Source organism: Armigeres subalbatus, chromosome 2 (assembly GCF_024139115.2).
Source record: "Armigeres subalbatus isolate Guangzhou_Male chromosome 2, GZ_Asu_2, whole genome shotgun sequence".
Taxonomy (NCBI): domain Eukaryota; kingdom Metazoa; phylum Arthropoda; class Insecta; order Diptera; family Culicidae; genus Armigeres; species Armigeres subalbatus.
Window position 1 is genome coordinate 151,749,839 of NC_085140.1, and position 1,153,433 is coordinate 152,903,271.

At 39.5% G+C, this 1,153,433-nt stretch overlaps 8 protein-coding genes across 24 annotated transcripts in view; 6 read left to right on the top strand and 2 right to left on the bottom strand.

Moving 5' to 3' along the window:
• Window positions 1–86,475: 86,475 nt before the first annotated feature.
• On the top strand, window positions 86,476–129,919 carry LOC134215300 (facilitated trehalose transporter Tret1-2 homolog). Of its 2 annotated transcripts, none has more exons than XM_062694520.1 (3): window positions 86,476–86,557; window positions 128,129–128,224; window positions 128,282–129,919. In XM_062694520.1, exons 2-3 carry the CDS (start codon window positions 128,141–128,143, stop codon window positions 129,671–129,673), a joined length of 1,476 nt encoding a protein of 491 aa, XP_062550504.1. In that variant the 5' UTR covers window positions 86,476–86,557; window positions 128,129–128,140; the 3' UTR covers window positions 129,674–129,919. The 2 variants fall into 2 exon arrangements, with proteins under 2 accessions (XP_062550504.1, XP_062550503.1); XM_062694519.1 differs by having other exon boundaries at window positions 86,490–87,057.
• A 26,847-nt stretch (window positions 129,920–156,766) lies between these two features.
• Window positions 156,767–695,601, bottom strand: LOC134211033 (glutamate-gated chloride channel). 5 transcript variants are annotated; one of them, XM_062687560.1, is made up of 19 exons: window positions 695,093–695,601; window positions 694,281–695,032; window positions 554,454–554,481; window positions 474,168–474,190; window positions 339,833–340,912; window positions 330,541–330,629; window positions 315,112–315,198; window positions 312,018–312,082; window positions 302,534–302,754; window positions 301,940–302,022; window positions 301,076–301,216; window positions 292,626–292,700; window positions 282,113–282,265; window positions 248,238–248,452; window positions 208,991–209,041; window positions 208,448–208,465; window positions 193,970–194,329; window positions 164,353–164,463; window positions 156,767–164,249 (listed from the first exon to the last, which is right to left on the bottom strand). In XM_062687560.1, exons 5-19 carry the CDS (start codon window positions 340,900–340,902, stop codon window positions 164,103–164,105), a joined length of 2,886 nt encoding a protein of 961 aa, XP_062543544.1. In that variant the 5' UTR covers window positions 340,903–340,912; window positions 474,168–474,190; window positions 554,454–554,481; window positions 694,281–695,032; window positions 695,093–695,601; the 3' UTR covers window positions 156,767–164,102. The 5 variants fall into 5 exon arrangements, with proteins under 5 accessions (XP_062543544.1, XP_062543545.1, XP_062543546.1 ...); XM_062687561.1 differs by lacking the exons at window positions 282,113–282,265; window positions 292,626–292,700 and adding an exon at window positions 266,855–267,007 and having other exon boundaries at window positions 694,281–695,601; XM_062687562.1 differs by lacking the exons at window positions 282,113–282,265; window positions 292,626–292,700; window positions 315,112–315,198 and adding an exon at window positions 266,855–267,007 and having other exon boundaries at window positions 694,281–695,601.
• Window positions 414,848–416,129, top strand: LOC134209311 (uncharacterized). The gene is made up of 2 exons (XM_062685301.1): window positions 414,848–414,915; window positions 414,980–416,129. The coding sequence occupies exon 2, from the start codon at window positions 415,113–415,115 to the stop codon at window positions 416,127–416,129; it is 1,017 nt and encodes a 338-aa protein (XP_062541285.1). The 5' UTR covers window positions 414,848–414,915; window positions 414,980–415,112.
• Window positions 419,762–420,598, top strand: LOC134209312 (uncharacterized). The gene has a single exon (XM_062685302.1). It carries the CDS (start codon window positions 419,762–419,764, stop codon window positions 420,596–420,598), a length of 837 nt encoding a protein of 278 aa, XP_062541286.1.
• On the top strand, window positions 441,145–441,938 carry LOC134215302 (farnesol dehydrogenase-like). Its single transcript, XM_062694521.1, has 2 exons — window positions 441,145–441,702; window positions 441,762–441,938. Exons 1-2 carry the CDS (start codon window positions 441,145–441,147, stop codon window positions 441,936–441,938), a joined length of 735 nt encoding a protein of 244 aa, XP_062550505.1.
• Window positions 695,602–716,835: 21,234 nt separating the features above from the next.
• Window positions 716,836–719,493, top strand: LOC134209314 (uncharacterized). The gene is made up of 3 exons (XM_062685305.1): window positions 716,836–717,441; window positions 717,489–717,672; window positions 718,013–719,493. The coding sequence occupies exons 1-3, from the start codon at window positions 716,836–716,838 to the stop codon at window positions 719,491–719,493; spliced, it is 2,271 nt and encodes a 756-aa protein (XP_062541289.1).
• Window positions 719,494–767,452: 47,959 nt separating this feature from the next.
• LOC134211034 (tyrosine aminotransferase-like) lies at window positions 767,453–769,848 on the top strand (the record flags this gene model as incomplete). Its single annotated transcript, XM_062687566.1, is given in 2 exon segments — window positions 767,453–768,148; window positions 768,185–769,848. Coding segments are annotated over 2 exon segments (1,035 nt in total), but the record flags the coding sequence as incomplete, so codon positions are not given.
• Window positions 769,849–799,443: 29,595 nt separating this feature from the next.
• Window positions 799,444–1,153,433, bottom strand: part of LOC134211035 (poly(rC)-binding protein 3) — a 413,468-nt gene continuing 59,478 nt past the window's right edge. For 3 of the 12 annotated variants that reach the window (XM_062687572.1, XM_062687573.1, XM_062687574.1), the window contains exons 2-11: window positions 1,147,624–1,148,107; window positions 959,811–959,867; window positions 922,273–922,389; window positions 921,958–922,054; window positions 921,643–921,806; window positions 885,373–885,492; window positions 871,022–871,115; window positions 870,092–870,124; window positions 857,543–857,822; window positions 838,369–847,762 (exon numbers count right to left, since the gene is read on the bottom strand). In XM_062687572.1, coding sequence (XP_062543556.1) covers window positions 847,333–847,762; window positions 857,543–857,822; window positions 870,092–870,124; window positions 871,022–871,115; window positions 885,373–885,492; window positions 921,643–921,806; window positions 921,958–922,054; window positions 922,273–922,389; window positions 959,811–959,867; window positions 1,147,624–1,147,713 — 1,482 coding nt within the window. In that variant the 5' untranslated portion in view covers window positions 1,147,714–1,148,107 and the 3' untranslated portion in view covers window positions 838,369–847,332. Of the gene's footprint in view, window positions 800,286–838,368; window positions 847,763–857,542; window positions 857,823–870,091; window positions 870,125–871,021; window positions 871,116–885,372; window positions 885,493–921,642; window positions 921,807–921,957; window positions 922,055–922,272; window positions 922,390–959,810; window positions 959,868–1,147,623; window positions 1,148,196–1,153,433 lie in introns of those variants that run through there. The other 9 variants (XM_062687568.1, XM_062687571.1, XM_062687570.1 and 6 more) reach the window with 6 other exon arrangements.

Genomic DNA, 1,153,433 nt, shown 5'->3' on the forward strand with positions numbered 1-1,153,433 from the left:
TGCATAGGTCATAGGTCGTAACCCGCTAGCGCACAATCTGCCAAAGGGCAAAGTATAAACGAACTTACCGCTATTAAGGAACCGACCGACGAGGAACATTAGTCCTTTCCCAGTAATCGGCAGTCAAAATCTTTAGCGGGGAATGTGGGGCGCTTTCAAGTTTTCGTCGAAACTATAAAAAAAGCGTCAAAGCTGGATTGCTTTCCAAACTACTCTTGCGAAACAATAAGGTGGAAACAAATCAACTGAGAGAAAACGGAGAATATAATGGATTATACGTATAAACATTATATGTGGTAGATATGAACCACTTGTATTACAGTAGGCAATAAAGACCATGTACATATAATAGAACTAATACCAAGTGGAGTGTTTGTTGTATATGAACTCGGATTGCAAAGGAATAAGTTCTGCAGCAGAGTTAAAATTTCTTCCAACTATTTCTCTGCACCTTACATGCTACAGTGGAATGTCTTTCACTAGCCCTTTCCGCAGAATGTGGAAAAGATTGACGGGAGCTGGCTGCTTGCCTATAAACTTACTGGTAAGGGCGATCCGGTTGATGTTTGACTTTAATATTCTTGAACCCAATCTAAATAGATTTTCTGTTTGTTTAACTATAATTTCGTTTTTAGTTTTTACCTACACCGTTTTTAAATAAATTTCTTCCCATAAATTAATGACGTAATTAATGGACGTCAATAAGGTGTTGAGTTTTTCATTAGTTCGATCTTTTGTTGACATGATTTTGTTTGGTGCGTTTGTCTATATGAACAAATTATTGAGTATTGATGAGAAAGACTTCAAGGAAAAACTGTCTTGATTAAGAATCCAATATGAAAAAAAACACGGATTTACCAGTCGCTAATCTGAACAAAAAAGTTAGTTATGTTTTTGGCATGGCATGCACTAAATAGAAATATTTCTTGGCATTATATTGATTGCCCAGGGTTCTCTTGAAATCCTGAGAAGGAATAAGGCAACGAAGTAAGTTTTTCCTGACCTAAGGCCGAACAATTCATGATTCTTACTGATTAACGGTATCTGTACGATAATAACGTCCTTGTTAACTTGGAATCCTTAAATACATTAATAACAAAAGGACACATTAGGTCGTTACAAATATTTCATAAAAATAATGTTCTACTGGTCTCCGAAGGGTCAAGGGGGGATATTAAAAAATAAATATTGAAATGAAAAAAAAAAATCAAAAAACTCCTCGGATTAGTTAAAGAATGTTTTACAAATCCTTTCACGAATTTGTTACCGCTCAAAATACTATTTTTGGCACAAAAAAACCAATTATTTTAAATATCTTTATCAGCCTTATCCAGCACTTGCAATCTATTCTCAGAATAAACTATTTCACACCAATCGCTGCACATATCCTAATGGAGTGAGAGTGAGTATTTATTTTTATCTAACATCTACTCACATAGGTACTTCATCAGCAACTGTACTGATCAAGTGCACTCAACTAGCGACTGTTTGATTTACTAACAATTCTACATAAGAACCTACTAGACATATGCAAAATCGTTAGATTCTCTTACAAAAAATGTAAGCTCAAACAAATATCGAAGAAAAGTTTGCAAAATTTTAAGGTCTCATACAATATGTGTATACTGTACGCACTTAAATTTTTCCACCGACTGTGCAAATCCCGGTTTAAGTTCGTTTGCTGGAATATCGGCTGAATGAACATATATTTACAGTGGCTCCTTTGAGTGCCGCAGTAAACAAATTAATTTTTCAGCTGAGATATCAGCAGAAAGTCACAAACCGAGTGCTCGGCTGTGTAAATCTCGGCAAAAAAATCAAAATATGCCGAGCTGAACTAAGTGTGTATAAGAATCTAGCATTTTTGCATATGCCCAGTTCTTATACAGGTTTTGGTAGGTTATTCAACAGAATTGTTAAAAACTAACAATCACCAGTTGGGTGTAGAGTTACAGGAGAGATAGGCTTAAACACGGTAGTGAGCTTTTGAATAGGAAAGAAGGTTTTGCCGGAGTAGTAAATAGAAGATGGCATTTGTCCCATCTACATAAACGACTATAAGGTGCCTGAAAACCATTTGAAATGTACTCTTCCAAGTTTTATGTAATCGATTAACACCAATTAAAATAGTCCGTGTTCGTGGGGAGCTCCATCTGGTTCTCATGGACGAACGATCTACAATGGATCAGGGAGATGCCGCGTATACAACGTGTCCACTAGAGTGATTCAAATTTGGACTTTTTCGCTCCCCTATGCGTCACTCCCATAAACTTAAACCCCTTCCCAAGCGATGGCGTCGTTATCATCATGGCGACTGTATCGAAAGCGGTCGTCATAATGCTTCAGTCAGATATATCGTTGGCCTAGCAGAGTGTGATTGATTCACACTCTATACTTATTCCGCCCGGTGGTGAGGCACTGGCTAGAGCGCTGCACTGGGTCATTACCAAGATTTGGGAGGAGGAAGTTTTGCCGCAGGAGTGGATGGAAGGTGTCGTGTGTCCCATCTACAAAAAGGGCGATAAGCTGATTGTAGCAACTACCGCGCAATCACATTGCTGAACGCCGCCTACCAAAGGTACTCTCCCAAATTTTATGCCGTCGACTAGCAATCACCAACTGCAAGGGAGTTCGTGGGGCAGTACCAGGCGGGTTTTATGGGCGAACGCTCCACCACGGACCAGGTGTTCGCCATTCGCCAAAGTACTGCAGAAATGCCGCGAATACAACAACGTGCCCACATCATCATCTATTCATCGACTTCAAAGGCCGCATATGATACAATCGATCGGGACCAGCAGCTATGGCAGCTAATGCACGAAACACGGATTTCCGGATAAACTGACACGGGTTGATCAAAGCGACGATGGATCGGGTGATGTGCGTAGTTCTCGAGTTTCAGGGCATTCTCGAGTCCCTTCGAAACCCGGGCAGAGGGGTTACGGCAAGGTGATGGTCTTTCGTGTCTGCTATATTCAACATCGCCTTTGGAAGGGTAATACGAAGAGCAGGGGATTAACACGAGTGGTACCGAAATTTTCAATAAGTCCGTCCAGCTATTTGGCTTCGCCGACGACATGAGATATTATGGCACGTAACTTTGAGAAGATGGGGAAGCCTACATCAGACTGAAGAGGGAAGCTAAGCGGATCGGACTAGTCATCAATACGTCGAAGACGAAGTACATGATAGGAAGAGGTTCAAGAGAAGACAGTTTGCATCGGTGGTGACGAAATCGAGGTGGTAGAAGAATTTGTGTACTTGGGCTCACTGGTGACTGCCGAAAATGACGCCAGCAAAGAAATTCGGAGACGCATAGTGGCTGGAAATCGTACGTACTTTGGACTCCGCAAGACGCCTTCGATCGAATAGAGGATTCGCCGCCGTACCAAACTGACCATCCTACAAAACGTCTCATTAGACCGGTAGTCCTCTACGTACACGAGACCTGGACGATGCTCGTGGAGGACCAACGCGCACTGGGAGTTTTCGAAGAAGGAAAGTGTTGCGTACCACCATCTATGGTGGAGTTGCAGATGGCGGACGGTACGTGGAGTGAGGCGAATGAACCACGAGTTGCATCAGCTGTTGGAGAACCATCCATCGTTCCGAACCGCGAAAATCGGACGACTGCGGGTGGGCCGGGCACGTAGCCAGAAATGTCGGACAGTAACCCGGTGAAAATGGCTCTCGACAACGATCCGACGGGCACAAGAAGGCGAGGTGCGCAGCGCGGCAAGGAGTGGATCGATCAGGTGGAAGATGACTTGCGGACCCAACCTGCGTGGTTGGCGACGTGTAGCCATGGACCGAGCCGAATGGAGAAGACTCTTATATACCGCACAGGCCACTTCGGCCTTAGTCTGAATAAATAAATAAATAAACTTAATCCGCCCAGCCCGTTGATGTGAGTTCTTTAGTGTGTGAAGTTCTCGATAATAAACAATGTGTGCTTGCTTGGCAGATGCCACGGTGAAACGGTCCTTCGTTGAAGAACTGGATACACGTGTTGCAGATATTCCGGAAGATGGCAGAGTGAAAGACCAATGGACCGTAATCAAGATTGCCTTTATTGCCACCAGCGAGAATAATCTGGGCAAGCTGCACATCCAGTGAAAACAATGGATCACCAATGAGACTTGAAGGAAGATAAAGGAGCGAAGAGAAGCCAACACCGCGATAGTGCGAACAAAAAAAAGAGAAGCCAAAGTCTTAGCTCGTCAATGACACTCAGCTCTGGGGAAAGAATTGATACGCTCATGTCGACGGGACAAGCGAGTGTGGACAGATTCTCTGGCCGATAAAGAAGAGAGAGCCACAGCAACTGTGAACATTCGCCTCCTCTACAATATCTCACTACACTTAAGCGTGGCGAAGATGAATGCAACGATGCCTCTGAAAGACGCGAATGATCAGCTATTGACCGACCCAACTGACCAGCTGAAAGGCTTCGAACATTTTTTCCAAGTGCCACACACTTAAAAATTTCCACCGATCTCGGCTGTGCAAATCTCGGTTAAAGTTCGTTAACTGAAATATCGGCTGAATGGACGTATGATTACGGCGGCTCCTTTGAGTGCCGCAGTAAACAAATTGCTTTTTCAGCTGAGATACCAGCAGAAAGTCACGAACCGAGCGCTCGGCTGTGCGGATCTCGGCAAAAGAATATAAAAACTGCTGAGCTGAACTAAGTGTGTAGCCAGGCCACTACTTCCTCGGCATGATCAGCCTCGGACTCGACGTATAACACGCGTCAATACCGAAGCTTCACTGCTAGAGATTCAAACAGCCATCGAAAGCAAGAAATCGAACAAAACTCCAGGGGTCGATTGCTCAGAGTCGACCCCATGACATCCGCTCAACTACTGTATCGTTTATTCCTTAATATCTGAGACACCGCAACTTCCCCGGTCGACGGGATGCACGATATCTTACTGAAGAGTGACCTGATTGTATGCGATATAACTGGCGAGACATTATGTTGCTGTTTATCGTTCTCAAAGTCCCATGCAAAGTTATCGTAGCCCGTATTCAGGAGAAGATTGATGCGACTCTCCGACGGCAGCAGGTCGGATTCCGTGCTGGAAGATCTTATGTGGACCATATTGTCACGCTCCGTATCATTCTGGAGCAGGTCAACGAATTCCACTAGTCGCTTTACTTGGTATTCACGAAAAAGCTTTCGACCGTCTCAATAACGAGAATATGTGGGACACCCTTAGACTCAGGGGGATTATTGAGGAAATCATGGGCCTCATCGAGGCGCAGTACGATGCCTTCTCGTGTAGAGTGCTGTACAGTGGAGTCTTGTCCGACTCTATCCGGGTTGTAGCTGACGTGAGGCAAGGATGTATTCTATCACCGCTATTGTTGCTCATTGTAATCGATGAGGTTCTGGTAAATGCGATTGATCGTGAACCAAACCACGGACTGCTTTGGCAGCCTATAATCATGAAGTTCTTAAACGACTTCGAATTGCCTGATGATGTTTCACTCCTCGCTCAATGGCGCTCTGATATGCAGAGTAAGCTCCACGACCTTGCCGAGCGCTCCTCTTCGGCAGGTTAAGTCATCAATGTGGGGTGTGAGTAAGTTACCATCATCGTGTGATTATTCATTAACACCTCAGCGTGTCAATCGGTGAGCAGCAAGCCATGACTCGTCCTCTTCTTGTCAGATCTCGGTCACGTGCACACGCACCGACAGAGAGTAGTGTAACGTGTAACATCGCATTTCGCTCCAGTCATTTGGAGCCACACATTTTGGCGATCATGCCAGGTTATTTTTTGGTTCCTGACTATTTCAAAAGGCAAGGTGGTTTGTATTGCAACAAAGCGCATCTGAAAGACCGCTGGAAAATGGATTGTGAATTGGAAAATCACAAAGCGCCTCTCGAAGACCGCAGGAAAATGGATTGTGATTTGAAAATTAAAAAGTGCGTCTCGAAGACCGCTGGAAAATGGATTGTGATTTGGAAAATCACAAAGCACGTCTCGAAGTCCGATGTAAATTGGATTGTGATTTGGAAAATCACAAAGCGCGTCTGGAAAACCGCTGGAAAATGGATTGTGATTTGGCAAATCACAAATTGCGTCTCGAAGATCGCTGGAACATGGAATGTGGCTTGGAAACGAAAATTACAAAGCACGTCTCGAAAACCGCTGGAGAATGGATTGTGATTTGGAAGGAAATCACCAGCGTGTCGAGCCGCTGGAAAATGGATTGTGATTTGGCAAATCACAAACCGCGTCTCGAAGACCGCTGGAAAATGGATTGTGATTTGGAAAATCACAAAGCGTGTCTCGAAGGCCGCTGGAAAATGGATTGTGATTTGGCAAATCACAAAGCGCGTCTCGAAGACCGCTGGAAATTAGATTGTTATTTGGAAAATTACAAAGTGCGTCTCGAAGACCGCTGGAAAATGGATTGTGATTTTGAAAATCACAAAGCGCGTCTCGAAGGCCGCTGGAAAATGGATTGTGATGTGGCAAATAACAAATTGCGTCTCGAAGATCGCTGGAAAATAGATTGTGGTTTGGAAAATTGCAAAGCGCGTCTCGAAGATCGCTGGAAAATGGATTGTGATTTGGCAAATCTGGTGCGTCTCGAACCGCTGGAAAATGGACCTGATTGGCAAATCACAAATTGCGTCTCGAAGATCGCTGGAAAATGGATTGTGGTTTGGAAACGAAAATCACAAAGCGCGTCTCGAACCGCTGGAAAATGGATTGTGGTTTGGCTAAATCACCTGAGAAGTGCGTCTCGAAGACCGCTTCAGAAAATGGATTGTGATTTGGCAAATCACAAATTGCGTCTCGAAGATCGCTGGAAAATGGATTGTGGCTTGTAGCAACGAAATCACAAACTGCGTATCTCGAAGACCGCTGGAAAATGGATTATGAAGTTTGGCAAATCACAAAGGCGTCTCAGATCAACTAGATAAATGATTGTGATTTGAAAAATCACCAAAGCGCGTCTCGAAAACCGGGTTGAGAAAATGATTGTGATATTTAAAATCACAAAAGCGTGTCTCAAAGGCGTCATTGAAATGGATTGTGATTTACAATCACAAATGGTGCGGTTCAAAGATCAAGTTGGACAAGCTGATTGTGGTTTGGAAACGAAAATCACAAACCGCGTCTCGAAGACCGCTGGAAAATGGATTGTGGTTTGGAAATGAAATGCAAACTTCGCGTCTCGAACCGCTGGACAATGGATTGTGGTTTGGAAAATAACGAAGCGCGTCTCGAAAACCGCTGGAGAATGGATTGTGATTTGGAAAATCACAAAGCGTGTCTCGAAGCCCGCTGGAAAATTGATTGTGGTGGTTTGAAAAATCACAAGGTTTGTGGTTAGGAATATATCAAGGCGCATCTGGAAGACTGCCGAGAAAAGGCTTTACGATCTTGAAAGTATCATGGTGAGTCTTTTTTTGTTAGAAATATATACACTTGGCAGCATCAGTTTACATGAGACTACCAGATAAACTAGTTTTAACGGAATCTTGGATGTATGGAAAACTATCGAATGCTACAAAAGGGGTGTTTGGAAGGCAAAATATATTATCTTGCAGTTTATTTTGGAATTCGCTGACATAGTAGTCATAGCGGAATTGCCTTTTGGATGAGATATCCGAAATTTATGAAGTTCAAAAACGTTGCCAGGATTTACAAAGCTATTTGTTCGAAGTTGTTGACTACTAGCTAACATAAGTCTAAAATTTAAGTATGATATCTCATTCAAGTATGATATCTCAGCTAAATTCTAGATAAATATCATTTTCTAGGCGATTGTTTGGTAGTTCAACATCGATATGTCGAAGGTCAACTATACACGAGGCTGAAATTTTGATCAAATGAACGGAATATGATGTTAATATTATTGCTGCAATCTATAATGTCTATTGAAAGATCAATATCATAACACATGGTATCAATTTAATTTAACATCTAAACGATACAATCCATGTCTTTGTTTTGCGAATGAAAATCACGATGCTAAGACAGGTATATATTGGAGTTCTGCTTTTAAAGGAATTAATCTGTTTCTCAAATACAACATGCGCAATGTTAATCTTAGTCTCGTGCGAATATCTTTGGAAGAAAATTGTTGCATCCTATGCAAGACGATTTTTTTTGCCTTTTTTATAAGAGAAGAAGGAGAATGTGGGGTTTTGGTAAGTTACCATCAGGGTGTGATTATTCATTAACAGTTTGGTGAGCAGCAAGCCATGACTCGTTCAATTCTTGTCAGATTTCGGTGGCGTGCACACGCACCAATGGAGAGCTGCTGTCATCGCATTTCATTCCAGCCTTTTGAAGCCACACAATCAACATCAATAGCACCAAATCGTTGGATGTAAACACGGCGATCCATTCCAGTTTCACAGTAGCTGGGTAATCAGTGAAGAAGGTTGAAAGCTTCCAATATCTTGGTCAGACGGCGGTATTTATTCAAGGTTAAAAGACTATTATTCTTCCATTTACTTCCACTATTCACTTTTTATGTATAACAGATACGTATTTCGTTTCCTACTTGGAAACTTCTTCAGTGTTTTGTTATCGACTAGTCGTTTGTTCTGTTTGTTGATACATAAAAAGTGAATAGTGGAAGTAACGAAAAGCAGCCGGTTAGTCTTTGACCTTTGTGCATTTCTAAGACGCTCTAAAATAATTAATCGGTATTTATTCGTCGCCTAGGTCTTTGCCGATTATATCGAGTCGTATTATCTCTTATATTGGTCGTAATTATTGGTTTTCCAGGCGGCTTATTGGGCCTGCGCAAACCTCCTGTCTCGTCGGAGGGCCGTCGTGTCAGGGTTGTTTAGCGTCCCACCTAACACAAGGACATATATGCGTTTGTCCAGTATAAGGCAAACAGATGAGGTAATGCCTTTTTCAAATTAACGCATTTGCCTGGTTTACGGTGAACGGAGATGATAATGCCTTCTTTTATTGAACGCATTTGTCCAATATAAGGCATACAGGGGATAATGGTTTAAAGCGAACACAGGTGATAATGCTTTCTTTAGATGAACGAATTTGCACGTTATAAGGCGAACAGAGTTGATAAGTTTCATGAACGCATTTGCCCGGTATAAGGCGAACATAGGAGATAACACCTTCTTTAAATGAATGCGTTGGCCCGGTTTAAGGCGAACAGAGTTGATAATGTCTTCTTTTAATGAACGCAAATACGCCCGATATAAAGCGAACAGTGTTGATAACGCTTTCTTCAAATTAACGCGTATGTCCGGTTTCAGGCAAACAGAGTTGATAATGCCTTCTTTAGATAAACACATTTGCCGGATATAAGGCGAACAGAGTTGGTAATACCTAGAAATACTACAATAAGAGATCGGCGAAGACGCCATCTTGTTTCCAATCGAACCGTCAAAAGCGGTTCCAATTCGACTTGTTTACTTTTTGCACCCATAATAACGAGCATAGGAGATAATGCTTTCTTTAAATGAACGCTTTTGTCGGTTCAATGCGCATTTCAATGAACGCATTTGCCTGATTTACGGCAAACACAATAGATGATTAATGAACGCCTTTGCTCGGTTTAAAGCGAACAGGGTTGGAAATGCTTGCTATTAAAAAACGCGTTTGCCTGGTATGATGCGAACAGAAGAGATAACACCTTCTTCAAATGATTGCTTTTGCAATTTCATGCTCTTCTTGTCACAGTAAGGTTTTTGGCCGGCAAATTTCAGAAGCAACTTTTTCTACCCCTTTATTCTGTTTAAATACATGTTCGCGAGCTGTCTCAAGCCAGTCAATGTGGGCTGAAATTTCCTCCAGCTCCCTGCATTGAGCATGAATGAATGAATTTTCACCTCAGCTTTAACAGTCTCAAAAAAGTGGAATGTTTTCACTGTCATAGGACGAGTTTAGTACAATTCCATTTAATTCCACCACTTCCTATTACTTTTACATATACGTATTTCGACCTTAACTGTAAGGCCGTCTTCAGTGTGTCGTACGTACGCTAGTCGAGTCAAGTACGAGACACTGAAGACGGCCTTGTAGTTGAGGTCGAAATACGTATATGTAAAAGTAATTCGAAGTGGTGGAAGCTGTTGTTTTACTCCCAAAAATTGAACACCCCTAGACACAATATTTATATATTCATATCTCTGCAGCCGAATTCCGGTCAAAAAATCTCTTGTAAGAAAAGAAATTCTCGAAGAGATTTCCAAAATTTTCTTATTTTGGAATTCCGACGAAAGTCAGGAAGAAATTTTTTGACAGATGAAAAAGAAAACGAGAATTTAAATTTCTTCCAAATTTTTGTGGGAGTAATTGGATAAGAGATTTTTCTGAGATGAAATTTAAAGGCATAAATGTGTCTTTACTTCCCATAATGAGTGTGAAATAATGTGAGAAATATTATTGATTCCATCCATTGTACGTAATTTCCACTCACGATACATACCCATGCAATGGCAAGCATAGAAAAGCTTCCAATAAATAACTATGGAAATGTTAAATAGAACGCTCCCTTCTTTCAAAGGATGCATCTTCCCGACAGTTAGATCAGAGAAGTTATAATTCCATTTTTCAAAGGACACATTTGCCCGGCAGCTAAGCTAAGCTAAAGCTAAAGCTAGCTAAAAGCTAAAAATAAACTAAAGCTGAGCTAAGCTGGCTAAAAGCAAAGCTAAATAGCTAAAAGCTAAGCTAAAGCTAAGCTAAAACTAAGCTAAAGCTAAGCTAGCTAAGCTAAAGCTAAGCTAAAAAGCTAAAGCTAGCTAAAGCTAAGCTAAACTGAAAAGCTGAAAGCTAAAAGCTAAAGCTGGGCTAGCTAAAGCTAAGCTGGTAAAGGCTGGGTGGAGGCTGGGAGCTGAGGCTGCAGTGGGGTGAGTGGGGTGAGGCTGAGGCTGGTGGCTGGGGTGAGTTGAGGAGGGCTGGCTAAAGCTGTGAGGCTGGTGGGAGTGGGCTGAAACAGTGGGGTAAGCTGGGAGAAAGTGGTGGTGAGCTGGGAGCTGGGAGCTGAAGTGGGCTGTGGGGCTGGAGCAGGGAACAGGGCTGAACAGGCTAAGCTGGGAACAAACTAAGGTGGGGCTGAACAGGGCTGAGTGGGAACAGTGGAACAGCGGGTTCGGTGGGGTAAAGCTAGCTGGGAAGCTGGGTGCTTGCTGGGGTGGGGTGGGAAACAGGTGGGGTGGGAACAGGTGGGAGCTGGAACAGATGGGAGCTGGGGCTGGTGGGGTACAGGGGTGGGAACAAAGCGGGGTGGAGCTGGGGTGGGGTGGGAGTGAGGGTGGGGCTGAACTAAAAAGCTGAAAAGCTGTAAGCAAAGCTAAAAGCTAGCTAAGCTAAGCTAAACTAGCTGGCTAAAAAAGCTAGCTAAACTAATAGCTAGTGGGAGCTAAAAAGTGCTAAACTAAAGCTGGGAGCTAGCTGGGGCTAAAAGCTAGCTAAGCTAGCTAAGCTAAATTTAAAGCTGTTTGTAAAGCTAAAGCTGGTGGGGTGAGCTAAGTTTAAAGCTAAGCTAAAGCTAAGCTAAAGCTAAGCTAAAGCTAAGCTAAAGCTAAGCTAAGCTAAATGTTAATGTTTAGGTATATTCGAGGTAATAAAATTAGAGCATTCGTTATTTTCTGACAGTTCAGTTCAGGCAGAAATCACAACAATGTTGCTGTTACTGCATATTTCCAACACTATATTGAATACTAATCATTATCTATCCCTTCATTATTTCGGTAACAATAAGCGAAAGCAAGTTTTATTTTCGATTTGAGGATGTTTTGAACAATCAGTATGCAAATAGTTGTCAAAAGACATCTAGTGGAAAATATGAGAACTAATATTTTTCTTCGCACGAAATTTTAGTTTTTTCTTTTTCTTCAGTCTATCGGAATGCGGTATGAAGAGAAGACATTTTTGGAAAGAGGAAGAGAATTTATGAATCTCTTTTTATAAATTTTTTTTTCATTTTTTTTCTTGAACCTTCGGAATTCGGCTGATGGACATAACACTTATACACAATATTTTAGAAACTAAAAGAGATGGCTAAAGGATTGGTGAGAAACTAGAGAAAATCGGTTGAAAAACCACTGACATATAGTCATTTGAAAATTTAATTACAACGATTTTCCGAACGAATGAATCCTAGTGTTAGATAGACAAAACAATCAACAGATATAGAGAGCTATAAAATTTTTTGGCCTTATTTTTAACTCTGCAAAAGAATATAATCTTTAAACTATTACAATTATAGAGTTCGAGTTCGTTACACATATCGTAACTCCTCGCCAATAGAGGAGAATGCTTTACAGGTGACGACCGCGACCGACAGGTTCACTTTCCAGAACCGAGAAAGGAATCAGCGAAGCGAAACGAGAAATTAAAATTTTGTCCGTTGGAATTTCATCGTTCCACACCGATGCGAAGCGGGAGAACGCACTGTCGGTCAACTCAACACAGAACGAAATGCGCTGCAAACATGCTGGATGTGCGCACCGTCCGGAGGGATAATACAAAATTAATTCGAATTGTAATGGAGTTCAACACACCTATCCAATGCAAAGTGGTGGCATTTGCGGTTCAGCTGTCTATCAGTCAGCGGTAGATTGCGAATGGTTGATTCCAGATTGCGAATGGTTGTGGTAGTTTTGATTTGAAGTACTTAACTCGAACTATATTTATTTTGACAACAGTATGCTTTCTGACTTGCACAGTGGAAACAAATTAAATCTTGGTTATTAGAAACTTTGTTCTCGTAGAACTCGAATTCCAACCCGCATATTTTCGAAACCGGACTGTGGACTGTAAATCTGAAGCTCTTCAGTCTGATCTTTGCTTTTCTGTTGAATGCACAAAGTGTCTCATTTGCTTAATATACGAAAAAGAACTGATGCGGCAGTAGTCTATTGTATTTTGGCTCATCCCTTCGAAGCAAGCATGATTGAAACTGCACTCTATTTGAAGTCTATGCCTAATTCAGTATCATCGCATTTTGACCAGTAATAAGGAACGAATAGTTATCTGCTCGTCCTGAGACAATGATCGTTACAATCCGTTGCGTAGATCGTCATTTTTTTTGCATCCGTTTGCTTTGCCCTTCTTTCCTGTGGTCGAGCACGCGGACCGGCATGCACCTTGCGTCAAATGTTGTTGGCGGGCTGCGCAGAGATGCACCTGACCCTTCCTTATTTTTTCTGCTTTTGGTTGCTTTCTTTGTCTTTCAAGAAACCGCCACACTGCACTGTGAGGAACGGCGCAGTCGAAATTACTATAGGGGTTCAACATATGATCTAGGGAAAGACTGAAAAGGATCTTAGCCAAAAGGAATCAACCGCTGGAGTGGTGCGTGCCAACAGGTTTTAAAGGGAGGAAATATCCTTGGAATAGAATGTTGCTTTTTTCAGTCTCTTTAAACTAGGGAAAATTACCTTACCACCTGTCTGTCATTGCCACATGTTAACTTTATGTGCTGATGATACAAATTGGCTATCCTTCTCCTTATTTAATATGACGCATATGCACTAGCACATGACCTATTTCGTATTTTTATCGCCCGCGCTTGCCAATTAATTTGCAAAAAAGATCTGTCTGCTTGTTCTGTAATGTTCTGTGAATAAAGAATGCTTCTAGAGAGAGCGCTTTGATGTACCCGTTTCTGGACTAATCCAAACCTCCTTGCTTCACAAGTAACGTGAATAGCGAATTTAATTGAAAATAATGATAATTTGAAGCTTTTTGTAACAGGTGTCAACATATGCATAACGTTACACTGAAGTCATGAATTCCAACGGTTAATTATAACCTGTTCACCGACCCTTCTGCTTAAGGACTTTTTCGACCCCTATTTTTAGTCAAATGCTGGTGGCAACACTTGTCCCTTCGTAATAACTCGATCGGTGTGCGTTTCGTATATGTGTATGGACTTAATGTTGACTTCCTCTTTAAACCATGTTTATGTTACTCTAAAAAGTACATTTTCGGAGGGGAGTGCTGGAATCCGGGAAGCGTTCTCCCGTCACATGACTGACATATGGTACGCACTATCGGGCCATCAAATTCGACGATTTGCCTTCAGGTCATTATCTGCTTCGTGTCATGTGCATATGATGTTTGCTATTCTGGAGTCATATGGTTTTATTTGGTGGGAAAAATCGTTTAACTTTTAGGTGAAAGTGTGGGAAAATTTAAATATAAAAAATTTAAAATTTAACTTATGGACTCTTCATGAACTATTTACATAATAAACACTATATCTATTCGATTTAAGAATTATTTAACTTAAACTAGCGGAACTAGGAGACGAATAAGAACTTACTTTGTCATCAATCGGAGCTGATATGTAGTAATAGAACATTTTATGATAACGAAACTATTCTATCGACTAGAACAACTTCCTGCGTTTAACCGAAATTATTTTTTTCTGATTTGGTTGCTGTGCCGTTTTTATAATTTTATTTATAATTATGGTTTCTTGTATGAAACCATAAGCTTCCATTTTCAACAAAAAATACCTCTGCCTAAGCATCACCCATTACGCAGCTATTAAATGTTACATGTATAACTCTCTAGTTTCTCAACCAAAGCTACAACGGCACATCCCACCGTTCAAAGTCGGAACGCCAAAATCATGTAATCTCAAATTACTGTTGATTCCGCTGCGACATTTAATGAGTGCCACCATCAGCCCCAACAGGGAGGTCTACCGGTCCCGCACACCAATTAGCACGCGAGAAATCGCTGAATTGAATGCAAATTCGTCTACAATTGACCGCTCTCTTAGTCATCGCGGGCATGCGACGGCAAGGAACGGATCGCACGCACATATATAGGCAGGACCAACGCGGCTTTGGCCCGGTAGAACTTTCGATGGCGGATACGGGGAGGATTGTTGAAGAGATTGTTTTGCTGATAATTACCAACACAAAGCTCTGCTTATTATGGATTTTTGTTGTAACGGGTGGAATGGGAAAGTACGTTGGTAGAAACTTTTCAAACTTGGTAATAAATTTCCAAATGTAGCAACTATATACACCACGATAAGTTTTTATATTTGTCGCACTAGTCTATTCGATTTATGAAAGAAATATAAGTTTTGGCATTGGGGTTTGAAGCTTTTAGTCACAATGTATTCGTTTCTTAACTAGATTCATTGACTGTATCCATCGTAGTTGCTACTACAAAGTATGAAAATAAACGTAAAATTGAATCAAGCGTGTTGTCACTTTGAATCGAAAGTTTTATAATTTACATGGTGATCATGGAAACTAAAACCTTATAAATTGTAATAGATTTGCGTATTGCTTACGTTGCTTCTGAAGACTGGTGTTGGGAAAAACTCAATTTCTCTAATCTCATCCACGATTCAAATTTAACGTGATTTAAACCCCACCCGACTCATGGCCCAGAAAGTAATTCATGATTCAGCTCGCGATTTGTATCATTACATGATTTCTACGAGTTTTTGTTCGTTGAATTAATCGAATTTACATTCTTTGCTAAAACAATGGATAAATAATAAATCCGCATGTAAACATAAAATACGTATTAGTGTAGACACGAAAAAACAAATTAGTGGAAGTAAAAGGAAGATAATTTTTTTAAAACCGTGTACGTTGATTGGCGCTTCTTGTAGCAAATTTTTTTTTTGCAATTCCTAATCATAATACCTGGTTTACAGTTCGGCCTATTTTTCGATACCAACGAAATAGGTACTTTAATGAACATTACCTACCTGGATACATAGCAACAGCGTCGATCCACCAATGCCTGGCGTATTGTAGAGCTCCAAAATCGTCGGTCTTCGACGATGTTTCTCCAGTTTCCCCGAACGTTCAGGGTCCCCAGGTCCGATTCCAACGCGTGCAGCCAGCGTGTTCGTGGCCTTTCACGAAGTCGCCGGCCCATTTCTGGTTCTCTGGTAAATATTGTTTTTCGCTATTTTTTTCCGACATTCGCACTAAGTGAATGAATTCTGAATTCTGTCGTATTTTATACGATTCATAATATTTTCTTTGTATACTTGATACAGCTCATGATTCATGCGTCTGTGCACACACCATTTTCCAGTTTCCCTCCGAGTATTGTACGCAGCACTTTTCGCTCGAAAACCCCGAAAGCTCTCTGGTCCGCCTCTTTTGACGTCCATGCTGCATGTCCATAAAGGGCCACTGGTAGAATCAGAGTTCTATATAGCAAATTTCGTTTCCGTCTGCATGCTGCGGGACCTAAGCTGGTTACGTAATCCGTAAAAGGCCTTATTCGCAGCAGCAATACGTCTTTTAATTTCACGGGAAACGTCATTGTCACATGTCACAAACGTTCCAAGATACACAAATTCTTCAACAACTTCAAACAGACCTCTTTTGCTTGAAATGCGTGCGACTGAAAAGGCATTATTTCTTCGTCTATTGATAAATTACCCTAAGAAATGCACGTGCGGTCAACAATAGGCGAAAGAATTAGACTTTCAACATTTGGCGATTGCCCCTAAGCTTCAAATTATTTCTTCGCTTTGTTACGAAATAAAAACGAAATATTTTTTTAGAAATCGGTTAACTTAATCAATCAAAGTGTGCTAACAAACTGATCAGCGTGGTAAAATTATAAACTCTGCTACCAACTGAGTTATGTGACACTCTCTTATTTACCAGTAATGTATCGTACACATTTTTTTAAACAAATTGTTCATCATCAAAGTAGTTTTACTCGAAATATTCAATATTTTATCAAACAAGCTACTATAACAATTTTGGCATTCTGAACTTTTGTGGCTAGAATGACTTTAGCTTATTGAATTAATTACCTTTGAGTTTTGGTGTTGAATTCTAAACCTTTCGTAAACGTAATTGTTGGATTTTACGCTTTGTTTTTCTCCATGAAACCTTTTCCAAAATTTAATACACTCTCGCTCTTGTAATTAGTTATAAACTGATTGATCAATTGCTCATTTTAAGATAATTGAATTGTATTAATTGAGATCTAGTACCGATTTTTAAGTCATTAATTATAAAATACTTGTCTCCATAATTGTAATCATAATCATCCAATGAGATATAAATGTGCTCAAAAAATTATGAATTAGTTTCGAACCTATATTTCCTACTTTATCTATACTTCAATTTCAATTAATATAAAATATATTGTACTGTTTTTCAGTACCGATAGTACCGGTTCTCATTAGCGTTCAGTACTGGTATTTCCGGTACTGTAAATCGACGGTATTCCCGGGATTTTCGGTACCGGTACTACCTGTACCACAACCCTACACTCTAGTCTGTGCCCTTTCTTATAGATTGGGCATATGAGGCCATCCAACCAGCCGGCAGGCAGTTCTTCATCCTCCCATAATTACTGGATAATGTGGTGGATTGATTGATGCACCTGCTCACTTCCGTGTTTAAGAAACTCGACAGGGATCTCGTTCTTTCCAGCAGCCTTTTTCAGCTCGTTTAGAGCCTTCTTAACCTCGTCCAGCGTTGGTGGTTCCACGGCTTGACCGTCGCCGACTATGTACATCCTGCTCCTTAATACACCTTCATTTTCAGCGTTTAACAAATCTTCGAAGTGCTCCTTCCACCTGGCTGCCACCATAGTCTTGTCTGTTAGCGAATTCCCCCCTCGGTCATTGCACATATCTTATGCTGCGCGCCATTGACAGTTGCGTAAAAACTCCGCGTATCGTTTCTATCCATGTTCTCCTGCGCTTCAGCTATAACACTCTCTTGGTGTTTCCGTTGCTACACTGTACCGCTCTCCGTACATAGGGGAACTGTACCGGTTTTGGCCATGTTCCTAATTTGGTCAATTTTGCGAATAACTCCAAAAATAAAGCAATTCGCAAGGGTTTCATTAGTTCCAACAAGAGATATATCCCTCACGCTTCAATGCTGCTTTCAACTGATCGATTATTTTGGAAAAATATGTATTTTTCAGGGTTGGCCAAATTAGGCACTAAGTTGGCCAAAACCGGTACACTTCCCCTAGCATTCGACTCCTAGCAACATTTTTCTCGTCTATACTAGTTGGCATTCCTCATCAAACCAACCATTTCGATGGCATCACTGTGGAGTAGGGCAGTTCAAATTTCAAAAATGTTCGAAAATTCCAACTCCCACATGTCTTTTAGCATCATTTTGATAATATAGGAGTCCTGGCAAAATTTCAGGCAATTCGGTGGTCATTTAGGGGTGGCGCGAAGTCAATTTATGTTTATATGGAAATTTGTATGGGAAAAACTAAAAAAATATTCAAGTCTCTCTACATCTGTCAAATCGTTATGAATTTAAATAAACATCCCCAACCTCTCTTTTTGGAATCTATATAAATGAGACCTCCGGATAACACATTAGTTATGAGTGGATTGAACGTTTTTATTGACAGCGTGAATATGAGATAAATGGCTAAAATGGTGTAATTAGCCTCAACGTAGCAGTGGAAACATAAATCAAAATAAATGAGTTACCCACTGGTTAAGCTCAAATAGACTCCTAAAATGGAGGTTAGGGATATTTATTTGAATTCATCACGATTTAAGAGTTGTAGGGGGATTTGAATAAATTTTAAGTTTTTCCCATACAAATTTCCATATAAACATAAATTGACCTCGCGCCACCCCTAAATGGCCACCGAATTGCCTGAAATTTTGCCAGGACTCCTATATTATCAAAATGATTCTTATAGACATATGGGAGTTGGAATTTTCGAACATTTTTGAAATGTGAACTACCCTACTGTGGAGTGCCTATCATTTCCTGCGCTGTTGTAGTCACAGCTACGTGGATATTTTCTCACAATCTGTTGATGTCGCCAGACCCGGTGGCATCTCCTATCCGCTCGTCCAGCTTCTGGTGGTACTGCTCAGCAACTCCTTTAAATGACAAGCATCCAACGCTTCAAACGCACCGTTCTATTGTTTCGTCAGTTCGTGACGCGGCCGAGTCGCGCCCGAAGTTTTGCGACTACAAGGTAGTGATCCCAGTCAATGTTCGGACCTCTGAGGGACCTTACATCTATAACATCCGAGAAATGTCGTTTGTCGATCAGCACATGGTCTATCTGTGAGCTAGTGTCACCACTCGGATGTTACCAGGTGTGTTTGCGGATATTCTTACGTGCGAATATATCAAATCCTCATATTATAAACATTGTACAAAATTTGAAATTGAAAAAGTTTCACCACACTTCAGTAGTTTTGAATCAACAATATTGAAATCAATCGAATGCATTCTGGTTATGTGCAGGTGTTCAATATTAGTAGTTATGTGCAGGTGTTCAATAATGGTCTGCGACTTGCAACCTTTTCTGCTGCTAGAGGGATGGCAATAAGCAGTACCTACTTCGCACGTAAGAATATCCGTAATATATATCTGAAGAAGGAAGGAGGAAGAAGGAAGAAGGAAGAAGGAAGAAGGAAGAAGGAGGAAGGAATAAGGAAGAAGGAAGAAGGAAGAAGGAAGAAGGAAGAAGGAAGAAGGAAGAAGGAAGAAGGAAGAAGGAAGAAGGAAGAAGGAAGAAGGAAGAAAGAAGAAAGAAGAATTAAGAAGGAATAAAAAAGAAAGAAGAGAAAAGAAGGACGAAGGGAGCAGAAAGAAGGAAAAAGGAAGAAGGAAGAAGGAAAAAGGAAGAAGGAAGAAGGAAAAAGAAAGAAGGAAGAAATAAGAAAGAAGAATGAAGAAGGAAGAAAGAAGGGGGAAAAAGGAAAAAGGAAAAAAAAGGAAGAAGGAAGAAGGAAAAAAGAAGCAAGAAGAATGAAGTAGGAGGAAGGAAGAAGGAAGAAAAAAGGATGAAGGACCCCTCCTAAACTGAGGTAATTTTTTTACCTATTCGGCCAAAAGACCCGTTCGGCCAAACGGCATTCGGCCAAATGGCGTTCGGGCAAATGACATTCGGCCAAACGGCATTTGACCAAATGGCCTGACATCATTCATTTCTATCAACATATGCAAAAATATCCACGGAATTCAAAATAATTACAATAATATCAAAGTTTTTTGTTTTGAGTGAAATTATAAAACGTCGTTTTTTAACGTTTACAGATTTCACATATCTTGCCTCATGCTTTATTTAAAAAAAATTAACTCACCCCCTATGTGGCTGAATGTGTTAGTGCAGACGGTTGTATACTATTTCGCCGAAAAACATTTCGCAGAATTTTTTTTCGCGGTACGACATTCCGCGGAATGTACCAAATCTCCGAAACACATTTCGCGGAATGCACCTTTTTTCCGAAATACATTTCGCGCAATGTACCTTTTTACCGAAAATCATTCCGTGGAATGCCTTTTTAGTGGAATTCAGTTAGAATAATTATCATTGAAATATTTACCGATTTCTGCTTAATTACATGCAATCCGAGTTAAATTCTTTTGGATTGTGATTTAAATAATGAAAGAAGGTAATGCTTTCTTCGAATGACCACATCCGGTCGGTATAATGCAACGTGAGAAAACAATGCCTTCTTGAAATAGTCATGTTTTCGTGGTATAAAGGAAAGGTAGTCCATTCTACGAATTCTATCTGCCCGGTATAAAGCAATGGGAAAAGATAATGCCTACTTTGAATGGATGCGTCTGCCCTAGGGATGGTCGAGTTCCGCATTTTGCAAACCCGAACCCGACCCGAACCCGATTTATAAATTTCCTTTAAACTCGGACCCGATCCGAAAACGGAATAATTTTTTTTATCAAACCCGAAAAAACCCGTTGGGTTCGGGTTCGATTCGGGTTTCAAACCCCGAAACCCGACATCCCTGCCGGTATAAGGCAAAAGGAGTTGATAATGTCTTCTTTAAAAGAATTCGTCTGCACTTTAAGTGAAGGGAGGGGTAATGCCACTTAAAATGGATGCGTCTGCGCGGTGTAAGATGAAAGGCAAAGGAGTTGATAATGTCTTTTTTTTTAAAGAGCGCGTCTGCCCGGTATAATGGGAAGGGAGGAGTAACGCCTTCTTTAAATGGATGTATCTGCTCGGTATAAGGTGAATGGAGTTGATAATGCCTGGTTTAAAATAACGCGTCTGCCCGGTATATGGCGAGGAGAGGGGTAACGCATTCTTTAATTATATGCATCTGCCGGGTAGAATTCGAAAGGAATTGATGATCCCTTCTTTAAAAGAACGCGTCTGCCCGATATAAAGCGAAGGAAGGAGTAACGCCTTCTTTAAATGTATACATTTGCCCGGTATAAAGCGAATGGAGCTCTTTATGATTTCTTTAAGTAGATGCGTCTGCCCAGTATAAGGCGAAAGGAGTTGATGAAACCTTCTTTAAAAGAACGAATCTGCCCGGGATAAGGTAAAGGGAGGGGAAATTCCTTCTTTAAATGGTAGCGTCTGCGAAGGGAGGATATTATCTATCTATCTATCTATCTATCTTCTATCTTCTATCTTCTATCTTCTTCTTCTATCTATATCTATATATCTATATATATATATAAAACTCAATGTTTGTATGTTTGTATGTATGTTTGTATGTATGTTCCAGCATAACTTCTGAACCCATTGACCGATTGCAACCAAATTTGGAACACACATTCTTTATCTTAAGGAGACGACGATAGCATGCTCTTTGGAAAAGGGGAGGGTGTGGGGGGAGGGGTATTGCTTAGTTATCGATCAACTCACTGTAACTTCTGAGCCCCTTGGCCGATTTCAACCAAATTTGAGCGATTCCAAGCAACAGCATCAAAATTTAAGAAAATTTTTAATTCATGATTTTCTATTGAGTTGAAACTTTGCACAGTTTTTCAATTTCATCTAAATCGTCATTTTTCGATATCAAATCTTCATATTGAGTCACGACTAACTTTTCAAAAGGGTATATGTGAAAATGGTTCAAAAATATTTAAAAAGCTGCACAGCAAAAACGGAATGTTCGATTGTTATGATTTTTTCAGCAAAGTTAGACAACTAAATGGTGATTCTTAAGAAAATGCGCACAGTAAAAAAAAAATTTTTTTTGCCTTTAAAAATATCATTTTTGTCACAAAAACTCAAATATCTCAAAACCCTATCTTTTTTCGAACGTAATTTTTTTAGGGAAAACGGTCCATTATATTAGCTATCTACCATAAAAATTTGGTGATGGTAAACTAATAAACAAAAAAGTTATGACATTTCAAACATTTCACAATTTTCACATATAGTAAACAAAAAAAAATTTCCGTGTATTTTTTTTTTTAAAAGAATCGCAGTTTGATGCTGATTTTATTGTTAAGGGCCTTGCGTGAGTTAAACAAGTTGTTTGTATGATATTCCATATTTATGTATTCATCGATATTATGTATATTATATGTATAAATAAATAAAAATGAATTAATATTATCCTAAGTATTAAATTAAATGTGGCAGTTACACAATGTTGTTATAGAAACTCTTAGAGTTTTGGGTTTGAATTTTGGTATGGGTTATAATATCATGAAAACAGTTTATTAATACTTATTTTTTATTTATTTTTATTCAAATTTTTTAAAATATCGAACACTTTTGAATTATTATCAGCACAGTTTGAGTATAGTTTTGCTTTAATTTTATTTTCCGACAATGGAATGAAACAGTGAAATTTTTGGGTTCCTTGGATCGTTTTTCGCGTTATTAAATTGCTCGCTGAGCTCTGAAGCCTTTATTTCGTACTCTTCAGTAGTAGTAAAACAAAATGATAATTTGGTTAAATCTTTTTCTTTTCTACGATTTGCCCAATCAAAAAGTTCTTTCGCAGTTTTAATTGGATGCTCACGTTCTTTGGCTAAACTTGCTCTTGTGGCCATGCGCTTTATTGTTCCTCCAATAGCATCACAAGGACCTTTGCCATGTGATGTAGCAAAAAAATGCCATTCTGCATCAATTCCGTACATTGATTTAAATTGACATAGGCTCGAAAAATTCTTACGGTTTTTGTACTGCGACGCTGCTCCATCAGACATGAAATATATCTTATTATGCTTATCAACGCGTAAAAAGTTAATCATTTTTTCAATGAACAAGTTTACGGATACTGAATCGTGTCTTAAATCTTCGGAAATTATAATAAAACTTAAGTGTTCAATTTGCGTACTTCCATTAAAATAAATAACGAATGGATGAATTGTAGCTTGTTGTACGTTCCAGTGATGGGACTGCACTTCATCTTGCAATACAAAGCTGTAATTTTCAGAAAAATCACAAATGACTAAAAATTCACCATTTTGTAATGTATTTTTCGTATTTTTAAAAAGCTGGATTGTTCTGTTTTAATGAAATCGTGAGGGATTAAACTTTCTAATTTCAAGCAAAAATATGACACAAACTCATCTACAGGTTTTACAATAGTTTCTATGTCACACCTATCCGTGGTCACCCATTGCTCAAATGATAACTGATCAATATATTTTTCTTCAAACTCAGCGAATAAAGTATTTTCCAATGATGAAGAATCTGGACAATCCGAACAAGATCGTAAATAGCAATTTGATGTTGTATTTTCACACAAAAGACTACCAGTTAACATTTTAATATCCTTTGTTAAATTGATTCTTTTCAAACTATGTAAAATAAGATTAATATTCTCATGGGTTGTGCACACACACACATTATGTGTTCCTGAATTGGAAAGAAGCTTACATTGCCTTGGCCAAAGGCTTGCAAATGAGGAAAAACCTATTTTAATATTATCGTGAATTTCCTTGAAGCGTGTGTACGCTTCTTTCAAAGTCGTCATCATTAATCGTTTTTGGATTGCTTGACGCTTTCCATCTTTTTTACTGATACATAATCTTTTGACCAGGCATAGCTCGACTTACTTCATCATCTTCAAAATATTGAACTACTATTTCTTTTGTCTCATCTGTTAATGCAGTACTAGACCTAGTATTTTTGGTTGAAAGACAGTTATTCTTCAATTGTTTTGCCTCTTTTACTGTATTTCTATTGGTTTTGAACTCATCAATGGCATCCTGAATAGACACAAACTTGGCAGCATCGACAAAATCAATATTTTTTTCATTCCTTGTCGTGGCTGCATTCGAGAACCTTTCCTTCATATTTATAATTACCTCATCGTAGTCTGTATTTTCCACATCATCAGGTCCTAATTTGAAGAGGTTTCTTCGTACAGCTTCGTTTATTTCACGGTATTTTTTTCTCCGGGTAATAAACGTAGTCCATCTTACTCCATTTAATCGGAGTCACTTTTATCCCAGCTATGCCCTCGTTAAAGCGTTCGATGTTGACCTTTTGGATACACTCATCTTCCGATTGATTTGTTGAAACAGATTTCGCTGATGGTACGGTGGCAAGGCTCTCAGCACTTAATACTTCTGGTAATTCCTCAGTTGTTGTCGATACATCTGGCAATTCCTCAGTTGCTGTCGTTTTCGAACTTCCTGCGCTCTGCTCAACCGATGATATACAGATTGCTCTTTGTCAACGTTTAGACGGCAGGACGTGCAAATGCGTAAATTTGTATTCAATGTGGACATTGGAGCATAACCAGTCGCTTTCAGTTTATCTATGGTGCTTTCGGTGAGATTTCGTAACTCTTTTGAACACTTTTTTCCATCAAACGGCCTACAACAGTTGAGAAAGCGGCTACTCATGTTGTTCGTAATATTTCAATAAACAAAATCACTTTTAAGTTTTTACTGACTAGTTTGGTGTCATTTGCTTGACTGAAGAAAAAAATTACTATAAGATCTTTAACAACCTTAGTAGTAGTAATTTTTTTGCTTTTTCGTGAGCATTGTCATGGTATGTACCTATCATGCATTTGTTATTGTTGAAGATACCCGTTTCCTCCCGATCATAAAGTCTATTCTCTAAGAGGTATATTTTTTGCAGGTAAACTATAGACGTACACGTGTATATAAATCTTTGATTTTGCAGCTTTTGTCTTAAAAATAACATTTCTGATATGTTTCTATCAACGTTATTATCAACAGGTTTCAACACTATTAAAAGAATTTTATGCCAGTCACATGCAATGAAAATTATGACACTATCAATACTTTTGATCACAACACTGGATCGTGTCTAAGTTTCTTATAGATGCTATGAATAATTAAATCAAAATATCATGAAAACAACTTGTTTAAATCACGTCCCTTAACAATAAAATCTGCATCAAACTGCAATTCTCGAAATAACTTACACAGAAAAAAAATTTTTTTTACTAAATGTGAAAATTGTGAAATGTTTGAAATGTCATAACTTTTTTGTTTATTAGTTTACCATCACCAGCTAATATAATGGACCGTTTTCCCTAAAAAAATTACGTTCGAAAAAAGATAGGGTTTTGAGATATTTGAGTTTTTGTGACAAAAATGATATTTTTAAAGGCAAAAAAAATTTTTTTTTACTGTGCACATTTTCTTAAGAATCACCATTTAGTTGCCTAACTTTGCTGAAAAAATCATAACAATCGAACATTCCGTTTTTGCTGTGCAGCTTTTTAAATATTTTTGAACCATTTTCACATACACCCTTTTGAAAAGTTAGTCGTGACTCAATATGAAGATTTGATATCGAAAAATGACGATTTAGATGAAATTGAAAAACTGTGCAGAGTTTCAAATATTTTCGAAATGGTCGCTCAGGATCGACTGACATGCCCCCGTGGAATGCCTCATTTGGAACACACATTCTTTATCTTAAGGAGACGACAATGGGAGGGCAAAGCATGCTGTTTAGAAAAGGGGGAGGGTGTGGGGGGAGGTGTATCGTTTAGTTATTGATAAACTCAGTGTAACTTTTGAACCTCTTGGCCGATTTGAACCAAATTTGGAACACACATTCTTCATGTTAAGGAGACGACGAAAGTGAGGTTGGGGATGCTCTTTAGAAAAGGGGGTGGGTGTGGCGGTAGGGGTATTGCTTAGTTATCGATCAACTCAGTGTAACTTCTGAGCCCCTTGGCCGATTTCAACCAAATTTGGAACACACGTTCTTTATCTTAAGGAGACGACAATGGGAGGGCAAAGCATGCTGTTTAGAAAAGGGGGAGGGTGTGGGGGGAGGTGTATCGTTTAGTTATTGATCAACTCAGTGTAACTTTTGAACCTCTTGGCCGATTTGAACCAAATTTGGAACACACATTCTTCATGTTAAGGAGACGACGATAGTGTGGTTGGGGATGCTCTTTGGAAAAGGGGGAGGGTGTGGGGGGAGGGGTATTGCTTAGTTATCGATCAACTCAGTGTAACTTCTGAGCCCCTTGGCCGATTTCAACCAAATTTGGAACACACATTCTTTATCTTAAGGAGACGACAATGGGAGGGCAAAGCATGCTGTTTAGAAAAGGGGGAGGGTGTGGAGGGAGGTGTATCGCTTAGTTATTGATCAACTCAGTGTAACTTTTGAACCTCTTGGCCGATTTCAACCAAATTTGGAACACGCATTCTTCATGTTAAGGAGACGACGATATTGTGGTTGGGGATGCTCTTTGGAAAAGGGGGAGGGTGTGGGGGGAGGGGTATTGATTAGTTATCGATCAGCTCAGTGTAACTTCTGAGCCCCTTGGCCGATTTCAACCAAATTTGGAACACACATTCTTTATCTTAAGGAGACGACAATGGGAGGGCAAAGCATGCTGTTTAGAAAAGGGGAGGGTGTGGGGGGAGGTGTATCGTTTAGTTATTGATCAACTCAGTGTAACTTTTGAACCTCTTGGCCGATTTCAACCAAATTTGGAACACACATTCTTTATCTTAAGGAGACGACAATGGGAGGGCAATGCATGCTGTTTAGAAAAGGGGGAGGGTGTGGAGGGAGGTGTATCGCTTAGTTATTGATCAACTCAGTGTAACTTTTGAACCTCTTGGCCGACACGCATTCTTCATGTTAAGGAGACGACGAAAGTGAGGTTGGGGATGCTCTTTAGAAAAGGGGGTGGGTGTGGCGGGAGGGGTATTGCTTAGTTATCGATCAACTCAGTGTAACTTCTGAGCCCCTTGGCCGATTTCAACCAAATTTGGAACACACGTTCTTTATCTTAAGGAGACGACAATGGGAGGGCAAAGCATGCTGTTTAGAAAAGGGGGAGGGTGTGTGGGGAGGTGTATCGTTTAGTTATTGATCAACTCAGTGTAACTTTTGAACCTCTTGGCCGATTTCAACCAAATTTGGAACACGCATTCTTCATGTTAAGGAGACGACGATATTGTGGTTGGGGATGCTCTTTGGAAAAGGGGGAGGGTGTGGGGGGAGGGGTATTGATTAGTTATCGATCAGCTCAGTGTAACTTCTGAGCCCCTTGGCCGATTTCAACCAAATTTGGAACACACATTCTTTATCTTAAGGAGACGACAATGGGAGGGCCAAGCATGCTGTTTAGAAAAGGGGGAGGGTGTGGGGGGAGGTGTATCGTTTAGTTATTGATCAACTCAGTGTAACTTTTGAACCTCTTGGCCGATTTGAACCAAATTTGGAACACACATTCTTCATGTTAAGGAGACGACGATAGTGTGGTTGGGGATGCTCTTTGGAAAAGGGGAAGGGTGTGGCGGTAGGGGTATTGCTTAGTTATCGATCAACTCAGTGTATCTTCTGAGCCCCTTGTCCGATTTCAACCTAATTTGGAACACACATTCTTTATCTTAAGGAGACGACAATGGGAGGGCAATGCATGCTGTTTAGAAAAGGGGGAGGGTGTGGAGGGAGGTGTATCGCTTAGTTATTGATCATCTCAGTGTAACTTTTGAACCTCTTGGCCGATTTCAACCAAATTTGGAACACGCATTCTTCATGTTAAGGAGACGACGATATTGTGGTTGGGGATGCTCTTTGGAAAAGGGGGAGGGTGTGGGGGGAGGGGTATTGCTTAGTTATCGATCAACTCAGTGTAGTTTCTGAACCCCTTGGCCAATTTCAATCAAATTTGGAACACACATTCTTAATCTTAAGGAGACGACGATAATGTGGTTGGGGATGCTCTTTGGGAAAGGGGAAGGGTGTGCAGGGAGGAGTATTGCTTAGTTATCTATCAACTCAGTATAACTTCTGAACCCCTTGGCCGAATTCAACCAAATTTGGTACACACATTCTTTATCTCAAGGAGACGACAATGGGGGGTTAAGCATGCTCTTTGTAAAAGGGGGAAGGGGTGCGGGGAGGGGTATTGCTTAGTTTTCGATCAACTCAATGTAAGTCTTGAACCCCATGACCGATTTGAACCAAATTTGTTTCAAATATTGTCTGTCCTAAGGAAACGATTTGAGTGGATAGGGGTAGGTCATTTTATTTTCATTTTGTAAACACGTATTCTCTACCCAAAGGAAACTATTATAGACAGGCTGGGAGGGACTTTTGGAATGCGGGAGGTTATTGGGGTTGCTATTGTTTAGAAAACTTAATTTAAAATCCGTCTTATTTAGTTCATCCGAGGTTTTTTGACATTGTACAATGTTCCGAAAACAAATTGCCCGAATTTATCAAAAATACCAAGACCTCGACAATAACATTTTCCCGATAATAACATTCTCCGAAAAATGACTTTAACGAAAATGATATTTCCCGAAAACGATACTTCCCGATACACATATCCAAGAATATGACATTTCCCTGAATGAAGCTGGCCATTAACATAACACTATTCGGCCTAAGGTCATTCGACATGAAGGCATTTGGGATAATTATGAACAGCATCAGTAAAATCTTTCATAGAAAGCATGCATTTGGGTATAAAGCAATGGTAATTGTTACCCTTCATCGGAATCATGGTTTGCCCAGTGAAAAGCAATGAATAATGTGTTTCCTTCTGAATGGTGGATGTGACTGCTTCTTTAAATGTAGGCATTTGCCCGGAATAAGACAATGGTGGGTGTGATCCCTTCTTTAAAAATATTCGTTTGCCCGGAATGTGGCTATTCAAACCCACGATCCCTTTTTTTCAGTCAGTGTTTCTAAAAGCCTTCTTTTAATCAAATGATGAAGTATCAATAAGTAAACACAATTACCCTGTTGACCAATTGGTTTTATCATTTTCCGATTGTGAAAAAAAACTGCGAACCAAACTGGCAATTCCGAGCAAGGCCGGGTACATAAAGCTAGTGCCATATATAAATGAATACGTTTTCTCGCTATAAGACGAGAGGGAGAAATAAAGGATTATTCATAATAGCGTCTATCCGTAACAAAGTAAAGAGAGGAGATAATCTCTTAATTATATCTGGCCCGTCTGCCAGATATTATAAAGGATTTGTTAGGGGCAATTGAAATTCTGAAAACTACCTCTACATATGCTGGGAGGCCTTCCTTAGCAGCGCGGGAAGATGCGTGGCTGCTAAACAAGACAATGCAATGGAGGACATTTATCCAAAAAAAAAAATCCGGCTTTTTTAGGTATAAAAGTTTCAACGTGTTAATCTTGTGTTATACGAATGCAAAAAAATGGTAACGTGGCTTAGAAACCTCGCAAGCTAAAATTATGGAAGTGCTGAATGGAAACTAAGCTGTTATTATTAGTATTCCGCGAAATAGTGCTTTCCGTGAATTGGTGCATTCCGCGAAATGGTACATTCCGCCAAAAGTCAATCGGCGAAAAGGTACGAACCGCCTAATGTCGTACCGCGAAAAGTTACAAACCCCCAAATCAGAGTCTATTATATAGAGTTGCGCAAAGAGTGAAGCCAAATCTACCTATTGAACTGTCAAACCGTCTACCTATCGAGCAAAGTAAACAAATGCTTGTCGGTGAGGCGGAAGAATTGTTATCGCCTAATGATTATTATGGCGAATTAAAACGCATTAATTGAAATGTATTAGATTTGATCTATAGAAACAGCTTCAAAATACATCAATTCATTCCCCAATAAAGTAGCAACAAGAAACTCACCTGTTCGCACTCTGTGGGTGACTAGGTTATCGAATTAAAAAGCTTTAGAAGTGAACGCTCCCGTGAAGTCACTTGATGGGTTGAACAAAAGTGCAAGTTGGCAAAAGAATAAGAAGAGCATCATTCAGAATAAGTGTAAGAAGATCCTCTTTGCGTAACTCTATATAATAGACTCTGCCCCAAATGTTATTCCGCGAAATGTTCAAACACGAAAATGAATTCCGGGAAATAGTTTTCGGTGAAATGTTATACAATCGTACAGACAAACAGACATAACACATTATACATTCACTCATCAAGTTCATCGTCGTGCAAACACTAACGACATCTCTTGATGTCAGTTAGTTGTTGTTGGGCAAAGTTGGGCAAATCACGAACCTGATGGCGATAGTGAGCAAACGTCAAACTCGAGCAAATCCGATGCGCGCGCCACGAGTGATCTTTCGGCGAAATAATTATTGTTTGACTTGACCAGTAGGGTAAATTGGCACAACTTGCCAATGAGACACGCCGCATGAAGCTTGAGATCCTGGGACTGAGTGAAGTCCGTTGGCCAAACTTTGGAGAACACAGAACGCCGTCGGGACAAGTTCTGCTATACTCTGGTTTACGAGGTGAACACGCTCCCCGGCATCGCGGAGTTCTTCCTACTAAGCGCTCAGGCACACTCTGCGCTTATGATGTGGGAACCTATAAGTGAAAGGATAATCGTTGCCAGATTTAGAACACGGGTCCGAAACCTTACTATAATCCAATGTTATGCGCCAACCGATGTTGCCGACCTGCAAGACAAAGAGAACTTCTACAGTCAACTCAATGCCGTCGTAGATAGAATTCTGAAGGGTGATATCAAGATCTGTTTGGGCGACTGTAATGCGAAGATCGGATCCGACAACTCGAACCATGAGCGCATTATGGGACGCCATGGTCTCGGAGAAATGAACGAAAACGGAGAGCTGTTCGCAGAATTTTGTGGTAATAACGACATGGTGATCGGGGGATCGCTCTTCCCTCATCGACCGGTTCACAAGGTCACGTGGGTCTCCCATGACGGCTTTACAGAAAATCAAATCGACCACATCTGCATCAGCCGAAAATGGAAACGGAGCCTTCTTGATGTACGGAATAAACGTAGTGCCGATATCGCATCTGATCATCACCTCCTCATCGGCGAAATACGCCTGCGAATTGCGCGGATTCGTCGGCAGGAGGAAAGAGTTGGACGACGATTCAACACACGCCGACTGGAAGATGCCACGGTGAAACGGTCCTTCGTTGAAGAACTGGAGACGCGTGCTGCAGATATTCCGGAAGGTGGCAGCGTGGAAGACCAATGGACCGCTATCAAGAATGCCTTCATCGCCACCAGCGAGAACAATCTGGGCGAACTACGCACCCAGAGAAAACAATTGATCACCGATGAGACCTGGAGAAAGATAGAGGAGCGAAGAGAAGCCAAAGCCGCGATAGAGCGATCGAAAACCAGAGGAGCCAAAGTCTTAGCCCGTCAACGATACGCGGCTCTTGAGAAGGAAGTAAAACGCTCATATCGACGGGACAAGCGAGCGTGGGCAGACTCTCTGGCCGACGAAGGAGAGAGAGCCGCCGCAACCGGGGACATTCGCCTCCTCTACGATATCTCACGACGCTTAAGCGGGGCGAAGATGAATGCAACGATGCCTGTGAAAGACGCGAATGATCAGTTATTAACCGACCCAACTGACCAGCTGACACTTCGAACAACTTTTTCAAGTGCCAGCCAGGCCATCACCACCTCGGCATGATCTGCCTAGGATCCAACGTATAACACGCGTCAATACCGAAGCTCCATCACTGCTAGAGATTCAAACAGCCATCCAAAGCATGAAATCGAATAAAGCCCCAGGGGTCGACCGCATATCAGCCGAGATGCTCAAAGCTGACCCCATGACATCCGCTCAACTACTGCATTGTTTATTTCGTAATATCTGGGGCACCGCAACTTTCCCGGTCGACTGGATGCAAGGTATCTTAGTGAAGGTGCCCAAAAAGGGTGACCTGACTGTATGCGATAACTGGCGAGGCATCCCGAGCAAAGACAGATAACTGAAATGATATCAAACTGATAACACGATTAGTTATCCTTATTATCATTTTGATATTTAGTTATCAATCATGTGATTAACTGATAACTGAATAATAACAAATTTTATTATCAATACAAATTTTCTTCTAACTTACCAACATACTACTTCTGTTAAATGTAGCCGGCCTATGCTATGAATATTGTGACAAGAACTGTTTCCAAACACTGAACTGAAATTTTCGTCTAAGCAGAGAGTGATTTTCCCCGTTACCCTCGATATCTATTTTGTTTATTTCTCTGTCAACAAAGGAATTTACACAAGAGTTGAAATTTTCTTATTTGTTTTATGCTATGCTTATTAACATTACTTTCATTTCAGCTGTCGTTGAATAATGAAATATGTATCTGAGAACCAATTAAGCGTTGTAGTTTATTAAGTGCTTAAAATGGCTTGCAGCTCCCGGAACATATGATCCAAGGGCATGTGCTCATTCAGGAACGGTGAATAATCTTGACTAACCGCCAAGCTAACCGCAACATAATTCATCTTGGGATCCACAGTGCTTATATATATGGAGAAGCGGAAATTTTAACTGGAAATGTCGGATAATCAAGAAATTGCAACGATCTGGTCTGTTGTGGAGAAAACAATCATGCTCGCACTTTAGTCGATCTAGCAATGGGCTCAACTATTGACAGTTTAAACCTAGGTTTGGACGCAAAAGACAAACCAGAGCTAGATCATCTGCAGCCAAACCTTCAATAGTCGATGTTGAAAGGACGGTCGACGCATGGGAATATTGAGATGTGAAATAGATAATCCTTTGGAAGGTATTTTGTCACAGTAACCCAAAAAATATGTTTTAACTAGTCGACCCGGCAAACCTGGCAGACATTGTAGGTTAAAATGCACGTTGTGGACTCGGTACCCATACGAATCCTAATTTTAGTTTTCCACAATTTACTCAAGCTTACTCGTAATTTTCGCATGAGCAAATATCATATAAACCCGCCGGCAACGATAAAAACATATCTGCAGAAGGCTTTGAGTCATGGCCCCGGGCCCTCACATAACCGTATGTACCAAAATCAACCTTTTTCGTACATTTAGGGGCTCCCGAAAACTGTCGATCCCGACCCTGGATTCGCCAAATGGCAAAATTTTTCACGGATTAATTCTTGCTGGGATCAGCAGCTTTGCTGTTTATATATGCATATGAAAACATGAAACGTTTCACTGCGAATTACAAGGTTGTGGTTTAGTTAGAATAAAACTAGAACCGAAATCGATCTACAGCATGGCGCTGCTAGTAACCTAATGATTGACAATTAGAGAGAAAATCTAACCTAAGCCTATTATGTATAAACCTATTATACTGACAAAAATCAATAAAATCAATAAAAGTACGATAAACCGTATTTATTCTAATTGATTGCTGGTTCGCTATTTTGAATTAAATTCGGTTATCATTTTTGTTATATTGACTGGTAATTCAACCAAAACGATAACAATTCTGGTTATCAATATAACTGGATAATAAAGTTTGTTATTAACAAGTTATTTTGCTCTCAACTCTGTACAGCTGACTATTATTTACATAAAATGGTCATATGGCATCATGATTTGATTATAAATAGTTTTCAGTAAATGCAAGATTGTAGAAAGCGTATTGCTCTTCTCTTCTGCTCCTCAAGAAAGCGTAATTGGGTGAGTGCCTAGAGACGACGCCGTGCAATCACTCGATTCGAGTTCGAATCCCAGTGAATGGCAACATTTTTTTCAATGCGTAACGAAGTCGGCAAAGAAGATTCAACTATTTTGGTCGATAAAACAGTGATGGCTGATAACTAAATAATAACTAAATTAGTTATTTGAGTAAATAACATGTATAACAAAATGTGTTATCAATTTGGTATCAGTGATAACTTAATTTGTTTTCATGTAGTTGTTTCACGAATAAAATTCTGGTATCATTTTTGTTATGTTGGCTGTTAAGTCAGCCAAAATGATAACAAGTTCAGTTATCGATATGTCCGATAACCGGATAACAGAATTTGTTATCAATTAGTTATTTATTTGTGCTCGGGATTATGTTACTGTGTACCGTTCTCAAAGTTCTATGCAAAATTATCCTAGCCCGGATTCAGGAGAAGATCGATGCGACTCTCCGGCGGCAGCAAGCCGGATTCCGTGCCGGAAGATCCTGTGTGGACCATATTGTCACGCTCCGCATCATTCTGGAGCAGGTCAACGAATTCCAAGAGTCCCTTTACTTGGTATTCATTGACTATGAAAAAGCTTTCGACCGTCTCAATCACGAGAATATGTGGGGCGTCCTGAGACGCAAGGGGGTTCCTGAGAAAATCATCGGCCTCATCGAGGCACAGTACGAGGCCTTCTCGTGTACAGTGCTGCACAATGGGGTCTTGTCCGACCCTATCCGGGTCGTAGCTGGTGTGAGGCAAGGATGTATTCTATCACCGTTACTGTTCCTCATCGTAATCGACGAGATTCTGGTAGATGCGATTGACCGTGAACCAAACCGCGGGCTGTTATGGCAGCCTATAACCATGGAACACCTAAATGACTTCGAATTGGCGGATGATGTTGCACTCCTCGCGCAACGGCGCTCTGATATGCAGAGTAAGCTCAACGACCTTGCCGAGCGCTACTCTTCGGCAGGTTTAGTCATCAACGTCAACAAAACCAAATCGTTGGACGTAAACACGGTGACGGTGAGTTTCACAGTAGCCGGGAAATCAGTGGAGAATGTTGAAAGCTTTCAATATCTTGGTAGCCAAATGGCGTCAGACGGCGGTACCAAGATCGACATAGGCGCACGGATCAAGAAAGCAAGGGCTGCCTTTGCGAGTTTAAGAAATATCTGGAAAAACAGGCAGATAAGTGAACGCACCAAAATACGAATTTTCAACTCTAACGTGAAATCCGTGCTGTTATACGCTAGCGAAACATGGTGTGTATCAGTGGAGAACACTCAACGGCTGCAGGTGTTCATTAACAGATGCCTGCGGTATATAATTCAGGCCTGGTGGCCTCACAACTGGATCTCAAACAACGAACTCCATCGTCGTTGTCACCAGAGGCCGATAGCAACAGAAATTCGGGATCGGAAGTGGGGCTGGGTCGGCCACACTCTACGTAAGGGCGGAAACGAAATTCGTAAACAAGCATTAGACTGGAACCCAGCGGGACATCGCAGCAGAGGCAGACCCAGAGGCTCATGGCGGCGAAGCCTCAATAAAGAAATAAAAGAAGTCGACCGAAATCTAACATGGCAACAGGTTAAAGCGATAGCCGGGCAACGCTCAGGATGGAGATCTTTCAAGTCGGCCCTTTGCACCACCGGAGGTGTACAGGATCCATAAGCTAAGCTAAGCTTGACCAGTAGATCAATGAACGATAGAAATTTGATTATTGTTATATCTTTTTGTCTTAGGATGAAGATTCTTAAAGCTGGTAATATTTTCTACTAAAAGTGAACAGACTTGAAAGAAATAATCAGTGAATACCACTCCTATAAGCCTTGCTCATTTATATAACAGATTCTTCCCTAATGAAGGAATTCTCGCTTAACTTTTCAAAAGGACCTAAGTAACATTTTTTCATGAATTAATTTGAATACAGCAATCAATAGCTTTCATGTTGTTCTGTTGATTGCGCTATTCAAATTAATGCATGAGCTACTTAGGTCCTTTTGAAAAATTAAGCGAGAGTTGTTCCCTGCGAGACAAATATGCGTAGGAACTCAACAATGGGACAAACGGATTTGATGTTGTTTTCACAAATTTTCCATACAAAGCTCGGTATTTTTTATTGTTTTCGGAAACAATGTATGAGAATAGACCGCTCTGTGATTAAAAGTTGAAACCTCAAAAAACAAACATGGGAAAATTAGGTATGCGTAGAAGGGCAGTAGAGAACATTAAATGTTAAATTTTAATAAGTATGCATCTCGTTTGGCAAGTACAGTGGATACACTATGCCTAGGGTGTCGAAAAAGTTTCCAACCCGAAAATATTCTAGACCGGACCGAGAATCGAAATCGCCATCTTCGGATTGTCAATCCTACGCCTTTGTACGCAAGGCTACTGGAAACCCGGCTTTTTATATACAGACAACTGTTTTCAAATCTACGCTATTTACCAATTCTCAGCTTACGACATGCCAGAGAGTCGTTGACTGTGCCGCAACACCTACGTCTGCCGACGATAAAATCTAAGATTTCAGTAGAATTTTCTACTTGCCCACGCTAGCTTTCCACAGCCGTTCGTATGCAAATTAAGCATAAAATCCATTCCCTTTTCTGTATTATGGTGTATGTAGCTTGTTTCCTAGTCCTCGAAACACGAAACCGCCACGCGACGATCATATCTAGCATCTAGCTCTAGCCAATACTGATGGATTACAACGGGATGTTATGTAAAAAGAAAATTGTACACTGCACACAGTAGAAATAAGTTCACTGCGGCATTTTGCTACACAATCATTACAGGCCAGAACGATCAGAATAGTTTGACAAGAAAAAATGTCGGAAGTGAGAGATCTGTGATAAGTTGTCATGAACCCATACTGATTCACTACTAAAATATTTGGTTCTTTAAGGCACATATTATTCTTCAAAGCTATAAATTCAATTAATAACGATAAGTAAATCGAATAACACCTTTTTGATCGATTAGTTACAAGTCGCATGTAAGTCGGTTTGTCGATTGTTGGAACAAATTGGTGAAGGTTGTAATAATGCACCTCTGCATGTCCGTCTGGCTGCAGTGTCCGTTTTTGATTTGGAAACGCTTGGTGAATCAGCAAACCACATACTCGTTTCATTGCACGCGTGTTTAATGCACCGGGTGGGTAATTGGTTCACACGGTGGTAAATGGAGAGGACCAACATTTTGGAAAATCATGCGGACTTGACACATACACGATAAGGTGCTTCAAGTTTTAAAGTTTCCCTCCGTTCTGGGGCGTACTGCTGCTACTCGTCAGCGAAGGAAACCAAATGGTTCAGTGACTTAACTGCTCCGCCTTACGCTAGCCTGATGATTAACCTTTTCAATACCATGTTGGAGATACTTTTAATAGTATTATGACATTTGCATTTTTATTTTGGGTCGAATGCGGTGACATGATGTTTTACGATAAAGTGACTATATTTTTTGTGGACTAGTTGGGGGCACTAAGAAAAAAACAGAGATGTCAAATGCCTCAACAGATCTGTAATTGTACGTTGCGTACAACATTCAACTTACAAAACCAATAACAAAGAAACATACTTCATAACCGGAAGAAAAACATTTCTATTAGTAGCATTAACTTGTCGCAGAACATTGCAGATATTTGCTATATTATTACGAAGTTCGTTGACTAAGCCATGGCACCATGCTTGAGAGATTTTATTCTTTTCAAAATAAATCTCACTATTTTTACAACATAAAGGAAAACCAATGCCTGAGCTTAACGATACTGAGTGACTGAGCTTTTTTTATTAGATATCACCAAAAATCTAATTTACTTGCACATAAAGCTGCAAGACAAGGTTCAACACATCGAACTTTTATTATCCAACATGCAAAAGCTTTTGAAACAAAATTAACCTTCCTACATTGCTCAAAAATCTCACGCTTACGGTGTTCAGGTCATACTGACCCGGATTTGACATAGCAATATCTCAGGCAATTCACAGCCAATTAATATTTTTATATACCCAAAATAATCGTCAGCTCATAAATTTTTCGAAACAGACCTCAGATTGATAATCGGCCCATCCACATTTCGTAATCGCCGGTGGATAATCGTCAGTTGACTACTTTTACATGGACGAAAATTTCACAATACCGCGCAACATCGATTTTATCATCGTTTCTTCACGAAGATGTCCTGAAAATTATTTCAAAGATGGGGAACGTGATGCTGTCAATATTCCTTTAGATGCTTTAGGTTCTCCAAATCATTCTGGAGTTCAGACCCAAAAGGTTTGCCATGCAACTACCATCGGTACAAAACCAATAGCACAACATTATGTCTATATAGTCCCTAAAGTCCCTGATTTGCCATGCGATGTTCTATTTATATAGGCCATGCGTATGATTTACGATTTAGATATGTCAAAATCGAATGTTACTTAGTTCTCCTAAACATTCCGGAGATCAGACCTTAAGGGTCTCCCACGTTAACTATCCTTGGTACAAAACATGCAAATAGCACCACATTATGTCCATATAGGTCCTCAGAGGCCATTCGTATAATCTACGATTTAGTAATGTCCAAATCGAAAGTTCTAAGTTATCCAAATCTATTTGGAGGTAAGACCTAAAGGATCTACCACTCCAACTACCCTCAGTGAGACGTATCACTTCTCACTCTTCATTTTCCTCTTCTCATTGTAAAAAGTGAGATGCGCGAAGTAAGTAGTGAAACGTCTCACTACTAACTTTGCGCTTCTCACTATTTACAGTGAGAAGGGAAAATGAAGTGTGAGAAGTAAGACGTCTCTCTTCTCATTCCTAATTTCTCACTTTTCAAATGAACTATTCGCCTAAATGACCTATTCGGTCAAATGCCCTAATCGGCCAAATTCCCTATTCGGTCAAATGCCCTATTCGGCCAAATGACCCTTTCGGCTAAAGAATCTTTTCGGTCATATGACCCTTTCGGCTTAATGACCCTTTCGGCCAAATGACTCATTCGACCAAACGACCCTTTCGGCCAAATGACCCTTTCTTAGACTAACTGGAATGGCTTCAAACGCAATTAAGGATTGCGAAGCAGGGAATTAAATTCATGACACAGATAAACAGACGTCTCAATCAACGCATGTTCCATCGTCCACCTTTTTAACGGTGGATTCACCTCCCACTACCGCCATCTGGTTGCCGCTTGTCCACACACAGTGCATTTAGCATTGGGCGATAACGTATGTGTTCATCACGAGGTAACAAGATGATGCATGACGAAAGGTGGTCAACTTTTATCTATGGAAATGGCATGGTTTTGAAAAGAAATGCATAACCGAAACAGGACTTCAAGATTAAGGTTTTTGTTTCTCCCACCATTATTGGAAAATGCTTATCGAAACAAATAATTGATCGCCTAGCTTGTAACTATACTGGATTGATTTTTCTTCTTCTTCATTGGCATTACATCCCCTACTGGGACATTGCCGCCTCGCAGCTTTGTGTTCATTAAGCACTTCCACAGTTATTAACTGCGTTATTATCACGAGAGCAAATGAGGCACGATATAAACGAGCGCAGAACAGACAAAACTCGATTTTCCAAAGAATGCGCCAGTACTAAGATCGAGACCTTGAAAAGACGGAGCAACTGTACTCGATGGGAGGTCCCGTAGCGTAGTTGGCTACAAGTTCGCCTTATAAGCGAATGGTCATGGGTTCGATTCCCAGCCCCTCCACAAAACCCTCGTCAGTCGTCGGATCGCAGCCCATACGGTGGCGCTTGGGGTACGCGCCTTACCGTCACGGCTACCTGATGACGACTGACAATATGTTTTTCTCGGAGGCATTCCTCCAATGTTACCCAGATAAATGGCAACCGAACAAATGTAACGATCATTGGATGTACGGCATGGACAAACGGACACAATGGACTCACGATAAGATGGACTGGCAACGACAACAATGAAAGAGTAATAATGGAAATCTAAAAATAGATTCTGTGTGGATTCTGTACAGCAGAATACCACAGTAGATCTCGGAACAGTAGCGGTTAAGAACACAGAACTACCAAATAAATATACGAATAAAAAAAACTTTACTCGAAGGTTCTATGAGAAGTTGAACCGTTCACCTAAAGGCCACGTGTCGCAACCTGACATGTGTAAGGATATACACGGAAATCTTCTTACGGACGAGCGTAAGGTAATTCAAAGGTAGCGGCAGCACTACTAAGAGCACCTGAATGCCGGTGTGTTAGGAAACGAGGCCGGCGTGGTGACGAACGTAGAAGCATGTGCGCAAGACATACGTTTTCCAGCTCCGGATCTCCAAGAAATCCAGGAGAATATTGGCCGGCTGTAAAACAACAAAGCCCCCCAGGAGAATGATTCAAATACGTTGGTGATACAATTAAGAAGGCATGATTGAAGGCTCGAGCGCTGCATTGGATAATTACCAAGATTTGGGAAAAGGAGGTTCTGCCGCAGGAGTGAATGGAAGGTGTCGTGTGTCTTATTTACAAAAAGGGCGATAAGTTGGATTGTAGCCACCGTGCAAACACATTGCTGATCACCGCCTACAAGGTACTCTCCCAAATTTTATGCCGTCGACTAACACCAATTGGGTTTATAGGGGTATTGAGATTAAACATAATTTGAGCTAACTACAAAGCAGATGAAGTCAAATTTTCAAAAAAAAGGAATTTTTAAAATCAAATTTAGGGTCTATGAGTGTGGAAAAATATGTTGTATGTCAGAAAAAGGTGTTCTATCGATTGATTAAAAAAAAAAGCTGTTAGCCAGCTAGGGCCACGAATATAACGTACCCTTTTTCTTCTTATTTGCATTGCATCCCCCATTGGGACATTGTAGCCTCGCTGCACTTCCACAGTTATTAATCGCAAAGTTCCTAAGTAAAGTTACCATTTTTGTATTCGTATATCCCGAGTAGACGAAAATAGCTCAATGATATCAAATGTTGATAAGATAGCAAAATGAGATATGGACATGATTGATATAAGAGTTAAAAGATCAGACGATTTTGCACTAAAATATCATGAGAAGATCAAGTTATGCTATTTGTAATAAGTGATCAATATCATGTGCTATTAGTTTGTTCTTATCCACAACATATCTTGATGTTCAAATGATATTTCGGTGCAAATTTTTGATATTGTTGCCTGTTCTTTTATCTCTTATATCAAACAAGTTCATATCATGGTTTGTTATTCTGTTCATGGCTTCTGCCCGGGATGAGGCTAACTCGATGATACTTTTATGCCCAGGGTAGTCGAGACAATTCCCAAACCGAAAATTGCCTAGACCGGCACCGGGAATCGAACAGAGCCACCCCCGACTCTACGACACTACCCATAATTCCATTACCCCGAAGGCCACTACCCCGAACGCCATAACCCCGAATGAGTCACTACTCCGAATGCCATTATCCCTAATGGGACACTACCCCAAATGAGCCAGTATCCCGAATTAGCCATTATTTCAAGTTTATACTTCATTCCAATGAAAAAAATGTTACTCAATAAAAGATTATTCATAATTCATATGAATGAACAATAATTGGAACAGGGACTGTTTCAATGCAGTATAGAACTAAATATTATCACTTCGTAAGATTCCACTTCATATGGCACCCTTCGTTCCACTTCATATTGCACCCTTCATGAGTCCTGAAGGGTCGGTGGAGATTTTGCAGCACGTTCTCATGAACAATGCAGAGAGTTGGATGCAATTGCGGTCCACGTCAGCATACAAGGGCAACTAGGTTGAAGTAAGGCTGTAGTAAAAGCAACGGATTCTGGATGAAGCGTGGTCTAAATCTCAGAATCGACGAGTGGGTGAATGAGTCAGTAAGAGTGAGCGAGTAGAGTGAATTAGAGTTATTGACTGAGTAAGAGTGAGTGAATGAGTAATAGAGCATATGTACGAGTGAGTAAAATTGCGTGAGTGCGTGAGAGTGAGTGAGTAAATAAAGGTGAGTAAGTGAGTAAGAATGAGTGAGTGAATGAGTGAGTGAGCAAGAGGGAGAGACTGAGTAAGTGAGTAAAAGTGAGTGCTTGAGTAAAATTGAGCGAATAATTACGATAGAATGAGCGAGTAAGAGTGAGTGAGTGGTATGAATGAGCGAGTGAGTAGGAGTAAGCCAGTGAGGAAGAGTGAGTGAGTAAGTAAGAGTGAGGTAGTGAGTGATTTAGTGTAAGTGAGGAAGGAGTGAGTTAGTGTAATTGAGTTTGTAAAAGTGCGTAACAGGGGATTCATGAGTAAAGGGAGTGAGTGTTTGAGAGTGAGTGGGCGAGTAAGAGTGAGTGAGTAAGATTGAGCGAATGATTGAGAATAAATGAGTAAATGCTCCAAGCTGGGTAAACGCGTTCATTTAGAAAGAGGCATTATTTCCTCTGTGTGCCTTATAGCGAGCAAACGCTTTCATTTAAAGAAGGTATTAATTCCACTGTGTGTCCCATACCGGACAAACTCGTTCATTTAAAGAAGGCATCATCTCCTCCATTCGCCTTATACCGGGAAAACGCGTTCATTTCGAGAAGGCATCATTTCCTCTGGGTGCCAACGTCCATTTAAAGAAGGCATCATCTCCTTCGTCTGCCTTATACCGGGCAAACGCGTTCATTTAGAGAAGGCATTGTTTCCTCTGTGTGCCTTTTAGCGAGCAAACTCGTTCATTTAAAGAAGGCATCATCTCTTCCGTTCGGCTTATACCGGAAAAACGCTTTATATTTAAAAAAAAGGCTCTCTTACTCCATTTCATATAATAGTACTTTTCCAGGTCAGAATGACAGGAATGACAGTTCAGAAAAAAAAAACTGTTGGGTAAACAGAATCTTTAACGCATTTATCTAAGTACCTCTTTTTTTATTCTTTGCAAAGATTGTCATTCTGCGATTCATCGATATCTGTTGATGTTATAGGGTAACCGGCGGTAATGTTGGCCCTGGATGTAACATTGGCTCATCACGCAAATTAATCAATATTTCAGCGATAATACGTCGATTTGTAGGGAGATGTTACCCACGGCTTCTTTAGAAAAGTGTATCAAACATATATCTGCTTCATAACTCTAGATTTATACACTTTTTAAACTATTAAAAGCAATTATCTTGCGTGAAAAAATCACTTTGACTCGGTTTTTTAGCAGCCATGTTTTGTTGACTTATGCAGGCTGGCTGTGCTAGAGTTTTACTTTTGCCCAATAAAAGAGTTTTCTGAATGAACATACCTGCTTTCGCACATCAGATGAATGGATAACAATCACACTATGTCAACTATCATTTTTATTTCACAATTTCCATTAGTATAGCGACATAATTAACCAAAACTTTTTTGGACAATACTGGGGGCACCCGTAGCCAAATGGTGGCATGCGCTTTCGATTTGTAGCACTACGTTAGTATAGGTGAAACTGTAAAATCAAAACATTCTCACCAATAACCCGTACTAGAGAAAATAACCGAAAGCTGCAGATAGAATATCCGATGCTTGCGATTAGGTTGCTAAGAATTTTTCTAAAAACAGGTTAATCCACTCGGCGGTTAAGTTTCATTCGCAAATAACATAACGCTAAACTCAACCCACACCAAGCCTCTAGTAATGCTTCATGTATGGTAGGGTCCTGAAATTTATGAAGTCCTTAACGCTCAGACAAGAACCCAAGCAACACCTCTTGTTTCTCAGTGAGTAACAACAACTGTGATGTGACTTACTAAAGGTCTGACTTATGCACAACGCGTCGTATGTGGAACTCCTTTGTGACACAAAAAGCGCAAGAGGTGGAGCCTATTTGCAACATCTTGCGGCTACAATGAAAATAAAAACACAAAAACCAACTGGGAATCGAACCATGGACCTTGAGATTTACAACCTGCTACTATAACCATCACACCAACAATTCTATTTGGAGATTCTGCTACAAGTGCACTACATAAACAACAAAGTAATTTGCAACTTCATTGTACCTTATACGGAACATGCAGAGGACTGTCAAAAATAAAATACTGCTCAGCTGAGCACAAAGTGTTTTGCAACATATCAGAAACATTGTCGTTACAGCAATGAACCGAAGTGTTATTAATTCTGCAACTTACCTGTTTTGTTTCTGATATGAAACACATCGAATTTTAAACCACCCAAGAAGTCAGATGGGTAGAATATTGCGACGCCACTTAAACGAAAATGAAACATTGTGATTTTCTGAAACTGGAAAGTGGCTTTAATGTGACTCGATGTATTGCCAGTGTCTTCAATGCAATTTATTAGGAACAAACACCTATTTGAAAGATGTTGCGCGTGCTGCTTGGGAACCTTCCCACAACCTAAAACGTCATGTAGTTTGTAAATGGGCCCTCATGATGCTTTTCTCGAATCACGATATAATCGCTTTCATTCGCAGAACATACCAAAAATAATTGCCTACCTTACGGCCTCCAAACACGATTCAAGCAAAAGCGATTCAAGCATCAACCTTTCGTGGTTCGATACACCATTTTCTTCATAATTTCGCAAATAATTTATTCAATTAGTGCAAGAAAAGTATTTTGATCTGTAAAATGATACCGAAAAAGTATTCTCTTAACTCGGGAAGTTGAAACACGTGAGAGTTTTGAGAGGATTCACAACAGCTGATCGATATAGAGAGGAGTGGAATCAAACGCACGTACCAATCATGAAACTTCAATGCAGGCAGAGTTAAAAACAAGCATCCAATAATTGTATTAATGAATAATTGTGTAATAATATCAGGCAATTGGCACAGTTATAACTGTTTATGCACAGCACAATGCAAGGAATTGCCTTGAATAAGTTTTACAATTGGCTTTCTTCAGTAATGCGTTATGCATCATCCCCACCTAAAGCATTGTTTACGTTTTGGAAAAAAGTTTCTTTGAGAGAATCGCGAGAGCGAGAGCAACACAACTGCCATGGTTTCAACTAGCAGTAAATCTCAAAGTTATGCGGCAGCCACTAATTAACGTATGCAATTTGTTTGAAGGCACAACATGAGGGCTAGAATATGTAGCCTTTTTGCAATTTCAGTTTTTAATACAGTTTTCATTTATCTAAACTTCTTCACTTGCAAATATGGTTAATATTTGGGAAATAAATGATTCATATAATAGTATTTTCGTTAGCATGTCCTTGGTAAGCGTGCTATTGGGGGAATCTGAAACGCACTCTTACAATCAATGTGGTAGTATTTTACATGCAACCAATTAGAATTCACGCTCAATCAGATGATTTGATTTTCTCTGTTTGTTTGCATGCTGCCTTTATTCAACGCAAGCAAAATGACTGGTACTATAAACAGCAACCCATCTTTATCACTCGTATGTTCGAAATCAACAATCACTCGTCCCAAGTGGGCTGAAAAATTATCCACTTGATAGGGACAAGGATGCCGACATTTTGTCCATTTCTCTCGAGACTTTCGCTGGTTTTAATGAGATATTGCGGACATTCATCGTCGTTTTTTGCTATTGGGCGTCAAAACCAAATGTAAGCAAGCCGGCTGGTGGAATAATTTTGGTTGGAAATGCAATATATGGAGATTTATAACGATAAATGTGCTCAACCGTAGCATAATGGACCAAGGTTTGAGCCGTTACCCCTACATAATAATAGAATATGACAGATTTGAAACGTTTTCGGGGTAATGGATTTCAGGGTAGTGTCCCATTCGGGGTGACGGTTTTTGGGGTACTGTTCCATTCGGGGTAGTGGCCTTCGGGGTAATGGCGTTCGGGGTACTGACATTCGGGGTAGTGGGGTGGAGCCACCCATACATCATTTTTGGATTTACTACGATATGATACAATCGATCGAAAACAGCTATGACAACTAATGTACGAACACGGATTTCCGGATAAAGGCAACGATAGATCGAGTGATGTTAGTAGTTCGAGTTTCAGGGGCATTCTCGAGTCCATTTGAAATGTGCAGAGGACTACGGCAAGGTCACATCGCTTTGGAGAGAGTAATACGCAAGGCAGGAATTGACACAAGGGGTACGATTTTCGCGAAGTCCGTCTAGCTATTTTGTTTTGCCGACGACATTGATAATCACGGCACGTAGCTTTGAGAATATGGATGAAGCCTACATCAGACTTGAAAAGGAAGCTAAACGGATAGGACTACTCATCAACACGCCAAGACGAAGTACATGAAAGAAAGAGGCTCAAGAGAAGACAACGCAAGCCACCTAGCACGAGTTTGTGTCAGTGGTGACGAAATCGAGGTGATTGAAGAATTCGTGTACCTGGTGACCTTCGATAACGATACCAGCAGAAAAATTCGGAAACACTTCATAGTTGGAACTCAAATAGAGTTCGCGTACCAAACTGACTGTCTACAAAACGCTAGTCCCCGGTAGAGAATGCTCATAGAGGATCAACGTGCAATTGGAATTTTCGAGAGGAAGTGTTGCGTAGGGGAAGAGGCCCCAAAACGCCCCCCCCCCCCGATGCAAAACGCCTTTTGTGGTTTCCCTCATATTTACCGTCATTAAGATGTCCGTAACAAAACTAGATCTAAAATTATGTAGGATAGGCGAAAAAAGTTTCAAAATAGTGCATGGGAAGGTCGGAAAAACCGAAAATTTCCATATTTTGAAGAAACATCTAACATTTTGGCGAGGCAAAACGCCCTAGTGGCAATAACCTACAAAGTACTTGCGTCTCCACTGACTATCCATACTAGAATGCTGATTCGCCGACGCGTGGTACTTTGTTCCCTAGGAGCTGCCAGTTAAAAGGCGTTTTGCCTCATGAGTTTTCCGACAACAGAATATCACCACTTTTTTGAAATGTGAATATTATCAATATGATTGAGATTTTTGACAATTTTTGAATGGCATCAACTAGCTATCTTGTTTAACTGATGCATAATGTAAAAATACCCATGAATAGCGTTACAAATAAGACAATAGAGCAGTGTTTGCTTAGCTAGGGCATATTGCCCCCCCCCCTTCCCCTACTATCTGTGGTGGGGTGCAGATAGAAAACGGTGCATGGAGAAAGCGAATGAACCACGAGTCGCAATAGCTGTTGGGAGAACCATCCATTGTTCACGCCGCGAAAATGGAAAGACTGCGGTGAGCCGGGTACGTAGCCAAAATGTTGGGCAATAGCTCGGTGAAATGGATCTAAACAACGATCCGACGGGCACAAGAAGGCGAGGTGGGCAGCGAGCACCTGATCGTGGAAGACGATTTGCGAACCCTCCGCAGACTGCGTGGCAGGCGGCGAGCAGCCATGGGCTGAGTTGAATGGAAAATACTTTTATGTACTGCACAGGTTACTCCCGCCTTAGTTTGAAAAATTAATAATCGATAATTAGGGGTCACCTATATGGTGTTCTCTTACCACTGGAACAGGCAATTCGTTGCTTTATTCTAAGCCAGATAATTTTCCTGCATACACCCCTCTGATATCTAGATTTGTGGCTGATCGTGACTTTAAATCAATGCATTGTGGCCAATCAAACGGTCAAAGCTTGAGAACATCTGCCCTAGTTAATTGCCGTTTGTCTGTCCCGATCTCCTGTTCAGTTAAATTTGACAGTTCTATTTAAAGTCAATCTAATGTTCTATCTAAAGTAGGTATGTAATCTACAATTGGAATCGAAAGGGTTAACTCAGCGTGAGTCAGTTTCGCTGGTTAAAACGGTAATTGTAGTTCGGCAAGACAAGACAAAAATATGACTTGGTTGCAGAAATGACAAGCGTACAGTGGAAAGTCAAACAAGAATGAATGACAACCGGAAATATGCTTGCATATGCTTGAAAATCAAAGAAACTTTTGCATCTATCCCTTGAACAACGGATGATTAATGCACGTCTTGGTAAGTGAAGGGCATATGCGTAACAACTTGGATGTCTGTTGTTGACTTTTTTTCACCTAGCTATACTGTTTTGTACACATTATGTAGTACAATGCTACTTGCAATGTAGAATGTATGCGGAATGAAAATCTTTTTAAAATACCAAAACGCTCTACAAATATGCATAAAGCCATATTGACGGAAATGATGTATATATATCAAAATTATTGAAATAAAGTCAAAGCAAAGTGTTCTAAACATAAAATGGTTTGAGTAATTCATAACCTCACCGTGACTCTGGGATATTTCACCATTAGAAAAATCGTGGCTCGTCAAGCTGCGTCAATTAGCGTTTTACAGTTCGAGTCAACTGCCTAAATTTCAATTTGACGTAATTATTTACACCCAATTTCGTACAGCAACGCAATGTATTCAATGTAATCTATGGAGCGGAGATAGCAAAGGGATTAAACTTTTCTCCTGGTTAGCTATTGTGTATGAAGCTTTCTATATTGTACAGCAAGTAGAGATATTGATCAGTTTCAGATAACTTCTCCAACGTGAGCAATAGCTCAAATAAATTTTATAAAATTTGCATGAACCGCGGATATTAGCCTCCTTAAACATTCCACGTGGTGTATAATCAGACCCTATTTCCATAGTTATTGCAAGGCGAAGGATGACCAATCCGAAAAGGGCGAGTTCGATTTTCGATCCAGTCTAGGATGTTTTCGGATGGAAAACATTCGCGACTCCCTGGGTATAGTGTATCCATATTGTAATTGCCACACAAGATACATACTCAAGCAATGGCGGGCAAAGAAAAGCTTTCAATCCATATTTTAGGAATGCAAATAGAATAGATAGTTGAATAGCAAACCAAGTTCCAGTTGGAATGTAGAACCATCGAAAAAGAATTTATTCAATCAGTTGGGTTGGGGTGTTTGACAAATAATGCGTAGCACCACGGTTAGGCGAATGATTGTTGGTGTTAAAATATTAATCCGAGGCTGTAAACTATTTGCGAAGGTACAATGAGGACGCTTTCAATTTTTGTTCATCCAAACTTGTAACTTGTATTCAAATAGCTTAAGACGAAATTTTCATTCTCGTGGTCATGCAAAGCCTATGCCAGATCTCAAAACTCGGTGCCCAGTCGTCGCACAAGCGAGAATATCAAATTGATTTATTCCAGATATAAATAACGGGGATTTATTCTAGAAAGAGCTAAATTTTATGCATTCTAATCACGGAATATACATGTTACTCCGACAACATGGAACACGAATTAGCATAAAAATGAGCCTCAAACTGCCTCCCTTTCTGGTTCGCCACGTATGCTTGAACGAGAAAAACACTAAAGGGATGAAAAGCACATGGCTCGAAAACGAGTAAAAAAGCTCATTTAGTCAGCGCCTTCGAAACTACGGAAATGCTTCCAACCTCTAGAGGCATACCTATAGTGTCCATAAACGCATATCAGTCCGGTGCAAAAAGAAAGATGGGCAAAGTTGGGACTAATATGCGGTCATAGGCAGTTTTGCTCCTATAGAATGTCTGCCAAGCCTAGGTAAAAGGGTGTTCCTCTATTGGTTGACTAAAAGGACCCGGAGCAATACCTTGCATGAAAAAAAGAAAGTATGTTGTCGGTAGCTTTTAGTGAGACCATAAAAACGATGAAAACGAATCCACCAACTGCCAATCATTATGTGCGGTATATTGCAGACGGAGTTCTTCTCATACACCATAAATAACAGCGGTTCTGAAGTTTCTTATTTTACCCAGAAGCGAATAAAAATTGCCTAATTTCAAGCACTTAGACAATTTACAATACAAATCTAGAGGTTTGCCTTTATTTTGTGGTTTTTTTTCTGTCTATAAGACGAGCTGGTAATTCTTTAATTTTCTACTATTTTTCATTGTTGCAATACTGTTTCGTTTTAGGATGAGCCCGTGTATCATACATTGCATATGAAACATTTGAATGTTTCGTATGCCATATATGTATGGGCGTCTTTTTGAAAAAAGAGGAATAATTACGACTACCGGCATAACAACAATGCTTAGGAATAAAACAATTTAAACGAATTATCTGCTTTTGGAAGCAAGAATTCAAACTTCGATTTGACGAATCTGATAGCAAATCCACGCAAACACACACACCGTCAACAGGTAGCATAAGTATCATCGTGTTAGCCTCATGATATACGAATGCAAAAATGGTAACTTGGCTTAGAAACCTCGCAGTTAATATCTGTGGAAGTGCTTAATGAACACTAAGCTGCGAGGCGGCTCTGTCCCAGTGGCAGTGTAGGGATGTAATACCAATAATAAGAAGAAGAAGATAGAAAACACATCTATATACAAACTGAAATGAATTTCTGTCTGTCTGACCCTACTGAAGTGAACTAGTGAACCGTTCGGCGTGAAATTTTTTTATGTAGATTCTCTTGGAGCCGGAGTAGGTTCGAGACGCGCCCCCTGTAGTAGAAGGGGCTTCCATACAAATGAAAGACAAATTTCCACATAAACTTAACTCGAGAACTAATCAAGCAAATGGAACCAAATTTGACATGTGGAGTTTTTTGTAGGCAAGAAATGTTTCAGTGGTTGTTCGAAATCTCTGCCCTCTCTGGAAGGGGTACTCTTATAAGAAAATACAAATTTAGTAAATTAATCAGTTTTGGGCGAGACGAAGTTCGACGGGAGAGCTAGTTATATATCTTTATCTTCTATATATATAAAAACCAATCTATGTATGTATGTTCGCTAACTACTTCTGAACCACTTGGCCGATTTCAACCAAATTTGGTACAGACATTCTCTATCCTCAGGGGAAGTTAACAAAGGGGTGGGATGGTCATGTAGAAAAGGGGGAGGGGTTTTGTTCAGAAAACGAACAATTCTGTGTAACTTTCAACTCCCAGGACCGATTTCAACCAAATTTTGTACACATATTCACTACGAGGAGGTAATCATATGGGAGGGGATTTGGGAAAGGGAGCGGGGTCTGGAGGAGGGTTTTGTTTAGAAAACGGGCAATTCAAAGTAAATCATGAACCCCTGTACCGATTTCAACCAAATTTGGTACACACATTCTACATCATAAGGAAAAGATAACAAAGGGATGGGATGGTCATTGGAAAAAGGGAGGGTATAGGGGAGGTGTTGTCTTTGGAAAACGAGCAACTCAGTGTAACTCCCAACCCCAGGACCGATTTCAATCAAATTTTGTACACATATTCACTATGAGGAGCCGATCGTACGGGAGGGAAATTTGGATAAGGGGTAGGGGTCTGAAGGGAGGGGTATTGTTCAGAAAACGGGCAATTGAGTGTAACTTCTGAACCCCTGTACCGATTTCAACCAAATTTGGTACACACATTTTCTATCCCTAGGAGAAGATAACAAAGGGTGAAATGGCCGTTGAGAAAAGAGGAAGGGTAAAGGGAAAGCGGTTGTCTTTAGAAAACGGGCAATTCAGTGTAACTCCCAGGACCGATTCTAAGCAGATTAAATGATTAAATCATTCAACTCTATGATTAAAGATTATGATTAATGAATTATAGTTTTTTGAAAATGATGACTGATGATGATTTGTGATTAAATTCATTTTGACAATAATTAACGATTATGAATAATGAAAAAACCGTTGGATTATGATTAACGATTACCGATCGTGATTAAATGTTGACACACTATGTGTATGGTTAATGATTAACGATCGATATGATTAATGATTGATGATTATGAATGATCAAATTGCATAGTGATCCATAATCGAGTAACCTTTATTCCAAATTTTAAAAGGTATGATAATTATATGATAATGATTCAAGATTAATAAATAAAAGCAAGGTATGCAATGATCCAATGTTCCAGCATAACTTCTGTACCCTTGCCCGATTTCAACCAAATTTGGAACAAACATTCTTTTTCTTAAGAAGGCGAAGATGACAGGGATCGATCAACTCAACACTTCATCGAAATCATGGTTTGCCCAGAGAAAAGCAATGATTAAAGTGTTTCCTTCTGGACGGTAAATGTGATCATTTCTTTAAAAATAGACGTTTTTCCGGAATAAGGCATCGGTGTATGTTTTTCCTTCTTTAGAAATAGACGTTTGCCCGGAATAAAGCGATTTTGGGTTTGATCCCATTTTCAAAATCAGTCAATGTTTTCAAATGTAATCTACCTTCTTTTAATCAAATGATGAAATATCAATAAGAAAACACAATTATCCTTTTGACCTATTCCAATTCCGATGGTGAAAAAAACTGCGAATTAAACTGGCAACTCCGAGCAAGGCCGGGTACATACAGCTAGTAAACATATAAACAATGAATTGCATTTCCGAAAACGTGACCTTTAAGTGGTCTTGTCGTGTAGGGGTTATCACGCCTATCTAGAGAGTAGGAGGTTGATGGTTCGAGTCTCTCCAAGACACGTGGATTCTTTTTCTTAAATTTCACATCAATTTGTCCATTTCGAAATATGTGCTGTGGATATGCAGAGCCAAGATATTTAACAAATCAAAAAATTTTATCCTGAGTAACATTTTAAGTTTGATTCAACTCTATAAACGGTTTTTAAGATCACATTATAAAAACTAACTCTAAAACCTACTGTTAAATGAGCATATTTTGATGACCACTACAAGATTAAAATATGATCAAATGAACAAAGGGTGAGATTGGACCATTGTTCTCATGAACACTGAACAGTCTGTTGATGGGTGACAAATCGTTCCAAAAGGCCTCTTATATATTAGTTTTCTTCTCCTTAGTTATATTAATTCCATTATAAAGACAGTCATATTTTTAACTCACAATAGACAAAAATGCAAATTCTACAAATTGTGAAAAATAAAAGAGGACTGTGTAGGGCAACTTGTACAAGAGCGCCCGTTTGATTGAGTTTCTGCTCGATACGATACGATATTCTGCATATGCGACAGAGAAGTGAATTAATCAGTGCGTGATTGATCGCGTTTCTGTTCGGTATGCAGAAAGGTTGGCCGGTTTGGTATTTTATTCTGCTTTGTGCGACAGAGAAATTTATTGATCAGTGCACGATTGATCGTGTATCTGCTTGGTACGCAGAAAATTCAAGCGTTTAAATTTTCCACTGCTTTGTGACACAGAGAAGTAAATCAATCAGTGCGCAATTGATCGTGCTTTTGCTCGGTAAGAAAGTTCGCGCAATCCGAAAGTATTCTGCTTGGCTGTGAAGCAAATTATTCAGTGTGCGATTGATTGATCTTGTTTCTGCTCGGTACGCAAAAAAATCGAATGATTTATATTTTCTGTGGAAGAAACCTCACAGTACAGGCATACCTCGATAGTGCGTACCCTCGATAGTACGTACATTTTACCTCGATAGCACGAATAAAAAAAATTATTCAATTTTCTGTACGACTTAAGTAAAAATTTGAATATGCTTTGATCATGGCACATGCGGGGGTCCTTCATATGTTACGTAATAATTTCACAACTGATTTAAACACCATCGTGAGGTCTTAACGAATTTAGTAGCAAAACTTTGAAAAAAGCAGCGTGTCATAAATGTTTGCCAGTCTTACGTAACACATATTGTACTATGATTTTGAACAATTGAAGGAACATCTGAAACAGCTGAGCGATGCGGGGCGCGTCCAAGCCCTCATAAAGCAGAATATCAGCAAGAATTCGTTTGTCTTGGACGCGTTCGCACACGCACTCGCGTGAGTATGTCATCGGCATAAGAGTGTTATCAGCAATAATTGAAATTTTATGGGTACAATTTCCTTAGAAAGCAGATTAGCTATCCACTTAATTGAACAATTATTATGTTTATGAATTATTTTATCTATCAAGGAAATTAGTTCCAGTTCTAAAACCCTTCCCCAAACATTAGTTCATCTGATAGACCAGAAAATATTTCCCCGAGGAGTAATCATGGGAATGATGATTCATAAAATTGAATTTTCGGCAAGATATTTTACTGTTTAATTAAGTTTAGTTCCACTTTTTTTTTCTTTAGGAACAAATTAGCAGCGTTACTAAAATTAGGAAAATTTTTGGTCGAAAATTTCCTCTGAGACGTCTTACTGGTATTTCCGAAGAAGTTTATCCTGGAACAGTAGTTCCTCTCAAGGGTTCTTCCTGGGATACCTTGATAGTTTGGTCGGAAATTTCATACATGATTTAACTCGATATTCTATCTAGACCTGTGCGTCGATTGAAATTTTATCGACGGTGAGGCGTGATAGATCATTTTCACCCAGTGGCAGTGGCGTGGTGGTGATTAGCGGCGGCGTGGGTCAGCGTGAAAGAATTTAGTGTATTACAAGTTTTCCGGAATTTATCTGGATGTTCCTCCAGGAATTCCTCCGAAAGTTTCCCCGAGAATTCCTACGGGAGTTTTTCCAGATATTTCTCTGAAAGTTCCTCCAGGAATTCCTCCGGAAGTTCTTTCAGAAATTCATCCGGAAGTTCCTCTAGGAATTTCTTCGCGAATTTTTACGAAATTCCTCCAAACATCCATCTTAAATTATAGTCAAATATTTATCCGTTAATCTTTCCAAATATACCCTCTAAATTCCATTATTTTCTCTGTAATTTCTTCAGAAATTCACTTAGGAATTCTCTTAGAAATTTCGACATCCCCTTTCTCAGAACTACCATCAGAAAATCATTCAGAAATTTCCATGTAAACTCCTCCCGGCATTCTCTCTGGAGTTACTTCTTCTTCTTCTTCATTGGCATTACATCCCCCACTGGGACATTGCCGCCTCGCAGCTTAGTGTTCACTAAGCACTTCCACAGTTATTAACTGCGAGGTTTCTAAGCCAAGTTACCATTTTTGCATTCGTATATCATGAGGCTAACACGATGATACTTTTATGCCCAGGGAAGTCGAGACAATTTCCAATCCGAAAATTGCCTAGACCGGCACCGGGAATCGAACCCAGTCACCCTCAGCATGGTCTTGCTTTGTAGCCGCGCGTCTTACCGCACGGCTAAGGAGGGCCCTGGAGTTACTCCAGAAATTAAATCAAAATCTCTCCATTAATTACTTCGAGGCCTTTCCGGAAATTCTCATTGAATTTGTTCTTAAACTCACGTGGAAGCCCTTGATACTTACGCCCCGTGAATTCTTCCGGAAGTTCTTGCAAGAACTATCCCGGAAAATTGTTCCCGTTTTTTTCTTCGAGATTTCTTTTGGAAATTCCATGCAAAATTCGTCTGCAAATTCATCTGGCTACAAAAAATTAATTTCTTCAAAACCAGTGCTGGAAATACTTGCTTCACGAGTAAGAAAAGAGTGTAATTTTGCCTACCAGAAATGCCATACTCGCGCGAACCTACTGACTGCTTTTTTTTCTAGCGCTTGCTTTGTTCGCGAGTACGGGCAGAGCAAAGACAAAAAGCAGGCCAGTATTTTTTTCACGAGTAAAAATCACGATCGCGAGTATTTGAGGCAAAGTAAAGTAAAGACAAAAAAAATGAACAAATGTGTTCTTGCTCGAACATCCGTGAGAATCATGTTCCGAGGTTGGTTTATGACATTATGCAAATTAACCGTTTATGACATTTTGCAAATGACTCGCGAAGGTCCACGAACTTGTTTCGGGGTTCGCTTTTCTGTTTTCTCTGCGAGTAGTAGGTAGGCAAGAAAAGGCAAAACAAGTGTTCGAGAGTATTTTGCATGCGTTGTTTTGTGACCAATGGACCGCTATCAAGAATGCCTTCATCGCCACCAGCGAGAACAATCTGGGCGAACTACGCACCCAGAGAAAACAATGGATCACCGATGAGACCTGGAGGAAGATAGAGGAGCGAAGAGAAGCCAAAGCCGCGATAGAGCGATCAAAAACCAGAGGAGCCAAAGTTCTAGCCCGCCAACGATACGCGTCTCTTGAGAAGGAAGTAAAACGCTCATGTCGACGGGACAAGCGAGCGTGGGCAGACTCTCTGGCCGACGAAGGAGAGAGAGAGCCGCCGCAACCGGGACATTCGCCTCTACGATATCTCACGACGCTTAAGCGGGCGAATATGAATGCAACGATGCATGTGAAAGACGCGAATGATCAGTTATTGACCAACCCAACTGACCAGCTGAAACGCTGGTTCGAGCACTTCGAACAACTTTTTCAAGTGCCAGCCAGGCTATCACCACCTCGGCATGATCTGCCTAGGATCCGACGTATAACACGCGTCAATACCGAAGCTCCATCACTGCTAGAGATTCAAACAGCCATCCAAAGCATGAAATCGAATAAAGCCCCAGGGTCGACCGCATATCAGCCGAGATGCTCAAAGCTGACCCCATGACATCCGCTCAACTACTGCATCGTTTATTTCATAATATCTGGGACACCGCAACTTTCCCGGTCGACTGGATGCAAGGTATCTTAGTAAAGGTGCCCAAAAAGGGTGACCTGACTGTATGCGATAGCTGGCGAGGCATTATGTTGCTGTGTACCGTTCTCAAAGTTCTGTGCAAAATTATCCTAGCCCGGATTCAGGAGAAGATCGATGCGACTCTCCGGCGGCAGCAAGCCGGATTCCGTGCCGGAAGATCCTGTGTGGACCATATTGTCACGCTCCGCATCATTCTGGAGCAGGTCAACGAATTCCAAGAGTCCCTTTACTTGATATTCATTGACTACGAAAAAGCTTACGACCGTCTCAATCACGAGAATATGTGGGGAGCCCTGAGACGCAAGGGAGTTCCTGAGAAAATCATCGGCCTCATCGAAGCACAGTACGAGGCCTTTTCGTGTAGAGTACTGCACAATGGGGTCCTGTCCGACCCTATCCGGGTCGTAGCTGGTGTGAGGCAAGGATGTATCCTATCACCGTTACTGTTCCTCATCGTAATCGATGAGATTCTGGTAGGTGCGATTGACCGTGAACCAAACCGCGGGCTGTTATGGCAGCCTATAACCATGGAGCATCTAAACGACTTCGAATTGGCTGATGACGTTGCACCCCTCGCGCAACGGCGCTCTGATATGCAGAGTAAGCTCAACGACCTTGCCGAGCGCTCCTCTTCGGCAGGTTTAGTCATCAACGTCAACAAAATCAAATCGTTGGATGTAAACACGGCGATTCCTTCCAGTTTCACAGTAGCCGGGCAACCAGTGGAGAATGTTGAAAGCTTCCAATATCTTGGTAGCCAAATGGCGTCGGACGGCGGTACCAAGATCGACATAGGCGCACGGATCAAGAAAGCAATGGCTGCCTTTGCGAGTTTAAGAAATATCAGAAAAACAGGCAGATAAGTGAACGCACCAAAATACGAATTTTCAACTCTAACGTGAAATCTGTGCTGTTATACGCTAGCGAAACATGGTGTGTATCAGTGGAGAACACTCAACGGCTGCAGGTGTTCATTAACAGATGCCTGCGGTATATAATTCGGGCCTGGTGGCCTCACAACTGGATCTCAAACAATGAGCTCCATCGTCGTTGTCACCAGAGGCCGATAGCAACAGAAATTCGGGATCGGAAGTGGGGCTGGGTCGGCCACACTCTACGTAGGGGCGGAAACGAAATCTGTAAACAAGCATTAGACTGGAACCCAGTGGGACATCGCAGAAGAGGCAGACCCAGGGGCTCATGGCGGCGAAGCCTCAATAAAGAAATAAAAGAAGTCGACCGAAATCTAACCTGGCAACAGGTTAAAGCGATAGCCGGGCAACGCTCAGGATGGAGATCTTTCAAGTCGGCCCTTTGCACCACCGGAGGTGTACAGGATCCATAAGTAAGTAAGTAAGTTGTTTTGTGAACAAGGTTCACAGATTTCCACCCCTGGTCAAAACTCTTTCGGAATTACCTTCAAAAATTCCCCTTGAAATTCATCTGGAAATTATTTAAGGGATTCTCCCGGAAGATCCTGCAACTATTCTCAAAATTTCTGCGGTACTTCGCTTAAAATTTCTATAAAAAATCATCCAAAATGCCCTTCAGTATTTTCCGAGATATTTTCCAGGAATTCGCAGCAATATCTTAAAACAATAACCCCGAAAATTCTTCGAGGAACTCTCCCACTTTTATTCCGGAAATTCCTCCATGTATTCCCCAAAAAATCCGCCAATAATTTCCCCGGAAATTACTTGAAGAACTTCTTCAGAAATCTCTTTCAAAGTTCCCCCGAAAAGTTCTTCAATAATTATCCGGAATTACCCCACGTCGCACTTCCTGGCCAGAGATCCACGCTAGTTGCAGTTTGTGAGTAGATCAACATTCAATGTTTTAGATTTAAATACTTTATCGACAGACACTAGTGGTACCTCAATTCATCAAGCTGATACCGATCAAGTATATAAAAGTCGGCCATCCAGGTCTCCTATCAAAAAATCGTTTTTGCAGTTTATAGCCTTTTCGTTACATATTGTTGTACGAGAAAGGCATAAAAGATTCTACAGATGACAAAATTAAAATCGCTTTGGTAAGGCAGCGTCAATGGAGCCAATAGAATCGCAACGATAGTGACAGTTCAGGACAACCTTAAAGCTTCACATTTACAGAAAATCTATAGGTGGAATCCATAAAATACGTCACGTAAAAATGTTGTGATCCACCCCCAATCGTCACATTTTGTATTTGTAACATGTATAATTATGCATGATGTGTAACATATCTTTGAAACGTCACGAATATCACGTAATTTATGGATGTTCCGAAGCATTAACATACAATATTTCATAAAAACATTAGCCTCACATTTACAAGGACGATAATTTTGCGCAATGCTACATGTAGGCACCATTTCAAGAAAGATCTGAGTCATGCTGGTCCGTTGTGTACTATATCAAATATAAATTAGCTTAGAATACAGAGTCTTCTATCGAAATTTTGGCTTCCGAGCGATTTTATAAACATTACACCACTTCCAAATAAATACGAAGGCAAAAAACATTTGTTTTTTTTTCGGTATTTTTTTGCTTCGATAGTATGTACGCTTCGATAGTACGTACACTAAAATTACGGAGGTGTACGTACTATCGTGGTATGCCTGTAAAACTAGTTTTAAAAACTGAAATGAAAAAAGTGATCGTATAACTGCATTATAAGCGATGCACGACATTTTTTTTTCAACTTTATTAATGTGTTTTTTTTTTTAATTTGCACGAAAACATATTGCTTTCTGATATAGTTTGAAACGAAAAACGAAACTAATTTCAAAAAATCTCATTTTGTTATGAATTGAAAATTGTGAGTTACAAAAACTATAGTATTATTATTTGTTTTCTCAAAATCAAAATAACACGTTTTAAACATATGATTACTTGTTCTTATTACGTGTAGCAGAAAAGTTAATTAATCAGTGCGCAATAGTTCGTTCTATTTTGTCTGGGTATGCATAAAGCTCGAGCGTTTCATTCTACTTGATTTGTGCGGCAGAGAAGTAAATTATTCAATGCGCGATTGATCGTATTTCCGCTGAGAACACAGAAAGTTTGAGAGATCCGGTTTTATTCAGCTTTGTGCTGCATAAAAGTAAATAAATCGATTGCTCGGTATGCAGAAAGCTCGAGCGATTCAATTTGCTTTGTGGTGCAATTAAGTGTGGTGCGCGATTGATCGTGTTTCGATGTGCAAAAAGTTCGACAGACCCGTTTTCTGCTTTGTTCAGAACAAAAGTAAATGAATCAGTACGCGATTGAACGTGTTTCTTCTCGATACGCAGACAGTTCGAGTGTTTATCCGTTTATTCTAGATAAGCAAACTGTTTGACAAGAAAACATATTATAAGCTCATTCTAGTGGAATGTATTCAAACCGTCTAAGACGAGTTAAGTAACTCCATTTATTTCCACCAATTATTTCGATATCTTTGCAGATACGTATTTCGACCACAGCTGTGTGGTCGAAATATGTATCTGCAAAGATATCGAAATAATTGGTGGAATTAAATGGAGTTATTTAACTCGTCTTAGACGGTTGTGTTTGGCAAGATTATTTTGAATAGAATGATGGTTCATATTGAAGACAATTCATGTTTTGCTGATGAGCAATTTGGTTTTCGCCATGGACATACAACCACTCATCAGTTATTAAGAGTTACGAATTTATTTCGACTTAACAAATCTGAATGATATACGACTGGAAATGCTCTTCTTGATATAGAAAAAGCATTTGACAGTGCTTGGCATAAGGGTTTAATTGTAAAATTGATGAATTTCAATTTTCCTCTGCACATTATTAAACTGATCCAAAACTATTTAAACTGCAGGTAGCCTATCAAAGTTCGAAATCTGTTAGATTACCTGTAAGAGCTGGTGTTCCCTATGGCAGCATACTGGGGCCCATATTGTATAACATTTTTACTTCTGACTTACCTGATTTACTACCAGGGTGTCAACAATTTTTGTTTGCAGATGTCTCGGGCCTTTCCTCCAAAGGGCGAAGCCTTCATTTTATTTGTAGTAGATTGTAAAAAAGTTTGGATATTTTCCCCACTTACTTGCAAAAATGGAAAATTTCTCCGAATGCATCTCAGGCACTTCAAAGGATTCGACATAAATCGTTGCAATCTTCTATAGCAATGATTAGCTCCTTGTACCTTTAGTATTCCTTAGGTTAAGTTTTGTTTATGTTTTAAGCATTTTAATTCGAGTCTGGGTTATTTGGCATAATGCCATTTGGCATAACGCCATTTGGCATAAAGGCCATTTGGCATAATGGTCATTTGGCATAACGGACATTTGGCATAATACTGAACTGCAAGAAAAGAGTGGGTCATTTGGCATAATTTTGAAGGGTCTGGGTCATTTGGAATAAAGTCATTTGGCATAACGCCATTTGGCATAAGGTCATTTTGTATAAATGCCATTTGGCATAATAGTCACTTGGCATAATGGTCATTTGGCATAATTCTGAACTGTGAAAGCGAAATGGACATTTAATGTAATGTTTAGCGTAGATAAAGTAGGTCGAGGCTGTTTTCTGATAAATTTAGACTGGTGGTAGACATTTTCCGGAAGAACGAAATAACAAAACGGCAGAATTACTTCCGAGTGAGGGATCACATCCATCATTGACTTATTCCGGCCACATGCCTACTTTTAAAGTAGGGATTACATCCACTATTGCTTCAATCCTGGAATGCGCCTTAAGACCGGATCAAATCCACCATTGTCTCAATCCGGGCAAGCGTCTAACTTTAAAAACTCAAGCAACACACTTGTCGTAGACGAGTTACTAAAACCAATCCAGTCACATATGAGTTATTGCAACCAAATCAATCTGAATTGTGCTTTTCGGGGAAGAGATCACATCTACCATTGATTTATTCCCGACAAGCTTATAAAGAAGGAGTCACATCTACCATTGCCATTATCCGGGCAGGGCCTACTTCTAAGGAAGGGATCCCATCCACCATTGCATAGCCACAATTCAGGTCACACACACCTACTTTTAAAGAAGGGATTACATCCACCATTGCTTACTACTACTACTTACGCCTACTTTTAATGAACAAATCAAATCCTCCATTGCCATAATCCTTGCAAGCGCCTATTTTTAAAGAAGGGAACACATCCACCATTGCCTCAATCCAGGCAAGTGCCTTCTTTTAAAGAAGGAAACACATCCACCATTGTCATTATCCGGGCCAGTGCCCATTTTTAAAGACGGGATAACATCCTCCATTGCCATAATCCATGCAAGCGCCTAATTTTAAAGAAGGGATCACATCCACCATTGCCTCAATCCGGGCAAGCGCCTTCTTTTGAAGCCGGAATCACATCCACCATTGTCTTAATCTGGGCCAGCGCCTATTTTTAAAGAAGGGATAACATCCTCCATTGCCATAATCCATGCAAGCACCTACTTTTAAAGAAGGGATCGCATCCACCATGGCCTTAATCCGAACAAGCGCCTACTTTTAAAGAAGGGATTACATCCACCTCTAACTGGTGGATTACATCCACCACCACTGCTCTAATCAGGGCATGCACCTACTTTTGCATTGCATTGCAAATCCATTCTTTCCACGAGAGGATAATGTCATTTTAATATTGTTATCGACGGGTGTTATATTTACTATTCCGGGGTGTTTCCCGCACCACTTAGTCACCATTTAGCGAACGCAAAGTAAAATTATGCCAAATGTCCGTTGTGCCAAAAGACCCTCACTTTTGAGGTTGGTTACAATTATGCCAAATGTATGTTATGCCAAATGGCCTTTATACCAAATGACCTTATGCCAAATGGCGTTATGCCAAATGACTTTATGGCAAATGGCCCGCTCTCTCTTAATTTCTACATGGTTCAATTCAACCAGAGGAGAAATCTTAACTGTGAAAGGTAATTAAATGTATTAATAGTAACCAAAAATGTAAACCGAACAGCTAGTCAAAGAGATGTATTTATGTTTTATATAATTTGCAAATAAAATAAGTTAAAAAAATCTTTGATTCTGCTTTGTGCGGTAGAGAAGTGAATTAATCAAAGCACGATTGATCGTTCTTCTGCTCGGTGCGACGAATGTTCAAGCCATCAGTTTTTTTTGTTGCTTTTTTCAGTAGAAAAGTATAATAATCAGTGTTCGATTTGGTCGTGTTATTGCACCGTACGCAGTTAGTTCGAGCGGTCCGGTTTCATTTTGCTTTGGGCAGTAGGAAAGTAAATAAATCAGTGTATGATGGATCGTGTTTTTCTAGGTAAGTAGAATGTTCGAAACATTCTGCTTTATGCGGCTTTATAAATTAGTTCGCGATTGATCGTGTTTCTGCTCGGCAGGCAGAAGGTTCGAGAGTTTTATGCTGCTTTGTGCGGCAGAGGAGTAAATTGATCAGGGAGCGATTGATCGTGTTTCTGCTCGTTATACAATAAGTTCGGGTGATCCAGTATCGTTCTGATTCTTTCGGTCGAAAAATAGTTCCTTTAAAATGAACAATGCCAATCATCAAATCCAGCAATGCCTTCCAACTAACTAATATTCCGTTCTGTGGTTTTGGTGTAGACGAAGAAGTAAACACGGTCTTCTTATATCAAAAACTAGCTATTAATATTATTTCCATTTCTTGATTATTTGTGCAATTACACTGGCTCTGCTCAAACACGGAGTAGCAACCAAATATCTGTGTGCTCAGTCAAAGCTAAGTTTTGCTATGCTAAGAAATCCGAGCACCAATCAAGCTTAACAATTAGCTATGATGTTTGCTGTCATAAATTTATTATTAGAAATAATTAAATAAAAGTATTATTGAATGGGCAGGACATGTTGCAAGAATGCCGGACAGCAACCCTGCAAAGATGGTGTTCGCTTCCGATCCAGCAGGTACGAGACGGCGTGGAGCGCAGCGAGCGAGATGGGCAGACCAGGTGCAAAACGACATGGCGAGCGTGGGGCGTATCCGAGGATGGAGAGATGCGGCCTCGAACCGTGTATTGTGGCGTCAAATTGTTGATTCAGTGTTATCTGTTTAGATGTAAACTAAATAAATGAAATGAACTGAATTATTGAATTTGTTACTTGAGATTGATGCTATCACAAACAAGATGTGATTTTGTTAAGTCTTCCTTCCTTAATTCTTAAGCCTTCAACCTAAGTTTGCTCGAAGAAGGCATTATTCACTTCGATCACTTGAGCCTTATTACACCTACATACGCACTCTTTTGTAACCTAATAAAATGCGCTTTTATATATTTACAATAATGTCAGCTCAACTTCCCAAAATACAACACTAACTAGCTCCGAATGCATTTGCCAGACATGAGTTTCCGTGTTGATGCCGTTGCCTATTAAGCAAAGCAAATAATCATTAATTTTCTGAAGAAAATATTTATTCAGCTTGGTACGTACCCTCTTCCTGTCCGAACAACAGTACCTGGAATGCCTCCCCGTTCTCCTTCTTCCAGTTATGAGAATACATAGTAGTTTTTATTTTCAAGGCAGTGATCGCATGGCTGACAGCATTACCCACTCCACGGCACGACTGGAAACGTCCATCGAAAGCCAAATGCACAAATATCGTGAGCACGATAATCGCCACCTAGCGCTGGCCTTCCGCAGGAAAATGTCACCCAAATTATGCAGATTAATAATTTATCCATGTGCAGGAACCGCGCGTGTTAATCACCACCCTTTTCAAAATACCTCCCGTTAAAGAGCAAGCAATATAGCACTTGATTGGTTTCCAGGAAAGCAAAATAATTCCGAGCATTGGTAATTTGTAAAACAAAAAAGTGCAACATCTACCGTATTAAGTGAATTTTATGATCCACACAAATCATATTTATATGAGTGCAGTTAGTGGCATTTCAAGACACTTGATCGATTACGTAAGTGGCCGTATTTTTGAACTTATTATTACTATCATAGTACAGCTTATTAGGGGTGAATGTTTGACCATGCCAAAGTACGTACACAGCACAAGGTATACATATCGTGCTCATTACCAACTGGAAACAATGTCCAGCTCCTATAGTAGCAAGAGCAGCACCAAAGTGCTCTTTTTTTTTGGGGGGGGAATTAATGCATGGCACCAAAAATACACAAACTCATAAACCACCAATAATTTCGTGATAATGGTCCTCCAGTCTAGTATTGATTGTTTACCTCTTAACTTTCTTCTATGTAAATGTTGAACTAATAAAGTCGTAGCTAATACCTATCGAAAAGGTTGTTACCATTCCGATGGCGGCAAGAATGACGTCAATGCTATTGATCGTTCCACTGGTTTTATGGTTGGATGTAGAGCTGATGAAATTAATTGTGTCATTTATAATTGGGTATTTATATATTATTATGCAAAATAGGCTCAATGTAGGGATAGCACCAATGAAGCGTATTCTCATACTTTACACCTATACGATTTCTTAATGAAATTTTATGAATCGTAACAATTACGTGTAAAAAATGGGCCTGATCATATGTCTCTGATATTTGAAACTAGTTTGAAATTTTTTTTGGCAGACCAATCTTCCATCAAAGTAATTTGTATATTATTAGGTATATTTTATTTGCTGCTGTATATATGTAGAGACGATATTGAGATTACCTCCATGAAATATGTGGATTAGGATATAACTCGATCCTGTGTTTACAGGCTTAATGTCTTTGAAATGCTTTTCGTAAGTCTGGCAGATATCTACGATGTGATACATAGGGCTCCACCCCACTACCCCGAATGCCAGTAGCCCGAATGCCATTACCCCGAAGGCCACTACCCCGAATGGGACAGTACCCCGAAAGCCATCACCCCGAATGGGACACTACCCCGAAATCCATTACCCCGAAAGGCAATTACCCCGAAAACATTTAGAATCTATAGTATTCTATTATTATGTTTAACACCAACGTATATCGATGAATCGCAACAGTTTTTAACCAACAGTTTTGATTTTTCTTCTAATTAGCTTTAATTGTCATTCATGTCATTATGGCCTGGAAAAGTACTATTCTACGAAATGGAGTAAGAGATCCTTTTTTCCAACAGAACGCGTTTTCCCGGTATAAGGTAAACAGAGGAGATGATGCCTTGTTTGAATGAACGAGTTTGCCCGGTATAAGGCAGACAGAGGAGATGATGCCTTCTTTAAATGGACGCGTTTGCCCGGTATAAGGCAGACAGAGGAGATGATGCCTTCTTTAAATGGACGCGTTTGCCCGGTTTAAGACAGCCTTGTTTGAATGAACGAGTTTGCCCGGTATAAGGCAGACAGAGGAGATGATGCCTTCTTTAAATGGACGCGTTTGCCCGGTATAAGGCAGACAGAGGAGATGATGCCTTCTTTAAATGGACGCGTTTGCCCGGTTTAAGACAGACAAAGGAGAGGATGCCTTCTTCAAATGGACGTGTTCGCCCGGTATAAGGCAGACAGAGGAGATGATGCCTTCTTTAAATGGACGGGTTTGCCTGGTATGAGACAGACAGAGGAGAGGATGCCTTCTTTAGATGGACGCGTTTGCTCGGTATAAGGCAGACAGAGGAGATGATGCCTTCTTCAAATGGACGGGTTTGCCCGGTATAAGGCAGACAGAGGAGATGATGCCTTCTTTAAATGGACGGGTTTGCCCGGTATAAGACAGACAGAGGAGAGGATGGCTTCTTTAAATGGACGCGTTTGCCCGGTATAAGGCGGACAGAGGAGATGATGCCTTCTTCAAATGGACGTGTTTGTCCGATATAAGGCACACAGAGGAAATTATGCTTTGTTTGAATGAACGCGTTTGCACGGTATAAGTTAGACATAGGAGATGATGCCTTCTTTAAATGGACGGTTTTGCCTGGTATAAGACAGACAGAGAAGATAAAACCTCCTTTTAATGAACGTGCTTAAACCTCGATAAGGCACACAGAGGAAATACTGTCTTTTTAAAAGTAACGTCTGATCGATAGAAGGCGAAACGAGATGATGTCTTCTTTAAGTTAACGCAACTTCCTGAAGACAAACAAGATCTCCCTTTCTCTCACTCTCATACATAAACCCCCTTACTCACTCACTTCCTCTTTCTCACTAATTATTACTCATTCACCAACTCTTATTCATTCACCTACTATTACTTACTTAACTACTCTTACTCACTAATCCACTTTTACTCACTCATTTACTCTCAATCATTCGCTCTCTCTTTCTCGCTCACTCTTACTTACTCACTCTTACTCGCTCGCTCACTAACTCTTACTCGATCACTCACTCTTACTCACTCACTTAATCACTCACTTACTCTTACTCACCCATTCACCCCCTCGTCGATTTTGAGATTTAGACCACGCTTCATCCAGAATCCTTTGCTTTTATTACAGCGACCAAGGAACAACTTCTACCTTGTTGCCCTAGTAGCCATGCTGACGTGGACCACAATTGCCTTCAACTCTCTGTATTGTGCATGAAAACGTGCTGCATAATCTCCCCCTGCCATTCAGGAATCTTGAAGAGTGCCATACGAAGTGGAACGGGATCTCACGGAGTAAGAATACTTAGTTCCATACTGCATTGAAACAATTTCAATTCCACTATTATTCATTCATATGAAATATGAATAAACTTTTGTTGAGTAACATTTTTTTCATTGAAATGAAGTATAAACTTGAAATAATTACTAATTCGGGGTACTGGCTCATTCGGGGTAGTGTCCCATTAGGGGTAATGGCATTCGGGGTAGTGACTCATTCGGGGTTGTGGCGTTCGGGGTAGTGGCCTTCGGGGTAATGGCATTATGGGTAATGGAATTATGGGTAGTGTCGTAGAGTCGATACATAGGTATTGAGTTGTTTCAATCGTTTGTGTACAGCAGCTATTGTATCCTGCAACGTACAATGAAGTAGATTACAAAACGATGAATGAGAATTTTACATGATATTTAAGTTCCAAGGAAAACCGAATATCTCAATCGGTTGAGTTTTTAAAAAGAAATCAAAAGGACTTTGAAAAGGTGGCTGATTTCGCGATAGAGCTACAAGCACTTTCTAAGCATTGTGTATTCGCAGAATTTGTTGACAAATTTATAGGTCTCAAAAATGCGAAAATACAGCGGAAGCTAAAAAATCTGTGAGGATGTCACTACGTTCGACCAAGCGGTTTCCAAAGCCAAAAATCTGGAGCAGATAGTAGAGGATCCTGTGAAGTTGAAAGCGAAGCAGGAGAATACTAACCGGATCAACGCTGGTCAGTTCACGAGGAAGAGCCGCTCAAAGACACGTATTCAAAAAGATGGCAGCATGTGCAATCAGCCAGAGAGCCAGGCGGTTCCATTCTAGTAAGAAGACGATGAATCAAGGTAGAAAGGACATCACATTTTAGGTACGGCTGCGGTAGGAGAGAACCCTGCGTTGGGAGAAGCGAAACATGAATGGATTGGCTGCCATATATAACAATGCCTATTTTGGTGAGGCAGAGAGCGAGGCCAATTACCGTTCAAGAAGTTGAAACTAAACGGTAAGTGGTTTAATTTTCAGATCGACACAGATGAAACTAGTAGTTTTTTTTTTATTAATGAGTATGTAGATAGTGCATATAAGACCGAAACGGTGAGTGACCATAAGTGCAAACGAGAGAGAAGTAAGTTACTCGCTGTACCGTGCTAGTGTTTTGTAATCCAATCTAAATTCTTTTGGATTGTGTTTCAAAGCAATGAAATAAGGCAATGCCTTCTTCGAATGGATGCATCTGCCCGGTATAAGATGAAATGAGTAGACAATTCTTTCTTAAAAAAAGCCTCTGCCCGGTATAAAAAGAAGGGAGGAGATAATGACTTCCTCAAACTGTTCGCTCGATATAAGACGAAAGGATTATTGTTCAAATGGATGCGCCTGCCCAGTATAAGGCGACAGAAGGATAATGACTTTTGTTTAGAAGGCGGCCGCCCGGTATCAGGCGAAGAGAGGAGATAATGCCTTCTTTAAATGGATACGTTTGTTCGAAATAGGGCGAAAGAACAGTTCTATAAATGGATGCATCTGCCTGGTACAAGCTAGGATATGAGATAATCCCTTCATTAAAGCAGCCCGCCTGACACGTATAATAAACGGTTTGTAAGGGGCTATTCTATTTTCGAAAACTTCTTTTATTCTGAGAGGCCTTCCGTAGTCGTGCGGTAAGATGCGTGGCTGCAAAGAGACTATGCTCAAGGTTTTTTTTTTCTTTGAGCAAGGAAAAACGGAAATCTGCAACTAGACACCTGAGGAGGTTAACTCTGGTAGTGTGGAGATGAATATGTCATGTAACTCTTACCCGACCCACTCAAACCAAACCCCTTTTGCCAGTCCTTACCGCCGGCCCGCAATTAAGCAATACATCAGGGAAGGAGGGACTATTGAGAATGCTCACGCCTATGCTAGCGCACTCGACGTTAATACACACAACATCGACTTCAAGGGTCGTCGATCGCAAGCTATAATAGCAACCTAGCGGTCCTGCTGGTTTTGTTCAAGACGCCACTACCGCTGCGGTTTCGACATACTTAATCTGTTGAGATGCTGTGTTCCCCGCATTCCATATAACTTCATCCCGATGCATCCTCTCGACGAGGTTGTCCGGGGTTGCGTGGCATTGCATTCTACGTCGGATCACGGGCATGCAAACATTACATGCTCTGCCGACTCTACCCGCACTCCGCAGAATCTGCGAAGCCTAATCTGTGTAGGAATTTTTTAAAGCAGCCATGTTCAGACAACACCGGTGTTAGGTGGAAGTTGACCTGTCCATACTTTCTACTAACCTAATTTGACACATCCGGAATTAATCTGTGGGCCCAACGACCTTTGACCACGGTGTCCCATGCTCTTTGCCATTTGAGCAGCAAAGCTGCTTTCTTGACACGTCGCGCTTGCGTCGAGTCCCTCTCGTTGTAACGCTCCACATCTTCCTCCATGAGTATGTCTATCAACATCATCCAAGCTAGAACGCACACCGCCTCATGTGATATGGTGCGATATGCGCTCGCGACTCTTATCCTCGTTTGCTGCAACCCATGGCGGTTATGCACCACCAGGGACAGCTGCCACGAGTTGAGCCATTTCTCTACTCTGTCAACCGCGTATGAAGCCTTTAGTTCGACTTCGCCGAGAGTGTCGCCTGCAATCTCGAGCTTAACGTCCTTCGCGAAGCCTTCTATCTTCACACCGTCCGGGAGACTTAAGCGTAATACTCCACGGTACATGATATTCCACAGAACCGGTAAGAGGATTGATCCCTATGGAACACCCACTGACACTTCAATCGATTTCTGATCAGCATCCGTGTCGTATATCAAACCCCTTTTCTGAAAATAACTTTTCAGTATCCTGCACAGATAATCCGGATCCTTCAATCGGTGCAAGGAATCAGCAATAGCTGCCCAGCTAGCTTTATTAAACGCATTTTGTACATCAAGTGTAATCAATGCGCAGTACCTAAAACCTTGCGCTATCTTAGCCGTATCCGTTACCGATGGAATTGCTTCGATGGTAGAACGGCCTTTACCGAAACCATACTTAAATCGAGAATTTCAGCTCGGTAATGTTTTTCACTGGTTTTATTCGGTAAAAAGAAATCTGAACCGAGAACTCAGTTAATTAAAATCAATTTACTGATTTCTGCAATATTTTTTACCGATGTCTCAGTAGTTCTATGTAAAATACTGAGTCTCGGTAGGTTGCATTACCGACCAACTCTGTTCAATGAAAATATGCTGCAAATGTCAAGAAATATACCAATTACTCAGTAAAATCAAATACGCAGTACTGAGCACCCGGTAAAATAAGTACCGAACTCTCAGCTTCTGACCACGATTTGCCTGATGTTTCTTGACGACTGATCATCCATTTTTTTGCGAATCGAAATCTGGTGACCAATATCCTTCACGAAGTTGATTAGCACTGAATCCGTCGAACCAGTATAAATTCCATTATAATTAAATATTCAGGTGAGTTTAAACATTGCTTACTACCATTTACCGAACTATTTTTATGACTAACAAAATATTTGTATTTTTTTTTTCTTTCTTCCAGGTAACCAAAACCAAGCCAAAAACTGCATCATCTGCCGTAGACCCCGCTGCGGCTAGATTCTGGATCCGGATCTATAAAAAGACTACAGGTATGTAACGTCTGTAAAATTACTGTTTTCCATACTACTATTTTTTCTAAACAAATTTCCATCTACAATTCCAGATTAGCAGGACGGAAATGAGGTCAAATGCCGCTCACTTCCCTAGTCGCCTGTTTAGTGGCGCTACTGACAAAGGACAGAAGCAGAAAACCAAATATTCTGACGCACAAACTGAATATATATATATATATATATATATATATATATATATATATATATATATATATATATATATATATAAATAAAAAATAAAGACTATTAAAGAACTGAAATTGCATTTGTTTTTCATTATCAAGAAATAGAAGATAAAAATTAAATTACATTTTATTCGGTATTTTGAATTACAGAAGTCAGTTATATTTTTACAGATCCATCAGTATTTTTTTACCGAGTGCTCAGTAACTGTTACAAATCTGCTCGGTATTTTTTGACAGTTCATTATCTTGAATGCTGAACCGAGAACTCAGTAATAGAATTCGATTACGGAGGTGACTACCGAGTGCTCGGCTGTTGAGAAATCGGCAATTTATTTACCGAGCCCGGTAAATAGAATTAAGTGTGTAGATAAGCCACCAGCACACTCTGTATAAGCCGACAATCTATTCAGAATAACCCTCTTTAGCAGCTTTCCAGCTGTGTCAAGTAGGCAAATTGGTCTGTATTTCGAAGGCTTTCTCGGTTGTTTGCGGGCTTCGGTAATAGCACCAATTTCTGCCGTTTCCAGCGATCAGGTAAGTTTTCTACGTTCATGCATCCTTGGAGGCAGCTCATGAACATATCTGAATCAGCAAGAATAACGTGTTTAAGGATCAGGCTTGGAATATTATCCGGGCCTGGTGCCTTATTAAGTTTAAGTTTTCTTGATGCTACGATAAGCTCCTCGTTAGTCTCTAGCGGTACCACGTCGACTGACTCATATGGGTTGCCAGTTCGATGATTCATGTCTCGACTATTCTGGCCAACATATCCGGGTATTTCTCGTACTGTTAGTCACAGCCATCACCATCCTGTATGCATCTTTCCGTGGGTTGTCGTTCGCCATCTTCCACAGCTGTTCGAAGCAGGCTATCTTACTACATTGAATCTCGTAGTTCTGAGCTCTGCTCGCTGCCTGAAACACCCGGCGTCTGTCGACCTTTTCAGCGTCTGTTCGGGCACGTCGCAGCCTTCTTTTAGCTCGAAGACAGGTTCTTCGAAGATCTACAATTGTGTCCGATCACCAGTACACTGGTTGTCGATTTCCGGGAGGTTTGGTCCTCCTAGGCATCGCCACATCGGATGCACGGGTTAGTACATTGATTAACTCGTCGCCACTTAATCCCGTTGTTCGTCTCTCCCATTGTAGTGATTCCTTCAAGAGTTCTGGGTTGAACTGCGAGGTGCGCCATCCTATATCGGCTTTGCCGACCCGCATCGTGATTAAGACGGGGGTATACCGGACCATAAAACGAAATTCCTGATGGTCACTTGAGGTATGCCCCTTATGAACCTTCCATTCTGGTTCCACCGTCCATCCCGCGCTGCAGAAGGTCACATCATTACATGAATCACCGCTCGGTCCTCTGAACGTTGGCACTTGGCCTTCAATCAACAGGACTACTACTACGTCAACTTTTTGTACTCAGAACTTTTCTAAGCAGCAACAGAAAATTTCCCAGTGGCTGTTCTAGATTCATTTTTTATACCAGTCAACTGTCAAAAATTGAAGCTGGTATAACGCTCAGTTCTATTTCTGCAGATTTGAACCACGAATGAATCACGAGATTCAAATATTTTTCAATTGTTTTGGTGTATGAACGCGTCATTTTATCTACGGATCAATCCACTTTACAGTTACGGCGCCTTTCTTGGCAGCAACATAATGATTTAATTTAATTGAAAATTAAAAAAAAGATGAAGCCCTACTGTGGAAACCAGCGAGTTTGTTCTATTTTGCTCCAGATTCAAATTTGGAATGAAACGGAATGACTACTGATTTCAAGTAATCGATTAAATTGCGACATCTCTATTTCTGATTGAAAGTCATCATCATAAGCAAAGAGAAGCAAAAAAAAACAAAAGAATCGCACTCAGCAGGCGCTTTCGACAAATTAACTGTTTTCAACGGACAGCAGTCTGCGCCATGCTACAGTGGGGGGGTTGCTACTTTCGAATTTTTATCTGTTCTTCAGTTAAGTTAGAGTGAAATCAGTAGTGATTCAGTTTCATTCTAAATTTTCGACCACTATTCTACTTTGAATCTGGAGCAAAATAGAACAAACTTGCTGATCTCCCCAGCAGTGTTCCATTCATGTTTTTCAAATTTTCAATTAAATGAAATCGTTATGTTGCTGCCAAGAAAGGGGCCATAATTGCAAAGTGGATTGATCCGTAGATAAAATGACGCATTCATACACCAAAACCATTGAAAAATATCTAAATCTCCGTGATTCAATCGTGGTTCAAATCTGCAGAAAATAGAACGGAGTGTTATACCAGTTTTATTTTTTTGACATTTGACTGGTATAAAAAATGAATCTAGAACAGCTGCTGCACGGAAGAAATAAACTACCCAATAGTGAGTTTAATTCACCCAACCTCGAACATCCGTACGGGAAGCCAAAATTGAGTAAGTAGGGTCGAAGTAGTTTGCCTTTACTCCCATGTTAAAAAAGTACCCAACGGAAAATTTATTGACCCAAATTTAAGTTTAATTCACTCAATTTCGACCTCAGGTAATAAAACTCAAAATTGGCTTCCCGTATTGAACTGGCGTCGTTGGATTGTTTGGCTCTTTTGTTTTTGACAACAAAAGAAAGAGTGGATGAAAGCGAAGAGAAAAAATAACTCAAAAGTAAGTTTAAAAGTACTCAATTTTGGGTACTTTTTTTCTTCCGTGTGGGAAAATGAATGTTTCAGATTCATATTCAAACTGACAGCCCCGAACGATTTGAATCACTGCTGATTTTACTCTTAGAGTGAAATCAGTAGTGATTTAGTTTCATTGCAAGCTTTCGATTGATCCATTAATGTTTGAAAAATATTCAATTAATTTTAAAATCATGTTGTTGCCAAGAAAGGCACCGTTATTGCAAAGTGGATGGATCCGTAGATAAAATGACACGTTCATACACCAAAACAATTGAAAAATATTCGAACTTTGTGGTTCATTAGTGGTTCAAATCATTAGAAATAGAACTGAGCGGCATAACAGTTTAATGCTTTTGGTGTCGACTATTATAAAAAATGAATCTAGAACAGCTGCTGGAAAAAATATGATTCAGATTCATCCTAAAAATTAATACACCAAACGAATAGAATCACTAGGCTGATTTAGCTCTTAGAGATCCACTTCCTACACACCCGTTTCAAATCACTCAGAGACTGAGTGATTTGAAACGAGCGTGTAAACTATGCAATCCACTTTATGCCAGTTAGTTTTACTTGCTCTAGTGTACTTATTAGCGTGCATTTGTGTGTAATTTACATTCAACAATCAAATGTTGCGTGCAAGTTGAATGAATATGTATGAACATACTAGCAACCAGCAGATGGCAGAATGCACACATTTCTTGCATCCCACAGGTGCAAGTTTTTGGATTGTAACATAAAATCCACGAGCTACCATTTGGCAACCCCGTATGTATCGTTTCTCGACGATTTCAATGCATGGAGTGAAAGGACCGTTGTGCACTTGGAGCTAATCATTATCGACCGGTTCAGTATTTAAATCGATTTGCAACTTATTTGAATTATGACAACTGGACACCATAAATAATTGGAGTTTCCCATTGCGTGGGTTTGCGATGTGGGCCACATTGTAGATACGGCTATTTAAGTTTAATTTATGCACGATTAGACAAATCAAGCATAGGTTATAATGTCGCGTATGGCGCATTTATTGCAACCTTACAATGATCAGCCTAATTTTGCTACAACATTTTCATCGCAAAGAACTCGCCGCTTTGATTTCTTCAAGACGTGATTGATGTATGTAATGAAAACGAAGGCATTGGCACGTTTTGGTTCTCTATTAGTAAGACATAAATTGAATGGAATTCCCGTGAAATGTTTCTAAGAAGGCAATTTCAACTTTAATTTTTTTTCTCAACTAGCTGTAAGGCCCTATCAAAACTAAAATAACATTGTTTAAAATTCTTCAAGGTCACAATGACAATAGGAATGGCATGAAAAGCCATTCTGTCTTTTGAAAAAGATGAAATTGAACGTTTTTTTTATCCCATAAAAATAACTGTTTGAGTGACCTTAGCTGAAGTAATGATAGAAGAAAAATGTCATTGCTGTAATAACAGATATGGTACAGGATGAAATCTAGACATTTGAAACCCTTAAGTGCTTCGGGAGTCTATTGCTGATCTCCGTAAGCTCCAGGTTGTTATTTCAACAAATAATTTCATCTGAATAAGCTAGTTTTTTGCCTTTCTCGTACAACTGGGTTGTACCGAAAGGCTATCATTTCACTCCGAAAACGAACTTTTATAGAAGCCTCTGAGACCCATAGTATTATATACCAATCGACTCAGCTCGACAGAGCTGAGCACATGTCTGTCTGTCCGTGTGTATGTATGTGTGTATGTGTGTGTGTGTGTGTATGTGTGTGCACAAAAGCTATAAAAAACATTAGACAACTTTTCATATAGTAATCCTTAACCGATTTTCTCGCAACAAGTTTCATTCGACAGGGGACAAGGCCTTGTTGATCACTATTGAATTTTAAAACGATCGGTCTTTGCGTTTAAAAGTTATTAAGAAAATGGTACACCTGACCATATAAATCCCATATAAGGTTGGTGTCTTAACTAAATGCGAGAAAGGCACCACCAACGCTGTGGATTAATCTGGGTTTTTAGCAAAAGAAGACTATTTTTGGCTTAATAAGTGCTTCACTCACCTCCAATGTTTGTTGTGGTTAAAAAGAACAGTCTAAGAACAACGATAAGGCGTAATGAAGAAATTCATAGGAATATAAATAAAAGGGCTCTCCTTAGCCGTGCGGTATGACGCACGGCTACAAAGCAAGACCATGCTGAGGGTGGTTGGGTTCGATTCCCGGTGCCGGTCTAGGCAATTTTCGGATTGGAAATTGTCTCGACTTCCTTGGGCATAAAAGTATCATCATGTTAGCCTCATGATATACGAATGCAAAAATGGTAACTTGGCTTAGAAACCTCGCAGTTAATAACTGTGGAAGTGCTTAATGAACACTAAGCTGCGAGGCGGCTCTGTCCCAGTGTGGGGATGTAATGCTAATAAGAAGAAGAAGATAAATAAATTACAAGCCTAGAAAATTGTATGACCAAGCACATTACAAACAAATATTGTAAACTTTTTGCATCATTTTTTTTTATTTGTGAGCATGAGTAAAAATGTAATGCATTACATTTAAAAAATACTTGCCTTCAGTTGCATGTTCTTACTTCTCCAATATTTTCAAAGACAAAATGAACCTGCATCCTGTGGAGACGCATGGTGATTGTCTACCTAAGCATTTGATTGAGAAATTCAAGAACGTGCCTTAGTGAAAATATACTATTCGACCGCCATCGAATTCGAATGCTAAAAATTCAACCAATGTATGAGTGCGAAAGATCGTTTGCGTACGTACGGTTGCTCGTAGGGCATGAGGACTCGGCACTGTGGCGATTTCGATGCTAAAGGTATCCAAGTTTTTTTTTTCAGAGCACAGCTGAGAAATATCTTTTTGAAATCTTGCAAAAAGTTCAAGAGTTGGATAACAAGATTCACATTTTGAAATGTTGACCTTGCAATCAACTTATAAAAACAGTGCTGTACACTGCTATCAGAATCTACTCAGCGGATGAGCATTTTTTACTCATTTTTGATGTGAGCGGTTTTCAAAATCTGGGGATATAAGGCCAGGTCTTCAAAAGTTCTAAAAGTGCTCAGAACTAAGTTTTTGCGAGAAATGAATTTATAAAAAGTTATGGGAAGAAACCCGATTTTTGGGGATCGCCCTAACGTATTTATCTAGAAAGCTCATAACTTGAGAACCATAAGTGATAGAAAAATGGTTTCTTCGACAAAGTTGCTCAAACCTAATTGTTCTATAGCCTTTTGGAACGTTGCACAAGTCTATTCCGAAAAAATAGAAGGTTGATTTTGTGAACTTCTGTAATATAGGTACCGCCATCGAGAATGGGTCATCGCTCTCACCGGCAGCCTGGAGGTCGTAGAGCAAAATCATTCAAAAAGGTCTTTTATATTTCAGGCTTCTTGCCCTCAGATATATTCAATCAATTCTACAAGCATTCTAAGTAGTTGAAATAGTGACCCATTCTCATCCCTTTTTGACCTATTGTCACCCCCGGTATCACCTTAATTTCACTACATGCAAAAAAATCGTAGAAAAATATGATTTTTTCCCCAAAGACACTATATACATATCTAAAACTAATAGTTTGGCGCAAATATTTTTTTTTTGCAAAATTCGACTCTGGGAACAATGTCTCATATTAGTTAAATAATTGGACAAATGGACGACGATGTGCAGTACACCTGTTCAAATTTCTAAAGTATCTTTGAATCGACCGGTCAACAGGTATTCACAATTCTTATGCTCAGATAGATATTTTGGGAAAATTTCAGATCAATAATTGGAACAGATTTTCTATGTATTGCAACAGGTTTCATTCTTCGAGATTCTCAAAAATCGACATTTTTCGTTGGAATTTCATCTATGGAATCTCATTTCATTTATTTAGTTTACATCTAAACAGATAACACTGAATCATCAATTTGACGCCACAATACACGGTTTGAGGCCGCATCTCTCCATCCTCGGATACGCCCCACGCTCGTCAAGTCGTTTTGCACCTGGTCTGCCCATCTCGCTCGCTGCGCTCCACGCCGTTTCGTACCTGCCGGATCGGAAGCGAACACCATCTTTGCAGGGTTGCTGTCCGACATCCTGCCCGTCGTACCCTTCCGGCTTTTGCTACCTTCTGGATACTGGGTTCGCCGTAGAGTTGGGCGAGCTCATGGTTCATTCTTCGCCGCCGTCTTCTTGCACTCCGCCAAAGATGGTCCTAAGCACCCGTCTCTCGAATATCCCGAGTGCTTGCAAGTCCTCCTCGAGCATTGTCCATGTTTCATGTCCGTAGAGGACAACCGGTCTTATTAGCGTCTTGTACATGACACATTTGGTGCGGTGGTGAATCTTTTTTGACCGCAGATTCTTCTGGAGCCCGTAGTAGGCCCGACTTCTACAGATGATGCGCCTTCGTATTTCACGACTAACGTTGTTGTCAGCCGTTAACAAGGATCCGAGGTAGACGAACTCCTCGACCACCTCGAAGGTATCCCCGTCTATCGTAACACTGCTTCCCAGGCGGGCCCTGTCATGCTCGGTTCCGCCCACAAGCATTGTCTTTGTCTTTGACGCATTCACCACCAGTCCAACTTTTGTTGCTTCACGTTTCAGGCGGGTGTACAGTTCTGCCACCTTTGCAAATGTTCGGCCGACAATGTCCATGTCATCCGCGAAACAAATAAATTGACTGGATCTGTTGAAAATCGTACCCCGGCTGTTACACCCGGCTCTCCGCATGACACCTTCTAGCGCAATGTTGAACAACAGGCACGAAAGTCCATCACCTTGTCTTAGTCCCCGGCGCGATTCGAACAAACTGGAGTGTTCGTCCGAAATCTTCACACGGTTTTGCACACCATCCACCGTTGTTTTGATCAGTCTGGTAAGCTTCCCAGGGAAGCTGTTCTCGTCCATAATTTTCCATATCTCTACGCGTTCTATACTGTCGTATGCCGCCTCGAAATCGAACAGATGGTGCGTTGGGACCTGGCATTCACCGCATTTTTGAAGGATTTGCCGTACAGTAAAGATCTGGTCCGTTGTCGAGCGGCCGTCAACGAAGCCGGCTTGGTAACTTCCCACGAACTCATTCACTAATGGTGACAGACGACGGAAGATGATCTGGGATATCACTTTGTAGGCGTCATTAAGGATGGTGATCGCTCGAAAGTTCTCACATTCCCATATAACCCCTTCCTTCCACTCCTCCGGTAGCTGTTCGGTTTCCCAGATTCTGACTATCAGTTTGTGCAGGCAAGTGGCCAAGTGCGTGTTTCTTGAGAACGGCACAGCTGTTCCATCCCCTCGCACTCCGCTTCTTCCAGGCGGCGTTTCTTCTCCTGGAAAAGGCGGGTCTGCTGTCTCCGCTTCCGTCTATAACGTTCCACGTTCTGCCGGGTACCTTGCTGCAGTGCGACCGCCCGTGCTGCGTACTTCACCTCCAGAATCTGTCTGCACTCTACGTCGAACCAATCGTTCCGTCGACTTCGACCCATATACCCGACGTTGTTCTCCGCTGCGTCGTTAATGGCTGCTTTGACTGTATTCCAGCAGTCCTCAAGAGGGGCCCCATCGAGCTCACCCTCTTCCGGCAACGCTGCCTCGAGATGCTGCGCGTATGCAGGTCGCTCTAGGTCGTACCGCGGCGGTCATCGGTACCGAACATTGTTGATGACGGATAGTTTTGGGCGCAGTTTAACCATCACCAGATAGTGGTCAGAGTCGATGTTAGCGCCACGATATGTCCTGACGTCGATAATGTCGGAGAAGTGCCGTCCATCAATCAGAACGTGGTCGATTTGTGATTCTGTCTGCAGTGATGATCTACAGGTGTACCGATACGGGAGGCTGTGTTGGAAGTAGGTGCTGCGAATGGCAATATTCGTAGGCCGTTTTCGTTCGTCAGCCGGTGAGCGCTGAACTTTCCAGTAGTCGGTCTAAACTCCTCCTCTTGGCCAACCTGAGCGTTCAAATCTCCTACGATGATTTTGACGTCGTGGCTTGGGCAGCTGTCGTACTCGCGTTCCAGCTGCGCGTAGAATGCGTCCTTATCATCATCAGTGCTTCCGGAGTGTGGGCTATGGACGTTGATTATGCTGAAGTTGAAGATTCGGCCTTTGATCCTCAACCTGCATATTCTTTCATTGATCGGCCACCACCCGATCACGCGCCTTTGCATATCGCCCATCACTATGAAAGCTGTTCCCAGCTCGTGTGTGTTGCCGCAGCTCTGATAGTTGGTATGATTACCTCTAAACGTTCGCACCATTGATCCCTTCCAACAAACCTCCTGCAGCGCTACTATGCCGAATCCACGGTCCTTAAGCGCATCGGCGAGTATGCGTGTGCTCCCGATGAAGTTGAGAGATTTGCAGTTCCACGAACCGAGTATCCAATCGCTATTCCCTTTTCGTCGCAGTGGTCTTCGCCGATGGTTCCGGTCCGTACTCTCTTGTTGATTGTTCGTTGCGTATGTTTTTTTAAAGGCTGGCTTGCAAGGTCTGACACCAAACCCCCTAAATTTCCGGAGGACCATGGTGCACAGTTTCACTTAGAGTCCCTCGCTGGCACTCGGACGATGCTCAGCCGCCACTAATATGGAGAACAGACGCTGTTGTGAGCCGATCCTGACATGGAGAACAGACGCACAGTAAGATTTGCACCTCCGGAGAGGAGCAAACCCCCCCTTCCCTATCAGCATACGACCATAGTTCTCACCGGGGTTGGTTACCCGATCTTCCCTAAGGTTGCTCGTATCCCGGCCAGCACCACGGGGAGGTAGAGGTAGGAGTTGCTGGGTAAGAGGCTAAGGACCGCAAGATGGGATCTATTTTATTCCTTCAGGTACGCGAAGTACCAATGGTACGCTTTACCCAGCATTTGCCGTGCCAATCTATGGAATCTATATACAGATCTATGTACAGATATTTTTGGGTTGAGTTTGTCGGAAAGTTACAGCTGCACATCCCTTAAAGTGTAGATAGCCCAGGTATCAAATAAGAAAGTAAATTCAAATTTTGAATTGCGCCATTGAGTGGCTTATGACTAAAAATCGCAAACTGGCGACAATTCCATCTAACAATTAAGTTGCCATTGCTTTTAAATGATCGTCATCAAATATTTTTGGTTAAACACTTAGGACCCGAGATGTTGAAACAAAGTCATTAGTGTTGCCTTGATTATTATTCAATTGTAACATTCTGCGGCAACGGTGGTTCATTTGGAAGGAAATTCGGCTGATAACAATTAAAGTGTCCTGATATTAAATCGCACAGCAATTGAGCAAAGTTTTGTTTGTAATTCTGTTCAAGAATCTGGCATGAGAAATTGTTTTCAAGTTCTGTCCTATTTAATCGCAGGTTATTTACAATTGTGTTTTCAGATAAACATGTCGTCTGCAAAAGATTTTATAGCTTTTTCTAATAGGTCATTGCTCTAAATTTGAAATTGGCGGAGTGAGGGTCGAATTAGTGTAAAATAACATCAATGTCATGACATTCCGTTATATTCTTTTAAAATTTCGCTCAAACGCCTGACACTTTGTTTTTAGAACAATGATCTCTTGGATCCTTCAAGCATTACATGTTATTCAATAAATCTGAATCACTTATAACTTTTGAAAAAACTTATTAGGCAATTATTAATAGCAATTCCATGACATCTTTGAGACATTTCCTATCACTGCCGTATAGTTTGAAGTGAACTGGCCTCTTCAATAATCTGCTGATGGCTGATTTGTGTAGGTTATGATGAGACTGACCACTTCATATAATACAAGATAGTTGTTTTCCGGCGCGTGCGAGCCATTTTGATTGGGATTCGACAGAGAGCGGTACTGAACCATGGAGGCTGGAAATTCGAAGCATACTGTGAAATTTTCTCGCAAGATGCTGAATTTCGTTATGGGCTGTTGATGATTCAAAATACGTTCTATTGAAAAGAGTTACAACATAAATTCCACCCAAGCCCCAAAGCGAAATTTCCTCCATAGTACAAAACATAATAGCTTGGCGTATATTGGTCTGAGCGACGGTCGCCGGTAGGTGGATGCTATAGAAATTTTCCTCTAAAGTAGCGTCTTTATCGGTTCGGATGTCGTCGGCGAAAAGTGAATTTTTGACAAGATTCTTTTATTTTGTTTCTGTTAGTATTTGGTTTTGTTTGTGTTAGTCATTGGAAATGAAATTTTTATTTCCGGTCTGCCATTTTATACAAACGAAGATTTATCCGAGATTGATTTTCTTCAAAGCGCTGAACCCAATCGTTTGGCGACGACAGAAAATTGCTTTTCGGTAGTAGAATCACGAGCGCACGTCGGAGGGAGCTGAGGCAATAAATTTGTTAGAATGGATAAAATCACTAATAGCAACCAAGCTACTACGGAGATGCCACCGAAAAAGGTCAGTTTTGCAATCAACCTTTCTGTCCAGGGAATGCTGATCCTGAGAAGATCCAAATTTCTTTCCCCAATCCGCTTTCCAATATCTTACTGCAACCAAACTCGATGACTTTTCGGTAAGACGCGACCATTTAGAATTAACTGCAACACGCGGGATCACAATAAACGACATAAAAACATAAAATGCTGGTTCGTTGAAGTTGAATGATGACCACCAACGCCGACGACCACCATTAAGGTGATTATACAATCAAGCCATGTGATGAATTTTGAATTCACCACACGGTTTTCTACTCCTATTGTCAAAAGTTCAAATCTAGCGTAATAATTTTCGCACAATGCTGAAATGAAAGTCGATTGTTTAGCATAAGTAAGCAAACGATCTACGGATGTTTCATCCCCGTGGGCAATGTGGTTCTCTCAATTCGTGCTCTTGAAAAATCACTATAAAAAGCACGTGGTTTCCAAGATGGCCGATTTCTGGCTTTGTTGTATAACCACCTTAATGCGATGGTTTTCCGTTGAAAGTGCTGTCAGTGCCATCGTGCTGCTGTTTCCACTGTGTGTCCGCACTGTGTGAAATCTTGTTCGAACTGAGGACTAGCTCCACACCCGCAAGTTACTTGATTTTGATGTCTGTGCTTGCGATGCATGTACGGGATGGGTTAGTTTACACATTTCAAAACTTTGTTTTATCGATTATCGATGATAAATAGTTGAAAATCAGTATTTTCAGGTGAATAAAAAGAAGCGCTGACTCATCCTTGATCGAACGGTCAAAAAAAAATTGAAAATCCATCGAGAAACGGCTGAGATATTAAAGTTCAAAGTTTGTCATATTTTGATGACGGTCTCCGATTTTCGCAATCGCAAAGTGTACCCCAATATAGAAAAGACAGACGTAGTTCTACGTCAAAAGCGCCACCTGGAAGATCGAGACCGGAGAGACGGAGTAACTTTCTCTGTGGAGCAACTGTACCGCGCTAATAACGCACGAAAGTTCTATGAGAAGTTAAACCGTAAGAGCCACGTGCTACACCCCGATTTGTGTAAGGACATAAACGGGAACCCTCTTACGAATGAACGTGAGGTGATCCAACTATGGCGACAGCACTACGAAGAGCACCTGAATGGCCATGTGGCAGACAACGGTGGCGATATGGTAATGAACCTGGTAGCACGCGCGCAGGACATACGTCTTCCGGATTATGGATCTCCAGGAAATCTAGACTGAAAAAACACTAAGCCCATGGGGTTGATCAACTACTAGGAGATCTGTTTAAACACGGTGGTGCGGCACTGGCTAGAGCGCTGCACTGAGTAGTTACCAAGGTTTGGGAGGATGAGGTTCTGCCGCAGGAGTGGATGGAAGTTGTCGTGTGTCCCATTTATAATAAGGGCGATAAGCTGGATTGTAGCTACTACAATCACATTGCGGGGCTGGCGACGTGCAGCTATAGACCAAGTTAAATGTAATTTGCAAGCATTCCGGTGGCGTATTCGTAAAATGGATGAATTCAATGCTTGTGGATCTGCAGTTTTGTTCATCCCGTCACTTAATTTTGATTTAGGGGAGGTGGTGGTAAAATGGACAGGGTGGGTAAACCGGACAGGGGTCCCGTTTGAGCTATATCGTTACCAATTTGGCACTTCATCAAGTGGATCTTATTGCTTGTTTCAAATTATGAGTGTAACATGTTTTATTGCATTCAAATAATGAAAACTATTATGTTTATTAAAGATTTGATGTAAACTATGGCTGAAATGTCATCATGATGTAATTTTTGATGTGCAGTATTTAGGCTTTTAAAACAGAAATCGGCAAAACTTATCCACATGATCCTCGAGAATCTCAAACTTAGTCTATCCAAAGATTGTGTACTGTGTATTGTGTTGAATTGATGATTTATCTCAGAATTCGATGTCTTGAGATTTTTTTTTAAAATTGGATCACGGTGGGGTGAAACGGACACGTTTTGGTGTGGGTAATATGGACCATATGAAGTACATACATTTTTTTCAACAAAATTTTGTTTTGAAAAGTTTCATTAGGAAATTCAAATTTCCGAGTTTTGCTCAGACAAATGGTATTTTTAGGTGATTTTTATTGTTGTAACATGCTTTTTTTTTAGTAAAATCATTGTAAGTCACCAATATATTAATTGAACCGTTTGTTTGAGAAACTGTATATGTGACATTTTCAGTCAAAATGAGATTTTTATATAATCTGAATCCTTGTCCAAAAATACGTATTCTGCCACAAAATTAAAAAAAAATGTTGTTCGGAAATGTATGAAGAGTTTTTCGTTTGTTTGAGAAACTACATATGTAACTAAATATGTACTAACTTGGGCTTGGTAGTCATATGGCTACTGCTTCTACGCAGGAGGTCGTGGGTTCAATCCCAGGTCCGTTACATTCTCCTACTTTGTATCTTTCTCTATATTTCTCATGTTCTAGTAATCGTTAGAACTGGAAATGGACTTCCGCGTTTCAAAACATCCTTTCTCCTATCTATCACATTGGCAGCTCGTTAACCAAGACGGACCTCTGCCTCTCGAACCTAACCCAAAAACTCCAACGAATTCCGCATGAGCTCGTGGCAAGTGCAGAGGTATATTCGGCTTGCAGTGGGCGAGTGATTGCATCATCATTTCCTCCCCCTTCCCTACATTGACTTGCATTCTGACGTGGCAGGCACCAGTATGACCTAGCAAATGAGATCACCAGTACTTGTACATTGAAGATGTGAGCTAGTCCCAAGCAAGCATCTGTTGGTTCCCTGTGCAAGATCAGCTGATCTGGTCATAATGGAGTAGCAACTACGAGCAGTCAATCAAGCTCAAGCTCAAGCTGTTTGAGAAACTACATATGTACACCCACTTTCAAGAGTAATTATGAAGTACTGCTTGCAGTTTTTAAACTGGAAGTGCCTCAGGATATTGAGTTTTTCCATATACTGTTGGTCTGTATCGAAGAAATGAAAAGATTCGGTGCCAATTTGTTCAAAAACCGTTTTTGTTGTTTTCTCGGAATTGTGAAAAATGGATATATGCAGTTTCTCAAACAAATGATTCAATTATTATTCAACATTTTTATTTCCAGAGGCTCATTTTAGAGATGCTTAGCCTATGCATACAATTCATCAACTAAGATGTCAGGATTTTTTAGTATTCATAGAAAAACCCAGATTAATCCACCTAGCGGTGATGGTGCCTTTCTCGACCTTCGTAAAATGTGTGTGCTTGAAAAAAGATGAGCTAGTGGCTAGGAGTAAAAAAGACAAATTTCTTTGTCCGTTCTATGAAAATCAGATTATTTATGGCAAAGATATTGTAGATCCAGTTGAAAACCGAAAATCATATTTTGTCCCATTTCCGGATGTCGCAACTGCATCGCGAGTGGTGCCCGACTATGGCACAGTTGCGCACTACTCGCGATGCAGTTGCAACATCCGGAAATGCGAGAATATGCGATTTCGCGGGACCTCGGTTCGGTTTTCAGCTTGATCTACAATATGCTAATAAGAATTTCGACATTTTTGTTTCCTTTTCCAATCTTTTTGACGTACATAACCCTGTTTTATTTCACCCAGTCATATATTTTAAGGATATCACTTTTGGATGTTAGTTGAACTGAAGCTCCGACTACACAAAAAGAAAACAAAAATGTCATTCCCATCACGCGAGCGGAGGGCAACATTTGTTATGATATAAATCTCATGACCGTCTTTCTGCCAAACTCTCGTATGAAGTGGAGAGACAGAGACATCATCTCAGTTCGTCGAGCTGAATCGATTGGTATATAACACTATGGGTCTCCAGGCCTTCTGTAAAAGTTTGGTTTTTGGAGCGAACATACAGCCTTTTCGTATAAAAAGGCTAAAATGGTGTTTCGGCCATAACTTCCGATCCCATAGTCCGATCTAGCCAATTTTCAATAGGAAACAATGGGACAGGATTCTGCGTCGAATGCAACTTGTTTCGTGTGAATAAATTAAGGTTAGGTGTCCGAAAAATAGGTGACATTTTTTGTGATTTTTATGAAAAAAGGAAACTTCCAATCCCATAGTCCGACCTGTCCAATTTTCAATAGGAAACAATGGGAAAGGATTTTGCGTCGAATGCAATTTGTTGCGAGCAAATCGGTTGAGAATAAGTGCCTGAAAAATGAGTGACATTTCTTACGCAATATTTTCGTATGAATTTGTATTTTGGCCATAACTCTCGATCCCATAGTCCAATCTGGCCAATTTCAAATTAGAAATAATGGGACAGGATTCTGCGTCGAATGCAACTTGTTGCGAGCAAATCGGTTGAGGATAAGTGTCCGAAAATGAGTGACATTTTTTACGCGATTTTTTTGTATGATTTTGTATTTTGGCCATAACTTTCGATCACATAGTCCGATCTGGCCAATTTCAAATAGGAAACAATGGGACAGGATTCTGCGTCGAATGCAACTTGTTGCGAGCAAATAGGTTGAGGATAAGTGCCCCAAAAATTAGTAACATTTTTTACACGATTTTTTCGTATGATTTTGTGTTTTGGCCATAACTTTTGATCCCATAGTCCGATCTGGCCAATTCCAAATAGGAAACAATGGGAAAGGATTCTGCGTCGAATGCAACTTGTTGCGAGCAAATCGGTTGAGGATAAGTGCCCGAAAAATGAGTGACATTTTTTACACGATTTTTTCGTATGATTTTGTGTTTTGGCCATAACTTTCGATCCCATAGTCCGATCTGGCCAATTTCAAATAGGAAACAATGGGACAGGATTCTGCGTCGAATGCACTTTGTTGCGAGCAAATCGGTTGAGGATAAGTGCCCGAAAAATGAGTGACATTTTGTAGAGTAGTTTTGCGCACACACACCACACACACATACACACACACATACACACACACACACACACACACACACACACACACACACACACAGACATCACCTCGATTCGTCGAACTGAGTCGATTGGTATATAACACTATGGGTCTCCGGGCCTTCTATAAAAAGTTTGTTTTTGGAGCGATCATATAGCCTTTACCGTATACTTAGTATACGAGAAAGGCAAAAAGGCACTAGTATGCTGTCATTATTGTTTTGAATTATGAACCATTTCACCTTAACGAATACTATGCACCGAGGTGATAATATCATACCAGTTGGGGGATTCAATTTCAGTAGAGCTACTGTGCCAAGTTAACTTGTTTTGTACAGTGAAAATGAACACAAAAATAACAAAACACATCTTCTTGTCAGACGGCTGCACTGCACCACTCTTACTTTTCACCCAACGCATACAGTGGAGGAAATCTGTGCCCTCCTCATATTAGCGGGCCTTACTCATTCGGCTCAGTCCTTCACGAGACGCGCATTCGGACGGTTGACAACGCGTGTCTTCTTCGAGCGCCGCCGTGACCACACAGTAGGTATTAGCACTTAGCTGAGCTGCGTGAGTGGTTAGAAATCAAACTTCGGTAATCGATTTAACGTTGCGCATGCAGTATGGTTTCGTCGAACGGTCCGATACAGTAAAACAAACATTCGAATAGATATACCGCCGTAAAGGAGAAGTTAAAAGAAATTTTTTTTTTGTTTTTGGCTGTGAGATTATTTAACACGATGTTTGCTAGTGCTGTGACTGTAATAACGGTTAGGTTGTAAACAATGCAAAACGTTTGAATTTATGATGAGCTCGCAAAGTGCAATGTGGTACGAAGATCAAATAAACTGAAGAAACGGCGTTTGAATAGTGGTCAAGAGTGAGATATTCAAGTCTGTCGGCGCGCTTATCACTCGAAAGCACCCTGGGGCAGAACAATGTTTCGTTGAACGAAATATTCAGCAACTATCACGATCATAAAACATATAGATTCGTCTTGACGAGCTTCTTTCTTTATGATTATTGTTCTGCATCACCTAAACGTAAGCACTGGTTGCACATAAAGTGTAACGTGGAATAATCAGCAAATAATTTGACTCGATATAAAAGATAATAGCTCATGGAACGCTTATCTTTTGAAAAAATGACTGACATGGAAAGAGTGTTTTTTCGGCGCCCATAACAAAAACGGCCAATTTGCTTTTTTTTCTGAAAAAATAAACCTGATTGCTGTGATATCTGTCTAAATGCGTTTGCTTAACTTACTTAACTTACGAACGGGTTGACCGATTTGCAATATTTCATCACTCATCTATTCGTCTTAAAATCAGAAGTGTTTGAGTATGTGGAATAAATGGAAAGTTGAATAATGTGATTAAACAACCCGGGTCTAGATCGGGCAGGTTGATCTAGTAGATTATATACAGTTTTGAAATTTCTTTCGACTGCAATGACCGATTGTTTTTAATTATACGGTGTATCATACTGGCAAAGATAGTTTTTTTTTTAAATTGGTCGCATTCCAATCGGTTGAGTCAAACTGTATAGACAGTTTTATAATTTCAAGCTCGAAGGGCGAAAGTGGCAAGACAGAGTTGTTTGCCATTTCACGCGTCTTTTTCGGAAATATAGCCTTTCAGTACGAATCTTTTGTGCAAGGACGATAACAACCATTATTTATAACACTTATCGATAGCGATAGATAATATTTGTTGTATGCTCTTTACGTATGGTGTCCAGTCAAAGTTGCTCTAATCACTGAACACATTTTTTTGGCAGAGCTTTGATGTTTTCAATTTTAATAGGGGGGATGTTGCAAGAAACTTCTATCTTGAAATTTAAAAAATGGCTCAGTTTAAGCTTCTACTTTCGGCTTCCCAAAAATAACCCTTTGAAAAAAGTAAATCTTTAAATTTATTGTTCATAAAGTTTCAAACATGGTGCATGAGACTGGGAATAAACGGCGTTTACCGGGGAAGTCAACTTGCCTTTATAAGATAGAATACGCGGGCGATACGTTCCACGGATTTGCCTGCGTAAAAAATCTCTAACATTCAAGATCCACACAAGTAATGACTTCAACGGAAATATGTTTTTCGCGGTTTTCACATCCCTAGTAACATTTTGGTTTCATACTGGTTTTATAACACTCTTGTAGAGTAAATTATGGTCTTCAAGAGCGTCATAAAACTTAAAATGTTACTTTGGATATCCCTCGTGTTTTGGAAAACGCGTAAAAAACTTCAGGGGAAACTTCGTGTGAATTCTAAGATCCGCGTAGAAAAAAAACGTTGCCTTCGGCGATTAACGACAAAGTCTTGTTTCTCACCGTTGTATTTGATTATCCGACATTGCATTCGAATTTTCTGAAGAAAACGGGATCACATGGCGGTTTTTATCCGACGGAAATGTTGTTTATTGGATAATTTTTTAGTTAACTTCACTAAATTTTTAATTTTGTTTCAGTTTCAACAAAAAAGGTGTAAAATTACAATTATAAGGTATTCAATTCTTCCATTTATTTCCACTACTTAGGGGTCGTACACTAATTACGTAAGCACTTATAGGGGGAGAGGGGGTTTGGCATTTTCTTACATTCCATATCAATAAAAAATGATTAGTATGAGAAAAATCTTACATGGGGGGGAGGGTGGTTGAAAAACCCAGAAAAATTGCTTACGTAATTAGTGTACGGCCCCCTTAACAAAAATAAAACAGTGGGGGTAAATGGAAGAATTGCAAAACCTTATAATTGTGTAAATTAACCATAAGACGTTAAAAAATAATTATCCACAGTCTTATAATACATTTTAACCACAGACGGTATAATACATACAATTCACTCAGTTTTCAAGTAGAAAAAAGCAACCTCTTGTCGATGTTTATCAGTAAATTCTGGAAGACGTTGGTCACACTTCCGCCTAATTACTACGATTTTCTAGCATCATTTTCGAATAAAACACGATATAATACGAGACAAGACTACACATATCGTGTAAAACGATCAACTTTAAAAACATGTTACCTCTTTCGGCGACCGGTTTCGTGCGTAATGTTGCGTGATTGAAAAATCGGATATGAACAGACTAAATTGGGGGCGTCCAAAATATATACATTTAGAGATCCAAAACAAGTTGCTGTATCCTAACCTAAAAATATTGTCATTTCAGAAAGTTACATTGCATTAGGTAAGAACAGTTCAATATGCAACACACAATGGTCTCCTATTCAAAACACAATGATCTTATATTCACACAATGATCTTATATTCACACAATGATCTTATATTCAAAACAACAAGGATTTTGTGAATTTAAAAAATATGTTTCAAAAATGGTCTTGGGCATGGGGAAAACACCGGAATGCACAGTGGCTAAAATCGTGTTTTTGGCGCGTTTAAGGTTCCCCCAAACACACGCGACGCGACAGTCGCGACGCGATTCTATCGCTTGGCGACAGCGATTCTGTCGCCGTTGGTATGGAAGCGTAAATAGAACATTGCCTGCAGCGACCCAACGATAGAATCATGGCGACTAGTTGTCGCCGTCGCGGCGATGAAATCGCTTAGGTTTGGGGGAGCCTTTAATTAATAGTACCATCAGGGCCGGATTTAGCCGGAAGGGGACCCCGGGGCCGACAGTATGTGGGGGCCCCAAAATGTACAAAATAGGTTGGTTTTGGTACATAAGATTTGTGGGGGCCCGGGGCCATGCCCCACCGCCCCCCCCCCCCCTAAATCAGGCCCTGAGTACCATTCAATTTAGCGTAATAGTGTCTTCGAGACATTTTATCAGTAAGTTAATGCGCTTCTTTGGGGGTATTCAGCTTACTGATCAATCCCCCTAAAAGTGAGATGAAAAATTTAATTTTTCCACTTCACCACTTTAAGGTTTGATTCTTCAAAAAAGTTGTAGCAAAAGTTTTCCTTAAAAACTTTGTCGAAGAAATTTTCTTTAGTTTATGAATCCTGTACACCTCCGGTGGTGCAAAGGGCCGACTTGAAGGATCTCCATCCTGAGCGTTGCCCAGCTATCGCTTTAACCTGTTGCCAGGTTAGATTTCGGTCGACTTCTTTTGTTTCTTTATTGAGGCTTCGCCGCTGGGTCTGCCTCTGCTGCGATGTCCCGCTGGGTTCCAGCCTAATGTTTGTTTACAGATTTCGTTTCCGCCCCTACGTAGAGTGTGGCTGACCCAGCCCCACTTCCGATCCCGAATTTCTGTTGCTATCGGCCTCTGGTGACAACGACGATGGAGCTCGTTGTTTGAGATCCAGTTGTGGGGCCACCAGGCCCGAATTATATACCGCAGGCATCTGTTGATGAACACCTGCAGTCGTACACTTATGTTTCGCTAGCGTATAACAGCACAGATTTCACGTTAGAGTTCGTATTTTGTTTGCGTTCACTTATCTGCCTGTTTTTCCAGATATTTCTTAAACTCGCAAACGCCGTCTGACGCCATTTGGCTACCAAGATATTGGAAGCACCGCACAGAAGGACCAATCTTCAAAAAGACGGTCAAAAACCATTTTTTCAAAATGATCCAAATTGATAACTCGAGTCATGGGTTATTAGTAGAATACTTGACGATGATGTAAACATAGTTTTGAGTCATTTTATTCGGGTGGATCTTACCTTTACAGTCAATACAAGTTGAGCATGTTGTCGATTTTTAATTCTGTTAAATCTTGTAACATTTATCTTACTGCTTCATTATGTTGGCCACGACGTATACATCGCCCAAACCTATTATATTTGGCACCATTACAAAGTGTAGCCCTAAAACTAATGAAGCCACGCTTAAACTTTCAAAAATTATTTTGATCGCGCAGAAAGTACTCGGTCGTTATTGTGTATAAAATTATTATTGTATTATCTTTCAGCTGTATTCATTGTAAAATTCAAAAGGGTACCCATCGGTACCCATCAATGAAATTCACACTGAAGCTCAATTTGTTTTGTCAGAAATCCAATCCTGAAGAAATTAGGTTCCGCCACCCTCCGCCCGCTCAGTTATTTCGGTTTTACTGACGGTGGTCCTTTCGGTCTTGCCAATCAATTTTGATAAGTGCAGCAACGCACAATTTGTATTCACTTCTCTTTCTACTTCTCATTTGCCCCAATGCAATGGTGTGACATCAGCTTAAAATTGTCTAGGGGTCGTACAGTTATTACGTGAGCATTTTTTTCTGGGGTTTTCGACTCCCCCTCCCTCATGTAAGATTTCTTTCATACAAATGTTTTTTTATTTACATAGTGCGTAAAAAACGATATAAGTCCCCCCTTCCCCCATAAGTGCTTTCGTCTAACGCATACTTTTGTTAAAGAAATCCCTCGTGATCATTAGTTCTTGCAGGCTCCTGCGCTCTAAGGATTTGAAAATTTAGCTAATTAATGAAAGTAGGATAAACTATCAAGTCATGTTATGTCTAGTCGCAATGGATAATTTCAGAAAAGGATTTTATTTATCCATTACTTTTAATTTTCCAAACTTAATCTGTAAAAATATCATGAGTTTTTCACATGAATCGTAATATCAAGTGAAAACTTACGCCTCTACAGCTTTACTTAGTTTAGGGACGAAACAAAACCTATTCCATATGTTTACTATTTCTAACAATAGAATAAATTTTTCGTTAGCACTGCGGTGAGGCGGCTGAAATCGGTAATTAAATACCTGTGGAAATGCTCATATAAAGAGAACTCAACATTGGCGGCGCCAGCCATTGATATTTGATGGGGCACCACTTGGTGCAAGCACGTTGTCTTAGAGAACTATAGCGTGCTTGCGACGACTGGTGCCCCACCTCTCGCTCCGAAAGTTGTACTTTAGCTTACGGGTCTTTGAGGGAAGATAAGAGGAACCATCTATTCAATGAAAAATCACAATATGTTGCCTGATAGACCATGTTATTCACTTCTAACATTTATGACCGTCTTTTTGGAATTGGTCCCACTGTGCACCGTGTTTACATCCAACGATTTGGTTTTGTTGACGTTGAAGAGGAGCACTCGGCAAGGTCGTTGAGCTTACTCTGCATATCAGAGTACCGTTGCGCGAGGAGTGCAACGTCATCAGCCAATTCGAAGTCGTTTAGGTGCTGACAACCCCTTAAAAATGTTGTTTTCATCGTATCTTTTTCACTTAATTTTCTACATTTTTTGCATGTTCTAAAAAGTTTTAGATAATATTAAAATGGCTGTTTTGTGATTTAAAAACTTGAAAAATGAAAAAGTTATAACAATTTTATTGGATTTTTTAGTCATATTTGATTTAATTGCTACTTGATAACGGGGAAAATGGTGGCAGTCAATCTCATATGCATAACAAAGTACAAGTAATGAGCTTTTAATTAATACCTGAACTGAAGCGTTGTAAGCGAATGTAAGGAATGTTTCATCAAAAAACATTTCCTACTATGCAAGATAGAAATCAATCACCCGTCACAAGGAGTTAATGAAGCAATGCACCATGCGTCTCCATATGCTTGTATGCTTATCAAGCATTGCTTATACATCGAACATGTTCAAAACTTGTTGGCATAAAAATCAATTAATCTCCAAAAGTAAAGAAATTACGAACTTGGTGTCTTCGACAAAGTTTTCAGGAGAACTTTTGCTACATTTTGTGGGCTTCATGACCGTGCGCGGTTAGCGACGTCAATCGTTTAGACGCATGTGCTGTGGAGTGTGGGTTCGATTCCCGCCCCGGTAAGGAGTAAACTTTTCGTAAAACGAAAAGTTCTCCACTGGTCCATTGAGTGTTGTGTAAATGTCCTGTCCGTTGTCTAATGCTAGATGTTAAGTGTTCAGTCTGTGCGACCCCTGGTCGAAGACGGTGACCCTGTCTTTTTTTTAATTATTTCTCGTGAAGATGAATACCTTCCGTGTCGGTCGACTAACTGATAAAATATCTCGAAGACGCCATTATGCTAAATCACATAATAAAGGAACTATTCAATAAACGCGCTAAAAACACGATTTTTGCCACTGTGGAATGGTTGAGTAAAATGACTCAATTGCAATGGTAAACGCATGGTTGTCTGTATTTCATTAAAGGATTGAACTATATTATCGTACTTCACCATATTGAACTATATTATCTAATATATCTTACGTTAAATTTAAGTGGAAATGAGAGTATATTGCTCAATTTTTCCATTGCAGCTCGATGATAAATAATAAATCTCGAATTGAAATGGTAATAGTCGTTCAGAAACGTCCTAAAGAGATTACCTATCTGTATACCTGGTTGGCTACAGCGTCGATACACCTGTGCCTGGCGTATTGTAGAGCTCCATAATCGTCAGTCTTGGGCGATGTTCTTCCAGTTTCCCCGAACGTTGAATGTCCCCAGGTCCAATTCCATCGCGTGCAGCCAGCCTTCCACGAAGTCGCCGGCCCCTATCTGGTTCTCTGTTGAATATTGTTTTCGCTATTCTTTCTTTCGATATTCGCACTAAGTGACCAGCTCACTGAAGTCTGCCGTATTTTATACGATTCACAATATTTTCTTCTTTGTATACTCGATACAGCTCTTTATTCATGCGTCTACGCCACACACCATTTTCTAGTTTCCCTCCGAGTATTTTACGCAACACTTTTCGCTCAAAAACCCCGAAAGCTCTCCAGTCGCCTCTTTTAATGTCCATGCTTCATATCCATAAAGGGCCACTGGTAGAATCATAGTTTTGTATAGAGCAAATTTCGTTTCCGTCTGCATGTTGCGGGGCATAAGCTGGTTACGTAATCCGTAAAAGGCCCTATTCACAGCAGCAATATGTCTTTTCACTTCACGGGAAACATCATTGTCACATGCCATAAGCGATCCAAGGTAAACAAATTCTTCAACAACTTCAAACACATCCCCATCAAGCACTACCTCTGCACCAACACCACTAGGTCTTCCCCTATCTCTACCTGCCGCCATGTACTTAGTCTTGGTAGAGTTAATGGTTGAGCCCATCCTCGCCGTCTCCCTCTTCAGTGGGACAAAGGCCTTCACTACTGTTCTGCGACCGATTCCAATATGGTCGATGTCGTCCGCAAAGCCCAGGAGCATATGCGACCGTGTGATGATAGTGTCGTTCCTCTGCACGACAGATCTCCTAATAGCGCCTTCGAATGCAATATTGAACAATAAATTCGAAAGTGCATCACCCTGCTTCAATCCGTCTAAGGTCACAAACGAGGTTGACACTTTGACTGCAATTTGAATACTTGATTTCGAGCCATCCAGTGTTGCACGTATCAGTCTAATCAGTTTCGCCGGAAAACCATGTTCGGACGCTGCTTTCGTACGCTGCTTTGAAAACAATGAACAGACGGTGAGGTGAGTCTGCAAGCTGTACTCCCGTAATTTATAAAGGATCATTCGCAGGCTAAACATCTGATCCGTCGTTGATACCTTCCTGGTATTCGCCGACGAAGAACTCCTAAAGCGGTCTCAGTCTGTTAAACAGGATACACGACAGGATTTTGTACGCCGAGTTCAGAAGGGTGATCCCTCTGTAATTGAGGCAGTTCTTCATCATCCCATATTTTCTCGATAATGTGGTGGATTGATTGATGCAGCTGCTTACTTCCGTGTTTGAGAAGCTTGACCGGGATCTTGTCCTTTCCACTGTCCTTACTGTATTAGAGCTAGTTTAGAGCCTTCTCAACCTCGTCCAGCGTTGGTGGTTCCACAGCTTGACCATCGCCGACTATGTCCATCCTGCTACTTAATATTCCTTTATTTTCATCGTTCAACAAATCTTCGAAGTTATCCTTCCACCTGGCTGCCATCATAGTCTTGTCTGTCAGCAAAATCCCCTCTCGGTCATTGGACATGGCGGGCACTGGCGCAGTCTTATGCCGTACGCCATTGACAGTTGCGTAAAACCTCCGCATATCGTTTCTATCCATGTTCTCCTGCGCTTCAGCTATCACACTTTTTGTTGCTTTTTTTCCTGACGTGGATTCGTTACTTTTCTGCCCTTGCCACACTGTACCGCTTTCTGTTGGAACCGGTACGAGCAACTAGCATTCGACTCCTAGCAACATTTTTCTCGTCCGTCGACCATTTCGTTGGCGTGGCTGTGCAGTGCCTAACACTTTCTGCGCTGTTGTAGTCACAGCTTCGTTGATATTTTCCCACAATCTGTTGACGTTGCCAGATCCGGTGGCATCTCCTATCCGCTCGTCCAGCTTCTGGTGGTACTGTACAGCAACTCCTTCAACTGACAAGCATTGGGTATTGAAACGCATCGTTCTGTTGTTTCGTGAATTCGTGACGCTGGAAAGTCGTGCCCGAGTTTTTGCAACTACAAGGTAGTGATCCGAGTCGATGTTTGGACCTCTGAATGACCTTACATCTAAAACATCCGAGAAATGTCGTTTGTCGACCAGCACGTACGTGGTCTATATGCGAGCAAGTGTCTCCACTCGGATGTTGCCAGGTGTGTTTGCGGATATTCTTACGTGCGAAGTAGGTACTGCTTATTGCCATCCCTCTAGCAGCAGTTAGCAAGTCGCAGACCATTATCGTTGGTAGCGGAATGAAGGCTTTTCGTACCAATGACAAGGCGGAAGAAACTTTCTCTTCCGATTTGCGCATTTGCATCCCCGATGATAATCTTTACATCGTGTGTTGGGAACTCTCTGTGAAAAGATTGTATGAGTGAATTTACGAGTTATGCCATTTTGTCCCGTTGACGCGTTTTGCACTATTCTCACCTCCGGTGGGTAGCGCTGCCAGAGCTATTGTAAATGCCAGGCGCTATCGTATTTGCGCTAATAGCCATCATGGGTTAACCGCCAGAAATTTGAATGGCTGAAGACATCTAACGCGGATTTTCTCAAAATTAGGAACTTTTAACGAAAAACTATTTGGTACCAGTTAAGTAGGAAGTTATTCGATTCTACACCTACCAAATACTTGTTTGAAAAAGGTGCCTTATTTCGACAAATCAAACCTTAGATGCTTTTCGGCGTACTGATGTCAGAAGGCTAACTATTAGCGTGCCGCTATAAGCTATCAAAAAAATATAAATTGAAAACGGCTTGTCCGATCATTCTGGTGTCTTTGGCAAAGTTTTAGGTAATCAATGGGGCTATGTGAAAAAAATATATACTGTGAAAAAAAAAAACATTGAAAAAAAACTTAAAAATCAATTTTTTCAAAAACGAATTTTTCAATATTATATATGTTTTATTCTGCACTATGGGTCATGATGGAGAAATGATGGACAAAAAAGTTATATTTTTTATATAAGTTGGTTTTTTAAAAATGGTTGAAATATTACTTTTACGTTTTTATCAATTCGATTTTAAGAAAGTACGTTAAATTTCCCATGGAAAAGGTAAATGTCAATTTTTTTCTAAGTGCAGCCGTTTCTGAGATTCAACCGATCTTCAAAACACCATTTTTTTATTTCCAGTCTTTTTTAAATGTTTTTCAAATATATTTAACATAGAATCAAAATTTACTGGCATCGTCAAAATTCAATTGATTAAAATGTGAGTATTGTAGCAGTGGTTGATCATTTTCATGATGGCATTATATGTGATAGAAATTACTGTGTAAAAAATAAATATTTTGTTTTTTGAAACACACACTTAGAGTCATATTTTTCATAAAAGAATGAGTCAACCATACTTCAATATATGCTATAGCGGAGTATTAATATGAATCTCTCCACAGTGAGTCAAGATGAGTAAAAATGAAAAAAATTAGCCCCGTGCCCCTTAAACTGTAGACGTCATTGTTGAATGACCCCTAGTTTTGAAATCAAAAGATAGATTTGAAAAATACTAAATCGGCTGAAGTTTTCAAAAAAAAAAATCACTGTTAGGACTTAACAATTGTAACTCCTGGCTATATTTCTTAATTCATTTAAGCCCAAAACATAGTAAATACAAGTTCACATACTGCAACCAATACCAAAAGGTTGAAAAATGCAAACGTGTCCTCTACTATTGGTTTGGTACAAGGATTTTTAAATTCATTTTCAATATTTGTCCATCCTGATGTGGAATATTGAAAAAAAGCTTTCCGCTGTAACATATGTCAAATATTAGTATTGTTGAAAGATTTTTTCCCAAAATAGTTGACCCTGAGGTTGTATTTCGGAGAATGAATTGTTTGATATTGTCTCCCACAACCCTTCTGCTTCTTCTTCTTCTTATTTTTCTTCTAATTGGCATTAAATCCCCACACTGAGACAGAGCCGCCTCGTAGCTTAGTGTTCATTAAGCACTTGTACAGTTATTAACTGCGAGGTTTATTTTTGTTACCATTTTTGCATTCGTATATCATGAGGCTAGCACGATGATACTTTTACACGCCAAGGGAAGTCGAGACGATTTCCAATCCGAAAATTGCCTAGACCGGCTCCGGGAATCGAACCCAGCCACCCTCAGCATGGTCTTGCTTTCTAGCCGCACTACTTACCGCGCGGCTAAGGAGGGCCCTTTAGCATGAAAATGACCAACGACTGCCCCATTACTAGCATCTTGGACAATAAATATCGATGATTTCAATAAAATCTGATTCTATGTTAAATAGAATTGAAAAACATTCTGGAAAGACTGGAAATTTTAAAAAATGGGTGTGTTTGAGCTTCAAACCGTTGTATCTCAGAAACGGCTGCACTTTATTTAAGTATACTTAAGTAATTTAAGTATACCTTTTCTATTGGAAATTTACTTTTGCGTACTTTCATAAAATCGAATTGATAAAAACGTAAAAATAATATTTCTACCATTTTTTAAAAACCAACTAATTGTTAAAAAATGTAACTTTTTTGTCCATCATTTCTCCATCATGACCCATAGTGCAAAATAATACATATATCATCTGCTACAACATATCAAAAAATTAAAAATATTGAAAAAATCGTTTTTGAGAAAATCGATTTTTAAGTTTTATTTTCAATGTTTGATAATTTTTTTCACAGTGTATATTTTTTTCACATAGCCCCATTGATTACCTAAAACTTTGCCAAATACACCAGAATGATCGGACAAGCCGTTTTCAAGTTATATTTTTTTGAAAGTGTTCAAGGTGTTTTTGCTTAGGCCGTTGTCAAAAGTTACACTAGAGTTAAAATGCCAAACCAATGATTCAGATCATGTTTTTTGGCCATGAAGGATGTATATTCAAAATTTCAGGGTAATCAAAAAATATAAAATTGAAATCTTGAAAAAAAAATCGTGGTTTCACAGAGGATTGCTCCTCTATGAAGTCCATGTTATTATTTTTAGAAGCTTCATTAGATTTTGTTCAAAAACCATTTCTTCCTCTATGGAGTTCTTTCAAAGTTGTTTCATGAATTCCTTTAAAAGATCTTCGAAGAACATTCACAAAAAATCCGCATGAAATTTTTATTCGAACAGGATTCTGAAATTCTATCAAAGAAAACTCGGACAATCCGTTGAGGAGATATTCTCTGAACACATTTTGCCGGCCATTATTGCCATCATGTTTAAAATGTTTAGTCTGTTCAAAACCAACGAAAACTTTTCTATGATTATTTCCAAAGGTTTTTTTTTCAGAAAAGTATCCACAGGTTTCACATATACCAAAGCTGTAGGATCACTCTATAACGGAATTTAGGATAGAAGGTTCGGAGACTCATAGTGTGACATATCAATCTACTCGGCCTGATGAATTGAGGTGATGTCTGTATGTATGTACATTAGGGCAGTTCAAATTTCAAAAATGTTCGAAAAGTCCAACTCCTATATGCCAATTAGCATCTATTTGGTAATATAGGAGTCCTGGCAAAATTTCAGGCAATTCGGTGGCCATTTAGGGGTGGCGCGAAGTCAATTTATGTTTATATGGAAATTTGTATGGAAAAAACTTGAAATTTATTCATGTCTCCCTATAACTGTCGATTTGTGATGAATTCAAATAAACATCCCCAACATCCCTTTTTGGAATCTATATAAATGAGACCTCCGGATAACACATTAGTTATGAGTGGATTGAACGGTTCTATTGACAGTGTGAATATGATATAAATGGCTAAAATGGTGTAATTAGCCTCAACGTAGCAGTGGAAATATAAATTAAAATTAATGAGTTATCCACTGGTTGAGCTCAAATAGATTCCAAAAATGGAGGTTGGGGATGTTTATTTGAATTCATCACAAATAGACAGTTGTGGGGAGACTTGAATAAATTTTAAGTTTTTCCCATACAAATTTCCATATAAACATAAATTGACTTCGCGCCACCCCTAAATGGCCACCGAATTGCCTGAAATTTTGCCAGGACTCTTTATTACCAAAATGATGCTAATAGACACATGGGAGTTGGAATTTTCGAACATTTTGAAATTTGAACTGCCCTAATGTACATATGTGTATGCACAAAAATTCAAGACACACTCTTTGGTACTTTTTTGACGCAGAATGTGGGCTAAGATTTCGCTATTGAAAATTGGGGAGTTATTGACAAACCATTGTTTCTTTTACCAAAGGTTCTTGCTTAGAAAAAAAAATCAAACCCGATCTAAAAAAAAAACTGCATTGAATACAACAATTAACGCAAATAAATGAAAATAGTGGAATCTTTCCCCCTAAAACAGTAAAGATACATATGGATTTTTTCTATTATTTTTACCATTCGCTATGAATCACAATATTCTTAGAGATACATTCAAGAAGTTCTTTTAAAATGACTAAAATAATAATTTCCCAAAAAAATAAACATTTTACATAAAAATAGGAATTTTTCCATAAAGAAAGCAGGATAAAAAAATAAATGAAAATTACCTCTAAATTTTACTTTTTTAAAACATTTACATAAGCAATAAAGAATATATTATCGCTTTTAACACGATATAACAAAATATATTGGCACTTAAAAAAAATACAATTGTAAAAGAAAAATTTTCCTTAAAGAAATCAAAAATTTTCATTGAAAAAATCACGACATAAAAAAAATGCTCAAAAAAATAGTATAGTGAAAACTTCCTTGAAAAATATAAAAACAATTTTCTCCGGATGGGATGAAATGCGCTACCAACTAGTTGACACACTGCACAATATGGGGCATTGGAGTAAATCGAGGTCTTGCAACTTCGTGCAGTGAACTTAACCACCTTTGCCCGATTCCCGAGAAAGTTCTTCGATTTTTGGCAATATTTCAGCGCAATCCGTCCATACTAAGCCGAGAGATTGAATTTATTTGCGCTATTGACACTTTTTTTTACCATTTTGCAGTGTATACTGTATATAGAGAGGCCCTCCCTAGCCGTGCGGTAAGACGCGCGGTTACAAAGCATGACCATGCTGAGGGTGGCTGGGTTCGATTCCCGGTGCCGGTCTAGGCAATTTTCTGATTGGAAATCGTCTCGACTTCCCTGGACATAAAAGTATCATCGTGCTAGCCTCATGATATACGAATGCAAAAATGGTAACCTGGCTTAGAAACCTCGCAGTTAATAACTGTGGAAGTGCTTAATGAACACTAAGCTGCGAAGCGGCGCTGTCCCAGTGTGGGGATGTAATGTCAATAAGAAGAAAAAGAAGACTGTATATAGATTTAGCGTAATGGTGTCTTTCAGACATTTTATCAGAAAGTTAGTGCGCTTAACCATTAACCCCTTAAAAACGAGATAAAAAAATCTAGATCAACATTTGAAAAGGGCGTAAAAATCATTTTCCCCGTCTATGTATATAGCTATGTATGTGGAGTGGACAAGGGAGCGTATAGAATTAATTTCGACTGTTACACCTTTTTCAAACGTTGTCCTGGATATCAGCTTCACAAAATACAAGGTCTATATCTTCACAAAAGTTCTTCTAGAAAAAGTTTGTTGAAGACGCAAAGTTCGTAATTTCATTACATTAGCAGATTTATTATAGAACACACTATTACGCTAAATCGCATAATAAAGGTGCTATGATTTAAACGCGGTAAAATTACGATTTCAGCCATCGTGGCTCAGTGGACATGTGATACTACACAACGGTGTTCCAGGCGACGATCTTTGCCATATTGGAATGCGCGATCACTGGCATGACCAGTCAGTGTATAAGCGTCTGAATCAGAGTGAAAAGTAAGATATTGTTAAACAAAAATACGGTTCGGTCCCAATGTGGAGCGCAGACTTCACACTGGGCGCCGGTCGAGTCTATTCGGAAGAATACTCCGGTTCAAACGACCTTGAAGTTCGGTGAGATCCGGCTTGCGAAAGGGTTTGGGAAATCCGCATGGTCTATAAGCATACAAAGAAAAAAACATAATTGGCTCCAAGACGCTGCCGAAGACACCACAGACGGACTGGTTCTGGTGACATGAACAAGAAAAAAAAGTTTTCTCTAGTGGAGATGAATTTAAGTGAGAGCCAAACAGCTGATCTGCACTGCACAAGCGTCGGATATTTTTAGGGGTTAACTACGTCTCGCACGGGTGACCCAGATACATTGGCGCAGCTCAAAGTTCGTTGATTCATTGATGTTTTAGGTAAGCCGGTGGTACTCGGTTAGTGGCGAAACGAAAGTCGTTTCCAAGGATGTTGAGGCGTGAACAAGTGGATGAAGAAATGTTTCTTTTGTGTTTCTTCTCGACTCACCATGGAGCGGGAGCGTTTGTGTTTTGATGCCAGTCGCAGATTTATTAATTGGCGCGTCTCGACTTGACAGTGAATCTTCACCGAAAGTGAAATTGGTTATCCAGCCTGATCCAGGTTGTCGATATCGATTGTCAAAAGGTTGAGCCCAAGGCTAGGAGACATCCACTTAGCATACGCGATAATTGACAAGCATCGTTTGGTGCTAAATCGTCAATTTGACTAAAACGAGTATTTATTAAAATTGTTTCATCATTGCATCGGTCATTCCAATGGCATAGAGATGCTGTTCTCGAGTTCATTGCGTCAGATATTTGGCTTATTGCCTTATTGAACTTCGGCACTAGTATTCGAAAGCTTCGATGAAATGTGAAATGTTTTTAATTTAACCCATCACCTCCCGTTTGGTAATACAGCGTCATCATCGGTTTGGCTGTCTGGTTTTAGGAGAGGTAATTTTCAAACACAATAAGCTTTGCAAGATTGAGAGATCATCAAACTGTTAACAAGTTTGTGCTCAAAAACTGATTGCATAATTTTTATTCGAAACACCGTGGCCTTTTTTTATTGATTTTATGGAGTTATGCTTATAACATATTCAATCTGTCGAGTGATAGAGAATTTTTACACACGAGCAATTATGACTCCTATTACACGACTACTGAGTATGCATGAGAGTGAAGGCTTGTCTGTATTTATTTTAATAACAACTTCTTTAGCAAACGATAATTCCGGTGATTGAATTGCAAATATTTTTGTGTTTAGCATATTGTTGCGCTAGAACGTACCATTTCTGATGAACCAAAAGGTCTAAATGAAAAGGTTTAAATCAAGTTCTAGATTAGGTTTCTGACGCTTATGACAGTTTAAGCATCTGCATTTATTATTTTGATAATCAATCGCACATATACTGTCGATATGAAATTATATACGACAGATACATATTCTTCTCTTAATAGCGAAAGGCCGAAGTATGGGATAAAAAATAGAAGAACTTTCATGGACTAATCACATTGATAGATACTAATTTAAATCCATTGGGCATTAGTTACTACATCATGTTCTATACAAATTTCGCCTACAAGAATTGGAAGCTAAACTATGAAAATAAACATGTTTGATTTGAAAGGGAAATAACTCTATAATGTGTGTATATTTATTCTAAATTTACGCCATTCCTATATTTGGAACGAACTAGAAAAGAGCGCACCTGTATGAACCGGCACTAAAGTGACACACGCTTCTCTAGTCCGAACTACAGAACAAGAAATCCACGCATTGAATTTTCATCGTTGTAGCAACACTGAACTCGCTCATTTTGGTGATCGCCAGGTGCTGCTTAGCACGCGTTGCTCTTTGGAAATGTATACGTAGAAAAACTACCCGAGCCGTGAAGCACGGATCATCACCACGGAAGGAAAGAAAAAGTGTTATAAGTGATTCAAGAATTCTAATACCACAAGGTGAATGATTCTGTTTTTAATCCAATTTTGGCTTACAACATTCAACATAATGATGATTTTGAGCTCAAGCGGACATGAAATAGGGATGCCTCTAATTTATCAAAAATTTGACATTAAAAAAAACGATGCATAAAAGATCTAATGTGTATTACGACTTTTTTGTTTTGAGAAAATGAATTATTTTCTCTTTGAAATTTTCAGGGATTTTTGGGAGAGGATTTTCTCATATTTTCAAAAGCATTGAAACATTTGACCTCGGCAGCTCTGCTTCGTCCCAGAAGCAGACGTGCCTAAACCTCAAATTGCTGGTCTATAGCCAACGGCAGTTTCCGGGGTGGGTACACAAGGTCTCTTTTCTCTCGGATTCCAGGGCGTTGTTTGGATGGGGGTGTTTTCGGTTGGGTGGATCTTAATAAAATTATGAATAATTTACCTTATTTAATTTGATCGGCAGTAAGATACACTGGCAGCGGCATTTCGTCGCATACGAACGCCGACGGGCGAATCGGTGTTACAGAGGCGGGTGTTCCTGGGACAGCCCAAGTAACAATTTCAAGGCTGCATGGATTTATTTAAGTTTTGTAACGGTTTTATCGCTGCTTTGTTCAATGCTGCGAGATTGTCTTCATTCGAAGACTTATAGTTATCTTCAAAACCGTAATAAAACGCTCAATAAATCCACAAACGTCAAATATCTCATGAGCTTATAAGAGGTCTAATGATTATCCTGAGGACTTCAATAAAACTAATTTTAAAAACTGTCATAAAGACGGATATATTGGTCATAGACTTGTCTTACGCATAACCTAAATAAAACTTAGTAGTTTTTAAAAGGTTTATAATGGCATTGTACAAGAACATAATGTTCATGTTAAATTTCATAAACTATGGTCATTCGAATGGTTAAAAACAAATGTTTCTCAAATATCTTAAACAAAGAGAACATTCAACACAATATTCCAAATTGAATATTCGCATATTTAAAATATTGTTGTTTATTAACAATAAAACAATAAACAATAAAACAATAACAATAAAACAGATAATAATAATAGAATAAACTAATGGAACGTGTCATTTTACTACCGGTAAATTAAAATGGTACGAATACGCAACGAATGGTGAGATGACCACGATTTGAGATGTTCTTCTGCTGCTGCTGGAAGCATAAGTCTTATTCAAGTTACCATGGACCTGGTAGTTTGACCGCTTTCAATGTGAACACCGCTGGCTCGAACATCGTTCAAATTAAAAATGGTTTTAACGTCATTCAGTAAATGGGATGGCGAAAATAAAAATTTAACATCGGTAAACGGAACGCATAATCAAAACAAAATAGCAGATAGTAAATGAACCTTGTTAATTTGAATGAAGTACCGTTTAAATTAACGGGGGTCCACAGTTCGGATTTGATTCTATTCCCTATCTTCTCACGGCACTTTTCATGTAAGAAGTTTTCCATTGGAGTTATTACTTTCATTTTTTTGTTCAATGAATTGATTAACGAAATAATATGGATGATCCATACATATGACAAAGTATAATTTGTAATAATATGATAAGGTTGAAATACCGATAAATGTTAAATTTAACAGGCCTTTGTATTTTACTGGAATTAGAAAAACTTTTAAGAATATTAGTTAGTCTTAGTTGTGGAAATGCTAACTGGACATTAGGTTGATAAACAGGCCAAGCTCCCGTTGGAATGTAGAACCATCGCATAAAGAAGAACTAATCGAAAGGAACCGAGTGCCGCTACTTTCAGCAAAAAAAATTCATTTTTGAAAGTTATGCAAATTTTATTTTGACCGTTAAACTGCCCACAGTGTAGTAGCCATGCTGTTAGCATAGAATTGATAATATAATATTTTGCCATAATATTTTGCCATAATATTTTGCCATTTTTAATTATTACCATTATTAATAACGGCGGCATTTCTCGATGATTTTTAAATATTGAGGCATAAATGTTTCGTAGCGAATCGGAATGCCACTAGAAAAATAGACAGCATATCGATTTAATATTTATTTTCACTAATTAATAAGTCGTAAGCTACAATATCATGACGGCGCGCTTTACTAAATTGATTTTTTTTACCTGGTTCTTGACCTGGTTTCACCAGAAATTCGAACGCGCATAAAAATTGTTAGCACGCGAACGAATTCTGGGGCATCCAATTTCCGATTATTGAGTAATATTTTTCATCCATGATCGCAATGACCATGGATGTTGTTTTTTTATTTATCCATTTCTACTATTCTCCTTTTTCTCCAAAACAATAACAAAAAGCTCCACGGAAAAGAAATTCCCTTTTTTTGACAGCGGTTTTATGGCAGTTTTATGAACATTCTTCAACTTGCTTTGAAGACGCTCTCAAGAGTGGTCCACTTGGTCATGTAACATTTTGAGTTTTATCATAGTATATTAGCGGGTTACCAGGACTTGGTAATTATTAATAATGGCAAAATATTATGGCAAAATATTATATTATCAATTCTATGCTAACAGCATGGCTCCTACACTGTGGGTAGTTAAACGATCAAAATAAAATTTGCGTAACTTTTAAAAATAAAATGTTTTTGCTGAAAGTTGCGGCACTCGGTTCCTTACGATTAGTTCTTCTTCATGCGATGGTTCTACATTCCAACGGGAGCTTGGCCTGTTTATCAACCTAATGTTCAGTTAGCATTTCCACAACTATGAATAACTAATATTCTTAAAAGTTTTTCTAATTCCAGTAAAATACAAAGGCCTGTTAAATTTAACATTTATCGGTATTTCAACCTTATCATATTATTACAAATTATACTTTGTCATATGTATGGATCATCCATATTATTTCGTTAATCAATTCATTGAACAAAAAAATGAAAGTAATAACTCCAATGGAAAACTTCTTACATGAAAAGTGACGTGAGAAGATAGGGAATAGAATCAAATCCGAACTGTGGACCCCCGTAATTTAAACGGTACTTCATTCAAATTAACAAGGTTCATTTACTCTCTGATATTTTGTTTTGATTATGCGCTCCGTTTACGGATGTTAAATTTTTATTTTCACCATCCCACTTGCTGAATGACGTTTGAACCATTTTTAATTTGAACGATGTTCGAGCCAACGGTGTTCACATTGAAAGCGGTCAAACTACCCGGTCCATGGTAACTTGAATAAGACTTATGCTTCCAGCAGCAGCAGAAGAACATCTCACCATTCGTTGCGTATTCGTATTTATACCATTTTAATTTACCGGTAGTAAAATGACACGTTCCTCTAGTTTATTCTATTATTACTATATGTTTTATTGTTATTGTTTTATTGTTTATTGTTTTATTGTTAATAAACAACAATATTTTAAATATGCAAATATTCAATTTGGAATATTGCGTTGAATGTTCTCTTTGTTTAAGATATTTGGGAAACATGTAACAGAAACATTTGTTTTAACCATTCGAATGACCATAGTTCATGAAATTTAACATGAACATTATGTTCTTGTACAACGCCATTATAAACCTTTTAAAACTACTAAGTTTTATTTAGGTTATGTAAGACAAGTCTATGACCAATATATCCGTCGTTATGACAGTTTTTAAAATTAGTTTTATTGAAGTCCTCAGGATAATCATTAGACCTCTTATAAGCTCATGAGATATTTGACGTTTGTGGATTTATTGAGCGTTTTATTACGGTTTTGAAGATAACTATAAGTCTTCGAATGAAGCTAATCTCGCTGCATTGAACAAAGCAGTGAAAAATCCATTACAAAACTTAAATAAATCCATGCAGCCTTGAAATTGTTACTTGGGTCCAAACCCGCTAATATACTATGATAAAACTCAAAATGTTACTTGGGAGCCCTAGGGCTAGGGGCTAGAGAGGCTTCGACGGGCGGAATTTTGTGGTTGGGACTGTTCATTGGAGGCCGGAAGGATCCAACTCTGCCAACTCTGATGGTGAGATGTAGCAGATGAGTTGGGGCATCGCCGATGAACGACGGACCACAAAAAAGAGGGCTTTGACTTGAAGGGCTTCCCTTGGCGGTAGCCCGTTTGTGTTGAACTACGATTTGGTATGATGGATCTCACTTTCTTCAATCCGTTCTGAAGTTGGTTTGGCGAAAGATGGCGGGCCGGGTTAGGTAATTTGGCACGTGGCGACTAAGCGATATACCGTTACAGCACACTTGAAATATTACACAGTCGCTGATAAAACGATAATATAGATTACACAATCACTACAATCATCCTCTCTAAATCAACAGTAAGAAGGGAATTTTTACATCTGGTCAGTCCGTTGATTAAAGCGTATCCAAATATTAATTATATCATCACTACAGCAATAATCGAACACTTCTTTTGCTCTTTTAGCTTTAGAAGTGTGCAATTTAATTTAATCACTATTGCCTCTGAATATGTAATTTGCCTTGCATTTTTCTTCAATTCTTCAGTAACGTACCAACATAGCATAGATGGATAAATCAGGGCTTTCTTTTTTATTCTGCTCGGTTCTATTCCGCACGACAATGTCGAGTATTCGTACATGGTTCTATTGAGAGTCCAAGTCCTGGTGTCAGGTGGGACACAAAACAGACACGACGGCCCTCCGACGAGACAGGAGGTTTGCGCAGGCCCAATAAGCCGCCTGGAAAACCAATAATTAACGAGCAATATAAGAGATAATACGACTCGATATAATCGGCAAAGACTTAGGCGACGAATAAAGGGTCACGATTGGAAGCTTAGAACATGTAACTGCAAGTCGCTAGGTTTCGCAGGTTGCGACAGCATGATCTATGATGAACTACATCCCCGCCACTTCGACGTCGTGGCGCTGCAGGAGATTTGCTGGACAGGACAGAAAGTGTGGAAAAGCGGGCACCGAGCGGCTACCTTCTACCAAAGCTGTGGCACCATCTACGAGCTGGGAACCGGCGTCATAGTGCTGGGTAAGATGCGCCAACGTGTTATTGGGTGGCAGCCAATCAACGCAAGGATGTGCAAACTGAGGATTAAAGGCCGTTTCTTCAACTATAGCATCATCAACGTGCACTGCCCACACGAAGGGAGACCCGACGATGAGAAAGAAGCGTTCTACGCAAAGCTGGAGCAGACATACGATATTACAATCTAACTCCCACTGTATGCAGTGAGTGGCATTATGGATAGAATATTCGTGCAACCATTTTAATTTATTATAATTGCAAGAATCTTAGATCCGGGAGCTAGAAGGTGATAGCTCTATTGTAACTCCTATAGCCCATTTCAAGAACGCAAGCATTCCGAAGCTATAGTCGTGTACAATAAGCTCCGCGTGATTACACCCACATATCATAAGGATATCTGAAGTGCATTCACACTTCCTGGATCAAAATTCAATTTTTTAATCCTGGCACGTATTTAGTAATAAAATCAATCAATGGAGATCACCTAACCAAGAAACGGAAAACCAAATCGACCACGTTATAATCGACGGTAAATTCTTCTCCAACATCACGAACGTCCGCACTTACCGCAGTGCGAATATTGAATCCGACCACTACCTCGTTGCAGTATGCCTGCGCTCAGAACTCTCGACGGTGTACAACACGCGTCGAGTCGGACGCCGCGGCTTAACATTGGGCGGCTACAAGACGGTAGACTAGCCCAAGAATACGCGCAGCAGCTTGAAGTGGCACTCCCAACGGAAGAGCAGCTAGGTGCAGCGTCTCTTGAAGATGGCTGGAGAAATAATCGATCCGCCATTGGTAGCACCGCAACAGCTGCACTTGGCACGGTGCCCCCGGACAGAGAAACGACTGGTATGACGGCGAATGTGAGCAGTTAGTTGAGGAGAAGAATGCAGCATGGGCGAGATTGCTGCAACACCGCACGATAGAAACGGGCTCGGAACAGACAAAACTCGATTTTCGGGAGGAAAAAGCGCCAGCAGGAAGATCGAGACCGTGAAGAGACGGAGCAACTGTATAGCGCTAATAACACATGAAAGTTCTATAAGAAGTTAAACCGTTCGCATGCCACAGCCTTATATGTGTAAGGACATAAACGGAACACCTGAATGGCGATGTGGCAGACGAAGATTGCGGTATGGTGATGGACCTGGGAGAACGCGCAGGACATTAGTTTACCGGCTCCGGATCTCCAGGAAATCCAGGAGGAAATTGGCCGGCTGAAGAACAACAAAGCCCCTGGGGTTGACCAACTACCAGGAGAACTATTTAAACACGGTGGTGAGTAGAGTGGCCCAGCCTTGTATGGGGATTGTGCCTTTGGGTAAGAAAATCAATCTCTGAAAATTTCAGCTCAATCGCTTGTAGCATAAGCTGGCTTGTATGGTGGTTTCAGGGAGAATGCATAGGAAAATACAACTCCGTCACTTTTTCGTTCAGGAAATTGGTTCGGTATGCCCGATTGAGCTCTGAATAGCAACAAAGGCAGTTGATATGTTAAAGATAAATTCCACAGAACATTTTACGATGATCAAATGACTTTTTTATAAAGTTTCGGAGTTGGCCTGTGCACTTTGGAAATCATTGATTGTCATGAAAAAAGTGAGCATGTTGTCAAAGGTTGCTTAGATACGTGCTGTGGCGCGTGTTTCTTTGCATATGTTTGAGCGCGCGCGAAACCACACATCGAAGTCATCTTTGATGGCATGCGTATGTTTTTCATGGCAATCAATGAATTTTGAAGTTCACAGCCTAACCCCTAATAGATAAGCCTAAATCTATAGAATAGTTCATTTAATTATCGTATATTGTTCCCTAGAATTGTTTTTTAACATATCAACTGCCTTTGCTGCAATTCTGAGCTCAATCGGGCATACCGAACCAATTTCCTGAACGAAAGAGTGCCGGAGGTGTATTTTCCTATGCATTTGGCTGAAACCACCATACAAACTTCAAACCAAATGCGCCAGTTTATGCAACAAGCGATTGAGCTGAAATTTTCAGAGATTGATTTTCTTACCTAAAGGCATAATCCCACACAATGCCCCGAAGAATTCGACAACCTTTTGTTTCCTGGGTCAGTCTAGTGGTGAGGCACTGGCTAGAGCGCTGCACTGGGTCATTACCAAGATTTGGGAGGAGGAAGTTTTGCCGCAGGAGTGGATGGAAGGTGTCGTGTGCCCCATCTACAAAAAGGGCGATAAGCTGGATTGTGGCAACTACCGCGCAATCACATTGCTGAACGCCGCCTACAAGGTACTCTTCCAAATTTTATGCCGTCGACTAGCACTAAATGCAAGGGAGTTCGTGGGGCAGTACCAGGCGGGTTTTATGGGCGAACGCTCCACCACGGACCAGGTGTTCGCCATTCGCCAAGTACTGCAGAAATGCCGCGAATACAACGTGCCCACACATCATCTATTCATCGGCTTCAAAGCCACATATGATACAATCGATCGGAACCAGCTATGGCAGCTAATGCACTTAACACGGATTTCCGGATAAACTGGCACGGTTGATCGAATCGACGATGGATCGGGTGATGTGTGTAGTTCGAGTTTCAGGGGCATTCTCGAGTCCCTTCGAAACCCGCAGAGGGTTACGGCAAGGTGATGGTCTTTCGTGTCTGTTATTCAACATCGCTTTGGAAGGGGTAATACGAAGAGCAGGGATTAACACGAGTGGTACAATTTTCAATAAGTCCTTCCAGCTATTTGGCTTCGCCGACGACATAGTTATTATGGCACGTAACTTTGAGAAGATAGAGGAAGCCTACATCAGACTGAAAAGGGAAGCTAAGCGGATCGGACTAGCATCAACACGTTGAGGACGAAGTACATGATAGGAAGAGGTTCAAGAGACTAATTAGAAGAATTTTTGTACTTGGGCTCACTGGTGACTGCCGAAAATGATACCAACAGAGAAATTCGGAGACGCATAGTAGCTGGAAATCGTACGTAGTTTGGACTCCGCAAGACGGTACGGTACGGTACGTGGAGGAGGCGCATAAATCACGAGTTGCATGCAAGGATGTTATCGATCATTTAGTAATTTGCGTTCGATCATTTAGTAGTTTGTCAATAACTCATTCCAGAAGCTGAATTTCAAAATGTGTTGTATGGTGGGCTTCTAGTGCGTAGGTTTTTCTACAACTCTGCCAAATGGATTGTTGTTAGAATTCCACGAATAACAAAGTTATAGCGCTAGTTGCAGTAGCTTTAACTAAATGATTGGAATTTTGTAATCATTTAGTCTAAGTTACTGATACTATAGCTATAACTCGGTTACTAGTGGAATTCAAACAACGAACGATTTGGCAGAGTTGTAGAAAAACCTTCGCACAAGCAGTCCACCATACACCACATTTTGAAATTCAGCTTCTGGAATGAGTTATTGACAAACTACTAAATGATCGAACGCGAATTACTAAATGATCGATAACATCCTTGGTTGCATGAGCTGCTGGAAGAACCATCCATCGTTCACACCGCGTAAATCGGACGACTGCGGTGGGCCGAGCACGTAGCCAGAATGTCGGACCAGTTGAAAATGGTTCTCGACAACGATCCGACGGGCACAAGAAGGCGAGGTCTGCAGCGGGCAAGGTGGATCGATCAGGTGGAAGATGACTTGCAGACCCTCCGTAGACTGCGTGGTTGGCGACGTGTAGCCATGGACCTAGCCGAATGGAGAAGACTCTTATATACCGCACAGGCCACTTCGGTCTTAGTCTGAATAAATAAATAAATACATTTTTTGGGATCATTGCTACAAAACGATGTAAGCATTTCCAGAACTCGCAACGCAAGAAATTACGCCAAAAATTGGCCTTGAAATAAAAAAATCGAGGGAAACGGCAATGTTAATGTCTTATAAAACTTAATTTTAATGATTACAAATATTTAGTCAAATGAAATCAATTCTTCGATATTATGTACGGTCGCAGAACTTTATGAAATAATGTAGGTATTTTTTTCGCGGTTTTTTGGGCAAGTATTAAACATTTTATATCTCACGATCAGATAATAAATATCATGTACATCTAACTACCCCTCACCTACTGGGACACGTGCTCATTCTTTTGTCCGCCAAAAATGCAAATGCCAAAAAGCACGTGGTTGCCGGTAAACACATTTTCGCTCTTTCCAGGGAACCTGGAATTGTTTTACCCTGCAATCGATGTATTCATATGCTAAGTTTCAAATAAGAATTTGTTTGTTTGTTGAAAATTTGTTGTTTCCGATGTATCGCAAATTGAAAGTGATATTGAAATTCGAGTTTTGACACATGGCTCCGGAAGAAGGGCATCAAGGTGGACTATTTGACCAAGTGTTTCGCTATCCACCCCAAAGGTAAAAATTCATGGTCAACAAGCTTGGGGAATACTAAACGTTTGCTAACCTGTCGGAAAAGGAAGAAAATCAAAATCAAATGACCGGAATTTGAACCAGAAAGTAATCATGTTAAAAAACGAGGCAATTTTATGTCGATTTGTGACCAGGAAGAAAAATGCTCGAATAAATGTCGAAAGAGTGCAATATTCGTTCAGTATTATATTTTTTCATAAAACTTAACAAACAGAATTAACATATATTGCTAGACAAATTTTAATAAATTTTCAAAATTCATCCGATTTTATTCGAATAACATGACGTGGATAACTTATTTTCGATACAGTCCTTATCTTCTGAGCAAAGATACTGATGATATCCTGGGATATCGATCTTAGTTATCTATCTGCTCAGTAAACAAAGTGCAATTTTCGCCGTGGAGAAAAGTTTTTTCACTGCTTTTGTTGTAGCAACGCCCTCGCAACGTGAACAAACCGCGAACCGCGCTGGCTATCAGGAACATCATCAAATGCTCAAATGATAATATCTTTCCAGAGTGCTCTTTGATAAGAGATAATGTCTTTACACAAGCAAAGATAATATCCTGTGCTCAGATGATATTGCAATGCCTGATAACTGAATGTCTCATTAGAAATGTTTGAAAATGTTTATGCAGGTCATAATTCTCAAAAAAAGTCTGTCTGAAATTTGAAAAATCTTGCATTGTGGGTGGTTTCTTTTTTCTCTTTACGCTACCAAAAAGTCTGGCAGTGCCAGATATATCTGGCATAATCGCAAAGCATAAAAAAGCTTGGAAATTTATTGCACTTTATTGTAAACAAAATACTCAATTTCGATTGTACGACATTTCGCGGTAAAACATTCCGCGGTTAACCATTTCGCGGTGTACCAGTTCGCGGTCTACCACTTCGCGTTCAGTATCATATCGCGGTATAACATTTCGCGGTTTATATTATTTGGCGGTATGCCATTCAGCGGTTAGTACTATTTCGCGGTGAACTTTTTCGCGGTTAATACTAATTCGCAGGTTTAATTTCACTAATGTTACAAATAGTTCAATAATGTGTTCTTTAGCTTTGAAAAGCCTCAAAATTCACTTAGGGTAATTCGCCAAATGTTGAACGGCTAATTTCTTCGCCTATTGTTGAACGCACGTGCATTTCTTATTGGAGTTCAACAATAGGCAACAAAATTAGCCGTTCAACAATTGTCAGTTTCCCCTAATTATTGTGTAAGTAAATAATCATCGAGTTTACACCAGACCAGTATAAATTCAAATCCCAAAAAAAATATTGTGGGGCAAAACATATTTGCAAATGCGACTATGTAAAGAAGGCTATGTAAAGACACACTTCGCCTTATACCGTGCAAATGCGAACATTTAAAAAGGGCAAAACAACAGCTTTCACATTCTACCGGGTAAATGCAAATATTTAAAGAAAGCAAAACATAACATTTTGCTTTATACCGGGCAAATGAGAATATTTAAAGAAGGCAAAACATCAGATTTTGCCTTATACCGGGCAAATGCAAACATTTGGAGAAAGCAAAACAACACAGTTTGCCTAATACCGGGCAAATGCAAATATTTAAAGAAGGCAAAACATCACAATTTGCCTTATACCGGGCAAATGCGAACATTTAATATGAAGAAAAAACGACATATTTTGCCTTATACCGGGAAAATGCGAACATTTAAAGAAGGCAGCACATGATATTTCGTCTAATACCGGCTAACATTTAAGGAAGATACACTTTGCCTTATGAATAATTTCCGTCTTCTGAGTTCTACCTAAATATCATACCTTTTTAAGCTATTAAGACAGCGAGCTTTATCATATGATATAGTGCATCTTGATGGCAAATTTCACACATCTAATTATCATATTTACAATAATGTATGTCTTTTGAAAATAACATAAAATAATGCGTAAAAAAAGAGAAACATGCTAGAAAGGAAAACACAATGAAAAAAACGGCCATATCAAGAAGAGGAAATTAAAAGTTGGTAGAAAAGAACTATGTATTAAAAGTACATAAAAAAGTTAAAAAGATAAGTTAAGCTTAAATACCGCGGAACGGAGTGCCGCGAAATTGTAAACCGCGAAATTATATATACCGCAAAAAGGAATACCGCCAAATTGTATAAACCGCGAAACAGATTACCGCCAAATGATACAGACCGCGAAATGGTACACCGCGAAATAGTTTACCGCGGAATGTTTTACCGCGAAATGTCGGACAACCCTCAATTTCAATTCGACCAGTTGAAAGGAGAGCAATCAAAGTGCAACAGCTTCTGTGTCTCACAATGAACAAAATCGCGCCGACGCCGGTTTTAGCAATATCAATATCATAGCAAGTGTGAATGAAGTTGACGTATATTAATACTAGTGCATCACTGAATTTGCGTCGTAGGATTTTAATATATTTTTTGCAATTCCTGATCATAATACCTGGTTTACAGTTGGCGTTTGAGTGATAAAACGGCCTACTTTTCCATACCAATGACATGGGTGCTTTAATGAACATTATGCAACTCAAATGGGTTGCATAATAGTAGTTTGTGCAACTAGTTGCAAAAAGATGATTTTTTCAGCACGAGTTGTACGTTTATCCAACGAGGCTTGCCGAGTTGGATAAATACAACGAGTGCTGAAAAAATTGAGTTTTGCAACGAGTAGCGCGATTAGTAGCTAAACTAATTAAAGTGTACCAGCCAAAGCCTAGATAAAGCGAACGGAAACACATTGAGCCAGATAACTAGCTTCCTGGGTAACACAATTCAGACCAATATTGTGCCAGCAGCTTTAGATACACTTTTTTTTTTTTTTCTTTTTTTTTTGCTAATTATCTAATACATGCATTCATCTCTTAGACTAGGTGTTCCGTGTTTTCTTCACACTATCATCCTTATTTGCTATGTTATATTTTTAGTTATCATTAATACATTTCAATTGCCTCTGGCAGTTAGAATTTTTCCTCTGGTTGAATTGAACCATGTAGGAATTACAATGTTTTCAACTTAAACTAATCTTAACCTATTTTATACTAAGGGTACAAGGAGTTAATCGTTGCAATAGAAGATTGCAACGATTTTTGTCTAAAATTGGAAATTATTTTGTTGGACATTTGTTGCAATGTCTCAATATTAGAAATTCTATGAAGTTCATTGGTACTATACCACAGAGGCAACTTCAGAATCATTTTCAGAATTTTATTTTGAATCCTCTGAAGTGCATTCTTTCTGGTATTGCAGCAACTAGTCCATATTGGCACAGCATACAACATGGCAGGTCTAAAAATTTGTTTGTAAATCAAAAGTTTGTTCTTAAGACAAAGTTTTGATTTTCTGTTTATAAGTGGATATAGACACTTAATATATTTGTTACATTTGGCTTGAAGGCCTTCAATGTGATTTTTAAAAGTTAATTTTTGATCTAGCAGAAGTCCTAAATATTTAGCTTCGCTAGACCAAATAATTGGAACCCCATTCATAGTGACAATATGTCTGCTAGAAGGTTTCAAATAAGATGCTCTCGGCTTATGTGGGAAAATTATAAGCTGAGTTTTGGAAGCATTCGGGGAAATTTTCCATTTTTGCAAGTAAGTGGAGAAAATATCCAAACTTTTTTGCAATCTACTACAAATGACACGAAGGCTTCGCCCTTTGGCTGAGAGACCTGTGTCATCTGCAAACAAAGATTTTTGACACCCTGGTGGTAAATCAGGTAAGTCAGAAGTAAAAATGTTATACAAAATGGGCCCCAGTATGCTGCCTTGGGGGACACCAGCCCTTACAGGTAATCTGTCAGATTTAGAATTCTGATAGTTTACCTGCAGTGAGCGATCTGATAAATAATTTTGGATCAGTTTAATAATGTACAGAGGAAAATTAAAATTCATCAATTTTACAATCAAACCTTCATGCCAAACACTGTCAAATGCTTTCTATATCAAGAAGAGCAACTCCAGTCGAATATCCTTCAGATTTGTTGAGCCGAATTGAGTTCGTAACTCTTAATAACTGATGAGTGGTTGAATGCCCATGGCGAAAACCGAATTGCTCATCAGCAAAAATAGAATTGTCATTAATATGAACCATCATTCTATTTAAAATAATCTTTTCAAACAGTTTGCTTATTGAAGAAAGCAGACTGATTGGGCGATAACTAGAAGCCTCAGGTGGATTTTTGTCCGGCTTCAAAATTGGAACAACTTTGGCGTTTTTCCATTTATCTGGGAAGTATGCCAATTGAAAACATTTGTTAAATAAATTAACCAAAAAGGATAAAGAGCTCTCAGGAAGTTTTTTGATAAGTATGTAGAAAATATCATCATCACCTGGGGCTTTCATATTTTTAAATTTTCTAGTAATAGATCTCACTTCATCCAAATTAGTTCCCAACGAAGGGTCAAAAACATTATCTTGATCGAGAATGTATTCGAAGCTTCGTGTAACCTGATCCTCAATTGGACTAGTGAGACCTAGACTAAATTATGGGCACTCTCGAACTGCTGAGCAAGTTTTTGAGCCTTTTCGCCATTTGTTAATAAAATTTTATTTCCCTCTTTAAGCGCTGGAATTGGCTTTCGAGGTTTTTTAAGAATTTTCGTTAATTTCCAAAAGGGTTTCGAACTGGGATTCAACTTCTAGACATTATTCTCAAAGTTGGTATTTCTCAGAATAGCGAAACGTTTTTAAATTTCATTTTGCAAATCTCACCAAATAACTTTCAACGCGGGATCGCGAGTTCTTTGGTATTGCCTTCACCTCACATTTTTAGGACGGAACAGTAGCTGATGATCGTCGTCAATAATAATGGAGTTGAATTTAATTTCCGATTTAGGAAATGCAATGCCTCTGGCTTCGACAATTAAATTTGTCACAGTTACGAGAGCATTATCAATATCACTTTTGATATCGAGAGGAATATCAACATCAAAATTCCTATCGATATACGTTTTATATAAATCCCAATCAGCCCTATGATAATTGAAAGTAGAGCTGATTGGATTAAAAATAATCTTGTGAGATTTCAAACGTCACAGGAAGGTGATCAGAGTCAAAGTCTGCATGAGTTACCAATTGGCCACACAGCTGACTTGAATCCGTTAAAACCAAATCAATTGTCGAAGGATTTCGAGTGGATGAAAAACAAGTTGGGCCATTGGGATATTGAATAGTATAATATCCCGCAGAACAATCTTCAAATAAAATGTTGCCGTTGGAATTGCTTTGAGCATTATTCCATGAACGGTGTTTGGCATTGAAGTCACCAATTACAAAGAATTTTGATTTGTTGCGAGTTGCATTTAGAATTTGAAGATCAGCTTTCAACAAATTCTTTTGCTGCCCATTGCATTGAAAAGGCAAATAGGCTGCAATGAAGGAAAATTGGCCAAAATTTGTTTCAACAGAGACTCCCAAGGTTTCAAAAACTTTGGTTTCAAACGAAGAAAATAATTTATGTTTGATACGTCTATTAATGACAATGGCGACCCCACCACAGGCGCTGTCAAGACGATCATTTCTGTAGATAAAATAATTTGGATCTCGTTTAATGGAGAGTTCTGGTTTTAAATAGGTTTCAGTTATAATGGCAATATGCACATTATGAACTGAAAGGCAAGTTGAATAATTCATCTTCCTTACCCTTTAGAGAGCGGGCATTCCAATTTAGAACTTTCACACAATTATTTAGATCCGTTAAAACGGAGTCCGATAACAATTTTTTGTGTGTACTTTATACCAACCTGAACAGCTTCTGGTATGGTATTTGCTTTGAACATTGCATCAATCATGTTATGCAATTGTTCAGTTAAAAAATCAAAGTCGGAAGCAGTAATGCTACCTTAATCGGCAACATGACCATTATTTTCCGTTGGGACATGGGTATAAACCTCATTTTGAGAAGAGAAATTTTGTCTACCAGCAGCGATGTTTGCATACGTAGGTACATTGGAAAAATTGGAATTTACTGAAGTGCTTGCTACCCGTTGACGAGCGGCAAAATTTGTTTGTGAATTGTGGTGGGTATGAATTGCTCGACCGGTAACCGGTTTCGAAATTTGAGCGTTTGAAAAATTTCTACCCGTCGAATCTGGGATCCGATTGGAATTTCCCGTCATCAACTTTGCACGGGAATTCAAAACCTTTTTGCGTGAAGGGCATTCCCAGAAATTGGATTTATGATTGCCACCACAATTTGCACATTTAAATTTATTGGAATCTTCTCTCACAGGACATGCGTCCTTGGCGTGAGAGGTTCCACCACAAATCATGCATTTAGCATCCATGTGACAATGTTTGGTTCCATGACCCCACTTTTGGCACTTACTGCACTGTGTGGGGTTTTTTGAAATTTCCCCCAGGCCTGCGGAAATGTTCCCATGTAACACGGACATGGGACATAATACAGGCCTTTTCCAAACTTTTCATATTATTTAGTTCACTTTTGTTAAAATGAACTAAATAAAATTCTTGAGAAATGCCCCTCTGGGAAGTACCAGAGTGGGATTTCTTTTTCATCTTAATTACTTGGACTGATGAAAATCCAAGTAATTGAGAAATTTCAATTTTAATCTCATCCAGTGATTTATCATCACTGGGGAGACCTTTCAAGACGACTTTGAACAAACCTTGATCCCCTGAAGGTTACTCAAAATCTCATTCCGGAAGCCAGAAAACTCGGCAACAGATACCACAATTGGCGGAATCCTTTGTTTCTTCGCATGAATCGAATCACCTGGGCTAGAGGTATATTCGATTTGCTCAATTTCATCATTAATCAAATCGAACTGATTGCTCAGTTCGATTGGAGAAGAATTATTTCCGATATTAGAGTTAGAAGGAATATCTGAATTCTCCAGCTTCCCTCTATTTTTTCCGCGCTTTGGCAGGACGGTCTTGAAACCTTGTTTCTTTGAAGGAAGTGGAGAATTCAGAGACTCCCCCTTCCTCTTGTTTTTATTAATGCTCATTGCTGAGCGTGGAGACGTGACCTTCTAAGAGGTTTTTTCCCAGAACGGTGTCCCTGCAGGATTACCACCGCTTGTCGGAATTTTACTTCCGCAAACGGGTCCAACGTAAAACGAAGGCACGGGTCCTTGCAAAGATCGTAACGGGATCAGTGGGTACAAATAGCACTAAGAAGCACCGTTGAAATTAAAATAGCTTCGGGTAGTATTAAAAACTTCCTTCCGCAAAGAGAGAAAGAACCGCACAGCACGAAAGCACGATGCGGTCTGCTTTAGATACACTTAATTTGGTTGTACTTGGGGTAATAAAAACTCATTAATGAAAACGTGCCGATTATATTCGATTTTGGAAAGGTCAGTTGGAAGCTCACATAGGTGTGGAAAAAGTGTGATCGGCGTCATTATTCTCATCTACCATATCTTGCCTACGTTGAGCGAATCTGAATGCAACGATGCATTATTTTGTTACGTGTTTCATAAATAAATCACTTAAAAAGGTTTTTTGTCTTTCTCGTATATGTACTAAGTATACGTAAAGGCTATATGTTCGCACCAAAACCAAACTTTTTATAGGACGCTCGGAGACCCATAGTGTTATATACCAATAGACTTAGCTTGACGAATTGAGGTGATGTCTGTGTGTTTATGTGTTTTTTTTCTTCCTAAGCAATGGAGGGGGAATCTGCTCAACATACATCCTGGGTTGTCCAGGAAGTGCAGGGTTAGGGACCACCTCCAACAGCAAACGAGGGAGGTAGGACTACATCCCCGACCCGCTAAATCGTTTCCATTGCCGCCAAGCCCATAGTCCCTTCGGTACAACCAGAAAGTAATGCTTCAAAGGGGGGGCAGTGCACAACGCACCCTCGAGGTTAGCTGCGTGTCCTTGCAGCACCGAACATCGTGACTCGCTTTTTTAGAAGAACACCATGGTATCGTGCCAGCGCATTGCCGGCTTTCCAGGTGGCCTTACCACGCCCTATGTCCTCGGAAGGTGGGAAGGGTCGACTTTGCGCCTGCTTCCCTCTGCACGACTGGTATCAAGAATGATGATGCCGCGTGCACCCTAAATTGACCTCTCTGCGACAGGGTATATTCGCCAACACACAGAGGGACTTGCCGGCGCGGTGCCTTCGCCTGCCCCAGCCTTGAAGAGGCCCCTTTTCCGTCCTCGGGCTTGGAACCCGCCCGGTTGACCGACGCCGCGAAAGCGACGATACCATGTTGTTCTTCGCGCGGCCACTTGTTCGATAAAAGGATCGAGTTCGACCACAGGGCATGACCACCGGTATGACCCATGAAGCCGACTCCGAACTCTTGGACCATCTCTTATTTGCGCCTGAACTAGCCATCCTTGAGTCCACACGCCACCTTCTGTGTAGCTCCGAGACGATTTGGGCGATAGCCGATAAAACGGCGTTCCAGTCAACTTCATCTTTACTCATCCTCCGAATTAAGTTGTCCGGGGTAGTGTCCAGACCACATGTGGCAAGCATGTGGTCACGCATTCCGCGAAAACGTGGGCACACGAATAACACGTGTTCCGCAGTTTCCTCTAAACCTGAGCACACCAAACACTCGGGCGAGGCCGAGCAAGTCAGCTGCGTTACCTTCACTGTGATTTTGCAGCACGCTTAAACGCCGGGCACATCGAACCCCCCATGGGGTGTTTACTGTTCACAGCTTTGCTGGAACCGATCAAACAATTGGGAGGGTTTGTGCAGCATTGTGCCTTATGTCCCTCCAATCCGCAGCGTCGGCAGAGATTGCTTCTGTCAGGGCCTTTGCAGTCCCATTGCTTGTGCCCCGGTTCCAGGCACTTGAAGTATACTTCGGGTTGCTCGTATCTGCCCACAGGGCACACCGACTATCCCACCTTGACGCTCCCTAACTTGACTACCTTGGAGGCGTCCGCTGCAGATAGCCGAACCAATGCTACCTGCGTCCCTGCCGGACCTTTCCGTAGCCGAACGGCTGCGGTGGGCGTCTCCACTTCACACTGTCACCGCAGTGCCGCGACGAGCTTTTCGACTTCGGTGATCTCGTCCAGGTCTTTAACCCTCAGATTCACCTCCGTCGTGAGTGCCCTCACCTTGACCGTCTCGCCTAGGACTTCCTCCTCCAACTTCTTGAAGGCGGCGCCCTTTTGCGAAACGCCCCGCTTCAGCTCGAGCATCATTTCGCCCATCCGGGTACGTCTTATTTGACGTACGTCGGCGCCGAGTTCACCGAGCTTGACGTCACTCCTCATCGCCTTCAAAACATCCGAGTACTTAGCCTCGTCCGCCGTAATGACTAGGGCATCGCCCCTGGAGCGATTGGCGCCTACCCTAGACTTCTTGCTACCCTCATTCGCCTGGGCCTTCGATTCGGCCCTTGACGTCTTCGGTTTCCTCTTGCTCTTGACCAGGGTCCAGGAGGCGTCATACTCCTCTATTTCCCTGGTCTGGTGCGGCTGAGAGCTCTCAGCCTGCCGTAACCCCTTACCACCGTCCGCGTATACTTGAGCCTCAGTCTGGGTAGACTTTGGCACCACCGTCTTCGCTGGCATGCTTTCGGTCGATTCGATCTTGCCCGAGTCCGCGAATCCTTGGGCCTCAGTCTGGGTAGACCTCGACTCCACGGATTTCAAGGGTTTAGACTTGGCCGTCCCGACCACCCTCTCAAGCTTGGCGTCCAACATCGACTTTCGAAGTTTCTGCAAGCTCCTCTTGAGGTCCTTACTGATATTATGCTTCGATGACGCAAAGTCGATGATGGCGTCCAGCTGTTCCGTCGCCACTTCGAAGGCCGAAAGCCCATCGCGTTTGTGGTTCATCGCCTCCACAAGCCATGGGCCGTCAATAACCTCTACCGGCGTTTTTTTAGCCGAGAGAAAGGTTAAGTGACCCACGCTGGCGCTGCGCACCGAGCTGCCGACTATTGCTTCTGGCCTCCTAGGCGGAGACCTGAACAACCCACCTCTTGTGAAGGGGTTGTCGCCTACACTACTACCACTAATTGAAGAATTGACTTGGTTTTCCATTTTGGTCCCACGAGTTGCTCGGGAAAAGAGGTCCACCACGCCAGAGCCCAGCATGACGCGGTAAGAGACAATTACTGTGGAGGGTGCCCAGTTACCCCACAGGCTCCGTTAAAGGCCTTGCTCATTATTTCATGGCCATGCATCCCCTCGGCACGGGTCGCTTGACGCCTTGGGATTAGGGGTTAGGGACGATGGTCCCGTTGGTCGCACCCACTCACTGATGTTAGAAGGAAAACAGTGCCCAGGCTGCACTGTGTATGTGTGTGTTTGTATGTATGTATGTGTATGTAAGTTGTATATGCGCAAAAACTCGCAACAGATTGTATTTGACTGGGAATCCTGTCCCATTGTTTCCTACTGAAGAATGGCTAGATTGGATTATGGGCTCAAAAAATATGACCAAAATACGTTTTCTTTAGACAAAAACGAGTAAAAAAAGTCATTTTCATTTTTCATTATCTTTTGCTGATTTACTCGCAACAAGTTGCATTCGGATCTTGTCTAGTTGTTTCCTATTGAAAATTGGTCGGATTGGAAGTTATGGCCAAAATATGTTTTTTTTATAAAAAAAAGCATGTTCAAAAGTCTTGATTACTTTTTTGCCACTTATCCTTAACCAATTTGCTAACTACAAGTTGCATTCGATGGGGATGCATGTCCCATTGCTGTCTATTGAAAACTGGGCTGATAATATCAGAAGCTATGGTCAAGATACAGTTTTTATGCAGGGCTGATCGGGCTGGTTTCAGAATTTTTGGCCATTATACTTTTTTTTTTAACAGAAAACAAATTTTCTTTAGGAGGCCCGGAGACACATTTTATTCGTAAAATACATTGAAAAAATCTTTAGGACTCTTAGTCTTAACCTATCTACTCTCAACAAGTTGTATCAGAAAAGTGCCATATCGGACTATGGGCGCAGAAGTTATGGCCAAAATACATTTTTTATATGCAAACTGCGTTTCAAAAACTCACACATTTTACGGGCATTTGTCTTTAACCGATTTATCGCAACAATTTGCATTTGACGATGCAGTCTCAATGTTTTGTATTGAAAATGACCATAAAAGCCAGAGTATTAGGTATTTAAAACTAACTCATTTTATGAGTACGATCAAATAGCGATCTAAATAGGCAGTAGTCGATAGCAGTTCTATTCTATTGTCACGTATTTTACCAGGAATATTAAAAAATGTGAATTCGTATTTAGGAAAGTCTTAGAAAGAATATCAAGTGACATCGATAAATACAGATTGAAAATTTATTCTTTTTCATAAATCTTTCAATTCGATTTTCGTGGACATAACTAAAGCCTTGAAATATTATTCCAACAGCCAGTCACCGCAAATTTAAAGAATTCAAAAATCGCTAGCCCGGATGGTGGGATTACAAAACCCTTTGCAGGACTAATTCATAATCAACTTTCTAAAAACAAATTAGTATGTGAGTTAGAAAATGCCGAGTTCTGCTTTAATCAGAGCAATCCAAAGTATCAAGCTGTCTAGTTTCCGGCGTTACCCATTACTATCTACCACTGGCTTCTCATACGCAACCGTGAATAGGATTTGAGCTAGATTGTCCGTAGTTCAAATTATCGTTAAACGGAAAAATTTCATCAGCAACTAGCATAACAAGTGAAGACATTCCACTAAAAAGCTCAAAATAATTTTCTTAGCATTTGTTGTTTTAAGGAAAAGGTAATCAAATTTTCTTCTCTTTTACTATTATCCGATGATGGTTAAGAAGACCCTTATAATGATTTAAATGGGATGTAGTTTGTCAAAAATGTATACGTTTGTTTGTCTACATATGTTTAAACATTCTTTGTTTTCTAAATGGTAACGAATGTAATAATTATCCTCATAGTCAGTTTACGAGATTACGAGATTTATAATTTGATATTATGCTAAACGACAACTTTGACCATAAATGAATATGCACAAGATACCGATTTTCAACATGTTTTGCAAATTTTGTCTATCCCTGACTTCGTCTACTCTCGATCATATAACAGTTTTGATATGATTTCTTCACGATCCAATTTTGCCACATTTTTTTTTGTACAGAATTTTATACTCAGAAATAATACTGATAACAATTAATGGTTTTCATCGTCTGTTGCTTTTAATGATTTATTATAGAGGGGGAATGACGGCTTTGGCAGGTTTTGTTCTATTATTGTCAATGCTCAAATTTGGTCTAAACATTCTTTGCATATCAAAGAATATTGTGGCCAATTTTCATAAAATTTGGTTGTCAAAAACCCCCCTGACAATAATAGAACAAAACCTGCCTAAGCCGTCTTTTCCCCTAGAACCTTTCTCGATACATTTTCTAATGAGCGAGAAAGGCATCATCACCGCTAGGTGGATTAATCTGGGTTTTTATTTTATTTACCGGTTATAATTTTTTTTTCTAGTGTGATTGTTACGCGATCATATTTACTAAACTAAATTAACTGTTGACGTTTTTGACTAGTCGAGCCGGCAGACGTTATCCTGCAAAGTAGGCAAAAATGCGCGTTGTGAACAGTCAAGGGAAATATCCATACGAATCTTAATTTCAGATTTTCACGATTTTCTCATCCTAAGATTTTTGCATCGCTTTGGAAGAGGTAATTCGAAGAGCAGGGATTAACACGAGTGGTACAATTTTCAATAAGTCCGTCCAGCTATTTGGCTTCGCCGACGACATAGATATTATGGCACGTAACTTTGAGAAGATGGAGGAGCCTACATCAGACTGAAGAGGGAAGCCAAGCGGATCGGACTAGTCATCAACACGTCGAAGACGAAGTACATGATAGGAAGAGGTTCAAGAGAAGACAATGTGAGCCGCCCACCGCGAGTTGGCATCGGTGGTGACGAAATCGAGGTGGTAGAAGAATTTGTGTACTTGGGCTCACTGGTGACTGCCGAAAATGATACCAGCAGAGAAATTCGGAGACGTATAGTGGCTGGAAATCGTACATACTTTGGACTCCGCAAGACGCTCCGATCGAATAGAGTTCGCCGTCGTACCAAACTGACAATCTACAAAACGCTCATTAGACCGGTAGTCCTCTACGGACACGAGACCTGGACGATGCTCGTGGAGGACCAACGCGCACTCGGAGTTTTCGAAAGGAAAGTGCTGCGTACCATCTATGGTGGAGTGCAGATGGCGGACGGTACGTGGAGGAGGCGAATGAACCACGAGTTGCATCAGCTGTTGGGAGAACCATCCATCGTTCACACCGCGAAAATCGGACGACTGCGGTGGGCCGGGCACGTAGCCAGAATGTCGGACAATAACCCGATGAGAATGGTTCTCGACAACGATCCGACGGGTACAAGAAGGCGAGGTGCGCAGCGGGAAAGGTGGATCGATCAGGCTGAAGATGACTTGCGGACCCTCCGTAGACTGCGTGGTTGGCGACGTGTAGCCATGGACCGAGCCGAGAATGGAGCAGACTCTTATATACCGCACAGGCCACTTCGGCCTTAGTCTGAATAAATAAATATTAAGATTTTTGCATGAAGAAATATCATATAAAACCGGTCGGAAACGAACACATTTGCTGAAGGAATGGAGAAAATCCATCCAACCTTTTTCGAGTTAAGCAGATACGAACACAGACCACTTCTTATTTATATAGATAGAAGATGAATGCATTTTGAGATCTCTCCATCTACTAAGTTTGATACAGATTTTGGGACATTATAAAATGGAATGGGGTCTGTGCCAGAATGTCAGAATATAACCCTGTTTAGATTATTTTCGATTGTTTCAAATAAAAGCACGCAATAATCACGATGAAGCTGTCCTTTGGAAAATAATTTCAGGATGCTCGTAAACAGAATACATGCTGCCAGGAACCAGAAAACGCAGTAATAGGGTCCGAAAATTTTAAAGAAATATATTTAAATTTCAGAGAATCAAATCATGGAAGGTCAAAATATATGCTTAATGTACCACGGGTAACTTATTTTTCACAATTTTCACAATTCGGATTTCTACTTGAGAAACATAGACAAGACATATCGTTCGACAGATAATTTCTGGCTCGTCAAATAGAGTGCATAAATTGTAGCCTGTGCAAGTAGTTGCAAGAAGATGATTTTTAGTACGTACGAGTTGTACGTTTATCCAACAAGGCAGAGTTGAATAAATACTACGAGGGGTGAAAAATATCGAGCTTTACAATTTGATTTACTTCACATGGTCGTCCCTGCTGAAGAATCAAGTTGGTGCAGAAAATATTGCATTGCACATCACGACAGACCATGAGGCGATACCTAACTGAACCCACTGAACAATTTTTTTGAAATAATGTCCATTAAACTATTTCGCTATTTACACGACTATTCGAACACATACCTTGGATAATTTAGTAAAATGTAGTCATGTAAGTGCTGTTTCGTTGTTGGTTTTCCATTATAGCACCCAAATGAGTAATATAATGAAATTTATGCAATAAATTTGATTGCTATAATCGTCATTAGAGTTCGTATTTCATGATATGACGAAGTAGGCCGTTTTATCATTCACACACGAGCCGTAAAACAAGGTATTCATGATCCGGAACTAAAAAAAGTCTCACGTGATTCGTTTCAGTCAGGTTTCAGTCGACCATGATTATCATTATTATTTAGGCATGGAGTTAGCTGCAGGGAAAAGTCCTCAAAAAATTAAACAATAAATATGTTATAACAGAAAATTTGTGGAAGTTGAGGTAGTCCTAAAAAATCAAATATCCATACCTGAATAAAGTGCTATTTCAGTATCTTTGTCTGCTACACGTATGAACTTTATTATATTATAATTGTTTGCATGGAGATGCTAGTCATCCCATTGGTAGATAAGGACTCGTAACTAGGTATATCAAGCTTTAAATTTACTATCAAGAACGTCCAGACAGTCTCGTTACGTAGCAGTACCTACTAGGGGAGATACGTATGAAATGCGCCGGTTGGGTAAAATGCGCCACCACGTTTTCTTGTTTATTAACCCAAATTTTGTCTCAAAACCGTGAGCGGCTGAAGCCAAAAAACATTTGCAAGCCGATACTCAAAAAAAACTTTGTCAAAAACTCTGTGTTTAAATTTGTAAAAATAAAATGTTTTTTTGGCTCTTTCCGATGCAATTTCGGTGTTTACGTTAACAATGCTTTTTCTTCACATACAAATACATTTTCTCCTCTTTTTTATTAATCTAAAATATTGACTACCTTAAAGTATAAGACTGGCACTTATCTTTTGCAAAATAGTGTGACTATATCAGTGAAAAATATTGGAATATTTTGATTATTATTTTTGGGTGGCGCATATTGCTCAGCGTCGTCCATTTTAAATGAAAATGCAGTATTTTGGAATAAAATCGTTTTCTTGTAATATTGTTGGTTTTTCTTGAAAATGATTGGACCATATAATGACTGATATGCAAGATTATTGATGAACACTTCGTAATTACACTATTTCGGATGAAATCATCATTAAATTAAGAGATTAGCTTAGGGGACGCATATTGACCGCATCTCCCCTAACTATCTTCCGTGCGGTTTATAATCCATCGCCCGCACTGTTACATTATTTGCGCTGGTGCTGTTGAACTCGTTATCAATCGTTTGCATGTTTATATTCTACTTCTGCTGAGATGTTTTGCGAAGCATCATCGAATTTGTGTCAGCTACGCATCCTCTGTGTGGTCAGCTGAACTGCACAAATCCCCTATCAAATTAGGTCACTGGGGCTCTACTTGTATTCAGGTCAATACACCGAACTGTTTGTTTTGTTTTTACAGATTCAGGCCAAAATGGTCATTCAAAAGCCGATTCAGGACAAATCGTTCATCGAGAGCAATGTGGAATCTAAACGATTCTCCCCGTTGACGAGACAGGTAACATCACGTGCTTTTTTTTGGCAATTACTGATAATGACGATGCCTCCTTTTCAGGTTATTGCAGCAACGGGGCCGATCATTGCGAGTGCGGCAGCCGGGATGACCAACGGATTTTCGGCGATTTTGCTGCCACAGTTACAGAAGCCGGAGAGTACCATCCAGATAACGAGTGACCAATCGTCATGGATTGCTTCCATGGCACCACTTCCGATGGCGGCGGGATGCATATTGGGAGGGTTTCTGATGGAGAAATTCGGGCGCAAAGTCACGCATCTTGTTCTCAGTATTACATTTGCCGTAGGATTCTGCGTGTTATCAGTGGCACTGACTTACAATATGATATTACTGGGAAGATTTATTACCGGGCTCAGTTGTGGACTCGTTGGGCCACCAGCCTCTGTGTACATTGCTGAGACGAGCCATCCAAGATATCGCGGGATACTGCTGGCGGGTGTAACGTTTGCGGTATCGTTTGGTATATTTCTATCGCACTTGTTTGGAACATTTTTCCACTGGAAGATGGCAGCGTTGTATTGTTCTTTATTCATGGTTGCTAGTTATGTGTTGGTAGTCTTTTGCCCCGAAAGTCCATCCTGGTTGCTCTCCAAGGGACATGGCCGCGAAGCTGAAGAGGCCTTCCGATGGCTGAGAGGACATGATGCGGAAGCATTGAAGGAATTTGATGATATGGTGATGAAATATAGCGGATCGTGTACTGCAGGAGGTTCTAAGGATCAAAATGCTAGTTTGAAGGAGAATTTGATGAAAAGAGAATTTATTCTACCCCTCATAATACTGCTGGTCTTCTTTTTTACAATGCAGTTTTCTGGCGTCAACATTGTTGCATTTTATTCGATTGCTCTCATGAAGACCACCATCGGTAGTAATATAAATGAGTATTTGGCTATGCTTATCGTCGACTTAGTTAGGGTGATAACTTCTTTGCTCGCATGTGCACTTTTGAAAATTTTTGGTCGGAGACCGTTGGCCATGCTCAGTGGCGCCGGAACTACTGTAAGTTTGATTGGTTTGTCCATTTTCTTGTACTTCCAAACCAGTATTCCTGTATACCAGAATCTCTCATGGATGTCGTTAATATTCCTAATCAGTTACATAATATTCATCGGTATTGGACTATTCCCGCTACCATGGTGTATGAGTGGTGAGGTTTTCCCCATTGCCACAAGAGGCATTGGAACGGGGTTGACATCGTCGTTCAATTTTGTATGCTTCTTTGTTGTGATAAAAACTGGCCCTTCGTTGTTCTCTGCGGTTGGTACAAACGGGACGTTCATGATCTACGGAATAATTTCGCTAATTGGTACATTGGTACTGTACATGATTCTTCCGGAAACGAAAAATCGAACATTGTCGGAGATTGAAGATGCGTTCAAATCTGGTTGGCGGCCTACCGAGAAAACTTCAATTGTTCAAAATAAGGCGTGATACGAAGGTAGGCAGCAATATTTTAGATTTTAGTCAGTTCTGATGGAACGAGTCGCCGAAATTATTAGGTAAGTTCCATGTAGATTTGTTAGGTTGACTAACATGTGCCACATAGTTTTATTTTACATTGTTACGTTGTTCGACTGTATATACACATTTTGTTGGCATGTATTAGATGCATTTTCTAGTTGTATAAAAACACAAAATTCTTATCAATAAAATTTACTTTTATGTCTTCCAATCAAACCTATTAAACAATTTCATTATCCGAAAATTTCCTTTCTATGTTAATAGGACAGAAAAAAATAAACGCTTGAGGCAAAAGATAGAATAAGTTTACGTCATCATATTCACACTTTATCGAGTTGATTACCATTTTTTTTCAATTGCCGTAATCCAGGGGAACATTGATCATCGGGCTACCAATGATCAGTTTCACCATTTTCAAGAAATGAATAAAATATAACTTCTTGTTAAGAAAATTATTTTGAGCTTTTTAGTGGAATGTCTTCACTGGTCATAAGACGAGTTTGTACAATCCCATTGAATTCCACCACTTAATTGTATCTTGACAGATACGTATTGCGACCTCAACAGTAAGGCCGTCTTCAGTGTATCGTACTCGTAAGTCGAGTCAAGTACTAGACACTGAAGACGGCCTTACTGTTGAGGTCAAATCTGTCAGATATGGAATTCAATGGGATTGTACAAACTCGTCCTATGACAAGTATAACTTCCTGTTATCACAATTACTTATTGTGAGTTAGGTATCTTAATGTTGAATAAATTTGCTGCTGAATGATATAACCTTCTGATGAATTTGCCTTTATTTTTCGCGAAAATTTAAACAATAAAATCTCGCTTAACTTTTCAAAAGGACCTAAGTAACATTTTTTTCATGAATTAATTTGAATAGCGCAATCAACAGAACAACATGAAAGCTTTTGTTTGCAGTACTCAAATTAATTCATGAAAAAAATGTTACTTAGGTCCTTTTGAAAAGTTAAGCGAGAAATCAACATTAATTTTTGAACTCACAGCAAGCTGCCAAAAAAAGCGAGTCGAATTGAGCCATGGCTGGAAAAGGAAGTGTTTTTGTCAAAAGGGAAGGGTCAAAAGGTCGAAGGGACAAAAGTTCGGAAAAAATCTAAGTCAAAAAGTCGAAGGGTCAAAAGGTCGAAAGGACAAAAGGTCGAAGGACAAAAGGTCGAAGGACAAAAGGTCGAAGGGTCAAAAGGTCGAAGGGATAAAAGGTCGAAAAAAAATCTGAGTCAAAAAGTCGAAGGGTCAAAAGGTCGAAAGGACAAAAGGTCGAAAGGACAAAAGGTCGAAGGGTCAAAAGGTCGAAGGGACAAAAGGTCGAAACAAATTTGAGTCAAAAAGTCGAAGGGTCAAAAGGTCGAAAGGACAAATGGTCGAAATGACAAAAGCTCGAAAGGACAAAAGGTCGAAGGGTCAAAAGGTCGGAGGATCAAAAGTTCGAAAGGACAAAAGGTCGAAGGGTCAAAAGGTCGAAACAAAAAATCTGAGTCAAAAGGTCGAAGGATCAAAAGGTCGAAAGGACAAAAATCCGAAAGGACAAAAGGTCAAAAGGTCGAAGGTCGAAAGGACAAAAGGTCGAAGGGTCAAAAAGTCGAAGGGTCAAAAGGTCGAAACAAAAAATCTGAGCCAAAAGGTCGAAGGTCGAAAGGATGAAAGGTCAAAAGGTCGAAACAAAAAATCGGGGCAAAATGTCGAAGGTCAAACGGTCGAAGGTCAAAAGGTCGAAAGGACAAAAGTTCGAAAGGTCAAAAGGTCGAAGGGTCAAACGGTCGAAAAAGGTTGGAGGACAAAAGGTCGAAAATAAAAACGTCGAAAGACAAAATGTCGAAAGTAAAAAGGTCAAAGGACAAGTAAAAAGTAAAAAGGTCGAAAGACAAAAGGTCGAAAGAACAAAAGATAGAAATTGCGGTTGTTTTTTAATTCTTTATTAACGTGATTTTTTCAACGATGAGAAGTTCATCACTAAATTGCGGTTGTTGGACAAAAAGTCGAAGGCCAAAAAGTCGAAGATCAAAAACTTTAAGGTCAAAAGATCGAAGGTCGAAAAAATTAGGCAAAACGTCGAGTGTTAATCAACCATTCTTTTGCACATTTATGTTTTACCTGATAATATTTCATTGTTGAATTTTTCCTTCTTTTAGTCATAGGCCGTTCTTTCGAGATTCGCATATTTATATTTATTTGTGTTTCACCTGATTATATTTAATTGTTAAATTTTTCCTTCTTTTAATCAAAGGCTTGTCTTTCGAGTTTCGCACATTAATATTTATTTGTGTTTAACCTTATTTTCATTGTTGATTCTTTTCTTTCTTTTAATCATAACCTTTTCTTTCGAGTTTTGCATTTTTAAACCGCATATGAAATACCATAAGCACTTGAGAACATTTCATTCTAGAATTTTCCTTATGTTAAAACATAGGTATTCTTCAGAGGTGTATTGTCAAATCAATATTTTTATCAAAGTATTGCTAGGCTTTATTAACTTTAATTGTAAATGTAGAAAATAGTTGTTCACTCATTTTCATCAAAATGATTCAAAATATTCAGCTTAACATACCATCTTCTAATGACAGTAATTTTCTTCTCATGTGCTCAAAGGATAATACGTTTTTGTTTACAAAATATGTTTTTAAGTTCGCTTCCGATCCGGCAGGTACGAGACGGCGTGGAGCGCAGCGAGCGAGATGGGCAGACCAGGTGCAAAACGACTTGGCGAGCGTGGGGCGTATCCGAGGATGGAGAGATGCGGCCTCGAACCGTGCATTGTGGCGTCAAATTGTTGATTCAGTGTTATCTCTTTAGATGTTAACTAAATAAATGAAATGAATGTTTTTAAGTAGCTATAAACGAATATACACACAGGTTTTTTTTCACGGTTTGGTTTTAGTCGTTTAATACCATCAGCGTCAATGAAACGATAAGTTAATCCCACGACAAAAATCACAAAATGTCAAGAAAATTCAGGTGGTATTTAAAAAGCTGTGAAAGTTCGGGTTAATCAAGAAATTAATAAATACCAACCGCTTAAAAAAAACCTGGGTGTAATACATTTATTTTTATTATAAGAAACCGTTATGTTACGCTGTCAAGTTGGGAGGGGTATCGAATTGCCAAAATTTGCGTTAGGGAAGATCCATTAATTACGCAACGCAAAAATTGGGCATTTTAACCCCCCTCCCCCTATATCTCACTTTTTGTAAGAAACATCTAAAATTTTTGTATGGATTTGCTCAACCCCCTCCCCTTCTAAGCGTTACGTAATTTATGGATGCTCCCTTACGTGATTTGTAAACGTTTGTGTTTTTTTTCGGCTATTAGTCGGCTAGTAACCCTCTAACGCCTAAGACCACCTTCAGACGGGAAAAAGATTTTTTTTTAAATTTTTAATTGTTCAGATTTCTAAATTGATTTTTTGACCTGTTTTTCATTCAACCTTCTGTTATTTTTTTGACCCTCTTTTCCTTTGACTCTTTGTTATTTCGACCTTTTGTTCTTTCAATTTTTTGACTTTCGACCTTTTGACCTTCGACATTTTGTCCTTTAGACCTTTTATCCTTTCGACGTTTTATCTTTTAGACCTTTTGCTCTTTCAACCTTTTGTCCTTTCGACCTTTAATCCTTTCGAATTTTTATCCTTTCGGCTTTTTGTCCTTTCGCCCTTTTTTCCTTTCAGCCTTTTGTCCTTTCGACCTTTTGTCCTTTCGACCTTTTGTCCTTTCGACCTTTTGTCCTTTCGACCTTTTGTCCTTTCGACCTTTTGTCCTTTCGACCTTTTGTCCTTTCGTCCTTTTGTCCTTTCGACCTTTTGTCCTTTCGACCTTTTGTCCTTTCGACCTTCTGTCCTTTCAACCTTTTGTCCTTTCGACCTTTTGTCCTTTCGACCTTTTGTCCTTTCGGCCTTTTGTCCTTTCGACCTTTTGTCCTTCTCGACATTTTGTCCTTTCGACCTTTTGGCCTTCGACCTTCTGACCTTTTGACCTTCGACCTTTTGACACAGATTCCATTCAATTGTGAATCACAAAATAGAGTAAATTTGCTTTGTAAATACGTAATGCGCTCACCATTTCGATCGTTTGACTTCGGTTTATAATACTAAGCAAATGACAAAAAAAAACCTTGGAATGGGTTTTCACTTGACAAAAAAGTGTTTGCTCTGTAAAACGAAACAAAGACTTCTATATGCTTCGGAAATGGACACAACAAGATCGTGCTTACATAGCACACGTATGGCAAATGTCAGAATGACCACTAGGGTGGCTCAAAAAACACTTTTTCAAATTTTTTGATGGGCCGCCCTCTTATTCGGTTCTATTTGATGCCCTGATGCTCTGGACAAAATTTCAGCCAAATCGGTCAACGTTTGGGCGGTGCTAAACTCGTTGGAAGTTTATATGGAAAAATGTATGCAGAAATATCCAAAAACAGTGATTTGCAGTTGGACGGTACAATTTACGATCAAGAACCATGATACTTATTCAGTTCTTGTAGAATTAAATACTGAATGTTATGCTGAAAACCGCGAGAAGATTAGAGTTTTTTATTTTTAGGCAAAGATATTAGCATTTTACTGGAGTGTTGTAGGGGTGAATTTATTTCCTTTCAAAGGTAAAAGAAACGAAATTTGCCCAAACCCCACTTCAGATAAATGCTACTATCTTAGCCGGGCAAACTCTAATCTTCTCGCGGTTTTCTGCATAGCATTCTGTATTAAATTCTTCAAGATCTGAGTGAGTATCATAGTTCTACATCGTAAGTTGTGCCGTCCAACTGCAATTCACTGTTTTGGGATGCTTCTGCATACATTTTTGCATATAAACTTCCAACGAGTTTAGCACTGCCCAAACGTTGACCGATTTGGCTGAAATTTTGTCCAGAGCATCAGGGCATCAAATAGAACCAAATAAGACGGCGGCCCATCAAAAAATTGAAAAAAGTTTTTCCTATACTAATTTGAGCCACCCTAATGACCACATATGCTTTCTGTCAAAAGTTACGATGGGGTACCGACAACCGACTTTGGACAAATATTGGCACTGTTGTAGGCAGGGTAGACATATTTCACAGTCAATGCAGTGAAAAACATGGATGTCAGTATAATCTGCAGTCACCTTCATCGCCGCCGTAGTGAGTGCGACTGGGTGCAGCCGAAAAATCATTTCCAGCACCGACAGTTCAATTTCGCATTCAGCCACTCACAAGTCGCTCTGACAGGCTGCTCAGTTCGCGCCTTACCGTATGACTGTGAGTGGCCCATTTAAACGCGTGGTGATTTTTTTTCAATTTGCTGGGTGAATGTGTACATTTTGCTGTGGTAAATTTCATCTTCGCGGCGCAGTGGGTGATGTGAGTTCTGTTGTTTACTTTTCTGCCTCTCCGGGAATGTGAGGTTGATTTCAAAGCAGGAAGAAAATAAAAACATGATATAAAAAACATCACCTTCATCCAGTGCTGCCGAAAATTTACAACCCTGGTTGTAGGTACCTAACCAAACAGCATTTTTTCTCGTTTTGCTCATTCGCGTTCGCTCGACTGGTTATTAGTGCGGCGGTTGGAACATGCAAAATGATCGTCAACAATGTCCAATTTCGCTGCTCCCCGACCAACATGGGTTGAGATCGCTGCCCAAGCAACACCTCTTGTTTCTCAGTGAGTAACAACAACTCAAGACAAAATTTTCAAAACGATTTATCTGCTTTTGTAGACAAAGATTCAAACGACGATTTGACGAATCTGATAGCTCTCGAAATCGATGGTAGAACGCGAAGCTAGCGGAGACGATGACCTTCAAAAACAAGACAGATAGGATTTGGTTTGTTAGAAAGGGAGTAATTTGTATTTGTATTTTATTTGTATTTTGTTAGATCCAACTGACCGAACATGGTCTTATTGAACATCTTATAACTAGGAAACAATATCTCTCATTAATAACTGATTTCACCAACTCATTAACAACATATTAATAACAGATTTCATAATTGCACAGCACACAAACATCAATATTTTTGAGCAACTTACAAACAACGACAAAAATAAAACTTCATTCTCCTTTTTAGACGTTACATAATTCATACAGACACATTTACAATTACAATTTTACGGTTTCCAAGTTTCGTTAACTTTATTCACAAATTCGCGGCAATTTATACCTTTAGGCCAAGTTGAATGATGTAGTGCCAATGCTTTTTGTTCCATAGTCAAAACAACCTTGAACGATATATAATCCATTTCATTTAAATTCTTCCATTTCGGCACAAGCTTAACCACGTTATTAAAAGTCGTTATTGAAGTGCCAAGGCAACGGGATACCATTAGCCGTACATCGTTTTCAGTAGCCCTATTATCGATGTTAGATATTTAAATACAGCGAGAACGTTTCACTTTCCTTCTCGGCACATTGTGATGAGCAAGCTATCTCATTAGAACATTCATGATGACTATAGGTAGACATGGGTGTGGAATGCAAACACTGAGCGGCGGTAGCTGGTTTCTCGACGATGTCAGCAAGCGTTTGGACCACATGAGCGACGGTACGTTTCAGTTGATCAATTTCGCTTTCCAATGAGCGGTATGGTTCGGTGTTTGTAGCGACATCCATTGGTTCGGTTATAGTGGCAGCGTCCGATTTCCTTCGCTCCCTGATCTTGCAGAATATATCCATGCAGGTGTTGCACATCCAAATTATATTTGTGGATAAAGCATACAGATCAGTTTCTGTTACTCCAACACAATCAGCGTGAAACTTCTTAGCACACAACCCTTCACACACCGTATGGAGATCAGTCTCGGTGATAGCGAGAGAGCATTTCTCACAATGCATTGTCATGGTTTTATAAAGCAATGGTCGACTTGACAGCTGTTCAGAAACGGATATTTTGGGAAATTAACGGGCACAAACGTGAAACAATCAATTAATGATGACACTTTTTAACAAAACGTTCAATGGACTTGACTTTAACACAGGTTGTCTAGTTTTTAAACGTCTTCAACGTTAAATTCAGCGTTCTAGAGGAAGCAACGAACATCTAACAGCCCGTACGGTATCAGAGACGTATACATTAGTAGTAATAGGCTATACTATATATCGATTACTATCGAAAACTGAAAGAGGAAGAGGAAAGAAAGCAACAAGCGCAGTCGACGAGTCAGCGACGGGACCATTTAATTACGGAAGGGTCGATGGACCGATCCCCACCGAAGGAGACATCACGCAGAAATATATCTGAAACTTCTTCGGAATAATTTGTTATTTTAACCCTTAAAGGCGCAAGGCGATTTTTTTAGAAATCGTCGAAAGTATTTTTAGCGTAAACTACCATTAAAATTATTAACATTAAATGTATTTTCGGTTTGTTGTTTTAAAACAACATTGCGCATTTAAGGGTTAAAAGTTTTCGGCTTCGTAGAATTTTTTAATAAACAAGCCAAATAAATACACGAAATGGTATAAAAAAATCGACCAGTGTCGGCAACCGACCACCTTCCCAAAAGATATTTTAGTTACTAGATAAAGATTGTCGCTTCGGTTCCCTTTGTTCTGTTGTCCGGAACATGTTGGGTACTAAGCTGTCAAATCGTATGGATTTTCCTTCTTTGACATTTAGCTCCCCTATCCTCGCCAGCAAAAGATGTTCTGGACAGCGACGACAGCGACAATCTTTATCTAGTAACTAAAATATCTTTTACCTTCCCCTATATAAGAAGAAGATATGCAAAGAATAGGGAAATTAATCATATTCATTTAATTCACCGAGTTGAAAGGGATGATACCCACAAAATAAAGCGGATGTGGCACACTTTCATGCCCTGTCACGGAGCAAATATTGTTTGAGATTTTTGTAGCATGTCATTCATCCTTCGCGTTTTTTTTAGATATTGAAAGGGGCAGATATGTTAACATCACGTGACATCTCTCATTGTAAATGATAAATGGCAGTACTGGCAGTACCTGAGCACTCCTACGAGATTCCAGTCGTTTTCATTTATTTTGTTTTATTAAGGTTACCTCGACTTGGCATCGTCGATAGAGTTCAGCATTTAGAATTCTTTCTGAACATCCAAACTCTGCACCAAATCTTCAATTTCATCTCAGACTTATGCTACGTTTTGACAGGGCAAGTGAATTGAACAACTTAGTTGAATTCAATTGACTTGCCAAAAGTTGAACATGTTCAACTTTCTTTTCGTTCGAGTGAATTGAATTAAGGTGTTTACACGTTCAGTTCGCGTTCGATTCAAGCGACTTACTCAATTCACTTGCCTTGTCTAAACGTAGCATTAAAGCGAAATGTCTTTACAAGTTTATACAACATTGCTGCCAAGTGTGGCTTGTATACAACTTGTTCAATAAATTTGATTCGAGCTTGAATGCAATACATGTCGAATCAACTTCGGAGTCGATAAAACTTGAACACAACATAAGATTGAAAGCAAATTAATTCGTTTCAATTCCCGGGCACCGATGAAAATAGAAAATCCACCACAATTTGGACCCTCCTGGTGACATTTTCTTGATTTCTGAACTAAAAACAATGCTGCTGCTAATTCCCTCATTTGCTTCAGGAATATAATATTGCTCAGCATCTGTTTCACTAGTTTCCCGTGCGAAAATAGTGACATTTAGGGCCAATTTCTTCACCTCCGTTTAACTCTTAAGCGGTGCTTACCCATACGATTAAACCGGGTTTAAGCACACTGAACGAAAGCTTCATCCTCAAACAATCTGCTATCTGATTCGCTCCCGCCCTTTAACGATAATCAGTCAAACATCGGATGATTTTCATTCGGGTGAATCAGATGACGAAGATGAACACCCGAATGATTGTCATACGACTTCAGGATGATCGTCATCTCAAAACTGAATTCAAATGAAATGGCACTCAGAAGATCATATTTCGAAATTGATAGGATATTCCGGTGTTATATAAGTGAATTTTTATTTGAAAATTAACAGAAAAAACAATGTTCAGTGATTTTGCGAATTTTCAATTCAAAATAAAATGTTCTACTATTTGTAACGTAATATATTTTATTTATTACTTAATTACATGGTTTTAATCCAACTTTTTTCCGGAACGAAAGTCTAGATCTTTAAGCAACACAGCGGAACGATGACAAAAGCGGCAAAATTTGGCAGAAAATATGATGTGTAACTGTTAAATGTGATTAAATCCTACCGCTTGCGTTCCGTTGCATTGAACTCAGGACTTATTTAGTGGCCCCTTGGCTAAAGGTTTGATTTATTTCGTGGAAGATAGTTTCCAAACTGCAGGCCGAAATATAGTACTCAACGCGAATAATTCAGCTTTGTTCCCGAAGGATCATCCATTGCTGCCGATAGGAAGCTCCAGATCCAGGTTGACGACGTTGATGGCGAGAAAGTTGAACCTGATCCACACTCCATGATGCTGAATAACTTCTTGGCAATTCACGCAATATTTTCGTAAACTGTAATAGAACAAATACAGATAATATAATAATACTTCCACATACTTCAGTCAAATATATTTTCAGGAAACTTACCTTATTATTTACTGGAAAAGAAAATAGTAACTATTATCTCCACGATCTCCTCTACCTTCTGTGTTTGCTGCTTGCCAATGGCGTTTTTTCATTTGGCAACAAGCAACATTGTAGCGTCAGAACGTCATCTAAAAATCGGATGACTTGCATTATTGGGGCGCTTTCAAAACATTTGTCATCCGATTTGCGGGTGATTTTGAATTTGATTTTACATCATCCCAAAATCGGATGACACGTCATTCGATAATCGAACAATTTTCATACGCTTTTAGGATAATTTGTATTTGTAATTTTTATGTTTTGTCAGTCACTTAGGTATGCCATATGTTTGTCAGAGGAGAAGAATTTTATGAAGTAGGAGAGACAAATCTTTTGATAAAAGGCGGAGGTTTGAGTTCAGTGCACTAAGCGGAGTTGAAGAAATCGGCCCTTAGATAAACTTTCGAGGAAATTAGTTTGTTCAAGAAGGCGAGCGTTACAATGTGTCACGCTTAAAAGTATACATCATTGAAAATCTCAGAACGCAAACAATAAGTTTTTGTCGAAATTGTGCATCATGCATTGATGCATATCAATCAAAAGATAAGACTTTGCTTCGGCTCAATTGACCAGGGTAAATTAGAAATTCGACTTTGAAAAGACTAAATTGGTGCTGTCCAAAAAGTGTACATTTGGGGGTCCAAAATATGTTGCACACCAAAAGGAAGAATATTTTCATTTCAGAAAATTACAATTCTCAGCGATTTAACAATACTTGATGCGAATTTCAAATTTCTATTTCATAAATAAGACTTTCATCGATGAAATGGCATGATTTTTGCCTATATCAAATGTGCCATTTGATACATATAAGCAGATATCGGTAAGCACTTCCTCTAGGGGTCCAAAATGGAACATTTACCATGTTCCTTCCATAAACAAACTCTTCATATGAGGCCTGCACGGAAGAAATAAACTACCCAATAGTGAGTTTAATTCACCCAACCTCGAAAATCCGTACGGGAAGCCAAAATTGAGTAAGTAGGGTCGAAGTAGTTTGCCTTTACTCCCATGTTAAAAAAAGTACCCAACGGAAAATTTATTTACCCAAATGTAAGTTTAATTCACTCAATTTCGACCTCAGGTAATACAACTCAAAATTGGCTTCCCGTATTGAACTGGCGTCGTTGGATTGTTTGGCTCTTTTGTTTTTGACAACAAAAGAAAAAGTGGATGAAAGAGAAGAGAAAAAATAACTCAAAAGTAAGTTCAAAAATACTCAATTTTGGGTTCTTTTTTTCTTCCGTGTGGAGACCAATATTGTTAAATACCAATCGACTCAGTTCGACGAATCGAGTTTATGTCTGGGTGTATGTTTGTGTTGGAATAAGATGAATTATATTAACTTCAATTAATTTTAAAATTACTTCATTTAATGAGTCATTCCCAATTATAACATCAAATCGTTATTATACTCTACCCGTGTAAGTGAACGCTGAATAAACCAAGACAAAATTTTCAAAACGACTTATCTGCTTTTGTAAACAAAGATTCAAACGACGATTTGACGAATCTGATGGCTCTCCTACGCAAACCAACACCATCAATAGGTAGGTAAAGGATTCCGCTGCCTGCTGATGGTGTTGGTTTGCGTGGGAGAGCTATCAGATTCGTCAAATCGTCGTTTGAATCTTTGTTTACAAAAGCAGATAAGTCGTTTTGAAAAATTTGTCTTGAAACCGTGAAGATGAGAAGCATAATGGAACGTACACACGGTCAAGCAGTTTGACGAACATTGACTCCACCTCTCGTTTATTCAAACATCCATCAAGTTTTACCAACAGCGGCACGAAAAATCAATTTATTCGACCAACAATATCACACACGAACGACCGAAGCGCCAACTTGAGCACCAACCATCAAAAAATATATGGGAGTTTGTGCAACTTCACTACAAATGCTCAAACATGTTCGGCAAACCTTGACTCCACCCCCGACAACTCAAACTAAAATCAAACCGTCCAAAATGGTTGGACGAACAACTTCACACACGTTCAAACAAAGCAGCAACCGAAGCGTTTTCTTGGGGGCGGAGTTAATGTTCGTCAAACTGCTTGACTGGTGTGTACGTTGCATAAGAGAGAAAGAGACAGATTGAACTTTGGCTGAGCGTCATCAGAGAGTCCTTTGGAAAAGTAAGTTTTGAGGTTGATGTCAAAGATAGAGGTAGTGTTGTGTTAGTGCTGTCCAATGAGAGTTTGAAGTAGCTCGAAGTTTCTCTTTGTCCTACTGATGCCCATTTGTTGACAAAAAAGAACGAGCAGGACGGGAACAACTTGGAGCTGCTCATTGAACAGCATTGTTGTGTCGCGCGTTGAAGCAAAAAAAAAGAAGTTGAATTAAAAGAAAGTTGAACAAAAAAAATGCTTTTATTTGTAGCGCTCCCGACCTCGGCTCCGACAATGGTGATAGTCGGTAAGTAGCAAATTTACAAAGCAAAAAATAATTGATTCTAGACCGGATCAATATTCGGTTGAAGAAAGATGTATTGGCTGACCAAAGCACGAATGTTCGGTTGTAAAAGAAGATGACATATATAGAAGAAGAATGCTCCGCTACGACATGAAAAAAATGGTTTCTTCTATTTGCACTCATTTATCTGTTTTGTTTTATGTTTTCTGAAGCACAGGGCTGCTGTATACTTTTATAAAAGTGATAGCAAGACAAGGCTGTTTAAGATATTTATAAATGTTTTTGATTTTATGTTCCAATTTGTTCTGGTAATTTGTGGATGAAATGTGGCTGTAACGAGTGGGAAAGAAACGGGAAATGTTAGATTTTTCATTCGTTAGGGATGTTTGCGTAGAAGGAACATACATTATTGTTGGAGACGTTAATCATTTACTGATAAAAGTCTATTTCAGGATGAATTCCACTGTGCTAATTTTTGATACTTAATATTTGAAATATTGAATTAGCTGTAAAATGAATTAATTAGCTGTAAATATGAATCGAGAGTTAGAATATAGAGTTAGAATAACTGAGATATTCAATGAAGGATGGTGATTATTTTCTAATTTTGATGCTTGACGGATATTTCCTGAGCCTGGTAAGCTCATTCCAAGACAGCATAAGGGAATCAAAGGTGGAAATAAATCTATAGAGCTAGAACATGTAACTGAGATATTCCGTGAGAGATGATAAATGTTTTCTGATATTGATGCTTGATTGATACTTCTTGAGCTTGGTAAATTGTTCTCTAAGTGAACGTGTGATCTAAAGAGAGTGCAGTTGGAAACAATTCAATACTCGAGCGGTTTGACTCGTCTGAGGTGTCTTCTGCATCTGCGTTTGGATATAGATCGGGTGGATCTTTAAAAAATAATAATATGTTTGATCAAGAAGGATCGAAGTTGAAAAAATCCAATCCTCGAGCGGATTGGTGCGTGTGAGGTATCTTCTGCATCTGAATGGGCGTTTGATCCGGGTGGATCTTAAAGAAAAATAAACCCTTGAGTGGGTTGCCACGTCTCTGAGTGAACGTTTGATCAAAAGAGATCGCACTTGAAAAAAAATCCAATCTTTGAGTGGATTGGTGCGTCTGAGGTGTTTTCTGCATCTGAATGGGCGTTTGATCCGGGTGGATTTTTTTTTGGAAATAAACCCTTGAGTGGGTTGGCACATCTCTGAGTGAACGTTTGATCAAAAGGGATTACAGTTGAAAAAATCCAATCCTCGAGCGGATTGGTGCGTCTGAGGTGTCTTCTGCATCTTAATGGGCGTTTAATCCGGGTGGATCTTAAAAAAATAAACCCTTGAGTGGGTTGCCACGTCTCTGAGTGAACGTTTGATCAAAAGAGATCGGACTCCGACAGTTTGCACATGCGTGTATGTATGTGTGTGCGCAAAAAGTGTTGCCCATTTTTTGAGCACTTACCTTTAACCGATTTTCTCGCAACAAGCTGCATCCAATATTATTCCTTATTGTAAATTGGCCGGATCGGACTAAGGGATCAGAAGTTATGGTCAAAATACTTTTTCATACGCCAGTCTTGCCCACTTTTTAGGCACTTACCCTTAAGCGAGCTGCCATTTACTTCGAACCAAAGTTGCATTCGTCGGGTAATCCTGTCACATTATTTCCTAATGAAAATTGGCAAGATCAAATCATGGGATAGAAAGTTATGGCCAAAATACCGATACATCATTTTTTAGCTCTTATACTCATCCGAATTTCTCGCAACAAGTTGCGTTCGATGCAGGTTATTGAACGTATAACCAAATGTCTATAATTATCCTGTGAATCTTACAGTGCTATTCAAGATGTGCCATTTAACTATCCATATCCATATTGCACGCTCTAGGCACTAATACTGCTAGTTTTTTATTTGGAATTTTAGCCCAAAACTAAAAGGTTTCCTCAATGCTTACATCCCAAATACCTCCATTCATTATATTTAAATCTGAAAAGCACACTCGCACTTGTAACCTTGTAGGGTTCGCTTTCTTCTCTTTCTTCTCTTGACCAAATGGCCAAATCGTTTATCGAATGAATGATGTTTCGGTTCAATAAGAAAAAGCTGGTCGTGAATTTTCAATCGAAAAATGTTTATTTAGAAAATAAAGAATATTCATTCGTGACAACATCTTCTTATACCTCGTGCGCATCTGCTATTCATCGAAACCAATCAGAATGGACAATAGAAATTATTTACATTTTTGTTCAGTGTGACAGTGAATGGACGTAGAAATGTGTTCACTTCCTTTTTGTCAGCTTTGTGTGTATGTGCTTATTGCAGAAAGGAAAATTCATGTTACGTTTGGTTTGAGATGCTGCCGTTTTCGTATTATTTTTGAAAGAAAATAGTAACAAAAATAATTTTTCTATTGTTTACACTACAAACCCCTAAATTATTTAACAAGATTCCTTACCGAAAGTAATTCGTGGATATTTTTTTTTGCTTCGCTCTATTATTCTCTCTTTGATCCGTACGTGTATATGTGTATGTATGACTGTAGGTTTTGCTGTGTACGTGTGGTTCTAAGCTGCACACTGTGGTAGCGCCCGTTTTCTGTAGCTAAGAAGAGTGTTCATTGGCTTTGTCTACATTGTATTGCCAAAAAATTGCAGTGAAACAGCTCTTTCGCCCTTGGCTCTTACTTATTACCCATATTGTTCGAACATTTTTCTTCTTTGGATGTCACTTATACGTGACTGGTGTGTTTATATTTTTTTGCATTTTGTAGTTTAAGTTTAGCAAATATGCGAGAAAAGATATAAATTTTAGTTTCTTTTTGTGTAGGACTTTTTGTTGATTTTTTTTTCTGCAGCAATTTGCCCTCGCATTCGATTTGTTTTGTTGCTATAAAATGGCTTTTACTACATTACAATTTTCATCTTTTTGCGTTGATTTGCTTTTTTGCTTGTTAGTTCTGTGTCAAATTTTCTGAATAGAATTATTCGTTCTGGTATCAAATACATGCTCTATGGTTATACTTTACAAATGGTTATTTTAAACTTGTATGCTTACTTTAGTGTGTAGTTTCTTATTTTTGTTTTCATTTGTTTACTAAATCACAATCTTAGCTGAGCTGTATTATTTTTGTTAAATTATTTTTATTTGAATTTTTACATGGAACTGTTGTCGATCGGCTTGAATCATATGGGGTTTGAACATAAAGCAGGGGTTCAACTTGTTTAATACTTCATCAGCACATGATGAAGCTGGAATCATTTGCTAAGTTGAGTATAACAATATCTTATGAAAGTTCTAGGATTCTGTGGTTCTAGATCAATTGATAACTGTTTTTTTTATTAATACTTATCATTAACGTAGACTAGAAAACAGGCTTTTAGCAGACACTATTTTATTTGGAATTATTAGATTCAAATGACTTGAAATAAGATTTATGTCTTTTGTAAAACATGCGCAGTTCATTGTGAAAATATAAAACAATGTTTGCATAACTGTTTTAGAATAACGTTTGACTGTTTAGAATATGTTTTTGTGTATTTTATTTGCTTTTGAACAATGTCTCAGCAACAGCCGGAGGGTAGATCGTGTTCAATTAACACAGTAGACAAACTTAACACAACAAATGAAACAAAATAACGTCAAAGATGTGTAAACTGAATTGAATTAAGTTCTTTTCTAGCTAGTGATTTTCTAGTTATAAAGTGACCGTGACTACTTTATCGAACTAACGCAGCGCTTCAGTTTTCCGTATTCTCTCTTTTCTGATATGTTAAATGACAAACCAAGCACTTGAGTAGCACGTTTTATGTAAAGTAGCTTTTCTGTGATAGTAGTGTATCAATAGTTCGTGTAGTAGTATTTGCATTTGTGTTAGTTTTTCTTCTTCCGATTAGATATCCTTTCTGTAATTGTGTATAACTATAATAACTCCTATGGGCACAAAAATCACAATTTTCCATCATTTCCTTTCGCTCGATGCGCTCTTTGCTCTAGCATTTCTAATCAGCAATTGGTTAATTCCTTGGGAACATGATAATTTTTAGTAGATGACTACTAATTTAGGGAAAATGAGGAAAATATTTTTACCAATACCTGTTTTGGAAAACAATTATCCAGTCTAAATTTACTATTATGCCTCCAAAATTAACTCATAAGATGGAGTTGAACATCCCTAGCAGAAACAGGCGATTAAGCAATTTGATTATTTTCAATTTTGCGATGTTTCATCTTATTTGGAAATATATATTGAATCAAAAAATCTTACATCAAATTCACAGCAATTACTCATTGACTTTACTAAATTTTATACATACTTTGGTCCAATGTAGGATGCAGGCGGGTTTAATAATTTGGTATTCGATGGTTGCTTTTTATTTCTTCAAAGGTTTGGTCTAGCTTTTGAAAGGCTGAAGAGCGTTGGAGTAGTTTTGTTTTCATTTGGTGCTAAATAAATAAACTTGTAGCGTTTTACTATTGCCGAAGTGTCGATTTTGAATAAATATTAGTTCTTGGAGTTGTGAATTAAGTTTCTATTATGCTAATAATGCCATCTTATTGAATTGAAAATCTTTGGTAAATTGATTGCATCTGATTCATTTAACTATTTTATACATTCTTGAAGATAATAATGAATCTTATTCTTGGACTTCATCTCAAGTTGACTAAATTGAGGAAAAAATGTTTTTGATCTTTGTAATATATGTTCAATCTTTTGGTTGTAGCTTTTTAAACATCTCGAAACATATTGACAGACTAAACAGATCGTGAATCCTAATATTGTAAACTGAATAATTCTGATAAATACTCAATTTTTTCGAGTACATAAAAAGCGCAAAGTAAAACTTATATCTGATCGTTTGGATATGCATTAAACCTAACAAAACATATGATTTGAGATAAATTTCAATAAAACAATTGGCTCATTTCGAATCATTTAAATTCTTAACATCTGCGATTGAACGTCATTTTATTTTCATTGAATTCCTAAACTTCAGTACCGTAATTTGCAACACTTTCCACTTTAAAGACATATTACAACAAATGAAGCAGTCAAAAAATATAAGTACCCTACCCCATATCATAATGGGGACGTGTAGAATGTGGTATGCATCTAACTTCGCCAAAATGGCGATTGGATTGATTCGGAGAAATGAAAAACATGCTTGTTGCAAGTTACACCACATGTGGGGTAATTTACAACACATGCTCAGACTACTTTAAATATTTCCAGCAAATGTTCATAGAAAAGTCATGTAACAAATAAGGGACCACGCCACTCAAAAATAAGCACACCCATGCCCTTTTTGGGTTTTATCAATTTTCCTAATTTGGGTTTTAAATCAATTTGCTTAATAATATACGAATAGGGTAATGTTTAAAATCCATTCTCTCTTATGAAAAAACGTTTTTTTTTGTCAATTTTCTTGCTTTTCTCGTAAAATGTGCTACATTATGATTTACTTAACCCATGATTTTCACATGAGGAAATATCATATAAACCCGTCGGAAGCTATGAACGTTCCTGCTGAAGGAATGAAGAAAATCCATCCAGTCTTTTTCTAGTTATGCGGATACGAACACAGACCATTTCATTTTTATAATGTAGAAAGATAGAAGACTAGTCCCGGTCTCGCTTGGGCGGTTTTTCCTTTGATTGCGGCGTCGCACTCTAGATCGATTTCTGTTCGAGTTCGACGGCTTTCTTCAGAACTCATAAAAACGTTGCAGTTTGACCATTTTTCTTCTTTCGGAGCAAAATTCTCCGTCCTTTCATTTAGGGTGGGTGTACCAATTGTCGCCATACATAAGAACAACTATTTTTTTAAAAATAAGTAAAAGGCATGTGGGTGGACTTTATATATCAAGCGAAAGGTTTTACTTCCTGCTCCTTAGAACAGCTGTGGAAACCACAATAAAATTTGTGATAATCATCAAAATTGATTAATCCATAATAGGAACGCATGCACCAGTTGTGGCACTATTCTTAATTTTGGTTCCTTATTTGGCAAATCCCATTGTTTTCTTATGGGACTGGCCAAATAGGGACCACTAGTGCGACAACTGGTGCAAGGGACGTAAAAAATTAAGCAAAATCATTTTTTACAATTATGCTTTGCTTGTTTTGGAGGAGATCAAAGGTTTGATCGTATCATATGAATATGCTTTATCGATATGAACTTGGTTTGCGGTGATTTGATTGACCATTTGGCATATAAAGCACTAGTGCGACAACTGGTGCTATAGCCACAACCGGTACATCTAGCCTATATAAAAACAAATGACCTTAAGATCGATTAGTGAGAAAATCTTGCAAATCGGTCCATGCGTTCGTGAGTTATATTGCCTCAAAAGAAATGCAAATTAATTTTTATATTGTGCCTTGCAACAAAATGACAACTTTCGTCATCATTTTTCAAGGCTCTCAAAGATGTGAAGATTTTTCCGCAGTACAAAGAGCACGTGCTATCCAAGCATTCACCGCCAGAATGCACCACGTGGCGACCAAATTTTAAAAATATCAAAGTAGCTTTTTTCTGGAGGTATGTTTTTCTTAGGCGACTATCTGGGGCGTATTTTCCGTCGCGATCAAAAATGAGCGGAAGAGTAGATTTTTTTATGAGCGGTACAGTATATAGAAGAAGAAGACTAGTTGAACATACCTGATCTTGCTCGGGTTTATATTATTTTGCGTTAAAACTGTCAATTGTGAAGTTCATTGCAGCGCCGCACTCTAGATCGTTTTTTTTTTGCGATCGCATTAGGTTCCCTTTCAACTCGCTCTAATATTGTATTTTCACAATTTTTCAATTTTCCTCATCAAATTTGCAAACTCTTAGTACATATAAACACAGCTGATCCCAAGACGAATCGAGGATCGGTCTATCCGTTCGTGAGTTATATTGCCTCAAAGGAAATGTAAACTCATTTTTATATCAGGACCGATTTGCGATTTGGGCGAAAAGAAGAAAAGAAGAAAGAAGAAGAATATGTACAGTCGACTCTCCACATCTCGATATCTCTCCCTATGTCGATGATTTTCTCGGACCCTTCAATCTACAGGGTGCGGCAGAAAATAATGCGAAAATGTTTAAACGATTAATGGATTAATTCGAGTAGCTAGTGACTAATTTCTGTTGAAAGTGTATTTGTTTATGTTTTCTTTCAAATGTTGCACCGAGATATTGTAATGAATCGCCTGCTTTGAGCGTACTTACAGCGGCACAGAAGGAGTTAACTTTCTGAAATCAGTATGGCGAAAGGCATCTACGGTTCGATTACTCGAAATTAACCACCTTAATCGAAAAAATATTTGGTAGGCGTAGTAGCGGACACCATCCTTCATAACCGGTACCAAATAGTTTTTCATGAATAGTTCCTAGTCTTGAGAAAACCCGCGTTAGATGTCTTTCGCCGTACAAATTTCTGGCGGTTAACTCATGTTGGCTATTTTGAGCATATACTATAGCGCCGGGATGTGATAGCGGCGAGTAGAAAATCAGCCACTGCCAATAATTCATTGTTTTATTTCAAATTTATAAAAATGTACGCAAAAGAAGTGGTTACTAGTTTGTTGCTCGTCCAGAAGATGCCGGATGAGATTACCACCATAGTAGGATGTCTTTTGGTCACAGTTTATCGCCTTAAAACGTCTCTGCAGGATGGGTCTAAGCAGGGAAAGCCGAGAAGTGGGCGTCCATGCTTTGCATATATGCCAAACGTGATCAAATCGGCTTGTGGAAAGATTGCGCGCAACCTTATTGCGTTCCATCAAAAAATTGCCAAGGAAGTCAAAAGTTCTGAGAATTCCATGCGAGATCCATCAAAGAAGACTTGTCTGTACCTTTCAGAGATTGAGTGAAACGCCACTTGATTACGGACCGGGTATAAGAACTACGAGTGACTCGTTCAAAAAGATTGCTTTCTTTGTTGAAGAAATAAAAAAATATAATCCTATTCTCCGACGCAAAAAGTCTTTTAGCTTCGATGCTGACCGGCCAATGGCCGCACGGACCGGTTCATTTCACCGAAGAAAATTGTGGATGCTCTGGAGAAAATGAACCGGCTGATGTCATGATGTTTGGCTTGGTGGCCACAGCGGTTTGAAACTGCCGCCTGTTTTCATTTATGTTTGGTTTAAAATCAATACCGAATTATTTATCGGTATTTTAAAGGACCAAGTGGGTTAAGGAAAAATTCTCCGATGACCATAACGTTGTCCTACGGCATGATGGAGCCTCTGTCACACGTCCAATCGTCTCAACAATTGCTGACTAACAAAATGAAATTTTGGGTGAAAGATTTGTGGCCACCTAGCAGTCCGGATCTTAATCCGTTGGCTTATACGATTGGGGCGTATGTTGAAACACAAGCCTGCAAACCATAGCGCCCTTGTGTGTAGATCCTAACGTCAGCCCAAACATGCACATGGCAGTCGATGCCGGAAGACTAGGTACGGAAGAGGTGTTTTAGCTCCGGCGTCGTCTTGAAGACATTTGTATAAAAATAGAGCACACATTTAGTAAATTTGTTGAAAAGGGCCTTATAATGATAACCGAACTCGAAAATGTAGATATTATTGCTTGGAGCTGTTCAAATGAGATTTGAAAGAAATTGAACCAATTTTCGCATACATTTGGGCATACATACATTTGGGCATACTACATCTCCCAATCTCGATATCTCTCTATCTCTATCTTGATGTTCTGGTCATATTTTGTTCAGGGTTCTTTCTCGCTCCCTATGTCGATATATTCATATTTCTATGCTACTAGACCATTTTTGGACAAAAACAAACACATGAACAAAAAGAGTTGACATTTGTTTTGTTGTCGTTTTTCATAACAACGAGCTTTTTTTCAATCTAGTAACCATTTTAATTTTTCTTCCATTCCTCGATCTCTTCTTATCTCGATGGTCCTTTCAATTCAACATCGAGCTGTGGAAAGGCGACTGTTACTGCAAAAATATGTTTACATATTTTCAAACATTCCAATTAATTAACATTTCGCTTGAACATTCGCCGGAAAGTAGCAAATTCCCTATGTTGAAGTAAGCTTCAACTATTGCAAGTTACCCCCCCATACGGGTATTGTTCATTAATACTTATTAATTCGAAATGTGGAAGTTCTGGGCCCTGTAGCATAATCAGACTAATAATAATAGCTACAAGTTATACAGTTTACAAGTCAAAATTACACAAGTGCTTGTAAATTTGTGTTGCATAAAAGTGATTCGCCAACTAAAAATATTAGTACTCGTATTATTAGTAAGGTTGAAATGACAAGTCTGTCAGGTTCATTTACCAGTCAAAATTCATCCGACAGTTCACTGTCAATGCGGCGGTAAATGATTTGTTTATGTTTTTATGCAAGTTTGTGCATAGAATACTGCGATAGGTATACACGGAACACGAATTTATTATCCTTTTCTCTTTAATTTGATTCCGTGGCTCACCCAACTAACAATTTTGGTGGTAAAAGCTTCAACTTCTAGCCTTTGGCTGTATAATATTTGAATAAAAGCAGCCAATGCTGAATAAAAGAAAAGCCTCCGCAAATAATCCCTTGAACTTCAACTCAACTATTACCCAAATATCTATCAGCTAGTCAGTTTGTGTCGAATATATTTAATCTTTTATCGTTTATGCAGCTTTCATATAGTCATAAAACAGCTCCTTCTGAATTAGCAATCCAGCTTATCGGTTAAGAGCTCATACTTATCCAATTGTGTTGCTTGTTAGCAACTTCCCCATATTACGGTGAGTAAAGCATTCATAATAGAAAAACGTTTTTGCTGTTGTTATAGCACTAACAATATAAAGCGTAATGGCGATATAAATGAACCAACGAAGCTTTAGGCAACTTCTGTATCTTTGAAGATTACACAACGTTTAAGCTAAACCTTATACGGCTTCTTTTAATAGCGCTTATCAGTATGGAACGTCAAAAGCCGCAATGTTTACATTTTGATTTTTGTTACCTGGGAGCTGTGTATGAGCTATTGATTTCCTGTAATTCAGTTGCTGCAAAGGTATTCACCTGCTCTGTATAGCAACTGGACAAAGCGCTGTCATTTAATGCTAGCAGATAGTGTAAGTAAACATGCCTTTACTAGGAAGCGATATTTCTGTTGACGGCTACTGTTAAACGATTAGCACCAGAGTAGCATCTATACAGATCGAGAAAATGTTGCCTTAAAACCAATTTCAGCGATTGATGATGGATAAAAGTTAGCCAACAGAACATGCTGATAGATGTTTGAATAATGGTTGAAATAATGCTGAAAGCATAATTTTGAAGCTTATGTGCTAAAAGAGAAAGCAGCATGTGAAGCCTTTCTACAACGTTTAGCGCTACAGCATGAATCCGAAAATAGCCGTAGCAAAATACCCTATAGGGTATGCGAAGAAGCACATCCATAATTTTCTTTGTTATTTACATATGTCAAAGTGGGACGGTGATGACAGAGCAGCGGCCATTGAATCAGGAGAGATCAGGAGTTCGAGTCTAGGTAGCAACAAAAATTGATATTTGAGTTTTCATTAAAAAACATTATTCATAAACTCCGAAATTTACTCTCCTTTCAAATAATATTTATTCAAAATTGGAATTCCAGTGGCTGTATAAAACTTATTTAACAGATTCAAAAATCTGAATAAGCGCCATTGAAGCGAATTATATTACTGGAATGGTTTTAGTAAAAGATTGAGAAAAAAAATTGTGTAACATGCTGTAAAGTAGTTGTGCAGGGCACGTCAAAGAAGAACAGCTGAATAGATTCGCCAGATTTGCTGGTAAAAGCATTGAATAGAAGTTCTTGATCATATGTATAGCACACATATTCAGCTTGAAGCCGTATAGACGAGTTGAAATAACATTTACATTGATATTAAATGTTAGTTGGGCAATCCGGTATCGTGGTATTGGCATTTTTTACGAAGAAAAAGTAATGCACACTGGAGTGATTTTTTACGTGGTTTTAATAGGTGGATTTTGTGATTGACATGGGCTTTAATTTGGGCGATTTGTACTTTACTCGAACGCTATCTTTCCATTAAAACATCTAATTTCGCCAGGTTCGTTTGACGCGTGTTCTTGAAGCGGGTTTCAATTTTGTGTTTTGCGGGTTTTGGATTTTGTTTCAGAGTCCAATAAATTGAAATTGTTGAAATTATTATGAAATTTAGGCGATTTCTTGAAAGATAAATCATTTTCAAATTTAAGGATTCAAAATACTTCTACTGATGATAACATCGCATCAAATTCTTATTAAAAAATTTAAGTAGTTTTCTTTCTTTTTCCACGATTGTTGTCAAAAATAGGACAAGATGCATGGATTGGAGATTGTTCAGTACAACAACTCACATTTGAGTTGAATAAAGTCAATTTTAGGTAAACTAAAGTTATAAAACTCTGAAACAGTAAATGAAATAATTTACTGAAACAGTAAATTAAAAAACTACTTGAGCATTAGCATTAGCATTTAGCAGTTCTATTGTATGAGAGTAGCATCGCTTTCATCTGTTACCACTGATATTGATTTGGGACTAATCAGCATCTCTTAGATGGAAGCAATGCACTCTCCAATAGTCGAGATCTGTCCTGGCCACGTCCTTGCGAATGCTGAGGAAGGGGAAGGATGGTTAGTTGGACACCTACTTAACCTTTTGTCTGTGCTCTGGGGTCAATATGACCCCAGGCCACTTTGAGTGGCTGCCATTTTTTTAGTTTTCAACCGATTCTCCTAATTTTTGGTAGTTTGGTAAAACTCGCCGAGATTCAAGGTCCTCCTAGGTGCAAATTCGCTTGAAAAATCTGGAAAATATGCAGCTACAGTGTACTTTCTTTTTCAAAAAACTTACGTTGTCTGTGCTCTGGGGTCAAATTGACCTCCAAATTGAAATTGCTATAACTTTTTTAATGTTTGGCCAATTTTGGATTTTTGCATGGTTGCTTCGAAAGATAATTTAATCAGGTCGTTACCAAGGATTGACTATAGGTGGGCGGGTACATCGTGGGGCAGGGTTTTCTCAGTAAAAAAGGGTACAAAAACGGTCCAGATTTTTCATGCTTCTTATTTTACTTATATCTGAAAAAATCCTACCCATTTTGAACTGCACCTTTTCAAAAAGGTTATTTAGGAAGGCGTGTGATTTGACATGAGACGTTGATTAATTTAGAGCTTGGTCGCTAGGGTGTGCGGTATATTTGAATTCATTAATTTAAGACTACTCCAGTAATTCCGATATGGAATTTTCCTCATTGTAAATATTCTCATCACACAAATTTGAAACTTTAGTAGAGATGACATCTTTAATGTAAAGTTCGTCTGGTGGGAATGGACTGTCAAAGGCGTGACCAGGAATAAATAATTAGGAAATTTACAAATAGGCGGCGCTTAGCGTACTTGCAATGTTATTCTTGCATATATGAAGAGTATTGCTTTAGCTTGAGATCCCTCATACCTACAACCCAGAAGTTGTATTCGGCAACATTGTTTTAGGATGTCTAGCACTACAAAGCGGTGCTCAATAATATGTGTTAATTTTTTCAAAATTTTTAAATTTGTTGCGATAAGAATATTTGAGCTGAGGAGGACATTGTTAACAACTTCTCAAAAGTGACCTGATAAGTTATTCGAATTAATTTGAATAGCGCAATCAATATAACAACATGATAGCTATTGATTGCGCTATTCACATTAATTCATGAGACTTCGTTAATCTTCAGTGACTTGGTTACGATTCATCTTGGAATAGCGCAATCAACATAACAACATGACATATTGATCAGTGCTTATTCACATTAATTCGGCGAAAAAATATGTTACTTAGGTCCTTTTGAAAAGTTAAGGACAATTCTATATATCGGGGAATATCTTAAGTAGTCTAAAATAATGAATTCAAATATACCACCACCTGGCGGCCGAGTTCTAAAACTTATCAACGCCTCATGCCAAAGCACATGCCTTCTTGCATAACCTTTTTAAAAAGAGTGCAGTTCAAAATGGATAGGATTTTCGGATATAAGTAAAATAATCAATGAAAATCACTGTTTTTGTGTAAACCCTTTTTACGAAAAACCCCGCCCCTCGATGTACCCGCTCACCTATAGTCAATCTTTTGGTAACGACCTGAAAGATGATTAAATTATCTTTCGAAACAGCCTTAAAATCCAAAAATTGGCCAAACATTAAAAAGTTATAGCAGTTTCAATTTGGGGTCCAATTTGACCCCAGAGCACTGGTTCAACGTAAGTTTTTTGAAAACACCAGACAGAAGGTTAAGAAAAGACGCAGAGAACTCTACGACCTCGCATAATTACCACGGGAGCTTTTGGGATTGCGTGGAAGGTTCAGTAAAGATCGTTCCGAGTATAACGTGAAATACAGAAAAAGAACTAAGTTAGAAATACAAAGTAGGAAAGGGATGAGCCAGGAATTGAACCCACGACTTCCTACTTATAAGGCAGAAGCGGTAGCCCCTAGACCACCGAACTCGTCTCACAGTAAATTTAAAAAAAAAATCGATTGTGCTACAGGCCCCTGGGCTTTGAATACTACCAAAATCTGATTTAGGGCGGGGCACGGTGTTCAACCTTGAATTTTTATGCAGAAGTTAACTAAAACTTTTTAGAGCCATCAGGAGAGAAAGTAAGTACAGTGCGATGTTATTCGTCGTCAAAAATATATTTTAGATATTCGGCGGATAATGCGCTTGTATTGCGCTTCGGTCCGGTTAAGACAAGTGCAGTCTTCTATGGCTTGCACCGGCGTATCGGGAAAGTAAGTACAGTGCGTGTGTTATTCGTCGCGGGCGGGAGAAAAGAAATATCTTTTTGATATTCGGCGGATAATGCGCTTGTATTGCGCTTTTGATCCGGTCAAGTAAGACTTGGCGGTACTACGTTACTGCACGTCAGTTCAGTCGTCAAAAAGCCTCGGTCCTTTATGGTTTGCATATGCCATCGGAAATGCATGGTGACCGTAATCCATGCTCCAGTTCATAGACACGTCGAATGATCTGATATTGTTGTAGTTTGTGCGTTTGGGAAGTAAATAAATAGATATGCGTTTGATCGTGTTCTTGCTATAGGGTAATGCAGGTTGTTAGTTTGTTCTGCTTTTGACGAATCATGGATTGGGTAAAATCACCGTCAACGCAAAAGGCTGAAGCACGGTCGTATTGCTTATCAAAGTGAATCCAGATCCAACGATGCTTACCAACTTACTGATAATCCTTCTTGGCAATGGTTTTTGCGGTGAGGCAGAAATATACACGGTCTTCAAATGGCGAAAACCACCACCTAATATTCCTTCCCTCTTCCTAACTGTTTCTAGGACGTGGCCGGCGCCGTTATTGATCCATTTGAATATTAGAGTCACTGAAACTTGCACACTAAGGAATGCTTGAATTAATCCCAGTCAATCATTCCAGTTGATTCTTTGTTGCAATTTCACTGATTCTGGACAATCACCGGGTAACAACCATAGATGATATGTTTAGTCAGTCAAAGCTCAGCTGAGAAATCCTTTAAAAATTTTTAGGCATGAGGGAAGTGCAGCACTTTTACATATGTGTTTGATAGCCTTGATGTCCAAATCAAAAAAAAAATAGCGGATAGCATAGCACTTTTGTCTGTGCTCTGGGGTCAATACTGTTAGGCACCTGATGGCTAGCCATTTTTAGTTTTCACCGATTCTCTAATTTTTGGTAGTTTCGGAAAACTCACTGAGATCTGTCCTCCTAGGTGCAAATTCGCGAAAATCTTGAAAATATGCATTACAGTGTACTTTTTCAACATTTGTCTGTGCTCTGGGGTCAAATTGACCAAATTGAAATGCTATAACTTTTTAATGTTTGCCAATTTTGGATTTTCAGTATTTCGAAAGATAATTTAATCATCTTGGTCGTTACCAAGATTGACTATGGTGGGCGGGTACATCAGGGGCAGGGTTTCGTAAAAAGGTACAAAAACGGATTTTTCATGCTTTATTTTACTTATAAATCCTACCATTTTGAACTGCACCTTTTCAAAGGTTATTTAGGGAAGGCGTGATTTGACATGGACGTTGGTGCAATCCGGTATCGTGGTATTGGCATTTTTTACGAAGAAAAAGTAATGCACACTGGAGTGATTTTTTACGTGGTTTTAATAGGTGGATTTTGTGATTGACATGGGTTTTTAATTTGGGCGATTTGTACTTTACTCGAACGTATCTTCCATTAAAAATCTAATTTCGCCAGGTTCGTTTGACGCGTGTTCTTGAAGCGGGTTTCAATTTTGTGTTTTGCGGGTTTGGATTTTGTTTTAGTCCAATAATTGAAATTGTTGAAATTATTATGAAATTTAGGCGATTTCTTGAAAGATAAATCATTTCAAAATTTAAGTTCAAAATACTTACTGATGATAACATCGCATCAAATTTTATTAAAAATTTAAGTAGTTTTTCCTTTCTTTTCCACGATTGTTGTCAAAAATAGGACAAGATGCATGGATTGGAGATTGTTCAGTACAACAACTCACATTTGAGTTGAATAAAGTCAACTTTAGGTAAACTAAAGTTATAAAACTCTGAAACAGTAAATGAAATAATTTACTGAAACAGTAAATTAAAAAACTACTTGAGCATTAGCATTAGCATTTAGCAGTTCGCACAAATTCGTAGGTGGTACAAGCCAAAACTATTGTATGAGAGTAGCATCGCTTTCATCCGTTACCACTGATATTGATTTGGGACTAATCAGCATCTCTTAGATGGAAGCAATGCACTCTCAAATAGTCGAGATCTGTCCTGGCCACGTCCTTGCGAATGCTGAGGAAGGGGAAGGATGGTTTGTTGGACACCTACTTAAGAAAGATGCAGAGAACTCTACGACCTCTCATAGGTACCACGGGAGCTTTTGGGATTGCGTGGAAGGTTATAACAGTAGGAATCGTTCTGGTATAACGTGAAATACAGAAAGAACTAAGATAGAAATACAAAGTAGGAAAGGGATGAGCCAGGAATTGAACCCACGACCTCCTACTTATAAGGCAGAAGCGGTAGCCCCTAGACCACCGAGCTCGTCTCACAGTAAATTAAAAAAAAATCGATTATGCTACAGGCCCCTGGGCTTTGAATACTACCCGTCTGATTAGGGCAGGGCACGGTGTTCAACCTTAATTTTTATGCAGAAGTTAACTAAAAACTTTTTAGAGCCATCGGGAAAGTAAGTACAGTGCGTGTGTTATTCGTCGTCAAAAATATATTTTTGATATTCGGCGGATAATGCGCTTGTATTGCGCTTCGATCCGGTTAAGACAAGTGCGATCTTCTATAGCTTGCAATAGCCATCGGGAAAGTAAGTACAGTGCGTGTGTTATTCGTCGCGGGCCGGAGAAAGAAATATCTTTTTGATATTCGGCGGATAATGCGCTTGTATTGCGCTTTGATCCGGTCAAGTAAGTACAGAATACTGCACGTCGGTTCGGTCGTCAAAAACTCGATCCTTAACAGTTTGCATATGCCATCGGGCATGCATATTGACTATTGTCCATGCTCGGTTCATAGACACGTCGAATGATCTGGTATCGTTGTAGTTTGTGCGGTCGGGAAGTAAATCAATAGATATGCGTTTGATCGTGTTCTTGCTCGGTGTGCAGGTTGTTAGTTTGTTCTGCTTTGCGGCCGAATCATGGTTAGGTAAAATCACCGTGTATAAAGAATGGCACGGTCGTATTGCTTATTAGAGTGAATCCAGATCCAACGATGCTTACCAACTAACTGATAATCCTTCTTGTGGTTTTTGTGGAGACGCAGAGGTATACACGGTCTTCAAATAGCAAAAACCACCTACTAATATTCCATCCCTCTTCCTAACTGACTACAAGGACGTGGCCGGCGCCGTTATTGATCATTTGAATATTAGAGTCACTGAAACTTGCACACTGAGAATGCTTGAACAATCCCAGTCAATCATTCAGTTGATTCTTTGTGCAATTTCACTGATTCTGGACAATCACGGAGTAGCAACCATAGATATGTGTAGTCAGTCAAAGCTAAAGCTAAGAAATTAACTAAAAACTTTTTAGGCATGAAAATTATAGCTTGCTATCACATATTAAAGTTTGATAGCCTTGATGTCCAAATCGAAAAAAAATAGCGGATAGTGAAAAATGCATTTGAATGGGATCAATTCAAAGTGTTGCAAGTTACTCCATTTGACGGTAAGGTACGGTGGGGTGGGTGGGTAAATGGTGTAAGTGAAAAAACGTACTTGATTGATGAAGCACCAAATTTTTCAAGTCCACAACAGAGAGACAACTGTCATAAATATGATCAATTTCAATATTATATTCAACTTTTATGACTTGATGAACATGAACTATACGATTTCATTTACCCTTTTGCCCCACAGTATCTTTAAGTTTTCAAAACTTTGCCAAAAAAAAGACTGATAAGTCATAAAATATCCGAATCTCGAAAAAATAACGATAGATTATGAAAAAAGGCAGTAAACGAATTTATGAATTATTTGCACCCTAAAAATCATATCTTTAGGGAAATCTAATTTGATACTTTTTTAAAAATTGTTATCTGTGGATAAGTTTTGCCCCGGGAGGTCCTGTACCGTGGCTACACGTTTGCTTTGAAAGCGAATGGTCATGGGTTCAATTCCCTCTTATCGTCAGTCGCCGAAAGCGCAGTCCGTACGGTGGCGTACCGACACAACTGTTCTTCTCAAAGGCATTCCTTCAACGTATCTGGATAAATGGCAACTGAACAAACTAATGATCTTTGGACTAATCATATGGACAAATGGACACAATAGACTCACGATGAGATGGACTGGTAACGTCAATACTAACGAATTATGGACATCTAAAGCTAGATGTTTTGGTTGTGTTTTCGTAGTGTAGATGCAGTCTCTTTTCATCTTCTTGCCGTTTATAAAACTAACACCTTGGAACGCGCCTCTCTCTTTCCTCCTCGTGATTATCCTTATGACTGTCAGTGCGGAATTTCCAATGTTGGCTACGTGGTTCTGTACAGCAGAATACCATAAAAGATCATGGCACAGTAGCGGTTATGAAACACAGAGTGCCTACCAAATAAAAATAGGTATAGAGAAAAATGCTCATTTATCTTTAAGAGCCTTTAAAAAAATCACAGATGTTCTATCTTTGAGAGCGTTCGAAAAGCATAACAACAAAAAGTTTTAGTGCAAATTCAAATTGAAAGCAATTGATCATCAATACTATCGGTTGAACAAGCAATTCGCTTTAAGATAGTTCGAATTTGGCATGATATGCACTTCGGTAAGAAGTTGATTGGCCTTCACTGCCGTAATCTGAAGAAGTGACGTATGCGCCATTTTACAACATGCATGTTTTTCATTTTTATGTTAAAGAGTTTTATGAGTAGGTACTATTCGGTAACACCATTTTTGGAAAATGGTTAATACGTCACTTTTTCTGATTACGGCAGTTCATGGCGTAACTATTCGGTAGTTCAACGTCCACGGACTGATCAGTAAGAACGCTCAACGAAAAATTGTTTTCGTCGTTGCTAAGAATATGACCATTCGCAATACAGTCTTCATAAATTAAAAAAAAAATCATGTTCTCCTTCTTCTTCTTATTGGTATTACATCCCCCACTGGCACATTGCTGGCTCGCAGCTTAGTGTTCATTAAGCACTTCCACAGTCGTTAACAGCGAGGTTTTTAAGCCAAGTTACCACTTTTGCATTTGTATATCATGATGCTAATACGGTGATACATTTATGCCATATGTAGTTGAGATAATTTCCAACCCAAAAAATTCCTAAACAGGACTGGAAATCGAACCCAGCCACCTTCAGCATGGTCTTGCATTGTAGACGCGCATTTTACTGCAAGGCTAAGAAGGCCCCTAGCCTCATGTTCTCCTAAAACTGCCAACTCGTGATGAATTTAAACCGAATAGGTCATTTAGCCAAACAGGTTATTTGGCCGCATAGGTCATTTGGCCGAAGAGGTCATTTGACCGAAAATGCCGTGTGTCTGAAACGATCGTTTAGCAGAAAGTCATTTGGGTCATTTGGCCGAAAACGTCAATTGGCCTTAATGGCCGTTTGGCAATAAGCACTGATGTGAATAGTGAGAAAAAAAAAATGCGAAATCAGAAATGAGGAGCGAGAGTGAGGCCTCTCACTTCTAACTTCTCAGTGACGGAGAAGTACGAAATGAGATATGAGAAATGAGAAGTAAGAAATGACGAGTGGGAAGTGAGTCATTATTTTTAACTTCTCACTGCAAAAAGTTAGAAGTGTGAAGTGAGAAATAAGTAGTGAGAAATGACGAGTGAGAAGTGAGACGTCTCATTTCTAATTTCTTATTTCCCTCTTCTCACTGCATTCATCCGAACGACTCATTCGGCCAAATGGCCATTTCGGCCAGATGGGTTTCGGCATTATGTTTTTTTTTCGGCTTAGTAGTATTCGGCCAAACGGCTTTCGGCCGAATAAGTTTCGAATAATCGACCTTTCCCCCGTATATAGGACAGCTGCAGGGTTTGAATCCAAAGGAGAATTAGAAAATCTCTCACTTATCATGTCTGTATACACTCTTGATAGGTAGCATGCCGTGAGAGACAATTTTCGGTAGCGATAAAGAACTGATTCGGGGGGCTCCAACCCATGATAAATTTCTGTTAATAAGCTCCAATTGCGGGGGCACCGGTTCTGATGTACATCATTTCAACTTGTTTTACACAGCTGTGCGAAAAAAATATGGTCCCCTACATACCCCCCTCGGTTGGAGACGCCTATCCGAATAATTTTTATTTTTCCAAACAAGTGTGATAGTTTTGTTTCCATGGCTTGTTATGATTCGGAGAGGTTTTTGGCTCTCTTTAATCGTTGTTCGTTATCTATTGAGAGCAATTTCTGCAAACCCTGAACAGCAGAATGAAAGGAACCGAAGCACAATCTTTTTCTGTAGTTTATAATCTCTTTTATAAATACCTATCATCCTCGGCAGGTTTAGTCATCAACGTCAACAAAACCAAATCGTTGGATGTAAACACGGTGACTCCTTCCAGTTTCACAGTAGCCGGGCAACCAGTGGAGAATGTTGAAAGCTTCCAATATCTTGGTAGCCAAATGACGTCAGACGGCGGTACTAAGATCGACTTATTCGCACGGATCAAGAAAGCAAGGGCTGCCTTTGCTAGTTTAAGAAATATCTGGAAAAACAGGCAGATAAGTGAACGCACCAAAATACGAATTTTCAACTCTAACGTGAAATCTGTGCTGTTATACGCTAGCGAAACATGGTGTGTATCAGTGGAGAACACTCAACGGCTGCAGGTGTTCATTAACAGATTCCTGCGGTATATAATTCGGGCCTGGTTGCCTCACAACTGGATCTCAAACAACGAGCTCCATCGTCGTTGTCACCAGAGGCCGATAGCAACAGAAATTCGGGACCGGAAGTGAGGCTGGGTCGGCCACACTCTACGTAGGGGTGGAAACGAAATCTGCAGACAAGCATTAGACTGGAACCCAGCGGGACATCGCAGCAGAGGCAGACCCAGAGGCTCATGGCGGCGACGCCTCAATAAAGGAATAATAGAAGTCGACCGAAATCTACCCTGGCAACAGGTTAAAGCGATAGCTGGGTAACGCTCAGGATGGAGATCTTTCAAGTCGGCCCTTTGCACCACCGGAGGTGTACAGGATCCATAAGTAAGTAAGTATCATCAAAAATTCAATATACGGATTGCTCCAAAGTGATAGGCAGAGTTTACATTAAATTCGATTCAGATTGCAACGCATCGACGTCGTACCGCTTACCGGAAATTCAAGCTTGTTATACAATATCTGTATAAATAGCTTATAATGAAAATTTCTTTATTTGCTAGGGTTTTAGACAGAATTGCTTTTTGTGTGCTGCTTTGGTAACCAGCTTAGAACAGAGGAACGGGATATCATTAGTGTAACGTAACTGAAGAAACGACATAGTTGTAACGGCACTATAATCAATAATGTATCATGGTAGCTTTTAAATCAGAGCGCGTTTTATAACGCTCTCCATACTCTGTTACATATGTTTATTGCATGCCAAACGATCAGTAGCTTTTTTTCTCAAGCAATATCAACTATGTTCTCTGTTCCTACTCTGTGGCATCATTATTTGTTAGTATCACTATTCAAAGCAACTTGTCGAGGGCATAGAAAGCTTACCATTACGATTCAAACTACAATGCGACTGGAAACATTCAGATCTTTTTTTTTTCGAGAAAACTAATACAAAACCACAACGATCGGTCTGCATTTGCCCCTTGTTATAAAAAATATACACCCTCATTATCTAGTCAATGTTTAGTTCCCCTATTCTTATTATTTATCATTGAATTGTTAATTATCCTATCTCATATAAATATGCCTCATAATTAGTTTAGTCTCTATTCAAATAATATTGCTATATTTCCTCTCATTCCTTACCCGCCTACTAAAACTCTATTTGATTGCAAAAATTCTCATCATTGGCATGGCGTGTGTGTGTGTGTTTTTTTTTGTGTTCTATTCCGTATTTGGTTTAACCGTGTAATTTGTTTGTTTTTTCTTTCATTCAATTTGAATAATTCGTTCTTGCGAAAAATCGACCTATGACCCTATAGCGTAGAATCTAATGTGGGGTGGATGGGCGATTTGCGGAGCGCGCTGTCTAGGACACGATTAGGTCATCCGATCGCACCGATAAGCTTAATTCAATGAGCTTTCTTATGCTTTGCATTGTATTGTTTTCAATGGAAAAGAAGGTTCGTGTAGAACTTACAAATGGTAACTGGTTGCGTTCAGTTTCTACCGAGTGCTACTGTATCATTTTAATCGAAAACCGAATTAAACTAGACTTAGCGCGAGAAATGACCCTTTTATGTACAAGTTTTTATTTGTACAATTCTCTATCTATGTTTGTTTGTCATTACAGCATTCTCAAAATGTTGAGTTTTATAATGTTTTGATTTTAGTGTTGCTGAAGTTTCATTTTCCATGTTTCTTACTAAAAGGCAGTATTTGTTTTTGTTGTTTCCTTCTTCACTAGTCGGCATCATTTTTTACAAACTTATTCGAATCTATTTCACCGGTGACCGCATATTTCTGTAGCATATACCGAAGCTGTAACGTTGTCTATTTGATTTCGTCTATGAGTATTTTATCCGAAGCGTGTGTAATGTGTGTGTTGTATCAAAATGTTTCTAATCGGGATATTCACGGGAACTGGTCTCCAGTAGATACGGCGATGAAATTCTCAGCCGAAGGCCGTCCGTAGAAAATGAACTCCAGCGTTCAAAACACCATGCACTGTTCGCAACTGTGTGTGCCAGCTGATGTTACAGCAGATTATTTGTGTAGATTTCATGAAGCAACCGCTTATTGATTGTATTCTAGGAGAATCCCTTGTAATGGATGAAGAAAAATATGAGAAAGACTGCGTATGCCGAAGGAAAGGTGATCCTTGCGATAACGTCGATCGTTTTTGCCACCCGGATTGGGTGGGGTGGTTCTTTTTTCCGCACCTGTACGAAACATGTCTAAAAAGAAGAAGAAAAAAACATTAAATTAGCGATACTGTTATTCAGCTTAATCCTTTGGTAGCAACTAGTTTCAGTTGCTTCAGCCTTTTAGTCTACACACCTCGGTAGCACAGCCATTGTTTGCCGAGTGAGTGCATGGACTGGTTCCACCCGCGCAGCTGGTACAGGCAACGATCTCATTCGGTCCGCCGGATTCTCGTTTCTTCACACCCTACCAAGAGGGAATTCCGTTAGATAATAGAATTTAGATTTGTTTCAAATTTTATGGTTAGTCAAACAACAAGATCTTGGAGCATGTCCAAGAGACGTCAAGTGTAAAGTGTTAATTAGACATATTTTCATAAAAGCAAAAAGATCAATTAATACAGATGAGTAATTGAAAAGAACGGCAATTTTCAAAACCATAGAACCTATAAGACATGAGAGACATTATAAACCGTTCCTGAGGGCTTCATACATTATTTTATCTTCGGATCCTTTGTGAAATCAGACTGTGTGTAGTCTTTGATTACAATCTACGATAAAATCGACAAAAGCATGATTGTCATTACTCTACGCCACGCCCCACTCTACTGCAATAGGGACGGGAAAAAATGTTGAAGTCGAGTCAAGTACGAGACACTGAAGACGACCACACAGTTGTGGTCGAAATACGTATCTGCAAAGATATCAAAATAATTGGTGGAATTAAATGGAGAGTACTAAACTCGTCTTAGACGGTTGAATACATTCCACTAAAAAGAGCTTAAAATATTTTTTTCTGGTTGATAAGACTTAATTAACGAAAGCCGGCGACTCAACGAATTACTCATAAGAAGGGATCCTATATTCAGAGATAAGCGAAATATGCATTGAGAACTGTGTAAATCTGAGCCAAATGAACAGCGTTATTGTTGCAGATTGAGAGGTATTGCGATTGTAATGGAAAAGATTTTTCAAAAAGTTTTATCGAATAAGCAATTTGTTTTTTCTTGCGCAAGTAGAAGTACCTAGTCTAGTTTATGCATTGTGTTTTGTTCTTTTGTACTGCTTTTTTATTTCAGTGATAATGCACGGTTGGAGGATAGACAACATCATCGAAAAGTGTCATCAATTGCAAAGTCATGTACAAGCAAGAACATTGTACGCTACGGCAAGTGCTGTCAGCGTTTGATTACGAAATTAACAGCGTTGCTAAATCGTCTTGGAAAGTATTCGCCCATCTCCTAATATAGGATCCCTACTCATAAGTACCACAGGGTTGGATATTGCAAATAATTCTGTGCGGACTTTGACGGCTTGCTTGCTTAACACAGCCAAAAAGATAATAGAAGAGTGCAGACAAGGTCATATTAAGCCCATGTATTAAGCCCAAGCCCATGTAATTCAGGATCAATTACGTTTTATACTGACGGTTCAAATTGAACAACCATGTGGGAGCAGGAGTTACTGGCCCTGGGATAGACATATCGATTCCCATGGGAAGTTGGCCATCCGTATTCCAAGCGGAAGTTCACGCAATTCTAGAGTGTTCTGTAATATGTTTGCGTAGGAACTACAGACACTCAAATATATGCATAATGTCCGACAGCCAAGCAGCTTTGAATGCTCTGAAGTCGGCAACATGCACTTCAAAACAAGTTTGGGAATGCATTCAGTCCCTCCAAAATTGTCTTGTTGCTATAAAGTCAAATTATATTGGGTTCCAGGACACTGTGGAATAGATGGTAACGAAAAAGCCGATATGCTGGCGAGACTCGGATCATCAAGTCGGTTTACAGGACCGGAACCTTTTTGCAGCTTACCAACTTCTTCTCTTCGTATGGAGCTGAAGGTATGGGAATCTATGAAAATAGAAACCAATTTTAGGAACGCAACTAATGCCAGGCAATCGAAACGTTTTATCACTCCGAATGTTTCCATGACTGGCAACATCTTAGAATTATCTAAAAGAGACCTAAGCACTTAGACGGGTCTCATTACAGGTCATTGTCCGAGTCGATATCATTTGAAGCTTATAGGGAAACTTCAGAATGATCTATGTCGCTTCTGCGACATAGAAAAAGAAGATTCGGAGCATCTGTTATGCCGTTGTCCGGCAATTTTTCGAACAAGACAAAAGTTCTTCACCAAGGGGCTTATAGAACCACTTGAGCTTGGTAGAACAAATCCCAATTCGGTGGTGCATTTCATTCAAAGCTGAGCCGTGTTGGGGAGAAGCTGTTAGTCAAACAATGACGATCACTTCCAATAGCGATACGCCATAATGACATAGCAAGAAAAAAAGGGGAATATATTACAATAGATCAAAAAAATGGTCGCAGTAATAAAATATACCCGACAAGGAAAAAAAAAAGCCCATGTACTCAACTATATGAACAATGAGTAAAATTGGTTTGTTTTGTTACATAATATAATATGGGGCCCAAGGCCACGAAACGAGTATACAGAACACCGAATAAATCACAGAAACATCTCAAATCATCTCATGATTATGTGGCATATCTGTGAAATATCTGTAATAGATCGTGTGGTCATCGTGGATAATTTTACAAAGCGGACAGGGGCGTTTTTTTTAATGCCTAATGTTTTCAATCTTAAATTTATTCAGAGGTATAGTTTTAGGTATAGTTTTGTTTTTTGTTCTTTTTTGAAATAATGTGAGATCAAGGACTACAATTAAACAACAAGTGAAGATAAGAAAATTATGTTGAGCTTTTTAGTGGAATGTCTTCACTTGTCATAAGACGAGTTAATACAATCCCATTGAATTCCACTACTCGAGTCGAGTCAAGTACGAGACACTGAAGACGGCCTTACTGTTGAGGTCGAAATACGTATCTGTCAAGATACAATTAAGTGGTGGAATTCAATGGGATTGTATTAACTCGTCTTATGACAAGTAAAAACAAGTGAAGGACGGGTTTCAGTGTTCTAAAATTATTGATTGTGATGTTGTTGACATGTTTCGATGATGGATTTTGGCATTGATTGTAACAGAAAATGAACAAAAACAAAACAGATGGATGAGAACGGAGAGATGAAAATATTTTGATAGACAAGGCGACAGAGAGGAAATGCGCAAAGTATCAAACTCTACACCCAACCGGCGGTTGTTAGATTTTCAAACAATTCTGTATAAGAATCTACCAAAACCTGCATAAGAACCGGGCATATGCGAAATTGTTAGATTTTTATACAATTATGAACCCAAAAAAAAAATTGTTTGGCTCTTTTTTGTCGCTTGTTTCGCATGCGCATCCAAGAAAAATTGATTCCCTGCTCTAAATCAAGGCCCGCCAACAGGAGATCGAAGTAGGTCGCGATATAAAGTGCCAGCCACATTGTGTGTGTGTGTGTGCGTCATCCTCTATCCCTCACCCAACCGGGGGTGTTGATTAGGTAGTACTAGGGTAAGACGGTATAATATGCCCCCCCTAAGGCAACTCCTTGATATCTTTTTACTTTTCAACGCAATTTATGCAAACTTTGTGTTATTTGGTAGTCCAGGAAGTCGCAAATGCATTGCCCGTGAGTAGTCATATAAAAATATTACAGATAACACGTGATAAAGCTTTTTTGAAAAGTCGTGAAAAAATGAATTTCAAATAGTGCCTGGGCAATACGCCCCACCTTAACCAAAGACGTTTCATAGCCCTTCATTAGTATTTTATCAATCCCATAATAAAAAGGCTACAAATCCTTATGCGCTTGACATTAAAAAACCAACATAGGTCCATTTAAGCAGGTGTGAATTACATTTCAATATTTTCCATACAATTTGGAAGCAGCTGCTGCAGGCTCGCTGCGCTTGTGTTCAGTTGGTAAGGGCATATCGTCCTGCCTACACTGGGGCGTTTTGGCCAGTGAAACATGTTTTCGAAAATCGTTACATTTTTGTAGATGGTAGCAATTTTATATCATATTAACCACTGAGAAAAGTTATTTTGTTGCCCAACTGAGTGTTCCAGTGCAAGTTTTGCGGACAGTATGCCAGAGTCGCTCCAGAATGTTGAGCAAACAAACATAAAAAGTTACATCAAAACTGTGACTTTTTGTATTCTGCTATTATTTTCATTGTGTAATACAAAAATACTTTCACATTCACATAGTATGATGGGTTTACAAATACTTATAGGTACCAACTGATTTTGACCCTTAAATAGTTATAGTTTTCTAGAAATCAAAGGGGGGCGTTTTGGCCAGGTGGGGCGCATTTAGGGTGGTCTAACCGGTAGTACCGAAACCGGTAATACCGGTATTAGAGACGGAAAATACCGGTATTTTCGGTATTTCAAATTTTTCTGTCAGTATAAAAAATCTCGAATAATTTTCACCTACTTATATCAGCTCAACTGCCTGTAATCGCTTATCTGTCCCATATAAACAGGAAATCCAGCATAGATGGGGCAAATATTCGGTTGCAAGCAGTAAAGACTCATCGTGCAAAAAATTCAACAATTAAATGCGCGTATGAGTAACATTGCCCAAGTAAGCATCATTGACGACGTTTACGCTACAACAAAAATCGACCAAAATCGTCAATAATCATACCTGTTGCTTCATTCTCTTAGACATCTGTCAAACTGCGAATGAATTTTTCTTCAATTAACATTGTTGATATCGTGGAGAATTTTCCCGCTATGTATGAAATTGTGAAAAAGGTACGTGCCGTAGTAGTTCTTTTCCGGAGATCACCTGTGAAAAACGATTTTCTGCAAAAATATGTCCGTTCTGAATTAGGAAAAGAATTTGAATTAGTGGCTGACGCCAAGGCACGCTGAAATAATTCAAGCCCTAGAACCTGTTCAAGCTGTTGTGGAACTACTGCTCTGTGAGTTCTCTGTGCGTTCCAATTTACGTTGGAACTATTATCAAATCAAGCCACAGAAATTTTCGCCACTATTTCGATGCTTTTAAAGAATAAATCCAAGAGAGACCAAGAGATCAAATACGCCGATCTTTTTGTTTTTCGAAAAATTCTGCCGTGACGCAATTCTCGCTTAACTTTTCAAAAGGACCTAAGTAACATTTTTTTCATGAATTAATTTGAGTACTGCAATCAAAAGCTTTAATCTTGGTCTGTTGATTGCGCTATTCAAATTAATTCATGAAAAAAATGTTACTTAGGACCTTTTGAAAAGTTAAGCGACAATTAGTCAGAAACGATTTTGGCATTTTCTTCGAGGCATCCAGAGCTACTTTGATTAAGCAAGCGTATGGGATCTTGAAGCGTCTAATCATTCCTGATGCGATCGTCGAAACTGAGATAACGACCATACCGTCCATACCTGACGATCGATACGAAGAAGATGCATGTATGGATATTTTTCTGGTTTATCGGTTAAAGAACAACTTGTGAAGAGACTGTAGCAGAGACAAACATTTGCGTTGCTGGTGGCAAATACGTTGACGCCAGGATCCTTGCATACAATCCGTAGGGAATTCTCCTACTATGAATCTGAAGGGATTAAGGACACTCCTCACGGAATCCAAGTTTCAAAGTGCTTGCGTTTTCGGGGGCACACCATTCGATACGGAGCCGGCACACAACTGTCATTTTTGTTGCTTTAGCTTTGCTGCGTCGCAGCATGCGTGAAAAAATAAAAATGACAGTTGTGCGTTGCTTCCGTAACGAGTAGTGTGCCCCCGAAAACGCGAGCACTTTGAAAATTGGATTCCGTAAAGATTGATCTTAAGGGCAAGTATTTGACACTGATTTTCGACGGACTTCGAACCATTCGTCCTACTTAGGTTGAACCAGAGAGGGCATTCTCAGTAGTTGGCAACAATGCTAACAAAATCCAATGCGGATTGGGAGATAAGTCGCTCAGTATGGAATGTCTACTTAAGTTTCGCTTTACCCAGCTCAACATGCAATGATCTTAACATTTGAAGTTTGTCAACAAACATTGTTTTTCATTCAAAAGTCCAAATCAAAAGTTTTTCTTTTACTACCTGAAACCGGTATTCTACCGGTATTACCGGTATTGACTCCATCAAATACCGAATACCGGTATTTGACATAAATGGCCAATACCGACCACCCTAGGCGCATTATACCGTCTTACCCTACGAATAATTTGATCAGATCTCATGCTCCGTAATGGTGCCCTTTTTATTACGACAACTAGTATAACAAAAGGGAATCACATCTGAAGCAAGAAATGTTTCTTCAGGCTGTGGAGGGAAAGGGATGTACAAGTTGTTCATAACAGGTACAGCAAAACTTCACAAGGACGCCCTTATTCATACTAACTACTCAGGGAGTAGAAGGTCAAGAAGAGCCACCGTTGCTAGCTAAAGCGTGAACCGGATACCTGGGACTCCCACAATATCCGCGGCAATAGCAACAAACGATGCCCTGTACGTATTTAATGCATATTTTTTATAGATTGGTAAAGCAATGAGAGAAAGAAAAGTAAAGAACTGGAACGTGCTCACCAATTTAGTTTGTCCAGAAGAGCTTCAATTTTGAACAGCGAACACCACAGATATACGAAGAGACCACATAATTTCCTAAAGTCATTTAATTTTCTTCTCACTAATGTTTGCTGTATTGTTCGGTAGCCATTACACTTTGACCACGACGTCGAATGGTAGCACACATATTGGTACTAGATCAAACCGCAGAACATTTCGGGTAGCTGGTCCCTGGCCCTATCGAGGAATGTAGATCACTTCTTAAACGGATAAGTTGAAGGACATGTGCTGATGAATTTGAATAAATTCCACAGAAATATTTTGTCATATACAGAAACAGACCAAAATTTGTGACAGCGAAATTATGTTGCACCCATTCACACGCGATGTCTACTTCGATCTTTCAATTCATGTATATAAAGTGCCAGCCACATTGCAATCAAATGTAATATTTTCATTGAATAGTGGAGCTTGGGATGAAAATAGTAGGGTAACGGTACCAATAGTGGAGGTATAGTAGATCAAAAAATTTTTTTTTTTAAATTGATAGTTAATGGAAATTTACTGCTTTTATATCTTAGCCGCTAAATAAACTAGTAAATTTGCTATCAATAATGAGATTTATTCCATTTAACGTCAGCAACTACCAAATATTGATTGCACCACTAATGGGTACACTGTTCCTTTAGTGACGGTAAAAAATAATTTTGGTTCCTATAGTGGTCCTATCCATTGATTTCTCATGAGACTCGTCACTATTGGTACACTATTGGTACAAGAGAGTCAATTTTATTAAACGAAATCATTGTTTTCATAGTTTTTCAAGCAAAATCTTAGGAGTTAAGTTAGTTAAGTTACATTTAACAGGATATTTAAAGCACGACGCATCAAATGAAACCATCGTAAAATGTATAATGATGATAATTGTCATTAAAACCCCACTACCTCCACTAAGGGTACGGTTACCCTAGTGCTATCCTGATAGATCTTATCTTATGTTTACCGGACGTAGTTTCAATTTAAAAGTGTAGAAATCTGATACAAAAACACCACAATTTACAACCCACTCTTATTATTTCAAAAGCAACCTAGTTTATAAACCCCAATATTAAAACAATTATCAAAGTATAATTAGAATTTCACTCCTTGCCAGTTAGTTCACTGTTCAACAGCTTGTCCTATAGAGTGGAATCTAATAGTCCCCCTTTTCATGAAATGTTATCAACAAAAAAAAAGCCAATAAAAGTGTGATCAAACGCGATTTAGAAGTGCAGAACGATCTCAAGACTTTGTTCTGTCTTGTACGGTTGAAAAGAATATAATTAGTGCGCGATCGAACGTGTTTTGGAAGGGCAGAACGATCTCGAGATCCGCGGCATTTTGTTTTGCTTGGTGCGGTCGAAAAGAAAATAATTAGTGCGTGATTGAACTGATTTCGAAACGCAGAACGGTCTCGAGATTCACATTATTTTGTTCTGTCTTGTGCGGTCGATAAGAAAATAACTAATTCACGATCAAACATGTTTTGGAAGCGCAGAACGATCTTTTCACCCACATTTTTTTGTTCTGCCTTTTGCGGTTGAGAAGAAAATTATTAGTGGGTTATTGAATGAAATCTGCGTTATTTTGTTCTGCCTTGTGCGGTCAGAATGAATATAATTAGTGCGCGTTCGAACGCGATTGGGAGCGTAGAACGATCTTGAGATCCGTGTTATTTTATTTCGCCTTGTGCGGAAGAAAAGAAAATAATTAGTGTGTGATCAGAAGCGTTTCGAACTGCAGAACGATCTCGAGATCCGTATCACTTTGTTCTGCTTCGTGTGTTCATACCAAAACGAGCCTAGCTACATTCCCAGTGATTTCTCGTGGAAGTATGCGGGCAGCAGGGACTATGTCCAAGGGCTTGACGATCTCTCCCCAGGCCATCTGCGAGTTGTGGGTCTTGCCTAGGATGTGGTGAGGTTTGACAGTGGGCCCTGTTATACTCCTGTGAAAAGCTGCATGTATCCGCAAGTAGCCCACCGAAGCGACCGTGTGCCGCTCAAAGCGCACAAGCCTAAGTCCTGGTGTCAGGTGGGACACAAAACAGACCTGACACGACGGCCCTCCGACCAGACAGGAGATTTGCGGAAATTTGAGGAAATGTATAGACCGATCATCGGAGCGGATAGTCCGCACACCGTATCGAATTATAACGGCCAACGATGCATAAACTTCGCAGCCTCCCGCGGAATGGTAGTCCGAAGCACCTTCTTTCCCCGCAAAAACATCCACAAGGCCACATGGAGATCACCTAACCAAGAAACGGAAAACCAAATCGACCACGTATTAATCGACGGTAAATTCTACTCTGACATCACGAACGTCCGCACTTACCGCAGTGCGAATATTGAATCCGACCACTACCTCGTTGCAGTATGTCTGCGCTCAAAACTCTCGACGGTGTACACCACGTGTCGGAGTCGTCAGTCACGGCTAAATATTGGGCGGCTACAAGACGGTAGACTAGCCCAATACTACGCGTAGCAGCTGGAAGTGGCACTCCCAACGGAAGAGCAACTAGGCGCAGCGTCTCTTGAAAACCGCAACCGCTTCACTAGGCACGGTACCCCCGGATCAGAGAAACGACTGGTATGACGGCGAATGTGCCGCATGGGCGAGATTGCTGCAACACCGCACGAGGGCGAACGAGGCATAATACAAACGGGCGCGGAACAGACAAAACTCGATTTACCGGAGGAAAAAGCGCCAGCAGGACGATCGAGACCGTGAAGATACGGAGCAACTGTCCCGTTCTAATAATACACGGAAGGTCTATGAGAAGTTAAACCACTCACGTAACGTTATGGCGGTCTGTTGATGAACCTGGGAGAAGGCGCGCAGGACATAATTTTACCGGCTCCGGATCTCCAGAAAATCCAGGAGGAGATTGGCCGGCTGAAGAAAAACAAAGCCCCTCGGGTTGACCAACTACCAGGAGAGTTATTTAAATACGCGGTGGTGAGGCACTGGCTAGAGCGCTGCACTGGGTCATTACCAAAATTTGGGAAGAAGAAGTTTTGCCGCAGGAGTGGAAGGAAGGTGTCGTGTGTCCCATCTACAAAAAGGGCGATAAGCTGGATTGTAGCGACTACCGCGCAATCACATTGCTGAACGCTACCTACAAGGTACTCTCTCAAATTTTATGCCGTCAACTAGCACCAATTGCAAGACAGTTCGTGGGCAGTACCAGGCGAGTTTTATGGGCGAACACTTCACCACGGACCAGGTGTTCGCCATTCGCCAAGTACTGCAGAAATGCCACGAATACAACGTGCCCAGCCCATGCATCATCTATTCATCGACTTCAAAGTCGCATATGATACAGTCGATCGGGACCAGCTATGGCAGCTAATGCACGAACACGGATTTCCGGATAAACTGACTTGGTTGACCAAAGCTAGGATGGATTGGGTGATGTGCGCAGTTCGAGTTTCAGGGGCATTATCGAGTCCCTTCGAAACGCGCAGAGGGTTACGGTCCTTCGTGTCTGCTATTCAAAATCGCTTTGGAAGGGGTAATACGAAGAGCATGGATTAACAGGAGTGGTACAATTCTCAATAAGTCCGTCCAGCTTTTTGGTTTCGCCGACGACATTGATATTATGGCACGTAACTTTGAGAAGATGGAGGAAGCCTACAACAGGCTGAAAAGGGAAGCTAAGCGGATTGGATCGGTCATCAACACGTCGAAAACGAAGTACATGATAGGAAGAGGTTCAAGAGAAGACATTGTGAGCCACCCACCGCGAGTTTGCATCGGTGGTGACGAAATCGAGGTGGTAGAAGAATTTCTGTACTTGGGCTCACTGGTTACTGCCGAAAATGATACCAGCAGAGAAATTCGGAGACGCATAGTGACTGGAAATCGTACGTACTTTGGACTCCGCAAGACGCTCCGATGGGCTGCGAAATGGTGAGTTGACATCCGGGAAGGGGCGCCTAACATAGCTCTGGTCCTCACAAGTTCCAATACTCACGCTTCCACGGGTCTTCCGATGACAATTGACCGCCAGCTAAGGGTTGCGTACTTAGCTGGTAGTGCAGCCTGGGCACTGTTGTCCTTCTGACATCAGCTAGAGTGAGAGGGTGCGTACTGTGGGGTCTGCCTAGGATGTGGTGGGGTTCGACAGTGAGCTCTGTTGAACTTCTATAAAAAGCTGCATGTGTCCCCAAGCAGGCCCTATCAAAGCGACCGTGTGCCGCTCAAAGCGCACTAGCCTAGTCCTGGTGTTGGGTGGGACTTTAAACAAATATGACCCGACTGATCGAGCGTCTGTCCACCAAGGAGGTGCGGCTCCAACAGCGTCTGTTCTGGCATCCAGCGGCTGAGTATGAAATGCTATTCCCGGAAGCTATACCTAAGATGGCAGCCCCATCCCGGTGGATAGGGAACCTTGGGCCAACAACCTACTGTTCCCGAAACATCAATTTGTTCGAGAATCCGATAATGAAAGAATACGGACTGATTTTACGGCGAAGACTCTTAGCGCCCCTCTAACAACGGACACGAATAGGAACATGGAACGTTTTAACCCTAGCCCAGCAGGGTAAATTGGCACAACTTGCCAATGAGGCACGCCGCATGAAGCTTGAGATCCTGGGACTGAGTGAAGTCCATTGGCCAAACTTTGGAGAACACAGAACGCCGTCGGGACAAGTTCTGCTATACTCTGGTTTACGAGGTGAACACGCTCCCCGGCATCGCGGAGTTGGCTTCCTACTAAGCGCTCAGGCACACTCTGCGCTTATGAAGTGGGAACCTATAAGTGAAAGGATAATCGTTGCCAGATTTAGAACACGGGTCCGAAACCTTACTATAATCCAATGTTATGCGCCAACCGATGCTGCCGATCTGCAAGACAAAGAGAACTTCTACAGTCAACTCAATGCCGTCGTAGATAGAATTCCGAAGGGTGATATCAAGATCTGTTTGGGCGACTTCAATGCGAAGATCGGATCCGACAACTCGAACCATGAGCGCATTATGGGACGCCATGGTCTCGGAGAAATGAGCGAAAACGGAGGGCTGTTCGCAGAATTTTGTGGTAATAACGACATGGTGATCGGGGGATCGCTCTTCCCTCATCGACCGGTTCACAAGGTCACGTGGGTCTCCCGTGACGGCTTTACAGAAAATCAATTCGACCACATCTGCATCAGCCGAAAATGGAAACGGAGCCTTCTTGATGTACGGAATAAACGTAGTGCCGATATCGCGTCTGATCATCACCTCCTCATCGGCGAAATACGCCTGCGCATTGCGCGGATTCGTCGGCAGGAGGAAAGAGTTGGACGACGATTCAACACACGCCGACTAGAAGATGCCACGGTGAAACGGTCCTTCGTTGAAGAACTGGAGACGCGTGCTGCAGATATTCCGGAAGGTGGCAGCGTGGAAGACCAATGGACCGCCATCAAGAATGCCTTCATCACCACCAGCGAGAACAATCTGGGCGAACTACGCACCCAGAGAAAACAATGGATCACCGATGAGACCTGGAGGAAGATAGAGGAGCGAAGAGAAGCCAAAGCCGCGATAGAGCGATCAAAAACCAGAGGAGCCAAAGTTCTAGCCCGCCAACGATACGCGTCTCTTGAGAAGGAAGTAAAACGCTCATGTCGACGGGACAAGCGAGCGTGGGCAGACTCTCTGGCCGACGAAGGAGAGAGAGCCGCCGCAACCGGGGACATTCGCCTCCTCTACGATATCTCACGACGCATAAGCGGGGCGAAGATGAATGCAACGATGCCTGTGAAAGACGCGAATGATCAGTTATTGACCGACCCAACTGACCAGCTGAAACGCTGGTTCGAGCACTTCGAACAACTTTTTCAAGTGCCAGCCAGGCCATCACCACCTCGGCATGATCTGCCTAGGATCCGACGTATAACACGCGTCAATATCGAAGCTCCATCACTGCTAGAGATTTAAACAGCCATCCAAAGCATGAAATCGAATAAAGCCCCAGGGGTCGACCGCATATCAGCCGAGATGCTCAAAGCTGACCCCATGACATCCGCTCAACTACTGCATCGTTTATTTCATAATAACTGGGACACCGCAACTTTCCCGGTCGACTGGATGCAAGGTATCTTAGTAAAGGAGCCCAAAGAGGGTGACCTGACTGTGTGCGATAACTGGCGAGGCAATATGTTGCTGTGGACCGTTCTCAAAGTTCTGTGCAAAATTATCCTAGCCCGGATTCAGGAGAAGATCGATGCGACTCTCCGGCGGCAGCAAGCCGGATTCCGTGCCGGAAGATCCTGTGTGGACCATATTGTCACGCTCCGCATCATTTTGGAGCAGGTCAACGAATTCCAAGAGTCCCTTTACTTGGTATTCATCGACTACGTAAAAGCTTTCGACCGTCTCAATCACGAGAATATGTGGAGCGCCCTGAGACGCAAGGGGGTTCCTGAGAAAATCATCGGCCTCATCGAAGCACAGTACGAGGCCTTTTCGTGTAGAGTGCTGCACAATGGGGCCCTGTCCGACCCGGGTCGTAGCTGGTGTGAGGCAAGGATGTGTTCTATCACCGTTACTGTTCCTCACCGTAATCGATGAGATTCTGGTAGATGCGATTGACCGTGAACCAAACCGCGGGCTGTTATGGCAGCCTATAACCATGGAGCACCTAAACGATTTCGAATTGGCGGATGACGTTGCACTACTCGCGCAACGGCGCTCTGATATGCAGAGTAAGCTCAACGACCTTGCCGATCGCTCCTCCTCGGCAGGTTTAGTCATCAACGTCAACAAAACCAAATCGTTGGATGTAAACACGGTGACTCCTTCCAGTTTCACAGTAGCCGGGCAACCAGTGGAGAATGTTGAAAGCTTCCAATATCTTGGTAGCCAAATGGCGTCAGACGGCGGTACCAAGATCGACATAGGCGCACGGATCAAGAAAGCAAGGGCTGCCTTTGCGAGTTTAAGAAATATCTGGAAAAACAGGCAGATAAGTGAACGCACCAAAATACGAATTTTCAACTCTAACGTGAAATCTGTGCTGTTATACGCTAGCGAAACATGGTGTGTATCAGTGGAGAACACTCAACGGCTGCAGGTGTTCATTAACAGATGCCTGCGGTATATAATTCGGGCCTGGTGGCCTCATAACTGGATCTCAAACAACGAGCTCCATCGTCGTTGTCACCAGAGGCCGATAGCAACAGAAATTCGGGATCGGAAGTGGGGCTGCGTAGGCTGCGTCGGCCAAACTCTGCGTAGGGGCGGAAACGAAATCTGTAAACAAGCATTAAACTGGAACCCAGCGGGACATCGCAGCAGAGGCAGGCCCAGAGGCTCATGGCGGCGAAGCCTCAATAAAGAAATAAAAGAAGTCGACCGAAATCTAACCTGGCAACAGGTTAAAGCGATAGCCGGGCATCGCTCAGGATGGAGATCTTTCAAGTCGGCCCTTTGCACCACCGGAGGTGTACAGGATCCATAAGTAAGTAAGTAAGACGCTCCGATCGAATAGAGTTCGCCGCCGTACCAAACTGACAATCTACAAAACGCTCTACGGACACGAGACCTGTACGATGCTCGTGGAAGACCAGCGGACGGTACGTGGAGAAGGCGAATGAACCACGAGTTGCATGAGCTGCTGGGAGAATCATCCATCGTTCACACCGTGAAAATCGGACGACTGCGGTGGGCCGGGCACGTAGCCAGAATGTCGGACAGTAACCCGGTGAAAATGGTTTTCGACAACGATCCGACGGGCACAAGATGGCGAGGTGCGCAGCGGGCAAGGTCAGGTGGAAGATGACTTGCGGACCCTCCGTAGACTGCGTGGTTTGCGACGTGTACCCATATTTAGCGATGCTTACGTTAAATAATTCGGGCTTGGTGGCTTCACAACTGAATCTCAAATGTTGAGCTCCTCCGACGATGCCATCTAAAACCGATATCAGCTCATATACGACAACGTAGACGGAGGTGAGTTGGCCAAACATTACTAAAAAACAGAAACGAAATGTGAAAGCAATCGCTGGACTGGAATCAGGCAGGACATCACAGAAGAGGACAGGGGCTCGAGCGACGTAGCCTCAGTAAAGAAATAAAGGAAGTAAATGCACATATGACCTGGGCCCAGGGCCCTGTAGCATAATCAGACTAATAATATTAGCTACAAGTTACAAGTCAAAAAATTACAAGTACTCGTAATTTGTGTTGCATAAAAGTGATTCGCCAACTAATAATATTAGTACTTGTATTATTAGTAAGGTTGAAAGGACAAGTCTGTCAGGTTCATTTACCTGTCAAAATTCATCCGACAGTTACTGTCAATGCGGCGATAAATGATTTGTTTATGTTTTTCTGCAAGTTTGTGCATAAAATACTGCGACAGGGAATTTATTATCTCTCTTTAATTTATTGATTTCGTGATTTCATCCGGTTTTGTGGTATTGGCATTTTTTACAAAGAAAAAATAATGCACACTGCAGTGATTTTTTACGTGGTTTTATAGGCGGATTTTGGGATTGACATGGGTTTTAATTTGGGCGATTTGTACTTGCGGGTTTCAATTTACGTGTTTTGCGGGACTTATGAGGGTTTGGATTTTGTTTTAAGTCCAATAATTAAAATTGTTGAAATTACTTTGATATATTTAAAAGATATATCATTTCAAAATTTAAGTTAAAAATTCTTACTGATAATAATATCGCATCAAATTTTATTAAAAAAATGAAAATGTTTTTCCTTTCTTTTCCATGATTGTTGTCAAAAATAGGGCAAGATGCATGGCCCCACCCGAGATTGTTCAGTACATCAACTCACATTTGAGTTGAATAAAGTCAACGTTGGGTTGGGTAAACTAAAGTTACTAAACTTTGCTTTGGGTAATATATTTTTTCGTGGATTAAGGTAAACTACGTACACGGTTAGAAAAAAGTACCTAATTTTAGGTACTTTTTTTCTCTTGCATCTCCCTCCCTCTACCTTTTGTTGTCATAAAATGAAGAGCAAAATCACTCAACAAGGGCATTAAAGTGTGGGAACTCAACGTTGGGTAATCTCATGTTTACAAAAGTTGAGTGAAATTTATCTAACTTTTGGTTAGTTTTTATTCAAAATTAAATATATTTTACTTAATATTAAGTGATTTTTACTTAATTTAAAAAAAAAATAATTTTAGGTTCCCACACTGAACCCCCGATTTGAGTGAAAAGTACCTAATATTAGGTACTTTTTTCTAACAGTGTAGTGTTAGAAGAGTCATTTTACACAAAATTGGGTTATTGGGCCAAAGTACGGTTTCAAGCGAAAACAACCCACTTTTGAGTAGTAAGCACTCCACCTTTTGAATTCCTAATGTCAGCACTAAAAGTATTTCTGCTTTCTCCAGAGTTATTTGCAAAATTTCTAAATTCTCAGTTTTGTATTGGAACGAGAAATTTATTCTTAGTGCATAGTATTTCACTGTATAGTAATTTGAAGCACTTTGAATAATAGTTTCTTTCTCTGTTAAGTCGTTAAAAACAATAAAACGGTGTATATTTACTTTTTTATTTATTTATTTATCATCAGACTAAGGCCGGAGTGGCCTGTGCTGCACATAAAAGACTTCTCCATTCAGCTCGGTTCATGGCTGCACTTCGCCAACCACGCAGTCTGCGGAGGGTCCGCAAGTCGTCCTCCACCTGATCGATCCACCTTGCCCGCTGTGCACCTCGCCTTCTTGTTCCCGTCGGATCGTTGTCGAGAACCATTTTCACCGGATTACTGTCCGACATTCTGGCTACGTGCCCGGCCCACCGCAGTCTTCCGATTTTCGCGGTTTGAACGATGGATGGTTCTCCCAACAGCTGATGCAACTCGTGGTTCATTCGCCTCCTCCACGTACCGTCCGCCATCTGCAACCCACCATAGATGGTACGCAACACTTTCCTTTCGAAAACTCCCAGTGCGCGTTGGTCCTCCACGAGCATCGTCCAGGTCTCGTATCCGTAGAGAACTACCGGTCTTATAAGCGATTTGTAGATAGTCAGTTTGGTACGGCGGCGAACTCTATTCGATCGGAGCGTCTTGCGGAGTCCAAAGTACGTACGATTTCCAGCCACTATGCGTCTCCGAATTTCTCTGCTGGTATCGTTATCGGCGGTCACCAGTGAGCCCAAGTACACGAATTCTTCAACCACCTCGATTTCGTCACCACCGATAGAAACTCGTGGTGGGTGGCTCACATTGACCTCTCTTGAGCCTCTTCCTATCATGTACTTCGTCTTCGACGTGTTGATGACTAGTCCAATCCGTTTAGCTTCGCTTTTCAGTCTGATGTAGGCTTCCTCCATCCTCTCAAAGTTACGTGCCATGATATCAATGTCGTCGGCGAAACCAAATAACTGGACGGACTTCGTGAAAATCGTACCACTCGTGTCAATCCCTGCCCTTCGTATTACTGCCTCCAGAGCGATGTTGAATAGCAGACACGAAAGACCATCACCTTGCCGTAACCCTCTACGGGTTTCGAAGGGACTCGAGAATGCCCCTGAAACTCGAACTACGCACATCACCCGATCCATCGTCGCCTTGATCAACCGTATCAGTTTATTCGGAAATCCGTTTTCGTGCATTAGCTGCCATAGCTGGTCCCGATCGATTGTATCATATGCGGCTTTGAAGTCGATAAATAGATGATGTGTGGGCACGTTGTATTCGCGGCATTTCTGCAATACCTGACGTATGGCGAACGCCTGGTCTGTGGTAGAGCGTTCACCCATAAACCCGCCTGGTACTGCCCCACGAACTCTCTTGCAATTGGTGTTAGTCGACGGCATAAAATTTGGGAGAGTACCTTGTAGGCGGCGTTCAGCAATGTGATTGCGCGGTAGTTGCTACAATCCAGCTTATCGCCCTTTTGTAGATGGGACACGACACCTTCCATCCACTCCTGCGGCAGAACCTCATCCTCCCAAACCTTGGTAATCACCCAGTGCAGCGCTCTAGCCAGTGCTTCACCACCGTGTTTAAACAGCTCTCCTGGTAGTTGGTCAACTCTAGGGGCTTTGTTGTTTTTCAGCCGGCCGATCTCCTCCTGGATTTCCTGGAGATTCGGAGCCGGAAGTCGCATGTCCTGCGCGCGTGCTCCTAGGTTCATTACCATACCGCCACCGTTGTCTGCCATATCGCCATTCAGGTGCTCTTCGTAGTGCTGCCGCCACCTTTGGATCACCTCACGCTCGTTCGTAAGAAGGTTCCCGTTTATGTCCTTACACATATCGGGCTGTGGCACGTGGCCCTTACGTGAACGGTTTAACTTCTCATAGAACTTTCGTGCGTTATTAGCGCGGTACAGTTCCTCCGTCTCTTCACGGTCTCGATCTTCCTGCTGGCGCTTTTTCCTCCGGAAAATCGAGTTTTGTCTGTTCCGCGCCCGTTTGTATCGTGCCTCGTTCGCCCACGTGCGGTGTTGCAGCAATCTCGCCCATGCTGCATTCTTCTCCTCAACTAACTGCTCACATTCGCCGTCATACCAGTCGTTTCTCTGATCCGGAGCCACCGTGCCTAGTGCAGCGGTTGCGGTGCTTCCAATGGCGGATCGAATATCTCTCCAGCCATCTTCAAGAGATGCTGCGCCTAGCTGCTCTTCCGTTGGGAGTGCCACTTCCAGCTGCTGCGCGTAGTCTTGGGCTAGTCTACCGTCTTGTAGCCGCCCAATGTTAAGCCGCGGCGGACGACTCCGACGCGTGTTGATCACCGTCGAGAGTTTTGAGCGCAGACATACTGCGACGAGGTAGTGGTCGGATTCGAATTTACCGTCGATTAGAACGTGGTCGATTTGGTTTTCCGTTACTTGATTAGGTGATTTCCATGTGGCCTTGTGGATATTCTTACGGGGGAAGAAAGTGCTTCGGACTACCATTCCGCGGGAGGCTGCAAAGTTTATGCATCGTTGGCCGTTGTCGTTCGATACGGTATGCAGACTATCCGGTCCGATGACCGGTCTATACATTTCCTCCCTTCCTACCTGAGCGTTCATGTCACCGATGACGATTTTGACGTCCCGCAGTGGGCATCCATCGTATGTCTGCTCCAGCTGCGCATAGAACGTCGTCGGATCTCCCTTCGTGTGGGCAGTGCACGTTGATGATGCTATAGTTGAAGAAACGGCCTTTTATCCTCAGCTTGCACATCCTTGCGTTGATTGGCTGCCACCCAATCACGCGTTGGCGCATCTTTCGCAACCTGCGAAGCCTAGCGACTTGCAGTTCCATGTTCCAAGCTTCCAATCGTGATCCTTTATTCGTCGCCTAGGTCGTTGCCGATTGTATCGAGTCGTATTATCTTCTATGTCGTTCGTAATAGTTGTTTTTAAAGGCGGCTTATTGGGCCTGCGCAAACCTCCTGTCTCGTCGGAGGGCCGTCGTGTCAGGGCTGTTTAGCGTCCCACCTAACACCAGGACTTGGGCTTGTGCGCTTTGAGCGGCACACGGTCGCTTTGGCGGAGCCTACTTGCGGATACATGCAGCTTTTTATGAAGGTTTAAGAGGGCCCACTGTCAAACCCCACCACATCCTAGGCAGGCGCCACAACTCGCAGATGGCGTGGGGAGGGATCGTCAAGCCCTTGGACATAGTCCCTGCTGCCCTGCTGCCTTTACTTTGCACAGCTGAAATAAAAAAATAAAAGCTTCGTGTAAATTAAATTACAGCACCATTGATGCTTGTAAAAGAAACTACAAGCCAACGCTAATAATTTGTACTTGCATTTTCTTAATGCAACAGTTATTTGTAAATTCTGCTAATATTATTAGTGCACTTTACTTGTAATATTAGACTTGTAAGTCGATACTTGTAGATTCACTATGCAACGGAAAAATACAAGTTACAAGCTACTCTAAAAAAAAGACAGGATCACCGTGTTCGACCAGAGGTCGCACAGACTGAACACTTAACATCTAGCATTAGATATTTTCTCCTTTACCGGAGCGGGAATCGAACCCATACTCCACAACACATGTGTCTAGACGATTGACGTCGCTAACCGCACGGCCACGGAGCCACCTGGAATGGAAATCCTTTACTTTGGCCTAATGTCAAGACACATTCGTAAATGAATGAACGACCACGATTATGGGAGCTTCCGGAGCGTGCCCATTTTGTCCAAAAATCCTCAAAATAAGCTTCAAAATCAGGCAGTCTGACAAGTCGCAGGATAAGGTTATTTTAACCGGCCGAACTTACAGAACCTTCCCAGATATGTCCATAAAATGTCAGAATGGTCTTAGTTAAACTTGTTTTGCAAAACCATGAAGTTTGATATATCGGAAACCGACTTGTAGAAGTGCTAAACAAGTGTTCCCACGAGTTTTAAAAAAACCCGTGATCTGAACGATGGTTTTGAGTTTTTACAGTCGGTAGAAGAATGCAGAAGCTATAGTACCTACGTTGGTATATAGAAAGTTACTTTCCTCCGGAGAGCGTAAGCATCAATATGCAGCAGTGTTTTCCCTCGAGGCTAACAAGCGACAGGGAATCATGTTGACATGTCATCTATGATTAGCTCGCTGTTCTTCTTTTTTGTACTGGATGGAAAGTCTTTACAAGATTGAGTTGCAAATCGCCTAAGGATAAACATGTTCCACTATGATTGATTTGTGTCTTTTCCTTTTTCTGTGTGCCAGTTTCCGGTCGGTGAACAATAGGTAGCGGAGCGTTGCAACGCGTTGGGTAAGGTGTTTGAAGGGGTTCAAACGGTTCCTCGAGGACGAAAATGAATTGCTCTCCATTTAAATTCTTTAGCGAGCAGAAAAATGGATTTTTTTCTGTGAATAGTCAGTTGAACGAAATGGTATGCATAAATGGGAGGAATTTCCGGAGTAATTTTGATGGATATTCCTAAAATGCCCTCAAAATGTCTCCAAAAATTTCTTTCTAAATTGTTGTCAAAAATCTGTCAGCAAGTCTAAAATTCCATGAGAATGTCCTGGAAAAAACATGTTGAGAGTTTTTGAACGAATCTCAGTGAAAGTTCCCAAAGCAACTTCTGTTAAATTTTTTGGGAGAATTCCCGATGGAAATCAATTTCAACTCAATTGACTCAAGCAATCAAATCAAATCAAATTTTCAACGCGAAATTCTGTTTTACGTATAATGAATTTCACAAAAAAAGTTCCAAAAGAGAATTCTTACAGATTTTTTAAAATTTTTCCGGCAAATCCTTTTGAATTTCGTTGGGAAGCTCTTTTGAATTTTCACGGGAAATTCTTCCAAATTTCTACGAAAAATTACTCTGAACTTCAAAATATAATCTTTCCGTTGAAAATTTGAGAAATTTTCGTGAGATTTCAAAGGGATTTTCTTCTTTTTACCTCCATAATGGTTGGACTTGAAACAAGACTTCATTAGGGCAAACGGTTGTTTTTATCTTTGGAATTGTTGTACACGTTAATTATTTTAAAAATTCAAAACATGCGCTGCGCACAAATCTTCGAGGTCGACCTTCGAAACAATAGCATGCTCTGAAATTGGTAAAATTATGTTTTGTCCTATTGTGATGAAAAAAAAATAAGTAAGAGAAAACACGGCTGGCACGTTTATCATATTCCATCGCCTTTGCCGTTCTCATTTCCGCAGGTAGGAGTTACCCGAAGTCCCCGGTATGAACAATGCAAAATTATAAATTTGGCTAAACATCCCTTTGTCTTCTCACTCATGACACTGATCTAGCAAAAGCCTGCATACAGGGGTAGGTGTTTTTCATATGAGTTTTTCCTACATGGGGGGTGTATGCAATACGCCATCACACACCAGGCTCTCTATATGCTGGCATGCAGAGGATGCGGTTTTCATTTCTTCCACACAATCAGTGGGAGGATGCTCGCGGAAGCTACACCATGCCAGTACTAGGGAATGAAAAGGGTCTCATGCTCATGTTTTTCTCTGGGTTGTTCGAAAATTACTGTGTGGAACTATGTGTATTGTGTATGCATGTATATAGGTGGTTGTTGGGTTCGAACATATGGGACGTGGGGTGAAGCGGAGAAACACTTACCGGCTACAGAAAAAAATCCACGAAGCATTAAAATGTTGGGGAAGTAAAAACAACTAATTACTCATCAGCATTCCAGTTGGTTACATGTTTTTGCATGTGGAATTTATTACTTATGGAAACTAGTGTGTTTTAATCGGGGCTTACAAAACATTCACACTATGTATCATTCAGTCGGAGTACAATCAAATTAAAACAGCATGGTTCGTTGAACTCAAGTAAACTAAAAACAAGTTCAAGGAAATTTATTATTAACATAAATATGTAACGAAATGTTGATATGCGTTTCATTCCTTCCGTATGGTTTATTCACGGCATTTCGGCAGAAAAGAATGGTGATTTAGAACTTTTGGTTTTTGAGTGACACGTAACTATTTGCTACGAGTTTGTTTACTGTTTAATTCTTACAATTTTATACCAAATCCAACTCAATTCTATGTACGGTTACCATTCCGGTTTATCTTGAAGTTTATATATGAAGTATATATATTCATTCGGTATTTGATTAAAATTATTAGAAGTTTTTTTTGGTATTGTCAACGACTTACAAAAGAAAATGGCAAAATCGGTGACAAATATTATATTTCTTTGAGACGAGATGGAAACTAAAACAGTTCAACTTTTATTAAACAGTCAAATTGATGTTGCTTTTAACGGTTTACTAGCCTATGACGAAAACGGGATTCCGAATGAAAGTACTTGGCACATAACACACAGGACGAATTGACGACAATATTCAGTATGGAATTTAAATTTCGAAGCGGGCAAATGAACTTCACGGGACAGAGTATTGATTAACCTAGAACTTATGCTACGTAGCTTTGTTCTAACGATTTTGCGAGACAAAACCACTTCGCTTTATCATATAATGATATACCAGGCGTCTCCATGATCTATTGAGTGCGTTGTTTTTGTCTATGATAGGGTAAATCCGGGTGAGATGCAGCATTTTCAAAATCGATATTTCTCCGAAACAATACGTCACACTGAAACTCTACTTATTGTTTTTGATAGTTTAGGGATAGTAGAAGTCATTTAGAAAACAAATGAAAACGAACTGTACTATTCACAATTGAAAAAAAAATGAAATCCGGGTGAGCTGCTACCCCTTAGGGATAGACGCCGCACGTAGGAAATGTTGAAGAAATAAGATTACAAATTTTTATTGGCAGTGAACGTGATTTTTTCAGCATAATCATTTATACTTGTATTTCAACCCAAAACCAACAAAATCATAGAGTGAGCACTTTCTTATTTCTATTGTGTTACAATACAAAGTCGAGGATATCAGTCATAAGCTTTTACTTTGTTGTTTTTCTCCCACGCTCTGGTAGTAAATGAATAATTTTTCTCCTGTCACAGCAAAATTAATTTTTATTACTTTGAAGTACCTACTACTTACTTTTCATTGTAATAACGTCTATATTATATTGCTGTCAATTGAAAACTAAATTGGAAAATTTGTTACGACAGCCAACGACATTGTTGGTTATTGACCGTCGAAGCCAAGAGGAATTCTAAACAGGACAACACCAGCGGAGACTGGCCGACACCGAATTTTTGCAACCAGGATTGATAGAATTGAAACCACACAGGTACATTCGTGATAATTTTAAAATTAATTTATTGAGCTGAGCTATTACCGTGGGGGACCGAAATCCGTCTACTTCGTGAGATATCAGTAAATTACATGAAGTTTAAGGGAATTAATTAATAAATCATTTATCTCATCCTGATCTTCTACTTAACACTAAGCTTTCTGGCCTTTAGAATAGATAGTAGGCTCTGAAATTTAAATAACACAATTAAAAAACAGATTGCCACTCAGCTAACGCGACGAGTGCCATTTCTCGCTTAACTTTTCAAAAGGTCCTAAGTAACATTTTTTTCATGAATTAATTTGAATAGCGCAATAAACAGAACAACATGAAAGCTATTGATTGCTGTATTCAAATTAATTCATGAAAAAAATGTTACTTAGGACCTTTTGAAAAGTTAAGCGAGATTTGTTTGCGTGTTGATTATATACTCAATCCAGTTGAAACCCAAAATTGGGGGCTAGCGAAGTTGGATTTTTCTCACAATCCGTACGATAAACCTAACTTCGGAAGTGGTGCGCTGAATAGCGCTTCGCGATTTGAAAACAGCGCACCACTTCCGAAGTTAGGTTTAACGTACGGATAGTGAGAAAAATCCAACTTCGCTATCCCCCAATTCCGGTTTTCAACTGGATTGAGAATAATTGTGCCAAAAGTGACTGTGATTAAATTGTACGTCGCAATAAATTGATAAGATCAGCAGAATAAAAATCAAAGGGATCACTTGTCAAGGTGTGTTTTGAACTATTCACAGTGGTTGTCTGATCAATCGGTTTGTTCTAATTTATATATGGAGTTAGAAAATAGCTGTACGGATTATGATCCTCTGATTCAAAATCCGTTCACGGTGGACGGATTTCGATCGAGGAGAGCAGCCCTCGTGCACCTATATCAATGACGAACGTTCTATTTGTAGTTGTTTCGTATTTTCTAGAGGCTTTTTCATATATTGAAGTGCTTGGGTGTACGGATTTCAATGCACCACGGTAGTCGCATCCTAATCCGATATATTTCAATCGCTCCCTATTCAGTTTTGTAGTTACGCCAATTTTTCCTAAATAAAGGTATTCAAATGTTGATAAAGAACATAAGTAAATGACGTCTCTGCATTGAATTCCAAGGTTTTTAAATCAAATCAAGCATATTTTGTATCAAAATTTGCAATTATGTATTAACAATGACAATGAGTTGTGGAACACTTAACGACGTTTTTTAAATTCTCCTGTTTAGCACCAAAGAGACAACAAATTGCATTTACTTTTGAGTAACTATCTTCTCCACGATCAGAACTTTCGATCCGCAATAGGGTGGTCTAACCGGTAATACCGAAACCGGTAATACCGGTATTACCGGTCAATTTTGAGTACCGAAAATACCGGTTTTAGAGACGGAAAATACCGGTATTTTCGGTATTTCTAATTTTGTTGTGTGTATAAAAAATCTCGAATAGTTTTCAGTTAAGCTAAAGATTCGCCGGGTCCCAAACACTTACAACAATTGAATGCGCGCATGATTGAACATTTGCACAAGTAAGCATCATAGACGACGTTCACGCTACCGCAAAAATCGATCATCATCGTAATTAAGCATACATGCTGCTCTATTCTTTTAGACATATGTCAAATTGCCAATGACTTTTTTCTTCAATGAAATTGTGAAAACGGTAAGTGCTGTAGTAGTTCTTTTCCGGAGATCAAAATATATCCGTTTTGAATTCGGAAAAGAACTTGTATTGGCAGCTGACACCAAGTTTCAGGGGGCCGTTCATAAAACTTTGATCGATTTGAAGCTGCAATCCAAACTTATCTTCTGTAGTTATGATTTTTGTTTTCGGTTGGTGAAATAATTCAAGCCCTCGAACCTGCTCAAGCTGCTGTAGAACTACTATGTCGACGTGGCAATTATTAAGTAGAGCCAAAGAAATTGCCGCCGTTGCGATGCTCTCAAAGAACGAATTCAAGAGACGATCAGAATACGCTGATTTGTTTCCTTTCTGAATTATCTTGCCGAAAAATAATTGATCAGACAAGATTTTGGCATTTTCTTCAAGACATCCATCTTTGATTAAGCAAGTGGACGAGATCTTGAAGCGTCTAATCATTTGTGTATCAGAGTAGAATGCGTAGGCAATGACCACATCTGACGTCCGGTGCATAGAAGATATCACTATGGACGATTTTTCTGGTTTATCGGTAAAAGAACAACTCGTACAGAGACTACATCAGAGCAAAATACTTGCTTTGGTGGTGGCAATCACGTTGACACCAGGATCTTTGCAATTGGTAAAGAATTCTCCTACTATGAATCTATAGGGATTAAGGCAAAGTACTTGAGACTGATTTTCGATGCTCTTCGAATCATTCGTCCAAATTCGATTGAACCAGAGAGGGCATTCTCAGCAGCTGGCAACATTGTCAACAAAATCCGATGCGGATGATGAATTGTTCAGTATGTTATGTTTACTTAAATTTCACTTTGCCCAGCTCAACAAGCAACGGTTTTTACACTTGAAGTTTATCAATGAATATTGTTTTTCGGCCAAAAGTTCAAACCAAAGGTTTTTTTATTTCTGAAATTTTCACAAATACCGGTTTTTTACCGGTATTACCGGTATTGACTCCACCAAATACCGAATACCGGTATTTGTCAAAAATGGCCAATACCGACCACCCTAATCCGCAATGAGTTTTTTTAAAACAAAAGTCGATTTATAACCAAAGATCGTTAATCCCGTAGATTCGAAGCATTCCTATATATCAAGCTCTTCAAAGAAATCATGAATTTTTATTGCATGAATAATGTTATCCAAGTGAATTTTTATTAATATTATTAATATAAGTAATCAAGGATTTGAGTAATTTTTGCTGAGACCGGGCCATTATTTGTACAAGGTTCTTGAAAATGCCCAAATTTATGTTCATTCAAAAGCTTGCAGCGAGTATATAAAGGTTCCGAGGTAAATTCTTCATAAAGATGGACCCCCCCTTAGTTCTACACGAAAACACTTTTATGGACCCCTCGGTTTTTGTCAATTCTTGACTAACAAACACTGTCATAACTTCAAAATTTCTTTTAAAAGACAGAATCACCGTCTTCGACCAGAGGTCGCACAGACTGAACACTTAACATCTAGCATAAGACAACGGACAAGGACATTTACACAACACCCAGTGGACCAGTGAAGAACTTTTCGCTTTACGAAAAGTTTTCTCCTTACCGGGCGGGAATCGAACCCACACTCCACAGCACATGCGTTTAGACGACTGACGTCGCTAATCGCACGGCCACGAAGCCCACCACCCTCAAACGATTTTGGAGATCAGCATATCGTTGGAAAAAGGAAGAGTATGTCCTCAATTTGCAATAATAAAAATTGATGAGCCATATTGAAATTGGCAGTTATCTTGGATTTATTTTTGGAAACTATTTTTTCGCTAGGTTTGCCACCCTCGATTTTGAACTTGAATTACGGCTCCGTTATGCTCAAAACTTTTGAGCCTTCCAAATAAAATACTGTTGTAGATATGCTCTTCATTTTCAAAACATATTTGGCGTAGAATAGTGTATGAAATCAAGGAACTGACGTCGTAGTATCATATTAACCATAAAAATAATGTTCGTTCGTCAGATGGGATAATCTGCCTAGGATCCGACGTATAACACGCGTCAATACCGAAGTTCCATCACTGCTAGAGATTCAAACAGCCATCCAAAGCATGAAATCGAATAAAGCCCCAGGGGTCGATCGCATATCAGCCGAGATGCTCAAAGCTGACCCAATGACATCCGCTCAACTACTGCATCGTTTATTTCGTAATATCTGGGACACCGCAACTTTCCTGGTCGATTGGATGCAAGGTGTCTTAGTGAAGATGCCCAAAAAGGGTGATATGCGATAATTGGCGAGGCATTATGTTGCTGTGTACCATTCTCAAAGTTCTATGCAAAGTTATCCTAGCCCGGATTCAAGAGAAGATCGATGCGACTCTCCGGCGGAAGCAGACCGGATTCCGTGCCGGAAGATCCTGTGTGGACCATATTGTCACGCTCCGTATCATTCTGAAGCAGGTCAACGAATTCCAAGAGTCCCTTTACTTGGTATTCATTGACTACGAAAAAGCTTTCGACCGTCTCAATCACAGAGAAAATCATCGGCCTCATCGAGGCACAGTACGAGGCCTTTTCGTGTAGAGCGCTGCATAATATGGTCTTGTCCGATCCTATTCGGGTGCATAAGTAAGTAAAAGTCAGATGGGCCTTAAAAATAATTTAGTAAATCGTATATAACTTCTGATAGACCTGAGATTTTTGGTCACGAAGCACAATATAAGCAAAGCTTTCCATGTATGTATTAACGTTCAAAATCTGTGGTTGCGAACCTAGCGGAAAATTAGTTTTCAAAAATAAATCCAAGATGGCGGCCAAATTCAATATGACAGGCTTTATTTTTATTATTGAAATTTGAGGAAAAATCTTCTTCTTTCCAATATGCTGCTCTCTATGATCGGTTGAGAAGTGTTGAAGTTATGACAGTTTTGCTTTTGGTTGGAATTGACAAAAATCGAGGGGTCCATAAAAGTGATTTCGCTGATTTCGTGTATTACTTATGAGGGGTCCATCTTTCTGAAGAATTTACCTCGGATCCTTAATATACTCGTCGAAAGCTTTCGAACGAACATAGATTTAGGAATTTTTAAGACGCCTTCACTATGAGCGTTGAATATTTTTGTATTTGGACAAATAATGATGGCATTGGCGTAGGAGGTTGTAACCATCGTGAGTAGCTTTACAATGGCCAACGGGGAAGGGTCGTTTGGCCGAAACCCATTTGGACGAATGCCACTAGGTTGGAAAGTTGTTTGGTGGAATGTGTCATTTGGCCGAAAGGGTCGTTTGGCCGAATGGGTCATTTGGCCAAAAGGCTCATTTGGCCGAAAGGGCCATTTGGCCAAAAGGGTCATTAGGCCCAAAAGGGTGATTTGGCCGAAAGGGTGATTTGGCCGAAAGAGTCATAAGGCCGAAAGAGTCATTTGGCCGAAAGAGCCATTTGGTTGAAAGGGCCATTTAGCCGAAAAGGTCATTATACTGAAAGGGTAATTTCTCACTTCTCACTGTAAAAAAATAAGGAGCGCAAAGTGAGTAGTGAGACGTCTCACTACTCACTTCGCGCTTCTCACTTTTTACAGCGAGAAGTGATAAATGAGGAGTGAGACGTCTCACTTCTCACTGTAAAAAAAAGAGGAACGCGAAGTGAGTAGTGAGACGTCTCACTATTCACTTCGCGCTTCTCACTTTTGACAGCGAGAAGTAGGAAATTCGGCCAAACGACCCTTTCGGCCAAATGACCCTTTCGACCAAATGACCCTTTCGGCCAAATGACCCTTTTGGCCTAATGACCCTTTCGGCTAAATGACCCTTTCGGCCAAACGACACTTTTAGTCAAATGACCCGTTCGGCCTAATGACCCTTTCGGCCAAGTGACCCTTTAGGCCAAATGACCCTTTCGGCCAAATGACCCGTTCGGGAAAATGACCCTTTCAGCCAGATGGATTTCGGCCTAATGGATTGTTGTTCGGCCTAATGGCATTCGGCCAAATGACTTTCGTCCGAATGGGCTTCGGCCAAGCGACCCTTCCCCATGCCCAACTGAGCAGTCTATTGTATGTCAAAAATCTGCTCGGATCTTTCTCGAAACAGTAACAAATTCGTAATGTGATGTGGAATGGCAGTTAATACTTTCTTGCCTCTATGAGTTTTATAGTACTGCTTCGCCTCAAGAATGTGTTTGTGGGCTGAAGAATATGTCTATCAGTAAGTTTTCATAAATATAATACACCTACAGAATGCTTTGTGGATGTTTCGTCAACTTAAGATCAGTTATATATTCGGATTGTTTCGTTTTCGTCCAGAATTGACGGAAATCAGCCCTCCGGATTGAGGAACCGGGCTTATAGCAATTAGGTAAACTCGTTCGGGTACGGAATGAGCTTAGTTTTGTAGAATGTGGAACCGTAGCATTTTATAGTTCCCATGGATAGATATCAATTTTTAAAATTATGCCAATACAAATTTTTAAATTAGGAAATCATTAAATTATAGGCTGTTAAAACAAAGACGTTTTATATGAGCGGCATTTGAGTTTTAAATACTTAAAACTAGGGGTGGCATTGCGCATCTCGACTCGAGCAAACCATGCAAACTGTCATATACGAAAGAGCTGTCGAAAGGAGATGCGCAATGAGGCGCCAGGATCACCGGGGACATCTTTTTTCCATTCCAATATTCATTTCGCCTAGAAGCTTCCATTTTTAATATATAGTTAACCGAACGCATGAATAGAGAAAAATCGATTCTCAAACATAGTGGGTTTTGCGTCTACAAGCTCATACCGCAAATAACAGCCTTGGCACTGGGATAGTTGATCACGGGAAGGTAGTGGCTCAAACAGGGCGAATGTAATAGGCAGATGTAAATTGGTGGGTTACACAATCATCTACTAAGGTTGAGCTCAGTTAACGCTTATATTATGTATTCTTAACTCATTTCGAAAAACGACTAAGGAACAATCGGTTTGCCAATTTCATTGCAAAACTAAGTTCTGCTAGTGAAGAAAAAGGTTAGCGGTTAGTATAATTGGTGGGGGGTTAGGAAGTTTCACGCCAAAAGCCAACTTACGAAGCTCGTTTCCATCACACCGCTCTCGTTGATTTTGGTTTCAACAGTCGGTTGGCGCTGGGTGCGGGATCGTACGGAAGCGGTCGTCGTTTCACCATCGCCGCCCAGTCCTTCCTCCACAAGGATGCTGGCCGGTCTCGTCGAGGAAGGGCTCGCAGTCGAAGCGGAAGTCGGAGTCTTTGCACCATCGCGGCCGGAGCCGGCGGACGTGACGGTGGTAGAAGTTGAAGCAGCACCAGCCGACGCAGTGGTAGAAGCTGCACTCGGAATGGAGAAAGGTGTCGTCGCAGCTGCTGCTGCCGCTGCCGTGGCAGACTTCTCCGCAGCAATTGCCGTGCGGAATTCGTTTTCAATGGTTTCCTGCTCGTTTAAATAATGGTTGATCTTAAGAGTGTTGCTTTATTGCAGTGAGAAGCAATGGGAGGATTTCAGATGGAATGGGCAGATGGTGCATGGAGCAACTGGTGATGTTGAAACTGAAATCAAAATATTGAAGACCTTTGGGGTGTTTAAAGTATAATGCATGAGCAGGAATGGTAACACAAACGAAAAATCAATGCAACATTTATTACCATATTCACAACGGAGGTTAGTAAGCAATGGTTAGTCGAACGAAATTTTGAATTTAACTTGGAGCAACTGTTAGTTGTGTATTAATTGTTTATACGAAATGCATATACAAAAACATATGTTGTCCCTGGAAAGAAAACTTTTGCTGGTTGAGGATAGAATTATATCAGATAATTTTAATCGGAGACCCATTCCTTCATAGGCTTTGATACTCGATGAAAGCAACATTTATTTTTGAAACTCCAATTTATTAAAAGTTAATTTTAAATTTTCGCATTATCTCGCCGTTTTCTAGCGAAATGCTTTCTTTAAGTTCTATATTTTACACTCATGGTCAGAAATGATATTTTTTATAAAACTATAAAAAAAACTATATAAGAATATTTCTTAAATTTTCTCCTCATGTAACGTAGTAGCATGTGTTGGTACAATCTAAACTATTGCCTGGATCTTCTTGCAGTTTATCGATGGATAGCAAACGTATTCTGCGTCCCTAATCTTTTTGTACCAGTCTACCGAAATACACAGTTCATACCATTCAGTTGACTATTTGCGTAGTAGTCTTCCATGAAGGAACTGAAGGTTAAACAACCGATTCGATAATGCCCAATAAATAACAACGGGGAACTCATTTGTTGATCAAAGTGTTTTGCATTACCACGATTCTGCACCACAAAATGTCTCCGAATTTCTATGCTGGTACCGTCCTCGTTGATTTTCAGTAAGCCAAAACTAATGAACGATAAGATCACCTCGAGATCATTTAGACCGGTGCAAACTCATGCAGGGTAGTTTACATTACGTTCGTAGATTGTTTTTTTTCTGTTAAAATGCTTTTTGTTGGAGGTTTGCTAATTAAAAAGCAGCTAAACGTCAAAATGTGATGTCAAAATCGCGTAGACTTTTTGGTGCGTAAATTTTTTGTTTGTTCAATTCAAACATTGAAGCTTGTCAAAACGGCCCAATTGGCGAATGGCATTTGCTAGTTGGGGTGAGGTTGAGCCCCAATTAGCGAATGATCACTGTATTAAGAAAATAATTCTTATTAAAAATTAGTTTTTTTAAGGATTCATATTGTCGCACTCTTTTACAGACATCACTTCTATTTGTCAAGCTTAGTTTATTAGTATAGGGGAACTGTACCGGTTTTGGCTATGTTCCCTATGTTATGTATTTTTCAGGGTTGGGCAAATTAGGCACTGAGTTGGCCAAAACCGGTGCACTTCCCCTATAATAACATGAAACTCTGGGTCTTCTTTTGAGCTACATGTTCTCTTCTTTGGTAAGACTGATGTATGCTTTAAAGTAAAGAATGAAAGAGAGAAAAAATGCATGCTTTATATCCTATCTTACCGCATATCCGCCGGGAAAATGCATTCTTCGAAAGAAGGGATCATATCTTCCCTAGCTTTGAACCGAACAAATGCCCGAATTGAAGGAAGGAGTTACACCCTTTCTTACTTTCGGCCGGGAATATTTTCCATTTTGATGAAAGCATCGTATTTTCGTGTGCCTCAAAGAGAGCAAATGCATGAATTGAATTATGCATCATATCTTATCGCGCCTTTCTTTGAAAAAAAGTATCACATCTGACTTTGCCTTAAGCTGGGCAAATGCATCCCTTTAAAAAGGGATCACATCTTACGTAGCCTTAAGCCGAGCAAATTCCAGAATTTAAGGAAGCTGTGATACCTTCCCTTACCTTTTGTCAGGCAAAAACTTCTATCAAATTTATCTTTATTAGGAATTATCTCTACCCTTGCGTTAAATCGAACAAATTACTGAATTGAATGAAGGAATCAAATCGTCTTTAGTCTTTTGCTGGGCAAATGCATACGTTGGAAGAAAGAATCATATCTTCCTTTAACACATGCTAGAAAAATGCATCCTTCGAAGAAGGAAGTGTATATTTTTTTACTTGTACAGGACAAAGTGTACTTTCAAAACGATATTTTTATCTCCTGCAGAATTTATTTCATTAAACTTTATTGCCTTTTTAGAGTAGAAAATAGTTTTTCACTTTAAATACTTACAATGTGTATTGCTATTTGAGTTTCTGTCTTTTGTAACATGACAATTGCGATCTTGGTTCTGACCCAGACACAAAAATATGGTAAGTGGAAATAACAGAAATAATAAAAATTTTATGGAGAATACCAGTGTCTTCGAGCACTGATTTTTATATACACTGTTTAATACACTTCTAAAAAGGTTCCAAAATTGGTGATTACACAACTATTATGCCATATAGGGCACTGCACGGAAACATCTGTTTCTCTTTCGTTCCTCATGAATTTTGACGTTTACTGGCCTTGTTGTTTTTTAATTTTTTTGCAGCGAGAAAGAGACAAAGCAGTCCGTGCAGTGCCCTATTACAAATATGTCAAACTACAATTATGCCAAATGGCCAAATGGGTTATTAGGCATAAATCTATTTAGCATAAGGGCATTTGGCATAACGGACATTTATAATTGTGAACAGTGTCAAAGTAAGGGGTATTTGGCATAACGGACATATGACACTAAATTAGTTAATTGACTAAGTCAATCGGAATGATGAATATTACACCGGTTGATAATAATATTAAAAAGATGTAATCGTTTCGTAGAAAGAATTAATTTGACTAGTATTAATCAATAATAATTATGATTAATGAGATAAGCGAATTACTTCTGCGTGAAGATAAATGCTTTTAACAGGGTCTGGGTCATTTGGCATAACGCTATTTGACATATGGTCATTTGGCAAAACGGACTTTTGGCATAACTTTGAACTGCTACTCCAGAGTGAATCATTTAGCATAACGTATATTTGGCATAATTTGGAACAGTGAAAGAGAAAGGGTTATGTACTTTTTCACATACTTAAAGTAGGTCTATAATTTATAATATAGAATATAAAAATTTAGACTGATGGTGGACATTTTTCGAAAGGACGGACAAACAAAACTGCAGATCTACTTCCGAGAAACAGATCACATCCATTTTTGACGATGGTATCTCGTTTGGCATAATGTCGTTTGGCAAAATGATCATGTAGCATAATTCTTTTTTAGAGCTGTGAGATCAATTAATAAGATTTGTCGAGTCATTTAGCTATGCTGTTTCCATCATATGAGTGATACGTGGTAGTTGTACATACGATTGTACAACGCACCAAAATAAAAATAGAGAAGGTTTCTGTCAAAATGGGATCATTTCGAATGTTAACACACCTATTAGCAAGATAAACGTGCCTTGCATATTTTTGTTTACCATGTAAGAGTATGAAAGAAAACTTGCCCATTGTGTGTTTCTCCCTTTTATTAAGAAAAGGATTCCTATTCTCACATGCGTTATGAAATGTATTTTTAAAGAAGAATCACATTGTTGCGCTCTTCTAAAGCAGTCAAACATACAGAAACTCTTCCGCCGGGTAAATGCATTATTTGGAAGAAGAGATTTCTTGATCCAGTCAACACCTCTCTTTTCAGGAATCATCTCCTCTCTCTTGTCTTCTTTCGGGCAAATAGATTCTTTGAAGTAAAGGATCATATCCTCCTCTGTCTTAAACCGAGCAAATATCTGATTTGAAAAAAGGCATCATGCCTGTATTGAAAGAAATCATATCCTCTTTTGCTTCCTGCCGAGCTAATGCGTCTTTTCATAAAAAGCGACATATTTTCCAGAAAAAATGTCTTAGTCTAAAGGGAGATTCATATTATTATGGAACATGGTTCATGATTGAAAAAGGAAATTATCTTCGCTTGCCTTAAATCGAGCAAATGCCCAAAATTAAAGAATGAATCATCTCCCTTCTTGCCTTCTACCGCATAAATGCATCAAGGATCATATCCCCCTTTGCCTTCAACCAAACAAATGCACAAATTGAATGAAAGCATCATATTCTCTCTCTTGCCTACTGCCGTACAAATGCATTATTTTATAGAAGAGATTAGGGTAGAAAAAGAGGTAGGTAGAAAGGGTAGATTTCCTAAAATCGAGCAAATGCCCAAATTGAAAGAAGAGCATATTCTCTCTCTTGTCGTTTGCCGGGCAAATAGATTTTAAGAAATGAGGGATCATATACCCCTGCCTTAAACCGAGAAAATCTTACTTGACAAAAATATATATCATCTTCTTTTTCCTTGAACCGAGCATATGTCTGTACAAAAAGAAGGAATCATATCCAATCTTGCCTACTACCGAGCAAAAGAACCATTCAAAATACGAGAAAGGCAAAAAAGGAATATATCTTTGCTTGGCTTAAGGTCACTCCTCACGGAATCCAAACTTCAAAGCACACGCGCTTTCGGGGGAACATGACTCGCACAACTGTCATTTTTTTTTTTACGCATGTTGCGATGTATCAAAGCTAAATCAACAAAAATAACAGTTGTGCGCCGCCTCCGTATCGAGTGCTGTGCTCCCGAAAACGCGAGCACTTTGAAACTTGGATTCCGTGAGGAGTGTCCTTAAATCGATCAAATGCCTGAATTGAAAAAAAGAATCATATCTCCTCTCGTCTTCTGCCAGGTAAATGCATCATATCTTTCCTTGCCTTGAACCAAGAAAATTCTCAAACTTAAAGAAGTCATCACATTCTCTCCTGTCTTCTACCGAGCAAACGCATCCGTTCAAACCAGGGATCATATCTTCCCTTGCCTTAAGCCGAGGGATCACATCTAGCCTTACCTTAAACCAAGCAAATGTCCAAATTGAAAGAAGGCATCACATTCTCTCTTGCATTCTACCGGGCAAATGCATCCTTTCAAAGAAGGGATCATATCTCTCCTTGCCTTAAACCGAGCAAATGCCCAAAATGAAAGAAGGAATCATATCCTCTCTTGCCTTCTGTTGAGGAAATGCATCCTTTCAAAGAAGGGATCATGCCTTCTTTGTTTCAAACCGAGCAAATGTCCAAGTTGAAAAATAGAATCATTCCCTTTCTTGTCTTTTGTCGGGAAAATGCATTCTCTTAAAGAAGCAATCATACCTTCCATTGCTTCAAACCGAACAAATGCATTAACTGAAAAAGGAATCATTTCTGTATCATATCTGGAATCATACTGAAGAATGACGGGTATATTTCTTTGACTTTTACAGGACAAAGTGTACTTACAAAACAGATGATTATATCTCCTGTAGAATTATTTCTATTGCTGTTTTTGCATAATTTTTTTTTGTTCTTAAACAATTACAATTTTGATGCTCAAGAGTGCTCGAGACTGTCCCAGAAGGAAAACGATGATAAGTGTAAAAAGCAAGGATGTTAACGATTATTCAGTAATTTGCGTTCGATCGTTTAGTAGTTTGTCAATAACACATTCCAGAAGCTGAATTTCAAAATATGTTGTATGGTGGACTTCTAGTGCGAAGGTTTCTCTACAACTTTGCCTAATGGTTCGTTATTAGAATTCAACTAATAACGGAGTTAGAGTGCTTATTGCACTAACTTAAACTAAATTAAACATTAGGCAGAGTTGTATAAAAACCTTCGCACTAAAAGTCCACCATACAACATATTTTGAAATTCAGCTTCTGGAATGTGTTATTGACAAACTACTAAATGATCGAACGCAAATTACTGAATGATTGTTAACATCCTTGGTGAAAAGCACATGTGATGTCTTCAAGAAGTGATTTTTATATACATTACACAAAATAAAAATTATTTAAAAACAATGATATGGAAATGCTAATATCATCTTCCAAACTTGGACGTACATGTTCATGATAGCATTAGAGGCGAAAGTATAGAATTGATAGTTCCGTTAGGATACGGCAGGCATGAAGAATGTTTTTATAGAAGTCGATTTGAAAGCGAGCGGAGGGCATTTTTGTGTGATGGCAATATATCGCAATGACCTTCCTTCTGCCAAGCTCCTGCATGAAGGGAGGGAAGAATATCAGTGTGGAAGCTGATATATCTCCACTGGCAAAAGGGAAGGTGGTTTGACTTGCTCATATGCCATCGCGTGCGGAAGGATTTGCTATCGACGAGTACTGTCTCCAAATTTCTAATATGACATCAGCATTTAGTCGAATAGGATTTTTATTGCACAGTTCTGTTTTCTCATTGCGTCCGTCTCGTCGCAACCAACTTTGCTGCCTCGGAGAGAACAAAGCAGAGGAAGGCACCTGCTGCTGTACCGTCGACCAATAACAGCTGAATTGATGGATGCCCCCACCAAGGGTAGTACACTAAATTAATGATTTCGTGTGTTACTTCTACGTGAAGTTAAACGATTTACAATGATATGGAAATGCTAATATCATCTTCCAAACTTGGACGTACATGTTCATGATAGCATTAGAGGCGAAAGTATAGAATTGATAGTTCCGTTAGGATACAGCAGGCATGAAGAATGTTTTCTATAGAAGTCGATTTGAAAGCGAGCGGAGGGCAATATTTGTGTGATGGCACATATCACATGACCTTCCTTCTGCCAAGCTCCCGTATGAAGGGGGAGGGAAGAATATCAGTGTGGAAGCTGATATATCTCCACTGGCAAAAGGAAGGTGGTTTGACTTGCTCATATGCCATCGCGTGCGGAAGGAATGCTATCGACGAGTACTGTCTCCAAATTTCTAATATGACATCAGCATTTAGTCGAATAGGATTTTTATTGCACAGTTCTGTTTTCTCATTGCGTCCATCTTGTCGCAACCAACTTGGCTGCCTCGGAGAGAACAAAGCAGAGAAAGGCACTGCTGCTGTACCGTCGACCAATAACAGCTGAATTGATGGATGCCCCCACCAAGGGTAGTACACTAAATTAATGATTTCGTGTGTTACTTCTACGTGAAGTTAAACGATTTAATGATGGAAATGCTAATATCATCTTCCAAACTTGGACGTACATGTTCATGATAGCATTAGAGGCGAAAGTATAGAATTGATAGTTCCGTTAGGATACGGCAGGCATGAAGAATGTTTTTATAGAAGTCGATTTGAAAGCGAGCGGAGGGCAATATTTGTGTGGTGGCACATATCGCACGACCTTCCTTCTGCCAAGCTCCCGTATGAAGGGGGAGGGAAGAATATCAGTGTGGAAGCTGATATATCTCCACTGGCAAAAGGAAGGTGGTTTGACTTGCTCATATGCCATCGCGTGCGGAAGGATTTGCTATCGACGAGTACTGTCTCCAAATTTCTAATATGACATCAGCATTTAGTCGAATAGGATTTTTATTGCACAGTTCTGTTTTCATTGCGTCCGTCTCGTCGCAAACTAACTTGGCTGCCTCGGAGAGAACAAAGCAGAGAAAGGCACTGCTGCTGTACCGTCGACCAATAACAGCTGAATTGATGGATGCCCCCACCAAGGGTAGTACACTAAATTAATGATTTCGTGTGTTACTTTCTACGTGAAGTTAAACGATTTACAATGATATGGAAATGCTAATATCATCTTCCAAACTTGGACGTACATGTTCATGATAGCATTAGAGGCGAAAGTATAGAATTGATAGTTCCGTTAGGATACGGCAGGCATGAAGAATGTTTTTTATAGAAGTCGATTTGAAAGCGAGCGAGGGCATATTTGTGTGATGGCACATATCGCACGACCTTCCTTCTGCCAAGCTCCCGTATGAAGGGGAGGGAAGAATATCAGTGTGGAAGCTGATATATCTCCACTGGCAAAAGGAAGGTGGTTTGACTTTGCTCATATGCCATCGCGTGCGGAAGGATTTGCTATCGACGAGTACCGGGTTCCAAATTTCTAATATGACATCGGCATCTAGTCGAATAGGATTTTTATTGCACAGTCTTCTATTTTCTCTATGCGTCCGTCTCGTCGCAGCCAACTTAGCTGCCTCGGAGAGAACAAAGCAGAGAAAGGCACTGCTGCTGTACCGTCGACCAATAACAGCTGAATTGATGGATCATACGGGAGCTTGGCAGAAGGAAGGTCGTGCGATGTGCCATCACAAATATTGCCCTCCGCTCGCTTTCGAATCGACTTCTATAAAAACATTCTTCATGCCTGCCGTATCCTAACGGAACTATCAATTCTATACTTTCGCCTCTAATGCTATCATGAACATGTACGTCCAAGTTTGGAAGATGATATTAGCATTTCCATGTCATTGTAAATCGTTTAACTTCACGTAGAAGTAAATACACACGAAATCATTAATTTAGTGTACTACCCCTGGGGGGCATCCATCAATTCAGCTGTTATTGGTCGACGGTACAGCAGCAGTGCCTTTCTCTGCTTTGTTCTCTCCGAGGCAGCCAAGTTGGTTGCGACTAGAGACGGACGCAATGAAAAACAGAACTGTGCAATAAAATCCTATTCGACTAAAATGCTGATGTCATATTAGAAATTTGGAGACAGTACTCGTCGATAGCAAATCCTTCCGCACGCGATGGCATATGAGCAAGTCAAACCACCTTCCTTTTGCCAGTGGAGATATATCAGCTTCCACACTGATATTCTTCCCTCCCCTTCATACGGGAGCTTGGCAGAAGGAAGGTCGTGCGATATGTGCACACAAATATTGCCCTCCGCCTGCTTTCAAATCGACTTCTATAAAAACATTCTTCATGCCTGCCGTATCCTAACGGAACTATCAATTTTATACTTTCGCCTCTAATGCTATCATGAACATGTACGTCCAAGTTTGGAAGATGATATTAGCATTTCCATATCATTGTAAATCGTTTAACTTCACGTAGAAGTAACACACACGAAATCATTAATTTAGTGTACTACCCTTGGTGGGGGCATCCATCAATTCAGCTGTTATTGGTCGACGGTACAGCAGCAGTGCCTTTCTGCTTTGTTCTCCGAGGCAGCCAAGTTGGTTGCGACGAGACGGACGCAATGAGAAAAACAGAACTGTGCAATAAAATCCTATTCGACTAAATGCTGATGTCATATTAGAAATTTGGAGACAGTACTCGTCGATAGCAAATCCTTCCGCACGCGATGGCATATGAGAAGTCAAACCACCTTCCTGGCTACAGTGGAGATATATCAGCTTCCACACTGATATTCTTCCCTCCCCTTCATACGGGAGCTTGGCAGAAGGAAGGTCGTGCGATATGTGCCATCACACAAATATTGCCCTCCGCTCGCTTTCAACCGACTTCTAAAAAAACATTCTTCATGCCTGCCGTATCCTAACGGAACTATACTTTCGCCTCTAATGCTATCATGAACATGTACGTCCAAGTTTGGAAGATGATATTAGCATTTCCATATAATTGTAAATCGTTTAATTTCACGTAGAAGTAACACACACGAAATCATTAATTTAGTGTACTACCCTTGGTGGGGCATCCATCAATTCAGCTGTTATTGGTCGACGGTACAGCAGCAGTGCCTTTCTCTGCTTTGTTCTCCGAGGCAGCCGTTGGTTGCGACGAGACGGACGCAATGAGAAAACAGAACTGTGCAATAAAAATCCTATTCGACTAAATGCTGATGTCATATTAGAAATTTGGAGACAGTACTGTCGATAGCAAATCCTTCCGCACGCGATGGCATATGAGTTGTCAAACCACCTTCCTTTTGCCAGTGGAGATATATCAGCTTCCACACTGATATTCTTCCTCCCTTCATACGGGAGCTTAGAAGGAAGGTCGTGCGATATGTGCCATCACACAAATATTGCCCTCCGCTCGCTTTCAAATCGACTTCTATAAAAACATTCTTCATGCCTGCCGTATCCTAACGGAACTATCAATTCTATACTTTCGCCTCTAATGCTATCATGAACATGTACGTCCAAGTTTGGAAGATGATATTAGCATTTCCATATCATTGTAAATCGTTTAACTTCACGTAGAAGTAACACACACGAAATCATTAATTTAATTTAAAAACAGCATTTCCCTTATGATGTAAAAGCAACAATAATTATAAAAAATTGAACATATGTTGCATTAATTCCGGAAGTGATGATTATACAATCATTATGCCAAACGACCATTATACCAAACGGCATTATGCCAAACGGCGTTATGCCAAATGACCTACCATCATTTTTGACTTATTCTTAGCAAACGCCTACTTCTAAAAAAAGAAGCGCAATTCAAGACAAAATTTTCAAAACGACTTATCTGCTCTCCCACGCAAACTAACACCATCAATAGGTTGGTGAAGGTTTCCGCTACCTGTTGATGGTGTTGGTTTGCTTGGGAGAGCTATCAGATTCGTCAAATCGTCGTTTGAATCTTTGTTTACAAAAGCAGATAAGTCGTTTTGAAAATTTTGTCTTGAATTATTGTTGCCTGGTGCTAAACAAATAGGGACGATTCAAATATGACGTTCACTACTTTTTGAGATTTCTTGACTCCCCTTCCAGAAGAAATGCTGGGAGGCAGTTCCTGGAGGAAATTAGAGCGAAGTCCAAGGCGAGTTTAGTCGGTACTACCTATCAGTGCTAGATTCCAACTCCTCATTACACTCCCGTGTGGTAGCTTGGCAACTACACGCGTGCTGGGTCGTGCATAAAAAAAGACTCCCCTTCCCCCCTCTGTCACGTTTTTTGTATACCTAGTACATGTACTGTCACAAAATTTTAGATCCCCTTCCAACCTATCCCCATACCTATTTTTTAAAAGAAGATGAAATCCACCATTGCCTCAATCCGGACAAATGCTTGCACCCAAAGCATGAATAACATCCATCATTGCTTTATAGTAGGTCACTACTTTGAAAGAAGGGAACACATTCACCATTGCCTTAATCCGGGCAAATGTCTACTTTTAAAGAAGGAATCACATGCACCATTGCCTTAATCTGGGCAAACGTCTCTTTTTGAATAAGGGGTGCCTTATTCCGGGCAAGTGGATAATGAGGAAGGAAGGAAGTACCACGGAGTTGGATAATGAGGAAGGTATTCGTTGGGTCAGGATTTGCCTGTAGCTGGCAATGTAACCGTGGTAGATCTTACCCCGTAACACACCCGTAAAAGCATTACGGGTCGAATGGATTATTTGGCTGAAAGAGTAATTTGGCCGAACGGGTTGTTCGGCTGAGAGGGTCATTAGGCCGAAAGGGTCGTTTGGCTGAAAGGGTCGTTTGGCCAAAAGGGTCATTTGGCCGAATAGGTCAATTGAAAAGTAAGAATTTGGGTGTGACAAGAGAGACGTCTCAATTCTCATTCATCATTTTTCACTTCTTACTGTAAAAAGTAAGAAACATGAAGTTAGTAGTGAGATGTCTCACTGCCTACTTCGCACTACTCACTTTTCACAGTAAGAAGTGAGAAATGAGGAGTGAGAAGTCTCACTACATACTTCATGCTCCTCACTCCTCACGTCTCTCTTCTCACTACTAATTTCTCACTTTTCAAATGACCTATTCGGCCAAATGTCCTATTTGGCCAAATGACCCTCTCGGCCAAATGACCTTTTCGGCCAAATGACCTTTTCGGCCAAACGATCCTTTCGGCCAAACGACATCTTTCGGGCTAGTGGCATTCGGCCAAACGGTATTCGGCTGAACGGCCCTTCCCCCCAAAATCAACAGTGTTTGACTGTTTGGAAAAATTACGAATCAAAACACTGTATGGTGGAAATTTTCCGTGTAATAAACCAAAAAAATACATCCAAAGAAGTTGGGATTTTTTTTTGCGTATTTTTTACTTCCAGTAGATTTGTGTACTTCTCGTATAAATTCGAAATGCTCTTGAAAATTCAAAAGAACTTCTTCAATTCAAACTAAATTCCGGTGGGAATTAAAAAACAATTCCCATGGAATTTTGAAATTTTGAAAAGTACTTCGCTTGAATTCCGAAGAAATCTCCGAGGCCATTTGAAAAAAAAAATCACCATCGAATTTTTTAGAAAATTTCTAAAATTAGAAAGAAAATCCAGTGAAATTTCAAACGAATTCCCGGTTGTTTCTGTTTAGAATTTTCCATGGAAATATAAAACAAATTCTTGTGAAAAATTGAAGTTTTCCGTGGGTAAAAGTTATTTTTATGAAAATTCATAATAGTTTTTTTTTGTAGATTCGAATGAACACCTCTTGTAAATTCAGTAAAATGTCTCGCAGAAATTCAAATTCAATATAAAATCTAAAACATTGGAATTTAGAAAAGATTCTCTGTGAGAGTTATAGAAAAGTAGAAGAATTTCTGGTTAAAAGTTAGAAATAATTTCGAGTAAAAATTTGAAACTATTTGCTGTGGAAATTTGAAATAATTTTTCATGTAAATTCAAAAGATTTTTTGTTGATATTCAAGAGAACTCCCTGCTGTATCATCATCAGGACCACTCAGAATATACGATGATACCGAAAACGTAAAGAGCACACGTAAATAAAACACAGACTGAAACACTTTGTTAGGAATGAACAATTAACATCGTTGATAGAATATGACCACTTAGACTCTCTTTAGATCATTAGACATATATGAGCACAAATCCTGAAACATGATACCATCCCTCGTACAAACCAAAAAAGTCAGGTATGTTTGAACAGAGGACAACTAGCAGCACATTTATGACCATTTTTTTTTTATCAAAATCGTGAGTTTATGTTTATGAGACCATTAGTAACCGCGAGTAAACCGACTGCTTTCACTGAAAATATTTTTTTCATTACTTCTCTCTTTTGTTGATTGAATATTTTATAGCCCTACTGTTCCTACAACCTAGAAAAAACATATGATACACATTTGATCGTATTCGGAAATGAAAAATGTAGTCATAATTGTCATCAAGAGTGATGTTGTAAAACTACTTATATCAACTATCGAAGAAAACGATACTAAGTTAACTCTAAAATAACTCAATCTCAAAGAAATAACAAATCTAACGAACCATGACTATGATCAAACAAAAGACTTAGTGAACGTAAAAAACATCTAACTAAATTAATTACTCCAAGTGCATTTCTACGGCAAACACGTAACATCCAAAGCGCGCTAGGTTTCAATTTTCAATTCCCCTAGATGGGCTGCAGTCTGCTTCTGATTTGCTGGGTTAGAACGGGAAAAAAAGGTCCAGCATAATATCTTGGATCCAGATGGCTGGACTGGCGAGCATCTGCCCATGGCACGAACAAAAAAAGGACTTAAGTAAGGTGTGAACACAATTGAAGTGGAGTTGCACTCCGGCACAGTTCACTTTTTTTTTATTTCTATCTCTCTCTCTTATGGGTGCAACGAGATGTGCACTTTCAAAGGCTATATTGTTACACGGAGTGGAAAATTCAATTTGTATACATTAGAAGAATGGCGCGCGTTTTTACGACGACAAGGCAGCGGAAATTAGCACAGGAAGGAGGCACATTTTTTTTACAAACATAATAGGAGTGAAGTAGGATAGGATGCAAGGCACGGCGAGACGACACCAATTGTTATCGTTGTATTATGCATTGGACAACAGGTTCTACACGAATGCACAAAGACACACTTGGGAGGTGACACCCTCCCGAAGCAAACCGACATCTGATTGTTTTCAGTTTCTATAGTTTCGTTTTGCGAGATACAGTCATTGTATTAATTGCCCTATAAGTGGCTTTATTGTAGACAGGTGGTATCCATTTGAATATCAAATTTGATCATGCTGCTCGTGTTCATTTTTTTTAAATTTATGATTTTGATCACGTTTATGTGGGATTATTTAACCAGAATGTAACATCTATTGCGGTTGCGCTAGAATATTTTTCATAAACAATTAACAGCATGTTACAGTGTGATCATATAATTTAATATTGTTTGCAAGTTCCACACGAAGCAAATATGTACCAAGCACTGTGGATTAGTATCACCAGTCATTCCATTCTATGTTGGATAGAAAAAGCGTTCGTCATGTTTACAGCGAAATCAGCAAACTAAAAATAAAACTCAATCAAGCAAATACACTATCGTCTAGGTGTGGAACAAATTAGGAAGTATAACATGGCACTTGTATTTAGGGATAGAGCGTTGATTGCAGACAAGCTGACAAAAGGACTTTACCGAGAATATTCTTGATGTCTTTGGATTGGTAGGAGGTTTATTTCATTGCGAAATCGGTATATGAATGGTCATGGGTTTTTGTTTGAGGATTGCAACGCGAGAAACAGGCCGCAGCGATTGGTGAAGAAAAAGGTAGAAAGTAAAGAAAAGAAAATCGATACAATTTAATTCAGCCCAGTAATCTAAGTCGGAAGCTATAAAGTATATTACAAGTAAGACCAAAAGGGATTCAAATAGTCAGCCAGCTCTAGAAGCAGCCCGTTTTGGTTCAGTATATCAGTTGTGGTTAGTAGCAAATTCAAAGCTGCACAATTATGTTTCAGAGTTAATAATTTTGCTCCAAAATTTGGTCCGAAATGAGTGTACGGGCTTAGTAGGTGATAAATGTTCAAATGGCAACTCTCTAGTTCACCGAGATTTGTTGAAAAGGTGTTTTGTGGGTAATTGCATGTGAGCCGAATCAAATCTCAAATTCGTGTTGGATTGTTCTGGCAGGGTAAAACGAACTGTCGAATGGTGATGTATAGATAAGAGATAGCTTACCAGGGGGCTCGCGAGTATAATTCCGATCCTGTTTAGGACAGCTGGAAGACGCTGGAAACGATATTACACATATTGGTTGGTACTAGCACACTAATTGAGAGAGATTAAGAGATTGTTTTGGGTTTTGTTTTTTTGGGGTTTAGTTTGAGATCGATTTTCATCTAGAGTCGTCTAAACTAATCAAAATCGATAGGAGTTCATAAGAGGTAATGACCAAGCTACATACTCTAAAACTATGCTCTATGAAAATCAAAACAGCAAAATAATGATTATTAGATGGATATTTTGGAATACGAACTGATGCTATGAATACGAAAGCTTAAAATAACTATGAGTAAAACCAACGAATGTTTCATAAGGTGCAGTAAAACCAATGAAAGAAAATCTAATTGCCTAGTTCTTGCAGATTCGTACTTTTTTTTCAGACATAATACTAACACGGGGACCTTCCATTACCAGTTCTTCATGCCTGAGGTGGCTCTGTCCGCCATACTTTAATGCATCGCACAGAACAAAACAACCCTGACAAATTATGTAGTTTAGCGTTTAGCACTCAGATCACAGTACTGCCGATAAGTGCCGATTGAAATGACTTCAGCATCTGCTCTTACTTGTCGTAAGCCGAGTAAGTACTATCACATTAAAATGGTGGGATTACATGGGATAGTCTTAACTCATCTTATGACAAGCATAGACGTTCCACTAAACAGCTCGGAATAATTTTCAATTCATCTTTTGTCAGCTGAATCAGCTGCAAACTAATCACCATGCACCTCCATTTAGTCATCAAGGGAATTTGTACCGAATGCTTGTTTATTTTACTAAAAACCTTTGGAAATCCATGGCAGGTATGTACATATGTTTAAGTATCGGTGTAATTGAAATTGGTATAGTAATCAACGTAATGGATGTTATATTCTGACAAGTTGAATTTAATGAAAATGATGTAGCATTCAGAAACAGATTCAGATTTATAACTGATGAGGTCGTGACCGTGACTGACGATCGAGAATAGCAACGAGTTAGGATTTTTTACCCAAATATAGGGTGGATTTGGTCGCATATGAGTCACAGTGACTGATATGTGACAAATGTGCTACTCGAGATGATACTCATTCAGTTCTTGCAGAATTTGATGCAGTATTTTATCCTGAAAACCGTGAGAAGATTAGAATTCACCCGGCAAAAGAATTAGAATTTTATTTAAGTGTAGTTCGAGCAAATTTCGCTTCTTTTACACTAGAAAAGTAATAAATTCACCCATACAACACTTCAGTAATTTACTAATAACTTTGTCGGGTGAACTCTTATCGTCTCGCGGTTTTCAGCATAACATTCAGTATTTAGAAAACTCAAATGTGAATATGTATACACTCAACCCTCTTTTTACGTCACTTATTGGGGGACGTAAATCGAATGTGACGTAAAAAGAATTTTTGCTAAAATTTCTAGTATTTCACTTAATTTATTGATAGTGAGGATACTTTCAAATACATTCACTTGCGTCTTACATGAGGTATTGTAAGATCTCTCCGAATCCAGCAGATGTTATAAGATCTCCAAATTGTCCTGGAGTTTGAATCAAATGGTCTACCGAATCAACCAAAGCCTTCATGATGTCCCAAGTCGTGGTATCAACTCAATTATGTCCTCCGAGGATTTGTCTTTCACTTGCGTCTCAAAACAAGACATATGAGGTGTTGTAAGATCTCCAAATTGTCCTGAAGTTTGAATCAAATGGTCCACCGAATCAACCAAGGCTTCCATGATGTATCCAGTCTCGGTGTCAACCCAATTTTGTCCTCCGATTATTTGTCTTCCACATCCGTCTTCAATTCTTGCATGTATGAAGTTGTAAGATCTCCAAAATCGTCCTGGAGTTTGAATCAAACGGTCTACCGAGTCTATTGAGGCTTGCATGATGTCCTCAGCCGCGGTATCATCCCAGTCATGCCTTCCGAGTATTTGTCTTTCACCTGCGTCTCAAGTCCAGGTATATGAGATGTTTTATGATCTGCAAATTGTCCTGGAGTTTGAATCAAATGGTCTACAGAATCAAACAAGGCTTCCACGATGTCCCCAGCCTCGGTGTCAACCTAATTTTGTCTTCTGAGTATTTGTCTTTTACTTGCGTCTCAAATACAGGCATATTCGATATTGTAAGATCTCCAAATTGTCCTGGAGTTTAAATCAAATGGTGAAATGAATCAACCAAGGCTTCCATGGTGCCCTCGGCCACGGTATCATCCCAATCATGCCCTCCGAGTATTTGACTTTTACTTGCGTTTCAAGTCCAGGTATATGAGATGTTTTAAGATCTCCAAATTGTTCTGGAGTTAGAATCGAATGGTCTACCAAATCTACTGAGGCTTGCACGATGTCCTCAGCTGCGGTATCATCCCACTCATGCCCTCCGAGTATTTGTCTTTCACTTGCGTCTCAAGTCCATGTATATGAGATGTTTTAAGATCTGCAAATTGTCCTGGAGTTTGAATCAGATGGTCTACAGAATCAAACAAGGCTTCCACGATGTCCCCAGCCTCGGTGTCAACCCAATTGTGTCTTCTGAGTGTTGGTCTTTTACTAACGTCTCAAATACAGGCATATTCGATATTGTAAGATCTCCAAATTGTCCTGGAATTTAAATCAAATGGTCTATCGAATCAACCAAAGCCTTTATGATGTCCTAAGCCGTGGTATTAACTCAATAATGTTCTCTGAGTATTTGTCTTTCACTTGCGTCTCAAAACAAGACATATGAGGTGTTGTAAGATCTCCTAATTGTCCTGGAGTTTGAATCAAATTTTGTAATGAATCAACCAAGGATTCCATAGTGCCCCCAGCCGCGGTATCAACCCAATCATGCCCTCCGAGTATTTGTCATTCACTTGCGTCTCAAGTCCAGGTATATGAGATGTTGTAAGATCTCCAAATTGTCCTGGAGTTTGAATCAAATGGTCTATCGAATCAACCAAAGCCTCCACGATGTCCTAAGCCGTGGAATCAACTCAATTATGTTCTCTGAGTATTTGTCTTTCACTTGCATCTCAAAACAAGACATATGAGGTGTTGTAAGATCTCCAAATTGTCCTGGAGTTTGAATCAAATGGTGTAATGAATCAACCAAGGCTTTCATGATTTTTTCACTCGCAGTATCAACTCAATTATATTCCCCGAGTGTTTGTCTTTCACTCGTCTTAAATCAAGGCATATGAGGTGTTGTAAGATCTCAAAGTTTTCCTGGAATTTGGATAGTTTGCGAATTGCGTCTCAAATTCTGACATGTAACATGTTGTAAGATCTCCCAATTGTTCTAGAGATTCAATCAAATGGTCTACCGAATCAATCAAGGCTTCCATTATGTCCCCGGCCACGAAGTCTAGACTTCAGATATTTCTTCGATGACCTGGAGCGGAATAATTGTTAAATGCGTATCTAATATGGATCTATGGATCAAAACGGGATTTACCATTTAAAAATAATAATCCTGTAGACCTAAAGACCAGTACTCCATGACTTTCTTAAATTACCTGGAATGGAACAATAGTGGAAGAGGTATCCAATTTAGTCCTATGGATCAAAACGGGTATGAGCAAGTTTTTTTTAAAGAGATAACAGCCTTTTGGTTACGCGTGTTGACCGTAAAGCTTATATTTCAGGGATGGATGATATTCATGGATAATATGCAATGGAACAATAGTTGAAGCCGTATTCACTTTAGTTATATGGATCAAAAAGGGCATGGCCCATATGAATTGCCGAATTTAGCCACAAAAAAATTGGGGATGGCCCCACAAACATTTTAGTTTTATGCTGATTTTACCGAAATCATGTAGAGCAAATAATGGTTTTCATGACCGTTATAGAACTAAAAATGTTCCTTGGGAATAAAATACTCGGAGGTCATAATTGGTACCGCAGTTATGGACATTATAGAAGCCTTGGTGGATTCGGCAGACCATTTGATTCAAACTCCAGGTCGATTTGGTGATCTTACCACATCTCATATGTCTGGATTTGAGACGCAAATGAAAGAAAATTACTCGGAGGACATATTTGGGTTGATACCGCAGCTATGGATATCATGAAAGCCTTGGTTGATTCGGCAGACCATTTGATTCAAACTCCAGGACGATTTGAAGATCTTACTACATCTCATATGTCTCATATATGAATTGCCGAATTTAGTCACAATCAAATTGCTAATAATTGGGTCATTGCCGGAGCTATGGACATCATGGAAGCCTTGGTTGATTCGGCAGACCATTTGATTCGAACTCCAGGGCGATTTGGAGATCTTACTACATCTCATATGTCTGGATTTGAGACGCAAGTGAAAGACAAATACTCGAAGGACATACAGGGGTTAGGCAAAATGATTGAGATAGGCAAAATTTTGCCCATATTCAAATCCTTGTAACTTTTTGAAAAATTGATTAAATTGGACAAAATAGGAAGCTTTCAATGGCAAATTTAGTCAAGATTTAGGAACATGCACGGTCACGAAAACTAGCCACCGGACACCGGAGGTGTTCCGGATTTTCGGTGGCCATGTCAAAAACACATTTTTTTGCCGCTCGTATTTTTGTGTGGTTTGAAGTTACATCGATAAACATTATTTTCCTAGAAACTAGATCTTATTGAAAATTGAATGCGGGCTGTTGCGCTAAGATCCGTTGAAAAACATCCGAGATATGGCCATTTCAGTAAACCTGTTTCCGGATACTATGGTCAATTATGTATATCCTTCCAATCACGTATATATTATCCGGTACCATACCAATATTGGTATCAAACTTCAAGATTCTTCATGGAGATGCTTCAGGAAGCATATTTAGGATGATCAGTTACCCTGACCACCCTGTAGTAGGTTCCAGGTGCCCCGGGGAAGTGGCCAATTTGAAAACGTTCAGAATCCTAACAATATGGGTATCAAACTTCAAGATTTTTCATGAAGATGCTTCAGGAAGCATATTCAGGACGATCAGTTGCCCTGACCACTCTGTAGTAGGTTCCAGGTGCCCTGGGGAAGTGGCCAATTTGAAAAACGTTCAGAACCCTAACAATATGGGTATCAAACTTCAAGATTTTTCATGAAGATGCTTCAGGAAGCATATTCAGGATGATCAGTTGCCCTGACCACCCTGTAGTAGGTTCCAGGTGCCCCGGGGGAAGTGGCCAATTTGAAAAACGTTCAGAACCCTAACAATATGGGTATCAAACTTCAAGATTTTTCATGAAGATGCTTCAGGAAGCATATTCAGGATGATCAGTTGCCCTGACCACTCTGCCTGATGATCAAGTGCCCCGGGGGAAGTGGCCAATTTGAAAAACGTTCAGAACCCTATCAATATGGGTATCAAACTTCAAGATTTTTCATGGAGATGCTTCAGGAAGCATATTCAGGACGATCAGTTGCTCTGACCACTCTGTAGTAGGTTCCAGGTGCCCCGGAGGAAGTGGCCAATTTAAAAAACGTTCAGAACCATATCAATATGGGTATCGAACTTCAACCAGCTGTCATGACCACTCTGTAGTAGGTTCCAGGTGTCCTGGGGAAGTGGCCAATTTGCAAAATGTTCGAAATCATATCAAAATGAGCATCAAAGTTCGAGGTTTTTCATGGAGATGCTTTTGGACTATCCTGTCGAATAGAGTTCGCCGCAGCACGAAGTTGACTATCTACAACTCGTGGTCGATCCCCCGTGACCGATGCACGCCTCTTCTTCTTGTACCGGTCGGATTATTATCGAAGCATCATCTCAATCGGGTTATCGTCTGACATTCTGGCTACATGCCCGGCCCATCGTAACCGCCAAAACTGTACCGTGTGGATAGTTCTCCTAACAGTTACAACTCGTGGTTCATTGACCTCCACCACCACCTCCATTGTCTTCCATCTGCACCCCACCATAGATGGTCCGCAACACCTTCCATTCGGAAACTCCAAGGGCGCGTTGGTCCTTCGCCAGCAACATCCAACTTTTGTGGCCATAGAGGCAGACCAGTCTAATGAGCGTTTTGTAGATAGTCAACTTCGTGTTGCGGCGAACTCTATTCGACAGGAGAGTCCAAAAGCATCTCCATGAAAAACCTTGAACTTTGATGCTCATTTTGATATGGTTTCGAACATTTTGCAAATTGGCCACTTCCCCAGGACACCTGGAACCTACTACAGAGTGGTCATGACAGCTGCTGGTTCTAAAATGCATTTAAAAGTATCACCTCGAAAAATCTTGAGGTTTGATACCCATATTGATATGGTTCTGAACATTTTTCAAATTGGCCACTTCCCCCGGGGCACCTGGAACCTACTACAGAGTGGTCAGGGCAACTGATCGTCCTGAATATGCTTCCTGAAGCATCTCCATGAAAAATCTTGAAGTTTGATACCCATATTGATAGGGTTCTAAACGTTTTTCAAATTGGCCACTTCCCCCGGGGCACCTGGAACCTACTACAGAGTGGTCAGAGCAACTGATCATCCTGAATATGCTTCCTGAAGCATCTCCATGAAAAACCTTGAACTTTGATACTCATTTTGATATCGTTTCGAACATTTTGCAAATTGGCCACTTCCCCCGGGGCACCTTGAACCCACTACAGAGTGGTCATGACAGCTGCTGGTTCTAAAATGCATTTAAAAGTATCACCTCGAAAAATTTTGAAGTTTGATACCCATATTGATTGGGTTCTGAACGTTTTTCAAATTGGCCACTTCCCCCGGGGCACCTGGAACCTACTACAGGGTGGTCAGGGCAACTGATCGTCCTGAATTTGCTTCCTGAAGCATCTCCATGAAAAACCTTGAACTTTGATACTCATTTTGATATAGTTTCGAACATTTAGCAAATTGGCCACTTCCCCCGGGGCACCTTGAACCCACTACAGAGTGGTCATGACAGCTGCTGGTTCTAAAATGCATTTAAAAGTATCACCTCGAAAAATTTTGAAGTTTGATACCCATATTGATTGGGTTCTGAACGTTTTTCAAATTGGCCACTTCCCCCGGGGCACCTGGAACCTACCACAGAGTGGTCAGGGCAACTGATCGTCCTGAATATGCTTCCTGAAGCATCTTCATGAAAAATCTTGAAGTTTGATACCCATATTGATAGGGTTCTGAACGTTTTTCAAATTGGCCACTTCCCCCGGGGCACCTGGAACCTACTACAGAGTGGTCAGAGCAACTGACCATCTTGAATATGCTTCCTGAAGCATCTTCATGAAAAATCTTGAAGTTTGATACCCATATTGATAGGGTTCTGAACGTTTTTCAAATTGGCCACTTCCCCCGGGGCACCCGGAACCTACTACAGAGTGGTCAGAGCAACTGACCATCTTGAATATGCTTCCTGAAGCATCTTCATGAAAAATCTTGAAGTTTGATACCCATATTGATAGGGTTCTGAACGTTTTTCAAATTGGCCACTTCCCCCGGGGCACCTGGAACCTACTACAGAGTGGTCAGGGCAACTGATCGTCCTGCATATGCTTCCTGAAGCATCTCCATGAAAAATCTTGAAGTTTGATACCAATATTGATATGGTACCGGATAATATATACGTGATTGGAAGGATATACATAATTGACCATAGTATCCGGAACCAGGTTTACTGAAATGGCCATATCTCGGATGTTTTTCAACGGATCTTAGCGCAACCGCCCGCATTCAATTTTCAATAAGATCTAGTTTCTAGGAAAATAATGTTTATCGATGTAACTTCAAACCACACAAAAATACGAGCGACAGAAAAAATGTGTTTTTGACATGGCCTCCGAAAATCCGGAACATCTCCGGTGTCCGGTGGCCAGTATTCGTGACCGCACATGTTCCTAAATCTTGACTAAATTAGCCGTTGAATGCTTCCGGTTTTGTCCAATTTCATCAATTTTTCAAAAAGTTATAAGGATTTGAATTTGGGCCAAATTTTGCCTATCTCAATCATTTTGCCTAACCCCTGTATTTGGGTTGATACCGCAGCTATGGACATCATGAAAGCCTTGGTTGATTCGGCAGACCATTTGATTCAAACTCCAGGACGATTTGAAGATCTTACTACATCTCATATGTCTGGATTTGAGACGCAAGTGAAAGAAAATTACTCGGAGGACATAATTGGGTTGATACCGCAGCTATGGACATCATGGAAGCCTTGGTGGATTCGGCAGACCATTTGATTCAAACTCCAGGACGATTTGGAGATCTTACTACATCTTATATGTCTAGATTTGAGACGCAAGTGAAAGACAAATACTCGGAGGACATTATTGGGTTGATACCGCGGCTGGGGACATCATGGAAGCCTCGGTGAATTCGGCAGACCATTTGATTCAAACTCCAGGACGATTTGGAGATCTTACTACATCTCATATGTCTGGATTTGAAACCCAAGTGAAAGACAAATGATCGGAGGACATAATTGGGTCGACACCGCGGCTGAGGACATCATGGAAGCCTCGGTTGATTCGGCAGACCATTTGATTCAAACTCCAGGACGATTTGGAGATCTTACTGCATCTCATATGTCTGGATTTGAGACGCAAGTGAAAGTAAAATACTCAGACGACATAATTGGGTCATTGCCGGAGCTATGGACATCATGGAAGCCTTGGTTGATTCTTCAGACCATTTGATTCAAACTCCAGGAGGATTTGGAGATCTTATTACATTTCATATGTCTGAGTTTGAGAAGCAAGTGAAAGAAAAATACTCGGAGGACATAATTGGGTTATTACTGCAGCTATGGACATCATGGAAGCCTTGGTTGATTCTTCAGAACATTTGATTCAAACTCCAGGAGGATTGGGAGATCTTACTACATCTCATATGTCTGGATTTGAGAACCATGTGAAAGACAAATATTCGGAGGACATAATTGGGTTGATACCGCGGCTGGAGACATCATGAAAGCCTTGGTTGATTCGGCAGACCATTTGATTCAAACTCAAGGGCAATTTGGAGATCTTAGAACAACTCATATGCCTACATTTGAGACACAAGTGAAAGACAAATACTCGGAGGACATATTTGGGATGAATCCGCGACTGAGGAGTCTAGGGAATTCTTGGATGACCAGGAAAGGAACGGCTGCTTAAGGCATATTGAGTTTGGTTTAATAGATCATACAGAGCATGAACCATTTAATAAAAGAGATAACAGCCCTTCGGTATCGCGGGTAGACCTTAAGACCTATAATCCAGGGAATTCTTGTATGACCTGGAACGGAATTTGGTTGAATATATCAAATTGGGCATAAACCATTTTTTACAATAGATAACAGCTCTTTCGCCACACTTGTAGACCTTAGGTCCTCGGTTACGCGTGTAGACTTCAGGAAATTCTTGGATGACCTGGAACGGAACAATTGTTGAAGGCAAATGATGTGTATACAAAGCATCTACTTTGTTCTTAGGGTTTCTAAGAGTTCCTTTTCATAGGCTTACTTTTGGATGTCAATAATGTTTCAAATTCTTTTTACGTCACGTGCCGTAAAAAGGAGGCCGTAAAACGAAGTGACGTAAAAAAAACTGCCGTAAAAAGAGGGTTGAGTGTATTATGTAGAAAATTTTGATGTAGTAGGTAGTGCTTGATGGGGATGTTGTTGAAGAATTTGTTCTCCTTGGAACGCTTGTGACATGTGACAATGACGTTTTCCGTGAAGTGAAAAGACGTATTGCTGCTGCGAATAGGGCCTTCTACGGATAACGTAACCAGTTTAGGTCCCGCAACATGCAGACTGAAAAGAAATTTGCTCTATATAAAACTTTGATTCTACCAGTGGCTCTTTAAGGACATGTAGCATGGACGTAAAAGAGGCGGACTGGCGAGCTTTCGGGGGTTTCGAGCGAAAAGTCCTGCGTACAATACTCGGAGGGGCACTAGAAAATGGTGTGTGGCGCAGACGCATGAATCATGAGCTGTATCAAGTATACACAAAAGAAAATATTGTGAATCGTAAAAAATACGACAAACTTTAGCGGGTTGATCACTTAGTACGAATGTCGGAAGAAAGCATAGCGAAAATCATATTCAACAGAGAACCAGATGCGGGCCTGCGACTTCGTGTAAGGTGTTGGCTGCACGCGATGGAATCGGAACACTAAACGTTCAGGGAAACTGGAGGAACATCGCCCAAGACCGACGATTATGGAGCTCTACTATACGCCAGGCATATGTGTATCGACGCTGTAGCCAACCAGGTATCCAGACAGGAAAGGTCAATTGAAAAAAATCGAAAGATTTGATCAAACATATTGGTTTGAAGGGACAACATAAAAATTTTTGAAAAAAAAATCATGGATTTTGAAACCAAATTCACGAAGGTTTGCAATTTCATTTATTTTAATATTTGTTTTTAACTTTTCCTCCCCTCTGAGACCGCCAGTACTACATATATTTGATCAAATTGTAATGGCCTGGAAATCGAAGATAATTTCTCGATATTTGATGAGGACTTGAAATAAGGATGGTCTTTTATCATGTTTAATACGATTTGTAGCAAACAAGTTCATCTATCTGTCTGAGCGCTTTCTACGTCAAGCCGTTTCCTAGTTTCAGTGCAATAACCATTTTAACCTTTGCATCCCCAACCTCTTTTGTGCATCAACATTTTGGGGATGTTTTTGCTCTGATTCATTCAATTTTTGACCGATTTGTTTGAAATTTTCAGACATGAACCGGAATTTATCATAGTTGTTTTAGAGGATCGATCGATTGGACATCGGTCCACCGGTTCCGGATTTATACGGAATCCCAGTGGGGTCTGTCGGGTGGCCATATCGGATATTTTTGACTTTTATGTTTGTTATTCGTACCAATATCGACTTTTTATACCCGTATTGTGAAGAAAATTTATTTGCGATGCTTCTGAACGAATTTGGAAGCACTATGGCCACACTGGAACCGGTTCCGGGGCTCTAACTGGGGACATCTATCAGATGTATTCGAAATGTATCATGAGGCATATCAATCATCGGCATTTTTTGGTGAAATTTATTTTGAAATTAGATTTAGATTTTTACTATTAATTTTGATCCTTTTGAACAAGTTGATCCAAACATCCCGGGACACCTGAAACCAATTCCGAAGACCCTGCGGAAGACTTGAATCCGGTTTTTGAAAAAAACATAGCATGCGACATATCAAGCTTCATGATTCACCATGCCAAAAATGTAGGATAACATTTTTTAGATCTTGATTCTACTTCTGGCCAGTTCCGGGGTAGACCTGTGCGCCGAATAAAATTTAATCGGCGGCGGCGTGATAAAAAAATAGCCAGCGGTGGTGGCGTCACACCGTTGGCGGTGTATTGCCGTAGAAATTTCTCCGGAAGTTCCTCTAGCAGAAATCGCTCTCGAAAGATAACGAACAACGATAAAAGAGAGGCAAAAACTTTTTCGAATCATAACAAGCCATGAAAACAAAACTATCGCACTTGTACACAAGTTGAAAAAAAAACTTATACGGATAGGCGGCCCCCACCGATTGGGTTACATAAAACGCTGTGTTCTCGCTCATTTCAAGATGGGGACCATATATTTTCGCACAGATGTGTAAAACAAGTTGAAATGCATCAAACCGAAATTGGGGTTTATTGAAAGAAATTTATCATGGGTTGTAGCACCCCGAATCAGTTCATTATCGTAACAGCTACCGAAAAACGTCTCTCGCGGTATGCCACCTATCGAGAGTATAACAGACATGATAAGTGAGAGATTTGCTCATTCTCATTTGGATTGAAACCCTGTCCTCTAGGAATTCCTCTGGAAGTTCCTCCAGGAATTCCTCCGGAAGTTCCTCCGGAAGTTCATCCAGAAATTCCTCCGGAAGTTCCTCCATGAATTCCTCCGGAAATTCCTCCAGGAATTCTTATGGAAGATCCTCCAGGAATTCCTCCCGAAGTTCCTCCAGGAATTTCTCCGGAAGTTCATCAAGGAATTCCTCCGGAATTTCATCCACGAATTCCTCCGGAAGTTCATCCAGGAATTCATTCAGGAATTCCTCCGGAAGTTCATCCAGGAATTCCTCCAGAAGTTCATTCAGGAACTCCTGGAGGAAATCCTGAAGGGACTCCTGGACAAATTCCTGGAGGAGTTTCCAAAGGAATCCTGAAGGAACTTCCGGAAGAACTACTGAAAGAACTGCCGATAGAATTCTTGAAGAAACATCCGAAGGAATCCCTAAGGTAACTTCCGGAGGAATTCCTGAAGTAACTTCCTTGGGAATTCCTAAAGGATCTTTAGGAGGCAAATCTGAAGGAACTTCCGGAGAATTACTGAAAGAACTGCCGATAGAATTCTTGAAGAAACTTCCGAAGGAATCCCTAAGGAAACTTCCGGAGGAATTCCTGAAGTAACTTCCTTGGGAATTCCTGAAGGATCTTTCGGAGGAATTGCTGAAAGAATTTTCTGAAAAATTTTTGAAAGATCATCCGAAGAAATTTCTTAAGGATCTTCCGAAGGGAATCCTTAACGAACTTCCGAAGGTATTACTGAAGGAACTTCTGAAGGAATTCTTGAAGGAGCTTCAGGAGGATTTCCTGGAGGAACTTCCGGAGGAATTCCTGGAGGAACTTCCGGAGGAATTCCTGGAGGAACTTCCGGAGAAATTCATAGAGGAATTTCCGGAGAAATTCCTGGAGGAATTTCCTGAGAAATTTCTGGAGAAATTTCCGGAGACATTCCTGGAGGAATTTCCGGAGAAATTCCTGGAGGAAGTTCTGGAGAAATTCTTGAAGGAATTTCTGGAGAAATTCCTGGAGGAATTCCTGGAGAAATTCCTGGAGGAATTTCCGGAGGAATTCCTGGAGGATCTTCCGGAGGAATTTCTGGAGGAATTTCCGGAGGAATTCCTGGAGGAATTTCCGGAGGAATTCTTGGAGGAACTTCCGGAGGAATTCCTGGAGGAACTTCCGTAGAAATTCCTGGAGGAACTTTCGGAGGAATTTCTGGAGGAACTTCCGGAGGAATTCCTGGAGGAACTTTCGGAGGAATTTCTGGAGGAACTTCCGGAGGAATTCCTGGAGGAACTTTCGGAGGAATTCCTGGAGGAACTTCCGGAGGAATTCCTGGAGGAACTTCCGGAGGAACTCCTAGAGGAACTTCCGTAGGAATTCCTGGAGGAACTTCCGTAGGAATTCCTGGAGGAACTTCCAGAGGAATTCCTGGAGGAACTTCCGGAGGAATTCCTGGAGGAACTTCCGTAGGAATTCCTGGAGGAACTTCCGTAGGAATTCCTGGAGGAACTTCCGTAGGAATTCCTGGAGGAACTTCCGTAGGAATTCCTGGTGGAACTTCCGGAGGAATTGGTGGAAGAACTTCCGAAGGAATTCCTGGAGGATCTTCCGAAGGAATTCCTAGAGGAACTTCCGGAGAAATTCTCGGTGGAACTTCCGAAGGAATTCTCGGTGAATTTCCTAAGGAATTCCTATTGGAACTTCCGGAGAAATTTCTACGGCGATACACCGCATCCACCGTTCGCCAACGGTGTGACGCCACCACCGCTGGCTATTTTTTATCACGCCGCCGCCGATTAAATTTTATTCGTCGCACAGGTCTACCCCGGAACCGGTGCCGGCGTACAGGTCTACCCCGGAACTGGAGGTTAAAACCTAATGTTCTGAATTACATTAGAGGCAAATCTATGATTGTTTTTTCTCGATCTGATTTCGAAAAGTCGAAATGTGCGTACAACTAACAGCTTTGGTAAAGAACTTCATCTTATAAAACAAACTTCAAAAACGCTTCCTTCGACTTCCGCATTTTCCTGGAAGTGGCCAGAAATAGAATTACGATCTAAAAAAAACCTACATTTTTGTCATGGTGCAAGGATGTTAACGATCATTCAGTAATTTGCGTTCGATCATTTAGTAGTTTGTCAATAACACATTCCAGAAGCTGAATTTCAAAATATGTTGTATGGTGGACTTCTAGTGCGAAGGTTTTTCTACAACTCTGCCTAATGGTTCGTTGTTTGAATTCCACTAATAACGGAGATATAGCTATATTTTCAGTAACTTAGACTAAATGATAACAAAATTCCAATCAATTAGTTTAAGTCACTGCAACTAGCGCTCTAACTCCGTTATTAGTTGAATTCTGATAACGCACTAGAAGTCCACCATACAACATATTTTGAAATTCAGCTTCTGGAATGTGTTATTGACAAACTACTAAATGATCGAACGCAAATTACTGAATGATCGTTAACATCCTTGATGGTGAATCATGAAGTTTGATATGGTCGGGGTTCAGCCAAAACGCACCAAGCGTCAACGAAAAATTTCCGATATTTCTGCTCAAACTTTCGTTTAGCAGATTTAATTGAACGACATAGAAGATAATACGACTCGATACAATCGGCAACGACCTAGGCGACGAATAAAGGATCACGATTGGAAGCTTGGAATATGGAACTGCAAGTCACTAGGCTTCGCAGGTTGCGGTAGGATAATCTACGATGAATTACATCCCCGCAACTTCGATGTCGTAGCGCTGCAGGAAATCTGCTGGACAGGACAGAAAGTGTGGAAAAGCGGGCATCGAGCGGCTACCTTCTACCAAAGCTGTGGCACCACCAACGAGCTGGGAACCGGCTTCATAGTGCTGGGAAAGATGCGCCAACGCGTGATTGGGTGGCAGCCAATCAACGCAAGGATGTGCAAGCTGAGGATAAAAGGCCGTTTCTTCAACTATAGCATCATCAACGTGCACTGCCCACACGAAGGGAGATCCGACGACGAGAAAGAAGCGTTCAATGCGCAGCTGGAGCAGACATACGATGGATGCCCACTGCGGGACGTCAAAATCGTCATCGGTGACATGAACGCTCAGGTAGGAAGGGAGGAAATGTATAGACCGGTCATCGGACCGGATAGTCTGCATACCGTATCGAACGACAACGGCCAACGATGCATAAACTTTGCAGCCTCCCGCGGAATGGTAGTCCGAAGCACTTTCTTCCCCGCAAGAATATCCACAAGGCCACATGGAAATCACCTAATCAAGTAACGGAAAACCAAATCGACCACGTTCTAATCGACGGTAAATTCTTCTCCGACATCACGAACGTACGCACTTACCGCAGTGCGAATATTGAATCCGACCACTACCTCGTCGCAGTATGTCTGCGCTCAAAACTCTCGACGGTGATCAACACGCGTCGGAGTCGTCCGCCGCGGCTTAACATTGGGCGGCTACAAGACGGTAGACTAGCCCAAGACTACGCGCAGCAGCTGGAAGTGGCACTCCCAACGGAAGAGCAGCTAGGCGCAGCATCTCTTGAAGATGGCTGGAGAGATATTCGATCCGCCATTGGAAGCACCGCAACCGCTGCACTAGGCACGGTGGCTCCGGATCAGAGAAACGACTGGTATGACGGCGAATGTGAGCAGTTAGTTGAGGAGAAGAATGCAGCATGGGCGAGATTGCTGCAACACCGCACGAGGGCGAACGAGGCACGATACAAACGGGCGCGGAACAGACAAAACTCGATTTCCCGGAGGAAAAGCGCCAGCAGGAAGATCGAGACCGTGAAGAGACGGAGGAACTGTACCGCGCTAATAACGCACGAAAGTTCTATGAGAAGTTGAACCGTTCACGTAAGGGCCACGTGCCACAGCCCGATATGTGTAAGGACATAAACGGGAACCTTCTTACGAACGAGCGTGAGGTGATCCAAAGGTGGCGGCAGCACTACGAAGAGCACCTGAATGGCGATATGGCAGACAACGGTGGCGGTATGGTAATGAACCTAGGAGCACGCGCGCAGGACATGCGACTTCCAGCTCCGAATCTCCAGGAAATCCAGGAGGAGATCGGCCGGCTGAAAAACAACAAAGCCCCTGGAGTTGACCAACTACCAGGAGAGCTGTTTAAACACGGTGGTGAAGTACTGGCTAGAGCGCTGCACTGGGTGATTACCAAGGTTTGGGAGGATGAGGTTCTGCCGCAGGAGTGGATGGAAGGTGTCGTGTGTCCTATCTACAAAAAGGGCGATAAGCTGGATTGTAGCAACTACCGCGCAATCACATTGCTGAACGCCGCCTACAAGGTACTCTCCCAAATTTTATGCCGTCGACTAACACCAATTGCAAGAGAGTTCGTGGGGCAGTACCAGGCGGGATTTATGGGTGAACGCTCTACCACAGACCAGGTGTTCGCCATACGTCAGGTATTGCAGAAATGCCGCGAATACAACGTGCCCACACATCATCTATTTATCGACTTCAAAGCCGCATATGATACAATCGATCGGGACCAGCTATGGCAGCTAATGCACGAAAACGGATTTCCGGATAAACTGATACGGTTGATCAAGGCGACGATGGATCGGGTGATGTGCGTAGTTCGAGTTTCAGGGGCATTCTCGAGTCCCTTCGAAACCCGTAGAGGGTTACGGCAAGGCGATGGTCTTTCGTGTCTGCTATTCAACATCGCTTTGGAGGAAGTAATACGAAGGGCAGGGATTGACACGAGTGGTACGATTTTCACGAAGTCCGTCCAGTTATTTGGTTTCGCCGACGACATTGATATCATGGCACGTAACTTTGAGAGGATGGAGGAAGCCTACATCAGACTGAAAAGCGAAGCTAAACGGATTGGACTAGTCATCAACACGTCGAAGACGAAGTACATGATAGGAAGAGGCTCAAGAGAGGTCAATGTGAGCCACCCACCACGAGTTTCTATCGGTGGTGACGAAATCGAGGTGGTTGAAGAATTCGTGTACTTGGGCTCACTGGTGACCGCCGATAACGATACCAGCAGAGAAATTCGGAGACGCATAGTGGCTGGAAATCGTACGTACTTTGGACTCCGCAAGACGCTTCGATCGAATAGAGTTCGCCGCCGTACCAAACTGACTATCTACAAAACGCTTATAAGACCGGTAGTTGTCTACGGACACGAGACCTGGACGATGCTCGTGGAGGACCAACGCGCACTGGGAGTCTTCGAAAGGAAAGTGTTGCGTACCATCTATGGTGGGTTGCAGATGGCGGACGGTACGTGGAGGAGGCGAATGAACCACGAGTTGATGTTGGGAGAACCATCCATCGTTCACACCGCGAAAATCGGAAGACTGCGGTGGGCCGGGCACGTAGCCAGAATGTCGGACAGTAATCCGGTAAAAATGGTTCTCGACAACGATCCGACGGGAACAAGAAGGCGAGGTGCACAGCGGGCAAGGTGGATCGATCAGGTGGAGGACGACTTGCGGACCCTCCGCAGACTGCGTGGTTGGCGAAGTGCAGCCATGAACCGAGCTGATGGAGAAGTCTTTTATGTGCAGCACAGGCCACTCCGGCCTTAGTCTGATGATAAATAAATAAATTTCATCAAAAAATGCCGATGACTGATATCCCGAGCAAAAATTAATAACTTATTGATAACAAATTCCATTATCCGGTTATCAGACATTTTGATAACTGAATTTGTTATCATTTTGGCTGAATTAACAGCCAACATAACAAAAATGATACCAGAATTTTGCTCCTGAAATAACTAAAAGAAAACAAATTAAGTTATCACTGATACCAAATTGATAACATATTTTGTTATACATGTTATTCACTCAAATAACTAATTTAGTTATTATTTAGTTATCAGCCATCACTGTTTTATCGACCAAAATACTTAAATCTTCTTTGCCGACTCCGTTACGCATTGAAAAAAATGTTGGCATTCACTGGGATTCGAACTCGAATCGAATGATTGTACGGCGTCGTCTCTAGGCACTCACCCAATTACGCTTTCTTGAGGAGCAGGAGAGAAGAGCACTACGCTTTCTACGATCTTGCATTTACTGAAGACTATTTATAATCAAATCAGGATACCATAACCACTTATCCCAAGTAACAATTTCCATGCTTCTTGGATTTATCTAATTCTTATTGCGGACTTATGATAGCAATTACCAAGCTAATTGCTCAGTTTTATTAGCGCTCTTATTGCTATCAATAAACCTCTCATAAATCTGTTGAAAAAAGCTTCAAACGTCAATTGCCTATTGACCATTTGAACAGATCTATGATTGTGATGAAGAGCGTAATAAATCCAATTTTCAACGCTCGAATAAAGCTCCAATTTTTGGTCATAATGTGGTCAAATTCATTACCTCCATAAGAATGTTTGTATTGCGAAGAGTTTATGACGGTGTTTAATTTTAGCAAAAATTTTATGATCAAATTCCATGATGGCCATATTGAAAATGGAAAAGCATTTCGCAGTCAGTGAAATATATCACTGAAATTCATGATTATACGACATTTTTACCACTTTCCATGCTTTGTCTGATAAATAATTTTATTTGTTATTAATTCAAGCAAAAGTATTTATCGATTTGGTGGACATCCTAGATGTAGCGGTAAAAAAAATTTCTATTTCTTTCCCTGAACTGCGTTATATTGTCGGCGCGTGGTGTTCAACATTATTTTTTCACCAGCTTTGCCCATAAAATCGGACGCGCACTCCTTTTCAATTGTACTGAATCGAAAAAACAACCTGAAATAAAGTATTTTGTTGTCAACATAATTTTCATTAGCAATCCATTTTGTTGTTATTTTTCTACAAAGTTTTGTTTCTCTTTTTTCAAAGCAACATTTTGACAGCTGCCGCAGCCAAATTCCCTTTTTTTGCGAGTGGTTTAAAAAGGGTTTCTAAATGCTCTTATAATAGGCTTATAGTGGTTATCAGGAGAGGGCCACTTGGCAATATCTTAGTCTTATAGTGGTCATCATAAGGTTGCCGTGTATTATTCGGTTTTATTGTTAGATCTTATAAATTGATCTTGAAAACCATTCTTAGAGCTGAATAAAACTTGAAATGTTACTTGGGATGTAAATGACAGTCGGCTGGACAGAGTGCAAAGCAGAATAACTTATTAATAACAAACTTAATTATCCAGTTATATTGATAACTAGAATTGTTATCATTCTGGCTGAATTACAAGTCAACATAGCAAAAATGATAACCGAAATGAATTTCATTCAAAATAGCGAATCGGCAATCAATTAGGGTAACTACGGTTCATCGTCCTTTTATTGAATACATTTTGTTTTCAGTTGTGACCAATTAAATAATAGGCTTAGGTTAGTTTTTCTCTCTTATATTAGGGGAAAAGACGGCTTTGGCAGGTTTTGTTCTATTATTGTCAGGGGGGTTTTTGTCGACCAAATTTTATGAAATTTGGCCACAATATTCTTTGATATGCAAAGAATGTTTAGGCCAAATTTGAGCATAGTCAGTCATAAAAAAACCCTGCCAATAATAGAACAAAACCTGCCAAAGCCGTCATTCCCCATATCAATCATTAGGTTGCTAGCAGCACCATGCTGTAAATCGATTTCGGTTATAGGTTTTATTCAAACTAAACCACAGCCTTGCATTTCACAGTGAAATGTTTCATGTTTTCATATGCATATATAAACAAAAACACTGCTGATCCCAGGAAGAATTATTCCGTGAAAAAATGTTGCTATTCGGTGGATGATCCAGGACCGGACAGTTTTCGGGGGGGCCGAAATGTACGAAAAAGGTTGATTTTGGTACATAAGGTTATGTGGGAGCCCGGGGCCATGGCCATTTCGTATGGCTACCTAGTTCACAACGCGCATTTTCGCTTACAATGTCAGCCGGGTCGACTAATTAAACATATTTTTTGGGCTACTGTGAATGTCCAAACACCTTCCAAAGGATTTTCTATTTCACATTTCGATATTCCCATGAGTCGACCGTCCTTTCAACATCGACTATTGGAGGTTTGACTGCAGATGATCTTGCTCGTTAGGTTTAAACTGTTAGTAGTTGAGCAATTACTCTTTGGTTGAGCACATTAATAAATCAACTAAAGTGCGAGCATAACTGTTTTCTCCACAACACACCAGAACGTTGAAATTTCTTGATTATCTGACACTTCCAGTTAAATTTTCCGCTTCACCATATACAAAAGCACTGTGGATCCCAAGACGAATTATATTGCGGTTGGTCAATACTATTCACCGTTCCTGAATGAGCACATGCCCTTGGATCATATTTCGCTTAACTTTTCAAAAGGACCTAAGTAAACAGCGTGAAAGCTTTTGATTGCAATACTATATATTATGTTCCGGGAGCTGCAAGGCCATTTTAAGTACTTATCAAACTACAACGCTTGGTTCTCAGATACATATTTCATTATTCAACAACGCCTGAAATGAAAGTAAAGTTAATAAGCAGAGTATAAAACAGATAGGAAAATTTCATCTTTTGTGGAAATTCCTATCTTGATAGAGAAATAAACAAAACAGTAGATATCGTTAGTAACGAGGAAAATCACAGTCTGCTTAGACGAAAATTTCAGTTCAGTGTTTGGAAACAGCTATTGTCACACTATTCATAGCATTGGCCGGGTACACTTTATCAAAATTATCAAAGTAGCTTTTTTTGCTACAGGTACCTATGTTTTTCTTAGGCGCCTATCTGGCGATTATTTTTGGTTGCGTCGAAAAATAAGCGGATGAGTAAATTTTTTATGCGCTGTACAATATATTTGAAAGAATAGAATGCTTAGCCCGATATCTGAACGACGCGAAATTTAGAAGAAAATACCAAATTTGTATTGATAATACATTTTGTTATTATTCAGTTATCAGTTAATCATATGATTGATAACTAAATATCAAGATGATAATAAGGATAACTAATCCTGTTATCAGTTTGAAATCATTTCAGTTATCTGCCTTTGCTCGGGATGCCTCACGATACATTTCGAAGCAATCTGATAGATGTACCCAGTTGGAGCCCCGGAACCGGTTCCAGTGTGGCCATCGTGCTTCCAAATTCGTTCAGAAGCATCGCAAACAAATTTTCTTCACGATACGAGTATAAAAAGACGATATTGTATAAGTCCGGAACCGGTGGACCGACATGTCCAATCGATCGATCCTCTAAAACTATGATAAATTCCGGTTCATGTCTGAAAATTTCAAACAAATCGGTCAAAAATTGAATGAATTAGAGCAAAAACATCCCCAAAATTTTGATGCACAAAAGAGGTTGGGGATGCAAAGGTTAATGAAGAAATATCGTTTAATCATTGTTTTTTATTGGTTTGTCCCATTTTGAAGATAAGTCGGATTTGAAGTAATTTTGAACAGGTCTAAGCGTGACCTGTGTTCGTAGTATGATTCAAATCAGTATAAATTTGTCAAATAGGGAGTACAATGTTTCGAAACCAGCGTGTCATTCATGGTGTTATCATGTCAAATTGCACGTGACGATAAAGATATTTCGGGCTGCGAAATGGTGAGTTGACATCTGCACGCAAAAAAAAGCGTTCTTGAATTCGTGAACTAACGAGTTCACGGTGTATTTTTTCGTGAACAACAATCACGGATTCGGGAACACCAGTCACGTTTTCCAGAACGTTCCTGAAAACGTGACTATATTCCCGAATCCGTGATTGTTGTTCACGGAAAAATACACCGTGAACTCGTTAGTTCACGAATTCATGAACGCTTTTTTTTGCGTGTGGGAAGGAGCGACCTACACAGCTCTGGTCCTCACAAGTTCCAATCTCGCGCTTCCACGGGTCTTCCGATGACAATTGACCGCCAGCTAAGGGTTGCGTACTTAGCTGGTAGTTCAGCCTGGGCACTGTTGTCCTTCTGACATCAGCTAGAGTGAGTGGGTGCGACCAACGGGACCATCGTCCCTTACCCCTAATCCCAAGGCGTTAAGCGACCCGTGCCGAGGGGATGCATGGCCAGGGGGTGAAATAATAAGCTAGGCCTTTAACGGAGCCTGTTGGGTCCCTGGGCACCCTCCACAGTAATTGTCCCTTACCGCGTCATGCTGGGCTCTGGCGTGGTGGAACTCTTTTCCCGAGCAACTCGTGGGACCAAAATGGAAAAACAAGTCAATTCTTCAATTAGTGGTAGTAGTGTAGGCGACAACGCCTTCGCAAGAGGTGGGTTGTTCAGGTCTCCGCCTAGGAGGCCAGAGGCAATAGTCGGCAGCTCAGTGCGCAGCGCCAGCGTGGGTCACTTAACCATCTCCCAGGTTCCGCCGGTAGAGGTTATAGACGGCCCATGGCTTGTGAAGGCGATGAACCGCAAAAGCAATGGGCTTTCGGCCTTCGAGGTGGCGACGGAACAGTTGGACGCCATCATCGACTTTGCGTCATCGAAGCATAATATCAGTAAGGAACTCAAGAGGAGCTTGCTGAAACTTCGAAAGTCGATACTGGACGCCAAGCTGGAGAGGGCGGTCGGGACGGCCAAGTGTAAGCACGTGAAATCCGTGGAGTCGAGGTCTACCCAGACTGAGGCCCAAGGATTCGCGGACTGGGGCAAGGTCGAATCGACCGAGGGCGTGCCAACGAAGACGGTGGTGCCAAAGTCTACCCAGACTGAGGTTCAAGTATTTGCGGGCACGTCGGGGGTGACTGCTCCAACGGAGCAGACACAAAAACGGGGGAGACAGTCTCCAGGGGATGAGCTCCCTGGGGGCCGCTCCAAAACGCGGAGGGTTACTACCCCGAACAAGAGTAGTGGGGCTGGGAAGCTGAACCCCGGTCAGGTACCTCCAAATCCGGGGGAAGAAGGACCTGGAAAGGTCCGTCTACACAAGAAAGACGGTGGTAAGGGGTTACGGCAGGCTGAGAGCTCTCAGCCGTACCAGCCCAGGGAAATAGAGGGAGATGACGCCTTCTGGACCCTGGTCAAGAACAAGAGGAAACCGGAGACGTCAAGGGCCGAAAAGAAGGCCCAGGCGAATGACGGTAGCAAGAAGTCTAGGGTAGGCGCCAATCGCTCCAGGGGCGATGCCCTAGTCATCAAAACGGACGAGGCTAAGTACTCGGATGTCTTGAAGGCGATGAGGAGTGACGTCAAGCTCGGTGAACTCGGCGCCGACGTACGTCGAATAAGACGTACACGGATGGGCGAGATGATCCTCGAGCTGAAGCGGGGCGTCTCGCAAAAGGGCGCCGCCTACAAGAAGTTGGCGGAGGAAGTCCTAGGCGAGACGGTCAAGATGAGGGCACTCACGACGGAGGTGAATCTAAGGGTTAAAGACCTGGACGAGATCACCGAAGTCGAAGAACTCGTCACGGCACTGCGGCGACAGTGTGAAGTGGAGACGCCCACCGCAGCCGTTCGGCTACGGAAAGGTCCGGCAGGGACGCAGGTAGCATTGGTTCGGCTATCTGCAGCGGACGCCTCCAAGGTAGTCAAGTTAGGGAGCGTCAAGGTGGGATGGTCGGTATACCCTGTGGGCATATACGAGCAACCCGAAGTTTGCTTCAAGTGCCTGGAACCGGGGCACAAGCAATGGGACTGCAAAGGCCCTGACAGAAGCAATCTCTGCCGACGCTGCGGATTGGAGGGACATAAGGCACAATGCTGCACGAACCCTCCCAATTATTTGATTTGTTCCAGCAAAGCTGTAAACAGCAAGCACCCCATGGGGGGTTCGATGTGCCCGGCGGTTAAGCGTGCTGCAAAATCACAGTGCAGGTAACGCAGCTGGCTTGCTCGGCCTCGCCCGAGTGTTTGGTGTGCGCAGGTTTAGAGGAAACGGCGGAAAACCTGTTGTTCGTGTGCCCACGTTTTCGCGCAATGCGTGACCACATGCTTGCCACATGTGGTCTGTACACTACCCCGGACAACCTAGTTCGGAGGATGTGTAAAGATGAAGTTGGCTGGAACGCCGTTTTATCGGCTATCGTCCAAATCGTCTCGGAGCTACACAGAAGGTGGCGCGTGGACTCAAGGATGGCTAGTTCAGGCGCAAATAAGAGGTGGTCCAAGGGATCGGAGTCAGCTTCATGGGTCATACCGGTGGTCATGCCCTGTGGTCGAACTCGATCCTTTTATCGAACAAGTGGCCGCGCGAAGAACAACATGGTATCGTCGCTTTCGCGGCGTCGGTCAACCGGGCGGGTTCCGAGCCCGAGGACGGAAAGAGGTACTCGTCAAGGCTGGGGCAGGCGTAGGCACCGCGTCGGCAAGTCCCTCTGTGTGTTGGCGAAGAGACCCTATCGCAGAGAGGTCAATTTGGGGTGCACGCGGCAACACTTCCGTCCATTCCGTACAAGAACTGCATTGAAGAAACAGTGGGTTTAGAAAAAAAAGTGTGCCTCACATATTTGAGTTGAAAATAGAGGAAAAACTTTTATGCTGCAATGTTTGCGGATAAAATTGTTATTGATGATTCGCAATGCTGAAATATAAAATGAACCATTATTCCGATCAAATAGATTTGAATAAATCTGAAACGTTAAATCAGTGACACGTGCTCTCATTGTGTTGAGTACGTCGTTATGAAGCGCAGGCTTTCGACGGATAATAATGATATAGAACACAGTGATTATCGCAAGTTATAATTTTAATCCTCCGCGAGAGGCTGCCACATATGCCCTCTGCTTCGCTACAGTATAAAGTGAAATGCGAGTATCACTGCATGGGGACTGTTCTATCGGCACTCTCCGAGGGATATTTTTCCGGAACCCGGTTCCGACAGAGTTGTACATTAGTTGTACACATAATATGAAGTTATACCGATGGAGGCCATTATTATTTTGCTGCTGTTGGTGTTATTTGCCGCCGAGTGTCGATACTCAAAACTAGGACACAACGGCCTGCGAGTCAATGGTGCAGCAAATTTTAATTATAATGATTAAGCATGTAAATAGTTCAAACAACATCCGAGCAACGGCAGTAGCATCAGACGTTCATTGACTTACGGCCTGGTAATAGTAAACAAAACCATTAAGAGAGATGGGAAAATAATGACCTTTGACGTTAGTGGATTAAATATTCAGGAATCTAATATGTCCACTGTACTGCTGAATTGGTTCTGTTTGTGATTTAGGAGAGCCATAAAGTGTAGTCGGCTATTAAAATCATCATGTAGTTCTACTGCTTATTTTTTATATTCGATCGTGACTATCTCTGCATTCCAATTTATCCTTTTTGATGATGGAAATTGCACATGACATGCACAATATATAAACGAAATCCTAGACCGACAGTTTAATCCAACATCTCCAGAAACATTGTCAAATCCATTGCCTTAATTATGGAAGTACTTGGAGCAGAAATGCAGTTATTTTTTCAGAGGTCTGTATTTGCTTCCCAGTAGGTCAAAATCGAACATGAGGCAACATTAGATACTAAGGTTGAGGCCATATACATATAATGTGGGAAAGTACTTATGTCGCCTCCACTTTAGCATCTTATGTGGCACTATATACGATCTTGTGTTGATTGAGTTATTGACTTGTGACAGCGGTGCTGAAATTAAGAGAAAATGTAGCACCAAAAAACTACAATAGTATAAGGTTCTGAAGAGAAATCCGTGAAACCGTGAAAATAAGATTCGAAGAAATCCCTTTTAGATTTATTAAAGAGAAACAATTATTTGGCCATAACTCCGGAACACGATGATCCATTTTTGATAGCCTGAAAACTCACATTAAGTAAACATTTTCCGAATTCATGTTTAAGAATACCTAATGAAAACATTCTACATTCTACTACTTACATTCATCAAACTTTATGGAACAATTCAACAAGTTTTAAGCCATTCCATGAACAACGCTTTTGTTGTCCTTTGCTATTACTAAAATAGAAAATCGATTCTAACTCATCGGTGGTAACCTTTGTTGTCCGCCTAGCAAACGTTGAGTGAATTTGTCAATCCAATGCAGCAATAGCGTTTCCACTCGCAGACACCTGATAGGTTAACTTTGGCCCCATCTACCTCTTCTACACCCACTCGAGGTAGTTGATACATGAGACCTGAATATCTAATTTGGTACGATCGATTGATTTGCTTTTTTTTCCTCCACCGTTTCGTTCTCGAAGTGTACATTGTCGTATTCGAACTCTTTTTTTCTCGACCGAATGGCCAAATGAATAACACTCCTGCGGAAGGAATTCACCACACTACCGTTCGTCTCAAAATTAGTCAATAGACTGATGACACATTCAAATTTTCATCTCCTTGAACCGGCTAGCTTCGTTCATCTCGAGCACTCCTTGTCCCTTTCACACATTTACTTGCAGCCTTTTTTTCCACAGCCGATAATTTTCAGTACCTCTCTTTCGTTCATACACACAATCAAATTTCACTGTCACCATCAATGGGCATCTCTCATTGAAAGAGCTTACATGGCTTACAATATATTGTTGGTCGCGAAAAGGAAGAACAACGCTAAAACTGATTCAGTTAAATCTGTATTAAATTGAACAATGTCAACACATTTCAAAATAATTCACCAGCGTCTATCGTAATCACTACATCCTCCCCCTACTCTACTCTTTAAAAGAACAGAAAAACATATTACATGTTTCTAACATCATGTACTAGCTTGCATCATCAGTTGCACACATCAGAAATATATATCAAACGAATTCGTTTGAAAAAATAAACAAAAAATCCGAATCCAGTAAAAACGAATACAAATTCAATCCAAACTAAGCCCAGTCCAAATTCAACTCATATCCTATACAAATCCAACTCAAAAGCAATTTAAATCCAATCAAAATCCAATATAATGTCAATCCAAGTCCAATCCAAAACCAATGATAATCGAGTCCAAATCCAATCCAAATCCAATTCAAAATCAATCCAAGCCCAATCCAAATCCAATCCAAATCCAAATCCAATGCAATCCAAATCCAAATTGAATTCAAATCCAATCTAAATAAAATTCAAATTGTGTCCACATCCAAAACAAATCCAATCCAAATCCAATTCAAAACCCAGTCCAAAATCAATGTATATCCAAAATAAATCCAACACAAAACCATCACAATTTTAATCCAATTCAATTTCAATTGGAACCCAATACCAATCCAATTGAAATCCAATAAACGTTCAGTCCTAAGCACACGCAAGTCGAAAACAAAACGATATCCAAATCAAATCCAATTCAAATCACATCCAAATTAAAAAATCTCAAATCCAATCAAAAAGAAACCAAATCCAATCAAAAAGAAACCAAATCCATTCTCATTCAAATTCAGATCCAATCCAAATTCTGTCCATTCTTATTAAAATAAGATACAAATAAAATAATATTCGAAATCAATACAAGTAAATCCCAATTCAATCCAAACCTAGTCCAAATTCAACTCATATCCAATACAAATTCAATTCAAAACCAATTCAAATCCAATCCGAAACAACATTCAATCAAAATCCCATTCAAATTCAATCCAAGTCCAATCCAATCTAAATCCAATTCAAGCCTAGTTCAATTCCAATACAAATGGATTTCAAAACCAATCCTAACCCAATTCATCTAAGTCCAAAACAAATTTAGTCTAAATCCAATCCACATCAAATGCACGTATGATTCAAATCCAAGCCATGTAAAATCCAAATCCAATCCAAATTGAGTCCAAATCCAATCCAAATCTAATTTGAATCCAATCCAACTCTAATCCAAATACAATCCAAATGCAATTTAAATCAAATCCACATCGAATCCAAGTCCAATTTAAATCCAACTCAAAACCAATTCAAATCCAATTTAATTTCAATCCAAGTCCAATTCAAAACCAATAATAATCGAGCCAAATCCGAACCAAATCAAATCCAAACTCAATCCAAGTCTAATCCAAATCCAATCCAATCCAAATTGCAAATCCAATTATAATTACAATTACAAATTGAATTCAAATCCAATCTAAATAAAATTTAATATCCACATCCAAAACAAATCCAATTCAAAACCCTGTTCAAAATCAATTTATATCCAATACAAATCCAATCCAAATCCGTTACAATTTCAATCCAATTCAATTTAATTGGAACTCAATACCAATCCAATTGAAATCCTATACAAATCCAATAAACGTTCAGTACTAAGCACACGCAAGTCGAAAAAAAACAAAACGATAACCAAATCAAATCCAATTCCAATTCAAATCATATCCAAATAAAAATAATAATCCATACCCAATGAAAAAAAATACATATCCAATCTAATTCAAATTCAGATCCAATCCAAATTCTGTCCATTCCAATTAAAATAAGACCCAAAAAAATAAAAAATATCCGAATTCAATTAAAGTAAATCTAAATTCAATTCAAACCCAGTCCAAATTCAACTCATCTCCAATACAAATTCGATTCAAAACCATTACAAATCCAATCCGAATCGAAATCCAGTCAAAACTCCATTAGAATTCAATCCAAGTCCAATCCAAATCCAATTCAAGGCATGCAAAATCCAAATCCAACCCAAATAGAGCTCAAACCCAATCCAAATCTAATTTGAATTCAATTCAACTGTAATCCAAATACATTCCAACTGCAAGCTAAATCACATCCACATTGAATCCAAGTCCAATCTAAATCCAACTCCAAATCAAATCCAATTTAATTTCAATCCAAGTCCAATTCAAAACTAATAATATCCTAATAAACAAACTCAATCCAAGTCCAATCCAAATCCAATACAATCCAAATTAAATTCAAATCCAATCTACATCAAGTTCAAAGTGTTTCCACATCCAAAAACAAACCAAATCAAACACAAATCTACATTCAATTCAAATCCCAGTCTAGATTCAATTTTCATACAAAACCATTTCAAATCCAATAAACGTTCAGTCCTAAGCACACGAAAATCGAAAATAAAACGATATTCAAATCAAATCCAATTCGAATTCAAACCCAATCCAATTCCATTTAAAATCAGATCCAAGTAAAAAAGTTTATCCAAATCCATTGAAAAATAATCCAAATCCAATCTAATTCAAATTCAGATCCAATCCAAATTCTGTCCATTCCAATTTAAATAAGATCCAAATCAAAGGAAAAATATCCGAATCTAATAAAAGTAAATCCAAAATCAATCCAAACCAAATTACAAATCCAATCTAAACCCAGTCCAAATTCAACTCATATCCAATACAAATTCAATTCAAAACCAATTCAAATCCAATCCGAATTCAAATCCAATGCAAATCCCATTCAAATTCAAAGTCCAAACCAAATGCAATCTAAATCAATTCCAAATTGAATCCAAGTCCAATCTAAATCCAATTCAAAACCAATACAAATCGAAGGCCAAGATGTAGTGATTACGATAGACGCTGGTGCATTATTTTGAAATGTGTTGACATTGTTCAATTTAATACAGATTTAACTGAATCAGTTTTAGCGTTGTTCTTCCTTTTCGCGACCAACAATATATTGTAAGCCATGTAAGCTCTTTCAATGAGAGATGCCCATTGATGATGACAGTGAAATTTGATTGTGTGTATGAATGAAAGAGTGGTACTGAAAATTATCGGCTGTGAAAAAAAAAGGCTGCAAGTAAATGTGTGAAAGGGACAAGGAGTGCTCGAGATGAACGAAGCTAGCCGGTTCAAGGAGATGAAAATTTGAATGTGTCATCAGTCTATTGACTAATTTTGAGACGAACGGTAGTGTGGTGCATTCCTTCCGCAGGAGTGTTATTCATTTGGCCATTCGGTCGAGAAAAAAAGAGTTCGAATACGACACCTCTTTTTTAGTTTATTTCTCTTTGGTATTTCTGATAGAACGGGAGTATTCATTTCTTAAAAATTTAAAATAATGCACCAGCGTCTATCGCAATCACTACATACATGTCTGTCTGGTCTTCCACAGTAGTGGCAGTAAAAGCTCATTTTTAGCAACAACAAAAATGAGTGAAGAGCTAAAGGTTTCTCTTGAATTCGATGTATACTTTCCATTCTTTTGCTTCGTATTTCATAAGGTATGTGTTTTTTCTGCAATACATACTTTTATATCCGCTAAATCGAAATGAATTATGCATTCGGAGCACAGTAGATGGGTTGGATCAATAACCTTTTAAAAGATATGAACACTATATTTCTGTATTTCTACTTTACAGCAGTTTAAATCATGATTGACACATCCAACCACCATTCGAAATAATAAAGATATCACGTTAGTATTGGCCTACTCAAAAAGACACATAGGTTTTAGCTTCCTAGCAACATTTACTCATCGGATTCAACTAATATAGAAATGCCAATCAAGAAAATTTTCTCAACATCGTGTTCATAGTTATTATATGTTTATTGTATTATTGATATGCTTTTGGTACATGCTTGCTGTTGTGATCCAAAGATAGGCATGTATTTTCGTTTTGTTATGTGACATCGAACTCATCGTTCTGATTTCACGATATAAGGCTTCCGAAGCGTGATTGGATAATAATTCAATCAAAATCAAAATAAACAGAACATAAATTAAATACAATTAGCTATTTTTAAGCCTTTGGACAAAATACACAAACTATCCTCTTGATCGTCTTTTAGGACAACTTTTTTCTCTGTTTTTGGTCGTTATTCATACACACTATAAAAGTTGCACATTGTAAGTCTGTTACAAATATTGATTAACACTCCATTGAATTTTATCTCAAATTTTATGATTGCCTTCCTAAATAGACATTCATGACCAAACAAAATGAGGATTCTTAACGAAAATCTTGTAAAGACTAATTCATTTTTTATTTATAGCTAAAACCTGTAGATGTGACATCACAGCCACGAGAATGAGACATATGGATTTCCATAAATCTTAACCTCCATGAACCTTATCGGCTAACGGGCCCAATATACTCGGAATGCCCAATCCATTCTGCCAATCAACAACTGCCGCACCTGTGCACGTGTTCTCAAAAGGCAACCCACACGGAAATGCCATTGCGCCGTCCATGATGACGATGGGTTGGCGGCTATGGAGAGAAAGACAATAACTCTGGTAGTATGAAGGACGAAATGACAGACTGGAGTGGAAAGTGTAAGACGATTGACGCTTTCGACCAGCTGGAAACAATATTTAGATTGAGCGCGTTATTAATAAAAGATGGTTATTGATTTGCGATTCATCAAACTGACTGGGTGTAGGAAATGTGAGGCACAGATGGCGAGGTTTATGATGGCTGTAATTATAATTTAATTTAATAATTCCGAGATTATTTAGGATACCAAATTAATTATCTAGCGGAATTATTGTTTTAGAAAACTTCATGAAGAACTCGGTGGTCTAGTTACTACCGCTTCTGCCTTACAAGCAGGAGGACGTGGGTTCAATTCCAGCCTCGTTCCCATTAAAACATGTGGCATGGTCCATATCACTTGTCTTGATGAACCCTCGATCTATGTTTCGGTTTAGTCACCCTAACCAACTAACACAACTTCCTTTCCGTGGTAGTTGTGGAGATGCAGAGATATTCTCGGTCTCTAGTAACAACAATAACTACACACTAATATTCCTCTCATTTCCCAACTGACTGAGAAACGTGTACATCAAGAATAGGTGGTCTTTCCCAACCTACATTCATTTGGATCCTTATGCAATTTCCACCTGTTCTGATCAATCACGGAGTAGCAACAATTGACATGTACAGTCAGTCTAAGCAAAGCTAAGCTAAATTAAGGAACAGGGATGGCAGAAATCACTGTCAATTATTTGCGTTTGTAGCTTTTTAAAAGAAATTTATCATGATGTATAGCCTTCTAAATCAGTTCTTTATTTATTTATTTTATTTATTTATTACGTCTTCGACTTATCTAGTCGTACAGACTACTATATGATAATCTGATGACAATTACAAAATGAAATCATCATGACAAAACGTCTCTCATAGGGGGGTCCCGTAGCGTAGTTGGCTACACGTTCGCTTTACAAGCGAATGGTCATGGGTTCGATTCCCAGCCCCTCCACCAAACCCTCGTCAGTCGCCGGATGCGTAGCCTATACGGTGGCGTATTGGGGAGCGCCCATACCGTTACGACTGCCTGATGACGACTGACAAATTGTTCTTCTCGGAGGCATTCCTCCACCGTACCTGGATAAATGGCAACCGAACAATGCGCAACGATCATTGGATTCACGACACGGACAAATGCACACAATGGACTCACGGTGAGATGGACCAGCAACGACAACAACAATGAATAATGGAAAATCTAAAAATAGATTCTGTGTGGATTCTGGCAGCAGAATACCACAGTAGATCTCGGCACAGTAGCGGTTAAGTAACACAGAGTGCCTACCAAATAAAGAAAGGAATAAAAAAAAAAAAAAAACGTCTCTCACGGTATGCTACAGGGTGTCTGCAAATTATCCGTACAACAAGACAGGTTTTAAATTTTTTTTTTTAAATAAATTAAAGATACAGCATGCATTGCATGTTATTATAATAGGACTACATAAACCAAGCTGAATTTGTTCACATTAAAATGACCCCTGTATCCTGAGTTGTACGCCTTCGATCGTGTTGGAAAAAAATCACGACGTGGAATTGATTTTTAACATATCAACTGCCTTTGTTGCAATTCTGAGCTCAATCGGGCATACCGAACAAATTTCCTGAACAAAAGAGTGACGGAGGTGTATTTTCCTATGCATTTTGGCTGAAACCACCATACAAACTTCAAATCAATTGCGCCAGCTTATGCAACAAGCGATTGAGCTGAAATTTTCAGAGATTGATTTTCTCACCCAAAGGCACAATCCTGGGGGGTGCCCCGTAGAATTCGACAACTTTTTGTTTCCTGGGCCAGTCTAATGAAGATGTGAGAGCCTTTTTCATTTTCTTTTGGATTCAATCCCTGCTAAGGAATTATTGTTTTAGAAAACGATAACCTCCATATCGTGATATCCCTCTATCTCAATGTGTTCTGTTCATATTTTGTTTAGGATTCTCTCTCCTTATGTCGATATGTTCAAATTTTATGACTACTAGATCATCTTTGAGCAATAACAAAGCCGTCAAAAACAAGAAATGACATTTGTTTTGTTGTCGTTTTTCATAGCAACGAGCATTTTTCGATCTAGTATCCATTTCAATGCTTCTTCCATTCTTTGATCTCTTCCTATCTTGATGGTCCCTTCGATATCGAGATGAAGAGAGTCGACTGTATAAATGTTGCGAACATTATTGTGCCTTGCAACAAAATGACACCTTTCGTGATCATTTTTCGGAACCCTCCTTTCAAGAGGCTCGGAAGCCTCCTTTTAAGAGGATCGGAAGCCTCCTTTCAAGAGGCTCGGAAGCCTCCTTTCAAGAGGCTCGGAAGCCTCCTTTCAAGAGGCTCGGAAGCCTCCTTTCAAGAGGCTCGGAAGCCTCCTTTCAAGAGGCTCGGAAGCCTCCTTTCAAGAGGCTCGGAAGCCTCCTTTCAAGAGGCTCGGAAGCCTCCTTTCAAGAGGCTCAGAAGCCTCCTTTCAAGAGGCTCGGAAGCCTCCTTCAAGAGGCTCGGAAGCCTCCTTTCAAGAGGCTCGGAAGCCTCCTTTCAAGAGGCTCGGAAGCCTCCTTTCAAGAGGCTCGGAAGCCTCCTTTCAAGAGGCTCGGAAGCCTCCTTTCAAGAGGCTCGAAAGCCTCCTTTCAAGAGGCTCAAAAGCCTCCTTTCAAGAGGCTTGGAAGCCTCCTTCCAGAGGTTTGGAAGCCTCCTTCAAGAGGTTCAGGAAGCCTCCTTTCAAGAGGCCTCAGAAGCCTCCTTTCAAGAGGCTCAGGAAGCCTCCTTTCAAGAGGCTCAGAAGCCTCCTTTCAAGAGGCTCAGAAGCTTCCTTTCAAGAGGCCCGGAAGCTTCCCTTCAAGAGGCCTGGAAGCCTCCTTTCAAGAGGCCTCGGAAGCCTCCTTTCAAGAGGCTCAAGCCTCCTTTCAAGAGGCCTCGAAACCTCCTTTCAAGAGGCTCGGAAGCCTCCTTCAAGAGGCTCGGAAGCCTCCTTTCAAGAGGTTTGGAAGCCTCCTTTCAAGAGGCTCGGAAGCCTCCTTTCAAGAGGCTCGGAAGCCTCCTTTCAAGAGGCTCGGAAGCCTCCTTTCAAGAGGCTCGGAAGCCTCCTTTCAAGAGGTTCAGAAGCCTCCTTTCAAGAGGCTCGTCAGCCTCCTTTCAAGGGGCCTCCTTTCAAGAGGCTCGGAAGCCTCCTTTCAAGAGGCTCGGAAGCCTCCTTTCAAGAGGCTCGGAGGCCTCCTTTCAAGAGGCCCGGAAGCCTCCTTTCAAGAGGCTCAGGAAGCCTCCTTTCAAGAGGCTCAGAAGCCTCCTTCAAGAGGCCTGGAAGCCTCCTTCAAGAGGCTCAGAAGCCTCCTTTCAAGAGGCTCAGAAGCCTCCTTTCAAGAGGCTCGGAAGCCTCCTTTCAAGAGGCTCGGAAGCCTCCTTTCAAGAGGCCCGGAAGCCACCCTTCAAGCGGCTCGGAAGCCTCCTTTCAAGAGGCTCGGAAGCCTCCTTTCAAGAGGCTCGGAAGCCTCCTTTCGAGACGGCCGCCACCCTGCTCTCCACACGCTCGCAACCCGCCTCTCTACCGGCCCGGAAGCCTCCTTTCAAGAGGCTCGGAAGCCTCCTTTCAAGAGGCTCGGAAGCCTCCTTTCAAGAGGCTCGGAAGCCTCCTTTCAAGAGGCTCGGAAGCCTCCTTTCAAGAGGCTCCAAGCCTCCTTTCAAGAGGCCTGGAAGCCTCCCTTCAAGAGGCTCGGAAGCCTCCTTTCAAGAGGCTCAGAAGCCTCCTTTCAAGAGGCTCAGGAAGCCTCCTTTCAAGAGGCTCAGAGCCTCCTTTCAAGAGGCCCGGAAGCCTCCTTTCAAGAGGCTCAGAAGCCTCCTTTCAAGAGGCTCAGGAAGCCTCCTTTCAAGAGGCCTGGAAGCCTCCTTTCAAGAGGCTCAGGAAGCCTCCTTTCAAGAGGCTCAAGCCTCCTTTCAAGAGGCTCAGGAAGCCTCCTTTCAAGAGGCTCAGGCCTCCTTTCAAGAGGCTCAGAGCCTCCTTTCAAGAGGCTCAAGCCTCCTTTCAAGAGGCTCGGAAGCCTCCTTTCAAGAGGCTCGGAAGCCTCCTTTCAAGAGGCTCAGGAAGCCTCCTTTCAAGAGGCTCAGAAGCCTCCTTTCAAGAGGCTCAGAAGCCTCCTTTCAAGAGGCTCAGGAAGCCTCCTTTCAAGAGGCTCCGGAAGCCTCCTTTCAAGAGGCCTGGAAGCCTCCTTTCAAGAGGCTCAGGAAGCCTCCTTTCAAGAGGCCCGGAAGCCTCCTTTCAAGAGGCCTGGAAGCCTCCTTCAAGAGGCTCGGAAGCCTCCTTTCAAGAGGCTCGGAAGCCTCCTTTCAAGAGGCTCAGAAGCCTCCTTTCAAGAGGCCCGGAAGGCTCCTTTCAAGAGGCTCAGGAAGCCTCCTTTCAAGAGGCCCGGAAGCCTCCTTTCAAGAGGCTCAGCCTCCTTTCAAGAGGCTCAGCCTCCTTTCAAGAGGCTCGAAGCCTCCTTTCAAGAGGCTCGGAAGCCTCCTTTCAAGAGGGCTCAGAGCCTCCTTCAAGAGGCCTGGAAGCCTCCTTTCAAGAGGCTCAGAAGCCTCCTTTCAAGAGGCTCAAGCCTCCTTTCAAGAGGCTCAGAAGCCTCCTTTCAAGAGGCTCCGGAAGCCTCCTTTCAAGAGGCTCGAAGCCTCCTTCAAGAGGCTCAGGAAGCCTCCTTTCAAGAGGCCTCAGCCTCCTTTCAAGAGGCCTGGAAGCCTCCTTTCAAGAGGCTCGGAAGCCTCCTTTCAAGAGGCCTCAAGCCTCCTTTCAAGAGGCCCGGTGCCTCCTTTCAAGAGGCTCAAGCCTCCTTCAAGAGGCCTCAGCCTCCTTTCAAGAGGCTCGGAAGCCTCCTTTCAAGAGGCTCAAGCCTCCTTTCAAGAGGCTCGGAAGCCTCCTTTCAAGAGGCTCAGAGCCTCCTTTCAAGAGGCCCGGAAGCCTCCTTTCAAGAGGCTCAGAAGCCTCCTTTCAAGAGGCTCAGAGCCTCCTTTCAAGAGGCTCCAGCCTCCTTTCAAGAGGCTCAGGAAGCCTCCTTTCAAGAGGCTGGAAGCCTCCTTTCAAGAGGCTCAGAGCCTCCTTTCAAGAGGCTCAAAGCCTCCTTTCAAGAGGCTCGGAAGCCTCCTTTCAAGAGGCTCAGGAAGCCTCCTTTCAAGAGGCTCAGAAGCCTCCTTTCAAGAGGCTCAGAAGCCTCCTTTCAAGAGGCCTGGAAGCCTCCTTTCAAGAGGCTCAGGAAGCCTCCTTTCAAGAGGCTCGGAAGCCTCCTTTCAAGAGGCTCAAGCCTCCTTTCAAGAGGCTCAGGAAGCCTCCTTTCAAGAGGCCCGGAAGCCTCCTTTCAAGAGGCTCAGAAGCCTCCTTTCAAGAGGCTCAAGCCTCCTTCAAGAGGCCCGGAAGCCTCCTTTCAAGAGGCTCAGAGCCTCCTTTCAAGAGGCTCGGAAGCCTCCTTTCAAGAGGCTCGGAAGCCTCCTTTCAAGAGGCTCGGCCTCCTTTCAAGAGGCCCGGAAGCCTCCTTTCAAGAGGCTCGGAAGCCTCCTTTCAAGAGGCTCGGAAGCCTCCTTTCAAGAGGCTCGGAAGCCTCCTTTCAAGAGGCCTCAAGCCTCCTTTCAAGAGGCTCAAGCCTCCTTTCAAGAGGCCTGGAAGCCTCCTTTCAAGAGGCTCGAAGCCTCCTTTCAAGAGGCCTGGAAGCCTCCTTTCAAGAGGCTCAGCCCTCCTTTCAAGAGGCCTCGGAAGCCTCCTTTCAAGAGGCTCAGAAGCCTCCTTTCAAGAGGCTCGGAAGCCTCCTTTCAAGAGGCTCGGAAGCCTCCTTTCAAGAGGCTCAGAAGCCTCCTTTCAAGAGGCCTGGAAGCCTCCTTTCAAGAGGCCTCGGAAGCCTCCTTTCCAAGAGGCCTGGAAGCCTCCTTTCAAGAGCCTCGGAAACCTGCTTTAAAGATGCTCAGAAGCCTCCTTTCAAGAGGCTCGGAAGCCTCCTTCCAAGAGGCTCGGAAGCCTCCTTTCAAGAGGCTCGGAAGCCTCCTTTCAAGAGGCTCGGAAGCCTCTTTTCATGAGGCTCGAAAGCCTACTTTCAAGAGGCTCGGAAGCCTCCTTTTGAGAGTTTGGAAGCCTCCTTTCAAGAGGCTCGGAAGCCTCCTTTTGAGAGTTTGGAAGCCTCCTTTCAAGAGGCTCGGAAGCCTCCTTTCAAGAGGCTCGGAAGCCTCCTTTCAAGAGGCTCGGAAGCCTCCTTTCAAGAGGCTCGGAAGCCTCCTTGCAAGCGGCTCGGAAGCCTCCTTTCAAGAGGCTCGGAAGCCTCCTTTCAAGAGGCTCGGAATCCTCCTTTCAAGAAGCTCGTTAGCCTCCTCACAAGAGGCTCGGAAGCCTCCTTACAAGAGGTTCGGAAGCATCCCTCAAAGAGGCTCATGGATAAGAAATTTCGCCGAATTTAACAATAATAGAACAATTTTCACTAAGAATACCTTCCTCCTGTAAAAATTATTGAGAAAAACTATGGATTCATTCCTAGAGAAATGCTTGGGGGAAATGGTAAAGAAATTTTCTCAAGACATTTATTTTTTCCATTTTACTTCAATACATGTAGAGAAACTTGAATTTTAAATTTCCTGTTAAATGATTTAAGAAAAATAATTTGAGAGCATTCTCGGAGAAATTCCTAGAGAAGTTTCTGGCATTATTCTGCCGCCAAATATATAGATCAATAGATTATCTTAGGAACATCCTCCGTATTGTTGACATAACATTCATTGGAGGAAGTTTTATGCCCCAAACCCTCGCATTTTATATCTGTGGTGGATCATTTACATTGCATTCACACACTTATAAGGCAATCCATAAGAAAGCTGCGATCAGCTGACGATTTTTGTTTACCTTGATGTTTTGACAGACTCTGACCGGACTGACAGAACAATCCAAAGGAAATTGTTAAGCGAGATTTACACCAGAAGTGAGTTGCCTTCAACTGCATACACACTTTGTTTTGATTTCGATTGTCAGTCCCCCCATCGCTGAATGTCCTCATGGATAGCCTAATATTTCCATAAATCATGCCATGAATAACTCAATTGGAACCAGGTTGTATTCCATTTCAAATTTCTATCTGCCTTTTTATGAGCTCCTGAGCTTACGATTTGGTACACATGAGTTTCTGAGCTTACGATTTGGTACACATGAGTTTTACAAAAAAGCGTCTCTTTTATTGGTTTTCGAGACTATGACGAACAGACGAAAATACCTGCCGTCTCCCTACTTGTACCCCAAAAACTTTAGTTATTTACTATTAGACCATTTTTGATTAGTCTTTTAGAAAACGGAGCATAACAAAATAAAAAAAAATCTTTCTGAATTATTTCATAAGAAATTCAAATTGTTTTTATTTTATGAAGCTTCTCTATAAGAACCAAAAAAACATATTTTTATTTGTAATAAGTGAGCTGATGTTATCGCTGTAACGGACGCTTGCTCTATCAAGACTTGCAATGACAATTATTACACCGAGAAAAGCAATCACGACATTTTCTATTCTCTCGCATAATTGACGTCACACATTGGAGAACAACACAAAAAAGACGAATCGTTACAACACAATAGAAGAAAGATAGTTTCCGTTCAGATATCGAGAGATAGATTTCAAACCTAAAGAAGCTATCGTATAGATGCACAAAAGTATACAGAAACAAGTTCCGGAACAAACAGTCGTTCACCTGAAACAACGTCAGTGCTCGAAAAACTAAACAAAACCTGTACAAAAGCAGCATTCAAATAATGGAGAAAACTCCGCTTCGACGATGATGAGGTTGATTCAGTGTGAAAATACGAAAACCATAGATGAAACTGAAGTGCAAGGTAATTGCCAACTGATTGCATTAAGAACAAAAACGAAACTTCCAGGCAGATGATGTAATTGCTTGCACATTGTGCTCATGGTCGGTGCCGTGCTTCGGAAGTGCAAAGTTGCACCCAGTTTTCTCACTCTCCGAAGTATCGCGCTCTGGGATGGTCTTATCAATTTCCTTCACGTGACAAATGAAAACCATTGCTCTGCCGGCGGTGCACGGGAAAACCCAGAGGAGTTATTCAAATTAAACGAAACTGAGAAACAAAACGAAAAAAAAAAAATGATAGCGAAATGAAATAATGAACGGAACACAAAACGAGAACGGGCGGGTTGCAACTTTGTTATAACTGGGAGATGAACAATGTGTACGAATCGGGAATTGTTGATATCCGTGTTGGATTGAGGCTTGGTGTTTTCTCTGCGAGGCACGGTGATCCAAACGTGCTAAAAATGGAACTTTTGAGAAAGCTCCACTTTTAGCACAACTGGACCGCTGTGTTGCCGTAATGCGGTAAAGTGACGTATATACCATTTCGCTCATTTCGCAAGCAAAAATGAAACAATTTGGCATCAACGTCTCTTTCCCAGACAACGACGGTGCAGTGTGTCATGGGTATTGAGAAATCGGGCTTTTGGGGGTGGGGGAGAAAGGGATCTGTTTCCGTATCCTACCTGAGTTACTGGATTCTCTCCAGGCCTATATACAACATTGTGCAGTGGTCGCTTCCTGCCGACGTAGTTGACACAGACAAACTCCAGCAGCGAGGCGTAGATGAAGCACATGCACACGCCGTCCCACACGTTCATCGCCGTCAGATTCGACACTACCGGAAGCGTACTGCGGAAACCGTTGGAGGTGGTGAAAAAATTCAGCATTGTCGTGACGCCTGGTCCGGGGGAAGAGACAGTTGGATTGTGTTTCGGATTCGGAGTTTGACGGCGGTGGCCCACGGTGAATCGCGTTGAAACGGAAAAAGAACAGATGAAACTCATATCAGAGATAAATATTTGATGAACAGTTTCACGAATTATGCAGGATGATGTAGCGGTTCCGGTGACTGAGTATTGTGTTTTCGTTCGACAGACTGGACTGGTTTATGGAATTAGGTGCATTGTTTAACAGTTCTCTGATATGTTATGGCATGAGTGCTGATTACAGATACGATTGGAATTAAATACTTATCGATTCTGCTTATAAAAGTGTTGTTATCATAAGGGCTTTGGGTAAAAATTCTTCGTTCTCTAGATCTACTTCAAGTTTTCCTTTAAATTTCATCATATTATTTAGATTAACTTACAGAGGAAATTCATTCGAACCCTCCTTAGCCGTGCGGTAAGACGCGCGGCTACAAAGCAAGGCCATGCTGAGGGTGGCTGGGTTCGATTCCCGGTTCCGGTCTAGGCAATTTTCGGATTGGAAATTCCATTTCCAGGAATTTCTCAGGGGCCCTCCTTAGGGGCCTTAATTTCCAGAGGAAATTCATTCGAATTTCCAGAGGAAATTCATTCGAATTTCCAGAGGAAATTCTTTCAAGTTTCCAGAGGAAATTCATTCGAATTTCCAGAGGAAATTCATTCGAATTTCCAGAGGAAATTCATTCGAATTTCCAGAGGAAATTCATTCGAATTTCCAGAGGAAATTCATTCGAATTACCAGAGGAAATTCATTCGAATTTCCAGAGGAAATTCATTCGAATTTCCAGAGGAAATTCATTCGAATTTCCAGAGGAAATTCATTCGAATTTCCAGAGGAAATTCATTCGAATTTCCAGAGGAAATTCATTCGAATTTCCAGAGGAAATTCATTCGAATTTCCAGGGGAAATTCATTCATTCGAGAGGAAATTCATTCGATTTCCAGAGGAAATTCTTTCGATTTCCAGAGGAAATTCTTTCAATTTCCAGAGGAAATTCTTTCGAATTTCAGAGGAAATTCTTTCCAATTTCAGAGGAAATTCTTCGAATTCCAGAGGAAATTCTTCGATTTCCAGAGGAAATTCTTTCGAATTCCAGAGGAAATTCTTCGGAATTTCCAGAGGAAATTCTTCGAATTTCCAGAGGAAATTCTTCGGAATTTCCAGAGGAAATTCTTCGAATTTCCAGAGGAAATTCTTCGAATTTCCAGAGGAAATTCTTCGAATTTCCAGAGGAAATTCTTCGAATTTCCAGAGGAAATTCTTCGAATTTCCAGAGGAAATTCTTCGAATTTCCAGAGGAAATTCTTTCGAATTCCAGAGGAAATTCTTTCGAATTTCAGAGGAAATTCTTTCGAATTTCCAGAGGAAATTCTTTCGAATTTCCAGAGGAAATTCTTTCGAATTTCCAGAGGAAATTCTTTCGAATTTCCAGAGGAAATTCTTTCGAATTTCCAGAGGAAATTCTTTCGAATTTCCAGAGGAAATTCTTTCGAATTTCCAGAGGAAATTCATTCGAATTTCCAGAGGAAATTCATTCGAATTTCCAGAGGAAATTCATTCGAATTTCTAGAGGAAATTCATTCGAATTTCCAGAGGAAATTCATTCGAATTTCCAGAGGAAATTCATTCGAATTTCCAGAGGAAATTCATTCGAATTTCCAGAGGAAATTCATTCGAATTTCCAGAGGAAATTCATTCGAATTTCCAGAGGAAATTTATTCGAATTTCCAGAGGAAATTCATTCGAATTTCCAGAGGAAATTTATTCGAATTTCCAGAGGAAATTCATTCGAATTTCCAGAGGAAATTCATTCGAATTTCCAGAGGAAATTCATTCGAATTTCCAGAGGAAATTCATTCAAATATCCCGAGGAAATTCATTCCAATTTCCCGAGGAAATTCATTCCAATTTCCCGAGGAAATTCAGAAGAATTTCCCGAGGAAATTCATTCACTTTTCCTGCCGGAGGAAATTCATTCGAATTTCCAGAGGAAATTCATTCGAATTTCCAGAGGAAATTCATTCGAATTTCCAGAGGAAATTCATTCGAATTTCCAGAGGAAATTCATTCGAATTTCCAGAGGAAATTCATTCGAATTTCCAGAGGAAATTCATTCCAATTTCCAGAGGAAATTCATTCGAATTTCCAGAGGAAATTCATTCAAATTCCAGAGGAAATTCATTCGAATTCCAGAGGAAATTCATCCGACTTTCCAGAGGAAATTCATCAGAATTTCCAGAGAAAATTCATCTGAATTTCCAGCGGAAATTCAGAGAATTTCCAGGGGAAATTCATTAAAATTTCCAGAGGAAATTCATTCGAATTTCCAGAGGAAATTCCAGAGGAAATTCATTCGAATTTCCAGAGGAAATTCATTCGAATTTCCAGAGGAAATTCATTCGAATTTCCAGAGGAAATTCATTCGAATTTCCAGAGGAAATTCATTCGAATTTCCAGAGGAAATTCATTCGAATTTCCAGAGGAAATTCATTCGAATTTCCAGAGGAAATTCATTCGAATTTCCAGAGGAAATTCATTCGAATTTCCAGAGGAAATTCATTCGAATTTCCAGAGGAAATTCATTCGAATTTCCAGAGGAAATTCATTCGAATTTCCAGAGGAAATTCATTCGAATTTCCAGAGGAAATTCATTCGAATTTCCAGAGGAAATTCATTCGAATTTCCAGAGGAAATTCATTCCAATTTCCAGAGGAAATTCATTCGAATTTCCAGAGGAAATTCATTCGAATTTCCAGAGGAAATTCATTCGAATTGCAAGAGGAAATTCATTCGAATTGCAAGAGGAAATTCATTCGAATTTCCAGAGGAAATTCATTCGAATTTCCAGAGGAAATTCATTCGAATTTCCAGAGGAAATTCATTCGAATTTCCAGAGGAAATTCATTCGAATTTCCAGAGGAAATTCATTTGAATTTTGAATTTGAATTTCCAGAGGAAATTCATTCGAATTTCCAGAGGAAATTCATTCGAATTTCCAGAGGAAATTCATTCGAATTTCCAGAGGAAATTCATTCGAATTTCCAGAGGAAATTCATTCGAATTTCCAGAGGAAATTCATTCGAATTTCCAGAGGAAATTCATTCGAATTTCCAGATGAAATTCATTCAAATTTCCAGAGGAAGTTCATTCGAATTTCCAGAGGAAGTTCATTCGAATTTCCAGAGGAAGTTCATTCGAATTTCCAGAGGAAGTTCATTCGAATTTACAAAGGAAATTCATTCGAATTTCCAGAGGAAATTCATTCGAATTTCCAGAGGAAATTCATTCGAATTTCCAGAGGAAATTCATTCGAATTTCCAGAGGAAATTCATTCGAATTTCCAGAGGAAATTCATTCGAATTTCCAGAGGAAATTCATTCGAATTTCCAGAGGAAATTCATTCGAATTTCCAGAGGAAATTCATTCGAATTTCCAGAGGAAATTCATTCGAATTTCCAGAGGAAATTCATTCGAATTTCCAGAGGAAATTCATTTGAATTTTGAATTTGAATTTCCAGAGGAAATTCATTCGAATTTCCAGAGGAAATTCATTCGAATTTCCAGAGGAAATTCATTCGAATTTCCAGATGAAATTCATTCGAATTTCCAGAGGAAATTCATTCGAATTTCCAGAGGAAATTCATTCGAATTTCCAGAGGAAATTCATTTCATTCATTCAGAGGAAATTCATTCGAATTTCCAGAGGAAATTCATTCGAATTTCCAGAGGAAATTCATTCGAATTTCCCGTAGAAATTTATTCAATTTCCAGTAGAAATTTATTCAATTTCCAGTAGAAATCATTCGAATTTCCAGCGGAAATTCATTCGAATTTTCAGAGGAAATTCATTCGAATTTCCAGAGAAAATTAATTCGAATTACCAGAGGAAATTCATTTGAACTTCCTGAGGAAATTCATTTGAATTTCCCGAGAAAATTCATTCGAATTTCCAGAGGAAATTAATTCGAATTTCCGGAGGAAACTTATTCGAATTTTTCAAAGACATTCATTCGAATTTTCAGAGGAAATTCATTGGAATTTCCCGAGGAAATTCATTGGAATTTCCAGAGGAAATTCATTCGAATTTCCAGAGGAATTTCATTCAGTGGAAATTCATTCAGAGGAAATTCATTCGAATTTCCAGAGGAAATTCATTCGAATTTCCAGAGGAAATTCATTCGAATTTCCAGAGGAAATTCATTCGAATTTCCAGAGGAATTTCATTCAGTGGAAATTCATTCAGAGGAAATTCATTCGAATTTCCAGAGGAAATTCATTCGAATTTCCAGAGGAAATTCATTCGAATTTCCAGAGGAAATTCATTCGAATTTCCAGAGGAAATTCATTCGAATTTCCAGAGGAAATTCATTCGAATTTCCAGAGGAAATTCATTCGAATTTCCAGAGGAAATTCATTCGAATTTCCAGAGGAAATTCATTGAATTTCCAGAGGAAATTCATTCGAATTTCCAGAGGAAATTCATTCGAATTTCCAGAGGAAATTCATTCGAATTTCCAGAGGAAATTCATTCGGATTTCCAGAGGAAATTCATTCGAATTTCCAGAGGAAATTCATTCGAATTTCCAGAGGAAATTCATTCGAAATCCAGAGGAAATTCATTCGAATTTCCAGAGGAAATTCATTCGAATTTCCAGAGGAAATTCATTCGAATTTCCAGAGGAAATTCTTCCGAATTTCCAGAGGAAATTCTTCCGAATTTCCAGAGGAAATTCTTCCGAATTTCCAGAGGAAATTCTTTCCAATTTCCAGAGGAAATTCTTCCGAATTTCCAGAGGAAATTCTTCCGAATTTCCAGAGCAAATTCTTTCGAATTTCCAGAGGGAATTCATTCGAATTCCTAGAGAAAATTTATTCAATTGTCCAAAGGAAATTCATTCGAATTTCCTCAGGAAATTCATTCGAATTTCCAGAGGAAATTCATTCGAATTTCCAGAGGAAATTCATTCGAATTTCCCGAGGAAAATCATTCGAATTTCCAGAGGAAATTCATTCAATTTCCAGAGGAAATTCATTCGAATTCAGAGGAAATTCATTCGAATTTCCAGAGGAAATTCATTCGAATTTCCAGAGGAAATTCATTCGAATTTCCAGAGGAAATTCATTCGAATTCCAGAGGAAATTCATTCGAATTTCCAGAGGAAATTCATTCGAATTTCCAGAGGAAATTCATTCGAATTTCCAGAGGAAATTCATTCGAATTTCCAGAGGAAATTCATTCGAATTTCCAGAGGAAATTCATTCGAATTTCCAGAGGAAATTCATTCGAATTTCCAGAGGAAATTCATTCGGATTTCCAGAGGAAATTCATTCGAATTTCCAGAGGAAATTCATTCGAATTTCCAGAGGAAATTCATTCGAATTTCCAGAGGAAATTCATTCGAATTTCCAGAGGAAATTCATTCGAATTTCCAGAGGAAATTCATTCGAATTTCCGGCGGAAATTCATTCGAATTTCCGGCGGAAATTCATTCGAATTTCCAGGGGAAATTCATTCGAATTTCCAGAGGAAATTCATTCGAATTTCCAGAGGAAATTCATTCGATTTCCAGAGGAAATTTATTCGAGGTTTCAGAGGAAAGTCATGTGAATTTCCAGAGGAAATTCATTCGAATTTCCAGAGGAAATTCATTCGATTCCAGAGGAAATTCATTCGATTTCCAGAGGAAATTCATTCGAATTTCCAGAGGAAATTCATTCGAATTTCCAGAGGAAATTCATCTGATTTCCAGAGGAAATTCATTCGAATTTCCAGAGGAAATTCATTCGATTTCCAGAGGAAATTCATCTGAATTTCCAGAGGAAATTCATTCGAATTTCCAGAGGAAATTCATTCGATTTCCAGAGGAAATTCATTCGAATTTCCAGAGGAAATTCATTCGAATTTCCAGAGGAAATTCATTCGATTTCCAGAGGAAATTCATTCGAATTTCCAGAGGAAATTCATTCGATTTCCAGAGGAAATTCATTCGAATTTCCAGAGGAAATTCATTCGATTTCCAGAGGAAATTCATTCGAATTTCCAGAGGAAATTCATTCGACTTCCAGAGGAAATTCATTCGAATTTCCAGAGGAAATTCATTCGATTTCCAGAGGAAATTCATTCGATTTCCAGAGGAAATTCATTCGATTTCCAGAGGAAATTCATTCGATTTCCAGAGGAAATTCATTCGAATTCCAGAGGAAATTCATTCGATTTCCAGAGGAAATTCATTGAATTTCCAGAGGAAATTCATTCAATTTCAGAGAAATTCATTCAATTTCCAGAGGAAATTCATTCGAATTTCCAGAGGAAATTCATTCGAATTTCCAGAGGAAATTCATTCGAATTTCCAGAGGAAATTCATTCGAATTTCCAGAGGAAATTCATTCGAATTTCCAGAGGAAATTCATTCGATTTCAGAGGAAATTCATTCGAATTTCCAGAGGAAATTCATTTGAATTTTCAGAGAAAATTCATTCGAATTTCCAGAGGAAATTCATTCGAATTTCAAGAGGAAATTCATTCGAATTTCCAGAGGAAATTCATTCGAATTTCAGAGGAAATTCATTTCGATTTCCAGAGGAAATTCATTCGAATTCCAGAGGAAATTCATTCGAATTTCAGAGGAAATTCATTCGATTTCCAGAGGAAATTCATTCGAATTTCCAGAGGAAATTCATTCGAATTTCCAGAGGATATTCCTTCGAATTTCCAGAGGAAATTCATTCGAATTTCTAGAGGAAATTCATTCGCATTTTCAGAGGAAATTCATTCGAATTTCCAGAGGAAATTTATCCGAATTTCCGGTGGAAATTCATTCGACTTTCCAGAGGAAATTCATTCGAATTTCCAGAGGAAATTCATTCGAATTTCCAGAGGAAATTCATTCGAATTTCCAGAGGAAATTCATTCGAATTTCCAGAGGAAATTCATTCGAATTTCCAGAGGAAATTCATTCGAATTTCCAGAGGAAATTCATTCGAATTCCACGAGGAAATTCATTCGAATTTCCAGAGGAAATTCATTCGAATTCCTAGAGGAAATTCATTTCGAATTTCCAGAGGAAATTCATTTCAATTTCCAGAGGAAATTCATTCAATTTCAGAGGAAATTCATTCTAGTTTGCAGAGAAAATTCATTCAATTTCCAGAGGAAATTCATTCGAATTTCCAGAGGAAATTCATTCGAATTCCAGAGGAAATTCATTCGATTTCCAGAGGAAATTCATTCGATTTCCAGAGGAAATTCATTCGAATTTCCAGAGGAAATTCATTCCAATTTCCAGAGGAAATTCATTCGGATTATCAGAGGAAATTCATTCGAATTTCCAGAGGAAATTCATTCGAATTTCCAGAGGAAATTCATTCGAATTTCCAGAGGAAATTCATTCGATTTCCAGAGGAAATTCATTCGAATTTCCAGAGGAAATTCATCTGAATTTCCAGAGGAAATTCATTCGATTTCCAGAGGAAATTCATTCGAATTTCCAGAGGAAATTCATTCGAAATCCAGAGGAAATTCATTCGAATTTCCAGAGGAAATTCATTCGAATTTCCAGAGGAAATTCATCTGAATTTCCAGAGGAAATTCATTCGATTTCCAGAGGAAATTCATCTGACTTCCAGAGGAAATTCATTCGAATTTCCAGAGGAAATTCATTCGAATTTCCAGAGGAAATTCATTCGAATTTCCAGAGGAAATTCATTCGATTTCCAGAGGAAATTCATCTGATTTCCAGAGGAAATTCATTCGATTTCCAGAGGAAATTCATTCGAATTTCCAGAGGAAATTCATCTGAATTTCCAGAGGAAATTCATTCGAATTTCCAGAGGAAATTCATTCGATTTCCAGAGGAAATTCATTCGATTTCCAGAGGAAATTCATTCTGAATTCCAGAGGAAATTCATTCGATTTCCAGAGGAAATTCATTCGATTTCCAGAGGAAATTCATTCGAATTTCCAGAGGAAATTTGAATTTCCAGAGGAAATTCATCTGAATTTCCAGAGGAAATTCATTCGAATTTCCAGAGGAAATTCATTCGAATTCCAGAGGAAATTCATTCGATTTCCAGAGGAAATTCATTCGAATTTCCAGAGGAAATTCATTCGATTTCCAGAGGAAATTCATTCGAATTTCCAGAGGAAATTCATTCGACTTCCAGAGGAAATTCATTCGATTTCCAGAGGAAATTCATTCGATTTCCAGAGGAAATTCATTCGATTTCCAGAGGAAATTCATTCGAATTTCCAGAGGAAATTCCTTCGAATTTCCAGAGGAAATTCATTCGAATTCCAGAGGAAATTCATTCGAATTTCCAGAGGAAATTCATTCGAATTTCCAGAGGAAATTCATTCGAATTCCAGAGGAAATTCATTCGAATTTCAGAGGAAATTCATTCTGAATTTCCAGAGGAAATTCATTTGAATTTTCCAGAGGAAATTCATTCGAATTTTCCAGAGGAAATTCATTCGAATTTTCCAGAGGAAATTCATTCGAATTTTCCAGAGGAAATTCATTCGAATTTCCAGAGGAAATTCATTCGAATTTCCAGAGGAAATTCATTCGAATTTCCAGAGGAAATTCATTCGAATTTCCAGAGGAAATTCATTCGAATTTCCCGAGGAAATTCATTCGAATTTCCAGAGGAAATTCATTCGAATTTCCAGAGGAAATTCATTCGAATTTCCAGAGGAAGTTCATTCGAATTTTCAGAGGAAATTCATTCGAATTCCAGAAGAAATTTATTCGAATTTCCAGAGGAAATTCATTCTGATTTCCAGAGGAATTTCATTCGAATTTCCAGAGGAAATTCATTCGAATTTCCAGAGGAAATTCATTCGAATTTCCAGAGGAAATTCATTCGAATTTCCAGAGGAAATTCATTCGAATTTCCAGAGGAAATTCATTCGAATTTCCAGAGGAAATTCATTTGAATTTTGAATTTGAATTTCCAGAGGAAATTCATTCGAATTTCCAGAGGAAATTCATTCGAATTTCCAGAGGAAATTCATTCGAATTTCCAGAGGAAATTCATTCGAATTTCCAGAGGAAATTCATTCGAATTTCCAGAGGAAATTCATTCGATTTCCAGAGGAAATTCATCTGATTTCCAGAGGAAATTCATTCGATTTCCAGAGGAAATTCATTCGATTTCCAGAGGAAATTCATTCGAATTCCAGAGGAAATTCATTCGAATTTCCAGAGGAAATTCATTCGAATTTCCAGAGGAAACTCATTCGAATTTCCCGAGGAAATTCATTCGAATTTCCCGAGGAAATTCACTGAATTTCCAGAGGAAATTCATTCGAATTTCCAGAGGAAATTCATTCGAATTTCCAGGGGAAATTCATTCGAATTTCCAGGAAATTCATTCAATTTCCAGAGGAAATTCATTCGAATTTCCAGAGGAAATTCATTCGAATTTCCAGAGGAAATTCATCTGAATTTCCAGAGGAAATTCATTCGAATTTCCAGAGGAAATTCATTCGAATTTCCAGAGGAAATTCATTCGAATTTCCAGAGGAAATTCATTCGATTTCCAGAGGAAATTCATTCGATTTCCAGAGGAAATTCATTCGAATTTCCAGAGGAAATTCATTCGAATTTCCAGAGGAAATTCATTCGAATTTCCAGAGGAAATTCATTCGATTTCCAGAGGAAATTCATTCGAATTTCCAGAGGAAATTCATCTGATTTCCAGAGGAAATTCATTCGAATTTCCAGAGGAAATTCATTCGAATTTCCAGAGGAAATTCATTCAATTTCCAGAGGAAATTCATTCGAATTCCAGAGGAAATTCATTCGAATTTCCAGAGGAAATTCATTCAATTTCCAGGGGAAATTCATTCGAATTTCCAGAGGAAATTCATTCGAATTTCCAGAGGAAATTCATTCGAATTTCCAGAGGAAATTCATTCGAATTTCCAGAGGAAATTCATTCGAATTTCCAGAGGAAATTCATTCGAATCTCCACCGGAAATTCATCACAATCTCCAGAGGAGAGTCACTCCAATTTCCAGAGCCAATTCATTCGAATTTCCAGAGTAAATTCAGGCCTATTTCCAGAGGAAATTCATTCGAATTTCCAGAGGAAATTCATTCGATTTCCAGAGGAAATTCATTCGATTTCCAGAGGAAATTCATTCGATTTCCAGAGGAAATTCATTCGATTTCCAGAGGAAATTCATTCGAATTTCCAGAGGAAATTCATTCGAATTTCCAGAGGAAATTCATTCGAATTTCCAGAGGAAATTCATTCGATTTCCAGAGGAAATTCATTCGATTTCCAGAGGAAATTCATTCGAATTTCCAGAGGAAATTCATTCGAATTTCCAGAGGAAATTCATTCGAATTTCCAGAGGAAATTCATTCGATTTCCAGAGGAAATTCATTCGATTTCCAGAGGAAATTCATTCGAATGTCCAGAGGAAATTCATTCGAATTTCCAGAGGAAATTCATTCGAATGTCCAGAGGAAATTCATTCGAATTTCCAGAGGAAATTCATTCGAATTTCCAGAGGAAATTCATTCGAATTTCCAGAGGAAATTCATTCGACTTCCATTCGATTTCCAGAGGAAATTCATTCGAATTTCCAGAGGAAATTCATTCGAATTTCCAGAGGAAATTCATTCGAATTTCCAGAGGAAATTCATTCGAATTTCCAGAGGAAATTCATTCGAATTTCCAGAGGAAATTCATTCGAATTTCCAGAGGAAATTCATTCGAATTTCCAGAGGAAATTCATTCGAATTTCCAGAGGAAATTCATTCGAATTTCCAGAGGAAATTCATTCGAATTTCCAGAGGAAATTCATTCGAATTTCCAGAGGAAATTCATTCGAGGAAAAACATTCGAGAGGAAATTCATTCGAATTTCCAGAGGAAATTCATTCGAATTTCCAGAGGAAATTCATTCGAATTTCCAGAGGAAATTCATTCGAATTTCCAGAGGAAATTCATTCGAATTTCCAGAGGAAATTCATTCGAATTTCCAGAGGAAATTCATTCGAATTTCCAGAGGAAATTCATTCGAATTTCCAGAGGAAATTCATTCGAATTTCCAGAGGAAATTCATTCGAATTTCCAGAGGAAATTCATTCGAATTTCCAGAGGAAATTCATTCGAATTTCCAGAGGAAATTCATTCGAATTTCCAGAGGAAATTCATTCGAATTTCCAGAGGAAATTCATTCGAATTTCCAGAGGAAATTCATTTCCAGAGGAAATTCATTCGAATTTCCAGAGGAAATTCATTCGAATTTCCAGAGGAAATTCATTCGAATTTCCAGAGGAAATTCATTCTAATTTCCAGAGGAAATTCATTCGAATTTCCAGAGGAAATTCATTCGAATTTCCAGAGGAAATTCATTCAATTCAGAGGAAATTCATTCGAATTTCAGAGGAAATTCATTGAATTTCCAGAGGAAATTCATTCTGAATTTCAGAGGAAATTCATTCGAATTTCCAGAGGAAATTCATTCAATTTCCAGAGGAAATTCATTCGAATTTCCAGAGGAAATTCATTCAATTTCAGAGGAAATTCATTCGAATTCCAGAGGAAATTCATTCGAATTTCAGAGAAATTCATTCGAATTCAGAGGAAATTCATTCGAATTCAGAGGAAATTCATTCGAATTTCCAGAGGAAATTCATTCCAATTTCCAGAGGAAATTCATTCAATTTCCAGAGGAAATTCATTCGAATTCAGAGGAAATTCATTCGAATTTCCAGAGGAAATTCATCTGAATTTCCAGAGGAAATTCATTCGAATTTCCAGAGGAAATTCATTCGAATTTCAGAGGAAATTCATTCGAATTTCCAGAGGAAATTCATTCAATTTCCAGAGGAAATTCATTCGAATTCAGAGGAAATTCATTCCAATTTCCAGAGGAAATTCATTCGAATTCAGAGGAAATTCATTCGAATTTCCAGAGGAAATTCATTCGAATTTCCAGAGGAAATTCATTCCAATTTCCAGAGGAAATTCATTCGAATTTTCAAAGGAAATTCATTCGAATTCAGAGGAAATTCATTCAATTTCCAGAGGAAATTCATTCGAATTTCAGAGGAAATTCATTCCAATTCAGAGGAAATTCATTGAATTTCCAGAGGAAATTCATTCCAATTTCCAGAGGAAATTCATTCGAATTCAGAGGAAATTCATTCGAATTTCCAGAGGAAATTCATTCGAATTTCCAGAGGAAATTCATTCGAATTTCCAGAGGAAATTCATTCGAATTTCCAGAGGAAATTCATTCGAATTTCCAGAGGAAATTCATTCGAATTTCCATTCGAATTTCCAGAGGAAATTCATTCGAATTTCCAGAGGAAATTCATTCGAATTTCCAGAGGAAATTCATTCGAATTTCCAGAGGAAATTCATTCGAATTTCCAGAGGAAATTCATTCGAATTTCCAGAGGAAATTCATTCGAATTTCCAGAGGAAATTCATTCATACTTCGAGAGGAAATTCATTCGAATTTCAGAGGAAATTCGTTCGAATTTTCAGAGCAAATTCGTTCGAATTTCAGAGGAAATTCATTCAATTTCCAGAGGAAATTCATTCGAATTTCCAGAGGAAATTCATTCGAATTCAGAGAAATTCATTCGAATTTCCAGAGGAAATTCATTCAATTTCCAGAGGAAATTCATTCGAATTTCCAGAGGAAATTCATTCAATTTCCAGAGGAAATTCATTCGAATTTCCAGAGGAAATTCATTCAATTTCCAGAGGAAATTCATTCGAATTTCCAGAGGAAATTCATTCGAATTTCCAGAGGAAATTCATTCGATTTCCAGAGGAAATTCATTCGATTTCCAGAGGAAATTCATTCGAATTCCAGAGGAAATTCATTCGATTTCCAGAGGAAATTCATTCAATTTCCAGAGGAAATTCATTCGAATTTCAGAGGAAATTCATTCGAATTTCCAGAGGAAATTCATTCGAATTTCCAGAGGAAATTCATTCAATTTCCAGAGGAAATTCATTCAATTTCCAGAGGAAATTCATTCGAATTCAGAGGAAATTCATTCGAATTTCAGAGGAAATTCATTCAATTTCCAGAGGAAATTCATTCAATTCAGAGGAAATTCATTCGAATTTCCAGAGGAAATTCATTCGAATTTCCAGAGGAAATTCATTCGAATTTCCAGAGGAAATTTCAGAGGAAATTCATTCGAATTTCCAGAGGAAATTCATTCGAATTTCCAGAGGAAATTCATTCGAATTTCCAGAGGAAATTCATTCGAATTTCCAGAGGAAATTCATTCGAATTTCCAGAGGAAATTCATTCGAATTTCCAGAGGAAATTCATTCGAATTCCAGAGGAAATTCATTCGAATTTCCAGAGGAAATTCATTCGAATTTCCAGAGGAAATTCATTCAATTTCCAGAGGAAATTCATTCAATTTCCAGAGGAAATTCATTCGAATTCAGAGGAAATTCATTCAATTTCCAGAGGAAATTCATTTGAATTTCCTGAGGAAATTCATCAGAATTTCCAGAGGAAATTCATCCGAATTTCCAGAAGAAATTCATTCGAATTTCCAGAGGAAATTCATTCGAATTTCCAGAGGAATTTCATTCGAATTTCCAGAGGAATTTCATTCGAATTTCCAGAGGAATTTCATTTCAATTTCAGGGGAAATACATTCGAATTTCCAAAGGAAATACAATCAAATTTCCAGAAGAAATTCATTCGAATTACCAGAGGAAATTCATTCAATTTCCAGAGGAAATTCATTCGAATTTCCAGAGGAAATTCATTCCAATTCAGGGGAAATACATTCGAATTTCCAAAGGAAATACAATCGAATTTCCAGAAGAAATTCATTCGAATCAATTTCCAGAGGAAATTCATTCGAATTTTCAGAGGAAATTCATTCGAATTTCCAGAGGAAATTCATTCGAATTTCCAGAGGAAATTTATTCGAACTTCCAGATGAAATTCATTCGAATTTCCAGAGGAAATTCATTCGAATTTCCAGAGGAAATTCATTCAATTTCCAGAGAAATTCATTCATTCAATTTCCAGAGGAAATTCATTCAATTTCCAGAGGAAATTCATTCAATTTCCAGAGGAAATTCATTCGAATTCAGAGGAAATTCATTCGAATTTCAGAGGAAATTCATTCAATTTCCAGAGGAAATTCATTCAATTCAGAGGAAATTCATCCGAATTTCCAGAGGAAATTCATTCGAATTTCCAGAGGAAATTCATTCGAATTTCCAGAGGAAATTCATTCGAATTTCCAGAGGAAATTCATTCGAATTTCCAGAGGAAATTCATTCGAATTTCCAGAGGAAATTCATTCGAATTTCCAGAGGAAATTCATTCGAATTTCCAGAGGAAATTCATTCGAATTTCCAGAAGAAATTCATTCGAATTTCCAGAAGAAATTCATTCGAATTTCCAGAAGAAATTCATTCGAATTTCCAGAGGAAATTCATTCGAATTTCCAGAGGAAATTCATTCGAATTTCCAGAGGAAATTCATTCGAATTTCCAGAGGAAATTCATTCGAATTTCCAGAGGAAATTCATTCGAATTTCCAGAGGAAATTCATTCTAATTTCCAGAGGAAATTCATTCGAATTTCCAGAGGAAATTCATTCGAATTTCCAGAGGAAATTCATTCGAATTTCCAGAGGAAATTCATTCGAATTTCCAGAGGAAATTCATTCGAATTTCCAGAGGAAATTCATTCGAATTTCCAGAGGAAGTTCATTCGAATTTCCAGAGGAAGTTCATTCGAATTTTCAGAGGAAATTCATTATTTCCAGAGGAAATTCATTCGAATTTCCAGAGGAAATTCATTCGAATTTCCAGAGGAAATTCATTCGAATTTCCAGAGGAAATTCATTCGAATTTCCAGAGGAAATTCATTCGAATTTCCAGAGGAAATTCATTCGAATTTCCAGAGGAAATTCATTCGAATTTCCAGAGGAAATCCATTTGAATTTTGAATTTGAATTTCCAGAGGAAATTCATTCGAATTTCCAGAGGAAATTCATTCGAATTTCCAGCGGAAATTCATTCGAATTTCCAGCGGAAATTCATTCGAATATACAGCGGAAATTCATTCGAATTTCCTGCGAATCTTTCGATTTCTTCGATACAGATCAAACGAAAAAAAATTCATACATTCCTGAATAAAAATTTTTTTTTTCGAGTTTATTGCCAGAATACGTATTTTTAGACGAGGATTCAGAATATATAAAAATCTCATTTTGGCCAAAAATGTTACATATGCAGTTTCTCAAACAAACGGTTCAAATATATTTGAGTTTCCACAGGAAATTCATTCAAATTTCCAGAGGTATTTTATTCGAATTTCCAGAGGAAAGTAATTTAAATTTTCAAAGGAGATTTTTTCGCATTTCCAGAAGAAAATTCTTTCGTTTACATAAGATTCCTTCGAATTTTCAGATGAGCTACATTCGAATTTATTCTATTCATTCGGAATTCATAAGGAAATTCATAGGAATTTTCAGAGAAAGTACATTCGAATGTCGAAATTCATTCACATTATCATGGGAAATTCATTCGAATATCCAGAGGGAATTGATTCAAATTGACTTCGAGAACAATTCGTGTTTCTCGAGGTAGCTCATTCTGATATTTCGCGGAAAATTTATTCATGTGAAATATCATCCTTATTTTCATAGGAAATTGATTCGAGTTCCAGAGAAAGCTTTTTCATATTTTCTGAAAAATGTCATACAATATTACCGCGAAAATTCTTTCGAATTTCTTGTGAAATTCCTATGGAAAATAAGTCAACTTTTTACAGGGTTTTCATTTGAACTTTCTGAGGAAACTCTTTCCAATTTCTAGAGAAAATTTATTAAAGTTTCCAGTGAAGTCCATTCAAATAATCATTGGAAGTTATTTCGCAGTTGCAATGGAAATTGGAATCGAACTTCATTTACGCCTCAGAAAAATCTTCCGAAATTCCATGGGATTTTGGTTTTCAAATTTTTAAGAGATTCTACAGCTACAATTAAGTCGGGGGGAATTAAATGTAATAGTATCGTACTATTCGTCTTATAAAATGCTCTCGAGTAAATTATAAATTTTTTAAAGGAAAAAATTCTTCAAATTTTGAACAAAGTGAAGACAGTGAAATTGTAATGATTTTGAAAAAAAAACTGGGTTAGATATAAAAAAAACACGAAATGTCTATTCTATTCTATTCTATTCCATAGTCTATTCTATTATCTTTATCACGTATTCCATGCTATTATTTTTATTATATTATATTTTTCTGCATTTAATGTCTTCCTAGCTGTATTTTGTGTTGGATTGTTGGATCTGTTACGGGTATTGACCTTTATGAACTATTGAAGATCCACTCCCGGTGACATTGTTAACGCATTCTCATGATTATGCTGCTGGTACATGGGCTTGAAGGTATAAGTATGCCAGTTGTTTTTTAGGCATCAGGTGGGTGGAAATAAGTATACGAAAACATCTATTCCCTTACCCTTACGTCTTTCCGATAAACACTGGCATTTTTTTGGCGCTCATGTTTGAAGCATGTAAATGATTCTTTTTTGTTTTTTCTGAACTTTCAATGCGATTAAAACATTAAATTTCTTCAATATATCTTATTTTTGATGTTCATAAACCAGACCAAGCCTGTCGAGTGTCGATGATAGGTGATAGATGGTTTTGTATTGTAAGTGTAAGTTTTATTTCGTTGCTCAAATCAATATTCTCTTCTTATTTTTTGTTTTTGAAAAAAATAAGCGGATAATTCATGATTTACTTTCCACATCATAATAAAAGATTGGAATTTCAATTATTGCACATTATGCTGCTCGTAAATTATTCCCCAGTCGTGCTACGCCAAGGGATTGTCTCTTTTTGCGGTGCGGAAATGTTCGATCATCGGATACGGCCTATTAAGGGAAGGCATATAAATACCTACGTGGCGAGGCTTTGTTACTGTGGGTGGTGATGATGGATCATTCTGCCGCAAACAATCTACTGATTGGGGAGGGTGGTTTCAAGTGGCAGAAAGGGAAGCGTATTTTTTTTGCGACACTACATAAGTTGAGCTGCGACAATAAACAGAGGGTGATAAATGCGTTCCCTGGCGTATCGATTTAACTATGTCTACCTCAGTGAACATATGTACATTAAGTGGAATGCCTCTTATGGACTACGGTCTAGATTGGGGTAGCGGGTCAGTGAAAAAGCAAAACACTTAATTGGATGCGATGAAAGATACTATTCAGTAATTAAAAACAAACAATGGATGTAACCATAAAAATTTAATCCAGATAAGGCAGTGCTAATAAATACAGATTGACTAACTACATTATAGAGACACGGATAGTTTTGAAGGTTAGTTACACTATTTGAACACTGTCGTTCTATTGTTGTTTGTAAAAGTAATTTAAAGTCATCAACAGGTTTATAATTACATAAAACAGACAATGGGTTGATAAACATTATTAAAATGACGATGCTAGAACCTTGTAAAATGTTTTTCTATGTCAAAGTTAACAACACGAATGACTTTCAAACGAATAATATGGTAGGCCCGAACCTGTATCATTGTTTATCGTGTACGATTTTATGAAATTAGATCTCACATATAAGGACATTGTGACCCATCATCAAAAATAGCACTTCAATATTTATATACAATCAACAAACACAACACATACACGAATCCAATAATTGTTTCACTCTATCGGATCATCCGCTGACATTTAAAGCTAGTTAGAAGGATTCAACAAGGACGAGGAGACACACACACATTCGATGGTCAGCACAGTGGACACTGGACATGCTTCCACAACTCTGAGTATCTCAATGTTAGCATTGCGAGTGCAGGATAAATATTGATGTATTTGCTGGAGTACTATCCAGCAATTTATTGTTAACGTTCAGATGTGCCGTAGCCAAGGGCGACATACATATATGTGCTCTGTAAATTTCCCGGAAATAGCTGACCATATTCTTGTTTACGGCGAATGTTGAATCGAAAGAAAATAAATCATCAAATTCACATGGCTATGTTGGAGTAACACTGTTAACATTAATGAGCAACAAAATAATCTTTGATGTACGAAGCCAATCACCAGACGGTTTCGTATACGGTTCGTTAAATGACCGCCGTGAATAATTTGTAAAAGTAGAAAGTCCTTTAGGAAAACATTCACCACAAGTATGCTCAAGATATGATGTCTCAATCTTAATGATACGCATCCTAAAATTCTTAACAACAAGTGCTTTTCGGCGCATATTATTGCTGGACGTTAGACAACACATGAAAACACTGCTGGGTTGAGGCCCGGATGGGATGTGGTCTCGGTCAGTGGCGGTGGTCAAAACTTCTATACGTGTTCTGCGTTCACTTACCTATCATGACCCGAGCCGGCACGGCATTCCACTCCAGCCAGAAGGTAATGAAGGACGAGGTCACCAGTATGATGCCCGGAATGAACACCGTGGTAAAGTAGAACGCCCGGTCACGCGTAAACATGAGGTCTACCTTCAGGCAACTGTAATTACCTGATTGTTTAGTGATGGTGATGGCGTGGCGATGATGATTTCGCAATTTTACATTCCGGTGAGCATTTGTATGTTTATTTGGTTGTTGTTTATTATTGATATGATGTTCATAGAAAAGAGAAAGAAAAATGAAAGAAGAGAAAGGAAAAAACGGAAACGTAAAAGCAGACCAAGCCGAATTTTCATTAAATGGGTTTCATACTGTTTAAACATTAATAACATCACTCTCATTATAATACATAGACACTGCCGATAATCACGTGATCGCATTAGTAACATGGAACTGAACTGTCATGTGATCATGGGCAGCAAAGGTAGCTGTACATGTGTACAATAATGCGTTATTCAAATCAAGGGGTTAAATAAAGCCCAACAATAACCTGTATATAAATGAGGATGGATAGTGAGAAATAAACATCTGAATGATTTAATAAATATCCAAAAAATATTGTCGACGTCTTATTTATTTAGTTTTTATAGGTACGCTCTAATTCAAATAATCGATAAGCATCAATCGATTTGTGATTATATGTTTTCAAAAGCAGTCATAGAATTAAAGTTGTAAATATCGCTACTGTTATTCGAATATATCAACAATTGTAAAGGATACAGTTCCGTAATAATGATTTATTCACATTAGTTAGCTTAGAAACAGCTACATGGCTTTGTTATGCTTGTGAGGCTTGGCAAAGTACAGAATGGTTTCATTTGACAGAATTTAAAAACAAAAACCGCGACAAGAAAAAAAAATCAAATGCAGTTAACTTCATCCGTTGCAAATTACGCTTATGATGCCAAGTTCGTAAAGTCATTACTTTTGGAGATTTAATACTTTGTATGCCAAACATATGTTCATCATATAAGGGTTCAGAATAGGGTGCCAATGGAATGTATGGGAAAATTTTTTCATAGAATTTCAACCAAATTACATGGCTCACAAGTTCATTACCCCAAAATATGACCCCATGCAAAATTTGAGCTCAATCGGATATGATTTAGGGGTGCCTAAAATTCATCAAAGTTTTGAAATTTTTACCCATGAACATTTTCCCAAGGAAAAGTCGAAAATCAGATTTTTGTTTTTGATGCCACACGACTTAAAAATGCATGAAACGTCGGTATCTGAAGTTATTTAAAAAAAAAATAAAAAAATCGTTTTTTCTCTTAGAACATTTTTGGAACTTAGAGATTTTTTCAGATGAAGAAATTTTTTTCATCGAATTTTAACACCGGACGATACGCAAACGTTTTCTTAGCCAAAAGTATCCCCCTATGCATAATTTGAGTTAAATCAGACTTTAGAAGTGAAAGCAGTCACACTGTTTATTATAATTATTTTTCATGAAATGGAGGATATTCTGTTTGTTGGGGAATATTTGCCATTGTTTCCCAAGTCATCTAATCTGTTCATGTTTCATTTGCGAACTGAGAAACAAACTGCTAAACAAAGTGTGTAAATAACAACAGAAGCGTTGATAGCTGTATGGAAAGTAAAACAAATTAATTAAGTGATTGATAATAGGGCAATTGAATTTAAAATTTTGCGTTACCATAAACATTGGAGAGAAACAGAAAAATAGGCAGTTGATGGCTACGACTGAACTTGAGAAGAGGCAATACTTTTCTGATTCGATGGGAGATTTATTACTCTCAGTAGAATTTTTTGCGTAACGTCTGGTTTTTAAATTCGATGAAAAATTGTTTACGCCGTGAGAATTTTTTTCGAAGTCCCAAAACATTCGATTTTTTTTCCAAAAAAATAATTCTCAGAGTTTTGTGCATTTTGAATCCGTTGGCATAAAAAAAATCCTTGTGAGAAAAAAATAATGAAGTTTTGATTATTTTGAGCAACCCTAAATCATATCCGATTTAGCTCAAATTATGCATAGGGTGATATTTTTGGTTACGAAAACGTTTGTGCATCGTCCGGTGTTAAAATTCGATTAAAAAATTTTCATCATCTGAAAATATTTCCAAGTCCAATTTTTTTTTTAATAACATCAGATCTTGAAGTTTCATGCATTTTTTAGTCATTTGGCATCAAAACCAAAAAAATCGATTTTCTACTTTTCCTTGGAAAAATTTTCATGGGTAAACATTTCAAAACTTTGATGAATTTTAGGCACCCCTAAATCATGTCCGATTGAGCTCAAATTTTGCATGGGGTTATATTTTGGGGTAATAAAATTTGTGAGCAATGCCGTTTTTTGAAATTCGAAAATGTCATTTTCATTGCCCCCCCCCAAGGCATATGGAGACGCATGGTGCAGTGTTTCATAAACTCCTTGTGAATAAGCTTTTCGTGCAAAAATAAAGGTTTATAGGGTTTAGGCAGGCATTTACGTCTTATCGTCATAGTATCAAATATCAATAAAATAGAAGCTTTTTTGCCAAATTCATCCGTACCCAATCGTACGCTTAGGCGAAACGTTCTGCTATAGTGGAGTTCTAGCAAAATGACGTTGCTTTCATTGATTTTAGCCCCTATGACGATGGACGGAAATACCCGCCGTGTTCCTAATACTCTGTTTACCAGTCGGCAGAACTGCAATTTCTCATTTTCAATGTGAGATGTTACGCGATGTTTACATATCTGGCTTTTATTGTTCTCTATAGAATCGCAAAAAATGAAAGGCATGCTACACAAATCTCAAAAAAAAAATTCCCTAGCAGGGCATTAAAGTGTGCAATATGTATTTGTTTTATTTTTGTGTTTATCACCACTTTCTACTCAGTGGATTAAGGACAATCCTCACGGAATCCAAATTTAAATTTTGAGGAATTCCGACTGGATTAGTTGCTCATTCCCAAAAATACAGCAAAGCTATAATAATAAAAATGTGGTGTGCCCTTGAAAACGCGAGTACTTTTAAATTTAGATTCCATGAGGATTGTTCTTAAAGGAATATGTTTAATTCATCGACTTGTCATTATTCTTTGCATCATATGTATTACATAATTTAGAAATTTTAATTTTAATAATTGCTGTTCATGCAAAATTGATCAAAGAACCTACGATACTTTTATTTGGTCGCCCGAGATAGAAAAAGGCGCTTTGCTCTCTGTCTTATGACAATCACGACCAAGGTGAATACGAACAGGTGTAGCAGTATGCCAATTACATGATTCAGCCATCTTGGATTTTTATATGGGGCAGCCACCGAGTTTGTTTATGTTTTGCACTGAAAATGAATTTTTCTCCCTCGCGCTCCTCTCTCCCATCTACTGTCGAAGTGAGTGAACCCTGATATAAGAACCCTGATCACGACCTTTTGCAGTACTGCCAGTGAGGGCATATTTGCATCAGGCTACTAATAAAACCAATCTGGTCTGATGTTAAGGCCTACTTGGCAAAATACGGAAGATTGATTTCTGCTTTGAACCGGAGCAAATGATTTTCGATATATACATTATACAGTCGACTCTCCACATATCGATGTTCTATATCTCGATATCTCTCTCTATGTCGATGTTTTTTTTCGGCCCCTTCAATCTACATACGTTGGAGCATTTTATATCTCAATAACCTCCGTATCTCAATATCTCTCTATCTCGATGTGTTCTGGTTATATTTTGTTTAGGATTCTCTCTCTTATGTCGATATCAAACACATGAACAACAAGAGATAACATTTGTTTTGTTGTCGATTTTCATAGCAAAGAATTATTTCAATCTAGTACCCATTTCAATTTTCCTTTCATTCCTCAATATCTCCTTATCTCGATGGTCCATTCAATATCAAGATGGGGAGAGGCGACTGTACATACCTATCTTACATACACTTACAACGCGGCAGTTACTTGTACATTTACTAGTACATACTTTGTTATGCGTATGAAATTGTCTGCCACGATTTGCCCCCTTAAATATCATGCTGCAGTTTTATTAAATATGAAAACCCTGGAGGCACGGCAAATGCTGGGTAAAGCGTACCATTGGTACTTTGCGTACCTGAAGGAATAAAATAGACCCCATCTCGCGGTCCTTAGCCTCTTACCCAGCAACTCCTATCCCTACCTCCCCGCGGTGCTGGCCGGGATACGAGCAACCTTAGGGAAGATCGGGTAACCAACCCCGGTGGGAACTATGGTCGTATGCTGACAGGGAAGGGGGGGTTTGCTACTCTCCGGAGGTGCAAATCTTATTGAGCGTCTGTTCTCCATGTCAGGATCGGCTCACAACAGTGTCTGTTCTCCATGTTAGGGGCGGCTGATCATCGTCCGAGTGCCAGCGAGGGACTCTAAGTGAAACTGTGCACCATGGTCCACCGGGAATAAGGAGGAATGGTCCTCCGGAAATTTAGGGGGTTTGGTGTCAGGCCCTGCAAGCCAGCCAAAAAAAAAAACTCACGCAACGAACAATCAACAAGAGAGTACGGACCGGAACCATCGGCAAAGACCACTGCGACGAAAAGGGACTAGCGATTGGAAACTCGGTTCGTGGAACTGCAAATCTCTCAACTTCATCGGGAGCACACGCATACTCGCCGATGTGCTCAAGGACCGTGGATTCGGCATCGTAGCGCTGCAGGAGGTTTGTTGGAAGGGATTAATGATGCGAACGTTTAGAGGTAATCATACCATCTACCAGAGCTGCGACAACACACACGAGCTGGGAACAGCTTTCATAGTGATGGGCAATATGCAAAGGCGCGTGATCGGGTGGTGGCCGATCAATGAAAGAATGTGCAGGTTGAGGATCTAAGGCCGGTTCTTCAACTTCAGCATAATCAACGTCCATAGCCCACACTCCGGAAGCACTGATGATGATAAGGACGCATTCTACGCGCAGCTGGAACGTGAGTACGACAGCTGCTCAAGCCACGACGTCAAAATCATCATAGGAGATTTGAAAGCTCAGGTTGGCCAAGAGGAGGAGTTTAGACCGACTATTGAAAAGTTCAGCGCTCACCGGCTGACAAACGAAAACGGCCTACGACTAATTGATTTGGCCACCTCCAAGAATATGGCCATTCGCAGCACCTACTTCCAACACAGCCTCCCGTATCGGTACACCTGGAGATCCACTGCAGACAGAATCACAAATCGTTCTGATTGATGGACGGTACTTCTCCGACATTATCGACGTCAGGACATATCGTGGCGCTAACATCGACTCGGACCACTATCTGGTGATGGTTAAACTGCGCCCAAAACTATCCGTCATCAACAATGTTCGGTACCGACGACCGCCGCGGTACGACATAGAGCGACTGAAGCAACCTGATGTCGCCACTGCATACGCGCAGCATCTCGAGGCAGCGTCGCCGGAAGAGGGTGAGCTCGATGGGACCCCTCTTGAGGACTGCTGGAATACAGTTAAAGCAGCCATTAACGGGTATGTGGGACGAAGTCGACGGAACCATTGGTTCGACGAAGAGTGCAGACAGATTCTGGAGGAGAAGGACGCAGCGCGGGCGGTCGCGCTGCAGCAAGGTACCCGGCAGAACGTGGAATGTTATAGACGGAAGCGGAGACAGCAGACCCGCCTTTTTCAGGAAAAGAAACGCCGCCTGGAAGAAGCGGAGTGCGAGGAGATGGAACAGCTGTGCCGTTCTCAAGATACACGCAAGTTCTATCAGAAGCTCAACGCATCCCGCAAAGGCTTCATGCCGCGAGCCGAAATGGGCCGGGATAAGGATGGGAGCATCTTGACGGACGAACGTGTGGTGTTCGAAAGGTGGAAGCAGCACTACGAGGAACATCTGAATGGCGCTGAGAGTACAGGCAGTGAAAGTCAAGGCAGCGGAGGAGATGACTACGTCAGTTTAGCGGACGATAGAAGCCAACCAGCCTCCATCTTGATGGAAGCTAAGGATGCCATACAACAGCTAAAGACCACTAAAGCAGCTGGTAAGGATGGTATCGGAGCTGAGCTCATCAAGATGGGCCCGGAAAAGCTGGCCACTTGCCTGCACAAACTGATAGTCAGAATCTGGGAAACCGAACAGCTACCGGAGGAGTGGAAGGAAGGGGTTATATGCCCCATCTACAAGGAAAGCGACAAACTGGAGTGTGAGAACTTTCGAGCGATCACCATCCTTAATGCCGCCTACAAAGTGATATCCCAGATCATCTTCCGTCGTCTGTCACCATTAGTGAACGAGTTCGTGGGAAGTTATCAAGCCGGCTTCGTTGACGGCTGCTCGACAACGGACCAGATCTTTACTGTACGGCAAATCCTTCAAAAATGCCGTGAATATCAGGTCCCAACGCACCATCTGTTCGTTGATTTCAAGGCGGCATACGACAGTATAGACCGCGTAGAACTATGGAAAATTATGGACGAGAACAGCTTCCCTGCGAAGCTTACCAGACTGATCAAAGCAACGGTGGATGGGGTGCAAAACTGTGTGAAGATTTCGGGCGAACACTCCAGTTCGTTCGAATCGCGCCGGGGACTAAGACAAGGTGATGGACTTTCGTGCCTGTTGTTCAACATTGCGCTAGAAGGTGTCATGCGGAGAGCCGGGTGTAACAGCCGGGGTACGATTTTCAACAGATCCAGTCAATTTATTTGCTTCGCGGATGACATGGACATTGTCGGCCGAACATTTGCAAACGTGGCAGAACTGTACACCCGCCTGAAACGTGAAGCAACAAAAGTTGGACTGGTGGTGAATGCGTCAAAGACAAAGTACATGCTTGTGGGCGGAACCGAGCGCGACAGGGCCCGCCTGGGAAGCAGTGTTACGATAGACGGGGATACCTTCGAGGTGGTCGAGGAATTCGTCTACCTCGGATCCTTGCTAACGGCTGACAACAACATTAGTCGTGAAATACGAAGGCGCATAATCTGTGGAAGTCGGGCCTACTACGGGCTCCAAAAGAAACTGCGGTCGAAAAAGATTCGTCACCGCACCAAATGAGTCATGTACAAGACGCTTATAAGACCGGTTGTCCTCTACGGACATGAAACATGGACAATGCTCGAGGAGGACTTGCAAGCACTCGGAATATTCGAGAGACGGGTGCTTAGGACCATCTTTGGCGGTGTGCAAGAAGACGGTGTGTGGCGGCGAAGAATGAACCATGAGCTCGCCCAACTCTACGGCGAACCCAGTATCCAGAAGGTAGCTAAAGCCGGAAGAGTACGATGGGCAGGACATGTTGCAAGAATGCCGGACAGCAACCCTGCAAAGATGGTGTTCGCTTCCGATCCGGCAGGTACGAGACGGCGTGGAGCGCAGCGAGCGAGATGGGCAGACCAGGTGCAAAACGACTTGGCGAGCGTGGGGCGTATCCGAGGATGGAGAGATGCGGCCTCGAACCGTGTATAGTGGCGTCAAATTGTTGATTCAGTGTTATCTGTTTAGATGTAAACTAAATAAATGAATGAATGAAAACCCTGGAGAATACAACTTGGGTGTAGGTATGAGGGATCTCAAGCTAGAACAATATATCACACATGCGAGAATATTGCTAGCACACTAGTGCGGCCTATTTGAAAAATTCCTAATATTTTTTTCCGTCACAAGACAGTCCATTCTCACCAAGAAAAAATTTGTTAAAGAATTCATCTTTACAAACTTCAAATTTGTGCGGTTTATATATCGGAATATCTTGACTAGTCTAAAATAAGGGTTTCATATATACCACCATCTAGCGGTCAAGTTCTAAACTAACCAATGCCTCATGTCAAAGCACACGCCTCCCTGCATAACCTTTTTGAAAAGATGATTTTCAGATATAAGTAAAGTGAGCATGAAAAATCACTGTTTTTGTACCCTTATTTACAAAAACCCCTCCCCGCGAGGTACCCGCCCGCCCATGGTCAATCTAAGGTAACATACTAAAAGATGATTACAAAAAAAAACAAAAAATCCAAAATTGGCCAAACAATAAAGCAATCATATTGACCACAGAGCACAGATAATCACGAGTTAATGTAGGGTAAGACGGTATAATGCCATTGCGAAATCTGGAACAATCCGTCGCTGTGGTCGCGCCGTTACGATTGCCATAAATGGAGACATTATTCAAGTGTGATTTTATTTGAATTTAATTCAAGGCCCAATTTGTCGGCCATCAGGTAATTATCTTCACGATTTTCTTCATTGGGTAACACCGGTACCCTTAGGTCGTGTGTTTCTTTCCAGCTATGCTCGTTTCTCGCTTCCTGGCCTTCCGGAAATCACACCTGGGCCCAAATTAGCACGAAATTTTTCACATGCGATTCGGTCCACTTTCCCGTAACTTCCAAGAGCTGAAGACAGTTTTCCATCCGTTATTTCTGGATGGAGATCAAATACCCGGACATAGTGTACGTTTTGACCATCGTCGCTTCCTGCGTTTTGTATTTAATGCAAACACTTCCATTGTCCGCAATTTTATAAACCGTTTCGATGCTCCAAACATCACCCAGCAGTTGCTTCACGAAATTTGCAATTTCGGTCCATGACGGGCGTGGGGAATTTGCCGGGAACCAAAACTGCACCAATTTCAATCATGTCGTACCGTTTCTTTTTGGATAGCTTCACAAAAAGGAATCCAAATGACCAAGCACGCAAAACCAGAACAAAGCTAATGTGCTAACAATAGCTCTAAAAACCGACCGAGTGAGTATAATTCAGCAGAGCTTATCTGCAGTCGCGTGCGTCGAACACGACAGGTAAGGAACAACTGCTTGAGACAGCTTGGAGAACCAACTGACTCGTGGAGTACCATTCTCGAGCATCTACTCTGTACAAGGCTGCACGACGATACGCTGAAGGTATTGGAGGACCATGCATCTACGGTGGAGGATCCTAACTACACCTATCTGGTTGAGTTTCTACACAGGAGCGTCCATTTCCGTAAACCATCCGTAAAACATCATCGGGTTCCGCTCTGCCAACTGCCTTGCCGTCGAGAAAGCTTCATTCGGTAATCTGCATTTCGTCGTGTTCCTCCACAGCAGGCACATCAAGACGTAGTCCAGTTTGTAATCAACCTTATCCACTGTTCAAATGCTTCAAATTCCATCGTCTTCAGATAGTCAACGCCAAGCGGCTTTAACTCAACTGTTTGAATGTCGACCATGCCGTTCGTAACTGCCCAATGAATATACATTGTAATCGTCGTCATCGTAGTCTGCTTCATGCAAATACATCAATAGCATCCAAACCAGTGCACAGTGGCTAAAACCGTGTTTTAAGCGCGTTTAATTAATATCACCTTTATTATGCAATTTAGCGTAACGGTCTCTTCGAGACATTTGATCAGTAAGTAAATGCGCTTCTTTGAAGGTATTTAGCTTACTGATCAATCCCCCTAAAAGTGAGATAAAAATTTTGTTTTTTTCTGCTTTACAATGGACAAGGTTAATGTCTTCACAAAAGTTGTAGTAAAAGTTCTCCTGAAAAACTTTGTCGAAGACACCGAGTTCGTAATTTCATTACTTTTGAAGATTTGTTACATTTTACTCCGACAACCCCCTAAAAATAATTTTTCCATCATAGATTTTTTATTTTCGATTCTACATTTTTTGCATGATCTAGAAAGTTATAGATAATAACAAAATACGTCGTTTGGTGATAATTGTACCTTAAAAACTTGAAAAATAAAAAAGTTATAACAGTTTTAATGGATTTTTTAGTCATATTTGATGTAGTTGTAACTAAGTATAGTGCAAATTGTGGCAAACAATCTCATACGCATATCAAAGTACAAGTAATGGACTTTAATTTAATACTTAAATTGTCGAGTTGTAAGCGAATGTAAGACATGTTTGAACAAATAACTTTTATTGCAATATTAGAAGTGTATTAATGAAAATGCATTCAAGAAGTTGCTTTGCTTATTTAAGATACTGCACAAAATCATTTTAAAGCATTCAATTCGCTAATTGCTGTCGCTATTTCCACTGCCACTGTTGGCACTGTTTATGCTGCTATTTGAAAAGTTCTTCAGAAGAAGTTTTTGCGTCCTCTGAAAACGAATATTTCGCTTTTTTGGGCCATCCGCGAATACAACTTATTAACGGATCAGATGAAACGAGTAGCATATTCAAAACATCATGGTTCGTTGCTTGTCCGCATTAAACCGCATTTGAATATTCTTTTTGCGTTCTAACATGTTCTCCTTATCTTCACCGCGTGACTGCCATTTCTTCGTTTCCAGTTGATCTGCTACATGGATGAAGTACTCAAAAAATCGTATCCATGCGTGCAGAGGCGACAGACCATACTGAAATGCTTCCCTGTCTTCTTCAAGTTGTCGAACCTTGTCTATATCGTTCATTTCCGTTGGCTTCGCCAAGCAGATAAAGCATCTTTGAGATGATTTTGTACCTGTTAATGCCGAACATATCTTTCCATCTACCATAGTTAGCAACATACAATAATTAATACGTAGGTACCGTCCATATTTTGTAAACTCTGTTGGTGACAACTTTTTAATTTGTCTTTCGATGTATTCTTTCTCAAGAACTGCCAGCTCTGTGGTTTCGGACACCATTTGAATTCTTATCGGACGTCACAGCCGAGTCGAGGATGGATGGGTATTGCTAAAGAATACTTTGGCATTCGCTTCAGCAAGTATCGGGACCAAAGATGTTATGAACACATTTCCATCATTTTTCGAACCGTCATCGTTCTCGAATTTTTGATTATACCGCTGTTTCCTGTGCATCCATCCATTCCCCATTTGACTGTTAACGTGATGTTTAGTGTTCCTCATCAGTGAAGTCGTCCAACACTTCCTCGTTCGCATCAATGATACGCTTTGATGTATGATCAAGAAGTTTTGTAGTCTGACTTCCGGTGCACATGTGTCACTGACTGTTATGTAGCAGAATCATCTGGATATGCAGCTTTTTAGCTTCTGTTATGTGGTGGTATGGTGGATACAATTTTATGCGTTTCGCTCCTGGTTCCCTGGATTGAATTTTTATGTACTGTGACTTGGTCAGTTTGGCGTCAATGAACAAAGCCAAAGCTTCAGCACCTATTGTATTGAAAACAGGGTATTTTAATGATTTTTTCCATGCTCTCGAAAAATCCTTGTTGCTACACGATGTAAGGTTGTCTGTGTAGCTTCCTTCACTATATTAGCAGCATGGGTTTGTCCTGATTCGCGAAGCTTAACTTGAGCTGTGCAAAATGCAAGTACTTCGGTTGGGGAACTCTTTACGAATGGCTTTGCTTTTTCTTCTGTGGATTCGCCACACTTTTCGGAAAAGGCGTTGGCCTCACGACCAATCTTTGGCAGGCATTCGTTGATGTCGATGGAATCATATTCAGGATGCTCGGGGAAGAACGAACGGTTTATCAAAATACTTACCATGAGATGCAGCAAAACCTTGGACTCTGTTCGATGGTGCTTAATCCACAGTTTGTTGAATATATCGCAGGTAACTTTTAATATGTATTTCCAACCTTCTTGGCGATTTCTAGCATAATGATCTGGACCAATCAAATACGTTTTATAAACTTCATTAAAACATGCTTTGGTTTTTTCTCGATAGAAAATAGTGCGCCATCCTGTTTTCCATACAGAAAAACAGATGGCGATTTTGAATTTCCATTGACTGATTAGCTATGTAGGAATAGCAAATTTAAATGAGATTTGATTACAGTGTTTTGATATTCTACATACCACCGGCAAGCCATTTATAAAATCAATAACTTTTTTAGTCTAAAAACAAACAATCAGGTTAGAAGTTAAGACTCACACGCCAGTTCGTTCGGTGTGAAGATCGAAATACCAAGAGGGGTAGGCGTAAATAGATTGGCCTCACCATGACATATAGGGATGAAACAACAGTGCAAAAATCATTACAGATAATTATTCTCACAATTTCTTTTGATATGAGCATAATATTTACATTTATTTTATCCGGTAAGCAGATATCGAGAACTCAGCACCCGAAAAAATTTCAAGACAAGCTAACGGACCGTGATGTTTTGGATAAGTGCTACTCGTTTCTTATTCTGAACCTGTTTATAAATATAACTCGTGGATGGCCCTATAAAAAAGCGAAATATTCATGTTTTCAGAGGACGCAAAACTTCTTCTGGAAAAGGGAGAACTTTTCATATAGCAGCATAAACAAAGATAATAGTGACAGTGAAAATAGCTACAGCGATTTGAAGCGAATTTATCATGCTTTAAAAATTATTTTGTGTAGTATCTTTAAATAAGCAAAGTTAAACTCTTTTGAATGTGTGCATTTTTCATTAATACACTTCTAATATAGCAATAAAAGTTATTTGTTCTAAACATGTCTTACATTCAAGCTTACAACTCTCGACAATTTAAGTATTAAATTAAAAGTCCATTACTTTGTACTTTTGATATGCGTATGGAGATTGTTTATTGCCGTCACAATTCTGCCTTTATACTTACTTACAACTACATCAAATATGACTAAAAATCCATTAAATCTGTTATAACTTTTTTCAAGTTTTTAAGGTGCAATTACCACCAAACGACGTATTTTGTTATTATCTATAACTTTCTAGAACATGCAAAAATGTAGAATTGAAAATAAAAGCCATGATGGAAAAACCATTTTAGGGGTTGTCGGAATAAAACGTAACAAATCTTCAATAGTAATGAAATTACGAACTCGGTGTCTTCGACAAAGTTTTCAGGAGAACTTTTACTACAACTTTTGTGAAGGCATTAACCTTGTCCATTGTAAAGCAGCAAAAACAAAAATTTTATCTTACTTTTAGAGGGATTGATCAGTAAGCTGAATACCTTCAAAGAAGCGCATTTACACATTGATCAAATGTCTCGAAGAGACCATTACGCTAACTTGCATAATAAAGGTGATATTATTTAAACGCGCTTAAACACGGTTTTAGCCACTGTGCAGTGTCAACAACGCCAGTAACCCACTCCATGTCGCCTTTTCCAGTAGAAACAGATAGTTTTGCATTGTATTGTTCTCTAGACTATGGCTTTTTAAATTTACTAATTAATATGCTTTCGACATTTTTTTTATTCGACTTTTAGTGGTTTTGAACTTTTGTCCCATATACCTATCTTATCCTTTTGTCCTTCAATCTTTTGTCTTTCCACCTTTTGTCCTTCGTCCTTTTGTCATAGATTTACCTATTATGATTTTTGTAATAGTTCATGATGTTTGGCCTTTTGTTATACGTTATGATAGATATTATAATTTTTTTTATTGAAATGTGTTTAGAAAACAAGTATTATCTGATCCGTTTCAAATTAATTATATTGTCTATACCGAAGGGGGTGCGGTTGTTAGTTAATTGGGAAACAGCCATAATTAGTTGTGCAAAACAAATGGGGAATGATAATGGGAATAATCATGCATTGTTTTGCTCACATAGTATTAATAGAATATATTCAATGAGGGTATTCACTGGTAAAATCGGCCTAATGTGTTGCCAGATCTTTTTTCGCCAGTGAAGTTGATTACAAATTCTAAAACTAATTTCTAAATATCATCTAACGGCAATTATAACTATCTAGTTCTACAGCTATATAGGAGGTGGAGCCAAACCATAAACATAAATCAGAGCAACTGAACATGCTCAGCACTACTCTCAACTACATTTAGAAACTTTCCTTAAAACAATTGAATTGGATTGAGCTTGAACAACAAACAGGCGTACAGCAGTCAACTGGGGATAGACTACTGGTGTGACCTTGCAAGGCTATCGTTCTGGTGTGCTGTGGTGGTCATCCGTTGATGTTGGTACATACATTCCGTTACCAACTTTGTTTTCCTGTGCTGTCCCCCTAGCTCTATGACAGTTGATGACATCACAAGAAAAGTTGGACGTTCGCTTCCACAAAAAAAGACAATCACTGACACCTTCGAAGTTCACACGTTCCACTGATAGATGTTGATATTTGAGAAGTTCTGTTCGTGTTGGATAGCAATATTTTATGTGTTTTTCGTGGAATGCATGTGGGAAGGTAGTTAACTCAACTTCTCATAATAAAGTGGATATTTGTGTCAAATAATATTGGATCCACAGATCTGGAGGATCAGTTCATAAGTTCCACTACTTTTTATATTCTTGGTCTCCTGAACCAAAAATTGTCTGCGAATTCTCACGGTCTCTGTTTAACAATACGGATTATAAAAAAATCTTATCAATAAGGAATTCTTATTCGCCCTACCTTCTCAAATAATGTTCAGCTTCTAAAGAGGTCTACTCTCACCTTCTTTCGGTTGTAGCTTGAACCGCAAGTTACCCTGTTGCGAACAAGAAACCACTGTTTTTGATTCTTCATCTCGTATGATAACTAAGCTCGTTCTATTATAAACAAAAGCATCTTTATTTCAACAAATGAATCAATAATATTTACTGGTTTCTTTGAAGATGATTGATAAACAGATTTAAATATATTCAGCAGACTCTGGTCGGATATAATAACGCAGGATTGATCTTAATTTGTCATGGTTCAGATGGAGTACCTTAAAAAACAAATTCAAGTAGTGAAATTATGTACTTACGTGAAATAAAACGAACTTTTCCTCAAGATTTGTGGAACCATGCAGCTAAATACACTTGAAAGGTAATTTGTTGCTTTTCAAATGAATCTAAGGCCCGATGCCCACGTAGCGTCTTTTCAACGCTGCGTGCACACGGCGTTAAAAGGACGCATGTGTGCATCGGGAAAAAGCGATAACGCAGCGTCGCCGCACCGATGCACACCTGCGTTTTTTCAACGCCACGTGCACGCAGCGTTGAAAAAACGCTACGTGGGCATCGGCCCTAATAGTCTAATATCAACTGTATAGGAAAGCATGGGATTTCGTAATGGAAAAATCTACTTTTATATGAAACGTATAAATTCAAATCGGATAGAAGGCATCCGACGTTGTGGGAGGTTATTATGGTGAGAGGCAATTCGAATGAATGATGGGACGGATCGGTCAGTGTCGACGATGTAAGCAAGCCCGGAAAACTATGTGGGCTACATGCGGCACGGATAGGGTTTTCGGGGTTGATCAGCGAAGAACAAAAGCAAATGGGGTTCCCTGCGGGGGGTGGCTATTTGATCGAAACGCGTTTCCTTTCTATCTGTGTCTGCGGCCAAGAATGTTTTGATGTGTGATGGATTGTGTTTTCGGTCGAATGTGCTCCTGCTGGGGAGCAGCAGGACCGGTGATGGATGTGTCGATGGAAATCATTACCTATCATTGATCTGGCCGGTACCGCGTTCCACTCCAGCCAGAATGTGATGAACGATGACGTCACCAGTATGATGCCGGGAATGAATACGGTCGTGAAATAGAACGCTCGATCTCTTGTAAATATTAAATCCACTTTCAGACAACTGTAATTTCCTACATATAGTGATTGTTTATGTATTTATAATATCGTTATCATAGGAAGAAAGTAAGGCGAATAAACTTTATTGATCTCAAAAGATTCCATTGTATTGTCTAATGAAAGAAAATAGAAAACAAATCGAACGTTTGAGATAAACGATAATAGGCTTAAACGAGGTGGAATAAACTGCGTCTAATAGATGATCAAAAGTTAGTTAGCCGAAAAAGGTGTATTCTGTTGGTCGGTTTCTGGGCTAGGATATTCAAATGTCTACTTCAATAATATCAATAAAACAAGGGAAGAATGAACGGAATCAACTTATATTGATACTAAACAAAATAAGGATAGCTGAGCTCAAACAATGTCAGAGTGTAGGTTGGTTAAACTATTTGTAAATAGAAAAAAAAGGATTGGTAAACAGTGCAGTGATATTTTATGCAATTGTCAGCCGTTAAGTGCTGTTGGGTGTGTTGTTTTAAATTTGTTTTATTTATCGAAAGTGTTTGATATGCATTAGGATGTGGCTTGTTTCTTATATTACAGTCAGATGGAGGGTTATTAGGAAGGACACTCATTTTTTAGAGATTGTGCTAACGTAAGAACTATATTTCATTATATTATTATGATTTTACAGAAAGGATTTTTTAATATTTTGGTTGATGTTGTTGTTCATTCACAGGACGGTCCAACCCACGTGACCACGTCCTGTAGACGGGCAGAATCGAGCCCGAAACCGATCGACAAAAAGGTAATTTAAAAAAATTCTTTTTTTGTTTTTTTTTTGTTTGTTAGAACCATAAGTGTTGTGTCCAGTCTCGCGTCGCATTTTATGTATGTTATTAGGAAGGAATTTGTTAGAATCTGATGAATGATCTTACATTGACCTACTTCGCCATCAATGCGGATTTTTGATGATACAAACAAATCTTATTTCAAAATGTTAAGGACAATCCTAACGGAATCCAAAACTAAATGCATTCGCGTGTTCAACTGTCATTTTTTATTGAGGATCTATTTAAAATTTTCCATTTTGCGGATTCCGCAAAATTCTTTCGCAGCCGTCAAAATTCTACCGCAAGCCTGAAAATCTTCAATACACTGAAACAAAAGCCTGATATTTGGCGTTGTCATTGTAGAATGCCATGCCAAGCAGTAGAGAAAAAAGTATGAAGTGACAGCTGCAGTAGTTTGAATATTCAACCGGAAAGAGGCAAGTTTCCTATGGAACAGCAATATCTGGGAGGGAGATTCAGATTAAAAAAATATTAGTTGTCATGAAACGTCACCGCAGACCTAGCTGAAAATGTTATCAATCTATATTTGAAACGACGGTTGTTGAACAAAAAAAATGCCTAATTCAATCGAACTGTGAAACTCGTTCGGTGCCCAAATGGTGCCCACTGTGAAAATAAAAGGAGACGTCTAGGATACATCTTCTTGCAATGATTCCCTTTGCTCCCTTTGCTTATTAATTCATTATCTACATTGCTCGTTTCACGTTCTTCAAAGTCAACCCAATCCGCAGCTACTTCAAAATGCAAAAGAAAACAAAAACACATTTGCCAACATGAATAACCAATCCTTGTCAACCATTGCCAGGTTTTCTTATGAACCATCTATAGCGATAGATGTCGTTTCATAAAGAGTTTTAAATTACTCAAAACTTGCAAAGAATCTTTTCCAAAATATCGATACCGTTGAAACGGTTAAAACGATATGATTTTTCACCGTTATACTTTATCGATATGTTAGAATTTCTGATAAGAACTTTAATTTTAGGTTCTTCAGAGGAACATCGAGAGTTTTCTTTTATGCAGAATTTTATTTATTTATTTATTTACTTAATCGTTAATCGAACCTGAAAGAAAGAATACTGTAGAACCTTTGTTCAGAGATCTTAATCATTGGACCACAATGTAGTTTTGATTTGTAACAGCCAAATTGCATTAACATTCTATCCCATATAATTTTCATTAAAATATAATCAATATGTAGGGGAATTATTTTCCTTACTCCAAAACATCAATTTCTGGCAATGTCCTTGTGAAATGGTTCTTCATGACGATAAGGCTATCCCTTCATAATCAAAAAGATAATGTCGTTTGATTCAATAAATTTTTATCTCAAAAATATAAATTTCCGGAGATAAACAAGCGCCAAAATACCAATGATTCGATGAACAAAAAGACATAAAGGTGTAGTGGTGATCATTTATGAAATTATTTGCCAAAATATATCATTGCGTTGATATCGTACTTTATTAGAAGTCAGATAAAGTTTCATGAATGGTCATGTCGTTATTGCGAAGTGTTAAAGATGTTCCGGTGTTCATCTTTAAAATGCTTTTTCGAACTATATCATTGCATTAATATCATACTTTACGAGAATTTAGATAACGATTCATTGAAATTTATATCATTATTAGGAATAAATTAATGTGAAGAAATATCGACAAAATCATTAAATATTATATGAAAATGACTTTGAATGAGTTTTGGTTGTTGAGTTGGTCGAAATAGATGCTGACAAGAGATTCGTATTTTATTTATACTGAATTTAATCTGCCGCATTTTGTGATTTTCTCCATAGGGAAGCAAAAAACGATTATGTTCCGGACACTTCTTAATTCAATATTCCACGAGAGAGAGAGTTTCACGAGACACTTCATATTTCAAATTCCCGCACTCGGAACGTTATATGAAACTCGAGAAAGTCACGCACCGGCTTCAATGAAATCAACGAAAACATCGATGACACGCAAAACAAAAATGGATCAGTCCGTGTGACGCTTGCTTTGATATGTTTTGCTCGTCGATAATTTTCTTGCGTCATGACGTTTAATTTTATTGTTATTTCGTGTGTAGTATCTGGATCTCCCTCCCAGAGCAATATGTATAATTAAAAGCATGCTACGACACAGCAAAGCTGAAATAATAAAAAATGACAGTTGTGCGTTGCTTGCGTATTGAGTGGTGTGCCCTTGTAAACGAGAGTACAATTAATTTTGGATTCTGTGAGGATTGCCCTTAAATCCATGCACTGCAGTTTGAAACGATATTCATATTTTGAGATTTCAAATTGAATATCAATGTGCCAAGCATTTTGACACCGCGCACAACAATGCTGACACCGAGAGCCGACGCTTGCTTCTGTTTATGCACATGCCGTCCTACTCAATCGAACATTTAAATTTGTAAAGGACTGGCTACTTGATTGTTAGTTGGATGCCAAATGTTTGAGTGTATTTGAAGTGACCTTTTCTGTCCCTGAATAAAAATGACAGTTGTGCGTTGCTTCCGCATTGAGTAGTGTGCCCATGAAAATGCGAGTAGATTTAAATTTGGATTTCGGCAGGCTTGTCCTTATATATGAATATTATCAACTATTAATATTCTCTGATGGAACGAATTAACAATTTTGAGTTCGTGACTATTTTGAAATGGCACGAACCAACTAAAGTATAAAAAAGCAAATATTGGAGGAACTAGACATGTTCCCACATTTATTATCCGAATACACATCTATACTTTATTCTCCTAACCTTGGAAGCTCATCATGCTGTTTTATGTAAAGCGTGCTATAATTACATCGTAATCCATTATTGTTGCCTGAATTCATTTTTCCAATTATTGGTACAGCGTTCAAATAGTTTCGTAGCTATTGGAATACTACCGCAACAGAGAGAAAACAATATTTTCAGGATAATTTAATAGTTTTAAAGGTATGTTTTTGCCTCTATCGTGTTATGGCAGGTTTACCTATTGGCTGGTAATGTGGACTAAAGCGTTTAATTTCTTAACTCTCTGAAAACCATACTGCTGTCACTATTGGAACACCCACGACTATCGGAGCGTTTACCCTATGCTTAACTGTTCAAAAGCTTCATATGCATGGTGCGTCGTTCCGTAACAAGTTCCAGCTATTAGGCGTTTTCCGCTATCGGGGAAAGGTCGTTTGACCGCAACCCATTCGGACGAAAGTCATTTGGCCGAATGCCACTAGGTCGAACAAAACATTAGGCCGAAAATCATTTGGCCAAATAGGTCATTTGGCCGAATAGTTCATTTGGCCGAATAGGACATTTGGCCGGATAGGAAATTTGACCGAACAGGGCATTTGGCCGAATGAGTCATTTGGCCGAATAGGACATTTGGCCGGATAGGAAATTTGGCCGAATAGGGCATTTGACTGAATAGGACATTAGGCCGAAAAGGGCATTTAGTCGAAAAGGTCATTTGACCGAAAAGGACATTGGGTCGAACAGGACATTAGGCCGTATAGGACATTTCGCCAAATAGGACATTTGACCAAATAGGACATCTGATAGAATAGGACATTTGGCCAAATAAAATATTTAGCCGAATAGGACATTTGGCAGTATAAGACATTTCGCGAAATAAGACATTTACCAAATAGGACATTTGGCCGAACAGGACACTTTCCCGAATAGGAAATTTGGCCGAACAGGAAATTTGGCCGAATTGGACATTTAACCGAAAAGGTCATTTGGCAAAATAGGTCATTTGGCTGAAAAGGACATGTGGCCAAAAAGGACATTTGGCCGAATACGATATTTGACAGAATAGGACATTTGGCCAAATAAAACTTCTAGCCGAATAGGACATTTGGCAGAATAAGACATTTCGCGAAATAGGACATTTAGCATGAATATAACATTTGGCCGAATAGGACATTTGGCCAAATAGGACATTAGTTCGAATAGGACATTCGGCCGGATAGGACATTTATCCGAATAGGACATTTGGTCGGATAAGACATTTGGCCGAATAGGGCATTTGACTGAATAGGACATTTGGCCGGATAGGACATTTGGCCAAATAGGGCATTTGGCTGAATAGGACATTTGGCCGAAAAGGACATTTTGTCGAAAAGATCATTTGGCCGAAATGGACATTTGGTCGAACAGGACATTAGGCTGTATAGGACATTTGGCCAAATGGGACGTTTGGTCAAATAGGACATTTGATCGAATAGGACATTTTGCCAAATAGAACATTTAGCCGAATAGGACATTTGACAGTATAAGACATTTCACGAAATAAGACATTTGGCCGAATAGGACACTTTCCCGAATAGGAAATTTGGCCGAATATGATATTTGGAAGTATAAGACATTTCGCGAAATAAGCCATTAGGTCGAATAGGACATTTGGTCGGATCGGACGTTTGGCCGAATAGGAAATTTGGCCGAATTGGACATTTGGCCGAAAAGGGCATTTTGCCGAAAAGGTCATTTGGCAGAGTAGGTCATTTGGCAGAAAAGGAAATTTGGCCGAATAGGACATTTGACCGAATAGGAAATTTGGCCAAATAAAACTTCTAGCCGAATAGGACATTTGGCAGAACAAGATATTTCGCGAAATAGGACATTTAGCAAAAATATGACATTTGGTCGAATAGGACATTTGGCCGAATAGGACATTTGGCTAAATAGGACATTAGGTCGAATAGGACATTTGGCCGGATAGGACATTTATCCGAATAGGACATTTGGTCGGATAAGACATTTGGCCGAAAAGGACATTTGACTGAATAGGAAATCTGGCCGAAAAGAACATTTGGTCGAATTGACATTTGGCCAAATAGGATATCTGGCTGAATAGGACATTTGGCCGAATAGGACATTTGGCCGAATAGGACATTTGGCCGAACATGTCATTTGAGAAGTGAGATGTCTCACTACTCACTTCTCATTTCTCACTGCTCACTGTAAAAGTGAGAAGTAAGAAGTGATTAGTGAGAAGTGAGAAATGAGGAGTAAGACGTCTTACTACTCACATCATATTTCCCACTACTCACTGTAAAAAGTGACTAATGCGAATTGAGAAGTGGAACGTCTCCCTACTCACTTTTCAAAGTGATTCGGTTATTTAGCCGAATAGGAGATTTGGCCGAATAGGTCATTTGGCCAAATAGGACGTTTGGCCGAACATGTCATTTGATAAGTGAGAAATGATAAAGATAAAGAAGAACGAAATGAGTAGTGAAACGCATCACGTTTCACATCGCGCTTCTTAAATTTCACAGAAATGAGAAAGCGCGATGTAAGAAGTGATGCGTCTCACTAATCATTTCGTTCTTCTTTATCTTTATCTTAGGGACAATTGAGACGTCTAACTTCTCACTTCTCTTTTCTCACTGTTCACTGTAGAAATATCCTATTTGGCCAAATAACCTTTTCGGCAAAATGGCGTTTTCGGCCAAATGACCTTTTCGGCCAAATGATCTATTCAGTAAAATGTCATATTGTGCCTATTCGGCCAAATGTCTTATTCGGTCAAAATTCCTATTCGGTCAAATATCCTATTCGGCCAAATTTCCTATTCTGCCAAATGTCCTATTCGGCCAAATGTCCTATATGGCCCAATGTCCTATTCGGCCAAATGTGGTATTCGGCCAAATGTCATATTCGGTCAAATGTCCTATCGGCCAAATATCATATTCGGCCAAATGTCCTATTTGGACAAATGTCCTTTCAACCAAATGATCTGTTCGGCCATCACCGATAAAAATCAACAAACCAGAAAATATTTTTAAAAATCCGGCCAAATGTCCTATCAGGTCAAATGTCCTATTCGGCCAAATGACTTTCGGCCTAATGGTCTGTTCGGCCAAAATGGCATTCAGCCGAACGGTATTCGACCAAACAAGTTGACTAAAATGCATTATGAGGCAGGAGTTACATGTCCTTATTTTGCTCAATTAGCTTGGGTGATGTTCAAATAGCGTATTCTATGTGTGGCGTAATGAATGAAATAGTTTGATGGACATGGCATCAAAATTCTCGTGGGAATTATTAATTAATCGGTAGATAGGCGCATGCTAGTTGACTACCCCAAGTATTGGGCAGAATTGCGGTGCAGGCAGCTTGATCAAGCATAGAGTTGGCTTAAGAGATTGTCATGGAAATGTGTTCTTTAATCGAAGCTCCAAGGTAAACACAAGGTCCTTTATGGAGTTAGATCTCATAAGCGGTAACAGGTCCATGGTTGGAGAGTGAGTACGGAAAACATTATTTAACATTTGGTGGCGTTATTTACCGTTCACCACGATGATGAGCGTTCGAATTCGGCTTCGAACTTTCTTCCGAAGTTTTATCTGTCAAACTAAATAATGCGTTGTTTAGCGCATCTTTATGCGAATCCGGCACACTACTTCTGAAGTTGAGTTATTTGCTTGTATCTCGAAAAAATCGGATAGACAATACCTACACAGCAATCTAAACCTGACCTAACAACACGATAAATTTTCAGACCATCCGCATTAAGTAGTTTGCATGAGTGTAACTGATCCCGAGTAGACGAAAATAGCTCAATAATATCAAATGTTGATAAGATAGAGATGAGATATGGACATGATTGATATAAGCAGATAAAAGATCAGACAACAATATCAATATTTTGCACTGAAATATCATGAGGATATCAAGATATGTTATTTGTAATAAGTGATCGATATCAAGTGCCATAAGTTTGTTCTTATCCATAGCATATCTTGATATTTAAATGATATTTCGGTGCAAATTTTTGATATTGTTGCCTGTTCTTTTATCTCTTATATCAATCAAGTCCATATCAAGTTTTGTTAATCTGATCGTGGCTTCTGTCCGGGATCACAAACGTCGTCCATGAACAGAACAAAAATTATTAGTTTTAAGTGACTTAGGAAATCCGAAAACTTTCCTTGAAGTCAAATACGATTCTATCCAGTTGACGATCCAATGGAAGACCGAGACGCCTCGGTTGCAAGACAACAGGGCCGTGCCGAAGTTTGTCAAATACCTTCAAAAAATCTTTGAAAATGTCTACTTGCTGTTGCTTATCCATACTTACAAAAACAGTGTTGGTAATGCTCGCTAAATTTGAGACCGTCGAGCGTTTTTTTATGCATTCTGGCTGGAATTCTAATACAACAGGTTAGACGGCTTAAAATAGATTATCATATGATACACTTTCGACTACTTTGCCCAAACAGTTCAGGAACAAGATAGGTCAGTATAATTTTTATAAAGCTAATATTTTTACAGACTGTCCAGTAAAATAAATTCTTGAAGCGTTAATGAGCGTGTTATCGAATCACGCGCCTTCTAATTTCGACGCCTATGGTTCGATTCCTGGGTGCATTTTTTTCAATATCCACAAAACATTTCACAAGGTCGTTTTATAAATTTCATAAAAAAGAACCGCCAGTCTCGGTAACAGTGACTTTCATTCACTGCCCGAGCCATCCCCAGAAAGGATGTACGGCAAAGACGGACGCTTCGATAATTTAATTATTCCCAAATGGCCCTCGCATACTTCAACACCTTTCAACCATTTCCACACTTGTCGCTGCCTAGCGATAACATTTGGACTCCGTTTCTTTCCCATCTGCTTTCGCACACACGCTGCTCCCTTCCTCTATACGAGCAGCATCGAGACCGATATACCAATAAAATTAAATTAAACTGATCACGGTCGTACAGCTTCTGTCTAATTAAAAAAGAACTTGGAAACCGACAGATTTTCTTTTGACGCAATTTTAAAAGAATATCTTACTTATGATGATCATACGACCAGTTTCTAAGTGTATGACGAAGACTTTCGACTAAACAAAGTGCTACACGCGAGAAAAAGCTGTGACGAACTCATGAACTTACAAAATCACGGTGTATCTAAAATCACAGTTTCGGGTACAACAGTCATGTGATTTAAATCACGGGGTATGTTTGCTAGTTCAAGGACTCGCAAACGCGTTTTTTAATTGTCAGAATAATATAGTTATTGGTTATTGGTTTTTGAGTATCGATAATATCCACATGCGATACCTCATAATCCTATGAAAAATTTGAAACAAAGAGCCACATCCTATTTTTTTTTCGAACATTCGTGTAAAACTGTGAGAGTGCGTGAATAGTGTTTGTGCCTTTGGTGGTGAAAGGTTATCAAAATCAGTGTGATACGGTCTTGTCTTTCATATAAAAGCATCTCTAATCGGAGGAAATAAGTATTGTGATTGTTCAGTCGCAGGTCGACAGGCAACCGACAAGCAATTAGCTCCGTTATGGGTCATACTGCTGAAGCACTTGGTGTGTGGGAGTACACTAGTGGAACAAAAATAACATGAAACGCGGAAATCTATAAAACTAAATGTGCCAACAGAAACATAAAATGTGACGCCGGGCGATAAACGAGACTTTGTTTTGTTAGGTATGTCATAATGGGGATGAGGGCCCGAGCTGGCATGAGTTTAGCAATAAAACTGTGTGACGACGCTTGCCACAATTTGTTTCAATTGTCGATGAAAACGGATTCGAAACGATAAAAAGTGAGTTTTTTTAAAGGCTGGAAAACTTCCGCATACGGTTTCAAATAGAAATGAGTAAATTTTCTTACGGAAGTAAATTTTCTGCTATCTCTTACTATGCCTTAAAATATGAAGCTCTGTATTAATGTGTAGAAGAATTGTCGTACACATGTTTTATTTGATTTTCTTAACTAGAGATTTTATTTTAGAGTTTCTAATAGCTTTCTTTTCATGAAGCAAACCTCGTTTTTCATTGTTCTATCAAAAGTCTAAAAGAAGAGATTGTATTGTTTCATTTCCTTTAGATACGAAAAAAGTTGAGGTATGGAATAAAACATACTAGGCTTTTGCATTTGTTAGAACAATCAACCAATCAAGCTTCAATGGATTTTATTACAATCTATTTGTTTTGGGGCCGATTTCAACAATAATATATCATCATTTTTTAAAAAAGGAAACATCTCCAACATAACATAAACAATTCTGATACATAAGAGAACGAATGCATTTTGAACGTTGGTTTATGGTTTAATATTACAAACTATTTATTTAAAAAATGTATTAAACCTATGGGTATGATGCAATATTGAACTGATTAAGGTTTTTGATGAATATCCTATTCCTAATGTATATACAAAAGTCCAAAATGCATACGTTTATGTAGAATGCCAACAATCTCTTCCACCTTGACAGTAGCTGATTTTTTTAAAGATAATCCATTCAAATAATAGCAAATTACAAAAAAAAATATTGGGGGTTGTGCACTAACAATTCAGATGACAAACAAAAAACTTCAAAGCAAAACTTCAGATGAAAATCCTCATCTTCTATTTTACTTGATAATTTATTTTTCACAAACTTAATTAAAAACAGCACCACCGAAAAGACAATCTTACTTTATTAGTGCACGACCCTTTGGGGCAATTGAACGGAACCGGAAAAAATGAGAATGTGGCGCAGATGTGGGTATGTGTGTTCTTTGTGTATGTGCCAACAAGTTAAACAACGCGCAACTAAAGGAGGAAAAACCCAACGAAAACAAATATGTTGAAGTTTGTCTTGATGTACCTTGCTCCTCAAATCGCCTTTGGCACAAGTTACAGAGAAACTCTTCGTCTTCTTCTGACAATGCCTGTCCTTCGGCTACTCAGGGTTTGTTTTAGGTTTTGTTTGATTTTTATGTTTGTCGGTGATTGGTGATAGTAGATTGGACAGGGTTTCGCGGTTTTTGGTTTTTCGAACAATATGGCGACAGATCGGAGAAAGTTTTCGAGATAGAAAACAGAAACAGTTGTGTGATGTTATAATTCGATCATCAATGGTCAAGTTTTAATTTGAAATTAGCAGGAGTTTATTTCGGGAAGATCTGGCTTAGTTTTTGATCCTGATGGGGTATTATTTGGAGTGGAAAACATTTATTGAAGAGGGAAAGATGGTTTAGCATAAACACTAAGATTCGGAAACGAAGATCTGAGGAAATACATTCGTTGTATGAAAATCGTGGATCGGAACAAAACATGAGTCAGTTTTGTGTATGGGTTATGAGTCGTAAATAGAAGGCTACATTGAGGGGGAAACTGAAAGGTAGTTGTTTGAAACAGTAAAGGAAAATGATAAGTCAGTCAACTGATTCGATCATTTATACATTTATATAGAAGCCAAGACCAAGCAGGTGCCTTCAGAGTAGATAATTATTTGGTTGTTTATCTTTATAATTGTACATAATTATTAGTTCATGATCGTTTTTTACATTCTTAAAAAATCGGTGATGAAGCAAATGTGCAACTGTTAGATTTTAGACACTTTGGAATGAAATAGTTCGACTCAGAGTGAAATTAAATTAAAGAGAAAAATTATATTTAACTGCTCAAGATGCACGCCTCATTAGGATCGGAAACACTATTTTTCTAAGATACATACGCATGATGGTTAGCTCGTTTAAGCTGACCTGACTATCGTTATAATCTTTTTGCAAAATTTGCTTTCAAATAATGACGACAAACAACAAAGGATAGGCTTAACTCACTCATAATATTGAACAAACCAATCGCCTCCTGATATAATATACGAAAACAGAATCTAATAAGCGAATGTAAAAAAACGCTTTGTTCTGATCTATTTTTCGCTGTGGACAATTGACTCATTATAGCTTCTAATGCATGCACATTACGAAATTCATATGCGACTTCTACTATCCTGGCTTTCATCTATGGTGTTATCGGTAAATGATTCCGGAAGTTCGAAATATGAGTCATAATCGAAAAATTAACCAAACCAGTGAAATTAGAATCTGATGCGTTTGACCATAAACGACGTTTCAACTTATATTCAATGTCACTCTGAACCCACAGTTACCATTCCGTGACTCATATGGTATTAAAAACTGAACATGATTTATGATGTGAGTTAGAAGTGAAACAAAATGACAAACTAACAATAAACATTCTTTGTAGGGGAAATGGAGGTAAAACGACCAGAGATTTCGTTTTAGAAAAAAAGTAACAATAATGTTACATATTCAAATAATATTAACCATGCAACTGATGTATATGCAATTAAGCATATGTATTGTATTGTTCTATTGCACAAAAACATCAATGAATTTCTATTTTACCCTGATTGCAAAAAATCTATGTTTATAATATCTCATCTTTCAAAAAAGCTAATAGTTTTCAAATTTCACTACTGCATGGCATCTCACAATCCCGTAAGCGCATGATGCTAGAATGTCTTACTTAGAACCTTACGGAAACTTTATAAAACTTTGGCGTATACAATTGCGGAAGATTGAAATATAACTATTCAATTGAAATCTCACAATTTTGTATTATTTTATTACAGTGTCTGTATACAATTTTTTACCGGGAAGGGTCGGTTGGCCGAAACCCTTCGGCCAGAAGTCATTTGGCTGAAAACCTCTAGGCCGAACAAACCTTTAGGCCGAAAGTCATTTTGCCGGACTGGTCATTTGGCGAATAGGTCATTTGGCCAAATATGTTATTATAAATAGGTCATACGTCTCACTTTTCACAGTGAGAAGTGATAAGTGAGAAATGAGGAGTGAAAAGTGAGACGTCTCACTTCTTATTCCTCATTTCTCACCTCGTATTTATGATTGTGAAAAGTGAGTAGACTGCTCACTTCTCACTTCGCACAACTCATTTTTCACAGTGAGAAGTGAGAAGTGAGACATGATTAGTGAGAAGTGTGACATGATTAGTGAAAAGTGTGACGTATCACTTCTCACTTCTCACTAATTATTTATCACTGTAAAGAGTGAGTAGTGCGAAGTGAGAAGTGATACGTCTTACTACTCACTTCGCACTTCTCACTTTTCACAGTGAGAAGTCAGAAGTGAGAGATGATTAGGGAGAAGTGAGAAGTGAGACGTTTCACTTCTCACTTTGCACTACTCATTCTTCTCTTCTTACTTTGAAAAATGAGTAGTGACTTATGAGACGTCTCACTTATTGCTTGGCACTTTTCATTGTTCACAGTGAGAGTGAGAAATGAGAAATGATAAGTGAAATGATAAGTGAGACGTATCTTTTCTCACTTCATACTAAGGGAAGATCCATAAAGTACGTCACGCAAAATTTGGCGATTTTCAACCCCCCTCCCCCCTTCGTCACCCTTTTTGTAATAAACCTCTAAAAATTTTGTATGAGTCGTCACGCTGCTCGAAACCCCCCTCCCTCCTAGGAGCGTGACGTACTTTGTGGATGGACCCTAATCGTTTCTCACTTCTCACTGTGAAATGTGAGTAGGGCGAAGTGAGAAGCTAGACGTCTCATTACTCTATTTGCTCTTTTCACTATTCAGAGTGTGAAGTGAGAAGTGAGAAACGATAAGGACGAAGCGAGAAAAGAGACATCTCTCTTCTCATGCCTCATTTCGGACTATGAAAAATCGTCTCACTTCTCATTTCACACTACTCACTTTTCACAGTGAGAAGTGAAAAGTGAGAAATGAGGAGTTACAAATGAAACGTTTCACGTGTAAAAAATGAGTAGTGTGAAATGAGAAGTGAGACGGCTCTGAGGTGAGAAATGGTGACTGAGAAGAGCGACGTCAAATGACATATTTGGCCGGATGACCTAATCGACCAAATGACCTTTTCTGCCAAGTGACATTTTATGCCAAATGACCTTTTGCCCAAATGACATTGGGGGAAAGACGGGTTTGGCAGGTTTTGTTCTATTATTGGCAGGGGGGTTTTTGTCGACCAAATTTTATGAAATTTGGCCACAATATTCTTTGATATGCAAAGAACGTTTAGGCCAAATTTGAGCCTAGTCAGTTATGAAAAACCCCCCTGCCAATAATAGAACAAAACCTGTCAAAGCCGTCATTTCCCCTACATCCGAAAATTCTTTCAGGCACGATTTTATCAAAATTCCTCCGTAAATTCTCTACAAGCTGATCCAGATACTTTTCCGGAATCCTCCTTCGAAATCCCTACAAAAACTACCCAGAATCTCATCAGAAAATTTCTCAAGAAATTCTTAGAAAAATTCTCCTAGGGACTTCCTTGAAAATTCCGCCATGGATTCCACCGGGAACTCTTCCAAGCCTCCCCCTGAAACTCATCCAGGAATGGCTCAAAATAATTCTCCAAAGATTCTTCCAAAAACTCCATCGGGAATTTACCAGAAGTTCCCCAAATACTTCTTTGGAATCCTCCCCAGGGAGTTCCCCGGGTAATCCCACCAAATTCTCCCCGAAATTCCTTCATGAAATGCTCCGAAAGTTTCCACAGGATTTCCTTTGAAAACTCAGGAGATTTCCTCTGAAATTTCACCACTTTTAAAATTCTCTCTGGAGTCCTTTCAGAAATTCTACAGGATGGAACCCTGGAAATTGCCACAAGAATTGTTCATGGAATTATTACTGATGGGCCTTTCAAAATTTTTCCTAGGAGCTTCTGTTCACAGTTCGGAACTTCTGAATGCAGTGGTTCTACACCCCAACAGAAAAAAGTTCGTGTCTGCATTCGAATGGACATTGCTCGACACAAACACCTTCTTAGTCATTGTTCATCTGGTAAATAGCTTCTCAATTCAAGATTATTTCGAAAGACCTTGAACATCTCATGTTTAAAGAATTCGGAATCATATGCTCATTGAACCGCATTGGATGTATACTTGATGATAGGGACATTGAAGCGAATATGCTTATTGAAACGGATTGAGTATATACCGACGATGAGGATATTTTCAAAGACTCGTATTCAAGAAAATTCAGTTTACAAGGTGCGCATATGCTTTTGAACCATATTGAGTATATGACGTTGATGATGACATTGCAAAAGTACGTGGAATGAGCTCAAGAACGTTTTGGAGTACCTTGAGCATCTCGTAATCCTGAAAATTGATCGCTGACTTAACGTTCAGCGTTGACTGAATCTCATTGAGTATTCAAAATTACCAAACAATGCGGTATAATAATACATATTTCAGATTCATTGTTCTCAGAAGTGAAATCGGATATCTGGAGCTTCAGGGTCGGTATCAGGTCATTTGGCTGAATGTCGTTTGTCCGAATGTCATTTGGCCGAACGCCATTTGAGTAAGAAATGAAAAGTGGAAAAAGAAAAGAAAACAGAGAACAGAGAACTTCTTCTTTCTTCCTTTTTCTTTCTTCTTTCTTTTTTCTTCCTTCTTTCTTTTTCCTTCTTCTTTCCTCTTTCTTCCTTCTTCCTTTTTCATTCTTCCAGCTTCTATTTTCTTCTTTTTTTCTTATTTCTTCTTCCTCTCTTCGTTCTTCTTCCTTCTGTCTTTTTCCTTATATCTTCTTCCTTCTTCCATTTTCGTTCTCCCTTCTTCTTCCTTTCTTTTTCTTTATTTCTTCTTCCTTATTCTTTCTTACTTCTTCCTTATTCCTTGTTCTTTGTTCCTTCTTCCTTTTTCTTACTCACTTCTTCCTTCTTTTTTTCTGCTTCATTCTTACTGTTTTCCTTATTATTTCTTTCTTCGTTCTTCTTCTTTCTTTTTCCTTCTCTCTTCTTTCTTATTTCGTCTCCCTTCTTCCTTATTTTTTTTTCTTTCTTCCTGTTTCCTTATTCCTGATTCCTCCTTCTTTCCTTTATTTCTTCCTTTTTCCTTATTATTTCTTCCTTCTTTCTTCTTCCTTAGTCATTCTTCCTTCTTTTTTCTTCCTCCCTTCTTCTTCCATTTTTCTTCTTCTTTCTTCCTTCGTTCTTCTTCCTTTTTCCTTCATTTTTGTTCGTTCTTCCTTTCTTTTTTCTTCATTCATTCTTCCTTATTCTTTCTTCGTTTTCGTTCTTCTTTCTTCCTTCTCTTCTTTTCCTATTTCTTTTTTCTTCTCCCTTCTTCCTTCTTCATTCTCATTATTTCTTCTTGCTTCTTGCTTCTTCCTTCTTCTTTCTTCCTTCAGCGTTCTCCCTGCTTGCAACTTCTTCTTCCTTCTTCCATCTTCCATTCAGGGTATCAGCCATCCAGAGTGGAAATTAATTACTATATCTGACACTCGATTAGTGCAATTGCACAACATGTGAAAGATATAGTATGAAAATGTATTGGAGGGTAAACGATGGGGTTTGATCCCACGAAACCAGTACGCTAGACAGGTGCTTTCCCTACTAAGCTACGAAAGACCTCCGGTGTCCTCCGCAGCTCAGAAGGCTGTTAATGAAATCAAATAACCAACACCAGGCACGTAGCCGAACTCTCGCAATATATTGTAAAATCAACTCTTTCACACGTATTGTTTTGCGCAATGCCAACTACTCACTTTTCACTTCACGCACTTAATAAGGAACACATTTCAACTATTCGCCCAAACTGCGTTTGGCCAAATGACCCTTTAGGCCAAAAGGCATTCGGCCAAACGACATTCAGCCATACGGCATTCGGCCAAATGACCCTAAACCGTATAGTCACACTTGACCCCCGATATTTTTCCTGTAAAGCCAACATCCTGATGAAAAACTTTTCTGAAGAAAGTGAGGATCAACCTCTTTTATGTGATTTTACACAGCCAATTTAAAACGCTGGGCATATATGACCCATGACCCTTTTTCACCAATTTCAAGGTGCTATATGATAGTATAGACCTTCTAAAGCAATGTCGAATCATAGACGAACAGCTCTTTAGGAAAGTTTGCGAGACTGATAGAGGCAACGAATAATGATGCGTAAAAGGCGAGAACTCCAGTTCGTTCTTATCTATGAGAACTATGACGGTTTGGTGGGGGATGAATTCGTTTATCTTCTTGTCTTGTATATAAAAATGAAATGGTCTGTGTTCGTATCCGCATAACTCGAAAGCGACTGGATGGATTTTTTCATTTCTTCAGCAGAAACATTCGTTATAGTTTCCGACGGGTTTATATGATATTTCCTAATGCGAAAATTACGAGTAAAGTTTAGCAAATCGTGAAAAACTAAAATTGTGATTCCTATGCGAACTTTGCATGGGCAGTTCACAACGCGCATTTCCGCCTACTATGCAGGACAACGTCTGCCGGGGTCGACTAGTCTATAATAAATGTTAGTCGATTTAGCCATGCACGAGCGTTTCCCGAATTCCACGAAATTTCATTTCGAATCACCTGAAACGAGAACATGCGATATATCGATATATATCCTTAGATAGAATTTGGATACTTCGAACCTGCTGACTATACACAGTGAACTGTACTATTCACTTGGGCAGCTGTATGTCACCCACACTCGCATAATAGTTTTTTCCGTTAATTTTCAATTGTCCATGGTATTTGCTCAAAAATCATTGTTCTGACATATATGAATCATGTAAGTGGACGTAGATCCCCAAACGTTACAAAGTATTCTATGTGAAAATGGCACGGTCGGCAAGTCCCTATTACCCCCATTGCCCCTACAGTGGTCTTGATAGATTGATAAAATATGGCGGACTGTTCAGTAATGTTATGATGCATCGCAGAATTGACCTTTCCAGTCGATTTGTTTTAACTCGTTCAATCGATTCTATATTTTTTTAAGGTGAACTATCCCAAAGAACCCATATTTTTTGCCTCGAACTATTTTTAAAATGTAAAACAATTGAAAAAGGATTTTTTTTCAAGTGTGACCTAGCATTCGCTCCATTTTGAACCAACATCAGGCTAATTCATCAGGACGTTACACATGTGCAGCACTTTTTCGGTTTTTGTTTTAGATTTTGAAAACATTCGAAGGCTTAAAATCTATTAGTTCTTTGAGAAAGTTGCCCTTAAATTAATCGAAGAATCGACAGAGTTATGTAAAAATAAGAGACAACATTTTTGACGGGAAAAGTCAATAACGTATGATGTTAATAGTTTACAATTAGAGGGGTCAAGAGCAAAGGGATGTATGTGACCAGAATTCAGTTGCGCGACAACAGACAATATATTTTTTGCAATATTTTCGCAATATACATATATTGAAAATTAAAATATTCTTTATTTTCTGGGAACACAGATTTATTACGATTGGCGTAAAAACGCTACAAAGCTCGGATTTAACAAAAATCTCATCAATACCTCTCTGCTTCTAACCCCTTTAGTTTGAATTTATTATTTTGCACCCCTATCACGCTAGAAAATTGGTGTTAAAATTGAAGAAATTTACTTATATTTGTATTCCAACATGAACGGGAATGTAAGTATCGTAGCGTAATCATGGAAGAAAACTAAATTGAACAAGAAAGAACACTATTCATGGACATAAAAAACTGCTGCCGTGTGTTGAAAACAATACATGGAGCAAGTTCAATATTGGAAAATTTCGAGAACCAAGAACTAGAAAAAGTTGACTTTGCACAGATAGCAACTCCTTGATTCGTTTCGATGTGCCAAGAAGTTGGTAACACTTTAAACTTTCTTTTCGCTTCCGGTGCGGTGATCTGATCTGTACAAGAAAGAGCGGTTGATGAGATGAATCTATAGACAAAAGTGGATAAGTTGATGCTGAAAGTTGCGTTCAATTTCCTGCACAACCATGGGAAGCGGCTGTCCGTGGCGAGCTATGAGCTCGGAAGAAGTTTCCGTCCTTAGCGTGGAAAAACAGTCGATTTTAGGCATGACAAATCTGTATAGTTCAGACGTTATGGTGGAAAATGAAACCAAATGAAACAAACTCTCACAACAGAAAACGCAAAAGAAGAGAAACGAACGTATTATTCAAGTAAGGGTAAAAAGCTAACAGAAAAATGTTAGGGAGTTAGGCGTAAATTGGACTGGAAGGGTGATTTGTTGTCTGTGGTGGGCCACAGAGTGGCCCTTCAAGTGGGCCAGACGGGTGTGTGTGTTAGAAAAAGTTAAAACGTGGAAATGTAAAAGGACTGTGGGGAAAGCAAGAAGAGAGCAAGACAGTGGGTGTACGGAAACAAAAACTCTAAAAGTGGGACTTTTTGAGTGTTGTTAGTATAGCAAAGGGATCTCTTGTCGCACAAACATATAAATCCCACAAGTTAGTGGAAAATATTAGTACAGTGCACTAAGTTTGGCAGTAGAGACGGAGGAAAGTACGGGAAGCAGAAGGAAGCCAACTCACCTCTCCAGCTGGCTTTAATGGGGCAGGTAATTGTTTGGTTCTGGATCAAGTACGCATTTAGGGTCGTCAACGAAGGGCTCTTTCGAAGAGTGTCCTCGTCGTTCTTCCAGACATACCGTATCGCTGACTGCTCGTATGATACTGTGCAGAGGAGAAAACGAATATGGAATAATTAGTTCATTTGTTTAACAGTTTTAGAGTTGCTTCGTTGTGTCCGTTGTACCGGGCTGCCTACGTGAATAAATATTACATTTCTTTTTTTGAAAAGTATAAAGATTTATTTCAGTCGTTTAAATACGGGAAGGATAACACCACATTCACATAAGTGGAAATGTGAACCGAAGACTTCGGAGTAATATGAAATAAATTCGACTCTGCCATGCACACATTTATGTAGATTCTCGAAAAGGAAATTGCAGTTGGGAGTCTTTTAGCTACAACCACAATCAGCAGGGAACAATACTGTTGCTGCAGCGTGAAAGCAATTTCTAGTAGGAACTCAATTTATCATACCGAAGTTACTGGAACGACAATGTTGGTGCAGCAGGGGTCAACGATGATATTACTTTTTGATAAATGATTTTTTCCTTCGAAGCTCAGATTTAATCAACATTTAGAAAGATTCAAATGTCATTATTCAGGTTTGGCATGGGAGGAAGATGATGAACATGCTCAATTTTGTGAATGAAAACATCTTTCTTTTAACACCCATCGATTATTATCAATGACAGATTAGAAAGATGGCCCTTAGCTACAACAAAAAAAAAACAATTTCAATACTCTACTCGACGAGTTCAATCAGTAAACATATGATTCGGCAACGAAGCTTCTCTGAGGGGGTAGAGGAAAAAAATGTGTACTTACTACTTTCTAACGCGAATGAACACAGCGGATCATCGAATGGAAAAATGTTCAGTCTACCTTGACAAGAGAGAATGAGGTGTCGCCTGGAAATGAAGCAGAAAAGTAGGTTATCATGTTAAGAACTTCATTAGATAATAAATATATAAAATCAGTTAAAAATATGCTTTTGTATTAATTTGTGCATTATTGTGGGATGTATTCAGTTACGGCATTGAGAGACATCCGATAAATATTATGTTTAATTGGAACTGCTACCCAAAAAAACGTTGGCAATTTTCTATTTTCTACTAACTCAATAAGGGTAAGAAAACAATATGCACTTGCTAAGCAAATGCTGCTATATAATCCTATAAATGTAACGATTTGGATTTATATTTCCCCTCATGTAACAGTGAATATTAATAGTATTCTCGAAATTAATGATGTTTTATCACCATGATATTCACATTCTTGTTAATTGAAGTTAACGTTGGACTAATGAATAAGATTTCAGAAACTTAGATTCCTCTTGATTGAAAACTTGCAACAAAATGGTGCACACATAATCAAAAGCAAAAATCAATATAATTAAATCTCAAAAATCCCCCCGCTTACCTCATGAGATAGTTGATCGTGCCGTTGCGGTAGATCCGCAGGGCAAAGTGCATCGGTATCAGCGGGTCCTTGAAGTCGCCGTGCATGATGAAGTACGTATCCGGTATCCAGATGTCCTCGTGGTGATGAATAGCATTTAAATATTCATACGATGATTGATTTGCATACCGTAACCGGGGATCGTACCACTGCTGCTGGAGTAAAAACTCCACTTCGTATTTCTGTATTTATGGTCCGGTTTTGATTGCAGGGAAGAGACGAGTAAAATATAGCACAGATTAAAAAACGGTACAATCAGTCGAACTACATACACGTATAGGATTGTCGTCAGTCCGGTCAGTCGGATGTGGTTGGTTTTGGGTGGTTTGTGCCGGATATTGGTGTCGCTGGAGTAATGGGGTTGATGAATTATAAATGTTTTTCGAGGAGAGATTTATGCGGCAAGGGTGAAGGTGATTCACTAGTCAACGTAGGACGTCTGGTGGGTACCATGTGGCAATTACAGGCCAATTTCAAGTGTTATATGCTGTAGGATTAAATTGAATAATGTCCTTAGACCTCACATTTGTAACTGTGGATCAGGTTAAGGGAATATATTACTTTCGTCTGGACTAATGCCTCTAATATTAATTTACATAATTTATGCGATATAAATTTCCCAAATAAAATAAACTGCCACTACATGGTGGGTAAACTGTTTGTTATCATGTCAACATTTGAATGTTTTTCAATTCTTTGACAAAATATCCATAATCACAGGTCATACGACGATTTATAATTACTCTATGTAATTACTCTATTTAATTCCACCTCAGTCGCTCGACTAGACTAGCTGGACTAGCTGAGATTCCATCTGTTTCAACTGTCAACTTGAGACAAAAAAAAATCTACCTATTGACGTCATGGTTTGAGTTTCACTTCCGCATGTCATAATACAACTTAGTACTATACCATTTAAATCCACCGTATTTAAATCCATACGTATTTTAACCTTAACTTTAAGGTCGACAGCAGTGTCTCATACTTAACTCAACTTCAGTCGAGGTCGAAATACGTATCTGTAATGTTACAATCAAGTGGTAGCATTAAATGGAATAGAAAAGTCATCACGCTGAAAAGCTTCAAATGATTTTTTAATTGTTCACCTTCTTGTACCTCACTAATTTGTAGCCTAACTAAAGAAAGCCAAATTAGAGGAATTAAACTGTACTTGATTTTAATATTACAGATATGCATTTTGACCTCAAAAGTGAGGCCACATTGGATGTCTTTCATTTGACTCCACTCAAGATGGCAATCGCCTTGCGAACGAATCGAAAGTTTATCAATCAGGAGGTTCTTGGTCCAAACATATAGGGGAACTGCTCCTGGACTTCATCTCATGGATCCGATATTCATCCCATCAAAAACAAAGCAATTGAAAGGAATTTAATTTGTTTATTATTTTTGTGATTTTTTACAGCAGTGAGCACGCATGTTGACAAAAAGAAGCGACGAAATTTGTGCCGTATATCTTTGTTTAGCGATGAGATGAATATATGTTCAGTGAGAACGGAACAGTTCCTCTATTTATATTACAATTAATTGCATATTTTTTGGGCGATACGGCCGTACGAAAAATCTTTTTTTTTGTTCAATATTTATATTGGCTGCGCATATGCACAGCACATGTTACTAAATGGACAAATTTATTCTCTATACTCAATCTACTCATCCCGTTGCTGCTGGTCTTTAGTGTGTGAAGCTCTCGATTATAAACAATGTGTGCTCGCTTGGCTATAGATATACAAAAGTAAAGCATATGTGACGATGGGGCAGATCAAGCATCCGGAAAATATTCAATTTGCGAAAAAAGATAAGTGATGAACTCCTAACCAGTGACGGGAAATGTCATATCGATGTCATGGGACTAACTTGCTAATAACTTTTCTCACAAGTCATTTACAATTATGTTTTCCATATAAACATGTAGCCCTCAAATGACACGAAAACTTTTTCTAATAGGTAATTTCTCTAAATATGATATTGGAGGCGTGAGAGCCGAATTAGTGTCAGATGACATTAATGTCATGACATTCCGTGACATTTTTATTTTTTTAATCTCGCTCTCATGGCTCACACTTTGTATTTAGAACAATGATCTGTTCGACAAAGTTCTAGGACCCTTTAAGTACTACATTTTAATCAAAAAATCCGAACTGTAGATGACTTTTGAAAAAGTTATTACGAAATTAGTAATAGCAATGCCATGACATTTTTTTTACATTTCCCATCACTGCTCCTAACACTGAAAAAATCACTCACAAGAATTTAAAAAAATAATAATAATTCTGAAAAAAAAACTAACCGCGATGGAGGTTAGTACTCGAATTCAGATTAGAGGTGGGCAAAACAGCTCATTGCAGTGAGCGGATCTGATCCGTTCAGCTCATTGAAAAGAGTCAGCTCCTTTGACAAACTCTTCAGTTCTTTAATACTACATATATTAAATAAATGTTTAAAAATTTGAAACATCCATGTCATTCCCTAATATCTATTTGCCTCACTTTGACATTTTTAAAATGTTAACCCATAGTGAGGTAATAATTTCTTTTGAAAAGCCGACAAGTTTAAAATAATAATAATTATTACGCTTTTTTCTGTCCGTCTAGTTCTGTAATGTAGGAGTTCATTTAAAATCATCACATTTATTTCTATACAAAAACTAACTCAACATTATTTTCTATTCATAATTCTAAGTTACATTTTGTTGGTTACCTTGATAACGTTTCTCAAATCGTTTAGGTATATGAATAACTTGCATTTCAGTCCCTAGTCTCTGATATGTATATGAACCATATCACGTTTCAAGTTTTCTCTTCATAGGTACTGTGTGCGCTTCTAACCATGCGTAGTTGAAATTTTCATACAAGCGAGCGCATTCATCTAGGTATTATTGGTTTCAGAGAGTTAGATCGTTATCTTTCACTACTAGTGATTGAGTAAATTAGAGTTGTTTTCTCTTTTCTTCCCACGAAAATTTTACTCAATTTCCGTTAAAAGCGGGACTACTCAAAACTATGAATAGTCCTGCTTTTGATGGAAATTGAGTAAAATTTCTGTTGGAAGAAAAGAGAGGGCAATACAATTTTACTCAATCACTGAGTAGGTGAAAGTTAGAGTGTGGTTTCCGAAAGGCGAGCAGTATGTTAGCGAGAAAACTCGTCCCAAGCAAAAGATCCGCTCCGTGCCAGACACATAGAAATAGACGGAGGCCTAGTTTGATTATTTTTACTTTTTTTTATTTCTTTATTAAAGTGATTTTAAATTATAAATAAAGTTCATCACTAAATTATTTTTACTTAGGGGAACTGCTCCTGGAATTCAGCTCATGACTCCGATATTCATCCTATCAGAAACAAACCAATGGAAAACAATTTGATTTGTTTCTTATTTCTGTGCAGCAGTGAGCATGCATGTTGACAAAAAGAAGCAATGAAATTGGTGCTGTATTTCATTGTTTCGCGATGAGATAAATATATGTTCAGTGAGATGGAGATCGGAACAGTCCCTCTTCGTGTTTCTTATTTCTTTCTGCAGCAGAAATGATTTCTGTTGCTTGGCTAGATGGTGCTTTAAATGCAAATAACAAACGTTCAGCACGTGCGCAGTGCTGCACTGGAATGCTCATACAAGCTCGCTTGTGTTGTGTACCGCGAGCGTAGTATTTTCGTTTGTGTTGTACAAAATACAACAGCGTACGCTTGAGGGAGTTTCTCTAGGCGCGTGTTTTACTTTTTGACAATGATGTGAGGTGCTGAGCTGGGGTTCTTTAGAAAAGATCCACGGTTAAACAGCTCAATGTAAGGAATCGAATCTTCCGAACAGTTCCTGAGCAGAGCGCCCATCTGTTATTCAGATGGCTTTTCCTACTCTAGAGAGTAGGAGGTTGAAGGTTCAAGTCCCTCTATGGCACGTAGACTCTTTTTCGCAAATTTCATATCAATTTGTCCCTTAAAATAAGGGCTGTTTGGCCGAATAATGTTCGGCAGAAAGCCATTTGGTTCAAAGTTGTTTGGACGAATATACCGTTAGCCGAACAGACCGTTAGGCCGAAAGTCATTTGGCCGAATACGTCATTTGGCCGAATAAATCATTTGGCTGAATAAGTTATTTAGCGGAATAGGCTATTTGGTCGAAAAGATAATTTGGCTGAATAGCCATTTGGCCGAAAAGGTCATTCGGTCGAATAGGTAATTTGGCCGAGTTGGTCATATGGCCGAAAAGGTCATTTGGCCGAATGTGTCATGTGATAAGTGAGAAGTGAGACGTCTCACTTCTCACCTCATATTTCTCATTGTGGAAAGTGAGTAGTGAAACGTCCAACTTCTCACTTCGCTCTACCCACTTTTCACAGTGAGAGGTGAGAGATAAGGAGTGAGAAGTGAGTAGTGACTCGTCTCACTACTCACTTTCACTTCTCATTTCTCACTTCCCACTGAAAAAAGTGAAAAACGCGAAGTAAGTGGCGAGACGTCGCACTGACTCGCTTTGCGCTTCTCATTTTTTGAAGTGAAAAGTAAGAAATGACGTCTTACTTCTTACTTCGCACCACTCACTTTTTACAGCGAGAATTGGGAAATGAGTAGTGATAAGTGAGGCATCTATGACATTTAACAAAAAAAAAATACATTCATTGATTGATATTTATTACAGAAAGCCATATACTATGAATGATTTAGGCCCTACAATATTCCGATGAGATTTATATCTATATAAAATATAGAAATCCAGGCCCGATTTTGTTGATATTTACTTTTTATCATTTTAAAATAGCGATATGTAGCACTTATTTCAGTTATCGCTATTGCTGCACCACAACATGTGACTTGGCTTTTATTTCAGAAACAATATTTCTCTCTTCCTAACGAAAGGAAAACAAAATTTTTAGGGCATGTTTCATGACATCTTTACAACCAAAAAAAGCATCGCACTTGCACTTAAGCTTTCATTCCGTTACTGTATCTAAAACAAATATATGGAGGGGTCTCGAACATTTTTTTTTCAGAACACCACTTTTTAGATGAATACATTTTGAGTAATTCTCACGTTCCGTTTCAAAAGGATGTTCCTAGCCTAATTTCAGCTTTTTATTTAAGTTTTTCACAAACTGAAGGAAAATACCATAATTTGATTTTACCAAGGTATATACTTGATGAAATAAGCTCAAGAGCTTAACAAGCTTAACGAAGCTGAATTACATAAAATTGTGCTACCAGCATGTTAGGCTTTCTCAGACCTAAGCAATTTCATCGCCGCAACGACGACAACTAGTCGCGATTTTATCATTGGGTCGCTGCAGGTAATGTTTCATTCATGATGACATTCAGAATGGTGACAGAATCGCAATCGCCAAGCGATATAATCGCGTCGCGTATGTTTGGAAGAACCTTTAGGTGGGCCCACAATGCTGCATCATAGCTAACTTCGACTTCAGCTTTAATAAACGGTTGCACGAACGACGACAGACGGATGACAGACGTTCGAATGTTTGCTAATTGTTCTTTTTCTAGTTGGGGCGCTTTTTAGTTGGGGGTGCACTCATTGGGGCGAAGCCCAATTAAAAAGCAGCCAAACGTTAGAATGTGATGTTAAAAACGCGTTGACGTTTTGTTTCCGTGTTTGGCGGGATCGATATTTTCCGGCGCATAAAATTTTCCTTTGTTCAATGCAAAAAGTAAACAACATTGATGCTTGTCAAAACGCCCCAATTAGCGAACGACATTTGCTAGTTGGGGTGAGGTCGTGCCCCAATTAGCGAACGATCACTGTAGTTGGTCTATTCCAGGGACTTTATGGTTTATTAGCCGGTCCATCTCTTTTTGGATTTCCTGGAGGTCCGGAGTTGTAAAACGTCTGACTTGCATGCGCAGTGCGCACTAAAATTACAAATGGATATCAAAATTCTACTTGTCTTGGAAAAATGCCAAAGTTTGATACCCATTTTAAAATTATGCCACCCGAGGCAATATAGAAAATATGCACTGAATTATAATGGGATGTCATAAATGTTGATATTTGATATACATTTTGATGATTTTTTGAAAATGGTTGATTTTGGACACTCTCCCAAGAGCTTCGGAAGTGCCAGGGGTAGCGAATATACTAAGAATCATAACTAGATGTTACAATTGAAAATAGCCGATGTATTTAGTTGGCAGTTGGAACGGTTCCCAAAGGGTCACTTGACCTTGGTCAGCTGTTCCTCGTGTCATCATTTTGGTTTCGATATGATTTCTTTGCTCAACTCCACCCAGATGGTACGAATAAAGACGAAAAGAGTAAATACCCCCAAAAATAGAAGATCACTGCGTTACAGTGATGGGAAAAGTCACAAAAATTTCATGGGACTGTGATTACTAATTTGCTCATAACTTTTATCGAAATATATTTATATTTCAAATTTATTGATTAACATGTAATGCTTACACGCAAAAAAAGCGTTCATGAATTCATGAACTAACGAGTTCATGGTGTATTTTTTCGGGATCAAAAGTCCCGGATTCGGGAATACAGTCACGTTTTCTGGAACGTTCTGGAAAACGTGACTGGTGTTCCCGAATCCATGAATTAAATCACGGTGTATTTTTGCTGGTTCACGAATTCGGGAACGCTTTTTTTTTGCGTGTAAAGTTTTTTGCGTGAACAAACAAATCATTGTTCTAAATACAAGTGTGAGGCATGATAGCGGAATTAAGAAATCATGATATTAATGTCATTTGACAATAATTTGGCTCTCATGGAACAGTCCACTTGAGTACAGCACGTCCCTACCTCAATCGGGCGCAAAACCTCCTCTTCTTTTAATATACACAGAATAACATTTCCCAGCAGATACAATGTTTACTTGAAACTATTACAATTTATACAATGTATAGATACTTTAAATATCCTGACTAACAATAAACTAGGGGGTATTGGTGTAAAAGGCGTCAAAAATTCTACAAAACTTTTTCCGAAGGATGAAACGAGAGAGGTGAAAATAAAATTCACTTGTACATCGATTTAAAATGCGGCACATACTTGTGAATGGTTCATTATGCCCATGATATGGAGGTAAAAACGAATTGAGACGGGGCTGACGGTAGGGAACATTGAGATTTATCAGCGAGAGCAAATGTGGACAACTAATCCTTGACTTTTGTTGACTCTATCTTGTAGCAGTAGTCGATAGAGGATAGCTTGCGTGAAAATGGAATCACTGAACATTTATCAGTACTAAGAACCATGCGGTTTGTATCACACCAGTCGATGAACACGTTGAGCTGGGTTTTGTAAGAAGTAAGCATCCAGAACGTCATTAACAATCCAGTAAAGTTTGAAATCGTCAGCAAAGGAAAGATTTCGAGAATCAATTAGTTGATGAACGTCGTTGAGGTAGACTAGGAATATTAATGGCCTTAAATGACTTCCTTGAGGTTCACCTGAAGTAGCAAAGAAGTACGATAAGACGCAGTCGCCAATCTTAAAAGCCATTTCACGACCACATAGATAGGTTCAAGCCAAAGAAGGAAAGTTCGTGAGAAACCGAGACGTTCAAAGTTTGCGATAATTATATCATGATTGATTTTATCGAAAGTTGCTGAGAAATCAGTACATCAGTAGATGAGTATTCGACTACATTCGACGGCTCGTTCCTTTGCGCTGATCGTTGACATAATTCCAGACTTCTTTAGATGATGACGTAGTTGATAAGGAAAAAACTACCTTTTGTTTAAACGTTTGTACCTGGAGTTTGCAAAGTGGATTGTTTTTTTTTTACAAAATTGAGACTTATGCTTTGAGTATTTTCGCAGAGCAGAATGTTCCAATTTTTTGAGACGTTTGTTACTCCAAGGCGGATTCGACACAGGATTTCGAGCACGCTGTGGAATGAATTGGTCAATGGCATACAACACAATATTGCTGAAGGAAATAACTAAAGAATTGAGATCCTGATCAATGGTGCTGAGCCAATCTATGTCCGAGAGAAAAGTATTCATACTGGTGTAATCGCTGTTTTTGTAGTCGTAGTTTAATACATCCAGATGATCAGTAAACACACAAGGGATGGCATCACTTACTGTTATCATTAGCTGCGGGTGATGAATCGATGATCTTACAAATGAAGCTACCGAAACATAAATCGAGCATCCGACAATTATTGTCTTGAGCAAAGTTTAGTTTAGAAGCGCGCGCCAAACTATAACTATCGATTAGCTTTGCAATTGTTGCACTATGTTGGAGCAATGGCTTATTAGAAAAAGTTACAGAACTTTTCAAGGGCCTTTTTCGTCTTCTTCTTATTGGCATTACATCTCCCACTGGGACATTGTCACCTCGCTGCTTAGTGTTTATTCAGCACTCTCACAGTTATTCCTCGCGAGGTTTCTAAGCCAAGTTACCATTTTTGCATTCGTATATCATGAGGCTAACACCCAATGCCCAGGGAAGTCGAGACAATTTCCAAACCGAAAATTGCCTATTCCGACACCGGGAATTGAACCCAACCACCCTCAGCATGGTCTTGCTTTATATTCGCGCATCATATCGCTAGGCTAAGGGGGGCCCCTTCAATTTCAAATAACTTGTGAAAAAAGTCATTAGCAAATTAGTCCCATGATATCGTAATGACATTTACCATCACTGCACTGGAATAAATCCGGATAGGACCATACATCATAGGTTCCAATATGCCATCTGCATTCCATTATCCGTACGAGTAGAATGGTGTGCCCAATCTATATACATAAAAATCAATTTCTAACTAACTGAAAAAGAAACTACTGAACCGATCGGTGTAAAAATTTGTATGCAGAGGTTTTTGGGGCCGCGGAAGGTTCTCAAGATGGTACGAGACTCGAGACCCCTCCCCCCTTTGGAAAGGGGGGCTTCCATACAAATTAAACATAAATAAATATACATAAAAATGAATTTCTGTCTGTTTGACTCTTATAGACTCGAAATAAATCATATTTAGGTGCAACGTAATTCGTCGGGTCTGCTAGTATAACATAAAAACAAAAAAAAAGACAGCATTTTGAGCATTAAAAGGGTGAAACTTTAATCGTCGTCCTCGATCCCATATTTCTATTAGATCCTTCGAATTGGGTGCATGCATTCTTCTTGAATCCAATCATCTATTCTCGTACAAATTAGAAAATGTGGATTTTATTAAAGGACATTATCTCATTGCAGATTAAATACTAAGAAGTTAAATCGAAAAAATAGTTTGAAATTGACAGACGTCAGAAAATGCAGTTTAAGAAACGTAGTCTTTTTCAAATTGTTAAATGCTCTACCGAACAAAAAATGACGTGGATGGTACATGAAAGGAACGAAAGAAGTTTAACAAATGTTTGTGATTGACTGTTAGTCTGGTAGGTAGTCAAAAAAAAAGTCCCCAAGTTTTGTTTACGAACAGGGATATTACGTAACCTATTGCTGTATTTTTAACAGTACTTACTAAACTAGACTCATCTGGCGATGCTAAGCTTAACAACAGTACACTAATATTCACAGTCAGAGAACCTGCAATGAGAAAGAGGTATGGTATTCATTAAATTACATTGGTCTACAATGAAAAGAGCTACACTATCCTAATGTGCTTTGAAATAACGTAAACATGTGCATGTGAAATATAATTACAATACAGAAGCATGCTTAAACTGCACTACCATTAAAGTGACATTAATATATTATATTAAATTTGATTTTTGCTACATAACATTTAAACGACAGCTGAAATATTAAGTATGCAACAGTAAGACGATTTGTTGTACAATTTTCTTCGGGAGCTGCTCGTGTATCGTACATCCTAATTTATCTTTGAATAAAGCTATAAATCTTCCAGAAACAGAAATAAATAATTTGCAATTAACTGAAGTTTTATATCTTGTACTGACATTTTTTTGATCCATATTCTCTTCTATTTACCACATCAAATTGATTTTATTACAACAATATTTTTCTTTCTTTGTTTCTGGCCCCTTGTGAAAAAATGAACTAAAGGTACTGTACCCATACCCATATACTTGATCCTGCTTAGAGGCCTGTGAGGATAAATATCAGTAAGTAGGGCAGAACAGTGCAAAACGAACCTATGGGACAAAACGGTTCAACTCATAGTATTAGATTTCTGAGTGATTACTACCAATGCAATATCAGATATTCATATTTCTCATGGCAGTATGTAATTTTGCACCATCTCTAGTGCGTTTTATCTCAGGCCCATTTCTTGAACATATTTTAAATTCTTCAGAAAACTAAGAAAACATTGTTTTTGAAGTAGGAGATACGAGACAAGCCAACCTTGGGCTGAAAGTCTCGTTTATAAAGTTATAAAAAAAAGTAGGAGATTAGTGTGATATGTAACTAGCTGTGTATGTAACTAGTATATAACTTGTCCTCCTTAATTGCCACAACATTTGAAATTTCACCTGATTTTTATTTGATTTTTTCAAGAGGTTAACTCAATGTTTTATAAAGGCGACCCCACTGTACTCTAAATTGTTGACACTACATAATTCCCATTTGCCAACGTCGAGACGTTGCCAAATGTTGCTCCACCCATGGAATTATACAATTGGCAACCTATATCACTGAGTACAAATTCGATTATGCTCATCAAGTGGCACACCAACATGTTTGTTTGTAGTCCCAACGTTTAAAAAAGCCTACCTGTTGTTTAGTTTCCCAACGATGCTTTATCGCTTCATTGATAATTTCATTTTATATTTTATGGCGGTGTCGTGTGGGCTGTGGATCGATCAACCTGTTGGGCTGAGTGTATCCATTTCCCTGTTGAATATACATTGTGAAATGAGATTCTTGTTTGGAATGGTGACAGCCTGTCCTTTTTTGGAGCAATTAACTCAGAAATCAATTAGGTCACACGATTCTGTTTTTCCTTTTGCTCCTGAAGTTTTTTTTTTTTTTTTTTTTTTTGTCTTTATTTTTGTGATTTTTTATTGGCTAATAAGTTCATCACATCGCTCCTGGTCCAGGAGAAAGGAAGATTGGGCATGTCCTCCAGAAATATCCAAAAGCATATTGGTGAGTGAATTTTGAAACAGAAGTGGTTAATTTATGCTTGTTGTTATAGAGTTAAAACATTGTCAAACAACATGTTTTGGCCTAAAAGTTTTGATGATAAAAATTAAAAACATGTTTGGCAATTTTTCAAAAATTTCCTTATTTTTATCATGGTTGAGATATAAAATTAGGCCTAAAATTCGTTCGATCTAAAGAATAACAAATCGTAACAACTGTTAAAACTAGATATACCTAATAGGTGTGGAAAAAAAACCTCGGCAAAATAACCTCGCGATGCTTAACAACGCTGTACCATGCGTCTCCATACACACGCCACCACGCATCATCCCTATCAGAACACGAATAAAGGCTCCCCCAGACCTAAGCGATTTCATCGCCGCGATTCTATCGTTGGTCGTTGCAGGCAATATTCCATATTATAGGCGACTGAATCGCTTTCTCCAAGCGATAGAATCGCGTCGCATGTGTTTGGTTGAACCTTAATGAACGTTGTGGCACAACTCACACTGATTTGGTTGCAGCGACTTAAATGTAATCAAAATTGGTTGCATATGGGTTACTGTAACTTCTGTACAATACATGTGCTGCTTGGGACATCGACCTTGGCAATGAACATATAAAAGCTTCTATGAGTTTCCCGACAACAGAACAGAACGTATTGATTGTGTAGACTGTAGTCTACTATAAAGCATTAATATTTTTTTTGAAGTTTTGTAACAAAGATATAAATTACGTGGTGTTTTTTTATTGAATTTTATTGAATGACTTGCTTAACCGATGATAAACTTTACTCAAATTTCAGCATGTCTTATTTATTTTAATATTGCTTTTATTATTATATGAATACGTTATTGTAAAATGCGTCATTTGTCATAAATAAATTTTTGAAATGATTTCACGGATATAAAGATATAAAAGAAGGTTCTACCAAATGTAAACCCCAATTATATGTGTTGCATGCAAACATAAATTAATTTGGTATAAATATGAATGATTTCCAATGGGAATATTCAACACACACACAAATACTTGTCATTCCTCTACGAACAGAAAACAAATATCTATGGTTAAATGGCAGCTGAAAATGGCAAACAGATTCACATATCTTGTCATACAAAAACGCAAAACAAATAGAATGAATTTCAGACAGAAATCTAAGGTTTTGAAAAGATTGAACGATTCATGAAGAAAACATAAGCTTGTATACAGGCTAGTTGGGAGAAAAAAAAGTTAACAGAATAAGCTATATATAAAGGAGTTCTTCCCTAAGAACCCAGTAAGGAAAAATGAATAGAACAAACATTACGAAGAAGAAGACTAACAAGAGAAGTACTCTCAACACAACCTAGTAGTCCAAAACGTAGACTTGTGTACCAAAAATAATATTGGAAATAGAATTGACGAGAGAAAAATCGTCTATTGGATAGAGAAAAAAATCGATAGCTCGTATGGTATGTGAAAGAATAGCATATAGATAGAGAGTAAGAGTGGCTTTGCAAACGGACCGCGATTCTGGGGACGTCCTGGAACGCGCGTATCGGGAATATGTTTTGCCATTTCCGGTGTTTGCATACCGCAGCAGAAATCCGCATCTGCAAAGAGGAAACATGAAAATATTTGCAGTGTGTTGTATTGGCTCGGGTCGGCGTTTTTTTGGGGAAGAGTGTGAAAGTCAACTGGAACTGAAAAAAAAAACAAAAAAAAAATGAATGCCCAATATGTAGGAGGTAACTGCAAACACGATGGGGAAACTTTACTCTGCGTGATTGTTTGGTTGGCCAACACAAAACGGAACATGAAGGACTCGGACGTTTAAAAGATGAATCTATTTGCCCAAGCGATAGAAAATAGCACGGCACAGCACGAATAAAGTGTAAATTAAGTGATAATAATTTTGAATTCCAAAACAAATGTTTAAATTTGGCATAATCATGGGAAAAAACTATTAATACTACTACATTAATAGTTTTTTTTCTACATATAGCAGGCTTTCCTTATCCATGCATTTAACAGTTTTCAATATTTCTTGATTGCATTGGATATCGAGATCAATGACCTATCCCATCAACTATGTACACCTGATTCTTATTTTACACGGGAGATGCGTTTTATGTAAAAAAAGTTTTCAGTTCAAAATTTGAAAATCCGTGTAGAAAGTTTCATGATTTCTCGCCAAGTCATGTAAAATGGAGTCACTTTGCAAAAATTTTGTATTAGATGTTTTTACACTGCCGTGCATTGATAATTGGGTAATTGACAGGAGAACTGCTCCTCCTGCACAAAGAATTGAGCCCAAATTGCCCGAATGTTATTGATATAGGAGCATGTTATTAATAATGGAACAGATACCCTAATTGAAAATTTTAAATCAAAATTGAAAAAAAATCCTCGGAATTTACATAAATTATGTTTTAAATGATAACAACATTTGCAAATTATATATTTTCGTCATTAAAAAATAAACAGTCGTTTCGAACTATCAAATTATGCCTAACTGGAACATTGTGAATCACACTTGAACAATCACTGTTCACTTTTCATAACAAGAACAAGGTGCAAAACCTCGTGTCGGTGTGGTGCAGCTCATGTTTCAGTGCAATTGAACCATTTGTTTAAGAAACTACGTGTATTAGAGTGTTTTGTTCATTCCCAGTTGTACGCTCAAAGCAGTCGGTTTGTTTTCGCGACGTGCAATTTTTTCCGTGAGTTTTTCTCCTGATTAGAGTTTTTACCCACGGTTTTTCTTTGCCAAGTTGGCAAGAGCGTCTTCTTCTGGTCCGGGGAAGCATCGTGTCCTGGCCGAGACCTCCGGCATTGGTGTCGAAGACCAGAAAATCCGATCGCCATCAATTAATCGGATCCATCGGTAGGGAGAAGCCAATCATCACATTGATCTCGTGTCGACCGGCCCCTACACAAGCGCATCACTCTGCATCTATAGCCAAGCAGAAACCAATGCGATCAGCCAGCCGCAGTACAGAAGCTGTTGATGTGGGATAAAACGGACTGAGAAACAGCAGCATCCACACAACAGAAGGTACGCAGTGAAGGCTGCACGGCTAGGTATAAATTCGTTTTTTTATTCCGCTATATCTGCTGTTGTCTGAAGCTAGGTTGGTCTTTATTGCTAGCAGTGGTTCTCAACACTACAGTTTTCATTCCCACTTTGTCCAGCTAGTTTTGTAAATATATTTTTTTTTTTCATTCCACTGTTATTATTCCCATTCCAGTTAAAAATTATCATCCCATTATCACACCTCTCTTATTATCTTTTTTTTTTTTGTTTTTTTTTCACTAAGTATTTGATAAAACGCCTTTCATTTTTAGTATATAAGTAAAACCAAGTAATAGGCTAATTTGGTCTTTGAACTTTTTTTTTTTTTATTATTATTATTTTTTTTTTCGTTTTCTATTTTTTTTTTTTTTTTTGCGTTTTTTTTTGGTTTCTGTCTCTGTTGCATTTTTCAAATAATATCGCTACGATTCTAATCGTTTGCGGTCCTGAATCCACAAGCTGAATGGAAATTAATGATAAAGGCGGGGGCTCAGAATTTGAGATTTCCGACGACGAGATACCTTCTCCGTCATATGAAAACTTGATTGGAACACTTTTTACTGTGCCGGAGGCCAAAGATTCTATCAATACGGCACCAATGGAAAGTAAGTCATCTGCCACTCCTACGTTAGAATCCTCACAACTCAGTCTGTTGGTGCATACCAACATCATGGTCCTTCTTCTGGCTACCCCACCCGGCGCACCCCCGCCTAAAGGCTTATCCACCCGGATCTAAGGGTCCTTTTCTGGTTTTCTTTCGGCCCAAAGGCAAACCGCTAAATAAATTACAAATCGAAAAGATCTGGCAAAGTCGTTTCGGAGCATTGAAGAAGTTAACTCACCGAGCTGCAATAAGCTTCGCATCACTGTAAGTGATCGCGAACAGGCGAACAAGATTGCTGCCTGTGAGCTCTTTCGCATGGAATATCATGTTTACATTTTAAGTCACGAAGTTGAGGTTGCAGGAGTGGTCACCGAACCGTTTCTAACAAGCGATGACATCAAGGCTGGCACTGGTGGATTTAGGAAACCGAGAGGTTTCAACAGTCCAGATCCTTGATGTCAGGCAAATGAACTTTGTGTCAGCAGATGGCACGAAAAACCATCTGATTCTTTTCGAGTGACCTTTTCTGGATCAGCACTGCCTGACTTCTTACTAATGGGAAAACTTCGTTTACCTGTCCGTCTCTATGTGCCGACGGTCATGCACTGCAATAGGTGCCAACAAATTGGGCACACCGAAACGTACTGCTGTAATAAGCCACGCTGCAACAAATGTGGCGAACAACATGTCGAGGGTCCCTGCAGCAAGGAACCCAAATGCACTTGCTGTGGCGATTCTCCGCATAATATCTCTGCATGCCCGCGGTACATAGAGCGGGTAAAACATCAAATCCGCTCTCTCCAACAGCGATCGAGGTGAACTTACGCAGAAATGCTAAAGAAGATCGCCCCAGCCGCTATACCATCAACCCAATCTATCGCCAATGATAACATCTTCTCTTCCCTTCCGCAAGATGACCAAGACTCTGACTCTGGGGACGGTAAAGAGTACACTGTTGTCGAAACAGGAGTGAAGCGGAAGCGTATGAGATCAAAGCTACTGCGCCAACAAGTATCTCAAAATGTCTCTGTCGAACAGCAGGATTTCCGACCTCCCTGAAAAATTAGCAAGTGGCGGAAAACCCAAGAAAATTTCTCCTCCTGGGTTCAAATTTGTGGCTAATGATTTTCCGTCACTTCCTGGAACATCTAAAACCCCAGTTGTTCCACTTTTTCGCCCAGAAAGCAGGAAAAACAATATGATCAATGCGAGCCTCAGCAACAACAAGCTGAAGCATCAAACAAAATGTCGCTTTCTGGGATTGTGGATTTCATCTTCAACATATTGAACTTTCCCCATCAACAAGAAACATCATTAATATGATAATTTCTTTAATGAAACCCTTTTTGAAGCAACTAAGTTTAAAGTGGCCTATTCTTGACTCGATCATATCCTTCGATGGCTAATACAACCAACGAGGTCAGGGATGTGATCACAGTTCTACAGTGGAACTGTAGGAGTATCATCAAAAATTTAGCAGCGTTTAAATATTTAGTTCACAGCACAGGTTGTGATGCATTTACTCTCAGTGAAACATGGCTAACTTCAGATAAAAATCCCTCTTTCCACGATTTCAACATTATTCGCCGAGATCGAGGTGATGGATATGGAGGGGTGCTCTTGGGGATCAACAAGCTCCACTCTTTTTACAGAATAGATCTTCCCTCGATGACAGGCACTGAAGTAGTCGCATGTCATGTCACCATACGAGGAAAAAGCTTCAGCATAGCTTCTGTGTATATACCGCCGAATGCGACGGTGCGACACAGAGATCTCACGGCCATTTGCTCAGCTATGCCGGAGCCGCGGTTGATTCTAGGAGATTTCAACTCACACGGTACAGCCTGGGGGGAACTTACCGATGACAACCGTTCTTCCTTGATTTATGACATGTGTGACTACTTCAATATGACATATTTGAATAACGGAGAAGCAACACGTGTGGCACCATCAGGACTCGAAAGTAGAATTGACCTCTCAATCTGTTCAATTTCACTAACATTGGATTGCACGTGGAAAGTGATTCAGGATCCCCATGGCAGTGATCACCTGCCTATCGAAATCTCAATTACCAATGGATCGCGTAAGAATCATCAGATCGACTATACATATGACCTCACGAAACACATTGACTGGGGAAAATATGCTGAGGCGATCATCGATGGTGAACAATTGGTCGACGTACTTCCTCCGTTGGAAGAATACCGATTTCTCGCCGGTTTGATTCACAACAGCGCGCTTCAGTCACAGCGTCGACCTATACCGAAACTCAATGCGCGTCTTCGTCCTCCCACTCCCCTTTGGTGGGATAACGAGTGCACTAGAGTTTATCGAGAAAAATCTGACGCGTTCAAGGACTATCGAAAGCGCGGTACACGGGATAATTACGACCGATATATTTCTCTTGAACGTAAATTCAAGAGTCTTGTTAATGCCAAGAAACGCGGTTACTGGCGGCATTTCGTTAATGGGCTATCGCGGGAAACGTCGATGTCAACTCTTTGGACTGTCGGGAGGAGAATGCGAAACGCGGCGCCGGTTAACGAAGACAGGGAAAGTTCTCCTCGCTGGATCTTCGCTTTCCCCAAAAAAAATGTGCCCGGATTCCGTTCCAGGTCAATTAATCGTGCGTGACGCTAATGTCGGTCGAAGTGAAATCGATAACCCTTTTTGATGATCGAGTTCTCGCTTGCCTCCTTTCGTGCAACAATTCTGCCCCAGGAATGGATGGAATTAAGTTCAACCTGCTTAAAACCTCCCCGACGTCGCGAAGAGGCGCTTGTTGAACTTATATAATCAACTCCTGGAGAACAACATTGTTCCAGATGAATGGAGACTGGTAAGAGTGATCGCCATTAAAAAGCCGGAGAAACCTGTGACGGATCATAACTCGTACCGTCCAATCGCGATGTTGTCGTGCATACGGAAGTTGTTTGAGAAGATGATTCTTAATCGGCTCGACAGATGGGTTGAATCGAACGGCTTTCTATCAGATACCCAATTTGGATTCCGCAGAGGCAAGGGAACGAACGACTGTCTTGCGCTGCTTTCTACAGAAATCCAACTGGCCTACTCACACAAAGAACAAATGGGTTCAGTTTTTTTGGACATTAAGGGGGCTTTTGACTCGGTTTGCGTTGACGTCCTTTCAGACAAACTCCACGAGTGTGGGCTTTCACCAATATTGAATAACTATTTGTACAACTTGTTGTGTGAGAAACATATGAGCTTTTCTCATGGAAACTCAACAACTTCTAGAATTAGTTACATGGGTCTCCCCCAGGGCTCATGTTTAAGCCCCCTTCTTTATAATTTTTACGTTAGAGGCATCGATGAGTGTCTCATGGAAAATTGCTCGTTAAGACAGCTTGCGGATGACGCCGTTGTATCCTTCACAGGAACAGGGGCAAACGATCTGCAAGGACCATTGCAAGATACTTTAGACAATTTGTCTTCGTGGGCTATTCAGCTGGGTATCGAATTCTCTCCGGAGAAAACTGAGCTGATTGTCTTTTCTAGGAAGCATAAGCCACCCGAACTAGAGCTTCACATAAGGGGTAAGAAAATCGCTCAAGGCATTTCCCATAAATATTTAGGGGTCTGGTTCGACTCGAAAGGCAACTGGGGAAAGCACATTAGACATCTGTATCAGAAATGCCAACAACGTATCAACTTCATGCGAACAATTACCGGAACATGGTGGGGAGCCCACCCGGAAGATCTGATAAAGCTTTATCGTACAACGATTCTCTCGGTCATAGAATACGGTAGTTTCTGTTTTCAATCCGCCGCGAAAACACACATTTTGAAGCTGCAACGGATTCAATACCGTTGTCTTCGTATCGCGTTAGGCTGTATGAACTCGACTCATACAATGAGTTTAGAGGTACTTGCGGGGGTACTTCCTTTATCAGATCGTTTCGCGGAATTGTCGTTAAGGTTCCTCACTCGCTGTGAGGTATTAAATCCTTTGGTTATTGAAAATTTCGAGAAGCTAATTGAACGAAACTTCCAAACAAAATTTATGACACTGTACTACTGGTACATGAGCCTGGAAATTGCCTCTTCATCATACATTCCCAGTCGTTGTTGCTTCTTAGACTCTTCCAGTTCTACTGTAGTTTTGATCTTACCATGAGACAGGAAATCCATGGAATTCCAGATCATCTCCGATTGGAGTGTATACCTCAAATTTTTGCAAGCAAGTACTGCCATATCAGTTGCGACAAAAAGTTTTTCACCGACGGGTCAAAAACAAATGAATCCACTGGTTTCGGTGTCTTCAACGATTTTCATAGCGCCGCTCATAAACTTCGTAATCCTTGTTCAGTATATGTCGCAGAACTAGCGGCTATACACTATGCATTAGAGCGAATCGCCTCTTCCCTCTGATAAATACTTCATTTTTACGGATAGTCTCAGCTCAATAGAGGCTATTCGTTCAATGAGGCCGGTACAGCACTCACCATATTTCCTTAGGGAAATACGAACCATATTGAGTGCTCTATCGAATCGCTTATACACTATCACCCTGGTATGGGTCCCTTCACATTGCTCAATTCCGGGTAATGAGAGAGCGGACTCACTTGCCAGGGTGGGCGCTATGGAAGGCGATATTTATGAGCGTCAGATCGCCTTCAACGAGTTTTTTACAATTGTCCGTCAGCAAGTCTTGCTCAGTTGGAAACGTAAGTGGGATGAAGGAGATTTGGGGAGATGGTTACATTCCATACTTCCACAGGTATCGAAGAAACCTTGGTTCAAGGGGTTGGACCTTAGCCGAGACTTTATCAAGGTAATGTGTCGGCTAATGTCCAATCACTATTCACTAAACGCGCATTCCTATCGAATAGGACTGGCAGACAGCAATCGCTGTAGGTGCGGTGCAGGTTATCAAGACATCAACCACGTTGTCTGGGAATGTCCCGAATACGAAGTTGCCAGGTCCGATTTATGTTCATCCCTCCGGGCCCAAGGGAAATCAGATAGGGAAAACATTAGAGACGTACTGGGTAACCTTGATTTGGACTACATGATTCTTGTACACAAGTTCTTAAAACGTATCAATGTCTTCGTCTAACCCCTCTGTTATCTGTTAGGAAAAGTCTACTTTGCCTCCCCTCCCCCTCCGCTCGGAAAATACGTATTTTTGTATCTTTACAGTTCGTCCAAGCTACGTTAATCAGCCATGAAAACCTTACAACAACGCTCCCTAGGCCCTATCCCATCCCCTTTTTTTTTTTTTCTTATGTACTCCTTAACCTCGGCCAAGCCGCGAGTTTTTCGGCTCCCCAAGAACTAACCACTAGAACTAAGACGAAGTTCATGAAATTGTAAAACTATTTCAAAAGAAAAGCGGCTCCGTCATGCCTACTGGCACTTGAGCCTTTAAATAAATGAAATTATAAAAAAAAAAAAAAATAGAGTGTTTTGTAGCTCGTTCCCAAAACGCGAGTTAGTGAAATAGACCATTAGGTGTCTAACATGGTTGCGATCGATGGGCGGTATATTTATTATTATACTAGCAGACCCGACGAACTTTGTTTAGCCTAAAATTGATTTATTATCTGAAAAATTCTCGAGTTTTGAAGAAATTGGTGTTTCATTTGTATCGGAGCCCCCCTTTTTAAAGGGAGGAGGGGTCTCGAACCATCTTAAGAACCTTCCCCGGGCCCAAAAACCCCACCATACAAATTTTCACGCCGATCGGTTCAGTAGTTTCCGAGTCTATAAGGTTCAGACAGACAGAAATTCATTTTTATGTATATAGAAGAAGAAGAAGAAGAAGATGGAAGAAGAAGATTTTTTTTATATACTTGCATTCTCTCTTGTATAAAAAAAGAAACACATGGGAACAGACGATTGGAACACTAGTCCTTAGTAGAGTTTTCCCACTATTTCTGCCATTTGGCTACCATTGCTGAATTGACATTTCTTCGGAAATCACCGGTGCCCCTGACGATGTGTAGCACTCCTCGTCTTCCTTCACCACCAGTTGGATGGGCTGGGCTTCATGTCCAATAGTATACATTAGACTGGCCCAGCTTAGTATGGGGAGAAAAAAATGTTGTCGAATTACACGGGGCACCCCCCAGGATTGTGTCTTTGGGTGAGAAAATCAATCTCTGAAAATTTCAGCTTAATCGCTTGTTGCATAAGCTGGCGCATTTGATTTGAAGTTTGTATGGGGATTTCAGCCAAAATGTATAGGAAAATACACCTCCGTCACTCATTCGATCTGAAAATTGGTTCTGATTGCTCGATTGACCTCAGAATTGCAAAAACAGCAGTTGGTATGCTACAGAACAATTTCACAGAACATTGTATGATGATTAAATGAACTTTTATATAGTTTTCGTCTGATTTATTAGGAGCTGAATTGTGTATTTTTGAATTTATTGATCAAATCGTATCAGCCGAAACCTATATAAAAGTTCATTCAATCATCATACAATATTCTGTGAAATTGTTTTGTCACATACCAACAATGCAATTCTGAGCTCAATCGAGCAATCAGGACCAATTTCCAGATCGAATGAGTGACGGAGGTGTATTTTCCTATACATTTTGGCTGAAATCCCCATACAAACTTCAAATCAAATGAGCCAGCTTATGCAACAAGCGATTGAGCTGAAATTTTCAGAGATTGATTTTCTCACCCAAAGACACAATCCTGGGGGGTGCCCCGTGGAATTAGACAACTTTTTGTTTCCTGGGCCAGTCTAGTATACATGCTGCCTCGTGATGCTGATGACTCTCAAACACATCAGCCATCAGCCATGAATACTCTCCAGCTTTCAGTTTGTGCTCAACGCCGACACCCAGATTGGACCTCCGTACCGCAGTACAACCAATATTTTTTTTATGCGGTTGGTATTTCTTAATTTTTCTGTTAACCTGAACTTCCACAGCTTTTGAAATACCACCTGAATTTTCTTTGATTTTTTGTGATTTTTTTCGTGGGATGAACTCGTAGTTTCATTGACGCTAAAGGTCATAATCAACTAAAACCCAACCGTGTCTCCAGCTGGCTTGTCAGGTTTCTGTAACATGACCAAACGCTGTCTGTTCCAAATATTCAGGAAGTCATCTTTAATGCCATGTTTGGGACCAGGGACGCCATTGTCCGGACCAGGTGCTTCATTACTGAATATTCCACTGTGCTGCAACTATCCAGAAAGAACAATCTTTGCTAATAAGCCATCAAATATAACTCTCTTGCAATCTAAAAAGCGCAAGGGGTGGTGCCTATGGAAGCATTCTTCAATTTCAATAAAATTGCAATAATGTTGCAAAATACAACAGCGGGAAATAATAAAACAAAAATATAAAACTGGATTTGATTTAAGGATCTTGTGATTGATAGTCCTTCACTCTACCACAGCACCATTCAACACTTCGAAGGTGCTGCTTAACAGGCTAAACATAAAAACCATACGGTTCTGACGTTTCTAACTCGGGTTTCTCGTTACTTGATTACACAAGATCACCAGAATGAAGAGTGAGTTGTCAAAATGTAAAGCTATGCTAAATCAACAATGAAGATTTTATCAACTTGTTTAAACAAACAGTTTAATTTTGAAGATGCATTGATGTTAAATGGTTCAGAATGTTCATATATGCAACATGCAGTGCTGTTTGATTGTTTGTTTTCAAATGCCAAACACGTGTTGCATTGCAATGTCAATGAAACAGTGATCGCATTTCGAACATTTCTGATATATTCATGGAAAATGTTGGTGCTTTAACGATTTGTCCATTAAGAGCACTCCTCACTGAATCCAAAACTAATAGTACTCGCGTTTTCAAGGGCTCACCACTCTATATGGAAGTAACGCACAACTGTCATTTTTATTATTTCACGCATGCTGCGACGCAGCAAAGCTGAAACTGAATGGAAACAAAGTGCTTAATTGCAAGATGGTTCGCGTGCTCCTTGGGATGGGTACGAGTTGACGCTTTGGCAAAGTCTGCTGAAGCAGGTTTTCTTGATTTCTTTGATAGCCCTGTTTAGGGCCAATCACTCCGCTTTGAATGGCTAAATGCTGTGGATTGCTGAGCATCAGCCGAAAAGGAATCACCTGGGAAGAGTCTGTAACACGTCTTACCTGAACGCCCCAGTCCACCAACGAAAGTGACATTGGAGTCGCGGCCTACTGTAATTAGCCTATTCGAATGGTATTCGCAGCTTGCTGCGATGAGTATATCAAAATGGTGCTCAGGACTAGTACGTAGTTCATAAGGTGAACCAGTCAATGTTTAGACAAGTATATTAATAGAGTAGCACCCCCACAAATGCGTTTCTTTCTCACTTCCGCTGAACGTACCCTTGGCAGTTTTCTTCTCGCCCTGAGGTAGATTACTCAAAGGGCTGCAATTTGTTCGCAGTCGCGCCTTCTTCGGAAAGGTAGCGTCACACACCCGTGACACCAGTTCGTCAACGCTCAGACTTCCCATGTTTTCCCCCAGACACATAGTTTCACTGTCGAAGAGGGCAACCTTCTGCGCTCTGGTTATAGGAGTAGCTTCCCGGATTTATCTCCTTGCCTCGATGCATAACCTGTACCGGACAGCCACATGGTCACTACCCGAGCAGCACACATGATACAAATAATTTTATATTACTCATATACGAAATCTAACCTGGAAACAGGCTAAAGCAGTCGCTGGACATCGCTCAGGATGGAGATCTTCCAAGTCGGCTCTTCGCACCACACGAGGTGTACAAGATCCATGAGTAAGAAAGTTATATACGACCAAATACAGTCATATTATAGTCGTCTATTTTCGATTCCACTCCGTTCCGCTGGAATGTACAGTCGTTGCCCAGCTTGGCGTCTAGCTTGGCTAAGCCGTCTAGCAGCGTTTGCCCTCTCCGGTTGGTACAGCGGCTTCCCCACTCTGTCGCCCATGCATTGAAGTCTCCTGCAATGATCACTGGTCTGATTTCAGCCGATCGACCATCTGTTCTATCGGCCACCTTTGCGGGGCATAGCAGTCGTAGTCAAGATGAATACACCACTAGGTGTTCCAATCTGCCAAATTCACGATTCAGCCATCTTGGATTTTAGTATGGGAGAGCCAGCCGTTTTGTTTATGTTTTGTACCGAAAATGAATTTTTCATTTCTTCTCGTCCATAAATTGGGCAGACTGCAACACCTAGCTGTGTATTCATCTTGGTCGTAGTAGTGCACTTCATTTATTTTCATTAACTCCACCCTCCACTCTTGTGTTCACCACTTCATAAATCGGGATAAATCTTCCCGTCATACAAGCTGATGCCGATCTGGATCCGCCCAGTACCCAGTTCCCGTTATCTACGGGAATGCGGTACGGGTCCGACAGGATAGTGACGTCCTTGCTCGTTTCTGCTATCGACGCCCGCAGCAAATGCACAATGTTTGAGGTTGAGCTGCGTTACTTGCTCGGCTTCCTCGTGTTAACACTCAACGGGCAAGTGAAGCGCCGATGCAAAAATGTCGGGGGCGGCGTGATGCCAAAAACTGTCGCCGACGGCGCACACTTCTAGTGTTGAAAAGGTGATGGAGGTGAGTATGCAGCTACATGTCGCTGATTCAAATTCCTTTTTTGGAATATTACCGATGTTGCGAATCCAATGACATTGCCTTCAGTTGCTTGCTCCACTTCTTCGATAAAATGTTTTCAAAGCAAAAAGCAAACCTGCACTCGCACTTGTGGAGACGCATGGTGACCGTCTGCCTGTACATACCTATATTATTATTATAGTCTTCATTCAAGAGGTTTTCAGCCCTAGGCTGGCTCACCTCTAGCCTGTACATTTGTTTCGTTCAGCGAAATGTAGTCATGTAACTACATAATACCTGGTTTACAGTTCGTGTTTGAGTGATAAAACGGCCTACTTTTCCATACCAATGGAATGGGTGCTTTAACCCTCTACAACCCAAATTTTTGTTTACGCTCAAAATCACTAAAATAGCAAAATGCTTTCTAAAATCGATCTAAACACGGTTTGGACATTAAATATTTTCAATTCGCGATTTTATCAATTGTGCACTTTGAATTTTAAGAATTTAGTTTTGCAAGTTTTTATCCAATCAAATAGTTTCTTGAAAATATTGAACTTTTTTTGATTTTTCAACATATTTAGAGTTTGAAAATTCCTATCCAATAAGGCTTGCTGACGTTAATCATCTTTCTCTTGCACGCGCACGAAGGGGATAGGATTTGTTTTCATCGGGAAACGCTTCCGAAGCGTTTCCCGATGAAAACAAATCCTATCCATTCTGTGCGCGTACAAGAGAAAGATGATCAAACGTCAGCAAGCTCTATGCTGACTAATTGAAATTTTTAAATTTCCAGTAGTGATTTTTTTATTTTCCGTGTAACGAGTTGGATAAATATTTTTTGCAATTCCTGATCATAATATCTGGTTTACAGTTCGTCTTTAAGTGATAAAACGGCCTACTTTTCCATACCAATGAAATGGGTGCTTTAATGAACATTATGCAACTCAAATAGGTTGTAAAATTTTCATTATGTTACTCATTTGGATGCTATAATGAAAAACCAACATCATAACAGTAGTTACATGACTATATTTTGCTGAATTAGCTTGGGTTAGTCTTCAAATAGTGTATTCTCTGCGTCGCGTAATGAATGAAATAGTTTGAAGGACATGGCATCAACAATTTCCGAAGGCAAGTACATCTATCGCTTCACAACTTATCGAACTGTGCAATGTGGCACGGTAACATGAAATCTGATTGTTCTCTGCAGCAACATAATTTATTGGGAAGAATGGTCATGTGGAGTAAATTAGACTGTACAATATTGGTACAGATTGCAAAAAATAGCGTGTGCAACTCGTTGCAAAACTCGATTTTTTCAGCACTCGTTTTATTTATCCTACTCGGCGAGCCTCATTGGATAAATGTACAACTCGTGCTGAAAAAATCATCTTTTTGCAACTTGTTGCACAAACTACTATTAGCGTGTAACATTCACCTCTATAACCTTCTATTGAATAAGGTTAGTTGTAGAAAAATACTAAACTACAAAGATTTCACTTTTCAAAGGTATACGAGCGAAATCACGGAAGAACAAAATATTACTCAATTTTCTATATTTTTTTATAAATGTGTAGAGCTTTGAAAATTGACTTAAAACCACATTTGAACATGCATTAAAGTTTATATTATTGATCAACATCAAAAACTTTTCGAAATCTGATCAATTAAAAATTATAGTAAAAATCAAAATACCCCGTCTAAAGGCGGTCTTGGGCACTAGAGGGTAATGACCATTATGCAACTCAAATGGGTTGCATAATGGTGGTTTGTGCAACTAGTTGCAAAAAGATGTTTTTTTCAGCACAAGTTGTACGTTTATCCAACGAGGCTTGCCGAGTTTATTATTAAAGCACCCATTTCACTGTATGGAAAAGTAGGCCGTTTTATCACTCAAACGCCAACTGTAAACCAAGTATTATGATCAGTAATTGCAAAAACTACTATTTTGCAGTTCATTTGAGTTGCATAATGGTCATTTAAGCACTGATTTCTTTGGAAAAGAAAGTCGTTTTATAACTCAAAAACGAACTGTCAACCAGGTATTATGACAGGTATTGCAAAAAAAAAAAATACAATTGTGGAAAATGAAGGAATGAAATTTCTCTTAGAGCACACAACTAATGCAATAAAATTTGATTTTCTCGATTAATCAATTGATTAATTGATTGATTTATTAATAAATTAATTGAATTTCAATAAATATTTTTAATGAATCGCTTAGCCAAAAATAAAACAAAAATTATATCTGCTTAAGGCTCAAATTACCGTCATCCAGTCATTGACCCAGTAATAAAACCACCCACCGAGGCAGGCACGCTCTCTCATTTATAAGTATATGAGCGAGAGAGTAAATCGTCGATTTCCCCTCTTGGGAAAAAATGTTGCAAAAGGCAGTTTTTTTGAAAACTAAAGCGAAATACAACCAAATTTAGCATCCACTGGATATAGCTATGTCTTCGCTATTGGATGATGCAGCTTTGAAACAAAAATACTTCGCCCTTCCAGCTGGAGACTGTTTTTTCTTCTCGGTGGGTGGTTTTATTACTGGGGGTGGTACGAGCACGTGGCTGTCTTTCTCGTCAATGACTGGATGACGGTCATTTAAGCCTTAATCTCTGGGTCTCCAGTTAGCCTTGCGAGCAAAGGCGTAGGATTTCCAATCCGGAGATGACGAATTCGATTCTCGGTCCGGTCTAGGATGTTTTTGGGTTAAAAACTTTCTCGACACGCTGGACATAATGTATCCACTGTACTCATGCAACTAAGGAAATGCTAGTAGAATACTAAGTTAAAAAAGCGGCCATAGAAAAAAATATCTGTTTAATAAACTGTCCACACACGCAAAAAGCGATCTTAAGTTCGTGGACCAGCAAAAATTCGTCGTGATATAAGTCACGAATTCGGGAACACCAGTCAAGTTCTAGAAAGCGTGATTCTTATTCCCGAAACCGTGACTTCGAATACGCCGTATCCTTGTTAGTTCACGAATTAGTGAACGCGCGACTAAATGATTCAGCCGCCTTCTAGAATATGGCCATTCGTAGCACCTACTTTCAACACAGTCTTCAATATCGGAACACCTGAAAATCACCACTGCAGACAGAATAAGTGTTAAAGGATTTATGAAGGTAGGGGTCTGTCATTTTCTTCGTACAAAAATAAATAGACTAGTATGCAGAAAATCCCAGGGGGTGGGGTTTGTAGAAAGGTGAGTTTGAGCAATATCCAAAAATCCCACCTCACCCTATATCAACTATTTCGCAAGTTTTTTTTTTATAAAAGTATCACCTAAATGGATCTCAATTAAAGCCAAGCATAGAATGAAGCTTTTTTACAGCACAGTGGTATTTACATTTGTTATTTGCATGGGTCAATCAGACAAACATAGAGAACAGACGTCCACGTACACCATTTTAATTGATCGATGCACACTTTTAATTTCAAGTTGAATGTCTGTTCTCTGTACAGATAAAGATAATAACAACATATAACCAAAACCAATTGATGCACCAAACAGAAAGTTCAAAAACTTATGAAAATTATATCTCGAAAGATTCGTTTGTGTAGGCGTGTTTGTGTTCGTTATATTTAGCAGTGTGGCACGATAGTGTAACAAACCACAGAATATTGAAGCGGTCAGCAATTATTAGGCAGCATTTGGAGCAAGAATAAAAAAATAACAGAGATGAACAAAAGATGAAAAAATCGTCAGGAGGCACTTACCATCAACTGGTGGCAGCAACCTTTTGTCATATCGTGCGGCTGTTAATAGGTGATCTAAAATTTCTTTGTCCGACTTTCCTTCGGCGAATCTGGACGGACAAGCCGCAATTACCGCAAATGCCACCGTCGAGCAATATTTTCCCCCGTCGGAAGCAGCGCCAAATGGTGACAGCAACAACGGTGTTATCGGCATCATAAGTCCGGTGATAAAATCACGTCATTGGTTTCGGAGCCAAGGGAGCGACACAGAGAGGGAAGAAATCGAATTAGTTAAGGTTGGGTCCTTTTTGTTTTCGTGCAGTTGCTGCATCGAAAGTTTGTTTTGTCTTTTTTTATCGGAATCAAAGCACGTAATGAGGCATGAAAAGCGGTAGGTGGTGGCGAGGTAGGTATGTGTAATGATGTACATTTATTTATAGATACATATTGGCAACATAAGTTATCGTAAAGTTAGGATGACATGCAATGAAATAAGCAACTTTGGTCAATGCTGACGAATATCTTTCATTAGCGTTATGATGTTTGTTGTTTTGGAGGATGTGTTCGTGGATACAATCATGACTTGTGATTGTCATCCTTACAGGAGATGGTGAACTACTTAATTTGGAGCAAACGGTATAGAGCTGTAAAGCCTATTTTGAATTAATGATGCCAATTTCTAAGTAACATTATTAGCAGCTACTCTTTGATTAGTTAATTACCGATTTTTCCCGCGCCTGGTAGCAAAGATCAATAAATATGATATTCATTAGAATATATGCTCTTATGATTTTTATTATCTTGTTAAAATTTAGTGGCAACAAAGATTTCAACAATCTAGCCTAGCTGCTCAGTTTATTATTCTGGGATCTTGACAGAAGTAGCATTGAGATGTTTTGCCTTAATTAGAAATATCTTCATGAATGGGAGGCCACTCACAGCATCCGACAAGGATGCTGCGATCAACAACCAGATTAGATTATCTTAGTAGGGCGGATGGCATCAGGTGAAGTGTTGCTTATTTTACTTTTGGATTGAAGAGAAAGGTTCTGTTGAGGAGCGTGTTTGAAAGAAGAGAAATTCTGTTCTATGAATAGTAAAAGGGAAGTACACTTCTAATAGAGAGCCACAGGATAGAACAATAAAGTAGCAGTCAGAGATTAGAACAGCAGATTATTTCAATTAGATAATGCAGTACTCATACTATTCTGAATGATGATGCACATGAAGCAAATACTTCTTTTTAGGAACGCTTTCCATAGCTCGTTTATAAACTGCGAGGTTGCTAAGCCAATTGTACGTGCCATTCTAAGTACCACCATCGGGGGTGACAATGGGTCAGGGGGGTGAGAATGGGTCATCCCTCTCACCGGCAGTCTGGAGTTCGTACAGCAAAATCGTTCAAAAAGGTCTCTTATATTTTAGTCTTCTTGCTCTCAGATACATTCAATCTATTCTACAAGCATTCTAAGTGGTTGAAACAGTGACCCATTCTCACCCCCATTTGACCCATTGTCACCCTCGACGACGGTAGGGGAATTACGGCTTTGGCAGGTTTTGTTCTATTATTGTCAAGGGGGTTTTCTATAACCAATTATGCTCAAATTTAGCCTAAACATTCTTTGCATTCAAAGAATATTGTGGCCGAATGTCATAAAATTTGTTCGACAAAATCCCCCTGACAATAATAGAACAAAATCTGCCAAAGCCGTCATTTCCCCTAGTTGAAACAGTGACCCATTCTAACCTCTATTTGACCCATTGCCACCCGCGCCGACGGTTGGACTACGTCTCTGTTTTCGATACGTATATTTAGGAATTCGGAAAAATGAGACCGTCCCGAAAAAAAATATAGGTTTTGCAAACTAATAAATCCATTATTTCGTCATCTATCGATTGCAAGCTATCTAAGATTTTTATATCTCCTAGCTTCGTAAGTAAAGTATTGATTTATTCAAAAATAATAATAATAAATACAGGCACACCTCGATAGTACGATAGTTTTTGTTTATTTAGGAGTAGTAGAATGTTTATGAAACCACCCGGAAGGCAAAAATTCGATAGAAGGCTCTGTACGTCCTTACGGTCATCAAGGAAACGAAGGATTATTAGTTCAACTTTCGTTGTTACTAGAGACCGAGTGTACCTCTGCATCTCCACGATCGGCTCAGGATAGGACATTGTGTTAGTATGAAGGGATTATTATATGGATTCACTTTGGTAAGTAATGCGATCTATGGAATGGAGATATATGAATGAGAGTTAGAAGTACTAGAGCTATGAGAAAGTATTGAAGTGAATTCTATTGGGATGAAATTTTTTTTAACGGGATACATGGCACTGCATCATTCTCATGGTTTCTAACTAAAAAAATATTTAAAATTTTCATTTTGAAAGGAGGCTTCCGAGCCTCTTGAAAGGAGGCTTTCGTGCCTCTTGAAAGGAGGCTTCCGAGCCTCTTGAAAGGAGGCTTCCGAGCCTCTTGAAAGGAGGCTTCCGAGCCTCTTGAAAGGAGGCTTCCGAGCCTCTTGAAAGGAGGCTTGAGGCCTCTTGAAAGGAGGCTTCAGGCCTCTTGAAAGGAGGCTTGAGCCTCTTGAAAGGAGGCTTCTGAGCCTCTTGAAAGGAGGCTCTGAGCATCTTGGAAAGACGCTTCTAAGCCTCTTGAAAGGATGATTCTGAGCTTCTTGAAAATACGCTTCTGAGCATCTTGAAAGGAGGCTGAGCCTCTTGAAAGGAGGCTGAGGCCTCTTGAAAGGAGGCTTGAGGCCTCTTGAAAGGAGGCTTCTGAGCCTCTTGAAAGGAGGCTTCTGAGCCTCTTGAAAGGAGGCTCTGAGCCTCTTGAAAGGAGGCTTGAGGCCTCTTGAAAGGAGGCTTCCAGGCCTCTTGAAAGGAGGCTTCTGAGCCTCTTGAAAGGAGGCTTCTGAGCTCTCTTGAAAGGAGGCCTGAGCTCTTGAAAGGAGGCTTGAGCCTCTTGAAAGGAGGCTTGAGCCTCTTGAAAGGAGGCTTCTGAGCCTCTTGAAAGGAGGCTGGAGCCTCTTGAAAGGAGGCTTCCGGGCCTCTTGAAAGGAGGCTCTGAGCCTCTTGAAAGGAGGCTCTGAGCTCTCTTGAAAGGAGGCTTCTGAGCCTCTTGAAAGGAGGCTTCTGAGCCTCTTGAAAGGAGGCTTCTGAGGCCTCTTGAAAGGAGGCTTCTGAGCCTCTTGAAAGGGAGGCTTCTGAGCCTCTCTTGAAAGGAGGCCTGAGCCTCTTGAAAGGAGGCTCTGAGCCTCTTGAAAGGAGGCTGAGCCTCTTGAAAGGAGGCTTCCAGGCCTCTTGAAAGGAGGCTCTGAGCCTCTTGAAAGGAGGCTTCTGAGGCCTCTTGAAAGGAGGCTTCTGAGCCTCTTGAAAGGAGGCTTCTGAGCCTCTTGAAAGGAGGCTGGAGCCTCTTGAAAGGAGGCTTCTGAGCCTCTTGAAGGAGGCTTCCAGGCCTCTTGAAAGGGAGGCCTTCTGAGCCTCTTGAAAGGAGGCTTCCAGGCCTCTTGAAAGGAGGCTTGGGCCTCTTGAAAGGAGGCTGAGCCTCTTGAAAGGAGGCTTGAGCCTCTTGAAAGGAGGCTCTGAGGCCTCTTGAAGGAGGCTTCTGAGCCTCTTGAAAGGAGGCTCTGAGCCTCTTGAAAGGAGGCTTGGGCCTCTTGAAAGGAGGCTTCTGAGGCCTCTTGAAAGGAGGCTTCTGAGCCTCTTGAAAGGAGGCTTCTGAGCCTCTTGAAAGGAGGCTTCTGAGCCTCTTGAAAGGAGGCTGGAGCCTCTTGAAGGAGGCTTCCAGGCCTCTTGAAAGGAGGCTTCTGAGGCCTCTTGAAAGGAGGCTTCTGAGCCTCTTGAAAGGAGGCCTCTTGAAGGCTGAGCCTCTTGAAAGGAGGCTGAGGCCTCTTGAAAGGAGAGGCCTCTTGAAAGGAGGCTCTGAGGCCTCTTGAAAGGAGGCTCTGAGGCCTCTTGAAAGGAGGCTTCTGAGCCTCTTGAAGGAGGCTTCTGAGCCTCTTGAAAGGAGGCTTGAGCCTCTTGAAGAGGAGGCTGAGCCTCTTGAAAGAGGAGGCTTCTGAGCCTCTTGAAAGGAGGCTTGAGGCCTCTTGAAAGGAGGCTTGAGGCCTCTTGAAAGGAGGCTGAGCCTCTTGAAAGGAGGCTTCTGAGGCCTCTTGAAAGGAGGCTCTGAGCCTCTTGAAAGGAGGCTTCTGAGGCCTCTTGAAGGAGGCTTGAGCCTCTTGAAAGGAGGCTTCTGAGCCTCTTGAAAGGAGGCCTGAGCCTCTTGAAAGGAGGCCTGAGCCTCTTGAAAGGAGGCTCTGAGCCTCTTGAAAGGAGGCTCTGAGGCCTCTTGAAGGAGGCTTCAGGCCTCTTGAAAGGAGGCTCTGAGCCTCTTGAAAGGAGGCCTGAGCCTCTTGAAAGGAGGCTTCCAGGCCTCTTGAAGGAGGCTTGAGGCCTCTTGAAAGGAGGCCTGGGCCTCTTGAAAGGAGGCTTCCTGAGCCTCTTGAAGGAGGCTCTGAGCCTCTTGAAAGGAGGCCTGAGCCTCTTGAAAGGAGGCTTCTGAGCCTCTTGAAAGGAGGCTTCTGAGCCTCTTGAAAGGAGGCTTGAGCCTCTTGAAAGGAGGCTTCTGAGCCTCTTGAAAGGAGGCCTGAGCCTCTTGAAAGGAGGCTCTGAGCCTCTTGAAAGGAGGCTGAGCCTCTTGAAAGGAGGCTCTGAGGCCTCTTGAAAGGAGGCTTCTGAGCCTCTTGAAAGGAGGCTTCTGAGCCTCTTGAAAGGAGGCTTCCTGAGCCTCTTGAAAGGAGGCCTGAGCCTCTTGAAAGGAGGCCTGAGGCCTCTTGAAAGGAGGCCTGAGCCTCTTGAAAGGAGGCTCTGAGCCTCTTGAAAGGAGGCTTCCGGAGCCTCTTGAAAGGAGGCTGGGAGCCTCTTGAAAGGAGGCTCTGAGCCTCTTGAAAGGAGGCCTGGGCCTCTTGAAGGAGGCCTGAGGCCTCTTGAAGGAGGCTTCTGAGACTCTTGAAAGGGAGGCTTCTGAGACTCTTGAAAGGAGGCTTCCAGAGCCTCTTGAAAGGAGGCTTCTGAGCCTCTTGAAAGGGAGGGCTCTGAGCTCTCTTGAAAGGAGGCTTCCAGGCCTCTTGAAAGGAGGCTTCCGAGCCTCTTGAAAGGAGGCCTGAGCCTCTTGAAAGGAGGCTTGAGCCTCTTGAAAGGAGACTTCTGAGCCTCTTGAAAGGAGGCTTCTGGGCCTCTTGAAAGGAGGCTCTGAGCCTCTTGAAAGGAGGCTTGAGCCTCTTGAAAGGAGGCTTCTGAGCCTCTTGAAGGAGGCTCTGAGCCTCTTGAAGGAGGCTTCTGAGCCTCTTGAAAGGAGGCTCTGAGCCTCTTGAAGGAGGCTTCCTGAGCCTCTTGAAAGGAGGCTTCTGAGCCTCTTGAAAGGAGGCCTGAGCCTCTTGAAAGGAGGCCTGAGCCTCTTGAAAGGAGGCTTCTGAGCCTCTTGAAAGGAGGCTTCGGAGCCTCTTGAAAGGAGGCTTCTGAGCCTCTTGAAAGGAGGCTTCCAGGCCTCTTGAAAGGAGGCTCTGAGCCTCTTGAAAGGAGGCTCTGAGCCTCTTGAAAGGAGGCTTCCGGGCCTCTTGAAAGGAGGCTTGAGGCCTGAGCCTCTTGAAAGACGGCAGAGCCTCTTGAAAGGAGGCTTTCGCGCCCCTTGAAAGGAGGCTTCCGAGACTCTTGAAATGAGGCTGGGGACTCTTGAAGGAGGCTGAGCCTCTTGAAGAGGCTTTGAGCCAGGCCTGTAATGCAGCTTCTCTTTCAAGCCCCCCTATTGAGCGGCTTGAGAGAGAAGCTCTATTACAAGAGGCTCGGAAGCCTCCTTTCAAGAGGCTCGGAAGCCTCCTTTCGATCCTTTAGATTATAGATTTTAGTTTAGAACAGTGGTCCCCAGCATGCTTACTATCAAGGGCCGCACAAAAATTTCGAGCTGTTGAAGCGGGCCGCAGTATATTATTTGCAACATTTATTCTTTATTTCAAATTGCATATTACAAAATATAGTATATTTGAACTAAATATTTTATTCCTGTGAATCTTTTTCAAATAAAATATGTACTTGTAAGGACATTTCCTTCTACAGGTTTTATCGCCGTAGTTGACTTTGTAGTCTTCAGTACCCTTTTTGCAGTAGCGCACTTGACACGAAACTTCACCAAAGCATCTTTTCGGCTCAGTTGGCAGAAAATATTTAAAGCGGTTTTCCATATGACATTATGTCGATTGATTCCTTAGTTTTATGTCTTATTTTTTCTATGGTTGACGTTTATTGTGCACTATAACTTGTCGGTATGGTATTTTTAGCAGCATCCTTTCGAGATTCTAAAAAGCATTCACTTAAGATTCTGAGCAAAATTCGTTCGAGATTCTGAACAGAATTCGATTGCAATTCTTATCATAATCCGTTCGGGACTCTATACAGAATCCGTTCGGAATTTCAAACAGAATTCTTTTGGAATTCTAAAGAGTATCCGTTCGTGATTCTGAACAGATTTACGATCGAGATTTCGGAATTCGCTTGAAACTTTGAATAAAGTCCGATTAGGATTCTGTTTGAAATTCTGAACAGAATCCGTTTGAAGGTTCTGAACAGAAGCTGTTTCCGATTCTGAATAGAATTCGAATGGTATTTTGAACAGAATCCATAGTTTTCTTCGGAGGATAGTCAACGTATTTGCAGGAAGTAAAAATCCAGCAAAATTTTAGTTCTATTTTGCTAAAACCTAAACTGTTTTGAAAAATAAAAGCATTCTTATTACGGAGCAGTGTATGACATTATTTTTACCTGCAGTTCAACCTTTAGTTCCTTTAAATCTGCGATTAAAAAATAATTTGCTACTATCATAACCCGGGGTGATGACATAGAAATATATTTGCTGTCGACCTACATAACCTAAATCAAGCTTCAACATCATAATGATGAGAACTTGACAGATTCACGTGTACAACGAAATATTGGAAATGATAAAAAGTTTTTCCTGTCGTATAATGCTTATCAATGGGCCACATGTAGCGTATTCTTAGAAATCCTCCGCGGGCCGCAGAAAAAGGCTTAAAGGGCCGCATGTGGCCCGCGGGCCGCACTTTGGGGATCACTGGTTTAGAACATATCATTCATCATTTTTTTAGTTTCAGATAGATTAAATTAAAAAAATTCAAAAATTTGTTCTATCGTCGTTTTGTTCTTTTGGCCTTTTGTCTTACATCCCTTCATGCACTGTGCTGGTTGTGATAGGCAAGACTACCAAGGCTTTGATTAACGGATCGCTATGATTATTATATATACACAAAGTTTTAGAATCAAAAATTAAACAGCAATCAAACATTTATCGATCAGTTTTCATTGGAATTGTTATACATCCGCTATTACGCAACTTTGTCCGAAGTACCCCTGGGGCCGGCAAAAGTACCGCAGGTTGAGAACCGCTGTTTTGAATAGACATAATAATAGTTTTATTACGTGGATAGCTTTCCTGATTTTTAAGAAAATATTCTATACATCCATACCGATACAATTTTAATCATTAAAGTAGGTAAATAGCTGCAGTGGTGCAATTTATCAACAATGCCTGCTGAGTGTGATTCTTTTGTTTTGTATTTTTCTCTGCTCCTCTTCGCCTATGACGGTGTCCTTCAGTCAGTAAGACAAAGCAGAAGTAGATTAGCTTACTCGGTTTGCCAACAGCGGGCTGAAGCTGATGATCAATTGGCACAAATTTCCTGTCACTGTCTTTCAAGTGATAGTATTCACCCATGCATTTATATAGGGCCGTCGCATTCACGCAGCAGCGAGTGAACTGAATGGACTGTCACTGCGGGCTGCGTGTGCAATGAGAAGAGAGGTCTTTTGTTTACTCTATCTTTGATTGTTGCTGCTAACCATTTTCAGTTTTCACTGTTAAGAAGTGAGTGTGAAGAGGCAATGGTATCAATATCCAACAAATTTCAGTCACTGAGATTGAGAATTCGCACCACTGAATAGCTGTTTCAGATGTTCCTTGCTGAATTGTTTAAAAAAATAGTATAATTTGTGTTACGTGAGACGGTCAAACATTTATGAGACGGTCAAACATTTATGTCAGCATTTTTAAAGTTTTGCTCCTAAATTCATTATAAGCTCGCTATGATTTTTGAGTCAGATGTAAAATTATTACGTAACACATGAAAGACCCCACACAAGTGCCATGATCAAAACATATTCAAATTTTATTTAAAATCCTTTGGAAAATTAAACGAAGAAAATGTTTTTCTGTACGTGCCAGGGTTGTAAATTTTCGGCAGCACTGGATGAAGGTGATGTTTTTTTATATCATGTTTTTATTTTCTTCCTGCTTTGAAATCAACTTCACATTCCCGGAGAGGCAGAAAAGTAAACAACAGAACTCACATCACCCACTGCGCCGCGAAGATGAAATTTACCACAGCAAAATGTACACATTCACCCAGCAAATTGAAAAAATTCACCACGCGTTTAAATGGGCCACTCACAGTCATACGGTAAGGCAGCCTGTCAGAGCGACTTGTGAGTGGCTGAAATCGAAATTGAACTGTCGGTGTTGGAAATGATTTTTCGGCTGCACCCAGTCGCACTCACCACGGCGGCGATGAAGGCGACTGCAGATTATACTGAGATCCATGTTTTTCACTGCATTGACTGTGAAATATTTCTACCCTGGTACGTGCTATCGTGGTTAAAAGTACGTATGATCGAGGGTACGTACTATCGAGGTATGCTTGTATATATCAAAATTACTCGTCCGAATAAAATTATGATTCCACGATGGAGTTTAACAAATTTGTTGAATAATCTGGAAACACTCGGTCGAACAAACAATAAATCTTTAACATAAATAGCAGTCCAATAGAAAAAATGTTCGGTCTCGATACAAAATACACAATAACGAAGATAAACTCTTTCAGATAAGGTGACCACTATTAATAAATGGAACCCGGGTCTCTTTTTCAGCACAGTTTGTATGGCACTTGTCCACATTTATCGTTTGTTCAGTATGATGTCATTGCGTGAAAAACAGATTCTGCTCTCGTGTGCATCATCTTCAATGTGGAGTGGGTACTGAAAGTCAAAGCTGTACTAAAACTAGCAGTAGCATTGGTTGTCAGTTTGCCAACAATGAGGAAAAAGGAGAAGCCCATCAAGATAAACAGATAGGATTTATTGTTCAGAAGAGCAACAGTGTGCGAGGTCGAAGAAGGTGAGGAACACACAGTTAGTTCTAATTAACGAGATTAATAAAAGTGGAATATAATATCGGGGTTATTCCTCTTATACTTACATAGTATGTGGTGTGTCTGAGGCAACTGTTGGTATTGTTAGATAACATAATGCTAATATAACGCTAGATGCTGCATATAAACAAAGTGAGTGTCTTACAAGATAATGACTACAAGTAGGTCTAGCCGTTGTCGTCGTCGTCGTTGATGATGAAATCGTAGTGGTTTGATGCGATGAAGGGCCTCTGGAAGGCAACCGAAGGCTGGACGAAGAAGGCGTCAGCAGCAGCGAGGCATGGGACGTCGGTGACGCTAATGATGCTGCCGATGGTGCTTGTTCCGACGGTAACGACGAAGAGTAATGCAACGTTTTGGCGCAACCGGTTGTGGTAGCTGTGCTGCCAATCGGTTCAACCAGAGCAACCAAAGGATCACAGGACAATAATGGCGATGACGGGGCGACCAGAGGGGGCGGTGGCGGCACCGTCGTTTGTGGTGGAGACGATGTGCTGGAGGCTCTCGATATAGCTACTATCGATGTCGCTGAGCGGGGTGAGGACGGGAACGACGACAGTGAAGGCTGCTGGTATTTCGATGCACTCGATTCGGGAGGCCCTGATGGAAATTGGCAGCCTCCGGTATCATGGGAATAGTCGCTTGCCAGCGCATTGTCAGTGGGTGGCGGCGGCGGCGGCGGCGGTTCGTCTGGGGTGCAGGCGATGGAGCCGCAGGGTTGTACAGCGTTCCAAGTGGAGCCACTTCTCGCAACTACATGCTTAGTGATAAATTGTGAAAGTTTATCTAAAATAATCGTCGAGTACTGGTACGAGGATAAGTGGAACGGATGGAAAAGGTTGAATGGATAATGAAGGCTGATTCCGGAATTGACTCCCGTCGGTGGTTCGGATGCAGGCGGGATGCTAGCGGCGCTTTGATGTCCGCCTACCACCGGTGATGATTTGTTTTGATTGTGGGCTTTCGGGCGGAGCTTTTGATGCCTTTTGAAATTGCTGACAGTGCCTGTGGATTTGAATCCTGGCGCAGTTAACTGATGATCACAGCCGATTGTTTCGATCCAACTAGGCTCCGGGTGTGACGTGCGATAATGCGCTTTCTCGCACGAGAAACCCATATTATGACATCTGCAAGCGGGAAAGGAAAAAGAGAATCAGAGCATTAGTATTATTTGAAATTGCAATCGTTGCTATCTGTAATTGAAATCAGTTGATTGAATTTGTTTCAGGTGCTTGGTTCGTCGGGATATGGATCATTCAGTTTTATACAAACAGGGTACACCGCACTATATTTTTATATGTTTGCAGGCCATGTCATTCGGGATCAAAATAACATTTTATCCCTTTTAAACAAAGAATCATTTTTCAAATACATAATCAGGGAAAAATGTCGACTGAAATTAACATTATTCAGAGATTAAAACATTTTCCCGGAAGGAAAAGCTGTCACTCGGTAATTACAGTTGTATTGAAAACTGCAAAATAGCTGAAATCGATTGATAACTTCCAAATGAATATCTCGACCCCATACTGGTCCCTTGTCCAGATCTGACCAAATATCGAAACACTAATCTGCACATACCTTTGCTTGCCCCATTCGAGCATAGCCTTTGTATTACAGTACGTTCTTCGGAATAGAGAACTGCAAATATTTGCTAGCTATGAGCTAAATCAAATCTCGAATTCTTGTTTGCGGTTCATATTCTTCAGATTGTGCAATGCACAAACCTGTGGGGCTCCTTCTGAAATGATGCAGAAGATGATGATGATGCTATCGATATCGATCGTAGAAGCATCTGCATGCCAAACGCATCGATGCCAATGAATGCATGTTTCTCGAGTATTCTCTGTCTTAAGCCTGTTCGTTTTACCTCTGGGCGAAGACGAGTCTGTTGGATTCGAACGGCTGAATGGACAGAGAGCGGTGGTGTTGTTGCTAGAATGTTTGCCTTACGTGCTTTAACAAATTGTTTGGGGGGATTGAAGGTGTACGATAAATTTTAAAATCATTTTCAGATAAGTTTGGAATATAGGGCTGAGATTCTTTTATGCGCTAATGAACATAACGAAAATAGGAAACAACCGGAGAAACTGCCAGTGAAACTCCCGGAGGGATTCTCGTAGAAACTGCTGGTGGATCTCCCGGAGGAATTCCCGAAGGAACTGCCGGAGGAGCTCCCGTAAGAACTCCCGGAGGAATTTCAGGAGGAACTCCTAGAAGAATTACTAGAGGACCTCCCGGATGAGCTCCCAGAGAAACTATCGAAAGAACTTCTGGAGGAATTTCCAGCTTAACTTCTAAAGAAAGCTTAAATGATTTCCTGAAAAAAAGCCTGAATAATTTCCTGGAATAGCTTCTGGTGGAACTCCCGGAGGAATTTCCGGAGAAACTCCCGGATGAATTGCTGGTGGAATTCCCGGAGGAACTCTCGAAGGAGTTTTCTGGAAGAATTCCTGAAGAAACTCCCGGGAGAATTTTCAAAGGAGCCCCGGAGAAACTACCAGAAGCATTCTCGGAAACAAGATAATTCATATTATAGACAAATCTCGTCTAGCTGAAACCTTTGTTGGGGTTTGTAGCTGGACCATCATCATCATCAGAGGACCTCCCGGAGAATTCCCTGAGGAGCTCTCAGAGAAATTCTCAGGGGAGCTTCTGGTGGAAAATCTATATAAATTCCTGAAGAAGCCTAAATAAATTCCAATTCTGCCGAAATTCCCGGAAGAATTTTCACTGCCGATAGAACTACCGGAATAATTCTCGAAGGAAATTCTAGAGAAATTGGAAATGCCGGTGGAACTCCTGGAAGAATTTCAGGAGGAATTTTCGGAGAAACTCCTGGAGGATCTCCCAGTGGAAATCTTGAAGTTTCCACCGGAATTCTTTCAGGATTTCATTGCGAATTAATCTAGGAATTCCTCCGAAAATTCCATTGTTGATTTCATTTTCGGTATAAATTTCCGGTGGAATTCCTGGAGAAATTCTTTGAAATTTTCACAAGAAATTATTCGAAACAATTCACAGAAAATTTTATGGAATTTACACAAGAAATTCGAAGATTTTTCTTGAAATTCTCAGGAATGGTTACTGGCAATTCTGCGGAGTTTCCATGGAATATTCTTATTCTTATTCTGGGAATTCTGCAGAACTTATAAAGAAGTTCGTGAAGATTTTCTTGGAGTAAATAATGATGGAATTTTCGGATCAATTCCCGGCAAAATTTAAGGTGGAATTCCTGAAGACACTGCCGAATAAGTTGCTGGAGGTATTCCTAAAGAATCCCTGATAGAATTTCGGATAGAATGCCAGGAGCAATTGTCGAAGGAATTCCTGGAGAAAGCTTGCATATTGATTTTTCTGCCTATTTTATAATAAATATTATTTCAGAGAGGATTTGTTTAGAATTTCAGATGTATGGTTCTAGTTTTCTTAAACGTTCGCTAATATTTTCCTCACTTTATTTAAAAATATCTGATGAGCAATAAATCACGCATTTTTATATCCATTATTGTTTTAATCATTATTGTTTCGATTTGGTTTGGATTTGGTTTCATGTGTTAATATTCATGTGTTTTTATAAAACTACTATAAAACTACGATTTAGAAGACCAAAAAAGTTGCCCCCCCCCCCCTTCTCGAAATCCTGGCTACGCCCATGCCCAAAGACACAATCCTGGGGGGTGCCCCGTGCAATTCGACAACTTTTTGTTTCCTGGGCCAGTCTATTATGGATCATATGGCCAAAATGATGTATCAAAGATTTATGGATCATTTTCATACATTCATGGGAAAATAGCAAGAATTGTGTAGTTTTACGCACTACGAACTTTTCTCAAGAGTTTCCATTGTAAAAAGGGAGAAACAAGTCTCTCAGAAATCGAGTCTACTCATCTTCACTAATTGTGACGAATTTGTTGCTGCAGCTATTCGATGTTGAACTTATTCCTATAATAAAAAACACGCTTATGAAGATTAAAAATGCTACAACTACTAAAAATGAACTTTTTTTTTCTTCAATGGCTCTACATTCCATTCCAACTGGAACTTTGCCTGCTTTTCAAATTAGTGTTCTATTGGCATTTACACAGTTATTAATTGAAAGTTTTTCTATGTCCGCCAATGCATGAGTATGTATCTTGTATGACAAGGACAGTGGATACACTATGTCGAGGGAGCCGAGAATGTTTTCCACCCGAAAACATGCTAGGCCGGATCGAGATTCGAACTCGCCATCTCCGGATTTTGCAATCCTTCGCCTTTGCTCGCAAGACTAACTGGAGACCCAAATTGAACTAACCATTGTTAATTTATTAAGTCTTGGTAAGTATTTTACCAGCCCACAATGCGGTGTTAGGAAATCTAAAGAAATTTGTAGAAGTGGGTAATGAGAATTTCGTCACAATCAGCTGACAGCAGAGTCAATAATAAGAAACCCCACATTATCCACGCCATTCTTGAAATCACAATTTATTTCTGTCAAAATATTCTAGCAACCACACATTCGAAAGAAACCACAGATTTCAGAGCATAAGGAAATTTTGCCTCTATTGAATTCTTTTACAGCTCTACACGAAATGGTTGAACGTCAGACGAAAGAGAACTTGCAAAAGGTAATGCGAGAAGAACTGGAATTGGTTGGTGTTGGCTTGGAACAAGTGGTAACAGTTACTCATGATAACGGTGCTAACATGATTGCATCCGTCAAATGTCTGAAAGCTGTTTTGTCTCATCGTGAAGAAGATGACGATGAACCATTGTCCGCTGTTCTTCAAAATACACGTGATTTACTGCAGAGTGTAAAGGAGGAAGACTCTGAAAATTTGAATACTTCTGAAGAAGAGGTAATCGATGATGACGAACAATGTCCTGAAATTGAAGGATTGGATGATCAACTTTCAGATGATTTCGTCGATGGAGATGGAAATGACAACTTTTCATTAGATGATACAGAGGAAGATGAAGACATGGACATACTTGAGAGCATAAGATGTGGAGCACATACTGCACAGCTGGCGGTTTGGGATGTTGTAAAGCCATACAAACGCAGACTCAACGAGATTAACAAGATATGCATAAAGATGCGTCATAAGGAGTTCCAACATCTATTCAAATTCTACAAGAAACCAGTTCCGCCGAAAGTCAATGAAACGCGGTGGAATGTCTGGCAGATATTGCTGAAATATGTGGAATCCTTGAAAGACCAACCAATCTTGAGTATGCTTAGGAATCAGGACTCTTCACTTGGTATACTCACCATGATTCTTCGCTTGGAAGTTATTACACACACTATTTTTATTTACAGATTTTTCACGTCACTGGAGCTTCATTGAAAAATTTTGTCAGTTATTCGATCCAATATTTATTCATACTATGCGGCTTCAGAAAAATCATGTGCCTCTCTCACAGTTCTATACATATATAGTGGCTAACGTGCATGGCAAAGTTGAAGGTTATGAAGAATAACTCGATGGCAAATAAACTTCTGAAGGCGATGGAGTCAATGCTTTTGAAGCGCGAACACGGCATTCAAAGCATGGTTGTATTTGGATCCAAGATTCAATTACTTGCGATCAAAACGTATTTCTAGAGAAGACAAAGAGGCTGTTCAGATAAGCTAAAGCAATTTTAAACAGTATGACGTGAATTTAATTCATCAAAGTCACTATACATTCACAGAAATATCTCTTGGCCCTGAATAAGCGGTTGGATCAATTGCTGAATACCGAAGAAGTTCAGGAACAATCAATAAATCATGGAGGAAACGAGTTTCAAAACGACATTGTTGAAGATTTTTTGGCTGAGTTGTTTGAAGAGGATACAGAGCTATCTGTGCCTGAGCGACAAGCTGCTGATACTTTGCTCGCAGAAATAGTCAAACTCGAATCCAGGCCAAAAGTCAATATTACTACAATCAACAGAGCCGATACTTCTAATCGTTCAACGGAACCTCAACCTGGAACATCAAAGGACAACATACCATCCGTTCAGCATAATGCGAATACTGAATTTGACCTCATTCAATACTGGAGAAAGAAAAAAGCTGTATGTCCTCGCCTTTATCGCCTCGCGCAAGTTATATTAGCTGTCCCTTCAACACAAGTGACAGTTGAAAGGCTGTTCAGTCAGCTAAAGTTTGTTTTAACTGACTCTAGATTGCGTCTAACTGACAGAGCGATCAAGGATCTGATGCTGCTGAAAATGAATCAAGATTTGCTTCCAATGGTAGTGGATCATTTACTGGAAATGGGTATAGTGTAAATATAAAAGCGCAGTTACAATATTTAAAGCATAGTTTCTTAAAGCTATGGGAGTGGATAGTTGCAGGAAATATAAAATGCCCATTTTATATTCCTAACATGGTTTTTGGATCTTTTCTTTAGAAATTCATATGAAATATCACGCACAAACAGAAGAATCGTTAAATTGGAATCTAGGGTTTGTATTTGATAGAAACACAAATAAAACTGCGGAAAACAATGAAATGAAATATAGAGAGCATAACTCTCTCTCTCTTCTCTTGACTATCTATTATTCCAGAATAATTTGAACATAATGGACCTAACCCTAGATTCCAATAAAATTCCGCACTTGGTGGACGAGTGACTGCATCATCAATTCCTTCCCATCCCCAATGACCGTGAGGACGTAGCCAGCGCCGTTATCGACCATCTAAAATACTAGGACTCTCGAACTGTGCACATTGAGCTTGGAGAGCACATCCCATGCTTCCATCCATTGGTTCCCTGTGCAATTGCGATTGCTCTGGTCGATCACGGAGTAGCAACTATGAAATGCACGATCATCATGCTCATGCTTAATAATTTGAACATAATAAATTGAGATGAGCTTAATCATATTTCCGAATGACATTTCCAAATCCGATTCGTTCGAATCATTTTCCCATTGCATTCTGCGGGCGTAAACAAAAATACGCACCAACTTTCGCTCGAAGCAGCGTTCAAACACAAACAAGAAAATGAGTGTACCTCTAGGCCTCCATGGACTAATGTAATTCTATAATGATCTGTATGATTTCTTATTTTGAACAAGTCTCTAGCTCCATTAGTTGATCTCCAACATTTGCTTCCGGTTCATAACACAACGCACAAAGGCGGAAACCCGAAAAAACCCAAAAATCGGAGCTCGTTGGTATTTTTTAGATTTCACACATATATTAAATTAACTGATTCCAAAATTTGATAATGGTAGTTTGTTGAAGTAAACACTGTAAAGAATCTCCCTAATACATTTGTATGGCAAAAGAAAATTTGACTAAACTTTTTTCGGGAAAGATTTGCAACGATCTTGTATCATGTATTAAAATCTATTTTTTGTCTACTTTCTGGTGGTTAATGTGTTGATTTGCTACTAGCTGCTCCAAAGCTGGAAATTGACTGTTTCAATGTATGGGGGCCCGCCACCTTGCAACGATTTGCCCTCTTGTTCCATTAAAAAAATCCCTCTACAAGCAATACAAAGCAGCAGCAAAAAAAGTGACCAGCCAGTTAAAGAGAAAATGTGTTAATGCATGATTGAGCAGCATAAATTAAAGCAGATTAGCATAACTTTACTCTTAGAAACATTACACTACGATATATGTACGGTGATTGAAGTATTATTGATAGTATCGTTATGAGTGAGAATCAAACGAACGTCAAAATCATTGCGATAGTTTCAATTCAAAATGATTCGGCCGATGAACATTCTCATCTGAAAGAAAATTATTGTGAGCAGTTATACTTGAAGTTCATCAAAAGTAACAACAAAGAGATCTCACACCGTGAGACGAATTCATCTAAATTTGATTGGATAAATGATCTAGTCACCATTTGGAGATTGAATACTTTGTTTCACAGAACACCGAACAGAATCGTAGTGACATCATGATAATTATCGTGTATCAACAACCTTGCCTCTTAATATCACTATTTGATTAAAGATTCACAGATATGTAACGGGAGGCCACTAAAAAACAGGAATTCCGATTCTTCAATACTTTTCTATGAGAACATTAATGCATTCAGAGAAATATTACCTTATGTGAATGGATCCTTAGAATATTCATAAAATTGTTGCAAACACACTTTTACTTCAACATGTTCAGTTGTTTAAAACATGCCGTCAAAACAGGAAGTACTGCGGCGTGCATTGTACAATTCTTTCAAGCGAACGAAGATCGTGGGAAAAGTACACGGTGGACACTTTTAAGCGTGTAAATGTTTCGAAAACTGTTGAAAGATCTTTGGTCTACGAGATCAAAGACACGAAGCAACTCATCAATAGGATCAGAAGCAGCATCCGGAAATGGCATCCGTCCACGTGATCCGTTCATGTGATAGCAGCAAGATTAAGCTATAATTCATTAATCGAAGTTTGAAGACTAAGGTCAACTCTTTATATAACATATATCAGATTGAACTGTACTTCTTTGTAGTTTTCTTCCCGGTCCATTCTTTCCATTCCCGCCATTTAGTGGTTACCCGTTATTTCAAGCGCAATAGATAGATTACCTAAACTGAAATACGAAATACGTATCTGTAATCTTTTAATCAAGTAGTGGGATTAAATTGGATAAATTGGACTTGACAAATGAATTCTTCGTACATTAGCACTACATCCTAGAAAATTTTGAAATATTAACTTTTATAAAAAAAATCATGTTTTTTCTCTGATTGAGGTTCATATACGCATGAGCAGGAGTGTTTTGATACGCATTTCCACTTTTATTGTAAATGATTGCTTCCATATTCAGCTATAGCTTTCGGTAACAAACTTAAAACTCCCCTAATAGCAGCTGAGAAAATCTGTTTTACTCACTGTTTGCAATTCAAGAGATTACATCTACTGTAAGCCAATCCAACCAACGATAGCGACTGCAACAATGCAGCGAGTTTATCGCTCACTTTATCTGAACGTTTTTTCCTTTTCCCTTAGAAACTCCCATCTTTATTAAGCTTGCAGTACTCAGCCAGCCCAACCGGGCTTCGCAATAAATATTTTCCATTTAAATCCTCACCGCTCGTTCCCCTTTCTTATTTCGCCGTTAGTTCATCCGAACCAGTGATTGTAGCATGCTTCAGCTGTTCGAGCTCCTAAGGGCACGGAATTTGACAATGCTCTGACTTTCAGACCGCCAAGGTTGTAGCTGTTTCGGCTGCCGCTACCAAATGTTTACCAGCACTGCCACCGACCGGCTGCTTCCAATCGTCCATCGTTGTGTTCCAGTTAGGAACGATACACAGCAAACCGTCACCGTGGTAAAGTTTCGTTCGGAACGACGTTCCACATAAGGTACTGGGGCAACGTTTTGACACACAGGGTACGATTCGACATGGTTATGATATAATGCATATTGATTTTCGCGATTAATTGAAACAGGATGATAAATGTTTGCCTCGTAGCTTACTGTTCATCACGATATTCGATTGTTTTGGTTTCGAAGGCGTTTTAGACGAAGTTTAACATAAAGTATCTACTCGATTTCAAACTGATTGATGACGTTATTCTATTAGCTCACCGGAAATTGAATATTTGAACGTATGTTTGAACCCTCTATTTCAAACCCACAGACCACAAACCGTAATTTTTGCTTCTCTTTATATTTTACCAACTATAAATTTCGCCGAGCGGAAGTGAGCGGCTGCATCAATCAATCCACCACATTATCCAGAAAATATGGGAGGATAAAGAACTGCCTGCCGGCTGGTTGGATGGCCTCATATGACCAATCTATAAGAAAGGGCACAGACTGTGCCAATTACAGAGGGATCACCCTTCTGAACTCGGCGTACAAAATCCTGTCGTGTATTCTGTTTAACAGGCTGAGACCGCTTGACTGCGATGATCCTTGATAAATTCCGGGAGTACAACTTGCAGACTCACCATCTGTTCATTGATTTCCAAGCAGCGTACGATTCAGTGAAGAAAACTGAGCTGTGACAGATAATGTCCGAACATGATTTTCCGGCGGAACTGATTAGACTGGTACGTGCAACGCTGGATGGCTCGAAATCATGCAGACGAAGTGTCAACCTCTTTTGTGACCTAAGACGGATTGAAGCAGAGTGATGCACTTTCGAATTTATTGTTCAACATTGCACTCGAAGGCGCTATTAGGAGATCTGGCGTGCAGAGGAACGGCACTATCATCACACGGTCGCATATGCTCCTGGGCTTTGCGGACGACATCGACCTTATTGGTATCGATCGCAGAGCAGTAGTGGAGGCTTTTGTCCCACTGAAGAGGGAGACGGCGAGGATAGGCTTAACCATTAACTCTACCAAGACAAAGTACATGGTGGCAGGTAGAGATAGAGGAAGAACTTGTGGTGTTGGTGCTGAGGTAGTGCTTGATGGGGATGTGTTTGAAGTTGTTGAAGAATTTGTTTAGCTTGGAACGCTTATGACATGTGACAATGACGTTTCACGTGAAGTGAAAAGACGCATTGCTACTGCGAATACTGCCTGCTGCGAATAGGGCCTTTTACGGATTACGTAACCAGCTTATGTGTGCAACGACCTAGAAGGAAATTTGCTGACAGGTGCATCGGTGAACAGAATGAATATAAGCGAAGATGGCCAAGCTGTGGAGTCACCTACACTAGATGAGGCTGCGAGGAAGGACCAGCTCCTGGCTAAACTTCTCTGGCAGTGAGCAGCTTTATGAAGTTCTGAACCATATTAAGTCGAAAATATGGGAAGACGAGGAATTGCCTGTTAGCTGGTTGGACGGCGTCATTTGCCCTCTCTTTCAGAAAGGGCACATACTGGACTGCGCCAATTACCGAGGAATAACTCTCCTCAATGCGGCGTACAAAATTATGTCCCGTATGCTGTTCAACAGATTGAGACCGCTTGAAGAGTCCTTCGTCGGCGGATCAAATATTTACCCTGAGACAAATCCTTGATGAATTCCGGGAGTACAACTTGCAGACACATCATCTGTTTATTGATTTCAAGGCGGCGTACGATTCAGTGAAACGGAATGAATTATGGCAAATTAAGCTTGAACATGGTTTTCCGGTGAAACTGATACGGTTGATTCGTATAACGTTGGACGGATCGAAATCAAGTGTAAGGGTTGCGGATGAAATATCGACGTCATTTGTTACCTTAGATGGATTAAAGCAGGGTGATGCACTCTCGAACCTATTGTTCAATATAGCGCTCGAGGGAGCGATTAGGAGAGCTGGTGTGCAAAGAAGCGGTACCATTATCACAAAATCGCATATGCTCCTGGGATTTGCGAACGATATCGATATTATCGGGATTGATCGCCGAGCCGTGGAAGAGACTTTTGTGCCTTTTAAGAGGGAGACAGCAAGGATTGAGTCCAATACCAGCAAAACGAAGTACATGGTCACTGGCAATCAACGTGGGTTGATTAGTGGTGGTGGTAGCGAAATGGTGCTGGATGGTGAAAAATTTTAAATGGTAGAAGAATTTGTGTATCTTGGAACATTAGTGACGTGCGATAATGATGTTACCCGCGAGATGAAAAGGCGTATTGCAGCTACAAATAGGGCTTATCACGGACCTCGTGACCAGCTTAAGTCTCGTAGTCTGAAAACGAAAACAAAACTCACGCTGTATACTACTCTGATTGTTCCGATGGCTTTATACGGCTATGCAACATGGACGTTAAAGGAGGCTAATCAGAGAGCTTTCGGAGTGTTTGAGCGTAAGGTGCTGCGGACAATACACGGCGGTAAACAGGAGAACGGTATCTGGCGGCGTCGCATGTACCACGAATTGTAACAGGTGTATAAACGGCTGGATAATATTAAGCTTATACAACACGGCAGACTACGGTGGGCTGGTAACGTTGTTCGTACGCCGGAAGAACGTCAAGCGAAGATAATATTTAGCAGAGAATCCAGAAAAGGCCGCAGGCTTCGTGGAAGGCCGCGTACACGATGGCTTTTTGCAGTTGAAGAGGACCTGAGGGTCGAGTCCAGTGGAGAAGGATACTCCATTCGAGGTAGGTTCATCGAAGAGCTGTAGCCCATCAAGTATCAAGTATCAAGTAAGTAATTAAGTTGCTGTAACTCAATGCAACTGAATTGTGTTGCTTGGGAAATGAATTAAAATGAAACCCTTCCGGCTTTAGCTACCTTCTGGATACTGGGTTTGCCGTAGAGTTGGGCGAGCTCGTGGTTCATTCTTCGCCGCCACACACCGTCTTCTTGCACACCGCCAAAGATGGTCCTAAACACCCGTCTCTCGAATACTCCGAGTGCTTGCAAGTCCTCCTCGAGCATTGTCCATGTTTCATGTCCGTAGAGGACAACCGGTCTTATAAGCGTCTTGTACATGACACATTTGCTGCGGTGGCGAATCTTTTTCGACCGCAGTTTCTTCTGGAGCCCGTAGTAGGCCCGACTTCCACAGATGATGTGCCTTCGTATTTCACGACTAACGTTGTTGTCAGCCGGTAGCAAGGATCCGAGGTAGACGAATTCCTCGACCACCTCGAAGGTATCTCCGTCTATCGTAACACTGCTTCCCAGGCGGGCCCTGTCTAGAGGGTCTTGTTCGGGAAAATCCCGGGACATTATTGCATTACATCATCCCGGATCCCGGGATTTTTCATGCAAATCCCGGGATTTCCCGAAAATAAAAAATACATGATAACAAAAATATTTAAGATAAATTAATGAATGTATGTTCTGCATAATTGCACCGATTCTAGTTTGTTAGCCCATCGGCTTTTATTTTCCCGCATGTCTTATGCACACCCATACATACAAACATACACAAATAAGCAATCACAGATATCTTCTCAATTGGTCGAGAGAGTGATGAGTAACAATATAGGTCTCCTCATTTCATTTATTTAGTTAACATCTAAACAGATAACACTGAATCAACAATTTGACGCCACAATGCACGGTTCGAGGCCGCATCTCTCCATCCTCGGATACGCCCCACGCTCGCCAAGTCGTCGTATAGGTCTCCTAGCCTTCTGACTATTTTGTTTTTGGAGCGAACATACAGCTGATGAAAATAAGGAATCAGCTTTCCAGATTTCACAATAATCGAAGTGCCATCCGATGTGCGATCAACTGCTACGAAATTGTGTTCAATGTCACAACTCGTTAACAGCTGTTCCACGGATTGCTTTATCTTCTCCGCCGGAAACGATCCGTAAAGCCGAAGTTGCCCCAAGTTGTCGCACCTCGCTATTAATGACGTTCTTCATCGAAGTCCCCCAAGTCCAAGACGATTATGTCGGAATAAAAATGTTCAGATAATGATGACGACGATTGTTTCAACGACATCAATGGTAGTGAAAAATCAGATGACGAACTCAATTCGTTCTCATTTGGTAATATCTGAACTTATATTATATTGATTTTCTTAACCAATTGTTGAATTTAATTCAGATTATATAAAACCGATTTTGGAGAAACTTTCAAACGAATCCGAAACATTGTTCGAATTCCAGAGGAAGGATGAAAACCGGTTTAGGGAACAACTTCAACTCGTTCAGGATGTTCTGAAAACTAGTGAACTGTGAAATCGCTCCATAAGAATAAAAGTACGTACATAATCAAAAATTATCTGGATCTGGTTCAATCGATATTCGACGCTACCCAGCCTGTTGGGGTGATATCGGAGGCGCTGAAGGGTCGTGACGTAAAGTTGTTGACTAGACTTTTTGCAATCTGAACTGAATAGACAGCAAAACCCTTTCACTTCGAATTTGCACGATGCAATTCTGAAACGAGTAGATGAGCGTCGAGACATCAAGAGATGAGATGGCTTCAAAGTAAAGAAAGGTAATTTTCGAATTCTGCTGGGCTTTCGATCGCTTCCCGTCACCAGCTGATTAAGTTTGTTCAAGTTCCGATCCACACATCATTTTCTGAATCTGACGGGAACTAGGCTTCATCTCCATAGAAGAGTTGTAAGCTATGACCAAAAACAGAGAAATGCGTCGTAGCTTGAATAATTTCATCAATATGGAGCATGCTCTGTTTGAAGTAACTGATGAACTAGTATCGAGTCTGGAGAAGGTTTTCATGGCATTGAAGTCCATTAAAACCACTTCGATTGATATACCCAACCAGCGACTGTTAGATTTTCATACACTTCTGTATAGAACTTACCAAAACCTGTATAAGAACTGGGCATATGCAACATTGTTAGATTCTTATACAATATAAGATTACAAACAAAATTGTAAGAAAAGCTTGCGAAATTGTAAGGTTCATATAATATTTATAAAAGAATCTAGCGTTTTCGCATATGCCCAGTTCTTATACAGGTTTTGGTAGGATCTTATACATAATTGTTTGAAAATCTACCAATCACCGGTTGAGCGAGCGGGTGTTCTCTGATTTTAATTCTGAAATAACTAATAAGAATTATTTATTGTCGGATTCAAGCATCAACGCCTTAACATTTATTAAACCGTATTACAAGCAGCCCGGTGGCATCCCGATCTCACACAGTAGGTTTGTTTTACAGCCAACATTGCGCGACCGTATCCCACCGACAGTTTTGTATCCTAAAGAGAATCATATGTGATGTTAGTAAACAAAACACATACTATCATGAATTTTACACTGAGATGTTGCAAATATGCAATAACAAAAAAAAAACATGGCTGCAAAACCATGGCGTCGTGCCACCCACCAGATTGCAAGCGAGTAGACAAGGGGCGAGTCGTTAGCAAATTGAACTTATACATATTTTACCATTCTCAAAAATGTAATAAATATATGAAATTGAAATTTGCAAGTATTTTTATCCCGGGATAACGAAAATTTAAATCGATTTTCTATAGTCCGGGAAACAAGACCCTCTAGCCCTGTCGCGCTCAGTTCCGCCCACAAGCATGTACTTTGTCTTTGACGCATTCACCACCAGTCCAACTTTTGTTGCTTCACGTTTCAGGCGAATGTACAGTTCTGCCACATTTGCAAATGTTCGGCCGCGAAGCAAATAAATTGACTTGATCTGTTGAAAATCGCACCCCGGCTGTTACACCCGGCTCTCCGCATGACACCTTCTAGCGCAATGTTGAACAACAGGCACGAAAGTCCATCACCTTGTCTTAGTCCCCGGCGCGATTCGAACGAACTGGAGTGTTCGCCCGAAATCTTCACACAGTTTTGCACACCATCCACCGTTGCTTTGATAAGTCTGGTAAGCTTCCCAGGGAAGCTGTTCTCGTCCATAATTTTCCATAGCTCTACGCGGTCTATACTGTCGTATGCCGCCTTGAAATCAACGAACAGATGGTGCGTTGGGACCTGGTATTCACGACATTTTTGAAGGATTTGCCGTATAGTAAAGATCTGGTCCGTTGTCGAGCGGCCGTCAACGAAGGCGGCTTGATAACTTCCCACGAACTCGTTCACTAATGGTGACAGATGTCACATGTACCACGAATTGTCCCAAGCAACACGCGCAACATCTTTCAAATAGCTGTTTGTTCTTAAAAAATTGCATTGAAGACACTAGCAATACATCGAGTCACATTAAAGTCACTCTATAGTTCCAGACACCTACAATGTTTCATTTCCGGTTAAGTGTCGTTGCAATATGCCACGCATCTGACTTCTTGGGTGATTTGGAATTCAATGTGTTTCATATCAGAAACAATACAGATAAGTTGCAGTATTAATAACTCTTCGGTTCATTGATGTTATGACAATGTTTCTAATATGTTGCAAAACACTTTGAGCTCAGCTGAGCAGCATTTTAGTTTTGACAGTCGCCTGCCTGTTCTGTATAAGGTACAATGAAGTTACAAATGACTTTGTCTCGTAGCAGAGTATCCAAATAGAATTCATGGTGTGATGATTATTGTTGCAAATCTCAAGGTCCATGGTTCGATTCCCGGTTGATTTTTGTGTTTTTATTTTCATTGTAGCCGCAAGATGTTGCAAATAGGCTCCACCTCTTGCGCTTTTTGTGTCACAAAGGAGTTCCGAATACGACACGTTGTGCATAACTCCGACCTTTTGTAAGCAACACCACAGTTGTTGTTACTCACTGAGAAACAAGTGGTGTTGCTTGGGGTACCAGGTGTATAAAGGGCTGGATATTATTAAGACTACGGTGGGCTGGTCATGTTTTTTGTAGGCCGGAAGAACTTCAAGCGAAGATCCCGAGCAACACACATGTTGTAAATCAGTTGATGATACTCATATATGACTAAATTTGGTCATATATGAGTTATTGCAACCAAATCAACGTGAATTGTGCTGCTAGGGATAATATTTAGCAGAGAACCTGGAAGAGGCCGCAGGCTTCGTGAAAGCCCGCATACACGATGGCCTTTTGCAGTTGAAGAGGACCTGAGGGTGCTCAATGTTCAGGGCGACTGGAAGCGATTGGCCCAGAATCGAGTCCAGTGGAGAAGGATACTCCATTCGGCGTAGGTTCATTGAAGAGCTGTAGCCCATCAAGTATCAAGTAAGTAAGTAAGGTGCTGTAACTCAGTGCAACTGTCTTGTGTTGCTTAGGAAATGAATTAAAATGAAAAACAAGAAATCTAAGCCACATTTTTTACGTCAAATTTTTGTAAACGTTTTCCTACTAGCTGACGTAGGAAGAGGCTTGAGTTACATTAATTATCAAATAATATTCACACTATAAAGTTTGTTGCAAATATCTCAGAGATGATATCGTATCCAGCTTTTTATTATAGCCACGGATCAACTATGGTAGTAAATTTGACACATGCTGTGTACAGATTTTATAGTGGAATCTTAGTTGCCTTGGTAGCCCCCGAATGTTTGCCTTGTCAAACAAATTTTTGTATTGGGTTGAGATTGAATATTCTTCTATTTTCTTACAATTATATTTGAGTCTAATATATATTTTTTCATTATTTCAGATGGTTGAAAACTGGATTAATTTATTGAACAAACATGATTTGCCAGTTAGGTATGCAGCTATTAGGCCGTATACGCCGAATGTGTACAAATAGTTGGCGATAACTTCAGCTTTGCATTTGCCGTGTCTTTCCCGAGGTCTTTCCCTATTTTTCCGGATTTCCGGAAGTCATCTGGTAGCTCCGACAATTCGAAAGTGCCGGAGCGGCATAGAGGATATCACTATTAAAACATAAAAAATATCAAAAAAAATATACAAAGCTGTTTAACAGTTTGAAGTGTGTGTTATGTGGATTTGCCAAACATGTTAGACCAACATTTGAAAATTTGTATTCTCAATCCAGTTGAAAACCGGAATTGGGGGATAGCGAAGTTGGATTTTTTTCACAATCCGTACGTTAAACCTAACTTCGGAAGTGGTGCGCTGTTTTCATATCGCGAAGCGCTATTCAGCGCACCACTTCCGAAGTTAGGTTTAACGTACGGATTGTGAGAAAAATCCAACTTCGTTTGCACCCAATTTCGGGTTTCAACTGGATTGAGTATATTATTTTTATAGAACACAAATGCGGGGACCAGTAGTACATCATGGGAAATGGTTACCTGAGGTATGATGCATTTTGGGGAGTACTTTTTAGAGGATTGGGACTCTGGGGAATGATAACGTTACAAAACCGTCTCAGTGTGAACGACACGTATTCCGTGCGATTAGTTTGATGCACCAGTACCAACTATCGAGCAATATTCGGACTGATGAAGTCCTATAGCTACTTGCGGTTGTCATAAATCATTCACTGTCGGCGGAAACAGCGGCAGCAAAATTATGCGGATATGTTAGGCATGCTTGAAACCAAGGTCATCTATAGCAGAACGATACACTATGCTTAATGAAAGTAGGTGGCCGAAAAGATTTCACGTCAAGAATATTGTTTATTTACTTAATATTTCTCACTCAACTAGCAAAGAATCTCTAATAGAACCCGCCAAAAGGCCTAAGTGGAACCAAAACTAGTCGTCTGAATCAGCTCGTTTTGCGTCGAGATTCACAATGCCATCCAAGTTCCTTCGTTGATGGCCTGCTTTCGATATATGTTAGGGAGCCATAGTTCAGTTTTGGTTCCAGTTTCTGCACATCAAAGACTCCTGAATGGCGGGCCGTGGACGTTTCTTTCAACTTGACTGCCTAGTAACATTCGTAATGCTTGTTTAGATGCAAAATCCCAAATTCGGTGTCTCGTGAGCGAGCACGATGAACGTTGGACTGGAGTGGTAGTTCCAGTAAAGATCGACCTCGAGTAGACCAATTCACAGTACCAGTCGAACCGTTTCATGCTGCGCCTTTCTCTTCAACACAATCAGGCTGTCAGCAATGGTCCCAGTTCCGGATTTGCTCTGGCTGAAATATTTGAATAATTATTGGTAGATACCAATTGCATCAGCAATTTTTAGGATTTCAAACAAATTCAAAAACAAAACATATGTTAAATGACAGATGAAATTTTAAGCACAAATTCACGGCTACTAAGATCGAAACAAGGATCAAACCATAAAATCTGTACACAGCTTATGTCAAATTTGAAGCACCACAGTTGATTTATAGCTAGCGTAAAAACCTGGATATGCTGACCGACACAACAAAGACGTTTTGATTGTATTAAATAATATCTTTATGAAGTTTCTCATCGACTCATTGGATTAGTATTTATGTTTCTGAGTTCCATTAGCCACGATTGATGGAGAAGATTGACCAATACCTTGACAAATGTTTTGATACATAAAAGTACATAATAAAAAACAAAATAACGTACTACTATATACCTAGCTCATATGTATATATTGTTTAGTCGGAAAGCGGAAATTTCTTTCACAATTCTGATTTTCTGCGTGCGTGGTACGAAAACCCCGATTGCTAGAACTGAAAATGGGCTTTCATACCGTTTTCATCTTCTATCCCTATACCTACAACTTGATTAGTTCTAGCAGGTAACTGTTAGAATTCGAAATGAGCAAAAAAGCTCGTTTCGGCATCCAATTAGAATATACACCACCTTTTCATTATTATCACATTTTCAACCCGTTAACCAAGACGAACCTTTGCCATAAAGCCTAACCCCCAGATTCCAATAAAATTACACAGGAACTCATCGCGAGTGCCGAGGTGTTCTCGGCTTGCAGTGGGCGAGTGACTGCATCATCAATTCCTTCCCATCCTCGATGACCGTGAGGACGTGGCCAGCGCCGTTATCGACCATCCAAAATACTAGAGCTCTCGGACTGTGCACATTGAGGTTGAAGAGCAAATCCCATGTTTCCATCCATTGGTTCCCTGTGCAATTGCGATTATTCTGGTCGATCACGGAGTAGCAACTACGAAATGCACGGTCATCATGCTCATGCTCATGCTCTAGATTCTGTCTCCGGATTTGTTTCTGCTTATGGTTGGAAAGGAGCATTATTGAAAACTAATCGGTTGTTTTCAGAACCATCATTTTACACAGGAGAATGTTTAGCCGAGACAAGTATTTTAAAAGTTCGAAACATGATCGCATGGATATGGCAGAAATTGCAAATTGCCGTCGGTAGCAGAATCACAAACATTCATCGAAGGGAAACGCTGCAAAAATGTACTCGCACGGATGGTGCTAAATTTCAACAAATCATAGAGTGGCTCACGTTGTAGCAGTAAAGTGCAATTTTCTCACATGATTCTAACATTGGTCTTGCTGTTTTTAGTTATACGAAGTGCGCATTATTGGAAATAAACCGCCACTACATACGAGAAACTTAAATAAATTTTCTCCAAATTACAAAACACAATCGTAAATAATTCATGATGACTAGTGAAAAACACACATTCTCTAATAATAATTGATAAACAAAAGGCGCCTGATGCACCAGTACAGCAGTTCAACGGCAAACATTCGTTCGATAGCGCTCACAGCAGCCCTAGATCAGCGTTAGTAAACATGTTCAGAATTTCAAAATTAATTGTTTTACACTACTTTATTTATTTGTTAGAGCCTGATTTAGTAAATAATTATTGACAAGCATTATCTGTTATATATTCGTGAATTTCACCAAGTAATGTGCTGTGCATGATAGACAGTATCTCTATATCACCCCATTTTAATGAAAATTACGGTTTTGGGCGATGTGCGGAATTGGGGCAGGTCACGGTACCATGCTCTCTTTCGCCTTTCGGCAATGAGATTGCTCCTTTCTCCAAAAGACCATATTTCGTCTGTTCATGTGCGATGTGTCCATCTACCCCACTACGCCACCATCATGCCGCCGACAACGATGCGGTGCCAGCTTTCGAATCAAGCCCTCCAGCGCGAAAATGTTTTCCATTGCTTAGCTTTTGTATTGTTAGGAAACACTTATATAACATACATGATGCCAACTTTGCTTCGTTATGCGATCCCCGCAGCATACGAACTTGCGAAGTTAAATTGCGGAACTGTGTGAGGTTGAGAATTCCAGGACACATAAAGCAAACAAGAAGGAAGAATCCACGCTCCACCGAGCAGTCCGCGCGGTATACACAACACAGGCGTACGTTGCGTTACAAGAAAATAGTAAGATGTAGCGCCTGAAAGGAGAAGCTTTTAAATTTATACATCAAAGATGAGGAAATGCCGTTGGCTCACTACAACAACAACAGTTTATTCCAGTTACGGTGGTTAGCAATTCCCAACGGATTGTTTGCATTGTGCGGAACGGAAGGGCAACTTGTATGGTGCTACCTTTCGATTAAAAGAGAAACGATGAAGGATGAAAATCAATTCAGCATCTTAAATCCGATTACGATAGACAAATCCCTGGAGCACTTCGTGTTGGAATGTGGCCCATCGAACCGGATCTTCCAGACGAGCTCGTTGAGATGTGTTCCACGAAGGTGTAGACTAATGATACAAAATTCGATTAACGTTGGAAACGAAAAAAAACACGTTTGCAGCCAAACAAGACAATGAATTAAGGAATGGCAATAAATATATAAAGAAATAAACATTCGATTTGTTTTTATTTCATCTGACGAGTTATGTTCTATATAATAGTTCCATACAACATTCCTTCTTCATACTTTATTCAGAAATTGATATACAGACATCCACTTCAAAATCATAAGCTGATTCTGGAGAAGGAAACATTCGCATTATTGAGCATATTGATTGAATGAACTCATACAAAGTTCGATGAAATCCTGGCGGCATTAATCATCGCTGTCTCCTCCTTTAGTACGAAAGTTTAGAAGCGAAGAAAGCTATTGGCAGTCTACATCTCCATTGTGCAATTTGACGCCAAACGGAATTTGCTGGACTTTGCAACTGTGCTTTAGAGTTCCGATTGCGAGCAGTTGATTTCTTTCGGGGTACGATGCGTGATTTAGGAGTCTTGTTGGGATAGATATTTCATTGCTATTTATTTTTTCTAAATGTTCGATTATTAGATGGTTTCGTTCATTTAGTCACAGTTTTGCCTAATTGCCAATAACTTCACTTAAGCCTTTATTTTCGTGATTTTTTATTTGATATATACGGTCATCGCCTTTCCCAATAACTTATTCCAGAGGCTGAATTTTGAAATGTGCTGTATATTGAATTTTTAACACAGTGTTTTTTTTTTCTTTTCTTTTTCTACAGATTCTTTTTATTAGTACATAGCTCGAGTCAAGTATTTGCAACGTGAACTTATAGAATATACCATATAGAGTTATCAAAAGGAATTGTTAGACAGAGTCGTAGAAAACATCATGCTCCACTATACAACACATTCCGAATATCAGTCTTTGAAATGACTACTGAATGATCTAACCCAAATTAATAATTGATCGAAACCATCATTGTACTAACATTTTCCTTCTATTGAGCCTCAATTTCATATCAACTGAGTGTAATAGATTATCGAGAATGAGCAAATAGTCCATTGGATTAGAACTTTATCAAGCCAAAATACGCACTTCACAGAAATAATCCTTTTTGTTGCGGCTAACAATACAACTGCATTTGGTATACAAGCCTGTCACCACCAAAAATTGGGTTTCATATTCGCAGAAAAGAGGTCGCATTTATGTTCCATCCCATGCATAGTATAGATTATAAAGTATCGTAGTTTTATCAAAGGCGAATCGTTTATCTGATGATTTTAGTTACCTATTATCTTGCCCCTCTAACAGTTTTAGAATCAATAAATAATTTCATGCATAATTGATTCAATTATCAAACAGAATGCGTGCGTAACACAAACCATTCATTTATAGACCAAATTCGGAACTAATTCAACCAAACATGTTAGCGGCAACCACCCACAGGCCACAGCCTCTGTTTGTTGTCCACTCTTGGTGCCAACAATAACCATGCGGCATAGCTCTTCAAACAAGCCTAAACGCATCTGCATGTAGATAGATTCATCCCATTTCCATTCCAGAACAAAGTGTATGTTGGCTCCTACTGCTGATGGTGTTAATTATCCATCCACAATTCATAAATATTCAACTGCTCGCCCAGCCAGTTAGTGGGTGTGGTAAAGATCTTGCCGGCAAGTGGCACTTCAGTATACGACAACATATTCGCCCTACATATGGCCTGCCTGCGGTATGGATTAGCTGCTAAGCAGAAACATACCGAGGGAGTACTACAAGGGGCTTGTGGCCTCTCAATTGACAAGGGATTTTTCCACATGGGATCCTGTATTTAAATTGTTAAAAAGTAGCAGGCGAAAAAGAATCCTTCAATAATTTTATCTTGATTTGAAGCATTCATTACACTTACTTTCCACGATTCTAAAAAACAAAAATCCCAAAGTAAAGCTTACGATAATACATCATTTTGAGCAAATGGAATGTCTTCATTTGGAATTTCTTGGGGTCATACACTTAAATCTTGTCCACGTTAAACTTCGAACACCCATCTTCCAATACATCACAGATATGCTTCAAGCGTTAGTGTGAGTTGTGAGGATAGAGGGGGTAAGGTTTTGAACATTATTAGCGCCTCTACTTCCGATGAATTTTTCAGATTTATATATTAGTCGACTTGGAAACTCTCCACTAATTTCCAGTTTAACTGAAACTTCTGATTATCGACGATAAACTATTGAAGATTTTAATTCTCTCCAAACCCAGTAAAAAATCAGGACAAACCTATTCATTTCATGCATCCCCAACACGGACATCATATTGATGTAAATTATTTATTTATTTATTTCTCAGACTAAGACCGGAGTGGCACCAGGTTACTATTCGACATTCTGGCCACGTTCCCGGTCCATCGCAGTCTTCCGATTTTCGCGGTGTGAATGATAGTGGTTTGTATTTATCCTCCAAATATGGCGAAGTACCACGATTGCTTTGATTGATACTTTGGTGGCTCCCGTCGTTGTTCATACCAAGCATAATTTGATGCTTTAAATCAATTAGATTTTCATATCGTGCCTTTCAACAAAATGACAACTTTTGTAGTCATTTTCCAAGGTTCTCATAGATGCAGGATTACTGGAAATCGCATCAAGTATCTCGCATTCACTCATACTTTGCGAACGGAATCGGAAAAGAACGATAAATGATGCATCCCGGATGAACCGCACAAATTACATCTTCCCAAAGCTGACGAGTGAATCCTGTATGAATATGTTTCGTATTTATTCGTACTGCATTAGCTTCGGGTTTGATTCATCACCATGTGGTGAGTGACTCCGGTGTGTGCAAAAGTGTTGTACTGTTCGTACTGCTTAAGGCTACCTTACACCTCGGGAAAATTTTCCGCCGGATTTTGGTCCCCGTGCATTTTAAATGGGGCCGGGATTTTGATTTTCCGTGCCCAGATCCCGAAAACATCGCATATGCAAAAATGCATGGGGAAAAAATCCGCGGGCCAAATTCCCGAGGTGTAAGGTGGCCTTTATGCATCGGCCTCGATTTATCTTCAGCAGAATTTGGAGATTTGCGATCGGATGCGATGATGAATGGCGATGAGTGGTGATGATGATAGAAAAATTGAATCATCGCAGTCCGCCGGCAAACATTGCAACGGACAGCAAGCGATGCGGGTGGAGAATAATATACCTACCTAGGTATGGGAGGTATGGAGCGAGGTTCAAATGATATCGCTGCTCGTCGTAGTTTACCATAGATTACTGATAGCATGACAAATTGAACATTATTTAATTCTATTGATATTGTTATGCGGATATATTTAATACTGGTTAACATGTCTTAGAATTTCTTATGAAGAACAAAACCAGAGTGTGCTATGCATCATCTTACCACATTGGTTTATGTGATTAGCCTGTTCAAAGAATTTATTCATTATAATGCATTGAAGAAGTTATGAATTGGGGTAAAACATTGCCCAAGATTTCAACGTGATAGCAAAAATTCATGTTCCAATAGGTTTTCGATATGTTGGCATCAAACGGAAGTCTTAGATTTCTAAAATAGGGCGCGGAGTGCTTCTTCTAATTTGTCTTCAGGGAACCTGTACTAAAACGGTGGTGCTGTTTGAAAGAGATGGCGCCACACCATTTAAAGTATAATTAGTTTCCTTGTTTGGACAAATCACCCATTCTCACCATGCGTAGTTCTCACCAACTACGCATCTCATTGATATAAAATACGGATAAAAAATGCTTGGAATATTTAATAGGTTTCAGTTCAAAACAATAAAAGAGCTTTCATTATGTCTCCATACTAAACTCTAGTTATTTACTTTAAATTTCTTCAAGGCTGTTCTCCACCTCGTGTGTGTGGAAAGAACATAGAAAATCTACTATATTGAACAGCAGATACAGCTAGTGTTTATGCTGAAGTTGAACCACATTGATACAAATACGCAACAACATAACATCATCTGTCACCTGGTAATGTATATTTGCAGTTATACAAACGGTGGTGGGGTACGTGACCCACCAAATTGAATGTTTATTCTGAAATTTAATTATATACGCAATTTTGATAATATTTCCGAAGGGAAGTCTTAAAAAAATTAAAAAAAAATCTTCAAATTATTTTCTGAAGAAATTCCAGTAATTTCTAAGAAATTTCTGGAACAATTTATCAAGAAGTTTTCTGGAGTTTCATCAAATACAAATACTAAATTAATTGAAAGAATCCAAAAGCATTTATAAAGAAATTTCAGAAAGGATTCCTAAATAAATTTTCATCGAAACTCCTGTACTGCCCCACCCACATAACAATAAAATTTCACTTTTCATCACTTTTGAGTTAACCCAACCCGGGCAGAAGCCATGAACAGAATAATAAAACATGATGTAGACTTAATTGATATGAGAGATAAAAGAACAGGCAAATATATCAAAAAATTACACCGAAATATCATTAAAATATCAACTATGCTATGAATAAGAACCTATAAGAACTAATGGCACATGATATTGATCACTTATTACAAATAGCATAACTTGGTCTTCTCATGATTTTTTTGGTGTAAAATATTGATATTATCGTCTGATCTTTTATCTCTCATATCAATTATGACCATATCTTATTGTGCTATCCTATCAACATTTGATATTATCGAACTATTATCGTCTACTCGGGAATGGATAGTGTTGATCTTGTATGTCCCAAGTCATGTGCGTTCAATATTGAAAGTACTCGAATTTGCACAACCTGACTGCACAGAACCAAACACTGTTTAACCCTAACTAAATTGTTTCAATGTAATCTATCGAATGATGAACTACTCAGCAAAATTTTAATAACATCTAATGTAAAACATCATTATTAGATTTTTTGAAACTTTATATGAAACATGCGATTTGAAACATCAATGGCTATTATATCTGTATGCGACAAAAACGGCATGAGACTGGCATATATGCGAATGGGGGAAGTATATTAATTTCATAGGAATTTCTTATCGAATTGCAATATTTTACAAAGATATTTCCGAATTTTTTGAAGGATTTTTTAAAGAAATTCCCAAAAGAAGTTCCAAAGAAATTCGTAAAGAAATTTCTAAAGTAAATTCCGGAATTTCCAAAGTTATCGTAGACATCACGGAGGGCTTTCCCTGTAGGAGTTTTTATAGAATTCTTTTAGAAAATTAAAAATGTCGAGAAATCCTTCGTCGAAAACATTCAATATTTGGCAGCCACTTAGCTTCGGACGGCGGAACTAAGCATGACATAAGAGCATGGATCAAGAAGACTAGGGCTGTTTTTGCGAGTTTACGGAACATATAAAGATCCAATCAGATTAGCAAAAAAAAAAATTTAAAATATTTCCGAATCTAAAGTGAAATCTGTGTTTTTATACGCCAGTGAGACTTGATGTGTATTGAAGTTACTGGTGCCCCACCATTACCATTACCAGAACTCTGGCTCCGCCTATGTGTATAGGGTAAATGGGGTAAATGATGTATAGAGCAAATGATGTACAATCAATTAGCAATCCAGAAATTTTGTTCGAGCCTCCATGTCTGTTCTCTGTGTTATAAGGTACCGTCTTCAGGGAAACAGTGGTTCAAATGGTGATGAGAATGGGTCACTGTTTCGGCTACATTAAATTGAAGATTAGATTTAGTGTATCTGAGAACAAGAAAACTGAATTATAAGAGACCTTTTTAAACATTTTTTTCCGACCTCCAGACTGTCAGCGAGGACGCTGGCTCATTCTCACCCAGACCCATTGTCACCCCCGACGACGGTATGCATTAATCCAATTTTTCCATGATACTTATTCTCGGAGTCGAGTGAGTAAGTTTAAAAAAATAAAAAATCACAAATATGAAATTCGTAACAAAAAATTCACTCGTATACTATCAGTGATGAACTTTATAATTATTTAAAAATCACTTTAATAAAGAATAAAAAAATCTTGTAGCTATATTTCATATATAGTAACACTCCAGATGAATTTAAGCCATAAAAATTGAAATGTCAATGTCAATTGTTTTACAAATAGGTCGTAAGTTTCGAGTGAAAGAAGGATTTTCAGTTGTAATTCGTTAAAAAACCGACAAAGATATACTTTTTCCCATTGGTATTAATTATTTTGTATCTCCTGTGTTAGATTATAAGGTGTTTAGCGTGAAAAATGCGTTGCTTTTCTTGTACATATATTTAATTTTTGGATTTTCGACGAAATTGCGTTTTTTTTTAGTTTTGTATTCTTTGTGACAAATATTTTCAGATTTTCGAGTGGAAAATTAGTAGGAATGCAACTAAATACACTCGTTACGAAATTTTACGAGATTCAGCAGCTAAATGGAGCAAGAATGTATGTAAACAACCGTAAAGCCTTGTGGAGTCTAGCGCATTTGTGGGCTTTCATGCAGCATGGAAAGCAAAATTCTGAGAGCGGGAAATGTTTGACAACCAAGTAACTGCAAAATAATTTTGTTTATGGGAGTGATTTCAAAATATCCTTCTACTCGCTTGAGCGCAGAAAAGCGACTCTATCCGCAGCACCCAGCGTAAAACCTAATTTTTAAAAATATTTTATTTATTTTTGTTGTTGCTGAAATTGCGCTTGCAAGGCAGTGGCAAATATATTGCCACAAATTTTCCAATGTTTCTGAACTGTTTAATGTATAACAAACATTTATTCGAGTTCAATACCATGTTAACATTGCGTCTTATTGTTGTTTTTGTTAATTTATTGTTTAGATTCGTCTGACTTTCAAAGAGTAAAATCGTATAAGTTTCGACCCCATTACGTCGTCGCACAAACGCTACCGCTGTCAAGCGGATGCATCCCTGAACTCATCTTCAACTAAAAGCCCTAGATCTCCCAAATAACTTTAATGAAGACTGTAAGCGTCTATCTTTTATGTTTAAAGCGATATAACAATAATTAACGTCTGAATGTACTAAATACAAAGCTCGTGGCCTCGCGCTTCAAATGTTCCGAAAGGCTAAAGCAGAACACCTCTAGGTTCATATCCATAAGAGAATCCTGTGTAACGCTCCCTACAACTTCCAATCATACCCAATCATCATCACTCGCGATGCGTTTTGGCGATCCATCGCTCGTGATGCAATCAACAAGGAATCCGATGAACACTTTATACGCAAAGCAAGAATCCGTGCAGATACGAATACCGTGCGGGACCGAAATCCGTACAGCACCGAAATCCGTCCACCTCATGAGATATCAATTAATTAAAGGGGATTAAAGGTAATTAATGTAGAAATAATCAATATAATCCTGTTCAGATTCTTGGCAGTAAGCTTTTAGGGCATACAATTGGAAAGAAGGCTTTGAAATTAAAACAACAAAAATCAAAAACAAATCTCCACCCACCAAACGCGGAGTTTGTGCCGCCATTTTGCTTTCGGGTAGAGCATAATTGAACCAAAAGTTACTGTGTTTTCTTTGCTTATTGCGAATCATTACATAAGATAAGCGGAATACAAATCGAAGGGATCGCTTCTCGAAGTGCGTATCGAACTACTTACAGCGTAGTTTAGTCAATCAGACTGTTTCAATTTAAATATTTGGTTAAAAAATAGCTGTACGGATTTTGATTCTTTGATTCGAAATCCGTCCACGGTGGACGGATTTAGAGTCAGGAGTAGTTGATTTGATTCATTATTTTATCATGTTTTTCGTAGTTTTTTATGAGTAAATGTGAAACATTTCAAAAGTAGAAGCCTCTATGCTCCTGTGTCGATGACAAATGTTTTATTTACATTCGATTTCTATTTTCTAATGACTTTTTCATATACTAAGGTGCATAAGTGTACGGATTTCGATGCCCCACGGTAACTGGTGAGTGCCGTTTGCTTCCAATTTGCAGATACTGGTAACTCAGTGATTGGCAAAAGCACGGATGAAAAGGGAAGCCCAAAATGTATGGTTTGGTTCATTGCGTATCGTGTTCTCACGCGTGACGAATACACACGAACAAAAGCTGTGGTATTCATAACTGAGCAGCATCTCAAGCGAAAGATGATGCTATGTAGGAATCAGCAACCCTGCATAGATGTGTAAAATTTCTCCGCAGTACAAAAAGCACGCGCTATCAAAGCATTCATCGCCACAGTCCACCACGTGGCAGCCAACATTTCAAAAATATCAAAGTAGCTTTATTTCTGCAGGTATGACTATCTGGCGCTTATTGTTCGCTGCGACTAAAAATGAGCGGAGGAGTAGATTTTATGCGCGGTACAATAATTAACGTCAAGTGCCATTTCACTGCCACACAGGAATCTTTCTCAGCAATGAGAATCAAGCTGATTTGTCTTCCTCTCATTTCATTACGATAGGGTGAATATGGGAGATATTTTTTTATTCTTCAAACATTTTCAGTAATTCATTATGCTATATGTTAAAAGTTGATATCACTGCTAACTTTTCAAATCCTAGGGGGAGCTTGCGCTTAATTACTACATATGAAAACGAAAGGCTTTCTGCTACCTCAGAGATGAGCTTTGGGCTCAGTATAGTGGCAGTTCTGTAGACGATTGTCTCAGTTTACTGGAAGAGGTCCCAAAACGCAAAAGTAGACCTATGGACACATTCATCTAACATTTTGGCGAGGCTAAACGCCCTAGTGGGACTAATCTACAATATACTAGGCTTCAATGTACACTTTCCATACCAGAATTCTGATTCGCCGACGCGTAGTGCCTTGTTCCCTAATGGTTTGTTTACATATTCATTAATTCTAACGGATTCCCTATCCGATAATACTAGCGCGAAATTAGCACATTGTAAAAGAAGCGAAGCGAAGACAATTCCTGTTTTCCTGTTTAGTGAATATATGTAAACGGAAAAAAAAAAGATTGTTACATAATAAGAAATTGACGTTCACGATATTGGTGATTTGATTATCAATATTTAGGTAGGAAAGCCATCATTATTTATTACTAGCAGACCCGACCAACTACGTTTCGCCTAAAATTGATTTATGATCAGAGACAGTTATGCAAAAAAATGTGTTCCATTTTTGTGGGAGCCCCTCCTTCTAGAGCAGGGAGGGGTCTCGAAACATCTTAAGAACCTTCCCCGGGCCCAAAAACCCAACCATACAAATTTTCACGCCGATCGCTTCAGTAGTTTCCGAGTCTATAAGGTTCAGACAGACAGAAAATCATTTTTATGTATATAGATGAGCTAATTTGTATGCGTTAGGTCCAGTACTAAGCCAGTACTGAAGCCAATATCTCATCATTGGTGCAATAAAACAGTTATTATTATTTATTCAGACTAAGGCCGAAGTGGCCTGTGCGGTATATAAGAGTCTTCTCCATTCGGCTCGGTCCATGGCTACACGTCGCCAACCACGCAGTCTACGGAGGGTCCGCAAGTCATCTTCCACCTGATCGATCCACCTTGCCCGCTGCGCACCTCGCCTTCTTGTTCCCGTCGGATCGTTGTCGAGAACCATTTTCACCGGGTTACTGTCCGACATTCTGGCAACGTGCCCGGCCCATCGCAGTCGTCCGATTTTCGCGGTGTGAACGATGGATGGTTCTCCCAACAGCTGATGCAATTCGTGGTTCATTCGCCTCCTCCACGTACCGTCCGCCATCTGCACCCCACCATAGATGGTACGCAGCACTTTCCTTTCGAAAACTCCAAGTGCGCGTTGGTCCTCCACGAGCATCGTCCAGGTCTCGTGTCCGTAGAGGACTACCGGTCTAATTAGCGTTTTGTAGATTGTCAGTTTGGTACGGCGGCGAACTCTATTCGATCGGAGCGTCTTGCGGAGTCCAAAGTACGTACGATTTCCAGCCACTATGCGTCTCCGAATTTCTCTGCTGGTGTCATTTTCGGCAGTCACCAGTGAGCCCAAGTACACAAATTCTTCTACCACCTCGATTTCGTCACCACCGATGCAAACTCGCGGTGGGTGGCTCACATTGTCTTCTCTTGAACCTCTGCCTATCATGTACTTCGTCTTCGACGTGTTGATGACTAGTCCGATCCGCTTAGCTTCCCTCTTCAGTCTGATGTAGGCTTCCTCCATCTTCTCAAAGTTACGTGCCATAATATCTATGTCGTCGGCGAAACCAAATAGCTGGACGGACTTATTGAAAATTGTACCACTCGTGTTAATCCCTGCTCTTCGTATTACCCCTTCCAAAGAGATGTTGAATAGCAAACACGAAAGACCATCACCTTGCCGTAACCCTCTGCGGGTTTCGAAGGGACTCGAGAATGCCCCTGAAACTCGAACTACGCACATCACCCGATCCATCGTCGCTTTGATCAATCGTGTCAGTTTATCCGGAAAACCGTGTTCGTGCATTAGCTGCCATAGCTGGTCCCGATAGATTGTATCATATGCGGCTTTGAAGTCGATGAATAGATGGTGTGTGGGCACGTTGTATTCGCGGCATTTCTGCAGTACTTGGCGAATGGCGAACACCTGGTCCGTGGTGGAGCGTTCGCCCATAAAACCCGCCTGGTACTGCCCCACGAACTCTCTTGCAATTGGTGCTAGTCGACGGCATACAATTTGGGAGAGTACCTTGTAAACGGCGTTCACCAATGTGATTGCGCGGTAGTTGCTACAATCCAGCTTCCCTTTTTGTAGATGGGACACACATTCCTTCCATCCACTCCTGCGGCAAAACTTCCTCCTCCCGAATCTTGGTAGTGACCCAGTGCAGCGCTCTAGCCAGTGTCTCACCTCCGTGTTTAAATAGCTCTCCTGGTAGTTGGTCAACCCCAGGGGCTTTGTTGTTCTTCAGCCGGCCAATCTCCTCCTGGATTTCCTGGAGATCCGGAGCCGGTAGAATTATGTCCTGCGCGCGTTCTCCCAGGTCCATCACCATACCGCCATCTTCGTCTGCCACATCGCCATTCAGGTGCTCTTCGTAGTGCTGCCGCCACCTTTGGATCACCTCACGCTCGTTTGTAAGAAGGTTTCCGTTTATGTCCTTACACATATCAGGCTGTGGCACGTGGCCCTTACGTGAACGGTTTAACTTCTCATAGAACTTTCGTGTGTTATTAGCGCGGTACAGTTGCTCCGTTTCTTCACGGTCTCGATCTTCCTGCTGGCGCTTTTTCCTCCGGAAAATCGCGTTTTGTCTGTTCCGCGCCTGTTTATATCGTGCCTCGTTCGCCCTCGTGCGGTGTTGCAGCAATCTCGCCCATGCTGCATTCTTCTCTTCCACTAACTGCTCACATTCGCCGTCATACCAGTCGTTTCTCTGATCCGGGGGCACCGTGCCTAGTGCAGCGGTTGCGGTGCTACCAATGGCGGATCGAATATCTCTCCAGCCATCAGCAATAAAACAGGTTATTCTTGAATTACTGCCTCTGTTAACAAAGAGTATCGATATAATAATTTTGAAGGAAATTATATCTATAAATAGTGAGTTGAATAATGAAAAGGGTTATCGCAGAGCTAACGCCTATGGTAGTATGGAAGGATTTGCGGAATTAAGCATTTGCTGCAGATGTCGCCAAGTTCCAGTGGACTGCATTCGAAGCGTTGATGTTGATTATACATGAATTTAATTATGTAAGCATAACCACATACCGTTAAGCTCTTGCCGTATTTAACTGAGCATATTGCTTATAGTTAAATATTGCTCAAATACGTACAATCTCATTATTGGCATTTTTTTCAACATCATTCAATTATAATGTTGTGCTATTCAATTTTGCTGTTTTGATTATATTTATCAAGAGTTTTAAACTCTACCAATTTCAGTATTACTTATATTTATTGAACGGCTACTCAGTCTTGCAATTATTACTGTATTACTGCCAAAACATTCAATTGAAATGAAAATTCTTCAAAACGCAGAAGTACCATTAATAGAACAATACTTTGTTTAGCAGCGAAAGAAACCTAGACAAAGACCGTTAAGTACCATTAATAGCGATAAGTTTTTCCAACTACTTCCATTATACTTCCACTATAGACGTGCTTCGAATCGAAATCTTCATCCAGGCAATCAAATCGAACGAAAGGCTAACTGCAATCGAATTGGAGTTCAGATTTCCCCGGGGAGAAAGGTCAACAGCAGGCCGGGCAGCAACCAACAGCTGCACCACCGTGCTGACCTTTCGCTCCTGCAGAAGCCTCCTTCGAGCAACCATTCCAACTCCGTCGGTAGTGCAGTGGTTCGCTTTGTTTGCGAAAATTTTATTGCCGCAAAATTTATTGGATTTGGTCAGAAAAACGCATGAGCCGGAACAAAATAAATAAAACATAAAAATCGATTCAAGCTCAGCAGCATGCCGGCGGAATCGAATTATGCCGGAGCCAAATTCGATTTCCGACGTCTATGGCCGGGTTGCAATTATGAGGTGTAGGGTGGGAATGAAATAACTCGATAGAATTATTCAGGGATGAATCAACTTCAACTTACCTAATGATCTGTTAATAATAATCGTAACATCTTGTAAAATTTGATTTCCAAAATTACTCTAATGAATAAAATAAAATTGTGAATAGCCATCACTGTCATACGGAAAATCACGATAAAGGTCAAGTGGCGTTAGGTTGCTGGTCTATTACCTGACTATTCACTACGTCATTTCCGCTCTACCGGTTGCTTTTGATGTTTCCTGACCACATTAAAACCAACTTTCATTACGATCCCATAATAGCAAACCATACGATAATGAGAAACATCTAACGGTTTGTGCTGTTTTTCTTTGCATATGCAATGAATATAGACTTCCTCTATGCACGATGTCATCTATTACCGCCGCATGACTACCACTGGAAGTTTGACGACATCAGCAGGAGATTCAGCCAAGTTGTTTTTCAGCTTTTCACTACATTTATTTCAGCTCATTCACTTGATGCTACAGTTGAACTCAACATCTATTTAATCGTTCCAGATTTTCTATCTGAAGGAGTTATTGCTTGATTTCTTGTATGGTGGATTTAGCGAAGGCATTTACTCCAATGTTAAAAAGTTTCGCACGTGAGAGATGAATATAAAGCAGAAAAAGCTTGGAAAACTTCATTTAAATGACACATAATGTATTGAAACTTTATATAACCTTTAATATGTATGAAATCTGGAACCAATGAATTGAAAGGTTTGTGTCGTTGGTGACTATAAAGCAGGTTTTATACAATTTTGATTATGTTGTCTACGGAGAAGTGCTAAATGGGTGACGAGATAAATTTTCCATTCCATCACCATGCTGAAGGAAGAAAGGTTCAGACTCAGCGGATTTGGCTCAACGTTCTAAAACTAGACCTGTGCGCCGGTCACATAATCGGCGGCGGCGGCGTAGTGGTTACTTTTGCCCCGGCGGCGGCGGCGTGAACCGGCGTGAATGGAAAAATCATTGGCTAAAAAATTAATTTTAACGCGGATTTTTGAATTTACGTGGATTTTTTACGTACGAATCGCCCGTATAAAAGTCGACTTCAGTGGATTAAATTTGTAATATTCTATGTTTGTCGATCATCAAACAGCACATTCCACACACCAAAATTTCATATCTCATTCCAGCGAAACAGTTTGCTGGTTGTAAACCAACAATGCAGCTGTTTGCTGAAATCCAGCAATTGCTGGAATGTTTTGCTGAAAATCGACTTAAGTCATGTTATTGCAGCAACTGTGTTTAACTGTCACGGGCTAGAGATAAAAATACGCAAGAAAAACACAGCCACCATTTTCGCAACATTTGTTCCATTTGTGTTCCATTTTTGTTCCAAGCATGTGAACTGCATTTTGCAACATTTAAAAAAAAAAGACAGAAAAATGTCAATTAAAAAAATCTACATTTCACATGCATGCAACCCAGGTGCAAGATAAGCTACATCAGGATGCTTCCCAATCTAGAACATGATATCGTAAAAATATATTCCCTCCCGAGTTTATTAAAGTCCTCTCAAAGCACAAGGAAATGTGGAAGCATGAGAAGACGAAAGAGCTAGCTCAGGATCTGAAGAACATTAAGCAATTACTCGGCAATTACTCGTTTGGAATCGACTTTTCCATGATGTGTATCAGCAGTCATAGCATATAGCGATTTTATTACTCATACTTTTAATGGATATTATGAATTTAATTCAACATGTACGTTTAAGTTTGGAAGATGATATTAGCTTTTCCATATCATTGCAAGAATTTAAGGTTTTTAATTTATTTATATTGTTTTGATATTTCCGTAATGGAATGGAATTGCTGGAAATTAAGTAAATTATTTTGATTTTGGTTTTGCTGACCGTTCAGCAAACTATCAACATTGCCGAAAATACAGTTAAGTATCTGTCAGTTTTATGATTTTCATGTTTGCTGGAAGAACAGCAAAATAAATTTTGCTGGATGTGTTGCTGGTTTTACAGCTCGGAAAAATCCAGCAAAATTTTGCTGGTTTCCAGCGAAAAAAATTTGGTGTGTAGTAAATTACCAGCGAAACTAATAAGTACCTGATCTCAAAATGTTATTTAAATTAAAACTATTTTATTTTTCTCTGATTTTGATGAATCAAAATTTAAAAACGAATCCTGTTTTACTTTTCGTTACCCTTGAGCAGTATTGAGAATTAGACTTCGGTGTCAAAGGACTAATTTGTTAATATTTTTTTCCAAAAGTTTTCCTAATTCAGGATTTTGATAAATACCAGTCTAAATTCTAACTACTATTCTTTGAGTTACATATACAATTGGGCAATGTTTAAACGGGGCGCGATGACCAACCAAATTGAATATTTTCCTCAAAAGTTGGTAAAATATGACAAAAAAGTTCTTGGTGGAGTTCCTGATTTTCGAATTGGTGGATTGGTGGTGGATTTCCGAAGGAAACTACGATTTTTTTACGTTTCATTATAAATTCCTTTGTAAAACCCTATGGAAACTGCGGAAAATCATATAGGCATTTTTTCAAAAACCATTTAGGTTATCGTGGGAAATTCCTTTAGTAAGACTATAGGTAAAACCATATAATATTCTTTTAGGATTTCATTCGGAAATTTATTAAGGAATGAAATAGTTTCCGAAAGAATTCCTAAAACAATTTCCGGAAAAATTGCTGAAAATATCTTCGAAGGGGTTCATAAAGGACTCTCCGAGGAAATAGCAAAAACATTTCTGTCAAAATTTTTGAAGGAATTTTCGATAGAACTTAGTGTTAAAATACCTCGTCTGAACTTGACCAACTTCACTATTGATCCCACGACTGACTTCCCGCAAATCACACCAAGGAAATACAAAACCGAACTAGCTTGTTTGCTTGCATGCTAAATGTAGACTCGTTTATTCATCGTAAGGAACAAAGGATTGGGCACACAGGCCTTGCTTATTATGTGTATAGGTATTTTATAATTTTGCCCGGTAGCACCGACTTCAAAAATAGTTTACATTAGGGAACCGAAGGAATTCCCGCAGAAAAATCAAAAAGAATCTTTTCAGTAAATTTCGAAAAAAAAATTCTAGGGAATTCCTAGAAGAATTTCCGAATGGTTCCCAAAAGCAATTTTCGAAGAAATTTCTTTGGATGAATTTCTGAAGAGATTCCCGAAAAAATCAAAAGAAATGGAGAATATTGTGACGGAATTACTAAGGGAAATGTCCAAGAACTTCTTCCTTAAGTTACCATAGAATTTTCAAAGGATTACCCGTATAAATTCCCAAGGAATTACTTAAGACAGTTCTGTAAGAATTGCTATGGGAATTTAAGGAAAAATTGTCAAAGAAATTCCAACGTTTTTTTTTTAATCCGAATTCCTAAAATAATCCTCCATATTAATTTCCGAAGAAATTCCTAAGCAAACTTTCAAAGAGTAAACATATTTCCAAAGGAATCTGTAAATGAATTTCTGAAGGAATTTTTAGAGGAATTCAAAAGGAATTTGCGAATTAAGAATTACGAAAAAATACGAATTACAATTTCCTACGAAATTTCCAAAAGAACGAACCTTAGTGAATTTCCTAAGTTTTTTTTTTTAACAAAGGAATACGTGGAGGAAATTCTGATGTAATTCCTGAGGTAAATTTTAAGGAGTATCCGAAAGAATTTCCGAAGAACATTCTGGAATTCGTTTTTGTTATTTTTTGAGGCAATTTCCTAGGGAATTCCTTAACGAATCTTCAAAGGAATCTCTGGAGGAAATTGCGAGTAAATTACTGGGAAAAATTCCAAAGGTATTTTTGAAGAAACCTAGGAATTACATCAGAAATACCAGTAGGCATTTTCTCCGAAATTCTATTAGGAATTTCTTCGTAATTTCCTTTGAGAATTTCTTCGGGAATTCTATCATGAAATCCTTCAAAAATACCTTTATGGATTACTCTGGAAATTCCTTTAGGAATTCTTTAAAGTATTTTACCTTCAAAAACTCTTTTAGAATTTCCTTTAGGAATTATTTTCGAAAATCCATTCAGGTTCTCTTTTGGGAATGCCTTCAAAAATTTATTTGGGAATTCCTGCACTAAACCCAACATAAAATTTCTTCAAAATCACCTCCAAAAATTTATTTGGGAACTCCTCCAGAATTTAATTTCTTAAATAATCAAAAAAATATCGGATTTCCATCGGATATTCTGCCAGGGACTTCTTTAAAAGATTATTCGAAAAACCTCCGAGATTTCCTGCGGAGATTTCTTCAGATTTTTTTTCGAAAGATCTTCCAGGAAATTCTTTGAAATTTATTGAAAATGAAGTTGTTTGCGATGTAGTTATTTATTGAATTTTCGAAAAAAAAATCCAAAAATAAACAACAAACAGTAAAAGACTTTCAGAAAGATGGAGGCATTTTCAAAGAAATTCCTGCAGGAAGTTCCGGATAAATTCCCGGAGAATGTTTTAAAGGAATTGCTGGAAGAAGTTCTGAAAAAGAATCCTTGGGTAAATTTTGAATGAATTCCTTATGGATATCTAGAAGAATTCTTTCCAGCTATGCATGAAAAAGTTGTCGAAACAATTTCAAAAGGAAAAATTTCCGAAGAAATTCTCAAAATAAAATTCCGAAAACATCCTCAATGAATGGAATATTTAAAGAAATTTCCGCAGGAATTGCTAAAGAAACTTCCAAAGGAATTCCTCAAGGAGTCTCCGAAGGAGAATGTAAGAATTCGTGGAACAAAATCCGAAAGCAATTTAAACAATTTAAACAATTTCCGAAAAAAAATAATGAAATCCGTGAAATCATGAAAAATCATGAATTAAGGAATTTTCGGAGAAATTTTGTAAGGAATCTCCGAAAGAACACCCAAATTCCTAATTCCTAAATAATCTTCTAAGTTTTAAAAATAAAAAAAATCGGAGGAATATCTGGAGGAATTATCAAATAAATTTCTTGATTTATTTCCAAACTAATTTCTGGAGTATTTATCGAAGGAATTCATAAATGAGTGTTTAAACGATACTTCTTTGAATATTCTCAGAAAATCCAGGAATTTTACAATAAGGCTTTAACAATACAGTTGGAAATAATTTACACAGAATACAATAAAATAAAATTTTCGTAATGGTTGAAAATACTTGACGTTTTAACTTAATAATTTGACTAAATACTATGCAGCGAAGCGACAACGCCCCAGTTCTGTGTTACAATGGCTGTGAATAAGAAAATAAGAAGCGTTTTTGAATGAGGCTCGTAATATTTGCTCAGCAATATTTGATTTGCTGATGCTCAGCAAGTGGTTTTGTCAGTTATATTCAGAAATTGATTTTAAAATATAAATTACTTACTCGGGAGTCGAAACAAAAAAAATCGGTAAAGCATTCACAGTTGGGATTCAATTATTTTGCTAAATCAGTTTGTCTTATTAGCCAACTGTCATAGTAGCACAAATCTAAAAACAAAGAAAACTGGTCAAATAAATTGATTTAAATAAATAAAAAAAAATGTCAAAATAACTAATGTGCAACTTAACTTGAAATTTCTAAACTGCAATAATTTACCTGCACTAATGCCAGATGCTTTAAGAATGGTGACGATTTGGGCATGCATCCAGGCCCCACAAAAGCTTATTATGAACCACAACAAACCCATTTCATCTTCGGTAAGTAGGCCTTGACCGGGTTGGAAGGTTTTTTTTCTTTGCTCTGTCAGTTTTTTTTTATTTCAGATCCGTGGATTTTGAAGGAATTAGGCTGCCTTGGAGCGAACTACTTCTGGTGCTTACCTTAGTGCGTTGGGACGTTTTTACACGTTGATCGTTGACGTTTTTTGTTTTGGATTTTATTGAGTATAATTTTATTATTTTTTCGTTATTTTATTTCTTATTTGCTTTATTCTATTATTGATCCCCGTTGATTTTCAATTATGGAAACTGACGGGGATGCCCCAGTTGAAGATTCTATTGACCCTCCTATGATCCCATCTTCATCTTCTAGTTCTTTTCGTATTAAATTATATCCATCTACTTTTGTTGGACCTTATCCTGTATACTTCCGCAAAAAAGATAAACCTATTAATGTTTTGCTTATTTCTGCGGAAGTATACAAACTTTATAAATCTGTTAAGGAGATTAAAAAAATTTCATTAGATAAATTAAGAGTTGTTTTCGGTTCTATTGACGATGCTAATTCCCTCCTTAAATCAAAATTATTTTGCAATTTATATCGGGTGTATGCACCTTGTGATTCATGTGAGATAAATGGTGTAATTTATGATGAGTCATTAAATTGTAACGACATCAGAACTAATGGTACTGGAGTTTTTAGGAACCATGCTATTTCTCCAGTTCAGGTTTTAGATTGTTATCGTTTATCGAAACAATTATTTAATGAAAAAACAACTAATTATATCCACTCCAATTGTATAAAAATTACTTTTGCGGGTTCTGTTCTTCCTGATTTTGTAAAAATTGACAATGTACTGTTCCGTGTAAGACTTTATTTCCCAAAGCTTATGCATTGTAACCATTGTCTTTTGTTTGGACATACTGCCAATTTTTGTTCGAACAAACCCAAATGTTCAAAATGCGGAGAACCTCACATTTCAACTGATTGCAGTAAACTTTCTAATATTTGTATTTACTGTAGAAGTTCTCATGTTTCATTTAATGACTGTTCTGTTTATAAAAACAATCAAAAAAAAATTTGTTCAAAAAATAAAGTTGAAAAATCAACAATCTTACTGTGAAATTTTAAAAACATCTGGTGATATTATTTCTACAAATGAATTTGAAATATTACCTAATGATGAGAATGATCATTTTTTTGAAAACTCTAATCTTTTTTCATACTCTCCCCCAAATAAACGAAAAAGAACACATATTTCATCTAAAATTAATGATGATGTTGTTATTCCTCAACCGTCTACTTCCTTTAAAAAAAATTTCTCTCCTCTCAATAATTCTTCTGTTTTTTGTAATATTCCTGGTTTTCAAAGAATAGATACTAAAACAGATACCAATCAAAATACTAATGTTCACCAGAATAATTCAACCCATAAGGTTGATGATAAGTCCTCTATTTTAAGTATTTTAGAAGAAATTGTTGATATTTTAGGATTCAGTGATTTTTGGAGTAATCTAATTAAGAAGTGTTTACCCTTTGTTGCTACATTACTTAATAAACTAAATTCTTTTGGTCCCCTCATTCCTTCCTTTTTTTCTTCCTAATGGCTCTTTCTAACCACACTGACTTGAATATTTTACAATGGAATTGTCATAGCGTTATTCCTAAATTAGATAGATTAAAAGTATTAATTAAAAATTATAATATAGACATATTTTGCTTACAAGAAACTTGGTTAGTCGAATCTAAAAATATTTGTATTCCGTCTTTTAATATTATTCGTAAAGATAGAAATATTCCATACGGGGGTGTTTCGATTGGTATAAGGAATGGTATCCAATTCAAGTATTTAAATGTATCCCTAAATTCGCAAATTGAATATGTTATAGTTTCCATCAAACATAATAATAGTGAGTTTTCAATTGTTTGCATTTATATTCCTCCAAATAGTTCGTTTTCATTGGCTGAATTTAAATCCATTTTAGATATGGTTCCACCTCCTTTTTATATTTTGGGCGATTTTAATGCTCATAATGTATCCTGGGGTAGTACCAAATCGGACGGCAGAGGTAATTTGATAATGGATTTAATTGATGAACTAAATTTGAATATTCTCAATGATGGATCTTTCACCAGGGTTGCAGTTCCTCCTGCTCATAATACATGTATCGATTTATCATTTTGCTCCAATAATTTATCGTTTATTTCATCTTGGAATATTATCAATGATCCTAATGGTAGTGATCATTTACCTATTTTAATTAAAATTCATTCTTCGATTAATAATAATACATTTATTCATTCGTGCATTCCTGATTTATGTAAATATGTTGATTGGATTAAATTTTCTGATCTTGTATCATTATCTTTAATTCATTATGATTCTTCTGTTTCTCCTATTGAAAATTATGATTTATTTTCCAAAACTTTGATTCGTTGTTTAATGAAATCACAGAAAAAAAAATTAAGCTCAAATTTAATTAAAACTAGTCGACCCGGCAGACGTTGTCCTGCATAGTAGGCGAAAATGCGCGTTGGAACTACCCATGCGAAATATCCATACGATTCCTAATTTTAGTTTTTCACGATTTATTTTATCTTGCCCGTGATTTTCGCATGAGAAAATATCATATAAACCCGTCGGAAACTATAACGAATGTTTCTGCTGAAGAAATGAAAAAAATCCATCGAGCCGTTTTCGAGTTATGCGGATACGAACACAGACCATTTCATTTTTATATATAAGATTAAACGTCCTACATTTTGGTGGGATCAAGATTGTTCAGTTGCCTTGAAAAATAAATCTGACCTTCCGTCGTGTAGGATCTAGAGAAAATTAAGTTTCATACCGCAAAGCAGAAGCGCAATTTATTCGTATTACAAAATTCAAAAAGAGAAATTATTGGAGAAATTTTATTGAAAATCTTGATAGAGATACATCATTGACTACTTTATGGTCAGTAGCCAGGAATTTAAGAAATTATGAGTTTTCCCCCACTCCGGTTGTTTTAGAATATTCTGATGAATGGATAGAAAAATTTGCTTCTAAAATTTGTCCTGATTTTGTTCCCCAGTTAATAAAATTCAAAAATAATAAAAGCATAAATTATTTTCCCGATCTTTGTAATCCATTTTCTTTAGAAGAAATGGATTTAGCATTATCTCTTACTAAAAATACTTCTCCTGGTATAGATAATATTAAATTTATTGTTTTACAAAATTTACCAATTGATGGTAAAGAATATTTATTATCTTTATATAATTCCTTTTTGTTTTTAAACATTATTCCTTCAGAATGGCGTTTAATTAAGGTTATAAATATACTCAAACCTGGTAAAGATCCTTCATTAGTTGATAGTCGTAGACCTATTAGCTTATTATCATGTCTTCGAAAATTAATGGAAAGAATGATACTTAATCGTCTTGAGTTGTGGGCTGAAAAAAATAAAATTTTCTCCTCTTCTCAATTTGGGTTTAGAAAAGGCTGTGGTACTCGTGATTGTACTGATTTGTTGGCCTCACAAATTCAGCTTTCTTTCAATATGAAGCAAGATGTTGTTTCTACTTTCCTCGATGTTTCCGGTGCTTATGATTCTGTTCTTCCTGATTTGTTATTCTCTAAAATGAATAGCTATAAAATTCCAAATTTAATATCTAATTTTTTATGCAATCTATTTTCATTCAAAATTATGAACTTTTTTCATAGTGGTTCTTCTAAATTAATTCGTTATAGTTATTTTGGACTACCTCAAGGTTCGTGCTTGAGTCCATTTTTATATAACTTATTCACAAGCGATATGATGTCTATCATTCCTAATGGTTGTATATTTTACCAATTTGCTGATGATAATGTTATTGCTATCAGTGGCAAAAATAGGGAAATAATTCGTCATTTTATGCAATCTGCTCTAGATAATATTGATCTTTGGGCGCATGAGAATGGTTTTAATTTTTCATCTTCAAAAACTAAATTTATTACATTTTCACGTAAACATTCTTCCATCAAAATTGATTTATTTCTTAATGGTTTGAAAATTGAACAAGTTTCAGATTATAAATATCTAGGGATATGGTTCGATTCAAAATTGCAATGGAAAACACATATTTCATATATTCATAAAACCTGTTCCAAGCGTATTAATTTTCTTAAATCTATAACAGGAACATGGTGGGGTGCTCATCCATCTGATTTAATTACGCTTTATAAAACAACCATTCGCTCAGTCCTTGAATATGGATGTTTTTCTTTTGGAAGTGCTTTTCCAACACATTTTGCTAAGCTTGAAAAAAAAAATCAATTTCGGTGCTTACGTATTTGTTTGAAATTGATGAATTCTACTCATACCAAATCTATTGAGATATTGGCTGGGATTGAACCTCTTAATATTCGATTTCGCGAACTAAATTGTAAATATTTATTAAATTGTGTTTCCAAAAATCATAATATAATAAATATTTTAGTAGAATATTGAATTCATTTCATTACAGTATTTCTCAAAATTTAAGTTCAAACCTCTCACTTGGATTTTATAATTATAGCATGGAAGTACATTCATTTCATCCTTTGATTGATTTGACGTTATATGAAAAGATGAAGCAATTAACTTATCATGAGTATTCACGCTTTGCAAACATTTTCTTTCAGCGTAAATTTATTGGACTAGATTTCAATAAATTTTACTTTTCGGATGGATCTTTAACTCAAGATGTTGCAGGAGCAGGTTTTGGTGTTTATAATCATTTTTCAGCTCATTATTACAAACTTCAAGCTCCTTGTTCTATATTTATTGCGGAATTAACTGCTATATTTTTTACATGTATTTTAATTCAGAAATGTTCTCCAGATTTTTGCCTTTCTCGTATACAAAGTATACGTAAAGGCTATATGTTCGCTCCAAAAACGAACTTTTTATAGGAGTCCCGGAGACCCATAGTGTTATATACCGATCGACTCAGCTCGACGAATTGAAGTGATGTCTGTGTGTATGTGTGTGTATGTGTGTGTATGTGTGTGTGTGTATGTGTGCGCAAAATAATCTCACTCATTTTTCAGGCACTTATCATTAACCGATTTGCTCGCAACAAGTTGCATTCGACGCGGAATCTTGTCCCATTGTTTCGTATTGAAAATTGGCCGAATCGGACTATGGGCTTCGGAGTTATGGCCAAAATCCACTTTTTCACATGAGAAACACGTACAAAATTCTCACTCATTTTTTAGGCACTTATGCTTAACCGATTTGCTCGCAACAATTTGCATTCGACGCGAAATCTTGTCCCATTGTTCCGTATTAAAAATTGGCCGAATCGGACTATGGGCTTCGGAGTTATGGCTAAAATATATTTTTTTACAACAAAAAATCTCACTCACCTTTTAGACACTTACTCTTAGTTGATTTACTCGCCACAAGTTTTATTCAACGCAGAATCTTGTCCCATTGTTTCGTATTGAAAATTGGACAGATCGGACTATGGGTTTCGAAGTTATGGCCAAAATCCACTTTTTCACATGAGAAACACGTACAAAATTCTCACTCATTTTTCAGGCACTTATCCTTAACCTTTGAAATTGGCCGGATCGGACTATGGGATCGGAAGTTATGGCCAAAATACAAATTCATACAAAAAAATCGCGTAAAAAATGTCACTCATTTTTCGGGCACTTATCCTTAACCGATTTGCTCGCAACAAGTTGCATTCGACGCAGAATCCTGTCCCATTGTTTCCTATTTGAAATTGGCCGGATCGGACTATGGGATCGGAAGTTATGGCCAAAATACAAATTCATACAAAAAAATCGCGTAAAAAATGTCACTCATTTTTCGAGCACTTATCCTTAACCGATTTGCTCGCAACAAGTTGCATTCGACGCAGAATCCTGTCCCATTGTTTCTTATTTGAAATTGGCCTGATCGTACTATGGGATCAGAAGTTATGGCCAAGATACAAATTCATACGAAAAAATCGCGTAAAAAAGTGTCACTCATTTTTCGGGCACTTTTCCTCAACCGATTTGCTCGCATTAAATTGCATTCGACGCAGAATGTCTCATATTTTCTTATTGAAAATTGGCCAGATCGGACTATGGGCTTAGATGTTATGGTCAAATTACTATTTATTGCGAAAAAGAGTTAAAAAAAATCTAGCTCACTTTTTTAGCACTTAGACTTCATATATTCCCCAAGCAACACAAGTTTAACAAATCTGGTTGCAGTAACCATATTGTGATTGAATCCGGTCATATATAAGTTACTGTGATTGATGTGCATTATGTGTGCTTCTCAGGTCGCTCGCAACAGATTGCATTCGACGCAGAATCTTGTCCCATTGTTTCCTATAGAAACTTGGCTGGATCGTACAATTGGGTCAAAAGTTATGGCGAAAATACTAATTTTAAAACTACAAAATAAAATGCCATTTTTGCTCTTATGCTCATCCGATTTGTTTGCAACAAATTGCGTTTGGCGAGAATTTTTTTATGCATATAAACAAATATGAAAAATAAGACCAATCCACATATTGGTGTTATTTGAGATTTTTCCAAACCTTTTGAACGAACGAGAAAGGCACCATCACCGCTAGGTGGATTAATCTGGGTTTTTGTAATATGTTCTGATAGTTTAAGTTGTCTTAAAGCAATTGAGTCTAATAGTTTTAAATCTAAAACTCACCATATAGTTTTAATGATAAAAGAATTGTTGTTTAAATTACATTTACAAGGTTTCATTATTAAACTGGTTTGGGTTCCTGCTCATTGTAAAATTTACGGCAGATAGTTTAGCTAAATTGGGTGTGCGTTGTGGTGTTGTTTTTAATCGCAATATATCATCCTCTGAATATTTTGTTAAACTAAAACAATATTCTAAAAATACTTGGCAATTGTCTTGGGACTCTAGTCATAAAGGTCGTTGGTGTCATTCTATTTTACCAATAGTTGATAAAAATCCATGGTTTTCTAAATTATCAATTAGTAGAAATTTTATTTGTACTTTTTCTAGGTTAATATCGAATCATTATATTTGTAATAGCCATTTATATAGAATAAATATCAAAGACTCTAATTTATGTGAGTGTGGTCAATCTTATGAGGATATCGATCATATAGTTTTCCATTGTTCTAATTACGTTTCTCCTAGAAATAATTTTTTTGTAGATATTTTAAAATTAGATAACCAGTTACCATCATCAGTTCGTGATATTTTAGGAAGAAAATATCTTCCTATGTTGAAATTACTGTTTCGTTTTCTAAATGATATTTCTTATTTCGTTTGATTCTGCTCTTTTTTTTGTTTTCTTTCTCTTTCGTTTCAGTTTGTAAGTGAAGAATGATCATCATTGTGATATTTTCGCTTGAAGTACCTGGCTCCTCAATGGATTTACGCCGCATGAGCCTTTAATTTTAAATTTTATTTTGTAACGTTATTTGAAAAGATGAAGAGGTTTTGTGCCTTTTTGAGAAGTAATTCTTAAAGTATTCACTCAAAGGGGTTTTTCCCTCTTCCAAATTTTTTGTTAAAAATAAAAATAAATAAATAAATAAATAACAAACCCATTTTGCGAGTCACCTACAAATTTAGATACCCGACTGAATGAGGCCTTGGCTTAACACATTCCAAAGATCAGTTTAACAATTTATGTATTATTATACTAGATAAAGCCTCATTCAAACTCTCAAACTAATCAACCAACCTATTAATTAACCAAGAAAATGTATGTCACTATGAATTTTGACGAGATCCACCTTAACAACATTTATGAACTGTCATAAGACTAGTTTAGTACTATTCCAATTAACTCCACCACGCTGTATTTCTTCACATATACGTATTTCGACTTCAATTATTAGGCCGTGTTCAGTGTCTTGTGCTTGGCTCGACTCGACTTAAGTTAATTGATTTTTTTTATTGCGATTAGTCATCGGCGTGGCAAAATTATGATCGGCCATCGACCCAAAATTGTCGGCGGCGGCGGCGCGAATAAAACCACCGGCGGCGGCGTGGCGCGGTGGCGCACAGGTCTATTCGAGTCCCACCAAGACACGTGGATTCTTTTTCGCAAATTTCATATCAATTTGTCCATTTCGAAACTTGTCCTTTGCATATCACAGCCAAGATATTTAACAAAAAAGTGTTATTCGTACGGCCGAGTTTCCGAATAATATGATGACTTCCTATAAATTACCTTCTCAACTATTCTATTCCAGTAACGCTCACGGTGATGCAGAGCAAGGATGTTTTCGATCATTTAGTAATTTGAATTCGGGGGCCCTCCTTAGCCGTGAGGTAAGACGCGCGGCTACAAAGCAAGACCATGCTGAGGGTGGCTGGGTTCGATTCCCGGTGCCTGTCTAGGCAAATTTCGGATTGGAAATTGTCTCGACCTCCCTGGGCATACAAGTATCATCGTGTTAGCCTCATGATATACGAATGCAAAAATGGTAACCTGGCTTATAAACCTCGCAGTTAACAACTGTGGAAGTACTTAATGAACACTAAGCTGCGATGCGGCTCTGTCCCAGTGTGGGGATGTAATGCCAATAAAAAGAAGAAGAAGAAGAATTTGAGTTCGATCATTTAGCAAGACTATTCAATTGGTGGACTGTACATATTTGTTGACTCTCGGCCAATAACGACTACGATATGTTCAGTCAATCAAGCTTAGCTAAAATTACCAGTTCAGCTGAACGACACTTTCTGCCGTATATGTCCATTTGAGCCGAATGACATTTTCGGTCGAATGGCCAATTTCGGTCAAATGGAATTTTTGACCAAATAACCTGTTCGGCTGAAAGACATTTTCAGCCATAGGGTAAGTGCACCGGTTTTGGCCACTTTAGTGCATAATTTGGCCAACCCTAAAAAATGCGTATTCTTCAAAAGTAGTCGATCAGTTAAACGCAGTGTAGAAGCCTTAGCGATATATTTTATATTGAAAATCATAAGACCCTCCTAAATTTTCATTTTTTTTTGTTATTTGCCAATTGGCCAAATTAGGAGTTATGCCCAAAACCGGTTTAGTTACCCTTGTTGATCAGTCAAATAACATATTCAGGGCAAAGACTTTTGGCAAAAATGGATTTCGGCCGAATGACTAGCCCAAACATTCCTTCCCCGTTCAAAAATTAGATTTCAACGGGAAACCCATCGAAATTTTCACGGAAAATTCTCAGGGAATTCCATAGGAAGTTCTTCAGAGTTCCCACAAGATCTTGTTTCGAAATTGGTAAGGATAATTTTTCAAAATCTTTTTGAAAACTTCTTTGAAATTTACAGTACTTCATGAAATTTTCCGGAAAGTGCTACATGTTCTAAATTTTCACAAAAATTTACTCGAGTTTTCCACAGGAACAAATTTCCAGTATTTCAAAACATTATCGGAATGTGGCTACGGCTGCAAATGGATTTTCTACGGTTTGCGTAGTCAGCTAAAGTCTCGCAGCTTACAGACACGGACAAAAATGGTGAATAGCGCAGACGCACAAATAACGAGTTGTGCCAAGTGTACATCACCTGTCATAAGACGAGTTTATACAATCCCATTGAATTCCACCACTTAATTGTATCTTGACAGATACGTATTTCGACCTCAACAGTAAGGCCGTCTTCAGTGTCTCGTACTTGACTCAAAATAATTTTCTTATCAAGTGTACATGTTTTATTTGGGGGCAGCAGGGACTTTGTCCAAGGGCTTGACGATCCCTCCCCAGGCCATCTGCGAGTTGTGGCGCCTGCCTAGGATGTGGTGGGGTTTGACAGTGGGCCCTGTTAAACCTCTATAAAAAGCTGCATGTATCCGCAAGTAGGCTCCGCCAAAGCGACCGTGTGCCGCTCAAAGCGCACAAGCCCAAGTCCTGGTGTTAGGTGGGACGCTAAACAGCCCTGACACGACGGCCCTCCGGCGAGACAGGAGGTTTGCGCAGGCCCAATAAGCCGCCTGGAAAACCAATAATTACGAACAATATAAGAGATAATGCGACTCGATATAATCGTTCACGTAAGGGCCACGTGCCACAGCCCGATATGTGTAAGGACATAAACGGGAACCTTCTTACGAACGAGCGTGAGGTGATCCAAAGGTGGCAGCAGCACTACGAAGAGCATCTGAATGGCGATGTGGCAGACGAAGATGGCGGTATGGTGATGGACCTAGGGGAACGCGCGCAGGACATAATTCTACCGGCCCCGGATCTCCAGGAAATCCAGGAGGAGATTGGTCGGCTGAAGAACAACAAAGCCCCTGGGGTTGACCAATTACCAGGAGAGCTATTTAAACACGGTGGTGAGGCACTGGCTAGAGCGCTGCACTGGGTCATTACCAAGATTTGGGAGGAGGAAGTTTTGCCGCAGGAGTGGATGGAAGGTGTCGTGTGTCCCATCTACAAAAGGGCGATAAGCTGGATTGTAGCAACTACCGCGCAATCACATTGCTGAACGCCGCCTACAAGGTACTCTCCCAAATTTTATGCCGTCGACTAGCACCAATTGCAAGGGAGTTCGTGGGGCAGTACCAGGCGGGTTTTATGGGCGAACGCTCCACCACGGACCAGGTGTTCGCCATTCGCCAAGTACTGCAGAAGTGCCGCGAATACAACGTGCCCACACACCATCTATTCATCGACTTCAAAGCCGCATATGATACAATCTATCGGGACCAGCTATGGCAGCTAATGCACGAACACGGTTTTCCGGATAAACTGACACGATTGATCAAAGCGACGATGGATCGGGTGATGTGCGTAGTTCGAGTTTCAGGGGCATTCTCGAGTCCCTTCGAAACCCGCAGAGGGTTACGGCAAGGTGATGGTCTTTCGTGTCTGCTATTCAACATCGCTTTGGAAGGGGTAATACGAAGAGCAGGGATTAACACGAGTGGCACAATTTTCAATAAGTCCGTCCAGCTATTTGGCTTCGCCGACGACATAGATATTATGGCACGTAACTTTGAGAAGATGGAGGAAGCCTACATCAGACTGAAGAGGGAAGCCAAGCGGATTGGACTAGTCATCAACACGTCGAAGACGAAGTACATGATAGGAAGAGGTTCAAGAGAAGACAATGTGAGCCACCCACCGCGAGTTGGCATCGGTGGTGATGAAATCGAGGTGGTAGAAGAATTTGTGTACTTGGGCTCACTGGTGACTGCCGAAAATGATACCAGCAGAGAAATTCGGAGGCGTATAGTGGCTGGAAATCGTGCATACTTTGGACTCCGCAAGACGCTTCGATCGAATAGAGTTCGCCGCCGTACCAAACTGACCATCTACAAAACGCTCATTAGACCGGTAGTCCTCTACGGACACGAGACCTGGACGATGCTCGTGGAGGACCAACGCGCACTCGGAGTTTTCGAAAGGAAAGTGCTGCGTACCATCTATGGTGGGGTGCAGATGGCGGACGGTACATGGAGGAGGCGAATGAACCACGAGTTGCATCAGCTGTTGGGAGAACCATCCATCGTTCACACCGCGAAAATCGGACGACTGCGGTGGGCCGGGCACGTAGCCAGAATGTCGGACAATAACCCGGTGAAAATGGTTCTCGACAACGATCCGACGGGCACAAGAAGGCGAGGTGCGCAGCGGGCAAGGTGGATCGATCAGGTGGAAGATGACTTGCGGACCCTCCGTAGACTGCGTGGCTGGCGACGTGTTGCCATGGACCGAGCCGAATGGAGAAGACTCTTACATACCGCACAGGCCACTTCGGCCTTAGTCTGAATAAATAATAATAATAATAATGTTTTATTTAGACATTATATTTGGTTTTGCTCCGGACCACGAAAGGTATCGGAATTTGTATATCCTATAGTCTTTGATCTACTTGTCCCAGGACCGTCGATCATTCGGAGCCGACACTGTCAGTCCAAGACTCTATATATCTATATTCCTGTTCCGAGGTACAAAAGCAAGATAGTTGTAAGCATCCTAAGTCTTGTCCTTCTACTTCTTCAGTGGCTCTACATTCCAACTGAAACTTGGCCTGCTTTTCAACATAGTATTCTATTAGCATTTTCTCAGTTATTAATTGGAAGCTTTTCTATGCTTTGTCATTGCATGAGTATCCCGAGCAGCACAAGCCAGACAAAAATGGTTGCTGCAACTTGATTATGTCTAAATCTGGTCACATATGAGTTGCTGCAACCTATGTGAAGTGTATGTGCTGCTAGGGATTTATCTTGTGTGGAAAATGCAATGAATACACTACGCCTGGGAAGCTGAGAATGTTTCCCACCCGAAAACATCCACGAACTCGCCATCTCCAAATTGGCGAACCTGGAGACCCCGTCCAGTCCATCACGCTTTAATCAGAGTAACTCATTTGATTCGATCACCGGCTCTGTTTTGTTGCATGGTATACAGTATCATGGGACAGTAAGTGTTTCCTGTTACCGTCAGGACCATCCTTGGTAACGATTTGGACGAATTGCAACTGTCCAACATAATTTTAATTGAAAGGCACCCTCTTATATATTTTCAGCAATGTTTGATGCCCTTCCGCCGTTGTTGAATACAACCGCAGGACAGCTGACAATCGATGCCCATCGTCTTGGTAATTTTCCAGTGAAATACATCTTCATATGGTTTTCCTCAGTGTTTTCAACCGGCCAATATCCATTTGGATTCCTCGTTTTTCCAAAGCTGGAACCAGAGTCTATGTACTGCACGTTAACTTCCTGGTTTATCACCATACCTCTCTCGTTTTATGTCACACCGCCATTCAGATACTCTTTGTCGGATATCTATGGAAATGCAAACGCATAAAAATGAATAATTTCATTTAACAGAGTCGCGAGTATATAATATCGAAGGTACAATGAAATCCTGAAGTACAGCTTGAAAACGTACAACTCATAATATTTTGTTGCTTGAAAAACATTTTTCACCGTAACACGATGCAGTTTCCTTCCATTCATTGCATTGTACGCTCTGAAATTCAATGCACATTTCCACCAAGCTCATCTCCCCTTGGGCAACTGTCAAAAGACATTTAACCATGCAATTAGCATTCAGCTGTTATCAGGAAGACACGCCAGAACACACAACCTCGGTTGCGGCAAGTCGGGTAACGAGGATGTGCTTCCATCTGTTCTCTCCGAACACGCCAAACTTCCCTAGGGCTGAAGGCGCTGAATCAGGTGCAGTCGTGCAGTTCTATAGTACATGGTTCGTATAGCTTCTCATATATGCCATACACGACGCCATACCAATAGTGTCCGGTTTTTTCCGCAACTACATCTAGAACTACGCTCATCTGGAATAAAATATTAATTTCAATCCTGGGGGCGACTCCTGGCAACGGAACCAAACGTATGATCCAAACCCTTCCCACCTGCCACCCAGCTTCCATAAGCAATTCTTCCTCCGCCTTACTACAACGTCATGTGGTGCTATATTTGAGTAGCGGGCAGAGAACAGTCATGCTCGGATGTACCTCAGTGGTGAAAAACAAACCTGATTTATTCATCTGGTGCGGACAGTGACTTTCTATTAATTGTAGAAATAACTAAATTCTAATTTGCAAACAGTTATCCAAGTTTGAACTCATCGAGCTGATCAAATGAAATATTCATTATCTAAGTGAAATTAAGTATCACAAAAGTCGAACTAATCCAGCTATGATTATATTGATGTAAGGAATAACCAATGATCTACATAAGATTGGTTTCATATAGTGACAAAGGTTAGGTCTCCAACAACGCGAGACATTCCCTAGAAGATAAAAACACTGAAAAGTATTTTGAGGTGAATATAGAAATTTTCTATGCACTCTTGTAATCTACCAGAAAAGCAAACTACTCTTACGCTATCCATCGCTTCGCCTCATTCAAGCGTATCACAGCTGCAGTGGATTCTATGGAAGAGCAAAATGACTTGTGCACGAGTGAATACGTTAATGATCTCCCGGAGGCAGACATAACATGCTTCAGCCCCGGTGCATCTACACGTGTCATCGAATACTCAAGCTCTCTACCCTAGGGTGATTCAAATTGGTTGCCCCATTTTGGTTTACCGATTTGCATCACTTCATTAGCAGTAGAGCAAACCTTTGGGACATTTTCTCAATCATTGCGCTCTTGAATCAAATATGCAACCATCCAAACAGTTTATCGTACACTGAACAAAGCATCTCCAATAATGTATGCCAACCCTACATCTCCATATTTATGCTTTCGACACCTACATACCGGACGAAACGCGGGGGCAAATTGGCTTTTCATTCCACTCAGTACCTGCCGGTTGAAAGGCAAATTCCTGCATTAATCTTGTATGAATGATGAGCGAGCACGGGCGAAGGGAGGGCTCCCAAAGGATCGATTTTGTTTATCTCTCCTATCCTGAGCGTAACCTTCCTCAATATTATCATCATATGGTTGAGGTTATGTCGGAAAGCTTCCATAGAACTTTGCTCAAAAAGGGGTGATGTGTTTGGAACACATGGGAGTTCAAAGAATACTGGAAAGATGGGTTGTAAAAAGGTGATTTCCAGAAGCCCAGAAGGAAATTTTCCACGAATTTATCACTTTTTATTTTATCATGTAAATTTCTTCTTTCATTGTTTATTTCTGGATTTGCATTGGAGCTTTTTAAATTTTATACGAAAGATGATACAACTAGGATTTTTGTGCACACAATCGAAATTGCACTGAGAACCAGTTTTTGGGGCTTGGGTTGAGCTTTCAACCTCAATGTGCACAGATTGAGAGTTCAAGACATCGAAGGGAAATCTTTTAAAAAATGAGCAGGACTAGATTAAAAAATGTATGATTATTCTGATTATATACTACTATTATTATTGGAGACTTTGATATGTATTCGATAGAAATTTGTAATGAGGGAGCACTTCGACATCTGCTGTTATGAACTAAACAATTTAGAAAAAACAAATGTCTTTAGTTATAAGTTATAACAGTTATAACAATATGATTCATTGATTAGGCAATAGATATAGGGTTACTGCTCCTGGACTTCATCTCATAGCTCCGATATTGGTCTTACGGAAAACAAAGCAATGAAAAGTAATTTTGTTTGTTTATTATTTTTGTGATTTTTTTCAGCAGTGAGCATACATGTAAGCAAAAAGAAGCGACGAAATTGGTGCGGAATTTCCTTGTTTTGCGATGGAGATGAATAGATGTACAGAATGTAAGAATGGCTGGTGCTATCCAGCAATTCCAATGAGACAACGAAGCAAAATGATTCGATATCTGTCAAAAGTAATATTGCTCTGCGAGCAGGGTTATTCAATAATTATTGAAATGTCACTTCTAAGTTTAATTTCAATTTAATAACCCAAATGAGGCAGACCCTAAGAAGTATTTTGAAATCCCTATCCTTATTGCTATTAGAAATAAAAGTGTGATGCATTTCTCAGTTCCATTCTATGATAATTATATGACAAAGTGCTATTTAACTCACATTTGCTACTGATGCATTACGAAAGTTAAAAAATAGGAGTACCAGGAAATCAATTTCGAATTACACCCGGTTCTTTTTTTACACGGTGATGCGTTCCGTGTAAAAAAAAAGTATTCAGTTCAAAATTTGAAAATCCGTGTAAAAAAAGTTTTATGATTTCTCGACGAATCATGCAAAACGGAGCAACTTTGCAAAAATTTTGTATGGGATTTTTTTTACACGGCCGTGTAAAAACAGAATCGGTTGTAATTGAAGTGACTTCTGTTGAAGCTGCTTCGAAGCATGTTTTATGGAGCAACATATTTATACAGTCAGATAGTTGTCGATTATTTTTAACAGGTAGACTGCATAGATTGTAGCGACGTCGTTTGTATACCAGGCCACCATGGCCAAACATTGTCGAAAGCCTTCTCGAGATCGAGTAAGGCCATGGCGGACATCTTGGAGACAAACTTAGTAGGCAGAGTTCGCAATAACATTTGTATTCCCCTCAAGAAATGAAATAAAACTTGTTCCGTCTGAAGACATTTGCGTTGGTTACGATGGTCAGTTGGTGGGAGGGATCACTCTTCTGAACTCGGCATATAAAATCCTGTCGCGTATCCTGTTCAACAGACTGAGACCGTTTGAGGAGTCCTTCGTCGGTGAATGCCAGGCAGATTTTCGTGAGGGCCGATCAACGATGGATCAGATGTTTAGCGTTTAGCGATGATCCTTGATAAATTCCGGGAGTACAACTTGCAGACTCACCATCTGTTCATTGATTTCAAAGCAGCGTACGACTCGGTGAAAAGAAATAAGCTATGGCAGATAATGTCCGAACATGGATTTCCGGCGAAACTGATTAGACTGTTAATTGTGTGTGGCGCAGACGCATGAATCATGAGCTGTATCAAGTATACAAAGAAAATATTGTGAATCATATAAAATACGGCAGACTGTACGATGGGCTGCTCAGTCAAAACAAAATCGTATATGATGCAACATAAGTTGCTAAAGTGGAGGCGATTTACGTACATATTGTATGGGGAAGTACCTATATGGCCTCCATTTTAGCATCTTCATTTCATTTAATTTATTTAGGTTACATCTAAACAGATAACACTGAATCAACAATTTGACGCCACAATACACGGTTCGAGGCCGCATCTCTCCATCCTCGGATACGCCCCACGCTCGCCAAGTCGTTTTGCACCTGGTCTGCCAATCTCGCTCGCTGCGCTCCACGCCGTCTCATACCTGCCGGATCGGAAGCGAACACCATCTTTGCAGGGTTGCTGTCCGGCATTCTTGCAACATGTCCTGCCCATCGTACCCTTCCGGCTTTAGCTACCCTCTGGATACTGGGTTCGCCGTGGCTCATTCGAGCTCATGGTTCATTCTTCGCCGCCACACACCGCCAAAGATGGTCCTAAGCACCCGTCTCTCGAATACTCCGAGTGCTTGCAAGTCCTCCTATAGTATTGTCCATGTTTCATGTCCGTAGAGGACAACCGGTCTTATAAGCGTCTTGTACATGACACATTTGGTGCGGTGGCGAATCTTTTTCGACCGCAGTTTCTTCTGGAGCCCGTAGTAGGCCCGACTTCCATAGATGATGCGCCTTCGTATTTCACGACTAACGTTGTTGTCAGCCGTTAGCAAGGATCCGAGGTAGACGAATTCCTCGACCACCTCGAAGGTATCCCCGTCTATCGTAACACTGCTTCCCAGGCGGGCCCAGTCGCGCTCGGTTCCGCCCACAAGCATGTACTTTGTCTTTGACGCATTCACCACCAGTCCAACTTTTGTTGCTTCACGTTTCAGGCGGGTGTACAGTTCTGCCACCTTTGCAAATGTTCGGCCGACAATGTCCATGTCATCCGCAAAGCAAATAAATTGACTGGATCTGTTGAAAATCGTACCCCGGCTGTTACACCCGGCTCCCCGCATGACACCTTCTAGCACAATGCTGAACAACAGGCACGAAAGTCCATCACCTTGTCTTAGTCCCCGGCGCGATTCGAACGAACTGGAGTGTTCGCCCGAAATCTTCACACAGTTTTGCACACCATCCAACGTTGCTTTGATCAGTCTGGTAAGCTTCCCAGGGAAGCTGTTCTCGTCCATATTTTTCCATAGCTCTGAACGGTCTATACTGTCGTATGCCGCCTTGAAATCAACGAACAGATGGTGCGTTGGGACCTGGTATTCACGGCATTTTTGAAGGATTTGCCGTACAGTAAAGATCTGGTCCGTTGTCGAGCGGCCGTCAACGAAGCCGGCTTGATAACTTCCCACGAACTCGTTCACTAATGGTGACAGACGACGGAAGATGATCTGGAATATTACTTTGTAGGCGGCATTAAGGATGGTGATCGCTCGAAAGTTCTCACACTCCAGTTTGTCGCCTTTCTTGTAGATGGGGCATATAACCCCTTCCTTCCACTCCTCCGGTAGCTGTTCGGTTTCCCAGATTCTGACTATCAGTTTGTGCAGGCAAGTAGCCAGCTTTTCCGGGGCCATCTTGATGAGCTCAGCTCCGATACCGTCCTTACCAGTTGCTTTATTGGTCTTTAGCTGTTGAATGGCATCCTTAACTTTCCTCAAGGTGGGGGCTGGTTGGCTTCCATCGTCCGCTGAACTGACGTAGTCATCTCCTCCGCTGCCTTGACTTTCACTGCCTGTACTCTCAGCGCCATTCAGATGTTCCTCGTAGTGCTGCTTCCACCTTTCGATCACCACACGTTCGTCCGTCAAGATGCTCCCATCCTTATCCCGGCACATTTCGGCTCGCGGCACGAAGCCTTTGCGGGATGCGTTGAGCTTCTGATAAAACTTGCGTGTATCTTGAGAACGGCATAGCTGTTCCATCTCCTCGCACTCCGCTTCTTCCAGGCGGCGTTTCTTCTCCTGAAAAAGGCGGGTCTGCTGTCTCCGCTTTTGTCTATAACGTTCCACGTTCTGCCGGGTACCTTGCTGCAGCGCGACCGCCTGCGCTGCGTCCTTCTCTTCCAGAATCTGTCTGCACTCTTCGTCGAACCAATCGTTCCGTCGACTTCGACCCATATACCCGACGTTGTTCTCCGCTGCGTCGTTAATGGCTGCTTTGACTGTATTCCAGCAGTCCTCAGAGGGGCCCCTTCGAGCTCACCCTCTTCCGGCAACGCTGCCTCGAGATGCTGCGCGTATGCAGTGGCGACATTAGGTTGCTTCAGTCGCTCTAGGTCGTACCGCGGCGGTCGTCGGTACCGAACATTGTTGATGACGGATAGTTTTTAGCGCAGTTTAACCATCACCAGATAGTGGTCAGAGTCGATGTTAGCGCCACGATATGTCCTGAAGTCGATAATGTCGGAGAAGTGTCGTCCATCAATCAGAACGTGGTCGATTTGTGATTCTGTCTGCAGTGGTGATCTCCAGGTGTACCGATACGGGAGGCTGTGTTGGAAGTAGGTGCTGCGAATGGCCATATTCTTGGAGGCGGCGAAATCAATTAGTCGTAGGCCGTTTTCGTTCGTCAGCCGGTGAGCGCTAAACTTTCCAATAGTCGGTCTAAACTCCTCCTCTTGGCCAACCTGAGCGTTCAAATCTCCTATGATGATTTTGACGTCGTGGCTTGGGCAGCTGTCGTACTCACGTTCCAGCTGCGCGTAGAATGTGTCCTTATCATCATGAGTGCTTCCGGAGTGTGGGCTATGGACGTTAATTATGCTGAAGTTGAAGAACCGGTCTTTGATCCTCAACCTGCACATTCTTTCATTGATCGGCCACCACCCGATCACGCTCCTTTGCAGTGTTGTCATTCTCCTCTGTGTAGTTAAGAGCGAGTGCCAGATTACTCTCAACACTCTTCTACAATTGAGAGCATCGCACTCGTCATTGATTATCACTACACTCTTTTCCCGCGCACAGCGATGAACTAAGCTGCGCTCACAATTTAAAGCACTCCACACTGTCCCAAACTGTAGCGTGAACAAAGAGCACTGAGATGCGCTGTAGTGATTGAGTGTCAACTAATTCAGTGAACTATACCAGTGCGCACTGGAGATTCCGCACTGCAGTGCGAACTGAAGTGAGCGAAACAGTTGGTCGGGGTTCAGCCAAATCGCACCAAGCGCCAATGATAAATTACCGATTTTTCTACTCAAACTTTCGTTTAGTAGATTTAATTGATCACAAATCGTATCGGATATCCCTCAACCCCATAACTGAGGATAACCTTCTGCAAATGGTGCGGTTTGGCTGAACCCCGACCAGTTGATTGCTGAGATCGTTGGGATGGACGGCGCAGCGGCATGACTGCCGATGTTGTTTTTTCTTCTTGCTTCGTATTTCTTCGCACAAGGCAATTATTTGCATGCTGCATTGATATTAGGTCTAGCGCAGTTGTCCCCAGCATTTTTACTACCAAGGGCCGCACAGCAATTTTGAACTGTTAAAGCGTGTTTTACATAAAAAAATTTAAGTTTAATCAAAATGAATTTTATAGCTATTACACAATGAATCAAATTCGTTGCCCTGGGTTTTCTTCAAATAATATGTTTGTAAGAACATTCTTACAGTTGGTTTTATAGCCAACTGATTTTAAGTTCATACTAACAGATATTTTTGCGGCAGCGGACATGAGACGAACAATATTTTTTCGCAACAACACCTCTTCAGCATACTTTGCAGAACATATTTTAAGCTATTTTCCAAATGAGCATATGTCGTCTGATCTTAGAAGTTTGAACTTTTGTTCGAAAATTATTGTTCATTACAAAACAGTAACGATTCCTCAACTTTTATTTATCGTTTCAAGGAATTTAAACATGCGAAATTCATGTGCGAAAATGCAAAAAAAAAGAGATTTTGATTAGATAATTGATTCTGAAAATTTTATTTCTAATTTGAGCGGTCAAAATTGAAATCGTCCAATTCCTACCCGAGGTTAGCCGGACTAGGGCCCAAAAACTCGTTAGTAGAGACAACAATAATGAATCTTCCAATTCTGTGTCATTTAACATTGAGATGAGTGATTGAGTGAGATACGAGACCTCATTGATTATAACTTGTCGCGCGAACTTGCCAGCGGTGTTGAATAGAAATCGAGTAAATCTGCATTCCGCACTATTTACCGTGTTTCCAGATTTCCGAACAATTGAAGTTTACTGAAACCTTTTGTTCATCAACTAATACATCTTGACTTTGTAAAATATTTTTTGTTGCGTAAAGTACGTTAATAGTCAATAATTTCTTGGGATAGAATTGGATTGTATATATTCAATGTTGGATTTTTTTTTTAAGTACTGCTTTAAAGTCTTCACATAAATTGCAAATAGTAGATACATAGTCAAAATTCAATCAAATTAGGCAACCATTTGAGAAGACATTAAAATAGAACAGATCAAAGGTTCTTAAACTTTTAGGATTTGCGACACACCAACATGGACATGGACAAAATGCATACACAGTTAAAATTTCTGAAAAATACAGGCTATAGAAATATTTGAGCCCATATTTTTGTGTTCAATAGCCTATAATTTTACATCCAACTTTTTCTTGTACGCAATGTTGTATACCAGCTCCATAGTAACGACGACCTGTACTTTTAAAAAGTGATGGAAAAATGAGTCGAATCAAACGGAGCCTTTTTGTTACATCATATATGCTGTAACATTTCTATACTGTGTATGTTCTTAAAAATTGAGCATGAGCATGGACCGTACAATTCGTAGTTACTACTCCGTGATTGACTGGAACGTGTGAAATTGCACAGAGAACCATGTGAATGGAGCATGAGATTTGCAATCCATTCTCAATGTACACGTTTCAGAAGCTCACGTATTTTAAATCAATAACGGCGCTGGTCACTTCATTACGGTCATATAGGAAAGGAAGGATTGTTAGTTCGACTCTCGTTGCTACTAGAGACCGAGAACACCTCCACGATTGTCTTGGGAGGAGGATATTTTATCTGGATTGACTTTGGTGAGTGATGCGATCTATGGAAGGGAGGGGATTATATGAAATGCAAAATGCATACACACTTAAAATAAATCGCAGATTTCTGTGAAATTTCACCGAAATATCAACAGCAGAACTGTTCGGTAAAAATTTTACAGATTTTTTGGTAGTTTTGACAGTTGAACAAAGGAAAATACAGCAGAAAATCGGTGAAATAATTACCGAACAAATCTGCTGTTGAGATTTCGGTGAATTGAAGAAAAATTCACCGAAATCTGTGAAATGATTTAAGTGTGTATGTTTTTCAAAATTGTATGGAAAAAGAGTTCTACTTAGATTGAGCAAATCATAGTTGCTGCATATCACTTATTATTTGCCAATTTTTAATTCTTCATATTTTTAATTTTATTATTCATATTATATACCACCTTTCTTGAACAACACTACAGGAAAGCTTTAAATTCCATAAACTCGACGAGCTTTTTTCGTTCAGTTTTTAATTGGAATAATAGAATTCGTTTAGGATCGCTTCATTATAAAACTATAACGAGATTGATGAAATAATTAAGAGGGATTAATGCCTTCATACTTAACCAGGATTTGAATGTTCGGTATTTTGTTTGCCGAGTTTCAACTGCAAAATTTCTTTTTTACTGAAATTCTAGTATTTCAGTAAACCAATTATTATTTTGGATGATTATTTTGACGTTTACTTATCTTTACTAAAGAAATCAATAAATTCATAGATTGCTGAACAGCACAAAAAGTCGGTAGAAATTTATACAGCGCCACTCAGCCACAGATCGCACAGCTGTGTAAAACAAGTTGAAATGCATCATGAGAACCGGTGCTCTCTGTCTGCAACTTTTTAAAAAGAGTTTATCATGAAGTATAGCTTCCCAAATTATCGTATTAAGCATCTGGCATATTATGCTACATATCGTTAGTGATGCTGATAAACAGTCAGAGATTTTCTTTTTATTCAATCTCAATCTGACAGTAATAAATCAGAACCTACCAAAGTCTTTATTTATCCATACTTTTATTTTATGCAAAGGAACATTGACTGTCCAGACTCTGGTCAATTTAAGTAGGGGAACTGTTCCGTTTTCAATCTCACTGTACATATATTCATCTCATCGCGAAACAAAGAAATACGGCACCAATTTCGTCGTTTCTTTTTGCTAACATGCATGCTCACTGCTGAAAAAAATCACAAAAATAATAAACAAATCAAATACCTTTTCATTGCTTTGTTTTTCGTAGGACCAATATCGGAGCTATGAGATGAAGTCCAGGAGCAGTAACCCTACTGTCTAGTCAGTAAATTTTTTTTTTTGGTTAAACAGCGTTTTTAAAGTGTGATTTCTTCAGAGGAGTTGCTTATCACTTAATTTCGATGAGCCTTGCTAAAAAATTCAAAATTCCAGAGCCTACTGTGATGATTTATTTGCTTATTTTCAAAAGAAAGACAAAAAATATGAAATTTGATTACTGAATGTCAGTACTGATGCTATAAAAAAATAACTCCTAATTATTTTCGATTAGTTAGGAGGGTAAATAATTAAACAATTAAAACTCGCATCGTACTTGTTAAAAAAAATTGTAAGAACTAATGAAATATTGTTATTGCCCCTTTGGAAGATATTATTTTATTTAAAAATATTTGTGTGCACCCAGACGACAATGAATAAAGATTAGATTTGTAAATATTGTATGGATTATTTTTTGCTCATTAGTTTTTTTATATTAAACAATACCAGTATTTTCATATTTACTTTTAGTAAATAATGTGATATTTGCAAAAGAGTCCTATGTATCTGCGTGCTTTCTAATATTTTATAAAGAAGTGTAACAGTAAAATATGAAAAATACAAACAAAAGGAAAAACGCAGATATATTATACTTTTTGCAAATATCACAATGCACAGTAAAAATATTACATATGTACTGGTATTCAATTGTGTAGTATAAAAAACTGAATAAAATGTCCATATCATATTTAAACAACTAACCCTTTTCTATTTTCTTCTAAGTCGATACGAATATGTCTTACAAACTTTATCTTCCAGAGGGGCAATAATAATATTTCATCAGTTCTTAAATATATGTTCAACAAATGTGATGCGAGTTTTAATTTAATTCGTCGTACCATGTTGTTCAATTATTTACCCTCCTAACTAATCAAAATCATTAGGAGGTATATTTTTATAGCATCAGTACTGACATTCAGTAAAATTAATTTAGAAAAAAATCATCGAATATCATGTCTTTGAGAAAGTGTTTGTTTGAAAGGGCATGATTTTTTCTGTCCATTGCCGATTAAAACAGCTGCCCGTCTTTGCCCCATCGCATAATCGACATATGGGAAAAATACCATAAATTTGCCTTTTTTGCACGTTCAATCGTCAAAAATCATTTTTTCTAACTGGATCAACACCACAAATCGTGTATTTTACCAATATTGAATTATATCCAATGGTAAAAGTGTTGAAAAAGTACAATTACTGATCAAATTTCATTTTTTTTGTCTTTCTTTTCAAAATAAGCAAATAAATCATCACAGTAGGCTCTGAAAATTTGAAATTTTTAGCAAGGTTCATCGAAATTAAGTGATAAACAGCTCCTCTGAAGAAATCACACTTCAAAAACGCTGTTTGGCCAATTTGGCGTTTGGGACATTTATGCGATTATCGCTAAAAAAGATGAATATTGACCAAAAGGTCGGCATTGATGTATATTGAAACTTCGCTGAAGATACCTATGGTCAATTTCATCATTTCAATGACTGAGAGGTTTATTCCATGTTTGAACCAGGGCTGAAAAAACTTGGGTGTACCGTGTCTGAAACATAATTGATGAGCTTTTGAATGCACACTTAAGATAAGTGGAATAAAGTAGACTCAGTGTATGTAAAGAAATAGTAGTTGAACGTGCTTAGTTCCTCCACTATTGTGTCTTTTATCCTGATAACGAAGTTAATGCGCTAGTTTCAGTAACTTATAATAAATGATAACAAAATTTCAATAATTTGGTTTAGGTTACTGCAACTCGCGCCTTGACTCCGTTATTAGTGAAATTTAAACAACGAACAATTCGGCAGTGTTGTAGAAAAACCTTTGCAAGAGGTACATCATTCATTGCATTTTGAAATTTAGCCTCTAGAATGAGTTATTGATAAACTACTAAGTGATCGAGCCCAAGTTACCAAATGATCAAAAACATCCTTGTTTAAAACGCTATGACTGTCAACTCTGCTCATCCTTCAGATTCACAAATTTAAATTATTAAAATCCCGCAATAAATGTGGTACTTGTTTACAATAGCATTTCTTTTATCGCTATACTTTAGCAATCCGAAAGATAGATCAAAACGAAGAATGGCAACCGAAAAGTTTCATAAAATCTATTTAACAACGCTACGCAATCGCTACGTGTAATTTAAAATAGTAACGTTTTACAGTCGATTGCTGCTGTTGATACTTTCATACAGCGTACCCGTTTCACCTTGATTCCGGAATCCGGACTGTCTGCATGCGACTCATGCGAGTCCTTCATCACAACATCGAGCAAGAAACGAATAACTGAACAGCAGATTCGTTCGAACGCAACTCTGTGGTGATATCACTGCAGTGGTACACTGGAGTGAGGCACGCTGAGGATCTCACTGAAGTGAGAGAACTTGAGTGCACCTAAAATTCAATTCTCTAGAGTGGTGAGTGGGTGTATGCTGCCTTGATTTCTCTACGCAAGCGCTCTCTTACGCACGCATTCCAGATCACTCACAGCAGAAGGTTCATTTTACGCGCTGCGTTTTGATTCTCTTATCCTCATTTCGATAGAATCTCTTACACTCTAGTGTAAAACCCCAGTGAAATGACATCACTGCTCCTTTGCATATCGCCCATCACTATGAAAGCTGTTCCCAGCTCGTGCGTGTTGCCGCAGCTCTGGTAGATGGTATGATTACCTCTAAACGTTCGCACCATTGATCCCTTCCAACAAACCTCCTGCAGCGCTACGATGGAATCCACGGTCCTTGAGCACATCGGCGAGTATGCGTGTGCTCCCGATGAAGTTGAGAGATTTGCAGTTCCACGAACCGAGTTTCCAATCGCTAGTCCCTTTTCGTCGCAGTGGTCTTCGCTGATGGTTCCGGTCCGTACTCTCTTGTTGATTGTTCGTTGCTTATGATTTTTTAAAGGCTGGTTTGCAGGGCCTGACACCAAACCCCTTAAATTTCCGGAGGACCATTCCTCCTTATTTCCGGTGGACCATGGTGCACAGTTTCACTTAGAGTCCCTCGTTGATACTCGGACGATGATCAGCCGCCCCTAACATGGAGAACAGCGTCTGTGAGCCGATCCTGACATGGAGAACAGACGCTTAATAAGATTTGCACCTCCGGAGAGGAGCAACCCCCCCTTCCCTGTCAGCATACGACCATAGTTCCCACCGGGGTTGGTTACCCGATCTTCCCTAAGGTTGCTCGTATCCCGGCCAGCACCGCGGGGAGGTAGGGATAGGAGTTGCTGGGTAAGAGGCTAAGGACCGCGAGATGGGGTCTATTTTATTCCTTCAGGTACGCGAAGTACCAATGGTACGCTTTACCCAGCATTTGCCGTGCCCATTTTTAGCATCTTATGTGCCATCATATACGATCTTGTGTTGACTGGGTGGTCACTTAGTGCGAATGTCGGAAGAAAGAATAGCAAAAATAATATTCAACAGAGGGTCAAATAGGGGCCGGCCACGAACACGCTGGCTGCACGTGGTGGAATCGGACCTGGGGACCCTAAACGTTCGGGAAAACTGGAGGAACATCATCATGACCGACGATTAAGGAGCTTTACAATACGCTAGACATAGGTATATCGAATCGACGATGTAGCCAACCAGGTATCACGTAGGTAGATATATGAGCTGTAAGTTAGCTGAAGATCGGAGACAACTGCTCCGACGTGTAGACGTGTGGGAATGCGGGATCCAGAGGGAAGAAGCGACGTTCATTCGCTGTTAGATGAACTTCGAATGGAATCGAGGCTAATGCTAAGCTCTTCTGCGGTTGCAGCGATCCATAGTACGCTTGATAAACTTGCACATGAAACACCATAACCCATAACATGTCCATCACTATGCTTCTCAGTCGGTTTCAATTTTTTTAATCCATTCCGACCGGCGCGCCATATCCTAACCAGTCCGTCAATCCTGAAAAAAGTTAAAGTTCTCTCGTTCATGAATATGTCATTCTACCAGAACTGCTGCAGCTCAGCCACACATTTTTGAGCAAACTCCAGTTGCTTCTCCATATTCATTGTAGATGTAAACGGCTTCTCCCGTGAATAGGGTGGTCGGTATTGGCCATTTTTGACAAATACCGGTATTCGGTATTGAGTGGAGTCAACACCGGTAATACCGGTAAAATACCGGTATTTGTGAAAATTTCATGAATAAAAAAAAAACTTTCGATTTGAACTATTGTGTGAATTTGACAAACTTCAAATGCTAAAACCATTGCTTGTTGAGCTGAGCAAAGTGAAACTAGTAGATATAACATAATGAGCGATTCTCCAAATCCGCATCGAATTTTATTGGAAATGTTGCCATCTGCTAAGAATGCCCTTTCTAGTTCAACCGAAGTTGGACGAAAGATTTTAAGAGCGTCGAAAATCAGTTTCCAGTAGGTCTTCCCTCAATTCCTACAGATTCATAGTAAGAGAATTCTTTCCGGATTGTTTGCAAGGATCCTGGCGTCAACGTAGTTGTCACCGGCAACGCAAGTGTTTTGCTCGGCTGTATTCTCTCCAAATTGTTCTTTATTAGATAAACTAGGAAAATCATGCATAGAGGCATCTTCTTCGTACCGATCGTCAGATGTGGTCGTTGTTGATCAAGATCCCGTCCGCTTGCTTAATCAATGTATCTCAGGATGTCTTGAGGAAAATGCCAAAATGATTTCTGGTCAACTGCTTTACGGCAGGATTATGCAAAAAGCTAAATATCAGCGTATTCTGATCGTCTGCCTTAGATTCATTCTTTGAGAGCATCGAATAAGTTTGCGGAAATGTCTGTGGCTTGATTTGATAATTTATCTAACATAATTTAGAGTACCACGTCGGATTCATATAAAGTGCAGAACTCATGGCAGTGTAGTTCGGCAGCAGATTGAACAAGTTCGAAGGCTTGAATAATCGTCAAACAATCATCAACACTGATATTTTTTAAACGGATCCCTTCAACTAAAAGAACCAATGAAGCATGAATAACATGCTATTCCAGCGTGTCTGGGTGTCAGTCACCAATATAATTTGTTTTCCGAATTCAGAACGGACATATTTTAGCAGCAAATCATTTTTCACAAGTTATCTCCGGAAGAAAACTACTACGGCAGGTACCTTTTTCACAATTTCATATATAGCGATGTAAACAATGTTTATTGAAGAAAAAAGTCATTAGCAATTTGACAGATGATTAAGAGAATGAAGCTTACTGTAATCACATATTTGTCCCACCATTGTTGGATTTCCTATTTTAGGTGAAAACATATAGAATTTTTTTATACTGACAGCAATATTTGAAATACCGAAAATACCGGTATTTTCCGTCTCTAATACCGGTATTTTCAGTACACAAAATTGGCCGGTAATACCGGTTTTACCGATTTCGGTACTACCGGTTAGACCACCCTACCCGTGAATTACGACCATGGTATGCTTTAACGACCTCGATATTTGATAACTTTTCGAACTTTTTGGTGTTTGCATTCTGTAACAAGCTATCAACAAGTTTAGGGGCACTAATTTTAGGATCTTGTCAAATTTCGCAGAGAATAATGCAATCGACGGTTAGTAAGCTTCGACTTACTGCCAGTTTCGGGAGCAGCTTTTGTAGGACATTTCTGAACGAATGTAACCATTACAATTCAATATTGTTTATTCATTATTGAGCTTCAATAGAAAAAATAAGCAAAATCTATTCATTTTCGCTTAAATTTAACGATTTGCAAATTTTCACCTTACCCTTTAGATTTTTCCTTTAAACCATCAAGATAAAACAAACAACCATGGGTTCACCATTATTTTACATGAAATTGAGTGATTTACACCATCAAAACTGAAAAGGCCTAGTTAGACTTCGAATAAATCAAAACTGAGGATTGAGCGATTCGCACAAATTCGTAGGAGGTACAAACCTGGACTATTGTGTGACATTAGCATTGCTTTCTTCCGTTACCACAGACATTGGTTTGGGACTAATCACTTATCTCTTAGATGGAAGCAATGTATTCTCCAATAGTCGAGATCTGTCCTGGCCAGATACTTGCGAATGCTGAGGAAGGAAAAGGATGGTTAGTTGAACACCTACTTAAGAAAGATGCAGAGAACGACCACGGTGCAACGGGAGGTTTTAAAATAGTAACTGTGGAAGATTATAGCCGTAGAAATAGTTTTGGAAGAACGTGAAACACAGATAGATATTCAAAGTAGTAAAGGGACGAGCTTGAAATTGAGCTTATGACCTCCCGCTTAAAAGGCAGAAGCGGTACCCACTAGATCACCGAGCTCGTCAACTGTGATAGAAAGAAGATCAAGACTCAAAACAAATGAAGAATCTTGTTTGCAAGTCTCGTCTCAGGTTTATATTAAGAAGCTCGAATATTATTGTGGCGCCATAATCCTACTTTTAACTGCTCGATTGGATCAAACGATATGACAGCAAATGCGCTGATTCAATTTTGACATGGCGTATCTTTGTTATTAATCCAGTCAGCCGTTTGTTGATATGTTCCAAAATTCAACCAAACACACGCAACGCTACGATTGAAATAAAAACTCCTGAGAAATTTTCCATAAAAATGAGAAGTTGCCTACAAACAAATCAGGGTAGAGGCAAAAAAATTGAATTTAAAATTTCTCTAGGTAATGTAAAATTTCCATATACAATAAAAAATTCCCAGGAAACAAAAAAATTTTAGCACTTTTAAAAGTGAAAATTGCAATTATAAAAGAATTTTACATAAAGAAATCAAAATTTTACTTAATTTTTTAAAATATATCAATATTAGCAATAAATAGTTACAAAATTTTCACAACATTAATTTTTATATCGCAAAATAATAAAAACTTCCCACAAAATATCAATAAAGAGCAAAAAAATAGGAAGATTTTTTTGAGGAAAAATATTAATTTTAAGGCAAAATTTGTAATTGTTTACTAATATTGATTTATTTATGGAAATTTTGTTTTCTTTCCAATCGAAAATTTTGATTTTTACTTATATAACTACATTTTTTTTTACATTCAAAAGGGCTGATATGTATATGTTTATCTCGTGGAAAATTTTGCATAGTGTAGACATTTTATATAATTATTTTGTGCTTCTACCCTAATTTATTTATTGGCAGTTATCAATTTTTGAATGGAAAATTTCGAATTCTTTACGGACATTTTATTTTGCTGCCCGACGCTACTGTCACTTGGCGACGTGACTGTCTTAGTGACTCTATCGCTGAGTTGTTCCATTTACATTTCCAGCAACGCGACCGAAAATCGCAGTCGCGACGCGTGTGTTGGGGGATCTTTAATCTGTAGCCCAGCCACTGAAATATATTTCTGAAACACACAAAAATCCTCCCTTCCATTAAGCATACCTGTTTTACCATGTGGTCACATTATGGTTCCGTATTGGCATATTACCTGTAAAGGAAAAAGAAGACAAATTCAATTAGAAGTATGTCTCACTTAATTTATTTTCACACTTTCAACGCAGTTAAACCGCCATAAAGAAGGCGTTATCAAATTTCACGGGCGAATTAGATTTTCATACGACCAAGCTGTCTTGCTGAGAAGTAAGAAGTGAAAAACAAAACAACTCGAGACATATACATATCATCTACTTTTCGACAGTGGAGGAAGGAATTTCATTAAATTAACGAGGAGTTTATGCATCATAATAAAAGAAAAATACGTCTTGTTTTCCATCATCCAACGGCCCAACGCCGTACTTTTTCAGTCAGCCATAAATCTTGAGCATTGCTCTTGTCGACGGCGCTGTCTTCGTCATCTGCATCGAATAGTTTTGGTTCCGTATTTATTTTTTTAATCCTATACTATTGAACAGGGGCTGCTAAATTTGACAATTTCGTTTCATATTAAAAATTACCTACTCTTGTTGGAAAACAATTAGTAAGTAACAACAGTTTGATTTTGTTCATTGATAGATGGCTTGAATTCATTTTAGGCGTTTATTTTTAATACGAATTATCTCTATTTCTCCCAAACTCCACTCCCCAGAGGGCCGTGATCCAAAGTTTTGGAAACACTATTGTAGGAAGTGAAAGCTGTCAGACGTTGAAAAAGCTTCCCATCTTTCCCCCGGACCTATTTTTGCTCGCATTTGACCCAGAATTATTTGATTTGCATTACGCATTTGTACGCACGAACGCACACGAGTAAACAAATTCAGTTGCCCCTTGAATATGTGTTATTTTTAAGCCCATACTAAAAGCTGGTCGTTTCATTGCCCAAGGGACATGGACCTTTTTCCGGAAAGTGGGTGACTTCCTACTGGCTTATTTGCTTTGTAGACAGCATTTTTCAACGCTTCGATGCCCTCTCATGGGTGCTTGTTAACTAGAGGTAATATAAAAGGGGCGCCAACTAACCTGGATGCTTTTGAGACTAGCACGTAATGAGGATATATGGATATTGGATATCCATAACCGGATAGCGTGTCCTAAGCTATGGGATATTTAAAAGCTGTTAAAATAGAGAAGGGAAATGTGAGAAAACTCGAAGTTCACTAAAATCAGTGGTGCGTCTGGTGTCACCTGTCATGAACGGTGTGGGCAATACTAAATTTCTATATAATACGGATTGGTTGGATTCAAGTACATTTTTCAATTACGATGGGGTGTTCCTATTAGTGAAAAAATATATAAAATGATCAAACAATAAGTGAAATTGCATCAAATACTTCCAATTAGAGCACCTAATCGGTATTATATCTGTGGCAAAGAGCTGGAACACTTCTTCCACGAATTCAAATCTAATTTTCTTACGTAACATTATCTTCCTCCAAAACCTTCATCAACCATAATCAAATCGAAAACGTGCCCGCTGTTCTGGATGTCATCAAGCGCAAATCCTCATTTAGTTCAGCCAATTTCCCACTTCGTTGTCGTCGTCGTCGCCGTCGTTCTGTAAGGTACTTTGCATTAAGCTATGGATCGATTTCAGCGAAACAACCAATACCGTTGTTCGGAAATTTTCGTTGGAATTTTTCCCACCACCGCATATTGCCTTCTCGCCGAAAAGTGCTGCACCGTTTACGATGGTCATGAAATCAACGAACACAATGCCATCGGAGCTTTTTCTAGTCGAGAATCTTGCAGTTTACGTGCGAATGGTTCATGGCTCGCTTTTTATTTCGGGATTACAATAATGAGGTCATAGGGAATCATAGCGCACTGACGACTTTTTGGTTTTATTTACAAGGTAGTCATTTGGTAGGCATCAAATGAACATCGTCGTAATTCACTGAATGTGTTGTAATAGTAGCACAACACTTGCACGTGCGTCAGTGCATTGCTACATCCTTATAACATAAAAAAAAATGATTGCGTCAGTGGTTTTCAAAGTATTTCTAAAAATATATCACAGCTAAAACGTGATCGTCTGAAGAAATCCTCCTTCCAAAATCAACACAGCATAATGCTGTGCTGTTTCCCAAATACCTAAGAAGTCTTCCTTCTGAATTTTGTAAAAGACAATGTAAGATAATATGAGCTGTTTTCTGCTTCTATGCACTGCCCGGAGTCATAAAATAATAATAATCAAATTCGTTTCCTCACTTGTCCTAAGACGAGTTTATACCATCCCATTGAATTCCACCACTTAATTGTATCTTGACAGATACGTATTTCGACCTCAAAGGTAAGGCCGTCTTCAGTGTCTCGTACTTGACTCGACTCGAGTCGAGTCAAGTACGAGACACTGAAGACGGCCTTACCTTTGAGGTCGAAATACGTATCTGTCAAGATACAATTAAGTGGTGGAATTCAATGGGATGGTATAAACTCGTCTTAGGACAAGTGAAGACATTCCACTAAAAAGCTCAAAATAATTTTCTTACCAAATTCGTTTTATGATACGTGATTTCAATGAAGAAGCTTTAATCGGATTTTCTTACATTTTCTTACTTCTTTGCCACCAATAAACTCCAGTGCTACACAGTGGGTGCAAAGCGAAAAAATGTTTAGCGTTGCCCTTGGTAAGGTTGAACAAATTGCATTACCTTAGAAATCATTCGAAGAAACTTGTTAATGTGTAAAAGCTTATAGGGTATTCAATCATCGTTTGAGCCAAATCACAGGCGTTTTAATGTGTCATTCAAATAAATTTTACACAGCAAAAAGTATCAATGACATGCGAAAGCAGCTATTGCCATCAAACAAACATTGGATTTTCAGATAATCTAGATTGAAATTTCTCGGCAGTACCAAATTCAAAGCGGGTGGAAATATTCAAAAACGTTCAACTTTTGTGGTTTCACATCGGGATGATCGAGAGTTTCTACCGATTCCAGAAACATCTAAAATACCAGACAAATTTTTTGCGATTTAATTTTGCGATTTTTGCGATCAGCCGAAAAGAGAGCATAGAGAGCGAGCAGAAGAACTCCCGAGCGCTCCAATGTTCACACTTTCTGGCATCGTGGAGCTCATCCTCAACTTCTTTGATGCTTCCGACCCAGTGAAGAACATGGTCAAAACTGTTCTTCCTATTCTGACTCCTCTCCTGAAGCAGCTGGCTTCAATTATGCCACTCCTCGAGTCATTTGTATCCTTCGATGGCTAACTTAGTCAATAAGGGTAACATGATTTCGATTCTACAGATATTTTTAAATTTTTAGTTAACAAATTACAATGTGATGCTTTTGCAAAATGGTCTATCGCATCAACCAAGGCTTCCATGCTGTTTCCAGCAGTGGTATGAACCCAATAATGTTCTCCGAGTCTTTAAGTTCCACTTACGTCACAAATCCAGGCATATGAGATGTTGAAAGATATCCAAATTGTCCTGGAGTTTGAAACAAATGGCCAACCGAATCAACGAATGCTTCCATAATGACCACAGCCGCAATTTCAACCCAATTATGTCCTCCGAGTATTTGTCTTTTACTTGTGTCACAAATCCAGACATATCAGATGTTGGAAGATCTCCAAATTATTCTAGAGGGTCGATCATCGACGGATCAGATGTTTAGCCTGCGGATGATCATTGATGTATTCCGGGAGTACAACTTGCAGACTTACCAAAGTTCTTGTTGGTGTATCGGGTAACCACCCCCCTCCCCCTATTTTTTAGCGATAATGGACATCAATGTGCTTGCTTATACGTTCCATTCTAGTGTCTTCTTTTGTTTACCTCGAGGACACCATTACTAGGACCTGATTGTACCAATTTGATAAATGATGATCGGATTTAACGAGACGTGCCCGAAATTCGACTGACAAAGTGATGTTCTTAAAATTGAGGTTTTTAGAGTAAAGTTTCATTAAGACAAACATACACTGTCGGATGATTATAATAATAATAATAAACAATAAACATCATAAATAAAGTACAACATCTCATATGCCTGGATTTGTAATGGAAGTAAAAGACAAATACTCGGAGGTCATAATTGGGTTGGTAGCGCGGCTGGGGACATCATGAAAAGTTTGGTTGATTCGATAGACCATTTGATTCAAACTCAAGGACAATTTGGAGATCTTACAACATCTCAATTGCCTGAAACTGCGACGCAAGTGAAAGACAAATATTCAGAGGACATAATTGGGTTGATGCCGCGGCTGGGGACTTCATGGAAGCCTTGGTTGATTCGTTAGACCATTTGATTCAAACTTCAAGACAATTTGGAGATTTTACAACATCTCATATGCCTGGATTTGAGACGCAAGTAAAAGACAAATACCCGGAGTACATAATTGGGGTGATACCGCGGCAGAAAACATCATGGAAGCCTTGGTTGATTCGATAGACCATTTTGCTCAAACTCCAGGTCAATTAGGAGATCTTACAACATCTCAAATCGCTGGATTTGAGACGCAAGAGATCTTTCTCTAGGGGACATAAATGGGTTGATACCGTTGCTGGGGGCATCATGGATGCCTTGGTTGATTCGATAGACCATTTTACTCAAACTTCAGGACAATTTGGAGATCTTACAACATCTCAAATGCCTGGATTTGAGACGCAAGTGAAAGATAAATTCTCGGAGGACATAATTGGGTTGATACCGCGGTATGGGACATCATGGAAGCCTTGGTTGATTCGGTAGACAATTTGATTCAAATTCCAGTACAGTTCGGAGATCCTAGGACATCATAATTTATTATCACACATGTTTCGTATAAAGTTTACATTTATTTTAATAAGTTTACAGTAGACAACATGCTTGAAAACATTTTCTGAAACTTCATACATCTTGTAGTATAAAGTGGTTCCTAAAGGCACCGAATTATCATCGTATGCATAGTAGGGATACTCAAAATGTGTTCTTATGTTCCAGGTGATGTCTTTTATGTGTTATTTTATCATTTCCATCATCACTATATGAATAGATATCATTTTTTGTAATGAAATATAAGTATATCTCCAAAATCGCATTTTTCAAAATCCGTTGCTTTACTCCCACAGCTCAGCTAGATACAATATTTTGCAATGTCCAGAAACTAGAAGAGATGGCTAAGAGCTTGGTGAAAAAACTGAGAAAATCGGTTGGAAAACCACTGAGATATAGCCATTTAAAAATTTAGTTACAACGATTTTCTGCACGAATGTATCCGCGTAAGTTTTTTTTAGCGAATCAATCCTAGTGTTAAGCTCAAAGAGCCTAGTTCCGTGTATACTGCTGAGCTAGCAGCTATACACTATTCACTCGAGCAAATCGCATCCCTACATCCTGACCACTTTTTCATCTACACCGACAGTCTAAGTTCCTTGGAAGCTGCTCGATCAATGAAACCGGTTAAGCACTCAGCGTATCTTCTGAATGGGATACGGAAAGCTTTGAGTGCCTTATCACAACGGTCTTACACAATCACCATGGCTTGGGTCCCTTCTCATTGCTCGATCCCGGGAAATGAGAAAGCGGACTTTTTGACTAAGGTGGGCGCTATGGAAGGTGATATTTACGATCGGAAAATCACCTTCGATGAATTTTTCATATTAGTTCGTCAGGAAACCTTGAACACCTGGCAAAAGAAATGAACAAATGGGGAGTTGGGTAGATGGCTGTACTCAATTCGCCCGCAGGTGTCGAAGCGTCCATGGCTCAACAAATTGAATATGGGACGAGACTTCATTCGAACCATTTGTCGTCTAATGTCCAATCACTACACTTTGAATGCCCAGAGATGCATCCTTAACAGGACATGAGCCAAGAGCGTGCCTTGGTGTTCTTAGTTTTGAACTCTGGCACAGTTCAGTGTGCAATTGGTTGGTACGCAAGCAAAACGATCATGGTAACTAAGATTCCTAAAATTTGGAACTATGCAAAAACATACGAGCATGCTTGATTTCTATCCGTTAGATGCCCAGGTGTACCATTACCAGCCGGAAAATGTGTAGCATGCCGTCGCTTGAATTTGTTTTCCTAGGATACAAGTTGCTAAGTTAGGTCAGTTGAACTGTTGGTACTGGCAGCACTGCTGATCAAGATTGATGACGTTCTAATATAAATGTCACGGAAGACGTCAAGGTGACTGCTCAAACGTCAAAGCATCGGTCAAATGTAACGAATTGTTTTCCCTTTATTCGTCATTGTTAGCTAAACTCAACCCAGTGAAGTAGCCCTTTGTAACAGGTGAAATCTATAGCTATTGAATTGATTAAATAAAACTAAAAAGTGTTGTTCTCGGCACAAACATCCAAACGAATTGTAAGAATCTAATATAATTGTTTAAACCTAACCTAAATTAAAGTGACTACGTTCAGGTTACACGTGTCATCGTTGTAGAGTGTCGTACGGCTAGAATTGTGCTAGAATTACCTTTGCCAACCGATTTTGTAAGTACGCAATTAAACAGTAAACACAGTTATCGTAAAACTAACTTCACGAATAAACCTACAGCTAAAGCTACATTGCAACAAAACCTACGTGCGTTGTAATTCGCTGATAGAAACGACCAGAGGTTCGCCATTCTATTGCCACAGGCCACTACGGGAACAAGCTTTAGAAAATCGCCAGTACCAATCTGGTCAATATGAATACGATTCCAGAAAAATCCATTCCTGAGATGCACGGAAACATCACATCACACATCGTACACACGCTCGACGAACAGCGGTCAGATTGCGTAAAGTGCGATCGTATCAACGGTGAGGAAAGCATGGTACAATGTGATATTTGCCAAACTTGGTGGCACTTCGCATGTGCTGGAGTATCCGATTCGATTGAGAATCGTGCCTGGTCGTGTGCCAACTGCCAGGTAGACGAAATAGCCAGCGTCGCGTCTGGTTCACGTGCATCCCATACCTCCGGTAAATCCGGAAACTCAGCCAGGATAAATCTGCAGCTTGAGAAGCTGGAGGAGCTCCAAGCAATGCAGAAACGGTTCATCGAGGATAAATACAAACTGCTGGAGTCTCAACTGGAGTTGGACGAAGAAAACGTTAGTGTTCGTAGCAAGAGTAGCCGAGTCAGTAAGCGCTCTAAAATCGCCAAGGTCGTACAATGGGTCAACAACTGTGCAGAGCAGTCGGAGACACCCCCAGAAAAATCAACGGAAGCACGTCTCTCAACCATGCCGCCAGCATCGTCCAATCGTACCGCACCTGCGACTACTACTGCGATCGCCCCTGGGGTTCAGAATTTAATGCAGCCACCAAGCTCCAGCCTCCTGAGCCCATTGAAACACCCTGCTCTGTCCAACCAACGATCAGCAACAATACAAAAGATCTCCATGCAAGTGCCAGAGGATTCGAAAACAATTCCGAAACAAGACAAAGCTAGAACTGGAGTCTTCAATAAGATTACCGGTACGGTGCCGTTGGCACAATCCACCCCAACACAAACACAATCCAGCGCATTGTTGTTGGCGTGTTCGGATACAAGGAACCCACAAACGACATCAGTGGCTCATCCGCCAGAATCGTCGTCCGGTATGCCGGAAAACCAACCAATATCAGCGTTAGCATCTATGCCGCCGGTATTAGTTTCATCGGCGCCACCCCATCAGCACCTATACCTCCATTACTACTGCCCCGCTATCTGCACCTGAAGATACATCGAATGGAACATCGGTGCTGCCTCTACAGTCCGCACATAAACCTACAGTTTTGCCGCCTCCTCCGTGTGCACCAGCATTAGGATATACAACGCTACCGCCACCACCAGGAATGTCACTACCATTCGCAGCATCGGCTGCGCCTCTACCTGGAACCAGCTCGGTACACCCCGGGCCGGCATCTGTATCTCAATCTGCCTTACCGAACTGGTCTGAGCCAGTATCAGGGTTTGTACCTGCCCCCCTCCCCACTGCTTTCTCCGAGCCACCAGGTAAGTCAGACAGTAATCCTTTACCACCAATGCAAAACGATTCCAACCTCCAACACCTGATGAAGCAATTTGGTAGCATTGCTTTATCACCTTTGCAATCACCATTGCTCAATGCAAATATAGCCACGTTTGCCCCATCCCCCTCACAATTAGCTGCAAGACAAGTCATGCCTCGTGACTTGCCCCCCTTTTCCGGCAACCCAGCCGACTGGCCAGTATTCATTAGCAGTTTTATGAATACCACCCTTGCTTGTGGGTACTCTAGCGCCGAGAATCTATGCCGTCTTCAGCGAAGCCTTAAGGGCGCAGCATACGAAGCTGTTCAAAGCCGTTTGCTTTTACCTGAGTCTGTACCACATATTATAGAAACTTTGCATTTGCTTTATGGTAGGCCTGAGTTGTTGATCTCAGCCCTCCTTGAAAAGGTGCGATCAGCTCCATCGCCGAAAGTGGAAAGGTTCCAAACTATTATCGATTTTGGAATGTCAATACAAAGTTTATGTGACCATTTGGAAGTTGCTGGTCAATCAGTTCATCTGTCAAACCCTTCGCTTCTCGCGGAACTCGTCGCCAAACTACCACCACATCTACAGATGGAGTGGGGATCATACCTCCAGGGATTCTCGGAGGTGAATCTTAAAACCTTCGGTTCCTTTATGTCCAGTGTAGTGAGAGCAGTAAGTAAAGTGACCGTGTTTGTCAGCAGCAGTGCTTTCGTGAAGAACAGTTCTAAAACCAGAGGAAGTGTTAATACTCATCACAGTGACCATAAATTGAACGTAAATTCGAAATCGTCTAACAGCTTGGAGGAAGTGAAATCATGTGCAGCTTGCAGGAAGACCGGTCATCGTATCCCGGACTGTCTATTCTTCAAATCTCTTTCGGTGGATGAACGTTGGAAGTGCGTGCAGTCTAATGGGCTATGCCGAAATTGTTTAAACACACACGGAAGAAGAAGCTGCCGAAAACCTGGCAACTGCGGCATTAATGGCTGTGAGTATCGCCATCATCCGCTTCTACACTCGCAGCGAAGCAACCCAGAATCGAAAACTCAAACCGTATTAAATGTTGCGCAGAACAACACTCATCGACAAATGAAACAGTCCCTGCTTTTCAGGATACTGCCAGTGACTCTGCATGGACCAAAGGGAATCGTGAATACTTTCGCATTCCTGGATGACGGATCATCTTTAACACTCCTGGAAGAAAGCCTTGCAAAGGAACTCGGTGTTGGAGGAAAAAATATGCCATTATGTTTAATATGGACCGGGAACGTGAGCAGAGTGGAAAATGGATCGAAGCAACTGTCACTAATAATTTCGTCATCTGAAGGAAAGAAGTATTCTTTAGATGAAGTCCAAACGGTAAAGGAGTTGTCTCTACCTTCCCAAACACTTCCCTTTGAGCATCTATCGGAACAGTTTCCATACCTGAAAGGGCTTCCTGTCGTGAGCTACACAAAGGCGGTCCCCAAACTCTTAATTGGGGTCAACAATCTAGATGTAATGGTGCCGCTGAAAATACGGGAAGGAGGTAAAGCGAACCAGTGGCCGCGAAAACGAGGCTTGGCTGGTGTGTATACGGTGGCTCGCCGAGTACTGATCAGAACCCATCGCTCAACTGTCACGCTTGTGGGTGTGCATCCGATCAATCGTTGCACGAGCTCATCAAGGAGTTCTTCACAACGGAAGATATAAGAATTCAAACAATACAACCACTTCTGTCGGAGGCAGATCAACGAGCTCAACGAATCCTTGAGGATACAACCATTCGAGTCGGCAACCATTTTGAAACTGGTCTGCTTTGGAAGTTCGACCACGTAGAGCTCCCTGATAGCTATAACATGGCGCTTCGTCGGCTAGAATGCTTAGAGAAACGAATGAATCGGAATCCAGAGTTGAAACAAGTCCTTCGACGGCAACTTGAAGATTATCAATTAAAGGTTATGCACATCGCGCAACCGAGGAGGAACTGGGCAACTGTGACATTCGACGTGCATGGTATCTGCCCCTAGGGGCAGTAGTCAACCCTCGCAAACCCAATAAGGTTCGGATGATATGGGACGCAAAAGCGGCTGTGAACGGGATCTCCTTAAATTCCGTATTGCTGAAAGGTCCGGATCACCTAACATCTCTTCCCGGTGTCTTAGTTCGGTTTCGCCAATTTAACGTGGGAGTTTCCTCCGATATAAAAGAAATGTTCCACCAAATCCATATACGTAAAGCGGATCGCCACTCTCAGCGGTTCCTCTGGCGTAACAATCCCTGTGAAAAACCCGATGTGTATATCATGGACGTAGCCACCTTTGGCTCAACATGCTCTCCGGCTTCAGCCCAATATATAAAAACAGGAACGCTAAGGAATTCCAAGATTTGTATCCCCGCGCAGTCGAAGGCATAATGAACAACCATTACGTGGACGACTCCTTAGAGAGCTACGAGTCCACAGAAGAAGCAATTAGAGTATCCATGGAAATGCGTCTCGTCCATGAGCAAGGCGGGTTTGAACTGAGGAATTGGCTGTCTAATAGCAACGATGTCTTGGTCGCGTTAGGCGAGGCCCAGCCAATGGAAGACAAGAGACTTACCGCAGACAAACAAAGCGATTCTGAGCGGGTACTCGGACTGTTGTGGGTAACACACGAGGACGTTTTCTGTTTTTCTACTGAAGTAAAGCCGGATGTCGCTGATTCGATGAAGGGCAACCAACGCCCTACAAAAGGCAAATGCTGAAAATTCTAATGTCGCTCTTTGATCCGTTGGGCCTGCTGAGTCTTTTTGTGGTGCATGGTAAGATCCTCCTTCAAGAAGTCTGGAGAGAAGGGATACATTGGGATGATAGAATAAACGAAGATCTGCACCGAAGATGGAAAAATTGGACAAACTTGCTCGAGGAGGTACGCGCCATCAAACTTCCCCGTTGTTACTTCTTGGAAGCAACCAAAGAGCGCTATAGAAACCTCCAACTCCACATATTCGTGGATGCCAGCGAAGCTACATACTGTGCGGTGGCCTACTTCCGGACATTGAACACAGATGGATTACCAGAATGCGCGCTTATTGCAGCCAAAACAAAGGTGGCCCCTCTAAAGACGCTTTCGATACCACGTTTAGAGCTACTAGCAGCAGTACTCGGTGCTCGTCTATCACAGTTCATCGAAGAAAGTCATACGGTACACATCACAAGAAAGGTATTCTGGAGCGATTCAGCCACAGTTCTATCCTGGCTCCGGGCCAATCATCGAAGGTATACACAATTTGTGGCCTGCAGAATTGGAGAACTGATAACAATTACCGATGCTGACGCCTGGCGCTGGGTTCCCTCTAAGCAAAATCCAGCAGACATCGCGACGAAATGGGAAGCGGCCCGAAGCTGGATGCAAATAGTATCTGGTTCAAGGGTCCTTTATTCCTACAGTTACCGGAGGAAGAATGGCCAGCTCAAAGAATACTATCATCACCTACGGAAGAAGAGCTGCGACCATGCTACGCTCTCGGGGTGTTTTATGTTCCGGGACCTCTTGTAAAGTTGGAGCGATTTTCTCAACTCGACAGAGCAATACGCGCCGTTGCCTACGTGTTTCGTTATCTTCATAACCTCAAGCGAAACATCTCACGAGAGGAAAGATTAGTTGGTCCATTAACTTCAGAAGAGCTCCAGAAAGCAGAAAGTCTTCTCATCCGAGAAGCACAGTGGCAGGGGTTTCCAGACGAGATAATGGTTCTGAAACGCAATGCGTCGAAACCGGTAGACGAGCAGACTTCCTTGATGAAAAGTAGTTCTATCTACCAGCTGTGTCCGTTCTTGGATGAACGGAATATTCTACGCGTTGATGGCAGAATCTCAGCTGCGCCGAATGTGGATAATAATACTAAGTTTCCAGTGATCCTTCCTAGAAAGCATCCTTTGACAGCTCTAATCTTGGACCGCTATCACCGTAGATATTTGCACGGAAATACAGAAACCGTAGTGAATGAAATTCGCCAGCTTTACCACGTCCCAAGACTCAGAACAGCAGTGACCAAGACAGCTAAAGCGTGTCAATGGTGTCGAGTATACAAGAGTTCTCCGAAAGTTCCCCGTATGGCACCGTTGCCCTTAGCAAGAATGGCATCTTTTGTACGACCTTTCACGCACACCGGCCTAGATTTTTGGGCCATTGACAGTGAAGATCGGAAGGAGCAACGCTAAGCGCTGGATAGCCTTATTCACCTGCTTGACCATACGGGCAGTGCATGTAGAAGTTGCACACAATTTGACTACAGACTCCTGCATTAAATGTATCCGACGATTCATATGCCGCAGAGGTTCGCCAGCAGAGATTTACTCAGATAACGGCACGAATTTTCAGGGAGCCGTAAAGTTGCTGAATAAACAGATCGAACAGTTAGCTGTCACATTCACAGGAACCGCTACTAAATGGGTGTTTAACCCTCCTAGCACTCCGCACATGGGCGGGGCCTGGGAGAGAATGGTCCGCTCCATCAAAAATGCTATGGAAACTGCGTACAACAACAACCGCAAGCTGGATGATGAGGCGTTAGAAACATTCGTAGTGGAAGCCGAAGCCATCGTTAACAGTCGACCGCTATGCTATTTACCGCTCACAGCCGAGGAGCAAGAGGCGCTTACACCGAACCATTTCTTATTGGGAAACTCAAGTGGCGTCCGCCAGCCGGCGGTTGAAGCAACTGATCCGACAACGGCACTGAGGTCATCGTGGAGTCAAGTACAACTACAGCTCGATGTTTTCTGGCGAAGATGGATTAGGGAATATCTTCCACGTTGACTAAACGAACGAAGTGGTGCAACGAAGTGAAGCCGATCTCTGAAGGACAGCTAGTGGTGGTAGTCGGAGAAGGTAAGCGGAATGAGTGGATTAGAGGGCGAATTGTAGAAGCAATCAAGGGACAGATGGTAGGGTGCGACAAGCTATCATACAAACTGTGAGGGGGATAATACGTAGGCCTGTGGCTCGGTTAGCTGTACTAGAGGTTGATGCAGGTGGTAACACTGAACCTGGTGGCCAGTATTACGGGGGAGAGAGTGTTGGTACTGGCAGCACTGCTGATCAAGATTGATGACGTTCTAATATAAATGTCACGGAAGACGTCAAGGTGACTGCTCAAACGTCAAAGCATCGGTCAAATGTAACGAATTGTTTTCCCTTTATTCGTCATTGTTAGCTAAACTCAACCCAGTGAAGTAGCCCTTTGTAACAGGTGAAATCTATAGCTATTGAATTGATTAAATCCTAATTTACACTAATTTGAACTTACAGATAGTACTTAAAGCTAATTGAATTATTACATAAAAAGTGTTGTTCTCGGCACAAACATCCAAACGAATTGTAAGAATCTAATATAATTGTTTAAACCTAACCTAAATTAAAGTGACTACGTTCAGGTTACACGTGTCATCGTTGTAGAGTGTCGTACGGCTAGAATTGTGCTAGAATTACCTTTGCCAACCGATTTTGTAAGTACGCAATTAAACAGTAAACACAGTTATCGTAAAACTAACTTCACGAATAAACCTACAGCTAAAGCTACATTGCAACAAAACCTACGTGCGTTGTAATTCGCTGATAGAAACGACCAGAGGTTCGCCATTCTATTGCCACAGGCCACTACGGGAACATGAACAGTGTGCTATGTTCAGAACGTTTTGAACACGAACACGCATTCTCGTGTTCAGATACATCTCTAGAATGCACATCTTTTTAGGGTGGGGCTCTCGGAAGGAAATCTCTGTGTTTGCGGCGAGGATTATCAGGACATCGATCATGTCGTGTGGGCGAGCGAGGATCACCGTGGCCCCATATCTGCGCTAACTGGACATCTCCGGGTCCGAGGAAAACAACCAAAGCCTATTAGGGAAGTGTTGTCGGGCCTTAATTTCGAGTACATGTCCCTGGTCCACCAATTATTGAAAGTTGCTGATGTAAGACTGTAATCATTGTCTGCCCATTCCCTTGTCTGTCGTACCGCATTACGAATGCCTTCCTCTTGTTGTGCATTTCAATGTATGTTCTATGAGCCTTCCAAATAAACGAAAGATTAAAAAAAAATGTGGAAAGAAATATTTATTTTGTGAAAAAATGTAATTTTGTAATAACTCTTGAACTCTTACATTTATTTATGAAAATTTTATATTTTTTTCAATTGAAAATTTTAACTTCTTTATGGAAAAAACTTCTTCTATAGTTGTTTATTTTGTGGATAATTCTGTTTTTGAAAATTTTGCGTTATTTGTGGAAATTTTATATTTTTTCATTACTTATATTGTACCGCTCATACAAAAAAAAAATCTACTCCTCCGCTTAATTTTAGTCACGACGAAAAAAACGCCAGATAGTCGCCTAAGAAAAACATATCTCCAGGAAAAAATGCAACTTTGATATTTTGAAGATTTGGCCGCCATGTGGTGGATTGTGGTAATGAATGCTTTGATAGCACGTGCTATTTGTCCAGCGGATAAATTTTACACATATATGAGTGCCTTGAAAAATGCTCATGTCTTTTTGGTGCAAGGTACAATACTTACAATTTCCTATTTTTTTTTTATGAAAAATTTCTAATTTTTTAGGGGGAATTTTTAATTAGGTACTCGATGAATGACGGCATTCCGAAGAGAAATTGGCAGTTCAGCAGGGATCGTCAACCGAAGAATGGCCCACATCAGTTGTTCAACTCGTTCAACCACATGTCCCTTACTGCAAGGGATTGTATCCAAAAGAGAATGAAAAAATCTCTCACTTATCGTCTCTGTATACATTTACGATATGTAGCATGCCATGCGAGACTTTTATCGCAATCTGTCAAGACAGGTCAGGACAAAGAACTGATTTGCACTTTCCTTTCTGCAATACCTGACGTACAGCGAACACCTGATTTCCTGGAGATTTGGAGCCGGAGGTCGTATGTCCTGCGCGCGTGCTACCAGGTTCATTCCCTTACCGCCACCGTTGTCTGCCACATCACCCTTCAGATGCTCTTCGTAGTACTGTCGCCACTTTTGGTTCACCTCACGCTCGTTTGTAAGAAGGCTCCCGTTTATGTCCTTACACATATCGGGCTGTGACACGTGGCCCTTACGTGAACGGTTTAACTTCTCATAGAACTTTCGTGCGTTATTAGCTCGGTACAGTTGCTCCGTCTCTTCACGGTCTCGATCTTCCTGCTCTCCAAAAAAACGAGTTTTGTCTGTTCCGCGCCCGTTTGTATCGTGCCTCGTTCGCCCTCGTGCGGTGTTGTAGCAATCTCGCCCATACTGCATTCTTCTCTTCATAACTAACTGCTCACATTCACCGTCACACCAGTAGTTTCTCTGATCCAGGGGCACCGTGCCTAGTGTAAGCATATGCGGTATTTCGAAAAATTTCATTTCAGGTGGTTCGAAACGAAATTCCGCGGAATTTCGCATAATTTTAGCATGGTGAAATCGCATTTCTTGATTTCGTTTCGTTTCGTAAAATTACAAAAATTTCGCTAGGAAAAAACTAGCTTCTAACGAAATTTAACGGAATTCCGCGGAATTTCGAAACAAATTTAAACTTAAACCATTCTTCATATTATCAAAAATTTTGGTTGCGCCGCTGAACAAAATCGTTAAGTTGTTTTCAAAACTTTAGGTTGTACAATTTTTTCTAATAACGCTTACTACATGTCCCTATTCTTAGTCGACAAATCGACAAATACGTATGTAGTTTTCTTCTATAAAACGTCTTCAGTGTTTCCAAGTTTCAAATTTATATTTTGTAATATTTTTTTCTATTTGTACAATATGAATGCGGAATCTATCGTGTTGCTGCTGGTCATGGGACGGCAGCTAATCCGGGAAAACTTGAAGTGAAAAAAAATCTACCTCGCGTAGCAGAAATTTGTTTAACCAGTGTACAATCGATCTTGTAGATGCTGATCACGCCAGCTAGTGTGGAAGAACACGAAGTGATTAAACTAATGTCTGCATCGAAGAGCACAGAATTATTTAGTATGGAAACGATCGTACTGTAGAAGCTTATTAAACGAAGCACATTGAATTATGTTGGATTGATTTCGAACACAGTTTTCGTCTTCTTGTTTTCAAAATAACTTCGTGTACAATAAATATTTAGTCGCTTACCAAGGGGCTTCACATGAATTACGTTCTCTACCACCAACCAATTTTTTTCCCGTAGCGCTCACGGAGATGCAGAGCATTCCTCGCTTTTTATAACAGCGGTTCTCAACCTGGGGTACATGCACCGCGGGGGGTGCTTTCGCCGGGCCCAGGGGTACCTCGGACGAAATGCTTAATGACGGATGAATTACAATTTTAATACAAACTTATTGATAAAGTTTTGTTTTTTTTAATTTCTAAGCTTTGTAAAGGATGTAAAGGATGTATTTTGGACCTCCCTTCCGGGGCTCTTATTTTGGACCACCAAGAGGAATTTGCTCTCAGTGGTGCAAAATATGAGGTGTCGAACTGGTGGTCCAAAATACCTCCCTTACCCTATGCATGACGATCAGTAAATCATGGCCTTTTGAATCCTGCCCCTCACAACCAGTACAATGGATGAAGAGATGTGCGACAAAAGATCAAAAGGGCAAAACCTCTAATGAACAAATTTTAAAAATCTTCTATGCAATCTTCCGGGTCAAAACATAATGTTGAATAATATGTTAAGAATATGATTTATAACTAAAATCTAGAGTCTACAGATTCGAAAGCCTCCATTTGAAAGACATGAAGACTTTTTCCCGAAAAGCTCAGTTGCTTTGTTTCAAGAGAATTGAAAGCATCCTTCTACGGTTCTCGGAAGCCTCCTTCCAAGCAGCTCGGAAGCCTCCTTTAAAGTGACCCGGAAGCATAATTTCAAGAGGTTCGAACACTTTCTTTTAAGAGGCCCGGAAGCCAAGCTTTTTTTTCTAGAAATTTCCTTTTATTTCTGCTTCTTTTAAAAGCCTCGGATCTTTTCAAGGGGCTCGGAAGGGATTTTTGAACAGGATGAACAGTCTCATTTTAAAAGGCTCGGAAGCCTACTATAAAGATGGTTGGCATCCTCCTTTCTAGTGGCCCGGAAATCTTCTTTTAAGCTTTCTTTTTTTTCTCTTTTCTCCTTCTTTTAAAAGGCTCGGAAAGCTCTTTTCAAAAGGGTCGGAAGGCCTCTTTCAAGAGCCTCGAAGCCCTCTCGAAAGCATCAGAATCCTCCTCTCGGAGGAAGCAAATTTCGTCTCGTTTCGAAAAATTTCGAATCAAATGAACCTTGATTTCGTTTCGTTTCGAAGTTTCGAAAGTAAATCCATATTTCGTTTCGTTTCGATCCGAATCAACATAGACATTTTAAATTTCGTTTCGTTTCGTTAGAAAAAAGTTTGTTATCGCATACCCTTAGCCTAGTGCAGCAGTTGCGGTGCTTTCAATGGTGGATCGAAAATCTCTCCAGCTGTCTTCAAGAAACGCTGCGACTAGTTGCTCTTCCGTTGGGATTGCCACTTCCAATTACTGCGCGTAGTCTTGGGCTAGTCCACCGTCTTGTATCCGCCCAATGTTTAGCCGCGGCTGACGACTCCGACGCGTATTGTACACCGGCGAGAGTTTAGAGCGCAGACATACTGCAACGAGGTGCGCTCGTGAAGTCGGAGAAGAATTTACCGTCGTTTAGAACGTGGTCGATTTGTTTTTTTTTTCCGATTCTTGATTAGGTGATTTCCATGTGGCCTTGTGGATATTCTTGCAGGGAAAGAAAGTGCTTCGGACGGGAGGCTGCAAAGTTTAAGCATCGTTGGCCGTTGTCGTTCGATGAGGTATGCAGACTATCCGGTCCGATGACCGGTCTATACATTTTCTCTCTTCTTACCTGATCGTTCATTTCGCCGATGACGATTTTGACGTCTCGCAGTGAGCATCCATCGTATGTCTGGTCCAGCTGTGCAAAGAATACTTCTTTCTCGTCATCAGGTCTCCCTTCGTTTGGGCAGTGCACGTTGATGATGCTATAGTTGAAGAATCGGCCTTTTATCCTCAGCTTGCACATCCTTGCGTTGATTGGCTGCCACCCAAACACGGGTTGGTGCATCATGCCCAGCGCTATATTAACCTTCTGTCTGTGCTCAAAAAACTTACGTTGTCTGTGCTCTGGGGTCAAATTGACCCCAAATTGAAATTGCTATAACTTTTTTAATGCTTGGCCAATTTTGGATTTATGAGGCTGTTTCGAAAGATAATTTAACCATCTTTCAGGTCGTTACCAAAGATTGACTATTGGTGGGCGAGTACATCGCGGGGAGGGGTTTTAGTGAACGAGGGTATAAAACCAGTGATTTTTCATGATTATTTTACTTATATTCGAAAATCCTACCCATTTTGAACTGCACCTTTTTAAAAAGGTTATGCAGGAAGGCATGTGCTCTGGCATGAGGCGTTGATAAGTTTAGAACTCGGCCGCCAGGTGGTGGTATATTCCCAAGCAACACAATTTGTTCCAACTCAGTATTAGCAATACAATTATAACTGTTTCAAGAGGTGGAGTCAATATATAACATTTCTCAGGTTTCATATAAAATGATTTTGAATCTTAATTATAACTGAATCATAACACTCATGAAAACCGAGCTGTCATTTTATTTCGGTTAGATGTTTGCTCAATTTATTTTGAAAATGTATACTGTAGTATAATGTAGAAGACATGATGCAAGTAATGAAAATAAAATACCAAATTTACAATTGTTCTTCACACCACAAACATATATTGCAATTCCACAAGCGGTTCAGAATTTATAGTGAAACACACTCATGTAGCTTTAATTTTTCGGTACGCCCTGAGAAACTAATCATATTATCGATTAGTTTGTGGAGAAAACATTGAATATGTATCATACGCTTCAAGCGCCAACAAAGGGCATCGCTGATTTTCATAATTCAGATCGCCATCTTCATCGTACACTGACGGTTGAATATTTTGTTACCTTCAGAAAAAAAACTTTTATTGGGAAGAATATACAATGCTGTATAAATAGATTAAGTTATTTAGATACTAAATATCCAGGATACAATGGTTGTTCGTACTTGAAATTATGGTTATACGTGGTTAATAGATCCGTATGTCGGGCTAACAGAGTGTACTCAAATCAATGCACAGTGTTGCTTTTTGTCGATTTCGTGCGCTTTTTTAATAGCATCGTTTCTGTTGATTTTTTCGCTGTAGTTTGTTTGGAGGAAACGTTAGATATCATAAAGGGCTTTTTTTGAGAAAATCTGTGAAATGATTAATCCACCTAAAAGTGAGATAAAAATTTTACTTTTTCACCTAAACCGTATATGCGCCTAGTGTCTTCGAGAAAGTTGTAGCGGATAGTATTTTAGGCCACTTTGCCAAAAATCATGTATCTGTGACTTATACTTTACTAGATATGTGACATTTACCGTGGAAGGCCCCTAAAATCAGTTTTTTGAGCATAACTTTTTTTATATGTTTCAGGCACTTTTACACCCTTCTACAAAGTTGTTTGGCTAATAAAAATACACGTGTTTGTAGAACATTGCGAAGCTCTATCTCTTAAAATTGATAAGTTATTTGAGAAAATATGTTTTTCTAGGGGTATTTGAGAATCGTATAACTTGGTCCGGCGCAAAATGGCGCAGACAACTTTTTAGTTCTCTGAAGCTGCTGTATGTTGACTCTTGCCTAGCGATTGAAGCTTGTGTTTACACGAAATTACAAACGAGTTATATAGATTTTAAATTTTCTTGTTTTTGGCCTTACTCGTACACTAAGATTATGTATAGGCTATAGGATCGCACTGAAAACCAATATTTGATGGTGGCCCATAAGCCCATAGTTTTATATAGAAATTCGATAAACTGAGCTGATGTCTGTATGTGTGTATGAGTGTATGTGTGTATGTGTAGACATTTAAAAGACACCTTTTTTGCCTTTCTCGTACACTAAGTGCAAAACTAAAAGAAAAATTTCACCGAACACACCGAACTGTGATGTACATTTCAACGTTTTTGACAGCTTGATACACGCTCAAAAACATTTAATCATATTTGTGTATTCAATTGCGAACAATCATTTTACAAAATATTGAGAAGCGATTCCTCCTTATACAGAATTAATTAAAAAAGCAGAGATTTATAGAGGAAGTTTGAAATCGATATAACACACGTGTAATTTCGTGTAAACATAAGTTTCAATCACTAGAGAAAAGTAGAAGAACAGTAGTTTCTGAATCCTAAAAAGTTTTGTGGGCCATTTTGCGCCGGAACAGGCTATTTGATTTCTGAACACCCTAAAAAACACCTTTTTCATTATAACTTTTAAGCTTTAAGAGATAGCGCTTGCAATGTTCCACAAAACGTGTAGTTTTGTTTGACAAATAACTTTGTAGAAGGTTGGAAAAGTCTTGGAAAAATAGAAAAAAAAGTTATAATAAAAATGTGATTTTAGGGATCTTCCATTGAAAAAGTCACATATTTTTAAAGTATAATAGTTAGACATGGGGTGTCTTTGGCAATATGGCTCAAAATACTATACGCTACAGCTTTCCCGAAGACACTATGTGTATATCTAGTCTTAATAAAAAAGTCTTTTAGTTTTGCACTTAGTGTACGAGAAAGGCAAAAAAGGTGTCTTTTAAATGTCTACACATACACACATACACTCATACACACATACAGACATCAGCTCAGTTTATCGAATTTCTATATAAAACTATAAGCTTATGGGCCACCATCAAATATTGGTTTTTAGTGCGATCCTATAGCCTATACATAATCTTAGTGTACGAGTAAGGCCAAAAACAAGAAAATTTAAAATCTATATACCGTCAACTGGGGGGAAGATGATCATTGAGGTGAAGATGATCATTTGATGTGTCAGTCAAAAGTGCCAAATTTTTTTATGAAACGGTAGTCAACAATATTCTCCGTTCAAGTAATGTTACCGCTAGGTAGAAATCCGAGTTTTTCGATTATAATCATGAAAATGTATTTTGTGGAAGAAAGAGAGAGATAGTCATAAATGACGCTATTTTCGTTTCAAATATTGACTTCGTAGACTTCTTCACGTAGTAAATTCAACATTCACACAAATAACCTAGTGTATTTTGACTACTAGGTCATAATGATTTTAGTAGAGCTGCTTTGATCAACTTCACCCCAAACCAGAATACTCAAAAAATGTGTGATAATTTAATTTATTTTAATAAATGCGAACGCATTTCAGAAAACTAAAGTTGTTGATCATTGCAACGTATAGCAGTACATGTTTTGAAAATATTTGTTTCGATTTAAAATGTAAACACACATTGTTATTGCATGTTTTGTCTTAAAAATGATCATCTTCCCCCCAGTTGACGGTAACTCGTTTGTTATTTCGTGTAAACACAAGCTTCAATCGCTAGGCAAGAGTCAACATACAGCAGCTTCAGAGAACTAAAAAGTTGTCTGCGCCATTTTGCGCCGGACCAAGTTATACGATTCTCAAATACCCCTAGAAAAAACATATTTTCTCAAATAACTTATCAATTTTAAGAGATAGAGCTTCGCAATGTTCTACAAAAACGTGTATTTTTATTAGCCAAACAACTTTGTAGAAGGGTGTAAAAGTGCCTGAAACATATAAAAAAGTTATGCTCAAAAAACTGATTTTAGGGGCCTTCCACGGTAAATGTCACATATCTAGTAAAGTATAAGTCACAGATACATGTTTTTTGGCAAAGTGGCCTAAAATACCACCCGCTACAACTTTCTCGAAGACACTAGGCGCATATACGGTTTAGGTGAAAAAGTAAAATTTTTATCTCACTTTTAGGTGGATTAATCATTTCACAGATTTTCTCAAAAAAAGCGCTTTATGATATCTAACGTTTCCTCCAAACAAACTACAGCGAAAAAATCAACAGAAACGATGCTATTAAAAAAGCGCACGAAATCGACAAAAAGCAACACTGTGCAATGCATTTGTTGTGGATCTTGTTTCAGGCCTGTCGAAACGCAAAAAATAGTCCAACGAAATCCGCAACATATGGTAAAAGATTGTCGAATTATAAAGAATTATCTTACCGAACCACCAAATAAACTGGAAAACCAATATCGGACATAACTATCAAGTCAATTTTAGGAAATTTAAAACAGGGAAACTGTACCCATTTCCATCACTCCATCATCGCTTCTTTTTACTAACATACTAGTTCACTGTTGGAAAATAAAATTAAACAAGTCAAACTGCTTTTATTTCTCCTATTATGAAAAGGAATATTGCAGCTATACGAGATCAAGAATATGAATGTTTCGAGTTACCCAATTATTTTCAAACTCAAATTATTCATCTCTGGTTATAAAAAATCAATGCATCTGAATCGGTAATACAAGTTAATTATTAAATACTGATACAGAAGTTATAGAATTCCGGCTCAAAAGAAGTTTGGTTCGATGAAATGAAAATGTGGACCCGATTTATCCAATTTAGTTTCTTCCGCAGAGCTGATGCCTTATCATTTTTTTATCTTTCAAAGGCATAGGATTTTTATCGGAAAATGTTTCTCAGAGATAATAAATCCTATGTTTTCTATGTGTTTGAACGAGAGATATGATGGAAAGGAACATTCTAATTAATTATTCAGAAAGCGGAATCTATTTTTTGCCCGGCACTGTACATAGATCTGTCAAAAATATCACATGCAACAAGAAATCATAAAACTGTTCCGAAAACTAATATACAACACAAATGTAACCACATGAAACTGTAAACATTAATAATAAATGCTGTTTGTCATAACGCCGTCGTAAATCAGTATGCATAAAAACATACAGTTATAAACAACTTTTCCAAGTTGCAACTAAAAACAATATAACTTTCAAATTAAAATTGTGATTTTACGATTTATTTGCTCTCGCTGTGTGGTGATGGACATTATTCATATTATTGCCAACAAATTTTTAAAGGTAAGAAAAATATGTTTCACAAAATCATTGACAATTCGTACCAAAAATGCCGAATCCGTGTTTTGAAGGCCTATTTTTGAACGCCAAGCAGAAGGTTATAAAGAGGTCTCGATCTAACGCAATTATATCAAACATGTTGTTGCTGTTTTATTTAAGTCATACATAAGATGCAAATGAAAAACTTTCAGAAATATGACTTTCCAAAACCCAAAACATGTAGAACATTAATATAACTGAATCTAAACTCAATGTTACAGTTGAAACAAGTATATAATTCATGTACAACATTTCTGTTTATTTTTTTATTGGGAGTAAGTTACAGGTGCTACTTGGGTTTGAATTCATTATTTTGGACTACTTAAGATATTGCGATATATAGAATTCTCATCAGTGTAAATATTCTTATCGAACAAATTTAAAAATTGGAAGACCGCTTTGTAGTGCTAGACATCCTGAACAATGTTGCCGAATACAACTTGAGTGTAGGTATGAGGGATCTCAAGCTAAAGCAATATTTCATATATGCTAGAATATTGCAAGTACGCTAGCGCCGCCTATTTGTAAATTTCCTAATTATTTATTCCGTCACATGACAGTCCATTCCCACCAGACGAACTTTATTAAAGACGTCATCTTTAAAAATTTCAAATTTGTGCGATAAGAATATTTACAATGAGGAAAATTCCATATATCGGAATTACTTGAGTAGTCTGAATTAATGAATTCAAATATACCTCCACTCAGCGACCAAGCTCTAAACTAATCAATGCCTCATATCAAAGCACACGCCTTCCTGCAAACCTTTTTGAAAAGGTGCAGTTCAAAATGGGTAGGATTTTCAGATATAAGTAAAATAAGCATGAAAAATCACTGTTTTTGTACCCTTTTTACGAAAACCCCTCCCTGCGATGTACCCGCCCACCTATAGTCAATCTTTGGTAACGACCTGAAAGATGAATAAATTATCTTTCGAAACAGCCCCAAAAATCCAAAATTGGCCAAGCATTAAAAAAGTTAAAGCAATTTCAATTTGGGGTCAATTTGACCCCAGAGCACAGACAACGTAAGTTTTTTGAAAAAAGTACACTGTAGCGCATATTTTCATGATTTTTGAAGTGAATTTGCACCTAGTAGACAGATCTCGACGAGTTTCAGCAAACTACCAAAAATTAGGAGAATCGGTTGAAAATTAAAAAAAAATGGCGGCCACTCAAAGTGGCCTGGGGTCATATTGACCCCAAAGCACAGACAAAAGGTTAAGCCAGCTCCCAGCTTGTTGTTAGTGCCACAGCTTTGGTAGAAGGTAGCTGCTCGATGCCCGCTTTTCCACACTTTCTGTCCTGTCCAGCAGATTTTCTGCAGCGCTACGACGTCGATGTTGCGGGGATGTAATTCATCGTAAATTATCCTGTCGCGAAGCCTAGTGACTTGCAGTTCCATGTTCCAAGTTTCCAATTGTGATGCTTTATTAGTCGCCTAGGTCGTTGCCGATTTATCGAGTCGCATTATCTTCTATGTCGTTCGTAATGGTTGTTTTTAAAAAGGCGGCGTTTTGGGCCTGCGCAAACCTCCTTTCTCGTCGGAGGGCCGTCGTTTCAGGTCTGTTTAGCGTCCCACCTAACACAAGAACTTGGGCTTGTACGCTTCGAGCGGCACACGTTCGCTTTGGAGGAGCTTAATTGTGGATACATGCAGCTTTTTATAGAGGTTTAACAATGTCAAACCCCACCACATCCTAGGCAGGCACCACAACTCGCAGATGGCCTGGGAAGGGATCGTCAAGCCCTTGGACATAGTCCCTGCTGTCCCTGTGCATATACACATCGAGTTTCCATATCATTTTGAATAATGTTCTTGTCGGGTACCCAAAACATGGTACTTGCAATCAACTTCAATGGAAAAGTTTTCTAGTTTCTGCTAAAATATTTCTCTGTAAATGAGTTAGAATTACGAAACCTAGCTGCTAGATTAGATGAATCACATAAGAGGTAAGCATGTGAAATTCTGATTTAGAGTATAGGAACAATTCGGCATTATTTGGTTAACCAAAAACTTGCTTACTATTTCAAATACGCTTACCAAAAAGATTTCATTACATATGAATTCAGTTTGATCGGACTGCCACTGTACTCCAAAATCTTAAATATCCAGGAATTTATTTAATAACTAAGACACCCAGCAGGAATACCATATAAGCCATACTGGATTTCTGTACCAACCTCTTGCTGTTGCGTCGTTTTGAAAATCATTGTTGGCGAACGTGTTCCATATCAGAAGTCCATCCCCGCAGTCATTACAATAATGCTCTTTCCACGTGAGTTGCCAATTCATTCGAACGATAATGGAAATGGTATAGCGATAGCGGTAATATTAAAATGGCACTTCTCATCAAGATGAAAACGTGAAGTTTGAAATCTAGAACGTCCCTTGCATATATTACATTTATTTTTATTTTTCATGATTGACTGCTTTCATAAAATAGGATAGACTGCACAATGCAGATACATTATAATTTGTCTCCATATTCAGTGCAGCATCGTTCACATATTTATTGATGGTATCGACAGTATTGGGAAAACTCAGCATTGTGGCATGCATTCCTATTTATACTTTAAAGAACGTCATTTAAGTTTTGTGGAAAATGTTTGAAGCAAGCTAGGAGTTCTAAAACATTTACTCAACAGCATCATCTACAGGTTGAGTTTTAGTAATCTTGCGTGTGCTAATGGAAACAGTTATACAATGTTTATGTTGTATAAATATAAAATATGGGCCTTGTTCATAAAAACAATACCTTCGAAACAATAAATATTTTTTAAATCACATACTAAAATAGTGCAGCTAATAATTGGTATTTCGTTCGAATTAACGAAATCGTGAGCCTCCGCTAAATATTCAAATTTATATTCGATACGGTTCATTAGTATGCATGCCATACTGGAACGTAGCATATATTTATGAGAAGCATAGTTGGAGGTGTCTGAGAGGGTACCACCGAAAAAGTTGCTGCCGGAGAAAAAATCTTGGTGGAGGCAAAGCTTGCCGCTCGGCTCAGGCATGTTACTGTAGATATCGATTGATCTCCATGTCAAGTTGTAGAGAACACGTGGCCGGAAATTGCTTCATGATACCTGTATTTTTAATCATTGTACTTAAAAAGATAAAAGCTTTGGGAGTAGAATAAAACAAAGGAAATTATACATTCAACATTAAATGAACTTAAAGATTTGAGTAGATATTTCACATTGATTTAACATTGTTCTTAATTGAAGAAAATAGAGTTCTGCCCATACACAAAATTTTTGTTCTCATTTCGCGTCAGTGCCGTTACGTTTAACCGTTCACGACCCGAAAGCAGTCACCATCAACCACGGTCTGGCAGCATTTCTCGCATCCAATCTGCGTCCAATCCTTCAATTACGAAGTTTTCCCACGTCAGCGTCATCGTCCGATGCACACACATTCCGAAGACGCTGGCGATGGACGACCGTTCTTCCCCATTTACCGAAGGCTCGGGTAGTTACCTTTTCTGAATAATATCACTTTGCTCGTTCCATTATCAAGCAACTTTTAACCGGCTTCCGGATTCCGTGCGGAATGTGGAATAGGAAAACTTTTCAATCCAACACCTCTGGCGAAAGTTGAACAGCGCACACGACATGCTGTTGAACCCCATCACAACAATTCGTGGTTAGGGGGTTAGGGGTCGGGGGACCAGCAGTGGAATTCTCTTCTCCATTGCTTTGGATGAAAATATGAAGAGAAAAAAAACCGCTCGGAGCAAAGAACGAAAAGTTTTTTTTTCTTTATTGGTCTGGGTCCAGCACAGGGGCTTAACATACTTGATATAGATGGGTTTGCCGAGCTCCGAGAATGTTTAGCGAAGGTGAGCTTTACCGTTGGGAAAGTGGAAAAAAATAAAACTTTTAAACACGATAAGCGTAGCAGGTTGACAAGCTCCAAGTGGCAGAGTGGTCTTGAAAATGGAAAATTGTGGGAAAGTGGAATGGCTCGGAAAAGCCATGATATTTATTCAAACGAACACCGCACATGGGTTTTATGTTGTTTATGCTAGAAGATTGCGCGGCGCATAGGGCTATTGTCGATACAACGTTTTTGCCATATTTATGCCATGGAAGGAAAACTGTCAAGAGTGAAGAAGACAAGATCGTATTCAATTTAAATTTCTCCACATGATACGTATCAAACGGTGTTGATAGTTTAGGTTGAACGCTATATTCAAGCTATCGACAATTTTATTTTCGTTTGAATTGGTTTCTTTTGAACGTTTAATTCCTTTGAAATATTCCTTTCCGAGCTGTGGTACTAAACTTGCTGCTTTTCACTTTAGACAAATGAGCGATGAAAATAACTCTCTTTCGTAAGAAACAATCCTAATTATGGGCGTTTTTATGCTACAGGGTGTGTGTCACAAGCGTCCGCAGATTGTCTTCCACCTTATCATAAACCTTGTTCGCTGTGTATGCCCTATTCTACCCGACGGATCACTATCAAAAACCATTTTCATTGGTCCTCTATAAGTATCATATTATCAAAGTTTCTATATGTGTCCGTAAAGAACTGCAAAAAAACTCGATCACTCCACCTGACGGTAATAATACCGTTCTCAAGCATTACAAACAAATATATCGGCAAAAACTTTTGAGCTCTTGACCAGAAGTGGTACAACAGCTCAAGAAGTTTGAAAACGTATTTATTCGAGTTGTCGCTAACAAGTCTAAGATGTCGGTTGGTTTGTGCTAGGTTCATGTCTAAGTTCGATGTTCCGGAGGATGTTATTGGAATGTATATTAGGGTGGTTCAAAAAATAGATTTTGCTCCGCAACGCTCATTTGATTCTGTATCATGTTCTAAATGTCCTCCGGAAATTTTAGCTCATTTGGATTAAAACTGATTTAGCACAAGCCGTTTTAAGTTTGCATGCAAATTAGTATGGGGAAATTTATTTTTTCATTATACTGTTAATGACGCTTCCCCATCAAGCACAGATTAAAAGAAAACATACACAAAACAGATAGACATCATAGAACAAAGAGCAAAATTCAAAGTGAACTCTTTGTGTATCAACAATTGACAAACAGCCCTCCCGGGTATCCAAGGCGATAGAGAGAAACAGAAAAGCATGCGCTGCTGCTCTGTCTTATGCTCGTTGTTGAGTAAAGCTTGACTTCCACCGCTAGGTTCGCTAGCGTTTCAAAATCAGGGAAGGACCACATTCTACGGCAAAGATGCCTATATGTTATGTAAAACATAGCTAAAAGGAATACTCAAGAGCTTTCACTCAGCGAAAACCGCATCGTAATTAATCGTTCCAATAATAAGTAATCGATTTAACTACACTTACTTACTTACTTACTTATGGATCCTGTACACCTCCGGTGGTGCAAAGGACCGACTTGAAAAATCTCCATCCTGAGCGTTGCCCGGCTATCGCTTTAACCTGTTGCCAGGTTAGATTTCGGTCGACTTCTTTTATTTCTTTATTGAGGCTTCGCCGCCATGAGCCTCTGGGTCTGCCTCTGCTGCGATGTCCCGCTGGGTTCCAGTCCAATGCTTGTTTACAGATTTCGTTTCCGCCCCTACGTAGAGTGTGGTCGACCCAGCCCCACTTCCGATCCCGAATCTCTTTTGCTATCGGCCTCTGGTGACAATGACGATGGAGCTCGTTGTTTGAGATCCAGTTGTTAGGCCACCAGGCCCGAATTATATACCGCAGGCATCTGTTAATGAACACCTGCAGCCGTTGAGTGTTCTCCACTGATACACACCATGTTTCGCTAGCGTATAACAGCACAGATTTCACGTTAGAGTTGAAAATTCGTATTTTGGTGCGTTCACTTATCTGCCTGTTTTCCAGATATTTCTTAAACTCGCAAAGGCAGCCCTTGCTTTCTTGATCCGTGCGCCTATGTCGATCTTGGTACCGCCGTCTGACGCCATTTGGCTACCAAGATATTGGAAGCTTTCAACATTCTCCACTGGTTGCCCGGCTACTGTGAAACTGGAAGGAGTCACCGTGTTTACATCCAACGATTTGGTTTTGTCGACGTTGATGACTAAACCTGCCGAGGAGGAGCGCTCGGCAAGGTCGTTGAGCTTACTCTGCATATCAGAGCGCCGTTGCGCGAGGAGTGCAACGTCATCAGCCAATTCGAAGTCGTTTAGGTGCTCCATGGTTATAGGCTGCCATAACAGCCCGCGGTTTGGTTCACGGTGAATCGCATCTACCAGAATCTCATCGATTACGATGAGGAACAGTAACGGTGATAGAACACATCCTTGCCTCACACCAGCTACGACCCGGGTCGGACAGGGCCCCATTGTGCAGCACTCTACACGAAAAGGCCTCGTACTGTGCTTCGATGAGTCCGATGATTTTCTCAGGAACCCCCTTGCGTCTCAGGGCGCCCACATATTCTCGTGATTGAGATGGTCGAAAGCTTTTTCGTAGTCAATGAATACCAAGTAAAGGGACTCTTGGAATTCGTTGACCTGCTCCAGAATTATGCGGAGCGTGACAATATGGTTCACACAGGATCTTCCGGCACGGAATCCGGCTTGCTGCCGCCGGAGAGTCGCATCGATCTTCTCCTGAATCCGGGCTAGGATAATTTTGCACAGAACTTTGAGAACGGTACACAGCAACATAATACCTCGCCAGTTATCACATACAGTCAGGTCACCCTTTTTGGGTACCTTCACTAAGATACCTTGCATCCAGTCGACCGGAAAAGTTGCGGTGTCCAATATCTGGGAAATAAACGATGCAGTAGTTGAGCGGATGTCATGGGGTCTGCTTTGAGCATCTCGGCTGATATGCGGTCGACCCCTGGGGCTTTATTCGATTTCATGCTTTGGATGGCTGTTGTAATCTCTAGCAGTGATGGAGCTTCGGTATTGACGCGTGTTATACGTTGGATCCTAGGCAGATCATGCCGAGGTGGTGATGGCCTGGCTGGCACTTGAAAAAGTTGTTCGAAGTGCTCGAACCAGCGTTTCAGCTGGTCAGTTGGGTCGGTCAATAACTGATCGTTCGCGTCTTTCACAGGCATCGTTGCATTCATCTTCGCCCCGCTTAAGCGTCGTGAGATATCGTAGAGGAGGCGAATGTCCCCGGTTGCGGCGGTTCTCTCTCCTTTGTCGGCCAGAGAGTCTGCCCACGTTCGCTTGTCCCGTAGACATGAGCGTTTTACTTCCTTCTAAAGAGCCGCGTATCGTTGACGGGCTAAGACTTTGGCTCCTCTGGTTTTCGATCGCTCTATCGCGGCTTTGGCTTCTCTTCGCTCCTCTATCTTCCTCCAGGTCTCATTGGTGATCCATTGTTTTCTCTGGGTGCGTAGCTCGCCAAAATTGTTCTCGCTGGTGACGATGAAGGCATTCTTTATGGCGGTCCATTGGTCTTCCACGTTGCCACCTTCCGGAATATCTGCAGCACGCGTCTCCAGTTCTTCAATGAAGGACCGTTTCACCGTGGCATCTTCCAGTCGGCGTGTGAATCGTCGTCCAACTCTTTCCTCCTGCCGACGAATCCGCGCAATGCGCAGGCGTATTTCGCCGATGAGGAGGTGATGATCAGACGCGATATCGGCACTACGTTTATTCCGTACATCAAGAAGGCTCCGTTTCCATTTTCGGCTGATGCAGATGTGGTCGATTTGATTTTCTGTAAAGCCGTCACGGGAGACCCACGTCACCTTGTGAACCGGTCGATGAGGGAAAAGCGATCCCCCGATCACCAAGTCATTATTACCACAAAATTCTGCGAACAGCTCTCGGTTTTCGCTCATTTCTCCAAGATCATGGCGTCCCATAATGCGCTCATGGTTCGAGTTGTCGGATCCGATCTTCGTACTGAAGTCGCCCAAACAAATCTTGATTTCACCCTTCGGAATTCTATCTACGACGTCATTGAGTTGACCGTAGAAGTTCTCTTTATCTTGCAGATCGGCAGCATCGGTTAGCGCATAACATTGGATTATAGTAAGGTTTCGGACCCGTCTAATCTAATCTAATCTAATCGAACACAAACGCAGCCAGTACAAAGAAAGCATCCTGGAAAATCATTGAGTTAGATGACGCCCAATAATTTTTCTTGTCAATATTGAGGCTCACAGCATACCAGTGGTATGACATAAACTTCAAAGCGGCCAGGCCCACTGCGTTGTGTTTGCCGCAGAGATGATTCTTCGAGATGTATCGTGTTCAAGTAGTCCCTTCAACATGATACATATCACTAATCTACAGGGGTTGAAGGATGCGTGGACATACCGTACCATACGCACCGCGTTCTTTTTAAGTTCTTATTTTGGTAGTTGTATATAAATATGTAGTGAAATGAATAACATAATAATAAGAAATTATATCAAATTTTATATATATTTTAGAATATAACATCAACTAGGAGCCGAGGTTTACTCGGGATGTACATCTCTTGTAGAAAAAGCTGGAAATTGTAATGAATTTAATTATTATTTAGAATGTTATGAGTATCAGATAGCAGGTCATGTGCCAGGACGTCGTCTGCATAAAGGTTACATGGCAGGTTGTGAAGCTTTCATGCCTGGGATGTTTTGTAGTGTACTATGAAAATGTTAAATCATGAAAATATGAAGGTACATAATACAAAAATAAAAATATATAAAAGCATGAAAATATGAAAAAATGAAAATAAGAAACCTAAAAATATAATGTAATAAGAGAATAAAATTGAAAAAAGAAATTGAAAAATGAAGATATGAAAATATAGAAATATGTAAATATGCAAATTATATATGAAAATACAAAATATATGAAATATATGAAAATAAAAAAGATTAAAATATGGAATTTGAAATTTAAAAATACAAAAGTATAAAAATATGATCATATACAAGAATAATAAATTTGAAGCATGAAAATATAAAAATATAAAAGCATCATAATGTGAGCATATAAAAGTATAAAAATAGGAAAAATATAAGAATATGGAACACATAAAAATATTATAATATGAAAGTGTAATAACATAAAATTATAAAAATATGACAATACAAAAATACAAAATATAAAAGTTTTAAAATATTAAAACATTAAATATCAAATAAGAAGGTGTTATGTTAATTTTGAAGAAATATGAAAATATGATAATATAAAAACATAATAATATAAAAAATTTAATACAGAAAAATAATATACATAAAAGTGTAAGATTTGGAAGGTATAAAATACGTAACTAAAAAAATATACAATGTAAAAATATAAAAACATAAAAATATGGAAACTTGAAAAATTAAAATGTAAAAATATGAAAAATAAATAGAGTGAAATATGAAAAATAAGTATAATGAAATATGGAAAATAAATAAATTACTATAAATTATTTCGTGGACTGGAAACTAGTGATACTCATGTTTCCTTTGAAATCTCTGTCCAGATTGCTATCAGAAATCAAGGTGGGTGTAGTCCTTAATTTCAATCTATGACAAAAATGACAAAAGCATTAGAATAACTATTCCTGGCCACGCTTATCTGTACCGTCACTAGGGAGAGAAGGAATAAGTACCACGGAGTTGGATATGGGGAAGGTATTCGTTGGGTCAGGATGTGCCTGTAGCTGGCAATGTGACCGTGGTAGAACTTACCCCGTAACACACCACGAAGAGGTATCTACCCAGCGTTACGGGTATTATAGTAAGGTTTCGGACCCGTGTTCTAAATCTGGCAACGATTATCCTTTCACTTATAGGTTCCCACTTCATAAGCGCAGAGTGTACCTGAGCGCTTAGTAGGAAGCCAACTCCGCGATGCCGGCTATCGATGTGGCTATCGTGACGGGTGCGAGCTCCGGCATTGGTGCTGCCACGGTTCAGGAGTTGACAAAGGCTGGATTGGTTACCATTGGACTGGCCAGAAGAGTGGAACAAGTCGAAGCGTTGAAGGCAAACCTCCCGGTGGAAGCGGTCGCTAGACTACATGCTTTCAAATGTGACGTTTCCAAAGAGAAACATATTTTAGAAGCATTTAAATTTGTTGAGAATACGTTCGGTGGCGTAGATATGCTTGTGAACAATGCTGGTGTGTACCAAAAAGTTGATCTGTTTGAAAATGGGAACACAGCTTCCCTGAGGCAATCGTTAGATGTGAATGTTTTAGGTCTGACATTATGCAGTAGAGAAGCATTTTTTTCAATGCAGAAAAGGGGCGTGGCAGGTCATATCATTCATATCAATAGTATTGAAGGGCACTATGTACCATGTTATCCTGGTGCCAACTTATACCCTGCAAGTAAATTTGCCGTGACAGCCATTACTGAGACTATGCGAAACGAATTGAGGAATTCCGGAACGAAAATAAAAGTAACAGTAAGTATATACGGCATTTTCATACACTGAAATAATTCGAAGATCCAATAAATTTCCAGAGCATCAGCCCGGGTTTTGTTACAACACCTATGGAGGATCTTTGCGATGTTTACGCTAATACCGAAACCAGCACGATGCCAGTGCTACACCCAGAAGATATTGCTCATGGTATTCTATACGCATTGGGTACTCCACCACATGTTCAAGTGCATGAATTGATTGGGGAGCCCGTTTGAAGTGACATTAGAAATAAATTAATCCTTTTAATTAGAAATAATTTATTTACTTGATTTGGAACAAAAACAAAATGTAAACAAAACTACAAATATTAAATGCAATAGCAGAAAAGTAATAAATAACACTCTGAGGAAGGCAGCTCCTTATTAGTTCATTGTATTATTTTTAACTTATGATCGCTTTTGGAACCGTCGAAAACTCAATTTAGGCATATCAACAAGTTTTTTAGCAATGAAAAAATGATCTATTAAAAAATGCAAAATCGGTAGTGCTGTCGAAAGTAATGTCGAAAACAGTTCCTTTGCAAGATTTGGAAAAGGTTTGGAAGTACTACAAATCGTATAAGTTTAAAAAAAATCATTTAAAATTTTTACAAATTTTGAGACGAAGCTGAATCTCGACGTTTCACAAAATTGTAAGACATTTCGCATTAAACAAATGTTACATTGCGTTGTAACCTTGGGGCAACCTCATATCAGGAGAAACATCTACACATCATGGAACTATATAGGGTGGGTGTACCAATTGCCGCCATACATAAGAACAACTCACTTGATCAGTACCGTTGCTGATGAAGAATGTGTATAGCCGCCAGACATTCTAAATACTCACGCTCCTCTAATATGGACGTGTACAATACACATGTGGAAGTATTGGCTTGATAAATGGATTGCGAGTGATTTGACTATGCGTCCAATTTGAGAATCTCGAGCTCGTTCAGTAGCCGCTAGGTTGCGAAGGCCGACGGAGGTCCTTCGTAGCTTAGTTGGTTAAAGCACCAGTCTAGCGTACTGTAGGGTCATGGGTTCGAGTCCCATCGAAGGGAAAGTGGTTACCTCCAATACATTTTCCAAATCAATAGCTTCCACATAACGTACATATTCACATATGAGTTTTCATAACATTGTAAATTAACGTCCAAGTCGGGTCGTTTAATCCCCGGAAATAGGCAATTACCTTTGATTGAACTGAACTATTTTTTTTTTAAATAAGTAGAAGGCATGTGGGTGGACTTTATATATAAAGCGAAAGGTTTTACTTCCTGCTCCTTAGAACAGCTGTGAAAACCACTATAAAATTTGTTATAATCATCAAAATTGATTAATCTATAATAGGAACGCATGCACCAGTTGTGGCACTATTCTTAATTTTGGTTCCTTATTTGGCAAATCCCATTGTTTTCTTATGGGACTGGCCAAACAGGGACCACTAGTGCGACAACTGGTGCAAAGGACGTCAAAAATTAAGCAAGATCAATTTTTACAATTATGCTTTGCTTGTTTTGGAGGAGATCAAAGGTTTTATCGTATCATATGAATATGCTTTATCGATATGAACTTGGTTTGCGGTGATTTGATTGGCCATTTGGCATATACATTACTAGTGGACAACTGGTACTATAGCTACAACTGGAACATCTAACCTAGGTACTGTTCGTACTTGATTGTTTGAATTTATCTATCGAATTCAATCTATACCTCGTAAACCAGAGTATAGCAGAACTTGTCCCAATGGCGTTCTGTGTTCTCCAAAGTTTGGCCAACGGACTTCACTCAGTCCCAGGATCTCAAGCTTCATGCGGCGTGCCTCATTGGCAAGTTGTGCCAATTTACCATGCTGGGCTAGGGTTAAAACGTTCCATGTTCCTATTCGTGTCCGTTGTTTCGCGCTAAGAGTCGTCGCCGTAAAATCCGTCCGTATTCTTTCGTTATCGGATTCTCGAACAAATTGATGTTTCGGGAACAGTAGGTTGTTGGCCCAAGGTTCCCTATCCACCGGGATGAGGCTGCCATCTTAGGTATAGCTTCCGGGGAGTAGCATTCCATACTCAGCCGCTGGATGCCAGAATAGACGCTGTTGGAGCCGCACCTCCTTGGTGGGCAGCATTGGCGTAAATAAGGGGGGGCCGGGGGGGCCTGGCCCCCTCCAGACCTACTTGTTGCCCCCCCCCAGAAAATTTTGAAAAGTAATTCCAACTTAATCAGTTTTTATTTCATTTACATATTTCCTACATATTTCTTAATTTTGATTATGAATTCTAAACATATTTTTTGTTGCGTTATCACATCTATGATCAGCAAAGCATCGAAATATTTAAGTTGGACTCCCGGGAACATTTTCTCGATTTTTAAGCTAAAATCAATGCCGCTTCTAATGCAGTTGCTAGCTTAAAATAATAAAGTTGTTCTGCATTTGTTTGACTAGTATCCTGGTCGCAGAAACATAAAAACATAATTGTATTAAGATATAAATATTTCTGTTCTATTAAACTACCATCCGCTTCAAAAAAGACTGAAGCAACTACATCAAAATGAGCACATGTACACAAATCCGGTCAATGAAATTTCAAACGACCATTCTTTCGAAAATTTTCGAGTGAATCGCAAGGTATGCCGCAAAACAGTTGATCAAATTCCTATGGAGTTTTTTGCTCTCGCTATATAGTTCTGGCACAGAAAGATATAAAATTATAAAACTTAAGAATCTTTGCTACAATGACAGAAAAATCAACAACGCATTCCATTGAAAGTATTAGGACAAAACTTAGGCAACCTTCGCACTCACAACAGAGATTGCATGAAAGAAATATTTTTATAATCCTCAAAAGATCTTGTTCCATTTAATTTTTTGGCGATTTCATAAGGATCATCGGAAAACTCTTTTGTGCCTGCTTCAGTTAGAATTTGTTTTTAAGGATAAAAAAAAAATAGATTTAGAAACCAGTTCGTATCAGAAAACATTTCTTTTGGATCACAATTAAGATCGATTTGGTTGCTTCTCAAGTCTCTTTGATTTTTGCAGAGAAATCTCTCACCTATTCAGAAAACCATAATAAAGTCTCTTCCTAACGTCAGTAACTACAAAAACCCTATGTTATTCTGGAATTTGATTTATGAATTTTATGACTCATGGAATTTATGACTCATAAAAACACTTTAGGATTCCAAATTTGGTAGGATTCCGATTTTCATGTTAGTTCTAGGACGAATGAGCGATAAACTTAGTCAAACAATTTCTATTGCAATCCATGCGCACAGTGCTTTAAATCGCCTTTGAATATTACATCCCACTAGCTGGTGCCATGGCCCCCCTAGACCGAGACTCTAGTTACGCCTATGGTGGGCAGACGCTCGATCAGTCGGGTCAAATTTGTTTAAAGTCCCACCCAACACCAGGACAGAAGAAGGAAGGTCGTGCGATATGTGCCATCACAAAAATTGCCCTCCGCTTGCTTTCAAATAGACTTCTATAAAAACATTCTTCATGTCTGCCGTATCCTAACGGAACTATCAATTCTATACTTTCGTCTCTAATTCTATCATAAACTTGTACGTCTAAGTTTTGAAGATGATATTAGCATTTTCATATCATTGTAAATCGTTTAACTTCACATAGAAGTAATACACTCAAATCATTAATTAGTGTAACAACAAATATGTCTAAAAATAGATTCTGTGTTGATTCTGTACAACAGAACACCACAGTAGATCATGGCACAGTAGCAGTTAAGAAATGCAGAGTGCCTACCAAATAAAGAAAGGAATAAAAAAAACTTCGTACGAAAAGATTATTCAGACGCTTACCAAGGCGACTCCCTATACATTATCTTCTCATCTAACCAACTATCCTTTTCCCGTGGTGCTCACAGTGATGCAGAGGATTCTTTGATCCCTTGTTGCAATGAGTGTTGAACTTATTTTTCTCTCTTTGTTCTAAATTGACTGTGATGACGTGGCTCGCATCGTTATTGGTCTTGAATTAATGAAAATCCATGTACAGTGAGAATAATTTTCTAATCCCAAAAAGGCTATTCAATTGCTGGGCATATCTGTTGTTTCTCGGCCAACCACTACCAGCAACTATGAAGTCAATCAAGCTAAGGTAATTACAAAATTTCGAAGGCATTCTCCAAACTTATGTACGAATATGCAAAAGTTTATGAATATTCCTGGAACAATCTACTTAAAGCCGATATTTGCATTTCCGTAATCGCGATGCGATAAATTGGAAAGAAACGGTTGATAGGAAAAATATCACGGCCCGTTGTTCCACACCGATTCGTCTTGAAATGATATTCTTCAAGCTTACCGGTCCAACCTGTATCGTTTATTTTTCTCATTAGTTTTCACAATTTGTTAGCTGCAGTCGAAGGGCAAATGAGTCAATTTTTCTCCGACTGCAACACACTAACGGTCACATCGCCACAGGCTGTGACCCCATTTACAACAGTCGAGTGCAAGTCCATTGTGCAAATATTTTCCTTATCCTATCGATTCGATGAAGCTATAATTTGTTCCCCTTTTTTGCCCTATTGGGTTGATCTGACTTTCCTGTGAAGGCACAATGAAGCGAGTTAAGAGACAAGCTGTTGGACATTCTCATACAGCCTTTGCCAGGGAGATACCAGAAGTGGAAAAAGGAGTAGGGCCTGTTTGCGAAGCAAGACTACGACAAAACGTCGCCAGCGGCCACTTCCGCCGCAGACAAAACGATGCGTACCATTTCTATTCTTTCTGGCTGACAGGCCGGTAATAGCCCATCGGGGACTGCGGTTATTATTTGTCGAACTTATTTGCCGGGACAACGGAACGCTTTCAACGTTTGACTGTTGACGTTTGCTGGGAACGAATAGAGCGAGCTTGAATTTGAAATAATTCGGTTCGTTTAGGTTCGATCTGGTGGAGACAATCTCGACAGGCAGTGGTCGACCGTGATGTGCTGAATTCTGACAGTAGAAGCAGAAGTACGGATAAGAAAGCTACAGGCGCAGCCATTGCATACAGCTGCTGGGGTGACAATAATTTAAACATTAGTCTAGATTACACATGAACTATTGTACTTTAATCCTATAGTTATTGCTTTAAGTAAATTAAATTTTTCCAGTATGAAAACTGTGATCAAACCTCGACAGAAAAAATCTAAGAATTGTTAATCTGCTCGGAAAAAAACTGTAATTTATTTGCCAATTTTTTCCAAGCAAACTATACTACATTTTCGGAAGAAGACCACGACCGCGATTATTTTGCATTTTATCCAGAATTTTTCAGAGATGTTGGTGTAAATCAAATTCAAGTCCAGGAAATTTTCGACGCTCCAATGAACTTGGATGCTTCGAAGGGACCTGTCCCGGACACCAGTATTTATTAAAAAATTAGCAAAGGAACTCGCTACTCCTCTATATTGGCTTTTCAATAAGACTCTAGAACCTGGGATCTTCCCAAAAATAAGGAAAAGCTCTTTTCTAGTACCAATATTTAAATCTGATCGAAAATCAGACGTACGTAATTATTGTGGCATAGCCCTTATCTCTTGCATTCCAAAACTTTTCGAGGCAATTGTCAACGAGAAGCTATTTTTGCAAATCTAAAACAGAGTAACTGACACGCAACTCGGCTTTTTTAAAGGTCGCTCGACCTCAACAAATCTGTTTCAATTCCTGAAATGGCTTGAATCATACCTAACTGACCGCCAACAAATTATCAAATTTAATTGACACAAATCAAAACCAATTCAAGTCACTTCGGGAGTCCCTCAAAGCTCTCATTTAGGCCCTCTCCTTTTTAACTTGTACGTCAACGACATTTCCTTCATTCTGAAAAACATTAAAGTGTTCATTTATGCCGATGACATGAACACTTCATGAAAATAAGAAATGAAGTCGACGTCAATGTATTCCGCAATGAAATAGACAAAATCTTAACAATCAAAACACTTTATGTAGCTTATGTCAGATCAATAATGGAATATTTCAGTATTGAATGGTCCCCTTTCTCAATCACGCACGAAGAGAGATCAGAAACTGTACAAAAGCAATTTTTACTAGTTGCTCTTCGTAAATTAGGCTGGACATCATTTCCACTCCCATCATACAAAGCACGCTGCATGCTTATTGACATACAGACTTTGAAAGAGCGGCGTGAAATAGCAATGATTTCATTCGTAAATGATATCGTTTCGCAACGTGTAGATTCACCTGAAATCTTATCAAAAAAAAAATTTATGTTCCTTCCAGGCAACTTCGAAATCATACCTTATTTATAACAAACTATCAACAAAAAAAAATATGACAAATTTGGACCTTTGCATCAAGTAATGGACGTTTACAATCAACACTGCGAAGCTATCGACTTTACAATGTCTCGGAAGAATCTTAAAACATATTTTAAAAGATTTCGAAATCGCAACACATTAGACAAAAAATAACAATTTTTATCTGCAGTATTTAATCTCTAGTTAATTTTTTTTATAAATTTATGTTAAATATATCACAATCTATGTATATCAGCATTAAGAAATGAAAAAAAAATGTATATTTTAATGTACCTACTAGTCTAGGACGGTTGACGAAGTTAATACCAAGATGAATACACAGCTAGGTGTTGCAATGTGCTCAGTTTGTGGAAGAGAAGAAGGCGGGGGTGAAAAATTCATTTTCAGTGCAAAACGACAACAAACCGGCTGGCTCTCCCATACTAAAATCCAAGATGGCTGAATCGTGAATTTGGCAGATTGGAACACCTAGTGGTGTATTCATCTTGGTTAATACAATCAAAAATCAGTATGTTTAAGGGTAAGGGAGGTAGTTTGGACCACTTTAGGAGATGCCCGAACATTTTTTCGAATAAAAGTTAGATTTTGTAATAATGCTTGATCAATTCCCTAAGCAACTAAAAAGTGGTGAATGCTAGGTAGGATTTGTAGGTAAAAATGTTGTAAATCCCACCGAAAGAGCCAAACTATCATAAATTCTGAAGATATGTTAGATTTAATTTTGGACCACCTGTTTTTATTTTGGACCACCTAATGAACATATTTTGGACCACTTGAATAATTTTGTATTGCTGTCAAAATTATGTTACTATTAGATGAAATTAGTGATCTCCAGCATTTTCGGCGTTTTCATCCTTGAAGTCCTTGTTAAGCATTACATTTTTATAAGCACTTAAAATATCTTAACTTAATCTTAACTTAATATCTACCAGCTAAGGGTATTGAAACTAATATCAATGTCAGTACTACTCGATCGAGCAAAACAAATGTGCGGCCCATGGCATGGCCCATGCATGCACCTGGTCACTCCTACCTAGGGTTTTAGTACCGGGAGTACCGGTACTAGAATTCCCGGGAGTACCGACTAATTTTCGGTACCAAAATACCGGTACTGACTTAATGAAAGTTTTGGTTAAAACTACCGATAGGTAAAAACACATTATTTGAATCCAGCAGCTAGTAAGAAAGATATTATTTTTTTTACTAAAATTTCAAACACCTGACAATAGAGGTAATAAACTATAGAGGACGATTGTCGCTGCGATTCCCTTTATTATCGTCCCCAAACATGTTGGCTACCTATCTGTCAAAACGTACTCATTTTTCCTTAGTTGACATTTAGTGCCCTATCCTTGCCAGCAGGCTTGGCATTGGTCATGACCAAGATGAATACACAGCTAGGTGTTGCAGTCTGCCCAATTTATGGACAAGAAGAAGGCGGGGGTGAAAAATTCATTTTCGGTGCAAAACATAAACAAACCGGCTGGCTCTCCCATACTAAAATCCAAGATGGCTGAATCGTGAATTTGGCAGATTGGAATACCTAGTGGTGTATTCATCTTGGTCATGACAGTCATTGGTATGCTTCAAGATGAATACACCACTAGGTGTTCCAATCTGCCAAATTCACGATTCAGCCATCTTGGATTTTAGTATGGGAGAGCCAGCCGGTTTGTTGTCGTTTTGCACTGAAAATGAATTTTTCACCCCCGCCTTCTTCTCTTCCACAAACTGAGCACATTGCAACACCTAGCTGTGTATTCATCTTGGTATGCTTCTTATGTTGATCGTCGCCACCAAACGCAACGTTAGCAACCACACCTCCTACCCAAAAGCCATAACATCGCGATCGAGAAACCACAGGTAACCATAATAAGTTTTTCCATTCCTTGAGCTTCAGTGGCTCTGACCGTTGTTAGTTTGATGGTCGCGACCAATATGTTCTCAACCTATTTATAACTTATGTGAACACGTTTGCTTGAGCTCACACTAGTTCTACTTGTCAAGAAAATAACCAATATAAACTAAAACTAATATAAGATACAGATCAATTAGAAAATAAAATAATTACACAAAAATATTGAGTAAAAAACATTCTGGAGGATCGAACTCAGAACCTCAAGATCCGCTGGCCTAAACGCTAGCATTTGTACCAATTTGGATCCGTGAAGATTGTGTACTATAATGCTATGATATGACAAAAAAATCACAGGTAACTTTGCCTTCATTCCATAGGATCAAGATGAATACACAGCTAGGTGTTGCAGTCTGCCCAATTTATGGACGAGAAGAAGGCGGGGGTGAAAAATTCATTTTCGGTACAAAACATAAACAAACCGGCTGGCTCTCCCATACTAAAATCCAAGATGGCTGAATCGTGAATTTGGCAGATTGGAACACCTAGTGGTGTATTCATCTTGCATAGGATATCTATTCACTGCATTGAGCTTCGCGACCGTCTGTTATCTATCCAGAGAGGGTCATTCTCTGGAAAACATCGTTCTTGTTATCCATGGTAACGAAACGGGCTCATTCAACAAAGAGTCATGCCGCACATGGCTTGGTACGTAACTAAACTAGAGACAAGCAAATTATGTTCTCGTCCTGACAACGCGGATTTGTAATTAAACGAGCCTATTGCGATTGAATGATACTGCATATCAAACGTTGATCTTTATTGCTTGAGTATGACTGTGAACGGTGACCAATGCCAAGCCTGCTTGCCAGCAAAAGATGTTTCACCAGTGCACAATGGTCCCAGAGTCGAATCTAGCAAGACAAAAATGTTTGCGCCAAAACTATTAGTTTTAGAAATATAGTGTCTTTGGGAAAAAAATTCATATTTTTTGACGATTTTTTTCCATGCAGTGAAATTAGGGTGGTACCTATATTTCAGAAGTTCATTATAACAACTTTTTAATTTTTCGGTAAAGACTTGTGCAATGTTCCACAAAGTTGAAGAGCAATTAATTTTGAGCAACTTTGCCGAAGAAACCATTTTTCTATCACTTATGGTTCACAAGTTATGAGCTTTTTCAATAAATACGTTAAGGCGGTCCCTAAAAATCGGTATTCTTCACATAACTTTTTATACATTCATTTCTCGCATAAACTTTGTTCCGAGCACTTTTAGGACTTTTGAAGACGCACATTTTTGTTAAAGAACCATGGATCTATCTCTTATAACAAAAAAGTTATTCGATTATTATTATATGTTTTTTTCATATGCGTATATTTCAAAATGGAGCAAACCGATTTTCAATCTATTGGTTCTATTCGAAAGCTCGCAGTTTTCTGCGTTTATGGTGGGAAAACTGAGATAGCGTTTTTTGTTTAAAGCGTTTTATTTCATTTTGAAAAAAAAATGTTTTTAATCGAAAAACGGCTATGACTTGATAAATAAACGAGATACGTCCATGGGTCTTCAACAAAAAGATGTGTCTTTAGAAGTTCTAAATGTGGTCCATACAAAGTATCTCTCAAAAATCAATACATAAAAATATATTTAAAAAAAACGGTTTTCGTAAGGAAATAAACGTTAGATCGATCAAAGTAGGCTGAACTAGAGAGCGCATTTTCTCGGTTCACCGGTTCATTCATACTGAATGTTTACATACGCGTTGAGACTGCCATGTTGTTTGTGTGCCATGCTAAACATCAAACAGAAATATAGGCTACTATGCATATCAATGGTTTTCTGTTGGATATGTAGCGTAAAATGTACGTCACTTTTGAAGTATAGCCTTTGTTACAAGCCTACCTTGTTTTGATTAGATTTTTTTTCGGTATCGCCAGTGGGAGAAAGCGAAGATGACTAGTGGTTAGCTACTGAGATGTTTTATTACTATTACGTTAAAAGCAAATCTTCATCAGGTGGGAAAATCTCAGTGGTTTGCATTAAAGTTCGAAATGTTATGGAAGGCAAGTAATAGAAAAAAAAGAGCATTTCTTGAACGCAACAAACTTGGCTAAGTAGGTACACCAGGAGAAATTCCGGAACGGAAAACCTTGAAACGGCGCAAATTTTCATCAAGCCCGAGATGTAAAAAGGGGTGGGTAGGGGTTGAAAATTGTCTTTTTCGGCATTATGTAATTTGTAAATGATCCATGTACTGTACCGCTCACAAAAAAAAACAACCCTTCAGCTCATTTTTGGTCGCAACGGAAAATACGCGCCAGATAGTCGCCTAAAAAACATACTTCCAGATAAAAAAGCTACTTCGATATTTTTAAAATTTGGCCGCCACGGGGTGCATCCTAGCGGTGAATGCTTGGATAGCACGTGCTATTTGTACTGCGGAGAAATTTTTCACATCTATGAGAGCTTTGGAAAATTATCATGAAAGTTGTAATTTTGTTGCAAGGCACAATAACGTCAAAAAAAAATCATACGCTCTGTCGACCAGCCTACTTTGATCGATCTAATGTTTATTTCCTTACGAAAACCGTTTTTTTTAATATATTTTTATGTATTGATTTTTGAGGGATACTTTGTAAGGACCACATTAAGAACTTCTAAAGACACATCTTTTTGTTGAAGACCCATGGACGTATCTCGTTTATTTATCAAGTTATAGCCGTTTTTCGATTAAAAAAATATTTTTTTCAAAATGAAATAAAACGCTTTAAACAAAAAAAGCTCTTTCAGTTTTCCCACCATAAACGCAGAAAAGTGCGAGCTTTCGAATAGAACCAATAGATTGAAAATCGGTTTGCTCCATTTTGAAATATACGCATATGAAAAAAACATGTTTTTCATACAAAAACTCGAATAACTTTTTTATTATAAGAGAAAGATCCATGGTTCTTTAACAACAATGTGCGTCTTCAAAAGTCCTAAAAGTGCTCGGAACAAAGTTTATGCGAGAAATGAATGTATAAAAAGTTATGTGAAGAATACTGATTTTTAGGGACCGCACTAACGTATTTATTGAAAAAGCTCATAACTTGTGAACCATAAGTGATAGAAAAATGGTTTCTTCGGCAAAGTAGCTCAAAATTAATTGCTCTACAACTTTGTGGAACATTGCACAAGTCTTTACCGAAAAATTAAAAAGTGGATATTATGAACTTCTGAAATATAGGTACCACCCTAATTTCACTACATGGAAAAAAATCGTCAAAAAATATGAAATTTTTTTCCCAAAGATACTATATATCTAAAACTAATAGTTTTGGCGCAAACATTTTTGTCTTGCTAGATTCGACTCTGGGACCATTGTGCAGTGACGACAGCGACAATCAATTAGGACAAACGTCAGACGTCCGATGACGTACCTCAAGACAATCAAACCGCAACGACATCGTCACATCCCAAAAAATCGTCACACTTCATCAGTTCTTTTCCAAATCGTCCCCGCTTGAGGCAAGAGTGTTCCTGTAAGTTCAATTACTGTACCAGGATTCGTAAAGATTTTAAGACAAGAGTTAACTTACAACGACTCAGAAAAAGCTGAAAGGAAAATACTTGTAAATGCTTCATGATTCACTAGCAACAGTTCGGTACTAAAAACCCTACTCCTACCCTGCCATATTTTTTATGTAGTTTACCAGAGCTGTTCCATTTGCGACATTGATATTAGTGGGTTGCCCGGTTCTTCCTTGCTCGCCGGAGACGAGCCAGCCTAGGGCTGAAAGTCTCCTTAACAAAGATACTAAAAAAATCGTCCTTACTCTGCACATTCTTTTACCTAAAAAACGAAACATAATCGTAGAACACGGAACTCTGCATTGGCAAGCAGCACGGACGGAGAGCTCTAGCAAAGATTGATTCTTGTCATGTAATTTTCTTAACTATTTTCGTATGGAAATAATGAAAACAGTTACATGTTGGTTAGGGTGGCTCAAATTAATATGGGAAAAACTTTTTTCAATTTTTTTGATGGGCCGTCCTCTTATTTGGTTCTATTTGATGCCCTGATGCTCTGGACAAAATTTCAGCCAAATCGGTCGACGTTTGGGTGGTGCTAAACTCGTTGGAAGTTTATATGGAAAAATAAAAATAAACTTCCAACGAGTTTAGCACCGCCCAAACGTTGACCGATTTGGCTGAAATTTTGTCCAGAGCATCAAGTCATCAAATAGAACCGAATAAGAGGGCGGCCCATCAAAAAATTTGAAAAAGTGTTTTTTGAGCCACCCTAATGTTGGTTTAATAGACATTAAATTTTTTCTAGGGGTTACATCAATGAACGGTAATTCATAAATGCAGTATGAACAGTAATTTATGAATGGTTTGTAAAATCAAAAGTTCAAGAGATCTACAACTTAAAAAGAAGATACATATGTCGAAAATATGTTCGGTTCAATGAAAAATGAACCTATTTTGGACATGCCTCAGAATACTGTTTTTAAACTTACAATGTTTTGCTCGAGATATGAAACTGCTTCAATTAGGTTTTAATAAGTCAACAACATCATTTACATGTTTTAAAAAACTTACAGCTTTTGAAAGTTGACTTTAATTTTACAATTTCTTCTTGGTTTTGGTCTAATCCAAATGAATAAATACGTGAAAATATTTTTGAAAATTGCTATATTTTTTAAGAAACAAATGGATAGTTTCTTTTCGCAATAAAATTTAAATGTTGCATGTTTTATTTAGTTTTGTGTGATACAAATGCAAAACTCAGCAAGGTGGTCCAAAATATGAGCCCGGTCCAAAATACAGCCGTTACCCTAATTGAAGTTAATCCGAATGTTCACAAGACTTGTAGAGCTCATCAAAAGCTTGTTGCGGTTGCGGTGGGTTTCGACGTTTATATTTCGTATTAGATTTTATTGAAAACTTAAAGTTGCCCAAAAACACTAAATCGACTTGAGGCACCTTGAAATTTTATCCAAATTAGCAGAGGGCTCATTTCAGCATAAGAATTGTTATTCTGGGCTGACCGGTTTTGAAACTTTTTGAAAACACGAAGTGTCTAGTGTGTAGTATGTGTTCAAATTTTGTAGACACACTTTTAGGAACTTAGCATTGTCTGAATTATTCACAACGGGTTTCATTCGACGGATAATCCTGTCCCATTATTTGCTATTGAAAACTGGCCAGATCGGACCATGGTATCAGAAGTTATGGCCGTAACACTATTTTTATGCACAAAACACGAGAAAGGCATCAACACGGCTGAGTGAAGTGATCAGGGTTTTTATATTTTATTTCATTTAATAGTTTAGTTAATATGTTCTTTTTTATCATTTCGTTGTACTTCTTGAGAAACAATTTTCTGCTTCTTTTATTTATATTATTTTCAAAATTAACACATTGCAAACATCATCAGTGCAAGTCGATAATTTTTTTTAATAACTGTATAAACTCATTTACTGTTCTTGGGCAGTACTCTACGGCAAGGAAATTGATGTTGAAAAAAATCTAACTAAACAAATTAAGTAGGTGATAAAACATAATCAAATGTTTGGGCGGCATGGGACCGTATCAAACAAATCGGAACGAATGGCCTCAGTTATTTGGTTGATGAAATTTGACGATCTGCAGAGCCAAAGTTCGGACAACGAACGGGGGATGGGGACAGCTTTCGTTATGAATGGGCAACTCAGTTCACAAGATTTAATTCAATTTGAGGGTATTTATTTCTGCTCCTCGAGGAATTAAAAATTGTTAGGAGCTTTCTAATTAATTAGGGACTGGTGGTGAGCTGGCGGTGCTATTAGCGTTAAAAGCGAAAATATTTACGCAGCTTTCAGTAGCCATTACGGAACGGAAATAATCAGTTTGTTATGACGGTGAGATGGATGGGCTCACAGTCTCGGGTGGCGGTTGACATACTTTATCATCCGAAACGACCTTCTCATCTCAGTTCAAATTGATGGCACCAGCTGTAGACGTTTTGTCTTTCAATGGAGTAAAGCAGGGTGAAAGCTTGAAACAACTTCTATAGAGAAAGTATTTTTTAGGTAAGGATGAGGGTAATATAGACAAGACATGCCTAGTAATCGCATAACTTTTACACATTGGGAACGTTTTCACATTTACAGCACATCACCCAGAATGTATTTGTAGATAAATTGTTGTTATCATAATAACACCATAACAAGACATTATGAAATAGTAGCCTGGTGTTTAAAACTTCATCATCTGGGCGCTGTTGAAGGTTCCTCGAGATACCAGCAATGGTATCAAATTCACGAAAAATTGTTTCAAATTTTCACGAGAATCTCTTTCAGCAACTCACTTTCAAAATTTTTATTTGGAAGAGAGACGGGAAATTCTTCGGGATTTCCAAGAGAAACTGTTTGGAGTTTCTTCTAGAAATTCTTTGGCATTACTGTTGAGGTCGAAATACGTGTCCGTAGTTACAGTCAAGTGGTAGAATCAAATAATATATCGTCTTATAGCAAGTGATTTCAACAAGAATGTTATCCAAATACTTTCTCTTTTTTCTTTGGATTCCTGAAATTCTTCGTCAGAATTTCCTAGGAAAAATGTTTGGGAATTTTACTGGAAATTCTCCCATGTTTTAATGGAAAATATATATTTGGAGTTTCTATGGAAGAATCGCTAACATTCTGTGGAACTTTTTTTATTCGTCCTAAATCGTATAAAAAATAGACATTACCTTCAATTTCACAACAGGCCTTTTTACGACGGTTGTGCTATCAGAATCGCGCGCATACACATTGTACAACAGAAAGGCAATTACATAATTATTTGTGCATGCTTTCTGATTATGTGGATGTGGAATCTGATTTCAATGGGAAAATACGCTTTTAAATTTTATTATTTCTTTCCACATCATTATTAGAAATGGTTTCAAAATCGCACTGCGGTGAAGCCGTTCATAAAAAACCTACTCCACACACAGTCATACTCAATTCGCCAGTCAGGAAACGTCATTACCTCCCTGGAGCTCAATTATTCAAACCGGCACGGCAGCATGTTGACAAGACTTTTCCGTAAATTCGTCATAATTGTTCAAACAAACATATGCCTATACACAGATATCCACTCTCGTGCGAATAAACTCACAATTGAGAGACCACATCGTAACCGTAACCGTGTTTTACCCATCATCTACTTCTGCATAATTAAACCTGTTATGGGATCCTTTCAGCGAGATTCCAGCCACCTCCCACACTGTACGAATCCAGCTCCTTCACACAAACACGTAGTTCCCTCTGGAGGGTTTGGTAAATTTGCACACCCGACTTCGTCCTACTGGGGGTCGTCGGTCGATTCGGTACGAGGATGTGTTGTCTGCTCATGGACGGACGGGTGTGTTTTTGTTGAATAGCCCTGATCAGGCCCAACTGATGGCACCTCCTCGTCAATGGGCTGCCGGATGATGGTGGATGGTCCGGTTGGCAATGCACTACGTTTTTGTTTTCACTCAGATGCAGCTGGATGCCTTTTGCTTGGCATGTTATTTATGTCCAATTATGCACAACATTTGTACAAAGTACAGCTCGGTAGGTGCATGTCGTAGGTACAGAGACTGAAATAATCAACGTCTTTCTCGTTGGAGCTGATTTGGACTGGATGTTGTAGGGGTAGTTGCTACTATTATGTATCCCAATTTACCATAACGATTCTAATTCGAAGAAATGAAGCTTACTGCAAATAACGGAACGCTATTAGGATCTTTAGCAATCTTAATTTGCGAATCTTATCTTCATGAAGGAAGGCTGTAATGAAATGCTTAGAATTTGTTTATAGTTTTTATTTTTGCCTACACTAATTAACACTAACACTAACTTTTTGTAGGTTAATCCGGGCAGAAGCGATGAACAGAAACAAAACAAGATATAGACTTGATTGATATAAGAGATTTTGGAACAGGCAAAAAATTGCACCGAAGTATCATTCAAATACAAAGTAATGCTATGGATAAGAACAAACTAATGGCACAAGATATTGATCACTTCTTACAAATAGCATAACTTGATTTCCCCATGATATTTTAGTGCAAAATATTGATATTGTCGTCTGATCTTTTATCTCTTATATCAATCATGTCCATAATCTAATTTTGCTGTCTAATCAGCATTTTATATTATTGCGTTATCTTGGTTTTATTTTATGTTTTGCCTTTCTCGTACAACATAGTTGTACCGAAAGGCTATATGATCACTCCAAAAACGAACTTTTGATAGGAGGAGCCCCGGAGACTCATAGTGTTATATATACCAATCGACTCAGCTCGACGAACTGAGGTGATGTATGTATGTGCGTATGTATGTGTGTATGTGTGTGTATATGTGTAAAAACAACAAAAATGCTTTTGTTGTTTTTAGCCACTTAATTGAACATTTCTAAAAATTCGGCGACGATTTTGCCAATGAAAAAAGTCGCATGTTGCCGCTACTTTACATGTCCACGTTTCAGGATAATCATCAGACCTTTCAGGGACCGTCGAGAAATTTTGCATATTTTTGCACATTTTCAAGTTAAGTTAGAACTATTTGAAAAAATGTCTAATTCGATGTATTTTTTTATAAGAATAGTCGAAAAGAGCACTGTTAGATGGATATGTCCCACCATACTCGTTTATTTGTATTCAATAGTAAAATCCCCGTCGTATAAAACTTATTGCGTGCAAATAGAATGAGTATAGGTGCAAAAATTATGTTTTTCCTATACACTTTATGAAATTATAGTATTTTGAACATAATTTTTGAGCGCGTTGACATATTAGGCTCATTTTCAAGAGAAACACTGGAGGAAGATCCTTCACTGAACACATCTTCTTTTGTGAGCGAATCGATTGAAACAATTTTTATGCTCATTTGTACATATACACGCACATGCGAACAAAACTACTCGAATCAATACACAGTGTATACAATACAATACATACATACATACATACATTATCTCAATTTACTGATTGACATCCAGCAGTCGGCTTTCCAGGCCTTCTATCAAAAATTCAGTTTTGGAGTGAACCCCTCGATATCTCTCCAAAATACACCAATTTGAATCGAAATGTGTCCCACATTTCTTCGTTAGATCTATTTAATAAAATCTTCAGTTTTAGCAATTCTTCTGTATTTTAAAAATATCCCAAAATAATTCGAAATAATTCTTTTTGTATATCTAAAAAACATTTTCTTCAAATGTGCAAAAAAAATCTTTAAAAAAGTTCCCTTGATTTCATTTTTTTGTACGCAGAGTCCCAATATCCCCTAAAACAGGCTAAATGTTACGTTAAAGCATTTTATTCCCTCTATTTTTTTAGTTTTGGCCAAATTTCGTCATTTTCCGTCCATTGTGCTCGGCAGAGGAATTTTTTTTCTTCCATTTTTCATCTAGGTTTTTTGTTTTTGTAACTACCTCCTTTGACGTCCTCACGTCTGTGGAGGGGACGTCCTAACGTCCTCCTTACTAGCTCACTAGATTATTATCTCAGCGTCGGCACGTAACACCTGCTTGGGGAAAAACGAACCTTATCTCAAACGAAGTGGACGTAACAAGGACGAGTCAACGAACATGCGGGAAATTGAGGGAAAAAAGTAAAGAAATATGGTATATTTTATAGCATTTTATATTTATTTTTGCCTTTCTCGTACACTAAGTGTACGTAAAGGCTATAATATTGCTTCAAAAACAAAATTTTGATAGGAGGCCCGGAGGGCCGATTTTTATATACCGATCGACTCAGCTCGACGAACTGAGGTGATGTCTGTATGTGTGTATGTATGTATGTGTGTGTGTGTGTATGTGTGTATGTGTACAAATTTTGTAGACACACTTTTTTGAACTTCCCGTTGTCCGATTGGCTCGCAACAAGTTGCAGTCGACGCGGAATTCAGTCCCTTTGTTTGCTATTAAAAATTAGATCAATAGCTCATCGCAATCTGGAGTTATGGCCAAAAAACTGTTTTTGCGTAAAAAAAATAGCAAAATGTTCTATACTGATTACACCTAGATTCGAACTTCTGACCTCAGGGGTGGAAAGCGCTTGCTGTACCACATAACCATCGGATCACACTTGGTGTGAGTAAATATAAGTCGTACAGTATTCATCAAATTGGTATATGTTCATTTCTTTTCAAAGCCACAGAGTTCACTCTGCTAGGGTGACGGTACCAATATTGGAAGTATTATTGAATCAATGAAAGAAAATATGTATTTGATAATTCGAAATTGGTAGTTTTAATGCATTAACTAATAGACAAACTTTGAATTAGCTAGAAATGAAATTGGATTAATTTCGTCTTGATAATTAATCTAAATTTCTTGGAGGTAAAATGAGCTCCACTATACTGCCGTCGCAAGCATAATAGTCCAATATTGATTTTGCTTGGAAGAAAATATAGAACAGTAACGCTTACGGCGGCAGTATATAGGTAGGAAAGCCAATTTGTTGGGGAAATTATTGTTTTCAATTAGTGTTTATAATGGCATGATTACAACGTGTCGTTTCAAGTAAAGCAAACGTTCAATAATGCAATGATGAACAATATTATTAAGAACCCATTGTCTCCACTGAGGGCATGATCGCCCTATAAGTGTTTATTTGGGTAACCTTTAACGAAGAGAAATCTGTTCAACAATTAATAATGTTTCTCTTTACTAAGCGTAATCAGGCCCATTTTTTCTATTATTTTGCTATCATGCGCTCGCATACCCTATATACGAGTGAACTTCTCAAGTGGTATCTTTTTTGTGGCGTGCAATAAGCGTATGGGAGCGCAGTTGGTTTGCGTGAGGACGCTATGCAAGCACATTTCGGCGGGAGCGAACGGCACTGCATTCGCTTCAGTCGCTTGCCGTCGGATGAATATCGCAGAAGGAAGCATCACCAACACACCGCATTGGCCCTGACGAAAGCGAGTAAACAAAATGGGAGCTGGATGATGCTTTTTTATTTCGCCCGGCAAGGGATATAGGGCGTCAATTTTAAAATGATTGGTAAAACGTTAAAACACATGTTAGCCGAAAATAGTTTAATTTTTCGGGTTCGAAATTTAATTTACTTTTAGATTAGCAACACGAAAGTCTAATTATCTCGATTTAAAACATGTGTAGATATGTAGCCTAACATATAGGTGAAGATTTCGGCTATCTGTTGGTGGTGTTGGATTGCGTGGGAGTGCTCTCGGCTCTCAGATTTGACAAATCGATGTTTTAATCTTAAACGCAGAGAAGTCGTTTTAAAAATTTTATATTGAGTTATAGAAAATAAAAATTGTTTATAAATATGTTTTTGAAAAAAAAAGTAGATCGAACGAGCGTCGAACATACACTCTCTGAGTGAGAGCCTAGAACGATACCCCTTAGCTATCTTTGCTTCTTGGAAGACAGGTGATCGGAGTAGAACAAGTTATACGCAATTTGCACTGATCATCGGCTGCTTGTGCATTCGTGCGGCAACGCGCGGGTGCTGTGTTTAGGTTCCGTGGCATATTTAAATCATCTGACGTTGAAAAACATTACGATTGAGTTTACATCATGTGCTTTTGTGTCAATTCGGTCAATTCATTTAAATATATCACTTATTATTCATAATGTTTTGGTGTGCCGGGAAGCAACTTCAGAATCAATTTCAACATTTAATTTGAATCCTCTGTAGGCATTCTTCCTGGCGTTGCAACAAATAATTCATATTGGCACAGTATATGTAATACATGGCTGGCCTAACAATTAGTTTGTAAATCAAACAATTTATTTTAGTAAATGGTTTTGATTTTTCTATAAATATTAATTTACTATATTCGTACCTTTTCGCTTGCATACCTTCTGTGTGGTTTTTGATAGTTAATCAATACATGCTATACATAAGTCCTAAATCTTGGACTTCGCTAGACCAATTAATTGGAACATTCATGGTGACAACATATCTGTTTGAAGATTTCAAATAGCACTCGGATTATGTGGAAGAAGCTGAGTTTCGAAAGGATTCGGAGAAAATTTTTCATTCTTGCAAATCAATGGAAATGTATCCAAACTTTTCTACAATCCACGCATGTTTTGGATCATGTAGTAATCTAAGTTCGATCATTTAGTTTGCCGATGACTCATTCCGGAAACGTGTTTTATGGTGGACTTCTGGTGCGAATATTTTTCGACAGCTCTGCCCAACAGTTTTTTTTAATTTACCTAATAACAGAGTTAAAGCACTAGTGTGTAATAACTTATACTAAATGATAACAACATTATTTTTTTATTGGTCATTATTAGTCAGTATAAGTAAACAAAATGGGGACCGGATGATGCTTTTTTATTTCACCCGGCAAGGGATATAGGGCGTCAATTTATAAATGATTGGTAAAACGTTAAAACACATTTTAGCCGAAAATGATTTGATTTTTGGGTTCGAAATTTAATTTTCTTTTAGATTGGCAACATGAAAGTCTAATTATTTCGATTAAAAGACTTGTGTAGTGTAGATATGTAGTCTAACATATAGGTAAATTCTTCGGTTACCTTTTGGTGGTGTTGGATTGCGTGGGAGTGCTCTCGCCTGTCAGATTTGACAAATCGATGTTTTAATCTTTGTTTACAAACGCAGAGAAGTCGTTTTAAAATTTGGCATTTTGTAAAATAAAATTGTATAAAATTTATTTGTATTATACCAAAAAAATATGTTAAAAAAAAGAGGGTCAGGATGAGTGCCGAGTGCTCTCGGCTCTCAGATTTGACAAATCGGTGTTTTAATCTTAAACGCAGAGAAGTCGTTTTAAAAAATTTATATTGAGTTATAGAAAATAAAAATTGTTTATAAATATGTTTTTGAAAAAAAAAGTTAACCGAACGAGCGTCGAACATATACTCTCTGAGTGAGAGCCTAGAACGATATCCCTCAGCTATCTTTACTTCTTAGATGAGAGGTGATCGAAGTATAACAGGTTATACGCAATTTGCACTCATCGGCTGCTTGTGCATTCGTGCGGCAATGTACCTGGTGCTGTGTTTAGGTTCCGTGGCATATTTAAATCATCTGACGTTGAAAAACATATACGATTAAGTTTGCGTTACGTGTGCTTTTGTGTCAATTCATTCAGATATGTCACCTAATATTCATAATGTTTTGGTGTGCAGGGAAGCAACTTCAGACTCAATTTCAACATTTGATTCGAATCCACTGTAATGCATTCTTCCTGGCGTTGCAACAAATAATTCATATTGGCACAGTATATGTAATACATGGCTGGCCTAACAATTAGTTTGTAAATCAAACAATTTATTTTAGTAAATGGTTTTGTTTTTTAATAAATATTAACTTACTATATTCGTAACTTTTCGCTTGCATACCTTCTGTGTGGTATTTGATAGTTAATTAATTCATGCTATACATAAGTCCTAAATCTTGTACTTCGCTAGACCAATTAATTGGAACCCCATTCATAGTTGTAAGGGCTGCCGAAACGTTGCGGCCCTTAGATGACATGCGAGAAATGTTCACATACCTTGCCTGCATACTTTGGGTTTCTTAGCTCACGGTCTTGGCAGCAGGATCGGGTTCGGTTTGACATGTCCGGAAGGCGGTGCTAGAATTCTCCGCCAGATGACGACCAGGTATGGCATTGAGTCGGTAACGGATGACAACTGGACGATGGGAGTTGTTTTGCCGCCGGATGACAACTCGGCTCCAACCGATGCCAGATGAGTATGCCGAGGGACGTTGGTACCACGACCGGAAGACGGCGGTACTGATGGAGGTAATTGTTGGCCTCGTTGGCGATTTAGTCCACTTACGGACGCTCTTCTTCGCTCTACCGTGGAAAGATAACGGTGGTGTGTCTGGTAACGACCGGGCCCAGCCGAAGGCTGGCCGATTGCGACGAGCGGCCGCAGTTGAGGTTATTGTTGCGAAGTGGATCCAGGTAACGTTCGGGCGGTGGCTTGTTCCAGCCGAGAGAGGGTGGCCAATGCCTTGCGAGATTTGCAGCTGCGTGGAAAACAGAAACGGCCGGTTGTCGGCCGCGGACGACGAATAGCCTCTGTCGTGGGTAGTCGGATGACGTACTCCCTGGGTTCTTAAACGGTCTGGTGAAGGATTGACCAGGGTACAGAATGTTGGATTTCTGTCGCCCGCCCAGTCCGGCATAGGCCGCAGGAAAGGTTATGGTTACTCAATTTAGGGCACTGAGACCACCACGTGGAATGACGGCTGGCTGAGTTCCAGAAGGACAAGGGTTGGACGCGCTGAATTCCGGTGATTGGGAATGGCCGACAAAATGTCTGCATTTCTTTGTTTTGCACCCGCAAACTCCCGTTTCCGATTAGCGAAGTGTCCACCGTTGAGCGCTAATTCTCGAAACCTTCTTCTCTTTGGCACACGCGGGTTGGTTGTCCCAACGATTTTTTTGGGGAGTCTTCTTTTCCGATCTGACTCCTAGGTCGGTACCTGCTCGACTCCCCGATTTCGGATCCTGCTCGTTCTTTCTCGGTTTTGCCTTCTCTTCCTTCGCCCCAGATTTGGTATTGTCGCGGGAAATTCGCCTTGGTAGATTTGTGCCATCAAGCAGGGGTGTGGGAGGCGTTAGTGGTACGTACACTCTCAAGCCAGAATACTCACATAAATTGAAGATACTACGTGCGAAGTCTTACAATTTTTGTTTATTATTTATATATGGTTCCGCATTTCGTGTTTGTTCGTTGACTTAACATTTTTTGACAAAATCACTCGCGGTTTTCGGGAGGCTCTTCGTAATAAAGTAAAGATTGTAAATGTCACTAATGAGCGGGATTGACAGCGCCTTATTGCAGTAAAAGAGTGGAAAGTAAGCATTTTGCCATATATTTAGTCAATTTTTCTTATAAAAACTTCATGCTCGTTGACCACTTGATGGACTTGATGGATCTGGCTGACATTTTTACAGTAGCTTCTGGAAGCAAAACTTTTTATTTTCATATAGGGGGAATGACGGCTTTGGCAGGCTTTGTTCTATTATTGTCAGGGTTTTTTTTTTATGACTGATTTTGCTCAAATTTGGCCTAAACATTCTTTGCATATCAAAAATATTGTGGCCAAATTTCATTAAATTCGGTCGACAAAAATCCCCCTGCCAATAATAGAACAAAACCTGCCAAAGCCGTCTGTTCCCCTACGTCTCGAAAAAATGATTTTGATTTTTTTCATATAAGTGTGGTCCACCTTAATGCTTACGAACTAGCGTGAGGTGATCCAAAGTTGAAGGGTCGTTTGGCCGAACAAACCATTAGGCCGAAACCCATCTGGCCGAAAGTTATCCGGCCGAATAGGGCATATGGCCGAATAGGTGATTTGGTCGAATAGGACATTAAGCCGAATAGAACATTAGGCCGAATAGATCATTTGGCCGAATAGGTCATTTGAAAAGTGAAAAATGAGGTCTGAAAAGTAAGACGTCTCACTTCTCACTACTTATTCCCCACTTCTCACGGTGAAAAGTGAGTAGTGTGAAGTAGACCTGTGCGCCGCCGCACCACGCTGCCGCCGGTGGTTTTACTCACGCCTCCGCCGACGACGTTTATTATTTTGCCACGCCGATGACTAATACCAATAAAAAATCAATTAACTTCTGACGAGTCGAGTAAAGTACGAGACACTGAAGATGGCCTCACAGTTGAGGACGAAATACGTATTTGTAAAGCAATACAAAGTGGTGGCAATAATTGAAATAGTATCAAATGCGTCCTCTGATAAATCATAAATGTTGTTGAGATGGAATTCGTCAGAATTAAATTTCAAATCTAGCTCAAGTGATGGTGTCTCCAAGTCAGCACGTTGACCTACATTGTCTTGGTTTTTTATTTTCCCGAACTGGAGTGTCACTGCGACCAGTCATTAGATCTATTGTAGCGTTATCCGTATCCTTAGTGTATAAGTGCATGTCGAATTACTCCATTACTGATACGAAAATTATTTTAAGCTTTTAGTGGAATGTATTTACTTGTCATAAGACGAGTTTGTACTATTCCATTTAATTCCACTACTTTATTGTACCTCAACAGTAAGACCTTCCTCAGTGTCTCGTAAGTCGAGTCAAGTGCCCCTTATCGATAGGAAATCTTTTTTTTTTCTTGAGAAAACTAAACTGTTATTTGGCCATGCATCGGAGCCCTAGTAACATCGTTGTCTTGCTTCTAGAATATCACCAGTAAAACGCTGAAAACCCGGGATTTAGCTCTATCTATAAATTTGGTCAGTAATATGAATTTCCTTGTGTTCCTCTCACTACCATTGCCGGCCAGTTCATGAAGAGTTAGTGCGTATTTAAACCACTAACTCGATTTTTCAAGCAGTCAGTTCAACCTAGGATAATGGGTACCGATGTTTTTTAACTGATTTCTTGAAAAGTTGCTTCCGCTGCAGTTTACCCTCAAACGGAGTGCGAAATTCGAGTCGTTCAGCCATTTGCAGGGTAACATTAGTTGTTTTATTGCTGAGACTGCTGTTGGTAGTTACCACAACTTACTGCCCCAGCTAGAAAAATGGATTAAGCTAGGACTCGATTTGGTTGATCTTACACCGTAACACACTACGATAAAGTGATCTACAGTGTCACGGGAAATTGTCTTTATTAATGAATAGGTTGGTTGATTAGTTTGTACCCGAGCGGACAAAAATGGTTGTAGCAAGTGAATTGTGACTAAATCTGGTCATATTTGAGTTGCAGTAACCTACACAGCAAATAGTTTTGAAAATTCAATGACGTGTAAAATTGCAGCTTATCCGATCAAACGAACTAACATTCGATATTCTATTAAATTTGATTGAATTTTACAAACAAGCACCGTTCACATTTATTTCCATTTAAAAGAAAAGTGAGATCAATTGAATGTTAAGTTTATTTGCATGCTCCAAATATGTGCATGAAAATACATTTAAAATCACAACATATTTTTATCTGTGTATGTGGAACATGTGTGCTGCTTGGGTTGGAATTTCCTTCAGGAATTACTTCGGAATTTCCTCCACGCATTTCTCTAGAAATTTGCTTAGGAAAACCTTGGGAAAATCGTTAAAGTATTCGTCCAAAAATTCCTTCAGAAATTCTTCTAACCAGTCTTTTGGAATTCCTTGCAAAGTTCTAGGACGAAACTTCCTGAAAGTTCCTGAAGGAATATCCGAAAAAAATCCTGAAGGATTCTTATATCCTTCTCCTTGATATTCCGTCAAGCCTTCGTTCTGAAATTTGATTATACCTTCTGAAAATCCTCCATAAATTCCTTTTGAAATATCTACGGAAAATGTTTATGGAGTTCCTTCGAAAATTGTTTCAGAATTCCTCCAAAAATTCTCTACAACCTCCATCAGAAATTCATTTACGGTTATTCCGGAAATTTCTTTAAACTTTGGAAATTTTGTTAGAAATTTTTAGGAAAAACAATTTAAGAAATTCCTTTGGAAGGTTCTTTCAGAAATTCCTTCGGATTTTTTTTAGAAATTCATTTAAGGGTTACTTAGCGAGTTCCTTGCGGTAAGATGCGCGGCTACAAAGCAATACCAAGCTGAGGGTGGCTGGGTTCGATTCCTGGTCCGGTCTAGGAAATTTTCGGGTTGGAAATTTTCTCGACTTTCCTGGGTTTAAACTGTGGAAGTGCTTAATGAACACTAAGCTGCGAGGCGGCAATGTCCCAGTGGGGGATGTAATGCCGACGTGGAAGAAGAAGAAGCGAGTTCCTTGACAATTTTTCACGAAATTCCCATAAGGTTTGTTTCAAAACTACCTTAAGTAATTTCAAGAGAATTTCTCCGGGTAATCCTTTGAAAATTCCTTTAGAAAATTCTTTGGTAATTTTAGGAAGCTACCTACAGACTGACAAAACTAGCTCTGTACACATCATTTATTCGTCCACACAGATAAAAATATGTTGTGACTTTAAATGTATTTTCATGCACATATTTGGAGCATGCAAATTAACGTAACATTCAATCGATATCAATATTCTTTCAAATCGAAATAAATGTAAAAAGTGCTTGCTTGTAAAATTCAATCAAATTTGATATAATATCGAATGTTAATTGGTTTGATGGGATAAGCTGCAATTTTACACGTCGTTGAATTTTCAAAATTATTTGCTGTGCAGTCATACGGCCAAGAATCACGGACGTTAAAAGATGCAGATTATCGTGGTAAAATGGCACAGACGAATGAATTAACCACGAGTTGTACAAAAATGCAGACATAAGCAAGGATGTCTTCAGAAATTCATTCAAAACTTCTTCAGAAATTTCTTGGGATTTTTTTTTGTAAATTCCTTCTAAAATTGCTTTTGAGATACATTCGGAGATTCTGTTTCCGGAATTCCTTTGAAAATGGCTGTGGGGATTTCTTCGAAATTTTCTTAAAAGGTTTTAACTGATTTTATTTCGGAATTCCTTCAGTTCCCAAAGTTCTTCCGTAAATTCCTCCAAAAATTTTGTCGGAAATGTCTTCATAAACTCTAAACATTACTTCAGGAACTGCCTCGGAAAGTGTTTTAGAAAATTGTTTAAGGAATTCCATCGGAAACTGATTCATGCTTCCGAATGAATTCCTGCAGGAATATTTGAGCTTATTCTACGAGTGGAGTGAGCCCAATTGTATGGTTCTACCAAATGAATTTCTCAAAGAGAACCTGAATGGATTTTATGAAGAATACCTATATGAATTTCTGCAGAAATTCTCATAGGATTTTACGAAGGAATTCCTAATGAAATTTCCCAAGAAATGCCTGTAGGAATTTCCAAAAAAAAATCCTAGTTCCCTCCAGAAATTCCCTCTGGAACTCCACCAAGAACTTTTCTGGGTTATTTATCAAAATTTCGGGAAAAATATTCAATTTGGTTAGTCATCATTCCCCAGTCTTACTCAGCTAGCATTCATTTTCAGTTATGTTGATCATCTATTGAGATTAAATTTCATACACGATGGAATCCTATAGTTTAAGAGATAAAAGCACCTATTAGCATGCATGTAAAAAAAATGTTCAGAAAAGGCGTAGAGAAGCAAAAGTCGCATTAGAGCGGGGTTGTACCAGATCAGTCAAATACGAATCTCGTTAACTGTATTCGGGTCTAGAAAATGAAGTTAAACGCTGCTGCAGACGGGACAACCGAGCAGGTCGACTACGGCTTTTGTCTGTCCCAACCCAGTTAGTCGCTGGGGTGAGGCAAGAGTCTATTCTATCTCTGCTACTATTCTTCATCATAATCGGCTAGATCATGGTGGCTGTGATTGACCATTTACCAAACCGTGGGCTGCTTTGACATCCTATTACTATGGAGTCGGTCAGATAACTCTGATTTGGCTGATGATGTTACACCGCGCTTTGATGTGCAGAGAGAAAGCTCAACGACCTGGCCGAAATCCCATGAATTGTTTCATCCACTTTTATTTATAGGGATGCTAATATATTTTGAAGTTCGTATGATTATATTCATATTCAGGGGATTTGTTTGGCTGATTTAATCAATTGACTTATTCCCAATAAACTCGTTAGGTTTTGTCAATAGAAACAAATAAATTAAGATTTAGTTTCGTATGCCCCAATCTGTGACAGAGTGACAATTTCTGCTCACAAATGAAACTATTCCCCTAGCACTACATAGCAGACGACACCGACGATGATTTCGGCAGAACAGAAAGAGCGAATGCAATCAACTGAACTCGTTCTTTAAAATTATACCCCGAAGAGCCACCGCCAGACTTATGTGAATAGGCGCAAAAGAACAGCGCTTTTCGGAAACTTTGCCGCGAGCAGTGGTGCCGAACGAATGCAACTGACACGTACAAGTTTTGACTGACGGGGCATAAATTATACTGTTGGGATTTGTTTGGGAGTTAGCAGAGCACTTGATGAGCAACCGGGTTCTGCAATTAGCTCGTATTTGAGCAGAAAGTTTGTAATGCTGATGAGGATGTTCGTAGAGCAACTTTATTTTGACTGTTTGGCACATTTATGGCATATGGGGAAAGCACTTCAAAGTCATTAGTTGAACCAATTTTATTGACAATTATCGGGGCATAGAGCAAAATTCCTTCTATTCAACATATGACTACAAAACTCTAAAACTGACGCTTTTAGATTTGCTATTTAAAACCAAATTTGACTAAAATCACGCGTCCCTCTATTTCTAACCCCCTAATAACATCATAACAAACATGTGCCAACCTGGTACTGAATGCAGGGTAAGTACACGATGACAGACAGACAAAGTGAACACCTTATTCGCGCTCGTGAATTATTGCATCCAATTACGTGATGACGAACTCTTTGCATTGTTACAAAATACTCTCTGGCGAATATACCCGGTCGGGGGAAATTCTGTGAACTTGGATCCTTAGGCCACCCATTCTACATTTCAAACGGCTGCATATGTACACGAACAGACGGCTTGGGGAAGGCTGGTCCTCCGGCTGACCTGTTTTGTCTTTGCTCACGTATTGCTCGATATGGTGCACGGATATTTGACGCATAACATTGTACTTATTCGTAACATAAAAGGAGCCGCAATAATGGTACGATTCTACACATAAATGTAGGAGGCTACGTGCCACTGTGAATGGGCTCATCTGTGCGTGAGCCCATCTGTGCTGGGGATTGCTATTGTAAATTGAATTAACTATTCGTGCCGGATGAGTGGGTTTTACGATACGGAAATGTCAGAGGAACAAGAGTTTAGCTTATGTGCTGACATGCTCAATAGCGCCAGCTATGGGAAGTGTTAAAAGTTATACTATATTGACGCTCTAAATCTTTGTCTTTTTGTGAGACATGTTTTACAAACAAATCATTTGACAAAACTACATATGACATATCCGGATCGTAAGCAGCTAGTTAAATGCTTCACTTTATTGTTTGGACTCCGCATGATTCAATCACACCATTGCCTTTTAAGGCTAGTGTTCATGCTCCAAAAGGTCAAATAACAGTTCAATCAAAGTTAATTGCCTATATTCCGGGGATTAAACCACCCGACTTGGACATTAATTTACAATGTTCTGAAAACTCGTATGTGAATATGTACATTATGTGGAAGATATTGATTGGAAAAATGTATTGGAGGTAACCACTTTTCCTTCGATGGGACTCGAACCCATGACCCTACAGTACGCTAGACTGGTGCTTCAACCAACTAAGCTACGAAGGACCTCGGTCGGCCTTCGCAACCTAGCGGCTACTGAATGAGCTCGAAATTCCCAAATTGGACGCATAGTCAAATCACTCGCAATCCATTTGTCAAGCCAACACTTCCACATGTGTATTGTACACGTCCACATTAGAGCAGCGTGAGTATTTAGAATGTCTGGCGACTACACACATTCTTCATCAGCATGATAAGTACAGTTGCTGACATAAAAAACAAGCGAACCATCAGTTAAAATTCCTATTTTCTAACTCATTTGGATTTGATAGATTTGAACAGCTTTTGATCAAATGTTTAAAATGTTATGTAACTAAATCTATTACATTATTGTGATTCTTCGTAACTAATCACTTTTAGTTGACGTTTGATTCATTGATCGTTAAAGTTTTGGCATACAGTGTGGAATACTGAATCTAGCAGCTCGGCGTTAAGCTTAATTTTCAAAACATTCTCTACAGTTCCAGGGCCCATTCTGTTTCGTGCTTGGGTGAAGATATGATTGTAGTGTGAGAAGTCACGCTCAACGATGACTTGAGTAGAGGGAGCCGCGAAAACCACCCTTGCGATTTCCCAAAGAACTGAATCACGTTTTTTGTATATGTACCAATGAACGACTACGCTAAATTTCGAATCCAACGCATTGACCCTAGGTTGGAATTGTATTTGTCGATTTTTTTGGTAACCGGCTGCAACCAGCGCTGTTGATGAAGTACCTTCTCCGAACATTTTGGTGAAATAAACGATGTTTCCAAATCTGATTCATTAATGCTGGTATCCGGCAACGTCTGATCATTGTTATTAAGGTGGTCACTTGAATTCGCCGAAATCCTTCGCCATAGATTTAGCAGAAATTTCGAAATTTTTTTCCTCTTATGTGAAAACTCCGGATCCATTATATGTAAACTCGTGCTTTGTGTGCGTCACTGCTCATTAACGTCTTCTGCCGAGTGTCCATTGGCTCCATGAGATAGCATTTGAATCGGTTTTCTTTCAGCATCGTTATTCGCCCATAAGCTTTAAGCCATTCCAAATGGAATTGGCTTATCGGGCACTCCATGCTTTGTACATGGATTGAAGCCTCGTATAACGGCCTGAAGGCAATTTCGTATTCTTCGATGTGGTCCAATATGTTCGGTCAAATCAAGCTCAGAATGTTGTGGGGCCAGACCATCATAGAATTGTCGGTGCTTCAGAAGAACATTGGTTGAGGGACCCTCACGAATATGCGAAGCACTGCTTATATGCTACTTTTCGGTACGATTTGGCAACAGAAACTATCTCCTTCAAGTATCCTTCAGCCTCGAGCTTTTTGGTAGCATCATTCACAATAAGATTTGATGTGTGCGCCCCACATCGGACACAATCAACGGTAAGTGACTGCTGATATTCTTCGACAACGCCTACCAAATATTTTTTCGATTAAGGTGCTTAATTTTGAGAAATCAAACCTTAGATGCCTTTCGCCTTACTGATTTCAGAAAGTTAACTCCTAGTGTGCCACTGTAAGCACACCCAAAGCATGCGATTTACTTAGTATGGAGGTACAATGAAATCTCTTTTATTGTTTAGAACTGCAAAACAAGTCGTGGGTACAAACAATCTAAAAATTATTAAATTATTTTAAATTTTCTGCTTGACAATTAGGTCGTGGCAAATCCATTTTTTTCTTTTTAAACATTTCCTAGTGTTACTGAAAAATGTTGTTTGAACAGAATGGGTTTGACATTTTAAAGCTTTCTTCTATACAATTTCAACTGTGTAATTTTTCATCGTCATAACTCCATTAAAACCTTAATCAAACATAATATCATTTATCATCTTTGAACGCTTCTCTCTTCTGGCCGTCGCTTCTATTACTGACACGTTCAAAATTTATTACATTACCCACAAACCATCCACATTCTGAGCGGTATGAACATTCACACACAACGTCAATTTTTTACTTACGTCTACTCTACCAATAAGGCGAACCAGTTGAAGAAGAGCAAAGAATTGTAAAAGATAAGGGCCAGCACATAACGATAATGCTTTAATTTATGATATTAAATATAACTGCCTACGATTGGCCAAAATTTGGAAGGACTATCTCGTAAGGATGGCAGAAATGTTTCCCAAATAAAGTGAAAACTTTTCCTTGCGGAGAACTGTTTTATGTTCATTAGCTCCACAAGTGGGGTTGAAGCGATAACAATATGTACAAACAAAGCGAAAGTAGATAACGGAATTGTTCATTTGTTAGTCTTACACCCCCCTGAATATGAATTTCAAGACAGCTGCAAATCACAAAATTGAGAATCCATTGGCGTTTCCTTCCATTGTTTACACGAGTATTCAAAATTGTACCAAACATGATGAAACTGAATATTATTAAAATAAAAACTTTTGGTATAAATATTTCAAAGAAACAAAAACATTTTTTTTTCCAAATTTAGTGATATGAGAAAACCAATTTGAATAAAAAGAAAATATATAATTGAAATATTACAATTTTGTAACAAATATATCTCAGTATTTTTGTTGTATATAGATACACCTATGGATCCAAAGAAAGAAATACGAAAAACAACGTAGAGGATTGTTTCAAGTAAAACTTTTAAAGCAACTGCAATTCCTAGATTTTCCTTTTTTATATTAAAGGTATTTTTCCGAACCGCAAAAAGAGAGAAAAAAAGACACACAGTATGGTACCATTAAATGTAGAAATAAAATTGAATTATGTATGCTTGATGTAATTAGAATGCTTTATTTCAGAGGAGGGTAAGACGTAGGAAGGCACATTATTGATTGCTGGCGAACCAAAAGTGATAAAGAAGAAGGAAGTAACATATGAAACCGATACGGACGCTGTATGTATCAATCGAGAGTATGTTTGTCAAGAAAGAATGGATGATTGAAGTGATATCAATAAAGGTACGGATTGGATGAGGAAGCGAATCATTATCTTGATTGCTTCTGGGAGAAAATAAAGTATTTCTCTCGTCTTTTACAAGTATGCTTTTTTCTAATAGTTTTTCAAGTAGATGATGTATGTAAGTATTTAACTTCAATGCAATCATTCACAAAGCTTATATATTTGGTTATATTAAGTATAAAGAATCGAAACCATACTTTTTGCTTTTGTTAATTCTATTTACATAATATATTTCATACACTTACCTTTTGCAAACTAAGTCTGTGATCTGTAATGAAACAAAGGAAAAATTATTGTGATTTATTTGCGATAAGAATTCACTAATATATGTTGAATATATGAGATATGCCAAGAAAAAAATCAACACAATACTAAAGCATAGCAGAATTCACATACCGGAAGCTAAATTATATTTTCGTTCTGCATTTCCCAGCTTTGCTCATTCTATTGAAAAGCCATAAAAGTTCATCAGCCCATGAATAGTGATGGAATACCTACTTCGAGTGCAATAAATATAAAACCGGTGAATTGGGCATCCAGATTGTAAAGCGGGGACGGTCGAAGTTCGGCCTTATCCCCGACATCATTTTCCCTGGTACGGGAGCAGCATTTCGACGAGAAAAGGTCAGTCAGTCCCACAGTCCATAGGTGCTGGCCCGGCCACTTTTCGGTTTGGTACTAGAGTCGAAGTATAGAAGGCGGAGTGCGATAATGGCTTGACCGGATCTCATTGGTCAACCAGTTGGAAAACAGCACGTAAAGCATACCTGTCACCCGTTAACTCACCACACCACCGCACCGCAAGCACACACACACATACAGGCACATACTTCAGTGAGGGTATGTGAAATCGAAATTCTGATAACTGAACATATAGATGACGGAACAACCCGAACCAGCATAGTAACATAGTGTTCTGTGATGGTTTTATAGATACAATGGAGAGTAAACTCTGACATTTGAAACCATAATTTTTGGTCGTGATAAGATTGATCACAAATTTGATGCTGCAACTAGTTCAATCTAAATTACAGGGGTTAGACAAAAAGGTTGAGATAGGCAAAATTTTGTTGAAATTCCAATCAGCATAACTTTGCCTAGAAAAATCCGATTTTGATAAAACCGGGACCATCGGACGCGGAAACTCTTCTAGTATACTGTCCCCGTGCAGAACCTCAGATAGGCCCTTGGCCACCGGAGATGTTCCAGATTTTCCGAGGGTATGTTCAAAATGCATTTTTTGTACTGCTTGTCATTTTATGTGACGTTTACTTTCATCATGTTTTATGTTTTCTTCATAAACTAGAACTAATATGCCGACCAATGCTGGCTGTAGATCGAGAATCCATAAAAACTACACAGAGATATGGCCATTTCCGTAAAAACGGTTCCGGGAATATGATGAAATGATAACAGATCGGAATAATGCAAATATGGGTATCTATCTTCATGGCTTTGCGAGACGATGATTACAGAAACATTCCTAGGGTGATAGTATCCACTGCCACCCTTATAGCAGGTTCCAGGGGCCTTCGACAAGGGGCCGGTTTTTAAACCACCTGGAAACATGCATATATGGGTGTCCAAATTCATCTTTTCCAAGACGATAAATATAAAAACTATATTAAAGATACATTTTGAAGACCGTCAAACTCACTGGCCAATTTGTAACAGGTTCCGCGTGTTCTGAGAAAGTGACATTTTCAGGGTGTATGGCCAATTCCGTACCGTTTTCACGGAAATGGCCATATCTCTGTGTATACCTGACGGATTTTCGATCTGCAGCCAGCATTGATCAGCATATAGTTCTAGTTTCTAGGGAAAGCATAAAACATGATTGAAGTAAACGTCAAATAAAATGACAAGCAGAAGAAAAATGCATTTTAAACATGGCCTCGGAATACCCGGAACATCACCGGTGGCCAAGAATCAATCTGAGGTTTTGCATAGGGACAGCATACTAGAAGAGTTTCCGCGTCCGATGGTATCAATTTTATCAAAATCGGATTATTCTACGTAAAGTTATGCTGATTTGAACTTCGACAAAATTTTGCATATCTCAACCTTTTTGTCTAACCCCTGTATGTATTTCATATTTTTATCTACTAAAAATGTTGTTTTTTTTTGTTTCTCGTAAAGCAAGTATACGTAAAGGCTATAGCATTGCTCCGAAACAGAACATTTGATAGAAGGCCCGGAGACCAATAGCGTTTTATACCAATCGACTCAAAAATGTGAGACACACTTTTTGGTACTTAGCATTATCAGATTTGCTCGCAACAGGTTGCATTGTTTTTTTTTTTTGTCATTTTGGATAATGCGAGAAAGGTACCACTAACGCTAGGTGGATGAATCTAGGTTTTTTTCTTCCACAATAGTTTAACACTTGAAGTGTTTGTCCGATAGCGCTAACAGTTTTATAACCTAATTTATAAGTATATGCAAGTAGTTTGTGCTTAACTTCCTAGCCAAGCGGACGTACACGCTAGCTAAGTGGAAGACACGAATATCTTCATTAACTCGAATATCGGACTCGTTAAAATCAGTGTCGCGTGCTGCCACCGCTGGCTGCGGATTGTTTTTTCCGCTATGGGACGCCGCGAAAATACCTTTCGTATCGATTTAACGAACATTCCTAAAAACCAAGCTACGAAGAAATGCACCATTTTGTGGCAAACGAGCTTGGACTCCAACGCGAACAGGTGAAACGAATTCAGTGCAGCCGCAGTGCGAACTGTGTATTCGTAAAAGTGATCGACCTAGAATTATCAAAAAAGTGTGCGAAGAACACGATGAGAAACACGAAGTTGACGTCGACGGTGAGAAATATTTGGTTCAAATAAAGATGGAAGATGGGGCAGTGGAGGTGAAACTTTTCGACCTCCCCGAGGACATCTCCAAGCAATGCATCACTGACTTTCAGAGCGACTATGGAGAGGTTCTCGAAGTACGAGATCAAATGTGGTCCGACCAATACACCTTCGTAGGAACTTCGACTGGTGTATGGATCACACGAATGATTGTGAAGCGAAAAATACCATAATACGTGACTATTGATGGAGAAACCATGTATCTGTCGTATTATGGACAACTCCGGACAACAACGACAAGCGTACGACATACTACCGGGCCTAATATGATCAATACCATCAATCTAGTGAAAGGAAAGATGCTCGCAAAGCACGTTTTGAGGCGATGATGCGCTCTCCAGCTGCTAAGCCCCGCACAACATATTTCAAGCAACCCTCTCTTTGAAAGATCGCTTGGCTCATCTTATCCGAAGTAAACATAGAGCAAAATTGGTCACGTGGGACCTAGACCATGCGTTTGATCGGGTTCGACAATCGTATCTATACACCACCATGCGCTCGCTTGGGATTCATCGTGGACTAATAGACCTGCTAACATGAATTGACAATCTCTTTCATCTCGTCTACTCGTCAACGGGCATCCTTCGGCACCCTTCGCAATCCAACGCTCGGTACGACAAGGTTCACCCCTAAGTATGCATCTTTTCGTTTTGTACCTACATCCACTGATAGAATCTATGACAAAAGGTCGAACGACAAAAGGTCGAAAGGACAAAAGGTCGAAAGACAAAAGGTCGAAAAGACAAAAGGTCGAACGGACAAAAGGTCGAAAGGACAAAAGGTCGAAAGGGACAGAAGGTCGAAAGGACAAAAGGTCGAAAGGGACAGAAGGTTGAAAGGACAAAAGGTCGAAAGGGACAAAAGGTCGAAAAGAACAAAATGTCTAAAGGGACAAAAGGTCGATAAAGAATTATTATTATTATCGTCTTTATTTAAGAGGTTTTCAGCCCTTGGCTGGCTCACCTCTGGTCGATAAAGAACAAGTTGGGTGTATTCTAAAGGAATTTGTTAAATGCATTTATTTTCAAGCAGAAATAACACACTCATCTCATCAATCAAAGTTGAAGAATGAGCAATTTTCAAAGAAGGAGTAATTACTATAAACCAATATTATGAATATTTAGATAGTCCTGTTAGAGGTAAAAAAGATTGCTTATTTAAGAAATGAATAAAACTTGTATTTCGCGAGACAGAATTGTCCCATACAGTTGGCAAAAAAATGCTTTTTTTTATTTTCCACTATTTTTAACAATTGAACAAAAAATCATCGAATGAGTGCAAATAATAGATGGAGATCTAAATTTTCTAAATGTCACTTCAATCTGTCTAAATAGTGCACGCCACAGCCACTCAAGTGGCTCATCAAAAATACACCGGTTTGTAAAGGCTCCCCCTGGCCTAAGCAATTTTATTGCTGGGACGACGACAGCTTGTTGCCACGATTCTATCGTTGGGTGGATGCTGGCAATGCTCCATTTACGCTTCCATACCAACGGCGACAGAATCGCAGTCGCCAGGCAATAGAATCGCGTCAAGATTGTCTCGTCGCGTGTGTTTGGGGGAACCTCAATACATGCCGGTGTATTTAATGTGCGGCGTGCGCCATTGTGATAGAACGAAGTGACATTTTGAAAACTCAAACATCCATCTGTACTCATTGAATGAGTTTTATTTAATTGTTAAAAATTGTAAAAAAATAAAAAGCAGGGATTTGCCAATTGTGTAAGGCAACTCTGATGCGGGATTGATTCTCCCCTTTTCAGTTTCTTGTCTATTTCGACCTTTTGTGCCTTTTGATTCTATTAATCTTTTATTTCTTTCAGCGTTTTGTCCCATTCGACGTTTTGTCCCTTTCGACCTTTTGTCCCATTCGACGTTTTGTCCTTTCGACCTTCTGTCCCTTTCGACCTTTTGTCCTTTTCGACCATTTGTCCCTTAGACCTTTTGTCTTTAGAGGTTTTGTCTTTCGACCTTTTGTCCTTTCGACCTTTTGTATTTCGACCTTTTGTCCCTAACCCCCACTGATAAGCAGGCTGAAGCGTCTCTCTGATAATGATCTCGTCGCCGCATACGCAGATCACATAATAGACCAATGCAAACTCTAACTTAACCTCACTTATTTTGACAGTTCACAGAGCTTGTTTACAAGTTGTTAGAAGAAAAATCGATGAAAGGAAAATTAAATTTCATATTTTTATTTTAAAATTGCTGTGATCCGAATATTTAAGTGTTATTCTTTACATTCAGCATGAAATCAATCGCAAAGGACATCTACATGCGAATAAAATGACGAAACAATTTTAGCGGAAGCTGCGCCGGAGGCTAAGTCCCGGAGAAAAAGCTCTGTGAACTGTCAACCTACGTCATCATGCAATGGTCAATTATTATCTCCACTTCGGAAGAGCGTATAAATCATATGAGAGACATCTTTTCTCGTTTCGAACGTGTGTACGGAGCGAGAGTAAACTGGGGAAAAACAAAATCTGTAGACGTCGGCTTCATCGATGGAAACCCTCTGCATCTGCCTTGGCTACAGACAACAAACACTGTAAAGGTGCTAGGTGTAATATACGCTAATTCAATTCGTCTGATGACAAGATTGAATTGGGATTCACTGACAGCCAAATTTAACCAAATTGTTTGGTTCAATTCAATGCGTTTACTAACGTTATGTCAAATAGTGGTTCTTCTGAACACTTTCATTACCTCTAAGGTATGGTATTTGGCATCAATTATCTCTCCTCACTGTGTGCACACAAGCGAAATCACAGCAACGATAGGAAGATTCCTATGGGGCAACACAGCGACACGAATTCCGATGCAACAACTAGCTCGTGAATGAGCACAAGTTGGTCTACACCTACACCTCCCGACGGTTAAAAGCAGAAGGAACTTCTGGAGGAATTCCTGGAGGAACTTCCGGAGGAATTCCTGGAGGAACTTCCGGAGGAATTCCTGGAGGAACTTCCGGAGGAACTCCTGGAAAAACTTCGCCACGCCGCCGTCGTTGACTGAAAATGGTCTATCACGTCGCCGCCGATAACATTTCAATATGCGCACACAGCTCTCGCACCCATAAGCTCCATTTTTTAAAATGTCCTCATTGGGTCATCAACTGGAACGATTCAAGGTTCCAGGTCATGAAAAACGAACACACTGAATAGGTTCCAATCCCTTATTCATAAGAAATCACAAATGTTAAGCCGACGAACGGCACCAATATGTTCAATTCCGTAAATTTCCTCTTAGGTTCCCACCGGAACCGGCTCCAAGTTGGTTAACTGATTGTGACCAAACTCACTTTGAAGTACTCTTCATTCGCTTATTCATGAAAAAACACGAATTATAAGCCGTTGAACGGCACCAATATGAACCAATCCGTAAATGTCCTCATTGGGTTCCCACCGGAACCGGCTCCAGGTTGGCCATCGGAGGGTGACCAAACTCACTCGCTTATTCGAGTAAAATCCCGAATTTTAAGCCGTCGAACGACACCAATATGATCACATCCGTAAATGTCCTCATTGGGTTCCCACCGGAACCTACTCCAGGTTGGCCACCTGAAGGTGACCAAAATAACTTGGAAGTGCTCAGCATGAGTTCCATTTGCTTATGTGTGCAAAATCCCAAATTTCAAGCCGTAGAACTGCACCAATATGCCCAACTCGGTATGTCCTCTTTGGGTTCCCACCGGAACCGGCTCCAGGTTGGCCATCTGAGTGTGACCAAATTCACTTGGAAATATTCGGCATGAGTTCGAATCGCTTATTCGAGTAAAATTCCGAATTTTAAGCCGTCGAACGACACCAATATGATCAAATCCGTAAATGTCCTCATTGGGTTCCCACCGGAACCGGCTCCAGGTTGGCCACCTGAGGTGGTCAAACACACTTTAAAGTATAATGCATGAGCTCCTTTTGCTTTTGTGAGTGAATTCAAGTCATTTGGGTATTTAAACGGTTCCAATATATCCATTTCGGAAATGTCCACTTTAGGTCCCTACCGGAACCGATATGAAGCAGCCATGTACCCGGAACCAATTGCTGGGTCCTTTAAATCTCAAATATAACATATGATTGCATTTAGATTCACCATTCATAGATTTTTCATGAACAAAATCATTTTTTCGTGAGTTTCTTGGAAAAATTACATTCTGGGTTACCATAGGTACCCCACGGGATTTTGGTCTCAATCCGGAACCATTACGAAAATTCACGTCCTCAAGCCATTTCCTGAAAATATATTAAATTTTCGATCTAACCATGCCTGTTTCGTGGGTGATCATTGACGAAATAAGACCAAATTGAAAAATAATTTTTAGTCGTTTTCGTCTGCTGGTATCGTAAAGGTTAATCGATTAAACTCCTAACTATGGTAATTTCTGGTTCATGCCTGGAATTTTCAAACAAACATCATGAAAATTTGATGCCTTAAAAGAGGTTAGGAACGCAAAGGCTAAACAAATAGGGTCATCAAACCAATCCGAAATATTTTTGATGAACGTCGTTCAACGCCACAGATTGTGTTAGCTCAGTTAAAATTAAAACATTATTGCAGTAACCCAGATTTTTATATTCACCATGTAAATCCTAAATATCACAGACCTTTATGAGCCCCCATGTGCACGATTATACTGAACTGGACCTTTCTTGACTGCAGATATCATTGGGTTCCAGTCTGTCTGCGGTCAGGATGCAACCAAACCCTGTGTGCTGTGTTCTGCTGTTCAGTGGGTAGAGAAAATCGAAGCTTGCGTGTTATCATCGACGTCGTCGTCATCGACCGTCCAACCGTTCTTATTTCTTGTATTATTTGTGGTACTACGTTCCTAATTGAAAACTGCTTGCCTTTCAACTTGCACCCCTATTTTGGTTTTGTGACGACCCAAACTTTCCAAACAAATTGTTGCCTATTTAATTTTGAAGGCGTAAATGAGAGTGTCAATCAAAATTTCTCCGAGCATGACAGAAATAGTATGAATAATCCTATTATCTAAAGTATCCTATATGGAAACCGAGAATCGAACTCGCCAGCTCCAAATTCGCAGCCCAATGTCTTTATTCGCCAGGCCAGCTGAATCCCCGGCCGTCGTCTCTACGCTCAAATGTGCATCGAAATTGGCTTCAATTCGATCGGTTCCGAAAGATACAGGATTCTTCTCTGACGAGCTATTATTTCCCATCTTGTCTACGTGCCACGGCAATCAAATTGAGCAATTGACTATGGATGGGGCTTATGGTGAAATTGTCCGATTGGAACTACGGTATGCGTGGGTGTTTGCTAAATCTGATTAGAATTGCTGACTTAATTGATGGCTTCCATTTCAAGCATTTTGAAATGCAAATAAATCAACATTTTAAATGATAAATGTTACATTGATAGCAGGGCTATGAATATCAATTATGAATCGAAAACAGTAGCGTTTTGCCCAACCCCAATCATCAAACGCGATCTACTGGAATTTAATACAAATCATACTTGTACGTGGATATGAATGCGCTAATCAAATGCATAGAATCCATATATTTAGAATGAATCGGAAACCACAAGCTTGAAGCAATTCGAGTCAAATAGGAATCATATGTTGCAAATATACGGATGTCACGCATATGGAAATGCTGATTCTGCTGAGAAGTTTGAGAGTAGAATAGATATTATCAATAATCCATCCTCACGCTTTTGTGATTTTTATCCTAGATTGAAATTAAGGACCACACCCACCTTGATTTCTGATAGCAATCTGAATAAGGATTCCAAAAGAGAAACATGAGTATCACTAGTGTCCAATGTACGAAGTACACCGTAACTATGCTATGCTATGCTAGAATAGATATTATCAATAATCCAATGGAAGTCGCGCGTCACGATTTCTTTAGTTTACCATAATTAGATCGAGTTACATTTGAGTTTAGCTACCCACTACGAGTTTGTATCGTTTGTCTGTTTGTTTGTTTGCTCCTTATGCATTTCACAATTTGCCCAAAGTTAAACAAATGCTTAAAAAAGTTTCAATTTAAATAATTTCATGGGCATTTTCACCTCATATAACGCTTAACAATCATAACTAGCCATCCAAAAATTTCGAAAAATGTATTACATTGATAACGTTCGCATTTTAAAAATGTGTCGATTTTCTATTACAGGAAAAACTTATGCAGGCAAAATGCAAATGAAATGCAAAATTTCCTGACAATTTTGATCGATGTACCACTTGTTCGTTTCTTCCGTTTTAGTATGGACAACACGCACAGGATCTTGGTTAGCATAGACAAAAAGTTTTGCCTCGAGAAATCGTTTAATTTTTTATCCAAATGTGGACATTCTCAGTTTTTCACACATACCTTTTTTATTTAAATACTTTTTTCAGCTAACCTATATCATTAAAATGAAAGAATATGATATATGACGCCTCTTCCCCCTTGAATACATTTTATGTTAGGGTAAGACAGTATAATATGCCCCCCATAAGGCAATACCTATGATAACTTTTTACTTTTTTACACAATTTATACCAACTATGTATTACATATTTGATAGTCCAAAATGTCGCAAATGAATTGCCTGTGAGTAGTCATATAAGAATATTACAGAGAACACGTAATAAACCTTTTTTGAAAGTCGTGAAAAAGTTGATTTCAACAAGTGCGTGGGCAAAACGCCCCTCCCTAACCAAAGACGTTTCAATGCCCTTCATTAGTATTTTATCTATCCCATAATAAAAAGGTTGCAACTCCTTATGTGATTGAGATTGAATAAAATATATAAGTCCATTTAAGCAGGGGTGGCATTGCGCATCTCGATTCGAACGAAATTCTATCGAATCGAACATGTTTGGCATTCGATTTCGAAAACGAATTATCGTTCGAGGAGGTACAAGAATAGCAAGATGTTTTGGCATTATGGATACTCGATAGCACACTGGAAAACGACTCAAGTCGAATGAAAAACGCTCGTTACCTTTATTGCTTTCGAATGTTGTTCGAGAGTTATTTCTTGTTGAAATTTATTATTCGCTATTTTTCTGTACGTGAAGAGAATGAATGTTTTATTATTACATCTCGAATGAAAGAATATCATAAGCAAAAAGTATGCTTTCTCTTAAAGTTTTAAGACAATATGCTATTTCTAATTCGATTTTTTAAAAGGAATTTAAGTCACACAAATTACTTTGAATAGTATTAATAATATATAAAATACTGAAGTTGCTGTTTATGTGGAGGATACGGACTGTGTAAATTCCAAAATCCACATAAAAATCACGTTAATCCCGAAATTCATGTTACGTATTTCCTGGCGAGTTCAAAAAACTACATAAAGCATTTGGGGAAACGACCCACTCTAATGAGGAGTCCTCGAGGGCCACTGATGACAAAAATGTGGCGAAGTATTCATAATATTATTAAGGGTTGTATCCATAAATACATAGTATCTTGCAACGGTTACCTTTTTTTTCACTGGATCCACACTTCCTTGTTGCATGAATTCAGCAGTTTTTGATTATGAAAATGGAGATCACATATATAGAGAACAATTTTAAATTGAAACCCTAATTAATCCAATTCATCACGTCTTTTTATGAAAAAAATATTCCTACTTTCAATGCCGTAATGCAGCCTAACTCAATCATAAACCGACAACGCACATCTGTGGAAGTCAAGATTCGCTGCAACTTAGAAATCTTCATAGACACAACTGCGACCAGGTTGAATAAAATGTCAAACGTTTGTTATTATGCAAACCATAGAATTAAAATTCCGTTTCATTACCCGGGCCGATTTTCACGCTAGGATGCTCAGTTTGGTTACATCTGAGTAAAAAAAATTAAACAACCTGTAGTGCTCCGAGGGACTGGCAATGGGACGAAACAAATGGGGAAAGGCCAACAATAATGTTCGTAAAAAAGCAAATGTTGAAAAAGGTTCGCAGAGCAGTAACGTTTTAAATACAAACATCGTTACTTTTTATATCATAAAGTGATTGGGGAATTGAGAGGTAAGATTTTTCAATAAATATTTGTTGTAATGAGAAAATATTCAGGGCGTGTTTCTTTTTAGTTTGACACTAAAATTTCATTGCAAGAGAAATAATCCGTTCCATGGCCATGTCCTTATTCTTCAATGGCTCTACATTCCAACTGGAACTTGGCCTGCTTTTCAATTTAGTATTCTATTAGCATTTTCTCAGTTATTAATTGAAAGCTTTTCTGTGCCCGCCATTGCATGAGTATGTACAATGGATACACTTTTTTTTAACTTAAATTCAATTTATTTTCATTTTTTGTGTTCATACAGTAGTGTTTTAGTTTGAGTGTTTGGTTGCCTGGCCCTTTATTTTTTATTTTTTTTCTTGTTTCTTTTGTAGATAATTATTTTGTGTTCCAATTTGTGTTTTGTGTTGCGGATCATCCTCAGGAATTTGTTTTGGACCCGTTGAAGTTTGAGGTGGTGGGTTTTAGCGCAGCTCTCCCAGGCCGGCATGCCATATTCGATCACAGGGAGGATGATTTGCTTGTAGACAGCAAGCTTATTTTTTCAGAGACAATGACGACGGTTGATCAAAGGATACAGTAGTTTCAACAAGACGTTATACTTCGTCACCGTCTTGTCAACCTGTTGCCTGAAAATAAGCTTGCTGTCGAGGGTCAAGCCAAGGTAGTCGGCCTCATTGGCCCATTCCACAGTCGTGCCATTGAACATGATTTTACAGTTCCCAGGCGGAACATGTTTAGGGGAAATAGAGTGGGGAAAATGATGACCTGGGTCTTCGCCGCGTTGATACAGATCTTCCAGCTGGTGAGGTACTCTGTCAGGGCATTCAGACCTCGTTGGAGTTTTGCCACTAGCGCTCTGATCACTCTACCGTTGAAGACGGTGGAGGTGTCATCTGCGAACAGAGACAGAATGCCGCCTTCTGGAGGTTCTGGTATGTCGGAGATGAACCGATTGAAAAGCAGGTGCCTTCATGTTTTTCGATGATTTAATATAGGCCGTCAATTCGCCAGCTGAGATCTCCAACTCCTCCGAGAAGTCGTTGGGAATCAAATAGATGTTGTTAGCATCCTCGTTGACGGCTGCTTCGTGTCGACTGACGATGTTCTGCCCAAGATTGTGTGAGCTGACGAAGTGACGAAGTGACCTATTTCAGCGACCTTCTCTGCAGGAGTTATCAAGCGATCGTTAGAGCCATTATTGTCTAGTGGGATCAAAGGTGGAATGGGCCGAGGCTTGGATTTTAGTATTTTGGTCATTTTCCAGAACGGCTTTGCATAATCTGGGAGAGTGCGGATCTTATTCGAGAAATCGTTATTTTTGAGGTCCACCATTCTGGCGTTGATAATTTTTGTGATTCGATTGAGGCGTGCCTTAAGCTCAGGCAGTCCAGTACGCTGAATCCGCCTGCGAGTGACATTCCGCAATCGAATCAAATCTTTGGTGAGTGTATCAATGTTAGGGGAGTTACTTACCGGCCGAGCCGTCGTTACATGTTGCTCTCGGGCCACCGAGATCGCCTCCTCGATGGAACGCAGCTGCCGATCGATTGCTTCAGGCGTCTCGTAGTCGACGTTGTTGTCCACGCACCTTTGGAACCGACCCCAGTCGACTCGGTGGTAGTTTCGCCGCAACTGCTGATGCCGATTGACCGAGGAGCCCACTTCCGCCACCACCGGATAGTGATCCGAACTGAGCTCCTGGTAGACAACCGGCTGCGAGACGTGGTCGTTCATGTTGGTTATGTATAGGTCGAGGGTTGCGTGGACACCGGACCGACTCAGCCGAGTGGGGGAATCCGGGCTCAGGATCGTGTAGTGGCCTTCCTCCATGTCGTTACTCCAGATGGTGCCGTTTCGATTGCCGCGACTCTTGCCCCAGGCTTGATGTTTGTCATTCAGGTCGTCGGCAATGATGTACTAGGCTTGTCTCCGCGTTAGCTTGACGATGTCGCTCCGAAGGGCAGCCGATGAGCCATCGCCGGCTTTAGCTTGAGTTGGGCAGTACGCCGCGATGAGCGTGATTGTGGCGATGGAAGTAGTCACTTCGACACCAATGGCCTCGATGATGCTCAGCTGGAAGCTTGGCAGCAGGCAACAGTTAATGTTATATCGAAGTGTGATGGCCACACCACCTCCCCTGGACGGCCAGTCGAGTCGCACGATGCGGAAGCTCAGGCAGGACGTGGACGCACCTCCGGTTTAAGGTGCGTTTTAGTGATGGACGCCACGTCGATCTCCTTCTCATCGAGGAAATCAGCCAGTTCGATGCTTTTACTCTTGAGCGAGCAAGCGTTCCAGTTGACCAGGCCCACCCTAGCAGCCATTTTCAATAATGAACATGCCAAGAGTGAAGACCTGGTCGAAACGGGTTTTGCAGCCGCGCAGCCGAGTGGCGAGCTGTGCAAAGATCGGCATCAGCTGCTCCGGGGTGTACAGCGGAGCAGATTCTTCAGGGGGTGTTTTCGTTCTCCGGCTGCCGACGGAACCCAGGAGGAGGGAGTTGGGGCCATTCGCTGGTGCATGGTGCTGATGGAGCTGGAGCTGGATACACTATGTCCAGGGAGCCGAGAATGTTTCCAATCCGAAAACATTCTAGACTGGCCCTAGATTCGAACTCTTCATCTCCGTATTTTCAATCCTACACCTTTGCTTGTCCAGTAACATTTTTGTTTTATGCTAGTTTTATGGAGGAAAAATGGTACTTGGGTAGAGACCCTTATCGCCATGTTCTGTTGGTTTGTATTTCGACAGCAAGCCAAAATTTAATTTTAGTTTGGTAAAAATAATGCATGCTAGATGATACAGACGGAACAAATGAGAGAAATGGTGTTTTTTGTCTTCCATACAATTCCCATAAAAATGCTAAAATACATACAAAAACTTTTATTTGGTTATTACCAATAAGAGGCGTGGCTATAAAGGAAGACCTTAATAACGGTCGCAATAACCGTAAAATACTATTAATGAAACGCTGTGTTTCTTGTTTCAACAAAAAACTGAGGTTAGTTTCGATCCCGGATCCGATAACAATGTAGCAATATCCATGCTACTTGGATTTATTTATTTCTTAAAGCGGATTTCTAATGGCAATCACCATAGCTAATGAAGCTTCCATTTAGGAAAACGATTTCCCGAGTAATTTTTTTTGCGGGATTCCCGATTCCCGGGATGTACACTTTAGTTTACCGGATTTCCCGGAAAATTATTATGCTAAAATATTTTGAATTTGACTTAAATCCCGAACATACTTATGTTCCGAACACTCGGTTTTGATTTGAGATACGTAATACGTACACAGATAAAAATATGTTGTGATTTTAAATGTATTTTCATGCACATATTTGGAGCATGCAAATAAACGTAACATTCAATCGATCTCACTATTCTTTTAAATTGAAATAAGTTTAAACTGTGCTGGCTTGTAAAATTCAGTCAAATTTAATTGAATATCGAATGTTAATCCATTTGATGGGATGAGCTGCAATTTTACACGTCGTTGAATTTTCAAAATTATTTGCTGTGTATAGTGAAAAAAATCATTTGAATATTTTATGAGCTTTTTGCAAATTATGATGAGTAAATTAGAATTAACTGTCTGGGACTGTCAGATTATAGAAGTAAACAGATTTTAGGTCTTAATGTAAGATAATTACAACTATTTGACAACAAAAACTCGCCAAATTCTCTAGTTTTGTGCGTTTTTGATGCATTTCGGAATTCAAATCTTAGTTTGATTTGAAGAATCATTTAATCTTGATGGTACAGTAAGACCATTAAGCGCTCGTCGGATTTTTTTCTGTGACAATTTTTAATATATTTTCGAATATTGCTTCAACTACCTTACACACTTTGTTTTTATTTCTGCAGCTCGCAAAATGACGTTTGTTAGCTGATTTTTGGAAAATTATTTGCTGATTTTTAGCAACTTTGACAAATGTCTCAGCAAAAAACATGACTGCATGTTCAATCAAAGTTAATTGTCTATTTCCGGGGATTAAACCACCCGACTTGGACATTAATTTACAATGTTATGAAAACTCATATGTGATATGTACGTTATGTGGAAGATATTGATTTGGAAAATGTATTGGAGGTAACCACTTTCCATTCGATGGGACTCGAAGTTCTTCGAACGAGTGATTTGACTATGCGTCCAATTTGGGAATCTCGAGCTCGTTCAGTACCGCTAGGTTGCGAAGGCCGACGGAGGTCCTTCGTAGCATAGTTGGTTAAAGCACCAGTCTAGCGTACTGTAGGGTCATGGGTTCGAGTCCCATCGAAGTGAAAGTGGTTACCTCCAATACATTTTCCAAATCAATATCTTCCACATAACGTACATACTCACATATGAGTTTTCATAACATTGTAAATGGCTGCATATGCCAGCCACTCAGTGTCAATGACAATATGCCCTCTATATACACTCAATGTTGATGTCTTTACCTCTAACATGTTTGAAATCTAGGAATGCGCCACAAAAATCATGTAAGGTACACTGGGGGAAGTGGAAAAGGAAAAATCGATAGGGGAGACTGGGTAGACTTGATCCCCTTTTCTGATTTCCGATGTATCAAAGCCAGAAATAAATAAACATACGCGATTTCCACACAGACTCACTAAGAAATATAGTATTTAACTTTACTGATGTATGACAGTCCTTAAATTATTGTTGTTATTGATACACAATTGATTTTTTGGAGTGCTGTCAAATATGGACTTTTAAAATATTCGGGGGAAATTGATCCCTCTCCAAGAACTTGCTTTGATAAAATTAGAAAGGTGCCCTCAGATTTTTTAAATATTTTTCCTTCAAAATACGCGAAATTTCGAATTGCTGTGCGTATAGTTAAACGATTTTTGTTATTGAATTCGACAGCACATGCAATTATAAAATTTGGGGAGACTTGATCCCCTTTTTATGATATCTACGCAATAAATATTTTTTCCTGACAACCCTTCATCAAATCTGTCAAATCTACAAAAAATTAGAAGCCTGAGAATAGATTTATATTTTTTTGAATTTTTTCGCCAAAATTTTGTATGGGTGACTAATGGGGGATCAAGTGTCCCCATATTGAGGCAATAACTTCAAATCCAAATATCCTAAAACTTTGATGGAATGTTAACATTTTCATCAGTACAGATCATTAAGCATATTTATGGCTTTGTGCTGTGAAAAAACGAAAGCATTTGGTCATTGTTATGAAAAGTTGTTCAAATTTTACTTGGCCAATGAAAAAATCTTTAGGAAGGTCAAAACATACAAATCGGCCTGCAGAATAAATAAGGTTGTCAATCCAAAAAATAACTCACCACATAAAGGTCATTTGTCTAGAGGATCTATACTAAAAAATACGCTGGAACAAAACTACTTTAGTCCTCGATAAAACAGGGGGTGATCAAGTCTCCCCGGGGATCAAGTCTACCCACCTTCCCCTAGTGCATGTTTGAATTAGTGTAAAACCAGTTTAAATGATCTAAATGCACTCAATCAAAATGGGCTATCAAAAACAGTCAATTTTGCACCAACTGTGTGGTAATTCATACCATTTCCATTTCGGTCGCTTCAAATTTATGAAAATAGATTTAAAAATTAGGTTTTGCCTTCTCGAACATTAAGTGTACGTAAAATCTAAAGGTTCACCCCAAAGATGAACTTATAGGAAAAATGGGGCTTACAGGGTTATAAACTAATCAACCTAGTTTAACGAACGATTTGAAATGATGTCTGCTTGTGCGTGTTGTGTATCAGCATGAGCATGAACATTATTACCGCACAATTAGTAGTTGCTACTCCGTGATTGACTAGAACTTGCGAAATTGTACAGAGAACACAATAAATGGGGCTTGGGACAAGCTACCCATTCTCAATGTACAACTTGTTTGAAGAAATCTCAGCGTGCAAATTTATGACAAATGTTTAGCTTCTGATTTTTAAAAATTTAACGGTAAATCGCAGATGAGCAATTATAATACTTAAATTTCCAGGGAAAAAAAGAGGAATATTAATAAAATAAATTAACAATCATTTGTCATAAACTCAAGAATTTTGTAGAACAACGACTTTTGGGGGAAACAGTATTTTTATGCACTTTAAAGCTTGAAAATCACTTTAACATGGACAAAACGTGAACGGAACGAATCGCAATGTTCACAAGACTTGAGAAACACACCAAAAGCTTCCGTATAGATGTTGTTGCGATAGTTTTCGACGTTTATATCTCTTGTTAGATTTTTTCCAAAATTGAAAATAGCCCAAAACCACTAAATCGACTTGAGCCAACTCGGAATTTTATCCGAATCAGCTGAAAATTTGACAGGAGCCTTATTTTAGCATAAGAATTGTGATTCTGGGCTGACCGAATGAATTTTTGATACTTTTTGAAAACATGAAGAGGTCTAATGTACATGTTTCGGGAGCTCAAATATCTAAAGTCAATAACGGCGCCGGCCACGGCCTTACGGTCATATAGGAAGGGAAGGATTGTTAGTCCAACTCTCGCTGCTACTAGATACCGAGTATACCTCTGCATCTCCACGATTGTCTTGGGATAGGATATCGTTTTAGTAACAAAGGATTCTGGATTCACTTTGGTAAGTGATGCGATCTATGGCATGGGAAATAACACTCTCGCTGTCTGAAACATTCACTTTCTGATTTATTCACTCACCCGCGCGAAGCAGAACAAAATTACGGCGACCGGCTGATCGTTTTGCCTTTCGACGACCGGCCGATCCGCTTACTGGAGAAACACGTCCGGACAAGAAACAAACTTTTACTTTCTTATTTATTTAGTCACCCGCGCAAAACAGAGCAAAATTACGGCGACCGGCCGATCGTTTTGCCTTCCGCACAAAGCAAAACTAAACTTCAACGACCGGCCGATCCGCTTACTGGAGAAACACGACTGGACAAGAAACAAACTTTTACTTTCTCCCAGATGTCTGTGTGTGCGTGTTGTGTATGTGCGCAAAACCTGATTTTTTGTTTAAAATTGAACCAGGAATCATATTTTGGCGTCAAATACAAGTGCTTTCTTAGAAATAGTCTATGTATAAAAAATGAGCCAAAAATGGCTTCACCAGAAACTTTTTCAATTTCAACTTCTTCATCGATCTGGTGTCGTTAGAATATGTGGTTTGAAGTCAAGTTTTTGTGGTAAAAATTTGGTTAAAAATATGGTTTGGCAATGGTATTTCGAGATATTTAAATTTTTCCTTTAATTAATTGTTTTTTTTTCAGTGTGAAATAATGTTTTTGAGAAGTTCTACAGAAGAACAACTACAACTCGTTCTCAAACTGTTTTTTCGTACAATGAACCTTTTCTGAGTTAAATTTTACACACATCACTTATCAGTGTGAATGTTTCTTTCTGTGATTTTTGTGGAGACGTAGAGGTAAACAATGCGAATGTGTGCTTGTCCGGATTAAGGCTATGGTTGATGTGATCAATTCTTTAAAAATAGGCGTTTGCCACAAATGAAGCAATGGTGAAACTGATCCTTTCTAGATTGCTTTGAGAATAGGTCGTATGTGCAAAAGAGAGATTCTCTTTGTTCACGCTCTCTTTCGCCAATAGATCGGCAAGTTTAGCATTTTCTGCTACATTTTCACTTTAGCACGCTAGACAAAGTTATTATCTTTAGATATCTGCCAAAAAATCCAACATAAATTTGTGTATAGCTTTGTAATAATCGAAAGAGAATGTAACCGAAGAGAGGCTCTCTTTTGCACATACGACCTATTCTCAAAGCACTCTAGCTTTCTTTAAAAGTAGGCGTTTGCCTATATAATATAATGGAAGATGCGATTCCTTATTTAAAAATAGACGCTTGCCTAGATTAAGGCAATGGTAGATGTAATTCCTTCTTTAAAAGTAGACGCTTGTCCTGATTAAGGCAACGGTGGATGTGATCCCTTCTCCAGAAGTAGGTGTTTTCCCGTCCCCATGTGTGAATGTGGCAATTGTGGATTTGATTCCTTCTACACGCAGATGAATCGTGTACGATTGACACGACTATTTCGATTGTTGCATCAAACAACGTGAACATTGTTGTTTCAATCTTCAAAGTTGTTGTTTCAACGCCGACACAACCATGAATATTGTTGTTCTCTGATGCATTATTTGACAGTGACAGCTGGAAAGCAAAAATATACGAGAGATGAATCAACTATCGCGTATGGTTAATTCGACCCTGTTTGTGGTTATATCAACAATAAATATTGTTATTCAAAAATTAATGCAAAAGTATTGTTGATTTGAAGCAGAATCTGGTCGATGCCACCACATTTTTTCCTTCGTGTATAGAAGTGGACATTTAGCCTGGACTATAATAATAAGAAGTTAACTTCTTCAATTAAAGCAAATAGCTGTCTAGTATGACTTAAAGTGATATTGTTTAATCGTAGATATGAAGTCTGCGTCTGGAATTACGGGATATCCATTCGTGAACAGTTTGTTTGGTATTAGGCAAATATGAATGTTTTTGCCTTTCTCGTATACTAAGTATACGGTAAAGGCTATATGATCGCTTCAAAAACAAACTTTTTATAGAAGGCCCGGAGACCCATAGTGTTATATACCAATCGACTCAGTTCGACGAATTGAGGTGATGTCTGTGTGTGTGTGTGTGTGTGTGTATGTGTGTGTGTGTGTGTGCGCACAAAACGACGCAAAAAATGTCACTCATTTTTCGGGCACTTATCCTCAACCGATTTGCTCGCAACAAATAGCATTCGACGCAGAATCCTTTCCCATTGTTTCCTATTGAAAATTGGCCAGGTCGGACTATGGGATCGGAAGTTATGGCCAAAATACAAATTTAAACGTAAAAATCGCGTAAAAAATGTCACTCATTTTTCGGGCACTTATCCTTAACCGATTTGCTCGCAACAAATTGCATTCGACGCAGAATCCTTTCCCATTGTTTCCTATTGAAAATTGGCCAGGTCGAACTATGGGATCGGAAGTTATGGCCAAAATACAAATTTATACGCAAAAATCGCGTAAAAAATGTCACTCATTTTTCGGGCACTCATTCTCAACCGATTTGCTCGTAACAAATTGCATTCGACGCAGAATCCTTTCCCATTGTTTCCTATTGAAAATTGGCCAGGTCGGACTATGGGATCGGAAGTTATGGCCAAAATACAAATTTATACGTAAAAATCGCGTAAAAAATGTCACTCATTTTTCGGACACTTATCCTTAACCGATTTGCTCGCAACAAATTGCATTCGACGCAGAATCTTTTCCCATTGTTTCCTATTGAAAATTGGCCAGGTCGGACTATGGGATCGGAAGTTATGGCCAAAATACAAATTTATACGTAAAAATCGCGTATAAAATGTCACTCATTTTTCGGGCACTCATCCTCAACCGATTTGCTCGCAACAAATTGCATTCGACGCAGAATCCTTTCCCATTGTTTCCTATTGAAAATTGGCCAGGTCGGACTATGGGACCGGAAGCTATGGCCAAAATACAAATTTATACGGAAAAATCGCGTAAAAAATGTCACTCATTTTTCGGGCACTCATCCTCAACCGATTTGCTCGCAACAAATAGCATTCGACGCAGAATCCTTTCCCATTGTTTCCTATTGAAAATTGGCCAGGTCGGACTATGGGATCGGAAGTTATGGCCAAAATACAAATTTATACGGAAAAATCGCGTAAAAAATGTCACTCATTTTTCGGGCACTTATCCTTAACCGATTTGCTCGCAACAAATTGCATTCGACGCAGAATCTTTTCCCATTGTTTCCTATTGAAAATTGGCCAGTTCGAACTATGGGATCGGAAGTTATGGCCAAAATACAAATTTATACGCAAAAATCGCGTAAAAAATGTCACTCATTTTTCGGGCACTCATTCTCAACCGATTTGCTCGTAACAAATTGCATTCGACGCAGAATCCTTTCCCATTGTTTCCTATTGAAAATTGGCCAGGTCGGACTATGGGATCGGAAGTTATGGCCAAAATACAAATTTATAAGTAAAAATCGCGTAAAAATGTAATTCATTTTTCGGGCACTTATCCTTAACCGATTTGCTCGCAACAAATTGCATTCGACGCAGAATCTTTTCCCATTGTTTCCTATCGAAAATTGGCCAGGTCGGACTATGGGATCGGAAGTTATGGCCAAAATACAAATTTATACGCAAAATCGCGTATAAAATGTCACTCATTTTCGGGCACTTATCCTCAACTGATTTGCTCGCAACAAATTGCATTCGACGCAGAATCCTTTCCCATTATTTCCTATTGAAACTTGGCCAGGTCGGACTATGGGATCGGCGGTTATGGCCAAAACACAAATTTATACGGAAAAATCGCGTAAAAAATGTCACTCATTTTTCGGGCACTCATTCTCAACCGATTTGCTCGTAACAAATTGCATTCGACGCAGAATCCTTTCCCATTGTTTCCTATTGAAAATTGGCCAGGTCGGACTATGGGATCGGAAGTTATGGCCAAAATACAAATTTATACGTAAAAATCGCGTAAAAAATGTCACTCATTTTTCGGGCACTTATCCTCAACCGATTTGCTCGCAACAAATTGCATTCGACGCAGAATCCTTTTCCATCGTTTCCTCTTGAAGATGGGCCAGGGTGGACTATGCGGTGGGAAGTGATGGCCAAAATACAAATTTATACGCAAAAATCGCGTAAAAAATGTCACTCATTTTTCGGGCACTCATTCTCAACCGATTTGCTCGCAACAAATTGCATTCGACGCAGAATCCTTTCCCATTGTTTCCTATTGAAAATTGGCCAGGTCGGACTATGGGATCGGAAGTTATGGCCAAAATACAAATTTATACGCAAAAATCGCGTAAAAAATGTCACTCATTTTTCGGGCACTCATTCTCAACCGATTTGCTCGTTACAAATTGCATTCGACGCAGAATCCTTTCCCCTTGTTTCCTATTGAAAATTGACCAAGTCTGACTATGGGATCGGAAGTTATGGCCAAACTACCTTTTTGCCTTTCTCGTATACTAAGTATACGGTAAAGGCTATATGATCGCTCCAAAAACAAACTTTTTATAGAAGGCCCGGAGACCCATAGTGTTATATACCAATCGACTCAGTTAGACGAATTGAGGTGATGTCTGTGTGTGTGTGTGTGTGTGTGTGTGTGTGTGTGTGTGTGTGTGTGTGTGTGTGTGTGTGTGTGTGTGTGTGTGTGTGTGTGTGTGTGTGTGTGTGTGTGTGTGTGTGTGTGTGTGTGTGTGTGTGTGTGTGTGTGTGTGTGTGTGTGTGTGTGTGTGTGTGTGTGTGCGCACAAAACGACGCAAAAATGTCACTCATTTTTCGGGCACTTATTCTCAACCGATTTGCTCGCAACAAATAGCATTCGACGCAGAATCCTTTCCCATTGTTTCCTATTGAAAATTGGCCAGGTCGGACTATGGGATCGGAAGTTATGGCCAAAATACAAATTTATACGCAAAAATCGCGTAAAAAATGTCACTCATTTTTCGGGCACTCATTCTCAACCGATTTGCTCGCAACAAATTGCATTCGACGCAGAATCCTTTCCCATTGTTTCCTATTGAAAATTGGCCAGGTCGAACTATGGGATCGGAAGTTATGGCCAAAATACAAATTTATACGTAAAAATCGCGTAAAAAATGTCACTCATTTTTCGGGCACTTATCCTCAACCGATTTGCTCGCAACAAATTGCATTCGACGCAGAATCCTTTCCTATTGTTTCCTATTGAAAATTGGCCAGGTCGGACTATGGGATAGGAAGTTATGGCCAAAATACAAATTTATACGCAAAAATCGCGTAAAAAATGTCACTCATTTTTCGGGCACTCATTCTCAACCGATTTGCTCGTAACAAATTGCATTCGACGCAGAATCCTTTCCCATTGTTTCCTATTGAAAATTGGCCAGGTCGGACTATGGGATCGGAAGTTATGGCCAAAATACAAATTTATACGGAAAAATCGCGTAAAAAATGTCACTCATTTTCGGGCCCTTATCCTTAACCGATTTGCTCGCAACAAATTGCATTCGACGCAGAATCCTTTCCCATTGTTTCCTATTGAAAATTGGCCAGGTCGGATCATGGTATCTGAAGTTATGGCCAAAATACAAATTTATACGTAAAAATCGCGTAGAAAATGTCACTCATTTTTCGGGCACTTATCCTCAACCGATTTGCTCGCAATAAATTGCATTCGACGCAAAATCCTTTCCCATTGTTTCCTATTGAAAATTGACCAAGTCTGACTATGGGATCGGAAGTTATGGCCAAACTACCTTTTTGCCTTTCTCGTATACAAAGTATACGTAAAGGCTATATGTTCGCTCAAAAAACAAACTTTTTATAGGAGGCTCGGAGACCCATAGTGTTATATACCGATCGACTCAGCTCGACGAATCGAGGTGATGTCTGTGTGTGTGTATGTGTGTGTGTATGTGTGTGTGTGTATGTGTGTGTATGTGCGCAAAAAATCTAGCCAACTTTTCAGGCACTTAGCCCTAACCGATTTGCTCGCAACAAGTTCCATTCGACGCAGAATCCTGTCTTATTATTTCCTATTGACAATTGGCCGGATCGGACTATGATCTCAGAAGTTATGGTCAAAATACTTTTTTTAGGCAACAACGAGTGGAAAAGTCTAGCCAACTTTTCAGGCACTTAGCCCTAACCGATTTGCTCGCAACTAGTTGCATTCGACGCAGAATCCTGTCCCATTATTTTCTATTGACAATTGGCCAGACCGGACTATGGGCTCAGAAGTTAAGGTCAAAATACTTTTTCTTTAGGCAACAACGAGTGGAAAAGTCTAGCCCACTTTTCAGCCACTTAGCCCTAACCGATTTGCTCGCAACAAGTTGCATTCGACGCAGAATCCTGTCCCATTGTTTCCTATTGACAATTGGCCAGATCGGACTATGGGCTCAGAAGTTATGGTAAAATACTTTTTTTTAGGCAACAACGAGTGGAAAAGTCTAGCCCACTTTTCAGGCACTTAGCCCTAACCGATTTGATCGCAACAAGTTGCATTCGACACAGAATCCTGTCCCATTGTTTCCTATTTACAATTGGCCGGATCGGACTATGGGCTCAGAAGTTATGGTCAAAATACTTTTTCTCATAAAAAAGCGCGTAAAAATTTATAGCTCACTTTTTTAGCACTTACCCTCAACCAATTTCCTCGCAACAGGTTGCATTCGACGCAAAAACATGTCCCATTGTTTCCTATTCAAAATTGGCCAGATCGGACTATGGGCTCGATAGATATGCCCAAAATATGTTTTTCTTCATTCCAAAAGTGCGTAGAAATTACTCACTCCAAAAAAAATACGAGAAAGGCACCATCACCGCTAGGTGGATTAATCTGGGTTTTTTCCTTTTTTTTGATAAATAGTAGGGGAAAAGACGGCTTTGGCAGGTTTTGCTCTATTATTGGCAGGGGGGTTTTTGTCGACCAAATTTTATGAAATTTGGCCACAATATTCTTTGATATGCAAATAATGTTTAGGCCAAATTTGAGCATAATCAGTCATAAAACCCAGATTAATCCACCTAGCGGCGATGATGCCTTTCTCGTGCATCGTAAAATGTACTGAAAAAATCACATAGGAAAGGTCAAAAAAGCACTTTAGGGGGATAGATCGCATATTTTCTATCATTTTGCATGTTTTTGCATTAATTACTATGCATTTCCACCATCCTTGAAAAAAAATTTTTTTTTCGATTTTGAAATTTTTTTTCCAAGGGGGGACCCTTGGGAAAAACAATGAATTTTCAATAATTCCGAAATGCAATGTCCGATCAGGCCAATTTTCAATAGCAAACAATGGGACCGCATTCCCGTCGAATGCAACTTGTTGCGAGTAAATCAGGTAATGCTAAGTTCCAAAAGTGTGTCTACAAAATTTGTACACATACACACACACACATACATACATACACATACACACAGACATCACCTTAATTCGTCGCGCTGAGTAGATTGGTATATAACACTATGGGTCTCCGAGCCTTCTATCAAAAGTTTGGTTTTGGAGTGAAATTATAGCCTTTACGTATACTTAGTATACGAGAAAGGCAAAACCCCCTGACAATAATAGAACAAAACCTGCCAAAGCCGTCATTCCCCCTAATAATTTTTCTGAAAAATGTCTAATTAACATATCACTTTTATGAATATTAATTATACCGCGAATCTCTTCATTAGCCAAATTCCCGTTATGCAAAGTTATCTTCTTTATATAACTCTTTTTTCATTCATTATTATTGGTGTAATAATCGTAATATCCAGTTTAACAATTTCTGGGGAATGCTACATTCTGGCAAATGGCCCATTTTGGCAAATGGGTTACTGCAAAAAATCATTCTGTCGAATTGATTCTGGCAAATGGTTTTCTGGCAAATGTTATACAATCTCAAATAAGTGCTTATATATTCAATGGCGTTTCTGTACAGATCTTGACTGTTGGAGAGTACATTGCTTCCATCTAAGAGTTAGTGATTAGTCCCAAATCAATATCTATGGTAACGGATGAAAGTGATGCTACTCTCATACAATAGTCTTGGCTTGTACCACCTACGAATTTGTGTGAACTGCTAAATGCTAATGCTAATGCTAATATATTCAATGGCTTTGATCAAACTTGACCAGTCTTCACGAAAACATGAACCGCGTTTAAACAAGTGCAGTTTTCCCGTGTGCAAGTTCGCACTCAAACATGCATACTAGATCCAAACCGAGTTCATCATAAACCGAACCAAAATCGCACCCGGTTTGAACACGAGTGTGCGCCCAAGTTCAAACACACGGGTTTGAACATGGAAGTTTAAACATCAGTTTACACACAGCATGCTGTTCATCTGTTCATATTGGTCAAGTGGTTTCTCTTCTTGAGTAGCGGTGATGGCCTAGTGGTAACTCGTTTGGCGTTCACTCAGGGCACTAGTGTTTGAATCCTTGTCTTTGGATTTTTTTTAGGAATGGCACATGAATAGTTTTAGTTTTATAAATGCCACTTTTCAGCCCTTGTCAGGTGGTTTGCACTTAGTTGCACAGATATCTCAATATCACAACAATTTGTTTACTCAACATTCTGCATACAATCTTCAGATATTATTCTTAATGTTCATAACAACTGAATATTATGTGCATTTTCCCGGTAAGAAAACCGGCAGCCTCCAATGTAATGATTATTTAAAGTGTCCTTGCGTTTATGTTCTAAACGAGGTAAAATACATAACTCACGCTTAGTTTCATAGGGGCGTAACTGTATTGATCGATTTCTCTTAATCGATTTTATATTTTGTTAATAACTCAATTGTTTCTAAAGCTACAACCGTGATTATTGATTCTGGTGCAAGATACAATTATCCTTTATCACACCAAACCATTAAATCATCGACAAACTCGCCCAATTCGGCACAATAATAAAAAGAAAAAATCGACGAAGGGAAATCGATCAATACAGTTACGCCCCTATGAAACTAAGCGCGAGATAAGTCTCTGTTCGTCTGTCTAAAATGTAGCCCCTAATTATTTTATATCCGTTACATATGCAAGCATGCATTTTGTTTTGTTAGATACGATGGGATTTGCATATCGTGAATAAAATATAGATGTTGATTCCAAAAAGTTCTAAGACACACTTTTAGTGGGGGAGGGAGGTTGTTAACCAAAAATTCAAATTGATAGAAATTTAAAAAGATAGTAGGGGGTCTGTTCATAATGTATTCTATATTGCTATGTATAAATAATACGCCGATGACATTATGCAATACAAAGAAAATTCACAAACGATGGAGCTCCAGGTCAGAAATGAGCCCACAAATCCTTAAACATAAAAGTCTTATAAACTACATGGCTCTCATAAAAGATAAAATCTCCAATTATGACAATCTAAAAAAATACGAAACTGGAATTAATGTCCCGTTGATCATAAGGTTCTTCAAACATGTCGAAACCCCTCTCCCTGGAATAAAGAAATCTCTATGCAACTTCGCTCCAGATTCTCGGTATATTTATCAAGTACTACCTACCCCGCAAAGTAAGTAGAATGAATTATCCCCATATAAACGTGTCAGAAAAATCTTATCCCAAAATTTTAGAAATATGAACTAATCAGTTTTTTGGTGGTTGCAGAATCCCGAAATCCTAAGAAGAATTGCTTTCAGAACCTCGAAAATGGAACAAAAAGCTTCACTCAGAGCAGACTCGAACCTAAGACGTCCTGAATGAAAGGCCTGAATCAAGACCTCACCTCTATAAACGCTTCGTTATGCAAGTGCGAAAAATGTGCACAATATTTTTCAATTTTTCAATCATACCTTCATTGAAGTTTGGTTAAATTCTCTTATTCGAGATATGAATAACAAAGCTGGGAAACGTGGAGAATCAACAATAGTTTCCCTAGCAACCCGTTCATTTACCCAAGCGAAGCATTCTCGTGTTCAAGCGCACATGTTTGAACCCAAGTTTGAACTCGATGTTTGAACATTGTACATTGCGCCTGGGTGTATCCAAGATGAATACACAGCTAGGTGTTGCAATGTGCTTAGTTTGTGGAAGAGAGGAAGGCGGGGGTGAAAAATTCATTTTCAGTGCAAAACGACAACAAACCGGCTGGCTCTCCCATACTGAAATCCAAGATGGCTGAATCGTGAATTTGGCAGATTGGAACACCTAGTGGTGTATTCATCTTGGGTGTATCGGAGTTCAGGCTCGTGTTCAGATTGCTATGTTCAAGTTCGAACACAGCAAGCAATGTTTGATTGGGTGCACAAACTTACGTGAACATCTCGCACATGTTGCACCTTGAAGACTGAACTTGACTATTGATTCAAAAATATTCTGTTCGGATTTCCAATTCGTAGTATCTAAATCCAGCTATGAGAATAAAAAAAAACTTCATATTTTTAAAGATAGCGAGAGCGGCTTACTTATCGCATGAAACTGGAAAACTATTCACAGGACCTTGATTCAAGCATGATGGCTTGCTTTCAAATAAGCGTTGAATATATGGAAGCATATCTAAACAAAAGGCAAAAGGATTTGCTGATTAAATTAATTCTACACCACATTTTTAAAAGGAGAAAGAGCCAAAATTCATTCTTTCTGATTCCTCATTTACATACATAGCTTTATACATAAACAAAGAACTGGAAAGATTATATTTTGGCTGATACGCCCTTTTCAAATCTATATAATAAAAATGAGTTGAGATTTCCTTCCTGACGATATAACTCGCCAACGGGTTGACCGATTAGTTAGATTTTTTCCCTAATCGATTCATTTTGAGATCCGCAAGTTTGTGAATTTAATGGAGAAATGTAAAATAGTAGTTTGTGCAACAAATTGCAAAAAGATGATTTTTTCAGCACGACTTGTACTTTTACTGAAAAAATCGAGTTTTGCAACGAGTTGCACACGCTATTCTTTACAATGACTAATCTTGAATAATCTGTACCAAAATTGTACAGTCTCATTTACTCCACATGATCATTCTTGCCAATAAATTATGTTGCTGCAGAGAACAATCAGATTCCACGTTACCGTGTCACATTGCATAGTTCAATAAGCCGTGAAGCGATAGATTTACTTGCCTTCGGAAATTTTCGATGTCATGTGCATCAAACTATTTCATTTATTACGCGACGCAGAGAATATACTATTTGAACACTAACCCAAGCTAATTTAGCAAAATGTTGTCATGTAACTACTTTTCTGATGTTGGTTTTTCATTATAGCACCCAAATGATTGTTATAATGAATATTATGCAACCAATTTGAGTTGTTGCATAATAGTTCTTTGTGACATTTGCAATACCCGGGCAAAGCTGGTTTTTTTCGCTAGTCTATATAATAAAAATGAAATGGTCTGTGTTCGTATCCGCATAACTCGGAAACGGCTAGATGGATTTTCTTCATTTCTTCAGCAGCTACGTTCGTTATCGTTTCCGACGGGTTTATATGATATTTCTTTATGCAAAAATCACAAATAAGGTTGAGGAAATCGTGAAATAATAAAATTAAGAATCGTATAGGAATTTTGCATGGGCAGTTCACAACACGCATTCTCGCCTACTATGCAGAACAACGTCTGCCGGGTCCACTAGTGTAGGTCTAGAATTGTGAACGAAAAATCTCCAATTGTTCACAGGAAATATCATTCCTACTCTTATGCGAAAATAGAAAAGGGTTTAAACATAAAATATACAGATATAACAATATTTTGCTATTTATAACAATAACATATTTTGCTTTATGTAGTTTTCAGATAACAAGCTTATTTTGCCAATCCTCTTAACTCATCCATATATTTTCATCACAATTTTTAAACCATTGCTTTTGAAATATATTTCTAGGGTGAGTGAACAGTATTTTGAAATAAACACATTGAGGCATCTCGCCTTCGTGTTGGAAATATTGAAAGACCAATGGAATGCAAAACAAATATTTTTTTTAAAATTTAACTCATTTCAGTTAAACAATAAATGACTTAGAGCTGTCTACAATTTACAACATGTACAAGTTTGTAGATATTTGGTAAGACTGTTTATGCTTTATGTACGCAAATGTACGTAAATGCCAAAATATTTTCCACCGTATAACTTTTTTATGTGAAAAAGCTTGTTCGGCGTCTGGATGCTCATTTTCAGATCTGAGAAAAAAGGGAAGGCACAACCGAGTGTCATAGTCAACAGGCGCAACATATTTTTGTGTGACTCAGCAGATGTCTGGCGGTGGCCTGTTCTTTTAGTGGTGTTTTTCCCGAGCGAGAAATGCTGCATCCGTCGTAAAATAGCTATTTCCCTGAATCATAATCTGTCTCGATTGAAATAGAGATCCTTTTTCGGACGGTGAAAAGTTTTGGTTCCCGATCAGAAGCGAATAGCACGATAACAATGGGTAGCAAAAGGATATGTGAACTTTCAGTAGCAGAAGAATGTATAAAGTTGTTTACATTTGAAATTGAAACCAGTAAAGCATGCTATCAGCTACATAGGTGATAAATATAGCAACAGATAGATATTTACATGTTCGCATCAGCTGTTGGTATCAATAACACAATTTACACAGAACGATATATTTTTCTTGCTCGGGATTGTCGCTTCTGCCGTTCGGTTCGACTGTCATCATCTGCATTGGAGATTGGCGAATCTTTCCATTTCATGAGTCTCGTGGCTCATGCTGGGTGAAAGTGCCAAATTGGAGCGCACCAGCACGGTGGAACTCACATCACGTGCGACGATGACGAAATGTTTTAGCACAGTCTTGTGATAGCAATATTTTCCTTGGATCAGCCTTACTAGCCGCTAGTTGACGAATGGGATGGCATTTTCATTTTGGAAGTTTTATCATACGTGAACTTCATGTCAAGCGTATTGGCAGATGCTTAAAGAAAACGACACGTACACTGTACACACTATTTCATCTTTTTAAAGACGATATCAGATAAGATATCAAAGCATTAGGAACAATAGATAACATTAGGTAACAAAAGGAAACAAATGTCGAGGTTTATTAAAATTCCGTACGTTGCAAAATTATATTTCTACAGAATCGTCTGTGGAACAGTTGAACAGATTTCCATTATTCATGCGTTCACCATTGCGAAAAAAAAGTAAAAAGGGGGCAGCGGAAAGCGAAAAGTGAAAAGTAAAAAGTAAATCAAATACAGCGGACATTTTGTATCTGGCGATCCAATCGTCTTTAAACTTAAAGCACTAATCGAACTCGGTTTTCCGGTTGCGTCAAAATCGCATAATTTCAAGATTTCGTATGCTGTTCCGAGAGCAGCGAGCAAAGAACTTTTCCTCAATTGACGCTTTTAATGATTTTGTTAATCATTCTGTAAGTTTTAATGATTTGGCTTTCCTTTTGAGGACGGCGCCTTTTAAACTGAGGGTTCTCGTTGGAATTGCATTTGTTATTGTGTAGTACAAAAATACAACAAAAAACATAACAATTTATGTCGTTTTCTCGGAACATCCAATTATAATATGAGTTATGATATGAGATATAAAATTATTGTTACCACTTTGAACGTACTCACATTTGGATTTTTAAGAACATTTAGGTTTGCATTGGCCTGATGGATTCAGTTCGAAAAGAATAGATGGAGGCGCATGGTAAATGATCTTCTTGTAAATAAAAACCTATTAATTTAATACATATATACGTCATCTGCCAGTTTCACAAACAAAGTGCCGTGGATGCCTTCGTCATAGGACAACGCACTTGATTTTAAGACGAATGAAGCAATTGACGGTTTTTTTTTATTCTTTCGTTTATTCGGTAGCCTATTTTGCCATGAAGCGTTACGGAGCCGATATCATGTTTTCATATACATTTTAGGATTCTTATATATAGGGTTAGTTTTGGGGAACCGAAAGACTCGCGGTTTGCTCGAGGTTAGGGAATACAATAATACAGTAGGAAGGGAAAGGAGTTTAGGGTGGCTTAATTAATTATAATGCTGATGTTCACATGGTTCACACGGTGATGTTTCACATCTGTAACGGGACAAAGACACATTTTCTTGGGAAGACAACAACGAGAGGAAGACAAACGGATGGGGTTAACCGGCGGGCATGGGGAGTGACGACAAGATGAAGATTTGACGGTTACTTGTCATGACATTAAGAGCAAGCTTTTGAAATCGGACAATTTCTTACCGAGTTAAAAAGTTACAAAGAAAACCTCAATTCAGGTTTTATATATATATATATATTATATTATTATATATATATAAGATATAACTCATAATATTTTTCAATTTTCTTCGCCTACGAGAGAAAGTTTAAATTTGGTAGGTCACGATATAAGGATTAAGGAATCAAATGGTCCATATATGCAGACAATTTTGTTAATCTGTTACTTTCTCATCTGAATAACACATATAGTTCGAAATAATATATTTATTTTGCAAATTGATAGGATAAGCATTTTATTATTTGTTCTAGAAAAATAAACAGTTCCATGAAGTTTGCCATTATTTGATAGTCCAACAAAAAAACACAAATCACAAAAACTGATACAACAGACACCACGATGACAATAAACTTACAAAAACTTCTCGTATTTTCTATATGCCTTGGTGACGTTGAAATTTTGAGATATAGAATGCGTCGAAAAAGCAGAAGCCAGCATGTCTATGACAAACAATAATCCTTTAAAAGCATGCCCTTGTAAATCATTCATGCTGGTTCCAAATATCATCCCTTTTCTTTCCATCAATTATATTACAAGGCTTTTTGTCATTGCTTTCTTCCCAACGATCGAAGCAGTATTCAAATTGCCGTAAAAGGGTGAGCTTTACGAATATTCAACGGGTACGAAACAAATAAAAAAACCCTGGGGAAAAAATCTTTGCCGAGTTGTGAGGCGCTGACGCAATGCAAAACCGTTTCCACCATGCGATGCTGCTGACTGGCAAGAATGGAATCAATTCTATCCTGCCGCCCCAGGATGAGTTGGCATTATCATTAATTATTCAGCCTTTAGCGTTGGTGGAAATGGTGATTTACAGATTAATTGATTATTAATTCTGAACGATGGACACCTGTCGGCTGATGGTGTGTATTTTAATTTAAGCTCGGGTGAATGCTGTTTATGCGTGTAATACACGCGATACACAATATATCATACATCATCTTAACAAATGAATCGAGAATAAAACATAAGAATCCATATTGATGAGCATTCAACTTAAGTATATTTCAGGTATGGAAAAATATCGACTTCAATATTCGAAAAGTGGAGCACAGTAATGTATGACACTCTACTTCAATAGGAATCGAACATAGCGTACATATGTTTTATTGATGCCGCAGGTGATCTGGCAAATGTAAACTGTATAGCAGGGATTTGTTATTCTCTCACAATTGAATTTATTCTGTTTTCCTCTGAGGCAATGAATGAGTGAAATGAAATTCATGAAGTTTGATACGAAAAATATTAACTCTTCGACTAACTCCTGTCGAAAAACTTTGAACGAGGCACGTGTTTTGTGACCAAACTCATTTCTCGCGTAGCCAATTTCAGCAACAAATCTCAGAAGACAATTTTACATTGTATATAAATCGTACTAATGTAAAAATGTTTCGAAATTTAACTTTCTTCACCTTCCAGCTTGTCTGCCCCGGAGGGACCACAACTCTTCAAAACTTTCCGCCAGCATGATGCTTTTCATCTAACCCCAAAATTTACCGCCCCTTCAACAGCGTAACTTTTCTTGCTCAAGTAGATTACGGTAGTCCCTCGTCGTCATGTAGCGTGTGCTTTATGCGGCGTACGATGGCACTTATTGCACTGAACCGAAACATAATCTCAGAATAGCGTGAAATCTGATTCGCTCGCGCTCTTTGGCCAAGGTTTGCAGTTTTATCAATGAAATGAGTGTATTATTAACTTTTATCAGAGGTGCTGGAATGAACAAACTGTTCAATAAAATACAAAATAACCGATATGTCAAACAAAACGGCAATATTGGTGATGGTGACATCTTCTTCTATATACATAAAAATGAATTTCTGTCTGTCTGAACCTTATAGACTCGGAAGCTACTGATCCGATCGGCGTGAAAATGTGTATGCAGATGTTTTTCAAGCCGGGGAAGGTTCTTAAGATAGTCCGAGACTCCTCCCCGCTTTGGAAAGGAGGGCCCCCATACAAATGGAACACCAATTTTTCATAACTCGAAATCTAATCAGAAAATAAATCAATTTTAGGCGAAACGAAGTTCGTCGGGTCTGCAAGTATTAAATAAAGCTTTTCCGTAAGCAACTTTCAATTTAAAAAAAAAACCCAGATTAATCCACCTAGCGGTGATGGTGCCTTTCTCGTTCGTTCAAAAGGTTTGGAAAAATCTAAAATAACACCAATATGTGGATTGGTCTTATTTTTCATTTTTGTTTATATGCATAAAAAAAATTCTCGCCAAACGCAATTTGTTGCAAACAAATCGGATGAGCATAAGAGCAAAAAATGGCATTTTATTTTGTAGTTTTAAAATTAGTATTTTCGCCATAACTTTTGACCCAATTGTACGATCCGGCCATATAGCATTCTATAGGAAACAATGGGACAAGATTCTGCGTCGAATGCAACTTGTTGCAAGCAAATCGGTTGAGGATAAGTGCCCGAAAAATGAGTGATATTTTTTACGCGATTTTTTTGTATGAATTTGTATTTCGGCCATAACTTTCGATCCCATAGTCCGATCTGGCCAATTTCAAATAGGAAACAATGGGACCAGATTCTGCGTCGAATGCAACTTGTTGCAAGCAAATCGGTTGAGGATAAGTGCCCGAAAAATGAGTGACATTTCTTACGCAATTTTTTCGTATGAATTTGTATTTTGGCCATTACTCTCGATCCCATAGTCCGATTTGGCCAATTTCAAATAGGAAACAATGGGACCAGATTCTGCGTCGAATGCATTTTTTTGCAAACAAATCGGTTGAGGATAAGTGCCCGAAAAATGAGTAACATTTCTTACGCAATTTTTTCGTATGAATTTGTATTTTGGCCATAACTCTCGATGCCATAGTCCGATCTGGCCAATTTCAAATAGGAAACAATATGACAGGATTCTGCATCGAATGCAACTTGTTGCGAGCAAATCGGTTGAGGATAAGTGCCCGAAAAATGAGTGACATTTCTTACGCCATTTTTTGTATGAATTTGTATTTTGGCCATAACTTTTGATCCCATAGTCCGATCTGGCCAATTTCAAATAGGAAACAATGGGACAGGATTCTGCGTCGAATTCAACTTGTTGCAAGCAAATCGGTTGAGGATAAGTGCCCGAAAAATGAGTGACATTTTTTGAGTAGTTTTGCGCACACACACACACACACATACACACACACATACACACACACACACACACACACACACACACACACACAGACATCACCTCAATTCGTCGAACTGAGTCGATTGGTATATAACACTATGGGTCTCCGGGCCTTCTATAAAAAGTTTGTTTTTGGAGCGATCATATAGCCTTTACCGTATACTTAGTATACGAGAAAGGCAAAATCTAACGTGAAAAAATCTATAAATGTCCAAAATCACCGAAACAATCTCTAAACGAATGCTGTTGGTCAGATCTACAGGTGTTGTGAACATTGCGATTTTTTTCGATTAGCGTTCTGATTTTCAATCTTTTAAGTGCTTAAAAATACTGTTTCACTCATAAGCCGTTGTTCTACAACATTCTTGACTTTATTATGAATTATCGCTAATTCATTAAAAATTCTTTCAACAGTTTCCTCAACACTCTATTTAAGAAATTATTACTGTTTCAGGAATCGAACTATTTTCCAGGAAAACCGTTATGAGCATCTTCGCTAATTTTGCTGGAGTTCTCTGGAAAACCGTCCTTAATTTTTACTTGACTCAATTCTTCAACAGATTTTAATCAGGACTGTTCTGTTATTTTTTTAACAAAAGCTGTCATAAAACATGTACCATTTGTAGTTAACATAACTAAATCCTTTAATTGTAGTACACAAACGAGTTTCAGACATTATTACTATGTAACTGATATCTGGATTTGTCGTACGAAGTAAGATGGGCGACTGTTCGAGGATGCCGCAAATGACTTCTGCAGCACAGTGGTGGCTGTACCTTCTTCTTCTTCTTATTGGCATTACATCCCCACACTGGGACAGAGCCGCCTCGCAGCTTAGTGTTCATTAAGCACTTCCACAGTTATTAACTGCGAGGTTTCTAAGCCAAGTTATCATTTTCGCATTCGTATATCATGAGGCTAACACGATGATACTTTTATGTCCAGGGAAGTCGAGATAATTTCCAATCCGAAAATTGCCTAGACCGGCACCGGGAGTCGAAACCAGCCACCCTCAGCATGGTCTTGCTTTGTAGCCGCGCGTCTTACCGCACGGCTAAGGAGGGCCCCGGTGGCTGTACCTTATTCAGGCGAATGTGGAAATAATGGTTTAGCATTTAAACACCAAATTATTCTTCAAAAAGATCTGGCTGCACCAGTTTCTTCAACTAGTGTTTTTTTCAATACGAGTATTTCTTCAATGTCGAAGAGTGGAACCTTAACACACATCAACTGCGGACAAATGAATACTGATTCAGGACGTATGAACCGTCGACGATTTGCAGTTTTTTACTAGATATGACTCTGATCAAGGGTACCTTCTCGGATGACCCTAGTATCATACTCAAATGATAGACTGTAAACATTGGTCGGAATGAAACATTAGGACCACATTTAGCTTAGCTAATACCTTTTAGATAGGGTACCGTTCGCAAGTCAATATTTCCACTATGAGCTTAATCTATCTGCTATTTCTGTCAGGGATGCTGAGGGTGGCTGGGTTCGATTCTCGGTCCGGTCTAGGAAATTTTCGATTTGGCTTAGAAACCTCGCAGTTAATAACTGTGGAAGTTCTTAATGAACACTAAGCTGTGAGGCAGCAATGTCCCAATGTGGGATGTAATGCCAATAAGAAGAAGACGAAGATACGGTACGGATTGGAAAGCAAGGCTTCATCGATCCTTGATTTCACGAATGCATGCCCGCATAGTTGGATCTTGAATCCCCACTGACAGGGATTGAATCTTAAGGAGAAAGAGCAAGTCTCTCACTTATCATCGCTGTATACATATACGATATGTAGCATACCGCGAGAAACTTTTGTCGCAAGCTGCCATGATAGAAGACTGATTCGGAATGTTATACCCCATGATAAATTTCTTTTAGAACGCTCCAAATGTGGGGAGCACTGGCTCTGATGATGCATTTCAACTTGTTCTACACAGCTGTGCAATAACCAACACGAAAGGAGCGAAAACAAAGCGAAAATCACCATTTTTCTGTGGGGGCTGTCTATCCGATTCTGTTTTTTCGCACTTGTATACAAGTTTGATAAATTTGTTATCATGGCTTGTTATGATTCGGAACAGTTTTTGCCTCTCTTTTATCGTTGTTCGTTATCTATTGAGAGCGATTTCTGCAAACCCTGCTCACTGATCTCTCAGTGTGTCAACCAGATTACCAACTGTGGTCACCTCCTCCATACCCTTACATTTACTTACTCTAAGCTGAATCCTATCACTCAGTACTTCTGCACTAAACTTTTTACATGCAGTCAAGTTACTACAAGAAATAAACCGTTTGTTTGAGAAACTGCATATGTGACATTTTTGACCAAAATGAGATTTTTTTTATATATATTAGGAAACCTCGTCTAAAAACTGCGATAATTATAATTTGTATATTTCAGAAGTAAAACACAAATCATTTCAACAGACTGTTAATCTTATGTCTCAACATTGATGCGTGGCAAGCGATCATTGTCTTATTCTGTTGCAGTTTGGGACAAACGCTTATTGTGAGTTGAGTCTGTCCCAACATTTACAAGAGAGGGCAATGTTGTTGTCATTGCACTGCACAGCTTGACCGTACGGATTCCTCAGATGATGAGATTGAACTGGGCGACACATCGACAATCTCTTCGTGTCGTATCGTAACGTTGTCCAAATTTTGCGATTGGTTGTATATGTTAGCAGAGGCAGCGAGTGCAGTGACCATGCCACAGTTTTCCACCGCCGTAGACAGTAAATCTCGCCAATGTAGGAAGAATGGTGGGTTCTTGAACGCACACACTGAAGCAATTTCGAAAGCGAAGCAGTTTGAAATAAACAACGCCCCGACTCGGGACTCCCGAGCAGCACACTGGTGATAGACAAATTACTGCGACTTATGTACGACTTAATATGATCTCATTATAGTTGCTGCAACCAAATAAGTCAGAACTGTGCTACTAGGGGTTTGCCTCGTCTGCCAGGGACGCTGCGTAGCAGTGGAGAAGTGTAAGCGGTTCATCTCGTTCGGTCTCTCCACCCGCTGTGGTTCTTCTCATTAATTTGTTTAGCAGTTTTGTGGCTGGTTTTGTCAAATACTTTTTTTTATATTTTAATGTAATGTAATGTAAACTAAACATATCAGATCACTATGAATTTGAGTTATTTCCACTTGCTTATTGTAGGGGTATTAGACAGAATGAGACACTGGATGATGCACTCCAAAAAAGAAAAAAAGAACCTCTCTTTAATATGTCCACTAAGTAAACAAGGATGCCAATATAATTTTCATAGTTATTAATTGATTTGCCCTATCTGATTTTAAAATTTCATTCAACTATAGGGGATATTTGGCAAAATCAGACACTATTCAACCCCTAAGAAAAGTCACATTTCTTTGTCCAGATAATTCGCCGGTTTCCACAAAATTTTCTCGAGGTTTCAATTATACTATTATACTTTTGAAAATATTTTTAAATTATAGGGGGCATCAGACAAAAACAGACACTAAACAGATTCCCAGTGAATTGTCCGAGGATAACACTATTTCATCGTCCTGAATTCCATAACTGACAGTAACTCATTTGATGATCTCCTCGATTCTTAAATGTGTATTATCTGAAGCATTTTATAGGGGATATTAAACAAAATGAGACACTTATCCGTGTTCAATAATATATGGGAGGCCTATTACGATATTTCCATAACACAAGTCAAGATTTTCCCTGTCTTTTCGATTGATGTGAACATATGCATAAGCAAAATCCTCTATTTGTAGGGGAAATTGGACAAAATAAGACACTTCCAGTATTCTAACGGCAAAGGGGTCGGCACCATCAGATTCTTTGGATTTTTGTGATTTTTGTGATTTTTTTAAGGTAATCTCCAGATATGTACATACCATGGTTGAATTGCGTCCGTTTTTTGGCTCGAATTTGCACACTGTGCGCTGGGATACACTTCGTGAACGTAAACTGTGCCACAGTTTTCTGAACATTCATCATGGCCCGTGCAAGTCTGCGAAACTATGTGGAAGAAACGGATCTCAATATAAACATCATCGGTTATTGCACAATGATGGGAAGGACAAACCGGTGGCCTCTGTTTCAAGCAATAGCGTTCTACAACATACCGTCGTCGAGAGGTCATCGGAAGTTGAGTCGTGCAATACGCATCGAGGAGGAGGCAAGGCCGTTCTATTCCAGTATGTTTCGGTAGATCTCTAGAACAACGGGGTCGAACTAGATACGCACGCGCTCCTAGACAGTGGATCATCCTTAGCTCTTAGGAACTGCTTCGCACGTCGTGGGACTCCCGTGGAAATTCGAAGCAATCGAGGGGCGAATTTTGTTGGCGTAGAAAAGGAGCTGAAGGTAGCGTTAGCTGGGCTAGACCAGAACATGCTGATGACCGAATTCACCATTCCGACAATATTGTGGCGTATTGACCCTCCGGCATCACCCCACATGGGCGACTGTAGGGAACGTCTCATCCAGTCGGTGAAGAAGATTCTAACTGTCATCAAACCGCAAAGGGTGTCCACCGAAGCAGTACTGAGAAGTTACCTAATCCAGGTGAAGACTATCGTCAACAGCCGCCCACTGACACACGTACCTGTGGATGACGGCTCGTCCCCAGCATTGACCCAAAACCGTTTTATTTTGAGATTATTATTATTATTTTGACTTTGTTGAATAGCGGAAGTGACGGTGCATCGGTGAACAGAATAAATATTAGCGACGATGGACAAGCTGTGGAGTCACCTATACTAGATGAGGTTAAAAAAGCTGTTAAAAAGCTGAAAAACGATAAGGCTGTGGGGAAGCACCAGCTCCCAGCTGAACTTTTTAAACATGGCAGTGAGCAGTTTTATAAAGTTCTGCACCATATTATGTCGAAAATATGGGAAGACGCGGAAATGCCTGCTAGCTGGTTGGACCGCCTCATTTGCCCTCTCTTTAAGAAAGGGCACAGACTGGAGTGCGCCAATTACCGAGGAACAACCCTCCTTAATTCGGCGTACAAAATTTTGTCCCTTATTCTGTTCAACAGATTGAGACCGCTTGAAGAGTCCTTCGTCGGCGAATACCAAGCAGGTTTTCGTGAGAGCCGATCAACGACGGATCAAATGTTTATCATGAGATAAATCCTTGATAAATTCCGGGAGTACAACTTACAGACACATCATCTGTTTATTGATTTCAAGGCGGTGTACGATTCAATGAAACGGAATGAATTATGGCAAATTATGCTTGAACATGGTTTTCCGGCGAAACTGATACGGCTGACTTGTATAACGTTGGACGGATCGAAATCATGTGTAAGGGTTGCGGATGAAATATCGGCGTCATTTGTTACCTTAGATTGATTAATGCATGCACTCTCGAATCTACTGTTCAATATAGCGCTCGAAGAAGCGACTAGGAGAGCTGGTGTGCAAAGAAGCGGTACCATTATCTCAAAATCGCATATGGGTCAATCCATACCAAGTGACCGAACCACTTGTAATCGACTTACACCGATTTTTATCAAATTTTGTGGATTTGTTTATCTACCGATTATATGTAAAAATCCAAATTTATTTGATGATTGGACAACCCCTCGGCAAATGCAAGCACCCCCCGTTTTTGACGATTTGTAAAAACCATATTTTTGAACGACTCATATCTCGGACAGTTTTAAAGCTACAAAAAACTTCTTTTTATGCATTTTGAAGAGAATTCTCAACTTTTTTAGAAAAATATTGATTTTCTGTAGAAGTGTTGCCATCTGTATTGTTTTTGCGTTTTAAGTATAAAATTGTATTGTTCTGCCAATGAGTATATTTTTATTTGAAAAATAACACCAGCATCGTGTTCTCCAGAGAATTTTGCATAAGAAACACTCGAAACCCCAAGGTATTATGAGCCGTTCTCGAGTTATAGAGTTTTGAATGTTATATGATTCATATGGAACTTATCAATCACATAAGATTTTGTTATGCATACCTATCTAACCTTTACCCTTTTTGCTAGAGTGTTTTTATGAAATTGCCAAGAATTCATAGATATTGTTTTCTTAAAAGAAATTGTAAAACATGTAACTTTGAATAGAAAATAATGTACTTGGCAACGTAGTCACTATGGAAGAAATAGCTTTTCTGTATTGTTGTAAAGCGTACTATTAAACTATTACTCACATAGGTACTATAGTATTTCACCTGCTATGGAAAGATTTTTTTTTAAATTTTATAAATCATTAATTAATTTTCAAAGATTTCGGCTCATATGCTGTTGAGCGTTACGGAGCCGAAATATTTTTTATACTATTTTATTCTTACAAAATAACGTTAGATTAAGTGAACCGAAAGACTCGTGTTTTAATTATAGAAACAAACATTTTCTTAAAAACAGCAAAAGAAAGTCATACGAGAGGCAATTACGACAGAAGAAATTATGATTATCTAAAACCCTGATTAATTTACCTTGCGGAAATGGTGCATTTCTCGTGCATTTTGAAAATAGTATTTTGACCATATGTTTCGAGCCCATAATCCGAACCAATCAAATTCAAATAGGAAATAATGGGACAGGATTTCCCGAAAAATGCAACATGTTGTGAGCAAACCGGTTGAGGGCAAATGCCTAAAAAGTGGGTAAAACTTTTCTGCGCACACACACAGACATCACCTCGGTTCGTCGACCTGAGTCGATCGGTAAATAACACTATGGGTCTCCGGGCCTTTTAGCATTAGCATTAGCATTGTTACGGTGTAATTCGTAGATTGGACACTAGTAATACTCATGTTTTACTTTTGAGATCCTTATCTAGAATGCTATCAGAAATCAAGAAGGGGAGTGGTCCTTGATTCAAGTCTTAAACAAAAATAACAAAAGCATGAGGATTACTACTCCTGGCCACGCCAATCTTCACCGTAACTAGGGAGAGGAAGGAAGTGTTGATGTAGTACTTACTTAACGAGAGGCCACCGACTTAGCGACACCCTCATAAGTACCACGGAGTTGGATAATAAGGAAGGTATTCGTTGGGTCAGGATTTGCCAGTAACTGGCAATGTAACCGTGGTAGATCTTACCCCGTAACACACCACGTGAAGGTGTCTACCCAGCATTACGGGTAACACTATGGGTCCCCGGGCCTTCTACAAAAAGTTTGTTTGCAGAGCGAATATATAGCCTTTCAATACGCTTAGTGTACGAGAAAGGGAAAAATAAAGTAGCTCATAAGGAAGTAGACTTTCACTATGTTATTGTGGAAAAATAGTGAATGAAAAAGGCAAATCATTATGTAAATGATACTTGTACGTACAAATTGTCGTTAGAATCTTTGTTTACAAAAGCAGATAAGTCGGTTTGAAAATTTTGTCTTGATTTGTGACAAGTGTGTGGTAAGAGGGTTGAAAATGGCAAAGAATGCTGGATGCTATTTTCAAATGAATTTTGTAATTATACACAAGGCAGAAGAAAAGCTTAATGTCAATACTAGTCGACCAGAGGAGAATTATCCACGAAAAGTTTTTAGTGCTGTCCAATGAGAGCTTGAAGTAGCTCGAAGTTTCTCCCTGTCCTGCTCATGCCCATTTGTTGACAAAAAAGAACGAGCAGGACGGGAACAACTTCGAGCTACTTCGAGCTGCTCATTGGACAGCACTTTTATCTTACTACCACGGCAATTAAACCCACACTTCACAGCACGCAAATGTGATTTGACGACAGCCATGAGCTCTCAGTCACTCACCAAGAAATCGAAAATTGTCAACTGTGTATGTATATTATCAAAATATGAAAATAGTAGACCAAAAACAAACATTATAAAAATGGTCTTCTTTGAGATAATGATTTTATTTTCTGTATTTTGAAAATAAATGGATAATATTTGCTATTCATTTTTTTTTGTATTTATTGCATTTTTAACTCCTAGAGAATTCAGATTTTCTTAAACCATGTGACATGTTGCGTTAAAGGTTGACCCTAAGGATGCCGAAAAACTTTGCAGAAGAAGGATCCTTGCTGGAACGACGACCAAAATTGTTTATTCTGCCAGCACTGCCAAACTACGTGTACCAATCATTCAACTGAGCGTTATTTAATTTTTTTTAATCTTTTAGGGCTTAGGAACAAATTGTAGTTATTCGGATAATTTTTAAAGGAAAATTCCAGAAAGAGAAATGATTTTGCCGTCTAACAACCACAGTTCGCCAGATAGTGCTGGCAGAAACATTGATTTTTTGCATATGATTTCAATAATCAATCTTCGAAGCTTTGTAATATTTCCAGAAATGCTTATTCTTCAGCAAACTCTTTCGGCATCTTTCAGACTATTGTAACGTATTGAGTCAGATGATTGAATTAACGATAAAATAAAGCCTCTAGGAGAAAAAATGCAATAAAAAAACCATATTAATCTTCATATAAATTCCAATCGCGATGCGGAAAGTGGGGGAGCAACCAATCCAGCTTTGTATGTGTGTATGCGTCAATGCAAATGTGTGTGTATGTTCGGAAATTAGTAAACATATTCAATGTTCACAGTGAAAAAAGGACTTTTCATTTTTAAAATCCTGTATCTCAAGATCGGAACATAATACCTCGCCCGAGCAGCACATGTCAGGAAAAAATGGTTGCAGCAACTTTATAGTGACTAAATCTGGTCACATATAAGTTGTCGTAACCCATGTAGAACACGCGTGCTGCTAGGGCGGGGTTTCAAGCGTTTCCAATGTAAAAATGGCCAAAGAACACGTTGGTGAGGTCATTTTTTAAATCAAAATATACTCATTGGGTAAAAAATGCATTTTTCGTACAAAAACTTAAAAATTGTTCATTTGGCAACACTGCACTATGGTCCAGGATACAGATTTACGCGGAAAGTTGCATTTTACGCCAAAACTATATTTTTTAGAAAAAACTGTTGTTCTACAAAATTGTTCGAAATAGTAAGGCCATCATTATGGTTCTACAAAAAATAGGGTGGCCCATCATATAAAAAAATTAGAAAATGTATTTTTTATTTCTCGGAATATTGACATGTTATGTTCTTCAAAGTTGACGCGTAGCTTATTCCAATCAATTTCGCTAAAAAAAATTTTTCTGTAGCTCTTAAGTTGGCTGATTTAGAGCAATTTTACCTAATTGAATTAGGGTGTACCTCAAAAAAACAGTATTTTTGATCTACTTTTTTTGTTTAAGATTTCTCGAAAAAGTCGTGTTTAGGTGACTTTTAGAGCTCAAAAAAATGCAACTTTCGATGTGTAAATATGCTCAATATCTTTTTCCGATCAAAAGTTATAATCGTTTTTCTGTCAAAATTACATTTTTTTCATAAGTCGATATCTCCGGTTAGGGCAGACCAAAAAAATATATTTACACGGCATTTGTAAGAGAAATCAATATTCTTTATTATGTCAACAAATTGGGGATATGTTATTTTTTTATCTCAAGTTTTATCAATTTTACTAAAATCATGTTTTTTTAAAATAAATTAATATAACTCGACAACGGAAGAAGATACAGACGATATTCTTATAGCAAAACATGCGTTTTGAAAAGCCCCAAAAGTCTTCAGAAGATGTCATTCGTGAGAAATGAAAAATAAAAAATCTACAGCTTTAACACTTTTTATAAGATTTATCATTATCATCGTTATGCAAGATTTACGAGAAAAGATGCATTTTCGGTCTGAAGCATACTTTTAAGAAACAAAGTTTGTTCTACAAAGTTGTTCTGGATACTTGGGCCCTTATTATAGAGTTATCGAAAAATAGGGTGGGCCATTTTATAAAAATATGAAATTTTAATTTTTTTTTTGCGAAATATTGACATAAAATGTTCTACAAAGTTGTAGCGCAGCTTTTTCCAATCAACTTTGCTATATGATTTTTTTATGTAGCTCTTAAGCTCACTTGTTTAGAGTAATTTTACTTACCAGGATTAGGGTGTCCCTCAAAAAACAATATTTATGATCTGCTCATTTATTTTTCACGCATGTCACCTTCTGAAGACTTTTGGGGCTTTTTAAAACACGTGTTTTGCTATAATAATATCGTCTGTATCTTCTTCCGTTATCGAGTTATATCAATTTATTTGAAAAAACATGATTTTAGTAAAATTGGTTAAACTTGTGATAAAAAAATAACATATCCTTAATTTTTTGACACAATAAAGAATATTAATTTATCTTTAAGATGCCGTGTGAATATATTTTTTTGTCTGCCCTAACCGGAGATATCAACTTATGAAAAAAAATGTAATTTTAACAAAAAAAAAAACGATTATAACTTTTGATCGGAAAAAGATATTGAGCATATTAACCCATCCAAAATTGCATTTTTTTTGAGCTCTAAAAGTCACCTGAACACGACTTTTTCGAAAAATCTAAAATAAAAAAAGTAGATGAAAAATACTGTTTTTTTGAGGTACACCCTAATTCAATTAGGTAAAATTGCTCTTAATCAACCAACTCAAGAGCTACAGAAAAAGTTTTTTTTAGCAAAATTGATTGTAATAAGCTGCGCTACAACTTTGTAGAACATAACATGTCAATATTCTGAGAAATAAAAAAAATATTTTCTAATATTTTTTATATGATGGGCCACCCTATTTTTTTGTAGAACCATAATGATGACCTTACTATTTCGAACAATTTTGTAGAACAACATTTTTTTCTAAAAAATATAGTTTTGGCGTAAAATTCATCTTTCCGCGTAAATCTGTATCCTGGACCATAGTGCACTGCACACCACACCTGCACATTTTCTTTTGAATGGTTACCATAGATTGATTATAGACCTCACAGTTCCAGAGATATTAGCAAATCAAAATGATGGGTTTCATACATCTGTTCGAAAAGAGGGATGGTCGTATTAATCGTGGGAAGGTCCAATCACTACGAAATTTGGGATTTCATTTAATTCTAAGAAAGTCGATTGCACGTTTGCATTTTTTCTCGGTCACTTCTTATGGAATGACCCATACGCTCCTGGGATTTGCGAACGATATCGATATTATCGGGTTTGATCGCCGTGCCGTGGAAGAGGCTTTTGTGCCTTTTAAGAGGGAGACAGCGAGGATTGGACTCACGATCAATACCAGCAAAACGAAGTATATGATCGCTGGCAATCAACGTCGGTTCATTAGTGGTGGTGGTAGCGAAATGGTGCTGGATGGTGAAAAGTTTGAAGTGGTAGAAGAATTTGTGTATCTTGGAACATTAGTGACGTGCGATAATGATGTTACCCGCGAGATGAAAAGGCGTATTGCAGCTGCAAAAAGGGCTTATTACGGACTTCGTAACCAGCTTAAGTTCCGTAGTTTGCAAACGAAAACAAAACTCGCGCTGTATACTACTCTGATTCTTCCGGTGGCTTTATACGGCCATGAAACATGGACGTTAAAGGAGGCTGATCGGAGAGCTTTCGGAGTGTTTGAGCGTAAGGTGCTGCGGACAATACTCGGCAGTAAACAGTAGAACGGTATCTGGGAGCGCCGCATGAATCACGAATTGTACCAGGTGAATAAAGGGCTGGATATTATTAAGCTTATTCAACACGGCAGACTACGGTGAGCTGGTCACGTTGTTCGTATGGCGGAAGAACGTCAAGCGAAGATAATATTTAGTAGAGAACCCGGGAGAGGCCGCATATACTATGCCTTTTTGTAGTTGAAGAGGACCTGAGTGCGCTCAATGTTCAGGGCGACTGAAAGCGATTGGCCCAGGATCGAGTCCAGTAGAGAAGGATACTCCATTCGGCGTAGGTTTATCGAAGAGCTGTAGCCCATCAAGTATCAAGTAAGTAAAACAGGCACTGCTCTTACTTGCTCGATGGCTACTGCAAACTATTCTCGAGCACGGTTGTTAATTATACCTACCGACAGATCACAGCGAACGATGCGTTACAATATCCAGCGATTTTCTGCGGAGGGATATCGGCTGAGTACCGCCAGAAGCTCGACGAACGAATATGTGTAGTCAACGTTGGCGACAACATCTACGATCTATGGGAGTCGATCCATGGATCGGAGAGCATAGCAGCTCAAGAAATGGTAGACACTGTATAGGGGCGACCTAGGACGCGTTGGTTCGATGTGGAGTGTCAGAGATTGACAGACGAGAAGAACGTTGCCAGAAGCCAGAGTTCCCGATTGAATAAAGATCCGTACAAGGCAGTAAGAGCAGCCGAAACCGAACCCACCACTGGAAGGAAAAACAATATGAGAAACAAGTGATTAGCGATGCTCAGGAAAGAATAGAGCAACACGATATGTGGAGGTTATGAGACAAAGAAGGAAATTTGCTGACAGGTAAAATCGAAGTAGCTGCCACATGGAAGTTACACTTCGAGACTTTGTTGAATGGTGGATGTGACGGTTCATCATTGAACAGAATAAACATTAGCGATGATGCACAAGCTATTGAGCTGCCTACACTAGTATAAGTTAGAAAAGCAACTAAAAGCTGAAAAACGATAAGTATGCGAGTGGTGGCAGATCGCTTCTTATCCCTTCTCAAACATGGTAATGAGCTGCTTTATGAAGTCCTGCACCGTATTATGTCACGGTGTCTTTAAGGAAAAATGTTATTTTAAAAAAATCAGTGTCTCTGAAAAACCCACCACGCGAAAGTATACGAGCTCTGGTATACGATACTGGAGTACACCAATTACCGAGAAGTAACCCCCCTTAAGGTGGCGTACAAAATTACGTCCTGTATTTTGTTCAACAGATTGAGACCATTTGAAGAATCGGCAATACTAGACAGGTTTTCGTGAGGCCCGATCAACGACGGATCAAATGTTTGCCCTGAGACAAATCCTTGATAAATTCCAGGAGTACAACTTGCAGATACATCATCTGTTTATTGATTTCAATAATTGAAGCTGCGTACAATTCAGTGAAACGAAATGAATTATGAGAAATTATGCTAGAACATGGTTTTACGACGAAACTAATACGGCTTCTTCGTGTAACGTTGGATAGATCAAGATCAAGTGTATGGGTTGCGGATGAGATTTCGACATCATTTGTAACTTGGATGGACTCTTGAATTTACTGTTCAATACAGCGCTCGAGGGAGCGATTAAGAAACAAGCTGTACTATTATCATGAGATACCGTTTTTACCTTTTTACGTGTCTGTGCACATTACTTTCATTGAAAAGATGATTTGTGAAATGTACGAATAATGTATAATCCAATAATTTATAAATCTTTACAATCTTGTTAAGAATATATACTTTGAAAGTTACTCTTGCTGCAGAACTTTGGACTAAGTACTGAGCTCATCTCTCGCAACACACACCTTAAAGTACCATCGTACATAAATCGTGTTAATGCAAAAATATTTCTCAATTTCACCTTTGCCGTCTTGTGTTCCCCGGAGGGACCACAACTCTCCGAAACTTTCCGCCAGAATGATGCTTTTCATCTAGCCCCAAAATTTACCGCACCTTTAACGGGGTAAACTTTTCTCGTTCGCATAAATTACCGTCCCTCGTCGTTGTGTGCATATTCATCACGCGACATATGATGATACAACCGTGAGTGATCGGCTCCAGCTTTGGCGAAAGTTTTCACACGCCACGCCGCTTGCTCGCTCAACTATTTGATCAAACAGTTCACTGGCAGTTGTTATCCACCGATGTGATGACGGTGTTGCAAGAGAGCAACCTCCAGGTTGCAAAAGGCATCGTCGGTTAAATGCTTGACTGGAAGGTTCTGTGATGCGTATCAACTTCGTCCAGTTGAAGAGGAAAGTTTGTTCGCCACTACTGGCTGGTGGTAATGGCCTAGCCGGATTTCCATGATTCACGAGAACTTGCATCATCTACAAAAAATCCTAACATTGATTTTTATAATATTTATAAGAGTTGAAATTTTCAAAATTTTGATCGTTTCTAATGAGATAAATTACTCGATTTATTTTTATTTTCGAGGAGTTAACTCATTGTTTAGTTTTATCGCAGTTCGAAGTTACAATCTTTTCCCTTCTACTTTGTTTTTTAATCGAAAATTTAATAAAAACCTTGTGATAATTAAACCTTTCGAACAGAGATGACAAATATTGTTTGCGCTAAAACATTCGTTGAAAACTATTTTGTTTACTCAAAAAACGTTTAAACTAAATTTGTTGATGATAGTTCAAAGAGCCGAGGCAGTTCTTCTCCGTATACAACAAAATGTGAATGCGAGTGTGAAATTACACTCCAGCTAATTATTTTAATCCGCCTCAATGAGCATTCCCCAACACACGTAGTTTTCCGGGCAGCGATTCGATATTTTCCTGGATTATTCATCAGAACGAACAAGTTTTACGAGTCATCGACATTCCTCCAGAGAGGGGAAAACCCCAAAAACCACTTCGGAGCAAATAATGAAGTTCAAATGTTTGAAAAACAAATTAGTCTCTCCTTCTGAGTTGTATCCTTCTCTGTTACGACGCCGGTTGTCAGCTCATGTGTGAATATCAGAGCTTTAATCCGATCAGAGCCTCACAAATCGGGAAACTGATTGGCTATTAAATGTTATGACTATCTTCCTGGACCCATTGGTGTAAGTTTATCGTTCGTCTTCGCTCATTACAAGCCCGGACAATAATAATGTTTCCGATAAACAGGATTTATCGGCGTGATTTTATTGGCTCTGCGTCGCAAAGATCAGTCGTATTTTCTATCCTTAGTGAGCATTCTCTTTCGAGCCAACTTTTCTTCATTTGTAGGAATTTGTTTCTTGACACTGTACTTAAGCTTGGATAATGTAATCCTATTGACATAGTCTGAAATTGGAATATTAAGACCGGTCATCACTCTTTGATTAGTTCATTCTGTAGGAATGAATAATTTGTAGAGCAATCGGAAGAAAATAACTCTCTTTACTAGAGTCATTTTCATATGGTCGCCGAATAATATTTTATTCAGTGAATTAGCAATAAAACGTTTGAAGCTTTGTGAACTGCTACCGCTGCTAGTGACAAACATTTATGATATTGACTTTATATGTTCTTATTATTTCAACTCATCCATCAAATTTGCACTGACAAATGCAGCCTGAAAACTCCTTTCAAAACTAATTATTTTATACTATGATTAATGAGATGAGTGTATTACTTCTGCATGAAGCCAGTGGAGAGATATCAGCTTCCACACTGATAGGGGAACTAGGTTTAAAATGCGCAAGTCAGCTAATACGAGCCATTGCATTTTCTGGGTTAATAAGCTGAATTAAGTTACAAAACCGATGGCAGCTGACGCCTAAACATGTTTTTAGATGAACAAATTAAAAATAATAGTCAAGACATCCACAATAAATTTTTTAAAAATAAATTTGTTTTTTCCAGCTTTTGATAAAATTTAAGGCTCCCCCAGACGGCGACAACTAGTCGCCGCGATTCTATCGCTTGGTCGCTGCAGGCAATGATCTATTTACGTTTCCATATCAACGTCGACAGAATCGCTGTCGCCAAGCGATAGAATCGCGTCGCGACTGTCCCGTCGCGTGTGTTTGGGGGAACCTTTAAGTCATTCAAGCAATCCCTGGAGTTGGGCCTTGAGACCTACACGCGACACTAAAGATGTATCGGACTTTTTTAAATGTGATACGTGCCCTTTTGGATGTGTAGAATAGAATAAGTCAACGCTAGAGGTTTTCCGTCATCCAAGAAATCCCTGGAGTTAGGTCCTCAGATCTACATGCGTAACTAAAGATCAATCGGAATGTTTTAAATGTGATACGTGCCATTTTGGATGTGAAGAATAGAATAAGTCAACGGCAGAGGTTTTCGGTAATCCGAGAAATCCCTGGAGTCCTTAGATCTACACGCGTAACTAAAGATGTATCGGACTGTTTTAAATGTGGTACGTGACCTTTTGGATGTGAAGAATAGAAAAAATCAACGGCCGAGGTTCTCGGTCATCCAAGAAATCCCTGGAAGTAGGTCCTCAGATCTACACGCATAACTAAAGTTCAGTCGGACTGTTTAAATTATGGCACATGTCCTTTTGGATGATTAGAATAGAATGAGCCATCGTAAGAGATTCTGGGTCATTCAAGAAATCCCTGGAGTTAGGCCTTAAGATCTACACGCGACACTAAAGATATCTCGGACTGTTTTAAATGTGGTACATACATCGATCGATTTTAAATGTGGTACATGCCCATTTTTAATTATAGAATATAATGTATCTACGGCATAGGTTGTCGGTTATCCAATATATACCTAGAGCAAGCCTTAAGATCTACTACAAAACAAAAGAGAATTGCCCTTTGTGGTGCATAGGCACAGACCATGTATCAAGACCCGTAATGCTGGGTAGACACCTTTACGTGGTGTGTTACGGGGTAAGATCTACCACGGTGACATTGCCAGCTACAGGCAAATCCTGACCCAACGGTTACCTTCCTCATTATCCAACTCCGTGGTACTTATGAGGGTGTCGCTAAATCGGTGGCCTCTCGTTAAGTAAGTACTACATCAACACTTCCTTCCTCTCCCTAGTTACGGTGAAGATGGGCGTGGCCAGGAGTAGTAATCCTCATGCTTTTGTTATTTTTATTTGAGACTGCAATCAAGGACCACTCCCCTTCTTGATGTCTGATAGCATTGTAGATAAGGATCTCAAAAGTAAAACATGAGTATCATTAGTGTCCAATCTACGAATTACACCGTAACAATGCTAATGCGAATGCTGTTCATAGGCACAGGGCCTGTATCATATTTGAAATAATCCAATTGCTCTATGGTTACTTATGTAGATCTAAACGCCTTATTCCAGGGATTTTAGGACAACCAAGAATTCATTCTTTGGACACATTCTATTCTATGGATCACAAAGGGAATGCTCCATATTTGGAAAAATCCAAGTAACCTTTGGTTACGAATGTAGATTTAAGGCCTTATTCCAGGAATTTCTTGGACGACCAAGAACCTATGCTTGGAACGCGGTCTATTCTAGCATCACAAAGTGCATGTAGCATATTTGAATCAATCCAATTGATCTATGGTTACACATGTAGATCGAAAGGCCTGATTCCAGGGATTTCTTGGATGGCCATGAACCCATACTGTGAGCACATTATATTCTGTGCATCACAAAGTGCAGGTGCCATATTTGAAACAAGCCAAGTAGCCTTTGCTTGCGCATGTAGACCTAAGGGCTTATTCCAGGAGTTTCTTGGACGACCAAGAACCTACACACTTAACTCATTTCACCGTATTCGGTAAATTTTACCGAAATCTCAACAGCAGAACTGTTCGGTAATTTATTTTACAGATTTTTTGTATTTTTTCCATTGCTCAACTGTCAAAATCACCGAAAATCAGTTGAATTATTTACCGAACAGTTCTGCTGTTGAGATTTCGGTAAAATTTTACCGAATTCGGCGATTTATTTTAAGTGTGTATGCTTGGAACACATTCTATTCTATGCATCACAAAGGGCATGTTCCATATTTGAAACAATCCAAGTAACCTTTGGTTACGCATGTAGACTTAAGACCTTATCCCAGGGATTTCTCGATCGATCAAAAACCTATGCTGGGAACGCGTTCTATCAAAAGGCCTGATTCCACGGATTTCTTGGATGTTGCATACTTTCTTGCATACTGTGAGCACATTATATTCTATGCATCACAAAAGAGCAGGTGCCATATACGAAACAATCCAAGAAACCTTTGCTTACGCATGTAGACCTAAGGGCTCATTCCAGGAATTTTTTGGACGACCAAGAACCTTTGCTTGGAACGCGTTCTATTCATATTCTATGCATCACAGAGGGCTATTCTATGCATCACAAAGGGCATGTTCCATATTTGAATCAATCCAAGTAATCTTTGGTTCCGTTGACCCAAAGGCCTCTTCCGTGGATTTCTTGGACGACCCAGAACCTATGCTGGGTAGGCATTCTATTCTATGTGTCATAAAGGGCATGTACCATGTTTAAAACAGTCGACGCTCCTATTGATCTTATGGCCTTGATCCAGAGATTTCTTGGACTATCAAGAAACTATGATGTGAACACATTCTATTCTACGTATAGCAAAGGGCATATATCACATTCGAAACAGTCCGATAGATCGTTGGTTACTCATGTAGACCTTAAGATCTCACTCCAGGAATTTCATGGAAGCGTGATACATGTACCGTGAACAGAAAATCGTGATTTGGCTCCATAATGCACAAGAATACATGCGCCCACCAAATAAGCTAAAGAATAAACATATCTTGTCAACTAGTTACACGTAAATTTAGCAAAAAAAAAAAAAATTAACTTTTCATTAATCATTAATTAAGCTTTCATTGCAGTGGAAACGAGAATAGGACTTTTCATAAATTGATACTTGATTCTTCTGTCAGTTCACTGCTGTTTATTTACATTTTTAGGCTGGCGCGTTTCAATTCAACCCGCAGGGTTTAAATTTGCACGAAAATGCAGCGCTTCAAAATAAAATTGTTTTTTCGGAATATAATTAGTTTTTCATCTAAATTTTTATTCTGTATTATAGATGGTAAGTTAAATTAGTGGTTAACACATTGGAAGTACATAATTTCGACCATTATCATCGTTAAATTCGAAGATTTGCTTAGAGGACGCATATTGAACGTCCCTCCCCTACTCTTCCCTACCGCTTCATACGGGAGTTTACTGGAAAGAGGGTCGTGAGATTTATATCATTTATGCCCTCCGCTTGCTTTTAAATCCACTTCTATAAAACATTATTCATGCCTACCGTATCATAACGGAACTATCTAATCTATACTTTCGCCTCTGATTCTATCATGAACAGGTACGTCTAAGTTTGGGAGATGATATTAGCATTTCCATAACATTGAAATTATTTATGTTTAATGGCAATAGGTTTTCATATTCATCTTTTAGTGTCTTCTATTGCTTTTAACTTCCTTGTTTTGATGAGGATGAGTATGGGGGCTATTCATATATAATATAATAAGGGTCACACTTAGACTAGCTTGAAATTAGTCTATTCTTGTCGAAGAATTAAAAATCTGTGACTGAAGGATGTCGGTTCAACTATTTTTTCGTTCTATAGTCTGAGAAGACTAATATTAATTTTCATTAACTAGTTTTCATACCATCTGAGGTATTTATGCATTAACTCGCTTCGGTTCGTTTCGGTTCATCTGACAATACTCTAATAACGAAAGTGATGTTCTGGTTTTTCAACCACCCTCATCTCGAAGTAAGATTTTCTCATATAACATATTTTTTATGGAACGTAACTCCAGTCCTCCCTCGTAATTAGTGGACAGCGCCTTATCTTTGCCTATGTATCCAATTATTTGTTCTTGGCATTTGAAATGAAATCCCAAAAAAAGTCAGTTTGGTTGGGTTTACGTTCTTCTCATTCTACTGACTATTGCAAGCACAAGACCACAAAAAATTAAATTACTCTGCAGCAGAAGCAAAGCAACCCCCCATTCTCGGAAAGCTCCATCGTTAAATTTTGGTAACAAGGTTTCCACTTGACACACTTGATGTGTTGTTGCACAGTGCCAGCTCTGGCGCCAGCAGCAGCCCGCGGTCGGTGCAAATGAAGTGATTTATTTCCAGTCACACTCTCAGGAGAAGCACCCCGACACTACTGCAGAATGTTGCAGTCCGCAGCAGCCTTGCTTGCCATAGGATGTTAGTTTAGGTTCGGTATGCACTGTGCACTTACAATGGATGACGGGGGCAACCGGAAAATGTGAACCCACTGAGCGTGCGGAATGGTACTGAATCAAATTTTTCATTTGTTTGTGACATGTTCGCAGGGGATATCCATCCGTAGCGGGCAGAGAGTCGCCAGTCAGTGCCGGAAGCGTGACAGGCGAAAGGTCTCTGCTGCGGAAGGTATTAGTCAGGATGCACATTGATGGATCACATTTCCAAACGTAAGTGAATCTGACACTGCTGCGGTGAAATATACGACAGGTAGAAAACCGATGCATCAATATGTTGCAAAACTAATTGAGCTTGAAGTCATAAATTGTATTGAAGCGGTAAGAAACTCGGTCACTTCGAATCCGAATTATTAACCGAAAGCATTCAATACATGCTTTTGCGTGAATTTATATTCTTCGTAGCAAGCGCATTGATGAACTACAGGGGATGTCCAACATAAACGGGGTAGGCAATTATAATCTAACTGTTTGGGCCAGACATTTCACCGCAAAAAACTCAGTTGTTTGTGTTTACTAAGAAGCAATACCCTGCTCAGAGGCGCGGCCACGTTCTGAGACATGGGTAGGACAAAAACTGGATTATCGAATCTATAGAGTGCTTTCATGGAATTCCAGCTGATTTCCGGAAATCCTCTCGGATTAAAAATTGGACATCCTCAGATAAGTTATAAAACTCCCTATGACTGCAAAGACAATTATTGGATGGTTCTTAGCAATTGTCACTAACTTCTAGGAAATCGAACCTATAGAAATCTTCAGAAACATCGCTTCAATCTACTGGTAAAGCTTATGATCGTCCAAGAATGGGTGGTTAAGGGTGTTCTATACTCAGTGGCGTTTCCCTAACCTTAATCTACCTGTGCACTGAGTTTAAATTTAAGGAATTGGTTTGCGGAAATGCCTAGAATAACTAGATTTTGATTAGTATAAACGACTCTGATAATTTTCTTTTCCATTTGGGCCGCCAAAATATCAAAATTTTCACTTTTTGGGTCAGTGCACAGGTAAAAAGTGAGGGTACGCGACGCCACTGTCTATACTATTTACGGGATTTCAGAAATCTCAAGAGTAATGTTACTCCAAAGTTCGGACTTTTTGCTTTCTAACTTATACGATTTCATGCAAACGTAGATATTAGAGTGGGGCGTCATGGTCACTTTTTCAAATCAATGGTTTTTCGAAGCCATTCTGGGTCCTGAACAACTGTGCGGAATTTGGGACCGATTGGTTGCTTCCTCGCTTTTCGCATAGCGTTTGATGTTTGTATGGAAATTAGTATGGGAGAATGTTTATTTTTTGCATTTCTACTACTAGAGGTTTCAGTTCATCGTAAACCAAGTGGCACATTGCGTTAAAGTATAACCCAAAGGATGCCGAAAAACTTTGCTGAAGAAGGCACGTTGCTGGAACGTCCACGGCGTTATAACGCTTCAAAGATTGAGTGATTAAACCATATGCAAAAAATCATTAATTCTGCCAGCACTGCCTAGCTACGTAAACCAATAATTTAACTGGGTGTTATTTCAAAATAATTGATCTTATAGGGCTTTAGAGCTTATGGGAGCTATCCGGAAATTTTTCACAAAGAAAAACATCCGACAAAAAGGAAGATTGGTTTTGCCTTTCGATAACCGTAGGTCGTCCGGTTGTGCTGGCAGAAACATTGATTTCTTGCATATGGTTTGAACAATCAATTTTCGAAACGTAATAACGATTTTTGCTGACCTCCCAGCTACGTACCTTCTCGGCAAAGTCTTTCGGCATCTTCCAGACTATATGCTAAGGGGCCGTACACATATTACGTAAGCACTTATGGAGGGAGGGGGGGTTGGACGATATCTTACGCTCCATATAAATAAAAATTCTTTAGTATGAAAAAAGTCTTACATGGGGGGAGGGGGGTCGAAAGCCCCAGAAAAAATGCTTACGTAATAAGTGTACGACCCCTAACGAATTGAGACACGTGATTGATGATAAATTGAAGCCGCTAATAGCAAAAATGTAAAAAAGTAAGTTTTCCCATACTATTCATTTAATTTATTCAGACTAAGGCCGAAGTGGCCTGTGCGGTATATAAGAGTCTTCTCCATTCGGCTCGGTCCATGGCTACACGTCGCCAACCACGCAGTCTACGGAGGGTCCGCAAGTCATCTTCCACCTGATCGATCCACCTTACCGGCTGCGCACCTCGCCTTCTTGTACCCGTCGGATCGTTGTCGAGAACCATTTTCACCGGGTTATTGTCCGACATTCTGGCTACGTGCCCGGCCCACCGCAGTCGTCCGATTTTCGCGGTGTGAACGATGGATGGTTCTCCCAGCAGCTGATACAACTCGTGGTTCATTCGCCTCCTCCACGTACCGTCCGTCATCTGCACCCCACCATAGATGGTACGCAGCACTTTCCTTTCGAAAACTCCGAGTGCGCGTTGGTCCTCCACGAGCATCGTCCAGGTCTCGTGACGAGCTTACAAAAACTACATCACGTAATGACTACATAGACTACATCACTTTTCTAAGTGAATCCTTGATCTATACTTCTGTTCATACACTTTACTGAATTAACGAAATTTTCTTTACATGGTATTGTAGGGATACAGAGGTTTTCCCGGTCTGTAGTAACAACAATAACTGCGCAATAACTATCCTCTCCGTAGGTAGTAAATACCAACCTTTATTCACTTGGATCGTAGTTCAATTTACACCAGTTCTGACCAGTCACGGAGAAGCAACCATTGACAAGTACAGGTAGCCTTAGCTAAGTCAAGCTAAGCTACATCCTTGTTTAGATATTCAACTTTCGATCAATTCACTTGTCAGCCTGTATATTCTTTACAAAATTCATATATTCTCTGAGCCTTCCTGGACTAGCAGAAATAATTACGTTCTTCCAGAAAATGTTCAACAATTTTATGGAAGAACAGAAACTATTAGAAATCTCAAGACTTCTTGGAAAATCTTAACAGGTACATCATAAGGCACTTTTTGGAATGGAAAAAATGGCTCATAGGCTCTGAGACTGAGACTCATCATCAGGGCTCAAATTCAAACCCCCGTATCGAATCGTTGCCAATTATTTGAAATTATCAACATTTCCATGTTACTGCAAGCCGTAAATCAACTAATCCAGTTGAAATCCCTAAAAATCAAAAAAGTTTTGGAGACGAGCCAGCCTAGGGATGAAAGTCTCCTTAATAAAGATACAAAAAAAATTTTACTAATATGGCTTTAGATCTTGAAACAGTATTTATAGTATTAAGTATATCTTTTAGTTATCCATATGGTATGTTCTTACCATAATCATGGGTAGGACAATGCTTCGACTGTCCTACCCAGGTATTTTCATGCGTAGGACATGTCCTACTTGCCCCACCCACTCCCGGCGCCACTGACCCTGCTCAACTGAAACTAAAGCTGTTGAATGATGACATCAACCAATCTTTATCTTCTAAATACCTTGGAGTCTGGTTTGATTCCAAGCTTACCTGGAAAACCCATATTGATCATTTGATAGATAAATGCTGGAAAAAGATCCATTTTCTACGTTCTATCTCCGGAAGACCTCATCAAACTCTATAGAACGACTATTTTCTCTGTTTAAGAGTATGGCTCTTTATGCTTCCTCTCAGCCAGGCTTGCCAAAAACTCCTCGCCGAGCAGAAAATGAGCAAGAGCAGGAGTTTTTTTTTGAGGAGCACAAATAAGCATCAAAACTCACAGCATTGTGCATCATTAAACCCGAGCTTGTGCGTCGCAAAACAAGAGCGAGTCTATCTGTTCATCTTTTTCTTTTGGTGCGTCACTCACTTACACTCACACTCAAAACAGCCTCCAAGATTTTTTCACATACAAAGCGTCGCTCCGGAGGCTCAATGAATGCTCTTTCGCCCGACGCCTCACTCACATGTGTTTTTATTTTGCTTTTCCTCACTCTGTTTTTTTGTACCTCTGCTTTTTTACGCTTCCACTCAATTGTGAGGATGCGAAGGCAGCATTTTGCTGATGATGATTTTATTTGACTCTAGCGAGGGTGAGGAGTTTTGTCAAGCCTGCTCTCAGCAGCTGATTGCCACCTGATCAAATTGGAACGAATTTAGTATCGAATTGCCCTTGGCTCAGTTTTAACTCGGGTTAACACTGTATCAATACACGTGCATATAAATAACTGCCCGGTCGCTTGAAAATATGGTTCGATAAATTCCGATCAAGAGTTATTCTCACAGTTGGTGGTGTTATACACTAGTGTAAAGTGAAGAAAACACAAACTTTGTTCTACGAGCCATAAAAATCGGTGATTTAGCGCGACGCCTAAGCCAGCAGCAATCACTGCCCAGTCGCAAGTAAAACCAGTAGCAACAAAGACAATAGTGTGCAGTGTGTGAAGTGTATACGTGTATCGTGAATGATACCCGATTAAAAAGGTTGTACCGTGGAAGTCAAATATAAATATATAATTTAACGAATTGCATAATTCAACTATGGCCTTCATGAGTGGAGGTACCCGGAGGGGGGGGGGGGTTGGTTGTGTCTAACGGTAGAACTTTTCCAACGTTTTACGACAGTAGAAATGAGTTCGGATCAGTAACCAGACTGCTTCTTATGGCACAAGAAGGATCAAGTTTGCCTAGAAGTCCGTTCTACTTGGGCTGGGCAGGAACTTTTGAAAGTGCAAAAACGGAAGCTAAAGGTACGAAATACGTCATACGAACCAGAAAAGCAGCACAAGTCAATAGGCTTTTAGAACTCTCCTAGGTACCCGATGGTACAAAAGTTACTGTACAACTCCACCCTGTGCTCAATACGAGCCGATGTGTTGTTTTGTCTTTTGATTTATTTAACCTGTCAGAGGAAGAAATCTAGGAAGAACTTGCAGATCAAGGATCTTAAAAAAGGCGAACAAAGAAAAGACTCCAGCCTTAGTTCTCACTTTTAATAGAAGCATTCATCCAGCTGACATTAAAGTAGGACTGTTGAGAGTAAAAACCCGGCCGTACTATCCGAAATCTTCAAGCGGCAACAAGAAGCACAGCATGCCGAGACACAGAAATTAACGACAAATACACTAGAAATGCCATCCCCTCCTCGAAAAATCTCAAATACTACAAGAAGCCCAATTGTCACTAGAAAATCAGGCAGTCAACAGTCTATTAACCTGCTAGATCAATCAGACACGGAAATCGACAAATCCGAACAACCACAAAACTCAAAAAATGGACCACCAAGACGAAAATAACAAAATGTTAACAGCACCCAATCACACAACTAGCAACAACGACAATAACATCACCACCAAAAATCATCAAATTTGCCACCACTTCAAGAAATGCGAATTCACAGCACCCTCTTCACTTCGAAGTGAAGCACCATGCGTTTACACAGAGAACCAAGCAACCAACCATTCACCAGAAATCAGAAGATATGCAGATCTACCAAACACGAGTCAGCAAAAATCCAATCATCCCAACAACGGAGTGGGGTCCGTAAACCCCTGGCAAGTCCCCGTACCGGCCCCGACCTTAGATGTTCCCATTGCATGAACTGAGCCTAGGGCGGCCGCTGATGCGGGGAAGAACTTGCCTCCACAGGCAAGTACCTCCTCTTTTTTGCAACGACGAATATCCACTGTCTTCGATTCTTATTCGGCAGAGAACTAAACAACCAGCCATTCACCAGAAATCAGAAGTCTCAATACGCTACAAGACAGCAGAAAGACTTCAAGTAGACTTAGCGGCTCACAATCTACAATACCCAACTGTCATGAAACGTTTGTTTTGCAATGGAATATACGTAGCATGTGGCGTAACTATCCTGAATTCAAGAAAATCGTTGACGACAACCAAACGATAACAATCTGTCTCCAGGAAATGATGACGGATAAAATCGACAATTGCCTTACCATCAAATACCACTGGAATATAAACAGTCCGGAGAGTCTCGGAAAGGGAATTTTTGGTCTCGGAATCCGCAAGGAAATCCCTTTTCAAGTAACTGATTATCCAACCAATCTACTCGTTTGCATTGGAAGAATAGGATCCCCTTGGAACACAACCATTTTTTCACTCTATGCTCCTCAGCCTCATTCTCAACAGTCAAGAACTGACTGATGAATTGAACGTACTACTTCGTACTCTTGAACCTCCCTTCCTTTTCTGTGGAGATTTTAATGCTGCCCATGAAGCATGTGGAAGCACAAAATCTAATCTTTGAGGACGTCTTTTGCTTGAATGGGCTGTAGATAATAACCATGTGGTTTTGAATAACGGCGCTCCCACCCACTACCATGCGACATCTGGATCTTTCACCGCTATAGATGTATCGTTCAGGTCCAACCACCGTGCCTCTACGCTATCTTGGTACTGCGACGACGATCTACATGGAAGTGACCACTTTCCAATTTATATTAGAACACGCCATCTGCTTCCAGTCGTCAACTCAACCAGAAGATGGCTGTATAAGGACGTGGATTAGTCTAAATTTGAAACCAGTGTCTCGGCCAAAGTACCAGCTAGATCAAATGCCAATATTGAAAATATAACACGGGGTATACTGGACGCCGCCCAAGAATCTATACCTAGAACAAAGGGTATTCCAGGGAATAAACGACAGTTTTGGTGAAAAAACGAAGGAAAACATTGAGAAAACTAAAGAAATTAAAAAAAATTAAAGATGATGATCCAGAGAAAATTGAGGCTAAACAAAAGTTCAACAAAGCGAAAGTCGAATCGAGAGCCACCATAGATGCTACCAAAAGAAAGTCCTGGGCAGATTTCCAAGAAATCTTTTCTAAGCTAAGGGATCTAGCACCTCCCAGCTATGGCAAAGCTATAGTAAACTTAATGGAAAACACAGATCAAAAGCCCCAGGAGTCACAATCGAAGGAACCTACACTAATAATATTCCGGAAGTAGCACATCATTTCGTAGATTACTTCGCAGCCACATCTGCCACTGCAGGCTACCAGGATAGATTTCGGAATTCTAAAGAAGAAAGAGAAGCGGACGAACTGGACCTCGAATCTGGCGGCGAAACTATATTAAACCAAAACTTTACAATGGATGAATTCTTCCAAGCTCTTGAAAACTCAAATGGGACTTCTGTTGCAGCCGATCAGATAGGATATCCTATGGTAAAATTTACCGTTACATTTACCGTTCCACTGCAAGGTGAGCCTACTACAGGCCTTCTACAACATTTGGTCTACAGGTAAAATCCCAACAATCTGGTAGCAGAGCCTGATCATTCCGATCAAAAAAGCCGCCGGCAAAACTAACGACATAGGCAACTATATAGACCCATATCTCTCACTAGTTGTTTATCGAAAATAATGGAACGCATGATAAAGAACCGGCTAACTACCTTTTTGGAAACGCATGGTACTCCACACCCAAACCAATTTGCTTTCCGTAAAGGAAAGGGTACGTCAAACTATCTAGCGGAATTAGATGAAATAATAATGGAAGCAGCTAAAAAAGAACAGCACTGTGAAATAGTGACCCTAGACATAAGCAAAGCCTATAACAGAGTTTGGCACCGAAGGGTTATGGAGGCTATAATTGATCTAAATATTGGCAATCTCCAATAGAGCAGATCGTAAAGCCCTACTGTACATAGGTGAAGCAACAATTGTTTCCAAGGTTCTCTAGCAGAGGTTATGAGAAAAGATAACTTCATAAATCTTACGCCCATCTATAACCAAATCATTCGAATAGCCTCCGGAGCCTTCCGAATGACACCCATACTCCCAATGCTCGTTGAATCAGGATGCCTACCTTTCCAGAATCGTTTAAAAAAGCGTGCTCTATTCTGGAAAAATGCTCAAAAGTAGACAACCTTATTAGGAAAAAAGCTAACACAGCATTTGAAGAAATAACGGGGAAAATACTACCTCCTCTCCAAAAAGATCAAACAAACACTTCCAGACAATGGCACGAAAATGTATCTAGAATTGATTAGAGAATAAAAGCTGAGCTCGGAGCGGGCCAAGTTCCACAACGCGCATATGCAGACTTCGGAGAACTAGTAGAACGGAGCTACATTCAACATTCGCAGTGGTATACAGATGGCTCACTAGCACAAGGAAAAGTCGGACTTGGGGTGATAGGACCCTCAACAAGAATTAAAGCAAGCTTACCTGACCAATGCTCCGTTCCGTTTTCACAGCTGAAGCTGCAGCATTAGCCATCGTCACGAGGAATTCTAACGATGCGTCGGTCATATTCAGTGACTCGGCCAGTTGTCTAGAAGCATTGGAAACCGGGAAATCAAAATATCCATACACACTTAAATTTTTCCACCGATCTCGGCTGTGCAAATCTCGGTTTAAGTTCGTTTGCTGGAATATCGGCTGAATGAACGTTTGCTTACGGCGGCTCCTTTGAGTGCCGCAGTAAACAAACTAACTTTTCAGCTGAGATATCAGCAGAAAGTCACTAACCGAGTGCTCGGCTGTGCGGATCTCGGCAAAAGAATCAAAATATGCCGAGCTGAACTGAGTGTGTACATTCAACAATTCGAACGAGAAGCGAAGGGAAAAAATCTGCACTACTGCTGGATCCCCGGGCACTCAAAAATTCCAGGAAATGACAGTGCAGATGAGGCCGCAAAACAGGGTCGCCTCAACAATCGACTAACGGATGCTGTACCCAGGCAAGATATGCTGAAATGGTACCTTGGAGAAATCTGGAACACACACCAAAATACATGGCATGCAGCGCAATCATTAAATCAACAGTGCTTAAGTGGAAGGACAGATGCAACAGGAAGGAACAAATCATTCTAACGAGACTACTCCTTGGTCATTGTTGGTTAACTAAACACCATATCTTCGAAAAACGAGAACCGGACCAATGTGACATGTGCATCAGAAACGTAACCGTCCATCATATCCTAGCAGCTTGTCCAAAGTTTAACTTGCAGAGGAACAGAATAGGACTCCCTAACGAATTAAATAGTATACTAAATAATAATAAGAAAACAGAAGAAATTGTCATAAAATATGTCAAAGAAATTAGAATATATACCTGTCATAAGACGAGTTTATACAATCCCATTGAATTCCACCACTTAATTGTATCTTGACAGATACGTATTTGGGATTGTATAAACTCGTCTTATGACAGGTGAAAACATTCCACTAAAAAGCTCAAAATAATTTTCTTATTAGAATATATAATCAATTATAGAGTAAAATTCAAAGATATTAAGAGATGAATACCCAGGATAGGTAAAATCTCAATAAACAAAAAAAAATTGCTCTTGGCTGTATGCATTCAACGCACAACATGAGCCTGGAGGTGTTTGCTGGAGTCACTCCTTTAAAGCACCATTAGTGGAAGCTCTCACTTACAATACTCATCAAATGTGGAACAAGTAGCACTCTTGTCTTAGATAACTTCGATAAAATGCTTGAACTGACTTGTAGTTGAAGATTTCTTAGAGTAGTAATTCTCGCTGAGACCGGGCGCATGCTGTATTGAAAACAAACAAAAAAAAATGCCCAAAAAAATAAAAAAAATATGTTTTTTCGCGTGCGACATTTTTTGAAGGGTTGACAATGACCCTTCTTCGTCTTCTTCTTCTTATTGGCATTACATCCCCACACTGGGACAGAGCCGCCCCGCAGCTTAGTGTTCATTAAGCACTTCCACAGTTATTAACTGCGAGGTTTCTAAGCCAAGTTTACCATTTTTGCATTCGTATATCATGAGGCTAACACGATGATACTTTTATGCCCAGGGAAGTCGAGACAATTTCCAATCCGAAAATTGCCTAGACCGACACCGGGAATCGAACCCAGCCACCCTCAGCATGGTCTTGCTTTGTAGCCGCGCGTCTTACCGCACGGCTAAGGGGAGCCCCTAGACAATGACAATGACCCTTAAAGGGTTAAAAAAGGTTCTTAAATATTCCTTCACATAATATATGTTGTATAGAAACAGTTTTCATTTAATAAATATTTTTGGCCGCCCATTTGTATGAGAATTCCCCATAGTGCGGGCCACTATTTGCACGAGGTTTTTAAAAATGCCTAAATTTATGTTCATTCGAAAGCTTTCGGTGAGTACATTAAGGATCCGAATTGAATTCTTTAGAAAGATAGACCCCTCGAGAGTTATACACGAAATCACTTTTATCGATCCGTCGATTTTTGTCAATTCTTGACTCACCAAAACTGTCATAACTCCAAAATTTTGGAAAGCTAAACTTATATTCTGCATTGTGTTTAAAAATCTCAGGTGTATGTTCTATCTATTAAAAGTTATGTACGATTTACCAAATTATTTTTTTATGCCCATCGACCAATGAACATCATTTTTATGGTTAATATGATACTACGACGTCAGTTGCTTGATTTCATACACTATTCAACGCCAAATATGTTTTGAAAATGAAACGCATATCTTCAACAATATTTTATTTGAAAGGCTCAAAAGTTTTGAGCATAACGGAGCCGTATTCAAGTTATTGTATTAAATATTTCAAGAATTTTGGTATTGATAATCAAAAAAGCAAGTTAATTTCGATTATTCCCAAGTAACATTTCATAACGTTTTATAACGCTCTTGAAGACCGACTGCAAGAGTGTTATAAAACCATCATAAAACCAAAATGTTACTAGGGTTCTGAACTTATTTTTCCCAACATGTTATCAATGAAAAATGCGAGAATAGTGAAAAGAAGTCTTGGTTATTTGAATTGGTATACTATACACCAATCAAGTAGCAAAAAAAATTTCTTTTCCATAACTATTTCGTTTTTGACAATAATGATGGTTCTATATACGACAGCCATGTTATAATATTAGCAGAATAAAAAAATCTTACGTGCTAGATTGTTTGTTTTCTCGTGTTATTTAATTAGAATTTATAGTTAAAACTATATAATTGTAACTCAATGAATACTCTTATATTTCAAGGAAGTATAAAAAAGCGACAAATCAATACCAAATTTTCAAAACAACTTATCTGCTTTTGTAAACAAAGATTCAATCGTCGAATCTGACGAATCTGATAGCACTCACATCTAAATCAGCACCACCAATACGTGGGAAAAGGATTCTGCTACCTGTTGATGGTATTGATTTGCGTGGTAGTGATATCAGATTCGTTAAATCGACGTTTGAATCTTTGTTTACAAAAGCAGATAAGTCGTTTTAAAAATTTGGTATTGAAAAAATCTGCAAAACAAATGTTTATCAAGAATTTTTTTTTATAAATTGAAAAGAAAATCATGTTCAGAATGTTTAGTTGTATGTTTCCCTTTTTAAAAAAAAATGTTGCACTATTGCATACAGTTACGTATTTTTTCTCCAACAGTAAGGTTATCTTCAGTTTTCTGTGAAGGCTAAATATTTTGAAACTCGGTTGGGACCTTTGACGTGAAAACATTTCGATCCAAATTTGGGTGCAATAAGTATTAAAACCTCTTGTCAATAATAATTTTAAAAAATGCCAAAGCGACAATTCCTCCTGTTGGATCAATCTTGCTTCAATGAATTTGTATGAAATCTAAATTCCCAACGCGCTGGAATAGACATTTCTCCTACGTACTTCAAATTAAACTTTCATTACATTTGTCATAAGATTACAGTTCCCAATCAACATGAACAATGCCGTCAGAAATTTTTTCTTATTATTTGAGATTTCAATCGGCTATAATAAATTTTATATTCGTGAATTTGAATAATTGAGTTGAACAAATAGAGGAATAGTAAGAAAACCGTTTCAGAAGATATACAAAAAATTCAGCTAGTGCGTATTTCATCTACTAGCAAATACATACTTTAACTATGGGAAAGGTAGAATTTTTGCTTCATTTTTTTATACCAATAAAAACAAGCAAGCGAAACTAAAAGATCCCTTTTCACTATTCTCGTATTTTTTGTTGAGAAAAATAAATGCAGAATAATTTAAAGTAACTCTCGTTTATCTTTATAATCACCAATACCAAAATTCTTAAATTATTCAATACAATAGCTTGAATACGGCTCCGTTATGCTCAAAACTTTTAAGCCCTTCAAATAAAATACTGTTGTAGATATGCTTTTTATTTCCAAAACATATTTTACTTAGAATAGTGTATGAAATCAAGGAACTGACGTCGTAGTATCATATTAACCATAAAAATGCAAACCTTGCGAAAAAATAGTTTTCAAAAATAAATCTAAGATAGCGGCCTAATTCAATATGGCTGCCTCTATTTTCATTATTACAGATTGAGGGCACACTCTACTTCTTTCTAACGATATGCTGATCTCTAAGATCGGTTGAGAAATGTTGGAGCTATGATAGTTTTGGTGAGTCAAGAATTGACAAAAATCGAGGGGTCCATAAAAGTGATTTCGTGTATAACTATTGAGGGGTCTATCTTTCTAAAAAATTTCACTCGGATCCTTAATATACTCGCCGAAAGCTTTCGAATGAACATATATGTAGGCATTTTTCAGAACCTCGTGCAAATAGCGAGAATTACTCAAAATCGTACAAATCGGTCAACTCGTTCGTGAGTTAAATTGCCTCAAATGAAATGCAAACTCATTTTTATATATAGATACCCCACAAATAATTATATGAGTGATTTTCAGAGTGAAGCCATTTTGCCCCAGGGCGAAATAAGAGGATATCAAGATTAGGTATATTTGGTCCAGTAGGGGAGGGAATATTTAAGTCAAAAAGAACTCTAACGCTGAAATTGTAAGAACCAGGGTTGTTAATCGATAAATTATTGTCGTTAATTTAACGCCATCTTCGATAACGATAACGAATGTACGATGATGCTTCGTTGACGATAAAGTGAGTGTGATTTATCGTTATCGTTATCGAGTCTACGTTGATTTATCGATAATTATCGAGTTAACTGTAATATGTCCTGCAGGTAAAAAATATAATATTTACAAGTTGGTTTTGCAATATGCTTTTCTAGCATCGCCCTGAAATATTAGGTCTTTAAATTTTGCAATTAAGTTGGGGTTCAAATTGATCAAACACATTCTAATGATCATTCATTCAATTTCACAGATAGTCTTGGTTTTTCATAATAAAGAATCGTATTTCTTATGGGTTCAGTGCGTGATCTCTCATGTTTCGGAAAGCAGAATGATCGCGCGGTCGGCCGAATTATTGTGTTCTGCGTTGCGCGGCCGGTAATAAAATTAATCAGTTCAGTGCGTGATCTCTCATGTTTCGGAAAGCAGAATGATCGCGCGGTCGGCCGAATTATTGTGTTCTGCGTTGCGCGGCCGGTAATAAAATTAATCAGTTCAGTGCGTGATCTCTCATGTTTCGGACAGCAGAACGATCGCGCGGTCGGCCGAATTATTGTGTTCTGCGTTGCGCGGCCGGCAATAAAATTAATCAGTTCAGTGCGTGATCTCTCTTGTTTCGAGGCGGGCTTGGTAGTCATATGGCTACTGCTTCTGCCTCATACGCAGGAGGTCATGGTTTCAATCCCAGGTCCGTTCCATTCTCCTACTTTTTATCTTTCTCTTTATTTCTTATGTTCTAGCAATCGCTAGAACTGGAAATGGACTTCCATACCGTTTCCATTACTATTCCTATACCTTCAACTTGAGTATTCTAACAGTAATCTGCTAGAATTGGAAATGAACTATAGAGCTCGTTTCCTACATCCAATTAGAAATTCCATCAGCTACCTTCTCCTATCTATCACATTGGCAGCTCGTTAACCAAGACGGACCTCTGCCTCTCCAACCTAACCCAGAAATTCCAACAAATTCCGCATGAACTCGTGGCAAGTGCAGAGGTATATTCGGCTTGCAGTGGGCGAGTGATTGCATCATCATTTCCTCCCCCTTCCCTGCATTGACTTGCATTCTGACGTGGCAGGCGCCAGTATGACCTAACAAATGAGATCACCAGTACTTGTACATTTAAGATGTGTGCTAGTCCCAAGCAAAACATCTGTTGGTTCCCTGTGCAAGAACAGCTGATCTGGTCATAATGGAGTAGCAACTACGAACAGTCAATCAAGCTCAAGCTCAAGCTCAAGCTCATAAAGAATCGTATTTATTATGTTTGAATCACAAAACATCTATTTTGGAGATCCGGAGAGCCTACCCCTACATGTATAACATAATTATGGTTATTTTATGATTCAGAGAGTAGATTAACCGAGTCGTGCTCAATTCATCACGGAGGGTATTTTCACTGGGTACCTATGCCTGACATGAAATACTACAAGTCTTTAGAAGTTGAAACCCAATTCTAAATCCCGAAGTATTCCGATTCCAGCTACATCTTCTTGATTATCCGATGAAGATTGTCTAAGAAAAAATCATCATGCGTTCTCAATAGATATGTCTCCATCTCAAAGCAAGTCTGTCTGGTTAGCGCAAATATCTGCGTTGTATTTGTAGCCATATATTCCAAACACTTATGTAGTGATTAATAGTCCATCAAGCCAATGACAGAACACTTGGTTTTTCTTCGTTCCGTGCCTATACGCCATTGAGCATTTTTCTAGAAAGTCCCGCTTCAATGAAAATAATCTCTGGTCAACCCGCTACAATGAGGGTCATCATTGAGAAATTTTGGAAAAGATCAGTTTACATAATTCTCGCCTTCTGTCAAAATGATAACATAACAAAACATAACTTTTTTCTCGTAATCTAGCAACCAGTACAGTAAATTATCGAGTTAACTTACGTTAAATTAACGTTGAATTATCGAACTCCGATAATTACTGAGTTGATGCATCTTTATCGTAGTAACCGATAACGTTGAACACAATTAACTTTATCGGCGATAACGATAAATTAACGATTAACAACCCTGTAAAGAAGGCACGGCAAATGCTGGGTAAAGCGTACCATTGGTACTTCGCGTACCTGAAGGAATAAAATAGACCCCATCTCGCGGTCCTTAGCCTCTTACCCAGCAACTCCTATCCCTACCTCCCCGCGGTGCTGGCCGGGATACGAGCAACCTTAGGGAAGATCGGGTAACCAACCCCGGTGGGAACTATGGTCGTATGCTGACAGGGAAGGGGGGGTTTGCTCCTCTCCGGAGGTGCAAATCTTATTGAGCGTCTGTTCTCCATGTCAGGATCGGCTCACAACAGCGTCGGTTCTCCATGTTAGGGGCAGCTGATCATCGTCCGAGTGCCAGCGAGGGACTCTAAGTGAAACTGTGCACCATGGTCCTCCGGAAATTTAGGGGGTTTGGTGTCAGGCCCTGCAAGCCAGCCTTTAAAAAATCATAAGCAACGAACAATCAACAAGAGAATACGGACCGGAACCATCGGCGAAGACCACTGCGACGAAAAGGGACTAGCGATTGGAAACTCGGTTCGTGGAACTGCAAATCTCTCAACTTCATCGGGAGCACACGCATACTCGCCGATGTGCTCAAGGACCGTGGATTCGGCATCGTAGCGCTGCAGGAGGTTTGTTGGAAGGGATCAATGGTGCGAACGTTTAGAGGTAATCATACCATCTACCAGAGCTGCGGCAACACACACGAGCTGGGAACAGCTTTCATAGTGATGGGCGATATGCAAAGGCGCGTGATCGGGTGGTGGCCGATCAATGAAAGAATGTGCAGGTTGAGGATCAAAGGCCGGTTCTTCAACTTCAGCATAATCAACGTCCATAGCCCACACTCCGGAAGCACTGATGATGATAAGGACGCATTCTACGCGCAGCTGGAACGTGAGTACGACAGCTGCCCAAGACACGACGTCAAAATCATCATAGGAGATTTGAACGCTCAGGTTGGCCAAGAGGAGGAGTTTAGACCGACTATTGGAAAGTTCAGCGCTCACCGGCTGACGAACGAAAACGGCCTACGACTAATTGATTTCGCCGCCTCCAAGAATATGGCCATTCGTAGCACCTACTTCCAACACAGCCTCCCGTATCGGTACACCTGGAGATCACCACTGCAGACAGAATCACAAATCGACCACGTTCTGATTGATGGACGGCACTTCTCCGACATTATCGACGTCAGGACATATCGTGGCGCTAACATCGACTCTGACCACTATCTGGTGATGGTTAAACTGCGCCCAAAACTATCCGTCATCAACAATGTTCGGTACCGACGACCGCCGCGGTACGACCTAGAGCGACTGAAGCAACCTGATGTCGCCACTGCATACGCGCAGCATCTCGAGGCAGCGTTGCCGGAAGAGGGTGAGCTCGATGGGGCCTCTCTTGAGGACTGCTAGAGTACAGTTAAAGCAGCCATTAACGACGCAGCGGAGAACAACGTCGGGTATATGGGTCGAAGTCGACGGAACGATTGGTTCGACGAAGAGTGCAGACAGATTCTGGAGGAGAAGGACGCAGCGCGGGCGGTTGCGCTGCAGCAAGGTACCCGGCAGAACGTGGAACGTTATAGACGGAAGCGGAGACAGCAGACCCGCCTTTTTCAGGAGAAGAAACGCCGCCTGGAAGAAGCGGAGTGCGAGGAGATGGAACAGCTGTGCCGTTCTCAAGATACACGCAAGTTCTATCAGAAGCTCAACGCATCCCGCAAAGGCTTCGTGCCGCGAGCCGAAATGTGCCGGGATAAGGATGGGAGCATCTTGACGGACGAACGTGTGGTGATCGAAAGGTGGAAGCAGCACTACGAGGAACATCTGAATGGCGCTGAGAGTACAGGCAGTGAAAGTCAAGGCAGCGGAGGAGATGACTACGTCAGTTCAGCGGACGATGGAAGCCAACCAGCCCCCACCTTGAGGGAAGTTAAGGATGCCATTCAACAGCTAAAGACCAATAAAGCAGCTGGTAAGGATGGTATCGGAGCTGAGCTCATCAAGATGGGCCCGGAAAAGCTGGCCACTTGCCTGCACAAACTGATAGTCAGAATCTGGGAAACCGAACAGCTACCGGAGGAGTGGAAGGAAGGGTTATATGCCCCATCTACAAGAAAGGCGACAAACTGGAGTGTGAGAACTTTCGAGCGATCACCATCCTTAATGCCGCCTACAAAGTGATATCCCAGATCATCTTCCGTCGTCTGTCACCATTAGTGAACGAGTTCGTGGGAAGTTATCAAGCCGGCTTCGTTGACGGCCGCTCGACAACGGACCAGATCTTTACTGTACGGCAAATCCTTCAAAAATGCCGTGAATACCAGGTCCCAACGCACCATCTGTTCGTTGATTTCAAGGCGGCATACGACAGTATAGACCGCGTAGAGCTATGGAAAATTATGGACGAGAACAGCTTCCCTGGGAAGCTTACCAGACTGATCAAAGCAACGGTGGATGGTGTGCAAAACTGTGTGAAGATTTCGGGCGAACACTCCAGTTCGTTCGAATCGCGCCGGGGACTAAGACAAGGTGATGGACTTTCGTGCCTGTTGTTCAACATTGCGCTAGAAGGTGTCATGCGGAGAGCCAGGTGTAACAGCCGGGGTACGATTTTCAACAGATCCAGTCAATTTATTTGCTTCGCGGATGACATGGACATTGTCGGCCGAACATTTGCAAAGGTGGCAGAACTGTACACCCGCCTGAAACGTGAAGCAACAAAAGTTGGACTGGTGGTGAATGCGTCAAAGACAAAGTACATGCTTGTGGGCGGAACCGAGCGCGACAGGGCCCGCCTGGGAAGCAGTGTTACGATAGACGGGGATACCTTCGAGGTGGTCGAGGAATTCGTCTACCTCGGATCCTTGCTAACGGCTGACAACAACGTTAGTCGTGAAATACGAAGGCGCATCATCTGTGGAAGTCGGGCCTACTACGGGCTCCAGAAGAAACTGCGGTCGAAAAGCATTCGCCACCGCACCAAATGTGTCATGTACAAGACGTTAATAAGACCGGTAGTCCTCTACGGACAGGAAACATGGACAATGCTCGAGGAGGACTTGCAAGCACTCGGAGTATTCGAGAGACGGGTGCTTAGGACCATCTTTGGCGGTGTGCAAGAAGACGGTGTGTGGCGGCGAAGAATGAACCATGAGTTCGCCCAACTCTACGGCGAACCCAGTATCCAGAAGGTAGCTAAAGCCGGAAGGGTACGATGGGCAGGACATGTCGCAAGAATGCCGGACGGCAACCCTGCAAAGATGGTGTTCGCTTCCGATCCGGCAGGTACGAGACGGCGTGGAGCGCAGCGAGCGAGATGGGCAGACCAGGTGCAGAACGACTTGGCGAGCGTGGGGCGTATCCGAGGATGGAGAGATGCGGCCTCGAACCGTGCATTGTGGCGTCAAATTGTTGATTCAGTGTTATCTGTTTAGATGTTAACTAAATAAATGAATGAACCCTGTAAGAACTAGGGCCGAATAAGTGTTGTCTAACCAAATAAATCATTAGATTTAAAAAACGAGCACATAGTCATCACCATAATGGTCATCCATACTTCACACAAAATTTAATGAGCCCGGTTAAGGTCAAACAGTTTTACCTTTTTCGACCTACACCAGAAACAAACAAATTTCGAAGGTATATTGGTATACAAAAGTTTACCGAATCCGATCAACTTCCTTTTATCTTGCTTCCTCCGTGAAGGCTAATTATTGAAGTAATTTCCAACACCATAATCACTGGATTAACTACCCAGGAGCAAGCATTCTTAGAAGGTCGAAATGAAAATATTTTAAATGGTGTGCGCGGACACAAAAAAAAAGTTTTCCTACCGAAGAAGTCAGATAAAGTTTTGCCGGTATGGGTCATGGGGGAGTGAGAAATAACCTGACAGTTGCTCGGGATTTATTTTTTATTTGGTAAGCCGACTGTAGAAAAAGAAAAAGAAAAAAACACCGCTGGTACTGTTGGAGAATAACCGTTCAGAATGCCAAAAGAGAGAGTTCGTGTGACCCAATTTGGCAGTCATTTTTTAAGCGGATTTTTTGTTCAGATGTTTGTCCAAAAGGAAAAGCGTTAATCTTATGAATGAGTAATTCTCAGCATCAGTGCGCTTTTTACGACTACCGCAGTCGATATGACTTTACCGTGCAACCAGCAAAAAAGATGAGTAAGTATGTACATATGTGCTTCATAACTGTGATTAACGTGGACGGTTGGCGGATTGTGATGGAGAAGATTGGTATTTTGTGGTATAAGTAAGTAAGATTGGTATAGGTAATCAACAATGAATAATTTCTATTTCATATTTCGCATTCAAATGAACATCAAAACTACTTCGTAGCAACTGGTTTCTAACGTTCTCGAGTTAGCAAACTCACGTTGTGCTGATTGGACGTCTCATGAATTCAATCACGCTAGCATAGGTCCTCGAACAAAGAAACCTTGCACTTCCTAGACAGGGGCGGCAAGCTCAACCATGTGCTAATCGTCAATTTGCGTGCGATTGTTGAAGCGTGCTCTGCTTGATGAATTTTCGCAGTGCCATTTGCGGCCGCGTGTTGCCGGCTCTGCGGACGTTTGGTACAAAGCCTACCGCAATACGTGGCACTATGTTGCTGGTGAGGTTTTTGTAGTTTTCATGGGTTTGTCATCGTCTTTGAGCGACCTTGTTCGTAGTTTACATAGTGTTTCGCTCTGGAAGGCTCCAAAAGGACCCCAGCAACATGCTTTGCTCGGATTGTCATTTCTCTGGATGATCGATTATGACTACAGAAAGGCGTGTCCACATGGCGCCACGCTGGTTGATGTGAAATTGTGGTATTTGCGCAGTTGGCGTAGAAGTGATTGCCTTGCAATAATTAATGGCCGATTATTAGAAAAAATCTAATTTTCTGTATAAGTAAACCAAATCATATTTTATATTTTTCAGATTATCAAGAGTATTCTAAGTATTTATGCCATACGAGAATTGTATGATGATAGTTTTATCATTATTATTTTTGATGAACTTGAAGAACAAAATCGATATTAATTAATGACTGGTAACATGCATTAACGAAGTTGAAAGGCCGTCCAAATTCCACATAAAAAGTTTAATCATATTAGAAGACAAACAGAATATATAAAATCAATTTCCACACAATAAATGAACAACTACACACAAAATGTCTTTTCTTCTTGTGGCAGGTTAATGTGCGTATCATTTTAACAAATAAATAAAATGATGAATGGCATTGTGACGCGGCGGCGAGGCATTAAATTACAGTGAATAGAGTCTACGGCCTAGTGATTTATAGCATTCTTACATTGTTGGCGTTATGTATTAGATGTTGGTGAAATCGGAAATAAATGCAAACTAATCAATTAATAATGCTCCATGGATATTTACTCATCGGAAAGCATTTATTTGGTTGCGCACCAAACATCGGAAACTATGAAACAGGCACATACCACATTGTGGAATTAGGTGACAAGATTGTCTTTGGCGGGTCTGGGTCGTTTGGCATAAAGGCCATTTGGCAAAATTTTGAACGGTGAAAAAGAAAGAGTTCGCTTGTCATATGACAAGTGAAAACATTCCACTAAAACTAGATCCACTAGATCTTTACTGTACGCCCAATCCTTAAAAAATGCCGAGAATAACGGGGAAGCTTACGAGACTGATAAAAGCAACATTTGTAAAGGTGGCAGAACTGTACACCCGTCTGAAACGTGAGGCAGCAAAAATTGGACTAGTGATGAAGTAGACAAAATCACCGTTTTCGACCAGAGGTCGCACAGACTGAACACTTAACATCTTGCGTTAGACAACGGACAGGACAGTAACACAACACCTTGTGGACCGCTTTACGAAAAGCGCTCCCGTTATCAAGGCGGGAATCGAACACGGTCCCAGTAACAACGGCTCGGTGGCGTTGGCGGATGAAAAATGTTCGCTTCATTGGCGTCTATGGCGGTCATTGCAGCTGCAGCGCGTCATTTACAGTCGAGATTTCACGGAGCGTGCACCAGCCGGCGTCCGTAGCAACGAATCATCGGATGGCGGTCGGATGGTACAATTATAATTAATCGATCGTTTGTCAGAAGAGAATTTATTTTACCGAAAATGTTCAACAAAGTGAAAGTGAAAATTCATCTAACAATGGCGGCCATCGGTGGTGTTTGCTGTAGAAAACCCTTCGTCAATAGGAACAGAACTCAAGCAAAATCGATTGAAATTTGCTTGCATGCTGTTAGTAATTGCATCTATTCTCACTAATCGCTTTGTCTTGCAATCAACTGTGTTTATGCACGTTTATGTATACAAAATTTGATGCATTCGACGGGAAAAGTAGGATAATTGTCATAAAACACCGTTTTCATGAGTTCAGACGAAAGCCATCAGCTCGTATTGAAATCGATCTAGAGTGCGACGCTCCACTCGAACAAACGATTGACAGTTAGATAAAAAAAAAACCACGAGCGAGATCGGGCAGGTTCGCCTAGTAATATAATACAATTATTTATGAACGGATATTATCATCACAATACAATATTAGTTATTCATTATTGAGCTGCAATGGAAAAAATGAACAAAATCCTTTCGTTTTCACTTTAATTTAACGATGAGCGAATCTTTCACCTCACGTAAGATTGTCGGTCAATTTATTAAGAAAAAACAAACAACCCTTTGTTCACCATTGTTTTACATGCAATTGAGCCATTTTACACCGCCATTCGGGCGTTTTGCCCCAGGCCAATTTTTTAAATGCGTTAGAAAGTCATGAAAACCTTATTATTTTGAATAGGAGACAATTGTAAAATATAGCTGGTTTTGTAAATTTTGCATCTACACGTTGAAATGTTTCGTTTTGCTTGTTCATATAGTTGGAAACATCGAAAAAGTTTAAGGGGTGCATTTTGGATTGTTCTACCCTACGTTGGAGGAATGCCGCCGAGAAGAACAATTTGTCAGTCGTCATCGGGCGGTTCTATCACAAACGCCCGAATGACACTCGCCCGAATTCCATTCGCCCGAATGGCAAACGCCCGAATTCCATTCGCCCGAATAGACCAAACGCCCGAAAAGACCAAACGCCCGAAAAGACCATTCGCCCGAATGGACCGTTTGCCCGAAAAGACCATTCGCCCGAATGGATCATTCGCCCGAATGGATCATTCGCCCGAATAGACTATATGCCCGAAAAAACTCTTCACCTTACTTGATGAAAAGATTTTTTGTGACTAATAAAAGAAAAAGCATATTTTGTTGTACACATGTTGTACACGAGACGTACGTCTCTAACATGTATCTAAATATTCGTTTCGTTTATATGCGAAATAATAAGAAAATTAACGACGTTATGTACTTTCTTTTTCATAATAATGACTTGATTTCTTTAAATAAGTCCTTTAAGGTAGCTTCACACCTCGGGATTTCGGCCCGCAGACTTTTTCCCCAGGATATAGAGACCAAAATTCGGCGGAAATCTTACCCGAGGTGTAAAGCCCCATTTAACATTGATTATAAATAAAGTCTACTCATCACTGTCTTGCAATCCATTCATAAGAAAAAGTCAGTTTCAATCGCTCAGCATTGTTGAGAGAATCTGATATTAAAATATGTTTTATGTATGCTGGTCACTTATACTGGTCCACAAACATCTTGAAATAAATCAAAACCTGACGGAATAATTAGAGCTGTAGCGAAAAATAACGTTGCAAGGGTATTCATTTAAACCAATCGTCAAAAATAAGGGAGCAAATAGGAATTCGCCCTTCTTTTCTTCATACATTGTTCTTTCTAAATGTATTGAAGACACGATTTCTTCCCTAAGTATTAAGGTTCAAGCAAAATTCGTTTTAAAGATAACCAAAAACGGCTGATACTATATGACAACATTAGACGGAGAACCTTTCTTGCGATCGACTATCCATGTTTCCTTCAACACATCATTCAGTGTTGTAGGCACAAGCCAAGATTTGGATAATTGACGGAACATTCTCAACTGCTCCACAACAATTTTCTCAAGTATTCACAATTCACGGAACTGTAGGCGAAGGTCAACACCGTCGATTCTTTCCCTTGGCATTAATGCAAAAACACGGGAACGTATGATACAGCCTTTTGTTCATTGATGGAAAGCAATTTATCAGTATACGTTAGATCCAGAGTATATACTATTGGATGTTAAGATGGCTGAGATTAATGCTGAGGAACGTGTCTTCCCAAATTCAAGTTTTAAGGATGTTTCTTTCTCCTCAACCAAAGTTTTGTTTTTAGAAAACATCAGCGATTGGGATTACAATCGGCATACGGGAAGAATTACAGACTTTAACTTGCCTATACAAAGTGTGTTACCTTTTGCACTTTTTTCATGTTAAGATATAACAAAGGCATTAAAGGAGGTTCGAAAATCTTGCCCAAAGAAACGTAATTTTTTTATGAAAGCAAGTATTATGCGAATGGGGTGTACCCGTTAGGTATAGTGAACGTTATACATAAATGACCTAAAGAACAGCCCATGACATAAAGAAAGCAGAATTATGCCAAACGACCACTATGCCTAACGTACATTATCCCTAACGTTCGTAATGCGTAACCATTATGCCTAACGTACTTATGCCTAACGTAGCGGACTTATGTGAATGGTCGCAAATCAACGCACAAAAAGACCACTAGAGACCCACTTTTCTCCCCTTCACTATGATCGGTCTATGAAAAAACCCTAAACAGTATTCCTCGAACTTCCAATAACATTTTAGGGTGGCACAATAAGTGGAATTCGCTTTTGAAATGAGGAAGTCCTCCGTTTTATAGCGTTCCAAAACAGTTCCAACTAGAAGAAAGAAATGCGACCACTGATACCCTACGACCAGAAGACATATAGAATGAAAATAGCAGAAAAGAATGAAAAACTAGACAAACGTTCATATATTCCAGGTGATTGGCATATTTTTTCTTTTAATATGATTAAGAAAAATAACATGTTGATATAGAATCTGGAAGTATTCATAAATATATGACCTATTCGGGCGAATGGTCTATTCGGGCGAGTGGTTCATTCGGGCGAATGGTCTTTTCGGGCGTTTGGTCTTTTCGGGTGAATGGAATTCGGGCGAATGTTACATTCGGGCGTTTATCATTCGGGCGAATGGAATTCGGGCGAGTGTCATTCGGGCGTATGTGATAGAATCCATCCGGCAGCCGTGTCGGTAAGATGCGCACCCCAAAATGCCACTGGTTGGATTGCACCTCTGGCGATTGACAAGGTCTTGGTAGAGGGGACCCCCCTTGATGATCGTCTTTAATTGGGATAAAATTTGGCACATATTTTCGGCACAGCAGACTGACCATTTTTCGCAAGTGTTCTTGAGCAAATTAATTGAAAAAAAAAATTAACTCGGAAACCGTTCATTGTACGAAAAAGCTGTCTGTAAATAAATTGTAGGGGACTACAAGGGCCTAATGGAGAAAATATTACACCGTTAAAAAAACTACACTGAAAAAAATCGATATTAAATGTAAAAATTTAAATATCTCAAAATACTTTTACTACAATATTTCACAAAATTCTTACCACAAAAACTTTACTTCAAAACACACATTCTAACGACATCAGATTGATGGAGAATTCAAGAATAAAAAAGTTTTAGAATAAGCCGTTTTTGGTTCATTTTCAAACATTGACTATTTCCAAGAAAACACTGTATTTGACGCCAAAATATGATTCCTGGGTAAATTTTGAACAAAAAAGCTGCTGTTTCCAACGCTCTCGGTGATTAATGCATTCGCTTTCCTGGTAGCAACTTCCCAGTATTTGGCTGAATTCCAGAGGACTATCTCTACTCGCGGTCCAAAACTCAACACTACCCTTAATCCCGCGAATCCCCTCCTCCCCCGACTGCCTGCTGAACCAGCTTTCTTCAGCAGGTGAGTTGGCCCATGCGCTTGTTAAGTGCAACAGGAACTCATCCGGATCAGATGAGTTAGGGTATCACGTGATAAAAAGACTTCCTCCGGCCGCGAAAGACCTTTTTCTCAAGCTCGTCAACGATCATCCCCACCTTCCGGGACGAGTGGAGTAAAAGTTTCGTTGTGCCCATCCCCAAGAGCAGCGTGACTAGTCGGGATGCACCCAAGTTCAAACCAATCTCCCTGACTTCTGGCGCGCCCATAACCGTCGAGAGGATGATCAACCGGCGACTCAGGGAGAAATTAGAAGCTATGACACCATATTTTGCCAACCTGGGCAATGTGCTCCACAAAGCGTATGATGAAGGCAAGCATGTTGACCTTGTGTCACTTGATATTGCCCAGGCTTTTAGCAGGACATGTACACCTTTGGTCCTTAGAAAACTCCGAAATTAGGGTACCACAGGCAACATGCTTGCTTTTGTGAAAAACTTCCTCGGACGACGAACTTTTCAAGTGCTCATTGGCAGCTCAGCATCAGACGAGTTCGCAGAAGAAACCGCGGTCTCCAAGGGACAGTCCAAGCGGTGACGCTTTTCCTCATCGCTATGGACGGGGTTTTCAGCGTTCTTCCTGCGAAAGTGTATATGCCAACGACATTCTCTTGGTGGTAGTCGGCAGAACGCCTGAAAGGACCATTATTTATAGACTTCATTTGTCGGTTTTGTAATGAACGCCAGTAATGTGACCGGGAACACGTCTGCAGTTACCGACACCAGTTAGCAGGACCCTCCATAAAGCTCGGCAAGGAAGCCACCCCCAACCGAAATATCTTCCGGGTGCTTGGAGTCGACATCGACCGGAAACTAACGATTCTGTCGCACTTCCGGGCTGTGAAAGTAACTTGCAAGTCCCGCATCAGCCGTATGAAAGCCCTTGCGTAAAAAACACCGTACCAACATTAGAAGCATCAGACTAAAAGTTGGACAGCCGCTTGCTTTATGGCGTCGAGCTAACGTGTCCTGCCATTTTTACCCTATTAAAATCGTTATTAATCATGCTCCAAACTGTTCCTGACATTTTGCTCCTAAAATATATCCTTTCTAAAAATAAAGGTGCAAAATTGCAACCCCGTTGAGGTGCCATTTTGTCTAACAAAATATTATTAGCAGGACATGGACACCTTTGGTCCTTAGAAAACTCCAAGATTGGGATACCACAGGCAACATGCTTGCTTTCGTGAAAAACTTCCACACACGACGTTATATTAGTAATTTTTCTAATTTTGGTTAATATTACTTGTAATGTATGCTTCTAAAAAAGTAAGGAATCAATAGCACGTAGCTTGCTGGTAAAATCATACGTTTAGAAACCCATTTTCCTCTCGACATACAATAGCCTACTTCATTAAGTGTATAGATATACCTAAATACGGCACGGCTCATAATGCTAGTCAATCCCTAAACTGTACTTACCAAAACATTCCAGGTGAAATGTCAGAGTCTGCAATTGGAAATAAAAATAGATCAGGTGAGAAACAAGGTTTAAATTTAAAAATCAGATTATTTTATTCTAACAAACTAGATTATTTGAGAAATCCAACTGAAAATTATTGGAAAAATGGAATCTATTTAACCCTTCCGTTACCAACCCCCCTTTTGAAAACGAAAATAAAAATCTTTTTGGCTGTAACTTTTTTGTCTTTCAATATTTTTTATTGCAACTTTCACCAAAAGAAGCGGAATTTATTTATAAAAAGTTTTATGGATTTTCAGGATTGGCCACTCGGTTTCGGAGTTATTCTGGATTAAAAATTGGTGTTAGCGTTTGGCCTGCTGTGACTGCTTTCACTCCTAAAATTCAAATAAATACTGGTAGGGGAACTGTTCCGTTTTCCATCTCACTGAGCATATATTCATCTCATCGCAAAACAAAGAAATATAGCACCAATCTCGTCGCTTTTTGCTAACACTCGAGCTTACTGATGAAAAATATCACAAAAATAAGAAACAAACCAATTTCCTTTTCATTGGTTTGTTTTTAATGGGATGGAAATAGGAGCTATAAGATGAAGTGCCGAACCGTTCCCCTAGTAGGAAAACCTAGAAAGGAATTTTTTTTTAATAATTCTAAGCACCCCTAAATCATGTCCGATTTAGCTCAAATTTTGCATCGAGGAATATTTTTGGCTACGGAAACGTTTGCGTGTCGTCCGGTGTTAAAATTTGATGAATTTTTTTTTATCATTCGAAAGTCCCAAAAATGTTCAAGAGAAAAAAAAATATTCCAAAAAAAAATTTTTTTTTGACGTAACGTCAGATCTCGACATTTCATGCATTTTTAAGTCATTTGGCATCAAAAACAAAAATTCGATTTTCGAATTTTTCTTGCCCCCCCCTTGAGAAAATTTTCATGGGTAAAAATTTCAAAACTGATGAATCTTATGCACCCCTAAATCATGTCCGATTGAGCTCAAATTTTGCATGGGGTCATATTTTGGGTCTTTATTATAGAGGTTTTCAGCCCTTGGCTGGCTCACCTCTAAATAATGAAACTTGTGAGCAATGTCGTTTTTGAAATTCGATGACAAATTTTTTTCCCATACATTCCATTGGCACCCTAAAACACATACACCCAACCGGCGGTTGTTAGATTTTCCAACAATTATGTATAAGAATCTACCAAAACCTGTATAAGAACTGGGCATATGCGAAATTGCTAGATTCTTATACAAATATTGTATAAGAATCTAACAATTTTGTAAGCTTTTCTTACATTTTTTGTATAAGAATCTAACAATTTCGCATATGCCCAGTTCTTATACATGTTTTGGTAGATTCTTATACAGAATTGTTAGAAAATCTAACAATCGCCGGTTGGGTGTATGTATACCGTTACCGCTTTGTAAATAGTCTAGATGTACAATTTGTGCGCACAGAAGAAATATACATCAGTTTTGTCTTACATATCGTTGAAGTTGGTTTATTTTCGGACAGTCCGAGTGAAAGAATCTCCCAGTTTTGAAGATTGTGTTTTATTGAGAGTGTCAGTTTTCGAATAGCCGTTCGGGAAATGTTTCGTTCCAAGAATCCAAGTATTCTCTGGAGCACAGGACTTAAGTTCTACACACTTAAGTAGAAGTCTCTAAGAACTTTTGGAACAATATTTTGTGGCATTTCCCCAGTGGAACGAATCAACAATCAGGCTCCATTATAATTGAGGAGCCCGACAGTGTCGACGTCATCGTGAACATCATGGTTTCAAAAGTTATGGCATTGTATGATAGTTTTGTACTTCTTGGACCGTATTTGAACCGATTGGAACCGGTAAACAAATTTACTGAGTAATGGTTCAAGGGTCAATTTTCGGAAACAGTTGAACCGGTGCTCGATTAATCCTTTTACCGGTTCTAATCGGTTCAAATATGACCCAGGAAGTACAAAACTTCTACTTCTATGCCATAACATTTAAAATAATGAAGCTTGATGATTTTACTTACTTCTCAAGATTTACCCTTGAACCGGTACTCGGTTATTCCGTTTACCGCTTCCAATCGGCTCAAATACGATCCACAACACACAAAACTATCATAGAATGCCATAACTTTTGAAATCATGAAGTTTGATGTGCCTCATGATGGGGTTTATGCATTTCCCAAAACTTACCCTTGAATCGGTTCTCGGTAAATTCGTTTACCGGTTCCAACCAAATATGACCCAGGAAGTTCAAAACTACTATATATTGTCATAACTTTTAAAATCATGAAGTTTGATGTGTCGCATGATGGTATTCGCCTATTTCCGTGATGTGACCCCGTAACAGCTTCCGGCGGATCGTCCGAATCCGAAATCATTCATATTTTCGTCCTATTAGAATTCATTCATTCATAAATAAGATTTGATCATTTGTTTATGGATCCTGTACACCTCCGGTGGTGCAAAGGGCCGACTTGAAAGATCTCCATCCTGAGCGTTGCCCGGCTATCGCTTTAACCTAAGGCCAGGTTTGATTTCCGTCGACTTCTTTTATCTCTTTATTGAGGCTTCGCCGCCATGAGCCTCTGGGTCTGCCTCTGCTGCGATGTCCCGCTGGGTTCCAGTCTAATGCTTGTTTACAGATTTCGTTTCCGCCCCTATGTAGAGTGTGGCCGACCCAGCCCCACTTCCGATCCCGAATTTCTGTTGCTATCGGCCTCTGGTGACAACGACGATGGAGCTCGTTGTTTGAGATCCAGTTGTGAGGCCACCAGGCCCGAATTATATACCGCAGGCATCCATTAATGAACACCTGCAGCCGTTGAGTGTTCTCCACTGATACACACCATGTTTCGCTAGCGTATAACAGCACAGATTTCACGTTAGAGTTGAAAATTCGTATTTTGGTGCGTTCACTTATCTGCCTGTTTTTCCAGATATTTCCTAAACTCGCAAAGGCAGTCCTTGCTTTCTTGATCCGTGCGCCTATGTTGATCTTGGTACCACCGTCTGACGCCATTTGGCTACAAAGATATTGGAAGCTTTCAACATTCTCCACTGGTTGCCCGGCTACTGTGAAACTGCAAGGAGTCACCGTGTTTACATCCAACGATTTGGTTTTGTTGACGTTGATGACTAAACCTGCCGAGGAGGAGCGCTTGGCAAGGTCGTTGAGCTTACTCTGCATATCAGAGCGCCGTTGTGCGAGGAGTGCAACGTCATCAGCCAATTCGAAGTTGTTTAGGTGCTCCATGGTTTTAGGCTGCCATAACAGCCCGCGGTTTGGTTCACTGTCAGTCGCATCTACCAGAATCTCATCGATTACGATGAGGAACAGTAACGGTGATAGAATACATTCTTGCCTCACACCAGCTACGACCCGGATAGGGTCGGACAGGACCCCATTGTGCAGCAATACACACGAAAAGGCCTCGTACTGTGCTTCGATGAGGCCGATGATTTTCTCAGGAGCCCCCTTGCGTCTCAGGGCGCCCCACATATTCTCGTGATTGAGACGGTCGAAAGCTTTTTCGTAGTCAATGAATACCAAGTAAAGGGACTCTTGGAATTCGTTGACCTGCTCGAGAATGATGCGGAGCGTGACAATATGGTCCACACAGGATCTTCCGGCATGGAATCCGACTTGCTGCCGCCGGAGAGTCACATCGATCTTCTCCTGAATCCGGGCTAGGATAATTTTGCACAGAACTTTGAGAACGGTACACAGCAACATAATGCCGCGCCAGTTATCGCATACAGTCAGGTCCCACTTTTTGGTCACCATCACTAAGATACCTTACATCCAGACGACCGGGAAAATTGCGGTGTCCCTGATATTACGAAATAAACGGTGCAGTAGTTGAGCGGTTGTCATGGGGTCAGCTTTGAGCATCTCGGCTGATATGCGGTCGACCCCTGGGGGTTATTCGATTTCATGCTTTGGATGGCTGTTTGAATCTCTAGCAGTGATGGAGCTTCGGTATTGACGCGTGTTATACGTCGGATCCTAGGCAGATCATGCCGAGGTGGTGATGGCCTGGCTGGCACTTGAAAAAGTTGTTCGAAGTGTTCGAACCAGCGTTTCAGCTGTCAGTTGGGTCGGTCAACAACTGATCATTCGCGTCTTTCACAGGCATCGTTGCATTCATCTTCGCTCCGCTTAAGCGTCGTGAGATATCGTAGAGGAAGCGAGTGTCCCCGGTTGCGGCGGCTCTCTCTCCTTCGTCGGCCAGAGAGTCTGCCCACGCTCGCTTGTCCCGTCGACATGAGCGTTTTACTTCCTTCTCAAGAGCCGCGTATCGTTGACGGGCTAAGACTTTGGCTCCTCTGGTTTTCGATCGCTCTATCGCGGCTTTGACTTCTCTTCGCTCCTCTATCTTCCTCCAGGTCTCATCGGTGATCCATTGTTTTCTCTGGGTGCGTAGTTCGCCCAGATTGTTCTCGCTGGTGGCGATGAAGACATTCTTGATGGCGGTCCATTGGTCTTCCACGCTACTACCTTCCGGAATATGTGCAGCACGCGTCTCCAGTTCTTCAACGAAGGACCGTTTCACCGTGGCATGTTCCAGTCGGCGTGTGTCGAATCGTCGTCCAACTCTTTCCTCCTGCCGACGAATCCGCGCAATGCGCAGGCGCATTTCGCCAATGAGGAGGTGATGATCAGACGCGATATCGGCACTACGTTTATTCCGTACATCAAGAAGGCTCCGTTTCCATTTTCGGCTGATGCAGATGTGGTCGATTTGATTTTCTGTAAAGCCGTCACGGGAGACCCACGTCACCTTGTCAACCGGTCGATGAGGGAAGAGCGATCCCCCGATCACCAAGTCATTATTACCACAAAGTTCTGCGAACAGTTCATGCGGCGTGCCTCATTGGCAAGTTGTGCCAATTTACCCTGCTGGGCTAGGGTTAAAACGTTCCATGTTCCTATTCGTGTCCGTTGTTTCGCGCTAAGAGTCGTCACCGTAAAATTAGTCCGTATGCTTTCATTATCGGATTCTCGAACAAATTGATGTTTCGGGAACAGTAGGTTGTTGGCTCAAGGCTCCCTATCCACCGGGATGGGGCTGCCATCTTAGGTATAGCTTCCGAAGAATAGCATTTCATACTCAGCCGCTGGATGCCAGAACAGACGCTGTTGGAGCCGCACCTCCTTGGTGGACAGACGCTCGATCAGTCAGGTCAAATTTGTTTAAAGTCCCACCCAACACCAGGACTAGGCTAGTGCGCTTTGAGCGGCACACGGTCGCTTTTATAGGGCCTGCTTGGGGACACATGCAGCTTTTTATAGAAGTTTAACAGAGCCCACTGTCGAACCCCACCACATCCTAGGCAGACCCCACAGGACGCACCCTCTCACTCTAGCTGATGTCAGAAGGACAACAGTGCCCAGGCTGCACTACCAGCTAAATACGCAACCCTTAGCTGGCGGTCAATTGTCATCAGAAGACCCGTGGAAGCGTGAGTATTGGAACTTGTGAGGACCAGAGCTATGTTAGGCGCCCCTTCCCGGATGTCAACTCACCATTTCGCAGCCCAATTTGAATCAGAAAATTTGGTTTTGATTTTGGAAATGATCGGCCTGCTCCATTTCCAACTTCTTTTACGAAAATTAAGCTATTTCGGTAGACCCAGTTCTGAAACAATATTCGGAAGAAGCATTTCCATGGAGTCAAGCGCGCAATCATCCATCAAATTGAAATAGGTCGATAAATCGATCGCTGATGAAGAGGAAGAATGTTAGGAGGCAAAATCAACTTTTCGGGTCAAAAATCGCATGTTTAAAAAAATAAAAAAGTGCTGTATTATCTACTGACTGTCATGTCATGAGATAATTTCATTGCAACAGATTAAAAAATAAGTCAGAAATCGAATTAGCGATTGATTTTATTTTCATTTTAAATAAATAAATAAATTTTCTGGGGCAGTTGACGTAGAATCAATAGAATAATCTGTTGAGCCAAATTAAACTTTTAATGGGAAAGGTCAACGAATTCTATTCACTGAATTGATTCTTACGATTAAGGCTTTAGGTCAACTTACCCGAACAACTCACATTTTTTTAGCCTCTAACTGTTTAAAACCCGAGAGCAAGAAATAAAAAAGTTCATACGCGTTTTTATAACCGAAAACAGATTTCCAATCCGATTCTAACCTTGTCCAAAAATGTGTCAAACGAAACCGACGGGCTCCACTAGAGTTTATCGATTATTGAAAGCTCTGATATAGATGCCGCAACGACCTAGGACAATAAGTTGAGTTATAACAAGAATTCATTATATTTAATCCTCCACCAGTAGCATTCTCTAAAGTCAACCACATTAGCTTTATCATTCAGATGGGCGAACAACTCAAGTTCACTACCTTTGAGGAAAGATTTTCGAATAGAACCCTGTTACCTTAAAAGTTCTTTCTTTGCCTTGTAATAAAGGCTCAATCTGTACGACACTTGCTCGAAGGTGGTGGTTCTGTCTTTATTCTTTTTCAAAACATAGCCAAAATTCCTTATGGGTGTGTTAGAAGAAGATGATGTTGCATATTCATTTGTCACTCTGTACGACTTTAACGATATTAGTATGACCATAGGTTCCAACTTTCATTAAATTACTAGTATTAAGGCCAAGACACACTAAAGCTATTTCGATAGTATATAAGTGAGATATCAACAATGTACACGACAACACGATCCTTTCATGTGAATTGAATTACGCTCCCCAGTAGGGAATTGGATGATGGATGGGAAAATTGACCCAATACCCGGGCTTAGGGAAGAAAGCCTTTTGTGTGTTTGTGGGCCGGTCCTGCCGACACGATAGACGGTGAGCTCCAGCTTAGTGGCGATTCCTTGCCGTAGCACTGTAACGGTGGGTGGGTGGTTCATATGGCACTATTTTTATTGCAATTAGACCTGCTGTGTTTTATTGAAAAACTATATTGAAAGCAATAACATTCATCTCTCTCTTTTTTCTCTGAATCGAACAACACTTGGAGTAAATCATAATCCAGTTTGAGTAAATAATAAGAAGTAAAAATAACGAAGACCATATCTTCGCAAACAATATTTGTATAAGCCCATTTATTCACATTTAAACTCTAAGGCAAACATGGTTGTGCATAATTTTTCATTTGTTTTCCATTGCATAACAATTGGTGAATTTGTGTGGTTCCACTGCTACAACTTCAACTATCATGCAAGAATTGCATTCAATATTCAGTTCTAAAGAATATGAACATCTTTATTGCATAAGCAAAAAACTCCTGGTGGGAATCGATATGCAAAAATGCTAATACTTTTTACTACCCTCAAACAACTTTCATCAATTCCCCACTGTTTCGGAAATCGTAAAATTCTTTACAACGACCGTGGGAGAAAGAAACCATCAGCCGCCACCTTCCCACACCCATCACAGCCAAATCATCCCGCAAAATCTTCTACGTGGTATACGCGATGACTGTTATAGAGCCATCTCCAAGCGCACCACTTCCTTCTGCTGTCGCCCTACCCCACCCCATGACGGACGTGTTTCAGGATTTCAAGATTGTCTATCAATTTTCCCAGCATCCCAGCCTTCCCCCGGACGCAGAGCACCACAACGGAAGCAACGTTCAGGACCGTACCGTGTGCTCGAAGTTGAGCAGAGAATTGTCGGATGACCGAAGTAACACCCTTGATTACGCTTGGAGCAGTGGCGCTGGGATTTTAGGATCCACCATAAAAAGCTGAAAAAGTGAGGACCGTTCCGAACACAATGCTTTCTTCTCGTGACGATAGAGTGATATAGACTGTATGTGTTTAGAGTTGGATAGAAACAAAGAAGCACATCCATTGGAGCTGCCAGCTGAGAGAAGATGTGCCGTGCGGATCCTCGAGGGGTTAAGTCTGTTCAATGTTTTTCTATATTGAATATAGGGCATTCTCGAGGAAGTGTTTGGATTGCATCATGTTTTAGTTGAACCTAGAAAATTCCGGGAAAAAACTTATTTGTGATAGTTGTGTTAGGATTGGTTGGCTTTTGCCCCTTCCTTTAAAAGTGTCTATAATTCTACTTTGTGTGTATAACGCAATATATGAATCATGTACCGAAAATTTTCCTAGACAAGATAAAACATAAACCTTTTGAGGAGATCCTAAAATTTATTCATCAGAGGTTTGATGTTAATACAAGCTTTTCGGCGTATTTATAAGCAATGATAATATTGATTTTGATGAAATTCAAAAGTTTCAATGATTGTTTTGGCTCAAATCCTGAACATGACTGTATTTATTCCTAACACTGGCGTTTTAGCATCCTAAAATTAGAACTTTCACCAGTTTTTCGCACTGAGGATCAAGAACACAAAGGAATTCAATGTCATATGGATGTGGCATGTTCATAACACATGACATCATACCCTTCAATAATTTCTCATACTTTCGATTGATGCACAACGAACGCTCAAAGTCGTTCGTTGACATGAATGATGTCTCAGCAATTCTAGTCTGAGACCTCAAATTGCAATGCACACATTTAGTGTACCGATTACTAAGTTGCGATGTCATCAATGGCCTTCTCTAATTACACTGGCTTCGACTGTCTCCCGTAGGTAACCCTGTATTCAAAAATCGTTAATAAAGGCATATTAGTTTCAACCGTTCATGAGGTAACGCGTAATTATTGTTGATGACCGCACGGGGTCCTTTGGACCACCACATGGCGACACGTGAATAAGTGGCCGAATCCGGCAGTTAATAAAAACTTTAATAGTGAAAACAGTGAAAAAACATTTCAAGAAATTGATCAGAGTGTGTTGAAAATGAACTTGAGTGTGGAACTTCTATTCTTGCGCTACCCGATGGATCTGTTAAAAAAAACTTTTAACCATGTGCTATAAAGACCTCCGAAGTGAAAAATGTGCTTAAATGTTCGTAATATGAGCCAAAACGGTGGATTGCTACTAAGAGAAGTCACCGAAAAAAAGCCGCCCGCGTAGCGTAGCCACACTGACTTCGAGCTTCGGACTCGAGCTGCTGCATATATTTGTGACCAGATTGGAGGAAAGCAGTTTGTGCAACAGTTCGAAGAATTTCATCGATTCCATCGATGGTTGTTGTTGTTTGTTGGGTTAATTAATTGCAACGAATACAGCTAAGTGTAATTGTTTTGAAATGGCGATAAACGAAAAGTGGCGTTTACGAAACGACCACGGGCATTCGTTTCTACGACAAAAAAATTAGTTTTAATCAGATCCTGATTTACAACGAACTGAAGCTAAGTGGATTTTAATATGCAAAGGCGAAGAAGCCGGGAATTGTCCGATGTTCCGGATACCACACACAACAAATGTGAATCGTGATTTAGTTTTCTGGTCGAGTGACGGATTCTGGTGTCGCATTGCGCATCTCGATTCGACAGCAATTTCGTACGACCGCTTACATGGTTTGCTCGTTTCGAGTCGAGGTGCGCAATGCCACCCCTGGTTTAGATATAAGTACATTCGAGACGAAAGATAGTTCAGCTGGGGTAGAAGATTCGTGGTCATGAGGAAACGTACAGCTGCCGGCGGATGAGAAATGTTCCGGCATGCGACGTAGACATGGTGAAACCTCCGAGATTCTTTGGAGGAAGTTTCTGGTAGCTTCGAGTTCACTAGGACATCCGAGATCGTAAGTTAAATAGATATGATAAGTATGCATTTTTTTTCTAGATTGTAACTTTCGTGCGACATTTTTGCTAGATGAACTCCAGTTTTTTTTTGGAGAAAATTTTGTAATTTCTTTGATGCTTAAGAATTACAACTGTGCATCGTATATTAGGTTTTCGTATTAATTATTCAACTGCGTACTAGTTTCGTTTTCGCGTGTATTAGTTCATTTATTTGTATTATCTACTAGTGAAAATCACATGTAAACTTCAAAGAAAACCGAAACTGTTTTTTTTTTTACATTTTACGTAGAAATGAATCTTTTTGTGCATTTTAGAAAAATTACAAACACAGAAGCTCATTGAATCCAATATTTAGCATATAAAAATAAGTGTTTTCGAACGACAAAATTTTCTTTTGCTAGTTACATGCAACTGAATTGCGCGATACAAAAGTAAAGTCGAATCATCCGAGTGTAGATGACCTTGAACACGCCGCTTATTAAGTTTTATTATTCAATTATACATTATAATAAGATTATTGCCACAAATGGACACAAAATAATGAACTCAATAAGCAACAAACTAATAAGACTAATAATTAATAAAAAAAAAATTATTATTATTAACACAAAAACACAAAAAAAAACGTTGTTAGCATAGATGTTATGGCGGAGTTGAAATGAAAATAAATATGTAAATGCAAATGAAAAAAAAAAAATATGTGAACGCACGTACATACGAAGGAAATGGTTCCTTCCTTGTAAATCATTATCAGGAATATTAATATTTAAAATTATTTTAGTTTATTTTTAATCAGACAGGTCTTTGAGTCAACAAATAAAAACAGTAAATATCAAATCATAACAATGAAAACTTTTTTTAACATTACATATTTTTGAGAAAATAGAATTATCTCATGTAGTTTTTTTTTCATCTTTATACGAAATTTCAAGCTGTCGAACATCGTTTTTAATTTTTCTACTACATCATATAAGTTTACTGCTCCTTGAATTCATCTCATAGCTCCGATTTCCATCCCATGAAAAACAAAGCAATAAAAAGGTATTTGATTTGTTTATTATTTTTGTGATTTTTTTTAGCAGTGAGCACGTATGTTTTCAAAAAGAAGCGACAAATTCGGTGCTGTTATTTTTTGTTTCACGGTGAGATAAATATATGTACAGTGAGATGGAAAACGGAACAGTTCCCCTAGTATCATATTATGTTTGAGCGAAATACAATTATTAGACCTTTTACTGTATACTACTTAAAAATATTTCACACAATCTTCACTGTTTATGTATCAGTTTACATTACAGCATAATAAGTGGCATATGAGTACTAAGCTGAACTAAGATAACATATTAGAAACAGACAGTTAAACATTCATTGTTATACATTATACTTTTTTTGTTCTTTTCTTTTTGTTAGCAAATCTTAATTATCTCTTTTATCTTTTATTTGTCTTTATTTGCTATTTCAAGTAACCAGAACAAATTGTTTTAAATTTAAAACTTTATTATCAAAATGTAGCTAATAGACTTTTGACTAAATACTACCTAAAATGTATTCAAATGTCTACAAAATATTACGGTATTCAATATGAATTAAATGCATAATCTTTCTTAAAACAAAGTCTTTCCCGCTACAACCAAAATTATCAAAAATAATAGTTTTTGACTTTTTTACACAAAATATGATTTCTAATTATGCTTTACTTCAAAAAAAAAAAAAACATTTTTTTGAAATCCTTTCAAACAATTTTATATATTGAAATTAATCATTTGAACGATCTATGCATTTTAGCGTTACGTTAAACTTTAAACAACATGACACAAAAAAAAAATTTTTTTTGTTTTCGACTAAAATGTAAACACAATTTTTATATTCATACCATCTCATTTTTGATTTTTATGTTGCATCCTATAATAATTTGCGTTTTAAATGTATCACTTAATTGATTTTAACCTAACCTACTAATCACTGTACAAAAGTCAATGATTATATTTATTCCGGCTCGAATTTGCCTTCAAATTAAAAACAAAGCAAATTTTGTATGATTTATTTTTAATAATTAATAACATTCAAAAATAATCCTACACAATATTTGGTATTAATTATAAATGTATCCCAAATTCCATCTGTTATGCTATATTTTACCTGTTCAAAAAAAAAAGGTTGAAGTCACTTTCATTTTTGAACTTTCATTTTTGAACATTCTGCTCTGCTACTATGATGCAAAAAAAAAAATTAAAATTTTTCCATGTTAGTAATTTTTAATACAATATATCTAAGACAAAAATATGATATAAATAATAAAATATTATACAATATATGAATAGTAAAATTTAATAAAATTTGAAATTCTTAAATTTAAATTCGCAACACAATATTTTTTGAAAATATTTCTGATATTACAAAAAAAAATCAAATTCAACACAATAATTATATTATAATGAACTTATAAACAAAAGAAAAATTAATAATATAAAAACTCAATTCAAGAACAAAACTGTTATAATTTATCACCAACTATCAAAACTTTTAAATAATAAATAATAAAAATAATAATAATAAAACTTTCAAAGTAGTCAACACTAATAAAGACAAACATTAGCATTACCCTTTCCGTTTCAATTTTAATTTCTTTTTTCAAGGGAAACTATTTTTTATAACGAACTATATAAATTATGTTTTGTTCCTAAAAGACGTATACTAACAATATTTTCAATTTTAATCCTTGAACCACCCACAAAGCAAAAAAAAAAAAACAAAAAAAACCTCTTTTCAGGAATCACTAACAAATAAATAACTTAAACCTTCAAAAACCATTGATAACAACCCTCGAATAATCAAAATTTGAATACAAAATGTAGATACGATATATAAAATACGATATGACTAGATAATTCTAAAATAAAACTAAACAAAATACAAATTAAAATGAAATGACTAAAAACTTTATAAAAAAAACGGACGTAAATAATAATATCAACAAACTACAAAAGTAAGCTCAAACATATTTGTTCATTTTATTATTAATTACGTTATTACTGGGCAAAAGGCTTAAAATCCCCAGAATTTCGTTAAAAAACCCATACATTTCATTTTTTATTTACTCAACCCCTGGGCGAAAAGGCTTAAAATCCCCAGAAGGTTGTTAGAATTAGAAAATACAATATTTATATTTTCTTTAGCTATGCGAAAAGGCTTAAAATCCATAGCAAGGAATGCCTGGGTGCTAGTAGAAAAAGGGTTTTGCAGGCCTGCACCCATGTATATATTTATTGATGAATATTAAATATTGCCCCAGATGCCCGGATCAAAAGGATACCGGATGCCCGGAAGATGTAATGACCAAGTCATAGTGCTTGTAAACTACATTTATTTGAACAACGACCAGATTAATATGCGAACGCAAGTTTTTTATTATCCGGATGCCTGCCTCAATGAAGAGCAGAAGGACGTCGTAGATATTAGGAAATGGACACATTTGTCCTTATTTAATATTATATTTTCTGTTGTACATTTCTTAAGACGTTTTGAATCGTACAGAAGAAACAAAAAAATAATTTGAACCCACAAACATATTTAGCTACTATCTAAATTCTTCGAAGGCAAGAGGCAAGAGAATGTTAATCATTGAACGTTCAAACACAGAAGCCTGATCAACTTCATGTGTACGAAGCAGTTACAAATGAAAAATCATTTCTCTTATCTTAATTCAGAATTATATATAATTAGAGATAATCCTAATTACTACGAATATAACTATTAGCATTGACGTTGATTCCAAACAATTAATAGCGTTCATGAGGTAACGCGTAATTATTGTTGATGACCGCACGGGGTCCTTTGGACCACCACATGGAGAAAATAACACGAATAAAGCCAAAACCACAATTTAAACGCGAGTGTTCGGCATTCGAGCCAAAACGGTTTCGATAATTTAGGATGAATCTAATTTTAACTGAAGGTGGATTAATTTGTTTTATTAACACTGGCAGTCTGATATAAGAAAGTGAAATCATTTTATGACAATTTGTGTGATTTTAATAATAAGTGTGTACTTGATGGTACTACAGGGTGTTCAATAAGTTCGAATACAAATGTTTGATCATTGTGTTTGTAAGCCCAATGTACATATTCTGTATTAGTATTGGTGACAGCGTTAGTGGTATATATATGCTATCGGATGTGTGTGGTGTTGACATTCTGTCACTTGTTGTTTGTTTATCACGCGCGTTGAAAATGGATTGGGGCATCATAAATAGCCGTTTTTGAATGTCAAAATCATTGCGGCGTAGTACAAAACTGAGGTTTTGGGGACGATTGATGCCCCCGTGGCCCGGTGCTAAGACGGAGTTGAGCCCTACGTGTTCCAATAGGACGATAACCCTTTATACACGGAAATTGCGATTTTAGCCTAATATGGGGACAATTTCATCGACTTTTTGGACAAAACATTGCGACCTCCCAGCTTCCCGGATTCGAACACTCTTAACTTTTTTGTTTGGTCCTTTATTATGTTAAAGCTGTACGAATACAAGGTAAGTAACTTTGACCAGTTCAAGACGTAATTCTCAAAATCTGGAACGAAATGCCCATGCAGATCGTGCGTGCCGCGTGCGGTGGGTTTTAGAAACGTTTAAAGCTCGTGAAGAAGTACAAAATAGAGGTCATTCAAAAAGAAATGTTACAAACGTTCCTTATAAACAATACTTCCAATGAAATGCAACTGGGAAAAGAAATAATTTAATCTAAATTTTAAAACATTTTTTGAAAGTGTATTCGAACTTATTGAACACCCTGTAAATGTTTAAATATAGTTCAGTGGAATCTTAGAGGAATAAACGATTTTGAAAAATTTGACGAACTGATTTATTTTATATTTTATATTTTATGAATGAATGTAAAGTTGATGTTGATGTTATTGTTGTCGGCAAAACATGGTTAAGTAGGAAAAATTGTGGTATTTATAATATTCCCGGCTATTATGGCTTTTTTTGTGCCGTGATATTTCTTCAGGTGGTTTAGCTGTATTTGTTCGAAGTTCATTAGAATGTAAAATTATAGATAACCAAACAATAAACGGTCTACATTATATCCACTTAGAGGTTAAGCTTCTCGGCCATCTATACTACCTTGTTGGTGTTTACCGTCCTCCCTCGTTCGATTATAATGAGTTTCAAGGTCTCTTAGAAAGTTGGCTTTCAAAATCTACCCCAGCTAAACCGTACTTAATAGCTGAGGATGTGAACGTTCCAATTAACAGGCAAAATAACAATTTAGTAGCAAGCTACAAACACCTTTTAGAATCATATAAATATATTTCCACAAACACCTTTTCAACACGTCCAGTTAGTGATAATATTTTAGATCACTTTATCTGCCCAATAGAAGTTGCTGCACGGTTGCACAACAGCACCATTTTTAGCGATATTAGTGATCATCTTCCTGTTTTGTCATCGCACTCTTTGCGAAACGAAAAGAATGAACAAGTTTTAAAAACGAATATTGTTGATCGGGTTGAACTTCAAAATGAGTTCACAATGTTTTTAAATAACTTCCAGGGCACTAGTGATTTTGAAGAATCTCTAAAGACTCTTGTTGAAACTTATAATAAACTGTTAACTGACTGTACTTTAAAAAACTATAAAAAACTAAAACTGTTAGGATTAAAAGAGAATATTGTCCGTGGATGACTTACAACATTTGGCGGTTGATACAAATAAAAAACAACTATCTTGAGAGAGTCAAGCGTTATCCTAACGACATGCAAATTGCTGCATTGTTGGATCATGTTTCAAAGAAAGTCAAAACAGCTAAAGTCCAAGGAAAAAAAATATATTATGAAAACATATTAAAAAGCTCTAATCACTCTAATGTGTGGAAAAAGTTAAATGAAATTTTTGGTCGTACCAAAGTTACAGAACAAATTAGACTTCGGAATAGTCAAAACGTTGAAGGCTCTGATTTAGAGACCGCTGATGTATTTAATAGCTTTTTTTCTACCATTGGAATTAAATTAGCAAATAAAATTCCAAGCAATAACTTTGATTTTTTGAAACCTGTCAAACGTGTTGAAAGTTCTATTTTTCTGAGACCTGCTAGTGTAAATAATTTTCACAAATTATCGCTGATCTCTTTAATAGGATGATCATAAACGGATCCTATCCGAATATTCTAAAAATAGCTAAAGTCACTCCTGTATTTAAATCTGGTGACTCGTCTGATGGGGCCCTCCTTAACCGTGTGGTAAGACGCGCGGCTACAAAGCAAGACCATGCTTGGGGTGGCTAAGTGCGATTCCCGGTGCCGGTCTAGGCAATTTTCGGATTGGAAATTTTCTCGACTTCCCTGGGCATAAAAGTATCATCGTGTTAGCCTCATGATACACGAATGCAAAAATGGTAACCTGGCTTAGAAACCTCGCAGCTAATAACTGTGGAAGTGCTTAATGAACACTAAGCTGCGAGGCGGCTCTGCCCCAGTGTGAGGACGTAATGCCAATAAGAAGAAGAAGAAGACTCGTCTGATCCTTCAAACTACCGTCCAATTTCAACTTTGTCGATTCTCAACAAAGTTTTTGAAAAACTTTTGACTAGCCGAATTATGAAATTCTTGTGTGATAAAGATGTTCTGTACAAATATCAATACGGTTTTCGTGAAGGCTGTGGAACAGCATCTGCTATCACCGAGCTCTTTGATGCGTTGACTGGTGAAATTGATCGGAAAAAGATTGTGGGCGGATTATTCATTGATTTAAAGAAAGCGTTTGACACTATAGACCACAAAATTTAGAAAATTAGATAAACTTGATCGTTATGGAATAAGAGGTGTTGCCAACGATTTGATCAAGAGTTATCTATCAGATAGGAAGCAGTTTGTTGTAATAAATGGTGTTCGCAGTAGTTTACGATCAATTGAAATAGGAGTCCCTCAGGGCAGTAATATAGGACCCCAACTTTTCTTGATATTTATCAACGATTTGGGTAATTTAAAACTTCGTGGAGTTCCTCGACTTTTTGCAGATGACACGGCATTGTTTTACCCTCATCACAATGTGGAATCAATAGTGGAAGACATTGAATCAGACCTGGGGAGTCTCATAGAGTATTTTAATGGTAATATGCTTTCTTTGAATTTGACAAAGACAAAGTACATGGTTTTCCACTCACCACGGAAAAAAATATTGCCGCATTCTGATCCATGCATCGGAAATTTGCGTATAGAAAAAGCTTCATCCTTTCAATACTTGGGGCTTCACTTAGACCCTTGCCTTTCATGGGACAAGCACATACAACATGTAGCATGTAGAGTATCTTCGCGATGTGGACTTATGAGAAGAGTCCGCTCTTTTGTGCCTCCTGAAGCCCTGTTGCGATTTTATTCATTCTATACTGCAATATCTCATTATTGTTTGGGGTTTTAAAAACAAGTTGAAGCAGTATGTAATTAGGAATGTAAACGAATTTCTTTTCTAATCGTGTCGACCCTTTTGCCATTGCGGGTTTTCTAGCACTTGCTAGTTTTTCCCTGCATCTTATGTATGTATAATTAAATAAAGCCATATCGTTATCACTTTGTTGTAATATAGTTTTTGATTTTGTTTCGGGAATCCCTTCAAAGGAGCTAAGTTCCACTGGGATTCACCTTAATTCATGATAGTAGTTTCTACCCCGCGTTTTAATTTGTTTGTTAGTAAGTGTCCATTACCAGGGGGCTCAGAATGTGAGCTCTTTGGTATGGGGGTCAGAGGAAGGTACCAAAAAAAAAGAATCATTAGGATTATAATTATAGGTATGGGGCGTGTGTGGGGCGAGACAGCCCTGTTGTATACCACTCTATATTATATGCTGTACGGCATACGTCTTGGTGTTGGTGACGAGCAAGCAGCCAAGCATCGTTCTCCCTCAGTCAGAGTCCAACAGTGATCCGAGTAAGGCGATACCTTCGCCGAGTGCAATAATGCGCAATGGGTGATTTCCTGGCGCAGCAGCAAGCTACACATTTGGCGACAGTGGCAGGTTTTACTGCTCATTTTTTGTTAGTATCAAGTGGAATAATGTTAAAACTAATGTGCCTGATAAAAATACTGCATCATGGAAATCACCTACTGTGCAATCTCAGAAGAAAAGGTAAATTCCTGAACCAAGAAGGATGTTTGCTTTTTGCAGTGTTTACGTGGGGACCGGTGCTCCAAATTGGGAGAGACGCGGTTGCGTAAGTAAGTAAAACGGAGAAGATTCGAAATTGTTTGTGTGTCTTGAGTACCGCATTGGCGTGTTTGGCCAAAAAAGATGAAATGATTGGCGAGTTTTGAGGACCGCAATGGCGAGTTTGGAGGACCGCCAAAAAAAAGATGAATTGTTTTGCGAGTTTTGAGGACCGCAATGGCGTGTTTGGAGGACCGCCAAGAAAAGATAAAAAGATTGGCGAGTTTTGAGGACCGCAATGGCGAGTTTGGAGGACCGCCAAGAAAAGATGAAATGATTGGCGAGTTTTGAGGACCGCAATGGCGAGTTTGGAGGACCGCCAAGAAAAGATTAATTGTTTTGCGAGTTTTGAGGACCGCAACGGCGTGTTTGGAGGACCGCCAAGAAAAGATGATTTTTTAGCGGGTTTTGAGGGCCGCTATGACATGTTGGGAAGACCACTAAGTAGAGATGAAATCATTTGCGTATTTTAAGAATTGCTGTGGCATGTTTGGAAAACTGTCAAGTAAAGATGAAAGAATTTGCGTGTTTTAGTACCGCAATGGCGTGTTTAGTGAACAGCCAAGTAAAGATTAAATGACTTGCGTGTGAAAGAACTGAAATGTCGTGTTGTTGAGTTGAGATTTTTTACGTGTTTTGAGAACCGTAATGGTGTGTTGGGAAGACCGCCAAGTAAAGTTGGAATGATATGCGAGTTATGATGACAGCCAGATTAATTGAATAGCGGAAGGTTTGCGAGTTGGAACACAATTCAAAGCATGTCGTGGGCGATTTGAAAGGTCCGTTCATAGTTGAAATGGTTTGATGACGAAAAACACAATGGTGTGATAAAAGCACTAGAAAACACAAAGCAAGTTTCTGAGGAAACAACAATGGGGCGTTGATCTCAAAGTATCATGCTATGTTTTAACCGAGGTTTTGACAAGGCAAGTAATTTGATCATTTCAGTAAAATTCATTTGACTTGCCAAAGGTTGAACTTGTTCAACTTTCTTTTCGTGCAAGTGAGTTGAACGGAGGAGTTTAGACGTTCAAGTCAATCGACTTGCTCAATTCACTTCCGTAATCTAAGCTAAGTTCAAGATTACCAATGACTCACCTGGTCGCGTATCAAATATCTAGTTTACCTCAGCCTAGCAGCTAAAGTACCAGTACCATAAGTGCCAAATCGATGTTGGTGATAAAACAAAACACACACTACAACATAATGCATAATAATCTGCCAAATTCAGCTTATTGTAGTATGGTTCTACTGAACCACCGAATAAAAAAATGCGAATAAAAAAAACTGCAAAGTCACGTTGTAAGAAAATAATATTGAAGTTGTGGATGCCGCAATGACGCTTTTGAAGAGCCTTGATATCCCATCTATGGCTCTGCATTTCAACTTCGTATTCTATAAGCAGTGACAATCCTACGTTTTTGCTCACAAGGCTAACTGGAGACCCAACTTGGTGCAGCTAATATCGAATGTCAGGAATAATATTGAATATATCTCCAACCATGGTGGTAAATAATACCCAGATCGCTGCCCAGATCTTAATATTGGAGTCCTAATGTTTTGGAAAACTTGCTCGCAAATTTGAAGAAATGGATTATGCTTGAGTTTTAATTCATGCGTAATCACGATGTTTCGCTACAAAAGCGAATAGAATTAGTCGAGGCTTTTGTCTTATGAGAAGAACACTGCATTAACAAAGTAGAGCCTGAGCATGATAACCTTACATGTCGTAATTGCTACTCCGTGTTTTACCCGTGTTTTACCAGAACAATCGCAATTGCATAGAGAGCCAATGGCTAGGGCATGGGATTCGCACTGAGCACCTCAATGTGCTCAGTTCAAAAGCTCTACACTTCTGCACTCGCCACGAGAATATTATTGGAATCTAGGGGGTAGGTTCTATGGAAGAGGCTCATCTTGATTAACAGGTTGCAATGGATGCCAAAACGAGCTTTCTTTCGCTCTTTTCGATTTCTAACAGTTACGGCTAGAATTAGTCAAGTTGTAGATAAAGAATAGAAGATGGAACCGGTATTCAGTCTTTTTCTAATCTTAGCGATTGCTAAAACATGAGAAATATATGGAGAGAAAAAAGTAGGAGAATTGAGCTTGGGATTGATCCCACGACCAGCTGCGTATGAGGCAGACGTAATTATCATATGATTACCTTCCCTTACATGTTATGAGCACACTACAGAATAGAATACTAAAAATAAATCTGTATCGTTTTGTTATGTTCGTTTGCTATGGCATTTAATGCACGAATGTGAACTTTCCGATAAACTAACAAGAATAGTTAGGGCGACGTTGGAAAGGGGAAAATTGAGTATTTCAAATTACACGAACGCTTTCGATCATTTCGGGAACATTCAGAGAATTACGCTTTGGTATGGAATAACTCTATTAGTATGATTTGACACGGAACGACAAGATAGAGGAAACCTGCTACAGTCATGACCACCTGGAAAACGATGTACATGACAGGAAAATACATAAAAGAAGGCAATGTAGCTGCACCATCAGTTTGCATCGACGGTGATCAGTCTTGTCTTGAGATGTATTTATCATTCAGATACAGTTTCATATAAAAAAGAATTTAATATTTCGCTAGCTCTGATGCTCCCTAAAATATCGTGTCAAATTTGATCAGTACTCGGAATATGGCACATATAGTGATGTCGATCACTATTTTTAGAGAATGTGCGTGTGATTGAATTACGAAAAAAAAGAGCGGATAATAAACGCAGAATTTGCTTATCTGCTATATGTGGCCGATAATTTTGCTTGTGTAAGGAATGAAGGCTTTTGAACGAATGCGAAGATGCACAAGATAGTGGTGCACTGCTAGCGTGTTTTGTCGATGTGAGCTAGCTGGTGTTTATGCCATCATAGCATGCAAGATATAGGCTAGAAACCCAACTTCGAACGAAGTGCGTTAGATTCTCATAAAATTGCACTAAAAAACGCATCATTTAGTTTGACAGATCAAACTCCGATAGAAAGTTCGTTTCAGAAGAAGTTCGGAGCTGAAACTAGGGCGGTTATTGTGTTCGCGTACTTTGTTTGACTGCAGATCTACGGAAACGGAATCAATACCAGCGACGACAGATCCAGTCCGTTTTTTCTTGTTTCGCGAATGACATTGTCGGCCGAACATTTGCAAAGGTGGCAGAACTGTACACCTACCTGAAACGTGAAGCAACAAAAGTTGGACTGTTGGTGAATGCATCGTAGACAAAGTACATGCTTGTGGCGAGTGCGACAGGACCCGCCTTGGAAGCAGTGTTACGATAGACGGGGATACCTTCGAGGTGGTCTAGATATTCGTCTACCTTGGATCCTTGCTAACGGTTGATAACAATGTTAGTCGTGAAATACGAAGGCGTATCATCTGTGGAAGTTGGGCCTAATACGGACTCCAGAAGAGACTGCGGTCAAACAATATTCACCACCGCACCACCATGTGACATGTACAAGACGCTTATAAGACCGGTAGTCCTCAACGGACATGAAACATGGACAATGCTCGAGGAGGACTTGCAAGCACTCGGATTATTCGAGAGACGGGTGCTTAGGACCATCTTTGACGGTGTGCAAAAAAACGTTGTGTGGCGGCGAAGAATGAACCACGAGCTCTACGGCGAACCCAGTATCCAGAAGGTAGCTAAAGCCGCAAGGGTACGATGGCAGGACATGTTGCAAGAATGCCGGACAGCAACCCTGCAAAGATGGTGTTCGCTTTCGATGTTCGTGTTCGATCCGGCAAGAATGAAACGGCGTAGAGCCCAGCGGGCGAGGTGGACAGACCAGGTGCAGGCCTCAAACCGTGTATTGTAGCGTCAAATTGTTGATTCAGTATTGTCTGTTTAGATGTAAACTGAATAAATGAAATGAATGAACCAGCGACGAAATTCGGAGACGCATCTGTAGGGATTGAGACGGGTATGGTAAATGACATAAACCGAATAAAGGGCATATGTATTAGCCATTAGCATTAGCCCTAGATGGGAAAGTGACAGATGAGAGAGTGGAATATTTGGTAGGAGGTCGTGGCACTCGTGGTGTTGAGTTGATGTGCTTCGCTCAGCAGCTGGAGATTGACGCGCCAAAATTGTAGTAGAAAATCGTACTTACCACCACCTACAAAGTGCGATGGCCCTCTATGGGTTGAAGACCAGGAAGACCAACGTACAAATTGAATCTTGGAGCATATGAATGAGGTGAATGAACAACCGTTGGAGGAAACTTCATCTATTGAAACCGGAAATATCTGTTCGTTGCCTGAATATAGGACAATATTCCATAGAAAATGATTTTCGATTTCCTTGGCCTTTGAATGGTGCCTTCGGCAAATAAATCTTTGTAGTGGTATTTTCACCGAGTGTTTAATTAAATATAAGCTCAATGATACATTTACAATAAAAGAGAAAACCAAGGACAAGTTATAATTGTAAGTGACTAATAAAAAAAAAGCCGGAGAGAAAGGGGGATGTGTGGGGCGAGACAGCCCTGTTGTATACCACTCTATATTATATGCTGTACGGCATACGTCTTGGTGTTGGTGACGAGCAAGCAGCCAAGCATCGTTCTCCCTCAGTCAGAGTCCAACAGTGATCCGAGTAAGGCGATACCTTCGCCGAGTGCAATAATGCGCAATGGGTGATTTCCTGGCGCAGCAGCAAGCTACACAACATTTTGCTTATAACTATAAATCTAGAGCAACCTTTGAAAAGGGCGTGACCGCCAAAATTTATACCTTCTGATTTTTCGTCCACATATAGACGAAGAATCAGAAGGAATAAATATTAGCTGTTTTCAAATTTCAAACGCCCTTTTCAAATTGTATGTCTAGAAATGTTCGAATTATTATATAATTATGACTGTAATATAAATAGAAATTAGGCCGATAAAAATATTAAATTTATTTTATGTCATCCCCCCCCCCCTTCAACTTTCCCATTTTTTTTTTAAATTTTGAACTTTATGCATTACTGTTTTTATCCTGATACGAAATATATCATTTATAGATCATTAATGTGTCCCCAAGAGTATTTTAAATAAAAATACGAACATATATGAACCAGTGCCAGCAAAAGTGGTACATAAACCATTTTTGTCGATTTTGTGTTTTTTACACCAACTGCTTCTGTGAGCAAAGTTCTAGTAAGGGAATAACGAAAAAGTGATTTTTGACAACTAAATCTGAAGATATGCACTCTTTAATTTTTGGTACATATCACAATGGCAATTTTGTTGCCAGGAAAAGTGGTACATGTGCAGTTCTACCCACTAAATCAGCTTATTTAAAATAAAATTTAACAACATAGATGTTTCCGCAACAGATTTTAACTCTATTTTGAATTTCAAGATGGTTTAATGCCGTTCAAAATAATTCTATAAATGTACATGTACCACTTTTACTGGCAACGATTTTTGGTTTCTGTTCCATTTTGTTCCCATCAATAGTGGTACATGTGCATTTTGTTCCTACAAACTTGAAATTTGTCAAGAAACTTCGCATATTTCTCATTTCTATCTTTAGGCACATCAGTCATAACACGTTGGTACAGTTGAGAATCAATCCGTTTGGGTCTCCAAATATTTCGAAAACTTGCGAAAGTGGCCCCAGGCTTTCTGACTCATGGTTCCATGTCAATCCCAATTCCGTCATCTGATGATATCGGACTGTCAAGATATTGAAGTTCTCCGATCACCCGGCTACTGCAAAGTTTGAGGAGCTTTTTCCGTTGACACTCAACCACCTGGTCCTGCGGGCGTTGATGGTGGACCCACCGCAAAAAAAACATATGGTCAGCTCGTTAAGCACACACAAAAAAAAACATCGCAATACTAATATAGCATTTCGTGTTCATTAGCCAAATCAGAGTCGTCTAGATATCCACAATAATAACAACCAAAGCAACTCAAGGTATGATACACGGTCAATCGCACCCACCAAGATCTCTTCGATTACGCTGAGAAGTAACAGAGCAGATGAAATGCATCCTTGCCTCACATCAACGACTACCAGAATGAGGTCAGCCAAAGCTCTGACCCTATTTGAAAATCCCTTGCATCCCTGGGCGCCAAACAGATCTTTGTGATTCAGACAGACAAAACAGACAGCATAGGGTCACCTCCGCAGACTGCCGAGCGACCTTGGAGCCCCTTTAGATCTCCTGCATCGGATGGCTGCTTTTCTAAGAACGCAGCTTAGACTATAAGAAGCTGTTCGAAGTGATCGAACCAGCATTTCAGCTTTCTAAGTCAGTGGGTTATTGAGGCGATAATCTTTAGTTGTTGCAGCCATCTTTTCTTCACCGGCCAGGATGTCCATCCACACCAGCCTGCCCTGTCTGCAGCAACGCCCGACTCCCACTTACAGAGATACATACCGTAGACTGGACTCGTACTTTACTCATCTGATTCTTACCGTTGCTCAGCCTTTTATTCTATTCGCTTCTCAATCTCCAGTCGGGTTACATTTATAATCTATTCTATTCTCTGAGTGCGCAGCTCATTCAAGTTGATGTCGCTAGTTTGGATAAAAGTATTCTTCGCCGCCCACTTCTATTCTACGCTGCCACCTTCCAGAACATCCACTACTTGAGTTCCATATTCTTCAACGAACGTTCTCTTCACAGCTGGATCTTCTAGTCGATCTATGGTGAATCGATACCCGAGTGAATTCTACTGCCGCTGAATTCTGGAAATGTGTGGTCGGATCTTGCCCATTTAAAAGATGATAGTCCAACGCGATGTCATCGCTAGAGTTCATTACGGACTCAAACCGTCTTCATTTTCAGGTGATCCAATTTCCAGAACAGCCAAATACTAGTCCTCACAACTAAAAGCGGTTCTAGAGAAGTAACTCAAACGCTGTTGGCTGCAGACTCCCCGGTACTGGCGATAATCGCCTACTTTACAATATTTCATACCGCCTGATTGGAGCAAGGACAAATCCGTGGGTGCCAGAGAAAGACGCGACATGTCAGTCACCAACTGATCAGGTGAAACGTTCGTACAACCACCTAGAACATTATCTTCGAGTTTATCCTAATTCAGATATGGGGAAAGGTTGACAAATTCTCCGACGGCAGCAGGCAAGATTCCGCCCGAATGATCATGTGAGAACCATACTGTCATGCTTTGCATCATCCTGGAGCAGGTCAATGTATTTGAAGAGTCCCTCCATTTGGTTCTGATTGACCACGGAAAATCCTTCGATCGTCTGAATCACGCAAAACTGAGGGGCATCTCTAGAAGCAAGGGAGGTCTAGACAAAATCCAGAGTTCAGCACAATATAATCGCCAAAGTGAGGCAAGGCTGGATATATTATATCTCTGTTGCTGTTGCTCATAGTAATTACTTAATCGACGAGGCATCCCACCACTATAGAGCAATCGTACTACCTCGACCTAGATGACGATACTGCATTAACTAACCCAACAGTGGACTAAACTGAATGACCTGGTTGAACGCTCCCCTCATCAATATCAACAACACCGAATCATTGGATGTGAACAACTCCAACTCCACGGTAGCCGGACAAATAGTGAAGAAAGTCGAAAACCAAAGCCAGTCAACGTTGGGCGGTGGTCTAGGCAATGCACCAAATCTCGAATACTCAACTCTAACGTGGAATCTGTAATGTTATACGCCAGTGATACTTGGTGCGTATTAGCAGAGATCACATAGATTTGCAAGTATTCAGCAACCGATGTCAACGTTTCACTGCTCGAACCTGGTGGCCTCACAACTGGATTCTGAATGTTGAGTCCCATCGACGACGTCATCGAAATCCGATACCAACAGCAACTCCACAGTGTGACGTAGGCCTGCCACGTAAGAGCGGAGACGAAATCTGCAAGCAAGCGCTGGAATCCGTCCCACTTTATAAATACCACATGTACATGGGGCTGAGGCTGAGAAGGAAACCAACATAGCCTATGTATTGTATTATATTTATTTAGCTATTTTTACAAAGCAATAGAGATTTATTTTGAAACTGTTTGGAAGAATGTTTTATTTTTCATAAATCAATTGGAACTGTAACTCTCAAACAGTAGGGTTATTTAAAATAACCATAGGGTAAAAGTTCCGTTAGTCGTGGGTGTTCCTATAGTTGTGGTAGTACGAATTTTAGAGAATAAACAAATTAATCACAGCAACCCACTGTATCGGTCAATATTAGTTGACCTGTCATATTATGTTAGAGATATAAACATCATTGAAATTTCTTTGAATCGGTAAAGTATCTTTAAAATAGCTTATCTTTTTCTCTCCCTTGCGCCAATAGTTGCGGTAGTGTTCCAATAGTTGCGAATCCCATATAAAATCTATGGGATTCGCAACTATAGGAACACGAATAACAAAATACCACAACTATTGGAACACTGCACCAATAATTGGAGGATATATGTCAGGTAACAATAATGGATTATGATGCAGTTATGACACGCTCCGTGTAAAATAGAGTTCGTGAGCTTTCAGATGATCTCTCAAAGTAAGAGAAATGAAGTATAGATGAAATGTAATCGACCAATTAGTGTAGGATCGTGCTTAGTTCCTCCACCATTGGGTCATTTACCCTATATATCACCATTTCAATGTATCGTTCCTTTGCTTGTAGTAAGGTAAACGAAAATCTGCAATCATACGCCTGAGAAGACATCTCAGATCGTGTGGGGGTCGGGAAGCGCTCAGGCAGCAATCGTCATCCATGAGCCATTGCATCTTCTCTACGGGCTTGTCCGAGGTCGTATCTCACCTAGTATTCCGTCAGGTCACCTAAGTATTTCGTAAAGTAGTCTGAAGTTTTCGGAAAGTCTGCAATTCCGAGCATATGCAAGAACGTCATGAAACAACTGTGTTTTCAGAAGTACATCTGACCATTGCCCCTATTGATTCAACCAGTTTGAGTTTCATACTTGACCTAAAGAAAAGCTTTTAATTCTAGCAGTACTTTGGTGTTATGGATTCAACAGTTTACTTAGAGTTTATCAGCAAAACCAGCCCTTTCCAAAAAGAAAAACAGAAATTTCTACAAAAATAAGTTCCAATACTTTTCTAATTATATAAATTTTATCCAAATTCGCTACTGGATAAATATGTTACAAATATTCATATTCTTTGCTTTTTCTAAACATTCTTTACTACCATTTTCCATTAAAATTTTAAATTTTCCATGGAATAATTGCATTTTTGGACTTTTTTTTGTTTCCTTGTTATTTTTTTATTTTATTCTTCCCCCCCATTCTTACATTTCAAGAGCTGGCGGACATAAAATAAATTTAATATTTGTATCGGCCTTATTTAAAATGTAAATCAAGATGTATTTTGTAAAAGTTGGCTCTGACAAAAAAAAAAATTTTAGTAAAAACAGAGCATTGCTTTTCTGGTTACTCCATACAGCCTACGTATACAAAAGCATTCTGCACGTTCACATAACCAAAGCTAGACTCTACAAGCTTTTATGGCATGATAATAGCAACCAAGTGACACGACAAGGGACAGACAAAGCATGAAAATAACATTATGCTTTGTTTTGTTTTTCCCCTTCTGCCCATTTCCGGACGGTGTTACTAAAATTCAGACATTCGCTTTGGCTTTCTCACATCCACGAATCTGGTTCTACTACGTCTGGGGGGTTTTCCCACTGTTTATCCCTCAGATAACCGCCCTGGTACGGATCTACCAAAAGTGTGTCTAATATTTCATACTGGGCGGGTATAATGAAATAAACATCTTACTGAAAGTAAGTTCCGTATGGCCGTGGCCAAGCGACAGAAATAACGAGGCTGGACCGTTCGTGATAGTGCGAATTGCTTTCTTATGGGTGACAAAAATGGGTCGTATTTCAAAAACTCCCGCAGTGGGTAAAGCCTGGGGCTTGAACCACAGCCCAAGGAGAATTTCATTCACGGCGAAGCGGCTCGCCTGAGTTAATAGCAATGAATTTCATTAAGTTTCGGAACTTTTAGTAATGGGAATGTGGATCTTATGTTTTGCTGCTCTCTAGTGAATCCAGGTTAGTGGGATGGACGGACATGCACTTGGATGAACAGGAAAGGGGTTGAACAGGGGAAGAACTCTACACAGCTAGAAATATTTCGAAAATTCATATTTTCGTTCAGCTATATCAAAGAAGCTGCAACCAAGATGCTGGACCTGATCTTATAAAGAGAGCATCATTTTTTTTCCAAGTTCGTTTATTTGGTAGGCTCAGGCGTGTATAACACTTTACGGAGCCATATTTCTTTGTGATATATACAATCAATGTCATTTTTTTCAGTTAGTAAGAGAGGGATAGGAGCCAGCGTACTCGTGGTGACTCGAGGTTAGTTTACAATATTAAAGGATGGACGAGGCTTAGGATTCGGAATCAAGGAATTTCGGCTGATCATCCGGGTATTTGGCGTAAGGGACGATGTGGCGTGTCGTCGTGCTCGAGGATTGGTTCTACTGGGAGCGTCTTCCGGATGGCCTGAGTAACGGAGATCTACGGAACATAGAGACAGAGACAGTACAAAAAAAAACTTTGACAGAAGAAAAAAAAATTAGATTTTGATGTCAGAATCACAAATGAAACTATAAATGGCCTGCATATAGACCGCATCACGATCCCCCAAAACACCTCGAATTTCCCTGAAGGGTTGTTTACCTCAGGGCCACTAGGGTATCCAATAGTCGCTCTCTGGAGGCGTCATTTTCCGAGCAGAACCAAACTACGTGATCGATGTCATCATAACCGGCTCCGCACCTACATAAGTTGCTATCGACAAGGTTTATTCTGTACAGATGTGCGTTTAGTGAATAGTGATTGGACATAAGTCTCGACATCACGCGAATGAAGCCTCGACTTAAGTCCTCACCTCTGAACCACGCTCGCCCAGAAACTTTTGGAACTATGGAAAATAGCCACCGTCCGAGTTCATTGTGTGTCCAATTCCTTTGCCAACTTTGAAGAGTACTCTGACGGACTAATGGGAAAAACTCGTTACTCGAGAGTTGTCTATCATAAACCTCACCACCATTGCCAGCGAGTCTGCCTTCTCATTGCCGTAGATTGAGCAGTGAGATGGGACCCAAACAAAGGTAATCTTGAATGATCTTTCGACCAAAACACGCATCTGCTCTCTTATGTTTGTAAGAAAGTAAGATGCGTGCTTAACAGGTTTCATCGACCGGAGTGCCTCGATAGAACTAAGACTATCCGAGAAGATGAAATAATGGTCTACGGGCTGATTGGAAATTATCCCCAAAGCGAAGTTAATTGCTGCCAGCTCAGCAACATAAACCGAACACGGTTCCTGAAGTTTTTGGAAGGTGGTTGAAGTTACATTGAAAACACCGAAGCCAGTGGATCCGTTGATGCGAGAACCATCAGTGAAGTATCTGTTATTGCAATTGACATGTTCATATTTTTCAGAAAAAAGTGAGGGAATAGATATTTGTCGAAGATGATCTGGTATTCCTTGAATAGCATGTTTCATGGACAGATCGTATACAATTGAGGAACTGTCATTGGTGAAGTGAACTCGAGGGGGATTATAACACGGAAGACAAAGATCTGACGATATGTAGTTGAGATAAACTCTCAGGAATCTTGAACGACAAGTTAGTTCAAGCATATTATCGAAGTTATCTAGAACAAGTGTGTTACTTGTTCCACATTTGACGAGTATTCTAAGTGAGAGCTCCCAGTAACGGTGCTTTAAAGGAGTGACTCCAGCAAGCACCTCCAGGCTCATGTTATGCGTCGAATGCATGCAGCCAAGGGCAATACGCAAACAACGATACTGAATTCGTTCCAATTTGATCAGGTGGCAATCAGCTGCTGAGAGGAAGCAGAAGGAACCATACTCTAAAACAGAGAGAATAGTCGTTCTATAGAGTTTGATGAGGTCTTCCGGGTGAGCACCCCACCATGTTCCGGAGATAGAACGTAGAAAATTGATCCTTTTCCGGCATTTTTGTATCAAATACTCAATGTGGAGTTTCCAGGTACATTTGGAATCAAACACGACCCCAAGGTATTTAGAAGATAAAGATTGGTTGATGTCATCATTCAACAGCTTGAGTTTCAGTTGAGCAGGATACCGCTTCTTAGTAAACACAACCAATTGAGTTTTGCGGTGAAAACTCGATCCCCAAATGTCTGGCCCAAACAGTCAGATTATCCAGGGTACTTTGCAATGGTCCTTGCAAGACAGCTGCACATGGACCTCTTAGAGAGACCACGGCATCATCTGCAAGTTGTCTGAGCGTGCATTGTCCTTCCAAACAATTGTCAATATCTTTGACATAGAAATTATAAAGCAAGGGACTTAAACATGAACCTTGGGGAAGGCCCATGTAACTAGTTCTGGAAGTTGTCAGAGTGCCGAGTGTGAAGTTCATTTGTTTTTCTGACAACAAATTGTACAAGAAATTATTCAAAATAACGGGTAATCCATTACTGTGCAGATTGTCTGACAGTACTTCTATGGAAACTGAATCAAAAGCGCCCTTAATGTCCAAGAATACTGAAGCCAATTGCTCCTTATGCGCAAAGGCCAGTTGTATATCTGAAGAAAGCAACGCTAGACAATCGTTTGTTCCTTTCCCTTTTCTAAATCCAAACTGAGTATTTGAAAGCAATGCATTTTCTTCGACCCAATGGTCGACTCTTGAAAGGATCATTTTCTCCAATAATTTTCTCATGCATGATAGCATGGCAATCGGTCGGTATGAATTGTGATTAGACGCTGGTTTCCCAGGCTTTTGAATAGCTATTACTTTGATCTGTCGCCATTCAGGTGGCACAATGTTGTACTCCATGAAACAGTTGTACAGGTCAAGTAATCGTCTTTTTGCGATATCTGGGAGGTTTTAAGAAGATTGAATTTGATGTTATCGCATCCCGGAGCAGAGTTATTCGATGAAAGAAGAGACATAGAAAGTTCCAGCATTGTGAATGGTCCACCCAAAGAACCGGGATCAGTGACTGATTCTCGAAATAGCGGTTCTGCTGGTACGGAATCTGGGCAGACCTTTTTTGCGAAGTTGAATATCCATCGATTGGAGTATTCTTCACTCTCATTGGTGGAAATGCGGTTCCGCATGTTGCGAGCCGTTTTCCAAAGTGTTGTCATTGAGGTTTCTCGTGATAGTCCCTCGACAAAACGTCGCCAGTAGCTACGTTTTTTTGCCTTTAGAAGATTTTTGAGTTTTCTTTCGAGCCTCAAATACTCTTCAAAAAGCTCTGACCTTCCGTGTTTACGGAAGGCCTTGAAGGCATCAGATTTCTCAGAATACAACTTAGTACATTCATCATCCCATCCAGGAGTGGCTGGTCTTCTGATGACAGATGTACTTGGAACGCGTCGTTTCTGAGCTTCTAGTGCGCTTTTTTGAATCAATTCAGTAAGGAATCGATATTCATCCAAAGGGGGAAGAGTATCAGTTGATTCAATACCAATATTTACCGCCGATGCAAATTTTTGCCAGTTAATGTTCTTCGTGAGATCGAAAGGAACATTAACTGGCTCAGATTGTTGATAGCCACTCTTAATTGTGGTGACTATCGGCATATGGTCACTACCATGGGGATCTTGAATTACCTTCCACGTGCAATCTAATGATAGTGAATTTGAACATAAAGACAGATCAATACGGCTTTGTTGACCATTTGGTCCTATTCGAGTTACTTCCCCAGTGTTCAAAATATTCAAATTGAAATCGTCACACAAATCATAGAAAATAGGCGCTCTATAATCGTCATACGTTTCGCCCCATCCAATACCATGTGCGTTCATATCACCCAATATCAATACTGGAGATGATAGGAGGGAGACTGCGCTCCAAAAATGTCGACGATTAATAGAGGCATTTGGAGGAATGTACACTGAAGCTATGCAAAGATTTTTATTCTTTACATTTATTTGGCAAGCGACGATCTCTAGGCCATTAACAGTCGGAATGGGAATTCTGTAGAAGGAGTAGCACTTTTTGATCCCCAAAAGAACGCCACCATAATGATCATCCCGATCTTGGCGAATAATATTAAAATCGTGGAAGTTGATTTCATCTTCAGAAGAAAGCCATGTTTCACAGAGTGCAAATATATCGCAATCAGAATTGCGAATCAAAAACTTGAACACGTCTAATTTATTTTTCAGACTATGACAGTTCCACTGCAGCACAGTGATTGTATCTTGCATGGCCGTATTATCCATCGAAAGATACAATTTCTGCAAGAAGGGGCCATGAAACAGTCAATTGCTTCAGATAACTTTCTACTGTTGGTATAAAGAGGTCAATGAGTGGCCTCAATGAATTCGGAATATTGAACAAATTCAGAAAACGGTCCACGAGGTCCTTAAAGGAGATCAATCCTCGCTTGGACGGAATATTTTTTCTGGAAGTGCGAATTGCATTTTTTCTTTCATTGATTCTCCTAACCGGATGTTTCTTGGAAACATCGGTTTTAAGCAATGGCGGGAATGTCTTGCTGCAACTAGGATCCAAAGGAGCAGTGAAGACAGATTGCTTCGGGATTTTAAATAATCCCCCATTACCTTCAGATTTTGGCAAGCTTTTATGGATGTCTTTTGTTCTCTTACGGCGCGATCCAGGGGAAGACGGTTGCTTCCTCTTTTCGGGCACGTGTACCTTCGAAGAATCATCCATATCAGCTACGTCGGAGTCCAATTCATCAGTGGCAATAGAATCGTAGTAATCACTTACTCGAACGGCAGCTGAAATAGCAGCCGTGGCGGTGGTTATGGCGGATGTGTCTTGCGACTTAACCATTTCCGCATACGACTGCTTGGAGCGCTGTACCAACGAGCGCTTCACTTTTTGGGTGCGCTTTTTGTACACCGGGCATTCTTGCAAACCATGGGGAGGATCCATGCCACAATAAGCGCACTTTGTAGCTTGTTGTTGACAGGACTCCTCCCTATGCTTTTCAAAACATTTGCCACAACGGGGCTTGTTGTCGCAAAACTCGGCAGTGTGCCCCAACTGTTTGCAGTACAATTGAACACCCTCGGCACAAAAAGACGCACCGGAAATAACATATTTTCAATATCTACATATTTTGGGAGAATCGAACCGGCGAACGTCACCCGAAGCGAACCTGACTTAGAATACACTCTTTTACCATCTACCATGGTAGCTGAATGCAACTCCTTGCAATCCAGAATATCCACAGTAGACTGCATTGCATTCTTTAAGCGGCCTTTTCCCGCAAGTACATCCTTGCAAGTCAGGCTCGCGGCGTTGATCACACCTTCGATTTCGACCTCCCGCGAGGGGACATAAACCAAATATTCAACATTGTAGGCCTTAATTCAATCAAAGGTAATTGCCTATTTCCGGGGATTAAACCACCCGACTTGGACGTTAATTTACAATGTTATGAAAACTCATATGTGAATATGTACGTTATGTGGAAGATATTGATTTGGAAAATGTATTGGAGGTAACCACTTTCCCTTCGATGGGACTCGAACCCATGACCCTACAGTACGCTAGACTGGTGCTTTAACCAACTAAGCTACGAAGGACCTCCGTCGGCCTTCGCAACCTAGCGGCTACTGAACGAGCTCGAGATTCCCAAATTGGACGCATAGTCAAATCACTCGCAATCCATTTCTCAAGCCAATACTTCCACATGTGTATTGTACACGTCCACATTAGAGGAGCGTGAGTATTTAGAATGTCTGGCGGCTATACACATTCTTCATCAGCAACGGTACTGATCAAGTGAGGTTGTGTTAGCATTTGCCAGTCGGTCGTCAAGCTCAGACCCGACCGCATTGCGTAGGCAAGAGCACGCAACTCAAGTTCAATTCAATCAAAGGTAATTGCTAATTTCCGGGGATTAAACCACCCGACTTGGACGTTAATTTACAATGCATTGTAAATTAACGTCCAAGTCGGGTGGTTTATGGTGGTTAATGCATTGTAAATTAACGTCCAAGTCGGGTGGTTTAATCCCCGGAAATAGGCAATTACCTTTGATTGAATTGAACTTGAGTTGCGTGCTCTTGCCTACGCAATGCGGTCGGGTCTGAGCTTGACGACCGACTGGCAAATGCTAACACAACCTCACTTGATCAGTACCGTTGCTGATGAAGAATGTGTATAGCCGCCAGACATTCTAAATACTCACGCTCCTCTAATGTGGACGTGTACAATACACATGTGGAAGTATTGGCTTGAGAAATGGATTGCGAGTGATTTGACTATGCGTCCAATTTGGGAATCTCGAGCTCGTTCAGTAGCCGCTAGGTTGCGAAGGCCGACGGAGGTCCTTCGTAGCTTAGTTGGTTAAAGCACCAGTCTAGCGTACTGTAGGGTCATGGGTTCGAGTCCCATCGAAGGGAAAGTGGTTACCTCCAATACATTTTCCAAATCAATATCTTCCACATAACGTACATATTCACATATGAGTTTTCATAACATTGTAGGCCTTGTCTTTAGCAATTTCGTTTGCATCCTTGTATGTAGGTGCGGTTATGCGTAGTTTGTTCCGATTTACCTGATGGAAATCAGTTTTCGGAAAACGACGCGTCAAATCTCGCTTAATGCCGAGAAAATCTAGGCTTTTCACTTTCTGCCGAAAGTAAACAACCCAAGGCCCAGGAGAAGATGCATGGTAGAATCGTGTGCGACCACCATCTTTGGGAGGCCCACTGCCCTCCGCAGTCTCCGCCTCCATTATCACCTTGCAAGGTGTTGGAAGTATAGTTATTACAAGCTAAGAACTAATAACTACTAACTAATTAGAAAAAAAAAAACTAATTCAAACTATTCTAATCAGTCCCACTCTGTGGGAGAACAATACAACAATCTTTGCCACTTATCTGCGCTGCTGCTGTAGGTAGCAGCAGAAACAATAGCCTGCTTCACTGGCGTCGCCAGAAGCAGCTACTTCCCCTCGCCGACAGTGATCGCCTTGGATCCGTAGGTAGGATACGCACCTCACAACAGCACTCGCACTACCGAAAACAATCCGCGATGAGACACAGCACACACGTCTGGCTCGTTCGAACTATCGGCACGGAATGAAAGAGAGCATCATAATGCTATCTCGTTTTTAATAGCAATATATTGTGCTAAGATCAAAAATACTTGATCCAATCATGTGTTTTATATGTGTGTTGCATATGTCTGTAAAAATTATTCTTTTTCATTTTTCAGTTTTGAAACAAAGAAATGTAACAAAAGCGACAGAGAGATTGAAAGATTTTAATCCGGACTTTCATTGGACACGATCATACCACCTACAGATTTTTTGTTGTATCAAAAATGTGGTATTCAGTGCGTCGACCACGAAAAACACGTTCTCATTTACAGTAAAGAATTGGATTCGTCCTCTAAAATCCACAATAGTAAATAAGAAACGTGCGTGCTACCTTATACAAACTATACCTACAGAGCAATAATTTTTCTCAACAAATGAGAAACGTAGTAACAGAACTCATAATGAACCTTCTCCTTGGTGCATATCTGCTACCAGTGTTGGTAAAATCACTCATAAATCTCAATCAACGAGCGCTCCCGTGCGAACGAAATCGTCTGCGATTTTAAAGGAATGTACACACTTGAATTTTTCATGCTAAAACGCATCATTTCACTCATTTGCCAAAAAATCATTTTGGTTTAAAAACGCATTTGAAATTAATTTGGGGGCAATTTATTCCTTTTACATAAAAGTGTTTCTAATATTTTATGCGACAAACGTCAATTCACTGTTTTTAACGAAGGAGAACAAAAGAAAACCTACGATGATTCAAATGGATGATTCAACTCATCCATGAGTTTTTAGGTGTTGAGTTGGGTGCGTTTCAACTCACGCTTGATTTGAATCATCCATGAGTTTTGAGATTTTGAGTTTTTACCAACACTGTCTGCTACACAAGAACAGTCGATGAATGTGGATAATGAATAAAACACGAGATCATTATTCTTCATCTTACTCCAACAACAACAATAAATAAGAAAAGGATTTCCCAAGAAGTATCCAAACCGTGTTGACCTATCTTCGTTTTATCTGCTCCGGCAAACAAAACAACAACAGCCATACTCATAACGGAAACGCAAATGAAGACGCTTGGTTTGTTTCATACCGAGTAGCAGTACTGGTACGGTGCTCATCCGAGCCAATGCAAAGCAAGATTCTTTGACGTGATGGAATTCCGTTTCTCGTTGGGATTTGTGCAATCGAATACACAGCCCAAAAATGCCAACCGCTCAGTACGGATAAAGGTCATTGGGCCTTAGGTCATTTGGTATAAAACCGCTTGGAATTCATTTTGGTTTATTGGCAATTTTGTAATACAGTTGTTCCGCTTAATGAAGACAATAATATGTCTCGCTCCGCTGAAATTCATATGTGGTAGGGTATCGGGATGTAATGTTAGCCTAGGATGTAACGTTGGCTCATCACGCAAATAAATCAATATATCAGCTATAGTTCATCGTTTCTTCAACTGATAAACACAATAAACTTGCATGAAAAATCACTTTTACTCGGTGTTTAGCAGCCACTTAAGCAGGCAGACTGTACAAGAGTTTTTTGTTTTCTTTTGCCCAATAAAGTAGATTTCTGAATGAACTTATCTATTTTCGCACATTAGATGAACGGATAACAATCACCCTTTTTTTTAACATTTATATTAAATTAACAATTTCCTTGGAAAATATTCCTAGATTGGTACAAATAAGCATGCAAAATAAAATAAAATACAGTAATTTAAAAATTACTCGACTTGTATTTGTTTTATACTAGTTTGACACATTCTTTAAAAAAACTGATATTCCTAAAACATAGAGTTACGTTAGCCATCGCAACGAACCATCAGGCCATCAACCCAACATCGGACTTTGCATCAAGCAAAGTCAGCAATTGTCAACCAGCACCCAGCAACAGACCACAGCAGTCAGCGGAATTCCTCAGTTACACTGGATCAGCAGTTTTACTTATTAAATAGAGCCCGAGGCTCGATTATCGATTCATTCTAAGTTTGTATTTCAATCAGTGCAGTTTAATCAATCGAATATAGTGTTTAAAATAAGAAATAATGTCAGTGTTAGTTTTTTAAAAAATCCGAACGTGACTTAGTATCGTAATTATAGATTTTTAGATCATCCTATAAAATACAAGTCGGAAATTTTTTGAAAGGGAACGATTCAATCAAATATTGCAGAATTCGAAGATATCGTATTAAGGTATCATATGAAATTGCTGTGGTATTTGAATTTTTTTATGCACATTAGCTCCAATCTTGGAATAATCGCAGACTAAAAGACTAATACCTCATCCTTCTTTCTTCGTTATATTGAAATTATGGTTTTAAACCATGCTCCGAAAAGAAAAGAGAGAGAAAAACAAAAAGAATATCATTTCAATCAAAGTTAATTGCCTATTTCCGGGGATTAAACCACCTGACTTGGACGTTAATTTACAATATTATTAAAACTCATATGTTTTTTAAAAAAATTAACATACAGCTCCATCTAGGATCGTTACAGAGCAGCGATTCTTAACATTTTTTATGAAAGGTACACCCTCGTACTTTTGCATTAGTTGAGCTACCCCCTTCTTGAAAATAGGCTTCCAAGCCTCTTGAAAGAATAATTCAAAGCCCTTTGAAGGGAGACTTCCGAGCCACTTGAAAAGACCTTCTGAATCTCTTGAAAGTAGGTTTCCGCGCCTCTTAATAAGAGGCTTCGATGTCTCTTGTAGAGATGCTTTGCATATTGAAAGGACGCTTGTGAACCTCTTGAAAGTACGCTTCCAAGCTTCTTGAAGGTAGAATTTCGAGCTTCTTGAAGGGAGGCTTCCGATCCTCTTGAAAGGAGCCTTCCGAGCTTTTCGAAACGAGGCTTCCGAACCCTCTTAAAAGGAGGCTACCGCGCCTCTTAAAAGTAGGCTACTGGGCCACTTCAAACAAGGCTTCCGGGCCTCTTCAATAGCGGCTTGAAAGAACGCTTCTGAGACTTGAAAATACGCTTCCAACCCTCTTGAAAGTTCAATTCCGAGCCTTTTTAAAGTATGCTTCAGACCCTCTTGAAAGGAGCTTTACGAGTCTTTTGAAAGAAACCTTCCGAGCCTCTTGAATGGAGCCTTCCGAGCTTTTTAAAAGAAGGCTTCCGACCTCTTGGAAGAAGGCTTCCAGGGCTCTCGACAGGCTTCCAGGCCTCTTGAAAGTAGGCTTCCAGGCCTCTTGAAAGTAGGCTTCCAGGCCTCTTGAAAGGAGGCTTCCAGGCCTCTTGAAAGGAGGCTTCCAGGCCTCTTGAAAGTAGGCTTCCAGGCCTCTTGAAAGGAGGCTTCCAGGCCTCTTGAAAGGAGGCTTCCAGGCCTCTTGAAAGGAGGCTTCCAGGCCTCTTGAAAGGAGGCTTCCAGGCCTCTTGAAAGGAGGCTTCCAGGCCTCTTGAAAGGAGGCTTCCAGGCCTCTTGAAAGGAGGCTTCCAGGCCTCTTGAAAGGAGGCTTCCAGGCCTCTTGAAAGGAGGCTTCCAGGCCTCTTGAAAGGAGGCTTCCAGGCCTCTTGAAAGGAGGCTTCCAGGCCTCTTGAAAGGAGGCTTCCAGGCCTCTTGAAAGGAGGCTTCCAGACCTCTTGAAAGGAGGCTTCCAGGCCTCTTGAAAGGAGGCTTCCAGGCCTCTTGAAAGGAGGCTTCCAGGCCTCTTGAAAGGAGGCTTCCAGGCCTCTTGAAAGGAGGCTTCCAGGCCTCTTGAAAGGAGGCTTCCAGGCCTCTTGAAAGGAGGCTTCCAGGCCTCTTGAAAAGAGCCTTCAAAGCCGCTTAAAAGGAGTTTGGAGAGCCTATAACATCTGCATCAAACTAGTTTGAACTGCACATAATTCGCAAGTACTCAAGGAACTTGTCTGGACTAACTGAGTGGATTTCGATTGCATACCATGCGTTGTTGACCTGCTAGACCAAATGATCTAAACTACAGAACGATTTGGAAAACCTAGAACAGGCATCAAACCAATATAATACGCAACGGCTTTAGGGGCTTGCATGGACAACCTGGGTTGATTTCCGATTTGAAGTTCTTCTCAATCGGTAAATTTTACTAATATTCAATTTGGTAGATCGAAGTTTTCTACATTCTAAATGACAGCATCTGTACCCCAGCTGATCTAGCATTGAAAAATTAGGATCCCTAGAAACATAACAAACTAGTAAGCTACAGGAAACTAGATGAGGTGGATAAGTCATCGGTGAAAGAATTGTGAATAATGCTTAAAAAATGCCCGGGAACCTGCTGTTTGAAATCATGATTATAATGACAAGTGCAAATGCTGGCACACTTGTTCGTTTATTTATTAAAACGGATGAGATGGAATTTGTCTATAAGCTTTAGTCATCACACAAATATACCATGCGTCTCCATATGCTTTTATGTTTATATGCTGCTGAACAGTTTTCAAAATCCCTTCCCAAATCCAAAATCCTTTCTTTTTCCTCTAGGAGTCCCATTTTTGCCCAAATAATCTCGGAATGTATTTCTTATAAATGGAGTAGGTGCAGATCTGACTGAGAAGCAATTAGAATAGGAACGATTCGCCGAATAGAAAGCCTTTGGAAAGCGGATGGTGATGCGGAGGAAGCTACTCGCTAGGCATAAATCGCGAAAGAAGGAACAGTTGAGGCTAAAACGGAGGATGCAGGAGGCATATCTCCAGCTTCAACGCAAGATGAAGAAGCGGTAGTTAGAGCAGAAGATGCTGGATGGTTGACTCGCGCTGAGAAGGAGTTTGTCAAAAAGAGAGAGGCAATCCGCAGCCATTTTGAGGAAAGTGTCAGAAGGGTCAACGCATTTTGTCAACGCTTCGTACAGTTCTGCTTCCTTTGCAAAATGCAAATGTACGGCCCACAGCGTCCTTGTCATCCGTAAAACTAACAAATTGACTGGATCCGTTGAAGATCGTAGCCCGGCTATTACACCTGGCTCTCCGCATGTCACCTTCTAGCGCAATGTTAAACAACAGATACGAAAGTCCATCGCCTTGTCTTAGTCCCGGCGCGATTCGAATGAACTGGAGTGTACATCCGAAATCTTCACACAGTTTCGCACACTATCCATGGCCTTGATCAATCTGGTAAGCACCCCAGGAAAGCTGTTATCGCCCCTTATTTTCTCCAGAAGTCTTCAGAAGGTGACATTCGTGAAAAATGAAAAATAAAAAATCTACAGCTTTAACACTTTTTATAAGTTTTATCATTATGTATGCTTATGTAACTTATGAAAAAAATGTAATTTTGACAGAAAAACGATTTTAACTATTGATCGGAAAAAGATATTGAGCATATTTACCCATCAAAAGTTGCTTTGTTTTTTGAGCTCTAAATGTCACCTAAAGACGACTTTTTCGAGAAATCTAAAACAAAAAAAGTAGATCAAAAATACTGATTTTTTTAGGTACACCCTAATCCAATACAGTAAAATTGCTCTAAATCAGCCAACTTAAGAGCCACAGAAAAAGTTTTTTTTTTGGCAAAATTGATTGGAATAAGCTGCGCTACAATTTTGTAGAACATAGCATATCAATATTCCGAAAAATAAAAAAAATATTTTCAATTTTTTTTATATGATGGGCCACCCTATGTTTTGGTTGCACCATTATGATGGCCTTACTATTTCAAACAATTTTATAGAACAACAGTTTTTTTTTCTAAAAAATACAGTTTTGGCGTAAAATGCATCTTTCCGCTTAAATCTGTATCCTGGAACATAGTGCACTGTGCCTGCAGACGAAAAGGTCCGTCAAGTATAGATGCGTACTAGCACCAGAAGGTATGATCAAACGGCATTGAAGCAGGCCATGATGGGATTTGAAAGAGGTAACCTTTAGCCGGAGGAAGCCGAATTGTAAAGCAGATCACAATAACATATTCAATGATGAATAGCTGGCAGTATTAACTAGTATCTACACGATAGTTTGACTAACGACACAAAAAAATCAATAGGGCACACAAACATGTACAAGAGGACGATTGAGACGGAATTCCAAGGAGAAAAACAAACTAGGGTTCTAAGTAGAAATGAGATACCGAAAGGTTTCAAATTTGGGATTTTCTAACAACCACACAACCAAAATCAAATTATTTTTTCATATTTTGATCATGATAATAGAAACCAAAAACGGTTTCTTATTTTAAAACCTGCAATCCGAACACAAATTTTACAATTTCTGCATTCCTTATACGGAACAGAATACACATGGAGTCACCAAATAGATGAAGGATGGTTTTTTGATTCCGATGTGCACGTCTTTAAATTGAGCTAATACATAAGGCACATTATGGGGGCCTTCCTTAGCCCGCGCGGTAAGCTGTGCGGTTACAAAGCAATACCATGCTGAAGGTGGCTGGGTTCGAGTTCCGGTCCGTTCTACACAATTATCTGGTTGGAAATTTTCTCGACTTCCCTGGGCATAAAGTATCATCGTGTTAGCATCATGATATACGAATGCAAAAATGGTAGCTTGACTTAGAAACCTCGCAGTTGATAATTGTGGAAGTGGTTAATGAATACCCAAGCAACCAAAAGTTCACATTTTACCTAAATTTCTTCCTAACCGAACCAATAAGTTCACTCTTGGTTCACATCGAGTTCCAAGCACTTAACAGAACTTCAAAGTTCACTTTTGCGCTCCAGCCAAACAAAAAATTACTTAAAATGCAAGCTGATTAAGCCAAAACATCCCATCTTATCCATACTTTTGGTTGCTTGGGTACTTAGCTGCGAGGCGGCAATGTACCAGTGTGGGAAGTAATGCCAATAAGAAGAAGATAAGGTAGATTATGGATCCCATCAAACTAATGTAGCACTATGGCAGGATCAGCCATCAGCATAACAATCAATATAGCAAAAACACAATACACAACTGCAAACGTATCGAATGGGGTTCAATAGTATCCAACAGGATATTTTCACTGAAGCATTAGAATCGTCCAACCGAACACAGCATATACGCAGCGATTCACTTCCGACTAACTGGAAGCTTAGTTAGAGAGCATACCTAAATCCACATTCTGTGGGTGGATTCAAACCCCCTCGGTAGATTGCATCATTGTGCTGGTCGTGTTTGCGTTGGTTGGTTCTCATGCTGTATCTGTGTCCTACATACAACAACCGCACCGTCCAGGCATAGATAGGTAAAATCCTTGCAGTTGGTTAACCGGCCACGAGAATTTAATACATAATTCGTGGAATTATTGAAGAAATTCTGCAGTTCGTGAGGTACGTTTGGTTTCATTTCTCTTGAAAGATGCACTACCAATGTTTAGAGCATGAAATTCATTGATGATAATATTAAATTCCTTTCCTGTGAAACGAACTTTGTTGGTATTTCATCGCTATTCATACAAATTGAAATCCTGATGACCAAAATAACTGAAATTTAGGCGGTTCTGTATTTGTTTATGCACCGGTTGAAATATTGTAATTATCTTAGTCATACAAGATTTGCTTGGGCAGAATCAATTTACCTCCAAGTCATATAACTTGAACGGAACTATTTGATTCTTTCATTATTGCAGCAAAATATCTCGTATAAATCAGTTCAGTATGATCATGAGTTCGGATGAATTGCCATGTATTGCAAAACACTTTCGGTTCATATTGCTTAAACAGTGGCTAGACGAACGTGAGAAAGCGCCTACACAAACAAATTTCAAATTTATTTTTGTTTAAATTAAAACAGAGATGGGTCGCCGCTCCTCGTTGAGCTCGAAGAAAGGTCGACTGCATTTCTCCGCTTGGTTTGGGTGTTTGGTATGTGACCAGCAGACTGGCCCAAAATGTCGAATTTCATTTGGATAATAGTCTGTTTAGAAAATCGTTTGCTGTGGATTAATGGATGCATGCATGTTGATTTGTTGCGAACATTGCGTCACTATCAATTCGTTTGAGGTTCGCAACGGTATAGTAGGTAGTCTCTGGAAAATTCAACTGAGCTTGACACTTGTTTTAAGACGAGTTATGCAAATATTCAATTTAATTCCATTACTGGATTGTAACTTTACAGATACGCACGCACCATCTTCAGTGTTTCGGACTTGCCTTGACTAGTCGTCTAACTCGACTTATGACAAGTAAAGACATTCCACTAAAAAGCTTTAAATAATAGTCATGTCATGAATTAGATATTTGATATAAGAAAAAAAAAATCTTCAGTTCTTATAAAATATCTGTAAGGATTAGTCTAAAGAACACCACACATTCTCAACACACACAACGAGTTAGCGGGCAGTAGTCTCGTACCAGCCAACCGCACTCCGACACAGTTCACTACTTGCACCAAGAAGTAGCCGAGCGGAGGAGTAAGGAGGGGAAATTGTTTAGGATTGTTGTACATACTTTGCTGTTTTTCACGGTCACTCGACTAACAAACCGAAGCCAATGTCTGCGCTCTGCACTGGCGGTGAAATTGTTTCGCGTTTTCGTTTGACCGAGTCTTTGTACTAAAATAAATTGCTCTCACCCTGCCTCGTACACAAACTATGTACTATGTACTGTCATAAGGTGAGTGCAGTAACTTAGTGACTTTCGGGGAATGTTGTGATGAATGAATGGTTATGTGTTAGGTGGTAGGAAGCCGTTGAGGTGAGATGAGTTAAAAATCACAGTTACACAATTTCCATTTTGGTGATAATATTAGAAAACGGGCATAATGGAAACGGGCATTTTATTATGACGACCACTATGTTGAAACAATTATTTTGCGATCGCGGAAGCCACCTTTGAACTCTGATTCTTTCAACAGACCTAAAGACGCATATTTATGTGTAGGGTCAAAGTTGTTAAATAATTGGGGAATTCACTTGACGAAGTATGCAACTACGGTTCAATTTACGTCCAGCTGCCTGCGTTGTTTGGATTCCGGATGGCAGGTTGATGCAGCATATATGGATCTGAAAGCCGCTTTCGATACTGTGGACCATGAAATTCTGCTTTAGGTCATATTTGCTGCTGGTTTAGGTCATATTTGCAGAATCATTCGATGCGTGTGAAAATTGGCACGTCAGAATTAGAAGTTTTCGCAAACAAACAAACATCGAGTGTACCTCAAGACAGCAATCTGGGCCCGCTACTATTCTCGATCTTTATTAATGATATTTTCATGCTGTTGTCACAATGCTGCCGCCTCTTCTACGCAGATGATTCAAAAATCTATTACGTTATAAAAAACCTGACTGCAACGAACTGCAAAATATGTTGTATATTTTTGCGGACTGGTTCTCAAGAAATCTCATGGACTTAAGTATTGAAAAATGCAACATCATTTCATATCACCGGAAAAACGCACCAATCATCTTCGACTATGTCCTGTCTGGACGATCGCTCACTCGCGTTCAGCACATTAAGGATCTTGGCGTTATCCTGGATAGTGGACTGACATACAGACCTCACTACGATGACATTGTAGCCCGAGCTAATCGTCAATTGGGTTTTATTTTCAAAATTGCCGGTGAATTCCGTGATCCGTTATGCTTTAGATCACTGTACTGTTCCCTTGTGCGATCAATACTGGAATCATCCGCTGTTGTTTGGTGCCCTTTCCAGACAACATGGATCGCTAAAATCGAAGCCGTTCAATGGAAGTTTCTAAGATACGCTCTTCGATCCCTAAGGTGGCGTGATCCGACGAACTTGCCACCGTACGAGGAGCGGTGCCGGTTGATTAGCATTGAACCACTAGAGTTTAGACGGATCGCCGCTCAAGCTACGTTTGCTGGGAAGCTGCTCACGGGTCACATCGATTGTCCAGCACTACTGTCGCAGTTGAACCTATATGCACCTGAAAGACCTCTTCGTCAACGTCTATTTTTGCTTCTAGAACCACAGACTAGCAACTATGCACTACACGAACCAATTCGATTCATCAGTCGCCGCTTCAACGAATTCTTCGATATTTTTGACTTTAATTCATCAGTTGACGTGTTTCGTCATCGGTTACTAGACTTTTTCCGTACCGCTGACCGCAACCAATTAGTTTAACTAATATTCATTTAGACATTCATTGTCAGTTGAATTATTTTAATAAATAAACAAATAAACAAAGTGTATCTGTTTATGAAAATATTTTATAAGCGATTTAAAATATGTCTCTTGTGATTGTAATGAAACCTTTCATTAATAAGATACGCAGATGTTTACGCCGTTAAGTGAATATCCCTAATAGTTAATAATTCCATCTTAGCATATGTATATTAGAGTGGGGCGTAGTTGTATGGAAAAAACGTAAACTTCATCCAATCAAGTGAGATCAAGGTTTTCCTAAATCGTTTTGGGACCCCAATCCACTGTGCAAATCATGGGTTCCACGTGCTTTTTACATTTTTGTTCTTATTGCCTTTAATTTAACGTCAATCATGTGACTCAATACGTTAGCATATAGCATGGAAGATACCGAAAGACTTTGCCGAAGAAGGTATATAGCTGCAAAAATGTTATCACGCGTTTCTGCCAGCACTACCGGACAACCTATGGTTGTCAGAGAGCAAAACCCATCTTCCTTCTTGTTGGATTTTTTTTTGTGAAATGATTCCCAATAACTCTTATTAGCTCCAAAGCCATATAAGATCAATAATTTTCAATAACACACAGTTAAATTATTGCTCCAAGTAGTTCGGCAGTGCTGACAGAATAAACGATTTCTTACCATATGCTTTCTAAGCCATATGCTTTGAACAACCAATCTTTGAAGCGTTATAACTTTTTTCGTGGAGGTTCCAGCAACGAACGTTCTTTAGCAAAATTTTTCGGCATCCTTTGAGTAATATTTTGACGCAATATGCCACTTGGTTAAAGATGAACTAAAACCTGTAGAAGTAAAAATGCAAAAATATACCTTTTCCCTTACACATTTCCATACAAACTTTAAACGCTATTCGGAAAGCGAGGTAGCAACAAATCACGCCCAAATTCTGCATTCTGTTGTTTGGGGCTCAGAATGGTTTCGAAAAATCATTATTAGAATAAATGACCATGACGTCCCACTCTAATGCATATTATCTAGCAATAATAACAGTTTCCAGACAAACTTTGGCGAAGGTGTATAGATGTACGGTAGGGTGCCAATGGAATGTATGGGAAAAATTTGATCATCGAATTTCAACAACGGGCCCAAAAGCTTCACATCTTAAAAAAAAAGTCCGCATACAAAATTTCAGCTCATTCGGACTTCTTTAAGGGTTTGACCAAAGCGGTCAAAGTTTGACTTTTTTGAAACACGAAAATTTTCCAACGGGAGGGAAGGAGAAAGGGGTTTGGTACAGGAAAACTTCGAAATCGAATTTTTTTTTTTGATACCAAATGTCTTAGAAATGCATGAAACGTCGAGATCTAGTGTTATCTCGAAAGAAAAAAATATTTTAAAAATTGACTTTTTGGGACTTCGAACACTTTTAGGACTTCGAATTTTTTTTAGATCGAATTTGTTGATGCCAAATGTTTTTCAAAAATTGGTTTAAGAGATAACGCCACATCTCGACGTTTCATCCATTTCTAAGACATTTGGCATCAAAATAAATTTTTGATTTCGAAATATTTTCTAAGTCTCCAAAGTCCCAAAAAGTCGGGACGTCTACAGATTCAAATCTGAGACCGTCACGAAAAGTGATGAGGAAGTATCTGCTAATAACTCAGCCGTCTTCCAACCGATTTTAAAGATTTTGCTATTAATCGATCGACGAACTTTTTAAGATTTTGCTCAACTATAGAAAAAATATGCATTCAAGGTGCTAAAATATTGAAAAATTGAATTTCACCAGGCACTGCGAAAAATCGGTAAACCAACCAATCGCGTATGTGCATCGCAAGCACAGACATCAAAATCGTGCAATTTGCGGGCTGGACTCTAATCATCAGTTCAATTAAGTTTTCTCGGAGAGCGGACACAACGATGACGCCCGTAGCAGCAGTCTCAGCAGAAAGCGGATCATCGTCGCCAAAAGCAGCAATCTTCGGACTATCGTTTAGTTACTGTTAGTGGCGCATTGTGAAAAGAAAACCGGTTCTTCTAAGGACCAAAATTTTATGAGAAGAAAGGATTCATTGCAAAAATGGCCTCGATTACGGTCCCCGGATATCAGTGGCGTTAATGAAAATGTTTTCTTAATAGTGACTACTTAGGAAAAATTATCGAATGACTGTCCAACAGCAGCAGCAGCCAAATGAAATTTTTACGCAAGGTACGGACTATCGTTTGTTTGCAATGAGTGATTAGAAAGGTGCATTGTGGATCGAAATCGATTCTTGTCAAATCGACCATTGTACGCAAGAGAAGGAAGAGCCGAAATATTTTCTTCAAAGTGCAAATCATAACCGCTTGGCGAGGGTAGAAAGTTGGAATAGGTAGCAGTGAAAGCGTGGGATGTAAACGCTGCAAATTTATTTGCAATGATGACGTCTCATATCATTGGGCTGCGTTAGTAGCAGTCAAATGAATTTTTCTGTTTATTATTGGAAAGGCGAGTCATTGTCATCATTTTACACAAGAGAAGGTTGAGCCGAGGTATTAGCATGTATGGCGTCTATCGCGTTCCAGCGGCAAATCATGAATTGGCCGACAGCGGCCAATCGTCGGTGATGTCTGGTTTGGCGTTGCGATGCGGTTGTCCTGCCGATTCTGTCGAGAAAACCAGACCTCGGCTGGTCAGAATACGTTTGCATGGAGACGGAGGCCCCGCCCTTTTGGGAGCCGTATCATTGGCACCGGCTTGCTTGCTCCCCCTTTCGTTCTTCTTCTTTTAGTTATTTAAAGTACAAATCATAATCGCTTGGCGTCGGCAGCAGCGTAAGCGCTCTTCGGAGGGAGATGCTGCAAAAATTGATTCGCATGGATGGTGTCTATCGCGTTTTACCTGCAAAATATCGAGTGACTGACGTGGGAGTCAGTAACAATGAAATTAAATTTTCTCTAGATTCTGCTTCGGTTTTGTCGCTGCTTGTGATTGGAAAAGTGCATTACTGAAAACAAATGGGATCTTTTCAAAATCATAATTTTACACGAGAGAAGGTTGAGCCGAGACAAATATTTTTCAAAGTACAAATCATAAGCTTTGTTGCTGCTTGTGATTGGATAGGGGTATTGTGGAAAACAAATTGGTTCTTATCAGAACCATTATATTACATAGGAGACGTTTGAGCTAAGGCGAATTTTCTTAAAGTGCAACCATAATTGCTTGGGAGCAGCAAAAAGCAGCTTTAGTGATGAACTTTGGGCAACTTAAAAATCGCGTTAATAAAGATTTAAAAAAATCAAAAAGCAGCCCTCGGCAGAAGGAAGAATTGCAAGCGCTCGTCGGTGGGAGATGCTGCAATAAAATTATTCACATCATTCATACACCAACGCCGTATTCAAATAAGTTTGATAATTTCTAACAGTTGAATTAATTTTCAATTGAATATCGTCTTTAATCCCAGCACCTACTAAACGGGGGTAATCTTGGAATAAACGTTTTCTCACCAGGGTTCAGAATGGCATTCAATGTACATGCACTTTCTAGCACAGACATCACTTTCAATGGCTAACATGTTTTTTTTTCGATATACAGTTAGTGTCTTGTACCACATAGGTGAAGTGAGAAACATTAGTTGTGCTTAGAGGATGTTTATTCGATAGTGAATACAGTGCTTTGTCGCAATACTTGGCAGCGAAGTATAAACGCGATTCCAGGAAGCGTGAAAGGGATGAACAATCGGACGCACCCTTAAAGCTTCCAAGGACGGATGCTGATCGGGCACGGAGTTATCGGGCCAAGTTAAAAGCGGCCAAAAGTAGTTAGTCGTCGGCTCCCGGTTGGGACGCTGACGAAGGGCCCTCATTTCGAGGTAGGAAGTTATTATTAGCTGCAAATGAGTAAATATATATCAATAATGTGAATTAATCTTCAAACTCTATGATGACAGTATAGATTTTTTTTTGCAAAAAGCATTAAGGAAGTTTGAAACATCTGACTTGTTTGGAATGTTTTCGGGGTAATGGTTCATCGAGACATTATGTCACTTTGAATAATGGCCTTCAGGTTGACGATATTCGGAATAAGGCAGCCCATAAAAATGTCCAATTAAACAGATGAAATTGACCTTGAGAAATTGAAAAATGCTCCTTAAAAAAGTGATCATTTTTCCTCAAATTATCTAACAAATTACCTTGAAATATCTAAAATGCTCCGTAAACATTCGAAAAGCGTACCGTAAGAATGAAAAAAATGTACCGTAAACAATTAAAAATGCTCCTTAAAAAAGCAAAGATTTGCTACGTAATTAATGATAATTGCGCAGTATATTGACAAAAGAATTATTATAAAATTGTTCAAAAGGTACCTTAAAATTGGCTATCATAAATTAGAATCTTATGCACAATTGTATAGCCCCTAGAGTTTATTGCTGATTGTTTTTCTTCGTAACCCTATTCAACCGAAACTAAGAAAAATGCATTTTTTTACGGAGCCCTTTTATTCGTTTAAGGAGCATTTCCTCAAATTAAGGAACATTTTTCGTTGGTTTAAGGAGCATTTCTTTATTTTAGGGAGCATTTTCCTTAGTTTAAGCAGCATTTTTTATTTGTTTATGGAGCATTTTATTCATCTTAAGGAGCATTTTTCTTAGTTTCGGTTGAATAGGGTTACCAAGCAAAACAATCAGCAATAAACTCTAGTGACTATACAATTGTGCATAAGATTCTAATTTATGATAGCCAATTTTAAGGTACCTTTTGAACTATTTTATAATTATTCTTTTGTCAATATACTGCGCAACTATCATTAATTACGTAGCAAAACTTTGCTTTTTTAAGGAGCATTTTTAATTGTTTACGGTACATTTTTTTCGTTTTTACGGTACGCTTTTCGAATGTTTACGGAGCATTTTATATATTTCAAGGAAATTTGTTAGATAATTTAAAGAAAAATGATCACTTTTTTGAGGAGCATTTTTCAATTTTTCAAGGGTAATCATGAATCTTTCATGATGCATTTACCATTTTGTCTCGGAATAATGGTATTCGAAAGTATGAACCACCTTAACCCACTACCGTCGTGCGGGGCTTCTTTTGACAAATCAGGGGCTACTTTAGACATTTTAAAACAAGAATTATAACGAGAATTACTATAAAATTGTCATTATCATCAATTGGGTGTCTTGTTGATAGTTGGGTGGCAACTTTCTGTTTCAAATTTGGTATTTTTTCCGTTTATTTTTTTTTTTTCAAAAAATCAAAAATCCAAAGCTCCGGAGTCAAAAGAAGCCCCGCACAACGGTACACGCTTTTATCAGTGATGATAAAATCGAGGAGGTCAATGCCGCCTCGCAGCTAAGTGATCATTAAGCACTTTCACAGTTATTCAGTGCGAGATTTCTAAGCCAAGTTACCATTTCTGCATTCGTATATCATGAGGATAACACGATGGTACTTTTATGCCCAAGGAAGTCGAGACAATTTCCAATCCGAAAACTGTCTAGACCGGCACCGGGAATCAAACCCAGCCACCATCAGTATGGCCTTGCTTTGTAGCCGAGTATCTTACCGGCTAAGGAGGGCCCCTAACACATATATGCTGCATACATGGCACCTAGGAAATGTCCAATGTCCATAAATGCACCCTTTATGTTTTCGAAAATAAAGTACTGCAAATCATTCACGAAACAGAACAGATTAAAAAAGACCCATAAAGGCCACAAATACTTAAATTTTTGGAAGATCCACACTGCAATTATCGAAATATCGGATACCCGCCCTGTGAAGATGGTTCTCGATAGTGATCCAGCGGATGCAGAGGTAGCGAGGTACGTGGTGCAAGATATTTTGAGAAGCATATGAACCAAGCGAAATGGTTAATGTAATGCAGAACCCACAAAGCATAGTTTGAAATTTAATAATTTTGTGTTGGGTATGAAACGTTTTCCTGATCAACAAATCATGCTCAACCAATCTTGGAAACGATTACTTGCATCCCAGGCTCGACATTGCCCAAATATTTCACAAAGAAACCTAGCTGTCCAATTTGACGCCCGCATAATGGCAAATTTAAGTTCACCCTGAGGTTACAGAACAAACAGCCCCATAAAATACCGTTAGCACGCAGGTGTGCCGGTCGTTTTCTTTCGAGACTCACTGCCGCCGCGCCGTCGTTCCTTTCTAACTACATTATGAGAAACCATTTCCCAGTACATGATCGGAGTCAGCACGGAATCATTTCGGTCGTATTTTTCAATTACACGTCGAACATTGCATCGCAGATGGGGGCCTCCCTGCATAATTGTTGGTGCCCGGTTGTCTGCATACCTCCGCTGGTTGCTCTGCTCTGGCCGGAGAACAGCCTTTTTCATGAACCCGCAATCGTCCGAATCGTGCTTCGCTTGTTGCTGCATTACTTACACACGCTATCGATAATGGCGGCACCAGGATACAGGGCCGATTTACGTACCGGGAGGGGTTTCGGCTTTGGCTGAAACCGAGGCTCAAGGCACAAGTTAATATATTTTCCATGATTCATATATTGGAAACAGTTGATTTAGCATCTTTTCACTGCATATTATCATATTGAAGACACAAGGTTTGAAAAACTACGACTCTGGCAGCATGCGATATAGGGAGTTCGGCAGCACTATGGTTGCTAGTTGAAATAACTACTTTGTTTCACCTACATGCAATGTAAGTTATGGTTAGTTGACTGCTTGGAGCGTCAGTCCTTGACTTAGTTTCCCCACAATAGCACGTTGCAGTAGTCATTTGCACAAATGGTCCGAAGGTGATTTTTGTGGCCATTATACACGATGGCCCGAACAGCAAGAAATATGCCTCTTCACAGCCCAACCGAAGGAATTTTAGAAATGATAAAGCGCATCTAGCAGGGAAAACAAATAACGGTTTGCAATCTGAAAATGAAGTCGATGGAATTAGAGGTGTGCGCCACCGCGCCACGCCGCCGCCGACGACGACAATTTTCGCCGCCGTTTAAAATTTGTCACGCCGATTGTCAATAATTTTCTACGCCGATTCAAAATTAAGGAAGTTCGAAGAATCACTTAAGGCAATTGCGGATCAATCACACTCATCACACTTTTTTCTCAAGCATGTGCTTTCTGGTGTAGCCCATAGTATCGAAGTATGTTTGCTTTCACAATCGATAATTGCTACAACGACTCAAATGTTGATTGTTTTAGGTAACTCATTTTGCACTCACCGCATCAAAACAAAGTCGCTACTGTATATGTAGGTCAACATGCGAGAGGTTTTGAAGGAACTGGTCTACGGTGGCGCTATATACTCGTTTCATAGCGGCAAATTTTGCTTTTTCATTAATCCATTGATAGCATATGGCTTTACGTCTAAGTGTAGTAGCGCTCGGCTTTGTCCCGCACACTGAAAGGACAATATGTGACGGGTCGCCATCAGGTTTCTATGGGTAGGCAGTGGAAATTTTTGCATATTTATAAATATTCTATCTATCTCCAATGAAAAAGAAAAATGCAACATTCCTTCAGAGATTTCGACGAGAATTTTCCAAGCATATCGATGCCTTCAAGGATTCTGAAGGCAATCCATCAGGGATTCGGACAGAAATGTTCTAGGGATTCCAATGAGAACCTTATGAATATATTCCATCCTTCTAGGAATGTCGACTTCAAGAAATATTCCAGAAATTTGAACGGGAATGTTCCAGGACTCCGAGTCAATCCTCCAGATATTCCGTTAAGAATTCTCCAGCGATTCCGAAGGAAATTCTCCAGGTATGTTTAAGCAAATCGTTGAAGGATTCCGAGACAAAATGTCGAGTGGCCTCTATGGTTAGAAGTTCTTGGGCCGAGGTGATTTTTTGTTCGGTTTGAGGATACGTTTTTAAATGTATTCTAATATGTTTTTATAAGTTCTAGTGAAACGAACAAATAAGAAGGATTGAAGCGCGTGAGTGTAGCATTATTGTGTGGTGATAAACAGCTTAAAGCAATGGTTGTATCGAGCACTGTGACGATTTTCAAGTAGGTGTTTATTTGATGAAACCCTTTTGTTAAAGTGGAAAGAATCACTCCGGCTCAGTGGTATTGCAACGAAGAGCAAGAGTTTGAATTCTACATTTTTATTCTCTATAATTGGATCGATTAGGCACGGCAAATGCTGGGTAAAGCGTACCATTGATACTTCGCGTACCTGAATTAATAAAATAGACCCCATCTCGCGGTCCTTAGCCTCTTAGCCAGCAACTCCTATCCCTACCTCCCCGCGGTGCTGGCCGGGATACGAGCAACCTTAGGGAAGATCGGGTAACCAACCCCGGTGGGAACTATGGTCGTATGCTGACAGGGAAGGGGGGGTTTGCTCCTCTCCGGAGGTGCAAATCTTATTGAGCGTCTGTTCTCCATGTCAGGATCGGCTCACAACAGCGTCTGTTCTCCATGTTAGGGGCGGCTGATCATCGTCCGAGTGCCAGCGAGGGACTCTAAGTGAAACTGTGCACCATGGTCCACCGGAAATAAGGAGGAATGGTCCTCCGGAAATTTAGGGGGTTTGGTGTCAGGCCCTGCCAGCCAGCCAAAAAAAACTCACGCAACGAACAATCAACAAGAGAGTACAGACCGAAACCATCGTCGAAGACCACTGCGACGAAAAGGGACTAGCGATTGGAAGCTCGGTTCGTGGAACTGCAAATCTCTCAACTTCATCGGGAGCACACGCATACTCGCCGATGTGCTCAAGGACCGTGATGGGCGATAAGCAAAGGCGCGTGATCGGGTGGTGGCCGATCAATGAAAGAATGTGCAGGTTGAGAATCAAAGGCCGGTTCTTCAACTTCAGCATAATCAACGTCCATAGCCCACACTCCGGAAGCACTGATGATGATAAGGACGCATTCTACGCGCAGCTGGAACGTGAGTACGACAGCTGCCCAAGACACGACGTCAAAATCATCATAGGAGATTTGAACGCTCAGGTTGGCCAAGGGGAGGAGTTTAGACCGACTATTGGAAAGTTCAGCGCTCACCGGCTGACGAACGAAAACGGCCTACGACTAATTGATTTCGCCGCCTCCAAGAATATGGCCATTCGCAGCACCTACTTCCAACACAGCCTACCGTATCGGTACACCTGGAGATCACCACTGCAGACAGAATCACAAATCGACCACGTTCTGATTGATGGACGGCACTTCTCCGACATTATCGACGTCAGGACATATCGTGGCGCTAACATCGACTCTGACCACCATCTGGTGATGGTTAAACTGCGCCCAAAATCCGTCATCAACAATGTTCGGTACCGACGAACGCCGCGGTACGACCTAGAGCGACTGAAGCAACCTGATGTCGCCACTGCATACGCGCAGCATCTCGGGAAGCGTTGCCGGGAGAGGGTGAGCTCGATGGGGCCCCTCTTGAGGACTGCTGGAATACAGCCATTAACGACGCAGCGGAGAACAACGTCGGGTATATGGGTCGAAGTCGACGGAACGATTGGTTCGACGAAGAGTGCAGACAGATTCTGGAGGAGAAGGACGCAGCGTGGGCGGTCGCGCTGCAGCAAGGTACCCGGCAGAACGTGGAACGTTATAGACAGAAGCGGAGACAGCAGACCCGCCTTTTTCAGGAGAAGAAACGCCGCCTGGAAGAAGCGGAGTGCGAGGAGATGGAACAGCTGTGCCGTTCTCAAGATACACGCAAGTTCTATCAGCAGCTCAACGCATCCCGCAAAGGCTTCGTGCCGCGAGCCGAAATGTGCCGGGATAAGGATGGGAGCATCTTGACGGACGAACGTGTGGTGATCGAAAGGTGGAAGCAGCACTACGAGGAACATTTGAATGGCGCTGAGAGTACAGGCAGTGAAAGTCAAGGCAGCGGAGGAGATGACTACGTCAGTTCAGCGGACGATGGAAGCCAACCAGCCCCCACCTTGAGGGAAGTTAAGGATGCCATTCAATAGCTAAAGACCAATAAAGCAGCTGATAAGGATGGTATCGGAGCTGAGCTCATCAAGATGGGCCCGGAAAACCTGGCCACTTGCCTGCACAAACTGATTGTCAGAATCTGGGAAACCGAACAGCTACCGGAAGAGTGGAAGGAAGGGGTTATATGCCCCATCTACAAGAAAGGCGACAAACTGGAGTGTGAGAACTTTCGAGCGATCACCATCCTTAATGCCGCCTACAAAGTGATATCCCAGATCATCTTCCGTCGTCTGTCACCATTAGTGAACGAGTTCGTGGGACAACATCCGCTCGACAACGGACCAGGTCTTTACTGTACGGCAAATCCTTCAAAAATGCCGTGAATACCAGGTCCCAACGCACCATCTGTTCGTTGATTTCAAGGCGGCATACGGCAGTATAGACCGCGTAGAGCTATGGAAAATTATGGACGAGAAAAGCTTTCCAGACTGATCAAAGCAACGGTGGATGGTGTGCAAAACTGTGTGAAGATTTCGGGCGAACACTCCAGTTCGTTCGAATCGCACCGGGGACTAAGACAAGGTGATGGACTTTCGTGCCTGTTGTTCAACATTCGCTAGAAGGTGTCATGCAGAGAGCCGGGTGTAACAGCCGGGGTACGATTTTCAACAGATACAGTCAATTTATTTGCTTCGCGGATGACATGGACATTGTCGGCCGAACATTTGCAAAGGTGGCAGAACTGTACACCCGCCTGAAACGTGAAGCAACAAAAGTTGGACTGGTGGTGAATGCGTCAAAGACAAAGTACATGCTTGTGGGCGGAACCGAGCGCGACAGGGCCCGCCTGGGAAGCAGTGTTACGATAGACGGGGATACCTTCGAGGTGGTCGAGGAATTCGTCTACCTCGGATCCTTGCTAACGGCTGACAACAACGTTAGTCGTGAAATACGAAGGCGCATCATCTGTGGAAGTCGGGCCTACTACGGGCTCCAGAAGAAACTGCGGTCGAAAAAGATTCGCCACCGCACCAAATGTGTCATGTACAAGACGCTTATAAGACCGGTTGTCCTCTACGGACATGAAACATGTACAATGCTCGAGGAGGACTTGCAAGCACTCGGAGTATTCGAGAGACGTGTGCTTAGGACCATCTTTGGCGGTGTGCAAGAAGACGGTGTGTGGCGGCGTAGCATGAACCATGAGCTCGCCCAACTCTACGGCGAACCCAGTATCCAGAAGGTAGCTAAAGCCGGAAGGGTACGAGGACATGTTGCAAGCATGCCGGACAGCAACCCTGCAAAGATGGTGTTCGCTTCCGATCCGGCAGGTACGAGACGGCGTGGAGCGCAGCGAGCGAGATGGGCAGACCAGGTGCAAAACGACTTGGCGAGCGTGGGGCGAATCCGAGGATGGAGAGATGCGGCCTCGAACCGTGTATTGTTGTGTCAAATTATTGATTCAGTGTTATCTGTTTAGATGTGGAGGAGTAAAATAAATGGATGAAGAATATAGAGTATTGTGCGAGATAAATAGGAGACTTTTTTTTTAATTATCAATCATAAACCTAAGGCTTCCAAACAGTATATATCATTAGTTTTCTGTGCAGTGAGCCGGGAATCGGGTCCATAGGCCCAAGTAGTGATTTACACTATATGTTGAAAATTTATATCACTGCTAACTAAATTTTCAAATCCTAGGAGAGCTATTTTTTTCTAGGGAGGGCTATGCCCCTATTTGTCTATTTGGTTATTTGGCAAGTGTCATTTGGCTGAATTGATCGTTTTGCCAAAAATAAAACCTTTAGCTGAATAGGTTATTTGGCAAAAAATGCCGTTTGGTTGAAATGATTGTTTTGCAGAAAAGGGATTTTCGGGCCAAATGACTCTTTCTGCCAAATACATTGTTAAGGCAAACAACTGTTTCGGTCAAGTTACCAATTTGGCCAAATGAGCCTTTCGGCTGTTTGTCGCTCTCCACCAAATGTTATTTAAGGTCAAACCATTTTCGACCTAATCAAACCATTTTCGACCTAATACAGTTTTGGAAAAACGTTTATTTGGCCGCAAATGTCGGTTTGTCAAAAAGTTGTTTGGCCGAAATGGCCGTTTGTCAGAAAAGGCAATTTGGTCGAGAATGTTATTTGGCCAAACAGGTGGACAGGTGGTGATTTTCGGACAAATGAGCCTTCCTCTTTATTAAGAATTTCCCATTGTATTTCCAAAGATTTTTATATGCACAATACAAAGAATTCCCTGTAGACATCCAGAGAAATTCCTTCAAACATCCAATTATTTTGTTTAAATACCGAACGGATTCCCGTGAAATTAAAAAAAAACCCGTTGGGTTCTGAATCATTTTGGTTAAAATTTTGTAAAATTTACCGTGAAAATTCTAAAAAATTGTCCATAGAAAATTTAAAAAATCACATTCAAACTCCAATTAATTTCCTAGGTGGGACACCCGCTAGGAGAGGTGTAGGGTAAAGGATGTATTTTGGACCACCCTTACGGGGGCTCTTATTTTGGACCACCAAGAGGAATTTGTACTCAGTGGTCCAAAATATGAGCCGTCGAACTGGTGGTCCAAAATACCTCCCTTACCCTATTACTGTGGAATGATCACAATTCTGCGTGGTACAACGCACGCATGAAAGAGTTTGTTCTTTCGCGTTGATGGGACGCCCGCCAAAAAATGGTTTTATCGTGGATCGCATTTATCAAATATGTTTGTGGCTGGACGCCGCTCGTATTCAAGACATTTTTCTTCTGCGTTAGTGGGACGCCCACAATCAAGATTTTGTTGTCTAAGTTGTTGAAACGGATGCAATAGTGGATTGAGTGGATCACAATTCTGCGTTTAGGGACGCCCGCATTCAAACAAAATCCACTTTATATTGGTAGGACGTCTAGGACGTTGTTAATGAGGATTGGATGGATAATAATTCTGCCTAGTGAAACACTCGTATTGAACAGTTTTCTCTCTTCGCTAATAATACACCACAAGATGGACCGCTGCTATTGTAGATCGGTTAATTCATAATTTCGCGTGGAAGGACAACCGCGCTCAAAAGATTTTTCCTCTGTGTTGGTGGAACACCCGAAAGAATAATGATGCTCTATTGGATACATACTGGCATACTCAAGAGTTTCTATTTGCTAGCAGCATAATCCAGGTTGCATAATCCGATTTGGTTGCAGCAACTCAAATGTGACTAAAATTGGTTGCATATGGGTCACTTTTGTGCAACATATGTGCTGCTCGGGTTCGTAGGTGAGACGTCTGCAAGAAGAATGGTATTTTTGTGCCTCGGGTGAATCACCAATCTGCATTTTCTTCCTTTGCGTTGGTGCAACATCCACAAGAATAATGGTGTTATTGTGGATAGGAGTGATAAAAATTCTGCATTGTGGGACGCCCGCGTTCAAGAGTTTCTTTCTTTGCTTTGATGGCATGCCCACAAAAGGAATGGTGTTTTTGCGGATCAGACGAATTACACTTCCACATGGTGAGATGGCAGAATTGCTACTGCAAGAAGAGCAGTGTTGTGAATCGTTTTGATCATAACTCTACGTGGTGAGGTGCCCGCATTCAAGAATTTCTTCCTCTTGATTGGTGGAACGCTAGAAAGAAGAATTGATCAATTTTTTTCATGGCAGGACGCCCGCGTTGCACAGTGTTTTATTTTGTCTCTTTGCGATCGAAATACAAAACTCGGAAAGTGTTGGTTTTGGATTAAGGGTTTGTTCACAGAAGTTTCAAGACATTTAGGAGCGCATCTTTCGATAAAACAATTTAATGATTAATCACCCTGAAAGTGAGTTGAATAAATTATGTTTTCACCAGAATGATAGAGACCGCAAAGTTGTAGCAAATGTTAATACAAACAACTATGCGGAACCTGCCGAGTCTCTATCTCTTATATATAGCAAACATGAGACGTTTTATGTAAAAACCCCTACAAAATCTTATTTCTCATTCTAACTCTTTCCAATGTTTTTCCCCATTTTCCCATTCTCTTCTACATAGTTGTTAAACAAGCAAAATAGCATGCTTTTTTTCAGTTTGTTTATTTATTAGGCTCAGTTGTTCATTACAAACTCTACGGAGCCAAGAGCAAATAATTATAATATTATACAAAATATTAAGTACAATAAATAATACGATCTTCGGACACACTTATTTTGTGGGTGTATTACAGAAGCGGAACTTGATTCGGAGCCCGAACCGGAAAGTTGAGCCCGTCGCTGAGTCGCCGGTGGATGAGACATTGCTTCCTTTATCGCAATAGCCACCTCCTCCAGTGTCACGTCATCTTTTTTTTCCGACGAACCTTTTTCTCCGAATGTACGTTATCATGAACTACCGACTGCTTCTGGTTTCGGATTTTCTTCAGGAACGTCGATGAAGTCTTCATCCAACGTTTCTGATGATATCCACTCTTCTTCATTTCGAGATACAACGCCAACATACGTAGTACACTGCGCTTGCTTTCCGGACTTCTTCCACGCTTGGGGACAGGAGTCTCTCCGATGACCAACTGCTCGACACAGAAAGTATCCTTAAGTCCGTCGTAAAAAAAAATCTTCTCTTGATTCCGGCTACAAGGCTGTATGTCAAATCGTATGTATTTTTCCTTCATTGACATTTAGCACCCTATCCTCGCCAGCAAAAGATGTTCCGGACATCGACGACAGCGACAATGTTTAACTTGTAACTAAAATATCTTTTGCTGAAACGCCCGTAAAAATTTCTTCATCTACGTTGGTGGGACACCCGCAGGAAAAACGTTGCATTTCATCATCGGCGGTGGGACAACCACAAAAGAACAGTGTTAGTGTGGACCAAATAAATCACAATTCTGTGTTGTGAGACGCCCGCATTCGAGAATTATTTACTTTGCGGTGGTGGGACGCATGCAAGAAGAATGTTGTTATTCAGGGTCGGATGTAGGGGGGGTCCGGGGGGGCCGTGGCCCCCGGCCCCCACAAATCTTGAGTACCAAAACCAACGTTTTTTGTACATTGTAGGGCCCCCACAAACTGTCGGCCCCGGGGCCCCCTTCCGGCTTAATCCGGCCCTGTTGTTATTATAAATCGGATAGATCATAATGGGGCTTCGTGGCAGTGCGGTTAGCGACGTCAATCGTCTAGACGCATGTGCTGTGGAGTATGGGTTTGATTCCCACCCCGGTAAGAAGAAAAACTTTTGGTAAAGCGAAACGTTCTCCACTGGTCCACTGGGTGTTGTGAAAATGTTCTACCCGTTGTCTCATGCTAGCTGTTAAGTGTTCAGTCTGTGTGACCTCTGGTCGAAGACGGTGATTTTGTCTTTTTTTTAATATTACGTCGTGATGGGACACTCGCATATAAGGTTTTCTTTCACTTTGATCGAACTTCCACAAAATGTATGGTGTAATTGTGGATCCAAAAGATCACATGTGCTGGAGAAAATAAATTTCAATTCGTTAGGAATGGCTAAGGCCATAATGGTGCGAACAAAAATATTTGTGACAATTTTCGTGGTATGTTCCTGCTTTTCCCGGTGCATCATTGTGTGGACTGTGAAAGGTTAGAAGATACAGAGTTTTTGACATTCGTGATCCGAGACAAACCACCTCTCTCTCTATTCTAAAACCGATTATTTTTTGCACGCAATTGCGCATAATTTCCATTGTTGCTGTTTAAAGGTAATACAAACTATTTTGCAATTTAGGTCATTTTATTTTTTGTTCAGTTTGTCGATCAGAGTCAATCAGCGTTTCACACTATGGGTCTCCGAGTCTAATTAATGTCTTCTGTAAAAAAAGCATTGTTTTTGGAATCATTTTGTTGCTTACTTCTACTCGGGACGGGTCAAACGAATGATGTCTGGCTGCACGCTTATTACTTTCCCCTCTTATTAACTAGAAAGTAGTTTTTTCCTCTCCGACCAACTAATTATTCATATTTCATGCAAAACCATTTCGATCGCAACGGTCGCTATTCGAAGGAACGCGTTCGTGATGGGAAAATTGTTTTTTCTTTCCTCCACAGTGGAAATTATTCTCGTGCATGCAACTCACCCGAAGAAACATGGAGCCTCGAATATCAATAAGGAGCTAAAGAGCATGTTACTTTGAATGCTTTCCCTTCAACCGAACAGTGATGGTGGGCCTGGGGCGCCCGTCTGTCAGGTGCAAAATTGAAGCTGCGGTTTCGAAAGCACGTGATCCCGTTCAAATGTGTGTGCCTTGTGGCGGTATTAGGGTCGGTCTGACTGGCTGGTAGATACGAAATATGATAGTAGTAAAAAATAATGTAGGTAGAGAGAAAGTCGGCCTCTCCCCGGCACCCCCTGCGATGTTCTATCTTTATGCTGCCATTGTGGTTGGTTAGACATTTATGGGGACGCGAAATGGGGTGGGAATTTATTTATCAAGGTCGAGTTTCAATCGCGCAACGGTCCCGTGTGATAGAATTTTCGGTCGAAGTGATATAAATATGCACGAATGCGAGGTGGAGCACGTTGTGTCTTTCAATTGCTAATGAGGAGTGTGTGCTAGAAAAATAAACTGTCGGTTGATACCACTTCAACGAATCGTTATTGTTATTTCGTTTGCTACACTGAAACAGTCATTTTAAAACCGAGAGAGGAGTTTGTAAGTTCATTATTCGGTAAATGTAATTCAATATTCAATAAAAGCATAATTAAGGACCAAATCGTTTTTTCCATTGTTAGAGAAACATTTTTGGAATCGGAATAATGAATAAATTTGCATTATATCTCACGTGTATAGGCTTTGGCCCCCGTCTTATGATACATGTGGTGTGCTAATGCAATACAAATTCTATATCTTTTATTTTTCTCTCAGGAGCAATACATGATTCGATATTAGTCTAGCCAACCAGAATATCACTCTAGAGAGTGCTATAAGAAACACTTAGTCAAAGCCATATAGCTTCATGAATTCATTTTGTGAAGGTAATCCATAATGAAACTTTAACGTGCGTGTCTGAAACATGTACATATAATGTTCCGGATATGAATCTAAATGAATTATTAGTCTGATAGTTCTTTACTGGACGATGCTCGTGAAGAACATCGATTATTTAATTCTTTCCTTGTAGCATTTTGAAACTTTGGAAGAAAACATTATTGTTCCATCTAGGGTGGTGTGATTGTTATCGTTTCCATATTATTATTCAATTGATTTCAGCTCAAATCTTTAGTGAGTTACAATATTATCGGTTATTTTTAAATGATTTCACTACTCAAACAATTCCGAGTTCATCAAACTCATCGAACAGCAAGCTTAATTGCTCCCATATCGATTGACGATGTTCGAGTTGTAATTTAACCTTTTGTTTTGTCGGCAATTAATGACGGTGAACGGTACGGCATGCGACAGCGAAGAGCACAATGCTACAGCCGAAAGTAAATCCACCCTCTGTGTCTCACCAATTTACCAGTTGTGCACTAGGTACATCATCCGCGAACGAATGGCTCCCTGTCGGAACCGAGGTATATTTTTAATATGCGATAGTATCGCCTTTGTCGGTGCTAGCTCGGGAATTGTATACACAAACAGCACCTTTTTTTCTCTCTTCGGGTGTGTTTTATGATAGATACTGTCGAACTTCAGGCACCAGAGTAATTACCAAACGCTAGCAGGTTGTTGTGTTTTCAATTACTTACATAGCAGTAACACCGGCGGAAACAAGGGTTTTCTTTTCAGGTCTCCATTTTAATGTACTTTTTTTCAAATTCGTCTTACTCACGCTACGTAAGTTCATTACCGTTGGAAGACTTGAACGACTGTTGCCGTTCATCACCGAACAGTGACCGTGCGTTTCCATGTCATTAAGAAATTCTCGGCTAAATGAGCTTGACGACCATTTCCGATTTGAATGAATATTGTGTGAGTTTGGAAGATTTACCGACAGAACTTCCCTAAGATGAAAATATGTATAAAATAAATATACCATACTTCACAGTCAAGCCTTAGGTTGACAATAAATAAAATTGATCACAAAATTTAACATTTGAATTTATCAGTTTGGCAAATCCAAATGATTTTTATTAAAAAAAATCAGATTAATCCACCTAGCGGTGATAGTGCCTTTCTCTTTTCTTTCGAGTGAGTAATTTCTACGCACTTTTGGTGAAAAAAAAGTATTTTGACCATAACTTCTGATAGGGACTTTCCGATACTTCAAAACATCGATATTTGATTCGATACGATAATCGAATCAAAGTATCGATATCACCGATACATTGGAATGAAAATATCGATATATCGGAAAATCAAATGATATTTTAAAAATGAAAATATTTAAAATATATTTTATGTATTTATTCATTTACTATCGTATTACCGTATTACCAATTTACAATAATTATTAGAAATGACTATTTTTCATCCAATTCGCTTCTAGAGTGTGCCAGTCCAACAATCATCGGCGGCGCCGTACGTCGTAGTTTTACCCGGTAGAGACAGCGTTTACGGCACCTCACTGACCTCACTATTTTCCGTTCGCTAGAAAAAATCAACTGAAGTTTCGAGAAATTTGCTGATTTTTTTTCTGTATTTCTCCTCGGGTTATTCTGTTTTTTGACAATATTAAATTCTCTCTTCAGAATTTCCAAGGAAGTTTTTAAAGTTTGAATTTAATTCTTAAATAAAATTCAGAATTTTTACAAGAAAATCCATTAAAATATTCTTAACTAAAAAAGAACTTTTCTTAAACATTCACGAGAAATTATCCTCTTTGTTTACATGGAATTCTCTTGGATTTCTTCAGGAAATTCTCCTTGATTTTCACAGGCATTCTTCAAAATTATCGCAAAAAGTTCCATCAGAAAAAAAAAATCAAAATTATCATCAGGAAACCCTAGAAATGTTTTCAGGAAATTCTGTTTAATTCCTTCAGGGCATTATTTTGAAGAAAATTTTCATATGTTTTCCAATACTTTTAACTCCTATTTCCACAAATCTCTTCCTAATTTCTAAGTTGATTTATCTAATTTATCATGGGAAAACGCCAAATAGATAATTGCATTCGCAAAAGGATTTAAGGATCAGCGGCCTGACAGATGTTGCACAATGGTGCATCAATGCAAAGTGTCAAGTTGTCAAAACTATTTGTGATGACAGCGCACACCTTACTCCATCCGCTCTACCGAGAAAAATCCTCTAAATCAGTAAAAATACCGCATTCTGGATCCATTTTGAAAGAGGTATTTTTTCTTCACAAAATACAATACAATTGTTATTTTTGTGTTACTATGTTCTGATACAATATATCGATAAAGAAAGCAAAAATATCGATATGACCGATATATTGAAAGCTAAATATCGATACAAAAATATCGAATATCGAAACCAAAATATCGATATTCCGATATATCGGAAGTATCGGAACGTCCCTAACTTCTGAGCCTATAGTCCGATCCGGTCAATTTTCAACAGGAAACAATGGGACCGGATTCTGCATCGAATTCAACTTCTTGCGAGCAAATCGGCTGAGGGTACATATGTGACTAAAAAGAGTGAGATTTTGAAAAATGTATTTTGGCCATAACTCCGAATCCCATAGTCCGATTCCTTAAATTTTCAATACGAAACAATGGGACAAGATTCCGCGTCGAATTTTGTACGTGTTTCTTATGTAAACAAATGAATTTTGGCCATAACTTCGAAACCCATAGTCCGATTGGGCCAATTTTCAATACGAAACAATTGGGCAAGATTCTTCGTCAAATGAAACTTGTTGCGAGTAAATCAGCTAAGAGTAAGTGCCTAAAAAGTTAGTGATAATTTTTCTTATACAAAAATATATTTTGGCCATAATTCCGAAGCCCATAGTCCGATTTCGCCAATTTTCAATACGAAACAATGGGACAAGATTCCGCGTCGAATGCAACTTATTGCGAGCAAATCCGTTAAAGATAAGTGCCTGAAAAATGAGTGAGATTTTTTTGCGCACACACATACACACACATACACACACACACATACACACACGCACACACAGACATCACTTCAACTCGTCAAGCTGAGTCGATCGGTATATAACACTATGGGTCTCCGGGACTCCTATCAAAAGTTCGTTTTTGGAGCGAACATATAGCCTTTACATATACTTTGTATACGAGAAAGGCAAAAAAACTTATGAGCGTAGATATATCAATCAATCCTACAAAAATCCAAATGTCTTCTAAATCTTTCGCATCTACATCCAGTTACCATTTTCTCGGGGAACCCCCATGATATTACCGCGGATACTATAGGACCTCTTTATGAAACTTAGTACGTATGTGCGCTATGAACGGGTAGCGTGACCAATCAACTATACCTCATGGTTACACTAGCGGGTAAGGACTTGGCCACTGTATTGACAGCACGGTTCTATTCTCGGCTACAGGTTACTCCAGCCCAGTGTATGAGATAGCTATATATGGTTTGGGTTATGCTAAATCGCACCAAGCGCCATTGAAAAGTTATTGTTTATTTCCGTTTGCTTTTACGGACTCTCTCTATCTTATTGGCATTACATCCCCACACTAGGACAGAGCCGCCTCGCGGCTTAGTGTTCATTAAGCACTTCCACAGTTATTAACTGCGAGGTTTCTAAGCCAGGTTACCATTTTTGCATTCGTATATCATGAGGCTAGCACAATGATACTTTTATGCCCAGGGAAGTCGAGACAATTTCCAATCCGAAAATTGCCTAGATCGGCACCGGAAATCGAACCCAGCCACCCTCAGCATGGTCTGGCTTTGTAGCAGCGCATCTTACCGCACGGCTAAGGAGGGCTTTTACGGACTAAGTATTGCAAATTCATCAAAAAGGTGTTTCACCGAACCATGACCATCGGCCATTTGAAGCAGCGAGAGATCTCGGATTGCCTGGTTTGACGTTGTGTCATTTCTACGAGCGACAGCGCTTACAAAGAGTGATTACTCTGCAGAAAAGGACTGGGAAATTGGGGGTTACTTGAATGGATTTATTGACTCGGTAATACTGAAGATGGACGCATAGTTGTCCTTAAATTGAAGCGATATCAACATGTTATTAGTCTGTTTCGGAAGCTTGGAGTGATGGGTCAGTAAAGGTACAATGGAGTAACTTTGTTGCATTATTGTACTTCTGGCTAGATTCTTCTTCTTATGATTGGCATTACATCCCCACACTGGGACATAGCCGCCTCTGGCTAGATTAATTGCCATAAATACCTGCTCTTGGATTACGTTGATAATTATTATTATTAATATCTTTATTAATGAGGTTTTCGGCCCTGGACCGGTTCGCCTCGTAAACGTTGATAATCTTCTATATAGACTAACGCAAAATGAACTCCCCCAAGAAATTATGACGTTTGAGCGGGTCGCATAATGAACTTTTGTTCGAGAAGACGAGCCGCTCAAATGTAAAAATCAGGCTACTGTCATGCTATTGTTTAGCCTATCGCCAAATCGTAGCCAGGATGTCCCGGGCTATAATTTTTTTTTCATACTACTTTTCAATGATGACAGCGGTCTATGTCTATTGATGATGATGAAACCGCGCTTGTTACAGGCTCGGTAAAAATCCATCGGGTGAGTGAATTCGAAAACAGCTGTACAGGTCTATACATAAAAATGAATTTCTGTCTGTCTGACCATTATAGACTCCGAAACTACTAAGTCGATCAGCGAGAAAATTTGTATGCAGAGGTTTTTTTGGGACGGGGAAGGTTCTTAAGATGGTTCGAGACCCATCCCCCCTTAGGAAAGGGGGGCTTCCATACAAATGAAACATAAATTTCTGCATAACTCGAGAACTAATCAGAGAATAAATCAATTTTAGATGAAACGAAGTTCGTCGGGTCTAAATAACTGGAATAAATAACTGGTCTTTGATGATTCTGCGAGCGTTACGGCCCATACAAATTTTAGAACCCTTCCATACAAAACACATTACGAGGGGGTGGGCTTTTCGGTAAATGACAGCCGGTGTCACTGAGTACATCGAGAGTATTTCTCATGGCAAGTGGATACGGTGGGTAAGATTTTCATTGACTCTGTTTTGATTAGTGATTGTTGCGATTACCGGAGGGGCCAGCAGGAAGCCGCAATATTCTGTATCAAGACAAAATTTTCAAAACGACTTATCTGCTTTTGTAAACAAAGATTCAAACGACGAATTGACGAATCTGATAGCTCTCCCACGCAAACCAACACCACCAATAGGAAGGTGAAGGTTTCCGCTACCTGTTGATGGTGTTAGTTTGCGTGGGAGAACTATCAGATTCGTCAAATCGTCGTTTGAATCTTTGTTTACAAAAGCAGATAAGTCGTTTTGAAAATTTTGTCTTGATATTTTCTCGAGACACTCAAAAGGAAACCGAGAAGGAAACAATGGAACAGGATTCCGCGTCGAATGAAACTTGTTGCAAGCAAATCGGTTAAGAGTAAGTAAAAAATATGTTTTGGCCATGACTCTGAAGCCCATAGTCTGAATCAACCAATATTCGATAAGAAACAATGAGACAAGATTCTGCATCGGGCAAATCGGCAGTAAGTGCCTAAAAAATTTAAAAAAAAATGTATTGTGGCCATTACTTCAAATCCTATGGTTCGAATCGACCAATTTTCAATACGAAACAATGGAATAAGATTCTGCGTCGAATGCAACTTGTTGCAGGCAAATCGGCTAAAAGTAAGTGCCTAAAAAATGAGTGAGAATTTTTCTTGTCAACAAATGTATTTTGGCCATTACTTCGAATCCCATAGTTCGATTCGACCAATTTTCAATACGAAACAATGGGACAGCATTTCGCGTCGAACGAAACTTGTTGCGAGCAAATCGGTTAAGGATAAGTGCCTGAAAAATGAGTGAGAATTTTGTACGTGTTCATCATGTGAAAAAGTGGATTTTGGCCATAACTTCGAAACCCATAGTCCGATCTGTCCAATTTTCAATACGAAACAATGGGACATGATTCCGCGTGGAATGAAACTTGTTGCGAGGAAATCGGCTAAGAGTAAGAGCCTAAAAAGGGAGTGAGATTTTTGTTGTAAAAAATATATTTTGGCCATAACTCCGAAGCCCATAGTCCGATTCGGTCAATTTTCAATACGAAACAATAGGACAAGATTCCGCGTCGAATGCAACTTGTTGCGAGCAAATCGGTTCATGATAAGTGCCTGAAAAATGAGTGAGATTACACATACACACACATACACACACACATACACACAGACATCACTTCAATTCGTCGAGCTGAGTCGATCGGTATATAACACTATGGGTCTCCGGGACTCCTATAAAAAGTTCGTTTTTGGAGCGAACATATAGCCTTTACGTATACTTTGTTTACGAGAAAGGCAAAAACATGTTTCTGTGAATTCGACAATGAAAGCAAAATCTCAATAATTTGCACGCATACTCTTCTATTTCTTCTTCTTATTGACATTACATCCTACACTGGAGCATTGTCGCCTCGCAACTTAGTGTTCACTAAGCACTGCCACAGTTATTAACTGCGAGGTTTTGAAGCCAATTTACCATTTTTACAAAAGTATATCATGAGGCTAACACTAACGCCCAGGGAAATCGAAAAAAAATCTAGCCCGAAAAGTTCCTAGACCGGATCAGGAATCGAAACCAGTCACCTTCAGCATGGTCTTGCTTTGTAGCCGCGCCGCTTACCGTGGGGCATCGAAATACGTACACTTAAGCAACTTAATATATGAAAAAGTCATTAGAAAATAGGAAACAAATGTAAATAAAACGTTTGTCATTGACACAGGAGCATGAAGGCTTCTTCTTTTGAAGTGTTTCACATTTACTCATTAAAAACTACGAAAAACATGATAAAATAATGAATAAAATCAACTACTCCTGACTCGAAATCCGTCCACCGTGGACGGATTTCGAATCAAAGGATCAAAATCCGTACAGCTATTTTTTACCTAAATATTTAAATAGAAGCAGTCTGATTGACTAAACTACCACTGTAAATAGTTCAATACGCATCTTGAGAAGCGATCTATTCGATTTGTATTCCGATTATCTTATGTTATGATTCGCAATTAGCAATTAAAACACCGTTACTTTTGATGCAATTATGCTCTACCCAAAAACAATATGGCGGCAAAAACTCCGCGTTTGGTGGGTGGCGTTTTTTTTTGATTTTTGTTGTTTTAATTTCGTAGCCTTCTTTCCATTTCTATACCCTTAAAGCTTACTGTAAAGAATTTGAACAAGATAAGATAAATTATTTCTACATTAATAACCTTTAACCCCCTTTAATTCATTGATATCTTATGAGGTGGACGGATTTCGGTGCTGTACGGATTTCGGTCCCGTACGGTACTCCGCATACTCCTTCATCCAATTGATCTTGGGCAGATCGTTCAATTAGTCTACCCATTGTTGTTTATCTTTTTCATTGTTTTTTTTTCACGTTCATGAGACGTCATTAAAATGGAAATATTGTTCCGGATTGTTAATTTCATAACATAAATACTGAAATATGTAGATTGAGTAGCATCGACAAATAGCCGCGGCCAGTGGAATAGCCTCTCATTGATTGTTATCCTGTGTCTGTCAGGCCCCCGAGGAAGCAAACTGAAGAATATTCCTGCAGCTATCATTTTGCATTATTTGCGATGGCGACGGGTGGTGTAGTAGGCACTTAAAATATGGATACATAACGAGGACGGAAGTAAGTGAGAAAACAATGCCACGCAGTTGTGCTCCGGTTGGTATCAGATCCAAGTGCCACGTTTTCGAACGATTTAATCCGAAGCAAAGCACATTTTGATGTCAATAAGTGCCTGGGTGAATGGGGATAAAAACTGCATGGTTATGAAAATGGCCATTGGAATTGATTCACAATGTTATTCATTGAGGCGTACTTTCGGAAGGAAATCGAACATAAATGTTTGCCTCTATGGTGTTTCTGATTTGTGTTTGCCTTCCTTGTTGAATGAAAAAATACTGAACGGCTAAACATTCACTTCCACAAAGAACTTCTCGTACGTATATCTCAATCCAGGTGCCCACGTGGTATAGGGACAGCCCCCAACTACATACATATGTTGAAGCTTGTTTCAAGAAAACTCTGAGTACTATCTTTGAGAAGCTATGACGGTACTCCGTAGCAAGTACTCCTTCGAACTAGATTCAGTTGGTGAAGATTTAAAAACATTTCGTGAACTTCTATTTGATGGGCTTAAAAAGTCATTGGTTGATCCTCACGACCTTCTTCTTCTTCTTCTTATTGGAATTACATCCCCACACTGGGACAGAGCCGCCTCGCAGCATCTCAATTTATCATTTTTTCATATAGTAATCCTTAACCGATTTTCTTGCAACAAATTTCATTCAACAAAGGCTAGTTGATCACTATTGAATTTTAAAACGATTGACCGTTGCGTTTAAAAGTTATAAGGAAAATGGTACATCGAACCACATTCACCATATAAGGTATATTTTTAAACATACAGTCAAAACATTGGAGTGGTTCACCAAGCTGATTTCGAGCAACATTTTTATTTTGATTTCATCTTTTTGCTTACATACGGAAGTAACGGTCATGCGTCTCCATAATTTCAAAATGGTGAAACTGGATCAATGAATTAAAGTCGTCGACCGTCCCGAACACCACATGTCAGGAAAAAATGTTGCAACAGCTTTATAGTGACTAAATCTGGTCACATATGAGTTGTCGTAGCCCATGTGGAACTGCTAGGGTTTTAACTGACCAAACATAATAAAGTTTTCACTGTTGATTTTATGATAAAATGAGTGTCAAAAATACGTCGTGGAGTTGGATATTTTATCTCTAAGCTACACTTTTACAAGTACAGATTTTCTCAGTTCTCCTTGAAATAATATTTGGTTTGTCAATGATTTTATTTCTACAAAAAGTTCTTATAATATAACATACTTTTCTTCATCCGGAAACGAAACCCGTTTCACGATGTAACGCTTATTCTGAGGTTTAAAGGGATGCAATGATTGTGTTCCAGGTATTTGCTTTATCTCAGTATAACGGGTTATTTTTTTCTGCGATCGTCCGGATCGTGCAGGCGACTTAGTGTAGTGTGACACCTAGGTGACTCGTGGTGGCACCAGAAGTGTGCGGGGGTTACAAGCTCAGTAGCAGAGCGCGCGTGGAGCTGCCGTTTATGCTTCATCGAGGTAAGCAGTAAGCAGACAACGTCATCCGTAAGGTCCGCACGGGTTGCGTTGCAGTTTGAGAAATTGAAGGAGCAAGTGGATATGGAGAGGAGATTTTTGGAAGAAAAATATAAACTTCTGGAGGCCGAATGCGACGCCCGGGAGGAGACTGCGAGTCGTCGGTCAAAAATTAGTAAACACGCTAACATCGACAAGGTAAGGAAGTGGATTGGTGAGAATGCAGGTTATGGAAGACCAGAGCTGCTTATTCATGCTCTTCTTGACAAAATTCGTTGTGTTCATGCACCGAAAGGCGATAAATTAGAAACTCTTATCGATTTCGGTATGGCAGTTCAAAATCTTTGCGACCACTTAGAAGCAGCCGGTCAACACGCGCATCTATCCAATCCATCCTTGCTAATGGAACTTGTCGAGAAACTTCCCGCGCATGTTAAGATGGAATGGGGAACATATCTACGAAACTTTCCGGAAGTCAACCTTAAAACGTTTGGCAACTTCATGTCAAATGTGGTGATATCGGCCAGTAAAGTGACAATGTACAGTGGTGTTAGTGGCAAAAGTGCATCCGAAGGAACCTCGAAACCTAAACATCGGTGAAGGATCAACACACACTCTGGCGGAACAGAGGAGGTGCGTCTAAAAGAAATGCTGTGCTACGCGTGTAGGAAACCAGGACATCGACTACAGGAATGTGGAAGGTTTAAGTCGTTAACAGTGAAACGATCGTTAGAACTGTGTTGAGACTAACGGGCTGTGCCGAAATTGTCTATGTGGTCACGGAAGAAGAAGTTGCAGGCGCACAATCAGTTGCGGATTGAACGGGTGTCAATACCGTCACCATCCTCTACTTCACTCGGTGAGAACTGACACTTCTATCGGCCGTTCACCGCAAATAGCATACGGCGAGAACCACACTCACCGACAGATGGATCAACAGGTTTTCTTCCGGATCATTCCGGTTACTCTCTTTGGATCCAGCGCCGACGTCAACACATTTGCGTTCTTGGACGATGGGTCCGAGCTGACGTTAATTGTGGAGCACCTGGTGGAGCAACTTGGTGTTGGCGGTGAAAACCGGCCACTGTGCCTTATGTGGACAGGCAATGTAACCCGTATGGAATCAGGATCCCAGCAGTTGTCTTTGTCGATAGCTGCGACAGGCGGTCAGAAGAGATATGCTTTGGAAGATGTGCGCACCGTTAAGGAGCTCTCTCTTCCGAAACAAACAGTCCTGTACGACGAACTAGGAGAGAGGTACAATCATCTTCGTGGGCTGCCAAGGAGTGAACAATCTGAACTTGATTCTGCCGGTAAAAGTGAAGGAAGGTAATCGTCGTGAACCAGTTGCGGCAAAAATAAGATTGGGTTGGTGTGTATACGGAGGACATGCAGAACGAACCGTAGCCCGACCACTAAACTTCCACACGTGTGGGTGTACCAGAAATGAAGATCTGCACAACACGGTGAAACAATACTTCGCAATGGAAGAAGTCGCCACTACATTGAAGGTAGAAATGTTTTCAGAAGAAGAGAAACGCGCGCAACGGATTTTGGAGGATACAACCATTAGAAACGGAAACCGATTCGAAACGGGGCCACTATGGAAATGCGATCAAATCCAGCTACCAGACAGTTTCCCCATGGCTCTGCGTCGGTTACAGTGCCTTGAGAAGCGAATGAATAGAGATCCCAAGTTGCGGGACAACCTTCAACGCCAGCTACTAGAATACCAGCAAAAGTAATAAACGCATAGGGCCACAAAAGCAGAATTAGCAAACGCAGAGAGAGATAGGAGTTGGTATCTACCCCTGGGAGTGGTAATAAACCCGCGAAAACCAGAAAAGGTCCGCTTGGTATGAGACGCAGCAGCAAAAGTGGGAAGTATAGCTCTGAACTCGCAATTACTCAAAGGACCAGATCAACTGACATCGTTACCAGCCGTCCTGATGCGTTTCAGGCAGTTTGGCGTAGCAGTTTCGGCGGACATACGCGAAATGTTCCACCAAATACGTATCCGTGAGAAAGATCGTCACTCATTAAGGTTTCTCTGGCGGAATAACCCTATAGGCATGCCAGGAATCTATGTTATGGACGTAGCTATCTTCGGAGCAACGTGTTCTCCAGCATCCGCTCAGTTCGTGAAGAACAAGAATGCGAAAGAGTTTGAAGACCAGTATCCGCGAGCAGTTGAAGGTATCGTTAACAACCACTACGTTGAAGACTCGTTGGAGAGCTACAGTAGTGTGGCCGAAGCCATACGCGTGTCGGAAGAAATGCGGATGATTCATCAAAACGGAGGTTTCGAGTTGAGGAACTGGCTGTCGAACAAGGAAGAAGTGCTACGTAGTCTAGGTGAAACAAAGCTATCCGTTGATAAGAACATCGGTCCAGACAATAAGGAGTTTGAACGTATACTGGGGTTGCTGTGGATGACCAAGAAAGATGAACTTTACTTAGCTACATCAGTACAAGAACCAATTCAAAAAATTATCGATGATGTGAAAAGACCCACGAAAAGGCAAGTGTTGAAGTGCTTAATGGGTTTCTTTGATCCTCTGGGCTTGTGGAGTGTTTTTCTTGTTCACGGAAAAGTGGTGTTGCAAGATATTTGGCGGAATGGAACACAATGGGATGAACAAATTGATGATGCAGCATTTGAGCGCTGGAAAAAGTGGACAGGCTTGATCCCAACCATCAGCGAGAACCGGATACCTCGATGCTACTTGGCCACTAAATGGGGAAAGGGTTACGCTCAAGATGTGAATGGCGCTTGGTTCAGCGGACCAGAATTCCTGAAGAATCCGGAATCTGAATGGCCAAAACAGAAAACCACTTTGCTGTCTACAGCTGAAGATCTGCGTCCGTGTCATACGCATCACATAGTGACTATGCCAGTTATGATATTTGAGTTGGAGCGATTTTCTCGCTTACCGCGGCTAATTAGGTCGGCGGCATACATCCATCGCAGCATCATTAATTGGAGGCGAAAGCCAAACGGTGAAGAATCGATCACTGGGTACTTGAAGTCGGACGAACTGCAAAATGGTTTACGGACGATTATCCGCCTAACGCAATGGCAAGCTTTCCCGGATGGAATGGTTCTCCTCACGCGAAATCAACAAAGGTCGAAGAAGCAACAAGTGCAGTTAGAAAAATCGACCCTTCTGTACAGGCTGTCACCAATGTTGGATGAATTCGGGAATTGATGGACGCATCACAGCAGCTTCGAACGTAACTGAGAGTACCAAGTTTTCTATCATTCTTCCCAAGAAACATCGATTCACCTTTCTTCTGCTGGACGATTACCATCGAAGATTTCGCCATTGCAACATGGAAACCGTGGTAAATGAGGTGCGCCAACAATACTATGTACCTCAACTAAGGGTCGCAGTAAAACAGGTCGCCAAAGCCTGTCAATGGTGTAGAATCTATAAGGCAAAACCGAATATGCCAAGAATGGCTCCGCTACCGTCGGCACGATTAGCATCGTTCCAGAGGCCATTTACCCTCACGGGCCTCGATCTCTTCGGACCATTGTTGGTGAAAATTGGTAGGGGTACGGCGAAGCGGTGGGCTGCTGTATTCACTTGCCTCGCCATTCGTGCTGTCCACGTTGAGGTGGTACACAGTCTCAGTACAGAGTCTTGCTTCAAAGCCATCCGCAGGTTCGTTGTCCGCCGTGGGTCACCAGCGACGATCTACTCTAACAACGGGACCAATTTCCGAGGAGCAAATCGCCTCCTTGAGGAGCAGATTGAACAACTAGCAGCCACCTTCACCAGCACTACAACAAAATGGATCTTCATTCCTCCTGGCACACCCCACATGGGTGGTGCATGGAAGCGAATAGTACGCTCAATCAAAACAGCCATGGATGCTGCGTTCAACAGTCATCGAAAGCTGGACGACAAAACTTTAGTAACGCTAGTGGTAGAAGCAGAAGCATTAGTGAACCGCCGTCCGCTGACGTACCTGCCGATCACCTCCGAAGAAAGCGCAATGCCCCGAATCATTTTCTGCTGGGCAGTTCAAGTGGAGTACATCAGTCAGCAGATGGCAACGTAGTGGCCGTTTTGCGGACATCGTGGGATCAAATCCAACTTCACTTAGATACTTTCTGGAGGAGATGGATCAGAGAGTACCTTCCAACCCTGACCAGGCGTACGAAGTGGTTTGGAGATGTGAAAGCTGTAGCCGCAAGTGACTTGGTGGTGATCATCGACGAGACTACCAGAAATAACTGGGAACGAGGCCGTATACACGAAGTGATTACGGGGAGAGATGGGAGATGCCGTCAGGCTATAGTTGAAACTGCGAGGGGGTTTATACGAAGACCTGTGGCTAAGTTGGCAATATTGGAGGTAGATGGTGATGGTAAAACTGAACCAAATGGCCAGTGTTACGGGGGTGAGGATGATGGTTCTGGTAACACTGTTAAGGGTCAGTTGCGCACGGTTCTCACTGGCCGTCAGACCAGCTGTCACGATGACAGAGACGGGAGAGATGAGACCCAGGATGTCACACGATCAACAGAAGCTATTGTTGAATATTAACAAAAACCAGTCAAGCGTGCTTCAGAAAAGCTAATATGTGAATCCTTATGAAATAACTTAACTCTAAAGTTGAAAACATAATTATTGATCCTACAACTATTGTAAATAATTGCATTTCGAAAAGTGTGCTAAAACCTATTACAATCGAATTATCCCAAAATTATACACGAATACGATTTTTTGTGAGTACAAATTGAACTTACAAATTATTCTTAAACTAATCGTCAATAAAACTTACAGCTAAAGCTCATGTTACACCAAAACTAAAGGTGTTTTCGTTTGCTCGAAGAAAATCGACCTATGGGTAGTTCGACTAGTGGGAACAACTGGTCTATAGCCAACGGTAGTCAACGGGGTGGGCACGCAAGGCCTCTTTTAGTCCTCGAGTCCCAGGGTCGATGGAGGTAATGGGGAGGTTTTCGGACTTGCTAAAAATCGGAAGCTTCGAGGTTAGGTTACAAACAGTTTACTTACGGTAAGTAATGGGGGTGACAATGTCAGACTACCTACAAGGCCAACTTGCTGCTCGACGGCATGCACGAATCGCCGATGGCGATATGGGTCTCGGCTCGATGGATTAGCTGACGGGTGGCTTGGATTGACGGTCGGTTGACTGATGGCAGGACAGCAAGTGGTGGCGGATGACGATAGTCACAAAACTGGCTTAGCTTGGCTTGCTGGTCCAGCCGTCGGACGGTGTGGCCGGTTGAAGGGCTGACGGATGACGGAATTCTCCAAATTGCCGATGGCGGGTTCGGCCGACTGATGGCGTGGTTCGCCGGAATGGCCGACGGATGGCACGATGCGGAACTCGCAAGTTTGCCGAGGAATGGTTCGGCCAACGAAAGGCGTGGCCGGTTGAAGGGCTGACGGATGACGGAATTCTCCAAATTTCCGATGGAAGGTTCGGCCGACTAATGGCGCAATTCGCCGGAATGGCCGACGGATGGCGCGATGCGTGGACTTGGTAAAACTCGCCCAATTTAGCTCAAAGCAACCGGTTTCAGAAATAGTGCAGGCTCTCCAGCCAACAAAACTTTTAGCACAATAATTTTTCGGAGGGAAATCGCTAGCAAACTATCCACTTTGACTGCCGAAAACCAAGAGAGCCCCGCTTCGCATTGTTTGCTTCCCGGTACCTCATTTCGGCTATCGTCCACATTCCCGTCCGTTCCGTATGTCGTAGCGCTAGAATCCCAGCTACCAACGAAAACCTACACGCTGCTACCACGCAAAGTTGCACCCACCAGAGCAAACAGTGTTCTGAACCGACCCTCTTCACTTTGGCAGTGAGCAAGCATTTGAAAATCGCAGGCAAAATTCTTCTCACCCATATATTTGTTCACTTGTAACAATTGATGGTTACAGCGCAGGACATGCGACTTCCAGCTCCGAATCTCCAGGAAATGCAGGAGGAGATCGGCCGGCTGAAAAACAACAAAGCCCCTGGAGTTGACCAACTACCAGGAGAGCTGTTTAAACACGGTGGTGAGGCAATGCAATGGCTAGAGCGCTGCACTGGGTGATTACCAAGGTTTTGGGTGGATGAGGTTCTGCCACAGGAGTGGATGGAAGGTGTCGTGTGTCCCATCTACCAAAAGGGCGATAAGCTGGATTGTAGCAACTAAAGGGCAATCGCATTGCTGAACGCTGGTACTACCTACAAGGTACTCTCCCAATTTTTTTGCCGCCGACTAAAACCAATTGCAAGAGAGTTCGTGGGGCAGTACCAGGCGGGATTTATGGGTGAATGAGTGAATCAATCGGGACCAGTTATGGCAGCTAATGCACGAAAACGGATTTCCGGATAAACTGATACGGTTGATCAAGGCGACGATTGATCGGGTGATGTGCGTAGTTCGAGTTTCAGGGGCATTCTCGAGTCCCTTCGAAACTCGCATAGGGTTACGGCAAGGTGATGGTCTTTCGTGTCTGTTATTCAGCATCGCTTTGGAGGGAGTAATACGATGGGCAGGGATTGACACGAGTGGTCCGATTTTCACGAAGACCGTTCAGCTATTTGGTTTTGCCGACGACATTGATATCATGGCACGTAACTTTGAGAGGATGGGAAAGACTACATCAGACTGAAAAGCGAAGCTAAACGGATTGGACTAGTCATCAACACGTCGAAGACAAAGTACATGATAGGAAGAGGCTCAAAAGGCTAATTAAAATAGGCCTTCTGATCTTTGGATACGCATGTAGACCCAAAAGCCTCAACTCCAGGGATTTGCTGGATGGCCAAGAACACATACTGTGAATCAATATACGTATGGGGCCTAGCGGTAAGCTGCACGTCTATAAAGCAAGACCATGCTGAGGGTGGCTGAATTCGATTCCCGATGCCGCAATTTTCGGTTTGGAAATTGTCTCGACTTCTCTGGGCATAAAAGTTTCATCGTGTTAACCTAATGATACATGAATGCAAAAATGGTAACCTGGATTAGAACTCTGGCGGTTATTAATAACTGTGGAAGTGCGTCAATGCCCCAGTGGGTGATGTAATGCTAAAAAAGAAGAAGAAGAACTAATATACGACCCCTTAATAGTTCAGTACCATAATTTCCCTAATGAATTAATCCTAGAGCCAACATCTTCTACAAATTATCCATATACTCATTGATTTTCCTCACATTACATATGTGGTAATGTTTGATCATCGATGTTCCTATAACGAGAACCTACCGACGTATATCAATTTGATTTTGTTATCATACTGTTTGGTGATACTGCTGTATACTTACATTATATGAACTATATCTAAAGTTCGAATGGATTAATATATGTTGTGAATATTTACCTGTAAATAAAAAAAAAAACAAGTGAGAAAAATACTCGGTAATCAATGGAAATCTACATATTGCTAACAAAATAACTCATGTCACATGAAAAATGCTTCCATGAAGCATTGTGATATAAAGACGCAGAATTAAGATACGATTTATTGTCAGAACATTCAAGTCATGTGAAGTGTGAAAAAAGAATCATTTTTGTTTTCATTAAATGCATTGATTTATTACATAACTATAAATTCAAACAAAAGTCTGAAGTGAACTATTGTTTAAACCAAAATTCACATCAATAAAGATGTGTAAAAAATCGCGCAAAGTTGTCAAAGCGTCCATGGCTTAAAAAACTTGAATATGGGATGAGACTTCATTTGAATCATGCGTCGTCTAATGTCCAATTACTGCTCTTTAAATGAAAATCTTTTCGGATTGGAGCTCTCGGACGGCAATCTTTGTGTTTATACCGCAAGTAAACAGAATGTTGAACACGTTGTGTGGGTATGCGTGGAGAACCGTGGCCACTGAGTTGAGTGAACTGAACATCTTCGGTTCCAAGGAAAGCGTTTTGAAGAAAATCTAACTGGCCGAATGAATGATCATTTTGCACCATTTTTTTAAAGCTGCTGATGTTAGAGAAAAGAATATGTTTGTTTGTCCCGTTACAGGTGTGAAACATTGTCAAGAACGTCTTCTGATACCAGAGGTGAGCCAGCCAAGGGCTGAAAATCTCTTAAATAAAGACGATAATAATAATAATGTCAAGAACGTCAACTATGTGACCATCAGCATCGTAAGTATTTAGGCACCCTAAACTTCCTTTCTTTCCTACTGTATTATTGTATTCCCTTACCTCGGCCAACCCGCGGGTCTTTTGGTTCCCCAAAACTAACCTCATATAGAAGAATCAAGAAAAATTGTATCGAAAAATTTGTTTTTGACTTTGTTTTCCGAAAAGATTTATTACAATTGAGTTACGTTTACTTTGATATGTACTTGAAGGGTCATGAGGTTCTCTCTACGCAATACATGTAATACACGCATATAGATGCTAATGTTTCTTAATCGTTTAATAATTATAAATGTTCATGCTGGTGATTTGAGTGCCTGCGTTGGGTGATTTGTTTGCATCGGTAATGACGCAATTAGGCACGTGGAGATCAAAAGTTGTACAACCATATTACACGCAATACATGCCCATCGAACATCACTCCAACATTTATCGAAAACAGATCTGATTTATACTCCATTAGTGTTCTTATCCATAAATCAAGGCCAGCAGTGCCGCGTGTCGCGACTACTTCATAAACCACTGTTTACATCGATTAGTTTCATTTAGCAAACTCATGAGTCATCGTACACCGCGCTGCCTGAAAACACTCAGCACTCCACTAATGCATGAGAACACTCAGCAATGGGAAGTGATGGGGTCAACCGTGGCGTTCCGGCAGTGCTTTCCCACTGCAAGCAAGCCGGGGCACAGCCAGTTCAGTTGTTTGTTCCCATGATATAGTTGAAGCAACTCAGTGGCTCCGCGTGGCCTTGCCTCTGTTTCCCTATTTACCAGCTTTCATCGCACACTTGGCAGAGGGAATAGTATTCTCGGCTGCCACCAGCAGTAGTGGCGGCAGCATTATTACACCAGACCAGACCACTTTGAAGGAAACCCGAGAAATCGATAGTCGACACCGACCGGGAAGATTACATAACTCTTCTGTCATCGGATTTGGTGGTTGGCAAAAAGATTCCGGTCACATTTTTCTGCCGCCGTCGTCGTCGTCCTTTTCGTCGTTCCAACTGCCATCAAACAGTAAACCGACATCCACAATACACCGGGAACAAAGAGCAGTAAAAACCATCATATTCCTGGTTTAATAGTTGTTGAAATCGATTTCGTGCTGGAACTGCGTGTATCCTACCCATATCCGATGCTGTGGTATGGATTCGAAAAAGGTTGCGTAATCTTGGGAGGCACCACCTGCGGTTGCCGGTACGGACAGGCATGCAGTTGAAAATCGGTACAACGAGTTAACCGTTCTTTGTGGTGTGGCGGTATTTTGATGTCAAGGAATGTATTTTTTGTTGCTTCAACGGTTGGATGCTCAGCTGCACATGGTGGAGAATTCGATTGATGGTAAAATATATATGACGATAACAACTAAAATGAATTCTGTTCTAGAACAGGAGTGAATTCTGTTCTCCAACCAGCAACGATCAATGAGTTGACATCTTTCAGAGACTAAACAAGAGTTAATCGTGAAATGCAACCAACCTCGGAGCTCTGAATAATGATTGATGCTGTTTGTGCAATAAACGCCATTGAACTGCTCTTAGTCAACTAGTCAACTGTCCTAATAGTAAGACGTCACGTCGTGACATCTTATACAATTTTTGTAACTTGATGTACATTTGCTGAGTATCCGTTCATATGGATCTATAGTTTACTCTAATGTTTTTTTTCGCCGTACTGCAGCACGCTTAAGCGCGTCAGGCAGCAGCTTAGGGGTGAGCCCAGTAACGCTAAGCATCGTTTGGTCGTAACAAATACACCAGGGCAAGCGAACTGATCATGGTAGCTACTGAAGCACAATCAAGCGGTACAGTTGATAGAAGACTGAACCAAAAAGAGCGGAGCAGAAGTCTAGCTTGCTTCAAGTTACCAATTACAGACGTTGAAAAGGTGCTAGTACACGGAAAGCTTAAGGTTGGTTGGTCAATTTAACCAATGAGCATGTTCAAACTACCTCCAGTTGAAGATGTTTTAGATGCTTCGAATCAGGGCAAAAGGCTTTGGACTGTAAAAAACCGATTCAGTGAAACCTTTGAAGACGATGCGGTGAAGAACATCATGAGGCGCTGGCCTGTGATAAGTAAACTAGATATCTCATCTGCGCCAGTAGATAGCAAGCCCATGGTTATGTTATGGATGGGCCTACTTGTCCTAACGGTCCTATCCTGAATTATAATTATACAACTGTTAATGAGCTGCCGTGGCACTTGTTCATTGAGTCATTAGTAGAGTGTGTTCCGACAAACTTGGTCAAAGTGTCAATGTTAACCCTAGGAACGATGTTTACATGATAGTAATAGCAAGAGGAACATTGGCACTCCGAACGGTCTCCGGCAAGGTTGATGTGCATTATCGAAGTATGCTTCCCGTCACATGCCACAAGCCCCTGGTCTCTAGCACCGCTAAGCACTAGTGCGGCCAAATCCCTTGATCAAACGAAACTGCAAGACCTGATAAGTGCCAAACTTTGCTCTGAAGGCGTTGATCATAGCGAACCTTGGCATGTTCTGGACAGCTTGGAGAGATTCCTGGATTATTTTAGTTTTATCCGACGTTCTGATTGGATTCCGTAGGGGAGATCCACGGTCGATGCTATTATTTTTATCGTGAAAACTGCGAAGGTAGCGATCCAACGCAAGCAGAGAGAATTCGATTCTGTGCGGTTTTATCCTTGGACCGGTGCTATGGAACACTATGCATGACGGTGCAAACTGGGGAAAACCAATTTCAAAGGCGGAAAAAATTGATAACTTTCTTTACGAACAACTTACAGAACAGATCAAGGGCTTATTCGAAAAGGAATTCCCCTAGAAATTCAGCGAGTGCTGTTTCATGGACGTGGAACACTTCTGTATGTAGCTATTGAGCTCATTTTACTCCAATGTCCCTTATAACACGATTTTTCACATTTTTCGTCATTTATTTTTAAGATTCTTCAAGGTTTCTGGTGCTTTGTTCGATTCTATGCTTTGAATGGCTATTTGAATCTCTAGCAGTGATGGAGCTTCGGTATTGACGCGAGTTGTAATCCTAAACCAGACACTTGAAGAAGTTGTTCGAAGTGCTCGAAGCAGCATTTCAGTTGGTCAGTTGTGTCGATCAATAGCGATCATCCGCGTCTTTGACAGGCATCGTTACAATCATCTTCGTCCCGCTTAAGCATCGTGCGATATCGTAGAGGAGACAAATGCTCCCGGCTGCTGCAGCTCTCTCTCCTTCGTCAGACAGAAAGTCCGCCCACGCTTGCTTGTTCCGTCAATATAAGCGTTTCACTTCCTTCTCCAGAGCCGAGTATCGCTGACGGTCTAAGATTTTGGCTCCTCTGATTTTTGTTTGCTCTATCGCTGCTCTGGCTTATCTTCGCTCCTCTATCTTCTTGTAGGCCTCATAGGGAGGCTTTGGGACAGTTCGTCGAATGACATTTCGTCGAATGACGTTTAGTCGAATGACATTTAGTCGAAAGTACATTTGGTCGAAGGGACATTTAGTCGAATGGACATTTAGTCGAATGGAAATTTAGTCAAATGGACATTTAGTCGAATGGACATTTGGTCGAATGGACATTTAGTCGAAAGGACATTTAGTCGAATAAAAATTTAGTCGAATGTTGGAAGTGTTTAGTCGGTAATAGGTAATTAGTTAAATAGATAATTCGTCAATAGATTTTAGGTTAAATTTGAGTAAATAATCCACAAGACACATTGATAAGCTGATTAGAGGAATTCAGTGGACATGAGTGTCGTATTCGAACTCTTTTTTTTCTCGGCCGAATGGCCAATTGAATAAAATTCAATACTCCTGCGGAAGGAATGCGCCACACTACCATCCGTCTGAAAATTTGTCAATAGACTCAAGACACATTCAAGTTTTCATCTCCTTGAACCGATTAGCCTCGTTCATCTCGAGCACTTCTTGTCCCTTTCCCACATTTTCTTGCAGCCTTTTTCTTCCACAGCCGATAATTTTTCAGAGCCACTCTTCCATTCATACACACAATCAAATTTCACTGTCATCATCAATGGACATCTATCATTGAAAGAGCTTACATGGCTTACAGAGTATTGTTGGTGCGAAAACGAGGAACAACGCTAAAACTGATTCAGTTAAATCTATACTGAATTGAACAATCTCAGCACATTACAAAATAATCCACCAGCGTCCATCGTAATCACTACAATGAGGAAGTTCAATCAGCAGCGAAAGAAAAGTATACGGATGTCAATGAGGTTGCAGAAACACCAGGGTCTCCAGCAGAAACTGCTGGAGACCCTGGTGGATTGTAGACAAATTGAAAACGTACAGAAATAGCAAAATATTAGGTACTGATGGTAAAATACCCTCTAATCTATTTTTTGGCACATGGTCAAAAGGGAATGATACCCATGTAATTTTGCCAATACTTCATCGTAGTCGGCTTTGGAACATTTAGTCTAATGACATTTGGTCAAAGGACGTTTAGTCGAATGGAAATGGTTTTCTTATTCTTTTCATTGAAACTCTTTCTTTCACTCAATATTTATACAATAATTAGTTCAGAATAAAATTCCAACCATAATTCGTTAATTATTGGCCGAAAATTTAATTCCGACCAAATGGTCATATGACCTAATCTATTCGACGTCATGTCTATTGACGAAACATCATTCGACTGAATTTCTTTTGACCATTAAAAAAAAGGACATTACGTCGAATGGACGTTTGGTCGAAGGGACATTTAGTCGAAAATGATTTTTTAATTCACTAGAGACGCAGGACATTTGGTCGAAAGGACACTACGTCGAATAGACATTCGGTTGAATGGACATTCAGTCGAAATCAGATTTTAGAATGAAGAATCTTCGTACATTTGTTCGAATGACGTTTGTTCAAAAGCGGATTTGAAATAAAAATCTTGGTACATTTAGTCTAATGACGTTCCGTCGAATGACTATTAAAAAAAAGAACTCTAGTCAATAACAAATAAAAAATTAAAGATTTATTGTGGTGTCTATAAAAGTCATATAATTATTGCTCCAATATTGTCCAAAGAATGATGGGTTCATCAAAAAAAATTATACAAAAATATTCCCGAGAATATTCCCGACTGGATACTGACTTTGGCGAACACCTCTAACCGACTACGATGAATCTGTTCCACCTGGTGAAAAAAAAACCAGTCTAATGATGTTTCGTCAATATACATGACGTCGAATAGATTAGGTCATATGACCATTTGGTCGAATTATGGTTGGAATTTTATTCTGAACTGATTATTGTATAAATATTGAGTGAAAGAAAAAGTTTCAATAAAAAGAATAAGAAAACAATTTTCATTCGACTAAACGTCCTTTCGACGAAATGTCATTAGACTAAATGTTCCAAAGCCGACTACGATGAAGTATTATGAAGAATTGGCAAAATAAAATTGATATCATTGGTTTTAGACCATGTGCCGAAAAATACATTAGAGGGTATTTCACAATTAGTACCTAATATTTTGCTATTTCTGTAGGTTTTCAATTTTTCTATAATCCACCAGGGTCTTTAGAAGATTCTGTTAGCTAAGGTGAAAAATCCTCATTGGCATCCGTATTCGTTTTTTCCGCTGCTGATTGAACTTCCTCACGTCCACTGAATTTCTCTAATCAGTTTATCAATGTCTCTTGTGCATTATTTATTCAAATTTAACCAAAAATCTTTTGAGGAATTATCCATTTAACTAATTAGCTATTACCGACCAAACATTTTGACCATTCGACTAAATGTCCATTGGACCAAATGTCCATTCGACTAAATGTCCCTTCGACCAAATGTACTTTCGACTAAATGTCATTGGACGTCATTCGACGAAATGTCATTCGACGAACTATCCCAAATCCCTTTTTTTTAAATCGACGGAACGTCATTAGACTAAATGTATCAAGATTTTTATTTCTAAAATCCGCTTTTGAACAAACGTCATTCGACCAAATGTACGAAGATTCTTCATTCTAAAATCTGATTTCGACTAAATGTCCATTCAACCAAATGTCCATTCGACGTAGTGTCCTTTCGACCAAATGTCCTGCGTCTCTAGTGGATTTAAAAATCATTTTCGACTAAATGTCCTTTCGACCAAACGTCCATTCGACGTAGTGCCCTTTTGATCAAATGTCCTGCGTCTCTAGTGGATTAAAGAATCATTTTCAACTAAATGTTCCTTCGACCAAACGTCCATTCGACGTTATGTCCTTTCGACCAAATGTCATTCGACTAAATGTCATTCGACGAAATGTCTTTCGACGAAATGGTATAGATTCGCGTGATGGTGTTGATAGAATAAGCGCATCCCACGGCTATTATTGTTAAGGTTCGACTCTCACCGCACTGCACCACAGAATTTTTCTAATTGTTCTCGCAAATAGTGAGTGAGTGAGAGGAGAAGTGATGAAACGAAAAAAAAAGGTTTTCATCTAACAGTCACGATTTTCGTTTATCTTCCAAGGATAACTCCATAAGTGACTTCAAAATGATGGATGAAAAATATCCCTCACCATACGCAATGTTAAAAAAAACGCTCGCTTAATATTTTCAGCAGACCTCAGTAAAAATTTGGGAGTTCTGTACTGCAATCAACAGCTTTCACACTGCTTAGATTGGTTGAAAAGACTACTTTAGAAAGTTTTACAGATTCAAGAAAACTTCATGAATTTGGTTGAAAATTTGCCTGTAGACTTTATTCAAGACATTAATTGAAATGGAGGAGTGGCACCTTGAATCTGTAATACTTTCCAAAATGCTGGACAGATCTAATCAATATGAACTCTGTTGATTGCAGTTAAAAATCTTTATTATTATTTTTACTGAAGTCTGTTCAAAAAAGCGATAAAGATTTTTACGTTGTTTATGATGAGGGTCATACTTTAGAAAATAAGGAACAAGTTCAAAACTGATCTGTTACTTATGTCCTTTTGTAAAATTAAGCTAGATTCTCCCTATGGCATTTGGGTAACAGCTAGACTGTTACAAACATTTAATAACAATTATGTCCTACTTATCCCGGAAATGTGGGGGGGGGGGGTTAATAAAGTAAATATTAAAATTAAACAATAAAATCAAAAAACTCCTCGGATTTGTTAAAGAATGTTCTAAAAATCCTCAAATTATTATTTTAGGGCCAAAAATCCGTGGGGTGGAGATATAATTATTTTTAAATATTTGTATCAACCTTATTTGACTCTAAAAATAACAAACATTTTGTTTGTATTTGTTTTTTGCATTATGTACATATATAATGCAAAAAAAAAACTATTCAATAAAAATTTCGCGGAAGAAAATAGAATTTCGTTTCGTTTCGTAAAATAGACCTCGAGTTCGTTTCGTTTCGAAGTCTCGGAAGTAAATCTGAATTTCGTTTCGTTTCGTTTCCAACCAACAAAAGCATTTCTAATTTCGTTTCGTTTCGTCAGGAAAAATTGTGTAATCGCATACCCTTATCAGACAGATCCTCGAATATCACCAGTAAAGCTACAAATCCGGGATTTAACTCTATCTTCAAAACCATTTCTAGCTAAAGAATTTGTTGAGCAACAATAATTTCCGTGTGTTCCTCGCACTACCATTGTCAACAGCTCATGAAGAGTTAGTACGCATTGAACCGCTAACCCGATTTTCCAGCGATAAGTTCAGCCTGGGATGAACACCGAGCTTTTTTCAAGTAATTGCTGGAAAATTGCTTCCGCTGCATACAGTTTAACCTCAAACGGTGGAAATTCAAGTCTTTCAACTATCTGCAGAGTAAAGTTAATGTTGTCATACTTCAAACACTGTTTTTGGTAGCGAGGACTAAATACGATGAATCCTTAATCACCACAACTCATTGCCCTAGCTCGAAAAATGGATTAAGCTACGGCTCTGTTTGGCTCTGATCTACCGTATAACGGGACGGCCGCGCACCTTACCGCTAGACTAAGGAAGGCCTCGTGCTAAATTCCTAATATGCTGTAAAGATCTGCAAATTCAAAAATGTACGTAAAATGAATCAAAATGGTATGAATACTCAGGAATTGATCAATTTTGTTCGATATTTCCGATGAAAAATTAATCGATTGCTGCATCAGTGGGCTTTGCTTTTCCTAATTTCCCGTCGAGCCAACGCCACCTGGCACGAGTTTGATCCGCTTTTTCCGGATTTTGATTCAATTTTTCAGATGCACACCAAACTCAATTTTATGCCATCAAACATTTACTTTCGCATCAACGGCTCCTGCTTGGCTACGCTGCGCTTGCTGATTGGGATCCACATAATAACCAGACCAGAACCGAATTTCTCTTATACACAGATTGGTAGCTATATGTGCCTCGGAAGTACACAGTGGAAGGGGTGGCTTTTCCTAGCCCGAATGTAGGACACGTGTAATTGCATTTCTCCTACTACTGGCTTCAATAATTCACGTACCATTTGCCATTGATGGAAAAGCAAACCGACTCGATGCGGAAACACTTCCCTGAGCTCGTTGAATTTTGGATTAGCTGACAAAGACTGCAACGTGTAGTGGCAGCGTTGTTCAAGTAATAGGTGAGTTGAAAATGAATTCTAAGCATAAAATTATGATTTTATACAGACATTAAAATACACAGCCATAAGGTACAATTTTCACTAATTAATATCATTAATCATAATATGAAGGATAAACATATATATTTTTTGGAATTAATATATCTTCCGAAATTGAACAAACAATATAGGCTATCAACTTATCAATCTAATACACCGTGTATCATCGTTTACGAGCTGTTCAACAAAAACAGTTTTCAAATAAATATTTGCCTTCACTCAGTAACACTCACTGGCTTATCAGCACGGAGCTCCTCAATAGCTTCTCTTGAATATATTTCAATGCGAAATGCTCATTTTACATATTGTAAGTGCTTTGCACTAAACAACAGAGCACTAAATGAAAAATAATAAATCAATCCTGATTATTTTCCGCAATGTGCATCAGCGTAGATAATTTCAGTAAACAAACAGCTCTCTGCTTCTACTGCTTTTCTTTCGGTGAATTCCGGAAGCCCCTGTTTACTTCGTTGCTGTGTTCGGATTATATTTCAAAATTTATGTTATCCATGCACATAGGAAATAGCTATGCATTATGGCATTTTATCGCAAGTGCTGCCAATGGATACTCAACTTGACACCGACCGTAGTAGTTACTCAGCGCGATGGAAGCTTCCCAATCCGGAGCATGGCATACAATATGATAATGGATGTGTCTTGAAAGGTACATAGTAGGGATGCTGCATCACTGCTTCATGCTGTTTTTTGGTATTCCTTTTATCGATGTTGCTGCACTCAGGAAAATGCTGATTTTGATAGTTAATAGATAAGCACAGGATGAATAAATAAGAAAAATATACATGTTGAATACAAATTATTTTTAGAACTCGTTTAGTGGAATGTCTTTATTTTCCATGGGACGAGTTAGAACAAATCCATTCAATTTCAACACCATCAAGACTCCAAGTGTAGTAGAAGTTCACGCATGTGCGATCATGAAGCGGTATTGATTTGTAACTATCACGGCAATCCATTCGTTTTGCCTAAAAATTTGCCGATTACACAGATTTATATAAGTTTTACAGATTTTCATGCAAAGTTTTTCAAACACCATAAAGATGTTTAATAAAAGAACGAATCATATGGATACATATTTTCTAAATCCCATATTAATTTGGTACCTCTGCTGCTGATCACGATGAACGAGATCTGTCGAATTTTAAAAATTCCGCATGCTCGTGATTATCGTTCCGAGCGATCTGAGAACCAAGTAAATACTCAATATTAATTTTCGTCAACCGTCGTAGACTAGTACATAAAAATATACATAATGTTTCATTTCTTAATGCTAATATACATAAATTGTGAAATATTTACCATATATTTATAATAAAAATTAACTAGAGATTAAATAGTACAGATAAAAAATGTTATATCTTTTGTATTATGTGTTGCGATTTCGAATTCTATTAAAATATGTTTTAAGATTCTGCCGAGACATTGTAAAGTCGATAGCTTCGCAGTGTTGATTGTAAATGTCCATTATTCGATTCAAAGGTCCAAATTTGGCATAATTTGTTCGATGATAGTTTGTTATAAATAAGGTACGATTACGAAGTTGCCTTGAAGGAATATAAAAGTTTAATTTTGATAAGATTTCAGGTGAATCAACACGTTGCGAAACGATATCATTTACGAAGGAAACCATTGCTATTTCACGCCGCTCTTTCAAAGTCTGTATGTCAATAAGCATGCAGCGTGCTTTGTATGATGGGAGTGGAAATGATGTCCAGCCTAATTTACAAAGAGCAAATAGTAAAAATTGCTTTTGTACAGATTCTAATCTCTCTTCGTGCGTGATTGAGAAAGGAGACCATACAATACTGCAATATTCCATTATTGATCTAACATAAGCTACATAAAGTGTTTTAATTGTATATGGGTCATGAAAGTTATAGCAGAAACGCTTTATGAACCCTAGCATGTTATTAGCCCTGTGAATGATTGTGTTGTAGTGGTCTACGAAAGAAAGTTTAGAGTCTAAAATTACTCCTAAGTCCCTTACTCCCATTTTTCCACATTCTGATTCCCTAATGCGATTGAAATGTTTCGTATTGTTCTTTTTCTGCTAAATGATGTAGAATTTATCTATTTCATTGCGGAATACATTGATGTCAAATTCATTTCTTATTTCCATAAAGAGCTTCATATCATCGGCATAAATTAACACTTTAATGTTTTTCAGAATGAAGGAAATGTCGTTTACGTACAAGATAAAAAGGAGGGGGCCCAAATGAGAGCCTTGAGGGACTCTCGAAGTGACTTAAATTGGTTTTCATTTGTGTCCATTAAATTTGACAATTTGTTGGCGGTCAGTTAGGTATGATTCAAGCCATTTCAGGAGTCGTGGTTAAATTCCAATTTTGTGTAGTTTAAAAAGCAGCATCGGTATATCAATGCGATCGAATGCCTTGCTAAAGTCCGTATATAGAGCTTCTACATGGTTGCCGTTATCCATTGCATTCAATGAAAAGTCTACGAATTGAAGTAGATTTGTTGAGGTCGAGCGACCTTTAAAAAAGCCGTGTTGTGTGAAAGTTACTCTGTTTTTGATTTGCAAAAATAGCTTCTCGTTGACAATTGCCTCGAAAAGTTTTGGAATGCAAGAGATAAGGGCTATGCCACGATAATTACGTACGTCTGATTTTCGACCAGATTTAAATATTGGTACTAGAAAAGAGCTTTTCCATATTTTTGGGAAGATTCCAGATTCCAGAGACTTATTGAAAAGCCAATATAGAGGAGTAGTGAGTTCTTTTTTAATAAATACTGGTTGAATCGTGTCAGGGCCAGGTCCCTTGAAGCATCCAAGTTCATAAAAGCGTCGAAAATTTCCTGGACTTGAATTTGATTTACACCAACATCTCTGAAAAATTCTGGATAAAACGAAAAATAATCGCGATCGCGATCTTCTTCCGAAAATGTAGTATAGATGTCTTGGAAAAAATTGGCAAATAAATTACAGTTTTTTTCCGAGCTATCGCCAACATTTTCGTCGAGGTGCATTACAGATGGAAAATTGTCTGATTTTAATTTTGATTTTTACGTAATTGAAAAAGTTCTTTGGACAGGACTTTATTTCAAGCTCAGTTTTTGAATTAAATTTTTCGCATTACTGATGGCTAGATTCAGTTGGTCGCAGATTTCCAAATATTTCGCTAAGTTTTGATCACTCTCTTCTTTCTTGTAGATTTTATGTGCTTTTTGTTTGCGATTTTTCAATTTTTTTATTTGACTGTTGTACCAGCTTGGACTTTTTGTATTTCTTTGTCGTCGTTTTTTCTTAAGTGGAATTTCTTGTTCAATTATTTCAATTATTATTATTTTTCCTTCATTCCTTATAATTGACTGCCAATTAATACTATTTAATCTTAGTTTAATTCTTTCATAGTCTGCTGAATGGTATTCGAAGACTTCCTCGTACTCATAGTCGTTGGGTCTTTGGTGGGCGTGAATGATTAAAGAATATTCGATTACTGTGTGAAACGCTTCATTTTTCCACAATGGATTTAATGATTCAGTCCCACAGAAATCTTCATATAACTTAGTTAATAAAAAGTCCAAATAGCATTGCTGTCTGTTTTTTATATGGTTAATTTGATTAAGCCCAAGTTGAATCGAAAATAAATTGCAATGTTTCATTGTCCCCAACGACTGGGAGTAGAATACTTTCATTTTCAGAGTCCAGAATGAAATCGGCATTGCGTTGGTTAAAGTCACCATAGATGTGAACTTTAACCTCTGGAAGGAGTTGTGATAAAATTTGTTCAGCACATTGGAAAAAACTTTCATACGTGCTTTTATGAGCATGGTCAGGTGGAAAATTCATCGAGGAAACACGCATGTTTCACCTGCTATGTATGATTTCAAACAAACATGCTCAAATGCTTTAAATTTAGATGTAGGAATGATTTCTGTGTCGAAATATCTACAAGAACTCCCCCACCTGATTTTCTTTTGGACTTATAAAAATTTCTGTCGTTTCGAAATACATTAAAGCCGCTTCCAAAAACTTCTTCACTTTTTACGCTTCCGTCCCAGCTAGTTTCGGTATCCAAAATGGTCGAAAATACTAGTTTGTTTGTGGACGCAATAGCGCCCGTGGCAAGTGTTTGTTTTTTTTTCAGTTTTAAGAGTGATATATTCTTTTCTGCATTTAAAAAAATCAAAAATTTTAACGTCTGTTGTCTGTGATTTTTTTTCCGGTGGAACCGGAACTTTTTTCATACCTTAAACAGACCTTGAAGTTTTCTCAATTGCCACAATGAAAACAGTGAAATTTGTTTCAATGTCCTCCTATGTTTACTGAGTAGAAAGATCAGTGAGATAAATGTTCCATCATTGGAGATCAGTATCTTTGCTCAAAAGATCAAATGATGCGATGGTTTGTCTGAAATGCATGCAGCTGCTGCGGTTGACGTCGGCGCTTGTGATGCGGTAAGCGTGGGATAGAAATCCGTTGGTCTTAGCCAGATTTCGATCTTTCCATTTTCTGGGGTGGCATTGTGCATCTCGATTCGAACGTAATTCTATCGAGTCGAACATGTTTGGCATTACGGGTTTTGATTCGATCTCAAAAACGACTCATCGTTCGAGTATGCTCCAGGAGGTATTAGAATAACGAGATGTTTTGGCATTATAGAAACTCGATAGCACACTGAAAAATGACTCAAGTCGAATGAAAAACACTCTTCACCGTTACAGCTTTCGAATGTTGTTCGAGATTTCTTTCTTGCTGAAAGTTTTTCATTATATTTGTTATTATTTCTCTACGAAAAGAGAATAAATGTTTTATTATTGTCTCTTGAGGATGTCATTAGTCATACCTACTTTTATAGTTTCCAGACAATATGCAATCTCTAATTATCCCGAAATCCGCGTAAAAACGACTTCAACTAAAATCGTTTTTTTAAGTTTTCACGTATTTTTTGACGATTTCGATAAATCGCGTGAAAAATCTACGAGGAAAATCTGCGTAAAAACGTGTATATTCCAAAATCTACGTAAAACAGATGAGTTAATTAAAAAAACGCGCATGAGATGATCCAAGTGCATTTAACTGAACATCAACAGTAATTTATTATCGAATCCTTCTTTAGCTTTAAATTATTTGGCTCAAAATTGGATCTGTGGCATAAACTTGAATAAACATAAAACTTATAATTTGTGTAGTAACAATATTTCAATTTACAAAACATATCGTATCGGCATAATGTTTAATCGGTTGCAACTGCTCAATAAATAATATTGCTTTTTATAGTCTTTGAGCACGATTTGCTTGTTTATCGAATAACTGCCTATTCATGCCCTGAGAGATGCCTTTCCAACAGTCAACATGCTACACGCAGATGAAATTACTCTTATTCTATCTGTTTACATTTCGTTTGATAGAACATGCTCGATTGAGCTAGTACAGCACCATTCGAAATCTTGTACTGCGACTGAATGAAGTCGAACGAAATACATAACGCCGCATTTTTTTCGAAACGAATCCAAAAACTTACGAATCGAGTGATTCGATTCAAGATGCACAACGTCACCCCTGTTTCTTACGTTCGACAAAACGAGAAGGCTTGCACTACCAATTGAAGTTGAACTTCAATTTCTACCGTAATGTTCTGATGCTTTAGATTACTGCAACATGAATGTTAGGAATTGGAAATACTGCACCAATCTCTTTGATTCTTTTTGCTAACAAGCTTGCTCACTTTTGAAAAATATTACAAAAAATGAGAAACAAATCAAATTTTTTTTCATTGTTTTGTTTTTATGGGACAAACATAAGAGCTTTGAGATGAAGTCCAGAGGCAATAACCTTTCTACACGTTCGCCTTATAAGCGAATGGTCATGGGTTCGATTCCCAGCCCCTCCACTAAACCCTCGTAAGTCGCCAAAAGTGTAGTCCGTACGGTGGCGTTTTGGGAAACGCGCCTCACCGACACGGCTGCCTGATGATGGCTAAGCTTATGCGGTATTTCGAAAAATTTCGTTTCAGGTGGTTCGAAACGAAATTCCGCGGAATTTCGCGAAATTTGAGCATGGCGAAATCTGATTTCTTGATTTCGTTTCGTTTCGTAAAATTACAAAAAATTCGCTAGAAAAAACTAGCTTCTAACGAAATTTAACGGAATTCCGCGGAATTATGAAACAAATTTAAAATCAAACCATACTTTATATTATCAAAAATTTTGGCTGCGCCGCTGAACAAAATTGTTGTTTTGTTGTTTTCAAAACTTTAGGTTATACATTTTTTTCTATTCTTAGTCGACAAATACGTATGTAGTTTTCTTCTATAAAATGTCTTCAGTGTATCCATGATTCAAATTCAAATTTTGTGATATTTTTTTACTATTTGCACAATATGAATGCGGAATCGATCGTCATGCTGCTGGTCATGGGACGGCAGCTAGTCCGGGAGAGCGCGAAGAAGTGATAAAACTAATGTCTGCATCGAAGAGCACAAGATTTTTAAGCGAAGCACATTGATCTTGCGATGGATTGATTTGAAACAAGTTTTCGTCTTCTTGTTTTCAAAATATCTTCGTTTACAATAAATATTTAGTCGCTTACCAAGGGGTTTCACATTAATTACCTTCTCAACTAACCAACGATTCCTTTCCCGTAGTGCTCACGGAGATACAGACCATTCCAGAGTCTCCTATAACAATGAGTGTTAAACTAATTTTCCTCTCCTAATCCTAAATTGACTATAAGCACGTGACCAGCATCGTTATTGGTCTTGAATTGGAAACTCTGAAGCAAGTATTCAATAAGAATAACTTTTTTGTATCCCAGGAATATTATTTAATTGGTGAGCATATTTGCTATTTCTCGGCCAATCATGCTTAGCAACTACGATGTGTACAATTAATCAAGCTTATAAGCTCTTCTTTGAATATTTGCACAATATGTAAGGAACATTGCAGATTTGGGAGAATTTCTAGATCGTCGCATGGAATTTGCAAAACAAAAATCCAGAACGTGTATACGCCTGTCAGATGTGGATACATATTTAAGTATCCCACTAAATAAAAAAAATAAATCTAAGCATTCATTTTCTAATTTTGACTAAGTCAATACTGTAAAACCACGCTGATCAGCATAATTACATAATTCTTAAGTGAACTAAAGTTTTAAATGGAATTTGAATCCGTATATGAAAAATCCCTCAATTTCTTTATTTTTTTATACTTACTGATCAGATTCGGGAGCACATGCTCCACGATGAATTCCTTTAAAAGCTGTACAAATGCTAGGGTATTGCCTTATCGCCAATAATACATGCGGCGAGAATGTGGGGATCTATCACAGATTGCCTTTTCTGTTATTGTAGCTCTTTTGGTCGCAAAACAGTTACTCGACTTCGAAAAAGTGAAATCAGAATTGCGTACATAATGTAAAACCAATTTAATAAAAATTTAACAGAAAAATTTCGTTTCGCTTCGAAAAATTTCGAATTAAATGAACCTTGATTTCGTATCGTTTCGAAGTCTCGAAATATTTCGTTTCGTTTCGATCCGAATCAACATAGACATTTTAAATTTCGTTTCGTTTCGTTAGGAAAAAGTGTGTTATCGCATACCCTTAATAATGACTGACAAAACTGTTCTTCTCGGAGGCATTCCTCCAACGTTCTTCGATTAATGGCAACCGAACAATGCAACGATCACTGGATTCACCATATGGACAAATGGACACAATGGACTCACGATGAGATGGACTGGCAACGATAACGAATTATGGACATCTAAAAATAGATTCTGTGTGGATTCTGTACAGCAGAGTACCACAGTAGATCACGGCACAGTAGCGGTTAAGAACACAGAGTGCCTACCAAATAAATACACGATTAAAAAAAAATCTTCACTTAAATGTTATTCACTCATATCATTAAGATAGATTTCTGGTATTTTAATTTCGAGATCTGATTAATTACAAAAATTGTTTCTAATCGATAACCGAAATCAAGGCGCTCAGCTTGGTTTATACTCATTAGTCATACGCGGATAAGTTACTCTGGTTCTACAATTCAATTTCAGCGAAAATCTTTATTCGACATGTTTGTCCACACAATCATCCTTCGTTCTCACCGGTGTGAGTGCTCCGGAAATATGTCACCCGAAGATGGCTTCTGACGTCAGATGCAAATATGCATCGCATTCCACTGGGTTTGGCAATTTTAACCACTTTCACACCGGTAATTGCATTCGACATTCCTGTCACCATTTATAGCAGCAGGAAACCAAGTATCTATAGCCTGGGAATAGCTAACAGATGTGGTTGCGGAATATGGTCGTATATCGGATTCGGTATGTTCAAGTGGTTTGATCTGTGCAATAGTATCGTCCTCGTCCGCCCATGCCTTTGTATTTGCTCCTATTTGTGCGGTGTATCATCGGTGGTATGATTATGTCAGTCAGTGTACGTGGTCGTTGGATATTATTGTAATAAACATTGTCGACGGTACGGGGACAATATCCCATTGCAACAATTAAACTTCGCTTACATGTGATGCCATCCCTCATTAGGAATCGGAAACTGCAGAGCAATCAATAATGGAAACTCCCTACGTGGTATTATATTGAATATTAAAAAGCAAAGCTCATATAAAGCGACTTAAATAATAATATCTACTGCTACTTAATAAAAAGCAAACATATCTAACCATAAATGTCTCTAATAATTGAGAGTGACACGAAGCTGAGTCTAAAATAAGAAAGATACACAAATATATCACAAATTTTTTCTTATCATTTTTTTCTTTCTGGTAATTGCACATTGGTCGAAAACGTCGTGTGATCGAACGGGTTTGCGACGTTAGTCATAAAGGACCAAGGACCAAAATAACATTTCCTTCAAAATATCACTTCCACGAAAACAACATTTCTCGGGAAACATTTCCCAGGAAATATGATGTCCTAGAAACAACAACTCCACGAAAATAACATTTTCCCGAATATATCATTTCCCTTCAAAAATAAAATTAACATGAAAACAACATTTCCCCGAAATATTATTTCTCTGAAAAAACTTTTCTTTTAAATAATGTAGCCGCGAAATACTACTTGCTTATCGTGAAATTGTTTCATTTTATGTAAAACGCCCGTAATTCCTAATGTCCATTATGTCAAACGTACTTATTAGAAATGTGTTCAACTTTTCACTTCTAACTCCTGACAAAACGACATTTTCGGCCATATGACCTGTTCAGCCAAACGACTTTTTCGGCCGTATGTCCTATTTCGGCCAAATGACATTTCGGACAAATAACATTTATGGACACATGACCCGTTCGACTAAACGACATTTTCAGCCGTATGACTGTTCGGTCGAAAACCCTATTTGACTAAATGGCTTTTTCGACTAAACATCTTATTGTGGGCAGCAGGGACTATGTCCAAGGGCTTGACGATCCCTCCCCAGGCCATCTGCGAGTTGTGACGCCTGCCTAGGATGTGGTGGGGTTTGACAGTGGGCCCTGTTAAACCTCTATAAAAAGCTGCATATATCCGCAAGTAGGCTCCGCCAAAGCGATTGTGTGCCGCTCAAAGCGCACAAGCCCAAGTCCTGGTGTTAGGTGGGACGCTAAACAGCCCTGACACGACGGCCCTCCGACGAGACAGGAGGTTTGCGCAGGCCTAATAAGCCACCTTTAAAAACAACCATTACGAACGACATAGAAGATAATACGACTCGATACAATCGGCAACGACCTAGGCGACGAATAAAGGATCACGATTGGAAGCTTGGAACATGAAACTGCAAGTCGCTAGGTATTGCAGGTTGCGACAGGATGATCTACGATGAATTACATCCCCGCAACTTCAATGTCTGCTGGACAGGACAAAATGTGTGGAAAAGCGGGCATCGAGCGGCTACCTTCTACCAAAACTGTGGCATCACCAACGAGCTGGGAACCGGCTTCATAGTGCTGGGAAAGATACGCCAACGCGTGATTGGGTGGCAGCCAATATAGACCGGTCATCGGACCGAATAGTCTGCATACCGTATCGAACGACAACGGCCAACGATGCATAAACTTTGCAGCCTCCCGCGGAATGGTAGTCCGAAGCACTTTCTTCCCCCGCAAGAATATCCACAAGGCCACATGGAAATCACCTAATCAAGTAACGGAAAACCAAATCGACCACGTTCTAATCAACGGTAAATTCTTCTCCGATATCACGAACGTACGCACTTACCGTAGTGCAAATATTGAATCCGACCACTACCTCGTTGCAGTATGTCTGCGCTCAAAACTCTCGACGGTGTACAACACGTGTCGGAGTCGTCCGCCGCGGCTAAACATTGGGCGGCTACAAGACGATAGACTAGCCCAAGACTACGCGCAGCAGCTGGAAGTGGCGCTCCCAACGGAAGAGCAGCTAGGCGCAGCATCTCTTGAAGATGGTTGGAGAGATATTCGACCCGCTGCACTAGGCACGGTGGCTCTGGATCTGATAATCGACTGGTATGACGGCGAATATGAGCAGTTAGTTGAGGAGAAGAACGCAGCATGGGCGAGATTGCTGCAACACCGCACGAGGGCGAACAAGGCACGATACAAACGGGCGCGGAACAGACAAAACTCGCCAGCAGGAAGATCGAGACCGTGAAGAGATGGAGGAACTGTACCGCGCTAATAACGCACGAAAGTTCTATGAGAAGTTGAACCGTTCACGTAAGGGCCACTTACCACAGCCCGATTTGTGTAAGGACATAAACGGGAACCTTCTTACAAACGAGCGTGAGGTGATCCAAAGGTGGCGGCAGCACTACGAAGAACACCTGAATGGCGATATGGCAGACAACGGTGGCGGTATGGTAATGAACATAGGAGCACGCGCGCAGGACATCCTTCTCCAGGAAATCCAGGAGGAGATCGGCCGGCTGAAAAACAACAAAGCCCCTGGAGTTGACCAACTACCAGGAGAGCTGTTTAAACACGGTGGTGAGGCACTGGCTAGAGCGCTGCACTGGGTGATTACCAAGGTTTGGGAGGATGAGGCTCTGCCGCAGGAGTGGATGGAAGGTGTCGTGTGTCCCATCTACGGCGATAAGCAAGATTTTAGCAACTACCGCGCAATTACATTGCTGAACGCCGCCTACAAGGTACTCTCCCAAATTTTATGCCGTCGACTAGCACCAATTGCAAGAGATTTCGTGGGGCAGTACCAGGCGGGATTTATGGGTGAACGCTCTACCACAGACCAGGTGTTCGCCATACGTCAGGTATTGCAGAAATGCCGCGAATACAACGTGCCCATACATCATCTATTTATCGACTTCAAAGCCGCATATTATACAATGGATCGGAACCAGCTATGGCAACTAATGCACGAACATGGATTTCCGGATAAACTGACACGGTTGATCAAGGCGACGATGGATCAGGTGATGTGCGTAGTTCGAGTTTCAGGGGCATTCTCGAGTCCCTTCGAAACGCGTAGAGGGTTACGGCAAGGTGATGGTCTTTCGAGTCTGCTATTCAACATCGCTTTGGAGGGAGTAATACGAAGGGCAGGGATTGACACGAGTGGAACGATTTTCACGAGGTCCGTCCAGTTATTTGGTTTCGCTGACGACGACGATATCATGGCTCGTAACTTTGAGAGGATGGAGCCTACATCAGACTGAAAAGCGAAGCTAATCGGGTTGGACTAGTCATCAACACGTCGAAGACGAAGTACATTATAGGAAGAGGCTCAAGAGAGGTCAATGTAAGCCACCCACCACGAGTTTCTATCGGTGGTGACGAAATCGAGGTGGTTGAAGATTTCGTGTACTTGGGCTCACTGGTGACCGCCGATAACGATACCAGCAGAGAAATTCGGAGACGCATAGTGGCTGGAAATCGTACGTACTTTGGACTCCGCAATACGCTCCGATCGAATAGAGTTCGCCGTCATACCAAACTGACAATCTACAAAACGCTTATTAGACCGGTAGTTCTCTACGGACACGAGACCTGGACGATGCTCGTGGAGGACCAACGCACACTGGGATTTTTCGAAAGGAAAGTGTTGCATACCATCTATGGTGGGGTGCAGATGGCGTACGGTACGTGGATGAGGCGAATGAACCACGAGTTGCATCGGCTGTTGGGAGAACCATCCATCATTCACACCGCGAAAATCGAAAGACTGCGGTGGGCCGGGCACGTTGCCAGAATGTCGGACAGCAATCCGGTGTAAATGGTTCTCGACAACGATCCGACGATAACAAGAAGGCGAGGTGCACAGCGGGCAAGGTGGATCGATCAGGTGGAGAACGGACCCTTCGCAGACTGCGTGGATGGCGAAGTGCAGCCATGGACCGAGCTGAATGGAGAAGACTTTTATGTGCAGCACAGGCCACTCCGGCCTTTGTCTGGTAATAAATAAATAAGCGAAGTGAGAAATGAGTTGTGAGGAATGAGGAAGTGAGCAAGAGGGAAGTGGGAAATGTGAAGGAAAAAGGGGATAGTAAAACCTAAGATTAGTGATGCAAGAAGGAAAAGGAAGGATGAAGAAAGAAAGAGAAAGGAACTAAGATAAACGAAAAAAGAAGAAGGAGGAAGGAAGAAGTATGTAATAACGGACAAGGTACAAGAAAGAAGGAAGAAAGAAAAAGGAAGAGAAAAAGAGAAGGAATAAGGAAGAATAAAAATGCTATGAGGAAGAAAGAAGAAAGAAAAAGGAAAAAAACGGGAAGAAAAGGGAAGAAGAATAATGAAGGAAAAAGAAGAAGAAAGAGCGAAGAAGGAAGCAGGGTGAAAAAGCGGAAGGAGGATGCAGGAAGGAGGAAGCAGGAAGGAGGAAGTCGAAAAAGAAAAAAGAAACAGGCAGAGGTAAGAAGGAAAAACCCAAAAAAGGGAAATAAAAAAGAAGGAAGAAAAAAGATGAAAGAAAGAAATAGGAGAAAGAAGGAAGACGGATGAGGGTAAGGTAGAAAAAAGGAAGAAGGAACAAGAAAGAATTAAGAAGGAAGAAAGAAAAAATAAGTAGGAATAAGGTATACGAAAAAAAAATAAAAAAAGGGAAGGATTAAAGTTGAATAAAGATTGAAGAAAGAAGAAGGAAGAAGGTTGAGGGAAGACCGAAGGAGGAAGAAAGAAGAAAGGAAAAGAAGAGAGAAGGAAGAAGGAAGCAAGAAGCAGGGAGAAAAAGGAAAGAGGAGGAATAAGCAATAAATAAGAATGAAGAAGGAGGAAGAAAGAAGAAAGATGAAGAATGATGCAGAAAGAGAAAAGGAAAAAGAAGGAAGCAAGAAAAAGCGGAAGAATAAATGAAGCAAAGTGAAACAAGAAAGAAGTACAAAAATAGTAAAGAGGATGAAAACACCCTGATTAATCCACCTAACGGTGATGGTGCCTATAAGATTGCTTATCTATTTGCGAAGAACAAGTTGCATTCGACGCAGTATCGTGTTCCATTGTTTCCTATTGAAAATTGGTCAGATCGGACTATGTGATCGAAAGTTATGGGAGAAAAACTTTTTTTTTACAAAAAATTACATGAAAGTTCCTGAAAAACGAGTGACATTTTCCCAAGCGATTTTTACGTAAAATTTGTATTTTGGCCAAAACTATATTCTATAGTCCAATCAGGCCAATTTCCAATAGAAAACAATGGGACACGATTCTGCATCGAATGCAACTTGTTGCGAGCAAATCGGTTGAGGATAAGTGCCAAGAAATGAGTAACACTTTTTGCAACTTTTTGCGCACACACAGGCATCACCTCAATTCGTTGAGCTGAGTCGATTGGTACCTAACACTATGGGTTTCCGGACCTTGTATAAAAAGTTTGGTTTTGGAGCGAACATATAGCCTCTCGGTATACTTAGTAAACGTTACACTACTCTTATAAAAATAGTTACCGTTATTAAAATTTTACATGTGAAATTGTCGCATATCAATCACCGGGATTTAAATGTGACAATATGTGCTCACGGTGTTATTATTATTTATTTAATCAGACTAAGGCCGAAGTGGCCTGTGCGGTATATAAGAGTCTTCTCCATTCGGCTCGATCCATGGCTACACGTCGCCAACCACGCAGTCTACGAAGGGTCCGCAAGTCATCTTCCACCTGATCGATCCACCTTGCCCGCTGCGCACCTCGCCTTCTTGTGCCCGTCGGATCGTTGTCGAGAACCATTTTCACCGGGTTACTGTCCGACATTCTGGCTACGTGCCCGGCCCATCGCAGTCGTCCGATTTTCGCTGTGTGAACGATGGATGGTTCTCCCAACAGCTGATGCAATTCGTGGTTCATTCGCCTCCTCCACGTACCGTCCGCCATCTGCACCCCACCATAGATGGTACGCAGCACTTTCCTTTCGAAAACTCCAAGTGCGCGTTGGTCCTCCACGAGCATCGTCCAGGTCTCGTGTCCGTAGAGGACTACCGGTCTAATTAGCGTTTTGTAGATTGTCAGTTTGGTACGGCGGCGAACTCTATTCGATCGGAGCGTCTTGCGGAGTCCAAAGTACGTACGATTTCCAGCCACTATGCGTCTCCGAATTTCTCTGCTGGTGTCATTTTCGGCAGTTACCAGTTCTTCTACCACCATTCTTCTACCACCTCGATTTCGTCACCACCGATGCAAACTCGCGGTGGGTGGCTCACATTGTCTTCTCTTGAACCTCTTCCTATCATGTACTTCGTCTTTGACGTGTTGATGACTAGTCCAATCCGCTTAGCTTCCCTCTTCAGTCTGATGTAGGCTTCCTCCATCTTCTCAAAGTTACGTGCCATAATATCTATGTCGTCGGCGAAGCCAAATAGCTGGACGGACTTATTGAAAATTGTACCACTCGTGCTAATCCCTGCTCTTCGTATTACCGGGTGTTCAAAGCGATGTTGAATAGCAAACACGAAAGACCATCACCTTGCCGTAACCCTCTGCGGGTTTCGAAGGGACTCGAGAATGCCCCTGAAACTCGAACTACGCACATCACCCGATCCATCGTCGCTTTGATCAACCGTGTCAGTTTATACGGAAATTCGTGTTCGTGCATTAGCTGTCATAGCTGGCCCCGATCGATTGTATCATATGCGGCTTTGAAGTCGATGAATAGATGATGCGTGGGCACGTTGTATTCGCGGCATTTCTGCAGTACTTGGCGAATGGCGAACACCTGGTCTGAGGTGGAGCATTCGCCCATAAAACCCGCCTGGTACTGCCCCACGAACTCCCTTGCAGTTGGTGCTAGTCGACGGCATAAAATTTAGGAGAGTACCTTGTAGGCGGTGTTCAGCAATGTGATTGCGCGGTAGTTGCTACAATCCAGCTTATCGCCCTTTTTGTAGATGGGACACACGACACCTTCCATCCACTCCTGCGGCAAAACTTCCTCCTCCCGAATCATGGTAATGACCCAGTGCAGCGCTCTAGCCAGTGCCTCACCACCGTGTTTAAATAGCTCTCCTGGTAGTTGGTCAACCCCAGGGGCTTTGTTGTTCTTCAGCCGGCCAATCTCCTCCTGGATTTCCTGGAGATCCGGAGCCGGTAGAATTATGTCCTGCGCGCGTTCTCCCAGGTCCATCACCATACCGCCATCTTCGTCTGCCACATCGCCATTCAGGTGTTCTTCGTAGTGCTGCCGCCACCTTTGGATCACCTCACGCTCGTTCGTAAGAAGGTTCCCGTTTATGTCCTTACACATATCAGGCTGTGGCACGTGGCCCTTACGTGAACGGTTTAACTTCTCATAGAACTTTCATGTGTTATTAGCGCGGTACAATTGCTCCGTTTCTTCACGGTCTCGATCTTCCTGCTGGCGCTTTTCCTCCGGAAAATCGAGTTTTGTCTGTTCCGCGCCTGTTTATATCGTGCCTCGTTCGCCCTCGTCCGGTGTTGCAGCAATCTCGCCCATGCTGCATTCTTCTCTTCCACTAACTGCTCACATTCGCCGTCATACCAGTCGTTTCTCTGATCCGGGGGCACCGTTCCAAGTGCAGCGGTTGCGGTGCTACCAATGGCGGATCGAATATCTCTCCAGCCATCTTCAAGAGACGCTGCGCCTAGCTGCTCTTCCGTTGGAAGTGCCACTTCCAGCTGCTGCGCGTATTCTTGGGCTAGTCTACCATCTTGTAGTCGCCCAATGTTAAGCCGCGGCGTCCGACTTCGACGCGTGTTGTACACCGTCGAGAGTTTTGAGCGCAGGCATACTGCAACGAGGTAGTGTTCGGATTCAATATTCGCACTGCGGTAAGTGCGGACGTTCGTGATGTCGGAGAAGAATTTACCGTCGATTAGAACGTGGTTGATTTGGTTTTCCGTTTCTTGGTTAGGTGATCTCCATGTGGCCTTGTGGATATTTTTGCGGGGAAAGAAGGTGCTTCGGACTACCATTCCGCGGGAGGCTGCGAAGTTTATGCATCGTTGGCCGTTGTCATTCGATACGGTGTGCAGACTATCCGGTCCGATGACCGGTCTATACATTTCCTCCCTTCCTACCTGTGCGTTCATGTCACCGATGACGATTTTAACGTCCCGCAGTGGGCATCCATCGTATGTCTGCTCCAGCTGTGCGTAGAACGCTTCTTTCTCGTCGTCGGGTCTCCCTTCGTGCAGTGCACGTGCAGTGCACGTTGATGATGCTATAGTTGAAGAAACGGCCTTTAATCCTCAGCTTGCACATCCTTGCGTTGATTGGCTGCCACCCAATCACGCGTTGGCGCATCTTACCCAGCACTATGAAGCCGGTTCCCAGCTCGTTGGTGGTGCCACAGCTTTGGTAGAAGGTAGCTGCTCGATGCCCGCTTTTCCACACTTTCTGTCCTGTCCAGCAAATCTCCTGCAGCGCCACGACGTCGAAGTTGCGGGGATGTAATTCATCGTAGATCATCCTGTCGCAACCTGCGAAACCTAGCGACTTGCAATTCCATGTTCCAAGCTTCCAATCGTGATCCTGTATTCGTCGCCTAGGTCTTTGCCGATTATATCGAGTCGCATTATCTCTTATATTGTTCGTAATGATTGGTTTTCTAGGCGGCTTATTGGGCCAGCAGTCGGAGGGCCGTCGTGTCAGGGCTGTTTAGCGTCCCACCTAACACCAGGACTTGGGCTTGTGCGCTTTGAGCGGCACACGGTCGCTTTGGTGGGGCCTACTTGCGGATACATGCAGCTTTTTATAGAGGTTTAACAGGGCCCACTGTCAAACCCCACCACATCCTAGGCAAGCCCCACAACTCGCAGATGGCCTGGGGAGGGATCGTCAAGCCCTGTGCTCACGGTGTCTCGATGGTAAAACTTTTTTTTAAACAGTATCTCTGTAACATCTCACACGCGGAAGAAAATAATCTCCATTTTCATGGCGTGGGTGAACTAAAATGTTTTATCGGGGGATTTCGAGCAATATTATTTTTAGTGCAAACTCCAAATAAATTTTCATTCACCAAAAAATCACAACCACCAAAAATGTATGGAAAAAAGATTTACTAATTACACTTACGTGAAAGAGGAAAGCCTATGCTATCGTGTAGTGGGTGTTTCAGAGATACTGATTTTTTTAAATAAACTTCTTTGGACAAAGACACCGTGTGCTACTTGGAAACATGCTCTTCTAACAGAAAAAAAACATATAAAAATATTCTTCGAATTTTCCCAGCAGACTACAAGCACGTGGCCGGCGCCGTTATTGATTCATTATACAATTGAATCAATGGAACTTGCATTTTGAGAATGTTTGACCATGTCTATAGAACTTTGTATAGTTAGTCAAATTTACCTAAAGTCTAAAGGTATATCTAAGGTTCATCCAAATTTCGTTAAAGGATCTAAACTTATGGAAAATTCATCCAAGATCCATTCAATAATCTGTTATTTTATCATTTAAAAGGCAGACATGATGTTTCATAACATCGGTTCGTTAACTAACTGAACGAATATTTGTTTATTGTGAAATTTTGTGCAAACACACCCGTTATCTATATCAAAACGATACATTGCAACGTGCCGTCTACTAGCACTCTAGTAGCGAAAAAGAAGGGTCAATGCGGCATTTCGTAATGTTTCACCACCATGAATCTTGGCACCAAATCTCGCTCCGATCTTCACCATTATTGTATACGCAATCACTATTACTGGCAAGTGTCCACCGACCAGAGAGAAGACACCGAAATGCAGAATGGCCACATAAACATTGGCTACGTTGGCATATGAGTGACACAGAATCTGTCAGCATCGCAACAGCCACCGGAAAGTGTGCTGAAATGCACTCTAGGTGGTGCAATGTATACTTGTTTGCAATGGAGAAGCATGGTTAAGAACTGAACAGCCACTGATCAACGCCACATTTTATTATGATATCATATCATTTTCATAACAATGTTACTATTGAGGAATAAGAAATAAGTCATTCTCGCCGAGAATTATTAATATGATCATTGTAGCTAGACTAGAAATAAAAAGCTAGACAAAGGATACTTTATTTTGGAATTTAGTTGACCCATTCTGTAATTCTTAGGATGTTTTAACAATATTATCTCACGGGTGCATTTTTGGCCATTTCTCCTCATATACGTTGTTGGGAGCCAAGTGTGCGACAGTAACTTGACTGTGCCAAGATCAAATTCTCTCTCGCGCACCAGCTGGGACTTGTGAAGCAGATTTTCATCCTCTGCTGTGCGTTTTCTTCTGTTTGTTTTCATACTTTTGCGAAAAGTTGTCTCACAGTCTGTTTACTCGCCTCGTACGCTTAAAATGTGTCGGAAATATTTTTATAACGCTTGAGCCTCATCCCGCCAATTTTCTCACGTTTTAGTTTAATTTTTTTTTTCGATTTTCTGCTTTCCGGCATGTGGAAAACGAAATGTTAATGAGGCAGCCGTTAATCAATGGGTATATAAAAATATTTTATGCTCAATACGAGTCAGGTTAATTAAAATACGGCTTGTGAGTGCGGTTTTGACAGCCTTATCGGCTGCGACACAATACCTCCGATCTTAAAAGCCATGATTGAAAAAAAATTAAATACCTATAGAAGAATGCTATTGGTGGAAATCAATTAGCCAAATCAACTGTAAACTTGGTAACCGGCGTCTCGTCGCCACAATCACCACATACATCTCGCGAATTACCTCTGTGTCTTCACAAAAACCACAGTATGGAATATTAGTTAGTTAGATCTGAAATCACTCTGACCAAGCCAGTTTTTTAACAACTATTTTAACATTTTATGATCACTACTTGATGTAATAACTTTCAGTTTCGTCAATTTCGTAGAATTCTTGAGTCTTTCTGCATTAACATTATTGTTTGCAACGATAGTGAAGTCATTTGTTAAATAGGAGGCAGAATATTATTTCTTATATCCACCTTTTCCTACAAACAAAAATATGTGAATAACAATCATGCCGTTGGCGATTTTTTCTCAGCCCCATCTCATTCTGGTAAATTTATGACGTCGTTCGATCTCACAGCCAATCAGCTAGGACATGCACATGAACGACCCGCACTAAATAAATTGCTTCTGCCAAATGATGATGACTAGGAGACGTTGACGACGATGATGATGGTTTGATCTGGATGGTTTGGCGCCACCGCACTTCCAAAATTGATGATCCAAAATCAATCTTGCCGACCGGTGGTGTGTAGATTCCGCTCCGGTAGCTGACCGGTTGTTGCCGGACCCAAAGACCGGTTCGGAACAGATTCTACGAAATGGAGCGAAGCGACGACGCGTATCGAAAATGGATGAGGCATGTGAAGGTATGTACCAGAAACTTGCCTGCCAGCGGGATCAACCACCACCTGTTATGTCCGCAATAATTATTGACGACGAACCAGGTGACATGCCAACATGGCACGATGGATGGACAGATTTTGGCCAGCTTTCAAGTGGAAGCAGCATATGCCTTTGTGGGGTGAACCAATTTGTCACAAATTAATAGATTGTGCAGTGAACTTGCTGACTTGAAGATTGAATGGTACTACAGCTGTTCAAGTGTCAAGTGAGATGACACCTACCTGATTTTCCCTTTTTTATTTTGGAAAAGGTGAGCGGTTGAAAGAAAAGTGTAGACACTAATCAAGCACCTGTGCAGTCAATTATCTCCGACTACGTTCCTGCTCCGTATACACAAATTACTCACCTGACGAAAATTTATGAGATTAAAACAGCCTGCTCTATTGATCGTATACAGAAGACTAAGCAATAATTCATTATTGGAAATAAGTGGTGGAAAACATTCATCGAAGAAAGATTTTCTATACTAACACCCACGTGTTGGCGTGAACGAAATTTTCCGCTTTTCGTGACTGATTTCCAATTTGATTCTATTATAACTGAAAACAATTATAGCATCATGATTCAGTTTTTTTGTATTGAAAACCCATAATAATAGTTTGTGCAACTAGTTGCAAAAAGTTGAATTTTTCAGCACGAGTTGTACGATAAATACTACGAGTGCTGAAAAAATCGAGTTTTACAACGAGATGCACACGCTATTTTTTAAAATAAATTGGGTGCAATGACGAAAAATGGGCTTTAATATGATAAATCTGGAACAAAATTGTAGTCCAATTTAATCCACATGACCATTCTTGCCAATAAATTGTGTTGGTGGTGCAGAAAACAATCAGAATCCATGTTGTCCTGCCAATTGGGATAACTCGACAAGCCATGAAGCGATAGATCTGCTTGCTTTTGAAAAAAATTGATGTCATGTACTTCAAACTATTTCATTTATTACGGGGCGCAGAGTACACCCTATTTGAGCACGGGGAAGGATCGTTTGGCCGAAACCCATTCGGCTGAATGCTAGGCCGAAAGTTGTTTGGCCGAATATACCATTTGGCCGAACAGACCATTCGGCCGAAAGGGTCATTTGGCCGGAAGGGTCGTTTGGGTCATTTGATTTGACACATAAAAATTCTACGAACAAGTTAATCCCGGAAACACCCAGATACCAAAAGAAATGCCGAACTTTACAAAATATGGCAATCATGCTTCAAATTTGTTTTATTAAAATCCCTTTCAACCCCATTTACACTTAAATCTAAGATTGTACTTATCCGAATGTGTTCCTAATCCTAGGGTGTTGGCGTGTGTATCCGTGTGCCTAGTGTATCCCACGACGCTAGCAACGTTGACGTCATCCGGATGACTTCAGGACTTCAGGACTACGTGTTTAAAGCAAAATCGACGGTAATAACACGGGTTATCTGTAACGACTTTTTTCACTGCTAACGAGAGAAGAGTGGCTCTATCTCCGTTTGTACCATTTTTATCTGCCGCAGCATAAATGAGTAAATCCACCACTTGCGAGCAGGTACGCTTTTCGATTACTCTATCGCGAGAATGAGTGATCTGGACTGGTAAATTTCAATAGATTGGCTTGTTAGTCGTTTTCGTCCAAGTAATCATCGAGTGCCAAGTAATCGGTTATGAAGAGTAGAAATATACTCTCTTAGGCCATCTAGTGTGCTCAGACTAGTATGCGCACACGATCAGTTGATGATTGGCGACAACTGATCATTTAACGATGATATTGTATTGTTGTTCTGTTGTGAGTATGTATACTGAATTACAAAGGCAGTAGCCACAACATCCGTTTTGGTCTGGGGGGCTGATAAACATTCCAAGGCAGCGTAACTACACTCTGTCGTTAGCTGTGTTAGTTTTTCGTCCAAACGATCCTTTCGGCCAAACGACCCTTTCGGCCAAATGACCCATTGGCCAAATTAACATTTCGGTCAAATAACCCTTTCGGCCAAACGACCCTTTTGGTCAAATAACCCTTTCGGCCAAATGATCCTTTCGGCCAAATGACCCTTTTGGCCAAATTAACATTTCGGTCAAATAACCCTTTCGACCAAATGACCCTTTCGACCAAATGACCCTTTCGGACAAATGACCCTTTCGGACAAATGGCCCTTTCGGCCAAATGACCCTTTTGGGCAAACGACCCTTTCGGTCAAATAACCCTTTCGGCCAAACGACCCTTTCGGCCTAATTACCCTTTCGACCAAATGACCCTGCTTCCAAACGACCCTTTCAGCTAAATGACCCTTTTGACCAAATGACCCTTTCGGCGAAATGACCCTTTCGACCAAAAGACCCTTTTGGCCAAATGAACTTTTCGGCCTAATGACCCTTTCGGTCAAACGACCATTTCGGCCAAAAGACCCTTTCAGCTAAATGACCCTTTCGACCAAATGGCCCTTTCGGCCAAATGGCCCTTTCAGCCAAATGACCCTTTCGGACGAACGGCCCTTCCGGCCAAACGACCCTTTCAGGCAAACGACCCTTTCGGCCAAACGACCCTTTCAGCCAAATGACCCTTCCGGCCAAATGACCCTTTCGCCTAATGGTCTGTTCGGCCAAACAACTTTCGGCCTAGTGGTATTTGGCCAAATGGCTTTCGGCCGAATGGATTTTGGCCAAACGACCCTTCCCCGTTGTATTGTATTATGTATATACTGGTGTAATGATGTCCCATGGGGCTTCTTCAACTAACACACAAGCTCGGAAACCAATAAATCACTCACGAACACACAAGCTCAGGGCCCTATGCATCACTCTGTTGGTGTTGTAGACCTTCAATATCTGAACTCATTATGGTTTGGAGTACCGTAGCTATTCTGGGAATGTAGATTTTTTTATATTCTAATGTAATGGTGTCCCATGGGGACTCCACTACAAATTACATACAAGCTAAGGAACCTATCACTTTGTTGGTCTTGTAGACCTCCAAGATCTGAACCCAAGAATAGTTTAGAGTACCGTTGATGGTCTGGTAACACTACGATTTGATACAAAAAAAAAGTTTAATTATGTCTCGAATAGCATTGTCAACTCCAAATTAGGGTGGAGACCCCGATAAGTTTATTTGTGGGCCCTCCTTAGCCGTGCGGTAAGATGTGCGGCTACAAAGCAAGACCATGCTGAGGGTGGCTGGGTTCGATTCCCGGTGCCGGTCTAGACAATTTTTGGATTGGAAATTATCTCGACTTCCCTGGGCATAAAAGTATCATTGTGTTAGCCTCATCATATACGAATGCAGAAATGGTAACTTGGCTTAGAAACCTCGCAGTTAATAACTGTGGAAGTGTTTAATGAACACTAAGCTGCGAGGCGGCAATGTACCAGTGGGGGATGTAATGCCAGTGCAGAAGAAGTGGACCCCGATAAACGCTTTGTAGCTTATGTAGATCATCAAGATCTGAACTCAACCTCCTTCATATTTCTACTTTGGCTTTGTAGATCTGAACTCAACCTTCTTCATATTTCTACTTTTTTATGGTTTGCATCCGTTTTTAAGCAGTAAGTCCAAAATTTATGTTGAAATACGACGAAAAATAAATCCGTATTGAATCGGTTAAATAAAGAGATAGCAATTTCCTTTCTCCTACGACAAAATGTTTTTCCGAAACACATAAACCTTTGTAGAGTATTGGAAAAATGTGAAAATTAGAATGGAAGAGTTATAGCGAAAATATGAATTACCAGGAGGTACTCACTTTGTAACCCTATAACTTTGTCCACTGCAGAGATAGAAATTTGGTGTCTTCGACAAAGTGTCTTGTAATACTCATTTCTAAAATGTTTCCATACAATATTAATAATTTTAGTAATATAATAAAATGCTCCTTTTTAAGTCAGTTTTTCTTACTCCTCAAATAAAGTGCTCTAAAAAATAAAGACAAGCTCCAGAAGACATCAGTCTCCAATCAATAGTTTCGCTGATAATATCGATGTCCCACTTTTTCAAAACCATCCCACTGTACGCCGTCTTGTACCTGCCGGATTGGAAGCGAACACCATCTTTGCAGGGTTGCTGTCCGCCATTTTTACAACATTCCATGCACAGTTAAAATTATAATGTAATTTTCAATTCATTTTCATGCACATATTTGGAACATGAATATAAATTGAAAAATAAACATCACTGGATTGAAATTTTGCTCATGTAAATTTACATTTCGCTTGAATTCTACCATCTCGATGGTCATAGTTGAAAATTACTCGTCGTTGAAATTGTATGCGTTGCTTCTTGTTGCTTGCTCACGGATGTCAATTAAAAAAATAAGATACAATACAAAGGACTAATTTGCTTCTAATGCTATATATTTCCACTCATTTCAATATATTATAAATCGTTTTTTTCAAAATCGTTTTCGGAATCCACGTATCATTTCTGTTCAGCCTGCAAATGTTGCTTCGTCATAATGTGTGTGTCCATCGTCTAGAGGCAAACGAGATACAGTTAGATACGAATGTATATCTACTGAAAATGTTTCACTTACCTTATTTTGTTCAAGCCTCTGCAACAAAGGTTCTTTTTTATTTAATCTGGTCAATTTCATTCCGGAATTCTTTAATAAACACCGCACGAACTTTTGGATTCAGTAAAGTTGTAACAAAACGGTAACAAGCACTGAACAACGAATGTAGCTATAAGGGTTGCCAAACAAAAATCTGGATGAAGGTAAAAAATATTGATATCAATTCGTGTAAGTACAGAACAGTTTTGCATAGGCATGAATGCTATACCCAAAAATACAGTTAATAATTATAATATTTCAAATATTCTTCTTACATTTACTTCTACTATGAATGGAACTGAATGAATGAATGAAAATCGTGAATTTTTTGCCAAGATGTTGAACAGTTTCTTGTAGTTTAACTACATGTCAGCTTAAAACCACAAAGTTTATTCTAGTATTTGCTTTTTCCTTTCTTTTTATTCAAAAATATGAAACTATGCAGTTATCGAAATAAGGTATGATTATTCATGTCAACCCATAGAATTGCATATCGAAATAAAAAAATAATATACACAATTGGATCGTATGCTCGAGAAAATGTATTTATTTATTTTACACGATTTCCGAGAAAACAAGAAAAAAAAACAAACAACAAATTTGCACCAAATATTTTGATTCCTTCAATTCAGATCAATATTTATAACATTACTCAAAAATTATGAGTTTAAATATTTAAAAAAAATCGTTTAGACAGTCCCTTTTCGTGAATAAAAGGGAAGCTTTCATTTCATTCAAGTGAATTGAACGAAGATGTGTAGACGTTCAGCGACTTGTTCAATTCACTTGCCCTGTCTAAACGTAGCATAACCCCGATTATTAACAAATTATGAGAGAAAAACTCTCGAAAGAAGAATATGATCCATCGAAGAAGGTATTCAATGCTCTGCAAAACTAAATAATGTATCAATTACATAAGGAAATTTGAAATGTTGAAATCTCGAAGTAATTTTGACATCGAATTTGGATGTTAAAGTGCTTTATAAATGGATGGCACAGTAATAATCAACCCGTTAACTAAGATCAGTTTTAGGTGAAAAAATAACGAGTACATGTAGGTATTTGTGTTGATAATTAAAATAAAAACAGAGCAGTTTGCATTATATTGAGTTTTTGGCAACTATGAATCCGGAGAGGCTTTGTTTATCACTGTCCAGTACTGAGATTTTCATTTTCATTGAGAGAGGTCACGCGATATTTACACTTTATTCTCTCCCGCTTTCATAAAAAACATAAACATTGAAAGATATTCTGCTAAATTTTCACAGATTTTTATTTTATGAAAGCGCATCAAACTAGTGTAAACAAGCTGTTTCTTCTTCAATAATGTTACTTCTAACTCGAAAATCAAAAACAATACAATCATTGTATCGATTAGTCATCGTTATTTGCACAGGTCTATTAAAACTATTTAGATTTCAGAACAAAGCACATTCCCATCATGACTGCTTGTAATGTGACAGGTGACCGGGAGACGGCAACATTTTTATTTGGTCTCTTGAAAATGAAAATGCTCCTGTTTTTGCTTTCACATGACAGTCACGAAAACTAGCAGTACTGTCACTGTCAATGGTAGTTGATAATATGGTAGTAGCAGCAGTCGACAAGCATGACTAACTTGTGATTGGTTAGTTAGAGCGAGAACAGGGGAAGTGAATGAGAGGTTTGCACAAGTTAAGGTAAGAGTGTCGCAGCGGGTGGCAACCCCAGTCGCCAAATCGAGGCATGGCAGAAGAGTCAGCGCATAGGTGGACTGCACATGTCGAGGTAGGAGGGTCGTAGCGTAGAACTGTTGGTACCTATTGCTATCGACACCTCGAGACATGGCAGAGGAGAGTAGAGTGAGCATCCAAGACAGCCTCACATGGTATGTTAGCAGCGAGCACCTAAGTCAGCCTCGCATGGCATGTCAGAAGTGAGAACCTAAGTAAGTCCAACATGGTGTGTCAGAGCGTGTGTCAGAGGAGTAGCAGGGTGTGCTAGAGTGAGCACTCAAATAAGTCTCAAATTGGTATGCCAGAGCGTGAATCAGGTGGCAGGGTGAGTATCCAGTTAGTTTTACATGGTGAGCACCTAAGTCAGACTCATATGGTGCGTCAGAGAGAGTGTCAAGGTGCGTCAGAGGGTGTGTTAGAGAGAACACCCAAGTAAGCCTCATACGGGATGAGCGCTTGTATGAGCGTGCATGAGCGAGTACAGTAAGTACTGCCTATCCCCCAAAAGTACATAGTTCTGGGGGGCAGTTCCTGAGGGAAAAGATGGGCGGAGCTCATAGGAGTTTAGCTGGTATTACCTTCACTGTTCGAGTCCGACACTCCAGTACACTTCCGTGTGGTAGCTTGGCAACTACTAAGCACGATTGCTGGGTCGTGCGTAAATGCAACCCAGATTAATCCACCTAGCGGCGTAATGTCTTTCTCATGCATTATAAAATATATTGAAAAAATAACATAAGAACCGTCAAATAAACTCTTTAGGGGAATAGAAGACATTTTTTCGATCATTTTGCATGTTGTTGCATTAATTAAAGCATTGCCACCATCTTTGAAAAAAAAAAAATTTTGAATAAAAAATTCCAAGGGGGTACTCTCGAGGAAAAAACAAGGATTTTCAAATAAATCCGAAACTCAAGTTCCGATCGGGCCAGTCGGGCCAGATAGGGGAACTATTCGGCACTTCATCTCATTGCTCCCATTTCCATCCCATCAAAAACAATACACCCGGTTCTTTTTTTACACGGGTGGGTTTTAGTTGATTACGACCTTCAGCGTTGATGAAACTATGAGTTAACCCCATGAAAAAATTCACAAAAAATCAAATACAAATCAGGTGGTATTTAAAAAGCTGTGAAAAATCAGGTTAACCGGGAAATTAAAGAATACCAACCGTGTAAAAAAAATATTGGGTGTAGAATAAAAAGGAATTTGATTTGTTTTTTTGTGATTTTTTCAGCAGTGAACACGCATGTTAGCAAAAAGAAGCGACGAGATTGGAGCTGTATTTATCGGTATTGCTCAGTGAGATGGGAAACGGAACAGTTTCCCTATATGGTCTCCACTTTGTACACTTATCCGCTATGATATACGATATTGTGTGTGCTGGAAGGGGCACCACTTTCAATATTGAAGCAACTAGCTGCTGTCATCTGTTTATTCTACGCTTGCTGCGACACAGTAAAACGAATATAAAAAGATGACAGTAATGCGTTGCTTCTACGTTGAGACTCTGGACAGTTTCACCTTAAACTGTTAAAGAACAAACCAGCTTTGTCAAATCTATTTACGATTTTGTCCCTAGTTTATTCCGAGAAAAAATCCAGCTCAAAATTAATGTTTTTCGATCGATTTTGTGTGTCTGGAATTTTTAAGTACATACAGTCTTTACATTTATTGAACTAATAATTGAAGGTATTCTCATGCCTTTTTAAAAATTCATCACTTTCGATCAATTACAATGCAAATATCTAACTCAGTTCTACTCGAAGAGGGATACTTCGTCCCATACACACAGGAATGCCTGCAAAAATTGAACATATACGCATACAGGGTCAGCATAGGAACCATAACCTCAGTCCTAGTGGAGCCATTATGTAAATGTGACTGCCGCCTCTTGAGCATGAGTGGTTACAGTGGAGAACACTCTTCCTTCCTTCCGTTCCTTTTGCTCCTTCTGCAAGGTAAGGACATGGATGAATGGATGTAGTAGGAAACAATGTCGTAGCGGTTCACCACACTTCATTTTGCCGGCAGCTTGAAACGAATATAATGCGCCATATCTTTCTTCATCGTTCCGGTGTTTTTCTTTTCTTCCTCTCCTAGTCTAGTATCTGCTCTATTCTCGTTCGACGGTTGTGTAGTAGCCACTCTGTCTGCCTTTGTTATGGTAAACCGATCATCAAGTGAATTCAAATAAAGGTGATTTCCCTTTGCCATACGCTTGGTTTCCCACCTACCACCTACCGTAACCGTGCGTAGCTTAAGGTGGTTATACAACAAAGCCACAAATCGGCCATCTTGGAAACCACGTGCTTTTTCTAGTAATTTTTCAGGAGCACGAATTGAGAGAACCACAATGCCTATGGGGATAAAAACATCCGTAGATCATTTGCTTACTCATGCTAAACAATCGACTTGAATTTCAGCATTGTACGAAAATTATTACGCTAAATTTGAACTTTTGATACTAGGAATCGAATTCACCACATGGCTTGATTTTATAATCACCTTAATGGTTCAGACAGCTTTCAGTTACAAACCGGGAGTGAAGCTCCCCGTTGGTATTATAATGTTTTGCATTGGTGCTATGTTGATTCGTAAAACTTCAAAGAACTTATCCTATATTTTTTATTTCGCGAAATATTGGCATTTAAAATAATCATAAATTGAAATTGTAGAATACCTACCGTAGGTATTCTTCCCTTGCTAAACATGGTTTCAGTAAGACAAGATATAAAAAATCGTACTCAGATAGCACCCGTAATCCCGATTCCTGCGTTTATAACTCAGCCGTATTCCAACCGAAATATTTTGTTTTATGTTGAATACATCATTTGTATATATATGTAGGCTTCTAAAAACTTTAAAAAGTATTCATTTCAATCAATTTCAATTTCTTGTCTTGATTCAGAATATTTTTTATTGTCTATTGATGCTAAGTCCATACAGAATTACATATTTAGATGTCGCTTGGCACATACAACAATCTAACAAACATTCCACGTACACAGGTATTCGTAATCTAACAAAACAAAGAAAAAAAAAAAAAAAAACTTCTCCCCAAAACAGAAAATGCAAAAGGAACGTATCATTCGACGCTATATGACATCGACATGTGGCTATCACGTGGAAGAAATAAAATAAGCTGTTGAAATAATTGACATTTCTGCGAACATCGCATAACGGTTCGTTCGTGGATCTGCGTGCCTATCAAGACATTTGAATTATTTATATCGTTTCAATAAACGTCAATATCTTCCAAACCACTGAGTGGAACTGATCCTCCGGATGTCATTTCTCATTATTTTTCAGTGGATTTCTTTCCGGACCGTTTTTGCTCGAAAGTTAAATCTCATTAGAGGCGTGCATTGTAGTAGAATCTTTGCTACGCAAAAAGCCTCATTTCCAAAGAAAACTCGCCGATGAAGATTTCCTTCCCGGTAACACGCAACAATACGCAACGATAGCCGGCAGTCATTGTCCGGTTTCCGATGAAAATATGACAAGCGGATTTGGCGTAATTGAAGATTTTATCTGTCACGGCAATTTCGCTGCCTACGGGGCATACAAGCTGATACAAGGTATGAATATATATTTGATACAAGGCGACAGCCTGGTACAACCGAAACACTGTCCTCCGCGATTGTCAAATAGCTGAGCTGCCTTTCCGTCTGTCTATCCAGCAGCTGTCCTATCGCCCACTGATTGAAGTGATTCATCAAAAACATAGCAGGGAGCTGTTATTGCGACGAAATTTCGGCTTACAGTATAATCAGACACAGACGTTGTGATTACCAGCAGCACGAGTGCGAAAATTCGAAATCTGGTAATGCTCACTTTGGTGCTCAACAGTATTTTGGCTGCTGTATCACTCTACAATTCAAGGTTATGAATAAAGCCGACACGCCATCGTATGAAATCTGGATTCCAAGAATTGATTCAATGACATTTGAGTACATATTTCAAGCATGAACCTATCAATTGCACAATGCTACAATTCACACAATTTTTACTATACCGTTTGCTTTGCATTAACAAAAGCAGTAGTAAAATTCATGTTTGCTTCCAAGAGTATTTGCTTAATACTTTTAGGACTCATTAGATCCTTTATCTTCGTCTAATTTTAGGTAATTTTAAATATTCTATATCAGTGATTTTCAACCTGGGGTATATATACCCCTAGGCCTTCGCCGGGCCCAGGAGGTACCTCGGACAAAAATGCAAATTTTAATCAGAACCTATTGATTAAGTTTTGATATATGTATATTTTTTTTTATTTCAGAATTTTGTCTCGTAGGTACATAATATGCATGGCGATCAGTAATTCCGAGACTATCGAGTCCTGCCCTCCACAACCAGCACAGTGGATGAAGGGCTGTGGGGCAAAAGATCAAAAGGGCAGGACGACGAATGAACAAATTTTAAAAATCTTCTATATGTTAAGAATATGCTTCTGAATTAAAATTTAGAGCCTACACTTTCGGGAGCCTTCTGTCGTATCCATGCAACAAACCCTCGTCCACGCCAGTCACTTTTTTGATGAAAACCGGCATCAGAAGCCGATGATCAAGAAGCGTGCGTACGCTCCAAGAAACGAACACTGAATGACCAAACCCTCTTACTAGAGGCCTGCAAGCCTTATTTCAAGAGACTCGGAAGCTTCCTTTTAAGAGGTTCGGAAACCTTCTTTCAAGAGGCTGGTAAGTTTACTATCAAGAGGTCCGAAAGCCTCCTTTCAAGAGGCCCGAAAGCCGCCTTCCAAGATGCTCGGAAGACTCCTTTCAAGTTGACCGGATGTCTTCTTTCAAGAGGCCCGAAAGCCTCTATTCATAAGGCCCTGAAGTCTCTTTTCAAGAGGCCCGAAAGCCTCCTTTCAAAAGGCCCGAAAGCCTCCTTTCAAGGGGCCCAGAAGCTTCCTTCCAAGAGGCCTGAAAGCCTCATTTCAAGAGGCCCGAAAGTCTCCTTTCAAGAGGCTCGAAAGCCTCCTTTCAAGAGGCTCGAATGCCTCCTTTGGAGAGGCTCGAAAGCCTTCTTTCAAAAGACTCGAAAGCCTCCTTTCAAGAGGCCCGAAAGCCACCTTTTAAGATGACTTTCAAGTTGACCGGAAGTCTTCTTGCAAGAGGTCCGGAAGCCTTTTTTCAAGAGGCCCGAAAGCCTCATTTCAAGAGGTCCGGAAGCCTCTATTCAAAAGGCCCTGAAGTCTCATTTCAATATGCCCGAAATCCTCCTTTCAAAAGGCCAGAAAGCCTCCTTTCAAGAGGCTTCCGGACTTACGGTCAACTTGGAAGGAGTCTTCCGAGCATCCTGGAAGGCGGCTTCCGAGCCTTTTGAAAGGAGGCTTTCGAGCCTCTTGAAAGGAGGCTTTCGGGCCTCTTGAAAGGAGGCTTTCGAGCCTCTTGAAAGGAGGCTTTCGGGCATCTTGAAAGGAGGCTTTCAGGCCTCTTGAAATGAGGCTTTCGGGCCTCTTGAAAGAAGGCTTTCGGGCCTCTTGAAAGGAGACTTCCGGGCCTTTTGAAAGGCGACTTTCGGGGCTCTTGAAAGGAGGCTTTCGGGCATCTTGAAAGGAAGACTTCGGATCTCTTGAAGGAAGGGTTCCAGGCATCTTGAAAGGAGGATTTCGGATCTCTTGAAAGGAGGCTTCCGGGCCTCTTGTAAAGAGGCCGCTTAAAAGGAGACTTCCGGGTCTGTCTTATTGGAATTGCTAGGTAGCACCAGCCGTTCTTATGACCGGGAGATTTAATAATTTTCGAACTGTCACTTTTAAGTTTAATTCTCCAATTGAGACAGACCTTTAGAAGCGTCATTTCAAGATGTATAGAAGCCTCCTTTTAAGTGGCTCGAAAACCTCTTAAGATTTCCAGTTTGATGTGATGGGTTTTAGGCTAACTCGAGTCAGTTGGAGAACGGTTAATCGACCGCGTCGAAAATAAAACTGGATCTCGAGTAAGATGTTGACACAGGTAAACGGCGGTGAATCGTGTATTTAAACAGCTTAGATGCCCTGAGAGAAGGCTGATGGGAATATACATTTCTGAAGGGGAAGGATCTTTCCCAGGCTTCCGGATGGGGATGACTTCCGTCGACTTCCAGGACGATGAAAAGTAACTAAGTCGGAGACACTGATTGAAGATCAGAGAAAAGTGCTAGAAGAACGGAGCACTCATGTGTTTGAGTTTGAAGTTTATGATTTAATTGAAGCCTGGGACCTTCTTTTTTTTATTACCAGAGGCCTTAATTTAGATGACAATTCGCAGACGGGTAAAATCTTGTGTGAGTGTATCAATAATTAGGATGTTGTATTCCTAACGAGCCTTTGGTACCTGTTGTTTTTCGGTCCTGGGACAGCATCTCTTGCATAGTGTGGAGCTGCTTGTCGACATCTTTAAGTGACGCTGATAGTAAATTTTGTCATCCACGCACCCTTAGCACCGACCTCAGTCGATGCTGCTTCGTAAGGCGGTGGCCACTCCTTCCCCGAGTAGCACAACTCACACTGATTTGGCTGCAACAACTTGAATATGACCAACTTTTAACTACACTAATTTATTACAAATGTTTCTTAGAAAATAGACGAAATATAATATATTAGCATGGTTTAGCTGAGATATTTGTATATATTTGAGGTTGTTATTACGTTATTGTCTAAAATTGATGAAATTGCGCAATAAATCAAAAGAAAACAGATGTATCTGCTAGTAGCAATCGAGCAGTGCATCAATTCAACAGTTCAGAGGTAGACAAATGGAAATAAATGTTTTTTTTTTATTTTTGTTTTAAATAATTTGAGTCTTGTGACTGTGGTTGTGATTAATATACGGGCTGTTATTAATATGGGATCATTAACTCTAGTGCCCCGTATCAAAAGGTCGAACTAAAGAGCATTACCCAAGACGGTTAAACACTAGCGCAACCCTACTGGGACTCCCTTTCTTAGTAATTAAATTGAACATTTTCGAGTGATTTGACTTTCTCATAAACAATACTTACATAAGCGATGCCTCAGGAAATGGCCATTCAAAAGTTTATCATCAGTTCCGCATAATTTCATTATGAGCCGTTCATCCCAGGCCGACGAAAATGCTCTCTAACAGGTTGCTGATAAGGATTTTTCACCACCGTCTCAAATATTCATTCAATTTTAATTGAATCCTGCATAATTCATCATTCACTCTTCCGGGCCCGCCTTTTGGAGCGAACAAACGCCCACCGACCGAACACGATTGGGTATCCCCGGATATTGGTTAGTGAACTCGAGCCACACTTGAAACCCTAATTGAGCCTACACCGGCGTGTAATCCCGCAAGAGGATTATCCGCTGCAGCGGCAAATGGATCCGAACTTACATTTATCACACCTGGAGCTAATCCCATTATGACAAGCAAGTGGCAGTCAGTGGGCGGGCGGGATTACGATTGCCCATGCTCCGTTCAGGGGGGGATTAGCTGACGAGCTTGTAACCAACAGTTTTTTTTTGTTTTCTTATGCTGCTGACACCCACCACGCATAGCAATTCAAACCCTCATGGTGAAATATCCATGGTTTTATTTTCTCACGACAATGCCGTTGGGAATATACCCATTTCAATAGCATCTTTTTGTTTCAACCCGACATTCCGACAGTTTAAAAATACTTTTTATTAATGGAGTGTGACCAAAATAGACTGGCACATTAATTAAAATTATTTTAAGCGAACAGTGATTATTGTATTTTTAATTTAAACACGAGCGGAAATTTAATTTACAATTTATATGCGAGCGGTTTACGGTTGCGATTGATCATCACCTTTTAATTGGCAACATCCGATAATGTATTGCTTAGATTCAGCGATGAAGAGACGTAAAAAGAAACGCCAACTAGAAGTTTCAATAGTGAAGAGATCATTCATTGAAAAACTTAGAACTCGGACAGCGGATGTTTCGGGTAGTGGCAGTATAGAAGAGCATTGGACGGCCATCAGGAATACCTTTATCGAAACAAGCGAGAACAACCTAGGGAGCTGTGCACTCAGCAAAAAGAGTGGATAACTGATGCAACCTACTGGCGGAAGATAGAGAAGTATAGAACCATAGCACCCAAATGAGGGACCCATCTCTGGCGGATATGGGCCGCTTTTGTGAACCGAGAAGTGATGGCCAGTCGCAGATGGAAACTGCATATAAAATCTCCTACGAGAAATCGGTTGTCATCCGGATTAATATTGAGGATGTTTTGAAATATTCCCTGGAGAATAACAACGAGATTTTTCCTTCCCAATTTTCCATTATACCTGATCGCGACGTCTCTTCCATGCTATCTAAGTTCGGTAAGGTTAAAATCACCGTACGAGAACGTAGCTCGTACGTACCCGTAGAGCAACAACTTGACACGTTCACGGGAGTAGGGTAAGACGGTATAATATGCCCCCCCTAAGGCAACTCCTTGATAACTTTTTACTTTTCAACGCAATTTATACAAACTTTGTGTTATTTGGTAGTCCAGGATGTCGCAAATGCATTGCCCGTGAGTAGTCATATAAAAATATTACAGAGAACACGTAATAAAGCTTTTTTGAAAATTCGTGAAAAATCGAATTCAACAAATGCCTGGGCAATACGCCCCACCTTAGCCAAAAACGTTTCATAGTCCTTCATTAGTATTTTATCAATCCCAGAATAAAATGGTTACAAATCCTTATGAGCTTGATATTAAAAAACCAACATAAGTCCATTTAATCAGGTTTGAATTACATTTCAATATTTTCCATACAATTTGGAAGCAACTGCTGCAGGCTCGCTACGCTTGTGTCCAGTTGGTAAGGGCATATCGTTCTGCCTACACTGGGGCGCTTTGGCCAGTGAAACATATTTTCGAAAATCGTTACATTTTTGAAGATGGAAGCAATTTTATATCATATTAACCACTGAAATAAGTTATTTGGTTGCCCAACTGAGTGTTCCAGTGCAAGTTTTGCGGACAGTATGCTATCGTCGCTCCAGTGAAGTTCATACGCAGGAGGTCGTGGGTTCAATCCCAGGTCCGTTCCATTCTCCTACTTTGAATCTTTCTCTTTATTTCTCATGTTCTAGCAATCGCTAGAACTGGAAATGGACTTCCATACCGTTTCCATTACTATTCCTATACCTTCAACTTGATTATTCTATCAGTAATCTGCTAGAATTGGAAATGAACTATAGAGCTCGTTTCGTACATCCAATTAGAAATTCCATCAGTTACCTTCTCCTATCTATCACATTGGCAGCTCGTTAACCAAGACGGACCTCTGCCTCTCCAACCTAACCCAGAAATTCCAACAAATTCCGCCTGAACTCGTGGCAAGTGCAGAGGTATATTCGGCTTGCAGTGGGCGAGTGATTGCATCATCATTTCCTCCCCCTTCCCTACATTGACTTGCATTCTGACGTGGCAGGCGCCAGTATGACCTAACAAATGAGATCACCAGCATTTGTACATTGAAGATGTGTGCTAGTCCCAAGTAAACATCTGTTGGTTCCCTGTGCAAGAACAGCTGATCTGGTCATAATGGAGTAGCAACTACGAGCAGTCAATCAAGCTCAAGCTCAAGCTCAGTATGCTATCGTCGCTCCAGAATGTTGAGCAAACAAACATTGGAAATTACATCAAAACTGTAACTTTTTGTATTTTGCTATTATTTTCATTATGTAATACAAAAATACTTTCACATTCACATAGTATTATGGTTTTACAAAAATATTTAAAGGTACCAACTGATTTTGACCCTCAGTTAGTTGTAGTTTTCTAGAAATCAAAGGGGGGCGTTTTGACCAGGTGGGGCGCATTATACCGTCTTACCCTACGTGGATTTTACATGGAAGTGAAACAAGACAAAACAAGTTAAAAAGGTCTGATGATGCAATGATGCAAAATAGACGTAGTGAAAACCAGCAGAAGCAAACATTGAAGCTTGACACTCGGTTGCTGGATGAAGTAAAAAGAAAGCAAAACAGTCGTTAACTCTAGCGTTGATGAATCCGCTAGTGACTAACAGTGCAATACGGAATTGAAAAACAAAGCAAATAAAATCAAGACAAAACGAAAACAATCAGCAGATTCTGATACAGAATCTCTAGACCAACATTTGAAAAGGGCGTAACAGCCAAATATGGTTTATATGGTTTTACAAAAATATTTAAAGGTACCAACTGATTTTGACCCTCAGTTAGTTGTAGTTTTCTAGAAATCAAAGGGGGGCGTTTTGACCAGGTGGGGCGCATTATACCGTCTTACCCTACGTGGATTTTACATGGAAGTGAAACAAGACAAAACAAGTTAAAAAGGTCTGATGATGCAAAATAGACGTAGGGAAAACCAGCAGAAGCAAACATTGAAGCTCGACACTCGGTTTCTTGATGAAGTAAAGGAAAGCAAAACAGCCGTTAACTCTAACGTTGATGAATCCGGTAGCGACTAACAGTGCAATACGGAATTGAAAAACAAAGCAAAGAAAATCAAGGCAAAACGACAACAATCAGCAGATTCTGATACAGAATCTCTAGACCAACATTTGAAAAGGGAGTAACAGCCAAAAATATTCCTTCTGATTCTTCGTCGGCATATATAGCTAAATATGTAGACGATGAATTAGAAGCAATAAATTTTGGCTGTTACGCCCTTTTCAAATGTTGGTCTAGATTTGATAAGGCCAATCATTCTCCAAGCGAGAGAGACAACTTTCCCGCGCTTGTCAGACTCACCTCTTGGAAAGCAATGATCGCTATGGTTCCGGCATATAAATGGATTGAAGATGGACGCGAACGTAGTCTTCTAATAGTCTCCAAAGGAGGATAGTAGTGTAAGGGTATGCGATAACAAACTTTTTCCTAACGAAACGAAACGAAACGAAATTTAAAATGTCTATGTTGATTCGGATCGAAACGAAACGAAATATAGATTTACTTTCGAGACTTCGAAACGATACGAAATCAAGGTTCATTCCGCGGAATTTTTATTAAATTCGTTTTACATTATGTACGCAATTCTGATTTCACTTTTTCGAAGTCAAATAACTGTTTTGTGACCAATAGAGTTAAAATAACAGAAGAGGCAGCCCCCAAGGCAGCATACTGGGGCCCATATTGTATAACATTTTTACTTCTGACTTACCTGATTTACCACCAGGGTGTCAAAAATCTTTGTTTGCAGATGACACGGGCCTTTCAGCCAAAGGGCGAAGCCTTCGTGTCATTTGTAGTAGATTGCAAAAAAGTTTGGATATTTTCTCCACTTACTTGCAAAAATGGAAAATTTCCTCGAATGCTTCCAAAACTCAGCTTATAATTTTCCCACATAAGCCGAGAGCTTCTTATTTGAAACCTTCTAGCAGACATATTGTCACTATGAATGGGGTTCCAATTAATTGGTCTAGCGAAGCTAAATATTTAGGACTTCTGCTAGATCAAAAATTAACTTTTAAAAATCACATTGAAGGCCTTCAAGCCAAATGTAACAAATATATAAAGTGTCTATATCCACTTATAAACAGAAAATCAAAACTTTGTCTTAAGAACAAACTTTTGATTTACAAACAAATTTTTAGACCTGCCATGTTGTATGCTGTGCCAATATGGACTAGTTGCTGCAATACCAGAAAGAAGGCACTTCAGAGGATTCAAAATAAAATTCTGAAAATGATTCTGAAGTTGCCTCCGTGGTATAGTACCAATGAACTACATAGAATTTCTAATATTGAGACATTGCAACAAATGTCCAACAAAATAATTTCCAATTTTAGACAAAAATCGTTGCAATCTTCTATTGCAACGATTAGCTCCTTGTACCCTTAGTATAAATTAGGTTAAGTTTAGTTTAAGTAGAAAACATTGTAATTCCTACATGGTTCAATTCAACCAGAGGAAAAATTCTAACTGCCAGAGGCAATTGAAATGTATTAATAATAACTAAAATATAACATAGCAAATAAGGATGATAGTGTTAAGAAAACACGGAACACCTAGTCTAAGAGATGAATGCATGTATTAGATAATTAGCAAATAAAATTAGTTAAAAAAAAAAAAAAAAACAGAAGAGGCAGTCTGTGATAAATCGCCGCATGTGATAAATCGGCGATAAGGCAATACCCCAGCTCCCGAATCTGATCAATTTTATATCAGTTTCATATCAGTAAGTATATAAAAAAACTCAAAGGTGCAGACCAATCGGGTTGTACGCAAAGGTGACGTAGGACTACGTAGTTATTCGAAATTGATGGTATTTGTCATAATAATTTGTGTCGTTTTATTAACATTGAGCAAACTGCTTGGAGGCCAACTGAATCAAGAAGTCGAATAATTGTTCCCAGTTGGATGGATTTTGAGTCTCTAACTGTGGAATTAACATGACTCATCCACACATCCAACATGACTCATCCGCTGAAGCCACTCGACTGGCTTTCAGTCGGGGACATCACAATCCTTACTTTGCCACGTATCGCAGGCGAAAACCAAACGTTGCAAATTAATATTTTTGCCTTTGGTTTCACGCCACTTTTGATTCTGCTTATTTCACCTTTATTTCGGCCATTTTTGAGGATGGTGTCCTCCAAAAAAAGGTTGATCCGACAATCCGATATGAACTTTCTTCAAAGTGCAAAACTCAATCGTAACTACACCCAATATTTTTTTTACACGGTTGGTATTCTTTAATTTCCCGGTTTACCTGACTTTTCACCGCTTTTTAAATAACACCTGAATTTTCTTTGATTTTTTGTGAATTTTTTCATGGGGTTGAATCATAGTTTCGTCAACGCTAAAGGTTGTAATCAACTAAAACCCACCCGTGTAAAAAAAGAACCGGGTGTAGTAAATTTGATAGCGCGGTGCAAAACTCAATCGTAACTAGTAAATAGCTAGATGGAATCACTAACAGCAACCTTGGTAGCTTGGTAGCCAAACCAGATGCCACCGAAACAGTCCATTTTCACAATTAACTCTTTCTTTCCATAAAATGTTGGTCCTGAGAAGAACCATTTTTCATTTCCCAATGCGCCTTTCCATCCAAACGCTTGTCGGCACCTTGCCACATGATGATTTTTCGCTAAGCCTCCAAAATTTGGAATAAATTTTCCGCATTGCCACTGCCACCCACGCCTTCGTGCTGCTGTGTCCGCTCCGCTGCATCGAATGTCGAACCGCTTTTTGTGGAATCCCGATCAAAATGGCTCGTTTGCGCCGAGCAGCAGCTTTCTTGTATGTTATAAATTAAGCCCGTTAGCCCCGCCGCTTTGTGCTCTTATATGGGTGTAAATATAATGTGCACTCATAACGATTAATGAAGGGGCGGGGCTAATGGAATTACTTCATTAGATATAAGAAAGCTGGTTTTCGGCGCGCGCGAGCCATTTTGATGGGTATTCCGCAGACAATGTCGGAGAATATTATTTGCCACTACCTTGCAAGTAGAGTTTCCATCCCGGGACATCCCGGGACAAAAAATCCCGGGATTTAGGAAAATTCGGGATTTCTCGATTCCCGGGATATTATTTTTGAAATCCCGAATATCCCGGGATACCCGGGACAAAAACTACTGTTTCATTTCCGGTTCGCAAACAGTGTAATTTTTCTTCTTACAAAAGTTATTTGTTTTGAAAGCGAAACCCGACTTTTTTCAATTTCGTTTATTTGGTAGGCTCAGGCATGTATACGGAGCCAAGGCTCTTTGTGATGCACAATCGGTAACATCTTATTATTAAATTAGTCAGACATGAAAATATCGGAGATAGCTAATAGAACACCTTCACAAAACATATTAGATTCCCCTATACCACTCAATGGAGGGCTACTGACTGATACTTTTTTCAGCAGCTACAGATCTCTATTAATTAAACGACAAGTATCTACAGTACAAGATCAGCTACATCTATTTGGTGCCTACTTCCTACCCATCTCCAGTCTACAGCGAGGTTGTGTACACTAGCTGATATTCGCCTTGCTAATCTCCTCGCGCCGCCCAACATTGAGTCAGGCTTCTCGGGCCTTTTTTGAGGTGAAATAGCCTAGGGCTAAAAACATCATTAATAAAGATTTAAAATAAAATCCTGAGCTTCTTGCCTCCAAAACAATTCTTGATCCAATTCATGTCCTTCCAATCGACGTTCGTACATCAAACTTTCCAGCACATGCGCAAATACAAGTGGTCTGACCCCGATGCTCTGCCTATTTTTTTGGTGTATCGCTTCGATCAAAATCAACTCTGGTCCAATTCTCGGCTTCTGTCAAAGTACACCAACATTAATCGCGTAATCTATTAACCCCATTATCGTTAAATTATCGAGTTAACTTACGTTAAATTATCGAACTCCGATAATAATTGAGTTGATTCATTATCGGCGATAATGATAAATTAACGATTAACATCGAGATTAGGAAGCGATCTGTTCAAGATTAGGAAGAGCTGCATCTCTTTGCGAAAGTATCAATTGGGGGATACTCTAGTATTGTGTTTTCTTTGTGAGGGGGTTCCCATATATCCAATAGGTTATGGGCCCAGTACGATTCTACTACGCATCTTCCATCTTTCTTCACTAGGGTATTGAATGCAATCCCAGCAACTGTCTAAACTCAATGCATATTCAAAACAATGCAAACAGTCAAGCCGACTTCAACCGCCAGCGAACCCTTCTTTTCGGACTCGGCAATCATATATTCCAAAAGGGTACTCTACCTTCCGATAAAAACGTGAATATTATTTGATTCTTGAAGTCGTTTTTTTTCGAAAGAATTGATTCAAGTTAGAATTAAATTGAGTTACAATTTGAAATCTGTATTATCTGGCCTTTCTTAAATATGAACTTTACCCCTGAACATTGAATAAAACCGTTTTTAAATCAATAAATAAGTTTTCTAAGAAAACATTGAAAATCCCGGGATCCCGGGATTTCCCGGGATATACGAAAAAGTTCATCCCGAATCCCGGGACAATGAAAATGGCCGGGAAATGGAAACTCTACTTGCAAGCTTTCAGCTTTCAGTAATTTTAATGATCTTTCAACATGTTCTGGATTTTTTTTTGCGAATTCCATGCGAAGATCTAGAAATGCCCACAAATCTGCAATGTTCCTTACATTTTGAGCAAATAGTCAAAGAAGAGCTTAGCTTGATTAATTGTACACATCGTAATTGCTAATCATGATTGGCGGAGAAACAGCAAATATGCACACCAAATATGCAATTGTTCTAATAAACCAGACTGCATAGCCGAAAAATCTCAAAAAAATTAACACTACAGTCGAAGTCAACAACCTTATTGTATACTTGCTTCAGAGTTTCCAAGTCATGACCAATACCTAACGATGCTCCTTACTGTCAATTTAGGATTATGAGCGGAAAATTTGTTTAACAACACTCATTGTTATAAGCGACCGAGGAATGCTCTGCATCTCCGTGAGCGCTACGGGAAAGGAATCATTGGTTAGTTGAGAAGGTAATTCATGTGAAGCCCCTTGGTAAGCGACTAAATATTTATTATAAACGAAGTTATTTTGAAAACAAGAAGACGAAGACTGTGTTTCAAATCAATTTAACGCAAGATCAATGTGCTTTGTTTAATAAGCTTTCACAACATTATCGATTCCGCACTAAATAATTTTGTGCTCTTCGATGCAGACATTAGTTTTATCACTTCGCGTTCTCCAACACTAGCTGGCGTGATCAACATCAACACGATCGATTGCAAACTGGTTAAACAAATTTCTGCTACGCGAGGTAGATTTTTTCTCACTTCGCGTTCTCCCGGACTAGCTGCCGTCCCTCAATCGATTCCGCATTCATATTGTGCAAATAGTAAAAAAATATCACCAAATTTAAATTTCAATCTTGGAAACACTGAAGATGTTTTATTGAAGAAAACTATCAAGAAATTAAGAAATCAGATTTCGCCATGCTCAAATTCCGCGAAAAACTTTGGCGGAAGACGTTTCGTATAATTTCATCAATCGACTCAGCTCGTCGAATTGAGGTGATGTCTGTGTGTGTATGTGTATGTAAATGTGTATATGCGCAAAAGTTCTCAAAAAATTTTGCTCATTTTTGAAGCACTTATTTTTAACCGATTTGCTCGCAACAAGTTGCATTCGGTGGGGAACCCCTTCCCATTGTTTCCTATTGAAAATTGGTCTGACCGGATTATGCGCTCAAATGTTATGGCCAAAATACATTTTCTTGAGACAAAAACAAGTTAAAAGTTTAGTTCGTTTTAAAAGCAGTTATCTTTAACCGATTTTAACCGCAACAAGTTGCATTCGATGGGGAATCCTGTCCCATTGTTTCCTATTAAAATTTGGCCGAATTGGACTATGGGCTCAGAAATTATGGCCATAATACATTTTCTTTTGACAAAGACGCGTTAAAAAATATAGCTCATTTTTTTGTTACTTATCCTTAAACCGAATGGCTTGCAAAAAGTAGCGTTCGACGGAGAATCCCGTCCCATTGCTTTCTATTAAGAACTGGGCTAACGGGATCAGAACTATGGTCAAAAAAGGCGTGGAAAGTATCGCCAACTTTTGAATCAGTTTCCATCAACCGATTTGCTCGCAACAAAATGTGTTCGGCGGGGAATCCTGTCCGATTGTTTCCCATTGAAAATTGGGCTGATCGGACTCCGGGCTCGGAAGTTTTAGCCAATATATTTTTTACAAAAAAAAAACAAACTTTTTATAAGAGGCCCGGAGACTATTTAAATGCATTCAAAAAGTTAACTTTTTTAGGACATTACTATGACTATGACATTAGACTATGGGCTCAGCAGCTATGACCAAAATACAATTTTTATATGCAAAATGCGTTTCAAAAACTCACTTATTTTACGGGCATTTTTCCTTAATCGATTTATTGCAAGTTGCTGCCCATTGTTTTGTATTGGAAATGACCATAAAAGTTATAGCCAGAATGTTAGGTATTGAAAACTAACTCATTTTTCGAGCACCTTCAAAAAGAGATATCTGAGTAGGCAAAGCCGCGTAGTCGAAAGCAGTTCTTTTCTGCTGTCAGTTTTTTTCATGAATATTAAAAATGTGAATTCGTAACTAGTGACTAGTGTCTCAACAGAATATCAAGTGTCATCGACGAACACAGATTGAAAATTTTCTCAAGTCACGCTCCTTTGACACAGAAATATTCCATAAAGGAGAGGCGGAGCAACTTCAATGTTCATAGAAGTGAGCATTGTCCGATTATGTTTATTTATCTTAAATCTTTTGATTAATATTTTTCATAAATCATGTTCAATTTGAATTCCGTGGATATAATTAAAACCTTGAAATCCAAAAATCGCTAGCTGGGATGATGGAATTTTGAACCCCTTGTAAGATTAATTACACATACATCAGAGTAAGCGACTCAATTGGTGTGTGAGTTAGGAGATGACGAATTCTGATTTAATCAGAGCAATTCAAAGTATCAAGCCGCCCAGTTAGTTTCCGGCGTAACCCACTTCTATCTAACACAAGCTTTTCATACGCAACCGAAAATAGGATTTGAGCTAATTTTGTCCGTAGTTTGTATTATCGTTAAACGAATAAATTTCATCAATAATGACCGTTTGTGGTTTTAAGAGAAAGTTATCAGGTAATTCAATTTACTACTGTTTAACTATTATCCGATGATGATGAAGAACTCCCAAATAATAATATAAATAAGCTGTAGTTTGTCATAAATACTTCCCACATACGTTTGAATATTCTTGGTTTTCTAAAAGTTGACGCTTATAGTCTGTTTAGATTACGAGATGTTACACGACAACTTTGACATTTTACTATAGCTTTATCCGGGTCCGCGACGTTAGGCATAAGTATGTTAGGCATAAGGACGATAAGCATAAGTACGTTAGGCATAATGGACGTTAGGTATAACGGACGTTGGGCATAATGTACGTTAGGTATAATTTTGCCTTCTTTATGTCATGGGCTGTTCTTTGGGTCTTTTTATGTCTAATGTCCATTATGCATACCGTCGTGCGGGGTTTCTTTTGATTCCGGGGGCTACTTTGGATTTTTGATTTTTTGAAAAAAATAAACGGAAAAAATACCAAATTTGTAACAGAAAGTTGCCGTCCAACTTTTACTAACTCAATTTTATCTGCCCCTGATTTCGTCTACACCTGATTTTATGAGTTTTGATATGATTTCTTCAAGATACAATTTTGCCACATTTTTGGAAGTCTATATGGTCGGGGTTCATCCAAACCGCACCAAGCGGCTTTTCGACTGACTTGTGATATTTTGTTAGTACAACGACAACAAAAACAGTTTCATATCAATTTAGGCGTACGTTTGCAGTAGGATATCCTCAGTTATGTGGTTGAGGGATATCCGATACGATTTGCGACCAATTAAATCTGCTAAACGAAAGTTTGAGCAGAAAAATGGGCAATTTTTCGTTGGCGCTTGGTGCGATTTGGCTGAACCCCGACCATATGCCAGTCAAAACCATTAATTGCTTTATATTTGTTCTCTTCCACCTCTCTAAAGAATAATGAGCGAGAATAGCATCATAACCGCTAGGTGGATTAATCTGGCTTTTTATTACCCTTTCTACATTCTTTGCATGTTCTGTGAAGTTCTAGATAATATTAAAATACGACATTTGGTGACTGTTGCCACTTGAAAACTTAAAAAAAAAAGTTTTATTAGTTTTATTAGTTTTTATACATATCTTAGGCATATTTGATATAACTGCAACTTGACAAGAGGCAAATTGTGGCAGACAATCTCATACGCATTTCAAGGTACAAGTAATTGACTATGATTTAATACCTGAACTATTGAGTTGTAAGCGGATGTAAGGTATGTTTAATCAAAAACCTACTATTCAAAGCAGAAATCAATCTTCGGTATTTTGCCATTACTCTTGTGGAACTTCAAGTAGGCTTTAACATCATGCCAGGTTGTTTTGATCATAACATCATACAAACATGCTTTCACTGGTATACAGAATATTATAAACCTTTCATTTTTGCACAAAAATTTTAGTGCCAATAAGTTAATGAAACAACCTACACCATGCGTCTCCATATGTCTGAACGCTTATATGATGAACAATGAACATGTAGGCATAAATAGTAATATATCTCCAAAAGTAATGAATTTACGAACTTGGCGTCTTCGACAAAGTTTTTCAGAAGAAGTTTTGCTACAACTTTTGTGAAGACATAAACCTCGTATGCTGTAAAGTGAAAAAAATATTTTTTTAATCTTACTTTTAGGGGGATCGATTATTAAACTGAATACCTCCTCTTTAGCCCTGCGGTGAGACGCGCGGCTACAAAACAAGACCATGGTGAGGGTGGCTGGGTTCGATTCCCGGTGGCCGGTCTAGGCAATTTTCGGATTGGAAATTGTCTCGACTTCCCTGGGTATGCAAGTACCATCGTGTTAGCCTCATGATATACGAATGCAAAAATGGTAACTTGGCTTAGAAACTTCACAGTTAATAACTGTGGAAGTGCTTAATGAACACTAAGCTGCGAGGCGGCTTTGTCCCAGTGCACAATGGTTCGAAGGCAGCCAAAACCTCAAAAATCGAAATTCGTATTTCGGCCGGAATTATATTTTTCTCATTTTATAGAATACTTATGTGGCTCAAATTCAAAATTTGAAGAAGTTCTGTTTAGTTTTGACTTTGTTACATCATTTTTAATTGGACATGATTGTTGATTTTCAAACAAAAACGCTATTTGACAAAGCGTTTAGATCAGCATCGTACGGCTTCAATTACATCGCTAACACCAATTATATACAATACTTGAGCCATAACATACTCTGTTATTAGATTCGATTTCAATACCAAATGCATAACCAATTATTGTTCGTTTGGTATTAAAATACCTAAGTATGTTACGCCTCAAGTATTCTGCATATAAGTTTTTGGTATTATTTTTGGTATTTTACCTCTTATGCAAGGCTACTTCAAACCCATTTCTGTTATTGAGGTCGTCGCTCCTGCTCGGGTTAGGCCGCCCGTATTATATAAGACATGAAGGACATGAAGCTATAGGAAAGCATTCTTACTATATTGTTATGAAGTATGAAAATCAAACATTTCATTTATTTATTTACCTAGTCTACATCTAAACAGATAACACTGAATCAACAATTTGACGCCACAATACACGGTTCGAGGCCGCATCTCTCCATCCTCGAATACGCTCGCCAAGTCGTTTTGCACCTGGTCCACCCACCTTGCTCGCTACGCTCCACGCCGTCTCGTACCTACCGGATCGGAAGCGAACACCATCTTTGCAGGATTGCTGACCGGCATTCTCGTAACATGTCCTGCCCATCGTACCCTTCCGGCTTTAGCTACCTTCTGGATACTAGGTTCGCCGTAGAGCTGAGCGAGCTCGTGGTTCATTCTTCGCCGCCACACACCGTCTTCTTGCACACCGTCAAAGATGGTCCTAAGCACCCGTCTCTCGAATACTCCGAGTGCTTGCTCCTCTTCGAGCATTGTCCATATTTCATGTCCGTAGAGGACTACCGGTCTTAGCAGCGTCTTGAGCATGACAAATTTTATACGGTGGTGAACCTTTTTTGACCGCAGTTTCTTCTGGAGCCCGTAGTAGGCCCGACTTCCACAGATGATGCGCCTTCGTATTTCACGACTAACATTGTTATCAGCCGTTAGCAAGAATCCAAGGTAGATGAATTCTTCGACCACCTCGAAGGTATCCCCGTCTATCGTAACACTGCTTCCCAGGCGGACCCTGTCGCGCTCGGTTCCGCCCACAAGCGTGTTTTTGACGCATTTACCACCGGTCCAACTTTTGTTGCATCGCGTTTCAGGTGGGTGTACAGCTCTGCCACCTTTGCAAATGTTCCGCCGACAATGTCCATATCATCCGCGAAACAAATAAATTGACTGGATCTGTTAAAAATCGTACTCCGGCTCTCCGCATGACACCTTCTAGCGCAATGTTAAACAACAGGCCCGAAAATCCATCACCTTGTCTTAGTCCCCGGCGCGATTTGAACGAACTGGAGTGTTCGCCAGAAATCTTCACACAGTTTTGCACACCATCCACCGTTGCTTTGATCAGTCTGGTAAGCTTCCCAGAGAATATGTTCTCGTCCATAATTTTCCATAGCTCTACGCGATATACATACAGCTTTCGTTTGGTGCCTAAAGATCGAAAATCGGTTGAAATTTGAGTTTGGACCCAAATGCACAATGTGTCACTTTTTTGTGGCGCCTCTCCTAGATGTCGCTGGAAGCTGATTTTCTCAGGGAATTTTAGTTTCCGAAAGTTAGGAAAAGTCAGAATTTTCCAGATTTTTATATCGTTGCGTCACAAAGTTACAGAGTTGTTTTGGGTGTGCTTGGGTCGAAATGGACCCCAATGCACTAGGAAGGTTAAGTAGGTATCTAATCAACACTTCCCACCCAAATCCCCACTGATCGTAGAACCTGGCCAGGTGTTGAACAAAGGGATGGTTGAAAGAAAAACATGCCAAGCCCCAGGCTGTTTTTCTGGCGCATCTAACGTCCCTATCGACAGCCAACCCAGGATAGTGTACGGTCAGATATGCTATGCTATGCTATTTAAAAAAAAACATTAATTGCGAGGCGAGACGTTTAATTAAACCCAATGTATTTAGTACTCGCAAAATTGTAGATCTTCCAAAAAAGATCTAAGATCTATGAAAACTTCAAGATGATGTATGTCATTTCTGTGGCATACATATTGAGCACTCGGAACATCTTTTACCCCAAGCAGCACAAGTCAGACAAAAATTGTTGCCACAACTTGAGTGTGACTAAACCTGGGGCCTAATTCTTTCGGACCTGGGACAGTTCTTTCGTATGACAGCTTGCATGGTTTGCTCGTCTCGAGTCTAGGGATGCCATTGTCCAGCATTTTTTAAAAAGAGATTACAGTTCTTCATCGTGGGGCTGATAGAACCATCTGAAGATTGGAGAACAAATCCCAATAAGGTAGTAAAGTTCATCGGAACCATAATACCGAATTGGAACAGCGCTGTAAGTCAAGATCAACTTGATAAAGTTATATCAAATGAGGCATATATCATAATAGATCTAACAAATGGTTACAGTGATTAAAACACCCAACAGGGAGAAAAGAAAATAAAGAAAATTTTCGTTATAAAACAAAAATTAAGCATGTTTTTAAAAAAATCTTGGTTTGAGTTGGTTTGTACATGATATCTCGATTTTTATTTTTAATAGGCAGTCAATACTTAAGATTGTTGAATTTCTAACCCCACAAACTAAAAATTGTTTGACTAATTTTTTTTCATAACGTTCTAGAGGCATTTTAATTATCATTTCCTATATCATGCCATGTCAAATTTCCATTATTTTACTTTTTCTCGAGATTCTTCCAGATGGCAGCACTGATGACGGAACCGCTTTTTTGCCAAGTCTGAGACCGCCCAATCTTGAAACAAATCAAAATCGAAAGGTACAATCAAATATTGCTGCAATGCAATAAAATATCGTGAATAGATGAAAAAATAAAAAATATTTCCTTCTAAGATGCTGTTTTGAGCATAGTATATGTCAGATAATAATTCTTACCTCAAAAAGAATTAAGCGTTCCAAAATTACTCTTCGGTGAAAAATTCGAGCAACATATTAAGTTTTGTCCGGCATTTGTATGGGGGCCCGCCACTGTGCTGCCAGGTGGATTATTCTGGGTCCTTATATATAAAAATATGAAAATGGAGTTGGAGGTTTGCTAATATATTTTTTTTTGTTTTGAAAAATACTCTTATGAAAATTTGGCATTATTTGTAAATATTATGTATTTATTAATTCCATCTAACTGGAATCCTTCACCGGCAACTTCATACCTTCTTATAGAAATTTCCTAATTTTATGGTTCATCGTATCCGAAAGCTAAGGAGCACAGTGAACGATGAGTTACGGAACAAGGAACGAAGGTATCGTTTACGTTGCAGTTCTACACACTCAGGCTTTTTTGGCCTAGCCTGACAATAAATATAATAAAAATCCCAAGCAGCACGCGCAACATCTTTCAAATAGGTGTTTGTTCCTAATAAATTGCATTGAAGACACTGGCAATACATCGAGTCACATTAAAGCCACTTTCCAGTTTCAGAAAATCACAATGTTTCATTTCCGTTTAAGTGGCGTCGCAATATTCTACCCATCTGACTTCTTGGGTGGTTTAAAATTCGATGTGTTTCATATCAGAAACAAAACAGATAAGTTGCAGAATTAATAACACTTCGGTTCATTGCTGTTACGACAATGTTTCTGATATGTTGCAAAACACTTTGAGCTCAGCTGAGCAGTATTTTATTTTTGACAGTTCCCTGCATGTTCCGTATAAGGTACAATGAAGTTACAAATGACTTTATTGTTTATGTAGTGCACTTGTAGCAGAATCTCCTAATAGAATTGTTGGTGTGATGGTTATAGTAGCAGGTTGCAAATCTCAAGGTCCATGGTTCGATTCCCGGTTGGTTTTTGTGTTTTTATTTTCATTGTAGCCGCAAGATGTTGCAAACAGGCTCCACCTCTTGCGCTTTTTGTGTCACAAAGGAGTTCCAAATACGATGCGTTGTGCATAAGTCAGACCTTTAGTAAGTCACACCACAGTTGTTGTTACTCACTGAGAAACAAGAGGTGTTGCTTGCATGTACATATGTGCCGAAACAACAATACCGAAAGAATTTACTCAAACTGTATGGGATCCGAACCTACATCATCGTTAAGGCTCAAAAAAATGAAAAGAGCTTTCTGAATGATTTACCATCGGCGCAAAGTGGCGGGCCCCAATACAAATGCCAGACAAAACCTAATATGTTGCTCGAATATTTCACCAAAGAGTAATTTTGGAACGCTAAATTCATTTAGAGGTTAGAATCGTTATCGAACATATACTATGCTACTCGATTACTTCTGGAGGCGCAAGCCTTAAGGTCTGAAGCATTAACAGCGTCCTCATTCTAACATTGAAACAGTCAATTTCCAGCTTTGGAGTAGCTAGAAGCAAATCACCACACTAACCACCGGAAAGTAGACAAAAAATAAGTTTTAATACATGATACCAGATCGTTCCGAATTTTTCCCTAAGAAAGTTTAGTCATATTTTATTTCGCCATACAAATTTGTTAGGGAGATGCTTTACAGCATTAACTTCAACAAGCCACCAAAAATTAGGGTTATAAGCTACAATCATCAAATTTTGGAATCAGTTCATTTAATATACACCCGATTCTATTTTTATACGGATTTTTTTTACACGGCCGTGTAAAAAATCCCATACAAAATTTTTACAAAGTTCCTCCATTTTGCATGATTCGTCGCAAAATCATAAAACTTTTTTTACACGAATTTTCAAATTTTGAACTCAAAACTTTTTTTACACGGAACGCATCCCCCGTGTAAAAAGAGAATCGGGTGTATGTGTAAAATTTTAAAAAAATACGAGCTTCGCAAAACGAACGGAAAAAAATTAAAGGATTTGTCCGGGTTCCCGCCATTGTGAAACGGTGTGTCGTCTGTCTCTTTCCGTCCTTTGGGAAATTGTGATTGTGGCAACCACTCATTCAAAAAATACGGATTTGTGTAGTGCTGTGTTGCCAGTCTGTGTTCCCCCTTAAAATGAAACAGTGTGTGGCCACGTTAAATGGATACGCTTAATTAATTTTTACTCCATGATATAGGTACTTCTGACTCAACCTTAAAGCTTTGATGCGTCTACAGTTAATTTGTAAAGACACGACAATATTTCAAAATATTATTGGTTTATTCGTCTTAATATGGGACGCGGAAGCATCTCGATTTCTTAAAATACCCATTTCTAGCATTAAATTATAAGTAAAACGTCCTATCGTTGTGATATGCCATAATATGGCGATAAAAAGTGTTAAAATAGCCCATACTGAATATCATACCATCGAAAACAATTGTAAGTACGCTTAAAATTTTCGAATTAACCACTAGAACACCTTGTGTTGGACGAAATCTCATTTGAAATGATCAGAAATCATCATTTTTCCTTTAAAAAAAATGCGTCCCTGGAGCCTTTTGCGGTTGAACTACATAAAGTCCTATTGTTGCGATATCGCTCTCCACAAGAAATACAGGTTAATACCGCAACAATATTACTGACCTTCAGAAAATATCGCAACGATAGGCAACGTCGTCCGGTAGTTTTATTTTACTGTGATAAAAACGAAACAATAAAGGTTTAGCAAATTTGACACAATATTTACGAATTTAGAGACGGAGATCATCCTTTTCGACTACTCAAAAAGGAAAAAAGGAAAAAATAAACAGATGAGTTGTTTTGAAGAACGCGTTGCTTAACTTCTCCATAATAGATCGTTTTACCCTACCATTAGATAATTCCATTCATCTCCGCTCAATTACCTCACAAATTCTCCGAAAAAAATTTTATAACAATTTACAAAAATGTATGTAATCGCAACGGGATTTGAACCTAAAATGATTTCTATCTGAAACTACACCACCACTTCAACTGCTTGAAATTGAACATAAAGCTTGTCAACGTCCATTCGGAGAATGGTGACACATCAATTGATAAGTATCCGAAATGTCACGTGGACAGACTTTATCTGCTGTATTGAAGCTATTACTTATCTTGATGCATCGTGGAAAGCAATCAGTACAAAAGTCAGATTTATCAACATTTAACTGAAGCTTGGAAAAAACGAGAAATTCGTTTTTTGACAGTAACGGATTCTGTACAGTTATCAATAACACACCATAAATAATGCCTCATACGTTAAAGACCAAAAAAATAATCCCAAATAACCTGCTCTTACAAGCATATCTGTTCCATATTTCCTATCTATATGGGACAGTTATGCCTATATAGTTGGTATAGTTCTAGTGCAATGAAAAAGTTGAAAAGGGCGTAACAGCCAAAATTTATTCCTTCTGATTCTTCGAAGAATCAGAAGGAATATATTTTGGATGTTACGCCCTTTTCAAATGTTGGTCTAGAAATAATCATTGCTGTTTATAACGATAGAATACTGTAGTGAAAAGGTTATACATCCAAGTTTCAACGCTTAGAATGTATGACGTACGTGGTAGACGATTAATCTCTTCAAGCTTATTTATTACAAGTTATCATTTTTTTCCCTGTATTTATCACTCTCCCAGCTGAAACTCGCACATTAAGAAATTACGCTTTCTGATGAACCTAGAAAATCGTCTCTAAAATAAAAACAGCATTTGCTCTTAATTTCATTAAGTACCTCACGAAATATTCGGCTCACCGTCGTCTTGCTTTCAATGCCGCACTCAGCAGATCTTTTGCCAGCGCCCGTTAATGATGTCGCAGCTCTGATGTTGGATGATGATACCTGGCAATGTCGATGGTGCTTCTGCTATTGCTGTCGCCGTGTTCCACTTTTTTTCCCTCCTCTGTCCGTAAATCACCAACCACTCTGTACACCAGAAATCTTCACTTCCGTCGAGAGCCACGCGAGAAATTACAACAGAAATTATATATAATTTGCCGTTCTAGTTGCCTTCGTCGGTTTCGTTGGTTTGCCACAGGAAATGATGTCTAGGTGAGATCTCGAGCTGTGATACTCCGCCGTCCCTTGCGTCGTCGTGTGGCGTGCCTTTTTTACGACACTTTATTACACCAAATTTTTGCAAGCTTCATCACCTCCTTCATACGTCCCCGTCGGCAAGTGTTGATTTTTTTTCTACTTTTTCAACAACGTCCAATTCAACTGTAAATTTTATTTCCCCTTTTTGTCTTCTGTTTCCTCTTGTCAACGCTAAGCGTTTTGATGATCCTTCTTTAATTTGAAATTTCCCAACGCCAATAAAAGGACAACGACCGTTTCCACTTTTACACCCTTTCTTCTTCGCTGCTGAAAATTCTCTAGTTGAAAGAATTCGAAACTTTTCACTTGTACCATTAGTTTGCCACCACTAACACATAACTCACCACTACTACAAGTGACAATTGCAGCAGCTTCTAGAAGATATTTTCCTAAAGAAGACAAATTAAATAACTTTCTTTACGTTTCGTCTTACTGCGGTTTCAAATTACCGGAAATTTTACGCCAGAAACTTATCTCCTTCTTCGTCACCGTTCATCAAATTCCAACCGTATTCAGCGCCGTGAAAAATCCAAGTAGGGATGAAATTTCGTCAGGTTTTCAAATTTTCTTCGCACACGTAACCGATTTCGTCGCCACTCATGCACTCTAACGTTGTTTCTCAACCTGCGTTTTTCGTCACTCAGGACATTCACTTCGAGCTTCGGGCTCTCCCAAAACTCCACAAAGTTACAGCAAATTCTCACTTTCAAATGGCACCAAATGGGATCACCAAATTTGACCTGCTAGGGCCATGCTTCTGCACTCACATTCAAGCAGCCAACACACTTCCTTTGTAGGTAGTCTTCCCGAATGCACCTCTGCTGCACTCTAAGTGCCACCGTCCTGCTCCTCGAGGAAAATAAAATACCTATCCGCACACAGGAGAATATGCCAAGGAAAAAAACGGACCCACCGCACACCCCGGGTCGATGCACGGACCACTAGTGAAGTGAAATGTTTTTCCCATGAAAATCCGCAGCGAACTGAATTTCCGTTCGAGAACGGTTGGGGTAAACGTTCGTTCGGCAGATTTTCCTTCGAGAGCGGTGACCACCGTCGGTGCCGGCACCGGCCGCTGGGTGGCACTTGAGTCCACTGAAGGAAAATCACACACCCCCCAAAAGGCATGCGTCGGGGTGGATAAGATTTTCTCTCGCGTTTCTCTCGGTATCCTTACATCTGACGTATTTAGTCGGTGGAAAACGGCTCGATAGGGATGGTCAACGACCATTGGTTTCAACCGATTGTCGAGCTGGATTCAGACTTATTTTAATATTAAGCCTTTCTTTTTTAGAAAACGTCTAGCTTTTGCTTAGAACAAGAACATAGTTAGAAGAGTACCACGGATTGTATGACATTTGTTAGAAACCCATTTGTCAGAATAGATTAGATGCCAGAAAGCTGTTCCCCACAATAGACCATTTGCCAGAAAGTACCATTCCCCAGAAATAGCAAAACTGGAAATTCCGATTGTTATTGGAGAATAGAGAAACAATCATAGGTCTGGGCCAGTGGCGTAGCCACGGGGGTGATTTTGGACATATTCAAATTATTCAAATCCCCCTACAACTCTTAAGTCGTAATGAATTCAAATAAACATTCCCAGCCTCCATTTTTGGAGTCTATTTGAGCTCAACCAGTGGGTAACTCATTAATTTTGATTTATATTTCCACTGCTACGTTGAGGCTAATTACACCACTTTAGCCATTTATCTCATATTCACACTGTCAATAGAACCGTTCAATCCACTCATAACTAATGTGTTATCCGGAAGTCTCATTTCTATAGATTCCAAAAAGGGAGGTTGGGGGTGTTTATTTGAATTCATCACAATTTGACAGTTGTAGGGAGACTTGAATAAGTTTTAAGTTTTTCCCATATAAATTGACTTCGCGCCACCCCTAAATGGCCACCGAATTGTCTGAAATTTTGCCAGGACTTCTATGATACCAATAGACATATGGGAGTTGGAATTTCCCAACATTTTTGAATTTTGATCTGCCCTACTGTACCCATCCCAAGTAGCACATATTGTCACAATTAAGTCACGACAATTGATATGCGACAAATTCACATGTGGAATTTTAATTACAGTAACTATTTTTGTAACAGTAGTGTAACCAAAAAAGCGCAGAAAATGATGCTGCTATGAATCAAAATACTGTCACACAATAATTTACATTGTAATCTGTCCATAACATTTCTATACAACAATTAGGTTACCAAATAACTGGAGCTCTGACTCAAATTGTCAATTAGTTAGTTGCCATGAAACCTAGAAATGTGTTTAGAAATAAACAATGAAACACATGAATTTATAAAAACAAAGAAAGAAATGATTTTTTCTTACAATATTTCAATCGATTTAAGCTTGCCAAATTAGATGTGTGGTGAAATCTATGGTTTTAGCTTGATAAAAATCATGCGCCCTTATTCAAATCGACTGTTCGGAATTTTTTTTGTAATTATTTAAAACAAATATTTGCTTTTAAATAAATTTCAATTATTTATTAAGCAAAATGTGTGTACCATTGAACCTTCGCATCTTTATTTCAATGACAAATGTAGATCCTTTGAAAACATCGAATATTTTTCTCAAAATACATATTTTCTTATAATAACATTTTATATAATGACTGCATTGTATAGAACATTGTCGTTCAAACGATTTTGTAACTAGTATTACAAGCACGAAATTTGAATGAGGAATATCTGCATAAGAGGAGTAATTCATTTGGAATAATAAAAGAAAAACAAAACTGCAACTATTTATTCGAAATATGCATATTGTATTGTGATTTTTCTCGGAATGACCATTAGGATGAGATTTAAATCTCAAATGGTATACACACAGATGTCAGCATCATACTTTAAATTTCAGATCAGTTATGTTGGCTATGCGCCTAAATATTGTGTTTTCCTGATTCTCCGAGTTTTCTGTCTTCTTCAGTAAACGCGATACAGAGGAGCTAAACAAATCTCAAAAGAACAAATAGATAATTAACCGTCCTGAATCGCTCATGCTGTGTACCGCGATGGATGTTTTTTTTTTCGTAATATACAACAGGCCGCATGTTCGAGTGTTAACAAAGGTCTGATCCCTTCCAGGTTACCGAATACCATCACAGGATTCTAAATAAATTCCATCGGTGCAGCATTTCGCAATTGAGTGAGATATAAATTCTGTATTGCAATAAATGGCGAATGCTTATCAATACAATTTATAGAATATAAAAAGTTTTATGCTATCATATTATAATGTGTTTGTCTTTCCTGCACACTAACTTTTTCTTTCTCGAGCTCGGCAAAATTGGGCACCGCTGTATTTCAGAACTGAGCTTCGGCAGAAAAATTGTTTATTATTGATTTTTGGCAAAATATTTACCGTATCTCATCAACTGAAACGTCACTTTTTACTGAGGTCTCGGCAAAAATCATGTTTGCTGAAACTCGGCGGTAAATACATGTGTTTGAACTAGCCGGAAATTCACAATTTTGTAGTTTAGAAATGGCTTAATGTAGGAAGATTCAGCGTTGAGTAATAGCAATTCGGTCATTGGATTAATTTTTCCAAAAGTTATCTACAACTCAGGATTTTTGAAAAACAAGAAATACTTAAATGATACAGTCTTTGTCTAACAGATCATTGGTTGAAATACAAAGTGAGGGACCTGAGAGTTGAGAGTGAGAAAAACATAACCTAATTTTAAAATCAAAGTCATTAAAAGAAATTTAACTCACACCACGCCTTAAGTAAGTAAGTCTCCCATGCCGCCGATTTCAGATTTAGAGTAATGTCCTATTAGCCAACGTTATAAGATAATTCAAACGTTCTATGTTCATAAAAATTATCAATTATGAATAATTAAATGGCAGTTAGTCCCGGGACACCGAATTAAGGATATTGTTCAACATACTTGAACAATCATTTTAATTTTTGAACGAAATGTGCATTTGATTATGAATAATTTCATAATAGCTTATTGTTAGCTCATATGTTTAAAATATATACCAAATCATTTAATATGCAGTGTTGATCAAAATATTCGGGTTACACATTCGTTACATACGAGTTACAAGTTACTTCGCGACGACTAAAACACGCACTGCACAACGCTTTTTCGATAGCTACTCCGAAAAAACACGCCCTGAATTGATTAACTTTATTACCGGCCGCGCAATGCAGAACACAATACTTCGGCAGATCGCGCGATCGTTCTGCTGTCCGAAACAAGAGGAAACACGCACTGAACTCTTGAAGAGTACTCTGACGGATTAATAGAAAAAAATCGTTGTTCGAGATTTATCTATCATAAACCTCACCTTCCTGTGCACTTTTGCAAGCGGGTCCACCTTCTCATTACCGTAGATTGAGCTGTGAAAAGGGGCCCAAACCAAGGATGTTATCCATGTTCAACCATCTAGTACTTTGTCAATCACTCCAGAGGCTAAATATTAAAATGTGTTGTATGGTGAACTTCTGGTGCGAAGGTTTTTCTACAACTCTGTCTAACAGTTCGTTCTTTGAATTTTACTAATGACGGAGCTTTAGCGCTAGTAGCAGTAACTTATACTAAAAGATTGAAATTTTGTTATCATTTAGTATGATTTACTGCAACTGGCGACTTAACTCCGTTAATAGTGGAATTCAAACATCGACCTGTTAGGCAGAGTTGCAGAAAAACCTTCGCACTGGAAGTTCACCATACAACACATTTTAAAATTTAGCCTCTGGAATGAGTGATTGACAAAGTTATAAATGATCGAACGCAGATTACTAAATGATCAATAACATCCTTGACTCAAAGGTAATCTTGAATGATCTTTTGAACAAAACACGCATCTGCTCTCTTATGTTTGTAATAAAGTAAGATGCGTGCTTAACTGGTTTCATCAACCGGAGTGCCTCGATAGAACTAAAGCTATCCGAGAAGATGAAATAATGGTCTACGGCCTGATTGGACATTATCGCCAAAGCGAAGTTAATTGTTGCCAGCTCAGCAACATAAACCGAACACGGTTCCTGAAATTTTCGGAAGGTGGTCGAATTCACAGTGAAAACTCCGAAGCCAGTGGATCCGTTAATGTGAGAACCATTAGTGAAATATCTGTTGATGCAATTGACATGTTAATTTTTGTTTAGAAAAAAAACCAGCTTAATCCACCTAGCGGTGATGGTGCCTTTCTCGTGTACAGTGATCGTTCGCTAATTGGGGTACGACCTCACCCCAACTAGCGAATGCCGTCCGCTAATTGTGGCGTTTCGACAAGCGTCAATGTTGTTTACTTTTTCCATTGAACAAAGGAAAATTTTACGCGCCAGAAAATATCGATCCCGCCAAACACGGAAACAAAACGTCAACGCGTTTTTGACATCACATTCTGACGTTTAGCTGCTTTTTAATTGGGTTTCGCCACAATTAGCGAACCCCCAACTAAAAAGCGCCCCAACTAGAAAAAACCCAATTAGCGAACGTTCACTGTATTATAAAACAAAAAAACACATAAGAGTAATAAGAAAATCACATAAGAGAGGTCAAAAATGGACTTTAAGGAGATAGATTTAACTATTTTCATCAATTCACATTCAATTGCGTTCATTATACAGTTTTTGCAACAGTTTTTGAAAAAAAAAATCGGTTTTGAAATTTTTTTTTTCCAAGGGAGGACCCTTGGGAAAAATGGGGAAAAAATTAATGTTTTTCTAATAACTCCGGAACGCAATGGCCGATTGGGCCAATTTTCAATAGCGAAAAATTGGGAAGGATTCCGCGTCGAATGCAAACAAATCGGATAAGACTAAGTCTGAAAAGGTGTGTCTCACATTTTTTGTACACACACACACATACATACATACATACACACATACAGACATCACCTCAATTCGTCGAGCTGAGTCGATTGGTATATAACACTATGGGTATCCGAGCCTTCTATCAAAAGTTCGGTTTTGGAGTGATCCTATAGCCTTTACGTACTTAGTATACGAGAAAGGCAAAAAAGAAGGGAATAGATGTTTGTCGAAGTTGATCTGGTATTCCTTAAAATGTTTCATAGACAGATCATATTCAATTGAGAAACTGTAGGTATTAATAAAGCCTGTCCACGTTAAATCTCGGACACCCATCTTCCAATGCAAATTAAAAAAAAATCACAAACCACTGACACGATCCATTTTCATAACAGATGAATCTCTACACTTCATGTGATGCTTTCAACATGTTTTGACTCTCGTCCAAATTGATGAAATGGCGACATATCACTTGAACATTTTCCATGTGTCCGAAATTTAACGTGGACAGGCTTTAAGTATGAACTCTATCACCAGCTCAATACTTGCTATTTTATATTTTACCACGAATAAAAGGAAATTTTAAACTCTGGAAAATGATACATTCTTGCGAATGATTTTCTGAGAAATGGTGCTTTCAGGCGGTAGGTTTTCTGGCGATTGTCATACAATCCAAAGATTAATAGGCATTAGGCATAACTTTGAACTGTGACAAAAGTGAAGGTAGTTTGCATAACGGGGATTTGGAATTTTTTAGTAATGAAAGGTTCTTCGGTATAATTCATTTCCATAGAAGGGATTATTTAACATAGGGGAAGGTGGTCGGTTGTCGGCACCCTTTTGTTTTTAGTCCATAACTTTCGTCCAATTGTACAATGTGGTGATATTTGCATACCAATGGAAGCATATAGGCATAAGCTAATAACTAGTGGATAGATTTGTTTTATTTCATCTATCGGAAAAAAATTATAAGTAAAGTGTTGATTTTATGCCGTTTCGAAAAAGGTGGTCGGTTGTCGGCACCCTAAAAACCCACTTAAAATGAAAAACTATGAAGTGGGAGCGTTATGGCTGGAAAGATCAAGATTTATTGTGTCAATAGCAATGAAATTTATTACATTTAAGTACATTATACACATTTCATAAAGATTTGAAAAATTGTTAGTTTTGCTAACAACTTTTTCTTATAACCTGAAATTAGGCAATAAACTGATGATTTTCCTTGATAATCACCTGGGTGCCGACAACCGAAATAAGTAACTCTTTTGAAAAATGAAAGTAATAGACCAAAACGATGGAATTCAATATTGAATCACAAAAGAGAGTGAATTTGCTTTGTAAATACGTAATGCGCTCACCATTTCGATCGTTTTATTACGGTTTATAGCACTAAGCAAATGACCAAAAAAAACTTTTGGAGTGGGTTTTCACTAGACAAAAAATTGTTCTGTCTGTAAAACGAAACAAAAGCTTCTATATGCTTCGGAAATGGACACAACAAGATCGTGCTTATATAGCACGCGCAGCACACGTATGGCAAATGTCAAAATGACCACATCTGTTTTCTGTCAAAAGTTACGATGAGGTGCCGACAACAGACCAGTGCCGGCAACCGACCACCTTCCCCTACTAGAAAATTTTCGGAAAGATGGATATCATCTATCGAAAAAAATACATTCATATTTTCCTAAAATCAAAAAAATCTGTTTGTGAAAGGATATCATATTGCTTTGGTATGCGGGGTAGAGTCGTTTGGCCGAAACCCATTTGGCAGAATGCCTCTAGCCCGAACAAACCATTAGACCGAAACCCATCTGGCCGAAAGTCATTTGGCCGAAAGGGTCATCCGGCCGAATATATCATTTGGCCGAATAGGACATTTGGCCGAAAGGGTCATTTGGCCGAAAGAGTCATTAGGTCGAAAAGGTCATTTGGCCGAAAGGGTCAATTTGCCGAAAGGGTTATTTAGCCGAAAGGGTTATTTGGACGAAACGGTCATTTGGCCGAAAGAGTCGTTTGGCCGAATATGACATTTAGCCTAATAGGACATTGGGCCGAATAAGACATTTAGCCGATTAGGTCATTTGGTTGAATAGGACATTTGGCCGAATATGACATTTGAAGAGTGAGATATTAGGAGTGAGAAGAGAGACGTCTCAATTCACATTCCTCATTTCTTATTTCTCACTATAAAAAGTGAGAAGTGAGTAGTGAGACGTCTCACTACCTACTATGCACTACTCACTACTGAGAAGTGAGAAATGAAGAGAGAGAAGAGTGAAACGTCTTACTTCTCACTTCTCACTGTATAAAAAGAGAAGCGCAAAGTGAGTAGTTAGACGTCTCAAATGTCGGCCAAATGTCTTAATCGGCCAAACGACCCTTTCAGCCAAACGACCCTTTCGTCCAAACGACCCTTTGGCCAAATACCCCTTGCGACTAAATGGCTTTCGGCCTAATAGTCTATTCGGCCAAATGGTATATTCGGTCAAACAACTTTTGACCTAGTGGCATTTGGCCAAATGGCATTCGGCCAAACGGCCCTACCCCGCATACACCATTGCCCTAATCCAGGCAAGCACCTGCCTATAATCGACTTATCTATGCTTTCTACTATCGACAGGTGTTATATTTACCACTCCAAGATTTTTTCCCGCACCACTTAGTCAAACAACTTATCGAACACAAAAATAATTATGCCAAATGGCGTTATACCAAATGTCGCGCCGCCCGTGAACATCATGCGTACTTTTAAAAATAATTACATATATCCAATTTCCGTTTATCCTATTTAATTAAACCAGATTAATCCACCTAGCGGCGATGATGCCTGTCTCGTGCATCATAAAATATATTGAACAAATTCCATTAGAAAGGTCAAAAAAAGCACTTTAAGGGGATGGATCGTATTTTTGCCTTTCTCGTACACTAAGTGTACGTAAAGGCTATAATATTGCTTCAAAAACAAAATTTTGATAGGAGGCCCGGAGGGCCGATTTTCATATACCGATCGACTCAGCTCGACGAATTGAGGTGATGTCTGTATGTGTGTATGTATGTATGTGTGTGTGTGTATGTGTGTATGTGTACAAATTTTGTAGACACACTTTTTGGAACTTAGCATTATCCGATTTACTCGCAACAAGTTGCATTCGACGGGGAATGCGGTCCCATTGTTTGCTATTGAAAATTGGCTCGATCGGACATTGCATTTCGGAATTATTGAAAAATCATTGTTTTTTCCCAAGGGTCCCCCCTTGGAAAAAAAATTCAAAACCGAAAAAAAAAAATTCCAAGAATGGTGGCAATGCATTTTAACTAATGCAAAAACATGCAAAATGATCGAAAAAATGTGATCTATTCTCCTAAAGAGCTTTTTTGACCTTTCTAATATGATTCTTTCAATATATTTTATAATGCACGAGAAAGGCATCATCACTGCTAGGTGGATTAATCTGGGTTTTTTCTATCATTTTACATGTGTTCACCTTTTCTGTGCACTGGAAAAAAGAAAGAAGATATCCAAGTGACTAGAAAGGTTCTCTGTTGCATCGACAATAATGAAGTAATGTATTTCTTCAGCGGAGTCGATGGAATTCCATCCGGACCGGACGATACCAAAAATTTGAATTTGCGCAGCACATTTTCTATATAATCGTCGGTGATTTCAAATATGTTATACACGAAACTATCCACAGGAGTATCGTCAATTGCTGCTTCTATCTGAGATGTTGTAGCTTATGCCCAAGTGTGAAAAAAAGTCCATTGTGTACGTTCAATGTACCGATTATAAAAAAAACGGTTGTACGTTTAAAAAAAATTACCGAGTTGAGTCAGCTATTCAAAAAACTCAGTAAAATGTTACCGACTTCAGTAATAGAAAAAAAAAACTGTGTAGGCTCTTTGATATTTTTCGAATGAAAAGCAGTACATTTAAGTTTGACATGTTTTCTGCGTCTGTGGCGTGACATATGTTTAGATGCAGCAACATTTTTCTACATTTTTCAAAGTTTGATATTTGTGAAAGTTTAAAGAAAAATTTACAAAACTTAATAAACACCTAGGGGTAATTTTCTATGATCCACATAGACATTCAGGTACCAGGTAGACCAGTGTGCCGCCGCCGCCGACACTTATTGACGAACGCCGACGCCGGTCAATGTGTCGGCTGCGCACGCCGGTTGGCTCCACGCCGCCGAATTTCGTATTTCACGCCGATGTTTGGCCAACACAAAAATCACATTATGCAGTGCGTTTGCATCTACCGAACTAAGGCAACCTATCATGCATTTAATAAATAGCTAGGTATTTTACCTTTAGCAGATTTGTTTGCTTTTATCATTGTCATTTTAACCCGCTTTGGCGTGTTACATGTTAGATCATCCAAGAGCTTCTTGGCTACATATCAATGAGCGTAGCGATGAATTTCTTATCTCATATGTAACTTCATGTGGAATAACCTCATTCTGATCGCATTGGTTGGTTCATCATCTTTTTAAACGCTAGAATGTTACTTATCTTAATTGATCCAAATCGCGGCTACAAATCAACACCATAATGAATGTTGGATTTGGATTCCCAGTCTGATAGGATTTTTTTAGCTTCCCTGGGTATGGAGTATCATTCTGTTAGCCTCTTGATATGCGAATGCAAAAATGGTCTTTTGGCTTCTGGAGCTGGAGCACGATAGGGCACGTGACCCACCAAATTGAACATTTCCTTCACTCTTTCTTGTAATTTCTAGAATTGTTTTGAAAACAAAAAAATGATTACGATTTTTTTCGAAAAACAATTCTCAAAGAAATTTCTTGGTTTTCTTGCAATAATTACCATCAGGAAGTCCTGGAAGAATACCTGAAGGTATTCCTGAAGAAAATTCTTAGAGTCTTGAGGAATTTCTGGATTTATTTCCGTTGTAATTTCTGGAGGGTTTTCTGAAGGAATCTTCTGAAATTCTGGAATTCTGAAGAAATTCTTGGAGGAATTCTTTAAGAAATTTAAGAATGTCAGTCATTTCTTTTTTCTCCTTTGGAAATTGCTCTAGGAATTCGTACGGAGATATCTGAAAATTCGTCCTAGAGTTTTGGAAGGAAATGGCGTAGGAAATTCCAAAGGAATTACTAGAATAATTTCCGAGGGAATGGACTGTCTTATGGAATACCTAGAAAAACTCCAGTGGAATTGTTAAAACAGATTCCTAAGGAATTTTGTAGAAATTTAAAAAAGTCTGTTTGTATGTATGTAGTTATCCATCACCCTGGCTTAAGCTTTGCTCTGCATGCGGCTACGCCCAATAGTACAATCGAATTTAATTACCATTCTGCTTTCAATGCATTGCTGTGTGCAGGGCAAAAAATGGAAGTGGCGGACCCGTAAGCAGAGACACTTACGCGAAGCCCGCGGGATAGAGATAATCTTCTTTCAACAATGTAAGCCAACAGACTAATAAATAGATTCACAATCCTTTTTGAGCTTTCCGAGGGATGGCTTCTTTGAGGAAGGGCGCGTCGAATCCATTACAACTGTGGGAAAGTGTTAGATGGGTATGAGTAGAAATTATTAAAAGTATTCCAAAAAAAGAATTTCTGAAGGAATTCCTGATGGAATGGTCAGAATGAATCTTATAAGAATTTTTAAAGGAATTTTCAGAAGAATTCCTTAAGAAATTTCTTAAGGTTCTAATAAGTTCCGAAGCAATTCCTGAAGGGAATTTCAAAGAAAAACCTGGTTTCATTTGTAGAGTTTTTTTTAAAGGAATTCCTGGAGAAATTCTCGATCGAATTCCTAACGAAATTTTTGAAGGTATTTTAGAATCAGTTTCTTGATGACTTATCCAATTAATTTCTGAATATTTTTCCTAGGGAATTATTTAAGGTATTTTTGAAAATAAAATCTGTAGAAATTTTTCGAAGGAATTGGTGCAGTAAATTCCTAAAGAATTCTTGAGAATATCCGAATATCTGCAATCTCGATATTTTGGCAGTTTTTCTTGGCATGTAGTCTTGATTCTAGAGTCAAAACTGAGTTTGTTTTACTACTGTCCGGACTTTCGAAGAAATTCCTGGAGAAATATAGGATTTTTTGTATAAACACCAATAGTCATTTGTTCGGAAAATCCATTAAACGTTTCTTCGTAAATTCCTTTTAAAAATCTTTCGGATATTCCTGCAGGAATTTTTTATTATTCCTTATTATAGAGTTGATGTGATGCTTTCGACTGTTGTCCTCAATTTTCGGTGTTTCCGGTGTTTTCGGTGATTCCGACGTTTCGGTGTATATTTCCTTCTTCAGGGATTTAAAGGCTACGATTTGTTGTTTATGTGTGTGACCTATATGACATAACGTTGTCAATTAAACGGATAGATACGCCATCACTAGTGCGCGGGCGATTAATTATCAAAAGGAGGTAATTGTTTCTGAAATTCTTAGGAAATTCCTTCAAAAAGCCATACAAAATTCATAAAGGAATCATTCCGGAAAGAATTCTAATTTGGAGGAATTTATAAAGGAATTTTCGATGAAATTTCCAAAGGTATTTGAGTGTTAAACTTATTTTCAATTAAAAAAAACACTTAAATAATGGTTAAAAAAAAAGCTAAGAGAATTTACAAACAAAACTTCCGAAGATTTCCCAAAAAAATATATGAAGAGATCCCTGAAAGAATTCTTAAAGGAATTTTAAAAGAAATTTTCGAAGTTCTATAAGAATTTATGAAAAAGTTGCTGAAGAAATTTCCGGATGTCCGAAGAAAAGGAAATTCAGAAAAAAATCCTGGAGAAAGTTCTAAATAAATTCCAGACTGAAATTTCTAAAGAATACCTAAAATATCTTCCTAGAATTTCCGAAGAAATTCTTTAAGGAATTACTGGAAGAATTTCTATTAGAAAATCCTTAAATAAATTATACGGAAGGATTTCTCCCAAAGTGATTTCCGGATGTGTCAGTGTCCGTATTCCGATGGAAATTCATGCAAAAGAATTCCAAAAAAAAGTTTTCGAATGAATTTCCGAAGAAATTCCCAAAAGACTACGTAAAGGAATTTCTGAAGCAATCTTTAAAGAAATTGGAACTTTTGGAGAAATTTTGGAAAGAATTTCCGAAGCAATACCCAAAAATTTTTCAAGGGAATTCTTAGAGGAAGTTCTGAAGGAATTCATTAGGGTTATTCTAAATTAATTCTCAAAATTCCTTTTTCGAATTTTCTGAGGAATATCTTGAGGAATTTCCAAACAAACTTCTGTATTTATATCCGAAGTACTCTCCAATGAACTTATGTGCTGTGATACAGCAATATCCTAGTGGAGGATATAATATAAACTTTTGCTGTGGAGATCAAGCTATAGCTATTAGCATGTTCACCCTATAAGTCTGTCTGTAGCTAGCAATTGTACAAAAACTCTAAAATTTAATAAAAGCATGATATGCCTTGATGCGTGATTTTTTTCTCAGCTTAAAATTCTTCACGCCGATTCACGCCGCCGCCGAACATTGCCGCCGCCACCGATGTAAAAATGGCCTTACGCCGCCGCCGTTCACAAATACTTCGGCGCATAGGTCTAGTACCAGGTTCCTGTACGTACCACCCCAGTATATTGACTCATGGCTGTTATTTGCAACTACTTGTAAGTTTCAAATTGCTCTCCAAATGTAAAATATTGGAAATTGAAATTTCCCTTGTAAGAAAGGGGCGCCCAAGAAAAGTTTCGCCAAGGGCGCTGGAACGCTACGGCTCTGCTAGGGAATTGATAAATCGGTAGAATTCGAGAAAATAATAAAGATTTTAGATTTCTTTTTTGACATTTGTGCAAGGTCCTGTTACAGTGCATTGGCTTATCTGAACCGAACTTTCACTTTCTGAATGTGTCATTCTATTGAAGTAAAATCATTAGTTTTCGAAAAATTGACAATAATCAAACTTAGAAATTTCAAATAAAATAAAAAGATAAAGTCAAATGAAATGTCTTAATATCATTCCTTTTTAATGAATTTTTGAATCATTCACTTGATGCAATCAAGTTCGATACCAAAACAGTCTACATAATCAGACGTACCGACCATCCCTAAGGATAAATCTCTCAATCAGCTGAGATTGACTCACGTTGTTCGGTCGTGGGCAGGACAGTGACACTGACACTCCGGTACCGAAGAAGGGTGGTTATGCCGCATATGATTTTACGAGCAGCTGCTCGTGCTGCATGCCGATAGAGATACGACTGCGGAAAATGCTATAGAATCCGTCGGTACCGCTCAGTTTGTTGATTGTTTTCATTTTCGTAACGAGAGAAGTTTCCCGACTGAGTTTTCCGACTATGACGTTTTCCTGCTCTCTGTGTATTTTTATTTCCACGAGCATATGTAAGGCCGGAGAAAAGCCGCATGGGAGAGCCGACATGCTGACCTGTGTTTCTTTGTTCCGTCACAAGAAGAATTCTAGCAATCGAACGAACCCATCACCTATAGATAGAGCTTTTAATTGGAGGCTCATGTTACAGTCATTGTACTATTACTAGCACATGTTGCTGTTTTATTTACGATGCGTAGTTATTTTTATTTGGTAGTACATACACGTAGACACTAATATTATATTGCTTCGTGTTTGTTGGATAGTAAAAGGAGTGCACCACTCGATAAAATGGCTTTGGATAATTGAACTATTCAGATAATTGTCTGTAGAAATAAACCACAATGTAGGTGTGTTATGTAAGAATCCTCCTAATTTACCGTATAACACTTCAAACAGAAAAGAAACTTATAACAAGTTGACACTAAACACCATGGATTTACGTCAAGTGCAACTGCCTAAGGAACGAGTGGCAAACATTCCTTACATCTATCATAACACTTCAAACAACCATTGACACATCTAGCACAAGACAATCCGTTGTGAAATCGATAACAGCACATGCCATTCGAATCGGAGGACAACCGAAGTCTTTAACTTAGTGCACAAACAAAAAACATAGCACAGCCCACCCAACTTGCAAATAAGGCTTGTTGCATAACGATGAGAAAGCGACCTCTGCACACATTTACGACCATTTTTCATTGAATCCAAGCACGTAGCTCCAGTCAGAAGGGAAGTTTATTTCTATTCATGAACGAAATCGACCCGGGTATACCTGTCGGTCCTGTTCTTGCGAGGCAATCACACGCAAGAATTCCTCCGGCCTAATGAAGGAATTTGTGAGGTATTGTGACACCAGCATTTCAAGCTTACGACAGGATTTTCTTATTAACTTTATGTATTCGGTGCTTACGATTCCCATAAATAAACCTTCCCTTTTGAGGAGCTTTCCTAGGGCCGGTAGACTTGGTATGAATCATCAATTCAATGTCAAAAAAGTAGTGATCCCATGAACAACATGTTCAAAGCAACAGAAACTAAAGCAGAACAAAACGAAACACACCCCTTCCTAGGCATAATGAAATGGAACATAGCGTGGAGAAAAACTGTTACCTACTTGTTCAATGAGAGCGTTGATTTTGATTAATGGTTTTTATTATAGTCGACTTGGGTTAACTTGGCGTTTGTTCTGAACTTCTCCAAAATCTGATTAAATGTGTGGAAAAGCAAGATCAACAAAAACTACTTATTTAATTCTAAAAACTTTTTACTCCGTGAGCGAAATAATCTCATTCTAGATTCAAAAAATGCATTTGTGTGCACTCCCCGGGTGACGTACCTCTTATCGATTTCAGATCAATCTTCATTCTACCGTCTTCTGAACGAATACTAAGAACTTGGCTGGAATTCGTTTCTTTGAAATTAAAAGTTCATTTCTCACTATCAACCGGATGCCTTTTTTTTCATTTCGATCCCGATTTGCGGCCAGTCCTAATTTAACTGTCTATCAAACTGTCAAAATCGTATTCTGCAAGTACAGTTCTTGTGGAGAGGCGTACCGTCGGTAAGCCATGCTGTGGAATTTTCTGCACCACATTTCTCTTTGTGTCAGTATCGAGCTGAAATTCATAGACACTATTCGTTCGAACATCAGCAAGTTACGATGTTTGTTTTAAAATATTCAATTGATTTTTTTGACTTGATGGTTACCTCTACCCCAGCTAATAATGGCGTTTCGGTGAATTTTGACCCTTCAACGATAAATTGTTTAGAGCTTGAATGATATATGGTGTCAAAACTGTCGGATTCAACTAGTGCAACGAACGATATTGTTTATGCTTTATTGAATTTGTATGCCTGCCTACTGAAACTCGTGAGGCACGCCATTTCCCACGCCAAGTGGTGGAGACGCATGGTCGTTCATCGAGGAAGGAAGTCGCTTTCATCAATCGTCCGTCCGTCCGTCCGTATACCCGCTCGCAGTCATGATGATGAATCCGTCCATGGGCGCTATGCCATGGAGGAAATCACTCACGGATGCGTACCCGTTCATCGAACCGGAATATAACAATCAAATGCAAATTTGAATCGAATTATTTTTTCATCGGATCTAGCGTGGACGCTGCTGTTTGGGGCGGCGAGTGCGCGAGAGTAGCGGCACAATCGTTAAAGGTTATGAATTATGGATGAAAACTATGGGCACTGCCACCGTCTGTGAGTTTGTTTTTCTCTATCGGGGCAGCAGAAGCTTTAGAAATGGATATTGCCAGATGTGCTATCAGTGACATGCGGGGAAAAGGGTGTTCCAAACACTCATCTAAGAACGGTGTGGCGTTTGTATCGTCATGTGCGAGGGAATAATAACACAAAATAGGATACAACTTAAAATAGTTTAGTGAAAAACAAGATTTGATAATATTAAAAAAATGAATTGACCAATTCATCAAAAATTGCATCTCGTTTTATTGTCTCAATCGATTCTTTGGCTTATTTAAGGCCAACTTTCCCAAGTAACCCATAATTTCGGAGCCTCTAACTATTCCAAAAATCGAAAACAAAAGCCGAAAAAGTGATGCACGTGTGAACTGGCCTGAAAAATTCACCCGATTCAAATTCGAGCAAATGTTAGGCCAATCTTGAAAAACAGCACTTTTTTGATTTTTAGTTTTAAATTTTAAAAATACTTTACGGGTTCTTTGGGGAAGTTGACCTTAAATAAAATAAAGAATCGATAGTGCGAATAAAAATTTTTGACGGGAAAGGTCGATTCGCCGTAAAGGATTACTGGAAAATAGCTATTTTTTATTTCTTTTACCTAAGTTAAATAAATTAATAATTTAATTTTAAGATCCAATTAGAAGACTCCATATGAGCAATTCTCTGTGGAATCATGATTTTTTTTTCTGATTTCAATTTTGTATTTTTTGATTTCTCTGAAATTTTGAAAATACAATTTTTGTGATCAAAAAACGTAATTTGCATCATTGGTTTGCCATTTTGACTCTAGCCTAACTTTTGACAAGGGCCTAAGCAAAGCCACCTTGAACACTTTCAAAAAAAAAATAACTTGTAAACGGCTTTTCCGATCGTTTTGATGTCTTCGGCAAAGTTTTAGGTAATCAATGGGGCTATGTGAAAAAAAAAATTGTTCAAATATCTGTCTGTCTGAACCTTATAGAATCAGAAACTACTGAACCGATCGGCGTGAAAATTAGTATCCATACAAATGAAACCAGAGTCTCTTATATCTCGTGTATACATGGATGAGACAGTGTGCCATGAGCTACAGCAGCGCTGTTGGAATCGATACAGTGCGACGAGAGAAGCTAGAGCGCACATAAAATAACTGAGTGAGTGTGTTTCAATGTACGTCTCATGAGACTCATCTCATGCGCTAGGAATGTATAGCAAGCGTTACTTAGGCGACGATATTATTGAATGGAAATTTCCCGCCCAAGCTGTTTTACGTACCTCCGCTGTTGGTTTAAGGTAAGTTTTTTTTTTTAATTTCAGTCATTTTCGATTTTTTTTCGATTCTATTCAACCTAGAATCAAATTTTACGGAGTCATTGATATTTATTGACAAATGCTAGTATTGGTTGGTTATTTCCATGGTATGGGGTTGTGGAAAAAATACCTTACGTAGAAAAAAACAACAAATAATTCGTTTTTCGTAATTCAACCTTTAAGTGATCCATCTTGGGAAAGAATCTTTCAACTATACTAATTTTTGATTTATGTTATAGCAAAAAAACTGTTGCACTATAGGTCAAGGTGGGCTGAAATTGAAACTAAAAAATATACAAAAAGACGGGTTATCCTCGAAACGTTTGTATATCATATAATGGCAAGTATAACAGAAGTAGCATTTTATTAATTGTGACAACGACAAGCAGATAATAAGCTGAAGATAGTTCAGAAAGTAATCATGCATTTCAAGATGGACACCTGTTGCAAGGATTACTAAACGTGCTTAAAAAACGTTTTGGAATTCTTTCTGATTGCTAAATTAGTTGCTGTAGATTTGGTATTAGCCAGACAAACCATCCAATCTAGTGGTGATGATTTGTTGTGTAAAGGAGAGGAAAATATTCGAATGATTTTAGTTCAATAAAGTGTTCAAGAAAACTCACTGTTTGGACTGTACAAGTTCAACTTTTGGCTATATTTCTTACAATTAATTGCATATTATTCGGCAACTCGGCCGTACGAAAACCATTTTTTTTTGTTAAATATCTTGGCTGGCATATGCACAGCATATGTTTCGAAATGGACAAATTGATATGAAATTTGCGAAAAAGAATCTACGGGTCTTGGAGGGACTCGAACCCTCAACCTCCTACTCTCTAGATAGGCGTGATAACCCCTACACAACAAGACCACTTAAAGGTCACGTTTGCGGAAAAGCCATCAGAATCCGAGTACCAACCTCCACCGCGGTTAGCTCTCTTTTTTGCAAATTGAATATCTTTCGGATGCTTGATTTGTCCAATCTCAACATGTGCTTTACTGTTGTATATCCACAGTCAAGCGAGTGCACATTGCTTATTAAACGAGAGGATCGCACTCCATGCCCCCCAGCAACTGGCTGGGCGGGATGGTATAGAATGCGAATCAATCGCACTCTGCTGTGTCATAGGCTTGCTTGCGAAGAAGAATCCACGTGTCTTGGAGGGACTCGAACCCTCAACCTCCTACTCTCTAGATAGGCGTGATAACCCCTACACAACAAAACCACTTAAAGGCAATCAAACTCATCAAATGCTTTAGCCAAGCAAGCCTATGGCTATGATTTATTTGTTTTCATAAATTGTGTTATTAGATTTATCTATTTAAAATCAGACTAATGCCGGAGTGGCCTGTGCAGTGCATAAAAGTCTCCTCCATTCAGCTCGGTCCATGGCTACACGTCACCAACCATGCAGTCTGCGGAGGGTTCGCAAATCGTCCTCCACCTTATCGATCCACCTTGCTCACTGTGCACCTCGCCTTCTTTGTTCCCGTCAGATGTCAAGACGAAAAAAGCTGATCAAGCAAGTAAAACACGGATTCAAAACGCAGCTTATTGGACTGAAACCATCACCTCATGATTTTAAAATGAAGATTGAACTTAAGCATGTTGGATTTACAACGTGTTTGTCAAATGTTTTCTTCCACTTTCAAAATAGAATCCAGAGAAAGTAAAGTACGAGATAGTCCACTATGAAAATCCTATACGAGTCATTATCGAACAACTGTTACTGGCAGTCGCGCTAACTGGCGAGAAAAGTCGAACCATTCAAATAACTGTGTTTGGGGAAAATGGAGAAACTGGAGAAACACTGTGCTACCGCTACTGTCGCGTTTTTTTCTAAAGCTATTTTTCGCAGTTCTTACGCTTTTTAGTGAAAGTTAAAATTGTCAAAGTTTTGACTATTACATTTCGGAATCATCGTATAATCATCTTCCGGTGACATATTCCACCCGCGAGTGTTATCACGGAAGAAAACCCAAAAAACAATCAACGGAATTTCGGATTGTTTGCGTTCACCCGTCGTCCATTCGTCATTTCATTTATTCAACCCACGCGCCGTCTTCCGTCCATTCTGTGAAGCTGCGGCAGCTTGTTTACAAACAACCGCAATCGCAATGACGAAAAAGTGCGACGGTGATCCGTGCTTCGGCGCATCCGCTCGAGGCGGCAAAGTGGAATGTATGAAATGCCATAAGCAATTCCATCTGAAGTGCGTCAGTTTGACTGGCAATCAGTACAAGGTAGTACGTGATTGCCCCGAAGCTCTTTGGTTCTGTATGGTATGCCGTAACAGTGTTATCACGGCTGATATCCGTACAGATGGCCCCAACGACTGCTATGCAGTTATTCTCCAACGTATCACATCAGTTCTCAAACTTGTCGGTGCTCAGATCGATGTTTCCCGCTCAATCTGCCGTGCCATCAGCTCATCCTTTGCTCGGCCCAGCCACTATAATCCTCCCGCCCGGCCTGCCGCCGGTAACTCGACTAATTTCCATGATGAGCTCGATAGAATGCAGTTCGAATTCACCGAAGTTTTCAACTCATTTATCAACAACGCTTCCCCATCGACCGCTAATGGTGCCAATAAACGGGACCGTACTTCCAGTTCAACTTCATCATTCCCGAGGAACGACAAACGGATGAGAGTTGACGTTTCAGTTGGTACGTCTGATCATACGGATGTTATAGTTCTTTGCAGATGCCGCTGAATTTCATGCTCCTACAAATAATCCAACCAATCCATCGCCCACACCATATCAACATGCCACCACCACCAAGCAAACAACTTCTGCTGCTACTGCCAATACAGCGATAATCTCCGCAAGCACTGCTACTGCTGCTGCTGCCGCCAGCTCCAACGTTCAAGCCTCCTCCTGCAATGCCCCATCCGCCACCTCTGCACACTGCCAAGCCAACAATCAAGCTCAAAACAAAAAAACTGCAAGTCAAAGCCCAACTACCGCTGCCACTTTCGCCCCACCGCCAGTTTATCAAGCCCCACCACCTCATCAAGCCCCATCATCGCATCAAGCCTCGCCACCGCATCAAGCCCCACCATCACATCAAGCCACATCTATGAATTTGCCGATGCACCGCACAGTGACCCCATCAATCGCTCCGATACAGAAACAAACCATCATGCGCCCCGGTGCTGCTCCTAATGTTGTGCCTACTGATCGACCCGTTATATTAAGAGCACCTCCACGGGAGTCCTCATCGCTATTCTTATTATAGCGCTCCTTCCCGAGTGCTATTTTAGAATAGCGCCCCATCTTCCCACCGGTGGTTTCTGTTTTAGGTATAGCGACTTCGTAAACATATTGAGTTCTCACCGGGCGTTGCTAAAAGTAGTCATATTTTTCTTAAATGGCTCTTCATTCCAGCTGGAACATGACTAGCTGCTCAACTCAGTTTTCTATTAACATTTCCTTAGTTATTAATTGAAAGCTTCTCTGCTTTCTGCTTCTCACCATTGCGTGAGTATGTATTTAATGTGACAACTACACCCAAGGAGACCACTTGAAAACATCCTTGACCGAAACGGGAATAGAACTCGCATCTTCCGGATTTCCTTCCTCCTGGAAATTTCTTTCGGGGATTCATACTTGCAGTCGAAGAATTCCTCCTGAGATTCCCACCAGTTTTCCTACAGGAATCTCTTGACAAAACCCTGCAGGAATGCTACCACATTTTTTTTTCTCTGAAGGATGTCCCAAAGACATTTTTTTTATTTATAACAACATCCGATAGAATCTGGAGAAGTCTCTTGGAAAAACTTGCTAAGGTTTTAGATGAAACTACAAAAGAAATTATAAGGTTATTCCAATAAAAAAAAATCCCGAGATTCTGGAAAAAATCCTAAAACTACTCTGGGAGAGCTGTTAAAGATTCTTAAAAAAACTTAAAGATTGCTGGGGAACTTCCAGGAAAAACTTCCAGGGATCCTAGATGATTTTTCCAAAGCAAATCATGTTTAAATGAATGACAGAAAAAAAAACTCGCGGAAGATTTTCTGGAAGAACTACTTGAAGAACATACTCAACAATTACTAAAGAAACTTTCTGAGGGATTCCTGGAAGACCTCCTCCTTGGAACAACTTGCAAAAGGAAAACAGTTGAATTTTCTTTCGCCGAACAATCCATTAATATTTCGGGTTCTAGCGGGCGCCGGTGCGCATTGCTCTTCATTATAGCTGATCCATAAAAATGAATATTTTCCTTGCTATTTAATTTACGCCGAAATTGTTCTTCAAAAGAAAAACAGATTTCCTGCAATTTTTTATCAACATCAAAGTGACGTTTCTCAAAATAGAAACCCTGTATTGAAATTTAGCAACCCAGTATGGGGCGCTAAATTTAGAAACTCACGGCTAATTTTGAGTTGCGTTCTTATTTTACATTCCTGTTTAGATACCTCCGGTGTAGAAGTGGGTCTCTATAAAGGGCCCGGAAATAGCGATAGGGACCCAGATGGGGACTCCCGTGGAGGTGCTCTAAGTCAAGTGAGTTATCCAAGCTTATCACACCCGTCTGTTAATATGACCCACCAAAATCATTTAAATGTCAACCCGAACTATAACTCGCACACTGCAAGCAATGTAAATCACATTAGAAATACGCACACACAGCCTCCAACTACTCCTAGTCTTTCCGTCGCTCCACCATTCACACCACTTCGATGGTACTACCTGACAAGATTCCAGCCGCATGAAACTCCCGAAAATGTGATTTCGTACATCACAAGCAAGATCAATTGCGATCGAAATTTGATCAACTGCCACAAGCTGGTGCGAGACAGTCGCGACGAAAATACGCCACTAACTTTCGTATCCTTCAAAATCAACGTTCCTGCTGCAGCAGAAACTACCGTAACAGATCCCAACTTTTGGCCCACTGGTGTTTCAATTAAGCCATTTTTCATGCGAAGCAATCAAAATTTTTTATCAGCACGCCGCAACAGATTTGCCATTCAAAACACTCCCTCTCCGCGCCAACGTGCAGCCACTCAAATCGATCGTCCGCACCGCCAGCAACAGATGACATCACTTGTACACCCTCGATCACAATCAAACCAAATAATGTCCCCACTAATTCCGTACCAGCCAACTCAAGTTCAAGCCCAATCGTTTCCCAAAACCACCAGAGTAATCTCAACTATGGTGTAAATAAGAAAATCATGATTTATTACCAGAACGTTGGCGGTATCAACACTAGCATCTCTAACTATCGTCTCGCCAGCTCCGATGCTTGTTATGATGCGTACGCTCTTACCGAAACATGGTTAAAAGAAGACACGGTTTCTTCTCAAATTTTTGGATCCTCTTTCAACGTTTTTCGCTTGGACCGTAACCCTAACAATAGCAGGAAAAAGTCAGGTGGAGGAGTGCTATTGGCTTTGCGTGCCAATTTCAATGCACGACAAATTTCGATACCTAGCATTGATAGCGTCGAACAGCTCTGGGTAGCTGTGAGTTTTCATTCACACACTCTTTTTATCTGTGTTATTTACATTCCTCCGGATCGCACACAAGATCCAAACTTGATTGATCAGCACATCAGTTCGCTGGATCACCAATGAAATGAGTATCAGGGATAGCTTATTGATAATTGGCGATTTCAACCTACCCAACATTAAATGGAAACCAAGCAAATCCAATTTCTTCTATCCCGATGCTACACAATCTTCTACATTATAACGTTATAACCATCGATAAGCTACAAGCGACAGTGGAGTCGCTAGGCTTATCGATGGTTATAACTTGGCGCGTGTATCCCAGTTGAATTTTGTACATAACAATAACGGTCGGATGCTTGATCTTTGTTACGGTAGCATTGATGGAGATGTAGACTTTTCATTGATCGAAGCACCTTCACCACTAGTAAAATCTTCGATTCACCATCCTGCGCTGCTGGTCGAAGTAAGCGGTGTCTCACAATGTGTGTTTTCGGATCCCGTTGAAGCTGTTTACTATGACTTCAAGAATGGCAATTATATGGATATGAATGCATTCCTCTCCAGCGTTAATTGGAATGAGCACATCGATCAAGACCTCAATTCATCAGTGACCCGTTTCTCCAACATCGTATTATATGCAATAGATCAATTCATTCCAAAACGTTCCAGTAAATCGCCGCCTAATCCACCATGGGGAAACAACTATCTTAAGTGCCTGAAAAGACGTAAACGGTCTGCTTTACGTAAATACTCGAAATATAAAAGCCACCAGTGCAAACTCAACTATAACTCAATCAACGCTCGCTACAAGCGCTTGAACAAAAAACTGTACATCGCTCATCAACGAAAAGTGCAAATAAAACTGCGCCATAATCCCAAAGGATTCTGGAACTACGTCAACCAACAACGAAAAGAATCTGGTCTTCCCACTGTCATGACCAATGGGAATATCGAATGTTCATCGACAAAAGACATCTGTAATTTATTTCAACAGCAATTCTCGAATGTGTTCACCGACGATTCCCTGGAATTACACCAAATCAATGAAGCCGCTAACAACGTCCCTGTTCGTCCTCCAGTTGGAAACCACCCAATCGTCGATGCAGACACAGTAGCTGATATTTGCTGTACCGTAAAAGCTTCGACTAGTTGTGGACCAGATGGAATTCCTGCGTACGTCTTGAAGAATTGTTCTAATAGCCTATCCGTACCTCTAGCCAGTCTCTTCAACGAATCGCTTCAAGTCGGAACGTTTCCGGAGCAATGGAAGAAATCTTACATATTCCCGGTCTTTAAAAAAGGAAATAAGCGTGATGTCAGCAATTACCGTGGTATAGCCGCACTTTGCGCCACCTCAAAGCTGTTTGAGAAAGTAGTCTATAAGTTCTTATTTCACAATTATCAAGATTTCATCTCCGAGCATCAACACGGTTTTATGCCAAGGCGTTCAACGAATACGAATCTGACTCTCTACACGTCATTCATCGCCCAATCTTTGCAGAAAAGATATCAAGTTGACTCTATCTACACTGATTTTTCGGCTGCCTTCGATAAAATCAATCACAGGATTACAATTGCCAAGTTTGAACGCCTAGGTTTTTCCGGATCCTTTCTGTTATGGCTTGAATCCTACCTAACTGGTCGAGAAATGGCAATCATCATTGGACCTCGCAACTCAACTCAACCTCAACCTCGCAATACTTTGGTGTTACGTCAGGTGTGCCACAAGGTAGTCACTTAGGACCTCTGATATTTCTAGTATATCTGAATGATGTGAATCTTGTGCTCGAATCCTTCAAGCTTTCTTTTGCCGATGATTTCAAATTATACTGGACTATTAATGATGATCAGGATGCTCTGTTTCTACAACGTCAACTCGACATTTTCGTCAAATGGTGCGAGATCAATTGCATGGTCCTCAACGCCAATAAATGCTCTGTAGTTTCATTTTCTCGCAAGCGCTTTACTATTGACTTTTGTTACAAAATCGGATCTACAGCTATTAGACGAGAATCTGTTGTTAAGGATCAAGGCATTTTATTAGACTCTAAGCTAACTTTCAAAGACCACATCGCCTTTATCACATCGAAAGCGTCGAAAACACTTGGATTTATTTTCCGCATTGCGAAGCACTTCGATAACATTCAATGTCTAAAATCGCTCTACTGCGCGTTAGTGAGGTCATTACTAGAATATTCACTAGTTGTATGGGCTCCTTTCTACCAAAACAGCACAATACGAATCGAAGCAATTCAGCGAAAATTCGTTCGTTTTGCTCTACGCCGTCTTCCTTGGAATGATCCAAATAACTTACCAAGTTATGAAGCACGCTGCCAACTTATTGGTTTAGATCTGTTAAGTGAGCGTCGTGACGTTTCCAAGGCGCTTTTCATTGCAGATCTCCTGCAATCTAGAATTGATTGCCCGGCCTTGCTCTCTCAATTGAACATCCCCTTTCGTCTTTTTCGGTCAACATCTTTCATTTTCTTGAGAGGTGCTCGCACAAATTATGCGCAAAATGAGCCATTTACTAGTTCAATCGCTGCCCACCGCATTTGATTTTCATCTTTCACGGGGTGTTGTTCGGAAACGGTTTACTACACTCCTCTCAGCTTCCAACAGTACCACACATTAGCATAGGCCATTAGGATATATTCTATAATATTAAGTAATTTAAGTCAAACAATGTATCATTTGGAATTATTGTATTTCTGTTGATATGAAAAGATGAGGAGGTTTTGCGCCCATTTGAGAAAGATTCCATGGTTCTACTCAAATGGGCTTTTCCCTGCTCCAAATAAACAAATACAAACAATAAACAAAATCCATTAATTACGTAACGCAAAAATTGGCCACTTTCAACATACTTCCCACCCTCCCCCTATGTCATACTTTTTGTATGCATCATTTAAATTTTCTATAAGGATTGTCAAACTTCGGGCAACCCCACACGCCCCTCTAAGCGTTACGTAATTCATGGATGCTCCCTTGGCAGCAAAGCTCACCCAGCTCTACGACGAAATTGCTTCTACAATATCACCAGTAAACCCGAGATCTAGTGCACAGCCTTATGTGCCGACACCTTCCTTAAACAATTTTAAATACTGATGGCAGTGAGATATTGTGAAAACAATATCAAAATTTTGTATATAGGAATTTTTGGGGGTAATTTACTTTTCATCAATTTTAAAGTTATGTGAGATATCGCATACCCTTATCACGGTTTGGCGAAACCGTCGAAAACAGCTTAGTCAGATTTACTTAACTGGAGCGCGATGGATTGACATGTTCAAACGTGCTCTCATATTGGACAGTGCACGATATAGCGGTACATAACTGCGATCGTCATTGATGATGATGCATGGGCGCATATGTATAATGCAACATACACACCAGTCAAGCAGTTTGACGAACATTGACTCCGCCCCCAAGAAAACGCTTCGGTTGCTGCTTTGTTTGAACGTGTGTGAAGTTGTTCGAACAACCATTTGACAGTTGGCGGCTCGGTTGGAAAAAATTAAAACGGTTTGATTTTGGTTTGAGTTGTCGGGGATGGAGTCAAGGTTCGCCGAACATGTTTGAGCATTTGTAGTGAAGTTGCACAAACCCCCTTATATTTTTTGATGGTTGGTGCTCAAGTTAGCGCTTCGGTCGTTCGTGTGTGATATTGTTGATCGAATAAATTGATTGTTCGTGCCGCTGTTGGTAAAACTTGATGGATGTTGGAACAAACGAGAGGTGGAGTCAATGTTGGTCAAACTGCTTGACCGTGTGTACGTTCCATAAGACACTAAGGAATGAATTTGTTTGAGTGAGGAGCGCGGAATGATAACTTAGCCAATATGATAGAGACAATAAGAGTATTCATTGAATCTACATACACGTATACAGGTGTATTGATCTAAAGGGGTTTGTTGCCCAGTATGAAAAACAGAGAGAACATGATTTTGTTCTTACCAATATAAACTTGAAAGGAAATATTGATATTGGGGTCTGAGTGGTTCGGAAAAAGAAGAGCCGACCCGAAGGGGTAATGATTCTTTTGGAAAAGGGGAATTTAATTCAAAGCCCAGTTGAAAGAAAGAGAAAAATATTGATTGATTGATTTTGTGAGAGTATACTTAAAATCAAAAAGTAATACAAGCGGTAGCTGTTAATAGCTCGGCGGTATGGTGCGCTGTTTTACAAAGAACCCATGCTGGGTTCGAATACAGATTTTTAGGCGGAAGTTTTCACAACTCCGTTGGTTAAGTAGTATCATGCATTATGAAAACATTGTTGAACATTACTTTGTGAGACAGCAATGTTGAAGTTTAGGTGTGAAGAAAGGGGCAGGACTTAAAGATACTCATTTTATACAAAAAATATATGAATTAATACATTAGTAAATTGAAGTAGCCACTTGAATGTGTGCTCTAAATAAGAGAGTTTAAGAGAGTGGAAAGAGAACAGAATTTTTTCAAGAGAAGGGAACATCCAAAAACGGGGGCAAAGTTTCGTAGAGTATGGAAGTCCAATATTAAGGCTGAATTAGCTAATCTATGACAAGAAATTAAATAACTATTGTAAAAAATTGGAATAAAAAGGAAGTTGTTTCGGAATTTATGGATTTTTTAAATAAGCTGATTAAGTATTTCGTGCAAAAGAACTTTAGGGAGCATCCATAAAAAATGCAAAGTTCAGTAATGAATGGAAGCTAAAAATTGAGGATATTTACGAAGTTGAAATTAAAACCACATAGTCTGAACAGATAAATGTGGGATGAGGAAAATGCCCAAGTAACATTTTCAGTTTTATGATGTACTACAAGAGTATTTATATCCTACAACAATAAAATCCTAGTCAAGGCATTTGCTCCTTCATCACTTACATCAAAACCTCTTGAAGAGTAGTATCTGCCCAGTTGACCCACTCTTGAAATGGTTTTGAAGGGTAAATGCAAGACGTATTTCAAGACCGGAATGTGACAAAACCTGAATACGAACTCGACACCAAAAACCTTTTGAAATCCATTTTTACACTATTATAAAAGAAAGTTGATCTTATTTAAAACCTTTTCTAAGTCGCTTGATCTTGATGCCTGCAAAGTTCTCCAGATCTAGTTTTATGCAAACATTCGCATGAAATAATAAATTTCGTTCAGTCTCAACAAAATAAAATAAAGTTTATTGTATATGGATCCAAAAACTTCATAATCAAATATCGAAATAAAATATTTTAAATTATTGATAAAAATAATGAAAGCAGAATTAGTCTATGATGCATCAATTTCAGTTGCCAAATGAGATTTACTGTGTCATATGATGCGAAACCACGATATAATTGATGCGCTCTCAGTAAACCCCGTTCTAAAAATTATTTTTCGATAAACAAATTTATGTTAAATTTGCACACTAATGCAATTTTTTAATTAATTGTTTATTCTATTGTTTGTAGCTGATTCGTTTATAATATATAGTAAAAAATCATAAATATAATGCAGTATTAATAGATATTTTGATTGAAATTCTCTAACTATGTGAAGTGAAAAAAATATGGCGATGGCATCCGAGTTAATTTTTCAAGATTTATTTGTTCAAATTCGTTTACTTCAATGAAATCGTCTATAAAATCATAATGTTTAGATGTGGCATTTACGAAGGCTCGTCTGAGTGTTACAAATGCTGATTGGTCAGAACTAGAGTAAATTTGACATTTCAAGTTTCTCAAAAAAAAAAACAAAGCGGCATGGAAGGAAGTTATGGATAAAGACTTCGAATAGATCGTTTAATACACGTAAGTAAAGAATAAAGTATGTACTCCACTAAGTGACGGCACTTTTTCGGCCGGAAGTAAACATGCGCATTTTCGTGCCACCGTTAACGAAAAAACATGACTGGAGCGGGTCTACGCACCGTGTTGTTTCCTCTGTGTTTGGTTCTTTCCAGTTTATCACCTCGCGATTTCGGAAAGGAAAATTTCGATGTCAAGATGATTGCTAAAGCTGAAAATCTGTCAGCATGCATATTGAGAGTAAGCAAACAGTATGGTAATATTGCAAAGCTATTTATTTTGCAATAATGAATGTTTAGGCTCTTACTACTCGTCGTCACTTTTCAGTTGTGTTTTTTTTTCTTTCAGAGATGCGTTTGTATTTTCTAAGACTCCTTATGTAGCAACCACAAATGCTAATTGATCTCAAATAATGCCGAGAGTAACTTTTAAAGTAACAAACCGACTTAAAGAAGTATTTCGTCATGACAAATAAACCAAACATCAGAGAGTTTTAATGTTATTTCCCAAATAAGTTTAAGCAAGGCATGGAGTGTCCTAATAAATTCATATTTAAAACATAATAGTTTTTGGAATTTATAACCTACTTCAAAGGGTTTTGACAACCACTAGATGATGCAACATAATTCATGTGAGTTAAACACTTTTTCTAAGCCGAATAGCATGCTTATTGTCGCAATAAAACCACAATAAATTCCATCGAATGCCAAAGAGCAGTGTGATTGTTACTTGGGTGGTTACGTTATTTAAGGATTCTCGGACCTATCGTGGGGTACAAAGTCCAGTCTGATGCAATTCATGAAATCATTATTCGGATTGACTATAAATACCGTGCTCTTTTCCAAGCTCGGGGTCAGTCCTAAAAATTCAGCAGCACCTTTATTGGAATTCGGCACCTTTATTCGGAATTTTCTAGGTTTCCCTAGCCGGCCTACCGAACACTCCATTTGAAACAGGTTTGCCCCTTAGACACCTCGACACTCGTGTCCAGTGCACGAATCGAGATCTAAGTTTAAATTAACTAACTTCTTGAAAAAGATAAAAGTGAACAGTTAACGGAATCACGGACGGACGGACTACAAGGTAAAATCGAGATCGGCGTTAGAGTCTCTAGACAGGTATCAAAAAAAAATGTTAGGATATCAGGCGGGAAACAGTGCGAAAGTAAAGGAAAAGTATAATTGTACGATCAAGTGTTAAATGTAATAATTGTAATAAATATGTGCTACAAAGTAGAAGTAAAGTGTAATTGTACGAACAAGTGTTACCTAGAAAACTTAAATAATAAAGTCTGAGTCCAACCGTAATTGAGTGTTTGAACTAAAACCCGAAAAACCAGTGCCGCGCCGTCGGCTTAAAACGCTTCATACTTCATTTGTGCGTGAACAATACATCGTAAAAAAGAAGTTCGCTTCACTAGCTCTATCTTCAAAACCATTTCTAGCTAAGGAATGAGTTCAGTAACATAAATTTCCTTGTTTTAATCTCACTACCGTTATTAACAGCTCACGAAGAGTTGGTACACATTAAAACTCATAACTCGATTTTGTTTCCAGCGATCAGTTCAGTCTAGGATGGGCACCGAGGTTTTTCTTAACTAATTTCTGAAAAATTGCTTCCGCTAGTTTAGCCTCAAACGGTGGAAATAAGAGGTAAAAGGTTGAAAGAAAAATGCATTTAATTTCAAGAAGAAGTAATACACTCATCTCATCAACCAAAGTTCAAGAATGAGTAATGTTCAAATAAGGAGTAATTATTATGAACCAATATCTACATAGCTCTGTTAGAGATAAAAAAGATGTTGATTTAAGAAATGAATAAAAAAAATTGTATGCAAGATTAATTCTCCCTATTTCAGTTTCTTATCTATTTCGACCTTTTGTCCCTTTTGACCTTTTGTCCTTTTCGACCACTTATGCCTTCGATCTTTTGTTTATCGACCTTTTGTCCCTAACCCTACAAATACTGTTACGTTGAAAAACAAAAGCATCTGTAAATCAACGTTAACATTTATTTTATGGGTCACCCTAATCACGTAAAAATCATAGAAATGAGCATTTTTGCGCTGATGCTTGGTTGTTTCAATTTTGTGCTATCATCTGTTGGATATGCGGTGCAACTCTAGCACTAATGCTACACACAAGCAACCGTTCTTGTCGCCTTTCTTTGGCAGCAAGAACCAATAGTAAAATAGACACGGGACGAGCAATGTTTTACCGACTCTGGTCGATAGCCTTTCACTAACTGGAAGCAGTAGCAGAAGTGCATCATGGCTCTAACAGCAGCCATTTATTCATGAATAAATCGATAGTTTTTGCCGGCAGCAGCAATGAGAGAAGTCATATCTCATTCACTCGTTGTTTTTGTTGCCCGTTTAAGCCAGGTCACAAACAGCTCGTGTCAATGAAGTTGTGCGGCTCGCTGTTTCAATGTCCAACTGTGCAATACTATCCATTTGCATGCATTCTACCCATGTTAAAGGTGCATATGAAAATATTATAAAATAGATGCTGAGCTATTTAAATGTTGTCGATAAATCATACAAGTCTTCTAGACATCATAAGACGGGTGTTAGAAACTGTGAGCTGGACGTACTTATTTATTTTACTTGCACACTAAGGGTACGCAAATATTACACCCAATCAGTGAATAAAAGTTCTTACTGTGTTAGATGAGATCCTAACAAAATCTGTACAAAATGGTAACATACCTGATCTCCAATTTATTGGGAATCCAATTTTTTTTAATGGTAGTTCACAGCAGTCTTTCATTTGAATTTGATTCTGTTATCTGCAACGGACCAAAAAACTCAAATATTTTTCGGGACAGTAAACATCGTTTTGATAATAGCCATGGTTCCGGAGAAATTACCTCTTCCTGACCGAGGAAAGTTTGATTATTCATTTATTACCAGACTAAGGCCGGAGTGGCCTTTGCAATACATAAAAGTCTTCTCCATTCAGCTCAGTCCATGGCTGCACTTCGCCAACCACGCAGTCTGCGGAGGGTCCACAAATCGCCCTCCACCTGATCGATCCACCTTGCCCGCTGTGCACCTCGCCTTCTTGTTCCTGTCGTTGTCGAGAACCATTTTCCCGGCCCACCGCAGTCTTCCGATTTTCGCGGTGTGAACGGTGGATGGTTCTCCCAACAGCTGATGCAACTCGTGGTTCATTCGCCTCCTCCACGTACCGTCCGCCATCTGCACCCCACCATAGATGGTATGCAGCACTTTCCTTTCGAAAACTCCCAGTGCACGTTGATCCTCCACGAGGACCAGGTCTCGTGTTCGTTGAGAACTACCTGTCTAATAAGCTTTTGTAGATAGTCAGTTTGGTACGGCGGCGAACTCTATTCGATCGAAGCGTCTTGCGGAGTCCAAAGTACGTACGTCTTCTGTCTTCACATCGTCGTCGTCATCCGTTGAAAGTTGATTCAACTCTGTTCGGCTATCTGAAGGAGCTGATTTAGTATTTATTTTCTTTCGTGGTGGTGATTGATTCGATCGTGTTGGTTTTGGTTTCGCAATATCCAACTGCGCCTGCGTCGACTGTTTCATAACGCTTGCGTATGACTGTTCTGTTGACAAATTGTGTACCAATAGTTTTTTGTTTCTTACACATGATATGCCGATGTGTGCATAATCGTGGCAGTGCAGACAAGTGAGTCGCTGTCCCTTGTAGTCGATAGTCGCATCTTCGCCGAGGATAGTAACAATCGATGGGATGTTTTTATTTACTACCATTCGGGCTATACGAGCACCGGTTCGGACGCCAGCAAATGCGGTCTGCTCGCCCCACAGCAAATCGCGTACATTCATAACGTCACCGTATGCGGTTAGGAATTTGACGATCTGGTCGTTGGATATACCGTTGGAAAGATCCAGCAGCCGCACTTCCACAGATCCGTCTTCCATCGTAATTCGTAGCTTGTACGTTTTATTCCCGAACACAAACTTGTTTTTGTCGTCATGCTGTTTCACAATCATCTGTGCAAGAGTGAGATTGGTTACCTCTACAAAGGTGCATCCAAGCCGTTTGCTTGGTTGAAGAAGAAGTACGTTGTCTCGGGTGAGACCAGGTTCTTTCCGTATGAATTTATGGATCTTATCATGGGAAAGTTGCTTTGGAAATAGCGAATAATCTACGCGAAAAGTATTTTCACGGCGTGGCATCGCGGAAGCTACTGTTACTACACATGTGCAATAAGACACTCAATGTGATACAAATTTAGAAAAATCCCGCGAATGACTTGTGAAAAATGTGTGTCGTATAAAAACGGACTGATCGGTTCGAAAGTCGAGCGCAAACTGATTTCCTGCCATGATGAGTCTTCGAATTTCTTTGCTGGTATCGTTATCGGCAGTCATCAGTGAGCCCAAGTACACGAATTCTTCAACCACCTCGATTTCGTCACCACCGATGCAAACTCTTGGTATGTGGCTTACATTGACCTCTCTTGATCCTCTTCCTATCATGTACTTCGTCTTCGACGTGTTGATGACTAGTTTAATCCGTTTAGCTTCGCTTTTCAGTCTGATGTAGACTTCCTCCATTTTCTCAAAGTTACGTGCCATAATATCAATGTCGTCGGCGAAACCAAATAGCAGGACGGACTTCGTACCACTCGTGTCAATCCCTGCCCTTCGTATTACTTCCTTCAAAGCGATGTTGATCAGCAGGCACGAAAGACAATCACCTTGCCGTTAGCCTCTGCGCGTTTCGAAGGGACTCGAGAATGCCCCTGAAACTCGAACTACGCACATCGGGTGATCCATCGTCGCCTTGGTCAACCGTATCAGTTTATCCGGAAATCCGGATTCGTGCATTAGTTGCCATAGCTGGTCGCGATCGTTTGTATCATATGCGGCATTGAAGTCGATAAATAGATGATGTGTGGGCATGTTGTATTCGCGGCATTTCTGCAATGCCTGACGTACGGCGAACACCTGGTCTGTGGTAGAGCGCTCGCCCATAAACCCCACCTGGTACTTCCCCAGGAACTCTCTTGCAATTGGCGTTAGTCGACGGCATAAAATTTGGGAGAGTACCTTGTAGGCGGCGTTCAGCAATGTGATTGCTCGGTAGTTGCTACAATCCAGCTTGTCGCCCCTTTTGTAGATGGAACACACGACACCTTTCATCCACTCCTGCGGCAGAATCTTATCCTCCCAAACCTTGGTGATTACCCAGTGCAGCGCTCTAGCCAGTGCCTCACCGGGTCCGCGACGTTAGGCATAAGTACGTTAGGCATAACGGACGTTAGGCATAATGGACGTTTGGCAAAATTCTACCTAAATCATCCTGTCACAACCTACGAAACCTAGCGACCTGCGGCTCCATGTTCCATGATTATTGAGCCTGCGCAAACCTCCTTTCTTGCCGGAGGGCCATTGTGTCAGGTCCGTTTAGTGTCCCACCTAATACCAGGACTTGGACTTGTGCGCTTTGAGCGGCACACGGTTGCTTTGGCGGAGCCTGCTTGCGGATACATGTAGCTTTTTATAGAAGCTTAACAGAGTCCACTGCCAAACCCCACCAAATCCTAGGCAAGCACCACAACTCGCAGTTGGCCTGGCGAGGTATTGTAAAACCCTTGGATATAGTATCTGTTGCCTCTGGCTCATGGCCCTTCATACAGCTCCCTTCAAAACACCCATCACCTTGCCGTAATTTCAAAGGAACTTGAGAAGGCCTCTGAAACTCGAACCACGCACATCGCCCATTTCATCGTCGCCTTGATCAATCGTGTCAGTTCCTCCTGAATTCCGTATTCGTGCATTCCAGCGGTTCTCATCCTGGGGTACATGTACCCCTGGGGGTACCTACGTTGGCTCCAGGGGGTACCTCGGACAAGAATGCGTAATGGCAGATGTATACCAATTCCAATAAATCTTAATCATAAAGTTTTGGTAATTTGAGGAAGCTCGGAAGATTCTTTGCAAGAGACTATGAAGCCTCCTTCCAAGAGACTCGAAAGCCTCCTTCCAAGAGACTCGAAAGCCTCCTTCCAAAAGGCTCGGAAGACTCCTTCCAAGAGGCTCGGAAGCCTCCTTCCAAGAGGCTCGGAAGCCTCCTTCCAAGAGGCTCGGAAGCCTCCTTCCAAGAGGCTCGGAAGCCTCCTTCCAAGAGGCTCGGAAGCCTCCTTCCAAGAGGCTCGGAAGCCTTCTTCCAAGAGGCTCGGAAGCCTCCTTCCAAGAGGCTCGGAAGCCTCCTTCAAAGAGGCTCGGAAGCCTCCTTCCAAGAGGCTCGGAAGCCTCCTTCCAAGAGGCTCGGAAGCCTTCTTCCAAGAGGCTCGGAAGCCTCCTTCCAAGAGGCTCGGAAGCCTCCTTCCAAGAGGCTCGGAAGCCTCCTTCCAAGAGGCTCGGAAGCCTCCTTCCAAGAGGCTCGGAAGCCTCCTTCCAAGAGGCTCGGAAGCCTCCTTCCAAGAGTCTCGGAAGCCTCCTTCCAAGAGTCTCGGAAGCCTCCTTCCAAGAGGCTCGGAAGCCTCCTTCCAAGAGGCTCGGAAGCCTCCTTCCAAGAGGCTCGGAAGCCTCCTTCCAAGAGGCTCGGAAGCCTCCTTCCAAGAGGCTCGGAAGCCTCCGTCCAATAGGCTCGGAAGCCTCCTTGCAAGGGGCGGGGAAGCCTCCTTCCAAGAGGCTCAAAAGCCCCCTTCCAAGAGGCTCAGCCTCCTTCCAAGAGGCTCAGGCCTCCTTCCAAGAGGCTCAAGCCTCCTTCCAAGAGGCTCGGAAGCCTCCTTCCAAGAGGCTCCGAAGCGTCCTTCCAAGCGGCTTGGAATTCTTCTTCCAAGAGGCTCAGAAGCCTCCTTCCAAGAGGCCTGGAAGCCTCCTTTCAAGAGGCTCGAAGCCTCCTTCCCAGAGGCTCGGAAGCCTCCTTCCAAGAGGCTCGGAAGCCTCCTTCCAAGAGGCTCGGAAGCCTCCTTCCAAGAGGCCCGGCACCCCACTTCCAAGAGGCTCGGAAGCCTCCTTCCAAGAGGCTCGGAAGCCCCCTTCCAAGAGCCTCGGAAGCCTCCTCCCAAGCGGCCCGGAAGCCTCCTTCCAAGAGGCGCGGAAGCCTCCTTCCAAGAGGCTCGGAAGCCTCCTTCCAAGAGGCTCGGAAGCCTTCTTCCAAGAGGCTCCTGGAAGCCTCCTTCCAAGAGGCCTGGAAGCCTCCTTCCAAGAGGCTCAGAAGCCTCCTTCCAAGAGGCTCGGAAGCCTCCTCCAAGAGGCTCGGAAGCCTCCTTCCAAGAGGCCTGGAAGCCTCCTTCCAAGAGGCCTGGAAGCCTCCTTCCAAGAGGCTCAGGAAGCCTCCTCCAAGAGGCCTGGAAGCCTCCTCCAAGAGGCTCAGGAAGCCTCCTTCCAAGAGGCTCGGAAGCCTCCTTCCAAGAGGCCTGGAAGCCTCCTCCAAGAGGCTCGGGAAGCCTCCTTCCAAGAGGCTCAGGCCTCCTTCCAAGAGGCTCAGAAGCCTCCTTCCAAGAGGCTCAGAAGCCTCCTTCCAAGAGGCTCAGAAGCCTCCTTCCAAGAGGCCTCGGAAGCCTCCTCCCAAGAGGCTCAGGAAGCCTCCTTCCAAGAGGCCTGGAAGCCTCCTTCCAAGAGGCTCGGAAGCCTCCTTCCAAGAGGCCTGGAAGCCTCCTTCCAAGAGGCTCGAAGCCTCCTTCCAAGAGGCTCGGAAGCCTCCTTCCAAGAGGCTTGGGGGCCTGCTTCCAAGAGGGTCGGAGCCTAGTTCCCAGAGGCCCGGGAGCCTCCTTCCAAGAGGCTCGGAAGCCTCCTTCCAAGAGGCTCGGAAGCCTCCTTCCAAGAGGCTCGGAAGCCTCCTTCCAAGAGGCTCGAAACCTCCTTCCAAGAGGCTCGAAGCCTCCTTCCAAGAGGCTCGAAGCCTCCTTCCAAGAGGCTCGGAAGCCTCCTTCCAAGAGGCTCGGAAGCCTCATTCCAAGAGGCTCGGAAGCCTCCTTCCAAGAGGCTCGGAAGCCTCCTTCCAAGAGGCTCGGAAGCCTCTTCCAAGAGGCTCGGAAGCCTCCTTCCAAGAGGTTCAGACCTTTCAAAAAGTTCAAAGGCATCCTTTCAAGAGGCTTGGAAGCCTTTAAAAATCTTCAAAGTCTTGTAAGAAGCTTGATGTATGAACTTAATTTGAATTGAAAACTTTCACGGTATAACAAAAAAAACTTTTATTTTCACGGAAAAATTAGGGGGTACCTCAATTAATGCAAAAGTACTAAAGGGTACCTCCCAAGAAAAAGGTTGAGAACCGCTGGTGCATTCACTTCCATAGCTAGTCTCGATCAATTGTATCATATGCGGCTTTGAATCCGATGAATAGATGATGTGTATGCACATTGTATTTAGACATTTTCGTTTAACTTTTCAAGGTCTAATATTTTTTCATGAATTATTTTGAATTGCGCAATCAACAGACCAATATGAAAGCTTTTGATTGCACTACTCAAATTAATTCATGAAAAAAATGTTACTTAGGTCCTTTTGAAAAGTTAAGCGAGATTTCTGCAGTGTCTGGCGTACGGTGAACGCCTGGTCTGTGATGCAGTGTTTCTATACGAATCCCACCTGGTATTGACCCACGAACTCTCTTAGAATTGATGTTATTCGAATATGTTTTTTATGGTACCTACGTCATTAATCTCCATTGAAAATTGATGTTTTCCCTTTGTATTATAGTTAAATACTTTTTTTGTATAATTCAGCCGTTAAACATTTGGCGAATTGCTCCATAGATTTGCATTGGATTAATTCACAAAGATATGAAAACAACAACCTATGTGTCGCAGAATATGATTGGATCATTTTACGAAATGGTCACTCATTGTAGAGAAAGGATAGAAGAAAATCATGACGAAAAGAGAAGCTAATTCATCATGAAGTCTTCAACGTATAAACCAAAGCCATAAATCATGAAAATAGCTTGACACCAATTTATAACTGACGACACAGTTCACAGTCGGGTACCGTACAAATCAACAAATGCGGCCATGATTTATATCTCCGTGCATAGTTGGAAACAATCATCATAGTTTTCCGTTCTGTGTCACGTCAGACAACACCAAACCAACCAACCCGAGACCATGAAAGTTTGTCCCCGGTCATACCAATCAACACATCCGGCTACAAGCCTACAATCCAAACCGTATAGAAGGCTAAATGCGACACAACGGAAGGAAGAAACGATACTGATGTCGGTGCATTTACGGAAAACTTGAAGAAACAATGCACCTTTAGCCGACATCGCCAGTGCATGGTGTCCCCCTTCCGGCCTGGCCTTACAGCTGGCTCGGGTTTGCTTGGATTGTTCCGTAGAGGACTATAAATATCAACTGGGTTAACGGTGAATTAAAAGTCGCCTGCAGTATATTCGCTCCACACGCCTCAAAGGAGCCAGGCCGGCAAAATGATGTGAGTAAAAATGTTATTGGTTCAAGGTCACATTCGATGTAGCTGCAATACCCTTCTGAGCCTTGCCCCGGTTTAGCCTTTTTCAGAGCCACTTTTTCTTTCAAGCGATGTTATGAAAATAAAAACACGGGACCGAAGGTAAATGCATATTTAGCAATGGCATGTCTATAATTTTTATTTCGATGTCAGGCGCAAAGTAGGGACAATCAACGACAAGGTCACAAAAAGGTTTATCATATCCTGGAATTAGTGCTCTAGTTACTGCAATTATATGGTAATAAACACGATAGCACAAAATATGGAAGCAAGCGATGTAATTGCAATTTCAAGTTGTAATTATTATAAGTAATTTAGTTGGCATGTCGCTAATACCTAAATACCAAATGAACAATCACGTTGCTTCCACATTGTCCAACGTGTGTGACCTCGGTGATGGAGCGCAAATTATTGCATTCCATTGAAAAACGATTTACGCATCACTTGCGAACGGCTTTAGAGTAAGCTGCTTCATACATCCATTAGCGTGGGCCGTAAACCTGATCGAAAATAAACAGCCTACCAATTTAGCACCTCCATGCTCATTAGCTAAGGAATAAACCAATTCACAGAAGTAAAAGCTAAACAATGCATGCAGCTGTACATAAATAAATACATGATGACGGTGGAGACACAACAGAATATTTGAAATTTGCGAAAGAGGTTTGCATTAAAACTATGGATTTTCGAAGGGTTTAGACTATCTTGCTGAACAATAATGAAGGATTTCGAGAAAATGTTGAAAAAAAAACTTTGCTGGTCTAAGAGTTATTCTGGGTGGATTATTTGGAGGCTGATGGTGAGAATCAAGTAAAAACGGACATCAAGTAAAAACCAAATTTCCCGTGGTGTTCCGTATACAACTAGCTCACACACCTAATTTTAACACCAACAGTTCTTGCGCAGGGATTTTTTCCTTAACTAAATAAGGAAGAACAGTGGAAAATGCGCCCATGCGGTAAAATGTTCCAAGTCATAGCATTATCATATTATTCGTCTTGTAATGCATTTCTGAGAAGAAATGTAAAAATGAAGACTTCTATGCACTGCACAGGCCACTCCGGCGTTAGTCTGGTAAAAAAAACATTTCTGAGATATTTTTATCATTACAATGCAATATTACATATTCATTAGTGAAATGTAGCCGAAATACTAAGATTTTTTATTTTCAATCAACAATGTGTGTGTGTGTTTTTTAGATTCTATCACAAACGCCCGAATTCCATTCTTCCGAATGACAAACGCCCGAATGTAACAGTCGCCCGAAAAGACCATTCGTCCGAATGGACCACTCGCCCGAATGGACCATTCGCCCGAATAGGTCATATATTTATGTATACCTCCATATTCTATAACAACATGTTATTTTTTCTAATCATATTAAAAGAAAAATATGCCAATCACCTGGAATATATGATCGTACCAGTTTGTCTAGTTTTTTCTTCTTTTCTGCTATTTTAGATGTCTTCTTAGCCTACAGCGGTCGTAGGGTATCAGTGGTCGCATTTCTTTCTTCTAGTCGAAACTGTAAAACGGAGGACATCCTCGTTTCAAAAGCGTATTCCACTTACTGCGCCTCCCTAAAACGTTATTGGAAGTTCGAGGAATACTGTTTAGGATATTTTCATAGACCGGCCATAGTGAAGGGGAGAAAAGAGGGTATCTAGTGGTCTTGTTGTGCGTTGATTGGCGACCATTCACATGAGTCCACTACGTTAGGCCTTAGTACGTTACCCGGGTAGAAGAAAACAGCAAAATAATATCAAATTTTACTATTAATATATGAATAACTGAATAACAAAATCTGCTATTAGTTTGTTTGATATAGTTGCTAAAATAGCAAAAATAATAACAGACATTGCTCTATCAAATAACTCATTTTGCTATTATAATAACAAACCAATAGCAAAATATTTGAAGAAAAGAAAATATCAAAATCAGTTATTATTGGTATATGTTGAAAATGCAAATGATAAATAAAAAACAAACTTTGCTATGATTGCAAAATGTGTTCTTCATTTGTTGTTCTGCTCCTTCTTACAATAACATATAAATAACTTATTTTGCTATTATAACAAAATTTGTTGTTGGAATGTTATTTTATGTTATTTATGAGTAACATAAGAATAACTGAATCTGATATCATAGCAAAATTTGTTATCATTATGTTATTTGTTTGTTATTCACTTCTACCCGGGTAGCCATGGTCGTCTGGCATAATTCTGCCTTTTTTTATGTCATGGGCTCTTTTTTGGGACATTCCTGTATAACGTTAATTATGCCTAACGGGTACACCCCATTCACATAATACTTGCTTACATAGAAAAAAATACGTTTCCCGGGTAGAGGTGAATAACAAACAAATAACATAATAATAACAAATTTTGCTATGATATTCCCTGGGCTTTGGATTATAATTCTCCACAAATATTGATATATTCTAGGAGAATTGTAATCTGTGCTGGTAGGAGTCTACGAACTGGGGTTGGAATCTATTTGAATACACATGAAGAAAGTGGTGTAGATTATGGGAATTGAATTGTAAGTTCGTATACTCCTATTCGGTTTCCTCAATGACCGACAGGGTGCGTGCTACATGTCGCGGATAGAAGCTAAGGGAGGTGTGGTATAATTCGACTGAATTTATTGAATAAAGAGCCTTTTAATAGTCAGTCAATTGTGCTTAGCCTCCTATTGTGTTGTAACTGAATAATGTCAAAATAGATAATCGATACAGCCACCTCCTTTCACAACAATATATAATTCATTTGAATGTATTCAACATTGGCTCCGTAGCTTAATGTCCTATGCGACATAGTTTTGAAGATACTATTTAGCTGATCCAAGTCTAGCATCCTGTACTAGAGAGTTACTTTAGAAGAGACTTCTCATAATTTTATCGTAGTCAACGTTTATGTTAAAAATAAGTTATAAAATGGAGTGCTAATTATTTCCTGCTAGATCAGTTACAAGACAACGTGGACCACATTGAGGAAAAATTATTCAATAAATCGATATTATCGTCGAAAGGCCCAGCTATGCTGTAACCAAATTAATCACTTATTATATAAATCTCTAACTAGAATTAGATAAATAAGCTACTTAATTAAATTCGAATGATATTAAATATAACACTACACTAATTTGAGAATCCCATTTAAAAGAACCTCATAAATAATAAAATGACATTTACTAATATCCATTCTTTTCATTATTTTCCTCACTATCTAACCCGATCTCAACTATAATAAATTATGATGGAGCTTCGAAATTGAGAAGGCTCCGAGCCAACACCAAATGCAGCATGATCCTACTAATATCGTCAGGAATCGGAAGAATCTGAAATCTGGTAAACACTTATTAAAGCTAATAAGTGGTAAGTAGATAGAAAGAATACATACATGATAAGTGCAAATAACTCATAATTCCCCATTCCAATTCCATTGCGTAAATGTATATATCATATGTGTTTACTTTGTAAATGATAACCGTACTTTGTTTATATATATATGCACATTTGTGAAAAATGTATATATGTTTCTGTGAGTGTGTGTATATTATATCAAAACAATAACTCAAAAATTGATTTAGGAAATAGGTGGAAAATTATGCTGAAGTGTTGTTTAGGATGGTTACTGAGAAGTGCAAAATATAGTTGATGTAAAAATTGATGTAGCGGCGTTAGCAGTCATGGGTGAAGTGAATTAAGTGAATCGACTCATCATTAAACACACGACTGCAATATATGTTCAACAAAATCGTAAGCAGTGACTTATATACTTATTAATACTATGTTTGCACTACGGCCTGAATAACATGTTATTCAAATTATCGACAAATGAAAGCTCATCAATATAGCCGAATAACATGTTACAAGGCCCTAGTGTGAACATAGTATTAGTCGTGACGTGAATTTGGAAAGGTTGAACGGAATTATGAACAAAGATTGTGCCGACGATTTAGTAATTTGGTTTTGACCGTTTGGTGATTTTTCGGTGACTCGTTTCTGAGGCTGGTTTCCTGCTGAAGGGAGTTAAGATAGTGGAGAAGTTGTGAATGTGAAGAAAGAACGATACAGTGATAGTGACCGCAATAATTTTCGGTGATCATGATGACTATGTTAACATTAACCTAATATTAGTAGTAGGTGAATATGATGCGTGATTTCATTGCTTATACTGAGTGAAATGATTCGTAGTGGCAGAAAAACTTATATACTTTTGTAAAGGTAAAGAAGAAGAAAAGAGTGATGTTGATTTAGTGATGGTAGTTTGACAATACTAAGTGCTTATAATGATGGGGGTGGGCTGTTATACAAATCCTTGTTTTCATCAACACGGCCCATAACAGTGACCACATGAGCAACATCGCTTAGGAACGTCTGTGTGATGATGGAAAACGGGAGGCTCATAGAAGCCAATATGGGCGGGGTACAGTGTAGATTAATAGCAAGGGACAGCTGCCATTGTAACCACCACAAAAAAAAAAATAAAATAAAAAAATAACAAATTTTGCTATGATATTAGATTTAGTTATTCTTATGTTATTCATAAATAACATAAAATTGCATCCCAACAACAAGTTTTGTTATAATAGAAAATTTGTTATTTTTATGTTATTGTAAAAAATAGCAGAACAACACATTTTGCAAACATGGCAAAGTTTGTTATTCATTTATCATTAGCATTTTCAACATATCAATAAAAACTTATTTTGATATTTTTTTTCTTCAAATATTTTGCTACTGGTTGGTTATTATAATAGCAAAATGAGTTATTTATTAGTTATTTGCTAGAGCAATGTCTGTTATTATTTTTGCTATTTTAGCAACTATATCAAACAAACTAATAGCAGATTTTGCTATTCAGTTATTCATATATTAATAGTAAAATTTGATATTATTTTGCTGTTTTCTTCTACCCGGGTTCTTTGGGCAAGATTTTCGAACCTCCGTTAACCCTTATCCTCTGAACGTACGATTCACCATTTCATATAATCACTAAAAAAATCATAACTTCCGCATTTCTTAACCGATTATAACAATCAACCCCTCGAAACAATCGCTCAGATTTCTAGTTTCTGGAAATGGGATAATATTGTGGATTGGCCACTTGGTTCCGGAGATATTCCGGGGCGTACCGGGGTAGGTTTTTTGGTACTTGTAGGAACACTTATTTAGCACTTCTATAAGTCAACGTGCGACTTATCAAACTCCATGATTTTGCATAACAAGATCGGTAGAACTCATTTTGTGAGTTTTTGGACAAGCTGGACATGTTCCGGAATCTTCCGGAGTCCTGGTCCTCCGGGGAAAATGGCCATTTTCGATCAGTTATAAAACCTGGCTTGCGACATGTCAAACTTCATGATTTTGCAAAACAAGATCGGTAGAACTCATTTTGGGAGTTTTTGAACAAGCTGGACATGTTCCGGAATCTTCCGGAGTCCTGGTCCTCCAGGAAAAATGGCCATTTTCGATCAGTTATAAAATAATACAAGATCTATGGAATTCTGATGATTTTTTAAGTTTTGGACAAGTCGCAGGATGTTCCGATGGTATCAGCCACTTTTCTACCCATATTCTGGCCACCTAAATACGTGGATATGGTCACATTTATATCCGTTGTGAATCAAAATATGCGATATTTCAAACTTCATTGTTTTCAAATTTCAAAGAGTTTTGGACGTATTGTCTATTTCTCATTTGGTATATTTGTTTGTTATTTATATCTTCATTTCACACATGAATAAAAAAGAAGTTTTTTGTTTTTTTGTTCAGTATTTCACCCTTTTCTTAATTCGTACAATCTTACAATGGAATACAAGTAATGCAAATTGTCATATGAACTGTTAATCTTGTATGATTTGCACAAATAAACCTGCCACAATTGTGACAAGCCACAGAAGTTTTTCTGTCTTTATTCCGAGGGCAAAATGAACAGCGTTTCACTTCTTTTGGAGCTTCACATCTCCCACTTCAACATTTTCGCAATCACTGCAACGGTAAAGCTTCTGATTCCTACAGTGACTGCTGCAGGCTGCCGCTTTGCATTTTGCACATATCTCCAAACAAGTGTCTTGATCACATACTTTGCACGAAGCTGTGGGGCTCGACGTCGATCCGTACAATTTGTCAAAGTTCGTCGTAAAGTTGTCCATCAGGTTTATTATATCAGAATGCATACCAAAAGATTGCTGTTTACGTGATCTTACATGACCAATAGCTAAATCTTTCGCCAGCCATTCGATGTATTTTCTCTTGGTAAGAGAAGTGGAAGAATTTGCCCAATTGAACAGAATATATGAATCATGTACAGCGATATCGACAAAATTTTCGAATAAAGCCTTTGACCAACGACGAGTAGCCCTCTGGCAACTATACTTTTTCGTCACTTGATCTGTCACATCAACTCCACCTTTATTTTTATTGTACAGCGATACAACATCTGGAAGCTGAAAAGGCCGTAAACACGTGTTCATATATTTTTATATAGATTTGAAAGCACTCAAGATCATACCTTTTGCGACTCTGAACTTCCCTGTTCTATTTGATCCGCATGATCAGTACTTTTAACAGGAATGACAGATTCATCAGTGGACAACATGAGTACGTGTTTTCCTTTTTTAGGTATCCACGAGGTCATCATAAGTTCGTTGTTGTATACATCAAGACACGATCCAACCTTCCGCTCAGAGTCTTTCAAGGCTGTTTGTATAATCACAGGAATTTCTTTTTTATTTTTACGGAGAGTTCCGACACAAGGGAGGTTCCTTGAAACGAGTTCTTCGCATAACGGAATAGAGGTAAAGAAATTGTCGAAAAATATTTTTCGGCCGCTCCCGCTGTACGGTTCCGTCAATTGAAGGACAACTCGACGTCCTTGGCCGACTTCCGCAACATTATTGACCTTTCCTATAATGAACACATTTTTATAAGAGAAATCTAGGATTTTTTTCAAAGGGGCCTAATTATTTTTGGCCTTAATTTTTGGAACGGCGATTGTGTTTTTCATTCAGTTCATTTTAGTCAACTAATGTGCCCAGTAGAAAAAATAGATTCCCATCATCTGTTAGTAACGTCAGCTGATTGAAATATGCTGAATAGAGAGAGTATTAGTCGTTTCAATTTTCAAAGTCAAATGCAGTTACGCCTATTTGAAAAAAAAATCCTAGAAACGTTTTTTTTACTTACCTGTGTAAATATCGAAATTCGCAAAATACGCATTCGCAGCGTCGGACAAACCAAAAATTTTTATTCCGTAGGGGTCGGGTTTTCCCTTGCTGTAAACCTTGAACACCACTAAAGCTTACCATTCGTTCATCAACAGAAAGGTGTTCCCCAGGCGAATATTTTCCACACAAGTTTTTATGAAAAATGTCGACAATTGGACGAACCAAGGCTAAGCGGTCCGAAGATTTTACATAGGTCGATACCGATTTTTGCCCAACTTGACGTGGCATTCTTCTTGCCACCGAATCGTCAAAGCGAATATACCGGTAGATGCTCTGGTACCTTTCCAGGCTCATTACAGCTCGGAAGAACCCGTTGCTATATACGGAGTCCGTTGTCCATAAATGTGTCACACTGGTGTGGTTTGCGCCCATCAAACCAGCAAATAATGAACAAGCCAGCCATGCTAGCAGTTCCTCTATAGACAGCGGTTTAAACCTGGCATCGCCAGCTGCTAATGCTTCTGCATTTGTGAATTGTACAATTAGTCCCAACATTTCTTTGTCGATGAATTCCATGAACGCATCTTTCGGTGAACGGATGCTGTCACGGTTGATGGTGAAACTTCCTTTCGAATGATCAAATTTTGATCGCGATTCATTCCATCCAGTTCCACGATAATGGGTACTCCAAATTATGCTTTAGGCTTTATTTAGAAACAGTCTTTCTTCCTCTTCGCTCTCTTCGTAACCATCTCCATCATCTACGAACGGAAGCGGTTCTTCCGCTTCATCTTCTATATCGTATTCGACTCTCACTCTCCTACGGATTTGATCCGGAAGCTTACTATCGGAATCACTGCTAGAATTCATTGTTCACACGCCTGAATTAGAAGACGGTATTCCTAACTCTAACTCTCACGAGACTAACTCGGATAACCCACACTAATACAATGAAATAAAAAGTCAATGCATCAACAACATAGTGGTGTATTGGTACACTTACTATCCGCCCGAGGTTATCACAGTGCTCCCAATTGCTTTCACTTTTGTACATCATGTGAAAAGGAAGCAAGTAGAAATAAGATGGTAAGGTTGCTTCAGTACTCGAGCAGAATCTCGATTGCTAATGATTTGAATAGAAAATTATTTTTGGAGATTTGGTGAATTGTCCGTTAAAAGCTCGTCTTAAGGTGAAGCGTTGTGACACTCAAATTTCTGTGTGATTGTGTCATAAAAATCATCAACCATGGATTTGTAGTGGTGGAAACTTCCAATACCAATTCAGTAAGCATACACGTGGGATTCATTTTTTGTTAACATCCGACAACAGTAAACATTGCACGTATTCGGAAGAATTCAGCCCAATTTAGACGCAGTATTAATCAATACAATCTAAGTATGGGATTAACTGATGGAATTTGTCAGAAAAGCATCAGTTTTTCTTTGGTTTAGATGAATATTTATGAATTTTGTTTGCACGATGCTGGTTGTTTATGTTTACATCTTAAACCACTGTTGCCAGCTGCTCAAACACACCAATAACAAGATCATTTCTTGCTTCGATTTTTCAGTTTTTACAATGCACTTCAAAACAGATTCAATAAGATATTATTACTGCATCAATACATAATGCGTTAGGAAAAGATTGATTAATTTTATCGATATTTTACATGTTTCCGCTATGATTCCACAATAGTTTATATCGACATCACTGTCTGTTGCTGATCAATGATTGCTTGCATACGACGCTACCGACGACGTGCAGAGTGTTGAAACCGGCGACGTCGTTGGCATGGTGCGTTACTGGGGGTAATTTTTCCACTTTGTTCACTTGCTTATATATCTTCCCTAAATTAGCGCTATGATCATACCGCCGCGTAGATTGAACTTCGAACTAAGTCCAGATTTACTTTTTTAGTGAGAAGATGGCCAGGTATGTAGTCAGTATATGAATTAAAATTATCGGTGCATATCCGAGTGGGTGGGGTGGGCGATTGTTTGACTGTGTAGGTAAGCCGCAAGGCAGCCATTCTGAATGACATGTCATGAAGCCTTAAGGCGAGCACATGATTTGATTTTGAATATAACTTCTATCATACAAGTATTTTTATTTATTTTTTTTAAGCTTATATCTAAACAGATAACACAGAATCAATCATTAGACACCACAATACACGGTTCGAGGCCACATATCCCCATCCAATGTTCACCACGAAGATATTTTATACTTAGTCCATCCACCCTGCTCGCTGCGCTCCACATCTTTTTGTTCCAACCTACTCCGAAGCGAAACCCCTCTTTGCTTGGTTGCCACCCTGCATTCTTGTAACATGCCCTGTCCAAGGTATCCTTCCAGCTTTCGCCATCTTCTGAATACTGGGGCACGCCCTAGAGTTGGGCGAACTCGTAGTTCATCCTTCACCGCCACACACTGCTCTCTTGCACAAAACATTCTGGAGAGTGATAAGCTGTTTCGCCCACTTCGATTGCTCGTTTGACATGCCAGATAATAGTAGTCTTTGTGAAACAAATAGCTTAGTGCCTACATGCAGATAACGTGTGGCCAAAGTGAGCGAAAGTGAGTGAGAGCAAAACATTATGGAACGGAAAAAGAATTCCATCTGATAGGCACCATGAAGTTTGTCATATCGCATACTTCGTTTCACAAAGGATATAAATGTGGCCATATCCACGGATTCATGTGGCAGGAAAATTCCTTACTATATCCAAAACATTCGAGATTCCCCAGCATATTCTCGTTAGGCTTTATTTTGCCAAATCATGAAAATTGACATGTCGCATGTCAGGTTATAGTACGGATATAAAAGTGTCCATGTTTCAGCGCTAGATGGCCAGTCTCCAGAAAATGCTTGATATGATCCATATGAACCATGGAGTTTGCGACTCGTGCTTGATAAGTTCCAAAACCGAATATGAAAAAAGTAATTTTTGTGAATCTAATTAGCAGGCCATCTCACATACATCTAACCCACAGAATCTGTTTGAACCATGAAGATTGACATGTCGCATGTCAGGTTTGAGAATGGGTATAAAAGTGGCTGATACCATCGGAACATCCTGCGACTTGTCAAAAACTTTAAAAAACCATTAGAATTCCATAGATCTTGTACTATTTTATAACTGATCGAAAATGGCCATCTTCCCCGGTGGACCAGGACTCCGGAGGATTCCGGAACATGTCCAGTTTGTCCAAAAAAACCCAAAATGAGTTCTACCGATCTTGTTTTGCAAAATCATGAAGTTTGACATGTCGCAAGCCAGGTTTTATAACTGATCGAAAATGGCCATTTTCCCCGGTAGACCAGGACTCCGGAAGATTCCGGAACGTGTCCAGCTTGTCCAAAAACTTCCAAAATGAGTTCCACCGATCTTGTTATGCAAAATCATGGAGTTTGACATGTCGCACGTTGACTTATAGAAGGACTAAATAAGTGTTCCTACAAGTGCCAAAAAACCTACCCCAGTACACCCCGGAATATCTCCGGAACAAAGTGGCCAATCCACAATATTATCCCATTTCCAGAAACTAGAAATCTGAGCGATTGTTTTGAGGGGTTGATTGTCATAATCGGTTAAGAAATGCGGAAGTTATGATTTTTTTAGTGATTATATGAAATGGTGAATCGTACGTTCAGAGGATAAGGGTTAATGCCTTTGTTATATCTTAACATGAAAAAATTGCTAGGGTAACAAACTTTTTATAGGCAAGTTGAAGTTTGTAATCCTTTCCGTATGCCGATTGTAGTTTCAATCGCTGATGTTTTCTAAAAACAAAACTTTGGTTGAGGAGAAATAAACATCCTTGAAACCTGAATTTGGGAAGACACGTTCCTCAGCATTAAGTGGAGCCATCTTAACATCTAATAGTAAATATTCTGGATCTAACGTATACTGATAAATTTTGTTCCATTAATGAACAAAAGCCTGTATCATACGTTCCCGTGTTTTAGCATTAATACCGACGGTGTTGACCTTCGCTTACCGTGAATTGTGAACACTGAGCAAATTGTTGTGGAGTAGTTGAGAAGAGAGTTGGATGTTGTCATATAGCATCTGTCGATATGCACATATATATCGTCACATTCTGATGGTTATAAGGATGTTAACGATCATTCAGTAATTTGCGTTCGATCATTTAGTAGTTTGTCCATAACACATTCCAGAAGTTGAATTTCAAAATATGTTGTATGGTGGACTTCTAGTGCGAAGGTTTTTCTACAACTCTGCCTAATGGTACGTTGTTTGAATTCCACTAGTAACTAGACTAAATGATAGCAAAATTCCAATCATTTAGTTTAAGTTACTGCAACTAGCGCTCTAACTCCGTTATTAGTTGAATTCTAATAACGAACCATTTAGGCAAAGTTGTAGAAAAACCTTCGCACTAGAAGTCCATCATACAACATGATTTGGAATTCAGCTTCTGGAATGTGTTATTGACAAACTACTAAATGATCGAACGCAAATTACTGAATGACCGTTAACATCCTTGGAAGTGTACATCACGTCGTTACCGGCGTTACATTACACGACCTGGCACGTTTTTGCTTATCTTTAAAACGAATTTTGCTTGAACCTTAATACTTAGGGAAGAAATCATGTCTTCAATACATTCAGAAAGAACAATGTATGAAGAAAAGAAGGGCGAATTCCTAGTTGCATCCTTATTTTTGACGATTGGTTTAAATGAACACCCTTGCAACGTTATTTTTCGCTACAGCTAAAATTATTCCGTCAGATTTTGATTCATTTCAGGATGCTTGTGGACTGGTATAAGTGCCCAGCATACATAAAACATATTTTAATATCTGATTCTCTCAACAATGCTGAGCGATTGAAACTGACTTTTTCTATGTGAATGGATTGCAAGACAGTGATGAGTAGATTCTATTTATAATCAATGTTAAATGGTGCTTTTACACCTCAGGAAAGTTTTCTGTCGGATTTTGGTCCCTGTACCCTGGGGAAAAAATCTGCGGGCCAAATTCCCGAGGTTTGAAGCTAAATTAAACGACTTAGTATACTAAACTCGATTTTCCAAATTTAAAATGTACAATAGTGAACCTAGTGCAGTTTACCCCAACCCACCTGACAGTCCATCGTGTGACCCACACTTCAATAGACAGGTTGATTAATCTCGAGTAAGTCACACAATAGTTCACTTATGTACCATTGCAATTTATTAACGTATCGCCAATAAATGACAGGCCCTGATGATGATCCAAACCTCCGGATCGAAACGTTGGCAATGATTTGAAATTATCAACATTTTCATGTGACTGAAAGCCGAAAATCCTGAAAATTAGCAACTAATCCAGTCGAAATCCCCAAAAATCAACAATGGCTTTGTTAAACTTCTATAAAAAGCTGCATGGTTCCGCAAATAGGCTCCGCACAAGCCTAAGTTCTGGTGTTAGGTGAGACGCTAAACAGACCTGACACGATGGCCCTCCGACGAGACAGGAGGACCAATAAGCCGCCTCTAAAAACAACCATTACGAACGACGTAGAAAATAATACGACTCCATATAATCGGTAAAGACCTAGGCGGCGAATAAAGGATCACGATTTGAAGCTTGGAACATGGAACTGCAAGTCGCTAGGCTTTGCAGGATGCGACAGGATAATCTACGATGAATTATATCCCCCCAACTTCGACGTCGTAGCGCTGCAGGAAATCTCCTGGAAAAGACAGATAGTGTGGAAAAGCGGGCATCGAGCGACTACCTTCTACCAAAGCTGTGGCAGCACCTTCATAGTGCTGGGCAAGATGCGCTATCGCCTGATTAAGTAACAGCCAATTAACGCAAGGCAACCCGACGACAAGACAGAAGCATTCTATACACAGCTGGGGCAGATATACGATGAATGCCCACTGCGGGACGTCAAAATCGTAATCGGCGACATAGACACTCAGGTAGGAAAGGAGGAAATGTATAGACCGGTCATCGGACCGGATAGACAACGGTCAACGATGCACAAACTGCAGCCTCCCGTGGAATGGTAGTCCTCGGAAATGGAAATCACCTAGTCACGCTCTATTCATTAGTCACGCTCTAATCGACGGTAAATTCTTCTCCGACATCACGAACGTCCGCACTTGTTGCAGTATGTCTGCGCTCAAAACTTTTGACGGTGTACAACACGCGTCGGAGTCGTCTACCACGGCTAAACATTGGGCGGCTATAACACGGTAGAGTAGCCCAAGACTACGCGCAGCAAGTGAAAGTGGCACTCCAAACAGAAGAGCAGCTAGGCGCAGCGTCTCTTGATAATACTGAAGATGGCTGGAGAGGTATTCGATCCGCCATTGAAAGCATCGCAACCGCTACACTAGGCACGGTGCTCCCGGATAAAAAAAACTACTGGTATGACGGCGAATGTGAACAGTGTCCATCCCATGGAAGGTGTCGTGTGTCCCATCTACAAAAAGGGTGATAATCATAAGCTGGATTGTAACAACTACCGCGCAATCACATTGCTGAACGTCACCTACAAGGTAATCTCCCAAATTTTATGCCGCCGACTAACACCAATTGCAAGAGAGTTCGTTGGGTAGATCAGGTGTTCGCCGTACGTCAGGTATTGCAGAAATGCCGTGAATACAACGTGCCCGCACGTCGTCTATTTATCGACTTCAAAGCCGCATATGATACAATCGATCGGGACCAGCTATGGCAGTTAATGCACGAAAACGGATTTCCGGATAAACTGATACTGTTGATCAAGGCGACGATGGATCGGGTGATGTGCGTACACACTTAAATTTTTTCACCGATCTCGGCTGTGCAAATCTCGGTTAAAGTTCGTTAGCTGAAATAACGGCTGAATGAACGTATGATTACGGTGGCTCCTTTGAGTGCCGCAGTAAACAAATTGCTTTTTCAGCTGAGATATCAGCAGAAAGTCACGAACCGAGCGCTCGGCTGTGCGGATCTCGGCAAAAGAATCAAAAAATGCCGAGCTGAACTAAGTGTGTAGTTCGAGTTTCAGGGGCATTTCCGAGTCTTTTTGAAATGCACAGAGGGTTACGGCAAGGTGGTGGTCTTTCGTGTCTGCTATTCAACATCAAGTCCGTCCAGCTATTTGGCTTTGCCGACGACATAGATATTATGGCGTCTAATTTTGAGAAGATGGAGGAAGCCTATATCAGACTGAAGAGGGAAGCTAAGCGGATCGGACTAGTCATCAACACGTCGAAGGCAAAGTACATGATAGATGGAGGTTTAATAGAAGATAATGTGAGCCAACCACTGCGAGTTTGCGGTGGTAACGAAATCGAGGTGGTAGAAGAATTTGTGTACTTGGGGTCATTGGTGTAATCAATCACAGATCAGCATATTAAATGCTAATTGCATTAGATCAGTTTTACCGATGTAAAGATGCATTTATTCATCGCCTGTCAATCAACGATACACTAGTTCAGCGTTACGAATGCAGCGATGCATTACATATGTTTTATTTCAACATGTCAAAGTAATAAGGCATTATTTCAGTCGTAAAAGGGCCTTTTTCCACTTTAAGTCAACTTTAATGGCTGTATTATTTGCAAGCATATATAGCTCCATGGTTACTTGGGGTGTCATATTGCCACTACCTCTAACACGGTCAACCATCGGACGGACACCGACAACCTAAGCTGTGCGTACGCAAATCTTCTCTTCACGATCAAAACACAGAGAGAAGAGAGAAATGCGTCGTCAATAAACCAAGATTATCGACACGACCCACATGACTTAACAACAACACAACCCACACAAACATACTTGACCACCCCATTATCACCCTAAACCACGAACACCCGACAGCGATATTATTATAGTTCAGCAACTGGCAACAGCTGGTCATGGTAGAAGTGTATCGTAGTGACTTACTGTGTAGTGCCCATCCTGTTCTTCACCACCCACCCATCTTGTTTATGGTGCTGGGACAAAGTAAGATGATATCATGCATCCCCCCCCAAACACTTAGTATACTAAACTCGATTTTCCAAATTTAAAATGAACAATAGTGAACCTAGTGCAGTTTACCCCAACCCACCTGACAGTCCATCGTGTGACCCACACTTCAATAGACAGGTTGATTAATCTCGAGTAAGTCACACAATAGTTCACTTATGTACCATTGCAATTTATTAACGTATCGCCAATAAATGACAGGCCCTGATGAAGATCCAAACCTCCGAATCGAAACGTTGGCAATGATTTGAAATTATCAACATTTTCATGTAACTGAAAGCCGAAAATCCTGAAAATTTAACAAAGCCCACTGTCAAACCCCACCACATCCTAGGCAGGCACCATACCTCGCAGAAGGCCTGGGGAGGGATTGTCAAGTCCTTGGACATAGTCCCTGCTGCCCACCTTCGCGTACCCAACCTATTTTGCACACCCAAATTTTGATAATGTTTTTGCTCTAACTCATTCAATTTCAGTGGGGTCTGTCGAGTGGCCATTTAGGACATTTTTGACGTATTTGTTTGTACATACATTGTTTTTTCACACACGTATCATGGAGAAAATATATTTGCGATACCTCTGAACGAATGCGGAAGCTTTATTTCCAGTTTTGAGTACCCGGCCTCGGAACCGGCATCGGGGCTCTAGCAATCAAATCGTAAGAAATACAAGCATATGAATGCCTCTGATCTTATTTTGAACCTTGTTGGTCAGTTTTGGGCACGTGAACAGCTTAGGAGGAGGGGGAGTATGACGAATGTCCACGGCTCATACAAATTTTTGAAATTTTATATGAGCAATTGTCCACGCTGTGGGAGGGTGGTATCTGAATCCGTTACTCATTAAACGACCAAAACCAAACCGTGTAGAAAAAACATGGGTGTTTCCAGAGCTTTGCGGCAATATGCTGACATAGTTTGTACATTGTTTACATTTGACCCCCTCAATCAAGCTCTAAGGTTTGTGCACTTTGTACTGATCATATTTGAAGCACAGACAAACAGACGTAACAGTTAGAACAATTTCCGGAAAAATCCATGTTCCAGTTACTTTATCACCATCTCGCCTGCCTGTGTGAAACGAGTTATTAGTTGAATTTAAGAACGACCGTTTAGAGCATGGACGATGGGAATTTCATCAGTTTTTCGTCTGTTTATCAGTCTTTGAAGTATATCCCCAGTCAATATAAGATATTATATGAAGCCACATAAGATGCTAAGGTGGATGCGCTATAGGTACTTTCACATACAACATGTACAACAGGAGATATCTCCTCCCCTTTAGCTTCTTATGTTGAATCAGATACGATTTTGTGTTGACTGGGTCGTTATATCCCAGTAATGCAGTGCTAGTGGGCTGGAAAATAATGGTAAAAATATACTAGCCACATTTTACTTTGGACGCTGATTTCATGGGCTCTGACACACTCAAAATTTGATGCGTTGACTAATCTGGACCTCCATATGTTTCGTAAACTTGAAAAAATCCCAGCCCTAGCCTTCTTAAACCGTGTTATGGGAAGTTATCGACCTTCTCCACTGCTTGCCCGGCTACCGTAATGTTGGAGGAGTTGTTCGTGTGAACATGTGGATGATTTGGTCTTGATGACGATGCCGTTTACCCGAATAGTTGAGAATATCCCTTACATTGTGGTATAATTCCGAACAAATGAAAAGTGAGAGGTAGAAAATATGAAGTGAGCAGCTTGAAAAGTAAGATGTGTGCTGTGAGAAATGTGAAGGAAGAATTGTGAAATCAGAAGTGAGATGTTTCGCTTATTTCTAGCATTTTTCATTTATCACATCTCACTGTTCATATCTTACTCCCCAATTCTTTTTTCTGACTTCTTACAGTGTGAAATAAGAAGTTGGAACGCAGCATTGAGAGGAGATACGGCTCACTTCTCATTTCAAACTTCTGTCTTCCACCTGCTCACTTCACTCTGCTCATTTCTCATCACTCACTTTCCATTTGACTTGTTCGGCTAAATGGCTTCCTCAGCCGATCGTAATATTCGACCAATTAGTTATAAGCCTAATAACCGTTTCGGTTAAATGGAATTTAATTAGGTGACCTTCAACCTAACGTTATTCGCACGAGACGGACCATTTTAGTTCACCACCACAGGTTGACGCGGAGCCAATATTGAAAATTCCGCATCGACAGCCATGAAAGAAATCACGGGAAGAAGAGAGAGAAAAGGTGCGTTCCACGATGACAGTTTCATAAGCGGCAAGCAGAAGAAAAGAGACTGCTTCTATACTACGAAAACATCAGACCCGTGGTTATTCGGCCAAGTAGCATTCGGCCAAATGACTTGCGGCCGAATTACTTTTTGTCAAACGATCATTTCTCCTTATGTATTGCGTAAAAAACGTTGAAGATTTTATAGGTATCCAGATATATGTCCCCAGTTGGTGCCCTGGAACCAGTTCCGGGTGCCCAAAACTGACCAGCAAGGCTAAAAAAAAGATCAGATGTAAATATATGCTTGTATTTCTCACCATCTGGGGCCTTCCTTAGTCGTGAAATATGAAGGCGCATCATCTCTGGAAGTCGGGCCTACTACGGGCTCAGAAGAAACTGCGGTGTTATGTACAAGACGCTGATAAGACCGGAGTCCTCTACGGACATGAAACATGGACAATGCTCGAGGAGGACTTGCAAGCATTCGGAGTTTCCGAGGGACGGGTGCTTAGGACCATCTTTGGCGGTGTGCAAGAAGATGATGTGTGGCGGCGGAGAATGAACCACGAGCTCGCCCAGCTCTACGGCGAATCCAGAATTGATAGTTCCGTTAGGATACGGCAGGCATGAAGAATGTTTTTATAGAAGTCGATTTGAAAGCGAGCGGAGGGCAATATTTGTGATGGCACATATCGCACGACCTTCCTTCTGCCAAGCTCCCGTATGAAGGGGAGGGAAGAATATCAGTGTGGAAGCTGATATATCTTCACTGGCACTAAATGCTGATGTCATATTAGAAATTTGGAGACAGTACTCGTCGATAGCAAATCCTTCCGCACGCGATGGCATATGAGCAAGTCAAACCACCTTCCTTTTGCCAGTGGAGATATATCAGCTTCCACACTGATATTCTTCCTCCCCTTCATACGGGAGCTTGGCAGAAGGAAGGTCGTGATATGTGCCATCACAAATATTGCCCTCCGCTCGCCTTAAAAAAGACTTCTATAAAACATTCTTAATGCCTGCCGTATCCTAACGGAACTATCAATTCTATACTTTCGCCTCTAATTCTATCATGAACATGTACATCCAAGTTTGGAAGATGATATTAGCATTTCCATATCATTGTAAATCGTTTAACTTCACGTAGAAGTATAACACTCACGAAATCAGAAGTTAGCTAACGCCGGAAGGGTACGATGGGCAGGACATGTTGCAAGAATGCTGGAAAGCAACCCTGCAAAGATGGTGTTCGCTTCCAACCCGACAGGTACGAGACGGCGTGGAGCACAGCGAGCGAAGCTGGCAGACCATTTGCCAAACGACTTGGCGAGCGTGCGGCGTATTCGAGGAAGGAGATATGCGGCCTCGAACCGTGTATTTTGTCGTCAAATTGTTGATTCAGTGTTATCTGTTTAGATGTAAACTAAATAAATGAATGAATGAAATCTTCGGAAACTCTAGAACGAAATTCTTAGGTTCCTTGGGAATTTTAGGAACTCAACTCCTTCAGACATTCCTCCAGAATTTCTTCTGAAATTCCTTTAGACCATCGCAGAGTTCAGTGCGTGATTTCTCTTGTTTCGGACTGCAAAACGATGACGCGATCGGCCGAAATATTTGTTCAGCATTTCGCGGCCGGTAATAAAAATCAGTTCAGTGCGTGTTTTCTCTTGTTTCGGGCTGCAGAACGATGACGCGATCGGCCGAAATATTTGTTCTGCATTGCGCGGCCGGTAATAAAAATCAGTTCAGTGCGTGATTTCTCTTGTTTCGGACTACAGAACGATGACGTGATCGGCCGAAATATTTGTTCTGCATTTCGCGGCCGGTAATAAAAATCAGTTCAGTGCGAGATTTCTCTTGTTTCGGACTGCAGAACGATGACGCGATCGGCCGTTCTGCATTGCGCGGCCGGTAATAAAAATCAGTTCAGTGCGTGATTTCTCTTGTTTCGGACTGCAGAACGATGACGCGATCGGCCGAAATATTTGTTCTGCATTTCGCGACCGGTAATAAAAATCAGTTCAGTGCGTGTTTTCTCTTGTTTCGGGCTGCAGAACGATGACGCGATCGGCCGAAATATTTGTTCTGCATTGCGCGGCCGGTAATAAAAATCAGTTCAGTGCGAGATTTCTCTTGTTTCGGACTGCAGAACGATGACGTGATCGGCCGAAATATTTGTTCTGCATTTCGCGGCCGGTAATAAAAATCAGTTCAGTGCGTGTTTTCTCTTGTTTCGGGCTGCAGAACGATGACGCGATCGGCCGAAATATTTGTTCTGCATTTCGCGGCCGGTAATAAAAATCAGTTCAGTGCGTGATTTCTCTTGTTTCGGACTGCAGAACGATGACGCGATCGGCCGAAATATTTGTTCTGCATTTCGCGACCGGTAATAAAAATCAGTTCAGTGCGAGATTTCTCTTGTTTCGGACTGCAGAACGATGACGCGATCGGCCGAAATATTTGTTCTGCATTTCGCGGCCGGTAATAAAAATCAGTTCAGTGCGTGTTTTCTCTTGTTTCGGGCTGCAGAACGATGACGCGATCGGCCGAAATATTTGTTCTGCATTGCGCGGCCGGTAATAAAAATCAGTTCAGTGCGTGATTTCTCTTGTTTCGGGCTGCAGAACGATGACGCGATCGGCCGAAATATTTGTTCTGCATTGCGCGGCCGGTAATAAAAATCAGTTCAGTGCGTGATTTCTCTTGTTTCGGACTGCAGAACGATGACGTGATCGGCCGAAATATTTGTTCTGCATTTCGCGGCCGGTAATAAAAATCAGTTCAGTGCGTGTTTTCTCTTGTTTCGGGCTGCAGAACGATGACGCGATCGGCCGAAATATTTGTTCTGCATTGCGCGGCCGGTAATAAAAATCAGTTCAGTGCGTGATTTCTCTTGTTTCGGACTGCAGAACGATGACGCGATCGGCCGAAATATTTGTTCTGCATTTCGCGACCGGTAATAAAAATCAGTTCAGTGCGAGATTTCTCTTGTTTCGGACTGCAGAACGATGACGCGATCGGCCGAAATATTTGTTCTGCATTTCGCGGCCGGTAATAAAAATCAGTTCAGTGCGTGTTTTCTCTTGTTTCGGGCTGCAGAACGATGACGCGATCGGCCGAAATATTTGTTCTGCATTTCGCGGCCGGTAATAAAAATCAGTTCAGTGAGTGCTTTCTCTTGTTTCGGGCTGCAGAACGATGACGCGATCGGCCGAAATATTTGTTCTGCATTGCGCGGCCGGTAATAAAAATCAGTTCAGTGCGAGATTTCTCTTGTTTCGGACTGCAGAACGATGACGCGATCGGCCGAAATATTTGTTCTGCATTTCGCGGCCGGTAATAAAAATCAGTTCAGTGCGAGATTTCTCTTGTTTCGGACTGCAGAACGATCGCGCGATCGGCCGAAATATTTGTTCTGCATTGCGCGGCCGGTAATAAGAGTAGCTATCGAACAAGTAAGTGCAGTGCGTGTTTTAGTCGTCGGGAAAAAATAAAGTATTTTGTGTTCGGTGGCTCATGCGCATGTCGCGCGCGGTCGAAAAAAGCGAGTTCTTCAATAGTTTGCTGTAGCCATCGAACAAGTGAGTACAGAGTGCTGCGCTTCCGTGCGGTCGTCCAAAACGCGAATCTCCTTAGCTTTCATATGCCACCGGGCGTGCATGCTTTTTAACTTTTAACTCGTTTTAGTGTCATTTCCCATCCCATAGATCGCATCGCTTACCAAAGTGAATCCAGATAAATTATCCTTTGTAACTAAGACGATATCCTATCCCAAGACAATCGTGGAGATGCAGAGGTATACTCGGTCTCTAGTAGCAACGAGAGTCGGACTAACAATCCTTCCATTCCTATATGACCGTAAGGACGTGGCCGGCGCCGTTATTGACTTTAAATATTTGAGCTCCCGAAACGTGTACATTGAGAATGGGTAGCTAATCCCAAGCCCCATTCATTGTGTTCTCTGTACAATTTCGCAAGTTCAGTCAATCACGGAGTAGCAACTACGAATTGTGCGGTCATAATGCTCATGCTCATGCTCATGCTCATGAAATTCCTTTAGACCATCGCAATTTTAGGAATAAATTCCGTTTGGGACTCCTCATAAATTACTTTATGATTTCCATCGGGAGCAATTGAATGCATAGAAGAAAAGATTTTTGTATGGTTTCACTGAAGGAATTTCCGAAGAAAGTCTTGAAGGGAATTCCGAAGCAATTCTTTAAATTTCTTCCGAAAATTTTCAAATGATTCCTGGAGAAATGGCCAAATACCTTGCGGAATTTTCCAAACTTTTCCTAGAGGTAATTCTTAAAGGATTACCTGATAGAACTTCTGGAATTTTTTTCGAAGAAATCCCTTGATAAATACCCAAATGAATTTTAGAAAAATTCCTGAAGGAATCTCCAAAGGAGAACCTGGAGGATTTTCCCAAACGAATTTCTAAAGGAATTCCAGTAGGAGTTATTGAACGAATTTCCGAAGGAAGCGATTTAAAAAGGAATTTCAAAAAAAAATCTTTGATTTCTCTAGGAAAATCTTCGAAATTTACTTTAGACACTTCTACAAGAATTTCTTTAGAAACTCTGGCAGGAATTCCTTGGGATTTCTTCAAGTGAATCCTCCAAATTGTTTCAGGAGTTTCCGACGGGATTTATCAAAATTGGCCGAAAATCCATTTTAGTTTTTAGTACAATTTTAGCGTATATACTTAGATTTCAGCAAAAATATTGAATTTGGTGGGTCACGGCCCCATCGTGCTTCAAATAACTCCGCCTGTGTATCTTATACACAAATCGTCAGTAAGGATGTTGTCATCTTTGTCATTAATAAAAGACTCATCGTTTTTCTCCTTCCTTTATTACTAATATCATTTTTTCTTGTCCATTCAACAATACACAATAGTTTTGCTTCCGTTTAGATTTGTTTTGTTTGTCAATTAATTACCCATTGGTTACAAAATATAAATATACTTCATATAAATTGTGTTCTGTTCCGTAATTATGGTTAATTTTCTCTCCCGATCGGTTTTCCCTTCTCCTCTCCGTCCACCAACTGGCGGCTTATGTTTCAAGAAATAAATCGATTCTATTATGCTGCATTTGCATCACTGGCTCTGTGTGTGTGTCCGATTTGCTTGCCCTTTTTCTTCTGGTATGGTTCATTTATTGTTATGTAAGTGGGTTCCATTATAATGCGTGTAGGTATGTCTGCCGAAGTTCATAACCGAATCCTTTGACCCGCATGTAAAACGATCTTATGCTACTATTGAACCTGTTTTCCTCTTGCTTTGTTTTCTTTCTGGGGAGGGTGGTGGGCGGTTCCACGCCGTCTGATCATTCGGTTTCTTCTTGTTTCTTTAAAGTATTCTTATTATTTCATAGAAAAAGAAGCTCTATTTGTATGATTGCCTTGCATTCCGTCACAAACCTGGTAATGTTTGCTTTGTCTGATATCATGTTTTTTCATATCTTGGTTGGTCTCCTGCCTGTCCGAAAAAGGGGTGGACAGTTGTAGTTGTCGCGGCAGAGACAAGCAGGATTGGGGCTTCCAGAAATTTGCATTTTAAGCAGGTGCAGCATTAGGTTTGGGATACTTCGTGGGTGAAAAACTTAACGCTAAAGAAGCAGAGGGCATGTTTTCGAAATAGAGAACGTAAGGGTTCAGATCATATTTTTGGAAGAGATAAGCAAATCGGGGACAAGGTGTTCGGGGTACACTTGAAAGGGGTTCTGTTTGATATGGGCGTAAAGATATGACGATTACACTTAAGTGTCTGTGTTTTGTATTTCGAGTAAAATTTCTTGTTTCGTTTACGATATGAAGAAAATCACATTTATCTAACGATTCATTTTTATTACTTTCTTGGATTTGTTTGGCTTTGGTGGTAGTCTTAAAAAGTGTTGTAAATTCGACATTTATTAATAACTGGCATTTTGAGAGACAAACACTGATTCTGAACTTGGATTATCAAAAATTTGATGATGTAAACTGGTAGATCTTCGATTGCATTTAAATATATGGGTGCAAAATTACTTTTACCTTTGACTTTATTGTAACAACATTTTGCATTTCAATTGCAGACATAGAGAAAAATGTGTATTATTATTGGCTTGCTCTCGGGTCATATTTGTGGTGTGCAACCGAAACAGAACAATTTACTGGTATTGGTTTTCACGATACGAGATTGCTGTCGAACTTCATCATTTATTTGCTTTGATCCGGTAATGTAAGTACATGAAAGTATAAGTGGCATGCGGTTCGTGTTCTTAGAAAAATTCCTGTATTATTTCTTGTGTTTGACGTTTGCTGGGTTTTGTTCATTCCACTGTTACGCCTACTAATTCATCTTTGTTTTTGCTAAATGCTTAGTAAATAGCTTAATTCTTTGTATTCCCTAGAAAATAACGGAAAGCTGCGTTTTGTCACAAAATGTTTCCAAAACTGTGTTTCTTTACCTATTTTTTACGCTCCGCGAAACATCGTTTCAGTGTACCAACATCCAGAAGACGCTTCATGTGTTCTCCTCAAACCACGTGTTTCGATCACCGACTTTGCGTCCCATTCTGTCATTTCGCCCACTCGTCGTTTTTTTTTTGTAATAGCATTGATTTTACTATATAAAACTATCAATTCTAACACTAAATTTGCTTTGAAGTCAACTCTAAATACATTCTGCCCGGAACGACTGCACTTAAGTTCAGCGAATCTGTTGAATCTTAATACTTGTGCATCGTCTCGACTCTGGGTACGTTTGTGTGAGTGTGTGTATGTGAGTATGCTTTGTTTAATACTGATCGAATCAATAATTCTGCTGAGCAGCTACTTCAGGTCTAAGTTTTATTTATTTATATAAGTCCTATATAATTAATTTACGTGTGTTGATTTACTGACTCACTTAATGTATATGTATAATAAATATAAAAAATTACAATTAAATGTAAAGCTTTTGTAAATTATGACATTTGTTTCATTAAGTTTTATATATCCTTAATCATTTTTTTTGTTCATTTATATTTTTCTTAATACGACTCACATGAACGACTTGCACTAGCGCGTGTAGAAAAGTACTTTGGATATTAACATTCTCAGTGTTTATGTGACTGCGACTAAATTTATTTTCCAGAAGTGGCGAAGGTCTGTGATGTGGTATTGGATATTAGCGGAAGTACAGTTTTGAGTTATCAACTTGGTAAATAACAAAAGACGTTGAAGGAGAGGTTTCTGTAAATGTCAGCTGGATATTTTTGTTTGCATTTTTTCTACTATACTAGATGTGATAGTAAAATAATAACTTGCAACATGTTTCTACAAGACGATTTCATGTGATTCAAGTTTGTGGATGATTTATCAGCTCGCATTCGAAATCAAAACATTGAAGATTGTCCCTAATTATTATCGTGGGTGATACAAGATGCTTAGTTTGCTTGATAACTTTAAGACGCGTGATGAAGATGAACAAATTGCGAAAGCAGTACAGTAACTGCGTTTTCTACTGCCAACGGAAGCGTGTGGAGTCAGTGTGCGCTGGCGCAGAAAATGTTCCCTACCTTTCATAGAGGGTGTGATGAAACGTTCAAAACGATCAATATTCCAAGCCATGGGTGGTGTGAAATCGCAAACTGCTGGGTTTGCATATTTGCTGAGCCAGGACACCAATCGTACTATGAAATGGATGTTGAATACCAAACCGATAGAGGCTCCCATTTCATGCGAAGCTACAGATCATTATAAATATGTATATCTAAAAAAATACTATGGCAAACGAAATCATTGAAAAATATGCAAGTGGAGTATGAGTAGAAAATTGAGTAAGAAATGAAGAAACAGTTTCAAAAATGATATTCTCATAGTATTTTAGATTGCAACATCACTATACAAATTTAATTGCAAACTAATAACAGTTCAAGTCAAAATACGCGTATATAAGAACATATAATTAAAATTGAAAAGGTTTATAATGAAATAAAACAAACTTCCCAGATAAATGAAATATGGATGTTTTTTCAGTAAGTGATCATAAGTCAGATCGTCAATTGAAAAACGGAAGTTCTATTCGTGATGATAGAAATGTAGGCACCTTCATTTCCCCAAAAAAAAAAAACAAATTGTTTCCAATTCTAATATGCGCTTTTTCGTACTATTTCATGTTCTAAGATTCATACAAGAATCCCTTCGAAAGCTTCTACAAAAATTCCTTTAGCCTTCGGAAGCTTGAATCGATGTAAAAAAAACGAAATTTAAAAAAAAGAAAAAAAAGGCCCATTTGTCGTTCACAACAGAGGCGAGATTATGAAAGTGATCCGAGACGATGCGAGTTGCATCAGGAATCTTTCCAAGATGTTCTTGGATTTATTTTTGAGATTCTCCAATATGATTTCATAACTGTGTCATAAAAAAATCATAAAAATCGAAGTAAATGTTAGCAAGACTTTACTGAATTTGATTTGATTCGATGGTAGAAATAAATAATCTAACTCTTTCAAGAGTCCAACTTCTATCTCAACAAGGGGATTGCTTACGGTCCTACCCATGCACTATGGGGGATCCCCATACAAGCGAGCGGTCAAAAATAAAATTGGACTTTTAAAGTGATTTTCCACTTAGTTTTAGCTGTGTATGGTCGAAATAGCATGAATATACAATTTCCAACCCCCCCCCCCTTTGGGGATCGTCTATGAATTACGTAATTATTTTTTTCATAGGTTCGATTAACGTGACAAAGCAAACCTATTTGGGAAGTTGAAATTTCGTGCGTTTTCTTAAGGAGAAGGAAGGGGGCTGTACAAAAACTAAGTTCAGCAATTTATGGACATTATGGCGGCGATCATGTTAAATGACATTAATTTCATGACATTCCGTGATATTTTTTTGTTCTCACTCTCATGCCTCACAATTTGTATTTAGAACAATTTGTTTGACAAAGTACTAGGATCTGAAGGATCATAAAGCATTAAATGTTAATCAAATAATCAGAATTGAAAATAACTTTTGAAAAAGGGTATTAGCAAATTAGAAATCGCAATCCCATGACATTTTTACGTGTACAAGTTATTCAAAAATGAGATTAATATATTCTCAAAAATGTGGACATTCATTGTGGAATGTAAGAATGCTCCATTCTTCCGAAAAGCAAAATTCTTTTAATTTAAATAACAACACTATTTGAATTACTTTTGATTTGTTTTCATGATTTCTACAAGTTATATACAGCATCATTCTTTTTCTGTGTCAAGGTTTAAGTCTTCAATGATATTTTCTTCAATTCCATCAACGATGGAAGATGAGATAAATTCATCTAAAGTATTAGAAGATAAAGAACTTTGAAAATCTTCAAATATTACAAAATTACGCATGGCATAAGAATAACTAAGTGAAAAATTTTTTCCAACGTCTCCTCGTTATCCAAATCGAGCTTAAAATGGATCTGATTCATGTAAGGCACGAAGGAAAATGTCAACATTTGCCTCTCTTGATCATTTTCTTGCATTATGAGTTCTAAATTTCTTCAACTGTTTATATTGACTTTCCGCTGGTTGTTCAGCCAGTGAACCTCAAAGTGTAGATGAGTGAATAAATATTTCCCTACCATTAGCCAGACATTCATGAACACTAGCAGGAATTTCATACGCTCCGTTCTAACTAAGATATTGTTCGTCTTTACTTTTGCAATAAACATGTCGGGAATTATTGATTCCAGGAGATTTATAAATATTTACATATTATGAAATCTCATATTTAGTTCTCCATCAGTAGCTAATGAATAGCTCAGAAAATTAGGTTTAGAGAATGACTCAAACCACTCAAGCCCCAAACGCATTTCAGCGGAATGGCGACGGAAACGGTAAAATTTGACAGGAAATATATGAGCGAACTGTTAAATCCTTCCGTTACCGTTGTGCTGCATTCCCCAATGCATTATTCATTTACTCCTTTGAAAAGTTAATTAAATGAGCTCAAATGGTTATAAATAAAGTCGAAGTTATTACCAATAAATGTATTTTGACCATACCCTTTGAGCGCATAGTTCAGTCTGACCCATTTTCAATAGGAAACGATGGGACTAGATTTCCCGTCGAATGAAACTTGTTGCGAGAAAATCGGACACAAATAAGTGTCTAAATGGCGATTGCGTTCTTTTGCGCACATACATACAGACGCGCATGCACACACATACAGACATCACCTCAATTCTTCGCGCTGAGTTAGTTGATATATACCACTAGGGTCTCCGGGCCTTCTATCAAACATTCGTTTTTGGAATGAGCATTAACCTTGGAGTACGAGAGAGGCAAAACACGGTAAAAAACAAATGAAAAAATCAGAGTGACTTAACTCTGTTAATTGCAAATACTGGCAAGAAATTCTTTCGGGACATTTTAGTCGAAGCTTTGTCCTTGATGTGTATCATAAAAGAACCTGGGGATTCCTGAGGAAAAAAAGTTCTTCACTATCAAAGTTGAAAATAGCGTCGTTTTGGAAAAAATATTGCTTCCGCATTTTTTTCAATTTTTTTCACAGTGTAACCATTAGTTTTTGCACACCATTTAAAAGCTTATACAATAACCTTTGTAATGATGTATTAACATTGAAGAAAAAACATTTAAAAAATATTTCAATAAATAGTTGAAAATAAAATATTTTTTCAGAAAATTTGCTAACTTTTTTACCCATTTCTGACTTTGCCACCTTATATCTTTGGAACTAGTGCACCTAGAGACTTCAAATTCAGAATTTCTCTTAATTAGAGTATTGACAATGGAGAGAAAATATTTTAAAATAATTCGGAAGACATGACATTTTCGATTAATGACCGCCCGAAATCCTATAGTGCCATGGCATCACTGCAAGCCACAAAAGTGTGAAGTTTGAATATTGACTAGCTAACTGAAAGCATACTCCACGCCGAGGCGTGCGCCGCTTCTCCACGATAATTTTAAGCATATCGCCGCCACACGGTATCTGAAAACGTGTTTTTAGTCAACTTCTTCTTCTTTATTGGCATTACATCCCTCATTGGGACATTGCCGCCTCACAGTGTTCATTAAGCACTACCACAGTTATTAACTGCGAGGTTTCTAAGCCAAGTAACCATTTTCGCATTCGTATATCATGAGACTAACACGATGATACTTTTATGCCCAGGAACGTCGAGACTGTTTCCAAACCGAAAATTGCCTAGATATCGGATATCGAACCCAGCCACCCTCAGCATGGTCATGCTTTGTAGCCGCGCATCCTACCGCACGGCTAAGGAGGTCCCCCAACGTGCTTAATTTATAATGCGCTTAATTATAATGCGATTAAGCGATATGTCAATCATTTTATCAGAAACATATAGCGCTTCTTTGTGAATGTTTAGCTTAATGGCCAATTCCCTTAAAAGAAAGATAAACATTGTTTTTCCGCTTTATATCACACATGTAACTTTATCCAAGATGCCAAGTTCGTAATTTCCTTACTGTTGAATATTTATTACGTTGAGTGCCGCCAAGCTTTGCATGTCCATCAAAATGGAGTCGCATGGTGCATCAACTTTTTAATGCTAGACATTTTGCACAAAAATAAAGGTTTATAATAAGGTATTCTGCATATCACTGAAGCTATTAAGCCAGTTGCATCAAGTTACAATCAAAAACAACCTGGCTAGAGATCAAAGCCTACAAGTTTCACAGCGGTGAACACGAAATTTGGAAGATTGATTTCTGCATCGTATGCTGTCTAACTAGCAAATGGTTTTTGATTAAACACAGGTACCTTACAATCGCTTACAACACGACAGTGCTAGTACAAAATCAAAGTAAACCACTAATATTTTCGGTGTTGAACTTAATCTAGAATTAAAAAAACATCTTAATAAAGAATTTAAAAAGTATACCTAATATTTTTTAATCCGTATGAGACTTTCTTTCCTATTTTTCTCTTGTAAAATTACGTTTTAATTTTTTTTATTTTAAGTTTTTAAATCGCAATAATCATCAAATTGCCGTTGAATGCATTGATGAAAAAACTATTTCTATTTCTACGGCATGAAACGTAACAAATCTCCAAGAGTAATGATCGCAACAATTATATTTCTTCCATTTAAGCATCGAAGATTATTAGCACTTAGCCAGTAGTCAACAATACTTTCTCGTTTAAAAATATTACAGCTGACAAATCATTTTATGCAGGCACTTTCACGCAATAATTCTGTAAATATGAAGATTTGATAACATTAAATGCCTTCATTATTTGCTGGCTCATTTTAGGCAATTCTAAACATTATGAAGTTTTAATTGTGATATTATATAATTCCTTAGTGAATTGAGAAAGCCTTCATGAATTCGAGACATAAATTATAGAAACATCTTCGAAAATTTTGAATTAGTTGGGAATTTACTTCAGGAGTTCCATCAATTTTTTAAATCATCATACTGTTATCTCCGAAATTCTTTCAAAAATTCTAGCATTTCTATCAAATCCTCCAGACATTTTTTCGTAAATGCTTCAAGAAATTCTCAGAAATTATTTCAGGAATTCTTTCAAAATTCTTTCATCGCTCACTTTATCATTTTTTCATTGGAAATTTCTTTAGAAATTCACTCCTCCGAAAATTTCTTCGGTAATGACTCCAGAAATTTCTTCTGGAATTAATTCAAAACTTCTTCAGAAAATGCTTTAGAAATTCTTTCGAAAAAAGAATTTCTAAAGCAAATTCCCTCGGAATTTTATTTAGGAAATCCTTCTGAAATTAATGTAGAAATTCTTTCAAATAATCCGTCGGAAAATATTCCTTCGAAAATTCCTTTCTTTCGAATATTCCGTTCTTTTGAAAATTTCTCCAGTAATATCTACGAAATTTCCTCCAAGAGTTTCATCAAAAATTCTAAGAATTTTCGAATAATTTGCTAATGAAAATATATTAGGAAAGAAAGCAAAGGCATTCTTAAATTTATCCAGTAATTTCTTCAAAGTCAAGAGTTCGTTAGGAAAAATTTTTCTCCAAAAGCTCCTTCAGCAATTTTTTCGGAAATCCCTTTATAAAGGGATTCTAATATAAAAAATATAAATATATAAATATAAAAATATAAAATATAAATATATAAAAATAAATATATAAATAAAATATATAAAATTCTAATTCTAATTTCTAGAAATTATATCCAAAAAGTCTTTTAAGAATTCTTTCGGAATTCCTTTAAAAATTATTCTCGGAGAAATTTTCAAAGGAAATTCTGAATGAATTTCAGAAGGAAAGTATAAAAAAAAAACCAAAGGATTCTTGAAGAAATGTTTACTTTATTCTTAGCTCTGATAAGAATAGAGTCGTTATGCTATGCAAAACGACAACAAAACAAATGTCATTCCTTGTTTTTGATGTGTTTGTTATTGCCCGGAGGTGGTATAGTAGCGTAGAATTTTGCATATATCGACATAGGAAAAAAAATCCTAAACATAATATGACCAGAATACATCGAGATAGAGAAGCATCAAGATCAACATGATGTAAGAAAGGTGAGAAGATCTGTTTTGTGTATTACACAGCAGTTTGCATGTAGTAGTACGTAGTTTCCATTATGACTTAACAACGTCTGAATCACATGACGACGGCCTACGTCACATAGTTTGTTAACAAATATTCTTCGAATTCCCCTTTTATCGTCATCGCCGATATTGTCGTGTACTTCCAAATGAAGGAATCTCCGTTGGATTTTATGAAAGATTTACTGGAGACATTTTTTTTCTAATAATTCTAGATGAATTTCCTGTAGGAATTCACGAATAATTCCTGGGTTTATTCCAAAAAGGATTCCTGGAGGAATGCTTAAAACATTTCTGGAAGAATTTATAAAGGCATCCTCGAAGCAGAACCTGAATGGATTTTCGAAAGAACTCCCAAAGGATTCCCGAAACAATTCTTATTGGCATACCCGAAGAAACTCTTAAACGCCTCCATAAATTCCAGAAATTTTTTTCAGAAAAAGTTTTGGCGTTTATATTCAGTGCTCAAGCTCACTAGAAATTCTATCCTTTTTCTGCTCTTGAAGTATATTAAATGACAAGAGGCCTTATGGGCCGCTTAACATCAGTTAACATGAGTTGTTCGACAGCTTGTACGTGGCTATGACATATGCTCTATTTATTCTTGCATTAAGATGTGTATTTTGGCCGCCTCATTTGAACCTTGGAACAAACAATATGAATAAATTATATAAATTTTCTTCTGGCTAATTTCCCTGATTTCCCCGAGAATTCCCTGTTGCTTAATGAAGGTGAATATTTTATGCTCTGCGGTCAGGCATGCATATACCAAATTCCCTATTTATCCATAGTTGATTGATCTCACTTCTCTCGTCTAAAACGTTTATAGTTTCGCGCCGAACCCACCCGTAATTTAGTACCTCAAATATAGGCTATGCGGCAGTAGTAGTGTTATACACTAACGAAATTCAATTGCAATTGAACGGCAGTAGTAGCGAAGGAGATTTCCTTAGACCTGAAATTCAGCAAATAAATTATAACGAATTGAACTATCCTAAAAGAAAGTGTTCCAAAAGTTATACTTCTACTCTAGTTTAAGCAATTTAAAATGATTTATTTGTAAAGCAAAGATACTAGTTTGATTCGTGAAGAAGAACTCTCCTAGTGGCATATAGTGGGAACTTTGTGAAGTAGTGTATTAGTTAATATCACCACCCCCGCTGAGCGTAGGAGCAACATTACAGCCAGTGCCCAATTTGTCAACCGTTCAATTTTCACCGGAAATCGCGAACCAGCCCCAACAGTAGTTTTTATTGCTGTCGTTCAGAAGAACTATTAAAAACAACTCATTTGCATTTAAATCCTTCTAAATTTTTATTCACAAATGAAATATTTCGTCCATGAACTGAACATAGTTTAGCGGGGCAGTTACATCATGAAATGATGAGCGCTTGACTGCCTTGATATGAATGTTTGTCTAAATCCATGATTCATTTATAAAAGTGGTTGAGTCAAAGAACGTTTGCATCGAATGAAGTCTCTTCTAGTTGCTCCTAGGTTTGGAGCATGGAACAATTATGCGTAGACGGAAAGTTTAAAGCAACCATTTCATAATCGACTAGTGAAATCGAGCTGATTATTTGAGCGTTTTTTCAGATAAAATTAGCGAATTGATACAAACTTTTCAAATATCGCAATCAATCAATAATAATGATAATTAAAACAAAATTATCATTTCAATATCAAAATTGGGATGACATGAGGCACTTAACTGTACACGCATTCATCTACTTAGTGAATGAGTAATATTGTAACGGAAAACAAGTAAAATTTCATTGAGAAAAAAAGGCGGCAAAACATTTTCACTCAGCCGCTTAGAGTGTACTTGAAAACTATTTATCTGGTTGGAAAGACCCAATTCTGTTTGACTGATATTTTGCATTCGGTTGATTTGTAAAAATAGTTAAACCGATTTTTTTTCTCTGCTGACTTGAACGCAAAAAGGAATTGTAACAAAAATATATTGTTGCAATCCATTTTTTCTGATATCTTGTGCATGTGACTATTGGCTGTGCTACTCAAGTTGCATTCCATAAACTTATCCTGATTTTTCGCCTCCGAGTAATCGCGACACGGCTTCTTGTAAAGAGCACACACCATCTCGATTATCATAACCCTCGCCTAATCAAAAACTACGGGCTACCTTATCCGATCCGACTACGTGTAGCTACTGCCATTGGACAACGCCAAAAGCTTGATTGCACTATCATCATTGCATTGTTGCCACCCGATTGCATTTATTGATTTAAAAATGGCCCATGTGAATGTTGTAATTTAGCAGCTCCTAGTAGGGCTTCCATTTCCGAGAATTATAGTTTCCTGAATTTCCGGGGAAATCATTTTTATTTTCTGGTTTGCCGAAAACCACGCCATACAAAAAACAAAGCAGGCTCATTACTTATGAAAACATCAAATTTTCGAAGTAAACATGTGACGTCATCGCTATACTTGACAAACGCGTTTCCGCAGTGAAAGTTTAAATTACAAATCCGGTGTGTGCAGTACCTGAGTGCCGTAATTACGAAAGCAAAAAACGGTGTACAGAGCCGTTGGAATTCTTCTGGTTTCCCAGTGATGAGAAGCAGAAATCTGCTTGGCTTATAGCGTGTGGAAGAACGTCGAACGAAGCACGACATATGAAAATCTGCTCCGAACATTTCAGTAATCAGGCCTACAGATTACAGGATATGTTGCTCGACACAGAGGTGCACGCCATTGATGTTCAAAGGCAATTCAAGTCCTAATAAAGCGTTTTTAACACTTGCGCAAAACTTGACATAGAACAAGACAAACCTGAAAAGAAGTATTTGTGCCCAACATTATCAAATAATTGTATATGCAAAAAAAAGATATGACCTAGTTTCTATTTCATTAGTGAAGACATCATTAAGATAATATTTATTAATATTTTCTAATGAATTACAAGTAGTGGCTGATTTCCTACCCGCGGAGCCTACGGCCAGGCGCTAACGTAGGGTATAAGGCTCAAACCTTAGCCTATTATGTTGTGGCTGTTGTGGTTGTAGGTGGCTGCTAACAAACCCAGTCAAAGCAATTTTTCACGCAGATTTATTGCGTTAATCAACTGTAGAAGTGCATGAATCTTGCGTATTATAAATAAAGTCGGCTTGATACACTTTTTCAAAGAAGAAACGATGTATTATTGTTGAATTAATGATAAACTTACATGATGAGCCAACATTGCATCCATGCCTAACATTACTTCCCGTTACCCTATATATAGACAAAAAGCAGAAAATTTCCACGAAGAAATGTGATCAGTAGCCGTCGCCAATTCGCTTTGACGCAGCCGCGCTGTTGCCATCTAGCGGCGACGGACGTGTGCGTGAAATCACTGTTTTTCAACATGGTGAAGTATAGGAAGTATATTTTAAAATGTTATTAACAGTGATATGTTGAAAACTTTTAAATACGTAGGGTTAGAATTTTGAAAAACTACATGTTAGGCTCTTTATCTACACATGTTTTTTTATCAAAATAATTCAACTTTCGTGTTACTAAATTAAATTTCTAACCCAAAAAATGAACAATTTTCGGCTAAAATGTGTTTTAACGCTTTAATAAGCATTTTAAAATTGACGTCCTATATCCCTTGCTGGGTGAAATAAAAAAGCATCAGCCTACCCTCATTTTGTTTTCTCGCTTTCGTCAGGGCCAATTACGTCTCGCATCAGGGCAATGTCACGGCCAACGATGTCATCCTGTGCAGTGGTGCCAGCTGTGCGCTGGACTTGTGTCTCTCCGTTCTAGCTGGACAGGGCCAAAACATTCTGATCCCTAGGCCGGGTTTCTCTATCTATCGCACCCTGGCTGAGGGCTTCGTTGAATGCCGCTACTATGACTTGATGCCGGATAGGAACTGGGAAGTGGACCTGGTGCAACTGGAATCGCTGATTGATGCCAACACGGCCGCCTTGATCGTGACAAACCCGAGTAACCCGTGCGGAAGCGTGTTCAGCAAGACCCATCTCGAAGGCATCTTGGACATTGCCGAGAAACATTATTTGCCTATCATTGCCGACGAAATTTACGAACATTTCGTATTCCCGGGTCAGGAGTTCTACGCTGTCAGTTAGTTATCCAAGAAGGTACCGGTACTATCATGCGGTGGACTGACCAAACGTTTTCTGGTTCCCGGATGGCGCATGTGGTGGATTGTGATTCACGATTGGGAAAACTTGTTCAAGGACGTTCGCAAGGGACAGGCTAATCTGTCCGCGCGAATCCTCGGGGCCAACACCCTAGTCCAGGGTGCCTTACCGGATATCCTGAAGAACACTCCTCCAGCGTTCTACGATGATTTGGTTTCAACACTTTATGTATTCTACTATCCAGTTTCCAGTTGTTCTCCATAGCGACATGCCGAACTGGCATACAAGTCGATCAAACAAATTCGCGGACTGCACCCCGTCATGCCCGGTGGTGCCATGTACATGATGATTGGCATAGACATCAAACGGTTCCCTGAGTACGAGACAGATCTAGAGTTCGTGCAAGCTCCTGTTGCAGAGCAAAGTGTGTTCTGCCTGCCGGGCCAGTGCTTCGAGTATCCGAACTACATCCGTATCGTGCTCACCGTCCCGGAAGAGATGATTGTCGAAGCGTGTAAGCGCGTGGGAGAGTTTTGCCAGAAGCACTACAAGCTGGACGATGCCATTATGGAACAACAACAGCAAGGTTTTCTTATTTTTTAAACTCAGATGGTTGATTTTGAGAAATAAATCCCTTCAGTCATACCATAATAACTCAAATCGTGCCGCTATGAGCACTTCTCAAGAAGTAATTCATTGCACACACAGCAATAAGTGACGTGAGGTGCTGCGATGAAATCCTAAAGCGGGTTGGGGAGAGCTAGAACAAAAAACAAGTGAGTTTCAACCACAGAACTTATCAACAAGATAAGCTCTTGCAAGAGCACAGTTACTTGTGCAAAGCAACATATTCCCACTAAATCGAAAATCTTTAAGTATATCAAGGAGTAATGCGGTCATTATTTGATACTGGCAGATATCCTAGATCCAGAGATCCATCGATACATTGATACAAATCTTATTCGTGAACAACTCTCTGGTGGTCTGAAAACTGATGCCAATGGCGCGACGAAGGTTGTAAAAAGAAGGAGATCTGAATGGAAGAAGTGCCCAAAGTCATCCACAACTTTATGTTCACTTCTACTAAATAGAAATGATCGTATATTTTCATCCCCAACAAATTATTTGGCTTTCAAAGCCCGTTAGATTGGCTCAAGTCTGGCTGAATGTTTTGTTTTTTTAGTCTTCAATAACACTAACATTATTATTTTTATTTTTTATTCAGAAGAAAGGCCTCTGATTAACTTCCCAGCATCCCAGGAAATTTATTTTATATTTGTTTACTTCGAAAATTAGAGCAAATTCCATACCGTAATAATGCCTGCAAAGTATAAATTAAATTGAGCTGTCAAAAAAATATTCCTGCTGCGGAAAAATATTCCTTCCAATTATTCCGCCAGAAAAAGGGACCCACACTTGGCCGGGGTGCTGCCAAACCGCACCAAGTGCCAGCAAGAAATTTCCCATTTTTCTGCCCAAGAAATCGTTTAACAGATTCAATTCATCACAGATCGAATTGGATATCCGTCAAAAAGCCGCTTGGTGTGGTTTAGCAGAGCCCCGACCACTTGAGCAGCTGTCTAATTTACTTCAGTAATTGAAGCAAATTTTCCTTAACCGTTCTTCTAATGAACAACATATTGTATCGTGCATGAAAAAAACTCCTTCTCCGCTTATTTCCAATCACAACAAAAAATAAGCGCCAGATAGTTGCCTTCAAAAAACATGCCTCCAGAAAAAAAATGTAGGCCCTCAAGTAAATCATTTTGGCGATAAATGTTTTGATAGTACGTATTATTTGTACTGCGGATAAATTATACACATCTATGAAAGCCTTGAAAATGATTACGAAAGGTGTCATTTTGTTGCAAGGCACAATACCTAGGTTTGAAGAAAGCTTTCTCAACAAATAAAAGCGGGATCCTTCGATTCACTTGAACATTTGGCTTTCCCATGGGAAAATTGTCAAAACGCACGCAAACGTATCCAATGTGTTTGGCCCATTATTCTTGATTTGCTCAGTAAGGTCTTCAACGACTCCATTTATGTATGGGTTCGGGAATGTGAATTTAATTCCCGCCCCGGTAAGGAGGAAACTTTTCGTGATCAAGAAATTCTCCACTGGTCAACGGGGTGTTATGTGTCGTGTCCGTTGTCTCATGCTAGGTGCTAAGTGTTCGGTCTTTACGACCTCTGGTAGAAGACGGTGTTACAGTCTTTCGTTTCCAATTGAAAGATTTTTAATATTACATATTACATACCATATCCAAACATTGGCATAACAAAGCCGTTCTAGAGATACATGTTTGTGTTTTTATTGTAAAAATTTATAAAAAATGATTCGCTATACACCGTGGTTAGCAACCATGCGTCTCCATGCTCGTGTGGTGCATATATTGTGTCTTGCCCACAATTTAAAGTGTTCTATAGTAGCTATACTGCCCAAGATCGCATATTTGTCCCATATGAATAGGAAATCCAGCAAGCATGGGACTGATATGCGATCATAGGCTGTATAGCAGTAGTTCTATTGTAGTTTACACTTTATTGAGGAACATTCGCAATATAGGTTCACACCAAAATCGGAATCTTGTTTCAGTGAAATAAAATGCTGAACATCTCACAGCCTATGAACTATTTACTGACAGTCAGGGTTATAATTTTCATTCTCTGAGCTCCCAGCAAAAGCAATACATCTGTCAGTCAGTACTGTCATGAACTAATTTATCCGCTAGATTGGCTCAAGGTGTAAGAATCTTGGATTGACTTTTCTCGGTGATATACTGCCATAGTGCTGTCATGAGTTGGAAATGTGTCAAAAACCTCATGTTTGTCTTTTTCATTGGAAAAAGAAAAGTTAAAACTGAACTGTTTCCAATTAAGTTATTTAGCTAAGAAGGAGACATTTTATCACTAACTCAAACCATTGTAATAGCCCACGCAATGAAGTTTTATTATTCAGGGTTGTTTCCGGATCATATTTTCTGGATTATTGGTACACAATGGGACGTGTTTTCTTCTGATGGTGGGCACTACTGACGATTACATTCAATTCATTGAAACACATTAATAATACTACAAATCGTAATTTGCAATAAATTATGTCGGTTTGGTCAAATAAATGTTATGGGCATATTTTTGATCTCTTCCAACGAATCATGATGCGATGCGATAATTATTGTATGGACAAAATAAGCTTCGCTGCAATTCAATGAAAATTGAACATCAACATAAATAGGTGCTTCGAATCAGGAAACAATTTTCTTGAACGATTCTTCTTTTTTTGTTTATTTGTTTATATATTAGAATCCAACTGACAATAAAATGTCTAAATGAATAAAAACTTAAGCTAGCTGGTTACGGCCAACGGTACGGAAAGAGTTGAGTTTCCGATGACGAAACACGTCGACTGGTACGTTGAAGTCAAACAGGTCGAAAAACTCGTTGAAGCACCGGCTGATTGACCGAGTTGGCTCGTGTAGTGCATAACTACAAGTATGTGGTACTAGATACAAAAAAGTAGAAGGTTGTATCAAAGACACGACCGCAAATTGAACGTAGAATTACGTATAATGCGATAGTGGATTCGAAATTCGGTCATCAACATTTTGTGCATATTCATGCCGGATGGGTAATAGCCAAAATGTAGGCAATTTACTGAAAAAGTGTAATTTCAACACTACCTGACGAAATTGATTTTTTCAATAGTGAAATGCATTTAATCAATTGTTTACAATAGTTGTATGAAATCTTAGAGAGTTTACTAATCGATTCATATCAAAATCTCCAGAATCCGTTGAAAAAACGGCTGAGTTATTGGCGCTAACTTCCTGACCACTTTTCGTGACGGTCCCAAATTTGAAACTTTTGAATGACCCCCCTATCTTACCGAAAGACGAATTCTACGTCAAAAAAACGTTGACGAAGAGGTCTTTCAGGCGCATACAGACTAAGTAGCGACAGTTATTTTGGACAATCTATATTTCCGGTGAGCAGCTTCCCAGCAAACGTGGCTTGAGCGGCTATTCGTCTTACCTCCAATGGTTCGATGCCAATCAAACGACAACGTTGCTCGTACGGTGGCCAGATCGTCGGGTCGCGCCATCTAAGAAAGCGGAGAGCGTATCTCACAAACTTTTGTTGAACGGAATCAATTTTTGCGATCCATGTGACTTGGAAAGGGCACCAAACAACAGCAGATGATTCAAGTATTGATCGGACGAGGGAGCAGTAAAGTGCTTTATCCCTTATGTGCTGAACTCGAGCGAGCGATTGTCCGCATAGGACGTAGTCAAAGATGATTGGTGCATTTTTTCGATTATATGAAATGATGTTGCATTTTCGATACTTAAGCCCATCAGATTTCTCGAGCACCAGTCTTCAAAAGTACACAGCATGTTCTGTAGGTCCGTGCAATATGTCATACTTTTTTTTTTCTTTATTGGCATCCCAATACTGGAAGTGGGCCGTGTTCACAGATATTTGTTGCAAGCATGTTAAGCTAATCTTTTTTTATTACATCTTTATTATATAGAGACTTAAAGCCGATTTGCCTTCCATTCCCTGAAAGTGCGATGCAATTTTTACAGAGGATATTTGATCTGCTTTGTTGTCTTAGAAAGTCTAACAAATTTCGAATTTTCTCCACAGAATATTTTCCCATGGGCTTTTAAAGTAGTGCCGGTTTACGGGATTTTGGCATGCAACTCAAAGCATCGCTCTAGTTTTAAAAAACATGGAAAACGAAATCTGGCCTATATTTTTCCTAAAATGGATTCCTTTCGTAAAATACCAACTATTCTTTGGCTTAGTATACTTTTTTAAATTAAGCCAGTTGATTTTGTTAACTAATTGATTTCATTATTTATTTTTAATTTTGAATAAAAATTAGTTTTATGATGTTTCTTCAATCAGGTCGAGAATCTTTTTAGAAATACTTAGTAATGAATTATTCCTCTTATTTTTTTGTTATTATAAAGTAAACATAGACTTTTAGTACATATGAAAATCGAAAGCTGAACGCTTATATGCGTTTTCTTATATGCGTTTTATGAAACCTTCAAGAGGTCCCATCGAAATGAGCTACAGAGCTACGGAGCTGGCCGTTTGTCCATTCCACTAATAAATGGTTTATTAGAGAAACAAAAGTTCGAAACAAGTTTGACTTGACTTGACTTCGTCAAGGCACACGATTGTAACGATTCGGATGAGAAGAGTGGGACTACCACTATTGGCAACATTGTGTGGGAAAGGGTGAGCTATTCTCCCCATCTATTGAGTCAATCTGACAAATGAGGGCTTGATTTTATTATTTTTTTTTTCTAGAAATGAGATGCTCCGACCATCCCATGGATAGCATAGCATAGAATAGTTACGGTGTACTCCATAGATTGGACACTAGTGATACTCATGTTTTTCTTTTGAAATCCTTATTCAGATTGCTATCAGAAATCAAGGTGGGTGTGGTCCTTGATTTTAAACTAGGATAAAAATCACAAAAGCATTAGGATTACTACTCCTGGCCACGCCCATCTTCACCATAACTTAGGAGGGGAAGGAAGTGTTGATGTAGTACTTACTTAACGAGAGGCCCCCGACTCAGCGACACCCTCATAAGTACCACGGAGTTGGATATTGGGGAAGGTATTCGTTGGGTCAGGATTTGCCTGTGGCTGACAATGTGACCGTGGTAGATCTTACACCGTAACACGCCACGCAAAGGTGTCTACCCAGCATTACGGGGGGATGCTCCGACCATCCCATGGATTTCGCATAAGTGTATCTGCTTATGGATACATTTTCGTCTCAAAGGAGAGTACCAGTTGATTTTGAACATCGAACAAGCCCAAAATTGCTAAAGAAGCATTTTCCCTTCTTTTTTTAATTCAAATTAAAATAAGTACCAATCAAGTTCTGAGTCAGAAACAAATCTAACGGGTTCAGGATGACAAGCTTCATCATTCTATGAAATAAAATCGAATATCGATTCTTCATTCTAAGACTCACTTCATCGAAGAATTTGCTACTCCTGTTAAAGATGCTTATACCGGATGTTTTATGTTGAAGTAATACTCGAAACTGATTGCTCAAAGGCCCATATATTCTACCGAATGCGATATAATCCAACAAAATAGAACAAACGAAAGGCGGAGATGTGATAAAACAAACGAAAATTCCCTAATAAACTGCCATCAACCCCAGACTGACGACCGCTGCCTTCAAGACTGCTAAAAATTATTAGAAAATGATCCTCGGAACGAAATAAAAATAGCCTTTGTGTGATTTGAAAAATGAAAAGTTTATATTTTCTATCCGTAAATTGCTTAAAAATGTGTATATAATATAATGTTTACTAACTCAATAAGACACTTAAACTAGTTTGATTACCATAGCGTTTGAAAATTATTGTATTATGTGTAATAAAAACTTGTTTTCAATAAACAGATTTTAGACCAGAATAAGAAAAAGAAACTATAAAGTAAAATTCGAATTTTTCATGGAAACTCAGTAGAAAAAGTAGTAAAAAAAAATATATCAATTTCTAGTACGAATGATGACCGTCACGTCAATTTGTAATTGATCGCTCGCTCGCTCTTACATAAACCTAGGGCGATAACATATTTACGTTAATTTTGAAATCAAATCAGTCTCAATTGCGTGTGTAAAAACTATGAACCACTTGTTTTTCTTGCTTGCATAATTTTGCATGTCCACTTTGTCGTTTCATTTGGTTACAATTTAATCTTGCTCTTATTTCAGGTTGCTTTTTTCTCTAATACGATTTCAACTAAGATAGTTTTTTTGTGTTTTGTATAGCATGCAATTTCGTCTCTAAATTCATGACTGGGCGTGTGTGTGTATATAAGGATGTGTGTACTTGCGTTCACGTGTGTACCGGTGAGAAAGTGAACCTGGTGAATGCCTCTAAGGTGAACGATTTTTTTTATTTGTGAATAAAAACATGTGTATCTGTTTGTCTGTGTGAGTGTGACATCTACTTTGATATTATAAATAAGTTAGTTTTCCTAAAATAATGAGCAATAATAACTTCAGCTCCAACATTTATCATCTGTGACATTGCTGTCGGATGTCTGGATACTTGCTTGTTTTTTTTATCCATTTTCGCTATATGTCTATAATAAATGTTTTCATTCGATATAAAATGAACTAACTTCAATCTCAAGTTTCACTAAACATTAACAAACTAGACTTCACCTCAATCTGTGATTTTTTATTTTTGTTTTCTTGCTTTGCTTTCGATTTAGTATTAAACAATAAGCATTCCTAAGAGATAGTTCTACTTTTCTTATTATTTCAATTAAATTTGGCACACAGTTTTTTGTTCATATGATTCTTTTCATTTAATTTAATTATATGCTTTATTTTATCTTCAGTGTGTTGAAGAAGGGGGAAGAGTACGTGTTACGATTTGTTTCTTATCAAGGTCTGCGTTAAACTATAACCGGGTTTACGTGCTTTTTTTCATTTCGTCATGCTTTTTTTATGAATAAGGGGAAGGGGCATCAAACGAGAAATGTAATGCCTGCAGTTTTACATGTACTTTCTCTTTGCATTTACGCTGCGATTATACAAGGTGTGTGTATGTTCATATGTGTATTTTGAAAATGTGTATACGTGAATGTGTAACTGTAACAAACGATAAACATTACGAGTTGTTTACTTATCATTCGAGAAAATTTGGCTTAGGTTCGGCGGCGCTGACAAACCGGAAATTTTCCAAAGGGGTCAGAAACTGGGAAGACCTCTAACTTATTGTTTACATTATAATTTCCTATTTGCTTCAGAGTGAGTGAAACGATTTCCCATTTGTCGAGAATTAGTTTTTTTCTTTGTTAGCTTCATTTGGCTATGTTCGAACGCTAGGTTAGAGACAAAAAAATCGAAACTTGACACTACGATAACGAACGAAAAACTCAACTGTTTGTTTTTTTATCACTATCAAAATTTTCTCTACAACAACAAACAAAAGTCGAAGCATTTGAAGTTTGATTTAAGCAAACAACGGAAACGAAAAGCAACGAACTGAAAAAAGTAAAAGCATTTGAAAAATACACATAAAGGGACGTGGTTTAGATGTGTGTTAACAAACAATGTTTTTTGACTCTTTGATTGCCATTTTGCTCCAATGTGGGTGTTTTTCTTATTGCTTGGCATAGCTTTCATGGCGGTGGCTTTGACATTTGGCGCTGGCGGCGGTGGCTATTCTTTTCTCCAACTCAGATAGTATTTTGACAGTTCTTTCGGACAGTGTTTGTATGGCGGCCTGGATATTTGATTGTGGAATTTATTTAGCTTTAACTGTAACACGCTGCAGAAGAATTGGTTTTATGGTTGCTTTTTTTCCTTCGGTGAAGAAATATTTGCACTTTTAAGTAGTTCAGTTTTTTAGTCATAAGAGCACCTTAGTTCTAAACGAGACCCGATAGCCATGGCCCGCTCTATTCGACCGAAGTCTGGCCGGGTCTGTTTTTTGTCTTTTATACCTTTTTTAAAATAATTTCTTAATATTTCTCTTTTTGTTTTTTAGCGTTGGTTGTTCCACGTTTTTTTATTCTTCTATATCTCGAGTCAGTAAACAAAATTTACTCCATTTTTAAACAACAAATTTTCTACCACTAAAATCACAGCCCTTTATGCGTTCTAGCGAAAAACGAAATGAATGACTTTTTGTAAGAAAAATTCATCACATGTCTTTCTGTCTACTCGCTTATAATTGTATTCTCTTTCAGCAGTTTTAGCTTGTTTCTACACTCCCTACATGCTTCCCATTTTCTTCTCCCGCTGTCGCTGCTAAAACTCCGCGCAGGTGAGTGTTTCTGCCTTTCCCATATGAATATTGTTTTTTGAACCTAGAAGAAACTATACAATTCTAGATACGACAACGAAACAAAAACTAAAACAGTTCCTACCGAAAAACTGAACGAAGGCAAAAATGCTTACAATTACAAACATAGAAGTGAAAAAAAAGAGAAATTCCTTTAACTCGCTTCCCTAACTACTGACAAAGTTTCTTATTTAAACTTTTCTTGCATTGCTTATTTGTTAAATAAATGAAAACTGTTTCTCTTCCCATTATTCTACCGTCAACCACCTCAGTTTATCAATTTATCATTTCTGTTCTGTTTCTTTTAAAACGTAATACGTTCAATTTCTCTTAAACTTTCATACCTATCAGTTAATATGTGTGATTGATCACAGTACAGCACTGTGTTACAAATTGTTCACCCCCGTTCTTACTGCTCGCCATTTTTCTTCTTTTTTTCTGTAAGTGCTGTGTATAAGACTTGTCAATATATAATTCTAAAATTATACATTTAATTATTTTAAATTACCGCTTGAATGATTTTCCACCTGTTTCCTCTCGCCTCTACGCAGATTTCTGCTCTGTGTGTGAGTCCGTCTGTGTGATTTGTTTGTGTATGTGTGTGTATTTGCTTCCTTTAATATAATAAAGATTATTTCTTTGGTTGTTGATCCCTTTTTCCGATTTCTTTATCTTCATCTTTATCCTAACGTTTATGTCATTTTTTTTGTTTTGTTTCACCGTAGATTATGAATATATTTTCAGTTTTTTTTTTATTTCTTACATTATTGAGATTTGCTAGCAAATATTTTCTTCGACCCTCTCGTGATAAATCAACGCAATCATCAAACGACATCGATTGTTATTTGCCCGTTGGCCTTTTCGGTTTCCTGTGTAGGAACGAAATAAATATTGTTTTAATCGTAGTCTGATAGCCACCCAAGTTCTGTTATGGATAACTTAGGGAGTCCTGCTGTCATTTCCTGTCAGTGTAGATGGTACGGGATGCTGCTATTGTTATTGCCCCGGGTTTGTGAAGGCTGGAAAAGGGTCCGTCCGTCAACATGGGGGCTATCCGTGGTGCTTTGAAAATAAAATGCTTTTGAAGTAAATTCTTTTATTATCGAATAAATCCCATTGAATTCACTAGCACTTAATTTGCTGACTAGGGCGATCTATGGAGTGTTTGATCTCACAAATATTTTCCAAAACATTTGTTCTGGGCAGAATTTTTAATTGGAATATCTATGCTATTGATAGGGAACTTCAACGCACATCAGCGATCAATCATATGAAAGTGCTTCGGGCAGTCGCTCTATCAATACCCACGGATCTGATCTTATATATTTTGTGAATAAACATCATCTCACAGTACTTAATGACGGTTCTCCCACACTACTAATGCAATCCAAGACCGCTTTTGTCTCACTTGCATCGAATAAATTCATTAACGACCGACTATGGTACACTCACGATAAGGCGATTATGTTGCGACCTTAACCGCCCTGAACGGAGCCTTTTTGCCGGAAACAGTGCGACAGACAGTACATGGAGACGCGTAGTACATTGTAGGTTAGTTGCGCTAGGGCGTTTTGCCTCGCCGAAATGTTAGATGTTTCATCAAAATAGAGGAAATTTCGGTTTTTCCAACCTTCCTATCTGTTATTTTGACACTTTTCTCACCTAACATTCATAATTTTAAGTCTAGTTGTGTTATGTCCATGCCAGATATGGTAAATATAAGGGAACACAGGCAAATTGCGTTTTGCCACGGGGAGCTGGAGGTTTCCCATACTTTTTTCCATACTTTACTCATTTTCCAGAGTTGATAACCAAAGCTGCTACTGCTTCAACCATATCTATTCTTGAAAAAAGAGTACTTCATTGGCGGTTACATATAGAGCCGCGAAGACCTCTAAATGAAGATAATTACCATCGAACAATACCCTGAGGCCCACAATCAATGCCCCCAATTTATAGGAGAGGAGAGAAAGTGGCCTGGCCTGATTTTTTGGACAGCATTAACGATAGACAATCCGACAGCAGAAATCTGGGTTCAGATAAGTCAACAATCACGACACTTCATACAGTGGTATCCAAGGCGGAAAAGGCTCTATCGGTAAAAGAAAAAGCGTTTTGAAGTATTGAAGGAGCTTTCGATAACAATTTCTATTCGTCAATGGATCGTGCCATGAAGATATGAAACTGCAACACGAGAAATATCAAACGGGTTCACGTGCTTGCAAAAAGATAAATCACTTTAGGAGGTCGGGCAACGGAAGCTTGTTCTCAAAAAGGAATCCACTCACTAATATGATCCTTAATAGACCACTAAGTATTAGGAAGCTTAGAGAAAAAAGATTTTGGGGTTGTAGGCTTTCGCGAATGGAAAATTTGACAATATCATTATAGAGAGAATGCATTGAGTTTTAAAATCTACCCATTCTTGGAGTATTAAGAAAGCCTTAGCATTAATCCACCAAAAAATGAAAAAAAAAACAACTGTCAAGATTGTTTAGTGGAATGTCTTCATATGTCGTAAGGCGAGCTAGTTCTATTATGTTTTATTCCACCACTTTGCGATCAGATGCGTAATTCGATCTCATCAGTAAGGCTGTCTTCAGTGTTTCTTAAGGCCAAGTGGGGCTTATGACAAAAAATAATTAGATGGATCTATACATCCGTTATTCGTCCAAAGTTGACATATGCTGCTTTTTCGTGTTGGACAAATACAAAGACTCTGCACTGCACAGAAGAAGCCGACAAAACTGCAAATGTTAGTATCCATTGCTTTAAACGGAGCAATGCGAACACTCCTTCAAGATCGTTAGATGCAGTTCTAAATCTAACAAATAAAATATTCGACTCAGTCGATCACTTGAAAGCTTTACAAAATTTTCAAAATAGGCCACTTATGAATACGAATGAAATGAATAACAATGCAGACTGGATGCTAATACCTGTCTGGAGAGGAAATAGTGGCACTCAAAGCATTAAGTAACTAAACATCGACATCAAGCTTGTCTAGGAATGCGGTTTTTTTTTCACTGCGAAAAGTATGCCAAGAAAACTTCGTATAATTATAATAGGTTCCGGGAGACTGTGGCATTGAAGGTAACAAAAAGGCGTAATGAGCTTGCTAAACAAGGTTTAGAAATAGACAGTTTAAACAAGGCGACTTCCTATACATTACATTCCAATGTCGATCATGGAGATACAGAAGATTGTTAGTCTCTTGGTAGCAATGAGTATCAACTTCATTTTCCTCTCCTCATCGTGTATTAGATGTGGATTTCATTGGTATTGTATTGTATTTTGTATAATACTATGGAAAAAACATCTCTCATGGTACACCGCATGAACGAGCCTACATGAGCGTTTCAGGACAGCGCGTGTCTCCAACGGTTTATTCATGGTCTATAATCATGGTTGTGCATACGTATATTGCGTATTAGTGGTAGGATTTTGTGTACAAATAAGAGGTTGTGGATTCAAGAGCCATCGTTTTCACGAACAGTCTGTAGCCGACCATCTAAATCGCCCAAAAAGGTATCTTATATTACGATTTCCTTCTGATCAGAAATATTGATTCCATTATGAAGACATTCTAAGTTGTTGAAAACATAGCCCAATCTGACCCCTATTTGACCAATCGTCACCCTCGATGACGATACCTAAATCATAGTTTTGCTTTGTATTGCCCTCAAGACTGTGGCTTATTAATTCTAACCAATTTTGTAATTTCGACCTTTTGTCATAGATTCGTGCTGTTTGCAGTCATCCAGTCATCGAGTGATCGAACGCATACAGTAGGCTGTGCTATGGACCGCTCAACATCATTTGGTAAGCATGATTCGTTCGGGACTTGTAGCTGTCAGTACAACCAGAGGTTAAACAGTGGCAGTATCAACAATCAATATGAAACTGGGTATTTCGACATTGTTGTTTCAAAAGGGGCGAATGTCGCAAACGTAAACATTGACTACTCCTGCTGTTTTCAGGGAGATTAGAGACTTCTTGCGGTATTTTCCACTTCCGTTTGATAGAAGGCGCGGAGCGCCACCAGTTCCAAGTGGTTGTTAGCTGGGAGCGGCCCTAGTTGTTGAGGAATTGGCAGGAAAAGGCATTGTTTACGTTTGCGACATTGGCCCTTATGAAACAACTGTGTCGATTTTTGGTGGTTCCAGTTCTGTAAGCTATGAACGGTCTTCGGTACCCAGAAATTGAAATCTTCGCTTCATTACGTAATCGATTGATTACCCCTTTAGAACAAATTTTAGCAATGCTACGTTTTCGTAGGTAGTTTTTTTTAACAAAACAAATACAAAAATGGAAGCTGGCCAGTTTTCCGGGTCGTTTGCGAATTTTAATTTTGCAATCTACCTAAGACAACAAAATATGATCACCAACTTTGGTACAAATTTAACAGAACGCAGTTAAATCTATGTCACAGACGCCACTGCGAGCTTATAATTTTGAAGGCTAGAAAGCACTTCGACCATAGAAGAAACGGGAATAAACGCGGTCAATTCTACGGAATTTTTTTAGGAGATTTGGGAAAATTTCTTAGAATGTCTTGAAAGGATGTCTACGAGAATTCTGGGAAGATTCAAGATCGCAAAAAGGGCTACTAAATCACTACTGGAAGTCATCATTCTCGCCTCTCGCCTAGTATAACGACAAGATCTATTACATCGACAATATTCTGTTATATCAGAATCGAACCATTTTATCAACTTTCAAAATCCAAACAGGATTCATATCGAAATTTCAAGTTTTCCCTTTAACACCTCTTAGGATTCCTTATCAATAGGATTTCTTTCGCAATTTCAACAGAATTATCTTCGGAATTCCGAGAGGCTTAACTTTGAATTCTCAAAAGAATTAACTTAGAATTAAAAAAAAGATTGTCTTCAGAAACTCAATACGAATCCTTCCAAAATCCCAACACGATTCCCCAAAAACATAACCTTTGAATTCGGTGTAGAATCCTCCTTGATATCCGAATACGACTTCATTTTGAGCCCAAAAAAAGCCCTTCGAAACCCTATTTCTTTATCAATGGTTCTACATTTCAACTGGAACTTGGCCTGCTTTTCAAATTGGTATTCTATTAGCATTTCCTCAGTTATTAATTTGAAGCTTTTCTATGTCCTCCATTGCATGAGTATGTATCTTGTGTGGAATGCACAATGCATACACTATGCCCAGGGTGTCAACAATGTTTCCCAGCTGAAATCACCCTAGACCGTAACGAGAATCAAACTCGCCATCTCCGGATTGGCAATCCCAAGAATTTGTTCGGAAAACTACTGGAGACTCCTCCTCAAAAGGATTCTAAAAGAGTTCTCTTCAAAATTCCCTTCGGAATCACAAAACGATTCCTTTTAAATTTTTAAAAGGATTTCCTTCTGAATCTCATAAATTTTGCCTTCTGAATCCCAAAAGGGTTCCCTTCGAAATCTTCAAAAGTTTTCCTTCTCAAAAGGATTCCATTCGGCGTAAAATGATTTTTTTTTTTGAATACCAAACGAAGCTTCTTTGGAATTCCAAAAATTTCACAAGGAGTTCCTTCGGAATTTCAGGAGGAATACAGCATTTTACGTGCGGTAATGACCATTACAATTTAACTCATGTTCTGGTAGCGTGCAATCGATTTTACGTTTGCTTGTGTCGTTTGACATCGCAGCGATCATCATCGTTTTTGTGTCAAACAACACAAGCCGAACTTCAAACTTTTTCTACCCTACCAAAAACTGAGCACGATTGCGGCAGCCATTAGCGCTCGTAAAATGCTGGATGCTTTCAAAATGCCAAAACGCGTCCCCATCTGATTCATAAAAGAATACGAATACAATTCTATTCAAGGTTCAAAAAAAGATTTTCCTCGAAATCCCAAAAGGATTCTCTTCGGAATCACAAAAAAGATTCCTTTCTGTATCCCAAAAGTGTTTCCTCCTGCCTCCTGAAACCCAAAAAAATCAATTCCGAATCAAAGAAGCATTCCTTTCAAATCTTATGATTGTTTCCAGAATTCTAAGAGGAATCGGCGACCCAAAGAATCTTTTTGGGACCCCAAAAAGATTCTCTTCGTAATCTGATAAGGATTCTCATCGGAATCTAAAAAGGATTCTCTTCGGAATCCGAAAAAAAATCTTTCCGGAATCCCAAAAGCATTTCCTTAGGAATCGCAAAACGATTCCTTCCACAATTCGCCAGGAAAACAAACCTAGTATTCGGATAGGATGCCGCACACTGCAGCAGAGCCGTGATTCGTGTATTTCCGAGTTGGTCATCTCATAAAACCATTGGAATTACCACCGCCGTTTTTGACCACCGGCTGTAGTTTAGCGATGCAGTTCCTCAATAGCACACAATAGCAGAAAATACAGAGTTTTAATCGATGATATGAAAAACATTAGATTTAGTTCAGGAATATCAAAATTATTTTATTTCATGATCATCAAAGACCGTTGGAAAATAATAAACAAACAGCCAGAATTATAACCTTGACAAAAGTAGAAAATTATAACAACAGAAAATATGGGCGAATGGTATCATACGCACAACTGGAACTGACCGCAATGTCGCTTCTGAGAAGTTGCTGAGTGTGCTCGCCGTCGCCTATGAAGATCAAAGTGATTGTAACTTGATAGTAAATTGTGGTAAATTGATCATTCACGAACATATTCCGGTTCGGACCACGACTTGGCCGACTAGCTAGCAGGCAACCATAAATCAAATTCCGCAATACTTTATCAAAGATTGGTGTTTGAACCAAGTTTTTATGCGAAATGAGCCAAGTGGATAGAAGTGTTCCACGTTCGCGAGTGGTCGTGATGTTTTCTTCCGTTGCAGTTCCCGGTGAAGTTCGGAAGTATTTTTATCCAGATGGCAATTCTGCAAGTGTTCACGTGGAGCTGGACTTCCATTTTCTGTTTACTTGCTTGAGATTACAACCGAAAAAAGTTTTTACGATAGAGCCCTTAAGAGCCACGCACGCACTTCCATTGGGAAACTTGTGCACGAAACATGAAACATTCATGGAGACACGTCTAATCGAACCGAGATGGAAAAATCAGAAGTTGGTACAGAGTGCAAAAAGCATTGGAACCAAGAATCTATTAATTCCAGATTTTCAACAAAACAATATTTCCAACATTCTTGCAAATTATGTACCTAATGCTTAACATTTCTGTAATAATGTTTAAGGAATTCTTTCCTCCAAAATATCTACCATAATCAATATAGCAGATGCGCATTCTCATTTACGTCAGCAAAATCAAATAGGAAAGCGATTCGATCGAGCTGCGTTCGTTCGAAAGTTCCGTTCGTCCGTAAACAAGAATAGGGGTGTTTATTCCAAGACCTTCAACATTTTACTCGGAACATGCACAAGGCACTAGACCAAAATATTTTTGAATATTTTTTAACGGAAACAAAAATTGATAATGTTCCTTCATTTTCTTATATATCTCTTTGTAAATCAGATATTTTTGTAAATGTAAACAATATTTATTTTCAATGTCATTCCTTTTGTTATTTAACAGAATTTTGAAACATTTTTTTCAGAAATTCTCCGAAAAAGTATACTCAAAATTTTTCTCTGAAAATCCTCAGAAGATTCTTCCAAAACTATTGCCTTCAACAAGATTACCATACTGTTCTATTGAACTATATGAAAAACCCATAAATTTCGAACAAAAAAAATTCTGTAGCTTATCCACAAGCTTGTTAGAAGTTTTTTTTAATAACCATTAAGACATTCCTTCATTCCCGTAATGCTGGGTAGACATCTTTACATTGCCAGCTACTGCCAAATCCTGACCCACCAAAAACCTTCCCCAATATTTAATTCTGTGCTTATGAAATTGTCGGTAAGTCATTAAGTAAATGCTACCAAGCCTTCCTTCCATCTTCCTAGATGCTACCCGACCGCAAATAGTAATACTCATGCCCCTGTAATGTTTTTCTAAGATTGAAATCAAGAATTAGCAGTCTGGAAAATCATTTCACAAATAACATGAGTATCACTGATGTATCCAATCTTCTAATGTTGTCTATACATTTTTAAATTTTAACTCTGAATTTCTTCTAAAATGACAGATTTTTGGCCGCACTCTACCCAGCTTTTAAATCTAGTAACAAGTGGGTAGTATGGACTTCAAAAAATGCTGTGCAAAAATAGGTCAGAAACAGTCAAAAAATGATTCCGCTACTGGAATTCCTTAAGCATTACTGATAGTCTCATGGATGACCAGAAGGTCATCCCCTCAGACGAGGCTGTCCGGTAGGTCCATGTGCAACCACCCCTGGTAGAACGAGGTGGATAAAGAACAATTTACTGATCAAATTTCATTGTTGGGTCTTTCTTTTCTAAATAAGCAAAGTCATAGTAAGTCAAAGTAAGTCATCACAGCAGGCTCTGGTATTTTTTAACAAGGTTCATCGAAATGACAAACAACTTCTCTCAAATCACACTTTAAAAACGCTGTTTGACTGATTTGGACTATGGGACTTTTATGCGAATATTGCTAAAAATAGTAAATATTGGCCAAAATGTCGGCCTTAATGTTGAAACTTCGCTGAAGACACCTTTGGTCTATTTCATTATTTGAATTTGAGAGGTTTTTTCCATGTTCGGTCAAGGGCTGCCCCAGTGGCGGCCCCCAAGTAGGGGAGAACAGTCCATAATGCACCCGTGGGGCAAAATGGCCTCACTCGTAAAATCACTCATATAATCTGTTGTAGGACATTTATGAACAAAAAATACCATTACAGTTCATAATTAGTTATCTATTATTGAGCTCAAATTTTACGATTTACGATTTTTCCACCTCATCCGTAAAATTTCAGTTCAATACATGAGGAAAAAAACAAACATGATGTGCTAGTACTTCTTTTCTGTTTATTTTCAGAATTGTCATCACATCTGTCACCGAGTGAAGAAGCTGACGTTACCGTCTACTAATGATAATTTCCTTCTTTTCTTATTTTTTTTTAAACAGTGATGTCTCCGCCCTCGTACTTTTTGCTAAGATTTGAAGGAGCAACAATAAAATTTCCGTCAAATTTTGAAGATTTTCAAAACATTCTTCAACAAATCTGAGGAGTTTTTTTACCACTATTTCAAAAAATGCCTCAAATAAACCTGAGCTAGAATATGTTTATTTCTCACTAGTCACTAGGATTCACAAACCCCTTTTCTAGGTTTCTTGAACATTTTTTCTTCGCTCAAGTACCATGGAGTTTAAAAAATTGGATAAGATTTACGTCAAATTACTACCAATCCAGCTTATAAAAACCTTAAAAGTACCCCCCTTGTCATAAGACGAGTTAGTACAATCCCATTGAATTCCACCACTTAATTGTATCTTGACAGATACGTATTTCGACCTCAAATGTAAGGCCGTCTTCAGTGTCTCGTACTTGACTCGACTTGCGAAATGCTTTAAATAAACCTGTGCTAGAATATGTATATTTGTTGATGTACCAGGGAGTTTACAAAAATTGGATAAGATTTTCGTTGATTTACTAAGAAGACTCCGAAGACACTTTACTAAGACTCCGAAACTACTGAACCGATCGGCGTAAAAATTTGTATGCAGAGGTTTTTGGGGCCGGGGAAGGTTCTTAAGATTGTTTGAGACCCCTCCCTCCTTTAGAAAGGGGGCTCCCATACAAATGAAACAGAATTTTCCACGTATCTCGAGAACAGAGCAGAGAATAAATAAATTTTAGGCGAAACGAAGTTCGTCGGGTCTGCTAGTTCTGAATAAGTTTGCTTTTTTTTCACGATTTCTGAAAGGAATTTTCTCAGCACTTTTAGCATGGATTTTGTAAAAACGTGGGAAAATAATTCCCAAAATAAAAAAAGTTATGTCTTTTAATTAGAATGTGAAAATCCAAAAAGAATTATTTCCGATTTTTGCTTGCTTCCTGTTTGAAACTTTACTCCACGGAGATTTGTTTATTGTAATTTGTAAAAATCTTTCAAAATCATAGAAAGCATATCATTTATTAAATGGAAAACAAACAAAAACTTTCATTAAATCCTAATTGAATAATATACATAAGTGATTTTCAAAATATCTTTTTCTAAAAAAAACTTACGAAAGATTGTTCCAATGATGTTAGCACCACCGTAGGCGGCACAAGTCTCGATTATTGTATGAGAGTATCATTACTTCCATACGTTACCACAGATAGTGATTTGGGACCAATCACTATCTCTTATATAGCCAGCAAGCCACGTCCTTGCGAATTCGGAGAATGTTAGGAAAATGATTGCAGCGTAATAAAAAAAACGGAGATTTGCGAAAAAAAACTTTTGCAGGAGCTCTGGGTAACATTTTCTGAAAATCATTTTTATACATAGAATTTTTTTCTAAATCCTTCAGAATATGTTGTCAAACCTTTTGAAAGAGCATTTTTATACAGTATTGACCCGATATTGTAACTCCCAGATTTTATCATGTTTTCGACCCGATTTTGTCACTCCAAAAAAAAACAATTTTAGTCGTTCTTTTTATTTTTGTAAATAAGTAATACCGCAAACAACAATGATTTTCATTAAATAACTTTCACCGTCTGTGGTTTATTATGAATCATTTTTGAGTACCTGTCAATTATTTTGTAATCCTTTTCGACAAGAAATTACGGGCTGCGTTCATGTATTTGCTTTTCCAATGCATAAACTGATTTAAATTTGTGAAACAAATTTAAAAGTTGGAAATAAAAAAATATTCCGATTTTGTCACATTTTGTATTTTATGAAGCTGAAATTCACCAGGGGTGTGATCAAATCGGGATATTACTCTATTATGAAAAAAGATTTTTTTGCATTCCATAAATAATTTTGAAATGTTCTGTTTGCGCCTCCTTCGGAAAAATTTACCCTGAACAGAAATTCATTATTTGGTTTTTCAGAACAGGATATTTGAAAATCTAGAACAGATCCTTTCAAACCCTTATCTTCTAATGGATTGAAATACAATGAAAAGTATGAGAACATTAAGCTGATTCGAATCTATCGAGACTTTTCAGAAACATTTTTCAGATTTATCAGTAACTGTTTAATACAATCAGCACTGACCAGATTTTCCAAAAATACTCACAACCAGTAGCATAATTAAATAAACTCCTTCCACATCGAAATAATTGGAATTGTCACTCCAATTAATGCCATAGTAACAACTCACCGGGAGAAACTTCCCCGCAACATTCTTTGCTTTGCGAAAATCGATTTATTTTACAGCAACACCCATTTGCACTCATCTATATTTAACAGCGAACGTGCGTGCTGCCAGCACACGCACTTTCGCACCGGCCCCCTCCGTCTCCAAAGTGCGCTGGAATTGATTTCTGATAGTCAATCCAATTTGTTTGCTGCTAAACAACCAACTGGCAAACAATCAGCGACAGTCTCTGACTACCGTCCAGCAGGGGAGGATGGCCGTAAACGATTACCACGAGCAGCTGGAGCGCCCACACTACGGATTATTATCAGTCGTGCATAATTTCATTAACTGCACATATTTCACGCTAATTGATAAAACATGCACCCGCGCGCTACTGGATATCGTTGAATGCATGTCGCAGGAGGTAGAGGGAGTAGAGGCACCGTGAAATGATGATCCCTGGCGCCACTTGATTAAAGTAGTCCAAAAATGACTACTGATCGAATCTTTTTGCATCCAACCAGATTTTACCTGCAATATCAGGATTTCCGAGATCTTACTAAGTTTTATCCGAAGAAAAAAATCTTTAGTGTCATTAGGATTGACCATTAACGACATATTCACTTAAAGGCATTTCCAGTGTCATAATTTAGCCTTTATTTAGCAACTCATTGGAATCCACGTCTGTAGGGACGATCTGCCCTATCCACTGTTTTCAGTATCGGTCTATTCAAATTTAGAAAAATCTGCCAATAACGTTGAGTAAAATCTCCTACCAATTCGAAACTTCTTCCCTTTCAAATCCACGAATCTCTGATTTCAGTCAGCCAAATCATGCTTCTGGCGTTGTAACAGTTTTAGAAAGATTCCAATGAATCAAAAACCACCCCGTTTTACGGTGCGACAATTTCCGCTACATTTTTCCACATAGAATTCAATTTTTACTGTCACCGTCGGACTGGAAAAACCCAACCGCATAATACCTGTGTATGGCAAACGCACCTACAGCAAAACCAGTGTTAGTGAATCAGTGGGGATTTTATATGTAAGTGAGTGGTGCTTTAATTAAATTCAACTCCCTGCCTAGCTAGCTATGATGATTGACCGTGGCGAGGACAGAGGACCACCTTTCCGGCCTCCCCCAGCAACTTTGTGAATGTGTGTTGATCAAAAACTGAAATCCTTGTTCGGTGAAAACGAGTACGTGCATTTTCCTACTCTGCTCTGCCTGTAGGTCCGAATCTCACCGGAAATTTTGCTAGCTGATTTGTTTTAACTTACTTCACTTTCACTACTTGATTACTTTGTACAACTTGTTATGTTTTTTTTCTTATTCTCTCATTATTTAATTCATTTACGATCTATTATTTGTTCTTTAGAAACCAAATTGAACCGTTTTCGTACTTCTTCTAGCAGTGCGCTGCAAGGTGAGAAGACGTTTGTTGTTTGCCACATTGCAGTGTCGCTTCCCGATGATGTCTCGTCGTCGGGAAATGTTTTCTCAGTTTTGGATTTGGATTTAGTGAAAAAGCCGAAGTAGGTTCTCGACGTTTTGGCTTCAGATTTCGGGGTTCGCTCGGGAAAAAGGGATTCACATCGATAAGTGTCTGATATGTAGGGGGATTAATGATATCGTGTTTTATACTTCTTACGTAGAAAACTATTCGCTAATTGCCAACCTGTTTTGCAATATGTATTGTTGTGTTTGATTTTTTCTAAAGATTGTGTGTCGTAATCTTAGCACATCTACGGTGTCGCCTTCTTTTATTATTATGCACGTGTATCAATAGTCTGTATGTATGTGTGTGTTTGTGGGTATGTGTCTATAGGATATGGTTAAGAGTAAAAACGTGATAGTCTTCAGGGTTAAATAAATTCGATCTACTTGAGCTTTTCACTAAGGTTCACTAGACAATGTTTGTTTCCTCTTTCGGACAGCTCCCTCGCTACGTACGCATCTTATCCCATATTATTTTTTTTGTATTTCTTTACACTTGTTTGATAGAGCTATTTTTTCACTTTGTCACCCTGTTTATTTTCTCATTGTTTAGTTGCCTCTAATGCGCTAATAAGCTTCCGCAAAAGACATTCTCTATCATTTAATTCACGCTCGAACGCCCGTTCGAGCGTTTTTTCATTAGAATCCCTAAATAAGTTTATACAAAATATATGTATGTGTGTATGTATGCAACGCTTTGGCGTGGATCTTAACTGTCGTCCCCACACTATCTTCGGACCATACCGCGGGATTCACACCTGAAAATTGTTTGCCTCTGGATTTATCTCCTCCAACCGAAACGGGCACGCTGCTATAAGCTATTTGCATTTTTACTTTGCTTTTCCAGGCTTGGAAATCGTGTTTGCTAAAGACGTGTTTTTCAACTAATTTGGTGCGTCGCGCTAGACATTTTTGCATAATCTCACTTGATTGCGACAGAGACGCGTGCAATTGAACACGAAAATAATTACATTCTGTTTGACCTCCGGTTTACTTTCACGGATACATTCTGTTTTGTAGTTTAAATTTATTGGTTTTCTTTTCTGATGCTTCCGAAGTAACTGATAGATGATTAAGTTAAATACTGTGATAATTGTGGATCAGTTTACTACTAACACTCCTTAAACATAGTTTGGCACAAGTTATCTTTTCTGGAACTTGAAATGCGCACTGAATTGCCCTAACTGCTTGAGTATTATTCGTCAGTATGACATGGATTGTAAATTGGCTAATGTTGGTTAATTGATACAACTAAATTGAATTAAATTATGATCACTCGAAAATGAAAAGTGATATAGCTTTGATTTTCTGAAATTTTAAGGAAATACTTTTAGACAAAATCATTGATAAAGGAGAAACCGATCTTTCGATATTCTATGAAAAATACATAAAAACCCATATTTATTCATAAAACAAGCGAACGTCGCCATATTTGTTCAGTCAGTTTAAGAACTATTATAAACAAAAACATACACATCTTAGTGGTTTTAGTCAGCGGGTACATGTCTCAAGAAAATCATACAAAAAATGTGCAGACAGCCGCTGCCGCCGTGGCTAGAGATGCAGGAAATTTTTCAGGTTTCTGGAAAAGCGGTCCGGTTCACGCGAGCCAAAGCGGAGTTTTCACTGGCCAATGTAGTACGAGACCATACAAAGTTCTTCATCGACTCCTGAGTACTTTCGATCTTGGGAGACATGCTTCGAGCCCATCTACTTATAAAAATGCAAGAGATCGTTACTGGACTGAACATTACAGACGATTTAATGAAGCTGCTATTCCCTCAGCTCCCTTGCCACCTAACGCGAAGGCCATCCTGTCAATCAGCGACGGAATTATTGAGAAGCTAGCGCAGATGTCAGATAAAATAAGTGAGCATCCATCTTAACACGTAGCCGTCGTTTCAAATAAGGCCTCTGGTTCCGATTCAGTTGATCTACAGAGCCTGGTTGCGGCTTTGACGCCTGAAATGCGGAACCTGAAAGCAACGGGCGGTGCATTCCGAAGTCGATCAGCATCTGGATCTACAAGCCGATATTCAGAAGATGAATTTAGGTCGATTACACCGAAAGTTTGGTGGCCTAGCTTTGAAATATTCGAAGACAAAATATTAGATTCTTGATCGCGCGAAACGTTGGGAGTGAAGGCAGACGCAGTTTGTCACCGTATTCTTCTATTCGCTCGTTCAACTAACATGTGATTCCTTATCGATACCAACATGCCGCGAACGATTCAAGAATAAAGGTGTACGATAAATAGACTCACTATAGAATTGGGATTACGTCGGCCGTTCCTTGTTACCGAAGTGGGAATGGCATTGACGTCTAATTGACGAAAAAACCATGCTCTCATAGACGGGAGGGGTAACTGAAACATCGGCTCATTGTGTAACATTAAAAACTCGCAATGAACCATTCCGGTGCTATTCCCGTTCAAGGAAATTACTCTGCCGACGATGATCAGAACAGCAGCCCGGCATGTGGCAGGTAAATGCCGTAGAGTAGCTCCAGACAAGGTGCGTGCAGCAAAAAAAAAGAATTACAGGTGACGATCGATCTCGCTATCGATCGCTCCGCAGTAGAGATGGGCAAACGCTCACGAGCCGTTCATTTGAGAAAGAGCGAACGAATCATGACTCTTTAATTTTGAACCGCGACTCTCAAATGAACAGTCGCTGTTACAATGAATCAATGGCTCAAAAATACCGATCGCTTGTTCCCTCGCTCAGTTGTCCACTTTTGGTGTTCAAGGAAGTCTGACACCTTGAGAATCTTGTTTACGATTTTTTTCGTAATCGAAAATCTTGCCTATTTCACATGGGTGGCTAACTTAACTGTCTGGTTATTTAGGAACAATCCTCACGGAATCCTAATTTAAAAGTACTCGCGTTTTCAAGGGCACACCACTCAATACGGAAGCAACGCACAACCGTCATTTTTATTATTTCAGCTTTGCTGCGTCATAGCATGCGTGAAATAATAAAAATGACGGTTGTGCGTTGCTTCCGTATTGTGTGGTATGCCCTTGAAAACGCGATTACTTTTAAATTTGTATTCCGTGAGGATTGTCCGTAAGAGCATCTATTCCCTCAGTTTGGGATCCTGATGCTGATCTGATTGTTTGACATCTGTAACTGTAGCTCGAAAATATTACCGTGCAAGTAAGATTGGTAATTTTTGTAGATACAATGCTTTAAGGTCACTCCTTACGGAATCCAAGTTTGAAACTGCTCGCGTTTTCGGGTGCACACCACTCGATACGGAAGCAACGCACAACTGTCATTTGTATTATTTCACGCATGCTGCGACGCAGCAAAGCTAAATCAACAAAAATGACAGTTGTGCGCCGCCTCCGTATTGAGTGGTGTGCCCCCGAAAACGCGAGCAGTTTCAAACTTGGATTCCGTGAGGAGTGTCCTTAGTGCTTTTTTGTACGTAAAGGAAGTATTACAACTTGAGTAAATTTTCCGAATTTACAAGATATCATAAAACAGTTTGCTTTTATGCTTCATTTGCAAAAAAACTACCAAACTTTGTAATGAGTCAACGAACCGCTTAAATGAGTCGGCTCATTCAAGTGAACGTTTGGCTCAGAGCCGCTCCATCACTACTCTGCAGATATTGAATGCTGTGTTCACGCATTCCAAAAAACGTGAAGGTTTGTGGAGGATTACAGTGTCCAATCACTGTCTGGTTTCTCACATCCCCGACCACGTTAAACGTTCCTAACGTTCATGCACGAAGTCAGTCAGAGACATAGATTCCGTAGTAATTTTCGTGGATAATATCTGCATCGTCCCTAGTATACCAGAAGAGCACTACGAACATATGCGAGCCATTTTCGAAACGTTAAATGATGTGGTCTTGTTATTAACATACTCAACAGTAGATTTGCAGAGGCTTGTGTCAACTTTCTTACAGCATACGGACATTGTAAGCAAAAATGACATTACTCCTTCACCGGGTCGTGTCAAGGCCTTCGTGAATTTCTCAGCGCCTAGTACCGTGACCGACCTGAGACGATTCCCAGCACTTTCGAACTGCTACAAGAGATTCATCCCACGGGCATCGGATTGGCAGATCGAACTCTAAATCCGAAAAAAGATTCACGAAAAATAGATTTGAAATACGCGAAAAAAAAAATTTGGCGAATAACGCACTCCTGCATTACCCTGATTCTTCGAAACCTTTGAGCCTCCTCATAGATGCGTCAAATTCCGCCGCAGACGCTGTGCTTCAGCGATAATTAAGTTGTGATAAAAAAAATCTATTTGGGTGTCTTATGAAATACGGTAATGGCCGGCTGTTTCATCTGTTGGTTCAAAATGTCCGCCTAAGTTAATTTTCGTTATTCGCCGATCTCTATCAAAAGATATCCTTTGGCATAAGATCGGCCAGATCCAACGGTAAGGCGTATGGCTTTGTACGAAGCATACAATACTGAAGGTGACCGAGATCGAATCTCCATATGGTTTTAGAAGGTTTCTGGTGAGAAATTTTATCGCCTTTCCGACGCGTAGAAATCGTACACTTGATAATTTTGGATGTTTTTGCTGAATACTAAGCTTCGAGGCTGCTAATGCTTCAGTTGTAGATAGAAGGTAGAAATATACAGAAAGGAGTACTTTTAAATGGGAATCATATCCCTTACATATATATTCCGCCTTTTGTTACATGTGTAAGAAGGTCTGCCTCTCGAGATTTTGCCTTTTGTGCTTCCGCTTTTCGTTAGGATTAGAGGCCGCCGTGTCACACCGTTGAGCTATGGCGTGATTCAAATTTGCAGAAGTCCGTTCCTAATATTTCCCGATTCATATCTCCAAAACAGAGACTACGACGACTGAGACTACGAAGAATTTTTCGTGAATGTAATTCCTTGCAAATTCCATTTCCAGAGTTTTCCGCTGAAATCCACAGATTTTTTTTTTCGAAATTCTGAAAGTACTCCCGTTGACATCCCGAATAGTTTTTTGAAAATTTTGAAGGAATTCTACGTGGAAAACCTGGAGAATTTAAGCGCATCTACTAGATTTTTTTTGAATAAATTTCGAAGAATTTCGCTCGAAAAAAAAAATCGTATTACTTCTTGTGTAAACTCTAAGAATTTTGTGTGAAATTTTCTTGGATTTTCCATTGAAATCTAAAGAATTTCTCGATGAAATCAAATTTCTGAATGGAGAAGGGCTGTTTGGTCAATATGTGATTTGGCCGAACAATTTCATTTGGCTGAAATGGACATACGGCCGAAAGTGTTGTTTGTCTAAACTGATTATTTTGCCGAAAAAGTCATTTGTCCGAATAGGTCAAACGGGTCGACATTTTTGGCCATATGACCCGTTTGGTAATTGAATTTTCAACCGTGTGTCGCAGCCAAATGACATTTTCGGCCAAACTATCTTAGACCTAATAACCGTTTCGCTCAAACGTCCAATTCAGCCAACTGGAATTCGGCTAACTGACAATCGACCAAGTGGAATTCGAACAAATGACCTTCGCCGAATGACTTTCAGTCAAACGACGAGAAGAGCCATATGGCCAAAAGTTGTTTAGCCGAATATGTCATTTGCCCGAACAAACCATTAGACCAAATTAGACCAAAACTCATCTGGCCAAAAATGTCATTTGGCCGAAATGAACAACTGGTTATTTGGTCAAAAAAGTCGTTTGGCCGTATAGGTTATTTGGCTTGAAATGTCGTTTGGCAGAAAGGGTCATTCGGCTGAAATGGACATTCTACCGGAAATGTCGTTCGTCGGAACTAGTCCTTTGTCCGAGAAAATCATTTTTGCAGGAAGAACCACTGTCGTAACTGATTAGGAAAGACCATTTGACTGAAAATGTTGTCCAGCAAATAATATTTTCGGCCGTAGAGCAAATGAACATTAGGCCAAACGGCAGTTTTGGCTACATGACCTTTTCGACCAAACAACATGTTAACACAAACTGCTTTTTTGGCCAAATGACATTTTCGGTCAAACCGTTTTCGACCATTTCGGCCTAACGTTCAATTTTCCGAATTACTTTGGGCTGTATGATTCTTCCCTTTTTTTTAACAATTTCTCGTGGAATTTCCGAAGATTTTTTCAAAGGACAACACAAATAATCTCTCGTAATTCCTAAAAATTCCTTAGAAATTAAAAAGAATCCTGAATGCGAATTCTAAAAAAAATCTTGAGGAACTTCCGAAAAATATTCCTTTGAAATTCTGAACAACTTCTCGTTGAACTCCAAAGAATTTCTTCCACATTCTTAACAATTCCCCGCGAAAACTCAAAATTTTCCTGTGGATTTCCCGTAGACGTCATACAGCTTATCATCAGCGTTTCAAAATCATGGAATGATCGTATTCCATGGCAAATATGCCTAAATGTTATGTGTTACCGTTCTGGTTTGCTTGTTTTAAAGTTCTCAAGTACAAAAATTGGGTTACTGTTATGAAAAACAAGAAAACTTGAAGTAACGCTTTGAACAAAACATGTTGATCACAAAAATAACAGCGACAATCTAATAGAACTAATTCGTTGATTAATTTCCGACCGTTTCATTCTAAGAAAAGACAAAAACGCCGTCTTCCACCAGAGGTCACCAGGCTGGACAGGCTAGAGACTATTCTACCTGAGTTGCGCGAGCGTTGTATAAGAATTAGATCGTACGCTCCGGCCTAACTTAGGAATGGCCTGAAGCCATTCCTGGAGATCAAGATACGAGTTTTTCCAAGAGTTGTCAGAAGTGTTATGCCACAAACTAACAGGTTACTTCATATACATGATTAGCTCGCTTGAAAAGTGACACGACCAGAACGAATTTCGTGAAGGCAACCCGAAACACATTCATCAAGTTGCAACCAATCGATCATGTTCATCATTCGAAGCCAGCCGTTTTTGTGAATCGACAATTGTTCAAATGTAGTTACGTGGTTGCCAGAATCTACCCAGCTAAGAGGCAGCTCATAAACCTATTTGAGGGCCCTTTCGGGGTGGTTAGTCGATTCAACAAATTAATGGAACTAAGCAACGGAAAGATTCAAAGGATTTCGAATGACCGTATCAAGCCGGCATCAGGACGTTGGGCCCGATACCGTAAAAAATCCAAGGTTTTCTTGAAATCTTTGTCAAATGTTTTTATAGCTGAAAAAGATTTTTTTTTTCTATATTCGTGAAAGTATTTATGCGATATTTACAAGCATTTATTCAAGTTTCTGAAATGGATTCACTCGCAAGTCCGAAAAAACGCATCAATAATCCAAAGAACGTAAAGAAAGTCGAAACAAAAAACTCTAAAATTTATTTAGAATTTCCATTTTTTCTTGAGCATGATCGTCCTAAAATAAAATTATTTCTCTCGAAATTCTGGCAGGAGATTGTTATGAAGATTATAACAATTTCCTGCCTATCCGGTTTTTTTTTAATTCGTCATCAATTGACCTTTCTCGTCGTCAAATTTTTTTTCGTTCGACTGTAGTATTGAGCTTATTTGGGAAATATTTGGCTTCGCAGTCTTAGAGGGAATTGAAAACTATGTTTTTAATCTTTTCCCTGGATTCATTAATTTATTTAAGGTCAACTTTTCTAAAGACCATGTAACTATTTTTGACGCCATTAGCTCATTATAAATTTTATTATAAAAAATGATTTGAAAAAGTTCTGTTTTTCAAGATTGGCTTTACATTTGCCCGATTTCGAACCAACAACAGGCCGATTCACACGTCCAGTTATTTCGATTTTGCAAATAGAAGTTTAGATTAAAAATATGCGTCTTTTTGATAGATGACCTTAAAAAAGTCAAAGAATTGACTGAAACCAGAAAACGAGATGCCGTCTTTGACGAGAAAGGTCAATTCTTTTGTCTTAGAGCAGTTGAGGTTTTCTTACAAGTATTTTGTTAAAAAACATGGATAGGGTTTCCCATGATTATTTACATTTTTGTCTTGTCAAAGTAGTATGATTTCATATTTGTTTTCAAATTTTGATATTTTCCAATAGACATAGACAGGATATAATTCATCTACTCCAAATACCAACGATCCTGGAAATACTAATCATGAAATAGGAACGATTACCTAAACATTTAGAAAAACTCTCAAAATCTTGGATTTTTTTAAGACAAGGAGAGTATTGCAAAAGATTTTTCGTTATTGAAGGATTTATTCAAAATCTTCGGAACAATATTCTCCAAATCCTGACTTGTTTTTTCTAAATTCTTCGGTTTTATATCTTTGATATTACTGAAATAAGCGTAGGACAATAAAGTGTTTTGTCCCGACAAAAGTCTGAACAGCATTGTTCTTAGTTAGTAGATGATATAGAATCTTCTGTAATTGTTCGAAATGTTTTTCATTGAATCAAAGGAACATCAAAGGAACGTATTGGAAATCAGCCACAACTTTCTTTGCAAGATTTTATTTTATGTTTTTCATGGATTGCCCATAAAAACATTTTATAATTGAAATTGCCGAATTTCGTTAAAAATAATCCAAGATTTGTTTTGATTCCTTTGGCAGCCTTTATATTTTGTTGGCTGATGTTTGGTTAAATTTATTAAACAGAGATACAAACAACAAATAATTAGTTTTAAATGAATATCAACAGTACAAATAATACTCAAGCAAACCAATTCAGAACACATCCACATTTTCTCCATATTCTTCTGAAGTTCATCGGTCTGACATACTCTGGAATCTTCCTTATTACAGCCCAAACTGCAACATGTATCATATTTTCAAAACAATATGTTAAAAATAGCGCACGCTGATGGAAAAATAATCGTCATTTCAATAAACTTTAGCAATTTCCGTTAAAATCGATATGTTCTACATCAATATGTTTGAATGTGGTTGCATAGTCCCTATTTTTACATTACGCAAATTTATTCGTATACATTGATATTTAACCCAAAAGCACCTACACTGACCTGAACGAGATACAAAAAATCCTATCTGCACTTGTGAGATGACAATTTGAACAACTCCGAAATTCGTCCCCGTCAGGACCCAGGCAACCGAACAGAACCTAAACCCTCTGTATCCTAAGATAAATTTTGATTACGAACCAAATCAACACCGCTTCCTAAAACTTACTAATAACAAACCACACGGCTGTAAATTCGAGATAATCACCAAGAGCGGTTGCTTTCTGAAAGCAACTGAAACTATCTACACCTGGGTTGTCGCTCTCCCCCACCTGACCGTGGCAAGATCAACAAATTATTCGCTTAAAGCTCGTAACCGAAATGCACTTACAGTAGTAGTAATAATAATAACAGAAAAAAAAAGAAAACTAAAAACGCAAACACACAAATTAATATATCCGCTGCGACGACGGCGATAAAAAGCAATTATTGCCAAAACCAGATATGCACACAGCGGGTTTATGATAAGAGTGGCTCATAATTGATGCGACTCGTGCGCTGTTGTTTTTCATTTATCGACCGACTGCTGTTGAATGTCTGCACATGTGTTCAATTTACAATTGAATTGTTAAGCTCTTTGACGAATAAAATAATTCCGAATTAATTGCACTACTTTTATCATCGTATCAGAGTACTTTGTTCTTTTTTTACCAGTTACTCAGCTATAGTTGTTGTATTTTTTATTTCAACAAAGTCAACTAAAAAAAAATAACTGACAGCACTCACTGCTGGATGTCAAGAGTCTTAATACCATGAGATCTCAATTTCCATATCCATCAGCAAAATGATATGAACTTCTTTGATGCTGGATGGTTCATGTGTAGTCATCACTGCTATTATCGCGTATTGTTGTGATGTTTCAACTGTTTCCATTATAATGCATGATTCAATCTCTCACATATTAAAGACTATTATGGGCTAACGAGTTAGCAACAGTAGCCAATCATTTAGATACCTTTCCATTATCTATGAAATGCATACAATCAAATCAACTGTCCACTGGGATCCTGAATTGTGGGGACAAGTGTAGCTTTTTAATGGAATATCAATTGCAGTATACTATTCTTTATGATTGTTAGATTTATTTATCCACTTCTCGATTTAGCTACTGTCATGCTTTTTTTTCTCTATTGAACGTTTTATTTCCAGAGTAAATTTTTTGTTCACAATATTCATATAAATAATATGTTAAAAACTTTTTAACAAACACATTAAAATCTAGCGATAAAGCCTGTATAGTCCGCAGTTTAAAACTAGTTGAACAAATGAACGTAAAACACATTGCATTATTTGTTTGCCGATCTTCACATTGTCATTCACAAATACATATTACGTAATAGAGACAGAGAGTATGTGGAACCAATCCGCAGGCAACGAAAAAAAAAGCTCCCTGTCGAACACAAACATTATGTTGCAATATTTTTCCTCACCACGCGTCACGTGGCCTTTGTTTTCCCGCTTAACAATAGTGTGTAGTACGTAAATTGCTCCATCACTCCTCATGTCCACGGGTCGTTGTCGGTTCGGAAGCGACAGCATCCGACCGAACCGTGTTGTGAAACATAATATTTGGATGGAAAACCTGCTCCATCCCGTTTGCTATACGTCATTTTTTTTGTCATTTGCTGCTGCTGTTGTTGCTCTTGCTACGTAAATTGTTGTCCTAAAAGAGATCTCGTGTGGTCACTCGGAAAAAGATGACCCATCATCTTCGCCTTCGCCACCATCATCATCATCATCATCATGCATACATGCCTCGAAAGGATCGCGGAAGCTGTGTCCGGGTGATTTTGCTAATTGTTAAGTTCTACTATATGGCTATTAGCAACACAACTGGCATTTTTGGGGGCGGTTCGTCGGGGTCGTCCGGCGGCTTAGTGAATGGGCGCTTTCACGATGTGATTCGGAGCGATGTAATGGTAGCCGGGAATCGGCAGTCCTGCAGTTTCCATGGAAATTCTGAAATTGGAGGTGATTGATGATAGGAAAGAGGAAAGTATGTCATTATACAGTTTAGCAAACAATCTTAATATGGATGTGATTGCAATTTATCATGTAGACATTTTTTTATTTGAAATGTGTTCCCTTATCAAAGACGGTTGGTTCACTCCTAGAAATGTGTTGATAGTGCAAACTGTAGCTCGAAGACAACTGAATTATTGTGCACCCTTCCCCCACAGTTATTGCGCACTCGAATACCTAATATTCGAATCATATTTTCTGTAACGTCAAAACAATTATCCAAATCCAATATAGAGTTTATACTATAATGAACCATTCTTGCCATTAATCGTAGATGTCCGCACCATCTAAAAAAAGAAACTACATCATTCCATAATTGCAATTTGACTTGACCATAGTTCTTGGAGAATAGATTTTTTTTCTATTTAAAAACCAAATTTCTTCATGGAAGCAAAATATGAAGTATTTACCGAGAGAGACTAATATACATAAAGGCATTTGACCAAGGCAACAATACGTTTGCAATTTGGAAAGGTGAAATTTATTATGACATTATAAATCCATTACAAATAATAAGAAAAAAAAAAACAAATAAATCCACTTTATGTATCGAGAAAGGTACATTAAAGAGGTCAACACAGCACTTTATGGGGAGTGAATCCAATAAATATTCCTATCACAGTTGTTTGCAAGCATTCAATTAATGGCTTAGCGCTGAAAAATGTATAGATGATACACGTTTTTGAGTGTAATATAGTCTTCCAAAAGATTTGACAGACATCTTGGAATAATTCAATTTATCGTCTCATTAGTTTTTTTTTGTATTATCTCTGAGTATTATAATCTGATCAATAACTGTGGCAAAATTGGGGCGTAACTAAATCATATTAAAACTATCATAAGATCGAGAGTTGACGAAATCGGTGGTGGACGAAACTGGGACATGATGAAAAAAAATCGAGTCAAATATCTGGCAATTCCATTGAAAAGTATTGAAAATAATCTTTTTTGCAAAAATTTAAAGTGAACTAATCAAACAGAAGCCTAAATCCGGTTATTTTTTATAGGATATAAGCAAAAAATTGATGAAAAATTTAAATTACATATTGCTTCAAAATCCGAAAAAAAAATCTACAGTGTCTTTTAAAACATTGAGAATGTAGGTATGTAACACTATTTTGAAAGACTATGACTATACACATTATCATCACTTGATATTGTCAAATTTCACACATTTTATTATCGTTCAATATTTTATCAAGTTATAAAGCTTGTTATCTGAGCAGACTATTAGCATCATTATCATCTTCGTCACTTTTTAGAAAACCAAGCATTTTCAAACGAATAAAGGAAAGAATGAAACAATTTTCTTTCAAAGGATAATCATTTAGTAGGATCAGCATTGTATGTAGCACAATACTATTTTGATGAAATTTGTATTACTAAACGATAGTAATCATGCATTCTGTCGAACCAGCCACGGGCTGAAAATCTCACTAATAAAGACATAATAATAATCATGCATTCTTATGCGATGTACAATTGTTTGGGGCGATTTACTTGCTTTGCATAAGCAATGCAATAGGTAATCTAATCCGTACGCTTGCGAGATATGAGTTTTTGACAATCATTAGAAGGGGAGAACAGTGGAAAAGAGCAAAATTATTTTATGTTCGCCTTATATAGTATAACGATTTGCGAATTATTCACCGCACCCGTAAGGTTGTCGTTCAATCCATTAAGACAAAACAAACAGCCATGCGTTAACCATTATTTTACATGCAATTGAGGAATTTTTCACCACAATTCGGGCGTTTTGCCCCAGGCCCATTTGTTGAAACTTATTTTAAATACGTTAATAAGAATCATGAAAACCTTGTTGTTTTGAATAGGAGATCATTGTGAAATGTAGTTAGTTTTGTAAATGTTGCATCTAAACGTTGAAATGGTTCGATACTCTTGTTTATGTTGGTACAAACATCGAAAAATCTTAAGGGGTGTGTCGTAATCTGCCCATTATACGCTTCTCGCGTCGAAACGTCGGCGCGGCTCCTACGCTTCAATTTTACTCGAAGCGAAGCTGATCCTCGAGTTGGCTCCCACGCTTCGATTGCCGGGGGCGGTGCCACCCGCTTACCCGGATCGAAGCGGAGCTGATCCTTGCGTTGGCTCCCACGCTTCGATTGCCGAGGGCGGTGCCACCCGCTTACCCGGATCGAAGCGGAGCTGGTCCTCACGTCGGCTCCCACGCTCTACTAAATAGAGCGGAGCGGTAGCTCCTTGTTCCGCGTCCGTCGAAAAAGTTACCAATTCACTGTTATGCATGCGCTTTTATACTTCAAGAACATGTAACGTTAGTGATGTGGGCGTCGTATGTTATTATCCGTTTGTTTATTTTCAGTTTGAGAATCGTATGCAGTTGAACCAAATTTAGCTCAAAAGTTTTAGGTTCGTATGCAGATGAGCAGTTTTATTGATTATTATCTATATTTTCTTTATTTCATTATTTTTATTTATTTTCGAGTTCTTTGTTATCATTTTTGAACAAATGGAATTTTCATTCAACCTGGTCCATATATATATACTACAATACTCCTCTGCTGTACTCTTATTAATAAGTTCATATCTGTTATTAGGAGATCATAAACATGGAAGTCAATTCTAAATAATTCCAAAGCATGGTAATTTTAAATAACGGTAGTGTTCATATCAAATCAGGTATTAGATCAGGCTCTTCAATATCAATCTTGCACCCGAATCCAAAATCGCATCCGTAATCTTCTTCGCATATCAAATTTTAGCATTTCTTCTCAGAAAACCCGTCCCAGTTGACTTCGGTAATGCAATCATGGATAGAGCTTATCAGGCTCTACAACATCAATCTTGTATCCGAATCATAAATTGTATCAATAATCAAATTTTAGTGTTTCTTCTCTAAAAACCAGCCCACTGTTGACTTCGGTCCTGCAGTCATGGATAGAACTTATCTTGGTCTACAACATCAAAATTACATCCGAATAAGCCATTAATCTTCTTCGCATATCAAATTTTAGCATTTCTTCTCAGAAAACCAGCCCATTGTTGACTCCGGTCATGCAATCCAGGATATAACTTATCAGGCTCTAAAACATCAATCTTGCATCTGAATACCAAATTGCATCAAATTTTAGCATTTCTTCTCAGAAAACAAGCTCACAGTTGACTTCGGTAATGCAATCATGGATAGTACTTAGCAAGCTCTACAACATCAATCTTGCATCTGAATAAAAATTACATCAATATTCTTCTTTGCATATCAAATTTCAGCATTTATTCTCCAAAAACAGTTGACTTCAATCATGCAGTCATGGATAGAACTTATCAGGCTCCAGAACATCAATCTTGCATCCGAATCATAAATTGCATCAATAATCTTCTTCGCATACCAAATTTTGGCATTTCTTCTCAAAAAACCAGCCCACAGTTGACTACAGTCATGCAGTCATGGATAGAACTTATCAGGCTCCAAAACATCAATCTTGCATCCGAATCCGAAATTGCATCAATAGTCTTCTTCGCATATCAAATTTTAGCATTTCTTCTCCAAAAACTAGCCCACAGTTGACTTCGGTCATGCAGTCATGGATAGAACTTATCGGCCTCTAAAACATCAATCTTGCATCCGAATCATAAATTGCATCAATAATCTTCTTCGCATATCAAATTTTAGCATTTCTTCTCCAAAAACTAGCCCACAGTTGACTTCAGTCATGCAGTCATGGATAGAACTTATCAGGCTCCAAAACATCAATCTTGCATCCGAATCCGAAATTGCATCAATAGTATTCTTCGCATATCAAATTTTAGCATTTCTTCTCCAAAAGCCAGCCCACAGTTGACTTCAGTCATGCAGTCATGTAAAGAACTTATCAGGCTCCAGAACATCAATCTTGCATCCGAATCCGAAATTGCATCAATAGTCTTCTTCGCATATCAAATTTTAGCATTTCTTCTCAAAAAACCAGCCCACAGTTGACTTCGGTCATGCAGTCATGGATAGAACTTATCGGCTTCTAAAACATCAATCTTGCATCCGAATCATAAATTGCATCAATAATCTTCGCATATCAAATTTTAGCATTTCTTTTCCAAAACTAGCCCACAGTTGACTTCGGTCTTGCAGTCAAAGATAGAACTTATCAGGCTCTAATACATCAATCTTGCATCCGAGTCATGAATTGCATCAATAATCTTCTTTGCAAATCAATTTCTAGCATTTCTTCTTATAATCTTCTTCGCATATCAAATTTTAGCATTTCTTCTTCAAAAACTAGCCCACAGTTGACTTCAGTCATGCAGTCATGGATAGAACTTATCAGGCTCCAAAACATCAATCTTGCATCCGAATCCGAAATTGCATCAATAGTATTCTTCGCATATCAAATTTTAGCATTTCTTCTCCAAAAGCCAGCCCACAGTTGACTTCAGTCATGCAGCCATGGATAGAACTTATCAGGCTCTTCAACATCAATCTTGCATCCGATTCAGAGTTATTCATTGAACTACCTCCTCTCTCCAAAGTGGTGTCAGTGTTCCTCCAGTATTTTCCTTATTCATTGGACCTGGTCCATTTTCAGAAGCGATCTCTGTCTATGCCACCTAAGTTTCAAATATCGAAGCCTCGTTTTTCATCGAAGTACGATTTTGATCACCGTCTTTTCAATCGGTGTCCCACATTCTATTAACCGTCGCCTTTTCCAATGGTGTCCCTTGATCATTCAGCCTTCTTTTCCTTCAGGGCCTCATAATAATCTGTGACTTCCTCATTTTCCATTGGGATTAACCAAACTATTGGCCACCGCCTTTTCCAACGGGACCTCATATTCATCTGTGACCACCGCCTTTTCCATCGGGGTCCCACAAACTATTGACCACCGCCTTTTCTATCGGGGTCCTTTATTCATGCAGCCACCGCCTTTTCCATCGGGGCATCATATTCATCTATGACCACCGCCTTTTCCATCGGGGTCTTTAATTTTCGACTTCCGCCTTTTCCATCGGAGTCTACTTAATAAACTTATATTCCACCTTGTCGGAATATATTTTACTTACCAAGTAGATTCTGATTCTACCGTCCACGCCATTGTCGTAATCTGCCCATTATACGCTTCTCGCGTCGAAACGTCGGCGCGGCACCTACGCTTCAATTTTACTCGAAGCGAAGCTGATCCTCGAGTTGGCTCCCACGCTTCGATTGCCGGGGCGGTGCCACCCGCTTACCCGGATCGAAGCGGAGCTGGTCCTCACGTCGGCTCCCACGCTTCGATTGCCGAGGGCGGTGCCACCCGCTTACCCGGATCGAAGCGGAGCTGGTCCACACGTCGGCTCCCACGCTTCGATTGCCGAGGGCGGTGCCACCCGCTTACCCGGATCGAAGCGGAGCTGGTCCTCACGTCGGCTCCCACGCTCTATCAGAGCGGAGCGGTAGCTCCTTGTTCCGCGTCCGTCGAAAAAGTGACCAATTCACTGTTATGCATGCGCTTTTATACTTCAAGAACATGTAACGTTAGTGATGTGGGCGTCGTATGTTATTATCCGTTTGTTTATTTTCAGTTTGAGAATCGTATGCAGTTGAACCAAATTTAGCTCAAAAGTTTTAGGTTCGTATGCAGATGAGCAGTTTTATTGATTATTACCTATATTTTCTTTATTTCATTATTTTTATTTATTTTCGAGTTCTTTGTTATCATTTTTGAACAAATGGAATTTTCATTCAACCTGGTCCATATATATATACTACAGGGTGCATTTTAGACTGTTCTTCCCTACAGAGTGTATGTGACAGATGGAACACGAAATCAATAGGTTAGACAAAAAGAGACCGACAGAATAACCATATCCGAAACAAACGGTCACTGTTGGTACACCCAACCAGCGGATGGCAGATTTTAATGCAATTCTGCATAATAACCTTACAGAAACTATATAATAATTTGGCATATACAATTTCGGAAGATTTTAATACAATTTTTGTTTAAAAAGCTTACAGAATTGTATATGCCATGATTTTATACGATAATAGGGTCCTAAAGCCCTACCTCGTTTATGATTGCAAACGATAGTGCATCGGTCAAGAATACTTGTACCGGTGTTAAAAAAATTCTGGTAAAATTCTAAATCAGTAAAAATAATATTTTTGTGTTTAAGACATTTTAAGGCTTTGGTCCGATTCGTGAATTAAAATCGAATGAAACTTAAAAGTGACAGTTCGGAAATTATGAAATCCCCCGCTCATAAGAATGGCTGGTGCTACCCAGCAAGACCAACAAAACATCTATCAAAAATGATTCAATATCTGCCAAAAGTAATATTGCTCTGCGAGCAGGGTTATTTGGAAATTTTTGAACTGTCACTTTTAAGTTTAATTCGATTTTGATTCACGAATCGGACCAAAGCCTAAGACAAATTTTGGGCTGTGCAACATTTCAGAACGAATGAACCATCAGCCCAAAACGTCAGCCCCATATGTTAACTGTCAAAGATTGAGTCATGTGCCCTGCGGTGTTTTGCTAGTGCGTTTGAATCCGTACGTCAAACAAGACCGAAAATGTCGAGGAAGCATTTTTCATCTATTTTTCAATTTCAAATTAAACAATGTTCTTTTCAATTTTTGAGTCTAAAGAAAAACTGACACGTTTAGAATGATTACCTTCATCGTTACCTGAAAGAAAATCGAATATCGATTCTTCATTTTAGGACCCAATTGCCTGATTTGTTTTTTTGGGTGTATACACACTAATTTTATATCGCTGAAAATCAGCAAATTTTCACTGAATTTTCCTGTGCTCTGAATCTAGCATCTCATCCAGTAAAATATTTTGTACTGAATACCCAGAAATTGGTTATAATCATTCTGAAGTTTGCTTATTTTTTTAGTAATTTTGAAAAAGCGCTTTCATTGCTGTTTTCTAGCAAATTCAGGGTGGTCCATTTTTGACTAATACCTGATTTCGATATTTGAACCGGTGCCAGCGAAAGTGATACATGTTACATTGAGTCAAATTTTCGCATTTTCCCAAAAACATCGAAAAATAAATTCACATTTGCAATTTTCTGCAACTTAACTGTACCAACATGTTATGACTGATGTGCCAAGATAGTGAGCTTGAGCTTGAGCTTGATTGACTGCTCGTAGTTGCTACTCCATTATGACCAGATCAGCTGTTCTTGCACAGGGAACCAACAAATGTTTGCTTGGGACTAGCACACATCTTCAATGTACAAGTACTGGTGATCTCATTTGTTAGGTCATACTGGCGCCTGCCACGTCAGAATGCAAGTCAATGTAGGGAAGGGGGAGGAAATGATGATGCAATCACTCGCCCACTGCAAGCCGAATATACCTCTGCACTTGCCACGAGTTCATGCGGAATTTGTTGGAATTTCTGGGTTAGGTTGGAGAGGCAGAGGTCCGTCTTGGTTAACGAGTTGCCAATGTGATAGATAGGAGAAGGTAACTGATGGAATTTCTAATTGGATGTAGGAAACGAGCTCTATAAGTTCATTTCCAATTCTAGCAGATTACTGTTAGAATACTCAAATTGAAGGTATAGGAATAGTAATGGAAACGGTATGGAAGTCCATTTCCAGTTCTAGCGATTGCTAGAACATGAGAAATAAAGAGAAAGATACAAAGTAGGAGAATGGAACGGACCTGGGATTGAAATTCACGACCTCCTGCGTATGAATCAGTAGCCATATGACTACCAAGCCCGCCTCGAAACAAGAGAGACCACGCACTGAACTGATTAATTTTATTACCGGCCGCGCAATGCAGAACACAATAATTCGGCCGACCGCGCGATCGTTCTGCTGTCCGAAACAAGAGAGATCATGCACTGAACTGATTATTTTTATTACCGGCCGCGCAATGCAGAACACAATAATTCGGCCGACCGCGCGATCGTTCTGCTGTCCGAAACAAGAGAGATCACGCACTGAACTGATTAATTTTATTACCGGCCGCGCAATGCAGAACACAATAATTCGTCCGACCGCGCGATCGTTCTGCTGTCCGAAACATGAGAGATCACGCACTGAACTGATTAATTTTATTACCGGCCGCGCAATGCAGAACACAATAATTCGTCCGACCGCGCAATCGTTCTGCTGTCCGAAACATGAGAGATCACGCACTGAACTGATTATTTTATTACCGGCCGCGCAATGCAGAACACAATAATTCGGCCGACCGCGCGATCGTTCTGCTGTCCGAAACAAGAGAGATCACGCACTGAACTGATTATTTTATTACCGGCCGCGCAATGCAGAACACAATAATTCGTCCGACCGCGCGATCGTTCTGCTGTCCGAAACATGAGAGATCACGCACTGAACTCATTATTTTATTACCGGCCGCGCAATGCAGAACACAATAATTCGGCCGACCGCTCGATCGTTCTGCTGTCCGAAACAAGAGAGATCATGCACTGAACTGATTATTTTGATTACCGGCCGCGCAATGCAGAACACAATAATTCGGCCGACCGCGCGATCGTTCTGCTGTCCGAAACATGAGAGATCACGCACTGAACTCTGTTATGACTGATGTGCCAAGATAGTAGTGAAAAATAAACGAAGTTTCTTGACATATTTTATGTTTATTGAAACAAATGGCACATGTACCACTATTAATGGGAACAAAATGAAACAGAAACCGAAAATCGTTAACAGTAAAAGTGGTACATGTACATTTTTAAAATCATTGTAAACGGCAGTAAAACATCTTGAACAAAAACATTCATGTTGTCGAATTTTCTTTTAAATAGGCTGATTTTAGTGGGTGGAAAAGTGGAATGTACCACTTTTTCTGGCAACGAAATGGCCATTGTGATATGTACCAGAAAATAAAATGTGCATATCTCCTGATTAAGTTGCCAAAAATCACTTTTTCGTTATTCTCTTACTAGATATTTGCAAATATAAGCTGTTGGTGTAAAAAACTCAAAATTGACAAAAATGGTTTATGTACCACTTTTGCTGGCACCGGTTCATTTGGTAAAGTGAATACCGGTAGTACCGGTAAAATACCGCTATTCGTGAAAATTTCAGAAATATTAAAAAAACTTTTGATTTGGACTTTTTGGTGAGGAACAATTTTTGCTGACAATTAATTTCCTAATTTTAACATTTCGTAGATAAAGGGCGGGCTCTTCTCCACATCAATTGGGTCAATCATTCTTCTGCAAGGAAACTCTCTATTCATCTCGTGGGTTCACAGGGGTTAGACAAAAAGGTTGAGATAGGAATTTTTTTGTCGATGTTCAAATCTGCATAACTTTGCGTAGAATAATCCGATTTTGATGAAACCGGGACCATTGAACGCATAAACTCTTCTAGTATACTGTCCTTATGCAAAACCTCAGATTGGATCTTGGCCACCGGAGATGTTCCGGGTTTTCCGAGGGTATGTGAAAATGCATTTTTTCTTCTGCTTGCCATTTTATATTACGTTTACTGCTTATGCTTACGTTTACGAGGTACACCGTAACTATGCTATGCTGCTTGCCATTTTATATTACGTTTACTGCCATCATGTTTTATGATTTCCCCAGAAACCAGCACTAATATGCTGGCGAATGCTGGCTGTAGATCAAAAATCCGTTAGGTATACGCAGAGATATGGCCAATTTCGTGAAAACGGTACGGTATTGGCCATACAGCCTGAACAAATATCACTTTCACAGAACACCCGGAACCTGTTACAAATTGGCCAGAGAGTCTTTCAGTCCTCAAAATGTATCTATTATAAAGATCCTATATTCATCATCTTGGGAAAACATGGTTCCAGATGGTGCCAAAACCAGCCCCTCCGGGAAGGCTCTTGGAACCTGCTATAAGGGTGGCAGTGGACACTATCATTCTGGAAATGTTTCTGTAATCATCGTCTTGCAAAGCCGTGAAGTTAGATACTCATATTTGCCTTATCCTGATCTGTCATCATTTCATCATGTTCCCGGAACCGTTTTTACGGCAATGCTCATATTTCTGCGTAGTTTTGATGGATTCTCGATCTACAGCCACCGAAGGAATTCCCGGAGAAACATCCGAAGAATTCCTGGAAGAACATTCCGGAGGAATTATTGGAAGAACATTCCGAAGGAATTCCTGGAGGAACTTCCTTAGGAATTCCTGGAAGAACTTCCGAAGGAATTTCTGGAGGAACTTCTGGAAGAATTTTTGGATAAACTTCCGTAGAAATTTCTGGAGGAACTTCCCTAGGAATTCCTTGAGAACTTCCGAAGGAATTATCCAAAATTTCTTCCGAAGGAATTTCTGGAGGAACTTCCGGAAGAATTTCTGGATAAACTTCAGAAGAAATATCTGGAGGAACTTCCGAAAGAATTTTTGGATAAACTTCCGGAGAAATTCCTGGTGGAACTTCCCATGGAATTCCTGGAGGAACTTCGTTAGGAATTCCAGGAGGAACTTCCGAAGGAATTCCTGGAGGAACTCCCGGAGGATTTCCCGAAGGAATTCTCGGAGGAACTTCTGGAGGAATACCTGTAGGGACTTCCGTAGGAATTTGTCTTATTTGTCTTATTTGCTTTATTTGTCTTATTTGTTTTATTTGTCTTATTTGTTTTATTTATTTTCTATTGTTTATCTCATCTCATTCCTATATTTGATTTCAATTCATATATTTGGTATCCTCGTGTTCACAAATAGGAATACGCTTTTCCTAGTGTCACGCTAGATACAAAGTTGACGGACTTTCTATCGCTCTCATCGCTCCTTTCCTGCCGTGCGCCACAAGAAAATATGCTGTTGGCTGCTCTCCCGAAATGGTAACTTTTGTATGGAATTTAAAAACTTGGTTGAAGTAAAAAGAGCTTCCTTCAAAATTTATTGCGGTGACATATTCTTTTTATTACATCAAAATGATCGTTGGAAAAATTCAAAACTTTTGTCAGTTGGGTTTTGCGAAATTCGATTCCTTTGTGCCTCAAACAAGGAATGTAAAATAACAACATTGCCAATGACAACGACATTATCTTCTCTTGTAAATGTTGGGACAAACTCAACTCGCAATAAGCGTTTGTCCCAAACTGCAACAGAATAGGACAATTATCGCCTGCCACGCATTTTGAGAAATAGTCGGTTTCCGATGATGTTTTTGGTTAAATTAGTATCAGTTATCATAGATTAGACATAAACTTAACCATCTGTTGACATGATTTGCGTTTTACTTCTAAAATAAACAAGTTATCGCAGTTTGAAAAGTTCACAACAATTACCTCTCCATGTTTGTTGCAAATAAAATGGAACGCAACAATGTCTTTATCCTCTGCAGATGGGGACAAAGAGTTATCGCTATTCCCTTTTGTCGCTTGTTTTTTGCATTTTTCAGCGACAATTACATTCCTTGGCCTCAAATCATCGGAGAGAGGTCTTTTTTTCCCCTGTTGGGTATTTTAATCACTGCGACCATTTGTTAGATCTATTGTGATATATGCCCCATTTCATATAGCTTTGTCAAGTTGACGCATCATTGCTATGTAGAGCAATTGCATCACCTTGACTACCAGCGTCTTCCCAATACGGTATTATGGTTCTGATGAACCGTACTACTAAATTGGGACTTGTTCTCCAAACTTCAGAGGGTCCTATCAGCCCCCTGTTGAAGAACTGTAAACTTTTTTCTAAAAATTGCCGGACAATGGCATAACAGATGTTCCGAGTCTTCCACATGTATACCGCAGAAGCGACATACATCATCTTGAAGTTTTCCTAGCAACTTCAAGTGATAACGGCTCGGGCAATGGCCTGTTACAAGACCTGTATATGTGTTAAGATCTTTTTTTTGAAAAATCTAAAGTTTTGCGAGTGATAAATACGTTTGGTGTGATGAAACGTTTAGACTGCCTCGCAATCAAGGTGTTCTTCCAAATGTCCTCTATTTTTGAATGTTCCCAAGATTTGAGTTCCATTCTAAGAGAACACGCAGATACACCACAAGGTTCTGGACCTATGAATTGTCGAGATGAACCAAGTCTTGCCAGCATATCAGCTTGTTCATTGCCTTCAATGCCACAATGACCAGGAACCCAATATAGGTTCACTTTGTTACGACTACCCAAGGTTTGGAGTGACTGAACACATTCCCAAACGAGTTTAGATGTGCATCTTGCTGATTTCAGAGCATTCAATGCTGCTTGACTATCAGACATTATGCAAATATTTGAATGCCTGTAATTTCGACGTATGCATAAATTAGAGCATTCAAGAATAGCCTGAACTTCAGCTTGGAAAACAGATGGCCACTTTCCCATGGGAATCGAAATATTCGTCCCTGGGCCAGTCACGCCTGCTCCAACTTGATTGTTCAGTTTTGAACCATCGGTGTAAAACACAATCGATCCTGAACGAAGATTTGGTCCACCATTTGTCCATGTGCTTCGCTCAAGATTAATTACATCAAAACATCGATAAAAGTTGTATCTTCTTCTCATCCAATCATCGTTGTTTGTGATCAGTGAGTTGATACTTATTTTGTTTAGAATACTAAGATGTCCTGTTAGGTCACCTTCGAAGAGGTTTGAATCTCTTTTGATCTTCAAAGCACTCTTCTCTGCTTCTAATTGAATAAATTGATCCAATGGTAGCACGTGGAGCAAAGCGTCTAGTGCTGTGTTCGGCGTGCTTCTTATCGCACCAGTTATTGAAAGAGTAGCTAATCTTTGAAGTTTTCCCAACTTCTTCTGTACCACCCTTTCTTTTGTTTTTGGCCACCATACTAATGCGGCATATGATATTCTGGGTTTCACAATCGCCGTATAAATCCATTGAATCATTTTTGGTTTTAGTCCCACTTTTACCGAATGTCGCCTTACTTATCCATAAAGCATTTGTAGCTTTGCTTAATGCTTCTTCAAGATGTAAGTTCCAATTCAGCTTACTGTCAAGTCGAACGCCAAGATGCTTGACTGAGTTTGAAAGTTTCAAATCTGCTCCTTTCAGTTTTAATGTAGGAAAAGAATAATTTCTTCTCCTTGTAAACGCCACTAGTGTGGCCTTTGAAGGGTTTATGTTTAATCCTTCGTTTTCACACCATAATGTGATGAAATTTAGGGCAATTTGCATTCTATTAGAAATAACACAGTCATATTTTCCTCTCACCAATATAACTATATCATCTGCGAAGCCAATTATCTCGAAGCCTCGAGCCTCCAGTTGTTTGAGAAGATCGTCAACGATTAAAGACCACAATAGAGGTGATAGTACGCCTCCTTGTACGCCTCACACTAATTGATGAGCTTCCAAGGTTTGCCGATATTTCTCGTTTTGATAACATCTCGCCAATCCAGTCAACAATGCATACATCGAAACCTCGTTTCAACATAGCTTCTTCATTGAACTGTGAGATGTGTTAGCGAATGCTCCTTCAATGTCAAGGAACGTTGCAAGTGAAATTTCTTCTGCTTCAAAAGATCTTTCCAACTTTGTAACTAACTTGTGAAGCGCTGTTACTGAAGATTTACCCTCCCTCCCTCAAAGGAGTATTCGTTAAATAAGATGATTTTATATGCTCATCTATTAGTTTTTCCATTATTTTTAATATGATGGACGATAAGCTAATTGGTATGAAGGATGTTGGGGATGATTTATCCTTCTTATTAGCTTTTGGGATAAATGTGACACGCGCTCCCCGCCATGCAGTCGGAATATAGCCTAATATTAGGCTCTTTTGGAACATATTAGTCAGAATGGGTGTTAAGATTACTTTTCTCTTCTGTAGTAGTACAGGAAAAATTCCATCCCTACCTGGAGATTTGAAGGGTTCAAGTGAATCAATCGCCCATTCAACTTTCTGTTCAGTGAATATTTCATTGGCCAGAATGCCAGCATTGCTCCTGGTGCAATTCATCCCAGTGACTTTATTCGTTTGTTGAATATCTCTCCTGGCTTCATTAACACCAGTTTGCGTAACAGATGCATTCTGGTCCTCATGTGAATTGATGATAGAACACGGGAAGTGTGTTTGCATCATTACTTCTAATGTTTCATAAGTTGTCTTGGTAAAAGACCCGTCATCTTTTTTAATAGTCCCAAGACCATTTGTGTGATCTTTAGCAAGGACTTTCTGCAATCTAGCAGCTACTGGAGTACTTTCAATGTTTTCACAAGTGTGCATCCAATTTATCCTTTTAGATCTTCGAATTTCTCTATTGTAAGCAGTTAGGGATTCTTTGTATTGTTCCCACTGTTGTGTACGTTTAGCCCGGTTAAAGAGTTTCCGGGTTTTTTCCGCATCTTTTGTAAATTGGTATTCCACCAAGATACGTCTCTATTTGAAGAACGTTTCTTAGCAGCGCAGCTGACTTGAAAAGCTTTCAGTATCAAGCAAGAAAGTTGCTTAGAACTTTTTTCAAGTCCATGACTAGTATTTAATGAGGTGCTTAAGTTTTCCGCCTCACTAGCCAAGTTTGAGATATAATATTCCCAGTTAGTTTTCCTGGGATCTCTTTTGGTTTCTATGAGTTGATTTCCAGCCTCATATTCAAATAATATGTGCATGTGATCAGATAGAGATATTTCTTCTGATACATGCCAATTTTTGATTTTTTCCGAAAGTGTATGACTACACAAGGTTAAATCAAGAACTTCTTGCCTGATGGCATTTGAAAAAGTGGGTTTGTTCCCCTGTTACATATATCTACATCATTTTTGCAATATAGTCGAACAGGTTTTCACCTCTTTTGTTGATATCCGAACTAGCCCAAATAGTGTGATGAGCGTTTGCGTCACAACCGATAATGAAAGCTTTATTTTGCTTCCTGCAATATGAAATAAAAGCAGCTACTTCTGGTGGAGGCACATCGTCAGCATCTCCGGAAAGTATGCTGAGGCGACAAATATTTCCGTTTTTCCACGAATTGTCGGTACCTCCATCATAACCGCAACAATATCTCGTTCAATAAACTCTGTAATTGGAAGCACTTTTGTTCTTCCATTCACCAAAATTGCAGCCCTGGGAGGTTGCTGTCCTGTTTTGTAAAATACTTTAGAAGTATTTGTAGGAATTCCCAATATTCTACTATTGTTCGTCCATGGCTCCTGAATTAACGCGATATCCAGTTTGCTCTCAGCAAATCTCTTACAAAGTACAGCTGTTGCTCCCTTTGCATGATGTAGATTCACTTGAATGAACTTGATTTTGCTATTTTGCATTTTTTGTTATTTGGATATAAAACTAGCATAATTTGTAGTATGGCCAGAGATATTGGGGTTTTCCCTGTAATTGCGTACTCTTCAAAAGTCCTGGGATATTTTTGTTCTGATTTACGAATCATTACATCATCACCAGTATCTTTAAATGTTTTGCTTAATCACGGTTAGCCCTATACTCTGGTCTTCCACTATCAATTTTATAGCTGATTCATTCCCAAAAATTTTATTATTATATAACATTGAGTACACCACAATATAATAAAATATATAAAAATAAATAAATAAATAAGTATATAAATAAAAATAAATTGTACGACAAAATTACAATAAGTAAATAATAAACTATAAAAATAAAACCAAAAAAACAGGCTTAAATAAATAAGCAAGTGTCAAAGCAAACTAAAGGTAAAGTCAGATGGATGGTAAAATATAATAGTGATGTATTAAAAGTTATATTAATACCGGCATGAAGCTTTTATGACCAGCATCCCCTATTTGAGATTTTTGTATTGCCTTCTGTGCGGTATTGTTATGCCGCCAGCAGCGTTGAGAGATCGGAGAGAGGTACTGAGAAGCGAAGATTTCAGTTGTACAATAGTTCAGTATTTAGAGCTTAATTCAAATTTGGGAAATTCATTAGGTCCATGAAATTTTGTAGGAACATTCTTTGATAAATTTCAAAGAGATAAGCGAAATTCGTTCCCAATTCCGAGTTATAGACATTTTAGTACGAAAATAGCGCTCTACCGCGAGAGAGCTTCCGTCAGACCTTAATGGTGGCTGTAGATCGAGAATCCATCAAAACTACGCAGAGATATGAGCATTGCCGTAAAAATGGTTGTGCCCACACATCATCTATTCATCGACTTCAAAGCCGCATATGATACAATCGATCGAGACCAGCTATGGCAGCTAATGCACGAACACGGATTTCCGGATAAACTGACACGGTTGATTAAAGCGACGATGGATCGGGTGATGTGCGTAGTTCGAGTTTCAGGGACATTCTCGAGTCCCTTCGAAACCCGCAGAGGGTTACGGCAAGGTGATGGTCTTTCATGTCTGCTATTCAACATCGCTTTGGAAGGGGTAATACGAAGAGCAGGGATTAACACGAGTGGTACAATTTTCAATAAAACCGTCCAGCTATTTGGCTTCGCCGACGACATAGAAGGCATAGTCCCTTGCTCTACAATTTCTATGTTAAAGATATTGACAATTGTTTGAAATGACAATGCACGCTTAGACAACTTGCAGATGATGCCGTGATCTCCCTAAGAGGTTCATGTGCAAATGTCCTGCAAAGACCATTGCAAAATTCCATAAATAACCTGACTGTTTGGGCCAGACATTTAGGGATCGAGTTCTCTTCGCAAAAAACTCAATTGGTAGTGTTTACTACGAAGCGGTACCCAGCTCAACTGAAACTAAAGCTGTTGAAAGATGACATAAACCAATCTTTATCTTCTAAGTACCTTGGGGTCTGGTTTGATTCCAAGTGTACCTGGAAACCCCATATTGATTATTTTTTAGAGAAATGCCGAAAAAGGATCCATTTTCTCCGTTCTATCTCCGGAACTTGGTGAGACGCTCACCCGGAAGACCTCATCAAACTATATAAAACGACTATTCTCTCTGTTTTAGAGTATGGCTCTTTCTGCTTCCTCTCAGCAGCTGAGTGCCACCTAATCAAATTGGAAGGAATTCAATATCGTTGTTTGCGTATTGCTCTTGGCTGTATGCATTCAACGCATAACATGAGCCTGGAGGTGCCTGCTGGAGTCACTCCTTTAAAGCACCGTTACTGGGAGCTCTCACTTAGAATCAAATGTGGAACAAGTAACACACTTGTATTAGAAAACTTCGATGATATGCTTGAACTGGTTCATCGCTCAAGATACCTGCGAGTCTATCTCAACTACATATCGTCAGATCTCTGTCTTCCATGTTATAATCCACCTCGAGTTCACTTCGTCAACGACAGTTCCTGAATTGAATACGATCTGTCCATGAAACACGCTATTCAAGGAATACCAGATCATCTTCGACAAATATATATCCCTTCCATTTTTTCTGAAAAATATGGGCATGTCAATTGCAATAACAGATATTTCACTGATGGTTCTCGCATTAACGGATCCACTGGCTTCGGTGTTTTCAACGTAAATTCAACCACCTGCCGAAAACTTCAAGAACCGTGTTCGGTTTATGTTGCTAAGCTGGCAGCAAATAATTTCGCTTCGGGGATAATTTCCGATCAGCCTGTAGACCAGCGGTTCTCAACCTGGGGTACATGTACCCCTGGGGGTACCTTCGCTGGTCCCAGGGGGTACCTCGGCCAAGAATGCGTAATGGCGGATGTATAACATTTTTTTTAATTTCCAAAAAAATCAAGTATCAAAGCCTATTGACAGTGTATGATGGGCTATGCGACAAAAGATCAAAAGGACGAAACTATGAATGGACAAATTAAAAAAAATTCACTGCAATCTACAGTAGCCGTTCGATAACTGCAAAATGTTTACTTTTCAGTTAACGAATGCCGTTCGATAACTGCAACGCATTCTAGACGTCAAACGGTTGTCAATCGACGTCAAATGCAATAAAAGTGCATCTAAATGTGCAGCGCAATGCTGCTGTCATTGAGATTGACAGCAATTTGAAGTTTAGCGGTCCGATAACTGCAAAACTGTTGCAACTATCGAATTTGCAGTTAAATGACTTGCAGTTATCGAACGTCTACTGTACTTATTCGAAACATAATATTGAATAATATATTAGCATGCTTCTGAACTAAAATCTAGAGTCTGAAGGTACGGAAGCCTCGAATTTGGAGGCATGAAGGCTTTATTTCGAATAGCTCAGAAGCCTCCTTTTAAGCGGCTCAAAAACTGCCTTTTAAGAGGCTCGGAAGCTTTCCTTCCTCAGAAGATCAGAAGCCTACTTCCAAGAGGCTCAGAAACCTCCTTCCAAGAGGCTCGGCAGCCTCCCTTCAAGTGGCTCGGGAGCCTCTTTTCAAAAGGCCTGGTAGCCTACTTTCAAGACGCTTAAAAGGCTCGTTTCAAGAGACTCGGAAGGCTGCTTTCAAATGGCTTTGAAAAGGTTCTGAAGCTTCCCTTCTAAAACCTCGGAATTCTTCTTTCAAGAAGCTTGGAAGCGTCCTTTCGAGATACTCATTAGCCTCTTTTGAAGTGACTCGAAAGCTGCCTTTCAATAGGCTCTAAAGCTCTCTAAAGAGAGGCTCGGAGGCCTTTCTTCACGAGACTCGGAAGCATCCTTTCAAAGGGCCTGGAATTCTTCTTTCAAGAGACTTGGAAGCATACTTTAAGAGGCTCGGAAACCTCTTTGAGAGGCTCAGAAGTCTCCTTTTAAGTGACTCGGAAGCCGCCTTTCAAGATACTCTGAAGCCTTTCTTCGAGATTCTCGGAAGCCTCACTTCGAGAGAAGCGCAAGAATCCCTTCAAGAGGCACAGAAGCCTCCTTTCAAGAAGCTCGTAAGCTTCCCTCTAAATTCTTCTTCCAAGAGTCTCGGAAGCGTATTTTCAAGAAGCTCAGAAGCCTCCTTTTAAATGGCTCGAATTCCTTTTTCAAGATGATCGAAAGCCTCCTATTAAGGAGTTCTTAAGTCCCCTTATAAGAGCTCAAAAGCCTCATTTTAAGAGGCCCAAAAGCTTTCCTTCAAAAGGCTTGGAATTCTCCCTTCAAGAGGCTCGGAAGCCTCCTTTCAAGGAAGCTCGATGTATAAATTTACTTTGAATTGGAATTTTTCACGAATAATGCAATTTTCACCCAACTTCATGGAGGGAAAGCCATATATCCCGTTAGTTATCAGGTCAGTTTTTCATATATCCTATCAACGCTTATTTTCATTTACAGTAAAAAAAAATAGGGGGTACCTCAATTAATGCAAAAGTTCGATGAGGTACCTCATAAGGAAAAGTTTGAGAACCGCTGCTGTAGACCATTATTTCATCTTCTCCGACAGTCTTAGTTCTATCGAGGCACTCCGGTCGATGAAATCTGTTAAACACGCATTTTACTTTATTACAAACATAAGAGAGCAGATACGTGTTTTGGCCAAACGATCATTTAAGATTACCTTTGTTTGGGTCCCATCTCACTGCTCAATCGACGGCAATGAGAAGTCGGACTCGCTGGCAAAGTTGGGCGCACAGGAAGATGAGGTTTATAATATACGATTCTCGAGCAGCGAGTTTTTGCCATTAGTCCATCAGAGTACTCTTCAAAGCTGGCAAAGGAACATAACGAACTTGGACGGTGGCTATTTTCCATAATTCCCAAAGTTTCTGCGCGAGCGTGGTTCAGAGGTGGGGACTTAAGTCGAGGCTTCATTCGCGTGATGTCGAGGCTTATGTCCAATCACTATTCACTAAACGCACATCTGTACAGAATAAACCTTGTCGATTGCAACTTATGAAGGTGCGGAGCCGGTTACGATGACATCGATCACGTAGTTTGCTTCTGCTCGGAAACGACGCCTCCAGAGAGCAATTATTGGATACCCTAGTGGCCCGATGTAAACAACCCTTCAGGGAAATTCGAGGTGTTTTGGGGGATCGTGATGCGGTCTACATGCAGGCAATTTAAAGTTTCATTTGTGATTCTGACATCAAAATCAATTTTTTTTCCTTAATCAAAGTTTTTTTTTGTACTGTTTTTGTTTTTGTCTCTGTTTTATGTTCCGTAGATCTCCGTTACTCAGGCCATTCGTAAGATGCTCCCAGTCAAACCAATCCTCGAGCACGACGACACGCCACATTGTCCCTTGATGAGCAGCCAAATGCCCGAATGAGCAGCCGAAATTCCCGAATCCTAAGCCCCGTCCATCCTTGAGCATTGTAATCTAACTTCAAGTCACCACGAGTACGCTGGCTTCTACCCCTCTCTTACTAACTGTACAATAAAATGATATTGATTGTATATATCACAAAGAACTATGGCTCCGTAAAGTGTTATACACGCCGGAGCCTACCAAATAAACGAACTAGGCAAAACAAGTTTATGTGCTTGTAGATCCACCCCACCCATTTTTGGATCTTCATACAGCAGTTTGATAAAATACAAACAATAATAGGAGAAGCATGCTCAAATCGTTTGTCAGATATAATCCAATAATACCATAATCATCAAGGGGCCAGTAATACCATCATCATCAAAAAGGGCGATAAGCTGGATTGTAGCAACTACCGTGCAATCACATTGCTGAACGCCGCCTACAGGGTACTCTCCCAAATTTTATGCCGCCGACTAACACCAATTGTGAGTTCGTGGGGCAGTACCAGGGGGATTTATGGGTGAACGCTCTACCACAGACCAGAAATTCAACATTACCAGAATAGCTACGGTATTCCAAACCATTCTTGAGTTTAGATATTGAAGGTCTACACTGCCGTGAATCGCATATTTGTCCCATATGAATAGGAAACCCAGCAAAGATGGGACAGATATGCGATTCAAGGCAGTACAGCACCAACAGAGTGATTCATAGGGTCCTGAGCTTGTGAGATAGTTGGAGCAACCCTATGGGACATCATTACACCAGTATACACTAATCACAACATTCTCTTTTCGGTACTCGGTAAATAGTAAATAGTGGGGACATCAAAGATCTTCTTGTTGATCCATTTGAATATTAGGATCTGTGCTCAAAGACAGTTTGTTGTGTCGTTGAAGTTCAACGAATTCTGTAATGTGTCTATAATAGTGTAACGAAGTTTCGTGGAGCTATTCCAACCTATAAAAATAGTTGAGACATCGAAGATCTTGTATATCGTTTTGAATATTAAGATCTGTACTCAAGGATAGTTTGGAGTGCTGTAGATATTGAACGAATTCTGTGGTGCGTCTGTTATGATCTTACGAGGCACCTTGAAGCTATCCCAACTCATAAAACTAGTGAGGACATCGAAGATCTTCATGTTGATCGATTGAATATTAGGATCTTTACTCAAGGATAGTTCGGAGTGTCGTAGATGTCGAAAGAATTCTGTAGATTATCTGTAATGATGTAATGAAGTCCCGTGGAGCTTTGGAGTGTCGTATATATTGATCGAAATCTGTGGTGTGTCTGTAATGGTGTTCCGAGGTACCTTGGAGCTATTCCAACTCATAAAACTAATGAGGACATTGAAGATCTTCATGTTTATCGATTTGTAGATTAAAATCTGTACTCAAGGATAGTTTGAAGTTTCGTAGATGTTGTTCGAATTCTGTTGTGTGTCTGTAATGGTGTTCCGAGGTACCTTGGAGCTATTCCAACTCATAAAACTAATGAGGACATCGAAGATCTTCATGTTGATCGATTTGAATATTAAGATCTGTACTCAAGGATAGTTTGGAGTGTCGTAGATGTCGAACGAATTCTGTAGTTTGTCTGTAATGATGTAATGAAGTCCCGTGGAGCTATTCCAACTCATAAAAATAGTTGAGACACCGGAGATCTTCATGTTGATCGATTTGAAGATTAAGATCTGTACTCAAGGATAGTTTGGAGAGTCGTAGATGTCGAGTGAAGTCTGTAATGGTGTTACGAGGTACTGTGGACCTATTCCAACTCATAAAAATAGTGAGGACATCGTAGATCTTCTTGTTGATCGATTCGAACGTTAAGATCTGAATTCAAGGACAGTTTGGAGTATCGTAGATATTGAAAAAGATCTGTTATACCGCTGGGCAGGCACTGGATTTTATAATTAAGCATTTCATTTTCAATTACTTAACAAGAATATGGTAAAGTATGGTGCTGATTCCTAAGACCATCAAAATTACAACTCAAGGACAGTTTGGATGCTCTAGATCATCGTAGTGCCCGTAACCTGAACTGTACAATATTTTTCCTAGATGGAGCAGTTAATTTTGAACATTTTTGCTGAAGAAAGCAAAGCTCTATCTCTTAAAACTGATTTTTGACAGCTGATTTTTCTCTTGAGTCATATATGACCCATCCGTATTGAATCGGTTAATAGTTAATCAATCGGAAGTTTATCGGAAGTCGAGTCATGTACGAGACAATGAAGACGGCCTCACAGTTGAGGTCGAAATACGTATATATAAAGATAACAAAACGTAGTGAAATAAAATGGAAACTCATCTTAGACAGTTGAAAACATCCCACTAAAAGAGTTTAAGTATTTTTTCTCAGGGTGAAAATTAAAGTGAATTTTTGATTTACTAAGCGTGCCAATTATAGTGAAAATCAGAAATGTTTAGAAATAGAAATAGAAATGTTTCAATCTTTTAGTTACAGTTTTGATAACAATTCACGCTTAACTTTTCAAAAGGACCAAAGTAACACTTTTTCATGAATTAATTTGAGTACTGCAATCAAAAGCTTTTATGTTGTTCTGTTGATTGCGCTATTCAAATTAATTCATGAAAAAACTTTGGCAATTTTTCAATTTTCTATAGGAAATATCTATTTTTTAGGGTGAATAAAATTTGTTGATGATCTCAAAAGACAGCCTCAGCCTTTCTACGCTTAGGATCATTTGTAGGTCAGAATATCTCTGCATACTCGTGATAAACGATTAGCATAAGTAATAATCAAGTTTAGTTATCAAATTTATTCAGAAACAGCAATTACCAGAACATGTTAATCGCACTACTTCACTGTTGATCCATGCGTAAATGAGGCAACGAATTAAATTTTGCATGATTACCTTGTATTTCATTAAACAGCAGAAATCCTTTAAAGAACATCGTTCATACCTTCTCGTTTTGCATATTCCTGTGATCAAGGACCACTCATATTGATACCACCCACTGACTGAATTGAGCGCATGCTTGCACATGACAATACCTACGTGAACTGAAAGCGGGATGCCACTTCTGCTCCCCTGGTCTACAGGAATGACGATAATAATGAGAGGATTATCATAACAATTTCGCACATATGTGGCTTGAACACAGCTGCTGGCCTGCTGCTGCTGCTGCTGCACAGCAGCATTGCGAGTTCTATGAATAGCCGGGGGAATATCATGATAATATGCAGCAGCGCAACGAGCGCCAGTCTGTACTGCTAATTAATTAAACTTCGGTGATTGCTGCCGCGATGCTAAGTCCGTCGGATTACTCCAATACGACCAATGAATAGCTAAAGGGGTTTGACTGCACAAAGTGCAAGCGGCTTTATTTGAGAACACGAATGGTCAAATGTTAATAAAATACACGGCACATTCTTGGTCGTTGATGGCATAAAACAGTTTCAAACAGAATATGAATTATTCTGCGGAAATCATCCACACTCGAATTACTAACGAAACCGTTTTCCACAGCATCGATTCCAACAAACGGGGCAAATAATCAGATTTCCAAAATTGTAACATTTTAATTGGATCGCTCACAGAGGGCACTTACAAAAAAAGTGTTGCTACGATTCATCCGTTTTCCGGTTGATCCGATTCTGTATTGATGCACGGGCTTCGATTCGTATGGCTGTTTGGTCGGTTGCAGCCCGGGTCAAACTTCCCCCGCAATGCACTGATGGCTCTCACACCATGGAGATTTCCGTCGATTCCTCGAATTTAGAGACGATCAGGAGCGAATGTGTACATTTATGGTGGTCGTAACCATGGCATGGCGGGTAGGTGTTGGTTCCTGACTGATGTGAAAAGTAATTTTCTCCCGGCGGTTGCGGAAACTAGGAAAATTGGTACGCTTCTGGCTTTCGAAACGGTGAAGAATAGTTTTGATAACTGATACGGCTGGTTGTGTTTAATAAATCTGAACTGCTATATTTCCAATGGAAACAGGTGGTTTAGACCACGGTCTGTATAGCTTTAGGAACCGCCATTTAAATAACGTTTCAAGGCTAGTAAGTGAATATTTCATAGCTAGTCATATCGGTTGAATGGAATGGATGCGGATAAAACATGTCCAGTATTTTTCGCTAGATAATGGCGACCTAGTAAGTTCTTTGACAGCCAAGAGGCAGAAAATATTTACATGTTTTAATCAATGTCCTTTTAATATTCTAAGTATCACAACATATCAATCTTCTGGGTAGAAAAAATACTTCATTAAAACTTAGTAAAACGACCTATTATGGAGGGTTTAAGCACCACGTCAAAATAAAGTTGATATCGAAAAATCTTTTATTACTAATACTAATTACTAATACTAATACTAATACTAATTTATTATTATATTATTTATTATATTATTATTTTATTTTATAAAATGAACAGTTTCGTAAAAAATGCGTCAATTGTGCTAAACGTACACACTCAGTTTTTATTTCTGCAGCTCGGCAAAAATCTGCACAGCCGTGCGTCAGCAAAATAAATAACTGATATTCCGGCAAAATTAGCGTTTGTTAGCTGATTTTCGGCAAATTATTTGCTGATTATCAGCAATTTTGACAGAAATCTCGGCAAAAAACATGTTTGCTGGGGCACGGCTGTGTGATTCTCGGTAAAAGTTCAACATTTTGCTGAGATCCCGGTAAAAAAATTAAGTGTGTATATTGTTTTATTTTTATCACAATAAAAACAAAGTACCACAATAATAGGACGCAGTTGCCAGTAATCCGTCATCCAGAATTTCTGAATGAATTTCGAATATGATTCCCGAAAAAAATCTGAAAGGAATATCCGAAGATCTCAGGAATTTCCAATTGAATGTCCGGAGGAATGTCAAAAAAAATCGAAAGGATTGCTGGATGAAGTTCTGAAGAAATTTCGTAAGAACTTCAAGAATTCAAGAAGGGATTTTTCAAGACTGGAATAATTTATTTAAGAAATTCATGGAATAATTGCTGAAGCAATATCTTAAAAAAAAGTTTGTAAAAATTCCTAACCCAATGATTACTGAAAAAAATCCGAAGTAACTTCTGAAGTAAATTCCCGATGAATTTTCGAGAATATCCGAAAAAGTATGATGATAGATCGACTGCAATCCCGATATTTTTGGTTTTTTGGCAAGTCTCCAGATTCAAAACAAAAATCTAAAAATTCTAATATGAATTTGTTTTGAATTCTTTCGATGATTCTTTTCATTATTTTTTGGGAAATTTCCTCCTTCAGAAATTCGTTTAGAAATTCTTGTCTCAAATCTAGTCAGGTTGTTCTTCGGAAATTCCTCCTGAAATACATTTGGAAATTCCCCCAGGAATTTCTTCTGCAATTTCTCCAGAAATTCTTTCTCTTCCAGGAATAATTTCGTAAAGAAATTTTCGTGGGTGTTTTCAATGGAAATTTCAAAGGATTTCCTAAAGAAATTTCTTAAGTATTCTCTAAGAAATTCCAAAAATAATTTCAAAATAAAATTTACGAAAAAAATCTGAAAGATTTTCTGAAGAGATTCCCGAAAGAATACTCAAAGGAAATTTCTTATAATATCTTCTTTGTATTTTCGAAGGAATATTATGAGGAATTTCTAAAAAAAATGTCTGGATTTACTTCCGAAGCAATTTCCGGAAGATTTTTCAAAGAAATCTCAAAAAATTCTTGGAGGAATGTCCTAAGAAATTCTTTAACAAATTTAAGAATGTAGGAAACATGTTCAGACTTTTATTTGAAAATTACGTTCCGAAATTCCCTTTACGAATTCTTTTAGAAATTCCTTTGTAAACTCCCCATGGCATGTAAAACAACAATATTGCCAATAACAACAACGTTGTCCAAAATTTCAGGTCCCTATAAGGTATAGTTTTTGAGATATTCGTTATCAAAGTTAAGAAAAGGTAAAAAACGCGGTTTTCCTCTTCAAAATCTTGCTGCATTTCATACCAGTTTTTGAAAGGTTTTCTCTGATACGATACCAAGGTTTTTATATAGCATTGTAAAGATAATTAAAAGGGCTTTCATATCATACTAACGAAAATCGTAATATCATGAAGGAAAATCAAAAGGAGAAATCAATATACCGGGAAAACACTGAAAATTTGATGTATTTCCAACTTCAAATGTCAGCCACTTTTTTTCCCAGCATTTCCCCGCGGAGATATTTAGTTGGGGATCATATTTGGGATGTGTACTTTCAGATTCCTACGGAAAATCTTGCGCAAACTTGCGCCATTTTGAGAAAACGCGATTTAAAAAAACGCTTGTGCTCCAAAACTTGTCTGTTTTTCCTTAGTGTGCATCATTGCAACACAAATTTCAATATTCTATTATAATAAACGTTCTTCCCTATTTGTTCTTGATATTTTGTGAATAAAAATTCGATGTCGTTTGGAAATTTATATACATTTTCCATATCTTCTTATATATAAAAATGAAATGGTCTGTGTTCGTATCCGCATAACTTGAAAACGGCTGGATGGATTTTTTTCATTTCTTCAGCAGAAACATTCGTTATAGTTTCCGACGGGTTTATATGATATTTCCTAATGCGAAAATTACGAGTAAAGTTGAGCAAACCGTAAAAAACTAAAATTGTGATTCCTATGCGAACTTTGCATGGGCAGTTCGGAGCGCACATTTTCGCCTACTACGCAGGACAACGTCTGCCGGGTCGACTAGTTGAAAAAAAAATAAAAAATAAAAATGAAATGGTCTGTGTTCGTATCCGCAGAACTCGAAAACGGCTGGATGAATTTTCTTCATTCCTTCTGCAAATAGGTTCGTTATCGTTTCCGACGGGTTTATATGATATTTCCGCATGGGAAAATCACGAGTAAGGTTGAGTAAATCGTAAAAAACTAAAACTAAAAATCGTATGGAAACTTCGCATGGGCAGTCCAGAACGCGCGTTTTCGCCTACTATGCAGGACAACGTCTGCCGGGTCGACTAGTTATTGATAAACGAGTCAAAATATTAACCCCTTTTCAAAAGTTAGTCGCGAAATGACTGGAATTGATACTTAACAACATTGTCCTGTTATGACAATATTAAAAACATCTTATAAGCTCGAAAAAAGGAAGAAAATATGTTTGTCCGACAGTTTGTATGGGGAGGCCCCATAGTGTACTACAATGATAGCCTGCCGCGCATTTAGAGAAGTAGTCAGTTTTCGATGATGTTTTTGGTTTAGAAAGTATCAGTTATCAATGTTTAGGCATAAACAGAGGTGTATCCACGTTCCGAGTCATGGGTAGGATAAATAGGAAATGCTGAATTGCGCAACAGTTCTGGTAATAGTATTAACATTGGGCGATTCGCATGAATTCGTAGATGTTACAAGGGTAGACTATTGTATGAGGGGAGCATTACTGCCATTCGTAACCATAGATATTGATATTGAATTAATTACTTCCTATTACATGGAAGTAAGGCACTCAACAGTCGATATCCGTCCTGACCATGCCATTGTGAATGCTGGAAGGGAAATGATGGTTAGTTGGACATCTATACGTGAAAAAGGCGCAGAGATCTCTCACGGGAGTTTTTGGAACTGTTAGTGGGAAAGCTATAACAGAAGAATCGTTTTGGTAGAACGTGAAACACGGAAAGACCAAAGACAAACAGTATAAGAAAGGGACGAGCTTGCAATCGAATCCACGACCTACTGCAGAAACGATAGCGACTAGATAGCGAAATCGATGCACATTCTACCTATACTGTCATTGCAAACATAACTGTCCCGTGCTGATACGAAATCCATTTCAATATGGAGCAGTCATAATATAATCTATTCTAGAAATAATCAGGACTTGAAAAGATCCCGCGGACAGAATACTAACGCAAATTGATTTTTTTTTTTCGATTTTTAGGACAAATATTGCTTTTTAGAATTTTTTAAAGAGCATGACATACATCATGGAATTCTTACGATTATCGAATATCTTTACAACCTTCTAGGAAAAGTCACGGATTATAGAAATTTGTATAAATCTTCAATGGTTTCAACTAATTATTATTGCTAAATGATAGGATTTCATATAACTTTCCGAAATGGTTATGGATGTAGCGATTCAAAGCAAATTACCAAGAAATCGTACGATTGTCAAAAAATGTTTTTGGGAGCTCAGAATCCCTTACGGACCAGATTTCAAGCGGGCTTCGGGATGTTTCTGGTTCCTCTTATTTCAATAAATGTTTTGAGGTTTGTAGAAAGAGTTTTCCGTGGATGTTTTTTGTGTGTCTTTATTAGAGAGGCTTGTAGCTCTTGATTGCCTCTAGGTCATATAATCCTTTTAAACGTGATTTATATATCATAACTTTAAAAACAAAATAAATCGCATTTGCAGATTTCAGCAACTTCTATTTTACCTCTGGAAAACCTTTAAAGTCTAAGAGGTAAAGATTAGACAACTTTGAGCACTTTGGGGATTACAAAGTGCCCGAAGTTCTAAAGAACAATCAGTAGTCTATTTCTTTATGATCCCAGAAACCTTTATAATTATTGTTAAGACTGTGATTAACTTTAAACGAGACTTAAAATTCACCTTGCTAATACACAAGTTCTTGCCAACCAACGACTTCATATATTATTACCATGATCATGGGTATGACAATGCTTTGAATGTCCTACCCAGAAAAACTCATGCGTAGGACATGTCCTACCTGTCCCACCCACTCCCGGTTTCACTGGGAATAAACCTATTTATCTCTTGAAATGAGTTGTGTTTTACTTCTGAAATACAGAACTTATCGCAATTTGAAAAGTTTACAGTTTATGTTTGTTGCAGATAAAATGGAATGCAACATCGTCTTTATCCTCTGCATACGAAGACAAAGACTTATAGCTATTCTCTACATGTTTTTAGCATTTTTCAGCGACACTCGGACACCCTTAAGCATTCTTTTGGAAAATTATTCGGGAATTCCTTAGGAATACCTACGGAAATTGTTGTAGGAGAAATCATTGAGAAATTTCTTCATAAAAAATCTTTAGAACCCCCTAGGAAATTCTTCTAAAGATTTCTTCGAAAATTCTTTTACAAATTCTTTTAAGAATTTCTCCGAAATATTTTTTTTAGACATTCCTTCGGTACACCCTTGGGAATTCCTATTGGAAATCGGATTGGAATTCCTACGGAAAACCCTTCAGAAATTCCTTCGATACCATGGATACCTTGGATACCATGTGGAGAACTATACTGAACACCGAAAAACATATGTTTTTGAGGTATAACCCGGGGTATAACCCGTTAGGCATAAGTACGTTAGGCATAATGGACGAAGTTAGGCATGATCCAAAGAACAACCCATGACCTAAAAAAGGCAGAATTTTGCCAAACGGCCATTATGCCTAACGTACTTATGCCTAACGTCGTGTACCCGTTTTTGAGGAGGAGAATATTTATCAAATATGCAAAAATATCCACTGCCTACCAGTGGGAATCGAGCCCACACCTCCCAGTACGCTAGACGGGTGCTCTACCACTATGCCACTATGCCACGGTAAACTTGATGCTACCCTCATTCAATTCGGGTTCGATGCCCACCGCAGACCTGTGCACGGCGAAGGCGGTGGATGAGAAACAAAACAATTTTAAGGACAATCACGAGAGAGTCCAAAATGGCTGCCGTCCTAGTCATTACTTCTCATTTTTCCTCGCACTAATGTTAATTTGCAGGCGATTAGCACATCTGAAACCCATTTTTTCGTGTATGCTGCAAGTGAGCAACGGTGTGGTTCAAAACTGCTTTTCGCTGTTGCAAAACTGTTGGCCTTAAAAGCGCCAAGTAGTTTTGAAATTCGATTCAAACGCATTTCTCCATAACGCAGATTTTTTGATTCACACGGTATTAATTACCCGTATGAAAATCGACTTCAGTGGATCGAAATTGCAATTGCAATATTGCCGATCATCAAACAGCATAGTCAATTTCCGGCGAAACTTATCAGCACCTGTAAAATGTGATTTAAACTAAAACTATTCTATTATTCGCAAATTTTCAGAATATCAAATTTTATCAATAAATCCTGCTTCACATATCGTGATCCCTGAGCAGTGTTGAGAATTAGATTTCGGTGTCATAGAACTAATTTTTTATTATTTTTTTTTTCAAAAGTTATTTCCAATTCATGATTTTGATACATTCCAGTCATTTTGCTTCTCAATATATCTAACTTTCAGAAAAAAAAATCGATCTCCTCTTCTTTGAGTTGCATATAGATTTGAGCAATGTTTGAGCGGCTGCATATCAAGTTGATTTCGATAATTTGCAGTGCTACTCCACCTACTGTGACTAGAGATGTCTCAAATTAATCGATTACTTCGTTTAATCGATCAATCGTTGTGATAATCGATTCATTTTGAACAATTACTTTCCAACGATTAATCGATTCAATAATCGACAAGAATCTAGAATAATCGATTAGTTACTAATCGATTAATTGGAATTTTACGACATCTTTAAGCTGTCGCAAATTAATCGATTGTTTCGATTAATCGATTCATCGTTGTGATAATCGATTAATTTTAGATCGATTACTACCCAACGACTATCGATTCAATAATCGACAAGAATCGAGAGTAATCGATTAGTTTCTAATCGATTAAACGGGATTTTACGACATCTCTAACTGTGACCCATGGACGGACATACGCGATGGAATCCACTATTGACAACCAATATAGGCAAAATTTAATAGGAATCTATCCCAGAGTGCGCTGTGTTAGATTGAGTGGAATCGGCTTGTTGACATTCTAGTTTGAATTTTTGATCATCAAAATAATTTCATTATTTATTCAACATACCGTCAACTGGGGGGAAGATGATCATTTTCAAGACTAAACATGCAATAACAATGTGTGTTTACATTTAAAATTGAAACAAATATTTTCAAAACATGTACTGCTATACGTTGCAATAATCAATAACTTTAGTTTTCTGAAATGCGTTCGCATTTATATTAAAATAAATTAAATTATCACACATGTCTTGAATAATCTGGTTTGGGGTGAAGTTGATCAAGACAGCTCTACTTAAAACCATTATGACTTAGTAGTCAAAATACACTAGGTTATTTGTATGAATGTTGAATTTACTACGTAAAGAAGTCTAAGAAGTCAATATTTTAAGTCATTTATGACTATCTCTCTCTTTCTTCCACAAAATACATTTTCATGATTATAATCGAAAAACTCGGATTTCTACCTAGCGGTAACATTACTTGAACGGAGAATATTGTTGACTACCGTTTTATAAAAAAAATTGGCACTTTTGACTGACACATCAAATGATCATCTTCACCTCAATGATCATCTTCCCCCCAGTTGACGGTACCTTTATTTTCCATTTGCTATTGGTTTTTCTATCGCTTATGTTTCTACTCTGACCAATCAATCGATCGAAATTAACAAATGCGGGAGTTTATAACCTTTGGTCCGCATCGACATTTTTTCAAATTACTTTCGAAAATTGTTTTTAACAACTAACCAAATGTGGATTGTGCAGAAAAAATAATTTACCATCAATTTCCAAAGTTTCTGATCACCCATAAAGTGTATTTTGATCAGAAAATCGGAATATGTTCGACTTTGGCATGTTTCCGTTAGTTTTCATTCTGACTACCAGAGGTCAAAGTGATAGCTGAGTTTCAAATAAATTTGCCTATTGACAGTTTACTCCGCTTCTCGGGTTCTTGTTTGCATAAATTTCAATGAGCACTGGCTGAGTAAGACTGGGGCACGATTACCAACCAAATTGAAATATATTTGAATATGTTTCCCGAAATTTGGTAGAATGTGCCAAAAAAATTCTTGTTGGAGTTCCAGAAGGAATTTCTGGAGGAAACCTACGGGCATTTCTTACGAAATTTCATTAGGAATTCCTTCGTAAAATCCTATCCGTGAAAATTGTCAATTTTTGTGTGACATACTTTGTGGATCTTCCTATAGGTATTTTTTTTGAAAATCCATTCAGGATCTCTTTGGGAAATTCTTTTAGTAAAACCATACAATATTCCTGCAGGAATTAATTCGGAAAACTATTATGAAATGAAATAGTATCCGATGGAACTCCTAAAAGAATTTCCGAAGGAATTCCTGAAAGAATTTTCGATGGGATTTCTAAAGGACTTTCCGAGATAATTCCTGAAGTATTGTCAGGGGCCCTCCTTAGCCGTGCGGTAAGCCGCGCGGCTACAAAGCAAGACCATGCTGAGGGTGGCTGGGTTCGATTCCCGGTGTCGGTCTAGGCAATTTTCGGATTGGAAATTGACTCGACTTCCCTGGGCATAAAAGTATCATCGTGTTAGCCTCATGATATACGATTGCAAAATGGTAACCTGGCTTAGAAACCTCGCAGTTAATAACTGTGGAAGTGATTAATGAATACTAAGCTGCGAGGCGGCTCTGTCCCAGTGTGGGGATGTAATGTCAATAAGAAGAAGAAGAAGAAGATTGTCAATAAGAGTTTATGAAGGCATTTATGGTATTTTTTAAAGGAATTTCCGGAAGAACCGAAAGAAAATCGGAGGAACCCTTCGATAAAAATTCAAAACAAAACAAAAAAAAAACAAAATTTCCGAATGCATCCTAAAAGAATTTTCAAAAGAATTTCTGTAGAAATTTCTAAAGAAGGTTCCCCGAAAAAGTTTAATAGAAATGGAGAATATTGTGAAGGAATTCCAGAGAAAAATGTCCAAGAAGTTATCAAACATACTGGAGGAGTTTTCGTAGAAATTTTCAAGGAATTGCTTAAGGTAGTTCTGAAAGCATTCCTATGGGAATTTCGGAAAAAAAATATCAAAAAAATACTTGCTAAGGGAACCCTAAAAGAATTTCTAAGAAATTTCTGAAGCAATTTCTAAAAAAAAACTGAAAGAAATCCAATATCTAAAGGAATTTCGAAATTTATTTAATTTCTAGATGTAGGGTATCTGTTCCATTATTAATAACATGCTCCTATATCAATAACATTCGCAAAACAGGCAATTTAGGCTCAATTTGTGTCGTGTTTAGTTGTTTTCCGACGTGCTCACTGCTGAAAAAAATCACAAAAATGAGAAACAAAACAAATAGCGCACCAATTCTTTGTTTTCGAATGTTATTGATTTGGGTACATGGTATGAATTCAAGGAGCAGTTCCCTATTTCCCAGTGATTTTCAGAAGATTTTACGAAGAAATCCTTAGAAGAATTTCTAAACGAAAACTTGACGAAATGTCCAAAGGAGAAATCTAAGACTGTCGCAAGATCCTTCCGGAGTTGTTTTGAAAATTGCTTCAGGAATTTCTTCGGATATTGTTTTTCCAGAAATTTGTTCAGGAATTCTTAAAGAATTTCCTAGAACTTCGCAAGGAATACTAAAAGAATTATTAGAAGAATTTCTGAAGCAATTTCCGGAAGCATACGGAGAGAGAGAATACGAATTTCCCAAAGTTTTCCTAGACAGATTTCTAGAGGGATACGTGTAGGAAATTTCGAACTAAATCCTGAGGGAATTCCAAGGAATCCCTGAAATTAATTCCTTTGAAAATTGCTTTAGAAATTCCTGCCGAAATTGAATTAGGAAGCCCTTTATTTTTTTTAAATGAATTGCATCAGCAATTATTTCAAGATTTTATTAAACAAATTCTTCCAGTAATTCCTTAAGAAATCCCTTCCGAAACTCTAGGAAAAAATTCTTGGAATTCAGAATTTCACCCAGGAATTCCCAGGTTTTTCTATTTCATCTTCTTCTATATAAAAGATTTTTTCCCTAATCGATTCGTTTTGAGATCCGCAAGGTTTGTATTTACAAAAAGTTGGTGAATTTAACGGAGAAATGTAAAAAAAATCATTAGAAAACAATTTTTTGGTCAGCTGTTGAGGAAAACAAAACAAATGCACGGAAATTGATCTAGAGTGCGGTGCTGCAAATAGTTCTTTGTGACATTTGCAACACCCGGGCAAAGCTGGGTTTTTTCCAGGGGGGGAGTAAGCCTGTCATCCACGAACAAATCAAGCCTACCTAAGATGTATTATTCGGGCCTCGCCGCTTGGGAAAGGCGGGCCACCCTGGGCCACCCCGCTTGGCAAGTGTAACATTTTTCGAACTGGAATCTTGTAGGATATTAGTTAACCTACACTACTGCTGACTAACGAAAAAATTGTGGGATAGTTTATTTACATTTGCTTCATACTACATGCAGAGGAGGCGCGATGCACCGCATATTACCCCCCTGGGTTTTTCGCTAGTTCTATAATAAATTTCCGGAAAAAAAATTCCGACCAAATGCCCGGAATCATTCCTGCAGCAATTTCAGAAGGAATTTTGTATAGTTTCACTAAAAACAAAAGGAAGGCCTGAAAAAAAATATCCGGATGAATTTAAAAAGGCCTCTTCAGAGGATTTTCCGAAGGAATCCCTGGAGGAATGACAAAAGGAATTGATGGCGTAATTTTCTAAATTATTCCTGGAGTGAAAAAAAAAATCTGAGAGATTTTCAAAAGAAATTACGGAAGAAATCCCCGGAGAAATTTTAGAATGAATTCTCGAACGAATGCCCAAAGCAAAACCTGAAAGATTTGGCAAAGAAATTTACGAAAGAATTTCCAATGAAATTTTTGTAGTAATATCCATTATTTTGGAAATATCCCTAAGAAATTATAGGAAAATCAGTGTGATTTTCAGAGCAATTTTGGCGCCTATAATTAAATTTCAGGGATATTTTCTTAAGAAAATTATTTTGAGCTTTTTAGTGGAATGTTTTCACCTGTCATAAGACGAGTTTAAACAATCCCATTGAATTCCACCACTTAATTGTATCCTGACAGATACGTATTTCGACCTCAACAATAAGGAAGTCGAGTCAAGTACAAGACACTGAAGACGGCCTTACTGTTGAGGTCGAAATACGTATCTGTCAGGATACAATTAAGTGGTGGAATTCAATGGGATTGTTTAAACTCGTCTTATGACAGGTGATATTTTCTTATTGGCGCTTGGTGCGGTCATTTTCAAACCGATTTTTTCATCCTGATTTTCATTGTCATAAAATAACGCAACTTGTGTTTTTGAAAAAATGCTGGGAGAAGCACGGGGTTTCCAAAGATGACATGTAATGAGCATGATGTCTTTCATAAGGTTTCCCATTCTTTATATGCAACGAATAAATGACGTATAGTTCAGTTGTTTTGTATCAACATGTGTATGATTGTAATGAAATTTGACGAGCCGAGCGCAAGATGAAAATCATAAGAGACTCATGGTTAAGGTGATCAGACGTCCCGCATTTTCGCCTTTTGTCCCGCGCTGAAAAGTGTCCCGCGAAATGTCCCGCGTTTCACTTTCTTTCAAAATAATGTCCCGCGAAATAAAGAAAAAATAAAGCAGCAGTAATTTAGTAAACGTTCTTCAAGAACTTAAAAGTTTTCGAAAATTTGTTATATTGATTAATGGCATGCGTTTTGTAAGACTATTTTGGATAAGTAGCAGAAACGTTGAAATAAGAAGACACGACTGTGTCTATTAGCTCAGGCTTGCCATTAACACCTCACCGAGTGCAATGAGCAAGAGTCAGAGTTCTTTTGATAAGCAGATATTAGCATCAAAACTCACAACAATCATCACACCCCAGTTTGTGCGTCGCAAAACAAGAGCAAATTGGTCGTTCATCTTTTTCTTGTGGAGCGCGTCACTTACTCTTACTCACACTCAAATTAGCCTCTACGATTTTCGTCACATACAAATTTTGCTCTTTGTAACGGAACACCCATCATACTTGACAAAAAAGAATTATTTTTCTCCTGAAGAAGACATCGAACCCTATGTCGAAACGTTGGACAAAATTTAAAAATTTGTTCTAATAAATCAGACTGCATAGCCAAAAAATCTCGAAAATCAACACTACGTAGAAGTCAACAACTAGAAATAATAAAAAAAAAATAACAATGCTCATTTCGCTCAGATTATGACAGTTCTCAATGCTCGATTGGCTCAAGATCTCTGAATATAGGATCCCTAGCTCAACAATTTCAACTCACATCGTGTTCGTATGTCGTTATTATTTCAGTAAAAACTTCACTTGAAATCTGAGCAAGTTCGACGAATTTTAAGTAGCTTGGATTATTTTTTTGTTTTAAGCTTATAGAAAAATTTATAATAAATCGTCTGTCAGTTTGCGAGGAAAAATAAAAAAACGAATTGTATCTCACATGAAATGAAACTTGAAATAGTTCAGCGTAGTTGATTTTTATAATAAAATACTTAGTAGGGACACGGCAGGTATTTCCGTCCTTCGTTGTAGGGGCTAAAACCAACGAAAGCAACGTACATTTGCTAGAACTCCACTATAGTAGAACGTTTCTCTTGAGCTTACGATTTGGTACGTATGAGTTTTACAAAAAAGCGTCTATTTTATTGGTTTTCGAGACTATGATGAACAGACGAAAATACCTGCCGTGTCCCTATACGAGAAAGGCAAAACCTGAGTACGATGTAGGAATTTTAGGTAAATTAGAGCGCCCACCTAATAACATAAGACGAATAATACGATCACTTTGAATGTTAGCAAAATGAATCATGTAACCAATACAAATAAGTTTAACCTTCAAGAACTCGCATCGTTGTTAAAAGTTGAACAGATTCGTTCACAGCAGGCAGGGGTGGGATTGCGTGATTGATCCAGGGCCAAGCGAGTCCCAGAGGGATTTATCAAGTTTTAAAGTTTTGACTTAAGCACGTTTTTGAATAAAAAAAGGATTAAAAAAAAATGTCCCGCGCTGGCATAAAATATATCTGGTCACTTTACTCATGGTTCAACAATTTTAACCATCTTTTTTAAAATTGTTGATTATTTTTACCTAATTTGTTTGCGTATGCTCATTTGCCGGAGTGAAGCATCATTTTTTCACTCATCCATCGACATGGGTTCAACTGGTATGATTCTATAACCAACATTCTAATATCCAACATGGTTCAATCGTTCGGGAAATAAATAACTGGTCATCAACAGGTTTGCACTAAAAACGCACCAACTAAACTTATTGAAAACCCACACAAGCGAAATGTTGCGAATATGCGGTGATATGTTGTATGTTCCGGCAATTCCAATGAGTGCGCTCCTTCTACCGTTACAGAGCAACATGGGGAGTTATCGACAACAACAACAACAATAATCGGGTGTAATGTGGTGCCTTACTACTTAAATATGTACTGGAATTAATGTAAAACCAAAAAATCATATGATACAAAAGTAGTGTGAGAGAGAGAGGTTTGGTAATTACTGTGCAGCAAATCGGTTCAGCGTGGAGCATAATTTGGTTAGTGCGGATCCGGGATAAATGGTGTGTGCGGTTCGTCCGTCCGGCGGCGGTGGCGGCGGGAATGGGTTTTCGGACTGCCGGTCGGGAAGTTTTGCGTACGGGATTTTTGTAGTCGCGTGTGGGCCCGTTGATGGATTTTTTTTTTTATTTGCATTCTGGCGGCTGGTTGATGTTTTTGTTATGGTTGATGGTTGGTTGGTTGGTTTTTTTCGAGGATGGATGTGTTGAATGCGAGCACACGCAACAAGAGAAGGTCGAGGTGATTTTCAGGGCTGTGATAGGTGGTGTTATAACGATTGATGTGGATTTCTGGAAAGATGCTTGTTTAGTAACTTGGTGATATACACATGATGAGGTGGATTTTTGAAGCGTTCGGTTTTTTTTACGGTTGATTTTGATTGGTAGGGTAGAAGAGATTTTGTTTGTTTGCTGGATTTTGCTGGATCTGGAAGCTGGAAGAAGAAATAAAGATTTAAAGGTTTGAATTTCGGATTATTTTACAACACGCTAGTGACAATCTGGATGGACTATGGATGTCGAGAAAAAGAAAACGAATGAAAAGAAGGTTCGAACCTTTCCTTTTTTTCGTGGTGGATTTGGTGGATGGTTTGTCTTGGTTATTGGTGGCTGGTGGTAGAACGGTGGTAAGGAATTGTCGACGACGAGCCTGGATACAGGCGAGGCGGCTTTTACGCAGACGGTATCTGGAAGTACACTTACTGACTAAGCTTGAGTTAGTTGGTTTGGAACGAAAAACGCGTCAGATTTTCTAGATTTTGACTTAATTCAATGTCTATCTTTATTAACTCATTTTCATTGGATCTCTGATTACAATTGGAGCATCAAATAATGTTTTGTTGCATTTCTTTTACGATTTTTTCTTCCTGTCTGGTAATGTCATTACAGTCAATTAACTGGGATTGTAACACCTAATTTTGTTGGTTATGTATTGGCTTTGTGTGGGGCTTAACATATCCATGTGTAGAAATTGGATTCGCTTCGTATGATTCAATAGAATAGGGTGATTAAATACATTACAAGTTGGATTGGATAAAACTGGATTTCGTATGCATGCGATTCCCATATACTAACGTGAACCATCTAGAGAATAGTTACTTGATTTCATTTGAAACTTACGGCTACGGATTCTTACAGTTTAACGTTTTGTATGTTCTTCGTCTAAAAACTACAAAATTGTATCTCAAGACAGCATGTTTGATAGATGTTTCAGCAAAAGTTCTCGACTCAATTCTCTTACTCTAAGTAAGTCAAAATGTTATTCATAATGTTCATTTATTCATTTTCCGCCTTTGGAGGCTATTCAAGATCGTTCCCTGCTCTCGGAGACTAATTCTCCTCTAAGTCCGCGACGCTAACGTAATTCCTAACGAAGCCCAAAGCACACAAATATCTCTTAGTAAACTAAACGTACACCGGTTGGATTAAAATTACGATAGAAATAAAACTTAAAGCAAAAGTTTCGAACCGTTAATGGTTTATTTTAAAATCATTCCCCTTACATAGCATTCCGATCAGAAGCACGATCAATGATTTGTACTGATTTTTTCGTTTTCCACATTTTACCTTAAAACTGCGTTTGTTGGCTATGATTTCAATACACGTCTCTTCTCTTTCACTAGCAATTGGCTTCGATGTCGAAAGTCGTAACAATCTGTTCGAGATTCCATCACTCACTCGAATGCCCACATAACAGAAAAAAAATCCAATATTATTGCCAAACTCCAATTAGTGGTTGCAATAATAAATATCAATATCGATATATTGATCCACCCCGAAAATGTTGTGGCGGCCATGAGGTTAGGGCAACATATCGAAAGGGCATACCGTTTTTCCGGCCCCCACCATCGCCACCCCAGCAGGTAGCACACATGTGCCAGAGTGCTTGTACCGACTCAGACACAGGCGAAAAGCGATGAAATGAAAATTGATGAGTTCTACGTTTAATGTGCAGGGCTCTGCGGCGGATGTGGACGGGTGGTACGTACACATCGAGCCTGAACTGAGAACTCTGACGGGCACGGACTGACGGCAGACAGTCAGTCAGTCAGTATATTCCGCCCGATTGGTAGGATGAATGCGGCTGGGTCCTGGTGCAGCTGCTTCAAACCACCTCATATTGACTGTCGGTTGCCGCCGACAGTAATGATAATGATAATCGCTCAGCGGTGGTGGAGTGATGAAATGGTGCGGTGGCGGCACTATTTGCATTCTTTGTTTCAGTTTATTTGAAATTGAAAAGTACAACCCGTATTTTCTATACTTTATTGTAGCTCCGAATATTTGCTGTATTTTCTCTAATTTCCAGAGTATAAATAGCAGAAGGGCTTATGTAATACTTTGAATTAGATTTATTTCCAAAATTGAAGTCAGACATTTTTTTGACTTCGGAGAATCAATAAATTGGATAATCCAGAAGCATTGGAGATGCCATTCAAGGATTTTCCAACTCAAATTCCTTTGAATTCTTCGAAACGCTGCACACCATGGGACAGAATGAAGATTAGGCAACAACTAAAATCTCATTTATGTATCCTAATTGCAAAACGATTCTCGTTTTCCTCGAACGACGGGCTGGAAGCGCCGAATCACTCGGACCGGCCGCATCCAGACTCGAGAGACCCTCGCGCGCTGACTGGCACATAAATAAATTAATTTATTTCCCAGAATATTGTCCTCATCCATCCATCAAACCAGATTATCTCCCCTCTCGTTAGCGAGAAAGAATATGACACTGTTTGTAACCGCACAGTCAACCATTGAATCCAGAGGTTGGCGACGGTGACGTAAAAACGGATTGTTCTCAGCCCATTTCGGACGCACTTTCAGTCCTTTCCCGCCACATTCATTGGCCCAATTTCCCGGGTGCGGCAGAGCGCATCAGGAAAGGTGGCAGCGGCAAGCTCGACTACAAATTGAATCATTAAACTGTCATAAAATTCAGCGTTTACACAATTTTAATTTTCCTACCAGCCAGAGAAAAGTGCGCTCGGGGTTTCGTTCGTTTTTTTTCACTTTGCCATTAAAATCTGATCAACCAACGAGGAGTAAATCCCTGGTGAAAAGATTTAGTTAATCTTCCAATTTGGGAGCGCATTTTGCGACTCACTCGAGTTTATGGTTTGATGGAGTGGGACGGTTTTAGATTACTCGCGAGACGACCCCTTGGGGATTTTCAGTGTCTATGAGGAGTGAACATTTGAGTAAAGCAAATCATGTTATCATTGTCATAATCTTGATGAGTTGCTCACTTTATGTATTTTTTACGTATTAAGAATGGTTTTTACTCCTTACAAGGGTTGGAAAAAAGTATTCAACTGTCCTAAACGATTATTTCAAAAACATGTTCTTGTACTCTTCATGCGATTATTTCAATCTGGAAAAAAATGAATATAATCTCCATCTGTCTGTGAAAGTCGTTCGTTCGGATTTTTTTCAGCGGAAAACCTGCACTGATTTTCGCATTAAACTGAGGCAACAACAAAGTTGGAGAAAATTTTGGCAGCGACCAAATGAAATTACATTTCGCATGGCCTCTCCCGTCTCGAGTTCCCGGTAGTGGGGTAATTATTTCCCCATTTTAATGGTAAAAACCGAAAGCGTCAGATTACCGAAAAAATATTATTTTTCAATTTGTCATCTTGCACCAAGCAGGAGGTAAGCCTGCCGCGCCGCCACCAGCAGAAGCCTTTGCAGTTCTTTTGTCGCTGCTGGTCGGCGGACAAAACACCGTCCGACCGCGTTCGATACTCCATAAGAAGATATTTCAAATGCAGCACCTACTTCCGTAGGAGGGCAATCAATTTTACTTTTGGTCTCAAAAAAATAAGTTTAGACACATTTTAGGTGAAACAAGTTGTTTTCTTGTTCGAGCGGACGGCATTTGAACCAAATAAACGAATGAAAAATTCCGAATTCCAAAATTCGTCGAAGAATCCTATTTCGTGGTTTAATTTGATCAAGTCATTTTATTTCATATAAGGTCATAAAAGCCTTTATTTTGAATTTCGCTGCCATGGAACGCTTTCACGTTATTCCGAAACGTATTCTCCGGTTCCGGCTAACTGTGCACATCATCGCGACATGTGGTGTCGGTGAACCCAATTTCAGTCCTTCCCCATTTACTATTGGGAAGAAAAACCACCAACGGTAGTCAACACAGCCGTGGAAAAGAAAGACCACGTTCGCGCTGTGAACTAATGAAGAGTGAAGAAGGTTTTCCCCAAGGGAAAACCCACAGCGCGGTAAACTGATATGTTGGTGGGTGTTTTTGTTTTTATTCCATCGTTCTCCACATGACCACCAGAGCTTGCCCCTTGCGAATGTGGAAAGGTAGGCCAGCACTAGGACTATAGCAGCTATAGTCGAGTCACTGGTCGTAACCTCAAAATTGCATTACCCAATCGCGCTATGTTTCGTATATTTACCAGCTCTGGAGGAATCCGGGCGAATGCGGTGACGACGACAAGGACGACGATACGAGTTTTCGGGTCGTCGTTGTCGGATCGACACTTTTTGTGGCGCGTGCTGACTAGGAGTGGGTGGCAGTAACTCTTATAAATTGAATTACGTTCTCAACCTGTGCTTCGGTGGCAGGAGGTGTTTGTGATTTAGTGGAAAAGCTTGTAAAATGAAAGATATCAGCAAAGGGACAAACTTAACGTGTTGGAAAATCGATCCAAGTTGAAAGGCTGCATGGAAAACGTTTCACGTCAAGGAATATTCGAGTTTTGTAATGGTCTCATTGCTTTCTGATTTCCGTGGCCCGAATATGAATCAAACATCAAGTCCCAAATCTTTTCAAACAATTTGGGATCGGCAGCATTTGGGATCGAGAAAAAAAAATGTTTTTCTGGCTAAAACTGTCAAAACTTTGATCGATTAGAGGCACTCCTAAAGCAAGACCGATTGAGCTCAAATTTAGCATAGTGTCATATTTTCGGCAAATGGATCTTGTGAGTAATGCCTTTTTTTTTTTTTCATTTAATGAAATTTTCTTCCCAAACATTCCATTTGCACCCTAGTTTACTGACTAACTGGTAGTAAGAAATCAATCACTGCAGCTCAGGCCGAAAGCTGCTTGGTTACACAAATATTAGGCCGAAATCCCTCTGGGCGAAAATATCTTTCAGCCCAAAGGGCATACGGCCAAAAGTGTCCTTTGACCGAACAGGTCAATTAATCGAAAAAGCTATGAAGCCGAACAGGTCAATTGACCGAAAATGGCACTTAAAAAATGCCTAATGGCTGAACTGGTCATACGGCCCTAAACGCGTTTCCTGAATGGGTCAAATGGCCGAAAATGTCGTTGATTGAACAAATGATATGAACAAAATAAACATTCGATCAAACAGGGAGAGCTGTTTGCTCGAAAATGCCGAACGAACCATTGAACCGAAAATCATTCGGCCAAAAATGTTGTTTGGTCTTACTGATCATTTGGCCAAACAGATCTTTTGACCGAAAAAATCGCTAAGTCAAGTAGACCATTTGGCCGAAAACGCCGTTTGGCCAAAAATGCTGTTCATATGACCAAACATGTCGATTGGGCCGAAAGAGTCATACGGTCGTTAATAGAGATGTGCGCCACTGTGCACGCTGCTCTTGCTGACAGTTTTTAGCACCATGCCACAACATTTCACATTGGCGCGTCGCCGTTTAAAAATAAACCGTATATATAGTATCTATAAGACACCAGAGAAGTTTTCGTGAAAATACCAATGATTTGCTTGAAAATTTCATACAACTTTCTAAAAACTAAGCCTTCCGTAAAAATTAAGAAGAGTTTCAAGTGGAAATTTCAAAAATATTGAAATCCTTGGAATTTCTCGTTGGAATCAAATTTTAGAACGAAGAAAAGTCGTTTGACCGAAAGTCATTCAACCAAAATTCGTTTAACAGATAGCCGAAAGTTATTTGGTCAAATATGCCATTTGATTGGACAGACCATTAAGGCCGAAATCCACCTATGCGAAAGTTATTTAACTGAAAATGTTGTTAAGGACGAAATGAAAAAGGGGCTGAAAAAGTTATTTGGCCAAAAAAGGCGTTTTGGCAGAAATGATCATTTGACCTATAGGTTTCCATTATAATGGGAATACAACTGAAAATGTCGTTCGACCGAACTGGTAATTTTGCCAAAAGTCTTCTGGCCGAGTAGGTCATATGACCGAAAATGCCGTTTTTCCGCTAGTTCGGTCGAACGACTCTTTGGGCCGTGTCATTTTCAGCTAAACCTTATTCAACCTAACAACCGTTTCGGCGAACCGATTTTCGATTGAATGAGTTTTTTCGACCCAGCACTGGTATTCGAACAATTGGCTTGCCGCCGAATGACTTTTGACCAATCGACGAAGTCTTGGCCGAAGACCACAAGGGCAAAAGTTGTTTTGCCAAATATGTCAATAGGCCAAACAAACCATTATGCTGAAACTGAAACTCATCTGGCCGAAAATGTCATTTGACCGAAATGGGTATACGACCGAAAATGTCATTCGGCCAAGAACAAAAATGTCATTTGACCAAACGAATAAAGAGTTTTGACCTTATTATCCATTCATCAAATGAAATTTCGGTCAAACGGTATTATCGGCCAAATGACGTTATCGGAAAAACCATTATTTCGGCATAACGACCTGTTAGAACAAATGCCTTTTTTCCGTTTTCAACCTAATGACCGTTTCGACCAAATGGAATTTGGGTAGATGACATTCTGCCAAATTGATTTTCCCCTAAGAACAATTACTCATGGATAATACAAAGAATGTCCTGCACAAATTTAAAAAAAAATCTTTAAGGTTCTGAAAGTGAGACGTCTCACTTCTCACTGCAAAAGTGAGTAGTGAGAATTGAGAAGTGAGACTTCTTCGTACTCACTTTTTACAGTGATGTCCTATTCGACCAAATTACCCTTTCAGCCAAATCACTAATTCGATCAGATGCGTTTCGGCCTAATGGTTTGCTAATGGCCTAATGGTTTGTTCGAGCTAATGGCACTCGACCGAATGTGTTTTTGGGCCAAACGACCTTTCCCCGTCAGGCAAATGGCGTCTTCGCCCGATCGTAATATTCGGCCAGCTGATTTTCGTCCTACTAACTGTTTCGGTCGAACTTTTAAATCGTCCAAATAGAATTAGGCCAAATGACTTTCGACCTAGCCCTCCGCTGAATGAATTTCGGCCATTTGACGAAAACAAAATGGTTTTGACCAACACAGGAAATTATTTAATTCTAACTTAGGGAATATGTCCTGTTTATAATTTTTAAATTTAAATAGGAGATTCCAAAATTACCTAACCAAAACCGTCGAACAGCTGAAAACACTAACTCTCTGACAACAAAACAATAAAAGTTCTCGAAATCCATCCACTATCTGTAGAAAATGTTTATCAGCAAATCAGACACTCTCTCTTGATTAACATTTGCGTAATTCAAGATACGAGTAAGTATTACTCACTGTCACTCACGTTTCAACTCGAGTTTGTTCGAAATTTTCTTCAAGCCAATTTCCACGTACCTACATAACTTCCAACTCAACTATGCGGGCCAACTCTTCGAAACTTGTCTTCGCCGCTACAGCAGCGCTGACAGCCAGGGATTGATGGCTCCCCCTCATCACCGGGGGTAGGATCCGATGCGAGAAAGCGTAACCCTTCTCATACTGTGAGCCCGCCCGGTGCTGCTGCGAAAGGGCTCCAATCCCTCCGAAAACAGCGCACATTGGATAATTAAAACTGTTAATCAACTTAATGAGTGAATGATGCGAAAGAGATTAGAAAACATTCCAACATGGCTGCACTGTCGGAGAGTGGAGTTATTTCCTTTACTACAGGTGCTGGCGCGCCGCTTATTTCTTCGAACTTCACCCGCTGATCATCATCATCATCATCGTCACGGCGCGCGAGGCGATGAAAACAAACCACGACGACAACGCACTCCAAGCATCCGATTACACGGCCGACTAATTCGGATAAATGTTTGCAGGATCGAATTATTGATCCGATTGCTTCGCGTTTCGAGACTGGCACCGTGCCACGGAATCGAAAGATAATAAAAACTTGGATCAATTTTCCAAATTATGCTGCTTTTCCCGTCGACGGCGTCGCGTCGTCATTAAAGTTAGACTTCTGGCGGCGGCGGCGGCACCTGATGCGCATCAAATCTGGCGCGGAACTTGAGGAAAAACGGAAGTCACACAGATTTTCTTTCATTCTTCGAACTTCATTCATCATCATCATCATCGGATCCGACCTGTCGATACGGAGAATGTTTGATGTAGGTTTTCCACACTTCTGGTGGGAGGAACTTACTCATCAAAATTGATTCCCGTTTTTTTTTTCTACAGCTTCCGAAATTCGAATAAAGGAAAAAGGAAAAATCTGCAAATGAGATGAGATTTGTGAAGCATCCCTCTGGGGCTTTACTGTCGAGGCGTCTAATTCGTTTTCATGATGCATTTGATGGATTCGAAACTGACGAATTCATCACTGGTTGATGTTCAGACAGTGATAAGGATGAGAAAGTTTCGGTCGAACAGCTCCCGGACAATCGATACGATCGATAAATCAAAATCTGTTCACAGAAATATGTCCTGGGAAGTGTCTTCATATCGATTAGAAAACCTATGCTAGTGAGATTGAGACCACATTATTGTAATTCTTTTTCTATACATACTTTAATCTCAAATATCAACTTTGTTCTCAATACCCAAAATATTTATTCAATTTTATTGCCTGACCAAACACGGTTTAATCTATTGAATAGAAGTCAATCTCCTAAAGAGCCAACACTTGCTTTGTGGTAGGTAATGCATACAATTTGGTTATATTCTACAAATTTTACAATTAACTACGAACCCAAAAAAAGCATTTCAAATGGAATTTTAATCCGTTCGTCATCAACTGCAATTTTCTTGTACAAAACGATTGGAGTTAATTTTAGCACGGAGCGCAAACTAGCAGAGCGCTTATGGCATTCGAAACGGATTCAAGCAAGCATTTCTCGACGGCACTAATTATAGTTATAGCACGCGGCCATCAAACTCTGCGGAACGCAAATGAAACTGCTGCTGATGCTGCTGGATGATTGTTGGCTCGCTCTAACGGGCGGGCAATAGATAGAATCGAGTGACTGTACCGAGGGGGTAAAACAAACGAAAAAATTTAAGCTTAAAATGACTCTCCGCGTGGCCCTCCCTTTGTCTACGTTTCTAAGTAACTCTCTTTTTACTGCCGTCGTCTTCGCCGACTGCTGATCGTGATCCTATTTTAAATCTTAATTGAATTATATTCTATAAATAAAATTTTTATCTCGTCTGCATCAGCCGGGCTCCCTCCGCGCTAGATCCTGCCACTACATTGTAAGCTGGAAAACCCAGCGCCAAGCGCATTCGCCCAATTCGACGCCAGAAAGAAAATCCTACAAAGCTTTCCTATACCATTCGTCAGTGTTCTCTATAATAAATTCATGTTTGACTTTGCCCTCGTTTTTCCCAATAGAAAAAAGAACTGAAAGAACTTTCCTCCAAAGTGTGTCTTCTCAATTAAACTTTGTCCCTACGCTTTCTACCGCTAACATACACACATATTTTTTTTATTATTTCCGGCACAGGATTCCTGCGCCCCTCCTCCTACTGCATCCTTAACTCGGAAGTAAACTGTTAAGCTCCACGACCATCCCTCCCACGCGAAGTCCATCGGGAGCTGGCCCCTCCTAGTAGGGGTTAAATTTATTGCGTTCGCTCTTCTTATTGCTATCGCCGTTCATGCTGGGGTTGCTGTTCGGGGACCGCATCCGGGTCGCCTTGGGCCGGTTGACGCCGGTGGTCTGGATGGCGGTCAGCCCGACGCCGGTGGCCCCGCTGGACAGATTACCGAGCAGGTCGGTCAGTCCGCCGAGGGCCGACAGGCTGGTCAGGGCGTTCAACGCACCGGGCTTCGAGAGCAGCTGGGCCAACGGGATGGCCGAAGCCAGTGGATTGCCCCCGATGCCACCGGAGGCGGCCGAATTGGAGCCACCCCCGGAGCCACCGGAACCGCCGCTGCTGCTGGTATTCGGGAGCAAGGGATTTAGGCCGGAACCGGTGCCAACGGTTCCCGAGCCGCCGGCTTCATCGTTCAGGTTCGCCTTCTGCAGTTCGACGCTGTTGGGAAAGGAGAGAGAGAAGGAGGAAGTTGTCCGGTTAGGTAGAGAGAAGAAGGATTTTCGGTTCGTTTGGGGGGCGGGTTCGGGATAACAGGCCAGGCAGTACGATGAATGGTTGAGTCGGGGATAGGGTGGAAGGCGGGAGGGTGGAGCGATCACGGACATTTGGGCGGATGTGGAAAATTAAAAAGGGGGGGGGGGGTGTCTGGCGTGGCAGTAATGATGAGTGAAGTATATGAGAGACAAGGTCGCACATGGTCGCTGGAGAAGTTACCAAAAATGTACAGTTCTGAGAATGTTTTAAAACTTGTCATGTCCAATGCGATTATTGTAGGTCAAGTCTGTAACGTAAGCACTGTTGTTTTGAGCATATTCATAGTAGGGGTCTATAACTTACAAAATATGGCAGCAATATCGCTATCATATTAATATAAATGGCAAATTAATCGCTTGTATAAACCCTAGCGGTAAATTGAACCGGAAAGTGTTAAATGTGTTCCGATCAAGCAAACAAAACAGGAATCGGCAAACACACACAAATCGGGTATTTTACTATTCATTAACACTACGGCAAATGAATGCATGAATTTGCGATTGCCACCTCGAACCGAACAAATAATCTCCTCCCCCAATGGCATTAGTCCAGTTCAGTCAATCATGGAGAAATTATATGCTTGGTCGAGCTTTAAAGCTGTTTCTAACTGGTAATCGTGAAATCATCATCGCAAAAAAAAAGAACGCGACTACCAAACCAAGCCCGGCAAAAGTAATGATCCAATAATTCTATTACCCATCGCCGAGCAAACTTAGGCGCCTTAGCTTTGAGGAAGCGCGCGCGCGCCGGCTGCTGGAAGAAAACAACCGAAGCGGAAACGGACTTTCCGCTAACTTTTTAAATTAATATTTATCATTCCGGGATAGCGTTATCCCATCTCTGTTGCCGGCTAGTCACTGCTCGCTCGACCCGACCGTCCTCCTTTTTGCTATTAATCCTTTTCAACGGACGGGACCGACCTCGGCTAGGTGTGCCACAGACGGACCAAGTCAATGACGAAGGAACTTAACTTCCAGCACCGCACCACCCCCTCTGACCGATGCGGTAGCGGCTAGTGGTGGAGGTGGCTGCGCTGGTGTTGTTAGTGACTTGCGAGAATGGCTTTGTTTATTCTGGCTTTCCGCTTGCCCGGATGGAGTTTTAATTGCTGTGTCGCCGCGTAACTTTGTCCTGCAGACGCAGCGACGGGACGGGCTTCCGCAGCTGGTCAATTGTCCTTGGCAGCGAACCACATATAATGGGTGTAACGGGGGTTGCGTTGTTCAGCGTTGGGTGAGTTAAGTTTTGTGATGTTTTAATTGGTGTTATCGGTCAAGTTAACTGACTTTATACATAAAGTATGAAATAGGGTATCGACCAGGTATTCCCAGCAAGTTATTGTATCTTGGCACACTCTTCTAAAACAGAAATTGCATCTTTAAGTTTAATTTAAACTAGCTGTACGAGTTACAGAGGAGTTTTGGAAAAATAATGTTTCTATCTTTAACTTTTGAGCCTGTGCCAAACCCTATGTTGAAAGAATCCAAGGAGATCCGGAAGAATTTACCGCGGTTTAAAAAAAAAAACAAAACAATAAGGCAAAATTTCTCGATAAAATTCGGCAAAAAATTCCGCAACAATTCGAAAAAAAAATCCCAAAGGAAATAAAAAAAATTCTGGGGCAAACACGGAAAAAAAATTCTGGGGCAAACACGGAAAAAAAAATCCGAAGGAATTTCAAAAAAGTATCCTAAGATAAAAAACGTGAATATATAATATTTTCTGAGGAATTTTCCAAAGGAAAAAAATTATCAAGAATAAATTTGGATTTTTTCCTAGGAAATTCGAAAAAAAATCCTAGAAGTGATACGGAAGAACTTCCCAAGGATAATCGGAAGAATTTCCCCAAATAAAATAATGTGAAGGAAGTTCGGAAACAAAAAAATTGAGGAAACTGGAGGAAATGCGAAATGATTTTCCCAGAAAATAAGTCAAAATTTCTTGAGGGAATTCGTAAAAATATCACAAAATTTTTAAAAAAGTATTCAAAAAAAAACTTTAAAAAATTACTGAAAAAATTTGGAAGATTTTCGGAACGATTTTTTTAGGGAAGTTCGTGAAAATTTTCATAAAAATTCGGAAGAATTTCCCGAGGAAGTTTGGAGAAATTTCCTCTCCATGAAAAATGGGAAAAATCTTATAATTTTTCAAAGAAACTCGGCAAATATTTCCAAGGAAATTAGGAAAAACCTCATAATGTGAAAAGAATTCTGTAGAAAATCGGAAAGAATTACGAAAAAACCCGAAGAAAATCAAAACAAAATCCTGAACAAAATGAGAAAGTTTTACGAGAAAACTTGAAAAAGCCGGTGAGGTTCAGTTTTAGAGTAAATAAGGAAAAAATTCCAGGTGTAATTCAGAAACAATTACATAAAAAAAAAACACGGAAATTGAATTGAGAAAATTCTGAAGAATTTCTCCAGGAGAGAAAAAAACCCCAAGGAAATTCGGAAAAATATCTTGAATAATTTGCAAAAATGTATTTCCGTAGTAATTCGCAAGAATTACAGAAAGTAATTCGGAAAAATTCACCGAAAATATTTTAGAAGAAATTCGGACAAATTCTAGAAGAAATTTGAAAAAAAAATACGAGAGAACCTGGAAGAATTTATTTAAAAAATTCGGATAAAAATCCGAGGAGATACGAACAAATTAGTCGAGGATATTCGGAAAGAATTCCCGAAGAAACTTGGAAAAAATTTCAACGCTAATTAAAAAAAAAACAAGGAAATTCCCGAAGAAAGTTAGAAAAGAAAATTCCAGGAAAGTTCGGGAAAATTCCCTGAGGAAATGTAAAAGAATTTTCCAAGCAAATCCGGCATTTTTTTTTCAAGAAGGCTGGGAAAAACTTCAAGAGGAAACTAGGAAAAAATACTTAGAAATTTTTAGACAATAAGAAACAAATTTGAAAGAATTACTTAAAAAATTTAAAATGAAAAATTCCAATTCAGAGAAATTTCCCGAATATATGTGGAAAAAAAAATACGAAGAATTTGTGAAAAATTTTCCGAAGATACATGAAAGAGTTGTATCCAGAAAATTCGAAAAATTATCCAGATCATATTCGGAATAATTTCCTGAAGAAAATATGAATAATTTCCCGAGGAAATTCGGAAGAACTTCCGTAGGTGATTCTAAAGCACTTTCCAAGGAAATTTAGAACAATGTCCCAAGAAAAAAAATATGACAAGTAAAGACATTCCACTAAAAGCTCAGAATAATTTTCTTATCAAAAAAAAGTTCTAAAGAAAATGGGAAACATTTCGAAGAAATTGAAAAAAAAACTCAAATAATTTCCAGAGAGCTTCTTAAGGGAACGTGAATGATTTTTTCAGGATATTCGGCAAATATCCTAGAGGACATTCTCAAAAAAATCTCATGAGAAAATTCGTAGAAATTTCCCGAGGAAATTTGGAAAACTTTCCAGAAAAAATACAAAAAAACCGTGGAAATCTGGAAGAATTTTCTGAGAAAATTTGGAAAAAAAAAATTCCGAGGAAATACAACAAAAAAATAAGGAAGATATTCCAAAAGATTTCCTGAGCAAATGAGAAAAGAAGAATGGAAATTCGGAAAACAAATATCCAAAGCGGAAAATTCGAGAAAAAAAATCCCGGGAAAATTCGATAGCATTTCCCGAAGAAATTTGCAAGGAACATTTCCCGATGAGAAAATGTAGAAAAAAAATTCCCGAGAGTTTTCCGAGGTGATAAGAAAGAATGTTCCTAGAAAATTCGAAAGAAGTTTGTCAAAATTTCTCAAAAAATGTTGCAACAATTTCTCGAGGAAATTCAAAAATCAATCCCAAAGAAAATTCTGGAAAATTTTCCGATAAAAAATCGACACAAATTTTCCATGAGTTTTGAAAGAATTTTCCGATAAAATTCGGAAGAATTTCCCGAGCAAGCTCGAAAGCATTTCCCGAAGAAATTAAAAAAAAAATCCGAATAGCTTTTGGAATGAATTCTCCAAGATACACGAAAAAAAAACCCGAGGAAAACTGAAATTTGTTTTTAGAGAAATTAAAAAAAATATAATTCGGAGAATGAAAATTTGGAGATAATTGCAAATTTTTTTTTGAAGAGATTCCAGAAACAATCTAAAGGAAATTCTGGAAAAAAATCTCAAGGGAAGGAAATTTGGCAAGGAAAGTTGGAAATAAATCCAAAAGAGTTTCCTGAGAAAATTTGAAAAAAAAAAAGAAAATCCCGTGGAAAATTGAAAGAAAGTAACGATTCAGAGAAGCTTCCCGATGAAATTCGAAAGAACTTCCGTATGTGATTCTAAAGTACTTTCCAAAGAAGTTCAGAAGAATTTTCCAAGAAAATAAAAAAAATCTTGAGAAAATGGGGAAAATTTTAAAGAAATTTGGAAAAAAAAATTCAATAAATTCCTGAGAACTTCTTGAGCAAACACGAATGAGTTTTCCAAGACATTCAAACTTTTTTCTCGAAAAGATTCGAAAAAATCTAATTTCATAAATCGTAAAACTTCCCCGAGGAAATTCCGAAAACTCTCTAGAAGAAATTCAAAAAAGAAATTCTCGTGAAAACCTGATTGAATTTTCCAAGAAAATTCGAAAAAAAAATTCTAAGGATATACGAAACAAAATTCTACGGAAATTCGGAAAAAAAATCCCTAAGTAGGAATTAGTAATGCCATGACATTTTTTTGACATTTCCCATCACTGTTCCCGAGGTAATTCGGAATAATTCCTGGAAGAAAGCCGGAAAAGAAAAAGAGAAAACTTTCCTGAGGAAATGTGAATAAATTTTCCAAGGAAATTCTGCATTTTTTCCAAGGATATTAGGAGAAATCTCAAAAGGATATTAATAAAAAAAACTTCTGAGAAAACTCGAAACAAATTCCCGAGAAAGTTCGAGAGAAAACTCCCCAGGAGATTCGGTTACATTTTCTGAGAAAATTCGACAGAAAATCAAATTAAAAAAAATACCAAAGAAAGAAAATTCGGGAAATTGGGAATTTGGAAAAAAAAATTTCGAAGAAATTAGTAAAAAGGAAAGTTTCTTTTTTTCCAGGCAAGTTGAGTATAATTTCCTGAAGAACGGAAAAAAATTCCGAGGATATAAGAACGAATTTTCCTAGGAAATTCGAAAAAAAATTGTAGGAATTTCTCGAAGACTTTTGCAATTTCTCGAGCAAATCCTTAAGAAAATTCTGGAAAATTTTCCGAGAAAAATCAACACAAACTTTTCATGAAATTCGAAAGAATTTCCCGATAAAATTCGGAAGAATTTCTGGAGGAAAATCGAAAGCATTTCCCGAAGAAATTTAAAAAATATTCCAAATAAATATTGGAATGTATTCTCAAGGATATTAGAAAAAAATCCTGAGGAAATACGAAAAAAAACTTAATTCTTTAATTCTTTTTTTGGAAGAATAAAAAAATCGTGTGGTGATTCGGAAAATGAAAATTCGGAGCTATTCGGAAAAAAATCTTGAAGAAATTTGGAAAAAATTGCCAAAGGAAAATCAAAAAAATCTGAAGAATTTCAGAAAAATAAAACCGTTAAGAATTGGAAGAATAAATCCCTTGAGAAATTCTTCTTAGTTTTGTCGGGAAATATTTCCGAATATTCTTTAGGAGATTTTGTTTTCATTTTTTGTTTTTTTTTTTGTTTTTTTTTTGAAAAAATTCTCCGAATTTCCTTGACCAATTTTTCCCAATTTTATGCGAGTTTGTTCCGAATTTATTCTGGATTTTTTTCTTCGAATTTATCCAAGAAAATTTTTATAAAGTTCCCAGGGATTTTTTCCTAATTCCCCTTAATTTTTTTTTTCTAATTTCTCCGATTTATTCCCAAATTTCTCCTAGTAAATTTCCCGAATTTGCACAAAAAATTATTAAACTTTGAAAATTATTGGCAGTGATGTGCTGAATCATTATCAACGATAATGATTGCAATTTTCATGTGAAAACTTTTCACGTGAAAACAGTAGGCGAGTTGTCGCCGGCGACAACTTCTCAAATTATGTACTCAAACGATAATAAACACAGAATTTTCATTCAAACATTAATTGTCAACAGTCCCGTTATATCTTCTATTTGGCGTTATGGTTTCATGGTAGTAAGGAAAAAGTGTTCAAAATGTAACGGTAAGTGCTTCAAATCAAGATATGATTTTCAAATGATTTTTAATCGCTGGCGAATTTTTGTCACTTGATAATTTAAAAGTAAGATCGCGGATGAGTTTAATCATCCCCGATTTTTTGAAAATTTGATTTTTACCGACCCTGAATATTGGTATTTTTTCGATTTTTCTGTGGAAACTTTTTCTAATATCCTCTGAAGGTTTTTTTTTCAAATTTTCTCGGGAAATCCTTCCGAATTTCCACAAAAATATTTTTTTTTTCTCGGGTTTTTGTTCGAATTTCTATACAAAAAAAACCCTGATTGATCCACCTAACGGTGATGGTGCCTTTCTCGTTCATTCAAAAGGGTTAAGAAATGTATAAGAAAAGTCTTAAATAACACTTATAAGTGGATAGATCTTATTTTTCATATTTGTTTACATGTATTATACAATTTCTCGTCGAACGCAACTTGTTGCAAGCAAATCGGTTAAGCATAAGTGTCAAAAAAGTGATTTTGTATTGTGATTTTGAAACTTGTATTTTGGCCATAACTTCTGATCCGGCCAATTTTCAATAGGAGACAGGATTCTCCGTCGAATACAATCCGTTGCGAGCAAATCGATGAAGTCTAAGTGCCAAAAAAGTGAGCTAGACTATTTTGCACGCTTTTTTCACAATAAATAGTATTTTGGCCATAATTTCTAAGCCCATAGTCCGATCCGGCCAATTTTCAGTAGGAAACAATGGTATCCCCGTCGAATGCGTCTTGTTGCAAGTAAATTGGTTAAGGGTAAGTACGAAAAAATGAGCTAAATTTGTGCACACACACACAGACATCACCTCAATTCGTCGAACTGATTCGTTTGGTATATAACACTATGGTTCTCCAAGCCATCTCTATAAAAAGTTTTTGAAGCGAACATAATATGTTTAGCCTTTACGTTCACTTTGTTTGCGAGAAAGGCAAAAATTCCGAATTTCTCCGAGAAGTTCACCGAATGTTCTTAGAAAGCTTCTTAGAATTCTTGCCGACATATTTCCTAATTTCCTCTATATTTTTTTCCTATTTTCCTCAGTAAGTTTTTCCGAATTTCTTCAGGATTCTTTTTCGAAATTTCATCGAGAAATGCTTCCAATTTCCCCGAGTGAATTGAAAAGAATTTTCCGAGGAAATTCCCAAAATTTTACGTCGAAATTCGAGAGAAAAATCATGACAATTTTCAGTGATGATTTTGTAGCAATTTCGATGAAATACAGAATAATTTTCCGCGAAAATTCAAACAAACTTTCGTAATACCACTTGTTTTATTTTGTAGTTATTGATAACGCAGAAATATACGCTTCGCTGACATAACTTTTTGATGATTGCAATAAAAGCTTTTTACAAATCCACATGCTGTACTGCTGTTAGTTATGGAAGGCAATTGAAAATTTAATTGACAAACTCACGGAATCCCAACAACTGTTTTCAACGAGTTTTCCTCAGTACCCGTAAACATTTTACGGGAACAAGCGAAGCCAAGTATTTTTCATTTGTTCAATAGCTAGGACGATAAATAATATGTTCACGGCTTCCCACCGATTCCACAAAATTGCTCATAACCGTATAAGGCTGAAAAACAAAACTCCTTCTATGAAAATCCCAGGAAACCGAAGCAGATTCTTAATGAAATTTGAAACGCCGTTTTGCCAGAACGCATTTGGCGTGGAAAAAATGAATTTATAAGAGTTTTCCAGCCTGTGTGTTGTTCTGAATTGGCTCTCTGTTCATATTGTCAAGTTTGTTTTCTCTTATTTGACATTAGTCTGAATTAGGCATTCCAATTCAAAAATGTATATCATTATAATCAAATATAATATATGTATATGGAATGCATTGTTTTTAAGATTGTTGCTGAAATTTCATTTTTTAAGAAAATGTTTTTGTACTTGATAAATTATCGGAAGTATTGAGAATTCAAAGCACGAACCAAAAAGGCTTTAAGAGAAGATTTGATTTCAAAGCTTCCTCTTTTGCTGATTCTTCTTTGCTATTGTAAAAAATAGTAAGCATTAGTTTTAGAGCATATTCAACGAATTCTTATTCTCTGCACTTCTCAGGCAGCGTTGAGTATAGTTGAATAACAATCCTTCTCTATCTTACTTTCAAGTCGTTTGAATGAAAGTATTTGAACACTCCATTGGTTTTTATTATGCATGGAAATATAAACACAAATAAAGTAAGCTTATTGGCGGCAACATGTTAGATAAGCAGAATCCCACCTTTATTCCATTTAACATACAGCAAACCGCTTTCTGCACTTGAAATAGAATCAACAAACGAACGATTACGTATGCCCGGATTTCCCTTTCAAATGCCGAAGGGTATTACCGAACAAAACGCAGAGATGTCGGACATATATTTTGATAACCTTCCGCAATTGGTGTGCGGCGGTGGCGATGTCACGTTGTCAAAACGCAAAAGAAAAAGCTCCCACCTGTGAGAGTGTTATGCCGCATTACGTAGGCCTCGTCACCGTCTTTCTTCTTGGAGCTGACATCGTCAAGGTGTGAGCGGTCGTTGGTTGGTTGTGCTCTAACGTCGTCGGTTGTCCCAGTTTTCTGCGTCCCATGTGCGACCCCCGCTAATATCGGAAGGATGTTTGAACAGAGGAAAACGCCAAAAGATTCGCGTGAACGGGCGCGGTGGGGAAGCCTCAAAGCGCGCGCGAAAAAGGATTTATTCGGGTGGAAAGGTTTCGGAAAATAAATTTACCATGAAATTCCGAGAGAAGAGATTTTTCCAGACTCGGGGATTCATAAATATTTTCATAACGGTCGTCATCGTTGGCGGGTGGATGAATGCATGGAAATGGGTGAGTGCGTGAGGGCACGGGTGGGGCGGATTGCGCGAGTGCTTTCGACAGTGTGTGGTTGGGTTTTAATGACTGGGTACGAGGAAATGCTTTCCCTGACATATTTTCTCTGCAGTCCAATGATGCGAAGCAGGCAAACAGGCAACGTGTGAAATGAATTGTTAGGGCGGGAGGAGAAAAAAGGCAGGAGGCAAGTACGATGAGTTATGCAAGAGGAAGAGTAAATGACTGATAATACATTGATGATCAATGACGCGCGAGTTGTTGGGGGAGAAGGGTCGGGCGTTCGATCGGGATGGAATCGGAAAGTAGCAGGAGACAATCAGGATATTCAATGGGAAGTGTGAGTGCAATTGCTTCGAATTTGACGCGAGTAATCACAGAATTTCTCTGTTTAATGGAGAATACTTCCAAAACAACAACGGGAATTAACAACTAAATCGAAGAGAATGTCACTTCAACTAAAACAATGTACAATCAGCGAACGAGTTTATGAGATATCTGCACGTAATCTCTACATCAAAGGTGGTAGATAGAAGAAGTAGAGTTGCAACGATGGTAGTAACACTGACACCAGTATAGTGAGCGATTTACAAAAATAAGGCATCCCAACCCAAGTGTCCAAGGCCCCCAGCGCCTTGCTTCATAAACACACAGAGACGTGCATCATAATGTTCGGATTTTTTCGGGGGTTAGTTCCGAGATACCAACTAGAAAGGACAAGCGCACTTACCTCATGTTGATCAGATACTGCGCCAGGGCCACCGAGTCGGGATTGCCGGTGATGGTGATGGTTCGGTCAGTGTTGCCACTGTCGCGTTCCTCGCAGTTGGAGATGCGGATCATGGCACCGGAAATCTGGCGGATTTCGGCAATCTTGGTGCCGCCCTTTCCGATGATGCACCCGATCAGATCGTTTGGCACGGTCATCTCATGAGACTGGGACTGTACCTGGGTCACGCTGCGGTTGTTGTTGTTGGTCCGCAGCTGGGATCCGGCCAGCGCTGCAAGGGCTACGGGCGAAACGGAAGACGAGGGAGAGGTTGCTTTAATTGGAGGTCGGTGGTGACGGGAAGATTAGAATTGTTAGCTTATGTGTGATGGCAAGTTTCGATTGCGCAGTAGATTGGTGATGATTTAACGATGATTATACGAAGTCAAAAATGTGGAAATTCAGCAAACTACACAGCAACGAAAAAAATCAGGCGTTATACTGCCGTGAATCGCATATTTGTCCCATATGAATAGGAAACCCAGCAAAGATGGGACAAATATGCGTTTCACGGCAGTATATCTCTAGGAAGTATCAATTCTAAATACTAACGGAAAGAGAATAGATGCAAAAAAATTGCAAATGTAACACTTCTACGATTGTCCGGTCGCGAATCTTATCACTACTAATTTCTCATTTATGAATATTTTTTAAAAATCCAAAGCTACAGTTATAAAAATACAAATTACTACTTCAGTTGTGAAGTATGTTTCCGAGTGTATTCAAGTTGCTGTCTGTCAGTCGTTCTGCGCTTTTCTTCCGGGTGCGATTCGCGCATCCATGATCTCTACAGACTACAGTAATTTGGAGGGTATCAATTGACCTTGATTACCAAAAAATATTCGATTTTGTAGTGTAGGCGTGCTTTTAAAATTTAAGTAGAATTGTGTAGATATTTGGTCCCATAACAAATGCGTAACCAGCATGTCCTTATTCGAATCTCCACCATGAAAAGAAGAAATGGTTCGATACGAATGCAACAAGCGTAGATAATCTTAAATGTATTTAACAATTTATAGAATATTCTACAGAATATGATTTACAGATTTATAATTATACGCCAGTAATGTAAGCGCCAGCTTTCAACATGTTCAAGGTGACACACTCTTAGTGAGTCTTGATTCAACATAACCGAAATATCATATCAAGAAAAGCAAAATTTTCGTAAAAATATTCTTATTCTTATTCTTGAGGGGCCCTCCTTAGCCGTGCGGTAAGATGCGCGGCTACAAAGCAAGAACATGCTGTTGGTTTCAGACAGATTTCGAAGCACTTGATGACCATTTTCAAAAAATATTTTAATATAAAAATATCAACGAGTTGAGGGCGCTCCTTACGGAATCAAGATTTAGAAGTGCTCGCGTTTTCAAGGGCACACCGCTCAATACGGAAGCAGCGCACAACTGTATTTTTTCTTATTTCTGCTTTGCTGCGTCGCAGCATGCGTGAAATAATAAAAATGACAGCTGTGCGTTACTTCCGTATTGAGTAAAGTGCCTGCATTATACAAGTGGCGCAATATTCCTACCTTTAAGAACCTTGTGCTCGATTGGAACAACTGATTTGACAGCAAGCACGCCGTTCCAATTTTGACACTGCGTCTCTTTGTTATGAGTGCAGCCTCTTTAGTATTGAGTGGTGTACCCTTGAGAACGCGAGTACTTTTAAGTTTGGATTCCGTAAGGAGTGTCCTTAAATGCAATTAATGAATTCACGATCACAGTAAACTCCAGTATACAACGTACGAATCGAAGCAAGATGTTTTCAGACAGTAAACATCGTAAAAGTCACAAGTGTCACGTTTGATCATGCCTAGTGTAAAAATGAATTTTTCACCCCCGCCTTCTTCTCGTCCATAAACTGAGCACATTGAAACACCTAGCTGTGTATTCATCTTGGGAGAGACTAGCGCGGGGGTGAAAAATTCATTTTCAGTGCAAAACATAAACAAACTCGGTGGCTGCCCCATATAAAAATCCAAGATGGCTGAATCATGTAATTGGCATACTGCTACACCTGTTTGTATTCACCTTGGCCTCGATGTTTGGGACATGGGATTACGTAAGATGTAAATTACAGTCGCCTCTCAAGCAGAGATGCATCTGAACACGAGAAAGCGTGTTCGTGTTCAAAACGTTCTGAACACTGCACACTGTTCAAGAGCACTAACCTAACTTAGCAACTTGTATCCTAGGAAAACAAATTCAAGCGACGGCATGCTACACATTTTTCGGCTAATAACGGAGCACGTGGGCATCTAACGGATAGAAATCAAGCATGCTCGTATGTTTTTGCATAGTTCCAAATCTAAGGAATCTTAGTTACCATGATCATTTTGCTTCCGTACCAACCCAGTGCACACTGAACTGTGTTCAGAGTTCAAAACTAAGAACACCAAGGCGCGCTCTTGGCTCATGTTCTGTTCAGGATGCATCTCTGCTCTCAAGGATAAGTACTAGAACGCTAGTGGCGCTGTAGTAAATTAAATTATTTTGCCAAATTATGCTTCAACAAGCTTCAATTGGCCAATACATTATGTTGTAGTGCATGTTTTGTTTAATCAGCAACATTGGTTTGACACTTGTAGTACCGGTACTTTGGCTACCAGGTCGAAGTAACCTACATGTTAGTCACGCGAACAGTAACGACATTAGCAATCTTAGGGCGATGCCAGAGTAAACGCGACGTGCGATGCGACGCGACGCGACAGTGCAATTTGACAGCCTGTTGATATTGATTGTTATTCTTTTACGTGAGTCGCGTCGCGTCGCATCGCACGTCGCGTCTACTCTGGCGGGCACCTTATACTCTTGAATCAATTGATATTGAAGAGACCATCGAGATAGGAAAAGATCGAGGAATGGAAGGAAAAATTGAAATGGGTACTAGATCCAAAAAAGCTCGTTGCTATGAAAAACGACAACAAAACAAATGTAATTTCTTATTGTTGATGTGTTTGTTATTGTCCAAAGAAGGTCTAGTAGCCTTAACATAACGCACAAGTAGAGTGAATCCTGAACAAAACATGACCAGAACGCATCGAGATAGGGAGGTTATCGAAATGTATAAAGTCAAAATGTATGTATATTGAAGGGACCGGAATAAATTTCCACTGATGTCGCGGGACCGCACTCGACGCCATTTTCGACCTTTTTTTTATAAAATAATAGTGCTAAAAAGAACCGATTTTCATTCCGCAATGCCCCTTTCTAATCACTAACAGCAACCGAACGATAGTCCGAACATTGCGTGGAATTTGCACTTGAGTGCTACTGCTGTCGGTCCTCGTATCCGCTCTCCGTGAAGTCCTGATTAACTGAGGACTAGAGCTCGTTAGTTATACGATGTTGATGTCTGTGCTTACAATGCACGTACGTGATTGGTTAATTTACCGGTTTTCAACAGGGCCAAAATTCAAATTTTCAATAGTTTAGCGCCTCTAACTAATTGTTTTTAATAATTGGGTAAAAGTCTTTAAAAAAAACCAAAAATCCTAAAAATTGTTTGGAAGATGGCTATGTTATTAGTCCATACTTCCTTACCGCTTTCCATGACGGTCTACTCAAATTTAAATCTGCAGAATGACCCTCCTATCTTCCCGAAGGAGGTAATCCTACGTCAAAACAATGGGAGAACGTAGACGAATGAAGAAGAATATGACGTTCAACAGCAGTATTGAATTTGATTCACATTCGCTTGTAATCACCTTGTTGCCTGTGTTGTCATTCATATATCACTTGAAACTACTTTGCTGCATGTTGGAGCGACTTTTAAAAGCATCTGCAGTCTTGGCTAATCAAAGCGACTGTTCAGATTATTTTCGACATTTTTATCACCTTTGTGGTTGTTGAGCGTTTTTTGAGCGTCACGTCGGAAGACAGGTTAGGATGAGAATCAGAGGCCCCCCATTTTCTTTTTCTTTGCTTGATTAAAACATTTTTTTTATAAACCGAGTAGTTGAATAGTGGAGCTAACAAATTTGAACAATTTTGCCTGTCTCGTACAACAAAGTTTTTTTTTTATCAAATGAGATGTAGGATTATCCGATCTAGGTCCTTTGAGGCTATCAATCTCTGTCTCTGTCATGCGACCATCGAAAGCCGGCGAGAAATTATTTGCCTGCTCGATCATCGTTGAGCAGGCAGATAACACCGAACAACCCTCTTTTTTATTGCTCTATCAACAGAACAACTCATTTGTTGTAGACAAGTTCATATGAGACTAAATCCTATCAAACTAAATTATTTACTTTCGAATGGTCGACTTTTTATTGTTATTTTTTACTTAAAACGGCTACGCAGTCTTTAAGGATTAAAACAAGATTTATATATGTCCAACGTTTCGACACGGGGTTGGTGTCTTCGTCAGGGGAAAATATTATGTTTGTTCCTTGTCTAATGTTTGGTCTTACAATAACTGTCTGGTTTGGATATAATCTGTTTTAATTGCCAGTGTCATAAATGTTCAAATTAAGTGTTTCCGAAATAATGTACCATAAATATCCACTAGCCGTTTTAAGTTAAAAAAGACTGAATTATGCAACTCCAATGTCTTTGCAGTTTCCGATTTTTTTGGCTTTAAGTGTAGTCAATAACATTTTATCCTGGATAAATCATTCGTCCAGAAAGGCTTGGAAGTAAGTCGCTAAGGAAAATAGAATCAATAAACGGTAACGTAGAAAGGAAAGCTACAGGTGCATCACCATCTACATGACGTGCTAGCAAGTTCACTCAGACACAAGTGCGTCATCGAATAGGTACCATGAGCATTACTAACTGCTCTGCCAACGACATCTTCGAACGGATTACTGCTGAGGCTTCCCGTCTTTTTCAGTACAACAACAAACGCCGGATGGTTACCTCTCGCAAAATACAAACCACTGTCCGCCTTCTGCTGCTAGTTTGTTCCTAGAACTGATTAATGTTATGCTAGTTTGTGATAAATTCTTTGAGCTTTCAACACCGGGAGCATTTGAACCGTTTGTTTGAGAAACTGTATATGTGACATTTTTGGCAAAAATGAGATTTTTATATATTTTGAATCCTCGTCCAAAAATACCTAGGGTAGAGAACCATTTGGGCAGCACCCCTATTCCCGTCCACAACGTTCATTACTCGAGCGCATTACAACCAAATTACTTATTTCTCAGTACAGAAAATCAAGCAATTTGGTTGGAACGCAGTCGAGCTATTAATGTTGCGTGCGGGAAAGGGGAGGGGGGGCTGCCCAAATGGTCCCGCTTCCTATTCTGACCAAAAATACTAAGAAAAATGTTTGTTCAGGAATGTATGTTTTTTTTTTCATATGTTTGAGAAACTACATATGTGAACGCAATTTGAAGAGCAATTATGGAGTAACGTCTGCAGTTTTTGCACTGGAAGAACCCTAGGGTGTGAGTTTTGCTAAAAACTTTTTATCTGTATCAAAGAAATCGAAAGATTCGGTGCCAATTTGCTATAAACCAGTTTTTTTTTCGAAATTGTGTAAAATGGATATATGCAGTTTCTCAAACAAATGATTCATTTGTGAAGTGGCTTCAAGGAATGTTGAATGGCGTTTCGTCAGACTCGATCGCAAATTCGTGCGACCAAAGGTATTTTTATTTTTTTTTATTTGTATATATTACGTGGGTTTCGTGGCCGTGCGGTTAGCGACGTCAATCGTCTAAACGCATGTGCTGTGGAGTGTGGGATCGATTCCCGCCCCGGTAAGGAGAAAACTTTTCGTAAAGCGAAAAGTTCTCCACTGATCCACTGGGTGTTGTGTAAATGTCCTTGTCCGTTGTATCATGCTAGATGTTAAGTGTTCAGTCTGTGCGACCTCTGGTCGAAGACGGTGATTCTGTCTTTTCAATTTATTTGGAAGGCACTCTGTGTTCTTCACCGCTACTGTGCCGTGATCTACTGTGGTACTCTGCTGTACAGAGTCCACACAGAATCTATTTTTAGATGTCCATAATTTATATAATTTGTTATTGTTGTCGTTGCCAGTCCATATCATCGTGAGTCCATTGTGTTCATTTGTCCATGTGTTGAATCCAGTGATCGTTGCTTTATTCGGTTGCCATTAATCGAAGTACGTTGTAGGAATGCCTCCGAGAAGAACAGATTTGTCAGTCGTCATCACGACAGCCGTGTCGGTCAGGCGCGTTCCCCAAAACGCCACCGTACGGACTGCGATTCTGGCGACTGGCAAGGGTTTGGTGGAGGGGCTGGGAATCGAACCCATGACCATTCGCTTATGAGGCGAACGTGTAACCAACTACGCTACGGGACCCCCCAAGCAAAGGTAATGTAAACATCAGTTCTAAGCCAGCCTATGGCGGTGCACAAGTGCAGAACAATACGAACAGTGAAGGAGCATTTGAGTCTTCACTGAATGAAATTGATCATCAGACGACAGTCTGAGAGCTCTTAACTTTTTAATAGTCAATCACGACGCCGGCCACGTCTCTATCATCATCGAGGATGGGGAGGAAATGATGATGCAGTCACTCGCCCACTGCAAGCCGAGTATACTTCTACACTTGTCACGAGTTCATGAGGAATTTTAATTGAGATTCGGGGATTAAGTTATATGGCAGGGGATCGTCTTGGTTAACGGGTTGCCAATGTGATAGAAATGAATTGATTATTTGAAGGCAGCAAGTTTTCACTCTCCGAGGGGCCATTCTTAGCCGTGCAATAAGATGCGCGGCTTCAAAGCAAGACCATGCTGAGGGTGACTTTCTTGGATAAAAGTATCACTGTGTTAACCTCATGATATACGAATGCAAAAATGGTAACTTGGTTTAGAAGGCTCGCAATCAATAACTTTGGTAGTCCTTACTGAACACTAAGCTGCGAAGCGGCAATGTCCTAGTAGAGAATGTAATGCCAATGAAGAAGAAGAACTTTAGCCGTCATTTTTTAACATTCTAGCAAAAGGTATAGTGGAAGATGGAAACGGTTTAAACTCCATTTTCATGAGAAGTAGTATAGGGAAAGATGCAAAGTAAGAGAATGGGATGAGCCTGAAATTGGACCCACGACCTCCTGCGTATGATAGCAGAAGCGGTAGCCATATGACCACCAAGCCCGTTATTCTTCGAAAGACAAAAACGTCTGGACACGCTAAACGCTTCAACCTGATCGAAGTATACACCGTCGAAAACCTGGGGCTTCCAGAACAATCGTTGGACGTTGAATAACTGGCAGATCAGATTAAACACTTGCGTCGTTGACCAGCCAAGAGCTTCCGGCGAGCCATTCCTGGATTGCTGATAGGAATGAGTTACTCTCACCTGCTGATAACAACGAAGATACGTGAAGTATATCAAGAACCGATTGCGGTGAGGACTGGAATCGACTAGGTCGTGTGTGATCGCATACGAGGGGGAGAGGAATTCGACAGTAAATGCCTACGTACGTGAGTCCTTCTCAGAGGAGAGCCTTAGAGCTGCCGTGGCTCCGAACTTGAAAGGAAGCGAAGCTAAACGATCACGGCAAAACCTAATATGTTGCTCGAATCACCAAAGAGTAATTTTTGAACGCTTAACTCATTTTGAGGTTAGAATTGTTATCCGACATATACTATACTCAAGTACTTTCGGAAGCCCATGCCTTAAGGTCTGAAGCAGTAACAACGTCCTCATTCCAACATTGAACCAGACAATTTCCAGCTTACATAGCTGGGCGCAGATCACCACATTAATCACCGGAAAGTAGACAAAACATATATTTTAATACATGATAACAGATATTTCCGAATATTTCCCGATGAAAGCGTCCAATTTTCTGTTGCCATACATATTTGTTAGGGAGTTGCTTTACAGCATTACCTTCAACAAGCCACCAAAAATTAAATTTACAAGCTAGAATCATCAAATTCTGGAAACAATTCATTTAATAAATCGGGACCGATCTGCGATTTGGGCGTAACTTATTTTGTAAACAAACATTGAAAGGCGAATTCCTGCTAGAGTAAGCATTTCAAGACAAAATTTTCAAAACGACTTATCTGCTTTTGTAAACAAAGATTCAAACGACGATTTGACGAATCTGAAAGCTCTCCCACGCAAACCAACACCACCAACAGGTAGCGGAAACCTTCACCTACCTATTGGTGGTGTTGGTTTGCGTGGGAGAGCTATCAGATTCGTCAAATCGTCGTTTGAATCTTTGTTTACAAAAGCAGATAAGTCGTTTTGAAAATTTTGTCTTGATTTCCTGATAAAACCAAGGTATCTACACACTTAGTTTTTATTTCTGCAGCTCGGCAAAAATCCGCACAGCCGTGCGCCAGCAAAATAAAAACTGATATTTCAGCAAAAATGGCATTTGTTAGCTGATTTTTAGCAAAATATTTGCTGATTTACAGCAATTTTGACAGAAATCTCGGCAAAAAACATGTTTGCTGGGGCACGGCTGTGTGAATCTCGGTAAAAGTTCAACATTTTGCTGAGATCCCGGTAAAAAAAAAATAAGTCTGTATCTCACAGAATAAGCTTTCCTCTATCAGGAATAAGTTTTGGAAGAAAACGCATATTTTCAACGGAATCAGTCCCGATATGTGGACTTTTTTTTAAATACGAACTTTTCTAAAAAACGAATAACATTTCAAGGTTTTGTCGCGGTTTCCGCCACTGTGCGTCGCATTCTTGAAAAAAAAACGACAGTTCGAACGAAACACGGACTTCAATTAGGATCGTTTTTGATCGTGACTTTATTGAAATTAATCTATTGGATTTTTTTCGGGAAAATTATACTACTTTAAGCGGAAGGGAGTAGATGAAAGTAATGAAGATGCAGATTCGATTGATACCGCAAGCGAGCGGCAATTCTGAAATGAATGAAAAATGAAAATTAGCAGAGGGCCAGTTGTGAGAATAAGCATTATTCTGCCTAACGTCCACCCGGGAACGGTTTGGATAGTAACGTGGTGATCACTGTACCAAGACAGGCGAAATAACAGCGATTTCATCCCGCTAATGTGCTGTTCGGCAAGCAGCTTGGGATGAACTGGCGACGAATTTGGTACCTACAAACCTGGGAGGGTACGATTTATATGGGATGCAGCAGCTAAAGTAGACGGCGTAACGCCAAATTCAAAGCTTCTCAAAGGTGTCCCGATCTGTTGACTTCGCAGCTGCCTGTTACATTCAAGTTCCGTGAGCGAGAAGTTGTCTTTTCCGGCGATATGGAGTGGTGAACGTAGAACCCAGTTCATTCGACACCATTCAATTCATCACTTTTTAATTCGTGCCCTGGTAATTCGACACTTGTCGAATTAAAAAATGCTAGAGCACATGTACGTCACATTTCGCTGTAACCAAACCAGCATTTTCTCATCAGGCGCGTAACGCACTACACCTAAAGACATCATCTAACATCTATATAAACATCATTCCTAAACCCGTTCTTTCTTGTTTTCTTATGCCACCTGTTCAACATTGTTTCTTAGTGCAGTTCAAATATCTTAAACTCATTGTGGCCGCATCCCAAAAGATACTGATGACCTCAAGGGTATTGACTAATTTCAAGCTATTTCTAAAAAAAAGTATGATTTTTTTTGTGATGCCAAGATCACTCTGATACCTTCTGGCCTAATCGAAAAAAGGCCTAACCGCAAAAATTTGCCTTTTCAACCCTCCTTCCCCGTATGCCACACTTTTTGTATGAATCATTGAACAATTTTGTATTGATTGTCACATTTCGGGCAACTCCCTCTTGCCCTGAATATCCTCCTTTTCTTTCCCTGAATCCAGTCAAATTCTGTAAGAATTAATGAATCTAGACATTCCGAAGGATCAACAAAAATTTGAGTTAATTTGTCAGACTTTTGCTAACGCAGAAACCTTAGGAATCTGAAGCATATTTGCACTCTAAGCATATTTGTATTTAGTATAGTACACAACGGACCAACAGGACCCAGATTTTTTTTTGAAATGGTGCCCACGTGTATACGTGTATATGCTATAGCAAAATCATCGTCTTTGTAAACGTGAGGCTTTTTTTACAAAATGTTGATGTTACACATCGTACATAATTATTCATGCTACTACAAAAAGCGTTGATGGGGGGGGAGGGGGGGGTGTATGAAAGATCACTAAATTTACATAACATTGTTTATGGATTTACTCTATAGATTTTATGAAAACGAATAGCTTTAAGGTTGCCCTGAACTGTCACTGCGACTATATTGACTCCATTAATGCTTCCTTACCAAAGCGACAAACTGTCAACAGTGCAACAGTCGCATTGTGTTGATTTCGAAGATCCTTTATTATGATTCGTAATTATATGAGTACAGTAAGTACGTAACACAAAGATAAGTATTGAGTATAGATGAGCTATTTGTTAGCTTGAGCTTGATTGACTGCTCGTAGTTGCTACTCCATTATGACCAGATCAGCTGTTCTTGCACAGGGAACCAACAGATGTTTGCTTGGGACTAGCACACATCTTCAATGTACAAGTACTGGTGATCTCATTTGTTAGGTCATACTGGCACCTGCCACGTCAGAATCCAAGTCAATGTAGGGAAGGGGGAGGAAATGATTATGCAATCACTCACCCACTGCAAGCCGAATATACCTCTGCACTTGCCACGAGATCATGCGGAATTTGTTGGAATTTTTGGATTAGGTTCGAGAGGCAGAGGTTCGTCTTGGTTAACGAGCTGCCAATGTGATAGATAGGAGAAGGCAATTGATGGAATTTCTAATTGGATGTAGGAAACGAGCTCTATAGTTCCTTTTCAATTCTAGCAGATTACTGTTAGAATACTCAAGTTGAAAGTATAGGAATAGCAATGGAAACGGTATGGAAGTCCATTTCCAGTTCTAGCGATTGCTAGAACATGAGAAATATAGAGAAAGATACAAAGTAGGATAATGGAACGGACCTGGGATTGAACCCACGACCTCCTGCGTATGAGGCAGAAGCAGTAGGCATATGACTTCCAAGCCCGCTTAGTTTAACGAAAAGGCTATTTGTTACTCTAAAAACGTATTTTTGATAGGAGGCCCGGGCCAACTTTCATATACCGATCAACTTAGCTCGACGAATTGAGGTGATGTCTGTCGATAAAGTCTTTAAATCTAATTCATTGGATGGCGATCTACAACTGCAACTAGCGTGGAGCAGATCTCTGACCAAAAATAGAGACGTGGAAAAATATATTGGCAAAAGATACGTTTTCCGAAAATGTGAGAATTCAGGAAACTAAGGAATTGCTCATAGAACGCTCCCTGAAATTCCTACTAGAATTTCTGTCGTATTTCAGTCTGGAATTATTTCATAACTTTATTTGGAAATTTAAAAATATTTTCCTCTGAAAATTCCTCATGATTTTCATTTTAAAAAAAATCTTTCTTTAGAATTTCTCCCAGATTTGTTTCAAATACTCTTCTAGGAATTCCTCCCCGAATTTTTCCAGGAAATCCATTGGATAATCCATCAAGAATTTATCCAAAAATTCCTGCTGGCCCAGGAGGAGGAGTCCTGGGACTCAAACCAGGAACACCATCGCGATTTACTTCAGGAATTACTTTAGGAAATTCGCCAGTAAATCTTCCTGAAATGGAACTTCTCGGAATAGTTCTTGGAGGAATTTTCTGCAGAATAGCTTGAGAAATTTCTATGGGAATTCCAAAACGAATTACCGGGGAATTCTTGAAGACATTTTCGGGGGAACATATAAAGGGATTCCTGGAGGAGGTCTTGAAGTAAACTTCTGCATTTCTTGACGTTCTTTTGTTTGGGAGAATTCATGGAGAAATTTCTGGAAGAAAAAGTGGGAGAGTTTCTTGAACAATTTCCGGGGTTTAAGTTTTAAGATGTTGCTGCGAATTTCTGGAAAATTTCTCGGGAAAGGCTTTTTGAAATTTTAAGAATTTCGGCAGGATCTTCCGGGAGAATTCCTTAAATAATTTCCAGAGGAATTTTTGGAGGTAATTCCGAAAAAGTTTTAACAAAATTTTCGGAAAAATATCTGGAAAAATAGGCAGATGAATTTGCAGACGAATTTCTCAAGAAATTCCACTAAAAGAGCTTAAATAATTTGTCTTAATTTCGCGAAATTTAAAACCGGATGTGAAAACAAACGTCCAGTATTCAAAGGCTAAATGAAGCAAACACAAAAAAAAAACAAAATAAAGTACAATTCAGAGTGGACAATAATTATATAGGACTTTATAAGATGAATTTTAATTCAATACCTCAGAAAACAAAAATTGCAACTACAACTCCAACATTGAATCAAAAATACTGACACTAAGCAGGGCATTGAAAACGAAGTTAAAAACTCACAAGGTTAGTGAGTCTCTAAACAGTATAGCTGAAAAGTATGCTACTGAAGCTAATAATATTGAAAATACAAATATCACTAAGTAGCTACGGAAAAACAAAAGGCAACGGAGATTTGCCATTTATCGAAAAAAAAAAAGAAGAACAAATCGATCACACAACACTTGTCCAAGGAAAAGCCGACAGCGGCCGTACAGTTGAAAATCACAAAAAGGGAACATACCGGTACAGTTTGGAGACTTAACATCAACAGCAGCTAGAATTGAAAAAAATGAAAATGGGAATTTGTTTTTGACTACCGTTGGGGATGATAATTTTTTTTTTGTAAAATTTTGCACTCATGATTTTCTAAGGCTATTGATGATGTAAACATGGACAGTGATTTGACGGAAATTCGGTGGCGGTGCAACACTGAAGGGATGATTTCATGATTAATGATGATAGAAAATTCACGAAAAAATCAAATAAAATTAGGATTCCGAATAAAAAAAAATTAAAAATAATCATAAAAGGGAAATCAATGAAAACTATCGAAAAACGCCTTTTTATTAGATCTCAGGATCTTCGATTAAAAGCTAAGATTTTTTTTTTGCATCATTTGAAGGTAAATAATATCGATGACGGTTCAATTGACATCCAAATGATCAAAACAGCTACTTTTTTTTATTACAAAACAAACCTGAAGCTAGAAATTTCATTTAAAAAGAAGAAGTAAATGGTTACTATTCAATTATTCTTTGTACACAATGTTCCAGAGGAAAAATAAACATTACAAAAGACGAATATTTAGCATAAATTAAATTAAAGTTTATGTTGTGCACGACTTGGGTTTACAACAAAATTAATGCAATGTACATAACAGAACAAGCTTTTAACGTATATATTACAAACAAAACACAAATAGTAATAGATGTTATACAGAATGTCATTCATATAATAAAATTATATTTTCTCATTATTATTTTAGTAACTAAATTGTTTTGAAAACCTTCGAAATATAATATTACAATCAATGAATTTATCATATTCTGGTCTTTTTATTTGCGCAATTGACTTCTATATTAAAATCAGTAACAAATTCCATCAAACATCACCAATCCACCTAAAGTATATTCAGCTATGAAGTTAAAGGCACACTGGTAGAAACACTTACCCGTCGGGTTCAGTCCACTGGTGTTCGTTGGAATAGCACCGGCCAGTCCGAGGGCAGCTAGTCCTGCAAGAGGGTTTTTGGCGAGTCCACCAACCTGTTTTAAGAGAAACAAAAACAAAATAAAAAACATAGAAAATTGCAACATAATTAAGACGGAGACAGAAAGAGAGAGAACGAGAAAGGAAACATTCGATTAATCATTCCGGTATTGGTCTACTAGCGCATTGGTACAAATTGGCACATGGAAACAGAAAAGATCAAACAGCACCATTTCGTGTGGTTAGGGAAATATCGCATTCCGAGGAATCAAACCTAGTAATACTTCGAAGGTGGGTACGGACGGATGGACGGGGAAGCTAATATGTGTAATTGCCACTAGTCAATGAAGTTGATTAGTCAGATGATGGAACAATTCTACTGATGAAGGATGATGAATAGAAACTTATTTTCAATATCTATTTAAAAAAGGCTTTTTGAATGACGCCATCCTTTGCAGACTTTACATAATTTATTCAAGTGTTTCATCAACAAAATTTCAAAGGAATGTTCAAACCAGCTGCTCAATTTGCGCATAAAGCTATTAAGATTCGACTGGTAACCACCGCAACCAGTTCCATTATATTTGACCAGCCTTTATGCAAACGGATTATCATCCCATAATTATGATCAGATCAAAAAGATGCTAATTTGAAATTAATTTATTTAATCTGGTCCATTTATCCGCCAGATAGATCCCATATAAACCCATCAATCATTTTTGCGTAAAAAGCGAATAAATGACAGTATTCGATACGACAGCGATGATACCGACGATAATGGGACACGACAACTCGAGAGCAGTCACTTGTTTGCTCGGCCACACAGTCAATGAACAAATTGACAGCAAATAAACGCTGCTGCTGCTGTAAATGAACAAGCGCCGCATTATTCTTCCTGAAATGGACGTCCTTCTGGTGGACGAAGTGCTTTCCAAAACGCGATGGTTGGAATGGTAACTATTTACATTCCCCGGGGATTTGTTTGAACACGAGACCTTGATGTCCCTTGTGATGAGTCGCGGCACATGCTTTGAACATATTGTGGATGGTCCTCGTGAAGAGAAATGATTCACGGAAATTTTGTTTTCCCCGCTGATGAGGTAAATAAGAGCAGCAGGAGTGCACGATTTGCGAGCTGAATTGTCAGTTGAATCAACCGTCCAAGCATGTACTTTCTATAGGTTGCTCATTGGTAGCACTTTGGTTGTAATTAAATGAAAGCGCTGCTATGGCTGACTATTTGAACGTATGCAATTCACACTGATTTAGAGGCTAATTGAAGGGTTCAATAATGACCTCCAAAGCTTCACGGAGAGAATTTTTATGACATGTAACTGATATAATACTACGCAACATTATTGGCCAGAAATCCAATTTCTAGCGAAACTAAATTAGTTTTCCTAAACAAACACTACTCTTGCGTAATTATTACAATGCACAACTCCCTTTTCTCTGCAATGGCGGCAACCACAGTCGACAAGCGGGTGAATTGATTTGTCCTTTTTCGATTTGTATAGGAAAACGCCTCTAGCCAACATGCAATTGCAAACGCAGGAACAATACTTGTGTAAAGTTACACCCGCGCCATACATATGACCCCAGGCAAATCCCGAAAGCGCGAAACTATAATCATCGGAATACATCGCCCCGCATTCATCGTGTGGGTGATGTTTTGACTGCGTGGTCGCTAGTCTGCAGGACATATCCACATATTACACGTTCGGGAGTCCAATAATATTCATTATTAACGTTACGTGTAATTTGATAATTGTTGCACCCTCATCACGTATTGTATATGTGACCTCTGAGGATTTGAAACCGATTGACACCACCTTTTTCCTTCTGAACAAGTGTGGCGTATTTCATGAACATTCTTCTCGGTGCCAATATTAAACAAGGATAGATTTGACTCGCTATCTAGCCAGAGGCATGTGAAACAAATCCATGGTTGCTCCACATCATCGGGAGTTGACATTTACACGTCCACACAGTTCGGAGGCTATGGGCCAGCGGTCTGTGCCTATTGTTATGCATTGCGTCCTGTTCCAGCAATATTGAATAGAAACATTTTGCGTTGCACGTACATAGTATGGAAACCAATTCAATTAAAAATAATTACAACCCAAAAAGGGGTGAGACCTATATCGTTCACTGTGAGAAGCGAACTTCAGATTGGTTTCATAATATCATGTTGGTTTGGTAGAGAACAATAGAAATTGTATACGGATTGTTTTTTCATTTGCAGTAGAAATAAATTTAAAAATGTTTGGTCATTTTAGGCTAGGTCGCAAAATATGTCCTTAATTGACCATTTTGTATGAAAAACAGCGAATGCGTTATAATTATTTCCGGGTTTAGGGGACAGTTCTCATCACTGGCCCGGGTCATGTATTCGTGGAAAAGAAAGAGAGTTCTTCCAAACTCTACTTGCAGACAAGTATAATAAAGTTGCAAACTGAAATAATTTTGGATTCCATTCAAAAATACATACATTCAAAAATATGGGCATCATTGTGCATCTCGACTTGTCAGCATTTTCGTATGACTGCTTATGTGGTTTGCTCGACTCGAATCGATATGCCCAATGCTACACCAGTTTTACAACACACGACACACGACAGCTTTGTTGAGTCTATCGAACGACAGCGAAGCAAAATCATCACGCCAAGCAACGCAACTGAGATGCACGCCTCAAAGTGTTATGAAAGCTGCAAATCCTCTGATCACAGTCGAGTTTTTGTCGCCGGCGTGCTGCAGTTGTCCTCTAGCTGGCAAGTATGAGCAAACTTGGAACAACTCCCTCCTGTTAAATTCGATAGAAAGATCCTTGTTCAGGAAATTTACGGATTAATATCAAAATGGAATAAGTATGCAAACGAAAATTAAACAGCTTCGGTTACAGCTAGCGATCTGTGATTATGATACTGCAGAGCGAAATGGACAATGCAAAATTATCATCGGATTACGCATTTTTTAGCCATGATCCAAGTATATCAACCAGTTAGTTTTCTCATGGCGGAGAGTATTAGTAGCAGTTATGGGTAGTAGATTGGCCAAAAGTCATACGCTAAGCCAAATGCCACTTGGTCGGCCGAATGTCGTCAAATCGAATTCCATTGTCTCGAATTGAAAACATAGTTCGACACTTATTGCCGAGAAATTCTCGGCATCGCCGTGACTGCAACGGGAAGGTAATATCTGGTTAGTTGGGAACGTAATCTATTGGAAGTTGCCTTGATAAAAATGACTTGAAAATGTTCATTTGTGCGAAGTCATTTTAAAAACACAAAGGCAAAAACCATGTTTCAAAGTTCAATGCACGCTCTTCATTCGTTCGAACTGACGCGCACTACAAAAGCAAAATCCATTAAGCACTAAATTAGTTATCTTTTTTGCCTCGCGAAAATAAATTACACACAATAGACGCCCGGTTGCTTTTGCATACTAAGGAGCATTGCCCTTCTATAGGAGAAGCACGATCCATTAAACAATCCAAGAATATCCTTCGACTGAAATCAATCATTTAGCCGAGAGAAAAAAAACATTGCTTTTTGGTCGTTTGGGAGAAAGGGTCGTTTGGCCAAACGGTCATACATCCAAAAGCGTAATATAACCGAACATGTAATTTGGCCGAACGGGTCATAAGACCGTAAATATCGTTTGTGCAACGAGTCATATGGGTGAAAATGTCTTTCGACTGAATAATGGTGAATATAAACACGTATGTAGCGATTAATGAAATTTGAGAAATGAAAAGTAAGATGTAAGATGTGAGAAATAATAAATGAGAAGAAGTAAACAGTGCAACGCATCATTTTTCATTTCTTATTCCTCACTTCTCAAATATCATACTTTTTACATTCACTATTGTTCGGCCAAACGACATTTTCGGCATTTGAATCCGTTCAGCAAATGACAATTACTGTCAACCCATTCAACCAAATGACATTTTCGTCCGTGTAGCATCTCGTAAGTTGTGCTTCTGTCTGAGACAGATATTTTGCTGCCTTTGGGTAATTTCAGCTTACCGAACCAACGGTAACAGCTCGAGAACGTGTTAAGTTCTCTAAAATGTATGTGCAGATCAGCAACATTCTCTCATCGAGATCATGATTGCAATTGCCCTACGCCAAGTAAAAAAAAAACCCGTGGCTACGCCACTGATGCTAGGGTATTTAGTTTAGCTGTTTTCGCTATTTCAGCGAAGCATCTTGACTTAAATAAACCTTCAGCTCCGCTCTTGCTCTTTGACAATCATCATTCAACGTTTGTTTTACTTCTTAATGTGTGTACAGTGACCTTGGTGGCACAATTTGAACTATGACTTCAGGGCATATGATTTTATATGAATGAAACTTTCGCTAATATAGAATGGGAGTCTGTTATGCGTTTTGGAACAACTGACGTAACTGTATCAGTATTCTAAAACAAACTGCACTTAATTTACAACGTGTCCCGAAAAAGACAGAAAAATGGCTAAAATTTTGTGTCTTCACTGCTACTCCTCGACGCCAAAGCACGAAGACTTCATACTATTATTCGCCAAGCCGGCAGCTGCCACTCGAGAATTTCTTTATACCTTTGTAATAATGTATTTGAATTACGTATAAAAGCGTTATACATGTTGCCTACTATTTCTTTATTTGAGACCCTTTTCTCAGGGTGTCCATTCAAAATCGATTTTTAGATTCCCGGTTGGAGAATTTACTCTAAGCGGTTCTCAACCTCTGGGGTACATGTACCCCTGGGGGTATCTTCGCTGGCCCTAGGGGGTACCTCGGACAAAAATGCGTAGTGGCAGATGTATTACAATTCCAATAAAACCTTATTGATAAAGGTTTTTTATTTCATGACATTGTACAAGACCATAATATGCATGACGATCAGTAAATCATAGCATATTGAATCCTGCTCTAAGCTCAAGTTCAGTTACTGTTTTGGAAGAGGATTGGAAGCATCCTTCTACGCTTCTATGAACCTCATTCCAAGCAGCTCGGAAGACTTCTTTCAAGAGTGTTGGAATCCTCTTTTCAAACGGCTAGGAAGCCTGCTTTCAAGAAGCATGGAAGCCTCCTCTCAAGAGGCTCGGATATTTTTTAAGAGGCTCGGAAGTCTCTTTCAATGGGCTCGTAAGACTGTTTTCGGATGTATGACATTCGCCAGAAAGTAATTTGCCAGAATGGATTATTCCCCTGAAAGCCATTCGCCAGAATGCACCATTCCCCAGAATTGGTCATCTACCATTTACCATGCACACGTTTGTCCAGTAGGCACAATAATTCACGACGTCATGAACTTTTGGCATAACTGTGGACATTTTTCATAAGGAATTTGAGGAATATAACACCTCACCGGACAATAATAGAATTGAAAAGACGTATTTCTTTTGAAGAAAGCATACATAAGCCCGGATAAGAGGCCAAATGGTGGATGTATTTTTTTTTTCAGATATTTGTTTGCCCAGAGTAAGGCAATGGTGGGTGTGATACTTTCCTGAAAAATAGGCGCTTGCCCGGATTAACGCAAGGGTGGATGTAATTTCTTCTTTAAAAGCAGGCGCATGTCCGGATTAAGGTAATGGTGGATGTGACCCCTTCTTTAAAAGTAGGCGTTTACTGGGAATACTATACTGGAAGATGTGATTCTTTCTTCAAAAGTAGGCGCTGGACCGGATTAAGGCAATGGTGGATGCCATTCCTTCTTTAAAAGTAGTCGCTTGTCCTTATTAAGTAAATAGTGGATGTGATCCCTTCTTTAAAAACGGGCGCTTTCCCGGGGTAAGGCAATGGTGAATGTGACCCCTTCTTTAAAAGTAGGTGTTTGGTTTGCTGGGATTACTATAATGGAAGATGTGATTCTTTCTTCAAAAGTAAGCGCTGGACCGGATTAAAGCAATGGTGGATGTAATTCCTTCTTTAAAAGTAGGCACTTGTCCGGATTAAGGCAATAGTGGATGTGATCCCTTCTTTGAAAATAGGCGTTTGCAAGTCAAATGAAGCAATGGTGGATATGATCCAATTTTTTTTAAGAAGGCGCTTGCTCCGATTAAGGCGAGGGTAGATGTTATCCCTTATTTAAAAGTAGACATTTTGCCTAGACTTGTAGATATAACTTCTTCAATGAATACAAATAGCTGTCTAGTATGGCTTAAGGTGATAGAATCCAATGAATTATTGGCAGTTGATGGTTTCCCATACGCCGCTGTCAGCATCCAGGTGCTATCATATATGCGCGAATTGCCAGCATGAGTTAACCGCCAGAAATTTGTATGGCGAAAGGCATCTAACGTGGGATTTCATAAAAGTAGGAACTTTTCACGAAAAACTATTTGGTACCAGTTATGTAGGAAGGTGTCAGCCACTACTTCTACCAAATATTTTTTCGATGAAGGTGCTTAATTTTGAGAAATCGTACCTTAGATGCCTTTCGTCATACTGATTTCAGAAAGTTAAACCGTAGACTGCCGCTCAAAGTAATCACCCACTTTGTAGATTCGAAATGATCGCCGTACCCCGATAGATGTCGTTTGCTGGGATTGGATACGCTGGAGCAGCGGAGAAAAGTTCAACAATCACTACTAGTAGCCAAATTGTTGAATGGTGAAACTGATGCACCTGAATTACTTTCCATGTTAAAACTTCCGTGTACCCACTAGAACTCTTCAAAATTTAACATTGCTTCAGCCACGATTCCACAGAACAGTTTTTGGGAACAACGAGCTGTGGAAGAACAATTCGAGTTTAATGAACCAACCAGAAGTTTTGCAAATCGAATCAAAAGAAGAATGTAGTGTCCTAATATGTTTTTATTCATTAAGACTAATTTGTCAGGTGGATTATTTTAAATACAAATACAAATACAAATGAAGTCTGCGTCTAGAATGAGGCGAAGGAATATGATATCCATTCGCAAACAGTTTGTTTGGTAGGTACTAGACAAATATGAATGTATTTTTTGATAAATAGTATCCACCTTTATCATCTTTATGAAAATTGTCTAATATGTTAAATAATCCCTTTTATAAAAATTAATTATACCGAAAATCCCTTCATTTGTAAATAATGCCAAATCCCCGTTATGAAAAATTACCTTCTTTATATAATTCTTTTTCTATTCTTTAGCCACCAAAAATAACAGGAATTTCCAGTTTTACTATTTCTGGGGAATGGTACATTCTGGCAAATAGTCTATTCTGGGGAATGGCTTTCTGGCATATGGTCCATTCTGGCAAATAGGTTTCTGGCAAAAATCGTTCTGGCAAATGTCATATAATCCTTTTTTCAAGAGGCTCAGAGGACTTCTTTCAATAGGTTCAAGATGCTTGGAAACCTCCTTTAAATATGCTTGGAAGTCTTCTTCAAAAAGGTCTGGAAGCCTCCTTTCAAGAAGCTTGGAAGCATCCTTTCAAGAGGCATGAAAGAATCCTTTCAAGCGGCCCGGAAGCCTCCTTCCAAGACGCCCGGTACCCTAGTTTCAGAAGGCCCGAGAGCCTCCTTTTAAGAGGCTCGGAAACATTTCAAAAGGATCGGACGCCTTCTTTCAAAAGGCTTTGATAGCTCTTTTCGAGAAGCTCGTAAATCTTTTTGCAAGAAGCTCGAAAGCTTCCTTCCAAGAGGCTCGGAAGCCTTTTTTCAAGTGGTTTGAAAGCCCTCCTTCAAGAGGCTCGGAACCTTTCTTTCAGGAGGCTCGGAATTCTTCGTTCAAGAGGTAAGCGTCCTTTCAAGATGCTCAGAAGCCTTCTTTCAAGTGGCTCGAAAGCCGTCATTCAAGAGGATCGGAAGCCTACTTTTAAGATACTCGAAAGCCTTATTTCAAAAGATTCGGAAGGCTCCAATAGTCATGAAAGTCCGTCTTGTAAGATGCTTGATCTACAACCTTACGGAATAATGCAAATTTCAGCCAACTTTTTGGAAAGCCATATATCCCGTTAGTTTTCAGGTCTATTTTTCATATATGTTATGAGTTACGCTTATTTTCATTTACAGCAAAAAATAGGAGGTACCTTCATTGATGCAAAAGTTCGAAGTGGTAGCTCTCAAGAAAAAGGTTAAGAACCGCTATGTTAGAGCATTTAAGAAGAAAATTATCATTTTTAATTTTTTTTGTTTATGCATTGAAGGGAAAACTAGGAGGCTCTAAGACCTATTCATTTTCTTGATTTGCATTACATCTCCCACTGTGATATTGCCGCCTCGCAGCTTAGTGTTCATTGAGAACTTCTACAGTTATCAACTGCGAGATTTCTAAGCTAAATTACCATTTTTGCATTTGTATATAATGAGGCTAACACGATGATACTTTTACCCCCACGTCGAAAAAATGTCCAACCCGAAAATTTTCTAGACCGGACCGGCAATCGAACCCAGCCACCTTGAGCATAGTTTTGCTTTGTAGCCGCCCATCTTACCACACGGCTCATGAAGGCCCCCGCTCTCACCACTATATTCTTCTATTATATTAAGCCAATTGTGCAAAAAATACTCAAATATAAATATTTCTGTTGAGTATCCCGGACAGAAACCATGGAAAGAATAACAAAACATGATATCGACTTGATTGCTAGAAGAAATAAAAGAACAAACAACGATATCAAAAATTTGCACTGAAATATCATTTAAATTTCAAGATATGCTATGGATAAGAACAAACTAATGGCACATGATATTGATCACTTCTTACAAATAGCATAACTTGATCTCCTCATGATTAGTGCAAAATATGGATATTGTTGTCTGATCTTTTATCTTTTATATCAATCTTGTCCATATCTCATTGTGCTATCTTATCAACATTTGATATTATTGAGCTATTTTCGTCACAAAAATCAATGGGTCAAAATTTACCAGTTATCCAACGATTTTTTTGTAATAAATAACCAAACCACTTTTAGACATGCATTGAAGTTTATATTGTGATCGAAATCAAAAACTTCTAAAAATTATGTGCAATTGATAATCATAAGACGTAATTACGTATATTGGGCTGGTCACGTTGTTCGTATGCCGGAAGAACATCAAGCGAAGATAATATTTAGTAGAGAACCCGGAAGAGGCCGCGTACACGATGGCTTTTTGCAGTTGAAGAGGATCTGAGGGCGCTCAATGTTCAGGGCGACTGGAAGCGATTGGGCCAGGATCGAGTCCAGTGGAGAAGGATACTACATTCGGCGTAGGTTCATCGAAGAGCTGTAGCCCATCAAGTATCAAGTAAGTACTGCGTATATTTTTTAACCTAATTAAATTTGAAAAACTTTTGTTTCATCACAGTTAGACGTCTTGTTATGAATCCTTACAATTCAGAGTTCACTATAAATTAATAATAAATAAATAAATGCATATCTGTCCCATATAGATAGACAGTCAAGCGAAGGTGAAAAATTTTATGCTTGCAGCGGCATTGTAGAGCTTCATCTTCCAACTTTCATCGAATTGTTTCAACAACAAAATGCAATATTTAGTCCCGCTTTATGGTTTCATTAAATTGCCTAATATTAAATTTCGTTTAACCCTTAAATGCGCAATGTTGTTTTAAAACAACAAACCGAAAATACCTTTAATGTTAATGATTTTAATGGTTGTTTACGTTAAAAATATTTTCGGCGATTTCTAAAAAAATCGCCTTGCGCCTTTAAGGGTTAAAGGTAGTGAAATTATTTAATAAAATCAAGTAACTATGGATTCACAATAAAAAACCTTTTTTCCACGGAGGCCGATACAAATATTAAAAACCCTGATTAATCCAACTCGCGGTGTTGTTGCCTTTCCCGTGCAAAAACAATATTTAAAAATATGAGTGAGTCTTTTTTAGCGTGTTTTGAGCATAAGAAATAGTATTTCATAACTTCTGTTCCCATAGTCCAATTTGGCCAATTTTCAATAGCAAACAATGGGACAGGATTCCCCGTCGAATGAATCTTGTTGCGAGTAGTTCGGTAAATGCTAAGTTTCAAAAAGTGTGTCTACAAAATGTTGTACACATACACATACACACACATACATACATACACACAAACAGACATCAACTCAATTCGTCGAGCTGAGTCGATTGGTTTATAACACTATAGGTCTTCGAGCCTTCTATCAAAAGTTTGGTTTTGGAGTGATCATATAGCCTTTACGTATACTTAGTATACGATAAAGGCAAAAACAATTATGTCTAGCTCCCCCCTCAGTTTTTTTTTGCCCGAAAATAATATTTTGAGGGAGCAACAAAAAAATTGGATTTTTTTTTTCATATTATTATTTATTTTTTATTATGACTTGACCTTCCGGTGACCAGTCGGACATAATTTTAATTAAATATTTATAACGGCCTAATTTAAGTTATGCCAAATAACTTTTGTTTTTTTTTTCGAATGTGAAAGGCTAATACAATTTTCAAATTTCTTCAGGAACCTACAAATTATGTACAAAAAAATCTCTAAAAATTTATTGAGAGATCCTGCACAACTTCAACCATATCTCAGGATAGAGATCATTCAATTGGTCCTCTGATTCACTTGTGGATGAGGCGTTCAAGAGATTTCAAGAAACAGCCAAAAAAGAAAATAGATGGTAGAATAAAAATATTTTCCGCCCGTAAATCCCGGATAAGCTTCCAGAAAAAATCTTGTATGATTTTTTGAAGAAATTCATGGAGGAGATACATACTTAAGTAATTCGCAAAGAGATACCTGGAGAAATCAAGGCATTTTTTGGCTGGAAATTCCATCGTAAATGCCTTTGGGAATTCTTTTGAAAATTCCTTGAGCAATGCTCACAGAATTTCTTTTCGAAAACTTTCGGAACTTTTTCGGAAATTCCTTCGAGAAATCATTTGTACTTTTGGGATATTCCACCAGAAATAATTCACAAAATTCCGCCAAGAATTTCTCATTTTCCAGGGATTTAATAATCCTCCTGAAATGCCCTTACAAATGTTTCTTACGCTCATTATATTCATAAAATATATACTTTTCAGGTCTATTCGATTCTAAAATTAGTGGGACAAGTTAACGAATTTTTCGAACAAATGTAGCATGGGACAATTATGCGTAGAACGGCAGCTCTCTCGAAACCTGCTCTAAATATAACTCGCTCGGAGGTTTGGGGATTTCTCGTTGCTAGCCATTCTATACACTCGCCCACAATTATGGAACACTTTTTTTGTTTTTCAAAAAGTAGCAATTTGTTAAAAAAATGTTTAATATGGTTTAAATATGATTTATTTGAATAAGTTTGATTTGATCAGTAATTGGGTTGTTTAGGGGTATATATGTTTTTACATATTCTGAATCTGCATAAAAAACTGACCCTAATCCCAATTTTTTAGATTTTTTTGAGCACCGGAACTATTTTTAATTTGCATTTTAAATTTATATGGGACTAAAAATTTGTTCTTATGCTGCATGGGCCAACTGTCATTCTATGAATGTTAGTGTCATTCTATCGATTAAAATGGTTTATTGTTTGCTGTATAAAAACGTAAATAAAGGGTTTACAAACAAAATAAAAATATGTTGAAGATCAGCAAAGCATGCTCTTTATGTTAAACTATAAAAAACCTCATATTTTTTTTGCTAAACAACCCAATTGTGAACACGACAATATTTTCCCACAATTATGGAACAGTCAAGTCTCTCCTGTATAATTTGCTTCCTATTTTTTTTTGCGTCGACAACCAGGATCAGAAGTAATAATTGTGGGTTAGTGTTATAGTATTTATAACTACACCCAAAACAATTCTGGGTGACATTCTTTGTATTAAGCAAAACTCGCATTCAAACCGATCAGAGAATGTCATACTTGTTAATACAGCTCATTGCATTAAGTCGGTTTATTTGGTTTCGATCAATACATCCAAACGAATCTCGTAGAACAAGTATATGACAGCAATATAACTTTAACCCACACAATCTTCCCGATTCCATTTAGCTTGATAACGGAGAAGGACACAAATATGCATGGTGCTTATTCCACTCGTATCACTCATTGCTATCCCTGTTACGCTTCCACTTGTCACATCCGCATAGCATGAAACGTGGATTATGATTGCCTTTGGTCGCGTCGTTCCTCATCTGGTAAGTCCAGATGGTTAGCGCGTCAGTCTAGATGTGCGAAGTGTGGAGGGTCCGGGTTCAATTCCCGTCTTTGACCGAATTTTTTTTGTATGGTTGCTGATGTTGTCGAAGTATACAGCATTTAACTCTTCGATGGGGAAGTGTAAAATTAAATTCAATGTAGATTCTAACACATAACCAGTTCTTATTTTCTCGTGACCGGAGACCTAATGCAAGGGCCTGCCGTTTAATTAATACAATCTGTGCATATGTCGATTGACCGATTTGGCTGAAATTTTGTCCAGAGCATCGGGACATCAAATAGAACCGAATAAGAGAGCGAAAAAGTTTTTTCCATACTAATTTGAGCCACCCTAATGTACGTACATAAATTCAATTTCCATCTAGGACTAGTATGATCAATGCATGAGCCGAGAGACAAATATGAATTCAACTCAGATTCATTTTGTCCATTTTATGATCTTTCAAAATTTAAATTTAAAATTCATAAATTGATTCTTTGCATCTTACAAGTAATAATTATGGTGTTATTATGGTTTTAATTTCAAACACCCTGACTGGCTCCGTACGTCTTATGCAACGATATCAAAGAACGTTCGGTGTTATTGTGGTTTTAATTTCAAACACCCTGACTGGCTCCGTACGTCTTATGCAACGATATCAAAGAACGTTTGGTGGAACTCAGATGATCGAAAATTCCCAAAATTTCCACTGCTGAAAAACTGAGGGGTAACACAATTTCCATTGAACTAAGACTACAACTCATTTTCGCTTTGATATTTTATTTACAAGGGAAAGGGGGAAACGGGCGCACTAGCACTAATATAGACAGAGAAGAAGGGTTTCACAAGACAACAACGACAGGAATCTCAAAGGTGCATCGGTTAACACTAGAACAACGCTAAGCATCCTTCGGGTGTTTGCCGAACGGTTTTGGAGCTTGGCCGGTTTCTTGATTCTCTTTTACTACAAGGGACACTATTTACAAAGGAGCGGATACTGAACGCGTTGATGGTGTGGGGTGCGGGGTTTTGGGGGGCGTAGCTGCTATTGCTGGAGGGGGGCAACAGTTACAACACTCGGAACACATTTTCGGGTGGGTTGCTTTTGCTTTAAATACCTTTACCTCTATTACATGATGATGGGGGATGTTCTAGAGAAGCCGGGTTAGAGAAAAGCCACTACGGGGTGGAATGTCGTCGCGTGGGAGCCAAACGCGACAAGGGCAGTGCGGTATGGGGGCGGATAGGGATGGAAATACTACTACCTACACAAGACGTTTGCCAACAAGGCACAAAGATCTAAGGGTTCCAACTTCTTTCGACTACACAAAGTACGGATTATTGGGGCACATATTTCGGAGGGGGAAACAATTTACAGCGATTAAATTTACTGCCGAGCCGGTCTGGATATGGAGGTCAAAGGGTTCCACTCAAGTAAGAGTTATCGATGCGATTAGTTGCGATAGACTAGGGAAAATGGGGACAAAATTCGCCTCGGGCGGTCGGGGAGTGACGGAACGCGGAACGAAGGAAAGGGGCGGTGAACGGCAGGCGGGAGAGGGGCTGGTTGTCGTCTTGGTGTAAATCGGCACCAATCAAAACACGATTAGACTCACATCAGGTATCGGTTGTAGATGATGTGGAGGTATCGCTCCTTGTAGATGTGTTCCTTTTAGTAATGGATCGGCTAAACCTGAGATGCCTGCCGCATGCAAGCCACCGGCTATGGCTAGTGGAAATACTGTGCAGGTCTACACACGAGTTTCAATGTTTTTTTTAGAGTACAGTGTAGAATGAGACAGAGTTGGTTGGTATGGTGGCAAAAGATAAAAGTGGTCGAGAGAAAAATGAGAGATGAGATTAGAATCGCAAATCGAGCCAAAGTTACGTTGGAGGGTGGTCGGTGGAGTAGTGAAAGAAAACTGGGAAAGTAAAGTACTTAATCATTCGAAGAAGCAACGTTCGGGAAATGGAGCAGGGGGATTTCGGAGCACGCTACCAGAGAGCAGTCGGATTAAGGAGATAACGTAAGCACCGGAAGGGTTCAATTGAGGGGTTGAGTGCTAACAATGTCGAAAGAAATTAATTACACGGACGGGAGCAAAGTATCTCTATTCTCGACGTAAGCGTGTAATATGAGTAAGGATGGGCAAAAGAGAGAGATATATAAAAGAATCAGAGCAATAGAGAGAGATAGGTCAACTGGAGCAATATTTATATGGATGTGGAGTCAGCAGTTTGTCGAGTTCTTACCTCCTGTGCTGGAACGGCGTAGTTGCCTTGGATGGTGTATGCTTGGCCGTTTGCCACTATGACCGGTCCGTTCATCTGGGGCTTCGGCCGGTACGGGATGGTGGCACCTTTCGGGGGCGACTGGAAATAGATGGGCAACAAGCGGAGAAATAATTGATCAAGTGAGGGTAATGAAATAAAGTATCATTTAATTAATTATGAATTTATTGCTCGAAAGGGGGTACATATCACTTGTCGGAAGCCACAACTTGTTCAATATTGTGCTCTCATAGGTGGTTTTGCATTTTTTCTCTCGTGAATGGCATCTATCACATTGAAAGCGGATATCTAATAATGTATCTCATTCATGGTTTAATTGCGTTACGTAGTTATTAAGTAGGTATTATTTCCAAATTTGCAAAAAGATCTCCATAGGTTTAATTTTTAATAATTTCGACAATTATTTTAATTACAGCAAATTGAACTTTTTACTTGAAACTGATAATAGGATATGCACTGGTTGTTTCAACATATCATGCAATACGTTTACTGGGAGCATTAATTGAGTGAGAGCGTAGCAGAAAAAAACTGTTTCTAATTTTAAGCCTAAAAGTTTGCAAACAAGCGGAGGACGACGGAGGTCCTTCGTAGCTTAGTAGGGAAAGCACCTGTCTAGCATAATCATTTGGTATGGTTCAACTAAATAATCAGTTCATCCATGTATCTTGTGGATTATTTATTCAAATTTAACCAAAAACCTATTGACGAATTATCAATTTTACTAAATTATTTATTATCGACTTAAATTTGCCTTCATCATTCGACTAAATGTCCTTTCGAAGAACTGTCCCAAAACCAATTTTAAAAATGCATCGGTTCTGAAGTTCAAACTTATTTTTGCTTCTTCTTATTAAGTCCGAATTTGGTTTTGTACAGAAATCTGATCTCATCGCTATTGGTATTTAGAAATCTCTCGATTACACAGAGCTCATATCGGTCAGTGTTCAGCAGATCCAGCAAATTCGAATCCGCTTTCCTAATTGATGGGGTCTCTGGAGCTTGGAGATTCATGTCGTCAGTTTTGAAACCATTTTTCGCTTTTTTATAATTTACTCCATTGATTCCATAAAAAGGGAATAGAAGGGTCATCTAAAAGCAAATTATAGTCGTTCCATACGCTTTTGACCATCACTAATAAGTATTAAGAAGAATAGTTAAAACAAGAGCACAGTGTAGTAGATCTGACTCCGTAACACACCAAGTAAAGGTGTCTACCCAGCGCTACGGGAATAGCTGAAAATAGTAACGTTTTACTGGATCTCGGAAAGGTTCCTTTTTGTTGTCAGACCCTAAAAAGCGACCAGGAAGAGAAATAAATCTAGGATTTATCCAAATATGCACTCAATCAACCATAATTGATTGTAGCCCTCCGATATTTCACAGCTCTTCATTGGCAAAACTGCACCTTAGGTTCAAAATATGACAATATTTTAAGGAAGCGAACCCGCTTAGTGGGAAACGACAACGGCCGCCAACTTCTAGTCGGGAAAACTTCTTCCACAAAGTAAATTTGTGGTCCTACAACCGCAAACTCCGAGATCGAGAAGGCGAGTAGTGGCATAGTACAGCAGTAGCTTTGGCTTACACAGCAAAGGAGCTTGCGGTAGACTTGTGCGAGTGGCAAAACTCTTACCCGGCAGCCAGCAAACTTATGAGGCGAAAGTTTTCCTGTAAAGCAAAATAAAGTGTTCTTGAAGTTTTCGCATCAAAGCATATGCTGTGACGATTGGGTTCTTCTAAACAGCGTATGTTGAACGGGGAGGAGTATTGCGGTCTGAAATGGACCGAAAGAGAAATTTTTCGCCTCACACTGCACTGGAAGAAGCCTCCATGGGAGAGCTTTGAACCATGGGATGAATTTAGTGTGTGGGAAATCACATTTTTATTTTATTAGGATCGTGTGCCAAAATGACATAATACTAAGAAGCAAGTACTGTCCATTTAATTCCACCACCAGTAACTGGTGGAATTAAATGGACAGTACTTAATTCGTCTTAGACGGTTTAATACATTCCACTAAACGAGCTTAATATATTTTTCTGACTAAGAAGCATTTTGCAACATCTATCGGGCCTTTTTGCTACACAAATAAAACTAAATCTAATACCTACGTTTTTGTAAAATATTTAATCAACCCTCTTAGATTTTTCGAAGTTTTCAGTGGTTACATTTGATGTTGCATTGAATAACAAATCGCAGCGTTGAACCACCGCGAATGAGTTGTTGAAACTAGTATTGCGTCACTGGAGCATAAACTACATAGTTTAAAACATGGGCAAAAAACGGACGCTACCAATGTGGCATGTGGCGCAACGAAGGACACACCACCGTCATAAAAAGGGCAATTTCGGTTGGGAATTTCCGGCTGTGACCAGCGCGCTGCGAGTGATGGAAAGCAATCGTGCATACCTTCACCTACCTATGAGGCCAATATAGCAGAAGGTAATATAAATTTCAATTAAAATTCATGAATTATTATATTCATCTGCGCAGCGGCGGCGTCGGCGGCATACCGGACCGAGGACTGGCCAATCGGATGTCGTTAGTCCAGTTTATGAGTCCCCCCTGTCGCTGTTTGCATGGGTGGTTTCATCCGACTAGGTGATGGCGCGGGGTGGAATGTTGGCAGCAGAAGGCGAATTCAATGCGCTCCATTTGGCAGAGTAAACCCTCCCTCAAGTTGTCGAAAAAGGGAATTGAGGCGCGTGATTTCCCTGTTGCGACCTTTGATTGTCTGGTTCATATTTGTAGATTGTGTGAGACAGTAGATAGGTTTTTTATAGGTTAATGATTTCCATTTTAAAATCAGCCGCACTGGAGTCAAAATTCATGTAAAATGATATGACCCGTGACATTATGGTAACTTCGAAATAAGTAAATCGAAATTTCGTTCATGCATTACAAATCAATCTAAAATCATGAAGTAAAAATGGCTCCTGTATAACGCTCTAGACAAATTAGTCAAATTGCACGGAACGAAGTTTCTATTGCCCATCCTTGCTTTGAAGCTCGATATTAGGTAACGTACATCTAGTGAAGCCTGATTTTCATTTATCGGCTATTATGGCAAATAAATCAAGCTCTATCTGGAATAAGGGCGAATGTCGCAAGAGAGAATTCTCTTCGCCGACTTCCCCTCTTTTAAATTAAAGTGACAAGCAGATGATTTCGTTGCGGTTTTTCCCCTCAGAACGAAAGAAAACAATGAAAACTTGCATTATGACGTGATAAACCGCGATGAAATCCTCTGCTTGTCACTTTTATTTAAAAGAGGGGAAGTCGACGAAGAGAATCCTCTCTTGCGACATTCGCCCTTTTACCAGATAGAGCTTGAAATAACAGCAACATTGCGAAATTTCAAAATAATCACACCGTTGACAATCTCAGTGCTGAGCTTTTATGTAAGGATAATACAGCGTTAGACATTCATCATCGACATCGTCATCAGTCTTCATTCCGCTCGGTTCCATCTCGAAAAAATAAGTTACTCTTTTGGATGGAGCATTTCGATGGTGAAGCTGCATTTGTTTAGTATGCACCCAGTAGCAACCCGAAAGTGGTAGAATCTCTGAAAATGTGCAATAATGACCGTAATGTGATTCCGACCATACAGCCATGTATGTTGATGCAGGTCTCTGTAACAAATGTATCCACTCGAATAATACGATGCATCGCAACAGTGCACTTCCTGTTGGAGTGACATTTCACACGTGGTTTTCCAAAATATGAATTCGTAATTGGGTTACCGTTTCGATGTCGAAACGGGCTGGCAAGTGCGACTTTCAGGGCGACGCCCCACAGATAAAAATATGTTGTGATTTTATATGTATTTTCATGCACATATTTGGAGCATGCAAATAAACGTAACATTCAATCGATCTTACTTTTTTAAAATCAAAATAAATTTAAATCATGCTTGCTTGTAAAATTCAATAAAATTTAATTGAATATCGAGTGTTTATTCGTTTGTTGGGACTAGCTGCAATTTTACAGGTCGTTGAGTTTTCAAAATTATTTGCTGTGCCGCTCGCTATCCCGGAAATCCCTACAGCAATTCCGAACGTGTAATTGATTTTTCCGCCTGTACTTTTCCCGCTGGACCAGGCAAACAAAGGCAGACGCAACACGGCAGTAATCCCAGCTGTTTATTATTCTAAAACACGCAAACGCATGAATGTATTAAATTCACTAATGAATAAAATTTGCAACCCATTTGTAACCAGGAAAAATCTAATTACTCTTTGTACTGCCCCGGCGTCTTCGGCACACCCGCTCGACCCATCACGACCCCGGCAGCTAACCCAACCGCTAATTGTCTAAATTAATAATAATCCGAGCATTTTATAAATGTCCTACTGCACAGGTGGCAGCGCAACTGGATTCTGAGGTCTACCGCAGACCGAAAAAGCCACCAGCTGTTTGGAGCGGCGGCGATGACGCATGGTTCGTGAAAGCTTCCACAAAGAGCGCCACGGCGGCCGGATGCCGGGCATAAACTCAAAAATAAATTTCCAGGATCCAACTATTCGACAGATAAATACTTTACCTATGGATCACAAGATGTATTTTCTGAGGGTCTCAGAGCCTTTTATCAAAAGTAAGTTTTTTGGAAACATTCTCGACTCCCTGGACATAGTGTACCGTCATATGGGGGGAAGATGATCATTGAGGCGAAGATGATCACTTGATTTGTCAGTCAAAAGTGCCTAATTTTATTATGAAACGGTAGTAAGCAATATCAGGGCTGGTAGCGATGAATGCCGTTCAAAATAGTGACTTTAGTGACCAACGATGACGAAAAAGTGATCAAATAGTGACTTTCAATTGCAGAAAAAGTGACCAAATAGTGACTTTTGTATGAAGTTTTTAACCAGAGATAGAGCTACAAGTTGCATTAGCATTGTTATGATTTAATTCGTAGATTGCAAACTTGTGTTTTATTTTTGAGATCCTTAGAATGCTATCAGGAATCAAGAAAAGAACAAGGCAAGAACAACAAAAGTGTGAAGATTACTGCTACTGGCCACGCCCATCTTCACCGTAGGAAGGGAGAGGATAGAAGCAAGAAGCCAGTGACTACAACACTCTCATAAGTACCACGAAGTTGGATATTGAGAATGGTATTCGTTAGATCAACCAGAAGCTAGCAAGTTGACCATGGTATCATATTAAATAGAACACCCCGGCGTCACGGAAAAAGGGAGTGAATTTCAAGTTGTTACACAAAACTATGTTGATAATTCATTACACCATTTGTTGTTTAATATGAGCTCGATGTTTTCTGTATAACAGCAAAATAATGATATAAAATGATCTAATTGATTCCTAGACGGTGAACTATTTTGACTCACAAGGGTTATAAATCTTTGGTAGGACCATTTATTTGAAAAATATAAAGTAATTAAAATAATGAAGAAATTTAAAAAATACGAGTTTACCAGTTATTAAACTAGGGTTTAATAACAATTTTAAAAGAAGTTTTTGAGATTTTGAGCTCGTCGTGGCATTCTGAGGAAAATTTTTAAAATCCAATAAAACCATGGCCTCTTATTAGAAAATCCAGAAATTCTAATAAACTATTATTCCTAAATGGCAGACTTTAATATTAAAGTTAATCAAAAATGGGTGGTCAAATATTCTAAAATCTTTTAAATCTAATTAGTTTGTAGTTTTATTTTAGATTTAAAAAATCCGACCTCCACACTAGTATTTGGGTATCTATTCTTCATTGGTCCATGATCCTTTTTTAAGACGATTTTATTCGCGAGCTTTTTTCATACGCACATGTTCCTTACAAATCCTACCGGAGTTAGGAGCACTAAATTACAGTAAAAATTAATATCCTTGTTAGCAAAAATGAGCAGCGTCGTTTTATTTTGTTTGTCTTTTCGATGAAGCATAATCAAGCACTTTTTTCCTTTACGGTTTCCTGCACGGTCAAAACGCCATCTAGCCTGATGGCTTGTGCCAGAATTACTTCTGACATAACTTGCTCTATAATTTCTTTTTCGAGACTTATCCTGAAGTGTCGCAAGGCGGATTTAACAATCCTAGACAGATTTAACAATCATAATGTACTTTCTGTCATCGACGTCCTTATCGCTCGTTATACTCTCTGACGTTGAGAAACATCAAACATCATTGTCATGTGATGAAACTGAGGCTGTTCACTAACTTTGTCACCGGATAACCGCTCACCAACAGACGTCATTCTAGTTCCAATACTCCTTAATTATGTACTCTATACTGGAGGTAAAACTTTCGAGTTTTAACAAATGAAGAAAAAGATCATAGGGTAAAATGCCCAATAGTGGACCCCCTAGTAGCAGAATTGTGCTCTTCCTATCTTAAATAGTAGAAATTTTCAACATATTAATTCTGCTTGATATCTTATAACAAGTTCTGCATTCCCTCTTCACGATCCATACATAAAACACTTAAATACATGACGTTATTCGTTGAAATTAATATTTTTGACTGAATTCGCCCTATAGTAGACCCCCTGGGGGTCCATAATAGGAAATTGGTTCCCTATAGTCGACACTTCATTTGATTTTCATGTTTCGTTTCGGACGTTCTTCTTCCCTATTATGGACCCCCCAAAATATTCCTATAATGGACACTCTCGTGTTTATTTTTTAAAGAATTAAAAAAATATCATCTAATTTTACTTTCCACAGCATTTACAATGCATGTAATCAAATCATAGAACTGTAAGGTAGGTTCTCCTTACGGAATTTCATAGAAAAGTGTTTACATTGTGCTGTAATAATGCAAAAATGGCCGAAGGGTCCACTATTGGTTGGGGGTCCACTATTGGGCACTTTACCCTAGTTGACATGAATCGGAAATAACCTCACGATTTTCACAACACATTTGGAACTTCTTTGGAGCATATTTCCCAAATTTTATATATTGCCTTCTACGCATAGTTGTCCCAACTCGAGCCAATTTGTCCCACTGAAAAATTATGTTATCATCTAACGATAATGTAGGCTGGAAAACGTCTACATAAAGTATGATCCATCTAATATTCCAAAAAAAGTATTTGCTACGTTCATTAGATTCCAAAAATATTGAAAAACTTTCAAATTTATTCGATTTTAAAATTAGTGGGACGAATTGACTCATTAATAATATGGGACAATTATGCGTAAAACGGCAGAATAGAAGGTACACATGATTTTTATTTTTATTCTTTTAAATAGGCAATGCAAAAATAGTGACTTTAGTGACCATTTTCCGAAAAATAGTGACTTTAGTGACTTTTGGATGCAAATAGTGACTTTTTAGTGACTAGACTCAAAATAGTGACCAAGTCACTAAAAAGTGACTCGCTACCAGGCCTGCAATATTATCCGTTCAAGTAATGTTACCGCTAGGTAGAAAATCCGAGTTTTTCGATTATAACCATGAAAATGTATTTCGTGGAAGAAAGAGAGAGATAGTCATAAATGACGCTATTTTCGTTTCGAATATTGACTTCGTAGACTTCTTTACGCAGTAAATTCAACATTCATACAAATAACCTAGTGTATTTTGACAGCTAGGTCATAATGATTTTAGTAGAGCTGTCTTGATTAACTTCACCCCAAACCAGATTACTCAGAAAATGTGTGATAATTTAATTTATTTTAATAAATGCAAACGCATTTCAGAAAACTAAAGTTGTTGATTATTGCAACGTATATAAGTACATGTTTTGAATTTTTTTTTTCGATTTAAAATGTAAACACCTATTGTTATTGCATGTTTTGTCTTAAAAATGATCATCTTCCCCCCAGTTGACGGTATCTATAGTACTTGCCACACAAAATACATACTCATGCAATGGCGGGCATAGAAAAGCTTTCAGTTAATAACTGAGGAAATGCTAATGGAATACTAAGTTGAAAAGCAGGCCAAGTTCCAGTGGGAATGTAGAGCCTGTGAAGAAGAAGAAGTTTTTTTTGGGTTGATCCTATATTTAGTAAAGATTGTACTCGAAAAAAAAATTATCACCAAATATGTTTAATATCCAATATTTTTGAAATTTTCAAAGCATAGGGTTACTGTTCCTGGACTTTATCTCATAGCTCCGATATTCATCCCACGAAAAACAAAGCAATGAAAAGAAATTTGATTCGTTTCTTTTTTTGTGATTTTTTCAGCAGTGAGCACGCATGTTAGCAAAAAGAAGCGACGTAATTGATGCCGTTTTTCGATGTTGATGTTGTTTTTGATGCCGCGATGAGATGAGATGTTCCGTGAGATGGAAAACGGAACAGTTCCCCTAAATAAGCACATATTAGCTATGCGCATTCCATTTTCCTTACATTTCTTCCGTGTTGTTTTGAAATACCTTCCCTGTGCTCTATTCGGTAAAGTTTTGGCGAGTTTGACGGATGAAGATACAAACACACGGTACAAACAGGACATCGTTAGCTTCACCCCACCCGTTTCGCGTAATGGCGCGATTACAGATTTGTCCAAAACCAAGTGCCATCTTCGTGGGACCGGATAAAGGGCAGCAATCGCTATTGGAGGCATTCTTCGTTATACATTCGGCCGATGATGGAGCTGGTCGTTATGTAGACCATCTTCTTCCGGACATTCTCCGGAACATCCAGGCGGGACTTGTCGACGAAACATTCCAAGCTTCTTTCTTACAGTGAAGACATAAAGTCCAACCAAACTTTCGCGATCTATACCTACGGGATAGTACTGGATTTCGCATGACCGCGCCCATAATTTTTTGTCGAAGCACTTATTGCTTGGAATCCACCTTGATAACCACTTGATAGAAATTGTGTACATGTAAGCATTACACTCTTATCTTATTTTTACAGAAAATTTATCAATTTTTACACATACAATAAAAATTAAAAATGATGGTAGATTGTTTTGAAATGTGGTGTTCCAGAAACTTCATGACAGTTAGCATCGCTAAATGCAGTATCATCTCGTTTCATCGAAAGACCAAACTATTTGTCTTTGACTATACCATCGCAGACCAGCCGTTGCAAAAAGTAACGCAAGTACGAGACTTATACTGGATGGTGGCCTCACATTTCGAGTCCACTACTCTGATGTAATTTCTAAAGCAAATAGACAGCTTGGATTCGTACTCAAAATTTCTTCAGAATTCCATGATCCATTCTGCCTGCGATCACTGTATTGCTCGCTGGTACGATCCATTTTGGAGTCAAGTGTGGTTTCCTGGTATCCGTACCACGCCAACTGGATTACTAGGATCGAATCAGTTCAAAAAATCGTACGACATGCTCTTTGCGAGACGAGCCAGTCTAGGGCTGAAAGTCTCGCTAATAAAGACAAAAAAAAAAGAAAATTTTAAAAAAAATTGACGCCAAATCTGCTTTAACTGAGATCAATATTTACGCTCCAACAAGAATTCTACGCCAGCGAAATTTCCTCCACCTTGAAAAGCGAAACGTTGAGTATGGTCAGCATGATTCTATTAGATTTATGTGTAGTATTTTCAATGACGTTTTTGAACTGTTTGATTTCAACTTAACCACGCGGACCTTTCAAGAACGACTCTCATTAAGACGATAACTATTTTTTAAAGCATTTTTATATGTTGTATGTTTTAGTTAGTTAGTATATTAAGCTCTAATTGTTCATTAAGACCACCAAAGCGTCAGATGAATGTATACAAATAAACAAAAAGAGATGTGAGAATAAGAAGCTAGATGCGAGAAGTGAGATATGAGAAAAAAGAGTGGATTATGAAGAATGAATAGCATAAGAATTACAAAACCAGATATCACAGCAAAATTTGTTATTAATATGTTATTTGTTTGTTATTTATCCCTACGCGGGCTGTCAACATTTTTTAATCGGTGCTCCCCGTTGAAATCCAAAAAAAAATCTAGTTCAAATCAAATTTTTGAACGAGGAAGTACCGTTCGACCGAAAGCCATATGGCCGAAAATGTCAATTGGCTGAAAAGGACACACGGCTAAAAATGTCGGTCGGCCAAATAGGTCAGTTGGGTAAAACAGTCGTTTGGCTGAATAGGTCGTTTGTCCGAAAATGCCGTTTGGCCGAAATGGTCCTTTGGCAGAATGGGGTTACATTACGGCCTTAAATGTAATTTGGTTCCATATGATCCGCTCGGCCATGACATTTTCGGACAAATGGCCATTTCTGTCAAACGTTCATTTTGGCCAAACGATAGTTTCGGCTAATTAACCTGTTAGCACAAGCAACTTTTCGAACATATTACCAGTTCGGTCGTATGTCCCTTTAGACCGCATGTTCTCTTCGACCCTGCGTGGCTTCCGACCGAATGCCATTTTCAGCCAAACAATTCTCGACCTAATAAGCGTTTTGACCAAACATTCGATTCGCCCAAATGGCATTCGTGTAGATGACTTTTGTTTTATTATGTTATTCGGCCAAACGCATTTCAGCCGAATGGCTTTCGGCCAAAAAACTCTAGAAAACTGTTTGCTCGAATATGTCATTTGGCCGAACAAACCAATAGGCGAAAAATCATCCGTCCAAAATTGTCATTTGGTCGAAAATGCCGTTTAGCCGAGATGATAGTTTGGCAGGATAGGGCATTTGGCTTGAAATGTAAACTGGTCAGAATGGACATATGGCCGAAGTAGTTGGACGGTCGAACTGCCCAGTTAACATTTTGATACGTAAAGCTTTTGATATAAGTTGTCATATACAAGCAAGAAAACTTGTATATAATGCACTGAATCGCTATATACCTACAAAAGTGGAGGCTATATACATACTAAACAACAACTTTCTTGAGTTTTCGGAAGCATTATTTACGATCTAGTAAAAAAAATATTGTGAACAACCATGTCTCGAACATTTTGACCCTTGAATCTAAAGGCTAATGGTCTACCGATGTGCTAAACAGCAACTGTTGGAAAGCAGCAACTTTTCGACAATCGTAATCTAGATGAAACTCTAGTGTTGACTACGACATTACAGTATACGATGTCAATAACATTTACACGATTCAAGTACTATGTTCTTGTACGTATAAATGTAGCTTGAGTCTTATATGGAAACTGTTTGTAATTGTTCCGATAATGTTCATACATGAAACGATTGCGCAGCATTCCAAACGATTCTGCCCACATTTAAACGATGATGAAATGTCAACATCAATATTTCGCCGTGTTTACTACTAGTACTGAATTATTTTCATTTGTTTGAAGTTTAGTTGTATTTTTTTAATGTTTGGCAGTGGTACGGAGCACAAATCGGTAGGATTTATAGAAAGGAATTCAATTTATGCAATGGAATTAAATCACATCGGATAGATTGAAGTAAGTAGAAATGAAATTTATTTTATCGCTGAGATACAGTGAGATTTGGTCAACGCGGAAGAGTACAAACTATTTACGTACAAGGCACATCCGTATACGATTTTTATGACAACACGTATTCGGATATACGATATTTGCGATTCAATCTGATTAGCCGGATATTTTTTATATCATTTTACGATTTTTTTAACACAATCGTAAATATTCCATATGTAGGTATTACAAACGATAGTAATCATATTTGGGGTATTTTTATAAGTAATCATTTACGAGTGCGATAAAAAACTGCAGTATATGCGATCAAATATATACTTTCATATACGATCTGTGGTTTACTGGGTGATCATTTATCAAAAAAATCGTTTGGCTGATTAGAACATTTACCCGAAATGGTCGTTTGTCAGAATTGAGTTTTCGACCTAATATCTGTTTCGGCCAAACGTTCAAATTGACCAAATAGAATTCGGTTTAATTACTTTCGGCCAAATAACCCTTCCTCTTTTTGAACAATTTCCCATGAAATTTCCAAAGAATTTCTCATGAATAATACAAAAGAATTCCAATTCCTTCAAAATTCTGAAAAAAATCCGTTGATATTTAGCAGGTTTTTGCTTGAAAATTCCGAAGAATGTCTCGTGGAGTAAGTGATTGAACGTGTTTAGTATTGGACGCAAATCCGGGTGTTTATTGTCGGCGTAGCACCAAATTAGAATTCGGAAGTTGGGACTTCCGAACCGAACTTTCTTCCGAAGTTTTACCTGTCAAACTAATTATTGTTTAGCGCATTTTTAGGCAAATCCAGCGCACTACTTCCGAAGTTGGGTAAGTTGCCTGTATCTGGAGAAAAATCCAACTTCGGTATAAAAAGCGTTCCAACTTTATTCCGGATAGACAATATTTCTGTGTTGAGCGATCATATAGAAAATCAATAAGTGAGTGATTGAGCGTGTTTCGAGTCGAACGCGGATCACGGTGTTTAGTTCTGTTTTATGCAGGGGAAAGTAAATCAATAAGATCGCGATTGATCTTGTTCCGGGTTCTGCTTTGTACGGGTGAGTGAACTAATAAGAAAGTAAAATATTCAGTGCGCATTTGATCTAAAGTCACTAGATATAAAGTCTGGCGAAGACACTGACAGGTCATCAATCGAACTGTCATTTGCGAGATCCAATCGAACATGATGCTTTAAATGGGCTTGAAGCAATGGAGAGTATTGAGATAGTGCTGGTAAATGTATGGGAAAATGATTCCAAAAATATTCAAAGCTACAAAGTCCAAATAAAAAGGTAAAGGAATTTGTTCTTGGATTTACTAGTTGAACAACATTCTATTTGATTTTTCGCGAATAAAATGTGGAAAAAGTGTTTTTGCTTTGTGAAAGCAACTTTTAAAAGCTAATAATCGTGCGAGAGCTTGAACTTTTTCAAGGGCTGCCAAAATCTAACAAGAATTTTTCTGATTGGAAAATCACACGGTTTTCACTCCGCCAGACTTTATATCTAGTGACTTTAATTTGATCGTGCTTTATATTTGTCGTAGAACGATCGCGCGATCAGAAAAGGTTTTGGTTCTGCTTTGCACGGGTGAGTAAACTAATTAGAAAGTAAAAGATTCAGTGCGCGTTTGCTCGTGTTTTCTTTTGGCGCAAAAAGATCGCCTGATCATAGAAGGTTTTGGTTCTGCTTTGCACGGGTGAGTAATGTTTGGTTCTGGTTCTGCGGTTAGTAAATCGATTAATTACTGCGCGCTTGATTGTAATTGAGGGGGTTAGAAGCAGAGGGGTGTAAATGACATTTTAATCAAAATTGAGTTGAGTACAGCAAAAAATGCTTTGGTTCTTGGGCTTTGCGGCAATATGTTGATATAGTTTGTACGATGTTTATAAAAAATGTAAAAATTCACAGAAAATTAGTTATTTTTCAAACTTTCATACAATTTATATGGAGCGAAAAAATATTGAAAAACTTTGCACTCATTTTTCTCAAAACTAACCTTTTGTCACTTACACCCCTTTGCGTTTGACCCCCTCAATTCATTGGAGTTCAATTCATGTTAAAGCTCTGACGGTAACATCACTTATCAATGTGAATCCAGACCCATCAAATTTTTCTTAGACATTCCATAGAATTATCTTTGGAACTTTTTTTTCTTTTCGAACTATTTTTCTTGAGATCTAAAGAGCCTTCTTTGGAAATTTTAAAGAATTCCCCATAGAAACTTAAAAGTATTTCCCGTGGAAAATTAAGAAAAAAATCAAAATGAATATTTTGGGAAAATTTAGAAGAATTTCCTGGGAAGTCATTAGATTTTCCAACGCAAATAAAAAAATGCAACCGATAATGGCTTGCTAAAATCCCAAAAAAAGAAGTCCAAAAAAATCTCGAGTAACGCTAAAAACGCGGCTGCTGACCATAACTATGACAAACGCCGTAGCCGACGATTTTCAGGTCAGCGCACAGCTCCAAGACCATCGTCAGTGTTGACTCGACTTGAAATTAAAAAATGGCACCTTACACTATTTTACACGGGAATTGAAATGTGCCAATTGAGAAGTCATAAACGCGAAGTGAGAAGGAAAGCAGCGAGAAACGAGACTTAATAAATAAGAAACAACATGAGAGAAAAGAGAAACAAAGTGAAAGAAGAAGCGAAACACGAGAACTGAGAAGTGTGACGTCAAAAGGGGAATATAAGAAGTGATAAGTGAAGAGTACTAGCAAGGCGTTAGATGTTAGATGTGGGAAATGAGATGTGGAAAGTGAAAAGCAAGTAGAGTAAGGAGCAAGACACAGAACGTAAGAAATGGGAAATGAAAAACGAGATGCTGGAGCTGAGTAAAAACAATTAAGATGTGAAAAGCGAGATGTTGGAAGTGAAGTGAAAAGCAAGGAGTGGAATTTTAAAATTGAGAAGTGAAATAGTGAGAAGTGGAACGTGAGAAATAAGCTGTTAGAAATGAGATGTGAAAAGTGAGAAGCAAGAAATGAAATGCGAGAAGGGAGAGGTAAAAATGTGAAAAATGAGTAGTGAAGGGTAAGAAGCGAGACACAAGACATGAAAAATGACGTATGAGAAAAATTAAGTGAAGAGTATGAAAAAAGCAGCACGACATGAGAAGTGGAAAATAAGATTGAGAAGTTAGAAGCGAGAAGCGAGAACTTAGAAGTGAAAAGTGAGAAATGATAAGAAAGAAGCAAAAATGAAACTCGATAGTAGAGAAGTGAGATACGTGAAGTGAAAAGTGAGACGCAATGAGTGAGATGCAATAAGGGAGAAGCAAGTGGTAAAAAATGGTAAAATATCATCATCATCATTTAATAAGCTGAAATTCCTTTCTCTCCAAACCGTCATACTATATTCCCTATCCTTGAATTACCCACGATTTCAGTTCCTCAATCTAATATTATTGCACAAGAATTACTAAAACTGTAAAACAAGAACTAACCATCCAAATGCATTGGGGTCTATTTGGTCCCAGAGATGGTTTGGTTTTTTAGTGAGGTAAAACAGAGATTCGGAATGTGACAATTTTTTTCTATATTTTTGAAACGAAAAAATTTCAGGAAACAGTGACTCATATTTTAATTCGCTCCAAAAACTTATTTTGAACTAATTTTCAATTCTTTGGAATCCCGCGGATGTCATGTGATGGCAGGCAAGCTGACTTTGAAAATGTCGAGTCAAATACGAGACACTGAAGATGGCCTTACTGTTGGGGTCGGAATACGTAACTGTCAAAGGTACAACCAAGTAACGGAAATGAGATAATTCGAACTCGTCTTATGACAAGTGAAGACATTCCGCACAAAATAATTTGAATTTCAATCGCATTTTTATCTTAATTTTTATTCCGTATTATACGTAGATGATAAGTAAAACTATTAATGACTATATTAGAAGTGGACACTTTCAATTGTTATCATCGTTAAATTATAAGGTTTTATCAGGGGCCGTCAATATAAATATTCAACGCTACATCAAAACCTGATTCGGATATCATTCAAGGATTTGGGCGAATTTAATCCATCACCGGACACTGTGTAAAGGATGCAGAGGGGGTGCGCGTCAACCTGATTAATAGCCAGGGCATTAATACACAGGGCACACCCCGCCATGAAAGCAGGTGGTAAAACTCGAAAATAGGAATTTAAAAAAATCCATCATAATTAAATTTGGCAAGACCGGTCGCCTCACGTGCCGCACACGTGCAAAACGGAACCGTCCGGTTGCGCTGAAAGCCGGCAGCCGCAGATTGCCGTGGGTCAAGATTGATAGAGGTAGAGCCGCCATTTGTGTCGCAAATTTGGAGAACTGGAGATGCGTTGTAATGCGGCGATCGTACCCAACCTTACAGCTTTTTGGCATCCGTCCGATACAGCCGTCGTCGCCGTTACCTGCCGCTCGCTGGCAGCTGACCCCAATGACCAGAGGTTACGGAATAATGAATTATTAAATTCGAAATCACAGCGCAAATTAAAACTGGAACGGTTGGACCGGTCCGTCGTGCGGAGAAGAGGTGGTAATGGGTTGGGAAATCATATCAATTATTGATTTAAGGCCACCGGCCTCGCCTCGTCGAGTGTTGAAGCCATCAATATCGATGCATCGAGCAGATGGTACCTGCCTGCGACCGCATTTTACTGAAATAGTCGCTCGATTCGTGGGGGATTTTCATATTTAAACATTCGGCAGGGATTACCGCATTCGGATTGATGTGGGATTGAAAGTAATGCGTTAAGGTAAAATATATTCCGGCGAAACGCAGTCCTTTTTTTATTTTGACAGGGTTTGTTTGATAAAGCAACATTTTCTTCTCTCAACTAGAAAAATTTTACCTGATAGTTATTTTTGCTTTTCTTGTATAATATGTATTGTAAATATTTCTTTCTCTAAAGAATATTTATTACACACATTATTAAACTTGGATAAAAACCGTCTACATGAATTACTAGCAGAACATTTTTTATAATTTTTTGAAAGGCTTGATTTTGATTATATGAATTTTTATAATACGATTTTATTCTTTTAATAAAATTTCTTTGTTCTTAGTTTCTACGGTTGCAATGCTTCTCATATTGAAAAATCCCCTGATCACAAACAAATGAGAACATTTCTGTCAATAACACCGCTAATTTTTATATCACCAGCATATCATCAAGAACAGCAACATACGTCATATAAATATCGAATCATAAAACCCACAAGCTATAAACATGTGTAACTTCCAAGTAGGTACCAAGAACAACCCCCTCAAAGTTGTAGTTAATCGCCTGACAGATTCTAAACTTTGTCATCAGCTTGGCATCTTTGTTCAAGCGACAGCTAACTGACTTCCTACTGGTGATGACGATAACTTCTTAACGATTTTCATCTTTTTTGTGTGGTTCTTGTAAGTATGGATGCGTTAAAATTTGAATCACTTCTTCTCCTTAAAGCTCTTGTCTACAATGTAAAGTTCTCGTTCCAGCGAATGAAAAAAATCCATTCGAAAGACTGCTCTTGGTGGATTTGCATTTCCAGCTGCGTCTTCAGGAAAAAAAAACTAGTCTTCCAGAAAGCGAGGAAATCACCTTTTTCCCATGACTGCACTTTCAAGCTTAATTCGGCTGCTGGAACAAAACGCAAACCCCCAGGAACAGCTTTGCGTCCCTCGAGAAGGTGCTTATTTTAATCTTCGCAGTCCCAGTCGTCGTTCTCAGCCTCAGCCTCGGAACCAACGTCGGTTCCTTTCCGTCGATTACTCATATCGGATTGGTTGCTGCATTGCATCCATCTCTCTCTGTAAGTAGAAAGTCAGTCACTTACAGAGATGGACAAAAAGTGCAGTGGGAAATATCCCCCCTCCCCCCTCGGCGAAAGGCAACAGGCACTGATTGTGGCCAATCTTCAACCAGTCGGGCGGAGATATCCCTTTTCCCTGGAGGTTGCTCCAAGAGTGGAAAATGGAAGGAAATTATCTTCCGAACCGTTCATTGTCAGTCATGAAAGTTCTCCTGTGTACGGTACCAAGCGACACGCATACGTACCGAGGCAAAGAAAAGGCCGAACGTAATCCGCTTAGTGCTAATTCTTAATAATTTTAATGCAGCAATTTTAGGGTAGAAAGAAACGAGGTAAACTTTTCTACCATCAGAGAAGCCAAACGAAGATAATTAATAGGGTATGGAGAATGTTCAGCAGTGCCTCCCAGGGGGAGGGTCGAATTATGGCTGGGCAAATTTCGCGGTTATTGGTTTTTGCAGAAAATTGCTTTGGCTGATACTTTTTTCTTCGCACTGGTTGGGGGTTCGGGTACCTGAGAGAAACCTATTTGACGGGTGGAAGAGCATTCGCTTTCGATTTGGGGGTTGTCGAAAAAAGTTTAATAACGTTAGGGACGCTTGGGATCGGGTCGAACTTTTCCCTTGTTTCCTTTCGCAAGTACCTAGCAAACACGACCACCACACCACCCAGTCAAACTAATGGAAGAACTTCTCGACCGCAACACTGTATAACATTCTAATTACAACGGAAGAAAATCGATCACGGACGCTAGATGGATGCACACACAATGGAAGCCAATCAGAGCGGAAGTTAGTGCTAGTCAAACTCTGCAAACCTAGCAGCTCTTGGGGTTGCTCCGGTTTTCCATTGACCTGCTGCTGATAACGTCATGCAGGAGTAGCAGCGCCAGCGGTGGCAGCTGCCTCATATGGATGGGTGCAGGTCTGAATTTACTCCGAAAAAGTTCAATTTCAGAATGCTCTTTTGTGTTTCCGCTCTGGTTGGTCCCATCATCCTTGGCCCATCCATGGTTACACTGAACAACAACATCCACTGTACTATGGGATTTATGGTGGTCAAGAAAAGAGTTTTCTTATTTCAATTTTGGCACTAGTTAATATTTGAGTTCAGGAAATATTCAATTGAACGTAATCACACGTATTCTACTTAACCCAATTTAATTTCTGGTTTTGGCAAGCCATCTATTCAGAACCAACAAAATATATTTCTCATTACACAAAACCACACAACTCATAATATTTAAGCTCTCACGAATTATTCTGCCTTGCTTTTGTTTTTCGAAATTGCAATATGAGCTTTTTAAGCATATCCACATTTTCAAAAAACATTCCAAACATGTCTATCAAAACAATCCCAAGTATCCTATTGAACGGCCTCACGATGTTATCAAGAATAGCAATTAGAATGAATAGATGATAGAAATTCACCAAAAATTCCTCACATTATTCCTCAGAATTTGGTATTCCGGAAGATTTGGTAATGTGACTTGTTATGCTAAATGCCCTCAAAAAACTTTCATAAAAACAAAATTTGAAATCACGAATTTTTCATATTTATTTTCATAATTAGCACTAACTGGCTCAGAGCCTTAAAAAACCAGTTGGACAACATGCTCTCAGGAAACTTTGCCATGAACTTCTGTTGGGAGCGATTCAAATGTGATGTTCACAGAAACAAATTGCGATGCAAGACTGCAACCATTATTCAAAAAAAAAAAGTTAGGGGTGAAGCACGTAAGTGTTATTTTTTTAGGCATTCCTTCTATAAATGAAGAACATCTCCTAAAAAATCATGGAACTCAACCAAGTAGGTCTCTCCTTGATGACAGGGGGGTCTCGTGAACTTTTGGTACATCTGTTACGTCCTGCCAAAAAATATGCATCAAACTAAGTGATTTAAAATGAAAGTTGTGCACTTAATCTAATATCGCAAACTGATTTTTTTACAACTCAAGCATTAAATTTTCTTTCTCCACTTTATTATGATGAAAAGCGTAATCTGAATAGGCTATAAAGAAGACTAATAAAATATTCGTTTCACCAATTAAAGACTGATAAAAGACTCTTCGATAAGCAATTTTTCTATTTTTCAGCCAGTAGTGTCCGTTGCTTTATGTAGGTGTTCAGTTTGAACAGCAATATTGGTAAAAGCTAATTATTTTTCAAATGACATTGAGTTCATCATTTGTAAAAGACGGTGAAATTGTAAAAAAATCTTCTGATGTTCCAGACTTTTCCCTGACCCTAAATTCACAAATATTTATATTTTAGCAGATTTTAGAATGCTCCAGATTCCATATTCTCCAGATTCAGATTCCAGATTCCAGATAATTGTCATGACCTAAACTTTTCAGAAAACGTTCAGAAATGTTTAATTCCATATAAATCATATAAATTCTTAATATTTCCACATTCTCTACACCTTTCAGGTTATTCAAAGACTTCAGACTCCTAGGAGTTCTGCGTTATGCATCTAACAAATCAAAAAATCAGAAAAAAATAAATAAAAACAAACCGTTCCCAATCCTCGGAGTAGGAAGCGTGCGCCTTTTAGCAAAATGCTGCCCGACACTCCAACCGAGTATAACCGAAGGTGCGTCGCCTCGCACGTTGAATGTTCTCTCAGCGCATCGAACGGGTTGGATTGCAATCCCGCGCACAACATTACAGAACTACGCCTAAAAACGCCTAAAGTCATTTACTTTGTTTTGTTCATCGATACAATTGGAAAAGCTTCTGAAGTATGAACAAGTTGCCTTCTTTTCAATTCATCTTTGAAAAATATAAGTGAGGTTAGGTCCGATTTCCGACTGCTCTCTCTGTGTGAAATGAACTCATCGAAAATCGTGAGCGATCGGTTGGAGAAATCAATCGGCACCAACATTTCAACTGATGGAAGCAGCGCATCCTCTTCTTACATTCATTGGCGCTGGATTGCGTGGGTGGGCACAAATTAGCCCACCAGAGACGTGACTTGTTTACAAAAGCAGTTTCACACGGAAACAAATGCATACCCACAATCATGAATAAAAAATCATGAAATCATAAATCATGCCAGTTCATGAAATCATGATTATAATTCATGATTTCAGGAACATTATTCATGGTACTACGCAATCTTCAACAGTCGACAAAATGCATAACCGGTTATACTTCGAACACTACCTTCCCAAGAAGTGAGAACGGCTGAAAAGTAGCACGCCGGACTCTCACTCGGTGTACTCGAGTTCAAAACCCCTGTTGAACTTTTTTTTTATTTTTCGATCTCAACAACCAAATCCAAGGAATGTAAAATAACAACATTGCCAATGACAACAACATTGTCCTCTCTTGTAAATGTTGAGACAAACTCAACTCGCAATAAGCGTTTGTCCCAAACTGCAACAGAATAGGACAATGATCGCCTGCCGTGCATTTTGAGAAGCAGTCGGTTTCCGATGATGTTTTGGTTAAATGAGTATCAGTTATCATAGTTTAGACATTAACTTAACCATCTGTTGACATGATTTGTGTTTTACTTCTGAAATATACAGGGTGTTTGTTTCCTGAGTGTGCATATTTTGGGGGCAGCTTGGGGACCCCAAAACATGAAAAAGTGCCCATGGAACATAGGGTCGGAAATCACTGCTAAGTGAGTTATTCAAAATTCTATGTTTTAATTTTTGGTCAACTTTACCAACCTCTATCTCATTAACCATTGATCGTATAATCTCAGTCAGCACACAGAACGAAAGCTTAAAGTCTAAGCATTTTTAGCTTCGTTGACCTTATGTTGATAAAAGTGGTTTTAAGTACAGTAATTATGCAAACTTTCGAAAAAGTGTCAAAAATAACGTGCTTTTTTCTTATAATTTAGTGATTTTTTCATCAATACATTCGATATTATGAAAAATTTCTTCTACTAAAACATTCTTATGCTTCTTTGCTTCCAAAAAATGTCCTTTGGTGGAACATTGTATGGTTTGTAGTTTACCCGTAATTTTCAATTTAAAATAATTAAGAAAAATCATCGAACAGCAATTTTCATCGCGATGTTTGCTTCAAAATGTTGGTGGCAACCCTACCTGTTCGGGCGTTCGTTGCTTGCACGTGGTGCGATCGTTTATAAACACCATGCATGCCACTAATGCCGTGCAGAAGTGAGGTTCAAAAACAATGGATCAGCGGATAGAAAAATTGGTTATTTTTAACCAGGGCGTAAATTGTTTAAAAATCGCACGTTTGTGTGATTAACTTTGAAGAGCATAAGTGTTAAATTTGCAAACTATCCACGCTGTCTGATGTAAAGGCTTATCTGTTAGAAGCGGCCATAATTTATTTACAGATAATGCTTTTCATCAGTAATTAACTATCATTTTTATTTTGTTTTCGCCCAAATCGGATGATACCCTGATAATAAAATCCGACGCATGTAGGCAAACGATTGACGAATGACTTCGTATTTGACTTGGTTGCTTCTGGTGGGGTGGAAAATTTTCATTCAGTTGTAGTCGTCCTGCGGTGACGATATGGCATGATTTGTTTATGCGGGTGCTTTACTTTTTTGGAATTATTTAATTTCAGTGATTCCGGGTCATGGACATTTTAGTGTATTCTTAAACTAAACAAAATGGTATTTATGGGAATCCGATTAAGAGTCGTCCGTGGGTACTTTCGGGAGGAGTGATGCATGAGAATTCGACTAATCAATTTATTTTTAAAATTTCTATGAATTTGTGGGGTTTTTTGGGCTCTTGTAAATTTCTGTGAATTCGGTTGTGTTACTAAAACCACAATCCGCCTTTTACAAATACGATTGAATTCCTGACAGTCTTTGAGGGTTTTGGGAATCCGGGTGCATGTGGATAGATTTATAAGGCTCTGGATGGATTTTGGAGAAAGCTGCGTGGATTCGTAAAAATCCGGAAACAATGAGTTTTTGGTGACATTTTCATTTTAAAATTTCCGCGTTCAAAATCCCGGAGGATTCTAAGGAATCCCGGAGGATTCTAAGGAATCGGAGGATTCTAAGGAATCCCGGAGGATTCTAAGAATCCCGGAGGATTCTAAGGAATCCCGGAGGTTCTAAAGGAATCCCGGAGGATTCTAAGGAATCCCGGAGGATTCTAAGGAATCCCGGAAGTTCTAAAGGAATCCCGGAGGATTCTAAGGAATCCCGGAGGATTCTAAGAATCCGGAGGATTCTAAGGAATCCCGGAGGATTCTAAGGAATCCCGGAGGATTCTAAGGAATCCCGGAGGATTCTAAGGAATCCCGGAGGATTCTAAGGAGTCCCGGAGGATTCTAAGGAATCCCGGAGGATTCTAAGGAATCCCGGAGGATTCTAAGGAATCCCGGAGGATTCTAAGGAATCCCGGAGGATTCTAAGGAATCCCGGAAGTTCTAAGGAATCCCGGAGGATTCTAAGAATCGGAGGATTCTGAGATCGGAGGATTCTAAGGAATCCCGGAGGATTCTAAGGAATCGGAGGATTCTAAGGGAATCCCGGAGGTTCTAAGGAATCCCGGAGGAGTTCTAAGGAATCCCGGAGTTCTAAGGAATCCCGGAGGATTCTAAGGAATCCCGGAGGATTCTAAGGAATCCCGGAGAGTTCTAAGGAATCCCGGAGGTTCTAAGGAATCCCGGAGGATTCTAAGGAATCCCGGAGGATTCTAAGGGAACTCGGAGGATTCTAAGGAATCCCGGAGGATTCTAAGGAATCCCGGAGGATTCTAAGGAATCCCGGAGGATTCTGAGCAATCCCGGAGGCTTCGGAGGAATCCCGGAGGATTCTAAGGAATCGGAGGATTCTAAGGAATCGGAGGATTCTAAGGAATCCCGGAGTTCTAAGGAATCCCGGAGGATTCGAAGGAATCCCGGAGGATGCTAAGGAATCCCGGAGGATTCTAAAGAATCCCGGAGGATTCTAAGGAATCCCGGAGGATTCTAAGGAATCCCGGAGGATTCTAAGGAATCCCGGAGGATTCTAAGGAATCGGAGAGTTCTAAGGAATCCCGGAGTTCTAAGGAATCCCGGAGGATTCTAAGAATCCGGAGGATTCTAAGGAATCCCGGAGGATTCTAAGGAATCCCGGAGTTCTAAGGAATCGGAGGATTCTAAGGAATCGGAGGATTCTAAGGAATCCCGGAGGATTCTAAGGAATCCCGGAAGTTCTAAGGAATCGGAGGATTCTAAGGAATCCCGGAGGATTCTAGGAATCCCGGAGGATTCTAAGGAATCCCGGAGGATTCCTTAGAATCCCGGAAGTTCTAAGGAATCCTCCGGAGGATTCTAGAGATCGGGGATTCTAAGAATCCTCGGAGGATTCTAAGGAATCCTCCGGAGGATTCTAAGAATCCCGGAGGATTCTTAGGAATCCCGGAGGATTCTTAGGAATCCTCCGGAGTTCTTAGGAATCGGAGAGTTCTTAGAATCCGGGATTCCTTCCTCCAGGTTCCTTAGAGATCCTCCGGGATTAGAATCCTCCGGGTTCAGAATCCTCAGGTTCTTAGAATCCTCCGGGATTCCTTAGAATCCTCCGGGATTCCTTAGAATCCTCCGGGATTCCTTAGAATCCTCAGGATTCCTTAGATCTCAGAATCCTCCGGGATTCCTTAGAATCCTCCGGTTCCTTAGAATCCTCCGGGATTCCTTAGAATCCTCCGGGATTCCTTAGAATCCTCCGGGATTCCTTAGAATCCTCCTGGGATTCCTTAGGAATCCTCCGGGATTCCTTAGAATCCTCCGGGATTCCTTAGAATCCTCCGGGATTCCTTAGAATCCTCCGGGATTCCTAGAATCCTCCGGGATTCTTTAGAATCCTCCGGGATTCCTTAGAATCCTCCGAGTTCCTTAGAATCCTCCGGGATTCCTTAGAATCCTCCGGGATTCCTTAGAATCCTCCGGGATTCCTTAGAATCCTCCGGGATTCCTTATCATCCTCCCGATTCCTTAGAACTCCGGGATTCCTTAGAATCCTCCGGATTCCTTAGAATCCTCCGGGATTCCTTAGAATCCTCCGGGATTCCTTAGAATCCTCCGGGATTCCTTAGAATCCTCCGGGATTCCTTAGAATCCTCCGATTCCTTAGAATCCTCCGGGATTCCTTAGAATCCTCCGGGATTCTTTTAGAATCCTCCGGGATTCCTTAGAATCCTCCGGGATTCCTTAGAATCCTCCGGGTTCATAGAATCCTCCGGTTCCTTAGATCCTCCGGGATTCCTCGGGAATCTCAGATTCATAGAATCCTCGGGATTCTTAGAATCCTCCGGGATTCCTTAGAATCCTCCGGGATTCCTTAGAATCCTCCAGGATTCATAGAATCCTCCGGGTTCTTTAGAATCCTCCGGGATTCCTTAGAATCCTCCGGGATTCCTTAGAATCCTCCGGGATTCATAGAATCCTCCGGGATTCATTAGAATCCTCCGGGATTCCTTAGAATCCTCCGGGATTCCTTAGAATCCTCCGGGATTCCTTAGAATCTCCGGGATTCTTAGAACTCCGGGATTCCTTAGAATCCTCCGGGATTCCTTAGAATCCTCCGGGATTCCTTAGAATCCTCCGGGATTCCTTAGAATCCTCCGGGATTCCTTAGAATCCTCCGGGATTCCTTAGAATCCTCCGGGATTCCTTAGAATCCTCCGGGATTCCTTAGAATCCTCCGGGATTCCTTAGAATCCTCCGGGATTTTTGAACGCGGAAATTTTAAAATGAAAATGTCACCAAAAACTCATTGTTTCCGGATTTTTACGAATCCACGCAGCTTTCTCCAAAATCCATCCAGAGCCTTATAAATCTATCCACATGCACCCGGATTCCCAAAACCCTCAAAGACTCTCAGGAGATTCAATCGAATTTCTAAAAAGCGGATTGTAGTTTCATTAGAACAACCGAATTCACAGAAATTTACCAGAGCCCAAAAAACCCCACAAATTCATAGAAATTTTAAAAATAAATTGATTAGTCGAATTCTCATGCATCACTCCTCCCGAAAGTACCCACGGACGACTCTTAATCGGATTCCATAAATACCATTTTGTTTAGTTTAAGAATACACTAAAATGTCCATGACCCGGAATCACTGAAATTAAAATAATTCCAAAAAGTAAAGCACCCGCATAAACAAATCATGCCATATCGTCACCGCAGGACGACTACAACTGAATGAAAATTTTCCACCCCCCTACCAGAAGCAACCAAGTCAAATACGAAGTCATTCGTCAATCGTTTGCCTACATGCGTCGGATTTTATTATCAAGGTATCATCCGATTTGGGCGAAAACAAAATAAAAATGATAGTTAATTACTGATGAAAAAGCATTATCTGTAAATAAATTATGGCCGCTTCTAACAGATAAGCCTTACATCAGACAGCGTGGATAGTTTGCAAATTTAACACTTATGCTCTTCAAAGTTAATCACACAAACGTGCGATTTTTTTAAACAATTTACGCCCTGGTTAAAAAATAACCAATTTTTCTATCAGCTGATCCATTGTTTTTTGAACCTCACTTCTGCACGGCATTAGTGGCATGCATGGTGTTTACAAACGATCGCACCACGTGCAAGCAACGAACGCCCGAACAGGTAGGGTTGCCAACCAACATTTTGAAGCAAACATCGCGATGAAAATTGCTGTTCGATGATTTTTCTTAATTATTTTAAATTGAAAATTACGGGTAAACTACAAACCATACAATGTTCCACCAAAGGACATTTTGGAAGCAAAGAAGCATAAGAATATTTTGTAGAAGAAATTTTTCATAATATCGAATGTATTGATGAAAAAATCACTAAATTATAAAAAAAAGCACGTTATTTTTGACACTTTTTCGAAAGTTTGCATAATTACTGTACTTAAAACCACTTTTATCAACATAAGGTCAACGAAGCTAAAAAAGCTTAGACTTTAAGCTTTCGTTCTGTGTGCTGACTGAGATTATACGATCAATGGTTAATGAGATAGAGGTTGGTAAAGCTGACCAAAAATTAAAACATAGAATTTTGAGTAACTCGCTTAGCAGTGATTGCCGACCCTATGTTCCATGGGCACTTTTTCATGTTTTGGGGTCCCCAAGCTGCCCCCAAAATATGCACACTCAGGAAACAAACACCCTGTATAAGTTATCGCAGTTTGAAAAGTTCACAACAATTACCTCTCCATGTTTGTTGCAAATAAAACGGAACGCAACAATGTCTTTATCCTTTGCAGATGAGGACAAAGAGTTATCGCTATTCTCTTTTGTCGCTTGTTTTTTGCATTTTTCAGCGACAATTACATTCCTTGACCAAATCGTAACGCATTGGTTGCGTTACGCGAAAATGAATCATGAAATCATGATTTATATTCATGGTGTATTTTCATAAAATGAAAACGTGTTGGATTCATGAAATCATGAATTATTTTCTCATTTCCGGGAACGGATTTTTACCCGTGCACCCTTTTGAAATGTCAATAAGTATGAGAATGATGAGAACGAACAGGATGGTTCGGTCTCTGGAGCAGTGTTCGAAACTAGCTTTGGACAAATCTTCCTTCACTGAAACAGGACATCAACGGGGTAAGACCCAGAGCGTTAATGAATAAAGCTTCGAATGAATGATTAAATTTGTTATGATTAAATCATTCAACTCTATGATTAAAGATTATAATTAATGATTTAATCATTTTTCGCAATGATTAACGATTGAATTAATTTTTGACAATGATTAACGATTATGATTAATGAATAAAACGTTTGGAGTATGATTAACGATTACCGATCGTGATTAAATGCTGACACAATATGTGTATGATTAATGATTAAAGATCGGTATGATTAATGATTAATGATTATGAATAATCAAATTGAATGGTTTGCATAGTGATCAGTTATCAAGTAATATTTTTACCAAATTGTGTTATTGAAAGGTATGAAAATTAAATGATTATGATTGAAGATTAATGAACAAAGGCGATGTATGCAATGATTAAAATTGATGATTAATGAATAAACTCAAAACAATTATGAATATGATTAGTGATTAATGATTAAATGTAAAATTCTATGAATAACGATTAGTGATAAATGAATAAATCATATTTTTTGTATGATTATGATTAATGAATAATGATTAAATAGCCCATTATTCATTAATCATGATTAAATCTATGATTAATCACTAATGCTCTGGTACGACCCCATTCCGAACCGCAAGATGGCGGCAACCGATGGAACAAGGCGTTCCTTGAGAAAACGAAAGGACCGAAAGCATGATGATCGTGTTGGATGCTGTAGGAGGTTCTGTCTGTCGTTCAAGATGTGAATTCGACGAGGGATCACTGTTTTGAGTATGAAGGTGACCTGAACACGAGGAGTGACCTCAATACGATGAAAAATCCCTTCGGACGTGGTCACTCCACCATTCAGTGGGGGGGCTCTTCACTGACTTATCTGGTTAGGGCATTGGGACAGGCAGCCGGCAAGGTAAGTTTCATTTGCTTATTGACCGGAACAGATTAACCTGCTTCATAACTTTTTTTTTAGATTGGAGGTGCCTAAAGATCAGGCTAGAGGCGCCTAAGGTCAGTGGGCAGAATACATTTAGGATAAATGCGTGTTCATATCCCGTTAGTAGGAAGAAAATACGAGTCTTAAAAACTGTGTGATTTAGATTTTAACGAAAGGCGCGTCAAAAAATTATAAAGCTAAGACGAGTTAAGTACTCTTCCATTTAATTGGAGACGTAGATCTATGTTCGTTAGATATAGACGATTGTAATGAAAATTTCAGTTTATGAGCTGAAATAAGCGGGAATGAGTATTTCCTAAGCATAGCTTTATTGGGAGATTAAATCTTTGTTTCTTAGCGAGCTGCTTCAGGTTAGCCTACCAAATATAAGAACTTGAAAAAAAAGCTGCTTCGGGTTTCGATGACAACGAGGTTTCACTGGATTTGCAGCTTGACGTAATACCACTGGCAGATCAGGAAGGAGGAGCCCACGGCGATTTGATATTTTGGGATTTTCCTAAGACGGCTTACCAATTATCGATGAAAATCATTTGGTTCCGAATTAAATACAAATGACAAAATTGCCGTCTTCGGTAAAAAACGACTGTATCCGCGATCTGGCAATGAAACACATACGATGGAAGTTTTATACAGTTTGGGCTTAGAAGTGAAAGCTGGTGCTATTCTCTGGTTCGACGACTAGGTATTGAAATCGCTGAGGAAGTAACGCCGCTGGTGCTGGTGGAGAGAGACCTCCGGTTTGAGGATGCATCATAGGACTGAAGAAATGATTTTTGATCCCAGAGGAAAACATTCCACAAACCACCAGAGGCCTTATTTTAACCTTCCAATGACCAAAACCACCTTTAGACGGGGTACTTTTTTGTAATTTTCAATTGTTTGGATTTCGAAAAGTTTTTCATCATGATCAATAATATAAACCACGATGCCTTATGAAAAGTAGTTTAAAAGTATTTATAAAAAAATATTCAAAATTGAATACATTTTTGTTCTTTTGTTTTTTCTGTTTTGGTTCGTATACCTTTGATGAGAAAAATATATGTTGCTAAGTATTTTTCCACAACCAACCTTATTTCAATAGGAGGGTATGCTGGTAAATGATACACTTTAAAATATTTCTCTAATTTCTTACACTGAAAACAACAAACAATTCCTAAAAATTTTATAATTCGGTCATGAATGAAAAATTTCAAACTCTTAATATGTTAAAAATTAAAAAAAAAAAAAAGAAAATAGAAATAATTTCATTTGATAAGATAAAATTTTAGAAATTCAGAATGTAAAAAGGATGAAATTGCACATTAAAAACTCTAATTGCCCTAAACGTGTTCAGATCGATTTTAGTGAGCAAAATAGTGATCTTGAGTTATGACCAAAAATTGGATTATAGAGAGTTAAGGACCATAGAGAGTTAAGAATAATCCACAAAAAGCGACCATAGAATCTCAGAATCTTTACTGCTTCATTTGTCTGTAGATTTGAATATGAAGTCGGTTCGATTGGAATATGATTTTCTGATGTTTGACTTGGTCTTGATGTTCCATAGGGCCTTTCCGAATAAAGTTCCTTATAATTGTTGACCGATCAGATGGGACTTAAGACCGTGGGTGGCCCAACAGAAGGGAGAAGGCTTTGCTATTTTGTCAATGTTAACGCTTCTGATGGTTGTTTTCAGCTGAGTCGATGTTATCAGAAATTCAGGTAGCTTAAGTGCAGGCCAGGATTCTAGGGTCAGGGTTCATAAATTGGCGGTTTGGATTTATGCCCAAGGCAACCAGCGTAGAAAAACACGAGGATCCTGTTCGCGACCGAGAATAAGGCAAATTCCTGTGGAACATCTGACATAGAGAGCCAATTCCTTAGTGGTTTCTAGCTCCGTTTAACTTTTGACCCGAAAGCCTTTCTGTCCTTCTATTTTTTCTATCCAGGTTACGCCTGCGAAGCTTGAATTCAAATGCGCGCATTAAGGCGAACATGCATACCTAAACATATTCACTAAAACACCATACCGTGGATAATCAAAATTCGGACAAACTCAAACCTCGGACGCTTCAATTCGTATGGGAAATTTTCTGAAATATTTCATCGAAATGTTTCGTCAAGCTGAATCGGAAGGAGTAATAGTTTTAGCTTGTTTTAGTATAGCTACATTCTAGTAAGACATGTTAAAACAATACGCCGAAATGATTAAAAGACAGTCTGAGCTGTGCAGTGAGAATTGTGTTCAATCATTCTTCCCGGTACTGTGTAATCAGGTGTCCGAAGTTTGAATCTTTGTGTCCGAAATATGAATCCAACCCCGCCGGTGTCCGAGGTTTGAATCAAACAGAAGCCGGACATTTTCATAAATTGCATACTTTCTTCGCAATATCATGCACATATTAAATACGTAGTTCAAAGATGAATAATATACTTAGTGATTGTGATGGTGATTTAAACGGTGTGATTTGAAATGTGAGTAAACAGGATGATTGTATATCAGAAAGTGCTTAAGCGTCCGAAGTTTGAGTTTGCACGGTACTACGACTATTGTAAATCATGCGTATACAAATTGGTTTTCGTTTTTAAATAATTTCTGAGTCACCATCAGCCAAAACGGAAAAAAAATCGAGACATCCGTCGCTCGCGACATACTTCGATCTTCTAGAACAGCGGTTCTCAAGGTGGGATGCATGTACCCCTGGGGATACTTGTACTGGGCCCAGTGGGAACCTCGAACAACAATACTTAATGGCGGAAGACTTGCAATTTTAATCAAAATTTATTGATAAAGTTTTGATAATTATGTAATTTTATTATTCCAAAACTTTGTCTTGTACCAATAACATATAGATGGCGATCAGTAAATTTATTTATTTATTTATTTGTAATTTAATTCATCTGACAAAAATAGTCTTAATGAATATGCCTAGATTACATCATATAATTTTCTTATTCTGTAAGCGAATTGAGATGTCTACATACCGAAGTCAAACATATGTTCAACGGAAGTAAACATGCGGATTATTGCACAAATCGGCTGGTTCAATCCATTGAGAGTGCGATGAAAGTTCGGTTGCAACAAGAGATCGCTGTCTTAGCTTTCTTCCTGAAGTCCTAAGGATAAGCTGCGACAAAAGACAGGGGCAATTGACGGCAGCGTTGAGCAATTTGACAACAAATGTAGTTTGCTGCATCTTACGCCTCTGATCAAGGGTTTTGAGGCCAACTTGACATCTGTCGATACACGCTGTAAGGTTTGCGGGATCTCGCCACGGTAGATGTTTGAGTGCTATCCGTAAGAACCTTTTCTGGACCCGCTCAATTCGTAAGTTCCACGTTCCGTCGTTCGGCGCCAGAATTGGACGCACGAGTGCACAATAAAGTGTTTTAAAATAGTGCGGATCCGTGAAATTCTTGGATATTCTTGAGATAAATCCAAGCTGTCGGTTTGCTTTAGAAATCATTGTAGCATAATGTGCATTGAAGGAGAGCTTGGGGTCCTAAATAAAACCGAAATCCGTCACCTAGTCCACTTTTTTCAGCACATTATTCATGATGAGGTAGTTATACATTATCGGATTTGTGAAGCGGTGAAAGGTCATCACGTGACATTTTGTAATGCTGATAATTAGCTTATTCACGGTACACCAGTTGTTAGAGGAGTTAATCAGCGATTGAAGATAATACAGCCATCAATACTGCGAACAATAACATAGATCTTGAGATCATCGGCGTAAATTAACTTGCACTTAAACCCAAGCGAAGTGGCAACGTCGTTGAAAAAGATGAGGAATAATAACGGAATGGTCCCAAGAAGGCTTCTTGTGGAACGCCAGAAGTGCTGCTAAATGGCGAGGAGACGTATCACACATCGACCGGCCACACAGATATGGGGAAAACCACGACACCAGTCTGTTTGAAAATCGCAGACGAGAAAGTTAACGAAGCAGTATCTTGTGGTTAATTTTGTCAAACGCCGCCTTGAGGTCCGTGTAAATCACATCCACTTGCGATTTTTCTTCCCCGACTGTCAAGCAGGTGGTAGTGAACTCTAGTAAATTAGTGGTCACCGACCTACCGGGAAAAAAGCCGCGTTGATCTATCAAAATGTGTTTTTTTGCAGCATTAAGTGAAGCAAGTGAAGCAATGATCGAAGCAACAGGCAAGCTCATAATACCACAATAATTTTTAACATCCTTACGGTCACCAGATTTAAATACAGGAAACATGTGAGACAGTTTCCAACAGTTGGGATGGAATACGACAGCAGGAACGCCATCAAGCCCAAGAATTTTTCATCCTTTTAACAGCATTCAAATCATCGCTGGCATTATTTCGAATATATCAAAATCCGCTGCATTCAGAGCAACATTTGAAGCCGCTAAATTGGCCTCGATGTCAGTAGAAAATTCTGGTTCAAAAACGGATGCAAAATGCTTAGCGAAGAAGTCACACGCTTCTTTCGCGCTAGTTGACTTACTGTTATCAAAAACCACTTTATTCGAAACGGACGGGTTTTTTCTCTTACTGTTTACAAAGCTCTAGAAAGATTTCGGGTCCCGTCGTAAACCAAACTGGACTCTAGAGACATGCGCTTTAAAAAGAGCAGTATTTAGCTTTCTATAATCATGGTCTATTGAATCCTGCCCTCAACAACCAGCACAGCGAATGAAGGACTGTGAGACAAGAGATCAAAAGGACAAAACGTCGATTGAACCAAATCTACCAATCTAGGTACTTTATCAAAACAAAATGTTGAATAATATGTTAAGAATATGTTTCTGAACTAAAATCTAGAATCTACAGATTCGGCAGCCTCCATTTGAGAGACATGAAGGGTTTTTTCTTAAACAAAAAAGTTCATTTGCTTTGTTGCAAGAGAATTAGAAGCATTTTTCTACGATAATAGGAAGCCTCCTACCAAAAGGGCTCGAAGGACTTCTTTCGAAAGGTTCGGAGAGGCCCAGATGCCTCCTTCTAAGATGTTCGGCAACTTTCTATCAAGAGCTCCTTCTTTTCTCTCCCCTTCCTTCAAGGGGTTTGGAAACCTCTACTCAAAAGGCTCGGATGCCTCCCTTTATAAGGCTCGGAATTCTTCTTTCAAGAGGCCCAGAAGCGCAGTTTCAAGATACTCAGAAGCCTCCTTTTAAGTGCCTTAAAAGCCGCCTTTCAAGAGGCTCGTAAGCCTCCTTTCAAGAAGCTAGGAAGTCTCTCTTCAAAGGGCTCGGAATTATTTTTTTCAAGAGGCTCAGAGACGTCCTTTCAAAATGCTCAGAAAGATCCTTTTAAGTAGCTCGAAAAACACATTTCAAGAGGCTTGGAAGCCTTCCTTCAAGAGCCTTGGAAGGTTCGTTTCAAGAGGCGCGGAATCCTTTTTCAAGAGTCTTGGAAGCCTCTTTTCAAGAGGAAAGAAAAACACAAAGGTGCAGCCTAATCAGGTTGTACGCAAAAGTGACGTAGGACTACGTAGCTATACGAAATTATTTGTGTCTCTTTATTAACATTGAGTAAACTGCTCGGAGGTCAACTGAATCAAGAAACCCATTAGTAGCTCCCAGTTGGATTGACTTTGAGTCTCCAAACGTGGAAAAGGGACTCGACTGGCTTTCAGTGGAGGACATCACAATCCTAGAAGACACCATTCTCAAAAATGTCCGAAATAAAGGAGAAATAGGCAGAATCGAAAGTGGCGCGAAACCAAACGCAAATATATTCATTTGCAATGTTCGGTTTCCACGTGTATCGTTTTCTATAACTAGAACTTCAAGGAACTATTTCTGTTCAGAAAATGCTGGTCTTAAGAAGACCCATTTTTTTTAATGCGTTTTACCAATAACTAGCTACAACCAAACGCTTGTCGGAACCTTGCGTTGAAATTTCCTTTTTCTGACGCCCACTCGATGACTAAGACGCCACCATTTGGAATACATTTTCAGCATCGTCATTGGTGGCTGCTCTTTGTGAAATCTTGTTCGACCGCTCTCTGCGGAACCCCGATCAAAATGGATTGCGCACGCCGGAAAGCAGCTTTCTTGTATTCAATAAAATAAGCCCGTTAGCCCTGCCTCTTTGTGATCTGATATGGGTGTAAATAATAAATATGATGTGCAGACTGGATATTCAAAGCACCCTGTGAAATTTTCTCGCAAAGTACTGAATTTGGTTATGAGCTGTTAATGATTCAAAATACGTTTTGTTGAAAAGATTAACAAAATAAATAAAATAATCACTTGGCATCGTTGGCTGTCGTCGGCAGAAAGTGAACTTTTTGGCAAGATTCATTGGTTTTGTTTCTGTTAGTATTTGATTTTGTATATGTTAGTCATTGAAAATTGAATAAAAAAATTTTCCCGTCTGCCATTTTATACAAAAGAAGGTTGATCCGAGATTAATTTTCTTCAAAGTGCAAATCAATGTTTGTCGACGACAGAAAGTTGCCATTGGGTAGCAGAATCACAAGCGTGCGTCGGACGAAGATAAGGCAATAAATTTGTTCGAATGTAGGACATCACTAACAGAAATCAAACTACCACGGCCATGTCACCGAAACAGGCCATTTTTGCAATCAACCTTTTCTGTCCAGAAAATGCTGGTCCTGAGACGATCCAATTTTCTTTCCCCAATGCGCTTTTCCAAAACTAACTGCAATCAAACTCGATTTCTTTTCGGTAAGACGCTACCATTTCGAATAATTCAGCATCGCCATTGCATCACGCGGGATCGCAACAGACGATCAACCCTTTTTTCACATAAAACGTCGACGACCACCATAAATGCGATGGTTTCCGGTTGAAAATGCTACCAGTAACGTAGTGCTGCTGTTTCCACTCCGCTCTGCGCAAAATCTTGTTTGAACTGAGGATTAGATCCAAACCCGCATTTTGATGTCTGTGCTTAGGATGCATGTACGGGATTGGTTGGTTTACTATTTCTAAGTTGTTTGCCAATTTCATATAAAAAAATGAGAATCTGTATTTTTAGAACAATACAATGAAACGTTGACCCATCCTTGTTCGAATGGTCCTAAATATTGGAGATCCGTCGAGAAACGGTTAAGATATTAACGCTCAAAGTGTATCATATTTCCGTGAGGGTCTCCGATTTTTGCAATCGCAAAGTGTACCCCAATATTGGAAAGACAGTAGGAAGATAAATTACTGATCTAACATCATAATCGATGAAAACTAGAGCTATATGTTGGGTATTTTTGAAAAATATAAAGAATATGAAAGATTACTCGAAGAGCATTTCCCACATTTTCTTATAACAATTATCTAGAAATTTGCGGGAAAAATAACTAAAGATTGTTAACAAATTTTTCGAAGCTTTACCAACTTAAAATCGTGCTGTAGATTTCCAGGTTATTTTTCAGTGTATTTTACAATTTAATAGTTTCAAATTCTGAAATAATTACTCATAAATAGTTGATTTACTAATGAACCATTGAATGGGTAAATATTAACCCTTCTGATACCAAAATTCGACCAACAATAGGAAGCAACAAGCAACATTTTTCACCACCTGTTCGTATGTAAATTATCACACAGTGCACACTGAATGAAGAGGAACGCAGATGGCCCGCGACTAGTGGTCCAAGGGTAAAAGAGGGCAGGAAAAACCGAGCATTGTGCATATGTTCCTTCCATACAAAGAACGTCGGTTGCTTCCTCCTCCTGCTGTCTGCTGGTGGTAATGCATACATCAGACAGAACCAAAGTCAGACAAGGCAAAGCTTTATCATTTCATTAGCAGTGATTCCCATACTTGTGAGTGCAATGTATCTAGATGGGGCCGAAAAAGTTGCTCTTCTTCCGGCTCGACTACTAGTAGCTTGGGCCCGGATGGGAAGAAGTCGTGGTAGCGAGATTCTGTGTTGAACAGTGGAAAGCACACACAGTTCGCTGGTTACCTACCACACTGCGCTGACTGCTGCAAAAGGAACTCTTTCACCGTTTTAAATACATTGCAACTTAATTTTGCTGTGCGCACTCGGTTCCTAATTGAATGTCGGAAGAGCATTGCTGATGAGATAACCAAATTTCCTGTTCAATAGCAGAGTAGCAGTGGGGTGAAGCGATGATGTTGATGCGCTATGGGGCGCTACAGCGCGGAGTTCACTTTCCGACTGCGATGGCGGTACGTAATTTTAAACTTTTGGAGCGAGGACTTTCCCTGTTATCCGTTTCGACAGATTTATTCAGATTTAAATACTAATCTTGTGTGTATCATGACATGGTTCAGAGTTCAGTCTGAGTTTGGTAGAAGGTATTAACGTGTGATATTTTTGGAAGGTTCTTATTTGGGAATGAATAAAGTTTTCTCTCCGACCACAATCTCTAATCATGCTAAGTATACGTTGAAAAGACCTGCTCCAGGCTTAACATTTTCTTTTGAATTTTTAGTCAAAGGCTTGAGGGGTTGAGCATAAACAAAATTACCAAAATTCTAAAAACATATCATCATTTTCAGAAACTTTGTTCAATTCAAATGTCAACATTTTTGCATGATTTTTGAAGTGATTATTAAAACGTTCTATCACTGTAAAAACTGATTTAATTTAAACTGTCTTGGGCATACGAAAAACTTTAGCACCATGTGGTGTGCATGTTTGAAGCTGAAATTCCCCAACATGTTTCGAGCATCATATTTCAAAAACAAAATACAATAAAGTAAACTTACCTCCAGCATAACGCAGCATATGTGGTAGATGCACTGCGTGATGGCGTCCGCCGAGCCACTCAACGTGACGGCACGCTCCGTCGAATTTGGCAACATTTCGCTAGCGACCTGAATCGAGCACCCTGTAATCTCCCGAATTTCCTTAATCTTGGAACCGCCCTTTCCTGTTGAGCAGCGGAAATAGGAAAAAAAACAAACGGAAACGGAAAATAAAGCAAGAAAAGAAAAAAAAGAGGAAAACCATTATTGAAGTGGTGGACCGTGCACGGTTGCAGCTCGGAGTGACAAGAGTGCCAGGAGCGCGCCAAAACTTACCGATCAGAGAACCACACTGACTAGCTGGTACGATTAAGCGGATTGGAATTTGTGTTTTACCCTGTGCATTAGTATTGTCTTGGAACTGTGAACACCACTGTGGGGGAAGAGAAACGGGTTGGAGAAAAGATTTTAAACAGGAGGTTTGGGGGGAAAATAACAGAGAGCAAGATAAAGGGTTAGTAACGATGAGAGCATTTCCACCATCATCGCCGCATCAAATGGGGCGCGGGCGGGATGGGGCGAGACGCGACGAGATTTGAGAGAGAGAGTGATAGTGAGACAGTGGACGGACACCGCAACTGGAGAGCTCACCTCTTCGAACTTCTTTGTGATCAGTGTAAAGGCTTTGTAGATAGCACTTCTGGAACCGGACACCGTAACGATTCGCTCCGGACAGGACCCATCTGATATGTTGATTTTTGCGCCGGACTGTGGAGGGGAGAAGAAAGAAAGTGGAAGGATCGTTAGACAACTAGTTGGAAAGTAATCTTCGGCAGGTTGAGTGTTTATTTAAATATAGGGATATAAGGGCCGAGCTGGTCGTCTTCGTTGTTGTTGGACTAGAGCACAGATTCTTAATGGAGCTTAGTTTATTTTCATAAATATCAAGTAACCCTTCTAAGAATCTGTTTCACTTGGAGTGTACATGAGGATTTTATAATAGTGATGGACGCTGTGCGTATAATGGATCACTTAGTCTATTTTTTTAAAAAGAAAAGTCAAAAGCCAGTCATAGTTTTATTATAAATTAGCATTTGGCTCCCGTTGGTTAAAGGCACGCTGTCATTAAATTTGGGCAGCACTTTAGGAAAATAAAATCAACAATTTTTTTATGATAATAGCAAGAGAAATGCTAAAGGAATTCTAAAAGAAAACTAAAATTAATTTTAGTAAAAAAATATCAACCGATTTCAAAGCAAATCTCAACTGCAGGATTGGAGCAATTCAGAAGAACACAAAAAGGGATTCCAGTAGAAATTTCAACTGGATTCAAGAATGATTTTAGAAGTGGATTCAAATTTTTGCCTTTCTCGTATACTAAGTATACGTAAAGGCTATATCATCACTCCAAAACAAAACTTTTGATAGAAGGCTCGGAGACCCATAGTGTTATATACCAATCGACTCAGCTCGACGAATTGAGGTGATGTCTGTTTGTGTGTATGTATGTATGTGTGTGTGTGTATGTGTACAAAATTGTGTAGACACACTTTTTGGAACTTAGCAGTGGCCGAATTACTCGCAACAAGTTCCATTCGACTGAGAATCCTGAGCAAACCGAATTGTTTGCTATTGAAAATTGGCCAGATTGAACTATGGGATCAGAAGTTATGTCCAAAATACTATTTTATATGTGCAAAACACGCTAAAAAACACTCACTCATATTTTTCAATATTTTTTTTTGCACGAGAAAGGCACCAACACCGCTAGGTGGATTAATCAGAGTTTTTAAGTTCATTCTGCAGCGTTTGGTGAGGCAATGAGAGCGCAAGTCAACCGAAGGTCGATAATAAAGAAGGTAATGGTAGAAGATTCCTTGCAGATTACTTGAACGCCATGGGGTAGGATAAGGATGGGTTGAAGTGCGGTTCGGCTTTGGAATCGACTTGATACTATTACAAAATGTAAGTGAATGCAAACTAGTCAATGGTTCAAATGATAATTTCAAAAATTCTATTACAACGTTTGTCTAGTTTTCAAATAACTGTTTGAAATGCAATGTCTTCTCCTTTTGACTCGGAAGGAGATATTTGTATACGTAGTTTGGAAAGCCATATAGTCTATTTAATAATTTAAATAGTTTGTTAACGTTATGTGACCAAGTTTAAAAATGTAAGAGCTATCTGCGTATTAGTGCTGTATTTTAAAACATTTATTTGTGCAGATTAACCCTTCCGTTACCCCCTTCAGAAAACGAAAATAAAAATCTTTTTTGCATTTTTTTTTGCAACTTTCAGCAAAAGAAGCGGAATTTATTCAAATTTCAGGGGCTTCATGAATTTTTAGCACTGGCCACTTGATACCGGAGTTATTTCGGATTTAAAATGGGTGTTAGATTTTGGCCATATACCAGAACGCATACTTCGGAAACGATTATTTTAGATATTTTGTAGAGAAACGACGCATAAACTATATCAAATTTTATCAGGAATTTGATCGGTCCAAAATATGGGCTGTATTCTGGAATCCGGACGTTCCGCCGGAACCTGTTACGGGGTCACTTTACGGAAATAGGCGAATACCATCATGCGACCCATCAAACCATCGTGATTTCAAAAGATATGGTATTCCATGGTAGTTTCGTTCTTCCTGGATCGTATTTGAACCGATTGGAACCGGTAAACTGATTTACACCGAGTACCGGTTCAAGGGTCAATTTTGGGAAATAATCAAACTTCATGATTTCAAAAGTTATGGCATTCTAAAGTAGTTTTATACTTTTTAGACCGTCAAATCAGAGACTAACCCGCAGACAAGCTGGCGGCCATTATCGCTCGCGGAAAACTGGATACTTTCTAAACCGTATTTGAACCGATTGGCACCGGTAAACGGTTTTACCATGAATCGGTTCAAGGGTCATTTTTTTCAATAACCAATAGTTTTTTTAAATCTTTACTAGCTTTATGTACCCGGCCTTGCTCGGAATTGCCAGTTTGGTTTGCAGTTTTCTTTTAAAATCGGAAAATGATAAAACCAATTGGTCAACAGGGTAATTGTGTTTACTTATTCATATTTTATCATTTGATTAAAAGAAGGCTTTAGGAAACACTGACTGATTTTGAAGAAGGGATCGTGGGTTTGAAAAGCCTTATTCCAGGCAAACGTCTTTTTCTAAAGCAGGAAAAACATCCATCGATGCCATATTCTGGGCAAACGCATATTTTTAAAGAAGGGATCACACCCACCATTGCCTTATTCCGGGCAAATGCCTACTTTTAAAGAAGCAACACATCCACCATTCAGAAGGAAACACATTATTCATTGCCTTTCACTGGGCATACCATTATTCCGAAGAAGGGTAACAATTATGATTGTTTTATACCCAAATCGGCCAAGGGGTTCAAAAGATACACTGAGTTGACCAACAACTAAGCCCCCCATACCCTCCCCCTTTTCTAAACAGCATCCCTAACTCCACTATCGTCGTCTCTTCAAGATAAAGAATGAGTGTTCCAAATTTGGTTGAAATCGGCCAATGGGGTTCAAAAAGTACACTGACTTGATCAATAACTAAGCAATACCCTTCCCTCCACACCCTCCCTCTTTCCCAAAGAGCATCTCTAAGCCCCCTATCGTCGTCTTCTTAAGATAAAGAATGAGTGTTCCAAATTTGGTTGAAATCGGTCAATGGGTTCAGAAGTTATGCTGGAACATACATACAAACATACATACAAACATACAAACATTGAGTTTTATATATATAGATTAAGGTTTTTTTTTAATGTTATGATGAATAGAATTCAAAAATCGAAAATGGACGCCACTTTAGAGTCTAAAATGGCGGACCAAAATTCAAGTTTGAAGCAGTTTCGAAATCGATATTTGACGTCATTTTAGATGGAGGATTAAAATTAAGCTTTTTTTAAACTTTATAAAGTGTTTTTATTAGGACTAATTGTCCAATTTTGATCCAATAAAGTCGGAACAAACGCATCGAAATTCGCACCCGGAATTTGCCGGAATTGAGCTGATGCCGCACAGTACGCTGATTGCTACCAATTCTGTCCTCTTGATAGAACAATGAAGTCTTCATCTCTTAGACCTTTTATTATTGCATCGAGTTCTTGTCCTTATTGACGCCTACAACTTCAGGCCGCTTATTTCAACCATCTGCTATCTAGTCCTTCGTGCTGACGATTAGTCCCATCATATCTTCGTTAGTTATTTCCATCTATTCTTATCTTCATCTAATATCATTTCTTACTTACTTACTTATGGATCCTGTACACCTCCGGTGATGCAAAGGGCCGACTTGAAAGATCTCCATCCTGAGCGATGCCCGGCTATCGCTTTAACCTGTTGCCAGGTTAGATTTCGGTCGACTTCTTTTATTTCTTTATTGAGGCTTCGCTGCCATGAGCCTCTGGGTCTGCCTCTGCTGCGATGTCCCGCTGGGTTCCAGTCTAATGCTTGCTTACAGATTTAGTTTCCGCCTCTACGTAGAGTGTGGCCGACCCAGCCCCACTTCCGATCCCGAATTTCTGTTGCTATCGGCCTCTGGTGACAACGACGATGGAGCTCGTTGTTTGAGATCCAGTTGTGAGGCCACCAGGCCCGAATTATATACCGCAGGCATCTGTTAATGAACACCTGCAGCCGTTGAGTGTTCTCCACTGATACACACCATGTTTCGCTAGCGTATAACAGCACAGATTTCACGTTAGAGTTGAAAATTCGTATTTTGGTGCGTTCACTTATCTGCCTGTTTTTCCAGATATTTCTTAAACTCGCAAAGGCAGCCCTTGCTTTCTTGATCCGTGCGCCTATGTCGATCTTGGTACCGCCGTCTGACGCCATTTGGCTACCAAGATATTGGAAGCTTTCAACATTCTCCACTGGTTGCCCGGCTACTGTGAAACTGGAAGGAGTCACCGTGTTTACATCCAACGATTTGGTTTTGTTGACGTTGATGACTAAACCTGCCGAGGAGGAGCGATCGGCAAGGTCGTTGAGCTTACTCTGCATATCAGAGCGCCGTTGCGCGAGTAGTGCAACGTCATCCGCCAATTCGAAGTCGTTTAGGTGCTCCATGGTTATAGGCTGCCATAACAGCCCGCGGTTTGGTTCACGGTCAATCGCATCTACCAGAATCTCGTCGATTACGATGAGGAACAGTAACGGTGATAGAATACATCCTTGCCTCACACCAGCTACGACCCGGATAGGGTCGGACAGGACCCCATTGTGCAGCACTCTACACGAAAAGGCCTCGTACTGTGCTTCGATGAGGCCGATGATTTTCTCAGGAACCCCTTGCGTCTCAGGGCGCCCCACATATTCTCGTGATTGAGACGGTCGAAAGCTTTTCGTAGTCAATGAATACCAAGTAAAGGGACTCTTGGAATTCGTTGACCTGCTCCAAAATGATGCGGAGCGTGACAATATGGTCCACACAGGATCTTCCGGCACGGAATCCGGCTTGCTGCCGCCGGAGAGTCGCATCCATCTTCTCCTGAATCCGGGCTAGGATAATTTTGCACAGAACTTTGAGAACGGTACACAGCAACATAATGCCTCGCCAGTTATCGCATACAGTCAGGTCACCCTCTTTGGGCACCTTCACTAAGATACCTTGCATCCAGTCGACCGGGAAAGTTGCGGTGTCCCAGATATTACGAAATAAACGATGCAGTAGTTGAGCGGATGTCATGGGGTCAGCTTTGAGCATCTCGGCTGATATGCGGTCGACCCCTGGGGCTTTATTCGATTTCATGCTTTGGATGGCTGTTTGAATCTCTAGCAGTGATGGAGCTTCGGTATTGACACGTGTTATACGTCGGATCCTAGGCAGATCATGCCGAGGTGGTGATGGCCTGGTTGGCACTTGAAAAAGTTGTTCGAACTGCTCGAACCAGCGTTTCAGCTGGTCAGTTGGGTCGGTCAATAACTGATCATTCGCGTCTTTCAAAGGCATCGTTGCATTCATCTTCGCCCCGCTTAAGCGTCGTGAGATATCGTAGAGGAGGCGAATGTCCCCGGTTGCGGCGGCTCTCTCTCCTTCGTCGGCCAGAGAGTCTGCCCACGCTCGCTTGTCCCGTCGACATGAGCGTTTTACTTCCTTCTCAAGAGCCGTGTATCGTTGACGGGCTAAGACTTTGGCTCCTCTGGTTTTCGATCGCTCTATCGCGGCTTTGGCTTCTCTTCGCTCCTCTATCTTCCTCCAGGTCTCATCGGTGATCCATTGTTTTCTCTGGGTGCGTAGTTCACCCAGATTGTTCTCGCTGGTGGCGATGAAGGCATTCTTGATGGCGGTCCATTGGTCTTCCACGGGTCTGAAACGGTCCTTCGTTGAAGAACTGGAGACGCGTGCTGCCACCTTCCGGAATATCTGCAGCACGCGTCTCCAGTTCTTCAACGAAGGACCGTTTCACCGTGGCATCTTCCAGTCGGCGTGTGTTGAATCGTCGTCCAACTCTTTCCTCCTGCCGACGAATCCGCGCAATGCGCAGGCGTATTTCGCCGATGAGGAGGTGATGATCAGACGCGATATCGGCACTACGTTTATTCCGTACATCAAGAAGGCTCCGTTTCCATTTTCGGCTGATGCAGATGTGGTCGATTTGATTTTCTGTAAAGCCGTCACGGGAGACCCACGTGACCTTGTGAACCGGTCGATGAGGGAAGAGCGATCCCCGATCACCATGTTGTTATTACCACAAAATTCTGCGAACAGCTCTCCGTTTTCGCTCATTTCTCCGAGACCATGGCGTCCCATAATGCGCTCATGGTTCGAGTTGTCGGATCCGATCTTCGCATTGAAGTCGCCCAAACAGATCTTGATATCACCCTTCGGAATTCTATCTACGACGGCATTGAGTTGACTGTAGAAGTTCTCTTTGTCTTGCAGATCGGCAGCATCGGTTGGCGCATAGCATTGGATTATAGTAAGGTTTCGGACCCGTGTTCTAAATCTGGCAACGATTATCCTTTCACTTATAGGTTCCCACTTCATAAGCGCAGAGTGTGCCTGAGCGCTTAGTAGGAAGCCAACTCCGCGATGCCGGGGAGCGTGTTCACCTCGTAAACCAGAGTATAGCAGAACTTGTCCCGACGGCGTTCTGTGTTCTCCAAAGTTTGGCCAACGGACTTCACTCAGTCCCAGGATCTCAAGCTTCATGCGGCGTGCCTCATTGGCAAGTTGTGCCAATTTACCCTGCTGGGCTAGGGTTAAAACGTTCCATGTTCCTATTCGTGTCCGTTGTTTCGCGCTAAGAGTCGTCGCCGTAAAATCAGTCCGTATTCTTTCATTATCGGATTCTCGAACAAATTGATGTTTCGGGAACAGTAGGTTGTTGGCCCAAGGTTCCCTATCCACCGGGATGGGGCTGCCATCTTAGGTATAGCTTCCAGGAATAGCATTTCATACTCAGCCGCTGGATGCCAGAACAGACGCTGTTGGAGCCGCACCTCCTTGGTGGACAGACGCTCGATCAGTCGGGTCAAATTTGTTTAAAGTCCCACCCAACACCAGGACTAGGCTAGTGCGCTTTGAGCGGCACACGGTCGCTTTGATAGGGCCTGCTTGGGGACACATGCAGCTTTTATAGAAGTTCAACAGAGCCCACTGTCGAACCCCACCACATCCTAGGCAGACCCCATAGTACGCACCCTCTCACTCTAGCTGATGTCAGAAGGACAACAGTGCCCAGGCTGCACTACCAGCTAAGTACGCAACCCTTAGCTGGCGGTCAATTGTCATCGGAAGACCCGTGGAAGCGTGAGTATTGGAACTTGTGAGGACCAGAGCTATGTCATTTCGCGGTTCAATATTTCTCGTTTTTATTTGTTCTTTCCCGGTGAGTCTTACTAAGTCTAAATGGGATTGGTGGCACATCCTGTGATGCACTGTTTGCGATAGATGGGGGGTTGATAGACGATGCAATCTCTACGACTGGCTGTTTCTCATACGTGGTTGAATCGAGCATCTTCTGCATACCCCTCTGCTCCTATATGAACTGCGTAGTGAAAATGAGACCATTTCTCACATTGTGGACAGAATTCTTGTTATCCAGTTTGTCCGACAATTCGCAGGCCCTATAGTCTGTTCTTTCCGTCCTTGGATCCTTTTACCAGAGAATGTTTCAAACTTAAAATTGAGAAATTTTGATCGATTGATGATAACCTGTAAGTATAATTAACTTGGCAAAATGGTATTCAAACTAACTAGAACGTATCGAATTGATGTCAGTACGAGTGCGTAGAATCCAAATATTCGTGCCATTTATAGTTGATACCACATCTCAAACAAATCGATGTCGAATAAGTTCGAATACACTTTCAAAATATGTTTAAAAAAATAGATTAAATTATTTATTTTCCTGGTTCTATTTTATTATATTGTTTATAAGGAACATTTACAACATTTATCTTGGAATTACCTTTGTTTTGTACTTTTCACTAGCATCAAACGTTTCTTAAACCAATTGCAAGTGGCACGCACAATCTGCATGGGCATTTTGTTCCAGATAAAGAAAATTACCATCTTGAACTGGTCCAAGCTGCTGACCTTGTATTCATTCAGCTTCGACATTATAAAGGATCAAACAAGAAAGTTTTGCATGCATCATATTTGAAACAGGTCGAAAGACTTTTGGTTATGCGTCAAGATCTTAAGGCCTTACTCCACGCGAAAAATCGAAGTCGTTTTTACGCGTTTTTTTGGATTAAGTATTTTTTCCGCGGTTTTGATTTACTCGGAACGTATCCCCCACGTAAAAACCGACTACAGTGCAGTGTATTTTAATGCTGTTGCTGCTTCATCTACACATATAAAGTCCGCCCACGGTCACTTTAATGATGTCTCAGCTCTATACAACTTGCGTATTAGGCAGCGGGCCATTTGGCATAACGGGCATTTGGCATAACTTACATTTGACATATTTTTCTCGAGTTCACTACTGCCGTAATCTGAAAAAGTGACGTATACGCCATTTTCCAAAAATGGTGTTAACGAGTACTACAGACTAAATTAGTTGCATGACTGAGTGGTACTGAAAAATCCGACAATGATCAATGTGTTTTCTTCTTCAAAAATAATGCATCTATCGGGAATAAGACTACGTGGATGTGATTCCGTCATTTAAAAATAGGCGTTTGCCATGATTAAGGCAATGATAGATGTGATCCCTTTTTTTTAAGTAGGCGTTTTCGCAGATTAAGACAATGTTGCATGGGACCGCTTCCTTAAAGGTAGTCGTTTTCCCGGATAAGGGCAATGGTGGATGTGATTCCCTTTCAAGAGTAGTGGTTTTCCAGGATGGCAATGGATGTGATCCTTTCTTAAAAAGTGAGCGTTTGCCCGGAATGAGGTACAGGTAAATCCTTTTTTAGAAGTAGAAGTTTTTTCCAGAATAATGCAATTGTGGATATGATTTGTCGTTTGAATGTAAGCTATTCTCTGGAATAAGGCAATAGCTTTTTAATCCCATTTATAAACACGCATTGACCCGGAATAAGGTGAATGTGATTTATCCGTATATATCGTTTAGTTAAGCGTCTGCTCTGATGAAGACAATGCTTTATTTGTTTCCTTCTTCAAAAGTAAGTGTTTTTCTGGCAACAAGCAACGGGAACTGCGATTCGAGAAAGTGAAAATTTGTTTCTTGTCCAGTCGTGTTTTTCTAGTAAGCAGAGCGATCGACCGGTCGTCGAAATTAGGTTTTGCTTTGTGTGGAAAGCAAAACGATCGGCTGATTACCGAAAATTTGTTCTGCATTCTTGTGTAGTTGTTCCGGGAGTTGTTTTGCGACTGTCTACCACTTTTAACAATCATTCGCTTATTAATTATTCGGCCGATCGCTCTTGTCAAAATAGCTAAAATAGAACTACATTGCAATGTTATAATATGTAATATGGTTGGAAGATCAGCTACGAGAACTTTGCAAGCCATTCAGAAGGTAGCGGAATTTTAGGATGATTTTTCATCGTGACATGGTGAATAATCGTGACATAAGAAGTGACGGTTCATCGGTGTAGTTCTCCCGTTTCGTTAGTTCGTCCTTCCGAAATGTCCATCTTCAGTCAAAAATTTTCAGAACATATCCTCTACATCAGCGGTTCTCAACCTGGGGTAAAGGTGCCCTTGAAGGTACCTTCGCAGAGCCCAGGGGATACTTCGAACAAAAATGCATAATGGCGGATATATTACAATTTTAATCCAAACTTATTGATTAAATTTGATATAGGAATGTATATTTTTTTTCTTCAAGGAGCACGGAAGCCTCTTTTCAAGAGGCTCGGAAGCCTCCTTTCAAGCGGCCCGGAGACGGCCTTCCAAGAGGCTCGGAAGCCTCCTTTCAAGAGGCTGGGAAGTCTCCTTTCAAGAGGCTGGGAAGTCTCCTTTCAAGAGGCTCGGAAGCCTCCTTTCAAGAGGCTCGGAAGCCTCCTTTCAAGAGGCTCGGATGCCTCCTTTCAAGAGGCTCGGAAGCCTCCTTTCAAGAGGCTCGGAAGCCTCCTTTCAAGAGGCTCAGAAGCCTCCTTTCAAGAGGCTCAGAAGCCTCCTTTCAAGAGGCGCGGAAGCCTCCTTTCAAGAGGCTCGGAAGCCTCCTTTCAAGAGGCTCGGAAGCCTCCTTTCAAGAGGAGCGGAAGCCTCCTTTCAAGAGGCTCGGAAGCCTCCTTTCAAGAGGCTCGGAAGCCTCCTTTCAAGAGGCTCGGAAGCCTCCTTTCAAGAGGCTCGGAAGCCTCCTTTCAAGAGGCTCAGAAGCCTTCTTTCAAGAGGCTCAGAAGCCTTCTTTCAAGAGGCTCGGAAGCCTCCTTTCAAGAGGCTCGGAAGCCTCCTTTCAAGAGGCTCGGAAGCCTCCTTTCAAGAGGCTCGAAAGCCTCCTTTCAAGAGGTTCGGAAGCCTCCTTTCAAGAGGCTCGGAAGCCTCCTTTCAAGAGGCTCGGAAGCCTCCTTTCAAGAGGCTCGGAAGCCTCCTTTCAAGAGCACAGCACCAGCCGCTATGAGAAAGACCGGGGGTCGGTTTTAGAATAATCACCCCTACAAATTGACTTCGGGAAGAGTCTGAAATGCTGAAGAATTCAATAAATTTTCGAAGACAATTTAAAAGGAAAAATATTCCAAAGAAAAATATTATAAACCCAACTTCAGTACGAATTGAGAATGGATTCAAATATGCTGAGCTAATAATCAAGTCAACTTAGAAAGTTATCCCTTTCCATCCTCAAACTGCTTGATTTCCGATATTTATGAAAATAAAAACAAACATTTTCACAGAAGTGTAGGTACTGATAATAATCAGTTGAATAATCTTCCGCGAACAATCAAAAGTTCATGATCTCATCGCAGGAATATAAAAGCAGGAGTTAAACGCAGGAAACATTCAACTTATAAAAAAGTCAAACAAAAATCACTTGTTTGTTTGCGAGCGGGAAAAAAAAGTTTTCTCGTTTTGACTTTCTTCCGGATCGTCATCGTTCCATGGATGTTTCGTTTTTTTTGTATTAACTTGACATCGCATTTGTCGTCGTCGTCGTCGTTATTCAACTCCCTCACGCAGCCACTTTTAACCGGTGCGGGAGCGGAATGTTGATCGGGCTGCACCGGAAGAAACAGCGTCCATCCCGGAAGGATGTGAAGAAAAATAATAAAATAAACAACTCGCAAGAGCCAAGGAAACAACTTCCAACTCCCTTTTAATACACACAATAATTTTCTGACATTTTTATTCTGTTTTAATGCGCGGTTGGGTTCGACATTTTCGTTTTTTTTGTGTTGTTCCCGGAAAAAAGTCACCCCGAGATGGAAAGGGATCGTGGCGAGCCAGCGTGTTTCCAGCTGAAGTTTCCTCCGAACCACGGCAACATCGACGACGACGACCACGACGACGAAGACGCCGCTGTGTGTGGTCGCGTACGGGAAGTTTTAGCAGCGGACTTTGTAATGTAATAAAGAGGTAGTTTTGGGAATAAAAGTGGTTTTCGCTGCACGTGCGACTACACCACCAGGGGGTCAGCGGGGACGGGCGTGGGAGGTGCACTAAAAAAATGAAAATTGTTCTGCTTGAAGAGGTGCAAACTTTCGGTGGTACAGCAGCAAGCAAACAGCTTGTATTCCACCCGCGGGACTTGTTTGCTCGGTACGAGAGGTATTACATCGAAGGGATTGTTTATTAAATGTGCAAGTATACCCATGGTATACTTTAAAGTTTGAGGAGGGAGTATTAAGATGCACTTTGTTCGCTTTGTTCAAAGTTTTGTTTGATGAGGTTGGTTTGTTTGAAGATTGATCGAAACTGTAACAAGGAATGCTGTATCAAGTTTGTTCCAACATTTGCATTCTAAAATTGCGGAGTGGTATTAAGTATGCATATTATACTGAAGTCTGATAAAATTTGCAACGGAACCGAAAGAACGATAAGCTTGCTCGATGGAACTTTCCTACTTTAATTAAAGTTACCAAAAATTCCACAATTCAATTTGGAAAGATTAGATCATGGACCAAGTTGCTAACGAAATTTTAATGTGATAATCAATTTGATTAAATTTACGACAGATTAACTTAAAGTTGGTGACCATCCATTTGGCCACAGTCGCAGCACAAATGGACTTGAATCGAACATATTTAAAGAGCTGCATTCGACAAAAATGGTTTTATCACACGCTAAAGAACTATAAACTTTTTGAATTTTTAAATATTTGTTTTACATACATGCCATGTTGGAATTTTGATCTTTCGTTCTTTATTTCTTGTCGTGCCGCATGTTGCTTATTCTGCTTATGTTACCATAATTCTGTTTATGCTTAAAATATTCGTTATAATAACCATTCGGTTTAATGACCTAGCATTTTCAAAGTCAACGGCGGACAATTCGCAACAGAATGATCTCATCAGAGATGACCACAGCCAAGATTATTGGTGTCAGCTCTACTTTATTTGCCAATTTAATTTGAACTTCATTTGAACCCAATGTGACAATGTCGCAAAAAACGCTACATGCGGGTTTTGAATAATTATCCTACATTAGCACTCGATACTCAACCATGCATTATAATAACGACGCGAGCTTGAATCTGGCGACATACTCAGCTATCAGCCTTCAACGAGCTGTTAACAAAATTGTATTTATCACTGATGATGATGGCAGCATCAATCCGCCGTTTGTCAGTAACTACATAGGCATACATGACACGCTATCACTGGCGATAAAATCACTGCCTTGTAGCAGCACTTCACTGCCGCCCTGTGATTCACACAGTGTTAAGTTCAGTGTAAACACTGGCCATCCACCCCGCAATCGGCCTGCTTAATGCTGGGCACGTAAACAAACACCGATGATAGTGCCCCATCATCTTCATCGACGGTGTGACGGACGACGATGGTGGTCCGATATCGGCAAAGCATTCGATGGGAAATGCTTTCCGATCCGATCAATAGAACCCAACGAAAAAACAAAACAGTAGCTACTGAAAATTTGGTAGGATTTCCGCCCAAAGCATACAAAGCAGTCAAGCACTGAGCTCTCCTTTCCGGATGTACTGGCGTTGCTACGCCAATTTTTATTTCCCTTCGGAGTGGAAATTGATGGGACCTCGTATTCACAAAAATATCGTTTACAAAAGGATAATTAAAACATCAACAATCGACGGGAGAGAGGCAAATATTTTCCTAGTGGGTTTGCTTTTCCGAAAAATATTTCTGTTTATGTACATCGATTGGAAAACGGGATCGGTCAATGAATTTCGGTGTCTGAGGACGTCCATACCCCAGACGAATCAGAGGTGTTAATCGAAGCAATGGACTACTTTCTTATCTTGTTGCAACACTTCTAAGCTCGCAGTATAGGAAAATATTTATTTTTCGAGAAGAAAAAATATGCGCCCATCGAAACCTCAATATTGTATACAAAAGTCGGACACGTTCACTCACTGACCAGTTCGCAACAGTGGACGGTCAGAGCAAGAAAGGAGATTTATTTTACGCAATATATTTTACCGGCTTTGTGAGTAACGCGCGCCCGGTAGCAACCGTTCATCACTTTAATTGAACGCACTTTACATTTGCTACCAGAAGGCCAGGATCACCTTTTCAAATCGTCACTGCGTACAGTGGCATGTTTGCATGTAGAACTTGGACACAATCTGAATGCTTTGAACAAATCGGAAGACTTATCCAAGAAGCGTAGTGAAAATCAATCTCGAGGAAGAAAATTGGAAGATGCAAAGAATGAAGAATTTCCAATTCATTACCCTAGATGGCCCACAAGGGAAAATTGAACAACATGTAATTCACATTTTCAAGGCACATATTTTAGATATGTTTCGAAATCATTCAAAATACAAGGAATTGATGCTTTTATTCTGTTATTACGAGAAAATTTGCCGCTTGAACTGTGATGCATAGTTTCTTTGGATTTCCACATGGTCGGGGTTCAGTCAAACCGCACCAAGCGGCATTTTGACTGACTTGTTATGTTTTGTTCGCAAAAGGAAAACGGAAATTATTTTATGTTAAATCATGCGTACATTTGTTGTAGGATATCCTAAGTTATAGCCTTGAACGATGTCCGATGCGATTTGTTATTAATTGAATATGTAACACGAAAACATTGCAAAAAACAAATTGGATTTTTTTCATTGGCGTTTGGTGTGATTTGGCAGTATCCCGACAACATGATCTTTTTAGAATTAAAACGAAATTCAGTGCAGTTTCAATAGGATGTTTCATTTGAATTTCCACGGGAAATTCGGTGGTAATATGTAAACATTTTCGCAAAAATAGTCAGATATTGAACGGGAGAGTTTGTTGGATATTCATCGGAAAATTATTAACATAATCTTGGATATATTCCTCGCAGTTTTCACAAGAAATTCGGAAACATTTCCACAAAAAAATCAGTGGAATTTCTACGGGAAATTCGTTGAAATTTCAGTAGGAAATTCGTGGCATAACCAAAGCGAAACAGGAGGCATTTCTAAAGGGAAATTCGTAAAATTTTTAAATGAAATTCCAGAGAAAATTCATGGAGTTTCCAAACGGATACTCATGGAAATTAAAAAAAAAATTAAGTGTTAGCAAAGCGGAATACAATCAACCCTATTTTAACGGCACTTTAAATAATGTATAGCAATATTGCCATCAGAAAGTAAACTAAGTAGTTATTTTGCATCTTCAACATTTGCCTTCAACAAATGTTCTATTCCAGGTCAAACAAGAATTCCATGGAGTCTACACGCGTAACCAAGACCTTAAGATCTACACACATAACCAAAGGGCTGACATCTCTTCTTAAAACTGTTGTCATATTTGAGCTTGAGCTTGATTGACTGCCCGTAGTTGCTACTCCATTATGACCAGATCAGCAGTTCTTGCACAGAGAACCAACAGATGTTTGCTTGGGACTAGCACTCATCTTCAATGTACAAGTACTGGTGATCTCATTTGTTAGGTCATACTGGCGCCTGCCACGTCAGAATGCAAGTCAATGTAGGGAAGGGGAGGGAATGATGATGCAATCACTCGCCCACTGCAAGCCGAATATACCTCTCCCGGAAGCCTCTTTTCAAGAGGCCCGGAAGCCTCCTTTCAAGAGACCCGGAAGCCTCCTTTCAAGAGACCCGGAAGCCTCCTTTCAAGATGCCCGGAAGCCTCCTTTCAAGAGGCCCGGAAGCCTCCTTTCAAGAGGCCCGGAAGCCTCCTTTCAAGAGGCCCGGAAGCCTCCTTTCAAGAGGCCCGGAAGCCTCCTTTCAAAGGCCAGAAGCCTCCTTTCAAGGCCCGGAAGCCTCCTTTCGAAAGGCCAGGAAGCCTCTTTGAAGAGACCCGGAAACATCCTTTCAAGAGGCCCGGAAGCCTCCTTTCAAGAGGCCCGGAAGCCTTCTTCCACAAGGCCCGGAAGCCTCCTTTCAAGAGGCCCGGAAGCCTCCTTTCAAGAGGCCCGGAAGCCTCTTTTCATGAGGCCCGGAAGCCTCCTTTCAAGAGGCTCGGAAGCCTCCTTTCAATAGGCTCGGAAGCCTCCTTTTAAGAGGCTCGGAAGCCTCCTTTCAAGAGGCTCGGAAGCCTCCTTTCAAGAGGCCCGGAAGCCTTCTTTCAAAAGGCCCGGAAGCCTCCTTTCAAGATGCCAGGAAGCCTCCTTTCAAGAGGCTCGGAAGCCTCCTTTCAAGATGCCCGGAAGCCTCCTTTTAGGAGACCCGGAAGCCTCCTTTCAAGAGACCCGGAAGCCTCCTTTCAAGAGGCCCCGAAGCCTCCTTTTAAGAGGCCCGAAAGCCTCTTTTCAAGAGGCCCGGAAGCCTCTTTTCAAAAGGCCCGGAAGCCTCCTTTCAAAAGGCCCGTAAGCCTCCTTTCAAAAGGCCCGGAAGCCTCCTTTCAAGAAGCCCGGAAGCATCGTTTTAAGAGGACCTGAAGCCTCGTTTTAAGAGGACCTGAAGCCTCGTTTTAAGGGGCCCGGACGCCTCCTATAAAGAGGCTTGGAAGGCTCCTATCAAGTGGCCCGGAGGCCTCCTTTCAAGAAGCCCGAAAGTCTTCTTTCAAGAGGTCCGGAAGCCTCCTTTCAAGAGGCCCGTAAGCCTCGTTTTAAGTGGTCTGGCCGCCTTCTTTTAAAAGGCCTTCTGGGAGCCTCTTTTCAAGAGGCTCGGAAGGTTCCTTTCAAGTGGCTCGGAAGTGTCCTTCCCAGAAACTCGAAAACCTTCAAGTGGATCGGAAACCTTAGTTAACTATGGGATATATGCCGTTAGTTTTCAGGTCCATTTGCTTATTTTCATTTACAGCAAAAAATGGGGGGTACCTCAATTTATGCAAAAGTTCGAAGGGGTACCTCTCATGAAAAAGGTTGAGAACCGCTGCCTTAAGAAAATCCTTCATTCTTGAATGCTTCGGAAATATCATTAAGAAATCTTTTTGAGAATTCCTTCAAGAAATCCTTAGAAATTTCTTACGAAATTCCATCAGGAAATCCTTTTAAATTTCCATTAAAAACTCCTCCAGGAATTCCTTTAGGATTTCCTTTTTCATTGTTCAATTTTTTTTTTTCGTAAGAATTCTCTCAATCAAATTTCCGGAATAATTCCTGCTGGAATTTTGAAAAGAACATTACATTGATTTACTAAAGCAATTTCTGAAGAATTTTACAAAGCCTTTTGGGAGGTTTTACAAAAGACTCCCTGAAATCAGTTCCTGGGGACATTTTATAAATTATTCCTGGAAGAGTTCTCGAAAGAATATCTGGACAATTTTCTGGAGCAATTGTAGAAGAAATTGTTGGAAGAATTTCGAAATGTATTTCAGGAGGAAATTCCTAGAAAAAATCTCGAAAGAATTTCCAAAGAACAACCTGAATAGGTTTTCGAAATGAATTTCGTAACGAATTTCTGAAGGAATGGTTGAATAAATTTCCTGAATAATTATTATGGGAATCCACGAAAAAAATTAAAATGGATTCAAATAGATTTCTACAGGAATTCATTCGAAAATTACTTGAGAAACTCCTGCAAGAATTCCTTCAGTTTTAGTTTTAGGGCGCTAAAACGCCAGTGTTCTGAATATGAGTAATGTTCGAGATTTTAGTCAATACGGTATCTAAAATTCTTTTGGAAACTCCTCCGGAATTTTCTTCAGGAATTTTAAGTATCAGGAAATTAGGGGAACTGTCCCGATCTCCATCTCACTGAACATATATTCATCTCATCGCAAATAAAAGAAGTACGGCACCAATTTCGTCGCTTCTTTTTGTCAACATGCGTGCTCACTGCTGAAAAAATCACAAAAAATAAGAATCAAATCAAATACCTTTCCATTGCTTTGTTTTTGATGGGATGAATTCCAGGAGCAGTTCCCCTACTTAGGAGATAGATCCAGAAATTCTTTTGGAAATGCATCAGGATATTCCTTCAAAAGTTTCTATGGGGAAACCCTTAAAAAATCCTTAAGGAATACTTGCGTATTGAAAACGTTTTCGTCTCCCTTATTCATTCTCACTTATTACTTCTTCATTTATTTATTCTAATTTCTTTTTTGCCTTTTTCGTGTACTAAGTATACGTAAAGGCTATACGATCACTCCCACCACATATGCCTTCATTCTAACTAACTGTAATCGTTAATCGAAACGGTCCAGGAATTCAGAAGCTACACTGAATTGTCCATCTGCTGAAAAATACCCCGTCTCTTCAGTGAATGAGTACAAAATCTGGTTGAAATCGGTCCTGAGAGTTGAAAGTTACACTGAATGTTTCGTTTTCTAAACAAAACCTCTTCTACGCATTTCACAATTTTTCCGTGAAAATTTTAATGAATTTTCGGGGGAAATTCCATAAATTTCCCGTTTAAATTTCTCGGTAAATTCATGGAAATTCGTTTCAATCTCCTCGTGAAATTTGTTTGGAATATTTAAAATTTGCTCGTTAGTTTCCGTAGTAGATTCGTTCTACATATCATAGGAAAAGTGTTCATATTCTCGGATTAAATTTCCGTCTTTCTGTTCATAACTTTCGTTTGGATACGCACGTGGGAAAAAAATATGTTTACTTAACAATTTTGGCCACATTGTGTTGTTTAACACTCCATCGTTGTCAATCGAAAATGCGCAGTTTAAGGTACGGATTATGTCGGGCTTCAATATGGAGCAAAACACAGCGTGAACATTTCACGTGCTATCTGTTTTTGCCAGCTTTTTTGCCGAACTTTGTGGCTTGGATAAACTCATTTATTTCACAGTGCGGTCAGTGTCGTCATTTGTTGTTTGTATTTTCTTACGCTTCAGAAGAGCGATTTGTATTTGAGAATGCTGTTTTAATGCTATGAACTAAATTAATTAAAAGCAATTTTTTTATACGTAATACAGCAAGCTAGTTTCACAGAAGATTCAAAAACTGTTCAGTTTTGATGCCTTCCACCCGAATGCTTGAACCTAATGTGCAATTGATTTTTGTACATCAACAGTTTTTTTTATTCCTTTACTTCAATGGAAACCATGTTTTTTAGCAATTAATCGTTAACAAAATCTACTACGGTGACTTAGTTCCAAAATCACCTTCTTAAAAACTCTTTAAATTACCCTCCGAAATGACTCAGCAGAAACTATTGAACTCATATTCCGAATAACTAAGGTAATTTTCCGGAACTCATAATCATAATCAAATTTCAGCTTCGCTTTAAATTAGTGAACACCTTCTTTCTGTTCAAGTTTCTCCGTTGCCCGGGCACAGACAAAACCTTTCCAGCGTAACATTCTACGAAAGATTGAAATCCATCATCACCTCCCCCGGATTACTGAACAAAAATCGGAGATGAGAACATTACGAAACCACTAATTAGAAGACGAAAAAGTTACTCCTTGCTCAACTCATCGCTCATTTCGTCATCTGATCCTTGGCATTTAAGTTGAGCTTTCTATTAACGGTAGAACCTACTCCCCGATACCGCGCACTTCAATCATGATGGTAGCGACCGTGGAAAGCAATACAACGTCAGCAGCGTCGCAACACCATCCGCTGGGAAACGATGGAGGATCGAAAAAGACGTTTATCGAAATATTAATTTTCATTTCCAAAGATTTTCTCCGCACTCTTACTCGACTGCTCATCTGAGCGCGGAATGAGTTTGTGGGTGTCTTCGACAGCATAAGAATTAAGGTGCCAGTATTTATGAACTCCTAGAAGACATTCAGTTATTAGATTTACAGTAAAATGTAAATTTAAATCCATGATGTAGACCAAATCACGTTTTCATCAAACGAGTTAAATTGCGATCAGCCAGACACAAAACTCTTCGAAATTTGTTAGAAGACGAACATGTTGGAACGATGATATACTTTAATAATTGGATAAATAGAAAAAACGGTGGACCGAATATTAGTAAATAATGGATTGCTTCACTTCTTCATTGAGTCTTCAGTTTCTGAGATCGTCTGGTGATTTATGAACCTATTTCTCAAATGTTTCACCTCAAGCAGCCCGCAATACAATAATGAATTTCCAACCGGTCTTGGTACATTCACCCTACAAAAAAGTTCACGCTGCATGAAAATGGAACGAACTTGATGGGTTTTGGGTTGGGTGGAGAACTTTTTTTTCCAACTGTTGTCTCCCGCTGGCACAGGCTCGTGTTTACCAACCCCCGCCCCGTGAAACTACATAACCACTTCGTTAATTGTATTTTTCGACACGAAAGCTGTCACGGTGCTGTGGCCGTAATATTCGGCGAAGAAAAATGACGCTGTTGATACCTTCGACACTACTCCCCGGTTGTTGTTGTTGTTGCCGTTTCCGTTCCGTAGCCTCAGCGGAATGGGTTCGGTTTCGTTCGTTACGCGAGAGAGAAGGATTTTTCTTATTATGGAGGAAATAGTGGTGACGGCACCGTATCCGCTGTTGCCATAGAATGGTGATTGAATGAAGGTGGCGCAGGGTCTAGAGAGGTTACAGTACCAGCGATGATCAATAACTCATAGAAGAGGGTTCGAGAAAGCGATGATAATTGGCGTAAAAAAGTTCCTAATTGGTGAAAGGAAACGAAATTGAACTCTGAACACCTTTTTTCGATGTGGGATTATAGGTGAACAATCCGTGTTTTGTATTTATAGCTTGGACGAAGTGTGCATGTCAATAGTTGCTACTTTGTGATTGATTTTAATTGATGCTGTATTCGATCAAAATAAGGATTTGGATCATTCGCACATTCAGAACCGATTATTGTGTCTGCAAAGTTTGGCTTTTGTACGGAAAGAAAAATCAGCCAGGACCTTTACATGACCCTTGTATGCACCAGAAACGATTTTGACACACATTTAATCTACTTTGCTATTTATTGAATAATATTTACGATAAAACGGTAAAGATACAAATTGACTTATGACTTGATTGAACACTTCAAAGCTTCCGATTGAGTTTTACCACAGAAAGAAGATGATTAATGTGTGGTTATTGTTGCTGCCATTTAAATTATCACCCCAGCACTCATCCTTTTATCTTCTCCATGCCACTTTGAAGGCAATGAAACCGCAATTTGTGCTAACAACACACTTTCCAAGATCATCGATACCCCGTCGTCACAGTATTTATCTTCCTGACATGCTTCCTATCCCCTACCCGATGACTAACAGTGAATCGGCGGTAATACATATTCATAAGGATCCCACCGACACCCCATCACCGAACCGGCGATGCGCTATCGTCACGTATGAATGATCTATTTATGTCTCTGTCTCGTCTGACACGGGATGGGCACCGGAAAACGAACAAAAGCCACTTTCATTTTTTTTTGTCGTTTCCAGTTCCGCACGAAAGCTGCTACTGAGTGAGAGCGTTGACTCTGACTCTGACTGACAGATAAATCCTGATTCCTGATGGCCATGAAAGCTCGCTACTCATCGCTCACAGTCGGAAGTACCAACATCAACCGTCGGGGAGCGAAGTGGGGCAGGAGTGGGATTCACCGACACAATTTGCCTAATAGCAGCCGATATACCAACCTTGCTCGGCAGTAGGGAAGATTGAAAGTACACAAATTTGCGCCCGAAATTGAAATTGATTTGTCAACGATCCCCGACAGTGCTGCATCAAATTCGGCAACCCTACCGCCACCGCCGCCAGTCACCTCACTGCGACGGAGCAACACGGATAAATCAACCGTCTTCGGTAGAGGAACGAAACGTATCATATGGGTTAGATTGATCGGACGGTTGAGCGGAGGGCATCGCATCATCATATCTTCGGATGTGTCATCATGTGAAACTGCTGATTAGGTGACTGATGGAACCCGAAACGGTTTGTCACACCACACGGCAGAGTAGATGTGAGTGCAGGAGGGGTGCTCCGTGACAGGATTGGATTACTGCCATGCCAACGTCGTCGTCGTCGTCGTCATTCTCATATAATGAAATTTGATTCTTATTCACTTAATGTAGGTTTGATGTGTAGGTATGTGATCTTTACTCTCATATTATATACACACACTTTGTTGCACTGCTAAGAACAGACTTGTTTGAATTGAATTAATATGTTCACGATTTCTGGGAACAAAACTACATCAAGTTCTGAAAGCAATAAAAAATAAATAAAGAATTTTGGTTTTATGTATTTTAGATGAAATCTTCATGGATTGAAAACCTTTCAAAGAACATTCAAGAATCATTTTTATGCATTAAGAAACACCCAAACGGCCAAGGTCTTTCAAAGGGAAAATTTTTAATATTAGTAACTATTTCAGTTTTACATATTTGTTCATCATTGCAAAGATTTTAAGGACACTGGACACTGAGCTGAAAGTTGTTAGGTCATTAGGTCATTTACCCGAAAGTCATTTGGCCAAAATAAAAATACGGCCAAAAATGTCGTTTGTCCAGAAAATTCGTTTGGCCGAAGAAATCTAACGACCACAACTTTCATTTGCTGATAAAAATGCAGTTTGGCCGAAAAATGAATATGAAAAGTGAAAAGCGAGTTACTATAACTGAGAAATGAAAGAAAGAGAGAAATGAAAAGTGAGGAATCGAACTGAGAAATCAGAACTGAGATGTGAGACGTCTCACTTCTCTACAATTAAGAATTAAATTCTCACTTAACTCAATTCTCATTTTTTACTTCTACTACAAAAAGTAAGAAGTGGAAAGAGTAAAGTAAGAAGTGAGAAGTCTCATTTCTCATAGTTCGCTTCTCAGAAGAAATGCTTACTCATGCCTAACTTCTTACTCCTCACTTTTCGCTTCTCATTTCTTAATGTGAGAAGTGAGAAATGATAAATGAGAATTACAAGTGAGAAGAAAAAAGTTAAATGTGAGATGTGAGAAATGAAATATAAGATGACTCACTCCTCACTCCTCATTTTGGACCTCACACTTTCCGCAGTGAGACGTGAAAAAAATATAATGACAACAACACTTTCCAATTCTTATTAATCACTTCACACTTTTCACATTCACTATTGTTTGGCCATAATACAAACTGTTCATCAAACGATATTTACGATCGTTACGACCAAAAGATATTTTAGTTACTAGATAAAGATTGTCGCTATCGTCGCTGGCGATTGTCGGAACATCTTTTGCTGGCGAGGATAGGGGAGCTAAATGTCAAAGAAGGAAAATCCATACGATTTGACAGCTTTGTACCCAACATGTTCCGGACAGCAGAACAAAGGGAACCGAAGCGAAAATCTTTATCTAGTAACTAAATTATCTTTTGTTACGACCCGTTCGGCCAAATAACATTTTCGGCTATGTAATCAGTTCGGCATTTTCGACCAATTGACCATTTCGGCTATATTGCTTGTTCGGCATCAGACAATTTGACCGAACTTCGTTTGGCCGAATAAGTGATGAACTCTAAATTATTTCTGGAAAATCACTAAAATAAAGTAAAAAAAAAGAAAAAAATCGACCGGATGCCGTTTGGCCGAAATGTTAAAATAAATTAACCCAGATTATGAGTGACCAAAATAAAAACTCCCCAAAAAACATTAGAAATTTTCAAATAAAAATAGAAAATCGCCAGAAAAGAAAACATAGTTTAAGCAAAAAAATATATAAAATTTCCATTAATGAAGCAAAACTTCTATGAATAATTAAAAATTATCCATGAAACAAAAAAAAATATTACCATTTTTTAAAGCGAAAATTATAACTAGGGTAAGTGAACCGGTTTTGGTCAACCCTGAAAATGCATTTTTTCCCAAAACAGTTGCAACAGTCAAAAAGCATAAGGAATATAACTCCTGTTAGAGCTAATAAAACCTTTTCAAATTGCTTCATTTTTGGAGTTTGTCAAAATAGGAACATGGCCAAAACTGGTACAGTTACCCTATAAAAGAAGACTATTCCATAAAAAAAAATTAAAAAATATTTTATAATAAAACATTTACAATTTTTTTTCTCTTTAAAAAATTTAAAGCTTTCAACAAAAGCCATGAAAATATACATAAAAAATTTCTTGGAAAAATATAAGGGCGTTTATTATTCATGGAAAATCTCATAAATGTTATTAATTTTTCCATTTTTTTGTGAAAACTTTTTTTATTGCCCTTTATTGATTTTTTTTTTTTGAAAAAGAAATTGTGGAACATGTTGTACACTGGATTCTGTTTCTACACTATTTACATTTTCTCAATTTGGCATTCATCCTGGATGTTTAATGCATATGAATTATCATGTGATTTTTTGATTTGTTGCAACAATTTTGGTGGTAAAAAGTCACACGATCAAAAATACGAGCGAAAAAAAAATCGTGTAAAAAAGAATGTGGGCAATTGTTTATTTCTAATATTCATTTTTTTTTATGGACATTGTTTACTTTTTTTGATTATGAATAATTTTTCTTAATTGCAAAATTTGCTTCTGATGCACTAATATATTTTTGTTTCGTGGAACATTCTTTATTGGTGGAAATTTTGCATTATTTTTGGAAGTTTCAACAAGTTTTTCTTTATTGGCAAATTCCTAATTTATAATTCTCAGGGATCGTGATTCTCACTCATTCTCACGAGCAGAAGAAGCTCCCTTACGCTGATTTTTGCCGAGAAATCAGTTTGTGGGAAAAGAAAAAAAGGTGTGATGAGAGATAACCATTCCTCCCTCACTACCAGCGCCACGAAAAGTTGATTTGCTCGTTTTCTCACTTTCTTCCTTCTTCATCCTTCTTCCAATTGCAAAAAGAGTGGCATTTACGGAACAAACAATCCAATCCCTACATGCAGTAAATGTGGTGGTATGGCTATAGTGACCACATCCCATCACCATTTTGGTTGATGTTCTAGGTTCGAGTCCCGTTGCGGTCATAACATTTTTGTAATTGCTTACCGAAAATTTTTCGCGAAAAGTGAGTGAGGCGTAAAAGTAATGAAACGAAAAAAGAAGTTCATCAAGTTGGCACGATTTTCGATTGGGGGCCTTTCACAAATTACGTAACGCTGTAAATGGAGGGAGACAACAAGTGTTACGAGACGGAAGGTGGGGATCAAAAATCATCAAATTTATCGTTACGTAATTTGTGAAAGAGGGCTGCAAAATGGTGGGTTGACATCAAGGAAGGAGCGCCCAACAGAGCTCTGGTCCCCACAAGTCCCTATCTCACGCTTCCACGGGTCGTCCGATGACAAAAGACCGCCAGCTAAGGGTTGTGTACTTAGCTGGTAGTGCAGCCTGGGCACTGTTGTTCTTCTGACATCAGCTAGAGTGAGAAGGTACGCCTCGAGCGTCTGTTTACCAGGAGGTGCGGCTCAAACAGCATCTGCCTGGTAGCCAGCGGCTGATCAACGAAATGCTGTTTCGCGTCAGCTATACCTAAGGTGGCAGCCCCACCAGCGCGATGTAGGTAACGCGACCCCGGTACGGTAGCTTACTGAAGCCTCTCAAATACCACGAAAAATGGAGATAGAAGAAAAAGAAAACGTTTTTTTTTGCAACCGATCCGGCAACGAAATAAGGACTATAATTGGAAACTCGGTACCTGGAATGTCAGGACCCTAAATGAACCTGGTTCTCCCGTCATGTGCAACGACCTACAAGGGAATTTGCTGACAGATAAAACCGAAGTGGCTGCCAGGTGGAGACTTTGTTGAATAATGAAAGTGACGGTGCATCGGTGAGCAGAATAAATATTAGCGACGATGGACAAGCTGTGGAGTCGCCTACACTAGATGAGGTTAAAAAAGCTGTTAAAGAGCTGAAAAACAATAAGGCTGCGGGGAAGGACCAGCTCCCGGCTGAACTTCTCAAACATGGCAGTGAGCAGCTTTATGAAGTTCTGCACCATATTATGTCGAAAATATGGGAAGACGAGGAAATGCCTGCTAGCTGATTGGACGGCCTCATTTGCCCTCTCTTTAAGAAAGGACACAGACTGGAGTGCGTCAATTACCGAGGAATAACCCTCCTTAATTCGGCGTACAAAATTATGTCCCGTATTCTGTTTGAGTCCTTCGTCGGCGAATACCAAGCAGGTTTTCGTGAGGGCCGATCAACGACGGATCAAATGTTTACTCTGAGACAAATCTTTGATAAATTCCGGGAGTACAACTTGCAGACACATCATCTGTTTATTGATTTCAAGGCGGCGTTCGATTCAGTGAAACGGAATGAATTATGGCAAATTATGCTTGAACATGGTTTTCCGGCGAAACTGATACGGCTGATTCGTATAACGTTGGACGGATCGAAATGAAGTGTAAGGGTTGTGGATGAAATATCGACGTCATTTGTTACCTTAGATGGATTAAAGCAGGGTGATGCACTCTCGAATCTACTGTTCAATATAGCGCTCGAGGGAGCGATTAGGAGAGCTGGTGTGCAAAGAAGCGGTACCATTATCACAAAATCGCATATGCTCCTGGGATTTGCAGACGATATCGATATTATCGGAATTGATCGCCGTGCCGTGGAAGAGGCTTTTGTGCCTTTTAAGAGGGAGACAGCGAGGATTGGACTCACGATCAATTCCAGCAAAACGAAGTATATGGTCGCTGGCAATCAACGTGGGTTCATTAGTGGTGGTGGTAGCGAAATGGTGCTTGATGGTGAAAAGTTTGAAGTGGTAGAAGATTTGAAGTATCTTGGAACATTAGTGACGTACGATAATGATGTTACCCGCGAGGTGAAAAGGCGTATTGCAGCTGCAAATAGGGCTTATTACGGACTTCGTAACCAGCTTAAGTCCCATAGTCTGCAAACGAAAACAAAACTCGCGCTGTATACTACTCTGATTCTTCCGGTGGCTTTATACGGCCATGAAACATGGACGTTAAAGGAGGCTGATCGAAGAGCTTTCGGAGTTTTTGAGCGTAAGGTGCTGTGAACAATACTCGGCAGTAAACAGTAGAACGGCGGCGCCGCATGAATCGCGAATTGTACCAGGTGTACAAAGGGCTGATTATTATTAAGCTTATACAACACGGCAGACTACGGTGGGCTGGTCACGTTGTTCGTATGCCGGAAGAACGTCAAGCGAAGATAATATTTAGTAGAGAACCCGGAAGAGGCCGCAGGCTTCGTGGAAGGCCGCGTACACGATGGCTTTTTGCAGTTAAAGAGGACCTGAGGGCGCTCAATGTTCAGGGCGACTGGAAGCGATTGGCCCAGGATCGAGTCCAGTGGAGAAGGATACTCCATTCGGCGTAGGTTCATCGAAGAGCTGTAGCCCATCAAGTATCAAGTAAGTAATTTGTGAAAGAACCCTCATCTTCTAGGTTCGCTCGAGAGAAAAGAGGGGTGGGAGAAAGATGTTTTTCACTACAAATTCCGAAAAAAGATTCTCCTTCGACCCGAAAATCGCTTGATTTCGTCTCATCGAAACGAAAAGTACGAACTCTCATAATTCTTTGGGAAAATTTTATTTTGTTACCGATTCCGAGTAGTGAAGAGTGATAATTGAAAAGTGTGTAGTGATAATGACGAAAAGTGGAGAGAAAAATGAGGAATGAGATTTTACATAAGAATAAGAAGTGAGAAGTCGGAAGTGATTCTTGAGGAAAGAGAAGTAAAATGCGATATGTGAGAATTGAAAAATGAACATTGAGCAGTGATATGTGAGAAGTAAGAAATTATAGATGAGAAATGAGAAAAGAGAAATGCGAAATGAGAAGTGAGTAGTGAGAAATAAAAAGACGAAGGTGAAAAGAAAGTGGAGGTGAAAAGAAAGTGGAAAGTGAAAAATGAAAAGTGAAAAGTGATAAGTAAAAAGAGAAAAGTGAAAATAGGAAATGAGAACTGAGCACCAACAACTAAAAACTGATAAATGCGAAATGAGAAATGGAAAATGAAAAGTAATATGTGAGATCCAAGAAGCGAGAACTGAAAACTGCGAAGTAGGAATTGAGAACTGAAAATGAGAAGTAAGGAATTAGAGAAGAAATTGACGACGTTATTTTCGGCTCTTTCAGTCTTTATGATAAGCTAAAACGGGTTTTGCGTCAACCCTCCGACGTTTCGGTGTTTATTACATGTTATTCAGGGAGAGAAGAAAGAAAAGAGAAATGAGTTAAAAAGTTACAAGTTAATCTTGTTTTATCTATTGCGTTTATTTGACAGGCTCAGGCGTGTATAACACATAACGGAGCCGAGACTGTTTATGATATTTACAAACTATATCATTATTATCAACAATTAGTAAGGGAAAACTCGCGCAGAAACATTAGGAAATATGAAAAATAGTCATCGGCCAAATCACACATCTGCTCTCTTACGTTTGTAAGAAAGGAAGATGCGTGGTTAACTAAAGAAATCAATCCTCATTCCCACTTTCTTCATTTTCACTTTCTTCCTTCTTTTTGTTACCGCTTCCTTCTTCCTTTTCCCTTTTTCTTTCCTTCTTCCTGTTTCTATCTTTGTTCTTCCTTCTACCTTCTCTTTCTTCCTTCTTCTTTCTTCGTTGTTCATTTTTCATTCCCACCTTTCGCTTCGCATTTCTTACTTATCACTTTTCACCTATCGCATCACACTTCTCATCAATAAATACCAAACACCTTATTTCTCCATTCTCACTTGTTACTTCACATTTCCTACTTCCCACTGCACACTTCTTGTTTCTCACACAGCGAATGCAAAATTATCACTTTGCCAATGACAACCACATTTTGTCCCCCCATTGTAAATGTTGGGACAAATTCAACACGCAACAAGCGTTTGCCTCAAACTACAAGAGAATAGGACAATGATCGCCTTCCACGCATTTAGAAAATTAATCGGTTTTGTTGATGTTGTATCCATTATCAAATCTGTTGACATGATTTGTGTTTTATTTTTGAAATTGACAAACTATCGTAATGTGAAAAGTTCACAACAATTGCCTCACCATATTTGTTGCAGATATAACAGAATGCAACGTTGTCTTTGTCCTCTGCACATGAGAACAAAGAATTATCGCTATTATCTTTTGTCGTTTATTTTTTTTCCACTTTTCACTACTTATTTCGACCATTTCTCATTTCTCATTACACACTTCTCTTTTCTACTTTTCACTACTAACTAATCACTTTACACTTCAGACACTGAATAATGAAACATATTTCAACTATTCAGCCGAATAGCGTTCGACCAATCGGAATTCGGCCAAATGACCTTAAACCGTTAAGCCATATGACCCGTTCGGCCAAATGACATTTTCGGCCGAATGGCCCTTTCTGTCAAACGACCATTTCGAACTTTGGACAAAATGACCTGCCCGGCCAAACGATTTCTTCGGCCTTATGTCGCTTTCGGCCAAAACGTTTTATGCTGACAATCGTTAAATGTGTTATACGACCAAATGGCTCACGGACAAAGGACCCTTACCTTTCAGGGTAATGTACTTCGGTGTAGTGTCCGATTTGTAGTCATGGCTTGTGGGATACTGTCCTATGCGGGGTAATTGCATTCAGGGTTCAATGTTGCGAGTACGGACCCGATTTTTTCCAACCATGCGCGAACAAAATAAAATGTTCATAAAGAATCCGAATTTTTCGATTGAGAAATTGCCAATGAGATTAAGATATTACGTTATCAAGTAGTAAATATAAAATTTTACACAAAAATAATGATTTTTTTAAAAAAATCGAAATAATTACTCAAAATCCAAAAATATCAGCAATTTAAGAAGTAAAATATTTTCATTCTCGAAAAAAAACCATTTTCAATTATGAAAATTTAAAAAAAATCCTATACAAAATATCAATTAATGATTGCACCCAAATATATATTTTCTTCCATAAAAAAAAGCATTTTCCACAGAAAAAAAAATCAAGAGGGGATCATCCGGAGAAAAAGATTCTCAAACCGATGGTGCTGTACTTAGCCCTGGATCAGACACTGACCTTTGCCGCACTGCCAGTTCCTGAGAAAGCATTCGAGTCTCAACTTCTGATCCTACTTTGAGTGGTGCCAAGCTTCCACGTAGCAATCGAATGATCCTGTTGCAGGATTTGGTACGCGATCGACCTGGTGGGCCTAGGAGGTCCAGTCTACATAAAAACATTTGCCTCAACCAATAACAAAATTGTTCGGTTCACCACCGGAGACTCTGAGACCAGCTTAGTGTACACGGTCATGCATGACCAGCCAATGCCCTTTAAATTGCAAGCATCCATGGACGATCATCTGACCAGCGATGAAACCCTTCCGATCGTTTGGCTAAAATCTCCTGCTCTCGCTACTGCTCATCGCAGTAGATCGGTGCGAACGGTAAGACAATCGTGTGTGCAACGCACGAAAGGTGACGATTGTATGGGACGTGAAGTTGGTAATCCACCGGTGGAAGCCTGCTTCTATGTTCAGCATTCACTCACTACCCACTTCCACCGTCCCACAGTTGCTTACACCGACGGTTTCAAAGGTAAAGTTGTGACATTCAGCCTAGTGCTAATAGAACATCCTGAATCTGATGATTTTCTTCTGATTCAATCGGAGGAAGGAAATCAGCGAAATCTTTACTTTAGACCACCGAATCAAACAGAATAAAAAAATTTGCGGTAGTGGTGAACGTTCTGATCATGATCGATACGATTCGGAAAATTTTGCTACACCTGTAATCTATCAACAGGTATCGTAGTTCTGTGGGAATGTGTACCTCTCCAGGTAAACGTTTAGAAGACCCACGGAGAAATAAACTAGAAGCGACGCCAAATCGTCAACTGGACAAATGTTACCACATTTGGAGTTCCAATGTCGTTGCCGATTAACCGCGAAGTCTTCCGGAATTCTCGTTTATTGTGTTTAAAATGAACCCAATCTTGCAAGCGATGATTTGCGAGGCGGCTAAACAAGCCTTAAAACGGCTGATCGTTGCCAGAATTCAAGTTTGGAATAAGCATCAGTCTTGTTTCCTTCTTCAGTTCAAAATTGAGCCCTACAATTATTCCAACGACACATGTACTGATAGATGTTTCGTTATGTCTCGGCACCTGAATCCCCTAAAGTTAACATAAAACAAGTACCCGAAACAATCCTTCCGCAGCAAACAAATATTAATGTCTGTTATTCAATCACGTCAAATAGTTCAAATTGAAGCCATAAAACCGACATTTAAATTCATTGCATTACTACCGGAGTACTGTCTAACGCCGCACTCCGACTGCATACGTACAAATTTCCTTCTTCGCAGCGGAGCCATAGAACAACGAAAACAAAATTACGCGCCCTCCTGTGAATAAGAGCGCTGGTACAAGAGAAAGTTTTTGTATGGATTCCATTCTATTCGGTTCTACTTCGTGCTACCAGCAGCGCAGCGGCTATTGCTGGATACCACCGGCAACTGTTGTTCACTGGCTGTTCAGCAAATCTCCAAAAGGAAACCCCAGCAAGCACTCCCGGACTGTCTCGGAACGAATTGTCCGAAAGTTTGAAACCATACCGTGTAGAAAATTCCTTTTGCTACACACTATCCATTCCAACACCGAAGGCCGAAGGATGAGTCTTGCCGTGGCCCGTGGAATGGTCTTCTGTTGTGGTGTGTTTCTGGGAGTGTGCAACGCTACGGCCTTTGTCGGTCAGGCAAAACATTTCAATTTAGTTTGTGACGTGTCAGCTATACCCCATTGCTGGGCTTTCTTTCGTCCTCGTAGTCCATGTGCGATTTGGGTGAGAACGAAGTGCAGTGACCGGTTCCTCCTGAAGAATGGAATGTAGCGCACAAATATGAATCATAAGTTTTCGATATTGTGTTGCAAGCAGTAATAAAAAAGTGAAAACAGTATTCAGCGGAAATTGACAGTTTTGAACAACTAACTAATATTTTCAGAAGAAGAGCATTTATTGGCGAAGTAAGCAAAAGCTCTAGACAATTTGACACAATTTGCACAACTGTTCAAAAAGAACGTTGAACAGGTGACCCAAGCATGAGAGTGTAAAATATAAAATGGAGCATCGGCATCCATACGGCCACTGAGCGGGTGTATGCAGGAGTGCACTTTTCCTTGGAAAGCCCTCCCGACGTTGGTTGTGACTCGCTGTGTTTCCATTATGCGACGTTACTCTTCATTTTGTGTCTAAACTTTTTCGTTTCACCAACGACGACGAGAGCGACGATGAAAGCGCTTTGCCAACGGGGAGAAACAAAAACTCCTCCAGCTCTAGGGAAGCATGCTGCCGGGAAGTGATTTTTTTCTTTGCCCGTTTAACGGGCAGGAAAAACTGCTGGGGCCTGCACATATGCACTTGTTGAAGCCGATTGCGGAAAAGGGCATGCAAAACGCTGGGATGCCAGAACGGAGCGGGGTAGTTGAGATGTGTATGCGTGTGTGGAGCCACCACCCGGCGCGTTTCGGTACAAATGATATGATTAATGATGGTATAATAAAGTTTACTACACTGACTGGCACTGGCTGCTGCTCTTCTACAGTTTCATCGCAGTTGCTTCCGATGAAATACGCTCCCGGCCGGGGGTGTAACTCATCCGGGCGAGACTATTAAATTACATCGTTTTTGCAGCAAGTAGCCACTTGGATCCGTATGTGCTCTGAAGCGCCAGTATTGCACGCCTCCCACACCCTCTGCTCTGCTCTGGGATCAACTGAGAAGCACTTTGGCACGAGCAGAACAGGATGCACGAGACTGTTTCTCGGTAGGGCGAATGGGATGAATGTACAAGAAACATAGTTGGGGGAAAACATGTATCGATTAGTTGCAAGTGATGCAATTAAAAAGGGAAGATTTATTGGTGAAAGTTTTGCATATTAATAAATTGATATTTTGTTGCAGTGGTACAGAGTAAAAACGGAAATTTGCTGAAGCACTAAATGCCACACGCGGTCCTAAGCCTTCTAATCAGCAATTCCAGGGCTGGTAGCGACCAATGCCGCTCAAAATAGTGATTTTAGTGACCAAAGATGACGAAAAAAGGGACCAAATAGTGACTTTCAGTTACAGAAAAAGTGACCAAATAGTGACTTTCAGTTTCAGTTGCAAGTTCGATGAGACGAAGTCAAGCGTTTTTGGATCGAAGAAGAATCTTTTTTTCAAATTATTTGTGACGGAAAACATCTTTCACTTGCCACTCTTTTTTTAGAACGAACTTAGAAGAGAATCAAAAATCGTACACGCTAACTTTTATCTACTCAGTGACTAAGTAAAATTGTATTGCCCTCTATTGCAAATCAAATTTTTAACGTAACTGGAAGTGAGCGAAACATGGTTATTACTTATAAGACCTGTTTTTCTTCCCCGAAAAATGATTTCTCGGCAAAAATCTGCGAGAAAGAGAATGAGTTAAAATCAGGCATTGCAATTTATCCCATCATTCGATCTTCTGAGCAAAGATACTGATGATATGCTGGGATATCGATCTTAGTTATCTATCTGCTCAGTAAACAAAGTGCAATGTTCGCCATGGAGAAAAGTTTTTTCACTACTTTTGTTGTAGCAACGCCCTCGCAACGTGAACAAACCCCGAACCACGCTGGCTATCAGGATCATCATAAGATGCTCAAAAGATAATATCTTTCCAGAGTGCTCTTTGATTAGGGATAATATCTTTGCACAAACAAAGATGATATCCTGTGCTCAGATGATATTGCAATGCCTGGTTAAAATAACGATCACTGGATTAGCTGAACACCTACTTAAGAAAGATGCAGAGAACTCTACGATTTGTCATAGGTGCCACGGAAGAAAACATATTTTAGTTACTAGATAAAGATTGTCGCTGTCGTCGTTGTCCGGAACATCTTTTGCTGGCGAGGATAGGGGATCTAAATGTCAATGGAGGAAAAATACATACGATTTGACAGTTAAGTACCACACATGTTTCGGACAGCAGAACAAAGGGAACCGAAGCGACAATCTTTATCTGGTAACTAAAATATCTTTCCACGGAAGTATTTGGAATCTTTAATGCGAAAGGAACAACAGTACGGATTGTTTTGGTAGAAAACAAATAAAACATCTGTCGCTGTCTCTATAATAATAAAAAAAAAAAAATAATAAAAAAAACGTTGTGAAGATTGTACAACAAGCCTGGGATTGAATTGCTTATAATGCCGGACTTGCTGTGCGCATTCATTTCAACAGCGCATGCAATCTTCAAAATTGGAGATACTTGATCTTCTTTCTATACTCATTAAATATTTTTTTTAGAGCAAATTCTTCATTACATCTGTAAAATCTACAAAAAAATAGCCGCTTGAGATTTGAGAAATGAGCCGCTTGAGAACTCAACATCCGAATTTCCTGAAATTGGAAATGTTGGCATTTCTATCAGTGAAGATCATTTAGCATATTTTTGGCATTGTGCTGTGAAAAAAATGGTAGCATTTGGTCATTATTGGAAGAAGTTGTTCAAATTTTGCGTGGCCACTAAAAAACATCTTTAGGAGGGACAAAACACAGTAAATAATAGAGTAAATAAGGTTGTCAATAAAAAAAATAGCTCGCCACATAATGATCATTTGTCTAGACTCTATACTCTAGAGGATCTTAATACGCTATAACAATACTACTTTAGTTTTCGGTAAAACTGGGGAGTATCAACTCTCCCAGGGGTCAAGTCTCTCCACCTTCCCTTACTATAAAGTTTGAATTTTTATCGGCAAGTCTCCTGCTTGCATGACTGTATACCAATTATAAAATTTGTGACGTAGAATACCTTTAAGGACATAGTTGGAAGAGTACCACGATGGCCGCCAATATGGCACCGGACCTTCCACGGACCAACCCCACACCTCCCGCACTCCTCTCCCACCAACATCCGAATGCATCGAACAGCGTCGAACAAAAGTTTGATATTCAAATTACTAACCTGTTCACAGCATATTTATACACTTCCCGTGATAATGAGCATATTTATCCAAAGAGTCCTTTGAATTTCGGCTCGAATAATATTCTAAATCAGCAGTTTCGTGCCAATTGAGTTTATCACTGCACTTCACTTCTTCTCAAAAGGCACTGAAAAAATCAAGTTTTTACTCACTTCTTCGCACATGAGCAGCCCGAAATGTTGATGGAATGCAAATTAAACATAACTTTTCGAAATCAGTCACTTGTTCAAACCGAAAACTTAATATAAACTGCTATTTTTGCCCGAAAAAAAACGATTAAAAACTGATCGCGGAGCGAATGTCAACAACGGCACCGGCTTCAGCAAACTAATAACTAGGGTGGTTCAAAAAATAATTTTGCTCCGCCACGCACAGTCGAATATGATTTATAATTTGGGTGTCATCCGATGGTTTGGGCTGGTTTGAATAGAAGCTTACCGTGCACAGGTCGTTTCAGGTTTGTATGACAGTTGATATGGCGAGTTTGAATTTAACATTATTCTGATTCTGGCACTCCGTCATTGGGCGATGGCGATGGGGGAGACCATATGACTGGAAGAAATATTCAAGAGCTTTAACTCCATAGACAATCCATATTGAATGGTCGTTCCAATAGTTGGGAGTCGATTTTAATCGAGGTTGCGAATCTTTAGTATGATAATTGGGCTTCTCAGAAGGCATTAGTGAAACGTGCAATTCAACAAAATATGTACCCAGAATTTGTCTGTGATATCTATTGCACCAGGGGCAGATACTTCTAGTCTAGTCTAGTCTACACTATCGCACCAGGGGCAGATGCTTCAAACAAAAAGTGTGACATGGGGGTGAGTATGGTGAGGTGAGTATAAAATGCTATTTTTGCGTTACGAAATCAATGGATCTTTCCTGCGATGCGGTTTTCGTTCAGTGAAGTTCAGTGAATGTTGCTTTCATCTATGCGGGTTCTCTTTTCGCCAGCGTTTGGAGGGGAGGCGTAATAAAAGGTTCAATTTCCCATACTAGTTTTCATATAAACTTGAACCGGCTTGTGCTCAACCAGTTTTTGTTCAAATCGGTTTTTGAAGGACACCCTGAGCATGGGACGGAATCGAGTGAGCGTGGTGGTGCTGGGTCGTTTTTGAACCACCCTACTAATATTCTTTGTTTTTTATAAATACGACACCAATGCTACTACAGTATATGACAGTTTTTATTGTACCAATACTTTCAAAGCTTTGTTTTGGTACTCAACCCACCTTCACCTTAATTAGCTACTGACGAAATGCCAATAAGAGCAGCTAGTGAATGGGTGGCTTCCCCCCGTAAAGCTGGTAGGGGAGCGTCCACAAATTACGTAACGCTTTGAGGGGGGAGGGGGGTTGGTCAAAGTGTGACGATCCGTACAAAATTTTCAGACGTTTCATACAAAAAGTGTGACATAGGGGGGAGGAGGAGTTTGATAAAGCCCAATTTTTGCGTTACGTAATTCATGGATCTTCCCTAGATCACTTTTACGTATTGTTTTATTTACGGTGTAAGATCTACCAAACCGAACCCTAGCTTAAACCATTTTTCAAACTAGAGCAATAAGTTGGTATTTCAAGGATTTATCGTATTTAGTCCTCTCTACCAATTGCAGTTTTTGAAATAAAAAAAATAACTTTACCCTCAGACTCAAATTCCTCTCGTTTGAGGCTAAATTGTATGCAGCGGAAACAGATTTTCTAGCAATTAGTTATAAAACCAGGGCCCATCGACCTAGGCTGAACTAACTGCTGGAAAAAGTTCGAGTTAGGGTTCTATGGATGTACTAACTCTTCATGAACTGGTAAACAATGGTAGTTCGAGGAACACACGGAACTTCTTGTTACTGAACAACTTCTCTAGATTGAAATGGTCTTGTAGATAGAGCCAAATCCCGGGGTTGTAGCTTTATCGGTGATATTCTAGAAGCAAGACAAGGATGTGGCTAGGGCTCCGATGCATGGCCAATTAACAGTATTACTATTCTGTTTTCTCAAGGAAAGATTTGATAAGGGGTGCGGCTTCAATGAGATTGCTCTCTGTGAAGGGTCTAAATAGCGGGACCATAATTTCATTTCCGCCATGAACAAAGCATCATCTGACGGATACATAAAGCTAAGTTTAAAAAATCTTAGTTAATAGTTTCAAAGTAGTTGAAAATAGTGACTTTTTGCGAGAAAAAGTAACTTTAGTGACTTGAGGTCGAAAAAAGAGACTTTTTAGTGACTTGGCCGAAAAAAGTGACCAAGTCACTAAAAAGTGACCCGCTACCAGGCCTGCAATTCCCAATGAAGGTTTGCCCCTTACCAGAGCGGAGGTGCAAGTCTGATCGAGCGTCTTTTCTCCAGGTTGAGAGTTGCTCACAGCAGCCTCTGTTCACAATGTTAGCGGCGACTGATCATGCTTAGGGGAGCAAAAAAGTCAAAATTCGAATACTCTAATGGGCACTATTAGGTTTTTAAGATAATAACCTAAACTTATTCATGAATTGCACAGAAAAATTTTTCCAAGCGAAGGAGCGAATGAACATGTTTCGTACTAGACAACGCAGCACCAACAGCACTTCCTTTGGTTGAATCAAGTCCCACTGGAGTGATAAGTCAACAACACAAACCCATTTCAAGAGAAGCAAATTATTTTGAGTACACTCTCGAATTCATCATCATCACTCAAAGTCACAAATCATCAGTCGAACAATAACATAAGGGATATTATACACCTTTTTGACACGATTTGCAAATGGAAATCAAGCGTAAAAAGATACCGAGTTTGGAAAAGTTTCACTGACAGCTGCGAATTGGATTCACTCGAATTCGGAAAAGTACGGGCAAACATATGCTTCAAACGAAGCTTCTAAATAGTGCGCTTTCTCTTTCCGATTACATAGTTACCGCCTACGTATCGATTGCAGTGCCTTTGTACTACGATTGGGAACATTTTTCTCACATCTATCACCATTCCGATTTCCGAATGCGCACTCAATTCTTGTTTATACCCATCTACGTTACATTTAGAAAGTGAACTTGCATCCGAAGAATTTCCCCTGATTTCGTGCAACATGAAACGATACGGGTAGTTGACAGCTTTTCCTCGTGGAACGCTTGCCTGGCAGTCAGAACGATGTCAACGTTGGCAAGACAGCTTGTAAGTTTATCTGATGATGACTATAAACATATCCGTGGAGAGGATCTCATACAAATTCAAACCCTGGTTGAAGCAGCGTGGATCCACCGCCGTAGCACCAGCGCAGAGTGATGGTAGATTAGAAAGAGGAGCGTTTTTTTCCTCCTGGCGAGGAAAGTTGTTCAAACAAAACATGATTGCAAAAAACGAAGACGATACACAGCTCGACGACGGCAGCCAAGAGATGGTTAGGAAGCGACATTCCGTGTCGTGCGGAACCGTACGTGCCACCTACGGTTGCTGCCGCCGTTATCGTTGGTTCCAAGTTATTGCACGGATGAAGAAAAAGCGCTGAAACTTACCTCTTCCCTGAATCGTTTGACAATTTCTCCTTTTTTGCCAATTATACTTCCGACTTCCTGCAAATAGAGAGAAAACGGGGAAACGTGTTAGAGACGAGTAAGCCAAGGGTGTTTGAAAGGGGTGGGGCGGACAACTTGACCGAGATCGTATTACAGCAGCAGTTAGTAGCATATCAGATGATGTTCACAACAAATCGCCCCGGTAATTGAATTTGATGGAGTTGGTGAGTTTGTTTGCACGGTACTGCAGCAGATTGGCGTTCTGTGGCACAACAAACGTATTTCGGTTGAATCTGTGTTCGAGGCTTAGATGGAAACGCAGTCGGAACATCATCCGAAATAATGGCGTTGCTCATCTGCCATTAGTGGAAGCTTAAGCATATTGTTAATGGCCAACATGTTGCGTGTGGCGCTACGCATGATTAATTAATGTGATGTGATGTGATTAATGTGATGGGCGATGGCTGAATGCTCGGAGAAACGAACGTCAACGGAGTCGACAAGCAGTTAAATGATATGTTCGTAGTGGAACATGATATACATAAAGAATGTTGAATGACTGCTATACGGACAACATTGTGACAGATCGTTTGCTCGTAAATTTATTCCCATTTTATTATATTATGGCCAGATTGATGTTATTATGGAATGGAAGTTCATAAGTTGTCTTAAAACTGTTCAGGATGTTGGAATATGATCTCAGAAAGCAGTTAGAATAGGTAAAATATTATGAAATCCAGTTTTGATATGATTGAGACATCCGAAATAATCTATAATTGACTTATAAAAACACGAAAAAAAAAATCCATCAAAGCAGATCAAAAACTAGAGCAAAGTTTCATTCGTTCATTCAATCGAAGAACTATTTCTAAGAATTTTCCTGAATTGTTTGTCGCTTTTTTTTTGTCACGACAATAGTTACTATAGTGTTTCTATAGTTACGAGTCTTTTATAAACAATAGGACTACAATTACCAATAGGCATAATTTACATGCAACATTTATTTTCGACGCAGTAGGTTTTCTAGTTGATCGCTATTGATTTTTGTTTAAATCGCATGAATAAATCATGCGGTATTCTAGTAAATAGTAAATAGTAAAAATGTTCGTAATAGTGAAATCTCGCTTAACTTTTCAAAAGGACCTAAGTAACATTATTCTATGGACTAATTTCTAGTTGACATTAGTCAAAGTCAGAATTGATGAAGGGTTGTTTTCAGGTCAGATTATTTTCAAATTAATCTCAGAGGAAATTCTTGAACGAGCTCTCAAAATAACTTCTGGCGAATTTTGTAGAGGATTTCCTGTAGGGAATTCTAAAAGAGTTCCAAAAAGAATTTCCGAATTAATTCTTGAAAAAAAAAATCTTCTTCTTCTTCTTCTTCTATGGCTCTACGTTCCAACTGAAACTTGGCCTGCTTTTCAACTTGGTATGCTATTAGCATTTCCTCAGACCGGACCGAGAATCGAGCTCGCCATCTCCGCATTGGCAATCCTACGCCTTTGCTCGCAAGGCTACTGGAGACCCATGATTAAATGCATGAAGGAATTAAACAAGGATGTTAACGATCATTCAATATTTGCGTTCGATCATTTAGTAGTTTGTCAATAACTCATTCTAGAAGCTGAATTTCAAAATATGTTGTATGGTGGACTTCTAGTGCGAAGGTTTTTCTACAACTCTGCCTAATGGTTCGTTGTTTGAATTCCACTAGTAACGGAGTTAGAGCGCTAGTTGCAGTAACTTAAACTAAATGATTGGAATTTTGTTATCATTTAGTCTAAGTTACTGAAACTATAGCTATAACTCCGTTACTAGTGGAATTCAAACAACGAACCATTAGGCAGAGTTGTAGAAAAACCTTCGCACTAGAAGTCCACCATACAACATATTTTGAAATTCAGCTTCTAGAATGAGTTATTTACAAACTACTAAATGATCGAACGCATTGAATGATCGTTAACATCCTTGGAATTAAAAAAACTGAAGAAATTTTCAAAACGAATTCGTAAAGTAATTTCTGGAGGAATAGAATTTTTGAAGGAATTCCTAAAAGTATTTCCGAAGGAGTTTCCTGAATGCATTTTTAAGCATTTCCTAAAAAAGTTTAGGAAGGAACTCCCAATAGAATTTGCGAAGAAATTCCTAGATTTCTGCAGGAATTCCTTTGGAAATTCCTTCTGGAATTGTTCCATCTCAAATTTCTCCTGGATTTTCTTCGAAAATAGCCTCAGGTACTTGTTCTTTCGGAATATGCACCAGTTATTTTTTTTTTCTAAAATTCATCCAAAAAATCCTTTGAAGATTACTCCTGGATTTTTTTCGGCGATTCCCGGAGAGATTTCTTCAAAACATCCTCCAAAAATGAACCATTAATTCCTTCGAAAATTCTTTCAGGTGAAAATTCCTTTGGAATTTCTTTTAGACATTAGGTCAATACTTCCACATCGAATTCTTTCTTTAATTTCTTTCAAAAAAAATCCTAAGACCTCCGGAAATTTCTGCAAAAATTCCTTTGGAAACTCCTTGAGCATTACTTTGAGAAATTATCCCAGAAATTTCTCAAAAAATTCTAGAATAAAATTCAAAGAAACTCTTGTGGCATTTGAAAGTGTTGGTTATATTATGTGGTGAGTGTTGCCGAGAAATTCATGAAAATGTAGTCTAACTAATGCGTGAATTATTTGTGAATGGTAAAACTCGTCTTTATGTGTAGGTTTTCCCAGTACTTTAGCAACTGCAGTAGAGCAGGACATGATTAGCCTCCACCACTCTATAAGACAGCATCCAACCACTTACCATAGTCCTCCAACCCAACATCAGAGGGCCAGAAGCACCTTCGTTAAGTAGCCATTAAGGGATGACGTAATTGGGTCGATACTATAAGACGAGGTGACTGACCTGGAAAAGTAGGTCATGACCCTGAGATGCGGTAACTCCAAAGTATTTTGAAGCGAACGGATGTTACAAAGTTACCAAAGTTGAAGAGTTTAAAAGAAAGTGTGTGGAACAAGAGAAGACGTTGAGGACAGCCTCACTGTTTTTGGGTTTCCGCCGATAGTCGATCGGTCTTCTTATTGGTCGAGTCGCAACGAAACAAGGAGCGAGGAAGATCCCAGTGCTGCCAGGAAGAGAGACTTTGAAGACAGGTTAACTAGCTTTAAGAGAGTGGAGAATGAAGTGAATAAAGTGTCGTGAAGTGAAGCTCTGTGGTTTTCCCTGCATTTGATTGCAAGAGCTCCCCGTCCGCGAGTTGCTTGAGGTGAGCATGCCGACCCTGAGGCTATTGGTTCAGGGAGTCTCAGCATAGCGCTGGGCATACTTACTCGATAATTACAAATTCCTGAAGGATTTTTAAATTGAACTTCTGAAGGAACTACCGACATTTATAGATATCCAACAATTTCTTTGGGCATTCCTTCAAGATTTCCTTCAGAGATTCCCACAGGGATTCCTTTGAAAAATACTCCGGAAACAACTTCTGAAATAAATCTAAAAATCATGTTTAAATTCGTCCTCAATGTTTCTTCAAAAATTGAAAGAATAAATTTTAAGAATTACTTCAGAATCTACCTCAGGAGTTCCTTCGGAATTCAAAACTTCCTCCTGGAATTCTTTCGGAAATTCTTCGAATCATTCATTTTGAAATATATTCACGAATACCTTTTAAGCATTCTCCGGAAATACCTTCCGAAACTCTTTTAGAAATATCTACAAAAAATATTTCGGCAATTCTTTCGGATATTCCTTCGAAAATTTCTTCGGGGATTCGTTCTGGAATTCTTTTACAAATTCCTTTGGAAAATTAATAAAGCTTTGTAAATTCGCGTAGGAATTTCTTAGGAAGTTGCTTTAGATTTTTTTCTTTTTTTTAGGAATTCATTTAAGAGTTCCTTCAGGAATTCCACCGGAAATCCCTATGGAGATTCTTTCACAAATACCTTAAGAAATTTCTTCAAAAATTCTTTCAGAAATTCCTGTTAGCGTTGAACTTAATTTCTAATTTAAAAAAAAACGTTAATAAAAAAAAACATTTTCTAAAAAGTCCTCCAGAAACTCCTTTGGAACTTTCTCCAGCAAATCTTTCAGAACTTTCTGCAGGAAATTACTTAGGATATTCCTCAGTTTTTTCAGCAAAAAGAAATTTCTGAAAGAAATTTATTTTGGAAATTCCTTTGGAATTTTATTCAGAATTTCCAGAATTTCTTTAAACATTTCTGAGGAAGTTCCTTTAGAATGTTTTTCGGTAATACCAGCGAAAAATCCTTTGGAGAATTCTTTCGATTTTTTAGGAATTCCTTTGGAAAATAGTTAGGAAATACCATTTAGAGTTGCTTGGGAAATCTTTGACTATTTCGTTGAAAATTCCATGAAAAATTCCTTCAAACATTCTGTTGGAAAAACCTATTAAAATTTCTGGAACAATACATTCACAAAAATATCGGAAAGAAATTGTTGCATACGTATATCATGAGGCTAACAAGATGATACTTTTATGCCCAGGGAAGTCGAGACAATTTCCAATCCGAAAATTGCCTAGACCGGCACCGGGAATCGAAACCAGCCACCCTCAGCATGGTCTTGCTTTGTAGCCGCGCGTCTTACCACACGGCTTAGGAGGGCCCCTCCTAAATTAATCTTTGAAAAAGTTATCAAAGGAATTTCCGATGAAAAAAATCCTACCTTTCAAAATATCAATAATAATATAAATACAAACGGTAGGTACAACGAAAAGCAAGCCTTGTGTTTCCTGTGCTTCTTGGCCTCTTATTTCCTGTGCTTTATATAGATATAAAATGAAGAATTCAATTCTTCGGGTCATTTTTCTTAATAAGTTTGTAGGAATTGTTCACAAGAAAAGCTGTTTCACACTGCTAGCTGATCCTTATATAGAAAAATCACTATTAGCCCATAAAGTACATGATAATACAACATTCATGTAGTGTAAAATAAGAATGATTACTCATGCTTCGATATAACGTACAACTTTGAAATCGATATGTACGTTATATCCAAGTTTACCTGTATGGGTTTTTTGTGAGGAATTTGGAAGCCTATTAACAGGCAAGTACAGTATTCACTCAGATATTCCTACAGGCAAGTACACTATTCACTCAGATATTCCTACAGGAATTCCTCCGAAAATTCCTTCAAATATTCCTTTGGATATTCCTCAAGGATTTCGTCCGAATATTCGTCCTAGAATTCCTTCGGACATTCCCCCAAGAATGCTTCCGGATATTCCTCCATGAGCCCCACTAAATTTTCTTCCAGGAATTCGTCCTGATATTCCTCCAAATATTTCTCCGGATATTACTTCTGGAATTCGTTTTCATATAGCAGAGATCACCTAAAATATGCGTTATCTTTCCCCACTGATTCGGAAGGACGTGGCTGTGGCTTTTGTTGATGAAGGAAATACACAAATACAACTCCAAATTGCAATGTATCAATGATAAATCAATCCAGTCAGCCGATCATATAATAACTTTGAAAACATGCCGTACTGGCCCTAATTTGCCCCATTGCACCTTAATAAATATACAACCAATGTAAAATATGATGTAGAATATTCAACAGCTTTTCAAACCCCAAAAACACGAAACAAAAATTGATTTTTTTTTTCATATAAAATCGAGGTAAAAAGTAAAAGATATTTTAGTTTCCAGATATTGTCACTTTAGTTCCCTTTGTTCTGCTGTCCGAAAAAATCGATTTCGATTTAATCGTATGTATTTTTCTCTCATTGACATTTAGATCCCCTATCCTCGCCAGCCAAAGATGTTCCGGACAGCGACGACAGCGACAATCTTTATCTGGTAACTAAAATATCTTTTTAAAAAGTCCATATAATCGAAGTCTTCGCGCTACACTGGGATATAGATACTTTTGAGCCGGGTTCCAGGAAGAAAGCCGAGTCGAAGATTCGAGTTCTTTCTTACGGAAGAAAATCAGCTGGCAGAAAGCCAGACTGCAGAACTCCGCAGACGCATGGCTGTTACTGGAGCAAATCCAAAGCTTAGTAAGGTCAGTTTGGCAACCGACCTGAAGAGAGCTAGCGCCAAGCCGGTATTGCACGAGAAGAAGGCTACTAAGATCCGTCGGGAGAAGGTTGGGCAGGTTGCCGACCCTAAGGAACGACGGAAACCAGTTCATGCCTCTACGAGTACTACCAAAGTTCTCCGGAAGGAAGGCCTGCCCTGGAGGGAAGTTGTGAATCCCAAAAAGGCGAAGAAGAAGCGAAAGGCTGACCAAGGCTGATGGTAAGAGCTATGCTGACGTTCTGAAGGTTTTGCGGGGCGATGAAAAGCTCACATCCGCAGAACGCAGAAGGGCGAGATGATCCTCGTCCTGAAGTTGGATGCTATGCGGAAGAGTTCCGCGTATAAAAAGCTGGCAGAAGAGGTGCTGGGTGATTCGGTTCAGGTGAGAGCCCTATGTCCAGTAGAGGTAATCCAATGCCGAGTCCTGGACGAAATTACTGAAAGATCAGTGTGGCGTTGAAATCCAGGATACCGCGATTCGGTTGCGGAAAGGTTATGCTGGAACGCAGGTTGCCTCATTCCAGGTACCTGTGGCTGACGCCAAGAAGGTACTGGATAAGGCCAAGCTGAAAGTTGGTTGGTCCGTATGCTCGGTGAGCGCAAACCAACAACCTCAGGCCTGCTTCAAGTGTTTCAATTACGGACATAAGTCATACGACTGCAAAGGTCCTGATCGGAGTTGGCTTTGCCGGAGGTGTGGAGCTGAAGATCAGAAGGCTCACACCTGACAGGCCGCGCCGAGGTGTTTGATCTGTGGTCCTGGCACAGACAACAAACACCCATCCGGTAGGCAGGATGTGCAGCGAGACTAACTGGTCTTAAACCATTAGTTGTAGCAGGTGACTTCAACGCGTGGGCAGTGGATTGGGCCTCTCGGTTCACTAACGCTAGAGGTCATATCCTGCCAGAGTCTCTAGCGGTACTGAACGTAGTCCTGCTAAACGAGGGCCAAGCGTCGACGTTCAGAGGACCGAATGGCGAGTCATGCATCGATGTGGCCCTCTGCAGTGCGGGATGGACGGTGGAGCCTGAATGGAGGGTTCACGAAGGGTATACTGCTAGTGACCATCAGGAAATACGTTTTATGGTCAGCTATACCCCCAACAGAACCACAAGGCGGGTCAGTAAAGCTGATCTAGGATGGCGTACCTCGCAGTTCGACCCAGAACTGCTGGAAGAATCACTACGGTGGGAAAATTGGACTCTAGGCGTTAGTGGTGATGAGTTATCCGATATCCTAGCACGGCATGTGACGTGGCAATACCCAGGAGGACTATGCCAACCGGCAACCGCAAACCGGTGCACTGGTGGACGAGCACGATAGCCGATCTTCGCAGAACCTGTCTTAGAGCTAAAAGAAGGTTGCTATGTGCTGGCTAGAAAGACGCCGGGTGTTCCAAACAGCGAGCAGAGTAAGAGAGCCTGCTTTGAAGAGCTGTATAGGATGGCCAATAATACTCCATGGGGGGATGCATACAGAATAGTGATGACTAAGACCAACAGCACACCTCCTGAGAAATCCCCGAAGATGTTTGCCAGGATCGTTGAAGGTTTGTCCCCGAAGCATGACTCATCGGACTTGCCCGCCACACCGTAGGAATCAGTGAACGTGGTAGCGCTAGTGACTAACGATGAGCTTATCGCCGTTGCAAGAAAACTCAAGCTAAATAAGGCACCATGGCCGTACTTTTTTAACTACTTCGACCCTACTTACTCAATTTTGGCTTCCCGTACGGATGTTCGAGGTTGGGTGAATTAAATTCACTATTGGGTAGTTTATTTCTTCCGTGTAGATCAATTTCCGTGCGTTTGTTTTGTTTTGCTCAACAGATGACACAAATTGTATCTTAATGATTTTCTACATTTCCCCGTTAAATTCACCAACTTTTTGTATATACAAACCTTGCAGATTCCAAAACGAACCGATTAGGGAAAAAATCTTGCAAATCGATCAACCCGTTCGCGAGTTAAATCGTCAGGAAGGAAATCTCAACTCATTTTTATTATATAGAAAGAAGAAGAAGATATTGTAGAACAGTTCGATGTTTTCGAGATTTTTTGGTAGCGGGTAATTGTGCAACACCAAGCTACGAGGTGGCAAAGTCCCAACTGGACTGGAGCATGAGATGTCAGGAACAAATAAAAAAGAATCAAGATGCTTCAGGAAATACAAAATATTTTTTTCAACAGATCCCGAATAAAACGAGCTTCCCACTCCTGCCCGTCTGCATCGCGCTTACCCGACACCGGGAAAGATCAGCTCAGCCAATTAAAATAATAGTTTCATGAAGCCAGTTGTTGATTCATTTATAACATTTCAACGTGTCGCGTTCTACGGTCGACGTCAGCCTGCAAAACTTCGGGAACGACGAATCGAGACTCGAAACTCGAAAAGACCTTGCGCCAGCATCACTGCCATCCGATCTGCAGCCGTAGTGGGGAAGGTCGGTGAAGTGATTTACGCCGTCTATTATTAATGGCTCATTACCGGCTCTGCTGCGCTACTGTGTGCGATGCTAGTCTTTCTTTCCCCACCACTACTCGGATTCGTCTGATGCGATTCGGTGGCACCTGAAGACGCGAGCGCGGTATCGACGAGGTACGACGAGGAGGCAAAGGAAAGCAGAGTCCGTTTTCCTATGTTTACCCATCACCGCGAATCGGGCCCCAAAGTTGAGACTGAGAACCCGTCCGAATGAACGTCTCTGTGAGTTTTGCCGCTCTGACGTGGTTTGTTCTTTCTGTAGCCCGAAATGTTGATATGATACCTCTACTGATGGTTCTTCTTCGGACGATTGTTGCACCTTCGTCATCCGCCGTCGTTTGGTGAGGAGACGTTTGGCGACCGAGCCGGAGGATTATGCCCTTTTTGAATATTTGATTCCAAGAGCGCGCCGAGGTGGAACACAAAGAACGTGTAGATTTCAATTTTAACTTTCCATGATGCTCTGTTGGCTTCTGACTGACGACTCCTCCTCAGTCGGCAGACGGTAGGAAGATAGTGCTATCCGTTTGCTAGCGTTGCTTAATTTGCACTAGCAATTTGGGGATTGTACGACCGAATGAGATGAGTTTGGGACATGTGACAACGACGACGACGATGGGTATGATTGCACTACCGCTGTCGAGTGGTACCTTCTTCTTCGAGCGAAAGTTTCGGTTGATCTTTGTTATTAGATTCTTGGAATGGGTTTTACGCAACAACGAGAAGAAGAGTGATAGTTGAAGTTGAGGTTTTCATATTTTCCCGGTTGATGGAATGTTGACATTTGCAATAGAAACGTTGAACTTTGTTTTGGCAACGATGAGAAGTTGTGTTTTGTGATACGTTCAGGGCACCTAATAAACCTACTAAGGAACTCATCTTTTCCACAGAGTAGACTTTATTAGCTAAACAACTAAATAATACAAGCGATTGCGGAGGGGAAAACATCTGATAATTAAACGAATATTTTAAGATTTAAATATGAAAAATTTCAATACTTAAAATGATTCTTTCAGGGTACTTGGCTTTTGATAAGATATGTACGACAATCATGTGACTCCAAAATTGCTATGTCCTATGTCCATCCCATCAAAAACAAAGCAATGAAAAGGCATTTGATTTGGTTCTTATTTTTGCGATTTATTTCAGGAGCAAGCACGCATGTTAACCAAAAAAAGTAAGGAGACTGATGCTATATTTCCTTATTTCTCAATGAGATGAAATGAGATGAAAACTCTTCCGAAAAATGATTAGATCAAAAGATCACAATTGAATTTCTGGTCCCACCGAAAGAGTCAGTCTGGTTGAAAATTTTCACGACCTCTATCATTGAACAATATGCAAATTTATGCAAATGCGTAAAATTGGCATCGAATCGAAAGTTTCCGAATATTAAAAGTGGAGGTGCTTTTGGAACACTATGTTCAAAGCCGAGAGAAAGTTAATTTGCCGTTAGCAATTAGGCCTTCCCGTACATGCCTAGAAAAAATTGAAATGCCTTTATACCAAACCGTAACACAGATACAATTCTCCTTATTTGTTCGCCTTTCGCGTAGGATTCAACACGGGTTTGCTTTGAAGACTCACTTTCTGTAGCTACGCGCTCAAAATACCACGCGTCTCCATCAAGCAAGGAATCGAGTTGTACTGTTTATTTAGGTTTTCTATCTTTCCACGAAGGTCATGAAATAAACAAATTCCGGTTAATGATGTGAGTGGCTGCGTGTGAGCATATTTGATGGGGCCCACACTTTAACGAACTACACAGTCGAAGAGTAAACAGCTGTTCTTGTTCGAGGCCGTATCCGTGGGATCGCGAAGATTACACAGTAACAAGTGTAAACTGGCTTCTAAAAAATGAAAATCTCGGCCCCATGCCGAAGCTAGCGATGTCTAGATTACTTCTTCGGTGAGTGGGAGTTTAAGCAGATCCAAAGTGAGTTGGACGGTGGCTGTCATCGTAAAAGTACAAACAAATTGTGAACGTTTTCTCGGAGCAGCCGCGATTGGTCCCTCCATCCAACAGAAGATGCTTGCTGTTTATCCAGAACGGTGCAAATATTTGATTTGCCTCAGTTTTATTGCTTTTCGCGAAATGCTGAATTCGAAATTTGGAAGGAGGCAATTTCGATTTCGAAGGAAAATCGATGCTTGAGTAGGATGTTCGTCGATTCGCTGAGCAAAAACCGGAATACAATTGCGGCAGAAATTATTTTCACTTCACGCAGTTAAAGGTATAAAGTAATATTTGAAGGCAGTTGACAATTTTGCATTTCCTACTCGTTATTTATACCTACTTTTTCATGAAGCAAAACCTTCCATTATAACCAACTATTCACAGTAACGAACAAAAGAGGTTTTTTTCTCTCCACGCTTGATGAACGTCGGAAAGATTGCAGGAAAAAATACTCACACACAAAACAACGGCTTCATCGACGCTTCCGTAAGGATCGGGACTTCCTCATCTGCATCACAATCACAAGCGAGTATGAAGCGGATTCAAAGGTTCATCATGGAAGCCGCAAAGTGGCTTGAAAGCGGATCAAATTCAGATTTTTTTGACAATCAATGAATAATTTCAAATGTAAATGGCAGCGTTTAATGGACTGTTGTAAGTTTGAAGATCATGCAAGTCTTCATTTACTTTGTCCCGCATTTTATTTTACGAAAATATCCGTCACTGTGCTTGGCCGCACCACCATCGGTCCAAGACAGACGAAGCGGAAAACCCGGAGAGGAAACCCTTATTTACTTCGCCGTTGGTGCGCACACTGTGGCACAGCATGGCGGCTGCCAGCGGGAATAGGGCGCGCACCGCGCAGCGTCCCCGATCCACACTAGAAAATTAATTATTTTAATTATGTACACGTCAGCATCTCACGTGACTCAACCTGGGCTAAGACTGCCCCGGCCAAGTGTGGTTCCTCGTGTGCGAGTGACGTTACAGTGCGCGGCCGATGATGGAGATGGTTCTCTATCGATTTTTCCTCCCGTTTTCCATGTGCGCTACTTCTACGTTCGCGCGCGCTCTCGAGTGCAACGTCTGGAAGGGTCCTTCATGCTTTTACACAAAGCCGGCCCCGTCAGAGAGGGACATCGCTGCTGATGGCACAGTGAAACATGTCAACGCATCGAGATTCGAGAAATCAGTGCTTCGCTTGACGCTGCTGACGGACGGATCGCTTCGGAGAGCGTCATCGAAACAGGTGCTCGAGAGGTGCTTCAACAAAGCTGATGCTGCTTGCTCTACAAAGGCGGACGGGACGGATTTCAGATATTCGTGTCATCGGTGGACAGCAGCAGCCGGGAATAAAGTACTGCAGTGGCACCAGCAGACGACCAGACTGGCATGGCACACAATGTAGCGAGAAGCGAGCTCCTGGACCTTTCATTAACTTGTCAACAATAATGGGGCACCGACAATGATGTGGCAACGAGGTACGTGGATTTATCCGCAAGATTAGCCACGGATGACGGCCTGTGATGGGTTGGCCCATTGTTGGATTGGATGGACGTAGACGAGAGATGGCTGTATTGGAAGGATTAGCATGGTATTTCGGGTGAGGTGGCTTTTAGCTTGAAATCAATTTGCTGCGGGAGGTGATTGGAAACAAAGAAGAAGTGTGCATTTTCTGATGAGGACTGACTGAGAAGAAATTTGGGAAGGTCAAAAAATGATTCCGAATGACAACGTTTCTCCATGCAACAATATATTTCCGACGATCACCAAATGTGAGCTCCGTCCAGGAGTGCAGACGAATACCTCCCAGGAAGTCGCATGCACTCTGTCAAAGAATGCAGACAAAATCCGTCTTGAAATTTTAACGAATTTCTTTCAGGATTTCAGGCGAGTTCCGTCCAAGGCAAATTCTAAAACAAATTCCTCTCAAGAGTTCAGACGAATTCGTTTGACTTTAAGGAAAGTCAGACACATTTTTTCACACGGCTTCCTTTGAAGAGTTCCGACGATTTCCTTTTGAAAATTCTGGCGAATTCGTTTTAAGCACTCAGACGAATTCCTTTGAGGAATTCAGACGACATTCTTCGAAGAACTCAGACGAATTCCTGTAAGGAATTCAGACGAATTATTTTGAGGAAGTCGGACGAGTTTCTTTTCGGAATTGAAACCAATTCCTTTGAAAAATATAGACGTCTTCCTTTAAGGAATTCGGACGAATTATGTTGATGAATTCCAACGACTTCCTTTGAGGAATTCATACGACTTCCAACAATTCAGACGATTTCTTTGAGAAATTAAAATGACTTCCATTGAGGGACTCAGACGAATTCATTTTTTGTATTCAGACGAATTTCCTTGAGAAATTCAGACGAATTCTTTTGAGGAATTCAGACGAACTTTTTTTTGACAAATTCTGACGAAATTCTTTGAGAAATCGAACGAATTCTTTTGAAAAATTCAGAAAAATTTCTTTCATCAATTCAGATAAATATTTGAAGAACTCAGAAGAATTTTTTGGAGATATTTGAACGATTTTTTTGGGGAATTCAGAAGACTTCTTTTTATAATTTCAGGCGAATTCCTTCAAGAAATATAGACGAATTCTTTTGAGAAATTTGAAAGATTTCTTTAGAGGAATTTAGACGAATTCTTTTGAGAAATTGAGCAGAATTCAATTGAGAACTTCAGATGACTTACTGTTAGGAATTCAGACGAATTTCTTTAGGGAATTCAGACAAATTGCTTTAAGAAATTCAGACGAAATACTTTGAGGAATTTAGACGACTTTCTTTGAGGAATTCAATCGAATTCCTTTGATAAAATTAGACTTCTTCCTTTCAGGAATTCAGACGAATTCTGTTGTGGAATTCCGACCACTTTCTTTTTAAAAAAATCAGACAAATTCGTTTGAGGAATTCTGAGAACTTTCTTTGAGGAATTCAGACGAATTAAAGTTCCTTTTTTGGAATTCAGACGAATTTTTGGAAAAAATCAGAATACTTTCTTCAAGGAATTCAGACGATTTCTTTTGAGAAAATCAAACGAGTTTTTTGAAAAATTTAGGCGAGTTCCTTCGAAGAATTCAGAAGACTTCCTATGAGGAGTTAAGACGAATTCTTTAGAGTAATTATGGCGACTTCCTTCAAGTAATTCAGACGAATTCCGTTGAGGAATGCAAACGGATTTCTGTGATAAGCTTAGACAAATTCCTTTAAAGAATTTAGACGAATTACTTTAAGAAATTCAAACGAATTCCTTTGAGGAATTCGGACGAAATAGTATGAGGAATTTAGATGATTTTCTTTGAGGTATTCAAACGAATTCTTTTGATAAATTTAGACTTTTTCCTTTAAGGAATTCAGACGAATTCTGTTGAGAAATCCGAACAACTTCCTTTGAGGAGTTAAGAGGAGTTTCTTTGAGGAGTTCAAACAACTTCCTTTGAAGAATTCAGACGACTTCCTTTCAACAGTTCAGACGAACTTCTTTGAGAAATTCAGACTAATTCATTTTCGGTATTCAGACGAATTATTTTGTTGAATTCAGACGAACTTTTTTTTTGAGAAATCGAACGAATTCTTTTGAGGAATTCAGAAAAAAATATTCCATCAATTTAGACGAATATCTGAAGAACTCAGAAGAATTCCTCTGAGGTATTCGAATGAATTCTTTTGGGGAATTCAGACGACTCTTTTCAAATTTAGACGAATTCCTTCGAGAAATTCAGACGAAATACTTTGAGGAATTTAGACGACTTTTTTTGAGGAACTCGAACCAATTCCTTTGATAAATTTAGACTTCTTCCTTTAAGGAATTCAGACGAATTCTGTTGTGGAATTCCGACGACTTCCTTTAAGAATTTCAGACAAATTCTTTTGAGGAATTCTGAGGACTTTCTTTGGTGAATTCAGACAAATTTCTTTTAAATATTCAGACGAATTGAGGAATTCAGACGAATTCCTTTGAAGAATTCAGACTAGTTCCTTTATTGGAATTCAGACGAATTCCTTTGAGAAATTCAAAATACTTTCTTCCTTAGACGGTTTCTGTTAAGAAATTCGAACGATTCCCTTTGAGGAAATCAAATGAGTTCTTTAAGAAATTTAGACGAATACCTTTGACAAATTTTGGCGAGTTCCTTCGAGGAATTCAGACGATTTACTATGAGGAAATAAGACGATTTTATAGGGATTCAGACGAATTCCTTTGATTTGAATCATTTGAACGACTTCTTTAAAGGTATTTAGGCAAATTCACTCTAAAAAATTCAGATGAATTATTTTGAGGAATTCATAAAACTTACTTTCAGATTTTTTTTAGGAGAAATTCAGAGGAATTCAGAATACTTTCTTCAAGGAATTCAGACGATTTCTGTTGAGGAGCTCAGACGACTTACTTTGAGGGAATCAAACGAATTCTTTGAAAAATTTAGACGAAAACCTTTGAGAAATTTAGGCGAGTTCCTTCGAGAAATCGAGATTTCCTTTGAGGAATTAAGACTAATTCTTTTAAGCAATTCAGAGGACTTCCTTTGAGTAATTTAGACGATTTTCTTTGAGGAAATCAGACGAAGAAATTTAGATGAATTGCTTTGAGTAGTTCAAACGACTTCCTTTGAGAAATGCAGACGAATTCCTGTGATAAGTTCAGACGCATTTCTTCGAAAAATATCGACGAGGTCCCTTTGAAGAATTTGAACAACTTCTTTAAAGGAATGATTCGTCTATTCTTTTGCGGTATTCAGATGACATCAGTGAGAAATCCAGACGACTTTCATTGAGGAATTCAGATGAAATAATTTAAGAAATCCAGACTTTTTTCTTTGAGGAATTCTGACGAATGATGTGGAGGAATTCCGACGACTTCTTTGGAGGAAATCAAATAAATTCCTTTGAGAAGTTTAAACGAGTTTATTTGAGAAATTCAGACGACTTCCTTTGATGAATTAAGATGAATTCTTTCGAGTAATTCAGGCGATTTCCTTTTAGGAATTCAGATTAATTCCTTTGAGGAAATCAGACGAAGAATTCCTTTGAGAAATTCAGACGAATTCTTTTGAGGAAATCAGAAAAATTTCTTTCATTAATGCAGACGCATATGCAAGTAACATTTTTAGTTTTATAATGGTCATGAAAACCATAATTTGCTCTTTATGACTTCAATAAAACCAGCATGAACCAAAATGTTACTAGGAATAGCTTCGAAGGATTTTTTTTGAGGAATTCAGACGAATTCCTTCAAGGAATTTGAACGACTTCTGTAGAAAAAATAGATGAATTCCTTTGAGCAATTCAGACCAATTACTTTGAGATATTTAAGCTTCTTCCTGTAAGGAATTTAAACGAATTTTGTTGTGGAATATCGACGACTTCCTTTGAGGAAATCAGACAAATTCCCTTGAGGAGTTTAAACGAGTTCCTTTTTTGAAATCAAACGACTTCATTTGAGGAATTAAGACGGTTTCTTTCGAGTAATTCAGGCGACTTTTTTTAAATCATATGAATTGCTTTGAGGAATTTGAACGACTTCTATACAGGAATTTAAACGAATCCATTTAGAAACTCGACGAATTCTTTTGAAGAATTCAGATGACATCATTTAGAGATTCAAACGCCTTGCTTTGAGAGATTTAGACGAATTCCTTTGAGGAATTTAGGCGATTTTCCTTGAGGAATTCAGACTTCTTCCTTAATGGAATTCTAAGGAATTCTGTTATGGAATTCCGACTACTTCCTTGAAGGAAATCAGTCAAATTCCTTTGAGGAATTCAAACGACTTCCAAATGACGATTTTTTTAGGAACTCGGACTAATTCCTCTTAAGAATTTGAACGAATTCCTTTTGAGAATTCAGCCGAATTCCATGTAGGAATTCCACCACAATGGCAGCTGTGTTCCATCTCATAATTTCATTAACACGCACCTGACCCATGAAATGAAAACCGCACAAACTTAAAAAAAAATACTTATTGATTTATTCATTTATTTATTTATACCAGTGGCCGCGAGATAATAAAAAACTAAGATTAATTCTCCTAGCATCGATTGCGCCTTTTACGTGCAATAATTCGAGCCCTCCTTAGCCGTGCGGTAAGACGCGCGGCTACAAAGCAAGACCATGCTGAGGGTGGCTGGGTTCGATTCCCGGTGCCGGTCTACGAATGCAAAAATGGTAACTTGGCTTAGAAACCTAAAAAAAAAATAAGAACACTAAGCTGCGAGGCGGCTCTGTCCCAGTGTGGGGATGTAATGCCAATAAGAAGAAGAAATTCGATAATAAAAACAATCACTTTAGAATGGTTCAAAATGGCAGCAAAATAAAATTTCCATGAAGAATTAGAAATTTTCCATAAAAAAATAGAAAATTGTCAATAAAGAAATCAGAGTATGAGCAATAAACAAATTTCGCTTAACTTTTCAAAAGGACCTAAGTAACATTTTTTCATGAATTAATTTGATGATATTTTCATGAATTCATATTTTTCTGTTGATTACGCTATTCAAACTAATTCAAAAAAAAATGTTACTTAGGTCCTTTTGAAAAGTTAAGCGAGAAATATAAAATTTTCACAAATAATGCAAAATTTCCATAAACAGAAACAAAATGTTCCACGGAAAAAAATTCAAAATTTCCATAAATAAATAAATGTTAGCAATAAACAATTACAAAATTTTCCACGAAACAAATATTTTTTCTATAGATAATTATAAATTTTCCACAAAATAAACAATAAAAAGCAATAAAAAATAAAAGTATTTCCATAAAAAATACACAAAAGCAATAAAATTGCTAAATTTTTTCATGAACTTCAAACGCTTTTAAAGAAGGGATCATCTATGGAAAAAAAATGCTCAGTTTTATTGCTTTTTTCATATTTCTTCATGGAAATTTTCATATTTTTTTATTGCTCTTTATTGATGTTTCCGTGGAAAAGTTTTATTTTTTTTAGAAAAGAAACATTTATTTTATGGAAAATTTTATAATTGTTTATTGCTAAAATTGATTTATTTATGGAAATTTTTGTATTTTTTCCGTTTTAGGTTTTCTTTTTGGAAAATTCTTCTTTTATAATTGCAAATTTTTACTCTTAAAAGTGCTAATTGATTTTTGTTTTGTGGAAAATTCTTAATTTCATATTTATTTATTGCTCATGATTTCTTTTTTGACAATTTCCTAATTGTTTATGGAAAATTTCTAATTTTTCAGGGATAGTTTTTATTTTAGTCGGTCCAAAATACCACTTTAGGTAGACGGGTTTCATATTTTTAGTTGATTTACAATTGTATTCCTAAAGCCCAGAGATCATTTAGAAATGGGGCACTTTTAAATGTTTTAACTTTTCGTTCAATCGAGAAAGTTTCTAAAAATGGAACAAAGCTTATATTATTCTATTCCATATAAATAACTGAATTAAATCATACATCGTTATTTTGAAGAAAGACTCGCTCTTTTCTGTTGATGCTGCTTGTCAGCCGGCGCACACCTTCTTTAGTCATGATTTTGGCTAGCTAATTCCACCAATTCTTTATTTGGCCTATGTCCCTGATAAATGCTCCTTTTGTCTTCAGTTTCTGCTTAATTATCGCCCAAAATATCTCTATTGGGTGGAACTGAGGACAATTTGATGGATTCAGATTTTTGGGATGAACTGGACTTCATTATTGTAATACCATTGTACCACTTCCTTGCTACAATGCCAGCTGGCTAAATTTAGCCAAAACGTAAATGGGCCATCATGGGAACTGACTAAAGGGTAAAATCCGACTTTTGACGCAGATGGATTTTGCAGGACTGTGCATAATTATTTTTCTTTTCTCTTCCTGCATAGTGAGTATTTTGAAACCACGTTAGTTTCAAACTGTGAAAAAAATAGACCAAAAAGAACGGTTTACTAATTATAAAACGATGTGAAAAACTTGCATATCGGACCACTTCGAACGCCACTATGTCTAAAATGAAGTGCCCCATTTCCAAATGATCTAGCCTTTATACACCACAGTTGATTTTATTTCAATTGCATGTTTTCTTGTTTTAGGGTCCTTATAAAAAACGATGATTTTGCAATAAGTTTACTTTGAAAAAATAACTTTTTATTAAAAAATAATGAGACCGAATTTCCCGTTTTCGATTACTCTTTATTTTTGTGGATCCTTAAAAAAAATCCCCGTCAAATAAAACTTGTTGCGCGTAAATCGGTCAATGCGTAGTTCCAAGTGCATATACAATGGCTAGACGGGTTAGGGACAAATGGTCGAAAGACAAAATATCGAAAGGACAAAAGGTCGAAAAAGAAAAGATCGAAACGATGAATGGTTGAGAGGGACAAAAGGTCGAAGGGACAAATGGTCGAAAATGACAAAAGGTTGAAAGGACAATACGCCGAACGGGACAAAAAAGTCGAAAGGACAAAAGGCCGAAAATAACAAAAGCTCGAAATAGGCAAGTAAATGATACGGAAAGAATCAATCTCGCACAATACAAGTTTACTTAAATCAACTTTTTTTATCTGTAACAGAACTATCTTGATGTTCATAATATTGTTTCATAGTAATTACTCCTTCTTTGAAAATTACTCATTCTTGCTTGCCTCTTACGCTTGAAGTTAAATGCATTTCACAAATTCCTTTTGAACACAGTCAGACCTCCATGCGTCGATGTTCTTTGACTCGATATCGACTCATGGAAGCAAATTATTTCATACTAGCGAAAGACACGTCCTGGCCACGTCTCACGCTGGCCACGTCCTCACGATCTATCGGGGATGGGAAGGAATTGATGATGCAGCCACTCGCCCACTGCAAGCCGATAACACCTCTGCACTCGCCACGAGTTTATGCGGAATTTTATTGGAATCTGGGGGTTAGGTTCTATGGCAAAGGTTCGTCTTGGTTAACGGGTTGCCAATGTGATAGTAATGAAAGGGTGGTGTATTTTAATTGGATGCCGAAACGAGCTTTTTCGCTCATTTCGAATTCTAACAGTTACCTGTTAGAACTAGTCAAGTTGTTGGTTCAGGATAGCAGATGGAAACGGTACGAAAGCCCATTTCCAGTTCTAGCGATTGCTAGAACATGAGAAATATATGGAACTATACAAAGTAGGAAGTATGGAACGGGCCTGGGACCTCCTGCGTATGAGGCAGAAGTGGTAGCCATATGACCACGGAGCCCGTTATCAGCTTTTCATAGTACAAAAAAAGAGATGTCTATCTGGTTTGATATTGACCACAACACATCATGTTACTATAGCAAACAAATAACAGTTGTTAGAATGACAGTGCCGATGTTTTATTTCAAAAGATATGTAGGGACAGTTCGAGGAAAACTCAAAATCTCAAAACTCATGGACAATTCAAATTAAAACTCACGGATGAATTGAATCATCCATTTGAATCATCGTAAACAATGAATTGACCTTTATCGCAAAGAACAATGGATACTCTTGCAAGTGTGAACAAAAAATTACCTCCAAATTGGTTAAAAACGCATTTTGGAGCAAAATGATTTTTAGGCAAATGAGTGAAATGATGCGATTTGGCATGAAAAACTCAGCTGTGATGCATTCCTTCAAATTTGCAAACGAGTTTGCTCGAGCGGAAGGGTTCGATAATTGAGATTTGTGATTGATTTTACCAACACTACGTAGGGGACTGCCCATAACCGAACGGAGCCGACAGCCGAACCTCTTTCCCTACTTATTGTATTCAATTAGAGCTAAAATAAACAACTACTGTTTGTAATATTATAATAAATATGATAAATTTAAATAATGTCTTACGTCACGTTATTTGCAGACCTTATACTGTGACTACAATAGGCTGCATTGCTGTTTACGTAAAAAATAGAAATTTTAATATTTGTTCGTTTCAAAATTAGTGAATATGTTCCCAGATCCTCTCCTAGAAATGGCCTATTTTGCAACATTTGTAATAGCCAAATAAAACAGACCATCCGCATTTTATAACACAATTAAACGGCAATAAAAAACAATAGTTGCTATATTAATGACATTCGGTATCCCGACGGCTGGCATCGGCTACAAAGCAAAATGCATCCACCGAAATGACGGCAAACGTGAGACAAATCCGAAACAGATGCAGCGCAAGGCCATCAAAGTGCCCCTCCTGTCTCCTGACGCTGTCTGCCTGCCTGTCTGTGGGAAGGATTCCGTTGCTTTTATTTCGATGCAGAATGCAGAAAATAGCATGGATCTGCCGCTGTTTGCTTTTTCGTTTTTCTGTAACGAATTAATGAGACTGAAATAAAATAGATCACGTCTCGTCCTCTTACTGGGGAGGTGGTGCATTAGCGAACCCATTATCGCGACTATGAGTACCGTACGGCGAGTGTGCCCGAGCGAGAGAAAGTTGCGCGGGATTAAGGAAGCAGAATTTGTTTATTGGACTAGAACTATGGGCGGGGACATGTAGCAAAGATTTATTTCGGCTGGTGATAGACTGACAGATTAAGAACATATTATTTAGTATCAAACCAACGATTATAATAATTATTGTAGGAACCGTTAACACTGTGCAAGTGACTTGGTATCGCGATTACTTAACGAGGCAACAATTAGGTTACTGTCTACATTTGAAACTATGAATTCTGATATATGATTTGATTCATGCTATAACATCAAAATTTCAAAAGTTTAATTGCAATAGCACGTCATAAATTAAAAATTAGAAATAAAGTATTTTTCGGAATTCCCACATTAGCGCCAACGAAACCATGACCCTCAAACAACATCAATCAAAAGCAAAGTCATTGCCCATCAGCTCCGATTCAAAACAAGTACTTATCTGCACCCGGCTTTCCAAAGTATCAAGCACCGAATGGGTGTCCAACCCAGCTGAGCGAAGCAAATAGCACCATTAAGTGGATCCTTAATTGCTAATTAAAGAGATTTACATCGGCCGTTCCCGTTTTTTCTTCTTTTTTTTTTTTTTTTGTTCTGGGAGGGGACGTTTCCATCATCACGCTTCAAACGAAAGTCAAACAACCTGGATAGGAAGCCTAAGCTAAGCACCGAAAGCTCTGAGCGAGCCACCAGCTAATGCTACTTTGTGTATGTCCGTGTGTGAGTAATCATTTTCAAAGTTTGCTTTCGGTGTGGGTGGAAAAAATGGGTTTCAGAGAGAAACGCTTCGAGAAAAACTGAAATGAATATCTAATTAAAATATCCTTTTTCTTTTTTCTTTATCAGAAACAAAACTCACATAACCCGGCATATACCCTTGCAAGATACCGAGAGGGGGAATTTGAATGGTTTCTAATAATCTAAATGTTGATTATTCAATTTTAATTTTGCTTTGAACGAAATTACTCCCTGAAATATTTTTTTATGTGATGATGTAAAATATCATTTCATAATGAGTCTCGAAATAATTATATTTTTGAAAACAAGTTGGAATAAATTCTTTTCTTGAAAATATCAACTAAATATACAAACTAAAACTCACTGCCATAAAACGAATTTAGTATAATTCCATTTAATTTTATGACAGTGGAAACATTCCACTAAAAAAGAGCTAAAAAATTTTCTTGAAACTAAAACTGTTAGGTAGTTCTTGTAAAACAAATTCATTCCATTGCTTCTGTTTGTAATCACAAGCCACAAATGTGTGCTACAGGATTTACAGCGACAGATGATCCTGTTTAAGTTTCTTCAAATCAAAGCCTTAAAAACTGTTAAATATAAAAAAGCAGATTGTTAACGAAAAGAGCCAAATTAAAGCCTAAATGCGCCGTAAACGGCTCCCCTCAGAAACTTCATGGAAATTTATTTCAATCATACGAACCTATTTTCCGGCCAAATAACCTTCACCCTCTGGGAAAATATTCGGCCAAACTTTGAACATTGCCATATATCATAACCGCTGCGTCGCGTCGCCGACAAAACGATCCGACGGAGACCACCTCACGGGCTGCCGAAATTTGCCCGGGGTTCGCCCGAGGGAAAACATTTCCACCGATGCGGTAACGATGACGGCCTGCCGCAGCATAAATTTGCAACCGTGTGCTGAAACGGTCCGACGACGGAAGAAAGGTTTTTCTTGTGCCGCGCCCGCCGTAACGACAAAGTCGGGAGCCCCACACACATACACATACACACACGTGGCAGAGTGGACCGAGCAATTTCGTTGCCGAGAGTTATGATGTCGTCATCTCATCGGGACGTTTTTATCCTTATGGGGACGAACGGTATTGAATCATTGGGAAGCGTGGTGGTATGTGTCAAAAGGGATTTTATAAACAGAGGGGGAAAAGATTTTTGGAAAGCCAAACGATTTTCGAATAGCTTTCCAAAGACAATACCTGAAGCCTAAACAAAACTGTCTACACCTTCATTAGTTATTGTTTAAAAAAATATAATAAAAATAATTAAAAACACATTAATGTCTTCAAAAATGTAATCTGTTGTTATTAGGTGGAAGAAAATAAATCGATCGACTCCTTAACCACTACTCCAAACCTGAACTGAATTAAAAATACAATCAAGCATGATTATAAGCACGGTTGATTATCTCCGGTAGATGGTGAGGATTTCCTGTTTTTATTATCACACTTTTTCGGAGCAATATTATTTTGGAATGTCGTGGTAATGGCGAAAAGTTTGTCCCCATCGCGGTGACAACTATGAGACCACACTGCTGGTCCTCCGTAGACTCCCTGAACGTAAAAAAATATCCCAAATGCAAAAAAATCGTCCCAAGTTTGGTTAACAAACATGTGAATATAGAAAAGTTTTTCCCCGGATGATGGTTGCTGTTACTGCTGCTTCCACTTCGGACAGGTACAGCCAGGTCCATCGGTTGTGGTTTGTCGAAATGGGGAAATGACGTACCGCGCATACAGGGACAATGGACGCGGAAAGAACGCGGAAAAATAAAAATGTGCTGCGAGTGCAGTGCAACAAAAATGTGAAAATGGTACGGCCCTCCCGGGAGTCATCCTTTTAATTAACCTGGGTTATCAGCTCCGAGCGGGGCCAAAATGCCTCCGTTGCGCAGCGCTGAGCTTCCGAACCTACGTTCGTTGTTGAGGCGCGCTGGAATGTGAGTGTGTGGATTGCGAGATAATTGAGTTGTGCTCCGGCTGACTGCTGACGCGACGACGGACGACGGTGTGTTTTAATTCAGTTTCGCGATTCAACGGATGGTGGGGTGTTTATTGCAACAAAAGGTGGAGAATCATAGAGTTTGACTTCATTATTTACAAACTTTTTGTATTTGTTTCCAATGGATTTGCATCACGTTGATAAAGATAAAAAAATTGGATTTGAATCATTCAATTTCCATTCTTTCCACTGTAGATTGATGTAAAATAGAATCAAATGAAATGGATAGACTTTACTGAAATAAATTAAATCTTAAAAATTCTTTGAAATGATTTTTCGGTTTTTTAAAGAATATTCAGAATTGATTAGCAACTTCCAACGTGATGATTTCCAGTAGTCCAGTACTGTAGTAAAACTTTTTATCAAGGTCTATTTTTATCATCGCAAGGTTTATTCGAAACCCTTTATTTTCCAGTTCCTTCAAGTTGGAAATAATATTATAGAAAATAATTCTTTTGAAATCCTGAATATTTCAAATTAAATTAACATTTGTTTAATCTCAGGTTGTGATGCTCAACTCATAGTCGTATTCAGCATTCTTCAGAACAGATCACAGCTTCTCATTAAATCGCACTGAGTCAGGTAAATATAAATTATCGTATCTATCGTATACGGACCCAGCACTGCTTTCAACCTGTTTCCAATTATATGCAAACATACATCACCATCACACGCGCTTCTTTTGGTTTGCTAATAAACAGATTCCACATGCTCAGTCGAACGAACCGAAAGCACAAACACCTTTTCACTTGGCAGCGAAATTCCTCCCGCCGCCAAACCCGAAAGGATTCGCGGAAGAACGTAATGAGAGGACTTTTTGCCTTGTCTCGATTCCGCCGCGGTTGGCTGGTGGGACGAAATGTAATGCACGTGGCTGGTACCTGCAATCAATTCAGTCAGGATTTCAAGCGAATCCTCGAAATTATGTTCAACACACCATAAAAGCAGCCACAGCAAAAAACGTCGACGTCGTCGTCACCGTCGTCGCATTTAAATTTCTTTCTCTCCTTAAGCGGATGTAGCTTAGTGACTGAATCCATCGCCTCATTTCCCTGAATATGTTCCACTTGCTACTACCCCCACCGGCGGCGACGGCGCAGGTTATTTAATTTTCAGTTATGCAAATATTCATGTTTATTTAATGTATTCTTCCCTCAGTGGAGCGCAAGTTTTTCGCTTCTTGTATATTTTCTCACACCCTCCCAGCATCAGCATCGTCGGGTGGGTAGGTACTTATCTTCGGCGGTTTATCTTTAGCTTTCATCCAGCACACCACCGCATCGACCGGGTCCGTTTGGTATTCGTCGAAGGGAGCTCGCTTCGTCAGAATCGCTATCATCAGCATCATCCGGACTGTCGTCCGGATTTTAGCGCCCTGTTACCGTCGATGTCGCAGATGGAAGTTTTAGTTTGAAACCGGAACAGAAAATCGGATTCAAAAGCAACTCTATTTAACTGAAGACCTTCCAAACGATATGGGGAATACAAAGTGCGGATGCAGATGCTTTGCATCACAAACCACACTGCTAAGTGAAAGTGTTCAAATCACTGATGATGTTATGAAGAACGGTCATCACACTCTTTGTATGAAGCATTTTAGAGGTTGCTCAATTTATGAACATTCCCTTCAACAAACTTTTCTAATTGGAAAAATGGACGCATTTTAAAACAAATAACCGCAGTTACTACTGGACAAAACCGCCGCAAGAGCTTCCGGAGGCATATTTCAATTCCGTAAAAGTTTCCACAGGTATGGTTTTGCATGAATTTTTTTTAAACATAAAGCGCAGAATTCGGAAAAAGTAGACAACATGGACAAGTTTTCAGAATACTTCAAATAATTTGTATTTTTTTTTTGCGAGAATTTAAATGAATATATTTAAAAAAAAAGTGTTACTCTACTGTAAGTTACATTGCTGGAATAAAATATGCCTACACTACCTACCTACATGCTTACCACAGGTCAGCCTTCTTAACTAAATAGAAAAACAAGCAGATATGTGGTTTTCATGCAATTAGCGGCAACGCAAACACATGATCAAAAAAAATCAGGAAGTATTTTCGCAGGTGAACTTGGCGAAACTTCTACAGGGTTTATTGGAAACGCTTCTGACGAATTTCGCGCCAACTCGACCAGCGGTTGGCAGCACCATCTCAGAATCGAATGAAACTTGGTGGCCATAAAGATATGGTATTTCTAAGCCACTCTGCATATTTAGTTTTTCAAAAATTGTCAAGAGTAACATTTGATGAGGGCCTAATTTTTTTTCATGATTTTTAAAAAAATCGATATAACTCTAAAATGACAAGAACTACAAAAAAGTGATGTATGGCGGACTGTCGTGAAATTCCCTGAAGTTTTTTGGAAAAATATCCAAAAAATTAAATACCGATTTCTACACTGAAAAAACCTAGATTAATCCACCTACAGTGAGATTTTGACCCTTCCTTAGTTATAAGGATTTTTTTTTACAGATCCAGTATTTAAAACGAGATAAAACTACTCAGCTTCCCACGGCGATTTACCGTGAAAGTGACAAAATAATTGCCTACCCAAAGGCGGATGTCATGGGTTGAGTGACAACTCAACGAATGATAACGCACTGTACTTCATGCTGCTAATCTATAAGGCGCTCGACGGATTGAATAGCGGTTGTGACATGTTTAGTTACTATCGTAACGCTGGTTGCATATATTGTGCTCGTAATTTCCTGAGACCTCGATATTAATTAATCCAGAACTAACTAAATCAGTCATTGATCTGAGCGAAACTCAATAGCGTTCAATAATAACATATATTTTGCCTTATGGATGCCTAATTTGGTAAAACTAAATTTGTTTAATACCTTAAAAATGAGTGAGATTTATATGGTAGTAAATTTCAGAATTTGCACACATACGCACACATACATGCATATAAGTGGTCTATTAGTGTCTCAAAACATGCTCACATTTGCTATCTAGCATCCACTGAAGAAATTTTTGAAATCCCTCTCATTTTTTACGTTTTTGCTTTTCTGAGAAAATTTTTTTGTACATGCTTCTATATGTTCCTCAATTAAAATCATTTGTTTCTTCGAAACAAATCAGAAAAATAGGCATATTTCCGTATCATATCATTTGTTATAATTATATTTTCAATATCAAAGTGAATTTGTTTCAAATACCATACATTTTATTTAATAATTCACAAAATTTCTTGATAGATTAATACGTAACACACATGCGTAACGCATACAAAGTGAAATTATAGACACTTCCTAAGGAAGGGTCAAAAATTAGTTTAAAAAATTAAAATCGATATTACAAAAAACCTCATCTCAGAAATCGATGAAATTTTTTCTGCAGATAGGTATTTTAATTCTCTAACTTTTCTGGGAATAATGTTCCTGTGACATATTTAAGGAAAAAAGTTTTTCTAACAAAACTTTTTCATGTCAATATTGAGTGAAAATTTATCAGCGTGTTTTATGCCTACAGCGTCAATTATAGGTTCAGCAGCCTATCATCAACCAATGACACATTTTGGAAGTATAAAAATTTGTATAGGAAGCAATTTAGCATAATCTAACATTAATGTGGACCAACATTTGGAAAGGGCGTATATTTTCCTAGATTGCTTATATCAATGTTACACACAAATGACCAGATTTACAAAATTGTAAATTTTGTTTGAACTATGAAGTCTGAAACATAAAAGAGCGTTTCGTTCACCGAGACAATAAATTAATGAATGTTAAGATTAAAACTGGTTTAGCAAAAAAAAAATTGGAGGTAGATTTTTTTAATCAGATAAACAATTTGATTCCAAACGATGAAGCTCGGTAGGTAATTTCATTAAGGGGATTCCCGGTAAACGCACATTTAAAGAATAATAAATTTTCAGCATTTTTTTTAATTTTTTCTTCAATTTTATTTGTTACTACATTTAATTCTTATTTTTACTTGAATACTCATTAATTTGTAAACTTAGTCGAACAATTCAAAGACTTTTGGGTTTTCATCTGAGTTAGAATATTTTTAGCCAGGATTTTATTATGAGCGATTGGTATAAAAGAATGAAGCTTTTGTGCCAATTATAGTTTTTGCTTTTTTGAAAAGTTCATCAAACTCTTGTTGAGTACCGTCGTCGGGGGTGACAATGGGTCAAATGGGGGTGAGAATGGGTCACTGTTTCAACTACACTACATACTTAGAATGCTTGTAGAATGGATGTATCTGAGGACAAGAAGACAAAAATATAAGAGACCTTTTTGAACGATTTTGCTCTACGCCCTCCATGCTCGTGGTGAGAGCGATGACCCATTCTCACCCCCAGACCCATTGCCACCCCCGATGGCCGTATTGCTCATACGTGATATAACAAAAATGTAACTTAGTGATATTTTTGTTTGATTGAAAACGTGCCCATTCGTACAACTCCCGAGGAGTTTTGATAGTATTTCCATAATCTTTGGCAAGAGTTGCTCGTTTTGCCATTCGTTTGAGAGTGCCACCAATAGCTTCGCAAGGGCCTTTTCCGTACGATGTTGTAAAAAAGTGCCATTCTGCTTCTAAGCCATATTTTGAATTTAAATTACACAGACTTGCAAAGTTCCTTTTATTTTTATAATGTGCTGCAGCTCACCCAGACACAAAAGTAATTTTTGTAAAATCGATCGACTGTTTCAAAAAGTCAATTAATTTTGAAATGAATAAGTGAACAGCTTTTGTGTATGGGTCATTACTTCTGATTCATAAAGTTAACGTTTTCTAATTAACCGTTTCTTTTAAAGTAAACTTCGAATGGATGTATTGTTGCCTGGGAATTATTCCAACCTTGAGCAGCATTTTGGGTAATGAATGAATAATTTTCAGAGAAATCTAACTGTTCAAGTGTATTGCTGTTTGCAAATAATGTCATAAGTTATAAGTTTATCAATTTTTTCAATAAAATACGATACAAAATCATCTACAGGCTTTCTAACGGTTTCTAAATTACACCGTTCAGTGGTTAGCCTTTGCTGAAAAACGACATCTTCTTTTCCACTATTATCACTTCAGTTTCGTTTCGGCAACATTGCCCGTTTTCAAAGTAGTTATTTTTTGTAATTGTTTTTAAGTTACTTCGATACAAAAAGTCAAATAAAACATAAACCCTTTTCAAATGTTGGTCCACAATTATGTTAGATTATGCTAAATTGCTTCCCAAACAAATTTTCATACGTCCAAAATGTGTCGTTGGTTGATGATAGGCTGCTGCACCTATAATTGGCGATGTAGGCATAAAACACGCTGATAATTTTTCACTCAATATGGACATGAAAAATGTTTTTGTTAGAAAAACTTTTTTTCCTAAAATACCTATGTCAGAGGAACATTATTCCCAGAAAAGTTGAATAATTGAAATACCTATCTACAGAATTTTTTTTGTCGATTTTTGAAATGAGTTTTTTTGTAATATCGATTTCATTTTTTCAAACTATTTTTTTTTTCAGCGTAGAAATCGGTTTTTTCTTTTTCGGATATGTTTCCAAAATACTTATGGGAATTTCACGACAGTTCGCCATACATCACTTTTTTTGTAGGTCTTGTGCTTTTAGAGTTACACCGATTTAAAAAAAAATAATGAAACAAATAGGCCCCATCAAATGTTACTCTTGACAATTTTTGAAAAACTAAGTATGCAGGGTGGCTTAGAAATACCATATCTTTATGCCCACCAAGTTTCATTCAATTCTGAGATGGTGCTGCCAGCCCCATAGAAGGGTTGGCGCGAAATTCGTCTTCTGTAAAAAAAAAATCGAAGAAAATTCTCAAGCAACTAGCGGAGCAACTTAGCTTAGCTTAGCATGATTGAGTGACTCACAGCCAATTAGGATAAGGGGAGTAAAATTAGCTGCTCGATAATCATTGCTACAAGAGACCGAGGAATCCTCTGCATCTCCATGAGCGCACTGGAAAAGAATAGTACAGGCCGGACTCGATTATCCGGAGTGTTGAAAAAAATTTCACTTCGGATAATCGAGCCATTTTTTGTTGTCGCTGAAAATTTAACTTTCTCTCAAATAATCTTTATTTTAGTTAGGGGAAAAGACGGCTTTGGCAGGTTTTGTTCTATTATTGGCAGGGGGGTTTTTGTCGACCAAATTTTATGAAATTTGGCCACAATATTCTTCGATATGCAAAGAATGTTTAGGCCAAATTTGAGCATAATCAGTCATAAAAAAAACCCCTGACAATAATAGAACAAAACCTGCCAAAGCCGTCATTCCCCCTAAATAAAATCTAATGTAATATCCCGTTGCTCCGTTTATGGGTTCTGACTACCGTTGGAGGTCAGCGCCAATCCGAAAATCGTCGACTGCGGCGTTTGTCATAATTTTGAAGGCTTGACGATTTATTTATTACGTTCGTAAGTTTATTTCCAGGATATTTTTAAGACATTAACGGGAGAATCTTTTTATTTCGCCGGAAAAATCTAATGAACTGTCCCAGAAGAAATTGTTTAGAAGTTTGCCGCATCAGGTGCATCAGTGGTTTTTTTTTTCGTCGAGAATTTTCTGGAGTTTCCACTAAACAGAATTTTCTTGTGATTTTTTTAAGTTTCACAAAAACTGTTTCCAACGGAATTTCTTTGGATTTCTACGTGAATTTTTTTATGTTGTCCATTAGTAATTCTTCGGAAATTCTACGAGAAAATTTTCAAAAGACGAAGGGTCGTATGGTTGAAAATCATTTGGTAGAAAGTCATTTGACCGAATACCACTTGGCCGAATAATACGTTCAGCCAAAAGCTATCTAAACGAATTTTTTTTTTTCTTTATTAACGAGACTTTCAGCCCAAGGCTGGCTCGTCTCGTCGAATTCCATTTGTTCGATACGGTTATTATGTGGAAAAACGGTTTGACGGTACGACCAAACTAGTCATTTGGCTGAAAAAGCCATATGCTCTAACAGGTCGTTTGGTCGAATAGGCCTTGTCGTCGAAAATTCCATTTGACCGAAAGGATAGTTTAGCAGGTAGGATAATTTGACCGAAAATGTTATTCGGCTGATCGGATTGTATGGCGAAAACGTCGACCCGTTCGGCCAAATGCCATTTTTTGAACGAATGAGCTGTTGGAGTAAACGTCTTTTTCGGCCAAATTATCAGTTCGGCCGTATGATCTTCACCCGTATGTCGATTTCAGCCCTTATGTCAGACCTTATGTCACCTCGTCCGGCCAAGCAGCATTTTTGGTCAAACGATTGTTTTCGGTAGCTCGAGCAATCAACACTTTCGGCTATTATGTTCATTTCGGCCAAATGGCCCTTTTATGCAAAACGACCATCTAGGCCTTTTTGGCTATTTTATTAGACAACTTTTCAGTCAAACGACCTGTTCGGCCGAACGACATTATCGGCCATATGTCTATTTGACTGCCAGTCAAGTTTCAGATTAATGACATATTCGACAACAATGGGTTCTTCCCCGTCAAAACATTAAAAAAAAAAGATTGTGGATTTCAACAAGCCATAGAGTATGAGTTTGATTCCCGCCCTAGTAAGCAGAAAACATTCCGTGAAGCGGAAAACTGGTTCATTGGGTGCTGTGTGAATGTCCTGTCCGTTGTCTAATGCTAAGTGTTAAGTATTCAGTCTCTGCGACCACTAATCAAAGACGGTGATCATGTCTTCCTTTCTTTTAAATTCTACAAAAAGATTTTCCAAATTTTTAAAAATAATTTACTCAGAACTTTAACGGTTACACGGAAGGAAAATCTAATGAAAGCTTTTAGTTTTACGAAAAGCTTTTTCGATTTTTCAACGAAAAATTGTATCGAATTTTCAGGAAAAATAGCTTTTTTTACGAGAAATCCTCTGGACTTCAGCGGAATTGCCATAAACTGTCGGTGGCGACGGCGCACACCTCTAACCACCGTGTGGTCCTCCAGGAAATCTGGTGGATCCCAAAAAATGAAAACTTCTAAATTTTATCGTTAAGCGCCAATATTTTTCAGATGCACTTGATGTTGTGACTTATACATGTCGTGGCCTTCCGACGATTCCGGAACACCCATGAAATAAAACAAAAAATAATGAATTTCATCGCATAGCACCATTTGACATTCTATTATCGGAATTTATTTCATTTGATTTATTCAAACTAAGGCCTCTGCAATACATGAAATTCATCTACATTCAGCTTGGTCTGTAGTTGCACGTCGTCAACTTTGTAGTCCACGGAGGGACCTCAAATCGATCCACTTTGCTCTCTGCGCACCACGCCTTCTTGTCCCCTGCGGATCCCTATCAGGAACCATTTGTACCGGGTAATTGCCCGACATTCTGAGCATGACATTGTGTATGGATCACCTTGGCAGCCGAGTGATTCTTTTGAAAATGAAAATATTCATTGCATCATTAGGGAAGATCCATTAGTTACGTAACGCAAAAATGGCCATTTTCTATCTCCACTCCCCCTTATGTCACACTTTTTGTATGAGATATCTAAAAAAAATTGTATGTTTTGCCACACTTCCAGCCCCCACCTTGGGGGAAGTTGAGGATGCCATTCAACAGCTAAAGACCAATAAAGCAGCTGGTAAGGATGATATCGGAGCTGAGCTCATCAAGATGGGCCCGGAAAAACTAGCCACTTGCCTGCACAAACTGATAGTCAGAATCTGGGAAACTGAACAGCTACCGGAGGAGCTACCATCTGTTCATTGATTTCAAGGCGCCATCCGACAGTATAGACCGCGTAGAGCTATGGAAAATGATGGACTAGAACAGCTTACCAGACTGATCAAAGCAACGGTGGATGGTGTGCAAAACTGTGTGAAGATTTCGGGCGAACACTCCAGTTCGTTCGAATTGCGCCGGGGACTAAGACAAGGTGATGGACTTTCGTGCCTGTTGTTTAACATTGCGCTAGAAGGTGTCATGCGGAGAGCCGGGTGTAACAGCCGGGGTATGATTTTCAACAGATCCAGTCAATTTATTTGTTTCGCAGATGACATGGACATTGTCGGCCGAACATTTGTAAAGGTGGCAGAACTGTACACCCGCCTGAAACGTGAAGCAACAAAAGTTGGACTGGTGGTGAATGCATCGAAGACAAAGTACATGCTAGTGGGCGGAAGCGAGCGCGACAGGGCCCGCCTGGGAAGCAGTGTTACGATAGACGGGGATAAGTGAAATACGAAGGCGCATCATCTGTGGAAGACGGGCCTACTACGGGCTCCAGAAGAAACTGCGGTCAAAAAAGATTCACCACCGCACCAAATGTGTCATGTACAAGGAATGTAATTGTCGCTGAAAAATGCAAAAAAAACAAGCGACAAAAGAGAATAGCGATAACTCTTTGTCCTCATCTGCAGAGGATAAAGACATTGTTGCGTTCCATTTTATTTGCAACAAACATGGAGAGGTTATTGTTGTCAACTTTTCAAACTGCGATAACTTGTATATTTCTGAAGTAAAACACAAATCATGTCAACAGATGGTTAAGTTCATGTCTAAGCTATGATAACTGATACTTATTTAACCAAAAACACCATCGGAAACCAACTACTTCTCAAAATGCGCGGCAGCCGATCATTGTCCTATTCTGTTGCAGTTTGGGACAAACGCTTATTGCGAGTTGAGTTTGTCCCAACATTTACGAAAGAGGACAATGTTGTTGTCATTGGCAATGTTGTTATTTTACATTCCCTGGTCATGTACAAGACGCTAATAAGACCGGTTGTCCTCTACGGACATGAAACATGGACAATGCTCGAGGAGGACTTGAAAGCACTCGGAGTATTCGAGAGACGGGTGCTTAGTACAATCTTTGGCGCTTTGTGGCAGCGAAGAATGAACCACAAGCTCGCCCAGCTCTACGGCGAAACCAGTATTCAGAAGGTAGCTAAAGCCGGCAGGGTACGAAGGGCAGAGCATATTGCAAGAATGCCGGACAGCAACCCTGCAAAGATGGTGTTCGCTTTCGATCCGGCAGGTACGAGATGGCGTGGAGCACAGCGAGCGAGGTGGGCAAACCAAGTACAAAACGACTTGGCGAGCGTGGGGCGCTTTATAGGATGGAGAGATGCGGCCTCGAACCGTGTCTAGTGGCATCAGATTGTTGATTCAGTGTTATCTGTTTAGATGTAAACTAAATAAATGAAAATAAAAAAAATGTCGGTCGGAGAAGAACGTTCGGAACCAGCGAAGAAGGTTGCCATATGTTAAGTGGTCGCTGATGCGGCACTAGCAAACGGGAGATGTGTTTCTTAAAGAATCCGGACCAATTTGTTTGACGATTCCTTTTGCAACGCAGACTTAGAAATTAAATCAGTATCTACATCGAATGCACCAAACGTTTGTTTAACCAAAGGATATCTACGCTGAAGAATTTCTCGGCGAATAGACAATTCTCTTGGGTGGAAAAGCTGCAGCTGCATGGAAGACGAACATCCAGACTCCTTTCGCTGGATGACACAGCTCATTTAGATGAGTAGCAAAGTCGTTTAACAGTGACAGCCGGTTTCCCTATCGCTCATAATCTTTGCAACATGTCGATCGATAACGTAGGTCAATTTTTTTAGAACAGTAGCGCTGCAGTTTCGACATAACTCATCTATACTTCGATTATCGGCTGTTGATTTTTTTATGAAACTGACATTTTTGACAGATTGAAATCGTGTGCCCAATTATCAGAAGCAATGGTAGGTGATGAGCGACCGATTTTACCATAGGAGACGGAGCCTGAACTACGGATGGAGCATGATCTTGATCACTGGCAAAACATAGATTCGAAATAGGTTAAAGTAAAGTAAGTAATATGATAATTTTCTAATCACGATAAATAACTTTCTACCGTCGCCAAGCAATTATAATCTGCGCTTTAAAGAGAACTCTAAAAACGCTAAACTTCTCTTGTGTAAACTGACGATTTTAAAAAGAACAGTGTCCCTTTCCAATCACAAACAGAAACGAAACCTAAATCAGAATCTTGAAAAAAAAACTTCACATGACTGCCTCTAACGCCAATCGAAGATTTTCTGCTGAAACGCAATAGACACCATCCATGCAAATACAATTTCGCAGCTTTGAAGAAAATGCCTTGAAGCTGGTTTTTCTCGGGAGCACTGGCATTGAACGAACGAACGGCGTTGCCAGCGGACGCCAATGGTATCGGCCGCCGAAGGGGCGGGGCCTCGGTCTCCATTGCAATCGGATACTGACTAGGCGAAGACCGGTTTTCGCGACCGATCGGCAGAACAACCGGCGCGAAGTATCGAACAAACATCATGGCACCGAAAGCCGGCATCGGAAAGGCAGCGAAAAAGGCGGTAGCGACGAAATTCTCAGCAAAACATCTCAAGGGCGACAATCAGTCTTGCAAAATGTCGTGACCATCACCAGATGATCAGATATGAAAACAAAAACCACCACGCTTTTAAACGATGTTCTTTACTGACAATCACTGCAAGCGCATCGTGACATGTAGGGTAAAATGCCCAATAGTGGACCCCCTAGTAGCGGAATTTTGCTCTTCCTGTCATAAGGCTTAGGCTTATACACTGAAAATAATTTCGACAAGAAAAAGTTTTTGTTAGAAAAACTTTTTTTCCTTCAAAATGCCCAGCTTGCGATGTATGGACGGTTGGTAGGGAACATAATCACCTATCTTGAGACACAATTTCATACAAATCAAAAAAAGCGTTTTATCGCAAATCGAGTTTTAATTTTTGAAACTATTGAAACTGATTTTTTTTTTTCAGTGTAGGGCTCAATTTGAATTGTTTCCGATATCTTTATTAGAAACTTTGACTGATTTTGCGATAGTCACCCATACAACATTTTTTTTGTAGGATGCGTCGTTTTTTAATTGTACCATTTGAAAAAATCAATAAAAAAAATTTGGCCTTTTTCAAAAGATAGTCTGGATCAAATTTGGAAAAACTATGTATGTACTTTTCTTTTAATAGCACCTCTTAAAATATTGCACAAAAAGTCAATATAAACAATAAGAACACTTAAATGTTCCCAAAAATTCTATTTTGGCTTCATGCATTTTATCACAGCAAAAATCCATTAATTCCGCTAAGTGGATTATTCCATTGCTGTCGAGCGTTGATTTCGAACCAAACACCGCATAGGTCAAGTGATCATCACGATAGTCAAGATGACATGGATATGACAACCACAACATCAGGAAAGTTTTCCTATCATTCATGCTGGTGATCACAGGCAGAAGAAGTGAAGACATGGTGAGTGACCAAGCGCTAGTTGCTATAATGTCACTTTCATGGTGATCGTTACACCAAGCATGTGAGATCCACATTGAGCATCACAATTGAGTACTTGACACATGACCTGGATTTTGTTATTGTCACGCTTTGCGTGACTTGTACGGTGACACTTTGCAGCACTGGCGACAAGCAACCGAAGGGGAAGCTACAAAACAAAGAAAACTATGCCATCTACATTTACAAAGTGGTGACGCTGGTCCACCTGGAAACTGGCGTCTCGTCGAAGGCGATTAGCATCGTGAACAGCTTCATAAACGAAATATTCGAGCATATCGAGGCTGAGGCCTCCAGTCTGACGCACTCCACTCCAACAAACTCTCAACGATCACCAGCGAGATTCAGATAGCCGCCGTCCAACTTCTGCTGCCGGGCAAGCTGACCAAGCACGCCGTCTCGGAGGCAACCAAAGCCATTACTAAGTACATCAGATCCAAATGATCGAGAATAAGGACGTAGCTTCACGCAGAAAATCAGAATTTTGAAAGCTAATTGCACTTCATTGTTACTGACGCCGTCGCCACTCGATGATTTACCGGTGAAACAAGAGAAACGCCATCCACGCGAATATTTTTTTTTTGCAGCATCACCTTCTGACGAGCGCTTGTGCTGCTACCGATGGAGAATTTCTGCCGTCGCCAAGCAATTATGATTTGCACTATGAAGAAAATTTGACTCGGCTCTACCTTCTCTTGTGTAAAATGGTGGTTCTAATACAAACCGATTTTCAGTCCACAATGCGCCTTTTTAATTACTCGCAGTACCCAAACATTAGTGAGATAGTCCGAACATTGCGTGGAAATTGCTTTTGGGATCCGCTGCAGTTGGTGACGGCCTCTCGATGATTCGCTTTCAAGCTGGGACGTTGCGACAGTCCTGAGCCTCCTTCGTATCCGCTCCCCGAGACATCTTTATTAAACTGAGGATTAGAGTCCAGACCGTAAGTTTCACGATTTTGATGTCTGTGTTTGCGTTGCGAATACGGGATTGACTGGCGAAATTTAATTTTTCGCAATTCCTGATCATAATACCTGGTTTACAGTTGGCATTTCAGTGATAAAACGGCCTACTTTTCCATACCAATAAAATGGGTGCTTTAATGAACATTATGCAACTCAAATGGGTTGCATAAAATCCATTATAGCACTCATTTCGGTGCTATAATGGAAAACCAGCATTAGAACAATAGTTACATGACCACATTTAGCTCAATTGGCTTGGGTGAGTGTTCAAATAGTGCATTCTCTGTGTCACGTAATGAATAATGGACATGGCATCAAATTTTCAGGTTTATCTATTTCTTCATGGTCTGTCGCGCACACAATGGGGCACGATAACATAGATTCTGTTTGTTTTCTGCAGCAACGTGATTTTTTGGCAAGATTTATCATGTGAATTGTATTGTATTATTTTGGTACAGATTTATCATATTTAAGCCATTTTTCGTCATTGCAAAAAATAACGTGTGCAACTCGTTGCAAAACTCGATTTTTTCAGCACTCGTAGTATTTATCCAACTCGGCAAGCCTCGTTGGATAAACGTACAACTCGTGCTGAAAAAATCATCTTTTTGCAACTAGTTGCACAAACTACTATTTCAATATATTAGCGTTTTTAACACATTGTTTTTCAATAGTTGGGCAAAATCTAAAAAAGTTCGTCGATCGATTGATACTTAGATCTCCAAAACCGATTGGATGACGTCTGAGATATTAGCCCATACTACCTGATCACTTTTCGTGACTTTTCTCGAATTTGAATCTGCAGAATGCCCCTCCTCCTATTTCTCTGAAGGACTATTAATGCTAAGGCATAACAATTTGCTAGTAATTTCCGGAGGACTATCCGCATGAACGTCTAAAGCAATAACCGAAGAAATATCTGCAGGAATTGCCGGAGGAATTTTCACATAAACTGAGAAAGGATCAATATTCTAAAGAATTGTCAAAATATTTGGCAAGAATAGCAAAAGAACGGTTCAAATACACCTAATCGGTACCCACCAGAACATGGACCTTGACTTTGCTACACTTGCCATTTTTTTTATCGAAAACTAAAAAAGGATTCTATTCCACATAATTTGAAGGAACGAAATAAAGAATTTGAATCAGTACATTCCATTTATGATTTTGAATACCTACGTTGTACGAGTGAAACTTATTATGAATCATTGTAGTTTCCTTTTTCAGTATCGACTAACCGATTCCATGGTTTTAGTATTCCATTACTAACGAAACATTTGTGAAATTGTTTTTCTATCGTTACGTACCTGCAAAGAGATAGAAACAGTAGTTATTTAATTTGTTAGTCTGGCCACAATTCAAGTGCATAGTTCCCATTGGAATATGCCAACCAACTTTTAGCGGCACTGCTGAAAGTCCGGTAATCTACTTCTACTTCCCGAACCATGCTCTGGGATCTGGGATCCCCATTTTGGCTCCCGACCCGGCACGGCGGATTTCATGTGGGACCAAACAATTTGTCGTTACATTTTCTCTACTGCCTGAATCGCTTGGTTGAGAAAAAGGATCCCGTTTACTTTTCTTTCATTATTTATTCTTACCATCACCACCACCTTCCGAGGATAATCTCCCCCTCACTCTGCATAACTTAATTTCCATACAGAATTTATGAATTAATGGAGTCATACCCAACCCAATCGCCATTAGTAAACCGAAAGCGGCACAAATTGAGGGAGGGTCCAGCTTTTTTTTTCTCTTTCGTGTTCCAAGATTGAGATGACTTAAGCTATTTTTTGCCACAACTGAGGGGGGACGGATAAAAGTCTCGGCCTCTTGTAGCAAGACACACACAAACAAGCGATGACAAATTGGCCGCTTAATTTGAAGGTGCAATCTGGTCGTTTGTTCAAACAAAATTGAAGTTCACTAACGACGACGTTGAGGCCGACTTTGACCAGGCGGAGGTGGGGCTGGTTGTTTTCATGAGTAATGTGGAAATCTGAAGGGCCTCCCAGTATTTGAGTTCTGAGTTGGGCATATTTTGCCCAAGTCAATTTCCATTTTATTTTCAATTAGGTTTAGGAAATGGTTCGAATGTTCTACGAAGGTATGATTAGATACCAAAGTAGACATAATCTGCAGGAAATTAAAAGAATTGGTTAAAAATTTTAATCAAAGATTGTCGAATATTTGAATATCGATTAAACAAACCATACATTGCAAAAAGTTGGAGTAATATCTGAAGCAAATGTGAATTAACAAGCACAAGATGAACATTGTAAACCACAAGATGTTTTAAATAACCATTCAATTCATATTACTTTTGATATTTGCAATGAGGGTTTACTACGATAATATCAATCGTGATATAAATTTAATCTCATAGGGAAAAAAATGTTAAAAAAAACTCACCATAAAATACAGTTTGCACGGGATCATGAAACGGAAGATGATATGACCAACCATATTTCCAACTGAGAGTAAAGTCGATAAATCGTCACACAAATTGCTTTCTATACCAAATCGCTTTACATCTTGGCATTCTTTTCTCTGCTGTTGGCGGGTTTTTCAAATAAAAAAATACTTCTTTGCCAAACACCAAAAAGCATATCCTACAGCGATAACATGTCGCTTTCTTATGACACGATGAATACGCAAAAAAAACAGTCAAGAGAAAAAAAAATGTCAAAAGAAAAAAACATCTCTGATATGATGATAACATTTGCGGAAATTGTCGTTCATATGCTGCACAGAAGGAGCAACACCCAAACCCCTCGGCCCGGAAAACTCGCCAACCACCGCGAACGTCAGTTTAAATATTTCAATCCATAAGGCGAAGTGACACATAAAACGACACAAAACAACACATAAAACGAAATAAAAAAGTATGTTCCAGCCGAATCCAGCCAGTCAGTCGGTTGTGGTGGCTTCATTCGCGCACTTTATTTTTCCGCTACGATCCCCAACTACGACGACGACGACAGCATCACTCAAGTGTCTACAGAGTGGGGCTCACGTGGCGCGCGATGAAGTCGTCACTGTGGCTGTCATCTCCACAATATTAGACGTATTTTATGATTACTTTCCTCGGGACTTTGGGAGGTTCACCCACCGCTGCTGCTAGCCCCACCCAAACGTAAACCACCCAAACAACTTTGATGATGTTTTTGGGTAGTTGTTATACTGCCCACCAAACTCTTTGCCCAATGAGTTGGGCTGTTGAGCTCGCAAGGGAATGGGACGCCCTAGGGATAGGCTACATCAAAATTTCCACAACCTCAAAAAAGATGAAATAGATGACGGGGGGTTGGAGAATCCGGGAGTTACTCCTTCCGTAGATTCGCCCTCTGTTTGATCGGCAGCAACAGCAGGTGGCAGCGCTTGTTCGTGGGTGGTTGTAACGCAATCTTTATGTTGAGTATCAGCTGGGTTGTATGGGGGTTGGATGCGGCGGGGTGGTAATTCTTCCGAGTGGTGATGATTTTTATCACAAAAAAAAATGGAGAAACTTATTTCTCTTTTTTGAAGTGCAGCATTCCGCACTCCATTGTGTGTTCTGATCAAAGGAGAAAAAAAACAATTCCAATGCCGGTTTGAGAGTACATGAGCAAGGAAAATTTGTTTCAACTTTTGTTCGATTCAAATGCAGCAGAAAATTGAAAATTTATGCACTTGTATGAGGTTTTTAGAATGATGAAAGGGGAATATCAGGGCAAGTAAGGGAATGTTGATAGAAAATAATATTGAAGAATATGACGGAATAGAATATTGCGTGGCAAGTTTTTTTTTTCGTAGCAGAATTTTCTATCTGTATGATGTATTGATGTTATTTAACTCTAATATTAATTCAGCCTGAAGCAGGGGCACTACAATTTCAAACAGTCCTATAGAATCATCAATTCGATTTGAGCAGTGGTTTCAAAGGCTTTTTTTGGCAGCATGAAAAGAGTAATAACAGAGTACCCAGTTTCTTTTTGTTCCAAAAAAAAGTTGGTAAATAATCACTCATTCCTACAAGAGCTCCAAGAAAAATTGATAATTCTAACTAAACATTTAACTAAAAAAACTCGCTACCAGCCCTGGCGAAACATTGATTCGACAAGTATGGCAGTTCTTGCTAGAAGTGACACATTATGTTCCCAACGGAGGCAAAATGATGCGGTTATTTATAAACCTTTTTACAAAAGCGCATAAAAAGCACACTTACGAGGCGCACAGATTGCTAAATGTGACAAATGGATGCCATGCTTTTACTGCCATGTCGACGTCGACAACGACGCTGCACTGTATCTACTGTTAGTAGTCGTCGACTGGCTGACTGGCTGGCTGCTATTGCCCGGCATCGAGAAGCCAATCCAAAGTGACACTAAAATCCAACTACTCCAGCGAGGAGAGCATCTTTTCTCAAAATCACACACCGCCCGTTCGCTCGTCCATGTTCTGTTCGATTCGTCGTCATTCTCGGCTGGTCGGACTCGGTTGAAGTGCTCGCCGGATCTTGATGGGACTATTATAGGAATTCCAAGGATTCCAATGGCGTTGTCGTCGTTGTCATTTTGGGGTCCTTCTCGGCCCCGGACGTACTGCTGCTGCTGCCGAATGGAGTTGTGCTGTTGTTGCGAACAAGAAGAGTACAAGCAGATACAATATGGCGACGATGACGTTAACTAACATGCACTTTGGGGTGCACTTCTGAAGTGCTAAGCACTCCATGTGTTTGATTGTGTTTGTTCGTCCGTATGTGCTGTTGATAGCTGCGCCCGTTATTCGGAAATGATAGAATTGAACAAACAAACCTAAGATGGTCATAATGTTCACAGCATGTAGCTGCGATGAAATGGATTGTCTTCTTTTTACGACATAATTGACTTTTTATTTAGATTTAGTGAAATCGTTCGACTGTGGTTAAGTAGACGAGGGTGAGGACTGAAGACTGATGGTATGATTGCCTACACAGCCGGAAATATTCTGTATAATTTTACTCATTTTTAATGTTAATATTTTGAGCACAAAAGTAAGCACAAATCTGAAAGAAAGTTCTGTAATTTTAAATCAAATTTGAACATAACAAGCATAGAAAAAAATCTTGAGACATATTTGACATGGCTGCTAAAGTTGAGCTTGTCGACGATTCTCGCTCCTGTTGTAGAAAACATTTGAACAATTTCTTGAGCCGAGTACTTCGTTTTAAAAATCTAAAGGAAGCTCTCGATGATTAGGCATCCAGCATAGAGTATATGTCATGATATTTATATATTTTCTTAGACTAAGGCCAGAGTGGCGTTTTTTTTGTCTTTATTAAGGAGACTTTCAGCCCGAGGCTGGCTCGTCTCCGCCGGAGGGGCGTTTCCAGTGCATACACATTTTTTAAATTCATGAACCTAGTGCTTTAATAATGCTCAGAGTGTTTGCAACATTCTTCATTCTTACACCCAACCGGTGATTGTGAGATTCTCTAACAAATCTATATAAGAACTTACCAAAACCTGTTTAACTGGGCTTATGCGAAAATGCTAGATTCTTATGCAAATATTGTAAGGTCTCATACAATATTTATGAGCGCATATGCCCAGTTCTTATACAGGTTTTGGTAGGTTCTTAAACCGAATTGTTAGAAAATCTTACAGTCGCTAGTTGGGTGTAGTCTATTCTAAGATAGTTCGCGAAATTCTTGTAACTTATTGATTAAATTTTTAAATATTGATTGATTAAAAACTTATTGATAAAGTTTTAAAATTTCTTATTCCAAAAATACGTATTGAATATAGTATGCATGGCGATAAGTAAAGCAGAGACTTTTGAATCCTGTACACCCCAAGCAATACAAATATGAATGGCTGTGGCAAAAAAAAAGACCAAAAAAACAAAACGTCGAATGAAGAAAGTTTAAACATCTTCAATGTAATCTACCTGATCGAAACAAAATATTGAATAATTTGCTTCAAAACAAAAATCAGGAATCTAAAGGTTTGTAAGCATCCAGTTGGGAGACATGAAGGCCTTTTTCCGAAAAGGTCAGTAGCTTCGTTTCAAGAAACCTTTTTTCACGAAACTTTTTCCGAAGCAGCTGGTAAGCCTCCTTTCAAGAAGCTCGGATGTCTCCTGCATATAGGCTCGGAAACCTCCTACTAATAACTTCCTGTTCCGAAGCCGCGTTTCAAGAGGCTCAGAAACCTCTTTTCAAGATGCTTCAGAAACCTCGTTTTAAGAATTCTTCGGAATTCTTCTTTGAAGGGGCTTGGAGGTCTTTTTTAAGAGGCTCGGAATCCTCGTTTCAGAAGGCTCGGAAACCTCCTTTCAAGAGACTCGGAAGCCTTCTTTCAAGAGGGTCGGTAGCCTCCTTTCGTAAGCCTCTTTTCAAGAGGTTCAGAATTTTTCAAAAGGCATGGAAGCCTCGTTCAATACGCTTATAAGTATCCCTTCAATGTGCTCAGAAGCCTCCTCTTAAGTGGTTCTTCCAAGAAGTTCGGAAGCTTCCTTTTAAGAGGTTGAGAAGCCCCCTTTAAGAGGCTCGGAATTCTTTCAAAAGGCCTTCTTTCAAGATACTGAGAAGCGATACTCGCAAGCCTCCTTTCATGATGCTCCAAATCCTTCTTTCAAGAGGCTCGGAAGCTTCTTTTAGAGAGACTCAAAAGCCTACTTTCCAAAAGCTCGAAAGCCTCCTTTCAAGAAGCTCAAAAGCCTCTTTACAGGAGGTTCGGAAGCCTCCTTTCAGGATGCTCGGAATTCTTTCAAGATCCTTTAAAAATTCTCCGAAGCCTGCACTCTCGAGATGCTCGAAAGCCTTCCATCTAGAAACTCGGAGGCCCCTATCAAGAAGCTCGTAATCCTTCAAGAGGCCTCCTCTCAAGATGCTCGGAAGCCTCTTTTCAAGAGGTTCAGAATTTTTCAAGAGGCATGGAAACTTCCTTTCAAGATGTTTAGAAGCGCCCCTTCAAAGTGCCTCGTCTTAAGAGGTTCGGAAGCCTTCTTCAAAGAAGTTCAGAAGCTTCCTTGCAAGAAGTTCAGAAGCACCCCTTCAAGAAGCGCAACATTCTTCCAAAAGGCCTTCTTTTAAGATACTGAGAAGCGTCCTTTCAAGAGGCTCAGAAGCCTCCTTTCAAGAGACTCAAAAGCGTCTTTCAAGGGGCTCGAAAGCCTCCCTTCAAAATGCTCGGAATTCTTTCAAGAGGCCTGCTTTTAGGATCCTTTCAGAATGGTCCGAAGGGCCTCTTAAGATGCTCTAAAGCCTTCCTTCTAGAGACTTGGAGGCCCCCATCAAGATGCTCGGAAGCCTTCAATAATCTTGTGGGAAGCTTGATGTATAAAATTAATTTGAATCGGAAAGTTTCACGGAATAACGAAAACTTTAGACATTTTTGGAGTTTTGGAGTTCGTTTTCAATATATCTTATGAAATACGCTTATTTGCATTTACAGTGAAAAAGTACCTCAATTAAGCCTCGCACGGTCATAGCGGAAAGGTACGCGAAGCCGGGTCGTAGGAAAACGTGGGCTTCCAATTAGAGGGAAAGGTCAGCCGGACGCTCTCGGCTCAAAATCGGAGGCCTTCCGTCCAGCCGCCGCTTCCCCTCCGCAACTTTAGATACGGCCATTGTTGCACGAGCTCAAACCTCCATCGCTGCCGCCAAACAGCAGCACTCGCGGCTACGTCATCTCGCCGCCATCGGGTTCCAGTTTGTGGAGGACAAACGCCGCCATCTTCCCGGCGGAAAACAATCACCGGACCAGCTAGCCATCGAGACGTCGCATCAGAGAAAACCTGCGCAGGTACGTGAGCTTTCCCTTCTTACATGGCCATGATAAGTTAGCTCATTTCGTATTCCGAACTAAATTAAAGTCTAATCCATCATCATCATCATAAGAACATGTTTTCTAAAAATGTCAAGTATTGATCGTACCAAACGTCGGGAAAAGAGAGGTTCTTTTCTCCATACAAACAAAATATGAAAAAACGAGCTGAGAGGCCGCCCAAGTTTCAGTGAGAATTTTAGAGCAATTTACGTGCGAGCAAGCTAAGATGTAGATTTCTCCTAACTCCGCCATTTCACTATTAACCGAAATGTCATACGACGGGTACATAAAGCTTAATTTTTTATATTCTGGGACCATGTACCTAACGAAACCGTGGATTCTGTTTAAAATATGACTAGAAAGTTTGATGATCAAGACACAGGTTGATGATCTAAGCAAGACTAAGCAAGTCATGCGCACATAGGGACGAAAAAGGAACTTGAAAGACACATTCAAGGCGTAATGCATGGTGAGTCCCTTCGCAAGAATCGGTGTGATGGGATCGTCGAGTTCATGAGTGGTCGGAATAATATCAGAACTGAAACCGAACCTTTTGGTACTTTGACAGTCTTTTCAAGCCGAAAAGATCGAGAAAGGTTCCTAGACCAGGTGGGCGCAACGATGGCACATGAAGAGATTTATTCCATCTTGCGTGTCAACGAGACCGGCCGTTAGGTGGAAGTCTGGATGTTTTAAGATGGCCATGAAAACAGGAACTGCATTGGTTTCAATTAAAGATGTTTAATTTGTTGAAATGGTTTGAGGCGAATACACTTCCCCAAAAGTCGCTATTAAACTCAGGATTGTAAATATTCGGCAGCACTGAATAAAGGTGATGTTTCAACAGACTGCTGTACCTTAAAATAATTTAAACATAATACACACCCCATTCTACTTTTGAACCAAGTTCTACTAACATTAAAATCAAAAACGGTTACATTATAAGGTAAATTTGAACATCTTTCTGAGGGATGGTTCTGACCATAAAAACAGATATGTGACCCAAAAAAAGTTGCCATGGAAAATATTGTCGAGATTTTTAGTGAAATGTCTTCACTTGACATAACATAAGACGAGTTAGCACACCCAGGTTTATGTTGCACGGTTTTTTTTCGAATTAACGCGATTTCGGATTTTCGAATTTTACGCGAAAACTTTTGGGATGAGGGAACGATAGTTTATTTGTCCAATTCAAGATGACCGACTTCCGGTTTGTTAAAACGACCGGAAACCCATTCAGTATGGATATTGCTGGAATGGGCTCGATGAGTAAAAGCCGGAAATCGATGGTTGGCGTCATTTTGGAGTTCAAAATGGCCAACTACCGGTTTGATAAAACGACCGGAAACCCTTTCCATACCATCGGACGGAAACCTTATGGAATTCCTCCAGAAATTCCTACGAGTGTTCCTCATTCCTCTAAACGTTCTTAAAGTTCCTCCACGTTGTCCTCAAAGCAGTGGCGATTCCTTAACCTCAATCTACCTGTTAAACAAATTCAAATTTACAAAAAAAAAAATTGCGCGGAAATGCAAGGAATTAGTAGATTTAGATTAGCTCAATCGACTCTGATAACTTTATTTTCTTATTTGGGCTGTCAAAATATCGAAATTTTCAATTTTTTTTTCGTTGAACAGGTAAAAAGTGGAGTTACGAGACGCCATTGCCTCGAAGGAATCCCTCCGGAAGTTCCTGAAAGGTATTCCTTCGGAAGATATATAAAAACATTCCTCCGGAAGTTCCTCGACGCAATTCCTCTGGAATTTTCTCAATGAAATTCCTCCGAATGTTTCTCATAGGACTTTAAATTTCTACGAAAGTTCTTCCGGAAGTTGCTACAGGAATTCCTTCGGAAGTTCCTACAGGAATTGCTCCAGGAATTTCTCCGGAAGTTCCTCCAAGAATTCCTCCATAAGTTCCTACACAAATTCCTCCGAGAGCTTGGTTATAATTTCCTCCGGGTGTTTCCCGAAGAAATTCCTCCAGAATTTCCTTGAAGGAATTCCTCCGGAAGATCCTCAGAAGAATTCCTCCGGAAGTTTCTTAAAGTAATTCTTACGAAAGTTTCTCAAAGGAATTCGTCCGGAAGTTCATCGAAGGAATTCGACCAAAAGTTCCTCGAAGGAATTCATCAAGAAGTTCCTCCGGAACTTCCTCAAAGAAATTACGCTGGAAGTTCCTAAAAGGAATACCTCCGGAAGTTTCTCCAAAAGCTACGCAGTTTCTTAAGAAATTTCTTCAAGAACTCATTAGGAAGTTCTTGGAGGATTTTTTGCCGGATGCTCCACAGGAGATTTGTCCGGAAGTACCTCCAGGAATTCTTACGAAGGCTTCTCCAGACATCCTTTTAGAATTTCTTCGGAAGATCCTCCAGCAGTTCTTCCAAAAATTCCTCCTTATAACTTATAAGGAACTGACGAGGGTGTTGAAGTGAGGTCATTGGTTTCGTCAAAATGGCGGCTTCTAAAACCAAATCAAAGACTTAAAGACATTTTTTTTAATTTGAGCTCTACGTAAACCTGAAGAACCTTGTCAAATATGATGTCAAAAAATAATTTTAATGTTAAATTCTTAACCAAATCTCCATCATCACAACTCTTTGGTGCACCTTGAGTATCGTGAAAGACAAATTTAAATTTTCTCTTCACTTGTCATAAGACGAGTTTGTACAATCCCGTTGAATTCCACCACTTAAATTTTCTGTTGAATACTTAAAACGTCTTAAACAAGATTTTTTTGTTGAAAACGAACGTGTTGTTCTTCTTAAAAAAAAGGTAAAAAATATATTTATTTGGACTATATTTGACAACTTAAAGTTTAAATAATATTTAATAAAAAAATGAAAGACACTCACAGAAAAATTTAAATTTATAAATTAAGTCTAAATCAAAGAATTAATAACAATTACGGTCACAATACCACGCAAAATTCAAAATATATTTATAAATTCATATCTAGGGTCTATGAATTTATATATGCATTGAGTTTTGAGTATATACGAAAAATTGTAAGCTCTGAAATGGAATAACATGAGTCTACCAATTTCCTCATGTTGTTTGAGATTGCTGCACTAATTCTTACAAAGAGGCAAATGCAGATTTTCAAAATGTCCCGGTGTTTATAAAAATTCCCGCAAAATTCCCGACATTCTCTCGGTAATTTTCAATTCTCGGTTTGTCCGGTTCACTGGTCATCCTGGCTATTAGTGCTTTAGTATATTAGTTTTAAGGCACTGAATGACGTTCTAAGCTTTTTTAATTCATAAGAAATCTGCAGATGTGCAAGACGAAACATATGTAACGAAAAAAAAAAAATGGTTTTGCAAATTCGTTTTCATAATTCTACATGTTCACCATAACAATGAATCGCTTTCTCATTGGCCAGTGATCCCTGATCCCGGTGATTTAGATATCAAGATATGCTATGGATAAAAGCAAACTAATGGCACATAATATTGATCACTTCTTACAAATAGCATAACTTGATCTGCTCATGATATTTTAGTGCAAAATATTGATATTGTCGTCTGATCTTTTACTTCTTATATCAATCATATCCATATGTCATTTGCCCTAGTAGCACAATTCAGTTCGATTTTGTTGCAGCAACTTCAGTATATCTGAATTTGGTCGCATATGAGTCATACTGACTGATTTATGACAAGTGTGCTACTCGGGTTGATATCTAATCAAGATTTAATATTATTGAGCTATTTTCTTCTACTCGGGTTGTTATTTGTACCACATATTGTCATAATTGTGATGTAATTTTGTTATAATTAACTGGTCAGGATTTGCAATGAGAACCCGAGCAGGAGAAATTGGCTCAATGATACCTAATGCTGTTATTGAAACCATACTCTGTTATGAACTAGCCCTGGATAAGAGGTAACATACCAGAGGAATAATACCAAAAACTAATATGCACAATACTTAAGCCATAACAAACTGAGGTATTAAATTGAATTTTAATACCAAATGCATAATCAATTATTATTCGTTTGGTATTGAAATACTTAAGCATGGTATGCCTCAAGTATTCTGCATATAATTTTTTGGTATTAGTTTTTGGTATTTTACCTCTTATGCAAGGCTAAATCATACCAATTTCTGTTATCGAGGTCGTCGCTTCTGCTCGGGAAGCGACATGCAAACATTCGAAGAAATTCTATCAACGTTACGAATCTCAATCAATGATATCTTACGCATCACATTCGCAAGAAGGCGAAACATTTACCTCTAGGATGACGTCAAATGTCGATTGAGACTAAAGCTGCTTGTAACAATAGGAATAACACAAAAATCATGCTATGACGAATCCAATCATGCATGATTATTTGGGTAATGAATGCAATGAGTTCTGACTCGCAATTGTTCAGTAAGCCGCATGAACTTTCTTATTACAATGTATAAACTGGGTTGCTCATAGTTGCATGCACGCATTGAAAGAATAATCCATGACTCATGGAAAAATCGAACACTACAGATGAAAATGTCGATCGATGTAATTATTTAATTGTTTCACAATGTTTCCCACTCCAACCATTTGAACAGGCTTCAATCGTATTTTAAAAGCCAATTAAATCATTCAGTTTCCCCGAATCATATAAAAGCTATTTCCTCCCAATTAAAATAGTATAGTTAATAACACTCTTCTTCCGAGCAAACGGGTACTCTTCCCGTATGTACTCGAAGCAAAAACCACACAAAAAGTAAACCAATTTCAAAATCCCTTTCGCCTCTTGATTGTGTCCCTCGCACGGTCCCTTCACGGCCATCAGCATCGTCGCCGGATTCGGTCCCGATTCGAGCCGTTTTCCCCGTGTACCGTCGTTAGAAGCAATCAAAAGTTGCCATCAAGGAGCAGCACGAAATAGGAAACAAACACTACAAACGGTCCCCCCGGTGCACATATGCAGATTGCATCGATTCGGACTCGGACTCGAACTGTGTGGCTCGGACTGACACACGACGACGTCGCAGCATATGTACCGGTCCGGTCCGGTGTGCTTCAGCTGTGGTTGAAAGGAGCGCTAACAACCCAACCCGCTCGAAAAGGTTGACATTCGGTGATCTGGAAGTTTGGGAGGTGGGCTGGCGAGGTACTGACTGCCTGGCGGTGACTGATATGCATTTAGGAAGGGGGTTTCCCATGTGGAACACAAGTCGGAAACTCAATTTTCGTTTCGGAACTTTGAAAACTTTCCTGTGGAACATGCAACCACGGAAGAATGATGGCTCGAACAATAACTCGCTATCACTGCTTCAAAGAATTAACAAGGTGGTGGTGCGGCACGACTTTATTATCCCGGCGATCATTAAAGTTGATGATGATGGAATTGTTCGACTTTTCCAGTATTATTACCAAAAATACAAGTCAAGAGCCAACACTTCCCCAGTGGAGAAGACAATATCGAGTCTTTTTTCCTCAATATTCGCGTGACACCGTGTTTATGTGCACTTTTAATCCAAACGAATAATGTCACAGTTATGTGCAATTTATTGGCATATTGCCACAATCATCGTTTTCGCTCCGTACCGTCTTGGGAATTGAAGAGGGAGGGGGATCTCCGGGCACCGCCAACGTCGCGCCACTACGCCGGTTTTAGAAGTGCAGAACGGTCCTCCGACTGCCAAAGTGCCGATGATGATCGTCTGGACTAACGTTTTTGAAACATCTGCGAAGTTTGGCCCGCTCGATGTCGTGTCAAAACAGCATTCGCATACATACATAGTAGCAGTAACACAGAATAGAAAGTATGATGGCGAAGAAAAGAACCCGCATCGAGATGGGAGCAATATTCTTCGATGGTTGCACAGTGCAGCAGTAACCGACATCATTTGGGATAGGAAGAAAGCAGCGCAGCGAACTTTTTTTTTGACACACAGTGCGAAACCGACGAGGAATGACGATGCTCGGGCTGTTGGTCCCCACGGGGCACGGAGTGAGTAGTGGGACCGGGTAGCTGGTTCTCGAGTTTTGCAGAATGTAGAATTTGCTGCTGCATATCAAATTTAGCAGCGGGTTTCCCAGTTCAGGAATTTTGATCAGATCATATGGCGAGGGAATGTTTGATGCGTTGAGGAATGCGGCGACGATGACGACGACTACGGCTACGGCGGTGGAATGTCACTCAAAATGTCGTCAACGGATGATGGGTGAGATAGTGCGGATTTTGAAATGGAGTTAGCTAATCCAATGGATAGCTCATTTCTAGTTAGGGTTGATCGTAGAAGTTGAATCGATTCGATGCTATGTTCTTAGGCAATATCATTTAAAAAAGCAATATTGTCAGAATACTTTCTTTAAAGGATGTTTTTTTGTTCGCTGTGATATTGGATTGTGATCACCGAGGATGTCAGTAGTTTATTTGAACAATTCGTTATGCATCTATGGGGTCACGGGTCTCACTTAGGATACTAAGAACAGGACACTCGTAAAGATTTTAGGAAGCATACCCAACTAGCCGATAGTTTCAGATTTTATAAAAAAAATTGATATTCTGTTACAGCCATTTTTTCAACATCGTTCGTTATAAAACATGTACTATTAGTATTTAAAATAACAGGTGCAAAGGACGTTAAAAATTGAGCAAAATCATGTTTTTATAATTGGGGTTTTGTTTGTTTTGGATGAGATTAAAGGTGTTATTGCATCATATGAATATGGTTCACCTATCTGAACAGGTTTTGTGCGGATTTGATGGCCCATTTGGCGTATAAAGCAGTGCGACAATTGATTCCATAAACACTACCGGACCATCTACTCTAATTTATAACATGCTTAACAATTTCACAGAAAACTGCTAATTACCACTATAGCTAAATAAAACAACTTTCTTTAAACATTTCGAATCATATCGTTCATTTAAACAAGAAAAACATAAACAAGAGGAAACAACTTGGGTTACCGTGTTAAATGTAACGGTTTTCTAACCACTTCCTAAACAGGTAACCAACCTGCAAAACCCATCGACCGCATTGCATCATAACTGTTCCAATTCACATTCCCAGCTCATAAACACGTTTCCAGATGTTGCCAATAATCATCATTGCCCTAGATCCCTTTCTGCATTCGCCGTCTTTGTCGTCGTCATCGGTGGTGAACCAGTTCACACTATGGACAACAGCAGAGTTCCTTCCTGGCTGGCTCTGTGAAACGGATTCGATAAGCTATCTCTATGACTTCAACGAGCGTCAGTTGTCTCAAATTAGCCAGCCACAATCACGATTCCGTTTGTCAACGGGTTCTGGTTCACCTAGCTACAGTCTGCGGGGCGCGTTATCGTAAATCTTCGACTCACTTGTCTTTTTGTGCAATCACCAGGCGAAGAATTCTTCTGCAGCGAGTTGCGAGCAGCGCTGCCCCTTTTGGTCCGAGGTGCTATTTTAGCGATGGTCGTGCTGCGCTGCTTGTACTTGTTGTGACTTTGGGGGCAAGGAGAAAAAAAAGTATCAGCACAACATTCCAGCTGTGACGATGACGACGACGACGACGTCGGCTGTTGTATCGTGAGCAGTTCTTTCCATATAAATAGATTCTAGTTAAGGCCAAGACTAGAATTGCAACCCAATGTGCAACAAAACAGCAAAGCACAACTGGAATAGGATGACGGTTTGGTGCTGCTTTCCACCAGCGTCGAGTTACTGATAAAGGCACTTGCCGACTGTGCTCTCTCTTGCTGGGTTTGTTGCACAAGGAATGCATGCAAACCATGAGGGATACAAATGAAAGAAGGAAAAAAAGAAGCAATGAAACCGTGGATGCCACTTCGGGTAACGGTGCCTCGGTCACACGATGGTTTGTCCAAAACAGCGCAACATTGGGTATGATCCTCATGGATTGGAATACACTCGGGGATTGCGTTGCTGGATGACAATATACTGCTTCGTAGCAACAATCAATATTACACAGAGTTTGTACCGCGCTGTGCGCCTAATTCCGTTCACGCAAGACAAAATAATGAATAATGAAAAATGTTTGTATAAAAATAACAGAAACATATTTTTTTTTACTTTTCTATGGTTATGTATGCATGAAATAAAATGAAAAGCAGTGTCATTTTTAGTGATAAAGAGTTGAAATTTTAACCAAATTTGTTGGTCGTCATTATACTGCCGCTAACCGCAAGTCGAGCACATCTGTATATGGGGCTCCATATACAGATGTGCTCGACTTGCGGTTAGCGGCAGTATAGGCGCCATTTTGACTGTTTTCATTAACCCACTTGCTAAGAACGTCTGTCATAATATTAAGACATTTTTAGGTGCAAATTTGTTCTGAATTTGAAACAAAGCAGCATAACAAGATATAATAGATAACAGCGTAGTCTATTACCCATTACTTTGTCTGTTTTTTTACCGAGTTTTACATCCGAGTGGAGACACTTGCTCATAGATAGACCACGTGCTGGTCTACGGACGACATTTCTCGGATGTTATAGATGTAAGGTTCTTCAGAGGTCCGAACATCGACTTGGATCACTATCTTGTAGTTGCAAAAATTCGGGCGCGACTTTCCAGCGTCACGAATTCACGAAACAACAGAACGATGCGTTTCAATATCCAACGCTTGTCAGTTGAAGGAGTTGCTGAACAGTACCACCAGAAGCTGAACGAGCGGATAGGAGATGCCACCGGATCTGGCGACGTCAACAGATTGTGGGAAAATATCCACGAAGCTGTGACTACAACAGCGCAGGAAGTGTTAGGCACTGCACAGCGACGCCAACGAAATGGTTGGTTTGATAAGGAGTGCCAGCGAGTGACGGACGAGAAAAATGTTGCTAGGAGTCGAATGCTAGTGGCTCGTACCCGTTCCAACAGAGAGCGGTGCAGTGTAGCAAGGGCAGAAGAGAAACGAATCCACCGCAGAAAAAAGGCATCACGAAGAGAGTGTGATAGCTGAAGCACAGGAGAACATGGATAGAAACGATATGCGGAGGTTTTACGCCATGTGCAATGACCGAGAGGGGAATTTGCTGACAGACAAGACTATGGAGGCAGCCAGGTGGAAGGAGCACTTCGAAGATTTATTGAACGGTGAAAATGAAGGTGTATTAAGGAGCAGAATGGACATAGTCGGCGTTGGTCAATCTGTGGAACCACCAACGCTGGATGAGGTTAAGAAGGCTTTAAACGAGCTGAAAAACGGTAAAGCTGCTGGGAAGGACGAGGACTGCATCAATCAATCCACCACATTATCCAAAAATATGGGAGGATGAAGAACTGCCTGCCGGCTGGTTGGATGGCCTCATATGCCCAATCTATAAGAAAGGGCTTTGAAATTATTGTTCAACATTGCACTCGAAGGCGCTATTAGGAGCTCTGGCGTGCAGAGGAACGGCACTATCATCATGCGGTCGCATATGCTCCTGGGCTTTGCGGACGACATCGACCTTATTGGAATTGACCGCAGAGCAGTAGTGGAGGCTTTTGTCCCACTGAAGAGGGAGACGGCGAGGATAGGCTTAACCATTAACTCTACCAAGACAAAGTACATGGTGACGGATAGGGGAAGACCTAGTGGTGTTGGTGCAGAGGTGGTGCTTGATGGGGATGTGTTTGAAGTTGTAGAAGAATTTGTTTACCTTGGAACGATTGTGACATGTGACAATGACATTTCCCCTTGAAATAAAAAGACGTATTCAGGGTGTCCTTGACTTTCCAGACCATTCCTCGAAAAAATCCTGGTATGAAAAATGCTTTTTTCATTTCCTAGAAGCGCATGAAAATCTCTGCATGTACAAAACCTTGAAGCCCATATGAGTTCCTGAGCTAATGGAAGCCTAATGATCTCTAGAAACAGAACATAAAGGATTTGGAGATTATCGTAGGCAATTCTGGTCGTTCACAAAGATTCAAGTTTATGCGTAGAACTCCTGAAAATTTTTCATAATTCACATCTTTCCAAAATCGGCTCCAATTAATGTTATAAGTTTTGGTGCCTTCATCCACCATTGGGAATTCTCACGGATTCCATGGAGTCCCAATAGATCTCTAATACTACTGACGGACTTCTTCAAATCGTTGAGGTTTTCATTATCTTTCTGGAAATTTGTGTGAAATCTTGTATTTTTTGACACGACTTTTGAACTCTTTCCCAATCATCGTGGAAGATTTTAGAAATGTTTCTAATGCCGTTAAAAATCTTACGGATTAGTTATTTTCGTGAACATCGAGCAACCTCCATTGGCTCTCAAGTATACTTACGAAGTAAGTATTCTTATTCACTCTTTGTGGAGTTTATGGACTTCTAAAAATAGTTAAGATAATTCCAGATAATCATGAATGCAATCCCTGCAAGCTCTTATAAATCTATGCAGCACTTATAGTAAGCCCAGCAAAACATTCTAACCACTGCAATACTTTAAATAATTTTGAACACAGTCAGGTCGTTTAATGTTTGTCGATTGTGCCCTTCGGTTTAAATAAAGCAATGGTCCCATGGAAAAATATTTAAAAAAATAGGTGTTTTTTAAAGAAGGGGCATAACTAGTCTCAAATGCTAAGGGGAGTTTATCGACTTTTAGTTTTTTTTAATGGTCTTGGGAGTTCCAGCATTGTTTTATTTATAGAAAGTTCTACTAGATGTCAGACAACTGCAACAAGCAATGAAACTTAATAAGGAACATCTAATAGAGTTTTTTGAAAAACTCATGGAAATATGTTAGAAGATTCCTTTGTATATTTTTTTATATGAATCCCTTCACGAGATTTTTTTTATGTTTCAGTGAGAATTCTGAAGTAATTTCTGGACAAAATTCTCAGAGATCAATCACAACACTTCCTGATAAAATTCTTTTATAAAAATCGAAAGCAGCGAATGTTAAACTGAAACATTTTCATTGACAATAACATCATCGTATCGAGTAACGTTTAATATGGTTTAATTGAGACCATCGCCACCTACGTACATGAGGTAGACCATGTGATGCTTTTATCCACTATCATTCTCTCTACATGACCATTAATTTGACCACCTAAGGACGTGAGAATCGATCAATGACTTTATAAGCCCATCATCAAATGAAGGTTCACGAAATGTTTTTAAAACATTACCTACAGAATCATGTTTGGAGATGAGTGCCATCACAGGTCAACAAAGATACTATTCGGGGTTTTCGTTCAACAAGCTTCCAAATATCTAGTTATTGGTTGTAGGTTAAACATGTTTGATGATTGTTTGTTGAACTGTTCTGAACTATGGCCTATTGCAGCCATTTTATTCAGTTTCGACTGCTTTCACTAGATAATCTTCAAACATTTGGGCGTTACATGTTTGATGGGAACATGAATCAAACGCTACTAATAAGGAAACTGCAAAAAAAAAAGAAACGACTCAGACACAAAACCATTCAAACTAAATAATCTAAAATATTAAAGGGGACTTTTGACCATTTGAGCAACGTGGCTTTGGAATTTATGTTATTGCTTAGAGATCAATAGAAACAAACTCGATTACCATGAGGAATATGAAAAGGGTCCGGAGTAGACTTTTAGCCTAGAGACTGCAAACGGCCACACAAAAAATAAGCTTTATAGGGTTAAAAGACTATTATTCTTCAATTTACTTCCACTATTAACTTTTTTATGTATCAACAAGCAGATACGTATTTCGTTTCCTATTTGAAAACTTCTTCAGTGTTTGTTATCGACTGACGACAGACACTGAAGAAGTTTTCAAATAGGAAACGAAATACGTATCTGCTTGTTGATACATAAAAAAGATAATAGTGGAAGTAAATGGAAGAATAATAGTCTTTTAACCTTGTAGCATTTCCCCTAATAGCCTATTCAGATTACGCCATTAATGACATAATAATTGGCGTTTCAGGGTGAATACGCTTTATGATGTCATTATTTACGTAATATTCCATACATTTTGCGCTGTCAAAATATACCCGCTAAAAAGAGTCATAAAAAATTTATTACGAATAATTATTACGAGAGAGCTTTAGTTCTAACTGGGATGCAGGGAGAAATTCAACAAAACAAAACTGACAAGCGTCACGCTCTCTTTGTCAGAGAGAAAATTCTCTCTGTTTTCATTTCTCGCTTAACTTTTCAAAAGGACCTAAGTAACATTTTTTTCATGAATTAATTTGAATAGCGCAATCAACAGACAAACATGACAGCTTTTGATTGCAGTACTCAAATTAATTCATGAAAAAAATGTTACTTAGGTCCTTTTGAAAAGTTAAGCGAGATTTCGTTTCGTAGTTGACAGTCATGCTCTTTCTGTCGCAGCAATGTCAAATGCATGTTAGATGGAAATCTTCTGAGCGCTGTAGAATAACTCGGATTGTGATGGTTTTGTGGAAAGCATTTTATATGATGAAAAATAATGATGATAATTATTTATTCTCCACTTATTCAACATGAATTGTTTAAAAAACAGATGTTCTCTAGAATTAACATGAAGTATTTAACTTAAACCTAGATTTAATAGAACAAATCGAATAAATTTTCAAAGTTCAAGGGCCAATGCGGAAGACAATTTAAAACGTAGGAATACAACCATTCCAAACGAATATATTTGATGAATAAACATGATTTCATAAATTGTTTCAATTCTGCTCCTTGAATGGCTTAATATACTTTGGATTTCAACATTTTTCACGTGGGACAACTGTACGATTTGAATGGGATGTATATATAAAGTAGAATAACCTTAAATAAAACATGGATTGGTAATGCATTAATTCATCCAAAATCCAGTTTAAATTATATCACATTCACACGATTCGATTTTGTTAGAAGCTGTATCATTGATTGTCGAGTAAAACGCAATGGTTCAGTTTCGATTAAAAAAAAAATTGCTGAGTTGCCCTTCATACATGGAGATACTGGTGGAAATACATTTTAGTTCGATAATATTTCTTGAAAATTGGTCCAATCGTCCTTTTTTTATTTATTTGTGAGAATTCCCAAAAGTATTTAAATTTTTCTATCAAATCTCCGTTCGATCATAGTACAGAATCAAAATACTTTTTAAACTTAAAAATAAATTGAGGAATAGTCTGATTCCCCGAAGAACGGCGCACCCAACTAATGAATGTAGCTTCGCTTCTTCGAAAATCCCTTTTCATATTTTTTTTTCATATTTTTTTTTTTTCGTAGAAACTTTGTTCGGAAAAAAAATGTTCGATTGTCGCCACACAAATGCTTGATTTCGCAAATTAAATTTTAAAACTCTCCTTGAATTCAACCCTGTATTAGCGTGCAAATGAGGAAACATGGAAACGTCAAGATATATTATCTTGCTGCAGTCTGAACACCTCGTAATAATTGGATACCCTCTCACTTAACAAAGTCATAAATAGCCCAATCTGAATAGGCTATAAGACGCTCTAAAATAATTAATCAAGCTTTATAGCTTAATAGTGGAGGTGGTTGTCGACTGTAACTGCCTCGGAGTATTGTTTATCGGCTATGCAGTCTGATGATATGGCGTATATATATTAGATTACGCTCCATATGAATTAAATATCATTTGTATGAAAAACATCCTACATGAGGGAAGGGGGTGTCGAAAAACCCGGAAAAATTGCTTACGTAATAAGTGTACGACCCCTTTTATGGATTACGTAACCAGCTTAGGTCCCGCAACATACAGACGGAAACGAAATTTGCTCTATACAAAATTCGGCACCAACATTTCAAAAGGGCGAAACTGCTTTTGTAAACAAAAGCTTCTCACGTCGCTGGTGGGTTAATTTGAGCCCACACACGCAATCTAATACCACTGATGGAATAATCGAATCCTCTTCTTTCATTTAATGGTGCTGGACTGCGTGGGTGAGCACAAATAAGCCCACCAGAGACGTGAGAAGCTCTTGTTTACAAAAGCAGTTTCGCCCTTTTGAAATGTCAGCTTTCGGGGTTTTCGAGAGAACAGTGCTGCGTACAATACTCGGAGGGAAACGAGAAAATGATGTGTGGCGCAGACGCATGATTCATGGACTGCCCAAGTAGCACACGCAACATCTTCCTAAAAGCACCTTGTTTCTATTCAGTTTCATTAAAGGCATTGAAAAAACATCAAAGCACGAGAAAGTTGCATCAAGATGTCAAAAACGCTCGATTTGTGATCAATGTTTCATTAAAATTGCGATGCAGTACGTGTTTGACATTTGGAAACAAACAAACAAAGAATACTGCACTTCATGTTGCAAACACGAAGCAAAATCATTAAGTTGCATATTTTTTACCATGTAACTTGAATGCGTCTTTCAAAATTTAATTGTTTGTTTAAATTAAGTTGCAGATAAGTTGAATGTGTCTTCATGTTTAATTTAGCATCGTTCAACGTTTTGACAACATACTATTTTTTCTTGTGATGGTGCAATCAAGTAACAGAAAACCCGAGTACAAAACTTCATAATCGTATAGTTTTTATGGTGAGTCAACATGCAGTCCCTTCGAAGTGTTGAATGGTGCTGTGGTAGAGTGAAGGACTATCAATCACAAGACCCATAAATCGAATCCAGTTTTATATTTTTATTTTATTTTTTTCCGCTGTAGTATTTTGCAACATTATTGCACTTTTACTACAATCGAAGGATGTTTCCGTAGGCTCCACCTCTTGCGCTTTTTAGATTGCAAGAGAGTTATATTTGATGGCACATACGCAAAGATGGTTACTTTCCGAATAGTTGCAACACAGTGAAATGTTCAGTAGTGAAACAATTTGTGCTGCTTGGGTGTACTAAGTATTCAAAGAAGAAAATATTGTGAATCGTACGGCAGACTTCAGTGGGCTGGTCACTTAGTGCGAATGTCGGAAGAAAGAATAGCGAAAACAATATTCAACAGAGAACCAGATAGGGGCCGGCGACTTCGTGGAAGGCCACGAACACGCTGGCTGCACGTGATGAAATCGGACCTGGGGACCCTGGGCGTTCGGGGAAACTGGAGGAACATCGCCCACGACCGACGATTATGGAGCTCTACAATACGCCAGGTATAGGTGTATCGACGCTGTAGCCAACCAGGTATCCAGGTAGGTAACTCACTCTCTTTTACTCATTCACTCACTCTAATTCATTCAATCACTCTTACTCACTCTCTCTCTTTCACTCTTACTCACTCATTAACTTTTACTCGCTCATTCTTACTCACCCTTGTTGTCCTTGGTTGCCATGATGACGTGGAACGCAAATACCTCCGACTTTCTGAATTGTGCATGACAACGTGCTGTACAATCTTTCCCCACACACGAAGTGGAACGGGATTTTGCTTTGTTCTATACTTCATTGAAACAGTTACAGGCTAAGGGCAAACTATTGTTCATTCATTTGAATTTTGAATAAACTTTTATTGAGTAACAGTTTTTTTGTTCAATGAAATGAAGTATAAACTTAAATAATGACTAATTCGGGGAAATTCATTCACATTCAGAAATATTAGTTCTGAACAAGAATATTTTTCAAGAACCTGAAACTACGAACATTACAAATTAGACAACTTTTTCAAATTATATCAGCGTTTGTGATATCTATGGCAGGAGACTTTGCTACATCTATTTTAATTGCCTACTATTGGGCAATTCGGTATTAAGCATTTTTTTAATCTTATTATGTTAAAATCCTGTTACAACATTTGAAAGATAATGGCTACTAAGAACAAAATTGTTTCAAAACAAGTTATAAAGATCACAATATGTTAAAATTGTGTTAAGTTTTAGTTATGCTCTTCTAGTCGGGAGAGCTTCGGAATTGACACGTGTCACACGTCAAATCATAGACAGATCATACCTAGGTGGTGGAAGCCTGGCTGGTATTTAAAAATTGTTCGAAGTGCTCGAACCAGCCTTTCAGCTGGTCAGCTGGGTATGCAACTTCCAACTTTCTTTGAATGTTGAAACAACAAAAAGCAATATTATGTAGGCACATATTTTTGCATTCATTAGACAGACTGCTTATATAATCAATTTTGCGTGAAAATAGTGTAACTATCAAAAACAACCAAGTAATTATTGATTTACAATCTAAAACTTTTTTATCGTTTGTGACTAATCTCAGAAGATGATTCCTGCCTATTAAAATATTTGAAAAAAGTCGTGGGAAAGAGAGACGTCTTGAGAAATCATAGAGTCAAGCGTCTTGAGAAATCGTAGACGAATGTCCTCGGTTGCTGCGGCTCTCTTTCTCCTTCGTTGCCAGACATCAGATGTGGTCGATTTGATTTTCTGTAAAAGCGTCACGGGAGACCTTGTGAACGATCATGTTGTTACCAAAGAATTCTGCGAACAGCTCTACCTTTTTGGTACATTTCTCCGAGATCATGACATCCCATGATGCGCTCATGGATCGAGTTGTCGGATCCAATGTTCGCATTGAAGTCGCCGGGGAGCGTGTTCACATAGTAATCCCAAATATTGCATAATTTGTCCCGATGGATTTCTGTGTTTTCCAAAGTTTGGCTGACGGACTTCACTCAGTCCTAGGATCTCAAGCTTCATGCGGCATGCCTCATTGCAAATGGCAAGTTGTGTCAGTACATTCAAAGTTAATTGCCTATATGCTGGGTATTAAGCCACCCGGAGTGGAAATTAATTACTATGTCTGAAACTTGATTATGCATATGTACAACATGTGATAGATTTAGTTCGGAAAAGGTATTGGAGGGTAACCGCCCCTTCGGTGGGGTTTGAACTGGGGTCGTGGGATCAAACCCCACCGAAGGGGCGGTTACCCTCCAATACCTTTTCCGAACTAAATCTATCACATGTTGTACATATGCATAATCAAGTTTCAGACATAGTAATAAAGTTGTGCCAATTTACCCTGCTGGGCAAGGGTCAAAACGTTCTATATTCCTATTCGTGTCCGTTGTTTCGCGCTAAGAGTCGTTGCTGTAAAATCAGTCCTTATTCTTACAATGTCGGATTCTCGAACAAATTGATGTTTAGGGAAAAATAGGTTGTTGGACCAAGATTCCCGCTCTACCGGGTTCCATTCTAAGTGTAGCTTTCGGGAAATAGCATTTATCATGCATCCGCTGGATGTCAGAACAATAGACGCTGTTAGCGCCACACCTCCTTGATGGACAGACACTCGGTCAGTCGGTGCACTTTGTGCACTTTGAGCAAAACACGGTTACTTTGAAAGGGCCTGCTTTTGGATACTTGCAGCTATTTACAGAAGTTCAACAAAGATTACTGTCAAACCCATACAAAGCAATCCCCCAGGTCGCAACCCCGCACTCTAGCTGATGTCAGAAGCACAACAGTGCCCAGGCTACCCACTAAGCAAACCCTTAGTTGACAGTCGAGTGTCTTCGGCAGACCCGTGGGAGCAAGAGCATTGGAACTTGTGAGTTATGACCAAAGCTATGTTGGACGCTCCCTCTCAGATGTCCTCTCATCGTTTCGTAGCTCTCTAAGCTCGAACGCCTTTCGGAAACTTTCGATGACACCGCAAAGTTTTCCACAATGCTAGGTTCACTGCTTGAAAATAACCCAAATCTTGCAAGCAATAATTTAAAAGATGGACGAGAAAGTGCTTAAGGGACCAAGGATGTGGAAGTCGTTCCAAACGATTCTTAGTCGAATTTTGTTCTGCAGTTCGAAGGCATCCAACAGTGCAATCGATTGTAGCGATTTGCACAGGAAGAGTACGTTCGTTTTACTTCTTATCGCGAAAAATTTGATTTTAATACTTTTCGCCTGATTTTTTTTTCTTAAAGAAGACTCTTCGTACGTCCCATGGATTTCGTTTACTCATTTTCAGCCTTTCGTACAGGAGTTTTATGAGATACAAACAATAATATCGACATGATCAAATCGTTAACCAAATATGATTAGTGATATAGGCCAGTGGCATGTCATTTACAAAACGCTTGACGAGGACTTGTAAGTATTTGAAGTATCCAAGAGAAGCGAGCTCGACGATGTGTGGCAGCAAACGATGAACCACGAGCTCGTCCAAGCATGTTTGCTGTAGAGAACACAGAATTGATAAGGTGGTAAAAACTAGAAATATACGATGGGCAGGGCTTGTTACGATAATGCTGGACCCCACAATAATGATGCCTAGAGTCACAACTCCTTGGCGGGCGTGCAACCCAACCGAGTATTGAGGCGAAAAGTTGTTGATTCGGTGTTATCGGTATAAATGTTGAGCACATAAACGGGTCGAAGGGTTGTAACAAAATATCCCACTTATGTGTTGGATTACGTTGATGTTGTCAACTTGAATCGAACCCATATGTAACAATTAAAATAGCTCTGACAAAACGTCAGCTCTCCAAGGTGGCACGTTTATCTAACAGTGGTTATATTATATTGGTACCGTCTATGGGCCGAACGACTGCCACTGCCCCTAAACAAGTGAAGATGAATGAGCTTCGACGATTATCATGCTGGTTGTTACACGTTACCTGCCGCTGCCAATGAGAGGTTTATTTATACTGTGGTCGGTGGTTTTCCAGAACCATACCGTGGCACCTACTACAGCAATAGCATTGATATCGCATTTCCAACCTAACCTAGGCCTAGGATTTTCGAATCCATTTCATTGGGCCACTGGGGAGGTAATTCTGTCATAAATCTAGTAGGACTTGCATTTCATTCATATTGTTGTCAATTTGATAGTTTTCAAAATCATGCGGACCAGATTGTACCTTGCGTTGTCACAAGGCTGTAGTTTTGTGGCCGTGCCTAATAATATTTCCTCGTTGCTGAATATCATCATTGAAGCTTACCTGAAATAGAAGAGAATAAAAGAGCCTCATTAGTATGACATTTCTGCCTCTTTCCCTAAAACTAGCTCATACGTCACGTATACGCCCTCAGATATTAATCAAGAAAATTACCACTCAATGTCAGGCTACCCAAACCAATCTTTTCCCTTCTAAAAAAATGATTCACATATGGTCAGAGTGAACCCGTTTCATACTTGGATGCAACACTCGTAAAAATTTGCATATTGTGCATCCCTCTGTGAGGTGGATTGCATTAGAAACCAAATTTAAAACACATCACGCTTTCAGGAACACAAATCTCCAAAGCAAGCGACAGGCAACAGTAAAAAAGTTGTTCATGTTTGATGATCATCTAACCTATTCATTGACATTCGTGCTAGAAGAATGTGATGTTGGTACTAGGCAGCAATTTAGAATTAGAACTCTGTCGTGATTATCTTCAAAGAATGAAAGTATATTTCCATACGATCACATGCTTTTCCTAAAATGGAAAAAGAACAATACCACTCGACGGCAACACTGTCTCACAGACAAACACCCAGCAACGGTGTATCACCACGTGTGCGACATTGGCTTCCTGAGTGCTTCCCATTCTGTTGGCAATAACCAGAAACAAAACAAAAAAGTCCTAATCCTCGTGCAAGAATTCTGCAACTGCCACTAAACGCAACTCCTGACGGTCATGATGGTACCAGAACACCGTCGTCTGTCAAAAGAACCATAACCCATTGTAACAAGTATGCAAAAAAAAATGAGAAAGTAAAAGGGCTTCCCCGGCCTTCCTTTCCCCAGTAGCGCCTGCTACTATTGTCGTCATCCTCTTCAAAAAATAAACCCCTAAAATGCAGCAGCATGGACATGGAAGTGGGAAACCCATTACCATGATCGCTGTTGCGTCCTTGCTGATATGCAGTGCCTTGTTACGGTTGAGGACCATACTGCCTTGATTCGTGAGTGAGCCAAGATGAACACCAACCCAAGTAAGCCTGCCACTAGCGAATAAATACCGGACTGCACATCACCAAAACGAGCGGGTGTCCCCTTTCATGGATTGCATATTTTTCTAATTTTTTCACTTTTTGATGACATGAAACGCACCCGGAGTTTTGTTTTCCATGCGTCAGGATTGAGATAGCCGGGTTTTTGCCGGTATGACGCAAAAACAAACGACCAGTCTTGGTGCAGAGCAGATGCCTTCAAGTGTTTGGGAGTTTTTTCGTTCTAGAGCGACGAAAAATGGGCGGGTGTCGTCGAGAGGATTACAATGCGTCAAGACAGGATGCGGTGGCGGAAAAGCGAAAGCAATATGGCAGTGAATTTTGTCCTATTGTTTTTACCCTTCACTGCATTTTCTTTTGTCATTGCAAGGGGGTTGGTAAAAGGGCTTATTTTGATTACAGGGTGGTGTGTTAGTTGTCACGTCTGATGCTCAAAGCTATCGAGTGGATAACGCGGAGGGTAGCTAAGATGCATATTCGATATGGTTTTCAAACAATGTATGCCATTTAAAATGGGTACTTGCTTCCTATGATTATTGTGGAAATGCAGACAACTGTACAGTAACTTAAAGGGGGCTGGAATTTCATTTAACTTCAAATATGCCTATAGTCAACAGAGTAGAAAATCGACATTACTAAATCATATAATATAAAATAAAATAACTAGTTTTTAAAGCATGGGCAATCCAATTGATTCGGAAAAGTTTCAATAGATCAGATGACAACGAATGATCATGAAAAAGGTCATACATGGTAGGGGAACGGTTCGCCACTTCATCTCATAGCTCCTATTTCAATCCCATCAAAAACAAAGCAACGGAAAGGAATTTGGTTTGTTTATTATTTTTGTGATTTGTTTCAGCAGTGAGCACGCATGTTGACAAAAAGAAACGACGAATTTGGTGCCGTATTTCTTTGTTTAGCGATGAGATGGATATATGTACAGTGAGATGGAGATCGGAACATTTCCCCTATATGTTCATAAATTCAAAAACGTTTATTGACAGACAGAATTAACATTGTTCGAACGAGTAAATTGTACTCGAGCAGTCGAGGCAAGTGTATTCATACATGTCTTGATATTCCAGTGCTAATTATGTGGCAAAACCAGATTTTGCATTATAACTTGAGCAACTGCCCAAGGCAACGATATTCAATCATTCCATATTTGATATGACATACTATTCGTTGGCTATCATTTGCACAAGCTATCAATCTGTCAATTTGTGATGATGATCTCCAAAGTTGATTAACAGCTGCTCAATGCCTTTTGCGTGGGTGTCTAAAAAGTCGAGTACATCATATCATCTGCTCTAAGTTTACGAGCACGTGAACTCAGCTCATCACCCATCGTTCTCCTCATAATATTATTTCACGTTGCAAGCTGCTTTTCGTAGAGATTATTTCCGCATATGTAAAACATACACAGCCACACATGTCCGATTCCGCCCCATCATTGACATTGGCACACAATCGTAATGGTGCCACCTCAAACTCTGAACGGCAGGATTTCCGTCAATACTCGACTGGGGTCTGTTGGTCGGTTAGTCTGTTGTACCGACCGGCAGAAGCAGATGTTCCGATAATCGATTCGAACGGTCGGGTAAACAACATTTAAGCAGAGACCGAGAGACACACTTTTGCGGACAAGCGCAATGTTTTCTTGGCACTAATGCCGCACCGGAGAGTCGAGTGGCCCACTCTTGCGGTAAGAGGATAAATAGTCCCCATGCGGAGGGTGGGCGACAAGCTGCACTGTGATTGCCCGCAGTTCGATCAACAATGTAGCCAAAGAGGTCCGGATGGTTGGACCTACACCAACCCGCCCGAGATGAGCAACAACATCCATCGGACTGCAGCGAACGTAACGCAAATAAATCGATTTGAACGTGTACCACTTTTGTGTCCCTCTTGACAACGGTGGCTCAGGTGTGATTTCAATGATCACTTTTCCAATCACGTAATGGCACAGCGCAGTTCAAAGTTCTAATCCATCGATGACGGTGCTCTCTGCGTACGATGTTTGCGATTGTTTCACTTGTTTCGTTCCAATACCTTGGCGGTTGGGCATGACGTGACCTCAGAGGTCACGAAGCAAACCATTTCAACTTGTAGCGCATTAGTGCACTAATCCGCACCAGCAGGACCATCAGGATCCAGTGTGGAAACTTTGTCGGAGCGATTCGCTTCACCGCGTCGATGTATCGGGATGAACTTTTTTATTTGCAAACTTCGAGCATCTCGTTTATGTACTTTCTACTATTTACACCAAGGCCTGAGGTGACTGCCACTACCCAACTCTGTACCATCAGCTCCGACAAACCCCGCCAAAGTTCTAAACATCGCTCTACTTTTAGAGCAGCTCACCTTAGGCGGTCGTATTTTTAGATTCCCTGCGTCTGTCGCCGATCGGTGTGGGGCGATGGGGCCGTACAAGAAGATGATGATGACGAAGACGACGACGACGACGGTACGCCTCTTCCCGAAACAAGCAGCGGGACTAGCATCTCGGTATAGCATCTACACTACTTGGGATAGCCGCCTCTCAGGAGCACCAGCCCGAAACGGTTTAAGTTTAGCGTGGTTGAGTTGACGTGTGAGCGTGTTTGTGTAGATTATTTTATTTTATTGCCGGTATTATATTTATAAACAAACGTCGGTGCGAATAATAACCATCTTGATCTTTATGCATGGCATTGCGCTCGGACTACGGTTTAGAGCAACAGAGCAGTGATTGCGTATATTCGAAGCATCTGTTCTGGTCCATTTTTAAGGTGAAAATGGGAAACAGCAATCGATGGGTCTGGTTAGTTTATTATGTTTAGTGGGGGTTCATAAATTACGAAAGCCTGTAGGGGAAGGAATGAAGTAGGACAGTACATTTTTTCCTACAAATATTTACTTAAAAAGAGAGCTCATTTTTGGCATAAAAAAAAATTTGGCCATAATTTCTGAGCCCATAGTTCGATACGGATAATTTTCAATAGGAAACAATGGGACAATTTCGAGCAAATCGAATAAGGGCAAGTGCTAAAAAAGTGAGCTAGACTTTTTGCGCACACACACGCACACACAAACATCACCTCAATTCGTCGAGCTAAGTCGATTGGGTCACTATGGGTCTCCGGGCCTTTTATAAAAAGTTTGTTTCTGGAGCGAACATATAGCCTTAATATACGAGAAAGGCAAAACTCGTGTGGAAATTGCGAAGGATTTCTCGTTGAAATAGAATTTTTGAAGGGAAATGGGTCGTTCGACAGAAAGTTATTTGCCCGAAGACCACAAGGCTGAAAGTTGTTTAGTCGAATATGTCGTTTGACCGAATAGACCATTTGGTAGACTATCTAGCATGCAGTTATTAGGCCGAAAATGTCATTTGGTCAACCAGTTCATTTAGCTAAAAAAAATCGGTTTGCCGAATATGCCCTATGGCCGAAATGGTCGTATGGCAGAGAGCGCCATTTGGCCGAAATGGACAGTCCGCCGAAAGTATCGTTCGGCCGAATCTGATCAACTTCCCCAGATTTTTCAAGTTTCACCAGAATATTCGTTTGAAAATTATTTTCAGATTTTTCATGGGAACTACTTTGAAGATTCAAGAATTCTTTGGAATTGCCAAGAGGAGCTCTTTGGATTTCCCAATCAGGTATCAGAACGTCGGCTCAGGAGGCACGTTCCCCTCAATTTGGGAGATTTGTGCCATCGCCTTCACTGGCCTTTCTCATCATTTACCTGACGGAAAAGGAAGTGAAAAGGGGAAAGGAAGAGGAAGTGAAGTTGGAAAGGAGAATGGAACCATTTATAGGAAAGCCAATTACGTAGACTCACACGCATTCAGCTAGGGACTAAAGAGAGGTGTCACAAAAACACAGAGGACGTAACAATGGACGAACGTCAAAGACGAAACACAGAGTGCACTGTGAAAAACGCATAATGCTAATCCATATAGGTGACAATCACAAAGTACATTGTAAAAATCGCATAATGCGAATCCATATAGGTGGCAATTTGTTGAAAACTATGAAAACACATATTCATAACCCCATTTTTTTGAACATTGAACAAGAGTAGCCGAAGCCGTACGTCAAGGACGTGACACAGAGTACACTGTGAAAAACGCATAATGCGAATCCATATAGGTAACATACACAAAGTACATTGTTTTAAAAAACGCATAATGCGAATCCATATAGGTGACAATTTGTTAAAAACTTACGTCAAGGACGAGACACAGAGTACACTGTGAAAAACGCATAATGCGAATCCATATAGTGTTACCTATATTGAAAAAGTATATTGTAAAAAAACGCATAATGCGAATCAATGTAGGTGACAATTTGTTGAAAAAAAAAACTAAGTAAAAAAAAACATTTTCATAACCCCACCCTTATTCAACCTCAAGTTAAGATTAAACAAGAGTAGCTGAAGCCGAACGTCAAAGACGAAACACAGAGTACACTGTGAAAAGCGCATAATGCGAATCCATATTGGTGACAATCACAAAGCACATTGTAAAAAAAATGCATAATGCGAATCCATATAGGTGGAGGTTTGTTGAAAAAATAAGTAAAACACGCAGCCGAAAAATCATTTCCAACACCGACCATTCAATTTCACATTCAGCCACTCAGAAGTCATTCTGACAGACTGCTCAGTTCGCGCCTTACTGTATGACTGTGAGTGGCCCATTTAAACGCGTGGTGATTTTTTTCAATTTGCTGGGTGAATGTGTACATTTTGCTGTGGTAAATTTCATCTTCGCGGCGCAGTGGGTGATGTGAGTTATGTTGTTCACTTATCTACCTCTCCGGGAATGTGAGGTTGATTTCAAAGCAGCAAGAAAATAAAAAAAAGTTATTTTTGTTTAAGACTGGAAACAAGGACCATTCCTCTTCTTGATTTCTGATAGCATTCTAGATAAGGATATCACAGGTAAAACATGAGTATCACTAGTGTCCAATCTACGAATTACACCGTAACAATGCTAATGCTCAAAGCTTCAATATTCATTCAATTATATCCATTACACCTCCCGGGAGGTCAACGGATATGGTAAGATAGTTATGAGATATTCTGGGCAATCCAAACTGTCCTTGAGTTTGGGACTTCAGATCTACAGCTGGTTAGAAGTTCTTTTTTTTAACTTTATGCAAGTGTATTTTTAATCTACAGATTAAGTTCAACACCGTCTAGAAGTTCTTCTCGTTATTCAAAGCTTCAATATGAATTCTATTATATCCATTACACTTCTCGGGAGGTCAACGGATATCGTAAAAAAGTTTTGAGATATTCTGGACAGAGGTGTGCGACGGTCCGAGAATCGTCGGCGGCGGCGGCGGCGTGTATCGGCGTGAAGATTTTGAACGTTTGTTTTTATTTAAGTTTTTTCAAGACTTCAACGGGAGAATCTTTTGCATTTCGTCGGAAAAATCTGTTGAACTTCTCTCGAAAGTTCTCTGAGCTTCTCCAAAATATTAATTTGAAAATTATTTTCGGACTTTCCATGGGCACTTCTTTGAAGTTTTGATAATTCGTTGGAATTTCCAAGAAAGTACTTTGGAATTTCCAAGGAAAATTGTTTGAGTTTCTACAGGAAAATGTTCGAAAAAATTCACGGAAAGTTTCTGTTCAGTATTCTTCAAAATTAACACAGAAAATTCTACAGATTTTCCGCGGGAAATTTTTCAAAATGTGCGCATCAACAAAACAAAATTAGATGTCAACTGTTCGAATTTTCATTAGAAATTCATTGAAATTTGCACGGGATTTTTATGGAAAATTCTTCGGAATTTCTGAGGTGAATTTTATGGAATTTAAACCAAAATTGTTCAGAGCTTTAATCACATATGAAAAAAATATACGAGAAACCGTTTGGTAATTCAACGAAAAAATCGGATTTTTTTTTGGATTCCTACAGGGAATTCATTGTATTGTCCATAAGAAATTCGTCGGAAATTCAATGCAAAATTGTTAAAAAGAAGAAGGGTCGTTTGACCGAACATCATTTGGTGAAAACCATTAGGCCGAATAATACGTCAAGTCAAAAATCATCCAGCCGAATTGTATTTGATCGAAATGAACGTTTGGGCAAAACGGTTATAGAACGAAAAACGATTTGGCCAAAAATTTCATTTGGCCAAAGCGACATACGGCCGAATTGGTAATTTGGCCGAAAAAGCATTCTTTTCTAATACGTCATTTGTCTAATACGTTATGCCAAAATGGATGTTGGATAGAAAGGGTCATTTGGTCGAAAATGTTGATTACTGAACGGTAATATGGTCAAAAACAACCACCCGTTTGGCCAAATAACATTTCTGGTCAAAAGGCCTTTCTGCCAAACGACCATTACGGTCAAACAGCGACAAAACAGGTCGGCTGAATGACATTTTCGGTCGTATGTCTATTTCAGCTAAATAAAATTGTCGGTCGGATGGGTTCCCGAGTAGACGAAAATAGCTCAATAATATCAAATATTGATAAGATAGCAAAATTAGATATGGACATGATTGATATAAGAGATAAAAGATCAGACGATAATATCAAAATTTTGCACTAAAATATCAACAGAAGATCAAGTTATGCTATTTGTAATCAGTGATCAATATCATGTGCCATTAGTTTGTTCTTATCCATATCATATCTTGATATTTAAATGATATTTCGGTGCAAATTTTTGATATTTTTGCCTGTTCTTTTATCTCTTATATCAATCAAGTCCATATCATGTTTTGTTATTCTGTTCATGGCTTCTGCCCGGGTTTTGGCTTAACAGTTTGTTCGGCCAAATGACATATACGGCCAAACACCTTTCGGCCTTGTGTCTATCGGCCAAATGGCCCTACCTGTCGTTTGGCCGAAACTCATTCGACGAAAAGCCATTTATTCGAATAACTTGTTAGGCCCAGTCCTGTTGTAGTGGGGGGTCGCATTTAGTCTTCGACTAACAAGCCTTTCCGGTATGATTTTCTTGTTCAAGACACTACATTTTTACAAAAATACTTTCTAGTTATTTCCCTTGAAGAGAATAAAAGAAAAGAAACGAAGACTATTAACGCCTCAGATTAGCCATATTGCATTTATTTTGCTGCTGTGATCGCCCTCATAGACGCTAGAATCGAATATTTTATTTTTTAAACCCTTTGTAACCCAAAACAATTTTTTTCGGGGCCTTTTAGGCCAAAATTCATAGCCAAATTTCATTAGGCCGAATTAAATAACGTTTGTCCAGGGCGGTATCAGGTCGAAAATGGTTTGACCGAAAATGACTTTTGACGAAAAGCGACAAACAGCCGAAAGCCTTTTTTTATCCACTCGTTTATTTGAAAGGCTCAGTCGTGTATAACACTTTGCGGAGCCGCGAACGTTCAAATTATACAATTTTACATAATTATGACTTATCAATAAAAAAATCAATATCATCTAAAGCAATTTTCATAGCAGATGCTATTCTGATCTTATCTTCTTCGATTATTTCTCGTCGTTCCGGGAGGATCCGAGACGGTAGAATTGCTCTGCGTTCCGCTTACTGGCCTATCATTGGCACTATTTTTGCTTGCTGTCGGTTCTGTAGACATCGGATGTCGAACTCTATCATTTTTCTTCACTTTCTTCTCCTTCAATTTATCCTTTTTCTCTTCACTGCTACTGGAGTCAGCTTCATCTGCATTAGAAACATCGGCGATCGCTATTGTTGACTTCACTGGCTTTACAGCGTTGCGGCGTGCTACTACTATCGGACAGACCTTTTTCAGATGCGTGTCCGACTTGCATTCAAAGCACTTTAACTTTAGTCCATCATAATAGACTCGGCCTTTCTTATTACGGAAATAGAGTACCTCCAGAATTATCCTTTCTACTTCCATGTAGAGCCCACGGACTCCGGTATACATATCGAGTTGATACTCAGCCGGCAACCGCTCACGAACTGTGCGCTTCACTTTCCCGAATTTTTCCATCACGGATGACAAATCGCTGTCTGATATTTCCGGCGGCAGATCGAAAATCCTTATATACGTAGTGCTGGTACCAGAAACCGATAGGTGAACCATGACCTTTTCTCCATTTGTATAGACAAACGGTAATGAGCAATAGTTGTTTACTAGAGTAAACTTCATTGCGTCTTGTGTTCTAAAGCGAATAAACACAGATTTCTCATCGGAAATCTTATACGCTGTCTCCATCATGCGCTGATCACCCTTCAATGATTTCACGAATCGTACCATGTCAGCCAGAGTTGGCTGTATGGCATTGTTCGGAAACAGAAAAGCCAATGTATTTTTGACTGCTACGTCGCACGGCATTGCCACCGCTAGGTAGGTACCTTTTGAACGTACGAACGAAATAGCACCGATATGGAACCTCCGAGTTAAAAAAACACGTCTACACACAGTGAGCTGTGATCGTTCACTGAGCCGAAAGCCTTATTCAGCCGAATTGGTAATTTGACCGAAAATGTTTTTTGCTCTAACAGTTTTTTTGGCTGAAAATGTCATTTGGCCGAAATAGTCGTTCAAGACACTACATTTCTACAAAAATACTTTTCTAGTTATTTCCCTTAAAGAGAAGAAAAGAAAAAAGCGAATATTATTTATGCTGAGTCCACCCTCGTGGCCTAAGACGAGAGCTCAATCTACTATGAACGCCTCAGATTAGCCATATTGCATTTATTTTGCTGCTGTGACCGCCCTCATAGAAGCTAGACGTAGTATCGAATATTTTATTTTTTAAACCCTTTATAACCAAAAAAAATTTTTTTTTTTAGGTCAAAATTCTTTAGCCAAATTCGATTAAGCCGAATTAAACGTTAGTCCAGGACGGTATCAGGTCGAAAATAGTTTGACCTAAAATGACATTTGACGAAAAGCGACAATCAGCCGAAAGCCTCATTCTGCCGGATTGGTAATTTGACCGAAACAGTTTTTTGCTCTAACATTTTTTTTGGCTGAAAATGTCATTTCTGCAAAACAAACATTTCAGCTAAACAGCATTTTCTGTCATGCCGAATGACACTTTCGGTCGAATGCTTATTTCGGCCAATTGAGCTATTCGGTCAACCGTTTTTTTTTTCAGTCAAAGTAACTTTAGACTAGATGGGCTTCAGCCAAATGTAGTACATTGGGCCAAGCTCTATCTGGAATAAAGGACGAATGTCGCAAGAGAGGATTCTCTTCACCGACTTCCCCTCTTTGGAATAAAAGTGACAAGCAGGGGATTTCTTTGCATTTCTTATCACTTCAGAAAGCTAGAAAACAATGAGAACTTGCATGACGCAGAGAATTCTCTCTTGCGACATTCGCTCTTTTACCAGATAGAGCCTGAATTTTAGCTATACAGTCGAAGTCGACTCTCTACATCTCGATGTTTTGGTATATTTATGGAGAAGACTTTCAGCCCTTGGCTGGCTCGTCTCCGTCGTTGTTCTATATGTTGATATCTCTCCCTATGTCGATGGTTTTTTCGGTCCCTTCAATCTACATTCATTCGGGTCTTCTACGATAACCTCCCTATCTCGATGTGTTCTTTCATATTTTGTTCAGGTTTCTCTTTCTCTATGTCGATATATTCGAATTTCTAGGCTACTAGGCTAGAACAATAACAGTCGCATATGCGCTTTATTCTCCTCCAATGTTTGTTGGGCATTGTTGCATTCGGCAAAATGGCTTTCTGCCAAACGACTCTTCTCTGTTCAAAAAATCTATTTCAACGATATAGTTTTGAATTTCAACGGGAAAAATTCGTCTTCTGAAATATGTTATGGACATAGTTGAATACATATCCAAGCTTTAAGCGACGAAAAAAGCTAGAGTGGCGGTTGCAGATCGCAAGTTTGGAACTCATGAACGGTTTGAATGACCCGGGATATCCCAAAAACATCTTACTATGTCCCATGGTCTTCTGGAGTATGTTATGGACATGGTTGAATACTAAGCTTCTAGTGGCGAAAAAATCTAGTTTCGTGGCTGTTGATTGCAAGAATCTGTACTCAAGGACAGTTTGGATGACCCAGGATATCCCAAAACCATCTGAGCATGTCTTTTGATCTTTAGGAATATGTTATGGACATGGTTGACAACATATCCAAGCTTAGAGTGACGAAAAAAGCTCGCATTGTAACTGTAGATCGCAGGTTCCGGACTCAAGGGCAGCTTGGAAATATTTTTCAACTTGTTTTGTCAGTTCTCCATTATAAATCACGAAAACAAATGGAACATATCAAATTTACTGCATAATACCGCTTAGAAAAATTTGGGCCTGAAAGGGTTAAATTCGCAAACGAGTTTGCTCGAGCTGGAGGACTCGGAGGATTTTTTCAACGCTGTGATTGTTAGAAGGGATGCTCTAACATTGACTTTCTCAATCTAGATTCTGGGTGTATGTCGCTTTCGGCTTTCGGCGATGTTCTGCGGATATTCCGGAGAACTTTCTGTTTTAACGTTGGACATGCCAAACTAGCCGTTGAGCCTGCCAACGTTAAAACACCGATTCTACCAGCCGCATTCTACAATTATGAAGATAGTTGTGTGTAAATTTCGAAAAATATTCAACAGAAGCTCAACAGAAGCTTTCCGTGGATATTCCGAACATTTTCTGGTAGAAATTTGGAACAATTTCTCGTGAAAATTCTGAAGCATTTCATGCCAAATTCCAAACAGCTTCTGTTAGTAATTCCAAAGAATTCTCGTAACTTTGAAAACAGTTCTCGTGGGAAATCCGAAAATAATTTCCAAATGAATATTTTGGAAAAGCTTATTTCAGTTTTCAGGCGAAATTCAAAAGATTCTTCAGTAAATGTCTTGAAAATATCCCGAAAAAGGAAAGAAATTTCTCCGGAAACGTAATAAAAAATCGCCACGCCGTTTCATGCCGCCGCCGACGCCGGCTAAAATGACTATCGGCGTGATGCCAAACAATCCGCCATCGCCGAATATCGGAACGGCGCACACCTCTATTCGAAATTTCAGTTTCTCACGATTTCTGCTGAAGGAATGGAAAAAATCTCTCCAGCAAATACGGATGATAGTGTTGATCAAACGCAGAATACCTATTCTAAGAGATGAATGCATGTAATAGATCATTAGAAATTATAATTAGTTTTAAAAAAAAGAAAAAATAACCTACTAATATTTCTTTCCTTTTCCTAACTGACTACAAGGACGTGGCTATTGAAACTTGCATACTGAGAATGCTTGAACAATCCAAGCCAATCATTAAGTTAATTCTTTGTGTAATTTCTTTGATTCTGGCCAATCACGGAGTAGCAACCATTGATATGTGTTGTCAATCAAAGCTAAGCTAGGCTAAGCAAAGCTACATGTTGTTTAATTCCCAATACTTTTTGCCGTGCACATGGGTAAAAAAAAGGCAGATATGGAAACGGCAATACGCATTCAAAATCAACTAAATATTAAATCAAAATCTTATTTGTAATCCTCTCGTTTTACGATGAACTACGTAGGTATCAGCGAAGAGCACGCGTCAAATATGGTTGTATGTTTATTGTAAACCATCAGCAAACGCCACAAAGGAAATTGCTGTGCCGACGACGACGATGACATGTACTGGATCCCGCCCTTATTGTTATAACGATCCAGCCCACTTGTGTCACGTTGAGGATTGAGTGAGAAGTACTGCAGGACATATTCTCATCGTTTGCTTTATCGTGTTCATCCCCTACTGCTTCCGCCGAAGCCTGTTCGAAACTTTAGTACAAGCGACGGCATACCATATAACAGTTACTGGCTTTTTCGCCAAAAGAGCTGACAACCCCACAATAAGTATAGGTACGTGTATATAGAAAGAACACATTAATCCACCCATCAGAGGTGGTGTATCTTTCCCGTGTATTTACAAAAGCAAAAGCAATAAGATTATTCCGATAATGGTGTCTAATTAGTTCGTTCTAGTCAGTTATAATATTTCGTTAAGCTTCTTCAACCGATAAGAGCTATGATTCAAGAATGAAATAACCAATTCGACCTATTTTTAAAGTAAAGACTAACTTCCCCATGGAACGCATTCTTGCGTTCAAATCAAATCGCTAAGCTTCTTTTGTGCTCGTCATCCAATTTCCAGAACTTTTTGCCGTGCCATACATTTATTTTATAAAACAGGCGACCAAAATGAAAAGCTTTCCGACAAGCAGAAGTAATGTGTTCGTACTTTGTGAGATAGAATTCGGACACCACATATCACAGAATGGAAGGGATCCGAAAACACATCACGTCGACCGGTGGTGACAGTTTTCGGCGCCGTGATGAGAGTTCATATACGAAAGTTTGTTTTATTATGAAAGGATTACAATGTATTGGCTTGATGGACATGGACTGACTTCGGACGGGAGGATTTCCAATTCCACATTCAAAGCTACCAAATGAAGTGAGAATGCAAATGCGACTTCCATTAAGGTTAAAGGCATCACCATTTTCGAGTGGTTACCTCTGTCAGGGCAAAACATTTTGCATAATTTAATCATAATAACTTCCGTACGGTCGATACCGGACACAATGCCCGACTAGATGAGCAAATATTTGCTCAGGAGTACTCAACCTGTTAGCCAGCTTGCCTGTCTCCGCACTCGGTTTGGCTAATGTGTTTGATGTGAATCGCATTGACGACACATTTTAGTAGGTTGACGGTAATGCAGTTCATCTTCTGCGGCTGTCTACAGTTCAAATGTAACAAGCAAATATAAGCCCAAATTAATGAACATGATTTTCCGCATGAGGTGATATAAGCACGTCTTGACAGGCACAATGTCAAGCATCCATTTATTACGCCAATAATACTGTCCAATCCGTTCAGCTGCCTCTTGAGCCAGGTAAGCTCGGAGACAGCAAGTCACACATCCCAGCCCGACCACCGAATGGGTTGAAAGGTCCTTGGATTGTGTGCCTATGTGGTTCAGTGCGGTTTATCGAGACTAGCCAATGAGTAAACCAACATCTCCAACTATGAATTGCTCACGTCATTTCTGGAATCAATTCACCTGACTAACCGTTCGGCAAACATCTTGACGTTGATGTTTCTCCCTCTCGATGCGGCGGTGGTGGAAGAAGGTGGCAGCAAAAGGGCGGAAGCAACCGAGAAGAATTGGTACATGGAATCGAGAATGCATTCCCGTCGCTATACCACCGCAGCAAAAGCAGCAGCTGTCAGCCTGGTACTCATCATCGGTGTCGTCGTCGTCGAGGTCCTGGGGTCTTCTGGGAGTTGTGTGTAAGTCGAAGATAGCGCAACACACAATTTTCCTGTTTCCCCCGAAACGGAAATCGAGTCTGAAATTGAATTTTGCGAAGAGCGTTCCTACACCCAACTGCTTCCCTCGCCAGATCTCGGCGCAACAATGGCATAGGCGAGTTGATGGGGGTAAACGGAATTGCGGTGCGATAGGCAAATGTGGTAGGAGAAAGAATCATCGAATCAGTAAATTTGATGTTCTTTGCATTTGGAAGTTTGAATTGTACGTCATAATAGTTTGTGTTGGGTGGATTTATAAATCTTATAACAGTGACAGACGGCTGTTGAATGGTTCAAATAGTAAATTCTAGGCCAAGCCGTTAAAAAATGTGCGTTCTGACAAAAAGCAACATACGAATCATTCCCAAAATTTAACATTTTTGTTTTTCTATTGAAACAGCAAAAAATATGAGTACAAATAATCAGACAGTGAATAATTGACTAAACTGTGTGGTTTTTTGCCCGTTGCAGTCATAGGGAAAACAAGTTTCTTGCGGCCTAGATCGGCTTAACAGGTTCATTTTCATTCTCATTCATCTGAGTGTTTATTACTTTTGAATTTTAACCAAAACCTGCATTTTGCGGGAATCCTTTTTTTTAAGAAAATACATCCGAATTTCAAAGGAAATGCATCTGTATTACATTACATTATCCGAATTTCCAAAGGAAGTTCGTCCATATTCGCAGAGAAATTCATCTGCATTTCAGAGGGTGGTTCATCTAAGTTTCCGAGATAAGTCACAGAGTGGCCACTCAATTTCCATTTTGGAATTCCCGGTTTTTCCCGGTTCAAATTTTTGAACTTTCCCGGCAAGTGTATCGAGAAAAGATATGATCGAGGAATGAGGTGTTGTATTCCTTTGACAAATCAATCTGTGGAACAACCATCCTTGGTTTACGCGACATTTTTTCGATCGTTTTATGTGACTTAAATTCACCATCAAAATCTTTGGAATTGTATTACAATACATCCTAAATAAATTAAAGAAAACAATATGGTAATGTGTTAATAAACCGCCCGTTAAGCAAATTCTGATGTGACGCTTTTTTCAATAACAGGCTTGGCAGTTATAAGGCAACCGCTCGTTCCTGCTATATACGCCATGGGTTTAATTCCAGATCGTTCCCATCTCCATCCTATAAGTACCTTCATCTTGACTATTTCTGCTTTTATTTTTCCTTTTCTATACCATTGGCAACACGTTAATTAAAACGAATCTCTGGTAAGTGAAACAAGCATTGCTATCAATTATTTTTCATTGTAAATTCAAATTCAAATAAGAATTTGAAAAACAAACGAGCTCATTATATAATTTGACCACCATGTGTTCGAAAAAAAATAAATTCAGATATACTTCTAAGATTCCAGTTTAATATCTTAGCTTTAAAATGATTTTTGATATTTTGGAAATTCTGTAGTGCTGATATAATTTACTAAAATTTTCAATCAGATTTATAGACGGTAAGTGTGTTTTCTTGAATAGAAACAATTTAGAAGTTTGAACTGAGAAACATATAACACTAAGCAGATTTAAGAGCTAATGTATTTGTATTTCGAGAAGAAAGCTGGGATACGTGGAAGGATCTTAGAAGCAAAAGGGTTATCGATTATGATTTCTTCAATATTTGAACTGAAAAATTTATTCCTGAAATTTCTGGCACTTTAGATTAATTTTTATTTATTGACAGTTCTCCGATGTAAATATGTACATTATGTGGAAGATTTTGACTTGAAAAGTGTATTAGAGGTAACCACTTTCATTCGATGGGACTCAAACTCATAACCCTCAATACTAAGGGCAAAATCTTCCAGAAAATCCGAAAAAAAAATATTTTTGAGAGATTCATAAGTTTCTGTAAACATAATTCTTGAGTTAAGACGTGATTTCTAAAACCTATGATTGTCAAGGAATTTCTGTGTTGTTATGCTGGAAACGAAGCAACTTTTCAACTGTTGAGAAATCACGGAAAAATTGGGATTTCTGAGCTCATAAAAATTCCTTATAAAAATGTACATACAAAAAAAATATAACAATTTAATTACAAAGCTCATTCAAACAGCATTTCATGAATCTTAGATTTTAAATAAAATGTAAACAATTGTCAGAAAAAATGTTTTTAAAAACAGACAAGAAGTTAATTAGTTGAATATAGCTTTTATTTAGTCTATCAAAACAAAACTAAAAATCAAATTCCCGGTTATTTCCCGGTTTTTCCCGGTTCTATCTTATTCCCGGTAAATTCACGGTTTTCCGGTTCAGTGGCCACCCTGATAAGTTCATCCGAGCTTCAGAAGGAAGTTCATTAGAGTTTCCGATAAAAAAAAATTATTCGAATTTCAGAAGCAAATCCATTTGAAGAAAATTCATCTGAATTTCCGAAGGTTATTCATTAGAATTTCCGAACGATATTCGTCCGAATTTCCAAAAGAATTTTTTCCGAAATTCTGACGGAAAACCATCCGAAACTCCGACGGCAGTTCATCACAGTTCCTACCTATATGAAATTCATCCGAGTTTCCGAAAAAAAATCATCCTATTTCCGAAAAAAAGTTTTAGGATTTTCAAAGGAAAAATCATCCAAATTACCGAGTGAAATTCACTCTCATTCATCATCCGTATTTCCGATGAAAAACCATCCAAATTTCTAAGTAGAAATGATTTGAATTTGAGAACGAAATTCATCCAAATTTCCGAAAGAAATTCATCCTAATTTACAACGAAAACTCATCCTAATTTCCGCAGCAAATTCATCCGAAACTCTCAGGGAATTCCATCCGAAATACAGAAGTTATTTCATCCGGAATTCCGAAGAAAATTAATCCGAAATTCATCAGGGAGGGAAATTCAATCATCCAAATTGTTGCGACGGATTTTTCCTGGCTTAATAGAAACGGTTTTGACAGCAGTGTCCGTTTCACACAGCTTCAAAGCTGTAATTTATTATCTTATTATCATTAAATTCATTATATGTATAAAGTAACTTACAAACTAGTTTCACCTAAATTTACAAGCAACAGGCTCCATCGCCACTCTATACCAATCTAATTGAATCCTACTGCCTCAGTATGGAAGCATATACATGCATTTAATTGCCAGTGTTGCCAGTTTCACAACCATTTTAGAACTCCACTTAACACTCCCACCCGTGAAACTAGTAACAAACTGGTATATTACGCATTACACTTTCTCAAAAATTGTTCCCCGACTAAACCCACCTGGATCAAATATCATTGTTTTCACAAAACGATCAACAATTTCTCTAATATTTTTTTCTTTACACCAAACAAATCGCTTTGCTTCGCATTGCACACGAAATCGGTCTTTGCTCCTGTGTGAATGGATTCCTTTCTGCCCTTATTCTGTGCGACGGTGCACAAACTGATGAATTCATCCGAGCTTGTTCGATGATCAGGACGGTGTACGATTGTCGTCGCTGCAATAGTATTGCAGTTGGATTCTCTTTTCAAGCTCGTGCTGTTGAGCCCGCCATACTTCGTTTCGCTCCTCTAGCAGCTCGAGCTTTCTTCTCAATTCGTCCATGGCGACTCCTTCCGACTTCAGAGATAGTTTCTTTGAAGAATGTTGCGACGGATTTTTCCTGGCTTGATAGAAACGGTTTTGACAGCAGTGTCCGTTTCACACAGCTTCAAAGCTGTAATTTATTATCTTATTATCATTAAATTCATTATATGTATAAAGTAACTTACAAACTAGTTTCACCTAAATTTACAAGCAACAGGCTCCATCGCCACTCTAAACCAATCTAATTGAATCCTACTGCCTCAGTATGGAAGCATATACATGCATTTAATTGCCAGTGTTGCCAGTTTCACAACCATTTTAGAACTCCACTTAACACAAATTATCCAGGGAGTTCGAAGAAAAATTCGTTCGCAATTCCAAGGGAAATTCGTCCTAATTCCTGAGGGAAATTTGTTAAAATTTCCTTGAGAAGTTCATTCGTATTTTCAAGGAATGATCATAGTCATTCCCGGAAACTCATACAGAATTCTAAAGAAAGTTGATACGAATTTCCAAGGAAAATTCATACAAAATTAATTCGAAACTTCTAGGAATATGCATCCGAAATTCTGAGCGAAATTCAACCAGCGGCGGCGAGATAGATCAATCAGTGGCGGCGATGTGACGTGGATCGGCGTGACCCAATTTAAAGCATTAGAAATTTTCAGGTTTCGGAAATGCTTTCAGAAATTTCTCCGGAAGTTCCTCCAGCAACTCCTCTCGCAGTTCCTCCAGAAATTTCTCCAAGAATTCCTCCAGGAATTTCTCTGGAAGTTCCTCCAACCATTCCTCCGAAAATTCCTCAAGGAATTCCTTGGGAAGTTCCTTCAGGAATTCCGCCGGAAAACCTCCGGAAGTATCTCCAGGAACTTTTCCGGAAGTTCCTCCTGGAATTCCTCTGGAAGTTCCTCCAGGAATTCCTCCGAAAGTTTCTACAAGAAATCCTCCGGAAGTTACCCCAGGAATTTATCCGGAAGTGAGTCCAGGAATTCCTCGGGAATTTCCTCCAGGAATTCCACCGGAAGTCCCTACTCCGGAAGTTCCTCCTAGAATTTCTTCGGAAGTTCCTACAAGAATTCCTCCGTAAATTCCTCCGGGAATTCGATGGAGGTCGCTCCAGGAGTTCTTCCAGGTATTTCTATGGAAGTCGCTCCTGGAGTCCCTCCATGAATTCCTCCATAAGAGACCCCAAGAATTTCTCCGGAAGTGACTCCAGGAATTCCACCGGAAGTTTCTCCAGGAATTCCTCCGAAAGTTCCTAATGGAATTCCTCCTCCAGGAATTACTCCGGAAGTTCCTCCAAGAATTTCTTCGGAAGTTCCTCCAAGAATTCCTCCGTAAATTCTTCAGGAATTTCGATGGAAGTCGCTCCAGGAGTTCTTCCAGGAATTTCTATGGAAGTAACTCCAGGAGTTCCTCCAGAAATTCCTTTGGAAGTTCCTCCGGGAATTCTTCTTGAAGTTCCTCCGGAAGTTTCTCCAGGAATTCCTCCGTAAGTTCCTCCAGGAATCCCCCCGGAAGTTGCCCCGGAATATACTTCGGAAGTGACTCCAGGAATTCGTCAGGAATTTCCTCCAGGAATTCCACCGGAAGTTTCTCCAGGAATTCCTCCGGAAGTTCCTCCGACATTTCTCCGAAAGTTCCTCCAGAAGTTTCGATGGGAGTCGCTCCAGGAGTTCTTCCAGGTATTTCTATGGAAGTCGCTCCTGGAGTTCCTCCAGGAATTCCTCCGGAAGTTACCCCAGGAAATTCTCCGGAAGTGACTCCAGGAATTTCACTGGAAGTTTCTTCAGAAATTCCTGCGAAAGTTCCTCATGGAATTCCTCCAGGAATTTCTCCGGAAGTTTCTCCAAGATTTTTTTCCAAGAATTCCTCCGTAAATTCCTCCAAGAATTTCAATGGAAGTCACTCCAGGAGTTCTTCCAGGTATTTATATGGAAGTCGCTCCAGGAGTTCCTCCGGTAGTTCCTCCAGAAATTCCGCCGGAAGTTCCTCCAGAAATTCCGCCGGAAGTTTCTACAGGAATTCCCCCGGAAGTTCCTACAAGAGCTCCTCCGAAAGTTCTTACAGGAGCTCCGGATGTTTTTCCGGATATTCCTCTGAATGTTTCTCCGGAAGTTCCTTCAGGAACTCCTCCGAGTGTTCCTCTGGAAGTTCCTTCTCCGGAAGATCTTCCAGGCATTTCTTTGGAAATTCTTCCGGAATATCCTTAAAATTCCTTCAGCATTTTTTCTTGAATTCAGAAATTTCACTTAGAGTTACTTAATAAATTTCCTCGTGAATTCCTTGAAAAAAAAATCCTCTGATTGTTACTTTCAAACTTTTTCCAAGGATTACTCCGGGAATTCTTGCAAAAATACCCCGGAAATTCATCATGAATCATCTAAAGCAGCGGTTCTCAACCTGGGGTACATGTACCCCTGGGGGTACCTTCACCGGGGCCAGGGGGTACCTCGAACAAAAATGCATAATGACGGAGTTTATGCAATTTTAATCAAAACTTATTGATAAAATTGTTATATACGTATATTTTTTTTCACAATTTTGTTTTGCTCATAATATGCATGGCGATCGGGGCCTTCCTTAGCCGTGCGGTAAGACGCGCGGCTACAAAGCAAGACCATGCTGAGGGTGACTGGGTTCGATTCCCGGTGCCCGGTCTAGGCAATTTTCGGATTGGTAATTGTCTCGACTTCCCTGGGTATAAAAGTATCATCGTGTTAGCCTTATGATATACGAATGCAAAAATGGTAACTTGGCTTAGAAACCTCGCAGTTAATAACTGTGGAAGTACTCAATGAACACTAAGCTGCGATGCGGCTCTGTTCTAGTGTGGAGATGTAATGCTAGTAAAAAGAAGAAGATGCATGGCGATCAGTAACTCAAAGATTATTGAGTCATTCCCTTCACAACTAGCACAGTGGAATAGGGGTAGTGGATAAAAAATCAAAAGAACAGAACGACGAATGAACCAATTTTTAAAATCTTCTATACCATCTACCTGATCGAAGCAAAATGTTGAATTATATTTTCTGCTATGCTTGATATGCTATGTAGATGAAGATTTGCTTCTGAACTAAATTTTAGAGTCTACACGTTTGGATGCTTCCATTTGAGAGACATGGAGGCTTTTTTCCGCAAAGCTCAGTTGCTTCGTTGCAAGAGGATTGGAACCATCCTTCTACGCTGCTCGAAAGCCTCCTTTCAATCAGCCCGGAAGACCCCTTTCAAGAGGCCCGGAAGCCTCCTTTCAAAAGGCCCGGAAGCCTCCTTTCAAGAGGCCCGAAAGCCTCCTTTCAAGATGCCCGGAAGCCTCCTTTCAAGAGGCCCGGAAGCCTCCTTTCAAGAGGCCCGGAAGCCTCCTTTCAAGAGGCCCGGAAGCCTCCTTTCAAGAGGCCCGGAAGCCTCCTTTCAAGAGGCCCGGAAGCCTCCTTTCAAGAGGCCCGGAAGCCTCCTTTCAAGAGGCCCGGAAGCCTTCTTTCGAGAGGCCCGGAAGCCTCCTTTCAAGAGGCCCGGAAGCCTCCTTTCAAGAGGCCCGGAAGCCTCTTTTCAAGAGGCCCGATAGCCTCCTTTCAAAAGGCCCGGAAGCCTCGTTTCAAGAGGCCCGGAAGCTTCCTTTCAAGAGGCCCGATAGCCTCCTTTCAAGAGGCCCGATAGCCTCCTTTCAAGAGACCCGATAGCCTACTTTCAAGAGGCCCGATAGCCTCCTTTCAAGAGGCCCGGTAGCCTTCTTTCAGGAGGCCCGGTAGCCTCCTTTCAAGAGGCCCGGAAGCCTCCTTTCAAGAGGCTCGGAAGCCTCTTTTCAAGAGGCCCGGAATCCTCCTTTCTAGAAGCCCGGAATTCTCCTTTCAAGTGGCCCGGAAGCCTCGAAATCCAAGAGACTCGGAAGCTTTTCTCCAAGAGCTCGGAATAATGAAAATTTCAGCCAACTTTATGTAGAGTCATATAGACCGTTAATTTTTAGTTGCTTTTTCCATATACCTCATGAGTCACACTTATTTTCATTTAACAGCAAAAAAATGAACAGGGGGTACCTCAATTTATGCAAAGGTGCGAAGGCGTACCCCTCACGAAAAAGGTTGAGAACCGCTGATCTAAAGTAACCTTACATCTACGCCCCTGAATTGGAATTCTTCTTGAAATTCCAACAAAATATCTCCAAGAAAAACATTTAGGTTTTTTTTTCAGGAATTCCTCAGAAATTCCTAGAAAAATTTGTCTGGAAATTGTTCAAGCTATTACCTTAGAAATATATTCAGAAATTATTTCTGATTTTTTTCCAGAAACTTCTTAAGAATTCCTCCAAAAATCTTCCTCGCTATTCCTCTGAAAATTATTAAAGAAATTCCCCGGAAGATTTTTCTGGAAGTTTTTTTTAGAAATTGAAACGGCTACTACCCCCGATATTTCTCCAGAAATTCATCCACAATTTTGAAGATTTTCTCAAACTATTCTGCAAAAATACCACCAAGAATTATCGTTAAAAAATGTTTGTGGAAATATCCCAAGGAGGTCTTAAAGCGTTTCTTGGAGGATTTCCTGGTTTGAAATCCGGAAATTTTGGATAAATTCTTGGAGGAATTTGCTATGCAATATCGCGTGGATTTCAATGAACTTCCTGGATGAACTATCCAAGGGACTCCCAGGAGAGTATCTGAAAAAATTGTAGGGGAAATTGTAAAAAAGGAGTATTTTGAAAGGAAGTTCATAAGGAATTTCTATAAGAAAATATTTTCGTTCTACAAGAAATTCATTATTTTTCATTTTTTACCAAATTTTCTGATAGATTTTTTAGAAAAAAAAATTGATATTGGCCAATAATACCGTGCAATTTTGAATTTCGAACGCATACGTTGCAACGAGATTGATAGTCATATAGCTACTGCTTCTGCTTCATACGCAAGAGGTCGTGGGTTCAATCTCAGGTCTGTTCCATTCTCCTACTTTGTATCTTTCTCTATATTTCTCATATTCTAGCAATCGCTAGAACTGGAAATGGACTTCCATACCGTTACCATTTCTATCCTATACCTTCAACTTGACCATTCAGTAGCTTCTAGAATTGGAAATGAACTAAAAAGCTTCCTACGTCCATTTAGAAATTCCATCAGTTGCTTTCTTCTACCACTATACCATTGGCAGCTCGTTAACCAAGACGAACCTCTGCCTCTCGAACCTCATCCAAAAATTCCAATAAATTCCGTATGAACTCGTGGCAAGTGCACAGGTATATTCGGCTTACAGTGGGCTAGTGATTATATCATCATTTCCTCCCTCTTCCTTACATTGCATTGCTTTGCATTCTGACGTGGCGCCAGTATGATCTTACAAATGAGATCACCAGTACTTGTACATTGAAGATGAGTGCTAGTCACTAGTAAACATCTGTTGGTTTTCTGTGCAAGAACAGCTGATCTGGTCATAATGGAGTAGCAACTACGGGCAGTCAATCAAGCTCAAGCAAGCTCAAACTTTTTTGTTTTATGTTAGTTGCATTTTTGAGTAGGTCATCATCCAATGATTTTGATTTATACTTTGTCGGAAATGAAAATAAATGCTGCAACATTGTGAATAGATAATTGTCATATAAACTTGGCTCAAAATATGTTTATACAGCAGGAAAATTTAATTTAGAATAATGGATAATAATAGCAGACTGAACTTCAAAATAAAAATGCCCTTTGAAAAAGAAAAAAAAAAGAATTGCAAACCTCATTAACCTATTGCATTTAATAGCTATACTGCCGTCATACGCATATTTGTCCCATGTTTGCTGCGATTTCCTATATACATGGGACAGTTATGCGTATGACGGCAGTATAGGCATGGTAAAAAAAAATCAGCGGCGTGGACAATTTTCATACGGTGGCGTGCCAATTCATTTTTGACGGCGGCGACGGCGTGGCGTGACGGAGCACAGGGGCAAAATTCCGACGGAAATTTTTCCGAAACTCTGAGGGAAATCCATCCGAATATCTGAGGAAAATTCATTGGAACTTCCGAAGGGAAATTCATCAGAAATTCGGAGGAAAATTGATTTATATTTCCGAACAAAAATTATCCTAAATTAAAAAAAAACCCATTCAAAATTCCAAGGAAATTCTTCCTAAGTTCTGAGGGAAAATCATCCGAAAATTCATTCTAATTCCCGAAGAAAATTAATCAGTATATCCGGGGCACGAAGAAGTATATCCGAGGCAAAATTCTCTGAAATTTTGGAAGGAAATTCACCTGTATTGATCGTAGAAATACATAAAATTTATTCTAATCTCCAAAAGGAAATTAATAAAAATTTCCAAGGCAGATTCATCAGGCATCAGCATTCTAAGGCAGATTGCATCAGGCAAATTCATTTTTTTTATGCAAATTCATATTCAACGGATATTCTGTGGGAAATTCATTCAATATTACAAGAGAAGTTGATCCGGATTTTTGAAAGAAAAATTATCCGAATGAAAATTAATCCGAATTTTTTATGGAAATTAATCCGAATCTCGGAGGGAAATTTATTAGAATTTTCGAAGGAAATTCAATCGAATTTTGGAATGACATTCATCAAAATTTTCAAAGCGAATTCGTCCGAATTTTCATGCTAAATGCATTTGAATTTTTGAGGGAAATTCATCCGAGTTTCATTAGAAAATTAATTTGCATGTCAGAAGAAAATTCCCCGAATCTCAAATGAAAATTCATCTAAATTTCCTGTGGAAGTCATTCGAGGATTTTTTTTTCGAATTTCAAGGCATTTCCATTAAAAGCTGTCCATAGTTTTCAAGAAAAATTCTCTTAGATGTATAAGTGATTTTTAATCCTCAGAAAAATTCTCCGAAGAGGGAGATTCCCCCTCGGAGTTATTACTATCCCATTTATTTGCACCATTTGATTGGTACTATATATGTGTACGATTTTCAACTCTCAACGGTAGACTCGCCTTGAACTAATTTCTGTGGATTATTTTTTTATCACAATCGTTTCTTCCGAATAAACCTTTACACTCCAAATCTTTTCTATCTATCTAGTCCCCTGCGATTTATTCTACTTTCTACATCAATCCAACTGTGGATAATTTGGACAACAATATTATATAAATATCTGATGTTATTTCTATTTTTAAATTATTTTACCATAATTAGTAGGTAACAGGTAGGTTAGGTTATTGAAGAAGTTACGATCACTACGACCTTTTTACCTAAATCAATTTCTTTAAAAAAAAACTATTGTATGTCTATGAAATAATATGTCGCTATGCACTAGAAAAAGTAATCATTCATAAAATAATCAAAGCTGCAGGTACTTTGCTTGAGCGAACAGCTTAACGCCCCGTCGAGTCAATCTCCTCGACTCGTTCGCATCCTGTCTCTCCTTCGTCGACAGCCAATCTCGACGTTTAGACAACCGTAATTTAAGCTTAATCTAACATTAAATTGATTCATCAGATTTCAACTGGCAGTGCCGCGGAGCGGCGTGGGATGTCGATAATTTCCCCCGTACATTTCCGCCACAAAATCCGCTCCAAGCGAGGAGGGAAATTTCGGCCCGCTCTGCTCTGTTGCAAATTTCCCTCGACAACCAATCAACACACCAACGCACTACATCACCGGCTGTTTCGGCTCTCACCGTCGACGACGATGACGATGATGATGAGATACGACGGCAACGACGGACGCCAGCCCGCCCGCCGAACAACTGCCAATTCCAAAGCAATGAAGTCTTAATTCTACGCTTGACTCGGGATTATCTCGACTGTTTTTCCGACCACCCACGCGTCCCTGAACGCCCCGAGAGGGCGAGTAGCGAGAACGGAACCCCTTTCGAGGACTGTGATTGAGTTACACGTCAACCGTTCCGAAATGATTTGGAGGATAACTCGAGTGAGCTACGAGGGTAATTGCTTCAAGACAAACGAGCTCCCAACTAAGACCGGCACGTCTTCGAGCCCGAGGATAATTCCGAGCAAAGTGGTGTATGTTCACATTCTGGTAGCGATGGCAGTACCAACATACGTCTGGCTTTAGCTGCCCTGCCGGAGAGCGTTTTCGGTAATGATGATGTTGTTAGTGGATAATTAGATCACATAATTACATCCAGTCGGAAGCGCACGTATGCGAAATGGCAGTACGTCCATAAATCTCCACCAAAGCCAATCCATGGATTCCGTTCGGCAAATGCTCGCACTGTTTTGATTGGATCGTTCGTCCAAACGAGCTTCTCGCTGGCAATGATTGGTGGCAGTTGAATTTCCAAACTGTATCCTTGGCCTAACTAATTGCCCAACTGAACGGTGTGTTTGGAAGCCCAAAGACACGTGTGCGACAGTTAAACGCATCTACCGGCTGAGAAATTGCAACGGTGTTGACCTGGACACAAGTGGAGATCATCTGGACATGGTCCTCCCGACATAAGTGAGCGTAAAATATATTACCATTAATTACATTCGGGCGCGGGTCGTGGCTATGCTCTAGGGTAGCGTCATCGACATCGCTACATCACGACGACAGACAGACAGCCCGCCCAGCCCGGTTAACAGATGATGCGTAGATGCTCCACGCACGGACACGGCAAGTCCAATTCCCAAGCCGCACGTTCCCACACGGTGATAACGCTCGCGGTGACGCGTTTACATCGAAATCTCGTGAAATTCCGATACATCAGACAGACGAGAAAAGCCATCAGTAGTGTAGAGGCCGGTGTGTTCGTAAGCGGCGAACGGCGTCGGCAAAGGCAAGCGACACTCATAAATTATTAGAATTTCCTCGTTTTCCCAAGTCTGATGTCGAGCAGCAACAGCAGCCAGCCAGTCAGTCAATGTGGTGTGAGTATGGGAGCGCTCCTGTTGTTAGGCCAAAGTCTCCCGACTTTATTTCCCTTGTAAACACACATTTCGAACGTGCGCCGAACATACGGTCGGTGCGGTGGTGCGGTGTGGCTGTCGCACGCTACCATACCGATTTGTGGCATGGTTTAACGACCCTATCAAGCGTCTTTTAGCACTACAATAAAAAATATGGGTTCTATTTCGATTTCCGAAGCCGGGACGTGACGCGAAATGTGATTTCTGCCTATGCTGCATCAACGGTAGACTGATGGTCGGTTTTGTGGTTTGAGCGCGCACCGATTGTGGCAGATCATATGAGTAGCGATTGACGATTTGGATCACCTGTTCGGTTGATTTTGGGTAATATGAAACCTCTAATGACATACAAAATAAGACTTTCACAAGAAACATATTTTTCACGAAGTACTGAATACCGGGATGGTGAAAATTTGTCCACTAATAGTTCCTCTCTTGCTAGGAGTATTGCGAATGAAATAAATCACCTTGAATAGATCTCATTATTACGCATTACTCTATTTGCTTGTCTAACTCTTATTGATTACAGATTTTGTAGTATAAACTCATGGCATACACTACCGCCGCCAACATAACTGTCACATGTTGATATGAAATCCATATACAAAAATGATACATTCTTATACAAATGTTAAATAAAACCCTCACAACTTCCGCATGTTAGTTATACAACATCTTTATGAGAAGCCTTTTTTGTGCAGGATTTTTCATATAGCGGTGCACTTTTGTCTATGCTAAGATTGTATTTCGATGTTGCCAATCGTTGCCAACTAATCCATTTAATAAAAAGTTACAATGAAGCGATTTTAAAAAGTAAAAATGGCGTTTTCTCTCAGTGAACCTGGGTTCAATTCCAATTCGCTACGTTGGTATTTTCTATGACGAAAAATGTCTTGCAACGCCTTCTTAATGTCTAAATGACAAATAAAGCCGAAAAAGCTGGCTCATGTGTACAGCAGGAATTCGACAATCTTTTCTACCCCAAAAAATATAGTCAGATACGAGAACCAAACTCACCGTCTCTCGAGTGGTAATCTAAAAGCGTTGCTCACCAGATAAATTGAACGTTTTAAATTCTTACTTGAAGATGCGGAACACGGATTTAACGTTTCTTACCTGAAAGTAGAGAAGAAAATATATTATTAGCGTGGATGTTAATCGAATTGTGGTTCACAGTGAACACAAAGTCGTATACGATGAAACATAATGCGAAAGTGGAGGCGATCTACGTACATGTTGAATGGGGAAGTACCGATATCGCCTTAGCATCTTATATGACATCATATACGATTGTGTGTTGACTGGGTTGGTTGTGATGAAATATTCTAAGAACTCTACTAAATGCTACATGTATCATGTATACATGTATGTAGAATTGTTGTACAAGGTTTTGAATCGCAAAAAAAAAATAATAAAACAGCTAGCACAGTTACACGGTAAGCTGCAAAGCTGCCTCATTAACGGCTACCACATCAGGAGAGCAAAGGATCCCTCTCCTTGACGATACTGTTCGTATCCTGCGTAATGTAGCCGGCACGGGTCTTCCTCCAGTGGCGAGCGCAGGTCCAATGGAAGCATCGACAAAGCCATTGCCACCCGCTTCATACGAGGCGACAACACGGAGACCCGATACACTGACGGTTCCGTTTCCGACAGAGGTCTCCGCTCCAACCTGACCAGATCAGAGGGTATGGCCAGCCAATGAAACATTTTCTCGGCTGATGCTACCGCCATTTTCGTTGCGGCTGCGCATCCGGCAAATAAACCAATTGCCATTCTTACCTACTCCGACAGTGTCGTTGCAGCTTTGGATTCTGGATCCTGGGAAATCTTGCTGATATGGTGCCTAACACCACTTTTGCCTGGATGCCTGGCCACTGCGGCACTAGGGGCAACGCCATTGCTGATGCACTCGCTAGTACCGGACACCAAGGGCAATGTTATGCCAACTCTGACCCACATGCCGACGTGAAGAACTGCACAAAAAGTGTCGTCGGTCAGTACTCGGTCTTCTTCCTCTTCTTCTTTATCTATTCTGTTTCTCTGAAATTAACATTTGCCTAAAGATGACATTTTCCCGAAAACAACATTGTCCTAAAAATCACATTATCCCATGAGTAACATTTGCATGTAAAACCTTTTCTCGAAGATAACATTTACTCGAAGATAACATTTCCTTCAAGATAGCATTTCCCCAAAAATAACATTCCCGAGAAAACAACAGAACGAAACATTCTGCTCAAAGAAACCAAAAAATAATAAATTGTAAAAAACCAAAAAAAAAAATCTGGGCAAAACAAAAGGCCGTCACAAATATTTAATGAAAATTATGTACGACTGGTCACCGGAAGGTAGATGGGCGGGGATTGCTCCCCAGAAAGATTTTTTTAAATATTGGTTATCGGTCCAATTCATCGTTGATAAAAACAATAAGGCCGATACAAATATGTAAAAACTATTCTGTCTCCCTCCCCCTCTGATTTTTCTGCCAAAAAATAAAATTTTGAGGGGGCAACAAAAAAAAATCGGATGATGTTGAGAATTTTGAAAACATTCTTTATCAAATCCGAGGAGTTTATTTTTATTCTTTTCAGTTTAATATTTATACCCCCCCCCTCCCACTTGACCATTCGGAGACCAGTAGGACAAATTGTTAATTGAATATTTGTTTTTTTTTTTATATATTTGTATCGAACTAATTCCAAGTAACAAAAAAATGTTTTAATGGTATTTGTATTGGCCTAATTCCTCGTCGATAAAAAATAAGATTTTCTTAAATTCTCGTACACTATTTTTATATTTGTATCGGCCTATTTCCTCGACGATAAATAAAGATTTTTTTTTTTAAATATTTGTATCGGCCTAATTCCTGGTCGTTAAAAAGTTTTTTTTTAAATACTTGTATCGGCCTAGCCCCTCTTCAATAAAAAATTCGGCCTTTGTATCGGCCTAATTCCTCGTCGGTAAAAAAAAGTTTTTTTAATACTTGCATCGGCCTAGTTCCTCGTCGATTAAAAATACTAAACTTTTTTTTATATTTGTTTCAGCATAATTAATAGTCGATAAAAAATAATAAACTTTTTTTATATTTGTTTCAGCCTAATTCTTAGTCGATAAAAATATTTTTGTTAACGCTTGTATCGGCCTTATACTGTGTCGAAAAGAAATAAGATTTTTTTAAAAATATTTGTACCGGCCTAATTTCTCGTCACTAAAAAATAAGATTTTTTTTAAATATTTGTATCGGCATAATTGCTTGTCGATGAAAAAATATTATTTTTCAAATATTTGTATCGGCCTAATTCTTCGTCGATAAAAAATAAGATTTTTTTAAATATTTGAATTGGCCAATTCAAATTTGTCTCCCTCTCCCACTGATTTTTTTTTGCCAAAGATAAAATTTTGAGGGGGCAACAAAACAAAATTCGGATAATTTTGAGGATTTTTAAAACATTCTTTAACAAATCCGAGGAGTTTTTTTTTTATTTTTTTCAGTTTAATATTTATTTTTTATTAGCCCCCACCCCGTGTCTTTTCGGAGACCAGTAGGACAAATTGTTAATTGAATATTTGTAACGGCCTAAGTTTTTTTATATATATTTGTATTTAACTAATTCAAAATAAAAAAAACATGTTTTAATAGTATTTGTATTGGCCTAATTCCTCGTCGATAAAAAAAAAGATTTCTTATAATTCTCGTACACTATTTTTATATTTGTATCGGCCTATTTCCTCGACGATAAATAATAAGATTTTTTTTAAATATTTGTATAGGCCTAATTTCTGGTCGTTAAAAAGTTTTTTTTTAAATACTTGTATCGGCCTAGCCCCTCGTCAATAAAAAAAATTCAGCCTAATTCCTCGTCGATAAAAATAAAGTTTTTTTAATACTTGTATCGACCTAGTTCCTCGTCGATAAAAAATAATAAACTTGTTTGATATTTGTTTCCGCCTAATTCTAAGTCGATAAAAAATAATATTTTTTTTTAAATATTTCTTTCAGCCTAATTCTTAGTCGATAAAAAATAAGATTTTTTTTAAATGCTTGTATCGGCCTAATTCTTTGTCGAAAAGAAATAAGATTTTTTTTAAATATTTGTACCGGCCTAATTCCTCGTCACTAAAAAATAAGACTTTTTTTTAAATATTTGTATCGGCATAATTCCTTGTCGATGAGAAAATAATATTTTTCAAATATTTGTATCCGCCTAATTCTTCGTCGATAATTTTTTTTTTTTTTTTTAATATTTTAATTGGCCTAAAGAGCCCTACACATAGGATACGTTTGCGTTGCGTTTGACAGTTTTTCCATGGGAAATGTGTCAAATGCAACGCAAACGTATCCTATGTTCGGGACTCTTAATTCTTCGTCGATAAAACAAAATTAGATTTTTTTTAATACTTGTATCGGCCTAATTCCTCGTGGATAAAAAAAAGATTTTTTTTAATATTTGTGTTGGCCTAATTCCTCGTCGATAAATAAAATTAGATTTTATTAATATTTGTATCGGCCTAATTACTCGTCGATGAAAAAAGAATATTTTTTTAAATAATTGTATCGGCCAAATTCCAAGTCGACAAAAAATAGGATTTTTTTTATATTTGTATCGGCATAATTCCTCGTCGATGAAAAAAGATTATTTTTCAAATCTTTGTATCGACCTAATTCTTCGTCGATAAAATATAAAAAGCTTTTTTTATTTGCATCAGGCTAATTCTTAGTCGATAATAATAATGTCGTTTTCGGTTTTAAAACTGGGTCAGGTCCGACCCCGACTCTGAATAACCGAACGAAAAACGAATCGGGATCGAATCAGTATGATGGTATTAGTGAGAACTCAAGCCCTATCATCTGTTTTGTTTTCAATTCGCACTTTTATCAGCTGACAGAAACAGACATATTTTATCTATTTAATTTTGTTATTAGTGTTTTTTTTCTTGTTTTATGGATTATGGGGGAAATCAGACGTTTCTTCTGTTAATTGATTGATGACTAAAATGACTATTAATCCATCAATAAATTAATGTGATTAGGAGCTTGTGATGAACGACGACGGCAATGTGGATTGCCGTGAAAGAATTTATGCCAATCCGTGTTTCCTGATAAACTATTATGCTGATTCTATATGGCTTTTTGGGTAACAATGATTGTGTTACAGTATATTTGAATTATCAATTATGCCATTGAAATGGAACAGAACAAGAAAATATGGGAACACTTTGTAAAAAATCCAATACAACATTTAATTAGATTTGGTGCCTTTTATTTTAAAACAAAGAATCAAATCGTTCAAGAGTTGAACAGCATTCTTTTTTGCTATTTGCATCTTTCTGCTATTTTTCTCCCCAGAGGAACCCTTTGGGATAAATTGCGATTTCGTCAGAACTGCAAAAACCAAATATACAAAAGAGGCAAATCATTCAACATAATAAATATCAATGGGAATAAATATGTCTTTGTCGGTTTTTTAACGAATTACAATTAAAAACCTTTCTTCCACTCAAAAATTATGCACAATTCGTATGAAAACTGTTCCTAAATTTGTTGAAGGCAACATAGTTGCTAAAGCCTTATAAATGGTTAATGCCAGGGTTAATACATTATGTGTATATTCTTCAAATCCGTAACCTTGAACAAATTATGCACAGAACTGCAATAATGAATAAAATAATGGTAAGAACATTTTGGTATAAATAACTTCATAGCGGCAGATACTCTGGTGCGTTATTTTCCCATTGAGCAATTATACCTAAAGTATATGTACGAATACACAACGTAATAGTGAATAAATAATAGCTACCTTCTCGCAACTGCATTTTATAAATCACATTTTCAACAAAATGTTCAACCCTCATTTTGTTTATAATGGAGCTACCATCTGAGGTAATAAGCGAAAAATATGTCGATATCTGAATCCTATTCACCATCAGAGAAACTTGAAGACAGCACAACATTAAAATAATCAATTTTTGCGTCGAAGACAGCAACAAAATTGACAAATTTAACAAATGAAACTAACAAAATCAAATACCCATCCGTGTCTTTTACGTTTACATTTTCCTTTAGCGTAACCAGTTTGACAGTTTGTGTTCGAATGTATTGGTGAATCTAGGTTGGGTCTCGATAAATCGGCAGAGCGAACCTCATCCATTTTGGGTCGGATCTGGTGCGGATCGCGATCCAACCTGAACGAATAACCGAACGGTTTGACAGCTGTTAGAGCGGATCCGGTGCAAACTACGTTCGACCCAGCAATAACCGAAAACGACATAAGATTTTTTTAATACTTGTATCGGCCTAATTGAAGCAACAAAAGTTGGACTGGTGGTGAATGCGTCAAAGACAAAGTACATGCTTGTGGGCGGAACCGAGCGCGACACGGCCCGCCTGGGAAGCAGTGTTACGATAGACGGGGATACCTTCGAGGTGGTCGAGGAATTCGTCTACCTCGGATCCTTGCTAACGGCTGACAACAACGTTAGTCGTGAAATACGAAGGCGCATCATCTGTGGAAGTCGGGCCTACTACGGGCTCCAGAAGAAAATGTGTCATGTACAAGACGTTAATAAGACCGGTTGTCCTCTACGGACATGAAACATGGACAATGCTCGAGGAGGACTTGCAAGTACTCGGAGTATTCGAGAGACGGGTGCTTAGGACCATCTTTGGCGGTGTGCAAGAAGACGGTGTGTGGCGGCGAAGAATGAACCATGAGCTCGCCCAACTCTACGGCGAACCCAGTATCCAGAAGGTAGCTAAAGCCGGAAGGGTACGATGGGCAGGACATGTTGCAAGAATGCCGGACAGCAACCCTGCAAAGATGGTGTTCGCTTCCGATCCGGCAGGTACGAGACGGCGTGGAGCGCAGCGAGCGAGATGGGCAGACCAGGTGCAAAACGACTTGGCGAGCGTGGGGCGTATCCGAGGATGGAGAGATGCGGCCTCGAACCGTGCATTGTGGCGTCAAATTGTTGATTCAGTGTTATCTGTTTAGATGTTAACTAAATAAATGAAATGAAATGAATCGGCCTAATTCTTCGTCGAAAAGGAATAAGACTTTTTTTTAAATATTCGAACCAGCCTATTTCTTCGTCGCTAAAAAAATATTTTTTTTTGAAACATTTGTATCAGCCTAATCTCTTGCAAAAGAATAAAATAAGATTTTTTTTATATTTTTATCTCTTGCAGATGAAAGATTGATGAAAGATTTTTTTTGGAAAAGATGTTTAATTTTGATACCAGAGATGCATCTGAACACGAGAACACGTGTTTATGTTCAAGACGTTCTGAACACAGCACACTGTTCAAGAGTACTCCCCTAACTACACATTTTGCATGCTACATATTTTTCGGCTAGTAATGGAACACGTGGGCATCTAACGGATAGAAATCAAGCATGCTCGTATGTTTTTGCATAGTTCCAAATCTAAGGAATCTTCGTTACCATGATTGTTTTGCTTGCGTACCAACCCAGTGCACACTGAACTGGGTTCAGAGTTCAAAACTAAGAACACCAAAGCACGGCTCATGTTCTGTTCAGGATGCATCTCTGTTAGATACACATAGTTGAGTTTGCCATTTTAGGTGTTTTTATGAGATATTGCGAAAAAAGATTCGGCTGCCGGTGGGACTTGAACCCACACTATTCGATTAAGTACATCTTTTTTCTCTTTTCTAAGTACATCTCCGAATCTTTTTTTGCAATATCTCATAAAAACACCTTAAAATGGCAAACTATGTGTATTAAAACTAAACATCTTTTCCAAAAAAAAAAGTAAAAATCTGACTTCCCTCACAAGTCATCAATTAAGAAAAAGAGATACGATGATACCCCGCAGTATATCACACACCGCAGCTGGTCGGACGCTCGGTGGCAAGCGAGCAACTATTATCGTTGTAGAAGCAAACCCACCTCAATACGACAAATAGAAGCACATGTTTGTGATTCAAACGCAACCGTTCAAATACACTTTCAAAAAATGTTTAAAAATTAAGATTAAATTATTTCTTTCTCGGTTCCATTTTATTGGAAGTATTGTTTATAAGGAACGTTTCTAACATTTCTTTTGGAATGACCTCTATTTTGTACTTCTTCACTTCTTCAAACGTTTCCAAAACCCATCGCAAGCGGCACGCACGTTCTGCATGGGCATTTCGTTCCAGATTTTGAGAATTATGTCTTGAACTGGTCCAAGTTACTGACCTTGTATTCGTACAGCTGTAACATAATACAGGACCAAACAAGAAAGTTAAGAGGGTGCAAATCCGGGAAGCTGGGAGGTCGCAAAGTTGTATCCAAAAAGTCGATGAAATTGTCCCCATATTAGGCTTAATCGCAATTTTCGTGTATAAAGGGTTATCGTCCTATTGGAACACGTAGGGCTCATCTCCGTCTTAGCACCGGGCCACTGGGGGTATCAATCGTTCTCAAAACCTCAGTTTTATAGCACACCGCAATGATTTTGACCTTCAAAAACGGCTATTTACGATGCCTCAATCCATTTTCAACGCGCGTAATAAACAAACAACAAGTGACAGAATGTCAACACTACACACATCCGTTAGCGTATGTATACCACTAACGCTGATACCAATACGAATACAGAATATGTACATTGGGCTTTACAAATACAATGATCAAAAATTTGTATTTGAACTTATTGAACACCCTATAGTTGGGTGTGAAATGTTGCCAAAGCATATTCGATGGATACAGGGAATTGACTGATATCCCATCGTTATTAGCTGGTTATGGAACAACTTCTCGCAAGGGCAGCTGCCAGCTGATGTATAATTGGTAATACGTCCGTAAACTTAATGGAATAGTGTGGGTTCAAGTCCCACCGGCAGCCGAATCGTTTTTCGCAATATCTCATAAAAACACCTTAAAATGGAAAACTTAACTATGTGTATCAAAAATAAACAACTTTTCCAAAAAAAAAAGTAAAAATCTGATTTCCCTCACAAGTCATCAATCAAGAATAAGATTTTTTTTTAAATATTTGTAATTCCTTGAAGATTATTTTTCGAATATTTGTATCGGCCCAATTCTTCGTCGATAAAAGAAATAAGATTTTTTTATATTTGTATCGACCTAATTCTTCGTCGGTAAAACATGATTAGATTTTTTAAATACTTGTATCGGCCTTATTCCTCGTCGTTTAAAAATGATTTTTAAATATTTGTGTCGGCCAAAATCGTCGTCGATGAATAAAATCAGATTTTCTTAATATTTGTATCGGCCTAATTACTTATAGATGAAAAAAAAAATTTTTTTTTTGGATATGTGATTGTATCGACCAAATTCCAAGTCGATAAAAAATAATTTGTATCAGCATAATTCTTCGTCGATAAAAAAAGATTATTTTTCAAATATTTGTATCGACCTAATTCTTCGTTGATAAAAAATAATAAGCTTTTTTAAATATTTGTATCAGCCTAATTCTTAGTCAATTAAAAAAAAAATTTTTTTTTAAATACTTGTATCGCCCTAATTATTCGTCGAATAGATTTTTTTAAAATTTGTACCTAATTCCTTGTCGCTAAAAATTAAGATTTTTTTGAAATATTCGTATCGGCCTAATCTCTTGCAGATAAATAAAATAAGTTTTTTTTAAATACATATTTGCATCGGCATAATTCCTTGCCGAAGAAAAAAGATTATTTTCCAAATATTCTTCGTCGATAAAAAGAATAAGATTTTTTTATATTTGTACCGGCCTAATTCTTCGTCGATAAAACAAAATTAGATTTTTTTTAAATACTTGTATCGGCCTAATTCCTCGTCGATAAAAAATAATATTTTTTCAATATTTGCAAATTCCTCGTCGATAAAAAAGATTATTTTAAATATTCATCGTCGATAAATAAAACTAGATTTTTCAGGAGCTATACGTCACGATAAAATGATTTGAATGTTTTCATATACCTAAGTGTAGTCCACCTCAATGAAGAAATAATGAAGAAGAATGAAGAAGATTGCACTTTAACCAGGTGATTCTATGCAGTGAGACTTTGATTTAGTTTATTTCTAATTTGGTCACACATCTTAATCTTATTATGGCATCGTACATAATTATGTATGCCAGTCCGTCCTCATCACTATCAAACAATGTACATTAATCTAAAAACTCTTCTCAAGTACAAAATTTTCATGTGATAAAATCAAAGTTTTAGCAACGTATGACCAGAGATTGAGGAACATTAGTCGTTATTTCGGGATTTATGCAAGATATGTTACGCGTTAGAGAGTACGTAAGAGAATATCAAGAATATTCTGCAGGAATCCACATACTGCAACCAAGTCCAGACACAAAACTCGAACATGAAACTAATTATATCGATCCATCTTAAATCGCCCAAGAAAAAATCCCTGTACGAAGAATTTATTTGATAATGGCGCTAATCGTCAGTTGGATTTCACATTGGGAGTGATCCTAACAGCTTTCAGATCTCAGACTACAGAACGACTGAAGCAAAACGTGTGAAATGTTCTGAAGGAAATTTTTCGCAAATATCAATTTGTTTATTTTGGAAAATTTGGCTATCGAAATGATGGATTTGTGATGTGTAGTGAAGTTGGGTGAGGAAACCTCCCCTTCACAGCTATCATGGTTGAGAGTGCAATTAGAAAACTAGTGACTGGTGGACCGGGTTCCGGTGACTGGGACGAGTGGGAGGACCTACGGCCCTTGATATCCCTGGCCCATGATGACGGCAACGACTAGATGAGGCGGCACAAGCCGCCATTCTTGGGAAAGGAGATGCATATATGCTGCGAGGTTGCCTGGATCATCCACAAGGACATCTTAGAAGCGGGTCTGTATCCAATAGATTTTCCTGTGAATTTGATACTTAGGGCAGTAATTTGAAAAGTATTCAGCTGTGTTGAAGAATCCGCAGATCTCACTTGTACGAAATAGGCTCACATGGAAGTTGTGGGAGACCCGAGTATCCTCGGCTTCCTCGGTGGATGCGTTGCAGCACTGAACACAGAGTAGCTTCGGCGAAAAACAAAATGCTGCAAATGTCCGGCAGGCTGTTGGTCCTGGTATCCCCAATTCCGTCTTAACGACCTGAAACCGACCCATTCCACAGTGTTTTATTTCGTCATTTTGCCAGCTCCTCGCTCTATGCCAATGGACCCGTGCTGCTTGGAAGGAGACCGATGCCAGCCTTCGTGATCTTCGGATGTTGTTACGGCGAATGAGGTGGTCACCAGCACACGACGGTGAAAAGGCAGCCACAGTAAGCCTCAGCACAGGCAAACTCGGCTGGTATGAATGGCAGCAGCTCAGAATCAGCTATGAAGGTCACCGACAGAGTATCGAGGAGCTTACAGTGGGATAGGAAGATAGGCTACAAGCCATATAGAGGGCGGCTATCGATTATAGCCTGAGTGACCAATCCGTATTCGGAGCGCTCTGTTTTGGTATTGCCCTGTGTGGTTTAGACAGAGATCGGACTAGTTTCATTCTGGTTTTGCAGCTGACTGTCACTGCTTGGAAAATTTCTTCAGCTGGTAAACATGATCAAAGACACATTTTTGGTCATGGAAACCCCTAAAGTAGCTAAACGAAGGGCGGTGCTAATGGCGGATTGGGCTTTTATCCACGTGCGTCCGGTGATGTTCCCGACGACGATCAATATAATGTCGTCGCCGCAAATAAAAATATAGATATTGGGTGGTAAGAAGCGAAAAACCTTGTTCATGGCGACGAAAAATGCCGTCGATGAGAACTGCAGAAGATCCGGTTCTTTAAGCAGAACGGAATTTAGCGAAACTTGTTTCGCCGTTACCGCAGCGTCCTACATGACATAATCTTTTCCGGTTTTTTTGAAGTTGACAAATACATCCAGTGGTAGATAGCATGTCTAATTTTGCACGGTCTCTCTCAACTTCCATTCAGTTGCTTTATGCTTGGGAAGATAGTCAGCAATTTGTAATCTCACCTTATCGTATAACGTTGGATTTTTTAACAGACGTCTTTCAAGGCATTCAAAATATGTAGTTCCTCAACAATATTAGCGTCTAAAAGTGCTCAAAAGATATTTTTGAAGATATTGGGATTGTCAACATTCCAACCCATTAGTTGCTCTATGACATCATAACATTTACATCACTTTATAAATATTTTGAAGTACCTCTATGGGCTATTCTCTCTGAAGCATCTTAGTGCAGAGTGTTCGAAAGCTTAACATTAACAAAATAAAAGAAATATAAAAATCGCATGACGTTTATGTTTACCATGTTATGGAGCAGCTGTTTTCAACTTCGTTTCCCGTTTTAACTATGCGTTTCATATGAACCACTGGAAACGCAAGTGACACAGATTTAGAGCATTTGACGATCCAACATAGTTACTTCTAACGGAGTTTTCCCTCCAGATATCACCATACATTCAATTGAGGACAGAAACCGGTCTCTGCTTCTTCTGTCGTTGTCAATGCGGAACGCAAAAAAAGTGGTTTCCTAACAGAGACGCGAATTGATAGTTTTTTTGTTCGTTTTCCCTACACTTCTGCCCTAGGCTTCACATGTTTTCGCAACGTTGCAATTCTGCTGCTGCTGCTGCTGTTGTAGTTACTGTTGACGTTCTTCAACTAAGGAAATCAAGAAATGCCATCCATGCCAAAAACGCTGCTCGTAGTAACTGTGTCACACGGATGATTGCGCATCGGCAGCCAGTCAGTGCCTTGTCTCCTGCAGCAGCAGCACCAGCAATGACAAAGATGTCTACGGTTTCCTCCCCATATTCGTACGGTTATTAGGCGAATGAGGACCATCCATCGTGATGTGCTGGTGGTGCTGCCAATGCCGGAGAGCCGCTATTCCTGCGAAACGACAGTGGCATGATAAATAATTGATATTACAGCATCCGTCGTCGGTGATGCTGCCGAAGAATACCGTATGGTGTGAGCGGCATTTTTTTTTTTTGCTTTTCTCGTACGTCAAGGTGTATCGAAAAGCAATAGATTCACGTCAAAAGCGACTTTTGACTTGTATTTCACGAACATTCACTTTCGATGTCTCAATCAACTGATTCCGGTATAAAATAGCATTGTTAAGGAAGATTATCCGAATCAAATTCATTACACTAAAAACTTTCCAAGAAAAGCCTTCATTAACGTAAGATGGTTCAATCAAAGATTTGTTTCTCCTTCCTTGGCGTCATGAATTCTATTGAATAGAATTCCTCAAAGACGCGTCGCCAGCCTAGCTTTTCAAACATTGCGATGGCGTAACGCATCGCAAGGTAATGGTTTGGAAGGGCTCCCCGAAGTTACCGTATCTTACCCGATTTGGGTATGAGGTCTGCCTACTCCGGGGAGGTATTCAAATGTCGTGACACATGATGGAGTGGGGAAAAGGCGCATACAGAATAAGGCATGAGATGGAAATTGATATCTTGAGTAATTGTTTTTGGGAGAACCGAGCGGCACGGAAACAAATTGAAGCGTACGAAACCGTCGGGTTTTTTTTTGCGAAATTGTAAGCAAATGGTAAATACACGGGTCGTTCCTAAATAATACCTAACAGAGAAATGACAATTTGATATATTCGCAATCTTAAAGGCTGCTTATGTGTATGTTTACCAGCATCTTTCGTTTGAAAACGCATGCTCAATTATTTAATCGACATTTGATGAGATTCAGTTTGGCAATGTAAAATTTTATTCAAACTGTATTACTTTTATTTTCCGATTGTTTTTTTTTCAGTGATGCAAACTTTAGCATATAACCGCTTCGTCATTTACCATAACGTGTGGCTCCAGGAACGCACACTTCTTTTCTATCTCACTCATCTGTCAAGAAATTTCCAGTTTCTCGCACAAATCGCACAAACCGATTCCATAAATTCATGAGATAACGGAATAAGCACTCAACAGCCATTTCGTGGCAAGACCACGCACGACCGATTGCTTGTCCGCCTCCATATGCTTTTGTTTGATCTCAGCCCACCACCAGAACGGCAGAACCACAGGGTCAGCTTTGCTCGCTCAATAGATGTGCCACGAGACCAAATCGATCCCGAGAAACGTTTGCTAACAGAGTCACCAAGTTTTTGTCATTGTTGTTTGATTTTCCATTCCAATGATTGTTTTTCCAAAGGCTAACAACGGCGATGGCGATGCGGCGGCTGCGGCGGCAACGGCACTCGGGAGGTGCTTCATTTTGTCGAATTCATCGTCCAGACTCAGGCATGTGGAAAACGAACAAGTGTGCGCGCACACACACACACACACAACCGCAAACCGTTAGCCACCCTCACCCTCAAAACTTGTGGTTTTCTCCGCAGTTTCCAACAAAAGCCATAATCTTCGAAACAAGAGGAAAAATGATGGATTCAACAATCGCTCCGGTATTAAGGCGGCTGAGCCAAATTGAATCGTCGTCCGTCTTCGGTGCTTTAAAATGTGAAAATTGCTGACCAGCTCCGGATCATGGCGGAAAATTCAACTTTTCGGCTGTTTTGTTTTGAATGGCCCTTGGGTACACCCCGAAAAAAAAACAGAAGAACTGAAGATGAAATCCTTTGAACCAGCTTCACTCGCTGACAGTTTTGGTTCCGGGCGGTATGCCTTTCTTCTGTGTTCGTCTAGTTTCCTGGAGACGACGACCGGCTGGCTTTTAATTATGGGAAATACAGCAGCCTGTGTAAACACGACTCTCCGGCCGGCATTTTTCGCTCGGAGCGATTGACGAAATCTGTGGAAGTTGCGTTTGGTAATTTCCATTCCTTCAGTTATATTTTTTCTTTGTTACTAGCCTAGATTTTGGAACTTTGATAAACTGAGAAGTATTCTAATCATTCGCGTTTACACAATGATTGTAAATAACATCGTGGTATAAATTATAAAGGTGATGATTATGGTAGAAGCTATCTTTCACACAACCGAACACACTATAGGGGAACTGTTCCGTTTTCCATTTCCTCATTGGACAGATATTCAACTCACTACTGAAAAAAATTACAAAAAAAAAGAAACAACAAATTTCTTCTACCTTCACCGAATAGATCATTTCGCCGAAGACGTCGTTTGATAGGAGGCGTATTTGGCCGAAATGAACGTGTAGCCGGAAGTGTTGGTCGATAGAACTGAACATTATGTCGAAAAAAGTGGTTGGCTGAGTTGATCGCTTGACTATAATAGTCATTTGGCAGAAAGGACATTTTCGACCAAGTGACCCTGTCTTTCAGCTAAATGGTATGTTCGGCAAACGACAATTTCGGCCTAATGACCTACTTGGACAAACGACTATTTCGGCCAAATTACCAGTTCCGTATGTAGGGGAACGGTTCGGTATTTCATCCCATAGTTCCTATATTCATCCCATCAAAAACAAAGCAATGAAAAATAATTTGGTTTGATTCTTATGTTTGTGATTTTTTTCCAGCAGTAAGCACGCATATTAGCAAAAAGAAGCGACTAGATTGGTGCTGTATTTCTTTGTTTTGCGATGAGATGAATAAATGTTCAGTGAGATGGAAAACGGAACAGATCCTCCACTTTTCGGCCGTATGAATCTTTCAGCCGTATGAATCTTTCAGCCGTATGTCACTTTTGACCAAATGACATGTTCGGCCAAACCATTTCTGACCTAATAACCATTTTGGCCAAACGTTCATTCGACTAGACAACTTTTGGCTTAACGTTTCATTCGACAAAGTGCTTTCGAACAAATGGCTTTCCGTCCGCCAAAGGCCACAATAAGATGGATCACTGGGATATATGGCCAAAAGAAACATACTACTGAAAGGTTCATATGGGTGAAAAGTACATACGAGACTTTTAATTTGGCCGAAACAGTCGTTTGTCCAAAGAGGTCAATAGGCCGAAAATGTCGTTTGGCCTAACATACCATTTGGCTGAAAGTTGTTTGGCCTGGTATGCCATTAGGCCGAAACCCATCTTTTCAAACATGTTATTGGCCGAAATGGATATACGGCTGTGAAGGTCGTTCGATCGAACCGGAAGTCGTTTAGCCGAATCACCCATTTGGCCGAAAATGCCGTTTGGCCGCAATGGCAGAAAGAACCATTCGACCAAAAATGTGATTTGGCCAAATAGGTTGACAATTTTGAACACATTACCCGATCAGCAAAAGGCATTTTCAGCCACATGACTTTTTCGGCCAAATGGCACTCTATGTCAAGCGAAAATTTCGGCCGTACGCCCTGCAAGAGCAAACCAACAAACACACAAGAAAAGAATTTCGACCAAATTATTATTTTGCCCTTATGCCACTTTCGGCTAACCGTTTCCGACCTAATAATCGTTTTGCCGAACGTTAAATTCGGCCAAATGGAATTCGGTTCGATAACTTTCAGCTTAGCGTGTAATTCGGCCGCAGAATTGCCGGAAAATTTCATATGGACAATAAAATAAATTTCAGTAGAAAATCAAAGAATTTTATTTATAGAAATACATAACAGTAGTTTTCTTAAAAATTTCACTTAGAAATTCCGAAGAATTTCCCATAGAAATTTTGAAATACAAAAATCGTAAGCATTCTAAACAAAATTCTACGGAAATTCTGGAAAATTTACCGTTGAATTCCAGCATCTCTAATTTAGCCAAAGATCTCCATCCTGAGCGATGTTAGGCTATCGCTTGAATCAGTTGCCAGAATAGAAATGCATGAAACGTCGAGATATGGTGTTATCTCGAAAAAAACATGACTTTTTGGGACATTTTTGAAACTTTTTAACTTAAAAAAAAGATTATGGCAAATGACTAAGAAGTGCATGAAACATGAAAGTGCATGAAATTTTTTTCGAAATAATTTTTTATTTCGATGCCAAATGTCTTCTAAATGTATGAAACGTCTAAATCTGGTGTTATCTCGAAATATGTTTTTTCAAATTGAAGTTTAAGGACTTGACAAATTTTTGAAACTTAATTTTTTTTCGAAATCAATTTTTTTTTTTCGATGCCTAATGTTTTAAAAATGCATGAAACGTCGAGACAACACCAGATATCGACGACCGACGTTTCATGCATTTCCAAGACATTTTGCATAAAAAAATTCCAAAGAGTCATTTTTTTCAATTTTTTTTCAGGTTACACTAGATCTCGACGTTTCATGCATTTCTAAGGCATTTAGCATCCGGAAAAAAAACTTTCGATTTCTTCGGAGATGGCTTTTCAGTCTTGACAAAATCAAAACACTGTTGTTTATTCTTGTCGTAGGACAAGTGTACGGAACTTCCGGAGGAATTCCTGGAGGAACTTCCGGAGGAATTCTTGGAGGAACTTCCGGAGGAATTCCTGGAGGAACTTCCGGAGGAATTCCTGGAGGAACTTCCGGAGGAATTCCTGGAGGAACTTCCGGAGGAATTCCTGGAGGAACTTCCGGAGGAATTCCTGGAGAAACTTCCGGAGGAATTCCTGGAGGAACTTCCGGAGGAATTCCTAGAGGAACTTCCGGAGGAATTCTTGGAGGAACATCCGGAGGAATTCTTGGAGGAACTTCCGGAGGAATACCTGGAGGAACTTTCGGAGGAATTCCTGGAGGAACTTCCGAAAGAATTCACGGAGGAATTCCTGGAGGAACTACCGGATGAATTCCCGGAGAAACTTCCGGAGGGATTCCTGGAGAAACTTCCGGAGGAATTCTTGGAGGAACTTCCGGAGGAATTCTTGGAGGAACTTCCGTAGGAATTCCCGGAGGAACTTCCGGAGGGATTCCTGGAGGAACTTCCGGAGGGATTCCTGGAGAAACTTCCGGAGGAATTCCTGGAGGAACTTCCGGAGGAATTCCTGGAGGAACTTCCGGAGGAATTCCTGAAGGAACTTCCGAGGAATTCCTGGAGGAACTTCCGGAGGAATTCCTGGAGGAACTTCCGGAGGAATTCCTGGAGGAACTTCCGGAGGAATTCCTAGAGGAACTTCCGGAGGAATTCCTGGAGGAACTTCCGGAGGAATTCCTGGAGGAACTTCCGGAGGAATTCCTGGAGGAACTTCCGGGGAATTCCTGGAGGAACTTCCGGAGGAATTCCTGGAGGAACTTCCGGAGGAATTCCTGGAGGAACTTCCGGAGGAATTCCTGGAGGAACTTCCGGAGGAATTCCTGGAGGAACTTCCGGAGGAATTCCTGGAGGAACTTCCGGAGGAATTCCTGGAGGAACTTCCAGAGGAACTTCCGGAGGAATTCCTTGAGGAACTTCCGTAGGAATTCCTTGAGGAACTTCCGGAGGAATTCCTTGAGGAACTTCTTGAGGAATTCCTGGAGGAACTTCCGGAGGAATTCCTGGAGGAACTTCCGGAGGAATTCCTGGAGGAACTTCCGGAGGGATTCCTGGAAAAAGTTCCGAAGGAATTCCTGGAGGAACTTCCGGACGAATTCCTGGAGGAACTTCCGGAGGAATTCCTGGAGGAACTTCCGGAGGAATTCCTGGAGGAACTTCTCATGGAATTCCTGGAGGAACTTCCCGAGGAATTCCTGGAGGAACTTCCCGAGGAATTCCTGGAGGAACTTCCGGAGGAATTCCTAGAGGAACTTTCGGAGGAATTCCTAGAGGAACTTTCGGAGGAATTCCTGGAGAAACTTCCGGAGGAATTCCTAGAGAAAGTTCCGGAGGAATTTCTGGAGAAAGTTCCGGAGGAATTCCTGGAGAAAGTTCCGGAGGAATTCCTGGAGGAAGTTCCGGAGGGATTCCTGGAGGAAGTTCCGGAGGAATTCCTGGAGGAGCTTCCGGAGGAATTCCTGGAGGAGCTTCCGGAGGAATTCCTGGAGGAACTTCCGGAGGAATTCCTGGAGGAACTTCCGGAGGAATTCCTGGAGGAACTTCCGGAGGAATTCCTGGAGGAACTTCCGGAGGAATTCCTGGAGGAACTTCCGGAGGAATTCCTGGAGGAACTTCCGGAGGAATTCCTGGAGGAACTTCCGGAGGAATTCCTGGAGGAACTTCCGGAGGAATTCCTGGAGGAACTTCCGGAGGAATTCCTGGAGGAACTTCCGGAGGAATTCCTGGAGGAACTTCCGGAGGAATTCCTGGAGGAACTTCCGGAGGAATTCCTGGAGGAACTTCCGGAGGAATTCCTGGAGGAACTTCCGGAGGAATTCCTGGAGGAACTTCCGGAGGAATTCGTGGAGGAACTTCCGGAGGAATTCCTGGAGGAACTTCCGGAGGAATTCCTGGAGGAACTTCCGGAGGAATTCCTGGAGGAACTTCCGGAGGAATTCCTGGAGGAACTTCCGGAGGAATTCCTGGAGGAACTTCCGGAGGAATTTCTGGAGGAACTTCCGGATGAATTCCTGGAGGAACTTCCGGAAGAATTGCATTGTAAATTGTGCAATCTAACCGCATATTCCTACTTTTTTTTTTTTTTTTTTCATTTAAAGATCCAACCAGTTTAGCATCGTACAAACGTTGACCGTTGTCCAGAGCATCAGGATACCAAATAGAATGAAATAAGAGGGCCCATCAAAACAATTTGAAACATTTTTTTATATTATAATTTGAGTCACCCTAGTTGTTAGTTAGATAACGCACATGTTTTTTATATTAATAAATCAGCTGGAGATTTTTTTTCGTTTAATCTCCTCAATCCGTTATTGGTCGGTGCTGCTGTTTTTCTGTTGTTTCGCCGACCCGCTGCACGAGTGATAAAATTCCTCCCCATTGTTGCCAGTCCCTTTTGTTCTCCATTGACTGCAAATTCTCAAGCAATTGTAAACTGAAAAATGATTAAATAATTTTGGCGACACTGACAGCTTCATTCTGGCGAGCTAAATCGTGCGATTTTCTCTCACAAAAAGAGCTGCCACGTGTTTTTTAACGGAATATCATTCCCTCAGACCTTAAGGCAACTGCCAAAGGAATGCGTGAAAATTAACTTAAAGAATGTTTGTATAATTTATTGAAGAAATCTCTTAACAATTATTGCACGAATAGATAAGCTCTGAAAGCATTCTTGAGACATTTCTGCATAATCGATTAGCAATTAATCTGGAAATGCTGAGCATTGCTACAGGCATCCGTTGGCAAGTAGCACAATAATTTGTGAGTAGTTACCAAATTTTTGTGTACCTACTGGAGGAATTATTAAAGTAGTAGGGTCGGTGTACCAATTGTCGCCATACATGGGCTTTATATATCAAGCGAAAGGTTTTACTTTCTGCTCCTTAGAACAGCTGTGAAAACCACAATAAAATTTGTTATTATCTTAAAAATTGATTAATCCATAATAGGAACGCATGCACCAGTTGTGACACTATTCTTAATTTTGGTTCCTTATTTGGCAAATCCCATTGTTTTCTTATGAGACTGGCCAAATTGGGACCACTAGTGCGACAACTGGTGCAAAGGACGTTAAAAATGAAGCAAAATCAATTTCTACAATTATGCTTTGCTTGTTTTGGAGGAAATCAAATGTGTTATCGTGTCATATGAATATGCTTTATCGATATGAACTTGGTTTATGGTGATTTGATTGGTCATTTGGCATATAAAGCACTAGTGCGACAACTGGTGCTATACCCACAACTGGTACTACCTGGTACTACTGGCTACCAATGTATTCCAGGGCCCTCCTTAGCCGTGCGGTAAGATGCACGGCTACAAAGCAAGACCATGCAAGACCATGAACACTAAGCTGTGAGGCGGCTCTGTCCCAGTGTGGGGATGTAATGCCAAAAAGAAGAAGAAGAAGAACCAATGTATTCCTGAATGATTGCTTTTTAAATTTTTCCAATTGTTGGTGGAATTCTCGCTTAACTTTTCAAAAGGACCTAAGTAACATTTTTTTCATGATTTAATTTGAATACTGCAATCAATATCTTTCATGTTGTTATGTTGATTGCGCTATTCAAATTAATTCATGAAAAAAATGTTACTTAGGTCCTTTTGAAAAGTTAAGCGAGAATTGTTTGGCATTTTGTAAGGATTTTTAAAACATTTGATCAACGAAAGAAAAAACCAATATTGAATGGCTAGCTCCATCAAGACAATTATCAAATGCGCTAATGGCCTAGAATGGCCTAGTGAAAAACTGGGTAATTTGTACATAAATTCTATATCTGTTTCCGAAGAAATCCCGATAATTGAAAAGTTTCGCACTGATTCGTGTCGAAATGCAGAAATTTCTCGAAAAAAATATAAAAAACACATATTTTTAAAAATATTCTTCCCTTAAAACGCAATTTAAAGTTTTTCATGTATTCGTTTTATTTGAAATCTCTTACCCATTTAGTTTAAAATAAGTTTAGATATTGTTTCTATTGATTTTGTTCATTTCTACATTTCTACTTCCATTGAAAATTTCTGAGGGACTTCGCTGCTGATTTAAAAAGGACAACTTGAAGAAAGCAATGCCATCTATTTTCTTACGTGAACATAAATTGGGCACTTATTGCATTGAACAGTAACTCACCAAAATCGAATGAAACGCTTTATCTCGAATATTCGCTAAACAAATAAATTCGTCGCCCTGATTTGCTGACCGAATTGGAATTAATTCTCCGAGCGCTATTAGGAAACAAACCGCAGCATATCCTGCACCGCTAATTGTGGTCAACCGTTCCCAGTTAGTCCATGGGCCGACACAAAAACGCTCAATAATTCATTGAAACCATTTTGAATTGACGTCCTTTGGCCGAGATTAGCGCGTTCCAAAACATCAATTGGGTTACTCTCTTTCTCTCTCGTGTGTATGTGTTCCACAATTGAAAGCTAACCACAAAACTTCAAAACGCACGCAAAAGCCATCCCTCCGCCCGCGTGTTGCCGTAGCCTCCCCCCGTTGATCCACCCTGTTATGAAATTCAAATTACCTATCAGCGGCGCACATACATTATTGCAGCCGGGTCCGACGGGGGCCTAGCTCACAGCACTACGGAGAGCCAGCGACTGCTGGATTAAACTTTTCAAATATAATCCCTCACATAAAATGCGCATTTAGGATGGCTTCCCCGCTAAACCGCAGCCCGTGCTGCCACCTCGTGGCTGTCGCGGCGGTGGCGGCGTGCGGTTGCGAAATGTTTATTGTTGTTTCCTTGCTATTGTTGTTGCGCCTAGTTTTCATTCCCAAGGACCGCCTCCGTCGAGCGTACTTCTATTATGATAGACAGGGATTTTATCACTTTCCCATACGGCAACTCGAGTAGAGGGAAAACTTTTTTCCCGAACGGGAATTCCGGGCTGGTCGAGTTTCCGATTCTATTAACGTCGGCAGTTACGACGCGCGTCGTGGGTGTGATGTTAAACCCCCTGCGAGAAAAATAACATTCTGTGTATCCTTTTCCGTTTTGTAACGAGATATTAATCCCTTAATCTTCTGGTTCTTTAAAATATGTTCGTAATCTGTCAGCCGCACACACTTGCACATACACATACGTTTGATCGTTGTGGCTGGTGTAAGAAAAGAACAAAGTAGCGATCCGCTTCTTGATATACTTCCTGCGTCGCATCCTGGACCGAACTGGACCGAACGGACTCGTGTGAACCAGAACCCGGATGTTTCACCCGGACTCCGACACAAACACACATAAACGTACTTATTACTCCGGTTGGTTCGGAAGTTGTTCTCGGGATCCTTCTCGTGCCGGGTGAAACTAATCCCCAGTAAGTGTTTACCAACAAGGATAAACGAAAACGAGCGTTGGTCACGGGTTTGAGCGTTGCGGTTTGTGTGAACAGTCGCTGTTTCAAAGGATAGCAGCGGGCAGGTTCGGTTAAAAAATAACAGCATTCAAGTGGTCTTGGCACACGTGGTGATAATGGTGGGTCATAATGTGTCCCATAAATAACATCATTGTCTATTGGTGGTGCCGATGTCCACGGAATAGCGTATAGTTCTTCTTGCTATACTGAGGTCAGGAATAAAGTGGCATTTATGCGCAATTTGGGCCCTATGATATTGCATTGCACTCAATATCATTGACAACTAGCATTTGCTGATGTGCTGTACAAGCGCTTCTGTGTTGGATTCAATCGGTTGACAACATGGAAGAAACGTACTACACACACAATCCAAACCAGTTCCCTCCTGGGAAGTACGAAAGATAAACAACCACCAACCAGCAAGATCGATGTGCAGTCACTGTTCTTTTCATGTAATTTAGGTAGAGGAAGTTTTCAGTCTCACTATTGCCCCAGAAGGTGTTATTTAAGCAGTGATCAGGTGCAGTTGACAAAAAGATAATAAATTGTGTATTGTAAATTGTACCTAATGACCAGTTATGGCGCTGAAGGTAAAAGTCTTATGTCCAGAAGAGGTAAGGTTGCCCCAAACACACGCGACGCGATTCTATCGCTTGGCGACTGCGATTCTGTCACCGTTAGTATGGAAGCGTAAATGGTACATTGCCTGCAGCGATCCAACGATAGAATCGCGGCAATGAAATCGCTTAGGTCTGGGGGAGCAGAGGACTGGACCAATTAACCGAAGCCGGAAATCTGGTAGGCGCCATAAAGGATCATTGGATGGCTTTGAAATCCGGGTAACTGCGATTCGGTTACATCGTTGTTGGTACACCCGCACCAGTGATCCCATAGTCTGATTAAGCCCGTTTTCAGTAGCAAACAATGAAAAAGGATTCCCCGTCGAATGGAACCTGTTGCGAGTAATTGCTAAGTCGGACAATGGTTAATTCCAAAAAGTGTGCCTACGAAATTTGAACACATACATGAGTCGATTGGTATATAACACTATGGGTCTCCGGGCCTTTTATCAAAAATTCGTTTTTGGAGTGATCACATAGCCTTTCGGTACAACTTTGTTGTACGAGAAAGGCAAAACCATAATTTAAAAAATGGAAATTTTTAAATGTTCAAAATTTTAAAACTTTTTTTTTTAATTATTATTTTTAATTTTCAATTTTTTTTCAAGTTTACAAATCATAATTATGTTAAAATCATAAGCTCTCTCTTTTTTATTTAATTCCAGATCAACATTTAAAAAGAGCGTAATAGCCAAAATGTATTTCTTCTGATTCTTCATCCGCATATAGAGCTATTCATGTAGGCGAAGAATCAGAAGGAATACATTTTGGCTGTTACGCCCTTTTAAAATGTTGGTCTAGAATTATTAAACTTTTAAATGTTTAAGTTTTTGATTTTTTGAAGCTTTAAACAATTTTCAAATTTCTATAGTCAAACCTCCATGAGTCCGTTCTACGACTCGAAATCGATTCATGGTAGCGAAATCTGCCATATTAAAAAATATTTTCTGGGCTACTGTGACGGTCCCTTCAAACAGCTTCCCAGGAATTTTCTATTCCACATCTCGATATTTCCATGAGTCGATGGTCCCATTAATATCGACTCATGGAGGTCTGGCTGTGATTTAAAATTCATAAAATGTTTAAATGTTTAAATTACCAAATTATATATTTTTTATTTACAAATATTTAGATTTTTTGATATAAGATTTTAAGTCTAATTTATAAAATTAAGTACAGTGCTAACTCGATTTTGTCGAAATTAAAAAAAAGTAAAAATACAAAGATTCAATAATAATTGAAATTGAAAAATTGGATAATATAAAAATAAAAAACGTCATTAAAATTAAAAAGCAATTACATTCCAAAACTTTAAAATTCAAAACCTTTAAATTTTTATTTTGAAAATTGAATAATTCAAAAATTGAAGGTTTCTATATTCAAAATTTAAAAATTTTAGAAATTAAATTGTTATTCTAAAAATTAAAAATTGATAAAATTAGAAAAATTAAACATTGTATTTCTATATTTTTAAAGATAGACATTTTCAAATTTTCATTATTTTTGTCGGGATTAATTTTTTACATCTTAAAGCTTTTAGAATTTACAAATTAAAAAAATGCACGTTCAAAGTTCTAAAACTCAAGAAATTAAATAATAAAAAAATTTTAAACTGAATTTTTTTTTAAGAGTTTCTGCATGAAAAAAATTAAATCAAACCTGAAAAAAATAAAAAAATAAACGAAATTGAATAGAAAAACAGAAAAAAAAATACAAAAATAAAAATTTTAAATGCTTCAAATTTTAAAATGGTTCAACCATTCATTATATAAACTTTTTTTTTGTTTAATTTTAAGTCGATTTTATAAATTTTGAGTCTCTTTTTTGTCAATTTGAAGTTTCTATTTTTTAATTTTAAGTCTTTATTTTTTTAATTTAAAGTCTATTTTTTTAAAAATTTAAAGTCTTTTTTTTTAATTTCAAGTCTCTATTTTTTTATTCTTAGTTTATTTTTTTATTTTCTAGTAGATAATTTTTTTTTGTTTGAAATCTAAATTTAAAAAATATTGGATCTTTAAGATTTTAAATGTTTCAGATTCGTATTTCAAAAATTGTAGAATTAAAATCCGGTCTCCAAATCCAGGGGTCTATAGTGACCTTGCAAACAACGGCGTAGGTTTGTCAAGGCGGAGATAACTTACAATTAATAATTGACAAAAATCTAATAGATTTTAAATTTAAGTTTATGATTTTTTTTTTCAATTCCTCGATTTTCCAATTTATTATTAATAGTAATACACTTTTAAATTCTCAATATTTTAAATTCTTTCTTCCTCGTATTTTTTTAATTTTCAAATTTTAAAAATTGAAAATCTGAAAAATAAAATCTAGCAACCTGTCTGACTCCGAAAATTTCAGAAATTCTAAAACTAGATTTCAAAAAATGTAAAAATCCAAAAATTAAAAAAAATAAAGATTTAATTTTTAAAAACTTATTATAAATTTTCTAAATTTTTCAAATTTTTAATTTTTCAATTTTCAAATGTTTAAGTATTTAAATTATAAAAACCTAAAATCCTTAAAATTAAAAATCCAAAGAATTTCAAAACTCTTAAAATTTAAAAATGATGAAATAAAAAATCTAAAAAAATGACTCCTTCAAAAAAGTTTAAAAATAAAAAACTGTAAATTAAAAAAAAAACTAAGAAATTCTTCAATCTTGGAGTAACAAGTAAAAATCTGAAGATCTCAAAATCTGAGAGTCTTCAAATTTGAGAAATCAAAACTTCACGAATTTCAAAATCTAGAAATTGAAAAGCTTTCAGATCTAACAAATTTTAAATTTTAGAATTTAAAGTCTTTTAATTTTTTTTGGTTCAATTTTTTTTGTCAATGTCTGGATTTTAAATGAAAAACTTTAAATCTTAATTTAATTTAAAGTCTTTATTTTTTTAATTTAAAGTCTATTTTTTTTAATTTGAAGTCTTTATTTTTTTAATTTTTAGTTCTTTTTTTTAATTTCTAGTAGATAAAAATTTTTGTTTTTGGTTTGACATCTAAATTTAAAAAAATATTGGATCTTTAAGATTTTAAATGTTTCAGGTTCGTATTTCAAAAATTGTAGAATTAAAATCCGGACTACAAATCTAGGGGTCTATAGTGACCTTGCAAACAACGGCATAGATTTGTCAATGCGGAGATAATTTACAATTAATAACTGACGAAATTCTAATAGATTTAAAATTTAAGTTTATGTTTTTTTTTTTCAATTCCTCGATTTTCCAATAGTAATACACTTTTAAATTCTCAATATTTTAAATTCTTTCTTTATCGTATTTTTTTAATTTTCAAATTCTAAAAATTGAAAATCTTGAAAATAAAATCTAGCAACCTGTCTGAATCAGAAAATTTCAGAAATTCGAAAACTAGATTTCAATAAATGTCCAAATATCCAAATATTGAAAAGAAATAAAAAATTTAATCTTCAAAAACTTTTTTTTTAGTTTTCTAAATTCTTCAATTTTTTTATTATTCAATTTTCAAATGTTTAAGTATTTAAATTATAAAAACCTAAAATCCTTAAAATTAAAAATCCAAAGAATTTCAAAGCTCTTAAAATTTAAAAATGCTGAAATAAAAAATCTAAAAAAAAAATGACTCCTTCAAAAAAGTTTAAAAATAAAAAACTGGAAATTAAAAAAAAACAAGAAATTCTTCAATCTTGGAGTAACAAGTAAAAATCTGAAGATCTCAAAATCTGAAAGTCTTCAAATTTGAGAAATCAAAACTTCAAGAAATTCAAAATCTAGAAATTGTAACGCTTTCAGATCTTAAAATTTTTAAATTTTACAATTTAAAGTCTTTAAGATTTTTTTGGTCCAATTTTATTTGTCAATGTCTGGATTTTAACTGAAAAACTTTTAATCTAAATTTCTTTGTTTTTTCAATTTAAGGTCTATTTTTTTTAAATTTGAAGTCTTTATTTTTTTAATTTTTAGTTTTATTTTTTTATTTTCTAGAAGATAAAATTTTTATTTTTGGTTTGAAATATAAATTTAAAAAATACTGGATATTTAAGATTTTAAATGTTTCAGATTCGTATTTCAAAAATTGTAGAATTAAAATCCGGACTACAAATCCAGGGGTCTATAGTGACCTTGCAAACAACGGCATAGGTTTGTCAATGCGGAGATAACTTACAATTAATAACTGACGAAATTCTAATAGATTTAAAATTTAAGTTTATGATTTTTTTTTTCAATTCCTCGATTTTCCAATTTAATATTAACTAATAGTAATACACTTTTAAATTCTCAATATTTTAAATTCTTCCTTTATCGTATTTTTTTAATTTTCAAATTCTAAAAATTGAAAATCTTAAAAATAAAATCTAGCAACCTGTCTGACTCAGAAAATTTCAGAAATTCGAAAACTAGATTTCAATAAATGTAAAAATTCAAATATTGAAAAGAAATAAAAGATTGAATTTTCAAAAACTTTTTTTTTAATTTTCTAAATTCTTCAATTTTTTTATTTTTTCAATTTTCAAATGTTTAAGTATTTAAATGATAAAAACCTAAAAAAAAATTAAAATTTTAAAATTTTTAAGATTAAATAAAACTTTTAAAATTTAAAAATTGCTTAAATAAAAAATCTAAAAAAATGACTCTTTCAAAAAAGTTTAAAAATAAAAAACTGGAAATTAAAAAAAAAACTAAGAAATTCTTAAATCTTAGAGTAACAAGTAAAAATCTGAAGGTCTAAAAATCTTAAGATCTAAAAATCTGAAGATCTAAAAACCTGAAAGTCTTCAAATTTGAGAAATCAAAACTTCAAGAAATTCAAAATCTAGAAATTGTAACGCTTTCAGATCTTAAATTTTTTTAAATTTTACAATTTAAAGTCTTTTAAATTTTTTTGGTCCAATTTTTTTTGTCAATGTCTGGATTTTAACTGAAAAACATTAAATTTAAAAACAGAAAATCTTGAGAACTCGAAAACCAAAAAACCAAGTAGGGGGAGTGACGGCTTTGGCAGGTTTTGTTCTATTATTGGCAGGGGGTTTTGTATGACTGACTAGGCTCAAATTTGGCCTAAACATTCTTTGCATATCAAAGAATATTGTGGCAAAATTTCATAAAGTTTAGTCGACAAAAACCAATAATGGAACAAAACCTGCCAAAGCCGTCTTTCCCCCTAGGTTTCAATACATATTCAAAAATACAAATCTGTACTTTCAATAACCTGTGCATTGACAAAAAAAATTAAAATTTGTTTCTATATACTATAATAACGTACTCGATTTAAAATAATGACTCTACCTAACCCAGCTGCCGAAAGGCTATTTTCTGCCGATACAATCGCTTTGTACGGTACTTTTTTTGTCACACAAAACGGATGTAATAATACACACACGATAGACGATGGCGATTGTGTGCATCAAATCCGATGTGAAAAATATGTTTCACTGTGTGCAAAAGACGGCCAAACTAGAATGGTTGGTATGTCCGTTGGCCACACACCAGCTCTTTCAGACCTGGTTTAAGTGTTTTGACTTCGGTCATAATTTTTTTTACTGTAGTTATATTCCTCTTCCTCTTTCCTCTGCTTTTTTTGGCAATAATTGACAATTCAATGACAAAATCATGAGCTTGAACAGTATTTATTTGGAAAATCCGATTTTCAATTTCACTTATTTTATTTTTTACCCTATGGACCTAAGAGCACTAGGACATAATTTTCATATGATATTTCTAACAACCTAACAGAACACTTGTAGAATGTATGAACGGAGAAATAGTTGCATTCAAACTCTTTTGATAGAATTTTAATGACGTTTCTCAATAAAAATGTAGGAGGAATTTCTGAGAGAAAGATCTAGTCGAATTTATGGCTTGCTTTAAAAAATCTTCCCATTCAAAAACTTGTAAAAGAAACACTTCGGAAACTTCTAGACTAGAAAAAATGGTTGCAGAAAGATCTAATCGAATAAAGATTCTGAACGAATAACCTCGACTGGCGAAAATCATGTTCTAATGATGAGTGTATTACTTCTGCGCGAGAGAAAATTCTACAATTGTTCATCCTTTCCATTTATCTTTATAAATAATAATGAGTTTAGATTCCTTTTGTCATGGATTTTTTCACGAACGAATTAACCGATACCCGATTTATTCTCGGCTCAAATCATCGTTGGCTTCGGTGTTCATATTTAAAAACAATCGGATGTTTTTTTATGAGAAAATTTAGCAAAGGTTTAAAACCCAAAAATTTTGATTAGTAGTAAATGAATAGGGCTACGAAATGAGTGAGTGATTGAACCAACGCGGTTGTTCCCATTTATTACTAAGCTGCGGCGTTTCAATCAACATTTGACAGTTGAAGTGCACACAACTGCAAACACCAAGTAAGGTAAGTTCGTCTATTCTAGTTAAAATAATAAGTTCCGTTTGGACTTTTAGATACCGTGAAATTTCCAAGTTGTTGTTTTCTGTGTAATTGTTTTGAAATCGAATTTCTCGATATCTGGGGCGATCGATCCATTCTTATTTCCTATTTTGTCACGTTCTTTTCTGCTGCCATAAACCAATAAACAAATGTGAATAAAATATGTCACAGGAATCAATTTCCCCTGTCAACTTACGCAATACCTGAAGCAATAACCTGTAATAAATACTTAATGCCACTGTATCATGCCAAAGATGTCAAGCATTCTGCTTTGATCCGGGCCAAAAAACCCCTCGCAACATCATAGAAAATCGATTATCGTTCCGCCCTCGTGAAAACGACGACCACACTGTGCCGACTCCATATCGGCATCATCGTTCGCAAAATCTCATTGCCTCAAATGTTCTGCCGCCCGATCTCACCGCCCCCGCCCCCTTTGTGTGTGTGTTGTGTGAATCAACAACCACTCGCGTAGTCTACGGGAAAGTTTTTGTCGTTCCCCAACAAGATGCTTGTTCAACTGAAATTGCTCTCACACTCCATCGTTTCGCTTTTTCTTTGAATAGCAATTAGATGATTGTTTTGTATGTATCTCCATATTGATAGCTTCCAACGGAGCGTGTAGCAGCAAGTGAGACGACCGACCGACCGAAGGTAAGGCACGTGTCCTGATTGAGCGAGCGAGCAGTCATCCTGACATGTGAGTTCCCTCGGCAGTCAGCTCAGTGCACGTCTTGTTGAGTTTGTTGTAGCGCTTCAATCAAGCGTGGTACTGCGTCTTGCTTGGAGTTTGTCGGTCGGTGTTGGTTCGGGTCTCTCGGTAGTAGTAGAGCTCGCCTAGCAACATCGACCGTGGCGGATAGATTCTCGACGAACGGTGATTAGGTTAATGCCTGTCAACCTGTTAGCGTCGTAGGTACCGGAACTGGGCAGGAAGTGAAAGATCGTACTTTAATGGATTTGTAGCCCCAGCTTGGAGAGTCTGGTCAAAAAGAGTTTTCCGCTTTGATGCTGGCACGAGGATGTTGGGTATCCGGATTTTATCGGATAGTAATCTGTTTGATGTAGCTGACTAAGGTTCGTTTAGCTTCTACCGGTAGTTGCTTTTGCATAATGGGTTGATGCTAAAGTTCTACTTTTCGGCAGTCTAATGTGGGAATAATCTTCTTCAGCTTTCGAACGTAAATGGGCTTTAATCGCATTATTGAACCATATATGGGGAAAAAAGACAATTTCTAACGTCTCTGTTCTGAGAATCGATCGTAGGTATTCATCTGCTTATAATCTGTAAAGTACTCCTTTATATTCACCACATTGAACGTATCAGATTTCACCGCGCAGTTCATATCTTAACGGCATCAGTCAATAAAGAAATTCATACGACTTCAATGAGCTACCACCCACGCATATACTCCCGATGAAAAACCCAATCTGCACGAAATAAGGATGCCATAAACCCTTCAGGGAAAAGCGCATAAATCTCAGTTGTCAAAACAACACGAATGAACGATGGAGTTGAGCGTGATGAAATGATAGACAAGATGGCAGAAGTGTCTCGTTCTTTCCCGCATCTTGTTTGTCATATGAAAACATAAACCAACCTACACACAAATAAATCCCGCTCAAAAGCATACAGGGAAAGCACTTCCTGATTCGAGCAGTTGATCATATCACACCTCAGCTCACCGACCGACCGCCGCGCCCGCCCCAGCCAGTGTGGAAGAAAGGAGAACAAACATAAACTCGACGACACGGTTTGACAGCGGCGCGCAGTCACGAAGTGATTAGAGCGAAAACTTTTCACATTATCCTCATCATCGTCGTCATCCACAGGCAGGAAAAACGGATCACCCACCCACAAACTGTGTGGCTTCGGGTGTGAAAAAGTGGTTCGATGCGTGTGTCATTCAATTTCTGCTACTTTTATGGTGGGACCGGTTTATTGTCCATTTTTTTAGAGGAGGAGGCAGCGTACGGATTACTTAGGAAGGAAGGGGGAATTCACGTTAAACGAAAACAGAAGAAGAACACTAAAACGCTAAACTTGTATTTTATCTCTTGTCCTACATATCGGTTTTTTATGACAACCGTAGGGCTTTGGGTTACATCAATGTGCGATTATGTAAATATTATTTATAATCTAGTTCTCTGTTATTTGTATCACTTTTGGGATTAAATAAAAAAAAATGTTATTGTTCGAAATAAAGATGTACCCGTGCTCGATTCTACATGGAAATTGTTTTGGTCGCAGATCAGACTATAACAAAAATAAACGATGCAAACTCGACATTGAAGGTAATCGGTGTATATGACCAGACCATGTATCCACACACAACTCTATACAACACTGCACGGAAAGTTTTCATTGCACAGGTTTGCGTTGGATATTAATTGAGTTAAATTAGATACCGGAAAGCATTCTGAACCAATTTCTGGAAGAATTTCGCAAGAATTCTTAAGATTAATGTACGGACGAAGTTTTGGAGAAATATTCAAAGGAATTCTTGGAGAAATGTCTGAAAAAAGGTCCGGAGAAACTTCTCGAAGAATTCTTGGAAAAACGCACGGAATTCCTTGAGGAATGTCCGGAAGGATTGTGGGGGAACGTCCGAACGATGAATTTCTGATGTACGTCTGAGAGAATTCTCAAAGAACAATTCTGAAGTGCATCCACAGAAATTGCGGAAGGGATGTCCTCCAGAAGGAATGTTCGACGAGATTCCAGAAGGAAAGTCCACAGGAATTCAGAAAGTAATTTACTCAAATATTTCAAAAGAAATGTCCACAGGAATTAAATGCCGAAAGTCCACGGATATTTTATACATAGTGTCCACGCCCACAGGAAATACAGAAAAATGTCCACAGGAACTCCGGAAAAAATGTCCGCATGGTCTCTACAAGGAATGTAGGCAGGAATTCCAGAAGAAATGCCAGCAAGAACTTCGTAAGGAAAGTCCGCAGGATTTCCGGAACGAATGTCCGTGGGAATTCCGGAAGAAATGTCCGCATGAGCTCCAGAAGGAATAGTCGCAGGAATTTCGAAAGGAATATCCGTAGGATTTACGTAAGGAATGTTTGCAGTAATTCCGGAAGGTTTTTTTAGTTTTTTTATCAGAAGTAATTTCCGAGGGAATTTTGGAAGAAATCTTTGCTGAAATTATGGAAAGAATGTCCGCATTGGTTCCGAAAGGAATGCTAGCAGGAATTCCAGAACAAATTTTTGCAGATATTTCTGAAAGAATGTTTGCAGGAATTCCGGAAAAAAAGCCCGCCCTAATACAGGAAGGAATGTCCGCATGGATTCTGGAAAGCATGTCCGCCGGAAATCCTGGAGGAATGTCTGCAAGAGTGCTGGAAAAAATGTCCGGAAGAAATTCGGAAGGAATGTCTGCCACAATTCCGGAAGAAATGTTCAAAGGATTTCCGGAACAAATGTTTGCATGGGATCCCAAAAAGCATGTCCACCGGAAATCCGGAAGGAATGTCCACCATGCTGGAAAAAACGTCCCCAGAGATTCCGGAAGAAATGTTCAAAGGATTTCCGGAAGGAATGACCCCAGGAATTCCGGAACAAATTTTTGCAGATATTTCTGAAAAAAATGTTTGCAGGAATTTCTGAAGAAATGCCGGCTGGAATACGGGAATGTCTGCAGGGATCCCACAAAGCATGTCCGCCGGAAATCTGGAAGGAAAGTCTACCAGAAATCCGGGAGGAATGTCCACCAGAAATCTGGAAAAAATGTCTGCAGGAATGCTGGAAAAAATGTTCCCAGAGATTCCGGAAGGAATGTCTGCCAGAATTCCGGAAGAAATGTTCAAAGGATTTTCGGAAGAAATGTTCAAGGGATTTTCGGAAGGAATGTCCGCAGAAGTTCTGAACTTCTTGAATTCTCAAACGATTGTTCTGAAAACAGCCACAGACATTCCGGACGGAATGTCCGCAGGAACTTTAGAAGGAATTCCGAAAGGAATGTACGCAAATATTTCAGAAGGAATATCTACATTCCGCGGATATTTTGGATATAATGTTTACAGGAATTCAGGACAAAATATCCGCAGGATCTCTGGAAAGAATGTTCGCAGGAATTCCAGAAGAAATGCTAGCAAGACTTCTGTAAGGAAAGTCCGCTGGATTCCCGGAAGGAATGTCCGTCGGAATTCCGGAAGAAATGTCCGTAGAATGTACGTAGGGAATGTTTGCAGGAACTCCGGAAGGTATTTCCGTAAATATTTCAGAAGTAATTTTTGCAGGAATTCTGGAAGAAATATTTGCAGGAATTATGGAAGGAATTTTCGTAGGAATTCCGGAACAAATTTCCGCAGATATTTCTGAAACAATGATAGCAGGAATTCCGGGAGCAATGCCCGCCGGAATACAGGAAAGAATGTCCACAGGGATTCCGGAAAGCATGTCCACCGGAAATCCGAGAGGAAAGTCCGCCTCAAATCCGGGAGGAATGTCCACCAGAAATCCGGAAGGAATGCGCAGGGGTTCCGGAAAATTTATGGCCGGTATTCTAGAAAGAACTTTTGTGGCTATTTTAGAAGGAATATACGCAGAAAATCTGAAACGAATTACGGAATGAATGTCTGCAGGAAATCCGGAAGAAATGTTCGCTGGTTTTCCGGAAAGAATGTCACCAGGAATTCTGAAAGAAATGTCTTCAGGAATTCCGTAAGAAATGTCTGGCGGAATTCCGGAAGAAATGTTCAACGGAATCCCGGAAAAAGGGTCCGCCAGAATTTTGGAAGAAATGTCCGGAAGAATTCAAGTAGGAAAATTTTCAAAAAAAATTCCGAAAGAAATGTCTGCAGATTCCGAAGAAATGCTTGCAGGAATTCCGAAAGGAATGTCCGCCGGAATTATGGAAGGAACGTCTACCGGAATTCAGGAAGGATTGTTCGTCAGAATTTCGAAGGGAATGTCCTTCGGAATTTCAAGAAAAATGTTAACTAGAAATACGATAGGAATGTCCACCGGAATTCATAAAGCAATGTCTGCCGGGATTCCGGAAGAAATGTATGCCGGAAATCCGGAAGAAATTATCTCGAAAGGAATGGATTTTTCGCCGGAATTACGAAAGGAATCTCCGAAGGAATTCCGGAACGTATGTCTGCAGGAATGCTGGAAAAGATGCTTTTAGAAATTCCGGAGAGAATGTCTGCGAGAATTTCGGAAGGAATGTCTGCCGGAATTCCGGAAGAAATGTTCGAAGGAACTTCCGCAGGAGTTCCAAACTTCTTAAATTCTCAAAGGATTGTTCTGAACAACATTCACAGAAATTTCGGACGGGATGTCCGCAGGAAAACCAGTAGGAATGTTCGACGGGATTCCGGAAAGAATATCTGCAGGAATTCCGAAAGAAATTTAATTTACGCACGCAAATATTTCAGAAGGAATGTCTACATGAACTCCAGAGGGAATGACCACAGAAATTTTGAAAGGAATGTCCATAGGATTTACGTAAGGAATGTTTGCAGGAATTCTGGAAGTTATTTCCGTAAATATTTCAGAAGTATTTTTTGCAGGAATTCCGAAAAAAATGTTTTCAGAAATTATGGAAAGAAGGTCCGCATGGGTTCCGGAAGGAATTTTCGCAGGAATTCCGGAAAGCATGCCCGCCGAAAATCTGGAAGGAATGTCCGCAGGGATTCCAGGAAGCATGTCCGCCGGAAATCCAGAAGGAAAGTCCGCCTTAAATCCGAAAGGAATGCGCAGGGGTTCCGGACAATTTGTGGCCGGTATTCTAGAACGAGCTTACGTAGATATTTTAGAAAAACTGTACGCAGAAATTTTGAAACGAGTTACGGAATGAATGTCTGAGGGAATTCCGGAAGAAATGTTCGCCGGAATTCCGGAAAGAATGTCTGGCGGAGTTCCGGAAGAAATGTTCACCGGAATTCCGGAAAAAATGTCCACCAGAATGTTGGAAGAAATGTCCGGCAGAATTCTGGAAGAATTTTTTTCAGGAAGTCCGGAAGAAATGTCCGCAGATTCCGAAGAAACGTTTGCAGGAATTCCGAAAGGAATATCCGCCGGAATTATGGAAAAAACGTCTACCAGAATTCAGGAAGGTTTTGTCCGCCAGAATTCCGAAAGGAGTGTCCTTCGGAATTCCAACAAGAATGTCCACTGGAAATCCGAGAGTAATGTCCACCTGAATTCAGAAAGCAATGTCTGCCGGGATTCCGGAAGAAATGTCTGCCGGAAATCCGAAAGAAATTAAGATTTTTTAGGATTAGGAAAAGGGCCCTCCTTAGCCGTGCGGTAAGATGCGCGGCTACAAAGCAAGACCATGCTGAGGGTGGCTGGGTTCGATTCCCGGTGCCGGTCTAGACAATTTCGGATTGGAAATTGTCTCGACTTCCTTGGGCATAAAAGTATCATCGTGTTAGCCTCATGATATACGAATGCAGAAATGGTAACTTGGCTTAGAAACCTCGCAGTTAATAACTGTGGAAGTGCTAATTGAACACTAAACAGCGAGGTGGCAATGTCCCAGTGGGGGATGTAATGCCAATGAAGAAGAAGAAGAAGAAGGATTAGGAAATCAGGATTGTCCGCCAGAATTCCGAAAGGAGTGTCCTACGGAATTCCAACAAGAAAGTCCACTGGAAATCCGAGAGGAATGTCCACCTGAATTCAGAAAGCAATTTCTGCCGGGATTCCGGAAGAAATGTCTGCCGGAAATCGGAAAGAAATTATCGCGAGAGGAATGGAATGTTCGCCGGAATTCCGGAACGAATTTCTGCAGGTATTTCAGATGGGATGTCCGCGTAATTCCAGAACAACTTTTCGTAGATATTTCAGAAGGAATGTCCACAGGAACTCCGGAAAGAATGTCCGGAGGAGTTCAGGAATGAATGTCTGCAGGAATTCTGGGGAAAATTGCCGCAGAAATTCCAGAAAGAATGCTTTCAAGAATTCCGGAAAACTGTTCGCAGGATTCCCGGAAAGAATGTCCCCAGGACTTCCGAACTTCTGCAGGTATTTCAGAAGAAATGTCAGGAGGAATTTTAGAAAGACCGCCGGAATTCCGAATGAATGTCTGCAGAAATTCTGAAGAAAATGTCCTTAGGCATTCTGGAGCAAATGTCCGCAGAAATTGCGGAAGAAATGTTCGCAGGATTTCCAGAAGGAATGTCCGCATGAGTTCCGAACTTCCGCAGGTATTTCAGAAGGAATGTCCGGAGAAATTCCGGAACGACTTTTCGCAGATATTTCAAAAGGTATGTCCGCAGGAACTCCGGAAAGAATGTACGAAGGAATTTCGGAATGTTCGCAGAAATTTCGGAAGATATGTCCACAAGAATTCCGCGAAAAAAAGTCGCAGGAATTCCGGAAGAAATGTTCGCAACATTTCTGAATTAATGTCCGACGGAATTGCGTAAGGAATGTACGCATGAAATCCCGAAGGAATGTCAGCAGAAATTCGAGAAGGAATGCCCAAAGGAATTCCGGAAGAGAAGTTCAAAGGAGCTCCGGAAAGAATGTCCGCTGGAATTCAAAATACCGGAAGAAATGTCCGCATATATGCGGAATTTCAAAAGGAATATCTGCAGAATTTCTGAATTCCGGAAGGATTGCTGAATTCCGGAAAGAAGGCGGAATTATGGAAGGAATGTTCAACAGAATCCCTGAAGAAATATCCCGATGCATTCCGAAAGAAATGTCCGCCGGAATTCCGGAATGAATGTCTGCAGGAATTCCGTAGAAAATGACTGGGCTAATTTTCTAAATAAAATATTCGAATAAAATTTTTAACACAATGTGCAAATGCCTTTCAAAGTCACTGTACACAGCTATGAGGTATAGAGAGTCTTTTTCCAGTACTTACTTTACTGTGACGTATTTAAATTGTCTCAAATATAACGATATACGAACCTGTAAAGATACAAAAATGAGTGATTAGCTAAATAAATAGATTGATAGATTCATTAAAGGTAAGAAAGAATTTCACAACCTGTAAAACGGCTCTCAAAATTTTGATACGATTTCAAAAGCACTATTCGTAATGAAGAAAAAATATTTTTTCGTCAATGCGCTTTAAAGCATGTGTAAATATTCATTTTTGAGAAAAATTTCCAGTTGTGGTGTTCGACTATTTAATATAGAATTTGTGCCTTTAAAAGTGTGAGATGATGACGAAGCCAGTCATTGTGTCGGTTATTTTTTTATTCCGTCGAATTACAGGATAGTAAGTTTCAGGAGAAGAATCTAACAGAATCTAAAGTATTTGGAAGTTGCGTCGAAAATAACAAATTTTCCTTGAAAAATCAATATTTTATTCCGTAATGTTCCATCCACTTCCAATGAAGTATGGATCGGTGGGACAAAAACTATAATTTCAACAGGAAATGTTATCTTTCCAGCACATGTCACAACCAATTCAATGCTCTCACAACATTCTGCAAAATCACAAAACATACACAAACTATTCACCTCGACCTCACTCGAGAAAGGTACAACGACATCGGACCCCACTTCTCCGCAACCCATTTGGAACCGGTATCAATCGGAGACATCTCTATTATGAACGCTTAACGGACATGTAGCGGTAAGTCTCTTCTCCAATTCCGTATTTTTTTTGTTGTCCCTCCTCACTCCATCCAAACAACTCCAATAGGCCAACTGATTGCATGTCCCTCTTTCCGGGAGGGAACCAATCGACCGAGTGACGGACCTTTTCGACAGCTACCAATCTCAACCGGTGATGAACGACAACATTTACATGGGACTATTTTTTTTTTGCTTTCATTTTCCATTCCAAACCAAACCTCACCGACGACGTTGTCGACCAGCCGATTTCCTTCTCTGTTGTTCCCTATCGAATGTCACTTATCGACTGGTTCGGTAAGGTTCGATTTCCTTCTACTCATTGTCATTGTCCCTCCCGGAATCCTGGCATCGTCGATGGAACGTCGATGAGGGGGGGATTGCACAATCACAGCCGTTCGTTCCCGATATCGTTGGCATCGGTTCCAGCTATAGGTCTGGCGGCATCGCCAGTCCTTAGCAACGATGCTGTTGGTCAATGTTGCTGCCAGCGGCGCAGGCAGATGATACCGAAATGGAGACAGCCTTTCACAGTGGCCGGAAGACGTCTGTGAGTCACAGTTACGGTCCATTGTGGTTTTTCCTTCTCGGGGTAATTTAATGTTACTTGGTCTAAACTGTTACGTGTTCAATGTTTACAAAACGAGCATAATTGACTACGCAAAATACAACCACTTCGACAGGTTCGTTGCTAGATCTTAATATTCGATAACCCTGAAATTAATTAACAAATAATCAGCATATTCGAAACAGTTTTCAAGATTTTGTCCATCTTATTCTGGGTGTCTCGTAACTGTTTATCCGAAGGCCGTTGTGCAGGTGTGCGAACCAGAGAGGGGACGGTGCAACGAATCCCATAAAAGGATATTGGCTAACCATACTGTCTAAAGGTTGTGATAATGATTGTGTTTGCTTTGTCTAACCCCATTCCGAGTGTATGGGCAGGATGTGGCGGTACCGAACGACGACAACATGTGATGTGGGGGTCAAACACCGTCGGTCGACCACTTAGGGAACCGACCACAAAATCTGTCCGCTCTCACAACCAGAACCGTGTGTGTGCCATTGAAGCAGAAACAAAACGATCCACTCGGTGTTATTGGGAAATGGGGAGGGTTGGGGAACTTCTGTTGTTTCGAGCCAATTTTGATTGCAATATATTTTCATTAGCCATCAGGGTAGTAACCCTGGGTGGAACGGCTCCGTTCGCCGCAAGCTCGTTAATGCTATTTCAAACTATGGAAATTGAAACTTTCTAATTAACTTTTTCCGATATCATCGTCAAACGAGTGAGCTTAATATGATCGGTTTCGTCTGTTCTGTGGAAATCGACCCCCATAATGATGGTCATGGCAATCCTTCAGCCCGTTCGTATAGCAAACTTTGGCGCCAGTTCTCATGGATTGTTTTCTCGTGTATTCAAAGCAACAACAGAGAACTTCTCCTGACCGATTGTTTTACACACGGCCAGGTATGATGCTAAATTCCAGCTGCCTTATTTCGGAACCAGTCTGATTGGTTTATTTTCCTAGCATATGCAATATGCTTAGGGAATCTCGACCATAAACTTTAGAAGAAGCCAGCACCACAAAGCTCGGACAAAATTCTACCGAACGACGACGTGAGTGTGCTCAGAAACAGCATCGAAGAAATGGCATTGCAGGCAATCTTCACCGATGTGAGAAACCCGAGAAAAGGAACCGGCAATTTTCGAACTCTTCCCTGGCACCAGGAAAGCCACCCACTGTTTTAGTGTGCAGGCGGCAACTCGGTGAGCCGGGTGACAGACGACAAAAGAAAACCAATTATTCTGGATTAATATGCGGTTAAGGACAAATTTGTGTTGAAAGTTTTCTTCCCATTGGTTATTGTTTAATTTCAGCTTCTGCTCCGAAACCACTTAGACTAGATCTGGCCCGCAATGAAAGCCAGAGGATGAGTTAAATGATTTTTGTTTTTCTTTGTTCGCCTGCTCATATGCATGAACCAGGAAACCCTCGGAAGATTCAGAGCAAGCAGTGCGCTTTTGTACAACAAATTTGACATCTGCGGTTGAGCATATCTACGTGAGACAGAAATAAATAAGGTGGATTGTTGTAGATGGACTTGACAGGTGAAAAATTGCTTTTTTATATAATAATATTCACTTTGCGGCTATGCTCGTCATCCATAACCAGTGATCAGATCAAAGAACAATGGCTAATAGCAACCCATCAACTAAACTATTTTACGCATTTAGCAATCGAATTTGTCAATTGGCGTCGATCATCAAACATTAAAGAATGCATCGAGAGCATAAATGTTTTAACCAATTTTGGTGCTACTATATTCCATTTAATTCCACTACTTTATTGTACCTTTGACAGATACGTATTTCGAACTCAACAGTAAGGCCATCTTCAGTGTCTCATACTTGACTAAGTGGAGTCAAGTACGAGACACTGACGACGGCCTAACTGTTGAGGTAGAAATACGTATCTGTCAAAGGTACAATAAAGTAGTGGAATTAAATGGAATAGTACAAACTCGTGTTATGACAATCACATTTCCGCACAAGAGCCACCCGGGATGTTTTTCAAACATTGTATTTCTAAATTCGTCACTTATTTAAAATAATTACGTATACTTTGTATACGAGCAAGGCAAAAGCCTAATATTTATCGCGAATCTTGCCTGAAATGAAGGAAAAAATTGATCGCAGAGCGAATGTCAACACCGGCACCGGTTGCAGCAAACTAATGATTAGGTTGGCTCAAAACAATTTGTTACTTCGCCTTACTCTGTCGATTCTATTCCATATTCTGAGAATTCTCTGATTGTTTTGGCTGGTTTGGATTGGCCGATTCAGGTTTGTATGAGGGTTAGTATGGGGTGGGAATGTTGATTTTTTTTTTCATTGAACTGACTGTGGCGCTTCCATATTGAGTACTGGCAAGTTGAAACCTTATATGACTGGGGGTAATATTCAGGATATTTCACTCAAACAGAAGCCTTTGGTGTCAAGTCAAGACCACGTGGTTGAAGTGATTATGTCGCTTGATATGAGTATTGTACAAATTGCCCCCATTAAACCAGTGCAACAGGCTAAGATTGCAAGATCTAAACAGAAAATGCTATTTCAATGTGAGTTGCTCCATAAAATAACAGAATCCGCCATAATGATGAATTTAATCACCGCGAGACAATTATGCGTAGAAATTAAGCAATGGGACAAATAGACTTGATGTTGTTTTCAATGATTTTCCGAACAAAGTTCGAAATCTGTTAGAGTTTTCTTAAAGTATACATCAACATAGACTGCTCTATGGTGAAAAGTCAAAATGCACAAAAACTAACATGGGACAACTATGCGTAGAAGGGCAGTGCAGTGAGTAGAGAGAACCAAAATATAAATTCTATCGCCAAAAATTTAGTAATGAAAAAACAGAAATACTCTGCTATTTTGATTTCATTACAAACATTCTTATTTCTGTTCCCCAGCTACCACACATCAGCGTAGGGTACCTACCAACAAAAGTTCTTGTGCCCCAACACACACACACCCATAGTTCATCACGTCCTGCACGTTGGCATTTTCAAGAACAACTATCGTCGTGATTGCGAGTGCGCCCGCGATGATGATGGGCGAAAGTACGAGGGGGACAACGCCATCAACGAAATTGCGAAATTTGTTTTCACGGAACTAATTAGTCTCGACACTATAGCACTGCTGCTGCTGCTGTGAACACGTCGCCGTATTAACATTTCAACTTTGCTACTTATGCACGCCCATCACCACCGGTTCACCACCGGCAGCACTGTGTATGTGGTGGGGTGGCGCGGCGCGATGGGTCTGCTCTACTGGGTAAAAGTTGCCAACAAAGTCGACACTTTTCAGTCATTTTTTTCCCCTGATCTTTCATAGTACCGACTACCGAGAGGCAAACAGCGCTCGGCTGCGGGGGGCGGCGAATCAGAAAAGTTTTAACAGAAATTCTACTTGATCTAATTAGAAATTAACTTTGTGCGGCAAACAATCTATCCCGTGGTGTGCAAAATGAGTGAGCACTACTGGCCCAGCCAGTGCTAGTTTCGCGTAGATAAGCGACGATGTTGGATGCGAAACTAAATAAATCTTTTTTTTTTTCTATACGAACTGGGACAATTGTGTATGCCATCAGGGAATTGTGATGTTTGGAAAAAAAAACCAATCATGTTTATCGGAATTGGGTGAGAAGTGAATTCGCTTATCACTCGACCAAATGCGCTGAAACTGATTCAACAATCAAAAGTTGCGCAAGCATTCTCATAGTTAATGAAACTTTACACAAATAACTATGGCGATTTGGTCGACGAAACGCTTTCTTGCTGAATTTTCAGGAAATTAAATTATTTTTTATTTATCTTGTTCTAACTCGGTTGCTCCTATCCTAGGGTAAAATGCCCAATAATGGATCCCCTAGTAGCGGTTATCTACGTGAAAAATATTTCCGACTATTTCTAAAAAAAATCGTCTTCGCCTTTACGTGTTAAATTGATGCACCTTGATGAAATTCATATAATTCATTTTTGTTCGATTTTCAATAAAAATTGTCTTGTTTAGTTTAGTTTATTGTGTCGACAATCAATTGTGTACACCTAGTTATTGAACTTCATGTGTAGCCTTAACTAATGATATCTTTGTAAAATAATATTCATGGTTAGAAATATTGTAATATAATGCAATCAACTTATACAGGACTGGAAGCGGATTTATTTATTATAATTTATCTGAAAAATTTCGTTATTATTGCATACACGATTTTTTTCAGCGGACGTACAGATCAAGAACATTATTTTTGCCAACCAATGAGATATCATTGAAATTTTGCATTGTTCAATGTTACAATCAATAAAATATGATTATCAAGCGCTTCTATGAAACATTCAATTCTTCTGCTACCCGATGGGAACAATTCTCGCTTAACTTTTCAAAAGGACCTAAGTAACATTTTTTTCATGAATTAATTTGAGTACTGCAATCAAAAGCTTTCATGTTGTTCTGTTGATTGCGCTATTCAAATTAATTCATGAAAAAAATGTTACTTAGGCCCTTTTGAAAAGTTAAGCGAGAATTGATCAGTTAAAATATTGTAATTCATGTAGGGGAAAATACCTATTCTTGGCAGTCTAAGACATTCGCCAAATTGAATGATAAAAATAATGAATAAATACACTAAAACACAGGTCCAGTTTAACTGGTATACATTTGTATGCTCTTTCTTTGATGGTTGGTGTTCACTAAATATAACAGCTTTTACCACAAACTCAGTAAATTTAATATAAAGTAACAGGTTTACGTTTCTTCTGTTGGCATATCAATTTCTATTATCAGCAATGAGTTTGCTCCCTTTAGCAACTAGTACATGGAAGTAGAAAACTGGTAATGTATTGGTGCCAAATGCTGGCTGTTTATATTCTCCAGTAGTAAAATTCATTCATATTAATCGGCCGCACGCTCATCTCGCTTCACTCAATTTTGAAACAAACTTTATTGTTTATCAAATCTGGTTTAAAGCAAAACATAAATTTTTAGCCTTGACATCAATTTTATGTCATGTAGACAGAAAGGCAAAAGCATTTGAACACTGCAAAACAAATTAAACCCTTATGCGGCCAACAAAAACAGACGTGAATGGCAGATAGGGCACCCGTGTACCCAGATATTGACCGTTTCATAACTTTTACCATTTTCAACCTATTTGAATAATGTTGGCCATTTTAGAGAAGAGAACTTAAGGCTTGTACGCGACAAAATCTGGACACCTTTAAACACGTATAACTTTTGAGATAGAACATCAACAAGTGAAATATTTCGTAGATTGATGAATGTATGTGTGTACTTTCTGAAAATATATTTCTTATAAGTGTTACAAGTTCGTAGTGAAAAATGGCGTCGAAGAAATTGTAGGTTCGGAAAGAAATGTGTGCAGTCGCCATTGAAATTCGGGTCTCTCGATCCAGAAACTGACTAAAACCATTTTGTTTTCATGTGAACACTGCTCAAAGCGTTTTAAAATATGTCGATGCTTGTTTGACAATATCTAAAACATCAGAGAGTGGATCAAAAACGGATTTTTTGAGCCACCAGAAGGATACGACCTCGAAACAGATTCTACTGAGGATGTCAAATCATTCGGCACGTATTATTTCTTAGAAAATTCAAATGTCACCAAGTTTCGTGCATACATCGAAGCATCGATAAGGAATGAAGCCATTTGAAGTGAAAAACGTACCGAAATAAACCAACAGCAGTTTATTTTTATTCTTAAACTTATGTGTCCAGATTTTGTCGCGAACAAGCCTGATATGCTTTTTGTTCGCTGTCAAGATTTCCATTTTTTGTCTTTTGTAATGCCTTAGAGTCTTAGAGTTTTGTAATGCTAAAAGTCTATCAACCAGTTTCAAATAAACAACTTGCTTTTTGCGGTCCTTACATGATATGTTTGTTTCATCAAAAAAAAATCATGGTGGTTGTGTACAAGATACGACCGCTCGACATAACTACGTAAAACCAAATCTATACACATAAGAATGAATTTTGGTCTGTCTGCCCTTATAGACTACACGGACATTTGGAAATACCCATTAAATGGGTCTAGAGTACCCATTATTTGATTCAGTATGGAGTTGTCAAAAAATGGGCTTTTTAATGACAACATTAAATGGGTAAATTAACCCCAATATAAACATTTCCTTCTAACTTCATAATAATATAATGGGTAAACATTACCCGTGGAAGATTTGGTCAGTGCCTCTATCATTTTTTACAAAGAAGTTTCTAATCAAAAAGTTTGCTTTTGTTAAAAGTCGGTGAGATCCGGAAATGGTGCGAGCGAAAAGCTGGACGTCCGACGATGTAAAAAGAGTTACAGTGGTAGGATTTTGTTCAGCCAAAAAAGTAAGTTTTTTCATTCGCATGGGATTTCTTTTATTCATTACAGTGCAATGCAGTTCTGTTTTGAATTCGTGCATAAATACGATCCCCTGCAAGGAATCATGATATTGCAACTGATGCCCGACGAATCTTACGAGGGGAAATATGCCACTTGCAAACGGAGAAAACTGATATCAGTTGATTTGGCTGCTGAATATTTTGGAAAACAACAATAAATTACAAAAACTTTTTTCTGGTGTTTTTTAATTAGGGTCGTGTTCTTATAATACAATCTGAGCTTCACCTGTCATAAGACGAGTTTAAACAATCCCATTGAATTCCACCACTTAATTGTATCCTGACAGATACGTATTTCGACCTCAACAGTAAGGCCGTCTTCAGTGTCTTGTACTTGACTCGACAAGACACTGAAGACGGCCTTACTGTTGAGGTCGAAATACGTATCTGTCAGGATACAATTAAGTGGTGGAATTCAATGGGATTGTTTAAACTCGTCTTATGACAGGTGAAAACATTCCACTAAAAAGCTCAAAATAATTTTCTTATCAATCTGAGCTTTTTAAATACATAAATTTATATATGTAACATAACCTCAAATTCACATAAATAAAAAATGGGGCTAATTTACCCATTTAATCAATGAAATTCAAGTGCAAAAAATACCCATTATTTGAAGTTCAGAGGGAATACCCATTAATGAGTAAATCATTTAATGAGTTATGCCGCTTTTCTTCAAAATGGGTACGAAAATACCCATTAATGGGTACTTGAGAGCTTCCGTGTAGGAAACGGCATGAACATTTGTATGTAAAGGTTTTTGGCAACGCTGAAGATTCTTATGATGGTATTAGACCCCTACTCTTCTGGAAGGGGGACTCCCATACAAATGAAGTACAAATTTCTGCTTTAATCGAAAATTAATCTAAAAAATGGAATCCAAATTTGCGAATTTCGAATACTTAACCGTCTTTTAAATAATGTAACAAATATATAATTAATCAGTTTTAGGTGAAACGAAGCTCGTCGTTTCTAATAGTATAGTATATTAACAATATATTCCACCTCATGAGTCTTCATATGTTGAATAATGGGCAGCACTGTCCTATCCAGCCGCTGGAGCCACCCCATTCTTACACTACGTTTCACAGTTGAATAATAGATAATACCCTAAAAGTAGGCAATTATGTCTGGTTGAAATGCGCTATGTAGGAACGGGGATGGTTATGACTTTTTTGATGAGCTTGGAAAGTATAGACGAATCCAAGTAAAAATAAGAGGAAGACACACGACGGTGTTAACTTTGACAGATTCTACAGCTCATCATAGGGAGATCACATTAAAATGCTTATAATAAATTCTAGACAAAATGTAATTAAAATCTGATTGATGTATGATACGGAAAAAGTTCCGAACTGTATGATAGATACATTTTTGAAAAAAATTTAAAAAATTGAGATAAGCTTCCAGATATGTAATTCGGAACTTTTTCCGTACCGTACATCAATCAGATTTTAATTACAATTTGCCTAGAATTTATTATAAGCATTTTAAAATGATCTCCCTATGCTGAGCTGTAGGATCTGTCAAAGTTAACACCGTCGTGTGTCTTCTTCTTATTTTTACTTGGATTCGTCTATTGAAGTTGCAAAAGGAAAACGGTCCTGTCAGCCACATAAGGGTAAAAATACTACGGTGTTGCTATCACTTTTGATATAATTCATGGTCTGCGTAAAAATCTGAATAGAAGCATTTGTATGTTAACACTTTTTTTAAATAAATGCCATTGCCGGATTTTTTGTTCGTATTTTTCCTAAAATCAAATGACAAAGAATTGTGCGTGGTATTTTTTTTAGCGTGTGTTTGATATGCTCACAAACACATTCTCCCGCTCTATTCCGAAGTGTGCTGCTGCGAAAGAAAACGAACAGTCTCGATTTTATTTAGTGAAACATAGAGCAAATATTGCATAAATTTGCTCTTTGTGGTGACAATCAAGTGGTGATAATGTGTAAAAAGTAGTTAACGTACCTAATTTGTCGTGTCATACGGAATAAAGAGGAGAAACAGGCGATCCAAAAAAGTAAGTAACAGTTTTCTTTTTATGCGCTGCTTTCTTTGGCAATGCAATAATGGCAAGGATTTCGTAGGTGCAAATTTGTTTCGGTGATTAACACATCAAATCTTGTTACTTCTACACAAACAACTTATTTAAATGAAAGCTTAGACTTGAAATTGTGTGAATGAATAAAAATTATGTTCATAAATAGTGTATGTTTGCTGGAAAACGCAAATATTGTTGAGGGTGTTAACAACTGTCGCACCCTGCCAAAGCCGTATTCTACCCTACCAGAGATTGATACAACAACTTCTTCCGGAATTTCATCGAAAAATTTTTGTTCAAAAAATCCATCGAAGATAAATCCAGAAATTCATTCGAAAATTCTTCCAAATTCTTCCTCAGGAAATCCTTTGAAACTTCCTCCGAGAATTCCATAAGGATTTCTTCCGGATATTCTTGAGAAATTCTTTTTAGATTTTTTTTAGAAATTTCTCCGGAAATTTCGGAATTCTTTTTAAAAATCCCCCAAAAAGTAGAAGTTATTTAGAAAAACTTCCAGAAATTTCCCTAGGAAATCCTTCCACAATTCTAGGACGAAATTTTTGGAAATTCCTTAAGAATATTTGAACGAATTCCAAAAGGAATTTGCGACATTTCCAAATTTCTTCGGAGATTGCTTTGGACATTCCTTCAAGAACTCCTGTCCTCCAGAGATTCCTTTGGAAATTACTTCAAAAATAAATCTAAAAACGTCTTTGAAAATTCCTCCATATTCCTTCAAAAATTCAAAGAAGAAAATCTTCTTCAGGAATTTCCTTAGAAATTCCTTCAAAAACCGAAGAAATTGCTTAAAAAATTCCTTCAGGAATTCCTTAGCAAATTGTTTTGGGGAATTCTTCCGGATATTAAAGGAGTTTCTTTGAAAACTTCTTGGAAGAATCTCAACGAACATTCATTTGGAAATTTCTTTAAAAAATTCCAGGAATTTCTGAAAAAAATTCTCCATGTATTCCTTTACAAATTGCACCAGTATTTTTTTCGGAAACTATAGGAAGAAATTCTTGCGATTTTTTCGAATTCCTGGAGGGACTTCCGAAGGAATTCCCGAAGGAACTTCCAGAGGAATTCCCGGAGGAACTTCCAGAGGAATTCCCGGAGGAACTTCCAGAGGAATTCCCGGAGGAACTTCCAGAGGAATTCCCGGAGGAACTTCCAGAGGAATTCCCGGAGGAACTTCCGGAGGAATTCCCGGAGGAACTTCTGAAGGAATTCCCGGAGGAACTTCTGAAGGAATTCCCGGAGGAACTTCCGAAGGAATTCCTGGAAGAACTTCCAGAAGAAATCCTGGAGGAACTTCCAGAAGAAATCCTGGAGGAACTTCCAGAGCTATTCCTGGAGGAACTTCCAGAGCTATTCCTGGAGGAGCTTCCAGAGGAATTCCTGGAGGAACTTCCAGAGGAATTCCTGGAGGAACCTCCACTGGAATTCCTGGAGGAACTTCCAGAGGAATTCCTGGAGGCACTTCCAGAGGAATTCCTGGAGTAACTTCCGAAGGAATTCCTGGAGAAACTTCCGGATGAATTCCTGGAGGAACTTCCGGAGGAATTCCCGGAAGAACTTCCGGAGGAATTCCCGGAGAAACTTCCGGAGGAATTCCCGGAGGAACTTCCGAAGGAATTCCCGGAGGAACTTCCGAAGGAATTCCCGGAGGAATTTCAGGAGGAATTCCCGGAGGAATTTCCGGAGGAATTCCCGGAGGAACTTCCGGAGGAATTCCCGGAGGAACTTCCGGAGGAACTTCCGGAGGAATTCCCGGAGGAACTTCCGGAGGAATCCCCGGAGGAACTTCCGGAGGAATCCCCGGAGGAACTTCCGGAGGAATTCCCGGAGGAACTTCCGGAGGAATTCCCGGAGGAACTTACGAAGGAATTCCCGGAGGAATTTCCGGAGGAATTCCCGGAGGAACTTCCGGAGGAATTCCTGGAGGAACTTCCGGAGGAATTCCTGGAGGAACTTCCGGAGGAATTCCTGGAGGAACTTCCGGAGGAATTCCTGGAGGAACTTCCGGAGGAATTTCGGAGGAACTTCCGGAGGAATTCCCGGAGTAACTTCCGGAGGAACTTCGGAGGAATTCGGAGGAACTGGAGGAATTCCGGAGCAACTTCTGGAGGAATTCCCGGGGGAACTTCCGGAGGAATTCCGGAGGAACTTCCGGAGGAATTCCGGAGGAACTTCCGGAGGAATTCGGAGGAACTTCCGGAGGAATTCCCGGAGGAATTTCCGGAGGAATTCCCGGAGGAACTTCCGGAGGAATTCCCGGAGGAACTTCCGGAGGAACTTCCGGAGGAACTTTCGGAGTAATTCCCGGAGGAACTTCCGGAGGAATTTCGGAGGAACTTCCAGAGGAATTTCGGAGGAATTCCCGGAGGAACTTCCGGAGGAATTCCCGAAGGAACTTCCGGAGGAATTCCCGGAGGAACTTCCGGAGGAATTCCCGGAGGAACTTCCGGAGGAATTCCCGGAGGAACTTCCGGAGGAGTGCAGGGAGGGGCTTCCGGCGGATCTTCCGGAGGAACTTCCGGAGGAATTCCCGGAGGAACTTCCGGAGGAATTCGGAGGAACTTCCGGAGGAATTTACGGAGGAACTTCCGGAGGAATTCCCGGAGGAACTTCCGGAGGAATTCCCGGAGGAACTTCCGGAGGAATTCCCGGAGGAACTTCCGGAGGAATTCCCGGAGGAACTTCCGGAGGAATTCCCGGAGGAACTTCCGGAGGAATTCTCGGAGGAACTTCCGGAGGAATTCCCGGAGGAACTTCCGGAGGAATTCCCGGAGGAACTTCCGGAGGAATTCCCGGAGGAACTTCCGGAGGAGTTCCCGGAGGAACTTCCGGAGGAGTTCCCGGAGGAACTTCCGGAGGAATTCCCGGAGGAACTTCCGGAGGAATTCCCGGAGGAACTTCCGGAGGAATTCCCGGAGGAACTTCCGGAGGAATTCCCGGAGGAACTTCCGGAGGAATTCCCGGAGGAACTTCGGGAGGAATTCCCGGAGGAACTGTAATAATGTTCTTGTTCGGTAATGTTCTCCCGACCAAGTGTCATTTGGCAAAATATCATTCGACTAAACCTCTTTTGACCGCCCCTAAACATCTTTATACCATTTGAGGTGGCATAGATTCATCGTAGTCAGTTAAAGATGTCAATATCCTGATGGGAATATTTATCGTGATTTTTTTTTTTTGTGAACCCATCATTCTTTGGACAATATTGGAGCAATAACTAAGTGACTTTTTGAAACACCGTAATAAATGCTTTATTTTTCAATAATTATTGACTAAAGTTCCTTTCTTCTAAATATCCATTCGACGGAACGTCATTCGTCATTCTAAATGTGCCATGATTATTCATTCGAAAATCCGCATTCGACCAAATGTCCTTTCGACCAAACGTCATTCGACCAAATGCACGAAGATTCTTCATTCTAAAATCTGATTTCAGCTAAATGTTCATTCGACCAATGTCGTTCGACGAAATGGTAAATATTCTTTTAGACTGACCTTCCTTCGGAAAAATCTCGCTTAACTTTTCAAAAGGACCTAAGTAACATGTTTTTCATGAATTAATTTGAGTACTGCAATCAAAAGCTTTCATGTTGTTCTGTTGATTGCGCTATTCAAATTAATTCATGAAAAAAATATTACTTAGGTCCTTTTGAAAAGAAAAGCGAGAAATCTTTCTGTTAGCAGACTTGTACTACATTGAACGCGTGAAAACTTAGCATAATGTTTTCGAACCGCCAAAAAACTGATAAAATCAAAATTTATTAGGCAAGACCCGGCAGTAAAAAGAAGGAAGTTTTCTCGAATTAAATGTAGAATAATGCAAACCTGTTCTTGTCTGAAAGTACAAGAGGTTTTTTTTTAACTTTTTCCAATTGGCGATGTGAGAATAGTGACTTTAGTGACCATTTTCCGAAAAATAAACCGACTAGGAAGGCAAAACAAGATTATAACGAGAATGTAACAACATCAGTTATTTATAACAACCGTCGATATAATCGAGTTATGAGAATTTTTTTCTTAACAAAATTATAACAGAATTAGTTTTGTTTCATTGTTTTGTTAGAAAATTTAGTTATTTACAACATCCTGAACCAAGTTTATAACAGCCTATGTTAGAAAAACTGTTGAACTCAGTAACACAATATGATATAAATTTGTTATTCTCTCCTGATTGGGAACTTTAGTGATTTTTGGAAATAATGGCTAGACAAAGGCACTTAAAGGGCCTAGAACTGTTAGTGTTTGAATGTTAATTAAATTGCAACGAGTGGGAATGGAAACATGACCCAACCTAACTTGCGACGTGCATTTAATAAATATTGTTTTTGATCTGATATCATTATATCATACACTACACATGCAATTGAGAAGGAGACCAAACTATGCCACAATGTTCTAAAATTGGCCGTATACAATATTTTTCTAGTGTGTGGGTCCTGGAAATTGTAACAAAATCTTAACATGTTATTAGATTCGCTAAAAATTGTGTTATAATGATCAATGATCTCATACTCTATCACGTCTTACCACATTTTGATTGTCAAAACTAATATTTACGATAGGAATATATATTTCGTCTTCTGCTAAGGGCAATTAAATGGCATTTTTAAAATATTTAATTATTTGAGGCTTTTATTACACCATGTATGGAATACCAAATATTTCTCCTTTGAATGTTACAATTATTTGAGTTGGGGTTCAACCGTTTTAAGATTCGTTTCTTCTTCAAGTCAATCCGTCATCGCTGTCCACCAGTAAGCAAAATGCTAATCATATCATCCAAAGTCTCGTGATTTCAATCGTTTGACTTTTCAAAGACAAACGCTTCGAAACGGTTTGCTGCTGCAAAGAACGGAGAACTGTACTCCGCACGTATAAATGTCGCGAGATGGCACAATTTTACACGCAACATTTGCTAATTTTGCATTCAAAGGACAATCATATTTTGGCGGACGATGAAATTCATTTTGTCATACGTCAGCACTGTCCTATGATTTAGGATTTAGTGCCACAAGCATTATAGCCCTACAATGTCTGTACATAAATGCCAACTCTTGGTCGACAGCTGCGAATCGCAGTAGCGACATGGCATGGATCACATCAAATGCATATTTCTGTGCACACAAAAACACGTAAATAAAGTGAAAACTTTTCACTATACGTCTAATTAACTGAATAGTGCCTAATTTCGTATTTATAGAATGCGCGATATGTTCTGTAGTAATGTCGACACCCAGAAGGGGGCCACGAATCGAAATTACTGCGACAAGAACGCGATACTCGCGTTGCCTCATCTTTACAGCGGCGATGGCGACGCGACGAGACCGAACAAGCCGGTTGGTTGTACGAGCGAGCAAGGGTCGAGTCCTAATCTTCTTACAACACGTAAGCAACGACCTCGCTGTCAACAGTTTCGCCACACTTAGTTTGGTATATACGGCAACAACAGTACAAAGGACGCTACACAGCTAAAAATTAATTCAATTATCTTCTACTAAGCAGCACCTTCCCTGTGGCATTCGCGCATTTCGCAACCCAGAAATAATAGCTGGTCTGGTCTGGGGAACATCTAAGGCGGAAATCTCTCGCTAGTTGGGTGGCAATGCGACGCAACTGAGAAGAAAAATCTTTTTATTTCATGACAACCGCCAACCGCCATCAGCAACGGCATCCCGCGATCCACAGCAACAATGCGCGGGTGATAAAAACAGAACAAAACTCGGAAGACGACAGTTTCACCTGGTGTATTTGTTAAATTCTACAGATTATGTCCGAATCTACGGGTCTGAGTTAATGCTCACCCATAATTGAATCGCTGCTGGACTTGTTTCTCACGGGGATAAAAAACGAATATTGAATGGGACCTTCAGGTTTTGTTGTGCCTAATCGTGCGCATCAAATTACGGTATTATTGGACCTTACTTCAAAGAAGTATCGTGATAATGTGCACAAGCAATCACCTAGAATCAAAATGTATTCAAGTGGAAGAGAACAATTGCCTATTTGTGCAGTAAATTTAAATCGCAGGAATTCATAATCTACATTTGCGCATGATTTGTTCCAATATATAATCGTTTATTGACGTGTACCAAATGCGACCTTATTTGGAAAACCTTCGATGCTCACACACGAATGAATGACCGCAGGCAAAATCAGTGGGAGCCATCAAATGCAAGAACTTTTGGAAGACAAAACGCTTTATGGCTTACTTCAAAAATGATTTTTCAAACTCATATACGATACAGCATTGGAAGGGGCTAATCGTCTTTCTAGTGTTTATTAAATGTATCAAAAGTTGTTAGCAATTAAGGATTTTTAATGAATTTGTAACTCTTAAAGGATCCTATAAGAATGATCACTCAGATCATTGTTCCAAACATAAAGTGTGAAGATTTATCCAATCCACAAAGAATAGCATAAGAGAGTCGACTCATCAATTGTTGATCATATGACCTCTGCAAAGTCGTCAAAGTGTCTTATGTCTTGTGCGGTCTTGCCTATTTTTCAATTTTTGCACTTTTATTATTAATGTTTCCAATGATCAAGCCATACAAATAAATAATCATAAATTAGGCAGATATCAACCACGATTCATGTTTAAAATTGGCGAATGTAGCGTGCAAATTCAATAGTAAGATCCTTGGAGAATTAACGAAAAAATTGCTTTGAACTTACTTGTCGTAGATTGGTGATTATTTAAATTATAAGATCATCAATTACCTGAAAAAAAAGAAGAAAAACATTAGTTTGCTTGTGTTTTGAAATTTCCCGAATGTATTTAAATGCATTTTGATAGTTAGAATGAAACAAGATTTTCTAAAGATTGTTTTTAGTAAATTAAAGACATCGATTCGAGGATACTCCAACACCGCAAAATGAGTAAATACTTTACTAATCATTAGTCGCCTTTGATCGATTCCATCGGTGCCGTAATCCTCATCACCAGCGGCGTCGCGTTTGGCAATGGACCAACCAACCAAGGGAACAACTGCCAGCAAATGAGAAGTTTCCAGCCAACAAAAAAAGCACACGATACATGTGTTCCACCAACCCGATTCCGTTCACAGCTCCGGTCTCGGTCAATTCCAGACACGTAGTGTATGTCTGCAGCACGGTGAGTGTTTTGTGTGCGGTTATCGAAAAATATCCGATCTCTATCCCTATCCATATCAACCGACGTGGAATTTCTTCAACAAAATGCGCAGATATCCGGCCGATAAAAGTCTGCGTCTGGCATACTCTGGTCTGGGTCTAGCTCCCGTGACCCACCCGAGTGCACCTGAAATGGATTCAGATTCGCTTCGTCCGTCCAGATTCACCTGCTTGACGATGTGATACCGGCGGTGGTGCAGCAGCTCGTACCACACGGCTAGGCTATATTTATTTTCAATTATGGGAAAAATCTGATTCAATTAAACATTGAATCGGAGGAGAGAGTTCATTGATTATACCGAGGGGACCTCGACTGGATGGGACTAAACATTCGCTTATTCGTTCAAATAGATATTCCAATTAAAAATCAAAATCGTTGAAACTGGGAGCGCTTACTGAACGACGAGACGTGTCGGTTCGGATGGATCAATTCAATGGCAGTAGTGTGGCAGGGAACAGACGGTCTGAACTTCGGCTGTTGGCGACGGTGCTGAAATGCCTATCGTTTCCTCTTGCGCTTCGCTGAATAAATGTACTCAATTCCATTAATGAAGGCCCGAATTGAAAGGACTCCGGTACGATCCCGGCAACTCATATTCCTGCAGCTGGGTCCCGGGACCCGGGTCGGAGCGGATGGGGGTTTTGAGTTGGGAGCAGCTGGGACATAGCTCTTGCAGCTTCCCCCTGCTCCCCCGCTCCATGCAATGAGACTCTGCTCGTGATTGTTTCGGAACATAGCGAAAAGCTCAGTTAGTTCACGCTTTGCCCCTTCGAAATTTTTTCCATCTTGTCAGCCAACGAAAGTAGGTAATCTAAAATGGCCGATTCATCGTCTCATCTGATCATGAGATCATGAGACGATGAATCAACTACGCTAAAGATGAAACAATAATCTCAGCATGTTCAAACGGGATAACGGCGCTTGACTCCCCAAAGGCACCACATTTCGGCGGCCTATGGGAAGCGGCGGTCAAGACTGCCAAACGACATTTATTTCGCCAGTTAGGAAGTACACGTCTCTCTTTTGAAGGTTACTACACTATTCCCCCTGTGGTTTGATTTCTATACTTCGCTTCGACGCTGAGAACCGCGCTGACGATGGAGGCGACACGACGAGCACCACTGAGAAGCACTTCCGGCGATATGACAGTCGCGCGCACAGCCAAGTGAAATCGAATGTAATAAAAAATATGTTTGCATTGCAGGGGATCCAACATTGTCGCTTCGTACGGAGTGTCGCACAGAGGCGAATCTTGGATGCCGATTCGGAGGAAATCAAAAAGGATACTGGAAATATCGAGACTTTTTTTTTCGGATGAAATCGAAAGGATACCGATGAGAATTTGGTAAAAAAAAATCTCGTTGGAATTAAAAAATTCCAGTGAAAAAACGATGAAACTTCCGTAAAAGTTAGAAGCGATTTATTTTTGCGGCTACGCAGTCTTTATTTATAGAAACGAGTTTATTCGTTGCACAACGTTTCGACACGATAATTGTGTCTTCCTCAGGGGGTAATTATTTGTGTCGTTTTACGTCTATAGCTTCGTCTAACTATGACTGTCTGAACTGTTTTATGTTGGTATATTATTACGGAACATTACAAATCAGTTCAGACAGTTATAGTTAAACAAAAACGATAGACGTGAAACGACACAAATAATTACCCCCTGAGGAAGACACAATCCCCGTTTCGAAACGTTGGGCAACGAATAAACTCGTTTCTATAAATAAAGACTGCGTAGCCGTAAAATTAAATATAAAAGTTACAGTCGATCCTGCATCAATAGTTGGAAGGGACTTTCAGAGGAAATTCGAAATAATTGCCAGAACAGATTCAAAGGAATTTCCCGAGAAAGTGAAAGAAATTTACCGAGGATAGTCGAACAAATTTCTCGATAAAATTTGAAGAAATTGTCCTTAATAATTTAAAGGAGCTTCCCGATGAATATATGACAAAAGATTGAAAGGACAAAGGTCCGAAGAACAGAAGGTCGAACAGGAGAAAAACTCAAATTAATCCACCTAGCAGTGATGATGCCTTTCTCGTGCATTATAAAATACATTTATTGAAAAAATCACATTTTGAAGGTCAAAAAAGCTCTTTAACGGAATACATCACGTTTTTGCGATTATTTTGCATGTTTTTGTATTGATTAAAATGCATTGCTGCATAAAAATGCATTTCAAAACCGATTGTTTTTAAACAGTTTTGAAAATTTTCTTCCAAGAGAGGACGACATTTGGAAACAAAACAACGATTTTTCAATAATTCCAAAATGCAACGTCCGATCAAGCTGATTTTCAATAGAAAACAATGGGACCGCATTCCCCGACGAATGCAACTTGTTGCGGGTAAATCGGATGATGCTAAGTTCCAAAAAGTGTGTCTACAAAATTTGTACACATCCACACACACATTCATACACACATACAGACATCACCTCAGTTCGTCGAGCTGGGTCACTATGGGTCTCCGGGCCTTATATCTAAAGTTCTTTTTTAGACCAATCATATAGCCTTTCGGTACAACTTTGTTGTACGAGAAAGGCAAAAAGTAAAAAAGAAGGAAGAAGGGATAAGACATATGGAGTCAGTTCTGTTGCTGGTTCGGTTGAGTGCAGACGGACATAAACCTGCTCCCTGTTGTTCGTTTCTGTTTTATTAAGCTTGTGATATAGCGATTTCTTTCTAAGCGTGCTGTTAGTCGGTCATTAGACTTTTTTCAAATTTCCGGTAGTGCTTGTTGTTTCGTTGGAAGCAGAATTAAATTATCGAGATGATTGAAATTATCAACACCGTACAATTTCATTTCCCGGCGGGCAGTTCACGACCTTCTTGGGAGAAAATAGCTTGATGCAGACATGATGCAAATAGAATCTGCGTAGGGGAACGGTTCGCCACTTCATCTCATAGCTCCTATTTCAATCCCATCAAAAACAAAGCAATGGAAAGGAATTTGGTTTGTTTATTATATTTGTGATTTTTTTCCCGCAGTGAGCACGCATGTTGACAAAAAGAAGCGACAAAATTGGTGCCGTATTTCTTTGTTTAGCGATGAGATGGATATATGTACAGTGAGATGGAAATCGGAACATTTCCCCTATATAATGGCGCAGGAACGGTCGCTTTTTGTTAAATTCAATGAAGGAAGCATTGAAAAAAAATTCAGATCCACGGAAGTTTTCGTATGCAAACGGAAAGTCGGTGGAAGTGCGTATTTCCATTGCAGGAACCAATGTATGCTACGTCCGAGTATTCGATCTGCCACCGGAACTTGGGGATGATGATCTTTCATCAGCACTTGGAGCGTTTGGAGAAGTGCAGCGTGTCATTCGGGAAAAATTTCCAGCAGATTTGGGCCTCGCATATATGTACACAGGAGTGCGGGGTGTGTACATTGAAGTAAAAAGGATATTCCTTCTACGATAGATATTTTCAATTGCAAAGGATGAATATTCTATGACGGTCTTAAGAACACGTGCTTCTTTTGCCGGGAATTAGGACACAGGAAAGATTCTTGCCCTCAACGTCGGAATCAGGGCAGCCGAGGCAAAAAGCAACAGGAAAAACCTGCATGTCATACATATGCTGGCGTCGTAGCAGGAACAAATGTAGAAAACTACGAACTACTGGATGCAACCGGAGATGAGGTAATTGAAGTTTTGGAAGAAGAACTCAGCGACATTGCTTCGGGCACGTCCGAACTCGGAAAAGATGCTTCAGAAGAGCAACTTCGAAAGTAAATCGAAACACTGGAAGAGGTGGCCAAAGCGATTCATGAGGCGATGTTGAATCCGCAAGCCAACCAGCGACGAGCTCAATTCGCGGCTTCTCAATCTACTTCCGGACCCGGTTCAAGTTCTCGCCCGAAAAAAAAGTGCGTGCGAAGAAAATTATACTAAATATAGTATTTGAATTGTTAGAATAATTAATTATTTACTAAGAAATTGGGCTCCGTAGAGTTTTTTTTAACAAATGAGCCATATGGGAGAAGGAAAAATGAAAGCGAAGCGAAACAAGAAGAAAAGAAGAATGACTGAAGAAGAAGGCAGAAGTAAAAAGGGAAAAGAAATAAGAAGTAAAAAGAAGGAAGAAAAGGAAGGAAAAACCTGGAAGGAAGAAGTAATATAAAGAAAAAGGAAGAAGAAAGAAGGAAAAAGAACAAAGGAAGAAAGTAAAAAAAGGAAGACGGAAGGAAGAAGAAAAAAGGAAGATGAAAAAAGTAAGGAAGAAGAAGGAAGGAATAAGAAATATGGAAAGAGGGAAAGGAAGAAAAAACCAAACAAACGAAAGCAAGAAAATGGGAAAACGAAGAAGAAATTAGAAAGAAAGAATAAAAAAGAAAGGAGAAGGAAACAGGAACCAGAAAAGAGGGAGAAGTAAGAAGGAAGGAAGAACTAAGAATGAAAAACGAACAAAATGGAAGGAAAAAGAAAAAAGGAAGATGGAAGAAAGAAAGATGGATAGGTCTTATTTTCCACATTTGTTTATACGTATTGTAAATTTTCCTGCTTTTTCTTTTTTGCAAGCAAATCAGATATGCAAGTGTCAAAAACGTGATTTTTCTTATACAGGTTTTGAAATTAGTATTTTGGCCATAGCTTTCGATCCCATAGTTCGACTTGGCAAAATTTTCAATAGGAAACAATGGGACAGGGTTTCCCGTCAAATGCAACTTGTCGCAAGCAAGGTTAAGGTCAAGTTTCCGAAAAATGAGTAAGTTTTTTGCACAGGGTTTGCTTGTAGAAAAGGTGTTTTTGGCCATATTTTTGGAGTTCATAGTGCGATCGGACTGCGGAAACAATGGGACAGAATTTCCCATCGAACGCGAGTAAATCGGTTTAGGATAAGTGCATGAAAAAAGAGTGAAAAAGAGTTTTTTTCTAGCACACACACACACATACACACAGACATCCCCTCAATTTGTCGCGCTGAGTCGATTGTTGTATAATACTATGAGTCCCCAGGCTTTCTATAAAAAGTTTGTTTTTGCAGCGAACATATAGCCTTTACGTATACTTTGTATACGAAAAAGGCAAAAAGAAGGAAGAAGAACAAATAAAATGGAAGAAGGAAGAAACACGATGGAACAAGAAAGAAAGAATAAGGAAGAGAGGAGAAGGAAGAATAAAGTAGGAAGAATGAAAAAATCGAAGAAAGAAGTGAGATGAAAGGAGTAAAACGAAAAAAGAAAGAAGAAAAGAAAAAACCCAGATTAATCCACCTAGCGGCGATGATGCCTTTCTCGTGCATCGTAAAATGTACTGAAAAAATCACATAAGAAAGGTCAAAAAAGCACTTTAGGGGAATAGATCGCATATTTTCTATCATTTTGCTTGTTTTTGCATTAATTACTATGCACTCCCACCATTCTTGGAAAACAAAACAATTTCGATTTTGAAAAAAATATTTCCAAGGGGGGACTTTTGGGAAAAAACGATGATTTTTCAATAATTCCGAAATGCAATGTCCGATCGGGTCAATTTTCAAAAGCAAACAAAAATTCCCCGTCGCAACTTGTTGCGAGTAAATCGAGTTATGCTAAGATCCAAAAAGTGTGTCTACAAAATGTGTACACATACACACATACAGACATCACCTCGATTCGTCGATCGGTATACAACACTATGGGTCTCCGGGCCTTCTATCAAAAGCTGTTTTTTGGAGTAGTCCTATATCCTTTCGGTACTACTTTGTTGTACGAGAAAGGCAGAAAAGAAAAAAGGAAGGACTATAGAATATGAAATATGGAAGAAGAAACAAGGAAGAATAAAAAAGGAGCAGGGAGGAAGGAATATAGAAAAATAAAGACGGATGAAGGTAGAAGAAAAATAAAAGAAGGAATTTGTAAAAGAAGAAATTAAAAAACAGTAAATATGAAAAAGGAAGATAGAAGAAGAAGAAAGAAGATAAGGAAGAAGGAAGAAGATAAAAAGAAGGAAGAAAAAACAAATAAAATGGAAAACGGGAGAAACACGAAGGAAGAAAGAATAAGAGAGACGGAAGAAGAAGAAAGCAAGAAGGAAGAAAGAAGGAAGAATAAAAAAAGGAAGAAGGGGGAAAGAAGAAGTATGACGGAAGAAGAAAAAAAGGAGAAAAAGAAGAAAGATGAAAGTAAGAAGAATCAAGAAAGAAAAAGGAAGAAGAAAGATGAAGGTAAGAAGAATCAAGAAAGAAAAAGGAAGAAGAAAGAAGGAAGAATGAAGTTGGAAGTTAGAAAGAAGGAAGAATGAAGTTGGAAGTTAGAAAGAAGGATGAAAAACAAAAGAAAGAAGGACAAAGCAAAAAGAAAGAAAGAAGAAAAAAGGAAAGAACGAGAAAGAAAAGGAATGGAGGGCTGGAGAAAGAAAAAAAAGTAGGAAGAACGAAGAAAGAAGTCTTTTTCGACCTATTTTTCCTTTCGACCTTTCGTTCTTTTCGGTCCTTTGTCCCTTCGCCCTTCTCTTTCGACCTTTGGTCTCTAACCCATTCCCGAGAAAATTCGAAAAAATTTCTAGAGGATTGACGAATCGGGGAAATTCGAAGAATTCGCCCGTGGAAATTCAAAGGAACTTTTCCAAGAAAATCGAAGGAATTTATCGAGAAAATTTGAAGGAGTTTCCCCTGGAGCTGTAAAGGAGTTTCTCATGGAAATTCGAAGGTATCTGCCGAGGATTTTTTTCGAGGAAATTGATAGGTTTTTTGGGAGGAAATTCAAAGAAATTTCCTAAGACTTTTCTGAGAAGTTTCTGAGAAAATTCAATTTAATTTCCCCAATTCGAAGGAATTTCTCGAGAAAATTTGGAGGAATTTCTCGAGGAAATTCCATAATTTTTCCGAGGAAATTTCGAAAGTTTTTGATTTCTTTCGATTTCGCTCGATAAATCGCTTGGAATTTTCATTGATGATTCCTCAAAGTTTTCATCGGAAATTCTTTCGGAAAATTCTCACGCAGTTCCATGGGAAATCCCTTCCAATATCCTCGGAAAACTAATTTGAATTATTTTCTGTAATCCCTTCGACTTTTCCTTGGAAATCCCTTTTGAATTTCTTCGGGAAATTCCTTCCAATTTCCTCGGACAATTCCTTCGACTAATGGAAATTTCACTAAATCTCCACGAAAAAATCCTTCACCTTTTTTCGGGAAATTCCTCTGAATTTCCCATGAAAAATTTCTTCGAATTTCATCAGAAAATTCCTTTGAATATATTCGGGAAATAAATTTGAATTTCCTCAGAAAATCCCTTCGACTTATCCTGGGAAATTCTTTCAAATTTCCTCGGGAAATTCCTTTGAATTTCTTCGGGAAGTTCTTTTGAATTTCCAAAAAATCGTTCAAATATCAGCGGGAATTTCCTCGTGAAAATCCTTCAATTTTCTGGGAATATTCCTTTGAATTTCCTCCGGAGATTCTTTTGAATTTTTTAGAGGAATTCCTTTGAATCTAGACGGAAAGTTAAATGGAATTTCCACGTTATGTTTCTCTAAATTTCCACGGAAATTTCCTTCGATAAACCTCGAAAAATTAATCCGAATTTTCTCGAAAAATTCCACCGAATTTCCTTCTAAAACTCCTTCGAACTTTCTCGGCAAATTCCTGATTTAGCACGGAATGTTCCTTGGAATTCCCGCGAAAATACCTTCGAATTTCCTCGAGAAATTCATTCTACTTTCCACTGAATTTTTATTCAAATTTTCACGGTAAATTCCTTAGAACTTCCATGGAAAATCATTCGAATACCTATGGGCAATTGCTCCGAGTTTACTCAGAAAATCTCTCTGTATTTCTTTGAGAAATTCCTTAGATTTTCCACGGAAACTTATTAGCATTTCCAAAAAATCTTTTAAATCTCCTCGGAAAATGCCGTAAAATTTTCTCGAGAATTTACATCAAACTTACTTGAGAAATTCATTCCAATTTCCTCAGATTGTTTTTACTTTTCTCGGGAGATTTCATCAAATTTATTCGGAAAATTCCATCGAAGTTCCATTGACAATTCATTCGAATGTTCTCGAGAAAATAATTTGAATTTCCTTAGGCAATTATTTCGAATTTTCTTCTGAAATACCTTCTGATTTCAAGAAATTTAAGCTTTATTTGGAAATTTCAAGGAATTTTCCGTGGAAAAACAAAGAACATTACCATGGAAATTCGAAGAAATTTCCAAAATAAAAATTATATAAAATGTAATGGAAAACGCCAAAGCCGACGATTTTTGGATTAGCGAAAGAAGAAATCAAGAAAATCAAAGAAGAAGAAAAAATCAAACACAATGTCGTGACCAGGGAATCAATATTCGAGCAACGCCTAACAATATACTCTTTGTCATCAACAGAGCTTGTTACTGACAAACGCACCTAGCGACAAACCTTTATCAGAAACCGAACACAATATGACAAGAATCATTTGCCTTGCATGCTCTGATATTTCCGAGAATACGATGCTAATTTTGTAATCATTGTTCGATTCTCGAATATTTTCATAAAAGCAGAAACTATGATAGCATAAAACCAAAATTTGCTCTAGAAATAATGCAAAATAACGGGATGAAAAGTTAGCAACAAGATTGTCTTCTTTTTTGTTGCTGACAATTTTTTTCGGATCTTTGTCATTATTTTCTCCGACAAAAACAAAGCTTTGTCGTTGGTTCTCTTTTGTCGCTTGTTTCGTATGCGCATTCCAGAAAAATTGATTCCCTGGTCGTGACAACACATGTCCATCAAGGTAGGTGACAGAAAGTTGATTTAATGGATTATCTACCACGAAATTGTTTTTTGGATTTTTTTTAGCAATTAAGCCGAAGCTATGCACACAAAGCAAAATAAATTTTAAGGTCACTCCTGACGGAATCCAAGTTCCAAAGTGCTCGCGTTTTTGAGGGCACATCACTCGATTCAGAGGCGGCGCACAACTGTCATTTTTGTTGATTTAGCTTTTCTGCGTCGCAGCATGCGTGACATAATAAAAATGACAGGTGCGTTACTTCTGTATCTGTATCGAGGCACACCCCGAAAACGCGAGCACTTCTAATCTTGGATTCCGTCAGGAGTGACCTTATCATTATCTCAACAAAATTTTGGCCGATTGTCATTTAGTTGGGAATCGAAAATCCTTAAAGACGAACTTTTTGGAATCCAATTTTTTTCACCTCGCGTTATCAAGGGCACCAATACCAAAAACTGAAGCAACGAGCAGCTATCATCTTTTTATTTTATGCTTGCTGGGACGCAAAAATTATTTGGCTTCTGGACCGTTCCGCCTTAAAGTGAATGATAGGGTTGATTTTCCTTACTTCTTTTACCATGCCACTTCTTTGTATTTTTCACTACTCGTTAGTACTCATATATCCGTTCTCAAATTATGACAAAAATCGAACTTTTCGGCTAAAATTCCAAACGGTGTTTAGCCAGATAGTCCTAAATCTTAAAGACGAACCTTTACCCATCTTTCAGCCACCGTGCATTCGTCGTTCGCTTGCCCGGTCCCATAACAACAAAGTCATGCCAGCTGGCGGGGAAGCATAGAGTCGATCCATTTCCTTACACTTTGGCACTATCAGCATACAACAGCATAGCAGCAGTCAATGCAAATTCTCTGCTGAAAACCAAGCACAAATCCAACAAATCCAGGATTGGAAAATCCTCCCACAGCGTTTTTTTTTATATTTCACCATCGTTCGTTTCAAACAAACCACTTCCGGAGCTGCATAATCTCCCTGCGGCGATAATACACTCGGGTGCAGTTATTCAGTGTAGTGTTGGAACTCTTCACCGCTGTAGTTGCACCCTGCGCTCATTCAATCCATCCAGATTCCGGACCACCGCCCCCGACCACCAGCAGCCGAACGATGGTGATACGGAGGCACCAGGCCGAGGATAATTGGTTTATCAAATACAATTTTCCAATTTTCAATTTTTGCCTGCTAATTTTTTACACTCGTCGCTCTCGCATCATCAGGTTGATAGCCGGGACATGCTGATTTTCAACTCACGCGAGATGGAGAGAGTTGGCAGGAGAAAAAAAATTCAATTATGTCAAACAAAGTTTACACGAGACGGCGCCGGCTGAAGCTGAGCGGCATCCTCATCATTAGGAGCAGCAGCAACGGCGGCAACGATGCCGAGCAATTGTCAGCAAATCTCGGCACGTTCATCAACTGCCGTTCGACTGGAAGTGATTGCACGAATTTGGAACATATATCGTTGCTCGGCACACAAGAGCGGAGGACGGGTTTGTTCAGTTGAGTGAATGGGAAGCGAAAACAGAGAATACCGAACTTTAGTAATTAAATAAAGTACTTTGATTCGATGGAATTCAAATGGTGGAAAAAATAAATGGGGTTGGGATTTGTCGTTTGACAGGGATTACGGTGCAAATGTACCGAAGTGATGAGGACATGGTGTTTGCTTTGTAAGTGAAAATATAAGCGTATAATTAGAATTCATGATGAAACTAAATCGATAACTTTAGAGACGGGTGTTCAGGGTATTTTTGTTGAATGAAGATATATTCGGGAATTGTGCAACATAAATTAGTTCGTGCTGAAACATAGATTTAAAAGGGATGAGTTTCACAAATAAACCTCCGCATTGTCCTGATATTGGCAAGAGGTAACGCATTGAAATGTTCATTCTTCCAACTCTATTATATGAGCAACAGTAAGCTGATAATACAGAGTCTAGTCTAGACTGGCACAATTCTGCACTTTACATAAGCACTAACAAGTTGTAACTATTGGATTGTGAACAAGAAGTAAGCATATCATAATGATCGTTTATTAGAATATTATATAGTACCCACTCCAAAAAATCTATTCATTTATCACCACGGAAGGTTCATTATGTTCTCCCTAAGCACACCCAGCGATACCACTGCTGAGCGCCAGTTATTATAAATGAACTTTCAGAAGTCAACCTCTGAACCAAATGGAAGCAGCAGAACCCGACAAAAGATCTTCCCCTGTGCTGTGGTACGCTTATTCACACATAGCAACTGCATCTGCACAGGGCACACTGGGCTCCGACCGATGATGGAGCAGCGAACCCCCCTCTCAAAAAGCCAAGGCTTTCAAGAACGATCTAAATTATGCACAATTCACTTAATTTAAATATTCAATACCCCCCATATTCTTTCTCGCCGTCCGACATTTGCAGCTTCCTTTTTTGTGGTTCACGCTCCAAAGCAACGTCGACGTAACAAGCTCGGTGGAAGGAAGTCAAGCACCGGGCTAAAGCTGATATGCTGCCGCCGCAAAGGAAACTGAAGCCGGGAATCACCACATATGATGGGGAAACGCCTTTTTGTGTGGAAAACTTTGGAGCGATGCGATAGAAACAGAAGTGAGCACATATTGTGTAAGTTGTGTCTCGACTTTTATTGTTATGACTGTGATCTACCTGATCGCATGAAAAACTAATTTTGACTGGCAGTAAAACGCCCATACGAGTTATGAAAAGACAGTTCGGTCCCATTTTGTGAGTAAATTCCTGTCGAAACAAGCAAACAAGAAAGGATGTAATCTACTTAGAATCCACTTGGAGCACAAATTTTCTATCTTATAATATAAGGCAGTGCCTAAAATAAAGTTACAGAAAATGTACAAAAAAGTTCTCAAAAATGTCTGAGCTGCCGATTCAGAGTCATTTGACCGAATAGTTAATTTTTCCCATAGTAAGTAATTTTGTAATAATTTTGTCGTAATTCGCATAAGCATAAGCTACTTTCTATAGTATTCTGTCATCATTCTGAATAATGGAAGGGTTTACAGACACCAGGTTTTTACAAAAATCATAATGTCTCAGTGTTAAGCAGGGAGCACAAAAAATAATGAAAGTTCACACCACAAGCAATGACAGACAAGAGAAAAAATGCATTCTCAGCATACGCTAGGAAAACACGGAACATCTTCGGTGTCCGTAGACCTATCAAAGATTTCGGATAAGGAACGAAAATTTAGATGAATTTCTACTTTTGATGGCTATAAAAATTGAATAACCTTAAACAAAGTTATGCTAATTGAAAATACGACACAATTTTGCCTATCTCAACCTTTTTGTCCAATCCCCGTATGTGAAGTAAAAATGAGAAGGGCTAAGAGAGAAGTGATGAATAAGTAGTAAGTAAGTAAGTAAGTAAGTAAGTAAGGTGTGATGCGGGAAGTCAAAAATGAGAAATTAGTAAGAAATGAGTGGAGAGAATAAAGAAGTGAGCCATGAGAAGTAAGAAATAATAAATTAGAATAAGTGTGTGAGAAATGAGAAATAATAAGCGAGAATAAAAAGTCATAAGTGGGCAGTGAGATAAACGAAGTAACAAGTGAGGAATAAAGAATAACTTCCTATTTCACATTTCTTACCTCTAATTTCTCGCTTTTCACTATTCACTTCTTTTCTCTCACTTCTCATTTCTTATTTTTTACTACTCACTTATCACTTCTTACTTCTCAATCTACACTACTCATTCTGACTTCTCAAACATTAGTTCTCACTACTCTTTTAACCCATATCGGCCTTAGTGAAGGAAATTCAAATTGCTACAATTTCGTAATTTTTAGTCGTATTGACCTGGTTTTAGCAATGTTTTGCTAGCACGAATCCCAGAATTCAGAATACATGTAGGGACTTGTGATGTGGCCCTCCTATTGGCCTTATTGGTTATTGGGCCAGATGCAGTAAACTTGACCAAAACTTTATACCACACTGGAAAATTTGTATATAGCGATAGCCAACAGACTTCTACGAAGTGATTCTCTGGAAACCGACCCCAAAATGACCAGTTCAATATTTTCGCTCCATATTAGCAATATGGGTATCAAACTCCAGTATTTGTGAAAACAAAGTGAATCTTGGCTTCAAATCATGATTCTGTGCATATTGGCCAGCCTGAAGAGCCTCCATTTTGCAAAACAAGTGGGATTATGACATCTCGATATTATTCTGTGGATGTCGGCGTGTCGGCCGGAGGACAGTCCTAAGGAAGAGTCCGAGTGGGTGACCACTTAAGTTACATTTTAAAATTCCCGCATATTTCCCGATATTATTTGAAAAATTCCCGATATAATTTTGTAGATTCCAGATAAAAATTTATATTCAAGTTTCTAAAAAAAATCGTGATTGACGATTACTGTCAAAAATATTATATAGTTTTATTGTCTCAGTCAAATTAATTGACTTATTCCCCAGCAGTTCCCCATTCCCCAGCAGTGTTCTATTCGTTTTGAAAAATTCTCCATTTCATGGAATAATTATGTTGCTGAAATCGCAAAGTTGATTGATCCGTCAATAAAATATACACATTTGAAAAATATTTGAATCTCGTTGTTTCATCCGTAGTTCAAATCCGCAAAAAATAAAACTGAGCAGAATAACAGTTTTGAGTTTTCGAAAATCAACTGTTATAAAAAATGAATCTAGAACAGCTGCTGAGAAAATTAATGTTTCAGATTCAAAATTTGAATCATTGCTGATTTAGCTCCAACTATTTTAATAATCGATAGTTATAAACCAATATTTCAAACAAACAACCAAAACTTCTTCTTTCCAGTTTTTCGTCTATGTATGTAGACGATAATAAAATAAATTTTGGCTGTTACACCCTTTTCAAATGTTGGTTTAGACTAGAGTTAACCTTAAATAAATTGAAGAATCCGTTGAGCGAATAAACATGTTTGCTTCTGCCAATATTTTGGCATCCATCTTCTCCAACACCTTCATGTTTCAGAGATGATCTCTTGAATTAAGCTACTAAAAAACATAAAGTTTATATATTTTCATTGCTTGTTTCCTATCTCTAATTTTTCCTCATTCTATTTTCAGTTCTTGAGACGTATTTCACCTTGACCAGTGAATTATTATTGATTTGATTATTTCTACTATTGTTACGAATGCTGATCGCATATTCATCTTTATGCTGGTTTACGACCAAATACTGTTTTTTTTAGTTCCTTATTAGAGTGATTTTTCATATTTGATAAAGTTCATCACTGACCAAATACTGTTCATTAACATAAAGCACTTCTCCTGTTCAGCGTCATTATGTGATAAAATCAATATTTTAACAACGAATTAACACAGATGTTTGAGATATGTGTCTGGTATCGAACATAATTGGATATACTCGACTACGGTCGACAAGTCTCCAGAAAAAAAAAACTCAAGTTGCTTTGAAGAGAATATAGATCAAGCATCATCTTGAGGTATCCACAAGCTGTAACGAAATGCTTGTTAGCTTCTTCTAGGACTCTCGGAGATATCTTTGGTCTTAGAAACCTTCTGAAGCGTAGGTGGTATGTTGCTTTCCATTATCAGTATCGCGAAGAGCTCTAGACTCGACATTAAATCGAAACAAAATCTGGTGTAATATTATTTTCATATCATACATTATACTTCTGACAAATCCGGATAGTTCCTCGAATAGTTTCAAACGGTACGTGGAAAAGCCTATGCATTTAAAATAGCAAACGATGTTTCTTCATGTTTTATACTAAAATAATTATAGGGTAATTCGCCAAATGTATAACGCACGTCTGAATCGTCTAATGTTAAACGCACGTGCAATTCTTATGGAAGTTTAACAATTGGCGACAAAATTAGCCGTTCAACATTTGGCGGTTTCCCCTACATGAATTAATGAAATGATGCCGGGGATATTAGCCACCCTGAAGGCAGTTCAAAGGCCATTGAGGGAGCCGTGATTGGAGGTGACAATAATGGGTCAAATATAGGTAAGAAAGGCTCACTGTTTCAAGTACTTAGAATTTTTTGAACGATGTTGCTATCCTACCTCCAAGCTTCCGGTGAGAGCGATGACCCATTGTCACCCCCGATGGCGGTACCCATATTGCCAAAATTTGTGGTATTTTGTAAATGACCATTTTTTAGGCCTCCTGAGAACTCAGAACCTCAGAACTCAGAAACCTCAGAACTGACCTTAAGGTGACCGTAATCCGCAGAATAAAAGAAAATAAAAAAAGTTCTATATTGAATACATATTCTGTTAATATAGACTTATGGTAGACATTTTTTAGAAAGACGGACATTTTTTTTTTTTTTTAATCTTTATTAAAGTGATTTTTAAGATGGTACAAAGTTCATCACTTGGAAAGACGGACAGACGAAACGGTAGAACTACTCTCGAAGAAGGGATCACGTTCACGTTTGACTCATTCCGGGCAGACGCCTATAAAAAAAAAAAAAAAAAAAAAAAAAAAATAGGGGTTCACATGCACCAGTGCCTTAATTTGGGCAAACGCCTTCTTTTCCAGCATTGTCCGGGCAAACGGCTGCTTGGAAGAAAGTATCTCGTCCACCATTACATTATCTTAGTCTGGAAAGGTTAGGTTTACATCCGCCAATGCCTTATTCTGGGAAAACGCCTACTTTTTAAAATAGGACCACATTCACCATTGCGTAATACAGGAAAACGTTTACACCTAAAGAAGAGATCAAATCCATCCTGCCTGAAAACTGTCTATGCCACCGGCTAATATAAAAGTATGGATTTCATCCACCATTGCCTTAATCCGAGTAAAACGGCTATTCTCGAAGAAGGAATCACATCCACCATTGCTTTATTCCGAGTAGTTATCTAACTTGCATGAGCATGATGACCGTAGTTGTTACTCCGTGATTAACCAAAGCACAGGGAACTAATGGATGAAGCATGGGAGTTGCTTTGCGGATTTTTTTCTATGGCAGTTTGGGGGTTAATTTCTATGGCAGTGATTCGACTTGACTGCCAACGTTATAGGAATTAATTACAGGGTTGTTACGATGCGGATTTAGCTATTTTTGCGGATTTGGCGCGGATTTAATTTTAGGTGAAGTTTTATAAATGAAATGCTAATTCTACGCAAATTTAACAAATTAAACAAATGTTATGAAAAGAGGAACGCCACTTGATGTCACATTGAGTCCATTCTGAAACATGACGCATACAAATATGTCTATTGATTTCCATCTAGTCAATTTGTCAGTTTCTGATTGATAATTCTTTTTACGATGAAATGCGGTTCATGATACATACATTGCATGATACATCATAAAAAAAATGTTAACATTGGACAATGTCTTACCCAAAGGTTCTGAGTGTCAAATCAGAATTCAAAAATGGGGACCGTCACGAAATCATGTAAGATTTTGAACCTTTATAGCGCCTTCATCTTTCGATAAATTTTGGAGATTTATATAGGGGAAATGTCTCGATCTCTATAGTTCTTTGTAAATCTCATGGCGAAACAAAGAAATACGGAACCAATTTTGTCGTTTGTTTTCGTAAACATGTGTGCTCACTTTTGAAAAAAATCACAAAAATAAGAAACAAATCAAGTTCCTTTTCATTGCTTTGTTTTGGATGAGATGAACATCGGAGCCATGAGATGAAATTCAGGAGCAGTTCCGCTATCAATCGACTCGGAAACTCTCCAGCAAATTGTCAATTGAAACTTTCGATTATTGACGATAAACTGCTGAAAATTTGAATTCTTGTCATACCCAGTATGAATTTCAGAACCAACCAATCCCGTTCATGTATCTCCAACACGGACATCAGAATGATGTAAGTTGTGGGCCTTTTGTCCCTACGCTTCATTTTATCTGAGTAGAGAAAGAACCATGTTTCGCGCTCGCGTGTCATTTCTGTTCGAGAATCTACAGTAAGTGGACACGGAGAGCGAACATAACGATGGCGTCGGTTTTATTTTATTATCTTTATTAAAGAGGTTTTCGGCCCCGGGCCGGTTCACCTCGTCTTGGCGTCGGTTGTTTTTGCTTCTGTAACGCTTTAGCGGCAAACTATCAAATGGCTGTCGTCGGCGTCAGCAGAACTCCAGTGAAAATTTCTCTCATGGTTCTGACTCTGGTGTAGTTGCAGTTAGTGATTGGGCATGCGCAGAATGAGAAGTAGATGTTGCAAAAAAATATTCGCATGGATGGTATCAGCAGCAGCCAAGTGAAATTTCTCTCGCGATTCTGATTTTGGTTTTGTTGTTGTTAACCATTGGGAAAGTGCGTGCAGTTTTGAAAATAAATCGGTTCTTTGCAGAACTAAAATTTCATACAAGGAAAGGTTAGTTCAAGACTTTTTTTTAAGGTGCAAATTATAATCGCTTGGCGACAACACAAAGTTGCCTTCAACAGCAGAATCACTAGCGTGCGTCAGAATGAGACGCTGCAAAAAAATTTTTCGCTTGGTTGGCGTCAGTAGCATGTTGAAAGAAAAATTTCTTTAATGATTCTTATTTTGGATTTGTCGGCCCAAACGCAATTCAGCGGAACGGCAAAATTTGACAGAAAATATATATGCTATCTGTCAAATCCTGCGGTATCCGTAGCCGTTCCGCAACGTGATTGGGAAAGCGCATTATTGACAATAAATCGGTTCTGTCCAAGAACATCATTCTATACAAAACAAAGCTGATCCAAGAAAAAGTGCAAAACACAATCACTTGGCGACGGCAGAAAGATCAATCGCAACAATAGCCTTATGTTGACCAACGTCTACCTTGCGGACGTGTCTTGTACACAACACTTCTGATTTTTCGCTAGAAATTCTCCCTTAGTATTGGAATATTTAATATTGCTTTCATAGCATTAATCTAAAACAAAACTCAACTTAATTCACCGAGTAGTGATACTGCCTTTCTCGCATTTAGCCAAGACACCAACCTTATATGGTGCTAATATGGGTCGATATACCATTTTCTTTATAACTTTTAAGCGCAACAGTCGATCGTTATGAAATTCAATAGTGATCAACTAGAGTTTGTCGCCCGTCGAATGCAATTTGCTGCGAGGAAATCGGTTAAAAATTACCATACGAAAAGTTGGCTTATGTTTTTCAGTTTTCGTGTGCACACACACACACATACACACGGACAGACAGACAATTGTTCAGCTCGACGAGTTGAGTCGATTGATATATAACACTATGGGTGTCCGAGGCTTCTATAAAAAGTTCGTTTTCGGAGTGAAATGATAGCCTTTCGGTACAACTTTGTTGTACGAGAAAGGCAAAAACAAAAAGGGTTTATACACAGTGGCGTTTCCCTAACGCCTAACCTCAATCTACCTGTGCACTGGACTTAAATTTAAGGAATTTTCGTGCGAAAATATATAAAATAACTAGATTTGGATTAGTTTAAACGACTCTGATAATTTTATTTTCCATTTGGGATGTAGAAATATTAAAATTTTAATTTTTTGCATCAGTGCACACGTAAAAAGTGAGGTTACGTAACGCCACTGATTATACAACAATAAAAACACAAATATGTACCTTGATTTGATGCAAGCAGATGCCTAATTTCAATGTGTTTCATTCAAAAATTAGAAGATGATTTCAACGCTATCTCCGAAAAAACCGCCGTAGTTTCAAGAGGTTTTCTGCAATATTATTTATATAATTCTGATCGTATTTTCACAGGAAACCCACCGACAAATTACGAAGAAACCTCCTAAGAAATTTTAAAAGTACATATCCAATGAGGATTTCAATAAAGCGGTGATCACAGGAATTTCTGTAAAAATCCTCAAAAATAGCGCCTTGAATTTAGCTTCCGCAGGAAGTTTAATTTCTGCAAGAATATTCAAAGAGATTTCCGCAGGCTGGTTTTGAAGATTTTATTTGAACGTTCGGCAAAACTCCCGAATGGATGTCCGCATAATTTTCCAGGGGAACCTGAACGAATTTCCACAGATGTTTCCGGAAAAATGTTGGCAGCTAATTTTGAAATGACTCTTGCAACAGTTCCAAGAGTAGGAAAATTTCCGCGAGAATTCCTAGAAGATTATTTATCAAAATTTCTGGGATTAATCTGAATGATGATTTTTTGCAGGCTTTATCGGAGGAATTATCGCAGATATTCACAGAGATTCCAGGAATTCTTGCCGAAAAATTACAGATTTCTTTCCGAAAAAAATTGTCGGAATTTCTAGTGAAACTTGTTACAAGAATTGAAGAAACACTATCCGCACAAATTCCGAACTAGTTTTTGCTGAAGTTCACGCGAATTATAAGACTCTCAAAAATAGCAAATGGGCCTTCCAAATAAACGACGCTGCAAGGCCGCTAAAAGGGAGGACGCTGCAAAGTCGTGAAAAGAGGAGGTGAGAACAGAGAGCGAGGACGGAATTCAGAGGAACGCAAGGCGGCATTCTGAGAAGCTAAGCAAAGAAAGAGAATCAAACGATGAAGATCAAGGATTCCAATTAAGAGCTTGCAGAAGCGGTGAAGCGCCTGAAAGCAAAGAAAGACACCGGTACGGATGGAATACCCAGAGCTAAAAGCTACGATCCTGGCATATCCGGACATGCTGAGGAAGGCACTGCAAAAGTGCCTGAATGAAGGTAACTTCCCATGTGGGTGATCCAAAAGCTGGTGTTGCTGCTAAAATAAGCTGACAAAATGGTACGGGGTTGAGCGCGGACTGTTGATTCCTATATTGTTTAGATTCTTTAAAGGAGGACGTTGGATGCACATCAGATTACGGAAACGCTGCACAGAATGCGGGCCCTGAAATAGCAATGTCATATCCTGAAGATCTACATTTAAAGCAGAGTGATGGTGTACGATACGTACGAAGAGCGTAAATCGATCGATAGTGGGCGTTCCTTTGAACGCCATACTCGATCCAACTCTTTGGAACGGGATGTATGACAGAGTCCTGACAATACGACGTCCCAGGAAAGTTAAAATCATAAGTTTTGCGGACGATTTTTTGTTTTAAGTCGTCGAGACACCAGATGACACTTCAAAGTGGAGGCTGGGTGCATCGATAATAAGACTAAGGAGTAGTGCTCTACAACACAGAGCCCGAGCTCTCGGAAGTGATAGATTGGTGGTACCGATGCATCTTGCGTTCCGATGTGGAAGCAAGCCTCGCAGGCAGCAGGGAGATGGTGAATGTTGCCTAGCAGTTTTGCGAGGAAGTGCAGACGAAGGTGTCAAAATTTATCTTCTTCTTCTTCTTCTTCTATATACATAAAAATGAATTTCTGTCTGTCTGAACCTAATAGACTCGGAAACTATTGAACCGATCGTCGTAAAAATTTGTATGCAGAGGTTTTTGAGGCTGGAGAAGGTTCTTAAGATGGTTCGAGACCCCTCCCCGATTTGGAAAGGGGGCCCCCATACAAATGAAAAACCAATTTCTTCACAACTCGGAATCGAATCAGAGAATAAATCAATTTTAGGCGAAACGAAGTTCGTCGGGTCTGCTAGTTAATAATAAATTTAAAAAAATGCATACACACATACAGACATCACCTAAATTTTTCGATCAGATCAAAGTCGATTGGTATATGACACTATGGGTCTTCGGCCTCTTATAAATAGATCAATTTTGGACTGATCAAATAGTCTTAGTATACAAGAAAGAAAAAAAATGGAATATTTGTTGTGGTTCCTTCAAGGATCTTCCTTGTAAGTTTGTTAGTACTACTGAAAGGCCATAAAGATCGGCAGAATTTTGTAAGGATTATTCATGGAAATTCTTGAGCATATACCTACAGAAATCCGAGCATCCTGTACTCACTGAAATACATCTGAAATGGTATTTTTTTACAAATTCCTGACAGTCCAGTTGAACTATTAGAACAAACTTTCGCGAATTATATTCTTCTTCGAATTAAGTTCTTACTGACTGCTACTTCGTAAATTGAATCGATGAGGCCCTACCGTCTTCTCTATCGCGACTTCTTTCAATCATATCAGAATTGCATTGTTATCTAAGAGCAACGGGGGTTGTAATTTTTTCTGAAAGATTAGCTCAAATTTACCTTGAATTATAAACAACGTCGAGCTCATCACGCCCCTCGTAAACCCGCTTGATACATCAAAAGCCCAAGCTTGCACACCAGTCAAAGGACTTAATACATTCAGTGTAACAAGCGTAAAAATATTAGCACACATAAATTACGGCCTTCACAGTTACAACCCCTTGGGTAAGTACGTGCGAAACAATTGCACGCTTGCTGCGGATTAGTCCTAATGACGACAACGATGATGATGATGATGATGATGGCGGTAATGCCCCCGCCGTGTGCCAACATATGTTGACATAATTATCACAGGCACTCTAGCGAGCGCACATTTCGTTACAAGTATTTAGTTAGGAGGCCAGGAAAGTGGTACCGAGCAGTTCTGTTCCTAGTCCGGAGTGCTGCGGAACCAGAACCAGGCATGATGCTCCAATATCCGATTAAAATATCCACCTCGCTGACGCGAAATGGCAGTCGGGGTACGTGACGGCGATTGCTCGGAAAGCTCTTTTGCTGCAGCCGCTGCTAAAACACAGACTCGCACAGACGATTCCAGTCATCCTGCAAGCGGCAGTGGTGTGGAAAACGATAACGCAAATCTGCAACCGTTCTCACACCCGCTGCCTAAGCAAAACGGGACCAAGCCAGTTCGGTCCTAAACCCAAAGAACTGAGCGTATAACTGCATGTAGGGGGAAGTAGTCCGTCGTTGTTCGGTCTTGAATTGGTTTCATTTTGTATACACTTCAGATTAAAAGCACGATGGACCACTCATTGGATTTTCGCTCAAAGTGAGACACTTGAGGGAAATGAACATCCATGACAACATCACATTAAAATCACATTTTTGCATAAAACTACATAAAATGGAGTCAGATGCATTGATTGTACTTTTTATTTCTTTTCAGACTTTTTAGTAAAGCTGTTATATTGGCATTGACATTTTGTTTCGAGCGTCTCACGTTCAAACTGAGATTGGTTTAATGTCACATTAGAGAAGCATGTAATATTGTTTCCCTCAAATCTATCAGCAAAGAGTAAACATTCTCGGGGTCTATGCTGTCACAGTATTGAAAGTCTCCCCTATATGAAACGGAGACGAAGGACGACCGAGTTTAATACGGCTCTCGTGCTAGATAATATTATCAATTAAGAGATATCCCATTAACTGAAATCTAGGTACAAATTTATTGAAATGGATGGGAACATGTTTTTGCCATTTTCAAAACTTTTTCGTTTCGGTTTTGCCACACACACACACACACACACACACACACACACACACACACACACACACACACACACACACACACACACACACACGATCCTGCATACACAAAACATTGGGCTTCACCACGCTGGAGAACGTACGCCGCACCGGTTCTTCGACCACGTCGAGTTCGGCGAGAGTGTGCGGAAAGATTCTGTTTTACCCTTCGCCGATAGTTCATTTCATACTTTTGCCGTGCTTTTTTTAGTGTTTGTGTTTGTTTGTGCGCTTATGCTTGCCTCATGTGCGGGAAAAATGCACCGAAACTAAACCACTCGGGACCACCAGTCCAATCGAATCACAACACACAACTGGTAAGGATGGCATAGGGTGGAGTACTATTTGGGCAGCTGTTTGAAGTTTTTTCCATTCGATATGGGAAGTTTTACTCAGTGTTACTAAGAATATTAGCCAGGCCTGTCTATATATTTGTGATTCTCGAAAACTCCTCGTGATCCCTTATTCAAGCAAAACTAAATCAAAACTAAATTTTCCTTAAACATAGCCTATGGCTATTGATATCGTTGTAGAATATCTTGCCCGAGGAAAGCGAATTTTACCCTACGTAATTCTATCCTTTTTCGTAGTCCGTCCGTTTTTGCTCCATTTCGTCCGACTACTCCTCAATACATAATCGCATGCCTCGCTCGATATTGCACAACGAGCGGGGGAAGAACTTCCACTAAATTCAAACATATTTTACGTTTGCATACGTGAACCATCGAAATAAACCGGGCCAGGATGATACAGAAGGGCACCACACACCGATGCTGTTGAAAAAAAGCTCTCATGAGTCGTCTGCTGATGCCGATTTGGGTCTCGAATGGTAGCCTCGGACCGGCTTGATAAGGCTCACCACCGCACCGGCCGGGAAGGGGACGACACACTACCGTACCACCGCACCACACCGGTGAGTTTGAGTAGTGATGGATGCGACGAGATGTGCCATATTCCGAGGTTTACTACTCCTGGCAGGCAGCGATACGAGTTGTGAAATTTAATCTGTTCCTAAGACCGGTTCGATTCATTACGGACGGTTAGGATAATCTCGGTCATTAGTTAATGAAGGAAATATGGTACTCTGAGAGCGCAAAGCTGAGATGCAGGTAGGTGGAAATCCGACCCGATGAAATGTGGTTCTGGTGGCATATTGTGGCGCTCTGTGCTCTGTGATGAATTGGATACCACCGTAATGATGATTATTTGTGAAGTTGAATGAGTGCTTTAGGGGGGGGGGAGGATTGCATATGGAGTACTTGTACTATCTATCTTGAAGAGTATATAACATTGTCGTATGGTATAGGGGCTCTCTAACAAATTTTACAAGTAATCCTACGCACGTCATGATAGAACCGGTAGTGATACGTAATCCAAAATTGCTGAAATTTATTGACACAGAACGCTGAAAAGTTTATCAGCATTTTTTTGTTTCAACTTTCAATATCTGTGTATGGTTACCGTTTGATGTAAATATCATAATGTCAAATTAACCCTAAGTTACACTGAAGTCCCGAGATTGGTCGGTTGAAAAACGTCAAAACTCCTGTGTTTGATCAACTACCAGCAAAACTCTTGAAACACGGTGGTGAAGCACTAGGTAATTACCAAGATTTGGGAGGAAGAGTTTCTGCCACAGAAGAGGATGGAAGGTGTCCTATGTCTCATCTACAAAAAAGCGACAAGCTGGATTGGAGTAATTATAGCGCAATCGCATTGCCTGCAAGGATCTCTTCCGAACTGCATGCCATCGCCTAGTGAAAGCTCTACCAAGGATGTTCGTCGTACGCCAGATATTGCAGAAATGCTGCAAATACAAAGCTGCATATGATACAATCGATCGAGATCATTTATGGCAACTAATGCACGAACATGGATTTCCGGATAAACTGATACGGTTGGTCAAGGCGATGATGAGTTTCAGGGGCATTATCGAGTTCGAGCCCCTTAAAAACGCACAGAGGGTGACGGCAATGTGATGGTCTTTAGTGTCGGCTATTCAACATCGCTTTGAAGATGGCAAGTAACTTTGAGAAGATGGAAGAAGTCTATACCAGACTGAAGAGAGAAGCAAAGTGAATCGGACTGGTCATCAACAGGTCGACGACGAAGTGATAGGAATAAGCTCGAGAGAAGACGTCGCACGCTATGTTTAAAGGCAACTATTATGCAAAGTGAATGCACCTCGGATGTTAAACCGTTAGATCATAGTTTTTGACCTCTAGTTTAAGGACCTGTGTCGATTAAAATAATTCATCGGTTAAATTTTGACTTTTTCACTATTAAAGGTAATATTTTTAACCTAAAAACCTTTTCCGATTTTTTTAATTTTTTTTGAAACAAGTTATATAAAATCCAACCACTTCTTTTTTTCCTTATGCTTTAAGAAACATTTTCTAATCTAATCTAATTTAATCGAAACATTTTCATATAAAAACATTTTTCATATGATGAAAATAGTAGAAGTTATATTAAAATTACTGCCAGTCTTAAATGTTCTTACGGTTTATCATGAATAGATCTGGAGCCTTCCTTAGCCGTGCAGTAAGATGCACTACTACACTGCAAGACCATGCTAAAAGTGGCTGGGTTCGATTCCCGGTCTTGTCTAGGAAATATTGTCGCCTTCCCTGGGCATAAAGTATCATCGTAGCCTCATAATATACGAATGCGAAAATGGTAACTTGGACTCACAGTTAATAACCGTGGAAGTGCTAAATGAACACTAAGCTCCGAGGCGGCATATGTCAGAGTGGTTGATGTAATGTCAATAAGAAGAAATATTATTAAATTATCACTCTTTAACATTTCAAATCAACAAAAAATTGAAACCACGAACTAGGGGGAATGATGGCTTTGGCAGGTTTTGTTCTATTATTGTCAGGGGTTTTTTATGACTGATTATGCTCAAATTTGGCCTTAACATTCTTTGCATATCAAAGAATATTGTGGCCAAATTTCTTAAAATTCGGTCAACAAAAACCCCCTGCCAATAATAGAACAAAACGTGCCAAAGCCGTTTTTTCCCCTAGTTCAAACCAGTATTCATGTTCTGTAGTTCAAACTTGATTGGCGGGCTTGGTAGTCATATGGCTACTGCTTCTGCCTCATACGCAGGAGGTCGTGGGTTCAATCCCAGGTCTGTTCCATTCTCCTACTTTGTGTCTTTCTCTATATTTTTCTTTCTCTATATTACCTTCAACTTGAATATTCTAACAGTAATCTGCTAGAATTGGAAATGAACTATAAAGCGCGTTTCCAAACATCCAATTAGAAATTCCATCAGTTGCTTCCTCCTATCTATCACATTGGCAGCTCGTTAACCAAGACGGACCTCTGCCTCTCGAACCTAACCAAAAAATTCCAACAAATTCCGCATGAACTCTCGTGGCAAGTGCAGAGGTATATTCGGCTTGCAGTGGGCGAGTGGTTGCATCATCATTTCCTCCCCCTTCCCTACATTGACTTGCACTCTGACGTGGCAGGCGCCAGTATGACCTAACAAATGAGATCCCCAGTACTTGTACATTGAAGATGTGTGCTAGTCCCAAGCAAACATCTGTTGGTTCCCTGTGTAAGAACTGCTGATCTGGTCATAATGGAGTAGCAACTACGAGCAGTCAATCAAGCTCAAGCAAGCTCAAGCTCTGTAGTTCAAACTTGATTGAACCTCAATAGTCGTCTGCATTATGTGTCCACTGTTATATGCTAAGGACTGTTCAGTTTGATGAGAGGTCATTTTTACATAACGATATTATGCAGATAGATGGGTCAATTTCAATGGAGTTTGCTTCATCGTTTAATATAATATACTGTCAATCAACTGCACTTTTTGAAAAGAGATAAAACAGTTTAAATCCAACAAAATGGCGCCTATTGTCAAAGCTTCTCGAATTTCGCGTAAACATAAGCTTCCCAACAGAATTTTTTATAAGCAAAATTGACAGTTTGTAAGAAAATTGTAAATCGGCATGTCAACAAAATCACCAAGAAGATCGGAAAGAAACACACTGTCAATGATTTGTCGATATCTAGAAACAGTAGAGCCTGTGGCAGCCCGAAAACGGGTATAAACGGTTGAAGCTGTTGAAAATCCAACAAATTTAGATTGTTATGAATATCCCAAATTTCTGAGTTAGAATTGTTTCGTTGATAATTGGATTTCATTTCTAGAAGGCCACACAATATATTCAAAGATTGATGATTTAAAAGCATCGACAATACAAAGTGTCCTCTTTATAAACTGAACAGTCCTTACCACCGTGGATGGGGCGATTCAAATATGACGTCCACTACTTTTTGAGATTTCTAGACCCCCCTTCCCCTCTGTCGCGCTTTTTTGTATACCTAACATATGTAGTGTCACAAAATCTTAGACCCCCTCCCCCCCTAAAACATGTGACATCATTGTTGAACTACCCCATAGCAGTTTACTTGCATACTGTTCGTGGTTATCTGGCTTTTTGCAGTTTTGCTAGATAGTATAGAAATTTCCGTGGATGGCTTCCGTTGTTTACTCCGTATACTTTGTAAGGCCTCCCTGTGATGCGCTTAATTCAAGAACATGGAATTTCAAAATAAGAAATTTTTCGGTGATTGGTAGCCCGGCTGCTATCCAACTGTCACAAAAAGCTCGTATGGCGTCTAAACAGATTTCCACCAATGTTACACTGAAGCAGCAATCAGCTACCTGTGGTAGACTCTCCAATACCTTGTAATTAATAACCATTGCATTATTTTCCTTTCAAAACACCCCGTTTAACTAGACTTCGGCAGTCACGCCCAGTGAAACCAAGTTGAGCGTGATCAGTTGCGTTGACCTCTGATGTCCAGACTTCAGATTTGTCTGGATGTTTTTTTGTGCTACAGGGCCGAAAATTTGGTAGACCAATCCCACCAGCTAATGTAGCGCTGGAGGAGAGGTTTTGTTTAAAATTGTGTCATAGTCTTCTGCTTCTCCTTTCACATTGGTCCGGTGGTCATCTACGGACACGAGACCTGAACGAAGCTCGTAGGGTACCAACGTGCATTTGTAGTATTTAAAAGGAAAGTGCTGCGTATCATCTATGCTGGAGTGCAGATGGCGGACGGTACATGAAGAAGGCAAATTGCGAGTTGCATCAGCTGTTGAGAGAACCTTTCATCGTTCACAGAAGACGACGACAGTGGGCCAAGCACGTATCCAGGATGTCAGACAACACAAGCAATCCTCTTCCAGGCCGTAATTGAACTTGCTTGCTAGGCTTGATTGTGTATGCCGACCGATAAGTTTCGTTATAAGACGACAACAGCGAGCAACAAGAGTGAAGAAAAAGAAGCCCAACACGATAGCGTCGATGATGACGTTTCCAAGGCTGGTACCGATCAATAACGCTCAAAAAAGTCACTGAAGTGACCAGAGAAGACAAAAAAAGGACCAAATAGTCACTTTCAGTTGCAGAAAAAGTTACTAAATAGTGGCTTTTGTATGAAGTTTATAAACAGATAGTGAGCTGCCAATTACATTAACATTGTTATTGTCCAATTCGTAGATTGAAAACTAGTGATACTCATATTTTTAGTTTTAAATTCTTATCAATGTCAATGTCTTTGAAATCAATCAAGGAAAATAACAAAAGCATGAGGATTACTATTCCTAGGGAGTAGATAAAACTTAGCAAGAGGCCACCGGCTTAGCTACACCCTGATAATTACCAGAGAGTATGATATTGAGAAAGGTACTTGTTGGGTCAGTCAGAAGCCGGCGTCAGGAGAACAGGTAGTGAGTTTCAAGTTGTTACACAAACTATGTTTATAATTTGAACAACGATCTTGAGCATTGTGGTAGCAATGTGTAATATGATCTCGAAAAAGAAATGGCAGCATAATCTAATCAATTCCAGAACAACGAATTGTCCATATAGCATATAAATCTTTATTATGACTCTTAAATTTGATAAAATCAAAATAATAAAGAATTTTTTGGAATAAGATTGTTATTGTCATTTATTTATTGAGATTTTCAGCCCTGGGCTAGAATAAGATGTTTACAGTAACACAACGATTGACCAACATTTTTTTTTTTCGATTTCGAACTTGACGTGGATGCCGAAGTAAATTTCTACGCTTCAATAGAAAAATATCACAATTTTCTGATTTGAAATTAAAAATATGTCCTAGTGGTCTCCAAGAGCAACGGGAATGTTAAATGGATGAGGCGAAATGTTAAAATTTATAAAATAAAAAAAAATCGGATTTGTTGAACAATGTTTGGAAAATGCATGAAAATTTCCAAAAAAAACCAGATTAATCCACCTAGCGTTGGTGGTGCCTTTCTCGCATTTAGTTAAGACACCAACCTTATATGGGGTTTAAATGGTCCGATGTACCATTTTCTTCATAACTTTTAAACGCAATGATTGATCGTTATAAAATTCAATAGTGATCAACAAGGCTTTGTCCCCTGTCGAATGAAACTTGTTGCGAGAAAATCGGTTAAGGATTACTATACGAAAAGTTGTCTAATGTTTTTATAGCTTTTGTGCACACACATACACACACACATACACACATACATACACACGGACAGACAGACATGTGCTCAGCTCGTCGAGCTGAGTCGATTAGTATATAATACTAAGGGTCTCAGAGGCTTCTATAAAAAGTTCGTTTGCGGAGTGAAATGATAGCCTTTCGGTACAACTTAGTTGTACGAGAAAGGCAAAAAACATTGTTGCTCCCTGAAATGATATTAGTAAAAAAAAGTTTTAGTTTACAAAGTAATTCTTTACCCAAATCAACTCAAGGTGTAGAAATTGACTCTAAGACAGTAAAAATGAACTAAATGCTTACCGAATATGTAATTTCATTGTCTTGGTCGCTATCGTACGGACTCGGAGAGGAGGCCTTCCACCCGAAAGGCAGAAATAAAGTTCATATGCGATCCTCAACCGAGCCAAGTTGCTACAACCGAGGCTAGTTTTCCGACAGTTCCATCGCTACTCGTCCGTGATTGGAACCCCCCTCCCCCCCACTAAATTAGTTGATTACCTGGATTGATCGAGTGTTGGAGTGGGAGGGGTACTCAAAACCATGGATAATAAAAAAGAAGGTCCGTTAGCAATTGAGGCCGGAATTTCCCCCGTGTTGAGGTTCTTAGAATGCCCATGACAGGCAGTCGACAAGCTCTATCCATCAATAGTAGATCTGCCACAACATTACCGGGAACTGTACAATGTTGTGGGTTCCAGACAAAGGTTGTGTATTGCCGCATATTAGCGAGCATGTTCTGGATCCAAGGATGTTTTAAGTACTCGTTCTACAACGCTGCAATCACGCAGGCCAAATCCGCAAGAACGAGGATCGGTTTCTCTGAAGGATAAATAGTCGATTTACTATGAAGATCGTAGCCGCACCACCGAGAAGAATTTGGATTTACTGGAACTCAGCTCGAGATGATTAAATTGTGGACGGTAACCATATCTTCTTGGTGAAATGAGCGAAAACGGTGAGCTGTTTGCAGTAGTTTGCAGATCCGACCATAATTGCTTGAATTCAGCGGCGGGAGGAGATGATTCAACAAACGCCGAACAGAAGATCCATCTTCGTTGAAGAACAAGACAATTCGTTGAAGAACTTGGGACTCGGGCAGCGGATGTTCCGGAAGAAGAGCAGTTGACGACCATTTTTGAAACAAGCGAAACAACCTGGATGAAGAGCGAACTCTGCGGAAAGAGTGGATTACAAATGCACCCAATGCACACAAATGCATTGATTGAGGTGCGTAGAGATGCAAAAGCCGCAATAGAGCGGGAAAGATCCAGAGCAGCCGAAGCCAAGTTTGACGAAAGGAAGAAAGCTGCAACAACAGACGACATTTGCCTCCTCTATGATGCCTAAGGGAATATCCATTAATTATGTAACGTAAAAAAGTAGCCATTTTCAACACCCCTTCCCCCTATGTCACACTTTTAGTATGAATCTCTTAATTTTTTTGTAAGGAATGTCACACTTCGGACAAACCTCCCCTCCCCCCCTCAAAGCGTTACGTAATTTATGGATGCTCAAGTGGATCAAGTATGAATCCAAAGATGATGTGACATATCAGTTATTTACCAATCCAACTGATCAGCTTCTTCATGCTTCCGTGGCCGACCAGCTATCAACATCTCGGCATGAACCGTCAAAGTTGCCACGCATTACCCGCATCAACTCCGACGCCCCATCACTGCAGAAGTTATCCTAAATCGGATACAGGATAAGATAGACACGACTGTCTTACGGCAGCAGACAAGTAGATGATTTGTGGAGCATCTTGGAGCAGATCAACGAATTGCAAGAGACCCTTAGAGAAAAGGGAAATCAGAACAAAATGGTCGGCCTCATCGAATCGCAGTACGAAACTTTTACGAGCAGAGTCCTATGTAATGGAGCCACCCCATACGGATAATCGGTGAAGTGAGGCAATGATGTATTCTATCTCCACTGCTGTTCCTTATCACAATCGACAAGATCATGGTGGATGCGATGGATCGTGCACCAAATCGAGGGCTGCTTTGGCAGCCTATTACTATGGAGCATCTGAAGGGCTTTAATTTAGCCTTGATGATGCTTTGCAAGAGAAACGGCGCTCTGATACGCGAGGTAATCTGATTGACCTGGACAAACGCTGCTCTACGGCCGGCGGGTCTCACCATAAACTTTAACAGGTTAGGTCTTATGGATTGGCGTTTATGAATGTTCACACAAACAACCCCCAGAGACGAGCCAACCTAGGGCTGAAAATCACCTCAATAGATAGAAAAAAGCCCTCCAACTTTACGGTACCAAGAAGTGGAGAAGACCCCGTCTATGGCAATCACTACCGTGCCTTCTGGAAATGATCTGGTCGATGCATTCCCGATCGGAATAACGAGACTCAGTCACCATTTCATTCTAGGCTCGGTTGATCAGGTCCAGAAACAGGGCTTCGGTGGAAACAGGTTGATTATTGTGCACCGGAGGACTTTCCTCTGCTGCTGGACAAAAGGCGAAGGATTATTTCGCTTCAGATAAGATACGATTGAGCGAAGAGATCGATACGTCTGGAAGAACTTGAAATAGATAGCTTTCAGGGTCAGGATCAAGGGTCCGTCAAGCATCGTCGTAGCTATTACCTGTACCTGGTAGTGGTTGTTTCGGTACAGAATGGAAAGAAAATCCTATCTCAGGAGCGGAAGGAGAGACCTAGTAATGGTTACATCAAGCGTTGGCCGTTTGAGAAGGTGGATGATCAGTTGGTGGGTGTCACTAGGTCAGCTGTCCCAAAAACTTTAAATAAATCGAGGACCTGGAGTTCCGACTTAAACCCGTTCCAGGCAGGATGGATTGAATTTATATCCCCCACGAGCAAGAGAGATGATGCGCTTCCCCTAGCACTCCTTCTTCTATTTCTATGGCTACAGTCTACATTCCAACTGGAACTTAGCCTGCTTTCCAATTTAGTGTTCTATCAGCATTTCCACAGTTATGAATTGAAAGATTCCTGAATATGTCAGATAATGCATGAGTATGTATCTTGTGTGTTAAGTACAATGGATACACTACGCCCAGGGAGTCGAGAATGTTTCCAACCCGAAAGCATTCTGGACCGGACCGAAAATCAAACGCGCCATATCCAGATTGACCTTTACACGCAAGGCTAACTGGAGAGCCCAGTCAGTAACACAATTCAGACTAGTTTGGTTGCAGCAACTTATACTTCTTCATTGGCATTACATCCCAAAATGGGACATTGCCGATTCGCAGCTTCATTCAGAGCTTCCTACAGTTATTAACTGCCAAGTTACCATGGTTTCGAAGCTGAGTTACCATTTTCGCATTCGTATGTCATGAGGCTAACACGATGATACTTTTATGGCCAGTGTCGAGACAATTTCCAACCCTAAATTTTCAAGACCGGACCGGGAATCGAACCCAGCATGGTCTTGCTTTGCAGCCGCGCATCTTTACGAGCAGCGTAACGATTCATAAAAAAAATAGCGGTTTAATACAAAATGCGAGACGAAGAGGGGAGGTACTAACATGGATATTTCCTATGCGCTTTTAAAGCAGCTATACAGTCATGCTTAGTCGACAACTAAAGGCCTTCCCGAATGCAATCTTTTCGTCTATTTAAGCGATATGATCAGATGTAAGCGTGAATATGCGTATAAAACATTGTGGCCATACGGCCGAACACATTCACAGTCTTTTAAAATGACCGGAGAAATTAAGACGTTTTTCTCAAGAAAATTCAGAAGGATATGCAACGTACGCTAGGCATAAGGATGTTAGGCATAAGTACATTAAAAGGAAGTTCAGAAGAATTTTCTGAAGAACCTAATAAAAAATTTCCGAGGAAATTGAGAAGTTTCTTTTTCTAGAGAACTACCGGGATTTTGGGAGGATTCTTTTGTAGATATTCAGGAAATTGTTTCTAGAAAGAAAGAGAAAATAGGATGAAGTAGATCTGTTTGTACAAATTTCGCAAAAAAAATATTGATATTGAAAAAAAAAATCCTCTGAAAATTTAAGGAAATTTAGCAAATTTTTTCAAGAAACTTCAGAAGTATTATCAATAAAAAATCAGCCGAATTTTCCAGGAAAATTGAAATTTTTTGAAAAACATCCAGAGGAAACCCAGAAGATTTTCTCTTGTTATTGTCTTAGGAATGAAACCACACTTTCATGCGAGTGTAAATGAGCCTAACTCTATGAGCAGTGAGTAATATGCTTGTAAACAGTTTAAAATTTACAATTTGATTCGAAATCCCTTAAATTTTATGTTCATGTTTCATCTTCATGCGGAGTTAAGACATTCTTTGGTATCTCAACTGGGTTAATTAGGCAAAATTTTAGTTTTGCGGTTTGCCACTCGAATAAGTATCGTAATGTACTTTATGCAACTCAGTGGAATAATATTATGTCACTTATTGCTTAGATATAGTAAAGTGAGTCGTTTTATCGCTCAAACACGAGTCTTGAATAGTGTTGGGGAAAACTAAAATTCTCAAATCTCATCCATCCATCAAGCACGAGTGAAAAAATCGTTCATGATTCGACTCGCGATTAGCATCATTGTATGATTTCTACATGTTTTTTCATCGAATTAACTTTCTTTGCTTAAAACAATGGATAATAAAGCCATACGCAAACATAAAATACGCTTCGAATGGTTTTTGGCACTTTTTGGAGGAGAATCTTTTTTCGGCAAATGAGCAAAACGATGCGATTCTGCATGAAAAACTCAAGCGCGATGCTCTCTCTGCTGAAGCTCGTGCCTGAAGCTTCGATGATTGAGCTTTGAGCATAAGTCTTCTAACACTGGTCTCAAAACCAGGTAGGTATTATGATCCGGAATTGCAAAAAAAAACTTTTTTTATCAATAATCTGACATTACTTTTGTTATCGAAACAATGTCACTTTCCTACTTGATTGAACAAGTGTAAAGCTGTGCAGCGATAACACGAAGAAACAACTAAATTCAATAAAGCATATAAGAGATAACATTTTATGATGACATGGATAATGATTTCCGCAGATAAGACAAAGAAATTACTGTGACGCAACTTTGACTTGCTACAAATGATAATGATCCTACAATGTTTCGATAAGAAACCACGTCGAACAACCTGACAATATTAACGTTTTATCGTAAAATTCAACGAGCAGCAGATTACTTGAAAAACAATTGCTTCAACAAAATTAGTGCTCTTCAGGTGTAATCTTAGTTATTAGTATCCCACTAAGTTTCAAAACTTCCAAAATTGTTCTTCCTCGCCCACGAGCCCCGGAAGCACGTCCCCACACTATTTCCACACTACTCACATATAGGCAGCATTCCCCTTCCGGGCAAAAACCACCACCCCCGGGGGGAGGTGGAAATGAAATGATGAAACTTTATAATTGTTCCCAAACAGCCAGAGCAATTATATCATCACATCTGCGTCTGGTGTACGACGACGATGTACGAAGCGGAGGCGACAACGCTAACGACCGAAACGCATCCCCGACTTGTCTGGAACCAAGGCTTAGGCTAGCGCACACTCCGAACCCTGAGGGCTGACGGGGCTGTCGAAGAACACCGAGTGACAATCTTGGCAAAGTCAGGATGCGACTCGGGTGCAAAAAATAACAACCCCCGGCCCCGACGACGGTCGTCGAGTTGTCGAGAATCTGCGCTGTTGCTACGGCGGCATCAGAAGAGAACATGCTTAAACTTTGGTTGTAACTTGCCGTGTGGTGCCATGTGCGAGTGTGTTCTTTAATTGCTCGGCAAACAAGCGGCGGCAGCACTGGTGGGGATGGGGATGACTGACTGGAAGATGCGAATGTACACTACGACAAATACCGTCTTCCCCTATTAGCCTAATTAGAGGCAAAAGTGTTTGCTTCTCCGGATGCGAACGGAGCGGAAATTGATATTTCATATCAGTTTGAGTGAAAGCATCGTCCTGCTCGAGGGAAGGATACCTGCATTCCGTACTTGCACTTGAAAAGTTTTGAGTCGGAAACTTTTGATTGCTACCGGGGATGAAATCTATACCAACTGATGGAAACAACGGGACGGGGGGCAGTCAGTGGATGGATGCGAATGTATTTTGTTCGAATTGAGGCAATTTCTGGAAGGCGGACGTTCCTTTCATAAAAGTAATTCAAACTACCCTGGAACAGAAACCCTTCAATTTATTATGAAAACAATAGTCAACCCGTATTTTCGTTCCGCAAATTAATAAACATGAAGTGGAAATTAATATCCATGAAATGTCAAGCCTTTCAATAAAATTACTTCTTTCATGTCTCTTTGTTCTATCTAGAACCTGGACTTCTTTTAATCACGCTTTCTACATATTTAATAACTTTAAAGGCAAGAATTTTTTTAAACTATTCCACAGAGTTTAGAATTATTTCCATGCGAAAAGATTTTATATCGAAGATAACTTCCCATTTCCATCAGTTTTGGGCGAGACCTTTACCGCAAAGCATTATTTAATGAACATAGAACCTGAAAATTACTAGAAATTATCTAAATGGATTGGTTGGCTCGCCGGAACGCTAGAAATTTCGTCCATAAAATTTTCCACCGATCGAAAAACGACATCACAATTAGTTCAAATTATCTACACAAATTTCCGAAAGCGAGGTCGGGTGGATACGTGCGCAAATCCTCCGCTTCTAAACATAACGACCCCATTATTCCGAAGAAACCCAATTTATACGAAAACTTGATCGACCCTCTCCCGTGTCGGCATCAGAAGACAACTTTTAGCAAGTATTTCACGGCGAAATGACTTTCGAGAAGTTTTAAGGCGAGAAAGAGAGCGGGACCGGACTTATTGAAATAAGAAGAAAGTATCTATCAAGAATCCATCAACCTGGGCTGCTGTCGGGGTTTCTGTGATTCACTCCGGCGGCAACCCCTTTAATTATACAGCACTTGACACAGCAGCTCACAACTTTTCCTACCCTTTCGTATAGAGACGGAATCGTAAAGGAGTTCCTGTGGCAGATTGTCCGGTTGAAGTCATATTCAGGTTTCATCCCCGATGACGGAAGAGGGTGACAACAGGGATGCTATTTCTGTTCCTCTCGGTGCGGAACTTGGAAACTAGAGATGTTCAATTTGGATCGTAATGCCTTTCTAAACATGGATCATCATTTTAACATGTGGGGTTAAAGTAAATTTCCACATCAATGCATATTCAGTAGAGGCGAGCTACCGTCAAACTGTCCTGGGGGCGTTGGCTACGATGTGATAGGACACTTGAGCTTTCCCCTTCTTCGGTCACATTCCTCGTCCTGTCCCGGAAAGGAATAGACAGATGCAGAATGGGTATGCTGGCAGATGTTGAAGCGAGAACCATCTGAAAAGTGATGGAAGCGCGCGGTCGTCCCATTTGTTGGACAAAAAAAATGCGGCGGCGGCGAGGAAATGTTTACCGAAGGGGTTGCGAAAGCAATAGCCCCGGGACATCAGCGACGACCGGCAGTTCCGTCGTCGTCGTCGACAACGTCTACGAGGGATCAGAAGAGGTGAAGGTTTTTCAAAGTTGAAGTTTTTCTTTCGCTTCAACGACGACGAGTGGGAGTCATGCCCAAAAGCAAGGACAATTTCACTTATTTATGAGAGGGGTTCTTTTCATCAACATCAGTACGACGATGACGACGACGACAACGAGGTCCTCATCATCCGTGGCAGACGACTGGTTCGGAATAGACGGTCTTTTAGAGAAAAAAATCCTATAGGACGTTATAGGAATATGTAACCTGGAGATGATTGTGTGTTGCGCAAGGTTGTTTATAAAAGAAAATTGATGTTCGTATGAAAAGAAGAAAATTTCGCATTGATACAAGTGCCAGGGAATGTTGCAGACCCTTTCATCATGGTGTTGATATTCGATAGGTGAGGGGAGACCGAATGGGAATATGCTTGAAGGAAGCTGCTAGGCAATTAGACTGACTTGTTATTACAACATAGGTCCACTGGTGTTTGAAGTAATCTGAATACAACAATGATTGATGCCATTTCTGCCAAAAGAGGCTTGTTGAAAATCTCTTTTATCATCCTAATAGGCTTTTAACATATCTCAAAGGTTAAATGGAATACCATCCCTAGCAGCACACATGTTCCACGAAGGTTACTGAAACTCATATGCGACTAGTTTTGGTCACAATTAAGTTGCTGCAACCATTTTTGTTTGAATTGTGCTGCTCGGGATCACTGAGAGTGACAATTTGTTTGAGTTCCTTTTCTACATAGGTAGACAATTCGCTATACAGAGATGAAGAAATTATATTAATGAAACTTTTGAAGAAGACTGACAATCAATTTCTCAAATATCATAGCATCACACATTTTTTAAAACGTTTAGAATGAATTTTGGATGATTTGTAAAGCTGAATTCTATTTAAAAAAAAAACAGATTAATCCACCTAGCGGCGATGATGCCTTTCTCGTGCATCGTAAAATGTACTAAAAAACCACATAAGAAAGGTCAAAAAAGCACTTTAGGGGAATAATTCCTTCGGAAGTTCTTCGGAAGGAACTTCCGGAGGAATTCCCGGAGGAGCATCCGGAGGAATTCCCGAAGGAACTTCCGGAGGCATTCCCGAAGGAACTTCCGGAGGAATTCTTGAAGGAACTTCCAGAGGAATTCCCGAAGGAACTTCCGGAGGAATTCCCGAAGGAACTTCCGGATGAATTTCCGAAGAAACTTCCGAAGGAATTCCCGAAGGAACTTCCGGAGGAATTCCCGAAGGAACTTCCGGAGGAATTCCCGAAGGAACTTCCGGAGGAATTCCCGAAGGAACTTCCGGAGGAATTCCCGAAGGAACTTCCGGAGGAATTCGAAGGAACTTCCGGAGGAATTCGAAGGAACTTCCGGAGGAATTCGAAGGAACTTCGGAGGAATTCCCGAAGGAACTTCCGGAGGAATTCGAAGGAACTTCCGGAGGAATTCGAAGGAACTTCCGGAGGAATTCGAAGGAACTTCCGGAGGAATTCTGAAGGAACTTCGGAGGAATTCGAAGGAACTTCGGAGGAATTCCGAAGGAACTTCGGAGGAATTCGAAGGAACTTCGGAGGTATTGAAGGAACTTCCGGAGGAATTTCCGAAGGAACTTCGGAGGAATTCGAAGGAACTTCGGAGGAATTCGAAGGAACTTCCGGAGGAATTCGAAGGAACTTCCGGAGGAATTCTGAAGGAACTTCCGGAGGAATTCCAGAAGGAACTTCGGAGGAATTCTGAAGGAACTTCCTGAGGAATTCCCTGAAGAAACTTCCGAAGGAATTCCGGAAGGAACTTCCGGAGGAATTCCTGCAGGAACTTCCGGAGGAATTCCGCAGGAACTTCCGGAGGAATTCCGCAGGAACTTCGGAGGAATTCCTGAAGGAACTTCCGGAGGAATTCCGAAGGAACTTCCGGAGGAATTCTGAAGGAACTTCCGGAGGAATTCTGAAGGAACTTCGGAGGAATTTCGAAGGAACTTCCGGAGGAATTGAAGGAACTTCCGGAGGAATTCCCGAAGGAACTTCCGGAGGAATTCCCGAAGGAACTTCCGGAGGAATTCCCGAAGGAACTTCCGAAGGAACTTCCGAAGGAATTCCCGAAGGAACTTCCGAAGGAATTCCCGAAGGAACTTCCGAAGGAACTTCCGAAGGAATTCCCGAAGGAATTTCCGAAGGAATTCCCGAAGGAACTTCCGAAGGAATTCCCGAAGGAACTTCCCAAGGAATTCCGGAAGGAACTTCCCAAGGAATTCCCGAAGGAACTTCCCAAGGAATTCCCGAAGGAACTTCCCAAGGAATTCCCGAAGGAACTTCCCAAGGAATTCCCGAAGGAATTCCCGAAGGAACTTCCGAAGGAATTCCCGAAGGAATTCCGGAAGGAACTTCCGAAGGAATTCCGGAAGGAACTTCCGAAGGAATTCCGGAAGGAACTTCCGAAGGAATTCCGGAAGGAACTTCCGAAGGAATTCCGAAAGGAACTTTCGAAGGAATTCCGTAAGGAACTTCCGAAGGAATTCCGTAAGGAACTTCCGAAGGAATTCCGTAAGGAACTTCCGAAGGAATTCCGTAAGGAACTTCCGAAGGAATTCCGTAAGGAACTTCCGAAGGAATTCCGAAAGGAACTTCCGAAGGAATTCCGAAAGGAACTTCCGAAGGAATTCCGAAAGGAACTTCCGAAGGAATTCCGAAAGGAACTTCCGAAGGAATTCCGAAAGGAACTTCCGAAGGAATTCCGAAAGGAACTTCCGAAGGAATTCCGAAAGGAACTTCCGAAGGAATTTCGAAAGGAACTTCCGAAGGAATTCCGAAAGGAACTTCCTAAGGAATTCCGGAGGAATTCCGGAAGGAACTTCCGGAAGGAACTTCCGAAGGAACTTCCGGAAGGAACTTCCGAAGGAACTTCCGGAAGGAACTTCCGAAGGAACTTCCGGAAGGAACTTCCGAAGGAATTCCGGAAGGAACTTCCGAAGGAATTCCGGAAGGAACTTCCGAAGGAATTCCGGAAGGAACTTCCGAAGGAATTCCGGAAGGAACTTCCGAAGGAATTCCGGAAGGAACTTCCGAAGGAATTCCGGAAGGAACTTCCGAAGGAATTCATGAAGGAACTTCCGAAGGAATTCCGGAAGGAACTTCCGAAGGAATTCCGGAAGGAACTTCCGAAGGAATTCCGGAAAGAACTTCCGAAGGAATTCCGGGAGGAACTTCCGAAGGAATTCCGGAAGGAACTTCCGAAGGAATTCCCGAAGGAACTTTCGAAGGAATTGCTGAACGAACTTCCGAAGGAATTGCGGAAGGAACTTCCGAAGGAATTCCGGAAGTAACTTCCGAAGGAATTCCGGAACGAACTTCCGAAGGAATTCCGGAAGGAACTTCCGGAGGAATTCCGGAAGGAACTTCCGAAGGAATTCCGGAAGGAACTTCCGAAGGAATTCCGGAAGGAACTTCCGAAGGAATTCCGGAAGGAACTTCCGAAGGAATTCCGGAAGGAACTTCCGAAGGAATTCCGGAAGGAACTTCCGAAGGAATTCCGGAAGGAACTTCCGAAGGAATTCCGGAAGGAACTTCCGAAGGAATTCCGGAAGTAACTTCCGAAGGAATTCCGGAAGTAACTTCCGAAGGAATTCCGGAAGGAACTTCCGAAGGAATTCCGGAAGGAACTTCGAAATAATTCTGAAAGGAACTTCCGAAGGAATTCGAAGGAATTTGAAGGAACTTCCGAAACAATTTCGAAGGAACTTCGAAGGAATTCCCGAAGGAACTTCGAAGGAATTCGAAGGAGTTTCGAAGGAATTCGAAGGAACTTCGAAGGAATTCCCGAAGGAACTTCGAAGGAATCTTCGAAGGAACTTCGAAGGAATTCCCGAAGGAACTTTCGAAGGAATTCGAAGGAACTTCGAAGGAATTCGAAGGAACTTCGAAGGAATTCGAAGAAACTTCGAAGGAATTCCGGAAGGAACTTCCGAAGGAATTCCCGAAGGAACTTCCGAAGAAATTCCCGAAGGAACTTCCGAAGGAATTCTCGAAGGAACTTCCGGAAAAATTCTCGAAGGAACTTCCGGAAAAATTCCCGAAGGAACTTCCGAAGGAATTCCTGGAGGAACTTCCGTACGAGGCCTTTTTTTGCCTGTTTAACTGTCGCTCATCTAGGGGATGTTCCGTATTAGGTCCGTTTTGTGTGAAGCAAACACATCTCTGTTATTGATTTTAAGCGTGCAGCTGATCGATATAGAGAGGAGTGGAATCAAACGCACGTACCAATCATGAAATTTCAATGCAGGCAGAGTTAAAAACAAGCATCCAATAATTGTATTTATGAATAATTGTGTAATAATATCAGGTAGTTGGCACAGTTATAACTGTTTATACATAGTACAAAGCAAAGAATTGCCTAGAATAAGTTTTACAATTGGCTTTCTTCAATAGTGTGTTATGCATCATCCCCATCTAAAGCATTGGTTACGTTTTGGAAAAAAGTTTCTTTGAGAGTATCGCGAAAGCGAGAGCAACACAACTGCCATGGTTTCAACTAGCAGATAATCTCAAAATTATGCGGCAGCCAATAATTAACGTATGCAATTTGTTTGAAGGCACAACATGACGGCTAGAACATGTAGCCTTTTTGCAATTGCAGTTTTTAATACAGTTTTAATTTTCTAAACTTCTTCACTTGCAAATATGGTAAATATTTGGGAAATAAATGATTCATATAATAGTATTTTCGTTAGCATGTCCTTGGTAAGCGTGCTATTGGGGGATTCTGAAACGCACTCTCACAATCAGTGTGGTAGTATTTTACATGCAACCAATTAGAATTCACGCTCAATAAGAGATTTGATTTTCTCTATTTGTTTGCATGCTGCCTTTATTCAACGCAAGCAAAATGACTGGTACTATAAACAGCAACCTAGTTTTATCTCTCGTATGTTCGAAATCAACAATCACTCGTCCCAAGTGGGCTGAAAAATTATCCACCTGATAGGGACAAGGATGCCGACGTTTTGTCCATTTCTCTCGAGACTTTCGCTGGTTTTAATGAGATATTGCGGACATTTATCGTCGTTTTTTGCTATTTGGCGTCAAAACCAAATGTAAGCAAGCCGGCTGGTGGAATAATTCTGGTTGGAAATGCAATATATACAGATTTATAACGATAAATGTGCTCAACCGTAGCATAATGGGCCAAGGTTTGAGCCGTTACCCCTAGTCATTTGAATTTTGATAACAAAAATTTCCTGTCCCGAGGATTTTGCCCAGCCCCTAAATATTGCTTCTAGATTCACATTTGATTTGGTTGATAATAATAGTAGGTACAAATAATTTATATTCCGAAATATTTTACAAAAGGCAATGAAAAAATATTGACATTAGTGACCATTTTCTGAAAAATAGTGACTTTTGGATGCAAATAGTGCCTTTTAGAGACTAGACTCAAAATAGTGACCAAGTCACTAAAAATGACTTGCTACGAGGTCTGAAAATCATTCAATCGCAAATTCGTCTGAATTTCCACAGAAAATTTACTTGATCATCCAATGAAAATTCGTCTAAATTTTCTGAGGATTTTTTTGTGAGTTTTGACGGGAAATTCTTTTTATTTTCTCAAAAAAAAATCTTGTGAATACCCACTTGAAAATCGTCTAACTTCCCACCAATAACGTCTGAATTTTTAAAGTAAATTTTTCTGTAATTCCAAACGAAAACTACCTTTTTCTGTAATTCCAAAGGAAATCTTCCAAACGTTGTTTTTTTCATATTTATTATTCAACATTTACATTGACATTTTTTTTAAATTTCCATACACAACTTTGAAGTTTCCATAGGAAATTCATCAGACCAATAACTAATTCAATTCCCGCAGGATGTGTTTTACTCGATGGAAGGGAATATTTCCTAAAAATATTGTTACTTACAAATATTATTGGAATTTCAAGTTATTACAAAATGGAACGAAAACGAAATATAGAATTCTGTACATAATCATCACAAACTGCCTCTGAACTTTGGATTGTTATTATAGTTATCGCAATTATTAATTGAAGGCATTCTACGCTGATCAATGCTTCAATTGATACCTTTTATGCAAGCATACTCAGAGAGTCAAAAATGTTTTTTCACGATGGTATCCGAAACCAAACAAAAGATCAACCATGCTGTCACCGGAATGTCAATTATACCGTCGTGCGGGGCTTCTTTTGACATTTTGAAACGAGAATGATAACGCAAATTACTATCTAATTTGCCATTATCACCATTCGGGTGTCTTGTTCGTTGGCAAACTTCTATTTCAAATTTGGTATTTTCGTTTAATTTTTTAGAAAATCAAAAATCTAAAGTAGTCCTGGAGTCAAAAGAAGCCCCTCACGACGGTACTAATCCAACTTATGTTTATGTTTTCCAACAATGTTACCAAATTCGGATGAACAAGAAACCATTATTCATTAAAAAGAAGAAAGGAGAAATTGACCACTTAAATAAAACCCTTCACTTTATCCAGCAAAATTACAACCGTAAAAATGGCTTTCTTATTTCAACAAAAATACCCCAACGAGCTTTGCACATCAAATAAATGGTCCCTGTGTAAACATAAAAACGGCATCCATTTATCCACTTTATCCCACTGCATCAAGAGCAAAACAAAAAAAATCGTTTCCCTGTTAACAAGGAAAGGTTTTCAATTAATTAGCGGAAGAATCATTAATTTTTGGCACCCTTTCCATTTTTGCTTTCCTAGAAATCCTGACCATGTTTACATGTAGGTCCCGATCCATTTAATAGCAGGTTCTACACCAGCAGTTATCCTGTCCGTAGAACCTTGAAATCTGACGATTTTTGTTTTATCTAAATAAAAACATAAAATTAACATTTATAATAAGCGGTGATTTAAAGCACCAGATATTCTGGATATATGTTTGATAATTTAGTACTTGGCCATCCTTAGCCATGCGATAAGATGCGCGGCTACAAAGCAAGGCCGTGCTGAAGGTGACTGGTTTCGACTCCCGGTCCGGTTCAGGCAAATTTTTGGGTTGAAATTTGTCCCGTCTTCCCTGGGCATAAAAGTATCATCGTGCTACCCTCATGATAACTATCACAATTATCACAATAACTAACTTTTAACATGGGAGCGATACGCAATCATATACAGTTTAATTTTATCATATTCATCAAACAATTTGTAACAAAGGGCAAAGTTTCGTAGAATTCGTTCTTTTGTAAATAGTTAAAAGCTGTGTATCACATCACAAATGTAAGATGGGGAGCATCCATATATTACGTAACGCTTAGAGGGGGGAGGGGTGCCCGAAGTGTGACAATCCATACAAAAATTTTAGCTGATTCATACAAAAAGTGTGACATATGGGGGGAGTGGGGGTTAAAAATGGCAAATTTTTGCGTTAGGTAAATTATGGATCTTCCCATGGGGCCATTTTAAAATTTGATTATAGCGATCCAAAAACAACGGGACCCGATCCTTCAATTCCCACCCAAATGTGCAACCTACCTTGCCCTGCATGATGAGCCGGATGGTGAGCGTCACTGCCGGATCGTCGGACAGGTTGATCTCGGTGAGCTTGGCCTTGGCTTCCTCCATTGCTGCTGCGATTGAAGTAATGGTTGCTGCTGGTGCGACTGCCGTCGATAGAATTTCCAGTTTTACTCGCCGCGCGGGCTTTGGGCCTTGCCGCTCTCGGTCGAAAACTTGATTAATTGGAAAACTTTTACCGGATAGCTTCGGTGTCGCGCACGGATCTACGGGTCGCGGGCGCGGGTGTTGGCTTAACTACGTATTGCTTTCTTTTGTCGGATTTGGAGATGTGTAAAAAGCGCAGCCCGGCAGCAGCAGTAGCTCACTCAATGTCGTACACTTTTGCTTTTCTTTTTTTCTGTCTGAACTTCGCCGTTACACTGCACACTGTTGTACTTCTTCTACTCGCGTGTGTGTGTTGTTATTGTTGTTGTTGTTATATTTGGGAAAAGTTGTATATCTGACGCGACGCGACGAAGGATTAGGTTAAAGTAAAACGCTTTTAAGAAACGCCAAGGAAAGAATCGAACCTTTTCAAGAAGGACCTGCTGGGAAAGAGGGGGAAAAGGTGAGTTTTCAAGGAATGGGAAGCATTATTGTGACGACGAGGGGTTATTTCGCGAGAATCTTCAGCCTGGGAATGTGCAAACGACCGACAGATTTCATTCAATTGGAATACACGCGAAAGGAGACGCGTGATTTGGAAGTAGTTTGTAAATTGATGAAAGGATGTATTGATAGATTGAATTTTATTAGATGTGTATAATTTTTTGAATATATGAATTTAGGAACGTAATAAAAATTAATTATTCACTTTGGTAACCCAATTTTGATAATCGTAATCTAGATCTTCTTTCTATCAATAACGTGTATTCCCTCTCATGTACAAAAAAATCGACCGACAGAATATCTAGCAAAGATATGTAACACTGGATAATGTTGGCACTCGAGCTGGTGCCATTTTTTCCCTGACAAATTGCTATTAGTGTTCCTCCGAAGTGGTGATCTTCTCTGTAGCTACGCGTAAAACACAACACGGGGGACCACAATCTTGCAGCACACAGGTCGCCAAAATTCGAGTTTCCGAACGTAGTGGGATTTCGTGCGAAGTCTTGCCCCCAGAAGGAATTCAGCTCACATCGAATCAATTAGGTCGATGTGGGATGAATACCAAAATCACGGATCTTGATATCCTTCTTGCACAGTCCTCTGCCGGGAGGGGACCAGGCAGCCCGCGGTACAAGAACACAAGCACACAGACACACGTATGGGCAGCACACGCGCGTGGTTTATCGTTCGAGTCTCGTGTCTTTCCCGGTGTGAGGTTTGGTTCGGTATCGTCGCACACCACTGGGACCGCACTGAAGTGTATCAATTGCCTGTAAGTGGAGAAGAAAAACAAACAGTTAGTGTTGCGAAGTGTTGGGTTGTTGTCGATACTGGAGAGGTAGTGTGTAGTGCTGCGCCAGGGACCTGGCACAGCCGGTTGATGCACTGTGAGAACAACAGGTCAAAAATAGGACATATAAAGACTAAACAAAAATCAGGACACAAAAAAATTAAAAATTAACTACTTATAGATAATTCAGAAACTTTATGATTCCACAACAATTCTACGACAGAACAAAACATATTTTTCCCCAGCTATTCCCCCATAGTTCCCTGCCTAGAATTTGTGACAGCGGAGAGGAAAGTAGTTGTTCGATTCGGTTGCCGGTCGCCGTTGCTGTTATTGTTGCCATTCGTTATATTACAATACAGCTGCTGCGGGGGAGCAAAATTGACGAGCTATTGCTCGAGCGAAAATGATATTACGTGTGATGAGGTAAAGTGATATTTGCCGTTTGATCTCCCCCCGCCGGTGTACTCGTGTAGATTATTACATGTAATCTAATTTTGCCGTCCCTGGGTTGCTCGCTCCGGAAACGGTCGGTGTGCGGCGGCGGTACAAGGGACGAATAAAAAAAACGAATGGAATTGAATTAGAAATGAATTATTAAAATGAGGGGATCTCGACGTTGGAGTGGAACGTGCTGCTGCGCGCGAAGGAACCGATACCTACCCTGTCAAATTCAATCACGGAGTATTGAATGTCTTGCGAGAGGAGGTACGTGAACGGTAGTCGACTTTATTTTTCACTGATTCGATTTGAAAAGAAAAACAGCTTCGTAATTGATGGAAAGAGCGCACGGGAGTGATGCGGGATTAGTTGAGATGTATTTCGTGGAGTCACGAACGGATTAAAGAAGAAGTTTCAAAGGAGGAGGTGGTGGAAGTGTATCGAATGTGGAAGTAAATAAAATCGAACATCATCGTTGGTTGTTTTGTACAAAAAGCATATTATTGGTGTGATTTTTGATAAAAATATATTCGGGGGATGGATGATTTTTATGGAAGTCTTGACTGATGAACAAACTTCTGAAGATATTTTTTGTCTTTATTAAGGAGACTTTCAGCCCTAGGCTGGCTCGTCTCCGGATTTTGAAGACCTCTTCAGGGCAGTTCGTATAGAATCTTCATGAAATAGACTATTAGATGATTTCTTCTGAAGAATTCTAAAAGGTTCATCTCTAAAACAATTCTTTACTAATTGTTCATGAAAATCTCGTAATTTCGGGATGAAAAACTGATGAATATTCAAAAAAAAACGCAAGTCAGCCAAAAACACAGAAATATTACAAAAATTACCAATTTTTCTGATGTTGATATTGCAAGAAGACTTTCTAGAAGAAACTTATAATGGATTTTCCATGCAAGTCTTTAGATATAGAAGTCTCTACAAAGTCTAGAAAAAATATCTAGAAGTATGTGCTCAGAATATTTAGTTCGAATACATCAATTCTTCTAGTCAAAAATGCATGAAGTGAAAGCCACCGAAAGCATCAAACTTGACCTTTCTTTAACTCACAAACTATGGAAAATAGATGACCTACGAATTGTCTAACAAATTGGTCTATATGCTATGCTGACCACGATGTGAAAAATCATGTTCTTATCACGGCACATATTGGAGCTGAGGGGTATGCAAGAGTTGCGCGATTCTGCTCCCTATGAACAAACAAGTACCCAGTCGGAAGGATTGCATCGTCTATTGCCTGCCCAGCTATTACGAGCAGTGGATCGTCGGCAATCAATCGCGATTTACCATAGCGTCTCAATTGTCTGTAATGTGCGAGAAACGGAAAATCTTGGATCGCGAAATGGCAGAAACATTCAGAACCGAAAACATAACTAATCAAGCAATGAAGGGAATTGATCCATGACAGTATAAACGACAAGTTGCAATGAGCAGCCTGGAATAGTGGGAGTAGTCACCAAGGAGCAGAACTGGATACAACAGAAGGTCGAATAAATGAAGATAACAACTAGCGTACGACATCAGATCCGGATGAAAACACCCTTGGAAGGAAAAATTGGCAAAGTGACGTTCCCCAAAAGTTAGTTAATAATTCACGATTTTGATTTTCGCAACATCATTTCTAGATTTATTCTTTCCTATTCCTCGTCCACATTTAAAGCTATATACATAGACAAATAACGGGATAGAATAAATGTTAGGTGTTACGCCCTTTCCAAATGTTGGTCTAGGACAGCGGTTCTCAACCTTTTTCTTGAGAGGTATCCCTTCGAACTTTTGCATTAATTGAGGTACCCCCGAGCCTCTTAATAGGAGGCTTACGAGACTCTTGAAAGGAGGCTTCCGAGCCTCTTGAAAGGAGGCTTCCGAGCCTCTTGAAAGGAGGCTTCCGAGCCTCTTGAAAGGAGGCTTCTGAGCCTCTTGAAAGGAGGCTTCCGAGGCCTCTTGAAAGCAGGCTTGAGCCTCTTGAAAGCAGGCTTCTGAGCCTCTTGAAAGCAGGCTTTGAGCCTCTTGAAAGCAGGCTTGAGCCTCTTGAAAGCAGGCTTCCGAGCCTCTTGAAAGCAGGCTGAGCCTCTTGAAAGCAGGCTTCTGAGCCTCTTGAAAGCAGGCTGAGCCTCTTGAAAGCAGGCTTCCGGAGCCTCTTGAAAGCAGGCTGAGCCTCTTGAAAGCAGGCTTCCTGAGCCTCTTGAAAGCAGGCTGAGCCTCTTGAAGCAGGCTTCTGAGCCTCTTGAAAGCAGGCTTCTGAGCCTCTTGAAATGATGCTTCAGAGCCTCTTGAAAGGAGGCCTGAGCCTCTTGAAAGGGAGGCCTGAGCCTCTTGAAAGGAGGCTCTGAGCCTCTTGAAAGAAGGCTTCTGAGCCTCTTGAAAGAAGGCTTCTGAGCCTCTTGAAAGCAGGCCTGAGCCTCTTGAAAGCAGGCTTCTGAGCCTCTTGAAAGCAGGCCTGAGCCTCTTGAAAGCAGGCTTCCTGAGCCTCTTGAAAGCAGGCCTGAGCCTCTTGAAAGCAGGCTTCTGAGCCTCTTGAAAGCAGGCTCTGAGCCTCTTGAAAGCAGGCTCTGAGCCTCTTGAAAGCAGGCTTCCTGAGCCTCTTGAAAGCAGGCTTCTGAGCCTCTTGAAAGCAGGCTTCCTGAGCCTCTTGAAAGCAGGCCTGAGCCTCTTGAAAGCAGGCTGAGCCTCTTGAAAGCAGGCTTCTGAGCCTCTTGAAGGAGGCCTGAGCCTCTTGAAAGGAGGCTTCCTGAGCCTCTTGAAAGGAGGCCTGAGCCTCTTGAAAGGAGGCTTCTGGAGCCTCTTGAAAGGGGGCTTCTGAGCCTCTTGAAAGAAGGCTTCTGAGCCTCTTGAAAGAAGGCTTCTGAGCCTCTTGAAAGAAGGCTCTGAGCCTCTTGAAAGAAGGCTTCCTCTTGGAAGGAGGCCTGAGCCTCTTGGAAGGAGGCTTCTGAGCCTCTTGGAAGGAGGCTGAGCCTCTTGGAAGGAGGCCTGAGCCTCTTGGAAGGAGGCTTCTGAGCCTCTTGGAAGGAGGCTTCCTGAGCCTCTTGGAAGGAGGCTTCCTGAGCCTCTTGGAAGGAGGCTTCTGAGCCTCTGGAAGGAGGCCTGAGCCTCTTGGAAGGAGGCTTCTGAGCCTCTTGGAAGGAGGCTTGAGCCTCTTGGAAGGAGGCTTCTGAGCCTCTTGGAAGGAGGCTTCTGAGCCTCTTGGAAGGAGGCTTCTGAGCCTCTTGGAAGGAGGCCTGAGCCTCTTGGAAGGAGGCTTCCGAGCCTCTTGGAAGGAGGCTTCCGAGCCTCTTGGAAGGAGGCTTCCGAGCCTCTTGGAAGGAGGCTTCCGAGCCTCTTGGAAGGAGGCTTCCGAGCCTCTTGGAAGGAGGCTTCTGAGCCTCTTGGAAGGAGGGAGGGAAGAAGGGCAAGATTCAATTGGGATTTATCGATCGCATTGCATATTATGTACAAAATAAATTTGAAATAGAAAATACGCAATTATCAAAACTTTATCAATGAGTTTTGATTGGAATTGTATTATGTCCGCAATTACGCATTTTTGTCCGAGGTAGCCCCTAGGGCCAGCGAAGGTACCCCTAGGGATACATGTACCCCAGGTTTAGAACCGCTGGTCTAGGAGGAACCACTGTCAAAAATAATTGAAACGAAGACTATAATTGAGGCATTTAAGCAACATTTAAAGGAACCGCGAATTTCGACTGGAAGAGCAAATCCACGAAAAACGCGAAAATCACGAGCTCCGCGACTGTTGTAACAGCCCTAAGATTTGATTTTGTTTTACCTTTGCGGTATGAAGGGGTTCTGAAAAACTATAGATTACCTTATTTTCTGAATAAAACAAATGCTTTAAATCGAAGGACTACAATGTGATTGCAATATTGTTGGAACCAGTGCTGGTATTTGTAGTGATCCTCGTGCCAGAGAGAAAAAAAAGGTTTTTTTA

What these genes read in the sequence shown, in the direction of transcription:
- LOC134215300 (XM_062694519.1), top strand. Translation starts at nt 87,031, where the DNA reads ATGATTATTGTTCTGCATCACCTAAAC. An exon ending in TTGTTCTGCATCACCTAAAC is followed by an intron (nt 87,058 to 128,128) that starts GTAAGCACTGGT and finishes TTGTTTTTACAG; the next exon opens with ATTCAGGCCAAAATGGTCAT. An exon ending in TCTCCCCGTTGACGAGACAG is followed by an intron (nt 128,225 to 128,281) that starts GTAACATCACGT and finishes CCTCCTTTTCAG; the next exon opens with GTTATTGCAGCAACGGGGCC.
- LOC134211033 (XM_062687560.1), bottom strand. Translation starts at nt 340,902, where the DNA reads ATGGGTTTCTCGTGCGAGAAAGCGCATTATCGCACGTCACACCCGGAG. An exon ending in CGCCAGATGAGTCTAGTTTA is followed by an intron (nt 302,755 to 312,017) that starts GTAAGTACTGTT and finishes CCATAAATACAG; the next exon opens with AAATACGAAGTGGAGTTTTT. An exon ending in ACCGGCCAGATCAATGATAG is followed by an intron (nt 248,453 to 282,112) that starts GTAATGATTTCC and finishes CCCCCGGACCAG; the next exon opens with GCGTCACGACAATGCTGAAT.
- LOC134209311 (XM_062685301.1), top strand. Translation starts at nt 415,113, where the DNA reads ATGAATACGATTCCAGAAAAATCCATTCCTGAGATGCACGGAAACATC.
- LOC134209312 (XM_062685302.1), top strand. Translation starts at nt 419,762, where the DNA reads ATGGGAAGCGGCCCGAAGCTGGATGCAAATAGTATCTGGTTCAAGGGT.
- LOC134215302 (XM_062694521.1), top strand. Translation starts at nt 441,145, where the DNA reads ATGCCGGCTATCGATGTGGCTATCGTGACGGGTGCGAGCTCCGGCATT. An exon ending in GAACGAAAATAAAAGTAACA is followed by an intron (nt 441,703 to 441,761) that starts GTAAGTATATAC and finishes ATAAATTTCCAG; the next exon opens with AGCATCAGCCCGGGTTTTGT.
- LOC134209314 (XM_062685305.1), top strand. Translation starts at nt 716,836, where the DNA reads ATGACCCACCAAAATCATTTAAATGTCAACCCGAACTATAACTCGCAC. An exon ending in CGTTTCCCAAAACCACCAGA is followed by an intron (nt 717,442 to 717,488) that starts GTAATCTCAACT and finishes ATTTATTACCAG; the next exon opens with AACGTTGGCGGTATCAACAC. An exon ending in CAATAGCAGGAAAAAGTCAG is followed by an intron (nt 717,673 to 718,012) that starts GTGGAGGAGTGC and finishes ACCATCGATAAG; the next exon opens with CTACAAGCGACAGTGGAGTC.